The sequence below is a fragment of the Hyperolius riggenbachi genome, chromosome 8 (genome assembly GCF_040937935.1).
Source record: "Hyperolius riggenbachi isolate aHypRig1 chromosome 8, aHypRig1.pri, whole genome shotgun sequence".
NCBI classification, from domain to species: domain Eukaryota; kingdom Metazoa; phylum Chordata; class Amphibia; order Anura; family Hyperoliidae; genus Hyperolius; species Hyperolius riggenbachi.
The window spans coordinates 154,887,233-156,040,665 of NC_090653.1; the positions used below are offsets into that span (position 1 = coordinate 154,887,233).

The following is a 1,153,433-nucleotide window of genomic DNA, read 5'->3' on the forward strand; positions in this document are numbered from 1 at the left end:
CTTGTAGTACCGTATTTAGATCCCAAGGAGGGACTTTTGACTGGACGATCGGTCGAAGTCTTTTTGCTGCCTTAAAAAACCAGATTATATACTCCTCCTCCGCTAACCTTCTCTCCAGGAAGACACTTAAAGCCGATACTTGTACTTTTAAAGTGCTGATGCTAAGGCCTTTCTCAAACCCACACTGTAAGAATTCCAACACAGAATTTGAAGGTGTCGTGTCCATCTCATTCTTCAAGCACCATGAATTATACGTTTTCCATGCCTTATGATATATTTGGCGTGTAACTTTCTTCCTGCTTTGGATGAGTGTCTCTGACAATTTATTAGAGAACCCTTTGCTCTTTAGTATTTTCCATTCAGGCTCCATGCCGAAATTTTCCATTCAGGCTCCATGCCGAAAGCCGAAGCAGACTCAGGTTGGGATGAAATGCTGGGCCCTGGCTCAGAAGATCCTGTCGGCATGGAAGAATGGTGATGATCTGTAGCTAAACGTTTTAGCAGAGCAAACCAAGGTCTCTTTGGCCAGAAAGGAACAATCAGGATTACCTGTGCTTGATCTCGACATATCTTGTTCAATACTTTTGATATAAGATGCAGAGGAGGAAAGGCATACATCTTGTGATGGCTCCAGGCGATTGAAAACGCATCCACCTCCCATGGATCGTCCTGTGGGCATAGAGAACAAAACAGACGGCATTTCGTATTGGTTCGTCTCGCAAATAGATCTACTTGTGGAGCCCCCCAGAGGTTCGATATTTCCTGAAATACTTGTTCGTTCAGACTCCACTCGTCCTGGGATAGGTTTTGTCTGCTTAGATAATCTGCTAGATAATTCAAGGTCCCCTTGAGATGTAACGCTTTCAGGGAAAGTAGATTCCTTTCTGCCCAATGAAGAATCTTTGAGGCCTGGGATCTTAGACCACTGCTCCTGGTGCCCCCTTGACGGTTAAGATAGGCTACTACTGTACTGTTTCGACAACACACAAAATGGGCAAGCACCATCTACCACTCAATGTATATATTGTTATAATAGAAACATTCCTCAGAGTGTGCAGAAAGGAACTAATATATAATTAGACAAAAGAACGAGAACAGCAGTTCCCTAAATCACCGCACCACTCCAAACCAATTCTCAATAATAATGATCTTTATTCACGATAACATTAAAAACACATAAAAACACATATGGATCGCCATGTACGCAGATAATGTGGGTAATGGTAGTAAATTACATGATCAATTATAACCTTTAATACAAACTCCACAATACAATAATGAATGGGCAATGGGAGAGAAAAATATTATTGCACCTCCCATGTCTCATAAATATGACAATAATGACAAATAACACCCTAATATGGAAAGTATCAGCCAACAATGAATGTTGCAGAAAGTGCTAAGTGCAAACAATGAAAACAAATGCAAAGTACATACAAAGGAGTGAAAGAAAGGAGGGGGGAAAGAAGGAACAAGGTGCAGTGTGCAGGAACAGACTGGCGTACACACGTCAGAAAAGTGCAGAGTATATTAACACGTGTAAGGGGATAATTATCCCACCAAGGTGCAGGCTGGGACTTACCACAAGGAGTGGTCCATGGCCATAGAAGGACCATGGCGTCCAGAAAACGCGTTTTCTGGACGCCATGGTCCTTCTACTCCACTAATCTCCTTGTGGTAAGTCCCAGCCTGCACCTTGGTGGGATAATTATCCCCTTACACGTGTTAATATACTCTGCACTTTTCTGACGTGTGTACGCCAGTCTGTTCCTGCACACTGCACCTTGTTCCTTCTTTCCCCCCTCCTTTCTTTCACTCCTTTGTATGTACTTTGCATTTGTTTTCATTGTTTGCACTTAGCACTTTCTGCAACATTCATTGTTGGCTGATACTTTCCATATTAGGGTGTTATTTGTCATTATTGTCATATTTATGAGACAGGGGAGGTGCAATAATATTTTTCTCTCCCATTGCCCATTCATTATTGTATTGTGGAGTTTGTATTAAAGGTTATAATTGATCATGTAATTTACTACCATTACCCACATTATCTGCGTACATGGCGATCCATATGTGTTTTTATGTGTTTTTAATGTTATCGTGAATAAAGATCATTATTATTGAGAATTGGTTTGGAGTGGTGCGGTGATTTAGGGAACTGCTGTTCTCGTTTTTTTGCCTACTACTGTACTGTTGTCTGTACGAATAGTCACATGCGATTGGAGAATCTGAGACTGAAATGACTGGAGTGCTTCCCATACAGCTTGCAGCTCCCTGCTGTTTGAAGATCGTCTGCGAAGATGAGCAGACTACTGACCTTGTGCAAGAACAGTATTCAGATGTGCTCCCCAACCCCAGGAGCTTGCGTCTGTCGTTATAACAGTCTGAGTTGGAAAATCCCACAGATTTCCCCTGGAGAGATGATCTGCCTTCAGTCACCACATCAGAGAATGTTTGACACTCCACGGAATCTGGAACTTCTTGTCTAGGGAAGACAGATGTTTGTCCCATTTGGATAAAATCCAGGTCTGAAGTTCTCTCAAGTGAAGTTGACCCCACTGTACTGCTGGGAATGATGCCGTCAACAGACCCAGTAATGCCATAGCTTTCCTTAGCGAAATAATCCTCCTGCTCTGAAAAGAAAGAACAGATTTCAGTAAAACGGTTGACTTTCTGAGAGGTAAAACAAGTTTTTTATTAGCAGTACAGATTTCAAAGCCCAGAAACTCCATATTTTGTTGTGGCTGCAAGGATGATTTTTCCCAGTTAATCACCCACCCAAGAGACTGCAAAAAATCAAGTGTAAACTTCGTTTGAAGTTCTACTGATTGGACAGAGGGACCCCAAATAAGCAAATCGTCCAGGTAGGCCATAATCTGGATAGAGTCTAATCTCGGAACAGCTAGAACTTCTGCCATGACTTTAGTAAACAGCCATGGGGCTGATGATAAACCAATGGGGAGATCGTTAAACTGAAAGTGTCTTACCTCTCCATGAAGAAGGACTGCGAACCTCAGGAATTGTTGCGACTCTAGGTGAATCGGTAGATGCAAGTATGCGTCTTTGAGATCCAATGAGGTTAACAGACAGCCCTCCTGCAGTAGATTTAATACTGAGCGAATGTTGTCCATTCGAAACTTCCTGTAACGCACTGCCTTGTTCAGTCTTTTCAGATTCAGGATAAACCTGTAGCTGCCTTGGGGTTTCTTTATGAGAAAAACAGGAGAATAAAATCCTAGACCTTCTTGGCATCTTGGGACTTGCCTGATGACCCTCTTTTCCAAGAGTGAGTTTACTTATTTTAACAGGGCTTGTGACTGGTCTGGAGTGTTTGGAGAGGGAGTCACAAAGAACTGTGTTGGTGGGCGCCTGATGAACTCTATTTTGTATCCTTGTGAGATTATGTTTAGCAGCCAACTGCTCTGGAATGTCTCCTGACATCTTTCTAGGAAGTGGGACAATCTGCCGCCCACCGGGATTCTGGCGTCATTGTTTTGATGGAGGATTCGCACTGGTGTAAGCCGGGTTTCCTCTTGGTCGTTGCATCTTATTTGGTACCCACTTTCTCTTCTGGGTATTTTTATTCTCTGTTTCTTGTTTCCCTGATGAACGAAAGGAACGATTGAAACGAAAATTCCTCCGTTTAACTGGAAAATTCTTCTTACTATCTGCAGATCTTTCCAGAGTTTCTTCCAGCTTTGTTCCAAACAAAAGTCTGCCTTCACATAGGATGCCGCATAGTTAAGATTTGGAAGACGTATCTCCCTGCCAGGTCTTTACCCATACTCCCCTTCTAGTCGAATTTACCAGAGCTGTTGTTCTAGCGGTCAGACGGACTGAGTCATCTGCTGCATCGGCCAAATAATTTGTAGCATGTAAGATTTTGGGAAACATATTCAATATATCAACTCTAGGTATTCCCGATGCTATTTGCGATTGTACATCCATTAGCCATACTTTTAAGGATCTAGCCACAGCTGTAGATGCCACCGACGGCTTGAAGTTTAATGAAGCCGCTTCCCATGCCCTCCTTAAGATGTTATCCATTTTCTTGTTTATTGGATCTTTCAAGCAACCGAAATCCTCAAATTGTAGATCCGCTCTCCTGGACACCTTAGACAAAAAGAGGGGTCCAGCTTAGGCGCAGTTCCTCAAAATTTCTGATCCTCTGCACTATAAGGGTATCTTTTGGCCAAAGATCTTGGCCAAAAGGCTCTCTTCTCAGGATTGTCCCATTCTTTTTTAATGATCTCTTTAAGACTATTGTGTACTGGAATAAACGACACCTGAGGATCTGATAAGGTTTCATACATCTGGTCTAAGGGTGTTAACATTTTCTTTTCTGTCGTGATCCCCATTGCCTGGTGCATGGCTTCTAACAGCTCCTTCATAAAGTCAGTGGAAAAAGCAAATTTATGACTTTTGTTACTTTTTTCTTCCGTCTTATCTGTTTCTGAAGGAATTTCATCAAACGAAGAAATCTCCGATTCTGCATCAGATCTTTCTGAATCTTCAGAAAGTATAACATCTAACTTTCTCTTTTTAGTAGGAGGACTACCCGTAGGGGCTGGATTCGACTGCTTAGTCACCCCAGAGCCCGAGGGGCCAGGCATTGACATATCTGCCCTAACTGGCAAGGCGGCCGAGCTTTTCATGGTCTCAACCGCTGATGAAATCTCGGCTCTAATCCATCCTTTCAAGTCTTTAAACATTGAAGGGGATTCTTCTCTGACAACTTTCTCTGTACAAGCTTGACATAAGGGTTTAGAAGAGGAAGGTGACAGATGACACTTGCACACTGCACATTTCTTAGAGGGCTTGTGAGTTGCAGAACCTTTAGATTTATCACTGTCAGTCTTCTCAGGTCTGCTGGGAAGTTCTGTCTTATCAGCCTTAGTCTCTGATTTCCCATCCACTTTCCGAGTTTTAGGCTACAATAACAAAACAGAAAACAACAATAAACCTCAATCAGCCTGAGAACCCTCTGATCAGTGCTAATATGAATCCTAGAGCCACAAATGATGCATACCAGAGAGGGTACGGAGCTTGACTCCACAGAGCCCTGGGAGGAAGATCCTGCGGCAGCCTCCATAGTCACAGACACTGAAACAAGTGACTAAGTAAGTATACTATTATTACTGCCCTGCCCACAGAACACAGTGCCAAAAAAGATCCTACCAGTCCTGAAGATTTTTCCCCTTTCCGAAAGGCCACGCCAGCCTGCACCTCCGCAGCACGAAGGAATCTGCCAAACGCCGCACTGGAGCGCACGCCGGGCCAGGAGACTTCCTGCTTCCGGCTTCTGGTCCCGTGAGGTGCCAATCACGTGATCCGCGGGCGGGACATCCGGAATCCGACGAACTTCCGTATCCTGGGGAAGGCTCTAGCGTGCAGCGTGATCCCGCGCGAGGACAACTAGCCTGCGCAGACCAGGGGGAATCACACAAGCCACGGCTCCTGCAACAAACATGGGTGGCCAGCCATATCCCCACCTCTAGCATCCTGCTGGACAGGATAACAACTGATGGGGTAAGGGAAACCATGTGTTATATACCTAACTAATCCCTATCTAATCTATCATGCAATTTTTTTTTATCTAGCTTCCTGTCCATTGAATGCTGGAGGGAGACAAGTCTCAGGGTTGCTGTCCTGAGACGTTCTGGGAAAAATTCCTTCCCGACACCAGATGGCAACCAGATAAAATCCCTTAATCAACATCATTGGGCATTACCTAGTAATTGTAGCCATGGATGTCTTTCAACGCAAGGAATGCTGTCCCTAAACTTACAGTGTTCAGTGTACTCTATGTAGAAGCCTCTTGTAGTGGACACTACATTATGAGGTTTATTAACCAGTTCAATAATTGCTGTCACACGACTGCTCCTTTTATGATACAATATTTTTATTGAAAGCTATAACAATAACAAAACTGTTGCATTTCCAAGAGCGTATTATTGCATCATTTGAGGCCAATTTCACATCTGTGTTAGTGGTGTGGTCCAAAAATAGCCTTCGGGGATTACAAAGATAATACGCGGTAATCCCCTTCTGGCTGACAGCCAAACCGGAAGTGATGCTTGCTTGCGCTCACTTCCTGTTCCGGAAATATGGAAGTGCATGGAAGCATATTATAAAAATATGCACGACGCAATGCCGTCGCATAAATTTAAAAACCCTGCATCGCCATAGACTTACATGACTTCCAGTGCGCGTACCTCACCACAACAGTCGCGCTTCAACGTAGGTTTACTCTCGCATTAGACAGGGTACTTTAGGCGCAGCGCAAAGCGTATGAAAGCACCCATTGACTTTCACTGGCATAAGCTGCGATAAAATGCTGCACCGCACCATTGTGAGAGGCCCCTGAATCTTTACAGGAAATATAATTCACAATATTGAACATAAGTCTATGAAACATACATGAAAACACCTGGGAACTGCATTTATAGCCCTACTACTGTGACAGGCCTGGGCTGTTCCTTTACGATATTACCAGTGCAATCATTTGTGCTTTTTCAAACTAATTTAAAGTGATCCTGTAAGGGAAAAAAAGTGCCCCTAAAGGGGAAACTTACTTCAGGAGGGGGGCTTTGGATTCTAAAGAGGCTTCCCCCGTACTTCTCAGCACCCCCCTCCCAGCACTGGTATTCCCCAGAAATCCCAGCAGGCGCAGTAGTCATCCGGCTCCAGTACTATAACAAGCCTGTGACGCCCCCAGCGCAGGCGTACTTGCGGTTTTCAGTTCCAGTAGAAATAGCCGAGCCTGATCGGGTCCGCTGTACTGCACAAGTATGAGGTGGCTGCACCTGCGCAGTAGAGCGGATCTCAGGCTCAGTTATTTCCGTCGGAGCTCATCATAAAGTCGCTACTGCTCCTGCGTGAGGCGTGTCACAGGCTTGTTATGCTTGTGGGCAGTTCGGGAGTCTCTGCGCTGGATTGCACTGGCTACAGAGGACGGGGGAAGCCTCTTTAGGATCCAGAAGCATCCCACTCCCGAGTTAAGTACCCCTAGGGGCATTTTTTACATTACAGGATTACTTTAAATGAAAGAGAATAACATGTAATAAAAGTGAACAGAGATCATACTGATGGTCATGCTCTAACATTCAGCAAGTAGAGAAGTAGAGTTACTAGTGATCAGCAGTATTATACAGGTCAGGTTCAAGCTTGAACTGCTGGCCGGGGTATAACTAAGGCACTTGTCTGCTATTCAGTCTGCAGTAGAAGTCAGTGAGTCCGTACCAATGTACTCAAGTGGTGGATATGACTGGCAGAACGAATGCAACCTATTTGAAGGCGTTAACTGGATGTGAGGGGTTATTGCATTACTAACTGCTCCTAAAGAGACAGAATGCAATATGAGTGAGACCAATAAAGCCATACATCAGGCGATTTGGCAGCTAATTGACCATCTGATTTGATAATTATAATCGAATAGAATGAAAATTGGTGCCACCAAGTGCATGCCCAACCGACAATGCGACCAATTTCGGTCCGAAATTGGTCGCATTAGTCGATCGCACTTGCTGCAAGATGTAGGGCCAACTTGCGCGATTGGGTTCGCGGCGGTAAAGGTATGCAATTTAGGGACAAGCAATGAACGTGACGAAACCCCTGGCACTGTCCCCCCTAATGTTAAATGGCCCCCGGTGCTCAGTGCAAGTGATACATTAGCTGTCCTCAGCTTGTCCTCCGCTACCTCCGGGATTCCTCCATTCTGCATACACACGCTGGTAATGCGGGAAATGCCTAGAAACAAAAAAGAGATTCTGATCAGATTCTTTACAACCAGCGCTAAAGAAGGGATGTAGATAAAGATAAAACAATCTCTGATAACTGAATGCTGCTAATGGCAATGGCTGGAGACAGAGAGTAGCTGCTAGCCCTAGCCACTCATTCTGATCAACATACTGATGGCAAGGAATGTGAGCACGGTTAGGGCTTGTTTCCACTGTGCTAGGCATGTATATTGTGTGACACGATAACGGCACAGCTGTGAGGCGAGACACACCCAGATCCCTCTAGCCGTAGCACAGCTATAGGGATTAGGATGTGTGGTGCGGAAAAATCCAGCATGCTGCCCCGCTCATGCGAATAGGACTGCAGCCTATTGATTTCAATAGGTTGCGTTTCTCCATCCGAATCTCATGTGGGAAAACGCAGTGAATTTTGCATCTGTGGAAGCGGGACCTCAAACTCTCAGGTGGGGTGTGTCTCTGCTGTTCATTCCTAGCTGCAGATGCACTCATTGAAATTTGCCTCAAAGGATACCAGAGAAAAAAGGCTCTGGTAAAAAGTAATGGTGCAATTGGTAGGAGGGTAGAAGCAAATATTTATCACGCCTCTCGTTCCCCTCCATCACTCGCTGTTCTCCTACAATCAGTCCTGTTATTCTCGGTGACTCGAGCGACCCGTCCCGGACATACTTCGCCTTGCATGTGCAGAATGTCCGTTCTGCTCCATGTGACCGCGCAGAGTGATGTCACAGGACAGGAGCATGTTCGCTCCTGCCCGCTTCTCAACTCAGCATGTGATGCTCACTGCAGTAAAGCGCGCACGCGCCAGGACGCAACAGCGCAAGCCTGTCTTGTGACATCACTACCCGTCCACAGGGGAGCAGAACAAACATACTGCACATGCGCAGCATGTCCGGGACTGGGATAGCCGGAGTCACCGAGAATAACAGGACTGATTGTAGGAAAACAGCAAGTAATGGAGGGAAGCAGAGAGTAACTATTATGTTTATACCCCTCTACCCACTGCACCTTCACTTTTTTCCAGAGCCTTATGGCTCTGGTATCCTTTAACCTGTTTTCACTGCTGCATGGATAGCTGGCTCCTCCCTCTCCTGTGTCAGCTCTGGTGGTCACACTTGTTATGGGGGAGACGTGTGTCCTGATGCACACTAACTATGGGTGAGGGAAGGTGTCATAGTGCCTATACGTTTAATTAGTGGGTGCAATGATGGCTGCATTTGGTAAGTGAAGTGGGGAAGGGAGAATGGCTGCACTCATGGGAGGGAGGAGTCTCATGGGGGCTGCACTTGTTAGAGACAGGGGTGAGGGTGTAATGGACAGTGTTGCCTGGACATCAAAAATGCGATTTTCAATTTCAAAAAAATATTTGTGAAAATATACTGCATTTTCACAATATGGTCAAAGATAATGATTTATCTTTCCGATGCAATTTTTTTTTTTACTGCGAAAATCATTATTTTAGCACTAAATTTGTGAAAAATGCAAAAAAAAAAAAATCACAACCTTATTACAAATGATTTTTAGTGGCATTTTCGCTTGAAAGTCATAATTTACATTATTTTTGCAAAAATTCACACACACACAAAAAAAAGAAAAATCAGCATTTTCGCTCATCACTAGTCATGTGGACCAGTTTTGTTGTGGAGTGCCATGTTATAGCTGGTGGTATGCCTGCTGGCCATGGGATCACCAGTGGGGTAGGGGCATGTTATAGCTGGTGGTATGCCTGCTGGCCATGGGATCATCAGTGGGGGAGGGGCATGAGAAGGGGAACCCATCAGAGCTTGCTGGTGTCAGGCTGATCCTCTCCTCCCCATACAGCGCCAGTGCTGCTGTCATTATACTCTCATTACATGAATGTCACCAGCAATATGCTTAGAGGATGAGGAGGATCTCAGTAACTCCAATAATATAAACATATAAATACTGTCAGGCAGGCTGGATGCAGCACACACATCACACACCTGCAGAGGGATAGCCTGTTGACGTCACCAGGAGTCCTGTGCAGCTGCAGACCCCAAGCTCCTGCATGTGACCAGGGCCGGTTTAAGCAACAATGGAGCCCCAGGGCAAAATAAACCTGCCCCCCCCCCCCCAACATATACCACGGAACAAAAATCGGCATTAGGGGACCTTTTTTGCAGCTAGTATAGCCAGGGTGTGAAGTCCCAATCGGTCGGAGCTCCAAATTCTGGCTATCCCAGCCTGCATGGGGGACAAGGGGTTAAAAAGTTTCAGGAGGTGGGACCCCACATATTTTTTTTTTTTTTTAATTCTCACACTCTAAACATAAAAACAAAATTGGGAAAATAGGAAAAAATGCCAGGGATCTTGATACAGCCATATTGCGGCTGTATAGCGATCCCTGGCCAAAGCGCTGCGGCTGCATATAGACCCCCTGGAAACCCCGTCAGGAAATTGATTGCGCTTTCATTTGATGCATGTAAAATTACACTACCGTTAGGTTAGCTACTAAAAGTGACATTTACCGCATTTAAAAGTATACTTTTTTCCTTCGTAACTTTAAAATCGATTTTCTCAAAAACTATAAGGTCTTTTTGAAAAATAGTTTTTTCCTCTTATTCCTAATGATCTCATTAACATATCCTGCAAATTTAGGGTTTCGAGAATTTAAGGTGGATTTGCTATTAACCATTAAAGTCGGCAGGTTTTTAAATGTGTATTTTTTTTCCTTTGAAACTTTAAAATCGATTTTCTCAAAAAACTATAAGGCCGATTTGAAATTTTTTTTTTCCTCTTGTAGCCACTGGGGGCCCCTACAAGCTCTGGGGCCCTGGGGCAGCTGCCTCCTCTGCCTCTATGGTAGCACCGGCCCTGCATGTGACGTCATAGAGAAGCAGCCCGTGCGGACTGGCAGAGTGACGGCGGCGGGACCAGAGGAGGAGGTGCCTCCAGACTCTCCGAGGCTCCACAGACAAGAGTAGCATTCCCGGGCAGAGGCTCCGCCTACAGGAACGAGTCCCCGTCTAGCTACAGGAGGCAGCAGAGCACCAGCCATATGTGAGTGCCCATGTTACTCCTATCTGTCAGCAGCTCCCCCTGGTGGCCGCCAGCGCAATTACTAGGACAGGCCTGAAGGGGTTTTGAGAGAATTTATAGGTGACTATGGCTAGCATACTACGGGTGATATGTCAGAGGGGGCAGGGCGACATTTGGCAAAGTTAAAGCACTGCTTCCTGTCACATAGAGGGGTGGGGCTGTGACACTGAGCTGCATTTGGCAGGGCTTGGAACAGGGAAAACAGCTGCTTTACAGGGGGCGGGGCTACGCTTAGAAAAGGTAGACAGCTGCCTGTGACAGGGGGCGGGGCTTTGCTTGGAAAAGGAGAATTGCTAGTTGACACTTGTCATAACTGAACTGCCTGTGTGAAAAGAGAGTAGTGTAGGAAGGGATGGAAGCTGGCATTGCACTCCTGCACCAGGGATAATAAGTATCCCTGGTGCAATAGTATAATAATTACTATTGTGTTAGATTTGAATGGTGAGGATCTTCAAAAGATCACTACAGCAAAAAAACATAAGCAGTTAAAATCTGGCTCAGGGCTTTTTCACACCATGAGCTGATCTGTGCGTTTTGACGGATCGCTCCTAGACCGCGTTTAGAAAGGGAACATGAAAGTGCATTTGACTTTCATGTTAACTTTCACATTAGACGAAGCGTTCCAGAGCTTTGTAACATCCAGCTGCGGCGTTTTCCCACTAGGTTAATTATAACTAATTCACTATAGCTAATCAGCGTTGCACCGCCACTTCCCGATGTCTCTCAACGCGTGTACGAAACCAGGTCCGTGCACCAGTTGGCTAATGTGAAAGAGCGCTGAACTGGAAAAAGGCCTGTACACACTGTTGCGTTTCCGCTGCATTTTTAATGGTCCTTTAATAATCCGTCCCCACTTCTGTTCAGGCATCTCTGCAGTGCAGGGAAAGCATAGGGTAACAACTTCACTGGATCACATGACTTACAGAGGAATAATAATGACAGAGTATTATGTGATGCATTACTCACCATAAAATACCAATACCCAGATAGCTCATGGTGACCGAGAACCACTAGGAAAGTCTAAGGTTTGGTTCACATGGGCGCTAAAACATGGACGCAGTATATGTCTTTAAGTTCGGACAGCGCTGGTACTGGCGTTTGTGGAAACGCTGCGCTTTGCTGGCAATTTTTCCATCGTTTTGAAGCAATTCTGGTGGCTCCCAGGATTGTTTACTGTCACGCTCCATCGCCACTCTGCGGGTTGAAAAACGATGATCCCAAGTGAAGCGCCGCTGAAAGCTACCAAATTCTGTTACTGCTCGCTAAAACTTTCCAGCAGGGCCGGTTCTCTCATGCAGCAAGGTGAAACGTTTGCACCAGGTGCAGAGATTACAGGGGCAGCATTTTGCACAGTGTTTACACTAACAGCATGCAGTCAGAGTAGAAGAAGCGAGGCTCACAGCCAGCCAGTGTGCTATTGTGTTGAGCTGCAGCATGTCATGTGAGAACATTAAATGAAGCAGAGCAAATTGTCAAGTGCTGTACGATCATTCCAAATCACAAGTTTGCCTCAGGCAGCAAAAAGTCTAGAACCAGCCCTGCTTCCCAGATGCATGGACGGCCGCACCTGTGCAGTAGCATGGAGGAGCTCGTGCACAGCTTTATACAGGTGCAGCTCCATGCTACTGAGCAGTACGGCCGCTCTTGTACACAGAGCGGGGCGCAGCTGGGAAGAGGAGGGGCCCGGCCTGCAGGGAAGAGGCCATGGACATTGCAGTAAAGTCTGGATTATCCAGAGGCTCCGTCCTACCGAGGGGAGCATCCAACTTTTTTCCTTTAAACTTACAGGTATACAAGGACGATTACTGTGAAGAATGGTAATATTTAAAATACTTACTTCTAAAATGCACTATCAGTTGCTTTTCTCCTGGGTTATATTCGCTTACAGTAGGCAGTAAAATCCGGACAGAAATGATATTTTTTTCTGGGATTCTCAGCATTTCCTATATTCTTTAGAAAAAGCATTCCCTGGAGAGAATCTATACAAACATGCCAGCCTGATATCTTTCTCATTTGCACACTAATTTGACAGTTGGACTGACCAACTGAAGTTTAGTTAGTGTTTTTGTAAAGAAATAACTGAGAATCTCCCATGAGGAGATGAACTATCCCTAAATCTGTCAGATTTGCACTACCTACTGTAAGTGACAGCAGTATAGGGGGAAAAAGTCATTTACAGTGTATTTTATTATGTGAGAAATCCACATTTATATGTATGTATTTTACATATTTAGTGATAGTTATTCAAAATTGGCAGGAGGAGTTTACAGAGTGTACAATGGACAAATAATCAATAATAATAAGAATAGTAATATTGTAAAAAATATGCATTTTTTCATTAAGTTGTATTCAGTATAGTAAATAGGTGGGTATGAGGCATACAAACTGGCACATGGACATTCTGGACCTTTTACCAGTTTTGGCATCGCCCTTCCAGCAGGGGTGTTGGCATCCTACCTTCTTTGTGTCCCACTCATGTAATATTGTATTGTATATTTCATTAGCCAAATGTCATTGTGAGCTGATTGTACTCCATTGTAGTGTGCTAGATCCATGCTTGCTTAATGCCCCTTGTCTCCGGAAGTGTTTCCAAGGTTTGTCCCTGGAAATGTATTATGATGTGTTCACACAGGTGCATTGTAGTGCAGCATAATGGCCACTTTGTAACGCAGCTTGCAGGTCTGCAATGCACCACCTATGTCACGCTCATAGTGCGTCGGGTGCGTTGCGATAAAATGGAGTGAAACAGAGAGGGGTGGTAACTATTATGTTTATACCCCTCTACCCACTGCACCTTCACGTTTTACCAGAGCCTTATGGCTCTGGTATCCTTTAACCTGTTTTCACTGCTGCATGGATAGCTGGCTCCTCCCTCTCCTGTGTCGGCTCAGGTGGTCACACTTCTTATGGGGGAGACACCTGATGCACACTAACTATGGGTGAGGGAAGGTGTCAGGGTGCCTATACGTTTAATTAGTGGGTGTAATGATGGCTGCATTTGGTAAGTGAGGTGGGGAAGGGAAGATGGCTGCACTCATGGGAGGGAGGAGTCTCATGGGGGCTGCACTTGTTAGAGACAGGGGTGAGGGTGTCATGGACAGTGTTGCCTGGACATCAAAAATTATTTTTCTTTCCGATGCAATTTTTTTTAACTGCTAAAATCATTATTTTAGCACTAAATTTGTGAAAAATGCAAAAAAACAAAAATCACCTTATCACAAATTATTTTCAGTGGCATTTTCGCTCGAAAGTCATAATTTACATTATTTTTGCAAAAATTCACACACACAAAAAAACCCAGCATTTTCGCTCATCACTAGTCATGGGGACCAGTTTTGTTGTGAGGTGCCATGTTATAGCTGGTGGTATGCCTGCTGGCCATGCCAGGGTTGCCAACCCAATTTTTCATTTTTCCTGGACAAAATGGTCAAAAAATCTGGACACCACAAGTTTTGGACGGACAGGGGGCGGAGTTAGGGGCAGAGTTAGGGGCGGAGTCAGTAGCAGGCTTTTTAGGGAACTTCTTGTGAATTTCTGGAGGAAAGACACATAGCTGAAGCAAGGGATTATTGCATAAGGCTCATGCAAAACATCCCTCTTGAACTGGGAAGAATTGTTTCCCCATAAAAGAAAGGCTAGGACTATGGTAGGATTAGAGTGTGAGCACCTCTGAGGACAGTCAGTGACATGACTATGTACTCTGTAATGTGCTGCAGGAGATGTTAGTGTTATATAAATACATAATAATATTATGGTACAACATTAGACTATGACTATGGTAGGATTAGATTGTAAGCTCCTCTGAGGACAGTCAGTGACATGACTATGTACTCTAAAGTGCTGCAGAAAACAACAGTGCAAAAGCCCAGGTATACAAAGTTCCAGATAGGAGTCGGCACACCATCTGTTTACTCCCGGGAGCCTGACAAAGTGGGAAAGGCCATGCCACATCAGTACAAATGTTCAAAGGATTGTCAGCACACCGATCTTAATAGCACATACTTTATTGTACCAGTCTCCACAAAGTGGTTCAACAATTGTTTCGGGGCCACGCAGGGTCCCCCTTTATCAAGGCATGTGGTAACCACATGCCTTGATAAAGGGGGACCCTGCATGGCCCCGAAACAATTGTTGGACCACTTTGTGGAGACTGGCACAATAAAGTATGTGCTATTAAGATCGGTGTGCTGACAATCCTTTGAACAAAAGCCCAGGTAGGTAAAAGCCAGCTAAGGTTTTCATCCCCTTCTGGGACTTCCTTTAAAGTGTACCTGAGACAGGAAAAAAATATATATACACACCTGGGGCTTCCTCCAGCCCCCTCCAGGCTGATCACCCCCTCGCTGTCCTCTGCCACATGGATCACCCTCAATTGTCCCCCGGAAAGTCCTCTTGTCAGAACAGGTGCAGTCCGGCTTTCCATGTGCAGAATGCCCCAGACTGGAGGCTCTCCGGGGGCAATTGCAGACAATCCAAGGTGGCGGGGACAGCAAGGGAGCAATCAGCCTGGAGGGGACTAGAGGAAGCTACAAATATATATTATTTTTTAAATCCAATCTTAGGTTTAAAATAAGCCACCAACAAACAAGTAAGTGCTTACTCAATTGCCAAGCCAGCAATTCAGAGTAGCAAACACAGGGTTAATGACTGCATTCACGTAAAATCCACAAGCAGGCTGTGCTGTGAGTCAAAATGTTAAAAGCAGCTGCTCAATTATTTGTGCTTCACAAGAACAAGATAAGGATCAAAGTTAGAAGGGAATGGGATGATAACAAATCACTCTGCTACAGCGTAATAGCTTTTCCCCTCTCACCATTCTCTGTAATCCTGAAGCCTGACGTACTGCATGGTTTGTCCTCACTGCAGGCAGGGTCTGTCTGAGCCTGAGGGTCGTGAGCACTTGAGCAGGAAAGTGCTGGTATTCTCTCTCAACGGTGGTAGCAATATTCATCCTCACCAGGCACATATAGGGTTGCCAGGTCGGCTGATGGAGAAAACCGGACAGGGGGTGGAGTTAGGGGTGGAGTTAGGGGCGGAGTCAGAAGCACACTTTTATGTAGAGTGGGGCTAAGCAATGTGCTTTTTTTAAAAAAAATGAATAGTATTTATATCGCACTGACATCTTCTGCAGCACATTACAGAGTACATAGCCATGTCACTAACTGTCCTCACCAGTAGTACTGGTCCAGTGCACATAAGAGACAGTTTTTCACCAGTAACTGCACATAAGAGACAGCTTTTCACCAGTAAATGCACATTATAAGAGACACCTTTTCGCCAGTAAATGCACATAATAAGAGACAGCTTTTCACCAGTAAATGCGCAAAAGAGACAGCTTTTCACCACTAAATGCACATAATGACAAACAGCCAGTGTTCCCAGTATATGTAGCCAGGGATATATGTGCCCAGTATATGTAGCCAGGGGGTATATATGTCCCAGTATATGTAGGCAGGGGTGTAAATGTCCCAGTATACGTAGGCAGGGGTATATATGTCCCAGTATATGTAGCCAGGGGGTATATGTGCCCAGAATAGGTAGCCAGGGGGTATATGTGCCCAGAATAGGTAGCCAGGAGCTATATGTGCCCAGAATAGGTAGCCAGGGGCTATATGTGCCCAGAATAGGTAGCCAGGGGCTATATGTGCCCAGAATAGGTAGCCAGGGGCTATATGTGCCCGGAATAGGCAGCCAGGGGGTATATGTGCCCAGAATAGGTAGCCAGGGGCTATATGTGCCCAGAATAGGTAGCCAGGGGGTATATGTGCCCGGAATAGGTAGCCAGGGGCTATATGTGCCCAGAATAGGTAGCCAGGTGCCCCCCCCCCCCCCCCCCCCCCCCGCAGGAGAAGAACAGTGCAGCAGAGAGAGAGCTGGGAGCAGTGGTGGAGAAGGGGGGCAATCTCCCCCCCCTTCCCTCACCTTAGGGTGCTCTCTCTCCCCCGCTGTCTCCTCCAATATGATGTGCAGGCTGGCGGGTGGCTGCGGGCGGAACTTACCTCTGTGTCGCAGGCGCCGGAAGTTCGGGTCCCGCAGCCGCTGAGATTCGACTCAAAAAAGATCCGGATCAAAGATTCTAATCATTCATGAGCCGGACAACACTATTCAGACTGATTAGTGTTGTCCGGCTCATGAATGATTCGGATCTTTGATCCGGATCTTTTTTGAGTCGAATCTCAGCGGCAGCGGGACCCGAACTTCCGGCGCTGGAGCGACACAGAGGTAAGTTCCGCCTGCAGCCACTCGCCAGCCTGCACATCATCCTGGAGGAGACAGCGGGGGAGAGAGAGCACCCTAAGGTGAGGGAAGGGGGGGAGATTGCCCCCCTTCTCCACCGCTGCTCCCAGCTCTCTCTCTGCTGCGCTGTTCTCCTCCTGCGCTGCGGGGGGGGGGGGGGGGGGGCTCTAAACCGGACAACTTAATTGTCCGGTTTAGCATGCCTTTTTGCACCGGACACAGCGCACAAAAACCGGACTGTCCGGTGTAAAACCGGACACCTGGCAACCCTAGGCACATATCTATCTTTGAAAACCGCGGGCTGCGTAGCCGGTTCCACCCCCCACAGTGACATGTGCACTGACTGTTGACTCTCCCGCCCACTCACCGGTGATTGGGCTGCACTCCTCCCAGGAAGTGTTGTGTGTTCTTTGCCAAGTTGCCAGGCAACTGCAGTCCTGTAGCCGAATCCTCACATGTGACTGCAGTGCCTGGAGAGAAAAAGAGTCCCTGGCGGCTGGCGGAGGAACACACCCTGCAAAACTTCATCGGCACGCCTGCAAAATGAAATATCCGATGCGGCCAGCTTCTCCTGTTGCCCGATACTCTCATTACATGAATGTCACCAGAAATATGCTTAGAGGATGAGGAGGATCTCAGTAACCCCAATAATATAAACATATAAATACTGTCAGGCAGGCTGGATGCAGCACACACATCACACACCTGCAGAGGGATAGCCTGCTGACGTCACAAGGAGTCCCGTGCAGCTGCAGACCCTAAACTCCTGCACGTGACGTCATAGAGAAGCAGCCCGTGCGGACTGGCAGAGTGACGGCGGCGGGACCAGAGGAGGACGCATCTCCAGACTCTCCGAGGCTCCACAGACAAGAGTGGCATTCCCGGGCAGAGACTCCACCTACAGGAACGAGTCTCCGTCTAGCTACAGGAGGCAGCAGAGCACCAGCCATATGTGAGTGCCCATGATACTCCTATCTGTCAGCAGCTCCCCCTGGTGGCCGCCAGAGCAATTACTAGGACAGAGTAATTGCCTGAAGGGGATTAGAGAAAGAAGGTATACGGGGAGTTTTCTGCACCGACAATGGGCTGATTTATATACAGATAAAACATAAAGGGTGATCACGGGTGATATCGCTGACAATTACAGCACATGACATAGGGGTCGTGGCTACGCTTGGGAAAGGTAAAACACTTTAAGCTGCCTATCAGAGAGGGGCGGGGCTACGCTTAGGAAAGGGAGAACAGCTGACTGGGGGTGGGGCAATGTTTGAGAAAAGGAAGGACACAGCCTGTCACAGGCTTGGGAAAAGGAGAACAAATTTGTATGTGACAAAGAGGGGGTACATGAAAAGGGAGAACGCTGAGCTGCATGACATACAGAGGGGCGGGGCTACACTTGGAAAAGAGAGAACACTGAGCTGCCTGTCACAAAGGGGGCGGGGCCACGCTTGTGAAAGAGAACACTGAGCTGCCTGTCACAGTAAGGGGCAGGGCTATGCTTAGTAAAGTCAGAATACCGAACTGCTTGTGACAGGGGGCTATGCTTTCTAAAGGAGATAACTGAGCTACCTGTGTGAAAAGGGAAGCAGCAGATTTGGGCGCATGAGCCAAGTGGACAAAAAGGGCGCCCCATTCACTCCCATTATAAATATCGTTTAATGGGCGCCGAACAGGGAAAAAAAGGCGCTGGAGATTATTAACGTTTTAACAAAGGCGCTGGAGATTATTAACGTTTTAACAAACGGCGCCCGGAGATTTTTAAGGATTTATAACTATGTTTGTGATGATTTAACTTTACAAAATGAGCCCGTGACGAATAACGTTTATAAAGATAATAAATCACTATTTCTAAAACATTTCTAAAACATTATTATCCACCCAAAAAAATTATTTACATTCTTTTATTTACATTTTTTATTTATTAATGTCTGTAAAACATTATTATCCATAGTGGGTCTTAGGTTTAGGCACCAACAGGGGGGGTCTTAGGTTTAGGCACCAACAGGGGGGTCTTAGGTTTAGGCACCAACAGGGGGGTCTTAGGTTTAGGCACCAACAGGGGGGTCTTAGGTTTAGGCACCAACAGGGGGGTCTTAGGTTTAGGCACCAATAGGGGGGTCTTAGGTTTAGGCACCAACAGGGGGGTCTTAGGTTTAGGCACCAATAGGGGGGTCTTAGGTTTAGGCACCAATAGGGGGGTCTTAGGTTTAGGCACCAACAGGGGGGGGTCTTAGGTTTAGGCACCAACAGGGGGGTCTTAGGTTTAGGCACCAATAGGGGGGTCTTAGGTTTAGGCACCAACTGGGGGGTCTTAGGTTTAGGCACCAACAGGGGGGGTCTTAGGTTTAGGCACCAATAGGGGGGTCTTAGGTTTAGGCACCAACAGGGGGTCTAGGGGTTAGGGATAGGTACAGGGAGGGTTTTTAACAATCGTAAATATAAGTTTCAGTTTACAAACAGGGAAGATTAACGTTTTAAGAATTGCCGATCTCATACACATTATTTAGTGATTTATAAATTCTTAAAACACTATTTCTAAACGAAATTCTACACAATATTTCTATAAACGATAATACTGTTTATCATTTACACCACGCGCCCTTTTTTCCCGACGCCCTTTTTTGATGTACACATGAAAAGAGAGTAGTGTAGGAAGAGGGATGGAAGCTGGCATTGGGCTCCTGCACCAGGGAGCCAGCAGCCGGCCAGTACTTACTGTTAATAGCTATTTTAGTTGTAATAATTACTATTGTGATTTAATTAGTGATTATGATTAAAATACCTTTACAGCGAAAAACATAAGCAGTTAAAATCTGACTGAACCATTAAATGGCATTTCCTGTATGGCAGTTGCTAAGTCTAAATGCCAACATAGTAAGATGCCAGCCAGCCTCCCTACTTACACACTATTTTGGCAGTTAGAGACTTAGCAACTGCCACTCTAGAAATGTTTTGAAAACAAAGAAAACTCTGGGAATCCCCATGAGGAGATGTACAAGTCCAAAACATGTCAGTTTTGTCAGATTTTAACTGCTTCTTTTTCTTTCCGCTGTGATGGTCCTTTAATAATCCGTCCCCATTTCTGTTCAGGCATCTCTGCAGTGCTGGGAAAGAATGGTGTAACAATTGCACTGGATCACATGACTAAAGCCTAGTACACATGGTACAATTTTCCATCTGATGGACGGGTGATCTGATAAGAAAATGCATTGTGTGTAGACGCCCAAATTGCTCCCAATATATAATGCCCTCAATTTTACGTTGATAACTACCCAAAATCAATTGCGTTATCGATCGGACCAGTTGGAAATTATCTGATCAATCTGTCGATCTGATAGAAAGTTGTACCGTGTGTACCTAGCTTTACAGAGGAACAATAATGACACTGAGCAAAATGTGATGCATTACTCACCATACAAAACCTATACCCAAATAGCTCATGGTGACCCAGAACCACAAGGAAAGTCTAAGGTTCGGCTCACACAGGTGCGAAACATACACGTCGCACAATGTTTAAGTTCAGACAGCGCGGGTATTGGCATTTTCGGAAACACCGCGTTTTGATCCTAATTTTTCCCGTCATTTGAGGCAATCTTGGTGGCATTCAGGATTGTTTACCACCACACTGCAGAGTCACCCTGCGGGGTGAAAAGTGACGATCCCAGGTGAAGCGCCGCTGAAAGCTACCAAATGCTTTTCCTGCTCGCTAGCCCTGGCCAGACGCACGGACGGCCGCACCTGTGCTGTAGCATGGAGGGGCTCATGCACAGCTTTATACACCAGCAGCTCCGTGCCACTGAGCAGTACGGTCCCAACCGGCAGGAGAGGGGCCATGGACAGTGGGGTAAACTCTGGATTATCCAGAGGCTCCGGCCTACTGAGGGGAGTATCCAACTTTTTTCCTTTAAATGTTACAGGTGTAGTAAAGGAACACTACTGTAAAAAATGTTAATATTTAAAATACTTACATCCGCAATGTACATTTGTTCTAGAGTAAAATGCACTACTAATTACTTTTTTCCTGTGTTTCAGTCACTTACAGTAGATAGTAAAATCCGGACAGATCTGACAGATTCTGGACTAGTCCATCTCTATATGGGGGTCTCTCAGTATTTCCTTTATTCTTTACAAAAGCATTCCCTGGAAAGAATCTATACAAACATGTCAGCCTGCTTTCCTACTCGTTTGCATACTAATTTAGCAATTGGACTGAGTAACTGATAATCCCCATGAGGAGATGGACTAGTCAAAAACCTGTCAGATTTGCACTACCTACTATAAGTGACAGCAACATAGGAAAAAGTCGTGTACAGTGCGATTTACTCTGGGAGAAATGCACATAGGTATTTTAAATTATAGTTGCTGAAATTCGGCAGGAGAAAAGATTTTACAATGCACAATCAATGACTAAATAATTAATAAAAGTAATATTGGAAAAAATAAGCATTTTTTCATTGAGGGTCCTTTTACACTGGGGCGTTGTCATGCGGTAAATTTACCGCACCACGCCCCCGGGCAATGAAAGTCTATGGGGGAGTTAACGATCCCCACGTTGCGCTATGCTAAGGAGGGAGTTCTCTATCTAACATACACACATACCTACGTTACCATGCAGGTCCTGCAGCTTTCTGTGTTGGACCAGAAGTCATGTAAATGGATGGCGATGAAGGCTTTTTGAAAAAGTTGGCGGCGGTGGAGGGGCGCACATGTGCGGAAGCATATCTTTTATAATACGCTTCCGTACACTTCCACATTTCAGAAACAGGAAGTGAATGCAAGCGCGTGTCACTACCTGTTTGGACAGATGCCATACTGCATAGTAACGTGGTATTCCCCAAAGGCCTGTTTTTGGAGACGCGGCTGCCGCACTGCTGGCACAGATATATAGTGTGAAGCCGGCCTCAGTTGTATAACTTGTATTCAGTAGGCATGGTTGGAAATGTCAATGTCCGATACCGGGAAATTCTGCTTTCCGCAAATGCCGCTTTCCGCTTCGTTCTCATGGTATTCTGCGGATTTCCGCTTTCTGCCAATTTCCGCTGAAATTTCTGCCTACCACTTACTACAAATTCCCATTCTCTGATAGACTTATTCAATTAGATTCTTCTGATTGGCTTAAAATTGACGAATAGCGGACTAGCGGATTTCCGCAGAAATTTCCACTTACCACACTCTACTAATCCTGATTCTCTGACTGGCTTTTCCATTTCGAGTCTTCTGATTGGCTTAAAATTACCGACTATCGGTTATGTGGAATTTCCGCTTATTGCTTACCACACTACAAATCCTCATACTTTGAATGGCTTATTCATTTCGAGTCCTACGATTCGATTAACATTTTTGAAAATCGGTATAGCCGAGTTTCCGTGGAAATTTCTGCTGTTTCTGCCAAAATCTAGTTACTGCACAATGTCTTCCACATTCCAATGCGGAAATGCGATTTCTGATCGGAAATGCGGAAATTTCAATTCATCGGAATGAGCATCCTTAGTATTCTAGTAAGTAAGTAGGTGGGTATGAGGCATACAAACTGGCATATGGACATTCTGGACCTTCTACCAGTGTCGGCATCGTATATTTCATTAGGCAGATGTCATTGTGACAGATGTCATGCGGGAATGCTTTATGAATCGAGGCCAATGTGTGGTGTTTGGTGCACACTCAGAGTATTCAGATTATTGGTGATCCGCAGTATCACCAACAATGCTGATATATCCGATTATGTGGCGATCTGCGGAATCACCAATAATGCGGATATTTATACGTAACTCTGGAGACTGGGTGAAAGACAGTGGAAAACCCACCACACTGATATCTTTAAGAGGACAGGCTACCTCTAAAAGAGAAACGCAGAGTGTGCGATTCGGCGACTAGATGACGTAACGCTAGAATCGCGTTCCCCAGCAGCAATGGTATACTGGGGAACCACTGAGACCTCCGCAAGGAGGGATTCAGCAGAATTAACCCTTTAGTGGGAGAACCACCTTAGGGGGCAAAGTCAGACAGAAACGGTTCGGTAACAACTGGCTGCGAGGTACCGAATCGTGAAACAAAGAGCAGAGTCAGAAATCTAGCCAAGGTCAGTAAAGGAAATCAGATAGGTGGAGGTACAAAGTCAGAAAGCCGAACTCGTAGTGAAATAGACAAGCAGAGGTTCGGCAACAAGAGATCAGAAAATGGCACAGATAACAATAGTGCTTGCGAATATATTGGCACAAACCAATATATGTCGCAGATCAGGAAAATAACAAATCTGACTGTTGTGGGCTAGTTACGGCAAGCCGCACTTGGCCCACGATGGTACTGACTGTCAGATCGCTATCTGGCTGACTATTAGATCAACTGACTGGCTGACTATAACAGAGATCAGGTCACATACAGATATACAATAATCAGGAAAACAACAAAGACTGACTGATGAGAGACCGGAGCCTTGCTCCAGCTAGGACTGTCTCTCTTGGATCTAGCTAAGGTCTGAGAGCTATCACAAAGTAACGCTTACTGCAGACAACTTAGCTTGCCCAGCCAATCAGCCAATCACAGCACAGCTCAAGGACCTTGCAGCATAGCTCAAGGACCTTGCTGAGGTCAGCTGACCAGCTGGTCAGCTGACTCTCCTTCTAAGAGTATAAAAGGCTCTATTGCACACGCGCGCAGCCCCTACAGGGTCCAGACTGGATTGAGGATAGCTTTGGTGTGCGACAGGCCCTGAGGCCTGTGAGGGAAGAACCGGACCACAGCCTTGACGTAAAGTACGCCGAGAGGCCTGTGACCGAACGGTGAATCGCACAGCTGATTCTCCGCATTCCGCATGCGACCCTGCGGTGGATGGTGCCGCTGATGCGGACGCGGACAAACTTCCGTGTTCCGCTTGCTGAATGCGGTCAGGCTGTCATTTTATGACACGGTGTAAATGGAGAACAGCAGGGGACCAAGAACAGAGCCTTGGGGGACCCCAACTGAAAGTGGGATGGAGGTTGAGGAGGAACCATTGAAGGAGGTCTTGAAGGAGCGATTTGAGAGGTAGGAGGAAAACCATGCTAGGGCAAGATCTTGGATACCCACAGATTGCAGGGACTGGAGAAGAAGGGAGTGATCAACAGTGTTGAATGCTGATGAGAGGTCTAGGAGGAGAAGGATAGTGTATTTTCCTTCGGCCTTGGCAAGCATGAGGTCATTGACGCAGTCTCAGTGGAGTGGGCTGGCCGAAAATCCTGATTGTAGGGGGTCAAACAGGCAGTTGGAGTCAAGGTAATGGGTCATGCGTTGGTGGACTAGACACTCCAGGAGTTTAGATGCAAAAAGGAGTGAGGAGATAGGGCGGTAGCTGGATGGAAGTGAGGGGTCTAGTGAGGGTTTTTTAAGTAGGGGGAGTACAGTGGCCTGTTTGAAGTCAGAGGGGAAGGTGGCTGTGGAGAGGGAGAGGTTAAACAGAGAGGTGAGGACAGGAGCCAGAACAGGGACGTGAGGACGGAGGCAGTTGGATGGCACAGGGTGTAGGGCGCTGGAGGTGGCAGGAGAAGTGGCTAGGAGACATCTGACTTCATCCTCTGTGATAGTAGTAAAGGCAGTGAGTGGTGGGTGGGGTGGGGAAAAGGTATTGGTGGGAGAGGAAGAAGTCGTGGAGTGGAGGCATGAGATTTCCCATCGGATGCTGGCTATTTTGTTGGTAAAGTGGGTGGACAGATCAGTGGCTGAGAGGGCGGAGGTGGGGGGAGGAGTGGTGGGGTTAAGGAGGGAGTTGAAGGTGGCGAAGAGGCGCTGAGGGTTGGAGGCCTGGGATCCGATCAGGGCAGCAAAGTATTTTTGTTTAGCATCAGTTAATGCGGAATAGAACAGCTGCAGGTTGGCCTTGTACTCCAAGAAGTCTGAGTTGAGGCAGGATTTCCTCCATTTGCGTTCATAGGCGCGTGTCTGTTTTTGGAGGTTGCGAGTGTGTGCATTGTGCCAGGGCTGGGGGTTGATGGGATGGCTGGGGCGGAATGTGGGGGGTGCAGCAATGTCTAGGGCTGCTGAAAGGGCCTGGTTGTATTGGGCCACAGCTTGGTTTGGGCAGGTAAAGTTTGGGAGGGTGGATGTGAGGGAGTGGAGGGGGTTGGCTAGTGCAGTTGGGTCTAGGTTACGCAGATCTCTCTGCCAACGACCTGAGGGTGGTGGAGGGTGGGGGGAGCATGATGGGGAGATTGAGAAAGTGAGAAGGTGATGGTCGGAGAGGGGGAAGGGTGTGATGTCCAGGTTGGGGAGGGTGGCGGATTTTGAGAAAATCAGGTCAAGAGTGTGGCCAGCGCGGTGGGTGGGGGAATTGGTGTGTTGGGAGTGGCCAATGGAAGTAGTGAGGGAGAGCAGTTGAGAGGCTTCAGGGGAGTAAGGACTGTCCATGGGGATGTTGAAGTCCCCAAGTAAGATGGTGGGGAGGTCAGAGGAGAGGATGTGTGAGAGCCAAGAGGCCAGGTTGTCCAGGAATTGTTTAGTGGAGGTGGAAGGGGGGTGATAAAGGACTGCGATGCCTGCTGGAAGGGGATGGTAGAGGCGGATAACGTGTATCAAAGGAGGTAATGTTTAAGGAAGGTGGTGGCGTGAGGACACGGAAAGTGCAGGATGGGGAGAGGAGCAGACCCACCCCTCCCCCGGACCTGTTTTCTGGTCTGGGGGTGTGACAGAGGTGAAGCCCCCCATAGGAGTGGGCCGCTGCTGCAGCAGAGTCAGAGGGGGTGAGCCATGTCTCTGTGAGGGCAAAGAGGGTGAGCGACTTGGAGAGGAAAAGGTCATGGATTTCAGTGAGTTTATTACGGACTGATTTAGCATTCCAGAGGCCGCAGGAGAGAGGGGTGATGTGCTTGTGTGAGGTCTGGATGGGAATGAGGGAGGAGAGGGAGTGAGTGTGGGTGCTGGAAGGGACTGTGAGGGGGGTGGAGAAATGTTTAGAGTGGGGTGTGCAGGGAGTCAGTGCTGGAGTGGTATGGGAGATGCGTGGGGGTGGAGGGCAAAATGGGAGGCTAGAGTTAGATAAGGTGACCTCAGTGAGGACTAGGTGGTGAAGGAGCAGGTGGAGGAAGAGCATATTGTAATATGTAGGTAGTGGAGGAAGGGGAGGAAAGGGCATGCAGAAAGGTGGAGAAGTCATGGAGTTTGAGAGTAGGGAGGGATTGTTTGTGTAGGCCGAGATGTTTTAGCAGTGTTTAACTCAACCGCAGGGTTTTTTACCTAAAAACCACAGCAATTTTAACATTTCAGAGAGGCAAGGGTTAATGGGCTTAATGGGGGTGGGGGTATAATTTATTTAAAAAAAAACCTCACTGATGCTGATCACTCACTAATGCTGTGTTAGTTATCTGAGATCCTCTCACGAGTGATCTCAGTAATGGTGGCCATACATGGTACAATTTTTTCATACAATCTTACCAGTTCTATGTAGTATAAGGGTAAATTAAGTGAATATACTGAAAGGATAATTTAGGCAGTTACCTTCTATTACATAGAAATGGTAAGATTGGATGAAAAGATTGTACCATGTATGGCCACCATAACTGTAACAGCATAGTGACGGATACAATGTTTACACACATTCTTCATGAATGAGCACTGTCATTGGCTTTGGCAGTGCTCATTCAAACTTGCAAGCACTTTGATTGGCTTTGTGAACACATGTTCACATCAGCCAATCACGGACCAGCGGATGCCCGACGCGTACGCGCATCCGCGTGCACGCGAACGCGGACGCAATCGCGCACAGCAGGAAAACAAACAGGAGTTGCCTATCTACGCCCCTGTGACTCAGGTGAATTTTAAAGGGGCGTAGATAAGCGTGGCAGAGGTTGCTAAGTGGTTAAAGTTATAAATAATGCAAATACCTCAGTTACTGCTTAATGCTGCTGTATTGCTGGTGAATTCTGGAAAATTCGATATAGTAAATCCTTAAAGCGATCCTTAAAATGCGAGCCGACAATCGTCAAAGCCGACTACACAGCACAGACAGCTAGATATGCTGTCTAAACTTTAGATAAGATATGTAGACAAGTTACTTGTTATAGTTAGTTTTTCATCTTAGATCCGCTTTAACCACTTGCCGACCGCCTTAAGCCGATGGGCGGCGGCAAGGGCTGGGCCCAAACGACCGCAATACGCCCATCGGCGGTGGCGGGCGTGGTTATGCGGCGATCGCGTCATTCGTGACGCGATCAGCCGCCGGCGACTGGCTCCGCCCCCCCCCCCCCCGCGCTGTAACCCGCCGGCCGTTCGGAAGGGCCGGCGGGTTACTAGCACCCGGATCGCCGCGCGCAATGCGTATAATAGGCTTTGTAATGTATACAAAGCCTATTATACTGGCTGCCTCCTGCCCTGGTGGTCCCAGTGCCCGAGGGACCACCAGGGCAGGCTGCAGCCACCCTAGTCTGCACCAAGCACACTGATCCTGCCCCCCCTTCCCTCTGATTGCCCACAGCACCCCTCAGACCCCCCCCCCCCCTGCCCACCCCCCAGACCCCTGTTTGCACCCAATCACCCCCTAATCACCCATCAATCACTCCCTGTCACTATCTAAAAACGCTATTTTTTTTAAACCCTAAACTGCCCCCTGCTCCCTCCTGATCACCCCCCACCCCTCAGATTCTCCCCAGAACCCCCCCCCCCCGTGTACAGTATGCATCTATCCCCCCTGATCACCTGCCAATCACCCATTAATCACCCATCAATCACCCCCTGTTACTGCCACCCATCAATCAGCCCCTAACCTGCCCCTTGCGGGCAATCTGATCACCCACCCACACCAATAGATCGCCCGCAGATCCGACATCAGATCACCTCCCAAGTGCAGTGTTTACATCTGTTCTCTACTCTAAACACCCACTAATTACCCATCAATCACACATCAATCACCCCCTATCACCACCTGTCACTGTTACCCATCAGATTAGACCCTAATCTGCCCCTTGCGGGCACCCAATCACCCGCCTACACGCTCAGATTGCCCTCAGACCCCCCCTTATCAATTCGCCAGTGCAATATTTACATCTCTTCTTCCCTGTAATAACCCACTGATCACCTGTCAATCACCTATCAATCACCCAGCAATCACCCCCTGTCACTGCCACCCATCAATCACCCCCTGTCACTGCCACCCATCAATCAGCCCCTAACCTGCCCCTTGTGGGCAATCTGATCACCCACCCACACCAATAGATCGCCCGCAGATCCGATGTCAGATCACCTCCCAAGTGCAGTGTTTACATCTGTTCTCTCCTCTAAACACCCACTAATTACCCATCAATCACCCCCTGTCACTGATACCCATCAGATTAGACCCTAATCTGCCCCTAGGGCACCCAATCACCCGCCTACACCCTCAGAACGCCCTTAGACCCCAGCCCTGATCACCTCGCCAGGGCATTGCTTGCATCTATTTCCCCCCTCTAATCACACCTTGAGACACCCATCAATCACCTCCTGTCACCACCTGTCACCCCCTAGCACACCTACCCATCAGATCAGGCCCTAATTTGCCCCGTGTGGGTTCTTGATCACTCGGCCAAACCCTCAGACCCCCTTCCGATCACCTCCCCAGTGCATTGAATGTATCTATTTTCCCCTCTAACCACCCCCTGAGACACCCATCAATCACCTCCTGTCACCCCCCTAGCACTCCTATCCATCAGATCAGGCTCAATACAACCTGTCATCTAAGAGGCCACCCTGCTTATGACCGGTTCCACAAAATTTGCCCCCTCATAGACCACCTGTCATCAAAATTTGCAGATGCTTATACCCCTGAACAGTCATTTTGAGAAATTTGGTTTCCCGACTACTCACGGTTTTGGGTCCGTAAAATGCCAGGGCAGTATAGGAACCCCACAAGTGACCCCATTTTAGAAAAAAGACACCCCAAGGTATTCTGTTAAGTGTATGACGAGTTCATAGAAGATTTTATTTTTTGTCAACAGTTAGCGGAAATTGATTTTTATTGTTTTTTTCACAAAGTGTCATTTTTCACTAACTTGTGACAAAAAATAAAATCTTCTATGAACTCACCATACACCTAACGGATTACCTTGGGGTGTCTTCTTTCTAAAATGGGGTCACTTGTGGGGTTCCTATACTGCCCTGGCATTTTAGGGGCCCTAAACCGTGAGGAGGAGTCTAGAAAACAAATGCCTCAAAATGACCTGTGAATAGGACGTTGGGCCCCTTAGCGCACCTAGGCTGCAAAAAAGTGTCACACATGTGGTATCACCGTACTCAGGAGAAGTAGTATAATGTGTTTTGTGGTGTATTTTTACACATACCCATGCTGGGTGGGAGAAATCTCTCTGTAAATGGACAATTGTGTTTAAAAAAAATCAAAAATAAAAGTGGCAATGCCAAGGTATTGCCAGGTTCACACCCTGTGGGAGGCCCGACCAAGCTGGGTCGTGTCTCCCACCCAGTTATTTTATGGTCACGCCACAGCGTTTCCGTATGTTGTTGAAACTGTCCTTCATGACAACATTAGCCTTTGTGTAAATGTCATGCTTTTTATGCCCTTATTGTCATGTGGTCCAGTTCAGGGTGAACGTTGATCCCTTGCTGGTGTTGTACAATTTATTATGAAAACCTTCAATAAAAACTTTGAAATAGAAAAAAAATCAAAAATGTGTCATTTACAGAGATATTTCTCCCACCCAGCATGGTTCTATGTAAAAATACACCACAAAACACATTATACTACTTTAACTAAATACGGCGATACCACACGTGTGACACTTTTTTGCACCCTAACTGCGCTAAGGGGCCCAAAGTCCAATGAGTACCTTTAGGATTTCAAGGGTCATTTTGCGGCATTTGGTTTCCAGACTACTCCTCACGGTTTAGGGCCCCTAAAATGCCAGGGCAGTATAGGAACCCCACAAGTGACCCCATTTTAGAAAGAAGACACCTCAAGGTATTCTGTTAGGTGTATGATGAGTTCATAGAAGATTTTTTTTTTGTCACAAGTTAGCGGAAATTGATTTGTATTTTTTTTTCCAGAAAGTGTCATTTTCTGCTAACTTGTGACAAAAAAAAAATCTTCTATGAACTCACCATACTCCTAACAGAATACCTTGGGGTGTCTTCTTTCTAAAATGGGGTCACTTGTAGGGTTCCTATACTGCACTGGCATTTTAGGGGCCCTAAACCGTGAGGAGTAGTCTAGAATCCAAATGCCTCAAAATGACCTGTGAATAGGACGTTCGGCCCCTTAGCGCACCTAGGTTGCAAAAAAGTGTCACACATGTGGTATCGCCGTACTCAGAAGAAGTAGTATAATGTGTTTTGGGGTGTATTTTTATACATACCCATGCTGGGTGGGAGAAATCTCTCTGTAAATGGACAATTGTGTGTAAAAAAAATCAAACAATTGTCATTTACAGAGATATTTCTTCCACTCAGCATGGGTATGTGTAAAAATACACCACAAAACACATTATTCTACTTCTCCTGAGTACGGCGGTACCACATGTGTGGCATTTTTTTGCACCCTAAGTTCGCTAAGGGGCCCAAAGTCTAATGAGTACCTTTAGGATTTCACAGGTCATTTTGCGACATTTGGTTTCAAGACTACTCCTCACGGTTTAGGGCCCCTAAAATGCCAGGGCAGTATAGGAACCTCACAAATGACCACATTTTAGAAAGAAGACACCCCAAGGTATTCCGTTAGGAGTATGGTGAGTTCATAGAAGATTTTATTTTTTGTCACAAGTTAGCGGAAAATGATACTTTGTGAAAAAACACAATTAAAATCAATTTCCGCTAACTTGTGACAAAAAAAAAATCTTCTATGAACTCACCATACTCCTAACGGAATACCTTGGGGTGTCTTCTTTCTAAAATGGGGTCATTTGTGGGGTTCCTATACTGCCCTGGCATTTTAGGGGCCCTAAACCGTGAGGAGTAGTCTTGAAACCAAATGTAGCAAAATGACCTGTGAAATCCTAAAGGTACTCATTGGACTTTGGGCCCCTTAGCGCAGTTAGGGTGCAAAAAAGTGCCACACATGTGGTATCGCCGTACTCAGGAGAAGTAGTATAATGTGTTTTGGGGTGTATTTTTACACATACCCATGCTGAGTGGGAGAAATATCTCTGTAAATAGACAATTGTGTGTAAAAAAAATCAAAAAATTGTAATTTACGGAGATATTTCCTCCACCCAGCATGAGTATGTGTAAAAATACACCCCAAAACACATTATACTACTTCTCCTGAGTACAGCAATACCACATGTGTGGCACTTTTTTGCAGCCTAACTGCGCTAAGGGGCCCAAAGTCCAATGAGCATCTTTAGGCTTTACAGGGGTGCTTACAATTAGGCACCCCCAAAATGCCAGGACAGTAAAAACACCCCACAAATGACCCCATTTTGGAAAGTAGACACTTCAAGGTATTCAGAGAGGAGCATAGTGAGTCCGTGGCAGATTTCATTTTTTTTAGAAGAAATGGAAACTTTTTTTTTTTTTAGTCACAAAGTGTCATTTTCCGCTAACTTGTGACAAAAAATAAAATCTTCTATGAACTCACCATGCCTCTCACTGAATACTTTGGGATGTCTTCTTTCCAAAATGGGGTCATTTGGGGGGTATTTATACTATCCTAGAATTTTAGCACCTCATGAAACATGACAGGGGGTCAGAATAGTCAGAGATGCTTGAAAATAGGAAAATTCACTTTTGGCACCATAGTTTGTAAACGCTATAACTTTTACCCAATCCAATAAATATACACTGAATGGTTTTTTTTTATCAAAGACATGTAGCAGAATAACTTTTGCACTCAAATGTATAGGAAATTTTACTTTATTTGAAAAATGTCAGCACAGAAAGTTAAAAAAGTCATTTTTTTGACAAAATTCATGTCTTTTTTGATGAATATAATAAAAACTAAAACTCGCAGCAGCAATCAAATAGCACTAAAAGAAAGCTGTATTAGTGACAAGAAAAGGAGGTAAAATTCATTTAGGTGGTAGGTTGTATGACCGAGCAATAAACCGTGAAAGCTGCAGTGGTCTGAATGGAAAAAAAGGCTCTGGTCCTTAAGGGGCGAAAAGAATGTGGTCCTCAAGTGGTTAATGTCCCTTGTGTCCTGGAGTGATTCCAAGTTTTGTCCCTGGAAATGTATTAGGATGCATTCGGCGCAGTATAGCCGTTTTGTAACGCAGCTCTGCAGTGCATGACCTATGTAACGCTCACAGTGCGGTGGTTGCGTTGCGATATAACGGTAGGTGGAACCGTAACACACTGCATACTGTGCATAAATGCAAAATGGGTGTATTAACAGTGGCAGTGAAGCATAATTTTGATTGACTGTATGCTTCACTGTATGTGACACAACGTGGGGATAACGGGCAGCACTGCTTTCCTGTTGCGTTGCATTCCTGCTTTTACAGGGAATGGAAAGCAAGGCCACTGTGAGCCAAGCCTTACTCCTAGATATTTCCCTGGGGTTGATGTCTGACCATGTGTACCATAAAATGAATTGTTACTTGTACTAAACAGCTGTACACTGGGCTGAAGAACATTGATGCAGACATGGACTGGATTTAAAAATAAATTAATAATTGCATCTTCTTGGTAAAATTTTACAGCTTTCCCCTGGGTTATATCACAATATAGTGAGGATTGCTGAGAGGTTTGGAAAATATAGTTGGTGCTGTTGCAGATACATATGGTTATTGATTCACTAAAGGAGATAGCGCAAGTAACCTCCTGTTGCTTGCGCTATTTCCACAGTGTGCTTTAAATGTAATGCAATGCATGCTACGGGCTTGATTTACTAAACTGTGATAACTCATTAACTTCACGATTGCGTGCGAAAATTCACGATTGCGAGCAAAAACCTGCGCAAAAATGTTAGCATGGCCACACTATGAGTTATCACGGTTTAGTGAATCAAGCGCTACATCTGCTATAACGCACAATAACGTTAATGTCACACTGTGACTGTTGCATAGGCTTAACATTACAGTGCATTATCCTGCATTATAATTACTTTATAACGCAGGACAATAACGTCCCACTGTGAATGTGACCTAAAGGACTACTGATGTGAGAGGTATATGGAGGCTGACATATTTATATCCTCTTAAAGGGAACCTGAAGCGAGTAAAATTATTTAAAATAAACACATGATGCAGCTGCATATTGATATTAAATACTAACCTCACCATCAGTTCCTCTCAGAAGCTCACCATTTTCTTCTTACAGTGATCCCTTCCAGTTCTGACAATATTTTGTCAAAACTGAAATATACCAATTGCTGTCAGTTATATATCAGCAGCTGTCAGTTACAACTGACTGTGAAAGGTAATGTCGATGTTTCCCTATGGCTCAAGTGGGTGATATTACAGTTTAACAGTGTGCTGACCAGGAAGCTGTTATGGGGTAATGACCATTTTTAAAATGGAGGACTGAGAATTACAGCGATCACAGCGGACAAACAGGACGCTGGAGACGAGAAAGAGGTTGAGGAGTAGACTACACAGGAGGTAAGTATGGCCTGTGTATGGTTATTTTGACTTTTTGTTTTCAGTTCAGGTTCTCTTTAAGCAATACCAGTTGCCTGACTATCCTGCTGATCCTCTGCCTCTAATACTTTTAGCCATAGACCCTTAAAAAGCATATGCAGATCAGGGGATCAATTCACAAAAGCGTGCTAAGTTTTAGCATGCCTGTGAAAAGGCCTTTAGCATGCCTAAAGGGCTTTAGGTCGTGCTAAGCTTCGCGCGCTAAGGTAGCACAAAGCTTGGTGCTGGCGGAATGTTGCGCCTAATCGGGCGCACCCGGTGCAACGTTATAGTCGCACCTAGTGCCGGTCGCACCAAGCGGCGCTAAACTTTGCGCGCGATGAGTAAAAGCTGTGAGCGTGCAAACTACTTAGCACTGTAGTTAGCACGCCCAAAGCTTTTAGGCGTACTAACTAAGTTAGCAAGAATTTGTGAATCGAGGCCCAGGTGTTTCTGACAATATTGTAAGATCTGACAAGATTAGCTGCATGCTTGTTTCTGGTGTGATTCAAACACCACTGCAGCCAAATAGATCAGCAGGGCTACCAGGCAACAGGTATTGTTTAAAAGAAAATAAATATGGCAGCCTTTTTTGGCGGTGTGACGGGCAGGATGCATTGCTGATGCCAATTTAGGCTTTGTTCACATCATAAATCGCCAGAGCTATCACAAGCGCTGAGTGTTATATAAAGAGTTGGCACTAATTTACAGTGTGAAACCAGCCTAAACGGTTGACAGCCATTTGTAACCTGCTTAGTACCAGTTTGGTTGGTGTTTGGTGTGGTTGTAGGAGAGGAGGAGGCCATAGGTAAAGCATGGGGGTATATTTAAATCACTTTAAATATGCCCCTGAGTTTTACTCTGCAGGTTGCAACACTTTGTTATTGAATGTTGAATTGTGTCTCTATAGCTGCCATTTTAGCATTTTAACATTTTTTTCTTTAAAATGTAGTGTACTGTTTGTTTTTTGAGAGATCCACTAGGTCAGTGATGGCTAACCTTGGCGCTCCAGCTGTGGTGGAACTACAAGTCGCATGAGGCATTGCAATACGCTGACAGCTCTAAGCATAACTGGGGGAGTCAGAGGCATGATGGGATTTGTAGTTTTGTCACAGCTGGAGTTCCAAGGTTAGCCATCACTGCACAAGGTGAAAATCGCTTTTATGATGACAGCAGCGCTTACATGGAAGAGACTACAAAAGAGAGGATAACATTATCGGATACAGCACGAAAAATGCGGAGCTTTTGGAGGAAAACAGAGACGGGGCTTCCCAAGTTTAGAGACTTCTTTCCTGGATCGACTCAATTTGGGACGGATAATTGGGCAATATTTTAACACTTTTTTAATTACATGTATAAGAATTATTCTAGACTACAAATTATGTGTTTAAAAATGTCATGCCACTGTAATGCGTTAATATCTTGCCAATTACTTGAAGTATATTTTGTATGTGTTTAGAAATTTCCATTGATTGATGTTTTTACATTGTAGTGTACTGTATGCTTTTTTTTTCCCTTACAAGATGTTTTCCAGCATTTTATCTCCATAGATGTGGAACATTTGAGAGAATCGCTAAGTGAAGTTGTTGAAAAAAATCGTTTTTATGAAAACTGAAGACAGCAGGGCATACATGGAAAGAATACAAGAGAGGACAACACCATCGTATATAGCACGATGGAAATTTGGACTTAAAGGGGCAGTGAACACTGTGTACTAACACGGTGTTCCCAGATATTTGCTAGGTGAACATTTGGAAAAATCGCTTTTATGAAAACTGATCACAGCAGCGCATACATAAAAGAGAATACAAGAGAGGACAACACCATCGGATATAGCACGAAAATTGCGGACCTTTTGGTGGAAAAGAGAGATATGTCATCCCAAGTTTTGAGCCTTTGTTCCTGGATGGACAGAATTTGGGATGGATATTTGGAATTCTTCTTATGAGGGGCCGTGAATACTGTGTACTAATGCGGTGTTCCCTAAAGGCCTTTTTGGCGGTGTGACAGGTGGGACGCATCGCATCGTTGACACCAATTTATAATGTGAAACAGGCCTAAACGGTTGACAGCAATTTGTAACTTGCTTAATACCAGTTTGGTTGGTGTTTGGTGTCGCTGTAGGAGAGGAGGAGGCCATAGGTAAAGCTTAGGGGTATATTTAAATCACTTTAAATATGCCCCTGAGTTTTACTCTGCAGGTTGCAACAGTTTGTTAGTGAATGTTGAATTGTGTCTCTATAGTTGGAATTTTAGCGTTTTAACATTTTTTTTGTTTAAATTGTAGTGTACTGTATGTTTTTTTTTCCTTACAAGATGTTGTCCAGCATTTTATCTCCATAGATGTGGAACATTTGAGAAAATCACTAGGTGAAGATTTTGAAAAAATTGTTTTTATGAAAACTGAAGACAGCAGGGCATACATGGAAGACAATACTAGAGAGGACAACACTATCGGATATAGCACGAAAAATGCAGACCTTTTAGTGGAAAACAGAGACATGTTATTCTAAGTTTAAAAACTTCTTTCCTGGATGGACAGAATTTGGGATGGAAATTTGGACTTCTAAAGGGGCAGTGAACACCGTGTACTAACGCAGTGTTCCCTGAAATTTGAGAGGTGAACATTTGGAAAAATCGCTTTTATGAAAACTGATGACAGCAGCGCATACATGGAAGGGAATCCAAGAGAGGACAACATCATCGGATATAGCACGAAAATTGCGGACCTTTTAGTGGAAAAGAGAGATATGCCATCCCAAATTTAGAGACTTCTTTCTTGGATTGACAGAATTTGGGATGGATATGGTGAATTACTTGAAGTATATTTTTTATGTGTTTAGAAGTTTTTATTGATTGATGTTTTTAAATTGTAGTGCACTGTATGTTTTTTTTCTTTACAAGATGTTTTCCAGCATTTTATCTATATAGATATGGAACATTTGAGAGAATCGCTAGGTGAAGATTTGGAAAAAATCGTTTTTATGAAAACTGAAGACAGCAGGGCATACACGGAAGAGAATACAAGAGAGGACAACACCATTGGATATAGCACGAAAAATGCAGACCTTTTGGTGGAAAAGAGAGACATGTCATCCCAAGTTTAAAGACTTCTTTCCTGGATGGCCAGAATTTTGGATGGAAATTTGGACTTCTCCTAAAGGGGCAGTGAACACCGTGTACTAACGCGGTGTTCCCTGAAATTTGCTAGGTGAACATTTGAAAAAATCGCTTTTATGAAAACTGATGACAGCAGTGCCTAAATGGAAGAGAATACAAGAGAGGACAACACTATCGCATATAGCACGAAAATTTCAGACCCTTTGGTGGAAAAGAGAGATATGTCATCCCAAGGTTAAAGACTTATTTCCTGGATGGACAGAATTTGGGATGGATATTTGGCCTTTTTTGGCGGTGTGACAGGCAGAACGCATTGCATCGTTGAAACCAATTTGCAATGTGAAACCAGCCTAAATGGTTGACTGCCATTTGTAACCTGCTTAGTACCAATTTGGTTGGTGTTTGGTGTGGCTGTAGATGAGGAGGAGGCCATAGGTAAAGCTTAGGGGTATATTTAAATCACTTTAAATATGCCCCTGAGTTTTACTCTGCAGGTTGCAACACTTTGTTATTGAATGTTGAATTGTGTCTCTGTAGCTGCCATTTTAGCATTTTAATTTTTTTTTTGTTTAAATTATAGTGTACTGTATGTTTTTTTTTTCTTTACAAGATGTTTTCCAGCATTTTATCTCCATAGATGTGGAACACTTGAGAGAGCTACTAGGTGAAAATTTGGAAAAATCGCTTTTTTGAAAACTGATGACAGCAGGACTTACATGGAAGTGACTACAAAAGAGAGGATAATATCATCGGATACAGCACGAAAAATGCGCACCTTTTGGTGGAAAACAGAGACGGGGCTTCCCAAGTTTAGAGACTTCTTTTCTGGATCGACTCAATTTGGGACGGATAATTGGTCAAGATTTTAACACTTTTTTAATTACATGAATAAGAATTATTCTAGACTACAAATTATGTTTAAAAATGTCATGCCACTGTAATGCTTTAACCACTTTGAATCCCTTGCTACGCTTATCTACTCCCCACAAAACTTCACTTGAAGCTCAGGGGAGTAGATAGGCGTACTTGTGGTAAACAGTGTTCTGTATGCCCAATAAGCTATCTGATTATGTATATAGGGTATCATTTTAACCGTGACAAGTGAGAGAATAGATTTTGTGTTGTTTGACAACTGAAGGCTAAGTCATGTGATTGTTTTTACCGGAAAACTGAATGAAAAGCAATAAAACTGTTGTTTTCATGTACTCTGTACCCCCAAAGAAATACTTGTAAAAAAAAACAAAAGTGACAGCATTGAAAGTGAATACATAATTACCCTAGTGACTTAGCTTTTAAAATATGTATGCCATGAGAGTGTATTACTGTAGTCATGAAGATAAGGGCTTTTAATTACTGATAGAGTACAATGAGAAAACAAAAAACACAAGCCAGAAAACAATATATTATCGCCATACATTGTACTAGGAACATTATTTAAATGTTGAGATAACCAGGACAAATTAGCAAATACAATGTGTGGGTTTTACCTTTGGTAACATTTTTTATTTGAAAACTATAGTGGATGGAAATGGAGAAATAGTGTATTTTTACTTTTTTTTTCTAATTTTTCCCTTTAAAATGCACAGATAATAACATAATTACTAAAAGCAAATATCACCCTCACAAAGCATAATGTGTGGCAAAAAAACAAGATATAGATCATTTACATCTGATGAGTAGCAATAAAGTTATTGGTGAATGAATGGGAGGAGCGCTGAAATATGAAAATTGCTCTGGTTTTTAAGCAAAAAACCCTGTGGTGCTGAAGTGGTTAATATCTTGTCAATTACTTGAAGTGTATTTTTTATGCGTTTAGAAGTTTCTATTCATTCATGCTTTTGAATTGTAGTGTACTGTATGTTTTTTTTTTCCTTACAAGATGTTTTCCAGCATTTTATCTCCATAGATGTGGAACATTTGAGTGAATCGCTAGGTGAAGGTAAATGGTTGACAGCCATTTGTAACCTGCTTAGTAGCAGTTTGGTTGGTGTTTGGTGTGGCTGTAGGGGAGGAGGAGGCCATAGGTAAAGCTTAGGGGTATATTTAAATCACTTTAAATATACCCCTGAGTTTTACTCTGCAGGTTGCAACACTTTGTTATTGAATGTTGAATTGTGTCTCTATAGCTGGCATTTTAACATTTTTTTTTGTTTAAATTGTAGTGTACTGTATGTTTTTTTTTTTCCCAAGATGTTTTTCAGCATTTTATCTCCATAGATGTGGAACATTTGAGAGAATTGCTAGGTGAAGATTTTGAAAAAAAATCTCTTTCATGAAAACTGATCGCAGCAGTGCTTACATGGAAGAGACTACAAAAGAGAGGATAACATCATCGGATACAGCACGAAAAATGCGCACCTTTTGGTGGAAAACAGAGATGATGCTTCCCAAGTTTAGAGACTTCTTTCCTGGATCGACTCCATTTGGGACGGATAATTGGTCAAGATTTTTACACTTTTTTAATTACATGTATAAGAATTATTCTAGACTACAAATTATGTGTTTAAAAATGTCATGCCACTGTACTGTTTTAATATCTTGTCAATTACTTGAAGTATATTTTTTCTGTGTTTAAAAGTTTTTATTGATTGATGTTTTTAAATTGTAGTGTACTGTATGTTTTTTTTTTTTCCTTACAAGATGTTTTCCAGCATTCTATCTATATAGATGTGGAACATTTGAGAGAATCGCTGGGTGAAGATCTGGAAAAAATCATTGTTATGAAGGGGCAGTGAACACCGTGTACTACCGCGGTGTTCCCTGAAATTTGCTAGGTGAACATTTGGAAAAATTTGATTTTAAGAAAACTGATGACAGCAGCGCATACTTGGAAGAGAATACAAGAGAGGACAACTCCATCGAATATAGCACGAAAATTTCAGACCTTTTGGTGGAAAAGAGAGATATGTCAACCCAAGTTTAAAGACGTCTTTCCTGGATGGACAGAATTTGGACTTCTTCTCATGAGGGGCCGTAAACACTGTGTACTAATGCGGTGTTCCCTAAAGGCCTTTTTGGCGGTGTGACAGGTGGGACGCATCGCATCGTTGACACCAATTTATAATGTGAAACAGGCCTAAAAGGTTGACAGCCATTTGTAACTTGCTTAATACCAGTTACGTTGGTGTTTGGTATGGCTGTGGGGGAGGAGGAGGCATAGGTAAAGCTTAGGTGTCTATTTAAATCACTTTAAATATGCCCCTGAGTTTTATTCTGCAGGTTGCAACACTTTGTTATTGAATGTTGAATTGTGTCTCTGTAGCTGCCATTTTAGCATTTTAATATTTTTTTTTAAACTATAGTGTACTGTATGTTTTTTTTTCATTACAAGATGTTTTCCAGCATTTTATCTCCATAGATGTGGAACACTTGAGAGAGCTACTAGTTTAAAATTTGGAAAAATCGCTTTTTTGAAAACTGATGACAGCAGGACTTACATGGAAGTGACTACAAAAGAGAGGATAATATCATCGGATACAGCACGAAAAAATGCGGACCTTTTGGTGGAAAACAGAGACGGGGCTTCCCAAGTTTAAAGACTTCTTTTCTGGATCGACTCAATTTGGGACGGATAATTGGTCAAGATTTTTACACTTTTTTAATTACATGTATAAGAATTATTCTAGACTACAAATTATGTTTAAAAATGTCATGCCACTGTAATGCTTTAATAAATTGTCAATTACTTGAAGTATATCTTTTATGCGTTTAGAAGTTTCTATTCATTCATGCTTTTAAATTGTAGTGTACTGTATGTTTTTTTTTCCTTACAAGATGTTTTCCAGCATTTTATCTTCATAGATGTGGAACATTTGAGAGAATCGCTAGGTGAAGGTAAATGGTTGACAGCCATTTGTAACCTGCTTAGTAGCAGTTTGGTTGGTGTTTGGTGTGGCTGTAGGGGAGAAGGAGGCCAAAGGTAAAGCTTAGGGGTATATTTAAATCACTTTAAATATACCCCTGAGTTTTACTCTGCAGGTTGCAACACTTTGTTATTGAATGTTGAATTGTGTCTCTATAGCTGGCATTTTAACTTTTTTTTTGTTTAAATTGTAGTGTACTGTATGTTTTTTTTTTCCAAGATGTTTTTCAGCATTTTATCTCCATAGATGTGGAACATTTGAGAGAATTGCTAGGTGAAGATTTTGAAAAAAATCTTTTTCATGAAAACTGATCACAGCAGCGCTTACATGGAAGAGACTACAAAAGAGAGGATAACATCATCGGATACAGCACGAAAAATGCGCACCTTTTGGTGGAAAAAAGAGACGATGCTTCCCAAGTTAAGAGACTTCTTTCCTGGATCGACTCAAGTTGGGACGGATAATTGGGCAAGATTTTAACACTTTTTTAATTACACGCATAAGAATTATTCTAGACTACAAATTATGTGTTTAAAATGTCATGCCACTGTACTGCTTTAATATCTTGTCAATTACCTGAAGTATATTTTTTCTGTGTTTAGAAGTTTTTATTCATTGATGTTTTTAAATTGTAGTGTACTGTATGTTTTTTTTTCCTTACAAGATGTTTTCCAGCATTCTATCTATATAGATGTGGAACATTTCAGAGAATCGCTAGGTGAAGATTTGGAAAAAATCGTTGTTATGAAGGGGCAGTGAACACCATGTACTACCGCGGTGTTTCCTGAAATTTGCTAGGTAAACATTTGGAAAAAATTGATTTTAAGAAAACTGATGACAGCAGCGCATACATGGAAGAGAATACAAGAGAGGACAACTCCATCGAATATAGCACGAAAATTTCAGACCTTTTGGTGGAAAAGAGAGATATGTCATCCCAAGTTTAAAGACTTCTTTCCTGGATGGACAGAATTTGGGATGGATATTTGTTCTTCTACTCATGATGGGCCATAAACACTGTGTACTAATGCGGTGTTCCCTAAAGGCAATTTTTGGCAGTGTGAAAGGCGGGACGCATCGCATCGTTGACACCAATTCACAATGTGAAACCAGCCTAAACGGTTGTCAGCCATTTGTAACCTGCTTAGCACCAGTTTGGTTGGTGTTTGGTGTGGCTGTAGGGGAGGAGTAGGACATAGGTAAAGCTTAGGGGTATATTTAAATCACTTTAAATATGCCCCCGAGTTTTACTCTGCAGGTTGCAACACCTTGTTAACCTGCTGAGCGGTCTGGACGAGCTCAGCTCGTCCAACACCGCCAGAGGCTGCCGCTCAGGCCCTGCTGGGCCGATTTCAATGATATAAAAAGCAGCACACGCAGCCGGCACTTTGCCAGCCGCGTGTGTTGCCTGATCGCCGCTGCAGCGCGGCGATCCGCCGCGTGCAGCGGCGAAAGAGGGTCCCCCCAGCCGCCCGAGCCCAGCGTAGCCGGAACAAACAGTTCCGGCCAGCGCTAAGGGCTGGATCGGAGGCGGCAGACGTCAGGACGTCGGCTGATGTCCATGACGTCACTCCGCTCGTCGCCATGGCGACGAGGGAAGCGAAACACGGAGGGCCGCTCATTGCGGCCTTCCGTGTTATTCCTTGCCGCCGGAGGCGATCGGAAGATCGCCTCCGGAGCGCCCTCTAGTGGGCTTTCATGCAGCCAACTTTCAGTTGGCTGCATGAAATAGTTTTTTTTTTATTTAAAAAAAACCCTCCCGCAGCCACCCTGGCGATTTAATCAGAACGCCAGGGTGGTTAATGAATGTTGAATTGTTTCTCTATAGCTGCCATTTTAGCATTTTAACATTTTTTTTGTTTAAATTGTAGTGTAGTGTATGTTTTTTTTCTTTACAAGATGTTTTCCAGCATTTTATCTCCATAGATGTGGAACACTTGAGAGAGCTACTAGTTTAAAATTTGGAAAAATCGCTTTTTTGAAAACTGATGACAGCAGGACTTACATGGAAGTGACTACAAAAGAGAGGATAATATCATCGGATACAGCACGAAAAAATGCGGACCTTTTGGTGGAAAACAGAGACGGGGCTTCCCAAGTTTAGAGACTTCTTTCCTGGATCGACTACATTTGGGATTGATAATTGGGCAAGATTTTAACACTTTTTTAATTACATGCATAAGAATTATTCTAGACTACAAATTATGTGTTTAAAATGTCATGCCACTGTACTGCTTTAATATCTTGTCAATTACCTGAAGTATATTTTTTCTGTGTTTAGAAGTTTTTATGGATTGATGTTTTTAAATTGTAGTGTACTGTATGTTTTTTTTCCTTACAAGATGTTTTCCGGCATTTTATCTCCATAGATGTGGAACATTTGAGAGAATCGCTAGGTGAAGATTTGGAAAAATTGTTTTAATGAAAACTGAAGACAGCAAGGCATACGTGGAAGAGAATACAAAAAAGGACAACACCATTGGATATAGCACAAAAAATGCAGACCTTTTGGTGGAAAAGAGAGACATGTCATCCCAAGTGAAAAGACTTTTTTCCTGGAAGGCCATAATTTGGGATGGAAATTTGGACTTTTCCTAAAGGGGCAGTGAACACCGTGTACTAATGCGGTGTTCCCTAAAGGCCTTTTTTGGCGGTGTGACAGGCGGGACGCATCACATTGTTGACACCAATTTATAATGTGAAACCAGCCTAAACGGTTGACAGCCATCTGTAGCTTGCTTAATACCAGTTTGGTTGGTGTTTGGTATGGCTGTAGGGGAGGAGGAGGCCATAGGTAGAGCTTAGGTGACTATTTAAATCACTTTAAATATGCACCAGAGTTTTACTCTGCATGTTGCAACACTTTGTTATTGAATGTTGAATTGTGTCTCTGTAGCTGCCATTTTAGCATTTTACATTTTTTTTGTTTAAATTATAGTGTACTGTATGTTTTGTTTTCTTTACAAGATGTTTTCCAGCATTTTATCTCCATAGATGTGGACCATTTGAGAGAATCGCTAGGTGAAGATTTTGAAAAAATCATTTTTATTAAAACTGAAGACAGCAGGGCATACATGGAAGAGAATACAAAAGAGGACAACATGATCGGATATAGCATTAAAAATGCAGACCTTTTGGTGGAAAAGAAAGACATGTCATCCCAAGTTTAAAGACTTCTTTCCTGGATGGCCAGAATTTGGGATGGAAATTTGGACTTCTAAAGGGGCAGTGAATACTGTGTACTAATGCGGTGTTCCCTGAAATTTGCTAGGTGAACATTTGGAAAAATTGCTTTTATGAAAACTGATGACAGCAGCGCATACATGGAAGAGAATACAAGAGAGGACAACACCATCGGATATAGCACGAAAATTGCAGACCTTTTGGTGGAAAAGAGAGATATGTCATCCCAAGTTTAAAGACTTCTTTCCTGGATGGACAGAATTTGGGATGGATATTTGGACTTCTTCTCCTGAGGGGCCGTGAACACTGTGTACTAATGCGGTGTTCCCTAAAGGCCTTTTTTGGCAGTGTGATTGGCGGGACGAATCGCATCATTGACACCAATTTACAATGTGAAACCAGCCTAAATGGTTGCCAGCCATTTGTAACCTGCTTAGTACCAGTTTGGTTGGTGTTTGGTGTGGCAGTAGGGGAGGAGGAGGAGGCCATAGGTAAAGCTTAGGGGTATATTTAAATCACTTTAAATACACCTCTGAGTTTTACTCTGCAGGTTACAATACTTTGTTATTGCATGTTGAATTGTGTCTCTGTAGCTGCCATCTTAGCATTTTAACATTTTTTTTGTTTAAATTGTAGTGTACTGTATGTTTTTTGTTCTTTCCAAGATGTTTTCCAGCATTTTATCTCCATAGATGTGGAACAGTTGAGAGAATCGCTAGGTGAAGATTTTGAAAAAATCGCTTTCATGAAAACTGATGACAGCATCGCTTACATAGAAGAGACTACAAAAGAGGGGATAACATCATCGGATACAGCATGAAAAATGCGCACCTTTTGGTGGAAAACAGAGACGATGCTTCCCAAGTTTAGAGACTTCTTTTCTGGATCGACGCAATTTGGGACGGATAATTGGGCAAGGTTTTAACGCTTTTTTTATTACATGTATAAGAATTATTCTAGACTACAAATTATGTGTTTAAAAATGTCATGCCACTGTACTGCTTTAATATCTTGCGAATTACTTGAAGTATATTTTTTCTGTGTTTAGAAGTTTTTATTGATTGGTGTTTTTAAATTGTAGTGTACTGTATGGTTTTTTTTTCCTTACAAGATGTTTTCCAGCATTTTATCTATTTAGATGTGGAACATTTGAGAGAATCGCTAGGTGAAGATTTGGAAAAAATCGTTGTTATGAAGGGGTAGTGAACACCATGTACTAATGCGGTGTTCCCTGAAATTTGAGAGGTCAACATTTGGAAAAAATTGATTTTAAGAAAACTGATGACAGCAGCGCATACATGGAAGAGAATACAAGAGAGGACAACTCCATTGGATATAGCACGAAAATTGCAGGCCTTTTGGTGGAAAGAGAGAGATGTCATCCCAAGTTTAAAGAGTTCTTTCCTGGATTGACAGAATTTCGGATGGATATTTGGACTTCTTCTCATGAGGGGTCGTGAACACTGTGTACTAATGCGTTGTTCCCTTAAGGCCTTTTTTGGCGGTGTGACAGGCGGGACGCATCGCATCGTTGACACCAATTTATAATGTGAAACCAGCCTAAACGGTTGACAGCCATTTGTAACTTGCTTAATACCAGTTTGGTTGGTGTTTGGTATGGCTGTAGGGGAGGAGGAGGCCATAGGTAAAGCTTAGGTGTCTATTTAAATCACTTTAAATATGCCCCTGAGTTTTACTCTGCAGGTTGCAACACTTTGTTATTGAATGTTGAATTGTGTCTCTGTAGCTGCCATTTTAGCATTTTACATTTTTTTTGTTTAAATTATAGTGTACTGTATGTTTTTTTTCTTTAAAAGATGTTTTCCAGCATTTTATCTCCATAGATGTGGAACACTTGAGAGAGCTACTAGGTGAAAATTTGGAAAAATCGCTTTTTTGAAAACTGATGACAGCAGGACTTACATGGAAGTGACTTCAAAAGAGAGGATAATATCATCGGATACAACACGAAAAAATGCGAATCTTTTGGTGGAAAACAGAGACGGGGCTTCCCAAGTTTAGAGACTTATTTCCTGAATCGACTGAATTTGGGACGGATAATTGGTCAAGATTTTAACACTTTTTTAATTACATGTATAAGAATTATTCTAGACTACAAATTATGTTTAAAAATGTCATGTCACTGTAATGCTTTAATATCTTGTCAATTACTTGAAGTGTATTTTTTATGCGTTTTGAAGTTTCTATTCATTCATGCTTTTAAATTGTAGTGTACTGTATGTTTTTTTTTTTTCCTTACAAGATGTTTTCCAGCATTTTATCTCCATAGATGTGGAACATTTGAGAGAATCGCTAGGAGAAGATTTTGAAAAAATCATTTTTATGAAAACTGAAGACAGCAGGGCATACATGGAAGAGGATAAAAGAGAGGACAACATGGTCGGATATAGCACGAAAAATGCAGACCTTTTGGTGGAAAAGAGAGACATGTCATCCCAAGTTTAAAGACTTCTTTCCTCAATGGACAGAATTTGGGATGGAAATTTGGACTTCTCCTAAAGGGGCAGTGAACACCGTGTACTAACGCGGTGTTCCCTGAAATTTTCTAGGTGAACATTTAGAAAAATCTCTTTTATAAAAACTGATGACAGCAGTGCATACATGGACGAGAATACAAGAGAGGTCAACACCATCGGATATAGCACGAAAATTGCGAACCTTTTGGTGGAAAAGAGAGACATGTCATCCCAAGTTTAAAGACTTCTTTCCTCAATGGACAGAATTTGGGATGGAAATTTGGACTTCTCCTAAAGGGGCAGTGAACACCGTGTACTAATGCGGTGTTCCCTGAAATTTTCTAGGTGAACATTTAGAAAAATCTCTTTTATGAAAACTGATGACAGCAGTGCATACATGGACGAGAATACAAGAGAGGACAACACCATCGGATATAGCACGAAAATTGCGGACCTTTTGGTGGAAAAGAGAGATATGTCATCCCAAGTTTAGAGACTTCTTTCCTGGATGGAAAGAATTTGGGATGGATATTTGGACTTCTTCTCATGAGGGGCCATGAACACTGTGCACTAATGCGTCGTTCCCTAAAGGCCATTTTGACAGGCGGGACGCATCGCATTGTTGACACCAATTTACAATGTGAAACCAGCCTAAATGGTTGACAGCCATTTGAAACCTGCTTACTATCAGTTTGGTTGGTGTTTGGTGTGGCTGTAGGGGAGGAGGAGGCCATAGGTAAAGCTTAGGGGTATATTTAAATCACTTTAAATATGCCCCTAAGTTTTACTCTGCAGGTTGCAACACTTTGTTAATGAATGTTGAATTGTGTCTCTATAGCTGCCATTTTAGCATTTTAACATTTTTTTTGTTTAAATTGTAGTGTAGTGTATGTTTTTTTTCTTTAAAAGATGTTTTCCAGCATTTTATCTCCATAGATGTGGAACACTTGAGAGATCTACTAGGTGAACATTTGGAAAAATCGCTTTTATGAAAACTGATGACAGCAGCGCTTACATGGAAGAGACTAAAAAAGAGAGGATAATATCATTGGATACAGCATGATAAATGGGGACCTTTTGGTGTAAAACAGAGACATAGCTTCCCAAGTTTAGAGACTTCTTTCCTTGATCGACTCAATTTGGGACGGATAATTGGGCAAGATTTTAACACCTTTTTAATTACATGTATAATAATTATTCTATAATAATTTTAATATCTTGTCAATTACCTGAAGTATATTTTTTATGTGTTTAGAAGTTTTTATTGATTGATGTTTTTAAATTGTAGTGTACTGTATGTTTTTTTTCCTTGCAAGATGTTTTCCAGCATTTTATCTATATAGATGTAGAACATTTGAGAGAATCGCTAGGTGACGATTTGGAAAAAATAGTTTTTATGAAGACTGAAGACAGCAGGGCATACATGGAAGAGAATACAAGAGAGGACAACACCATCGGATATAGCACAAAAACAGCAGACCTTTTGGTGGAAAAGAGAGATATATCATCCCAAGTTTAAAGACTTCTTTCCTGGATGGACAGAATTTGGGATGGATATTTGAACTTCGTCTCATGAGGGGCCGTGAAATCTGTGTACTAATGTGGTGTTCCCTAAAGGCCTTTTTTGCCAGGGACGTATCGCATCGTTGACACCAATTTATAATGTTAAACCAGCCTAAATGGTTGACAGCCATTTGTAACCTGCTTAATACCAGTTTGGTTAGTGTTTGGTATGGCTGTAGGGGAGGAGGAGGCCATAGGTAAAGCTTAGGTGTCTATTTAAATCACTTTAAATATGCCCCTGAGTTTTACTCTGCAGGTTGCAACACTTTGTTATTGAATGTTCAATTGTGCCTCTATAGCTGCCATTTTAGCATTTTAACATTTTTTTTGTTTAAATTGTAGTGAACTGTATGTTTTTTTTTCTTTACAAGATGTTTTTCAGCATTTTATCTCCATAGATGTGGAACACTTGAGAGATCTACTAGGTGAACATTTGGAAAAATCGTTTTTATGAAAAGGATAACCTCATCAGATACAGCACGAAAAATGAAGACCTTTTGGTGGAAAACAGAGACGGGGCTTCCCAAGTTTAGAGACTTCTTTCCTGGATCGACTCAATTTGGGAAGGATAATTGGGCGAGATTTTAACACTTTATTAATTACATGTATAAGAATTATTCTAGACTACAAATTATGTGTTTAAAAATGTCATGCCACTGTACTGCTTTAATATCTTGTCAATTACTTGAAGCATATTTTTTATGTGTTTAGAAGTTTTTATTGATTGTTGTTTTTAAATTGTAGTGTACTGTATGTTTTTTTTTTCTTACAAGATGTTTTCCAGCATTTTATCTATATAGATGTGGAACATTTGAGAGAATCGCTAGGTGAAGATTTGGAAAAATCGTTTTTTATGAAAAACAGAAAAGATAGACATGTCATCCCAAGTTTAAAGACTTCTTTCCAGGATGGCCAGAATTTGGGATGGAAATTTGGACTTCTCCTAAAGGGGCCGTGAACACCGTGTACTAACGCGGTGTTCCCTGAAATTTGCTAGGTGAACATTTGGAAAAAATCGCTTTTATGAAAACTGAAGACAGCAGGGCATACATGGAAGATAATACAAGAGAGGACAACACCATCGGATATAGCACGAAAAATGCAGACTTTTTGGTGGAAAAGAGAGACATGTCATCCCAAGTTTAAAGAATTCTTTCCTGGATGGCCAGAATTTGTCATCCCAAGTTTAAAGAATTCTTTCCTGGATGGCCAGAATTTGGGATGGAAATTTGGACTTCTCCTAAAGGGGCAGTAAACACCGTGTATTAACGCGGTGTTCACTGAAATTTGCTAGGTGAACATTTTGAAAAAAACGCATTTATGAAAACTGATGACAGCAGCGCATACATGGAGGAGAATACAAGAGAGGACAACACCATCGGATATAGCACGAAAATTGCAGACCTTTTGGTGGAAAAGAGAGATATGTCATCCCAAGTTTAAAGACTTCTTTCCTGGATGGACAGAATTTGGGATGGATATTGTAATGAATAATGAGGAGGCAGCCGCGGCGAACCACGCTGCCACCGCGGATGCCTCTATCTCACTGGCTAACGGTGCTCCCATGCCTCGGGTGTCTAGCACGCCGAGGATGGGTCTATCATCTGCACATAGGGTCGCATTGATGTGTGTGCGCGCACCGCCACGACCTTTATGCGGCAAGAAGGCGCATCAGCTGACCTACGGGTCGGCTGACGTCACACCAGACGTCCGCCGCTGCTGATTGGCTGGGCGTAGGGTGGCGTGCTTCAGGGTCTCCTCGGGCTCTGAAGCCCGGAGGAGTCAGTCGCAACTTGTCTGCTGTTGCGATCACTTCGTGTTAGCGCTCAGACCTTAGTTAGATCCGGTGTGCTTTGATCCGGGAGGAAACCGGGGATTTCACACAGTGATAGGATTTGTGCATTATATTGTTTATTATCTGTTTATGACTCTGGCTCATTTCTGACTATTCTTACTCTCTAGTGATTCTGTACTTTTGTCCATCTGATCTTGTTGCTGACTCTGCCTGAATATCGTTATCTCTCTTTGCTCAGTGATTCTGTACTTTAGCCCATCTGATATTGCTACCGGCTGTGCCTGTTAACCGTTTCTTCTCTGCCTTCCGATTTTGTACTGTATCTGTCTGTCTGTTACCGACTCGATTAGTCTGACCTTTCTACTCACCAGTGAGCCCTTGTCACTGGTGAGTTGTTGGCTGTGCTAACAGTGCTTACCAGCTCTTCTGGTGAGGCATAGTCAAATCTGTCAGTACTTACTGTTTGCACCAATCACTACACTCAGTACAATAAAATGTGACTAAGGTCTCGATATTTCTCAGTGTTGCTATATTTGTATTATTGGTGATTCTGCAGATCACCACATAATCAGATATAGTATCTGCATTATTGGTGATACTGCAGATCACCAAATAATCAGAACTTTGTTATTGCTGACACCAATCGTTACAGAACAGCAGACCAAAAAATGTCTTTGCAGACACTGTGCAGTCAAGTTGAACTGTTAACCACGGCCGTTAACGGCCTAACCAACACGGTTAATGCTCAACAGACACAGATCAATCAGTTGTCTGAGGTGGTGTGCACCCTTCAGGGAACTAATGCACCAGTGGCATCCTCTGTTGTTATGAAACCCAGGATACCTCTCCCTGAAAAGTTTTCAGGACACAGGTCTGACTTTCAGAATTTCAGAAATCGCTGCCTCGTATTTTGAATTACGACCTACGTCATCAGGGTCTGAGAGTGACTTTTATTAAAACTCTATTATCTGTGGATTCGCAGACGTGGGCTTACAGTCTCCCTACTGGTCATGAAGCTTTAACTTCTGTTCAGGAATTTTTTAAAACTATGGCGATTACATATGACGACCCCGATTTAGCAGTGACGGCTGAGAGGAAACTCAAAACTCTCAGACAGGGGCATAACACCATTGAAACATACGCTGCAGAATTCAGAAGGTGGGCTGTGTCGGCTAGATGGGGACAGTTTGCTTTATTGGATTGTTTTTTAACGGGATTATCTGATGCAGTGGCTGATCTTATGTTAAGCCATCCAGAACCCAAGACTATTGATGATGCGATTTCATTAGCCGTTAAAATAGATCGCCGGGTTCATTACCAAAGACAAACTCGAGGTAGATTCGCGGGGAGAGCCGTTCCTATCACCTCATCTGCTCCATCTCCTTCTCTTCCTCAGGACGAGCCGATGCAGATCGGACATTCCAAGTTGTCTGAGGTAGAGAAAAATCAGAGACGAACAGAGAGGCTCTGCTTATACTGTGCGGAGAAGGGCCATGTGGTACCGTATTGCCCCAAGAAGGCAGAAAACTCTGCCACCTAGGTGTAGCTAGAGGTACTACCCTAGGCGAGCCTGCGTTACCTCTAAACAAGAATCGTTTACTTCTCGAGTTTTGTCCACCCAGGCATTTATAGATTCGGATTCAGCAGCCAATTTCATAGATTATGATTTTGCTATGAGGTTGGGAGTTCCTTTTGTTTCTTTGGACAGGCAGATTTTTGTTACTGCAGTGGATGACTCTCCACTTCAGGGGAAACAACCTCTGTCTCAGACTTCTGTATTGTTATGTCAGGTGGGGGTTCTGCATAGCGAGCAAATGCAATTTTTTGTGCTCAAGATGGCCACTTCCACAGTGATCCTTGGTATGCCATGGTTGCAAAAGCATTCCCCTCAGATTGACTGGAGTTCCGGGCAGCTATTAAGCTGGTCCTCCTACTGTCATCGTCATTGTTTGGAGAAAATGACTGTTTGCGTTACCAAGGTTCAAATGGAAGGATTGCCCGCACCATATACTGAATTTACTGATGTCTTTTGTCCTAAAGCGGCAGACAAACTTCCTCCACATAGAAGTTTTGACTGTCCCATTGGGTTGAGACCAGGTTGTATGCCCCCTAGAGGCCATTTATATAACCTTTCCGGTCCTGAAAAACTTGCTATGCAGGACTACATTAAAGAAAACTTGGCCAAGGGGTTCATCCGTCCTTCAAAGTCTCCGGCCGGAGCAGGATTCTTTTTTGTACAAAAGAAGGACGGTGGGCTCCGGCCATGTATTGATTACAGAGGGTTAAACAAGATTACCATAAAGAATCGTTATCCACTCCCTTTAATCGATGACTTGTTTTCCCAGGTTACTGATGCATGTATCTTTTCCAAACTCGACCTAAGGGGAGCATACAACCTGGTACGCATAAGGGAGGTTGACGAATGGAAGACGGCGTTCAACAGACCCGACGGGCACTACGAGTACCTGGTTATGCCCTTCGGGTTGTGTAACGCTCCCGCCGTCTTCTAGGAGTTGATCAATGAGGTTTTCAGAGAAGTCTTAGGGCAGTTCGTCCTTGTTTACCTGGACGACATACTTATTTTCTCACCCAATTTGGCTGAACACAGGTAGCATGTAAAGTTTGTCTTAAGGAAATTGAGGCAGAACTGTTTATATGCTAAATTAGAGAAATGCCTCTTTGAAGTATCCGAGGTCCCCTTTTTGGGTTACATCATTTCTACTGCCGGACTCTCCATGGACCCCAAAAAAGTATCTGCTGTGCTGGAGTGGCCACAACCTTTAGGGCTGAAGGCACTCCAGAGGTTCCTTGGCTTTGCCAACTATTATAGAAAATTTATCAAGGGATTTTCTTCTGTGGTGTCACCTCTCACGGAACTTACCAAAAAGGGGCAGACACTTATAATTGGTCAGCCGAAGTGCATACTGCCTTCTTATCTTTGAAAAAGTTGTTTTGTTCCGCCCCCATTTTGCGGCATGTTGATGTCACTTTTCCTTTTATAGTGGAGGTGGATGCATCAGAGGTTGGGGTTGGGGCTGTACTGTCTCAACACTCCGTTCTTCAGGGCAGATTGCATCCATGTGCATTTTTCTCTCGGAAGTTTTCTACCGCTGAGAGAAATTATGATATTGGAAACCGAGAGTTATTGGCCATCAAACTCGCGTTTGAGGAATGGCACCTTTGGCTCGAAGGGGCAGAACATATGATTACGGTCTATACTGACCACAAGAATTTAGAATATATTGAGGGGGCCAAGAGACTTAGCCCCCGACAAGCCCGATGGTCTTTATTCTTCTCGAGATTCAGATTCATCATTACCTACAAGCCAGGAAGTAAAAACATCAAGGCAGATGCCCTGTCTAGATGTTTTGAGCCTGAGACAGTACAGCCACCAACCCCTGAGAACATCCTGCCCGAGAAAGTTGTCTTAGCAGCCACCAACACATGGGAGGATTGGTTGTCTACTTTGGGTCCCTATCAACAGGACATTCCCGAGGGGAAACCAGATGGGGTTCTGTTTGTGCCACTCCATTATCGTTTACAACTTTTACAATTGTTTCATGCACATAAGAATGCAGGGCATCCTGGGGTGGCTAGAACGCAGGATTTGCTGGCTAGATGCGTCTGGTGGCCGTCTCTGGTCTCAGATTGTAAGGAGTTCATCAGAGATCGTTCAGTCTGTGCCAGAAATAAACCTTCCAGACAGGCTCCGGTAGGCATGCTCCAGTCATTGCCGGTGCCTGAGCAACCATGGACCCATCTGTCCATGGACTTTGGGGGCGAACTCCCTAGATCTGAGGGTAAAACTGTCATCTGGGTGGTAGTCGACAGGTTCAGCAAAATGGCTCACTTTATTCCTCTGGACGGACTCCCCTCAGCTCAGGAACTGGCAGATCTTTTCATCCAGCACATTTTTCGGTTGCATGGGATACCAGAAAATGTGGTGTCAGATAGGGGAGTCCAATTCGTGTCTAGATTCTGGAGAGCATTTTGTCATCAGCTAGGAATGAATCTGTCATTCTCCTCCGGCTACCACCCACAGACCAATGGGCAAACCGAAAGGGTCAACCAGTCACTTGAACAGTTCCTTAGGTGCTATGTGGCTGATGCTCAGTTGGAATGGGCAAAATTCCTGCCATATGTGGAATTTGCGCATTACAATCTAAAAAGTACCTCTTCAGGCTTCTCTCCGTTCCAGGTAGTTTCAGGGAGATCTCCTAAATTTTCCCCGTTACCAGTAGTGTCCTCTTCTCTTCCGGCAATGGCAGATTGGCAGAGATCTTTTAGGGACATCTGGACTATAGTTAAAAGAAATCTGGAAAAGGCCTTCCTAACACAGAAAAAACAAGCTGATAAGAAGCGATCTGTACAATGGGAATTTGTTCCTGGGGACATGGTGTGGGTTTCAACCCGGCATCTGGCGTTGAAACAACCCTCCGCCAAATTGGGCCCGAGATTTGTAGGCCCACACCCCGTCTCCAAAAAGATCAATGATGTGACATATGTGATTGCACTGCCTGCTAGTATGAGCGGTACAAAATCTTTTCATGTCTCTTTGTTAAAACCGGCTGCGCATGTGGATTCCTCTCCCCACCCCCCCCCCACCCCCCTGTGGTTGTTGATGGTGAACCTGAGTATGAGATTGAGAAAGTACTCTCAGTTCTCGCTGGGTATGCAACCCAGTTCAATATTTAGTTCATTGGAAGGGGTATGGGCCTGAGGAGAGGTCTTGGGTACCGGATCGTCGCATGCACGCTGAAGAGTTGAGACAGGAGTTTCATAAATTGCATCCGGAGAAGCTGTGCAGGACGTGTCCAGAGTCCACGCCTCGGGGGGGGGGGGGGGGTACTGTAATGAATAATGAGGAGGCAGCCTCGGCAAACCACGCTGCGTCCGCGGATGCCGCTATCTCACTGGCTAACCGTGCTCCCGTGCCTCTGGCGTCTAGCATGCCGAGGACGGGTCTATCATCTGCACATAGGGTCGCATTGACGCGTGCGCGCGTGCACCGTCGCGACCTTTATGCGGCAAGGAGGCGCATCAGCTGACCTACGGCTGATCAGCTGACAGACGTCTGCCGCTGCTGATGCTGGGCGAATTGAATTGTGTCTCTATAGCTGCTATTTTAGCATTTTAACATTTTTTTATTTAAATTGTAGTGTACTGTATGTTTTTTTTTCTTTACAAGATGTTTTCCAGCATTTTATCTCCATAGATGTGGAACACTTGAGAGATCTACTAGGTGAACATTTGGAAAAATCGCATTTATGAAAACTAATGACAGCAGCGCTTACATGGAAGAGACTACAAAAGAGAGGATAACATCATCAGATACAGCACAAAAAATGCAGACCTTTTGGTGGAAAACAGAGACGGGGCTTCCCAAGTTTAGAGACTTCTTTTCTGGATCGACTCCATTTGGGACGGATAATTGGGCAAGATTTTAACACTTTATTAATTACATGTATAAAAATTATTCTAGACTACAAATTATGTGTTTAAAAATGTCATGCCACCGTACTGCTTTAATATCTTGTCAATTACTTGAAGCATATTTTGTATGTGTTTAGAAGTTTTTATTGATTGATGTTTTTAAATTGTAGTGTACTGTATGTTTTTTTTTTCTTACAAGATGTTTTCCGGCATTTTATCTATATAGATGTGGAACATTTGAGAGAATCGCTAGGTGAAGATTTGGAAAAAATCGTTTTTATGAAAACTGAAGACAGCAGGGCATACATGGAAGAGAATACAAGAGAGGACAACACCATCGGATAAAGCACGAAAAATGCAGACCTTTTGGTGGAAAAGAGAGACATGTCTTCCCAAGTTTAAAGACTTCTTTCCTGGATGGCCAGAATTTGGGTTGGAAATTTGGACTTCTTCTAAAGGGACAGTGAACACCGTGTACTAACGCGGTGTTCCCTGAAATTTACTAGGTGAACATTTGGAAAAATCGCTTTTATGAAAACTGATGACAGCAGCGCATACATGGAAGAGAATACAAGAGAGGACAACACCATCCGATATTGCACAAAAACTATGGAACTTTAGGTGGAAAAGAGAGATATGTCATCCCAAGTTTAGAGACTTCTTTCCTGGATGGACAGAATTTGGGATGGATATTTGGACTTCTTTTCATGAGGGGCTGTGAAATCTGTGTACTAATGTGGTTGTTAAGCTTGGAGGTGTAATCTCCACAGTCAGCATGCAACACATAAGCTGACGTGAAGGAGGTACACACACCAGCACAAGGAATCAGGATATCCCCAGTTTAGTGGAGGAGAGGACTGACTCCAATAGGAGATTGTGGTGCACAGAGCCGGTGCATATCCGAACAGCAACAAACAACACTTTCGTAATAACGTCTCAGCGCAAAGTAGCGCTGAGCGCATAAACCAGGACTGAGGAGATCAGGACAGGTAGACAGAATGAACGCCTACTTAACTAGCCACTACTTAGTGACAGCAAGCGTCCACAACAAGACAGACTGGAATGAGGCAGCCAATGCGTAGCAGCGATGGCGTGCCTCACAAAGACAGGACAGGATAGCCAGGAAATAGGAGGATCAAGATAGATGAACGTAACACAGACAAATATACAATAAGTATGTTTTCCTAGCGTATTACAATTACAGCTATCAATGAAACTATTTGTAACGTCTGACTAACATATGTATATATCGGCAATGAACCGATATATGACATAAGCAGGAACACTGACTAGCACTGGAGCAATACAGGGAACAGGACTCAGAAGGATTCGCTATCTCTTCGCAGAGATGAACGCAATCCACAAACGGTAACAGGACAGGATTCAGAAGGATTCGTTATCTCCTCGCAGAGATGAACGCAATCCACAAACAGGACCAGGAGCAGGATACTAGCTCAGCACGGGTGATCACGATACGCGCAAACTACCAAAACGTGCTGGAAGGCTGACTAACTGAACACAGGAAATAAACAGTTCGTGTACGTATATATCAGCGACACTGATGTATCAACGTAACACGAATACAAGGAAAATAACAAAATGCGCAAGTATGCGTATATATTGGCGATAAACCAATATATGACACAAGACAAGCAGAGTAACAACTTCTAGAACAAGAGCAGAACTAGGAGGACTCGCTGACCCCTTCGCAGGAGTCAGCGCAGTCCACACGGACTAGGAACGAGGTGGGGCACGAGCAGAGTAACAGACAGAATCTGAGACTATGGTAGCCCATGAGGCATTGCAGGAAGCAGTTCTTTATACTGAGGTCATCCAATGGGAGCAGACCTGCAGATTCCCACACAAGTGAATGGTAATTAATCACAGGCTGATAGCAGGAAAAGGCAGACAATGATATGCAGCCTGCAGGAAAGGGATTGCCCCTCCATTGCAGCAGACAATGTTTGTTTACACAAAAGCATATTAAACTGTCATTAACTTCAGAGCGACTGCAGATGGAATCAGCAACTAGTTTAAGTGCAAACCAAACTATGCAAGCAAATGCATGTAATGACATTAGAACTGCTTGGTTTGCAATACCACTGCAGTCAGCAGTAAACGCTGCAGAAGCGATCATAACAGTACCCCCCCCCCCCTTAAACGCGGCCTCTGGACGCCTATAAAAACTGACATATTTCTCCTGAACCACCCGAACCAAAAAATCAGAAGTGGGAAATCCAGCAAACTGATCTGACTGAAAATTCATGAAGGTCGGATCAGCCCGACAAAACCAAATTCCCGAATCAGTCTCACCAAAACTAGACCAATTGGAACCAGAACCTACCGAACCATGCCCGTCAGCACTACAAGCCTCAGTGTGATACCCATCAGAACCACGACTTCCAGAAAAAAAACCCAAGAAACTCTCTGAGCGATACCCACCGCCTTCCAGGGACCGTCCAAAAACGCCAAAGCCTTTGCAATGCCCACCGGAACTGTCCTTACCAACACAAAACCCACTGTTGAACCAGTCCAAGGTACCAGGACAAGTTTCCTCAGAGATCTCTCAGAACACTTGGAAGCTCCAAAGAGATCCCCACAGGTCAGAACGCCCCTTAGGCTCACATGGAGAACTATCAAGAACCCCTATGGAACCCAGGGCAACTCCAGAGTCAGGGTCACAAGGACAAACATCAAGATCAGGGCTTTTAGGGACCAGAACCATCTCCGGGCATGCAGGCCAACCGGCAACATCAGAACATGTCTCCACTAGGGAAGCACGTGAGCACGCTAACACAGACACACTTGGGCACTCTGGCATACGAAGCACATCTGGGCACACCGGCACAAGAGAAACCTCTGGGCATGTCAAGGAACTGTGAACCTCAAAGTCAGTCAAGACAGGACCGAAACCAGAACTGGGCAAAAAAAAATGAATCATGACTAGACTTCACAGTTACTGGATTCTCATTAAAAACTGCAGGATCAGACTTAGATGTCGCTGATTCCAGCAAGGTTATTAACAAATCATGTTCAGGGGCATTTACAAGACAGGGCAAATCTTCTGATGTATGCACTGAACTAGACAAGGTTCCCATAGCTTCTTCTGGACTAGACAGAGACTCATCAAATACACTGGATTGGAGCTCATGAAGGGCTGCAAAACAAGTCAGCATTGCAGCAATCCCCACTGAACTAGGCAAAACTGAGAAACTCACTGGACAGGAAGGGGACTCTGCCACACCGGCCAGAAAACCAGAATTTTCCAGGATACAGGGCTGGGTTTCAGAAACACTCATTAACCCGGACTGAAATTCTGAGATTTCTATTATTTTTTCCAGCGAGTCAGAATTATCCATGTTACAGGGCAATACTTCTGAAACATTCAGAGGACAGGGCTGAAGTTCCCTGACTACTGTGAGATCAGAGAGGGACTCAACATCTTTAGCTAAATCAGACTGTGTACAGGGCAAGGTATCAAAAACACTTGCTGACAAAGACAATGTTTCAATAGCTTCTGCTTCACTGGGCAGAGATTCATCAAGTTTTATTAGAGCAGACTGTAATTCCAAAACAGCTGCTAAACAAGTGAATACTACTGCAACACCCACTGAAGTAAGCAGTGCCTCAGACTCCTCTACTAGAGGATCTGAAGTATCCAAAGTACTGGGTGAAGCATAAGACTCTGCGACCACAGCTTCACTGGACAGGATCACTGAACAGGCCATATCGCAGGGCAAAACCATGGAAGCACCTGCTGGACAGCATAATGATTCTGTGACCTGAGCTTCATTGGGAAGATCTACTGCATAATTCATAGTACAGGGCAAATTTACTGGAACATTTTCTGAACAAAGTAATAATTCTACGATTTCAGGTTCACATAGCAGATGCTCTGAGCTATTCACGAAACTAGAGCGAGGTGTAGAGACAGGAAGATCAAGACACAAAGTTTGTGCATCTGAAGCACTATTCAATTGTAAAATTGGGAAATTCAGATGCTGGGGTTCTGAGGTTTCTAGACAGGATTGCTGGGACTCAGAAACTAATGTAGTGCATCTATTGGCATCTGCTGGATCAGACAGGAGTTGAACTTTATTAACACAGGTAAATTCTACAGAAGTGTTTGCAGAGGCAGGCAAAGATTTTCTAATGTCTGTTTCACTGAACAAAGACTCATGAGTACTGGCTAGGCTGGACTCAGAAGTCAGCAGGACCTCTGGGTCCTCTGCTGAGAAATTTGTGCAGGGCAAGGTTAAGGAAGTATTAGTAATTTCTGTCTTACTGGGAAGTAACACTGAGTTATCCATGGTACAGGGTGGAATTACAGGAACTCCAATTTCACACAAAAGGAGCTCTGAATCACTCGCTGAATCAGCCAAAGGTGCTGAAGCAGGCAAGTCATCAGCAACTGAGGAAGTGGAACAATCTCCAATTGACAGTGTGTCTTCCCTGGTATAAACTGATTGAATCGCATAAAAATCGTCCAAAATCATTCTCCACACATCGATCAATGGAGCCACAAAGTCATACCCACACACACCAGTCTTTATTAGGTTATAAGCCGACTTAATGTATGCATTCAATACTAATTCACTTTTTGCACTGTAAAACTGACAAAATGAACTTGCATCTTTCTTCCATTCATAGACCAGGGCTTCCATCTCTCCCTTCTCAAATGGAGGATCCCATGCATATTTAACAGCTGAGCATTCAAGCTGATCATAGTTTGCAAATGTGTTAGTGGCAGAAACATACATTGGGTTATTTAGCAGGTGATTGGCCGATTTCTTATTCCTAAGGATCTCCAATACCTGTAGCAAGTGTTGAACTGTAGTGTATGCAAATTTCCCTTGCTGCACGAAGAAATTGATCTGTTCAATACTCTGTAATATATCTTCATAATCATATTCAGATAATTCATTTAAACAAGAACTTTTATTTTCCCTGGCTAGCAATGAAAGTTCATTAGTAGTTTCATAGGTCCATTTGACTCCCCTGAATGGTGACTGAATTTTATTATCGGCTAATGGCGGAGTCTCATTACAGATCTGATGCGCAGTCGCTAAGGGAAACGACTCCGCTGATTGTAACGCTTTTCTTTTGGAGCGTTTACGTTTGGCTTTAGACCCTGCTGCCTTAGGTGATTTATTCAAAGCAGAAGAAAAGTTATCAGAACAATTATCTGCTTGCTGATTATTTTTGTAGGCAGTAGAAGGAGCAGCTGATTGACAAGCTGCCAGGAGCTTATCAAAAGGGCTAGGCAAATCGGTTTTGCGCAGCCAGTTATGGATCACAAACTCTAGAAATTCCAGCGGTCTTTCTTTCAAATTCGTATGATCCAAGACATCGTACGCCCACTGGAACAAATTTCCCTTAAAGCGGAATATAACCCTGCATTTCAACTTTGCTCTAAAACATTATTTACAGTATATTATATGCAACCAGCATTTTTTTTTTTACTAGACCAGCATTGGAAGGGTTACACAGGGCTTTAAAGTCCCTGGAGATTTCTGCAACCGAATCCGAACTTGAGTTAGATACTTTTTGTTTACAAATATGTGTTTATTATGACTCATCTCTCTCACTGAGAAGGAGCTTGGAGGACAGCCAAAGAGATGTATCTATTGATAAACAGTTACACACTAACTAAATAGAATGTAACCATCTGAATGTCTGCACGGAACTTAAAACCTCTGTGTTTAACCCTTCCAATGCTGGTCTAGTAAAAAAAAAATGCTTTTTGCATATAATATGCTGTAAATAATGTTTTAGAGCAAAGTTGAAATGCAGGGTTATATTCCGCTTTAAACAAAACATAAATTAACTGGGGGGCCCACGTTGAAACAGGAGTAGCCTGGAGCTCGGGATTGGCCAAAAACCTGGTACATTCAGAAAAAAACTCATTTTCTGTTTCAGAATTAAGTTTCTCAAATTTCTTAAAGGAACAGGAACCATAACAAACAGTGTCATTTTTGCTGGAAACCCCCCCCCCCCCCCCCACAATGGGGATTGGTAATGGGGCTACCATAATGTTAAGCTTGGAGGTGTCATCTCCACAGTCAGCATGCAACACATAAGCTGACGTGAAGGAGGTACACACACCAGCACAAGGAATCAGGATATCCCCAGTTTAGTGGAGGAGAGGACTGACTCCAATAGGAGATTGTGGTGCACAGAGCCGGTGCAGATCCGAACAGCCACAAACAACACTTTCGTAATAACGTCTCAGCGCAAAGTAGCACTGAGCGCATAAACCAGGACTGAGGAGATCAGGACAGGTAGACAGAATGAACGCCTGCTTAACTAGCCACTACTTAGTGACAGCAAGCGTCCACAACAAGACAGACTGGAATGAGGCAGCCAATGCGTAGCAGCGATGGCGTGCCTCACAAAGACAGGACAGGATAGCCAGGAAATAGGAGGATCAAGATAGATGAACGTAACACAGACAAATATACAATAAGTATGTTTTCCTAGCGTATTACAATTACAGCTATCAATGAAACTATTTGTAACGTCTGACTAACATATGTATATATCGGCAATGAACCGATATATGACATAAGCAGGAACACTGACTAGCACTGGAGCAATACAGGGAACAAAATGAGCTGAACAGAGGCGCCAACAGAATAAAACCAGTAATTAAAAAGTAAAAAATTCGCTGAGGAGGCTATGGTGGCTCCGCCCCCTCCAAGCAAACACAAAAAACTGTGTAGTATAATCAAGATAAATTTATTGGTACACTCCAGGGTATAGATATACAACGCGTTTCGCGGGTATGAGCCCGCTTCCTCAGGCAGTAGAAGTAGGAGTACACTAGTGGGGGGAAAGAAAAAAAGATAGAGGCACGTATTGGTGTGTGGTAAGACAAACATGCTAAAATGATAGTTACTCTGCTTATTCTCAAGTGTACGTTATTCGCTAGAGAAGGGCTATGGGAAAGTGTTGAAATGGTTGATAAGCTGCGGGGGATTATGGGTTTAGATGTGCGTTTATATTGACAGAGGGATGTGGGGAAGGGGTGGGAATTATGCATTCTGGCAGTGGGGAACGGGAGGCTCGGATAGTGTGGGTTTGGGTAGTGGGGAAAGGTATATGGGGAGGGAGTATATCTGCAGTTAAAACAGAAGGGAAGGGGAGGCTCGGATGGTGTGGGTTTGGGTAGCGGGGAAAAGTATATGAGGAGGGAGTATATCTGCAGTTAAAACAGAAGGGGGATAGGCTAGTCTGGTAGAAGGACATGATTATTTGGAAGACACAAAAAACATAACAAAACGAAAGCTTGAAATGGTCTGTCCAAAAGGAGGGAAGAGGGTATTTTTTCAAACAATTTGGTCGCATGTGATCAATAAATATGGAGGTAGAGCTGCATAAAAAAGAAGAAGGGAACTTACCAGCAATCTGTCAGCAACACACCTGGCGCCAAAGTGCCTAGGTGTTGTTGCCACGTCCCTTAAGTAATGATTGCATCATTCCTGATAGGTTGTGCGGGCGGGCAGTGTCATCAAAGGGCGCTGACAACGCGTGAGCGGAAGCGTGCGGCACACAGCTGTATCTTAACTGTGAGCCTGCTTCCGTGTTTGGGCGGAGTTGTGTGGAACGCGTCACCACTACCCAGATGAAGTCAGTACGTAGGCTGGGAGTGGGCGCTCGGATTGCGCATGCGCGGGACAGTGTGCGACATATTGGAAGTGGGCAAGCGGCCAGGGGGGGTGTTTGTGGTAAAGGAGCAGGGCTGGGAGAAGTAATTGCCCAAGTGTTGGGCAGGGGCCTTGTATTGGGTTAAAACACATAGCTTATTATAGTGTGTTTAAACAATTAAAGTCAAAAAGTATATACGAGGTTGGTTCCTAGTGGAATAGTGACCCCATGTGGCCAAAGACGGTACTGGAGGTGGAAAACAATGCTTCAGCTTGTCTGTATGGATCAAAATGTTTTTAAATAGCACAATATGACAAATAATATGTATATATAAATAAATAAAAAAATGCAGGTCAGCATACATGTTTTCAATAAAAATTAATTAATGATGTACAGATGAAGTTATATTAAAAACGAACCTACTTGGAATCAAGTCTAAAAAGGTAACAATACTGGGGTCTTCCAATGATTGGATAAAAGAGAATGTTACTCCAAGGTGTAAAAACGATGGTTGACAAATATGGTTAAACACGGAGATACGTGATGTAATGGATGAGCCATCAGTGTCAAAGAAATCAACGTGTATGAAAAAAGGAAAAAACGATTAGAAACCTATTTGGAAGTAAAACAATCTATTGAAAGACCATCCAGTAGAGATACATACATAAAAAAGATATATGATGGACCAATAAAATGTACCAATGACAAAGACAAGAGATGATAAAAGAGGCGACCGATAAATAAAAATATTTATGATGTGTTTAGTAGATTTTTTCTAACTGTTCATTGAGGCCCTCAGGTGTGAGGGTTTTCAGTATTTGTATCCAGAACATCTCCCTCGCCCTCAATTTTTCAAAAGCGTCGTGTTGTTGTTGTGAGATGGATTCGATTAGGGTGATACGGAACATGGAGGGGTCGCTGTGGTGGTGAGTGCTAAAGTGTTTTGATACACTGTGGAGTGGGAAATTCTTGAGTATGTTTCTTTTGTGTTGTCCAATTCTACTACGTGCTGGCTGAGTGGTGCGGCCCACGTACTGAAGGTGACAAGGACAAGTGATAATGTAAATGACGTATCTGGAGGTGCAGGTTAAGTTATTTTTAATAGAATATTGTAATTTGGTGTTGAAGGATTGGAACATTGTGGTGGTTTGTATGAATGGGCAGGCCATGCATCTGGTGTTGTTGCAGGGTGAACATCCGGGTCTGGGTGAGTCATTAGTGTCACTGCCCGTCGTGGGTGTTCTTGACCGGCTCGGTGCTAGAATGCTTTTTAAGTTGGGAGCTCTTCTAAATGTGATGGCGGGATTGGGTGAGATGATTGGACGGAGGTATGGGTCTTCTCTTTTATCCAATCATTGGAAGACCCCAGTATTGTTACCTTTTTAGACTTGATTCCAAGTAGGTTCGTTTTTAATATAACTTCATCTGTACATCATTAATTAATTTTTATTGAAAACATGTATGCTGACCTGCATTTTTTTATTTATTTATATATACATATTATTTGTCATATTGTGCTATTTAAAAACATTTTGATCCATACAGACAAGCTGAAGCATTGTTTTCCACCTCCAGTACCGTCTTTGGCCACATGGGGTCACTATTCCACTAGGAACCAACCTCGTATATACTTTTTGACTTTAATTGTTTAAACACACTATAATAAGCTATGTGTTTTAACCCAATACAAGGCCCCTGCCCAACACTTGGGCAATTACTTCTCCCAGCCCTGCTCCTTTACCACAAACACCCCCCCTGGCCGCTTGCCCACTTCCAATATGTCGCACACTGTCCCGCGCATGCGCAATCCGAGCGCCCACTCCCAGCCTACGTACTGACTTCATCTGGGTAGTGGTGACGCGTTCCACACAACTCCGCCCAAACACGGAAGCAGGCTCACAGTTAAGATACAGCTGTGTGCCGCACGCTTCCGCTCACGCGTTGTCAGCGCCCTTTGATGACACTGCCCGCCCGCACAACCTATCAGGAATGATGCAATCATTACTTAAGGGACGTGGCAACAACACCTAGGCACTTTGGCGCCAGGTGTGTTGCTGACAGATTGCTGGTAAGTTCCCTTCTTCTTTTTTATGCAGCTCTACCTCCATATTTATTGATCACATGCGACCAAATTGTTTGAAAAAATACCCTCTTCCCTCCTTTTGGACAGACCATTTCAAGCTTTCGTTTTGTTATGTTTTTTGTGTCTTCCAAATAATCATGTCCTTCTACCAGACTAGCCTATCCCCCTTCTGTTTTAACTGCAGATATACTCCCTCCTCATATACTTTTCCCCGCTACCCAAACCCACACCATCCGAGCCTCCCCTTCCCTTCTGTTTTAACTGCAGATATACTCCCTCCCCATATACCTTTCCCCACTACCCAAACCCACACTATCCGAGCCTCCCGTTCCCCACTGCCAGAATGCATAATTCCCACCCCTTCCCCACATCCCTCTGTCAATATAAACGCACATCTAAACCCATAATCCCCCGCAGCTTATCAACCATTTCAACACTTTCCCATAGCCCTTCTCTAGCGAATAACGTACACTTGAGAATAAGCAGAGTAACTATCATTTTAGCATGTTTGTCTTACCACACACCAATACGTGCCTCTATCTTTTTTTCTTTCCCCCCACTAGTGTACTCCTACTTCTACTGCCTGAGGAAGCGGGCTCATACCCGCGAAACGCGTTGTATATCTATACCCTGGAGTGTACCAATAAATTTATCTTGATTATACTACACAGTTTTTTGTGTTTGCTTGGAGGGGGCGGAGCCACCATAGCCTCCTCAGCGAATTTTTAACTTTTTAATTACTGGTTTTATTCTGTTGGCGCCTCTGTTCAGCTCATTTTGCACTTTATATCCACCCTTGGTGGAGGGGGATACCCCTTTTTTCTCATCTACAGAGAGCGACTTTTTAATCCTGAGTGGGGACAGGTCAAACTCCTCACCTGCTTATACAGTGGTTGCCTGGAGGTAACCCTGGTTTGTGAGTATAATTTTACTCTTTTATACTATACTAATTGCCTAAACCTACTACACCATATCGGGCTCTCGGTTCTCTCTCCTTTTTGAATACAGGGAACAGGACTCAGAAGGATTCGCTATCTCTTCGCAGAGATGAACGCAATCCACAAACGGTAACAGGACAGGATTCAGAAGGATTCGTTATCTCCTTGCAGAGATGAACGCAATCCACAAACAGGACCAGGAGCAGGATACTAGCTCAGCACGGGTGATCACGATACGCGCAAACTACCAAAACGTGCTGGAAGGCTGACTAACTGAACACAGGAAATAAACAGTTCGTGTACGTATATATCAGCGACACTGATGTATCAACGTAACACGAATACAAGGAAAATAACAAAATGCGCAAGTATGCGTATATATTGGCGATGAACCAATATATGACACAAGACAAGCAGAGTAACAACTTCTAGAACAAGAGCAGAACTAGGAGGACTCACTGACCCCTTCGCAGGAGTCAGCGCAGTCCACACGGACTAGGAACGAGGTGGGGCACGAGCAGAGTAACAGACAGAATCTGAGACTATGGTAGCCCATGAGGCATTGCAGGAAGCAGTTCTTTATACTGAGTTTATCCAATGGGAGCAGACCTGCAGATTCCCACACAAGTGAATGGTAATTAATCACAGGCTGATAGCAGGAAAAGGCAGACAATGATATGCAGCCTGCAGGAAAGGGATTGCCCCTCCATTGCAGCAGACAATGTTTGTTTACACAAAAGCATATTAAACTGTCATTAACTTCAGAGCGACTGCAGATGGAATCAGCAACTAGTTTAAGTGCAAACCAAACTATGCAAGCAAATGCATGTAATGACATTAGAACTGCTTGGTTTGCAATACCACTGCAGTCAGCAGTAAACGCTGCAGAAGCGATCATAACAGTGGTGTTCCCTAAAGGCAGTGTGACAGGCGGGACGCATCGCACCGTTGACACCAATTTACAATGTGAAACCAGCCTAAACGGTTCACAGTCATTTGTAACCTGCTTAGTACCAGTTTGGTTGGTGTTTGGTATGGCTGTAGGGGAGGAGGAGACCATAGGTAAAGCTTAAGTGTCTATTTAAATCACTTTAAATATGCCCCTGAGTTTTACTCTGCAGGTTGCAACACTTTGTTATTGAATGTTGAATTGTGTCTCTATAGCTGCCATTTTAGCATTTTAACATTTTTTTTGTTTAAATTGTAGTGTACTGTATGTTTTTTTTCTTTACAAGATGTTTTCCAGCATTTTATCTCCATAGATGTGGAACACTTGAGAGATCTACTAGGTGAAAATTTGGAAAAATCGCTTTTATGAAAACTGATGACAGCAGCGCTTACATGGAAGAGACTACAAAAGAGAGGATAACATCATCAGATACAGCACAAAAAATGCAGACCTTTTGGTGGAAAACAGAGACGGGGCTTCCCAAGTTTAGAGACTTGTTTCCTGGATCGACTCAATTTGGGACGGATAATTGGGCAAGATTTTAACACTTTATTAATTACATGTATAAGAATTATTCTAGACTACAAATTATCCTAAAGGGACAAAGAACACCGTGTACTATTGCGGTGTTCCCTGAAATTTGCTAGGTGAACATTTGGAAAAATTGCTTTTATGAAAACTGATGACAGCAGCGCATACATGGAGGAGAATACAAGAGAGGACAACACCATCGGATATAGCACGAAAATTGCAGACCTTTTGGTGGAAAAGAGAGATATGTCATCCCAAGTTTAAAGATACAAAAGTATAGCCTGGAACTCACTGGTATTAAAATAATGAAAACCACAAAAACAAAATGTGGGAGCATGGGACTGAAAAGGGGAGAAATCCAAAAACAACAAAAAGGATCAGGCCCTGCTTCTCATTCATAGAAAAAGACTTTATTCAAAAATTGTAATCAACACTGTATGTACACTAAGTGTCACTTTAAAAACATACTCCACTCACTGAGGATGTTATAAAAGCGCAGCCGGCTGGGCACACACCAAACAACACATCTATCACACCAGACATACTTGGGATCCCCACCATACATCAGTTTGAAAGCAAGGGGCTGGTTTGTTAGTAAGGGTATACTCCAAAGGTGCAGAGTCCTCCTTAACAGGGATAACGTCCCACTACAACGATGGGGGAGTCACATAAAGCGCATGCAAGTCACTGCGGGCTAAGCATCAAGCTGGACATCACAGGGCTAAAGCATAGACTCATGCAGTGAATCACCAAAGATCTGCCTCACTGAGGCTCTCACCACTCGCAGTGTGAATCACATCATCTCCCGTCCAGTAGTTGAGAGGACATCACGTTCCTTCAGAGATATCGAAAACCATTCACAGGAATCCACAGGAATCCACTTGCTTAATAGATCAGGCTGGGTCCTTTCAGTGTCAAGCATATAGCTGGTAGAACGTGTGCACACGTGCGTGGCCCGCCTAAGATGTATCCAACATCAGAACCCTGCTTCAGTAAGGCCTCCCGTCCGGTCAGCCGGCGCCAGGCTCCGTCGTAGGCTCCAACCAGGGAAAGATGTTAAGCTGCGTGTAGTCAGTGAGGGCTCCCTCACCACGCGTATCGGCCGCTTCCGGCCTTAATCATGTGATCTGGAGGCTTCCGTTCGGGGCTGCCATTAAGTAACGTCACGTAGACGTACAATCAAACTGACGTATCTCTTTGCTGCCATCTAGTGGATATTTTTATTAGCACAGTTCACCTTTTAAAATTTCAATTAATTCGCATAGACTGCTGCCATTTGGATGCAACAATATGTCGCCATCCTGTGGATATTTAATTTAGTGCAGTTCACGTTGGAATTCATATTTGCACATCAATGCTGGCATTTGGACACATCAAAGCGTCGCCCTCTTGTAGTAATTGCAACAACTACATTCTATAGATGTTATGTCAAGGCCAGCTTATTCAAGAGAAATGATGAAGAATTCTTATACTTTCTCATTCTGCCGTCTTGGCTTTAGCCTGTACTCAGCCTCCTACTGGTATAGGTTACTTCATCACTTTCTCACACATGTCATTCTCTCACCAATAACAGCCTGTGGCCAATCATCATTCATATTACTTTCTTTCATTGTGGCAGAGAGCAGGGCTAGAACCCTGTCTTTTATTTTAATGCTATGCCACCACATCCATCCATTCTTTAGGACATGGCTGACCTAACTAATCCAAGGCAAACAAAATATACATAAAGGCTATGGAACTAAATGCCTCATGGGCACCCTCATATACTTTTATGGTCCCAAATAAGCCCAGTGTCCCTACAAAAAGGGGGCAAAACTGAACTCTGTGTTGAGACCATTAGGTGTCAGTGTGCCCAGTTGGTAAATCCAGCGTGTCTCAATTTGCCTCAATTTCTTGTCAAGGTCACCCCCTCTAGTGGGGGGCTCCATTTTATAGATACCTTTAAATTTTAATAACTCTGGATTGGCATTATGGAATAGATGAAAATGTAGGCCTACTGGCGATTTATCATAGTTGTCCTTACTTCTGATTATTGACATGTGTTTTTGAATGCGTTTCTTTAATTCATTGACCGTTTTTCCCACATATAGCAAACCACATGGGCACTCTAATACATAGATGACCAGTTTCGTGTCACAGTTTATAAATCTTTGGATCTCATACTCCCGACTCTTGTATGCATTTCTAAACGTTGTGGCACGATCAACAAGTCTACATACATTGCATTTGCCACACGTGTACATGCCCTTAGGATGGATGTGGGGACCCAACCATGTGGTCTTTGTTTTTATCTTAGTTGAGTTATATTCTGACTTGACAAGCATATCTTTGATGTTTGGGGCTCTTCTCGCCGTCAATAAGGGGCGATCACCGACCACTTCTCTTAGTGTCGGGTCCAACTGTAAAATGTGCCAATTTTTGGCTAGTACCCGTCTTAATTGTGACCAATGTGATCCATAGCGTGTCACTATTCTAACAGGTCCCTGTTTTTCACTGTCACGCTGCTTTCTGGTCAAGAGGTCCGTCCGTTCAGTCCTTTCCGCTCTGTCAATGGCTGTCTTGATCGTCTTGGTGTCATAGTTCCTTTCAAGGAATCTTTTTTCTGTTGCCTCTAATTCCCTTCTAAAGTCCGAGTCACGCCTGCAATTGCGGCGCGCCCTCAGCATCTGGCCCACTGGTATCCCTCTAATCAACGATTGCGGGTGGAAACTACCTGCATGCAGCAGGGTGTTCCCTGCCGTTGGCTTTCGATACGTTTTAGTAATAAGGGTGTTGTCATATTTTTCAATTGTTAGATCCAGAAAAGTGATTTTGTTTTCGTCGATATCAAAGGTCAACCTGATATTTCTCTCATTTAGATTGATCTGGTCAAGGAAAGAGATAAGTGACGTCCTGGGACCTCTCCAGACCAGGAGCACGTCGTCAATGTAACGAAGCCATAGGGCGGCATGCGCCCCAAAATCACCGCGCCCATAGATCTCACTGCGTTCCCAGAATCCCAGGTGCAGGCAGGCATAGGCCGGGGCGCAGGCCGCCCCCATCGACGTGCCCCTGATCTGGCGATAGTAATCCCTAGCAAAGCGAAAACAGTTATAGCTGAGGACAAACTCCAACAATTCCGTAATGAATTGCGTCCTTAGTATGGGGGCCCCTCCCACCTCTCGCATGAAGAATTGTGCAGCCGCAATCCCAACCTCATGTGGTATGGAGGTATAGAGTCCCTCCACATCAATCCCAACCAATAAATCAGAGTCCTGTACCTCAAACCCGTCAATTAGTTTAATCACGTCGCCTGTGTCTTTGGCATACGATGGAAGTTCAGTCACCAGTCCCTTCAGACATTTGTCAAGGAATATTGAACAGTGTTCCAGTGGCCCCCCTACTGCTGACACAATGGGCCGCCCCGGTGGCTCTGTTTTGTTTTTATGAATTTTGGGTGTAAGGTACAGGACAGGGACTGTGTAGTGTTCCACCTTCATGTATGCATATTCATCAGCATTGATGGCACCTGTCAAGACTCCCTCATCTAGCATCTCATTTAATTTCGCAACTATCTCAGGGAACGGATTACTTGTAAGTTTCAAATATATTCGCTCATCCTGAAGTTGCCGCATTGCTTCATGTACATATTTTTCTTCATCCCATAGGACAACATTCCCCCCCTTATCGCTAGGCTTTAGCACAAAGCCTTCAGCTGAGCGCAGTTCTAATAGTGCCTCACGCTCCATTTTGGGGATGTTGTCCCGCATGGGTGGCCTCCAATTTAATCTTGCTAGATCCCGTTCTATGGCTTCATTGAAGACTCTGAGGTGTCTATTCATATTGATCGGTGGAAAAAAATAAGATTTCTTTCTTAAACCGGTGTATTCTATGTTCTCATCACCTATACTAGTATTCATTGGTCCCTCATCCTGTAGTGCTCCAAGTTCAATTAGGGTTTTCCTATCATTGAGGTCCAGGTCAGTCTCTCTACCTCCATGATCAATAGCATCATGGCCTACTCCACTATTGACTTTTTTTTGAGCATGATACATACATTTTAAATTTACCTTTCTCAAAAACAGTTGGACATCTTTATACACTTCAAATTGGTCCCCATGGGTGAACGGGCAGAACGACAGACCTCTATCTAGTAAAGTGTGATGTTCCGGCCTCAACTGGAATTGTGAGAGGTTAATAATGTTATTGTCACTCCGTATGGATGTTGCCACCTCTGACCCAACTATTACTCCCTCCTTCTGGTCTGATTTTTTGCCTGTCTCGGCAGAATCTCTCTCCTTTTTAGGATTGATTTGTGCTCGTCCTGATTCCTCCTGTTCTGAGGGGGTCCTCCCTGAGGGTTTCTCGGTCGCCTGTTCTTTTTCCTCTTTCTTATTCTTTTTTCTACCTCTTCTTCCTCTATTTCCTCGTCCTGGCTTTCTTCTAAAAAATTAACAGATTTCTCTGAACCCATGGGGGACCCACTTCCTACTGTCTGTTCATCCTCAGATCTATGTGTTTTAGATCCATATCTAGTTCGTGGGAAGTTTGGTTTACATTCAAAATATTCCCCATCGTTCCAATCCTCAATATCTTTTAGGAACTTTTTCTTTTTGACATTTTTAATTTTTTTCTGACTGTTCTCTACCTCTTTTTTCAAGTGGGCATTGAATTTCTCAAATTCTGGGTGGGTTTTATACTCCTCCATTAGGATCATGCTCTGAACTATATCCTGCTCTAGCTCATCCATCTGTATTCTCTCCTCCTCAGCCATCATTTCCATAATCTCAATTCCTCTCCGGATACATCCCACCTTCCATTTGGCTATAAACCGTTCATTTATTAATTGACCAGAGGGGCGCACTTTCTCCCTAATCCCCCATGGGATAACCTTTTTCTCTATATATGAATCAAGCGTGGCAACAGTCCATTTTTTCCGGAGTAATTTCAGAGTCAGTCGTCTATGGTTCCTAAAAATCCTTCTCCAGGCTCTAGTTTCACCCCGATTCTGATCACCCTCAGTTGAGGCCAGAGTACACTCCTTGAAGGTGTCAGCCATGTCCTCCACCAGAGCATCAGTTAATGCATACGCCATCTCAATAACAGCTCCGAATCTGATTTAAAAGCAAACTCTGACACTAAACAGTGACATACAGTGTTATTGTACAAATGGGGTAATTATACTCCCTTATAGACACCCGGGTTCACAGGCAAAAATGGAAACTGCATAGATACAAAAGTATAGCCTGGAACTCACTGGTATTAAAATAATGAAAACCACAAAAACAAAATGTGGGAGCATGGGACTGAAAAGGGGAGAAATCCAAAAACAACAAAAAGGATCAGGCCCTGCTTCTCATTCATAGAAAAAGACTTTATTCAAAAATTGTAATCAACACTGTATGTACACTAAGTGTCACTTTAAAAACATACTCCACTCACTGAGGATGTTATAAAAGCGCAGCCGGCTGGGCACACACCAAACAACACATCTATCACACCAGACATACTTGGGATCCCCACCATACATCAGTTTGAAAGCAAGGGGCTGGTTTGTTAGTAAGGGTATACTCCAAAGGTGCAGAGTCCTCCTTAACAGGGATAACGTCCCACTACAACGATGGGGGAGTCACATAAAGCGCATGCAAGTCACTGCGGGCTAAGCATCAAGCTGGACATCACAGGGCTAAAGCATAGACTCATGCAGTGAATCACCAAAGATCTGCCTCACTGAGGCTCTCACCACTCGCAGTGTGAATCACATCATCTCCCGTCCAGTAGTTGAGAGGACATCACGTTCCTTCAGAGATATCGAAAACCATTCACAGGAATCCACAGGAATCCACTTGCTTAATAGATCAGGCTGGGTCCTTTCAGTGTCAAGCATATAGCTGGTAGAACGTGTGCACACGTGCGTGGCCCGCCTAAGATGTATCCAACATCAGAACCCTGCTTCAGTAAGGCCTCCCGTCCGGTCAGCCGGCGCCAGGCTCCGTCGTAGGCTCCAACCAGGGAAAGATGTTAAGCTGCGTGTAGTCAGTGAGGGCTCCCTCACCACGCGTATCGGCCGCTTCCGGCCTTAATCATGTGATCTGGAGGCTTCCGTTCGGGGCTGCCATTAAGTAACGTCACGTAGACGTACAATCAAACTGACGTATCTCTTTGCTGCCATCTAGTGGATATTTTTATTAGCACAGTTCACCTTTTAAAATTTCAATTAATTCGCATAGACTGCTGCCATTTGGATGCAACAATATGTCGCCATCCTGTGGATATTTAATTTAGTGCAGTTCACGTTGGAATTCATATTTGCACATCAATGCTGGCATTTGGACACATCAAAGCGTCGCCCTCTTGTAGTAATTGCAACAACTACATTCTATAGATGTTATGTCAAGGCCAGCTTATTCAAGAGAAGTGCATCTAGTGCTAATAAAAATATCCACTAGATGGCAGCAAAGAGATACGTCAGTTTGATTGTACGTCTACGTGACGTTACTTAATGGCAGCCCCGAACGGAAGCCTCCAGATCACATGATTAAGGCCGGAAGCGGCCGATACGCGTGGTGAGGGAGCCCTCACTGACTACACGCAGCTTAACATCTTTCCCTGGTTGGAGCCTACGACGGAGCCTGGCGCCGGCTGACCGGACGGGAGGCCTTACTGAAGCAGGGTTCTGATGTTGGATACATCTTAGGCGGGCCACGCACGTGTGCACACGTTCTACCAGCTATATGCTTGACACTGAAAGGACCCAGCCTGATCTATTAAGCAAGTGGATTCCTGTGGATTCCTGTGAATGGTTTTCGATATCTCTGAAGGAACGTGATGTCCTCTCAACTACTGGACGGGAGATGATGTGATTCACACTGCGAGTGGTGAGAGCCTCAGTGAGGCAGATCTTTGGTGATTCACTGCATGAGTCTATGCTTTAGCCCTGTGATGTCCAGCTTGATGCTTAGCCCGCAGTGACTTGCATGCGCTTTATGTGACTCCCCCATCGTTGTAGTGGGACGTTATCCCTGTTAAGGAGGACTTTGCACCTTTGGAGTATACCCTTACTAACAAACCAGCCCCTTGCTTTCAAACTGATGTATGGTGGGGATCCCAAGTATGTCTGGTGTGATAGATGTGTTGTTTGGTGTGTGCCCAGCCGGCTGCGCTTTTATAACATCCTCAGTGAGTGGAGTATGTTTTTAAAGTGACACTTAGTGTACATACAGTGTTGATTACAATTTTTGAATAAAGTCTTTTTCTATGAATGAGAAGCAGGGCCTGATCCTTTTTGTTGTTTTTGGATTTATCCCAAGTTTAAAGACTTCTTTCCTGGATGGACAGAATTTGGGATGGATATTTGGACTTCTTCTCCTGAGGGGCCGTGAACACTGTGTACTAATGCGGTGTTCCCTAAAGGCCTTTTTTGGCGGTGTGACAGGCGGGATGCATCGCATCGTTGACACCAATTTACAATGTGAAACCAGCCTAAATGGTTGACAGCCATTTATAACCTGCTTACTACCAGTTTGGTTGGTGTTTGGTGTGGCTGTAGGGGAGTAGAAGGAGGCCATAGGTAAAGCTTAGGGGTATATTTAAATCACTTTAAATATGCCCCTGAGTTTTACTCTGCAGGTTGCAACACTTTGTTGTTGAATGTTGAATTGTGCCTCTATAGCTGCCATTTTAGCATTTTAACATTTTTTTTGTTTAAATTGTAGTGTACTGTATGTTTTTTTTTCTTTACAAGATATTTTCCAGCATTTTATCTCCATAGATGTGGAACACTTGAAAGATCTACTAGGTGAACATTTCAAAAAAATCGCTTTTATGAAAACTGATAAGACAGCAAAAAAAGAACAGTAGTTCCCTAAAAAACCACACCACTCCATGAATAGTCAATTAACCACATCTTTATTCAAAACATGAATAAAAACACCTAAAAACACATCTAGGACGCCATATAAAGTGTAATATACTCAATATATAATCAATATAGACTAATAACAACAGACTCCACCAAATCACAATTCATATGCAATGGGGGACAATAAATGCTGTGTTTCCCCTGACCATAAAGATATAACAATAAGAACCATAAAAAGTTCATACATATATTGCATAGGTAGCAACAGCAAGGAATACCGTGAAACAACACTAGGATAAAAGGGTGGAACAGTAAAGAATGGAAATAAAGTGCATGGTGCAGGAAGAACTGGCGTGGAAGACGCCAGTAGAAAAGTGCATGAAATAAAGTGATAAGTGCAAAGAATGGCTAGTACCAGACCAACACAGTGAATAGGCTGAAGCTTACCAGAGCAAGAGTTAGTGGAGCATGAGGGAATGGCGTCCAGGAACAGCCGTCGCGATTCGCCACTATCAAAATACTGCGGCTTCCACTGGGCTAAAGGATCTTACAGTGTGCTCGGCAATATAAGCAGGAGGACCTAGGTGGGCGGGTCAGAGGAGTGCCTATCAACTCGTAGTGTGCGCGGCCGCGCACAGCAGGGAAGGTACAGCAGCGCTGATTAGCGCTACATCACTTCCCTATCCTGCCTCTAAGAATTATGGGGTTTGTAGTAGCCGAGCTAAACATAAAAAAACCTGAATAAAGATAGATGAACACGGCTAAAGAAGCTGAAATGAATATAGAATAAGAAAAAGACCCAAACGTAAATAAACAATATATATATAAATATACAAAAGAATTTCACATAACATTTAAATATAGCAGAAATAATCATTTTCCATTTAGATCACGTACAGAGTAGACAAATGTCGCCATCATGTGGTTGATAAAAATAATTACATGAGCAAATGCCCAATATGAAACATAAATCATAATACACATATCACTAGAGTCTTGGAAGGAGTCACAAAATCCAAACAGAAGAAAACAGATCATCCTCTTTGTTTCTGTAAAGTGTTGTATATTCCATCAGGATCCTATATAAATTATTAGAAGTCAGAAAAGGGGGGCAAGGCAAAGGAGAATTTATTAGTAATTTCACCACTATAAACACGTGCAGATCAACACAGCACATCTCAAAACGCCAATCCATGAACACCCGGAAAACATCAAACCACTACAAATGTGGCATCACTTTAAAAAAGTAGTATATATATATATATAGGGAGGACTACTCACAAATCCTCCACTTAGAATCGACTTGAATACGTTATAACTAGACACAAGAAAAATAGTGTTCCACATGCAATCAAGTGAAAACCGACACCAGCAAAGGTGGAGAAAAGAAAAGAAGGGGCCCCCCTCACCACAGGCCCCCCCCCCCCCCCCACATTTTTTTTATATATATTCAGTGTAAAAATCCCACAAAAGAAAAATCCTCATTCAGACCTACCGGTGACCTAGACCCCAGGTCATAGATCCACTTGGTTTCTTGTCTCAATAGTGATGCCACCACATTACCGCCCCTGGAAGACAAAACAACACGTTTAAGACCACACACAGTCCATCCAACCACAGAGCCCCCGTGGGCTTTTAATGCATGGTCCGCGACCGGAGTAAGCATTTTCCCTTCTGCAGCATCCCTCTCAGCCAAACAAATGGTCGAGAGGTGCTTCTGTATCCTTGATTTAAGTTTATTCTTAGTTTGCCCAACATAAAAAAGGTTGCAGGGGCATCTCAACAGATACACCACTGCTTCTGTTTGACAATTCATGAATTCACTGACTTGATGCAATCTGTTGGTCTTCGGACTACATACCTCTCTTGTGGGTATCATGAATGGGCAAATGCTACACCGGCCACAGGGATAACTCCCTTTCACTCCATGGCCTCCACTAGAGGACCTTTGGAAGTGGCTCCTACACAGCTGATCTTTTAAGCTCGGCGCCCTTTTAGCTGTCAAAGAAGGTCTGTCTGTGATAAAATTCCTCAAGACCGGATCTGTATGCAAGATTGACCAATGTCTTGATAATACTACCCTCCCCTCAAGTCATTCCAATGCGTATTATATGGTGTACACATCCTCACCAGGTTGTCAGTTCTTCTCATTTTGCCATATAGTAAGGACTCCCTTTTAGAATGTAGTGCTCTCTGGTAGGCCTTTTTAACAATACCTTTTGGATATCCCCGCTGTAGGAATCTCCCTTCCAGTTCGATCGCCTGCCGTCTGAATGCCTGATCATCTGAGCAGTTTCTTCGAAGTTGCAGAAACTGTCCCGTTGGAATATTATTTTTAAGTTGTGTAGTATGGAAAGAACCATAATGAAGTAAGCCATTTACTGCTGTCGATTTCCGATATAGGGTACTTCCGATCTGTCCAGTCTCTGTAAAATAAAGGTGCAAATCCAAGAAATCCACTGAATCCTTTGAGAAGTTAGAGGTTAACACAATGTTCTTATCATTGTTTCCTAAGATAGAAACAAATTCTCTTGCCAGGTCCTTGGGGCCCTCCCACAATATCAGTATGTCATCTATAAAACGGTACCACCCCAGTATACTAGGGTGGTACCGTTCCAGGGTGGGACCCCAAACAATCTCTGTCTCCCACCACTCCAAGAACAGGTTGGCTATGGCAGGAGCACACTTGGCGCCCATAGACACACCATGTGTCTGTAGATAAAATTGGCCATCGAATGTGAAAAAATTGTGAGACAATTCAAAACCCAAAAGATCAATCAAAAACGAATTAAAATCCACCCTACCTGTGGTTGTCATAGATAGAAAATATTGCACAGCCCGACAAGCGTCCTCATGCTGGATATTTGTATAGAGCGATTCTACATCCAGAGATATAAACATAGTACCTGAGGGAACAGAGACATGATTCAATTTTGAAATTAAATCCAAAGAGTCACGTACATATGAATCCAGTGTTGTTACATGTTCCTGGAGAAAAAAATCAATGAAACTACAGCTCTTTTCTATAAGACTCCCGATACCCGACACAATTGGCCGGCCCGGGGGTCGGTTCAGATTTTTATGCACCTTGGGTAACAAATAAAAAGTAGGTATTACTGGTTCATTCGTGGTCAAAAATAACCTCTCTTTCTGGGAAATAATCCCCTTCTCTTTAGCATCATCTAGAAGGTGGTTCAGAGCCTTCTTAAAAATACCTGTCGGATTTCCAGGTAAGTGTTTATAATATTTTTTGTTGTTCAATTGTCTCATTGCTTCCTCAATGTAATCCTGCATCGGCCATAGAACAACATTACCCCCCTTGTCCGCCTCCCTAATAATGAATTCATCCCTCTGGGCTAGCTCCTTAATAGTTTGGTTTTCCTCCCTACTTAAATTATATACCCGGGGTTGTCGTAAATTTATAAGTTCAATATCATGTACAACCAAATCAAAAAATATTTTTATAGGAGGAAACAGCGACAAGTTCGGCAAAAAGGTTGAACGCAGTCTAAACTTACCTCTCGATGCAGTAGGGTTTTCACTTGCTGATGCGCCACTTTCGTTTTCATTTACAAGATCCAACAAATCTGTAAGAACCTGTCTATCATTAGAATCGAGTAAATCAATGGCCTGTTGAGTTCTGAAATCCAAATTTCCTGTTTCACGATGGTACATCCGTTTGAGTGCCAATCTCCGACAGAAAAGATAAAGATCCTTCACTACCTAAATGTCCATATTCCTCGTTGGTGAAAAATTGAGGCCCTTTTGTAACACACCTAGTTGGGCAGGGGTTAATTGGTATTGGGTTAGATTGCTAATCTGTAACTTATTCGTCTCCTCTCTTATTCTGGGCTCACGTGTAACTTCCTCCTCTTGTTGTTGATGTCCCCGGGGCTGTTTATCCCTCTTTCTCTTAAAAGCGAGGCCGCCCCTTCTGCCTTGCTTTCGGTGTCCAAAAAATCCGTGCTGGACTCTGACACAGATGTAAACTGTGGGATATCTGGTGTAATAATACCACTAGGGTCCCCCCTCCGGGGTTTCCTTGGTTTTCTAGGTCGTCTAGGTCATCTGGGGTAGCCTTGCCCCCCTTTTCTGACTTCTAATAATTTATATAGGATCCTGATGGAATATACAACACTTTACAGAAACAAAGAGGATGATCTGTTTTCTTCTGTTTGGATTTTGTGACTCCTTCCAAGACTCTAGTGATATGTGTATTATGATTTATGTTTCATATTGGGCATTTGCTCATGTAATTTTTTTTATCAACCACATGATGGCGACATTTGTCTACTCTGTACGTGATCTAAATGGAAAATGATTATTTCTGCTATATTTAAATGTTATGTGAAATTCTTTTGTATATTTATATATATATTGTTTATTTACTTTTGGGTCTTTTTCTTATTCTATATTCATTTCGGCTTCTTTAGCCGTGTTCATCTATCTTTATTCAGGTTTTTTTTATGTTTAGCTTGGCTACTACAAACCCCATAATTCTTAGAGGCAGGATAGGGAAGTGATGTAGCGCTAATCAGCGCTGCTGTACCTTCCCTGCTGTGCGCGGCCGCGCACACTACGAGTTGATAGGCACTCCCCTGACCCGCCCACCTAGGTCCTCCTGCTTATATTGCCGAGCACACTGTAAGATCCTTTAGCCCAGTGGAAGCCGCAGTATTTTGATAGCGGCGAATCGCGACGGCTGTTCCTGGACGCCATTCCCTCATGCTCCACTAACTCTTGCTCTGGTAAGCTTCAGCCTATTCACTGTGTTGGTCTGGTACTAGCCATTCTTTGCACTTATCACTTTATTTCATGCACTTTTCTACTGGCGTCTTCCACGCCAGTTCTTCCTGCACCATGCACTTTATTTCCATTCTTTACTGTTCCACCCTTTTATCCTAGTGTTGTTTCACGGTATTCCTTGCTGTTGCTACTTATGCAATATATGTATGAAAATTTTATGGTTCTTATTGTTATATCTTTATGGTCAGGGGAAACACAGCATTTATTGTCCCCCATTGCATATGAATTGTGATTTGGTGGAGTCTGTTGTTATTAGTCTATATTGATTATATATTGAGTATATTACACTTTATATGGCGTCCTAGATGTGTTTTTAGGTGTTTTTAATCATTTTTTGAATAAAGATGTTGTTAATTGACTATTCATGGAGTGGTGCGGTTTTTTAGGGAACTACTGTTCTTTTTTTGCTGTCTTATCTTATATTTAGTTCCTTTCTGCACACTCAGACTACATTACTGTATTATTATATTGAGTGGTAGATGGTGCTAGCCCCACTTTGTGTTGACTTTATGAAAACTGATGACAGCAGCACTTACATGGAAGAGACTACAAAAGAGAGACTAACATCATCGGATACAGCACGAAAAATGCAAACCTTTTGGTGGAAAACAGAGACGGGGCTTCCCAAGTTTACAGACTTCTTTCCTGGATCAACTCAATTTGGGACGGATAATTGGCAGGCGCGGAGCTAGGGGGGGTCGGGGTAGGACAAGTGCCCCGGGGCGCCTGGTCCCCGAGGGCGCCCTCAGCCTGGCTGAGCTGCGGGAGTTTTTTTTTTTTGCGGCGGAGGGGAGGGGAGCAGCGCAGAGAAGAGGGAGAGCTGTGCGGACGGTGGGGAAGGGGGGCCATATCCCCCCTCCTTCCCTCACCTTAGGTGCTCTCTCTCTCCCTCGCTGTCCCCTCCAATGTCCGGGTGGCTGGCCTGGCAGCGGCGGGCGGAACTCACCTCCGTCTCGCTCCAGCGCCGGCCGGAAGTTCGAGTGCGCAGCCGCTGCTCTGGTCTGGACCAGACCAGAGTAGTGGCAGATCCATCCGGCGCTGCGACGAGACGGAGGTAAGTTCCGCCCGCCGCTGCCAGCCTGAGCCACCCGGACATTGGAGGGGACAGCGAGGAAGGGAGAGCAGCTCTTCTCTGCGCTGCTCCCCTCCTGCTGGGGAGGGGGACACCTGACCTGGCTACCTACTCTGGGCACATATACCCCTGGCTACATATACTGGACATATATCCCTGGCTACCTACTCTGGGCACATATACCCCTGCCTACATATACTGGGCATATACCCCTGGCTACCTACTCTGGGCACATATACCCCTGGCTACCTACTCTGGGCACATATACCCCTGGCTACCTACTCTGGGCACATATACCCCTGGCTACCTACTCTGGGCATATATACCCCTGCCTACATATACTGGGCATATACCCCTGGCTACCTACTCTGGGCACATATACCCCTGGCTACCTACTCTGGGCACATATACCCCTGCCTACATATACTGGGCATATACCCCTGGCTACCTACTCTGGGCACATATACCCCTGGCTACCTACTCTGGGCACATATACCCCTGCCTACATATACTGGGCATATACCCCTGGCTACCTACTCTGGGCACATATACCCCTGGCTACCTACTCTGGGCACATATACCCCTGGCTACCTACTCTGGGCATATATACCCCTGCCTACATATACTGGGCATATACCCCTGGCTACCTACTCTGGGCACATATACCCCTGGCTACCTACTCTGGGCACATATACCCCTGCCTACATATACTGGGCATATACCCCTGGCTACCTACTCTGGGCACATATACCCCTGGCTACCTACTCTGGGCACATATACCCCTGGCTACCTACTCTGGGCACATATACCCCTGGCTACCTACTCTGGGCACATATACCCCTGCCTACATATACTGGGCATATACCCCTGGCTACCTACTCTGGGCACATATACCCCTGGCTACCTACTCTGGGCACATATACCCCTGGCTACCTACTCTGGGCATATATACCCCTGCCTACATATACTGGGCATATACCCCTGGCTACCTACTCTGGGCACATATACCCCTGGCTACCTACTCTGGGCACATATACCCCTGCCTACATATACTGGGCATATACCCCTGGCTACCTACTCTGGGCACATATACCCCTGGCTACCTACTCTGGGCACATATACCCCTGGCTACCTACTCTGGGCACATATACCCCTGCCTACATATACTGGGCATATACCCCTGGCTACCTACTCTGGGCACATATACCCCTGGCTACCTACTCTGGGCACATATACCCCTGGCTACCTACTCTGGGCACATATACCCCTGCCTACATATACTGGCCACATATACCCCTAACTACATATACTGGGTACATATACCCCTGGCTACATATACTGGGCATTTATACCCCTGGCTACATATACTGGGCACATATACCTCTGGCTACATATACTGGGGACACATACCCCTGCCTACATATACTGGGCACATATACCCCTGGCTACCTGTTCTGTGGACATCTCTACCCCTGGCTACCTGTTCTGGGGACATCTATACTGCTGGCCACCTATTCTGGGGACACCTATAGACCTGGGGCTACCTATTTTTGGGCAAGCATTGCTGTCAGATTGAGTGTATTTTGGGGAACTGCTGCCAGGTGAGAGGTGTCTACCATATTAAGGGGACATTCTGCCTATTTATGTGAAATGCTGTCTATTTATGTGCCTCATGACTGCTGAATTTGTCTTGTTGGGGGCCTCATGGTTACTGAATTTGTCTTGTTGGGGGCCTCATGATTTGTTGGGGGCCTCAAGATCACTGAATTTGTCTTGTTAGGGGCCTCATGATTGCTGAATTTGTCTTGTTAGGGGCCTCATGATTGCTGAATTTGTCTTGTTGGGGGCCTCAGGATTGCTAAATTTGTCTTGTTGGGGGCCTCATGTTTGCTCATGATTGCGGAATTTGTCTTGATGGGGGTGGGGGGCTCATGATTGCTGAATTTGTCTTGGAACATGCTGGAAGGTACATACTGAGGGAGGGTGGGTGAGCGTGAGCCTGCTAACCTCCATGTACATTTGAAGGGGCGTGACCAAATGTGGAGTACCCATAACCACGCCCACATTTGGTCACGACCCTTAACCTTAGGGGGCGCATTAATAGTCTTTGTCCCCGGGCGCTGAAAACCCTAGCTACGCCTCTGATAATTGGGCAAGATTTTAACACTTTTTTAATTACATGTATAAGAATTATTCTAGACTACAAATTATGTGTTTAAAAATGTCATGCCACTGTAATGATTTAATATCTTGTAAATTACTTGAAGTATAATTTTTATGTGTTTAGAATTTTCTATTCATTGATGTTTTTAAATTGTAGTGTACTGTATTTTTTTTTCCTTACAAGATGTTTTCCAGCTTTTTATCTCCATAGATGTGGAACATTTGAGAGAATCGCTAGGTGAAGATTTTGAAAAAATCATTTTTATGAAAACTGAAGACAGCAGGGCATACATGGAAGAGGATACAAGAGAGGACAACACAGTTGGATATAGCACGAAAAATGCAGACCTTTTGGTGGAAAAGAGAGACATGTCATCCCAAGTTTAAAGACTTCTTTCCTGGATGGACAGAATTTGGGATGGAAATGTGGACTTCTAAAGGGACACAGAACACCGTGTACTAATGCTAGGTGAACATTTAGAAAAATCGCTTTTATGAAAACTGATGACAGCAGCGCATACATGGAGGAGAATACAAGAGAGGACAACACCATCGGATATAGCACAAAAACTATGGACCTTTTGGTGGAAAAGAGAGATATGTCATCCCAAGTTTAAAGACTTCTTTCCTGGATGGACAGAATTTGGGATGAATATTTGGAGTTCTTTTCATGAGGGGCCGTGAAATCTGTGTACTAATGCGGTGTTCCCTAAAGGCCTTTTTTGGCGGTGTGACAGGAGGAATGCATCACATTGTTGACACCAATTTACAATGTGAAACCAGCCTAAACGGTTGACAGCCCTTTGTAACCTGCTTAGTACCAGTTTGGTTGGTGTTTGGTATGGCTGTAGGGGAGGAGGAGGAGGCCATAGGTAAAGCTTAGGTGTCTATTTAAATCTCTTTAAATATGCCCCTGAGTTTTACTCTGCAGGTTGCAACACTTTGTTATTGAATGTTGAATTGTGTCTCTATAGTTGCCATTTTAGCATTTTAACATTTTTTTTGTTTAAATTGTAGTGTACTGTATGTTTTTTATTTCTTTACAAGATGTTTTCCAGCATTTTATCTCCATAGATGTGGAACACTTGAGAGATCTACTAGGCGAACTTTTGGAAAAATCGCTTTTATGAAAACTGATGACAGCAGCACTTACATGGAAGAGACTTCAAAAGAGAGGATAACATCATTGGATACAGCACGAAAAATACGGACCTTTTGGTGGAAAACAGAGATGTGGCTTCCCAAGTTTAGAGACTTCTTTCCTGGATCGACTTAATTTGGGACGGATAATTGGGCAAGATTTTAACACTTTTTTAATTACATGTATAAGAATTATTCTAGACTACAAATTATGTGTTTAAAAATGTCATTCACTGTACTGCTTTAATATCTTGTCAATTACTTGAAGTATATTTTTTTCGTGTTTAGAAGTTTTTATTGATTGATGCTTTTAAATTGTAGTGTACTGTGTGTTTTTTTTTCCTTACAAGATGCTTTCCAGCATTTTATCTATATAGATGTGGAACATTTGAGAGAATCACTAGGTGAAGATCGTTTTTATGAAAACTGAAGACAGCAGGGCATACATGAAAGAGAATACAAGAGAGGACAACACCATCGGATATAGCACGAAAAATGCAGACCTTTTGGTGGAAAAGAGAGACATGCCATCCCAAGTTTAAAGACTTCTTTCCTGGATGGCCAGAATTTGGGATGGAAATTTGGTCTTCTCCTAAAGGGGCAAAAAGATCGTTTTTATGAAAACTGATGACTCCGTGATTCCGGCCGGAATTTGGTATTTCCGAGAGAGAGAGAGGGAGAGAGAGAGAGAGAGAGAGAGAGCTAGAGAGAGAGCTCATTTTTCGCTTGGGTATATCACAATGGTACATGCTAGGCTGGCTTCAGCATGTAACATTGTAGTGTGCTGTGTTGGTGGTATAATGGTTAGGATAGCAGCCTACCAAGCGGTAGGCCTAGGTTCGATTCCTGGGCAATGTATGTGAGTTGGCTTTTGACATCCTACAAATCGCTAAGCAAGCTAATTTTTCTCTTGGATATATCACAATGGTACATGCTAGGCTGGCTTCAGCATGTAGCATTGTAGCGTGTTGTGTTGGTGGTATAATGGTTAGGATAGCAGCCTACAGAGCGGTAGGCCTGGGTTCGATTCCTTGCCAATGTATGTGAGTTGGCTTTTAAATCCTACAAATCCCTAAGCAAACTCATTTTTTTCTTGGATATATCATAATGGTATATGCTAGGCTGGCCTCCGGGAGGAGGGAGGGAGGAGAAAAAGGACTACGGGAACAGTCAATAGGTTCTATGGGCTTCCATTTAGCATAAAGAAGGTTACATTTGCGATTCTTTTAATTTTTCCGCTGGAATCCGGAATTCCGCGGAATTTCGCAAAAATCAGGCGGAATTATCATAGCGACGGAATTAAGCGCTGGCGGAATCCGCACATTCCGGCGGAACGGAATTTGCTCTTTCCGATCATCCCTAGTGTTTAGGAACTGAATTACGTTCATCATGTTTGAGTTATGTTATAAAGAACCAGCAATATGAATGATAAGATCAATGATAAAGCAAACCTCTCACAATCCTGTGCAATATAATATGATGAAAAACACACACACAAAATGCATGTCAAAATGCTCAGAAGTTCTAGCTATACAAGCTGATGAAATCTGTAAGTAAAAAGAGTTCAGCTTCTGAGCTTCACAACTGGTAGGTGAAAACACCCATCTCCCTAACAGCTGCGAATGTTGCGGAGGGTACCCCAGGAGACTGGCAGAGAGCTGCGGCAGGGGACACATAGACTTTTAGGGGCTGGAGGAAGCCCCAGGTAAGTAGATCTGATTTTTATCATTTGCCTCATGTATCCTTTAAGAATAAAAACACTGGGGGAAAAAAGAGAAATGTTCCCCCCACACCTCCTAAGCCTGGTACACACTTCCAATTTTGTTTGGCCAATGACTGGCCAATTTTCCCACCTCTGTGTAGTATGAGGTCCAACAGAGTTTGAATACTATGAATAAATTATGTAAGTAAGCTCTCATGCTACATGGAAGTTGTAAAATTGGCCACTGATTGGCCAATCATAATTGTGATTACCCCCTCCAAATAGCAATAGTATTTAACACCGCTGGGGAGTTTAGCAGCAGCAGGGAGAGCCATCATTCGGCTCGCCCTGTGCTGAACTGCCCAGTGCCGAGATGACATGTACTCTGCCTAATATTAGTATGCTGTACACAGAACAGGAAGTGAAATTGTTTGTATTAAGAAGCACCACACTGAGGTCTACTAATGACAATTTCTTATCTGGAACATATCTAAAGTGATGAAGGGATTTTTTTTCTATATTTGCACACATGGGACTGCTCGGGTCATTAGGACAGTGACATTACTGAGCATTTCCTGTTAGGCAATCACTGCAAAACTCATGTAAGTGTGTGCACATAAGACTGAATGATGTTGCTTTAAATCCTTACATTGTACCTATATACAGTGGCTTGCAAAAGCATACGGCCCCCTTGAAGTTTTCCATATTTTGTCATATTCCTGCCACAAACATGAATCAATTTTATTGGAACTCCACGTGAAAGACCAATACAAGTAGTGTACACATGAGAAGTGGAACAAAAATCATACATGATTCCAAACATTTTTTACAAATCAATAACTGCAAAGTGGGGTGTGCGTACTTTTTCAGTCCCCTGAGTCAATACTTTGTAGAACCACCTTTTGCTGCAATTACAGCTGCCAGTCTTTTAGGGTATGTCTCTACCAGCTTTGCACATCTAGAGAATTAAATCCATGCCCATTCTTCTTTGCAAAACAGCTCCAGCTCAGTCAGATTAGATGGACAGCGTTAATGAACAGCAGTTTTCAGATCTTGCCACAGATTCTCGATTGGATTTAGATCTGGACTTTGACTGGGCCATTCTAACACCTGGATATGTTTTGTTTTAAACCATTCCATTGTTGCCTTGGCTTTATGTTTAGGGTCGTTGTCCTGCTGGAAGGTGAACCTCCGCCCCAGTCTCAAGTCTTTTGCAGACTCCAAGAGGTTTTCTTCCAAGATTGCCCTGTATTTGGCTCCATCCATCTTCATATCAACTTCCCTGTCCCTGCTGAAGAGAAGCACCAACAAAGCATGATGCTGCCACCACCATATTTGACAGTGGGGATGGTGTGTTCAAAGTGATGTGCAGTGTTAGTTTTCCGGCACACATAGCGTTATGCATTTTAGCCAAAAAGTTCCATTTTGGTCTCATCTGACCAGAGCACCTTCTGCCACATGTTTGCTGTGTCCCCCACATGGCTTGTGGCAACCTGCAAACAGGACTTCTTATGCTTTTCTGTTAACTATGGCTTTCTTCTTGCCACTCTTCCATAAAGGCCAACTTTGTGCAGTGCACGACTAATAGTTGTCCTATGGGCAGATTCCCCCACCTGAGCTGTAGATCTCACCATGGGCCTCTTGACTGCATTTCTGATTCAGTGTTCTCCCTGTTCGGCCTGTGAGTTTAGGTGGACGGCTTTGTCTTGGTAGGTTTACAGTTGTGCCATACTCCTTCCATTTCCGAATGCTCACTTGAGCAGTGCTCCGTGGGATGTTCAAGGCTTTGGAAATCTTTTTGTAGCCGAAGTAGAGATGAGCGTAATGACGTAATTACGATTTCGCGAAATTTCGCGTAATTAGTGTAATTACGATTATGGCCGTAAGTACATAATCGTAATGAAGAAGGATTTTGCGAAATTTCGCGTAAGCGTAATTTTCGCATTACAGTTGGTATTACGAAATTAATGCGTATGGCCATGTTCCCAAGCGGAAAAGTTGACGCATGGATCAATGTTAGGTAGCCGCTGACTTTAAGGGTTAATAGCAAAGCCCCCTTAAATGCTAAGAGCCTGAAATTTGGAGAATATATTAAGGAGATCAGAAGGAATAAGAGGAAAAACATTTTTTTCAAAAAGACCTTATAGTTTTTCAGAAAATCTATGTTAAAGTTTCAAAGGAAAAATGTATACATTTAAAAACCCGCCGACTTTAACGGTTAATAGCAAAGCCTGCTTAAAGTTTAGGAACACCAAATTCCCAGGGTATATTAAGGGGATCAGTGGGAACAAGAGGAAATTTTTTTTTCAAAAAGACCTTATAGTTTTTGAGAAAATCGATTTTTAAGTTTCAAGGGGAAAAATGTCTTTCAAATGCGGAAAATGTCCGTTTTTTTTGCACAGGTAACAATAGTGTATTATTTTCATAGATTCCCCCAAGTGGGAAGAGTTTTACTTACTTCGTTCTGAGTGTGGGAAATATAAATAAAAAAACGACGTGGGGTCCCCCCTCCCAGACCTCTTTAACCCCTTGTCCCCCATGCAGGCTGGGATAGCCAAAATGCGGAGCACCGGCCGCGTGGGGCTCCACACCCTGACTATACCAGCCCGCATGGTCCATGGATTGGGGGTCTCGGAAGGGGAGGGGCAGCCAAGCTTTCCCCTCCCCCTCCGAGCCCTTGTCCAATCCAAGGACAAGGGGCTCTTCTCCACCTCCGATGGGCGGTGGAGGTGGAGGCTGCGATTTCCTGGGGGGGGTTCATGGTGGCATCTGGGAGTCCCCTTTAAAAAGGGGTCCCCCAGATGCCCACCCCCCCTCCCAGGAGAAATGAGTATAGAGGTACTTGTACCCCTTACCCATTTCCTTTAAGAGTTAAAAGTAAATAAACACACAAACACTTAGAAAAAGTATTTTAATTGAACAAAAAACATAACCATGAAAAAAGTCCTTTAATATTCTTAATTAACCATTAATACTTACCTGTCCCTTTAAATAAATGATCCCTCGCAATAGCCTCGGAAATGTTCTATCAGTTACAATGTAACAAAGTTATTACAATGTAACAACTTTGTTACATTGTAACTACGCCGCACCCGACGTCACTCGCCGCTCAGCCGCCGCATACACTTACGCGTCCGTGCAGGACGCTAAGTCCCCGCCGGCTCCCGCTGTCCACCCCACCCACATCTGTCACCCACATGTGGGTGACATGTGGGTGAGGCGGGGAGGGCAGCGGGAGCCGGCGGGGACTTAGCATCCTGCACGGACCCGACAGAGCTCTGAGCTATATAGCTCAGAGCTCTCTAAGCATCTTTAAATTTGGGCTCCAAGGAGCCCCATTGGTCCTTAGCAGACCAATGGGGTTCCTTCAAATCAGAAGGAACCCCATTGGTCTGCTAAGGACCAATGGGGCTCCTTGGAGCCACAATCGTAATCGCAAATTTCGCATGCGTAATTATAGTAACGCGAAATTACGAACATTTCGGCTCAACTCTAAGCCTAAGCCTGCTTTAAATTTCTTAATAACTTTATCCCTGAAGTGTCTGGTATGTTCTTTGGACTTCATGGTGTTTTTGCTCCCAACCAGGCCATCACAGAGCAGCTGTATTTGTACTGACATTCGATTACACACAGGTGCAGTCTATTTAGTCATTAGCACTCATCAGGCAATGTCTATGGGCAACTGGCTGCACTCAGACCAAAGGGGGCTGAATAATTATGCACACTCCACTTTGCTGTTATTTATTTATAAAAAATGTTTGGAATCATGTATGATTTTCATTCCACTTCTCACGTGTACACCACTTTGTATTGGTCTTTCACATGGAATTCTAATAAAATCGATTCATGTTTGTGGCAGTAAAATGACAAAATGTGGAAAACTTCAAAGGGGGCCGTATATTTTTGCAAGCCACTGTAACTACCTGCAGACAGGCTTGGATTTACCTAACAGGAGCCTATAGGCACAGATGTCCTGGCATCTTAGACTTTGCCCTCCATGAACTTACAAACCCCCTCCAAACTGCACCGCAAGTGTGCTGCCTGTCCTAGCTGTCACTTCTCCCTTACTTCCCTTGCCCATCATATGTAGCTACAGGTGCCCCTTAGTATTAGGTAGCCAGAAGTACCCTCAATATTAAGTAGCTAGAGGTGCCCCCAAGTATTAGGTAGCTAGAGGAACCTCAGTATTAGGTGGCTAGAGGTGCCCTTGACTGAAGGGAGATCTGGTCAGTGGAATGCCGAGAGCAGGGTAAGTAACCTCTCACTTACACTGTCATCAGGGCTCTGCATAGGGAAGGAGGGAGGGAGGCACTTTGGGAGGGGAGAGAGCCGCCTTCCCATCACCAGGCGCCTGTAGGCATGTGCCTATAGTGCCTTATGGTAAATCCGGCCCTGCATGCAGATAAATATTTTTTCTTAACAAAAGCGGTGTTTTACTTTAAACATGTGCTGTATGAAGATGACTGAAGCAAGAGTACATATTGGTGAGTGAAAGCTTGGGAAGGTGAATGCTGGATCCTAAACAGCATTATCAAATCCAGACCACAAAATGCCAGCCAACACATACATGCAAAGTAACAGAACTTTATTCTGCATGCAAATACATTTCAAAGAACAGTCTGTTCATAGCAAGAATCACATTTCCTGGAGCCACTGCAGAGAAGCCTGAGATAGCAGCTAGTCAGTTAACCACTTGAGGACCACAGTCTTTTCGCCCCTTAAAGAGACACTGAAGCGAAAAAAAATTATGATATTATGATTTGTATGTGTAGTACAGCTAAGAAACAAAACATTAAGATCAGATACATCAGTCTAATTGTTTCCAGTACAGAAAGAGTTAAGAAACTCCAGTTGTTATCTCTATGCAAACAAGCCATTAACTCTCCGACTAAGTTTAGTCGTGGAGAGGGCTGTTATCTGACTTTTATTATCTCAACTGTTTTCTTTTTCTCTGCTAGAGGAGATGTCATTAGTGCACAGACTGCTCTGAAAGACTCATTTTGAATGCTGAGTGTTGTGTAATCTGCACATATTATAGAATGATGCAATGTTAGAAAAAACACTATATACCTGAAAATAAAAATATGAGAATATTTTCTTTGCTGCTAATCTTCTAGTAATTATTCATAGTACACAACCAATTCACTATATCATATATTTTTTTCCGCTTCAGTGTCTCTTTAAGGACCAGAGCCTTTTTCTCCATTCAGACCACTGCAGCTTTCACGGTTTATTGCTCGCTCATACAACCTACCACCTAAATGAATTTTACCTCCTTTTCTTGTCACTAATACAGCTTTCTTTTGGTGTGATTTGATTGCTGCTGCGATTTTTACTTTTTATTATATTCAGCAAAAAAGACATGAATTTTGGCAAAAAATGATTTTTTTTTAACTTTCTGTGCTGACATTTTTCAAATAAAGTAAAATTTCTGTATACATGCAGCGCGAAAAATGTGGACAAACATGTTTTTGATAAAAAAAAAAAAAACATTCAGCGTATATTTATTGGTTTGGGTAAAAGTTATAGCGTTTACAAACTATGGTGCCAAAAGTGAATTTTCCCATTTTCAAGCATCTCTGCCTTTTCTGAGCACCTGTTATGTTTCATGAGGGGCTAAAATTCCAGGATAGTATAAATACCCCCCAAATGACCCCATTTTGGAAAGAAGACATCCCAAAGTATTCACTAAGAGGCATGGTGAGTTCATAGAAGATTTTATTTTTTGTCACAAGTTAGCGGAAAATGACACTTTGTGAAAAAAAAAAAATATCCATTTCTGCTAACTTGTGACAAAAAAAAAAAAAGAAATCAGCCACGGACTCACCATAGCCCTCTCTGAATACCTTGAAGTGTCTACTTTCCAAAATGGGGTCATTTGTGGGGTGTAGTTACTGTCCTGGCATTTTGGGGGGTTCAAAATTGTAAGCACCCCTGTAAAGCCTAAAGGTGCTCATTGGACGTTGGACCCCTTAGCGCACCTAGGCTTCAAAAAGGGGTCACACATGTGGTATTGCCGTACTCAGGAGAAGTAGTATAATGTGTTTTGGGGTGTATTTTTACACATACCCATGCTGGGTGGGAGAAATATCTCTGTAAATGACAATCTTTTGATTTTTTTACACACATTTGTCTATTTACAGAGAGATTTCTCCAACCCAGCATGGGTATGTGTACAAATACACCCCAAACACATTATACTACTTCTCCTGAGTACGGCGATACCACATGTGTGGCACTTTTTTGCACCCTAACTGCGCTAAGGGGCCCAAAGTCCAATGAGTACCTTTAGGATTTCAAGGGTCATTTTGAGACATTTGTTTTCAAGACTACTCCTCACGGTTTAGGGCCCTAAAATGCCCGGACAGTATAGGAACCCCACAAATGACCCCATTTTAGAAAGAAGACACCCCAAAGTATTCCGTTAGGAGTACGGTGAGTTCATAGAAGATATTATTTTTTGTCACAAGTTAGCGGAAAATGACACTTTGTGAAAAAAAACAATAAAAATCAATTTCCGCCAACTTGTGACAAAAAATAAAATCTTCTATGAACTCACGTACTACTAACGGAATACCTTGGGGTGTCTTCTTTCTAAAATGGGGTCATTTGTGGGGTTCCTATACTGTCCGGGCATTTTAGGGGCCCTAAACCGTGAGGAGTAGTCTTGAAACCAAATGTCGCAAAATGACCTGTGAAATCCTAAAGGTACTCATTGGACTTTGGGCCCCTTAGCGCAGTTAGGGTGCAAAAAAGTGCCACACATGTGGTATCGCCGTACTCAGGAGAAGTAGTTTAATATGTTTTGGGGTGTATTTTTACACATACTCATGCTGGGTGGGAGAAATATCTCTGTAAATGGACAATTGTGTGTAAAAAAATCAAAAGATTGTCATTTACAGAGATATTTCTCCCACCCAGCATGGGTATGTGTAAAAATACACCCCAAAACACATTAAACTACTTCTCCCGAGTGCGGCGATACCACATGTGTGGCACTTTTTTGCACCCTAACTGCGCTAAGGGGCCCAAAGTCCAATGAGCACCTTCAGGCTTTACAGAGGTACTTAGAATTTAGCACCCCCCCTCCCCCACACTTGCCAGGACAGTTAACAAAACCCACAAATGACCCAATTTTGGAAAGAATACACGCTAAGGTATTCCATGAGGGTCATGGTGAGTTCATAGAAAATTTTATTTTTTGTCACAAGTTAGCACAAAAATGACATTTTATGAAAAAAACAAACAAACCACAATTTCTGCTAACTTGTGACAAAAAATAAAATATTCTATGAACTCACCATGCACCTAACGGAATACTTTGGGGGTGTCCTCTTTCCAAAATGGCATCATTCGTGGGGTCTGTCCTGGCATTTTAGGGTCTCTGCAATCATTACATGTATGGCCAGTATTAGGAGTTTCTGCTATACTCCTTATATTGGGCATAAGGGTAATGCACTCTGGGCTGAAAGGAAAAATTAACGTCAAACAATCAATCAATCAATGTGGATGAAAAAATATCTGCCAAAAATGTTTGAAAAAAATAAAGAGGGGAAGGCGTCTGCCAGGACATAGGAGCTGCCGCCCCAAAAATCCAAACCCACCAGCTCGTATGCCCTGGCAAACCTGATTTATCAATTCACACCGATCGATGTGGATGAACAAATCATTGCCAGAGTTCTTTTTTGATACAAAGTGCTTGCCAAAGCATATGAAACCCCAACACCACTCCTCGGCCCATATGCCTCGGCAAACGTATCTTTTTGACTGCGGAGGAGAAATCTCGTCCTGCAGCGCTGCATGCACCGACTTGTGTGTAAGCTGACAGACGCGCAATGTTCTGTCAGGATGCACCATCAGTGCTGCAGCTGATTGGTCGGTCTGGATAGAAAAAAGAGAGAAGAAAAAAGACAAAACAATACAAAAAGTAAGGGAAGGCGTCTGCCAGGACATAGGAGCTGCCGCCCCAAAAATCCAAACCCACCAGCTCGTATGCCCTGGCAAACCTGATTTATCCATTCACACCGATCGATGTGGATGAACAAATCATTGCCAGAGTTCTTTTTTGATACAAAGTGCTTGCCAAAGCATATGAATCCCCAACACCACTCCTCGGCCCATATGCCTCGGCAAACGTATCTTTTTGACTGCGGAGGAGAAATCTCGTCCTGCAGCGCTGCATGCACCGACTTGTGTGTAAGCTGACAGATGCGCAATGTTTTGTCAGGATGCACCATCAGTGCTGCAGCTGGTTAGTCGTTCGCTCGGTCCACCTGGAAGGTTATTGGATGGAAAAAGAGAAAAAAAATACAAAAAAAAAACGAAAAACAAGCAAGCAGCAAAGCAATTGCTTCATTAACATTAATAAACTTTGAACTTTTTTAATAAAAACCTTAACATTGCAAACCAAACATTAACTACTTTGCTTACCTGTTTTTTTTTTTTTTTTTTTTTTTTTTTAACTTACCTCCCAAGGACAAACCTCTCCTCCCCCATGGAACAATGTGCGAAGTGCAAATCGCACAGAGTTGTGGTGAAGTACATTACGCAATTTGTCCCAAGTGAAAGGAGAGGTTTCTGGCAGCCCTGTGTATTAGGGTCTCTGGAAACCCGATGTTTGGTTTCACACTGCATATTGACATATCCGGTGGGTCGAGCCCGCCGCACCGTATCGTCCAAAACAGACCTTCAGGCAATACCACAAGAGTAGCATTCGGCGTAGTAATGAACTGCGTCGCCATAGACTAACATGACTTCCGGGCCGATCGATATTGCCACAGAAGCCACGCAGTAACGTAGGCATGCACTAGCGTTGAGTCAAGCACTTCCGGCGTAGGGGGGGACCGCAAAGTCTGACTTTTGCTAGGCATTTTGCCCTAACGCATCGCAGCAGTGTGAAATAGCACTGAGAGACCCTTGTGTGCCTACCGCTGTGTGTGGAGTTCCCTACACTCTAATAGTGTACCTGCTCGTGGTACCTCTCAAAACACTCCCCTAGGCATAGGCCAGGCTGGTCAGGACAGGTGGGACAATAAACAGTGGTGTCACGCCTTAGTCCAGCCCTGCTGCAGACACGACAACGTTTTCTTCGGATTCGGTGACCTGGGGTACTCGGAATTGGATAGGCGTAATGCCTTCCATGCAGCCGGCTGGTTGCATCTTGGGGTTGGGCCACGGCACCTCCTGGATACAGGAGTTCCATCACGATCTGTTTATGAAATTGAATAAACGATCCAGTTCTCCCAGCCTTACTGTAGAGAACAAAGCTGTTGTAAATTGCCAATTGAATGAGGTAAAAAGACACTTTTTTATACCAGCGTCTTGTTTTTCGGGCAACTAAATAGGGCGCTAACCTCTGGTCATTGAAGTCCACCCCTCCCATGTTAGTATTATACTCATGGACGACAAGAAGTTTTTCAATGACCTCAGTTCGCCGTTGAATTTCAACTGTCGTGTCTGCGTGAATGGTGGACAGGAAGTAAACCTCCCTCTTGTCCTTCCATTTCTCCACGAGCAGGTCATCAGCACACAAGGCGGCCCTCTGCCCCCGTTCAAGTCTGGTGGTAATGAGCCGTTGGGGGAAGCCCCGGCGACTAGGCCGCACGGTGCCACAGCATCGGATTTTTTCTATTTTTAAGTGCTGAAAGAGGGCCACACTTGTGTAATAATTGTCCACAAAAAGATGGTACCCTTTCTGGAACAAGGGTGACACCAAGTTCCACACAACCTTTCCACTGCTCCCCAGGTAGTCCGGGCATCCGACCGGCTCCAATTTTGAGTCTTTTCCCTCATAGACCCTAAAATAAGATGTATAGCCTGTGGCCCTTTCACAGAGCTTATACAGTTTCACCCCATACCGGGCGCGCTTGCTTGGGATGTACTGTTTGATGCGAAGGCGCCCGGTAAAGCGTATGAGGGACTCGTCTACGCAGATGTCCTGGTCAGGGGTATAAGCATCTGCAAATCTGGATGACAGGTGGTCTATGAGGGGTCGAATTTTGTGGAGCCGGTCAAAAGCAGAGTGGTCACTTCGATGACAGGTTTCGTTGTTATTGAAGTGCAGGAAGCGCAGGATGTTCTCAAATCGTGTCCTGGACATGGCAGCAGAGTACAGGGGAACATGATATGCTGGGTCCGTAGACCAATAAGACCGCAACACATTCTGCTTTACTAGTCCCGCGTGAAGGCCCAAAAAAATTTTCATTTCGGAAACTTGGCCTGGTTTCCACCGAAAAGGCTGGGCAAGGAACTTTTCCGGATTGGCGGTTATATATTGTGTGGCCTTACGGTTGGTCTCTGCCACAATTAAGTCTAAGAGATCCTGGGTGAAGAACAGATAGAAAAAGTCTAGGGCCGATCCTAGATTATCTGTCTCCACCTGGACTCCAGACTGGGCGGTGAAAGGGGGAAGTACGGGTGCGGCGGAATCAGGGGATTGCCAATTTGGGTTTGCCAGCACCTCTGGTAAACTAGGGGTAGTACGGGCCCGTCTTCTTGGTGGCTGCGACTGGGATCTTACTGCACGTGCCACCAAACCAGTTTCAACTTCCATGCTGGTGCTCGCCACTTCACCAGGGTCTACGGAAGTACTGGTGCTAGGTCCAGGAGATGTTGTGCTGCTGGTGCCTGCCCCACCATGAAATCTCAGACCAGCACGAACACCACTCTGCTGCCCTTGAGGCCGATCCTGCGCCACCTGCGGTCCAACATGGGGTGTGGTACGCCTGGCTTTAGCCGGGACCTCAACCTCGTCATCACTATCGGTCAGTGAGCCACTGCTCAATTCAGGTTCAAACTCTGACCCGGAAGATTCGTCGAATGAGGCGTCCCAATCGTCCTCATCCGACTGGGCCATGTACCTGAGAACCTCATCATCGGAATACCCCTTTCTTGCCATGGTGGGCTGCTAAATTTAGTGGGTATTCCTCTGAGACTACCTAGAAAAAAAGAGCACCTACCTAGCAAAAGGGAGTATTTGAGAGGTAGAAAGCTGTGGTCACTGAGTTTTGATAAAAAAAAATCAAAACTGATGTTTACAGTGCCACAGCTATTGTACAGTGTTTTTTGCAGTGATCAGAAAAAAAAAATTCTTTCACTGCGGTGGGGCGGGCTGAACGCAAGTGCAGGCGAACGATCAGGCCTGATCGGGCAAACACTGCGGTTTTTTGTGGATCCTAGTGACCCTAATAGATCTGACTGCGATCAGTAATGATCACTTACAGATACTATATAGTACTAATGTTGATTAGCGACAGTGATGACGCTAATTAGTGACTGTGGTGCAGTGGGCTGAGCACTAACTGACACTTACAAAGGGGCCTAGCTAACTGGCCTAACTGCTAACACTAGTGATACTAAAAAAGTGACAGTTTTCACTGTTTTTAGATCACTTGGATAGTGACAGGGGGGTGGTGGCGAGTGGGGAATCGGAGGCAATCAGAAACAATCACAGGACAATCAAAGGCAATCACAGGGCAATCGCAGGCCAATCACAGGGCACTCAATTCCCGGGACAATCAAAGTCAATCACAGGGCAATCAAACCAATCACGACACAATCAAAGCCGATCACAGGCCAATCAAAGCAAATCACAGGGCAATCACAGGGCAATCAAACCAATCACGACACAATCAAAGCCGATCACAGGCCAATCACAGCAAATCACAGGCCAATCACAGGGCAATCACAGGGCAATCAAACCAATCACGGCACAATCAAAGCCGATCACAGGACAATCAAAGCCGATCACGGGACAATCAAAGCCGATCACGGGACAATCAAAGCCGATCACGGGACAATCAAAGCCGATCACAGGCCAATCAAAGGGCAATCACAGGGCAATCACGGGACAATCAAAGCCAATCAAGGGACAATCAAATACAATTACAGAACAATAAAATTGAATGTCAGCACAATGAAATTGAATGTCAGCACAATCAAATACAATTGCAGCACAATCAAATACAATGCACTGGGAAGGTGATTTGGGGGGGGGGGGGGGGGGCTGAGGGCGATCTAAGGGTGTGGGGGGTTGATTAGGTGCCCGCACGGGGCAGACTGGGTCCTGATCTGGTGGGTGGCAGACACAGGGGGTGACGATAGGAGATCAGTGAGGGATTACAGGGGAGAATAGATGTAAACAATGCACTGGGGAGGTTATCAGGAGGGGGGGGGTCTGAGGACAATCTGAGGGTCTGGGTGGGTGATCAGGTGCCCCCAAGGGACAGTTTAGGGTCTGCGCTGATGGGTGGTGGTGACAAGGGGTGATAGACAGGTGATAGATGGGTGATAGACAGGTGATCAGTGGGTAAGGCAGCTATATAGCTGTATACAGCATACAGGGGGGTGGTCTGGGAGGGGGGTCTGGGGGGGATCTGAGGGTAGGGGGGGTGATCAGGGGACCCTAGGGGGCAGTTAGGGACCTAACCTAGGGGATAGTGTCCCTAGATAGTGACAGGGAGTGATTGATGGGTTTTTAGGTGGGTGGTGGGGTGCAGATACTGGTGTGCTGGGGTGGTCAGGGGGGGTTCTGAGGGCTGGGGTGGGCGATCGGGGGGGCTGTGTGGGTGAAAGCAAGTGTTGTGGTACTTATCAGCAGGCTGCCTGTCCTCTCTGATGGTCGCACGACGAGTGACCATCAGCGGAGGAGGCAGCCAGTATAATACACTTTGTTACAATAACAAAGTGTATTATACTCCTCTGATTGGCCAGATCGCCGCATTTGAAACCTGCCGGCGCTGCTAATTGGCCGGCGGGTTTCCGAGCAGGGTGGGTGGAGCCTATTGCCGGCGGCGATCGCATCATTGATGACGCGATCGCCGCACAGCCACCGCTGATGCCGCTCCCGCCGATGGGCGTATTGCGGTCGTTTGGGCCCGGTCTTTGCCGCCGCCCATCGGCTGGGGGCGGTCCTCAAGTGGTTAAAATATCCAAGTGTTAAAAAGCTGTAGCAGATAGTAAGAAGATGTACCCGCTGTCAGGAAATGTATTGCTCCTGGTGGTGAGGTGGTGGCAATCGTCACTCAGACCATCACAGTGGTGTGAGATGTTGCAGGCCTTTAAGAACCAGCACTGTTAAACCTTATAGTTTGTTAGGCAACATCGCACACAATCAAAACAATGATCTCTGGGACTCAGCAATAAAGCCTTCATTCTGGCAGTTTTTTTCAATGCTTTTATTAGAAAATGATTTTAAAAGGATAATGTATAACACTGCTAACACATTTTGGTGGTGTTCAGAGGGTGAATCACAGTTATATAACAGTTACTGCGGGTATGTCTAAACACATATCTCACAAATTGAGGTTGAACAGGAGTCAATAATATATCTTTTAAGGGTTTTATCAGCACTTTTATCTACGCGTTTCGTGGGTAATGTCCACTTGCTCAGGTTATGTGCCTCACAAATTGATTAGCGCCAAAGAGATAAGTTTGAAGGTTTTTATTGGCACTTGTTAACTATGCATTTTTTAAAGTGTACCACAGATGACATGTGACATGTTGAAATAGACATGTGCATATACAGTAGCAAGCATACAGACACTTATGCTGTCTGTGCTCCTTTTCTTTTTTCACAGCCTGAAAGAGTTTATAATTAGCTATAGAACTGACAGTTTTTCTCCAGTCAGGACTCAGTCGGCTCACTGATAACAAATAACAGCTATAAAACCCTTTCCTAAGCAGATACCTGGGCTATTTACTATGAGAGGAAAAGATAAAAAGGTCAATAGTTCATGTATTTTCACTATGGGACTCTTGAGACACTGCAATTGAGCAGAGACTATGAAACATTAAATCTGTTTTGTAAATGTTTATACATAAAATAAAACCTTGAGATATCTAAACGAGTAATTTTTAGAGTATAAGGACAGATCCAATTGTTTATCTCATTAGTTTATTTTCATCTCTGGTTCACTTTAACTACCTTAAGACCACGTCACACCAATGGGCGTGACCGTGGCGGCAGCCCCAGGACGACCTAACGACAACTGACGTCAAGTCCTGGGGCTGGCTTTTGCACGATCTCCGCTTGGTGGGCAGAGCTCCGCCCTGTCTTCAGTCTCCCAGCGTTCGAATGATTCGGATAATGTTATATTTACAGTGTACAGCGATGCGATCTACAGCAGCGCTGTACTGGAGACTGCCGTGTCACACGGCTGTCCTCCTGGGGGACACAGGAGCAATCGGCAGTGATAGGCTGACAGGGGGAGGGAAGGAGGGAGAGTTGCATAAATTAAAAAAAAGTAGCAAAATTTAATTAAAATAAATAAATAAATATTGATAAAAAATAAAAATATTTGGGGGCGATCTATCTGGCCCCACCAATAGAGAACTCTGTTGGTGGGGGGAAAAGGGGGGGGGGGAAATCACTTGTGTGTTGAGTTGTGCGGCCCTACAGCGAGCCCTTAAAGCTGCAGTGGCCAATTTAACAAAAAATGGCCTGGTCTTTAGGGGGGTTTAACACTGCGGTCCTCAAGTGGTTAAGTTATGCCCAATTCCTCAGGGCCCTTTCACACTGTGGTGTTGCGGCACTTTGCCACAGCTTAACGCTAGTTTAATGAAAGTCTATGGGTAAAGTCATATTACCCGCAGTGTGGTGCGCTGCACTGGAGGTCCTTAATCTGCCGTGCTGCCAAAACGACATTACCGCGCTTATCTGCATCGATGTGTGGTGGACCAGAAGTCATGTAAGTCTATGGCTACGTGTGTCAGTGCGAAAACCCCTCGCAGATTTTCCGTGTCACGCATGCACGGAAGCGTATTTTTTGCAATACGCTTCTGCGCACGTCAACGCTTGACCGGCAGGAATTGAGCGTCAGTTCTTGCTTAGCGGGAATACTGCATAGTAAAGCGGTATTCCCTGAAAGCCTGTGGTGTGGTGGGCACGCTGCAACACTGATGCCAAATTACAGTGTGAAACCGTCCTCAGGTTATATGTCAAAATGCCTGACCCTCAAGCAATAAGAGCACTTCTGGATTTGTAGAAACATTGCAATTCTTGCATAATAAAATAGAGAAATGCTGCACCATTTCCATGACTCTCAAGGAGTGACATTTGCCTGACCACATCCGGTCACCTTCAAACACTACCTTTTTAGTTATATTATGCTTATACAGTATATGTACTGTCTGTGTATACTATGTAATGTTTGCATCTTTTTAGTTACTTGGCCATGCAGGGGGAGGGAGGGGGCAAGTTTGCTTTGTCCCCTGAAGCACTATATTGATGCCACCCTGCTGAATTATAGTCTATCATGGCTGACAGTCCCTAGCAGTGAGATGTGGCTTAAAACTGACTTATTTAATTAAAATAATGTTTTATAAGGGCTCGTTCACACCGCAGGCATTTTTGGCTTTTTTTGTCCACGTGCGGTTTTTAAAAATGCCCCCCCCAACCGTGTGGAAAATGAATGTCCATGAGAAGGTTCGTGTCAGCGTGGATCGTGCGCTGTCCGTTCAGTAAAGCGGTTCGTGTACCAATTTTGAGGTGATTCCGCCTCAATGGAAAGTATAGGAGCAACGCAAAACGCTCACAAAATTGCTTTGTGTAGCGATTGCATTCGCGTTTTGTATTTATTCTCTTCTGGGTCAAAGAGTTCACTTCCTGACTTGCGTCACGGAGTGAATTACAAAACCTCTCAGAAAAAACACTTAGAAAACAACTAAGCACAAAAACAAATCGCTCACCCAAGACCCGGGAATTGGAAAAAAAACACACGCGACACGACACGCGAGCCGAACGCAATGTGAACAAGGCCTAAGGACACATAAAACATTTGTGTAGGGTGTTCACTGTACAGCCTCATACACACAAGCTAGACAGTCTTTAGCTGAGACACAGTCATTTGGAGCCATCTCTACTCAAAATTTTGCTTGTATACAGCAGAGCCCTGATGACATTTAGTGATGAACCGGTGCATTATTCATTCAATTACCCCTCCCGCCAGAGCGCCAACCTGTTGACCAATCTCTCCTCTCCATTGAACAGTACACACTGGCTCGAGACAGTGGCGTAACTAAGGATTTGTGGGCCCCGATGCAAGTTTTACAGTGGGGCCCCCCAAGCACTCTACATAGCAATTGATAGGGCGCATCACAACCTGCCAATGGAAACTACAATGTCAGAGGTGCAAGAAGAGGATGGGGAACAGTTTGTTAATAATTTCCACTATTCAAAGTACCTATAGAAGTTATTATTATGAGCACAGGACCAATAGAGAACTAACACTTTGGGGGCCCCTCTGGCCCAAGGGCCCCCTGATGCAGTGGCTACCTCTGCAACCCCTATTGCTACGCCCCTGGCTCGAGCCCCTAACAATCGCCGTGAGGATCGATGCATGATCGTTATGGATGACAGTTATTGCACGTACAGAAAGTTTGCGTAGTGGTGTGCTTTATACATACACTGTACAATCTGCAAGGACATTAAAAAGGTCACAAATGGCCTTATTTTCAAACATGATTTTTAATTTATTTATTTTTTTAAGCAATACTAAACTCACCATTCAAATCAAAGGCCAGCCAACTAGTTTCAATATCACAAATCACGGTTTCTCCTGTACTAAACAAAAAAAGTTAGGGTAACCAGAGGTGTAACTAGAAATCCCCGGGCCCCCCTGCAAAAATTTCAATGATCCCCATCCCTCGGCCTGCTCAGAGCCGTTTTGAGGGTCTGGAGGGGTCGCAGCATGAGAGGAGAGCGTGGCCACACTTCGGCAGGGAGGGGGACAGTCGCCCCCCTCCCTCACCTTGGGCTATCCCCTCAGCGCTCCCCTCCAGCATCAATTAGTGGTAGCATGCAGCAGGCAGAGCGGGTGCAGAGGTTGCAGCCCCTATTGTTATGCCACTGAGGTTATCTGTTATTTCTAATTGGTCCAACAATTGTTTCAACTGCTTGGTTGTGTAATGCTAGGGACCCACTATGACATTTTCTGGCAGATTTATGGAAATCAGATCGAGCATGTTCGAAATAATCGATCTGATCGGGAGAAGCCCCTAAATGCACTAAAGTTTACCTTTTATTGAGTCCTATTAAAATATGGAGCAGCAATTAAACATATAAGACAAAGATAGTGCTGTACACGCCTGTGTCCATATATACTGACACAGATAATGTATGTGATAGTGGGGCAACAAGGACAATAGTAACAAGAGTACTGTTGCCTCATACTGTAGGTGATACCAAAACAAAGGCCAACAGAAAAAATAGATAGGGGCTATCATTCATATATCATGCCCACTTTCACATAGGTGTATATACACCTGGACTAAAGTAGGTTCAGTGACCTCACATACGTCAGAAGGCAGGTAAGTGAGATGGGTGCTTCATCCCCTATACCGCACACACACTTGACATGTTTCACCCGCTAAAGAAAACAGACTTCGTCAGGAGTAATATATACATATATACAGTGATATTAATAAAAAATAACAAAAACCCCCATCAAACATAAATCACACTACCAGCATAACAGCCCTTGTCAGAGCTGAGTGCTGTTCATATCCACAGCATGTTGTTGTCAGCACGCGTACACACATATTCGTCACAGCAGGGGTCCGCCCCTCTGAGGCGGCCCGTTACTGGGATGCAAGTGGCCAGAATTTTTAGATTGGATTCCATGACCCCCCCTTGGTCTTAATGGATTAGTGGCTTTATGTTGATAGTTGTATCAATACCCCAATAAGGAGTCTGACGAATTGGTCAGCTACTAGTGGTCCACTTACTTGCCCTCGGTCTGTGGGGGTTGTTTGTATCCACAATTCAAGTGCGTTTTAGGGACCACTCCTCTCCCGGTTAGGGAAACATGTTTGTGCGACATTCCCGAGTACTTTTTTTTGTAATTGCTGACAGTAAATCTGCCAGAAAATCTCATTGTGTGTACCTAGCATAACAGGTTGTACACTGAAACTCTGACCTTCTAGATTGTATTTTCTGTGTGTCAAATATAGCAGTGAGAAAAAGTTCAGTTTCTTAAAACATTTTCTTGTGTTTTTTTCCCCTCTGTTGTAGAGCTGTCCTGAAAAATATCAACTCTTCTCAAAAGTTCTACAGACTTGGTATATCTGAATGTATTCACTTGTAATATATAGATTTTCTGGCCACAATCATGATAGGCTGTATCAAGAAACACAGGCTGTTCCTTTCCTCTGATGGGCTTGAGTGCTTTCACCTGCTGGTTTGTGAGTTCTAAACAAACAAAGCAACAGATCTATTTTTAACTGAATGTTACGTACTTATGTAGCTTTTCACTCTCTTGGGAAAGGTGCTTTGTAATTTAGTGGAGAGGGTGCATGTATTATATCACAGACAAATTTTGCTTTATTCATCAATTTCATTTGTGATTTTTTTCCCCTCACCTATCATATGCTCTTAACATTTTTTCATTGTTCTGGAAGTAATTTACGTGCCTAAACGACCATATTCCCCAACTAATTCCTTAGGTCCTATATCTATACCACTATAGTATATCAGTTGCTGTCTGTTGTAACTGAAAGGACAACTGATGTGCAGTACAGTGTCCATGTTTCCCTATAGCCTCTTTCACACTATATGCTGAAAAACTGAAGCCTTTTCACAATGCACTATGAAGAAAAAAAAAACACATTAAAACATGATGCAATGCATGAAAACGCATTAAGTGTAAAAGGGCCCCTAGCATTTATGGGCTGGAGAGTTCTGTACAAGTAAAACGTGAAGATCTTTCTTTCACTTGGGCTACAAAATGTATTCAGGGATGCAAAACAATTCATCTTGCACAGCTTTTTGTACATTTGATTTTTGGGGGTGCATAATGTAACAATTCTGGCAGATTACATAATTTGTTAATTCCCGTTTCTTCCCAAATTGATTGCCAAACTGCCTCTGAAGAAAGAATGGGTGATCCTTGGGGAACTATTATTTTATGTCCGATAAATGTTTGTTAGGTACCTATTGGTGCAAATAGCCTGTAACTGACTCATCTGGAGAGTGTTAAAGGCTTCCATATTGGATCTCTGGACGGTACTTCCACACAGACGGGACAATCAAGGACAGATCATCAGTGGTTTATCCACTAATACACTTGTATGCTGAACTGTCAATATTGGCATTTCCATCCATTTAATAAGGAGAGCCACTCTCTGCAAGGATCTAGTTTATACTTTTAAATAAAAGGAGCTCTTCCTTATCTTTTGCCAGCCATATTGTGGTACTCTATGGATGAACAGCTGCATACTTGTGTTTCTAACCTTGGAACTAATTGTGCTCCAAATAACCCCCCCCCCCCTCCCCCGTGAACTAGGGGTTTGATACACAATTTTACGGTTCTTCCCATGTCATAAAGCTTTCGTGCAATACAGCAGACACAAAACCTGGGCCTTTGATGATTCTACTTTATTTTAATTTCGGGGTGGAATTTAATTTGATCACTTAGCTTATAAAGATGGTCAATGAGATGCTAATAATGGTACATTGATACAAATTGTACAATAATTCTATGGAAATGTATTAACCCTGGGCTTCAACCAATCAAAATCCTCACCTACTGCATTGGTACTAAACTGCATACATTTGCATTACCTTGCTATCTGGAAATTATTAGCATCCCATTGAGAATATCTTAATTTGTGTAGAACTTCTGTGAACCATTATCTTATTTATATTATTATTATTTTATTTTTTTAACAAATTTTAACAAATCAGGGTCAAGCAGGACTTTGAAGGAAATGAATTTATGAACAGATCCTATGCAAAAGATAAGTCATTCATGTACATTAAAAATGTAATATTAACACTCAAACAACCTACATAGCATAATTTCTTTTGTTATTTGTAACATGATAGGTCAAGGGATTTTTTATGTATTTCTTGCATCAGATGTTCACTTCATCAAGAGGCATCATCCCATGAGATCAGTGAAAATCTTTGATGATTCAAAGGTATCTGCATGTCTACCTTAGTCACCCCCAGAATTCCAAAATTAAGGCAATTGTAAATTTAATATCAAAAATCGATAATATACATGAATTTCAAGACCTTCTAGGTAGATCTAACTTAGTTAAGGGAATGTTTACCAACCAGAAATTGACTTGAGTTCTTTCTATGCCCCCAATATTGGACAACCCCAATTTCTGGATGTCTTGGGAGAGTTTGTGGAAGGAGGGATCGTGACTGGGGGAGAATTGAATGTAGCTTTTAAGCCCCCTTTTTTTATCACCCATACATTTCTGATTGATACATATAGATCCTCAGTGAATTCAATTACAAAGTCAGATCATGCCTCCATTATACTGGAGCTACAGAAGATAAGTAGTTTAAACTGTCAACGTGATACCTGAATAGTCGCTTTTACAAGATAACGTGTTGAACGCAATTATTTTGAAATAGATTATATCTCGCAAAACACAACAGATGATGTTTCTACTTTAATGATCTAGCTTGCACATTAGGCCTTTGCCAGGGAAGTTTATTAGAGGGTGCACTCCATTTAAGAGAGAGAGAGAACAAAATTAATAACCATTTACAAAGGTTAAGAGCCCACCAAAACCTTAATCTACAAATTGCACAAGATACCCTACAAGCACTAGCAATTGAAAGAGTTGCAGAAAAATGTGCTTTTTCAGAGAAGCAAGACAGCTACTTTTAAATGCAGATGCCAACTCTATGAATTTGGAAACAAGCGTGGAAGGACATGAGTTAGGGCTTTACATCAACATAAGGCAAACTACATCCAGTGTATAAGGGACTTAGAAGCAAAGAATCATTATACATTCCCAACTGATCTTAATGATAATAGAAAATGGCAGAGGTTAGAGAATATGTTGCAGCCCAGGATGTCCCCACAGAAGAGTAAGTTAGCAGATATTGAGGGCTATAAAATAATTGCACAGTAATGAGCTGACCACCCCTCTAATCAGTAACAAAATATTGAAATAAAGCAATATAGGTGAGGGTTTATAGGTCTGTAATTAACAAATACAGTAGTTATAAAGTTGAATTTTAAATTACAATTGTGCTAACAGACAGGTACAACAAACATGCTATAAATGTCACGTCAATGTGCATTGATTGGCCTAACGCACATATCACAGCTTTTTACAATAGCCACTTCTTCAGAGGCAAACGGTTCAAAGGTCATGACAAGGTGTAATTAAAAACATACATAATTCTAACATAGAAAACATATCATCTGTAATTGGATCAATATTAACCTGCTTGTATATTCATCATGAAAAGATAGTCACAGCATGGTAGTTACCATCATACAGTGTAGATCATAAGTCGAAATTCTTCAAAGTACTCTAGATATCTACATATACATGGAGTGCAGAATTATTAGGCAAATGAGTATTTTGACCACATCATCCTCTTAATGCATGTTGTCTTACTCCAAGCTATATACGCTTGAAAGCCTACTACCAATTAAGCATATTAGGTGATGTGAATCTCTGTAATGAGAAGGGGTGTGTTCTAATGACATCAACACCCTATATCAGGTGTGCATAATTATTAGGCAACTTCCTTTCCTTTGGCAAAATGGGTCAAAAGAAGGACTTGACAGGCTCAGAAAAGTCAAAAATAGTGAGATATCTTGCAGAGGGATGCAGCACTCTTAAAATTGCAAAGCTTCTGAAGCGTGATCATCGAACAATCAAGCGTTTCATTCAAAATAGTCAACAGGGTCGCAAGAAGCATGTGGAAAAACCAAGGTGCAAAATAACTGCCCATGAACTGAGAAAAGTCAAGCGTGCAGCTGCCAAGATGCCACTTGCCACCAGTTTGGCCATATTTCAGAGCTGCAACATCACTGCAGTGCCCAAAAGCACAAGGTGTGCAATACTCAGAGACATGGCCAAGGTAAGAAAGGCTGAAAGACGACCACCACTGAACAAGATACACAAGCTGAAACGTCAAGACTGGGCCAAGAAATATCTCAAGACTGATTTTTCGAAGGTTTTATGGACTGATGAAATGAGAGTGAGTCTTGATGGGCCAGATGGATGGGCCCGTGGCTGGATTGGTAAAGGGCAGAGAGCTCCAGTCCGACTCAGACGCCAGCAAGGTGGAGGTGGAGTACTGGTTTGGGCTGGTATCATCAAAGATGAGCTTGTGGGGCCTTTTCGGGTTGAGGATGGAGTCAAGCTCAACTCCCAGTCCTACTGCCAGTTTCTGGAAAACACCTTCTTCAAGCAGTGGTACAGGAAGAAGTCTGCATCCTTCAAGAAAAACATGATTTTCATTCAAGACAATGCTCCATATCACGAGTCCAAGTACTCCACAGCGTGGCTGGCAAGGAAGGGTATAAAAGAAGAAAAACTAATGACATGGCCTCCTTGTTCACCTGATCTGAACCCCATTGAGAACCTGTGGTCCATCATAAAATGGGAGATTTAAAAGGAGGGAAAACAGTACACCTCTCTGAACAGTGTCTGGGAGGCTGTGGTTGCTGCTGCACGCAATGTTGATGGTGAACTGATCAAAACAATGACAGAATCCATGGATGGCAGGATGTTGAGTGTCCTTGCAAAGAGAGGTGGCTATATTGGTCACTGATTTTTTTTTGTTTTGTTTTTGAATGTCAGAAATGTATATTTGTGAATGTTGTAAAAATAAATAATTGAAATGGGAATATATTTGTTTTTTGTTAAGTTGCCTAATAATTATGCACAGTAATAGTCACCTGCACACACAGATATCCCCCTAAAATAGCTAAAACTAAAAACAAACTAAAAACTACTTTCAAAAATATTCAGCTTTGATATTAATGAGTGTTTTGGGTTCATTGAGAACATGGTTGTTGTTCAATAATAAAATTATTTCTCAAAAATACAACTTGCCTAATAATTCTGCACTCCCTGTATAAGTCAAATATGTAAATAAAACAATCAGCCAGTGTGCAGAGTAGACATGAAGGCCAAAGATGTCAACAAGAAACCTTAATCTGTGGTGTATGGTTACATTAACCTTATATGACATTAAAGGGACTCCGAGCTCTGAGTAAAAATAAAATTGCGGTTTAATCGCGCATGCGCCGTGCTGTCACGCCGGCCGCCGTCATGACGCGCGGCGGCCGGCGTGTGACGTCATTCGTGACGTATAGGGAAGAAGAAGCCCCGACACTCGCCAGTGTCGCCCGGGGGCCCGGCCTGTCCGCGCTATGCGGACAGCCGCCGGGAGAAGAGCCAGGAGGCCGGCGTGGGACGTCCCGACCAGGGCTGGGATGGAGAAAGCCCCGGGTAAGTTCAAATTTTATTTTTACTCAGAGCTCGGAGTCCCTTTAAATACAGAAACACCCAGCATTTGGAGACCAAACAGTAATGAGAAACCGCACTCACTGCTATATAGTTAGAGAGTCAAAAGCTTCCCAGATTAAGAAGCAACAAAACCTGAACATGGAAAGAAAATAGATATCATGTGGCTCATGTGCAGCAATAAGCTGAATAAGTATAATAGCTGTCTATAATCAAAAAGTATGGCTAGCAGATATTGAGGACCCAATGACCAGCTCCAAAATCACACGATCATGTATCTTGTACTTTGTTTTCCTTGTGTGACCTTGTGCTACATTTATGTCTAATACCCCTTTTTAGCATTATTACTAATTATTATATTTATAAAGCGCCAACATATTACGCAGCCCTGGACAATAAATATATACAATACAAAGTATGACTGATAACAAGGTTATACAACATAGGACAAAGTTATACAAGGCAAACGGTACAAAATACAAGATCATGTGATTTTGGGCTGGTTAGGTAGGCCCAGTCATACAAGTACGAGGCTGTCATAGGAAAGGAGCACACAATCATGTAGAATACACTAGGGAAGGGAAGACCCTGACAAAGGCTTACAATCTAAGTGTTGTATATAACTCTACATAGTAACAATTTATTTGTTGAAAAAAGAAACAGCAGAGTTCCCAAAGGACTGGTATCACATCATGTAAATATAGCTCAAATACTTTATTGAATCATCCAAAAGGCGACAGCAACAACAGCCCGCTGTTTCAGTCTTGTTGGCCTTTGTCAAGTTGCCGTAAAGTCAATATAAAATCAATGTGCAAACATATCCATTTAAATATTCTAAAACCACACCCACCCAGGCGACTGACTACCAATAGTGGCAGAGGGGGATGATCTGACCTGATGGGAGACCAAAGTAACCTATTTTAACCAATGAACATGCAGCAATTTAAACTTGGACTCACCAATCAGACCCCAGTGTCCCGTTCATTACACAAGCTCAATGAAATGCTGAATGCAGAAGACCATACTAAACATAATTTTCAGTATGCTCACTAGAGCTATCACTTTGAGCCCCAAAACTGGTAGAGATTAGAGATGGCCCGAACGGGAACCGGCGAACTTCCAGGGTTTGAGATCGCAGAGAAACGCAAACTTTTTTCGATTTGCCCCCATAGTGCATCATTAGGGTCAACTTTGACCCTCTACATCACAGTCAGCAGGCACATTGTAGCCAATCAGGCTACACTCCCTCCTGGAGCCCCACCCCCCCCTTATAAAAGGCAGGCAGCGTCAGGTATTGGACTCACTTGTGTGCCTGCAGTAATTAGAGAGCTGCTGCAGAGAGAGCTATAGGGAAAGCTTAGTTAGGCTCTTGTAGGCTTGTTAGCTTGCTCCTTGCTGATTCTTATTGCTAAAAAAGCACCCCTCAACAGCTCTTTTGAGAGCTAATCTTGTTCTTGTGATCTATTTTTTTTTTTTTTTTTTTTGCGGCCCACTTGCATTATATAAAGCCCTGTCAGACAGTCGCAGCTGGCCTTTGGCCCCTTGGTGGTAATTCCTACTGCCAGGCCCAGCAAATTCAGTGAGTGACTACCTGTATGTGTGACAGGCAGCTGCACATTTGTAATCCCAATCACTGCACCTGTTCACTGTTCAGTGCACCTACCTACCTATACCTACGTGAGCGCACGCATTGTTAATACCACCAGTCATTGCACCTGTTCACGGTACCTGTGTGTGTGTGTGTGTGTGTGACAGGCAGCTGCACATTTGTAATCCTAATCACTGCACCTGTTCACTGTTCAATGCACCTACCTACCTATACCTACGTGAGCACACAAATTGTTAATACCACCAGTCATTGCACCTATTCACGGTACCTGTGTGTGTGTGTGACAGGCAGCTGCACCTGTTCACTGTTCAATGCACCTACCTACCTATACCTACGTGAGTGCACACATTGTTAATACCACCAGTCATTGCACCTATTCACGGTGCCTGTGTGTGTGTGTGACAGGCAGCTGCACATTTGTAATACCAATCACTGCAGTGCATACCTGTGACCTGTTCAGTGCACCTATGTGAGCGCAAGCAGTATAATATACCACCAGTCACTGCACCTGTTCACGGTACCTGTGTGTGACAGCTGCACATTTGTAATACCAATCCCTGCATACCTGTTCACTGCACCTGTGTGACCGCACGCTGTTTAGTATACCAGCCCGTGCATACCTGTTAACTGCACCTGTGTGACAGCTGCACATTGTATTGTAATACTAGTCACTGCATACCTTTCACTGCACCTGTGTGACTGCACATTGTATTAGTCAAGTCAGTGCATACCTGTAATGATCGGCTCTGCTGTCTGCGCAGGCAGACAGCGGTTTGACCATTCCCTGGAAAAGAGACCTGTCTCCACCTGCAAGCTGCAGAGTTGCTGTTCTGGGGAGGAATTTTCATCCACTTGTCATGCAAATTGCTTAGCTGCTTCCTCTGATGGCTTGCAGTATAAAAACCATTTCTTCCCAGAATTCCTTGCTAGTCATGATGGTTTGTTCCTGCTAACTCACCTGGAGTATCAGCCTTGCTATTGTTTGCTAAGAGTATCTTAGAGTAATTCCTTGGGACTGCACTAGGCATCCCTTCTAGCGTAGTCAGGTTGTATTATCTGTCTTGCCTTATATCTGTCTGTCTGTTGCGATTGTCTTGTCACCAGCGGCGGTCAACAGGAAATCGTTCTGTCTGTAGGGGTGCAAGCCAGAGCAGCAGTTGCTACTGGTTGCTCCATCTGTTTGCTTGTCTGGATCGCATTCGCCCTAGCGGTAGTGGCGGTGGTTCCTTCTGTACTCCGTCTTAGGGGTGCAAGCCAGAGCAGTGGTTGCTACTGGTTGCTTCATCTATTTGTCTGTCTGGATCGCATCCGCTCTAGCGGTAGTGGCGGTGGTTCCGTGTGTGCTCTGTCTGGGAGTGTAGGCCAGAGCTGCGGTTGCTGCTAGCTACATCTTCTCTCTGTCTTGTCTGGTACGAACACTTGCTGTAGGCTCGGTGAGGTAACTGTTTAGCAAGCGTTCGCGTTCTCTATTTCGTGTTTGTGTTTCTTTGGTTAGTTAGGGTGGTACGCTTATCACTGAGTGCCTATCGTGTCTTTAACGCGTTCGCTGTTGCGAATGAGTGCGGAGTTCGCGTTTAGCTAGCGTTTGTTATTTTCCTTGACGTTCTCATCATTGCTATTTGCTATGTCTGTCTTGCTACACTTGTGCTCTGTCTAACTCGGTCGTGTGTCACTAATGGCAATCGCCACTCTTGCGATTGCGTTCCCACTTTGTTTCCGCTGTTGTGTGTTCACTGTCGCTGGGTGGCGACTAATTTGTTGGACACACATACATTGGCAATCGCCACTCTTGCGATTGCGTTCCCACTTCGTTTCCGTTGTTGTGTGTTCACCGTCGCTGGGTGGCGACTAGATTGGTGGACACACATACATTCTGTCTCTGTGCTCACTTTCTCTCTACAGGTGCATTGCACCAAAGCTGGGTTCTGTCGTTTTATACACTTGTGGAGAACTTCCGCAGTGTCAGCGCACATCTTGTGCACTGACCACGGAGATAGTTCCACAATCGTTACAGTATGACCAGCCAAACCAAAATTCCCAGTGTAGAGGGAATTTTTGATTTGTCTCAGGCTTCATTGCCTAAGGCAAAAGCATATGTGGATTCTATGTTGGGCAGAGTTATAAATTATATTAAGGCTGTGAGAAAGTCTATGCTTATTTCTGATCCCAACCCGTATGAGTGTTTCTTTGATACAGGGTTGTTTGAGCCTCCATTCGCTCTGTGGGAGATTGGGGCTTTGATTAAGGAGTTTGAGTTTGATTGGAAGGCGTTTTGCGATTTTTACATCGCAAAAAGCAAAGTGATTCTTAATGCTTGTATTGAGTCTGTGTACGCTTTGATTGAATCTGATGAGTGTGACGAATGTTTTGTGGATCCACTGATTTGTGTGTGGCAGACGATTTTGGATGAATTGCACACACACCAACCAATTGACTCCAATAAAGCGACACCGTTGTCTGATGATTGTTCTTGCCTTTCTGGGGTAAAGCAAGGGAGTTTAGACACTTTGCGATCTGAAATGAATGGGTGTACTACTGTGGTTGACACCTGTGTGAATTCTGAAAGATTCTCTCCTGCTTGTGTGGAGTTTGAATCCGCGCGGTCTGATGCCTGTTTCTCAGATGTTCCGGCAGATTATGATCAACATGATTGTGTCAGTTTTGTAAAAAATGTGTGGGATCCCTTTTCATTTAAAAACAGATCTTTTTCTCCCATTGATTCTGTGAGACCTCCCATCCATGATCCTGCTATGGGAAAAATTCCTAAACTATGTGGCCTCAAGAGTAATGTTAATATGACCGATAAAGTTTCTCATGTTGTTGTCACAACCTCTTCTGCAAATAAATCTATGTTTTGCTCTGTTCACACCTATAAAGGCATGTTGCCAGATGACAGTTGTTCCAGTGTTTCTGTCCTGAACACTTTGCAGTCTGCTCCACAGATTGCGGAGGCTTGCGATTTGGAAGCCTCAGTTTCACAACCTAAAGCGATCTTGGATTCGCAAATTTTGCGTTCTTTCTCCTCGGATTCGACATTGTTAGCCGAGTCTAGGGGTGAGACAGTGCTTTGGTTTTGCGAATCTGATACTGAGGAAGGTGATGACTTTCCACCTTGTACTCTGGATGAGTCAATATTGCCTTGCAGTGAGCCTCCTGCAGGGAGCCCGGAGGCTCCTCTGGGTGTTGCAGCTAATTGCATCTGTTGTTCTGCCATTTCGGAAACAAAAGGAAGTGGAAACGCTGACACCACCGATGCATATCCCAGGGGAGCAGGAATCATGGGTCTCAATACAAGCAGCAAGGAAGGATATTCCGCTGCACCATGGGTGGGGTATAAAGCAGTCTTCAGTTTATTAACACATCAGTGGATACACATAAGACTCACGCGTATCGGAGCTCACACTGGCTCCTTAATCATAGCCAACATACACAGAACCATCACAAGTTTAAATAGTCAGAAAAGCCCACCCACACGAGGTGTGGCTGTGGCTCTTAAAGTGACATATACATAAACATATAAAATGGCCGAATAGCCAAAAGTAGAAAATGGATAAAAAAACCAATGATGTTATGGTCAGTATCAAGAAAAATATACAAAATGGTTGCATATAATACATATTTCAGATACCACAATGGTAAGGTGAAACAATAATATATGAGAAATACAAAATGTCATAGGTAATGAGTACACACTGTACAAGGGGGAGAAAGGAAAGGAGAAAACATGGAACAAAGAGAGGCAGGCCCTGCATATACAGTAGCTCAATTTCTGATGTCATAAGTCAAACTGACATCTAATTTTGAATTCAATCCTGCAGGTATGCGCGTGCCTAGTCTCCAGATCCATAAAGTCCCCCGTTGTAATAAACGTCTACGTAAATCGCCTCCCCTGATAGAGTGTGTTACTCTTTCAATCCCTTGGAAAGCAAACCCACTCATGTCACCCCGATGCTCCATTAAAAAGTGTTTGGCTACACTGGAAACCTGGGTGATATAGGCCTCATTTCTAATGCATCTAGCTGCTCCATTATAATGTTCTGCGATACGCTGCCTTAGGGGGCGGGTGGTGCATCCCACATATTGGGTTTTGCAAATGGTACAAGAAATAAGATATACAACGTTGCTGGAATTGCAATTAACATATTGTTTCATATCAAATTTTGCACCTTTGGCAATCGAAGTGATCTCCCGCGTCTGATCGTGAATGCAGCAATATCTGCAGGTGACATAGGAACCCACACAGGTCAGCCAAGTCGGAACTGGTTTGGGGGAGCTGGAGAAAAGACTAGGGGAAAGACGGGTCCCCAACGTGGGGGCTCAGCGTGCTGAAAAAGCAACGCCGTTACCTACGATCCTCTGGAGTTTGGAATCTGAATGCAGGACTGGCAAATATTTTTTTATTATATTAATAATCTTATTATACTCCAAACTGTAGGGAGTTGTAAAAGTTAGATTTCTTTTTTGCCTAGTCCCGCCTCCAGAACCAACCTCCAAAAGATCCCGACGATCCCGACGATCCCTGCATAGCACACGTTGTCGTGCACCACGGATGGAGCGCATAGTGTACCCCCGTTCCCGAAGTCTCTTCTCCACCACATCCAACTCCTGCTTCAAAAGATTAGGATCTGAGCAGTTGCGAGCCACTCTAACCATTTCCCCATAAGGAATGGCTCTCAAGGTATGGCTCGGATGGCAGCTAGAGGCCAGCAAGAGGGAATTGCCGGCACATTCCTTCCTATAAAATTTAGTGATAATTCTGCCCGATATCTCAGAGCCCCACAAAGTCAGATCAAGATAATCAATCTGAGAGGAGCTGTGGGACATGGTAAAAGACAGATTCAAGCTGTTGTCATTACAATATAACAAGAAATCAGGCAGGACATCCGGGGGACCTCCCCATATCAGGAGCAGATCATCTATATACCGTATATACTCGCAAGCAAGCCGACCCGCATATTAGCCGACCCCCCAACTTTTGCCTGAAAAACCAGGAAAAAATGATTGACCCTCATATAAGCCGGGGGTAGGAATGCTGGCCGCATGATCCCCCCCAGTGTGTCCCAGTATAGCTAGTATAGTGCCCAGTATGGGAAGGTAGTGTCTCAGTATAGCTAGTATCGTGCCCAGGATAGCTAGTATAGTGCCCAGGATAGCTAGTATAGTGCCCAGGATAGCTGGTATAGTGCCCAGGATAGCTAGTATAGTGACCAGGATAGCAGGTATAGTGCCCAGGATAGCTAGTATAGTGCCTAGGATAGCTAGTATAGTGCCCAGGATAGCTAGTATAGTGACCAGGATAGCTAGTATAGTGACCAGGATAGCTAGTATAGTGCCCAGGATAGCTGGTATAGTGCCCAGGATAGCTGGTATAGTGCCCAGGATAGCTGGTATAGTGCCCAGGATAGCTAGTATAGTGACCAGGATAGCAGGTATAGTGCCCAGGATAGCTAGTATAGTGCCCAGGATAGCTGGTATAGTGACCAGGATAGCTAGTATAGTGCCCAGGATAGCAGGTATAGTGCCCAGGATAGCTAGTATAGTGCCCAGGATAGCTAGTATAGTGCCCAGGATAGCAGGTATAGTGCCCAGGATAGCTAGTATAGTGCCCAGGATAGCTGGTATAGTGACCAGGATAGCTAGTATAGTGCCCAGGATAGCAGGTATAGTGCCCAGGATAGCTGGTATAGTGCCCAGGATAGCTGGTATAGTGCCCAGGATAGCTGGTATAGTGCCCAGGATAGCTAGTATAGTGACCAGGATAGCAGGTATAGTGCCCAGGATAGCTAGTATAGTGCCCAGGATAACAGGTATAGTGCCCAGGATAGCTAGTATAGTGCCCAGGATAGCTAGTATAGTGCCCAGGATAGCAGGTATAGTGCCCAGGATAGCTAGTATAGTGCCCAGGATAGCTGGTATAGTGACCAGGATAGCTAGTATAGTGCCCAGGATAGCAGGTATAGTGCCCAGGATAGCTAGTATAGTGCCCAGGATAGCTAGTATAGTGCCCAGGATAGCTAGTATAGTGCCCAGGATAGCTTGTATCGTGCCCAGGATAGCTAGTATCGTGCCCAGGATAGCTTGTAAAGTGCCCAGGTTAGAGAGTTTAGCACCCCCCCGCCCTCTAACACCCACTCCCCCCGCGGCCGCTGCTATTACCTTAGCTCCGCGGCTTCCTATTCCCTTGTCCTGCTCTTCATTCACAGCAGCTCGCCCCACGGTGGCTGCTGCGTGATGACGGAGAAAGTGGCAGAGAGCGGCTTCCTGGTTACTATGGGAACCTCTCTCTGCACTTCCTCCGTCATCACGCAGCAGCCCCCGTGGGGCGAGCTGCTGTGAATGAAGAGCAGGACAGGGGAATAGGAAGCCGCGGAGCTAAGGTAATAGCAGCGGCCGCGGGGGGAGCGGGTGGGAGAGGGCGGGGGACGACCCTCAGGCACATCACTCGCAAGCAAGCCGACCCCCCAACTTTTGACCCACTTGTTGTGGGTCAAAAATTCGGCTTGCTTGCGAGTATATACGGTACCTTCCATACCAGAAAATAAATTCAGAAAAGGGGTTCTCGCCCCAAAGATGCGGAGCTCCTCCCACCATCCCATGAACAAATTCGCCAGGGATGGGGAGAATTTAGCTCCCATCGAAGCTCCGCATCTCTGGAGATAGAAAACCCCATCAAACATAAAATAATTGTGGGTCAACAGATGATCTACCGCGGAGATGAGGAGGTCCCTAGTCGCTGCAGAAAAAGTGCCATATTTCTGGATATGGAAATCCAGTGCCTTGAGAGCAAGGTCATGAGGAATGGAGGAATAGAGTGCAGTCATGTCCATCGTGACCCATGTATAGCTATTAGACCACTCCAAGGAGTCCAGGCTGTTAAGTAAGTGTGTGGTGTCACGAAGAAAACCAGGTAAACGGCGGACGAGTGGCTGAAGGCACATGTCCACCCATTGACCCAGACGTTCCCCCAAGGAGCCTATCCCCGCAACTATGGGGCGGCCCCTGGGGGGAACGTCTGGTTTGTGCACCTTTGGGAGGTGATGGAAAATTGGGATAACCGGTGTTTCCACCATAAGATAATCTCTTTCCCGTTCAGTAAACACTCCCAAGGAACAACCCCAAGTAAGTAATCGTTTAAGTTTAGCCTGGAATTTGGTAGTAGGGTCACCTGCTAATACTTGATAAGTATTCTTGTCCTCCAGTTGTCGCAGTGCCTCTGCCCTGTACATATCCGAATCCAGGACGACCACAGCCCCTCCTTTGTCTGCATTGCGGATTACAATTGAGTTTTTCTTCTGGAGGGACTGCAGTGCGTTCTGTTCCTGTTTAGTAAGGTCGGAACTGGCTCTAAGTGTTTTCTGTAATTGGACAAGTTCACTCTCAACCAAATCCTGAAACATATCCACCGCCGTAGATCTGGCCTGTACGGGATAGAAGAAAGGATTGGAAACGGGTACGGGGCCCGAAGCTGAGCCGCCACTCACGCTGGACACTGGTTCCAGGGTGAGGGCAGTAAGAGCCCCCCTGAAAGGAGGGACCCCCTCAGTCGCCCGGGCAGAAAAAACCTGCAGGATTGAATTCAAAGTTAGATGTCAGTTTGACTTATGACATCAGAAATTGAGCTACTGTATATGCAGGGCCTGCCTCTCTTTGTTCCATGTTTTCTCCTTTCCTTTTTCCCCCTTGTACAGTGTGTACTCATTACCTATGACATTTTGTATTTCTCATATATTATTGTTTCACCTTACCATTGTGGTATCTGAAATATGTTTTCTATGCAACCGGTTAGTATATTTGTCTTGATACTGACCATAACATCATTGGTTTTTTATCCATTTTCTACTTTTGGCTATTCGGCCATTTTATATGTTTATGTATATGTCACTTTAAGAGCCACAGCCACACCTCGTGTGGGCGGGCTTTTCTGACTATTTAAACTTGTGATGTTTCTGTGTATGTTGGCTATGATTAAAGGGAACCTTAACTGAACGGGGGGTAAAGAGTTTTACTTACCTGGAGCTATTACCAGCCCCCTGCAGCAGTCATGTGCCCTCGGCGCTGCTCTGGAATCCTCTGGTCCCCCACTGTCACTTAGTTTTGTTTTTGATGACTCACCAGTCGCCGGCCACCATGCGTATTATTGGACGCATTCACCAATGCAATTAGCGCTATTGCGGACCGTAACGCGTACAAAAATACGCGTTGCCGCATATCTACGCGTTATGGTCCGCAATAGCGCTAATTGCATTGGTGAATGCGTCCAATAATAATCCAGAGCGGTGCCGAGGGCACAGGACTGCTGCAGGGGGCTGGTAATAGCCCCAGGTAAGTAAAACTCTTTACCCCCCGTTCAGTTAAGGTTCCTTTTAAGGAGCCAGTGTGAGCTCCGATACGCGTGAGCCTTATGTGTATCCACTGATGTGTTAATAAACTGAAGACTGCTTTATACCCCACCCATGGTGTAGCGGAATATCCTTCCTTGCTGCTGCCATTTCGGAGTTGCAGTCTGGTTTGACTGCTATGAAGGATTCTGCCTGCAGTGAGACTAAACTCAGGGAGTCAGTGTTGGTTTCACTGGATATTCCTATGCATCTCATTCTGGAAGATGAAATTCAGTCCCAGTGTACGGTAAAACCATCCCTGGGACATCTGCCCTGTCTGCAAAAGGTATTTGATGTGCGGCCCTGTAACATGGATAGTTCAGAATCCTTGTCAGAAAACTTAGGAAATGATGTTCCTGAAGTTTTGTTCAATGTTCTGGAGGTCTCCGAGTTCCTCCCAAAGGGTGCAGAACTTTTAGGAGGGGCTTCCTGCCCCGCAGGGTCGTTTGAGGTTTTGCCTACTTCAGTAGGCATTGCTGCTAGACTGACTACCTGTGTAGCTCTTGTGGAGCTCCAGTCATGCGTAGTCCATGATGAGTTCTGGTTGAATACAATTACAGTCATAGAGACTTCTAAGTCTGAGTCCAAGTCTGCTTTTGAAAGACCAGTGCTTGTGACCACTACTCGTAATGATTTTTGGCCTGGTCCTGGTTTTGGTCTTGTCATGACGAACTCTGAGGTTGGCAGTTCCTCGACGTGTCCTGAGGTTTCTCTTGTGCTAGTGTACCCCGATGTGCTCTGTGACCCAGAAAGTCCAAGTGTGTCTCGGTTACCAGCCTGCTCAGATGCTTCCTCGGTGGAGACATGTTCTGATATTGCCTGCCTGCCTGCATGCCCAGAAGTGGTCCCTGAAAGCCCTGATCTTGATGGTTGTCCTGGTAATCCTGAATCCGGAGTTGTCATAGGTTCCATAGGGGTTCTTGGTAGTTCTCCATGTGAGCCTGGTGAGCATTCTGGCCTCTTGGGATCTCTGCGGAGCTTCAAGGTGTTCTGGGAGATTCTGGGAGAAATTTTCTTGGTACCCTGGATGGGATCAACAGTGGCTTCTCTGTTGAAAGGGACACTTCAAATGGCTATTGTGGCAGATTTGGTATTTTTGGACGGTCCCTGGAAGGTGGTGGGTATTGCTTGGAGGGTATCGATGGGTTCTTCTCTGGCATTCACAGTTCTGATGGGTGTTACGCTGAGACAGCCCCTGATGAGTCATTGGCATGACGAAATGCATAGGGCGGAGCTTTAACACACGAGACTGGGATAGGAAGTATTGCTGGGAGAGAGAGCGAGTGACAGAGGATCTGATACAGCAGCAGCTGAGTGTTTTCCCTGACTGTTATGCTATGTGCTTCTGATCCACTGACACTTGTGAGTGCATTTGTTTTTAACACTTTTTATTAAATAACGGAGTTACACTATATCAGTGTCTCTTAGTTGCAGTGTGTGCTGGACTAGAGTGCATTGGAAAGGTGTGACTGGCTGTTTCCCCCTCCTGCTGTTAAATCCTACCTCCGGAGACTTGGGAGGTTAGCGCGGTGAGTGCGGACACAGAGGGGGGTCCTGGCACTGGTCTGAGGTGGTCTCTGGCATCCACACACCTTGATTACTCTGGTGGTGGTGGGTTCTGTCCTAGAGCAACTAGTAGTTGCAGGTTTACGCTATGTGGATGTGTGCATGTGGATGTGATTGTCCTGGCACAGAGTTGGATGAACAGTTTACTACTCCTGCAAGTGGAGCCCTGTGGAGATTTATGAACTACAGAACTGTGAGACTGTAACCCTTTGTGTCCTGGAGACATATGAGCGCGTTTTTAATTATTATTTTTTAGATTTATGTTTGCACATTGATATACTTTAAACGCCAACCACGGAGTGCAGTGTCATTCCTAAAGCGCATATTTTGTGAATTTGTATATTACGCTGAGACTTGTAGTACTGATGGGCATGTTTCGGTGGTTTCTGCTTCCGACGAGGTAAGTTTCGGGAAGATTGACTCTGGAATTGAGCCTTGTCGGGCTGTCCCGACCCTCATGAGTGTTCAGTCACATTTTTTTGGAAACGTCAGTTTTGAGAGACGTCTGGAAGCCGTCCCTAGGGGGGGGGGGGGGGTACTGTAATGACCGGCTCTGCTGTCTGCACAGACAGCTGTTTGACCATTTTGTAAATCTGAGTGCGGCAGGTCCCTGGAAAAGAGACCTGTTTCCACTCTGCAAGCTGCAGAGTTGCTGTTCTGGGGAGGAATTTGCATCCACTTGTCATGCAAATTACTTAGCTGCTTCCTCTGATGGCTTGCAGTATAAAAAACATTTCTTCCCAGAATTCCTTGCTGGTCATGAAGGTTTGTTCCTGCTAACTCACCTGGAGTATCAGCCTTGCTATTGTTTGCTAAGATTATCTTAGAGTAATTCCTTGGGACTGCACTAGGCATCCCTTCTAGCGTAGTCAGGTTGTATTATCTGTCTTGCCTTATATCTGTCTGTCTGTTGAGATTGTCTTGTCGCCAGCGGCGGTCGACAGGAAATCGTTCTGTCTGTAGGGGTGCAAGCCAGAGCAGCGGTTGCTACTGGTTGCTCCATCTGTTTGCTTATCTGGATCGCATTCGCCCTAGCGGTAGTGGCGGTGGTTCCTTCTGTACTCCGTCTTAGGGGTGCAAGCCAGAGCAGCGGTTGCTACTGGTTGCTTCATCTATTTGCCTGTCTGGATCGCATCCGTTCTAGCGGTAGTGGCGGTGGTTCCGTGTGTGCTCTGTCTGGGAGTGTAGGCCAGAGCTGCGGTTGCTGCTGGCTACTCCTTCTCTCTGTCTTGTCTGGTACGAACGCTTGCTGTAGGCTCGGTGAGGTAACCATTTAGCAAGCGTTTGCGTTCTCTATTTCAGGTTTGTGTTTCATTGGTTAGTTAGGGTGGCACGCTTATCACTGGGCACCTAACGCGCGGTGATCATGTCTTTAACGCGTTCGCTGTTGCGAATGAGTGCGGAGTTCGCGTTTAGCTAGCGTTTGTTATTTTCCTTGACGTTCTGATCATTGTTGTTTGCTATGTCTGTCTTGCTACACTTGTGCTCTGTCTAACTCGGTCGTGTGTCACTATTGGCAATCGCCACTCTTGCGATTGCGTTCCCACTGTTTCCGCTGTTGTGTGTTCACCATCGCTGGGTGGCGACTAGATTTGTGGACACACATACATTGGCAATCGCCACTCTTGCGATTGCGTTCCCACTTCATTTCCGTTGTTGTGTGTTCACCGTCGCTGGGTGGCGACTAGATTGGTGGACACACATACATTCTGTCTCTGTGCTCACTTTCTCTCTACAGGTGCATTGCACCAAAGCTGGGTTCTGTCGTTTTACACGCTTGTGGAGAACTTCCGCAGAGACCATGGAGATAGTTCCACAAACGTTACCCCCCCCCCCCCCCCCCCAATATGGAAAAAACAGGCAGAGGCAGAGCCAGAGGCAGAGCCAGAGGCAGGCCACCCGGCAGATCTGTTCGAGGTCGTGCTGACGTGATTTTGTGCGGCCCTGGCCCAAAGTACAGTGCTCAGAAGAAGGCACATCCCATCAACTCCCAAGATTGTCAGGACGTGGTTGACTGTTTAACACAGAACACCTCATCTTCCGCAGCCACCAGCGCTACTACATGTACCACATCCGCTACATTTGACACTTCGCAGAAGTTATTTGGTGGGGAAATCACTGATTCACAGCCATTATTGTACAACAAGATGAAGGTGCTAAGCAAGTTACACCACCTCATATGTCTATATGAGTTAGGCGACACTATGGACGTAACGTGTGAGGAGGAGGATGATGAAGTACCTGCTGTTGGTGCAGTTTGGAGGGGTTTGATACAAGCGAAGCTCGGGAGGATTAATATGATGATTTGAATGCCACGTGGGTTCCCAATAGAGGAGATGAACAGGGGGACAGTTCAGAGGGGAGTCAGAGAGGAGTAGGAGGAGACGAGTTGCTGAAAGAAGCAGGGGGAGCTCGTCATCAGAAACAGCTGGTGGCAGTGTCCGGCGCCATGTATCGCCACCTATGGACAGCCAGCCAACATGCTCTTCAACGTCAGCTGCTGACGCCACCATAGTGCCATCCTCCCAGGGGGGTTCAGTAGTTTGGACATTTTTTAGTGTGTATGCCAAAGATCAGAGCAATGCCATCTGTTCTCTCTGCCACCAAAAATTGAGCCGTGAAAAGCCAATACCCACGTAGGGAAAACTGCCTTAGGAAGGCACATGCAGAAAAGGCACAAACTGCAAAGGGAAGACCACCTGAGCAAAAGCAGCACACAAAAGCAAAGCCACCCTCCTTCTCATCTTCCTCCTTCAGGTGCATCATCTTTCTCCCTTGCACCTTTACAATCACAGCCAACCTCCTCCACTCTGCCTCTCCCCTTGAGCGGCTCCTGCTCCTCTGCCCACAGCAGCAGCCAGGTGTCCGTGAGGGAAATCTTTGAGCAGAAGAAGCCAATGTCTGCCAGTCTCCCTCTTGCCCGGCGTCTGACAGCTGGCTTGGCGGAACTGCTATCCCGCCAGCTGTTACCATACCAGCTGGTGGACTCTGAGGCATTCCGAAAATTTGTGGCCATTGGGACACCGCATTGGAAGATACCAGGCCACAATTATTTCTCAAAAAAGGCGATACCCAAACTGTACTGGGAAGTAGAAAGGCAAGTGGTGTCATCTCTGGCACACAGCATTGGGTCAAGGGTCCATCTGACCACGGATGCCTGGTAGCCAAGCACGGTCAGGGCAGGTACATTACTTACACAGCCCATGGGGTCAACCTGGTGACCGATGGCAAGCAGGGAGTATGTGGCTGTGCAGCGGACCAACTTGTGACACCTCCATGGCTTGCAGGCAGGCCTGCTGCCACTTCCTCTCCTTCTCCTCCTACTTCTCCTGCTACATCCTCCTCGCTATCGTCCTCCTCCTCCTTGGCTGAGTGGCAGTTCAACTCTACTGGTGCTGCGATCTCCTCTTCAGCTACACAGCCCCAGCTCCCCAGGGCCTACGCTGCATGCCAGGTACGACGGTGTCACGCCATTTAGGCATGTCTTGCCTCAAAGCGCAGAGTCACACTGGAGCAGCTCTCCTGGCTGCTCTTAGCAAACAGGTGGATCAGTGGCTGACGCCGCATCAACTGGAGATCGCCAACGTGGTGTGTGACAGCAGGAATCTCATTTCGGCTTTGAATTTGGGAAAGTTGAGACGTACCCTGCATGGCACATGTGCTCAATCTTGTAATCCAGAGATTTGCGTCTAAATACCCAGGCTTACAGGACTTCCTAAAGCAGGCCAGGAAATTGTGTGGGCATTTCAGGCGGTCTTACACGGTCATGGCACATTGGCCGATATTAAGCCGAGAAACAACTTGCCGGTGAGGTGCTTGATTTGTGATAGCCCGACTCGCTGGAATTCAACCCTCCTGATGTTCGACTGCCTGCTACAACAGGAGAAAGCCATCAAACGGTATCTCTACAACTACAGTCAAAGGACACAGTCTGGGGAGATGGGGATGTTCTGGACGAAGTACTGGACACTCATGCGAAATTCCTGCAGGCTCATGCGGCCATTTGAGGAGGTGACAAACATGGTGAGTCTCAGTGAAAGCACCATCAGTGACTTGATCCTGTATGCCTTCTTCCTGGAGCGTGCTGTGTGTAGAGTGGTGGATCAAGCTGTGGAGGAGCGTGAACAGGAACAGTTACAGGAGTAAGCGTTGTGGGATCAATTCTCATCAGAACCAGATGTTTCCTCAACACCTGCGGCAGCACAGAGCGGGGAGGAGGAGGAAGAATCGTGTGGGGAAGAGGAGTCAGATGATGAGGAAGGTCTTTTTTTGAGGAGGAGGAGGCAGCAGAAGAACAACCGCAGCAGGCGTCGCAGGGGGCTTGTGCTGCTCAACGCGCCCATAGTATTGTTCGTGGCTGGGGGGAGGAGGAGTTGGAAATACGTCTGGATCCAACTTTGGCGGGGGGTCAGGCATCCCTACTTTTGGTAGCTGGCATGGTGTCCCCGCTGTATCCACATGTCCCCCCTGTAGCCAGCAGCATTTACTCACCTCCCAGGCTCCACCCGCTGTAGACCCATCCGCTCTGGCCGGCAACCCCACTTGTACTGACGCTAAGTTCTGGGTCGCGGCTTGATGACGTTATCAAGCCGGGACCCGGCACTTACGTCAGAGCAAGCAGGGATGCCTGCCAGAGCGGAGGGGAGTGACGATCGCCAGGGGAACAGCAGGAAGGTGAGTGGATCCTCTTCTTCCCCCCACCGCAGCATCAGTAACAGGGATCACTACGATTCACCAGTGATCGTAGTGATCATGTGACCAGGAGCCATAAGCGATGGCTCCTGGTCAGTCAATTTTCTTTTGAATAAGACTGCCGTCTCAATGCACATACAAAAGTTTTGTATGTGCATTGAGACGGCAGTCTTATTCAAAAGAAAATTGGCTGTATAGAAGTTAAGCTGCTGGCTCCTTGCTAGGCAAGTAGCACAATTTGATTTTCTTAACCTGCTGGGCGGTCTGGACGAGCTCAGCTCGTCCAGTACCGCCGGAGCCTGCCGCTCAGGCCCTGCTGGGCCGATTTGGCTCAAATAAAAAGCAGCACACGCAGCCGGCACTTTGCCAGCCGCGTGTGCTGCCTGATCGCCGCCGCTCTGCGGCGATCCGCCGCGAGCAGCGGCGAAAGAGGGCCCCCCTAGCCGCCTGAGCCCAGCGTAGCCGGAACAAAAAGTTCCGGCCAGCGCTAAGGGCTGGATCGGAGGCGGCTGACGTCACGACGTCGGCTGACGTCGATGACGTCACTCCGCTCGTCGCTATGGCGACGATGTAAGCAAAACAAGGAAGGCCGCTCATTGCGGCCTTCCTTGTTTATTCTGGGCGCCGGAGGCGATCGGAAGATCGCCTCCGGAGCGCCCTCTAGTGGGCTTTCATGCAGCCAACTTTCAGTTGGCTGCATGAAATAGTTTTTTTTTTATTAAAAAAAAACCCTCCCGCAGCCTGCCTGGCGATCTTAATAGAACGCCAGGCAGAGTCGGCTCTCCATTTCTCTACTTTTGGCTCCTGGTCAGTAAAGGGAGATATCAGATGTCATATAACAGCTTAATCTCCCCTCTCGGGGTGCGCACGATCGCGTCTGGAGTCGAGAGTGGAAATGGTGGGTGGCGAAAATCCTACACCGCATCGGCCTAGAGCAGCCACAAGTGTGACGTGGGATTTACTTGCGTCAGTCTGCAAAAAGTAAAAAAAATAAATATTTTTGAAATTGTATATTTTTATGCTACAGGTAATGCAGGATATTTATTTAAAGCACAGTACAGCAAGGTCCCCGTTATCCAGAATTCAGGCAACTGGAAGTCTCAACTAACTGGCATGCCTGAGGGAGAACGGGGACCTCTTTTGGGAGGCTTTCTGCGGGTGCTGGCAGGCAGGAAAATACTTACGGAGTGATGTCTGGCAGTCTCCCTCTACTCCCCATGGGCTCGGAGCGGCAAGCACTGGGAAAACTGTAAAGCCACTCCAAGCATGCAGGGAGATAGAGGGAGACTGCCAGACATCGCTGGAGCCTCGGTAAGTATTTCAGGGGGGAGGTTTGTGCTATTTCCGCCGGTTGTTCAGGCAACTGGCAAGCACATGTAACAGGCGATCCCCGCCGGTGCCGCATACGAGGATATTGCTGTATATGATGTAAGTGTAGTTCCACATTAAGCCACTTTGCTTTGCAGGCTATAGTGAATAGTGCTTTGAGCATCACAACTCAGCTGTATTTGAATACGATTTAAAGGGACTCCGAGCACTCCTCATGGGCATGCCTTTAACTTCCTTGGTGGTAACCCCGAACGTAGTTCGGGGTAAGCCGCGCAGGAGGTTTTCTCTGGCCCTGCTGGGCCGATTTGTTTAATTTTTTTTTTTGCTGGACGCAGCTAGCACTTTGCTAGCTGCGTCAGCACACCGATCGCCGCCGCCCTGCGCTCGATCGCCGCTATCCGTCGTGCCGTGCGCCCCCCCCCCCCCCAGACCCCATGCGCTGCCTGGCCAATCAGTGCCAGGCAGCGCTGAGGGGTGGTTCGGGACTCCCAATGACGTCGGTGACGTCATCCCGCCCAGTCGCCGGGGGAAGCCCTCCAGGAAATCCCGAAGGTGATCGAAGCGGGCGGAGGGATGCCGCTGAGCAGCGGCTATCATGTAGCGAGCCCTGGGCTCGCTACATGATATAAGAAAAATAAAATTAAAAAAAAAACTGCTGCGCTTCCTCCTGGCGGACTTTTTTATACCGCCAGGGGGATTAAAGAGAACCCGAGGTGGGTTCTAGAATTCTAATAGCACACAGAGGCTGGGTCTGCATATAATACCCAGCCTCTGTTGCTATACAGCTTCCCTCCAGGCCCCCCCCCCTGCGCTCTGCCTCCCATGAATCAAACGGTGTGCTGGTGACACGCAGCGTGACGCCAACCGGCTGTTTACATCTGCCCATCAATCTGGATGCTCCCCCGCCTCCTCTAGGTTGCTGCTCCCCTTCTCTTTAATCAGCCGGGAGGGAAGGGACACGTGCGGGCAGTGGCGACCTAGAGGAGGCGGGGGATCGGCCAGATTGATGGGCAGATGTAAACAGCCGGCTGGCGACACGCTGCGTGTCACCAGCACGGCGTTTGATTTATGGAGGGCAGAGCAGAGCACAGGAAGAGCATGGAGGGACGCTGTATAGCAACAGAGGCTGGGCATTATATGCAGACGCAGCCTCTGTGTGCTACTAGGATTCTTAAAACCCACCTCGGATTCTCTTTAAGCCAGACGACTTCCAACAAAGTCATGCTATGACCCCTCTGGAGGAGCCTCTTGCAATAGCCATGCGTGTCACTTCCTCTTCCTGCTTTATTCAGTGATGCACTTCTCTAACAGAGAAGACAGGGGTGACCCAGAAGTTATACCATAGCCAAGATGGCAGCCGCGATTTGGTGTAGGACGGCGATTCGGGCATCAAATGAAAGAGGAAAGCACAAGCTACAGAAAGGTATGTATCTTTAATTACTTTGCAGTACTGGTCGGAGTCTTAAAGGCATGCCCATGAGAGGCGCTCGGAGTCCCTTTAACCATCTTCATACTTAATATTGTTAGCTGTTCCAACCTAAGAGTTAAAGGGAGCCTGAACTTACAGGAATATGGAGTCTGCCATGTTCATTTAGAATAAAAAATTGACTCGTACACCAACAACGAATAAATGCTTTAGTCTCTATTAAATGGCAATCAGAGTAACACATAAGTGTAAATAAGACAAAAGTCAAATGGATCAGAGTATGATAATTGTTTTATGTAACAAACAAAAGGTGGAAACACTGGCACTACCGGTACATGACCCAGGGGAGCAGGAATCACAGGTCTCAGCAAGGATATTCCGCTGCACCATGGGTAGGGTATAAAGAAGTCTTCAGTTTATTGACATATCAGTAGATACACATATGGCTCACGTGTATCAGAGCTCGCACTGGCTCCTTAATCATAGCCAACATACACAGAAACATCACAAGTTTAAATAGTCAGACCCAGCCTCTGTGTCCTATTAGGATTCTTAAAACCCACCTCGGGTTCTCTTTAAGCCAGACGACTTCCAACAAAGTAGTGCTATGACCCCTCTGGAGGAGCCTCTTGCAATAGCCATGCGTGTCACTTCCTCTTCCTGCTTTATTCAGTGATAATTACACTTACCGTATTTGTTATTGATTGACACTTAAGATAGACTATAGCATTCATTGCTGGTGTGCGAGTCAATTTTTTATTCTGTATGTATATCTAGGGCTATAATTTAGTCTGGTTAATAAAATGAGCACTCATTAAGTTGCATTACTCTCATTATACTAATAGTATTGTTCAGGGATGCGGACCTTTTTTTTTTTAAATAGTCTGCCATATTCATTCCCTTATAAACATTGCAAGTCAACCCCTTCCGACTATGTACTATACGGTGTCTGAAGTGGGTGTATAGTGCGACACTCTAGTGGCTGAATGGCTAGACTCTTACAGCGCTAGCCAATAATTGCATTAGAATTGCCAAACTGATACCTCCCAAACTGATACCTGTGAGGCTGAAACAGTTACAGGGCAGGGGGAGGCTTAAGGCCCATACACACGTCGGATTTTTCCCGAACGACGGGTCATTTGAACGTCCCGTCGTCCACCCGGCGGATCTCTCAAAATCAGTGTTATCGCCCGAACGACGGACTGTACACACGTCCGATTTGGCGTGCGGTCGACGGGACGTTCAAACGAACCGTCGTTCGGGAAAATCCGACGTGTGTATGGGCCTTAAGCGGGACACTAATACAGAAAATAATTTAAGAGTCTTATAGAGGTAAGATTGTCAACTGTGAACATGGCCTCTATATCTGATTAGTGCATTCATGGATTGACATCGGGGGAATCCAATGAGTGATAGCAATAGGGGTGGTGATTTAAACAATGTCACATCCCTGCTACTCCCTCTCCACACCAGTATAAAAATGCTGTCAACCTGTACAGTCGTTTGACTGCTGATTAAGCCAACAGCCTGTTGCTATGTGAAATGTATTTAAATTTGTATACAGTGGGATGTGAAAGTTTGGGCAACCTCGTTAATCGTCATGATTTTCCTGTATAAATCGTGGGTTGTTACGATAAAAAAAAGTCAGTTAAATATATCATACTAGTAGACCTAAACCCGTATAAAAAAGGCTCTAGGTCTGTCTGTTACCTCCGCATGTCAGAGCGCATCCGTGCACACGCTCGCCTGGCTAACTGGTCCCGTCCTCATGTCCCAACGGCTGTCCGTGCTGCACACATGCGCAGTAGCAAATTAGGTTTTATTGAGTAGGATATGAGACACACACATATTTGAGAAGTGAAATTAAGTTGAAGGATTAAAGGAATGATCCAAGCTAGGGGGATAAAAAAATGATCCACTTACCTGGGACTTCCTCCAGCCCATGGCAGCCGTCCTGTGCCCTCGCCACAGCTCCTGTGGCTCCTCAGCTGGCGCAGCCGACCTGGCCAGGTCGAGTTCCAGGCCGTCTTCTTCTGCGCTCCACCGCACGGGTCACGTGGTCTCCCCATCATCAGGACGGTACTGCGCAGGCGCAGTAGAAGTCGACCCCAACCCGACCTGGCCAGGTGGGCTGCGCCAGCGGAGGAGACCGGGAGCCACCGGAGCTGCGGCAAGGTAACAGGACAGCTGCCACGGGCTGGAGGAAGTCCCAGGTAAGTTTTTTATTTTTTTTTTGTAGCTTGGATGTTTCCTTTAAGAAATATAGAGGTTCTAGAAAATAATTTTGGAGCATAAGACGCTCCATTGGAAAGGCTGACTTTAAGCAGAATATAAAGATGCTCAAAGTTTTATGATTGATGTGAGATTTATTGTAATGAACTTTGTATAGATAACTTTGTATGTATAAAGTTTTTTTGGGGGAATAAATAAAGGGTCCATAAAAAAAATTAAGTTTATTGGATTTACAGAAAGTGCGCAATAATTGTTTAAATAAAATTAGGCAGGTGCATAAATGTGGGCACTGTTGTTATTTTATTGATTCCAAAACCTTTAGAACTAATTATTGCAACTCAAATTGGCTTGGTAAGCTCAGTGACCCCTGACCTACATACACACGTGAATCCAATTATAAAAGTTAAAATTAAAAAGTATTGAAGGGGGTCAATTGTAAGTTTCCCACCTCTTTTAATTTTCTCTTAAAAGTAGCAACATGGGGGTCTCAAAACAACAAGTTGTCTATTTACACAGTTAGGAACATATTGAGGAAATTGACCACAGGCTCGGTTCAAGTTAATGCTCAAAGTGGCAGACCAAGAAAAATCTTGGATAAACAGAAGCGACAAATGGTGAGAACCGTCAAGAGTTAACCCACAGACTAGCACCAAAGACCTACAACACCATCTTGCTGCAGATGGAGTCACTGTCATTGTTCAACCATTCGGCGCACTTTACACAAGGAGATGCTGTATGCGAGAATGATGCAGAGGAAGCCTTTTCTACACCCACAGCACAAACCGAGCTGCTTGAGGTATGCTAAAGCGCATTTGGACAAGCCAGCTTCATTTTGGAACAAGGTGCTGTGGACTAATGAAACTAAAATTGAGTTATTTGGGCATAACAAGGGGCGTTATGCATGGAGGAAAAAGTATTCACAGTATTCAAAGAAAAACACCTGCTATCTACAGTAAAATATGGTGGTGGTTCCATCATGCTGTGGAGCTGTGTGGCCAGTGCAGGGACTGGGAATCTTGTCAGAGTTGAGTGACGCATGGATTCCACTCAGTATCAGCAGATTCTAGAGACCAATGTCCAGGAATCAGTGACAAAGCTGAAGCTGCCCCGGGGCTGGATCTTTCAACAAGACAACGACCCTAAACACTGCTCAAAATCCACTAAGGCATTCATGCAGAGGAACAAGTACAATGTTCTGGAATAGCCATCTCAACCTGAATATAATTGAAAATCTGTGGTGTAAGTTAAAGAGAGCTGTCCATGCTCAAAAGCCATGAAACCTGAATGAACTAGAGATTTTTTTTTTCAATAGTTTTTTATTGAAGTTTTGAAAACAGAAACTAACATATAATGTCTTATATTAATATAGACAGTTACATGTTGAGTATTTGAGTATACACAATAAACAGAGCAGGTCAAAACGTTGACCTGTTATTAAACTTTTCAACTATGAGCAAATAAGTGAGTAAGTCAGGAACGTCGAATACACAGCCAAGAACACTAATATATACAACTTTAAAGTATATGGTAAGGTTATTCAACCTAAATGAGTAATACAGGGGCTGCTCCAATACGTGTCTTGTAAATGTCGACACAAATGGCAGCTAAGCTAACTGTTCTATCAAACCAGAGGGAGAAGGGGGCCAGAATTCAGCATTGAAGTGGTTGTCTCAGGTTTCTATTCTTATGGTCTTTTATTCAATGGCTATCATTCATAAGTGTGTTCAGTACAACAAATCCATGCGGGAAAATACCGCATTCCGTATTTTAGACTTCTGTGTGCTCATTCATAAAAATGTTTACAGTTGCAATAGCACTGCAGTATTTTCCTGAAGTAGGCTGGCAGTAAGCTGGCGGAAACACTGAGTTGTTACATTTTCTCCTCCAGAGACAGCGTTTCAATAGAAGAGGCAGCCCCAACACCCCTTTAGATGTGCATTTTTTTTTTAAACTGCCTCTCCTTGCCCTGAATCTATTAAGTCTTTCTAAACAATCTATTTAATTGCCACAGCTTAGAAGAATTTCAAGAAATGTTACCCATGCAGGCTTTCTGATGTGAACTATATCTGAAAACAGGTACCCATGGGGTTAAAAAACACAGCCTGGGTATGCTGGGATGCCTTGTTTGTTATGCTCTCACTGCTGCTGCCTGGAAGGTCTGTCTCCATTAGCTTTGCCGTTATCCGCATGCTTATCGAGTCTTCAAAGGGAGCGGTATTCTCCGTACTGATTACGCTTGCTCTAATCTCTATGAATTGACATATGGTGACATGTGTTGAGATAATCACGCACAAGGTGATAATTTATCGCTCTGCTCGGGAATGTCACCTTTTCATGCGGAAACAGCTTTTATGAATAGACATTTTGCTAAGTGCTCGGTAAACTCTGCTGTTTTCAGCATTTCCGCATGCATGAATGCTTTATGAATGACTGCCATTGTCTCGCTCAACTGTTTGAGGAGTTACATGGCAAGGAAATGAACAGCGCTACTTAAAAACAGACAAGTGCCTATCTGCAAAATTGTGCAAGCCCCACTTGTGGGATAAAATACACACCTAGCATACACATAACCTGTCTACCACTGGAGGATGTTGGTTTCCGTAACAGGTTGCCATGTACTAATTTAATTCAATTTTGGTCAGCTGCTCCCACTTAACAGCATTGCTTTTGGTGTATATGCAGAGCTTCTGTTTGGGTTCAAGGTGCGTTTGCAGTTTCTAGGGGGGGGGGGGGGGGGGGATCAGCGCACCTCTGATTCAAGGCCATTCGGAGGCGGCCTGGTGATGCGCTGATCCACCTTTTGCACAATTTTCAATGTTTGAGGAGTTAGTTTGGTAATAGTTGAGGGGTGATTTTATCCCAAGGTAACTGGAGGTGATCCAAGGATCTCCCTGGGAAGGAGCGCTTGAAAAATAGGGCTTCCATATTTAAGTTTTGGTCTACCTGGTTACAGAGTTGGGTTAGTGAGGGTATCTGGTTGTGGCCCCAATTGGATAGAATTAGCTGACGAGCAGCACAGATAATGTGTGTGATTACTCTGTGTGGGATTCAGAATTAATCTACAGCCACTAGTAAAAGTCCTAATAGGAAATTTGGGAGGGGGGGGGGGGGGGTTGTCCTGTGATTAAGGATATTATTTTAAAGATTAGGGACCAAAATGTTTTAATGAGGGAACAATCCCATAGAATGTGAAGTAAAGATCCTTGCAAGTTATATGCGCTCCAGCATAAGGGAGAGTGTTGAGATGAGAATTTGGATAGTTTTAAAGGGGTCAGATACCAGTTGTATATTTTTTTTGTTTTGTGGTTTCTAGGTAAGTTATGTTTTAGGGTCTGATAAGGCTCTCTAAAGGTGTTCTAATGTTAATGGGGCATGTGCATCTAAGTCCCAGGCCTCTAATGAGCATTGAAGCGGATTTCCTGTAGAGATGAATAATTTTTTACCAGACAGAAATTTGTCCATTAAGCTTTATAGGATGGGATTGCAGGTATATTAGTTCCCAAACTTTTTTTTGGGGAAAGATTTAAATTTAATGGGACTCTTTTTGTGCAAATGTGATATTTGTATGTAATAAGTTGAACTAGAGGTTTTGTAAAGAGGAATGGTCCAAAATACCTTGAACCAGAATCCAGTCTCGCATTAGAACCTGCAGGAAGCATTTAGCAGCTGTAATTTCTGCAAAAGGATGATTTACTAAATATTGATTTCATTTCTTTTTTGTGGTGCCCAAATGTATGCACCTGCCTAATTTTGTTTAAACAATTATTGCACAGTGTGTCTCCTATATATTTAACTGTCTTTTGTTTATAGTAACAACCAACGATTTATACACTAAAATGACGATTAACAAGGTTGCCCAAACTTTCGCATCCCACTGTATGCAGACTGGCACTTTAGAACATGACACTCTAAGCACTTTGTACCCCTGATGAAGCCCCCCCATTTGAGGGGGTGAAACATGTAGAGTTTGTGTGGGGGTGTTTAGGTTTACATAGCAGTGTGAGTTGTGGATACCTTCCGCAACCAATCCCTCAACACTCTGCTGTTTTTAGCCAGTCTTTTTGATCAGCACCAATTTTGTTTAATGTATTTATTAAAGGCTAATATTTAGTGACATTTAGTCTCCTCCAGTTATGTTAGAAATGCGTATTTAGTTATTTCAGGTGTGTGCATTTTTAAACAATGCCACTGGTCTGGCTGTCACACAGATTTTGGCTAATTGATTTTCAGTATCACACCTGCAATAAGCATGCAGCCAGTGGAGGTAGACTACAGTCAAAGCCTCTGGTCTACATGCTCAGTTTTGATTAAAGACTTTGAAGTATAAGGTCACGTATAGGCACTTTATAAGGCAACAATAGTCATGTGGTGTTTTATCACCGTTGTAATGCGCAATGGAAATCCTTAAAAATAGGATTGCAAGTGTGATGCAACACATACAGTGTAGCATACATTATGCAGAAGTAAGGTTCACTGCAACTATAAACATGCACATAGTTTGTTACACACACAGCATGTGGTGCATTGTTCCAACAGAATCCACAGCTAACATATAGATGAAAACATACTCAAATATAATTGCTTGGCATTGTAAGGGACCTAATCCCTTGGGCAACATTATGTGCGCGTGTCCGATAAAGCAGGGCAAGCGATATCTCACAGCAGGTGGTGTGAGCACAATGCTTTCAGCTGAGTTGTTCCACTAGGCTGATCGATGGCCAAGGCTTTGGGGACCACTGTACACAGATTCTTGGAAAAAATGGTCTTTATTCACTGCCTTGATAGAGTTTAATCTAGCATGCATACACCAGCAGTATATTAGCACAGAAAACTGATATTTATTACAGAATGAAGGTGGCGGCATCCATTTCTCTCACTTCAGGTTCCTGTAGAAGAAATGTAAATGTTTGGGCTGACTCTTTTCATGCAGGTTGATCTGGTCAAAACAGGTCTGTTGATCTGCCCAAAAAGATTTTTACTGAAAATAAAGCCTGTAGATGGTGCCAGTCATGATGGTCACAGAATTAAATCTACCTCTGGAGTTTTCAATGTTAGATTGTTAAGGTGGCCTCTAACAATACAATTTTCTGAACACACGTTTACAAACAATTCTTTATACGACTGTTCGGAAATAATCGTTTAGGACTAACAATCTCCTAACCAATCCAATCAGTAATGAAATGGATCCATTTTTCAGACCAATTTCATTAATCTGATACATTTTTTTGTCCATTACTGGTCCCAAACAATAATATCCTATCGTTTATTTGAAGAATCATTCATAAACTTGTATCGTTAGTGGCCACCTTTTGAAGAATGTCTGAATTTAGGTAAGAACTGCTTTTAATGAAGCACTGGGTTCCTTAAAGTGAACCGAGCACCTTTTTAGCACTCAGGACATTTCTATAACACATGAAAAATGCATGCCAACAATCTGTTTCATTATTAACCACTTCACCACTGAGGGGTTTTACCCCCTGACCACCAGAGCAATTTTCACCTTTCAGCGCTCCTTCCATTCATTCGTCTATAACTTTATTATTACTTATCCCAATGAAATGAACTATATCTTGTTTTTTTTGCCACCAATTAGGCTTTCTTTAGGTGGGACATTATGCCAAGAATTATTTTATTCTAAATGTGTTTTAATGGGGAAATAGGAAAAAATGTGGGAAAAATTATTATTTTTCAGTTTTCGGCCATTATAGTTTTTAAATAAAGCATGCTACTGTAATTAAAACCCATGAAATGTATTAACCCATTTGTCCCGGTTATAAAACCATTTAAATTATGTCCCTATCACAATGTTAGGCGACAATATTTTATTTGGAAATAAAGGTGCATTTTTTTCAGTTTTGCAGCCATCCCTAATTACAAGCCCGCAGTTTATAAAGTAACAGTGTTATACCCTCTTGACATAAATATTTAAAAAGTTCAGTCCCTAAGGTAACTATTTATGTTTTTTTTTTATTGTATTTTTTTTTTTTTAATTACAAAAAAAAATAAAAATTGGGGAGTGTGGGAGGTAATGAGTTAATTTATTGTGTAAATGTCATGTTTGTATATGTAAAATGCTTTTAGGGTGTAGTTTACTATTTGGCCACAAGATGGCCACAGAGTTTGTTTACATGTGACCTGTAAGCGTCCGGAAGGACGCTTACAGAAAGCAGTAGGAGGCTGGGAGACGCACAATGATCTCGCTGTTTCTGAAAGAAGCAGCAGATCATTGCGGGGGCTAGATCAACGAACGGGAATAGATTTTCCCGTTCATTGATCTCCGGGCGAGCGGGCGGCGGCGTGCACGAGCGGCGGGTGCGCGCGCACGAGCGGCGGGTGCGTGCGCACGAGCGGCGGTAGCGCGGAAAGTACGGATTTCTCCATCCCTGGTTTTTTTAGGAGGGAAAAAAGGGGTGGAGAAATTCGTACCGCTGGGGGTAAAGTGGTTAAAATAAACTTTCATTTACCTTTGTATTTTACAATCAAAGTAGAATTTTTAGCCCGTTTCAGCAGACCTGACCGTCCGCAGAGTTCTCAGGACGCCAATTCTTTTATTGAGCTAATTACCCAGAAGGACTGTTTCTTCAAAGACATAGTATGTGTCAAACAGTCCTAATTACCCACCCCCTTTGTTGAGAGAAAAGCTATTGTTTACTTATGGGTAATTAGCTCAATAAAAGAATTAGCGTCCTGAGAGCTCTGCGGACGGTCAGGTCTGCTGAAACAGGCTAAAAATTCTGCTTTGATTGTAAAATACAAAGGTAAACGAAAGTTTATTTTAATAATGAAACAGATTGTTGGCATGCATTTTTCATGTGCTATAGAAATGTCCTGAGTGCTAAAAAGGTTCTCGGTTCACTTTAAGGAAGTATTTACTTCTGGGTTGAGCAACAATCCAATCAAGATTGCCTAGATTGTTAATTTATAGTGAATTTTACAGCAGACACATTAAAAAGGATTGACATTAATCAGTGGTTGAGAGATTGGCTGTGCTGGTACACTCGATCAGTCCTGTAGAAGTCACACCTCTTGTACTGTTGACTAAGTAGTCTTCCCAGGGAACAGCAGGAAGTTGTGTAGAACAAAAGATTGGTCAGAAGTATCATGGTGTGTATGGCATTTAAGCTCTGTTGTCGTAACTGATCCTTAAATCACAAGAATTATTGGATGCTCAACACCAGGCAATTATTCAAGGAGAAAAAAAAAAAAAACCTTATCACCAAAGAACTGAAGTGTCAGACTGGACATCAACATTTTTAATATAAACCTAAATTGTTTTGTCCTTCAGGACAACACTGTTTAGCGAAATGGACATCTCACCACATTAATATAAGTCAACTAGAAAAACAATTTGAAGAACAGCTTCAGTATTACAATATTAACTTGAGAAACAGCAGAATAACTGGGCTCTGCCTGGGAAAAGCTACTTCACAGAGCAGCTATGCTATATTTAAACTCACTGCAGCAACACTTATGAACAATCTTTCCAAACATAGGCTTATGGTTTTTCAGCAGTCTCACAGCAACTTCTCAGCAAACGCTTCAGGATAGCTGCAATGTTTTCTAACTAGGGGATGCATTCACACAAGCTGGAATACTCAATCAGGTTACACTTTATAAAGTAAACGTTTGTTAGCTTTCTTCAACCCTCTCCATAGCAGTACTTAGAGGAAAGGCCTGCACTGTATTGCCAAACTACTGTGCCCTACAGATCACACATCATACTTGCCAACTGGTAGTGAGAAATTATATAATTCTTTAGGGCCTGTACACACTGCTGCGCTTGCGCTTCGTTTTTAAAATCGCAAGGTCTTTTGAAAAAATGAAAATCGTGATGACTTGTACACACTGGTGCGATGCGTTTTTATAAAAACGCAATCGCAGTGCCTGCTGCGCTTTTTTAAGCGCAGCGCTTGAAAAACGCATTAAAAACGCATGCACTTGCGTTTTTGCCTGCGTTTTTCAGAAGTCAGTATCCCAGAAGACTCTGAAATTTCCTGATTCCTGTTGAAATGTAAACTAGAAAAAAAAAACAAAGGATTCTTTAGCCAATCAGCAATTACAAGAAAAACGCAAACACATCAAAAACGCATACGATGCGTTTTTAAAACTACATGCACTTGCGATTTTAAAAACGCATACGCTTGCGATTTTGCTTGCGTTTTTCAGTGTGTACAGGCCCTTACTGTCCAATCAGCAGACTGTTGGTCATCTATTAAAGCAGGATTGTCACCATAAAAATCAAATTTCAACAGCAACTGGTTAGTGTTAAGTGATAAAGATGCTAATCCTGCATTCAAAACTTTTTCCCCTGTTCTGGTTTGGAGTCGTCGCATACCTTAGGAGCACTGGCCCTTTAATAGCCATTGCCAGTTGCATGCTGGGGGTTCTTTTTATTTTATTTTTTTTATCTATAATATATTCCTCCTCTTCCTTTTATTTCCCTGCCTAGCTAAAAGACAATCCCCTGCTCACTTGAGTTTACAAGCAAGGCTGAGGTGACTCAGAAATTGGACAAAATAAAAAAGTTAAGGGAAGAAATATCAGGATTTAGCCTCAAACTGTGGGCAAAAGACATGGTTCCCACCACGAACAGAATTCTCTCCATTTACTATATAAAAGTAACTAAAATCAAAACGTGGACAGTACAATACATGTGTTATACAAGTATATCAAGTATTTATCTACTTATATATGGGTTTTTCCCTGGCATAGTATGGCTAAATCTTCCTGCTTTAACAAGCTGAACTGCTTAAAAGAATACTTAAGCCTAAAAAAGAAAATGATATTTACTCACCCGGGGTATCCCTCAGCCCCCTGAAGCTGGATAGTGCCCTCGCAGCCCCGCTCCGATTGCCCTGTCCCCGCCGGCGGCTACTTCCGGGTTCGGCGACAGCCACCGACAGGCTGGGAACGCGAGTGATTTTCCGCGTTCCCAGCTGCTATATCACCCTCTATGCTGCTATAGCGTATAACATATACGCTATAGCAGCATAGAGGGTGATATAGCAGCTGGGAACGCGGAAAATCACTCGCGTTCCCAGCCTGTCGGCGGCTGTCACCGAACCCGGAAGTAGCCGCCGGCGGGGACAGGACGATCGGAGCGGGGCTGCGAGGGCACCATCCAGCTTCAGGGGGCTGAGGGATGCCCCGGGTGAGTAAATATTTTTTTTTTACACTTAAGTATTCCTTTAAAGAGTAACTGTCAGGCATAAAATCAAAAATCAATTCTTTTTATCTTGTGAATAAGTAATAAAGATGATAATCAGGCAATCCAAAAGTTAAAATAATTATTACTTTTCTTGTTGATAAATTATCATTCCCCAGGTTACATGACTTATTTGGTACAAAGAAAATTTGGTACACAAAAGAGAAGTTGCAGGGCATGCTGGGTTGTCTTTTTTTTGCTTCCATACTTCCCCTCAGACTTAACTAATGCAGCCTGATTGGCTGAAGCCTCTTTCCCTCCTGTTTTCCCCTCCCACACCTCTGTCCTCTCTGATTGGCCAAAATTTCTCAGGCTGAAACAATGCACTTTCTATAGTGAAGGGCTGGCAAATCAGGCAGAGGAGACTAAGGGCGGATATTACATCATGACTGGCTTCAAAATAGCCACAGTAAATATGGAAACTGTCTAGCATAGGATTCTCTACTTTTCCTTTATAAAATTCACAGGAATCATAACGTGGACAGTGCAATCTGGTATGTAAGTAAAGCAAGTATTTATCTACTTATATAGTTGTTGTTTTTTCCTGAGATAGTATGGCTGACAGCTCCTCTTTAAAGAACACACAAGATTACATTTTCTTCTTCCTCTTCCGGAAAGCGTTAAAAATCAGGTATGCAAGTGACAGTTTCTGTCCAGGTCAAGATTATCAAGTAACCCCTCACGGATAATGAATTACAACCATAACGCTTTTTCCTAGCAGAAAACTGATTCTGAGAGCAGGGAAAAAATAAAAAGGTCACTAGTTCATAGATTTGAACTCTGACATACTTCAATTAATGTGTCATTGAGCAGAGACAATGGAAAAGTAAAAGCTCAAAAACTAGGTTTAAATATAAAAAAACAACATTGTAGGATATCTAAAAAGTCATTTTTAGGAGAAGGAGGATAAATTCAATTATTTATCTCATCAGCTTACTTTCACCTCATGTTTCCTTTAACTGCAGTAACCATACTCTTTAGCAGCATTGGATAAGCTAGAGGCCTGGCTGGACAGAACTCAAGGCCTTATTGCAAATAAAACTACTTGTATACTAGATTATGACATCCAGGTAAACAATTAGACGTAGATATTTAAAACTTGAATGTAAATAAATATGCAACAACAGCCTTTGTTTAAACTACTGAATTTTATATGCAGTTTGGAACTAGTATGCAGTTTGGGAGTCAGAATGGATGCTTCATTTTTGACTTCTAGTACAGGAGTGTGTGATAGGTTCCTTAACTGAGGGGGATATGGATGTTTCTCTTTTAAAAAGAAACAGAGGTGGGCAGATGGGACACAGAGGCATGTTCTCTGCCTCACCATGACATGCCTCTGTGTCCCCACACCGCTGCTCTCTGCCCCCCCCCCCCACAGCCCCCCGAGATTAGCGACAATATTTGTTGCCATCTCGGAGGTAAACATTGAGGAGAGGAATTCCCCTGTTTAAAACACCCACCAGGGGCATTCCTACAAGGTTTCCAGAGCTGCCATTAAACAGGTCTCTCCCTGGCCACATCCCCGCCTCCCTGCATGCGGCGAGAGACACCCGTCTCTCGTTGCAGCATCGTGACCTACAGTGGTTTGCAAAAGTATTCGTCCCCCTTGAAGTTTTCCACATTTTCTCACATTACTGCCACAAACATTTTATTTGAATTCCACATGAAAGACCAATACAAAGTGTACGCGTGAGAGGTGGAACGAAAATCATACATGATTCCAAACATTAAAAAAAAAAAAAATAACTGCAAAGTGTGGTGTGCGTAATTCAGCCCCCTTTGGTCTGAGTCCAGTCAGTTGTCCATTGACAATACCTGATGAGTGCTAATGACTAAATAGAGTGCACCTGTGTGTAATCTAATGTCAGTACAAATACAGCTGCTCTGTGACGGCCTCAAAGATTGTTTAAGAGAATATTGGGAGCAACACCACCATTAAGTCCAAAGAACACACCAGACAGTAGGCTACAAAAAGATTTCCAAAGCCTTGAACATCCCACGGAGCACGGTTCAAGCGATCATTCAGAAATGGGAGTATGGCACAACTGTAAACCTACCAAGACAAGGTCATCCACCTAAACTCACAGGCCGAACAAGGAGAGCACTGATCAGAAATGCAGTCAAGAGGCCCATGGTGACTCTGGACGAGCTGCAGAGATCTACAGCTGAGGGAATCTGTCCATAGGACAACTATTAGTCGTGCACTGCACAAAGTTGGCCTTTATGGAAGAGTGGCAAGAAGAAAAACATTTTTAACAGAAAAGCATAAGAAGTCCCATTTGCAGTTTGCCACAAGCCATGTGGGGGACACAGCAAACATGTGGAAGAAGGTGCTCTGGTCACAGGAGACCAAAATGGAACTTTTTGGCCAAAATGCAAAATGCTATGTGTGGAGGAAAACCAACACTGCACATCACTCTGAACATACCATCCCCACTGTCAAATATGGTGGTGGCAGCATCATGCTCTGGGGGTGCTTCTCTTCAGCAGGGGCAGGGAAGCTGGTCAGAGTTGATGGGAAGATGGATGGAGCCAAATGCAGGGCAATCTTGGAAGAAAACTTCTTGGAGTCTGCAAAAGACTTGAGACTGGGACGGAGGTTCACCTTCCAGCAGGACAACGACCCTAAACATAAAGCCAGGGCAGGGCATCAATGGAATGGTTTAAAACAAAACATATCCATGTGTTAGAATGGCCCAGTCAACGTCCAGATCTAAATCCAATAGAGAATCTGTGGCAAGATCTGAAAACTGCTGTTCACAAACTGTCCATCTAATCTGACTGAGCTGGAACTGTTTTGCAAAGAATGGGCATTGATTTCAGTCTCTAGATCTGAAAAGCTGGTAGAGACATACCCTAAAAGACTGGCAGCTGTAATTGCAGCAAAAGGTGGTTCTACAAAGTATTGACTCAGGGGGCTGAATAATTACGCACACCCAAATTTGCAGGGGTTTTTTTTGTATTGTTTGGAATCATGTACGATTTTCGCTCCACTTCTCACGTGTACACTATGTTGTATTGATCTTTCACGTGGAATTCCAATAAAATCGATTCATGTTTGTTGCAGTAATATGACGAAATGTGGAAAACTTCAAGGGGGCCAAATACTTTTGCAAACCACTGTATAGGTCACAAAAGTGAAAGTGGGCCATTGCAGCCCACGAGAGCAGCGTTTTTTTGTGGCTACCTGATCCGCTCAGCCTTGCAGATCAGGTAGCCTTTTTTTTTTTTTTTTTTTTTTTTTTTTTTAGCCCACCTCAGGCTTTCTCTTGCTCGTCAGTCCTGCTGATCTCTTTGGTTGCAGTAGTGGCTGGATCACACACCTGAAACAAGCATGCAGCTAATGCAGTGTGACTTCAGCCAGAGCACCTGATCTGCATGCTTGTTGAGGGGCTGTGGCTACACGTATTCGAGACACAGGATCAGCAGGAGAGTCAGGCAACTGGTATTTTAAAAAGGAAAAAACCATATCCTTCTCGGTTTAGGTTCCCTTTAATTTTATTTTAGACAATATGCTCAAGACCAGCAAGCGAAACTACTTAAAGTGGAACTGAACTCTTGCACAGGACAGGAGGAAAAACAGAGAAATGCACCCTGTATGTATTTAGAGAGTTTAGCCTGTTTAATTCCCCCTCATTTGTGTCTAATCAAAAGTCGTAATCTGATCTCTCCCGTGTCACATGACTGCCATGGCAGAGATGGCAGATAAGCTCATTTGAAAGCCCAGGGTGTTAACAAGATTTCTGCTTCCATTAATCAGGAAGTAGACACACCACAGATTTATTGCAGGATTTGCATCAGCTGTAACAAAGAATTTTTTTTTTTTAAAGGTCATTATGCTGTTGTGTATGTTTTAGGGCAGAGAGGACATTTTGAGCTCAGGTCCACTTTAAAGAGTTAACCGATCTATTTAACTCTTCCTGTCAATGTTTATAAAACAAGAACATAAAACATAGCATAGTACAGATATAGCGTAGTAACTGTCTAATTTTTTTTTCTTTAATACAAGGTTACTGAGAGTCAGCACAGACATAATGTTGATTTGTTAAATGAACACCATTTATTGTAATACTTGCAGTACTGGATGGATGCTGCATGCAGTCATAATTTAAACAAAGCATACTCTCAGCAATAATGTACATGCTTAATTTATCAGCTGTGAAAAATGTTTAATAAACCACTTAACTATACAAGATTGGAACAACCTCCAATGGAATGGGAATACAGTAACCTGAAAAATAATGAATGTTGATGAGATCTCTGTAGTACTTTGTATCTGTGTACCTGGGGTTATGAGTAAGCACTTCAAGGGGAAAAAAAACAGCACTGTTCTGTTTAAAGCTTGAATTTTAAAACTTTTATTCCCAATTCAGGTTAGCAGCCTCAATGTTATATTTCACATATTAAAACATGAACCAGACCCCTTATATATCATGGTCAGACAATTGCAAATGCGGTTCTAAGCTGGCAGCTATGGGTATAGGTGAATCATGAGCAAGCAATGTCATGTCAGACAGATCAGATAGTCTGCAACACATTAACACCTGTGCAGTGACAGTGCGAGGATTAAGTATGGAGCTGCAGCTACAAAAAGCTATACATATTAAACAAAATGTTTTTTTTTTATTTTAACAAGCATAGACATTTGTTATAATTCACAACAAGATAAATATTCCAAATTTAAACTAAATCAGCAATTTCTACAGTATGCCATTAAAATGGGGCCTTCAGACATACAGAATGAGAAAAATCTGACGAGTATCTATTTACACATATTCTAAAGTGAGTTTGCAAAACTGGAGGTCAGTCCTGGGGGTTTACCAGGAAAAATTTGACTTCAATATATTTGCGGCTATCCCATCCCTTCAGTGCTGGAAGGAAATGCTTTGGCCTCTCAGTGTGTCTTATAAGTGAGGATGTGTGATCCCACATCCTGGAAGAAGAGACAAAAATGTGTGCTTCAATGAACCAGCTTCCCAAATAATAATAATAAAAACATTTCTACAAGAGGCTAAGCCATTTTATTACATTTTTTTCATAGGTATTAACAGCCATAGAAATATACCGGTATATATATCCAGAACTGAAGGACTAACCAGATGGTTTTAGAAATCAGGCTGTGTGTTCCATTGAAAAGTTCTCTAGGGATGTTTAATAGGAGGAAAAAAAAACACAACAATTTTGTGGCCGCTTGTAGCTGTCACCAATGTTAATTGCCCATTCTTAAAAGGAAAAAACAAAACAAAAACAGAACTATAATAAAATAAATTGTAGCTTGTGTCTTAAACATAAATCACTATAATACACTAACTTACACATCCCATCAGAGTGTACTACAGAAGACAACACTGACCAAGCCTGGAAAATGTATAAGTGCTTAGCACAGAAGACTGGACAGCTGCTATGGTACCATTTATTTCTGGGTCTGGTTTTGTTTTCTGAAAGCTGTTGCTATAAAAATACATTAGTGAAATAACAAAGCCCAAAACTCATACTGCAGTTGGTAAAATAAGAACGCCACTAAGCTGTGTGCACCATGTAGGTGGATTGGGAGATTATCTGCAGATGTTATACATTACCTTCACTTCATATAGTCAAAGGTCATCAAATGCATCTATCTAAAATAAAAGGAAATTATATATGTGTATATATACTAAGTATATGATCATGGTAGCATTTAAATAAGAAAAAAATATCTCCACTTATTGTGTCGTGTATTATTTGGGGCACACTTCCCCAGGCTAAATATGAATGTGCAAGTTACCCACATGCATCATGAAAGTTAGACCTAGGAACCACAGCTAGTAACTAACTGGAGTGTATGTACAGTTTTGTGCTAACTGGTAATGTTGTTAAACAGCGCACAGTTATAAAAGTCACATCAAGACCTACTTGGGGAAAAAATGTCCTGGAGGCAAAGACAATACGCATAGACTGCAATGTATTTAAGGCTATCGCTGAAAATTAAGAGAAAAAGTATTATTCATAATGATTCAGTTTGCAAAGTCCAGCAACCCTTAAAATGAATCTTTCCAGCACTGAAAGTTAAGCCTCTGCTCCAGAACGGGTTGTAATTAGTCTCCTTTGCAATTGAGAATATAGAGAAAAACAGTACTATTAAAGCTGCTTTTCTTTGTGGACCTTCTTTTACATGTTTTTTAAACATCAATCAATCAATTTTTGGCGAAGGAAGAAAATTACATGTGTTGAATTTATGAAAGGACAACTCACTCCAAGCCAAAACCCTAGTTTAAGCACCACTCAAAAAGTGGCCATAAAAAGCATCCTTTCCCCTTAGCCCAGCCTAGAAATGCTAGCCGCTTAGTTGGCAGTTTGTAGCAACTTTAAACAACACTTTCCCTATTGCCAGATACCAGAACAGCTCGGCGACATATTGGGCATGTAGAGTTTTCGGAAAGCCAGCGGTCAATACAGTGGATATGGTACTCGTGGGAACAAGGAAGCTTGCGTAACTTGTTTCCTTCTGTGTACTCAGTTATGCACACGCTACACGTTTTCAGGGCATCATTTTCACCATAATTTCTGGTAGACAAGTTGTCAATTTGTTCTTTGGTGAGTCCCCTTGGCTGATCGTCATCATCTTCATTGAGGAGGAAAAACTGGGCCAGTCTAAGGAATGGCAAAGATCCACTTTCTTCAAATGTAACAGTTCCTCTGTTATTACGAACCTCCCTCCGAGGACCAGAGGTTGAAACGTCATTGTTTCCACTGTCAGCTTCCACGGGAGGGGTAGGAGGTTCTACTGGCTCTGGTACAGGAGCTCTAGGAATTGCCTCTTCGCTGTTTAGAGTTTCAGCTTCAGTTGGTACTGGAGGAGAACCAGCTGCAGGGGTTCCTGGCTCTCCATCATTATCACTGTACATGAAGTAGCTAAGCTCCCCAAAGCCAGTCATTATCTGCCTTAGCATAGTTTGGATAGCAACAGAGGTGGTCTCACTTAGGCCAGTGTTCAGTATTCTACGGATTGGAATCCTGATAGTACTGACATACGTCCTGACTCCAGCACGTTCAGATCGTGAAAAAGTGCGTCGGAAACCTCCACGTTCACTCTCATAAGTAACGGTATTATTAGGGGTCTGGGACCGAGAACGGGTCCTATTAGCTATGCTGTCTCTTTGTCGATATTCTCCTGGGCGTACCCGCCTAACCTGAAGATCTAAAACTATGGTTGGTGGTCTCTGGCTGGGTCCTGTGGCCTCTCCATTATCTTGAGTCTCTGCTGGAGGAGGTTGTGGAGAATTTCTTGTCTCAGACGTTGAAAGCACTGGGCTAGGATTTGGAGGTTCAGCAACTAGAACATGCTGTCTGGAAGTTACATGCTGTCTAGTTCTAGAGCTTCCCTCTGTCTCAGGTGAGGAATTACTCAGATATGCAGTCACAAGCTGTCTGGTTCTAGAGCTACCCTCTGCTTCAACAGAGTAAGCATCTACAGTCTGTGATGAATTATGCTGAGCTCTTCGAGGAGGAGTTTCAGCAGCCGGATTCAGTGGAGACCTACTTCGATCATTCCTTGCCCTGATCCTGCGTTGCTCTGGACTCCTACTACGTGCCCTCCTTTGACCTCTTTGAGGAGTAGGCTCTGCTACAGTAGCTTCTCCTGTAGCCAAAATTTCAGGTTCAGGTTCTGGCTCAGTCTCAACCTGACTAGTAACTTCCATGTCTTCAACTCCTGGACCTTCTGATTGTTCTGAAGAAGGCAGATTTGGATTACCAGTGCTGCGATTCACGTTGATCTCCAAACTAAATCGAAAATCTCCACTATTTGGATTTGTTCTGCTAACTGCTCTCCAGGACTGATTTCCACGCTGTCCACTCCTAGTTGTGTTTCCAGTTTGTCGCACTGAATTTAACCAATCTATTATGGAATCCCCGTTAGAAGAGTCTTCAGTAGGCTCAGCTGTAGAAAAAAAAAAAAAGAGAGCAATAGGTTACTAAGGAAACGAACACGTACACAATCAAATAAAATCTGAGGAAGTTAACATTTTTGACATGAATGAATGTTGGCCGTACATTATCTCTAATATGCTATAGCATGACAGATTTTATTCGATTTGAAATTTTCATAAACTCTAACATCTAATGTATTAACCTCCTTGGCTATAATCCCGAGCTAGGGTTGGGCTGGAAAACCGCAGCTAAGAGCAGTAATCCCAACCTCTGCTTGGGTAGTTTCCGCGAGGTCTGTGCAAAGTATAGCGCGCAGCGGGCGGTTTTACATACCTCCCGGGGGACCCTGACATCAGCCCCCATTCTTCTTCCTCTCCCCAGGGGCTCTGCTTCCTGCTGGTGAGATCACCGGCTGTCGTCATGAAGACAGCCAGCAATTTCACTCGCCACCTGGAGGATGGAGGCATAACTGGAGTGCTGGAGCCAGGGAGGTAAGCGACTGCAGAACTGCTGCAGATCTCCCTGGCAGCATGATTTTTTTCCAGGTTTTAGGGTCTGAAAGGGTGCAAAAAACTGTACCGCTTTTAGACCCTAAAATCTGGAAAGAATCATACCGCCAAAAGGGTTAAAAATTTAGAATAGTATTAAAAAAAAAAAAAAACCTGGCCAGGCTTTGTTAAATTTGATGGTAGAAGTTTGCAGTCATATCACACCACTGTAAAAGGCTGCTATAACAGTGAATTGGTGAATGGGTAATCACAGTCACATGTATATATCAACTGCAGGATCTTTCCCACACTGTGGTCCAGTATGCCCCAAGTGAGGGTTGAAACACTCTTTCCACCTAACAGTGAAAGATTTTTAACCACTTAAGCTCTCAGTCGTTTTCACTTTATGCATCCGAGCAATGTTCACCTCCCATTCATTAGCCTATAACTTTATCACAATGAACTGATCTATATCTTGTTTTTTCCGCCACCAATTAGGCTTTCTTTGGGGGGTACATTTTGCTAAGATCTACCTTACTGTAAATGCATTTTGACAGTAAGAATAAGAAAAAAAAAAATGAAAAAATTCATTATTTGTTACAGCTGATACAAATCCTGCAATAAATCTGCACAGTTTCTACTTCCTGATTCACTGAAGCAGACATATTGTTAATATCCAGTGCTTTCAAATGAGCTTATCTGCCGTGGCAGTCAGGTGACCCAGGGAGAGATCCTGCTGTCCTGTGCAATGCAAGAGTTCAGGTCCACTTTAAGAAACTCCAGTTATCTATACAAATAGCCATTCTGCTCTACAACTTTGAAAGTCAGAAAGCTCTGACTTATCTCAACTGTATTATAGTGACTAGTGCAAGACCTGTTTCTAGCCTCTTGCACACTGCATGTGACTCCAATTTTTTATATGATCCGATTTTTGACTCGGATTAAAAAAACGTAGCAGCATGCAGTACTTTTTCTTTGCTATAGTGATTTTGGTATAGTTTAAAATATATGTGCTCACACACTCAGTACTTTCTCTCAAATCAAAATGCATGTTAAATTTCTTTTCTCCTACATCGCCGTCAAAGTTTGAAGTAAAAATCTCACAGGTTTTGCACTAGTCCCATCTACCTATGGGGTGTAATTCTACAATTCTTATAAGAGCCTCCTCTTCCTGGAAAAGATCAACACAAATAAATCTCCCAGCCTACCTACTCATTTACACACCATTTTGGCAGTTGGACTGAGCAGTTGCTGCTCAGCGCTTTTGAAAATAAGGAAAACCCAAACAAAAACACGAGAGGAGGACTAGCCCAAAACCTGTCATATTTCTACTGCCTACTGTGGATGGCAGGAGTAAACATAGGAGAAATGTAACTTGTAGTGTATTTTAATCTGGGAAAAATGTAGTATTTAGTATGTGTACAGATGTATTTTAAATGTTACAATTTTGCATGATAGTGGTCATGCAAGCTTCTTCAAATGCAGCTATTCACAAACAGTCCAGGCAAGGAAATGTGGGGGGAAAAAAAGGGGGGCTACTTTCAAAGGAGCAACTGAAGGCAGTGAATTCACCACCTGTCAATGGCCAGGCACTTGTTAGCACTTGGTACCAGCAGTTAACAGGCCACCCCCCTAAGAGGTACATCTGAGCCGTGCTCATATGCGACATGTCGCAGTTTCCTGCTGCAGAGTACCACCACCACTTGTCAAGTGCTGTCATCTGACTTCATTTAAATTGCACCCAAATGGCACTTGTAGGTGGCAGACAGGATGCTAAACTGCTCAACAAGTGCGCTGTTCAGTCATCAGTCTGAAAGAGGCAACTGATGTAAAAACTAAGGCAACACTAAAGCAGTGTCCCCCTTCTTTATTTTTACATGCAGTTGTGCTGTTTAATCTGCCCCAGTCGTGAACTGGTCCCGTCACATGCAGCATACACACTTGTGTGGCGTACATGTACAGTGCATCCGGAAAGTATTCTGTTTGCCACATTTTTATTCCAGAAATGATTACATTAATTTTTCCCTTAATCCTACACTCGATACCCCAAGAAGACATTGTGAAAAAGTTAACTTGAGCTTTTGGCAAATGTACTAAAATAAAAAAAATCAAAAAAAATCACATGCACACAAGTTTTCACAGCCTTTGCTTAATACTTTGTTGATGCACCTTTTGCAACAATTACAGCCTCAAGTCTTTTTGAATATGATGCCACAAGCTTTGAACACCTATTCTTGGCCAGTTTCGCCAATTCATCTTTTCAGCAACTCTCAAGCTCCATCAGGATGGATGGGAAAAGTCTGCACAGCCATTTTAAGATCTCTCCAAATACATTCAAAATCAGATTTAAGTCTGTGCTCTAACTGGGCCAATCACAGACATTCACAGAGGTGTCCTGAAGCCATTCCTTTGATATCTTGGCTGTGTGCTTAAAGTTTTCCTGCTAGAAGATTAACAATCACCCCAGTCTGAGTTCAAGAGTGCTCTGAAGCAGGTTTTTATCCAGAGAAAAACTAATGTAATCAATTTGCAATAAGGCTAACATACCCTACTCACATATAACCCTCCCCCTCTACTGATGCCTAATGGAATTCCTAGGTAAGACAAGTGTAGTGAATAGTGTACATACTTGTATAGCTAATGTCATCCAGAAGAGAACTCCATCCTCGACTGCTCAGTTTATTTGTAATTTTCCCCAGACTAGGCCCCAACCCACCTGGGTAGGGACCTTTGAACCAGATCTAGTACTGGCCGAACATGCGCTGTTCCTACCATCTACATCACGTTACAGCAGGCGCAGCGTGGCCACCGCATCCTTTGAGAACAATCTACACATGAAGTAGACTGAACAGCACATGCGCGGCAAGTACTTACAAGATCCGGTTCACAGGACCTGACCCAATGTGGGTTGGTCCTACTCCAGGGGAGACAATAGGGGAATTTTTAATAACTGGGCAGTGTGGGTCAAACGGGAACGGAGTGTTCGTCTGGATAACATTAGCTATACAAGTATGTACAATGTTTACTACACTTGTCTCACCTCAGAATTCCTTTAACTTTCCTTCTACCATGCCTAACCCTTAATCTACCAATGCCTAACACTAAACCCTGTGGTGCCTCACCTTTAACCCACCCTGGCGCCATCTAACCCTTAACCCACTCCCGTGGTGCCAAACTCAACACCCCCCACACACAGAACAGCAATTAGTGGCAATGAGCGGAAATTATACGCCCGATATTTATTGCCACAATTTGTACAGCAGGTAGCCCTGACGACTGCCATTTTAGCAGACGCTAATGTTTCCGCTCACTGGAGCCTATTGTGGCTTTTATTGCTGCGAATGGCAGAGCCCCTTTTTCCAGGACGCCTCAGGTGCTTTTTACCAGCTTCGCTAGTATCCTTCACATTAGCCTGATGCTGCTAAACACTGCAGATCTGCCATGTGCTTCTTTGTTTCCTCTCTATAGCTCAGGACAGCATGCCCATAACATTTTCTCAGCTCGTGTCCAATAAAACATCCTCAGTCAAGCACATAATAACTGATTGAGTTCTGAGAACTCATGTCAATGCTTCACAGTGGCATGCTCTGAGTTAGGTGTGACCCGCAAACCTTTTGTCTCTACACTAAACATACATATATCCAGGCACATCGCCTCTAGTTAGGACATTAAATACATTTTTAGGGAAAGGGAGGTGCTGAAGGGGGTGTGGCTAGAAACAGCAAAAATCAATTAACCCTTCGCACACTCACATGCAAATGTTCAAACAAATGCATTCACAGATTTACTCATCCAGGCACAACTGTTATCCCTACAGCTAAATTAAAAGCCAGGGTTTTAGTTCACAGAAGAATGCATTCTTATGCTTAATCACCTATACTGCGCAGAAGTACCCAGGTAAACATGCGCATGGTGCACATGGACACATAAAGTTAGCTCCCTTGTGCGATTGGTAAGATGCACTGTCTTTCCCAGGAGAGGAAGTTAGGATGTGTGCTCCTAATCCATTGATAGGTTTGATGCAATGAATGTGTTTGCATGTCTGCACTATGCATGTTACAGGGCCAGAGTTAGGACACCTATGTTTACCTGGGTACTTCTGCGCAGTATAGGTGATTAAGCATAAGAATGCATTCTTCTGTGAACTAAAACCCTGGCTTTTAATTTTAACTCTACAGTACTGTCATACCAGATTTACTTTTACCCCAATACCCATCCACTTTTAAAGCAGCAGAGACAGCCACACTATCCCCCCCCCCCCCCAACCACACCACACCCACACCCACACACACTACTTGCATATGTATTGTACTGACCATGTTTTGATTTTAATGAATTTTATACAGTAAAAGAGAAACCTGTTTCAGGCATTTTCCATCTTTACTGCCTCTGACTAAAGCCAATCCTGATGTCATTTCCTCCCATACTCTTCTCCTGCCTGACATGGTGTATACAGAACTGCACTATCTAGCTTGCTTTGTAAACACGCAAGTAGGGCTGCACAATTTTTGGAAAAAAAACAACTGAAATTGCGATTTTCCTCTCAAAAATTGTTTTCACGATTTTCTTCAAATCGAGATTTAGCACTAAATTCACAATGCCCCAGTATAGTTTAGCCAGCTATAGGTGCCCTAGTAAAGGCTAACTATAGGTGCCCCAGTATAGATAAGCCAGCTATAGGTGTTGCAGTGCAGGTTAGCCTGTTTAGGTGGCACAGTACAGGTTAGCCATCCTGATCCCCTTTAGTGTAACCAGATCCCCCCCCTCCCGCCACACATACACACTCGCACACACCTTTAGTGTATATCGGCAGATCCCCCTTTAGTGTATATTGCCAGATACCCTCTTTAGTGTGTATATATAGCCAGCCCCCCCCCCCCCCTAGTGTATATAGGAAGATTCTTCACCCTCCCTTTAGTGTATATAGCCAGATCACCCCTTTAGTGTACATAGGCAGTTCATCCGTCCCCTTAATGTATATAGCTAGATCCCCCTTTAGTATAGGCAGATCCCCCACTTTAGCTTATATTGCCATATCTCCCCTTTACTATAGGCAGACACTTCCCTTTAGTGTAGATTCCCTTTAGTGTATATAGGCAGTTCCCCCCCTTTCCCCGCTTAATGTATATAGCCAGATCCACCCCCCCCTTTTCGTATAGGCAGATACACTCCCCCCTCCCCCCCCCCCCATATCCCCCTCCTTTTAGTGTATATAGGCAGATCCCCCTCGCGATGGTACCTGCTTCTCTCCCGGCCCCTTCCTCCAGCAAGTTCTGATCCCATTCGGCTTCACCATATTAGATTGCCGCGGTGAACAGGCAGCTGTGTTGCCTGGTAACGGTGGGCGGCAGGAAGTGATGTCACACTTCCTGGTTCAGGCCCCGCAATACTGGGCAACACTCGCTGCTTGTTCACCGCGGCTCACCGCGCGGCAATCTAATGCGGTGAAGCAAAATGGCGATAAGAACTTGCTGGAGGAGGGGGCCAGGAGAGGAGTAGGCACCAGCGGCTGCAAAAATCGACGCAAAACCAACACTGACGTCAAGCCCCTGACCGCGATTTTCGGTTTTAAACCGAAAATCGTTCAGCCCTACACGCAACCACAGCATAGATCATATTTCAGCAACCTTTGCAGAGGGATAAGCTGTATTTCTCTTCTCAGCCTCGTGTCACACTGAACTGCCTTCAGCCAATCGCTGAGGAGCAGGAATGTGGGAGGCGAGATAACAAGCTTCCCTCTTCTCAGCATTGTACCAGAATAGAGCTAGGCTGACTGAGATAAAATTACAGCAGAAAAGTTTATGATTATATTGGAATGCTTGCAATGCTGGGTCAGGACGTAGACAACTGGTCACCAGAACTGACATGGCACCTCAAGGCACAGAACTCTGAGGATCTTAAACAAAGAATTGATGCTCTACATAAAGATGGCCTAGGCTATAAGAAGACTGCCAACACACAAACTGAATTGCAGCATGGCAGCCAAAACCATATAGCAGTTTAACAAAATGGGTCAACACAGAACAGGCCTTGCCATGGTCAACCAAAGCAGTTGCATACACGCGCTTAGCATCATATACAGAGGTTTTCTTTTGCAAATAGTTGTGTAAGTGCTTGCAGAATTGCTGCAGAGGAGGAAAGGGTGAGTCGTCAGCCTGTCAGCGCTCAGACCATATTCCATACACTGCATCAAATCGGGCTGTAGGATTGTCATCCCAGAAGGCAGCCTTTTCTAAAGATGAAGCACAAGAATGCCTGCAATCCATTTGCTTTAGACAAACAGACTAAGGACATTGATTACTGGAGTCAAGTCCTGTGGTCTGATGAGACCGAGATAAAGTGTATTTGGTTCAGATGTCAAGAGGCAACCAGGTGAGGTGTACAAAGACAAGTGTGTCTTACCTACAGTCAAACAGGTTTGTGGGAGTGTCATGGTTTGGGGCTACATGAATGTTGCAAACACTGGGGAGTCACAGTTCACTATGAAGCCAAAAATGCCTAACATGTATTGTGACATACTGAAGCGGAGCATGAGCCCCTCCCTTCGGAAACTGGGTCACAGGGCAGTATTCCGACATGATAAATGACCCAAAACATCTCCAAGATGACCATTGCCTTGCGAAATAATCTGAGGGTAAAGATGCTGGACCGGCAAAACAAGTCCCCAGACCAAGACCCTATTGACCATCTGTGGGGCATCCACAAACGGAAGGTGGAGGAATGCAAGGTCTCTAGCATGCACCAGTTGCGTGTTGTCATGGAGGAGTGGAAAAGGATTCCACTGACAACCAGTGAAGCTCTAGTTAACACCATGCCCAAGAGTTAAGGCAGTAATGGTGGGCACACAAAGTATTGTCACTTTTGGCATTCTTCACATAGCGGTGTACTCATTTTTGTTGCCAGTGGTTTCCACATTAATGGCTGTGTGTTGAGTTATTTTGATAGGATGGCAAATTTACACCATTATACAAGCTGTATACTTACTAATTTACATCGCAACAAAATGACATCTTCAGGGTCTCTTCGTGCAATGAAGAGATAACATTTAAAAAAAAAATGTGAGGTGTACTCACTTTTGTGGGACACTGTAGGTTGCAATTATTCTGAAATCAGATCAATAAAATTGCCAATTACAAAACTCTGTACGATGTACCAGATGTTTGGTTATTTAAACCTGGAACAATGATAAAATGGCAAGGTCTTTTCCCCAAATGTAAAACTGTAGTCCCAGTTTTAGAGGTTGTTTTCTAACTTTCCCAGTTAACACATATCAATAACTTTTGGGTATTCTGAAATTTCTTCTGATAAAGGCTATGTGTACTTGAGACCTTTCACATATTTAAACTATTTCAGTGATTACAGTATGGGACATAAAAAATGTCTTATTTTTACCAGAGCAGCTTTAACTATAACCAATTTTAACTGGGCCGAAACCTAATCTATTGTAGCACGGTCCAAACTTGACTTCCTCCTATCCAATAAAACACAGCCAACACTAAACCTACCCATAAGTACTTCCAAGGCGTACATGTCAGTACTCAGACGGTCAGCTTGGTGCTGGGTGAGGCTCATCCTGCTGCCTCTGAAATTCCCGGCAGTGTTAATTACAATTCCCCCTCCAAGCCATAGCAAAATCGGAAAAATAAGTAATTCAGGGTCTGGTGCTCAAATCAGGCACTACGCAGTGGGCAATGTATGCCGTGAAGAGATGCTTTGCCTCCAAGGCCCTGAACCCTAAATTTGATAATGAGTATAAATGTCGATAATAAATTGCTTCACAATCTGGGAGCCCAAGACATACTGAATTAAAGAAAGAAAACCACTTCCATGGGTTGTTATAAATGGGAGAAGTAAGAGCTGGCCTGTGCCTGACCCCACAATAATGGACAGTAGGAACAAATGGAACGCTCACACTATGGGGCTACAACAAGATTTGCGTTAGGGTGGTGACAGCGCAAGATCTGGATATTAAAGAGAACCCGAGGTGGGTTTGAAGAATATTATCTGTATACAGAGGCTGAATCTGCCTATACAGCCCAGCCTCTGTTGCTATCCCAAACCCCCTAAGGTCCCCCTGCACTCTGCAATCCCTCATAAATCACAGCCACGCTGCTGACAAACAGCTTGTCAGAGCTGGCTGTGTTTATCTCTATAGTGTCAGTCTGCTGCTCTCCCCGCCTCCTGCAGAACTCCAGTCCCCGCCTGCATCCCTTCCCTCCCTGCTGATTGGAGGGAAGGGATGGGGGCAGGGACCGGAGCTATGCAGGAGGCGGGGTAGCAGCTGAGACTGACACTACAGATGTAAACACAGCCTCACAGCACGGCTGTGATTTATGAGGGATTGCAGATTGCAGGGGAACCTTAGTGGGGTTTGGGATAGCAACAGAGGCTGGGCTGTATAGGCAGATCCAACCTCTGTATGCAGATAACATTCTTTAAACACACCTCGGGTTCTCTTTAAGAGGGCATGGCACCTCTAGAAAGTAGATGAAAGATAGAAGAGCTCAACAGTAGAGATGAAGTAACAGCATTTGTAACCATATTTGAAACATGCCTATATTGATTTTATGGAATTTGGTTGTAGGAGGGTGGAGCAATAAACCCTTCAGTACAAACACATTCAAGAACACAGACGCAGAAGAACCAATTGAACCAGTCTGATAAACACACAATTTTCATTACATTTATAACTGTCAAGTACCTCTGTTTTCTTCAGGGTTCTGCTGAGGTGGGCCTTCTTTAATTTGCTGTAATCTTCTCAGAAGTTCCTCTTTAGTAATCTCCCCTGAGAAAAGAAACAGCACAAGGAGTTTAACAAAGGTAGACCATCCTGTAGTTCACAATATGAAAAGATCAAAATAATACAAATGCCTTGTTTTCTTGGAAACAGAAATCCTGATTGTACATTTTCTTGTATGTCTAGTGCAGGGATGTCTAACTCCAGTCCTCAAAGTGTGAGGTCCTCACACATTTTTGGCAAATTTCAGATTAATTGATGCGATTGAATCAGATGTGGTTCATAAAGTAGAACACTCTGCTCTATTTCTCTGTCCATCCTAAACAATGGCATGGATAAGGCATTCGAGGACTGGAGTTAAACACATGTGGTTTAGTGACTCTAAACTTTCTACAAACAGACAACCATAAAGAGCCAGAGGATACACCATGCAACATCTCCAGTAAAACATGCTCACATATAGCAATGGATATAAAGAGAAGACCTAGAAGCAACAATGCTAATCTCTGGGGGTCCTACACAAACAACGCACACATCCTTAAAGTGACATACCTGACAGGACAAAAAAAAAAAAAGTGAACATACCTGAAGCCACCCATTGGGTTAAGGGCCCTAACCCTGATTGCATGCAACCATGTCAAGTTTTCTATTTATTCAGGAATATGTCCTTTTGTGGATGTGCTCATTGCAAGTATAGGTGGTGTTAAAATCCACTTTTCATAAAGCAACCTCAGGCAGACCTCTGTCTTCTCTGGTGCACCCATCCTATTCATGGATATGTGGAACCACCAATACCTGTTCATACTGGTGGTATTGATGCCTTTATTTTGTGTACTAACTCTTACATGCAAGTTTTAAGCTTCAAGGAGTAAACTACCACTTATCTTTACTCCCTAGGGCCTGTTCAGACTATATGCGTTCCTAGCCGTTTTCAGGGAACGCGTACTGGTACCAAAAACGCATAGAAACGGCTCCTAATGCTTTTGAATGGGCTAGTTCACATGTTTGCGTATGAGATGCATACGTTTCTCATCCGCATTGCTGCACGCAGTTCTGTGCGATACGCATAGAAACGGACGCAATGAAAGTCTATGGACGCGTATCAAAAACGCGTACTATTGCGTTTTTAGCGTCCGTTTTCCTCTGCGGTTCCCATAATTTTTTTTTTCCCCTGGGTCACGTGTTTGTGCAAAACGCAATAGAAAACGCATTCAAACGCAAGAAAAACGCATGCGTTTTTCAACTTGCGTTTCTTTGAATTTATACGCGTTCTACAAACGCAGCAAGTATGAACAGGCCCTAGGAAGTCTGGGAAAAAAAAAAAAAAAAAAAAAAGAGTCCTCTACAACAAAACTAAACCTTGAGACTAAACCTAGGCACACACCGTTCCATCCCTGGTATATCAGATCAACATCTGAGGCTGATCACTTATCTAGTTTACTACCTTGAGCCAGTATGATAGACAAGATTACAGAAGCCTTTAGTGCTGGCTGATGCAGGACAAAGATACGAAGCCATGTTCACATACTGTGCCCACCTGTGTCTCCCTCCACTCTCCCCAGAATTCCTTATATAATCATGGGCATTCCCAGTTAATGCTCAACTGATATTTTGGTCAGACATATCAGAAAATCCTGTTTTTACTAGATCATAAAGTGAACCTTAATGGCCTGAGCCCACTGATGCAGTTGTATCCGCTTCTCAGCATCTCTAACGTTGATGTGTAACTGAAAAGCGGACACAACTGCATCAGTGGGCTCAGGCCCTAAAGGACTTACGAAGCGAATGTCATAAAAAGTTAATTACCTTATTGCAATTTCAGACCTCAGGGCAGACGATCAGCTCCTCCCTTGTCAGTTTCAGGCCCTTTGTTATCTAAATTCAGGATTCATTACAGGCCCAGACTCTCCCCAGGGTCGCCTGAACTGATGGTATTAGACTCGCCGCCTTAAACAGCAAATGCCTGTACAGTTCGCTTAGCCGCTGGTGCGGCTGCACAGGTTTCTAGCCCTGTCTGTGGGCCGTCCTCGCTCCGTATGTTGCACTGTTATTACTCATGTGGGCAGGCGCAGGCGTTTGCTGTTTAAAGCGGCGATTCTAATGTCATCAGTTCAGGCGACCACGGGGAGGGTTGGGGCCTGCAATGAATCCTGGATTTAGATAACAAAGGGCCTGAAACTGACAAGGGAGGCGCTGATCGTCTGCCCTGAGGTCTGAAATTGCAATAAGGTAATTAACTTTTTATGACATTCGCCTCGTAAGTCCTTTAAGTGAGAGGGATACGGAATCTGCCATATTTCCTTTTATCCCCCATAGACCCAGTGTTGTAATATTACATCATCACATTTAAGGCTACAAAAATAAATCCTCCCCCGTTTTCTTCTTTTAAAGCCTCATGTACATTACTAATAAGTCCTATTGTGTATTGGTAATGTATTTAAGGTTTTAAATGGAAGAAAATGGGGGAGGGATTATTTTTGTAGCCTTAAAGAGGAACTCCAGTGAAAATAATGTAGTAAAAAAAGTGCTTCATTTTTTACCATAATTATGTATAAATGATTTAGTCAGTGTTTGCTCATTGTAAAATCTTTCCTCTCCCAGATTCACATTCTGACATGTATTACATGGTGACATTGTTACTGTGGGCAGGTTATTTAGCTATCTCTAGCTGCTCTGTCTGTTACAGACAGCTAATAACAGCTATTTCCTGTCTCTGAACATTGTTACATTGTGGCAGTTTGCCAGCAGTACCGCGGTATTCAGAGCCTCTTGTGGGAGGGGTTTCAGCACAAAATCAGTCACACAGCGCCCCCTGATGGTCTGTTTGTGAAAATCATTGTCTTTCTCATGTAAAATGGGGTATCAGCTACTGATTGGGAAAAAGTTCAATTCTTGGTTGGAGTTTCTCTTTAAATGTGATGTTGTAATATTACAAAATTGGGTCTCTGGGGGTTAAACAATGCAAGTGGCCTTGCTGGCCTCCTGATACTGCACTCTGTTACGATTAGCCATAGATCGTGAAAACGCATGCAGATCAGGGGCTCTGACTCACTCGACGATGTGCTTGTGTGTGTGATTTAGACATTACTGATGCCAGAAAGATCAACAAGACTACCAGGCAACTGGTATTGTTTAAAAGGAAATAAGTATGGCAGCCCCCATATTCCTTTCACCTCAGGGTTTCTTTTAATTAGATTCATTTTTTTTATTGATTAACCTCCCAACGTATTAAAAAAAGCATTTGTCCAATTTCAAGATCATAAACAATTTGAAAAATCTAAAATATTATGCTAATCTGAGATGACCAAAAAATAAATTACTTAATACTACAGTTATCGGATTACTAAAAGAAGCCAGGTTAGAATCTGACTGATCCCACTGCTAAAGACTTGTTTTTGTATTGCTTTATGCCACACAAAACCACTGCTCCGTCCCTTACCCCAATGCCAAACTAAAATGTTACATTGCCCCTAAATATTTCTTTAAATCATTTCAATGTTCTCCCCATCATTTTTTTCCAGCTGGGTAGCATGAAAAATTAGTCAGGTGGGGAGCGAGGGGAATGCAGGGCAGGCGCAACTCAGCTTACTACATATGAAAATAAGATGAGCCAATGACAGCAGGGTGCTCACTAAAAATTAGATAAGAGAGCCTGGGGAGAATACTGCATTTGAACATAGCTGTTGGGAAGGAAAAATCTATAAAGAGACTATTAAAAACATCCCCTGGGGGGGGAGGGGGGGGGGTACTTACCTGGGGAGGTGGAAGCTTCTGGATCCTAACCAGGCTTCCCCCGTTCTCTGGTGTCCCGGCATTCTCCTGCTGCAGCCCCCCTGAAGTGTGGCAATGTAAATATTTACCTTTCATGATCCTGCACAGGCGCACTAGCCGCTCTTCTTTTAAGTTAAAGTGGAAATAGCTGAACCCGATCAACCCGCTCTACTGCGCAGGCGCAAGTCCTTTAGCACGTGCGCAGTACAGCGGATACGATCGGGCTCAGCCATTTCCACCAAGCACAAACGAAGAACCGCTACTGCGCCTGCGCTGGATCCCGGTGAGGTACATATATCAAGCCTTGCCAGGCTCGTCGGGGAGGATTGCGGGTGGATTCGAGGGAGCCAGCGCTGGATTGCCTGCAGCTATAGGAAAGGGGGGAAGCCTCATTAGGACACTGAGGCTTCCCCCTTCCGAGGTAAGTACCCCCCAGGGGACTTCTTTTAAATACAGAGTCTCTTAATACATGTCTGTTGTCAATCAGGACACTCCTTTATCCAAAGCCACCTTTAAGCATATATCTAAAGGCAAAAAGTAAAATCCTTACATGATCATTACATAATGTGACGTGCTGGTCTTGGCCATCTAAAAACAAAATTCCACTTCTTTTCTGTAGATCTTTTCAGAATGTGCAATTTCAGTGTCTTGTGCTGTTAGCTTACTATAGTTTAGACCTCCATTCAACGATCAGGCAGGAAGAGGCAATGTTTATTACAAGATTCCATCTCTGAAGGACATGGCCATGAAAGAATGGAACATGGTAGTGACTATGCACAGCTGTATTACAAAGACAAACAACTCTGCCTTCTTTTTACGCATTGTAACGGCTTTATACACCATTTTACAAATAATAATTAAAAGGCTGTGAGCTTTAGATTGGCCAGTCAAGGCAGAACTTCAAGAAGCCAGTGACACTTGCATGAAGCTGCATTAGCCAACTGGCAGCAGAGGAAGTGCAGTTATGCTAATGAAATTCATATAGGATCTACTTAAACTGCCCTAGAAATTCTTTATTATTAAAGTAGCAACACCTACAGTAATTTCATTCATTCAATATGATCTTTGAAGTTGTGCTTAAAGTTTGGTTCACACTAAGTAAGACCCCAGCACAGAGGTACTGTATCTGCATTGCAAGGATGTGCTACACTCCCAGGTCTCCTGCAGCTGATAACAGATTTAAGGCATTTCAGCTGCATATTTTATTCAGATCTTACATGTTACAGCCAAAGCCAGAAGTCGGCCAAGGTGGGAACTGGCCAAAGTCCAACATTGGCCGGCCAATGTGCATAATGGCATTCCTGCTATTTCACTATTTGCCAGATGTCCTGCTACTTTCTTGGATATGTCAAATTCTGGAGAGGTGAGAAGGTTGGTGTTAGGCAGAGGAGAGGGGGAGGTTAATGGTAGGCACAGAAGAGGGAAGTTTCATTTTAAGCAGAGGAAATGAGGTGTTAGTGTTAGATACTAGAGAGACGAAGGTCAGTTTTAGGCATAGGCCTGCAGGTCCCACATTTGGAAGAGAACACTTATACTTGTGTCACTATTCTTCAGATATCTCTGGTATACACTATTTACCAATGCCTTCTGCAATAGAAGTCACATATAGCAGTTGAGAACATAAGGATGAGCTGTGAGGATGTTTATTGCTACAATATATCTAAGAAGAGTTTAGGTCTTTTATAAACAGATATAAATCCCAGGTGAGTAATTTGTTTATTTCAGCTAAGTGATGGGAGTTTTACTAAAGCCTTCTGAACTAAAGTGATTGGAAAAAAAATGGACTAATTATGTAGTATTAGGTGGCAAGGGATTCCATTCTTATCTGGGCTACATTAGAACACAGTAAGGATTGCCAAAAAACAAAGTAAATACACGCCCATCAGGAATGAGTCAATCCTGCAGGTAGCGCGGCAGGGAATGAGCACTGTACTGTTGCTATAGGGTGAGTGAGGAGGGGAACAATGCACTACGCTGACATGATCGGAATCTCGGCAGAGTTTAATCTAGCATGTGTATGAGGATTTAGTACATTAGCAGTTGTATAACTCATTCACCTGCATACGTCTACAGTCAGTACTTTTTATTAATTGACACCAGGCTGGCAGGATTACATATGTTCTTTAACTATCAATTTTCTAGAAGGACCCTTTCCCCAATACCACACTGTCAGTGTCATAGTCAACCCCCGCAAAGTCAGTTTCAGCATGTGCACTCATCAAGTCAGTGTTACCAAGCATGCCCCCATTCCTGTCTGCTGCCAGTGTGGCCAAGGGCGCCCGCATCCCCGGTTGCTAACATTGTCACCAAACATCCTACATTCTGTATTAGTGGCACAGAGCACTGCCTCAGCATGGCACACCACAGTTGCTATCAGTGTCTAACTCACTCAGCTACTTTTTCATTCATCCCGGCTGGAAATTTTGGGAACACCACTTGAGTATATAGCAGTGTGCAAAAGGATTACTTCCTAATAAGTACCTTCATTCCTACACTTTCTAAAGCCTTTGACAAATGACATTAAAAGTCATGTTGAATGTGTACCTGGAGTTCCTAGCAAATTATTATCTCTCATAAGGCGGTAATCCTCTTCATTCAAATTATTCACAAACTGATAGAAAGCTTCTTCTCTGTCCAGCCGGTCCATCTGACTCTGGCGTTGAGAATCTGATTGTTCAGCACTTGCTTTCCCAGAAGAGTCACTACTCTCCATGTTGATGGATAGATGCAAAAGGTGAACCTGTCTAACTGGCAAAGAAACTATGTCAATACACAAAGTACAGAAACCATGGCAAACAGTTGATGAGGGCAGCAAACAACGTACAGTGAAGTTCATACAAAGTGATTCAACCATCTGTTACAAAATATTGCAAAGTCTGTAGCTTAAAGTGTAACTAAGCCTATCAGGGAGTCAGTAGTGTGCTAGCATAAATGTTCACAGAGATCCTTCAAGATTCTTTTCACACTGCTGATAGCCACTGGCTTCTGTACAAAGAGTGTGCTTATGACTATTTCTGGACATTGCTCCATTCAATCTAATGCAGAGTAGATTGGGGACCGAAGTATATATATCTCTCTACACAGTAGACAGCAGCTGCCAGCAGCATGGTAGAGAGCTATCAGGAGACCTGCAGGCATTCAGATTGCCATGTATGAGGGGAGTGTATATACTACAGCCTCCACAACTGATTTTCTTCTGCCTAGAGGTTTATATTTTAAAGCAAAATTAATGTTTCCTAACAAGGTGCAAAGACACCTCCCACGTTAGAGCAATTTTTTTTTACTAGTAGTATCAACTTTTTCAGTGTAATAGTTGTGGTTGAACCTGAACTTGCAGCTTGGGTAGCCCAAAATTATCAATAAAGATGGCTTCAGGCGTCTACTCCAAGGTGGCCCTCCGATGCCCATTCCCGACTCTGTGATGGGACATGCTGGGAAATACTGCTCAATTGCCACTGTTATGTACAGCTAAAGGGGCAGCATATTGTGTCTGCCTCACTCCACAGAGCTGACTAGTTTGCACAGTGTTGGCGTCAAGGCTGCTGTCTGAAACTATCTGTAAAAAGATTTTGGATGATGACCGTTTAAAGTTTGTACTTCTAAGAATATTTGCCTGTAGCGATCAGTACAAGCACAAAGTTTGCACATCCATATCACTTTGCTACAGCTGGGTGGGTTAAGGAGACCAATGCACTCATTTGTCGCTGTAGTTATAAGATCCAGTATGCTAGATCTTTTAACAATGTCACAGGCAACTATACACGTTAGATTCTCAGCTGAGTTGGATCTAAAATGCCCACCATGGCAGTTCCTCTAGGGTGTGCATTTCGCTGGCCGTACACCATTCAATATTTAGCCCAACACTCAAACGAGGCAAACATTTTTTTTGTTTACCTCCAGAGCACATTGACACCACAGACAGTCTTGTGATCGAAATTCGCGGTTCTATGGCGACATCACATGCAATGTCAACTGTAAAAGTCAAAGTCCGATCAGCGCCTAGGTCGAGAAGTGTATGGATGGCTTTATTCTCTTGGTGAGGCAGTAGAGCAAGACAGACAAGAGCTTGAACTACAGAGTGTGTGGAGAGGAAGGCAAAGTCTGGTCACTCAGGCATGTTCTAGATGAGTGTTCTGGTCATCAGTCATTCAAGTTTGCCCATTGTCCTGAATGGTCAAATATTTTCTAATTATTATACATTAAAGTAGCAGATTAAATGACAAATGCCACCACTATATTTTGTAGCTTGCTTTTTTTTTCCACATGATTTGAGTTCAGCTTTAAATTACCGTGACTCATAGCAGATCCAGGTGGCGAAGGACAGCAAGGGACTGATTAGCCTGAAGGGGGCAGGAGGAAGCCCCAGGTATGTATAAACCTTTTCTTTTCATCAGTCTCAGGTACCCTTTAATTCGTAGTCACCAAAGCAAATTTTAACAACATATCAAATATTTTGATTTCCTGAGCAAAGGGAGTGCATACATTTGCATAAATCAGCATCAACACAGAATTATTTCCATCTCATTGACCATCTCTATTAGTGACACAGCTACACATCAGGCTTTATTCTTACAGCATAGATGTTATTTAGTGTGTATGTAAGAGATTCCTGTGTACACATCATATATACAGTGACAATCAGATATGTGTATCTGACTTCAAAAATATGGGGACTGCTTTATTGAAGCAGCACAAGTGTATATATATTTATATATAGTTATATACGCGTTATATACGCGTTCCCCTGTTTGCTATAGATGCCGGCGACGATCGCACTAGAGGGACACATGCGCCCTCTAGTGGTGTTTCATGTAGCTACCACTCTGGTAGCTTTACATGAAACAAAAAAATAAATAAAAAAAAATAAAAAAATTTCTGCCCATTAAAAAAAAAAAAAAAATCAACCGCCAGGAGGGTTAAGGTGCGTATCCACCAGGGCTCTCAGAGCAATTATTGGGTACCTGGAGTCAGTAAAAAAAATACACTGACTCTGACTCCTAATGAATGTAAACTGTAATTCAAATAGAAAATATGATAAAATGTTCTATTTCTCAGAGAACAGTCAGCGCAGTCCGGCCACATGCCGCTCCCAGAGCCAGGCGCATTCTGCACATGCGCAATAGTGCTGCGCAGGTGTAGTACGCTCCCAGTGACAGAATGTGTGCATGCGCACTACGCCCGAATGGCTCAAGTACCTGGACCCATGGCAAAAGATCGAGGTGGCGGAGGACAGCGAGGGACTGATTAGCCTGAAGGGGGTTGGAGGAAGCCCCATGTATGTATAAAACTTTACTTTCATCTGTCTCAGGTTTACTTTGTTACACAATAGTATTATACTCTAGATATGCACTCCCCACAGAGCTGCAGGGAATCCACTGAGAATGTTGTGCACATTGAACACAAAGGTGTTGTCTATCACCCATAAACCTGGCTCAGAGTGTGCATGAAGAATGTAATAGAGGAAGAATCCCCTCATTCCCCTGCAGAGTACCTGCACATCACTCGTACACGCGCCCACAGTTACACTGCCTAGGGCCTGATAGATGTTCTTTGTTCCGGTCTGTACCTTTTACAAGTACTCTTACCAAGGACTGGTTTTAGTCTATGACTAGAAGTATTAGAGGAGGAAGATCAGCCGGCTAGCCAGGTAACTGGTATTGTTTAAAAGGGAATAAATATGGCAGCCTCCATATCCCTCTCATTTCAGTGGTATTTTAAAATTCCTAAGCGTTGGTAGTTAAGAGATGCAATTCATGTTACATACTTTAAAAACAAAATTGTAATATGCAAATTAGGAGTTTGAGTCCTAATCTGAGAAGTCAGTATTTTTGTACTGGCTCTACAGACCTGGGTATCCACATCCAATTTTGATTGGCCAATGATTGCCTACAGCCCTACACCATCTGTTCCTAGTATTCAAAATCTTTTGGCCTTCATACTACAAGGAGGTGGTGAAATTGGCAAATCAAAATTGGACATGTTTATGCAACCCAATTTTGATTGGAGCTGAATTTGAATTCCATTAAAGTGCTGGAGGCAAAACAAAAGGAATGGTTAAATAGATACCCAAACAAAAACTCAAATGATGGCAAAATAAGGCTTTCTGCAGTTTCTCCTTGAATGACGGGGTGATCAGGCTGAACTTGAGGGTGACCTAATTTGAACACCAACACTACTGTGTAGGTCCCGCTGGGTGTTCAAAGAGCGCGCTGTAATTACAGCGCAGGAGATCTGGGCGCAGCCTGCGCCACCATAGACCTTAATAGGAATTACGGCTGTAGTGGTGCTCAGTGAGTAACTTCAGCGCCGTCAGAAGACTGAGCTGAAGTTACTTATAAAACACTGTAATTCGGTCTCCAGCAATAGCTGGAAGCAGAGTTACATCATTCCCTACCATCCATGTGGACCTAGAGGGGGAATAGTAATTAACGCCGTCGTGAACTTGTGCAGCAGTATAAGCCGTAACGGCTGTATCCTGCGCCCAAGTTTCCCGGCGGCGAATAGGTATGCGTTCAAAGGGTCTGTCTGCTCCACAAACTTATCCAGACCTATACTTAAAGAACACCCGAGGTGAAAATAAACTAATGAAAAACAATTGTACCTATCCGCCGCCTCCTAAAAATGATTTCTTTTAAGATATTCCAGTTTTATAGTTAAAATTTACTTTTTAAGTTTTTGGTGTTTTTGCTCAATGACACATACATTGAAGTATGCTAGAGCTAAAATCTATTAACTATTGACCCTTTTTTTTTATCTCTTTCCTGCCCTCAGAAGCCATTTTCTGGTAGGAAAATGTTTTATAGTTGTAATTTCTTATCAGTGAGGGTCACACTGTAGTCTGACCCAGTCCTGACTCAGATAGGAACTGCCACTTGCATACCTGATGTTTAACTCTTTCAGGCAGAGAAAGAAAAGGAACACAGCCTAGTTATTTGTGTGTTAGGCACTGTATATACAATTATATCTCATTTCACCTCGGGTATCCTTTAAAGTGTACCAGAGCTCAGGAAACTAAAAAGATTTATACATACCCGGGGCTTCCTCCAGCCCCATACGCTCCGATCTCTCCTACGCCACCGTCCTCAGTCTTGTGCAGCGCCGGTATCGGGTACCCGCACTTCCATCAATCAGAGTTAGTCTGGTAAATGATTTCTCCTGATTTTTACATATCCTGAACAACTCCTCTTGATAAAATCAAAACATTATTTGACTTTTGTTTAATCTTTGCAGATAATGAATGCTAGTAAGAAATGGAATAAATCCATAATGCCCGTAGGGCTTAGCTATAGATTTTAGACTCCGAGTTGTGTTTTGAGATACCGTACACTGAGGAGTCAAAGGATCTTTGTAGCCCTATTCTGTACAGCGGCGAGAATGGTGCCTGCTTTTAAAGGGAACCTTACCTGAAAAATAAAATTTCACTTACCTGGGGCTTCTCCCAGCTTTCTGCAGACGTCATGTGCCCGCACCATCTCAAACCAATCCTCCAGTCTCCCCACAGGCAGCTAGTTTCGATATCAGTCGCAGGCCAGTGTGCCTGCGTGGCTCTAGTCGTACTCGGTCGCGCTCCCACCGCTGTGGACAGGCGCAGTATGCGTGCTACGCGTACGTATCTATGCGTACTGAGCCTGCGCAGGACGGCCACAGCAGCGGTTGTGCGTTCGAGTATGCGCACGACCAGAGCCGCTTAGGGGCACTGCCAAAATCAAAACTGGCTGCCTGCGGGGAACCGGAGGATCGGTTTGAGACGGTGTGGGCACAGGACGTCTGCAGGGGGCTGGGGGAAGCCCCAGGTACGTGAAACTTTGTTTTCCCTTTTTCAGTTAAAGTTCCCTTCAAATTACGCGCTACACTGTAAAAAGCACTGTGTAAGAGTTAGGAAGAGTTGCAGAAATTGCAGTATTGTTGGACTCTTTAGATAATTGTGGAAAAAAAACGTGTTTTGAAGACCGAGAAGTGGGACCGATTGAGATGCTGTAGCGTGACCTCAAGAAAGCGATTTTCACCAGACATCCCAAGAATATTGCTGAACTGAAACAGTTCTGTAAAGAGGAATGGTCAAGAATTACTTCTGACCATTGTGCATGTCTGATTTGCAACTACAGCAAACGTTTGGTAGAAGTTGTTGCTGCCAAAGGAGGTTCAACCAGTTTTTAAATCCAAGGGATCGCATGGTTTTTCCACCTGTACTGAGAATGTTTATATGGTGCGTTCGCAGAGAGGGGAGCTGAAAACCATCAAAAAAATACACTCCTGTTTAAATACAAGTACCCGCATACTGATCTGTCACTCCTATGTGTGTCCTCACGTGCTTATTTTCCCCCAATCTGTAGCCTCTGTCCCCCCGTGCTTGTCTCCCGATCTGTTTCCTCTGAGTCCAGTGTGTCCTATGTCCCACTATGCCCACACTAACATACTACCTCCAGAAAGCTGCCTCCGCCGTCCTCACTCCTGGCAAGTTGAATATGATATGCAGAGTGCTGCGCACGTTGAAGCCAATGGTCTCAAGGGTGGGACCCATGGCTCATTACTGGAGCCAATCACAGCACTCACTGAATAGCAGTAAACACTTTACACTGATTTTAAATTGATTTCAGCATCTGTGGAGCTACGCATTGCCTGCCGGGTCCACCAGGTGTCCCCCATCCCGGGCCCTGCAGAGTGTAGGCAGTGCAGCTTACACACCTGTCGACCAGTGTGCCGGTCTCCTCCCCATAGTCGGTGGTGCTCCTCCCTGTCTCTTTGCTCCCGGGACATCTGTGTCAAATGCTAGAGACCGAAACAGAGGCACTGTGGACACTAGCACCCTGGGAAAGAAGAGAGAGAGGAGCATCCAGGCAGTGGAAGACACCGGACGCATAAGCTCCACTGCCAATCAAATGCAGCTACTGCCGCACTCCTGACCCACCACTGATCTATATCGGGTCTAATTATCCTTAGCGCGAACCATCTAGGCGCAGGGTGAAGCCGCAAAATGACTGACTCTGCTACTGCACAAACTCCGGACCTGTGCTGATTACTATTCCCCCTCCAAGTTGGAGCTTTGCTGTCCAAAATATTTTTGTTTTGTGTCGCCCAGCCGAAATAAGCTGGTTTGTCTATATCTTTTGTCCAGTCGGATTGATTTCCCAGACGACACATGAGTCTCATCGCACCCCGAACGCTAGATCCTAATGGAAAAAAAAAAAACTAGCCCTTTTTGCATATAATATAATATATAATTTATATTTATTGGAGTCTGATTTACAACACACCATTCCGCCAGAAAAAGCCTAGCCTACACAAGCATTCTACCGAAACTGTCACTTGAGATGATCAGGAGCAACTGTTTCAGTGAACAATCAGGGCTGTGGAGTCGGAGCAATGTTGGGTACCTGGAGTCTGAGTTGAAGTCAGTGGTTTTATAAACTGAGTCGGGTGATTTTTATCCCAAACCGATCGCCCTGGTAAGTATTGGACTAAGGAGTCGGAGCAATTTTGGATACCTGGATTTAGAGTCGGTGGTTTCATAAACTGAGGAGACGGGAGTCTGAGTTGGAGTCGGACGATTTTTGTACCGACTCCAGAGCCCTGGGAACAATTACCCTGGGTATGCTTGTAACTTAACTGTCAGCTCTAACATCCAGGAGTCAATATTCCTGTTCAAATATACAAACCACTCAATCAAATGATCGGATAGTCACAAAAATGGAGGCAAATGTACCTGCCGGCCGGAATGTATGCCTAGTGTATTGAAAGTTATTGATCCTTCCCTGACCAGACTTAATCTGAAAGGGATCGTTCTTTTGGGAACATCTGGTGTCCATCTATAAGTGTGACGGCACATTTAGTTGCATTAAACAAAAAACTGTTCTAGATAATTTTAAGTGCCACTGCCGAGCGTTTACAGGATTTTCCAGATGCACAATAACTAATTAAGTGACTGGAGATACGGGAAAATCATGCCCGGTTACTAGTATGCACCGCAGCAAGCACTTCTAATCACCCTACCCACCACAATTCCACAAGAGCTGAAAAGCATGTTTCTACAGCAATACTCTTAAAATTGATGCCTGTGCCAATATGTAAAGGTTGTTTTTGGTGACAAAAGCCCTTAAAGAGAACCTGCGATGAGAAGCGTTATACTTACCTGTCACCTGCAATAGTGCCTGAAAGACTGATCCGAGTCGGGCTTCATTGCGCATGTCCCTGGGAGTGTTCTGTGCCTGCGCAATCACAGAATGCTCCCATCCACCGTGAAAGTGCGTTGAAGCGCACATCGGTCACTACTGTGGATAACAGGAGCCACCCGGGGAGACTGTGAAGGACAAGCGGCCTCAAGGGGGATAAGGAAATCCCAGGTAAGTATGGTACCTGAGACGCTTCTCGTCTCAGGTACACTTTAAAATGAATCCGAGGAGAAAATAATCTCAGATTATCTATCCCTGTACTCCTTAAAATGACTACCAGTTAGGGCTCTTTCACACTACAGGCTGTGATAAAAAGGCTAAAACGCTGCGTTTTGGCTGCAGGCGTTTTTAAGGCGTTTAACGCCAACACATTACTATCAATTGTAAAGAAAAAAGCTCCTGGGAGCGTTGAAACGCAACGCTCCAAAACAATGCGTTAGATGTGAAAGGTAAAATGAAAGTCTATGGACTTTCATTTTCCCTTAGAAAACGCCAACTTCGTCTGTAGCGTTAAAACGCCAAAAAAGCCCTCTGGTGTGAAAGGGCCCTAAGTATCCCAAGGTTTTATTTTAGATTTAAACATTTACAAAGTAGATAAAATGTTTTGCTGTCTCAAATCAGTGGGAGCCTGTTAAAGTGTAACTGTTGGACATTAAATCAATTCTTTATTTTTATCTAGTAAACAAGTAATAGGGATGCTAACCAGGCAATCCGAAAGTTAAAATCACTATTACTTTTCTCGTTGATAACTGATCATTCCCCAGTCTACCCGACTCTTATTTGGTACACAAAAAGTTGCTGGGTTGTCCTTTTTTGCTTCTCTATTTTACCTCAGACTTAACTACTGCAGCCTGATTGGCTGAAGCCTCTTTCCCTCCTGTTTTCCCCTCCCACACCTCTGTTCCTTTCCGACTGGCCAATATTTCTCATGCTGAGGCAATGCACTTTCTATAGTGGAAGGCGGGCAAATCAGCAAGAGAAAGGGCAGGAAATGACATCAGGATTGGCTTCAAAATAGCCACACTTAAAATAAGAAATGCTAAGAAGGATTTTCTCTTTTTTTTTTTACAGAAGAAAAAAAAATATACTAAAATTAAAATGTGGACAGTGCAATACATATGTTATGTAAGCAGCACAAGTATTTATCCATTGTGAGATAGTATGGCTGACAGCTCCTCTAACCTTCCCAGAATTAGAAACCAGTCAATAATTCATGTATTTTATCTTTCCCTGCCCTCAGAAGTTATATTCAGGCAGAAAACTTATGGCTGTAATTTGCTTATCAGTGATGTTTACTATATTCCCAACAAGGCACCACCAAGACAGAAGCTGTCACTTCCATGCCTAGAAATTAACTCGTTACAGGCAACAAAACCAAGTAAAATAGCCTGGTTATTATGTTTTGTACTGTACATACACGTTTATCTCTGTCCCATATCACCTCGGGTACACTTTATGGGCATGATGTACATTTGTTCAAGGCTGTGTAAATGACTACTATGTAGCTGTCACCTACAGTAAACGTTGCCACACACACACCATACAGTATTTAATTTTAAATATCTTCTCAATTCAAGAATTGCAAGCAATTTTTGAGGCTGATTGAAACATTTAAAAAATCTGACCAAAGTAATAAACGTTCAATTTTTCCATCAATTGTGGAGGAAAAAAAATGATTGAAAACTCAAAAATGGCTTGGGTCTGTATAAAGAAATTCTTCATACAAATTGATCAGAAAAATCCAACACTCCAGATTTTTCATCGACTAAAAACGGGAAATTCTATCCGATTTCTCAAACAAATGAAAAAAATCTTTCAATTTTTCTGCACAACCGACAGCTTTTATCTAATTGATATAAAATTGGATCATTTTACTGTATGGTGTGTGTGTGGCCACCTTAAAGGTGGGTACACACGTCAGATAAAAGTCTTTGGAAAATGAAAGATCACAGACCAATTTTACCCCCTTTCATGTAGTATGAGAACCATACTCTACACAGTCTATTCTATGGAACTGAACTCCCCATCAGATAAAAAGCTTTGCAAGATGCTGCACACAAAGACCGCTGTACACATACAACAGATCAGTATCTGCAAAAGATCTGTTCCTGATGGCTGATTGGCAGATGAATGTCCATTAAACAAGGTGTGTATGGGATCTGCAGATATCATAGACTATGAATGCATTTTGCAGGAATGGATCTTTTGCAGGAACAGATCTTTTGCAGATACTGATCTGTTGAATGTGTACAGCATCTTTGTGTGCAGCATCTTGCAAAGATTTTTATCTGATGGGGAGTTCGGCTCCATAGAATAGACTGTGTAGAGTATGGCTCTCATACTACATGAAAGGGGGTAAAATTGGTCTGTGATCTTTCATTTTCCAAAGACTTTTATCTGACGTGTGTACGCACCTTAAGTGTCAGATGGTTTAGGTCGCTTACTGACAGGTTTTGAACTAGACCATCCCCTCATGGGGGATTCTTAGGGTTTTGTTTACTTTAAAAAGCACTTGCTCTGTCCAACTGCCAGAATAGCGTGCAAGCAAGTAGGCTAGTCGCTAGACATCTTTGTACAGATGTATCCCAGAGGGCTTTTAAATAAAAAAAATTAAGGCAATAAAGGAAAGCTTTAGGTTCCCACATGAGAAGGACTAATATAAAACGTGTTAAAAAGGTCAGGGTGCTAGTCTACTTTAGTGAGGAAAAGCTCATAAAGGAACTTGCGCTAAAGTGATTAGGTGGACGGAACCCACTCAAACTGCCAGGTTTGGTTGCCATACACCAGATTTGGCACGATAGACCATCTGATTTGGTAATTATCAAATTGTAAGCAAATCGGTCCTGCCCAAGCATGCCCAAAAGACGATTCAACCAATATCAGCACAAATGTTGATTGAATGTTTTGATGAGGCATGCTGGGAAATTTCAGGCAGACAGTTGATTGGGTGTGTGGCGGAACCCACGTGCTGTTCCCCCAAATGTAAATGTGCCCCCCTGTGCATTTATACTTTACCTGTTCACTGTCGCCCATCCATCTTCCACTTCCTTGAATCGCACCTCACTCACTGCTGGTGTATCGCAAATGGCGCATGTGACACCCCGCCGCCGACACACACACACACACACACACACACACACACACACACACACACACACACACACACACACACACACACACACACACACACACACACACACACACACACACACACACACACACACACGTAGCGAGTGAGGCAAGAATGGAAGAAGCAGAAGATGGATAGACACCGGGGTGGGTGACAGCGGACAGGTAAAGAATAATTTCACGGACAGTAGGGTGGATTTACATTAGAGGAGCAGCGACTGAGGCGGCAGATGTGGCACCATGAAGCCAATGCCTGAGAGATTTCATGCTAAAATAGATTGAAAATATCAGTCTGTGGTGTACGGGCAGCAAACAGATTTCTCTCTGAACAGATTCAGAGAGAGATCTGTCTCTAGGTCGAATCGGCCCATACATCACTAGATGTACGAGCACCTTTAGGCACTGTAGAGGGGGGAGGTTAGTGTTATGCATAGAGCAGGAAAATTAGCGTGTATGCAGCTAATAGAAGAGTTGTGGAAGAATGACAGGCACCGCGACAGGACAGGTTATGTATAAACACACAGCGCATTTACACAAAAAAATACACACATTGCGGGAACAGCGCCATGAGTGTTGTCGCTTGTCCCAGATATTGCTCGCAGTTACAGCAAGTCGGCCCATCTTGCAGCATGTCTGACCGATTAATGCAACCAATTTCGGCCCAAAATTGGTCACATTGTTGATGGGGCATGCACTTAGCGGCTGATTCCTTTTATAACATTCGATTCGGATGATCGATAGGCCTCCAAGTCGCCTGATATATGGCCGCCTTTACCAATATTCCTGATCACTCACGTGAAGCTTTATTTCCCTGCAAATCCGGTAAAAATGTATATTAAAGAGAACCCGAGGTGGGTTTAAGAATATTATCCGCATACAGAGGCTGGATCTGCCTATACAGCCCAGCCTCTGTTGCTATCCCAAACCCCCCTAAGCTCCCCCTGCACTCTGCAATCCCTCCATTAATCACAGCCACGCTGCTGACAAAAAGCTTGTCAGAGCTGGCTGTGTTTATCTCTATAGTGTCAGTCTGCTGCTCTCCCCGCCTCCTGCAGAACTCCATTCCCCGCCTGCATCCCTTCCCTCCCTGCTGATTGGAGGGAAGGGATGGGGGGCAGGGACCGGAGCTATGCAGGAGGTGGGGGAGCAGCTGAGACTGACACTACAGATGTAAACACAGCCTCACAGCACGGCTGTGATTTATGAGGGATTGCAGAGTGCAGGGGGACCTTAGTGGGGTTTGGGATAGCAACAGAGGCTGGGCTGTATAGGCAGATCCAGCCTCTGTATGCAGATAACATTCTTTAAACACACCTCGGGTTCTCTTTAAGGCACATTCACAAATTACATCCATAGTAGCGGCAAGCTTGGCCAATCCCCCGAGCTTTCATGCTGAAATTGATCGGGAATCGCCTCCGAAACTAAGTGTATGGCTACTTTAAAGGGGTTCTCCAGAACCTGTCAAAAAGCTAAAACTGACACTTACCTGGTGCTTCTATCAGCCCCCTGCAGCTGTAATGTCCCGCGCCGCCCCCCTCCGATGCTCCGTTCCTCGCCACCTGTAATCTGCTAATTATTCGTCTAACTAGACAAACAGAACTGCAGCTGCGCTCATCGGGAGCTTACTGCGCACACGCAGTACAAAGTTTTTTTGTACTGTGCCTGTGCAGTAAGCTCCCGCTGACATGTGCGGCCACGGCCTTGCAGTTCTATTTGTCTAGTTAGACGAATAATTAGCAGATTACCGGCGGAGGGGAACAGAGCATCGGAGGACAGCGCGGGAAATTAAAGCTGCACGGGCCTATAGAAGCCACAAAGTGTCAGTTTTAGCTTTTTGACAGGTACTGGAGAACCCATTTAAGAGTAGCTACTGAAATTTTAGTTTTGGGAATACACACGCACTTCTTCCGCCAATGACGGGTCGGTCAGACCCTTCCGCCGGGTGGACTTTCACGCAACAGTAGCACGTGTGTATGCGCTGTCGGTAGACTGATAAGGCCGTTTCTGAACGATCCTTTGCGGATCGTTCAGAAAAGGCCTTAGCAGTCTGCCGACAGGACATACACACGTGCTACTGTCGGCTGAACGTCCGCCCAGCGGGAGGGTCCGTCGGACACGTCGTTGGCGTAAGTAGTGCGTGTGTACGCACCTTTAAAGGACCCAACTTATTACTTTATAAAAGGAAAAATATATGTTAACCTCCATATTCCTCTTACTAGAGGTGTGCCCTAATTCTCCCCCTCTCTCTGAACCCTACATGACAGGGGTTGATTAGAAGCAAAGTCAAACCTCTGGCGTTCTAAAAGCTATTTTATAAAACTTTTAAATGGAAGGGAAAACAAGTGCTACACAGCTTTAACATGGAGGAACAACTGGTAAAGTAAAGGTTATAAGCATTGATATTACAATTGCTTCCCTGCATACCAAGCTAGTTTTAATTGGATATTGAATCAAATCTCCATCACAAATGTGTTTACCCATTATATCTGAATATCTGACTAGTTAAGATTTAAATCTGCCCTCTCTTTCCATGGTCTGACGGTTTCTGAATTTATGATTGAAATCTATGATGTGCATAGGAAGTCATGCGTGTGTTATACCTGGTGTTTGTGAGAATGAAACATTTTCCAACATCAAACTGTCATATGTACTATGCTGATTTACAAAGAAAACAGAATGACAATGCTTTGGGAACAAGAATACTTCTGAAATAAGGATATGCAGTACACTACAGCATTATCTCTCTAAAGCAGTCTCATTCCCACCAATGCAGTTACAAATACCATGGCTAGAAATGACCACTGGCAGCTAAGCGAGACAGGAACAAGTAGAGTAGGAGATAGATATATTCATATATTCAAAACTGAGTCCAAAGGCTGGTCCACACGATACAATTTCCTGTCAGAACAAGGGCTTGAATGGATAATTTTCAGTATGTTTGTTTTCATCCCAATCAACAACAGGACGCATTTTGTGCAGTAGTGATCTGAAAATCGATCCCGTTCTTGGTGAGTAGCAGATCAGGCATGCCGGAAACGATCAATTCGCCCGACCTGATGGAAAATTGCATCATGTGTAGCAGGCGTAACTCCATACACAAAATAAGGGAAATCATCAGAGCAAATAAAAACAACACTTAAGTCAGACACAGAGAAATAAAATGGCAATATGCTTTCACAGGTTTGATTAACCTTACAAAACTCGGACAGTTTATTCTACCTTTTCCAAACAAACTATGAGTTCGTCTGTTTTAATAAATGTATTTATTAAATTATATTCAGCACTGACCTAACCAGTAACAAATTGCCTTCCGTTATAAAAATTCCTTTAGTTGCAATTAAACACTTTGCTTAATAACATGAGTGGCATAGAGGGGAGTGGGGGAGCAGTGATTTCAGCATTGTTTTGCCTGGCATAGCTATACATCTAATATGACATGACAGAGAATGGCTATTCCATGCACCCAACTGAACTGCCCACATTATGCTAGATACAGAGGATTCCATTTCCTGTCCATTGACGGGAATCAGACAATTAATTCCAACATGACCGATCTGTTTCTGATCAATAAAGGGGTAAATTTTGCAAAGATATCGGGAAATAGATCGCTTTATCAATATCAATTGGGAGCAGTGTGGACACTTACATTACATCTTCCTGTCAGATTACCCATTGATCAAACAGGAAATTGAACCATGTGTACCCAGAATTTGGCTACAATATATCTTCCTCAGATCTAAACTAGAAACATGTACAAGTCCTAACTTGCTGCCCAACTTTTATATTTCAGAAACTTACTGCCCAACATTCATATTTAAAGAAACGTTAGAATTGTATTATGAATTCTATATTACATACTTCCTGCATACCAGATGACGTCACAACTTCCAACAGAGGTGATGTCACTATTAAATGAAACAGTCTGTTGTCTGGAAAACAAACTGCAGCCATTTTCGAGACAAGTCAGATTCTGCTGTCTAATGTCAAGAGGCAGAGCATAGTATGGATGGTGTTTCCATAACAGCAAACGTTCGGGATATACAATGACATGGCTCTGTGTATATATACTACATAGCATTTCCCATATACTATAATATTAATATACATATATTAAATACGTAAAGCTGAACATTCTACGTGACTCTCCCCCCTACTGGCTGGTCGGGGAGGCCTGAGATGAGGCAGCATTCTCTCCCCCTCCCCCCGGTTATGTAAGGCTCGGCCCGCCCGGCACATACACGCAGGAGGAGACGTGATTTAGCACATGTCGGTAATCCTCTCTCCTAACACGGCTCCAGCCGCTCCGATGGCCAAACCCGCAAGATCGGGCCTAATCTTATACAAATAAGCCTCGGTCTCTCGTATTTTTCACCCCGGAACTCTGCTCTCCACCGCGGCCCCATTGTGCCGCCCCATCCCCTTCCAAAACAATGGTCTCCGCCACAGCGCCAGCCCGCTCCACCAGCTACACACCGTGACGAGAGTCCGCGGGCTCCGCTGTACGCTCTTTTCCGGCTCCTACGCCCAGAGATCGCTTCACTCCGCCATCTTCTCCATTGTTACGAAGGCAGCCCGGAAGTGAGCAGGGAAGGCGGTGCTTGGAACTCAGCAGAATGGCCGAATAGCGCGATAGTACTCGTGTTTACCGCGCTGACTATACGTCACTCCATCACCACACTGGCGCCATGTTACGTAGGGACACAGAAGCGCCACACTTACCTGTGCAGCAGTCCATTCGAGCTAACGCCACCTAGTGGAAAAATAGGTTTGCAGCCTGGTTGTGTAGAGAAGAGCTGCTGTAAACGGGCTTTCCCGAGGGTCTGTTGACTGTGGGGCATATTTACCAACGCAACTATGACAGTTTTTCCTTCCAGTTTCTTACCTGTTTAAAGGACCACTCCAGCTTAAAAAAAGTAAGCAGTTAGGCCTTATTCACATTGCGCTCCGTTCGCGTGTCCGTCCACGTTTGAAGTTTTTTGACGCAATTTTTATTCCCGATTTCTGACGTTTACCTGATCGCTATTTTTTTCATGAACTGCTTTTCTTTTTTTGCAGAGCAAATGCGTTTTTTCACTTCCTGACATCAGTCTCATAGAGAATAATGGCGCAAGCGCTTTCAGGGACATATTGAAAAATCGCCAGCACTTAAAAAAATGCGAAAAACGCCTCTAGTGTGAACAAGCCCTTAAAGTAATTGGGAATCGAAAAAAAAAAGCCAGATACTTACTTAAGTAGAGTGACCAGATTTGTGTGGGTCCAACCTGGGTCAGGGGGGGGGGGGGGGGGGGGGAGGAGGGGGTAGGGGTGGGAGTGCGCATCATGGGTGTGCAGAAACTGTGTGATGCTATTTAATAGTATACCGTAACCCCAAAGCAGCAAACATAGCCAACTATGACCATTAAATAATAAATGCAGCAGCAGTTACCCCAGACACCAGAAAATAAACGCAATGGGCAACATGTCAGCAGATAATAAACGCAATGGGCAACATGTCAGCATAAAATAAACGCAATGTGGGCAACATGTCAGCACAAAATAAACGCAATGTGAGCAACATTTCAGCACAAAATAAACGCAATGTGGGCAACATGTCAGCACAAAATAAACGCAATGGGCAACATGTCAGCACAAAATAAACGCAATGTGGGCAACATGTCAGCAGAAAATAAACGCAATGGGCAAAATGTCAGCAGAAAATAAACACAATGTGGGCAACATGTCAGCACAAAATAAACGCAATGTGAGCAACATGTCAGCACCAAATTAACGCAATGGGCTCAATTCTCAAAGACTTCCCGCATGCGGTAAAGTACATGCGGGAAGTTTGCGACCAAAATACCGTCAAGTTGACATTCTCAAAATGTTCCGCATGTACCGTAAAAGTGCGGGATTCATGCGGAAAATTTTCCGCAAAAGTCGGTATTTTCCGCAATAAAAAGTTAATTCTCAAAAATGTTCAGGCGCATCATTTCGTCGTTATTTACCGATTTTTTATCACCTACAAGTAGTAGGTGATATATTCCGCATCCCATTGACTTTAATGAAGTCTGGAGGCTTAAGGGCTGTGCTTGCTGGACTTTAATTTTTTTTTTAAACACTTTTTCATGCGACCTTTTTACCGCATGATTCCCGCATGAATAATAGCTGTTTCCGCATATTTTTTCCTGCATGCGGAAAACATGCGGAAAATATTAGTGAATGTGGAAAAAATGCGGGGTTTACCGCTGGCCAAAAAATATAGCGGTAAAATTTTGCGGAAATTTTTGCTCTTTGAGAATAGAGCCCAATGTGGGCAACATGTCAGCACAAAATAAACGCAATGTGGGCAACATGTCAGCACAAAATAAACGCAATGGGCAACATGTCAAGCACAAAATAAATGCAATGTGGGCAAACATGTCAGTACAAAATAAACGCAATATGGGCAACATGTCAGCACAAAATAAACGCAATGTGGGCAACATGACAGCACAAAATAAACGCAATGGGCAACATTTCAGCACAAAATAAACGCAATGTGGGCAACATGACAGCACAAAATAAACGCAATGCGGGCAGCATGTCAGTACAAAATAAACGCAATGCGGGCAACATGACAGCACAAAATAATCGCAATGCGGGCAACATTTAAGTACAAAATAAACGCAATGCTTGCAACATGTCAGTACAAAATAAACGCATTGTGGGCAACATGACAGCACAACATAAACGCAATTTGGGCAGCATTTCACCTGGAAAAAAAAAGCATTTACTCACCTGACAGAAGTCTCCTCTCGCTCCTGGTCGGCCTCTGGCACGCTGCTCCTGGGACGATCTTCCTCCTCTTGCAGTCTCCCGCTCTGACAGACAGAGCAGGGCTACGGCAAGATGGCGCCCGAAGCCCTGTACTGGAGACACAAATAGTCTCCAGTACAGGGCTTCGGCAGCCATCTTGCCGTAGCCCTGCTCTGCCTGGCGGAGACTGCAGGCTGGAGCGGGGCTGCGGGATATGAACGGGCGCAGCGTCTATCAGACGCTGCAGCCAGTTCATGCGATCGTACGGTGGCCAGCGTCCCGAGGCCGGGACGTCCCGCGGCTAAAAGCGGGACGTTTCCCGGGACCTCATGCAGCCTGGGACAGCGGACCCCGAAGGCGGGACGCGTCCAGGGCAATGCGGGACGTATGGTCACCGTAACTTAAGGAGAGGGAAGGTTCTGGGTCCTAATGAGCCTTCCTTTTCCAGTCCCCGTTACAGCGCTGGCTCCCCCGTAGCAGCATTTAACCAATTTGGGCAAATGCTTTTGTCTCCGCCTCTGAAAGGAGGCTTCGGAAGTGTCTTCAGGAGCCCGAGTGCTCCTGAAGACGGGCCGCTCCATACTACTCACACAGTCCATCTTCTCATGGGGGATTCTCATCATCTCATGGGGAATTCTCATGGTTTTCTTTTCAGAAGCATTTCCTTAAAGGCAGTTTAACTGCCAAAACAGTAAGATACCAGCCAGGTTCCCTATTCACTTGCACACTACACTAGTTTGGCAGGTAGACGTGGCAACTGTCATTCAGGAAATGCTTTTGAAATCAAAGAAAACTCTGAGAATCCCCCATGAGGAGATGGACTAGTCCAAAACCTGTTGGTTCTGTCAGATTTTAACTGCTTACTTTTTTACGCTGGAGTGGTTCTTTAATCACAATTGTAATCTGCATTTGAACTAGTTTTGCATGAATTTTTAGAAGAGTACTCGTGGAACAGTGCATAGCCAGTGCCAGATCTGTCATAGAAATAAGAAATGGTTCAAGTGGATCCGAGATAAACTTTTACTCATTGCATAATTGTGTTCCTTTCATATAGTTTATAGGGCATTCCTCAAGCCAAATACTTTTTTTGTTTTGTTTTAATATTCTAATTCCCTATAAACGAAACAAGCCTCACCCACAGCTTTTTACAGTGCCTTGGCACTGTAGCATGGGCTTATGGGAGCTCAGTCTGGGCAGGAGGAGGAGGAGGTTACTAGCCAGAGATTTCAGAGGCAGAGGGGAGGAGGAGAGTGGACTGAATTTACACACAGGCAAGCTGATAGCATCTCCTGCCCTCAGCCTGTGACAATGTGACAAACAGAACATGGCTGCCCTCATTGTATCACAGGAATAAATAATCATAAAATGTTGAAGCTGTTTGCAGCTAAATATGCTGTGTAAACTATCTAAACTTTAGATAAGATATATAGACAAGTTACTATAGTTAACTTTTCATCTCGGATCCGCTTTCATATCACTTCTAAAACCAGTGCAAATTTGTAACTTTGAATCAAATTGGAAAAGTCTCTTTCACACCGCTTCTTTGTAAAGCCCAGCCAGCAGCTACACTGTGAGATAGAAAAGACACATTGACTTCAATTCATAAAGGGTTGTGCAATTAAAAAATCAGGTCGTTAAAATACCACGTTCGGTATTTTAGACTTTTGTTTGCTAATTCAGAAAACAATTTCACAGGTGCGGTAAAAGTTTGATAATTTACCGAAGCCCATTGGCAAAAACCTGTTCGTTGACAGCAGAAGTGTGTGGGGTTGTCTCTGTGTTGTTCCATGCTGTTCCATGGAGTGAGTGCAATACAATAGTAAGAGGCATCCCGACATCCCTTTAGAATGTACATGTTTTAGATTAGGTTCACACTTGTTTAAAAAACGTATCTGTGGCTCTGTTTTGGGGCCCGGACCAAAACCGCAGCCACGGATACTAATGTTAAAAATAGTAGCAGTCTTGACTCCCTTTCAAAACGGATCCGTGTGCATTCCAGGGGAGCCGTTTTGAAAAACTGAACGGACAGTCCGGATTAGCAGAATTTTCACGGACCCCGGATACACGGTGGGGTAGTGAAAATCAATGCAAAAACGGACCTCCCTCTATAGGCTGGCATCTTTGGACACAGAAACGGATCCGTTTTCTGTGTCCCAGCCCTGTCTAAGCGTGGGGAGGGGGCCACCATGCTGGAGGGGGTAGCAGCCAGCGCGGGGAGAGGGGTAGTCCCCTCCCTCACCTGGGTCCCCTGTCCCCGCTTCCCTTCCAGCTATTTGCGTAAATGTTGTTAATGTAATTTATGCAGGGAGCGGGGAAGCTTACCTTCCTTCCTTCCTTCCTCCGCTCGCCGTGTGACTTCCTGCAATGCCGCCCTCTGAAGAATAGAGTGCGGCATTGCAGGAAGTCAACCTGCGAGCAGTGGAAAGCAAGGCAGGAAGGTAAGCTTCTACCGCTCCCTGCATACATTACAATAACAACATTTGCGCAAATAGCTGAAGGGGGAGCAGGGACGAGGGACCCAGGTGAGGGAGGGGGACAACCCCGCCGCCTGCTGCTCCCCCCGTCCTGGCTGCTTCCCCTCCAGTTTCCCTCCTCCCGGCCAGGGCTGGGCATACGTTTCCACGGATTGGAAACCTATGCTGCAAAAATGCCATTATGCGGAAAACCAGGGGGTTGAGGGCCTGAATTAAAAAAAAAAATGGATCCGTTTTAAACGGATCCAATCTGCAAGTGAACAAGTGTGGGCCTAGCCTTATACTGCCTCTGCTCGCTCTGAATCTGTCTATTAGTCTTGCCACAGCTTAGATGAACTCCAAGAGACATTACACATGCCATGCTTAGGTTATTTTCCCACTAGTTCCTCCGCATCTTCAAACAGGAACCTTCCTCCGCATCTTTAAACAAGGGTTGAAGGGCCGCAGGGGAAACCTCTTTTGTTCCGTTCTCTCTGCTCCACTGCCTGGGGGGTAGAAAAGCTTGTTCCTCCTGAGAAGCCTTTGCAACCTATCAACATCTCATCAGCAGGACTTGCAGGAGACAGGCGCTGTTTCTATTGGCTCTTTGCTACTGTCATTCATATCTCTCTCTGCTTATGCTGCTGTGAGTCATGGCTCTGCACAGTCTCCGCACTGTCTCTGCACTGTTTACGCCACATCAGAGCTGCCGGTAATGTTTCTGGGCTTTACTGCATGTTCTAGTCTTTATGAATTGACATTTACTGATGTGTTGAGGTATTTACCGCACAAGTCGGTAATTTATCTCTTTCCATGAGGCTTTCCAGCCTTTATGAATTGACATTTTCCTAAGTGCTCGGTTAAGTCAGCTGTTTTCTGCATTACCAAATGCGGTAATGCTTCATGAATCAAGGCATTCTCTTATGAAGCTGGAGTATGCAGATTGATTGACATCCTTCAGTCCACCCTACCCTGAAAAGTGCACTGACTGATATTTTACCATTAAAATACTATTGTGAGTCCACTTTTTCTGTGCTAAGGCTGCCACAGTATCAGGACCAGATTTGCACTGTTTACCATCCAAGGCCGGATATTACCAGCCACCCTCAAAATAACAACAGCGCCCCCACATATTTCTCCTTTACCCCACACAAATCAGATTTTTGTTGATTCGCGTGAAAGATAGACCTCCTACACAACGTTCCCTGGTTGCTGCACTGCCCAGGTGCATATACATAGCTGTTTAATTTACCGTCTGTCTGTGTGTCGCTTGTGTCCTCCTAATACCGCACCGCTCCTGGCCGCTAAGACTTCCCTGAACCAATCAAAGTGCCCTTAAAGTGGATCCGAGGTAAACTTTTACTCATTGCATAATTGTGTTCCTTTCATATAGTTTATAGGGCATTCCTCAAGCCAAATACTTTTTTTTGTTTTAATACTCTAATTCCCTATACACTAAACAGGCCTCACCCACAGCTTCTCCAGAGTGCCTTGGCACTCTGAGCCTTAGTAGCAAGAGCTTATGGGAGCTCAGTCTAGGCAGGAGGAGGAGGCGGTTATTAGCCAGAGATTTCAGAGGCAGAGGGGAGTGAAGTTTTCACAGGCTGAAAGCTGGAGATACAGATCAGCTTGCCTATGTGCAATGTGCCAACAGAACATGGCCGCTCTCATTGTATCACAGGAATAAATAATCATAGACTGTCGAAGCTGTTTGCAGCTAGATCTAAACTTTAGATAAGATATATAGACAAGTTACTTGTTATAGTTAGTTTTTCATCTCTGATCTGCTTTAACCACTTGACGACCAGTCTGTTTTTTGCTGTACTGGGCTGACCAGGCTCAGCTGCTTCTCTGGAGGCTGTCATTATGTATTAATTTGGGGACGTTACATTGATTATATTTTTATTATTTGGACAGGCACACGTGAGTTGTTTGATTCTTTTTTCTCTCAGTTACAACAAGCTTCCTCCTCCCTCAAATTTACTGCCAATATAAGTGACACTTCTATACCATTTTTAGATGTAAACGTCTCCATGGTGGACGGCTCTTGAGTTGTGATTTATATAGTAAACCCACGGACCGCAACATGTTGCTGGATTTCCGTAGTTTCCATCCTAAGAGACTTTGTGAATCTCTTCCGAAGTCCCAACTCATGAGGGTCAAATGAATTGTTAGTGATCCCAATACCGCATATTGCAGGTTGGAAACAATGTCCAAAAAAATTGTAGATAGGGGATATCCCCCCAATCTGGTGCGCCGTTTTAGGAAGGAGGTATCAGGGATGAGGAGGAGTTCTCTCCTGTCTCCAAGGGTGAGTCGTCGCTCTACAGAGGGTAGTGACAGGATGGTTCTTGCAACATCCTTTAATACACTGTCTAATCAAATTGCCTCCTTGATAAAGAAACATTGGTATGTTTTGTCGGCCCTTAAGGTGGCCACACACGATACAATAAAATGATCTGATTTTACGGCAATTCGATAAAAACGATCGGATCTTCCAAAAAAATTGAAAGCTTTTTATTTCATCCGATCGGATTTCCCATTTTCTTCTATTTTAATTGATCCGGAATGCCAGATATTTTTCTTCAATCTTTCTAAAGATTGTATGGTGTGTGTTGGATTGTCAATTTATTAATATACGCACCCTAGCAATTTTGTCAGAGTTCCCAATCATTTTTATCATAATTGAGGAAAGATTGAACATAGGTGTGTGGCACATTGGTCATATTTTTGAAATGTTACAATCAGTCAGAAAAATGTATTGCAATGCTTAAATTGAACAGATATTTAAAAAATTGTATGGTGTGTGGCCACCTTTAGTAAGGAGATCCCAGCCTTCAGTCAACCACCAATGATAGCATATAAAAGAGCCAGATCAATTCGTGATATGGTGGTGAAGGCTGATATTGGTCCTTTTATGACTAGATCACATAGTCGGTTGGCTCCATTGCGAGTAGGTACCTTTCCGTGTCTTCATTGTGTTAATTGCCAATATGTGATTAATGGCAAGGAATTTAACCACCCTATGAGAGGTACACCTATCAAGCTACGCCATCACGCGACGTGTGATTCGAATTTCGTGGTCTACGGTTTAACGTGCTCATGTGGTAAATTTTATGTAGGAGAAACTACTCGTCCGGTCAAGGAACGCATCGGTAAACATCGTTCATACATTAAAGCGGTATTGTCACCACAAAAATCAAATTTCAACAGCAACTGGTCTGAGTGTTTAGTTAAATGGCGATTCTTATCCTGTATTCAAAATTTTAAAAAAGTTGTCTGCAGTTATTGTTTTTGACTGGACCTTTATTTCGCCAACCCCGGCGCCTAGCACGCTGTGGGCTCTCCTATCTATAATATATTCAATACTTTCCCCTCCTTCTAACCCACTCACCCCTCCCCTGCTTCCCCACCCACATCGCTCCTCTTCCCTGGTTGGCTGACACCGCATGTGACGTCTAAACTAGACGCCACAGGTGTCAGTCACAGCCACCGTGGGACTGGGAAGAGGAACTTACAGAAGCTGCTGTCGCCGGAGGAAGTTTCAGTAGCCGCCGCCGCCGCCTGGAGGAGGAAGCTGCCTGGAGAGGACACCCCTGCCTCCGGAGCCTCACATCACCGCCGCTGCCCAGAGGGAACCCACCGAGGAGACACCGCCACTGCCTGGGGGAGGAAGCTGCCTGGAGAGGACACCCCTGCCGCCCAGTGCCCCACATCACCGCCGCTGCCCAGACGGAACCCACCGAAGAGACACCGCTGCTGCCTGGGGGAGGAAGCCGCCTGGAGAGGACACCCCTGCTGCCAGGAGCTTCACATCACCGCCGCTGCCCAGAGGGAACCCACCGAGGAGACACCACCGCTGCCTGGGGGAGGAAGCCGCCTGGAGGAGGAAGCTGCCTGCAGAGGATACCCCTGCCGCCGGAGCCTCACATCACCGCTGCTGCCTCGAGTTAACCCACACACTGAGGAGACACCGTGCCGCCCAGAGTCCCACATCACCGCCGCTGCCACGCTGAGGGAACCCACCGAGGAGGACACCCATCAAGGAGGACACCCGTGCCGCTGCCACCCACCATATCGCCGCAAGAAGAGGACCACCAACGCCACCTCAGGAGACAGTTTCCCCGCTCCCATCAGGACAGGTAACTAAACTTGCCGCCTAATGGGCATCTTGCGGAGCCCCCAAATTGTCCCCCTGCCTACATAATGGGCACATATACACCCTGACTACATATACTGGGCACATATACCCCCTGACTACATATACTTGGCACATATACCCCTGGCAATATATATTGGGGCACATATACCACTGGCTACATATACTGGGTACATATACCTCTGGCTATATATACTGACACCATATACTGGGCACATATACCTCTGGCTATATATACTGGGGCACATATACCCCTTGACTACATATACTGGGCACATATACCCCTTGACTACATATACTGGGCACATATACCCCTTGACTACATATACTGGGCACATATACCCCCTGACTACATATACTGGGCACATATACCCCTGGCTATATATACTGGGCACATATACCCCCTGACTACATATACTGGGCACATATACCCCCTGACTACATATACTGGGCACATATACCCCCTGACTACATATACTTGGCACATATACCCCTGGCTATATACACTGGGGCACATATACCCCTGGCTACATATACTGGGCACATATACCCCTCGACTACATATACTGGGCACATATACCCCTTGACTACATATACTGGGCACGTATACCCCCTGACTACATATATTGTGCACATATACCCCTGGCTATATATACTGGGCACATATACCCCCTGACTACATATACTTGGCACATATACCCCTGGCTATATATACTGGACACCTTTACCTCTGGCTACATATACTGGGGACTACTAAACCCCTAAATACATATACTTGGCACATATACCCCCTAAATACATATACTGGGCACATATACCCCTGGCTATATATACTGGGCACATATACCCCCTGACTACATATACTGGGCACATATACCCCCGGACTACATATACTTGGCACATATACCCCTGGCTATATACACTGGGGCACATATACCCCTTGACTACATATACTGGGCACATATACCCCTTAACTACATATACTGGGCACATATACCCCTGGCTATATATACTGGGCACATATACCCCTTGACTACATATACTGGGCACATATACCCCTGGCTATATATACTGGGCACATATACCCCCTGACTACATATACTTTGCACATATACCCCTGGCTATATATACTGGACACCTATACCTCTGGCTACATATACTGGGGACTACTAAACCCCTAAATACATATACTTGGCACATATACCCCTGGCTATATATACTGGGCACATATACCCCTGGCTATATATACTGGGCACATATACCCCTGGCTATATATACTGGGCACATATGCCCCTGCCTACATATACTTGGCACATATACCCCTAGCTATATATACTGGGGCACATATACCCCTGCCTACATATATATATACTGGGCACATATACCCCCTGACTACATATACTGGTCACATATACCACCTGACTACATATACTAGGGCCCCCTGACTACATATACTGGGCACATATACCCCTTGACTACATATACTGGGCACATATACCCCCTGACTACATATACTGGGCACATATACCCCTGGCTATATATACTGGGCACATATACCCCCTGACTACATATACTGGGCACATATACCCCCTGACTACATATACTGGGCACATATACCCCCTGACTACATATACTTGGCACATATACCCCTGGCTATATACACTGGGGCACATATACCCCTGGCTACATATACTGGGCACATATACCCCTCGACTACATATACTGGGCACATATACCCCTTGACTACATATACTGGGCACGTATACCCCCTGACTACATATATTGTGCACATATACCCCTGGCTATATATACTGGGCACATATACCCCCTGACTACATATACTTGGCACATATACCCCTGGCTATATATACTGGACACCTTTACCTCTGGCTACATATACTGGGGACTACTAAACCCCTAAATACATATACTTGGCACATATACCCCCTAAATACATATACTGGGCACATATACCCCTGGCTATATATACTGGGCACATATACCCCCTGACTACATATACTGGGCACATATACCCCCGGACTACATATACTTGGCACATATACCCCTGGCTATATACACTGGGGCACATATACCCCTTGACTACATATATTGGGCACATATACCCCTTAACTACATATACTGGGCACATATACCCCTGGCTATATATACTGGGCACATATACCCCTTGACTACATATACTGGGCACATATACCCCTGGCTATATATACTGGGCACATATACCCCCTGACTACATATACTTTGCACATATACCCCTGGCTATATATACTGGACACCTATACCTCTGGCTACATATACTGGGGACTACTAAACCCCTAAATACATATACTTGGCACATATACCCCTGGCTATATATACTGGGCACATATACCCCTGGCTATATATACTGGGCACATATACCCCTGGCTATATATACTGGGCACATATGCCCCTGCCTACATATACTTGGCACATATACCCCTAGCTATATATACTGGGGCACATATACCCCTGCCTACATATATATATACTGGGCACATATACCCCCTGACTACATATACTGGTCACATATACCACCTGACTACATATACTGGGGCCCCCTGACTACATATACTGGGCACATATACCCCCTGACTACATATACTGGGCACATATACCCCTGGCTATATATACTGGGGCACATATACCCCTTGACTATATATACTGGGGCACATATACCCCTTGACTACATATACTGGGCACATATACCCCTTGACTACATATACTGGGCACATATACCCCTTGACTACAGGAGCCGCCAGAGGGAAGCCAGCGGGGAGAAGAGGAGCCCAGAGCTGTAAGGTAAGACCAGGGCCGGCGCTACCATAGAGGCAAAGGAGGCAGCTGCCCCAGGGCCCCAGAGCTTGTAGGGGCCCCCAGTGGCTACAAGAGGAAAAAAACATTTTCAAATCGTCCTTATAGTTTTTGAGAAAATCGATTTTAACATTTCAAAGGAAAAAAAATACACATTTAAAAACCTGCCAACTTTAATGATTGATAGCAAATCCACCTTAAATGCTAGAAACCCTAAATTTGCAGGATATGTTAAGGAGATTAGGAATACGAGGAAAATACAATTTTTCAAAAAGACTTATAGTTTTTGAGAAAATCGATTTTAAAGTTTCGAAGGAAAAAAGTATACTTTTAAATGCGGTAAATGTCACTTTTAGTAGCAAACCTAACGGTAGTGTAATTTTACATCAGGGGTCTCAAACTCAATTTACCTGGGGGGCCGCAGGAGGCAAAGTCAGGATGAGGCTGGGCCGCATAAGGGATTTCACAATCGCGGCGCATCGCCGCCTATGCCCACCCCTCTCACTCTTCCTTCACAGAGAGGGGCGAGGAGAGGCGGCGATCCGTGCAGCGATTGACGTGAGGAGGGGCAGAGCTGAAGCTGAAAGCTCTGCCCCTTCCAGGAAATGCTGGCGGATTGCCCCCGGGCGATTTGGGGGCTCTGCAGCCCTCGTTTAGCGGCGGGGATGCGGCGGATTACTTGGGAGCACTGAAGCGAACTATAAGGAAGCTTTTGCCGTCGAGGGCCACAAAATATTGTATCGAGGGCCGCAAATGGCCCGCGGGCCGCGAGTTTGAGACCCCTGTTTTACATGCATCAAACGAAAGCGCAATAAATTTCCTGACGGGGTTTCCAGGGGGTCCATACGCAGCCACAGCGCTTTGGCCAGGGATCGCTATACAGCCGCGATATGGCTGTATGAAGATCCCTGGCATTTTTCCTATTTTCCCAATTTTTTTTTTATGTTTAGAGTGCGGGAATTTTTTTTTTTTAAATTATGTGGGGTCCCCCCTCCTGAAACTTTTTAACCCCTTGTCCCCCATGCAGGCTGGGATAGCCAGAATGTGGAGCTCCGACCGATTGGGACTTCACACCCTGACTATACCAGCTGCAAAAAAGGTCCCCTAATGCCGATTTTTGTTCCGGGGTATATGTTGGGGGGCCCCCCAGGTTTATTTTGCCTTGGGGCCCCATTGTTGCTTAAACCGGCCCTGGGTAAGACTCACACTCACCCTCTTACACTCAATCTCTTACTCTCACACTCTCACTCCCTCACACTCACACACTCTCACTCTCACATTGTGACTCACTCCTTCACACTCTCTCACATTCTCACACTGTCTCTCTCTCACACACTCTCTCTCACACTCACTCTCCCTCACACTCACTCACTCTCGCTCACTCTCTCACACTCACTCTCTCACACTCACTTTCACACACTCACTCACTCTCTCACACACTCACTCACTCTCTCACACACTCACTCTCTCACACACTCACTCTCTCATACTCACTCTCTCTCACACTCACTCACACACTCTCACTTTCGCTCACTCTCACACTCACTCTCTCACACACTCACTCTCTCACACACTCACTCTCTCACACACTCACTCTCTCTCACACTCACTCTCTCTCACACTCACTCACTCTCTCTCACTCACTCTCGCTCACTCTCTCACACTCACTCTCTCACACTCACTCACTCACTCTCTCACACACTCACTCACTCTCTCACACACTCACTCTCTCTCACTCTCGCTCACTCTCTCACACTCACTTTCTCACACTCACTCACACACTCACTCTCTCACACACTAACTCTCTCACACTCACTCTCTCTCACACTCACTCACTCTCGCTCACTCTCTCACACTCACTCTCTCACACATTCACTCTCTCACACTCACTCTCTCACACTCACTCTCTCATACTCTCTCTCTCACACTCACTCTCTCTCTCACACTCACTCTCTCACACTCACTCTCTCTCACACTCACTCTCTCTCTCTCACACTCACTCTCTCTTTCTCACACTCACTCTCTCTCACACTCACTCTCTCTCTCTCACACTCTCTCACACTCTCTCTCTCACACACTCTCTCTCTCTCACACTCACTCTCTCACACTCACTCTCTCACACTCACTCTCTCTCACACTCACTCTTTCTCACACTCACTCTCACACTCACACTCTCTCACACACTCACTCACTCTCTTTCTCTCTCTCTCACACACCAAATCCAAATCCAAAAAAGCTTTATTGGCAGGACCAAATACATTTAGCATTGCCAAAGCAAAACAAAATATTAACGTGGGGGGGGGGGGGGGGGGATTGTGGGAATAAGGGAAGGATATAGGTATACAGTCCATAGGAGGGTGGAGGATGTAATGGATGGTATGGGGGGGATGAGAAATATAGTCCATAGGGGAGGGGGGACGCTGACCTCCCATCTCCTCTGCCTGACACTGACCTCCCATCTGCCTGACACTGACCTCCCATCTGCCTGACACTGACCTCCCATCTGCCTGACACTGACCTCCCATCTGCCTGACACTGAACTCTCCTCTGCCTGACGCTGACCTCCCATCTCCTCTGCCTGACACTCACCTCCCATCTCCTCTGCCTAACACTAGCCAAGGGCAGGAGGAAGCCCCGGGTAAGAAAAGTGTCTCCCCCCCCCCCCCCCCCCCCCCGCTGCTTCCCATAATCCTTTTCAAATATTTATAACTGTCAGTAAGATCTAACACTAATCCTGTCTCTTGTAAAAAAAAAATTAAAAAAAGGTGAAGGAGAGCTATGTATGTATTTTAGAGTATGGAGGGGGAAAAAGTTGAATGTCGGCAGCAGTGGACATTAGCACCAGTCACATTGGAGGGGTCACAGAGCAAGACCGGCATCGGAAGGGGACGGTGTGGCGGCACAGAGGAACTAAGGGCACAGGTGCTGACACTGAGATGCCTGGGCACTGAAGAAAACACGGACACCGGTGGACGCAGCCACCTTAGGATTTGATTAGGTTGGATGAGGATAAAAAGTGACTTCTTGCTTTATGGTAGATTTTGTGGATACAAACTCTTGCGCAAAATCCTCATGTTGTAGTTGAATGTCTCCTTGTTCCCATGAAAATGTAAATGTTTTGTAATTTTTTTTTTTTACTTTGTACTTAAAGAGACTCTGAAGCGAAAAAAAAATGATGATATTATGATTTGTATGTGTAGCACAGCTAAGAAATAAAACATTAAGATCAGATACATCAGTCTAATTGTTTCCAGTACAGGAAGAGTTAAGAAACTCCAGTTGTTATCTCTATGCAAACAAGCCATTAAGCTCTCCGACTAAGTTAGTCGTGGAGAGGGCTGTTATCTGACTTTTATTATCTCAACTGTTCCTGGACTATTTACTTTTCCTCTGCTAGAGGAGAGGTCATTACTTCACAGACTGCTCTGAAAGACTCATTTTGAATGCTGAGTGTTGTGTAATCTGCACATATTATAGAATGATGCAATGTTAGAAAAAACACTATATACCTGAAAATAAAAGTATGAAAATATTTTCTTTGCTGCTAATCTTCTAGTAATTATTCATAGTCCACAACCAATTCACTATATCATATTTTTTTTTTTCGCTTCAGTGTCTCTTTAATGTAAAAACTTTTGTGCTGAAATATTTTTTAATAAATTTTATTTCTTACACAAACTGTAAAAACAGGAAAACGATGTCGTCAATGAGCAATAATTAACTTTGTAAAATTGGACACTGACTTTGAAAGCATATACCTTTGGTTCCATGCAACAACTGTTCAATGCTTGTTATACAGCAAATGTAGGTGATGATATGCAGCCAGAGGTAGGGTTGAGTATCCCTGGCTCGTCAGGCGCGGAGCTAGGGGGGGTAGGGGTAGGACAAGTGCCCCGGGGCGCCGGGTCCCCAAGGGCGCCCTCCGCCTAGCTGAGCTGCAGGGGTTTTTTTTTGGGGTGGGGGAGCAGCGCAGAGAAGAAGGAGAGCTGTGCGGACGGCGGGGAAGGGGGGCAATCACCCCCCTCCTTCCCTCACCTTAGGTGCTTTCCCTCCCTTGCTTTCCCCTCCATTACTGTCCGGGTGGCTCGTGGCTGGCAGCGGCGGGCGGAACTCACCTCCGTCTCGCTCCAGCGCCGGCCAGAAGTTCGGGTCCCGCAGCCGCTACTCTGGTCTGGACCAGACCAGAGTAGCGGCAGATCCATCCGGCGCTGCAACGAGATGGAGGTAAGTTCCGCCTGCCGCTGCCAGCCACGAGCCACCCGGACAGTAATGGAGGGGAGAGCGAGGGAGGGAGAGCACCTAAGGTGAGAGAAGGAGGGGGAGATTGCCCCCCTTCCCTACCGCTGCTCACAGCTCTCCCTCTTCTCTGCGCTGCTCCCCTCCTGCTGGGGAGGGGGACAACTGGCTACCTACTCTGGGCACCTATATCCCTGCCTACAAATATTTGGCACATATACCCCTGCCTACATATATTGGGCACATATACCCCTAACTACATATACTGGGCACATATACCCCTGGCTACCTACTCTGGGCACATATTCCCCTGCCTACATATACTGGGCACATATACCCCTAACTACATATACTGGGCACATATACCCCTGCTACCTACTCTGGGCACATATACCTCTGCCTACATATATTGGGCACATATACCCCTAACTACATATACCCCTGGCTACCTACTCTGGGCACATATACCCCTGCCTACATATACTGGGCACATATACCCCTAACTACATATACTGGGCACATATACCCCTGGCTACCTACTCTGGGCACATATACCCCTGCCTACATATATTGGGCACATATACCCCTGCCTACATATACTGGGCACATATACCCCTAACTGCATATACTGGGCACATATACCCCTAACTACTTATACTGGGTGCATATACCCCTGGCTACATGTACTGGGCACATATACACCTGACTATATACTGGGCACATATCCCCCTGACTATATATACTGGGCACATATTATACCCCTGGCTACATATACTGGGCACATATAAACCTGACTACATATACTGGGCACATATACCCCTGGCTACATACACAGAAGTCACACAATATTCTATCTACAGAGAGCCACTTCTTAAACCTGAGTGGGGTCAGGTTCTAATGCTCTCCTCCTGCATTTCAAGTGGTTGCCTATGTGGTAACCCGTGTTTGTGAGTATATCCACATCTGTTAATTATTTTGCCAACAATTGCTAGACTTATTGCAACATATTGGGCTCTCTGTTTTTCTTTTTTGTTTCAAGTGTCCCTTTCATGTCATTATTCAGTATATGTTGCTGACCTGTTGTCAATCAACCTAATTAGTTGTGAGATGTTCCATCAGCTTTTTTCTTTAACATTACACATGTTTTTCTGTCTCTAGTTGGCCTGTCCCAACTTTCTGGAAAACTCTTGCTTGCGTCAAGTTCAAAATGAGTACATACATATTATTAAAATGTCTCAGTTTCAGCATTTTATGTATTGTCCTTGTATTATTTTCATTTACATTTAAAGCTTTAATAATTTACATGTAATCGTTATATTCTGGAGGGGCGGGAGTTGGAACATTTTATATAGCAGAAAACCTACTGTATTTGGAAACATGGCTTGGTGTTTTATATCAAAAGGATCCTTTGTTATTGTGGGTGATTGGACATTCCATATACCTGCAACTCTTGCAACAGAGATGGTGGCAATTAATAATGTCACTTGGAAAAGCCTCTGAGGGATATTGAATGGATCATTTCTTAAAAGTTACCTTACTACATGCCATATGGTTCTTGATTGTTTTGACTCTACTAAAAGACCCTATAAACATTTTGTAACAGTTTCTTTCCCATCATCAGTGGTTGGTCAGTATCTTCTGGTATGTGGTGTTTACTATAACAGATGAGGAATTTTATTCTGCCATATTTTTCTTCCTTCCTTTTTTTCTAAGGGAACAGTTCACTCACTTCACAACAATCAAACATTCCATAGTGTAGCACCTTGCCAGTAGTAAAGATGCCAACATCGGTGATAATTTCAGAATGTAGTGAGTGAAGACAATTTTTAAATGGGTAAACATTAGCTAAATAATTTATAAACCAATATTGTAAAAAAAACTACATATTATTAATTAGATTTTTTCAGTAAAGTTGTTCTAACAGCTGTGTTGCATATTTTACAACAGATGGTAGCTGTATTACCAGTGCTTTTATTAGGTATTTTGATAAGTGCAAAGTTAGGGAGAATGTTCTGTAAAAGAAGGCTGTAACCGGATTGGAAGTTAAAATAGTCTTTCTCTTGCATTGCTAAAGATTCTTTTTCCACACTTCATAATTAAAAGATAATTCTTTCTCAAAAATGAAAGTACAGCATTGATTTCTGATAGTTTTGAGTAATAGTTTGTATCACTTGAGATTTGGCTTGATTCCTCTTCATAATACTTGTCTATAATTACTATTACGCCACTCTGACATCTGCCAGACGCCAGATGTAAGCAATCGGGATCCCCATCCCGATGTCTGCTTAAGGATAACAGATGATTGCCAAGTGCAACTGGTGGCGCCATAGTATAGCAGCCTCGGCTCTTGACTTTCAGACTTACTCTCGCCATCCACATACCCCCCCACAGAACCTGTATGAGCCAAAACCAGTTCCAGGTACAACCCACATCTCTCCCCCCCCCTTCTCCCTTTGTACTTGGCAAAATAAATTATTCTGATTCTCTTATTCTGATTATTATTATGTTTGTTGGTGGAGATTTCTTTACAACGTTTTCTAAAATAATCTCAAACAAATGTGTAAAAGGTTTAATTTGGTTAAAATCGCCTTTAGTCTGTGCCATGTAAATAGTAGATTTCATCTTTAAATTAGTCTGTATTATTTTTTTCCATCCACTGCTCATCCAGATGTTCAAATAAAATGTTCCCTGTCCCTTTTTAGATTGTGATAATGGGTATTTGTGCGCCATTGATTCTTTTGAAGTTTTTGGTGGCATACCAATTGAGTGTTCATTTCCTTATAAAATGGTTAAAGTGTACCTGAGAGGGGATGACATAAAAAAGATATACATACCTGGGGCTACTTCCAGCCCCTTCTGGCCTGATCACTCCCTTGTCGTCCAAAATTGCCTCTTTGTTTGCCCGCAACTGGTCCCAAAAAAACCTCCAGTTGGGGCAAGTTGGCGCAGGCACAGTCTGGCCAGATATGCTACCCCATCACGCTTCCGTCCCTGGGAGCTTTCTGTGGCCAATTGCAGATGAATAAGGAGTTGGAGGATGGCGGCGTGGGAGCAATCAGCTGGTTGGGGGCTGGAGGAAGCCCCAGATATGTATCAGAAGTCCAGTGGCACCTTCTTTTGCAAATTTATTCTTGGTTGACCTGGAAAAATAATTTTGTATGCATAATAAAAGATTTAAACAGAATATCATCTGCTATTTTCGATTTGTGAATGATATTTTTTAGATGTGGAGGGGATCATCTGAAATGCTGTTACAAATGGTTGAAGAGGCCAATACTAGACATCCTACTATCAAATTTACCTGTGGGTGGTCCAAAGAGAAAATTGCATATTTAGATGTAGAGGTCAACAAGAGGGGAAATCAGTTGACTACTAATCTATACAGAAAACTCACAGACAGAAATAATCTGTTGCGAAAAGAGTTTCCACAATCCGAATGTGACATAGGCCATTCCAAGAGGGCAATTTTTGAGGGTTAGGAGGATTACCTCTACAGACAAATTGTACCTGGAAGCCTCGTGTGGCCTTATTATTATTATTAGTTTATAAAGCGCCAACATATTTCATGGCGCTGTAGAAAAAAAGAAACAAACATGGGGTACATAATAATAATAGTGTACACCAGGCTTTCTCAACCAGGGTTCCGTGGAACCCCAGGGTTCCTTGAGGACTCTGCAGGGGTTCGTTGGCATTTTACCCCATCGTGGGGGAAGTATAATAGAGCACACAATAATAGGTGGTACTGTAACAAAAAGCACTAAATTGGGGGGTCAGGAGACAGTATAATGAGTGTCAGTGTAATAGGAGATAGTGAAATTAGCAGCCTAACCTATTTAAAGACCATGCCTCCTGAAAAATAAATGTAGGGGTACCTCGAGACCTAAAAATTGTTTGCAGGGGTTCCTTGAGATCCAAAAGTTATCTACAGGGTTCCTCCAAGGTAAAAAGGTTGAGAAAGGCTGGTGTACACCAATATACAAGATACATAATTAGCGACAAAATACAAAAATGATACAAAATACAGAATACAAAATACCGAATTGGTAATGACAGTGATAAAAGTAACATGATAAGTAAAATGTATAATCATTTTCAAGACACAAAAGGGGGAGAGAGCCCCTCCTTTGCTTATTGAGAAATTTGTTGGTAAAGGATAAGACAAAGTTGAGTTGATTAGGTTACAGCAAGAGATTTTGGGGGTGCTAAGGGAGTCTCTGCTTCCATCCAAAAATAAAAATCGCGGGACAGTTCTTATTCCCAGTGGTGGGCCCATTAAAATCCAGGCTCATTACACCTGCAACAGTGAATATGTTGTGGACGGACTGAAATGCCCATGGAGTTTTATGTATGTGGGCAAAACCACTTGAACTGTAAAAATGAGGATAGGTGAACATAAGCGCAAAATTGGGAATTTTAAAATCGACGATCCTAAAACGCACACCTCGGTAGCATAACACTTTTTTGAGTGTCGGCACAGCGCGATGCAGTTACGTTGGTGCGTGCTGGATCACATACCTGCTCCAAAAGAAGAAATTGATAGAGACACGTTATTACTAAGACAAGAAACAAGATGGATTCATAGGTTGCAGTGTGTTGAGCCTGGAGGGATGAATGAGAGCATGACCTTAGTTTTTTATAATGTGTTTTCTTGTTCTCTGTTAAAGTAAAATATGTGGTTATACTACTAGCTATGTAATTAGTTAAGAAAGTTTATAATTGACTTGCATAAGATCGATTGTATATGTATGGAGTAACATGCAATTTTTCAGATGTTGATTTGTGGGTTAGACGCTGAGAGTGTAGTTTCCTTATTGGTTACAATCTATAAGTAAGGGTTAAGCCACAAATAGGGCGTGATCTTACCAACCAGTGTGGTTGTGGAACGTTTTTCGTATAAAGTGCACTGATGTCATTTGTTGGACACTTGAGCGAGAAGCTCAAACATGTTTGTGTACTGTTGTGTACGATATATGGAATATTGCCAAACAAGAGTGCTTCCCTCATTTATTTGTCTGATTGAATCATTGCTTGTGGAGTGGTGAACCACAGGGTGTAAGCACCGGCGGCAAGGTGGAAAGGTCCCCTGGGAGGAAGTTGAGAAGGGGTCATCGATTGCGAAGTGTTGAAATTCTTCACTTGGCCCATTGCTAGGAATCTTGCTGAATAATGGGGGACTGGATTTGATTTTGGAGGGAAGACATTATTCTCTTATGTATGCTTTCTGCAATTCAGTGTCAGCTAGAAGTGCAAATTCACCTTTCAAAAGTCTCTCTATTTCCTGAAAGTGTGGCTCAAGGTATGGAATAGATAATTGCTCCATTGCTGGATTTACTGTCTCCTGTGGCTCAGGTTTCTCAGACATACCTGTTATTTATAGCAGAGTTATGCATAGTTCATTAATCTCTAACACATCAGAATCTAGGGGGGAAAAAACAGAATAGTGTAATTTTTGTTTGGCTCTTTTTGTAAATAACAAATTCGGCAGCAATGATTAATGATCACACCTCGTTTCTATGGGTTGGAAGTTTCCACAGTTTTCAGCAGATATACAGAGACTATAGGACACTTGGAGGACACTCTCCAGCTTAACAAGTGTTAATTAGTCACATCCCACTGTAGGTGGTCTGTGGGTGAATGATAGGTGTTAATGACATTGACCTTGATTCGGTAAAGCTACTGCGCACAAGTAGTGCGCTCCCACGTTAATAGTAGCGTGTGCACGCTACCCATGGTCCTGTCAGCGTAGCATGCTCTCTTAACTTACAGGAGATGTTTCTTACTGCCGCACAATGTCCTCGTAACGTGACCGGGATACTCCACTAGCGCGGCTGACTGTGAAACTCTTCTAGTGCTAATGGAGTATTGTGGTCGAGCTACAAGGACATCATGCAGCAGTTAGAATAGGCATGGGCAAACTTGGCCCTCCAGCTGTTGAGAAACTACAAGTCCCACTCATAAAGGCAAATGCATTGTGGGATTTGTAGTTCCTTAACAGCTGGAGGGCCAAGTTTGCCCATGCCTGAGTTAGAAGCATCTCACATAAGTTAAGAGCAGTGGCGTAGCTAAGGAGCTATGGGTCCCGATGCAAGTTTTACAATGGGGCCCTCCAAGCACTCTATACATAACAATATATAAGGCGCACCAAACCCTGCCACTGGCAACTACAGTGTCAGAGGTACAAGAAGGGGATCAGTTACTGCGTTTGTTACTGATTACCACTATTCAAAGTATCTATAGAAGTGATTATTATGAGCACAGGAACAACAGAGAGCTAATACTGTAGTTGAGGCAGGGCCCTTCGAGGCCCCTCTGACCCAAGGGCCCCGATGCGGTCACAACCTCTGCAACCCCTATTGCTATGCCCCTGGTTAAGAGCATTCATACACTAATATTAAACCGCACTATTTGCGTACGGTAGCTTTAGTGAGTCAAGGCCATTATGAGCTTTCTATAAGCTTCTATGATTGACTATGCATGACAGGAACCAAAGACTATACTTGGAGTTCTGGTGACCTGTTCCCTGCTATTTCATGGAAACTGGGGTCCCTGTTGCATGCTGTGAAAGACCTAGAATATGTTCTGGCGCCTCCCGGACTGAACAACTTGTTAGATTACAACTAGACGACTTTCTTCCTAACAAGCAAGATGTTTCACTAGAATCTATGTCTTAAGGGAGACTCTGCATATAGTCTGCTGAAACATTGGTTCTAAATAAATTAGGATTTCACATTGCATGAACGTCACAGATTCTTACAATCCCCCCGAGAAGACTTATATACAGAATTCTTACATAGCAATCATTACATCAAACCTTACCATATTTATCTGCAAAGGTCCAGTTTCAGAGGCCGTTGAACTTGACAAGAAATATTTTCTAATAGGTCAGACTGGAACTCACCTGTCTGTAATTGTGTCCTATCTCTTTAAGATCTAATTGATCATGGTGAAATATCACCTCCAGTTTAGTGTAATGTTTGTCTAATAACTTTAAAAACCTGTACTCATCTGTCCCATGGAGTGTTATCTCTCAGGATTGCCACTACCTGTGGACCTTTAAAATTTAAAGATCTCTTAATTTGAGGAACAACGTAGTTAAATCTTGACGACTGGATCCATATGGGATCTCCGATCACACAGTATCAAGAAGAGTAGGAGGCGCCCGTAAACTTATATCAATGGTAGGTATTGTGGTAATAATAAAATAATGAATAAAAGTAGTAGAAAGGGTTTTCTTGTTCCTACCTTATAGCAGTGAATATCACACGCAAGGTAGTAATCAATACTTCTTAACTTTTATTGAGGCACAAATGACAACGCGTTTCTCGGCTACTGCCGCTTCCTCAGGTCTATGGATTTGCCTTTAAATACAGATGGCAAAACTCAAGATAGACACGTAACATTCAGCACCAGTGGTCATAAGTACATAAACACATGAATGAACAATAAGACCAATAAAACAAATAATATAACAAGACAATAAGATATAGTCCATTGATATAACTTGTACAATAAAAAACCTATAGGGTATGGTACATAGGTCCCGGTGGTAATATGTAGACACCGGTAGCTAACCAAAAAGACAATAAATATAATTAAAAATATATGTAAACAAAGATGCTGCTCTAAGTCAGACTGATAATTATAAAAGAATATGCAACTAAAAATGTCTGCATATATATGCACGCATATGTACATACACGCATGCAACTACATACAAGGAAGACGAAACTTCGATCCAATTGCATGCATACATACGTGCATGCACACACACCCACATACACACACACATACACATCCATATACAAACACAATATAGTAAAAATACTGCACTGTGCATTGGGGCCAGCTGATATGCCTAATAGGAATATGCAATATAATATGGCTCATAGTGGGGCTAAGGGGAAGAGGGGGCCAATGGATAATAGGTACACTAAGAGAAATAGCCAAGTGGGATAGGGCATTTAACGGAAGGGCTCTTTTAGGAGTAATATATATGGAATCCAAAGATATTATGTTAGGTATCAGAGAGATTAAATGTTAGGATAGGTGTCAGTGGGGGCGGGGAAACTGAATTCATACGATGGAGATAAAGTGTATCTCTGACAGTATCGGGACAGGACACGTGTGCCTTTAAATATCTGATAAGGGAACCGGGAAGAGGGAAGTGCAGGCTGTATGGCAGGTCCCCCGACCGGGGGGCAGACCGTAAGGTAGAAGCAGGAGACAACCGCTTACCTAATGCTGAAAGTCGCTATCCTGGGCGCCAAGCCTGGTAATGGTTTGGCGGCGCCTATTTGAAACGTACGTGTGCGCCGGAGAGGAGCGGGCCGACGTCATTAAGGGGGCGTGGCCAGCAGCCGGCGTACATCCGTGAGTAATGACGCACGGCATCGTCTTCAATCTGGCCGGGGGCGGGTATCAAAGCGGCTCCTCTGGTTGCCGAGTGATAGTGGCCGGGGGTTCCCAGATAGAGCACCAAGTGTCTCTTGGTGGCCATTTTTGCGGAGGCCTGTGGAGGCGGCCATTTTGGGTAGGGTAGGAAAGGGATAGGAAGGTAATTGGAAATAAGAATAGCCCAAACAGTGAAGTTTAGACCGAGGCGGCCACATTCAAGAGGACCAGGGGAGGAGGTGAGGGATATGGAACATGCGTAGAGAGATGTAATGAGGGGAAAGAGAATGCTATAAACCAATGCTAATAAGGAAGAGACAAGGGAAATTATGTGTGGAACATGTATAGCCCCCAAGGGATATATATTAAGAACATGTACCCCATGTATTAAATACATACAGAGTAATATAAAAAAAGTGGTGGGGAACAACAGTATCAGTAAAAACAACAGCGCATATACAGTCAATAGACAGTGTGATGGTAATGATATACATATATATATACAGTATACAGGTGTTGAGATGAAACATCCTGTGGCATATAGTTTAGATCTGAAGATCTTATAAAAGGCATACAAAAATATACATCTAGGCCTTTCCGTCAATTCTCTTTTCAAGTAGGGGTCTTTCAACAGAAGTGGCCAATGTTTACTGAGTACAGCTTTGATGGAATTGTGTTGGCTGGAAAATCTAGTAATGAAGGTAGGTTCTTTTTGTGTTTGTTTTTGTTTTTGTTTTTGTGTCTTTACTTCCTGTTTCGTAGATGTTCCGAGGAGGTCTTTACGATCGGTGTCTCTTGCCCTCTTCTTCGCTTGCTTGATCAGTCCACCGGGGAAGTGCTTCTCTCTGAATTTTCTTGATAGCACTTTTGCTTGTTCGTCGAAAATCCTGGTATCCGTACAGTTTTTACGAATTCGCAGGAACTGCCCATAGGGTATATTCGTTTTCCATGCTCTATAGTGGCTACTATTATAGTCGATATAGAAGTTGGAGTCCACCGCCTTGAAGAAATTCCTTGACTTTATTGTTTCGTTCTCATGATAGAGTACTACGTCTAAGTATTCGATTTGACGTTCATTGTGGTTAGAAGTGAAAGATATTCCCCAGTCGTTGTTATTAAGATAGTTTTTAAAGGTACAGATTGAAGAAATGTCGCCATCCCAGATGAGGATCAGGTCGTCAATATATCTTCTGTAGTAGATGATATTTCTGGTGTATGGATTGGACGCACTCAATAGTAGTTTTTCCAAGAGGCCCATAGTCAAGTTGGCATAGCTGGGCGCGAAGCTTGCCCCCATTGCTGTCCCCCTCTTCTGTAGATATACTGTCCCCATAAACTGGAAGAAATTATGGCTGAGTATAAAAGATATTGCTTGTATCAGAAAGAATTTTTGGTTAGTGGGCATATTCCCGTCATTTACTAAAAAGTGCCAGACAGCGGCCAGCCCAATCCGATGGTGTATGTTCGAATATAAGGCCGAAACATCCAAGGTAACCCATTGGTATCCCTCTTTCCACGGTATATCCTCCAACTCCTTTAGCAGCTGTGTGGAGTCCTTCAGATACGATGGTAGTTTTTGTACATATGCTTGTAGGTGCAGGTCAACTAGTTCTGAGAGATGCGATGTTAGAGACTCGATTCCTGCTATGATGGGACGTCCTGGTGGGTTCTTTAGGTTCTTATGTATTTTCGGTAAATGATAGAAGTGTGCCATCTTCGGGTTAGGTATCATGATGTATTCTTTTTCATTTTTGTTGATGATTCTTTCTTCAAAGGCCCATAATATGAGTTTTTTTAAAACATCTGAATATGTCTTTGATGGATCTCCACTCAACACCTCATAGTATTCTTCATCATTAAGGATTCTCTTTGCTTCCTCTAGGTAGTCAACTTTATTCATCACTACTATCCCGCCTCCTTTATCTGCTTGTTTAATTACAATATCTTGATTTGCTTCCAATTTTTTGACAGCTGCATTCTCTATTTTGGTTAGATTATAATGAATCTTCTTTCTTTCCATCTTCTTAAAGTCATCTAGAACCAATGAGTAAAAACTCTCAATATGTGGTCCTCTGTGATTGGTCGGGTAAAAAGTAGATTTATTTTTTAAGTTGGTATGTACATATCTTTCCAAAGCCATACTTTCCGAAGCCATATTTCCTTCATCCTCTATATTTGGGACGAAGGGGGTTAAGCTCTGTTCCCTGGTTGTCAGATCCCCTTGGATATTTAAGGGTGAGCTTTCGAGTAAAAGCATTTAGGTCTACAAATAACTCATAGAGATTAGCTGGTTTTGTTGGGCAGAACGATAATCCTCTGTTCAGTATGTTTTCCTCTACGTGACTGAGTGTGTAAGATAATAGGTTGAATATTGGTTTTCTGTTGTTTGCTGTGGGTTCCGTTATATGGAGAGTTTTCGATTTGCTTTTTTTGCCGCCTCTTTTTCCCCTCTTTCTGGGCTTGGGGCCGGTCTTTTCGTAGCCCTCATTGGTGATGGTATTATGAGGGGGGACAGGAAATTGATGGAATTGGATATCCTGGGTAGTAGTGGCGGTGTCTCCCCCATTATTGTCGGTAACTCTAAAAAAGACGATGATGAGGTTCCACTAGTGATGTTGGAACCTGAACTGCTCGTTGGTTCCTGTAACGGTAAGTAATAGTCGGTTATTGGTTTCGTTTGTGTCCGGACGCCTTTTTCTGATCTTCTATTCAGTCTCTGAATTTTCGTCTCTTTAAGAGATACAGAGGGTTGGGGCGAGGGTTGTTCCTCCCTCTGTTTCTGAATGGACCTGGGCATATTGTCCCGTTCCTCCGAGATAGGGTTGTTAGGTGTTTCACTGTATGTGCTAAGGTCTAGAAGTTCATCCAGTGGTTGCGATAGACTCTCCATCATCATTGGTGTTTGGGATTCTTCTCCGTTGGTTCCCGGAGCTCGTGGGGTGCTAAATACTTCCCCCTCGTCTGATAGTATTGCTTGCTCTTCCAAGGGTCGATTCCCTCTCTTCAGGGTGGAGACATTACTTCTGGAGGCTTGAACATGTTCTATATCCTTCACCCTCTGTAACGGGTTCTTTGGGTTAACCAGCGACGGGTATTCCCAATGATGGCTGGGACGTTTGGGCGTCTGTTGTTCTTTCCGTGGTTGAAATTTCCGGTCCCGATGGGACTTCAATCTTCTTCTTGCTATCTGATTATTGTGCTTGGGGGGGAACTGCCTAGGGCATAAAGTGTTCCGGATAGTGGGCAGTTCCTCTCGAGGAGGGTCTTGTATGATCCCAACAGGAACTTCCCCCCCTGATGGTCTACTGGGGTTTGATTGGGTGGGTTCTTCTGGTTCCTCTTCTGGTGTGGTCCTCGGATCTTGGGGCAGCTGTAGTCTTGGTCTGTGGCTTCTCTGTTTGTTGTGTAAGTAAAGGTTCCTGTCCCTATTGATTTTTTTAAGTTTATTTTCAGAGACTTCCAGTTCGAATCTGTTTAATTTATTGTTAAGAATATGAGAAAAGGACTTAAATTGATTGGTATCAGAGAATTCCTTAAGGGCCGCCCTCTGGTTTTCGATTTGTGGTTTAAGTTCCCCTACGATTGACTTACGTTTGTTACTAATACGTTCCATCATCCCTCCTGAGCACGTTTCTAGGTAATCATACCACTCTGCTGTGAATATAGGATCATCTGGGAAGGGGGATTCTGTGGGTACTCGTAGCCCTCCTGGTGAGATTTTCTCCTCTATATACACAGACTGCATCTCGATATCAGCTAGATTAAAAAATTCAGTTTTCAGAAGTTTTTCTAATGAAAAAAATAGGGCACTTAGGTCCGGTATTACCCGTTCTTTGTCAGAAGTGGACTGTTCATCAATTGCTTCCCGCTGATCTGGTCAAAAATTGCTAAGTCTGAATTGTTCCAAAAGTTTCATACGCTGTGTTGTACGATCTTCTAATAGATCCATGTCCTTGTCCGTGAAGTAGGTCTTCAACCGGATCCTCTGTGTCTGACGGAAACGATGTCGCAAGATCGTACCGTGTACAGGAGACTGATTCTTGGGTAAAAAAACAAAAAAGACACAGAGACCGGGAGCCCAATCTGGTGTATTATCAATGAGACACCAGAATATGTGCATAAAACAGTTATATACTCACAAAATTGGGTTGCTATAGAAAGCAACCACCTTTCTCGCATGTGAGGAAGTACCGTCCTCACTCGGCCTTGCTTCTGATGATAATATATAGGTCGCAGCTCCAGGCAAAAAATTGGCCACTTGGAATAACTTCCAAGTGTGCACTCCCCTATATTGGGGTGGCAAAGATTCAAGAAGAGTAGGAGGCGCCCGTAAACTTATATCAATGGTAGGTATTGTGGTAATAATAAAATAATGAATAAAAGTAGTAGAAAGGGTTTTCTTGTTCCTACCTTATAGCAGTGAATATCACACGCAAGGTAGTAATCAATACTTCTTAACTTTTATTGAGGCACAAATGACAACGCGTTTCTCGGCTACTGCCGCTTCCTCAGGTCTATGGATTTGCCTTTAAATACAGATGGCAAAACTCAAGATAGACACGTAACATTCAGCACCAGTGGTCATAAGTACATAAACACATGAATGAACAATAAGACCAATAAAACAAATAATATAACAAGACAATAAGATATAGTACATTGATATAACTTGTACAATAAAAAACCTATAGGGTATGGTACATAGGTCCCGGTGGTAATATGTAGACACCGGTAGCTAACCAAAAAGACAATAAATATAATTAAAAATATATGTAAACAAAGATGCTGCTCTAAGTCAGACTGATAATTATAAAAGAATATGCAACTAAAAATGTCTGCATATATATGCACGCATATGTACATACACGCATGCAACTACATACAAGGAGGACGAAACTTCGATTCAATTGCATGCATACATACGTGCATGCACACACACCCACATACACACACACATACACATCCATATACAAACACAATATAGTAAAAATACTGCACTGTGCATTGGGGCCAGCTGATATGCCTAATAGGAATATGCAATATAATATGGCTCATAGTGGGGCTAAGGGGAAGAGGGGGCCAATGGATAATAGGTACACTGGGAGAAATAGCCAAGTGGGAAAGGGCATTTAACGGAAGGGCTCTTTTAGGAGTAATATATATGGAATCCAAAGATATTATGTTAGGTATCAGAGAGATTAAATGTTAGGATAGGTGTCAGTGGGGGCGGGGAAACTGAATTCATACGATGGAGATAAAGTGTATCTCTGACAGTATCGGGACAGGACAAGTGTGCCTTTAAATATCTGATAAGGGAACCGGGAAGAGGGAAGTGCAGGCTGTATGGCAGGTCCCCCGACCGGGGGGCAGACCGTAAGGTAGAAGCAGGAGACAACCGCTTACCTAATGCTGAAAGTCGCTATCCTGGGCGCCAAGCCTGGTAATGGTTTGGCGGCGCCTATTTGAAACGTACGTGTGCGCCGGAGAGGAGCGGGCCGACGTCATTAAGGGGGCGTGGCCAGCAGCCGGCGTACATCCGTGAGTAATGACGCACGGCATCGTCTTCAATCTGGCCAGGGGTGGGTATCAAAGCGGCTCCTCTGGTTGCCGAGTGATAGTGGCCGGGGGTTCCCAGATAGAGCACCAAGTGTCTCTTGGTGGCCATTTTTGCGGAGGCCTGTGGAGGCGGCCATTTTGGGTAGGGTAGGAAAGGGATAGGAAGGTAATTGGAAATAAGAATAGCCCAAACAGTGAAGTTTAGACCGAGGCGGCCACATTCAAGAGGACCAGGGGAGGAGGTGAGGGATATGGAACATGCGTAGAGAGATGTAATGAGGGGAAAGAGAATGGTATAAACCAATGCTAATAAGGAAGAGACAAGGGAAATTATGTGTGGAACATGTATAGCCCCCAAGGGATATATATTAAGAACATGTACCCCATGTATTAAATACATACAGAGTAATATAAAAAAAGTGGTGGAGAACAACAGTATCAGTAAAAACAACAGCGCATATACAGTCAATAGACAGTGTGATGGTAATGATATACATATATATACAGTATACAGGTGTTGAGATGAAACATCCTGTGGCATATAGTTTAGATCTGAAGATCTTATAAAAGGCATACAAAAATATACAATATATACAATATACGGAAAACACAGCTTCTCAGGGTTATTGCCAATATAGGGGCTCATGAATAGGGGAGAGAGAACATAACCCCAACCATGTATCAATAAACCGTACCTATAACAGGCTTTCTTTTATGGTTAGTTTATAGCCTAATATATACATTTAAGTAACTGGCCCGCTATTTAGGCTTATATAGATATTCTGAGTTATGGCCCTTCTTTGAGTTTATGAGATATATAATCAAGGTCAGTGATGAACTAGGGGACTTTGAATGGATATAGGGATCTGAGAGGCCTCAGGGGGGACGTGTATAAAGGGAGAGTATAACGAGAGGAAGTAGGGTCACAGGTTGTGTTCCAGGCACACATTAAGCCCCTCAGGTTGAAGGGTATTCAGCTGAAATATCCAGTACATTTCCCTTCTTTTCAGACTACCATGACGGTTTTGAGCATCTTCCAGAATGTGTTCTATGGGGCAGATGCTTGTCCCATCTATACTTCGATTGTGTTGGATTTTATAATGTCTGGAGAGGCCATGTTTCATATAGCCTCTTTCAATGTTTCGCCTATGTTGGCCCCATCTAGTTCTCAGTTGTTGGGTCGTACGGCCCACGTACTGTAACCCACAAGGGCAGGTTATTTGGTAGACAATAAAGTCCGAGGCACAGTCCATCTGGTGTTTTAAAGGAAAAACTTCTCCTGTGTTGGTGGATTCAACACTCTGTGCTCCGTTTTGGATCTTATCGCAACACAGACACCTTGGTTGGTTGCATCGTGTGACCAATCCCTGCATATTTTTAGGCTGGCAGGTCGTATCCTTAGATCCTGCAGGGTTTTTAATTTTACTTGGTGCTAGTTGCGTTTTCAGATTCTTGGCTCTCCTGAAGGTACATCTAGGCCTTTCCGTCAATTCTCTTTTCAAGTAGGGGTCTTTCAACAGAAGTGGCCAATGTTTACTGAGTACAGTTTTGATGGAATTGTGTTGGCTGGAAAATCTAGTAATGAAGGTAGGTTCTTTTTGTGTTTGTTTTTGTTTTTGTGTCTTTACTTCCTGTTTCCTAGATGTTCCGAGGAGGTCTTTACGATCGGTGTCTCTTGCCCTCTTCTTCGCTTGCTTGATCAGTCCACCGGGGAAGTGCTTCTCTCTGAATTTTCTTGATAGCACTTTTGCTTGTTCGTCGAAAATCCTGGTATCCGTACAGTTTTTACGAATTCACAGGAACTGTCCATAGGGTATATTCGTTTTCCATGCTCTATAGTGGCTACTATTATAGTCGATATAGAAGTTGGAGTCCACCGCCTTGAAGAAATTCCTTGACTTTATTGTTTCGTTCTCATGATAGAGTACTACGTCTAAGTATTCGATTTGACGTTCATTGTGGTTAGAAGTGAAAGATATTCCCCAGTCGTTGTTATTAAGATAGTTTTTAAAGGTACAGATTGAAGAAATGTCGCCATCCCAGATGAGGATCAGGTCGTCAATATATCTTCTGTAGTAGATGATATTTCTGGTGTATGGATTGGACGCACTCAATAGTAGTTTTTCCAAGAGGCCCATAGTCAAGTTGGCATAGCTGGGCGCGAAGCTTGCCCCCATTGCTGTCCCCCTCTTCTGTAGATATACTGTCCCCATAAACTGGAAGAAATTATGGCTGAGTATAAAAGATATTGCTTGTATCAGAAAGAATTTTTGGTTAGTGGGCATATTCCCGTCATTTACTAAAAAGTGCCAGACAGCGGCCAGCCCAATCCGATGGTGTATGTTCGAATATAAGGCCGAAACATCCAAGGTAACCCATTGGTATCCCTCTTTCCACGGTATATCCTCCAACTCCTTTAGCAGCTGTGTGGAGTTCTTCAGATACGATGGTAGTTTTTGTACATATGCTTGTAGGTGCAGGTCAACTAGTTCTGAGAGATGCGATGTTAGAGACTCGATTCCTGCTATGATGGGACGTCCTGGTGGGTTCTTTAGGTTCCTATGTATTTTCGGTAAATGATAGAAGTGTGCCATCTTCGGGTTAGGTATCATGATGTATTCTTTTTCATTTTTGTTGATGATTCCTTCTTCAAAGGCCCATAATATGAGTTTTTTTAAAACATCTGAATATGTCTTTGATGGATCTCCACTCAACACCTCATAGTATTCTTCATCATTAAGGATTCTCTTTGCTTCCTCTAGGTAGTCAACTTTATTCATCACTACTATCCCGCCTCCTTTATCTGCTTGTTTAATTACAATATCTTGATTTGCTTCAAATTTTTTGACAGCTGCATTCTCTATTTTGGTTAGGTTATAATGAATCTTCTTTCTTTCCATCTTCTTAAAGTCATCTAGAACCAATGAGTAAAAACTCTCAATATGTGGTTCTCTGTGATTGGTCGGGTAAAAAGTAGATTTATTTTTTAAGTTGGTATGTACATATCTTTCCAAAGCCATACTTTCCGAAGCCATATTTCCTTCATCCTCTATAACAACGACTGGGGAATATCTTTCACTTCTAACCACAATGAACGTCAAATCGAATACTTAGACGTAGTACTCTATCATGAGAACGAAACAATAAAGTCAAGGAATTTCTTCAAGGCGGTGGACTCCAACTCCTATATCGACTATAATAGTAGCCACTATAGAGCATGGAAAACGAATATACCCTATGGGCAGTTCCTGCGAATTCGTAAAAACTGTACGGATACCAGGATTTTCGACGAACAAGCAAAAGTGCTATCAAGAAAATTCAGAGAGAAGCACTTCCCCGGTGGACTGATCAAGCAAGCGAAGAAGAGGGCAAGAGACACCGATCGTAAAGACCTCCTCGGAACATCTAGGAAACAGGAAGTAAAGACACAAAAACAAAAACAAACACAAAAAGAACCTACCTTCATTACTAGATTTTCCAGCCAACACAATTCCATCAAAACTGTACTCAGTAAACATTGGCCACTTCTGTTGAAAGACCCCTACTTGAAAAGAGAATTGACGGAAAGGCCTAGATGTACCTTCAGGAGAGCCAAGAATCTGAAAACGCAACTAGCACCAAGTAAAATTAAAAACCCTGCAGGATCTAAGGATACGACCTGCCAGCCTAAAAATATGCAGGGATTGGTCACACGATGCAACCAACCAAGGTGTCTGTGTTGCGATAAGATCCAAAACGGAGCACAGAGTGTTGAATCCACCAACACAGGAGAAGTTTTTCCTTTAAAACACCAGATGGACTGTGCCTCGGACTTTATTGTCTACCAAATAACCTGCCCTTGTGGGTTACAGTACGTGGGCCGTACGACCCAACAACTGAGAACTAGATGGGGCCAACATAGGCGAAACATTGAAAGAGGCTATATGAAACATGGCCTCTCCAGACATTATAAAATCCAACACAATCGAAGTATAGATGGGACAAGCATCTGCCCCATAGAACACATTCTGGAAGATGCTCAAAACCGTCATGGTAGTCTGAAAAGAAGGGAAATGTACTGGATATTTTAGCTGAATACCCTTCAACCTGAGGGGCTTAATGTGTGCCTGGAACACAACCTGTGACCCTACTTCCTCTCGTTATACTCTCCCTTTATACACGTCCCCCCTGAGGCCTCTCAGATCCCTATATCCATTCAAAGTCCCCTAGTTCATCACTGACCTTGATTATATATCTCATAAACTCAAAGAAGGGCCATAACTCAGAATATCTATATAAGCCTAAATAGCGGGCCAGTTACTTAAATGTATATATTAGGCTATAAACTAACCATAAAAGAAAGCCTGTTATAGGTACGGTTTATTGATACATGGTTGGGGTTATGTTCTCTCTCCCCTATTCATGAGCCCCTATATTGGCAATAACCCTGAGAAGCTGTGTTTTCCGTATATTGTATATATTGTATATTTTTGTATGCCTTTTATAAGATCTTCAGATCTAAACTATATGCCACAGGATGTTTCATCTCAACACCTGTATACTGTATATATATGTATATCATTACCATCACACTGTCTATTGAGTGTATATGCGCTGTTGTTTTTACTGATACTGTTGTTCCCCACCACTTTTTTTATATTACTCTGTATGTATTTAATACATGGGGTACATGTTCTTAATATATATCCCTTGGGGGCTATACATGTTCCACACATAATTTCCCTTGTCTCTTCCTTATTAGCATTGGTTTATACCATTCTCTTTTTCCCTCATTACATCTCTCTACGCATGTTCCATATCCCTCACCTCCTCCCCTGGTCCTCTTGAATGTGGCCGCCTCGGTCTAAACTTCACTATTTGGGCTATTCTTATTTCCAATTACCTTCCTATCCCTTTCCTACTCTACCCAAAATGGCCGCCTCCACAGGCCTCCGCAAAAATGGCCACCAAGAGACACTTGGTGCTCTATCTGGGAACCCCCGGCCACTATCACTCGGCAACCAGAGGAGCCGCTTTGATACCCGCCCCCGGCCAGATTGAAGACGATGCCGTGCGTCATTACTCACGGATGTACGCCGGCTGCTGGCCACGCCCCCTTAATGACGTCGGCCCGCTCCTCTCCGGCGCACACGTACGTTTCAAATAGGCGCCGCCAAACCATTACCAGGCTTGGCGCCCAGGATAGCGACTTTCAGCATTAGGTAAGCGGTTGTCTCCTGCTTCTACCTTACGGTCTGCCCCCCGGTCGGGGGACCTGCCATACAGCCTGCACTTCCCTCTTCCCGGTTCCCTTATCAGATATTTAAAGGCACACTTGTCCTGTCCCGATACTGTCAGAGATACACTTTATCTCCATCGTATGAATTCAGTTTCCCCGCCCCCACTGACACCTATCCTAACATTTAATCTCTCTGATACCTAACATAATATCTTTGGATTCCATATATAATACTCCTAAAAGAGCCCTTCCGTTAAATGCCCTATCCCACTTGGCTATTTCTCCCAGTGTACCTATTATCCATTGTCCCCCTCTTCCCCTTAGCCCCACTATGAGCCATATTATATTGCATATTCCTATTAGGCATATCAGCTGGCCCCAATACACAGTGCAGTATTTTTACTATATTGTGTTTGTATATGGATGTGTATGTGTGTGTGTATGTGGGTGTGTGTGCATGCACGTATGTATGCATGCAATTGGATCGAAGTTTCGTCCTCCATGTATGTAGTTGCATGCGTGTATGTACATATGCGTGCATATATATGCAGACATTTTTAGTTGCATATTCTTTTATAATTATCAGTCTGACTTAGAGCAGCATCTTTGTTTACATATATTTTTAATTATATTTATTGTCTTTTTGGTTAGCTACCGGTGTCTACATATTACCACCGGGACCTATGTACCATACCCTATAGGGTTTTTATTGTACAAGTTATATCAATGGACTATATCTTATTGTCTTGTTATATTATTTGTTTTATTGGTCTTATTGTTCTTTCATGTGTTTATGTACTTATGACCACTGGTGCTGAATGTTACGTGTCTATCTTGAGTTTTGCCATCTGTATTTAAAGGCACATCCATAGACCTGAGGAAGCGGCAGTAGCCGAGAAACGCGTTGTCATTTGTGCCTCAATAAAAGTTAAGAAGTATTGATTACTACCTTGCGTGTGATATTCACTGCTATAAGGTAGGAACAAGAAAACCCTTTCTACTACTTTTATTCATTATTTTATTATTACCACAATACCTACCATTGATATAAGTTTACGGGCGCCTCCTACTCTTCTTGAATCTTTGCCACCCCAATATAGGGGAGTGCACACTTGGAAGTTATTCCAAGTGGCCAATTTTTTGCCTGGAGCTGCGACCTATATATTATCATCAGAAGCAAGGCCGAGTGAGGACGGTACTTCCTCACATGTGAGAAAGGTGGTTGCTTTCTATAGCAACCCAATTTTGTGAGTATATAACTGTTTTATGCACATATTCTGGTGTCTCATTGATAATACACCAGATCGGGCTCCCGGTCTCTGTGTCTTTTTTGTTTTTTTACCCAAGGGTCACACAGTATGTTGCCCTTGTGAGATTAAAATTGGTTTGAACAATTATGAAAATGTACAATTGATGTGTCTGTAGACTTCATGTTTAAAAGGCAAGGAAGCTGCACTGTGCATGCAGTGCTGTCCTAAGAGCGAGTCTGTGAAAAGCTATACAAGACTATACAAGAAGTGAAAATATACAACCTTTTATGAAACCAGGAAGATTGCTTCCCACTGCCAAGTTCATTAGCAATTATAATTCTCCAGTTAATGAGTTCATATATTTGATAGTAAATCATGCTTATCACATCGCATCATTGTCACTGGCAAACTTAATGACCTTGACCAAGTCTCCATGGAAGACTCGGTCAAGGTAGTTAAGTTTGCTGACATCACCACCTTTGTTGACCTTTTCTCCAAGAATACTGTCCAGGCATACCATCAGCAGGTGGACAAAATATGACACTGGTGCAAAGAGAACAGGCTGGTCCTCAACACTGCCAAAACTGCCCTCCTACACAACACCAGGTTGCGGTCTAGAGCGCTGAGGATTGCCAGTGACCCCTTTCACCCAGGTCACTGCTTCTTCAGCCCACTCCCATCAGCTCAGGGCCATTTCCACCAGAACTGCTAGACACAAGAACTTTTTTTTCCCGCAGCTCTCAACCTGCTAAACTCTCTTCACATAAGTTGCTTCTGTTGCCCACAGCTCTGCAAATAACTAAAGTTCTGCTCCCATTACACTTCTCCTGGGATCATTTAGGAAGAGGACAATTGATATGGGGACAAGTAGCCACTGAAACACTCAACAAGTCATTATCATCTGTCCCTTATGTCCAAAAGGGAGATTTAAATGCTAGCCACCGATGAAAAGTTCTGAAAATTCTCACCTGTTGCAGTGCTTTGTAAACCCGGTAGCAAACAGATTTCTAGTGAAGTTCCAGATAAGTAAAAATTAAGCATATTTCGGTTTCCCCTACCCAGGGAACCTATGAAAAAAATAAGCAGCAGGATAGACTACATTTTTTTAAGTGAAGAGAATATCAGAGAAGAGATGGAAAAAAATAAATAAAACTGTGGTGTTTATCCTCTTCGTTATAAAAGAGAGCTGAGGTCATCTTCATCCTAACAAGTTGACTTCTATCACTGTGGCAGAAAAACTATTTCAACATATTTATGCATTTACCAAAAAGAACAATAACAAAACTGTTTTCAAGAGTAGAGGAATTCCTATGAAGGTTTTATTCCTGCAAACTTATGTTTCTTGTATGGGGTAAACCATTTTGACAATAGTAGGGACCTTTTTGATCAAAGCAAAAGGGTGTTGTAAACCCAAATTTACTAGAATTACCTCTCTTGGTGTAGTGGCTCCATATGCAAAGCCTTTATGTTATGCAGGGCAGGATAGCGTACAGATCTGCATCAGGTCAAGTACTCGAAAAGTGAGTCGGGATTGTTTAACCAGCATTATTTGGAATCAGATTGTTGGTTAAGGGCAGGTAGAACACATTGCAGGCCAGGTCAGGTGCAGGTAGTGAATACTTATGTAAGTCTCTGTAGCTGTTGCTCACCAACATCTGTGATGGGGTTGTGATGTCTTATTTGACCAATATATTCATGTGTTGACTTGGATGCTGACCAGCAGTTAGGCCTGGTTTATATCAGCTGCTAAAACTGTCCATTTATCACACTGGAAGACAACAAATCAATGGACATGTTGACGTGAAGAACCCTATGTTAAGTATAGGATCCATTCATACATATCCATTGTGAACATATCCACTGTCTCTGTCTCTGTTATGGAACTGAAGAAACCTTCTAAGGGTCCATAGCAAGGCCATCAGGAATATAAAGAAATAAAAAAAACGATACTTTGTTAAATTAAAAAATGTTTAGGTTGGTGTATATATGCCACGAAATTTGAGTCATTCAAAGACCTTCTTCACGTGGGCACTATGTTAGCTGAGTGATAAAGAAAAGATGTTGTTTAGGTAGACAACCATTAAGTCATTCAAGCGGCACTGTAGTGACATATAGTAAAATGTAGTAATTATTCAGGATACTCACTTGTACATTAATTATCCTGGTATCAGCATCATAAACACTTCCTATATCTATATATTGCTGTTGCTGTATATTGGTATGTAGACCTGCCCTCCCAGTGATGTCACAGCCTAGGCTGTTAAGCTATGCAGAAGTTTCCTCCCAAAGCATTCTGGGAGACCAGGTATTTTTCTACTGGCTTCAGAACACTGAGAATACAACTATTATGCAAAGCTGCACCTCACAGCACTGAAGATGTCACCACCCGTGATACATTTCATAATGTAAAAGAAAGACAAAGAGAGTGCATACTCAATACAACAATCAAATGGCTGAAAAGCCACTGCTGGACAGGTCTCACCTCCTCTGATGGCTGGTGGGCCCATATGGGTGAACCAGCTGATGGGCTTTGTCCCACTGTTAGAGATGTCCCGAACGGTACCGTGATGTTGAAAGGCAAGTGGTGTCATCTCTGGCACATAGCGTTGGGTCAAGGGTCCATCTGACCACAGATGCCTGGTCAGGGCAGGTACATTACTTATACGGCACATTGGGTCAACCTGGTGACCATTGGCAAGCAGGGAGTACGTGGCTGTGCAGTGGATCTAGTTGTGACACCTCCACGGCTTGCAGGCAGGCCTGCTGCCACCTCCTCTCCTTCTCCTCCTACTCCTCCTGCTACATCCTTGTAACGATCGGTGTCAGCACACAGAGAGAATCTGATTATTGGTGATCTGCAGTATCACCAAGAATACAGATTATACCCGATTATTGATGATCTGCAGAATCACCGATAATCCAAGTATAACTAACCTCTGGACACCTTATAGTGTGAGTGTTTGATGCAACAGTAATAACTTTGAGTAAGACCACCCGGGGAGCGGGTGGTCTTTGGCAGTACGGGCGATACTGCCTTTAGGGAGGAACAGAGACCTTCCAGTAGCCTGAGAACTCCAAAGGGGTGGAGTTTCAGGGTAAGGTAGGCTGAAACTGTGAGTGAGTGAGTGACACCTGAAGGTGGTAGTCACTACCAGGTCAGGAGACTATCTCTTAACAAGAGAGATAGCTCTCGAGGTCGGGCAAGCCAGGTCGGCAACACACAGACAGATAAGGTACAAAGACAAACGACTGATTCGGTATCCTAAACGAGCAGGGTCTGGCAACAGGTAATCAGAAGTGCGAGGTACCAAATCAGAAAGCAGAGGGAAAGTCAGAAATGCAACAGGTTATAACAGATAACAACAATGCCTAGTCTTGGGTGTGAGGTCCGTGGTCTCTACACCCTGGAACTAGTCTGAAGTATAACAGAATGGTAACACAAGTCCCTAGTCTTGGGTGTGAAGTCCGTGGTCTCGACACCCTGGAACTAGTCTGAGGTATAACAGAATGGTAACACAAGTCCCTAGTCTTGAGTGTGAGGTCCGTGGTCTCGACACCCTGGAACTAGTCTGAGGTATAACAGAATGATAACACAAGTCCCTAGTCTTGAGTGTGAGGTCTGTGGTCTCGACACCCTGGAACTAGTCTGAGGTATACCAGAATGATAATACAATAACAAACAGAAGTAATCTGGCTCAGTGTGAATTCCCAGGTCCTCCTGGTTCAAACACACTGTTGGATCTGACTAAGGTCTGAGTGCTTCCACGTAAGTGTTCGCAACGGCAGACAACCTGAAAGTGCCCAGCAGTGACTATATATAGAGCAGCGCTCTCTAGCGCCACCCCTATGTGATCAACCAATAGTCAGCTGCCTTGAGATCAGCTGACCTCCCTGGTTAGCTGATCCCTCACCGTTTGACATAAAGGTTCTACCTCTTGGCGCGCGCGTATTCTTCAGCCTATGTGAACTAACAGACCCAGCCACACCAGACGCATGCTGCTGCGGAGAAACCGCCGCGATGGACGCGGAATTAGCCGCCTTGCCGCTAGTACACGCGGCGGTTTTTTCGCGTTCTCTTACAATCCTCTTTGCTGTTGTCCTCCTCGGCTGAGTGGCAGTGCCACTCTCCTCCTCTCCTTAGACCTGAGTGGGGTCAGGTGACAATTCTCCCCACCTGCTGTATCAGTGGTTGCCTATGTGGTAACCCTGACTTGTGAGTATAACTTTTATTTCACTATAATTCCATTTTTGCAAAAATACTACATCAGATTTGGCTCTCGGTTTCTTTCACTCTTGTCTTTCTAGCTATAACACTAGTCTGTGTTTACACTCAAGGCTCATACATACATCAGACCATAGTCTTTGGAAAATGAAAGATCACAGACCAATTTTACCCCCTTCCATGTAGTATGAGATACCTACATAGTCTATTCTATTGAGCTGAACTCCCCATCAGATAGAAATCTTAGCAAGATGCTGCACACAAAGATGCTGTAGACATTCAAAAGATCAGTATCTGCAAAAGATCTGTTCCTGCAAAAGATCCGTTCCTGCAAAATGCATTCATAGTCTATGCTATCTGCAGATCTCATACACACTTGGTTTAACAGAAATTCATCTGCAGATCAGATCCACCAGGATGGATCTTCAGATCTGCAGATGATTGTCTGATCTGCAGATGAATGTCTGTTAAACAAGGTGTGTATGATGATCTGCAGATATCATAGACTATGAATGCATTTTGCAGGAACGGATCTTTTGCAGGAACAGATCTTTTGCAGATACTGATCTTTTGAATGTGTGCAGCATCTTTGTGTGCAGCATCTTGCAAAGATTTCTATCTAGTGGGTAGTCCAGCTCAATAGAATAGACTGTGTAGGTAGGGCTCTCAACTACATGGAATGGGGTAAAATTGGTCTGTGATCTTTCATTTTCCAAAGACTATGGTCTGATGTGTGCATGCAACTTTAGTCTATGATATCTGCAGATCCTCATACACACTTTGTTTAACAGACATTCATCTGCAGATCAGATCCACCAGGATGGATCTTCAGATCTGCAGATGATTGTCTGATCTGCAGATGAATGTCTGTTAAACAAGGTGTGTATGAGGATCTGCAGATATCATAGACTATGAATGCATTTTGCAGGAATGGATCTTTTGCAGGAACAGATCTTTTGCAGATACTGATCTGTTGCATGTGTACAGCATCTTTGTGTGCAGGATCTTGCAAAGATTTTTATCTGATGGGGAGTTCAGCTCAATAGAATAGACTGTGTAGGTAGGGTTCTCATACTACATGGAAGGGGGTAAAATTGGTCTGTGATCTTTCATTTTCCAAAGACTATGGTCTGATGTGTGTATGCACCCTAACGATCACTTGTTTGCAGGAGGAAATGCCTGTTTAGTGACTCGGGTATAAGGGCTGGTTCAGACGGACGTCTGCGTGGCGTCGCGTCTGGGGGCGCGTTCAGGCTTTCAGTAGCCTTCGGTCGCGCTCCGATGCGGTCGCATTTTTTTTTCCCCTAGGGGAACATTAGCCGTCGTGGTTGGCCGCTCCCTGGAAGCAACATGTCGCTTCCAGGGGCAGCTCGAACCCTAACGAAAATCGGGACACGAACGCCACGTTCGGATAAAAGCGTGCAAAAGCTCGGTGTAAACGCTCCCATTCACTTGAATGGGAGCGTTTACCGTGACATTCTGAACGCTTGCGGTAAACGCTCCGCAAGCTTCCTTCTGAAGCAGCCCTATCTATGAATGTTTTCTCTCTGAAAAATGATGAATGATTGTTTTTCCTGTCAGAGCAGTGAGTCCCTAATGCCTGGTACGTACCAGATAGATGGGTTGAATCGATGTTCCGTTCACTTATACAAAGTCGATTAGAAAAATGATCAGAAATCAGATTGGACCTGTCAGAAGTAATCAATTCGACCCGTCTTTCTGATGGGAAATTGCATGATGTGTACCAGGCATGAAGTAGCAGAGCGACGTTCATCTCCCTCTCTGCTCTTCTGTAATCACAGATCTGTTGCATTTATTTTATATTATTTATTGCACTGATTCTTACACAGTTTTTTTTTTACTGTTTGCCAACACGGTACAAATATATTTGTTCTTAATTTTTAGTATCTGTTATTACTTTTGCAAGAAGTTTTCTAATCAGGATGATACCATTTATTGGCTAACTAAAAATGAATAAAATAAGCAAGCTTTCGGCCTTGCAGCCTTCGTCTGGCTTATATCCTGTTAGTTTGCAAACTGGTGGTACAGACAGCTTATATACATGCAACATCAAAAGGGAAAACAGATATTTTTTTTCAAGCATAAATACATGTCATTAAGATGCCTTAATTCACACAGACCATCGACCTGGGGTTAGAGGTTGTAAGCCAAGATAAGAATCCTTGTTTACTCCCTGCTCACATACCTGGGAGTTGGACTGACACAGAGGTATCGTAAATTCTTAGTTCACAAGTTCAGCTATAATGGCTGAGAAAAGTTCAAATGTCATCAGTCTCATACCAACATAGAAAGTTGTTGTCCTTATTCAAACCCTTCTGCACAGCTTTGAACCAATTTATAAATTTTGTTTCTGCTATTAATCAATCATTTGACGTTTTGAAGCCACCCTTCAGGGCAGTGACACGAAGATCATCCATGCTGTGTCCGTTGGACCGAAAGTGTGTAGCAACTGGGAGCCCAGATTTGGTATCTTTAATAGTGTGCCTGTGTCCATTCATACGTTTGCGCAGAGTTTGTCCAGTTTCTCCCATGTACATAACATTGGGGCATTTAGCACACATGATCAGATACACCAGATTGGTGGAACCACAGGAAAATGTACCTTGTACTCTGTACTCCTGTTGTGAACCTTTTATCGTTACCCTGTCAGTGGAGTAAATGTGTCCGCAGGTCCCACATATTTTTTGTTGGCAGGGTGATGTTCCGTTTTGTTGAGGCCTATTCAAAGAACTCCTGACAATCATCTGTTTTAGATTGTGTGGTTGCCGATATTACAAGAGTGGAGGTTTAGGGAATATCGTTCTCAGTCTGTGATCCTTGTGTAAAATGGGATGTAGTTCCTTAGCAATCCTCCTTAAGATTTCCAGGTGTGGGTTGTAGGTGACAACCAAAGGGACACGTTCCTCTTTCTGGTTTTGCTTATATTAGGTTGTCACCTACAACCCACACCTGGAAATCTTAAGGAGGATTGCTAAGGAACTACATCCCATTTTACACAAGGATCACAGACTGAGAACGATATTCCCTAAACCTCCACTCTTGTAATATCGGCAACCACACAATCTAAAACAGATGATTGTCAGGAGTTCTTTGAATAGGCCTCAACAAAACGGAACATCACCCTGCCGACAAAAAATATGTGGGACCTGTGGACACATTTACTCCACTGACAGGGTAACGATACCAGGTTCACAACAGGAGTACAGAGTACAAGGTACATTTTCCTGTGGTTCCACCAATCTGGTGTATCTGATCATGTGTGCTAAATGCCCCAATGTTATGTATGTGGGAGAAACTGGACAAACTCTGCGCAAACGTATGAATGGACACAGGCACACTATTAAAGATACCAAATCTGGGCTCCCAGTTGCTACACACTTTCGGTCCAACGGACACAGCATGGATGATCTTCAAAACGTCAAATGATCGATTAATAGCAGAAACAAAATTTATAAATTGGTTCAAAGCTGTGCAGAAGGGTTTGAATAAGGACAACAACTTTCTATATTGGAATGAGACTGATGACATTTGAACTTTTCTCAGCCATTATAGCTGAACTTGTGAACTAAGAATTTACGATACCTCTGTGTCAGTCCAACTCCCAGGTATGTGAGCAGGGAGTAAACAAGGATTCTTATCTTGGCTTACAACCTCTAACCCCAGGTCGATGGTCTGTGTGAATTAAGGCATCTTAATAACATGTATTTATGCTTGAAAAAAATATCTGTTTTCCCTTTTGATGTTGCATGTATATAAGCTGTCTGTACCACCAGTTTGCAAACTAACAGGATATAAGCCAGACGAAGGCTGCAAGGCCGAAAGCTTGCTTATTTTATTCATTTTTAGTTAGCCAATAAATGGTATCATCCTGATTTAAAACTTCTTGCTTTTACTGATGGCTAACACGGTACAATACCCTACTGCTTATTACTTTTGGTATACAAAACAGAATGTAACAATACAAAAGTATACAATAGTATATTTGCAATTATAATTATAGAGAAGTTGTCTATCTCATACTACTGCAGACAGTACTGCTGCCTTTAAAATGAGCCAGCAAGGGGTTAAGATTTAGCTTAGAAGGGGCTGTCATAAATCTCTCTAAGAAAAAAAAACAAAACCTTATCTTTCTGTTAAGATTTACAATCCAGGGGGAGAGAAGAGAAGGAATGGCTCAAGTCATTAACAGAGTCTGACCAACAATACATTGTTTAGCCCAGCTAAGTTGTAAAGTGGAAATAATTCTGTTAAAAAGTTTACCTTAAAGAAATTGTGTCTACAGCCAGAGTCACAGACTGGTGATCCATGTTTCTCTACATCCCTGGCATTAAACTGAAGCTTGTATGTTCAGAAGATAGCACTGTCTCATGGCACACCAAGACGTAAGGAAAATACACAGAGCTCTGGAATTCTGACTGTGTGTGCAGCAAAGCTGGGCGGCTTCAAGAGCAGGAGAAATGATTTATTTTGACATGCAGCCTCTTATCTCTCTCAGGTCCTGCCGCCCTTTTATCCTTCTGATTTTTTACCACCCTAGGCCATGGCCTTTGCACAAATCCGGCCCTGCCTTTCCCATGGTATTGTTCGTGGCTGGGGGGAAGGAGGAAAACTTACCTGACATCACTGAGAAAGAGCAAGTTGAGATGGGTGGTGCAGATGGTGTCTTGCATGCTGTCCAGCCTGTTGAGGGACCCCCGTATAAAAAAACTCAAGGGGAATGAGCTGTACTGGGTGGCCACGCTACTAGACCCTCGGTATAGGCACAAAGTGGCGGAGAAGTTTCTAAATCACCACAAGGCAGAAAGATTCAGCACTTGCAGAACAATTTGGCAACTATGCTTTTCAGTGCGTTTAAGGGTGATGTCACAGCACAACGGAATAAAGGTGCCACTGCTAGTAATCTTCCTCCTCCTCCCATGTCCATGCAGGCAAGGACAGGATGCTCTAGCAATCTCCTGGTGATGTCGGACATGCGGACATTCTTTAGTCCAATGCCTTAGCCCTTCCGGATCCACCCTCCACCAACGCCTCGACCGACAGGTAGCTGACTACCTCGCCACTCACCTTTATCAAAAGGATCCCAAAGGGCTACTGCCTGCCCGAAGACTAAGTCAGTCCCCACACACAGCATCTCTGCCTGCACGCCGTGTGACTGCCTGCCCCAAGACTAAGTCAGTCCCCACACAGCATCTCTGCCTGCAGGCCGCTTGACTGCCTTCTCCGCCACCACCAACAGGGTCCAAGATTCCAGGTCGCTATAAAAATTTTCTGGTGTGTGTATATGCCTGCCTAATTTTTCTGGCTGCACTGCGGATGCAACAACAAAACAAAAGGCATGTACATGTGTCAATTCCCCTTCGTGATCGTTACCTTGCTGCGGTGAAGGGGCTTGCGTATCACAATAAAGCAATGACCGGCTATATGAGTGTGTTGGGGGCACACCTGACCCAAGAAGATAGTAAGGTCGTTGGTTCATTGTGGACAGACCAAATCAGTCACTGTTGTTCTGTCATTGAGCTACCTCAGCCCGTCCATAGGGGCTTGAAAACTGCCATCGCCTGCACTCTCGCCATGGTATGCACCAGTCCATCACGGCCATCACTACACAAACAGCTGTTTGCGGTGTGTTACGCAGCGAGTTTGGTCTGTCAGTGTGAAGCAGTACACTAATTACACTACTTGATCCATGTATAGTACACATGCAAGATGTTTTCAAGCACTTTAGGACTCCAATTTAGGAATCTGATTTCTGCCCTTTAGGGATTATAACCCTACTGTGCATCAAATCCGTAATTTTCCCGAGGACATTTGGCGTGTATCCCACTCCCCCTTGCCCCCCTCCAGGAGTTAGACCCCTTGAAACATATTTTCCATCACTTTTGTGGCCAGAATTAAGGTAGCCATGCTCTGGTCTATTTGCCATCAGATTCGACCAACAGATAGATCAGATCGAATCTGATCAGAGAGGGATCATATGGCTACCTTTACTGCAAACAGATTGTGAACCGATTTCAGCCTGAAACCGTTCACAATCTGTTGTGGTGGTGGTGGTGCTGCCGCCGCTCCCCCCGCCCGCATGCCCGCATACACTACCTGCTCCGCCGGCGCGACTCCAGTCCCCAGGTCTCCGCTGTCTTCTCCGCTCTGGTCTCCAGGTCCAGCATGCTTTACTTCTTCCTGCCCGGCAGGAAGTTTAAACAGTAGAGCGCCCTCTACTGTTTAAACTTCCTGCCGGGCAGGAGGAACTGAAGCATGCCGGAGACCAGCGCGGACACGGAGCAGCGGTGACCGGGGGTAGTCGTGCCGGCGGAGCAGGTAATGTATGCAGCTCTTTTGCGTTGGTCGTCGGGCACCCGAACGCCGCTAGCGTCGCGCTCCCTACCCGCAGGTGATCGACGGTAATTTTCCGCACGGAGCAATCGACGGGAGCGGACGAAATGGATCGAAATTCGGCGTGTAGCGCGAACGATTGGCAGCAGATTCGATTCCAGCAAATCGGGCCAGTGTATGGCCAGCTTTAGTGTTTGTAGTTTTGAAAGTTCGCCTACCCATTGAAGTCTATTGCGGTTCGCATGGTTCGCGACATCTCTACCCACTGTGCCAGGGGACTCTATGTCTCCAGAAGCCACTGCAGAACTGTACCTGCAAGGCTGGTTGATCACTGCGGTTTCACAGCGTGGGCTACATTGAGTACTTGCGAGGAATGTGGCTCAGCAGGTGCCAGAGCCAGTGCAGGGAGGTAAAAAAAAAATTACACCAGCAGAGTGGTGGGCAAGTAGGGTAATTAGTGAAACTTTACTGTTACAACGTGTTTCGCAAGGGAACAACACCCTTGCTTCCTCAGGCAAACAGTTGTAATAACATTGTATACAGGTATTTATACGCATACAAAATGGCATTGAAAAATATAATTTCCTGTGGGTAGTGATAAGTGGGTGTGGTTATGCAAGTTGAGAGTCCCATGATTCCCTTGGTGTATTTGGTGCATCATGACAATAAGAATAGAGAAGGCAATGAGGGAGGGGAGGAGATGATAATGGGATGGAATGGGGAAAAAGGATGGATATGTGACTGACAACAGCCCTATGCAATAGCCAAACTTTTACCCTGCCAGGGATGAGAATCCCATTGAATGTCTGTACAATGCGATCTCTGACCTCCGTCCCACAATCCAGAGTCAGCAACAGCAGGAACATATTCAAGTGATTTCTGTTTCCCCAGAACTAACTTCTCTACCAGTCCCGGGACCTGATCCTAGGGTGTCTCTCCCAGATCTGTTCTTGGGGGATCGCTGCAAATTTAGGACTTTTCGGAGTGCTTGCCACTTATATTTGTCTATGTTGCCTAGAACTTTCCCTAGTTACCAACTAAAAGTGAATGAGATTATTTCACTTTTACAAGCTGAGCCTGAAGCCTGAGCCCTTCATTTACGAGACCAGAACCATTTAGCAGTTTAGTGGGTAACCGCTTTCTTCACAGACATGTCAGAGCTTTATGATGACCCTTTATGATACAGCATCCGCAGAGGTAGCTCTGAGATCCCACCGACAAAGGTTAAGACTGGTGGAGGAATACATTTCCGAGTTCTTTTTCTGGAGTGACAATACCCTGTGGAACGAACCTGCTATTCAAGATCAGTTCAGAAAGGATCTATCAGAAAATCTCAAGGATGAGTTGGCCAGAGTCGGTGTACCAGAATGCTTAAAGGATCTCGTACAGTTATTGATCCAGATTGATCGACATTTCTGTGAGAGAGCTCGGGAAAACCAGAGTAGGTGTCCCTGCAATGTCTTACCTGACCTGCCCACTCTCACTGCACCTCCGTTTGTTGAGGAAACAGAGAATGAATTGGGTGCTGTCAGAACCCTCCTATCTGAGAAGAGGCGTCCGAGATGTCGTGAAGCTAATCTATGCTTCTACTGTTAAGAGTCATTTTATTGGCAATTGTCCTATTCAACCTGGTTCAAGGAACCTTAAAGGACAACTGTAATTAGAGGGATATGAGGTTGCCATATTTATTTCATTTTAAACAATACCAGTTGCCTGGCTATCCTGCTGGTCATCTGCCTGTAATACTTTTAGCCATCGACCCTGAACAAGCATGCAGCATATTGTGTTTCTGACATTATTGTCAGATTTGACAAGATTATCTGTGTGTTTCAAGGGTGTGATTTAGACACTTCTGCAGCCAAACAGATCAACAGGGCTGCCAGGCACCTGGTATATAAAAGGAAATAAATATGGCAGCCTCCATATTCTTCTTACTTCTATTGTCCTTTAAACCTTTCCTAATAATGCAGTCTGAGATGGTGAAGGAGGGTACTCAATATGTTTTGCCCTTAACCTGCTCTAAGAATTCTCATGCAGAGGCTTTTCATAGTGCGTTCCCTGACAGGCCAATTCTGGAGGACACCCGGAAGGTGCCTTTAACCTCCTTGGCGGTTATCCCGAGCTAGGGTCGGGGTGGAAAACCATAGCTAAGAGCGGTAATCCCGACCTCTGCAGAGCAATGCACGCAGCGGGAGCGTTTCTACATACCTCCCGGGGATCCCAACGTCAGCCGGACATTATTCTTCCTCTCTTCCGGGGCTCTGCTCCCTGCTGGTGAGATCGCCGGCTGTCGTCAAGACGACAGCCAGAAATTTCACTTTAGAGTTGCAGCGCCACCCGGAGGATAGGGCCTAACTGCAGCGCTGGAGCCAGGGAGGTGAGTGATTGCAGAACTGCCGCAGATCTCCCTGGCAGCATGATTTTTTCCAGGTTTTAGGGTCTGAGAGGGTCTAAAAAAATTGCACCACTTTTAGATCCTAAAATCCAGAAAGAATTATAACGCCAAGGGGGGGGGGGTACTATGTAACATAAGCAATTACTCACCGTTCGAATTCAGGGGCGACTCCTCAATGGGGGGGGGGGGTGAACCGGCAGACTTCAGGGATTGGCATCCTTGGCTCACTAGGCATGTGCATGCAAGCTCCGTCCTCTCTGGCAGCTGGGGGCTTGGCCACAGCATTGGCACACGGGTCAGGATGTTTAAACCCTGACCTGCTGCATACCAGTGTTGTCTCCTGTCCGTTACCCTGAACCTGTCTGGTTTTAATGCCTGTCCAGCCTTGCCTGCCTGTCACTAATCTATCTGTCAGTTTTCCTCTGTGTTGGTATGTCTTAGTAACGTCTGTCAGTTTGTTCGGCCTGTCCTGTCAGTCCTGCCCTGATACTGTTTCAGCTGTCTAACCCATCACTTCATACCTACCCTGTCCGCCAGTTTGTGCGCTGTCAGTACAGCCCTGTTAATACGGCCCTCTCAGTTCGGCCCTGTCAGTACAGACCAGTCTGTTTTCTACAGGCTGTCTCTTTCAGGCTTCACACTCCAGCGTCCCTTGCCCAGTACTCTGGTACTCATCCAGGTAGTCCCCATTCAGCCTGTTGTTTCCAGCCTGTCCCGTGCAGTCCGTCCTTTCTAATCATTTCGGTCCAGTCATTTCCGTCCATCCTATGCAGTCTGTCCTCTCCAGTCCTTCCCATCCAGCTATGTCCATTCCAGTTAGTTTGTCTGTTTTGTTAGTTTTGTCAGTCAGTCCTGTTTTGTACTCCTTCCTTGTCGGCAAGGTACCCCTTTTGTTCTCATCTCTGTTGGGGTAGTCCTAGGGGTCATGACCTGGCGAGCACCAGACAGCAAAGTAGTCCGCCACCCACTAAGGTGATGGCCCTTCTTCCCTTGCGCTGGTGAAGACACGTGCTCGCTTAGATTCCACGCCCTGGGACTTTCTGTATCTGTAACCAGTGACAAGATAATTAGAACCCTGACAGTTTTCCCCAAGGTAATATTTTGACAACTTGTTAATTAAATGCCTTTTAACCACTTGCCGACCGCGCACTACCAATTGGCAGCAGGAAAGTGGCACCCCCAGGACCGCATAACACCGATCGGCAACGGCACCAGGGGGACTGATCAGCCCACCTGCGACGTCAACCCGCTGGCCAATTAGCGGGTTGTTAACCCTGCCGCATTCAAAAGTGTATAATACACTTTGTTATGTATACAAAGTGTATTATACTGGCTGCCTCCTTCCCTGGTGGTCCCAGTGATCGAGCGACCACCAGGGGAGGAGGCAGCCCTCGTAGTAAGCACATAAGCACACTGATCCTTCCCCTTGCCCCCTGATCACCCACAGCACCCCTCAGATGCCCCTGATCTCCCCTTCAGACCACTGTTTGCACCCAATCACCCCCCTAATCACCCATCAATCACCCCCTGTCACTATCTGTCAACGCTATATTTTAGATTAGGCCCTAAACTGCCCCCTGGGGGCTCCTGATCACCCCCACACCCTCAGATCCTCCCCAGACCCCCCCCCCTGTGTACTGTATACATCTATTCTCCCCTGTAATCACCCACTGATCACCTGTCAATCACCCATCAATCACCCCCTGTCACCACCTGTCACTGCCACCCATCAGATCAGACCCTAACCTGCCCCTTGCGAGCACCTGATCACCTGCCCACACCCTCAGATCGCCCGCAGACCTGCCCTCAGATCACCTCCCAAGTGCATTGTTTACATCTGTTCTCCCATCTAATCACCCACTGATCACCCATCAATCACCCCCCGTCACCAACTGTCACTGCTACCCATCAGATCAGACCCCCTTGCGGGCACCAAATCACCCGCCGACACCCTCAGATCGCCCTCAGACCCCCTCTGATCAACTCGCCAGTGCATTGCTTGCATCTATTCTCCCCTCTAATCACACTCTGATCACCTATCAATCACCCCGTCACCCCCTGTCACTGCTGCCTATCAGATCAGACCCTAATCTGCCCCGTGCGGGCACCCAAACACCTACCACACCCTCAGATCGCCCTCAGACCCCCCTGATCACCTCCCCAGTGCATTATTTACATCTGTTCTCCCCTCTAATCACCCACTGATCACCCATCAATCACCCCCTGTCACCACCTGCCACTGCTACCCATCAGATCAGACCCTAATCTGCCCCTTGTGGGCACCCAATCACCCGCCCACACCCTCAGATCGCCCTCAGACCCCCTCTGATCAACTCGCCAGTGCATTGTTTGCATCTATTCTCCCCTCTAGTCACACCCTGATCACCTATCAATCACCCCGTCACCCCCTGTCACTGCTACCCATCAGATCAGACCCTAATCTGCCCCTTGCAGGCACCCAATCACCTGCCCACACCCTCAGACCCCCTCTGATCACCTCGCCAGTGCATTGCATGTGTCTATTCTCCCCGCTAATCACACCGTGATCACCTATCAATCATCCCGTCAACCCTTGTCCCTGCTACCCATTAGATTTGACCCTAATCTGCCACTTGCGGGCACCCAAATACCCGCCCACACCCTCAGAGACCCCTCAGACCCCCCCCCTGATCACCTCCCCAGTGCATTGATTGCATCTATCCTCCCCTCTAATCACCCCCTGAGACACCCATCAATCACTTCCTGTCACCACCTGTCACCCCCTAGCACTCCTACACATCAGATCAGGCCCTAATGTGCACCCTGTGGGCTTCTGATCACCCTCCCACACCCTCAGATCCCCCTCAGCCCCCCCCCCCCCCGATCACCCCCTTGTCACTATCCTAGTGATCTAAAAACAATGATCAGTGAAAACTGCCACTTTTTTAGTATCACTAGTGTTAACAGTTAGGCCAGTTATTTAGCTAGGGCCCTTAATTGGGTAATTAGCTTCAGTTAGCACCCAGCCCACCACACCACGGCCACTAATTAGTTGCTGATTAGCATCATCACTGTTGGTAATCAGCATTGCTACTATATAGTATCTGTAAGTGATCATTACTGAACGCAGTCAGATGTATATTAGGGTCACTAGGATACACTAAAAACACAGTGTTTGACCGATCAGGCCTGATCGTTCGCTTGCACTTGCGCTCAGCCCCCCCCCCCCCACCGCAGTGACAGAATTTTTTTTTCTGATCACTGCAGAAAACACTGTACAATATCTGTGGCACTGTAAAGATCAGTTTTGATCTTTTTTAATCAAAACTCAGTGACCACAGCTTTCTACTTCACAAGTACTTCCTTTTACTAGGTAGGTGCTCTTTTTCCTGGGTAGTCTCAGAGGAATACCCCCTAAATTTAGCAGTCCACCATGGCAAAAAAGGGGGATTCCGCTGAAGAGGCTGCCGAGATTCTGGCCCAGTGGGGTGAATGCGATTGGGAAGCCTCATCCAACGAATCATCCGGATCAGAATACGAACCGGTGAACAGCAGTGGCTCTCTGAGCGATAGCAATGACGAGGTTGAGGTCCTGGCTAGAGCCAGGCGTACCACACCCCATGTCACTGAACCGCAGGTGGCGCAGGATCAGACTCAAGGGCAACAGAGTGGTGCTAGCGCTGATCCGAGTTTTCTTGGTGAGGCATGCACCAGCAGCGTAGCATCTCCTAGACCTAGCACCAGTACTACCATAGACCCTGGTGAAGTGGCGAGCACCAGCATCATAGTAGAAACTGGTTGGGTGGCACGTGCATTAAGACCCGAGTCGCAGCCACCAGCAAAACGGGCCCGTACTACCCATAGTCTCCCAGAGGTGCTGGCAAATCCCAATTGGCAATCCCCTGGTTCCGCTGCACCCATACTGCCCCCTTTCACCGCCCAGTCAAGAGTCCAGGTGGAGACAGATAATCTAGGATCGGCCCTAGACTTTTTTCATCTGTTCTGCACCGTGGATCTCTACGACTTAATTGTGGCTGAGACCAACCGTTATGCCACACAATACGCAATCGCCAATCCAAGAAGCTACCATGCCCAGCCTTTTCGGTGGAAACCACTCCAAGTTTCCAAACTTAACATTTTTTTGGGCCTTCTCCTTAACATGGGTCTAGTCAAAAATAATGTATTGTGGTCTTATTGGTCTACTCACCTAATACATTACATGCCCATGTTCTTTGCTGCCATGTCCAGGTCAGGATTTAAGAACATCCTGCGCTTCCTGCACGTTAGTGCCAATACAACCTGTCATCTAAGAGGCCACCCTGCTTATGACCTTCTCCACAAAATTCGGCCCCTCTTAAACCACCTGTCATAAAAATTTGCAGATGCTGAGCAGTCATTTTGAGGCATTTAGTTTCCAGATTACTCCTCACGGTTTTGGGCCCCTAAAATGCCAGGGCAGTATAGGAACCCCACAAGTGACCCCATTTTAGAAAGAAGACACCCCAAGGTATTCCGTTAGGTGTATGATGAGTTCATAGAAGATTTTATTTTTTTGTCACGAGTTAGTGGAAAATTACATTTTGTGGAAAAAACAATAAAAATCAAATTTTGCTAACTTGTGACAAAAAATAAATTCTTCTATGAACTCACCATACTCCTAACGGAATACCTTGGGGTGTTGTATTTCTAAAATGGGGTCACTTGTGGGGTTCCTAAACTGTGTCAGATAGGGCTAATTTGCTCACCTCGAAATCTAAGAGTAGATCTAAACAGGGGAGGATTACGTTTACCTTCGATTACTCACCAATGGCAGGGAGGATTAGAAAGTCTATTTTCTCACATTGGGGAGTGATCTTGGGGGAATCAAGATTTGGCACAGAAAGTTGACCGGCCACCAAGGGTGGCCTTTAGGAGGGCTCCCACATTGAAAAATCTATTAACAAAGAGTGAATTTATTTCCCCAAAAGTTACTACCTGGCTTGACAGGACAACTTTGAAGGGAAACTATAGATGTGGCAATTGTGTATATTATCCTTTGCTCCTCCCTGGAAAAAATATACAGGTGGGCAAGGAGATCTTTCAGATCAAATCTTTTCTAACTTGTCAGACCAGTTTCGTTGTCTATGCCTTTTTTTGCCCTTGTAGACGTTTCTATATTGGCCAAATAACTCGTCCCCTTAAAGTCAGAATTGGCGAACATCTGAGTATAATGAAGTCTGGGAAAGGCTGTACCAGACTTTATACCCACATGAATGAAGTTCATAGGGGCAAGTGCAATGATGTGAGGTTTATAGCGTTAGAAAAGGTTGAAATGCCTAAAAGAGGGGGAAACAGAGAATTGTTACTTTTGAGAAGAGAAACTCGGATTATTTTACAAACCGATGCGATGGGCCCTTTGGGCCTTAACGATAGGGTAGAACTCTCATGTATGTTAGACCCATGATTCTTTGATGTAAGCTGATTAGAATACACAAGGGTTTATACCGATGTTCTTGGCTTATATGTATTATGTTTTTTGTTTTTTGTTAGTTCTGGGTACAGTCCTATATTTGATCACATTGGGGTCCCCTTGACAGGTTTTGGCCACCTTGACCCTAACGATTACACACTGGGTAAATTATCCCCAGGTGAGATGGGTGGGGGGTCCATTTTGGCCCTCTAGGGCCATATCCCTTTGTTTAATATACATAGGGGTACAAAGGGTCTCACGATAGATTGAGGTGAGGAACGATTGTCAGAGGATACCCGAGTGTGATCATATGTGTACCAATGTACGTTTAAATTTGTGGCCACAACATATTTTAAGAAAAGGTTTAAATAATGTGGTAGAAGTCCAGTCATCTATTTCTTGATCGGCCGTCCTGGCTATTTGTTTTTTAAGGTGCTTTGTTTTAACCACTATAATGCACATTAGAAAACACTTTTTGACACTTTTTCTAGGGGGGGCGCGCTTTTGGTCTTTAGTGTTGGGGGAGGATGGGCATGCGTAATTTAACATGCCCATTGCGTCCTTTTTGACGCACGAACGCACATGTTAATGATGGGCATAACGATGTCCCCATCTAGTGGTGGTTTATTATAACCTCTTCATGCGTCTACTAGTACGCATTACGTGTGCGCATGAGCGCGATCTCCCAGACTGATACCGGAAGTACTTACCCTCCTCGTCAAATGAACTCCTTGTGATGCCGGCGATTCACCCAGAAGGGGCGGGGCTACTCCCCGCGATATCCCGGAGGTTCGCCGAGCATTCACAATGTGGAACGCAGCGTGACCAAGCGTCCAGTTGCCGACCCTTTCACACCCTGGGCACCCACCAGACCACCACCACCAGTACGTATGTAATATATCTGCGTGTATACTGATGTTCACCCCTTTGTATAGATTTGATCTGGAGGATTAAAAGGCAAGATTTATCAGAGGACACTGGTGCACGCTTCTGCTTCTTTACGTTTGTATAGTCGTGTTCTTCCTTTCATGAAAATTGGCGGAGCACATGTCCCAGCATTCCTCGGATCCCATTGAAAGGAGTGTGGAGGCGAAGAGTGATCCTTAGCTTCAATTGTTTCCTCCCGCACAAAAATTGTTCATATCATTATAGGGAGTGCCACACTATAACTGCTTCTTGGCTCTGGAGGGGTTCCTAAACTGTCCTGGCATTTTAGGGGCCCTAAACCGTGAGGAGTAGTCTGGAAACCAAATGCCTCAAAATGACCTGTGAAAACCTAAAGGTACTTATAGGACTTTGGGCCCCTTAGCACACCTAGGCTGCATAAAAGTGTCACATGTGGCATCGCCATACTCAGGAGAAGTAGTATAACGTTTTTTGGGGTGTATTTTTACACATACCCATGCTGGGTGGGAGAAATATCTCTGTAAATGGACAATTGTGTGTAAAAAATAAAAAAAATTGTCATTTACAGAGATATTTTTCCCACCCAGCATGGGTATGTGTAAAAATACACCCCAAAACACATTATACTACTGCTCCTGAGTACGGCGATACCACATGTGTGACAATTTTTTGCAGCCTTGGTGCGCTAAGGGGCCCAACGTCCTATGAGTACCTTTAGGATCTTAAAGGTCATTTCGAGGCATTTGGTTTCCAGACTACTCCTCACGGTTTAGGGCCCATAAAATAACAGGGCAGTATAGGAACACAACAAGTGACCCCATTTTAGAAAGAAGACACTCCAAGGTATTCCGTTAGGTGTATGATGAGTTCATAGAAGATTTTATTTTTTGTCACAAGTTAGTGGAAAATGACACTTTGTGAAAAAAAAAACAATAAAAATCAATTTCCGCTAAATTGTGACAAAAATAAAATCTTCTATGAACTCACCAAACTCCTAACGGAATACCTTGGGGTGCCGTCTTTCTAAAATGGGGTCACTTGTGGGGTTCCTATACTGCCCTGGCATTTTAGGGGCCCTAAACCGTGAGGTGTAGTCTGGAAATCAAATGCCTCAAAATGACCTGTGAAATCCTAAAGGTACTCATAGGACGTTGGGCCCCTTAGCGCACCTAGGCTGCAAAAAAGAGAAATATCTCTGTAAATGGACAAGTGTGTAAAAAAATCTCATTTACAGAGATATTTCTCCCACCCAGCATGGGTATGTGTAAAAATACACCCCAAACCACATTATACTATTTCTCCTGAGTACGGCGATACCACATGTGTGACACTTTTTTGCAGTCTAGGTGCGCTAAGGGGCCCAAAGTCCTATGAGCACCTTCAGGCTTTACAGGGGTGCTTACAATTTAGCACCCCCCAAAATGCCAGGACAGTAAACACACCCAACAAATGACCCAATTTTGGAAAGTAGACACCCCAAAGTATTCAGAGAGGGGCATGGTGAGTCCGTGGCAGATTTTTTTTTGTTGTCACAAGTTAGCAGAAATGGAAACTTTATTTTATTTTATTTTTTTGTCACAAAGTGTCATTTTCCGCTAACTTGTGACAAAAAATAAAATCTTTTAAGAACTCACCATGCCTCTTAGTGAATACTTTGGGATGTCTTCTTTCCAAAATGGGGTCATTTGGGGGTATTTATACTATCCTGGAATTCTAGCACCTCATGACACATGACAGGTGCTCAGAAAAGTCAGAGATGCTTTAAACTGGGGAAACTCACTTTTTGCAACATAGTTTGTAAACACTATAACTTTTACCTAAACAAAAAAAAATTCAATAAGTGTCTATTTATTAATCAAAGACATGTAGCACAATAAATTTAGACAAAAATGTATATAGAAATTTTACTTTATATGAAAAATGTCAGCACAGAAAGTTAAAAAAATCTTTTTTTTGAAAAAATCCTTTTTTGATGAATATAATATAAACTAAAAATCACAGCAGCAATCAATTAGCACCAAAAGAAAGCTGTATTAGTGACAAGAAAAGGAGGTAAAATTCATTTAGATAGTAGGTTGTATGACCGAGCAATAAACCGTTAAAGCTGCAGTGGTCTGAATGGAAAAAAAAGTGTCTGGTCCTTAAAGGAATACTATCGATGTATGCATTTATTTTTAAATGCTGTATGCTGTAGCACACATTAGGACAAGTACTAGGAGCAATTTTATTCCTCACACAGCTGTTCCTCTCAACTGTAAAATCCTCCATCAGTTTTGGATACAAAATGTATCTAAATACTGAAGGCTCCCAGAGGGCTAGACCATGTCTCTGCACAGGGGAGTTGCTATCAACTCCTCAGTTTATAGTTTAATTATCACCTTGCTGAAAGAATCTTGTTGATATGGTGGTATGGGGTAAGGGTCCTTTTCCACTAGCGGCGTTTGCGATGCTGAATCGCAAAATCACAAACCGCTAGTGATTTTTGAAATCGTTACGGTTTGCTAAATAACATAGGAATCGCGGTAGGTTATTTCCGCTACCGTGATTCGTTTTTGCCTCAAACGCGATCGCGCTGCGGAGCGTTATTTGCCGTGATATTGCTATGCACACTACAGCATAGCAAAATCGTGAACGCAATCACATGAACTTTCCTGCATTTTGCGATTCAGCAATCGCTAGCGTTCAGCGGGAACGCTAGCGATTGCTAGTGGAAAAGGGCCCTCAAAGATTCTAGCAATGTGTGTTTATTATCTGCTTCTCCTGACTGATAAAGATACTAATAATGCTAATTGCAAACAGTGGTCTGCCCCTCTCAGCAGCTTGTAAAGTGGATGCAGCCTGGAGTGAATCATAACAAGCAGGTAGCCAGGCAACCAGTCTGAAGACTCATACACACATCAGACTATAGTCTTTGGAAAATGAAAGATCACAGACCAATCTTACCACCCTTCATGTGGTATGAGAGCCATACCTTCACAGTCTTTTCTATGGAGCTGAACTCCCCATCAGAAAAACATCTTTGCAAGATGCTGCACACACAGATGCTGTACAGACACAAAAGATCAGTATCTGCAAAAGATCTGTTCCTGCCAAAGATCCGTTCCTGCAAATTGCATTCATAGTCTATGAGATCTGCAGATCATCATACACACCTTGTTTAACAGACATTCGTCTGCAGATCAGACAATCATCTGCAGATCTGAAAATCCATCCTGATGGATCTGATCTGCAGATAAATGTCTGTTAAACAAGGTGTGTATGATGATCTGCAGATATAGACTATGAATGCATTTTGCAGAAACAGATCTTTTGCAGATACTGATCTTTTGAATGTCTACAGCATCTTTGTGTGCAGCATCTTGCAAAGATTTCTGTCTGATGGGGAGTTCAGCTCCATACAATAGACTGTGTAGTTAAAGCTCTCATACTACATGGAAGGGGGTAAAATTGGTCTGTGATCTTTCATTTTCCAAAGACTATGGTCAGATGTGTGTATGAGCCTTGAGTGTAAACACAGACTAGTGTTATAGCTAGAAAGACAAGAGTGAAAGAAACCGAGAGCCAAATCTGGTGTAGTATTTTTGCAAAAATGGAATTATAGTGAAATAAAAGTTATACTCACAAGTCAGGGTTACCACATAGGCAACCACTGATACAGCAGGTGGGGAGAATTGTCACCTGACCCCACTCAGGTCTAAAAAGTCGCTCTCTATAGATAGGAAGAATGGGGATACACCCCTCCACCAAGGGTGGACTAAGATATTGAATAACGGGAGTAATAGAGGCGCCAAATAAGTATAAAATAGGTTAAAAACCGTCTAAAAGGAGGGAAATGGGTGGATTCACCTCCCCCACATACACAAATGACCAGGCTAATATAACCGTAAAATCTATAATTATATTTATTAAAACAATTCTCCAATAGTGATGCAACGCGTTTCACGGGCAAACATCCCGCTTCATCAGGCAATATAACAAGGAGAACACACATGCAGGTCAGTCTGTAGCCAGAGCGCCTATATCTACAGACTGACCTGCATGTGTGTTCTCCTTGTTATACTGCCTGATGAAGCGGGATGTTTGCCCGTGAAACGCGTTGCATCACTATTGGAAAATTGTTTTAATAAATATAATTATAGATTTTACGGTTATATTAGCCTGGTCATTTGTGTATGTGGGGGAGGTGAATCCACCCATTTCCCTCCTTTTAGACGGTTTTTAACCTATTTTATACTTATTTGGCGCCTCTATTACTCCCGTTATTCAATAGTGTTATAGCTAGTTATATTCCAGCAATATTACAGCTCATTTAGTTACCTGTTACCACCTCAGATCAGCCTATTTCTCCTCATGTCTCCTGCATGCTGTGAGTGACACAGTGAAATATATTTGTGAGCTGTGTGAGAAATGAATTTTTAAGCAGAAATAGAGGGAGAGAGACCTGGGTGAATAAATAAAGTGCCCCTAGCACTAGTGATAATGTGTACACTAATATAGAGTATTTAAAAAAAAGTCGTTTCAATCGATAGTATTCCTTTAAGCAGGGGTGCTCGGATGTGCCTCATCCACGAATTCGGCAATCCGCGTGGTTGCAAAAAAAAATCCGCATTCGGCCCCGCCTCATGCGGATTTTCATCCGCGTCCACGCAACCACGCGGATTTTCTGCCGTGAATGGCGTAATCACGCGTGGATTCCCGCCCGGAGGCGGAATTTCTTTTAACGTTAATAACAAAGCCCCCATACATGCTACAATCCCCCAAATTGCATAGATTATGGAGGTGATAAGGGGCAACATAACTTCAACATAAAAAATTCCAAATTTTTTTTTTTAATGGCTTTTAAAGACAAATCACCACTGTAAATGGGGCTATTAATTGGTAATACGTGGTTTTAAAAAGGGATATACGCGTTAAGCAATCAAAGAGGTGAAGGCGAGTTCCAATGGCACTTGGCGGCGAAGGTACCACTGGAGGAGGATAAGTGGCTGACGCCAAAAAGGCCCTAGAGAGGTTTTTGTAATTTTTTTTTTTTTTTGCAGCAATTAGCAATGACATCGCAGCAGAGTTGTCAGTGGACACGGGCAGTGTGAACGCAGAGTGCAGTGGTGGTAGCGACTGAGTCAGGAGAAGGACTATGCGGGCGGTCAGTACAGCAGCACAGAAGGACCACGGCAACATACTGGTAGTAGTAGTAGCAGCACAGCGTCATAGTGCTGGCCAAAAAATTAAATGCACCCGGTGACCCGGGCAGTGTGAACGCAGACAGAGTACATTGGTGGAAGCGAGTGAGTCAGGAGGAGGAGGACAATGCGGGCGGTCAATTCAGCAGCACAGAAGGACCATGGCAACATACTGGTGGTAGTAGTAGTAGCACAGCGTCATAGTGCTGGCCAAAAAATTAAATGCACCCAGTGACCCGGGCAGTGTGAACGCAGACAGAGTACATTGGTGGAAGCGATTGAGTCAGGAGGAGGAGGACAATGCGGGCGGTCAGTTCAGCAGCACAGAAGGACCATGGCAACATACTGGTGGTAGTAGTAGTAGCACAGTGTCATAGTGCTGGCCAAAAAATTAAATGCAATTTTCAAAACCAAGGCAACTGCTCAGGGAATTAGCCAATCAATGTAAACCTTTATTCAATTGTCAACAAGCTGAAAAATGGATCCAATTACCTAAAAACACTTAAAAACCCCTGTGGAGCGCTCCTCACACATGGCCAATCACACACCACCTATACCTCACCCACACTGGTACCGGTACCACATACTCCGGATTTTCTTCAGAGTGGGGAGGGGAGGAGAGTAATAAAAGATCTTTCATAGACCAAGGTGACACCAGCTGACAAATGTTGAATGTCCCGTGCACTCAATAGCTTCTTTTGCTGACATCAAGGGCATGCAGCAATACCAGCAACGTTTTCCTGACCAGCAGATCTCACCAGTCAGAGGACAGCGTGGGGGCAGCTTCTCCCCATTCCGATCAGCAGCACGGATGCTTGGCTCTGTCTTCCACCGCCTCACTCAACCACGCTAGTGCAACAGCGGGGAGCAGCGGTTCAGCAGCTCGGGAACCACAACACATAACCAGCCGGACATGAGACGCTCACACAGGACGGGACGTGACCCCGCCCATCGACGCGTTGCGCCCGCCCACCGCGAGCTTCGTCAGGATGAGTGACAGGTGGGCATGGATCGCATTTTAACAGCACCGGCTTCCTGAAGGTGGAGCTTGCCTGGTCCGCCCCTGTTACTATGTCATTACAGACACACTCCTCCATGGACAGCGGACCCGCCTCCCTTTCAGCCACTGCAGCTTTCCCCTGTTTCCAGGGCGACAGTCCACGCTACCAGAGCTGTGAGTAACCTCGCCTCACCAATCAGCTGATCCCCACACAACGCTCCTTGTTCCGCTGGACCATGTCATTCTTGTATGCTGCTACAGGCTGACATCTTGACATTATTGTATTTTATTGTGATATTTAGCTCATAAAAAGGTACACAGTTTGATCTTGCGACAAGCTAGGGGATTTTTAGGCTATTCTTTCCTCTCTCCCCTCACTCTCCTTACTATCCCATCTCCCACTCTCATTTTCAGAACTTCCTCCATCTTCCTTATCCTTTTACAGGAATGATGAATAATCCAACTCCTGATTCAACCCATTTGGGGATAAAGAGTCCAACAGGTATATCCATCTACATTCTTGTTGTAGTAACACTCTCTCTTTGTCTCCTCCCCTCCTGTTCTTGTTAAGTCTATATATTCCCCTAACTCGAAGTCCTTTGGTGGACCCACCATGCTGCACACAGAAATGTTCTGCCAGAGCACTGCGATACTCGCCATTCTGTTTTTCTCCACAGTTTATGTTGCTGATGTGCTCACCTATGCGGGTTTTGAGTTTCCTCGTGGTCATCCCCACGTAGAGTAATGGGCATGGACACTGGATAGTATACACTGTCCATTCAGAATTGCAGTTTATGAAACTACGGATCTCCCATTCCTTTTCCCGTCGAGGTGGCCTAAAGGTCGTACACACATCCACAAAGCAACATACAGAACAGTCAACACATCTATACATTCCGTTCGGTACTCTGTTCTGCAACCATGTTTGCTTAGGGGCCAGATCTGAATGTACCAAGTGATCTCTCAGACTGGGTGCCCGTCGGGCCACTATCCGTGGGTAGTTCCCAACAATTGGTCCAATCTGAGAGTCAATCGCGAGTACCGACCAGTGTCGTGACAGTACTTCGTAGATCTTATGCCAGTTTGAATTGAAGGGAGAAACATATCTGAGTTGAGCACATGCCTTTCCTTGTTTCTTACTATTTCCCCGTTCTCCATGCAGGAGGTCACTGCGGGTTGTCCGCAGTGCCCTTTCAACACTGGAGCACAACGTCTCATGCCGGTACCCTCGGTCGCGAAATCGATTGTACATCGACCTTGCCTCAACGCAAAAATCCGCTTCACTCGAGCAGTTCCTGCGAATTCGCAGGAACTGTCCTGTAGGAATTCCCTTCTTTAGATGTCGCGGGTGGTGGCTGGTGGCATGGAGGAGGGTGTTCCCTGCAGTGGGTTTTCTGAACGTAGTAGTTCGTAACCCCTCATCACTCTTGGTAATACGCAAATCAAGAAATGAGATCTCACTTTTACTGTGCGTATATGTGAGACGGATGTTCCTATGGTTTAAATTTAGTTGGTCCATAAATACCTCTAGTTCTGTCTCACTCCCCCTCCACACCACCAGCACATCATCGATGAAACGAAGCCACAGTCGGACGCACCTCTCGAAGTCACTTCTTGGGTAAACGTCACTCCGTTCCCACCTGCCCAAATGTAGGCAGGCATAGGCAGGTGCGCACGCCGCTCCCATCGATGTACCGCGCACCTGCCTATAATGGGTGTCACCAAACAGGAAACAGTTGTGCTCCAGAATATACTGCATCGCTCTCACCACGAAGTCATTATGTACAGGGGTATCTGGGCTAGTGTCACCCAGGAAAAATTCCAAAGCTCCTAGACCCTCTCCATGGGGAATCGACGTGTATAGACTCTCCATGTCGATTCCCACCAGGAGGTCCCCGGGGTCAACCTCAAGACCAGCAAGTAAGCGCAGGACATCCCTGGAGTCCTGCACGAAGGACGGAAGAGATGACACCATGCCCTTGATTTTTTCATAAAAAATTAAATGCACCCGGTGACCCGGGCAGTGATAACGCAGACAGAGTGCATTGGTGGTACCGTGGTAGCGACTGAGTCAGGAGGAGGAGGAGGACAAAGCGGGCGTTCAGTTCAGCAGCAGCACAGAAGGACCATGCCAACATACTGGTGGTAGTAGTAGCAGCACAGCGTCATAGTGCTGGCCAAAAAATTAAATGCACCCGGTGACCCGGGCAGTGTGAACGCAGACAGAGTACATTGGTGGAAGCGACTGAGTCAGGAGGAGGAGGACAATGCGGGCGGTCAGTTCAGCAGCACAGAAGGACCATGGCAACATACTGGTGGTAGTAGTAGTAGCACAGCGTCATAGTGCTGGCCAAAAAATTAAATGCACCCAGTGACCCGGGCAGTGTGAACGCAGAGTATAGTAGCGACTGAGTCAGGAGGACAAAGCGGGCAGTCAGTTCAGCAGCTCAGAAGGAGGACCATGGCAACTTACTGGTAGTAGTACCATAACACCAAAAAATTAACCAAGGTAGGCACTAGGTAGTGTTGGGCCGAACAGTTCGCCTGGCGAACCTCTCTGGGCCTCTTACTACTTCCGGGTCGCAATGACCCGGAGTAGTACGCCTGCGCTGCCCGACGGAGCGCGTCCTAGATCGCGCTCCTGTTGCCGGGCACTCTCTGCGCATGAGCGTGATGTCATGACGTCACGCACATGCGCAGAGAGTGCCCGGCAACGGGAGCGCGATCTAGGACGCGCTCCGCCGGGCAGTGCAGGCGTACTACTCCGGGTCATTGCGACCCGGAAGTAGTAAGAGGCCCATGGATTTAGAGATGTTCGCCGGCGAACGGTTCGGGAACCGTTCGCCACATCTCTAGCACTAGGCAGGTAGTAACTGTCTTTATAAAGGCAGGCATAGGCCTCAATTCACGGAGCATTATCAAACGTTTATCAAACACTTTATCAAACGTTTGATAATTTACCTCATGGGTAAAATCTCATTTTAAATTCACTAAGGTGTTATATATTTATTGAATGTTTTACCGATAAAACGTTCAACAAATATATAACACCTTAATGAGATTTTACCCATGAGGTAAATTATCAAACGTTTGATAAAGTGTTTGATAAACGTTTGATAATGCTCCGTGAATTGAGGCCATAGTTAACAACAGCACATGCAGCAGCCACTTCATGTCCCCCTGTGTCCGACAATAGGGGCCAGGAACTCACCTTCCACCCAAGCCTGGTTGATTTTCAGGAAGGTGAGTTTGTCCACAGAGGCGTGGGAGAGCCGAGAGCGCTTCTCTGTGACCACGCCACCGGCCGCACTAAAGCATCTCTCTGAGAGGACACTGGAAGGAGGGCAGGATAGGAGTTCCAGGGCGTACTGGGAAAGCTCGCTCCAGATGTCCAGTCTCTTGACCCAGTACTCCAAGGGGTCCACGGGGCTGTCGGTGTCATTGAGCCCGCTGGATGACCCCATATAGTCAGACACCATGGTGGTCAGTCGTTGCTTGTGCTGGTTGGTGGTGGATGCTGTGGCGGGCACCTCTGTTCTGGGCTGCTGCACTGCATACAGGCTCTTGCTTAGGCTCTTCAGGTCTCCGGGGTGCCAGTTGCTGCTGCTGCTGCTGGTGGTTGTTGTTGTGCTGCTAGTGGCAATGGCAGGCACCTCTTGCTGGCTTGGCAGAGCAGTTACAGTGGGGGTGGAAGGCTGGGGGAATGCTTCCAGTAGTCTGCGCACAAGGGCCTCCTTCAACTCCCTTGTGCGTTGCTCGGTGGTGGATGGCGTCATGAAGTCTCCCAGCTTCCCCTTCAGACGGGGATCAAGCATCAAGGTAATCCAGATGTCCTCCCTTGAACACATCTGGATCACCCGGGGGTCCCTGCGAAGGCAGCGCAACATGTGCACAGCCATGGGAAACAAGTGGGCCCTGCCAGCAAGATCTTCCTCGTCCTCGCCATTGTCCCATAACGCATGCCTGTCCTCTTCCTGTGCCATGTCGTTGTCCTCCTCAAACCGCCATCCACGTACAACGCCTGCTGCACTCTGCTCCTCCTCCTCATTCAGGTTAGGAACCTCCAACTCTTCCACTACCTGCTGTGAGCCCTCCTCTGAGCTGGACTGTGCTGCCATCTGCTCCTGTTCTTCCAACTGCCTCAGGGCTTCATCCCCATGCTCAATTAAATTGTCCATTGCCTGCTCCAGTAGACAAACCAAGGGCACCCATTGGCACACAGAGGCCCGCTCCTCACTGACCATCTTGGTTGCCTCCAGGAAGGGACTCAGCACCAGGCATACTTGCTGCATCAGTGTCCACTGAGTGGCAGTAATCATGGGGACTTGCTGGTTGCTGGGGACACTTGGGTCTAGCATGTAGGCCCTAAGAGCCAGCCTGTGCTCACACAGCCGCTCCAACATGGCCAGAGTCGAATTCCAGCGAACTGGCATGTCGATGATCAGCCGGTGTTGTGGCCTTCCATACTGCTGCTGTAAGGTGGACAAGAGTGCAGAGGCTGTTATGATCGCTTCTGTAGCGTTTACTGCTGACTGCACTGGTATTGCAAACCAAGCAGTTCTAATGTCATTACATGCATTTGCTTGCATAGTTTGGTTTGCACTTAAACTAGTTGCTGATTCCATCTGCAGTCGCTCTGAAGTTTATGACAGTTTAATATGCTTTTGTGTAAACAAACATTGTCTGCTGCAGTGGAGGGGCGGTCCCTTTCCTGCAGGCTGCATATCATTGTCTGCCTTTTCCTGCTATCAGCCTGTGATTAATTACCATTCACTTGTGTGGGAATCTGCAGGTCTGCTCCCATTGGATGACCTCAGTATAAAGAACTGCTTCCTGCAATGCCTCATGGGCTATCATAGTTTCAGACTCTATCTGTTACTCTGCTCGTGCCCCACCTCGTTCCTGGTCCGTGTGGACTGCGCTGACTCCTGCGAAGGGGTCAGCGAGTCCTCCTCGTTCTGCTCTTGTTCTAGAAGTTGCTACTTGCTTGTCTTGTGTCATATATTGGTTCATCGCCAATATATACGCATACTTGCGCATTTTGTTATTTTCCTTGTATTCGTGTTACGTTAATATATCAGTGTCGCTGATATATACGTACACGAACTGTTTATTTCCTGTGTTCAGCTAGTCAGTTTTCCAGCACGTTTTGGTAGTTTGCGCGTATCGTGAACACCCGTGCTGAGCTAGTTATCCTGTTCCTGGTCCTGTTTGTGGATTGCGTTCATCTCTGCGAAGAGATAACGAATCCTTCTGAATCCTGTTCCTGGTCCTGTTTGTGGATTGCGTTCATCTCTGCGAAGAGATAGCGAATCCTTCTGAGTCCTGTTCCCTGTATTACTTCAGTCTTAGTCAGAGTTCCTGCTTATGTCATATATCGGTTCATTGCCAATATATACATATGTTAGTCAGACGTTACGAATAGTTTCATTGATAGCTGTAATTGTAATACGCTAGGAAAACATACTTATTGTATATTTATCTGTGTTACGTTCATCTATCTCGATCCTGCTATTTCCTGTCTCTCCTGTCCTGTCTTTGTGAGGCACGCCATCGCCGCAACGCATTGGCTGCCTCGTTCCAGTCTGTCTGGTTTTGGACGCTTGCTGTCGCTGAGTAATCGCTAGCTAGCAAGCGTTCATTCTGTCTACCTGTCCTGATCTCCTCAGTCCTGGTTTATGCGCTCAGCGCTACCTTGCGCTGAGACGTTATTACGAAAGTGTTTGTGGCTGTTCGGATCTGCACCGGCTCTGTGCACCACAATCTCCTATTGGAGTCAGTCCTCTCCTCCACTAAACTGGGGATATCCTGATCCCTTGTGCTGGTGTGTGTACCTCCTTCACGTCAGCTTATGTGTTGTATGCTGACTGTGGAGATTACACCCCCAAGCTTAACATTATGATAGCCCCATTACCAATCCCCATTGTGGGGGGGGTTCCCAGCAAAAATGACACTGTTTGTTTTGGTTCCTGTTCCTTTAAGAAATTTGAGAAGCTCAATTCTGAAACAGAAAATGAGTTTTTTTCTGAATGTGCCAGGTTCCTGGCCAATCCTGAGCTCCAGGCTACTCCTGTTTCAACGTGGGCCCCCCAGCTAGTTTATGTTTTATTTAAGGGAAGATTGTTTCAGTGGGCCTACGATGTCTTGGATCATACCAATTTAAAAGAAAGACCACTGGAATTTCTAGCGTTTGTGATCCATAACTGGCTGCGCAAAACCGATTTGCCTAGCCCTTTTGATAAGCTCCTGGCAGCTTGTCAATCAGCTGCTCCTTCTACTGCCTACAAAAATAATCAGCAAGCAGATAATTGTTCTGATAACTTTTCTTCTGCTAAGGCAGCAGGGTCTAAAGCCAAACGTAAACGCTCCAAAAGAAAAGCGTTACAATCAGCGGAGTCGTTGCCCTTGGCGACTGCGCATCAGATCTGTAACGAGACTCCACCATTAGCAGATAATGAAATTCAGTCACCATTCAGGGGAGTCAAATGGACCTATGAAACTACTAATGAACTTTCATTGCTAGCCAGGGAAAATAAAGGTTCTTGTTTAAATGAATTATCTGAATATGATTATGAAGATATATTACAGAGTATTGAACAGATCAATTTATTCGTGCAGCAAGGGAAATTTGCATACACTACAGTTCAATACTTGCTACAGGTATTGGAGATCCTTAGGAATAAGAAATCGGCCAATCACCTGCTAAATAACCCAATGTATGTTTCTGCCACTAACACATTTGCAAACTATGATCAGCCGGAATGCTCAGCTGTTAAATATGCATGGGATCCTCCATTTGAGAAAGGAGAGATGGAAGCCTTGGTCTATGAATGGAAGAAAGATGCAAGTTCATTTTGTCAGTTTTACAGTGCAAAAAGTGAATTAGTATTGAATGCATGCATTAAGTCTGCTTATAACCTAATAAAAACTGGTGTGTGTGGGTATGACTTTGTGGCTCCATTGATCGATGTGTGGAGAATGATTCTGGACGATTTTTATGCAATTCAATCAGTTGATACCAGGGAAGACACACTGTCAAGTGGAGATTGTTCCACTTCCTCAGTTCCTGAGGACTCGCCTGCTTCAGCACCTTTGGCTGATTCAGCGAGTGATTCTGAGCTCCTTTTGTGTGAAATTGAAGTTCCTGTAATTCCACCCTGTACCATGGATAACTCAGTGTTACTTCCCAGTAAGACAGAAATTACTAATACTTCCTTAATCTTGCCCTGCACAAATTTCTCAGCAGAGGACCCAGAGGTCCTGCTGACTTTCGAGTCCAGCCTAGCCAGTACTCATGACTCTTTGTTTAGTGAAACAGACACCAGAAAAATCTTGCCTGTCTCTGCAAACACTTCTGCAGAAATTACCTGTGTTAATAAAGTTCAACTCCTGTCTGATCCAGCAGATGCCAATAGATGCACTACATCAGTTTCCGAGTCCCAGCAATCCTGTCTAGTAAACTCAGAACCCCAGCATCTGAATTTTCCAATTTTACAAATGAATGGTGATTCAGATGCGCAAACATTGTGTCTTGATCTTCCTGTTTCTACACCTCGCTCTAGTTTCGTGAATAGCTCAGAGCATCTGCTATGTGAACCTGAAATCGCAGAATTATTACCTTGTTCAGAAAATTTTCCAATAAATTTGCCCTGTACCATGAATTGTGCAGTAGATCTCTCCAATGAAACTCAGGTCACAGAATCATTATGCTGTCCAGCAGGTGCTTCCATGGTTTTGCCCTGCAATATGGACTGTTCAGTGATCCTGTCCAGTGAAGCTGTGGTCGCAGAGTCTTATGCTTCACCCAGTACTTTGGATACTTTAAACCCTTTAGCAGAGGAGGCTGAAGCACTGCTTACCTCAGTTGGTGTTGCAGTAATATTCACTTGTCTAGCAGCTGTTTTGGAATTACAGTCTGCTCTAATAAAACTTGATGAATTTCTGCCCAGCGAAGCAGAAGCCATTGAAATATTGTCCTCGTCAGCAAGTGTGTTAGATACCTTGCCCTGTACACAGTCTGATTTAACCAATGTTGTTGAGTCCCTCTCCAGTGTTGTAACAGCCGAGGAACTCCAGCCCTGTCCTCTGAATGTTTCAAAAGTCTTGCCCTGTAACATGGATAATTCTGACTCGCTGGAAAAAATAATAGAAATCTCAGAATTTCAGTCCGGGTTAATGAGTGTTTCTGAAACCCAGCCCTGTATCCTGGAAAATTCTGGTTCTCTGGCCGGTGTGGCAGAAGTTCCAGAGCCCCCTTCCTGTCCAGTGAGTTACTCAGTTTTGCCTAGTTCAGTGGGGATTGCTGCAATATTGACTTGTTTTGCAGCCCTTCATGAGCTCCAGTCCAGTGTATTTGATGAGTCTCTGTCTAGTCCAGAAGAAGCTATGGGAACCCTGTCTAGTTCAGTGCATACATCAGAAGATTTGCCCTGTCTTGTAAATGCCCCTGAACATGATTTGTTAATAACCCTGCTGGAATCAGCGACATCTAAGTCTGATCCTGCAGTTTTTAGTGAGAATCCAGTAACTATGAAGTCTAGTCATGATGAATTTTTTTTGCCCAGTTCTGGTTTCGGTCCTGTCTTGACTGACTTTGAGGTTCGCAGTTCCTTGACATGCCCAGAGGTTTCTCTTGTGCCGGTGTGCCCAGATGTGCTTCGTATGCCAGACTGCCCAGATGTGTCTGTGTTAGCGTGCTCACGTGCTTCCCTAGTGGAGACATGTTCTGATGTTGCCGGTTGGCCTGCATGCCCGGAGATGGTTCTGGTCCCTAAAAGCCCTGATCTTGATGTTTGTCCTTGTGACCCTGACTCTGGAGTTGCCCTGGGTTCCATAGGGGTTCTTGATAGTTCTCCATGTGAGCCTAAGGGGCGTTCTGACCTGTGGGGATCTCTTTGGAGCTTCCAAGTGTTCTGGGAGATCTCTGAGGAAACTTGTCCTGGTACCTTGGACTGGTTCAACGGTGGGTTTTGTGTTGGTAGGGACAGTTCCGGTGGGCATTGCAAAGGCTTTGGCGTTTTTGGACAGTCCTTGGAAGGCGGTGGGTATCGCGTAGAGAGTTTCTTGGGGTTGTTTTCTGGAAGTCGTGGTTCTGATGGGTGTCACACTGAGGCTTGTAGTGCTGACGGGCATGGTTCGGTAGGTTCTGGTTCCAATTGGTCTAGTTTTGGTGAGACTGATTCGGGAATTTGGTTTTGTCGGACGGATCCGACCTTCATGAATTTTCAGTCAGATCAGTTTGCTGGATTTCCCACTTCTGATTTTTTGGTTTGGGTGGTTCAGGAGAAATATGTCAGTTTTCATAGGCGTCCAGAGGCCGCGTTTAAGGGAGGGGGTACTGTTATGATCGCTTCTGTAGCGTTTACTGCTGACTGCACTGGTATTGCAAACCAAGCAGTTCTAATGTCATTACATGCATTTGCTTGCATAGTTTGGTTTGCACTTAAACTAGTTGCTGATTCCATCTGCAGTCGCTCTGAAGTTTATGACAGTTTAATATGCTTTTGTGTAAACAAACATTGTCTGCTGCAGTGGAGGGGCGGTCCCTTTCCTGCAGGCTGCATATCATTGTCTGCCTTTTCCTGCTATCAGCCTGTGATTAATTACCATTCACTTGTGTGGGAATCTGCAGGTCTGCTCCCATTGGATGACCTCAGTATAAAGAACTGCTTCCTGCAATGCCTCATGGGCTATCATAGTTTCAGACTCTATCTGTTACTCTGCTCGTGCCCCACCTCGTTCCTGGTCCGTGTGGACTGCGCTGACTCCTGCGAAGGGGTCAGCGAGTCCTCCTAGTTCTGCTCTTGTTCTAGAAGTTGCTACTTGCTTGTCTTGTGTCATATATTGGTTCATCGCCAATATATACGCATACTTGCGCATTTTGTTATTTTCCTTGTATTCGTGTTACGTTAATATATCAGTGTCGCTGATATATACGTACACGAACTGTTTATTTCCTGTGTTCAGCTAGTCAGTTTTCCAGCACGTTTTGGTAGTTTGCGCGTATCGTGAACACCCGTGCTGAGCTAGTTATCCTGTTCCTGGTCCTGTTTGTGGATTGCGTTCATCTCTGCGAAGAGATAACGAATCCTTCTGAATCCTGTTCCTGGTCCTGTTTGTGGATTGCGTTCATCTCTGCGAAGAGATAGCGAATCCTTCTGAGTCCTGTTCCCTGTATTACTTCAGTCTTAGTCAGAGTTCCTGCTTATGTCATATATCGGTTCATTGCCAATATATACATATGTTAGTCAGACGTTACGAATAGTTTCATTGATAGCTGTAATTGTAATACGCTAGGAAAACATACTTATTGTATATTTATCTGTGTTACGTTCATCTATCTCGATCCTGCTATTTCCTGTCTCTCCTGTCCTGTCTTTGTGAGGCACGCCATCGCCGCAACGCATTGGCTGCCTCGTTCCAGTCTGTCTGGTTTTGGACGCTTGCTGTCGCTGAGTAATCGCTAGCTAGCAAGCGTTCATTCTGTCTACCTGTCCTGATCTCCTCAGTCCTGGTTTATGCGCTCAGCGCTACCTTGCGCTGAGACGTTATTACGAAAGTGTTTGTGGCTGTTCGAATCTGCACCGGCTCTGTGCACCACAATCTCCTATTGGAGTCAGTCCTCTCCTCCACTAAACTGGGGATATCCTGATCCCTTGTGCTGGTGTGTGTACCTCCTTCACGTCAGCTTATGTGTTGTATGCTGACTGTGGAGATTACACCCCCAAGCTTAACAGAGGCAGTGGCTGACAGGCGGAAAAAGCGTACCACCGCCCGGGCATCCTGCAGCAGCTCGCTCATCCCCTGGTAGGTGCGCAAGAAGCGCTGCACCACAAGATTGAGCACGTGGGCCAAGCAGGGGATGTGCTGGAGGTTTCCCTGCTGCACTGCTGCCACCAGGTTGGCCCCGTTATCGGCTGCAACATACCCCACTTCCAGGCCTCTGGGGGTCAGCCACCTCCGCTCCTGCTTCCTGAGGGCGGCCAGGACGTTGGTGGCCGTAAGCCTCTCCTTCCCCAGGGTCACCAATTTTAAAAGGGCTTGGCAGTGCCGAGGCTTGGCGCTGCTGCTGCCGAGGCGGGCTTGCTTTCCGGGTGCGGAGGGAGTGTCGTGACAGGACCCTTCTGCATCCCCCCTGATCCCGCGTGGTGGCACCACTAGCTGGGCTGATGCGCTCTTGTCCTCCCTCCCTTCCATCAGTGTCACCCAGTGGGCCGTAAAGGACAGGTAGCGACCTGTCCCAAATCTGCTACTCCACGAGTCCATGGTCACGTGGACCCGCTTGCCCACAGAGTAGTCCAGGGAACGGGCCATGTTTTCCACCGCAAACTTGTGGAGTGCTGGGATCGCGCTCCTGCTGAAATAGTGGCGACTGGGGACTTGCCACTCGGGGATGCCAAATTGGAGCAGCGTCCACATGGCGCTCCGCTCCTGCACCAGGGAGTAGGGAAGCAGCTGTGATGCCATGGCCCGGGCCAGCAAGCCATTTAGTTTGCGGATCCGCCTGTGGCTTGGAGGCAGAGGCTTGGTCAGACCCTGAAAGGTGTCGCTCAGCAGGGTCTGACGACGCTGGGATGCAGGGGAGACAGAGGAGAGAGACGACCACTGGCTGCCAGCCTCAATGTCTGTGTTCTGAGTAGCCGAGGTGGAAGAGCGCTTGCGTGCTACTACTGCTGCTGCTGTGGGGGATTCACGACCCTGAGGGAGGGATGATGCTGCTGCGCTGGTGGGCCTTCTGCTCTCAGGAACCCCTGCCAGCAGTGCCTGCTTCCTCTTAAACTCCGCATACTCGCGGCAGTGGCGGCTTCTCAGGTGGCCCTGGAGGGATGAGGTACCCATCTTGCTCAGACTTTTCCCACGGCTCAATCTTTTGCTGCATAACCTGCACACCGCATACCTTTTGTCATCAGTACATTCGTCAAAGCAATCCCACACTGGTGACTTTAATTTACTGCGGCCCCCACTAGCAGAGGGTGCAGCGGAACAATGTGTGGTAGTAGTTGCCGGGGTTTGCATGGTGGCGGTGCCGGCTGAAGCAGTGTCCTGTCTACTTCCTCCACGCCCACTGCTGCCGATGCCCCTGCCCCTGCCTGACACATGGCGATATCCTTGCCTAGGCCGAGGTGACTCGTCATCCTGCTCTGACCATTCTTCCCCGGACTCAGCAGGCTGCGCATAGTTAGGGTCCACAACGTCGTCGTCATCATCAGCAGCATCATCATAATCCAGCTCTTCCTCTGACTCCCCTGCCTCCTCTTCTGTCCCTACATCCCCAGACACAGACCCCTCTTCTTCATCACCAGAACTCGACAACGCTTGTGATTGTGGCCCGATCTCAATCTCTGCCACATCAGTCCCCAGTAAATCCTGAGCTTCTTGCATCAGCAGGTTCCCGGATGCCGGACTGAGGGACAGAACGCTGTCATCCTGGGAGGGCTGCTGACCAGTGGGTGCTGGGGTGGATGTCACAACAAGCGTGGGACGTTGGCGGCTGCTGCTGCTGCTTGGAGTGGTGCTCACAGTAGAGGTCTGGGAGGAAGTCATGATGTCCATGAGTACGTCAGGTTCCATTTGCTCAACCACCACACGGGGACCAGAAACGTTAAAATATTTGGACAATGGCTGCCCCCCTTTCTGCTGCATCACGACCACGTACAGCTGGGCGTCCTCTCCCTGGACGTGGAGCAGTCCCAGAAGTGGCTGAGGCAATTGAACTCCCTTTCCTCTCACCCCGCGAAACCCTGCCAGACATGTTGCTAGTAATGAATCACTGGATGCAGTGGGCACAGTACAAGGTCACTGAAGGATGCACCAGGCACAGTACAACGGCACTGAAGGATGCAGTGGGCACAGTACAAGGTCACTGAAGGATGCAGTGGGCACAGCAGTGGGCACTGGATATACAACTAGGTCACTGAAGGATGCAGTGGGCACAGTACAAGGTCACTGAAGGATGCAGTGGGCACAGCAGTGGGCACTGGATATACAACTAGGTCACTGAAGGATGCAGTGGGCACAGTACAAGGTCACTGAAGGATGCAGTGGGCACAGCAGTGGGCACTGGATATACAACTAGGTCACTGAAGGATGCAGTGGGCACAGTACAAGGTCACTGAAGGATGCAGTGGGCACAGCAGTGGGCACTGGATATACAACTAGGTCACTGAAGGATGCAGTGGGCACAGTACAAGGTCACTGAAGGATGCAGTGGGCACAGCAGTGGGCACTGGATATACAACTAGGTCACTGAAGGATGCAGTGGGCACACAAGGATGTCACACTGTGTAATGAGATGCTTATATGCCAGCGAGCGAGCAGTGGGCACTGGGCACGGCACAAGGTCACTGATAGAATGAATGAACAGCGCTGGCAGAGAGTGGCGGTGCCGGCGGTGTGACTGGCTGCCTGCAAATAGTACAAGTGAAGTGTATAACTGTCACTGAAATAATATACAAGTGTGTAATGAGATGCTTATATGCCAGCGAGCGAGCAGTGGGCACTGGGCACGGCACAAGGTCACTGACAGAATGAATGAACAGCGCTGGCAGAGAGTGGCGGCGCCGGCGGTGTGACTGGCTGCCTGCAAATAGTACAAGTGTATAACTGTCACTGGAATATACAAGTGAACACTGCAGCTGCACTAACCTGCCTGCCTGCACTACACACAGATAATCCCCACTCCCACTACACTGACTACACTGCAGCACTGAACCTGCCTGCACTACACACAGTTAAATAATCACTAGACTCCCACACTCCCACTACACTACACTGACTACAACTAACTACAGCAATCACTAACTGACTAGCTAACTGTGTACAGTATAAGAGCAGTGTTAGCAAAAAAACGCTTTGTTTTTAACACAATAAATGCACTTGCTCAAACAACAATGGCCTGGAGATAATCCTCTCAGCACCACAGTCTAGCAAGGACAGCGCTTTTCCATCATGGCCGCCACTTTATATTCAGGAGGGGAGGGCATAGCTCCCCTCTTGTGATTGGTTGCTAGGGCCTGGCTGGGGCCCTCTGATTGGCCTGCAATGTGTCACTTCCGCATAGTTTGACGCATTTCCGCTAACCACGACTTCAGCGCCGGGTTTCACGAGCATGAATGCGGATTTCTGTCCGCATTCACGCGAAGCCGAAGCAGATTTTCGTGGTTGAAAATCTATTCACGGCTTAGCGTGTCAGAGGCGGAATGCGTCAAAATGGTCGTGAATCCACGCGTAAGCGTGATCACGACCTGGCGGTGAGCACCACTGCCTTTAAGTGGTTAAACCACCAACAAGCAAGAAAATACTCAAAATAAATTCTATAGTACTTTTTCACCTATTTTTGGTACCTTTTCAGTTGCAAAGTGCTGAAAAATTATTTTAAAGTGAAACTGAAAAATTATCTCTTCGGAGAAAACGTTAAAAAGTTAATAGCATACGGGCCCTGGACATTATTCAATTCACTGTTTCTCCTACATTTTCTCCTAGGTGATATTTTCACATTTTGTCAATAAAATACCTTTTACATCAATAAGCAAGAAAATACTCAGAATTTTGACAGTACTTTTTCACCTAGATTTTGATACTGTTTCAATTATTGAATACTGAAAAAGTTACTTTAAAGGAAACCTGAAGAATAAGAATATGAAATAAGAAAAAAGAGTTTCACTTATCTGGAGCTTCTGCCAGCCCCTGCAGTTGCCCTGTACCTGCGACGTTACCAAATGATCCTCCAGTCCCCTGCCGCGGCTGACTTTCAGTTCTGGCAGTTGCCATCCACTGCACAGTCGAGATTTTCTCATACTGCGCCGGCGCAGGATACTCCCGGCCACGGGAGCACGTATAAGTAGGACGCGCCCGGCCAGTGCTGTACAGACACAGTGGACGTCGACTTGCAAGTTAGCGAGAACTAAAGTGAGCTGCGGCGGAGGACCGGAGGATCGTTTAGTAACGTCGCAGGCACAGGGCAGCCGCAGGGGGCTAGCAGAAGCTCCAGGTAAGTGAAACTTTTTTTTTACTATCATCAGGTCCGCTTTAACTTCTTGCCGACCACTCCACGCCAATTGGCGTGAACACAGCGGCAGCCCCAGAACCGCTCCACACCGATTGGCAAGAACGGTCTTCTATGGGGCTAGCAGGAGAGTGTGCATGCTAATGTATGCTCCTCTCTGCTCCACCTTCAGTCTCCGAAACCGCCGTCTAATATATCTGTACAGCGCTGCGATCTAAGGCAGCGCTGTACTGGGGACAGCGTGTGACACAGCTGTCCCCCTGGGGGACGCTGAAGTCGATCGCAGTGATTGGCTGGCCGGGGGAGGGAGGGAGGAATTTTTTTTTTTTAAAATACACCTTTTTTAAAAAAATAACATAATTATTTGTAATAAAAAAAAACAATCATTAGGGGAACGAGCAGACCCCACCAACAGAAAGCTTTGTTGGTGGGGAGAAAAGGAGGGGGGGATAATCAATTGTGTGCTGAGTTGTGCGGCCCTGCAGCAATCCCTTAAAGCTGCAGTGGCCCAATTTAGAAAAATGGCCTGGTCTTTAGGGGGGGTTAGCACTGCTGTCCTGAAAGGGACTCTGACCTGTAAATAAATACAAAATCGGAACTTACCTGAGGCTTTCTCCACCCCATCGTACGTCGAGAGGTCCCTCGGCGTCCCTCTGGCTCCTCTCCCAGGGTGTGGCCAGAAATGGCTCCTGGCTGCTCCCGGCGACACTAGGCCCGAGTGTCGCCGGGCTAGGCTAGGCCAGCTTCAGTTAGTACTGTTGTGGTACAGCGGTTAGGGTGCTTGCCCACCACACAGTGAGACCTGGGTTCAAATCCCAGCCAATGTGAGTTGGCTTTTATGCTACAAATCCTTAAAGGGAACCTAAACGGTGAAGGCTATGGATTTTTGGAATAATACCAGTTGCCTGAATCGCCTGCTGATCCTGTGTCTCTAATACTTTTAGCCACAGCCCCTGAACAAGCATGCAGATCAGGTGCTCTGACTGAAGTCAGACTGGATTAGCTGCATGCTTGTGCAGTCACATTGCAGTCACAAAGATCAGCTGGACTGCCAGGCAACTGGTATTGTTTAGGAAACATCCATATCACTCTCAATTAAGGTTCCCTTTAAGCAACCTGATGTTTCTATTGCATTGAGCATAAATGGTAAATTTTGAATTGGAAGAGAGAAAATGCCCCAGTCGACCTGTTCAATGGAACTATAAATAATTATCATCCAATTACTTTTGATTGTAAAATTTGTGACAAAAGATTGCATCGAATGAAAATATTTGTACCGCTAATGGACACATTTATTCTTATTACTGAGATTAAAGTGAACCAGAGACGAAGCACCCTCATTTATTTTACCATATATATCAGTGGGAACATTAGAGAGAACACCTACCGTGCTTTCTGTTTCATTCTTCACTGCTCAGCCTGCTTCTAATCAGCCCTGATAAAATCCCCGACTGGGCATTCAGTCTGGCTTTGCTCAGGAATCATTATAGCTGTGTCATTATAGCAGAGCCACTAGGGGGCAGGCTTGGGCTTGAAAAGACATCAGAAAAGACAATCTCAGCTATAATGATTCCTGAGCAAAGCCAGACTGAATCCTCAGTCGGGGATTTTATCAGGGCTGATTAGAAGCAGGCTGAGCAGTGAAGAATTAAACAGAAAGCAGGGTAGGTGTTTTATGTAATGTTCACACTGATATATATATATAGTAAAATACATGAGGGTGCTTAGTCTCTGGTTCTCTTTAACCATTTCAGCCCGCGGGGATTTTTCACTTTATACATCAGGGCAATTTTCACCTCCCATTCATTCACTAATAACTTTATCACTACTTATCACAATTTATTGATCTATATCTTATTTTTTCCGCCACTAATTAGGCTTTCTTTGGGTGGTACATTTTGCTAAGAATTATTTTTTTATAAATGCATTTTAACAGGATTAATAAGAAAAAATGGAAAAAATTCATTATTTCTCAGTTTTCGGCCATTATAGCTTTAAAATAATCCATGCTACCATAATTAAAACCTATGTATTTTATTTAACCGTTTGTCTCGGTTATGACACCATTTAAATTTTGTCCCTATCACAATGTATGGCGCCAATATTTTATTTGGAAATAAAGGTGCATTTTTTCCGTTTTGCGCCCATCACTATTTACAAGCTTATAATTTAAAAAATGTTCGTAGTATACCACCTTCAAATGCATATTTCAAAAGTTCAGACCCATAGGTAACTATTTATGTTTTTGTTTTTTTTTTGTTTTTTTAATTGTAATTTTTTTTTTCCATTAAAAATTTTATTTGGGTAATATTTTTATGTGGGAAATAAACAGTTAATTTTTAATGTTATTATATGTGTAAATTGTAATGTAAAAAATATGTAGATGTAGTTTTACTATTTGGCCAAAAGATGGCTAACCTTGAGGTTTTTTTTTTTTTGCTCCTTGTGCTTCCATGTCCCCATTCACTGATCCCAGGGCTACCGGGGGACAGCACGGGGGCACGCCCACGATCGCGCCAAAGTGCGGCACTGCAGCAGAGCAGCCGCCTGGACGTGAGCTTCACGTCCGGGCGGCAGAAATGGTTAAAGAATTGTGTTTGAAAATGCTAATTATTCAGTTTTGGAATTTCCTCAGTTCTAGTAAAAAATACTATCATTTTGTTTTTAACAAACTGTTTCACGTATTATGCTCTCTCTTTTAACTTCTGAATTGACCTCTTTAAAGAGTATCTGTGCTTTCCGATTTACAATAAAAAACATACCAATTGAGTCACTGTGATCTCCTGGATCCCTCTTTGCTGTTTCCGCCGCTCCCCGCCGTGATTCTGGCTTTTAATCGTCAGTTTTAGGCAGTGTTTACAAAAAAAAATATGGCCGCTTACCAGGAAGTGATGTATGTAAATATAAAATACAACACACATACACTGATATGTGTATATGTATATGTGTGTGTGTATATATATATATATATATATATATATATATATATATATATATATATATATATATATATATATATATATATATATATATATATATATATATATATATATATATATATATATATATATATTTCCCTGGTGCTTCCATGGCAGCATACTATGGGTTCTGGCCCCGCCCCTGAACCCTATTGGTCACCATAACTATAAATTTGTTGAGTGTATCACCCACCAGTATTCTTTTTCCTTTGTCCTCCCCTTTGGACACTATTTCTATTTTCTTTCCTTCTCTTTATTTCTTTTTTTGCAGTCCCCTTTCTACCCCAGGGTTTTTCCCTTTCCCTGGGAAGTCTCTGCATAGGTTCTAAATGTACCTCACATAGAGAGCCCGGTCTTCTGGTCCCGGAGATATACATGTGTGCTCAATGCATACGAATAAGCAATGCCTGCATCAGTATCCTGTGCTAGAATAAATTTTGATCCACTGTGCGCTTCCATAACAGATGTGTTGCGCTATGAAAGTTTTTACTTTGTTTTATTGAGGAATAAAGGCCTATTTTACCATATGGTGGATGTGGATTACTGATGTACCAAGAGGTCCACATATTGAGCAAGGATTCCACTTGTAATTCGGTGGCTGCAATCTGAGCTGGTGGTCATTTCAGATGCAGCCTTAGTGGTATGCGCTGGCGTTCTCCTCGCTGTTCAACCAAACGTAAGTTACACATTTTTTTGCTTAGCTGCTCCCAAAGTTTTAAATTTACGTTAGTTCACTTGCCCGGAGGTTTGCCTCACCGTGGCGCAAGTGTCTAGTATAATATACTTTCCATGCAAACCATATTGGAAGCTAAAGTTCCTCCTAGTTTAATAAATGTTAGCACTTGTCTTGGATGCAGGGCATGCATTTTTCAGTCTAACAGAGGCGGTGTATGCCTGAGCGATTAACCATTCAATTGCAACATATGTTTAGGGATGCGCAGCCTTTCCCCCCACCTTTTCTTAACTTTGCAACTATGTAACTGTCAGGTTAGCTGCTCCCAGCCCCTCCTCCTGAATTTCCTGTTTGCATAATAAGTGGTAGCAGATTTGCATATGATTTGCATCTGAGTTGAATGCAAAGTGTGCAGAAAATCTATTTAGGTGCTGTACACTGAGCTGGTGGTCATTTCAGATGCAGCCTTAGTGGTATGCGCTGGTGTTCTCCTCGCTGTTCAACCAAATGTAAGTTACACTTTTGTTTGCTTAGCTGCTCCCAAGGTTTTAAATTTAGGTTAGGTCACTTTCCCGGAGGTTTGCCTCACCGTGGAGCAAGTGTCTAGTATAATATACTTTGCATGCAAACCATATTGGAAGCTAAAGTTCCTCCTAGTTTAATAAATGTTAGCACTTGTCTTGGATGCAGGGCATGCATTTTTCAGTCTAACAGAGGCGGTGTATGCCTGTGCGATTAACCATTCATTGCAACATATGTTTAGGGACGCGCAGCCTTTCCCTCCACCTTTTCTTAACTTTGCAACTATGTAACTGTCAAGTTAGCTGCTCCCAGCCCCTCCTCCTGAGTTTCCTGTTTGCATAATAAGTAGTAGCAGATTTGCATATGATTTGCATCTGAGTTGAATGCAAAGTGTGCAGAAAATCTATTTAGGTGCTGCACACTGAGCTGGTGGTCATTTCAGATACAGCCTTAGTGATATGCGCTGGCGTTCTCCTCGCTGTTCAACCAAAAGTAAGTTACACATTTTTTTGCTTAGCTGCTCCCAAGGTTTTAAATTTAGGTAAGGTCACTTGCCCGGAGGTTTGCCTCACCGTGGCGCAAGTGTCTAGTATAATATACTTTGCATGCAAACCATATTGGAAGCTAAAGTTCCTCCTAGTTTAATAAATGTTAGCACTTGTCTTGGATGCAGGGCATGCATTTTTCAGTCTAACAGAGGCGGTGTATGCCTGTGCGATTAACCATTCAATTGCAACATGTGTTTAGGGACGCGCAGCCTTTCCCCCCACCTTTTCTTAACTTTGCAACTATGTAACTGTCAGGTTAGCTGCTCCCAGCCCCTTCTCCTGAGTTTCCTGTTTGCATAATAAGTAGTAGCAGATTTGCATATGATTTGCATCTGAGTTGAATGCAAAATGTGCAGAAAATCTATGTAGGTGCTGCACACTGAGCTGGTGGTCATTTCAGATGCAGCCTTAGTGGTATGCGCTGGCGTTCTCAACACTGTTCAACCAAATGTAAGTTACACATTTTTTTTGCTTAGCTGCTCCCAAGGTTTTAAATTTAGGTTAGGTCACTTGCCCGGAGGTTTGTCTCACCGTGGCGCAAGTGTCTAGTATAATATACTTTGCATACAAACCATATTGGAAGCTAAAGTTCCTCCTAGTTTAATAAATGTTAGCACTTGTCTTGGATGCAGGACATGCATTTTTCAGTCTAACAGAGGCGGTGTATGCCTGTGCGATTTACCATTCAATTGCAACAAATGTTTAAGGATGCACAGCCTTTCCCCCCACCTTTTCTTAACTTTGCAACTATGTAACTGTCAGGTTAGCTGCTCCCAGCCCCTCCTCCTGAGTTTCCTGTTTGCATAATAAGTAGTAGCAGATTTGCATATGATTTGCATCTGAGTTGAATGCAAAGTGTGCAGAAAATCTATTTAGGTGCTGCACACTGAGCTGGTGGTCATTTCAGATGCAGCCTTAGTGGTATGCGCTGGCGTTCTCCTCGCTGTTCAACCAAATGTAAGTTACACATTTTTTTTGCTTAGCTGCTCCCAAGGTTTTAAATGTAGGTTAGGTCACTTGCCCGGAGGTTTGCCTCACCGTGGCGCAAGTGTCTAGTATAATATACTTTGCATGCAAACCATATTGGAAGCTAAAGTTCCTCCTAGTTTAATAAATGTTAGCACTTGTCTTGGATGCAGGGCATGCATTTTTCAGTCTAACAGAGGCGGTGTATGCCTGAGCGATTAACCATTCAATTGCAACATATGTTTAGGGATGCGCAGCCTTTCCCCCCACCTTTTCTTAACTTTGCAACTATGTAACTGTCAGGTTAGCTGCTCCCAGACCCTCCTCCTGAATTTCCTGTTTGCATAATAAGTGGTAGCAGATTTGCATATGATTTGCATCTGAGTTGAATGCAAAGTGTGCAGAAAATCTATTTAGGTGCTGTACACTGAGCTGGTGGTCATTTCAGATGCAGCCTTAGTGGTATGCGCTGGTTTTCTCCTCGCTGTTCAACCAAATGTAAGTTACACTTTTGTTTGCTTAGCTGCTCCCAAGGTTTTAAATTTAGGTTAGGTCACTTTCCCGGAGGTTTGCCTCACCGTGGAGCAAGTGTCTAGTATAATATACTTTGCATGCAAACCATATTGGAAGCTAAAGTTCCTCCTAGTTTAATAAATGTTAGCACTTGTCTTGGATGCAGGGCATGCATTTTTCAGTCTAACAGAGGCGGTGTATGCCTGTGCGATTAACCATTCAATTGCAACATGTGTTTAGGGACGCGCAGCCTTTCCCCCCACCTTTTCTTAACTTTGCAACTATGTAACTGTCAGGTTAGCTGCTCCCAGCCCCTTCTCCTGAGTTTCCTGTTTGCATAATAAGTAGTAGCAGATTTGCATATGATTTGCATCTGAGTTGAATGCAAAATGTGCAGAAAATCTATGTAGGTGCTGCACACTGAGCTGGTGGTCATTTCAGATGCAGCCTTAGTGGTATGCGCTGGCGTTCTCAACACTGTTCAACCAAATGTAAGTTACACATTTTTTTTGCTTAGCTGCTCCCAAGGTTTTAAATTTAGGTTAGGTCACTTGCCCGGAGGTTTGTCTCACCGTGGCGCAAGTGTCTAGTATAATATACTTTGCATACAAACCATATTGGAAGCTAAAGTTCCTCCTAGTTTAATAAATGTTAGCACTTGTCTTGGATGCAGGACATGCATTTTTCAGTCTAACAGAGGCGGTGTATGCCTGTGCGATTTACCATTCAATTGCAACAAATGTTTAAGGATGCACAGCCATGGCCGTTTTTAGGGCCGTGCGGGGCGTGCAGCCGCCCGGGGCGCTGTGTGGCAGTGAGGAGAAGGGGCGCAGGCAGAAGTAGGAGTGAAAGATGGTGACGCGCGGTGCAGCCTAACTGAAGAAGACCAGCGCGATCACCTCTTAGCTGCACTCCTCCTGGGCGTCCTGTTGCCTTGGCTGCGACGTCAAGTGAACACCACATGACCAGCGTGTGGTGACACTGACGTACAGTAGCGGTACTGCAGCTGTTGGGGTGCCCTAGGAGGGAGATAGGATAGGACTTGCTGTGGAGTGCGGACCACGTGTGTGTTTTCCTACCCAGGTTCCTTCTGCTTCTTCTCTCCTCCTGGACTTCCGAGACTTGTGGCAACAGAGGCAGGTAGTTAGCCCAGGTCTTCCCCTGTCCCTCTTCTGATATGGCTGCTCTCAGTGGGAAGGGGGGAGGCGCAGGTTCCAGCTAGTGAAGTGAATGATAGTGAGTGTGGTCGGGCAGGGGGCTCACAAGTGCAGGGAAGCTGGGTGGCCAGTAATAACTGACGTGGTGGAAGAGCAGTGGGCAGAGCAAACACACAGGCAGCTGCAGGCATGACACTTGCCCGCAGCTCGATCTGACAACCTGGGATAACTTCCTGCAGAGAGGGTCACAGGCTGCTTCTCCCTTCTCCCCTCCCCCCTGAGAGTCCGAGGCCAGACTGCAAAGCATGGTGTCGGGGAAGGGTAAAGTGCTCAGCTGAACGAGCAGGATGTGTCTGTGTCTCTGCTGCCTGTGTCCCTGCCTGGCCTGCATGCTGTGAGTAGGTGCCCTGCTTCTGAGTCCTGACAACCCCTCCTCCACCCCACAGCATTAGGGGGCCTATTTGTCCCCTTCTCCTCCATTAAGGTAACACTGCTATCAGCAAGCCACCCTCCCCTTTCTATAAAGGTACCACTGCTCCCAGCAAGCCCCCCTCCCCTTTCTATAAAGGTACCACTGCTCCCAGCAAGCCCCCCTCCCCTTTCTATAAAGGTACCACTGCTCCCAGCAAGCCCCCCCCCCCTTCTATAAAGGTCCCAGTGCTCCCAGCAAGCCCTCGTCCCCTTTCTATAAAGGTACCAGTGCTCCCAGCAAGCCCCCTCCCCTTTCTATAAAGGTACCACTGCTCCCAGCAAGCCCCCATCCCCTTTCTATAAAGGTACCACTGCTCCCAGCAAGCCCCCCCCTCCTTCTATAAAGGTCCCAGTGCTCCCAGCAAGCCCTCGTCCCCTTTCTATAAAGGTACCAGTGCTCCCAGCAAGCCCCCCTCCCCTTTCTATAAAGGTACCAGTGCTCCCAGCAAGCCCCCCTCCCCTTTCTATAAAGGTACCAGTGCTCCCAGCAAGCCCCCATCCCCTTTCTATAAAGGTACCAGTGCTCCCAGCAAGCCCCCCTCCCGTTTCTATAAAGGTACCAGTGCTCCCAGCAAGCCCCCCTCCTCTTTCTATAAAGGTACCACTGCTCCCAGCAAGCCCCCCTCCCCTTTCTATAAAGGTACCAGTGCTCCCAGCAAGCCCCCATCCCCTTTCTATAAAGGTACCAGTGCTCCCAGCAAGCCCCCCTCCCCTTTCTATAAAGGTACCAGTGCTCCCAGCAAGCCCCCCTCCTCTTTCTATAAAGGTACCAGTGCTCCCAGCAAGCCCCCCTCCTCTTTCTATAAAGGTACCACTGCTCCCAGCAAGCCCCCCTCCCCTTTCTATAAAGGCACCAGTGCTCCCAGCAAGCCCCCCTCCCCTTTCTATAATGGTACCACTGCTCCCAGAAAGCCCCCCTTCCCCTTTCTATAATGGTACCACTGCTCCCAGAAAGCCCTCCTCCCCTTTCTATAAAGGTACCAGTGCTCCCAGCAAGCCCCCCTTCTACAGAAGTACAGCTCCCAGCCTATACAGGTACTACAGCTTCCAGCATGACCTTTTCCCCTTCCCTTTATAGATGCATTATACTGTAGCTCCTAGCATGCTCCTTTAATCCATAGAGGCACTACAGATCCCAGCATGCTCCTCCGTATAGTATTGTGATTTCCTTCAGGGCCCCAGAGCCGGCTAGGGAAAGACTCTGGAGGCGCGCTCCTCTGTGAGTTTTTCTCTTTAAATCTTCACATGTGCCTCATGAGGCACCCACAAGGATGAAGCACACAGAGGAGCAAGCCAGCTGGACAGGTGAGTGCGCTCCCCTGAAAATGTTCTGCAGGGGTCCCAGGTGACCACATTTCACATTGGAGGCGAAACACTGCTGTGAACGCTGGTTTATTAATACAAAAGTATAAAATCACAGTGCAGTCTAGCAAACATGGGGAAAGAGATGAAACATATACCAGAGTGAGAGGAGGCACAAAGGTGGTGATGGGTGATGGGTACTGGATGCCTGACGTCCGTTTCACACTAAATTGCGCTTCTACAGAGGCTACACAACTTAGCGTAACATGGCCGTCAGACATCCTGTACCCATCACCCACCACCACCATTGTGCCTCCTCTCACTCTGGTATGTCTACCATCTCTTTCTCCATGTTTGCTAGACTGCACTGTGATTTTATACTTTTGTATTAATAAACCAGCATTCACAGCAGTGCCAGCCTCCCATCTTTTCTATATGTTCTTGGATCTACTTCACTGCTTGAGCACGCTTGTGAAGCTGCACATGGAGGAGTGCACACTATAGAACCTATCGTGCACAGCCCTACGCATCCGGTGTTTACTGTAGTGCAAACCCAGTACTGCTTCCTTGCTTCTCCGATCACATTGGAGGCGGCCTGAGGGGCCCTGCAGCCATCTCTTGAGGCCCTGAGGGACAATCCAATACTATATGGGAACTGTGTTGCCTCTATGGGAGAGAATGAGCATGCTGGGGGCTGTGGTGTCTCTATGGAGGGAAGGAGTATGCTGAGAGCTGTGGTACTTCTATAATAGGGGGTAGGGCTTGCTGGGAGCTGTGGTGCCTCTATGGAAGGAGAGGATAGTCCAGGGGTTTCCTGTATCTCCCTATACCCCACCTTTCCAGTGCTGGGTTCCTCCCTAGTTGAATAGGTTTTTCAGTATGCAAACAAGCCTGGGCAAATGTATCTGTACTGGGCATGCAAGTAAGGTCCATACATGACCAGTAAAATGAAGTGCTTGTGCACAGAGTAAAAAAAGGATTGCACAAGTGCCATAGTTCTACCAGGTATGTGCAGACCTTACTTGTGCATGCCCAATACGGACACGCTTGCTTGCGCTATGAAGAAACCTACGTCAGCAAAGAGGGGCCTAGTACTGGAACAGTAAGATGTAAAAAGCTTTCTTTGGTAGTTTGATGTACTGTTCTTTTTCTGCTGGTGTGGGGTGGTTGGAATATGTGTTTTGGTGTGTGGGCGGCTGGTGACAGAGGGCCTCGGGTGTTAAAAAGTACAAATCTGGCCCTTGGTGTGTCTTAAAGGGAAACTAAACTGAGAAGGATATGGATGTTTCCTTTTAAGCAATACCAGTTGCCTGGCAGTCATGCTGGTCTCTTTGGCTGCAGTAGTGGCTGAATCACACACCTGAAACAAGCATGCAGTTAACCCAGTCTGACTGATCTGCATGCTTGTTGAGGGGCTGTGGCTAAAAGTATTAATCTAAAGATACAGTGTCAGCAGGAGAGTCAGACAACTGGTATTTCTTTTAAAGGAAAAATCCTAGTCCTTCTCAGTTTAGGTTCCCTTTACAGTGTCCCTCTTTCTCATCTCAAAAAGTTGGGAGGTATGGCTGCAGCTTCTAGCATCCCTGGCCCAACACCCCTCCCCTTGCAGGCAGGAGCCAATCACCACAAGTGTCGATTTCTCCCCTCACGCAATGCTGTGCTTGCCCACAACACGTCACTGAAGAGGTGGGAACAGTGTCAGCGGCCCAATCTCTTTAGGGCCTGTACATACTAGTGCACTTCTGTCTGTTTTTCAGCAACGCGTAACAATCTGTAACATCGATGTGCTGATAAAAGGCGGACAGAAGCGCACCAAGTGCAGCTGGCAGTGTTTTTTTTTCTTTTTTTGGCCGGAGGGGGGGGGGGCGTATTTTTTGATACTCGCCCTGGGAGCAATTTTATCTAAAAACTGCACTGTGCACAGCCTTTCCCCCCACCTTTTCTTAACTTTGCAACTATGTAACTGTCAGGTTAGCTGCTCCCAGCCCCTCCTCCTGAGTTTCCTGTTTGCATAATAAGTAGTAGCAGATTTGCATATGATTTGCATCTGAGTTGAATGCAAAGTGTGCAGAAAATCTATTTAGGTGCTGCACACTGAGCTGGTGGTCATTTCAGATGCAGCCTTAGTGGTATGCGCTGGCGTTCTCCTCGCTGTTCAACCAAATGTAAGTTACACATTTTTTTTGCTTAGCTGCTCCCAAGGTTTTAAATGTAGGTTAGGTCACTTGCCCGGAGGTTTGCCTCACCGTGGCGCAAGTGTCTAGTATAATATACTTTGCATGCAAACCATATTGGAAGCTAAAGTTCCTCCTAGTTTAATAAATGTTAGCACTTGTCTTGGATGCAGGGCATGCATTTTTCAGTCTAACAGAGGCGGTGTATGCCTGAGCGATTAACCATTCAATTGCAACATATGTTTAGGGATGCGCAGCCTTTCCCCCCACCTTTTCTTAACTTTGCAACTATGTAACTGTCAGGTTAGCTGCTCCCAGACCCTCCTCCTGAATTTCCTGTTTGCATAATAAGTGGTAGCAGATTTGCATATGATTTGCATCTGAGTTGAATGCAAAGTGTGCAGAAAATCTATTTAGGTGCTGTACACTGAGCTGGTGGTCATTTCAGATGCAGCCTTAGTGGTATGCGCTGGTTTTCTCCTCGCTGTTCAACCAAATGTAAGTTACACTTTTGTTTGCTTAGCTGCTCCCAAGGTTTTAAATTTAGGTTAGGTCACTTTCCCGGAGGTTTGCCTCACCGTGGAGCAAGTGTCTAGTATAATATACTTTGCATGCAAACCATATTGGAAGCTAAAGTTCCTCCTAGTTTAATAAATGTTAGCACTTGTCTTGGATGCAGGGCATGCATTTTTCAGTCTAACAGAGGCGGTGTATGCCTGTGCGATTAACCATTCATTGCAACATATGTTTAGGGACGCGCAGCCTTTCCCCCCACCTTTTCTTAACTTTGCAACTATGTAACTGTCAGGTTAGCTGCTCCCAGCCCCTCCTCCTGAGTTTCCTGTTTGCATAATAAGTAGTAGCAGATTTGCATATGATTTGCATCTGAGTTGAATGCAAAGTGTGCAGAAAATCTATTTAGGTGCTGCACACTGAGCTGGTGGTCATTTCAGATACAGCCTTAGTGATATGCGCTGGCGTTCTCCTCGCTGTTCAACCAAAAGTAAGTTACACATTTTTTTTGCTTAGCTGCTCCCAAGGTTTTAAATTTAGGTAAGGTCACTTGCCCGGAGGTTTGCCTCACCGTGGCGCAAGTGTCTAGTATAATATACTTTGCATGCAAACCATATTGGAAGCTAAAGTTCCTCCTAGTTTAATAAATGTTAGCACTTGTCTTGGATGCAGGGCATGCATTTTTCAGTCAAACAGAGGCGGTGTATGCCTGTGCGATTAACCATTCAATTGCAACATGTGTTTAGGGACGCGCAGCCTTTCCCCCCACCTTTTCTTAACTTTGCAACTATGTAACTGTCAGGTTAGCTGCTCCCAGCCCCTTCTCCTGAGTTTCCTGTTTGCATAATAAGTAGTAGCAGATTTGCATATGATTTGCATCTGAGTTGAATGCAAAATGTGCAGAAAATCTATTTAGGTGCTGCACACTGAGCTGGTGGTCATTTTAGATGCAGCCTTAGTGGTATGCGCTGGCGTTCTCAACACTGTTCAACCAAATGTAAGTTACACATTTTTTTTGCTTAGCTGATCCCAAGGTTTTAAATTTAGGTTAGGTCACTTGCCCGGAGGTTTGTCTCACCGTGGCGCAAGTGTCTAGTATAATATACTTTGCATACAAACCATATTGGAAGCTAAAGTTCCTCCTAGTTTAATAAATGTTAGCACTTGTCTTGGATGCAGGACATGCATTCTTCAGTCTAACAGAGGCGGTGTATGCCTGTGCGATTTACCATTCAATTGCAACATATGTTTAGGGATGCGCAGCCTTTCCCCCCACCTTTTCTTAACTTTGCAACTATGTAACTGTCAGGTTAGCTGCTCCCAGCCCCTCCTCCTGAGTTTCCTGTTTGCATAATAAGTAGTAGCAGATTTGCATATGATTTGCATCTGAGTTGAATGCAAAGTGTGCAGAAAATCTATTTAGGTGCTGCACACTGAGCTGGTGGTCATTTCAGATGCAGCCTTAGTGGTATGCGCTGGCGTTCTCCTCGCTGTTCAACCAAATGTAAGTTACACATTTTTTTTGCTTAGCTGCTCCCAAGGTTTTAAATGTAGGTTAGGTCACTTGCCCGGAGGTTTGCCTCACCGTGGCGCAAGTGTCTAGTATAATATACTTTGCATGCAAACCATATTGGAAGCTAAAGTTCCTCCTAGTTTAATAAATGTTAGCACTTGTCTTGGATGCAGGGCATGCATTTTTCAGTCTAACTGAGGCGGTGTATGCCTGTGCGATTAACCATTCAATTGCAACATTTGTTTAGGGACGCGCAGCCTTTCCCCCTACCTTTTCTCAACTTTGCAACTATGTAACTGTCAGGTTAGCTGCTCCCAGCCCCTTCTCCTGAGTTTTCTGTTTGCATAATAAGTAGTAGCAGATTTGCATATGATTTGCATCTGAGTTGAATGCAAAGTGTGCAGAAAATCTATTTAGGTGCTGCACACTGAGCTGGTGGTCATTTCAGATGCAGCCTTAGTGGTATGCACTGGCGTTCTCCTCGCTGTTCAACCAAATGTAAGTTACACATTTTTTTTGTTTAGCTGCTCCCGAGGTTTTAAATTTAGGTTAGGTCACTTGCCCAGAGGTTTGCCTCACCGTGGTGCAAGTGTCTAGTATAATATACTTTGCATGCAAACCATATTAGAAGCTAAAGTTCCTCCTAGTTTAATAAATGTTAGCACTTGTCTTGGATGCAGGGCATGCATTTTTCAGTCTAGCAGAGGCGGTGTATGCCTGTGCAATTAACCATTCAATTGCAACATATGTTTAGGGATGCGCAGCCTTTCCCCCCACCTTTTCTTAACTTTGCAACTATGTAACTGTCAGGTTAGCTGCTCCCAGCCCCTCCTCCTGAGTTTCCTGTTTGCATAATAAGTAGTAGCAGATTTGCATATGATTTGCATCTGAGTTGAATGCAAAGTGTGCAGAAAATCTATTTAGGTGCTGCACACTTAGCTGGTGGTCATTTCAGATGCAGCCTTAGTGGTATGTGCTGGCGTTCTCCTCGCTGTTCAACCAAATGTAAGTTACATTTTTTTTTGATTAGCTGCTCTAAAGGTTTTAAATGTAGGTTAGGTCACTTGCCCGGAGGTTTGCCTCACCGTGGCGCAAGTGTCTAGTATAATATACTTTGCATGCAAACCATATTGGAAGCTAAAGTTCCTCCTAGTTTAATAAATGTTAGCACTTGTCTTGGATGCAGGGCATGCATTTTTTAGTCTAACAGAGGCGGTGTATGCCTGTGCGATTAACCATTCAATTGCAACATATGTTTAGGGACGCGCAGCCTTTCCCCCACCTTTTCTCAACTTTGCAACTATGTAACTGTCAGGTTAGCTGCTCCCAGCCCCTCCTCCTGAGTTTCCTGTTTGCATAATAAGTAGTAGCAGATTTGCATATGATTTGCATCTGAGTTGAATGCAAAGTGTGCAGAAAATCTATTTAGGTGCTGCACACTGTGCTGGTGGTCATTTCAGATGCAGCCTTAGTGGTATGCGCTGGCGTTCTCCTTGCTGTTCAACCAAATGTAAGTTACACATTTTTTTTGCTTAGCTGCTCCCAATGTTTTAAATTTAGGTAAGGTCACTTGCCCGGAGGTTTACCTCACCGTGGCGCAAGTGTCAAGTATAATATACTTTGCATGCAAACCATATTGGAAGCTAAAGTTCCTCCTAGTTTAATAAATGTTAGCACTTGTCTTGGATGCAGGGCATGCATTTTTCAGTCTAACTGAGGCGGTGTATGCCTGTGCGATTAACCATTCAATTGCAACATATGTTTAGGGATGCGCAGCCTTTCCCCCCACCTTTTCTTAACTTTGCAACTATGTAACTGTCAGGTTAGCTGCTCCCAGCCCCTCCTCCTGAGTTTCCTGTTTGCATAATAAGTATTAGCAGATTTGCATATGATTTGCATCTGAGTTGAATGCAAAGTGTGCAGAAAATCTATTTAGGTGCTGCACACTGAGCTGGTGGTCATTTCAGATGCAGCCTTAGTGGTATGCGCTGGCGTTCTCCTCGCTGTTCAACCAAATGTAAGTTACACATTTTTTTGTTTAGCTGCTCCCGAGGTTTTAAATTTAGGTTAGGTCACTTGCCCAGAGGTTTGCCTCACCGTGGCGCAAGTGTCTAGTATAATATACTTTGCATGCAAACCATACTGGAAGCTAAAGTTCCTCCTAGTTTAATAAATGTTAGCACTTGTCTTGGATGCAGGGCATGCATTTTTCAGTCTAACAGAGGCGGTGTATGCCTGTGCGATTAACCATTCAATTGCAACATATGTTTAGGGATGCGCAGCCTTTCCCCCACCTTTTCTTAACTTTGCAACTATGTAACTGTCAGGTTAGCTGCTCCCAGCCCCTCCTCCTGAGTTTCCTGTTTGCATAATAAGTAGTAGCAGATTTGCATATGATTTGCATCTGAGTTGAATGCAAAGTGTGCAGAAAATCTATTTAGGTGCTGCACAGTGAGCTGGTGGTCATTTCAGATGCAGCCTTAGTGGTATGCGCTGGCGTTCTCCTCGCTGTTCAACAAAATCTAAGTTACACATTTTTTTTGCTTAGCTGCTCCCAAGGTTTTAAATGTAGGTTAGGTCACTTGCCCGGAGGTTTGCTTCACCGTGGCGCAAGTGTCTAGTATAATATACTTTGCATTCAAACTATATTGGAAGCTAAAGTTCCTCCTAGTTTAATAAATGTTAGCACTTGTCTTGGATGCAGGGCATGCATTTTTCAGTCTAACAGAGGCGGTGTATGCCTGTGCGATTAACCATTCATTGCAACATATGTTTAGGGACGCGCAGCCTTTCCCCCCACCTTTTCTTAACTTTGCAACTATGTAACTGTCAGGTTAGCTGCTCCCAGCCCCTCCTCCTGAGTTTCCTGTTTGCATAATAAGTAGTAGCAGATTTGTATATGATTTGCATCTGAGTTGAATGCAAAGTGTGCAGAAAATCTATTTAGGTGCTGCACACTGAGCTGGTGGTCATTTCAGATGCAGCCTTAGTGGTATGCGCTGGTGTTCTCCTCTGGCTGCAATCTGGTGAGCCGCTCTTGTACTAGAGGTGGTGGGGACCACGAGTGGACACTTGTTTGTCACTAGCACGGTTGATGTGTGATATGATGTGTTACAGCTAAACAGGTTCACACTATATAAGATTGTTTCTGCAGATGCGGAAGCGCGTAGTGGATCAAAACGTATTCAAGCATTTTAAGAGGATTCAACACCGCGCACTCCATTGTTTGGTTTGGACTTAATTGCTTATATATATCTATATATATATGAATTTTAAGGCAGCAGTCTTTAGTGACTTTTGTTAAGTGGATTAGGTGGTGCAGCATTTTTTTTTTTATCAAATTAGTATCCTGTACTAAAAGGATACAGGTGAGCAATGACTGCATCAGTATCCTGTGCTAGAGGCATAAAGGTGAGCAATGACTGTATAACATTCTTGTGCTAGATGCATAAAATGAACGCTGACTGCATTACCTTCATGTGCTAGATGCATACTAATGAACTTTGGCTGCATTACCTTCATGTGCTACATGCATACTAATGAACTTTGGCTGCATTACTTTCATGTGCTACATGCATACTAATGAACTTTGGCTGCATTACCTTCATGTGCTACATGCATACTAATGAACTTTGGCTGCATTACCTTCATGTGGTACATGCATACTAATGAACTTTGGCTGCATTACCTTCATGTGCTACATGCATACTAATGAACTTTGGCTGCATTACCTTCATGTGCTACATGCATACTAATGAACTTTGGCTGCCTGCATACTAATAACCTTTGGCTGCATTACCTTCATGTGCTACATGCATACTAATGAACTTTGGCTGCATTACCTTCATGTATTACATGCATACTAATGAACTTTGGCTGCAGTACTTTCATGTGCAAGATGCATGCAAATGATCTATGACTGCATTACATTCATGTGTAAGATGCACTGGCGTACCTACTGGGGATACAGTCCCATCAGCCGCAGGGGGGCCCGCCAGCCGTGTGCGGGTGGAAGCACTGCCGCCTCCCGATTGTGGGACCCCCCCAGCCAGGAACTGGCCGCAGCGTCTAATAGACGCCGGGCCAGTTCATTCCCCGCAGCCCCGCAGTCTCCCGGGAGGCAGAGCAGGGCTATGGCAAGATGGTTGCCGAAGCCCCGCACTGGAGACTATTTGTGTCTCCAGTACAGGGCTTCGGAAGCCATCTGCCTGTCAGCGCGGGAGATGTGCTGCAGGAGGATCATGGGGAGCTGCGCGCCACATGCTGGAAGAGTAAGTTTCAGTGGTGTAAGTACAGGTAACTTTGCTGTGTGCTGTTTGCATGTTGGCATTTCACCACTGGTAAGTTAATATGCCCCATGGGGTTTATGCACTACACTGTTTTATGCAGAATAACATAAATAAAGTCGTACCGCACGATGAGTAGAGCAGAATGCAAAACAGTATGCACTACTCATCATGTGCAACACTTTATGCACACAATAGGTGGTGTGGTAAGTGGTTAGAACTATTGCCTTGCAGGCTTGTGTCCGTTTCAAATCATAGCCAGGGCACTATCTGCATGAAGTTTGTATGTTCTCCCCATGTCTCCGTGGGTTTCCTCCAACATCCCAAAAACATACAGATAAGTTAATTGGGTTCCCCCTAAAATGGCTCTAGACTACCATACATACACTGTGTTGTCACACAGCGCAAATTCTGTATCTGTTTATGGACTGCAAGTACAGCAACAGACCGAATCCACTGTTACACTCCTGACTGCGAAAGCCGCCAGCCGGGGCTCCGCAGCAGTCGAGTCGAGTAGGTCTGAATCAAATCTCTCCGTCTCCACAACCGACGTACAGATGCTGCAGCTCCACTAGGACATTGTTTGATCGGCGGAGCACAGCGAATTGGATTGAAAGACGCTAATCGTGCAGAGCCGTAAGTACTACGAGATACACTCCTTCTATCGAATGCCGCCACTGTGCTGCTCTAAATAAACTGTGCAAGATATGAAACTGATGTAAGACTGCCAAATACAAGTGGATTTCGATGTCTTATGCTATCTACATACGATACTGTTGTTCGCAAACACATTTTGTCTTGATTTATGAGCCAGAAGGAGGCTCTATCTACAGGAACATTGCAAGAGTGATCCCTGTGATCTGTCCAAATATCTGTGTGAGATCTGCAGTGTGTATGGTGGTGTGGATGAGGTGTGAGATTGCTCGCAGGATATTTTGCTAGACAGCTAAGGGTGTGTTTTCTGACGTTTGGTAGAGGCATCTTTGAGCATTTTTTACTGTGAATTTTATTCATTTAATTGATTTTATCTTAATAAAGCGAAACATTTTTCTTTGCATAGTGCGTAGGAGTCCATGTATCTATACAATACATACACTACACACCAGAAGATATACTTGGGAGATGACTTGTGGGAGAAACAAAGGAAAAGCAACAGCAGTTCACAGACTGCGGATATACATGGCTTTATGGAGCTGAAATCCAAAGAATCTGCTGGAGGTGGTGAGCAGATGTAGGAAACACCTGTCGAGATCCCTGGTGCTGTCGGACAATCTGGGGACAAGTGTGTATCGATTAAAGGTCCTGCAAGGAAAAGGAAAACGTTAGCAGGAGCCGGGACGGAGGAAGAGGAGAAGGAGGATTGGCAGGAACGGGTGAGATCTTTGCCAACTCTGTCTGATATGGAGAGCTGGATTGAGAGATTGGAAAAATCGTTTCATAAAGAAATGATGGATATTAAAAATGAAGTAATTAATATTGGTCAGAGGGTAGGGGCAGCAGAGGATAAAGTGGAAAAGGTGGAGCAGACTGTGACTGATTTGTCTTCTAAAGTTAATTTGCATAATAAGAAATTTGATGCGTTAATGTCCCAATTGGATGATTATGAAAATCAGAGTCACAGACAAAATATTAGAATAAAGGGGCTTTTTGAAAATGTTGCTGCAGCTGATTTAAAGGGGACTGATCTGAAGATCTTTAATATCGTTTTGAAAAATTACAAACCAATTGAGATTGATAGAGTGCATAGATCGTTGGGTCCCAAGAAAAATGATCGCAAGAAACCAAGAGATGTGATATGCAGGCTGTTGCGCTTTTCTGATAGGGAAGAGATCATGTTTAGAGCCAGAGAAATTGGCTCAATTAATTTGGCTGAAAGTGTAATTGACTTGTATCTGGATCTCTCGTGGAGGATTTTGTCGATTAGAAGGACAGTAAAACCTTTATTGGAGGAGTTAAAAAAAGTTGGTGCTAAATACAAGTGCGGTTTCCCGTTTAGTTTAAAGCGGACCCAAACCAAACATTTTTTTAATTCAAAATATTTAGTTGCACCACTCTGACACATACAAAGATAAATAAACACTCCTCCAAGCGTATGAGCATTTCAGTGCATGCTTTTCACCCTTCTCTTTTCATAACGAGGGTTATACAGGTGGCAGCCATTAGCAATTCCTCCTTTGCTGGACACCATCTACTCCACCAGTTTGGTAGCTGCTGAGTCTTCTCGGATCTCTTGTGGGAGAGTCTCTAGGGGTTGGGAGACTAGGAGAATGGGATTCTCTGGCAGGGGGTATCCCGAGAGGATAATTGGGGTTATGTTTTGGTTTTTTATGTATTTTTGGGTTAATTTTGGTTTCTTTTTTGTTTTGTTTCTTCTCCTTCTGATTTCCTTTAAGCAGACAGTGGAGGGTGAGGAAGATGTCTCGAGAAGGTGATAGTTTAAGAATTCTTTCCTATAATGTAAAACTTTTGGGAACTCCTGTTAAGAGAGGTAAATTGTGTATGGAGCTGCATAGAATAAAGCCCCAGATTCTTTTTTTGCAGGAGATGCATTTTTGGGGAGATAAGATGCCAAGAATGCCCCAGTCTATGTTAGACATTTTTTTTTCTAATTCTCCAATTAAAACAGCAAAGGGGGTTGAGCTAATAAATCAATAAAAAGGACATTAGAAAGCTTGCATCTAATAGATGTGTGGATAGTACTTTTCCCTTCTGTGAAGGATTATTCTTTTTTTTCAGAGGTTCATAAGGTGTAGACGAGGATAGATATATTATTTTTGGACCAATATTTCTTTGGATAGAGTCAAAGGGGCCAATATAGGAAATATTACCATCTCGGATCATGCTCCAGTATGGTTTGATTTGGATTTAAGGGTGAGAAATAGAAGTAGTTGGCATTGGAGACTTAATTGCAGTCTTCTTGATGATGTGAAAATTAAGAGTAGGATTAAAAATGCATTAGTTGAATATTTTGATATAAATGAAGTGGAGGGCATGGACAGGGGCATAATATGGCAAGCTCATAAGGCTGTGATAAGGAGAGTTTTAATTTCTCTGAAAGCCAAGAAAAAGAGAGAGTATAATAAGAAAATTGTGGCTTTATTATCATAAATTAGAGTGTTAGAATTTTTTTCAGGTCCTTGAAATCAATTTTATACGATTTGTATGGCAGGGGAAGTCTTCGAGATTAGCATATGGAATTTTGGTTAATCCCAAAGAAAAAGGGGGACTAGGGCTTCCTGACCTGAAGTTGTATTATGTTGCATGTGTTCTGGTTAGACTCTTTGATTGGACGTATGGGGGAGGAGTGAAAAGTTGGGTTAATATTGAAAAAGAATTGGTCAGATTGGATCTGGCAAAGGTTTTTTTGGCTTCCGGGAGTGTCTAGGGGGCTGACAGGATTAACTCCCTTTTGGATTAAGAATAGAATTAAGGTTTGGGATGGAATTAATAAAAAGTGGGGTTGGTTTGGGGGGTCTCTCTTTTGTCACCATTAGAGGGTTTCTCTTTTTTTCCGCCAGGTAAGGAAAAAGGTTTTTTTGGATTATGGGGGAATAGAGGAGGGTGGTCTTGAAGGATATTTTGAAGAATGGGGAAATCAAGTCTCTTAATGAGATGCGGGAGGAATTTGGACAATTTCCATTTGATTTTTGGAGATATGCACAGTTGAAGCATTTTTTGGCGGAGAAGGAGAGAACCTCTTACTATAGAGTTGAGTTGTCTGAATTTGAAAAATTATTTGTTTTGGAGGCTCCTCCTGTACATCTAGTGTCGTTCCTGTATAGAGAGATGAATCGGATGGGAGTTTTCCGGGTTACTTAGATAAGTGGGAGGAGGACATTGGCATCTCTTTGGATAATAGTCAGAAGAGGAAGATCTGTATATTAGCTCATGCTACATCTGTAAGTTCCAGAATAAAATAAAATAATTTCAAGTTGTTATCTATGTGGTATAGGATACTGGATAAATTAGCATTAGAGGGTGTGGGGCAAAAGGTACACTGTTGCATTTGGTGTGGGAGTGTCCGGTTATTTCGGGGTACTGGAAAGGTGTATTGGAGTGTATAGGGGGATTGTGTGAAGGAGAGGGTGATTTGGATGCTGTGAAAGAGCTGCTGAATGGAACATGTGCATCTATTGGTAGGTATAAAAGGTCTTTGGTACCTCAATTACTGATTGCAGCTAAGAGTCTGATTCCGGTTAAATGGAGATGCCACAGTTCTCCATCCCTTAAGGAATGAGTTGAAAGAGTTTTTTTTAAACGAGAATGTTTATTAAAGTTTTGTCATTGAATCATTATACAATACAGCATGTAATGTATTCAGGATTAACAGGTAAAGATAACTTTACATAAACAAACAGAACCTATACATAAAGAAAAGGGAGGGAGGGAGTCGTCCGGTTAGTGACCACTTAATGTCAGATGAAATGGACAGTATTATATTATGAGTCCTTGAACATTACTTGTTTGTATATATAGTGGTTGGAGAAAGAGTAGATCTGAACAACAATGCGCACATTCTGTTAACAGATCTTATGATACCTGAAGTCAGTTTCAGTTAAGGTCTTGAACCGAAATAGTTATGTCCAGGTTGGGTATAGCGGATTCCGAGGCATCCACCCACTTGGTCCAAATTTTGTCAAATTTTTTAAATTGATTTCTTGCCTGGTACGTAAGTTTATATATTGGTAAGACTGCATTAATCAGACGTTTCCAATCAGCTATAGTTGGAGGAATGGGGTTTTTCCAACTTAAAATAATGTTTTTCCTCACATAAAATATTAGTATTTTAATCAAAATTAGCTGATTTTTAGAACAGGCCACATCATCCACCACACCCAACATACACAACTTTAAGTCCAGAACCACTGATAGAGAGAGTTTATCTCTAATGAAGTGTATTACCGACTTCCAATATTTGTGGACCATTGGACATTGCCAAACACAGTGCAGAAAATCCGCGTTAAACGATTTACATTTAAAACAACAGCCATCACAGGATGGGCCCATTTTCCTTAATCTGGCAGGAGACAAATACGCTTGATTAAACCACTTTATATTGATAAGCTTATCATTGGATGCTATCACCACCTTTGAAAAAGTTTCTGCGAGTTCTGACCAGTTATCTGGTGTCAGAGAAGGTTCCGCCCTTTGCCATTTTCCCCTAATATTGTGTAGTTTCTGATCAGTACCCTGCAACATTAGAAATGAGTATAGAGCAATTATCTGTTTGGATTTTTCCTGAGTTAATAGTTTGCATTCCAAGTGTGATGGTGCTAATGAGACGTTAGCTGTACCCAGCTGCGCTTTGATGGCATGTCTCAGCTGAAAATATCTAAAGAGGGCATGTCTGGGTAAATTAAATTCAGACCTAAGAGCATTGAAATCCTTGAATGAGCCATTCACAAAAAGTTGCGAAGTATATTTGATGTCATGGGCGTGCCAGAAATTTAAATCTGGGATTAACTGTAAATCTGGGAGATTAGGATTGCCCCACAATGGGGAATTTTGTGAGGCGTATTTAATGGGTTCTCCAAGGAGTCTACGAGTCCTTTTATATATTTTAATGGTGTTTTGAATAAGGTTGCTTAAAAACAAGAAGAGAATCGAGAGCCCAATATGGTGCAGTATTGTCAGGTAAAATGAAGAGTTCAATACAATTTTATGTATATATATATACTCACAAACACGGGTTACCAATAGGCAACCACTTTAAATGCAGGTGGGGAGCATTAGGACCTGACCCCACTCAGGTTAAGAAGTCGCTCTCTGTAGATAGTAGATGGGGATGCACCCCTCCACCCAGGGTGGACTAGAAGATCAGCAAAAACTCGGTATACAGAGGCGCCAGAGTAGAGTAAAACGTTTTAAAAACCGCTTAAAAGGAGAGGGGGATGTTAAGGTGGACTCACCTCCCTCTTACAAAAAAAGAAAGCTCACTTGAGTCTCAATAAAATAGAATTGTCAAGTAATTTATTCAACTCCACAAATTGCTACATAAAGCATTGCTACAAAAAAAAAAAAAAAAAAAAAAAAAAACATTTTCCGCCCACATAAACACAGGGCTATGCAAACAAGCTTAGATGTCAGAAATCAAACTTAGATGTCAGAAATCTATTTGATTTCTGACATCTAAGCTTGTTTGCATAGCCATGTGTTTATGTGGGCGGAAAATGTTTTTTTTTTTTTTTTTTGTAGCAATGCTTTATGTAGCAATTATTTTATGTGTTCTCTACCAATTATCTGCTGCGCCAATTGTTGCAATTCTGTGGGTAGTTATTTTGTGTATATTTTGTTTTTATTCCAGTTGTGCTCCCATTTTTGCCTGAAGAAGCGGGGTCACGCCCGCGAAACGCGTTGCATTTGTGGAGTTGAATAAATTACTTGACAATTCTATTTTATTGAGACTCAAGTGAGTTTTCTTTTTTTGTAAGAGGGAGGTGAGTCCACCTTAACATCCCCCTCTCCTTTTAAGCGGTTTTTAAAACGTTTTACTCTACTCTGGCACCTCTGTATACCGAGTTTTTGCTGGTTTGAATAAGGTTGGTACCTTTGGGGTCATTTAACACTTTATATCGGTATATTGCCCCACACAAAGATTCATATGAACCTGCGATGTCCGCTTCTGTTTTCAGACTGGAATCCATTCTATCTCCACTTAACCAGCTTTGTATTGAAATCAATTGCGTCGCCAGATAACTGCCAGGCCTCCATGACAAGTAGGTAGTTGTAAAATGGAAAGCGCTATACGAGGTATCGAGCCTGACCATATAAATGACGTTATCATTGAATCTATACGTTTGAAAATGGAACGTGGTATCCAGTCTGGGGACATCTGAAATACATATAGCAATTTAGGAGCAATCACCATTTTTATAATGCAAACCCTTCCACAAACGTTAAGTGGAAGAGCTATCCATTTTTTGAGTTTTGCCTCAATCGCCTCAAGGGTTGGAATGATATTACTATTCACAAAGGATATTGTAGGTTGGGTAATTTGGATTCCTAAGTATTTAAAATTGTCGACTACTTGCAGTTTAGATTGATTGGTTATAAGTTGAGGGTCAAAGGTATCTAAGGGAAAAAGAATCGATTTCGACCAATTAATAGATAGCCCAGATATTTTATGGAAGGAATCATAGACTTCAAGTACCCTTATCAGTGAGGAATCCGGATCTGCCAAGAAGATCAACATATCATCCGCATAGAGGGATATACGTTCTTCTATGTTGTTTATTTGAAATCCCTGTATGGCTGGATCGAGACGGATAGCTTGTGCAAGTGGTTCAATTGCGAGGGCGAATAAAAGGGGTGAGAGGGGACAACCCTATCTCGTTCCTCTTGTGATTGTGAAAATAGGTGAAATCAGGGAATTAATTCTAAGTTTGGCTTTGGGACTGTTGTATAGTATTTGAAACCAGCGTTGGAAAGATTCTCCAAAACCGAACTTCTTTAGAACTTTTGCCACATATGGCCATTCAATGGAATCAAATGCTTTGTTTGCATCGAGTGATAGAATAACTCTTGTTCCAGCATTCTTATGTGGGTATTGTAAGTTTGAATATAGTCTCCTGCCATTCAATCTAGTTGAACGCTCAGGTATAAACCCTGTTTGATCTGGGTGTACAATAGAGGTGATATGTTTATTGAGCCGGGAAGCAAGGATTTTGGTGAGAATCTTTGCATCTGAATTAATTAATGAGATTGGGCGATAGGAATCACAAGAGGAAGGGTCCTTGTTAGGTTTTAGAGTTGAAAGAGTTAATAAGGTAAAAGGGGTTGGAGAATCAAATTGCATTACAACAAGATAAACTACAGTTTTAATGTAAAATGGGAAAAATGGAATGAGTTTCAGGATACAAGGGAACACAGGGATATGATGGAGATGTAGAAAGAGGAGTACTTTGGGTAATGGAAGGGGGTATTATAGGAGGGAATGGAATTTAGGGGATGTATGAACATTATGGAACTTTTTTGTGATTTTCTGTTATAATGAGATATTGATATGATGAGGATTCTGTCTGTGGATAAGGGAGGAAGAGGGGATTGGGTAGTTTTGTTTTTGTACAATTTGAAAATTTGGTGAAGTGTATACCGTCAGGAATATAAGATTGGAATGTTCATTTTTCCTTAATAAATTATATATATATATATATATATATATATAAAACATACACTACACAATACATGCATAGACATAGGTAGGGATTAGATTGTGAGCCCCTCTGAGGGACAGTTAAGTGACAAGGCAATATACCCGTATTTTTCGCCGTATAAGACGCTCCGGCATATAAGACGCACCCAGATTTAGAGGGCAAAAATCAGGAAAAAAAGAAAAAACTAAACCTAGGTGTGTCTATGATGCAGGGGTGTCTTAAGGTCTTTTTACCTCCCCCTTTCCAGTTACATTACATACTATCAGTGGTGCTCACCGCCAGGTCGTGATCACGCTTACGCGTGGATTCACGACCATTTTGATGCATTCCGCCTCGGACACGAAAATCCGTGAATAGATTTTCAACCACGAAAATCTACTTCGGCTTCGCGTGAATGCGGACAGAAATCCGCATTCACGCTCGTGAAACCCGGGGCTGAAGTCGTGGTTTGCGGAAATGCGTCAAACTATGCGGAAGTGACACATTGCAGGCCAATCAGAGTGCCCCAGCCAGGCCCTAGCAACCAATCACAGGAGGGGAGCTATGCCATCCCCTCCTGAATATAAAGCGGCGGCCATGATGGAAAAGCTCTGTCCTTGTTAGACTGTGGTGCTGAGAGGATTATCTCCAGGCCATTGTTGTTTGAGCAAGTGCATTTATTGTGTTAAAAACAAAGCGTTTTTTTTGCTAACACTGCTCTTATACTGTACACAGTTAGCTAGTCAGTGAGTGATTGCTGTAGTTAGTTGTAGTCAGTGTAGTGTAGTGGGAGTGTGGGAGTCTAGTGATTATTTAACTGTGTGTAGTGCTGTGCAGGCAGGTTCAGTGCTGCAGTGTAGTGGGAGTGGGGATTATCTGTGTGTAGAGTGCAGGCAGGCAGGTTAGTGCAGCTGCAGTGTTCACTTGTATATTCCAGTGACAGTTATACACTTGTACTATTTGCAGGCAGCCAGTCACACCGCCGGCGCCGCCACTCTCTGCCAGCGCTGTTCAATTATTCTGTCAGTGACCTTGTGCCGTGCCCAGTGCCCACTGCTCGCTCGCTGGCATATGAGCATCTCATTACACAGTGTGACATCCTTGTGTGCCCACTGCATCCTTCAGTGACCTAGTTGTATATCCAGTGCCCACTGCTGTGCCCACTGCATCCTTCAGTGACCTTGTACTGTGGCCACTGCATCCTTCAGTGACCTAGTTGTATATCCAGTGCCCACTGCTGTGCCCACTGCATCCTTCAGTGACCTTGTACTGTGGCCACTGCATCCTTCAGTGACCTAGTTGTATATCCAGTGCCCACTGCTGTGCCCACTGCATCCTTCAGTGACCTTGTACTGTGCCCACTGCATCCTTCAGTGACCTTGTACTGTGGCCACTGCATCCTTCAGTGACCTTGTACTGTGCCCACTGCATCCTTCAGTGACCTTGTACTGTGGCCACTGCATCCTTCAGTGACCTAGTTGTATATCCAGTGCCCACTGCATCCTTCAGTGACCTTGTACTGTGGCCACTGCATCCTTCAGTGACCTAGTTGTATATCCAGTGCCCACTGCTGTGCCCACTGCATCCTTCAGTGACCTTGTACTGTGGCCACTGCATCCTTCAGTGACCTTGTACTGTGCCCACTGCATCCTTCAGTGACCTTGTACTGTGGCCACTGCATCCTTCAGTGACCTAGTTGTATATCCAGTGCCCACTGCTGTGCCCACTGCATCCTTCAGTGACCTTGTACTGTGGCCACTGCATCCTTCAGTGACCTAGTTGTATATCCAGTGCCCACTGCTGTGCCCACTGCATCCTTCAGTGACCTTGTGCTGTGCCCACTGCATCCTTCAGTGACCTTGTACTGTGGCCACTGCATCCTTCAGTGACCTAGTTGTATATCCAGTGCCCACTGCTGTGCCCACTGCATCCTTCAGTGACCTTGTACTGTGGCCACTGCATCCTTCAGTGACCTAGTTGTATATCCAGTGCCCACTGCTGTGCCCACTGCATCCTTCAGTGACCTTGTACTGTGGCCACTGCATCCTTCAGTGACCTTGTACTGTGGCCACTGCATCCTTCAGTGACCTAGTTGTATATCCAGTGCCCACTGCTGTGCCCACTGCATCCTTCAGTGACCTTGTACTGTGGCCACTGCATCCTTCAGTGACCTAGTTGTATATCCAGTGCCCACTGCTGTGCCCACTGCATCCTTCAGTGACCTTGTGCTGTGCCCACTGCATCCTTCAGTGACCTTGTACTGTGGCCACTGCATCCTTCAGTGACCTTGTGCTGTGCCCACTGCATCCTTCAGTGACCTTGTACTGTGCCCACTGCATCCAGTGATTCATTACTAGCAACATGTCTGGCAGGGTTTCGCGGGGTGAGAGGAAAGGGAGTTCAATTGCCTCAGCCACTTCTGGGACTGCTCCACGTCCAGGGAGAGGACGCCCAGCTGTACGTGGTCGTGATGCAGCAGAAAAGGGGGCAGCAAAGCCTGGGCCGAGTCAGCGGACGCCATTGTCCAAATATTTTAAAGTTTCTGGTCCCCGTGTGGTGGTTGAGCAAATGGAACCTGACGTACTCATGGACATCATGACTTCCTCCCAGACCTCTACTGTGAGCACCACTCCAAGCAGTAGCAGCAGCAGCCAACATCCCACGCTTGTTGTGACATCCACCCCAGCACCCACTGGTCAGCAGCCCTCCCAGGATGACAGCGTTCTGTCCCTCAGTCCGGCATCTGGGAACCTGCTGATGCAAGAAGCACAGGACTTACTGGGGACTGATGTGGCAGAGATTGAGATCGGGCCACAATCACAAGCGTTGTTGAGTTCTGGTGATGAAGAAGAGGGGTCTGTGTCTGGGGATGTAGTGACAGAAGAGGAGGCGGGGGAGTCAGAGGAAGAGCTGGATTATGATGATGCTGCTGATGATGACGTTGTGGACCCTAACTATGTGCAGCCTGCTGAGTCCGTGGAAGAATGGTCAGAGCAGGATGACGAGTCACCTCGGCCTAGGCAAGGATATCGCCATATGTCAGGCAGGGGCATCGGCAGCAGTGGGCGTGGAGGAAGTAGACAGGACACTGCTTCAGCCGGCACCACCACCATGCAACCCCCGGCAACTACTACCACACATTGCTCCGCTGCACCCTCTGCTAGTGGGGGCCGCAGTAAATTAAAGTCACCAGTTTGGGATTGCTTTGAGGAATGTACTGATGACAAAAGGTATGCGGTGTGCAGGTTATGCAGCAAAAGATTGAGCCGTGGGAAAAGTCTGAGCAAGATGGGTACCTCATCCCTCCAGGGCCACCTGAGAAGCCGCCACTGCCGCGAGTATGCGGACTTTAAGAGGAAGCAGGCACTGCTGGCAGGGGTTCCTGAGAGCAGAAGGCCCACCAGCGCAGCAGCATCCTCCCTCCCTCAGGGTCGTGAATCCCCCACAGCAGCAGCAGTAGTAGCACGCAAGCGCTCTTCCACCTCGGCTGCTCAGGACACAGACATTGAGGCTGGCAGCCAGTGTTCGTCTCTCTCCTCTGTCTCCCCTGCATCCCAGCGTCGTCAGACCCTGCTGAGCGACACCTTTCAGGGTCTGACCAAGCCTCTGCCTCCAAGCCACAGGCGGATCCGCAAACTAAATGGCTTGCTGGCCCGGGCCATGGCATCACAGCTGCTTCCCTACTCCCTGGTGCAGGAGGGGAGCGCCATGCGGACGCTGCTCCAATTTGGCATCCCCGAGTGGCAAGTCCCCAGTCGCCACTATTTCAGCAGGAGCGCGATCCCAGCACTCCACAAGTTTGCGGTGGAAAACGTGGCCCGTTCCCTGGACTACTCTGTGGGCAAGCGGGTCCACGTGACCATGGACTCGTGGAGTAGCAGATTTGGGACAGGTCGCTACCTGTCCTTTACGGCCCACTGGGTGACACTGATGGAAGGGAGGGAGGACAAGAGCGCATCAGCCCAGCTAGTGGGGCCACCACGCGGGATCAGGGGGGATGCAGAAGGGTCCTGTCACGACACTCCCTCAGCACCCGGAAAGCAAGCCCGCCTCGGCAGCAGCAGTGCCAAGCCTCGGCACTGCCAAGCCCTTTTAAAATTGGTGACCCTGGGGAAGGAGAGGCTTACGGCCACCAACGTCCTGGCTGCCCTCAGGAAGCAGGAGCGGAGGTGGCTGACCCCCAGAGGCCTGGAAGTGGGGTATGTGGCAGCCGATAACGGGGCCAACCTGGTGGCAGCAGTGCAGCAGGGAAACCTCCAGCACATCCCCTGCTTGGCCCACGTGCTCAATCTTGTGGTGCAGCGCTTCTTGCGCACCTACCAGGGGATGAGCGAGCTGCTGCAGGATGCCCGGGCGGTGGTACGCTTTTTCCGCCTGTCAGCCACTGCACTCTTGTCCACCTTACAGCAGCAGTATGGAAGGCCACAACACCGGATGATCATCGACATGCCAGTTCGCTGGAATTCGACTCTGGCCATGTTGGAGCGGCTGTGTCAGCACAGGCTGGCTCTTAGGGCCTACATGCTAGACCCAAGTGTCCCCAGCAACCAGCAAGTCCCCATGATTACTGCCACTCAGTGGACACTGATGCAGCAAGTATGCCTGGTGCTGAGTCCCTTCCTGGAGGCAACCAAGATGGTCAGTGAGGAGCGGGCCTCTGTGTGCCAGTGGGTGCCCTTGGTTTGTCTACTGGAGCAGGCAATGGACAATTTAATTGAGCGTGGGGATGAAGCCCTGAGGCAGTTGGAAGAACAGGAGCAGATGGCAGCACAGTCCAGCTCAGAGGAGGGCTCACAGCAGGTAGTGGAAGAGTTGGAAGTCCCTAACCTGAATGAGGAGGAGGAGGAGGAGCAGAGTGCAGCAGGCGTTGTACGTGGATGGCGGTTTGAGGAGGACAACGACATGGCACAGGAAGAGGACAGGCATGCGTTATGGGACAATGGCGAGGACGAGGAAGATCTTGCTGGCAGGGCCCACTTGTTTCCCATGGCTGTGCACATGTTGCGCTGCCTTCGCAGGGACCCCCGGGTGATCCAGATGCGTTCAAGGGAGGACATCTGGATTACCTTGATGCTTGATCCCCGTCTGAAGGGGAAGCTGGGAGACTTAATGACGCCATCCACCACCGAGCAACGCACAAGGGAGTTGAAGGAGGCCCTTGTGCGCAGACTACTGGAAGCATTCCCCCAGCCTTCCACCCCCACTGTAACTGCTCTGCCAAGCCAGCAAGAGGTGCCTGCCATTGCCACTAGCAGCACAACAACAACCACCAGCAGCAGCAGCAGCAACTGGCGCCCCGGAGACCTGAAGAGCCTAAGCAAGAGCCTGTATGCAGTGCAGCAGCCCAGAACAGAGGTGCCCGCCACAGCATCCACCACCAACCAGCACAAGCAACGACTGACCACCATGGTGTCTGACTATATGGGGTCATCCAGCGGGCTCAATGACACCGACAGCCCCGTGGACCCCTTGGAGTACTGGGTCAAGAGACTGGACATCTGGAGCGAGCTTTCCCAGTACGCCCTGGAACTCCTATCCTGCCCTCCTTCCAGTGTCCTCTCAGAGAGATGCTTTAGTGCGGCCGGTGGCGTGGTCACAGAGAAGCGCTCTCGGCTCTCCCACGCCTCTGTGGACAAACTCACCTTCCTGAAAATCAACCAGGCTTGGGTGGAAGGTGAGTTCCTGGCCCCTATTGTCGGACACAGGGGGACATGAAGTGGCTGCTGCATGTGCTGTTGTTAACTATGCCTGCCTTTATAAAGACATTTACTACCTGCCTAGTGCCTACCTTGGTTAATTTTTTGGTGTTATGGTACTACTACCAGTAAGTTGCCATGGTCCTCCTTCTGAGCTGCTGAACTGACCGCCCGCTTTGTCCTCCTGACTCAGTCGCTACTACACTCTGCGTTCACACTGCCCGGGTCGCCGGGTGCATTTAATTTTTTGCCCAGCACTATGACGCTGTGCTACTACTACTGTGCTGCTGCTGCTGAACTGACCGCCCGCTTTGTCCTCCTGACTCAGTCGCTACTACACTCTGCGTTCACACTGCCCGGGTCGCCGGGTGCATTTAATTTTTTGGCCAGCACTATGACGCTGTGCTACTACTACTGTGCTGCTGCTGCTGAACTGACCGCCCGCTTTGTCCTCCTGACTCAGTCGCTACTACACTCTGCGTTCACACTGCCCGGGTCGCCGGGTGCATTTAATTTTTTGGCCAGCACTATGACGCTGTGCTACTACTACTGTGCTGCTGCTGCTGAACTGACCGCCCGCTTTGTCCTCCTGACTCAGTCGCTACTACACTCTGCGTTCACACTGCCCGGGTCGCCGGGTGCATTTAATTTTTTGGCCAGCACTATGACGCTCTGCTACTACTACTGTGCTGCTGCTGCTGAACTGACCGCCCGCTTTGTCCTCCTGACTCAGTCGCTACTACACTCTGCGTTCACACTGCCCGGGTCGCCGGGTGCATTTAATTTTTTGGCCAGCACTATGACGCTGTGCTACTACTACTGTGCTGCTGCTGCTGAACTGACCGCCCGCTTTGTCCTCCTGACTCAGTCGCTACTACACTCTGCGTTCACACTGCCCGGGTCGCCGGGTGCATTTAATTTTTTGGCCAGCACTATGACGCTGTGCTGCTACTACTACTACCAGTATGTTGCCGTGGTCCTTCTGTGCTGCTGAACTGACCGCCCGCATAGACCTTCTCCTGACTCAGTCGCTACCACCACTGCACTCTGCGTTCACACTGCCCGTGTCCACTGACAACTCTGCTGCGATGTCATTGCTAATTGCTGCAAAAAAAAAATAAAAAAAAAAATTACAAAAACCTCTCTGGAGCCTTTTTGCCGTCAGCCACTCATCCTCCTCCAGCGGTACCTTCGCCGCCAAGTGCCATTGGAACTCGCCTTCACCTCTTTGACTGCTTAACGCGTATATCCCTTTTTAAAACCACTTATTACCAATTAATAGCCCCATTTAAATTGTTGATTTCACTTTAAAATCCATTTTCTCTAGAAAAATTTTTTGGGGGGGAATTTTTTATGTTGAAGTTATGTTGCCCCTTATCACCTCGATAATCCATGCTATTTGGGGGACTGTAGCATGTATGGGGGCTTTGTTATTAACGTTAAAAGAAAATCCGCCTCCGGGCGTGAATCCGCGCGTGATTACGCCACTCACGGGAAAAAATCCGCGTGGTTGCGTGGACGCGGACGAAAATCGGCGGGGCCGAATGCGGATTTTTTTTTGCAACCACGCGGATTTCCGAATTCGTGGATGAGGCACATCCGAGCATCTCTGCATACTATTACACCACATATGGGGACAGTGTTATGTGCTGTGTCCCCCTGTGCCTGCTGTGTCCCCCTGTGCTGTGTCTCCCTGTGCCTGCTGTGTCCCCCTGCGTCTGCTGTGTCCCCCTGTGTCTGCTGTTTCCCCCTGTTCTGCCTGCTGTGTCCCCCTGTGCCTGCTGTGTCCCCCTGTTCTGCCTGCCGTGTCCCCCTGTTCTGCCTGCAGCCCCCTGTGCCAGTGTCCCCCGTCCCCCTGTTGTGGCATTGTCCCCCTGTTGTGGCAATGTCCCCCTGTTGTGGCAGTGTCCCCTGTGGCAGTGTCCCCTATTGTGCCAGTGTCCCCTGTGGCAGTGTCCCCCTGTTGTGGCAGTGTCCCCCTGTTGTAGCAGTGTCCCCTGTGGTAGCGTCCCCTGTGCCTGTGGCCCCGTTATCCGTGTGTCCTCCAGTGCCGGTGTCCCCCTGTGCAGGTACACATACATTACCTGCTCCTGCCGCCGCGCTCCTGGCTCCCCGATCCTCTTCTTCCATCTACCGCTGCCCGCTGCTGCCCCCGCCGAACATCGCTGGCCGGTCTTAGACGCATGGATACGCTATCAGCACACCACGTGCCGGGGTCACGCATGCCGCCTTACAACGCTGGCCGGTCCTAATTATCCGCGCAGGGATACGCTATTAGCGTGCGCCGGGTCACACATGCGTATGCGTGACCCCGGCGCACATGGTGTGCTGATAGTGTATCCCTGCGCGGCTAATTAGGACCGGCCAGCGTTCGGCGGCATGTGTGACCCCGGCACGTGGTTTGCTGATAGCGTATCCCTGCGGCTAATTAAGACCGGCCAGCGATGTTCGGCGGGGGCAGCAGCGGGCAGCGGTAGATGGAAGAAGAGGATCGGGGAGCCAGGATTGGAGCCAGGAGCGCGGCGGCAGGAGCAGGTAATGTATATAGTGCTTCCCTGCGCACCTCTGCATCCCGAAATCCGTACCTTCGCCGCATAAGACGCACCCACTTTTCCCCCAACATTTTGGGGAAGAAAAAGTGCGTCTTATACGGCGAAAAATACGGTACTCTGTACAGACTCCAGAGCTGCGGGAGATGTCGGTCCTATATAAATACTATCCAAGGGAGAGAGATTGCGCTCCAAACGGTTGCAACAGATCACCAGGGGCTCGCAGCTAAATACAAAGTCACCGTATCTTTGTTATGTCAATATCATCCAAACACACTGCGCTCCTTAACCACCTTAGCGGTAATGACGAGCTCAGCTTGTCCCTTACCGCCGCAGTGGTTATCCTCGGCCCCTGTGGGCTGATTTTGATCATTTTTTTTTTAATACACGCAGCTAGCACCTCTTAAAGTGAGCCCAATGTGGGCTCATAAAATTAAAAAAACATAGGCTACCTGATCCGGGGCTGAGTGGATCAGGTAGCCGCAAAAACAGTGTGGCCCGCAGGGGGGGGGGGCCCTGCTCCTGTGGGCCACACTGGTCCACTTTCACTTTTGTGCCCTCTGGGTCACAACACTGCAAGGAGAGTCTGTGTGTCTATCATCCAGCATCTGGGGAGGGGCAAGGGGTGTGGCCAGGGAGAGAGGGCTGCCCAATTGCAGCTCTGGAAACCCTACAGGAACACCCCTAGCCGGCATTTTAAAGAAGGAATCCCTCTCCCCTATGTTCTCCTCCGAGATAGCGACAAATATTTGTCGCTAATCTCAGTGGGCTATAGCACGGCGATGGGGGACAGGGAGCTGTGGTGTAGGGATACAGAGGCATGACATGAGGCAGAGAACATGCCTCTGTGTCCATCTGCCCCCCATGGAACCGCTCTCTTTAAGTGCTGAAAAACTACAATGTAAATGTGGACCCTGATTCAGTTATAAAGATCATTAACATTAATAGCAAGGGACTATCTAACCATGGGCACATGCTAACATGATTAAATTATCTACTTGCTGACCGTGTCACGCCGGTGGGCATGGCCGCGGCGGCAGCCCCAGGACCGCCTAACGCCAATCGGCGTAAAGTCCTGGGGCTTCATTTTGCAGGAGATCGCTCGTACGCTGCACGCACATTTCCGCTTGGTAGGCGGAGCGAAGCTCCTTCAGTCTCCCAGCAGTCGCTTGGAGACTGTTAGATTGCGAAACCGCCATCTAATTAGCATGAACATCACTGCGATCTACAGCAGCGCTGTACTAGGGACAGCGGTGTGACACGGCTGTCCCCTTCAGAGTCTCGGTGGTGATCCGCTGTCATAGTCTGAAGCCTATGACAGCCGATCACAGTGATAGGCTGTGCGGCGGAGGGAGAGTGGGGCTACAGGATAAATAAAAAAAATACACAAATTTTATTAAAAACAAAACAAATATTGATAAAAACACCCCAAACATGGGGGGAGCGATCAGACCCCACCAACAGAGAGCTCTGTTGGTGGGGAGAAAAGGAGGGAGTGGAAATCGCTTGTGTGCTCTGTTGTATGGCCCTGCAGTGAGACCTTAAAGCTGCAGTGGCCTATTTTACAAAAATGGCCTGGTCTTTAGGAGGATTTAACACTGTGGTCCTCAAGAGATTAATACAGTGGTTGGCTATAAATATCTTACCTGGCTATTCAAAAACAAGCCTGCTTGTGCAGAGCAACATTAAGCATACAAACACCTTTTAAAACAAGTAAATAAAAAAGGTGTCCTGTAAAAAAAAAAAAGTTTACCATACAACCCTGTAATCCTCTTCAAACAAATCCACTGCAACATACTGTAGGGAAGGAAGTCCTGGTGTAAGCATCTTTAAATCACCTACTGCGACTTCCCATTGGGCCATTGATCTGAAACAATGAAAATCTTTCCTTGTTAGTATTCTCATTGGTTAGGTAAGTCGACCAATCCGAATCCCCGGTAAGCTGTAAAGATGCTTTATGCTGGGGCTCACATCTTTCTGTCCTTTGCCCCAATATTGGCAAAGGCATCTTTGAATCCAGGTTTTCCAATTGGTCTATTGTACTGAACTATCTCAATCCTCAGCAGGAAGGACTTTAATTTGTCAGTTCAATGCATCATGGTCAATATGTTTGTTAGAGCACCAAAAAACAAGGAAAAAAACTAGTTCCACTAACCCTACTCTTCTTCATAAATGTATATTTTTCCAAAGCTTTTCCAATTAAAGTATCGTAAGTCTTTTATTTAACCACTTGAGGACTGCAGGGCTAAACCCCCCTAGTGACCAGGCAATTTTTAGCTAAATTGGCCACTGCAGCTTTAAGGCCAAGCTGCAGGGCCGCACAACTCAGCACACAAGTGACCCCCCCCCTTTTCTCCCCACCAACAGAGCTCTCTGTTGGTGGGGTCTGATCGCTCCCCCATGTTTATTTTTTTTTAAATAAATATTATTGTTTTGGTTTTTTTGTTAAAAACCCCTGTTTCTTTAAGTTTATTCCCTCCCTCCCTCCCTTCCCACAGCCAGCCAATTATGGCGATCGGCTGTCATAGGCTTCTGCCTATGAGAGCCGATCGCTCTCTTGTCCCCCATGGGGACAGCCGTGTCACACGGCTGTCCCCAGTGCAGCGCTGCTGCTCATCGCAGCGCTGCACCAAGTAAATAGACGGCGTAATCGCCGTCTAACAGTCTCCTGAGCGGCAATAGCCGCTCGGAGACTGAAGGCGGGGCGGAGCTCCGCCCTCCGAGCATGAGATGCGCGCGCACCATGCGCGCGATCTCATGCAAAACAGAGCCCCAGGACTTTACGCCAATTGGCGTTAGGCGGTCCTGGGGCTGCCGCCGCGGCCACGCCTACTGCCGTGACGCGGGCGGCAGAAGGTTAACAGTTGCTGCCCATCTAGTCCAAGCTATAAGCTATGGCATAGGTCTGTTATCTGGATAATATCAATATTGTGTTTCCATTGTGTGTGGACTACACTCTGTACAGCCCTTGTTTCCAAAGCTGTAGAATAACAGTGAGATAATTATTTAATAATATGAGTAAAGCTAACAACTGTCCATAGATATTTCTAAAAATGCTGCACAACTGAAGCCTCTCAGATTCTGTTCTCCAATATACAGATATTTGCTTCTGCAGGTCTGCCAATGACGTGCAGGTTTTATTTTTAATTTGGGTGACATTTAATCAGCAGATATTGAGCACAAGGGCTTAGTTTTTCATTATATCTCAATGCAGCTTAAGACCTAACACACCACCCAGCTGATGCTCACTTCACCATTAGCAGTAACTAGTGTGCCTTCCAAAGCAGTCTACAACATGGTGATAAAAGGTTTATTTTTTAATTAATAAACTTGTCAGTTTATTTCAGTATTACCAGGTTGATATCCTTAGCTTTACTTCCACTTCATGATAATCTGTCAGGAAGTTAATAGAAAGCCTTACTGGGAGAAGTATGAAGGCTGCCATTGCTGAATTCTTTATGAAGCGAATGCTTGTTTGACTGTCATTCTGATATTTTGTCATCTATATCTTGTGGGTGCCACACACCTACAACATGCGGGCAGCTAGTGGCGGAGCAGTGCTTTTCAGCGCTGTTAGATTTGGGCGCAGCCGGCGCCTCCATAGACTACAATAGGAATCATTCCTATTGCAGCGCTCAGTGAGTAACGTCGGAGCCGTCAGCAGACGGAGCCGAGGTTGCTTAAAAACATAATAATTCGGCCTCCAGCAATCGCCGGAAGCCGAATTATTACATTCCCCCACTATCTATGGCGGCCTGGAGGGGGAATAGTAATTAAAACGGCCCGGACTTGTGTAGAAACAGGATCAGCCATATACCGCTGTATCCTGCGCCCAAGTCTCCCGGCGCCGATTTCAAATGTACTCGCTAGTGGAGTCAGAATAGCTAACAGTGTACTTCTGCTGTGTCAAAACACAGGATCTGTACAGAAGCCACACACGTACAATATTGCCTGCAATGTCTGTCTGTGTATTTCAGTAAATTACACTTATTTAAAATATTATTCCACTTCTGTTGTAAAATAGCCATTCATTTATATCAGTGTTCTACAAGACTTTCAGCAATTTAAGGTTGATAAAAATTCAATCTCCAGCCAAATAAGAATTTCCAATAGCTTGACTAAGCTCAAACTGCTCTACTTTGCAAACAATAGTCTGTTTGGGGTACCATCGCCATGAGACTGTTCACAAATTCCCTTTTTGCTGCAGAAGCTGAACAAGGCAGATGATTTGTTGATTTGTTACGCATAAAGTTTTTGTTGTAATTCCCATTTAATTGGCCTGTGTGCCTGTAGAAGGAAACATAGCACTCATATCATTGAAAGATTTTTGATTCTGTTAATCTCTCTAGTCAGGCATAGCTGTTGAGATAACCTATTATGAAATGTAAATCTTCCAGACACCAGAGGGCACAAGGATATGGATACATTGGGGTAGATTCATAAAGCATTACTGCATGCGGTAATGCTGAAAACAGCTGACATTACCGAACACTTAGCAAAATGTCAATTCATAAAAGCTGTTACCGCATGAAAAGCTGAAATTACCAAGCAGTGAGGTAAATTACTGCCTTGTGCGGTGAATACCTCAACATGTCAATGTGTAAATGTCAATAAATGTAAATTCATAAAGATTAGAGCAGGCGGTATTCTCCATGCCATTACTGTCTGCTTTGAAGAGGTGATAAGAGAGCGATAACAGCAAAGTTAATGGGGACTGACCTCCCAGGCAGCAGCGACGAGGGCGGAACAAACAAGGCTTCCCTGAATACCCCAGGCTGTATTTTTTAACCTCTTGGGTACCTGTTTTCAGATATATTTCACATCAGAAAGCCTGCATGTGTTGAAGTTCTTCCAAACTGTGGCAATTAAATAGATTGTTTAGAAATACTAATAGACAGATTCAGTAGAGGCAGTATATCAAAATAATGCACATCTAAAGGGAAGTTGGGGAATCTGCCTCTTTTATTGTAATGCTGTCTCTCCACTGAGAAATGTAACAACTCAGGCAGCTTCTCATGTTACCGCCAGCTTAGTTCGGTAAATGACCACATTTTTATTGCAGCTGTGATGATTTTTATGAATTAGCACACAAAAGTCTAAAATACAGAATGCGGTATTTTCCCGACAAGATTTTTTTCCCGCACAGCCTTTTATAAATTGACCCCATTGTTTCTCCATTATAACAAATTGGGAGAAGATGTGTCTATAGGTTACTTTTGTTCTGTGCCTTCTGGTATCTGGAAGATTTAGATTTTTAGTTTTTTTTAGAGGAAGATTGAGGAAACCTTCTGCTGGTTAGTTCTAACTGGGGAGGTTATTGTGATCCAAAAGATCCCGAAAGGTTGTACTGCACGTTATGGTTGTGGTGCGACCATACTGTGAGACATACTTTCCAATGAAGGTATGCCTCACTTCCAGGTTACACTCACAATGCACAGCTACTCGTGTCATCTTGACAGGACCCACCATGTTGTACCGCGGTCAATGTGATAGCCCTATTTGGCTATCGCTGCTTCTGCAACAGGATGCTGTGTTCTGATGTGATGCATTGGAACAGTGTTAGTGTGTAAGGACTCTTATCCGTTAATCATAATTATATTCTGATTGGAACTTGGTAATAAGAAGTGCTAATATATTTTATAGAATAAAAACCGATGTTAAGCAAAAAGTACTATGGAACCTCCTACCATCCTCCAAGGTTATCTCCTCCATGGGTTTTAACTATCATCTCTATGCAGATGGCACCCAGATCTACCTCCACACCCCTTACCCATCCACCACTACCATGGACAAGGTCTCCCCCAGCCTATCAGCCATCTGGCTGTCCGCTAGGTTCCTGAAACGAAATGTGGACAAAATGGAGTTTATGATCTTTCCACCCCGGCCATCCCTGAACTTCCAAGATGTGCATTTCACTGTTAACCACACTACCATTCGCCACCAATATCCACCCTTTCCTAACCTCTGCCATAACCAAACTCCTCATCCATGCTCTCATAATTTCCCGCCTTGACTACTGCAATGCCCTTCTGTCTGGTCTCCCTATGACCCAAATTGCCCCGCTGCAGTCCATCATAAATGCGGCAGCCAGAATTATCCACTCCTCCCATCGCTCCAAAACAGCGGCTCCCCTCTGTGAATCCCTCCACTGGCTTCCTATCCAGTCCAGAATCAGATTCAAGATACTCCGTCTGACCTACAAATCTGTCCACCAAACCTGTCCAACCTACATTTCTGATCCTACTCAGAGGTACACACCTAGCCGCTCACTCCGGTCCTCCAATGAACTTTGCCTGACCGCCCCCCTGCATCACCCAGTCCCATGCACGCCTCCAGGACTTCTCAAGAGCTGCTCCAACACTATGGAACTTCCTACCTTCCCCATTAGGGTTTCCCCTCCTTCAACATCTTCAAGAAGGCCCTCAAAACGCACCTTTTCACTCTGGCCTACCACCCCTCACTGGTGCTCTAAACCTGCAGCTGACCTCTGGTCCCCTACCTTTCATGCCCCTACCTCTCCCTCTAGATTGTAAGCCTTCGGGCAAGATTCTCCTCCTTGTGAGCCCTACCTGATCACGCACCTCCATTACTGTGCACCCAATGCTATGCATTTGAGCCTAATCCCCATGCTCTCATCCAGTGACTGACTAAGCATTACCTTGTACTTATACTGTACTGCGTGATCTGTTTTTTCTTGTATTCCTGTATTGTCTTATTGTTGTATGTCACCCCTAAATAAAGTCTGTAACTTTAACTAATGTCCAGCTCTGCATAATATGTTGGCGCTTTATAAATACAATAAATAAATAAGTCCTAAAATGTTCTCCATGTTGAAAAACATTATACATTTGATATTACAGCTGCGTAAGACACAAATACAAAGAGTAAAATAAGAATACGAAAAGCTACGCGGGCATCTTGGAGGCGGAAAATGCTGGCTGTGTCAGGCACTTACTGGGGTCACTGGCTATATTCCAATTGGTGCAGCAGTGGCAGCTCAATCCCTCAAGCTCAGGGATTCAAATGACAAAGGCAAAACATCACAACTTGTGATCTGAATGATTTTGTCTTTTCTTCAAAGGAAGTAAAAACTTCAAAATAAGGAATTCACATTTCCCCCAACTAGTAATGCAGACATTGGTAATTTACTCCCCATATTGTATACCCGTAATTTGCACCCCACAGATTTGCTTTAAACTTCCCAATTAACATCTTCAAATATTTTTCTAAAGGTTTTTATCTAGCTTTTTCTGATTAGGTGCCACCATATTGATATGATATTGGCCTGTATTTTGTGTAAGGATTAATTAAACGTTTTGGTATTTAAAGGGAACCTTAACTGTGGGCAAAAAACAAAATTCACTTACCTGGGGCTTTCCCAAGCCTCCTGCAGCCGTCATGTGCCCGCGCCGGTCCTTCGGTGCCCTCCGGTCTCCCTTCGCTGCTAAGTTTCGTTTTCGGCCGACTGCCAGTCGTCCTCTGGCAAAGCGTCCTCTTCTTCCACATTCCCCGCCGTAAATCGCATCCGCATGACGCAAGACGCCTCATGCGGACGCCCTTTACGGCGGGGAATGCGGAAGAAGAGGACGCTTTGCCGGAGGATGACTGGCAGTCGGCCGAAAACGAAACTTAGCCGCGGCGGGAGACCGGAGGGCACCGAAGGACCGGCGCGGGCACAGGACGGCTGCAGGATGCTTGGGAAAGCCCCGGATTAATTTTGCTTTTTGCCCACAGTTAAGGTTCCCTTTAAAGAAGCTTAGTAGGTAGTTTTCATTAGTAGAATACCTTCTTATTTTCAGTTTGAAAACCTGATGAAATATGTACAAGAAAGGAGAAGTAAGAAGGAAAACATTATAGAGACCGACTTTATTTCTTGTATAAAAAGTATTGTAACTGTGTGGACTAAGGTTCTCCAGACCAACATCAAAGGAGAACTCTATGAAGCATTAGATCACTAAGCGATATAATACAAGAGTGAGTTTATTGCAGCAAGTTCTGGATAGGGTGAGCAACTACTCTAATTCTACTTTAACAGCAACTGTTACCAAACGTTACTTGCTAGTGCTAATCACCCGGCAACAGAACACAGCCTCTCTAAATAAAAACCTGTCAAGCCTGTCCTTAGCAACTATAGATTAGTTACATATACTAATCATGGTATCTAATAACTACTATTCTCAGCAACTAGTCGCTGTGACTAAGTCATCTGTGCAATATGGCTGTAAACCCTATCTGGGAAAGGCTTTCGCTTTCTCTTTTACCTGCACCAGAGATGATAGGGCAGGCACTTTCTGTCCATTCTGTTTTTCTCTGATGGGCCCATATGCAATTTACTTTTTCACCTGAGTTTTCTCCTAGGTGATATTTTCATACACTGTCATAAAATGCTATTGAAACCATCAGCAAGCAAGAAAATGTTCAAAATAATTTTTATAGTACCGCTTCACCAACTTTTTGGTACCTTTTCAGCTGTAAAATGCTGAAAATTTAGTTTACTGAGAAGATGAAATGTATCTACTAGGAGATAACTAACGTGAAACAATTCATTGCATATGGGCCATGGTATCTTGAGCTGCAACCATCTAATTCCTGCAGTCATATTCAGTTGATATCTTTTGAAGGACAACAGACTTGTAAAAGTTATAAATTATTATCATTATTCTGTTTTATTATCCAACCTAATGGAACCTAATTAGAGAAGGGAGTGACACCTTCACTAAGAGTACATTAACATTAGGGGAACAGTAAAACCCCCATTATCCAGAACTCAGTTATCCAGAAGTCTCAAACAGCCAGAAATAAAATCCTGGCTTTGCAGGATGCATACAACTACTTTTAAATACTTTATACAGTAATAAGCCTCTGTTACAATAAGTTAAATCTGTTTTTTCATCTTAACCTTTTGCCGACCGCATCATGCCGATGGGCGTGGCCACGGCGGCAGCCCCAGGACCGCCTAACGCGTGAAGTCCTGGGGCTCTCTTTTGAATGAGATCGCGCGCACGCTGCGCGCGCATCTCATTCTCGGAGGGCGGAGCTCCGCCCTTTTCAGTCTCCGAGCGGCTATTGCCGCTCGGGAGACTGTTAGACGGCGTAATCGCCGTCTAATTACCCGTACAGCGCTGCGATCAGCAGCAGCGCTGTACTGGGGACAGCCGCGTGACACGGCTGTCCCCTCCTGAGCCACGGAGGTGATCGGCTGTCATAGGCTGAAGCAGCCTATGACAGCTGATCACAGGGATTGGCCGTAGGGGGGAGGGGGCTATACAAGAAAGGGGAAAAAAAACCCACTGTTTTTATTTAAAAAAAAAAAAAACACAAATAAACAAACAAACACTGGGGGGGGGGGGGGGGGGCGTCAGACCCCACCAACAGAGAGCTCTGTTGGTGGGGAGAAAAGGGGGGAGGAATCACTTGTGTGCTGTGTTTCGCGGTCCTGCAGCTTGGCCTTAAAGCTGCAGTGGCCAATTTAATGAAAATGTGCCTAGTCTTTAGGGGGGTTTAACACAGCAGTCCTCAAGAGGTTAATGTGTGTTTAATTACTGTATTTCATCATTAATACAGAGTTCATGGTACATGTATAGAGTGGGGTATAGTACTCTTTTTTACTTTTTTAGCTAGATCTATTTATAACAACGAGTCTCAAGCTACCAGAAAGCACTTAGTGTTCTTTTACACTATATCAGTTGCTGTCAGTTATAGCTGAAATGCCAACTGATGGGCAGTCCAGCATCCATGTTTTCCTATGGCCTCTTTCACACTATACGCTGGAGTCTTTTTCACAATGCACTAATATAGAGAAAAAATGCATTAAAACACAATGCATAGCAACGCAATAAAAACATATGGTACTTACGTATTATCCCATTTAGCAGGACATATGAAAACAGTTTGTCAATTACACAGGCTGGGAAAGTGTACACGATGTTTCTCCATCAGCTGATTCGTACACTACACTGTATTTTATTACGTAAATGTGTTCACTCTTCATGTATTTAATATACATTGCATTCATAGGAATGTTTCACTTCAGTCCACTAAGAGGCGCCACAGCACCTCTATTGAATGAGAATGCAGGCTGCTTAGTAACGTCACTTCACAGGGAACAAAGCAGCTGCTGTGTAGTGACGAATCAGCTGTTGGAGAAACGTCATGTAGACTTTCCCAGCCTGACAAACTGTTTTCATGTGTCCTGCTAGACGGGATAATACGTAAGTACCCAACGTATTAAGTGTAAATAGGTTCTTATCTGGCATCAAACCATCCCTGTTGTGCTGGATAATGGGGGTTTTACTGTATATTCACAATGCAAAGAGTGCACTCACGTTACTCAAACAACTTAGGCATTGAATGTATGATGTGAGTTACACTATTTACATAACACGTGCTACATACCAATGCATAATGGTAAACGTTGCTCACACATTTCTGCACATGTAAAACATTTTTATTACACCCGTGTGTTGTGTACTGCTTGCATAGTGCAATGCACACTTTGTGCGTAAAAATGTGCATGTCATTCATGCAAATGTAGAAAGACAAAAAGAAAGAACAATTGAGAACCCCCAATAGTGTATTATTGTTAATATAAGGTAATCTTCAATTTGTTCAGCAGATATGGATATACTCACAAGTCTGGGTTGCCGACCTCAGGTAACCACTCCAATCGCATATGGGGATATTAAGCCTGTCCCCCAGATGGATAATGATATTTGTAGTAGTTACAGAGGCGCCAGCAAAATAAAAATCAGTAGTCTATTAAAACCAAATAAAAAATTGGGGGACTGGGGTGGATCCGTCTCCCCAATATATATGACACAACTACCATATATGGAATCCAGAAAAATATATACTTATAATCATATTTGGTTTTAATACACTACAAATTTTTATTCTGCTGGCGCCTCTGTAACTACTACAAATGTTTTTTGCAAATGTTATCCAAAACACGCTATAGACAGCACCTTAGCATATCGTGATCCATCACAACACAGAAATGTGAACAATCCATTATATTTGCATTAACAGTGCATTTACATGTGACAAGGTATTGCACTATTGCTCGATGCAATATTTTGTGAAAGCACCCTTAAGGTGCCCACTATTGATCTAAACTTGACTGTACAATCTTACCACTTCTATGTAATATGAGGGATTATATAAAGTATCCATTCACAGTATGTTCACTCAGTTTACCCTTCTACAACACTGATTTGGTAAAATTGTACAATTCAGGTTTAATCATTAGTGGAGACTTTTATTCTAATAAACTCTTCTCATTTTCCTTTCTTTTTTTGAAGCAGAAGCAAAATGTAGAAAAAGAACAAGGCTGGGTTCACACAGTGCACTTTTCCTTATGTGCGCGTTTCATGTGTGTACTGGAATGCATGCTGCTTTAACACATGCTTTATTTCAAAACCTGGTCAATGCCTATGGAACTAGTGTTAGGATCACACAATCCATTACAGCATAGAGATGTGAACATGCTGTTTTATTGTGTAATGCAACACATACAGTATGAACGCCGCCTAAAATGCAGTTATGATCGTAATCCAGTGAGTTATTTAGTACTACATGATGGTTTTAATTCAGATACTCATACAATATTAAAATACATGTATTTGTATTCTTAAAGAGACACTGAAGCGAGTAAAAAACTCGCTTCTTATCTTATATTCAGCAGGGGCATTTGTGCCCCTGCTAAACCGCCGCTATCCCGCCGTACAACGGGGTCCCTTACCCCACAATTCCCCCCCTGCAAAATCTACGACCAACTTGGTCGTAGATTTTGCTGCTCCTAGAGGCAGGGCTAACGGCTGCAGCCCTGCCTCACAACGCATCTATCAGCAGCGCATCGCCGCTTCTCCCCCGCCTCTCTCAGTGAAGGAAGACTGAGAGGGGCGGGGGAGAGGCGGAGATACGTGCTGACAGACGCGCGTGAGGCAGGGCTGCAGCGGTTAGCCCTGCCTCAATGCGGAAGAGATCCCCGGCGAGGACGAAGGGGATTTGGGGGGTAAGGGACCCCCGTTGTGCGGCGCGATAGCGGCGGTTTAGCAGGGGCACACATGCCCCTGCTGAATATAAGAGAAGAAGCAAGTTTTATACTCGCTTCAGATTCTCTTTAATGTATTGTCACGTTTTACTGTCCACATTCTGCTCATTTCAGCACTACAGAATATAACTATAACTAAATAAATTAATTAATGGTGCAAAACCTTTTATAGGCTATCAAGTTTTGTAGACTACAATGTCTACATACCCTAAAAAAAAATAAACTAGAACAAAAGCATATCAAATTAAGAACTTTTTTTATTTATTCCATAAACAATATACCAAAACTCAGTATGTTAACAATGTGACATTTTCACCGTACAGGATCAATCACAAATATTGAAAAAACTTTTCAACAAGAACAACAAAACTTCAAATCTTACAAGAATAATTTACAAGGGATTCTATAAAACAGCAAAGAGCTCACAAAATTCTCAATGAATCTTTACACGAAAGCACTACACTCTTTCACAATATTTGTTTTATTACAAAATTTCCAACAAAATTTACTTTTTTTCTTTGTATTTTGGTTTTTAAAACCAGGAACCTTTAAATATACATCCTTTTAGTAACACCCCAGGGTGTCAGAAAAGGAATACTCACACATACAGACACTTCACAGCACTTCTCTAAGAAAAATATACACTTACAAAATATATTACAAATTGGCACACTTAAAAATATACAAGTTTTTTTTTCGTTTTTTATTATTATTTTTTTGTAGGCGTTTTGAGTGATCCCTTAAAGTATTATACTTCGATTGATTCTACAGATATTTATAAAGCTTATTCTAAAAGAAAGGCAAACCAAAACACTGCAGTAGTTCATTCTGAAACAAAAAAATGTTGTTACATTCATATAATGGGCCTGCTATAGTTTATGTAATACTGAGAGGGCACTGCAAACCAGAATCATCCTTAGCACCTTGAAACTCTTTTTTTTCTCCCTTTTTTTCTGTTTTCTTTTTTTTTATGCTGGGAGGTTGAATGAATGTGATGCAGACCTCTACAAGACTGCAAAGGCTTAGCAATAACATTAGTAATATGCATGCAATAACAAATAGAAATCGAGAAGCAATACATTCAAAAACCTGTAGGCAGAAGTAACAGATAATAAAAAGCCAGTTAGAGAATATATGACACCACTTTATACTGTAAATTCAACATATTCTTTTGGATATTTAAAATTGTGAGGCAGGAAATAGTGATGATCTTTGCTGTAATGTTGCAAAATGGAAAACAATACATACAACAGGTTTTTTTTACTGTTTTTATGCTAAATGTGAAAAAACAAAGACAAAAGCAGGTATTCATAAAACAAAAAATTTGTTGGCAAGTATTATAAACTTACATTTGGCATCTTACTGCAGACTTGATAGGATTATAGGGTTGGTACAGAACAGGTCCAGTGTTTTGCTAGCTGCTAAAATATGAGGGGGATACTTTGCCTTGAATTTTTTTAACCACTTTATCTTATGTAGCTAAGGTTTAAAATTTCTTCTAGTGAGTATTTTCTATTCTGCTAAATTTTGTTTTCAGAGGGCTTATGCTTATTGCATCTTAATAAAATTTACCACTGTTCAAAATGGATAGGCCTGAGGCCGGTTTCACACTGCGTATTAGCGGTAGCGGTGTGGTCCGGGGACTGCACCGCCCAAAACAGGCAGCCAGCCAAGAAGGAAGTGACACTCACTTCCTGTGGCCGAAGTGATCACGGTTGTGGAGTGTATTGCTAAAATACGCTTCCGTGCATGCGTGTTACGTAAAACTGTGGCAACCTGTTTAAAACCACGCGCCATAGGCTTACATGACTTCAGGTCGCCGCAGGAGCCGCATTGCAATGTAGGTATATACTCACATCAGCGATACGGCGAAAACGTCACTTCCGTCGCATCGTGCTGTACCGCTTTGGTATAAAAGGCTCCATAGACTTTTATTGTCCTAGCCGTAGGCTGCGGTAAAATGCTGTACCACACCGCACCAGTGTGAAAGGGCCCTTAAGGTATTAATGACATCCACAAATGCTGATACTATACTCAGCAATGGATGGCAATGGCCAGATTCAGCACAGATGTTTATTGTGCTCATTTTAAGTGGTTTTGGGTAAATGACCTAGGCAGTGACCTGGTTGGTAAGATGTGGTTGGCTCCTCTAGACAGACATGTACCGCTTACAGGGGCTCACAAGTCAAAAGGCAATGTGCAAAAGATGGCAAAATGTTAGCTGGTAAAGTTCATAGATATGAATGATACAAATATTGTATACTGTGAAATGTATAAATACTCCTTAAAAACATTGCTTCATTGTTAACTGTTTAACTGCATCTTACAATTACAAATTTCAAAACTAAATTAACCTTAAAAAGCACTTGTTTGGTAAAAGTTACATTTTTTTGAACAATATACTTAAATCTGAGTTTAATAAAACATCTTAAATAGCTTACATCTGAAAATATTAAGGTGTATCAGTTCTTTCTATAGCGATTTAATGCTAGTATATTTGGCATAATGAAGCTACAAAGAGACAGAGAATTAATTTATTTTTGCATTAAAAAAAAAAAATGCAGATTCACCTAACCTGAGAAGTCAGTTAGTTTGCTTGTTATTTAAAAATAGCCCAGAACAGAAACTTAACGTGATAAACTCTAAGAAAGAGACATTTGCACTTAAGTATCATGGTTGCAAAGTATGGCAGGCACTGACAAAACAGAAAGCCATTGCATCTGTATATGGATACATCAGTTTGCATTAAACAGTATGGACAGTGTAAGCATTAAAGTATGGGTAGGCTATGCATGTCCTCAGCCTAGGAAAGCTGAACTTCATATATAAGGTTGATTCACAAAGCTTACTTATTTTCATATATGAGGTTGATTCACAAAGCTTACTTATTTTCCAACGCGTGCAGCGTACCTATCTCAAATGAGATTCTAATTGGTTAAGGAGAGGAGAATTGTCAGTTACGTCAAATAAGGAGAGATAAACCATGGGTTACGTTAGAAAAGGAGAGATAAGTCAATGCTTGAGATATACAAATAAGGAGAAATAATTCAAGTCAAATGAGAGATGAACCATGAGTTAAGTCATTTAACTCTTTAGCAGCCAATTTATAAAGAGTAATGAAAGGAACAGAGGCGCCAATAGAATAAAAACGATGCCAATTAAAACTAATAAAATGTGGGCGGCAACGGTGGATTTGCCTACCTCACAAAAATCAAAGACCACTTTGTATGGTAAAAGATATAAATGTAATCAATTTTATACTCCCAAAAAACAACAATTAGTCTGCAACGCGTTTCACGGGACACAAGCCCGCTTCCTCAGGCAACACACATAAAAGCAGGAGCAACCAAGTAGTGATCCGTACTAGCGTAGCGTGGTCTTTGATTTTTGTGAGGTAGGCAAATCCACCGTTGCCGCCCACATTTTATTAGTTTTAATTGGCATCTTTTTTATTCTATTGGCGCCTCTGTTCCTTTCATTACGTGATTATCCACCTGGTGGATGGGTGTGGACACCCTTTTCTTCTATACAGAGAGCGACTTTTAGGCCTATTCTCCCCGTCTGTGATACAAGTGGTTGCCTGAACGCGGCAACCTACACTTGTGAGTATAATTCTTCTACTTATTATTATACGCTAACCGATCTACAATAATACACTATTGGGGGCTCTTGATTGTTCCTTTTCTCTTTCTCCCTACAATTTATAAAGAGGCTTGCAAGAGCTCGAGGCCAATTTATTTTAGCACATTTTTTTCTTATTTGTTACATTTTCCTGCTTTGAATGAGTACTGCTGTAATGTGCATTATGGTCACTTGTCACTAGGGGGCAGTGTAAGACAAGAGAACTTCTGCTTTCAGTTTCTGTAGTTTCTGCTAGTAGAGAGATAGATCAAAGCATTCCAATAATTTACAGCACAATAAGTACTGCTGACTAACACGATCACATCATCAAACGTGGATGGCCGTGTGTTCGGAATGCAACGCATACGAATGCACACCATCTGCGTTTGTATGCGTTGCATGGCTGATCCCATTCACTGAAAGTGAATGGGTCAGCCACGCGTTTTGGGAAAAAACACGTGCATGTATTCTTGGACCGCACTGGTCCGGAACGCATGCAGTGTGAACAGTCTATGCACTTTCTGATGTCGTGCGCGTCGGCCTCCTGCACGCGTTGCCGAAATCCGGATGGCAACGCGTGCAGTGTGACCGAGACCTAAGGTCAAAAGCAGTGCACCTATCTCAAATGAGATTTTAATTGCTTAAGGAGAGGAGAATTGTAAGTTATGTCAAATAAGGAGAGATAAACCATGGGTTACGTTAGAAAAGGAGAGATAAATCATGAGTTAAGTCATTTAAGGAGAGATATATTGTGAGTTAATAAGTAAGGTGAGATAATGCAACAGAAAAGCTTTGTGAATTATCCCTAATGTTCTTTATTAGCAGGTGTAATCATAGCTTGGCGGCGACAACCTTGAACCATCAGGCGCTTGTGGGTGGCTGCAGTGTTCATAGATGGCAGGGAATGCATATATGTACTGTCAAGGTTAAGTGCAACAGCTAACAGCTTATACTGAACATACTGGCACTGACATGGAAAAATCAATAAAGTGAGCAATACGCATTACTGATCAGAGCCCCATTCAAAACATTTTATTAAACGTTTTTTGTATTTCTGTGTTAAACAATACTTCAAAACAAAGTGTTCTCTTGCAACATAAATGCACTGAAAGTTTTAAAATCTTTCTAAAAATCAAAGCTAGCTGCAAATTGTACCATTGATATATCAACATTTTTTCGTTTAACAATAAGTGGGATTACACTTTGAAGAAAAAACCTATAATATTTTTTTAATTTATGATATTTAAAGGTAATCTGTAATTATACTTTAGTTTATTTTAGGAAATGCTACTTCCTGGCTATCCACGTTAGGGAGCTATGGGTGCTGCCATCTTGACTTCCCTCTACAAAATTCTGGTTTCCAAACTGCAATGCTGGGACACCTGGTTACCTAAACTGGGGAGGGGGGCATAGGGGAGAGCCATCTGGCTACCTATACTGGGAGGACATCTGTCTATCTATATGGGGGGGGGGGGGGGGAGACATTGCGGGCCACCTGTACAGAGGGAACATCTGGGTTCCTATACTGGGGGACAGATACTAGGAGCGCCTCTAGCTATGATTGCTGAATACTTTTTAGAGGGGCATATCTGTCTACCTAATACATACCTAATACTGCTAATTAGGGGACTTACAAGACTACTAAATACTGATAATTAGGGACACATATGTCCACCTAATGCTTTCTGAGGTGGATTCACAAGGCTATCTAATACTGCTCATTGTGGGACACATATACTATCTACGGAAATACCTGGCAACCTTAAGGTCCGTACACACGCCAGACTGCAGGCAACGACGGGTCCGTCGTCACCTCCCGCTGGGCGGGCGTTCTAGTGACAGTCCGGCGTGTGTACAGTCTGTCTGTAGACTGATACGGCTGTTTCTGAGCGATCTGCCCGGCGGATCGCTCAGAAACAGCCTTATCAGTCCGCCAACAGACTGTACACACGCCGGACTGTCTGCTGAAAGGTGACGACAGACCCGTCGTTGCCTGCAGTCCGGCGTGTGTACGGACCTTAATACTACTATATAGGGAAGCAGTCATACATGGCTACCTAATACTGCTACCTGGGGAACTCACAGGGCTAATTAATACTGCTAATTGGCTGGGGACACATTTGGCTACCCTGTACAGATATCTAGAGGCACATGGCTACTTAATTATTTTACCTGGGGTAACATAGCTACTTAATTTCTGTGTATAGTGGCCCCTGACTACTTCATTTTTTAATCTGGAAGCACTTAGCTGCTTGATTCTTTTATCTGGAGGCACATGACTATCTAATTATTTTATCTGGATGTTTTAACTACTCAATATTTTTTATCTGTGGCCATGTGACTACTTAATCATTTTATCTGGAGACGCCCAGCTACTTACTTTATTTTGAGGCACCTAGCTTCTTATTTTTTTCTGGAAGCAGGTGACTTCTTAATAATTTTATCTGGAGGCATGTGACCATTTGATTATTTTATCTGGAGGCATGTGACTACTTAATTTTTTTTTATCTAGAAGCATGTGACTAGTTAATTCTTGTATCTAGGGAGCCCATAGCTACTTAATGTATGTATCCGAGGGGCACAGTGGCTATTGAATTCTGGTATCTGGAGAACCCATCTACTTAATTCTGGTATCTGGTGTCATGCTGCTTAACACCACTAAAGTATGGTTTATGAAAAATTAAAATGGCTTGTACGACTTATTATGGTTTCTAACAAATCTATAAAATAGAGCTGACCTTTTGGGTAATTTGACAGCAAGCAGCGACTATAAGGTGATATGAAAGGAGCCTGGCTGCTGTGAAGGGGTTATATTACAGCTGCATCTTGTTTTCCCACATACAGAATGAATGTTGACTCCCTGGAATCCACTCATTGCTTTAAATGTCATGTGTACTTCCATGCAGCAAATAAAAGACTCCATATTTTTCTGATGTGGTTTGGTAAAGACATTGTTCTCAATGAACTGCACAGGAGGCTACTGTTATCTGACCTGCACACGGTTTGAAGTAAAGGATGAAAGAGGACAATCAATGAGAGAATATAAGCTAAACCTGTTGCACATTAGACGTTGAACTGATATACAAAAAGTCTGTGTTTTTGTTCTCTAGGAAACAAGCAATCTAAGGACAGTTTTTCATCAAATAACCTGATTCCAGGGCAGCAAACATACAAAAATTTAAAAGAAATTTCAGATGTTTTGGTGGATATTTATTAAACTACATTGGACACTGCCTTCACATAAAATAAATAAAAGGCCTGCACTATATATTGTATACTTAATACATGCTATAGATATTCCAACACTTCTGCCTTTGTTCTGTATGAAAGGCACAGGAGTTGGCGTCAATGTAAGACCTTCATGGGTGTAATTATACAGCATGTACAGTGTAGGGTGTACCGAAGATGCTGTCTTACAATGAACATTAGCCCTTGCACCTATAGAATACAGTTTGTAGGAAATCTTCCCAGAGAAAAGTGAGTTTCTCTGCCCATGGCCTGCAGCTTCCTGAAGTTACATCATGTACTTTCTGCATAGCAGCCAATCTTGGTCTTCACTGTAGGACACTTTTGGGAGTATGAAGACAGGCTTTGTTTTGGGATAAGTAAGGAGCCCATCTTCAGTCTTTCAATAGCATTGCCTACTAGGGGTCACCTTCAGTAGCTTCCTAAGTCTGTAAACAATGGGCTGTGGGATCTGAACTTTAGAGATAAGTCTTCACAATACCCAGTTTCCACATGTGAAGTTCAAATGTTAATATTTTTACCAAGATACATCCACCTGTGGCAAATAGGGCCACGGGTTCTCTCTGTGATGCACACATTTCATAGTAAGATGAGAAATGAAACTAACACCCGGGACCCTCTTGCCCGTAGGGCTTGTTTTTACTAGCGGTGATTCGCAGCATTTACCTGCACGCAATTTCAGACAGGAAATTGCAGCCTTTTTAAATCAATAGGGGGATTCCAAATTCTTGTGTGGTGAAAAAAAAAACGTGCACACCAAGGGCTCGATTCACAAAGCGGTGCTAACCCAGTTAGAGACTTTAGGCATGATAACCATTGCACCACTCTGGTGAAAAGCCAGTTTAGGTGTGATAAGTTTAGGCATGATAAGTTTAGGTGTGATAAGTTTAGGCATGCTAAGTTTAGATAAGTTTAGATCGCTTGCAAAGTCCCGCACGCAAAGCAGCGCCATTAAACTTTATACGAAGTGCACCAGTCTTTGCTAGCGTAAAACTTTTGATCAGCTGTGCACTGCGGTGCTAACGCAGTTGGCGCTTAAACTTATCACACCTAAACTTATCATGCCTAAACTTATCACACCTAAACTTATCACACCTAAACTTATCATGCCTAAACTGAGTTTAGGCATGATAAAGGGCTTTTCACCAGGGTGCTAACTGTTAGCACCGCTTTGTGAATCAGGCCCCTATGGTGTATGGCACAACTAGGGGGATTTGGGATGTGTACTTGCATCAGTACAAGTGCCAGTGTCAGAGACGGATGCCTGGCACAAATGGGAATGGGGCCTTAACTTCATACGTTGTTATGATGATAATTCTGCCACTAATCTCTATTATTTTAGTAACTGACCTCTGTTGACAATTAATACTGCACCAGTGCCAGCCATTGCTGCTGCTGCTACAGCTATAACCCTTAAAATTACATCAGAACTGTAAAAAGAGATACACTACGCTACATGAGTCAATGACTGTAGGCCAATTCTCCTCCCCACTAAATGAAGCCCACTGCTGTAAACCGTTATATAAGAGTCCTGTGCTAATACTGATTCTTGGTGACTTTAGTAGTCAACACTGGAGGCTAGAAGTGCCTGGCAGTCAAAAGGCTATCTTAACAGAATTCATTTAACAACTGCAAAAAGTGGAATGCTTGGAGTGGAGTGGCGTGGAGAGTGCATGCACTTGGGTGAGATCATGAAACTGGGATTCTGAGTGAGGAAACTCATTTGGTCTGGCTTTCTTTTTTTAGCTCATTACTGTAAAAAGGGGTGGTAGAAACAAACATGGAAAAACTATGAAGCAGGAAAAACTAAGAAGGAAAATATAAAATAGTAAATACGTCTATTTTTTATTATTTAATATAGCTCCAGATTTGTGTCCAACACATAATTGTGTAATACTGTGTATCTCCATAAATTGCAATGGCTAGTAACGTCTCATAGTTTAAAGGTGTATTATTTTCTTCCACCTGAAGATGGCACTGTTGTGACTGCCTTCAAGTTAATGATGAAAACAGAAGTATTTTATTGCTGTGCATGTGCTGAAAGATGCACTTACTTGTTTCAGTCAGACCATAACAACAAATATGTACTAATTGTCTGTGTGTAAGAAAAAAAGAAAATGAATATTTGTCATTATCTATTTATTTGTCTGTATCCCTAAATATAGAGTAATAAATCAACAAAAAGAACGTGCTCCAATGCATAGTGTATTCATTGAAAAATCTTCCCTTCCCATATAAATTGCACTCTCTATAATCAGTCTAGAGAGTGCCAAGTGGATGACTTTTAGGACTTTAGCTGCTTTATATTCACTTTCTTCTTCCTCAAGACTGGCAATCTGAGGAAGGGGTGGAGCCTTAAAACCAGTGTGTAAGGATGCCAAAGAGATGCAAATAATTCTAAAGTCAATAATTAAACGGGGCAGCCATCCCTTAAATCGAGGGGACCAGGAGAGGAGAGAAGGCCATATAGGACCCAGAGCCTTTCCTCTCCTTAGGTAAGAATCTGTCTTTTTTTTTTTTAATTCCCATTGACTTTAAAGCAAATCTGAAGCGAAAGTAAACTTATGAGATAATGAATTGTATGTGTAGTACGGATAATAAATAGCACATTAATAGCAAATAAAAGAGTCTTGGTTAAGGTGCTTAGAAGTTGACACAAATCACTGTCACTTCTTTTTTGTTTGGATTTGGTCCAGCATCTATCTGGAGTTATCCAGGGTATCCATACACAGATACAGATGGTGCAGAGATGTTATTCTCAGGTGTAGCTGCATTACTGTATTTGGGGAGTATGCTGGAGCTTCGCAGTGTCTCCTGTATTCCTGCACTAAACAAAGTAACACAAAGTAGAATCAATGATTCATCTTGTCTACAGGAACAGATATGTTCTAGTTACCTGTTGTACTTAAATTTACCCCAGTGCCGTTATGTCTTATTGCCACTCAGAGGAATAGGCAGTAATTTTATGTATATGAATATATATTTATGTCTGAAAATATCTTTGTATACCAAATCATCCATCAACATGGGAGTTTACTCGGTATGAAAGCACAAGGTGTGCTGGTAGCTGACGATTCAATCGGCATGTGTAGCCAATAAATGACTACACGGGACATCACATTTCACAAGAGCCCTCATACATATTGCATTGTAACACTTTATGACTGCTCTCATTGCAGAGATGTATGCTCAGGAGTACTGAGTGGCACCTGTACAGAGCATATATGATCAACAATTTACAAAAATACTTTAAAGAGACCCTGTAACAAAAAAAAGTTTCCCTGGGGGGTACTCACCTCAGGGTCCCAATGAGGCTTCCCCCACCCCTGTAGCTGCAGGCAGTCCAGCGCTGGCCTCCCCAAAGTGTCCCGGAATCCTCCCTCGACAAGCCTGACAAGCGCTGATAAGCGCTGATTTATTTACCTTTCCTGGCTCCAGCGGGGCGCTGTTGCAGCTCTGCGGTCCGCTCTACTGCGCAGGAGACTTCCGCCTGCGCAGTAGAGCGGCCCGACAGCGATCGGCTATTTCCTCCTATCTCCGAGGCGGAGAGCCAATACTGCGCCTGCGCTGGAGCCGGGAAGGTAAATATTTACATCCTCACTGTTCGGTGAGCTTTATCTCCGCTGCCGTGGGACCGAGAAGGACAGAGGAAGCCTCAATAGGATCCGGAAGCTTCCCCCACCCGAGGTAAGTACCCCCCAGTTGAGGTTTTCTTTGTTACAGGTTTTCTTTAAGGTAACATACCCCAATATGCTGAAATGAGGTATACTGTCAGTTGCTGCCTGCTGTTACACAGTCAAGACAAAAAAGTACTAATATATAAATTAGCCTCACCTAAAGCAGCTGGTCTGGTTAATCAGTCGCTTTGTTAAATTATTATTAATTAGTATTTATATAGCGCCGACATATTACGCAGCGCTGTACAGTGTATATATATTGTTAAATGTCCTGTGATTTGATGTCCCCAGCCTCAGCTTCCTTGGTGAAGCTAATTTACATGTTACGATAATTTTTTGTTCCTCACTAATTGCACACATAGGTGTACTCAGTTCTTGATATGTAAGCCTTATACAGTCTGTCTGTGAAGGGTGATGCCAAGTGTACAGGTGTCTTTAAATAACAATTTTGATCTGGTGATGAACAAAGCATTGGCCGGATATTGTCAGCCATGCTCATACCATATGGAAGCCTACAGGCATCTTACCTATAGGCCAACCTAGTTCTGTCACTGCCTGCAAATGCATGTTCATGATCAACTGAATGCTGAACTGAAGAACTCAGAACAATGCACTTAATAATCACCAGATGATAAACTAATATGGATGAGAAAATGCAATGGTATGTATTCTACTGACAGGTTGTGAGCTCTGGAGGAAGCAGTTCAGCACACAATGCTCCATAGCAGAAGAACAATCCTTATGCCCTTTGATAAAACCAACAGTTGCGATGAAAGCATGCCAGATCATGTGCCATGTCACTATCCTTATACTTGAGTTATAAAGCATGCACATTTTAGAATATCAAATTGCTATACCACTGTTAAAAAAAGTAAACAAAAATGTATTATTAGATCAACAATCTAATCAAGTCTAAATAAATGCTAATGGTGCCTCTTGTCATGTCACATTTTGCAGGCCTGGAATCTGCAGTATTACCTATAACTGACCTCAATCCTGGTAGGCTTGCCGTCCGTTTTATCACATATGCAGTATTTCACAGCATGCAGTGAAAGCAGTTTGCTATTCCGTTAGGTTTTAGTCAGAATTGACCGCATGCATTAAATTAGGTTAAAAAATGGGCGGTAATTTTGTGGTATTTTACCAAAAATCGGAATTCTCATGAAAAATAGGGGGCATGCTAGCACATAATTTATCCATCAGTTTAAGACCTGCCTGTACTTGGCGGTAAATTTGTATGCATTTTGCAGTTTTTAATGGCGTTCTTATTCCTATTTTATTTTTATAGGGGATGGCTGTAAGAATATGTTCCATAGGTTGCTACATAATCAAATACCCCCCCCCCCAAAAAAAAGAAAAAACACCTTCCAAAGACTATCCTAACTTATGGAAGACAATGAAAGCCTATTATTATTATCTAATGCATGCATACCACTGAAATACCACACTTTTTTTCTGCACCTTTTCCCACATTTTCGGAAATGCAAAAACATCTTTCAGACTTGCCCGTAAAAATGGAAAATACTGATTGCAGTATTTTACAGACCGAAAAAAATTACGGCACATATGGTAGCTACCAGTACTGAGGCCAATGAACATTTGCGAAGCTGTTCCTGGTGTAAATACTGTTCATCTGGTTTAGTTCCCAGCATGCCTATAGAAACATAAGAGACCAGCCTATAGAAGGGTCATTACATTTTATATTGGTAACTTGGCTTACAATATGGAACAGAATCTGAAGCTTTTTGTCATTTGGGCATTTTTAGGTTGAATATCTGAGGAAGAGTAATATGTAGGAAAGTAAGGCTGCTGCACACAGATAAATTGCTGCTCAGTGACACATTTGCTAGCAGGGAATTGCCTGCATATGTTGTTATTACCTGCACTCTCACTAGAACCAGGAGTGATCCTACTCTATGCCTAGCTGAAATGCTACACAGCCAGTCAAAGCCACCATCTATAATGTAAAGGCAATTCTCCACGGGCAATAGTGTTGCTGAGCAGCTAGTCAGTAGTCACCCATGTGCCCTAGGCCTCAGGGATATCTCTGCTAATAAAAGACATCTAACAACCTTATCACCATGTATGAAGCCTGTAGGGAAGTATGTCTAACCTTTTCCTATTGCACATGGCTCCTACGAGCGATGACTCTAATGGCACCCTTATGATATCTGCAATACAGACAATGTCATTTGGAATTGCAGAGGAATATGGCGGTTGCTCTTCAAAGCATCAATGCAGTTTACTGAGCTTGAAACAGATATGTCAGAAGCTATGGAGTTCATTTCTGTCAAATGGCCAGCTTTCTATGATTCTTCCTGTACCAAGCCACTTTTACTCAGAATGTAACCAAGAAACAATACCAGAATATGTCTGTTAGGGCTGGTTTACACGGACTCAGTTGAAATGCACATGATGCACAGATACTCTTGGGTTGCCATGGTGAGAACCGCCACGCTGCACTGGGACCAATGTGATAGCCCCATAGGACTATCACTGCTTCTGCTACAGGATGCAGAGTTTTTGTGTGGTGTGGTGGAAAACAATAGGTGTGAAAGGGCCCTAATGGTCCTTTCACAATAAACCAGTTGCTGTCAGTATAACTGAATGAACAACTGATGAGCAGCCCAGGTGGAAGTAATGTCCATGTTTCCCTATGGGTCAGTTCACATCATAGGGATTTTAGCTGAAAGCTTTTTTTACAATGCACTGCTATGGAACTGATCAGTAAAAGCACATCAGTTTTTGAGCGTACAGTGTGAAAGAGGCCTTAGTAGTGGCCTTAATACAAAGGTGCTTATATTTCATGCTTGATGGCCCTTTAACAGTTAATTCAAATCTGCATATACAGTACAAGCAGTTACCAAATCAGAAAGGCAAATTCACAGTCATATTGAATATACAAAAACAGTATACCATAAAGTCCATTTAAATTAGACTCCGTAGCCTGCATTTATATACATTTAAGTGCAATATACCACAACAACCACCCTAACTTGTTAAATTGCACATCGGGTCTATTAAATACCTGGTCATCATATACTGCTGAATGAGTTGTGAACTGATTTAGCCAAACACTTATTTATGGAACTCTGACCCATTGGATGTATTACACTGTATTACATTAAAGAGGAATTCCAGCTGAAACTTTGTAGGTCGATAGAATGGGGAAGGGTTGGAATCACTGTACAGTTTTTACAGCTGTTGGTGTTTCTGCTGGAAAGATTTTCCTCTTGTAGAGACTAGACGAGAGGTTATCAAAAATCTTCTTAAAGAGACAGGGAATCTGACGCTGAAACATTTTTTACATGGCTATCATTTATTGTTCTTTTACCAAATGCCAGAGAGACAGTTCATATGCAATTTCCTTTTTCTCTTTAAAATAAGTTTTCAGCACTTTTCAATTGAAAAAGTACCAAAAAGTAAGTGAAAAAGTACTATTAAAATTATTCTGAGTATTTTCTTGCCTGCTGGTGGCTTAAAAGGCATATTATTGACAAGTTGATAAAATATGATCTAGGAGAAAGATTAGGAGAAAAGGTGAATTGCATATGGGCCTGTGGCTCAGATTCAATTATGTTTTTCTCCTGAGTTTTCTCCTATGAGATATTCTCACAACTTGTGAATAACATGTTTTTTAACACATTAGCAAGCAATAAAATACTTAAAATAATTTTGACAGTACTTATTTGTCTACTTTTTGATACTTTTCAGAGTGCAGAAACGTTTTAAACAGAAGATGAAAAAATATTTCCTAGGGGAAAACTAGAGTTGAATCAGGCCATAGGATAGCTTTTCAAAAAGGACAGAGGTTACAATTAAACCCCGGTATTGGTTACAACCATTTCCCCTTCAGCTTAAAGAACTCCATGAAGCTTCAGTGGGTTTGATAACAAACAGAAATTACGCTTATTTATTTATTTTTTTGCATTTATTTGTCCTAAACTGAGCATGTCTTTAATTTCCCTGTCCATCTAATCAGTTCTCCCAGTAGGGCTGAAGGAACTGGATCAACGATTCACTGTCAACCCTTAATGCAACAACAGCCGTGGGCACTGGCAATAGGGGAAGCAGCCCCTGCCCCTGTGGGGGGGCCTAGGGGGCTGTTTTTTTTTGGGGGGGGGGAGGGGTTGCAGCATGAGGGGAGAGCTTTGCACATCAGCGGGGGGGGGGGGGGGGCAGTCCCCCCCCCTCACCTCAGGCTCTCCCCTCTGCGCTCCCCTCCTGAATCTATCTAAGTGGCCACAGCGGTGGCAGCAGCAGCAGCTATAAATACCTCCATTCACCATGGAGGTCTCAGATCTAAAAGGGCTTCACATTACTTCCTGTTAAAACAGGAAGTAATGTGAAGCCCTTGCAGATCGGAGAAGCCCATCTGCTGCGACCCCTCCTGCCCCTCCAAAACGGCCCTGGGCGGGCCACTCAAATTCTTGCAGGGGGGCCAGGGGACTTCTAGTTATGCCCCTTGGCCATGGGTCAGGAATTAATAGAGGATGCGGCTTCTATTTGCAAAAAAAAGATACAAATAAAAGTGCTTATCATTAATATAGTTGGGGGGAAATAACAAGCTAGCCACAAACTCAAGGAACCAAATAAAAAAGACTGTTTTGGCAAGCTGTGACAGCAGATAAGTAAGATATTAAAAGTAATTTCAATAGATGACATAATTTGTGGGGCACATTTGATGCATCATATTCTTTTAAAAATATTTCCTTTTTAAAGTTTCATCTGGAATTCCACTTACACACCAATGGGGGTTTCATCTACACTATTAAGACTGGTGCAATTGTACTAACACTATATCAGGTTAACATATTTCATAGACCTTTAAGCCCAAGCCCAAGATTTTTATATTTTAGTTTTTGGATAGCATGAAAGGGGCTACTAGAGACTTTTTTTTTATTGCTGTCTGCTTCCACACTGCATTCAGCATTTTACAATTGAAAAAGTACCCAAAAGTTGGTGAAAAAGTACTATCAAATTTATTGTGAGTATTTTCTTGCTTGCTGGTGGTTTAAAGGGAATTTTATGGCAAGGTGTGAAAATATCACCTAGGAGAAAACGGAGGTGAAAAAGTGAATTGCATATGGGCCATTGTCTTTAACAAATCACCTTTCAGGTCATGCAGTTGTATAAGCCAAAATATTCTGTCCATTTAGTATTTCTGGGTAAATCAATGTTATAAAGTCAAATATCTCAACACATAATGACATAATAGTTAACTCAAAATACCAACAAAATACAGACATCAAAAAGTAACTACTATATATATCTATATCTATTTATATTGTACTGTATGTGTATTGTTTTAATTTTGCAGCATGATTGTTCAAGGATATAAGGTTCAATCTTCCATGGGCACTGAGTCACTATAAAACCGTTATGTCAATCCATTGCACTAACCTGGAGAGATGTTGTGCAATACCTGGAAACCCTGGCGGCTGTTCCTATACGAAGTGCGGGTGCAGCACAGCCATCTATTGGAAAGGCCTTACTTTTACTGATTTACATTAGCCACTTTTAGGAAGCATTTCTATATAAAATACTGGCATCAGGAATCAAATATTTTGTGCAGAAGGTATGATTAAGCTATGGCCCCTTCTTTGATAAATTCAAATAATGGGGTCCTGCAGCATATTGCTCTGCACTATAGTGCTGAAGTATCTGTAAAATGAGATCAATACAAGGGGTTGTGAATCTCTGTCACCTTTGGTCTTCCTTGGGTATATAAATGATACTATATTAGGCATTTTTTAAAAGTCATGTTCCTAGTGATCAGACTAAGATGAGGTAAGAAAATATGGCACTAATTATGCTACGCTGACTTTGCAGTATGAATAAGTAGAACCCAGCGAGTCAGGTGCTTTGTAACTCGGGTGACATACACGTATTTTGGAATGTTTGCAGTAAAGCAAAAGGCTCAGATCCAGACTGAGAATACCCACCAATGAAATGCAGTAATATATATTTGTCTCTATATATTATATATAATAAAAATATGTACAGTCACAGATCAGAATTTGGCACAATTTCATTTCGTTCGTGGGTTGTAATAGTGCATTAACTACTGTACAACAGTATGACTTTAAAACAGTCTTTCACAGAGAATACCAGATTAAGCTGCCCTTCAACAAATCATCACAATGTAAACCCTGGATTTCAGCACTTAACAGATCAACAAACCACAAGGCATTATTCCCAAAAGAAAAAAAAATAAAGAAAAAGAAAATTAAACATAAACATCAATGTAATTTTTTTTATAGAAAAAAAGTATTTTTTTTTCAAAAATCCAAAATGTTTTCTTTTTTTCCATTTTGAATATATTCTTAAATTCCTGCAGAGAAAAAAATGCTTGGTATCAGCTCAATACAACAAGCAGGACTAAAGACAAGTTTTACTTATTTTGATTCTCCTATGCAGATTTTGCAAATGTGCAGCAGGGGGAGCTGAAGTACACATTGTGGGACCACACGAAGCTACTGTAGGCATTTTGAATCCTTTAGGCTCCACATTGTGGCATTTCAATGCATATATTTCCTTTGTGTAACTTTTTTGTTTTTACAAGGTGTTTAAAAAAAAAATCTTTGTGTTATAAACAAAGAAGCACATAATGTAATCCAGAAATAAAGAAGCCAGACAGCAGAAAATAGAAGTTTTGTTAGTCTTTAGTCATTGCAAAACCCGGCCTAGTCAGGAACCAGTGGTTTTAGGTAGCTTGTTAGCATTTGTCATGCGCAGGCTCTTCTTTAATTGCAAGGCAGTGGCTATCATGCAGCTTTAGCCTTTCTTAAGATTTGTTTAGGGAAAACAAAAACAAAAAATAAAAAAAAATAAAGACCAGCAGACTTTGCAAGTGTGAAGGAAAAGAAAAAAAATGCATTTTAGACAACATTTGGTGCAACATTACCTCAGTTTTTCAAATGCAGCTGTAACCATTGGGTCCTTGTGTGCTTGGTCTATCCTTTTACCTTTACAGTTCTCATCACGCAGTGATTTAGAGGTTGACTTATGACGATACAACTTTTTGTGGGTTGGTACAGTATTGGTTAAAATCCCCAGATTTCCAAAGTTCTTATCAAAAAAGGCTGCATGAAGGTTGCCTCCATAACTTAGAGAGCAGCTTGGGTCAAATACTCCAAACTTGGCATTGTTCTTACCTGAGCCCTTGTTGGTTGACTTCTTGGAGCCGCCCACTGAGCTGCCGTTTACCTTCTTTTTAAAATCCTGTGGTGTACCAGCCAGAATTTTCAATGTTTTTAATTTTAAACTGTTAGACTCTGGAGACGGTAATATATCTGGAATGTCATTGTGACTCATGGGGTCATAAAAAGGCTCTATTGAGGCCATCATGAACCTCTGGACATCAGCCATACCAGATGCTATGTTTGATAGAATATTAGAAGGTTCCTCAAATTCTCTTTGATCATCATCAATGATATTGTTGCCATTTCCTCCCTTAGCATCAGGCCAGGAATTGTTACCTCTATCATGCGTCCACTCATCTGGATGCTTCCCTGCCTTGGATGAGCCAGGGCCATAGATCTGAATACAGTCTGTCAAAGCTTGTTTATCAGGACGGGTGTTGTTCAGTAGACCTGATCCATTACAAGCAGACTGAGCTTTGTCATTTTTTGCTTTCTTGGTCGATTTCGGACCTGTTTGCCGGGGAGTCTTTGTCTGTGTTTTATCTAAACCCTTGCTGGCCTTAGGTGTTTTCTTTTTGCTACTTTTTGGAGTAGAGCTTTGGTTGGCACCTGTATTTTTGGTGGCAGAAAGTTTCTTTTTAGACTTTGAGGCTTTGCCGATAGTATGGATAGGTACTGAAGACTCATTAAACTCTGGTAGACATGGGTTTTTCTCTATAACATTAACTGAATCTACATCATCATTAAACATATGGAATTGAAACTGGTGATTACTTAGTGTAAAGCCACTATTAATCTGCTCTTGTGAAGGAAGAACAGTACAGTTCCATTTGACCTTCTCTGGAGCAGTGAGCACTGCTTGGTTACCATTCTGAAATGGTTTGAGGTTCCCTACTGATTTCACCTCTGTGCCTGTAATTTGTGGGGAGAGGTTAGGTGTGTCTGGTGGGGACATTTCTGAAAGTGATGAGTGACGGAATTTGTCAGGGGTGAAGTTTGAGATATCAAGAAGATCAGTAGACTCCTTCAATGGTGTAATTTCATCAATGCTTTGCTGAATTACAAGTTTAGGACTGCAGTGGGCCAAGAAATCATCACTTATTTCATCATCTCCATCCTTTTCACATGACTTCAAGCTTAAAGAGCTGTAATTACTGGAGCTAACTGACAATGAGCCTACGGAATCAAAACTGATAAGCCTTCCATTGTCTGTGCTAAGTGTGCCTCTCTGAAGAACATAGTGGTTATCTCCACTACTGTAATGACAGGGCTGATAAGAGTCATCTTGCTGAATCTGGCCTTCTTGTAGATATGTTTTGTGGTACAGCTGTTTGCTGCTGTTTGGGTGAACTTGACAATATCTAGAGACTGTGATGTCCGTCTCTGATATAGCTGCTGAGCCAGCAAAGTCTCCAGATATGATTGATACATCCCTTAAGTTTGATATGAACTCAGCCTGGTTAGAAGGAGGTTTACCATGCCACACGTCTGGGAAGCTCTGCTCTATTTCTAAGTGATGGGGTGACTGCTGAAGTTCAGATTCTGAAGGGGGCGAGAGAACACAGCTTTTTGCGAGTTGAAGGGAATTGAATTGTTTTTCTGCTTGCAACATGTGCTGTCCCAAGGAATGTGGACTGAAGTATGATATAGCATTACCACTTGATGAATCCGATGCATCTAACAATGTCTGTAGATACCCTCCAGGGAGAACTGGTACGTTGGTACTCATGTGAGCAGATGGTAATGGCTTGTCAGGGGAACAGGTGGTTTGCAAAAAGGGAGAGTTTTTAACTTCACTATCATCATGGCACTGCAAAGAATGGGATGTGTCAGGTACACTGTGAATGGATTCTTCTTTTAGAAGAATTGAAGAGTCCTGGTTCTCCATGATAGGGAAGGTTTCTACTGCATCGGCATTACTAATAGCATTTGCCTGCTCAAGTTTAAGCTGTTTGCATTTTAACCTGGCCTCACTTTTGAACTTGATTCGCCGTATTACTTTCCTATCTGCACATTTAAGTTCCCTTTCTAAAGATCTGCACCTAACAGGAGCAACTTCTGCTATGCCACCCAAATGTAATCCATTCACACAACTTGGTGTTTCCAGGGTTAATGAATGCAAGTCATTAAGACTGGCCACATCTTTGCTGCTGCATCCCTGTCTGTGATCATAGGAAGAAAGCATTTCCCTTCCTAGTGGTTGCTGAATAGTCTGTATCCTCTGTAGTCTATGTCTGTTTGCCAGTTGGCCTTTTCTCTTCCTTGGAGGAACAGCATTTTCTGAGCCATTAAGAATTCTTTGCGCACACAACGCTGATGAGTTCCGCCTCCTTTCTTCCCAGTACTCTTTCGGTGGTGCAAGTTTTTGGAATTTTGTTAACTGGTCATCACTAAGGGTAACTGTGGTCTCATTTGCATCAAGCTTGCCAAGCTTAACAAGCATATGCTTCTCACCTTTGAATCTATTGATGATAATGTACTTGATGATAACCGGTGGCTCCTTTCTACAAACTTTCCTTCGTTTTTTAGGACACCAGTCATCATCATCTTCTTCTTTGGGTCCATCTGGTGCACCTTCTTTTTTTTCTACAACTTTTTCATTCTCAAGGGAATCCACATCATACAAGTAATCATCACTATACCTGACTTTCCGTTTCACTCTTAGTCCATAATTTGGTTGGATCAGAGAGTGTGAGTGTTCACGTGATAAGTATCTTGTACAGTCCTTGATATCACCCAGTAAATCATATGAAGATTCACTGTATGAACTGTCATCACTGTACTCTCCAGAGTCCTCTGCTGAGTTAACTGAATCCAAAAAATGGCTTCGCTTTGTGCTTATATATTGCACTACATCCATGCTGCCACAAGTTTTGCTTAAGCTAGATTTAATGCCCTCACCTTCTCCTTCTTCTTCATCATCATCATCTTCTTCCCATATACCACCCTCTTCAAGTTTGAACTGAGATGGGTCTACTACCCTCTTCTTGGAGACTTTGCTATCTTTCTTTGTGCAATTAGTAAAGACGCTTGGGAAAAAATTAAATTGGGCATCTTCTTGTAGAGCATTAGTCTTCTCTCTTACATTGTCCTGAAATGATTCATACCTGATCTTTAATGAACACACATCGCTCCCAAGAGTGGAGTCATCATCATCAAACATGTAATTGTCCACATCTTCTTCTGAAAACAAATTAACAGACAGCTCATTCTTAGAGCACAAATCCAACAGTTCAATTTTGCTTTCACTAATAAAGGACTCAAAATAACCCCACTCCTGGTTAGGGTTGGCAAGCAAAGCCTCATCTCCATTGCACTTGTCTAGCAGCAAGCCTTCATAGTAATTCTTTTGGGTGGGGTCCTCTGTGTCACTGTCAGATTTATCCTGGTCTCGCTTATCAACCTCTTGTGATTTATGAACAGGAAAACTTAAGAGTTGATCAGAAAGCAGCTGATCACCATATTTTATGCTCTCTCCTGTAGTCATGCAGTGGATTCCCATGTCAGTAACTGGACAAGTGTCATAGTCTCTACTTATGTCTCCCATTTTCAAACTAACACCAGGTTCCGTGTCTACTCCATCTTTTGTTTCTATAAAGCAGCCTAAGCAGGTCCGACTTTGTTGCATTAAGCAGTCTCCAGTCAAAGCTGATATTGCTCCAGGCTCCATGATGGTAAATGGTGTTTTTTCACTTTCACTGGGCAAAGACCATGTACTTAGGCCCTTGGTAGCACAGGTTGTCAAGGATATGGCCTGAGCTGATGGATCACTGCTAACATGTTCAGTTGTATCTGATAACCTCAGGGGAGAAGGAGGGCCCAGCAAGCAAGGTTCTTTGGAAATGATCGGTGGGACTGCTCTGTGACAGGCATGAATTTCTTTTTGTGTTAAGGCTGGAAATGTGACAGGAGCATCTGCAGCATCGTAGGACTTCACATCATCTACAGGATCATGTGGCTCTGCAACAGGGGGAAAGACACAGTGTTTTAGTTCTTTTGTTCCTCATGCTGCTCAATGTATAAATGTATATAAACATCAATACACAGTAGGATGCAGTCGCTAAAATGCAAAAGCTATTAGCGATCGTTAACAGCCATTCAAGTGAATGACTGTTAACGATTGTTAATGGCCTCTACATCATAGTGAAAGGACCCCTAGGTATGTAAACTAATTATATTTCAATATAGATTTGATCAATAATTATCTGACATGAGTATACAAACACCCATTATGACATTATTTACGTGTGGGAGTGTTCTTATACATCATATATATTCATTCTGTGTTGGCAGCAGAACAGAGATTGCTTCTCAAACCTTTATTTTTTAACGTTTATAATAACAGTCCTTTTTTTCTAGATAATTTTTTGTCAGTCACATGAAAGAGAGGGTTTCTATTTTCTTTAAAGGGTTTACCAATATCTTCCATCTGTATATTCCTTTTGGAGACACAATGTAAATCCTCACATTGCTGTTACTGTTTATTTTGCTTTGGCTTGCCAAGACCATTACTGAAGACAGAGCAAGGCTCAGTGACCTTGATTATAATTGCATGGCCTAAATATGATGCGATCTTGATTGAAATGACACTGGGGTTGAAATCAGAGTTTGCAACCAGCATTGTTAAGGGGGCTTGTGAGCAAGCGATATCAGATAGGCTATCACAGCTTTATGAATGCCATGTTGAGAAATTACTGTTTCCCCATACTATGTATTAGAGTATTCCAGTGCCTCCATTCATGTCGAGGTTCCCAGAAAACCCTGTGTGGTGTGTCAGCTTTCTAGTATCCACCAAAGTGTCTCCCAACTTACCAGAGCCCCAACACTATGTCCCAGCTGTGTCCCTTAATTATGTCCCAACTGACCCCAAATGTACCAAAACTTTAAAAGGCACTTCAAAGGGTGTCTCAGCCCTCCAGTGTCTTAAGAAATGTGTATAAACTTTCTAGAGCCCTCAGCCCGTGCCCCGGATTTTTAGTCCTTTATTGTGTCCCAGATTTCCTGTGCTTGTGTTTCAGTACTCTGTGGTATGCCCCTTAAACTGTGTCTCATCATTCCTTCCCCCCCCCCCCCCCCCCCCCCAATTTTGTCTCAGCTTTCCAGTAACTCCCAAAAGTTTGACCCAGCTTTTTCGGAGCCCATAGGGTCTAGTGCTCCAGCTGTTCAGCTCTTACAAAGTGTGTTTTAGCTTTTTCATGTCCCATGAGGTGTGTACTAGCTTTAAAGTTTCCTTCATTATGTATGCCTAGCTTTGTAGGATCTCCAATAATATTTTCTCTTTTTTCTCTAATGACCCTTTCTGTGTGTCCTTATCTTTCCAGTGCACCCACGGTGTGTACCAGCTTTATAGAAACCCCTCATCTGTACTAATACCAACATATATTGGGACTACATATTGACCACTAGCTGAACTGGCCAGTAAGGATTCATAACAAAAGGGGTAATTTCTGTCCTTCATTGCCTTCCCCCATTACCTCCCAGGTACAAATTAGGGCCATAGATATCCCACTGACAAGAAGTAACAGAAAATTTCCCCAATGGAGTCACAGACTCTAGCAATAACCCAAAAGAGATTGTAATTCGTGTCCATGCTAACCAGAACTAAAATAACTCCCCTGGAGTTGGCTTTTAAAGCAATGAAATAGTGGATCAGTGTAGTTAGAACATTTAGTAAAACTACATATTATGCAGAACTACCATCATAGCAGTTCAATTACACTCCCTAACACAGTTCTTTTCAGCCTCACAATGGTTTTTGAAATCAGATGGATCTCCTGTTATGGACGTTCACTCACACATTATATGGTATGTCGTTTAGCACCATTGCAGAGGGGTGGGGACAGACCCACAGTAGGGTGTGAAGTCACACTCACATATCACAAGCTTTCGCAGCCATCACACAAAATTAGAGTTTTGTTTTATCTGATTACTTTGGGATTTTACATATTGGTCACATTATTGTTATTAAAGGCCAACTAGAACGGAAACTAAATGAGCCAAATTCTTAAAGCAGTATTACCTTTCTCATCGTTTCAAAGCTAAAAACCCTTTGCGCAGCTTGCCTGAAGCTGTGCATCTATCCATTCCGACTTAAAGCTTCTCAGTCGTTATGAGTTTTTTAAACATATCCTATTTGCTCACCACCTACTTCCTCTGAGCTGCAATTGTGCCTCCTCACATGGGTCACTTGGTTTTTATTTAAAGGGGACCCAAATTAAAAATACAAGATTTCAGAAATAAAATCTATTTTTTAATTTATAGTAATAAATAGCAGCCTTTTTTCAGCTGCATAATGACAAATATAAAATATTTTACATTTATTGGAGGAACCTCTCCCTTCCTTTTCATATTGCCGGGACAGAATCCGGTAAACTGGTGGAGTAGATGGTGTCCGGCAAAGGAGGAATTGCTAATGGCTGCCACCTTTGTAACCCTAGTTATGAAAAGAGAAGGGTGAAAAGCATGCACTGAAATGCTCATAGGCTCGCAGGAGTGTTTATTTATCTTTGTATGTGTCAGAGTGGTGCAACTAAATATTTTGAATTAAAAAATTGTTTGATTTGTGTCCGCTTTAAAGGGAAGGTTCAGGGAGGGAGGTAAAAAAATAAAAATCAATATCCACTTACCTGGGGCTTCCTCCAGCCCGTGGCAGGCAGGAACTGCCCTCGCCGCCGCTCCGCAGGCTCCCGGTGGCTGACCCGACCTGGCCAGGCCGGCTGCCAGGTCGGGCTCTGCTGCGCTCCATGGCCTGGCACTTCTGCGTCCCACGCGGGCACACTGACGTCATCGGACGTCCGCCGGGCTGTACTGTGCATGCGCAGAACTACTGCACCTGTGCAGTACAGCCCGGCGGACGTCCGATGACGTCAGCGCGCCCGCGTGGGACGCAGAAGTGCCAGGCCATGGAGCGCAGCAGAGCCCGATCTGGCAGCCGGCCTGGCCAGGTCGGGTTGTCCACCGGAGACCACCGGGAGCCTGCGGAGCGGCGGCGAGGGCACTTCCTGCCTGCCACGGGCTGGAGGAAGCCCCAGATAAGTGGATATTGATTTTTATTTTTTTACCTCCCTCCCTGAACCTTCTCTTTAAGGATACTGGGAAGCATAGTTTGGCATCTATTGTTCTTCTTAATTTGGGCAATATCTGCTCACCATTACAGAGGGAATGAGATGAGCTGTAGTGCTGTGTACGAGCACATCTGGTGCACAAAATAGATTTTCTGCCCACCACTTACGAATATAATTGCTAATTTAATCTGCCTTGTTCAGTTTTGTGTTTAGTTTGGCTTTAAAAGAGAACTTCAACCATTGTCATTTGACAGCGTGGGTAGGGATAAATGGAGATAGCTGTTTCATGGTCACAAGGTACAGGCTGTCACAAGAATTTTTCAATTGAACTTACAGAGTCTGGACCTTCTGCTGACCCTGGGTACTCTCACATACTACCTATCATTATGCGCATGTACCACAGACATAGGGCTATAGAGCACAGAACGGTATGCAAGAGGCAGTGCAGTGAGAGGACATTGAAAAGTTGTACAAAGCCGGATCTCTGCAAGTTCAAGAGAAGATTTTAAGTTGAGGCTTGTAGCTGGATGGCAATCAAACATATACCGCACAATTGTTCAGGCTATCATATGACACAGAATGGAGAACTTCTTTAAAGAGAATCTGTATTGTTAAAATCGCACAAAAGTAAATATACCAGTGCGTTAGGGGACATCTCCTATTACCCTCTGTCACAATTTCGCCGCTCCCCGCCGCATTGAAAGTAGTCAAAAACAGTTTTAAAAAGTTTGTTTATAAACAAACAAAATGGCCACCAAAACAGGAAGTAGGTTGATGTACAGTATGTCCACACATAGAAAATACAACCATACACAAGCAGGCTGTATACAGCCTTCCTTTTGAATCTCAAGAGATCATTTTTGTGTTTACCTTCTGTCCCCCTGCAGCTCTCATCCACTGAATACTAGTGACAGGCTGATCATTTCTTCCTGCAGACAGCTCTGCCCTGTCTGTATTTCCTCAGTATGTGTCAGCCAGCTCCTTTCACAGCCTAACAGAGGAGGATTTTTTTAGCTGGCTCTCTTCTCTCACTGATAAGAGAGCAGAGACGCTGCTGGCTTATGTAAATAACACACACACACACGGGAGTGTGCATAGAGGGGCCTGGAGTGGGGTGTGCATAACAGATCAGCACAGAAGGGTTGGCAGCCTTCCAGACACAGGGTGACAAGTCCGACAGGGGAAAGATACATTGATTTATTACAGAGACGGTGATAGTAGAAAGTGCTGCAGTAAGCCAGAGCACATTAGAATAGGTTTAGGAACTTGTAGGATGGTAGAAAAAAAGGATGATATTTTTGTTACAGAGTCTCTTTAAGTAAGACCATGCCTCCCCTTTGTGTGATGCCTATAAATGAACTTACCACTGATACCATTTATAAGTAGAGTGCTGGCTGCTTGGGAGGCAGAATCTATATCTTCCTTGCTGTCCATTAATTTATCGTTCTGCTGCTCACTCCATATCTCACCACTAGTTTCCAACCTTTAAAATAAAGGAACAAAAAACTATAACATACATTTGACAGCAGTACAGCACATTTGAAGAGAAAGTAGGTTATTTTATCAACATATTAGATAGCACTTTATAAAGTAGCATTTGTCCCTAGAGGAACTCACAATCTATTGTCCCTCACACATACTGCACACATCCGAGGGCTAATTTGGTCAGGTGCCGATTAATCTAGCAATATGATTTTAGCATGTGATAGGAAGCTCACACAAGCATACCGGTAAAAATTCCACATAGTTAATGGTGGGATTAAAACACAGGACTGTAAAGGTACAGGCCAAAAGAGATAACCACGCATAAAGTATGCTGTTTAAACTATCCTATGGCCTGGGACCCACTAGTAGCACTTGGCGATCACTGGCGATCAACAAAGCGCTACACCAGTGGATTCCTATGGAGGTGGTCCCACTAGCAGCATTGAGAATGCATAGCAATCGCAAAACACTGCTTGAAGCCTTTTGGGAGCGATCCCGGAGCCATCGCATCAGTGGCTACAGTAGCTTAATCGCAATAGCTGCAGAAATTGCGGGGAAATCGCAGAACTTCTGCGATTTGGCCCAAAGCACCCGTAGTGGGTCCCAGGCCTAAATCCGCTTGCCTACTTAGTTGCTACAATACAGCTCATGCAGAAGTAATGGCCAAGTAACGAAGGGGATTTCTGATTATAGTCAGATATTAAAAAGAGATCTATTTTCAAGCATTTTTCCACACAAAGGATATTAAAGATTTTATCCTGCTGCTGTTATAGTAATACCTATAAAGGTGCCCACTAAGGATACAATCTTGATTGTATAATCTTAACACTTCTATGTAAAACGAGCAATTACCTAAAGCATCCATTCAAAGTATATTCACTCAGTTTAATGTTCTACTACATCATTTTGGTAAAATTGTACATTTATACAAGCAGCTTAACATATCTCTCTTAGGCCCAGCCCAAGTGCACACCAAAACCGATAGCAGATCCTCAAAACGCTAGCGGTTTTTGGAGCACATTTCAGAGCGATTCTAGGCATGTTTAGAGACATTTTCTAAACATGCCTAGAGTTTTTGGGAGTGTTTTTGTGTAGCAGATTACAAATATTGTTACAGTAAAAGCTGTTATTGAACAGCTTCTGTAACAAAAACGCCTGGAAAACCGCTCTGATCTAGCGTTTTTCCTATACTTTACATTGACGTGCAGCAGGATAAAAACCTCAAACCGCTGGTGTGCACCATCTCATTGAAATACATTAGCCATGCGTTTTCACAGGCGGATGCGGTTAGCGGATCTCTGCTAAAACCGCTCGGTGTGCACTGGGCCTTACAGCAGCTCCCAGGATTGTCTCTAAGCACCTGACAATCAGAAGGAACATGCACCATGTACTAGAGTTACAGGAGATAGTGTGTGCATGCGTGTGCGTGCGTGCGTGTGTAATGTGTGTGTGGTATTGTTAAATTGTGCAAGAGTGCATTTGTTTAACCACTTGAGGACCCACCCTTTACCCCCCCTTAAGGACCAGCGCTGTTTTAGCTGATCTGTGCTGGGTGGGCTGTGCAGCCCCCAGCACAGATCAGGGTGCAGGCAGAGCGACCAGATCGCCCCCCTTTTTTCCCCCTATGGGGATGATGTGCAGGGGGGGTCTGATCGCTCCTGCCTGCTGGGTGTTGCGGGGGGGGGCACCTCAAAGCCCCCCTCCGCGGCGAGATTCCTCCCCTACCTCTCCTACCTGTCCACCCCCGGTGATCCGCGCTGCACAGGACGCTATACGTCCTGTGCAGCCAGTGACAGGCTGTCCCCTGTCACATGGCGGCGATCCCCGGCCGCTGATTGGCCGGGGATCGCCGATCTGCCTTACGGCGCTGCTGCGCAGCAGCGCCGTACAATGTAAACAAAGCGGATTATTTCCGCTTGTGTTTACATTTAGCCTGCGAGCCACGATCGGCGGCCCGCAGGCTATTCACGGAGCCCCCCGCCGTGAATTGACAGGAAGCAGCCGCTCGCGCGAGCGGCTGCTTCCTGATTAATCAGCCTGCAGCTGGCGACGCAGTACTGCGTCGCTGGTCCTGCAGCTGCCACTTTGCCGACGCACGGTATAAGCGTGCGGTCGGCAAGTGGTTAAGTAATTCAACTTAAAAGGTGAAACTAATATATGAAATAGGAGCCATTTGTAGGTGTTTTGGATTAATTAGCTGATTAGAGTCTGACACTTTGAGCCTAGAATATTGAACATTTTCACAATATTCTAATGGTCTGAGATTTTAATTTTGAAGTTTTCGTAAGCTGTAAGCCCTAATTATCAATATTATAACAACTAAAGGCTTGAAATATCTCGCTTTGCATCTAATGAGTCTATTTCATATATTAGTTACACCTTTTAAGTTGAATAACTAACATGAATGGACTTTTGCACAATATTCTAACTCTTCAAGTTTCACCTGTGTGTATGTGTATTGTGACAAAGTTGATACCCAGGAGGTAATCGATTTGTCCCAGGTTGTGTTGGATGGGAGGTACATTCCACCTGGGATCAGACGCTGCGTCCAGTAGCAGCTCCGGAATAAAAGGTTTTGGCTGTCTGTCACATGGACAGAGGTTAAAAACCTTACTTGGGTCCGGAGCTGAGCAGATGGAGAGTGGGCGGGCGCATCTGGTCGCCAGATCCTGGGTGGATCAATTGCTCTGTGTATGTGGGCTTCTGCTGGAGTCAGGCTCACAAAGGGTTAACAGAGCAGCTTTGAACGGCTGATGAGAGGAGGAGGAGGAGGAGAGAGAGAGAGGATGTGACCAGCAAGGTCTGACCGTCTGCAGAGAAAAGACTTCACTTTGTTTTCAGGAAGCTGCAGGGGCGTAGCAATAGGGGTTGCAGAGGTTGCGACCGCATCGGGGCCCTTGAGCAAGAGGGGCCCCGAAGGGCCCTCCCTCAACTTCAGTATTAGCTCTCTATTGATCCTGTGCTCATAATAATCACTTCTATAGATACTTTGAATAGTGGTAATCATTAACCAACTGCTCCCCATCCCCTTCTTGCACTTCTGACACTGTGGTTGTCCTTGACAGGTTTTGGTGTGCCATATCAATTGTTATGTATAGAGTGTTTGGGGGGCCCCAATGTAAAACTTGCATCGGGGCCCATAGCTACGCCACTGGGAAGCTGGTTTGCTCTGGAGAGAGTGCAGGCTGCACATGGAGTTTGGCTTGTTCCTGATGTTGAAAGCTGAATGTAAGCTGGTGGCCAGGACTGCCAAAAGACTGCTGTTTAAGAAGCCTGCTGTCAAATAAACACTTGTTTGTTTTGGAAAGTACACCTGTCTGTGCTGCTATCACCCGCTGAGTACTCATCATTTGCAGCTGATCCCTCACAGTATATATATATATGTATATGTATATATATATATATATATATATATATATATATATATATATATATATATATATATACACACACACACACACATACTGTATATATAGCAATCTGTATTCCAGTAGTCATGAAAATGTTAAAACATAAGCCTAAAGACACCACCATTGCTGTATTTTTGAGTAAAACACAAATTGTAGAGCTCTGCAATGTGAATCTATCATTTCTCCTCAGCTGTCATACGCAAGATGTTTTCAGGTCTTCTGCCACCCCCACTTATTCTGTGTTAAGCAAGGAAACATTGTTAATGCATATGTGCTTGGATTTGCAATAAGAATTCTGCGAGGTACTGAAGCATTCTTGTGATGCCAGCTGAATAGATATTGCACAGCGACCCAGCTATGTGACTTCAGGGTGTGATTACTTATACCACTCTTACATGGCATGTGCCCATTTCATCATATTCCATGCTGCAGCCCAAACCACTGTATAATAGCAGAAACGCAAGAAAAGCTATGTTTGCATAATGTCACTTGGTTCTAGTTAATACTATCAAGAGCAATAACACAGCCAAATGTTATGAAATTTCAGGAACTGAAACAATGAATTATAAAAAATCCCATGATGCAGCATTTTCAGGAACAGACATAACAGGAAAGTGTTCTACAACACCTCTCCTAATTTGCATTTGCAATATTCCATTTCCAGGCAAACATCTAAATGTCCATCTAATGCCCTGTTTCCCTACGCTGAAATTTGCATGCTGCATCCATTTCAGAAACAATGCAAATTTGCATCCGTGTCAACGCATAGCAATGGGGATTTGGATGCAATATGTGGAAAAATGCTACTGACTTGATATTTTTTTCTTTTGCATGCGATTTGGAAACAGCCTATTAATTTCAATAGGCTGTCATTCCAGATCCAAATTCATGTGCGGTAAACCGGGAGAAATTGTGTTGTGTGGAAACAAGGCCTAATAGTTTTCTAATCACACCACTAACACCACTAACTATGCAGCTAAAATCCTGGGCCAGAATTTTGAGCATATAACTGCATTGAGTGTGGTTGCTGCAGCTGCTTGAATTGCATCATGCTATGTAGACTGCAACAAGACAATCATAGACTGAAAATCTCTGAGAAGATTGCAAGCTACAACAATGAAAATCTGTGATCCAGGAAGTGACCAATGCATGGGCTATAGCCTGTGTCATTATAAAGTTATTCACATGACATAATTAAGAGAAAGGAGCTTCTACACAGGTACAAACTAGCTCCGCCTTCTCACATCTAGGTAAACCTGAACCTGAAGTGGATTATTAATTTCGGAATCTCCTACTAAAAAAAAATCACAAAACTATGACATCATGTAAACTCTATAGATCAACATAAACAGAAAAATTTGCCTAAATTGTTTGGCACAAGGGAGAATGGTGGGTTGCTAGCTATCAGTAGCACCTGCCAGCTAAATCACATCATATATAGGCACAGAGCACTAATACTATGTCATATATGAGACTACAGGCTTTATTGGGTATACAGAATAATGATGAAAGACTAAAGTAAGTGAACCATCATGGTGTTTGGAAGCACATGTTCTTTCAGTGCCGGGTCAAAACTTTCCTTTGTTTTCTTTAGGCTGGTTTTACACATGAAATGTGTGTTTGCAGCATTGCAAATGTCAGTAGTATAACCCTGTGGCAGAGTGCACCAACAGGGCCATATGCATATTGCTGCTCCCTCCCCGTACAGCCCTCGTCCAGTGACGTTCCACCTGCTGGACAGGAAGTACGTCACTGGGATTCCTGGGGATCCCCGTCGTTCAGACCTGGATTTACATCACAGGAGCCTATTCCTCTGCATAAGGAAGAAGGGAGGGAAGCGCTCTGGGAAAGGAGTGAGCTGCCTTTCCATCATCAGGCGCCTGTAGGCACATGCCTACAGTGCCTTATGGTAAATCCGGCCCTGCCTTCGTTCCACGCACGTGTGCCGGAACACCGCCGCCAACCTTCTAAAAAGGATTGTTTCGCCCATTGACTCAAATTACTTCTGCGCCACGGAAGTCTGTCGGTAACGCACTGCTGCCCCTGCATTGGCTCGGCAGCAGATCGGTCACTTCCGTTGCAACGCTGCACGTTAAGTGTGCTAGGCCCCATTGCCTAGGGACCCATTGCTTGCGGTAAAACAGGGTAACACGCACATTTTCAATGCAAGTGTAGAAGAGGCCTTAAAGTAAACACCAGTCTAAAAGGCTCCAAAGCACACAGGGACATCACACCACAGCGGAAGTAGTTTTCTACAAAGGGACCCCCCAGCATCACCCCGGGACATATAGTGCTGACATTTTCATGCTTTACCCTCCTACATAACTGAGATTCTACTGTACAGGTAGTCTACTGTTAACAAACAAGATAGGGACTGTAGGTTTCTGAATCCGTTCTTAACCACTTAAGGACTGCAGTCATAAAACCCCTTAAGGACCAGAGCCTTTTTTTCCATTCAGACCACTGCAGCTTTAACGGTTTATTGCTCGGTCATACAACCTACCACCTAAATGAATTTTACCTCCTTTTCTTGTCACTAATACAGCTTTCTTTTGGTGCGATTTGATTGCTGCTGTGAGTTTTACTTTTTATTATATTCATCAAAAAAGACATGAATTTTGTCAAAAAAATGACTTTTTTTACTTTCTGTGCTGACATTTTTCAAATAAAGTAAAATTTCCTATACATTTGAGCGCGAAAGTTATTCTGCTACATGTCTTTGATAAAAAACAACAACATTAAGTGTATATTTATTGGTTTGGGTAAAAGTTATAGCGTTTACAAACTATGGTGCAAAAAGTGAATTTTCCCATTTTGAAGCATCTCCGAATTTTCTGACCCCCTGTCATGTTTCATGAGGTGCTAAAAATCCAGGATAGTATAAATACCCCCCAAATGACCCCATTTTGGAAAGAAGACATCCCAAAGTATTCACTGAGAGGCATGGTGAGTTCATAGAAGATTTTATTTTTTGTCACAAGTTAGCAGAAAATCACACTTTGTGTCAAAAAAAAAGGAAAAAAAAAGTTTCCATTTCTTCTAACTTGCGACAAAAAAAAATTAAATCTGCCACGGACTCACCATGCCCCTCTCTGAATACCTTGAAGTGTCTACTTTCCAAAATGGGGTCATTTGTGGGGTGTGTTTACTGTCCTGGCATTTTGGGGGGTGCTAAATTGTAAGCACCCCTGTAAAGCCTAAAGGTGCTCATTGGAACTTAGGGCCCCTTAGCGCAGTTAGGCTGCAAAAAAGTGCCACACATGTGGTATTGCCGTACTCAGAAGAAGTAGTATAATGTGTTTTGAGGTGTATTTTTACACATACCCATGCTGGGTGGGAGAAATATCTCTGTAAATGACAATTTTTTGATTTGTTTTACACACAATTGTCCATTTACAGAGATATTTCTCCTACTCAGCATGGGTATGTGTAAAAATACACCCCAAAACACATTATACTACTTCTCCTGAGTATGGCGATACCACATGTGTGGCACTTTTTTGCACCCTAACTGCGCTAAGGGGCCCAAAGTCCAATGAGTACCTTTAGGATTTCACAGGTCATTTTGCGACATTTGGTTTCAAGACTACTCCTCATGGTTTAGGGCCCCTAAAATGCCAGGGCAGTATAGGAACCCTACAAATGACCCCATTTTAGAAAGAAGACACCCCAAGGTATTCCGTTAGGAGTATGGTGAGTTCATAGAAGATTTTATTTTTTGTCACAAGTAAGCGGAAATTGATTTTAATTGTTTTTTTTCACAAAGTGTCATTTTCCGCTAACTTGTGACAAAAAATAAAATCTTCTATGAACTCACCATACTCCTAACGGAATACCTTGAGGTGTCTTCTTTCTAAAATGGGGTCATTTGTAGGGTTCCTATACTGCCCTGGCATTTTAGGGGCCCTAAACCGTGAGGAGTAGTCTTGAAACCAAATGTCGCAAAATGACCTGTGAAATCCTAAAGGTACTCATTGGACTTTGGGCCCCTTAGCGCAGTTAGGGTGCAAAAAAGTGCCACACATGTGGTATCGCCATACTCAGGAGAAGTAGTATAATGTGTTTTGGGGTGTATTTTTACACATACCTATGCTGAGTGGGAGAAATATCTCTGTAAATGGACAATTGTGTGTAAAAAGAATCAAAAAATTGTCATTTACAGAGATATTTCTCCCACCCAGCATGGGTATGTGTAAAAATACACCCCAAAACACATTATACTACTTCTCCTGAGTAGGGCAATACCACATGTGTGGCACTTTTTTGCAACCTAGGTGCGCTAAGGGGCCTAACATCCTATTCACAGGTCATTTTGAGACATTTGGATTCTAGACTACTCCTCACGGTTTAGGGCCCCTAAAATGCCAGGGCAGTATAGGAACCCCACAAGTGACCCCATTTTAGAAAGAAGACACCCCAAGGTATTCTGTTAGGAGTATGGTGAGTTCATAGAAGATTTTTTTTTTGTCACAAGTTAGCGGAAATTGACACTTTGTGAAAAAAAAACCCAATATAAATCAAGTTCCGCTAACTTGTGACAAAAAATAAAATCTTCTATGAACTCACCATGCTCCTAACGGAATACCTTGGGGTGTCTTCTTTCTAAAATGGGGTCACTTGTGGGGTTCCTATACTGCCCTGGCATTTTAGGGGCCCTAAACCGTGAGGAGTAGTCTTGAACCCAAATGTCGCAAAATGACCTGTGAAATCCTAAAGGTACTCATTGGACTTTGGGCCCTTTAGCGCAGTTAGGCTGCAAAAAAGTGCCACACATGTGGTACTGCCGTGCTCAGAAGAAGTAGTATAATGTGTTTTGTGGTGTATTTTTACATATACCCATGCTGGGTGGGAGAAATATCTCTGTAAATGACATATATTAGATTTTTTTACACACAATTGTCCATTTACAGAGAGATTTCTCCCACCCAGCATGGGTATGTGTAAAAATACACCCCAAAACACATTATACTACTTCTCCTGAGTACCGCGATACGACATGTGTGACACTTTTTGCAGCCTAGGTGCTCTAAGGGGCCCAACGTCCTATTCACAGGTCATTTTGAGGCATTTGTTTTCTAGACTACTCCTCACGGTTTAGGGACCCTAAAATGCCAGGGCAGTATAGGAACGCCACAAGTGACCCCATTTTACAAAGAAGACACCCCAAGGTATTCCGTTAGGTGTATGGTGAGTTCATAGAAGATCTTATTTTTTGTCACAAGTTAGTGAAAAATGAAACTTTGTGAAAAAACAATAAAAATCAATTTCCGCTAACTTTTGACAAAAAATAAAAATCTTCTATGAACGCTTCATACACCTAACAGAATACCTTGGGGTGTCTTTTTTCTAAAAAGGGGTCACTTGTGGAGTTCCTATACTGCCCTGGCATTTTACGGGCCCAAAACCGTGAGTAGTCTGGAAACCAAATGTCTCAAAATGACTGTTCAAGGGTATAAGCATCTGCAAATTTTGATGGCAGGTGGTCTATGAGGGGGCGAATTTTGTGGAACCGGTCATAAGCAGGGTGGCCTCTTACATGACAGGTTGTATTGGGCCTGATCTGATGGATAGGAGTGCTAGGGGGGTGACAGGAGGTAATTGATGGGTGTCTCGGGGTGGTTAGAGGGGAAAATAGATGCAATCAATGCACTGGGGAGGTGATCGGAAGGGGGTCTGAGGGGGAACTGAGGGTTTGGCCGAGTGATCAGGAGCCCACACGGGGCAAATTAGGGCCTGATTTGATGGGTAGGTGTGTTAGGGGGTGACAGGTGGTGACAGGAGGTGATTGATGGGTGTCTCAAGGTGTGATTAGTGGGGGGAATAGATGCAAGCAATGCACTGGCGAGGTGATCAGGGCTGGGGTCTGAGGGCGTTCTGAGGGTGTGGGCGGGTGATTGGGTGCCCTAGGGGCAGATAGGGGTCTAATCTGATGGGTAGCAGTGACAGGGGCTGATTGATGGGTGATCAGTGGGTGATTAGATGGCAGAACAGATGTAAACAATGCACTTTGGAGGTGATCTGATGTCGGATCTGCGGGCGATCTATTGGTGTGGGTGGGTGATCAGATTGCCCGCAAGGGGCAGGTTAGGGGCTGATTGATGGGTGGCAGTGACAGGGGGTGATTGATGGGTGGCAGTGACAGGGGTTGATTGATGGGTGATTGATAGGTGATTGACAGGTGATCAGTGGGTTATTACAGGGAAGAACAGATGTAAATATTGCACTGGCGAATTGATAAGGGGGGGGGTCTGAGGGCAATCTGAGCGTGTGGGGCGGGTGATTTGGTGCCCGCAAGGGGCAGATTAGGGTCTATTCTGATGGGTAACAGTGACAGGTGGTGATAGGGGGTGATTGATGGGTAATTAGTGGGTGTTTACAGGAGAGAATAGATGTAAACACTGCACTTGGGAGGTGATCTGACGTCGGATCTGCGGGCGATCTATTGGTGTGGGTGGGTGATCAGATTGCCCGCAAGGGGCAGGTTAGGAGCTGATTGATGGGTGGCAGTGACAGGGGGTGATTGATGGGTGGCAGTGACAGGGGGTGATTGACAGGTGATCAGTGGGTTATTACAGGGAAGAACGGATGTAAATAATGCACTGTCGAATTGATAAGGGGGGGTCTGAGGGCAATCTGAGCGTGTGGGCGGGTGATTGGGTGCCCGCAAGGGGCAGATTAGGGTCTAATCTGATGGGTGGTGATAGGGGGTGATTGATGGGTAATTAGTGGGTGTTTAGAGTAGAGAACAGATGTAAACACTGCACTTGGGAGGTGATCTGATGTCGGATCTGCGGGCGATCTATTGGTGTGGGTGGGTGATCAGATTGCCCGCAAGGGGCAGATTAGGGGCTGATTGATGGGTGGCAGTGACAGGGGGTGATTGATGGGTGATTGACAGGTGATTGACAGGTGATCAGGGAGGATAGATGCATACAGTACACAGGGGGGGGGGGGGTCTGGGGAGAATCTGAGGGGTGGGGGGTTGATCAGGTGTACCCAGGGGGCAGTTTAGGGACTAAAAAAAAAATAGCGTTGATAGATAGTGTCAGGGAGTGATTGATGGGTGATTAGGGGGGTGATTGTGTGCAAACAGTGGTCTGGGGGGTGGGCAGGGGGGGGTCCGAGGGGTGCTGTGGGCGATCAGGGGCAGGAGGGGGCAGATCAGTGTGTTTAGGTGCAGACTAGGGTGGCTGCAGCCTGCCCTGGTGGTCCCTCGGACACTGGGACCACCAGGGCAGGAGGCAGCCTGTATAATACACTTTGTAAACATTACAAAGCGTATTATACGCTTCCTATCCGGCGATCGTCGGGTTAACAACCCGCCGGCGCTTCCGATTGGCCGGCGGGTTGACGTCGCGGGTGGGCGGAGCCTATTGCCGGCAGATGCGCGCGCATCCCAGCGCGCGATCCCCGGCAAAACAGTGCCCCAGGACCTGACGCCATTCTGCGTTACGTGGTCCTGGGGCTGCCACTTTGCCGCCGCCAATATGAAGTAGGCGGTCGGCAAATGGTTAAAGAGACACTGAAGCGAAAAAAAAAATTATGATCTAATGATTTGTATGTGTAGTACAGCTAAGAAAAAAAAACATTAGCAGCAGAGACACAAGTCTAATATTGTTTCCAGTAAAGGAAGAGTTAAGAAACTCCAGTTGTTATCTATGCAAATTAGCCATTAAACTCCATGACTTCCAAAGTCACAGAGACAAAATGTATCTTTTTCTCCCTCTGCTGGGAAGATTTTCCAGAGCAGGCTAGTGAACTTTTGAACCCATTTAGAATGCTCAGTAGTGTCTAAACTGCAAATATTAGGGAATGATGCAATGGTACAAAAAACATTATATAACTGAAAATAAAAATATTAGAATATTTTCTTTGCTACTAAAATTCTAGTAATTATCCGTATTACACAACCAATTCATTATATCATAATTTTTTTTTTAGCTTCAGTGTCTCTTTAAAGAGAACCTGTACTGAAAAAAAGTCAAAATAACCATACACAGGTCATACTTACCTCTTGTGTAGTTTACTCATCAATATCCTTCTCCTCTCCCATGTCCCGTTTGTCCACTGTGGTCAATGGAATTCTCCGTCCTCCATTTTAAAAATGGCCATTACCCCATAACAGCTTCCTGGTCAGCACACTGTTAAACTGTTATATCGCCCACTTGAGCCATAGGGAAACATAGACATTACCTTGCACATTCAGTTGTATTAGACAGCTGCCGATATATAACTGACAGCAACTGGTATATTTCACTTCTGACAAAAAATTGTCAGAACTGCAAGGGATCACTGTAAGAAGAAAATGGTGAGCTTCTGAGAGGAACTGATGGTAAGGTTAGTATGTAATATTCATTCGCAGCTGCATCATGTTTTTATTTTAAATAATTTTACTCGCTTCAGGTTCCCTTTAAGTCGGAACTCTGAGCCATGTAATTTAGGTGTTTCACAATGACAATAGTGCTTGAATTGCATTTCATCTCTGTTCTCTGTACCTCCGCTGTGCCCTCCCGTGCCTCCGAGGTCCCCATCTGTGTCACCTCTGTTTCCTTCTGCCTTCATTGTCCCCGTCTGTGCCACCTCTGGCCCCCACTGTGTCACATCTGTCCCTGTTACCTCAGTGTCTCCATCTGTGCCACCTCCCCTCTGTCCCTCCACTGTGTCCCTCTGTACCACCTGTGATCCCTGTCCCCCTTTAAGGCTTCTTATGTCCCCCATTATCCAGGGCTGGATCTCAGGTTTGCTTTAAAATGTGTAAAATGTTTATGTAAAACTTTCAACTCCCTATACAGTATAGTGAAGTGTTGTTACCACAACAAAATGTCATTTTACTGAGTTTAAAAACCACTTTTCTTTGAATTTTTTTCAAATGTATGATTTTTTTCAAAAACTATAAGGCCTATTTGAATTTTTTCTTTACTTGTTCCCATTTTCATACCCTTCGTAACGGTGGGTCTTTTTAAGTCAGGTACTACCTGTATATGCATGTGAATAAAATGTATGGTGTGGGAATAAAAACATCTACAAGGCTGTAGTTTTAGAATGTAAAGAAGAACTCCTTCGCAGGCAAAAACATTTCGGTTCCTGCAAGTTAAGCTATTATTATCATCATCATCAGTTATCAGCAGAATTACTCAGCTCAGTCACACTGAAGAGGAGGAGTAGCCTCACACACAGCCATAGACAATACATAATGCTTTTTCTGTCCCCAAAATGAGTCCTCTTTAATAAAATCAATCAGGATACAAATAGTGCATAGCAGAGTCTCTCTTAAAACAAGCGCACTCCATACTGATATGTACTATAGCCTGGTGGGACGCTAAAAAGGCCAAGAACATTTCCATTACAAATATTTTATTTGTAAATGTCAGGCAGGAAAGTAGAGCAGCGTTGCTCTTTAGAAGTCCATTTGCCATTAGCACTATGCCTTATTTTCGGCATGCTGCATATCATAGGCGGGTTTGAAGGTAGCACTGTGCTGACATTCTCCAAGCCAAGTGCAATCTATCATGATTAGCTGCCTGGCTAAGGAGAGTCCTGCTGCTGCAGTCAGCAGGTGGAGCTGCAGGTCAGAGCTGGCTGAGGCTAATGCAACAGTGCCAGCTGGCTTCAGACATTCCTTTTCAAGATTTCCTTGTAAACTGTGCCACTGACTATCAGTATAACTGCTGGCTACAATTCCCTTCCCCAGCTCACATTTAACTCCTTCGGTCCTAACCTCAGCAGCACAACCCATACGCCAATGTTCACAAAGATCGAACTGTCTCCATGATAGCCATACAAAAACAAAACATTGTTAAAACTGACTATCTGCTGATGCCAGAAAAAAATATCTCTTTTTCACGCTATAATATGGGATTGATTTAAAGATGCAGTTTGCAAGTAATCCAACATATCTGGATCTTTACAGGATACCTGCCCCAAAAGGGTATTCAACTGAATAGAGAGAAATCTCTGAATAATCCAGAAGTTTCCCCAATCCTCATCCACTGGGCCTTCCAGCGCTGTGTCCCCCTTGAAAGACCATTAATAAACTCTTCTTGTCGAGGGCTTACGCCTGCACAGTAGCACAGACCAGATCGACCTTGTCCTTTTCTGCCTGAGCCCAAGCGGGTCCATGCTACTGTGCAGGTGCGAGCCACACTGCGCCTCTGCAGAAGCACGACCCGATCAGGCTCTGCATTTTATGCCAAAGCCAGAGCAGATCTTAGCATTGGAATGGCCTGATGGAGGAGGGCGGGGAAGCCACTGGAGGTTCCAGCGTAAGTATCTTTTTTTTTTTTTTTAACAAACCCTTCAGGTTTGCTTTAAAAAAAGAAATGTCTAGTTTTAGGCAGCCTTCATCTTGGTCCTAATAGATGAGAGTGAGGACTGCTGACCAGGCTGCTTATAGCCATTTTCGTGCCTTTTGGCACCCCAATCTTGAGAAAGGAGACATTGTAACCTACAGTAATTAAGTAGTTAGTTTTGCTGCCACAAAAAATAGATACTAATAGCTTATATACATAAATTATGTTTCTCAAAAATAAGTATATAAAGGATTCACAAATTATTTCCAGACCAGAAACACCCCACTGGGCCAAAGTCACTGTGCCTATATAACAAACCCTTCCTATGATTGTTATGAAAGTTGTGTAGTCAGCCACTTTCCAAAAACAATATACTGGTCACATTTAGCCTGGGTCTTAACAGGTCGAAATAATGTCCTGGAGATTCAGAATAGTTGCCACAATTAATACTGACCAAATCTAAAACAATTATAGCTTAATTGGCACATTAATTTAATCTGCTCTCTTTTGCTATTTAGGCCTTCTTTGTATATGTTGTATCCCTATTGTATCAGTTGTGTATAAGAATAGTGTGCTGAAAATAGTGGTGACAAGTACCGTATATACTGGCGTATAAGACGACTTTTTAACCCTGAAAAATCAACTGAAAAGTCGGGGGTCGTCTTATACGCCGAGTGCCAGAATGTCAGGTCTGGTCAGGGTGCCGTGTGTCAGGCAGAACTGTAATTACCTTATGCTGCAGTCATCCGGTAATAAGAAAGATAGATCGCGTTCTCCATTTAAAAAATAACTTGTTATAACAGCTTCTTGCGAGCAGCCGCTCGCACGGGTAGCAATGCAGCTTCCGGCATCACCTGACTTGTGACGTGTGCGCTCCACAATACAACCCGGCAATCTCTTCCGGCGTGAGCCTCATCACTGGAGCGCACACGTCACCAGTCAAGGGACGCAGGAAGCTGCACTGCTACCCGTGCGAGCGGCTGCTCGCAAGAAGCTGTTACAACAAGTTATTTTTTAAACTGAGAACACGATCTATCTTTCTTATTACCGGATGACTGCAGCATAAGGTAATTACAGCTCTGCCTGATACCCGGCACCCTGACTCCTACTATGGGGTAGTCTTATACGGCGAGTATACCCCAACCTCTACATTTTAACTGGCAAAGTTGGGGGGTCGTCTTATACGCCCAGTCGCCTTATACGCCAGCATATACGGTACGCTAAAAATAGCCTTGTGGTGCCCCCTTCTGCAGTTGTCTACCCGAGAATCTGCATGGTTTGCCTATGCCCCAAAACATCCCTGCTTCTGGCAGTGAGTGAGACTTTGTGCTACTGTAGTCATAGCAAGAACATATTCTTATTAAAAATGGAATAGTTTGGAATCATTGAAAACCCTCTTGGCACAGGGGACCACACTCAAACAACTCCGTATTACTATTCTTTCAGTAGCCCCACCGTGTTCTAATATCACCTAAACAAAAGTTCTGACATATACTGAGATACAAGTAAAAGAAAAATCAAGTCTTTCTGCTTTAATAAATAGACAGTGAAACTTTGGTTTGTAAGCATAATTCATTCCAGTAATATGCTTGTAATCCAAAGTACTCTTATATCAAAGAGGATACTACACACCTCCTGAACCAACTGGCAGCCATTGGCCCAGTGCCTGGAGGCACCATTCTTGCCACTATGGATGTAGAGTCTGTGTACACCAACATTCCCCATAATGATGATATTGCGGCCTGTTGCAAATATCTTCAAGGTTTGGGCACACCTATAAAGCCAATTGCTGGACTGATGAGATTCGTTCTCAGCCACAATTATTTCCCTTTTGGGGAGGACCTCTATTTACAGCAAATGGGAGAGGCAATGAGCTCACGGTTTGCACCGCAGTACGCAAATCTCTTCATGGCAAAGATTGAAGAAGAATACCTGGATACTTGTCATATAAAACCCATGGCCTACTTCCGTTTTATCAACGACATCTTGATCATCTGGTCTGCAAGTGAGGAGGATCTTATCCAATTTCACAGGAACTTCAATGCCTTCCATCCCACAATCAAACTGAAACTGAGCTACTCTCACAGGGAGATTAACTTTCTTGACACCACCATATACATCAGAGAGAACAGCTTACAAATGTCCATGTACCGCAAACCGACGGATCGTACCTCAGGTATGACAGTTTCCACCCCAAACATATAAAGAATTCCATAATTTACAGCCAGGCAATAAGATGCAATCGGATCTGTTCTGACAGGGATGACAAAGACAAACACCTGGGTTACCTGAAGAAGAATTTCATTAAACAGGGATACAATCCTCTAATGGCTGAGACCCAAATCAAGAAAGCTAACAACATCCCTAGGACTCAGCTCCTGGAGTACAAGCAGGACCAGGAAGAGAGCCGTGTCCCACTGGTAGTCACCTACAACCCACGCCTGGAAATCTTAAGAAAGATTGCAAAAGAACTTCATCCTGTTCTACACAAGTATCAGAGACTGAAAAAGATATTCCCTGAACCTCCCCTCCTAGCGTTCCGACAGCCACCCAATCTTAAGCAGATGATAGTGAGGAGTGCCTTAAAGAGACTCCGTAACAAAAATTGCATCCTGTTTTTTATCATCCTACAAGTTCAAAAAGCTATTCTAATGTGTTCTGGCTAACTGCAGCACTTTATACTATCACAGTCTCTGTAATAAATTAATGTATCTTTCCCCTGTCAGACTTGTCGGCCTGTGTCTGGAAGGCTGCCAAGTTCTTCAGTGTTGTGGTTCTGCTATGAACTCCCCCTTCCAGGCCTTCTATGCACACTGTCTGTGTGTTATTTAGGATTAGAGCAGCTTCTCTCTTATCTTTTACAAGCTGGATAAATTGTCCTCTGAGCTGGCTGGGCTTTCACATACTGAAGAATTACAGACAAGGGCAAAGCTGTTTGCAGGTAGAAACAAGCAGCCTGAAACTTCAGTGCATGGGGGAAAGAAACATACAAATGATCTCTTGAGATTCAAAAGGAAGGCTGTATAGAGCCTGCTTGTGTATGGATGTATTTTCTATGTGTGGACATACTGTACATCAACCTACTTCCTGTTTTGTTGGCCATTTTGTTTGTTTATAAACAAACTTTTTAAAACAGTTTTTAACCACTTTTAATGCGGCGAGGAGCGGCGAAATTGTGTCAGAGGGTACTAGGAGATGTCCCCTAACGCACTGGTATGTTTACTTTTGTGCGATTTTAACAATACAGATTCTCTTTAAATAGGCAAGAACAGAATGGAACATTCCCCTGCCGAGGGAAAAAGTGTGGGACCTGTAAACACATCCATTCCACTGACAGGATACTAATACCAGGAACACAACAGGAATACAAAGTACAAGGTATCTTTTCCTGCGACTCATCTAATGTGGTATACCTGATCATGTGTGCAAAATGCCCCAAAGGAATTTATGTGGGAGAAACAAGTCAACCACTGCATGATCGCATGACACACCACAGATCCACTATTAACAGCAGGAAAAAGGATATTACAAAATATACTGATCTCCCAATACCAACACACTTTTGTTTACCTGGACAGAGTTTAAGCGATTTTCGCATCACTGTATTAATGGGTGGCTTCAAATCGGGAAACATGAGACTAACACAAGAAACAAAGTTTATACATTGGTTCAAAACTGTAGAAGATGGTTTAAACAAGGACTCTAACTTCTTGTGCTGGTATGATGGGTTTTAAATGCCACAATTCTTTTAATTTTCCTATCTTTACATTGATTTTTGTGCCATATGCTGTGTAAGACGGTATTCACTGTCACTATTCATTTTATTTGCTTTCATGTGCTGGCTTTAAATGCCACAATTCTCTTAAGCTTAGAATTAATGGTGCATGTAACCAGCCCAGTTACAATTTGAACTCGGAATTTATGATGTCTCCCCATCACCAGAGTCTGCTTCATGTCATGTTGAGGATTCTATTGATCTTATCAATTTAGCCAGGATGCCTGGGAAAGTCTCCTCAGTAACAGTTGAGGCATCTAATTACATTTATGTTTGCTAAAGAATGTTTCTCCTCTGTATGTCAGTGTATATAAGCTGTGTTTTTCAGTTTTGGTCAGGAACCAGTCCGACAAAGGCTTTTTATAAGTCGAAAGCTCACTGTTTATCCATCTCTAAGTTAGCCAATAAATGGTATCATCCTGATTCAAAACTTCTTGATCAAAGAGAAAAAACAGCCGTGTGTCCCTGATTCACTCAAAAAGTAGATGCAGACAGAAATGAGAAATGAGTGCACAATGTACGGAAAACATGGATAGCAAACTTAGGGATACTGCTGTACTAGATACAAACAAGGTACAGCGAGGAAAGAGAAAACATTGCCACCGTATCACTGTCAGATACATCTCTGTGACTAAGAGATGACGGGTATGGCTCATGCACTGGCATTATGGTCTTCTGCTTTCTGCTGGTACATGTTACTTTGTATCTCTGCAAGTTTCATATTGATGAATATGAGTTGACTGATTTGGTTGGTTGGTGCGTTTTCATTATGGTTTTCTGCTTTTGTTGACTAGTATATCCCATCAGATCCGCATATATGGAGTCTCGCGGTGGATTCTAGTGATGTTCTTTAGCAGGCTGCCAGCAAATTACTCTGTTTTTTTTTTTTTGGTGACATTTTTCTATGATTTTTTTGTATATTTTTTATGTATATGTTGTTTTGTAGATGTCATTACTTTTTCTGTTACATCGTGATGAAGCGAACCCAAGTGGATTGTGAAATAGCCATGCTATGGAGTAATGGCTGTTTGTTCCATCATTGACATTGATGGTGCCACTCACATTATCCAAGTCTGAGCAACCTAACAAACTGTACTACATTTTGAGCACAACATGCCAGTAGGAGTGCAAGCTTCTAGTGTGCTCATTATGTTCAGTGTGGGACACACAATGATACCAAACAGTAGAGGGACTACTTTTCTCCACTTTATTGGCTGACCAACCAATAGCAAGATTGGAAATGTGATACTAATTAAAGGAAACCACTAGTTGGACCAATCACTCAAATCCAATTAATGAATGCTTTTTTAATTGCTTTTTTTTGTATCAACAAATCTACAGTATGCTGGCCATTTTAGAGAATCTTTGTGGAAGAAGCAATATTTAATTTATTTTTATACTTGCTTTTGATAAATCAGCAGCATGCAGGTATACATGGGGCAGCTGCCACTTATTTAAATGCATTTTAGGAAGCTTTTAGGGCACTAACTTGTCCCCCTTGTACATAGCCCTGCTATCTTTGTACTTCTGCATCAGTGATCAATCATTTTTTTTTTAATTTGGAAAAGGGAGGACTTTGTATTGCTACTTGGGATGGGGGAAATATCATGATCATGGACTTTAAATAAAAAAGTTCCATACTTACCTAGGTAGAAGGAAGCGTCTGGATAGGCCGGAGACTTCCCATGCCCTCCTCACCTCCACTGTTGTCCAGCGCAGATCCTCTGAACATATCGGACAAGAACTTGTCAGATAGGTTCACGTGGCTACGCTCCCTGCCATGTACAAGCATGGCCATACTGTGCATGCACAAGTGAGGCCATGACTGCGCAATAATCCAAAGCTACTCATCCTCAAGTAACTCCATGCTACTGTTAGGCACAGCCATACTGGTGCACGTGAAGTATGGCCATGCTCGTGTACAAAGGGAAGTGTGATCACATTCTAAAAAGAGGGTTGCGGGCAGCAGCGGTGGTCTCAAGGAGGACATGGGAAGCCTCTGGTGGATCCAGAGGCTTGTCTCTTATAGGTAAGTAGCTAACTTTTTCATTCCGACCCGCCTTAAGTTCACCATAAGCAATACTGCTACTTTTTACTTTGGTCTGCTACTATTGTTCCTAGGACCTTATAGCATACCTTACATTTCAGTAGCCTAGTTGCTGCATTTACTCTGTGGCTTTTGCTGCTCACTCTGTAATGTTCTGAGATGGATGGGAAATCACTGGGGCTTCCTTGCTGTGTCACAGGTTATTCCTGATCGCATAGTGCAGACAGACTTCGGAAAGCAAAGGAGTAAAGTGCAGCACAGAGCAAGAAAGACATTCTCACTGCTCATGGTAAATGTGTCAAAGCATGGGCTGATAAATTGCATTATTACCTAACGCTGGTACCTGAAGAACTGCTTTCAAAATATATTAATGGTAATACAGCTGGAAAATGATGGCAGATGCCCGATTATGAAATTTAATTTCAGGCATTTGTGTGAGCATGTGAAGATGAATTGCAGTAGTGAGACTGCATGTGGTGTCAGGCATTAACAGATTGCCTGCTTTGCTTTTCTGACAAGTGCAGCTGTTGATGACCAGATACCCATGTCAGATTTTGCAGACAATGGTCTGTCTGCTGTAATCACCCTGGGTAAGTATGTACTATGACTAGCAAGGTAGTGTGGCAGTCATTAACTGGTTCATTCCATTATTAGAGGGAACTTTCACTTACATAAAAAAAAGCCATACAAATAAATGAGTGCTGAACACAAACCTAGATCAGTGCTAGACAAAAACATAGATCAGTGCAGGCCAAATACACATAGATTAGTGCAGGCCACATATACATAGATCAGTGCAGGCCACATCCACATAGATCAGTGCAGGACACATATACATAGATCAGTACAGGCCACATATACATAGATCAGTGCAGGCCAAATACACATAGATCAGTACAGGCCAGATTCACATAGATCAGTGCAGGCCAAATGCACATAGATCAGTGCAGGCAACATATACATAGATAAATGCAGACCACTTATACATAGATCAGTGCAGACCACATATACATAGATCAGTGCAGACCACATATACATAGATCAGTGCAGGCCACATATACATAGATCAGTGCAGGCCACATATACATACATCAGTGCAGACAACATATACATAGATAAATGCAGACCACATATACATAGATCAGTGCAGACCACATATACATAGATCAGTGCAGGGCCACATATAGATAGATCAGTACAGGCCACCTATACATAGATCAGTGCAGACCACATATACATAGATCAGTGCAGGGCCACATATAGATAGATCAGTACAGGCCACCTATACATAGATCAGTGCAGACCACATATACATAGATCAGTGCAGGCCACATATAGATAGATCAGTGCAGACCACATATACATAGATCAGTGCAGACCACATATACATAGATCAGTGCAGGGCCACATATAGATAGATCAGTACAGGCCACCTATACATAGATCAGTGCAGACCACATATACATAGATCAGTGCAGGCCACATATAGATAGATCAGTGCAGACCACATATACATAGATCAGTGCAGACCACATATACATAGATCAGTGCAGGCCACATATACATACATCAGTGCAGACAACATATACATAGATAAATGCAGACCACATATACATAGATCAGTGCAGGCCACATATACATAGATCAGTGCAGGGCCACATATAGATAGATCAGTACAGGCCACCTATACATAGATCAGTGCAGACCACATATACATAGATCAGTGCAGGCCACATATAGATAGATCAGTACAGGCCACCTATACATAGATCAGTGCAGACCACATATACATAGATCAGTGCAGGCCAAAAGCACATAGATCAGTGCAAGCAACATATACATAGATAAATGCAGACCACATATACATAGATCAGTGCAGACCACATATACATAGATCAGTGCAGGCCAGATATAGATAGATCAGTACAGGCCACCTATACATAGATCAGTGCAGACCACATATACATAGATCAGTGCAGACCACATATACATAGATCAGTGCAGGCCAGATATAGATAGATCAGTACAGGCCACCTATACATAGATCAGTGCAGACCACATAGACATAGATCAGTGTGAATCACAAATATAGATTGGTGCTGGACACAAACATAACTTGTATACAATTATTGAAAGTTACGCCACAGTACTCTGTACCAGTATCTGTGAGACAGAGTATGTCCGCTGCTGTGCCTGGAGGTATCTGGCTGGGGTCCTATACATGCTGTGCTGCAGCATAGGGGCAGCATAGCTATTTAACAAAAGCTGTCAGTTTTACTATTGCTCCCATGGGAGACGAGGATGTGTTAGAAGGATCAAACTGCTCTTATGCTGATCTAAGAGACAAACGTCTGCATGTTTCCTCCTGTTGGCTGTTTGAAGTCATCCAAACTCTGTCAGTAAGAGGATTTACCGATGCCGTGTGTTTTATAGAAATAAACCTTTTCATGGACTTATTTTTAACCTTTAGTTCTTACTGCTTCTTTTCTCTTTAGTTTGAATATTTTTTAATCTTATCTTTCTCAATTTTCACAATAGTGCTCCTTTAATAATTCCTCATGCTGCCCACCCTGTACTTAGAAACTGTAGAGGGAAAGGAGTACCTACGGATCAGTGTAAAGTGTGTGCCTAGACCCGCACCCACCCCGTTACCAACAAAGTCAGCAGAATCAAGTAGGGTCAGCACCAGAATCAAGTGTGATGCTGACCCTACTTAATTCTGCTCACTCTGTACTTAGATGCTGGGTTTAGGATTATTGTTAGTGATGAACATGCTAATGAAACTGCATTAACCATAAAGTATTATTGTTTTGGGGTCCTGGGATGAAGCTGGTCCTTGACCTCGAAACGCATCAGCACATTACTTTGAATTAACTTATAAATGGACGCTTCTCCTCCTGTTTACACATCCATTTACATTGTAGAGCCTGCATTTATACACTGTACTCATGATTCATTATGGGACAGATGGGTGTTCTTTTTGTATATTGCAGTGCTATATTCCCATCATTTTTAGAAGTATTGATAATAAATCTTACTTCTTTGAATCTCTATCTTTTCATCCCATCTTTTGAAAATAAGATTATATCTATATATTTACAGGATTGTTGCTTCACAAAAATTCTCCCTTCCTCCTCGTTTTTGTATTTCAATGTTTGAATGGAAATCACCAGGTTGTTATTGCTGGCAACAGCAGCAGCGATTTTGTTTCTAGCGCCTGTAGAGTTCCCTGCTTTGTAGCTGTTAGAACTGAAAAGCTGACTGATGCTGAGTTTGCAGGGGGCATTTCCACAGGAGGAGGCTGTGTGGTATAAACACGAGAGAACATGAATAGAAGCTGCTGCTGCAGTCTTTCTGAAGGACTAATCAGCTTTACTAGGACAACACTACCAGTCATAATTTCCTGTCCAGAGCACTTTGAGGAACGACCAGCATTTGTACATGCACATAATACAAGATAGGAATTTAATATCATGCATATTGCGCACCTGAAAGTGTACCCGAGGCAGTATGTGACATGATGGGATAAACGTGTATGTACAGTACAAAACATATTAATATCCAGGCTGTTTTACTTGATTTATTTTGCTGCCTGAAAGAGTTAACTTTTAGGCATGGCAGTGACAGCTTCTGTCTTGTTGGTACCTTGTCGGGAATATACTGTAGTAATCATTACTGGTAAGCAAATTACAAAAATAAAACTCTTCCTGGCAGAATACAACTTCTGAGCGCAGAAAAATGTCAATAGTTCATGTATTTTAAAGCTAATGGGAATCCCGATGTAAGTAAAAAAAAGTCAGATACTCAGCTAAGGAGAGGGAAGGTTCGGTCCTATTGAGCAATCCCTCTCCTCTCCCGGTGCCCTCGGTGCTCCCCCATTCTCATCCCCCGCCGAGGGGACTTCGGAAGTCTTCGGGAGCCGAATCCTCCCGAAGACAGGCGGCGCATACGCGAGTGCGTCATAGAGGGCGGCGTGAGCAGTGTAGAGCGGCCCGTTGTCGGGAGCACTCGGGCTCCCGAAGCATTTCCGAAGCTTCCCTTCGGCCGGGAGACAGCAGTATTTGACCAAAACGGTCGAATACCCCGCTACGGGGGACCGGGAGAGGAGAGGGGACGCTCTATGGAACCCAGAGCCTCCCTCTCCTTAGGTGAGTATCTGACTTTAAAAAAAAAAAAAAAAAACGGGTTCCCATTCACTTTAACTCTAGGACATTAAACAGGCTGCTACTGATTAGAAACAGTGAAACGTTCAATCTACTTTGTAAATTGTTCAATATAAAAGGTAACCCTGGGATACTTAAAGGAATCATCAAGGAAAATAAGGCAATCTGATTTACTTACCTGGGGCTTTCTCCAGCCCCTCACAGCTGTCTGTCCTACACTGATAGCTCCGTTCGCAGCCGCAGGCCCGGGGTCCACGCGCGGTGCAGAGGATGACCTCGAGGTCGTCCTTACTGCGCCTGCGTAAAGCGCTGCTGTCAATCAAGCCCACATTGTTCGCGGCGTACTGTAATTTTTAGGAGTAGGAGGATAAATATAATTGTTTATCTCATCAGTTTGTTTTCACCTTGGGTTCACTTGAAAGCAGCAATGTATATTACTCAACAAATGTGAAGCTACACATCAAGGCCAGTAAAAAAAGGACATATGACTTTTCCCGCTTATAAAATAGGCAGCCCACTGTGCGGAGAGAAGGTCTGGGGTGGCAATGTCCACTAACTTGGTCCAATGAGGTCATTGAAACCTTCAGTGCACATAGGAAGGCAGCATTCCACCCGCGTGTTACCATTACAGGAGTAATGAGCCCAGGCAGATTGAGCAGTCATGACAAATGATGCGATCAGACCACCAGAAGCACGGCGGATTATTGCTTCAACTATTCAAGATGTACGGATTCCAGAGCACTGCTGTGAGGCAGCTCCGTCACACAGAGAAGCAAACCGAGCTGTTAAATTAGGATTTATTGAGATTTGCAAAGAAGGGAAAATAGATATTTATAGTATGAGAGAGACTGATGAAATGATTCATTTATGATGTACATAGGACAAGTACGTATTAACTCTTTACTAGGCTGTGCAGATACCCCGACTCATCTGGAGAGAACTGCTTGGTGCAGCCGATACAGTTCCTTACTGAGCTGTCACTAATCATAATGCAACAATTTGGGAGGGATGGCAAGAGACATACCTTATTCCCTCCCAAAATAGCTGAAACTGTCTGCAGCTGTTAGCAGCAAGCTGGAGAGATCTGTCTGATATAACCTGCAGAGGGTGATGTTTAATAAGCTTCTGTTTTACAGCATTACTACTATGGTCTCTCCATGTACAATTCAAATATATAAACAATGAAGTACAAGATGTTTACATGAGCTGAAAACATAAAATCACTATATGGTTTAACGAAGGACTGGACGAACTGTCCACGTCTTTCTGTGCTGTTTAAGAACATTAATAGAATTTCTGATCAAAATGCATGATAGATAAGAACGCCAAAACACTGCTGTAGCAATATAAAGTTTAAAACCACCAAGCTGAAAAATCCAATATAAATGAGATTTATTGCTGGCATTTCTAATGGGATGCTGAAGAGCTCCAATATATTCTGGTCAGGATTTATTAAACCATTCTTCATCTGCAACGCTTTCAAGCATAAACTTGTTTTATCTTAGTCAGGGTCATGTTTCCTATTAGACGCAGAAGTCACATGTCTGTTATTGCCCTCATAGGGAGTTGCTAGCATAGAGGGTTACTACTACGGTAGGGAGGCTCCTGTGTCCCTGTCCTCCCCCTACATCACTGCCAAGTCATGCCACATAACACTGTGAAGTGAAAGCATTGCTGCTGCCACTGCATCATCTAGCTCTGTGTCTCTTTTGTGTCATACCTCCCATTCTTCTGATATAAAAAATATGGACATGTTGTTTGTGCAAACATACACATGTGATCAAAAACTACCCAGTTCCCCCACCAACCCCTAGTCACACTTTTATTACAATTCCAGTCACACCTCCTATCACAACTTCGTCAAACCTCCTGTTCCAGCTTCTTTACAACTTCCATCACAGATTCATCACACCTCCAGTCATAATTTCATCACAGTTCCAGTCATAACTTCATCCCACCTCCAGTCACACCATCAGCACCTCCAGACACACCTTCATCACCCCCAGTCACAGCTTCAGTGTCAGACTGGGAACTGGGAGAGCTGAGGAAATCCACTGGCCAAGAAGCAGTAATCAGGTGTTGCTGCTCACAGTGAAGACTTGATGAAGGTTTATATTGGGAGTGATGTCACAGAGTTACTGCTGCTTGACCAGCAGGTGGATTTCCTCAGCTTTTCCACCTCCCAATCCCACACTGCATCTTCATCACACCTCCATTCATACCTTCATTACACCTCCCATCACAGCTTCATCACACGTTCCGTCACACCCTTATCACATCTCCCATCACAGCTTCATCACACCTCCAGTCATATCTTCATCACACATTCCGTCACACCCTTATCACATCTCCCATCACAGCTTCATCACACCTCTAGTCATATCTACATCACACCTCCCATTACAGCTTCCTCTCACCTCCAGTCATATCTTCATCACAGCTCCAGTCATATCTTCATTACACCTCCCATCACAGCTTCCTCTCACCTCCAGTCATATCTTCATCACAGCTCCAGTCATAATTTCATCCCACCTTCAGTCATATCTTCATCCCACCTCCAGACACACCATCATCACACCTCCAGACACACCATCATCACACCTCCAGACACACCATCATCACACCTCCAGACACACCATCACCACACCTCCAGACACACCTTCATCACACCCAGTCACATCTTCATCACACCTCCCATCACAGCTTCATCACACGTTCCGTCACACCCTTATCACATCTCCCATCACAGCGTCATCACACCTCCCATTACAGCTTCCTCTCACCTCCAGTCATATCTTCATCACAGCTCCAGTCATAATTTCATCCCACCTTCAGTCATATCTTCATCCCACCTCCAGACACACCATCATCATACCTCCAGACACACCATCACCACACCTCCAGACACACCTTTATCACACCCAGTCACATCTTCATCACACCTCCCATCACAGCTTCATCAAAAGTTCCGTCACACCGTTATCACATCTCCCATCACAGCTTCCTTACACCTCGAGTCATATCTTCATCACAGCTCCAGTCATAATTTCATCACACCTTCAGTCATATCTTCATCACACCTCCAGACACACCATCACCACAAGCCCAGACACGCCTTCATCACACCCCCAGTCACATCTTCATCACACCTCCAGTCATCCTTTCATTATACATACTTCTTCTTAAGTAATCTAGAATGATGACACTTCCCACCCCCTCAGATGTAAGACAAAACAGCCCCACCCTACCCCCAGCCATGACACAGTGTGGAAATAACAGTTTAAATAACAGCACCAACCATAGACTAAGTGGCGCTCCCTGTCAATTTGCGGTCACTGCCAAAGGAAGCTACAATAATAACCTCCCTGTTACTTGTGATGTAGGGAAGTTTATATTTGGGCTTCCATTTAAGAGAGTCTGGGTTGTGTTTAGTGGCATAGGGATCAGCATAGCAGTCATAGCGGCTGCTATGGGGCCAGTAGCCAAGGTGGGCCGGTGGTCTCAATTGGTGATAAGGGGATTCACAGTGGGCCTCGTGCAGATCCCCTAAATTGCAGAGTAGCGAGCAGAGGGCTGAAGAGCAGTGACTCCCCTCTCCAGCTCTACCAATGATCTTCTTTCCCCATAGCATCCTCATATCCATGACTGCAGCTCCCTTTGTTATCATGTGGATTACGTGACGAGAGAGGGCACTGTAATCATGGAGATGAGGACAAATGGAGAAGGTAGATCGCTGCTGGAGCACAGAGAGGTATGCCATTTCTCTCCAGCACACCGTATGCTACGCTACACTAACTATAATATGGATGCTCGGTTAATTTTTTGGCTTCACAGTGGCTCTAATTAGCAGCTTGAGGCTGCTCTGGTAAATTGCAGCTTTACGACTACTACAATGAGTGGCTTTTACATGCTTTGGGTAAATTACTACTTTATAGCCCCTGTAGGTGTAATTAGTGGCTTTACAGCCGCTGGGGTAAACTGCAGCTTTTTTGCCAGGGAAGGTTAGTGTTAGGAGTAGGTGGGAAGAGGTTAGTGTTAGGCATATATACATGGGGGAAGGTTAGTGTTAGGAGTGGAGGAGGTTAGTATTAGGCATAGATACAGGGGGAAGGTTAGAGTTAGGAGTAGGTGGGAAGAGGTTAGTGTTAGGCATATATACGGAGAAGATTAGAGTTAGGAGTAGGTGGGAAGAGGTTAGTGTTAGGCATATATACAGGGGGAAGGTTAGTGTTAGGAGTGGAGGAGGTTAGTGTTAGGCATATATACATGGGGGAAGGTTAGTGTTAGGAGTGGAGGAGGTTAGTATTAGGCATAGATACAGGGGGAGGTTAGTGTTAGGCATATATACGGAGAAGATTAGAGTTAGGAGTAGGTGGGAAGAGGTTAGTGTTAGGCATATATACATGGGGGAAGGTTAGTGTTAGGAGTGGAGGAGGTTAGTGTTAGGCATAGATAGGGGAGAATTCATGTAAGAATTAAGTTACAGTGAGGGATAGTAGAACTTTGGTAAAATTTATCAGTATTCTACGTAATTTTCTGGTGCCAATTTTACCATCCACAAATTAGAATAACAGCTACCTATGTAGGTCCCAAAGGTACGTATAATAAAAATATTGCTATGGGTTGATGATTTCTAGTTCACCTCTGGTTAGAGCACACTAGTTTTATGTTAACTAATACTTTTTAAAAGTAAAATCTAATATACATTTAATTATAAAATACACAGATAATAACTGCATTCATAAAAAGGTTCCAGAAGTTGGTGGTTACGTGTATTTTTTTAAAAAAAAGAAAAAAACTAGTTTGCCTGCAATCTCCAGTTCCTTGCAGCTGTAGGAATGTTTGTGTATTGGACCTTTATTCCCAAATTATTCTCCCTCTACTTAATTCTAAAATGAGAAAGAAGACATGGGCATTGAGTACCAGTTACTTAGTTCTTTAGATTCATTTTCTATACACATAACATAACATTTCTATTTAACTGAATGTTACCTCCTGACATTTTGATGTAATGTTGCTTTTACACTGAGCATTTAACCTTTGTGTGCTATTCCACTTTCTCCAATGGGTTTGCATTATCTCATTCCTTTCCTTCAAGTTTTACCTCATACCCAATGGTGTCCCTGTCTTTTCTTCAGCAATTCTGTACCCTCACTGTGACCTGTTGTGCCCTCACATTCTGCTCTGTTTCCCTTCCTTCTCCACTCACAAGCTTCCTGTATTCCCTCCTTCTCTTCCTTATGTCACTTTCCTCCATCGCATATGAGGAATTATACTAGGTCTCTGTACTGCATTTAAAAGAATATAGTTTGCTTATTATTAAACATGCTTGGGAGATTAGAATAAAGCAAGGCACATTGCTGAGGTCCATTTCCACTACTAGAATAAAGACAATTTCTGCCTAATGGTGACAGCTTGTGCATCATCAGCATATAGATGATCAAAGATGGGTTCCCAGAAACTGCTGCATATTTTGTCATTTCAGAGCAGCTTTTCCACATGTTCAGTCTTAATCAATGTGCTTTCTGCTCTGACTGATCTTGTCAAGTCTTGCTCAGAGACCTCAGAGATTTCAGTTCAATTGATATGAATTGGTTGCAGTATGAAAGCCTTCAGGATTAGTGCAGTTGCTGCTGCTGTGCAGCATCTATTGGATTCTCGTTGCTTAATAGCTATGACAATCTCTGGGAGCAAGCCAAGGAAACTGCATGCAACTGATTACTGCATTATGTACGCAAAGGCAGTGAGCTATTGTCTGTTTATCAGATTTTGAATCTTCACCCTTCTATAAGGCTGTAGATTTTCTAATGCCACGGTGCCTACCGTAAATTATATTTTAGTGTCCTGTTCATTTCAAGAATTACACTGACCCACGATAGGTGGTGAAATTATGAAGCACACAGTATTACATAAATTGTTGTATTGCATTATTTATGCTCCTAGCATTGGTTTCTAATTTTTAGTGATTCATTAATGCGTCTAGCTTGTGTAGACAGCAAACACTGAGATGCCTTTAATTATTCAGCCTGAACGTGAGCGGTGCATTGATCAGTGGATGGAAACAGGCAGAAGATGAGGTCACAGGGTAAAGGTGATGCTGGGAGCCACCAGGACAGCTTGTGAAAGGATTAATGATGGAGCTATGTAAAATGCAAACACTGGTTATTTCTTATTTTACATTTTACATTAACCTATTGCAGTCCGAGAGGTCGAATTCTGAAGCGAGTCCTAAACATACTGATTTATAACCTGGTTCATTTGCAGTACTCACCCAGTGTCTCAAACCCATTACCCTTTATATAGTATGCTCGCAAGGGCAGGGACCTCCTGCTTTTGTTTCCTGTTTCTGTGCATTTTATCATATAAACATCTATTAGTATCTGTGATGTTATTCAAACTTCACACCAATTGTATGTATTGGTACTTGTGTCACAATTGTATGTATCAGGACTTGTGTCACTGGTTGTCCTGACCGTACAGTATGTTGAACTGCTCATGTATCTATGCTCCCCATTGTTGTATGTTTTGCACATTGTACAGCGCTACGGAATATGTTGGCACTCTATAAATAATAATTATAAAAGGAGGAAAGGTCACCACTGCTTGCATCAAAATGTATTGTGCAAATTATAAGCAGAGTTCACATACCAGTGCAGGTCAATTGTGGAGGTGGGTGTTGGGTAACAGTAGCCTGATGGCCGTTTCGCGCTGGTGTGCTTCTACAGAAGCTGTGTCATCAGGCTACCATTACCCAGCACCCACCTCCACAACTGACCTTCACCAGTATGTGAGCTTTGCTTATAATTTTCACAATGTTCAAGTTTTACATATACAGCACAATACATTTGACTGCACACAGTGCCAACCTTTCCTCCTTCCATACATTCATGATCTCCTCCTATTATGGCCAGAGCACACATGCAGCCATTACGGGCAGGCTCTTCATAGTAGGTGTTATTCACCTACTATGAAGAGCCTGCCCATAATAGTTGCATGCTCTTTTCTCCCATCCTTGTTGCTGCAAGCTGGAGTGCCAATGATCTTTCTGTTTTTGGGTAATTTCCAGATAAGTCTGTAAATGCAACTAAAATTCACGCACAGTAGGCACTCCTTGTCCACTATGTAAATTTTCCACATTCTTAAGCCAAAGAGAGGGTTAGGCCCAGTTCACATATGAACCGGCCATCAGGATCAGGTAAAAACTGTCAATTTTTACAGCTAGTGTGCTGTAAAATTTCCGTTTTCTATTTGTTCATATGTAGCTGCAAAACTTTCCGGTTCCGGTCCGCTGGACACAACGGTCTGGGAAATTAGGTCCTGCTGCATTTTTTTGTCCGTTGAGCGGAACGGATCCGTACAAGCGGATGGATGTGAACGGATCCATTTGTTTAACATTGGATCCGCTCGCATACCGATCCGTTTGTACAGTATACGTTCCGCTCCCGTTCTGCTCAACGCTAATGTGAACCAGGTCTTAGCTGTATTGGAAGGGATCAACAGTCAACACCAGCGAGAGTTGCTGCTGGAGAAAGCTGCTTTGCCTTCAAAAACACTCCTCACCTAAAGTTTTTCTTTATACGGACCCTAAGCTAAGAATATACAAGACTGTTATTATAATTAATGATTTATAAAGTGCCAACATATTTTGTGGCGATGTTATCAAGCCTGTTATAACTTATAGTTTTGAAACCTGTACATAAACTTATCAAGATGTAGCTAGATTAAGAGTCTATGAAAGAAAGGCTTAGAGGTAAATTTCAAGGCTACAAACTGGAAAAAAAAAGTTTGGAGAAGAAAGAACAAAGAGCTAAATGACATATGAGGGAGCAAAAATAGTGTTTTATTTTAATTTTATAAAGGTCAGGCGAATAAAGTGGATTGGACATAACTCCAGCATGGATAATGATAGACACAACAAAAAGCTTTATAACTGGGTGCACAATAACATCAGGCCAAGAGTTAGACCATGTCAATGATGGAAAAAGTGGGAGTAGTTTAAAGTGAAATGGAGCTGCTTCTGCCTGTACTGAGCTGCTTCCCTCATGTCCCCCCCCCCCCCCCCCCCGGTGTCAGTGGCCTCCCCCGCTAGTGATCTGGCAGCACAGATTGCTCTGTCCAGGCATCTCCTTTTACTGCAAAATCTTACTTTGAAGTTTCCATAGCAAAGCACCACTTGCTTGTGCTTTTCCCTCACCTATCTGCAGAACAGAACATGCTGTATGTCTGAAATGGAGCTGCTTCTGCCTGTACTGAGCTGCTTCCCTCATGTCCCCCCCCCCCCCCCCCCGGTGTCAGTGGCCTCCCCCGCTAGTGATCTGGCAGCACAGATTGCTCTGTCCAGGCATCTCCTTTTACTGCAAAATCTTACTTTGAAGTTTCCATAGCAAAGCACCACTTGCTTGTGCTTTTCCCTCACCTATCTGCAGAACAGAACATGCTGTATGTCTGTACAGAGCACATACCTAAACTCCCACCTGAAATGATAACTAGTGTTTTTTCAGACAGCCTGTAGAGTGCATGCATAGCCTTGGAGGAAGTTACTGCGGCACTGTCTCTGTTGGGAAAAGCAATACTGATGCATTTACCAGGCCATATATATGGCCACTGTTGGGCTTCCACATTTAATGAGTCTGAAACTGACATCAGTTATATGGTGAGGAAAAATCCAGTTTCGCGATTTCCAAATGTGTGATTGTTTACAATCATTGTGTGACTGTCACTACTACGGCACACGCTATATTCACCGAAACACACAACTATATGCTAGAGAGGTGTTTTTTTTCAAGTTTGACCAATAGGAATGGAATGACTGGACCTTCCGAGATAGGGTCAGTGTTACAGCTCAGCAACTTCTAGGCAAACACCTTTTTTGTAATATTTCTTTTATATGTGTTTAAGCAATTCAAAGTCCGTATCTCTGTTTTAGCCTGTGCACTGATTTGTGATGAAGGGAGAGGCAAAAAGAAAATATCTGAGATGCCTTTATTAGCTAAGAGATGAGAATTCCAGGGCTAACTTGCAGGTCGCCCCCCTCTGTTCCATCTTGTCATATTTTTCAGTCTGCAAAAGCTTCTGTGCAAGAAATACACAGGCTGCTCAAGTTTCTCTGGCAACAGGGTTAAACTTAGCTCAAAGTTGGCAGCTTGATGTGGAGAAAGGAAAAAAAATATAAATGAGACACATAGTATAATCAATAGCTGTCATAATATGTATGTGTGCTCCGCGCCACTTCTATTATTATGCAGTAACACACACAGATGCATCTCCTGCTGCAGCAAATAGGTGACAATCTGTAGACAGTACTAAGATAAGACTACTGTGGGCATCTGTATAAAATGGCCACTTACGGACTCACTGGTGTGCTCAATATCTCCTGTTCCCTATTCTGAATAATATATTAGGAAATAGACTCACCTACAGTAGCCGGGATCTAGTTGCCTACAATGCCAGGTATCTACTGGCCAGAAACAAAGCAACTTAGCATTTTTCCCATGCTGTCTTTTTACCGAAAATGTATGCAGTGAAGTAGAGCCAATTTTGTGTGTGTGTGTGGAGGAGGAGGGGGGGGGGGGGAAGCATTTTCTTAATCAACAGAAATAAGTAGAGCTGGCAAAAGAAGCAGAAATACAAACAAGCAGTACAACAGCAGCCAAATCTTATTTTAGTGTGGAAAATGTAGCTCTCTCCCTGTGTGGTACCTGTCTGGGGTCTGGGAGGAAGGGAGAGTATTACAGGAAAGGTACACCTTTTTATGGCCAATATAGAAATGAAAGCATTGGATGCAGCAAAAAGAAAGGACAAACAGCAAGCTGCTATATATACAGTATATTCAATATTTTGTACTGTAAATTGTAAGCAAACTGGATTGTAGGTATCCCAGCTTTATGTATATGACAGAGTGAAGCATACCTCCCAACTTTTTGAGATAAGAAAGAGGGACACTTTAAGACACGCCCCAGCCACATCTCTAACCACGCCCCTGGCACATCCCTAGTCACGGATATCATTCAGAATCAGAAGATGTAGTTTTATTATTCAAACCACACTGGTCCTTTCTATCATCACTAGTTTTTTCTCCATTTTAACATCTAAAAATAAGAAATATATCAATTTAATTGATGGGAATAAAGTTTAGAGTCAGTTAAACAATTTTTGGTACTTGTGTATTATCCCGTCTAGCAGGACAGCTCGTCCGTTAGACAGGCTTAAAAAGTGTGCACTGTGTTTCTTTAGCAGCTGATTCATCACAAATCAGCTGCTCTGTCCTGCTAGACGGATAATACACAATATTAATAATAGGAGGAGGATCGGGGCAGACGGGGCGTTTCCAGTGACAGCTCCCCTCCCTCCCTTACATCCCGGATTGTCGCTGCTTCCCCAGGCTGGTGGCCGGAACAGCCCGGATCATGGCTCGCTGTATAGTGCTGCGCACGGGCAGCGCCTCCCCGTGTCAGCTGGGCCGCTCCTGATCAAGCCCGCCAGCTGCACAGACTCGTCAGGAATCAGGCTAGATTATACAGATTAATGCACGAGGAGTGCTGTCGACTCGCTTCCCGGAGACTCTGCTGCATTTCCAAGTATCCAGAGTTCTCTCGTGAAAACGTGTGCCTCCGAGTTAAAAGCTGCAGGATGAACCTACTGCATTCAGTATTCCCTGAACTAGGGCTTCCCGCATACATGTATAGCACCGCACGGCTGCAGGAGGGGAGTAATTACTGCAGCGTGGAAATCCTCCTGCCAGCACAGCCGATCTGAGTGGGAGAGCCTGAATATTCGGGGAACACTGTACAGCAGATAGCGCAATAGCAGTATACCGCTCCGTAGTGATTGAATGAGGCAGTGGCTACTACTAGATTGCAAGGGATAGGTAATTAAATTCATAACAGTGTTACACAGCTCCGTAGTGCAGTAGTGGGTGGCTCTGAAAAGAGCCTTTGGGTTCACTTTATAGTCGGGTGAGAAGAGATGGTACTGTGCAGAACAGAGCAGCTGATTTGTGATGAATCAGCTGCTAAAGAAACACAGTGCACACTTTTTAAGCCTGTCTAAGGGACGAGCTGTCCGGCTAGACGGGATAATACACAAGTACCCAATTTTTTTGTAGAAAAATACATGTATTTACATAGATTTGTACATCAGTCCTGAAAGAGGCACAAATGAGGAAGAGAGAGGGACAGAGGGACAAGGTTCCCAAAGATGGACTGTCTCTCCAGAAAAGGGACAGTTGGGAGCCATGGCAAAGTGAAATGCTGCGCTGCTGGGTCGGGGGGAATCAGCGGTCTGTAAGGGACGTTCACACTCTAGCTGCTACCGTGGTACCCAGCTGTATGGTGGATTTGGGCAGGAGAGACAAAAGGCAAAAAGGAGGAGCGTGCCATAGTGTGACAACATTTTTATTCTGAGAAAAGCACAATAAAAGTACACTTACTGTGTAGTAGTAAAGGCAGGCATGTAGATGGGCATGTGGCACTCTCGTGTGGTGGTGACGGCACAACGCGTTTCGGCGTACCCACGCCTTTGTCAGGTTACCTAGATACACCGAAATGCATTGTAACATCACCAGCACATGAAAGTCCATAAAAATGTTGTCACACTGCAGAACACTCCTCCTCTCTGCCTTTTGTCTCTTATGCATATGACAGCCAGATACTTTCTACTTTGAGCTGTCACTGTATAACGTATATACTCGCGTATAAGCCGAGGTACCCACTTTTCCCTCAGAAATCAGGAAAAAGTAAATGACTTGTGTATAAGCCCCCTCCTCATAGCCAGATGTACCCCCAAGGATTATATAGCTGTGTCTCAAGATGCCACTAGATGATGTCATAGATATGAGACACAGTGATTGCCACACAGAAAGAATCCCCAATCATTGCACCGCTGACACTTTGCATGCACTCTCCGCTCCACAAGCCAGGGGACACAGTCTTGAGCAGTGCACTCTTCACACCATGTTGCAGGGGTTGTCTAATGATCCGCTCAGCTGTCTGCACAGACAGACAGCTGTTTGACCATTCCTTAAGTCTGAGGGCTGCAGGTCTCTGGAAAAGAGATCTGTCTTTGCTTTGCAAGTTTCAGACCTGCTCTGCTGCTGAGGAATTTGCATGCATTCGTTATGCAAATTGCCTACTTGCCTCTTTTGAAGGCTGGCAGTATAAATACCATGTTCTCCCAGAGTCCTTTGCTGCTCATAGAGGTTTGTTCCTGTTCCTGCTAGACTCACCTGGAGTGGCAGCCACTGCTATCTTAGTATAATTAATTCTTGGGGAGTGCTACTTGCATTCCTAGTTAGTGCAGTCAGTTTGTGTATACTTGTACTTCCTATTCTGTCCTGTCTTGTCTGTCGCGATTGCGCTGTCGCCAAAGGCGGTTGATAGCGAATCGCTCTGTCTTGTTTGGATCGCACTAGCCTCTAGCGGTAGCGGCTGTGGATCCTTCTGATCTGAGTTCCTGGAGTGTAAGCTGGAGCAGCGGTTGTTACTGGCTACCTCATCTGTCTATGTTTGGATCGCACTAGCCTCTAGCGGTGGCGGCTGTGGATCCTTCTGATCTGAGTTCCTGGAGTGTAAGCTGGAGCAGCGGTTGTTACTGGCTACCTCATCTGTCTATGTTTGGATCGCACTAGCCTCTAGCGGTGGCGGCTGTGGATCCTTCTGATCTGAGTTCCTGGAGTGTAAGCTGGAGCAGCGGTTGTTACTGGCTACCTCATCTGTCTATGTTTGGATTGCACTAGCCTCTAGCGGTAGTGGCTGTGGATCCTTCTGATCTGAGTTCCTGGAGTGTAAGCTGAAGCAGCGGTTGTTACTGGCTACCTCATTTGTCTGTCTTGTCTGTTTGTTCTCATTTGTGTTACTTGTGGCTAGTTAGGGTGGCGTGCTTGTCTCTGTTGCGCTTTTTGTGCGGAGACCGCCTTGTAAACGCGTTCGCTGTTGCGAATGTGTGCGGTGTTTGCGTTTAGCTAGCGTTTGTTATTTTCTTTATCCTTTGATTGTGTTTGCTGTGCCTTTGCTACTTTTGTGCTCTGTCCTGCTCAGTCTGGTGTCACTATTTGGCAATCGCCATTCTTGCGATTGCGTTCCCACTTTGTTTCCACCGTTGTGTGTTCACCGTCGCTGGGTGGCGACTAGTTTGGTGGACACACATTGATTCTGTCTCTATGCTCTCTCTCTTTGGGGGCTATCTAGCCTTGTGTTGCTTCTCTTCGAACAATTTCCACCTGGCATTTGTGGCAGCGCAGAGGGTTTATTCCTCTGCACTCCACAGCTCCTTCTGCCGGTGGGAATTCCCCTCTACTGGTGCTTGCACCAAAAGCTGGGTTCTAGTATTTTGACACGCTTGTGGAGGACCTCCTTAGTGTCAGCACGCATCTTGTGCACTGAACACGGAGATATCCCACAATCGTTACAGGATGGTGGCCACGGACACAGCAGGGAGCCAGGTGTCAGGATCCGGATAACTAGTGCATGATCCTTGCGCTCCTCCACCAGTAACAAAACTTGCTCCATCATCTGTTCTGCTTCATTGACTCTCATATAAGCGGATTGGGTAACTTTTCAGCACATTTTTTGTGCTGAAAAATTAGGATTATACACGAGTATATACAGTACTTTTATGGTTTCTATAGGCATTAGAGTGTATGCACTGTACACTTGAGCAAACTGGACACAGAAAGGGAGATTTGCCTGTGAAAATAATATAGTACGCATGTCACAGTACTTGCCATCATCCCCTAGAGTAGCGCTAGATGTCCCAAACCTTGACCAGTCATCATAATGGAAAATCAGGGGTAAGATGATTCCATCCTTTGTCACTCTACATTTTCTGTAATAATTGCTGAAAAATGCACTACAATTTTCACCAGTACAATTTCTCTGTCTTATAGACTATGTTTATGACAGATTTCCCCACTTTCAACCTATGCCTATACAGAGGCAGTTGTACCTAAGTAACTTGCGTTGTGCTAATTGCACAATATGCACTACTTACCTTTTGGAAGTACTGGTAAAACTGCTGTGAGCTTCCTGTTTCACTGCTGTAAAGTAAATATACCCCCATGTTCTTAAAGTGTACCTATTAATAAAAAAAAGGGTAATGATAGATACTCAGTACAGGGAAGCCTCTGGATAATCCAGAGGCTTTGGCTTCCCCCATTCTCCTCCATCGAGCTGATCCATGCTTGGACCCTCTAAACATATTGGACAAGCCTTGTCCAAATAGGTTCTCGCAGCTGTGGAGCCGCTCATGTATGGAGGAAAAAGCCATGAAAAAGGGGCTTTGTGCTACTGTGCAGGCGGAGCCGTACTAGCGCCTGTGCAGTGAGCACATACTTGTACAGGGATGGGAGCGAGTGTCCAGGCTGCAGCGGTGGGGTGGAGGAGGATCTGAAAGGATTCTGAATCATGCAGATGCTTCCCTCTACTAAGGAAAGTATGTAGCTGTTTTCTTTTTTTTTTTTGCTACAGGTTTGCTTTAACCTCCCTAGCGTTCTGGACGAGCCATGCTTGTCCAGAGACGCTAGAGGGCACTGCTCAGGCCCCGCTGGACCGATTTGAATAATTTTTTTAAACACGCAGCAAGCACTTTGCTTGCTGCGTGCCCTACCCGATCGCCGCCACTTGTCGCCGATCCGCCGCTACCCGACGTGAAAGAGGCCCCCCCCCCCGCCCCCCGCAGACCCCGTGTGCAGCTCAACCAATCGCCGCCAGGCTGCACCTTGGGGTGGATTGGGAGTCCCTGTGACGTCACGATGTCCATGACGTCGAAGACTCCGTTCGTCACCATGGCGACGGGGGAAGCCCTCAAGGAAATCCCGTTCAGAACGGGATTTCCTTGTGGGCGTGATCGCCAGCAGGGATCAGAAGGGTGGGAGGGGAGGAGCTGAACGGGGAGAATCATGTAGCTAGCGCCAGGCTAGCTACATGCTATTAAAAAAAAAAAGATTTTTTTTTCAGAACGCCCAGCAAGTTAAAGTAGAATCGTAACCAAGGATTGAACTTCATCCCAATCAGTAGCTGATACCCCCTTTCCCAGGAGAAATCTTTTCTTTTTCTCGAATGGATCATCAGGCGGCTCTGTATGGCTGATATTGTGGTGAAACCCCACCCACAGTGTGATGTCAGCACCATGCTTTGCATTGTGGGAAATAACAGCTGTTTCCAACTGCCAAAAAGGCATCATCTCTTTCCACAGACATAACCTGCTAGCAGTTAAAGAGGAACTCCAGTGAAAATAATGTAGTAAAAAAAGTGCTTCATTTTTTACCATAATTATGTATAAATGATTTAGTCAGTATTTGCTCATTGTAAAATCTTTCCTCTCCCTGATTTACATTCTGACATTTATTACATGGTGACATTTTTACTGTGGGCAGGTTATGTAGCTGCTCCTAGCTGTTTTGGCTGTTACAGACAGCTGTAAACAGCTCTTTCCTGTCTGTGAACATTGTTACATTGTAGCAGTTTGCCCAGAGTACCGCGGTCCCAGAGCTTCTTGTGGGAGGGATTTCAGCACAAAATCAGTCATACAGCGCCCCCTGATGTTTGATGAAAAGCATTATATTTCTCATGTAAAAAGGGGTATCAGCTACTGATTGGAATAAAGTTCAATTCTAGGTTGGAGTTTCTCTTTAAAATGTCGCCATGTGATAAATGTCAGAATGTAAATCAGGGAGAGGAAAGATTTTACGATGGGCAAACATTGACTAAATCATTTATGAATAATTATTGCAAAAATTAAACACTTTTTTTCATTAGTAATTTTCACTGCAGTTGCTCTTTAAAGGGGAACTTCAGCCTAAACAAACATACTGTCATCAAGTTACATTAGTTATGTTAATTAGAATAGATAGGTAATATAATCTATTACCCACCCTGTTTTAAAAGAACAGGCAAATGTTTGTGATTCATGGGGGCTGCCATCTTTGTCATGGGGGCAGCCATCTTTTTGGTTAAAAGGAGGTGACAAGGAGCAGGAGACACAGTTCCAACTGTCCTGTGTCCTGATTACCCCTCCCAGCTGCACACGCTAGGCTTCAAATGCCAAATTCAAAGTGTAAAAAAAAAAAAATTGCATCAAAACAGTAGAACGAGAACAACAAAATCACAAATCCCATCATGCTTTGCACAGCATCAGGGGAAAAAAGCCCGGGCAGTTTTCTTCTGTGCAGCTAAAAATGAGGCTTGTATAAGAAAAACAAAGTTCTGATGCTGTGAAACTGTTACAGAAACACCAAGCCTTTTCAGTGCTGCTGAGTCGATTTTTAGTCCGGAGGTTCACTTTAAGTGCACATATTTACTATAGACCCTTAACCATTCTGCACTTTTCCATTGCATCTAAAACACAAAGCATTGTTTTGTAGGTAAAGCAAATGTAAAGCGTATGAATAGGGTATCTAAAATGTGCCCAACGCACATGTCCACTTTTAAATGAAAAGAGCAATTTCATTACATAGTGAAGCATATTAAATCTTATGTATGCCACTATTTAAGTACAATAAGCATGAATTGGTGTTTATAGCATTGATATCTATTTCTAGGTAAAACAAAGGTGAAATCTTCCTTTTCTAAATGAAACAGAATAATTTGATTGTGTTCTCTCTTGCCACAAGAACCTGTAAGCTGTAATAATGTCACCTGTTTCCTAGTAGCACCTGCACTGCAAAGCACCCTCCTAACACTGCATACATTACTGGGGTCAGCGGACACTTTGAGGATTTGACACTCTGTCAGCCCTTGACAGATGCTTGGAAAGACATATTCTTGTACCTTACCTCCCCAAGGGACCGCAGGCCGCCTTATAATACATGTGCCGACAGAAAGGCTACACTGCACAATTAGGAGAATGGCTTATCCCTGTACAAAAACAATTTATATGGATGACCAGCACTCAGCCACGGACAAGAATACCTTATTTCCCGTTGTAAAAAAAAACAGACTACCGTTACACACATGAAGCAGGAACATATAAGAACTATAAACCTGGAGATGTACATGAAAATCAATAAGCAATACATTATAATGTATTATCAGTGAAAAGAAAGCATCACTGTTATACATAACCTGATCACACATATTGACGGTCTTACACCTAAAACGAGTTGTTTTATACTTGATTAGTGAACATGAGGCTCACAGAACATTTCAGAAGCTGAATTAAAAAAAATACCCAATATATATACTGTAGGTCTGATTTAATGAGCCAAATGATCACACACAACAATCCGTCTGCTTAGCTCACCGTGAATCTGCTACTGCCGGGAGCCGCTGTAATGTGCCATGGACTAGGGGGGCTCGCTCCAAATCAGGAACAGTAATCAGCTGCACTGAAATACACAGGGAATCATGCGGTCTCATATACTCAGCATTGGCAGCTGGCTGCTTGCATTGAGTATTTAACCACTTGCCGACCGCACGCTTATACCGTGCGTCGGCAAAGTGGCAGCTGCAGGACCAGCGACGCAGTACTGCGTCGCCAGCTGCAGGTTGATTAATCAGGAAGCAGCCGCTCGTGCGAGCGGCTGCTTCCTGTCAATTCACGGCGGGGGGCTCCGTGAATAGCCTGCGGGCCGCCGATGGCTAAATGTAAACACAAGCGGAAATAATCCGCTTTGTTTACATTTGTACGGCGCTGCTGCGCAGCAGCGCCGTAAGGCAGATCGGCGATCCCCGGCCAATCAGCGGCCGGGGATCGCCGCCATGTGACAGGGGACGTCCTGTCACTGGCTGCACAGGACGGATAGCGTCCTGTGCAGCCCAGATCTCCCGGGGGAGCAGGTAGGAGAATGTCGCCGCGGAGGGGGGCTTTGAGGTGCCCCCCCCCGCAACATGCCTGCAGGTAGGAGCGATCAGACCCCCCCTGCACATCATCCCCATAGGGGGAAAAAAAGGGGGGCGATATGATCGCTCTGTGTGGCTGCGGATCTGTGCTGGGGGCTGCAGAGCCCACCCAGCACAGATCCAAACAAACAGCGCTGGTCCTTAAGGGGGGGTAAAGGGTGGGTCCTCAAGTGGTTAAAGAGCTGCCATGCAAAGACAAGACAAATATGATTTAGGGCCCTTTTCCACTAGCAATCGCTAGCGTTCACGCTGAACGCTAGCGATTGCTGAATCGCAATTACCGGCGATTCCCAGACCTTCACGGCCGCGATTTTGCTATGCTATGCACTGCATAGCAAAATCGCGGCAAATATCGCTCCGCCGCGCGTTCGCGTTCCCGGCAAAAACGAATCGCGATAGTGGCAATGACCTACCGCGATTCCTATGTTAAAAAGTTTTTGCGATTCAGCCAGCGCAAACGCGCTGGTGGAAAAGGGCCCTTATGTTGCATTTTTCTCCTGGTGGACTGAAAGTGCAAGAGCTGCAGCCACTAGGGAGTGCTCAGTAGGCAGTATCAGTTTTAGGGAGTCTAGCCCAAGGACTCCTTACTGGTTTACAGAACAGGAAGAGCCCAGATTCAAACCTAGGTCCCCAACCACAGTCAAATAGATAAAATGGGTCATTTTGGACCCCTAATCTACTGTATGTAACATAAACGTAAAACTTTGAGCAGGTTGCGTGAAGAGTATAGTCAATTTCCATTTGATTTCTGGAGATATACTCAATTAAAACATTTTTTGACGGAGGAGAGGAATCTTTCCATTTGTAATGACATGTCGAAGTTTGAGGAATTATTTGTGAAGGGGGCTCCTCTCATGCATCTTATATCATTTTTATATAAAGAGTTGATTAAATTGAGGGGGGGGGGGGGAATTTCCTAAATATCTGAGTAAGTGGGAGGAGGACGCTGGCATTTCTTTAGATAACGGGTTAAAAAGGAGGATATGTATTTTGGCTCATGCTACATCAGTTAGTTCCAGTATAAAGGAAATTAACTTTAAATTATTGAGCAGATAGTATAGAACACCGGATAGGCTAGCTACAATGTTCCAGGGGGTAAGTGATAGATGCTGGAGGGCGTGTGGAGCAAAGGGGTCTTCAGTATGGGAGTGTCCAGGATTATCAGGTTTTTGGAAGGGGGTGTTGGATTGTATTAAGAAATGATGGGAAGATTGTGGAGATTGGGATCCTGTAAATGTATTATTGCACGGAACATCTATGTCTATAGGTAGATATAAGAGATCTTGTGTTCCTCAGCTCCTAATTGCGGCTAAAAGTTTGATTCCAGTAAAATGGAGATGCCAGGTGGAGAGTGGGTGGAGAGGGTTAATATGGTGAAGAATATGGAGAATCAGATTGCTTTGCAGCAGGATAGACTGGAGGCATTTAATGTTATATGGGGAAAGTGGAGTGAGTTTCAGGAAACTGAGGAATATGGAAATATGGTGAAGATGTAGGGGAAGGAGCTCCCTGAATTGGTAATAATAAAAATTATGTTAAGAGGGAATATATATAGAGGAACTCCAGTGAAAATAATGTCATTAAAAAAGTGATTCATTTTTACAATAATTATGTATAAATGATTTAGTCAGTGTTTGCCCATTGTAAAATATTTTAAATCCCTGATTTATATTCTGACACTTATCACATGGTGACATTTTGACTGCTGGAAGTGATGTAGCTGCTGCTTGCTGTTTTGGCAGTTGGAAACAGCTGTAAACAGGAAACTCAAATATGGATGATTCCTGGCCAGTAGCAGCAGGAACTGCAGCAAGAAATACTGACAAATGCAGGAGTAGAATATATATATATATATATAAATGTTCATAAAACAGCTTAAAAAACAATATTAAAAAATTAAAAAACAATATATTTTAGTTCATTCATTTTTGATTTGCGTCAGTGTGAATTTTTACTTTTATGTGTTTGTAGTAAACAGGTAAGGGGGCATAAATAATCTCCTTTCCATGTATACCTGAGTGTAAAGGTGGCCACTAACGATCCAATTTCTAGTGAAAAATCTTTTAGAGCGATCAGAATTTTTGATCGAATTGGTTGTAAATAATCTCAGTTGATGGGCACAATCGATTATGAAAATGTTATCCGATTGGATTTTCATCAAACCAAAATTTGGATTTTTCTGTTGGTTGTGATAGATAGCAAGCAAAGATTGGTTCATTGATGGTAGTGAACGATTTTTCGTCCGATCAGAATTTTCTGATCGCTCGAACGATTTTTCACTTGAAATTGGATCGTTAGTGGCCACCTTAAGCTACCCCAAGTGATAAAAGGTATGTGGGCAGGTACAGGTAGGAAGGCAGATTTCCATGCATGCATGTTGGCTCAACTGTCCTGCCTGCCCAAACTGCACAGCTGGGTTGAAATGTTAGTGAGTCGTGCTGAGGGGAGTGACTATGCCTATAAAAATGTAAACAGTGCGAACAGTTGTTTCTAATATACTGATTATCCATGCCATAGTGGCTAGAACTCTCATCTTGCAGCAGTTGAGTCCCAGGTTTGAATCTTGGCCAGTTCTTGTTGAATGGGTTTCCTCCAGGCACTCCGGTTTTCTCTTGCAAATCAAAACATACTCATAAGTCAGTTGCCTCCCCTCCAAAACTGGCTTTGACTATGGTAGGAATTAGCTGATGAGCTCCTCCGAGGGACAGTTAGTGAAATGTATTTTGCAAGCCGCTGTGGAAGATGTCAGTGCTACATAAATATGCTACAATCATAATTTCTTATAGCAAAATCTATTTTCAAAAAGCAGCATGGTGAGCTGTTTGCTTACAAGCAATGCACTCCTTCCCTGGAGCACATGGCACTGTATAGACGGATGGGAATCTTATAATAAATCCCCCCAAACCAACAGTTCTATTGTGTGCATCTAAACCTGAGCATAAATGTTTCTGAAAAGCCCAGGTGGGAACATAACTACAAAGGGGCTCTTGAGTAGGATTGCAAATAAAGGCAGTTTGAAGAGTGGTGTCAATCTGACATGCCTTGAAACATACAGAAAATATTGATCCATAGACATAGGATTCTAAGACATTCTAATGTCAATCACAGCTGAATGAAAGAAAGTGACATTTTGACATATATAATGGGTATTAAACCCCAAATGATGAATATTTAACTATGTAATTCAGGGGGAGGTGAAAGGTCAACCAGAAGTATCAACATCATATGTCAATGACAGGAAAAGGCGACCTGACTTCACTGACTGTCTCCAAAGGGAATCCAAGAAATCTTTAAAACACAGCCACATACCTCACGCACAAGGGCCAGGATGGCACAAACAGTAGATGGATGCCAATACCCTGCTGAAGAATACATTAATAGACCTAATGATCACAGAAATCCAGATTACAAATGCTCATATAAGCAGATCAGAATTCTGTTGCAGCACAATGTTCCCGGGGACCTGCTATATAATCTATTAGAGAAGAACTCTGAAGATTGGGCTCCAAAATAAAACCTTAATTCAGCTGACGTGCAAGGAGATGGCAAAGTGAAAGGTTTAAATCTTTAAAGCAATCCTGAAGTGAATAAAAAAATGATACTTACCTCAGTAGTGTGAAGCCTTTGGGTAGCCCAGAGGTTTCCTACAGGTACTTAGACCCTACAATTTCAGCGCTGGGTCCCTCTCTACCTATTTGACCCATCGGGTTAAGCAGGTATCTTCAGTGTGTATGTGTGACTGTGGACAAGCGTACCCATACTGGGCATGTATGCGTAAGGTCTGATCATGCCCAGTACCGCAAAGGCATTCATGGCTTTTTTCCTCTACTAGCACCTGCATTCTACTGGGCATGTGTAGACCTTACTTACTCATGCCCAGTACAGACACACTCACGGCCACATTTGCACACTGAAGAAACCACGGGACCCCGCACTTGAATGGTGGGGTGTAAAATGATACAGGAAGCCTCTAGACTATCCAAAAAACTTCCCACTACTGAGGTAAGATGTTTTTTCCCCATTTTTATTTGGTTCAGGATTGCTTTAAAATATTAAGCTTCCACGTAAATCTCTCAACTACAGTAGGCATTTAGAATTATTGAAGACATTTACAATGTAGGTGTAATTTAAGAAAAGTATTAGTAGGATCTAGAAAAGGCAAACCTTTCATCTGGTATGTCACAAATGGTCCCACCTCAAAAGTTGTTTTGGCCACACAGGTATGTCGCCCATGACTGAAGTGAGCTAAGCTGAAGATATAGGAAGCACAAGATAGCAGGACCATGCCTGAATTGCTATTGGAAGGTAGATTAGGAATACTCTACCAGGGCATGCAGGGAAATCATGGTACATGCACTAACTTCAGGTTAGCAGTTTATCAACTTCTACTTAATTGTACTTTAGCATGGTAATAAAATATTTGTATGATTTAGGTAATATTGGTTTGGTACTTTGATGCTGAATGTTTATAAGGTTTACTCCTAAAACGGCACACGGATTAATTTGTAAAAAAAAGTCAAAATACATGAACGTGCATTATTAATTTATAATTGTAATTTGTAAAGAAGACTGTGTAGTTTATTTATACTGAGCCATCAGCATATTCAGTTGTTGTTAACATTATAAAGCAAATTAAAGTTCAATGTAAATCTAAATGCATCGTACAGTAATAAGAGAGCCATTTTAAAGCCATTTGCAAATTCTCCAGTTTAGGCTTGTAGGACACAAATCCACTGAGCGTGAATGTATGCCAATGGTTATAATATTTGTAACGGTGAACTCTTTGGGTATCCAAGAATTGGACTAACCAGTAATTTATTTTGTGTACCAAAGCTCAGAATCTCATACAAAAATTCTCCATCAGGCTCAGATTGTCATTACAGCTGCACTGTTTTGCAGCAGTGTGCCACTATGCTACGTTACATTTCAATAACAAACAAAAAAATAGACATTAGACTCATTACAGAAAATGCTGCACACACCAGCAGGATGTGCACACAGTGAAAGTGTTACTGCCGCTGACATAGTGGTGGCTGCTAATCAGTGGCTGTTATTGCTGCTGGCATAGTGAAAACTGCTAATCAGTGGCTGTATAGAGTTTCGGGGGCCCCTAAAGTAGGCTCAGATGGCTGCATTTGCCCCTTGGCTGGACTGACATGTTTGTCTTACAGTATTAGCAGAATTTAGTGGGAATGTTTCATATTTTTTTCTGTCGGTTAGTTAGTATGTTCAGGTAGGTTTTGATCCTGCCCCAGCAAATACCATTAAGGTTAAAGAAAACATTTGATATTAAACAAAAAGGATACCCATCCATAGGTTCCTATTATATCAGGATCTGTGGGAAGAAGAGCCCTTGCCAACTACAAGACAAGAACCAATCAAAATCCCCTCCATCCAATCAGTGCAATTTGGGGCATTTCGACAGGCAAGTACATCAATTTGTCTTTCAGATTGTTTTGTAAATAAAGCATTCTCAAGCATGATCTGAGATCATATCTGCCCTGCTGTTGTACCATCCATATTGAGTGCTGCTATAATGACAATTCAAAGGTGGGAAACACATTTGAACAAGATTTCCTGTAAGGGTTAATAAACACTGAGCTTCTTCTGATATTTTCCTCCAGCCGCAGTGCTGGGAAATGTAGAATGTCAGCGGTCACTTCATCAAGATGAACCACTCATTACATACAGAGAGGAGATACAGTCTTCAGCCGTGTCCTGTTTGCTGCCATCACAAGCAATAAATCTTAGAGAAGCTAATTCACTTCACCACAGATAAATACAAAGATGTGTGTTGGATGCTTTATATGTGATCCCTAAATCCTTTAGCTCATAGGAAAAATAGGTCTGCTACTGAAAGGATATAAATCTGCCTCTGGGGAGAGGAGATAAATGCAGTCATTGCAGCGGAGGGGCACAACACTCTGCTGTACAGCCAACTATCTGCTGACTGTAAAAACAAATCGTTATGTCTTAGCCTTTTCAAATGATAAATCAGATACTAATGATTATACAATCATATTATCCTGCTTACATTTAAAGTGAAATTAGAATGGAACACAATTATGCTTCTGCATTCATAGATAAATTAGCTGCATATGAGTCATAAGTTCAAATGGCCAAGAAGAGACACAAAGCAACAGTTTGATGGGGTACATAGGGGTTCATTTCCATTGGGCAATACGATTGCTAATAGTCTAGTACTTGGTGTGTATGACAGTTTATGGAGACAATACTTCCACTTCTCCCGCACTGATCAGCTATCCTTAACTGGTCCCATTAGAGAAAAAAGCCCTTTCCTATTGATTAACCCTAAAGCCCAGTAATGCTATCTTACACCTCACCTAACACTCACTCTATTGTTAATCTCATCTTCTTGCCTATCCCTAACCTTCCTTAATGTTAACCCCTCCTTAAATCCCAACCTTAATCTCTCCCCTTGATGATAACTCTTTGTTGATGCCTAACCTTAACCTCCCATCAACAATAACCCCTTCCTGATGCCTAAGCTTATAGCTTTAACATCTAAAATCTACCTTCCCATACCGTATCCCTAAACCCTATTCTTGCAGTTCTATGCCTTATGGTGCCCATTAATGGTACAAATTTTTCATCAGTTTTTCTGATTAGAAAATTTTGTTTGATTATTCCATTAAATAGAATATAAAGATTTTTCCAACACATCTGATTGGATTTTTATTAAAAAAACAGGATAATCCGTAATTTTTCTTGATCAAAAAAAAATATTATTTTTGAATTTCCATCGATTTAATCGTTCAAATAAACGGGAAAATCAAATGTTTTTATTGTACCATGTATGGGCCCCATAAAGGTTACCAATAACTCCAACCGACATCCACCTTATCTTGTCTTCCCGGCCAGTGCTGCATTCAAGCATTGAAGCCAAAGATGGCTTTAGCTATGTTACAGCTGGGCACCTGTGCCCAACACTAGTGATACTAGGTTATCCTTAACCACTATGCATCCAGACCTTGTTTCCCACTTATGGACCAGAGCAGTTTTGACAGTTTAACTATGTCCTTATTTAATCAGAAATAACTTATGACACAGAAATGAAATATATATTGTTTTTTTCAAGACAAACTAGGCTTTTATTGTATGCCATTTTTTCCTTCAAACTATTTTGTTTTCTATGAATTTTAATGTGAAAACAAGGATAAAAATAGAAAAAACACATTATTTCTCAGTTTTACCAGTTCCAGTTTGGCTACTGTCACAATTTATGGTGAAGATATTTGATTATGAAATAATGCTACACAGTGTATTTTTTGATATGAACTGAGAAAATAAAAGTATTTTTAATGATAGAAATTAATCTCATTAGCTCAGGAAACATATATTCCCTTTCACCAATTAGTGCTGCATCAGATAGTGGCAGAAATGTGCACAGGAGCAAGCCCAATCCTGCACAGCACTGCTTCTGCTACAAGACGTATATATACTGACTCGTGGCTTAGATGAAGTCACAGAGGACGTAGATATACTGTAGTGGTGGATAAAGTGGTTAAAATGAACCTAAACCAAGTAAAATTATTTAAACATTTCCCCTCCTGCAGGACTAGTATCTATGTCTAATGAATGAAAGTTCACGTGTTCCAGGCAGAAACAGTGACTGCTCAGTGTAAACAAAATACACTTTTTAATTCCTGCTATAATAAATGCTGCATAAAGTACCACCCAAAGATAGCCCAATTTGTGGCAAACCCCCCCCCCCCCCCCCCAAACACTGCATAGTTCAAGTTATTGCTTAATGAATGGCAGCAGTGCTGAAATGTGAAAATTGCTCTGGATTTTAAGGGAAAGAACCCTAAGGCCTCTTTCACAGTGTGACGTTAAAGTCGCACGTTAAAACCACATTTACCGCAGAATAACTCACTGCAATGAAAAATCAATGCCCCATTCACAGTGCACATGTTGCGTTGGTGACTAACGCTGCACGTTAAGTGAAAGCACTGCATGCAGTGCGTTATACACGTTATTAGCTGCGTTGGACTGTTTGCACATGCTCAGTAAGGACTCGGAAACATACTTTTCATTGCCTGTATGCTCTACTGTATGCAACCGTAACGGGGCATTAAGTTGCGTTTCAACTTTTTTGCGGCGTTGCATTGTAATTTGCATTGCAACTTTAACGTCGCATCAAAAGGCAACATCCTACTGTGAAAGAGGCCTTAGGCTTTGTTCACATCTAAAATCGCAATTGCTGACGCCAGCAAATTGCGATTTTGTGGGCAATTTTTTCACAAACAGTTAGCCAGATTCAGTATTTCTCACCAATTAATTGTAATTCTTCTGCAATATTCACCAGCATTTATTGAGTCAGTGAATGTTGGAAGTACTAGAACAGTAGTGAATCCAGAGCAGTGGCCTTACAGAAAGCAACCATTTCTGTTGAACTTGGAAAGATTCAAGCTTGTTATTACAGGGCTATCAAAAGATTCTCAGAAGAGATGACCAACATCTCCTACATAAATTTTTACAATGAAGACGTTATGGAGAAGCATGCTATTAGATGACTAAAATCAGCTCACTCTGAGCCTGGCAGGTCACATCACAATGGGGTATAGAAGAGCAGCACTGCAATGTGTGCAAAGGCTGAAATTATAGGTGGTCAGTCTGCATGTCCAGTACATAGAAGTAGAAGAAGGGGATTTGACAGGGCTCACAGCTGACTTATTTTAACTAATGGAACTATGCTATTGTCTACTTTGTTTTTCTCAACAAAATTAATGTGGCAATATACAACAGCCATTGTATCTTTCTGTTAACCAGTGTGCTTGGAAAAAAAACATACAGTACATTACACCAAAGAAATGTTATGTTTACACCAAAGAAATGTTATGTTTAAAGGACAATTGTAGTGAGAAGAATATTTCCTTTTAAACAATTCCAGTTGACTGGCAGCCCTGCTGATCTATCTGGCTGCAGTAGTGTCTGAATCACACTATAAACAAGCATGCGGCTAATCTTGTCAGATCTGACAATAATGTCAGCAACACCCGATCAGCATATGCTTGTTCAAGGTCCAAGGATAAAAAGGGTTAGAGGTAGAGATTCAGCAGGGCTGCCAGGTAACTAGTATTGTTTAAAAGGAAATAAATATGGCATATCCCTTTTGTTACAGTTGTCCTTTAAGATAAAACAACCAGTTAAGATCATTTAAGCCAAGTGACAAAGTGAAATAATATGTTGCTGTGGACTGCTGCTATACCTTCAGGTAGTATGTATGATACTGTCAGGGAGTATCACCAACTACGAGCAGCAACCCCAATACATAAGTCCTTATCTACAAGGGCAACTCTAACCGGTGAACTTGCCAACATTCACTGCTTTATTGCAACATTAATACATCTGGTAATACAGACAGTATGGCATAATAGTTTGGGCTCAGATCCCTTTATTAAAAGCCAGGTAAGCCCAAAACGTTACACCAGACTGTATGACCAGATGTATTAATGTTGCAATAAAGCAGTGAATACTGACAAGTGAACCATTTAGAGTTGCCTTTGTAGATACGTCCGAGCGACATAGACCAGACATATGATTTAATTGACTTAATGCAATGTAAATGGTGGAAGATACAGCATATAGCTCAGAGAGACCTTTCCTAGTCATTAATTTGGAACAACATGTAAGAGCTTTTATAAGTGTTAGTAGTGGTGCATGTGCACGAGTGAACAGACCCAAGGCCACCGTGCCAAACAAAAGACTAAAAAATTTCCATCCGTGACTTGTTCAAAAGGCAGATTACAGCAACATACAATTTTAGCACTTTACATCGCCTTGTGTCAGATAACCTCTGTGCTTTATTGTATGGCTTCCTGTTATGTATCTCTAAGCCAACAATGGATGAATACTGCTCCAAACCGAAACTAGATCTACTATGACTTTTCACTAGATTGTTTTTCTTTACACTGGGGATCACAAAAGCCTAGCAAAATCGCTAGCATTTTGCATAGTGTTTTTTTGTTTTGTTTTTATTTTCACTGGACACGAATGCAATTTTTTAGTGATTGAGATTTTTTTAACATTTCAACTGTGATCATTACAAAATTGCAGAAAAGGTCTGGATAGTGGCTGGATAATGTACTGGTTAAAAGTTAAGGGCTCTGCCTCTGTCACAGGAGACAAGGGTTTGAATGTTGGCTCTTCCTGTTTAGTAAGCCAGCACCTATGCAGTAGGAGACATGGGCAAGACTCCCTAACACTGCGACTGTCTATAGAGCGTGCCCTAGTGGCTGCAGCTCTGGTGCTTAGAGTCCAACAGGAGAAACGTGCAATACAAATGTTATTTGTCTTGTCATGTTCTCTATATGATGTAATGCTTCTTAAAATGTACATTAACACTGAGCAGAGAGCTAGAGGGTGCCAACTGGTACACAGACCACATCAACCCAAGGTGTGTGTGTGTGTGTGCGCTAGGGTGTGTGTGTGTGTGTGTGTGTGTGTGTGTGTGTGCGCTAGGGTGTGTGTGTGTGCGCTAGGGTGTGTGTGTGTGTGCGCTAGGGTGTGTGTGTGTGTGTGTGCGCTAGGGGGTGTGTGTGTGTGTGCGCTAGGGGGTGTGTGTGTGTGTGCGCTAGGGTGTGTGTGTGTGTGTGTGTGTGTGTGTGTGTGTGCGCTAGGGTGTGTGTGTGTGCGCTAGGGTGTGTGTGTGTGCGCTAGGGTGTGTGTGTGTGTGTGTGCGTGTGTGTGTGCGCTAGGGTGTGTGTGTGTGTGTGTGTGCGCGCTAGGGTGTGTGTGTGTGTGCGCTAGGGGGTGTGTGTGTGTGTGTGTGTGTGTGTGTGTGTGTGTGCGCTAGGGTGTGTGTGTGTGTGTGTGTGTGTGTGTGCGCGTGCGTGTGTGTGTCAGTCAGTGCTTAGCCACTACATACAGTACACATATACATTTTTTGGTGAGTTTTCTCTGTAGGAATACTCCTATAAGTATAAACATATATAAATATATAAACATATATTAAAAAACACATTTCTATCTTCAGAAATAGAGTGTGCAGCACTAATAAGACAGAGAGCTTGACAATCAATTCGCTTTGTGTTAATGATAGCTGTTTATCATTAGAAGACAATGTGCACAGTGATTATACAGGGTAATGGACTGGAGGTGTTACCTGCGGTTCTGTCTTCACGTATCTGCATCAAATTACTCTGTACTTTAGCATGCTAAAAACAAACTGGCGCATTTCTATATATATGTGTTCCAGCGCTGGCAGTCCAGCTTTGTAGATCATGGACTTAACAATTTATTTTATTTGCAATACAAGTAGCACCATGAATGACAGGTACGTTTTTGGGGTTTTCAAAATGTTACCAACCTTAGAAATGCAATGGTGACTGTAGGGACATTGCTATATGCTGACACCTGAGGCCTGTACCCCAGTCGTATATGTGAAATAAAGGCTCAAGGACATTTGGGGGCTCTGATATAGCCGATAGTAGAATATCGGTAACATGATAGGGATATGGAGGCTGCCTCTAATACTTTTAGCCATAGCCCCTGAACAAGCATGCAACAGATCAGGTGTTTCTGACGTTATTGTCAGATCTGACAAGATTAGCTGCATGCTTGTTTCTGGTGTTATGCAGACTCTACTGCAGCCAAAGAGATCAGCAGGGCTGCCAGGCAACTGGTGTTTAAAAGGAACTAAATATGGCAGCCTCCATATTCTTCTCACTTCACTTGTCCTTTAAACCTAACCCTTCTCTTACACAAAACTCATCCCCCTTCTATGCCTAACCTAAATACTCCACTTTCGATCCCTAACCACCCCCTGCCGGTACTTAACCATTCCCTGCACCCCCTGCCGATACCACGTGAGTAGGACCATGCATGCAGCAGCATGGAGCCACACATGCAAAGTAAACTGGAAGATGTGTAGTCTTGTCTTGAGATAACTTCACAACTGACACGCACATGCCGATGCATAAACAATTAGTAAACACCGTCACTGTATACACAAAGAATGAACAGCAGTTAAACATTTGGTAACACATTTAAATCTGAGAAAGACTAAAACATTGAAACAATATGTAAAAACCAGGTTATGAAAAAGCAAGCTGCATACACAAATAAGGTGCTCAGTGTAGCTTTAAATATTGCATGCTTAGGAAGCGTATGTAATGGAATGCTTAAAGTGGTCCTGTACATTATTGTCCTTTATTAAAGGGACCAAAATAGAAGAAACCTAATTACCCATAAGATAATGGCCCATACTCACGAGGGACTTTTGTCGCCTCAACACGCGGCGCGCGCGTGTTGCGGCGACAGGTCGCCCGTGAGTATGGGCCGTCGCACGCGCGCGCACCCCGAACTGTCGCCCGTCGCTCATGTCGCCATGCGATTGAAAGTTTCAATCGCACGGCGACAGTCGCCGCCGCACCTCCCCCGCAACTGTCGCTAGTCCGTGTGAGTACGCGGACTAGCGACAGCAACCTCCATTGTGGTAAATGGAGCTTCCGGCGGGGGGAGGAGGAACGTCGGCGACAGCTTCCGTCTTGCCGCTGGTCCCTCTTCCGCGTGTGTACGCGGAGGGACCTGGCGAGGAGCTGTCGCCGGCCTGTCGCCCACACGCTCACGTGTGCTGGCGACAGGCCACTTCTGCAGCCCGTGAGTACGGGCCATAACTGGTCAGATTTTCAAATATGGGCTGGTGCACACCGAGGCTTGATTCACAAATCCGTGATAACTCTTATTACGGTCGCGCAAGCTACAAAGCTCGTAACATTTTTGCGCGCAAACGTAATTTCGCGTGCAAATTTGTGTTTGAGCACGAAAACCGTTACGCGCTCTACAACGCTAGCGCGACCGTGATAACAGTTATCACGGTTTTGTGAATCAAGCCCCAAGAGAGCTTCTGAGCGCTTTTACAAACACTGGTCCTTTAAAAAGCGCTTGGCTAATGTATTTGAATGGGATGGATCACACCAGAGCGATGTGATTTTATCGCAAACACAAACGAGGAACCTGCAGCATTTATGCACATTTCTGAGGCGATTCAGCCTCAATGTTAAGTATAGGAAAGTGGAAAATCGCTCTGAAAAGCGCTAGAACAGAGCGAATTTCCAAGCGCTTTTGTTACAGAAGCTGTTCAGTTCCAGCCCTAATGTAACAAAAAATAAAAAACCCTTCACAAAAACACTCTAAAAATCGCTAGGCATGATTAGAAAATCGCTAGGCACATGCCTAGAATAGATCTCAAAAATCACTTCAAAAAGCGCTGAACGTTTGCGATTACGCTAGCACTTTTTGGTGTGCACTGACCCTATTACAGGCCCGGTTCACATCTGCGTTCTGAGGAATCCGGTGAGCGGATCCAGTCTCCGCTTCACCGGATCCGGATGGCTCTGTCTGCCGCCCGGTTCACATAGTGAAAACGGATCTGATCAATGATCGATCGGATCCGTTTTCACTCGGCAATACATACCTAATCTTTCATAGCAGCCGGCGGTACAAGCTTCCTCTTCTTCCGCTGTGACTACTCAGCGCGTCCTGTGACTAGAAGATGGAAGCCTCTACCGCCGGCTGCTACAGATGATTTGGTATGTATAAACCCTTCCCTGACCCACCTGGCTGTTGCACCCTCCCGTCGCTAGATTTGCGTTGGCCCATGCCCCCATCCCCCGTGGAGCGGTCCTTTTCTTCACTAGTGTGAAGAAACGTTCCGTTTTCCATTGCCCCAATGCTGCAGCATTTTTGTCCGGATCCGTTCCGCTAAGCAGAGCGGTCCGCTAACGCTAATGTTTACCGGGCCTAAATAAATTACTCAAGTAGGTGTTACTAGTTGTGTGATGAACGGTTGATTATGAGTATACTGAGTTTGGACTTTTTTTAATACTGTAAAGGTGCGTACACACATGCGACTATAGTCGTTTGAAACGATCGTTCCCCGATCCTTTCAAACGACGATCGTTTGAAAAAAAAGCAGCCAACGACCATTAAGTTTAACGACGGACGAGCTAGATCGTTCAAAACTAATGATCTAGCTTGGCGGATTTTTCCCAACGACGATCATTTGCAAAAGTAGTACATCGTTGGAAACGATCGTTCGTACTAGGCTTGACATGCGCATTTCACTATTTCTCCATGAAACTTTTCATTTTTATGCGCAGGCGCAATAGTTACTTTTACTTGATGTAACGTTCCTTCTAACGATCAGATCGTTACACACATTTTAAAACTAACTTTACTTAGGTCGTTCTTTCATCAATTAAAAGTTCGTTCGTCGTTCTCAACGAACAATCATTGTCGCATGTGTGTACGTAGCATTAGTATTGTACCACATTAGCCATCAGTAAGGCAAAAGTTTTAAATTAGGATGATACAATTTATTGGCTAACATTAAAGGATGCAAATCATCAGACTTCAGGATACAGTAATACTTTCTTCAAACTCGAAATTAGTTTCCACACAGTAAGGAATCTAAAAAGGTGTCACTTTATAATTAAAGCTTAAGCTTTCAATCATCAAGTTAGCCAGAGATACAGATTATCCAGCAAGCTCATGGAGAACCAGAACTCCTATGATTGTGTAAAGGACCAAATAGCCCTCTTACTAAAATGTTATGCAAAACAAAAGTTTGCCTTCTGAAAACAGGAGGTATTTGAGATTATTCATATTGGAGTGAGCATTTGATGTCTCCCACTATGCATCACTGCTGAATATGCAAATCATCCTTTGTTATCCCTGTAAGCTAACCACACCCCCAGAACCGCTGGAATGCATTGATGTGTCCGCTTGTTAATTGTATAGATCCACAATAATCCAAAATGCATACAGACTGTTTCGAAATGGCTGATCCTCATTGGTGCATGGCATGGTTTATTGTGGCTCTGTGGGGTAGGACTTGAAGCACCCAGAGTTAGCCAGTAAATGGTGTCATCCTAATTCAAAGCGTTCTGCCTTAACATGTGCACTGTAGTTGCACTTGACAACCAGTGATGTCTACTAACTAGGATAGCCTATTCTAATTACTTTAATAAAGGTAAAGGCGTGACAGCTGAAAGAACATTTAAGGCTGGTCGCACATACATTTCCAGATGGTCTTCATCAATAGAGATGGCACATGAGATGCAAATAATTCTTTATGGTAAGTAAGGATGTAAATAAATGATATGCAGCTTGGAATTGAGCCAATCAAAATTGACACGTAGAGCATGTGATTGGACCAATGTAAATTTATTTGTGCATGGCCATATTTAGACGCTAAAGCTGATATTTAAATGAATTTTTTTCCCTATGAATTAACCTGTATTAACACATTTATCTCAGCAGAAAAGAATATGAGCAGTGATAAATAAACCTGGCATACTAAACTTAGACGTTGCTGCTTCCATGTGCCAGAAATAGACCGATTGTTGTTTAGCTCATTGGAGTTGGAGGATGAGTGTTTATCCGCTAGGGGAGTCTTAATCTAGTGAAATCTAATATGCTTCTGTTGCACTTAATGCAATTGCCAACATTTTTTAAAATGTACTCAGTCTTCGACACACATTATTTTAAATTAGATTAGTACTTTAGTGACAAACCTAAGTAAGACAGGTTCAGTAAAATTCAGATCTAGATTCAGTCACACAAAGAAAATGTATGATAATGATTTTGGATGTAAGATAACAATTTTTATATTATGATATAGGTAGAAAAACAACAACGTTTTGTAAGAAATAATACCTTTTAATGGCTAACTAATAGAGTTAAATGATGCAAGCTTTCTGGGATCTAGTCCCCTTCTTCAGGCATATTTCCAGATGTAAGCTGAAGTAAAACACTGATGCAGATAAATGGTAAACACGAAGATGACAGTTGTGTTGGTTACTGTTTATCCGTTAGGTGTCAGGTGATCAGCAGGCTGGAGCCAGTGAGTTAGTGCAACCATACATGAAATCCAGCAGGTTTCTGAAGATCATGAAGCCAAATCAATCATGTTACATAAGGTGTCATGAATCCTGTTCCACAATTTAAACCTTCTGTTAATGTCTTGAACATTTTCATAAATTTGTACTCAGAAACTTTTCTTGATTGATCATTTTTGAAGTTACCCTTAAGAACAAGTACTTTTAGATCTTGCATGCTGTGTCCTGGTTCACAGAAGTGTTGGCCCACTGGTGTGTCCATTTTACCCTCATTAATTTTAAAGCAGTGATGGTTCATTCTTGTGCGCAGTTTTTGTCCTGTTTCTCCTATATAGATTCCTCTTGAGGGGCATTTCATGCAGCGTATCATGTATACAACATTGGATGACTCGCAGGAAAATTGGTCTTGTATTTGATGATATTTCTGTGAGTTTGGTATTTGTATTTGACTTGTTCTCAAGATATAAGGGCAGGTCTCACACCTTGTGTTATTGCAGGGTAATGTGCCTGGAGTATCTGGTGTAGATAATGCACTTCTGATAATCATTTGTCTCAAATTGGGAGGTTGTCTGAAAGCAAGCAGTGGTAAATCAGGAAAAACATCCTTCAGGCGTTTGTCTTTATGGAGTATTGGTTGTAGGGCTTTTGATATCTTCCTCAGTGTCTTTAATGTTGGGTTGTAGGTTACCACAATTGGGATTCTGTTGTTTTCCTCTCTAACCACCTATTATTGCGAAACTTGCTCACGCAAGCCAGGATTACACCCAGGAAATTGCTGTAAAATTTACCATACCTTGGCTTTCTTCTGTGCTACCAGCCAATAGAAGATGCCAAACTGTCCAAATAAGGTATTAAATTAAACGTTATAATGTGTTCTTTAAAATAAGATATACCATGTTACTATGTTATGTTCCATGTTAAAATAGGAGAGAGAGTAAGAGGGAGAGTGTATTTCTGGTAAAAAAAAACTCAGAGCAGAAACGACACCCTTTAGGAAAAAACTCAGAGTGGAAAGGGTTAGGGACAGCTTTATACTACCTCTATAAACAGGCTAGATTGACACTTGGATTGCAAAATGGAATGGCAAGGCGATTTTGATTTTGTAGTGCGATTTTGGATGATTCTCCCAGTGATTGTGGTTTGCAATTCTCATTTGGCGATCAGCTAGGCGCTGAAACATTGCTGAAAAGTGCCCCGGTGTGAAACAGCTCATCACAACAGGAATAGCCTTTTGCAATGCGATGCTCTCTTACAGCTCTACTGCCTAGAAATCCATGGATCTTATCTTTTTAAAGATGTTTCCAGACACACAATCCCTTTAACTCTTGCAGTACTTGAAACAGAAGCTATTCGCATAAATGAGCAATTATGATTACTGTAGAAGGATGGATTTGAAAAGAATAAACAGAGGAGAACAATAGAGAATGTTCAAGGTTTTAAAACCCGTCCAATTAATTTTTTACCCAGTATTCCTTGGCTGATAGTGTCCTCACTTATGAGATAAGAGTTGCTGTATCTGACTATCTGGAATATTTGTGGTACCACAGGCCTGTGTATAAAGACTTTTGTGTTCAGGACTTCAACCTGTGTTCAAACTGAAGAAAACCATTTTTATACACTTGGAAAAAGCGAGCAAACAACTTCAAACTGCAAATGACTTGCAGTCAATGGCCTCAATTCACTAAGCTTATCTCCTGTATTTAATAACGTTTCTGAGCTGTTTCTAGTGTTATCACCATGGTGATGAGGCATGTAGTAAACTTAACTCTTCTGTCTTTAACCACTTCAGCCTACAGCTTCGAAAATCTTATGCATCCGAGCAATGTTCACCTCCCATTCATTCGCTAATAACTTTATCGCTACTTATCAAAATTAATTGATCTATATCTCGTTTTTTCCGCCACTAATTAGGCTTTCTTTAGGTAGTACATTTTGCTAAGAGCCACTTTACTGTAAATACATTTTAACAGGAAGATTAAGATAGAAATGGAAAAAAATCATTATTTCTCAGTTTTTGGCCATTATAGTTTAAAATTAATACATGCTACAGTAATTAAAACCCATGCATTTTATGTGCCCATTTGTCCCGCTTATTACACCATTTAAATTACGTCCCTATCACAATTTATGGCGCCGATATTTTATTTAGAAATAAAGGTGCATTTTTTCAATTTGCGTCCATCACTATTTACAAGCTTATAATTTTAAAAAATGTAATAAGATACTCTCTTGACATGTATATTTAAAAAGTTCAGACCCTTAGGTAACTATTTATGTAGTTTTTTTTTTTTTAATTGTAATTTTTTTAATTATTTTTTTAATACAAAAATGTATTTGGGTAATTTTAGTTTGGGAGGTAAATAGCCAATTTTAGATGTAATATAATGTATTTTTTATTCAATACAGGTATGTGGGTGCAGTTTACTATTTGGCCACAAGATGGCCACATTCAAAAAATACCTAGATGCGAACGATGTCGCATCTAGGAACTAAAATGAAGAGAAGTTGTTTCCTGGGGGCAGAAATACCACGCTCTCTGATGAAAAAGCGTCGGTATTTCTGCCGGGGACTTGGATCGGTGAATGGGAATTATATTCCCATTCACTGATCGGGGGGGCAGCGGGAGGCAGTGGGGGCGCGCGCGGGCGCGCACCCGATCGCGCACACCACACGGCTGCAGCACCACTGCCTATCTGGACGGATATATGCGTCCAGATATGGCGAAGTGGTTAAAGGAAACCAGAGCTCACAAAAAGAAAAAGATTTATACATACCTGGGGCTTCTTCCAGCCCCATCCGCTTGAATCGTTCCCATACTGCCATCCTCCGATGTCTGCAGCTCCGGTACCGGGTCCCCGCACTTCCGTCAGTCGGAGCCAGTCTACGCAGGAGAAGTGCGCTCTTTGCGTATCTCTCCAGCAGCTAGAGGGCGTACTTCTCTTACGCCAGACTGGCTCCGACTGACGGAAGTGCGGGGACCCGGTACCGGAGCTGCAGACATGGGAGGACAGCGGCGTGGGAGCGATCCAAGCAGATGAGGCTGGAGGAAGCCCCAGGTATGTATAAATCTTTTTGTTTTTGTCAGCTCTGGTACACTTTAAGTTAAGGAGAGATCTCTAAAGTTAACATTTAAATCCTTAAATATAACTACAGAATTCTAAAGTTAAAGACAGGCTGTTAATTAACTGCATGTGAAAATAACTACAGAAGAGGTAACTTATGCTGGGTACACACGCGGGATCGATCGATTATTGCCGATTAAGTATCGATTAAGTATGCAAAATCAACGGCTGTATCGATCGAAACCCGATCGAACATGTCGGAAATAATCAATAGGTCCTGCGGATCGAGCGGGAAATCGCATCGTGTGTACCCAGCATAAAGGACAGAAATGATACGGTAAGATAACACTCTCACTGTGAAAACTCTCTACACCTTAATAAGGCAAAATCGATGTGTGGTGTTAAGTTTCCTCTTGTCTTATTATCTCCAGCATGATCTTAGTGAATTGAGGCCAATATCTAAACTGAAACAAATGGTAAAATGACAGCTAAACTGAAGTCAAAGGTCCGCCTACACAATCTCTGAGGAAGGATACTGAGTTATACAAATCACTCCTCAAGCTTGCTATACATTAAAGAGCAACTGACCTGAGAGGGATATGGAGGCTGCCATATGTATTTCCTTTTAAACAATGCACATTGCCTGGCTGTCCTGTCCTGCCATAGACAAGCATGCAGATCAGAGGTTTCTGACAAAAAAACTGACAAGACTAGCTGCATGCTTGTTTCAGGTGTGTGATTTAGACACTACTGATGCATGAATGAGCAGGACAGCCAGGCAACTGGTATTGTTTAAAAGGAAATAAATATGACAGCCTCCATATTCCACCCCTTCAGGTGTCCTTTGATGTAATTGACATACACTGGCATTTTGCGTGGCATTTTGGTTTATTTAGCTTGAAGGTGGACCAATGAAACACTTTTTAGTAGTTGTTTTTTTATCTTCCTGTAACAGGTAAATCTAAAATAACACAAAGGAAACCCAATGAATGGATACAACTAGGTTGGGTCACATTTCATTTCAACAATAATTTATATTATATATATATAATATATATTTACAATAATTTGTTGTTCATAGATGGGAACATAAGATACTGCTTCCAGGGTCGGATAGAAGTGTTTTCATGTCCCTCTTCTGCTTTCAGTGAGTCATATAAATCCATGAGCTGATGTGAGATCAACATGGAACACCTAATTCAGTGTAAAGGAGTGCTCAATGGTCACAGCTGGTATGAAATGAATGGGATCTCTCCTTAGCTGGACTCATTCATCACAGCACAAGATTGATGCTTCTTTATTCTTCAGTTCCTTGGAATGCTTTTAGGATTTTCTATTATTCTATACATTCAAGAAGATTTTTTTTTATTTTTGACAGACATCCACGAGGAAGCTGCCTCTTAAAGTGGTATCACTATAAGATACAGGGGTCTCTGTGACAGATACAGAGCACTTATTAATGTTGTTAAAAGAGAACGCCATGAATTTTGTCATTGAAATAGGTGCGACACAGGAAAGCTATTTGTAATGTATATCTTTTAAACCATTTCCCCCCTACTGCAAGTATCAGCTGGAAATGTTTAAATGTCTTTAAAGTGAACCTCCGGACTAAAAATCTACTCAGCAGAACTGAAAAGGCTTGGTGTTTCTTTAACAGTTTCACAGCGTCAGAACTTTGTGTTTCTTACCAAAGCATCATTTTAACCTCCTTGCCGGTTTTCCCGACCTGAGCTCGGGGTAGAAAAAAGCAGCTGCTATCGGTGATCCCGAGCTCAGGTCGGGGTAGGCATTGCAGAGCTTTACCTGTAGTTGTGGAGTCCCGCGCGCGATCTCGCTGCGCAGCGGGACTCCAGCCTCTCTCCCCGGCAGTGTGGGGTCTTTCCCTGGCCGCCGGGATCCCCCATGTCCCCGCTATTCTTCCGGGGACCCGGCAGCCAGTTGGAGCAGCGCAGCCGTGGTGGTGGCAGCAGAGCGGTAGTGGCAGCGTGACGTCATCGGGGGCGGGGCTAACATTGAAAACGAACTTCTCTATATTAGAGAAATATAGAGAAGTTTGTTTATATGTATATTAGCGCCATCTTGTGGGCAAAGAGAAAACTGCAGCCCAGGAGCCCAGGAAGGTAATTTTTTTTTTTATTTTGCTGCAGATCTCCCTGCCAGAATGATTTTTTTCAGGTTTTAGGGTCTGAAAGAGTGAAAAAAAATTGCACCGCTTTTAGACCCTAAAATCTGGAAAGAATCAGACCGCCAAGGAAGTTAGCTGCATTTTTAGCTAAGCCCCACCCATCAAAGAAAACTGCCCAGGCTTTTTGTAACGATTGGTGTCAGCACGCAGAGAGAATCTGATTATTGGTGATCTGCAGTATCACCAAGAATGCAGATATATACCTGATCTGATAGATATATTGCTAGCCTCTGGACACCTATGGTATGTGAGTGTTTGGAGTAACAGTAATACTTTGAGTAATGCACCTGCTGAGCAGATGATCAAAGGCAGTAAAGGAATACTGCTCTTGAGGACACAGAAACCTTCCAGCAGCCTGAGACTCTCCAAGGGGTGGAGTCAGGCTGGAGGTAGGAAGGACCAGAAGGTGAGTGACACCTGAAGGTGGATGTCACTATCTGATCTGGAGACTATCTCTTAATGGGGGAGATAGCATGAATGCTCCTACTGCTCGCCCGCAAACCCTCGCTGAGCAAGAACACCCCCGTGCTCTGCTTCACGGAGACCTGGCTCAACGGAAACGTCCTGGACAACGCTGTACAGATGCCAGGCTACCTCCTCTTCCGAGCAGACCGGGATCGTGACCTCTCCGGGAAAACGAGAGGAGGCGGCATATGCTTCTACATTAACTCCGACTGGTGCACCAACATCTCACTCCTCAGCAAGTTCTGCTTCCCTGACGCTGAACTCCTAGCCATCAACTGTAGGCACAGGTACTCACCTAGGGAGTTCTCCTCCCTCATCCTTGTAGGAGTCTACATCCCACCGGACTCTGACACCAGGAATGCCCTGAGAACACTGAGCGACTATATCTCGGGGTGGGAAACTGCTTTCCCTGAGGCCCTCATCATCACCCTAGGGGACTTCAACAGCGCAAACCTGCGACAGGAACTGCCCCACTTCCAGCAGCACATCACCTGCCCCACCAGGAACCACAACACCCTGGACAAATGCTACTCGGCCCTCAGAAACGCCTACAAGGCCTCTCGAGGCGCTCCCCTAGGGAACTCAGACCACTGCGTGATCCACCTGATCCCCACTTACAGAAGGCAGATTGAGACGACAAAGCCCATCACTAGAACTGTTAAAAAGTGGTCCGAGGATGCAAAACTGAGGCTGCAGGCATGCCTGGAATGCACCGACTGGCTGACCCTGTAGGCACCCACCTTGGAGGAATGGTCTGAAAACATCCTCTCCTACGTCCGCTTCTGCGAGGACGCATGCATCCCAACCAAAACCTTCAAAGTCTTCCCAAACGATAAGCCCTGGTTCAACAGCAACCTACGACGTCTCCGGAAGATCAAGGAGGAGGCACACAAGTCGGGCACTCCAGAAGAGTACAGGGAAGCCAGGAATACCCTGAACAGAGAACTGAAAGCAGCAAAAAGGACCTACTCTAAAGTCCAACAACTCGCGGGAAGTCTGGAAGGGTCTCAAGGCGGCAACGAACTTCAAACCTCCCCTCCACCAAGCAGCTCCCAGCTCACAACTGGCGGAGGAACTAAACGAGTTCTACTGTAGGTTTGATCTCCAATCCAAGCAGCCTGTGGCCCCAGCATCCCAGTCAGCTCCAGACTTCACGGCATCCGCAACAGAGGACGCACAGGGCCCCCCAGGGGCCAGCGAAATCCCCACTCTGACCGCAGTACAGGAAGAGGATGTGCTACGACACCTCCACAGACTCAATCCCAGGAAAGCCTCGGGCCCGGATGGGGTGTCCTCACTCTGCCTGAGAACCTGCGCAATCCAACTAGCTCCCATCCTCACCTCCCTCTACAACAGATCCTTATCAGAAGGAAAGGTCCCCTCCTGCTTCAAAAGGTCCACAATCATCCCAGTCCCCAAAAAACCAGGGAACACGGAACTCAACAACTTCAGACCCGTGGCCCTGACCCCCATCACCATGAAAGTATTCGAGAGGCTAGTGCTGGCCCACCTGAAGCACTCCACCAGCTCCCTCCTCGAACCACTCCAGTTTGCCTACAGGGAAAACCGATCAGTTGACGATGCCATCAATGTCAGCCTGGCATACATCTCGGAACACTTCGACAGCCCAGGGGCCTATGCTAGAGTCCTCTTCCTGGACTTCAGCTCAGCCTTTAACACCATCTGTCCGGATAAACAACCTTGCGCATCTTGGGGCAGATTCCCTCCTCTGCAGGTGGGTAAAGGACTTTCTCTCCAACAGAACTCAACGGGTCAAGCTTGGCAGTCGCATCTCCAGTGAAAGAACCACCAACATCGGAGCTCCGCAGGGCTGCGTGCTGTCCCCTCTCCTGTTCTCTCTGTACATGAACAACTGCACCTCGGCCTCAGACTCCGTCAAACTTATCAAATTTGCAGATGATACCACGATTATCGGCCTCATCGACAGAAACGGGGAGGACAATTACCGAAACGAAGTTGCGAGGATCTGTAACTGGTGCAAGGACAACAATCTTGTTCTCAATGCGGCAAAGACTGTGGAACTTATCGTGGACTTCCGGAAACTCCCTCCGGCCCCCCTACCTGTGTACATCGATGGGTCCGAGGTCTCCAGAGTCCAAAGCGTACGGTTCCTAGGCTCAACCCTAACAAGCGACCTCAAATGGGAGCAGAACACCACCAGAACCCAGAAGAAAGCTCAACAGCGGCTTTTCTTCCTACGCCAACTGAAAAAATTCGGAATGTCACGGGATCTGCTCACCAGCTTTTACTCCGCGACCATCGAATCCATCCTCTGCTGCTCCATCATAGTCTGGTATGCAGGAGCAACCGCCAAAGACAAGTATAAACTCCACAGAGTGATAAAAACAGCAGAAAAGATCATTGGCGCCCAACTGCCCTCGCTAGATCTCCTCTACTCCATGAGAATGAAGACAAGAGCCTCCAAAATCTTACTCGACCCCTCCCACCCGGGCAGACGATACTTTGAGACCCTTCCACTGGGACGCTGTCTCAGATCCATCCCTGCCAAGACCACTAGGCGCATGAACACCTTCTTCCCCCAAGCAGTTCTCTTGTTGAACTCACTGGACTCAAAACTCCCCCCCCCCCCCAGGCCTACATTCAGGGGTCACTCTAGCCCCAGGCATCCCCTCCTCTCAGCTGTAAACTCTGACTGAAACATGGACTTCCACAGCAGCAACTCCAGTCCCCCAACCCCCAGGACTCTAATTGAATTGAACTGAAACTAATATGCTTTAAATGTATGTATGTCCTGCTTGCCCTCGCTCTGTTCGCAAACATGTGTTGTTATATTCCTGATTTACTCTTGCCATGTGAACCACAAGCAATTCCGGGTACACCACTTGGTGTGCTTGGCGATAATAAAGATGATTCTGATTCTGAGCTCTCGAGGTCGGGCAAGCCAGGTCGTCAACACACGGTCAGATAAAGTACATAGACAGAAGGCTGATTCGGTATCCAAGGCTAGCAGGGTTTGGCAACAGAGTATCAGATATGCAAGGTACTGAATCAGAGGACAGAGGAGTGGTCAGGAAAGCAATAAGTCAAAACAGATATCAAACAATGCCTAGTCTGGGTGTGAGGTCCTTGATCTCTACACCCTGGAACTAGTCTGATGAATAACAGAATGATCGCACAAGTTCCCTAGTCTTGGGTGCAAGGTCCGTGGTCTCAGCACCCTGGAACTAGTCTGGAGTATAACACAAATGATAATACAGTTCCCTAGTCTTGGGTGCGAGGTCCGTGGTCTCAGCACCCTGGAACTAGTCTGGAGTATAACACAAATGATAATACAGTTCCCTAGTCTTGGGTGCGAGGTCCGTGGTCTCAGCATCCTGGAACTAGTCTGGAGTATAACACAAATGATAATGCAAGTTCCCTAGTCTGGGTGTGAGGTCCGTGGTCTCTACACCCTGGAACTAGTCTAAGCATAAACAGAACAACAATACAGGTAATCTGGCTCAGTGTGAATTCCCAGGTCCACCTGGTTCAAACACACTGTTGGATCTGACTAAGGTCTGAGTGCTTCCACGTAGTGTTCGCAACGGCAGACAACTTGAGACTGGCCAGCAGTAACTATATATGGAGTAGTGCTCTCGGGCACCACCCCTAATGATCATCCAATAGAGTACTGCTCTGGAGTCAGCTGATCAGTGTGATCAGCTGACCTCTCCTTGCCCAGTATAAGAGTTCTGCCTCTGAGCGCGCACGCGCGCGTATTCCTAAGCCTGTGTGCACTAACAGACTCAGCCACACCAGACACACGCTGCCGCGTGCAAACCGCCGCACTGGACGCGGAACCAGCCACCTTACTGTTGTTACATGCGGCGGCTTTTCCACGTTCTGCCCTGTTACCAGATGCACGCTTCCACGTGCAAACCGCCGCATTGGACGCGGAATCAGCTGCCTCCTCAGCAGCACATGCAGCGGCTTTTCCGCGTTCTCTCACACTTTTTTTTCCTGATGCTGTGCAAAGCATGATGGGATTTCCTATGCTGTTGTTCACGTTGCCTAGCAACTGGGAGGGGTGATCAGCACACAGGACAGTTGGAACTGTGTCTCATGCTTCCTGTCACCTCCTTTCAACCAAAAAGATGGCTCCCCCATGAAATCACAAACATTTGCCTGTTCTTTTAAAACAGGGTGGGTAAGAGATTATATTACCTATCTATTTTAGTTAACATAACTAATATAACTTAATGAAAGTATGTTTGTTTAGGCTGAAGTTCCTATTTAATGCTTTCTCTCTAGATATCTGTCTGACTCATTCTATTTGAATCAGTCAGAAGGAAAACTAGAGAAACAAATTGTTCGATTCCCAATTCAGAAGACAATAGAGTTATCATTTATTGAAAACGTACCTGAGACAGAAAAAAGAAAACATTTATACGTACCTGGAGCTTCCTCCAGCCCACTTCAGGCCATTGGCTCCCTCACTGTCTTCCCAGGCCTATCCTGCTGGGAGCACAATGGGGTCGCGCGGATGGACATACGCAGTACATGGCGACAGGTGCCAACTGGAAGATGCACCTGGATGGCCAGCAGAGGACTGAGGTAGCCTGGGAGGATGGCAAAGAAGCCAATGGCGTAAAGGTTTCTTTTAAGCAATTTCTTCCAGGCAGAACCCAGCCATTTAGTTGTATTTGAAGACTAATCCTTGGATCAGCCAATTAGTCACTCTTTTTATTTGGTATTCTTTTAGCTTCATTCAAATACTGTGGGATGCAAAAGAGCTGTCCATGCTAGGAAGCCATCAAACCTGAATGAACTAGAGATGTTTTGTAAACAGGAATGGTCCAAAATACCTTCAACCAGAATCCAGACTCTCAATGGAACTTACAGGAAGAGTTTAGAGGCTGTATTTTCTGCAAAAGGAGGATCTACTAAATATTCATTTGATTTCTTTTTTGTGGTGCCCAAATATATGCACCTGCCTAATTTTATTCAAACAATTATTGCACACTTTCTGTAAATCCAATAAACTTTATTTCACTTCTCAAATATGACTGTGTGTGTCTCCTATATGATATATGTAACTGATATTTTTTATTGTAACAACCAACCATTTATACAGGAAAATCATGATGATTACCAATGTTGCCCAAACTTTCGCATCCCACTGTAGCATGAGTTGGAACAATACTTAAAAAAGGAGTTTCTGGAACATCAAACTGTTGTGGATCACAAATTTAGGAGGACAAGAAAGATATAAAATGTATTAGCTGTGTTGTTCTGTTTAAATGCTTAATGCAATGAATGTTTAAAAGTGGGCGCAACAAGGAAAGAAATGTCTGAGTTCCCATCCCCACGCCAGTGCAGCCAATAATTAAAAGTTTGCAATAATCCTCAAAATGCATTTTTAAGAGAAGAATGTGCAATCACATGACCAGTAAACCAGCATTAATTAATTATCTGATTGCTTCATGACTGTAAAGCCTCATCTACACGGGTAGATGAGGCTGCGATCCGGTGGCTCGATTAGCCGCCGGATCGCCTCTTCCGCGTCCCCGCCGCGTCCCCGCTCGCCGTATTCTATTCCCCGCTCGAACCCGCCGGCGCCGCTTATCTTCCGCTTGATTCCCTGCCATCGCGGGGAACGAGTACGCGGGTAGATGCGGCTTCATGCTGGGATTACACCATACAATTTTCTGTTAGATTTTTCTGTTCGATTTTCTGTTAGAATGCATAATTAGATTATTTTCTGTAGAAAATGGTCAGTATCTCTGGTGCATTGTCTTCTGGTCATCTCCTGCTGAGTAGAACAATGCCTAATTGCTTGGCAGATAGATGGTAAGATAGATACATTTCCAACATGTTGAATTTAGAGAATCTAATGCTGGAGATACACGGTACGTTTCTGTACCGTGTATCGACCAGCTGATCCGGCCAGATTCAGCTGGCCCGATCATGCCGCTCGACCCCCTCCCGCTCGATTTCCGCCTGCGGACAATGACAGGGAATCGAGCGCTGATAAGGAAGCGCCGGCGGGGGCGAGCGGCAATCGATCCGCGCGCACGCGGGGACAAGCAGAGATGCGCCGGCATCGAGCCGCTGGCTCGATCCGGCGCATAAAACGCGCCGTGTATGCCCGGCATAAAAGAAAAATCTAACAGAAAATTGTATGGTGTAATCCCAGCATAAGCCTGCTGTGTCTGGCAGTGATATAACCCAGCTTTGCATTAATAACACCATTAATCCAACAGTAGTTCGGCTGAAGGAGGAAAGCCTTGATCGGTGAAAGAGCAATGCTATGGTATTACAAGTACTGGCTTTGCACACTCCGGCCATGTTGGGTTGAAAATTATAGAAAAAGGCACCCAGAGTGGGTACAGGCAATTTAACATATCACTTGTATTTTAGGGGTTAAAACTAAAAAAAAAAAAAAAAAAAAAGACGATAGTTTAGGCTTATTTTTTTTGTATGCTTATTGTTTAGAATATGTCATAATCCACAGTGATTAAAGGTTTGTCTATCGCACATAAATCATTTTCACATTATTTTTTAGTACATGACTTGCTGAGTTTACAAAACTGATACACTGATGGTGATGGGAAGCAGTTTGTGACCTGTCCAAGGTACTCCCCTATCCCATTATCATTCACAGGAGGTAGACAGGGAGAACGTTGGAGGGGAGAACAGTCAGTGTGTCCCTGTGAGGACAAAGCAGACCATACTCACCTGCTCCCTGTGCTCCACAGAAGAGCGCAGAGGGAGAAGGTAGGTGTGGTCAGGTGATCTGCTCTGTGCAGAGGAAGTAACTCTCACTATGCTGGTAGTTCTATAGTTTATACACAGATCTCTCAGCCATGGGGCTGACTATTTCAAAGGGAATTTCTCTGAACAGCTGCATCAAATATGAAAAATTGTGTGAGTAATAACGTAGCTCCCTACCCAAATTTAAAAGCAATAAAAAATCTGGGATAGTGAACTGGGTCTTTCAATATTTATTTGCACTGGGTTGGAAAGCTTGGGTATATATTTTTGAGTACTGACATTTGGGCTTGAACACATTATAAGTCTGAACTCATATTGCATTATTACCAGTATATTATTCATATCTCCAGAAGTATAATATATATATATTAGAAGTATATTATTTGTGCTAAAGTTATTATTTTGCAGTTCGCATTTTTAAACTTAAAGGGAAGGTTCAGGGAGGGTGGGTAAAAAATAAAAATCAATTTCCACTTACCTGGGGCTTCCTCCAGCCCGTGGCAGGCAGGAGGTGCCCTCGCCGCCGCTCCGCAGGCTCCCGGTGGTCTCCGGTGGCCGACCCGACCTGGCCAGGCCGGCTGCCAGGTCGGGCTCTTCTGCTCTCCAAGGCCCGGAACTTCTGCGTCCCACGCCGGCGCGCTTACGTCATCGGATGTCCTCCGGGCTCTACTGCGCACGCAGTAGTTCTGCGCCTGCGCAGTAGAGCCCGGAGGACATCCGATGACGTCAGCGCGCCGGCGTGGGACGCAGAAGTTCCGGGCCTTGGAGAGCAGAAGAGCCCGACCTGGCAGCCGGCCTGGCCAGGTCGGGTCGGCCACCGGAGACCACCGGGAGCCTGCGGAGCGGCGGCGAGGGCACCTCCTGCCTGCCACGGGCTGGAGGAAGCCCCAGGTAAGTGGAAATTGATTTTTATTTTTTACCCACCCTCCCTGAACCTTCCCTTTAACATTACAAATATGTGCAGAGAAACGCAGAGATTGAAAAGCTTTCAGTGATGCCCCTTTATAAATAGGTCACTAAGTGAGTCAAAACAGCTGCCACAAGAACTGCATGAGCTGCTGGAAGCACCTGACTTATTTAACAGGCAGAAGGACCAATACAAGAGAAAAGTAACTCTGTCATTACATAGGCCTGTGTCCTTCAAAATACAGAAAACCTTTCGTAAATTACTCTGTGTGACTCTTTGTATTCTCTGTCGCGAAACTCTTAAAATTTTAAATATATGCAACATATACAAATAAGAAGTACGTTTCTTCCAAACTAAAATGAGCCATAAATTACTTTTCTTCTATGTTGCTGTCACTTACAGTAAGTAGTAGAAGTCTGACAGAACCAACAGGTTTTGGACTAGGAGACACAATAGAAGACAAATAATTTATGGCTCATTTTACTCTGGAAGAAAAGTACTTCTTATTTGTATATGTTTACCTATACCGCTAAATTTTAAGAGTTTTGCAGTGGTCCTTTAAATAGAGTTCAAACAAACAACAAACCAGGAGGGGATTCAAAACCTATCAACCCTTGTCACAGGCAGTTCAAGATGGGTATTGTAGAGAACTTAAGAAGCACTGTGACCAATTCAGTAACATATATACAGGCTGCAGACACCCACCACACATCGCATGAGATGGTACTGAACAGTGTGGTTTTAGCAGCAGTGAGGCAATGCCAAGGCATTCCTTTTTAAAGTGGTATGCAACTCAGCATTTTCTCTTTGCTCTAAAATAATATTTATAGCATAAAGTCTCCTACCACTTAAAAAAAAATTATAGTAGAACAGCATTCAAACAGTTAAACACAGCTTCTGGTTGCATACAAAGAGGTGATAACATTATATTTTGCTTAGATTCCTATTTCAGATACTATATATTTAGAAAACATTAGCAAACTACCTAAACTGAGCGGAGGAGCAGAAAAAGCTGAAAAGTGATCACTAGATGTATTTTGATATATAAATACATCAGCTATGCAATGCAATGCAACCACAGCTTTCAAGGCAGATAAACTGTACTTTGGGAATTTGTAAACAGACAATATTACTTGTGCACAAAAGCAAGTACGATAACTGTATCAGTAATAAAAAGTAGGAAAACACATTTTGATTGAATGTTATGTAAGAGTTTTATGCCACTTTACGGTAACTTTGGAATTATCTTACAACCTACCAATTTTTTGAAAATTGTTGAAGTGGAGTGACCTAGGGTTAAATAAGCAAATCTGAGTAATTTCATTTGATTAGTGTTACTTGAGCCCATAACTCTCTATTTAGTGTGAAGATGGATCTAAATGTCAATCCTGGAGGCAAGTAAGGTTATAAACATTTGGAGTTTGAACAAGTAAATATCTTTAATGCAGCGCCATTTTTTTATTTCAGGTTAGGTTTTTCCAGAAATAATATTTTAGGCCAGGTGGTTCTGAGTCTCAGATTGCAGATTAACAATGGGGATTTCATTTCTTTTTATTCAATTTCTTTATACATTCTTTCTGCTAGTTTTACCAGCAGAGATGCTTTACAATAAACTGGGGGATAAACTGCTTCAGGTAAAAACTATGTAATGTTGCCTGCTGCAGTCATATCAACAGACAAGAGTTTTTCTAAAAGGAATTCTTTGGAAGATACACAATAATCTTGTTAGGATGTCCATTTATGATATAAGGTATTAATCCCCAACATTAAGATATTTTATTAGATTAGATTAAAACATATAGGTACCCTCTTTGTGGGAACATAGGGATACTACTCCCTATCCCAGACAGAAGGGTATCTTCTACTAACAATATACAAACAAAAACAAACGAATATGATGCAACAAAGTAACTACCACTCATAATAAATACTAGGACATTAAGTAATACTTTACAATCTTCTTGACCAGAACATACAGAGGTCAACACTGAAAATCTGTTTGTAACCTCTCCAGACTTCAACTTTGGAACAGACTATTTTCGAACTTGTGCCATACCTACCTTTCCCACCAATCAGAACAGTGGACTGTCTGAAATCTCTGTAGGGCGGTTCATTCCCCCATTTTTCAGACAGCCAAGTTCAACTCAAGATCTCAATTAATAATTATTAGGTTCAAGGTACAAGCTCTGAAAATTCAACTACCTAATCTAAAATCTGAAAGACATAGGTTACTACTCATTTCACCAAAACAGAACGTGAATTATATTCTGAACAATATTATATTAGAAATAAATCAAAGCATTATATACAACAACTTCATCTAAATATCACCGTAACTAATACGTTGATTGTATATTATACAATTTACTTTATTCTACTACACTGTAAATTGTACCTTATGTACCTTTACTCATTATGTACTGTAAACTTTAACTGTAAACTTTATACTGTCAACTGCATTATCAAACATTTAATGTCATAAATGTGACTGTTTATATATATTTTGAAATTCTTTAATAAAAATTATTGAAACCTATGATATAAGGTATTAATCAAGCTAAACCTGGACAATGGTAACATACTCCAAATCCCCAAGTAATTATAATCAAATAGCTAACAAGGGTATGTAGGGATTTTGATTGCTAAATAAAACCTTGTGCACATGTCAAACTCTCCACCTAGCAACAGAACACGCCGCTAGCCTGTAGGCTGGCGCGCATTCATACAGCCTCTGTTCTGCAAGATTACCCTGAGATGACATGCACAATAAATGAAAATTATTATTTAAAGGCTATGGAGGCTGCCATATTTATTTCCTTTTAAACAATATCAGTTGCCTGGCATCCTGCTGATTCTATGCCTCTAAAGGCTTCTACACATGTACAACTTCTCTGCCCAACTATCATCCAAACTTTTCTGCTTGTCTGTTGCAGGATAGGTTGGGCATGTGTATGTGTGGCAAACGACTAGACAAGCGACCAACGGATCAACGAACCAACTATCCTGCCGGTTGGCCACATGTGTACAAGTCGTTTGAATATTTAAATAAGTATTTAAATGAGTTGGTTGTTTAGTTGTTCAGCGCATGTGTACTTACTGGTCGTGCAAACAAGTCGTGTGGTTCATTATGTTATGCAGATGGTCATGCATTAAGTTGTAGTTTCACATGTGCATAACTTAATAGTCCTGATTTAATCACATTAACCATAAAATAATTAGGGTTTCCTTTTTATCTATTAATAGTGTGCTTGTCTCCACACCAACTGCTACCAAAGGCTTTCTAGGTCTACAAATGGTTACTAAATCCCAGAAATATAAACTTGGAGACAAATAAACACTTTAGAAATAACAGTGAGGTTTGCTGTCTCCTACAGGATGTGAACATGATAATGCGGCAAAACAGAAGCAAATGATTTCTGATATATCCTCTGATTCAAGCTAAGCAGGTAACTGAAGTCTGGAGCGCTCATTCCAGGGATGTTGTCCTGCATATTTACTGGCAGGACTATTGCTTTCTATTTCTAAAGGGCTCTCTTCATTTCCATCGCACAGCCAGGATGTAATAAAGATGGAGTCAGCACAAACATGACATCCGCACACCCAAAGAGCATTTTGATCGTGTTTATCTAGTGCGGCTTTAAAATAAATTCCAGGGGAGAAAAGAATGCCCATATTCCACTGCAGCTCCGCAGCTCCAGCCGTCAGCCTGTCACTCCTCCATTGATCAGCGCTCTCTGTTCTCAACAGGTAATCACTGCACATCCAGGACAAATTGAATACTATTCCAGGTCACAAATCGTCAGGAAAATTTGGATGAAACCTCAGCACCTAAGTACCCCTGTGCTCTAGACAGGAACACGGCTCCTATACAGGCACACATTTACTGCCTGCTAACATGTTCTACTTTTTACATTGCAAAAAAAGAAAAACAAAACATTCATCAATGATTTGAATGTGCAACAACATAGCGAGCAGAGTAATACACAACAAAATAGGAGATGCAGCAATGGCTAATAACACTGCACATAGCAGATTTTATAAGACAGTTCTCAAGTATTTGATGTAGTACTAGGTTAGCTTCAAGCAGAACTGATGCATGATTAACAAAAGAACCATTCCTTCACCTAAAACCGGTTTCAACTCGCTGACAAAAACACTTTTTGCAGTAAAGCTGCATTTTAGCAGCTTGACTGAGCCCCCCCTTCCCCCACCAGATCGCCCTGCCACTCAGGCACAGTGTCCACCGCATCCACCTGTATGCGTGAACGGTTATGTCCGATTATGTCATCAAATGCAGCACATAGGGGGAAAGTCAAGACGACCAGGCTGTCAGGCACTTTATCCCTGCCCTTTGCACTAATGTGAGGACAAGGTGTGGTCACATGGGTAAGGGGCAGACCATAAAGTTGTCACAAGGAGGGGCATAGGAAAAGCTAAGTACAATCCTAGCACAAGCACTACCTCAGCAGCAAAAGTGTGAGTAGGAGATTTATGGCATTTGAAGAGGGACTGTAGTGAAAATAACAATTAATAAAATTGCTTCTTTTTTAGAAAATTAATTTATAGATTTAGTCAATGATTGCCCATTTTAAAATGTTTCCTTTTCCTGATTTACATTCTGAAATGTATCACTGTTGGTGACATCTTTAGTTCTGCCAGGTGATCTGTACAGAATGTTTGTTTACTGAGAGTTCTATGCACAGAGGGAGATACGGCTTGCTTGGCAGTTGGGAAATGTTGTTATTTCCCACAACGCGACGAGGTTCACAGGCAGCAAACTGTCAGGACCTTGGTCATCACATCACACTATGGAAGAGGTTTTAACACAATATCAACTGTACAGACCTCCCTGATGATCTATTTGAGAAAAGGTTAAGATTTCTCATGGGAAAGGGGGTATCAGCCAGTGCCGGACTGGGAGGTGGAAAAGCTGAGGAAATCCACCTGCTGGCCAAGCACCAGAAACCCTGTGTTATCACTCCCAATAGAAAACTGTAGCAAGTCTTCACTACGATGCAGCAACTCATGTTTACTGTTGCTTGACCAGCAAGTGGATTTCTTCAGCTTTACCACCTCCTAGTCCGACACTGGCATCAGCTATAGAGATGTCGCGAAATGTTTCGCCTGCAAACAGTTCCAGGCGAACTTTGGGGGTTCGCGTTCGCCTGCTTCAGGCGAACTTTTGCGGAAGTTCGATTCGCCCCATTATGCTCTATTGAGCAAAACTTTGACCCTCCATATCACTGTCAGCAGACACATTATTGCCAAACACACTGGTCTCACTGCTGTAAGCCCGCCCACCCTCCCTCCTCCAAGCAAGGTCCTTATACCATTTGACTCAGTTGTCTGCCTACACTAATTAGTTATGGGACAGCTGCTACACACTCTGCTAGGGAGATTTTAATTAGCCTCTTGTGGGTCTCCTCCCACCTCCCTCCTCCCTCCTTCCACCTCCCTCCTTCCACCTCCCTCCTCCCATTCTACCTATTCCCTCCTCCCTCCTACCGGAGGGAGGAGGGTCTCATCTGCCAGGGAATTATCCTATTTCAAAAACCAGTATACATCATACCATGGCTGGGAATCTCCTCCTCCCACCTCCCTCCTTCCACCTCCCTCCCTCCCTGGACGTTTCCTGTAAACAATACCAGTTGCCTGGCAGTCCCGCTGATCTTTGTGACTGCAATAGTGGCTGAATCACACCCTGAAACAAGCATGCAGCTAATTCAGTCTGACTTCAGTCAGAGCACCTGATCTGCATGCTTGTTCAGGGGCTGTGGCTAAAAGTATTAGAGACACAGGATCAGCAGGCAATTCAGGCAACTGGTATTATTTTAAAAGGAAAAATCTGTATCCTTCTCCGTTTAGGTTCCCTTTAAGGATTTGTAGCATAAAAGCCAACTCACATTGGCTTGGATTTGAACCTGGGTCTCACTGTGTGGTGGGCAAGCACACTAACCACTGTACCACTACAGTAGTAACTGAAGCTGGCCTAAAATTTACCATTTATGCTCAATACAAGAGAAAAAGTAGACAAGACAAATAACATTTATATCACAAATTATTTATTATTATAAAATCGGAGGTTCGCGACATCTCTAATCAGCTACTGATTGGGGTGAAGTTCAGTCCTGGGTTAGAGTTCAAATCTTTTTATGTTTTTATTGTAAACATTTCTCCACTTCACAGTGTTCAGATGTGGTACTGGCCACACATTGTAACAAGTGCACTTCTATTTGTATGCAAGTTTTCAGTGAAATGTAAACCTGAAAATGCAAAGAGGCCCAAGCATTACTTGGGCCTTGCTGTCAGTATATTTCCCTATGCTAGTATCTGCCATGCAGTGCAATTGTATGGTTCCCAGTGACTTACCCTACACTTCAGAATGTCACACATGTTGTACGACAGACTTCTCAGCAGTATGGGAGTACTGCATCACCACCCGAGGTACATTTAGAACACCAAGAACCTTAGAAAGCACATGTGTGCACATTAAGTATTTCTCCTCAAGTTTCTTTGATATAGTACAGAATGTAAGCATTTGAAGAACAACTACTGCGAGCTCTGAGATATATATGAAGGATGTTCATGATGTTTATATTCTATAATATATGAGAGAGACTGACTTTCAGCCATTACTTCCTCTACAATTCTCAACATACTGCCTTGCTACTTCAATGCACTTTTCTCAGCAGTACTCCAGGGCTTTTAGAACCTTTGAAAAATAATCTCTCTCTTCATCTGCAAACTCCAAATTTTACCAAGCAGCTTTTCTTTCACTTTTGTGAACAAATGGAAGTCAATGGGGACAGTATGAGGTGAGCAGAAAAGATACTTTACCAGTTCAAACCCCGCAAAAAGAATAGCAGCCATGGCAGCTTGGAAAGTGTAAAAACCCAAATGTTTTTCCTACATTTTCTATACCTCTTTTTTGCTTGAAGCACCTTTCAGCTTACTGGTTATGTTGGCAAAGTATGCCTGTGTGTTAGTCTGGTCCTTTCTATGGCTGTCCGCCATGAAGACACCTCTTACATTTTGTTTTGATTCTGAACCAGGGTAAGTCAGTCTAGTTTCATCTACAGTAACATTCAAGGACCAGACATCTCTTGGCTCTTAATGGAAGGTACTCAAATAAGATTAACACATTTCTTTTTGACATGCGTATGGTCCTTTCGCAACACTGAGCACTGACTGTCTTCATCTTCAATCAGCCAGGATTGATTTAACAGTTCCGAGATGCCTGAAGACCCAGCAAAATGCTGCATAGCTTATCCTACATCACTATCCCATAGACTCTAATGACTTTTGCAGGATGTCGCAAATGGTCTGCATATTCACAACCACCTTTGCCACACCAGACTCAGTGGGTCACGTCATTCTGTTGAGTCACCATCATCCAATGTCTGCATCAAATCAAGATGACACATTTCAGAGAAAGATACCCAATTTTTATCCCACGTCATTAAATTAACAATAGAAATCAATAAAAAAAAATCATCTATGTTGCTGATTTCTTTATGCAATGTAATAGAATGACATCAAATTCATTTAGTGCAAACGTGTCTAATCTGAATTTACTGAATACCCTTTAAATTACTTAAAAGTTAAATCTGAATATCTTTTAGCATATGGTACAAGTTTAAAGGGGCACTATGGCGAAAAATTAAAATATGTGCAAACATAGACAAATAAGAAGTACATTTTTTTCCAGAGTAAAATGAGCCATAAATTACTTTTCTCCTATGTTTATGTCACTTGCAGTAGGTAGTATAAATCTGACAGAAGTGAAAGGTTTTGGACTAGTCCATCTCTTCATAGGGGATTCTCAGCAAGGCATTTATTCTTTATAAAGATATTCCCTAAAAAGGATTTAAACAATTATGCTGGCCAGCTTCCCTGCTCCCTACACAGTTTAGTGGCAGTTGAACAGAGCAACTGCCATTCACCAAGTGCTTTTGAAAATAAATAAATCCCTGAGAATCCCCTATAAAGAGATGGACTAGTCCAAAACCTGTCGCTTCTGTCAGAGTTCTACTACCTACTATAAGTGACAGCAACATAGAAGAAAAGTCATTTATGGCTCATTTTACTCTGCAAAAAAATTTTCTTCTTACTTGTAAATATTTGCACATATTTTAAATTTTACAATTTTTCGCCATAGTGCCCCTTTAAACTAAGTGATTGGCATTTACAATGAAACAGACGTTTTTTTAATCCTTTGAAGCCCAACTAAATGTAAAATTGAACAAGGCAAGATGTAATAGAAATCTAGTTCATAAGTGTATATAAACACTGTATAGTGGTTGATAGAATAATGCGTTTATGTGCCAAATGTGTTTAACTAACCACTACAGCTCACTTCTTGTCGCTCTCTGGTTTCTGCTGGTGGGATGGTCACTTAGTTGTGACCATCAGGGCCAGATTTTCTGGAAAGGCCACAAAGGCCCAGGCATTGGGTGGCTGTAGCCCAGGGGAGCACCTGTCATGAAAAAGAGGTCAATACATATGAAAGAGGAGGCTGCAAATGGGGAACAACACTAGAAATAGGGAAGTTAATGTCCATGAGAGCTGTTCAAGAAAGAGGGGCTACAGTACATGGATGCATGCATGGAGGGGGTTGTAGATGGAATGGGAGGGCACTGCTGCACAATGAAGGGGAGTCACAACACATTCAGCTTTAGGGCAGAAAAGTATAAATCGGTCATTGGTGACCATTGAAATATCCAAAGAAGGAAAAATAATAGATGTTAGATTTAATTTCCCAGTTTATCTGCAATATAGTGGAAAACGTGTTCTCTAGGGAAGACGATGATTGTAAGGCCACAACCTGCTGACAGGAAAAAAAGTTTATGCTCTAAAGGTTTTAAAAGAATCCTGTGATGGGAGAGGTATGAAGGCTGCTGCTGCCATATTCATTTAGTGTTCAAGTATCATGGCAGCTTGCTGGCTTTTTGACTGCAATAGTGTCTGAATCACATACCTGAAAAAAAACAAGCAAACAAAACAAAACACCTGGCCACACTTTAATTAAAGCCCTTGATGTTCATACTCATTATGGGTCTGTGGCTGTAGTATTAGAGGCACAGGATCAGCAGGACAGCCTGGAAACTGGAAGCCTTCATATCCCTCTCACTACAAGGTTACCTGAAGAGAGCCCGAGGTGGGCTCATGAAATAAAAAAATAATCTAAGCTACCTGATCCAGGGGGCTGAGTGGATAAGGTAGCCTCTAAAACCACCGCCCTCGCTGCTCCTGTGGGCCGCACTGGACCTCTTTCACTTTCGTGACCTCTGGGTCACGAGGCTGGAATGAGAGATTCATTCTCCCATTCACAGTGTGCAGGGAGGCGGGGGAGCGGCCAGGGAGAGAGAGGAAACCCTGCAGGAAAGCACTTGGTGGGCCTTTTGAACAAGGAATCCCTCTCCCACATGTTTATCTCTGAGATAGTCACTAATATTGTCGCTAATCTCGGTGGGCTATAGCGCGGCAGTGGGGGGGGGGGGGGGGGGGCAGAGAGCGGCAATGTGGGGACACAGAGACATGTCATGAGACAGAGAACATGCCACTGTGTTCCATCTGACCCCCTGCTACTCAGCTGGTGCCCGGATTCTTTTCTTCTGCTGCTATATTACTTTAAGTTTGTATGGGGAGGCACATAGCTGCAGACAAACACAGCTATACAGTAGGTTATTGAAATGTAAAAGTTATGTTCCAAATTTTCATCAAAAGACAAAATTGCTTTCAGAATTTGTCTTGCTTGCTTTGGGATTTCGTTGGGCTTTTGTAGCATTAATGTAATAAACAGAAAACATTGTAACTCATACTAGATTTACAGTCTTTTTGTCAGTCTTTTAAGACTAGCTTAACTTTTTTTTGAAGAACTGATATAACCTATATTATTTCCACCATATATTTTTTTCAATTTAAGGTTTGGGTGAACAGCACACCCACATCTCCCTTTACAGTGTCTGAACTGTTAATTTACAGACATACCCAGTTAACACTTTATGTCCAATGTCCATCTGTTCACCTGACTCACTTGGGGTTCATATTTACACAAAGATTTTTCTTTAGTTTAACTTGAAAGATAAAAAGAAACATGGGTCTGAAGCATGTAACAGAACAAACTAAGTGGTTCAAGATTTAAGTTCAACTCTACCGGTGCGTTTATGCAAAAGAGGCGCAAGGGAAAATGGGTGAAAAATTACAATAATAGAATGTCTACAATTTTACTGATATTCTACTTTCTGCTACTGGAGAATATCGGTAATTTTACAAATATCCTACTATCACCTCTGTACTCTAATTCTCACTTGAACCCTCCCGTCTATGCCTAACCCTTAACACCCCCCACCTACTCCTAACACTAACTACTCCCCACTTACCTCCATTTTGCACTGGAGTTAGGCTACAGTTTGCACCCAAATATATATATATAATCAAGCTTAATCAAGAGCCACCACACAGAACAGGTGGCTTCTACAAACAGGACATTAAGTACCAAAACCCCTGTCACCTAATAACTAGGGGGCAGAGAGCCCCATAGTATAGATAAATCTATAACACATGTGAAAGACCTGACCTACGAAATGGGAGGGATCAGAACAGAGAAACGGAAGTGATAGAGGAAGAGGGAAAAAGAAAAGAAGAAGGAGATGGGGCCAGCTGTAATGGTAGCCTTTTTGTTAGTTTTCAGTAGAGTTGAGGAGGAGAATGACCTGTGTGGTTATTACTGCTAGCTCTGCCAACAATGGAAAGCATTTTCCACAACTTACCTCATAATATGGGCTTAAACTGTACAGGAATAGTAATAAAAATGTTTGCCTTTTTTGAGAAAAAATTACCATTTTTTAAGGCCATATGCCTAACAAAACTATGAAATCTATATCGCACATCGTATCTTGTGGTACAAATGATGTTATACACACATCTTTGAGCATTCATTCGTTACATAGCTGAATCATTTCCTGTGGCAGTTCTGAGGTAAATGTTGGCAGAGTGCACTTGATCATCTCAGCAGAGCTCACACCTTAATTGTTTTCATGAAAAAGCATCTGTTTGAACCTGACCCCACAAACAGTTCTGCACTGCAGCTTTCCCCTCCTCATTATCCCTCTGAAAGCCAGCAGCGCCTCAGCGCACCAGTTCTGCCTGCTGACCCGCTCACACTACCATCTGTTGAGCACAGCACAGGTGAAGGTAGCGGCAGATTACAATTGGAGAAGAGATTTGGAACTGTAAGTTTGTCAGGCAAATTAATGATACATGTGACATCTGCTGTGGGACAATGTATAACATGATCAAAGAGAAAGCAACAGCAGAACTCTGGGTAAAACCCTTCAGCTTTGGCTATAGTGGAGATTAGCACCTCTATAAGGTTTTTATTGCCGTGTCACCACTGGGGTCAATTAATAGTGGCATATGATACAAAAACGATATTAAATTTGAATGTGACTCAAACCCAGAAGTTACCCCTTTATAGACAGACTTATTATTACCATTGATTAGTAACCACTTGTGGGCAAAACCAACAGCAAAACGGAGGGGGGATTGAAAAAAGCAATCACAAGACTCTCTGCAGATCAGGAGAACTCGCCTTTTTTCCTAATAATTGCACAGTTCAGTGGAACTTAACTAGACGTCATGAGCACTGACATAAAAGCCTGAGCCTGTAATAAAGGATGGCATCATTCATTAATGCCTTGGGCAGCATGAGCTATAAACAGGGTGCTGCTTTCTGACATTTCTGTAATCCTTTATTTTTATGCTAAGGCTATTCAGCCTTCTATTTACAGGGTTTGTTCCTGGAACCTTCATTTCCTTAAAGATTCCACAATAAGCAAAACCTGACAGCAAAGGCTCCCGTACAATTTCAGCATGGCTTAATGTGCAAGCAGCCTTCATCTCTTTGTGGGCTTGCCTGGGAGAGAAAATATGTGCTCAGCAGTCAGGAAGCATGATCTCAACGGCCAGGGAACAAACCAGGTTTGTCCTTGAAACCTTTTAGCATGTGACAAGCTGAGCCACTCGCCAGTTATCCAGTGATGAAAATCAATAATGAAGTCTGAACATGGTCTGTGTATAGTTGTACCAGGCAGCAGCATTGCGTTAGAAAAGCTGCTACACTATGACTTCTCTCAGTACAAACAGGAAAACAAATAGTCATGTCCACGTCCATGTACAAGGACACATTTGATGTTTACAGGAAGTTTTCATTTTGCACATGTTCAAATAAAAACAGGAAATAAAGCAATATGCAATATACAATATTTGTGAGTTATATGATCTGTTTAAAATGACATGTGGTTTAACTGAGAATCCGGGTGTGTGAGGAGATGCTGTAACATGAAAGGGTCATCATGTATAGAAAGAGATTTCACTCATTTACAATCAGGTTCTAGAGGTTTAAAAAATAAAAATATTTATGGATTTGACAGATTACTTAAAGTGAAAACAAGCAAAGTGACATTATGAGAAAACGCGGAAAAGCCGCCGCGTGTACTGACAACAAGGCGGCTGATTCCGCGTCCAACGCGGTGGTCTGCACGTGGAAGCGCGCATCTAGTGACATGGCAGAACTCGGAAAAGCCGTCGCATGTACTGACAGCAAGGCGGCTGGTTCCGCGTCCAGCGCGGCGGTTTGCACGCAGCAGCGTGCAGCTGGTGTGGCTGAACCTGTTAGTTCACACAGGTTTAGGAATACGCGCGCGCGCGCTGAAAGGCAGAACTTTTATGATGCTCAAGGGGGGATCAGCTGACCAGGCCGGTCAGCTGACCTCAGAGCTGGTAACCATTGGTTGATCACTTTAGGGTGGCGCCAGAGAGCACTGCTCGACATATGGTTGCTGCTGGCCACTCTCAAATTGTCTGCCGTTGCGATCACTACGTGTAAGCACTCAGACCTTAGTCAGATCCAACAGTGTGTTTGAACCAGGAGGACCTGGGAATTCACACTGAGCCAGATTACTTGTGTTATTATTCTGTTATACTTCAGACTAGTTCCAGGGTGTAGAGACCACGGACCTCACACCCAAGAATAGGGAACTTGTGTTATTATTCTGTTATACTTCAGACTAGTTCCAGGGTGTAGAGACCACGGACCTCACACCCAAGACTAGGGAACTTGTGTTATTATTCTGTTATACTTCAGACTAGTTCCAGGGTGTAGAGACCACGGAGCTTACACCCAAGACTAGGGAAGTTGTGGTATCACTCTGTTATACATCAGACTAGTTCCAGGGTGTAGAGACCACGGACCTCACACCCAAGACTAGGCATTGTTTGATATTTGTTATGACCTGTTGCTTTCCTGACTATCCCTCTGCTTTCTGATTCGGTACCACGCATATCTGATATTCCGTTGCCAAACCCTGCCTGCCTTGGATACCGAATCAGCCTTCTGTCTTTGTACTTTGTCTGTCCGTGTGTTGCCGACCTGGCATGCCCGACCTCGAGAACTATCTCTCTCCACTAAAGAGATAGTCTCCAGATCAGTCAGTGACATCCACCTTCAGGTGTCACTCACTTTCTACTCCTTCCTACCTTCAGCCTGACTCCACCCCTTGGAGAATCTCAGGCTGCAGGAAGGTTTCTGTACTCTCTATAGCAGTGTCTTCTGTACTGCCTAGGATCACCTGCTCGTCAGGTGGTTCACTCAAAGTTATACTGTTACACCAAACACTCACGATATATATATATATAGGTATCCAGAGGTTAGTACTATATCTGTATTATTGGTGATTCTGCAGATCATCCATAATCAGGTATAGATCTGTATTCTTGGTGATACTGCAGATCGCCAATAATCAGATTCTCTCTGTGTGTTGACACCGATCGCTACAGACATATTCTCCATAATCTCTGTTTTTGGTGTCAGTGTGAAAACACAGTTTACCCTGCACCTACGGTGTTTTTACTCTATTTACACAACTGCACTGAGACCTCTGTGGGGATTCACTGAGATTTGTTAGTCTACAAAGGTTCACTGAGATGTGGATCACTACTGAGGTTCACTGACATTTGGACCTCGGCAGTGATTTACTGAGATTTGGTACTCTACAAAGGTTCACCGAGATTTGTTAGTCTACAAAGGTTCACTGAGATGTGGATCACTACTGAGGCTCACTGAGATTTGGACCTCGGCAGTGATTCACCGAGATTTGTTAGTCTAAAAAAGTTCACTGAGATTTGTTAGTCTACAAAGGTTCACTGAGATTTGGACCTCGGCAGTGATTCACTGAGATTTGTTAGTCTACAAAGGTTCACTGAGATTTGTTAGTCTACAAAGGTTCACTGAGATTTGGATCACTACTGACTTTCACTGGGATTTGGATCTCTGCATCGATTTACTGAGATATGGTACTCTACAAAGGTTCACTGAGATTTGGTACCCTACAGGAGTTCACTGATAATTAAATAGTACACTACAAATGTTCTGTCATGAACATTGCCACGTATAACCTGCTGGTGGCAGTATTCTTATGGACTGCGGTGGACTTCCGCTGTCCACCAGCAAGTTGCCCTCTCCAGCTTTTGGACTTGTCATCCCCCAGCTGTTCTCATTAAGCCTAGGATTAATGATTCAGCAGGTGGGACCTGCCTATTTAAGGTCCTGTTCGACAATCAGCCATTTCCAGAATATTTATTGTAGCTTGCTCCAAGTGCTGCTAGATTCTGAACAACCCTTTTCCTGTATCTAAAACAGGGTAAAAACAAGGAACACCAAGAGCCCCAATAGTGTAATATGTACTAGTAAATGGTTACTAGATAGAGTAAATATTAATACTCACAAACCAGGGTTACCATTAGGCAACCACTGTAAAGGCACGTGGGGAGATTTTCAAGGCCCCACTTAGGAATAAGAAGTCGCTCTCTGTAGATGAGAAAAAGGGGGTACAACCTTCCACCCAGGGTGAACTCAATATTATGCAGGAGAACAGAGGCGCCAAAAGGATAAAAGGAAGCTAAATGAGCTTAAAAACCAAATTCTTGGTAAATAGAGGAGGCAGTGGTGAACTTACCTCCTCCAAGTAGACACACAATGACTGTAGTAAAGACAGTCAATATATTTTATTTATAAACTCCAAATATGCAACGCGTTTCACAGGTTTAATCCCGCTTTATCAGGCAATAACAACGGAGCAATAGCATATGTGGTCAGTAGAAGAGCCAGGCACCTTCCTGTATCTGTTCTGATATGTTTATCAGTTTTATCTGGTTCTGACCTTACTTTTGCCTTATGGCCTTGCTATTTGACTGCTGACTATTGTATCACACATCTCTGTACATTTGCTGTTTATATTTGTGTTTGCTGTTTATTTTTTAGTTAGTCAGATAGGATTGTTGTTGCTTGCTGGGGCTTGCTAGGTTTTGTTTTTCCGTTCATGCTTTTAGGGCCTGAGCCCACTGATGCAGTTGTGTCTGCTTCTCAGCATCTCTAACACTGATGTGTAACTGAAAAGCGGACACAACTGTGTAAGTGGGCTCAGGCCCTTAGTGTTCTCACTTGTAAACAGTACACTAACTTTAAAGAAACAATTACTGTATTACTTTACTACAATCTGTTATCTGGCCTTCTTTACATTACTGCAAATGTGGTCATCTTCTTACCAGTCTGTGCAAACTGTGACATATTCACAGAGATTTGAAACTATACATAGATGCACTGAGATCTGGTATTCTACATAGGCTCACTGAAATTTGGTACTCTATAGAGCAGGGGTCTCAAACTCAATTTACCTGGGGGGCCGCAGGAGGCAAAGTCAGGATGAGGCTGGGCCACATAAGGAATTTCACAATCGTGGCGCATCGCCGCCTCTGCCCGCCCCTCTCACTCTTCCTTCACAGAGAGGGGCGGGGAGAGGCGGCGATCCGTGCGGCGATTGACGTCAGGAGGGGCAGAGCTGAAGCTGAAAGCTCTGCCCCTTCCAGGAAATGCCGGCGGATTGCCCCCCCCATGGATTTGGGGGCTCTGCAGCCCTCGTTTAGCGGCGGGGATGCGGCGGATTACTTGAGAGCACTGAAGCGAACTATAAGGAAGCTTTTGCTGGCGAGGGCCACAAAATATTGTATCGAGGGCCGCAAATGGCCCGCGGGCCGCGAGTTTGAGACTCCTGCTATAGAGGTTCAATGAGATTTGGTATTCTACAAAGGCTCATTGAGGATTGATACTCTATACATTTTCACAGAGATTTGCTATTCTTGGAACTCTGCTTGAAGATACAGCTAATCATTAACTTGTACGGCCAAAGTATGGCCAAAATTATGCACATGAAACAGGTTTCTGGTAATACCCATTGTTGGCATTGGGATGTCACTGTTAAAAAGCAAACCTGGGCTGAATTATCAACAGATACTTTATTGTATGCATGGTGGCAATAGTATGTAGAACTTTACTGGTGCCTCATTATCTCATTTTAAATTTAAGGAGTTGAATTTAAGTCTGAGTGTAAGATAGACAAGTAGAATATGGTTCATTTAGCTCCCAACAAAAATAAGTAATTCTCTTTTGAACATTTTAGCACTCACTGCACAGAATTACGGCTGCATTTAACGGCATTCTGACTGCCTCATTTGTATAATAAAACGTATTAACTCTAGCAATAAAAAATAAATAAAAAGTGAATACAGGTAAGTTCTAAATAGGCTTTAGTGAGGTGAGCTTACATCAATAATAAAATTCTTGTATGAACAAACAATTTTATTTAGCACAGGCAACTATTTTTAAATTTAAACTGGTTTTAATCTATTTTATATATACCAGGGGTTCTCTTTCCCTTTAACTGTGCTTTAGTTACCCCCCAATGTCCCCCCGTTGTAGAGGTTGAGACAGAACACCTGTGTTTTTTTCCACAGAGGGTTACTGTCATTTTTTCACAAGGAGAGCGACCACAATCAGGTCCGAGTGGAGTCGGTTTGTTGTCTCCACCTGCTTCCTGTGGTTGGTTGTCCCTCGCAACCCACTTTTGTGAGTAGTATTTTGATTTCTGTCTTTTATATCTTAACATACTGCACCATTGGGCTCCCGTTTTTGTCTCCTGTACCCTTTTGTCTTAGGGTGCTGCGACACCCCTCCAACCTTGTGCATCTCATCATATTAGTTCAGGTAGGTTTAAACTTTTTAAAAATGTGAATTACATTAATGTTTTTACAACACAACCTTGGCCATTACTGACCGCTCCCGTACCATGTTGTTGAACTGTTTAGCAGTCATTTGGCCAACAATATGTCCTGTTCAAAAGCAAGTTTAAAGGTTAATTAACATTTTCATCTGGACACTTAATTCCAGAGAAAGACCAACAAATAAACAGTTTTAAGTGTAAAGTTAAATTATCTGTCACAAGTATAGCTTAGTAACCTAATGATGGAAATTAAGTGGAATTGTCTAAATGTGTACAGCTAAAATGCAGAAGTATATTAAAGAAGAAATGTCTCATTTGGGTGCAGTGACAAGCCATCTATTTGTGCATTAGTCAGTATAATGATGTATTTCCTGCAGCCCACCTCTCTGCCCTTAACTCGCTCCAATGATCTACTCTACCATGCTTGACTGCGGCGGTAAATTTTCTAAGGAAGCACCTATTTGAAACAAAACGAGTTAAAGGTAATTTCATAAATGAGACTTGTGTCGTCATTATCTAGATCATTTCAAATTAATCAGGCATACTGAAATAATGTCAGAGGAGACAAATGATGACGGCTTTATGAGGGTGATTTTTATTCCTGGATGCCTACAGTAGAAAGGGTCAGGATTTATGTCACTGAGCACTAAGGAGTTTAATTCTCAATGACACAGTTAATATGATGTGAATAAAAAAAACACACAGAGATACAAAGCATCTTTGTAATTGTAAATATTTTCTGAATATCACAGTGTGACAGGGTATAAAATCAGGTGAACCATAATGAAAAGCTACAAGTGGTAGCAATAAATGCTAATAGCTTTAATTCAGCACACTGTGCATGGACAGAAGCCCTAACAGAAAAGAGCTGTATCTGGTGCTAAGTAGTCTTGGCTTACAGAAATACAATTCTAGGTTTGAGACCCGATCAGGCAACACTGTCTGCATGGTGTTTCTATGCTTTTCTTCCCTTTGTGTTGACTTCCGAAGTACACACCAGTTTACTTCCACAACAAAAGATGGACTGGTAGGTAAATTAGGCTTGCACTATGAGCGAGACATTAGATTGTGAGCCCTGTCAAGGGACAATTAGTGATGTTAATAATGCAATGTTTTAAATGTGGAAGACGTTAACTAGTACCGCACCACTGTGTATTGTGTCTGCGCCCCTGTAGACTTCACTTCAGCACCAGGGGCGTAGATACACGTATCTGACTGTTTGCAGAGGTGAGTGCATGTGCTTGTAACCCCCCACAGCAGAGTAATGAACAGTGAATGGAAACATATGTTCCCAAAGCCAAACAAAGTGCCTGTAGTGAAGTAGTGAATGAGCACCGGCAATAATGAAATGCCTCTGGTCATTTACAAAGTAAAAGGAAAAACAGTTTTACACTACTTCCTGGGTACTGTTCAGCACTCAGGATATGCAAGTATGGGGGTGGTCAAACGACCCCTTTGAGCGAAAAACAAACACAGAGACAATGGGAGCCCTGATGGTGCAGTAAGTCATGACAAGAAAGGAATGCAAAAAACAAAGTGTGTACTCACAAAGGAAGGTTGCAGAAGGGCAACCAACCCCTGTAGGCAGGTGGAGATCTATTAACCTGACTCCATTTAGGTGTCCAAACAAGCAGGGTAAGGTAGCACTCTTCATGTAAAAACAACCGGATGGACTTGGCTAAGGTGGCTAAGCCACATAAAGCCCAGGCGGTATACCTCTCCAAAGAAGGGTGAATGGCACAAGGGGAAAGAGGAGCCCAGGGTATGGTAAAATGGAGTTAATACCAGTTAAAAAGAAGAGAATGAGGTGGCTTACCTCAAATGAAGACATAGTCATACGATTAATGACTTTTAATGTGCACTGGAAACGAGCTTCATGAAACTGTGTCAACTTCCTCAGGCCAAATAAAAGTGCATAGACAGTGCTGAGAGCCAAATTTAGTTGCCATAGTAGCACTTTCTAGGCACTTCTATTTGGCCTGAGTAAGTGGGCACAGTTCCACGGGAAAAGTTATTAATCATATGATTGTGTCTTCATTTGAGGTAAGCCACCTCATCCTCTATTTTTTAACTGGTTTTAACTCCGTTTTACCATACCTTGGGCACCTCATTCCCCTTAATACACAGGAAAGTTTGAAGACATCTAGTTGGCAAAAAATAAAAATACACCTACATATATTAACCTTTTCACCTCAAAGGGTTTTTCCTCTTAAAAAACCAGAGCAATTTTCACCCATCAGGGCTCCTACCATTCATTCACCTATAACTTCATTACTACTTATCACAATGAAACAATCTATATCTTGTTTTTTTCACCACTGATTAAGCTTTCTTTGGGGTGTTCTTTTTGCTAAGTATTATTTTATTCTAATGCAGTTTTAATGGGCATAATAAGAAAAAACATCCACAAGAGGTAGGCGCTCACAGATAAAAAACACCAAGGCAAGAACGAGACAGAGAACAAACACACCTGTTCGCCTCCTCTTATGCTTAGAATATATAGGTCAAAGAGGTGGCGCTCACGGTGTACTGCAAAGTACTGAGATGACATAGGATTTTTCAGTGATTAAGGTGCCATTCACCTAGAGATCACTCCCCCTATATTTACATATGCACTCAATGAATTGTATTAGAAAATATTCATAATTCCTATACATACAAAATAATAAAAAGTCCATGTACACATGCCCTAAAGTCCTAAAATCAATTATATATGAGGTTATTCTTCTCCATAAGGCTGGCAGCACTCAGGATGCTGTTTCTCCTATAAGGATGGTATAGCAAGCCTCCACCAACACCCTTTGTGCTCCACTCACCGCTCTCCTAGACCAACCAATGGTCTATATGCGCCTTGGGACCGTTCCCGGGTCGTCCCCCACCTCTTCAGCAATGTATTGGGTCACAGATCACAGCCAAAGCGCTTCATACAGAGGCAGCCTTCTTACTCAAAACCTCAGTGAGAACAAAGCCCCACATAGCGTAATACTGCTAAAAACTGTTTATTGATAAAAAGCAATTGCACTCACGTGTTGCAGTAAAATCAGCGCATAGAGTAATTTATGACGGGCTCTCCCCCGTTTAGGTGGCCAGGCTGGCAGGCTCGTCTCAGTGTGTACAGATTGCGCCGCGCGCACGGAATACCGGTGATGCCACACATGCCTCTCCTCGCCGCTGCTCACCCTAAGCGTGTGCGAGTCTGTTGCGGTAGTGGGATCGCACACGCTTAGGGTGAGCAGCGGCAATTTGGCCACAAGATGTCCACAGTGGTGACTTCAGCTCTGTACTGTTAGTACGGAAACGGAAGCACTACGTGCACGGGATTCATAAATGTCAGAGCCGTCTGAATAGATGCCTGCAGCCATTCACAGGAGAACTTAGATCAATGAATGGGATTTGTTTACCCATTCATTGATCTAGCTGCGGGCGATCAACGGTAATGAGCGGCGGTACCGAGCAAGGGGGGGGGGGGGTTGGGGGGACTCGGCAGGAGGGACGTAATACCTATGCCCCTGCACAGAGTTGTGGCATTCTGCAGGGGCATGGTTACTCGTCCTGGGATAGGGAAAATGGTTAAAATAAAATTGAAAAAAAAATCCCCCGTTAAACATAAAAATGGAAACATACGCCTTTATTTCCAAATAAAATATTGTCACCATATGTTGTACTAGGAACATAGCAATACATTTTAGCAATAAGTACCACCGAAAGAAAACCTAATTAGTGGCAAAAAAACCTAATATATGTAGATCATTTTGGTGTGATAAGTAGCGATAAACTTATTGTTGAATGCTTGGGAGGAGCGTGATGAGTGAAAATTGCTCTGGTTTTTAAGGGGAAATAACCTTAAATGGTTTTAAGATAATGTAAATGTATAATAATAGCAAATCATTAATACTTTGATGGCTAACTAATCACATTGGTTTATATACATGCTTCACTTTTACTTTGCTGCTTTGAAATATTACTGAATAAAGCTGGCCATACAAACAGATTTGTTCTAATCAATTCCTGGGCGATTTGGTCACTAGATGTCCCCAGACTATCCTGTGTAGTAAGGGGAAAGAGGCACCCAGGGTATGGTAAAACTGAGTTAAAACCAGTTAAAAACAAGAGGATAAGGTGGCTTATGTATTACTCCAGCATAACCAATCGATTAAGTTTTTATTAATTTTGGGAAGTTTACTGGGAAGCAGGGCACAACCAGAGGGAGACTGATGGTCCATAGTGTTGCACTGCATTGAGCAGTGCAACAATTATGGTTTGAGGGATACTTTAAAGATTTCTGCTGAAATCTACTGAAATTGATTATCCTAATGGTGAACCTCCCTAGCGGTATTGATGGTTATACACGTCAATACAAAACATGCTGTGAACAGTATTGACATGCATACACGTCAATACTCTCCTGCACTGTATACTAGACCCTTGCTTGACACAGTTTGGCAAGTTACAGGAAAAAAAGGTTATGAAAATTAATTGAATCACCTTTTGCACAGAAATCCAGGGGAAATTGAACGCCAGAAAAGTTAATATCCGATCAAATGCCAATCAGATAAGAGATTGATCATCTTAGCATATCGGAGCATAATCAACCTATGCATGGCAAGTTTATGAAGTACAGTGTATAAATGACAAGACACTATATGCATGGAGTTTGTATGTTGTGCCTGCATTTCTGGGAGTGGATTTCCCTCAAACTGACCCTTGACTATGTTAGGTAAATGAGATAGTAAGATCATTTGAAGGACAGTAAGTGATATGAATAATTCAATGTACTCTGTTAAGTACTGCAGACAATTACTGCACTACATAAATGCATAATATCAATAAGTCTCTAGATACAAATAACATGTAAATAACCTTTGTTAATAGTTCAATTAAAAATGTAATTTAAGTTGAATGAAATGAGGCAACGCCTGCCTTGTTTTGTGTGTAAGGGTAATGAGCTCATGCTTAAAGAGAACCTGTACTGAGTAAAAATATTTAAAATAAACACATGAGGTAACTTCAAATGAACATTGCATAGTTACCTTGCCATCAGTTCCTCTCAGAAGCTCACCATTTTCTTCTGACAATAATCCCTTCCAGTTCTGACAATATTTTGTCAGATCTGAAATATATCAGTTGCTGTCAGTAAAATATCAGTTGCTGTCAGTTATAGCTGAGAGGAAAACTGATGTACCAGGTAATGTCCATGTTTCCCTATGGCTCAAGTGGGCGATGTTACAGTTTAACTGTGTGCTGACCAGAAAGCTGTTATGGGTAATGGCCATTTTCAAAATGGAGGACGGAAAATTCCCTTGATCACAGTGAACAAATAGGACGCCGGAGAGGAGAAAGACACTGAGGAGTAGACTACATGGAAGGTAAGTATGACTTGTGTATGCTTATTTTGATTTTTAATTTTCAGTTCAGGTTTTCATTAAAGGGAATCTGAAGTGAAAATACAAGGGGAAAAGAGGCCCCCAGGGTATGATAAAACAAAGTTAAAATCCAGTTAAAAAGAAATAAAGTTGGTGGCTTACCTTAAAGAGACTCTGTAACATTCAAAAGATCCCCTGGGGGGTACTCACCTCGGGTGGGGGAAGCCTCCGGATCCTAATGAGGCTTCCCACGCCGTCCTCTGTCCCACGGGGGTCTCTCCGCAGCCCTCCGAACAGCCGGCGACTGTGCCGACTGTCATTTCAATATTTACCTTTGCTGGCTCCAGCGGGGGCGCTGTGGCGGCTTTCCATTCCGAACTACACGGAAATACCCGATCTCATTCGGGTCCGCTCTACTGCGCAGGCGCAGGAAACTTGCGCCTGCGCAGTAGAGCGGACCCGACGGCGATCGGGTATTTCCGTGTAGTTCGGAGCCGACAGCCGTCAGAGCGCCTGCGCAGGAGCCAGGAAGGTAAATAATGACGTCACCGCTGCCCGGACTCCACGGAGGGCTGCAGCGAGACCCCTGACGGATGGAGGACGGCGTGGGAAGCCTCATTAGGATCCGGAGGCTTCCCCCACCCGAGGTGAGTACCCCCCAGGGGATCTTTTTATGTTACAGTTCCTCTTTAAATGAAGACACCATCTTATGATTAATGACTTTTAATGTGCACTGGCAACACATAATGTGCGACTGCGCCCACTTCCTCAGGCCAAATAAAAGTTACCAGACAGTGCTTAGAGCCAAGTTTAAAGACCTCTAACAAGGGCAAAGTCTAGAGGCCTTATAGTGTATTGGCACTTTACTCAATCATGGTAAATGTTCCATCACAATTTTTTGTGTGTTTTTGCAGGATCCATTCCTAACATAACACGTGAAAGTGTACCTGAACCGACATGTGACATGCTTGGATAAATATAGGTACATATAGTACTAAGACTACTTAAGCTATGTACACATGCTGGATTTAACTTGGCTGGGTCGGCCAATAAAGCCTGCCTTGGACGGTAATCCAGCAAGCTCCTACTTACTACACAGCCGGAAGCTGCTTCATTGTGTGCAACACGTCGTCCTTTTTCCCTGCTCCATAGCAACAGATGCATCACTAGCTTCTAGGCTAGCAATGCATCTGTACAGAGGTCAGCCTCACACTGTCACCTGAGAGATCGACAGCGTGTACAAGGCTGTAGAGCTTGCCTGTGTTCACTTTTTATTTTTTGCATTGAAGTAGTTAAAGAGGAACTCCAGTGAAAATAATGTAATAAAAAAGTGTTTCATTTTTACAATAATTATGTATAAATGATTTAGTTAGTGTTTGCCCATTGTAAAAACTTTTAAACCACTGATTTACATTCTGACATTTATTACATGGTGACATTTTTACTGTTGGCAGGTGATGTAGCTGCTGCATGCTTTTTTGGCAGTTGGAAACAGCTGTAAACAGCTATTTCCCACAATGCAGCAAGGTTCACAGGAGTACATACTCAGAGTTTCTTGTGGGAGGGGTTTCACCACAATATCAGTCATACAGAGCCCCCTGATGGTCTGTTTGTGAAAAGGAATAGATTTCTCATGTAAAAGTGGGTATCAGCTACCGATTGGGCTAAAGTAAAATTCTTGGTCGGAGTGATTCTGTAAAGACGAGTGTTAGCTATATGTAAATGAGGCAGACAAACAGTAAAGCTGGCCATACACTAGGCCGATTCCCCGCCGATTGACAGCAGATTCGATCACTGGGATCGAATCTGCTGTCACATCGTTCCCGCTACACGCTGAATTTCGATCTATTTCGTCCGATCCCGTCGATTGCTCAGTGCGGAAAATTACCGTCGATCGCCCGCGGGTAGGGAGCGTGTCGCTAGCGGCGTTCGAGTGCCCGACGACCGACGCAATAGAGCTGCAATACATTACCTGCTCCGCCGGCGCGACTGCCCCTGGTCACCGCTGCTCCGTCTCCGCTCTGGTCTGGTCTCCGGGCCCGGCATGCTTCACTTTACAGTAAGAGTGATTAAGATGTGGAATGCATTGCCACAGGAAGTCGTTATGGCAAACTCTATACCTGCATTTAAAGGGGGCTTAGATGCTTTCCTTGCGTTGAAAGACATCCATGGCTAGAATTACTAGGTAATGCCTAATGATGTTGATCCAGGGATTTTTATCTGATTGCCATCTGGAGTCGGGAAGGAATTTTTCCCTTCTGGGGCTAATTGGACCATGCCTTGTAAGGGTTTTTTCGCCTTCCTCTGGATCAACAGGGATATGTGAGGGAGCAGGCTGGAGTTGTACTTTGTACTGGTTGAACTCGATGGACGTATGTCTTTTTTCAACCATAATAACTATGTAACTATGTAACTTCCTCCTGCCTGCCAGGAAGTTTAAACAGTAGAGGGCGCTCTACTGTTTAAACTTCCTGCCGGACAGGAAGAAGTGAAGCATGCCGGAGACCAGACCAGAGCGGAGACGGAGCAGCGGTGACCGGGGGCAGTTGCGCCAGCGGAGCAGGTAATGTATGCGGTAATGTATGCGGGCGGGCGGGGAGCGGCGGCACCACCACCACCATAGAACGGGAACCAGGCTGAAATCAGTTCACAATCTGTTTGCAGTAAAGGTAACCATACGATCCCTCTCTGATCAGATTCGATCATAGAGAGATCTATCTGTTGGTTGAATCTGATGGCAAATCGACCAGTGTATGGCTACCTTAAGTCCAATGCTGCTCTCCTGAAGAGTAAACGGAATCAAATTAGGTCTATTTAAATGTGCAAACACTGCTGATAACAAAAAGAGCTAAAACATTTAAATGTTGTTTATTTGTTTTTGTTGGCTGCTGAATGAACCAAATGTTACATCACACTAAAGGGGCCCATACACTCAGCCGATTAACGGCCGATCGATCGATCAAAATCGATCGATCAATTGCAAATCGTTTGCCGATTCTATCGATTTGCGGCCGATTTCGATCGATTTCAATCAATCGGCCAGGGTGAAAAATCTAAATCGATCTGCAGAGATCGCTTATCAATTTGCATTGGCCCCAATGCACATCTGATGGCAAAAAAATGCCATCAGATCGATTTTCAAATCTGTTCATAGTAAAAAATGTTCCTAAACACATCAGATTAATCAGAAATCTATCTGATGATCTATCTGCTGCTAATCTAACGAGTGTATGGCCACCTTTACATTGCTGTTGTGCAGAGTTAAAATGTAACCCCTTAAATTGAAAATAGGCATATAAGACAAGGAGGTTATATATTCTATTACTACTACACATACAATTAATTATCTCATACATTTATTTTCAGTTCAGGTTTGCTTTAAGGTCCCCATTAATGGTATAATCTCCTGAATGATCAGATGCACTATCGATCGGATACTGTTAATTGTGCTGGTCAACAACAAACAATCGTTTTAGCGAACGTTCCATCGGTCCAAATTTCAGAACAATTATTTTAGTCTGATTGGATTGCTTATCATTTTACCCTCCATTGGCATGCACGAACGATCCTAACGTTGGGATCAGCGGGTCAATCATTTGGGAGAGGGTCAATCATTTGGGAGAGTATACCACTAATGGGCACCTTAAAAATGCATATGCCATTTACATGCATTTAGGTACTAAAAGAGAAAGAAGATGGTGCACTGGAGGTGTTCACTTAGTCACAGCGAAGTGCAGCTTTCAAATAAGTATGTTGCATACAAAGCCAAGGAAAAGTGAAAGCGCACGTTCAGCTTAAAACTTACTTTTTATTTTTCATCCATTAAAAGTCAGCAGATTACAGCAGGTTACAGCACCATTTCATGTAGGAGAGAGGTACAAAGCAGTGGGGGTCAATGACCGTTTTACATCAAAGGGGCGTGGCGCTTCGTCAGGACCAGTGAGCCTTGTCCTTGTTACATGCATTTAGGTACTTGAAACATTTTGATGTGTTATAGACATGCTAATGATTCATGATCTTTATCTGCACATCAGGTGCACTTGAATAAACCTAGAAAATTGTGATATCTATTTGAATACTGTATTAAACAAATACTAAAGCAAAACTGACGTCCTGCAAAAGCTAGATTTTTACTTACGTCATCAAATCACCAATTTGTAACAATGCCAAAAGCTTCTCCTCAAATTACATGTGGGTAAAGTGGACCTGCAGTATACAGTATCCATTGTTCTGTGAAGACCCATTTCACGCTTGCATGCAGTCCAAATCAACTCAGCAGCTAATAACTGATTCAAGACTTTCAAAACAGATACTTCCTGAGGTCCCTAGATAAAACTAAATGACAAGTGCTCAGCATTTAATATATATGTTTACCGGTGATTTGTGCGATTTGACTGGAGTTCCCCTTGAAGGAATTGATTAACAGGAAATTGTATGCAATATAAAGTACATATGAAATGAAACATAAATTATATATAAGACGTTTCACCTTGAACAGTGCATTTCCTCCTTATCTCTGGGCCTCCGGGAGTGATCTGCTGGCTGCTTGATGAGCGCGGGGTATTGGCATCCTGCATCCTTCAACACCTTTGGGAAAGAGAGATAAGTTAAAACAAATCAAGGTTTTTCTTCAATTAATTGTGTCTCTATAAATCAGTCTACTGTATTAAGGAGCATGCATAGCAATGAGGAAGCTACACATGTAAAGCTGGCATTGTACATCAAAGTCAAGGCAGTAAAGGACATAATATGCTGATAAATTCTCAAAGTAATGGCAAGCAGATTAAGGAGAGATGGTCACATCACTTATTAATCCATGCCTGGTAACATCGTTTCTCAAGAGCAATTAGACCACCACACCGTGCAGAGATCAAATTAAAAAGATAGGCATTTCTAAGACTTTATATAGATAATAGATGACAGCCTCCTGCCCCAGATGCTTTTGGCCATTAAGGGGCTGCCAGGTGACTGTTCTCTCTGCAAAAAAATACACCCTGGGAGGGTAGCAAACCATCTTCATTCATTGCTGGTTCCTCCCAAAGTAAACAGTGCTGGAAACTTATGTAAGCTGACTTTGCATCTGTTTGGCTAAGCAGAAATGATTCAGTGTGTGCCAGCAGAGTTTTCCTTAATGGTACCCAGACCATGTATGTATGTCCAGCTTTCATCTCACATGTATTCAATTCTACATGTATGGGGAAAGCAGCAGAGAAGGAACATTACCTGCTACAGTGCAGGTTCTCCTCTTTTTAAATAGTGTGCGGAAAGACCCAGGAGTCAGATGAAGGTCAGTGACAGCGGGTGCCTACAAAATACAAAATACAAAGAATAGTTTTTTTAAACTGTAATTCTTCAGAGTTTAAAAAACATTTTTCTTTGCATTTTTAAAATCGATTTTCTCAAAAGCTATAAGGTCTTTTTGAAAAATTATTTGTGTGACTTGTACACACTATACTCTTTAACATGTGTAGCAATTTTGGTAATAGCATGTATGGGAGATTTGCTATTCAACGCCAAAGTCGGTACAAAATTACACGTAAATTACGTGTAAATTCATGTGTAATTACGAATGCATATACAAAGTCAATTGAATTAACAATTTGTAATTACATATAGGCGTAATTGCGAAAATTTATGCAACATTTCACGTAATCATAATTAGTAGATTACGATTATCACTAATGATGAATGATTTGTTTGGCAGTGACTTGTTTCTTATTTACTGTAGTTCAAACATAAGACCTAATTTCTGCCTCCCAGTAGTAAGCTTCCTGTATCCTGTATACCTTCTGACAGCTGTAGATACAGATTCTGCGTTACTATACCAGCACCTAACCTGGGCCTACTTTTACTTACTTGTCCCATGAACAGAACGTTAGGTTAGGTGCTGGTATAGTGTAGCATACTTGACTGGCCCTCACGAGTGAGTGCTGACTCACAAACTTCACCTCTGTATAAAAAGGCTGATCAACCCACACCTAGATCAAAGGTTTCAATTTATGAAATAAATGATTTCTTATTTATAAACATTTGTAATCACTGAAAGCTTCCAACTTCATAGCTTGATATTACTGTACCATAGATCCATGTTTAATTGATTGCAAGATGATCAGTCCTAGTCAGTGCCTCACTGCCAGCACCTTCACTAGAAACTACTGGAACCCATGTTTTATACATTAAAGAATAGCCCAATTCCATACATTTACTGCATCTAAAATATGAATTATAGTTAATCCAATGCCCTAAGGCCTCGCACACACAGTAATTAATTATAGCTCAGAAAGTGCACTCAGTAGCCGACTACTGTTATTTTCTGTTTATATATACTGTATGTCTGTCTTTAACCACTTCAGCCTTCAGTGTTTTTTCACCTTATGCATCCAAGCAACATTCACCTCCCATTCATTTGCCAATAACTTTACCATTACTTATCACAACGAAATTATCTTGTTTTTTCTGCCACCCTTAGGATTTCTTTGGGTGGTACATTTTGCTAAGAATTATTTTATACTAAATGCATTTTAAGAGGAATATTAAGAAAAAATGGGAAAAAAATCATTATTTCTCAGGTTTTAGCCATTATAGTTTTAAAATAATACGTGCTACCATAATTAAAACCCACATTTTTTATTTGCCCATTTGTCCCTGTTATTACACCATTTTAATTATTTCCCTATCACAATGTATGACGCCAATATTTTATTTGGAAATAAAGGTGCATTTTTCAGTTTTGCGTCCATCACTATTTACAAGCAGCTCATAATTTAAAAAAGTAATAGCAATATACCCTTTTCACATGCATATTAAAAAAGTTTAGAACCTAAGGTAATTATTTATATTTTGTTTATTTTTTTATTGTTATTTTTTAATTTAAAGTTTTATTGGGGTGTTTTTAGGAGAGTGAGGCAAGTAATTAGTTAATTATAAATTTAAGTGTGATAACGTGATTATGTTTATTAAAAAAAATGTATGTAGATGTGATTTTACTATTTGGCCAAAAGATGGCCTCAGTAATTTTTTTTTAGGGCGTCCTGTACGCTTACAGGAAGTGAAGAAGGGATGTGTAACTTAGAACAATTGCGGCTTCTCTTAAAATTGACTTTAAATATCACAGGGTTTCCGTTTATATTCAAACATTTACAGTATTTAAGTAAGTTGAATGTTTTACGAACTCTAATCAGTGGCAGCCTATTAAGTGTTCCACAGTTAGAAAAAGATTAATAGTTCATGTACTTTATCTCTCCCCGCCCTCAGAAGTTTTATTCTGCCAGGAACACTTTTATAGCTCTAATTTGCTTGTTTAGTATACTTCCGACAAGGTACCAACAAGACAGAAGCTGTTACTTCCATTTTAAAAATTAACTCTTTCAGGCAGCAAAATAAAACAAACTGAAATGTTAATACATGATTTTACAATACCTTGTTTAGACTTCTGTAATATGCCATTTTGTGGACTACCAACTATCACACTGGCACCCACCCAATCTCTACTGAACTCGGCTGCTCGACTCATACATCTTTCTTCTCACTCACGCTCTGCTGCTCCTCTTTGTCAAGCTCTTCCTTGGCTTGCAATAATGAGATGATCCATTTCAAACTCTTAACCTTAACCCATTCACGTTCCGTCGTGAGAAATGTTCACCTCCCATTCATTAGCCTATAACTTTATCACTACTTATCACAATGAACTGATCTATATCTTGTTTTTTCCGCCACCAATTAGGCTTTCTTTGGGGGGGGGGGGTACATTTTGCTAAGAGCCACTTTACTGTAAATGCATTTTAACAGGAAGAATAAGAAAAAACGGAAAAAATCCATTATTTCTCAGTTTTAAGCCATTATAGTTTTAAAATAATACATGCCTCCATAATTAAAACTCACGTATTGTATTTGCCCATATGTCCCGGTTATTACACCGTTAAAATTATGTCCCTATCACAATGTATGGCGACAATATTTTATTTGGAAATAAAGGTGCATTTTTTCCATTTTGCATCTATCACTATTTACAAGTTTAAAATAAAAAAAATATAGAAATATTGATATTTAAAAAGTTTAGACCCTTAGGTAAATATTTACATGTTTTTTTTATTATTGTAATGGTTTTTTTTATATTAAACATTTTATTTGGGTAGTTTTGGGAGGGTGGGATGTAAACAATAGGTTTTATAATGTAAATGTGTGTTGATTTTCATTTTTTTTACTTTTAGTTGTAGTATTACTTTTTGGCCACAAGATGGCGGCCATGAGTTTGTTTACATGACGTCACTCTAAGCGTATGTTAGACGCATTGGGGGAGGTAACAGCCAGAAAAGGCGCAGCTTCCGAGAGAAGCTGTTGCTTTTTCAGCGGGGGAGAGGAATCAGTGATCAGGCACCATAGCCCGATTCACTGATTGCCTGGCTAACGAACCACGGGCCGGGAGCGCGCATGCAGGTGCACGATCGGCCGCGGGAGTGCGCATGGTTCCTGGACGTAGTTTCTACGTCCAGGAACTAAAATAGGTTAAAGTGAACCTCCAGACTAAAAATCTACTCAGCAGCACTTAAAAGGCTTGGTGTTTCTGTAACAGTTTCACAGCATCAGAACTTTGTTTTTCTTACATAAGCCTTATTTTTAGCTGCACAAAAGCTTAAGCTCCACCCTATCAAAGAAAACTGCCCAGGCTTTTTTTCCCTGATGCAGTGCAAACCATGATGTGATTTCCTATGTTGTTATTCATGTTGCCTAGCAACTGGGAGTGGTGATCAGTTGGAACTGTGTCTCATGCTCCCTGTCACCTCCCTTCAACCAAAAAGATGGCTGCCCTCATGAAATCAAACATTTGCCTGTTCTTTTAAAACAAGGTGGGTAAGAGATTATATTACCTATCTATTTTAATTAACATAACTAATGTAACTTAATGACAGTATGTTTATTTAGGCTGAAGTTCCTTTTTAACCTATCCACAATCTCAGATCTGCACATGACCTTATTTTGTTGTCCTCTAGAATCACCTTCTCGCATTTACGTATACAGGATTTTTCACAGGCCTCACCCCTCCTCTGGAATCCCCTTCCACAACAAATCCATCTCAACCTTTGAAATATTTAAATGCTCCCTCAAAACTCACCTTTTTCCAATAAGCATACACTCTAACTTAAGCCATCCCCTTTCAACCTCTGGCCTTCTATTAGATAACCTAAAAACACACTGCCTCTAGTCATTCATATTGTATAGTACCCACCCCTTCCCCTCCATTCCTTTAGATTGTAAACTCGCACCCTTTTGTGTCGTGGAATGTGTTATTCATTTGGTGTCTCGAAATTTGTTATACATTTGATTCATCCTGTTACTTTGTCACTGTAATTACCAATTTTATATTATGTACCAGTGTCTATGTTTGGTGTATACCATTGTCTGTATTAAGTACCCCATGTTTGTTTCTTGCTACAGCACCATGGAATATGTTGGTGATATATAAATCAATAATAATAATAAATGGTAGTGAGGTAAAGAATACTGGACCAATTTTTTTAAACCACTTGGACAATATTTAACAATTTGCCCAAATTATACAATCACTTTGCTAAATGTAACCATGCTCTGTATTTTACCATAAGCTATCACCTCAACCTCCAAAACATCTTGTCGGCATTTCAATATATGTGCTCATTCAAATCCCCCATATAAAAACCAATCATTGTCTAACTGTAGTTATTTAATGTACCTTTGTGGAAAAAAAACACATAAGAATACGTATGCATTTTCACCAAAGGCAAAGACAGCTAGGTCTTGGTACTCATCTGACTATTTGTACATGAGTCTGGTTGTTGACACCTGATGCATACTACAATTGTTAGGTGGTGTATACAGGACCTTATAAATACAGCACTGTGACAAGCTGTCAGTCTCAGCACTGGCCCACCTAACAGAAAAGCCATCTATATTGAGCACCAGAGAAACTTAAATCCAGTGCCATCTTCAAATCATATTTCAGGCAACTAGCTCATCTGAAGAAATGCTCTATTTTGTATTCTATTTTTTTCCATAAAAAGCAAGAAATATCCTCCGCTTGGAGCGTAAATACCCATTTCACAGATGGCACTGATTCAGTTACTGTGTATGAAATTCATTTTGTACACAGTATGCAGACAGACAGTTCAAAAGAGATCTGAAGGCTCTATCAGTATGCATAACAAGGGTCCCCTGGCAATAACTGTGACCAGCACTGGAGGAAGATAAGCCAAGCACTGAACATGTGGTATGAGCAGCAATAAGCTCTGCTGGGTGACTGTTTATCTGTCTTTCTTCTGTCTGCACTGGAAGTGTCCCGGATATGGAGTATCATCACCATGAAAAACTTACACAACAGCAAGTGAAGGTTAGTGTTCCACAAGCTCACTAGTTATATAAAGTGACTGTTTTTTTCCCAACAAAAGCAAGGGTGACAAAAAAGCCTGATAGGTTATACATTATTTCTGTATGGGACTAAAACTGATATTGCTACCATCTGTGTTGCCACATGAGAGATTCACTCACTTTTTATCATGTCACTGGCAACATACAGCTAAACAAATCTCTCTACTGAGCTCACATACAGCATCACAATCTTAAGAGAGGCTCAAATCCAAAATAAAGTATTTTAACCACTTTACCCCCGCCCGTACGGATTTCTCCGTCCCTTTTTCCATCCTTTTACCCCCAGGGACGGAGAAATCCGTACTTTGCGCACTCCCGCCGCTGTCCACGCTCCCGCTCGTAAACACGCCGCCCGCCGCTAGTAAACACGCCGCCGCCCGCTCGCCCAGAGATCAACGAACGGGAAAATCTATTCCCGTTCGTTGATCTAAGCCCAGCAATGATCCGCTGCCGCTCAGCTGAGCAGCGCGATCATTGTGAGCAATGACAAAGTCCCAGCCTCTTTCTACTTCCTGCAAGCGTCCGGAAGGACGCTTGCAGGTCGCATGAAACAAAAAGCTACTGTTGCCATCTTGTGGCCAAATAGTAAAACTACACCCTAACCATTTTTTACACACAAATAAACTAGTTTTACACAAAAAATTAACTCCTTACCTCCCACACTCCCCAATTTTTTTTTTTTGTAATTAAAAAAAAATAAAAAATTTACAATTAAAAAAAACAACATAAATAGTTACCTTAGGGACTGAACTTTTTAAATATTTATGTCGAGGGTATAACACTGTTACTTTATAAACTATGGGCTTGTAATTAGGGATGGAGGCAAAACTGAAAAAAATGCACCTTTATTTCCAATTAAAATATTGGCGGCAAACATTGTGATAGGGACATAATTTAAACGGTTTTATAACCGGGATAAATAGGCATATACATTTAATGGGTTTTAATTACAGTAGCATGCATTATTTAAATCTATAAAGGCCGAAAACTGAAAAATAATAAATTTTTCCCACATTTTTTCCTATTTTCCCATTAAAACACATTTAGAATAAAATTATTCTTGGCATAATGTCCCACCTAAAGAAAGCCTAATTGGTGGCGAAAAAAACAAGATATAGTTCATTTCATTGCGATAAGTAATGATAAAGTTATAGACGAATGAATGGAAGGAGCGCTGAAAGGTGAAAATTGCTCTGGTGGTCAGGGGGTAAAACCCCTCAGTTGGGAAGTGGTTAAAGAATATTAAATGACATTGTGAGCTCCTCTGAGGAACAGTTAATGACATGGGTATGTACTCTGCAATGCACTGAAAATGTCAGCAGTATATAAATGTAAAATAACAATTAATAATAACAGCATAGTGATAATGGAAGGCAAATGTGCTGAGATAACAACTGTAAACTGCTAATGCAAAGTTAGTGTGAGCACCTAAAAGTTTCTATACAGACTTTCATTTTCCTTTTAGATCCTCCTAAGGGGCAAAACTAGTGGATTAAAGAATACCCGAGGTGACATGTGACATGATGAGATAGACATGGGTATGTACAGTGCCTAGCACACATAACTATGCTGTGTTCCTTTTTTTCTTTCTCTGCCTGAAGGAGTTAAAGATCAGGTATGTAAGTGGCTGACTCAGTCCTGACTACAGTGTGACCCTCACTGATAAGAAATTCCAACTATGAAACACTTTCCAAGCAGAAAATGGCTTCTGAGAGCAGTAAAGAGATAAAAGGGTCAATAGTTCATAGATTTTAACTCTGGCATACTTCAATGAACGTGTCACTGAGCAAAAACAATAAAACAGTTAAAACTTAAAAAGTAGATTTAAACAAATAAAACGGTGGAATATCTTAAAGTAATTTTTAGAAGAAAGATAGATACAATCGTTTATTTCATTAGCTCACATTTCGCCTTGGGTGTCCTTTAAAGAGAACCCGAGGTGAGTTCTAACAATGCTAACAGCACACAGAGGCTGGGTCTGCATATACTGCCCAGCCTCTGTTGCTATCCCAATCCCCCCTAAGTTCCCCCTTCGCTCTGCTATGCCCCATAAATAATCAGCCGAGCTGTCGACACACAGCGTGTTGCAGCTGGCTGTTTACCTCTGTAAGTGTCAGTCTCGCTGCTCCCCCGCCTTCTGCATAGCTCTGGTCCCTGCCTACGTCCCATACGTTATGCAAATCCCCTACCTGCCTTCTTTGATGACTGGCACTATAAGAGCTTTATGTTTCCCAGAAGGCTTGGCTGGTCATTTCCCTTCCATGGTCTGTTCCTGATGGACACTGCTGGAGTGTCAGCCGTTGCTATCTAGTATAGTTAATTCCTGGGGGTTGCTTTAGGCTCCCCTTCTAGCCCAGTCAGGTTGTATTATCTGTTTTGTATGTTCTGTTGCCATTGTCCTGTCCCAACGGTGGTCGACAGGAAATGGTTCTGATCTCTGTTCTTGGAGTATAGCTGGTGCAGCGGTTGCTACCAGCTATCTCTTCTGTTCTGTCTCCTGGGATCGCGCTAGCTACTTTTCGCTATCGCTGGGGATCCTTCTGTTCTGTCTTCTGGGATCGCGCTAGCCACTTTTCGCTAGCGCTGGGGATCCTTCTGTTCTGCTACCCTGTACCTGGATTGCACTCGCTTCTCGCTAGTGCTGTGGATCCTATCTCTCGCTTGTCCCTGTTTTCGTGTGTCTGTCTTGTCTGCTACGCTTGCTGGAGGCTCGGTGAGGTAACCGTTAAGCAAGCGCTCGCGTCCTCTGTTTCATGTTTGTCTGTTAATGGTTAGTTAGGCGTGCTTGTCTCTATTGTGCTTATCACGTGGAGACCGCGCATAACCGCGTGCACTGTTGCGAATGAGTGCGGTGTTCGCGGTTAGCTAGCGCTTGTTGTTTTCCGTATCTCCTCATTGTATTATTTGCTGTGCCTTTGCTACCCTCGTGCCCTGTTTTGCTCAGTCTTGTGTCTCTGTCGGCAATCGCCATTCTTGCGATTGCATTCCCACTTCGTTTCCGCCGTTGTGTGTTCACCGTCGCTGGTTGGCGACTAGTTTGGTGGACACACATTGGTTCTGTCCCTTTGCTCTGTTTCTTGTGGGCTATCCAGCCCTGCCTGATCGCACCTTGTCCTGGATCTGTACAATTCCCGTCTGGCATCTGTGGCTGTGCAGCGACTGTGTTCGCCTGCACTCCCCAGCGCCATCTGCCGGAGGGAATTGCCCTCTGCGGGTGCATAGCACCTAGCCTGGGTGTCCTCAAATATACGCTTGTGGAGGAAATCCGCCGCGTCAGCGCACGTCTGGTGCGCTGACCGCGAATACGATTCCACAATCGTTACACAGGTAATGTGAGGGTTAATGATAGATCCGGGCCAAATACTAATATTAGGCATCATTTCAAATGTTAAGGTCAGAGATAAGCAATAAATCAGATAATGCAATGGGGTGGTTAAGCTATCTGATTTTGGGACATGTGCCCCGTTCAGTAATTGGGGCACTTTGGGCCATATCCTATTCAAGGTGATAAGTAGCTTGCAGATGCGAGCTACTTATCACCTTGCCATCGTGCGAGGATTACCGGCAAATCCTATTGCCCATATCCTTCGCACGATGGCCGACCGTTAAGGAGCATTACTCAGGCGAAATCCTGAGCGCTGCTCCCTATTACCGGGCAATGGGGAGTGAGGTTTACGCTGTGGTGCTGTCCATCAGCACCACGGCCTCACTCCCCACACATGTGCACTCGCCCACCGAACATCGCCGACATCTTCTGCCGCAGCATCTGGGGGTCTCCTTTAATAAGGAGACCCCCAGAGCTCCCCGTTGGGTCGCCGCACACTCTAGAAGCCCCCCATGTAGCTGCACCGGCACCCCTGTTGGCATACATACCGCCGCAGATCACCCGACGCCTCTCGCCGCAAAATCCGTCATGTAATTAAAGTGTATCTGACACTGTAATTACTGTGCGCATAGAAGGAGCCCGGGCAAAGCATCTTTGAATCTGCAGCCTGGGCTCCCCATTGGTCCACTGTCTGAACCAATAAAATGGCTCACACAGCGGACCAATGGGGAGCCCAGGCTGCAGATTCAAAGATGCTTTGCCCGGGCTCCTTCTATGCGCACAGTAATTACAGTGTCAGATACACTGTAATTACACGACGGATTTTGCGGCGAGAGGCGTCGGGTGATCTGCGGCGGTATGTATGCCAACAGGGGTGCCGGTGCAGCTACATGGGGGGCTTCTAGAGTGTGTGGCGACCCGATGGGGAGCTCTGGGGGTTTCATTAAAGGAGACCCCCAGATGCTGCAGCGGCGACGTGCGTTAGCCGGTTTAGACCTGCTTTTTGCAGGTCTAAGCTAACGCTCATGTCTGCCGGGAAGTATCGCTTCCCGGAGGCATGATAAGGGTAAGTGGATAACGTGTTAAGAACTCGCTGGGCGATTATATCGCCCAAGCGAGTTCTTTTCCACCTGGGAGGGTCTAAAGTTTTATAAGATTAGGTGATGCCCCCATCGCCTAAGTTAAGAACTCGCCAGTGCTTAGCACTGGCGAGTTCATCAAAAGAATATGGCCCTTTGAGTCTCCTTCCTCTACACTGCAGAACATGAATTGGAGCTTACTAGTAAGCATATTTACCTCTCTATTTCTGTTCACAGGTGTGCATCACCAGGGTCCAGTTAAAAATGATGCAGGATGAAAAATGGCGCGCCATTTTTTAACTTATAAAACAATAAAGATTGTTTTATAATGTAAATTAATGCGGTGCCATTTTTATCTGTGCGCCATTTTTAACTGTTCCAGCATTAACATCCATGATGTTCCAAGCATTTCTGAATGGTCTGTTCTGCTTCTCAACTCTGTCATCATGGCCATGTTGTAAGAAGAAGAGATGTGGGAAGGTCAGGGTTGTAGTAGGAAGTGACAATTGCAAAGGTGAGTTTGGGACACTTCCCAAGGGCACTATAGCATAGGGCACTATAACTGGGAGACCATAATAGAGAAAACTGAGGGCACGATAACAGGAGGCACTATAAAGGGGAACACTAACTGGGAAAAATATAAAGGGAAAAATCATTAAGGGGAAACATTGTAAGAGGGAGCATTTTCACAGTACCACTATAACATGGCACTATAAATTAAAGCAATATAAGGGCCCTTTTCCACTGGCTGCGATCCGATTCAAAAAGAGGATCGCAGCCGTTTCGCTGGTTATCGTTAGATCATCACGATAACATGTAAATCGCACTTCTCATTTTCCACTTCCACGCTTCGTTCGCGTTTCGTTTTTTTGCCAAATCATGATCGCTAGCCGACACAATTCTTGTCGCAATCGCGCTATGCTCATTACAACTGTAAGCTAAACACTGATAGTGAAAAAAACAGTTTGCTTGATCGCAAGTGCAGGTGATTTGCGCTTGTGATCGGACTTGCTAGTGGAAAAGGGCCCTTACAGAGCACACTAAAAGGGAATTATACCAGGGCATTATAAGGGAGAGCATTATACGAAATGAATGGGGGGGAGCATTGTAACACAGGGCACTGTATGGGTATATTATAACAGAAGGCACTGTGACTGGCAGAAGAGTAATGGAGGGAAACTTTAGCTGAGAATATTATAACAGGAGTACTATAATGAAGAGCACTGTAACAGGGAGCACTATACAGAGGACCCTATAGAGGCACACTCCAAAATAGATAACACTATAATGGAGAAGCAATAAAACAGAGGACACTATAATAGGGTAGTATAATAGATGACCAATACCAGGGGCACTTTAATAAATGTGACTATAACAAAGGGCACTATGGAGGATGCAACTACAATGGGAAATCAGTATGGGAGAGGAGATCAATAGTGTTTATTGTTATGAAAGAGAGGACCTAAAGGCTGCATGCTATGTGATGTTTTTGTTATTAAAGCGGAATATAACCCTGCATTTCAACTTTGCTCTAAAACATTATTTACAGTATATTATATACAACCAGCATTTTTTTTTTTTACTAGACCAGCTTTGGAAGGGTTACACAGAGCTTTAAATTTCCTGGAGATTTCTGCAGACCCATCCGAAGCTTACATAGATACATTTTGTTTACATAAATGTATCTAAGTGTTGAATGTGACTCACTCTCTCTGACTGAGAAGGAGCTTGGAGGACAGCCAAAGAGTGTGTAACATTAATCACTTGTTACATTCTATTTAGTTAAAATGTATCTATCTGAACTTCTGCATATCTCTCCACGGAACTTTAAACCTCTGTGTTTAACCCTTCCAATGCTGGTCTAGTAAAAAAAAAATGCTGGTTGCATATAATATGCTGTAAATAATGTTTTAGAGCAAAGTTGAAATGCAGGGTTATATTCCGCTTTAATGGTACTGTTTTATGTTGTATTCTGGGTCTTGGGTGGGATGGGATTGGGAGACAATGTTTACAATGCATGCTTAGGGCTCACTCACACTAGTTCATGAGTTGATATGCATTATAATGCATGAATAAAAACTAATGATTTGGTTTGTGAGTTCTGCATTTCCATGCATTTCTATGAGTTTTAATCACTCCCATTGAGTTGAAATGCACTGCACAGCAATGCACTGTTGTAGTGAATGATAAAATGAAAGTCTATGGCCTTTCATGTTACCAAGTAAAACGCACACTATGGCCTAGTGCACACCAGAGCGTTTCGGCTGCGGTTTGCGATCCGCTTGCGGGTGCGGATCCGCTTGGGTAATGTATTTGAATGGGCTGGTGCACACCAGAGCGGGAGGCGTTTTGCAGAAACGCATACTCCCGGGCTGCTGCAGATTTTGGATTGCGGATGCGTTTCTGCCTCAATGTTAAGTATAGGAAAAACGCAAACCGCTCTGAAAAACGGCACTTCAGAGCGGTTTGCCAGGCGTTTTTTGTTACAGTAGCTGTTCAGTAACAGCTTAACTGTAACAATACATGAAATCTACTACACCACAAAACCGCAAAACGCTAGCTGAAACGCTACAGAAAAATAAGAAAAAGCGTTTCAAAATCTGCTTGCATTTTGCGGATCTGCTAGCGTTTTTTGGTGTGCACTAGGCCTATGTGCAGTACATCAAAACTCACTGCAACTCGCATATTGTGAATGAGCCCTTACTTAATAACTATAGGGTTAATTCACTGTTGTTTAGTTAAACTGATAGCCTGTGCTTAAAGGGACACTTAAGTCAAACAAAAAAAATGAGTTTTACTCACCTGGGGCTTCCAATAGCCCCTTGCAGCTGTGCGGTGCCCTCGCCGTCTCCCTCCAAACCTCCTGGCCCCGCCGGCAGCCACTTCCTGTTTCGGTGACAGGAGCTGACAGGCTGGGGACGCGAGTGATTCTTCGCTTTCCTGGCCACAATAGCGCCATCTATGCTGCTATAGCATATATCATATACCATATAGCAGCATAGAGGGTGCTAATGTGTCTGGGAATGCGAAGAATCACTTGCGTCCCCAGCCTGTCAGCTCCTGTCACCGAAACAGGAAGTGGCTGCCGGCGGGGCCAGGAGGATCAGAGGGAGACGGCGAGAGCACCGGACAGCTGCAGGGGGCTATTGGAAGCCCTAGGTGAGTAAAACTCATTTTTTTTGTTTGACTTAAGTGTACCTTTAAAGTAGACCTGAACCGAGTAAACTAAATTAACCCTCCTGGCGGTAAGCCCGAGCTGAGCTCGGGGTAAGCCGCCAGGAGGCACCGCTCAGGCCCCGCTGGGCCGATTTGCATAATTTTTTTTTCCTGCACGCAGCTAGCACTTTGCTAGCTGCGTGCAGTGTCCGATCGTCGCCGCTACCCGCCGATCCGCCGCTACCCGTCGCGCCGCAGCCGCCCCCCCCCCCCAGACCCCGTGCGCTGCCTGGCCAATCAGTGCCAGGCAGCGCCGTGGGGTGGATCGGAGTCCCCTTTGACGTCACGGCGTCGATGACGTCGGTGACGTCATCCCGCCCGTCGCCATGGCGACGGGGGAAGCCCTCCAAGAGATCCCGTTCTTTGAACGGGATCTCTTGATCTCCGATCGCCGGCGGCGATCGGAGGGGCTGGGGGGATGCCGCTGAGCAGCGGCTATCATGTAGCGAGACCTTTTTTAAAAAAACGTATTTGCTGCCCTCTGGCGGATTTTGTCAAACCGCCAGGAGGGTTAAAGTAAACACATGCTGTATCTGCAAATGAATATTACATACTTACCTCGATGTCAGTTATTCTCAGAAGCTCACCATTTCTTCTAACAATGAGTCCTTCCAGTTCTGACAAGATCTTGTCAGACTTGTCTCTCAGGAAGTTGAAAGCCTTAGGGCCCTTGTTCACTATATGAATTTCTGTCAGTTATAACTGAAAGGAGTCAGACAACTGATGTGCAAGGTAATGTCCATGTTTCCCTTTGGCTCAAGCAATATTATTGGTTAACAGACTGCTGGCCCAGAAGCTGTTATGGAATCATCATCATTTTTAAAATGGAAAACGAAGAATCCCAGTGATCACAGTGGACAAAAAAGGACGCAAGAGAGGAGGAAGAGATTGATAAGCACGACTACGTGTGTCGTGACATGTGTATGTTTATTTTCACTTTTTGCTTTAAATTTTCACAGGTTACTACAGTATTCATCTGATTCAGTATTGTCAGGCAAGATTTATTTCACTCTGCACATCTATGCAGCTGGTCAACGCAGGTGCAGCCTGTATTTGGAAGCGCTGCCAAGATCTCCTGTTGTACAAAAATGCAGGTCTACTTACTGCTAGCTGCATCCATGTGTATCAGTTTGCATTCACTTTATTTAGATTAGGGTGTAGTGCATAGTTTTGTATCTGATTTGTATTCAAGTAGTGTATTTAAGTCCCGGGGGGCAGTGCACGCCTCTGTGGGTCTCATTTAAGGTGCAGCCTTAAGGTGCAGTACGCAATCCGCGGTCCGGGCTCCGGTTTTAGAAAACCTAAACGGATGAGAAATGGATCCGTGCTGCCCTTTTGTAACGCGTTGCCAGTCCGTTAACGTTTTTAAAAATATATCTGTGTTCCATGGGAGGCAGCCGCCATGCTTGAGGGGGTAGAAGCCAGGAAGGGGGGCAGCGGGCACAGAGGCGGGGAGGGGGTCACCTGGGTCCCCACTTCCGTACTTCCCCTCCAGCTAGTTTCCTTAAAATCAAGCCAGCAGCGAGCGACAAGCAGGGAACTCTCTCACTTACTTGTTCCACCACTCGCTGCGTGACTTCCTGCAATGCCGCCCACTGAAGTAAAGAGGGCGGCATTGCAGGAAGTGAGGCGGTGAGCAGTGGAACGCAAGGAAGTAAGTGAGATCCCCACTCGTCGCTGGCTTGATTTAAAAAAAAATTAGCTGGCAGGTGAGCGTGGAAGGGGGGACCCAGGTGAGGGAGGCGGGGTTCGCTGTGCCCACTGCCCCCCTTCCTGGCTGCTTCCCCCTCCACCCTACCTGGGGACACCTATGATGTTGAGGGGAGGAGCAGGCAGTAAGCAATCTGGATCTCCCTCCGTTTCTGTGTACAAAGCTCTCTGTGTAGAGGGAAATCCGTTTTTGCATTGCCTTTCACTACCACACCGTGTATCCGGGGTCTGTGGGGGTCCATGAAGTCTTGACAAATCCGGACTCTCCGTTCAGTTTTTCAATCCGGATCCCACGGATTGCCCACGGATCCATTTTTAAAGTGTGTGAACACGGCCGCTATTTTTAACATTGTTCTACGTGGCTCTGGTTTTGGTCAGCGCCAAAAAACAGAGCCACGGATACGTTTTTAAAACAAATGTGAACTGACCCTAAAACTTCAGACAATAAACAACACAGCAATTGTAAACTTCCTTTTTAACATAGTACAAGTTTTCTGGGTTGTTCTTTGGCACCGCTCAGACACTGCTTCTTTGGTATTGTTAAAAGTCTTTTTGCATTTTGCTTGAAAAAAAACTTGTCAGCTTGGTTGAAGCTAGCATCTTCTTCGCATTGCAGTTCACATTATGTTAAGTAAAGATATGCGGCAAGTCGCATCCATCCTCTTTCAGTTCTTCTGTTTAATGATGATGATGATGCAGCAGCAGGCTGCGTTAGTGGTGTTAGGAAATTCAATGCAACAGAACTCTACCTTTATGTAGTTAAAGCAGACCCAAACCAAACTATGTTTTAATTCAAAATATTTAGATGCACTACTCTGACACATACTAAGATAAATAAACACTCCTTCAAGCCTATGAGCATTTCAGTGCATGCTTTTCACCCTTCTCTTTTCATAACTAGGGTTAAATAGGTGGCAGCCATAAGCAATTCCTTCATTACCGGACACCATCTACTCTACCAGTTTGCCGGATTCTGTCCCAATATGAAAGGAAGGGAGGGGTTCCTTCAATAAATGTAAAATATTTTATATTTGTTATCATGCAGCTGAAAAAGGGCTGCTATTTATTATTATAATTTAGAAAATAGATTTTATTTCTGAAATTTGTATTTTTTATTTGAGCCCACTTTAAAATACTTGCAGTTGCCAGTGTGCATACAATAGTTTACACTTTTTTTACCCCAAATATGTGGCGTGATTGTAAAAATATTATAATATCAAATTGTGTTTTTTCTTTGTTACCCTATAGCAAACAATCATGGTGCGTCTTTTCCCATACTGCAGCCTGTCTGAGTCAGTTCATCCTTCAGACACTTTGATAAACGAGGCCAAATATTACATAATCTCACTATCAAGTCTAAAACATCAAATTGCAGCTCTGGTCCTGTCACTGTTAGGAATTTTATGAGAATTACAACAAGATGAAAAAGCCAAAGTAGATTTCTCAACGCAAGCAGGATATATCATTGTTTATATTGTCATGAGAGTTCCAATGTCACATCTGATCAGCTGAGAACCTCCATGCAGCAAACACAATGCACAATTTGATCATAGTCAGTTTACTAGCAAATGAAACTGCTTTTAGTTCCTGTAAAAACACTGAAATGTATCTCTACACAGTACAAATAACAACTGTGACTTACTGAACAGTAGAATATAAAACTTTTTCCTTTTCTTCAAGGTCCTTTACTCCATCCATATCATGGCCTGAAGCCTAATATAGACATTAGATTATTGTTCCCTGATCTGAAGGTTTATGGGAAGACTAATCTTTTGTAACTGGTGGAGTGATCAAGTTTAAGGCTGGCATCCAAAGACTACATGGAAACTTCAAATTAAGGCTAATGATGCAACAAATGCTTTACCTACACAAGAATGGCTGAAAATAATAATGTGGTAAATATGCATAATGGCAAATCTAAGCCTTTTTTTTTTTTTTTTTATAGAAATGTTGCTTTTGTTCCTCTCATGCCTGTAATGGTGGGACATTCTTCAGGAGACAAATGAATCTGACGTTGGAAACCAGGTTTGAGGCAATGTGGTAATACTTATAGGTCTCCAGGACTGTTCACTGTATGCGATATGGCCTGTTTCATGGTGGCATTTCCGGAATGCATTGTGAAGTCATTCTGCCATTCTTATATGCCCTTGAGTATTATACTATGCGAAGACATCAACATGAATGATGTGTTATGTGACATTCTGTACTGGCCAAATCATTCTGCTATAAAATTGTGAGTCATAATTCCAGAATGTTTCCCCGTGAAGGACAAGGATTTTATCTGCATTCTCTATAGCAGAACCATTTAGATTAAATATTTTTGACCCTGATTGTTTGCAGGCTATTAAGTCATCCATGAAGTCAATGCATGGAGGTTTGCCTCAAAGCCCCACACAGTCAGACCTGGCAATTAGTGCAGCTTGGCTTTAGGTGTAAGTCAGGCAGTGCCCCTGGTGCTATAAATATATGTACCTGGAATGAGCTATGTGAGGAGGTGAACAAGGAAGCAGCTTAAACTAAAGCATAGTGGTTGTATGAGATTTAATTGATAAAAGGTCAATAATTGGAGGGTTTACTGTATGAAATATACAATTATTATTCATTCAACATAATCTTTTCTCCTTTATTCTACCACCTAAAATTATGAGGCAAACATATAACAAGATGACATCAAATGTCATACATTTTATTACTTTGAGTGTTAATATGATTACCATTAATATAGAACTCCTAATTGGTTTAAAATAAAACAAGACCATATCTATTTCAAGTTCATTGCAGAATTTGTCCAGCAAATCCGCGTTGACCAAAACCTCCACACAAAAAAACCCCACAAAACAAACAAACAAAAAAAACCTGTCTCATCTCTAAGCACGGTAGAGCTGCTTTAGGGCTAGTTCACACTGGGTGCTTTTTCAGCGCTTTGCTGATCGCCGGCGATCAGCAAAGCGCTGCTACTAATGTATCCCTATGGATACATTCACACTGCGGCGTTTGCAATTTCGATCAATCACAAATGCAGTGCATGCAGCATTTTTGGGGCGATTGCGCTGTGATTCTTGTACTATTGACGGGAATCACAAGCGCAAATCGCACTGAATCGGGAGATTTTGCCCGCAAATCGCGGAGCAGAACGCAATTGCGGGCAACTGGCGCTCCAAGTGCCAAGTGCGAACTAGCCCATACAGAGACTGATAAATCAGCTCTCACAAATTTGGAAATGAGGCAGTTTTCCTTTTTGTGGAAGATTTAAACCAAACCTGTGATGAGGAGGGGGAGTAAAATCGAAATACTTACCTCAGAAATGAAAGTAATGTCCACGCATGCCCAGTAGAAGAAAGCCACCAGTGCACAGCTTATTTCCTCCATTTTACTGGGCATGCACGAACCTTACTCACGCATGCCCAGTCCAGATGCGCTCATACACAGCGGGAACATGGTCACATAAAGGGACCAAGCACTGAAACAGGATCTGGATCTGGGAAAACTCTGGCCTACCCAGAGACTTCTCACTAAAAAGGTAAGCATTTAATTTACCTTTTTACCACTTCTGGTACCACTTCTGGAACATTTTATTAAATGTAAACTTTCATTCCAGTTGAAATATAAGATGAAGCTAAGCAATATGGGCCTAAGTTATGTGGATAAGAGTCAAAGACTACATAGCAGATTCTAAACTGGGAAACTGTAATATACTGTATAAATATATACCGTACTCATTTTGAATTTGATGTCAGCAACATATTTCTGCCCGCAGTTTAGACTTGTAGATCCATTGAAAACATTTGGTTCATTATGAAATAAATATATGTTAGAGACCCTGAGATGTTGAGCAGCTGAAATGCTGCACTGGGACAACATTTTGCTTTCAAAACTAAAACAATCCATATACACAGTTTCCAAATGTTTATTTAGTCCCCATTCACACTTGCAAAACGCCAAACGCTAGCGCTTTTACTAGCGTTTTGCTCTGGCGAATTTCGTAAAAAAAATCGCCTTTCACACTTGGCGATTTTTCAAGATCGCGATTGGCGCTTCTATAGCACTAAACGCGAATGCCGGGAAATTGCCTGAAAATGGTGCAGGATACAAATGTGCGTCAAGTGAGAACGGGCCTATAGGGTATTATGGCACTAGTGCTTTAAAAAGCGCTAGCGCTTGAGCGTTTTGCCGAAATCACCGGCAAAACGTTCAGATGTGAACGGGGCCAAAGTGTTGTTGAAAGAAGAGGTGCTGCATTTCAACGGTAAGCATGCCCTATTCTACTTTTTCTAAATGTGCAGCTGGCATCCAATTCAAAATGATCATTTACGGTATTTCAGATACAGCAATCGTTAGAGCCATAAATTCCTTTTTTCTTTATCTAAAAGGATTATATGGACAGCAGTATTTCTGTCAGATAGAAACTGTATTACTAGACAGACTTCAACCAAAACTGTGATGCACTGTTTTAAAGCAGTATAACTGACATAAAAATATTTATACTAATTTGCAAAAGCACAAAAATCTGTTAAGAAATTTACAGAAATAGTTTTTATTTTTTATTCTGATGCTAGCACCTGGATCAATTTTTTTGTACTCATGTGATTAAAAATTATTCCAACTGAAACATCAAAATAATTGATTTAATTAAGTGTATAAGTGTTACTTTTTAGTAGGAGGATTTTTCAGTTTCTTTTAGCCCCCTTATACATCCCTAGTGGTTCTGGGTCACCCTGAATTATCTGGCTATTGTGTAGTCTTAAGACGTCACAGCATGGTAATTATAGAGTCATAATAATTGTAATAATAAACAATTTAAAAAAACATGGATGTTAAACTCATCCAGTGTTCATTCTTGATATGCCAAATGTTTGCAGTCAAAATATTCTTACTTTTGGCAGAAGTGCAGTATCTTTTTTTGTGTGTGCTTTTTTACACTTTCCATGGAATCTTTTTGTTTCCACTATATAAATGTAACTTTAAAGTATTGCTAGATTTTGTCAAGTATGACCATCATGAATGGGTGTTAAATGCACACACAATCATTTCCACCCCCAATGTATTCTATCAGGGAGGTTTTAGGGCTCATTCACACCTGGGGCGTTTTCTGTTTTTTTTTAAGTGCTGGCGATTTTCAAAATGCCCTAAAAGCGATTGTGCAATTATTCCCTATGAGAGAGTTTGCACCTGAGCAGTTCATTTCCGATCTGCTCAGCAAAGCGCTGCCTTACCATTTTCTGAGCGTTTTTGGTCAATGGAAGGTACAGGGAAATCGCAAGGCGCTTGAAAAAACATTTGGTATAGCGATTTTCCCAGCGCTTTTAAGAATAAATACTGTACATTGTATTTATTATTTTCCGGGTCAAAGAGTTAACTTCCTGACTTGCGTCAGGAAGTTAAAAAACAAATCGCTGTGCAAACCGCTTTTAAAAGCACTTTATACAAATTCACAGCGCAAGCTAAGCGCCAGGAGGAAAAAATAAAACGCACAAAAAAATCGAATGTCATCGATTTCGATTTTAGATGCTGTTTGTGTTTTACTTGCCTATTATGTCTGTACGTAGTACAGTATGTGTCACATGGGCCCTTATACAATTACCTTTTCTGCTAAGATTTCTCATAGGAGATCATTTTTTACCTACAAAAATAACTTTTCAGCACCTAAAAACTGAAAAAAAAATACTAAAAACATGTAACAAGTAATACTACCTTATTTTTAGTAACGTCTAGCTTACTAGGGGTTTAAAAGGTACAGTAGTTTATTAACAATGTTTAAAAACATTTATTGTGAGAAAACTCAGGAAAAAAGTGAATTGAATAGGGGCCATGGCGTTCCTTATCTCCTGCTTAGGTGCATAAAGCACAGGCACAAAACTGTCAAAGATAGCAAGTGTTATACAGAATTCTTCAAACAAAACATTAAGGTTACTTGCACACATAGGGCTTGATTCACAATGCCGTGCTAACTCATAGCACCGTCGTTTTGCGTGCGTTATAACGTGGTAGTGCAACCATGCTATGCGTTAGCACGGATTTGTGAATCAAGCCCGTAGTGCAGTGTGATTGTCCTGCAGCAGGAAAGCCACATCATTTTGTATTTTAAACACCCTGCAGCAGAGTGCGCCAACAGGGTAATTTGGGTAGCCCCACCCCCTGCTCAGCGATGTGCTCCCTGCTGGACAGAAAGCACGTAACTGGATTCTGCATGATACACCGCTACCACAACAATCTCTAAAGATGCTACTGACTGTAATGCAATTGTGCGTTGAGGGGTACAGCTCATACTGCTCGGTAACGCACTGCAGAGTCTGCGCCCCCTCTGGGTTGTTTGAAGCACTTCCACAGCATCGTGTCTCACCACAGGTACTTATAAACAAAAAGATGGATCCATACACAGTCTTCTTAGGAACAGTGCAATTTATTGTCCCATCACACACATACAATCTGACCATGCTTTACAGGTACTGTGGCCAGTTTAATAGAGACTAACGGCCAGGGCCGGCCCGCCCATGAGGCGGGGTTAAACTTTTGCCTCAGGCGGCACTTCTGGGGGGGCGGCTACCGCCGGTCCGTGTGTGTGGGGGGCCGCCCGAGCTGGAGGGGACAGCGGGCAGGAAGGGGGTATTGGGCCTAGCGGCGGGGAGGGGGGTTGGACCCCCCTCCCTCGCCTGGGTGCTACGCCGCAGGAAGTGACGTCAGTGGAGCGCACGCTGGCCTGGATCGAGGAAGAGGTGAGTAATCCCCGCCCGTTGCCTCTTACAAATAGCTGCAGCCAGCACGGACCTTGTTAAAGCTGGAGGGGAGCGGAGGACGGGGGACCCAGGCGAGGGAGGGGGGTCCCACCCCCCTCCCCGCCGCTAGGCCCAATACCCCCTTCCTGCCCGCTGTCCCCTGCAGCTCGGGCGGCCCCCCACACCCACGGCTTTGCGGCGATTTCTTTGAAAATTGCCTCAGGCGGCAAAAAGTCTAGGGCCGGGCCTGCTAACGGCCACTGCGATGTGTGGGAGAGTACATGACGCAACATAATAGTGTGCAAGGGGCCTTAATATCGAAGCAAGTTCTTTCGGCGCGCAGCGCTGAGCACTGTGTGCCGAAGCTGGGCGCCCTTATATCTGCAATGCTATGATGCGCACCCCACGTAGCGGTAATTCGGGGCTCTGGTGGCTGCCAGACCCCGCATTATATCTCCCTCCGAGTTGCGATAACATAGTGGGGGGAATAGCGTTTAACGATGCCTCAGAGTTTAGCGGCAGCAGGGAGAGCCGTCATTTGGCTCTACCCGCGCCAAACTGAGCGGTGCCCAGGCAATATGTACTCTTTAATATAACCAGAATAGAAAGAAGAGAAGACAAACAATTAAGGGCTCTGACACGAGGCTCTGATTCATTAATTCACTAATCTTCACTGTGTGCTGACAGCACCAGTAAAGACTAGCGGGCATTCGACAAAGTGTGTAATACATGTAAAGGTGCCCATAATGGGTATAATTTTTTCATCAGATGCAATCTTTAGACGTGATTTGTACTATCGAATTGTACAGAAAACTGTGCAGTATGTAGCGAAAATCTAGTTAAAATATTCTATGGTTGATTGCATCAGAAAATGAAATCGACCTGAATATTGGATTTTATGATTGAATTGAAAGAGAGAAAATGCCCTAATCGCCCTGCTGGTATAATGCCCTGCTGGTATGATCCCTGACAGGACTGCAGATAATTCACTGGTAATAAATACTTGTTGTATACTGTAACATGATTGATATATATATATATATATATATATATATATATATATATATATATATATATATATATATATATATATATAGTGGTTTGCAAGTTTTCCACATTTTGTCACATTACTGCCACGAAGATGCATAAATTTTATTGGAATTCCACATGGAAGACCAATACAAAGTGTTGTACATGTGAGAAGTGGATCGAAAATCATACATCATTCCAAACATTTTTTACAAATAAATAACTGCAAAGTGGGGTGTGCATAATTATTCAGCCCCCTGAGTCAATACTTTGTAGAACCATCTTTTGCTGCAATTACAGCTGCCAGTCTTTTAGGGTATGTCTCTACCAGATTTGCACATCTAGAGACTGAAATCCTTGCCCATTCTTCTTTGCAAAACAGCTCCAGCTCAGTCAGATTAGATGGACAGCGTTTGTGAACAGCAGTTTTCAGAACTTGCCACAGATTCTCGATTGGATTTAGATCTGGACTTTGACTGGGCCATTCTAACACATAGATATGTTTTGTTTTAAACCATTCCATTGTTGCCCTGGCTTTATGTTTAGGGTTGTTGTCCTGCTGGAAGGTGAACCTCCGCCCCAGTCTCAAGTCTTTTGCAGACTCCAAGAGGTTTTCTTCCAAGTTTGCCTTGTATTTGGCTCCATCCATCTTCCCATCAACTCTGACCAGCTTCCATGTCCTTGCTGAAGAGATGCACCCTCATGAGCATGATGCTGCCACCACCATATTTGACAGTGGGGATGGTGTGTTCAGAGTGATGTGCAGTGTTAGTTTTCTGCCACACATAGCATTTTGCATTTTGGCCAAAAAGTTCAATTTTGGTTTCATCTGACCAGAGCACCTTCTTCCACATGGTTGCTGTGTCCCCCACATGGCTTGCGGCAAACTGCAAACGGGACTTCTTATGCTTTCTGTTAACAATGCCTTTCTTCTTGCCACTCTTCCATAAAGGCTAACTTTGTACATTGCATGACTAATAGTTGTCCTATGGACAGTCTCCCACCTGAGCTGTAAATCTCTGCAGCTCATCCAGAGTCACCATGGGCCTCTTAACTGCATTTCTGATCAGCGCTCTCCTTGTTCAGCCTGTGAGTTTAGGTGGATGGCCTTGTCTTGGTAGGTTTACAGTTGTACCATACTCCTTCCATTTCTGAATGATCGCTTGAACAGTGCTCATTGGGATGTTCAAGGCTTTGAAAATCTTTTTGTAGCCTAAGCCTGCTTTAAATTTCTCAATAACTTGATCCCTGACCTGTCTTGTGTGTTCTTTGGACTTCACGGTGTTGTTGCTCCCAATATTCTCTTAGACAACCTCTGAGGCCCTCACAGAGCAGCTGTATTTGTACTGACATTAGATTACACACAGGTGCACTCTATTTAGTCATTAGCACTCATCAGGCAATGTCTAGAGGCAACTGACTGCACTCAGATCAAAGGGGGCCGAATAATTATGCACACACCACTTTGCAGTTATTTATTTGTAAAAAATGTTTGGAATCATGTATGATTTTTGTTCCACTTCTCACATGTACACCACTTTGTATTGGTCTTTCATGTGGAATTCCAATAAAATTGATTCATGTTTGTGGCAGTAATATGACAAAATGTGGAAAACTTCAAGGGGGCCGAATACTTTTGCAACCCACTGTACACATATACATCACTTCCTGGTTAGCAGCCATGTTTTTTGTTTGTAAACACTGCCTAAAACTGGCAATTAAAAGCCAGGATTGGGGCGGGGAGCGGCGGAAACAGCAAAGAAGGATCCAGGAGATCACAGTGACTTGATTGGTATGTTTTTTTATTGTACAAATCGGACAGTACAGATTCTCTTTAAGGTGCCTACTAACCATACAGTCTCCAGAACAATCGACCATCTGATCTGAGCCTTGCAATCAATTGGAAACGTTGTGCTCTCCAACAGAGGGGAAAATGATAACCAATCCGATCAGACTAATAGTATCAATCCAAAATTCAATAGAACATTTTGTCATCGATCTGCACTAGTAACGGTATCTGATCAATTGTACAGTGTCAACTGTATAGGATATTGTACCATTATTGGGCACCAATGCAATTGCTATCAACTATGTTACACAGCAGCAACTAGCTGTTGCTATAGTATGCCATTAGGTACAACCATCATTACTGTTGCTATACACTGAATGTTATTCAGGCAGTTATATAAAGAAATGACTTATTGCTCCCTATGTAATTTTAACAAATAATGTAATTCAATTAAAAGTAAATATTCTAACCTATATTGTTAATGTAATACTTTACATTTTATACCGTGCTGGCATTAGATATAAAAACCAGTTTAGAATTTCCATTGCTGAGAAGCATATAAGATATTTTGTAATAGCCACAAAGTCACTGGATTACAGAGGTTTAATAAAATCAATGTACTTTTATTCTGATTCCAAGATTTCATGCAGCGAGCCCAAACTTTGATTTTTCATGTAATTTTTTTTTCTGGCTAAGCGATGCTTGATAAATAAAGAGAAATACAGAAATCACCCCAAGAAGAACCGGCGCAAAAGCAATAGAAGTCAGCAGGGGTCAGTCTGTAGAAGAGCTAGTGGGAGAAGTGTAACTCCTGCTGACCTCCTTCCTAGCTTACAGACCAATTAGCTGCAATTCTGCCTATTAGATGGGGAAAATGCAGAACAATTATGGAGAAAACACAACAGCTTGCACACAGAATACACAGCAGAGACAGAGCTGCCAATCATGCCAGTATCCCCCTATGTTCCAAGCACACAGCACAGCAATGCTACACTCACAGATGTCCTGATTTCTCATTTGTGAAAGATGTTCCAGTGCATTTACAAAATGCACATTTATGTTTATTGTACATCTTAACTGAAGAAATGTTCTGTAGTCCTTGCAAGCGTTTTGTTTCTGTTGACTGAAAGCATCTGGACATTGCACAAGGAAGTGTATAACAGCAAGAAAGAAGATGGACTAGCATAAGCCGTACCACTCGCATCTTGTTAGAAGAAAGACCTATGTTCGAACCTACAAGTTCCAATATTGAAAAACATCCTTTTCGGCAGCTGAGATATTGATGTTTTACGGTAATTAAGATATAAAGTATATATGATATTCTATACACATTATTTCCCCGCATTTTGTATGCCACACACAGTAAGGCAGGGAACACACTTGACTGTTTTCGTGTGCGTTTTCTGCACAGAAAAACTGAGAACTCATGTTAATCAATGGGCTAGTGCACACTTACTGTGTTGTTCGCATGCAGAAAAAAAACTGACATTCTGCATCATGACTCTGCAGATTTTGGCAGTTTCCTCTATCATTTACATCAGCTGCTGTGAAAAAAACGCGCGTGTTTTCCTGCATGGAAACACACTTAGAGTACAGAAAAAGTATGCAGAAAAACGCACGGAAAACTTAAAGTCAAGTGTGTTCCCTGCCTAACAGTTTTCATTTAATCCCACTTTTTGTTGTGGCGTTTAATGCCGCATTCTAGCAACAAAGTTTTTTTTTTTAGTTCTGTGCAGGCATTCGGTGGCAGAGCTTGTTTTCATCGGTGCGGCTTTTGATTAACTTTGTGATTAAAGGGACACTTAAGTCAAACAAAAAAAATGAGTTTTACTCACCTAGGGCTTCCAATAGCCCCCTGCAGCTGTCCGGTGCCCTCGCCGTCTCCCTCCGATCCTCCTGGCCCCGCCGGCAGCCACTTCCTGTTTCGGTGACAGCTGACAGGCTGGGGACGCGAGTGATTCTTCGCGTTCCTGGCCACAATAGCGCCATCTATGCTACTATAGCATATATCATATACCATATAGCAGCATAGAGGGTGCTAATGTGTCTGGGAACGCGAAGAACCACTTCCCCAGCCTGTCAGCTCCTGTCCCCGAAACAGGAAGTGGCTGCCGGCGGGGCCAGGAGGATCGGAGGGAGACGGCGAGGGCATCAGACAGCTGCAGGGGGCTATTGGAAGCCCTAGGTGAGTAAAACTCATTTTTTTTGTTTGACTTAAGTGTCCCTTTAACTTTTTAACTTTAACCAATTGTGATTGGTTCACAATATAGCCGATGCTGAGCTTTAGTATTGAACTTTATATACCCATTCATACTGCAGTGTCTGGTGAGCATCAGTTTGTTGTGTGGCATCTCATTTATATTACATAGGGATGCACTACACTCAATAACAATGAGCCCTTAAAGAGGAACTGTAGTAAAAATAATGTAATGAAATATTCATTTATAGATTATTTAGTCAGTGTTTGCCCATTGTAAAATCTTTCCTCACCCTAACTTACATTATGAAATGTATCAAATGGCAACATCTTCAGTCCTGCCAGGGATATACTGCTTGTTTGGCAGCTGTAAACAGACGTTATTTCACACATTGCAACGAGGTTCACAGACTCAAAACTGTCAGGGCCATGGCCGTGACATCACGCTGTGGAGGGGGGGGGGGTGTTTCACCACAGTATCAGATATATATATATATGTCCCTGATTATATATTCGAGAAAAGGTAAAGATTTATCATGGGAAAGGGGATATCAGATATCAGCTACTGATTGGGATGAAGTTCAATCCTGAGTTAAAGGAAACCAGAGACTACCTAAAAGAAAAAAACTATCCTCCAGCCCCCTTCAGGCTGATTGGTCCCTCGCCGTCTTTCCAGGCTGCCTGGACCCTCCGTTAGGCAGACCAATAATTCCGTCAGTCAGGGTGTACTGCGGCCCAGCTGCGTGGGGGAGCGTGCATGGCCGGACTGCACCTGCGCCGACTGGCGAAATTACCATGCTTTCTAGCAGAGGATCCAGACAGCCTGGGAAGACAGCGAGGGAGCGATCAGCCTGAAGGGGGCTGGAGGAAGCCCCAGGTATGCATCCTTTTTTTTCTTTAGGTAGTCTCACATACACTTTAAAGTTCCTCTTTTAAGTCAGAGACTATTCTCTGACTTTAAAGAGAAACTTTAAAGTGTATGAGACCCCTTGTAGATCATCCATTGAGAAATCCAGGGTTCCCCAAATGCCCAAAGATTGATTCCAGCATCAACTATGGATGCTTCATTCTATTTTGTCAGTAAAGTCTTTGTAGAGATTTGCTGAATTTCACCCAAAAGCAAAATAGCTGGGCCAGTAATGTGGAAAGTATAAGTTAACTAGTTCCAGTCCCGATCACACAAACATTGTAATGAAATACTGATTACTACATTAACTGCTGCTGAAGTATCTAACATACACCACAGTCAGCATGCCTTTCTATGTTGCAGAGTGAAGTTGCAGGAAAGCAGGAACTGCAATCCGCTTTTGCAAAGTAAAATCTTTACTACTTGATCCTGTTTATTACTAGTATATAGCCCCTTCACCGGGGAAACAAAGCATATCCCTAAGTGCACACAGGTTAGGGTGTATGGGGGTGTCCAGTCCCACGAGATCAAGATTCAAGTCCAGTGACCGCAAAGAGAAAAAGAGAAAACAAACCAGGAGCGCCAATTGAGCAGTATACTTTCACAAATTATTCCACAAAAAATACTACTTACAAACACGACTTGCTATTGGGCAACCACTGTTTTGAGCATGTGGAGAAACCCATCTCGACATGAATGGAAAGTTCTCTTCCGGACTTGGGTCACACTCCAAAAATGTCCAATGGAATCACTGATTATTAAACAGTAAACTATGCAAAGTGCGCTCACTAAAACCTCCACTTATCAACATAAATTGTGCAAACTAATTGCATTAAACATTAATATGTGCTCAATATATTAGTCCAAAAATATACGTGTCCAGGGATTGCAGTATCAATCACCAAGCATGTAGTGTAAAATCCAAAGTCTCTCCCAGAAACTGCACTCTCATGTGTCAAATTCCACTTATGCTGTCTTGAAGCAATATCCCTCAAAAAACAAACAGAAAAAACAAATCATAGAGTAATACTGTATTGCCAAAAGTGTCCATATACATTTACACCCAGTGATAAAGAACTCTGTGTGGTCTTCCACCATCAAAAGGTCTCGCAGCTCCTTACCATGCACTATAGCTGCCAGATCACAGACAGCAATAAAAGCACCGTTATCACAACAGCATCAGCCCTCCACACATGTAACAGGACATCAGTGGTGTCACCCGTGGCCTCTCACCTTCTAGTCTGCTGCCCAAATTACAAGACAGCAAGCACGCTTATGGATCAATCCCCAATGGGCCTCAGTGTAGCAAAGGGTCTCTGCTTCAGCAAAGAAGTGCAGCCTTTTCACCCTCTCTCTGCACAACCTAATGACTCCATCCCCTATGACAGGACAGGAAAACCACATAAACAACATAAAATAACGAATTTATGAACGGCAATAAGGGATGAGCACAACTATTGATGTCACAGCGGTTTCTTACTCTCCTGGCCAAAGCTGGACATTGGAATGGGGTAAAACTGATTTACCCCATTCCAATGTACAGCTTTGGCAAGTAGAGCAAGAAACTGCTGTAACATCAATAGTTGTGCTCATCCCTTATTGCCGTTCATAAATTAGTTATTTTATGTTGTTTATGTGGTTTTCCTGCTCTGTCATAGGGGATGGAGTCATTAGGTTGTGCAGAGAGAGGGTGAAAAGGCCGCACTTCCTTGCTGAAGCAGAGACCCTTCTTCAGGTTAATAACACAATCTTATTTTCCTGCAAGATGAGTGAGGAGCCCCTGACACAGGCACTCCTTACACACTGAGGTAAAATTGATCCTTACTAAACCCAACATTGTCTTCTGACACTCATGTTGGGGCCCATCCTTCTACCCAGTACAGGTTAGGGTGATTCTTGGAGCCGTTTTGTCTGTTGACACGGAACTCCACAGGTGAACATACTGTCCACAGCACTTAGCAAAAAACAACCAGAAGGACGAGAATGTTCAGCAATTACAGCATATAAAGGTGGGAAGATGTAGAAGCATGATTATATATATATATATATATTGCAGGCAAAAATGTTACAAAGTTCTGTTGGCACATTCATAAATGAAGGTATGTAACAAGTGTGAAATCAAAGTAATTGTATATGAGCACTAGATAGCATTTTAAAACTATAAACTACAGCAAATGTGTCACAAGAGTTAAGTTGGTATTCCCTGAACTCTGTCTCTGGTACATTGCTGATATCTGGTTACCATGGTAATGAAGCCACTTTGCCCGCTCAGAATAGTTAATCATGATTAGTGCAAATCTGGGGTCTCTGGCCCTCGTTGGCTTCAAACTGTTCAGCACAGAATCATTTCTGAAAGCAGGTAATCATAGAGGTGCTTAAGGTGGAATAATTACTCCTAAGTTTGGGCTGTGTCAGTCTATCTGCCATGCACAGCAGCTGGAAAGCAAACCTCTGGTGAAATGAACCACACTGACCGTCTGTAGCAAAAAAGATTAAATCTACATAAAACAAAATGAAACAACAAACTATGATCTTTTTACCTAATCATAAGCATTACAATCAGGTGTATATAATAGTGGCCCTGGTAAGATAATGTTATCATGAATTAAAGCATTTGGGCCCATTTCCACTTCAGCCGGCATGCGTTTCCGAGAGGCATGGCGGCAGTTGCAGTGACGTGAGGTCCCATCCGAGTCCCTCTAGCTATGCCATGCACGGCTATAGGGATTTGCATGCACGACCTGTTTTTTTACTGTATGCCGACTGATTTTTTTTCCCACTTACAAAAAACAGACGGCAACCCATTGATTTCAATAGGTTACAATTCCCCGTCTGAATTTGCATGCATCACATTGGAAGTATTGTCTCGCACTCACTAATGGATCAAACCCATAGGGCTTGATTCACAAAGCGGTGCAAAGTGTTTGCACACCTGTGAAAAGCCCTTTATCACGCCTAAACTCAGTTTAGGCGTGATAAGAAGAAACTCGCGCGATCTCCCGCGCGCAAAGTTTTGCGCGCGTAGCGCACCGCGCTGCGCGCGCAGTGTACCATGCTTCGCGCGCAGCGTCCATTGAGCCCTATGGGACTTTGCGCGCGGGAGCTTCGCGCGAAGAGCAGCACAAATCGGTGATAACTCAGCTTTGCACGGCTTATCACGCCTAAAGTCTTTTAGGCGTGATAACTGAGTTATCACCGCTTTGTGAATCAGGGCCATAGTCTTCAAGGGGAGTGCAACAGCTAAAAAGAGGGATGACACCCTCTATGCAGTATTCAACAAGGAGGAAACCTGGCACATCCAAAATCAATCTTTATTAGTTTCATGTAAAATTATGGCCAACGTTTCAGAGCCGCGTAGGGCCCCTTTGTCAAGGCAAAATTTGCTCTGAGGCAAAGATCTGCTGTTAGCGAGTGTTTTAGAGGAGCCAGACTCCCGAATTCCTATGTAGAATTTTTTGCAGCAACAAACAGATATTTGCCTCAGAGCAAATATTGCCTTGACAAAGGGGCCCTACGTGGCTTCGAAACGTTGGCCATAATTTTACATGAAACTATAAAAGATTGATTTTGGATGTGCCAGCTTTCCTCCTTGTTGAATTTGCATGCAGGGAAACGCTGAAAATTGCCCATAGAGGAAATGAGCCCCAACTGTATGTTGTGGGGGGCTTCATAGTAATATTAACCGACAGCAAGCCTCCATCTTGAAGGAAATTCCATCACAGTGCTGTATACAATTCTACATTATTAAAGCTACTGTATATAGTGACAGTAGATGATTTCAACTGGATTGGCTGGATCAAGATAAACTATAGTTCGGTCAGGAAACAATTCTATGTCTCTATGACACTTTCCTGGTCTCTATGGCCATCTCGGCTTGGGGAAGAAGCAGTAAGCTGGGACTTCTCCAACGGCTGCATGTTGTTCTACCCTGCAGCATAAGGTCCATTCGTTTTTCTCCCTTTCTCTTCTAGAAAGTGATGGACAGGTGCATTCTGAGTTATGCTGAGCAACATGCCATAATAAGAAATAAAATAAGGAGAAAACTGCAGGTTTTCACTTCAATGTATCCAAAAAACAGGACCCATAGTGCATCTCTTTGGGGCAGTGGACAAAGCCATCTAATGGTGTAACTACAATTCATGGGTCCCACCCAGTGAAACTTTGATGGGTCCCCCCAATGTTCACAGCCCCTCCCTTACCTCCCTTTGGTGTCCTTCACAGTCTTGGTGCCCATCTCACTAGGGTCATAAAACAAGTGTGGCCATCATGATCTTCACACCCATAACAAGTGTAGCAACAAAAACACCTGATCTGAAAAATGGTCTCTTGTATCGGAGGAAGGGAAGGTTAGCTAAATAGCAAAAACGCTCTGGGCCCCCCAGGCTTCTCCTTTCTAGTTACGCTCCTGCATCCAAATCATACCATTTTGCTTTTGTTAGCAAGACTGCGTGAAGAACCTATGGGTTATAGCATACCTACAGTATAAGCACTAAATTACATGGAAAGCTTGGTACTGGCAAGAGGTTTCCTGGATGATAAAATAATGATCTTCATAAATTCTCTACAAATAATTATCTGCATAAGAAGACATTTTAGAAAAATGTGATTTGGAAGACTTTGATGGGTTGGTCCTTATATTGGTCCTTATTATGTGGTCACTTTTCACATACGCCTTCTGTGTAAGCTGATACAGGAAGCAGGAGTGACAGAAAACCACAAGATCACAGCCAATCACAAACTTACAATTAGATAACTTGGTCAAGTCGATGACATGGTTCTCCACAATGTTTTTTTAAATATTTCGAATTTATTTTAGTATTTTAGAGTTTAAGTAGGAAAAATTGATCATCTCTTTTCATCAGAATGGCACACCTTTAATGCCAATTAGCAGACAGGTAGCTGAACAATGCACTTGTTGGGCAGCTCAACCGCTCATATGTCGGCCATGTGCACTTTTCGGCTGCTAAAAATGCAGCTAAATTGCAGTGATTGTGTGACTCAAGTGACTCGATATGGTGGCTACCTCCTCTCCATAGTCCATTCCAAGTGTTAGCAAGTGTCAGCCTTCTGTTTTAAGATGTGGAGCTAATCCATATTCTGCACTGCTTAACTGTCACAAAGAACATGACATCACCTCTCTAGCTAGGCATTGTTGCCTGGATGTGAGAATCATAAAACCAAGTAAAAAGATTAATAGAGCCATGAATATTTTCCCAGGTAAAACTTTTCATATACTTGCTTTTTAGTCAAAACACTGCCATCAGAAAAACATGATATAAATGTTCTCCAATCCCCCACTCTTTCTTTTTTTATTTCATTTCAGTTCCCATACATGCAGTTTAGCTGCATATTTAACAACAGGCCACAGTAAAAGTTACGTTCGTCACAGGGTTTTTGATTGTGTTCATCTATTGTAGCCCCTTTTACTCCTCCTTCAAACAGAAATGTGCTGGAATTCCATGGCTATACAAGAGCCAATTATGGCACAATCTTCTGTCACTACTCACTGCTGATCTAATATAACTAAATTCTGCAAACACCTTTAGGGTAGATTTTTAAAACAGGCACAAAGCAAACTGGAGCAAAAGTGGAGCAGTTGCCCACAGTAACCAGTTAGCATTAAGCTGTGAAATGGAACAGGTTTAGCTCACACAGAAATATTATAGAGCCTGTCTGGTCCTGACAATCTGTGAATAGACGAATCTGTGAATTTAACTGCTGGAAGTGATGCAGTCAAAGAGGAGAGTTCATATCACACAGGGCCGGGCCGAGGCATAGGCTGGAGAGGCTCCAGCCTCAGGGCGCAGTGTAGGAGGGGGCGCACAATTCATTCAGTTGTCATTCCTAATTGTGTATGAAGCAGAAAGAAATAAGAAAAGGGGATACATAGCAGTGACTGCAAGCGAGATAACTAGATATTAAGGTGTTGGGGAGGTTGTGGGCCCTGTGGCCCTCTTAGTCTAATAGCAATCAGTGTGTGACGGCTGGGGTGGGAGGGATGGAGGGGCGCACTTTGGTGTCTCAGCCTTGGGTGCTGGAGGACCTTGTCCCTGCTCTGATATCACATAAAGGCTCTGTACCTAATCAGAATGTAAGAGACCACAGAACATAAAGCATATTCATATTACTGGAAGTGTAACATGTTACTACATTACCTGTGATATCTCAAAGCCCACATAGGATTTTCTTTGTGTTATTGTGAGTCACAGACTCATTTGTAAAAACCTACACAGACAGTCTGGTAATGAGCGAGTTGCATTGGGGGTTTAGTATTGTTCCATTTTTACGGGGATGGAAGAGGAAAACCTTCATGGAATAGCAGAGTCAGGTAGAAATCAGCTTTGAGTCTCAGATCTTAGATACTGAGAAGTTCTGCAGTCAGCATAAAACCTGCAGCCCCTTTCATTCACTAGAGTGATAACAGCTGCAGGTAACACTTATGTGCTGTAAAACCTCAAGTCTCACAAGATTCCTTTATCTCAATCTCATACTGCTGCTCTAAAACATGCCTTCTATACTGTCCATCTGTCTGTGTTGGTATTGTGTACTGTATCCATATAATAAGCAGATTTTCAGTAATATTTAAATATAGCCTCCTGAAAGGTAAAATACAATAGTGTAAATAAATGAGTTAAGCAAGGGCATAGCCATATGTGATGAAGCCTCAAAGCAAAATTAATAGAGGTCTCTATAGCAAGACCTGCACCAATCTAAATCAACAGCATGCACTGTAATACAATATACTAATTGCTTCCATAGGAATTTAGTAGTCTTTCAATGGATACTTTCTAAATGTTATTGCTGCTTCAGTGCTTGTATACATAACTACAGTATGTTGATCTTGGTTCCCTTATGCTGTGGGATCCCACAGCCATCATCTGGTCTGCTGTGCCTATAGTTATGGCCATTATGCCCTTGGATATAAATATTGTAATTTCAGACTAAACTGTCTGCTGTATTATGATTGTTAATATGATTGATATGGCTGCATGATTCAGCTGCTACACACATGCACATACATTATGACATTACCCATCTGCAGAGATATATGTATATACTGCATATTTCAGACTCCTTCCGTTTTTGATCAGTTTTTTTACATAAAAATACAGTATAAAATGTTAAATTGACACAAATATTCAGAATCCTTACTCTGTACACAGTTGAAGCCTCTTTGGCATTGGTTACAGGCTCTGCTTGGGTACGATTAGGGATGATCAGAACAGCTGAATTACAAATTCGTCTGAATTGTGAGTTCCCCTGGTAAATGACAAATCTTGCACTGAGTTTTGTGTTCTGAAGGCGTTTTATAGTGAAGTCATTGCTGCCAACTTTTGCAATTAATAGTAAAGCCCCTGTTCATGCTATTGTCACCATGCTATTGTCGTTGTTTGCTGCTCCTCTCTTCCAGAGCCCCCCATATCATGGCCCACGCAGGCTGGCATAGCTCAGGGTGCTCCAACATCTGGCTATAGCAGTCTGCATGGGTAACAAGAGGGTAAAGAGGCATGGAAAAGGGGACCCCTTGCTGTTGGTTTTCATGAAATGTATAAAATGTGTATTTGGAACTCTCAATGTATTAAAGTGTGCTGCAGCATCCTCTCAAGCTCTGTCAGGGCTGGTGCACACCGGAGCGCTTCTGGAGCGTTTTTTTAAAATGCTTGCAGGGGGAAATCTGCTTGAGTAATGAAAGGGAATGGGATGGTGCACACCAGAGCGGCTCGTTTTTTCCACAAACAACGCAAACGTGGGGGCTGCAGCATTTTTTAGATTTAGGCGTTTCTGCCTCAATGTTAAAGTATAGGAAAAGCTCAAACCGATCTTAAAAACGCTAGATCAGAGCGGTTTTCCAGGCGTTTTTGTTACAGAAGCTGTTCAGTAACAGCTTTTACTGTAACAATATATGAAATTTGCTACACAAAAACGCTCCAAAACTCGCTAGGCATGTTTATAAAATGTCTCTAAACATGCCTAGAATCGCTCTGAAATCTGCTTCAAAAACCTCTAGCGTTTTGCAGACTGCTAGAGGTTTTTGGTGTGCACTGGGCTGACTGGACAAAGACCATCCCATTTAAGTTTGGGTTCTGGCTGGGCAATTTACAAACAATCATAGAGTTGTCCCTAATCCAGTTCTGTGTTGTCTTTGCTTTGTGGATCATTATCTTGTTGGGAAGTAAACATTTAGGGCCTATTCACACTTTTAAAGCGCTAGTGCTATGTTGCCCTATGGAGTGTTTTGTGATTAGCGCCAATCGCAAATGTGTTACCAGCAGTATTTTCGGGGTGATTTAGAAGCGATCGTGGTACATTGCTTATAAAACGCTGACTACGATCGCTCTGAAATTGCAGAAGTGTCCAGTGAGTTTTACAGCGCTAATCGTGGTAAAACCATTGAATCCAAACTCTAGTGCTTAGCGCTAGTTTTGCCATTTTAGATGTGAACGGGGCCTTAGATCAGATTGCGGTTCAGAGTGCTCTGGAGCAGGTCTTCTTAAGGATATGTTTGTTCTTTGGTTTGGTCAACTTTCCCTCCATCCATGCTGTAGACCTGAGGAAATGGGCAGGTCCCATGAAACGCGCCGCCTTTACATACTACATTGGGGCACCTCTTCCCATTTTGTGCACTTATACATTATTTTTCAAATAGGAGAAAACATTGATATATATTTCTACTAGCAACTAAACATGAACATGTATCCCATATCTTACTAATGAAGGCACAGGTAGAAGTATAAAAACATGCCTGTGAAAAATGAGTGCATTTGTTTCCTGTTTATCATATCTCAGCATTCTGGGGAAAAAAAGAATGCATATCCACATTATAAATACTGAAAATCAAGGGGTTTATTTCTTTTGGAAAGGTTCCTGTTGGAGGCATGAAAATCATTTTCTGCTTTGGTGACCAACTGTTTATCCAGAGCCACGAGTATAAAACTCAGATGCAGCTTAGAGCATAGAATCATTTATTCATATCTACCAGCTTTCTAAAGCTACACACACACAGCAGACTACCATTGCCAAACATTGGAAGTGACAGTCTATTATGCATACAAGTCTAAAGCTGAGTACACACATCCAATCTTGACCAATTTTACCACTTCGATGTATTATGGACGTCAACAGATTTTCAATACTATAAACATTGTGTAGGTAAGCTCTCGTACAACATAGAAGTGATAAAATTGACCAATCAAGATTTAATGTGTGTACACACCTTTAGCGGCCTCCTTTCCAGCTATTTGCTAAGGTGGATAATCCTTGTCCAGCTGCATATGTATTCCCTGTTGTTGTTTACAGTGGGATGGCTACTGCTAGTTTCGATAGGACTGAATTTGCTGCTTCACAGTAAGTTGGGCAGCATAGATAAGCTGTCAGACAAAATAATTGTGAAATATAATTTCAGGTGACATCCATAGTATACCGCTCGTCACATCTGTAATTTCTTAAATCCCACTTGGCCCTTCTTTCTTTACTTTTATCTCTGCATATCAGTAGCAGGATGCTTAGGGAATGCTGTGTGTATCGTAGGATAGTTGCAGGATGCAATGTGAGTAGCAAGGTGGGTGCTTGAGGGATGCTATATGAGTGGCAGGATTATTGGGGATGCTGTGTGAGTAGAAGAGCCGGCCTTTGATATGAGCGACCGGAGCGGTCGCTCAGGGCGCCGGCTTCTAAAGGGGTGCCTATAGCTGGCTGCCTATACTGAGGGCACCTCCACCTGATTTCCTATACTGGGGGCACCTATAGCTGGCTACCTTTACTGAGGGCTCCAACACCTGGCTACCTATACTGACTTCCTATACCTTCAACTGACTTCCTATACTGGGGGCACCTATGCTTGGCAACCTATATTGAGGGCACCTACACATGAGTTCCTATGCTGTTGGCACCTATACCTGGCTACCTACCTATACTGAGTCTGAGGGCGTTTGGGGGGGGGGGGGGGGATAGCCGCACTGCGGCTATAACGTGTGGTGCAAATTGTCAGTGCTGTGCTATCAATCTAAATTTGGTTGAGGCTAACTGTCCCACTGATTTTTTTTTATTAATATTCCTGAAAGGTTCTAGCCTTCATTTTTAAGTGTATTCAGGATAATGCACTCCTTCCATCCATTCAAGGTTATTAATACTATTTTTTCTATTATACATACCGGATGTGTCACAGAGATCTGAGCATTTGGCATGATGTGTCACAACAGGAGAAAAGGGGAATTGCATATGGGCCTGTGTGTGTGTATAGTGCGTGCGTGTGTATATATGCATGTGGGAAGAGGATGAAGGGGGGGCACAAAAATCAGTTTTCGCTCAGGGCGCTGTGAAACCTAAGGCCGGCCCTGGATGCTTTGTGAGTAGTGGGGTGGGTGGTTAGGAGTTATGATATGAGTAGCAAGATTATTGGGGGATTCTGTGTGAGTAGCAGGTTAGTTGGTGGACGCTGTGTGAGGAGCAAGGTGGTTGGAGGATGCTGTGTGAGTAGCAAGGTGGATGCTGTGAGAGTAGCAAGATGGTTGGGGAATGCCGTGTGAGAAGCAAGGTGGTTGAGGGATGCTGTGTGAGTAGCAAGGTGGTTGGGGAATGCTGTGTGAGTAGCAATGTGGTTGGGGGATGCTGTGTGAGAAGCAAGATGGTTGGGGGATGCCGTGTAAGAAGCAAGGTGGTTGGGGGATGCTGTGTGAGTAGCAAGGTGGTTGGGGGATGCTGTGAGAGTAGCAAGGTGGTTAGGGGATGCCTTGTGAGAAGCAAGGTGGTTAGGGGATGTCATGTGAGAAGCAAGGTGGGTGGGGAAAGGTGTGTGAGTAGCAAGGTGGTTGGGAGATGGATAGCTAGGTGGTTGGGGAATGCTGTGAGAGTAGCAAGATGGTTGGGGGATGCCATGCAGAGCCGGGACAAGGTCCTCCAGCACCCAAGGCTGAGACACCAAAGTGCGCCCCTCCATCCCTCCCACTCCAGCCATCACACACTGATTGCTATTAGACTAAGGTGCCCTAGAGCCCCCAAGTCCCCCAACACCTTAATCTCTAGTTATCTGGCTTGCAGTCACTGCCATGTATCCTCTTTTCTTATTTCCCTCTGCTTCAAACACAATAGGGAAATGATAGCTGAGTGAGTTGTGCGCCCCCTCCTACACTGCACCCTGAGGCTGGAGCCTCTCTCGCCTCTGCCTCGGCCCGGCCCTGATGCCATGTGAGAAGCAAGGTGGTTGGAGGATGCTGTGTGAGTAGCAAGGTGGTTGGGAAATGCTGTGTGAGTAGCAAGGTGGTTGGGAGATGCTGTGTGAGTAGCAAGGTGGTTGGGGAATGCTGTGAGAGTAGCAAGGTGGTTAGGGGATGCCGTATGAGAAGCAAGGTGGTTGGGGGATGGTGTGTGAGAAGCAACGTGGTTGAGAGATGCTGTGTGAGTAGCAAGGTGGTTGGGAGATGCTGTGTGAGTAGCAAGGTGGTTGGGGAATGCTGTGTGAGTAGCAAGGTGGTTGGGAGATGCTGTGTGAGTAGCAAGGTGGTTGGGGAATGCTGTGAGAGTAGCATGGTGGTTATGGGATGCCGTGTGAGAAGCAAGGTGGTTGGGGGATGGTGTGTGAGAAGCAAGGTGGTTGAGAGATGCTGTGTGAGTAGCAAGGTGGTTGGGGAATGCTGTGTGAGTAGCAAAGTGGTTGGGGATGCTGTGTGAGTAGCAAGGTGGTTGGGGAATGCTGTGAGAGTAGCAAGGTGGTTAGGGGATGCCGTGTGAGAAGCAAGGTGGTTGGGGGATGGTGTGTTAGAAGCAAGGTGGGTGGGGAAAAGTGTGTGAGTAGCAATGTGGTTGGGAGATAGATAGCTAGGTGGTTGGGGAATGCTGTGAGAGTAGCAAGGTGGTAAGGGGATGCCGTGTGAGAAGCAAGGTGGTTGGGGGATGGTGTGTGAGTAGCAAGGTGGTTGGGAGATGCTGTGTGAGTAGCAAGGTGGATGGGAGATGCTGTGTGAAAAGCAAGGTGCTTGGGGGATGCTGTGTGAAAAGTAAGGTGGTTGGGAGATCCTGTGCGAGTAACAAGGTGGTTGAGGGAGACTGTTTGAGTAGCAAGGTGGTTGGGGGGATGCTGTGAGAGTAGCACAATGGTTGGGGGATGCTGTGTGAGCAGCAGGAGTGCTCCCTGAATGCCTGTTTCATCTGGATTGTTACTTATGCCCCATTGATTGACTGTTCAAACAGCACAGTTGGCTTTTAACAATGCTGAGATGAATCAGGGTCAAATATTGTCCAGATTACCACAACTGGAGCTTTGGGGGGAAAAAAGTACCAGTAAGATGCAGAAAAATATACAAACACTGAAAATGAAAGAAAGGGTTACATGCTGTGATTGAAAATAAGCCTCAAGCCGTAATACTAACACTTGTCCATCTTTCAGTTATCCGGAGGCAAAAATCATTCTGTGACAGCTCCAGGAATCCATTATTATTATATTAGTCTGGCATGAGTGCCCACTCTTATCATAATCTGATTAATACTAACATTATCCTTGCTCCTGAAAGAGCCACAATATAGGACTATTGTTTATGGGTACCTATTGCTTTAGATTTGCGAAATATGTGGTGACTATCTCACAGCTAATTTCCCAGATGCTAATGTTCTACATTTGAATTCATCCTAACAGTTGTGCTGGTTAGAACACTGAACAGTGACTGTGAGGAAATGGAAGGGAGGTGTGAGGGAGGCTCTAACTTGTTTTCCATTCGCACAAAAATAGCCTCTTACACAAGAGACTGCAGAGCTGCAATAGAAATCAATTCAGCTACAGCATACATTTCTTGTGTAAATATCCAGGATAGCTCAAACGTGTGCTACGCTAATTTTATATTTCCATGGAAGTTCTCAGTCACTCCTAATGATAGAAAAAAAATATAAAAAATATGTCAACACCAACGCAAGTGAACGCTGACATTAAAAACATTTAGAACAAACATTACCTTCACTCTGTCAGATTATAGTACCCCATCTGTGTACGACATATAAAAATAGATTGCTGAAACTATGTAACCCCAGATAGGAATCTTACAGAATATACCAATGACTTAATAACTCTACAAACTTGTTCCAATAGTGTGCAGGAACAAAGTGCAATGAATAGAATGTTATGCTGCTAAGGTAACCATATGATACCTGTTTCAGGTTATTATTGGCCAAACTTGAGATACATCCCTACTCTCACCTCCACAACCCCCCCCCCCCGCCCCCATTTCCTCCTCCAACTATGGGCTTGATTCCCAAAAGAGTGCTAACTGTTAGCACGGCCGGTTTCGCGTGAATTTTCGCATTACGCGCGATCGCGAATTTTCGTGCGAAATGGTAACGTTTTCGCGCACAAACGTGAATTTTCCCACAAAATAGATATCGTTTTCGCTGCGCGCAAAACCGTTATTGTTTAGCGCAACAATTCGCGATCGCGCGCAATGCGAAAATTCACACGAAAACGGCTGTGCTAACAGTTAGCACTCTTTTGTGAATCAAGCCCTATGTATTTTATGTGAAGGTTTTACATTATACTTTATTAGCAAAATTGATGCAGTACATAACCTTGTCCCCAGTCCAACCACCTCCTCCATCATCCTTCTGTCTGGCCACCTACTAGTGGGCCGGGAGCATTGTGCACATGGGCAGTAGCAATTTTACGTACTGCGCAAAAGCAGAACGCTCCCGTTTACAGAAGCACAATCAGGAGGCACAAGTTCTGGGACCACACATATAGCTTACAGCAGGGGGCTGCAGCTGGAATGACAGCGAGGGCACAGATGGACTGCAAGGGGCTGCAAGAAGCCTCAGGTAAGTTACACTTTTTTTTATTTTCAGTTTAGGTTTCCTTTAACTAAACAGCACCTTTCTGTGCTGGCCATCATATTACCTCATGGATATACTTAGTGGTTCAATAGTTTCTACGCTGTTAGCAAAGAGACCACTCCCAGACTAGCACTGGTTTGGTACAAGATGTGGGCTTCTGATAATTGCAAATTATTCTTTTTCAAGTTATATATCCCATGCATGCCTTACAATGTTAAATGATAAACAGTTCCCCTACTGTGGAGGAAACCATTATACCTGACCATGCAAAATATGTGCAAGACCTTAAACTAAGTACATCCTTTGATGACTAAAAAGAATAAATGTGGGAGCTGTTATCAAAAACTTATTTCTAAAGGTGAAAACCCTGGTACCACAATCTTATACAGTACTTCTTCCTAACTGAGTTGCTGACTTCATATCATGCAGAGCCAGTAGAGTTTGGATGAAACTGACCAGTATTTTTGTTCTGGGTCATATATAAATAATAACAATATGAAAAAGGATGACAAGGCTACAAATAAAATTTTAAAAGCAAGGTGGCAATGTTGCTTGATTATATCTTGATATGTTCTTTTTTTTATCAGTTGAAATTTTATTTAGCGATTATCATTTATTATGCAACTTATCCAGAGCCATACAGTAGCAATCATAAAATTATATGTAATTACAGCACAAATTTCCCACAGTCAATTATAATATATCAATACTTGCACTGGTTTATGAACAGTATATCAGTCTACTGGTAAGGTGCTGTTGTTACTAAGATTTATAATTCTGCATCGCTCTGGAAGAAAAGAGGAAGTCAAGAAAAAAGAAAAGTTAGTCCACCCGCCACAACATCAGCATCCGAGTTACCGGGTTATCGGTCTAATCAAGTATGGGTATAAAGCTAGAAATTGTGGGATCCAGAGAAGTTTGGAGCAGGGTGTTAATGATTCCTAATGTATTTCTTCCAGAAGGGGATAATTAGTGGGCAGGTCCAGAAAATATGTTTAACGTTCCCAAGTTTCACCAAACTCCTCCAACATCTGTCTGAGTTGGTGCTGCTCACTCTATGCATAGGCGTGAGATAAATTCTGTGTAGGAATTTGGTTTGTTGCAGCTGGTCCCTGGCAGACACAACCATTGTGGACAAACTCCTCAAGAACCTCGTCCCATTTGTCTCTGTCTAAATCGGGGACATCAGTTAACCACCTTTGGTGGTTAACTGATATGGCCTAGTTTAGAGCTGTTTAGCGCCAGTAGTTCAGTATAGATGGGCGATAGTGTCTTCGGCAGCTCTCTAGTGAGCAGTAGCTGCTCTAGGCTGTCTGTTTCCAATACTGGAGGGTGAGGTCCAAACTGGGATACAAACGTATGGCGTAACTGCAGGTGTCAAAACAGGTGCCTATTTGGGAAGTTAAACCTATGTTTAAGTTCATTGAATGTAAGCAGAGAGTTGTCACCAGTTATTATACATGCAGAGGCGTGTCTAGAGCAGTGCAGGCATGGCTCGTACCATGGGCACCACAACACCATGGGTGCCATGCCTGCCCCTGTGCTGCGCCCCCATGCCTGCCCCTGTGCTGCGCCCCCATGGCTGCCCCTGTGCTGCCATGCCTGGCCTAGTGCTATTCTACCATGTCCCTGGTGCCACCCCATCACTCAGACCTAAGATCAGATTAATTCTGTTATCTGGGGAACATGGCTACTTAACTTATGTATGTAGGGCGCACTTGGCTTAGTGTTAAAAATGGGGACAGAGAGGCAATAAGAAGAGATATTTTCAAAAAATTAACTTCAGCAATATTCCGAGCCAAAAAACACAGAAAACCATAACACATGTACACGAGAAAGAATGCTGTTTTTAGAGGGGAAGGGGGCTCTGATCAGGAAGGGGGGGGGGGGGGCGCTATTTCAGTGTTTGCCATGGGCTCTATATTACCCAGATACGCCCCTGTATACATGAGACGAAGAGCATGATCAGTTTGAACAGATAACAGACTTAAAATGCTCTGAATGCTGGTCACAATCATCCCATGTAGGCTAAAGCAGAAAGTGACTATTAAACAATATTCAGACTACACTTCATTTTGGTAAATGACTATATATATATATATATATATATATATATATATATATATATATATATATATATATATATATATACTGTATATCAAGTTGCAGAAAGAAAGAAGTGATTACACTGAGGGCACTCGCACACTACATGCTATTCAGATTCCTATTTGGGATTTTGATGTGATTTTACATGCAATTCCGATTTTTAATCGGTACTGCATGCTGCATTTTTTTCTGCGTTTTTCCTTTTGCTCTGATAGCATCCAGGAAAAACCGAAATCGCAAATTGGAATCCCAAATCGGATTTGCAATGTGCACGGGGCCTGAATCAGACCCTTGCAAATCTATCACCTTGTCAGACACTTCTCTATAATTGTTCTGCTATACTAAAGCAACTCTAATCCTAAAATTACTTTTGACCTCCTGGTTGTTTATGATAAGTATTTTATCTGAATGTGAATAGAAATGAATATTACTTCAGCACATGAGTTGATCCCTGGACAGCCTTTTAGGCAACCAATCATTCATCTGATTTTCTTATCAGTAACTGATTGGAAGGGAATGCCAAATCATCACGTTTGATGGATCTTCAATCCAAACATTTGTTCCAGGTAAGTTCAAACAGATTTCCTATTTCTGTCAATATACAATCTGGAGTGTGCCATCATATGTGCATGACCAATTGATATTGACTGCCAAGTCTTACTGCTTAACAGCTTAGAAAATGATTTTTAACCATTTACATTGGATAGTTCACTGATTAGATGTGAATATTGGCCAACATATAATAGCGAATAGGCTGAAATATGTGAGTATTGTAATGAGGTGAGGAGGAAGTTTGTCATTCTATATGAGAACAGCTGTTATATGGTCATTCCCGATGAATTTGTGAAACTTTGGCCTGTTGGAAGCGCCATTCCTTCCCTTTGAATAGTTTACTCAATAGCAACTATTTTACACGTTCAGGAAATGCTGTAAGGCAAACACATTTTCACATTACAGAGCTTACAAATTTAAATAAAACACTTGGAGCAAAAATAACAGGTTAGAACAGGTAATTAGATGACCCAGTAAGCCTTTCCTTGAGAAAAAGTGGGATAAATCTTGTGACGTGCTCTAAAGGAAGAATTTTCTTATTATCCATGGCAACCAATCTTATTTCTTGTTTTTCACTATAAAAATGACAGTTGGAGGTTCATAAATTGCTATAGGCTATAGGAGTGATTTTATTTAGTTTTAATACAGTCTTCGTTGTTTTCTGGGCATGTATGTTGCTACCAAATAAACAGCAGGTGAAAACAAACAGTAGCATTTCAATAAGTTCAAACATTAGAGGAAAGTATCATGGCCATTCTCACATGCACAGAATGAATCTATAGAATACAATTCCATATATAAGAATGGCTGTTACATGCAAGATTCTGCAATTTCATATATTAGAAAAACCTGCATACCAAAAAAGAAAGCAGACTGCATATAAACCCACATTATCATTTGTTATAACTGCTCATTTATGTACTTATGGAATACATATTTACATCATATTTAACTTTACACAATAAATATGTTATAGAACATGAAAATTTAAAGCGGAACTGAAAGGTTCTAAGAAAATAAGAGTTTCACTTACCTGGGGCTTCCGCCAGCCCCTGCAGCTGACCTGTGCCCGCGCTGTGACATACCGATCCTCCGTTCCCCCACCGCGGCTCACTTTTCTTCTAGTAGTGAAAGCCGACTTCTAAGTCAACCTCTACTGTGCCCTGGCCGCGCGTATCCTCGTACGTCTTCCCGTGGCCAGGAGCGTCCTGTGCAGGCCCAGTACAAGAAAATCTCTACCCCGCCTGCGCAGTACTCTCCCGGCGATGGGAGGGTGAAAGAGGACATGCGCGCACAGGGTCGCACAGTGGACACCCACTGCGCAAAGTTAAAGTGAGCTGCGGCATGGGAACAGAAGATCAGTATGTCACGTTGTGGGCACAGGTCGGCTGCAGGGGGCTGGCAAAAGTCCCAGGTAAGTGAAACTCTTAATTTTTTAAGACCTTTCAGTGCCACTTCAAGTTGCTAATCCTGCTTCTTCTACATCAGTACCCATCCCTCCACTTCAGGGGACAAGGTCCTGGGCTCTGTCCTGGCTTTGTTATGCTGGATACACACGGTGCGTTCGTGCACTCGATTTTCCCGTCGATTCCCGTCGATTCGTTTATTTCCAACATGTCCGATTTGGATTTCGATGGATCGTTAGGTCGATTCGGCATACTTTGCATGCGAATCGACCTAACGATCCATCGAAATCCAAATCGGACATGTTGGAAATAAACGAATCGACGGGAATCGACGGGAAAATCGAGTGCACGAACGCACCGTGTGTATCCAGCATAAGAGTTCATTGTGTGCTACATTGCAAGACAAGGTTGCATAGCCCCCCTAAATCCTCCTGCAGAGCTTGGGGGTTGTAGGAGGGCGTGGCACCAGAGCTTGTATGGCCAATCACAATGGGTGGTGATGGTCATGACATTTTGCAGTATAATGAAGATGTATTTATATTTCCCTATGCAGCTTGATAAGTATTTCCAAAAATGACAGTAAACTCAAGTTTTTCTTCCTTCCAGCCTCAGGAGCAGAACTCTGTGTACTTTTAGAATAGTACTGTTACGATTCCCTCCTTGCGGCAGGAAGGCTGAAGCCTTAGTTCTCATCTTCAACAACTGGACTCTTCTATTGACTGGCAGACATCTTTATCAGTCATAACTACCCGTTTCTGTGAGAAGCCCTAGGAAATGCTTGTGTTTTATGCATACCTGAAAGCAATGTAGTCAGTCAAGATGTTTGCCTTGTATATAGAGTCAAACAGGAGAGTTTTTCCACGCAAAACTGGAGTTTCCCATAAAAGTTTATCTAGGACTTTTTTATTTTTTTATTTAAAGGGCATCTGTAAACACCGGAATGCACTGCAATGGGCATGTGGTGTTAGGCAGTTTGGGCTCATTTTAGTAGAGCCTAGAGTTTATTTTTAATTAAAGCCATCTTCAGATACAGATCTATAAATATCATCTATTAATCAGAGAGCTCAGACATTAATGTCATGATTGAACCCCTTTGTATTTTCACAGGCAATCCCCCATTGCTGAATGCCCATGTCAATTTAGCTTAAGCCTGATTTAAAAAAAGCAAATATCTCCAAGTGTAACAGTCAGTGATATGTGTTCCTATCAACCTCACCCAGATTCTGCAAACATGGCCAGCAAGAAGATATGACCTATGTATGGGCAATCGTTTGTTTCCATTTTTTACCTAAAAAATTGAACTACATTTGGCTGCAAAACCAAAAATGTTTCAGAAAGACATACTGTGTGTGCCAAAAACAACCAGCTTAATTACCAATCTTGCAAATAACATTTTAATGAAGAACATTACATTTATGCTTACTCTTCCTAACATGAGTAGGTTAGGGTATTGTTAGACTGGGACGGTTGATGTACATTTAAAGCGGTAAGCTTCTTTCCTTTTAGGATATTAGATCTAAATTTTCCATCTCCAAACACCACTTTCTCTTCTATGGCCAGTTAAGTGTACATATAAGTAAATATAATATCACTAGTTTAATTGAACAAATTCCTAAATTGTCATGAATGACAATACAATCAGATTTACAGAATGTAAAGCTAGCTGATAAAGTGATCATCAATCTGAAAACCCTGGACCAAGGTCATAGAGGGTTCCAACATAGAGATTAACATACAGGCACTTAAAACAGTATTACTACAGGGGAAACATAGTGCAAGTCCCAGGTTAAACTAATTTATAGGGCACATATGCTTTCAACACTATGAAACTCCCTACCTCCCCCCCCCCCTTAGGGTTTCCCCCTCCTTTAACATCTTCAAGAAGGCCCTCAAAACTCACCTTTTCACTCTGGCCTACCCCCCTAACCAGTGCTCTAAACCCGCAGCTGAACTCTGGTCCCCTTCCTTTCGTGTCCCTATTTCTCCCTCTAGATTGTAAGCCTTCGGTCAGGGTCCTCCTCCTTATGTCTCCTACCTGTTTGTTCACCTCCATTACCATACAACCATCCTATAGATCTGAGTGAACTTAACTTGTCTAATCTCCATGCTCCCCTCCAGTGACTGACTAAGCATTACCCTGTACTCACACTGTGCTGCGTGATCTGTATTCATGTATTGTCTTGTTGCTGTATGTCACCCCTAAATATTGTCTAACTAATGTCCAGCGCTGTGTAAAATGTTGGCACTTTATAAATACAATAAATAAATAATAAATAACTCATAAAATGCGACCCCCAACACATTTCTTACCTAAATGTCCAAAATGACAGCTTGCAAATGCAGATCTATTTCATTGTTTGAGGTTATGCCCTCAAATCAAAACTGAAGTACTGGATTGTATCTATAAGATCTGCAAAGTTATATTGGATGCAACCGCACTTCTGTTACTATTCCCTCACTACGTCAGCTATAAGACCATGCATCAGTCTGATATATCACAGAAGGAATATGGGATTAGCCAGCCATCTGACTCACCTCATCATAATTACATCAAAAATGGATCTTGAATAAATGGATCTATCCCACTGTTACAACAATTTGGGAGGTGATACAGGCCTTATCATAACAGCAGAAAAAGTTTTGAAAGTTTTGAATGCAGGATTAGCATCTTTATCACTTAAAGGGGAACTGACGAGAGAGGTATATGGAGGCTGCCATGTTAATTTCCTTTTAAGCAATACCAGTTGCCTGGCAGCCCTGCTGATCCTCTGCCTCTAATACTATGAGCCATAGCCCCTGAACAAGCATGCAACAGATCAGGTGTTTCAGACTTTAAAGTCAGATCTGACAAGACTAGCTGCATGCTTGTTTCTGGTGTTATTCAGATACTACTGCAGAGAAATAGACCAGCAGGGCTGCCAGGCAACTGGTATTGATTAAAAGGAAATAAATATGGCAGTCTCCGTATATCTCTTACTTCAGCTCCCCTTTAATACACTCAGACCAGTTACTGTTGAAATTTGTTTTTTATGGTGACACTACCGCTTTAAGGGGCCAGAGCCTGCCGTCCAAAATGAGTTACCGTAAGTATATGGGCAGGTACAACCTGGCTCAATTGCAGTGCAAGTAAGGAGCACTTGCTATTCCATCAGAGCCAAAGGAAAAACAGAGATGACAGATGGGAAGAAAATGGGAGCGGGAGGGTTAAGAGATAAATTGTATTTTTACATCATGACTAGGCCCCAATTGGTGTAAGGGCCTACTCTCCACACAATGCAGATGATATGATATGGTAGGGACTGAGAGCTCCTCTGAGGGACAGCTAAGTGACAAGACAATATACTCTGTACAGCACTGCAGAAGATGTCGGCGCTATACAAATACTAAATAATAATAATAATAATATACAAATGTTTGGGAATTCAATAAACATATTTTGAAAAAAATAATAATCCTAATACACTATTTAATATTTACTAAATCTGGCAAACAACTGTTATCTCCCCAAAGGATGTACTGGCTAGCGCTATTTGATTCCAATAGATGGTTTAAAAATGGCTTTATTGATGCAGTAAAAGTAAAAGGGATGCAGTCACTGATCTACTATTGCTTGTAGTCGATTAATAGAATATTATCAAGAGTTACGTATTATTGTTCCCAGTGCTGTAACCATTACATCATTGAGCACTTCAGAATGCACAGACACAAAAACACTTATATGCTAGTTACAAAACTTTAATAAAAATCCATTTGAAAAGCGTGAACCTCCAAAAGGAAACAAATATTGTGCATTCCTGCTTTGATATTGAAAATGGGCATTTGCCAAGACATGCAGCCTGGGTAGCCCGGGGAGAAGAAGGCATTGACCACCCAGCCAGAAAACAAAAATAAAAATAACATTATACAGAAATAAACAAATTCCATTTTCTATGCAAAAATAGTACACTATGCGCACGACTACCTAGTTGACTCGGAAATTAAGTTAGGTATTCTAAGTAATGTCATTATCATTTCGGAAATAAAACTTTGTATATTGGATAATATATGGTTTCCCACTGAGGCTAATTCTGTAAAAAAATGAGTGTGACTTTTGTTTACCAGTTTTTCTTCACTTTGCAGCTGAGAATGTACTGGACACATTTATCTGCCATCTTTGCTTGCAATATTTTCTGTTTTCAGCTTTATAAATACAAGTCCCCAAATGCTGCATGTCTGGTGATATAGCCATATTGAGTAATTTAAAGTGGTGCTATTTTCAGTTCTTCTCCACTTTTATAAAAAGTGCAAAAAATAATAGCAAAAACTCATTTTTTTGTGTGATTTTGCTTAATGTCACCTCCATAAGTAGGCCTCTTACACACTGACCATTTGTATTTCCACTTAACAATTTTTGCTTATAAGTGAATCCTACAGGAACTAATTGACAGTAAAGGCTCATTCACAATACGTGTGGTGCTGTCAGGTATGACGCACTGCACATTGTGTGCGTTACGCATGGTAACATGAAAGTTCCTTGGCTTCCTTTTTACAGTTCACAATACAAAAAGCATTTCTGTGTGTTGCTATGTAGGAGCCCGGAAACACATTATCACATGACGCACATGATTTCCTGCTGGGTATAGCATGTTATGGAACGGCCGATGTTTGCACTAAAACAGACCCTGACACGCATGCTGTGCATCGCGAATGCGTGCATGAAATTGTAGTGTAGTGTGAAAGAACCCTAAGGTTTGGTTTACACTAGACCTGAGCATTGCAATTTAATCCACTGCACCATTACAGGGTTTGTTGCAGCGTCTGCTGCTGGTATGGACCAGAGGTGGTCATTTATCAAATTAATGCCAGTGCAATGCTCTCTCTGGAAAAACGCATCCAGCAAAACTTTTTAGCAATGGACCACAACAGACAAAAACAGAAGTGATGAATGTGAACAGTCCAAAGCAGTCTTCTTTTTCAGTCCATTCCCCAGTTCATCAAAATGCAAGGCAGTGGATATATTGTGAACCAATACTTAGATCTCCCTGACATAGTTGCTAAATATTTTGAGTTGTGGTTGTTTCTTCACATTCCAGAAAGTTTTCCCTACTCTTGTAAGAGCAGGGGTGTCAAACTCAAATACAAAGTGGGCCAAAAATTGAACACTGGGACCAAGTCTCGGGTCAACCTCAATGTCTACTGGCCACCTTCCTCCCTTATAGTTTTCTGGTGTCTAGTGGTCCTCCCTCCCAAACACATTTCCCTGGTGTCTAGTGGCCCCAGCCCTCTATACAGTTCCCTAGTGATTAGTGCTTTCCCCCAGCCTCCCCCCATATGGCTTTCCTCGTGTTCTAGGCTTTCACCTCCAATATAGCTTCCCTGGAGGTCCAGAGTGGGCCAAACATAATTCAAAGTGGGGAAACCACGTGGGGGCCAAATTTGATGGCTGCGAGGGCCAGATTTGGCCCACGGGCCGGAGTTTGACATGTATGTGTTAGAGTCACTATAGTTGACAATGAATGAGAAAACTAGACTGGAAATACAAGTGCAGAGAGCTTGCCATAGTATTTGCTTTGCACTTTTTGCGTTGAGTTTGTATGTTTTCTCTGTGTCTGTGTGGGTTTCATCCGGGAACTCCGGTTTCCTCCCACAGCCCAAAGCATACAGATAAGTTAATTGGCTTCCCATAAATTGGCCCTAGACTATGGATATGATGGACATATGACTATGGTAGGGAGTGAGTTCCTCTGAGGGACAGATAGTGACATGACTATGTATACTCTGCAAAGATGTCGGCACTATATAAATACTAAATAATAATGCTGTATAATGCGGTAACTCTTTTTCCATCTTTCTTCAGGCAAACACGAACACTCTGCTCTCAGTGGATGGAAAGGGACATTCTTTTTCATCCCAATAAAAAGGAAATCCATTTTGCAGCAAAGCTTATCTGAGTGGGAATTGATTTGTCTCAGACTGGAGATTATTGATTTCATGCCCATTGCTTTTACTCTTCTTCAATGCAGACTGAAGAAGTGAACTATGTACTAGATGACTAGAGCAGTGCTGGACAATGCTATGAACTGTAAAGGGAGCCTAAAGACTCCATAGCTAAGTATGTTCAGAATGCACAGCCTCAGATACTTTTAAAGCGGAGCTGAAGAAAAAAAGTTTCACTTGCCTGGGGCTTCTGCCAGCCTCCTGCAGCCAACCTGTGCCCACGGCCTTTCAAAACTTTCCTCTCTTCATTCGCCGTGTCTCACTTTCACTTCACGCATCCCTCATTCATGCTCCCTTTGCCGGGAGCATACTGCGCAGTAGAGATTTTCGGTTGCCACTGCGTGAAGAAAGGTGAGCCGCGGCGGGGGACCAGAGGATCATTTTGAAACTGGAAACTGTGGTAGAAGAAACGGAAAAAACCACAGATACACCGGGAGCCCCTATAGTGTATTATCTCAATAAAATGGTCTAGGTGTAAGTAAAATACTACTCACAAGTATGGGTTGCTGATAGGCAACCACTGTAGTAGGCATATGGGGAAATCCCATCCCCACTCGGTCTTTTCGAAGAATGGTCGCAGCTCCTTTGGAAAAAATCTTTTTGCCACTATGTGGCAAAAATAACACACCCACGATGTGGGATGTTAGACAGTAATAGTAAACAGTAGGAGGCGCCCTTGATCAGTTGTATTGCATAGAGTAGCGTGTATAATAGGTAGTATAGATCGCCTACCTTATGAAGAGACTTCACTCAGTGGAAAAGAGGAAAAACATTTATTGGTAAGAAGCACCTTGGACAACGCGTTTCGCGCCCAGAGCCTCTGACCAGCATTGCAGAGCACCGTATTTTGACCTGATGAAGCGGTTTATGCCACGAAATGCGTTGTCCAAGGTGCTTCTTACCAATAAATGTTTTTCCTCTTTTCCACTGAGTGAAGTCTCTTCATAAGGTAGGCGATCTATACTACCTATTATACACGCTACTCTATGCAACACAACTGATCAAGGGCGCCTCCTACTGTTTACTATCATTTTGAAACGGCGTGCCCACAGATCAGCTGCAGGGGGCTAGCAGAAACCCCAGGTAAGTGAAACTCTTTTTTTATGTAGTCTTCAGTTCTCCTTTAAGTTACTTCAAAATAAGAACTTTTGCAACACAGATGGCTACATGTCATTAGCTTTACAAAGCTGAGTGTGAAATGTAGATTAATATGTTAGAGCAGTGGTTCCCAACCTTTTCCGGCCCGGGGAACACTTTGTGACCAAATTTTTCTCCTGGGAACGGCGGGGGGGGGGGGGGGGGGGGGTGGAGGGGGGCGGGGTGTGGAGGGCGCGGATGTTTGCGTGACCTAGTGGACAGTGCCGTACACAGCAGGCTATGGGGGGGGGGGGCTGGGGTGTGGCTGCATAGCTAGCATAGTTGCCCCAATATAGGGAGTTTAGTTGCCCCAGTATGGCTAGTATAGTTACCCCAGTATAGTGCCCCAGTATAGCTAGTATAGTTCCAGTACGGATAGGTAGTGCCCCAGTATAGTGCCCAGTATGGGTAGGTAGTGCCCCAGTATAGCCAGTAAAGTGCCCAGTATAGCTAGTATAGTGCCCAGTATAGTGCCCAGTATAGATATCATGGTGCCCAGTATAGCTAGTATAGTGCCCAGTATAGCTAGCATAGTGCCCAGTATAGCTAGCATAGTGTCCAGTATAGCTAGCATAGTGCCCAGTATAGGTAGATAGTGCCCCAGTATAGTGCCCAGTATAGTGCCCAATACAACTTACTAGTATGGGTAGGTGTGCCCCTCCCCCCTCCGCGGCCACCGTTCCTGTTACCTTATCATGAGCGGGCGGCCGCTTGTCCGATTAGATTCCCCCGTAGTAGCCGCTCTCCTCTGTGGCATCTCCTATTACAGCAGCATGCGCTCGGCGGCTGCTGTGATGAGCAGAAAGCGGTACAGCGGCTTCCTGTAGCGGCGATATGCATCGCCGTTACCATGGGAACCACTGTACCGCTTCCTGGTCATCACAGCAGCCGCCGAGCGCGCTGCTGTAATAGGAGATGCCACAGAGGAGAGCGGCTACTACTGGGGAATCTAAACGGACAAGCGGTGGCCCGCTCATAAGGTGACAGGAGCGGCGGCCGCGGGGAGGAGCGAGAGGCCAGACCTGTACGGCACACCAGGCAACATCCCGCGGCACACTGCGGAACGGCGGTTGAAAAACGCTGTGTTAGAGTATATTTTTTTCAAATTTCAAGTGAGGCACATTGTGACAAAGAGCAGCTTGAAAAAACTTTACTAAACTTAAAAGACACTCAGCTCAGTAGTAGGAAGTCTCTGGATAATTCAGAGGCTTCCTCAATCCTCCACCTTCCAGCACTGAGTCCCTCTACACATATTAGATATGAGCTTGTGGAATATATGCTTCTCTTGGCCACACTCCCGCTGCGTACAAGCACATCTGTATTGGGCATGTGCAGGTGTGGTTCCCACATGCCCAGTAGAATGAAAACATTCATGCACAGCTTTTTCCTCCATGCACCAGTGGCTTAGTGTCACACCTCAGCAAGTGGCGACCCAACCAGCTCAGGACTCTTTCTACAGAATTGTTTTCCCTTCTAGGACCTTTAGACGTTCCCATGCCATCTAGTGTCTGGAATGTGTTATGCATCCCGAGTATGCACCTGTGAGCTCACTTCCTGGATTATGTTTTAAAAGTGCTTCCCTTGCTGCCTTCCTGCCGCATGGACTTCCTCACTTCCCGTTGTCCAGTCATAAGGGCATCACAAAATCAGAAAAGTTTGGAATGCAAATCACTATAAAAAAACTCTTCCATTATTTCTCCAGAACAGCAGGGCTCAGCTTTATAGTGATTGGCCAAATGTCATTGAACACTTACTAGTTGTGTAGCACAGAGTGTGTAGCAGAGGACACTGCTTTATTTAAGTCTCCCCTTTAAGTTTACAGTGGGTGCTGCATTGCATTCTGCAACTTTGGGTGTTGCATTTATGCAACGTAATGGAAAAACGGTGCAACATGTTATCTGCTTGTTGTGTCACATGCAGTGAAGCATACAGTCAATGAAAAGTATGCTTCACTGTAACTGTTTACGTGTGTGTGTTTTGGAGCAACATCCTGCATGCAGTGCATTATGATGCTGCCCCCCATTATACTGCAAGGCAGCACACTTTGGTGGTGCATTGCAGTGCAGCAAGCTGCGTTACAAAGTGGCCATTATGCCCCAGCACAATGCAATACTTTACTTTGAAGCTAGCCTAAAAGAATAACCTGGGGGTAATCTCTTTGACATATGTGAATGAGCTCAGACGTGCTTTAGGTACAGTGATGTATAACCTTGTGTTTGATCTGTGTTTTTGAAACCCTTTCGACATCTGCAGATTTTGAATTTTGAAGATTATGTGGACCAAAGTTAACTTGCAGTTAATTTGAGTTTAGACTTCATTGTGGCTTGCGTTGCTTTTTCCAAATGCTTGCATGCTATGGTGGCTTTGATCAGTCGTGTCCCAAAGACAGTGCATTTGTGATTTGCTTGTAGTGTGTTTGAATTAGTGCTAGTGTTTGACAAGGCACTTTCTGGCATAGGACTTGCTGCCTGCCTACCCAACTGATATTGTTCCTTTTTTCCTTCATAAATCTTTCTACATTAAAGTCACCCCCTGTGAGCGGAAATGTTAGTGCTCATTAACTTGTAATATATAACCTTTTAAAATGAACATGGACAAAATAAATCCAGCCTACAATGATGTTTACCTCGCACTTGCTCTGTGGACTATTACTCATGGATTAGTGCTTTTTTCAAGGATGACTTTTATGCTGGTTGTACAAAGCTTTTTTTCATGCAATTCATTTTTGTAAGTTCTAATAACAGATAAATGATATTAAAGTACACCTGTAATGGGTGAAATATGTATGAAATGTGTGAAATATGACTGCAATATCTGATTTACTTAGGAAAACATTGGCTGCCTAACTATAATGCTGATCATTTAGTTGTAAAACTTCCTTTGTCCTTTACCTGAGGGGCCCTTCACACTGGTGCGGGTTTTGCCGCAGCCTAACACTAGGGCAATGAAAGTCTATGGGTTCGCTATCTAACGTAAGCACATACCTATGTTACTGTGCCGCTCCTGCGGTGACGTGTGGCAGACTGGAAGTCATGTAAGTCTATAGCGATGCATGTTTTTTTAAAATGACCGCCACAAGTTTTACACGTCGCGTGGAAGCCTTTTTTAGCAATACACTTCCGCGCACGTGATTGCTTCGTCCACAGGAAGTGAGCGTTACTTCCTGCTTGGCTGGCTGCCAGACAGGAATGAATGTGTAGTAAGGTGGTAATCCCTGTAGGCCTGTTTTTGGCGTTGCGGTGTGGCCCCCGGACTGCACCGCACCACTACCGCCAGGGCTGGATTTACCATGAGGCACTTTAGGCACCTAGGTACTGAGGTACAGGCGCCTGATAATGGAAAGGCGGGTTACTCCCCCCTGATCCAGTGCCTCCCTACTTCCCTATGCAGAGTCCCAAACAGAGTGTAAATAAGAGGTTACACACCCTGCTCTCGACATTCCACTAATGAGATCTCCCTTCAGTCGGGGCACCTCTAGCTACTTAATACTGAGGGTACCTCTGGCTACCTAATGCTAAGGGACACCTGTGAAGGGTAAGGAAATTAAGGTAGAAGTGACAGCTGGGCCAGCCAGTACACTTGCAGTGCGGTTCGGCAGGGGTTTGTAGTTCCATGGATGGTGAAGTCTAGGGTGCCAGGATATCTGTGCCTATAGGCTCCTGTGAGGTAAATCCGGGTCTGTCTACCGCCAATACGAAGTGTGAAACCGCCCTGAATTAAATATGCAAATATATTAAGAATCGTTATGCTGGTCGTATATTTCCACAGTGATAAGCCAATGACACTTTTTATTCGATAAATTGATCAGATGTATGCAAAATTTTTGCATTATTAGGAGGTCAGCAGGGTTTTTCATACTTGCGACAAGCGATTGATAAGATCGTAAAGGTGAAATAAGTGTGTGAATAAATAGTTGGTTTGGGCCAAAAGTTCTGCTCTTATAAATGCATATCTGCATCTTGCAAGCACACTGGCGTATTGTTTAGCGCTCTCGCCTTGCAGCACTGGGTCCCCGGTTTAGGTTTCAGCCCGGACACTATCTGCATGAAGTTTGTATGTTCTCCCTGTGTCTGCATGGGTTTCCTCTGGGCACTCCAGTTTCCTCCCTCATCCCAAAACCATACAGATAAATAAATTGGCTTTCCCCTACACTACAATACATACACTACACAATATAGACATATGACTATGGTGGGGATTAGATTGTGAGCCCCTCTGAGGAACAGATAAGTGACAAGAAAATATACTCTGTACAGCGCTGCAGAAGATGTCAGTGCTATATAAATACTAAATAATAATAATTTGCCTGTATAGTCATATCATAAAATTAAAAACATTTAGATAATTTAAGGGCCCTTTCACACAGTGCACATCGCATTAAGATGACATCGCAACATAGCCGAAAAGTTGCATTGTGCAATAGCGGTGCGACCATACAGTGAGTCATACAGTACAGTAAAAGTATACCTCACTGCCACTGTAAACACACGTATTACCTGGTCAACTCATGCGTAGGAACCCGCCCTGCCGCACTGCAATCAATGTGAAAGCCCCATAGGAGTATCTTTGCATCTCGTTGCGATGATATTGTCTGTTGCGATGCAACTCAATGGAAAAGGCCCTTATGGTTATTAGCGGTGTAAGATAAAGACAATTTCACAAAAAAGGTGTCATTAAAACCGAGCAAATCACAAAAGAATGACATTTATAGGCAGCTTTAGTCACCTGACTCACGAGTAACATTTAACTGATGATCCGCGGCAGCTGCGATATTTTGTGGAAATATCCAATCAAACAAAGCAGACTGAATCATTATTAGAGAAGAGAAGTTAATAACGGAGCGGCGGTGGATTTATCGGCACAGGAGCACACAACAGGCTCTCGCTCTCAGCAGTACGATAATCAGCAGCCTGATGTTGTAGATCTGCAGTGCAGCAATTCTACATGTGACCAACATCTAGCAAAACAAAGCAGCAGGCTTTGCCACGCTCACCAAGCCAATCAGGCACAGCAACGGTTAACTCTTACGTGAGAAATACGCACACCCCTCGAAAAACAAACAATAAACAAAATACCTGCACATGTAATTGTTATAATCATCATTAAACCAACGCATTCCATTACTGAAAGAATTCCTTCTGCTCTGAAATATAAACTTGATATCACATTCCTATCCTGATGCATAACATCAATAACATACTACTCAAAATATAATAATGGACTATACTCACCACACTGGACCATTCCGCGTCTGCTATTCAGACCATATTTCCAAGTCCTACTATGCACTATATTTATTGCTGTTCAGCATCTCAACGCAATTCCTAATAGGTGGGAGTGGAAATAATGCTTAGTCTAGAATGTATTGCTGCATTGGGATGATAATATTCATAGCAGTTTATTGTCCTGATTTAAGGACTTAGATATTGCTTTTTCTATATGTTAACATGCATTGTTCCGGAGAGTTTGATAGAGCACAGTCTGTGCACACGATTTAGAGTGTATTGATACACACTGCACTCTGCATGGCCCTGCATTGTAAATACCGGTTGCCTAGTAAATGAGGTGTATCACAGCAGTGACATGGGGAATCAGCACAACTAAAAGGGAGTCATTGTGTAAAGCTGCGATTACCTTGATGTATATAGGGACAGAGACCACAGCGCCTCACAGGGAGCTCTCCAAATGCAATAATAAATGCTACAGCAACTCCAGGGTCATTTCTACAGCCAGGGGGTTAAACATCTCACACCACGCCTGGCTTTCAATAGCGTACAGTTAACAATGTACTTTCAGTGCCACTCTATGGATGCCTCCATTCCTCCTGCTGTTATAAATAAAAGCACAAATTCATGCAAGACGTTCTGTCTCCCTGTATCAGAGTGCAGTTTCTCTACCATCTGCGTGATTAGCTGCTCACAGTGCTTTGCCAGTTCAAAATGTTAAATTTGGTTTACTGGCTGCACACAAACCTGTGACATCTCGAATATGAGATCTGGATGCCAGTACTGCCAGGTCTATGCCAGTGACTCCATTTATGTTTGGTTGCCTGTAGGTATCAAACTGCTGGTGAACTACAAGTCCTAATATATGAAGTAGGGGGACACCAGTGACATCCTTTTGACTTACGTGTAACTAAGGCAGTGGTTATGCAATGTCCTGCTTTCTGTCAGCTATACCAAGTTAGTCAAGTATGTACCACGGGACTTCTACATTACAAGAGCTGGAATGAGAGAGGGTAGATGGTGGACCTATATACTTAGACAATATGCCAGGTAGGCTGGGCCACAATGGAAATTTGGCTTGTACGACCTTCTATGGGGCTAGCAGGAGAGTGCGCGCGGCGATGTGAGCGCATCTCCACTTGGAAGGAGGAGGTCCACTCCGTCTTCAGTCTCCCAGCGGCGGTTGCCGCTCAGAGACTGTTAGACAGCGAAACCGCTGTCTAATATACCTATACAGTGCTGCGATCTAAGGCAGCACTGTACTGGGGACAGCCATGTGACACGGCTGTCCCCCTGGGGGACACAGAAGCGAAGCCTATAACCGCCGATCGCAGTGGTAGGCTGACTGGGGGAGGGAGGGAGGGAAAATTATACAAAAAAAATAGGCATTTTTATAAAAAAAATAAGAAAAGAAAATATGTGTAAAAAAAATAAATAAACACTGGGGAGCGATCAGACCCCACCAACAGAATGCTCTGTTGGTGGGGTGAAAAGGGGGGGGGGGATCACTTGTGTGCTGAGTTTTGCGGCCCTGCAGCGACCCCTTAAAGCTGCAGTGCCCCAATTTATGAAAAATGGCCTGGTCTTTAGGGAGTTTAGCACCGTGGTCCACAAGTGGTTAAATGAGGAGGAGGAGAATATGATGACTATACACAAGCAGATTGGGTTGCCCATCAGTAATTTTTCTCTGCTACTGTTATTCTGAACTGTAACCAATTTTGCCACCCACAATTATAAACTGGCAATCAAGCTGATTTTTAGTTTGTTAGAACATAAGAACCACTTACTTTAAGAAACTGATGGAACTTTTTCCAGACTTTCACACAATGAGAAAAAAGCTATACATCTTACTGGGTGAAGAGGACTCCACAGTGACAATCACTGCACACTATGTCACAGCATGCCACAGATTGAGAGGAGCATAAATGAACTGTAATTCTAAAAATGACCACAGACTGCTTAGCCATAGTACCCCCCCCCCCCCCCATTTCCCCCTTTCCCCTTGCTTTGGCAATGCCTGTATGAATATTGGTCATGTCAATAAAGCTATTTTAGATTTGATTCATGCACACCAGGCATTAATGACTATAGTTACCCAAAATGATTATTCATGATCCCTCTGCATACCACAATGTTGTGTTACCAGAATGGTGCCCGACTGTCGTGTAGTTAAAAATCTTTAGGTATTTTTTTTTACTTAGTTTCCTGTAATGTGACTGTCACATGACCACAGAAGATAGAATACTGTTTTTAGGCATTCTATTTTACTTTCAAGTAGCACTGTGGGGATGCGTGGTGGGTGGGCAACATGTAATAAAAGTTTATTTTCTTTGGGTCATATAGTACTATTTATATCTATATATGCTGGGCTCATAGTTAGAATAGTTGGGAATTGCCTCTGCTTGTGCGTAGGTCTTGCATGACCTTTCTTGGCCTGTGTAGGCACCTTAACATCATGTGGTGAACTGGGAATATTATGCATTAGCATAAATTGAAACTCTAAATACAGTCGCTTTCGACTCCCTGGAGATTCAGTAAATTGACAAGAGATAAAATTAGCAGCTTAAAGCAATTAAAATTATATGAATTTACCTTATCATTCATGTCACTAAGATACAGAATACAGGTATAATAAATGACTGCTGACTGATTAAAAGATCTCTTATTAACCAACTCTGTGGATATATTAGTAACACAATCTGTAAATACACATAAATGATGGCATTAGCAGTAGAAGGTCAGAGAGCTTCCACTGCTTTAGTTAATCTTTACTATGATTGTATATTTTTATAGTCTATATGGGCCTTTTTCAATTCCAAAACCTGCTATCGTAAAGTGCTGGCGATAGTTCAAATTTTTTTCAACCAGTCGTCCAGCTGACGTCTAGTTGCCATTCCCCAGCCCAGGTTTGTGATTACCTCATTATTTGTTCTGCATTTTCATTATTGATATTTAATTCCACACTATAAGGGGCTCTTGTTTTTCTCATGTACCTTTCCCCCATTCTGGAAGATCTGTAGGTTTTCCAGACTCGCGCTAGTAGATGTAAATGCTTGATAATGGGAGCAGTGACACACTGTCTCAAATACCCTCTATTGTTTGTAGGCCTCAATGAAAAATAGTGGGCGAGGGCATCTCTAAGAGGGAAAAGCTTTGACCCCTTAGGTTGTAATCTCCTTCCTCATAAGAAATTTCTTCTGGTTACTTTGAGCCTGATGCCCAAACCACTGCCTGCACACTGCAATATTTCCACTGGTTTGTGCATCAGGCTCTTGGTCTGGTATCATCTTATTGTAGACAATGAATTTCCATGTTGAAAACACTGAAGATTTAAAATACATTTATTACATACGCATCACATATGATTTGGTGCTATTGGGCAACACAGATAGTACTTGTTTCAGATACAAATGCAGTATCTGAACAAGCACATTGGCATAGTGGGCAGCACGGTGTGTAGTGTTTAGCACAATTGCAGGACTGGGTCCTGCACGGAGCTGGTATGTTCTCCAGTGTCTGTGTGGGTTTCCTTCAGGCGCTTCGGTTTCTTCCCGCATCCCAAAAACATAGATAAGTTAATTGGCTTCCTCCTAAATTGGCCCTAGACTACGATACATACATTACACTATACATAAATAGATATATGACTAGGGTATGGATGAGATTGTGAGCCCCTCTGAGGGACTGCTAAGTAACAAGAAAAATATATGCTGTACAGCGCAGCGGAAGATGTCGGCGCTATATAAATACTACTACTTCCAATAATAATACTCTGCTATACAATACTTAAAATATTTTTAAGAAGTGAAAAATGTATGGTCTGTGGGTTTATAGATAGAGATGGGCCGAACCTCCGATTTTAGGTTCGCGAACCGGGTTCGCGAACTTCCGCGGAAGGTTCGGTTCGCGTTAAAGTTCGCGAACCGCAATAGACTTCAATGGGGATGCGAACTTTGAAAAAAAAAAATAATTATGCTGGCCACAAAAGTGATGGAAAAGATGTTTCAAGGGGTCTAACACCTGGAGGGGGGCATGGCGGAGTGGAATACATGCCAAAAGTCCCCAGGAAAAATCTGGATTTGACGCAAAGCAGCGTTTTAAGGGCAGAAATCATATTGAATGCTAAATGACAGGCCTAAAGTGCTTTAAAACATCTTGCATGTGTATACATCAATCAGGTAGTGTAATTAAGGTACTGCTTCACACTGACACACCAAACTGTTCACTGAACAGAACAGGTATGCAGTGGCGGGTTCACTAAACAGGTATACAGTGGCGGGTCCACTGAACAGAACAGGTATGCAGTGGCGGGTCCACTGAACAGAACAGGTATGCAGTGGTGGGTTCACAGAACAGGTATGCAGTGGTGGGTTCACAGAACAGGTATGCAGTGGCAGGATCACAGAACAGGTATGCAGTGGTGGGTTCACAGAACAGGTATGCAGTGGCAGAATCACTGAACAGGTATGCAGTGGTGGGTGGGTTCACAGAACAGGTATGCAGTGGTGGGTTCACAGAACAGGTATGCAGTGGCAGGATCACTGAACAGGTATGCAGTGGTGGGTGGGTTCACAGAACAGGAATGCAGTGGCAGGATCACTGAACAGGTATGCAGTGGTGGGTGGGTTCACAGAACAGGTATGCAGTGGCAGGATCACTGAACAGGTATGCAGCCAGGAAAAGCTAAGCCTAACTAATCTTTCCCTATGAGAGACAGACAGCAGCTCGCCCTACTCTCTCTAATGCAGGCACACGAGTGGCCGTAATGGCCGCCGCTGCCTGCCTTATATAAGGGGGGTGGGGCTCCAGGGGCTAGTTTAGCCTAATTGGCTACACTGGGCCTGCTGACTGTGATGTAGAGGGTCAAAGTTGACCCTCATAGTGCATTGTGGGGCGAACCGAACTTCCGGAAACGTTCGCCTGCGGGAGGCGAACGCGAACCACCGAAGTTCGCCGGGAACTGTTCGCCGGCGAACCGTTCGGCCCATCTCTATTTATAGACAAACACAGCACCTAATTATTATTCTTTAGCTGTTTTATTATTTTTATATCCTCTTTGAAGTGAAAGTCATGAATAAAAGCCTATATGAATCACCAACTATACAGTACTTCAGAGAAATAACTCATCTGCCCTAAAATATAGCATTTTCGTTTTAGTGCGGCTCTGAAATCCATTCCTCAAACCAGAGCTCAGTGTATTTATCAGCAGAAAACATACTCCAGACCTAATCATGAGATTGACAAAAGCTTCTGTTATCTAAATAGGCAACCAAAACAACAGTCAAGATGGTAATGATTTGGCCTGACAAGAGGCCGAGTTACTCCCAGTTTCAGAAAAACATAACTGTGTTGTAACAGACATATCCTCAGGAGAAAGAAATATTATTTTAAGGAACTATATGCCAAAAATCTTAATTTTCAAAACTGTGCTCACATATGAAGTACATGTGTCACATAATAAGCATCTATATTTAAAATTGTTCTTTAAACATTGCCCATTGCATATGTGGCCATTGAAAATGACAAGGCTAGGAGGTAATGGGCTGTGGATTATTCCCCTCCTGTGGGGTGTGCAAAGGAGAGAAGGGGGGAGGAAACAAACATCCCCTGTGAGGCTGTGAAAATGCGGATCAGTGAATAATGGCGCACAGCGCCTATGCATAAAAATGGCGCCACATTAAAAAGATACACTTATCGCTATTTATTGTTAGTACTGCATAATAATGGCGCACAGGGAAAAAAGAAGAAAAACGGCGCACACTAATGTTATTTATCAATAGCGCCCTACATAAGCCAAACTGCAGGCGTTATTTAACCACTTTCCCCACCACTACAGTATATCTACGTCAGCTGTGGCACCCTCCAAGCCACAGCAACGTAGATATACTGACCTAGCTGCAGCCCTGCTGTGCACGGTCGGGTGCGCTTCAGAGCGCACCCTCCGGCACTGTCAGCTGCAATACTAATTGGTGGAAGGGAACATGTTCCCTTTTGGCCAATTAGTCCACCCCCCTCCCATGAATGATCGCTGCAGTAGTAAACTGCAGCGATCCTTCATCTGTCCCCCTCGGCGCACAAATAGTTAAAAAAAATCATCCAGCAAGCAGCCTCACTAACCTACCTTGTTCCTGCAACGATCCTGAAGCCTGATCCTCCGATCACCGCTCTGCATTTAGCCGTGTATTGCCGGTGACCCGGGTCCCGGCTTGATGACGTCATCAAGCCGGAACCCGGGTTACCGGCAATATGCAGCTGACTGCAGAGAGGAGAACAGAGGATCGGGCTTCAGGACAGTCGCAGGAACGAGGTAGGTGAGTGAGGCTGCTTGCTGTTGGATTTTTTTTAGGATTTCTGCACGGAGGGGGCTGCCTCATGAGGGGGGGGCATCTGGCTATCGATCCTGGGGGGTGGGGGTAGTATAAATAAAAGGGGGGGTTACATATTTGTTGGGGGGCATCTAATTGACTAAGGGGAACCGGGGTTTACTAATTTGGTGCATCTGAGCAACTGGGGGGGCAGTAATCATATACTGGGGGCACATTTGGCTATAATAGGGGTACAGCACTAATCCTGGGGGTACATCTGGCCATAATGGGGTTAATCCTGATCCGGGGACACATATGGCTATAAAGAAGGGCACTTTTCCTGGGGGTGCGTCTGTTAATCTATTCTGGGGCTGTCAAACACAGGGGACACAGTGGCTATGTTAGGGGGGGTGATATTGGGGACACATCTGACTATACTGGGGGAGGCAGTGATACTGGGGACACATCTGGATATCTATACTGGGGCGACTTTAACTGGCGGCACAGTTTTATGTCAATCACACTTTTTATTTCCAAACAGGAATTGGTCAAAATTGAGAAAATATGCATTTTAATGGGAAAAAGTGGGAAAAATTTAAAAAAATGCATTGAGAGGAACATTTTACTTTGTACCAAATACCCCCAATGAAAGCTTAGTTTGTCTTGAAAAAAACGATATATAGATAATTTAAGTGGCACGAGTACAGATGAAGTTATTGCTGATTAAAAAGGGACACCGCTAAAGTGTCAAAACTGCTCTGGTCAATAAGGGGAAAACAAGGCCTTGATGCGAAGTGGTTAACTGCAAAACGGTGAATGGATTTAATGTAACACTGTCAAGGTTAGGCACCACCGGGGGGGGGGGGGGTCTTAGGGTTAGGCACCACCAGGGGGGTCTTAGGGTTAGGCACCACCAGGGGGTCTTAGGGTTAGGCACCACCAGGGGGGTCATAGGGTTAGGGATAGGTAAAGGGAGGGCTCTGTGTGAGAGTAGGGTTAGGTATAGTTACAGTACAATATACACCATCAGGGGGGTGGTTAGGGTTAGGCATCACCAGGGGGTGGTTAGGGTTAGGCACCACCAGGGGGGTGGTTAGGGTTAGGCACCACCAAGGGGGTGGTTAGGATTAGGCACCACCAAGGGGGGTGGTTAGGGTTAGGCACACAGGGGGGTGGTTAGGGTTAGTCACCACCAGGGGGGGTCTTAGGGTTAGGCACCACCAGGGAGGTCTTAGGGTTAGGCACCACCAGGGAGTCTTAGGGTTAGGCACCGCCAGGGGGGTCTTAGGGTTAGGGATAGGTAAAGGGAGGGTTCTGTGTGAGAGTAGGGTTAGGTATAGTTACAGTACAATATACACCACCAGGGGGGTGGTTAGGGTTAGGCATCACCAGGGGGTGGTTAGGGTTAGGCACCACCAGGGGGGTGGTTAGGGTTAGGCACCACCAAGGGGGTGGTTAGGGTTAGGCACCACCAAGGGGGGTGGTTAGGGTTAGGCACCACCAAGGGGGGTGGTTAGGGATAGGCAACACCAGGGGAGGTTTATGGGTTAGGGGTAGGTACAGAGAGGGTTCTGTGTGTTAACGCTAAATAATGATAAGGCTTTAACGCTAAATAACAATAAGGCTTTAACGTTAAATAGATATAAGCGGCAAACGGATTAGCGGCAACACCGTGCGCCATATTCGCAGGCGCCATTTTCTGATGTAAGCGTGAAAATGATGCAGTCTAATATCCTTCTAGGCCCTAGGTTTTGTGGATTGACTCAAGTTTTCCACATTGTAATCTACATTGCTTATTTAATTCACAAAGCTGTGAAGTATGTTGATATATAAGAAACTAATATCTTTACTAGAATATTTTTACTATCAACATTTAAAAGTAAAACAGTTAAAGTACACCTGAACTAAGGGGGATATGTAAGCTGCCATATCTATTTCCTCTTAAACAAAATAAGTTGCCTGGCATTCCTGTTGATGTCTTTGGCTGCAGTAGTGTACAAGTCACACACCTGAAACAAGCTTGTGGCTAATCCAGTCAGACTTCAGTCAGAAACACCTGATTTGCATGCTTGTTCAGGGTCTATGGCTAAAAATATTAGAGGTACATGATCAGCAGAAAAGCCAGACAATTTGCATTGTTCAAAAGGAAATAAATATGTCAGCCTCCATATCCTTCTCAGTTCAGCTGTGCTTCAAGAAAGAATACATAGCTAATAAGAACTCAATATGCAAACTGAATATAAAATCATTACAGCTAACTTCTATAAATACTGGAAACCATGGACATTAATTAGGTGCTCCTGGGACAAGCCTCCAAAGCGGTCCTGGGAATCAGAGAGGCAGCTATGGCTCAGCCTTCCCCATTCTCAGTGTGACTTTCTTGTGTGATGTGTTATCTAGAGATGTGTGAATCATGTAAAACTGTGACATGTGATTCCTTTTACCCCTCCGTGAGGTAGATGGGTAAGGGACTGCTTATTGGGTCACTTGTGTGTCTTCTAGAGAGCAGGTTCCACATTTATTCTGGGACCTTGCAGGATGGAGTGAATAAACCAGTAAGAAAGCACAGTTTAAATTTATATTAGCTCTGGATATTTTGAGTATTAATGGTTCCAGGGACATTTTCTATTATGCAAATTAAGAGAAAGGAAGTATTGCAACTGCCATACATTACTATTTGTTTATCCAAGATATTATGATTAATAGTAAAGCAAGAAATATGAAAAAAATGAAATAAAATCTCACCCTGTCATTGGAACATGGCATCACATGAAGTGTAAAAGTGGGTGAAGCAGAATAGGAAATATTCTTTCACATCTGGGAAACTAATTTATTTGGTTCCAATTTCAGTTTGGGAAAACTAAATGCACAGTGTGCTGTAAATTCTATTTTGTAGTATTCTGATGTGAATTGCCTTTGTCTGATCTACTTTACACACCAGTCTTGCGGGGTCTTTGCATCTGCATTGCATATCCCCTGATGAGCCCTGGTGGACACTGAATGCCTAAACACTTATCTAGAGGGAAAAATGGCTCCCACATGTATTACACACCACTTAAGCATATCACTCAGAGGAGTTTACATTGTTAAAGTCCCTGTGCACATTCAGTTCTGCATGGAATAGATATCACAGAAACCGCAGAAGCACTGTGAAATTTTCAGTGATTTTATTTTATTTCATTCACCTTAGCCAAGGTAATCCATCTACCTTTGTATATTGGTGACTGCTACCTTTTGTCATGGCCAAAACTAAAAGCCTTCAGAAAAGAAGAGAGAACATTAAGTGATGTGAAAATATGAGGCGCTGGTAAGTGGTGAGGCCTTGTCCGCACTTATTGCTGCATTCCTGTTTACACACACGTTTTCCTACATGCATGACATGCACTTTTATGTGTATTAAAAAAGCACATGTCTGGTAATATAACATATAAATGAACAATGGCAGGTGGCAAAATGTATACAGTTCAATTTTTTTTAACATGGAAATACAGAACACACATGAGTGAGCCCATTGACTAACCCACACTGTCAGTTCACATTGGGAAAAAGAACCCCCGATCCCCCCCATGAAAAACAGTCGCAGAGCTAATGAGGCCTAAAGGTGGTGTGTCAATGAGAAGGAATCACTGCTAAGCACACTGTATTTCCTTAAGGGATATCTTTGGTGCACTATTGTGGAGGATTTAATCACTGTTGACTCTGTTCAATGAACTTTTATTAAAACCAGAAAGAGTAAAATGAGGAAGAGATCTTCTGACCAGGCACTGGAGTTCTTCCACCCGCAAAACCTTTTTTATGGCCTGTGGATTTCAGAAGCAAACAAAAATGTAATGAAGGGCAAAACCTGTACTGTCTAATTTAATTGGGGTTGTAAATTAAGTAGACTTGATAAAAGGAAAAAAACACAGGAGAAGAGTAAGAGCCCACTATGGTGCAGTAAGTCTGATAATGGGAAAAAATGATGTCAAAGGAAGGGTGCTCACAAACCAGGGTTGCCAAAGAGAAAACCCCTTCAGCATGTGTGGGGAGCATGGATTAAATGTATATGAGCTCTGGATATGTCGGGTATACTATTATGCAAATTAAGAGAAGGGAAGTATTGCAATTTCCATACATGACTATTTGTTTATTCAAGATATTATGATTAATAGTAAAGCAAGAAATATGAAAAAAACTAGCAATGTCATTCATTCAATCATGGCATGGTAGTGATACGTCACTATCGCATGGGACTTCACAAGGAGTGGCCGTTGCTAAGGAACGCAAGCTAAGCTGCCTGCATAAGAATAAAAATGACTAGGAATAATGAATCAAGCCCAAGGTCCCTACTCACCAAGAGGGTGTATGTATACTGATAAAGGCAATGAGAGGCACCAATATGCGTAAGTCATATATAATAAATGAGGTAAGGTTAGTTTACCTATAAAAGAAGGTCTGGGTCTGTATATGGAGGAAAAAGTTTTTAGTGCAGAAAAAGACAATGGCCTCAATTCACTAAGCTTATCTCCTGTCTTTAATAACTCTTCTAGAGTTGTTACCATGGTGATAAGGCATGCAGTATTCAGGAAACATTTTACCTCAGGCAAACCTAAAGTTAACTCTTCTGTCTTCAAGTTAACTCTTCAATCCTTAAAATAACTCCAGAGTTAAAGACAGGCTCTTCATTAACTGCATGTGAAAATAACTACAGAGGAGATAACTTAACTACAGAGGAGGTAAATTAACTACAGAAGAGGTAACGTAAGGAATGAAGAGATAAGATAACTCTCTAACTAGTGGAGGTAAGTTTTCTCTTGCCTTATTATCTCCAGCATGATCTTAGTGAATTGAGGCCAATGTGTTTTGTGGGTTATAATCCCACTTCCTCAGGTCAATAACATACCTGAACACAATAGAAATGGAGCTCAGAGACACACATCACCCGTTTCTAATGTAATACTTTTCATATCAAATCAGTATAGGGAGAGGAATATGGAGGCTGGCATTAATATTTCTTTTAAAAAAAATGCCATTTAACTGGCTGCCAGGTTGATCTTTTAGTTACAGTAGTATCTAAGCCACACTTGCAGTCAGCAGTTTAGAATGGAATCAGATCTCACTGTGGCACAAAATTAGCTTAACAATCAGGACTGCATTTTTTTAACAGGAAGGCATTGATGACATCCTGCTTTAACGTAGCCAAAGACACAAGGTGACATATTTTCATCTTTATCAGGCAATGATCCTGTCTTTAAGTTCCTTACAAACATTACCATGCTGTCAGGGGGCTAATTAATTTTACAGGTTGAAAATTCTGCCATTTCTTTTCCCCAAGTAACTCAGTGCTGTAATATGAACTCTTAGTGAACACACCAATGATTTGTTCAACAGCTTTTATTTCTAGGATTCCAACAAAAATAAGCACAACTTATTTCAGACATCATTTGATTAGATCCTTCAGATGTTAAATATATTACTGCTACAGACATAAGGAGAAACTTAAATATTCCTCAAGGATAATTCACAGACAAGCCCTAAGTTCCGATGCCCACATTTGTTGGAGTTCCTCTCTGGTTTCCCAATGGCTTCTGGAGGAGATACAGATGATTTGGGTGCTGCTTGGGGCCTGGTGATTTGAGCACTGCCTCAGACCGCAATGTTAATTGCAGCTATAGCAGCTTCCAGTTTGTGCTTCCATCAAACATCAGAGAATATTTAATAAATTAATCTCAGGTTTGCAGTACCAGTTATGTCCCCAAGTGTTCTACAAAGGGAATGCCTTAGTACGTCCGACCCATAGTGAATATCTTAGATGCATCATTTCAGCATAAACTATAACCTGGAAACTATGTTAAATAAAAAAATGCCAAAAGACAGATTGGGTAAACAATTGGGTTTTAAGTCAAAATGGAATGAATTGAGTCTAGCAATACGTATGTCAAATACAGCTCTTGTTTACGGTCCAATAGGATCAAGATATGCATTTACTATGAGTTATTTATAAGATATGTAACCATACACAGGAATACTTAATATGTATACAATTTAGGGTATTACAGGTTGTAGAAAATAAATACTTTGCCAAATAAGTTATATTTTATTTTCACAGATATCACTTACATCTGTGCCAAAAATAAGACCTTATTCAGTGACACAGGTGTCACATCAGTTGTGAATAGGTTTCCATCCCACCATTTCCAGAAAGGACATGTTTGGAGAGTCTGTAGAAATTGTGTCTACCTTTACATGCACTACTTTAACCTCCCTGGCGGTATATGTGCGGCTGCGCGGCCGCGGGAGGGTTTTTTCAAATTTTTTTTTAGCATGTAGCGCTAGCTACATGCTTCCCCCCTCCCTGCCGGCACCGCTTGCCCATAAGGAAATCCCGTTCTGAACAAGATTTCCTTGAGGGCTTCCCCCATCGCCATGGCGACGAACGGAGTGACATCATCGACGTCGCGACGTCACAGAGAATCCCGATCCACCCCATAGCGCAGCCTGGCGGCGATTGGCCAGGCTGCCCAAGGGGTATGCGGGGGGGCGCCTGTATCGCGGCGGGATGCGGCGCATCGCGGCAGCGATCAGACCAACCACGCAGCTATCAAAGTGCTAGCTGCGTGTTTGAAAAAAAAAATGATGTAAATCGGCCCAGCAGGGCCTGAGCGGCACCCTTTCGGCGGCTTACCCCGTGTCACACACGGGGTTACTGCCAAGGAGGTTAAGAATGCCCTTAATGCTGGGCATACACGGCTCGATTTTGCCGCTCAATTCTCCCACCCGATCGATTCCCCACTCAATGTCGCAGGTGATTCTCTTACCTTCCACTCGTTTTTCTTATCTTTTTCCATTGTCCTCAATGTGGAATTGAGCTCGGAAACTATCGGGCGGGAGATCGGACATGTCGGAAATTATCTATAGAACCATCTAAATGGCTCAGAATCAAACCGTGTATTCCAAGCATTAAACATGTATTAAGTTTGTATTGTGCGATGTCCACAAACTTTGTAATGGGTGGGTCTGGCAGAGCAATTAACGTGTAACACCGCCCAAGTTCATCCTCAGTGTATTGTTTGTTCCACTAGTGACTCCCCAAGCTGCAGCCTAGGTTACATTAGAGAACTCCAAGATACAGAGCCACATCCACCACTCTCGAACTTGAGAGATCTACAGCTGAGAGATACAGAGATTGCCCAATCATTACAACTGGAATGGAGAAAAACTAGCCCATTCTCAGAAACAAACACAGGTACCACCTCAATGTAAGATAAAATAAAGAACAGACGTTCAGGCAGAGCAATAAGAAAGTGAGGTTCAGGAACTCAATCAACATAGGTGTAATGTAAGAGACCAATCAGCCAATGTTACACTCCTGCCTCTGTAATGTTTTTAGTCGGAGAGTGGCTGCTGAGTGACATAGGACCACTTATATGGTGAGATAAATTCTCTTCATTTCAAGATGGGCAGTGATGGTATTTCTCTGCTTAGGATAAGCACACTGCTGATAAAAATGGCCTCCGGCAGTCATGTTGATCTCGGGGGACAAAGACAGCAGTGCAATATATTTCTATTATTGATCAGACTGCATTAGAGCAGTCTTTAAATGCACAGCTGTCCTTTAGGCAAAGGTACTAGACTTATTTTCAGGTGGCCATACACTAATAGATGGCCATCAGATTTGACCACCAGATAGAGCTTTGTCAGATCAAATCTGATCTGACAGGAATCTATTACTGCCACAAACTAGGCATAGTTTTTAATAGATTTTAGCATGAAATCTATTAAAAATCTAACTGCAGCGTTGCACTGTTTGATGCAGTGCAACACTATAGGCCATCAATCTGCTGCCACCCACAATCCATATCTTCCATCCATTGTAATCAACGGATTCAATAGATTTCAGATGAAAATGGATTGATTGATCAGGCCGCCCCTGCAACATCAATTTCTACAATATTTGATCAGAGTGATTGAATCTGCTGAATATCAATGAGAAAAATCAATGAGTCTATGACCACCTTAACATCAGTCCATTAGAACTACTGACTTTTGAGAAGTTCTTACATTAAAGGATACCTTAGCGGTCACAAATTTTAAAAACGGGAGGAGCAGGCATGTGCAAGGACAGGCTGCACACTAGTCACCAACCTCCCCGACCAGCAAGTAACTTCACGGGACCTTTAAAAGAGAACGGAGGGGGATGAAGGAGAATGGGGATGATTGGTGGGGAAGAGGACCGTTTCCTGCACATGCCTGCTCCGCCCGTTTTTAAAATGTGTGAGCACTAAGGTATCCTTTAAGTATTTGGAGTGGCTATTATCATAAGTATTAACATCATAAGATTTTTTACTACATTGGCCACACCATGCCTGGTCAAGTGAATCCTTTTTCTTCTCTCCAAAACCACAAAAAATAAAGCATCAAATGAGCATAATGTGGACAATACAATACCAGCAAGTTCAGAAAATAGCAAACAGGAAAGACAATTGAAACCTATAACTTGCTACTAAGACTTATAACTAAGTGTCAGTGTCTTATTAATTTCTTTTTACTGAATATAAAACACAGTGGAGAGATACTGTAGATACTATATTAACTATGATTCTGTGACAATCTAGTGGTGCCGCATTTCACAGACAATTTGACCTACATATGAATGCAACATGAGCCTGAAAAACAAACACATTTTACAGCCGCTCCTTCTTGCAGATTTTGTACATTTTGTTGGGCCAATGTGTTGTGCCAAAAATAAGTGTTAATGTCGCCTTGCAGAGTGACAGGGGAAAATAAGTACTGTGCAGAAAACCTCATAAATAATCCTGCTTTAACAAACAGGGCTCAGTAACTCCAGCAGCAGAATGCTGTGAGGTTTCTGTTAAGTCACGTATAGGCAGACAGAATTAGGGAGCAGGTCTGACATTAGTAAACAAACTAAAAACAAACTTTTCCTCACTTGATCTTATCTGTGCCTTGTTCTACATACCTAAATAACATGGTGTTACTAGTGCAAACTGGCATCTTTATGTTGCTGCCCACAGCTAGACATGGCCTTGTCTTTGTTTCATGGGAGCTGCCATCTTGTGTTGTGAAAATGAAATATCTGATGCCCTTTTTTGACTGATAGCACTGTTCACATTACAAAGTAATGAAACGGAGGACAGCAGTGCAGAGGGTCAGTTACTGCCACCGGCTGAGAAAGAATCAACAAGCAGGGAGAGAAAATATCTAATCAACAGGACTGTACAACATACCAACTTTATATTTTTTTTTTGTTGGCTGCACCATTCTTTGTGATGTTTCAGCCGCAAATCTAGAGTGTGTACAGGTGTCTCAGCATGTTATTAGTCTCCTCTTCAGCAACTATTCAGATTACAAAAGTACTCAAAGTAAATGCATTTTAAATTAAACCTCATCAGGCAAAGAGGTATTATTGTTACAATCCACCCCCAAACTGCTGTTTTTAAAGCTCTGTGGTACTTGTGTTGCCTTGGCCCATCCTTAGCTTGGCAGCCATGGCCCATCAAGTGGCTACGAAGCTAGGGCCGGGAAACACAGAACATTTCCCATATTAGCCCCATTTCTCACCCAGGAAGCAACCAAACTCATTTTCAGATCTTGATGCAACCCCCTCCCCATGGCTTGCCTGCTAGTCGTCTGGCTCCTCTCCAGTACATCATGAACTCTGCGGTACAATTCATCTACCTTTCCTCTTGCTTCTCTAATGCCTCCTACCTGCTACACAAAGGTACTGTAACGATTGGTGTCAGCAACACAGATTTTTTCAGATTATTGGTGATCTGCAGTATCCCCAATAATACAGATGCTATACCTGATTATGTGTGATCTGCAGAATCACCAATAATGCTAGTATAGCTTGACACAGGACACCCAATGTGATATAGTGTTTGGTGCAACAGTAATCAGAGAAGTTATCTCCCGTGAGGCGGGAGATATAGACACTACTGCAGCCAAGGATTCCCTGAGGGGCAGGGAACCAGGCTATACTGCAGCCAGTGGATGCCTGAGGAGCAGGAATCACTGTCTGGAGTAGTATTGGTGAGGATTGGTCTGCAGCTAGGGATTCCCTGAGGAGCAGGGAATCAGACTGTACTGCAGCCAAGGATTCCCTGAGAGGCAGGGAATCAGACTGTACTGCAGCCAGTGGACCTTGGATAGGTAGAGACCCACTGACTGTGCTGCACGATGGTCTCCAGTGGAGCTGGTGACCATAGGCCTGATATAGCAGCTAATAACCACCTGAAGAGCAGGCGTCACAGGTATACAGTAAGGCTGATCACTCAGGGGCTAGGTGACAGCCAGAAAGGTCAGACAAGCCAGTTCGGCAACACACGGACAGATAAAGTACAGAAGCGGAAGACTGATTCGGTATCCAGGTACAGGCAATGTTGGCAACAGGTAATCAGATTGGCGGAAGTACTGAATCAGAGAACAGGAGAGTAGTCAGGAAAGCCAGAGGTCATAACAGGTAACAGTATATATATCAATCCTAGTCTTAGGTGTGAGGTCGTTGGTCTCAACACCTGGGAACTAGTCTAACAGATGATGGTAACAATATAGCAATCTCCTGGTCTTAGGTGTGAGGTCCTTGGTCTTAACACCTGGGAACTAGTCTAACACATAAACAGAAGCAAGCAATAGTACTTTAAAGCTATCAATGGAATCTGACTCAGTGTGAATTCCCAGCTCCGGCTGGTTCTAACACACTGTGGGATCTGACTCAGGTCTGAGCGCTCACACGTATATGTTCGCAACAGCAGACAACTTGCAAGTGACAAGCGAGTCCTATATATACTAAAAGCGCTCCACAGCGCCGCCCCAGTCACTCAGCCAATCCGGAGCATAGCTGGAGTCAGCTGATCGGCATGATCAGCTGACTCCTCTTCTAGCAGCATAAAGGTCCTGTCGCCTGGTGCGCGTGCGCGTAGTTCTCCATCTGTGTGCACTAGAAGGACCAGGCAAGGCAGCATCACGCTGCTGCGCGGCAGCAGCCGCCGGCTGGGACACGGAGATAGCCGCCATGCCGCTCTCCCATGCGGCGGCATCTCCGCTATTCATTACAGGTACTTTCACCTACAAATCACTCTACGTTCTTGCTTGTCGCTACATGACTACATTTGTTCCCTGCTAACAATATTCTCCTCCTCTCTAGTCACCACTTCTCGTTCTTGCATAAAAGTCTTCTCTTGAACTCCCCCTTCTATGGAATTCCTTTTCACAATTTGTTTGCCATGCACCACAATACACCAAAGACAATTAACTAGCCATCAACTGCCACACTACCATCTTGTAAACCACTTTCCTGTATCTGTTGTCCCATCCCTTAACCCCTCAGACTGTAAACCCAAGTTGGCAGGACTCTCCCTTTTTCCTTATTACTGCTGTGTAAAGTGGTTTTATATTTTACAACTCAATTTACCTGTTCATTTGACTTTTATCTGTGCAACCCATTGTTGTTACTGTCTGTATTTCATATTCTCTATTGTACAGTGACATGGAAGATGCTGGCGCTATATGAATCTAAAATAATAATAAAGTGCCTACAACACTTTAGAGCAAAATTGAAGGTATGTGTATAATACTAGTCCAGAGGAGAACATACAAATACAGTTATACTAAGGAAGACATCCACATTTAAGGTAGACTTTAAGATTGCGTGCTAAGCAAGTTCATGAGGTAGCTGTAAGATTAGGCATACTCAGTCACATTCACTGAAATACTTTATAAAGACCTAACTTGCAGTCCCTAGGGCTTTTTGGTAGACTCCAACTTGCAACTTGATTAGTGTTGGCAAAAGTAACACTTTTGAATTAGTGTACAATATGCAAGTAGGGCCAAAATTATGCAAGTGAAGCACAATTAATGCTTCTGATAGAAATGTTTGTTGAATTTATGCACAATTTGAATTAGGCACATTTTTACAACATAACCCTATAGAATTACTGGTATATAAAAAAAATACTCAACAATTCCCTGTCTTAAATTGAATATTTTTACAATCAGAGGGCTGGGTCATGACAATCAAGATTCAATAACTTGTTCTAGTTTGGCCATGTTTAGTATAAAGGATGCATATATTAAATTCATGTTTACACATACATTAAGGATGTAGGTTTGTTGCAGAGTAAAATGTGCTGCATCACAATAGTAAGGCAGCTCTATTTTTAATGAGAGTAGTTAATATTTACGTTTTGAATACTGCTGTCTTTTATATCATCTGACAGAAGGTTTTTGCTGGCAACCAGCCCTTACAGGTATGTATATTATTTTTGTACTGCTATGTGTATAACTACTGTATAATCTGGCGTTTAAGACTACTTTTTAACCCTTGAGAATCTTCTGAAGAGTCAGGGGTTGTCTTATATGGCAGGTGTCATTGATGCCGTGTGATATGCCCTATCCTGTTACCGACTCTCAGACCTCACTGCTGCGGACTGTAGTGAAGCGGCGCAGGCGCACATGTGTGAGATCTGACAGGCAGAGAAGGGGGTAAATAGGATACAAGGGTGGGCCAGAAGAGTGAAAGAGGCGTCTTTTATGAGCACAGCGCAATCTATTCTTACATACCGCTCTGATAAACAGGTAGACAAGGAGAGCTGACCAATCCACTTAGGGAGAGGGAGAGTTGACCAATTCAACCAGTCAATCGCCTATATACTGTTATATACTGGGTACCACATACAGTACAGTACCAGTATCTGTTCATAACAGTATATGATGTAATTTTAATTTTAATTTGGTGTGCGTTGGAAGAGGGGTAGTCTTATACAGCGAGTATATCCCAAACTCTATATTTTAACTGGAAAAGCTGGGGGGTCGTCTTATATGCCCAGTTGTCTTATATATACATTATGGTGTTTTTTTCCACTGCACTTTACAGAGAATTCTGAATTAGTCACATGTGTCAAAAAGCTCACAATCCAGTGTCCATATCGAAGTCTGCAAAGAAGCAGATTAACCTACAAGTATGAGGTTTTGTGTTGTGGGAAGGAACCTATGCAAACTCAAGGAGAACAAACAAACATCATGAAGTTAGTATCCAGGCCAGGATTCTAATCTGTGACTCTACTGCTGCAAGACCAAAATACTAGCCGCACTTATTTGCCTTTATTGAATGGAAGACAGTATATCCAAAGTTTATCCAACCTTCAGGCTCATCTCTACTCAATAATGATTCACCCAATAATGTCTGCTACAGCATATATCCCATAAATGAATGCAGAAGGCCTCATAAATGTATACACTACTGAGTACTAATTTGCATGTTTACATATATGAAACATGAGCTTTTCATTAGAGAATTATTTGAATTTCAATCTCTAGCCTGTTCATATATTTCTTGCTGTCTTGGGGTTTAATTAGTCAGAATTGCAAACTTGCAGCTTTCAGTTTGTGCAGATACCTCTACTTGAATTTCTATCCATATATAGCTTGAAACTCACTCTCACAGATCGGACTGTTGCCGATGTAGAATGTTGCCGATGTAGACTGTTGCCGATGTAGAATGATAACAACATTGTCAAACTGTACTTTTAGAGAAGGGAAGTTGTGAAAATGAGGATTTCTGTTATACTTGTATTCTGTATTGCCATACGTATATATGCTAATTTAGAGACGAACTGTATCCAAGGATTGAACGTTATCCCAGTCAGAAGCTGATACCACCTTTTCCCACAAGAAATCTTTATCTTTTCTCAAATAGATCATCAGTGGGGTCTGCATGGCTGATATTGTGGTGAAACCCCTCCCACAGTTTGATGTCTGGACCTAGGTCCTGATATCACACTGTGGGAGCCTTGTTGCATTGTGGGAAATAACCGCCCTTAAGCAATATGTGGCGGAGGGGATTATACCACGAGGTCTTAGGATCAAAAAAATTCCCACTAATGTGTATTGTGACAGATTTCTGATAGAATGGAATGAGATTTTATCTGACTGCTCATTAAGATTGATGAAACTTATAGTAGTGTATGAAGAGCGTAGACTTGTCGATCTCAACCTTGAAATTTCGCGTACGTGGACCGAGATCGACAAGTTTTACGATGCAGATTTATATGATGACCTAAATAATAAGTTAAAAGAGAATGTGGCTAAATTGGAGGCCAGTATTATGAATCTGAAAAGGTCCAAATATTTGAGGGATGTGGGAGATTACCGAGATGGTCTTGTCTATGAATGGGGTAGGTGGAACTCTTCAGGGAGGGGACCCCAAACCGATCTTGAAACGCTCCCCTAGAACCCCCACCAAGCGTGTCAGTTTTAGCTCCCCGGATAACTCTGACGAACAGTCGGATCTGTCCGATGTGTCGGGACAGATAGGTCCTAATCATGACGAGTTTTCCAGGTCACACCCTAATCTATCCCCTTTGGACCAGGATCCCCGTCCCAGACAACCCAAGAGGTCCAAACGGAGATGGCACAGGTCCCGGCAGACTCCAGGGGGAGGACAGGGAGGAAGACACGGAGAGGGGGGCGGAAACACAGGAAAAAGATGGTGATCCAGCCCATGAATGCTATCAAAATCTCTGATGCTACTTTATCACAGGAGGAGATTTCACTTCTTTCTAGGGGTCTAAATTTTGTCCCTGCTTGTAAATTTAGTCTTTTTGACACACTTAAGGATGTCAATAAATTTATTAGAACACTTTTATTAAAAAAAACACTTTCTTACACAAACTACCTCCAACGCATTGCCTCACCGTACTCCGGTACCATTACCTCCTATACCTTTGTTTTTTGATACATGCACTTTAGCTACGGCACAACACTTAGCATCAGAGAATGTTGGTCTCATTAGTATAGAGGATGTAACTCTACCGGTCCCTCTCAATCGTGACTACTATCCAGTGTACTGTAGATCTTCACCGGTAGAAATTTTCCAGGACCTGGTAGAAAAAGATTTGAAACTTCTAGCAGATACCAGTAGAGTTAGACACAATTTAACCCCCTTGGAACGACAGGCATTAGAGAACTTGAAGTCAAGATCTGACATCGTCATTAGAAAAGCTGACAAGGGGGGGGGGGGGGCGGTCGTCATGCTCAATGCCACCGACTATAAGGCGGAAGCCATGCGTCAGCTCCAGGATTTAAACACCTACATACATCTCCCCGGGGACCCCACTTTTGACTATAAGTTAGAATTTGACCAATTGATTTCTATAGGGGAATCCATGGGGTTACTGAAAAGGAACATGGCTGAATTCCTCAGGGTTCGGAATCCTGTTATCCCCATTTTTCATCACCTCCCCAAGGTGCACAAGCCTGCCACCCCACCTGAGGGTAGGCCTATCGTTTCTGGGATTGGGTCCCTTGGGGAGAGATTGGGGGAATGGCTTGATTCCCACCTGCAGCCATTGGTTTTGAGACTGCCTGGCCTCATTAAAGACACTAAGCATGTTCTGATAAGTCTAGAGGATGTGCAATGGAGACCACATTATAAATGGGTGACCCTCGATGTGAGGGCATTGTATTCCTCTATCCCACATGGTTTAGCAGGCGAGGCCCTCGAGTTCCATCTGTCCAGTTATAGCTCCTTTTCAGCTTCACTCCAAGCTTATATCCTGGTAGTAACGGAGTTTCTTCTTTCACACAATTACATTTCATTTAATGGGGGGTTCTATCTCCAGAAGTGCGGAGCTTCCATGGGGGCGAAATTTTCGCCCTCCCTCGCTAACCTCTTTATGGGGTGGTGGGAGGAGCTCCGCATTTTTGGTGATTCGAACCCCTTTTTGGACTCTATTATCTGGTATGGTCGTTTCATTGACGACCTTCTGCTAATCTGGCAAGGCACAGAGGAAACTCTGTCATACCTTAATTCCAATGATTTTAATCTGTCCTTTACCTGTATGTCCAATGATATGCAAATAGATTTTCTTGATATCACCCTTCTTGGTTCTGGCGAATCTGGTAGAATAGAGACTAGAACATATAGGAAGCCTTGTGCTGGGAATTCTCTACTACAAGCCACCAGCTGCCACCCGAGACATACCCTTAGAGGGGTCCCCGTTGGAGAATATATCAGGGCAAGGAGGAATTGTTCCACAGATGAATTTACTATTCAGGAATTTTCCGTCCTTAGATCACGGTTTAGATCTAGGGGTTATTCTGATTCTGATTTAGATAGGGCCCAGAGAATTGCTATCTCCAGAGACAAGGATAAGCTTCTGAGAAGTAGCCCACTTACTGTACAGAATTCCAATGCTGCCCCTTTAAATTTTACAACCACCTATAGCCAACAATATAATCAAGTTATAGGGGTGATCAAGAAATATATCCCTGTACTGTATGCTGATGACAAGCTACAAGAAATACTAGAGGCGGGATGCAGATTTGCCTATAAAAGGGCTCCCTCCCTGTCGTCTACCCTTTCTCCCAGTCTGTTCCAATCTAATGTTGCACCCCAGCGGTCTACATGGCTGTCTTTTTTGGGGTCACATAGATGTGGACTCCCCTCCTGTAATTATTGCATTCACCATCATTCTTCACGTGGTGTTTCCTCGGTTGCTAACCAAAAAACTTTCCCGATACGTCAATTCATTAACTGCAGTACAAAATCTGTCGTCTATGTGGTCACATGTACTATTTGCAGCCTACAATACGTGGGCTGCACTACGCGTTGCCTGAGACAGAGGATCTCTGAGCACTTTAATGAGGCCTCCTGGAAAACAGATAACATTAGCAATGTTGCGAGACACTACAGGGAGAAACAGGGTTGCAATATGGAGGGTTTTTCATTTCAGGGGATTGAGAGGGTTACTGCCCCTTTTAGACGGTGTGATCTATATAAGAAATTGCGTACACGGGAGGCATTTTGGATCCTACAGATGGGCACCAGGGAACCAAATGGCCTCAATGCTAGGTGGGATATTAATTTTATTTACTGATATCGTTTTAACCTCTTACTTTTTGTACTTTTGTATTTTTGTATTTTGTATTCTTATTATTGTATTCTGTGTACATAGGAATACTGTGATGGTGGTTTTTCCATATATATACATTTCTGCAGGTTTTCAGTCCTGCTTCTTTAAGTTCCCCTGGTCCCATGTGTGTACACACCTAGGGGCGGAGCCGGGGGAGTATATATGGACCACCTAGATGTCAGTTTGTTTAGGCTATGAGTAAGGATATGATCCGAAACATGTCAGCCATTTTATTGCCTTTGTGAATTGGATTAAATAAAAACCCTTGGACTCTACCTGCGGGTGTGCGGATTCTATTCCTCCTGTATTGTGGGAAATAACAGCTGTGTCCAACTGCCTAGCAACTGTTAGGGCCTGTACACACTGAAAAACGCAAGCAAAATGCGCATGCGTTTTTAAAGTGCATGTAGTTATAAAAACGCATGCGCTTTTGCCTGCGTTTTTTGTGCGTTTGCGTTTTTCTTGTAATTGCTGATTGGCTAAAGAATCCTTTGTTTTTTTTCTAGTTTACATTTCAACAGGAATCAGGAGATTGCAGAGTCTTCTGGGATACTGACTTCTGAAAAACGCAGGCAAAAACGCAAGCGTTTTTAATGCGTTTTTCATGCGCTGCGCTTAAAAAAGCGCATCGCACCAGTGTGTACAAGTCATCACGATTTTCATTCTTTTTCAAAAGACCTTGCGATTTTAAAAACGCATGCGTTTTTAAAAACGCAGAGCAAGCGCAGCAGTGTGTACAGGCCCTTAAGGTGCTCCTTAACGGTACAATGTTTTCACTAAATGCGATCTTTCAATGCAATTTTTCCGATCGAAAATAATCAGAATGTAATTATCGATTGTTCACATTTACTGTTTTACAATTCTTCACATTTACAATTCTTTCTTCAAATTCAATCATAAAATCCAAAATTGGATCAATTGCCTTCATAAACGGCAAATTTTCTATACAATTTGAGCATTAAAATCGCATTGAAGGTCGCATTTGGTGAATACATTTACCATTAATGGACACTTTTAGGGGGCTGATTGTGGATCAAACAGAATGAACAAATAACATTTCAAATATCATTTCTTGTTTTCTCTTGTATTTTTTTTTACTTTTCACTTTGCAATGTATTGATTTATTTTTCCCCTTTTTGCTAAAGTTTAACATACCAGGACCTAGTTGTAACTTTCTTAATTGTAATATAAGTGTGGTTCATGTTCATTCAAGTTGATGGAAAAAAACTAAAGCCTCAGTTGAGCTATAAAAATATGCATGATTTATTCACTTACTGAGAAATGAAGCATGAGCTCTTGATCTGGTTATACTATAAGCTGAATGGGTTAAATACAGTTTAATTGGCTTTTATATTTCAGTTTAATTGTGACAGTTTGGTTATATTGATTGATATCGCCCTGCATTTGGAGCCAGACACAATGCCTGGTTTTCAATTGGAAGTTTTAGCAAATAATTACAGATAACAAGGAGCTGTTCTCTGCACAATTACAGCAGGACTTCACTCTAATTTGTAGTCACAGTGTGGAGAACTGACATGATCAGGGAAGCGCTAGCAGAAATACACAAGTAGTATTAGGGGCACACGGTCAATATCCAGCTACAATTCAAAGTTTTATTCCTATTCTACATGACTAGGAAATCATATACAGAAGAATTATAAAATAATGCCTTTGTCATATGTTTGTGTGTGCACAGTGCTAGCTTTACATTCTTTTTAGAAGTTGTTACACTACTAGATGTAAACCTTAAAGTAAACCTGAAGGAAAAAAACAAAATCTAAAACTGAATATTTAAGGCCCATTTCTAGTGGTGAGAATCTGCAGCTTTTCCAAGCATTTGGATAGGGAAATGCAGACTTTTGAAATCATTGGAAAAATATCAGATGGCATGCTTGATTTATACGGGATTCAGATGTGTCTCGCATCACAGCTGTGCCGGCATCCCGTCTCACAAGATGCATGCCGAGAACTATGAAAACAGGCCGTATCTCAGTAGTGGGAGGCTCTGCATAGGCCAACAATGGGACCCTCTGAACAAATTCAACAAGGCCTTTTGGAATATTCTCTTGCTTCCCTGCTCCTGTCCACGTACGAGTGGGGCTGCACTGCACAGTAGCACAGAGCCGATTTTGCATGACTTTTACTCTGTCCATAAGCAGCTCCATGCTACTGTGCAGATGCGGGCCGTTCTTGCTGTGCCATGCTGGAACTAGAAGAAGGTCCTGTCCAGTGGTGAAGAGCGACAGGAGGACACAGGAATCATCTGAATCATCCAGAGGCTTCCCTCTAGGTGGGAGAATATGGAACGTTCCTTTTTTTTAAAAAGCCACAGGTTTACTTTAAGCCCCATACACATGCTAAAGGAAACTGGGTGAAGGCAGCTATTTAAAGCTATTTTGTATGATATTTTAGTGTGTGTACAGGTACAGTATACAGGTGTGTGTACAGTTTTCCCACAATATCGCTATGAGATACAGCAAATCCCCAAATGGAACTAATGAGCATTGTTCTTGCACTTACCCCACCAACTGGGAGACAATGGCCTTGATTCACTAAAGAACACCACACTTAGCAGCGCGGGTTAAACCACCGAGCACACGCTATCCCGGTGCTGTTGGGTAGCATGTGCTCTTTGAAGTTATGCACACTCCCTTGAAAACCGCACGATAGGATGTAGCGCAATCCCGATACTTAATGTCACTATTGTTTTCAAGGGAGTGCATGTAACGTCAAAGAGCGCACTCTGTACAACAGCCCCGGGGGCAGCAGTGCTAAGCGCGATATTCTTTAGTGAATTAAGGCAATTGTATTGTACTGTATATTAGAGTGGGTTACCCTATCCACCTATATCAATGCAGAATGGTGTTACTGGCCCAATGTACCCTGGGTTGGGACATCATGATTTTGATAAGGAAACATGATTTCTAGCCACATCTCTGCATATATGGGATTGTTACAACATGGGCGCTGCTAGCTAGGTCTTTCAAAACAGTTCTGCAAATATTTGTTAAAAGACGCCATGTGTCTAGGCTGGAACAAAGAAGGTGCCAGCCCTTGTGCCTTGTGCCCAGGTACTGACAGGTACACACAGTTTAAAAGCTTTTGTAGTGGAAGCGTGTTTATTTCTTGTACAATTTATTTCCTGAAATGTTACAACTACTATTTAAATCTCATACATTATCTCCTAAAATTGCATGCTGTGCATCTGAATGCGCCATTTAGAGAAAGAGGAAGTAAATGCATTTCTGAAGAGGACAAACTAGCAGCAAAGGAAAGTGGAGGAAAAAAACACATGAAAAAAACTACAATTACACTTTTCATCCATGAGAAGTAAATCAGATGGTGCTAAAATCTCGGCAGAATACACAGATTAATTAAAGTCTGCTCTTTCCAAATCTGTTATTCAGCTAAACACAGCTGCTGAAAAATGAAGCCCTTTCTATAATTTTCATGTGCCTTCATAGAGCTTAAGTGCTTTACATGAAAAACTGCAGGAGATTTGATCGCAAAGGAAGAAGCATGTGGTTTAAAAAAAAAAAAAAGAAGAATATTTGTGATATACCGGTAGCTCTAGTCGGCATTCAGCGTAACACAGGCCAGGGACAATTGTTATAGAGAACAGCCGTAGAATAATGATATCTGCCGATCTATACACGTGCATGCCTTTACCACTGCTACCCTAACTGCTCTTTCTTTCTACCCAATCCATTTTTATCGCATAGTCTTCAGTGGTAATTCATAGACAACTGTCATGAAAAACTGTACATTTTCAAAATATATCTTTACACAAAAATATATTTGTCACAGTGTAAAATGCTTTATACATTTTCTCTTATTTAACTCTACGTCATAGAGTTGATATGCTTAATCTGACAGCTGTGAACATTTTACCGACAGGTTTTGGACCAGTACATCTGCTCATGGAAGATTCTCAAAATTCCCTTTAATGTTTTAAAAACACTCCCTGTAAAAACCTGCACAAAAAATGCCCGCCAACCTGCCTACTTGCTGCACGCTTGTCTAGCAGTTGGAGAGTACCACTGTTGTTTGAAAAGAAAGGAAATCCTAAAAATGTCACATTAAGAGATTCACCCTAAGACGGCTGCATAGGAAAAAAAAAGTTTGGTCATTTTCAGTGCAGTAGCTCTGATATGTGGGTGTAACAATGTCTCTTACATTTTACAGTTTTTATTATAGTAGTCTTTTAAGATAATTTCTGCAAAATGTGATCTGGGTGCTTTTTGATTGGTATGAAACACTGAAGGATTGTTGGATTCCCTCACAATACATATTAATGCAGCGGGACAAAGCTATAAAAAGAGTGATACACACCAAGTGATTCAGATAAGAGAGCAGTAAATAAGAGAGCAGTAAGAGACAAGAAAGCAAAGAAAATATCCAAACTGCCGCCATACCTGTAAACACAAAGATTACATTTTTGTCCATGCTTTATCAATGCAATAAGTTCCTGTCCAGGCAAGTTTACGTCCAAGCTTAAAGCGGATCTAAACCCAGAGCTTCTTCTCTGATCTAAAAGATGAGCAAAAGCATAATAACCTATAAAATAGAAATAAGAAAAACATTTATTTGTTACAGCTTAGAGAACTCCTGCAATAAATATGCAGTGTCTACTTCCTGGTTTCATGGTAGCACAGAAAGAGTTAACCTTCTGTGTCGACATATTAGCAAACAATTCTGCATACCTTGGCACAGATCAGACAGAGCTGACAGCTCAGATTGCACTGAATCATTACTTGCAGATAAGGAAGACTTATACAGACTATTCACTCTGAACGGACACAGGTTGGATTTCCCTGCGTTTTACTTGTCTCTTGTACAAGAGTTTAGGTCCGCTTTAATTCTATTAGGAACTCCAATCATTTTATCTTGTAGTCCTGGGCTGGACTTAAACGGCAGGATATTATGAGAATTGGAACAGGGCAATAAGACAGAAACACACTCCATGTAAAAACCTCCATGGAAATGGAGGTACAGAGCAGATAACATCCCTAGGGGATCGTCTGAATGTCAAAAGGTAGATCTATATGTATGTAGTCATGACTTATTAGCTATGTATGTTTGCCACGTGGCATTCAGCTATCTAGACCACACAGTTAAAAAACATACTATACAATTTAAAGATTATAATTTACTGTATGGGTGCACCAGTCAAAGCAGTAATAACTGTAAACATCAACATTTACATACTCTTAAAAAAGAAAATACCAACGCTTGTGTCTATTGAACTAAACCCATTCACATTCCCTAGGCTGTATTACAAGAAAGCATAGAGAAAGCACAAGGGTTACTGGATATAAAAATAGCAAGGCATTTTATTACCAAAGAGTACAAACCCCAAAGGAATAAAGCAAACTGTCCAGTTAAAAAACAATTAAAATATATGCATAAATAGCATCAATTGCCATGCTCCTAACTATACAACCTCCACATACTGGGTCAGGCATTATACAATGGCAATGCTGCTAATCAGTATAATTGTGGGATAACCTTGTAAGTAGAAGTTTGCAGTGGAGATAGTATTGTACATGCCAGATGTACTCAAAGACAAAAACAGATCAGAATTATTTCACCAGTATCCTACCTAATAATATGCAAGTGTCCCTGCGTCTGTCCGTGTGTCAGTGCATTTTAGCACTGCTCATGTGCAGGGAAAAGATGCAGAGACACTGCCGAGAGCCAAAGGCGGACAGGGACAGAAGGGGCGGTCGTGTGCGCGTGCACGAGGCGCGCGGCTGGCGGCGTGTACACGCACGGTGGATTACTGACAGACATAGCCCGTTTTTAAATGGGCCAAGGTCACTAGTCTAGGATATAAAGTCCTGCACAGCACTCCAATCTCCCTTGTATCCACACAGACAAACACAGTGTCAGACTTGCTGTATGCCGCTGCCAGTATCATTAAATAGCACTGTCCATCTCAGCTTCCCTGGTGTGAGGCAATATATAGCCAGTTGTGTGGTCCTAGTGGGTGGGCCAATAGCAAGTACTCACAAAGATGATGTGAGGCATTTGTGCTGATTGTTAATAAAGTGCCTTTCTACACTGATATACCAGAGCCTGATGCTTTCTCTATGTGTCTTGTCATTATATATTAATCTACTGCTTTAGGTTAGCTGAGGTTACCCCACCTATTTTTCTCTCTTTAGTATTGTTCTAGCATGTCCACGAATTACTAATGTAATCTAATGCTGACAACAAGGGGAGAGGAAGGGGGAACGCAATTATAATGCCTGTAGACATGGCACTGCAGCATATTATGCAAATCATGTCACTAGCCAATGGCCACCAATGCATAGATCAACAGCTAACAGACCAAATGAAAGAGGAGCTGTTTTATGTATTAGAGATGCAATTGGTCACCAATGAAAGAGGACAGTATTATATCTAAAAGCAGCCACAGCCCATCACCGGAATGGAAAGGCATTATGGGTATATGCCATGAAGATGAGGATGGGGGGTGAAGACTGCAGGCTGTGCTGCATAAAAGATGTGTCACTAACAAGGAATGTAGTTCTCACTGATGGAGATAAACATAATAGTGAAAATACGACTTGAGCGATACACGGGATCTGTACCATGGAAAACAGACACCACAGAAGCCCTGATGGTGTAGTAAGTTAGGTAATGGAGATAAATTGAAGAAAGAATTGTATTCACACAATAGGGTTGGTAGTAGGGCAACCAACCAATAGGAGAAAATCAGTCTCCACTCGGGTAAAAGGGTACTTCTGTATTCTTCAGTCGCTCTCTTGGGAAACATGGAATCAACATACCGACTCCGTAAAGCTGGCAAGTAACCGCCCTCCAAATGAGGGTATTATATACAACGGGGGAAAGAGGTGCCCAGTAACAATAAAATACATTAAAAACAATAAAAAGCAATTGGAATCAAAATCATATAGAATTTAGTGAAAAGAACAGAAATATTTGTTTGCACTATAGTCTAATTTCCCATTCTATTCACTAAATTCTTTAAATTGTTTTTAATGTGCTTTATTGCTCCTGGGGCCTCTTTCCCCGTTACAATAGTAAGGGTTTAACCCTTTGCTACATGCAAGATTTACAAAGTCAGGAATGACATCCAATGTGTGCACTAAATGGGATTTCCAGGGAACAACGAATATAGAATATACATATACGTTATTAGCAGGAGGAAACAAACACCGTACATAATACAAAAGTCATTAAACTGGCACAGTGTTTGTGAAATAATTATAATCGGAAACAGAAGACAAGAAAATGCAGCAATCTAGAGTAAAATTAGTAAAATATGTAAACTAGATTTTTTTATGCAGTCACTAAAATGTTTGTTAAAACTTTGTGACCATTCCAGAATGTAAGCTGGCGATTTGATAAGCACAGCAAACTTTCATCTTTATTTCATAGCTGATACATTTTATACCTCACCCCACAGTAGGTCTAGCGGAGGTGGCAAGAAAAACAAAGTTATAAATTACTATTTAACCAAGACACTGAAGACTCAGTCACATTCCTATTACCTTGTTAGAGCTCTCATTGAAAATTCAGCTTTATGGCAGTTCTTAAGACTTTAGACGGTGAGCCACAGAAATTTATTTTCATTAAAAACTTAACTTGTTTGTTGCTGGGGAGGTCTGTACTAGACTGACTGCATTGCCGAGGGAGTGTTTGTCTTCTCTGCAATGTTCCGCTAATTGCAAAGGAACAGCAGATCTTAGAAAGTCAAATCCGATCTATGAAAACTAGCCTCTTCTTGTGTGTTACTATAACCCCAAATATGAAGATTTCATGGACCTGTGAAACATTTTTATGACTCTATTCAAAGCCTGTTTGGAGTAAACTATGGCTGCGAGTCTTGCAAGATGTACCAGCTTTGTGTAGGGACATTTATAAATAAAATGTGCAAAAACTATCTTCTGTGTTCTCCCAATATCCGCACTTTCCTTTGTACGCCTTTGAGGTCGATTTTCCACTATGTGTAGATCCGGGCCAAATCTGCAGCATTTCTCTGCATGGGTGTGGCGCGGAGAAACACTGCCTCTTTGGTGGCTTTCTGTCCAGATTGCACTGCGGTGTGAATCTGGATGGCATGCTGCAGTTTTCTACAGCATGTATCTGAATCCAGTAATTCGTACTCAAGCTTTGCAGCACTATGGGAGCACGGCCGCATCAGAAGGTCACAGCGACACCTCGTTCACGTGCTGTGCCAGCACCTGCATGCGTCACTAGTAAAGGCACTGACTGCCGCCTAGACACTGGGAGGTTCTCCCTATAAGCCCCCCCCCCCCTCTGGCAGCGTGGAGAAAGGACACCACATGCTGAGACAGTGGGGTCGGAGGAAAAACACAGTGGCAAATTTCAACAAAAGTTAAACATTTGTGTCATGAGCAAAAGATACCATATTGAAATTGACGGGCAAAGAGCCGCCGTTTCTTTCTCTCATAAGCCCTTGAATAGGTTAGTCCTAAGTATGGGCGTATTCTGAAAAGGGGATCAACTAAGGAGGAAGACAGAATAAGAGACCATCAAGCGTAAAAGCTTACACAATAATGTTTAACCTGGACAAAAATAATTAAAAAAGTTAAACAAAAAATTGCTTTCAGTTAAAAGAGCCTTAAAGAAACATAGTGCAGCACATCATACAGCACACAGATAATTTCTCATCATAAACCAGCAACAAGCACAGATATCTCAGTGAACAAACAATCTAAACCTTCATGTTCAGGATTTTTCTTCTTAGGTGCCCAAACCTTGAAACTCTGGATTTCTTTTTCAAGTACGCTCAAAGCAGCAGAGTTTGAAAACCTTCTGCACTTCACCTATGAAATTCCATTATGTAGGTGCCATAAAAGGTATTACCATCAACAGCCAAATTGCTTTTCTCCAAGGCCATTACTTTGAACTCCTGGCTACCACTACAAACACAGTAAAAGCAAATGCCATGGGTTCTACAACCTGTACAAAAGTAATTTAAAATTACAGTTACGGCGTGTAAATAGGTTTCGTAAAAGAAATATGTTCCTAACATCTTTCAGGGACTAAAAGACAGCGAATAGTAGGTAGGGTTACAATTTGTCTGGGAAAAAAATACAGTACATGTGTTTCTCACTGATAATGTAGAAGGACATTTTTATTTTACAGAATTTATTCTAAAAATATTGGCCAGCTGGCATCCTTGAATCGAGTGCTGTGCAATAAAAGCATATTATGCAACTTCCACTTAAAACATAACAATCCATTTGTATGCAGATTTAGTGTATTACGGACAAATGAATACATTTCTGTCACCTTTGTCTGTGATCATTTCTGGTGAGAAACACTCTACTCGTCTCTCAGAAAGCAGTCTATTCTATGTTGTATAGAGAGGAAAGTGGGTGGGCATTTGTGATCCAACACAATGGACCACCAAAGACCTTGTTAACAAGGTCTGGAAACACATGTACACACATATATACACACACACACACACAAAAACACACACACCATATTTTCACTCTAGATGATCATGAACAATTGTTTCAGGTGACGCAAGTGTGTATGCAGCTTACATCTATCTTACACTCATGATCTCTCCATTTTGCTTCATGAGGCCCAGTCTAGTTGTGGAGTACTTCTTACTAGTAAAAATGGGAAAAGAACACAGGGACACCGGAAGCCCAATCTGGTGTAGTATCGTCTGGTTGTGTTGGATAAGATCAGATATAAGTTGTATACTCACAAGTGTGGGTTGCCACCAGATGCAACCACTCTTTAGGGCATGTGGAGAAGTACCGTCTCCACTCGGCCTTTCAGGTGTAGAGGATAAGTGATAGGTTTCAAATAACAAACAAAAACAGCGCTTGCAAAACGTAGCATAAAAGTTGCACACACTTAAATTGCACAGTCCCACTCCAGTGGTATTCCTCACACACTGTTACAAATTAATTTGGGTTATAAGCCCTTATTTAGTATGCAAAAAATTCTACCAGTCCTTAAAGCACATTGTCAGTCCTTCCCTCTGTATAACAGAGGGCAGTACAACTGATTTATATGAAACAGAAAAATAACAAAGATAAAAAAGATAATGCTTGATACAGTTCCTCAGGCATGCGCTTCTGTTCTAGGAATGAGTATCTTCCCACATAAGGTCCAGCAAATAATTGTCAGCAGCGCTTCCTTAATAATATTCCTCCACCAAGAATAGTCACCCTTTAGGAGTGCGACTCACCTATTCAATATGCTACGATAACAGTAGCAAGAGCACCTTTGGGGCATTACATAGGCTCCCCTCGCCTTCCACGACACTTCTTAAACCACAATCAGGCAGATACAAGGAATTCCAAATTCACGGCTCATAAAGCACTTGTTCCTATGACCTTAGGGTATGAAGCAAAAAGCCTCTCATTGCGCAGTATAGTTTTAAAACATTAAAATCTTTATTTAAAAATTGCACTCACGTGTTGGATGCAGTTTTAACAGCTTTTGGAAAGTTTGAGAGCGGGTTCCACCCCGCGCGGTCTCCCGGGCTGACCGCCGCGTTATGTCCTCCCCGCCGCAAGCTATCATCGGCTGCACTGCTGTTCCTTCCAATTTCCGTTCCGGCGAGACTCCACTGTTTCGGCAAGACTCCTCCCTTGGTGGAGGAATATTATTAAGGAAGCGCTGCTGACAATTATTTGCAGGATAAGTGATAGGTTGCTGCTCCAAAAAAGTTTTGTATCTCACAATAAAATTGTGTGATACTAACCATTACAAGTGTAGGGTAGTAAATGATAGGGTAGTGCTAGGAGGCGCCCAAATGAAAAAGACCAATTATATGTGTATTTATAAAAAAAAGAAGAAAGACCACTCGCATGGATTATCTCTATATAAAAAAGAATTTACACAAAAGTTTATTTCATAAGCACTATGACAACACGTTTCTCGGCAACCGCCGCTTCCTGAGGTCAAATAAGTGCCAGGTAAAGCAGTGTCCGGGTCTGAAGTGATGGAGTAATCAAAACCGTCAGGCTTTATGTAGAGGGAGGAAGTGAGCCCTTCTAGATGTAGAGATGCTCAGTAGCCAATAATTTTGCAAAGTAAGAGTTATGTTTGCATTTCCAACATGGGAGGACTTATTTGAAGAATTTCAGATATCAGAGTTGGCTGGAACTCTAAAAAAGTAACCTTGTTAATGGTCAGAGGTTTCTTGGAATGCAGCACTTGGAGCTTGGGTACTTGCATGAAATACCTTATCAGCAGAAGGACTTAGAGGTGCTCATATTTGGCTAATTCAGTTATACTTGCACTGTTTTATTGAACTGAAGAAGTGGGCTATGTTGTGTGAACTCACTTATTTTTTTACTGTGATGAATAAATTATCCCAAGGAAAACTTATTATTTATTGGAAAGGTAGGCCAACACTTGTGACTCCTTTTTAAAACTGTTTGTAAATATTGTATTTCACTGGGCACCTCTTACCCATCTAGCTTACAGCGGAGGTCACTGAAAGTTACCCCACTTTAAAAATAGTAGGTGTAACCCACAATTTGCTAATAAAGTTCTGGAGATTGAAATCCTCTCAGTATGCAACCTATTATAGTACACAGTTAAATCCTGGCTCAGAAACATGGAGTAAATTGTCATTCTTTATCTGAAAAGGACCTGTATGTAATGCTGGGCATACACGGGTCGATCCAGCGGCCGATTAGCCGCTGGATCGACCCCCGCCGCGTGGCTGCCGCGTCCCCGCTTGTCCGTGCAGATTGATTCCCGCTCGTCCCCACCGGCGCTTTTTATTACCCGCTAATGTCCACCTGCGGGGATCGAGCTCGGAATCGATCCCTGCGGTGATCAGACACGTTGGATATTATCAATCGAGTCATCAGGCTCGATTGATAATCCTCCCCTCGACGCCGTGTATGCCCAGCATTAGGCAGTGCTTTACAATAAACAAGTAAGGAGTGAGACAATCTCACGGGCACAGTGCATTATGAAGCAGGCGTAGACTAGAGAAACACATGTACAATAAAATCTGCTTGCTATTCTCTGCCAATGCTTTATATTGTCCTTTAAACACAAGTGGTAAGTCAGCCTTTTTAAAGTAACTCAGAGCTGAAAATACAAAATTTTATACATATCTGGGGCTTCCTTCAGCCCAAGCCGCTCGGATCGCTCCCATGCCGCTGTCCTCCACTGCCCACAGCTTCGGGAACCGGGTCTCGTCACTCCCGTCAGCTGGAGCCAGTCTAACGTAAGAAAAGTGCTATATTTGCGTATCTCTCCAGCAGCCGCTGGAGACATACATAGAGGGTGCACTACTCCGGCGTTGACTGGCTCTGACTGACGTAAGTGACGAGACTCGGTTCCCGAAGCTGCGGGCAGCGGAGGGCAGCGGCATGGGAGCGATCCGAGCATATGGGGCTGAAGGAAGCCCCAGGTATGTATAAAACTTTTTATTATTTTCAGATCTGGTACACTTTAAATATTTTTATTGTTGTTAATGGTTTATGTGAAAGGGGTTTTTTTTATGTGCAAACAGATAAAAGGTTGTTGCAGTAGTTGAAGTGAAAAAAATTAGAGCATGTACCATGCATTTAGTAGAATGAAGGTATAGGAAAGGTGGTATTCTGGTATTGTTGACAGTTTTTAGATTGATATGGTGATTGGGCCTGGTGGTAAACATTTGTTTGTGAGTGTGGTGCGGAGTGACAGCTGCATAATTCTGTACTGCCCAAACATACAATACTCAAAGTTCACACCCACTCGCCTTAAGTGAGCAATATGACATGCCATATGAGATATGGGGAATAAGGATGGCAATGCTTAGGCAAACTCATGGAGAAGCATGTGATCAGTTTGATCAGCTAATGGAGACCCTTCTGATGTCCCAGATGTTTGGCTGTGAAATATTAGAACAAATCTCTAAGCAAATTAATGAAAACCTACCGAAGCCAGCACATTGGTAACACTCCAGATGTGTCAATTTTATTGAATCAGTTCAGAAATCCATAACAGTACCAACAATTATTCAGAGCCACCGAGGGTTTTAGACCTACTATTACTGCAAGTGTTTCATCTAACATAGATGAAATGATCCATTTACATAGCAGAATTTCTCCTTAATGAGGAACTTTAGCCTAAACAAACATACTGTCATTAAGTTACATTAGTTATGTTAAATAAAATAATTAGGTAATATAATATCTTACCCACCCTGTTTTAAAAGAACAGGCAAATGTTTGTGATTTCATGGGGGGGAGCCATCTTTTTGGTTGACAGGGAGCATGAGACACAGTTCCAACTGTCCAGTGTCCTGACCACCCCTCCCAGCTGCGCGCTAGGCAACGAGAACAACAACATCAGAAATCCCATCATGCTTTGCACAGCATCTGGGGAAAAATGCCCGGGCAGATTTCTTTGGTCGGGTGGCGCTTAGCTTCTGTGCAGCTAAAATGAGGCTTAGGTAAGAAAAACAAAGTTCTGATGCTGTGAAACTCTTAAAGAAACACCAAGGTTTTTCAGTGCTGCTGAGTAGATTTTTAGTCTGGAGGTTCGCTTTAAGGAGAATACACGGAAAGGCACATGATGCCTTTAATCATGCGGTTTAGTTGTATGTCTCCAATGTGATCAGGTCTACATTTTGTTCCAGTGTAAAGTAAAATAGGAAGTGAGACATGAAAACGTGATCATGACCAGCCAAAACCTTACAAATCAAATCACCTGTACTAGTCAATCACATGCTCCTCTATAAGTTCTCCTTAAAGGAGGCCACACACAAAACAATGTTTTAATTTCTTTTCAATTCAAGGATTACAATCAAATTTTCTGATTGATTGTAACGTTTAAAAAAATATGACCAACACACGTGTTCAATTTATTTCCCAATTATGAAAAAAAAGATTGAAAACTGAGAAAATTGCTTGGGTGTATACAGTATATAAAGAAACTGCCAATCTACCCTACACCAATACATTTTCATAAAAATTGATCAGAAAAATACACCACTTCTGATTGACTTATATAGAAGAAAAACAGGAAATCCGATTGGATTTCTTGCTCAAATAAAAAAACCTTTGGATTTTTTGGGACAACCAATTGTCTTTATCGAACTGCCGTAAAATCGGATCATTTTATTGTATTGTGTGTGGCCACTTTAAGGAGAATTTCTGTACAATAAATTGATTTTCCTGTTAACAGACTGGCAAATTTCTCACAACAAAGAATTAATCCTCTGTTACACTTATTATGTTAATTGTATTTTTGCTACTGGGGAGGGGTGTATTTTGTAACTAGATAAGAAACCTATGTAAAAAATAAATAAAAGGGCGTTTTCCGGTAACATGTATATTGTAAGGAACTGTACAATCCACATAGATTTTCTCTCTTGATGCTTCAATAGTTCAAAAATAAACCAGTTAATTATCTGATGAAAGCTGTTCCTCTTGTTGTACAAATTCAGAATGAAAGTCTCATGGGAATGGAAAGTTTATGTAAATGTATGTGCAATGTCATAGGCATAACATAACAGACAATGTAAAATCTCAGTGCTGAACCCTTTAAGCAGTTAAATAGTTAAGCAATGCGTAGATGACTTACAGGTAATTAATGTATCACTTGAATCTAAAAAATGTTGGATCTTAATGAACTCAGTAGACACAGCCTACCTGCTGAGTGGCTTTGATTTCTGCGCTGGAATTCATATTCTGCATCTGGGTACACTGCTAACCAAATGTTTTCATAGTGGCTATGAATTTGAATGTAGGGAAATGGACATTAGTATGCTCACTCAATTAAGTATCACTCTGCCTCAGCCCACTGCACACTTCCCTTATGGGAAGGATTTCTAGAAAGGCCACAAATTCCCCGGGCCTTGGGTGGCTACAAACCAAGGGGACACCTGGACATCAAATAGGGATTATTACATATGAAATGGAAAGCTGAAAATAGGGTACCCCCACCCAACCCGCACATGCAGCCCCGCTACCCACACCCAACCCTAAACACGATTAGAATCAAAACGCAAACCCAACCTGCATTTCGGTTAACTCATGGGTACCCAACCTGATGGAGGCCTCTAGCCTGTGCGGGTCTAATTTTTCAACCCGATTAAAATCAAAACGGGTACCCGAACCCAACCCGCATTTCGGGTAACCCGTCCCAATGCAGGCCTCTACTCTCTGTCCTTGGGTAGCCTGTTCTGGTGGTTTGTATCAAGTGATTATTACATACTGTACTGTCGGGGGGGGGGGGGGGTCCCTCTGTAATATTTTCTCTGAAGCCCATGACTCTGTAGCTACACCACAGGACACAGTCTCACTTTTTCTATTACATATGCTTTATTTACGTTTTAAAATGACTTATATTGCTTGTCTATGATATACATGCAGTAAATCTAAAGGAAAATGATGCCTGAAGTATCTAAATTCACATCAGCAGCAGCAATCATGCATTTGTCATACCACTCCCATAATGCATCACTACAGTACCAGGACCTGTAAGTGCAGAGACACCCTGCTTTACAGATTTAAGATGGTTAAAGTCAAAACATTTATTTTCAAGATATATTTTGAAATTTGCAGCAAAGCTGACAGTAAGATAATGACATTTAGAAGAGGAATGCACATTTCCGGTGTACACGGCTCACCCAGCTACATTCCTTGCATAATTCACCGAGGACAAAATCTTGGCATCTTAAAAAAACAAGTCAATAATTAGCAACAATGCGCACAGCTGAATAACAAGCTGAGTACTGCAAACAGGGTGCCCATAATTATAAAGCAGAGGACTGGAGCTGTACTGTGTGTGTATAAATTTTGTTTCCTCAGTAATGAGAGTGAAATAGAAAAGGCAGCTATAATTTTGTTACAGGAATGCATCAGCGAGGGTCAGATTAGTGCACATCATTCCACTAATGCTCTTTTCATTATTTGCTGCGCTTACAATACGAGTAAAACGCTTTTCTATTTCAGGTTCCTAGAACATTGTAAACTGTCATTATTAAACAGCTTTAACAAAACAGGAACATTTTTACTCCATTTTCCCCTTATAGATTCTGGTAATTTTTTCTTTCGACATCCGTGTAGCCTCCTCGTACGGCATTCAGAATACTGACTGCAGTAATTTATCTCTATGCACACGCAACATGTACACACAGAAACAATGCTGGCAGACGTAACAGGAAAAAGAAATACAGTGATTACTCCAAACAGCAACATATCTGCTATACTATCTATTGTACTGACAGCCTTGGTAAGCAGCATTTCAACGGCGATCTATGAGATATTGCACTGGTATTATGGTGGTACGTCACCGCTACATATGCTATTTTATGTCCATGTAATGATAGAAATTTTGGCACTCTCACTCTTCCGTTTCCCTTCCCTTCCCCCTCCCATCTCCCTTCTTTGCAGTATAGTTTCACAGTCTGTTGATAGCCGGTATCATTAAATATTTTGCTGTAGAGCTATGAGCTTTTAAAATTTGAAGGAACTGGCAGATTTTGTTTTGAATTATTTTGAATGTGTTGGTATGTTGCATATATATTTTGTACATTTTTTTTTTCAACTAAACTGCATATGTTATTTTGTGTGCCTCTGAGGAAGCAGTTGTTGGCCACGAAACGTGTCAGGCCATTATTTGGGATACTACATGCGAAGCTACATGTTATTCCTCGATCTGTATGGTTTGGATTTTGTACAAAAATAAATGTGATGTTTTTTGACAAGCAAGTCAGTGTTGGCTCCATTTAACCTTCCTGGCGGTAACCCCGAACGTAGTTCGGGGTAAGCCGCGCAGGAAGATTTCTCAGGCCCTACTGGGCCGATTTGCATAATTTTTTTTTATGCTGCGTGAGCACACCGATCGCTGCCTCTCCGCACCGATTCGCCGCTATCCGCCGCGCCGCCCCCCCTAGACCCCTTGCGCAGCCTGGCCTATCAGCGCCAGACAGTGCTGAGGGGTGGATCGAGACTCCCGATGACGTCACGACGTCGATGACGTCATCCCGCCCGTCGCCATGGCGACTGGGGAAGCCCTCCAGGAAATCCCGTTCTTTGAACGGGATTTCCTGATCAGAGATTGCCGGAGGCAATCGAAGCGGGTGGGGGGATGCCGCTGCACAGCGGCTATCATGTAGCGAGCCCTAGGCTCGCTACATGATTTAAAAAGAAAATTTTTTTAAAAAACTGCTGCGCTGCCCCCTGGCGGTTTTTAATAGAGCACCAGGAGGGTTAAAACCCTTATTTTAAAACTGTTGGTGTAATTACATAACAGAGGGAGGAAAATACTCTATATTTGGATGTACATACAGTGATTACTCCAAGCAGCAATATATCTGATATATTCTGAGCTGTAGTGGCAGCCTTTGATAGCAGCAGTTCAAAGGTGCAATATATAGTGATTTGTTGTGGTATATGTTATATTTATTCAGAATACAGCACAAAAATACAAATTCTACATATTAGAAACATATGAAATATAACAAATGTAACAATGGAGAGTGAGCTGGCACTCAGTAACTGACCAAACTGTGGATCGCATGCAGCTGACATGCCGTCCCCAGTGCAGTGCAATGTGCTCTCGACTTCAAAAGTAGATTGTCAATAGAGCAGGTAGAAACATAGGAGTCTGGCACTATTGAAGTTGATTTATTTCCAGCATATTCAAATACTGTGCAATTCCATTAACAGTTAGACTTCACATTAGCATGTATGCAGACATTGATGCATGGTACTTATCGTGAACAGGTGGCACTGTGGAGAAGGGAGGTCCAGCAGAGGTTGCCTGGGGGGTGCACAGCCTTGCACCTCTGAAGATGACTGAGGCCAAAAACCAGGGTTGGGTTATGTGTATTGTTTTATGTGCAACAAACCAAGTTTTAATATTGTAAGTTTCCAAGTTCATGCACAGGTTCCCACTGTGGGTGCAGTCTGCACTATTTTGTTCCCTTTACTTGCCCCTTAGGCTGGAAGCACAAGTGGCTCCACTGCAGATATGTGGACAAGGAGCATTGGACCTTACAGACAGATCACAGGCTACAGCCCAACTCACTGCATTGATACCAGAAGATCAGTGTGGTATGAGCTGACCACCTGCTTCCTCTTCATATCACACAGGCACAGTCCTTGCTGCATAGGATCACTTTTTGGGTCAGTACAGCAGGAACAGGTACTGTCTATTTTATTACACCCATTGGCCAGCGTTGAGACTAGTGTTCAAGCGCCGGGACAATCTCTCAATTTTTAATTTGCTACATTTATGGGCTTGTGGACCAGCCATAGTCCCTGGCTGCTCCACAGCGCTGCACCCAAACTGTACTTTGTTTTCTATTGGAAATTGTTACAGTGGATTCCATTAGTATTTAAGCAACTAGCATTTTGCGATCTGCAAGCAATCAGAATCAGAACTACAAGTGGAAGAGGGCCCTATGTGTTATTTTGTAGCAACAGTGATGCCTCCCTTTCATCAGTAACCTGAGCAGACAGTACATCATTATTATCAGCAGGAAAAGTGCCCCAAAGAACTATCCCCACCAATGCTTCATGCACTCCCCACTAGCCTAGCCTGCAATGCCTAGCTGAAAATGCTTGGCTTGTAATAATAAACACACACACTGACAGGCACCTCTGTATATGCCTGTGCTATGCAATTTCACAGAGAGCCCACGCTGCAGCAAAGCAGAAGATGAAGGGAACGTCATCTTTAGCTTTAGAGATATGGATGAGAAGCTCTGAATCAAACACTTTTATTCACAGATAGCTGCAGCAGAAGTACAGTTAGCTTGTGGTGGAAAAATGGCTCAGCATTGCCAGTGCAGCATTAGCATTCAAACTTCTGTCCCTGTGAAGAATAAATAACTTTCATGTAAGGGGACAGACAATTGCCTCTGCAACTCTGCTGTCAAACTCAAGTTGATCTGTATCCAATTTCCACCTCATCCAGCCTGCTCCCTGCTCTGCTTTGTGCGTTAGGGTTTTTTTGTGTGCTTTTTTTAATATTCTGCCTTTGCTTTCACATCTCATAGATGTCTTCCAGCAGTGTATGCTTAAACAGTCCTCTAGGATTCAGGGCTACTAGAGCAGGATAATTGGAGCATCTTTCTGGGTCAATGTGGACAGCTGCTGGTGAGTCATGGTGACAGGATACACAGGTTTCACAGGCCTACTATGTAGTGTCACATAACTGACTGCATTTTACACCATAGGGGAAAGGGCCGCGAGGTCTCCTCACCCAGCTTTATGCTCAGATAAATCTGTGTTTATGTCTGCTACGGCGCATGAGATAGTCAAGGTAAATCAATCTCTCTACTCCACATACATACATGCACACAAACATACAGCTATATAATATATATGAGTTCAAATGCAGCAGCATCTTCACTTCCAGGCTGACACCCCGGGATACTTATAATAAGCAAGGAAGATACAAAATAAGTAAGAGAGAAACCCTGCCAAGCATAAAGATAATGTAGACAGAAATCATGTCAGTGAGAGTGGCAATGCCATCCAACATTAAAGACTCTATGCAGCCGCCGCTGTCTTAATAGTAGTAATGCTACCTTCGTTTCCAAAAATAAACAGCGTGTTGATCCAGGGATTGTTGTATGGGATTGCTATATGAAGCCTCTTTCAACTAGTTGGTCTATACTTTTCAAGAGTTTTTTTCTCTTTCCTGTAGTGCAGCTATGGTTCCTGAGGATGTATTTGTTTAGTAGCGTAGGAATAACTATCACCAGGTCCCTGCTGCAGAGATCTCACACCAGGGCTTGTGTCAGCCACTGCATTTGCTCCTCAGTGGTGTTGTAATGGAAATTATTACTACCTTTGTGCTTTGGATAGTGGTAATCATTGATTTTTCTTCATAATAGAATTGTTAGCCCCACAAAGTCGTACACGCCGCCGTCACCAAACGTATCCTTCAGTCCTTGATCATAAGCCTTGTAGACATTTTAGCGTGATTGAATAACACCACAAAAAAGCACCACCATGTCTTTATGTTGGACACCCACACCTCGATCTACTACACAAATAATAAGGTAGTATTAGTGTTCAATCTTAGCCATTGTTCTTCTGCTGTCTTCTCCACTAATATCCCTCCATAAGTGCTCCATGTCCCGCCTGTGATGAGCAAACAGCGGGAGGCATTGTACCATTGACAAAGGTATTATCTGGGTGAACTTATCAGGGCCCGAGCCCACTAATGCAGTTGTGTCCACTTCTATCTGCTTTTTAGTATCTGTAACATTGATGTGTAACTGAAAGGCGGACACAACTGCGTCAGTGGGCTCAGACCCTCAATGGAGGGTCTTGTTTTTCAGGACCCCTAATGGATGTGTTGGACAAAGCGTTTGAGGGTTTGTGCAATAAAATTTTATAAAGAGTCTCCATTTAGTACCCCTTTCTTTTTTCATTTTCCCTTTATCCTGTAAGTAATTCGGAGCACTTGTGGAGGGCCATTAGTGGAGAAGATGGCAGAGGAACACATCTATTTAAATAAGATTGAGCGCTACTACAACCTTTTAGTTTGGGTAGTAAGCATCTAGTAGCCCTTTTATATTTCCAGCATTTTATTCAAAAGTTTTACAACAGGACAATCAAACATACACAGCCAGGGTTACCCGAGTGACAAATCCAGAGTGCGCAAGTATAGTGTTCAAGCGGGCAATATAAAGACATGATGGTGCTTTCTGTGGTATTTTCAGTCGGGCAGAAATGTTTAAAATGCTTATGGTAATGTCTCGCAGTTGCTGTCTTTGGAGAGCAGGTCATGGGGTGAAATTTTTTAATGCAAAGAAATAGAGGAAATTCACTTAAAATCAGCAGGTGATCAGGAAGTGTGTATTCACCTGCCAATTGTACAGTATGCTTTGTTTGCATGAAAGAGTTTTTCACACAATAGTGCGTGCATCCTGACCAGTTTCATTTCACTGCAGGCATCTCAGGCTGTCCTGAGACTGCTGGGGTATATGGTTCCAGTATTGGGCTAAAGCTGGGAAGCACAGAATTTTAGTTTGCATGATGGGGCCAAGAGGGGTTCTGAAGGGTACTTTGTATGGGGCCCTATACATTTTATGGATTCTGATGCGGCCCCTGCTGGGCTGTGCAGAAGCTCTGCTGTATTTTTGCTGGACATTACAGACTGACTGCTACTGTGGAGGGTTGTGCTCATCTTGGCTGGTGAAAAACATGGTAAAAGAGCGCCATGGCCTCTTTTCTGACTTTAACACTACACTGTTAGCACCATATTGTTTATTGCATCATGTGTATTTTTAGCATCTAGAAAGAAAGTTACACCAAAAAAGGGTGGAAAAGAAGAAGCTGTATATTGATACTGTGTCAGGTGGACAGTATGCTGTCACAGCTCAGTTATCAGGTGTTTGGGTCAGTGGTTGTCAGAACACAGAAGTATGGTAGGCTTCTAGCTGCATATAAGATCAGTGCAAGTCCCTTGTAGAGTGATAGAAATGTGGCATTCCCTTCTTCTGGAAGAATAAACCAGAGAGAATTAAATTTAAGAAGAGGAGGGAGCTGGTGGTTCGATTTTCTTCTACTTCTGTTACATTCATCTAATGGCTTTTAACGGACTATCCCCATCACAGTCATGGTGTATTAATTACTGAAGAGTATTCAGGCTCCCAATTTACTCATGCGAGAGATGGGAAGAGCTCTGTGGCAGTGATGTAATTAGTTTTGGCCTTTCTAGCTTTCATTCTAACTTTAATCAAACGTATTAAATTGGACGGACAAACACAGAAAGGGCAACAGGCTGGTGAAATCCCAACACATATTATATCCTATTGTCACATGTACAATAACAACATGCTTGTGAAACTATAAACCATCAAGTCTTCTTTGTTTTTCCATCTTATTAATATTATTGATTTATAAAGCGCAAACATGTTCCGTGGTGCTGTACAAAATAAGAAACAAACATTGGGTACAAAATACAGAAAATGGTAGGCACCAATACAGTATACAGAAATACAGAATTGGTACAAAATACAGAATCGGTAATTACAGTGTCAAAAGTAACATGGTGAATAAAATGTATAACAAAATCCAAGACACAAAATGGTGAAAGTGCCCTGCCCTTGAGAGCTTACAATCTAAAGGAAGGAGGGGAGGAGCAAAAGGAATGTGGGATTCTTATTTGCATGGCTTCACTACACTCACAAGTGAGCTTACACATAATAGTATGTTGATGCTTTATACGTGATGAATTGGAGGATTCAGCATTGTTCATCTGACACATCAGTACGGTATAGACTAGAAATGGTACAGCTTCTACTCTGCTTCTTTCCTCTAAAGTTACTGGCTATGTCAGCTTAAAGTGAACCAGAGACGAAACACCCTTATGTATTTTACCATATATATCAGTGGGGACATTAGAGAAAACACCTACCCTGCTCTTGGTTTCATCCTTCACTGCTCAGCATGCTTGTTATCAGCCCTGAAAAAATCCCTGACTGAGCATTCAGCCTGGCTTTGCTCAGGAATCATTATAGCTGAGTCATTATAGAAGAGCCAGAAGGGGGCAGGCTTGGGCTTGAAAAGACATCACAGAAGACAGACTCAGCTATAATTATTCCTGAGCAAAGCCAGACTGAATGCTCAGTCCCAGACTGAATGCTCAGTCGGGGATTTTATCAGGGCTGATTAGAAGCAAGCTGAGCAGTGAAGGATGAAACAGAGAGCAGGCTAGGTGTTTTCTCTAATGTTCCCACTGATATATACGGTAAAATACATGAGGGTGCTTCTTCTCTGGTTCACTTTAAGCACCAGGGCAGGCAGACTTTCAGTTCACAAAATGTTTTCCACACATGCAGCTTGCAAAATCTGAGAATGAACTGGGCTAATATTTCCTTTGCAAGCAAACACAGTTTCTTAGTCCTCATGTTTGGCAACACTCAGCACACAAAATAGAATCCCTTCTGGGATCTAACTGAACACAAATGTAGCTAGCTGGGCTATAAAAGAAAAAATAAACATTCCTTGAATTTCTACGCTGGTTTTTAACAGCCAGCTCTAAAGGACCTCACATTTCAACAGCAGAGGCCATACTACCTTTCAACAACATTGTCCATTACTAGTGCTTAGTCTTAAATAGGCTTTAAAGATTGCTTATGTTGACCCAGAACCACTTGGGATTTGTAAGAGACCAAAAGAATCTAAACGGCCCCCTTCCTAAACAAGGTATGCTAATTATAAATGTGAACTGCTAAAACAGAAGGTATTTCCATATAGTCAGTTTTATGTGAGCAAGAAAAATCCCCTATGCTGCATCACTGCTGCATATGCAAATCATCTCTTTAGGTCCCTCAAGGTAGTGCTAAGTTTGAAAAAAAAAAACCTTTCCCTTTTCAAATCCTACAGTGGATTAATATAGTAAGTACTGTATTTTTATTTTATTTTTTGCTCTGTTATGCTAGGTACACACAATGAGATTTTCTGGCATATTTACTGCCAGATTGATTATTTTCCAACATGTCCAATCTGATTTATGATCGATTTTCCATAGAAGTGAATGGAAAATCGATTGGAAATCGGATCGGACATGTTAAAAATAATCAATCTGGCAGTAAATCTGCCAGAAAATCTCATTGTGTGTACCAGGCATAAGACACACTTTCACCCCCTCGAAATGGGGAAGGGGGGATGTCTGTGCATATTATGGACCAAATATACCATAGGCACCAAGGGCTTGATTCACAAAGCGGTGCAAAGTGTTTGCACGCCTGTGAAAAGCCCCTTATCACGCCTAAACTCACTTTAGGCATGATAAGAAGAAACTCGCGCGAATTTTCCACGCGCAAAGTTTTGCTCGCGCGCCCGTGCGTTTGCGCGCGCAAAACTTTGCGCGCGGGAGCTTCGCGCGAAGAGCAGCAAAAATCGGTGATAACTCAGCTTTGCACGGCTTATCACGCCTAAAGTCTTTTAGGCGTGATAACTGAGTTATCACCGCTTTGTGAATCGAGCCCCAAGTCTCTACTCCCAAGCTTAAAATAACTAATGCAATGTATTGCATTATTAACTTTACACAATGGGCCTGATTCACAAAGCGGTGCTAACATTTAGCATGCTGGTGAAAAGCCCTTTATCACGCCTAAACTCAGTTTAGGTGTGATAAGTTTAGGTGTGATAAGTTTAGGCGTGATAAGTTTAGGTGTGATAAGTTTAGGCGTGATAAGTTTAGGTGTGATAAGTTTAGGCGTGATAAGTTTAAGCACCAACTGGGTTAGCACCGCAGTGCACAGCTGATCAAAAGTGTTGCGCTAGCAAAGTTTGGTGCACTTCGCATAGAGTTAAATGTCGCTGCTGTGCGTGCGGGACTTTGTGCGTGATCTAAACTTATCTAAACTTATCACGCCTAAACTTATCACGCCTAAACTGGCTTTTCACCAGCGTAGTGCAATGGTTATCACGCCTAAAGGGCCTGATTCACAAAGCGGTGCTAACAGTTAGCACGCTGGTGAAAAGCCCTTTATCATGCCTAAACTCAGTTTAGGCATGATAAGTTTAGGTGTGATAAGTTTAGGTGTGATAAGTTTAGGCATGATAAGTTTAGGTGTGATAAGTTTAGGCATGATAAGTTTAAGCACCAACTGTGTTAGCACCGCAGTGCACAGCTGATCAAAAGTTTTGCGCTAGCAAAGTCTGGTGCACTTCGTATAGAATTTAATGGCGCTGCTTTGCGTGCTGGACTTTGCACGCTATCTACACTTATCTAAACTTAGCATGCCTAAACTTATCACACCTAAACTTATCACGCCTAAACTGGCTTTTCACCAGTGTGGTGCAAAGGTTATCATGCCTAAAGTCTTTTAGGTGTGATAACTGAGTTATCACCGCTTTGTGAATCAGGCCCAAAGTCTCTAACTGGGTTAGCACCGCTTGGTGAATCGAGCCCAATATCTTTAGATACAGACACCACAACCCCGGTACATATAATCTGTTACAATGTGCTTATAACAGTAGTAAACAAGCTGCAGTCTGTAATGATCTTTGATTGGATAATGTGTTTTGAAGCTATTACCATTGCTTCTGCAGGTTTGAACTGACTCCCACTTTAAACCTCTGAGAAATCCGTAAAAAAAAAAAAAAATTGGCCCATATGCAGTTCACTTTTTCTCCTGAGTTTTCTCCTGGGAAATAATTTTTCAACTTCTTTTTCAAATAATTTTTCAGGACTTTGCAATTTAAAAAAAGTACCAAAAGGTAGATGACAAGGTACTATTAAAATTATTTTGATATGACATATGAAAATATCACCTAGGAGAAAACTCAGGAGAAAAAGCTATTTGCATATGGGCCTTTGTCTGTATTATTGGTAATCTTAATCAAGAAGAAACCAACTCCAGCCAAAGCTGTTCTTTTTTTGGATAGAGGGAGGAAAGGTTAGAAACTCTGTTAGGACTGATTTCCAATCACTTCCTGTCCAGGGACGAGTTCATCGAGAAAAGGGAATGGCATGAGATTTATGTAATGGTATGTTGAAAATAATGATATTGGTGTGGTATTATATATTAGATGGTATTATATGCCCAGTAAATAGAGTGGTATGTTTGAGGGAATAGATGCGAGGTGCTGGAGATGCGGAACTGAAAGGGGGACCTTAATACACATATTTTGGAGCTGTCAAAAAATTAAACGATTCTGGAGTGAAGTGAAAAGGTATATAGAAGTAATAGATGGGTGTGTGCCGACGAAAGACTGGGGTTTTTATCTTATGCATGCCAATTCTTTTGGGACTAAGAGATACAAGAGATCTATACTGAGACACCTAATCAATTCAGCAAGAATATTGATAGCAAGATGGTGGAAGTCCCCAACTATAGGGGAATGATGACTCATACATTCCTAATGGAACAGTTAATTCTGGAGAACAAGGACAGAGAGAGGCAATTGGGAGACGATTTGAGAGAGTTGGTTGAAACAGAGGAATATAGAAACCTTTTAAAGAGGAGCTGTTAGGTATAAGGTCTCAGAGAAAATAAACACATATATCAGTAGCTAAATATTGGCTGTACTTACATTACATATGCATTTCACTGTCCACGTTTGGATTTCACAGAATTTTTATATAGTATTTGCAGAGAATGATGCTCCTGACAGCTCATGGCAGGTTCCATGTTTGTCTGTCTCCTATGAAGCCAAATGTGTCGTCATGTCCTCCCTGCTTCCTGGTGATTCGACTCACAGAAAAGCTCGTAATAAATAACACTACTTTGCAGTGAATATTAATTAGCCATGTGGCTAGGAACAATAGCGGACTCCTGCAGTGTACTCTGCCCGGAGATTTATCAGTGCTGTGCGCTGGACTGAGTTACATGCTGTTGTAACTTGACCCTGTAACTTCTCACTAGCAGCCGAGGGGAGGGCCCCAGAATGCTTTGCTGTATGTTATGCGGCCTCTCGTCCTTTTAAGAGCTTGGGAATACAGAGCCTTGCTGTCAGCACACATCAAAAGTAAGAGAGATTTTTAACTTCAGTATTGCCTTTTTGGCTTGCTTCTAAACTGTTTAACACAGGAGAATAGAGGTTTAAATTCGCTTTTGCAGCCTGACAGTTACTCTTTAAGCAGGGGAGAGGAATTAGGCTCTCTGCACACTGCAATTCCGTTTTCCAATTCCGTTTCCGATTTTCAATTCCGATTTTCCCTGAATACATTCAACAGAAAAATGGATAAAAAAACGCAGCATGCAGTAAAGATTAAAAATCGGAATCGGATGTAAAAACCGATTAAAAAGCAGAATCGGAATCGCATGCAGTGTGCAGGGAGCCTTAGAGAGGTGTCAGTAGAGATCTGTGCTCTCGGTGGCCCTGGGGCCCTCCCCCTGCTCCCACCCCTAACCCAGTGGTATGTAAGAGGTTTGGATATGAGTAAGGATGGAAGAGATGATTGGATTTGGTTGATGAGGGAATGATGGGAAAATTGATGGAGATGCGATGTCTAGAGCTATTTAATAAGGCAGTGACTAGAAGGGGACCTCTGTACATGGGATATTTTGATATGATGATTGTTGTTAAAGCAGAATGAAACCCAGCATTTCTTCTTTGCTCTAATAGATTATTTACAGCATATTATATACAACCAGCATTTTTTTTTTTTTACTAGAAAAGCATTCAAAGGGTTAAACACAGGCCTTAGAAGCTCCCCTGCAGGGAAAGCTGGAGGAATCCAGACTAGAGATAATGTTATCTTGTGTTTAATTGTATCAAGTGAGAAACGTAAACAAACCCTACTGCAAACTCTCTGGAAGACAGTGAGACAATCAGAAAGCATTTCTGCTTATGTAAGAAGATGAATAAAGCAGTTATGAATAGAATGCAAAGTCAGCTTTGAGAGCAAAAAAAGTGTACTTTGGGAATGTATCATTTCTAAATGAATAATAATACTTATGCACAAAAGCAAATATGATAACTGTATGGCATATAAAAAGTAGGAAAACATGTTTTTATTGAACATTGTCAGGGTTTTATACCGCTTTAAGATGGAGTATGACCCCATGTATTTAGGTATCTCACAGTGAATTGTTGTTGATGTAAATTATACATGGATCATTTTGTACATGTTAATGAAAAATGTATACAAATAATCCATATAAAAAAATGATATTAGAAAATCTTTGAGGTTTTTATTGTTGTATGCATTTTCACTGAGGCAGCGTTGAAACCATCGAGAAGTGGGAATGGGGTTACATTGTCTTAACAAGGACCACAAAGCGAGAGAAAGAGATGTCTGTGAAATACTGAACATTTCCCTAAAACCTAAAATGGAGGAGAAACTTTACTGAATGTAACTTAGGGCCCTTTTCCACTAGCAATCGCTAGCGTTCACGCTGAACGCTAGCGATTGCTGAATCGCAATTACCGCCGATTCCCCGACGTTCGCGGCCGCGATTTTGCTATGCTATGCACTGCATAGCAAAATCGCGGCAAAAGTCGCTCCACGGCGCGATCGCGATCAAGTAAAAAACGAATTGCGGTAGTGGAAATTACCTACCGCGATTCCTATGTTAAAAAGCAAACCGTAGCGATTGTAAAATCGCTAGCGGTTTGCGTTTTTGCGATTCAGCCAGCGCAAGTGGAAAAGGGCCCTTAATGATTACAACTGCTTATATTTTACATTCATCTACAGTATATTTAGTCAGTGTTTACCCACTTTAATAATGTTCCTATCCCTGATTTACATAATGTATCACAGGAAGCAACATCTTTACTGCTGGGAAAGGCCATCAATGCAGAATGTTCATTTGATGTGTGTTTTGAAGTGAGCAGAAACAATACCTGATACCCGCCCAGAGTGCACTCAGAGAAGAAAGCTGCATAATTAAATAGCTTAGGCTAACCATGACTGGGAGGGTGAGGTTACATACCAATATACAGCAATATATACATATAGGAAGTGTTTCTGATGCTGGAACCAGGAAAATGATCATAAAATTGGGTATCTTGAATAATGTACTACATTCTACTATATGTTGTTACGGTGCCTCTGCAACTTCCCATTACTGCCTAACTCATAAAGGTATTAAAGTTTTCCTTTTGGGTTGTAGAGTTACCGAAAATTGCTCTGTTCTTGACTCGTGCCCAATCCACCTGGCACACTCACATATGCACATACACTGGGAATGAGCCAAGAATTACAACATCTATAAGGAACAAAGAGAAGAATAAGTAGTTGCCAGGCTGGGAGTTCAGACACAGGTTAGATTTTGGTCGGCCTAGTCATACAACTGCACCAATATAACAAGCTGGTCAGGCAGAAATAACTGCGTGGTCATGCTTGAAGAAATCTCATAACATGAAAACACACTCATGGACTTACAGACTGCTCAGAAGGTATTATTATGTGGAAAAATCCCCTGAGGCGAGCTTGAATTAAATCACCTACATAAAAGCCTACCAGTATATTTTAAAGAGAAAAAAAAGGCAGTTGAAAGAAAAAGACAAATTATCTTACTTTCTTTCAATTTTACAAACTTCTATTTCAGAAATGTCTCATTGAATTCATTATATTGCACATATATATTGCTAATTAAGATGAGGTAGACAAGTCTCTTGGGCACTGCAGTGGCGGGTCTACAGTACAGCGTCTTATGCAGCTGCATGCACAGACTGGGAGCGCCTATGTGAATGGACTGTGACCATCCAGATATTTACAAATCAAACACATACAAATGAGTCACATGCTTTTCCATCATTTCTCATATAGGAGACTCTGAAGAAGAATTTGAGGAACTTTATTAGCAGAGTCTTGAATAGCTGCAGAATCCTCTCCCCCCGCCCCCCCCCCATCATGAGCAGGACCCAGATATAGGTGCCTCCAGTACAGGTAGCCAGGCATAGGTGCCACCAGTATAGGTGGCTAAGTATAGGTGCTCCCTGTATAGTTAGCCAGGCATAGGTGACTCTAGTATAGGTAGCTAAGTATAGGTGCCTCGAGTATAGGTAGCTAAGTATAGGTGCCTCCAATATAGGTAGCCAAGTGTAGGTACCTTCAGTATAGGTGCCTCCAGTATAGGTAGCTAAGTATAGGTGCCTCCAGTATAGGTAGCTAAGTATTGGTGCATCCAGTATAGGTAGACAAGTATAGGTGCCTCCAGTATAGGTAGCTGAGTATAGGTGCCTCCAATATAAGTAGCCAAGTATAGGTGCCTCCAGTATAGGTAGCTAAGTATAGGTGCCTCCAGTATAGGTAGCTAAGTATAGAAGCCTCCAGTATAGGTAGCTAAGTATAGGTGCCTCCAGTATAGGTAGCTAGGTATACAGTGGGTGCCTCCAGTATAGGTAGCTAGGAATAGGTGCCTCCAGTATAGATAGGAGGATATAGGTGCCTTCAGTATAGGTAGCTAAGTATAGGTGTTGCCAGTATAGGTTAGCTAGGTATAGTTGCCATCAGTATAGGTAGCTAGGTATAGGAGCCTTCAGTATAGGTAGCTAGTTATAGGTGCCTTCAATATAGGTAGCTAGTTATAGGTGCCTCCAGTATAGGTAGCTAAGTATAGGTGCCTGGGTGCCAGTTACCTCCCTCCAGCTCCAGCGGCGGTGTCTGGGGCTCGTCCTGGTCTCCCCTCCTTCTGCTGAGGCTGGATGGAGGGCAGATAAGCAAGCCGGCAGCTGAGGGAGCACTCAGGCTGGATGCGTGCATGTATGTGTAGTGCCCGCGCCACCCCCAGCTATGAAGTCGCATCATGGCAGAGCCACCCCTGGCCTCTCCTCTACAGCCACACCGCCTCTCTCCTCCCCTGTCTTGTGATTGGCTGCGATCGAGACCAGCGGCCGGCAGCAGAATTTGATGGGACGCGGCCAGGCGGGCATGTTCTACAGCTGCTTGCTGCAAAATTTAATGGGACGCAGCCTTACGGCCGCAATCTACCCAGCTGGCGGTCATGATCTACCAGTAGATTGCGAGTAACCTATTGTGTTAATGTCTCATAAACCTATAGTCATCTCTAATTCTTAAAATAATCCATCTGCTTTTTAGTTAAAAAGAGGTTCTGTATTCGCAGACTACTCCCAGCATGCATTGCTGCACACACGCAAGAGAGACACTGCCGAGAAATATAATATCCGCCAGAAGCTTCAAGTCAGTGGAGAAGATGGAGCATCCTGTACAGGCCAGGGGGACCAGAGCAACACCCCGTAGGTAGCGAGGCTTACCCCAACCTCCCCCCGTCTCCTCAATGGCACACACCATTGCAAACTTCCCTTTGGGGGGTGTTTAAAAATACATTCTAGTGAACCAGTCGCTTTTATGCGATAATGTGAGGGTTGGTCCAAAATACCGTGCTAATGATAAAAGCCGTTACAAATAGGTGATTCACTGCACAGACAATACCTCAATCTGGAGCAAATATACACTAAAATGCAGAAGCTGCCTGTTTTATTTAGATGGTTTAACCTTCTTTCCAATAGCAAATTAAGATACCAATCTTTATACACAAATGGTTTATAATGACCAGATTGTGACGCCACCAATATCCAAAAGGTAAATGCTCTATTTTTGCTTCAATATTTTATTTTTTGCACCTGTGTTCTTAAGATAGACTTATAGATGTGCATTTCAGCAGCTTCTTCAGCTCAGGGGCATAGGTTTTCTAGACACCGGAACTGGCAGATCCGGTGGAGTGGTGGCTGTGTCGAGTCCACATGGGGCCTTCTTGCCTTGCATCCTGTTAAGGTAGGCATACATCTAGTGATACATGGGAAGATTCGACCAGGAGACAAATCTCTCTAATCAAATCTGATAAGAGAGGGCCCATTCCGCCCTTAACTGAGAAGGCGGATATTTATTCCTCCGCTTTTGTGGGTATGCGCGTGACGTCATAGACGCACGCCTCCAGGTCCCCCTCGGCCAGCGGCGCTGGTCTGACGCGCCTGTTGTAATCAAAGCAGCCCATTGGTTAATTGGCAGATAACTTGAGATAAAAGCAGCCGAGCGCAATCACTTGATACAGAGGCGCTCGGCTGTTACACAGATCGACACTAGGTAAGCGAAAAAACTTTGTTTTACACCTTGGCACTTAAACTATGCTTTTTACCACCCTGTCTCTGCTGTATACATTAGCTTAATTCCTCGGGAAATTAATTTTTGAGGGCATTTGTAGGAGAACGTGCTCTGTTATTGTAGCCATACCGCACACTGGGGTTGGATTATATTGGGTACTATGAGTATATACATGGATATAGAAAAGGGGAATATCAGGTCTCTATATCTATAAACATAATATTTTATTGCTATGCTCAGGACCAATATATTTATATATGATACAATACGGTATGTACAATATGTTGGCATGTATGTTGTTGGTATAATATGTTAACATGATATATATGACCTTATTTAATACTGTGGCTCAAGGAGATGTTAGTTGACTGATTGTAAGAGAGTTTTTTTTACTAGTGTTGGTATACTGTATCTTAGCCCTCTGTCCTTTGATCCCTTTGTTTCCCCAGTTCCCCTTTTATCTCCATTGAATTGCCTGATGAAGCGGGAATGTTTGCCCATGAAACGCGTTGCATATTGGAGTTACGATTAAAATGTCATATTTTACTGAAAAAAACGACTCTTTGTCTATGTCTTCTCGAGGGAGGTAAGTCCACCAACTTCCCCTTTTAAAATGTTTTTAGAGGTTCTTATTCTACATTGGCGTCTCTGTTCAAAAACCTCTTTACATAGTCTAGTCCACGCTTGGTGGAAGGGTACATCCCTATTCTTCCTATCTACAGAGAGCGACTTCTTAAACCTGAGTGGGGTCAGGTCATAATTCTCCCCACCTGCCTTTGAAGTGGTTGCCTGGCTGGTAACCCACACTTGTGAGTATATATATTGTTGGCTTATTCTAACCAGTTGTACCAAATAACTACTACACTATATTGGGCTCTCGGTCTTCCTCCTTCTTGTTTTAGTGTTTTCTAAAGCCTGTTGAGTGCAATATGCTGTGCTTCTTGTCCAGTGCAACCGTCAGCCAAGAAAGTGTCTGCCAGATAAGTGCAGAGCTGGATTTCACAGCTGGTGTGCAGTTGTGCAGATAGCAAACACAAATATAAAATGGGATTATGTTGGTTTGTGAGTAAAACAAAGGTCAGTGTAATGATTAGATGTGATCTCATTAAAGGACTGAAAATCACAGCTTTAATTATCTTTGTGTACAGCAGCCGGCGCCTCTGGGGAAAGCTGGACAAACATTAAAAATAAAGCTATCAGGCTTTCTCTTGAACGCCGCTTCCTACCTTGAATGGGTGGAAGTAAAAACTGGAGAAAACTATAAATAGGTAGAAATGAAAGATAATGAAGTGCACCTTGGCTTGATCATGGTACTTTACTGTACTGATTAGTTTGACATGATGATGTATCCAAAAGCAGAACCATTCACACTTTAGCAACAAAACAGGTTTGACCTTTCATCAATTAATACGATAAAGATGATGGATGATTGTTAATTAGTATTGCTGTGGATTCCAGCACTCACATTAGCTTAACATTAACAAAGTTTTACTACATCAAGTATACAGTGGTTCTCAAAGGGATCTGCTATTGTCACAGAAATGTTAAGGACCAGGGGATTTTCTTCTGATCGGTGCTGCGTGGACTCTCCAGCCCACAGCACCGATCAGGAAATAGCCAGGGCGATCAGACTTACCCCCTTTTTTCCTAAGTAGGGGGATATCCTCCTGGGGGGATCTGATCGCCGCCGGCTTGCTGCGCTTTGCGGGGGGCTCTTCAAAGCCCCCTTCCGCAGCGTTTTCGGTGCTCTCTCCCTCCCTCTCCCTCCCCCTGTGAGCAGCACAGGCCGTCCTGCGCATTGTAGGATACCTGCACGTGAACAAGCGCCACACCGGCGCGAAACGGCTGTCGCGCAATCCTCTCACCCCCTGGTCACCCTCCCGCACCCGTCCACGGCACAGGTCAGATCGTATCAATACATGTGTATATGAATATAAGCTGTCACTGCATATGTGCCTATCCACCTGCTGATGACAATCAATGGAAGAATAAATGTGTTTTAAGGAAGCAGCGCACGGACTGTCTTGTGTGTACTGCATTGTAGGATAGGCTTTAGCCTATCAAATGATGGCGATCCCCGGCCAATCCGAGGCCGGGGATCACCGATCTGCTCTACGGCGCTGCTGCGCAGCAGCGTCGTATGATGTAAACAGCGGGGATTTCTTCCCCGCGTGTTTACATTTTGCCGGCGAGCCGCCATCGGCGGCTCTCCGGCTGTTCACGGAGACACCCTCCGTGAACTGACATGGAAAGGCCACTAGATCGAGCGGCCGTTTCCATGGTAACCCACTTAAGACCTACTGACGCCTATGGGCGTTAGCTGGTCCTTAAGTGGATATTATTCATCTTGAAAGTTAGAGGGACAATCAGCATTTAGTCAGAATATGATTATACTTAGACAAACCATCTTCACTAATCTGACTGAATTTTTCTCACTGCACTGGATACTAAATTCAAGAGTCTCATAACAAATCTGACTTTGTGCAGACCTGGTCACTAGTCTCTAGTCCTCAAAACCCAGGGGTGAAGGTCAGAGACTCTTTGCAAATGCCAAGTGATTTTGGTGTCACCAAAATTCAGTTATTATCTTATTTATTTCCCTCCTAAACATTGCCCTAAAGGGAAACTTGTCACAAAAATGTGACAACTTGTCAAAAAATGTGCTGTGGATCAGTTTTACCTTTGGCAACGATGGGCCGTGCGCGTCCTCGCTCACGCTCCCGGCACCTTTTCTCATACTGCGCCCGGGCAGGAAGCACTGACCCGTGACAGCCAAAATCGAAACTGAGCAGTGGCGGGTGACCGGAGCATCCTAGAGTACCGGAAAAGGCCGATTGCAGGGGCTGGTAGAAGCCCCAGATAAGTAAAACTGCATTTTGTAGACTGATCAAAGAGGAACTTCAGCCTGAATAAACATACTGTCATTAAATTACATTAGTTATGTTAATTAAAATAGATAGGTAATATAATCTCGTACCTACCCTGTTTTAAAAGAACAGGCAAATGCTTGTGATTTCATGGGGCAACCATCTTTTTGGTTGAAAAGAGGTGACAGGGAGCATGAGACTCAGTTCCAACTGTCCTGTGTCCTGATCACCCTTCCCAGCTGCACGCGCTAGGCTTCAAATCTCAAATTCATAATTTAAAAAACAAATTTGCGCCAAAACAGCAGAACGAGAACAACATCAGAAATCCCATCCTGCTTTGCACAGCATCAGGGGAAAAATGCCTGGGCAGTTTTCTTAGATGGGGCGGAGCTTAGCTTCTGTGCAGCTAAAAATGAGGCTTAGGTAAGAAAAACAAAGTTCTGATGTTGTGAAACTGTTAAAGAAACACCAAGCCTTTTCATTGCTGCTGAGTAGATTTTTAGTCTGGAGGTCCGCTTTAAGGAGAATACACGGACAAGCACATGATGCCTTTAATCATGTGGTTTAGTTGTATGTCTCCAATGTGATCATGTCTACATTTTGTTCCAGTGTAAAGTAAAATAGGAACTGAGACATGAAAACGTGATCATGACCAGCCAAAGCCTTACAAATCAAATCATCCTTAACCTCCTTGGCGGTAACCCCGTGTGTGACACGGGGTAAGCCGCCGGAGGGTGCCGCTCAGGCCCTGCTGGGCCGATTTTAATAATTTTTTTTTTGCTGGACGCAGCTAGCACTTTGCTAGCTGCGCCAGCACTCTGATCGCCGCCGGCCCCTTTGCGATCGCCGCTATCTGCTGCGGCGCGGCCCCCCCCCCCCCCTCCAGACCCCAGCGCTGCCTGGCCAATCAGTGCCAGGCAGCGCCGAGGGGTGGCCCGGGACTCCCAATGACGTCCCGACGTCAGTGACGTCGGTGACGTCATCCCGCCCCGTCGCCATGGCGACGGGGGAAGCCCTCCAGGAAATCCCGTTCTATGAACGGGATTTCCTGATCGGAGATCGCCGAAGGCGATCGAAGCGGGCGGGGGGGTGCCGCTCAGCAGCGGCTATCATGTAGCGAGCCCTCGGCTCGCTACATGATTAAAAAAATTTTTTTTTAAAAAAAACCTGCTGCGCTCCCTCCTGGCGGTATTTTTCATACCGCCAAGGAGGTTAAAGGAGGCCACACAAAACATTTTTTTAATTTCTTTTCAATATAAGGATTACAATCAAATTTTCTGATTGATTGTAACGATTAAAAAAAAGTGGATCCGAGATAAACTTTTACTCATTGCATAATTGTGTTTCTTTCATATAGTTTATAGGGCATTCTTCAAACCAAATACTTTTGTTGTTTTTGTTTTAAAGAGACTCTGTAACGTCAAAAAGATCCCCTGGGGGGTACTCACCTCGGTTGGGGGAAGCCTCCGGATCCTAATGAGGCTTCCCACGCCGTCCTCTGTCCCACGGGGGTTTCGCTGCAGCCCTCCGAACAGCGGCGACAGAGCCGACTGTCAGTTCAATATTTACCTTTGCGGGCTCCAGCGGGGGTGCTGTGGCTGCTCTCGGCTCCGAACTACACGGAAATACCCGATCTCAGTCGGGTCCGGCGATCGGGTATTTCCGTGTAGTTCGGAGCCGACAGCCGTGAGAGCGCCTGCGCAGGAGCCAGGAAGGTAAATATTGACGTCATTATTCTCGGAGGGCTGCAGCGAGACCCCTGAGGGACGGAGGATGGCGTGGGAAGCCTCATTAGGATCAAGAGGCTTCCCCCACCCGAGGTGAGTACCCCCCAGGGGATCTTTTGATGTTACAGATGCTCTTTAATGCTCTAATTTGCTATAAACTAAACAGGCCTCTCCAGAGAGCCTTGGCACTCTAGCAAGGGCTTATGGGAGCTCAGTCTGGTCAGGAGGAGGAGGAGGTTACTAGCCAGAGATTTCAGAGGCAGAGGGGAAGAGGGAGGAGAGGAGACTGAGGGCTGGAGATGCTATCAGCTTGTTGTGTAATGTGACAAACAGAACATGGTATCACAGGAATAAATAATAATATAAACTGTTGAAGCGGTTTGCAGCTATATTTGCTGTGTAAACTATCTAAACTTTAGATAAGATATATAGACAAGTTACTTGTTAGAGTTAGTTTTTCAGCCCGCAACCGCTTTAAGTATCCCTTTAAAGCAGGAAGATTAGCCATACTATGCCAGGGAAAAACACATCAAGTATTTATCTACTTATATAACAGATGTATTGTACTGTCCATGATTTTATTTTCAGTGAATTTTATATAGTAAATGAACAGAATACTGTTCCTGGTGGGAACCATGTCTTTTGCCCACCGTTTGAGCCTAAATACTGATATCATTTCTTACCTTAACTTTTCTTTCTTTTTTCCTCCAATCGCTGAGTCACCTCAGCCTTGCTTGTAAACACAAGTTAGCAGAGGATATTGTTTCAGTTAGGCAGCTAGGCAGGGAAATAAAGGGAAGAGGAGGAATATATTATAGATAAAAAGAACCCCCAGCATGCAACTGAATGGCAACGGCTATTGAAGGTCCAGTGCTCCTAAGGTATATGATAACTTCAAACCATAACAGCAGAAAAAGTTTTGAAAGTTTTGAATGCAGGATTAGCATCCTTATCACTTAATACACTCAGACCAGTGGCTGTTGAAATTTGATTTTTATGGTGACAATCCCACTTTAAAGATATGAGCTAAAATCTTGGCTTCCTGAACATGGACACACAGTTTGTAAGTAACAAGAGACACAAGCAGGATTTAAATTCTGTAATTAAAAAAAAACAATTTAATGTGAAACTTTATTTCTGTTTATCTTTAGAACCATGGTCTCTATAAGTGTTTGATAATGTCCTGACTGTTATAATGGAATGGCATTAAATTACCTCTCTTTGAAGTTCCAAAGTGGAGTATACATGTACAATGGTTCTTAGCAGAGGCAGTCAGTGGGAACAAAGAATCTAGCGTGTTTACAGTGAGCCCCCGACCAACTACAATGCTCCAGAGAATGAACCTCTAGGGCGGATCAATTTGGCTAAGAGCATTGTTCTTTCCTTCTCCATTGTGCTGTGTTGTCCCTCCTCCCCCCTCCATAACAACAAAAATGCATTGCTAGCCTACAGGTTAGTGACACTTCTGTGCAGAACTCGGGCCAAGCTGTTCTCCGAGGTATCGTGTCCTGATTCCTGCCGCATGACATTCGCTGTACATTCGTACGCAGCTTAAGTTGCTGTTTTGGTTTCTTGTTGATCATTCAGCTAAAAGATATTGGGGTTGATGCAGGAAATTGTGGTAATATTGCTGTGCAGGAAGATCACATGGCAATATTACCCTTACTATCTGCACTGTGTACTGGGAGTTATGCTATTAGCACGACTCGCAGTATTTGACTAGGCTAGGTCCACAGTCATTTGCATTACGCACGCGTTATAATGAGTGTGAACTGCAATGGAGACTGGACATAAACTTTAATACAAAGCCTGCATGCAGCGAGATAGATAACGCAATCAGTTACAAGGGGGACTTGAAGCAGGAACAGGGGGACACATGAAGGACACACAGGGGGAAAACGAAGGACGCACACGGAGACAAACAGAGGGTCACAGCAGAGGAAACAGTGGGCACAGGTGGCACAGAGGGGGACACTGGAGGCAAAGGGTGGAACAGCAGTGGCACGGGGACAGAGGTGGAACAGCATTCCGACTTAAGAACGGATTTAGGTTAAGAAGCAACCCCCAGTCCCTATCTTGTTCATTAACCGCCTGGGGACTACCTGTAGTTTTTTTTTTTTTAGATTAAAGATTGATACAGCTTTTTTGATATAGCTTTTCCCTGGACAGCTGAAGCGCGCTGTTTTGTTTCACTTGGCTGCTATTACCTATTTTAGTTACAGAACCCGGGAAAGTTCTTATGGAGAGTTATTTCTGAAGAGATTTTGTATCCCGATTCCTGCATTGTTACTATGCCAACACAATGAAGATTCTGTGTGTATACAGTACTAGAGAATTTATTATCAAAGAGAATCTGTACTCTAATATTCTTACACTAAAAAGCATACCATTCTATTCCTTATGTTCCCCTGTGCCCCTCTGTGCTGTTTCTGCCACTCCCTGCTGCAATCCTGGCTTGTAATTAACAGTTTTAGGCAGTGTTTACAAACAAATGACTGGCTTCTAACCAGAGTATGATAGGCTGAGAACAGCTTACTGTGTGGATTCATGCAGAGCTTGGAGGGTGTGTGTAAAGCTTCTGCCAATGACAAGCAGTGCTGCACATTCCACACATTCCAGCCTCTTGCCGACAGACACGACAGAGGAAAGAAGATAAGATTTATTACAGAGACAGTGCAACTAGAAAAGGTTGCAGTAAGACAGACCACATCAGAACAGGTATAGGAACTTATAGAATAGAAAAAATAAGGCTCAAAATTTTGTTACAGAGTCTCTTTAAGACACATACTATATTTATTGCTAAAAGATTGTATCTTCTTCAAACACTTTAAAGAGACACTGAAGCGAAAACAAAATATGATATAATGAATTGGTTGTGTTGTACGGATAATTACTAGAACATTAGTAGCAAAGAAAATACTCTTATATTTTTATAGTTTTTTTTAATAACATTGCATCATTCTCTAATATTTGCAGTTTACACACTACTCAGCATTCTAAATGATTTTACTGAGCAGGCCAGTGAAATTTGACCTGTCCTCTGCAGGAAAAAAAACAATACAGTGCTAGACACTTGAGATAACAAGCTTCAGAAGACAGAGCTCTCTGCGACTTTGAAAGTCGTGGAGCTCAATGGCTCTTTTGCATAGATGACAACTGGAGTTTCTTAACTCTTCCTGTACTGGAAACAATATTAGACTTATGACTCTGCCCCTAATGTTTTATTTCTTAGCTGTACTACACATACAAACCATTATATAATTTTTTTCCCACTTCAGTGTCTCTTTAATCCCTTCTAAAAAAGAGAAAGAGAGAACTGAAAAAATATGACAACACATGAAAAATCTGAGTGGTCTTTAATTTGATAGCCAGGGAAAAGTCTGTTCTCAGCCCTTAAATGATGCAGACAGGCTCATGTATCAGTTATGTGGTATAACAACAGAGGCACCAAGTAGAGTAAAATTAGTTAAAATTGTTAAAAGGAGGGAGCAAAGTCGGGTCAAGAGCCAGATATAGCGCACAGAGGCTCTTGACCCGACTTTGCTCCCTCCAAAAATTGTTTGCCTGAAGAAGCGGGACTATTACCCGTGAAACGCGTTGCACTTTTGGAGCTCATAATAAATGTTACTTTAAACTTGAAGTAACCTGGCCGTTGTCTGGCCATTTTTTCAGAAGGGAGGTGAGTCCACCCACTTCCCCCTTTTTAACAATTTTAACTAATTTTACTGTACTTGGCGCCTCTGTTGTTAGACCACATAACTGTTTAGTCCACCCTTGGTGGAGGGGTGTATCCCCATTTCCTTCTACCTACAGAGAGCGACTTCTTAACCCTGAGCGGGGTCAGGTTACAATTCTCCCCGCCTGCTTATCCAGTGGTTGCCTTGGAGGCGACCCGTCCTTGTGAGTATAACCATTGTGTGTGTTTGCTTCAGACATCACCTCATTAACATACTACACCATATTGGGCTCTCGATTCTCCCCCTTTCTTTCAGGCTCATGTATCAGTTTGAATGATCACAGATGACCAGATATCTCTCTGAGGATGAGAGATGGGAAGACATCTACTAGCATCTACTAAGCTTATAGCCTTTTGCGAGACCACTAAGTAGTCTGTAATTACACTTCTAAAATGATGCTATGTCTACATGGAAAATACTCCAATCCTGCATCTAAGTTAAGACAGGAATGTCTTTCCCACTGTCCAAACATTTCCAACCAGTTGGAAAACATCGGTGTTGAATAATGAGCACTTCAAATGTCCACAATCACTATTATTGTCTCAATTCACAGAACACAGCTGATTTTACCAAACATTTTGTAAAATGTCAATTCACTAAAGCTGTTACTCCATGGAAAACTAAAATTAGCGACAACTGAGAGGTAAATTACCGACTTGTGAGGTAAATGCCTCACAATTCACAAAGATACAGCATGAGGAAAAAAAGTGAGATGTTCAGTAATAATCTCCGGCCTGGAGCTGTCAGTAACAACAAACAGTCATTCAGTAAGGTGATAGAAGGCAGGAAACAGAGCAGAGAAAAGGTGAAAACTAAATAAACTAAAATAAACTAAACTAAATAAACTATTCAGGAAAATAAAATAAAAAGAAGAGGGGTGAAAAAAAAGAAAGAAAAGGGGTGCTTTTTGGTCATATATAAACAAGTGTTGAAGGAGAACTGCATAAGTGGTTTCTATCCTCTGGCAGACAGTTTGCTCCACTGATAAACTGCTTACCAATACAGGATCCAGGACTGGAGCCCAGTTTGCTCTGTGGAATATATTCCTTGCTACACATAACACCTGTTGGAGGACTGTATAGGGGGGTTCCAACTGACAGCTGACTGTTTGTTCCACTGACATTACTGATCACCATATACTGTATGGATACATGATTTAGAGTTGGAGCCCAACCTGCTTTATGGGAAATATCTCTTGCTATATATGAGCATTTGTTGGAGGACTTCATAAGGGGATTTTTCATCCCTCCAGTTTATTTCAAGGAATACATCTTCCCTAAAGCCGTGCTGCTACCTCCCTTTATTTTATTATTTCTTTTTTATACATGAAGGCCCATATGCAATTAACTTTTTCTCCTGTGTATTCTCCTAGTTGATAGTTTCAAACTTGTCAATAAAATGCCTTATAAATCACCAGCAAGCAAGAAAATACTTAAAATTGTTTGATAGTACTTTTTCACCTACTTTATGGTACTTTTTCAACTGAAAAGTGCTGAAAGGGTATTCTAACTAGAAAATGAAAAAATTATCTCCTAGGAGAAAATTCAGGAGAAAAAGTGAATTGCATATGGCCCCATATGTGAATAATAAAGCTTGATATATATTTTACATATTTGGAACGCGTTTTTTGTATGTCAACTAATATTTTGCGATGTTTTCACCCCACTTCTATTGTTTCACTTTAAAATGTGTTTTGGATCTTAGATCCCAAAGAGGGGACATTTCAACTTCATCTGACCATTGTCTATAAATGTTCAAAATAAAGACGTTTCCCTTATTTCACAATGTTATTATGTAGTAATAAAACATAGTTAATTAATAAGATACTAATAGTTTTAAGCTGATACCAATTTTATGTTAATTAACGCAGCTTGGACTTGCACTTTACTTGTCAGTGTAATAAACAATAAATGCTGTCTCTATCTTCCATCCATTTTGCCTGCACTGCAATAATCCATCAAATACTGAATGAAATCCTGCAGGTGGTAGCAATTGCAGTGAATTATCATGCAGCTTTGTGGTAAATTACCAAACTGTCATTGCATGTGTGAGGTAAATTACAGAACACTACATTTCTTTGCATAGCTCTGTGTGGCAGTTTATCTAGGCAGGCTTATTGGGACTCCCTGGATTGATCACTCAACTGACAAATACAATGTAAGGTAATGTATAATCAAACATCTTTCAATAAGGTTAGTTTTTAAGTGACTTTGCAGTTACTCAAAGACAAACTGGAGAAGTAAGCTTTGTCATATGTTGAAGAACAATTAACTCCCCTCATAACAGAGCCACTGTAGTTTCCACTTTGCTATAAGGCAAATTTGTGAACAGCACTGAATTATTTACAAGTTAAGTTTTTACTGATGTATGCTTTTAACAGCCAATAAATATGGAAATGTCACAGAATTGCTATTCTTAATGCTGTGCAGCTACTTAAGGATACATAATTGCAAGCAGGTTCTGATTCACAAATTGTTGAAACATATTGAAAAAGTCCTTGTCTTGATGTGTGTGAAGGAAATAACTCTTTTTGTTAAAACAGCTGTTTCCTGATTAAGCATCTTAAAAAAAAGTTTAAGGCTACAGTATGGCCCGTTTAGACTGCACGCGTTTCCAGCCGCGTTTTGGAAACGCGTGCAGGAGGCCGACACGCAGGTAGTATATTTGTTAAAAAATATTATAAATATTAGCCAAAGTTGCGAACACCCTATAGAGACACTGATTGGTTAAAAAATGGTAAAGGTGTGAGGCAAGGTTGTATACTATCCCCCTTCCTGTTCAATCTTTACGCCGAAGTGATCATGAAAAAACTGGATCTTGAGAAAACAGAAGTTGGCATGAAAATTGGTGGATGGAACATCAATAAACTTCAGGATTCTAATGACACAATTCTTCTCTCAGAAATGGAGGATGGCCTGCAGCATCTGATTAATTGAATCAAAGATGAAAGTGCAAAGTTCGGCCTCCTCCTGAATATAAAAAAAACCTAGATCATGACAACAGTAGATGACTGCAATACAGTGATGAGCGAAAATGCAAATATTCTTTTCGCCGAATTTTCGCGAAAATAAGTACTATTTTCGTTTCGAAAGGCGAAAATTCGCCGAATATTTTCGCATTGATTTTCGCCTAAAGTCCGTTTTTTTCGCGTTGAATTTCTAAGCCCCCTTACAAGCTAGAATCACCAAATTTGCAGGGTATATTAAGGAGATATGTGGGTACAAGAGGAAAAAGAAATTTTTCAAAAAGACCTTATAGTTTTTGAGAAAATCGACTTTAAAGTTTCAAAGGAAAAAAAGTATACATTTAAATGCAGTAAATGACAGTTACTGTAGCAAACCTAGCAGTAGTGTAAATTTACTAATATCAAAAGAAAGGGCCAAGTGTAAGTGCCATGGGCTAAGTGTCAAGTGCAAACTGCCAAGTGCAAAGGGCCGAGTGCCAAGTGCAAAGGGCCAAGAGCCAAGAGCAAGTGCCAAGTGCAAACGGCCAAGTGCCAAGGGCCAAGAACAAGTGCATGCGTTGCCATGTCCTTGCTTCCTGATGTCACCAGGAGCACACGGCACAAGCACAGACCATACTGGGCCTGCGCAGTATGCTCCTGGTACCATCAGCGGGAGTGAGGACATGGCAACGCAGGCGCAGTGGTTTTCAGACTTTAAAGTCTGAAATTCCAGAAGTGAACCAGAGGCGGGGCCGGAGCATTGGGGAGTGGCTGCACGGGCACAGGATGTCTGTGGGGGACCGCTAGAACCCCCGGGTAACTTCAACTCATTTTACCCCGACCCCTCCAACAGTATCCCTTTAAGTAACTGTCATTTACTGCATTTAAATGTATACTTTTTTCCTTTGAAACTTTAAAATCGATTTTCTCAAAAACTATAAGGTCTTTTTGAAAAATGTCTTTTTCCTCTTGTACCCACATATCTCTTTAATATACCCTGCAAATTTGGTGATTCTAGCTTTTAAGGGGGCTTAGATATGGTGAGTGGCTGCACGGGCACAGGATGTCTGTGGGGGACCGCTAGAACCCCCGGGTAACTTCAACTCATTTTACCCCGACCCCTCCAACAGTATCCCTTTAAGTAACTGTCATTTACTGCATTTAAATGTATACTTTTTTTCCTTTGAAACTTTAAAGTCGATTTTCTCAAAAACTATAAGGTCTTTTTGAAAAATGTCTTTTTCCTCTTGTACCCACATATCTCTTTAATATACCCTGCAAATTTGGTGATTCTAGCTTTTAAGGGGGCTTAGATATTCAACACGGAAAAACGGACTTTAGGCGAAAATTAATGCGAAAATATTAATGCGAAATTTCGCCCTTTGAAGCGAAAATAGTAGTTATTTTCGCGAAAATTCGGCGAAATCGAAAATGGGATTTTCGATGCGAAAATGGCTTTGGCGAAAATTCGCAAGCAACACTGCTGCAATATCAAGATAGCAGTTGACAATGAAAAGATTGAGTGTGTGCTGAAATTCACCTTCCTCGGCTCTCAGTTTGTTCGAAATGGTGATTGTAGTCATGAAATAAAACATTGGATAACTCGCGGCAGAAACGCGATGGTAAGCGTGAACCAAGTATAGAAAAGCAAAGACATTAGCATTACGACCAAATGTAGACTGGTTCATGCCACTGTTTTCCCCATAATCATGTATGGCCGCGAAAGTTGGACCCTAGGAAAAGAAGATAGAAGAAAAATCGACTCCTTCGAGTTGTGGTGCTGGCGATGGTTGCTTCGCATTCCATGGACAGCAAGGATGACAAACAAACAAGTATTGGAATGTATAAGACCAGTCATGTCACTGGAAGGCAAGATCACCAGACTCAGACTCACATATTTCGGCCACGTGATGCGACCTAATGCTAGGACTGATCAGTGACAAAAGGCGACAAGGCCGCCAGAGAACGCGTAGGCTTGTCAACATCAAAGCTGACACAGGATTGAGCTAAAGGCAACTGGCAGAAATGGTACAAGATCGGACAGCATGGAGAGAGTTACGCCATAGAATCACCAAGAGTCAGATACGACTGAATGGATAACATCATCATCATTATCATTATCATTATTAATAATAATTTGCATTTATATAGCACTGACATTTTCTGCGGAACTTTAGAAATCACGTGCATAATTTGTGTCACTGGTGGTGGTTTCTCCTTATCTGATCTGTATGGGTGATCTGCAAGACTTGTATCACCCTGTACTCTAGCTATCAGAGACAACAAAAAAAGTATTTACATATTACATAGGCCCTCAACAAGCATGCAGATCAGATGCTCTGACTGAAGTCAGATTGGATTAGCTGTATGCTTATTTCAGGTGTGTGATTCAGCCACTACTGCAGCCAAAGAGATCAGCAGGACTGCCAGGCAACCGGCATTGTTTAAAAAGAAACATCCTTATCCCTCTCAGTTAAGGTTCCCTTTAAATGTTATTCAAAAAGCTGGAAGCCTTAACTGGATGGGACAAAAGTGGGGCTTCTCATCTCAAAGCAAGATCTGTCAAGGCAAAACAGCAAAATAAATGTTAGATCCCTTATACTCTGGCATCTGCCAACTAACTAAATAAAACATATCTGGACCAATACAAAGTAGCAGACACCCCAGCCCCTAGTAATAAATGGTTGCTCCCTTACCCCATCAATTCCAGGGGAGTAGCCTGCTCAAAAGAATGTGTAAACAAAGACGTATGACTAATTAGCCACTTTTTTCATGGCTGAGTAAAAACATTTTTATATTATTCTCACCATAAAGCATGAACTAAATGCTTACGGTAAAAACAAAAATATGTTCAGTTTACATATCACAAACATACATTTACTTTTTCCCAGAATAAAATGCTCAGTGAAATACTTTTTGCTATCTAGATGTCACTTACCAAAAGCATTAATCTGACAGCTCTAAATCTCTATCACGTTTTGGACTACTATATCTCTACATGGGCATTATCAAGGTTTCATTTATTCTTTTCAAAACTACTCCCTGACAAAGACAGACACAAAGATACTGGCCAACCTGCCTACTTGCGTACACAGTTTGGCATTTGGAATATATAGTTGTTTCTTAGGGAATGTTTTGTAAGAATAAAGGAAAACCAGAGCATCCTACATGAGGAGAAGTACTAATCCAAAACTAGTTTTGTTAGAAATCGTGGTTGGGGTGTCTTGGCACCCTATGGAAAAAAATACAGGAGACAAAAAAGGGAGCCCAATAGTGCAGTATGTTAATAATAGGTGTGTGGAGAAATCAATTGATTGAAAGGGCTACTAACAAAGGAGGGTTGCAAGGGGCAACCAACCACAGGAAGCAGGTGGAGACCATAAACCCGACTCCACTCGGGGTGGTCCTGGACGGACCTGGTCGCGGCCGCTCTCTTAGACGAAAAAGGATGGACAAAACATTAACCGTGGTAAAACAACGGGTGTTCTGTCACCACCCCTCGGACAAACATGTACGGGGGTATAACTATGCACATTAAGGGAAAGAGGCGCCCTGATTTGAATAAAAGCTTTTAAAACCAGTTTAAAAACGAAAAACAAAAATGAGGTATCTTACTTCAATGACGAAATCTCTGTAAAACTTACAAAAGATTTTTATTTGAGCACAGGCAACGCGTTTCGCGGGTCTGAGCCCGCTTCCTCAGGCCAATACAGTGCCAAATGACAGAAATCATGTAGCATAGGGAGCCTCTCAAATTGTTTTTCGTTTTTAAACTGGTATTAAAAGCTTTTATTCAAATCAGGGCGCCTCTTTCCCTTAATGTGCTGTTTGTTAGAAGTAAAGATGTCAAATAATAATACCCTGTTGACCAGGGCACAAAAGCACAAAACAGTATAATTAATGTATTCAATGTCCATTATTTGAATATGTAATTTTAGCAGATGTTAGGATTATAAAAGCTCATCCACATTCAATCAACAGGTTTAGTCCAAAACTAGCTAGTGATCCAGGTATCATAACTACTATGCTTCCACCATTTGGCAGCTATTATAATTATGTGCACTCTTGCTACTAAATTGGTTTGCCGTTTATAGCAGTTCCCCACTGGGAGTCAGTTCAGTGCTCAGTAATTATGCTGTGGTTCACTCAAGGCCCGCTACTTCCCAGGAATGTATAGATTGACTGCAGCCCAGGTGGGCTTCTCTTGCAACGTGCACAGGACTTCCATTCGTTCCATTGCCGAGAGTAGCTAGCCACATTAGAGCTCACAATTAGTGATAGTTATGTCTAGGAGAACTCATGGAGAAGCAAGTGATTTGTTTGATCAGCTGATTTGCAAAGCTCTGATTTGCTCTGATCACATCCTGCTTTAGCACATGATCATGACTAGCTAATCAGAGACCTATTGCCTGACCAAACTGATCACATGCCTCCCCATGAAAATCAATACTCACAATTCACAGATAGTTCCCAACCATTTACACAATTTGTGCCCCCCTTTCCCCACATTTTGGGGACTTACCCAGGGTCTAGACAGCAACAGCATCCAATTGGTCAAATTCTTAGCAGCGTGCAAATTTTCATCTACTCCGAAAATTAGCATCTGAACATCTCTGTTTTTAAAATGTTACACTAATAAAGCCTTATGGTGTTATTTTTAAGGTGTCAACACATTAAAATATTCTACTGATTCTACCCCAAGAACAGTTATTCTTCAATGTGTTTACATATGTTTTGTTAAAGAGGACCTATAGGGGCTCAAATTTTATTTTCTTATACATCCTGGTTATTTCAACAATTAGATTATATTCCTAGTACAATGCATGATGACAATATTGTAATTGGAAATAAAGGTGTCTTTTTTCTGTTTTGCGTTTTTTTTGCTTTCTCATTCTACACTATTGATTATTACAGGACCTTATTTTAAAAAAAATAGTAATATACCCTAATGGTTTACATATTTAAAAAGCCAAGCTCCTAAGGTAACAATATATGTATTTTCTTTTATATTCTGACACTTTGTTTTCATTTTACAACTCTTTTACACCTTATTTTAGTACAGAATATGCAAGCATTTAATTGCTTTTGATTCAGTTTGTGACTAAAAGGAATACACTTGACATGGGCCTCAACCCTAAAACATTCTAAACCCTATTCTACTACTTGTTACAGTTAAAATGTCTCTTGTAGTTTTGCTAAAACTTTCCCAAATTTCATAATAATTTTGAAAATGACTTTTTATGTTGGATTGAGTTCGTCCCGTTCGTCCCTACCTATTTTTATGTGATGTGGGTCAAAGCTTTAAAACACACCAAAATGTGAAGGCAAGACTAAATAAATTAAAAATAGACAAAGCACCTGGCCTGGATGGCATGTATCCTCGGGTCCTAAGGGAATTAAGTTCAGTTATAGATAAACCCCTTTATCTTATCTTTTGTGACTCTCTTTCAACTGGCAGAGTCTCAGTGGATTGGCGTACAGCCCACGTTTTCCCATTATTTAAGAATGGCAAAAAATCTGATCCAGGAAATTATAGACCTGTAAGCTTAACATCAGTTGTATGCAAACTATTTGAGGGGTTACTAAGAGATACTATACATGACTTCATAGTAGCAAATAATATTATTTTTCAGCACCAGCATGGGTTTACTAAAGACAGGTCCTGTTTGACTAACATGCTCAGCTTTTATGAGGTAGTGAACGCTAATGTGGATATTGGGAATGCTGTAGATGTAATATATTTGGACTTTGCAAACGCCTTCGACACTGTTCCCCACAAAAATCTGGTGCATAAGTTGAGGATACAAGGACTGGGGAAGAGTCTGTATGAATGGATAGGGAACTGGCTAATGGACAGAAAACAAAGAGTTGTTGTCAGTGGATCATACTCAAAATGGGTGACTGTTAGCAGTGGGGTCCCACAGGGGTCTGTACTGGGTCCAGTGCTACAAAATTGTGCAGAATCATCAACTCTCAGAAAGATAGTGACATATTGCAACAGGATCTGGATAGGATGGCTATAAGGAGCACAAAAATGGCAGATGAAATTCAATGTTAAAATGTAAAGTCATGCATTTTGGTCGTACCAATGGTCTAGCACAGGCATGGGCAAACTTGGCCCTCCAGCTGTTGAGGAACTACAAGTCCAACAATGCATTGCAGGAGACAGACAGCCACAGTCATGACTCATAAAGGCAAATGCATTGTGGGATTTGTTGTTCCTTAACAGCTGGAAGGCCAAGTTTGCCCATACCTGGTCTAGCACCAGACAAAATAAATGGGATACAGTTGGGGACATCAAACTTGGAGAAGGACTTAGGAGTACTCATCGACAACACGTTAAATAATCATATTCAATGCAAAGCCGCTGCAGCTAAATCTAATAACATTTTTGGGATGCATTAAAAGGGAAATAAAAACTCGAGATGCTAGCATAATATTGCCCTGTTTAACTATCTAGTAAGGCCACATCTGGAATTTGGAATTCAGTTCTGGGCACCAAATTACAGGAAAGATATTGCAGTTTTAGAGCAGGTGCAGAGACGAGCAACAAAATTGATACGTGGGATGGAAGGTCTCACTTACCAAGAAAGGTTAGATAAACTGGGTTTATTTAGTCTAGAGAAAAGACGCCTTAGAGGTGATATGATTAACATGTATAAATACATCAGAGGGCAATATAAAAGCTTGGCTGATGAGCTTTTTGTCCCTAGGCCTTCTCAAAGGACTAGAAGACATGATCTGCGCATGGAGGAAAAACATTTTAGCCATTTATTTAGGAAAGGGTTCCTTACAGTAAGAATGATTAAGGAAGTTGCTATGGCAGGAAGTAGTTATGGCAAATTCTATACATGCATTTAAAGGGGGCTTAGATGCTTTCCTTGCATTGAAAGACATCCATGGCTACAATTACTAGGTAATGCCCAGTGATGTTGATCCAGGGATTTAATCTGATTGCCATCTGGAGTCGGGAAGGAATTTTTTATCTTTCGGGGCTAATTGGACCATGCCTTGTAAGGGTTTTTTCGCCTTCCTCTGGATCAACAGGGATATATGAGGGAGCAGGCTGGTGTTGTACTTTGTTCTCTGGTTGAACTCGATGGACATATGTCTTTTTTCAACCCAAATAACTATGTAAAAAGTGTATTGTACAACTCATCACGGTTAAATTGATACCACACGTGCCTCTTTTTGTAACAAACTGGGGTGCACCCTTCACAACCACACTTGACAAATATATAAATCCACTTTGCATTAAGTGGTTAACCTAGGCTATGCTGTCACGTTGCCTTCTGCCCCAGATAATTATTATTTTATTCAGTAAAGATCCTTTTTAAACTGTTTTATCATTATTTTAATATAGCAATGCCTCAACACTAGGGGCTATTTTCAAACGAGGTGCCAGATTTCCAAATAAGGCATAGAAAAAAAAATGTGCCAGGTAATGGCTTTAAGCATAGACAGTATTCAACATGTTAATCTTCCTCATTAGAAGTCATGTGCCCGGCATCAAGGTGTCACATTGGTGAAGCAGGTGGTTTCGGTTCACAGAGCAGCAAAACTAGGTTCCCCATAGCATTAATGTTATACTGCGCAGGGCACGTAAGGGTAATTCGGGGCTGGACTTCAAATTACTTCTTCCTCTGGGTTGTGACGACTCGGAGAGGGAATAGCATTTTACACCACTGGGGATTTGAATGGCAGCAGGGTGAGCCGTCATGTGGCTCACCCTGCTCACAGCTCACTGGCTGTGTACATATACGTACGCCACATCGGCAATTAAGGGCATTGAGTAAGCAGATTCTCTTACTGTATGCAAGTACAAAGCAAACAGGCAGCTTGATCACCTCTGGTCCCGAGAAATATACCCGTCTCCATTCATAGCCACTTACTGTTGTGAGCTCTGCTTCCATCTGAAAGCTGAAGCATTAGCCTAGCTGTGTGGCAGATTAGGCTTGATGATGAAATCCCAGGCAGCCACATGGAACGTTTGGTGCAGTTACAGTATAAACAAATATCTCTTTATAGAATGTTTGCGCACTTTATCATTCAGCACGCACTCCCATCATTATTTGAAGAAGAAAATGAAATGGTAAAGTCAGCATGGAAAGCTGAGGTTTCAGTACAGTCATTGAAATTGTTTGTTCAAGCTGCAGAGCAGTTTTTTTTAGTGCTCTGGCGTTGCTATTGTTTGGCTGCTGCGGGATTTTATAATTAAGGGAAATTCAATTACAGCAGCCCCACCTGTATATTCTGTCCTGGTTCCTTGCTGCTGGTGGAGTAAAAAGGGACAATGCCAACAAACACAAATATCTTTGAATGTAAAATAATGAATTGCATTCATGTTCCAATAAGATATTACAGTAAAGTATTAAACAAGCATTAATGAATGTTACTTATTGGCTAATAGCCTGTGCTTCCTTTTCTGCTTTACACAAGTACTTCTTTCTCACTTGTTCCAGTAAACTACATTAAATACAACACATTAAATAAATCTAAGAAGACGTGGTGCCGCGCTATTCATGTGTTATAATTACTGAACTGCAGGTGTACCGATTTTTGTGGACTGTATTCAGTTTTCTTGTGTGTGATGTTGCAATCCTTCTAGGCAGACATAAACATTACTGGGGAGACGGTCCATTTGCAGGCAGATGATGTACTATGTTATCCATGGGAACACAGCATGGTGGCGCAGTGGTTAGAACAATTACCTTGCAGCGATGGGTCACCATTTCAAATCCCGCCCAGGGCAGTATCTGCACAGAGTTTGTAAGTTCTCTGTGTGGGTTTCCTCCAGACACCTTGGTTTCCTCCCACATCCCAAAAACATACTAAGATTTGGCCCTAAAAAAAGATACATAGGTATACTACACAATACATACATAGACATATGACTATAGTACAGATAAGATTGTGAGCCCCTCTGAGCGACAGGTAAGTGACAAGACAATGTATTCTGCACAGCACTTTGAAAGATGTTGGCGCTATATAAGTACTAAATAATAATAGCACTAATAGTGCCTATAAACTAACATAAATACATATTCTTACTCTGACATGTTGTAAGCTTACATATAAGTAAAGAATGTAGCCAGCACCACCCATATATATTATGCTCTCTATGGGCTCGTTTCCACTAGTGCGGCGTGCGTCTCGTCGGCACTGAGCGGGTGGGCGGGATCGCAGGCGATTCCCATCAGCCGTGCCATGCACGGCTATGGGAATCGCAGCCTCCGCCGCGAATTCTGTGGGGGTTTCCGGCCGAATCGCTACTGCAAGCGATTCGGCCGGCGGCGCCGTTATCCCCTATGGCAGAGTTTCCCCGCGCGATTTGCCTGCGGGGAAACTCTGCGGATTCGCGGCCGTTTCCGCGAGAGTGGAAACGGGCCCTCAGGCCCGGTTCACAATAGCGTTTTTTCCAGATCGGAACCGGAACGTATACTGTACAAATGGAACGGATGTGAAAGGATCCAATGTTAACCTATGGATCCATTCACATGCGTCCGTTGGTATGGATACGTTCCGTACGTTTCGGTCCCCGGACCTAAAAATTGCTGCAGGCCCTAATTTTCCAGACGGGTCTGCTTAGAGGAACGGATCTGGACAAAAAATGAGGCGATGGAAAACGGAACGTTTCTTCACACTAGTGAAGAAACGGACTGTTTCACGGGGGTTGGGGGCATGGGCCGACGCGAACCTGAGTGACGGAAGAGTGAGGGAGGGTTCAGCAGCCAGGCGGGTGGGCTAGGGAGGGTTTATACATACCTAATTTTCAGTAGTAGCCGGTGGTAGAGGCTTTCGTCTTCTTCCGCGTCATGTGACTAGTCACATCCGCTCACCGGATACTTTTGGTTCATAAACGCAAAGTGAACCGGGCCTCAATGGAGAAATTTAAACATAAGACTGTCAAATAGATCTGACGTTTCGGAGCATTCAACGCCACCCCCCTCCCCCCCCTTCAAGTGTGTGGCAGTTTGTTGGATATATATGACAGTCTAATGTGTATAAATCTCCAATAAAAGAGCATAATATAGATGGATGGTGCTGGCTACATTTTTTGCTACAAGTTTATCTGTTTGATGAAGCGGACAGCCGTTGCAAATCCCACCTGTTACTACTTGATGGTGTGCATCCTCCTCTTCCCTACTTACCGTAAATATAGGCCCTAATTAAATTCACTTTTTCTCCTAAGTTTTCTCCTAGGAGATCATGTTCCTCATCTGTTTAAAATAACTTTTCAACACTCCGCAATTGAAAAAGTACCAACAAGGAGGTGAAAAAGTACTGTCAAAATTATTCTGAGTATTTTCTTGCTTGCTGGTGGCTTAAAGGACACATCCGAGCTATTAAAAAAATGAAATCTACTTATCCGGGGCTTCCTCCAGCCCCTAGCAGCTGATCTGTCCCACGTCGCATCTTAACTCTCTGCAGCTGGCTCTTGGACCCGATTTCACCTCACCAGGCCGTCCTCTACTGCGCCTGCACGAGCGTCGCTGCCAATCAAATCTACGATGTCCAGAGCGCAGTGCGCAGGCGCAGAACTACTGCGCCTGTGCAGTACACTCCGATCACGTGGACTTGATTGACAGAGACAATCGCAGTAGAGGACAACCTTGTGAGGTCGTCCTCAGCACCGGGGGAACAACGGCTAAGAGTGGAGCTGCGGCGTGGGACAGATCAGCTGCAAGGGGCTGGAGAAAGCCCCAGGTATGTAGATTTAATTTTTTTTTGCCAGTTCGGACCTTCCCTTTAAAGGGGATTTTATTGAAAATGTGTAAAAATACTATCAAAGGGAAAACTTAGGATAAAAAGTGAATTGAATAAGGGCCATAATCATTCGTGTTCCAGGCAGCAGTGGGCTTTTTAAGTCAGGGATTTTCACCTTCTTCACAATATGTACCCCTTTATAAATGCCTGTATGTATCAAGTACCTAATTCTGTAAGTTACAGTATCTCCAGCTGTCCAGAGGAAGTACACCCTTTTTAATGCATTCCAGACCCAGTTTTGTTTACATGTGATGTATGTGGGTATTTGGGTTCCCCATAGTGCAAGTTCTATAGTAACTGTTCCCAGAGGCTGAAGTGCAGCCTGGTATTCTGAGCACAGCATCCAATACTAGTAGTACTCCTACTACTAGTAGTAGTACTCCTACTACTAGTAGTAGTAGGAGTTCTATGTCTTAGTGGTAAACATATGCTTAGTGAGGCTCAATGTCTAAGGAGAGCCTAGATCCCAGTTTAGTTCCTAATAGTGAAGACATGTTCTACTGCAAGGCAGAGACTGTGCAGGCAGTGTGACCAGGGGGACCCGGAGGATAGGAGGATGAGGCCCACTTCCTGCTACACTGCAGCAAATGTGCACCAGTGGGGACTGCCCACTTCCAGAGACTCTACGCCCATATCCCGGATTTCAACTCCACAGATGTGGAGAGGAAACTCTACATTCGACTGTGGGAAGAGGAGGAAACCGTGCAAATAGCTACTCGATATGTCACTACCTGCCACCAACTGAGAAGAACATGATACCCCATGGACTGTACACCCTTTATATTGCCCCCAATACCCCCCTCTTCTATGGACTGTAAATCCCAGCCCCATACTGTCCCATATATCCTCCACACCCTTATGGGCTGTATACCCTAACCCCCTATACCCTTCCCTTATTCCTACAACCCCCTCCCCCCAGGTTAATGCTAATGTTTTTCTTTGGCAATGCTAAATGTATTTGGTCCTGCCAATAAAGCTTTTTTGGATTTGGCAGCTCCTAAATTGTGATTTGTAGGCTCTCTCCACTGTCATCATTTGAACAATAGATGTCCAGGAGACAAAAGGATGGCCAAGGACAATTGTGTGAAGCAAAAGAAAGGGTGAGCACAAGCTGAACTGAGAACTGAAATCAGGGACACAGGTGCAGAATAGATTGGCAATAGAAAGAATAGTTCAAACAAGGTTGCTAAGAGAGGATGACTTAGCTGAGCCCTCAGCATACAAGGGTCAGGATACATCATGGATAGCCTTCAGGTGTCCCAGGGTGCAGGATCCCAGAAATACATTGTTTGGGTGTTATTCAGGATCCCACTCAGATGATCTCCAGCCATGACTTCATTTGAAACACAAAACAAAAGCTTTGCAGAGGGAGAGGGAATGAATTCAAGATAAAAGACTGACTTGGTGTTGCATTGAAGTGAACCGATATTCATCAAAAGGGTTTATGATGAAAACTGGGCATCATCATTTAGATGATTTGAGGCTCGGTTAGGGATGAAATCTGTTTCTGGCATACAGAGCCCTCCATGATACATGGTAGTAATTAGTAAAACTGAAGTCAAACGATGCAACAGTAAAGTATGCTGGAAGTAAATACACACAGATAATAAACAATTAGGGAGCCAGCGAGAGAAAGGTAGACACAGCATCATGAAAAGGCAACACTAAAGGAAGCACACACTGTCTGCATAGCAGGAAGACAGGAAGATGTCCATGAAAGAAGATTACTGGAATGACTCCAGGCACTGGATCAGGTCCAATAACTGGTGCAATTAGACAATAAATAGCTGTAGTATACATTTACTTACTTTTAAATACATAATGCCTAGAAGCAGGTTTCCTAAAGAATAGAATGGGAAGTCTACCGTAATATTTATTCTTGCTGCAGCAAAATCCAAATTAAGTAACAGAAGCCATAACACAACATGCTTTCCTTTATAAATGTGTCGGCATAAAACTTTAAGCTTACGATTACTATTAGGAATTAATATACGATTTTCCTATCATGCAAAACTTCTCTGACCCAGGCATTGGAAGCCATTGTAGAAAAAATAGTCACTAGCTCCTAAGCAGTTAGGCAGCAGCTAATACAGAGCAGCAAAGGTAAGCAAGTGTTAAGGGGCCCATACACCTAATGATTTTCCCACCGATTTACAGCAGATTCGATCACTGTGATCGAATCTGCTGTGAAATTGTTGCGCAAACGCTGACTGAACGATCGATTTCCGTCCGAAATAGATCGTTCCCGTCGATCCGTCTGTGCGGAAGATTACGCTCGATCGCCGGCGAGTCGGGAGTGCGTCGATAGCGGCGTTCGAATGTCCGACGACCGACGCTAGCGGCAATACATTACCTGATCTGGCCGGCGCGTATCCCCGCTGTCACCGCTGCTCCTTCTCCGGTAGAAACGCACCAGGAAAAAAGATCCGGGCACCAGCTTTACTGTTGAGCAACCATCTTTAATTACATCCCCAGCATCCCCATAACACACGTGAAAAAAGCCTAGGCTTTTTTCACGTGTGTTATGGGGATGCTGGGGATGTAATTAAAGGTGGTTGCTCAACGGCAAAGCTGGTGCCCGGATCTTTTTTCCTTGTGCGTTTCTACTAGCGTCCGTTATCTGGAGGCACAGCTAATTCACCTATACCACCAGAGCCATCTGTCATCTAGTGCCGATCAATTTTTCTTTTGTTTTACAAGCTGCTCCTTCTCCGCTAGGCTCCGGCAGGCTTCACTTCTTCCTGTCCCGAAAGGAAGTTTAAACAGTAGAACGCCCTCTACTGTTTAAACTTCCTCGGACAGGAAGTACAGTGAAGCTGCAGCCCTGGAGCCCAGAGCGGAGAAAGAAGACAGCGGAGACCGGGGGACTCGCGCTGGCCGGATCAGGTAATGTATGAGGGGGGGGGGGGGGCGCCGGCAGTGGCAGCTCCACAGATGGTGAATCGATTTCATGCTGAAATCGATTTACAATCTGTTTGCAGTAAAGGCAGCCATACGATCCCTCTCTGATCAGATTCGATCTGAGAGGGATCTATCTGTTAGTCGATCTGATGGCAAATTGACCAGTGTATGGCCACCTTTATAGTTACATGTCTTGGCATGTGCAACAGTTCCTCTTATCTTGGCTGCCTTGCTCTTCAAAGGCTGCCTTCTTCTTGCATCAGTGTCCTGCTGGCACTTACCTGACATCATATACTGTAAGCATCAGCTGTGGGAGGAGGCAGAACAAGAAGGAATCTGCCAGAGAGTATAGTAGGAAGGAGAATAGAGACCACAGTGCCCATTGAGGCAGGTAGCTATAATTAGGGGTGATGGATGGGCACCATCACTGGGTGATATGACAGAGAAGCATGCAGATGGACCATTGCACTTGCGTTTGTGTCTTTTACAGAAGTTGAGTAGTTAGCTTCACAACTACGGTGTGAAAAGTGGGTTGGAATACAGAAATCTGATTATTGCTGCACTATACGTTGTGGCGTTCTACATTGGCAAGTCCTAACAGTAATGTTTTTGATGCAAGAGGCCACATGTTTGATCGCCTCTTCCTACTCGCCAAGCATATTACAGGGAGTGCAGAATTATTAGGCAAATGAGTATTTTGACCACATCATCCTCTTTATGCAGGTTGTCATACTCCAAGCTATATAGGCTCGAAAGCCTACTACCAATTAAGCATATTAGGTGATGTGCATCTCTGTAATGAGAAGGGGTGTGGTCTAATGACATCAACACCTTATATCAGGTGTGCATAATTATTAGGCAACTTCCTTTCCTTTGGCAAAATGGGTCAAAAGAAGGACTTGACAGGCTCAGAAAAGTCAAAAATAGTGAGATATCTTGCAGAGGGATGCAGCACTCTTAAAATTGCAAAGCTTCTGAAGCGTGATCATCGAACAATCAAGTGTTTTATTCAAAATAGTCAACAGGGTCGCAAGAAGCGTGTTGAAAAACCAAGGTGCAAAATAACTGCCCATGAACTGAGAAAAGTCAAGCGTGCAGCTGCCAAGATGCCACTTGCCACCAGTTTGGCCATATTTCAGAGCTGCAACATCACTGGAGTGCCCAAAAACACAAGGTGTGCAATACTCAGAGACATGGCCAAGGTAAGAAAGGCTGAAAGATGACAACCACTGAACAAGACACACAAGCTGAAATGTCAAGACTGGGCCAAGAAATATCTCAAGACTGATTTTTCTAAGGTTTTATGGACTGATGAAATGAGAGTGAGTCTTGATGGGCCAGATGGATGGGCCCGTGGCTGGATTGGTAAAGGGCAAAGAGCTCCAGTCCGACTCAGACACCAGCAAGGTGGAGGTGGAGTACTGGTTTGGGCTGGTATCATCAAAGATGGGCTTGTGGGGCCTTTTCAGGTTGAGGATGGAGTCAAGCTCAACTCCCAGTCCTACTGCCAGTTTCTGGAAGACACCTTCTTCAAGCAGTGGTACAGGAAGAAGTCTGCATCCTTCAAGAAAAACATGATTTTCATGCAGGACAATGCTCCATCACACGCGTCCAAGTACTCCACAGCGTGGCTGGCAAGAAAGGGTATAACAGAAGAAAAACTAATGACATGGCCTCCTTGTTCACCTGATCTGAACCCCATTGAGAACCTGTGGTCCATCATAAAATGTGAGATTTACAAGGAGGGAAAACAGTACACCTCTCTGAACAGTGTCTGGGAGGCTGTGGCTGCTGCTGCACGCAATGTTGATGGTGAACAGATCAAAACACTGACAGAATCCATGGATGGCAGGCTTTTGAGTGTCCTTGCAAAGAAAGGTGGCTATATTGGTCACTAAGTTGTTTTTGTTTTGTTTTTGAATGCCAGAAATGTATATTTGTGAATGATGAGATGTTATATTGGTTTCACTGGTAAAAATAAATAATTTAAATGGGTATATATTTGTTTTTTGTTAAGTTGCCTAATAATTATGCACATTAATGGTCACCTGCACACACAGATATCCCCCTAAAATAGCTAAAACTAAAAACAAATTAAAAACTACTTTCAAAAATATTCAGCTTTGATATTAATGAGTTTTTGGGTTCATTGAGAACATGGTTGTTGTTCAATAATAAAATTATTCCTCAAAAATACAGCTTGCCTAATAATTCTGCACTCCCTGTATTGGCTTTAGGTCACTGAGTCTCACTGAACCAAACCAAGAACTGTATGCACAGCCTAAAGCAAACCAGAAGCAAAACCTTAAGAGATAATGAATTGTATGTGTAGAACAGCTAAGAAATAGATTAGAAGTAGTATAGCTAGTAATAAAGCTAAGAACATTAGTAGGAAAGAAAAGAGACTGTTATTGTTTTCCAGTACAGGAAGAGTTTAAAAAACAACAACCTTCAGTCATGTATGCAAAAGTGCTTCTCTGAGCTATTCGACCGAACCTGGTCAAATAGAATCCAAACCAAGAAACAGTGAGATACAGTTTGAGATGCAGTTTTACTGCAGGAAAGTTCAAAGGGTCATTCGCTCTGCTCTGTTTTATAGCTAAAAAGACAGATTGTGGTTTTAAAACTGCAACTGTGACAGAATGATGCAATGTTATAAAAAAAAAGCTATATAACTGAAAATAAAAATATGAGACTCTTTTCTTTGCTACTAATCCTATTAATTATCTGTACTACACATACGGTTCATCATACGGTTTTTTCTTAAGGTTTGCTTTGAAGTGAACCTATCCTTTCCTGATGTCAGGCGTCTGTTCCATTCTAGAGGGCACACAATTATAACTCTATATATATACAATTAATGTAGGCAGGCTACATTTTTTAATCTGTTTATTTTTCCTACACTAGCTGCATGTGTACAGGATTTTGACAAAATGAGAGCCTGAAAATTATAATATAAAACATAATAGTATTTAATAGGACAATGTTCCATGACTGTATGATGAAGATATCAAGGACTCAAAACTCAGAAGTGAGCTCTGATATCATCGCTTTTTATAGAAAGAACAGACGTCGGTAGATTGCTCCACAATCCTCTATTCTGTAATAAGACTGCCAAGACTGTGCATTATAGTGTGTAACATAAGAGTGCGGCTAAACAGATGGTGAAAACTATGTTGTATGCAATAGAGTACAATGCTTAGCATGTGGCCTCCTGTGTGTTATTTCCATTGATGACTAAATCTATACAAATCTCTTAGCTTTCTTTATCTGGGAGATTCACTTGAGACTTCCGTGGCTCAAAGGACAAGACAAGGCCAAATAAGAGGTGCTTCAACGTGTGCACAACACCAACCTACAACCACTGCTGGCCAGGCTTCTACACGCAACTCAATATACCTGCTCACACTGAGTGGTGCAGTGCACTACAATGTATTAGACAGCAGCATTACCTTGTGCTTTCATACATAAACTTTTAGTTATACCAAATGGGCTGTTCACAACACTTAGCCGCATATGTTAATTGTCATGTGTGTTGTGCAATCTGAATGAGCCATATAAAGCCTTGTACACACATCCAATTTTGACTGACCAATGATTGGTCAATTTTACCACTTCCATGTAGTATAAGAGCTTATCTGCACAATCTGTTGGCCCTCATACTACATGGAAATGGTAAAATTGGTCAGTGACTGGCCAATCAAGATTGGATGTGTGTATGCACACAGAAGGATAAAGTGTGTGTGTGTGTGTGTGTGTGTGTGTGTGTGTGTGTGTGTGTGTGTGTGTGTATCTATGTATGTGAACATATGCGCATGTGTCAGTGTGTGCATGTCTGTGCACATGGATGTTTGTAGGTACAGTATGTATGAGCACATGTGTGAGTGTCTATATCTGCATGTCTATTTTTGAGTGTGTGTACATGAATGTTTGCGTATGCACGTGCCTACATATTCATTTCCATGTAAGTACAGTATGTGTGTGTGCGTGTGTTGCGTGTGTGTGTGTGTGTGTGTTGCGTGTGTGTGTATATGTATCTATGTATGTGAAAATATGCAAATGTGTCAGTGTGTGCATGTCTGTGCATGTATGTTTGTAGGTACAGTATGTATGAGCACATGTGTGAGTGTCTATATCTGCATGTCTATTTTTGAGTGTGTGTACATGAATGTTTGCGTATGCACGTGCCTACATATTCATTTCCATGTAAGTACAGTATGTGTGTGTGCGTGTGTTGCGTGTGTGTGTGTGTTGCGTGTGTGTGTGTGTATATGTATCTATGTATGTGAAAATATGCAAATGTGTCAGTGTGTGCATGTCTGTGCATGTATGTTTGTAGGTACAGTATGTATGAGCACATGTGTGAGTGTCTATATCTGCATGTCTATTTTTGAGTGTGTGTACATGAATGTTTGCGTATGCACGTGCCTACATATTCATTTCCATGTAAGTACAGTATGTGTGTGTGCGTGTGTGTGTTTTTAACAGATACAGTATGAATATTATTGTTCCTGTATTTCTCCGCATTTGTACTCAACAAAAACAAATTCTAATAATAAACTCAATGGCACATGGCATGCATTCACTGCCAGTGTAATTGTAATATGCATCTGTTTTATTTTCGTTCGGTTAATATTGTCTCCAAGATCTGAAGATAGAAGTGATCATTATCATAATACAGTCGGCACTCTCTTACCCTGCGTTCAATTATCAGATTCTTTCAGTTAGCTGGAAGCACATAACATTACTGTATGATGCAGGATCCAGAAGTGTAGATTAATGGCCTACTTAGCTTAAGGCATTTGAATGGTGCAAAGAAATACAAATGATGCTTACTTTATATTTTCTTCTGAATGTCAGCTACCATCACACAGAATCCTCAGGAAAGCCAAGATGGAGACAAGGAGAAGCTATGACAAAGAGCCATGTTTGATAAACATGCTGAAGATACTTTTCACCTTAAGGCCAATTTCATTTGTCATTAATCTCCTATGCCAAACTAATAAAATCCACTCAGTTAATTTTGATTTGGGGCTACCATGCAGAACTTTTTGATTACGTTATGTTGTAATAGCAAAAGTGTAATACCATGACACAAACATGCTGCTACATACAACATACATATGTTCCCGGGAGCTTGCAAAACCCACCAGTCCCATAATGTGCATTTTACTGAGGCAAATTACTATCTCCAACCAGAGTGAATAAAGCTGTGAAGGAAAGAACAATATAACAAGATGTGAAAGAATGCAAGGCACAACTACTTGATTTTTGTCAAGAAGACTGAAAATAATAATAATAAAAAAACACTACCCAAGGCAAGGTACTAGCCTTCGCTTCCTCCTTTAGTGCTATGTCTTTTAGGTAAGTTGAGGTGGGAGAGTGGTCAGAGAAAGTCACAGCTGGGCCCCTTGATGGCCAATAGGCCCCAGGTAGTTGCCTAGGTTGCTTTGTGGATGCTTCTCTGCGCTGGACACTCCAGCAAGTACTGCTGGTAGGACAAAACACAAGAAAAAATGAGATTTTAACACATACTGATTTTAGTTTTGTTTTTAAATGTATAATGTTTTACTAGCTCACGATCTTATAGTTACATAGCCGGCCTTTGATATGAGCGTCCGGAGCGGTCGCTCAGGGCGCCGGCTTCCAAGTGGGCGCCTATAGCTGGTTGCCTATACTGAGGGCACCTACACCTGATTTCCTATACTGAGGGCACCTACAACTGATTTCCTATACTGGAGGCACCAACACCTGGCTACATATACAGGAGGAACCTACGCCTTGCTACCTATAGGGGGATGGAGACCTACACCTGACTTCCTGTACTGGGGGCACCTATGCTTGGCAACCTATATTGAGGGCACCTATACCTGGCTACCTACCTATACTGAGTCTGAGGGCATGGGGGGGGGGGGGCGCACTGCAGCTATAACGCGTGGTGCAAATTGGCGGTGCTGTGCTATCAATCTAAATGGGGGGAGGCGGCTAACTGTCCCACTGATTGTTTTTATTAATATTCCTGAAAGGTTCTAGCCTTCATATTTAAGTGTAATCAGGATACTGCACTCTTTCCCCCCATTCGTGGTTATTAATAGTATTTTTTCTATTATACATATGTGACATGTCACGAAGATCTGAGCATTTGTGTCACAAATCAAAAAGGTTGGGAACCACTGTTCTAGGAGACATCTCAGAATTGCATACGGGCGTGTGTGTGTGTGTGCGTGGGGGGGGCACAAAAAATTTCGCTCAGGGCGCTGTGAAACCTAAGGCCGGCCCTGTATAGTTACTAAATGAATGGGCTACGTGTTTATACAGTATTCGTTGCAGCCATTCATATGTATATGTGGCATGTTTTTGGCAGCCTCGACTTTTCCTAAATTGTGTCCTAAAACAGTGTTTCTGAACATTATTCCAGTATGTACCCCTTTATGCAAGAGGGTGCTTGCCAAGTGCCCCTACTGTGAATAACATTATCTCAAGTACCCCTTGACTCTCGTATAACAAACTAAAAATACATATTCAGGCATATTTATTATTTTTTTTAATTATTATTCCTATTCCCGAAACTCACTGAAATAGATTGAGATATCAAGTTCAAGTTCCCCCTTAACCCAACCCAAGTTCCCCTGCGGAGCTCCTGCCATGTGTTGAGAACCCAGGGCATAAAATATCTCTATTATTAATGCTGAGGCACTGTCTACTGCAATTCCTAGTTTTATACATTTTAATACAATTTTTGCCAAAATATTCAGCCCAGCTGGTTCAGCTTTGTTCACACCTCCGTCTCCCGAGCTCCTCTCAGATGTCAGAAGTAGGTTAGCTGCACTCCATGACTGGAGAGGCATCCAAAGTAACTTGCTGTAGAAAGTCACATATGGCAACAAGCTGACAAATCCCATGAGTGGCTTTTTCTTCCACTCTACTTCATCTTAGTAGCTCTATACATAGTCCAACTGCTGTCTTATCCTTTTAGCATGCTGGCAGGTCTCAGAGAGCAGACATCAACAGCACATAGACATATTCCTGAATTGTAAATACTTTGGCTAGGCATAGATGACAGCAGGCAGTGGCATTGGTATATTAACTCCTACGAGCATAGCCTGACATGTACACTCACTGAGTGGGTTGTGTGGAGTAGGTAGGTGGGGAGTGGATTAGCCACTCATAATCTAATGACGGTATTTGCTGAACTATTAAACCTCAAAAACATTCGACATCTTTGTTGTAAAAACAACAACTCAGATATCAATCGGTGAGTACTTACGCATGATTGCTCTTATAAGTCTTTTCCCGTAAACGTTTAATAACTGATTATTTTAGGGCTGATTTATTGAACCTTCTATTTATTGTACTCCAGTCTACGATTAATAAACCGCCAGTAAAACACGTTTCAAGAGCTGCTGGTGTGGGGCTCAGTGAACATCATGGTTAAAACACTATTAATGCACATGTCATTGAGCAATCACTAAGCAAACACCATTTTACCTGTTTGACAGAGATTAACGCAGAGCTACAACAGTAAACAAATCTGCTGCTTGCTATTACATGTACAGTATTCTCAGCAGTGTAAACGCTACAGCTTTAAACTTCCAATTCAAAAACACAGCTCATCTATAACTGCTCTCTGATGATTTCTGTTGTTCCATGACTCGCCAGCATGAAATGCTAAGTTAATGGTCTATACATCACCAGCTGCTCTTCTTATTCATCCACCAAGTACCCTTGAGCAAGTAATACTTTGCTTTGCAAGGCTGCAGTTCATAAAAATGATGGATTGTGTTTTTTTTAACCCTCTATGCACTTGTAGCCATTAAATATAACTAACAACAGCAACCGGTCAGGTAGCTAAACCTGTGAGTGCACGGACCACAAGGCTTTTTTCGCTGTGCTTGTTGTGCAGAATAAGACACTAGCAAAGCAGCCTGCGCCCTCTCTTGTGCAGATCTGCACCGGCACCAGGTAAAGAACGCACTGAAGGCCAGAGCAGCCACTGCCAAGAAACCGCAGTCAGATGAAACTGTAAGCTTAAAGTGTACCTGTAGTGCATCCATGTAGATGAATACACAGAAGCATGTAATGAAAACTTGTTGTTTTTTTGTTATTTTTTTATCAGTTGCACCTTGCTTTGGTACTTGACTATAAAACTGCAGTGAAACCTGCCTAGTGGTTATATAGTGTACTGGTTACAGGCTCTGCCTCTGACACAGAAGACCAGGGTTAGAATCTCAGCTCTTCCTATTCAGTGAGCCAGCATCTATTCAGTAGGAGACCTTGGGCAAAACTCCCCAACACTGCTACTGCCTGTAGAGCGCGTCCTAGTGGCTGCAGCTCTGGCGCTTTGAGTCTGCCAGCAGAAAAACGCGCTAAAAATGTTATTTGTCTTGTCGCAGTAGCTGATTTTTAAGCAGGGTTTTCACTTGACTGCTTTGCATGCATTTTCCTACAATGTGAATTCGCATTAAAATGGACAGCCCAAGTAAATCAATTGGCTTATCAAATCTAATTTGAATTTTTGTATGCGAGAATTAAACTGACAGCCTGCAATATATTTCAGACACTGTTGGCGATTGCTCCATATTTAACATGAACTGCAGAGTAAAAATGCTAGCTTTTTCTGCAAACATACTGTATGTGCCTGGCGGTTTCCATACATACACGTATAAACCCTGCCTACAAGGGTGGCGCTATACTGGGGCACGCTGGGGCACTGGCCCCTTCTGGGAATCCCTGTGCCCCCCCCCCCCCCCCGCTCATTAACATACAGTTAACTGTTTCCAGGCTCCAGCAGCATACAGTGAACAGGATAAGATATGTAAAAAAACTCTCCATGTCAGCCAGAGTCTATATAGACAATAAGTAAACCAAGGGTCTTATCTATTTGCCATAAATACCTCACAATCCTTACAAGATCCCTTGTAATGAATGCATCTGGAAACACTTATGTTTGCAAAAAAATGTCTCTACCTCCTTCGGAGTGTACGTTCTAACACTGTCAATCAACAGGAATTGTCTGAAGAAGGCTTACAAGTTGAAAGCTTACAGTTTTTCTTTTAAATTAGCCAATAAACTAGAGCTTGTATTTGACAGATAGGAAGTTTTGAATCAGGATCCTGTTTGTGATGTTTGTATTTGGTTCCTATCATTGCTGAACTAGTTAGCCTTAATTTTATCACCTGAATTAGGTAAAAAATAACAAAAACTCAACATACAAACATCAATTTTGATCACCCAAATGGGCCCCACCAGCTAGCCATCATGCCCCTTTGTGCCCCCATAAAAATTTGAAGCTGGAGCTCCCACTGCTCCCTAGGCACCTCCAACTGCCTCCATTCTGCTAAATCATGCTTTCTTCTATAGCATGATCTCAGACAACAATACACCATACCTAAGTGTTTTCTGAAATCATATACCAGATAGAATAGTGTAACTCAGCCAGAGGGAGAGGTTTAAGAGTGATCACATGGTCAGACATAAGGCATGGCAAGAGATGTGCTGCGTTATTGTACTAGTCAGATTATAATGCAGCTTTCCTGTGTCCGAACCAGAGGGAGGAAAAGTGATTAATTAAAAAAGAAAAAAAAAAACAGCAACAAAGCTTTCATGATACATCCAGTTCTGGAGGATATTGCATTACCTTCATTGCCATAGGTCCAGTACAGGTACACTTTCATATATGGTCTGTGTAATATGTTGGCGCTTTATAAATACAATTAATAAATAAATTGGGAAGTGACTAGGTCACTTCCATGTGGCTTTTCTTGATCTTGACATTCTGCTCTTTAGTGAATTACCCATATGTCAAGCTAGGCTGAGCTGTATACATCTTATACAAGAGGAAAATCTGTGTCCTCAAACTACCCCTGAACAGCACACATATACATTAGAGTCTTTATTCTTGTGATTTTTAGCATAAAGATAAATCAGCAGTCCAACGTGAAAATTCATAAACACACCATCATTATAGGTTTTTTAAGTTTTTTTTGCCTTTTATTTTTTTTTTTGCCTTTGCCTTTTGCCGTAACCTAATTTAACATAAAATGCGAGACCTGTGTGGTCTCGAAACATTGGCATTGGTTCCATTTTGATTCACAATAAATGGCAACAATTACTTGAGGAGGTGCCGACTTATCACTTGATTGGACTACAGTAGGAGCGCTGTCATCATCTCCATTCAGCCTTGGCCACTCCGTTATTTCAGACTGTTGGTAAGAGTGCAGGATTAACTTCCAAATATTACAACTTCTGCTTGTATAAACTGATACTTTATATGCATGACATCATGTATCACACAAAAAGTTGTTCACTGTTTTGGAAGAAAGTGAAAAAAAGGAAATTAAACAGAAAAAAGTTGTTCCCCAGTTCTTGAGGTCACATACAATCTAACCAGTGTCAGGAAAAAAGTGTGTTTATTGCCTGGAAGGTTTTTTTCACATGATCAGCTCAGTTCACACAGGGCTTCAAATGAGCTTGACAGCCTTCAGTAGGAGATGTGCCACTTGTAAATGTTTAAGTGGTGACCAGTGGGGGCAGCCCAGACAGAAGCATGGAAGAGGGCCAGCACTCATTACATGGCCAAATAACAAATGCAAAAAGTTAAGACAGATTAGCAAATTCCATCGCTCTACCTTCCCCAGCTCACAGTTTGGAGAGATACACATATTTTAATTCACCGTGATCCTGTAATAAATACCTGGGAAGTATCAATACAATAATATCATGGCAGCTACATCTTGAAGAAATTGCTGCGATAAATCAGCAGCAAACCATTACACTTTGGGCTTGTCCGGCTTCAATCCCAGCCTAGTGCAGACAGAAAGCAGATGGATCGCTAAGTGACATAATTAATAGCACACTGTGTGGTTGCTTCAGCGCAAGTCATAATGTCTTTACATTTTTTTCCATTTTATTCTCCTTGTTAGTAGAAATTGGAAGTGCCCAGATACGCTCCAATTACTAATTCTCAGAGGGAGAATGTTTCAGGCAGAACCACTTTGCATGACTTGGAAAGTAGAGAAAATAAAACTTAAGTGATAGTATCAGATTTAGTTACCTGCAGTTCTGAAACTTGGGATTTCACAAATCATAATTGTTCTAATTCTGTGCATTGTGAGAGGCTCATTCCTTCTACCTCTTCCAGATCTCAAGAATTCATTAGTCCGTATGTAAATCAATCAAAAGTTTTCCTTTTTTTTAATCTACCAGACTGACCTTAATACTTTTTCCTAGGTCAGACAGGGCCTTCCTGCTTATACCATAAACCGTGTTTATCCAATGTCACAAGTAAAAATATTCCATAACTAGCCAGGGGTTTCAATGGTAAAACAAGGGGAGATAAAGCAGAAAATGCTAAAACATCCTTCCTGTAGGCAGTCACAGTTCTCACCAGATATCTAACTGGTACCTGGATGTTGCCATGGGACTATAGTTCTCCCAGAGGCTTAGTGACATCATAAATATGAGTTCAATGTGCACACTTGGAGGATCAAAGCTATAAAAAGTTGTGCCTCATATGTATAGCCTTTCAGAGTTTGATGGAACTTAAAGAGGTTCAAGAGAGCAAAACATTCCAGGTAACCCCTTATGGTCAGATAAGGTGATAGTCTCATGTATATGTATACAAACAGACACTGTTGAATAACTGACCTCATGGAAGATTGGGTAGGGGGTTCTGGTTGAAATTCATTACTTTTGATAAAATGTCCCCAAGCGCCTCTGCCGAAGCAGGAAATGTGGTGTGCCTGTTAGCAGCATTAGATCCAGCGCTACATAGGCGCCCCTAGAACATATCGGTAAACATAAGAAAATTGTGTCCCTGATAAATAGCAGGGGAAGGGAGGCACACACTATTTATAGAACTTAGTTCTATGTGTGGCTGCCTATTGGGAGCAGACAGTTACTTCATCCTTATTAGGCACTATAACTAGGTTTATATTATCTGGTCCCACATCCACAATGAATGTGATCAGATATGATCACCTAAAGCCTCATACACATAACAGGTAATGCTCAGCAAAAATATTTGTTTTGGACCATCTCAGCTGAATGTAGTACGTGTACAGCTGACACATGACCTTGTTTAGAGACCTGGCATTGCAGACCACCATTATCAATCAATGATGAATGATCACTTTATCATCTTTTGTCTTCTGCATTGCAGGACGCCTTTCTGTCACTTGCAGCCCACCGTCCCTCCTTCCTTCTCAACGATGCTTGGCAATATCTTAGCAGTGTGTCTGTAAAGCCCTCATTACCAGAACTGTCATCCTAACGGTTGGTGTGTATGTAGCCTCAGGCTATGGCTATTAGATACCAGATGAAGATTAGAATTTTACATCATTTATACACAAACTAATGCTTTATTGAACTAATTTTCAAAAGGCCAACTGGAACTGCAGATGGGTAGTATGATTATGTGAATGATTATAGATCCAAAGCTGTTGAGATTGAGCTCATGTGATGTATAGATTAATAAATGCAGTCTTGGCTCATTGGTCATTTCAATGTTTCCTGTAAAAACTGATCTTCCCTCCCACTTACACCTTTACAAGCCTGTCTATTGGTTATCTGGACTCTTGCTTTATCAACAGGTCCTATGCCAAAGTTTCCCTAGGTCCTTTAACATAATTATAACATATTTCCATAACACTGAAATCAACTAACGCGCATTGCAAAGTTCATGGTCAAATTACTAACCGTCCTTTGGAGGTGCTTACAAGGTAATATCCACCATAGCCCGATTGCAATTTTTATTATTATTGATTTATAAAGTACCGGTACCAACATATTCCATGTCTTGACAATTGTTTTAACATGCCTCTTCCCTGAAGAAAACTTTCATAATCTATTTTGAAAGTCCCCTACCTCTCGTGTCCTTACCTCTCCCTCTAGACTGTAAGCCTTTGGGCAGGGTCCTCCTCCTTTTGTGACCTACCTGATCATACACCTCCATTACTGTGCACCCATGCTATGCATCTGAGTGAACCTAACTTGCCTAATCTCCATGCTCCCCTCCAGTGACTGACTAAGCATTACCTTGTACTCATACTGTGCTGCGTGACCTTTGTTTCCTTGTATTCCTGTATTGTCATATTGCTGTTTGTCACCCCTAAATATTGTCTGTAACCTAAACTAATGTCCAGCAATGCGTAATATGTTGGCGCTTTATAAATAAAATAAATAATAATAATAATAATATCTTAATTCTCCAAATGTATGGTGCTCAGTTTGTTGGATAACATGGCAAAACTGAAGAATCCTTGCAATACTAGAGTAGTACGTAGTTAAGGTAAAAGGTGAGTGAATATTTATGCAAGGCACTGTATATGTATATCACTTAGGATTTATGATATGGAGCTAAACATGCAGAACAATCATTGATGCAAAGCCTGTGATTTAAACTGCCAAAAATACAATTTCTCCTGAACAAAAGACTGACACTTATCTGAATTAGACTCAGTAGTTTTCCACTCTACAGGAGCACAATGAAGATGGCCCTGGGAGTGAGTAAGCAGGTAATACCAACATGGCCTGCAGAAAAGGATCCAGACTCTCTGAGTCTCTGGGATTTAAGAGATGGGGGCATTGGGTCAGCAAGCTGCCCAGAAATTGGTCCTGGGATTTATCTTCACATTTGACTCTGTTTGGTAAAGGCTGAAAGTCATTACTCTGTGACAGGCACCAACCGAGCTAAGTGAAATAATGTGCTTCCTGTACCCTCCCTGGTGGGCAAGCGTCCTATTACAAAACTACCAATAAAACTGACACTAATTGGCTGCTCGGATGATGGGTCCTGAGAATTCAGAGGGAAATGTCTGCACATTAAGATCTCAGTGGCAGATTCACCCATCCACGGAAAGTTTAAAGTCTGGAGCACATGAAGTCATGCCCTGAAAAACTGCTGCTGTAGATCATGAGAATATCCGCTTTAACTCATTTGCCTCCACTTTTGTTATTATTACTTTTTTTCCTTTTAAGAATGAATAAAGTCTTACATAATACAAAGGGTTATGAAGAAAAGCATGTGCCCTACTGTAGACAGAGGCTAGGTGTATAACATTTTAAATATTTGTACATCACACACTAGAAAGATTTAATAAAGGAATTTTTATATTCACACTTCATTACAGTATATAAAAGAACGTTAGTCATGACACACCGATGACACAAAATGCTTGTCACTGCCTTTCCAGAGAGGAAGTGGCAACATCTCTCAAAAGGTGGCCATACATGGTACAATTTTTCATTTTTTTTCGATTAGATAATTTAGTTCGATTATTCCGTTAGATCGAATATAAAGATTTTTCCAGCATGTCCGATCTGATTTTTCTCAAAAAAACGTGATAATCATTCGAATTTCTTGATCGAAATTTTTTTTTTCAACTTTCATTCGATTCGATCATTTAGATCGAATAAATGGGATAATTGAACGATTTTATTGTACCATGTATGGTCACCAAAAGAGTGAGAGAGACAACAATCATTATTAATATTTTTGGATGGAGGAAAAGGGGGAGTTTGAATCCATAACTAGTTTTTATTTTTATCCCTCAACACTCATCTCAAGAGCTAACAGTTTACATATTGAATCACCAAAGCTCCATGAAAATCCCACGCTGAAGCCTATCACAGCCATTTGCAGTGATTGGCTGGCCAGGGGAGGGAGGGACATAATACAAATAAAAAAAATAGCACATTTTATTTGAAAAATTATAAAATAAATATTTACAAAACAAAAAACAAACATCTGGGGGGCGATCAGACCCCACCAACAGAGAGCTCTGTTGGTGGGGAGAAAAGGGTGGGGGGATCACTTGTGTGCTGAGTTGTTCGGCCCTGCAGCTTGGCCTTAAAGCTGCAGTGGCCGTTTTAGTAATAAATGTCCTGGTCACTAGGGGGCTAACACCGCAGTCCTCAAATGGTTAATCCAAAGGCCTTGTTTAGTGCTTTTAAATCCCTATTCCCTACATATTATGTAGGTAAGCTGAGCTCTCATACTACATGAAAGTGGTGAAATTGGCCAATCAAAATTGGATGTGTGTAGGCACCTTACTCAGATCAGATTGCTTATCCACATCCTTTGTCCATGGTGATACCTCAGGGCTCTATCCTTGGTCCCCTCCTCTTTTCCATCTACATGCATGGTCTCAATAACTTAATAAACTCATTTAGTTTTCAATACCACTTATATGCAGATGATATACAACTATACCTCTTAGCCCCAGACCTTAACTCCCTCCTTACATGTGTTCCTGATTCCTTGTCTGCTACATGCTCTTTCATGACCTTCTAACTTCTTAAAACTTAATACAAGTTTAACAGAACTTATCATTTCACCACTATCTCTGTCCACTTTTATGCCTGATATAACCAAAAATGTAAATAAGACCCCTATAACTTCAGTTCCCAAATCACCTTGCTTAGAAGTAGTAATTGATTCCTCTCTCATTTATTCCTCACATTCACCCCCTAACCAGCTCCTGTCAGCTCCAGCTCAAAAAAAAATCTCACATAGCACCTTTTTTCACCCAATACAAGGTGCATATACTTACCTATATACTTACATTGTAACATACTATGTTGTGGACTAGCAACTAACAGAATGGCACCCCTCCAATTTGTACGGATATTGGCTGCTCGACTCATTCATCTGCTATTCCTCTCTGTCAAGCTCTAAATTGGCTGCCAATTAACCAGAGGATCCACTTCAAACTATTAACTCTAACCCAGGGCCGGCCCGCTCGTGAGGCGGGGTGAAACTTTTGCCTCAGGCGGCAAATCTCTAGGGTCGGCATCCGCCCATCGGTGGGTGCGGGGAGCCGGCCGCCCAGCTGGAGGGGTAGCGGGCAGGACGGGGGTATTGGGCCTAGCGGCGGGGAGGGGGGGGGTCGGACCCCCCCCCTCCCTCGCCTGGGTCCCCCGTCCTCCGCTCCCCTCCAGCCTTAAATAGATAAGAAGCGCAACTCGTAAGAGGCAGTGGGCGGGGAGGACTCACCTCTTCCTCGATCCAGCGTGTGCTCCACTGACGTCACCTTCCTGCAACGCCGCCCACTGTATTGTAAGTGGACGGCGCTGCAGGAAGGGACGTCAGTGGAGCGCACGCTGGATCGAGCGAGGAAGAGGTGAGTCCTCCCCGCCCACTGCCTCTTACGAGTTGCGCTTCTTATCTATTTAAGGCTGGAGGGGAGCGGAGGACGGGGGACCCAGGCGAGGGAGGGGGGAGTCCGACCCCCCTCCCCGCCGCTAGGCCCAATACCCCCGTCCTGCCCGCTACCCCTCCAGCTCGGCGGCGGCGGAACCCCCCACGGGGGGGCGGCGGCAGCAATCATTTTTTCCTCAGGTGGCAAAAAGTCTAGGGCCGGCCCTGCTCTAACCTATAAAGCTCTCCATAACCCCTCCCTCCCCCCACTAGTCTCCAGATACCTGTCCAACCGCAAACTCCACTCTGCAATCTTTCTGCAGTAGTAAAACCCATTTAAAGTTTCTAACCACTTTCAATACTACTAAAAACTACAATAAAAATCCTGGAATGAATGCCCTCTCCAACAGCCGCGTAATAGACCCGAATGTTAATTGCGGCTATTCTGTGCGGAGGCGGTGAGTTGGGTGCCCGATATAGCCAATTGCCTGCAGATCCACTACAACCAGTACTAGCCAATTGGAAAGTAGTATCCGAATGGCTAGTAATTCCAAGTTAGTGTTAGGATTAGGGGAGGGGATAGTGTTAGGCATTTGGAGGGTGAGTACTGGCACAAAGAGGGGGATTAGTGTTAGGCACAAGGAGGGGGATACGTGTAAGGTATTAGGAGGAAGGGTTAGTGTGAGAATTGGGTGCAGGGTAAGACTATAGTAAAATATCAGTGATATTACATTTTCAATATTTCTACTTTCGGCATCTCCCAGTGCCCAACTCACCATGCAGCGATTCAATACATGCTCCCTTAAATAACCCCTCAAGACACTCTCACCAAACAAATAGATGCGTCCTTACCAAACACTTCTATAATGTATATAGTTGTAGTATTAGTAAAGTAAACAGAAGAAAAATCTTTCCAGTAAAGACAATGGCCACACATAATATGACACAGATCCTAAACCTGAAAACTCTAAACCTGAATAACTATTTTAAGTCAATTCAAAGCATAAGGGGGGGGGAATTAAAACACATTTATGAAGCAGTCCTGGCGATGATATACAATATGTGTAAAGGGGAACTTGAGATGATATTACCCACTGGTAAACACTGTCTTTAATAAACAGGTGCATGCAGAAATATTTTCGAGGATCCCTGTGCTAAAAAATCCCAGATGCTGATAACAACACTTTTTTGCTAAGGAACCCCGGCTATATAGCATCTATCATTGGCATCTATTGTATTACCAAACTGTTGGGAGGGGGATTGCTTATTTGCAACATTGGGGGATATTAAATGTATTGTTTTTAATCTCTTAAAGTGATGTGTCCCTAATAAACAGAATTTATATTTTTTTTAGATACTGTATGTCTGGAAAGATTATTGATTTAAGCATTTGCACATAGGGTGGCTAAGACCCTCAAACAGTAATAGGCAGCCTTTGTTGCACAGAGACATACTGATAACAGGTTGTTTGCCAGATCCAACCGATGGATCAATCTGACCAACTATCATGCAGGTTGGAACCATGGCCAGATTTCAGGCAAGGCCACGGCCTAGGGCACCAGGAAAGCAAGGGGCGGGCTGTGGGGAGCAGAGTGGCAGTAGCAGTTAGCCTGCCAAACATTCATCCTGCTACCCAGAGTTTGCATGTATGGGTGGGTGGCTACCAACAGCCAGATCTGGCACTTGGGGGATAAAGCGGAAGCGAACAGGCACCTACAGTGACCTCTAAACTGTCTGACAGTCAATGAATGTGCCGCTCGCCAAGGAGCTTACAATCTAATCTGTGCCATCAGGTCCCTAACTGTCCTCAGAGGAGCCTACAATCTAATTGCAGCTGTGTTGGGTGGGAAGTTTAGGATGCTGTCAGTCTGGGGGCAGCTGGTGATAGTGAGCCTTGGGATGTAAAAAGTAAAAATCCGGCCCTGGTTGGAACGCGTGTACAAGCTTTTTGAACAACTTTGTTGTTTTTGAATACATACATGTTGTGCAGTTTGTCATTTAGCTTGCACACATAGTATTTAAGTGAATTGGTTGTTTAGTTGGTTGGCGTGTGTGCACGTACTTGTAAGGTAAAAAACGTGTTGTATGGTTGGTTATGTTGTGAGGTTAGTTGTGCATTAAGTTGGACATGTGTATGAGCCTCATTAAATAAATTAACCCTCTCTGCAGACATGAGCAGTTACAGTTCAGTTCATGAGAGGAGGAGGGAAGGAGGGTCTTTAGACATAGAAGCAGGCGTGAATGGTGCTATAAACCCTACGTGGCTCTGTAAAATTAATAGGCTATAGGCACACTGGATTCCACCAATCCTGTTTCCACTACCCACAGATTGGATGCAGAATGGATGCAGAAAAACTGACTCCAATGAATGCCTATGGGAAAACCTGCATCAGAAAAATTGTGTTTAGTGGAAACAGGCCCATAGACATTCATTGGAGTCAGTTTTTCTGCATCCAATCTGCGTGTAGTGGAAACAGGCCCTCAGTGGTTGGCTTTCAGGGACATAAAGAAGTGATTTGCATATTCACTCTCTGAGCAGAAGTGATGTGTCATGGGAGTACCTTTTCCTTATGATAAGCTCAATAATTTCAAGTGCATTCTGTTTTAAGAAGGCAAATCCACATTTTATAAACTAACCGTGAAACACGTCAGCACTATAAAATTAAAAAAGATACAATAAATAAAAGTTAATCTAAATTAAGAATATTTTTAACTACGGAGATAGAGAAAGAAACCGACATACATAATTAAAATGTGTACGTCAAGCGTAACAATGAACATTTCTGTAAACAGTAAAGGTACAACAATAGAGTAGTGAATTAACATTTTTATTTAATATGACTTGGCGTGACCTCTAACAAGGAGAAAAATAAATGGAAATAGAATAAATGGAAGAAAAGAAATCACAGGTAACAATTTTCATTTTTTTCTACAAAAACTGAGGTTTTTAGCATATTGTTGCTTGAAAAGGTCAAATGCAAGTTCCACAAATACATTGCACATTCCTATAACCTGCCATATTTAAATTCAGGAAAAAATACACGTAATAGCCCAAATTTGTAGGATACACGCAGTCTTTCGTTGATTGTATACTGAAACTGCTTGAAAAAAATAAATAAATAAATGGATGTACAGATGGCATACAAGCCATTACTTTACACAAGATGGTTTGGAATGTAAGGACAGATGCTGGGGTCTCTTTTGGAGAAGGGAGGCATGCCAGGAATTCATAAACACTTAAGACTCTGCATTTTAATGCTAGAAGTACCCAAGAAACCTTTCCCCGTTTCAGGTGACGGCAGGTGTCTGTTACCACAAATCCCAGACACAAAGGCAGTACAAACAACGCAGCATCGCACTGACTTTATAAAGGAAGGGCTTCAGCAATAAAACCTCGGGATCTGCAGAATATAAATCATCTTGACGATTTATAGCAGGACTTGTGTGTTTTTTTTGTTCCTAGACCTGTTAAACTGTTATGCTACCTTGTTAAATCACTATAAAAGCATTGTACTGTATAATGATAATAAAACAAGAGGAAAATGCTTTTAAGGTGCCCATACACTCGTCAGATTAGCAGCAGATAGATCATCAGATGGAATTCTTATCTATCTGAGGTGTAAAAGGAACATTTTTTACTAGAATAGAATTCCAATAGATTTCAGTTTGAAATCTATTGAAAAACGATCTGATGGCATTTTTTTGCCATCAGATTTCCATTAGGGCCAATGCAAAATGATAAGCAATCTCAACAGATCGACCTAGATTTTCCACCCTGCAAGTTCGATGGAAATCCATCGAAATTGGCCGTCGATGGGTCGATTGGCCAACCGATTTGCAATCGATCAATCGATTTTGATCGATCGGTCGGCCAGAAAATCGGCTGAGTGTATGGGCCCCTTTAATCAGGCGCATATCTATTGTCAGATGTACACTTCTGTGTTTGCAGCACCAAAGATCTAAAAATCAAAAATAAAGAGGCCTACAAATATGGGCTACTCCATTTCCTCCTTAAAGTGTACAGAACTGACATGTGGCACAATGAGATAAACATGGGTACACAGTTTACTAGTCCTATTAATAACTTGTGTAAGTGAGGCAGTTCCTGAAAGATAATAGAGCTAAAATGAGTCAGTTAATTTGGGCACACAGCCCGATTGGTGAATTAGGCCACTTGGTAAGTTTTTGGCCGAGTGATTAAATTGTGCACCAGAGGTCTGTAATCATATAGAAAAACTCCAGCTATCACCGCAGCATGCAACAGGAGTGTTGAATTGGTGCCGCCGAGAATTTGGCTGTTTAATATGGTAGGGGGTGGTTAGATTTTGACGTGTTATGAGGCGAGTGTTAAGTTAACATTAGAAAGAGACGGCAACAGTGGCATGCAAATTACCAACCTTAACGCCACTATTGGAATATCTAAATAATATCTAATACCTGATGCTGAAATTAACGTGTGGCTACCAAATTTCCCCGCTGTATAAGACATACTTTTTCTCCGCCAAAAATGGGGAGAAAAATTCCCTGCATCTTATATGGTGAATGCAGGTAATTCCTGACTTACAAACGCCCACTAATACGAACTGCCGACCCACCGCCATGTCGGGGATTCCCAGCATAGTCCCTGCTTCTGTCCCTAGTGTGTGTCCGTGTTCCCCCGGTGCCTTCGCTCACTCCCCTGTCTTTGCTCCCCCATATATGTAGGAAGTATAGTGGCAGTGTCTTACCTAATCTATGGCGCACGCGGGGATCACAGACTTTGTTTTTTCTTTGTCACCAATTAGGCTTTCTTTGGGTAGTACATTGTGCTAAAAATTATTTTATTCTAAATGCATTTTAACAGGAATAATAAGAAAAAAATGGGGAAAAAAATCATTATTTCTCAGTTTTCAGCCATTATAGTCTTAAAATAAAACATGCTACTGTGAAAAAAGTCCACGTATTTTATTTGCCTATTTGTCCCGGTTATTACAATGTTTAAATTATGTCCCTAGTACAATGTATGGCGACAATATGTTATTTGAAAATAAAGGTGCATTTTTTCATTTTTGCGTCCGTCCCTTATTACAATCCCATATATGCAAATAAAACTGTAATATACCCTCATGCCATATATAGTAAAAAAAAAAACAGAGTCCCAAACGTAACTATTAGGGATGCTCATTCGGATTCCGCGGAAATGCAATTTCCGAAATTCCGATCGGAGATTGCATTTCCGCATCGGAATGCGGAAATCGGTAATGCAAGCAATTTCCGCTGGAAATCGCGGAAATTTCCGCCGGACGTCGCGGAAATTCTACCCGACTTAAACATCGATTTTCTCAAAAACACCAAATGTTCAGGGTTTATTAAACCGAATCTTGTGAACAAGATGCAAAAAAAAGTTTGCAAAAATACTTTATAGTTTTTGAGAAAATCGATGTTAAAGTCGGGTGGAATTTCCGCGATTTCCGGCGGAAATTCCGCATTGAAATGCGGAAATTGGTAGCGGAAAGCGGAATCGGCACATGACGGAATGCGGATTTACCGCGGAATCGGAAATTGGCATTCCGACAATCCCTAGTAACTATTTATGCATTTTTTTTAATGCTGTCATTTTTTTGTGCGTTTTATTTTGATAACTATGGGGCGCAAGGGAGGGGAGAAAGAGGTATTAATTTGTTTTTATTTAACTTAAAGTATGTGATGTGTAAAATGTAGTGTAAAAATGTCTCTTTTTACCATTGTATGTATTTCTTTTACCACTAGGTGATCGCTCGGGGATAGTAGGGAAGGGTGGGGACCTTTTAAAACATCCCGTGACTGTTAAGAGGGACAAACAGGACATTTTAAAGGGCGGGCTGGCGGTAAGTGGTTAAAGGGTCCCTAACTTGTAGACATTTGCAGAGACAATGGGGTTGATTCAGAAAAGGCCGGTGACATTGCCCACCGGGCGGCCATGATATCTGTCTGTAGTGAAAGCCATAACGTTCATTGCGCCGAGCATTACCATAGCAACGCGTGTACACAGTCAACGCAAGGTACACTGTTTATGTGCCTTGCTACGGTAACGCTTGTTGCGCAATCTGCACAACAATTTTCACCACGGTGGGAATGTTACTGGCCTTTTGCGAATCAACCTCCAAATGTATTGTACAACAGTGCTTGAAACAGCAACACAGCAAATGGTTTGATTTTTACAAATTGGTGAGAAAAGAAAAGATGCTTTCACAGCAATCAGAGCCTCATTTAAGTGGAATTCTAGGCATGAAAATTAGCCCAACAAACTAACCACCTACCATTGCCTTGCATTTTACACAAAGCTTGCAAACACATCATGTAACTGCAGTTTGCACTTTCCATTGTGTAATATAATTCTGAATGGCTTCTGCTAAGACAAAACAAACATTAAATTACTTGGAAGGGAGCCAATGTAGCTGTGTTTGAAATAGAAAATACATGAACAGTAGTGGTGCTACTTACTGGTCTTTCACCATACTGGGGAGAGAAATCTGCCATGGATTAGGCCCGGTTCACATCTGCGTTTTTTTATGGAACCTAACTGGAACGTATACTGTACAAACGGAACGGGTGTGAAAGGATCCAATGTTAACCTATTGGACCATTCACATGCGTCTGTTGGTACAGATACGTTCCGTACGTTCCGTTCTCCTGACCAAAAAAATGCTGCAGGCCGTAATCTTTCAGACCGTTCTGCCCAGCAGAACGGATCTGGACAAAAAATGCTGCTGCATTGGGGCAATGGAAAACGGAACGTTTCTTTACCCTAGTGAAGAAACAGACCGTTCCACGGGGGATGGGGGGATGTGGCGAAGTGAACCTGACTGGCGGGAGGGTGAGGGAATGTGCAGCAGTCGGGCGGGTGGGTGTGCGAGGGTAACCAGGCCTCTGATACATACCTAAAGGCCAACGGTAGAAGCTTCCGTCTTCTTCCGCTTCATGTGACTAGTCACATGACGTGCTGTGTAATCACAGCGCAAGAAGAGAGAAGCAGCTGCCGCTGCCATTAGGTATGTATTTTCTGGCAAACGGAGTGAAAACTGATCCGATCCATCGGTGATCAGATGAGTTTTCCCAATCCGTTTGCCAATGTGCATAGAGCCATCCGGATCCGGTGAAGCGGATCCGTTTGGCTCAAATTTTCTAATGTGAACTGGGCCTTACAATTTCCATACACCCTGTGGTTTCCTGCTTCATAGGGAAACTGAGTTATGGGCAGACACACCCAAGTATTACTCCTTCTCTAGCTGCACTAAATGGGCTGATCCATCACAGCGCATTATACTATGCCCCAACAACTGAAACTGCAGACTCTTTCCTACTGCCAAAATCACCACAAGAAAACACCAGGCAAGCCAGTGAGTAGTGATGGTTTTCGACTTTAGCATACTGAATTCAGAACACCCAAATACTCCCAAACACCAAACTATACATGCCGGTATTACTAGAACAGAGACGCCAAAATGGGATAGTATACACTTAAAGCAGTTTAAAAATCGAGGTAGTGGTGGACTTACCTTCCCATAGATGACTCAGTTTTGTCAAATTCAAGTAAATATGACTTCATTTAATACTCCACTGTGCAATGCGTTTTGCAGGTGTGACCGGCTTCATCAGGCAAAAATATGTAGTAACTGTAATGAACTAGGAACGGTCCAAGCTCCTCCTTCCAAAGCTGAGAGGAGGAAGTATAGGGGTCACATGAAACACACCGTGAGGCACAACTAACTGAACTCCCCCGATTCTGTCTGCTTGTTTGGTACTGAAATGGTGCTGAAGTGTGTTGTTTGTGTGTTCCAAGTTCAATATGATGAATTCAAACACCAGCACTACCAGTGAGTGTGGTTTTATGACAGTTTTTGAAATGACTGGTCCAGAAAAATGCAAATTTACCTATCTGGGCAGTGCAGACTTTGTAGTTTTTAGGACTACTTGCAGATCTGCTCTACACTCTCCTATTGGACTCCCGGAGTCAACAGAGGTGTAACAATACAACAGGCCACCATTTTATCAAAATGTAGGTTTCTATCTACAGATCCAATTTGTAACTTTTAGCTGCTGATATGTCCTGTTGCCGTATTGAAGTTCAATGCAGTGGTATTGGCAGGTAAGGGTACATATTTTAAAATTAAAAAGGAAAGTAAATACTGTTTATGTGCAAAGACATATCATCAAAGTGCATCATTTACACTTCAAAAACTGTTCTACAGTGGCAGTCAGGTCAGGCAGTTTATCATAAAGCCAGGTTTGATGTTAAGCCCATCCTTCAAACGTCTAAATAGTTTCATAAACTCTAAATAGTTTCATAAACATGTCCTTTCATTACCTGACTTGAATCCCCCTTTAAGTCTCCCATGCTGTGGGCAGGTGGGCTCAACATGTACTGCTACACAGTGGAAAATAAAGACAAAGACAATGAGACCCCTGTAGGACTGACTGCACTTCAAAACACCTGCTCACACCACAGGAGACTTAAGAGTTACCATATTGGGGGGATTCAAGTCAGGTAATGAAAGAAGGACATGTGAATCTAGGAATGAAACTGTTGATGTACCTAGGAAGGAAGCAGAGAACTTTTTCACCTTTGTTTACTCCCTAATTACAAGTCTAACTGATAATTTGTCCTGCAGTCAGCAATGATATCAGCTTAAGTGAGGTGTAAATATGCATTCAAATGACATCAGCCCAGTCTTATAGTGCTTCATATTCATTTTGTACTATGTTTAATGTTTTAGAGCAAAAATGTAATTCTGAGCACAATCCCACTTCCTGGAGCATCACAGGACAGAGCTATAAGATCAATAGAATCCCACAATCAAAATGGCATCCTTAATTGGCTCTTCAGTCTAGCAAGGTTCTTCAGTCTAGCGAGGTGCCCTTTCTGCCCACTAACTAAAATGTTTCATAGCATCAGCTTGAATATTAGTTTAGATTTTCACTATTGCACTAAACATAAATAAAACATACAGTATTGCATGTAAAACATACATTTGCTATTGATTAAACCTAGTTTTGGGAAGGCGTTGCAGATGGTAGTATTATATGAATCATATATTTGGAAATGCAAATGTAAGGTTATTGTTACCTGTTGCCGAGAGGACCCATTCAATAGCACTTCTCTCTTTCCTAAAGATGGACGGAGGAACCTTGAAAAAGAGAAGAAGCATTGGATTAATATGATAGATTGCACCTGTTTTACAGCGAGAAGCAGAAAACACGCAGGTGGGGACAGAATTCAAGGGAAAGCTGTCATACTTTCTTATCACTGTGGTAAGACCTGACATGGTAATTGCAGATCAGACGCATCCGTTGCACTGTATTTATCTTTTATCTTTCCGGCCCTTTCTTGGCCTGAAAAAATGTCAAATTATCAATAGTAAATTATTCTTTATTGCCAACCTCCTTATATGCAGCTCCTGTGGATGGAAATATTGTGACCTATTATGTCCCCCTGAAAGAGGAATGAAATTGCCTGGTATTTATGGTAATGCCACATTTTAGCACACTTTTGTGCTTAGGCCTCCCCACCCATCTGTCTGTCTTACTACTGTAGAAAAGGAAGGACATACAAAGGCAAACAGGCTAGAAAGCTTTAATGTCATTTACTGATTTGTCTCCTTATATTTCCACTTGCAGACTAGCAGCAAATTCATTCTAGTCTTAAAGCAAACCTGACAGCTGGCTAAACTGTGAGGGGAAACTTGCAGCCCGCTGGAGCTCTGAGGAGAGCTGTATGTCCAACTGAGCAGCAGCAGGAAACACTGAAGGCAGAAAGGTAGGGATGTCACCTCAGGGGGAAGCCTTTGGTTTATTAGTCACTTTCAAAAATGGCATAATGTAATACTCAGATTACAGTTGTGCTGATCCTCGGCCTCTAATATTTTCAGAGTCACTGACTGACCCAGAACAGGTATGCAGATCGATGTTCTGACTAATCTGTAATATCACTCGCTGCAAGGTGGCCTCGGGTCTATTGAACTAGGTAGAGGCAAGGCTGGGACAAGGTTCAAGCACCCAAAGGTGGGTTTCTATATAATATAAACATGACTTTCATTATAACTAACAGAATCATTGCTATCTGTTGGCTCACACCAAGCTATTTTGGGGTGTGGCACTCACAAGGAACTTATCCAGTGATGGTTACTTTTGCCTACTTTTGAGGATTTCATGAAAATGTGAAATCGTACAGTTCCTGCACTCATATTAAATACAATCCTACAGCGTCAAAGGGAGACGAACCATTGGCTCAGTTGTGATGATGTGACACCTGTATACGTTTTTTGCTTATATATCAAGATGTTGCTTGTATATCAAGTCACAATTTCAGAAACATTTGCAAAGCGCTCTCAAACCAAGTTACTCTCAATCCAAGATTTTACTGTAAATAATAATGGTCTCCTGACTCCGGGTTTATTGTCAGATTGTGGGATTGGAGGTTCTCATTTGGACTCAGTTCTTTTTGTGTAGCCTGCATTTCAGCATTGCTTATACTTGTTGAGCACACGCTGTAACTAATGTAAAACACTGGGTAAAACATATAAAATAAATATAAAATATACTAAAAACTGCTTAAAATGGGAGATAGTGGTGGACCTATTTCCCGACAGAAGACATAATTGATCTATTTGAAAAAAAAAATCTTTATTGAAGTACACTGCACTTACCAAATGTTATCTTCATAGGCATCTCTGACCGCCATAGGCGCCTATTATAAAAGCCACGATTTGTGGCAAAGAATGGAAATTCGGGCGCGCTCCAAGCCAGCTATGTAATGCTGCAATTTGCATATCGGCAAGCCTCGGTGCCCACAATTTTATTGGGCACTTCCGTGTGCCCAAATTTCCCCTCTATGTTGCAAAACCACAACTTTGTGGCAGAGGGGTAGGTTAAGATTAGGAGGGGGTGGTTAAGTGTTAGGCACCATCTGAGGAAAGGGGGGGGGGTTAAGGGCTAGGCATAGGTAGAGGGAGGGTTAATGGTTAGGCATTGGTACATGGAGGTCTTAGGGTAAGGCGTCGGTAGAGGAAGTGTTCTAAGAGTAGGGTAAGGTTAAGATATACTAAAATATCATAAAGATTACAGAGATTTTACTATTGGAATTAAGTTGTAGATTATCAGTAGTTTTAGAATATCAGTAATTTTAACAATATTCTATTAGCAGCAATACCCCGCACCCTTTTTCCCAGGTGCCTTTTTACATGAACGCTATCTTCTGTCCACCGTTGGTGGAGGGGTGTTACCCCTTGCTTCCAGAAACTACAGAGAGTGACTTCTTAACTCAAGTGGGGTTGGGTTTATTCTCCCTACCAGACTACACAGCGATTGTCTTAGAGGTAACCCACTTTGGAGAGTATTAATCTTAGGCCATTTATTACCACTTTTAATCAGTACATACTACACCATATTGGGCTCTTGGTTCCCCCCAGATCCCCCCCCCCCCCCCCCCGCACTTTGTGTTTCTTACATTCTGTGGTTAGGCTTCCCTGCAAGTCAATTCAAATGCAATGAAGGTGGTTATAGAGGTGCGGCTATCTGAACTTAGAATAGGTGTCAATCCAGAGAAATGACTGCTCATATAACAGAGTACAGTTATGAAATCTGAGATGCACATCTATCCTCTCCACCAGCTTCCGTTTGGATTTTTCTTCCTTTTGAATTGTTCTAAGCCAGTGAGCGAAGCTCTTGCAAGCAATGTATCCCATGTTAACCTATGGATCCGTTCACATCCATCCATTCAAACAGATCCGTTCTGCACGATCGGCTAAATGGACTGCAAGTTTCCTGCTGCAGTTATTCTTCCGGATTGCTGAGCCCAGTGGAACTGAAATGAAAGCATGCATTGGGGGCAATGAGAAAATGGAACGTTTCTTCACACTAGTGAAGAAATGGAGCATTCTATCCAGCAGAATTAACTTTGCTGATGGGGTCTCGGGGGGGGGGGGGGGGGGGGGTGGGGGGGGGGATATGGGGAAACAAAACGGAAACAGCGGAAGGCAGACAAATTGAAAACGAATCCGATCGACCGGTATGAACACAAGTGTGAACCGGGCCTAATAATAGCAACTGAGTCAAAATGGATGTTCATAGTTTACAAAAAAGACTGAAGAATCTTTTGTACTTGCTCAATTCACTTAATCGTGGTTCCCTCCCTAGAATCGGTCCCTAATCTGCATCAACACGCAAGCAAACTCTTCATGCTCTAGAACCTATTTTCAAGCTGAAGGCAATTCTAGTTCTTAACTTTTAAAAAAAGGGGACTCATGTATGCACATATATCAGTATTTTCTCCAAGGAGTGACAAACTCTACCACTAAAGGTAGCCATACACTGGTCGATTTGCCATCAGATCGACCAACAGATAGATCCCTCTCTGATCGAATCTGATCAGAGAGGGATCATATGGCTGCCTTTACTGCAAACAGATTGTGAATCGATTCACCATCTGTGAATCTGCCGCTGCCCCCCCCTCCCCCCTGCCAGCTATACATTACCTGTCCCCGCTGTCTTCTTCTCCACGCTGGGCTCCGAGTCCGGCTGGCTTCACTGACCTTCCTGCCGGGACAGGAAGTTCAGTGAAGCCAGATGGACTCGGAGCCCAGCGCGGAGAAGAAGAGAGCGGAGAGAGCGGGGACACATGGCGGCGGACCAGGTAATGTATTGCAGCTAGCGTCGGTCGTCGGGCATTCGTACGCCGCTGTCAACGCACTCCCAACCCGCCGGCGATCGAGCAAAATCTTCCGCATAGACGGATCGACGGGAACTATTGATTTTGGACGGAAATCGATCGTTCTGTCAGCGTTTGCGCAACGATTTTACCTCAGATTCGATCGCTGTGATCGAATCTGCTGTATATCAGCGGGAAAATTGTTAGGTGTATGGGCCCCTTAACATCATTAAATAAAGGGTTGAGCTTGCACAGGGAAAATCAACGGTAGTTATGCCACTGGGACCTATCGTAAATAAAGGGAAAAGAAGTGCATACTAAGGGATGTGGTCAATTTACATGCAAACAATTATTAACCCTCAGCACTTACAATACATGCTCACAACAGAGCTATTAAAATGGAAGATCTTAGTTTTCAAAAAAGACCAGTGTCCAAATCAAACACCTATCCAGCGCTGGGAACTGGGAACTGGGACCCCCCCCCCCCCCCCGAAGATCTTCTTGTGGGCACTTGGAGCACGCAATAGCAGCTCTCCATTCAGACTGTGGTGGAAACAGCTGAGCACGATCGTATCCGCTCTGCTGTGTAGGTACACTGGTGGTACTTGAAAATTGTCAGGCGATAAAAGAGGTACAATTAGTGCAAAGGTTGAAAAGACCTGGAATAGAAGACTTCCCATCTTCTGTATGTTGATTATGATGAATGTGCAGATGAACTGCCATCTGGATCTGCAGTAGTAGGCAATCATGGCTTCAAATGTGCAATGAATGAATAAAGGAGACTTTTTGGAATCCCCACAAAAAGATGTAGTAGTCAAATATCTGTCAGAACTATACGTGTAATAATACCTGCTGTCAGTGATAACGACATAGGAAAAATAATAATTTATAGTGGATTTTTAGGCCCCGTTCACACTGCACGCGTTTGTGTCCGTTTTTAAGGTACGCGTTTTATGTGCGTTTTACGAGGGCCAGAAAAATCAATACAAAGGTATGGCCCTCGTTCACATATACGCGTGGCAAACGTATGCGTGTCAGAAACGCATAGTTGGATGCATTTCTGTGCGTCGCGCACAGAAACGCATTGCAATGAAAGTCAATGGGCGCGCACTAAAAACGCATGGCATGCGTTTTTGTATGCGTATTCGGAGGTGCGTTTCTCGTCGGAAGTGTAGCTGACATCCGGCGTGATGCACTTCCTTTGCAAGATAGCGGCGAGGAAGAAGAGAGGAGGGCGCGGCTCGGGCTCCGCACGCAATAGCGGGGGAACAGTCGTCCGGAAGCTAATTTGTACAGAGGAGCTGATAGTGAGGGTTCAGGAGCATCCTGAACTCTATGACAAGGGGCATCCCAGGTACAAAGAGGGGAACCGTGCCATGTACATCTGGATGCAGATAGCACAGACCTTCTATACTGAGGAATGAGATGATTTCACTGAATTACAGCGAGAGGAACTTGGTAAGTGCATGGGGACCACTGTTGGTGTGTACTGGGGCCTATCTGCCTACCTATCACTGGGGACCACCTGCCTAGCTGTCACTGGGGACCACCTGCCTGCCTGTCACTGGGGCCTATCTGCCTAGCTGTCACTGGGGCCTATCTGCCTACCTATCACTGGGGACCACCTGCCTACCTATCACTGGGGCCTATCTGCCTACCTATCACTGGGGACCACCTGCCTAGCTGTCACTGGGGACCACCTGCCTACCTATCACTGGGGACCACCTGCCTGCCTGTCACTGGGGCCTATCTGCCTAGCTGTCACTGGGGCCTATCTGCCTACCTATCACTGGGGACCACCTGCCTACCTATCACTGGGGACCACCTGCCTACCTATCACTGGGGACCACCTGCCTGCCTGTCACTGGGACCTATCTGCCTAGCTGTCACTGGGGCCTATCTGCCTACCTATCACTGGGGACCACCTGCCTACCTATCACTGGGGACCACCTGCCTACCTATCACTGGGGACCACCTGCCTACCTATCACTGGGGACCACCTGCCTACCTATCACTGGGGACCACCTGCCTGCCTGTCACTGGGGCCTATCTGCCTAGCTGTCACTGGGGCCTATCTGCCTACCTATCACTGGGGACCACCTGCCTACCTATCACTGGGGACCACCTGCCTACCTATCACTGGGGACCACCTGCCTGCCTGTCACTGGGACCTATCTGCCTAGCTGTCACTGGGGCCTATCTGCCTACCTATCACTGGGGACCACCTGCCTACCTATCACTGGGGACCACCTGCCTACCTATCACTGGGGACCACCTGCCTAGCTGTCACTGGGGCCTATCTGCCTACCTATCACTGGGGACCACCTGCCTGCCTGTCACTGGGGCCTATCTGCCTAGCTGTCACTGGGGCCTATCTGCCTAGCTGTCACTGGGGCCTATCTGCCTACCTATCACTGGGGACCACCTGCCTACCTATCACTGGGGACCACCTGCCTGCCTGTCACTGGGGCCTATCTGCCTAGCTGTCACTGGGGCCTATCTGCCTACCTATCACTGGGGACCACCTGCCTACCTATCACTGGGGACCACCTGCCTACCTATCACTGGGGACCACCTGCCTACCTATCACTGGGGACCACCTGCCTACCTATCACTGGGGACCACCTGCCTACCTATCACTGGGGACCACCTGCCTACCTATCACTGGGGACCACCTGCCTAGCTGTCACTGGGGCCTATCTGCCTACCTATCACTGGGGACCACCTGCCTACCTATCACTGGGGACCACCTGCCTGCCTGTCACTGGGGCCTATCTGCCTAGCTGTCACTGGGGCCTATCTGCCTACCTATCACTGGGGACCACCTGCCTAGCTGTCACTGGGGACCACCTGCATGTGGCATTCAACCACTATTGATGATTGGGCTATGTGTAATATATTGAAATGAAATATGATGTTGTGTTCTTCTTTCAGGATTTGAAGCTAAAACAAGATGGAGATCTGTCAAGGACAGTTACATCAGAGATTTAAAGTTAGAAATCCAAGAAAGTAGAAGTGGTGCTGGAGCTTCAACTAGAACGCCTTATAAGTATCGGGAGAACATGCAGTTTCTTCGGCCATGCGTCGAGCTGAGAGAGTAAGTTTTTGTTTTTTTTATGGAAGGCTTATGCTTTGTATGCACATTGTCACATACAGCATAGTACACATCATACATTTTTGGCAAGGAATGTAAGTTACATTCACCATTCCAATACGGTGGCCATACACTAATCACTTTGACATACAAGTTACCAACAGATACAATCCCTCTCTGATCTACAACTTATTGCAAGCCACCTTTAATCTGCAGTTTGTAGCCAAACTGTCCTTTAATGCCTGTAATTGTACAACATCTGATACGACAAATGCATACAGACATTTGTACGGTGTCTACTTCGTACACATAACATCGCTGAAGAATTCGCATAAAACATGTAAAAAGGAGTGGACACACGCAGTACAGAAGGCAATGGCTTCTGTACTGTAGCTTTCTGTAGTGTGTGTGTACGCACCTTAATATCTAAACAATGTTTTTAAAAAAATTTGTTTTGTATTATGCTCCTTTGTACTTGCACTATCTTCATCACTTGTGGCCTCTTTATTTCTTATCATTTCGATGCCGGATAAGTACGTAAGTATACTGTGGAAGAGTTAACAATGAATATTTTCTCTTCTAGTTCCAGGACAGAACTACAAAACAGAATGCTTGTGTGTACATTTATTGAAATTTCGTTTCCCTTTGTCAGATGTGTCATTTCCAAACAGAACGCAGGATAATATACCGCTAGCTATTACCCTTGATGACAACAGCAATTCAAATCTGGATTGTGTGGGTGAGGCTGGAAGTGAGACACAAGAAAGGCCAACAACCTCAGAGGTGCAGGAATCTGAGGAGAACACTGCCTCGCGACGCCAGGTTGCTGGAGCGACTCGAGGAAATGCAAGAGAGTAAGCGAAAAAAATAAATAAAAGTAATGATAATGAAGAACTCATGACTTCTTTGAAGTCTGTTGTGACTGTCATGGAACAGCAGAAAAGCAATGCTTATGTGTTGGCTATGAGTCTGATTCCTCTCATTGAGGAAGTTCCAAAAGAGCAAATGTTTAACTTGAGGCGTGTATTGATAGATGCCATACAGAGTTGTATTCCTAAACCTGCTTCAGAAGCTTCTAATCGTACACCGGCTGTCACACCACAACCGCGTGTCGAATTAGATTTGAATCAGATCAGGTACAGTCAAAGTAACGTGCAACATGTGCAAGTCCCAGGTGTTCCTGTTCATCGCCCACTTTGTGGCCCCCCTTCCAATGTAAGTACCAGAGGTACTGAACAGGTAGCTGGTAATTACTTGCAAGTGCCTGAAATCAATAACAACCCTTACATGCATCCCCGGGAAGGGCCCTTTTCACCTTACTCAAATGCAAATGTGCAAGGTGCTAGCAGTGGTCATATGCAACGACAAAGTGAAGGCCCTCGTTATCTGTCTCAAACTCCGGCAACGGCCCCGACACCACCCACTGGCCCCAATGCTGAAGGTAATGTGTTCACAGAATCTTTGAGGTCAACTTCATTTTCCTATCAAGAATCCCTGTACTTTGAGAATCTATAGGTCATAACGTTTTATGAAACAAGGTTTGGTTACAGTACAGTTAAGTTCTTTAATATTTAAAGGTTTGTAAAGGAAAGTTTGTTGTTACAAATGTTGTTTATTTTAAGGAGAGAATGTACTTTGGTACATGTTTGTTGAGACGCACTATTATGTTCATCTCAGTGTTATATGCAAGGTAACATTACCAGCAATGAAACGCCCCCCCAAAAAAAGTTGCTAAGTGCGTGGTTACACACACATGTCTTGTAACATGCCGCTACGGTTCATGACATGTGAACCTGAGGCTATACAGTGTTAACAATAGACCAATGCAGAAGAAACAAAAATTTGCACCTTTCTGTAACAATTTTATGTATGATGCAATGAAATGCAACATGCTCCATTGTTATTCCTTTCTTCAGTATTTCCATGTGCCATTGTGTTGCAGAGGTAAATGGAATGGAATAGCAAAAAACCTGAACCATGTACATTTCAATTATGATACATACCCTCGTTACATAGGCGTACAATGATTTGTTTTCTGTACATTGGTATTTAAAGAAAAAACTACCCTGTAATCTTTCTTCCTTGTTTATGCATTCGTGTAGCAAAGGCCTCAGAAGGACTCAGTGAGACCTCGGCTCATTTTGTACTTTCAATCTTGATTTTATCAACAATACAAAAAAGCTGAATCATTACAGCACAACCACAAGTACGCAGCCTTGCTCTTTAAAACCCTCATACAACTCTGACTCCACTATAATACTCCCATAAAGAAGGCAGACTGCATATTCACAAATTTGTTAACTCAGAACTGAGTACTGGAAAAGTGTACTGCACAGGATGAAAACAAAGCAGGGTAGTTTTTTTTTAATGGCCGCAGTACTGTATATGACGATCTATATGCAAGTGCTTCATTGTTGAGTCCACGTTTAGATAACACATGTTTTGCTATGTTACATCTTGGTTATGTTGATGGTAAATACAGTAAGCATACACAGAGGGACGTCTTTACTAGTGCACAAGCACATGACCTGACACGTTTAGTCACAGTACACTGGGGCGTATGAATACCTAATAAAAGGTTAAGGTACTGATTTATGTACAAGACTTTGAAATAGTTGCTTATGTTGTATGTTACCTTCATGTTCAGTGCACCAAACAAGCAGCAACGTTAGTAGTATATTGTACACTGCAATTTATAAGAACAATGCTGTATTGGTGTATGATGTGTTGCGCACAACCAAATGGCGCTTTGCAAGAGATGTTGTCTTTAAAACAACAACAAATAAACATGTTAAATGTTCCCTATTGCTTTGTCACTATATTTCAGCTTTTCAGAATAACTATTCTTAAATCACTACAATTGCAGTAAATGTGTTTGTGCATTATAATCCTGTATTCCCATGGATCACATCCATGTCTAATGTTTCAAAGGACCACCTCTGTTCACAATCTTCGGCCCCACCTTTGTCATATCAAGAATTTGGAGTTCACATGCTCTGCCACCTGGTGGACAGGGCTGAACTTGCTGTTGGAAAAATATAACCTTCTGAACACAGTCAACACCATTCCCGTGTGTAAATTAGAGGTGTACACGACATACACAAATAAACACGTGTGCATACATGGAATCCTTGGTGATGTGAGATTTCCAAGATGTACGTGTAAACTGGGAAGCATATAAGAATATGATATGTAATTAATACAACATTCAAAACCAGTAACAGTTGGTAGCAGGGGATGCAAATTTATTTAGTACACATTGGCACATGAAGTAAATTGTTAGGCTGCATTGCTATTGCTTGTACCAATGTTTCCATAGATAGTTAGCACATGTTAACACATAATGTGCAAGCTGATCTCTCAGACGAATGGCATTTATGGTTGCTCTTGGAGCTGCTCTGTGAGATGCCATGCTAATGGGGGTATCCGACTCGTCCAGATTAACCCCTTCTTTGTCCCTCACAAAATTATGTAATACACAAGCTGCCTTAATAACACACACGCATTCTCAGGGGTCATTTGCAGAGACCCCTGAAAAATTCTCCATTTGGACGCCAATATACCAAAGGCACATTCTACCATGCGTCGTGCTCTACATAAGCGATAATTAAAGTTCCGCTTAGTATGATCTAGACCATGTTGCGAGTAGGGACGCATAATGTAACTTGACAGTCCAAACGCCTCATCACCGACCAAAAAAAAAGGTCGATTAGGGCCCGACTGTCCAGGCCATGGTTTGGGATTTGGGAAGTTTAGTTGACCGCTTTCCAATAAACGTCCAAATTTGGAATTTTTGTAAATTGTAGAGTCAGCACTGCTTCCAAAGGACCCGACATCAACGTACAGGAATTTGTAATCTGCATCAACTATAGCCAACAACACCAAGGAGAAGTATTTTTTATAATTAAAAAATCTGCTTCCACTACATGGAGGGCTAACAATCCTGACGTGCTTCCCATCTATGGCGCCGATACAATGTGGAAAATTGCATCTACGCCAGTATAAATCAGCAACTTCTAACCATTTTCTGGTATCAGGAAATACCATATATGCAGGTTGCAACTTTTGCCATAAAACCCTGCAGGTACTAAGCACCACTGTCTGGATAGTGCTTTTTCCCAAACGGAACTCCAAGTGTAGTGAGCTGTATGAATGTCCCGATGCAAGAAATCTGAAAGAAATTAAAGGTAAGTAGACATTAGCCGCCAACAATTCCAAATTGTATATCAGATGATTACTACATAAGCACATACAAAAATAACACCACTAATATCATGATAAAGTGAGCTAAAGTGCCCCTCTCACCAATTCTAAATGCAACCACGGGGGTCACATGGTCTGGTAAACAGCATGTGAACGCTAATGCGCATGCAAAGTATGTCTGCGCCTACGCAGTAACGTCCATATAAAGTTAACACAACCACGTGACCCCTGCGGTGGAAATCACCAGAGGCCGGGATGGTACATGATCTGGCGAGGCACCAACGAAGAGGTGGAGGAGACACAGGAACAGCAGTATGGGCACAGGACTGCTGCCGTGGGCTATAGGAATCACCAGGTAAGTGAAAGTTTTTTTCTCTCTACACAGCATTCCTTACCACAGGGGATACCAGTACACCGGCACACTCTACTAACACATAAACAGTTTTGTGTGTCAACAGGGGATACATAGCAAAAGGAGGAGAGGACAATGGTGCTACAGATGTTATTACTATATGAATCCAGACAACTACTGCTTAACCAGTTGCCAACCACGCACTCAAAACGCGCGTCGGCAAAGTGGTAGCTGCAGGACCAGCACATCTGCGTTGCCGGCTGCTGGGAAATTAATCAGGAAGCAGCCGCTCGCGCGAACAACTGCTTCATGTCAATTCACGGTGGGGGGCTCCGTGAATAGCCTGCAGGCCGCCTATCGCGGCTCACAGGAAATGTAAACACAAGCAGAAATAATCCGCTTTGTTTACATTTTTACACCGTTGCTAACACTAGACGCGTTTTACTAGATCAGCGATCCCCGGCCAATCAGCGGCCGGGGATCGCTGTCACATGACCGTGGGGAGTGTGTTAGAGACTGCACAGGACAGATCCGTTCCTGTGCAGCCTCCGATCTCCGGGGCAGGGAAGGAGGAGAGGGAGAGGGAGAATCCTGCAATAGAGGGGACTTTGAGGTGCCCCCCCCCCCCGCCAGCCACACGCAGGCAGGAGCGATCAGACCCCCCCCCCCCCCCCCCAGGCACATCATCCCCCTAGTGGGGAAAAAAGGGGGCGATCTGGTCACTCTGCCTGTTCTTTGATCTGTGCTGTGGGCTGTAGAGCCCACCCAGCACAGATCAGCGAAACCAGCGCTGGTCCTTAAGGGGGGGTAAATGCTGGGTCCACAAGTGGTTAACATACTGTGAGTTCTAACACACATTACCTCAATGTCAGCAAAAGCCTTTCCGGCCTGGCGAAACGTCGTATCTTGGTGTTTCAAATCATGATATACCACAACTAAGATCTCATCAAAACTGCAACACAAATCAACACAATATGTTAACATGTTTCTGCTCATCACAATCTGTACATAATCTACCCAAATAAGCATCTGTTTTCAAACACCACTTACCTAGCAATGGACATTCTTGCGTACGCGAAAAACTTGTCTGGGTGCTTTCGTAGATCCGAATAGAGGGTGGCAAACTGCCCTTTATCGCTGCGATCCGTCAGCAGAGGATGTACCCAGAATCTCCTCACTCTCACAGTACGCCTCCTCATCAACAAAACAATTATAAGTAATGCCAATACAGCCAAAGCAGACATTTTTAGTTTCACCTCACACAAATCACTCCTTTCACCTTCAAAACTCCTTCAAACCCACACAGAAAGGAAGTGACATCAGAAGTTCTTCAAGAAAAAAAAAAAAAAAAAACATTTGGTATACACCTCTTCCAGGTATGATCAAAAACGCATAAGGAAAAAACGCATACAAACGCATTACAAAAACGCGTACAAACGCGTACAAACGCATGCGTTTTTCCAGTGCGTTTACTACATGCGTTCTGCACGTTTTCCACACGCACATAATATGAACAGGGCCTTACTCTTCTAGATTTATTTTAAATGGTTTTACATTTTTGTGATAGTGGCCCTTTAAGCAGACATACATATGAAGGCACTCAGCCCAGCCCAGCCCTGCCCAGGTCAAGTCTAATAATTTATATAGTTAAACCTATTCCACCCACATGAGATTCTTTATTATGGGTTGCATTAGCATTTAATGTGGAAATCTCCCACCGCAGAGCATTATGTATCCTTCAGTGGTCTTATACAGAGCACGCTATTTTTAATAATCAATTTTTATATTTGCATATTCACTCAATAAGCAGAAGTGATGCATCGTGGGAGTTCCTTCTTGCTCACATAAATTAGAATAATTGCAAATACCTTCTGTTTTAAGAAAGCAAATTTATATTTAGCATACTTCAATAATTGCTGCTGCGCTCTCCACAACCATCTAGGACAAAGATACAAGACAGTATATTATTCCCTTAGACAAACACCTCAGTGTCCAGGTGACTGTGATAAAAGTGCCAGTCTCCTGTCTGGGCCCAAGTCCCCTCTGTTTATATGCTCACCAGATGTAGTCCACCTCAACTTCCAGGTGGATCTTAAGCATTGATCACACTCAGCTTGCTTGTCTCCGTGATCCTATAACATAAATGATCGCCACATAGGGTAATACTGCTAGAACTAGATGACACAATATACAGCCAGTGCCTCAGTGTGATAACACAGAGTGAAATCACCAAAGCACGGAGGGCACTGGCTATATATTGTGTCATCTAGTTCTTTTTTTTTATAGATATACATATGCACAGAGGGAGATACTGGTTGATTGGCAGTTGGAAATTCCCGCAATGCAGCTGATATTTCCACAATGCAACAAGGCTCACAGAAAGGAAACACATGCTCCTAAGGATCTGTTTGAGAAAATGTAAAGATTTCTCATGGGAAACATGGCATCAGCTACTGATTGGGATGAAGTTCAATCCTTGGTTACAGGTACTCTTTAAAGGTACACTTTAAAGGTACACTGTAATGAGAGGAAAGTGAAAGGCTGCCCCCCCCCCCCCCCACACACACACACTATGCATGAGCCCCAAGTGCTTCTGAACAAGCACTGGCCATACTTGCATGTGCGCAGTGCGGCTGCACTAGTACATGGACAGGAGAGCGGACGAGAGACCATATTCAACAAGCTCTTGTCAAATTTGTTTGGATGGTCCCAGCAATAGATTTGGAGGAATGGCAGAAGCTTCTACTGAGGTTTTCCTCTGCTGAGGTAAGTTCAGGTCTACTTTAAAGAGGAATAGGCATGAAGGGGAAATGTTTGTTAATGATTACCACTATTTAAAGCTCACATAAAGGTGATAATTACCATCACAGCACTAGTAAAGTGCTGGTGCAGTGATTGAAGGAGGGGCGCCGCTGCGGTTGCAACCTCTCCATCTCTTATTGCTATGCCCCTCAGATAAGGGTTAGGCTAAGAACAGGGTGAGAGAGGATAACTGTAGGTTAGCTGGGGTGTCAGCAAACTGTTATATGTAGGTGTTTTCTTGCCTTTCTGATACCCGGCATCTAAATACTGGGCAGCCCCGGTAGGTTGTGATCTCATGTATTTAGGTGCCAGGTGTCTTCATACAAGTACATACAGTACATGCAGAATCAATGATTGTTTTAGGAACTATCTCGTGAGACAAGGCTGGGTTGACACTGACAGCATCCGTCTTCTTGTAACAGAAAAATAGGCCATTGGCTTCAGGTCTGACAAGCAGCATTGTGTGAATACATACTGCTCTGCATGGTAGCATTCATGTTAGAGAAACACTTCTCAAACAAGCTATTGCGTAGCATGGGTTAACAGGAACCATGCAGGGGTTAAAACAGAGAATTTACTGTGCAATCTTCACCTGACCTTCCCCTAAGCATTCTCACACTCTCCCTCCCACTGTGAGGAACAACCTCCCCTACTGCATCTGTCATTGTGTTGGATATGCAGATTGGTGCTCTGTGCCAGGCAATCTGATGCTGTGCACAAAAAAGGTAAGAGCCTGATGAGAAGGTCACTGACTTGACTCCCTCCTCGAGTGGGCTCTAGTGCATAGATTTTGCAGTCAATTTCTTTTGCATCACAATTAATAACTTCCGGAATGATAAACAGATGGATAGCAGGTAGAGACATATGTATAAGACACATGTGACAGCTCTTCAGGGAATGTATTCATGGAGAAAAAAAAAACTGTAAATAAGATGAAGATGTAACAGTCAGTAACATGAAGAGGAAAAAAGATGCAAGCACTAGGAAATTAAACTAGAAATCTTGAGAAAAATCTAAATTGATGTTATATTGAGAACTAAAGCCCTAGTTCATTGTTGTGGTTTTCAAATGCATATTGTGTGTAACAAATAATGTGCAATGCACAAAGTTTTCACCTTTCATTTTTGATCACCTGTCTGAAAGCTATCTTCCTGTGCTAATGTCATCAATCTCAGATCTGCACACAATCTTCTATTGTCTTCCTCTAGAATCACCTCCTCGCATTCCCGCTTACAAGATTTTGCACGCGCTTCACCCCTTCTCTGGAATCCCTCCCACAACACATCCGTCACTCGCCAACCCTTGTTACTTTTAAACGCTCTCTAAAAACTCATTTGTTCCGACAAGCATATACGCTACCCTAGGCCACTTCCCTTTGTCCTAAGACCAAATTGCACTCCTACTAGGTATCCTAAAACACACTGCCTTTCTATATTTTATCATATACTACCCCTCCTCTTGTTTCCCCCCATTCCCTTTAGATTGTAAGCTCACAAGGGCAGGCCTCTCTCCCCCTTTTGTGTCTTGGAAATCATTATACATTTTATTCATCATGTTACTTTTATCACTGTCATTACCACTTGTGTATTTTGTACTCTGTATGCTGTATCATTTTTTGTATTTTGTCACTAATTATGTATCTTTTATATTAGTGTACACCATTGTCTGTATTATGTACCCCATGTTTGTTTCTTACTTTGTACAGCTCCACGGAATATGTTGGCGCTTTATAAATCAATATTAATAATAATATGCTGCTTACCCGAGAGAAAAGCAAGTCTGTGAACTGTCCAAATTCCTCCCCCATCTAAAGCTGGCCACTAACGGTCCAATTTCTAGCGAAAAATCGTTTGAGCGATCAGAAATTCTGATCGGATTGGTTGTAAATAATCTCCATTGGTGGACACAATCGATTATGAACGAGTGAAAAAAATGTCGCCCGAATGAATTTTCGTCGAACGAAAATTTGGATTTTCTTGGTGGTCGTGATAGATAGGAAGCAAATATTGGTTAGTTGATGGTGTAGTGAACGATTTTTCGTCCGATCAAATTTTCTGATCCCTCGAACGATTTTTTGCTAGAAATTGGACAGTTAGTGGCCACCTTAAGAATCATTCACATGATGTAGCCAGGGAGGAGCTGGGACAGAGCGTATACTAGTAATTCCCTCTGAACATAGTTCTGATCGGTGAGAGATCAGGTGATGGCTCAGTGTTGGGGAAGAAAACCCCACTGGACATGTAGCTCCATGCTTTATGCACAGATCCCTGGGTCATGTGGCTGACTATTCCAAAGGGAAATTCTCTGGACTGACTGTATCAAATATGAAATCCGAGTAATTGTAAAAACCAAAACACCATCCAAAGTAATTCTAATAGCTCTTTTATTGCATTTAAAAGATTTGGGAATAGGTGTATAAACTGATGTTTTGTGGAACAACACCACTTATTTCTCAGTCTACAACATATTCCTACTAGTATGCACCTTTCATGACAATATGCATATCTACACCATTTCATTGATCAAACAATCAACAGCCAAAAGTCATGCAGTTTCCTACCACATCTCTAAACTACTGTTTATGAATTATTTGATTGGTTCAGTATGATGATTAAATGTGTTTTCTTTAAAGTGGATCTGAGATAAACTTTTACTCATTGCATAATTGTGTTCCTTTTATATAATTTATAGGGCATTCCTCAAGCCAAATACTTTTTTGATATGTTTTAATACTCTAATTCCCTATAAACTAAACAAGCCTCACCCACAGCTTCTCCAGAGAGCCTTGGCACTCTCAGCCTTAGTAGCAAGGGCTTATGGGAGCTCAGTCTGGGCAGGAGGAGGTTACTAGCCAGAGATTTCAGAGGCAGAGGGGAGGAGGGAGGAGGAGATGGGAGTGAAGTTTTCACAGGCTGAGGGCTGGAGATAAATATCAGCTTGACTGTGTGTAATGTGACAAACAGAACATGGCTGCCCTCATTGTATCACAGCAATAAATAATCATAAACTGTTGAAGCTGTTTGCAGCTAGATTTGCTGAGTAAACTATCTAAACTTTAGATAAGATATATAGACAAGTTACATGTTATAGTTAGTTTTTCATCTTGGATCCACTTTAAGCCTATAATCATTTGTAGAATTGCTGGTCAAATATCACTACCTCTAAAAATACTTGGTCGTTGATATTATTAGCTGACCCCACCCGCACATGCGAAGTAAGTCGGAGCCACGGGCTCTATGGTACTGCACATGTGCGGGCATTCTCGCGTGGCTTCTGCATGACCCAGCTTCAGGAAAAAGAGCTGCGCAGCCCAACATGAAGAGGTGTCACGCTAAACAACAGGTTACTGTAGAACAGCGAGGGAACCCTCAGTAGGATCCTGAGGCTTCCCTCTCTTAAGGTATGTATGCGATTTGGATCCCGAGCTTCAGCTTGGCATCACTTTAATGCTTATTTCTGAGGAATAGTATTTATAAAGCAGCAATAAGTGTCATCAGTTACTGAAGTGTCCTGCGTGAGTACGGCTGTCCTAGAGACAGAGTAACCAACAGAATAACCATCAAAAGCCAAAGGAAGGAACGTTGCTGCTGACCTATTAACGCAGAAAGTCATTCAATAGTGTAAATGAATGGCTCCCTTTATTCACCTCTGCAGAGTTTTCATTGTCTATAGCATTATAAATACGATGATAACTATTGAGTTGGCATCACAGAGAATAGCAGCGGTACCAAGGCAGGATTTATACTTTCTCCTCCACTAGACCAAGTGTGTTGTGTCTGTACTTCCATGCACAGCAGCGCCCCTCCCATTCCATGTGTAGCCCCCCTTCCATGTGTACATCCATGTACTGCAGCTTTTTCAATCGTTGCCCCCCATTTGCAGCCGCCTCTTTCACATGTACCAGGTGCCCCCTTGGGCTGCAGCCACCCAATGCCCGGGTCTTTGTGGCCTTTCCAAAAATCTGTCCCTAGTACACTACCACTGCATTCCTTTTACCGTTACACATCCGCCCCTTTGAGTATGTGTTCTATGTCAGTATCATAGCTGTACTCTCATTTTGTGAAATAATTCAAAGAATAACATATAAAAATGATTCCACTCAAGAGGACATCATGCAAACAACTGCCTATCAGGTGTTCCTGACCATGTTAATTTCTGAGTGGTTTTTACAAGTGGGAATCAGCAATGCAGTTAGCTAATACTCCTCATTCATTTGGAAATAATTGCTGGAGCCCACTATGCTGGAGCATTCCGCTACTGATCTGTTAAGCTACAGTGATTCATTTAGATTTTTGCATCAGTACTTTTCTCGGCTCAGACTGCAGCTGAGAGCTTATAAACTTGCTCAACAACCCCATCTGCCTTTGCAAAACTGGGCCCCGTCTGTGCACGGCAGGGAGGCGAATCTAAAAAGTGTTATTGCAATATAAGTTATGTTTTCCTTTCTTCTTTTTTCTGCTTTCTTGTATTGATTTGGCACGCTACTGTTTGGAATGTGTGAATTCAGGGAGGTGAAACTGAAATCCTATGTTATTATTCCACTTTTTCTCCAACCATATTTAGCTCTTTTAACACATTACAGATGACTGCAGTGAGAATAGTGACATGTTCGCTACATTACTAGCAATTAATTGACACCATTTCAGAAAGGGCCATGGTGTGCTCTGTACAAAAGGAAACAGTATTTTGTACTGTGCTTTCACAAAATCAAATGAAACAAAACCAGAGATCTAACTGTTGGCCTAAAAATAATGTTCAGCATTTTCCTCAGCTGTTTCATGTCTAATTTGAAGCATTGTATAGTTACATGTCTGAGCAATCTTTTGGCATTATCACTAACAGGTGTGGTCTGTGCTATAAACTACTAAATGCGCTCCTCTAAATTCTGAGTATATTTTGCATCTGAGCTATTCTACTGGACCCCCAGGCCCTTTCCCTGGATGAGGTGTCGGCTGTTAGCTTTTAAGACTGTCTGTACATTTGAGCCAGGCGTTGGGGTGCGAAGATGACCCTGCAGCAGTGTGCGGACAGGGTCATATGCATTGCGCAGCCCAGCCCCCTGCACACCCTTGGCACGCCCCTTGCTGCCGACACCCAGTGACGTACTTCCTGCTGTACGGGAATTACATAACTGGGATTTCCGGCTTCCTTGTTGTATTTGTATCATTCCACAGAGGCGCGGCACCACCACCAACAAATGTTAAGCTCCTGTGTCACACACTGACGTCAATGCATTCTGCCACCACAGAGGTTGCATGATAACATGTTCACTATGCAGCGAGACGGTGGCGAATCACGAACTTCCATCGCAAAGCGACATGATGCGGTTAGTGAACTGAGCCACATACACTTTCTTTGCTCGTGTGTTACCCTGCATACAGAAAGGGTAACGCATTGCAAAAAAGGTGCCCTAGTATAAAAGGGGCCTAAATGTGCCCCAGTCCCTTGAAGTGCTTGGTATAAAGCCAAAAAAATTCTGCAGTACCCCTCCCCCAGTTGGTGATCTTATCTCCTGAGAGAAGTGTTCCACCTTGTGTAGTCATGCCACCCACATTTCCTGGTACTTTCTTGTTTTTATGCTCACCTTTTGCTGCTTACAGCATGCCTGGTAGGCTATCCCGGCACCCTCTTTCTCTTCTTTCTCTTGCTGCTGTGATTCATATAGTGCCATGGTCTTCTGCAACCTTTATGCGTTTTTGCAACATGCCCTTCTGTCTGACTTTGATGACCACAGCAGTCGTCTGTTACTACAAGCTTAATCTGTCCACACTGCTTCTAGCAATCACATTCTAGACAAACATGTATGGCAGGTTTACTCTTTCTAGTTTATGTAGACTTTTACTGTAATATTTATTTTGCTTTGCCCTCTTTTTTCACAGGTAAGTTTCCTACTTACTGTTGTCTCTCTTTATCACTTATTATACAGTATATCTTAAGTTATTAAAAGCTGGCTTCTGTAGCCCTCTTTCGCTGCCTCCCTATGAGTAACCTGTAGGTAGGACATATCAGCATATTCTGAAAAAGTACAGGTTCATAGAACCAATTTGGACTATAATAAATGTTTAGGTTTCCTAGGCCCAAAATTGAGATCAGCACAACCAAGTAACAGTGCACTTGCATTTACGTCACTGCACACTGCGTATTTTCTGCTACCTCAATTACATAATTTTGTCAGCAAGCTGAGAGACCCGTCTATTTACTGTATGTACACAGATCTAACCCTGTCAAACCGCACATCAGTGGTTAGCATGGTTTGTATTCTTCACTAGTTTTCCATATACTGTATGGTACTTGCATTTGTGCATAGCTTGTTTCATGGCTTTTGGCCACTTCCTTAGAGGTCCAAGAAGTTAAACAGAATAACTTTTGACAGCTATGAATGCAGGTTCAACCAACTGAGCTTGACTGGGGCATTTGATTATTGAGTGATAAGTATTTGGTCATAGGGACTGGAAAAGGATCAGAAAAAGGTTTGCAGAGATAGGTGTCAAGATGATGTCTTGTTCTAATCAGGGCTGTGGAGTCGATACAAAAATCCACCGACTCCGACTCCTCAGTTTAGGATTCCACCGACTCCGACTCCACGACTCCGACTCCTCTAATTTGCATATTACAATTTTGTTGATTCAAAGTATGTAACATGAAATTCGTCTCTTAACTGCCAACGCTTAGGAATTTTACAAGACAACTGAAGTGAGAAGGATATGTAGACTACTATATTTATTCCCTTTAGACTAAAACTAGTCCTTGGTAAGAGTACTTGTAAAAGGTACAAACCGGAACAAAGAACATCTATCAGGCCCTAGGCAATGTAAGTGTGGGTACATGTAAGAATGATGTGCAGGTACTCTGCAGGGGAAGGAGGAGATTGTAAACAGACAACACCTCTGTGTTCAATGTGCACAGCATTCTCAGTGGATTCCCTGCAGCTCTGTGGGGAGTGTATATGTAGAGTATAGTACTACTGTGTAACAAAGTAAACCTGAGACAGATGAAATTAAAGTTTTATACATACCTGAGGCTTCCTCCAGCCGCCTTCAGGATAATCAGTCCCTCGTTGTCCTCCTCCACCACCTGGATCTTCTGCTATGAGTCCAGGTACTTGAGCCAGTCAGGCGTAGTGCGCATGCACACACTCCGCCGCCAGGAGCATACTACACCTGTGCAGCACTATTGCGCAGGTGCAGAATGTTCCTGGCTGTGAGAGCGGCATGTGGCTGGACAGCGCTGACTGGCTGAATTACCAGGACTCATAGCAGAAGATCCGGGTGGTGGAGGACAGCGAGGGACTGATTAGCCTGAAGGGGGCTGGAGGAAGCCCCAGCTATCTATAAAACTTTACTTTTCATCCGTCTCAGTTACCCTTTAATTTGTAGTCACCAAACCAAATTTTAATAACATATCAAATTATTTGATTTCATGAGCAAAGGGAGTGCATACATTTGCATAAATCAGCATCAATGCAGAATTATTTCCATCTCGTTGACCATCTCTATTAGTGACACAGCTACACATCAGGCTTTATTCTTACAGCATAGATGTTATTTAGTATATATAAGAGATTCCTGTGTACACATCATATATACAGTCACAATCAGATATGTATATCTGACCTTAAAAATACGAGGACTGCTTTATTGAAGCAGCACAAGTAACTAATTTTGATTGGTTTATTTCATTTTTGTGGACTAAGCACAGCTATTACTGTATATATACATTATTTTTAATGACTATTATCTGAGAAATAGAACATTTAATCATATCTTCTATTTTAATTACAGTTACAAATTCATTAGGAGTTGGAGCCGGAGTCGGTTCTTTTTTTTCCCGACTCCGACTCCAGGCACCCAAAATTGCCCGACTCCACGACTTCGACTCCACGACTCTGACTCCACAGCCCTGGTTCTAATCCACATCAGAGGGCAAAATAGCGAGAGGCAAGTGAGAGGCTGCATTTTTAGCATTCCGTGGCCCTCTGGATCAACAGGGATATGTGAGGGAGTAGGCTGGTGTTGTACTTTGTTCTCTGGTTAAACTCGATGGACGTATGTCTTTTTTCAACCAAAATAACTATGTAACTATGTAACACATTCCAGTTAATAATCTACTCTACACCTGGTTTCGATTTTTTACCATCACTGTTACAATTTTTTTTCTTCCTCAGGAAATTAAGCTAATAATGGCAATCATTCTCTTTTAGCTGTGTAGGCTACTGTTTTTAAGTTTGGTCCAGTTCAGTGTCAATCAACCTATTACTCTCTCAACATTGGTAGTTCTTCTGTATCTAGATCAGCTGCAAACCCTACATCTAATGACTTGGAAGTTATAGAGAAAAGACTTAGAATAACCAGTTTGATTCTCCTATGGTTCCAAACTATGTTAAAATCTAGGAACATTTTCATCAACAGAGCATTTAACAAACCCGTAGAAAAAAAAAACACTTTCTAGTTGTGGTCAAAGATTTTGACCCACTCTGCTCAGGTCATTCATGTTTTTGCCTATCTCCAGGCAGGTTTAGATATGGGTCTGGGCAGTAATACCCTAAAGGTTCAAGTATCAGCCTTGTCATTAACTGATCCCTGCTGGCAGCTAACTCTCTGCTTCAACAGTTCTTCAAGACAGTCCATAAAATCAGTCCATAATGGAGCTACTTTTTAAAGTGGGGCCTCCCTCTAAACCTCAACCTCTTGGCCAAACCACCTTTATATCGGTTATCCCTATTTCGTGTGGAATCTCCATTATAAAGCCGCCTTTTTGGTTGAAATTACATTCCTCTGTGATACACACTCTGGGCCTAAAGAAATAACACACGCAACACTTTCTACCTAACATGATCTCTGACCTTTGCTTTAACAGTTAGTTGTTGTTACTGACCTTCTTGTGTAATGGAAACCCAGATGTTTAGCATCTCTTTATGGTTTCTTTAAGGGTAATATCCGAGGAGTTTAACCACTTGCCGACCGCCCACAGCCCATGGGCGGCGGCAAAGTGGATGCCTTAAGAACCGCAATACGCCTTAGGGCGTTGCGTCCTTTTCCTATGCCGGGGGAGCGATCGCGTCATTGATGACGCGCGCTTCCCCCGGCAACTGGCTCCGCCCACCCGCCGTAACATCCCGCCGGCCATACGGAAGCGCCGGCGGGATGTTAACCCCGCGATCGCCGCTACAAAGTGTATAATACACTTTGTAATGTATACAAAGTGTATTATACAGGCTGCCTCCTGCCCTGGTGGTCCCAGTGTCCGAGGGACCACCAGGGCAGGCTGCAGCCACCCTAGTCTGCACCCAAACACACTGATCTGCCCCCCCCCCGCCCACTGATCGCCCACAGCACCCCTCAGACCCCCCCCTGCCCACCCCCCAGACCCCTGTTTGCACCCAATCACCCCTCCCCCCTAATAACCCATCAATCACTCCCTGTCACTATCTGTCAACGCTATTTTTTTTTTATCCCCCCCCTGCCCCCTCCTGATCACCCCCCCACCCCTCAGATTCTCCCCAGGACCCCCCTCCCCAGACACCCCCCCCCCCCCCTGTGTACTGTATGCATCTATCCCCCCTGATAACCTGTCAATCACCTGTCAATCACCCATCAATCACCCATAAATCACCCCCTGTCACTGCCACCCATCAATCAGCCCCTATCCTGCCCCTTGCGGGCAATCTGATCACCCACCCACACCAATAGATCGCCCGCAGATCCGATATCAGATCACCTCCCAAATCCATTGTTTACATCTATTCTCTCCTCTAAACACCCACTAATTACCCATCAATCACCCATCAATCACCCCCTATCACCACCTGTCACTTTTACCTATCAGATCAGACCCTAATCTGCCCCTTGCGGGCACCCAATCACCCGCCAACACGCTCAGATTGCCCTCTGACCCCCCCTTATCAATTCGCCAGTGCATTAATTACATCTGTTCTTCCCTGTAATAACCCACTGATCACCTGTCAATCACCTATCACCCATCAATCACCCCCTGTCACCCCCTGTCACTGCCACCCATCAATCAGCCCCTAACCTGCCCCTTGCGGGCAATCTGATCACTCACCCACACCAATAGATCGCCCGCAGATCCGACATCAGATCACCTCCCAAATCCATTGTTTACATCTATTCTCTCCTCTAAACACCCACTAATCACCCATCAATCACCCCCTATCACCACCTGTCACTGTTACCTATCAGATCAGACCCTAATCTGCCCCTTGCGGGCACCCAATCACCCGCCCACACGCTCAGATTGCCCTCAGACCCCCCCCTTATCAATTCGCCAGTGCATTAATTACATCTGTTCTTCCCTGTAATAACCCACTGATCACCTGTCAATCACCTGCCAATCACCTATCACCCATCAATCACCCCCTGTCACCCCCTGTCACTGCCACCCATCAATCAGCCCCTAACCTGCCCCTTGCGGGCAATCTGATCACCCACCCACACCAATAGATCGCCCGCAGATCCGACATCAGATCACCTCCCAAATCCATTGTTTACATCTATTCTCTCCTCTAAACACCCACTAATTACCCATCAATCACCCCCTATCACCACCTGTCACTTTTACCTATCAGATCAGACCCTAATCTGCCCCTTGCGGGCACCCAATCACCCGCCAACACGCTCAGATTGCCCTCTGACCCCCCCTTATCAATTTACCAGTGCATTAATTACATCTGTTCTCCCCTGTAATAACCCACTGATCACCTGCCAATCACCTATCACCCATCAATCACCCCCTGTCACTGCCACCCATCAATCAGCCCCTGTCATTGCCACCCATCAATCACCCCCTGTCACTGCCACCCATCAATCAGTCCCTAACCTGCCCCTTGCGGGCAATCTGATCACCCACCCACACCATCCGATCGCCTGCAGACCCGCAGTCAGATCACCTCCCAAGTGCATTGCATCTATTCTCTCCTCTAAACACCCACTAATTACCCATCAATCACCCCCTGTCACTGCTACCCATCAGATTAGACCCCCATCTGCCCCTAGGGCACCCAATCACCCGCCCACACCCTCAGACCCCAGCCCTGATCACCTCGCCATTGCATTACTTGCATCTATTCCCCCCACTAATCACACCTTGAGACACCCATCAATCACCTCCTGTCACTACCTGTCACCCCCTAGCACACCTACCCATCAGATCAGGCCCTAATTTGCCCCGTGTGGGCTCCTGATCACTCGGCCAAACCCTCAGATCCCCCTCAGACCCCTTCCGATCACCTCCCCAGTGCATTGAGTGCATCTATTTTCCCCTCTAATCACCCCCTGAGACACCCATCAATCACCTCCTGTCACCCCCCCTAGCACTCCTATCCACCAGATCAGGCCCAATACAACCTGTCATCTAAAAGGCCACCCTGCTTATGACCGGTTCCACAAAATTCGGCCCCTCATAGACCACCTGTCATCAAAATTTGCAGATGCTTATACCCCTGAACAGTCATTTTGAGACATTTGGTTTCCAAACTCCTCACGGTTTTGGGCCCGTAAAATGCCAGGGCGGTATAGGAACCCCACAAGTGACCCCATTTTAGAAAAAAGACACCCCAAGGTATTCTGTTAGGTGTATGACGAGTTCATAGAATATTTTATTTTTTGTCAAAAGTTAGCGGAAATTGATTTTTATTGGGTTTTTTTTCACAAAGTGTCATTTTTCACTAACTTGTGACTAAAAGTAAAATCTTCTATGACCTCGCCATACACCTAATGGAATACCTTGGGGTGTCTTCTTTCTAAAATGGGGTCACTTGTGGGGTTCCTATACTGCCCTGGCATTTTAGGGGCCCTAAACCGTGAGGAGTAGTCTAGAAAACAAATGCCTCAAAATGACCTGTGAATAGGACGTTGGGCCCCTTAGCGCACCTAGGCTGCAAAAAAAGTGTCACACGTGGTATCGCCGTACTCAGGAGAAGTAGTATAATGTGTTTTGGGGTGTATTTTTACACATACCCATGCTGGGTGGGAGAAATCTCTCTGTAAATGGACAATTGTGTGTAAAAAAATCAAACAATTGTCATGTACAGAGATATTTCTACCACCCAGCATGGGTATGTGTAAAAATACACCCCAAAACACATTATACTTCTTCTCCTGAGTACGGCGGTACCACATGTGTGGCACTTTTTTACACCCTAAGTGCGCTAAGGGGCCCAAAGTCCAATGAGTACCTTTAGGATTTCACATGTCATTTTGCGACATTTGGTTTCAAGACTACTCCTCACGGTTCAGGGCCCCTAAAATGCCAGGGCAGTATAGGAACCCCACAAATGACCCCATTCTAGAAAGGAGACAACCAAAGGTATTCCATTAGGTGTATGGCGAGGTCATAGAAGATTTTATTTTTTGTCACAAGTTAGCGGAATATGACACTTTGTGAAGAAAAACAATTCAAATCAATTTCCGCTAACTTGTGGCAAAAAATAAAATCTTCTATGAACTCACCATACTCCTAACAGAATACCTTTGGGTGTCTTCTTTGTAAAATGGGGTCATTAGTGGGGTTCCTATACTGCCCTGGCATTTTAGGGGCCCTAAACCGTGAGGAGTAGTCTTGAAACAAAAATGACCTGTGAAATCCTAAAGGTACTCATTGGACTTTGGGCCCTTTAGCGCAGTTAGGGTGCAAAAAAGTGCCACACATGTGGTATTGCCGTACTCGGGAGAAGTAGTATAATGTGTTTTGGGGTGTATTTTTACACATACCCATGCTGGGTGGGAGAAATACTTCTGTAAATGACAATCTTTTGATTTTTTTACACACAATTGTCCATTTACAGAGTTATTTCTCCCACCCAGCATGGGTATGTGTAAAAATACACCCCAAAACACATTGTACTACTTCTCCAGAGTACGGCGATACCACATGTGTGGCACTTTTTTGCACCCTAACTGCGCTAAAGGGCCCAAAGTCCAATGAGTACCTTTAGGATTTCACAGGTCATTTTGCGGAATTTGATTTCCAGACTACTCCTCATGGTTTAGGGCCCCTAAAATGCCAGGGCAGTATAGGAACCCCACAAATGACCCCATTTTAGAAAGAAGACACCCAAAGGTATTCCGTTAGGAGTATGGTGAGTTCATAGAAGTTTTTATTTTTTTGTCACAAGTTAGCGGAAATTGATTTTAATTGTTTTTTTTCACAAAGTGTCATGTTCCGCTAACTTGTGACAAAAAATAAAATCTTCTATGAACTCACCATACTCCTAACGGAATACCTTGGGGTGTCTTCTTTCTAAAATGGGGTCATTTGTGGGGTTCCTATACTGCCCTGGCATTTTAGGGGCCCTAAACCATGAGGAGTAGTCTTGAAACCTAATGTCGCAAAATGACCTGTGAAATCCTAAAGGTACTCATTGGACTTTGGGCCCTTTAGCGCAGTTAGGGTGCAAAAAAGTGCCACACATGTGGTATTGCCGTACTCAGGAGAAGTAGTATAATGTGTTTTGTGGTGTATTTTTACACACACCCATGCTGGGTGGGAGAAATAACTCTGTAAATGGACAATTGTGTGTAAAAAAAATGAAAACATTGTCATTCACAGAGATATTTCTCCCACCCAGCATGGGTATGTGTAAAAATACACCCCAAAACACATTATAGTACTTCTACTGAGTATGGCAATACCACATGTGTGGCACTTTTTTGCAGCCTAACTGCGCTAAGGGGTCCAAAGTCCAATGAGCACCTTTAGGCTTTACAGGGGTGCTTACAATTTAGCACCCCCCAAAATGCCAGGACAGTGAACACACCCCACAAATGACCTCATTTTGGAAAGTAGACACTTCAAGGTATTCAGAGAGGGGCATGGTGAGTCTGTGGCAGATTTCATTTTTTTTTTGTCGCAAGTTAGCAGAAATGGAAACTTTTTTTTTTTTTTTTGTCACAAAGTGTCATTTTCCGCTTACTTGTGACAAAAAATAATATCTTCTATGAACTCACTATGCCTCTCAGTGAATACTTTGGGATGTCTTCTTTCCAAAATGGGGTCATTTGGGGGGTATTTATACTATCCTGGAATTCTAGCCCCTCATGAAACATGACAGGGGGTCAGAAAAGTCATAGATGCTTGAAAATGGGAAAATTCACTTTTTGCACCATAGTTTGTAAACGCTATAACTTTTACCCAAACCAATAAATATACACTGAATGGGGTTTTTTTTTTATCAAAAACATGTTTGTCCACATTTTTCGCGCTGCATGTATACAGAAATTTTACTTTATTTGAAAAATGTCAGCACAGAAAGTTAAAAAAATCATTTTTTTGCCAAAATTCATGTCTTTTTTGCTGAATATAATAAAAAGTAAAAATCGCAGGAGCAATCAAATAGCACCAAAAGAAAGCTTTATTAGTGACAAGAAAAGGAGCCAAAATTCATTTAGGTGGTAGGTTGTATGAGCGAGCAATAAACCGTGAAAGCTGCAGTGGTCTGAATGGAAAAAAAGTGCCTGGTCCTTAAGGGGTAGAAAGACTGTGGTCCTCAAGTGGTTAACCTGGGGCTTCCTCCAGCCCGTCAACCGTCCTGTGCCCTCATCGCACCTCCGCTTCCCGCCAGTGGCCCAGGGTCATTGGCGGGAAGCGGAGGTGCGACGAGGGCACATGACAGCTGACAGGGAGGAAGCCCCGGGTAAGTAGATTTTTTTTAACCACTTCACCTCCAAGTGTTTTTCTCCTTAAACAAACCAGAGCAATTTTCACCTGTCAGCGCTCCTTCAATTCAATCGCCGATACGTTTATTACTACTTATCACAACTAAACAATCTATATCTTGTTTTTTTCGCCACCAATAAGGCTTTGTTTGGGGGGTTCTTTTGCTAAGAATTATTTTATTTCTAAATGTGTTTTAACAGGAAAAATAAAAAATTAGAAAAAAATTAAAAAAAAATCATTATTTCTCAGATTTGGGCCATTATAGTATTAAAATAATAAATGCTACCATAATAAACGCACACATTTTATTTGCCCATTTGTCCCGGTTATTGCAATTTGCAACGGTTAACATTTTTCCCTAGTACAATGTATGGCACAAAAATTTTATTTGGAAATAAAGGTGCATTATTTTCAGTTTTGCGTCCATCACTAATTACAAGCTCATAATTTATAAAGTAACAGTAATACACCCTCTTTACTTACATATTAAAAAAGTTCAGCCCCTAAAGGTAACTATTTATGTATTTTTTTAATTGTATTTTTTTTTTACTAACATTTTTTGGGGGGAACTATTGGGAAGTGTGGGAGGTAAGGGTTTAATTTTAAATGTAAAACAAGTCTGTTAGAAAAAAAAAGTTTTTTCAGATGTAGTTTTTCACTATTTGGCCACAAGAAGTCCTTGTGCATAACTTCCCTAAGCGTAGTATTACTGCGCAACCAGGAAGTAATGCATGGATGTGTAAGTATCGGCTTTTGTGAATGATGGTGCAGTCTCATGGATGGCGGCGGCCATTCACATGGGGACTTAGAACAATGAATGGGAACTCTGTTCCCATACATTGATCTACCGGTTAACGATCAGCAGCAGTAACGAGTGAGGGAGGGTGCGGGAGTGTGCAGCGGAGAGGGACATAGTAGCTATGTCCCTGTAAGGAGATATGGGATTTTGCAGGGATGTAGTTACTCATCCTGGGGGAGGGGAAGTGTTTAAACTCCTTGGACATTCCCTTTAAGCTTTAGAAGAGGAAATTATTTTTTTCTCTAGTTCTCTAGTGGAAGCATTTTATTAGATAGTTATCCAGGGGGCACACAGGGCTAATGGGCTTAATCTTCCAGATTACATCTCAGGGCCCACCACCAGAAGCATTGCTTCTTCATGCGTAGCCTATGCAGGAGTTTCCTAAACTACCATTTGCAGAGCTGCAGGATGGCATAATGCCCACACATTTTTAAAACACGATTTTCCTCTAGTCTAGATCTATTTTTATCAGGCCTGCAAGTTATCCAGTAGGCATACAGGGCTAATGGGCTTAATCTTTCAGATCACGTCTCAAGACACACCAGCAGAAATATTGCTTCTTCATGGGCAGTCTAAGCAGGAATCTCCTACGCTACCATTTGCAGAGCCGCAGGATGGTATTAAGCCCACACATTTACAGAACACTATTTTCTGTAGATTTTGGCAAATCTGTTGTCCATAATACTTTACTCTCGATCTTGTGGTATTGTAGTTGCCATAAGTATGCTGCCATACCACTTTTGTGGTGCAACTTCATGGTAGTACATGACCCACTTTGATTTCCCAGAAGGACTATAGTAACTGGAATGCTAGTCAGCAAAGAACCAAAAGTCAGGAATAAGTGTTATTTTCATGCTTATAATAGTATTATCCCAGCACCTTCTGCCATTACCGTAATGCAGCAATGATGAGAAATGTATTGCTCGTCCTACTTTGAATGTCACATGATTACATCTGATCAACCTAACCACTAACAGCATCCAGAAGGGACTCAGAGAAGGGGTGAGGAGGAGGAATAGAGTTGAACAAGAACATTTGCCCCATGATAAATGTATTCTGCCCTCTCTGTTACTACTAAACAATATTTATATTTACTTGATTTATTTAGTATGATTTAATTTTCTATGTTCAGCTCTGGGTTTTGTTGGGCTTTAAAGTGTAACCAAGAAGATGTACCTCAGGTCAGAAACCAGATAGCTGCTGCTCGTAGACCCTTAAAAGAAATCCAACAACAGCTTAACAGATTTCATGCTCCTCTGCATGCCGTACTGCACCTGCTTGAGTACAGCTGTGCCAGTGCAGTAAGCCGGCATCAATCATGCACAAGCGGCTCTGTGCTAAAGTGCAGACATGGCCATGCTCACGCAGGAGCAGCATGGCCGCACTCAGGCATAAGGTATGGTCCAGGAGGACACAGGAAGTTTCTGGAGGATCCAACAACTTCCTTCTTCTTAGGTAAGTATCTGATTTTTGACCTGAGGTTTGTCTAGGGTTCACTTTAAAGTGTACCCGAGGTGATATGTGACATGATGAGATAAACATGTGTTTGTACAGTACAAAACATTAATAACCAGGCTGTTTTACTTTATTTTGGTGCCTGAAAGAGTTAATTTCAAGGCATGGAAATGACAGCTGCTGTCTTGTGGGTACCTTGTCGGGAATATAGTAAACATCACTGATAAGCACTGGTTAATTTTATGAAAGCCATAAAAGTGTTCCGATCAGAATACAACTTCTGAGGCCAGGGAGAGATAAAATACATGAACTATTAAACTTATTCTAACTCTGGGATAGTTAATAGGCTGCCACTGATTAGAGACAGTAAAACATTCAACCTACTTTATCAATGTTTAAATATAAAAGAAATCACTGAAATACTTAAAAGTAATTTTTTAGGAGTAGGAGGATCAATATAATTGTTTATCTCATCAGTTTATTTTCACCTCGGGTTCACTTTAAACTTATACATCATGGTCAACATCCTGCAGGGCATGCTTTCCAAAATTCACAATGAAAATACATAATAAATAAATATTTCTGATAATGGTCAATGAGATATTTGTACTGAAGCAAATGGTGTGCTATTTTTATGTAGCTTGGAAATGGACCAGCCAAATACAGTAGCTGATTATTTTGATTGGTCAACTTCCAGGATACATAATACTGCACTGAATTAAAGTGAATGGGAACTGCATTTAAAAAAATGAGACAGATACTTACCCAAAGAGAAGGAAGGCTCTGGGTCCTATAGAGCCTTCCGGCTCCTCTCCTGGTTCCCTCGATCCAGTACTGGCTCGCCCGGTAGCAGTATTTGACTAAACTAGTCAAATACTGCTTTACCCGGCCGAAGGAGGCTTCAGAAGTCTTCAGGGAGCCTGAGTGCTCCTGAAGAAGGGTGGCCCTGTACTGCACCTGCGCAAGCACGCTCTCTTGCACGCTCACGCCTGTGCAGTATGGAGCCGCACGTCTCCGGGAGGACACGGCTCCCGAAGACTTCCAAATACCCTTTCGGCGGGGGATTGAAACGGGGAGGAGCCAGCACAGGATAGAGAGCACTGCGAGAGGAGACAGAAGGCTCTATATCACCCAGATCCTTCCCTCTCCTTGGGTAAGTATTTGTTTCATTTTTTTAAAAATGCGGTTCCCATTTACTTTAACATAAAATGTGCATGGACTAGAAAGGATTATTATTACTATCATTGACCATCTCTATTCAGCACTTAGTCTTACATGACTCACATTACAAGCAAGACGTTTTGAATCAGGATGATACCATTTAAAACCTCTTGCTTTTACTGGTGGCTAACACAGTTTAATACTCTCCTGCCACTATAGACTACCATTAGTAATTACTGAGAAATGGTACATGAAATCTGCTTTCTTTCCAAATTGTAGAGGCCAGGTTTAGCATATTCCAGTCAGGTGCGCACCGAGCCCCATTGTTGTGTCTACCTAGACAGGTCTAGCAAAGGCCTTACAGTTCTTTAATTGGTAAGCCATTTTAAGAATGACTGTAACCACAGGAATTAACAATACAAAGAAATGCAATAACTTCAGTGCTTGTCAGAAGAATTCACCTGTTGCAGATGTTGGCTCACAGAGATGCTCTGAAACAAGTAACTACCGGTATATCTCCTAGCATTCTAGCTAGATGCGGGGCTCAGCAGTCTGACAGTGTGCATATAACACAGCGCGAGCAATGTAACTCTCTCATGCCATGTCAGGCCAGCAGAGCAGGGGTTAACTACAGTGGATGTGTCTGCACAGCATGGTGGTGTGCCTGCCACAGCTTGTTTTCCAAGGACTGCAGCTTTCGCCTCTCGTCCTTTCCCCTTCTGGTTTTCACTTGTCTTCCAGTGAGAGATTGAAGAAGACAAGTGTGAAAGAATCAGAGGCTGAGGAAGCATTAGGCACATGGGCTGACAGGTCTAGGGTAGGAACTATCTGCTCAGCTCTGGAAGTAGAAGAGGAAGAAAAGGAATATTATTGCAACCACCATAAAACACTTTTGCTCAGTGTCATTTGCCTTCGTAAAACAAAAGGAATTTGCGATAATTCAGGCTGAAGTGAGCAACTGTGGTTACGCACAATGCATCACTACTGAATATGCAAATGGTCTATTTATGCAAATGGGCTCTTTATGCCCCTGAAGCCAGACTTACATGCAGAACCACTGGTTTATAGCAAGCCTATAGCTTATAAATGTTACAAAGCCACATGAAGGAGGCACCGGAGCGACCAGGGTTTAGCTATTTCTGATTCTAGTATCAAGAAAATGTACTTGTTCCTTTTACCCAATCTTGTACATGTCTCATCAAGGCTGACAGGTTGTCACACCTTAGGTTTGGCAAGTTTAAACCACCCAAAACTTTAGGTAACTGTAATTTAACTAGGGCTATCTGAAGCTATTTATTAAATGTGTTTAATTGACTTTATTCACATGCTTTAAATTGATTTTTCTTATTTTCAAATGTTAATATGAAGTAAAATGAAGGATAGAAAGGACCAGTGTGGTTTGAATTATAAAATCTTTTTTAGTGAAATCTTTATGTTATGCATGGCTAGGGGTGTGCAAGTGCATTATTAGAGGAGTGGTGGAGGCGGTAAGGGGTAAGGTAAGGGGTGTGGCCGGGGCATGGCTTAACCACTTAACGACCAGCTAACGCCCATAGGCGTCGGCAGGTCTTAAGTGGTTTACCATGGAAACGGTCACTTGATCGAGCGGCCTTTCCATGTCAGTTCACGGAGGGTATCTCCGTGAACAGCCGGAGAGCCGCCGATCGCGGCTCGCCGGCAAAATGTAAACACGCGGGGAAGAAATCCCTGCTGTTTACATCATACGGCGTTGCTGCGCAGCAGCGCTGTAAGGCAGATCGTCGATCCCCGGCCTCTGATTGGCCGGGGATCGCCGGCATATGATAGGCTGAAGCCTATCCTACAATGCGCAGGACGGATATCCGTCCTGCACCGCTCAGAGGGGAAGGGAGGGGGAAGGGAGAGGGACGGAGCGCCGAAAACGCTGCGGAGGAGGGCTTTGAAGAGCCCCCCCCGCAAAGCGCAGCAAGCCGGCGGCGATAAGACCCCCCCCAGCAGGACATCCCCCTAGTGGGGAGAAAAGGGGGTAAGTCTGATCGCCCTGGCATAATCCTGATCTGGGCTGGAGAGTCCACGCAGCACGGATCAGGCAAACCACCCCTGATCCTTAAGTGGTGTCTTTAGAGATATACTAGTCAGCGTCTGTGCACCATTCATATGTACATGTTTGTGACGCCTATGCTGGATGCTTTCAGCCACTTGCAAGAACCTGGTAGATAAATAGGGGTTGCTGACATATAGAAGTATACCACTGACAGCCATCCTTGCCAGATAGCCCTAATTGTCACCTCATATATATTGGAAGTTTTAGATTTTGAAACTGACTAATATGCAAATTGTCTAATCTCAGAATACTTTAGTACTAAAGCTGTAAAGACAAGTGTAGAATAACTTTTATAACTACCCTAATACTTTATGGATTTGATGGCGCTATCAGTCTTTGATATCAGTGCAACTGTCAACACATAATTCTGACAAAAATATACTTACTGGTCAAGAGCACAGCTTGACAGCTGGATGGATTAGGTTATGTTAACCTGACAGCTAAGCAGAAAAAATCCAAACCCTTAAAGAGACACTGAAGCGAAAAAAAATGATGATATTATGATTTGTATGTGTAGCACAGCTAAGAAATAAAACATTAAGATCAGATACATCAGTGTAATTGTTTCCAGTACAGGAGGAGTTGAGAAACTCCAGTTGTTATCTCTATGCAAACAAGCCATTAAGCTCTCCGACTATGGAGAGGGCTGTTATCTGACTTTTATTATCTCAACTGTTCCTGGACTATTTACTTTTCCTCTGCTAGAGGAGAGGTCATTACTTTACAGACTGCTCTGAAAGACTCATTTTGAATGCTGAGTGTTGTGTAATGTGCACATATTATAGAATGATGCAATGTTAGAAAAAACACTATATACCTGAAAATAAAAGTATGAGAATATTTTCTTTGCTGCTAATCTTCTAGTAATTATTCATAGTACACAACCAATTCACTATATCATATTTTTTTTTTTTCGCTTCAGTGTCTCTTTAAGGCCTTGTTCAGACTATACACGCTGCCGTGCGCATTTTGGCAGCGCGTATAGTGTGCGACGCGCAAGAAGGGTAGGAGGGCATAGACAGCCCTTCTACCGTTCCCATCATAAGCGCTGCGTGGCAGCACGATTGCGCTGTCGCATGCTGCACGCATTTTTGGTAATTGCAGCGCAGATCTCATTCATTGTAATAAATGGGATTTGCAGCGCAGCGCATAGTAGCGCAGATGGCGTGCGATCGGACGCGTTGCGTTCCGATCGCACATCTATCTGCGCTAAATGATGTGAACGAGGCCTACACGTTAGTCAGAGATGGCTACACAAGTGCTACAGACTGCTGCTGTCAGAAAGCTTCCTCATTTGTCAGAGTATTGTGTCCTTAGCTTTTCAAACAGACAAACACTATGTATTTGGAATTGTGCCGAGTCCTATTTTAACATTTTTAGCGGTGTGAAGGATGCTATCCCATCACCAACTTCTTCCACATCCCTGTTGTAGCTTTATTAGAGCGGGGAAGGGTTAGATTAACTGTCAGTAGTTGTTGTCTGTGTGCCCTGTGTTTCCTTTTGTCTCCTGTCTTAAATTTCCTAAGGAGCAGCACAGACAACAGCAAATACTTCACTGAGGTTCTAGCGGACTACCAGTTTGGAGAAAAAAAAGTTTCCTAGAGCCTGATACATACTTTTCATTAGGATTAGCCAATCACTGACCAATTTTACCACCTTCATGTAGTATGAGGGTAAAAAAATATTGACTATTATGAGCAGATTGTGTATGTAAACCCTCATACTACATGAAGATGGTAAAACTAGTCAGTGATTGAACAATCATAATTGAAAGTGTGTACTAGACTTTAGGGTACATGCACACGTCCAAATTTATTGGCCAATGGTTGGCCAATTTTACCACTTCCTTTGAATATGAGAGCTTACCTACACAATCTGTTCATAGTATTCAAAATCAGTTTGCCCTCATACTATATAGAGGTGGTAAAATTGGTCTGTCACTAGCCAATCAAAAATCGATGTGTGTATGTAGCCTTAAGCTAAGTACACACATGAGATAAAATACTTTGGAGAATAAAAGATCACAAACCAATTATACTACCTTCCATGTAGTATGAGAGCATACCTACATCTATTCTATTAAGCTGAGTACCCCCATGAGATGAAAATCTTTTCAAACTGAGGAATGTATCTGTCACATAGGTTTGTCAGGAAGGTTTAAAGGCTGACCTTTCTAAAAATGCTGTACACATGCAAAAGATCGGTTCCAGCACAATGCATTCATAGTCTATGACAGTGGTTCCCAACCTTTTCCGGCCCGGGGAACACTGTCTGACCAAATTTTTCTCCAGGAACGGCGCGCGGGGGGGGGGGGGGGGATGCGGCCCCCGGTTGTTTGCGCGACCTAGTCGACAGTGCCGTGCGCAGCAGGCAATGGGGGGGGGGCCTAGGGTGCGGCTGCATAGCTAGCATAGTTTCCCCAGTGTAGGGAGTTTAGTTGCCTCAGTGTAGCTAGTGTAGTGCCCTAGTATAGTGCCCCAGTATAGCCAGTATAGTGCCCCAGTATAGCCAGAATAGTGCCCCAGTATAGCCAGAATAGTGCCCCAGTATAGCTAGTATAGTGCCCCAGTATAGCCAGTATAGTACCCCAGTATAGCCCCCCAGTATGGCTAGTATAGTGCCCCAGTATAGCCCCCCAGTATAGCTAGAATAGTGCCCCAGTATAGTCAGTATAGTGCCCCAGTAAAGCCCCCCAGTATAGCTAGTATAGTGCCCCAGTATAGCCAGAATAGTGCCCCAGTATAGCCAGAATAATGCCCCAGTATAGCCAGAATAGTGCCCCAGAATAGCCAGTATAGTGCCCCAGTATAGCCCCCAGTATAGCTAGTATAGTGCCCCAGTATAGCCAGCATAGTGCCCCAGTATAGCCAGAATAGTGCCCCAGTATAGTGCCCCAGAATAGTGCCCCAGTATAGCCAGTATAGTGCCCCAGTATAGTGTCCCAGTATAGCCAGTATAGTGCCCCAGTATAGCCAGTATAGTGCCCCAGTATAGCCAGAATAGTGCCCCAGTATAGCTAGTATAGTGCCCCAGTATAGCCAGAATAGTGCCCCAGTATAGCTAGTATAGTGCCCCAGAATAGTGCCCCAGTATAGCGCCCCAGTATAGTCAGTATAGTGCCCCAGTATAGTCAGTATAGTGCCCCAGGATAGCCAGTATAGTGCCCCCCGCCCGTCCCCGCCGCTGTTATTACCTTAACAGCTGCCGCTCCTCCCCTCTCCGGCACGTGTATATTCAAGCAGCGTATCTCCGGCTGCTCTGTGTGATTGCGGAAGGAAGCAGGGCAGCGGCTTCCTGTAACGGCGATATGTATCGCCGTTACTATGGAGACCAAGCCCTGCCTCCTGCGCATCACACAGAGCAGCCGGAGATACGCTGCTACAATAAACACATGCGCTGGAAAGGGGAGAGCGGCCCCTGCTAAGGTAATAGCAGCGGCGGCCGCGGGGACGTTCGGGAGGGGGGATAAGAGGACGGCACACCAGGCAACATTCCGCGGCACACTAGTGTGCCGCGGAACACTGGTTGAAAAACGCTGGTCTATGATATCTGGAGATCTCATACACACCTTGTTTAACAGACATTCATCTGCAGATCAGATCCGCCAGGATGGATCTTCATATGTGTACTTGGCTTTACTACAAAACTGTGGAGATTTGAAATTCTCACCAATATACAGCCAGTGAGCTATAGAAATCTAGTACAGTTTCTTAACCTTTATGCTCTATCCAACCCACAAAAATGTTTCCGATGTGGTTAATTTTTTAAGCAAACCTGAACTGAAAATACAGTAAAACACCTGTTTTCCAGAACTCCGTTAACCAGAAGTCTCAAGCAATCAGAAAAAAATTCTGGCCTTGCCGGATGCATCATTCTACTTTTATACGTCTTTATACAGTAATAAACCTCTGTTACATTACTTGGGCTCAAGAGGTTTATACCCCCCTAGTGACCAGGCCATTTTTTACAATTTGGCACTTCACAACTTTAACGGTTTACTACTCGGTCATACAACTTAGCACCCAAATGAATTTTACCTCCTTTTCTTCTCACAAATAGAGCGTTCTTTTGGTGATATTTGATTGCTGCTGCTAGTTTTAGTTTGTTTGTTTTTTTATTTTGTTTAAAAAAAGACTGAAATTTAAAAAGAAATGACCATACAGATAAGTTGATTGGCTTCCCCCTAAATTGATCTAGACTAGGATACAAACACTACACAATGCATACATAGACATATGCCTATGGTTGGGATTAGATTGTGACCCCCTCTGAGGGACAGTTAAGTGACAAGACTATACTATGTCCAGCGCTGCATAAGATGTCAGTGCTATAAAAATAAATGATCATTAAATACTAAAAAAACCAGCCTGCTAGCTCCGATCACTGGCTGACAGGTCCCGCGTGCAGTGATTGGAGAGAACACTCATGTAAGTGTGAGCTCCCGTCAAATCTCGCTGCACGTGAGATGACGCCATATGGCATCGCTGAGACCTGAGAGAGCCGCTGTCCCGCCGCCATCCTGCATTAGGCGGACAGGAAGCGGTTACGTTAAGTCTGTCCTTTGTCCTTATTTGTTTTTAATGAATGCATTTTAACATTAATACAGAGTTTATGGTAAGTGTTTTTTTAGCTAGTCCTATTTTTAACTTTGATTCTCAAGCAACCAGAACTGCACTTATCCGGCCTCAACCAATCCCCATTGGTGCCAGATAATGGGGGTTTTACTATAAACTGATGAGATAAACAATTATATGGATATAATGTATAGTCTTACTCCTAAATAGGACTTTCCTATAAACCCATGATCATACTTTATGTTTAAAAGCTAAACACATTAAGTTAAAAGTCTCTATATAATTTACAACCCTGGATTCTTAGCTCTTACATTAAAAAAAAAATGCAGCACTAGTTCTATGTAGTGTTGGTCTGTACATACATGTTTATCTCATGTCACGTGTCAGTTCAAGTTCCCTGTAAGTCGTCTGCAAGGATGAATCATCTAGTGCAGTGATCTGCAAACTTGGCTCTCCAGCTGTTAAGGACCGGAGCAGTGCTTTTCAGCGCTGCTAGATTTGGGCGCAGCCAGCGCCGCCATAGACTGTAATGGGAATCAGTCTATAGCGGCGCTCAGTGAGGAAGGTCGGCTCCGTCAGAAGACGGAGCCGAATTTGCTTAAAAAACACAATAATTCGGCCTCCAGCAATCGCTGGAAGCCGAATTATTTCATTCCCCCACTATCCATGTCGGCCTGGAGGGGGAATAGTAATTAAAACGCCCCGGACTTGTGCAGAAGCAGGACCAGCCATTTAACAGCTGGATCCTGCGCCCAAGTCTACCAGCGCCGTATTCAAATGTACGCGTTAAGGACCTACAAGTCCCACAATGCATTGCAAGAGTCTGACAGCCACAGTCATGACTCATAAAGGCAAATGCATTGTCGGACTTGTGATTGTTTCAAAAATACATAGCTCCCAACTGTACCTCTTTTGGAGGAACAGTCCCTCTTTGGGGACCTTGTCCCTCTGTCTTCCTCAACTGTCCTTGTTTCAGGACTGATGTACAGATCTATGTAAATATTATATATACATTATATTTACTTAGATCTGTACATCAGTCCTGAAACAGGGACAATTTATCTACTGAAAATGTGTTTCATTGGCTCTAAACTTTATTTCCATCTTTTAACTTGATATAGTTCTTATTTTCAAATGTTAATATGAAGGATAATGGACCAGAAAAGAAAGGACCAGTATTCTCTATGGTATCCTTGACTTGGGGTGTGTCTGGGGTGTGATTAGGGGTGTGACAGAGGCGGGGCTTAAGTGCCCCTCTTTCTAATTTCAAAAAGTTGGGAGGTATGCTAAGACTTCAGAAAGTACTTTGTGGCATAAAAGTGACTTTCTGGTTTGAGTTTATACCATTTATAGATTCTTTATCCACCACAATCTGGAAAATCCAGAATGCACACAAGATAGTAGATGAATATAACAGGTGTACCCTTCCCCATCCACTTGTCAGTTTTTTATGAATTCATTTATTTTTCACTAGAAAATTGAATTTATCCATCCTGTGCTTTTTCATAAGCCAAATAAAGTAATTTTTGGCAAGGTTTTTGTTTTAATGGCTGCAATCTTACCAGCTAAAGAGACTTCACACTTTGATAATTCTCTTAGTTCTCTGTGTAGGCTGTGCATGAGAGGTGCTGGCTTAATTCATTTCTAAGTCACACACCTGCAACAAGCATGGAGACAGTAGAGTCACAGAAGAGTAAAAAAAAAACCCTGATCTACACACTTAATCTTGGCTAGTGACTCCAGTCCATAATTATTAAAGACATAGGATCAACATTGCAGTTTTCTTTTTAATTGGTTGTCACCTCGTTCAGCTGTCAAGGTATGTCAATCCCCTCTGTCCCACCTCCTTCCTGATACATATTCAACAGCCAATCTATACTTCATGTCTCCAGTTGATGCAGGGGGTCTTTTTCTGCACCTTCCACTTCCAAGAGGCAAAACGATTGTTACATCCAGATCAGGAATACATGGATTGTTTACTGCAACTTATAAATATCTAATAGTTTACGGCAGTCTTTATATTGATCTGTGGCATTTATTTATTTAAGTATTTTTTATAGTGTCAACATATTACGCAGCACTGTACAGTGTGTATTGTCTTGTCACTAACTGTCCCTCAGAGGGGCTCACAATCTAGTCCCTACCATAGTCATATGTCTATGCATGTATCATGTAATGCATGTATCATAGTCTAAGGCCAATTTTAGGGGGAAGCCAATTAACTTATCTGTATGTTTTTGGGATGTGGGAGGAAACGGAGTTCTCGGAGGAAACCCACACACGGGGAGAACATACATACTCCTTGCAGATGTTGACCTGGCTGAGATTCGAACCGGTGACCCATTGCTGCAAGGTGAGAGCGCTACCCACTACGCCACTTTGCTGCCCTACTACACCACCGTGCTGGTGTTGCAGGAGTTGTGCTTCAGCCCCCACAACCCCAATGTTAGTAGTCTAGATTGTAAGCTCCCTCTAGATTGTAAGCTCGCAAGGGCAGGAACATCCTCCTAGTGTTTCTTATATTGCTGTAATTTACCATATGAACATGTACCAACTTTAGAGCTATCTCAAACAACACATTAACTATGTATTTATGTGTACTTGTACCACTGAATGTCATGACTGTACAATGGTCTCAATTCACTAAGCTTATATCCCGTCTTTAATAACATTTCTAGAGTTGTCACCATGGTGATGAGGCATGTAGTATTCAGGAAACATTTTACCTCAGGCAAACCTAAAGTTAACTCTTCTGTCTTTAAATTAACTCTTCAATCCTTAAAATAACTCCAGAATTCTAAAGTTAAAGACAGGCTGTTAATTAACTGCATGTGAAAATAACTACAGAGGAGGTAACTTAACTACAGAGGAGGTAAGTTAACGACAGAGGAGGTAACTTAAAGGGAACCTTAACTGAACGGGGGGTAAAGAGTTTTACTTACCTGGGGCTATTACCAGCCCCCTGCAGCAGTCCTGTGCCCTCGGCGCCGCTCTGGAATCCTCTGGTCCCCCGCTGTCACTTAGTTTCGTTTTTAACGACTCACCAGTCGCCGGCCGCCATGCGTATTATTGGACGCATTCACCAATGCAATTAGCGCTATTGCGGACCGCAACGCGTACAAAAATATGCGTTGCCGCATATCTACGCGTGCAGAATGCGGCAACGCGTATTTTTGTACGCGTTGCGGTCCGCAATAGCGCTAATTGCATTGGTGAATGCGTCCAATAATACGCATGGCGGCCGGCGACTGGTGAGTCGTCAAAAACGAAACTAAGTGACAGCAGGGGACCAGAGGATTCCAGAGCGGCGCCGAGGGCACAGGACTGCTGCAGGGGGCTAGTAATAGCCCCAGGTAAGTAAAATTCTTTATCCCCCGTTCAGTTAAGGTTCCCTTTAAAGAGACTCCGTAACAAAAATTGCATCCTGTTTTTTATCATCCTACAAGTTCCAAAAGCTATTCTAAGGTGTTCTGGCTTACTGCAGCACGTTCTACTATCACCATCTCTGTAATAAATCAACTTCTCTCTCTCTTGTCAGACTTGTCAGCCTGTGTCTGGAAGGCTACCAAGTTCTTCAGTGTTGTGGTTCTGTGATGCATCTCCCTCCTCCAGGCCCCTCTCTGCACACTGCCTGTGTATTATTTAGATTAGAGCAGCTTCTCTCTTCTTTCTTATCTTTTATAAGCTGGATAAATCCTCCTCTGAGCTGGCTGGGCTTTCACATACTGAGGAATTACATACAGTCAGAGCTGTCTGCACTCTGCAGGAAGAAACAGCCTGACACTTCAGTGGAAGATAGCTGCAGGGGGAAAGAAACACACAAATGATCTCTTGAGATTCAAAAGGAAAGGTGTATACAGCCTGCTTGTGTATGAATGTATTTTCTATGTGTGGACATACTGTACATCAACCTACTTCCTGTTTTGGTGGCCATTTTGTTTGTTTATAAACAAACTTTTTAAAACTGTTTTTAACCACTTTTAATGCGGCGAGGAGCGGTGAAATTGTGACAGAGGGTAATAGGAGATGTCCCCTAACGCACTGGTATGTTTACTTTTGTGCGATTTTAACAATACAGATTCTCTTTAAGGAATGGAGAGATAAGATAACTCACTGTGTGGAGGTATATTTTCTCTTGCCTTATTATCTCCAGCATGATCTTAGTCAATTGAGGCCATTGTCTTGAACTTCTCATGTATATAATGTAATAATATTAATAATAGTCTGTATGTACACAGAGCAGCATAAACCGAGAACATGGAAATCATCTGATAGTTTTGCAGGCTGACTACAGATAGACAGAAGTAGACTGTTGCCAAACCATTCAACTACTGTATAGATTTACTGTACTTTCCCCTGACAGATAGGGGTTGTTTCAGGAAAACTAGACCAAAGAGAAGCTTTTGTACTTTGCAACCACAAAGGTTTACACTTTCCAAAGAAATAGGGAATCTGATTGTTATGCGAAATAGCATTCGTTTAGGGCTACTATTACATTAATCCTGAAAGAGGGCAAACATAAGGAGGACTGTTCCAACTATCGCCCAATTTAATTTATCAATGTTGATACTAAGATTTATTCTAACATCCTGTCAAACTGTTTGGCACCTTTTACATCTGGATAGTTGGGGCCCCAGCAGAACAGCTTTAGGCTGGGTCATCAGATCAGTGACAACCTTTCGGTGGTGAATAATTTTATGTTTACCTGCAGAGAAAGGAAGATAGCAGCTATCCTCATAGTAATAGATGCCGAAAAATCCTTTGACATGCTGTCTAGAGACTTTCTTTGGTTGACCCTATCCTGATTTAACCTGGGAGAAGGCTTTATCAGTAGAATCAAGAAGTTATATATAAATCAAACAGCCTGTATCAATATTAATTGACAGCTAAGAGGAGAATTTAAGATTGCAAATGGAGTACGTCAGTGATGTCCTCTTTCACCGCTCTTATATAACCTAGCCATGGAAACGTTAACTTGAAATATTCAGGATAATGAGAAAATTTGTGGTCCTTAAGTTGGAGGTCTGCAAATCAAGCAACAAGCTTATGCTGATAATTTGATTTTAACCTAGATGTGCCCATATACTGCAACTACAGAGGCTTTAAACATTCTTACTGAATTGCTCAAACTACAAATTAAATGAAAAAGACCCAACTGCTGAATTTAAGTTGTAATAAGTAGACAGTTGGCCAAACGAGCTAGCCGAGTTTTGGTGGCAGGCCTACATGGGGACAATGGTCTGCAGCAACCCTTGGGCACTCTTCTCTGCAAATTTTAAAGATATAATTAAGGATATTACCAAAGCCCTAGATTCTTGGGACAAATCTATAATCAACAGTATAGGCAGGGTAGCTATTATTAAATCGTTTCTTTTCCCTAAGAGCCTTCTTTTTTATACAAAATATTCCAGTTGGAATCCTCTGAGTGTGGTTCTGGACATTAAACAGACTATTTAAAAAATGTATATGGCTTAAAGGGAAGGTTTAGGCACTAGCTAAAAAAAATAAAAATCCATTTCCACTTACCTGGGGCTTCCTCCAGCCCGTGGCAGGCAGGAGGTGCCCTCGGCGCCGCTCCGCAGGCTCCCGGTGGTCTCCGGTGGCCGACCTGACCTGGCCAGGCCGGCGGCCAGGTCGGGCCTCTTCTGCGCTCCATGGTGCGTTCCACGCCGGCGCGCTGACGTCATCGGACGTCCTCCGGGCTGTACTGCGCAGGCTCAGTAGTTCTGAGCCTGCGCAGTACAACCCGGAGGACGTCCGATGACGTCAGCGCGCCGGCGTGGAACGCACCATGGAGCGCAGAAGAGCTTTGTGTAAATGTAAATGTTGCACATCACACAATGAAAAGTCTTTATTCCACATATAGTTGTTGAGGAAATGCATTTTTCTGTGTTTGTTTAGGCAGACCAATATGGCTAATTAATTTTGATCAGCAACTGAATAGACTGCAGGAGAGCTGCAGGAGAGCATCTTCTCAGTGCCTTCAGCAAAAGTGAAATAAAGTAAAACTGCAGTTTTTTTAGGATTTAAATTCAAATACTTTACATAAAGGTTATGTTGGTCGCTCCTAGAGTCCATCTCAAAACCTTTGGAGACAAAGCCTTCTCTGTCATGCTGCTCCTACACTTTGGAACTCCCTGCCACAACCAATCAGGACATCTCCATCCCTGGATGCATTTAAGTGCAAACTGAAAAGTCAACTGTTAAATTGGATCTGAACTCTTGCACAGGACACAAGGAAAACAGAAATGCACCCTGTATATATTTAAAGAGTTTAGCCTGGGGCGTGGCTTGGATGGCGCCTTGAGCAGACGTGTTCTTTAGAGCTCCGCTGCCCGGCTGCTAATATCCGTCTGATTTGCCATTATTCACCGACTTAACCGCCACCGGATTGATACTAACGGAAGGGAGAAGCAACGAGGCGTCACCCTGGACAACCGGTCTCCTTCGCACCCAGGGGAATCATCAAGCGAAGGCCGCTCGTACCCTGCCACGCCAAAGGCCGCACGCAACACGCGGCGAACGGACTACGCAGGCCGATACTCCCCATACAAATCTCCCAGCATGACCTCGAGAGGACGAAATGCCAACAAAGACAAAGACAGAAGGGAGGGCAGGAAAGAAAGATCCAGGTCTCAGGAGCACCTGTCGCAGACCCCATCCTCACAAAGATCCGCTACCAAAGGTAAAGGGGACAGATGGCGGGACCATGATGATGCCCGAGCCGAGGAAGATTCCTCCCAGCCCAGCATAGCCGACCTCATGACGGCAATTAAGCAATGCCAAACCTCACTAACAGTTAAAATTGATTATATAGATGCCCGCTTCGGCATTCTGACGGACGAACTGGCTAAGACCAGAGGGCGAGTCAGAGAACTAGAGGACAGGGTGTCTGATCTGGAAGACACTTCCCGAGAACATAAGACGGCCATTCCCACGCTGCAGAAGCAAGTGCGCGAATTGACTACCAGAGCAGTAGACGCGGAAGACCGCAACAGACGGTGCAACATACGTATACTCGGCCTACCTGAAGATAGCGAAGGCACAGACATCCCAGTCTATGTTGAGACCTTACTCAAATAGCTGCTCCCTCCTGAGACATTCTCTGCCTTCTTCCTCATAGAGAGAGCCCACCGCATGCCTGCCAAAAAAGGCCCTCCGGGCGCCCTCCCTAGGCCTCTGATTTTCAAAGTTCTGAACTTCAGAGACCGAGACGCCATTTTAGGTGCGGCGAGGAAAGCGGGAAAACTCCGCATAGAGAACACCAAAATTATGCTCTTCCCTGACTTCACAGCAGAGACTCAAAAAGCCAGAAAATCGTTTCTGCATGTCAAGGCCAAGCTCCGGGAGAAAAGCATTCAGTATTCCATGTTATTCCCAGCACAGCTGAGAATACAAGATGGCGAAACCACTACCTTCTTCTCCGACCCAGGAGCCGCCATGAAGTGGATTGAAACGCTTCCTGCTAGCAAAGGATGAACCCTCGTGTATACCTTTATGCCTTCTTACTCAGCTAAGTTACACTATGCCTTTATACGCAAAATGTACTCCCATATACTTCTTAGGAAGAGTTTAACTGTTCCTGTTTTCCGCTATCATTGATATAAGGAGAAGACAATGCCTGATTGCCACAAAAGTGACAGAACTTTTTTCTTCCGCTGCTTTTTACGTTTATGTTGTTTTAAAATCCTCAGATGCCTATGTGAGCAAAGCACAAACGACAGTTATTTGATATATATTCTTCCCCTTTCCTTCCGGGACAGAACATATACAAAGAAACATCATAAACTACCAGTAGCTCTGCATAACTGCCTGATTTATAAAAGGCAACATGCCACCATATATATGTCCCTCACCCTGATACATCCTGCTGGACATACAACCTTATCACATCGCTGAAGCCTTTATGGCGCCCCACTCTGAATCTGATCAGCATGAGCTATCTAACCTAATATGATGGGGTTTCTCTCCCTTATTATGCCAATTGATGTTTATGACTGCATGAAAGACATTGTACTGCTATTCTCCTCCCTAACCCTCTCTCCCTCCCCTCCCCCCTTTCCCCCCCCTCCCTATCCCCCCCACCCCACCTAACCCCCCCATACCCACCCTTTCCCTTACCCCCTCTCCCCCCTCCTTTCTCCCCCTTCTCTCCCTAGTCTTCCTTCCCCTATATCCTAAGGATGTTACTTAAACAGATGTTACAACTATGGTTAAGTTTGGTACCCTCAACTAATTGAGAGCAGCCGGGCAGCGTATCTTCTGCCCATCCCAGTTCGCCCTTTCCTTAGTGTTTACGTCACCGCATTAGGCAGAGACCTGTGTTTTTCTCTGACCTAAGCGGCCGACTCAGGTTCTTAGTTCTGCAGGGAAACTTCTCTACACGCCTCCAATTAGGGGTATATGTTTAAGTAGTGGGAAGTTACTTTGCAATATTACGGGGAAAATGTTTAGTTCAGGGATTAAGCTTTGTCCAGTTAGGTTGAAGCGGAGTGGGAACGAACACTCCGGGGGTTCCAGTGTTCTAGGGAGGGCTAGGGTGGGAAAGATAAACAGGGGAAAAAGGTCCTACATTTGCCTCATTGGGTCGACTACACCTCTCACTCTCAAACTCCTCTCCTTATATCTACTCTACTGTATAGCTCCTGGACATTACTTCTTCATAACTCCTCTTTATGCCGCAGACACGTGAAGAAGTCAGATGCATCCTGTGGAATGTAATGGGACTTGGAACAGCACTTAAAAGATCCCTCGTCTTCAATTTTCTTAAAAGGCACAACCCCCATATTGTGATCCTAGTCGAAACCCACCTATCGGGGAGCCGAATATTAGCATTAAAAAAGCCCTGGGTTGGTGCATACTATAACTCTGTATACTCTACGTACTCCAGAGGTGTGAGTATATTAATTAGAAAGACTCTTCCATTTCAATTGCTAGATCTAGAACTAGACCAACTAGGCCGGTATGTTATTTTACATGCAAAAATACACCATATTACCCTGACACTTGCTGGCTTATATAACCCTCCACCAGCAAGCCCTGACCTCTTGCATCAAATAGCTCAAAGGACGCTTAAATACCACTCTAACTACAGGCTCTTCCTGGGTGACTTCAACATGGTCCCTTCGGCTTCCCTGGATAGGCTAAATTCGAGACCCACTGAGTCACAGTCTCTGCAAGACTGGGCCATAGCTCACTCCCTGACAGACATCTGGAGATGGAAACACAGTAATACACCAGGCTTTACCTGTCACTCTGCCTCCTTTCACTCTCTATCTCGGATTGATCTGATATACACCTCCTCTGTATTCCAGACTCTTATTCAAGATATATCAGTACTTCCGAGAGGTATATCAGACCACTCTCCACTTATGTTAACTCTGGACTTTGGTATCTCATATACTGAGCGAATATGGAAACTCGCACCCCACTGGCTCTTAGAGCCAAGAGTCAAATATATGGTTATGGACAGAATGCAGGAATACTGGAGTATCCCCCATGACCCTTTTTTTTCCCCCCTTGTGGCATGGGATGCCTACAAGGCGGTAACCAGGGGCGCATACATATCCAGCATAGCAGAGGAAAAAAGACAGCGACAAACTATTTTACAAAATCTAGAGCAAAAAACCATACAAGCGGAGCAGGAGTACATAACCTCAGGATCCGAGTCCTCATATGAGCTTTGGCAGAGTGCACTACTATCCCAATCAAGCAAACAAGTTGACCACGCCAAACAAGATATTTTCAATAGACAGCTTAGGGCCTTCGAGCACGGAGACAAAACTGGACGTATGCTTGCACACCTTATTAGCCAGGACAGGGCTCCCACACAAATAGCTACCTTAACCACCTCCACGGGGCAACAACTCACTCACCCAGAGGAAATTAATAAAGAATTTAAAAACTACTACTCTGAGCTATATAGCTCCAAGATTTCTAAAACGACTCAAGAAATAACCTCCTATTTAGATAACATATCACTCCCTCATCTCTCAATAGAAGACTCCCAATTTCTTGATACGGAAATCACTCAAGCAGAAATAGCTATGGCAGTGGGAACTCTCAAAAAGCAGAAATCGCCAGGCTTAGACGGCTTACCCTCCGAACTATATTCTACCTATAAGAAAACTCTGGTACCTAAACTTCACTCCCTGTTCAAACATATACTTACCGCTGGCCAGGTCCCACTCTCTATGACCGAGGCCCTCATTACCGTAATATACAAGAGGGGCAGAAACCCTGCTCACTGTTCTTCTTATAGACCTATCTCATTACTTAATGTAGATGGAAAGATCCTTGCCAAGGTCCTGGCCGTCCGACTCAACAGTGTCATTGCCAACATTGTACATAGAGACCAATCTGGGTTCATACCCGAGAAAGGTTGCGATATTAACCTTAGAAGACTGATGACAAATCTCTCTATTACACATTCCAATGCAGGAACAAGAGTCATTGCTTCCCTAGATGCCGAAAAGGCGTTTGACACTGTTGAGTGGGACTACCTATGGGAAGTCCTTAAGAAATTTAACTTTGGGGATAATACATCCAGGCTTTGTATTTTAATCCCCGAGCAAGAGTTCGCACTGGCGGATACATCTCACCTTTTTTCTCTCTAGGCCGAGGAACGCGCCAGGGGTGCCCCCTATCCCCTGCTCTCTTTGCTCTAGCGATGGAACCCCTGGCAGCGTCCCTCCGCTCCTCTCCAGATATCACCGGATTCTGCATAGCAGGGTTAGAAGAGAAATTATCGCTTTATGCAGATGATTTGCTGCTCTACCTGGCGGACCCCTTTCATTCCCTAACCTCCGCCTTAAACCTGATAGAAACCTTCGGAGAATACTCGGGACTGAAAATAAACTGGACTAAGTCACTGCTACTGCCCCTAGACCCCATGCCAGACTCTCCTGCAATCAATACACCTTTGCAAATAGTTAGCCAGATTAAATACCTGGGAATAGAGGTTACTCCACAGGTCTCTACCTATTACTCTCTCAATATTGCACCTCTCCTGGTCCAAATAAAATCTAAATTTAGAGCCTGGACTACCCTGCCACTTTCCCTGATAGGGAGAGCAAACCTGGTTAAAATGTGTATTCTGCCAAAGCTCCTATATGTGTTTAGGAATACTCCAACCCTGATTCCATCCCGATTCTTCTCTGAACTGAACAAATTAATGGTCTCATTTCTCTGGAACTCGTCCACCCCTCGAATAGCCCTCTCCAATCTTCAACTGCCAGTAGATAGGGGAGGCATTGCTTTACCTAACTTCAAGCTTTACTATTGGGCTACGGTGATCTGCACGGTCTACTGGTGGTTTGCACAATCAGAATATAACCCGGCTGCAGCCCTAGAAGCTTCAATAGTAGGCTCCAGCATGGCTCTTTCAGCCTTGCCATACAGGGGACCCAAAGCATTATCTCACTTAACCACTCCAATGAAAACCACTGCCAGAATATGGGACATAGCCCACCAAGGCCTGGTCAAAAACAATCAATGGTCCCCTTTTACCCCCTTATGGAATAATGTGAAACTAAAAGAGTTCCTTACCATCCCAGATCCGCTAGTATGGGCAAACAGGGGTATCTACAAGCTCAAAGACATAGTTGACCAACAAAAACTCCTCTCTTTTAACGAGCTTAAACTACGATATTCCCTTCCCAACTCCATGTTTTTCAGATACATACAGTTACGCCACGCATTTAACGCTCAATTTTCTCCTCATCCCATAACAGTTAATCCTAGTGAATTAGAGAAGCTGATGATGCACTCTGGTCTTACTGGAATCACTTCACAATTATACAGTATCCTTATCTCATGCACAGTGAGTAAACCCTGCAAACCATTAGTGGCCTGGAACAAAGATCTCCCTAGCCTTGCAGTTGAAGACTGGGAGGGGATAACTGCTGACTTTATAAAGACTCCTATGGCAGCAAAGCACAAATTTTGTGCGCTCAAATATCTCTACAGGGCTTACTTTACCCCCCTGAGATTGTCAAAAATGAAACAGGGTGCATCCGATTTATGCTGGAGGTGTTCGATGGACAAAGCAGGTTTTTTCCATATCTTTTGGGATTGCCAAAAAATACGCAGATTCTGGTCACAGACCCATGACCTACTAACCGAGGTCGTAGGCCCACAAGTTCCATATACGGCAGAGGCTATGCTTCTTAACCACCTTAACGAACCACCTTAAGATACCAACCTTAACGAACATAAATTGTATTTAGCCAAGTTACTATTATTCTATGCTAGAAGGGCAATCGCAATGGCATGGAAAAAATCGAACCCACCTACTATCTCTGAGCTAAGAACCCAGATAAACGCAGACCTTGTCATCTATAAAAACATATATGTGGGAAGAGGATCTACAAAAAAGTTTTACAAAATCTGGAGGAAATGGTTGAAAAAGTTTGACATTGATATCTAGACTCAAGAACGATTGTCCTATCCTGATGGCCTATTTAGGGGGGGGGGGAAGGGGTGGGGGGTGATATGTCGAACCAAGGGGGGGACCTGATACATCTCTGGGGAGTTCAATATTTGTTTTGTTTACTGTTTGTGTACACTGATAAGAGGTACGCTGTGTTTATGTACCTCTTACTGTACTGTTTTGTATAAAAAATGGAAATTTTAATAAAATATTTAAAAAAAAAAAAAAAGAGTTTAGCCTGTGTAATTCCCCCTCATTTTTGTCTAATCACTAGTTGTAATTTGATCTCCCCCCTGTGTCACATGACTGCCTATGACAGATAAGCAGATAAGCCCATTTAAAAGTACAGGCTGTAAACAATGAATCAAAAAAATCTTTTTTTTTGTTTAAAGGTTATTATGCTGTTGTGTATCTTTTAGAGCAGAGAGGAAGTTCTGAGTTCAGGTCCACTTTAAATCTGGCATTTATGAACACCTGACTATTTCTTCTGTAACACAGTCCAACCTTCCATCCTGTATTAATTTGAGACCTATGCGCTTCGAGTCCTATGGGAGAAAGGTGCTTTATAAATGGTATTGTATTATTGTATCATGCTGTGAAGAATTCCCCTTTAAATAATAAATACAAAACAATGCCTGATCATCTTCAACATTCTTATTTGTCAAACATCTAGCAACACGCTCTGTTTGGATTCCTTCTCTGTGAGGCTATCATCAACACTTCAATACTGTGTAATGAAAGATCTGGCACTTTACGTAAAATCAATTGTGCCCTTTCACACGAAAATAAATATAAACTACAACTTGCCGTTTTCAGGCTCGGTTCACACTATGACGAATTAGCACTGTATCAATTTAGATGGATGGAATACCGGATCCAGTTCCTCTTTTTGATTGTTAGGAATCATGTACTGCCACCTCCTGCCCGCTGGTGGCAGTATTAACTTGGACTGCCCTGGACTTTCATTGCTCCACCAGCAGATGGCTCTGTGGACTTTAAGCGGCCATGGACTTCCCTCATTCACCAGCAGGTGGCCTTATACTGACTGTGAGAAAGACCTGAAGTTCCTTGTCTGGCCTGCCGGTGGTTCAGGAGCACTTTCTACAGGTTCGATTCACCAGCTGCATCCTGATGCTAATCATATTGGCTATTTAAAGAGACTCTGAAACGAGTCTAAATCCACGTTTTTTTATTAATGTTAAGCACTATAGCTAGTGCTAAACCGCCGCATCCCCGCAGCAAAACGAGGGGTTTATACCTCCAAAACCCCCTGTGTAAAATCCACGACTTTCTTGGCGTGTGACGACAGCAGTGATGGACGAGGAAGCAGGAGCCCGACACTCGGGCCCTGTGTCGCAGGGAGCCGCCGGGCAGCCATTTCTGGGGGAAGGCCTAGGAGCAGAGCCAGGACGCAATCGTGGGATCTCCCGACCTACAGTGGGCTGCAGAAAGCCCAAGGTGAGTACCAATTTCATTTTGAGTCCCTTTAAAATGTGGATTTGGACTGCCCTGCTTCCTGCTAGTTGCCATGACTTTGTTGTTGTACTCACAGACCTGAGTCTCTGGCCAAATCTTGAACCTGTTCCCTGATCGTTGCTAACAGCCTGCCAAACCTGTTATCCTGTCCTTGACATTGCTACTAGCCTGTTCCTTTTGTACTGTGCCCTATCTTCAAACCTGTTGCTGAAACTGTTACTCTGTTCTGACTTTGTGTCCAAACTTTAAAGGTGGCCACTAACGGTCCAATTTCTAGTGAAAAATCGTTCGAGCGGTCAGAAATTCTGATCGGATTGGTTGTAAATAATCTCCATTGGTGGACACAATCTATCATGAACGAGTGAAAAAAAAGTCGCCCGAATGAATTTTCGTCGAACCAAAATTTTGATTTTTTTTGTTGGTGTGATAGATAGGAAGCAAAGATTGGTTCGTTGATGGTGTAGTGAATGATTTATTACAATATTTCACTTCTGATCGCTCTAACGATTTTTCGCTAGAAATTGGACCGTTAGTGTCCACCTTAAGACACACCCAAATGTATTTTACAACTTGTCAAGGTTAAAATGAAACCCCATGTGTCTCATTTAGTAACAAACTGGTGGTGCATTCTCCACAATTACACTGGATATACTGTTTATACATCCAGTTGCCATTAAGTGGCTAAAGGAGAAATGTAGTTTAATGTTATGTTCGTAACGTAATATTCATTTATAAATTATTTAGTCATTGTAGGCTCATTGTAAAATCTCACCTTGATTTTCGTTCTGAAATTTATCACAGGTAACGACATCTTTACTGCTGGGGGACGCATCACTAGGGAATGGTTGTGTGTTTGGAATTTAAAACTGAGAATACCCAGTCTCCCAAGGTGCACTGGAAGAAGGGTGCATAGCTAAACAGCATAGACTTAACAACAGTGGGAGGGTGGGGCTAAATAGCAATATACAGCAATATGCAGATATAGGAAGTGTTTCTGATGCTGAACCCGGAACAATTAACAAAAAAGTGGATCTCCTGAATAATTTATTACATTCTACTATATGGCACTAGGCTGCCTTTATAAATTAGATATACTAGCAGTGGCGATATGGTCTGAGTCGGAGGTTGTTGTTCCGTTTCTAAACCTTCATTTTTGTTGAAACTGATTTTACTCTGCAAGGAGTACCTCCCTCAGAGCTTCTCTCTATTGCTGCACTGCTAATATGAGTAAACTCATGCAAACACAGCAGACTTCGGCAGTTTGAAATAATAAATTGTGATCATTTGTGACAATCTACCAGCTGTACCGGTGCCCACAGAATTCACCTCCTTTCTTCCACCAGTATTTGGCCGGCTATTATAGTAGGTCTCAGTGCAGCTCCCAGCTGGAAGTCTCCTGCCTATGTCCCCCTCCCTTCTCCACAGCACAATATATGTGGCTTGGCAGTGAGCCTAGCAGATGTCTGTATTATGATTGTTAGCACACCATCACCTGAAATGTTCGCTGATGATTGTTTCACACATTAAAAATCTCCTCAGTAAGATGCCTTTGTAATACGATTCTGTGTTCATCTTCTGAGCAATGCATTATGCCACGTGCTGCCTCAACACAAATGCAACACCTTATGCCTTAACCAGTTTACTGCTAGTAATTTGTTTTGTTAGTCTGCTTTGATCATAAAAATCAAACAAATACAAAAATACTGAATACAAAAAACAAATCTACCTGTAGCTTAATGCATGTTATTGGCATTTTCAACCTTAATGATGGAATGTCAATCAAATGACTGACAGTTTTATAGAACTGTGGAAAAACTGCCAAAATGAGGAATAGTCAGTGAAGCAAGCATAAACTGTTATATTAACCCTAATAATGTCTCCACAAAGCTATAAAATATGACTGCTGATCTACAAGTGTTGTCTCACTTGCCCGAGGCCCATCCTATAGCCACACTTAACTGGCTACACTCCACTAGGTCCCTTCCAGCATCCTCTGATGCCACCATTCTCATCAGAGAATCTGTGTGATCAGATGCAGCAAGTGGCATCTGCTGTCTAATGCTGGAATTGCAACCTGATCTTTCATTCGGCTGCTAATTAACTTCTGTCTAAGAGCTGTCAGCCATACTATCTCAGACACACACACACACACACACACACACACACACACACACACACACACACACACACACACACACACACACACACACACACACACACACACACACACACACACACACACATATATATGTGTAGATAAATACTTGCTCTACTTACATAACATTACATAACATAACATGTATTGCACGGTCCATGATTTTTCTACAGTAAAAAAAGAGAAAATCCTTCTTAACATTTCCCATTTTAACTGTGGCTATTTTGAATCCAATCCTGATGTAATTTCCTCCTTTACTCTCCTATGCCTGATTTGCCCGCCCTTCACTATAGAAAATGCATTGTCTCAGTATGAGAAATATTGGCCAATTAGAGAGGAACAGAGGTGTGTGTGTGTGTGTGGGGAGGGGGAGGGATAGAGGCTTCAGCCAATCAGGCTGCATTAGTTAAGTCTGAGGGGAAGTAGAGAAGCAAAAAAGGACAACCCAGCATGCCCTGCAACTTCCTTTTTGTGTACCAAGTTTTGTGTGTACCAAATAAGAGTCAGGTAAACCGGGGAATGATATTTATCAACAAGGAAAGTAATAGTGATTTTAACTTTTGGATTGCCTGGTTAGCATCCTTATTACTTGTTTACCAGATACAAATAAAGAATTGATTTTATGCCTGACAGTTACACTTTAAGAAAGCTCAGCACACACGTAATGCACTGCTAGAGCAAAGATAGAATCCAGACACTCAGTATATGTACGCAGTGTATGTAATGGACCTGTTGTGATTTCTCTATATTCTCTATTTCGTATCCTTCTGTGTGGGGATAATTAATCTGGCTCGTTTATTTTTAGTCATCTGTTTGCAGTACAGACTGTCTACATTATTATTTTTACAGGAATAACTGCAGTGTATCTGCAATTGGAATATTCCAATACCCACTAAAAACATTTGTCTTTCACACCTCCCTAGTTAAAGAAGGAGAGAATCAGACATTCCAAAGTCGTATCTTTAGAAATCATATATTCAGCTTTTCATCTTCACTGCAGTAACAGAAGTTAAAAAAGCCAATTATTAAATTCCTTCCTGCTCTGTTTCTATAGACTCTCACACAAGGAATATATAAAATAATAGTATGCATAATCAGCTCCAGCAATCCTCCAGGAGGAAATCATGCCATGCAATTTAACCTTTTCCTTCAGGCTTTAATATACTGAATAAGCCTGGTGGTATAAACTGGAAATGGCTGTGAAATGAGATGCATTGTTTACAATAAACTGCTTAATATATGAGGATCTCAACCAATCTCATATTATTCTTCAACTTGTCTTATATTAGTAATTTTACTTCTGAATGATGGTGCATTTGTCATTCTGTTTTATTTATCTGTAGAATACAAACGGAGTTGTGCGAAATGTCCAATATATATGGTCAGCATGTTGTTCGCGGAGGAGAGTCTGTATATACGATCCCACTAACAAGCTACCAGCTCTCTGATTGCATCTCAGGCATTAGTCCCTATTTTTGGATGTAAACCAGTGCTCTGTTAAGTTTCTGTCTCTGTTTCCCAATTAGTAGAGATCAAAACATTTGCACTACAATATGAAAAAGATGATGATTTTATTCAACCCTGCATGAATTTCACCACCTGTTTTCTCACATGGGCCCATATGCAATGAACTTTTTCACCTAAGTTTTTCCCTAGGTATATTTTTAAACTTGTCAATAAAATGCATTTTAAACCACCAGAAAGCAAGAAAATACTCAAAATAATTGTGATACTGTTGTACTTTTTCATTTACTTTTAGGTACTTTTTTAGCTGAAAAGGGCTGGAAAGTTATTTTACATAGAAGATTAAAAAATTATCTCCATATGCCATTTACTTTTTCTCCTGAGTTTTCTCCTTCGATTTTGAATAACTTTTTAGTACTTTGCACCTGGGAGAAAAAAACGGGTGAAAAGTGAATTGCATATGGGCCATGGTGCCCAGTATTTATATAAATGCACTTTATTTAAACATATTACTGTATCATGATCTGCCAGGCTGCCTTTCCTTCTGATAAAGTGATCCTCTGTTTCACAAAATGGGTGATGTACTTTATGGCCTCTTGCTTAATCTCCCTGGCGGTATGATTATTTCTGGATTTTAGGGTCTAAAAGCAGTGCAATATTTTACACGCTTTTAGAGCGTAAAACCAGGAAAAAAAATCAGACTGCAAAGAGATCTGTAACAGCCCTGCATTTACTCACCCTGGGATCCAGCACTGCAATTCTCCCTCTGCCCCCTGGGTGGTGCATTGCCCCATAGTGAGATTGCTTTCTGTCGTAATGACAACAAGTGGCGATCTCACCCGAGGGATCTATTATAACCTGTAAGGACGGGAAGGAGAATGCCCGCTTAAATTTAGGCTTTGAATAGACATCCTGGTGGCTACCCTGAGTCAGGCACAGGATTACTGCCAGGGAGGTTAAAGTGAACCTGAGATAAACAATGGTATTTATCCTCATACTCCTAAAAATGACTTTTTTTTACACGTCCCATGGTTTTATTTTATATTTAAACATGTACAAAGTAGATTGAATGTTTTTGTTGTCTCTGCTCAGTGGCAGCCTATTAAGTGTCCTTAACCACTTGCCGACCGCACGCTTATACCGTGCGTCGGCAAAGTGGCAGCTGCAGGACCAGCGACGCAGTATTGCGTCGCCAGCTGCAGGCTGATTAATCAGGAAGCAGCCGCTCATGCGAGCGGCTGCTTCCTGTCAATTCACGGCGGGGGGCTCCGTGAATAGCCTGCGGGCCGCCGATGGCGGCTCGCAGGCTAAATGTAAACACAAGCGGAAATAATCCGCTTTGTTTACATTGTACGGCGCTGCTGCGCAGCAGCGCCGTAAGGCAGATCGGCGATCCCCGGCCAATCAGCGGCCGGGGATCGCCGCCATGTGACAGGAGACAGCCTGTCACTGGCTGCACAGGACGGATAGCGTCCTGTGCAGCACCGGATCTCCAGGGGGGGGCAGGTAGGAGAGGGAGGGGGAGGATTTCGCCGCGGAGGGGGGCTTTGAGGTGCCCCCCCCCCGCAACACCCGGCAGGCAGGAGCGATCAGACCCCCCCAGCACATCATCCCCCTAGTGGGGAAAAAAGGGGGGCGATCTGGTCGCTCTGCCTGCACGCTGATCTGTGCTGGGGGCTGCAGAGCCCACCCAGCACAGATCAGCTAAAACAGCGCTGGTCCTTAAGGGGGGGTAAAGGGTGGGTCCTCAAGTGGTTAAAGGAAAATACATGAACTATTGACCTTTTCCTATCCCCCACTGGTCTCAGAAGTTGTATTCTACCAAGAACATTTTTATGGCTGAAATCTGTTTATCAGTGATGTCTACTATATGTCAACAAGACAGAAGCTGTCACTTCCATGCCAAAAAATTAACTCTTTCAATCAGCGAAACAAAACAAGTAAAACAGCCTGTTAATCAATATATTTTGCACTTAATATACACATTTTTCTCATGTCACATGTCGCTTTAAATACACTTTAAGCTAACTTTGATACTTTATGCGTGGGTGATAGTCCTGAAATAGTTAGGTGACCTGTACTTATTTAAGAAGATATCTGCCTCCCTATAGGGGAGAACAGTTATTTAAGCAAATTGTTATTTAACAGAGTGGATGGTTAATATTGTATCTTCTTATGTGCAAGTGTTAGCTCTACAGCATATGTGCCAAATCCAGCACTCAGAGCCAACAAATTTGGCCCGCAAGTGGTTTCTTCACTGTGCACTGTGTTTTGTTTTTGTTTTTTTTAAGTTTTTATTAGTTTTTCATATATAGAACAACACCTTGATTTTCTCACACTGGTTACATGACAATAGAACCGAGACAGATGAAAACATTATTCGTAACTGAAAGTAATTGCAATGTCCCATACTTATGGCCACACATTGTCAAATGGAAAACACCTCCCACCCTCCCCCATCAACCACCATCAACCCTCATATCCCTCCCCTCCCCATTTTAATTTGTGTATTATGTTTAACCCATTCTCGACCACCAGTACATCTATGTTGGAGGTGAAGTCCTAGATCACAAGTGAAGCAATATGGGGAATGTAGGGGAAAAGCACTCGACAACAGGGAACTGGATGGGGGGGGGGGGGTCATTAGACACTAGAATACTGTATAGGGGGGAGCACTAGGTACCAGGGAACTGTATAGGGGAGAGAGTTGGTCACTGGGCATCAGGGAACTGTATAGGGTAGGGCGGGCCATTAGACACCAGGGAACTGACAACAGGGAAGGACCACTAAGTACCAGGGAACTGTATAGGGGAGGGAGGATCACTAAACACCAGGGAACTGTATAGGGGAGAGAAGAGGCATCAGACACCAGGGAACTGTAAAGGGGAGGGAGGAGGGTTACAAGACATTAGGGAACTGTATAGGGGAGGGGAGGGGTCACTAGACACCAAGGAACTGTATAGGGGAGGGGGGCATTAGACACCAGTGAACTCCACCCCATCCCAAGCCTGTCATTGTCAACATGAATGCCCCAGCATGTTGTCTGTATAATAAGGTTCACTGGAGCCCAGTATCAGCTGTGTCATAGCATGTATCCCTGCTACCTTGCAAAAAAAGGTCTCTGCCTTTTCTATTTCTGATACAGAGAAGGCCAGGGCCATTTTCTGCAAGGGGGCAGATCTATGCACTGGAACCCAGCTGATACAAGGTTCCAGTAATCTTATTAAACAGAAATTGTGTTGGGACATTCTAATTTTTAGGCATTAAGGTACCTTTGTTTTTTATGTACACCAGAGATGCATTTTAACACTAAATTTAGGCTATAGCTGTAGAGTAGCTGTTAAATATAAATGAAAACTAGTCCTCGTTAAGATTACTTGTAGAAGGTGCAGACAGGAACAAAGAACATCCAGGCAATCTTATTGTAGGTACATCTAAGAGTTATGTGGAGGTACTCTGCAGGAGAATGAGGCAATTCTTCCTGTATTACACATTCTTCACACATGATCTAAACCAGTTTTATGGATGATAGACAACACCTCTGTAATCAATGTGCACAACATTCTCAGTGGATTCATAACAGCTTTGCAGGAAGTGCATATGTGGAGTATAGTACTACAGTACTGTGTAACTTAGTTTGTAATCGCTTACCCCAAATTTAACAACATATCAAATTATTTTGATTTTAAAGGATACCTGAACTGAAATGTGACATAATGAGATAGACATGTGTATGTACAGTGCCTAGCACACAAATAACTATGGTGTGTTCCTTTTTTTCTTTCTCTGCCTGAAAGAGTTAAATATAAGGTATGGAAGTGGCTGACTCAGTCCTGACTCAGACAGGAAGTGACTACAGTGTGACCCTCACTGATAAGAAATTCCAACTATAAAACACTTTCCTAGCAGAAAATGGCTTCTGAGAGCAAGAAAGAGGTAAAAAAGGGGAATTTCTTATCAGTGAGGGCCACACTGTAGTCACTTCCTGTCTGAGTCAGGACTGAGTCAGCCACTTCCATACCTTATATTTAACTCTTTCAGACAGAGAAAGAAAAAAAGGAACACAGCATAGTTATTTGTGTGCTAGGCACTGTACATACACATGTCTATCTCATTATGTCACATTTCAGTTCGGGTATCCTTTAAAGGGACTCCAAGCTCAAATTACATAATAAAATAGTACTCACCTGGGGCTTTCTGTAGCCCAGTGTAGGTCAGGACGTCCCATGGCGGCCTCCTGGCTCTTCTCTCGATGCCTGTCCATATATGGCTAGCCGGAGGCTCCCCCGCGACACTGGGCCGAGTGTCGGGCTCCTTCTTACATATATGTCATTTGCTGACGTCACACGCCGGCCGCCTCACGTCATCACGGCGGCCGGCGTGACAGTACGGCGCATGCGCGATTAAACCGCGCATGCGTTGTATTGTCACGCCGGCCGTCGTGATGATGCGAGGTAGCCAGCGTGTGACATCAGCAAATGACATATACGGAAGATTGAGCCCAACACTCGGCCCAGTGTCGCAGGGGAGCCGCCGGCCAACCATATATGGACAGGCATTGGAAGAAGAGCCAGGAGGCCGCCGTGGGACGTCCCGACCTACACTGGGCTACAGAAAGCCTCAGGTGAGTACTATTTTATTATTTAATTTGAGCTCTGAGTCCCTTTAAGAGCAAAGGTAGTGCATAATTTGCATTCACAATTTGCATAAACCTGCATCAGTGCAGAATTATTTGCATCTTATTGACCATCCCTACTAGTGACAAAACAACACATCAGGCTTTATTCTTACAGCAGAGATGTTATTATATATACAAGATATACAGTCAAAATCAGATATGTATATATGGCTTTTTGCTCAGACTTCTCAAATCCGACCTGCATGCAACTTTCGTTATTGTTTTCAAATAATTTCTCATTGGTACAATGAGTTTTCTTTCATATTTGTCATTTAGACACTTGTTCCTAATTTAGAATCCCAGGCATTACTTTTACTTTTTGTTTCTGTTCAAAATTTTCATATGAAGAGATCTAGGGCATAATATATTTTTCAAAACTGATATGAGATGCATTGTAAGACACCATACATGTGCCTGTGTCTGTGTCAGTTACTCAATACATTTATACATGAATCTGTATATCTCCGAGGACCACATACAGTATGTATGTTCTGTACACAAGCAGGTTTCTATTTCACAGCTACTCTTTGTACACAGCTACACTGCTGTGCATAACAGTCCGGGCACACAGCTAAAGGATGTTTCATTTGATTCCAGTCACTGTATCCTAACTACAATTCTTACATAACTGGTGAGGTGTGTATGAATAGTGACAGGTGTATGTACTGACAGGTCTGTACTGTATGATTTAGTGCCAGGACAGTAAGTGCAGCACATTGCACTGTGGATGTCAGCAAAACCAAGAACTTAGTTTTGCCCCAACACCCAGCCCCCCAAGAATGTGTCCCTAACCCAGTGATAGGCAAACTTGGCTCTCCAGCTGTTAAGGAACTACAACAGTCCCACAATGCATTTGCCTTTATGAATCATGACTGTGGCTATTAGACTCCTGCAATGCATTGTGGGCTTGTAGTTCCTTAACAGCTTGAGAGCCAAGTTTGCCTAACAGTGCCCTAACCTAATGTAAATATGCTATAAACTAGCTCTAACTCACTTATAATATTAAGTATTCTCCTCCCCTCACCCCATCACCTTGCTAAATCCACCCAACATAACTCTCCTTCCATGTAGTAGCATCCTCCCTTCACCCCCAAGAAAATAGATACAGCTTTCCCCAATCTTCAAAAATAAAACTAATGAAAACCCCAAAATAGTCCAGCACTAAAATCCCCCAAGCCAGGGTCCACATGATCCAGTGGTGAAACCACCAAGCCCTAAAATGTACAGAGTCAGGACTGCACAGACGGCTCAGTAATCCTGGCACTTAATATTTTAGTATTGTGGGAGGGCCTGTTGAGGTTAGTGCCAATGTAGATTTAGCGCCAATGTAGATTTAGCGTAGTTGGCTTCGATACTTCATTCATAACAAAAGGAGCACCTGCGTCCAACAGTGATCAGGCGAAATCTTGGCACTAGATCCAGCTTTACGTAGTACCAACTGTTTCTCTATTTTGTGACTTTACTATTTCCCACCCACCCAATTCGTGTAACACTGTGATTCAATTATTTATGTATTTGTGTGTTTATAAAGATTACACTACTACTGTCTCACCAGGGTATGACTGCAAGTAATTCAATATTCACCTTGGAAATTCAGTCGTGGCTACCTGGATTAGGCAGCACTTGCCGGTGCTCTTTTCCTGCAGGTCCACACTTGAGGAAGGGTCGGGTGACCCGTAACATGTATGTGTCCATGCTCAAATAAACCACAAACGAAAGTTTGAAGCCTGTGGAGTGCCTTTTTCTACCGTATGACTGCAAGTACTCTTTATGTACAGTCTCTGTTTTCGGGTACTGTGTATGTATCCACAAATTGTAATTGTGGTGTTCAATAACATTTCAGTATATATATATATATATATATATATCTCAAATAGAGCATAATTATTACCTCACAGGACAACCTCAAAATGTAGAAAATGTTCAATGAAATGCACCCAAAGTTTTTCTTTCAATATCTAATATAAACATATATAAAGAAAAGGAATGTGTATTATTAATATCTTTGTACATCAACTGTCAAACTACAAGCACCAACCATTTCCCCCTCAACACACGGCTGCTATTAATAAATGTTATGGCCAATGCTCCAGTTGCTGTCTCCCTTGAATCAATGAGTTTCTCAGGAAATAATATTGGATCACTGAGCCCTGCAAAGTTGCGGATCCACGAAGTGTCAGCTATGATATCCCTGTATAAGTGTGCTAGGAACAATGGATTGACAGAGACCAATATAATTCCTTCTGCTCCCGGAACTCAGAAAGGTCAAGCGAGTAGGGCTGATGATAGACTGCTAAAAGCCAAACCATCAATCTCTTACAAGAAGCAGCTTACTGCAATCATTTTGCAATACCTTCATTCATGTGGATCTACGTAGAATACACTGTCCTGTCCACCACCCTTTCCCATCCTCCTCTCTAAGCACTTACACTCTATAACACTGCTGAAGGACTGAGAACCATACTGTTCCATGGTGTATGTGGGAAGGAATTACATTAGGCTTCAAAGAAAACTTCATGCATGACCATCATTCAGTACAGCAGAGTAACCAGTTCCTTCTCACATATAACAACGCAAATTATTTTACTGGCAAATAAACAGTTAGATAATTAGACAAGTTACAAAAACATCAACATGTCTTACGTTCAACATTAATTTATAAGGCTGCTTTTACACTTGGTGCGTCATTCAGAATCGCACCGCGCCTGTAAAGTCGCACCCTGCGTTACAGCTGTGGTGCGACCAAATCAGCTCAATCAGTGAGGCATACTTTCCATTGAAAGTATGCCTTACTTTTGGGGTATATGCGTCAGTTGGACGGTACCACGCCGGGACCTGCCGCACCATGACGCACTGCTATCACCGCTCCTGCAAGGGGATGTGGCGTTTTCCATATGGGGCAACACAGTACGTGTACACAGCGATGCGATGCAGTGGCTGCTCCACTTTTTAAGCGCTTGTGTTTTTAAGCACAAGAAAAACGCAATGCATGTGATTTCCATTGCGTTTTATAGGTAAACAATCAGGAAACCAGGAAAAGATAGCCTCAGCAAAATTGCAATTGCATCGCAAAAATCACAAGTAGAATTTTGATTAATAAACACAATCGCATCGCACTGCGTTTGCTTATTGCGATTTTTAGAGTGTAAAGGCCCTATGACTTCAGAATACCTTTTGGGTGCACTTTAGTTAGTGTTAATGAAAATATCTTTCTTTTTCAATTTGCAGCTTGCTTTAATCTACTGAAAACCACCAGGACGTTCATATTTCATTTGTTTGCAACCATGATGACAGAGCTCTCTTTGGTGTACAGATTGCCCGCAAATTCACATGTTCTTGAATGAGTAATCTGATGCATAGAGCAATATGTTTTGTTATTGTGAAGTGGCTGTTTCATTCCTATTGGGAGAGAAGCTGCACATCCAGACAGCATGACATTTGCTCTGTTTCATGATCCTGGGCTGGTCATGTGCACATTCCTCCACACAGCAGACCACTCAAAGCATCTGCCTCAAATCTGCCTCTTGTCTACAATAGACAAGGTGAGGGCTTGCAATAAAGATTGCTAGAAACCTTGAAATGTACATTGTCATCCTGGAGGGAATTGTTTTTCTTTCTTTTTTTTATCTTTTTGTATGAAAGGGAAAATTCTTACAAACCAGGAGTACAACGAGAACGTGATTACCTTTCTTGCAAAGAACACAATGGGCTTGATTTACGTAGGCTTTCTTGAGCTGGAGAACAAAGGAGAGCATTAAAGAACTAAATTCTGCAAACCTGGCCTATATGTATTAACAATTGCCTGATTTTAGGCAAGCAGTAAAATCCTGCAAACCTCTTCTGGGTAATATCATAGCATAGCAGTGATTACTTAAGGTTTATACATTAAGGTTTGCGCACCTACACGCCTGCAGCAAGAACTTTTTTTTCCCAATAAATTCAGAATGTCCTGGTTTCAACCAGGGGTCACAGTAGACGTCTGTCTCGTTCAGCTCCCAGGAGAAATCAAGAGAGGAACCATGAGACTGTTACGCTGAGTCACTTTTGGCTATGCTGGCCAATGAGCTCACATTTCCTCTTCATTAAAACTGCTATGACATATATCACACCAGTCATTCTGTAGTTTAATTATGATTTCAATATGCATGTCTAATACTGCATCAAATTCAAAAAACCCTGGATTTGGTATTTTCTGAAGTACTTCATTAAATATAGTCAGTGGATGAAAAAGCTTACAACTCTTCCTACACACACAGTATTATTAGGAAACAGACACACCCATTACTAGGGCCGGATTTACCATAAGGCACTGTTGGCACATGCTATGCCAAAAATGCAGCACTGTTGGCATATGAGCTGTGCCAAAAATGAGTAAGGACCTCAGCCCTTGAGAACTGGAGTTCAAAATCCATGGCCTAGGGATATTCTGAAGAAAGCCAATTAACCTGATGATTAACCAATTAAAGGCTGCATGCAGAGGCAGTGCTAAATAAAAAAAAAACTCTGAGCACATTTACAATGTAGCTCCATTTCCCACACGGTGGAGTGTGTTGCTGACTCCACCCACTGTTGCTAAAAAAAAAAAAAAGTAGGTGTCCAGATTTTTTGGGCTTTATGTCCTTCAAGATTTAAGCTTCATACAAACACTAGATGGAACCTTAACCTCAGTCAGGAGTCTAGTTGCTTAAAGTTCTGGCATGAGGGCATTGTTCCCCTGATCCCCTCTGCCGACCCCCAACTTCATCATGCATCATGCCATCGTACTTCCTCCTGTACACACCACTTGGGTAAACCCGGTGACGTTTTTGTACATCCCTTGTTCCCTGCAGTGTCGTCCACAGGATGGACCTTGGTCCTGAGAGGTGACACTAATAGTACCCTTGCATACACACCTTACAAACCAGGCTGACAACCCTGAAATGAGAAGATTGCTTTTATCTCAACTCTTCCATACTGGAACACGTATACTGGAATCAGGCAAAGTCAACAACTTGCAATATGAAACAAAGCTAATGGCCAATGCCTTCAGCAATAATAAGAATTAATAAGAGCTGATTTTGTAAAAATCTATATTATTCCCAGAAAAGCAACAGCTAGAAATATCCATGCAATCTGCCATGATATACTATATCCATTAGTTCTGCACTAGGCTAGGACTGCATATTCAGTAAGGAAAAAGTACCACATGTGGAACTGTGATATCACACTGGGATTTCACACAATGATCCACAGCCATCCGTACAAAGAGCCATTCTCTAAGCAATGGCTGCTCTTATCAACAGAAAATCACAGCCAATGTTTTTTGGGCAGGGAAGTGATTATAACACATTCCTACTAGCTCACATAAACATTATATTAAAATGTACTTTTTAAAACATTTTAATATAATAAAGAAGAACACAGTTCTCCCTGCCATTCCCTGCTTTATTAACTAAACTAATGAAAAATGCAGTTGGGCACATTGCCAAGGTTGGAGATTAAAATCTCACTATAAAGTCCCACTATACAGGGCAAGCAGTTTTCAACATCCAATATCTAGGAGGAGGAGGGAGTAAGTAATTCAATACTGGGGCTTATGGTGCTATCTAGTCCACTACTTACTAATGGGCAACCAAGCCCATCTAACAAGGTAAATAGGTAAACGTGGTCTCAAATGGTTAACATGTAAGAAACTAATTTTAAGAGCCTGTTTTAATGTTCATTAAAATTTAATGCTTTAGGGCTCTTTTCCACTATGAAATGCGATCGCGATTGCAATCGCGTTTCAATTTCCACCATGCGATTGAGCTACTATACTCATTATAGTCCAGCTCAATCGCATACAAAACGCGGCAGGACGACGATTGTGCTTTGACCAAAATCGCATCGCAATCGGATCGTACTAATGGAAATTGCTGCTGCAGTTTCCATTAGTTTAATGTACCTTGCGATTTGCGATCAGAAGCAAATCGCAGGCTAGTGGAAAAAGGCCCTTAGGGGCGTAGATACTTGTCTATGCAAGTTAATGAGAAATGAATGAGCGTAGAAAATTGCTCTGGTCCTAAAGTGGTTAAATAAAGTCCAGTTTCAAACTACATGTGTATTTTCCAACTATTTTTTATTCCAAAACAATTCAACCGAAGTTTATTTTTTCCCCCACTGGGGCTAATTTGAATTGGCTGCCAAGGATTCCTACTGGAGTAGATGAAAGGATCAGTGGGAACCCCCAGCAGAAAATTCAAATACAGCTATAGGTCTACAAGTCAGTATGCGCTGGAGAAGCGATGGAAGTGCGTGCCAGGATAGCATTTTATAATGAAGAAAAAGACAACAGACAAGACATACAGAAGAAAAGATCCGTTGAAAAACATCTTGCCAGAAAATACACAAACACAGATAAGGATGCTGGATTTTAATAAAGGCTTTTAAAAAATCTGGTTTGTTAGTTTCCATTAAAGTGTTTTTGTAGTATTTTTTCCCTTTTTTTAACTTCTTGACCCTCTGTGGACAATTAGTTAGAGATAATAAATGTCTTCTTTTGCCCAGTAGCTCTTTGGCTACTCCCTTGAAAAGGGGTTAACCAAATACCAATAGAATTTCCCCAGTGACATTACCTCACCTTTTGCTGGGCACTGAAGATAGGGAAGAGCTCCTTATCCTTGATGTTAAGATAAGGGCGCTTTGCAAGGGATTGAGGTCTTATGCCAAGAGAATGAGTTTGTATGCCACACCCTCCCCTCCTTGCAATTGCACCAATGTTACAAGTCGTGTGGGATTGTCCTGTCTAGGTTACACGTTGTTTAAAGGGATACTGTAGGGGGGTCAGGGGAAAATGAGTTGAACTTACCCGGGGCTTCTAACGGTCCCCCGCAGACATCCTGTGCCCGCGCAGCCACTCACCGATGCTCCGGCCCCGCCTCCGGTTCACTTCTGGAATTTCAGACTTTAACCTGCCTGGCGTTCTATTAAGATCGCCAGGCAGGCTGCGGGAGGGGTTTTTTTTAATAAAAAAAAAACTATTTCATGCAGCCAACTGAAAGTTGGCTGCATGAAAGCCCACTAGAGGGCGCTCCGGAGGCGATCTTCCGATCGCCTCCGGCGCCCAGAATAAACAAGGAAGGCCGCAATGAGCGGCCTTCCTTGTTTTGCTTACATCGTCGCCATAGCGACGAGCGGAGTGACGTCATCGACGTCAGCCGACGTCCTGACGTCAGCCGCCTCCGATCCAGCCCTTAGCGCTGGCCGGAACTTTTTGTTCCGGCTACGCTGGGCTCAGGCGGCTGGGGGGACCCTCTTTCGCCGCTGCTCGCGGCGGATCGCCGCAGAGCGGCGGCGATCAGGCAGCACACGCGGCTGGCAAAGTGCCGGCTGCGTGTGCTGCTTTTTATTTGAGCCAAATCGGCCCAGCAGGGCCTGAGCGGCAGGCTCCGGCGGTACTGGACGAGCTGAGCTCGTCCAGACCGCCCAGCAGGTTAAAGTCTGAAAACCACTGCGCCTGCGTTGCCGTGTCCTCGATCCCGCTGATGTCACCAAGAGCGCACAACGCAGGCCCAGTATGGTCTGTGTCTGCGCAGTACACTCCTGGTGACATCAGCGGGAGTGAGGACATGGCAACGCAGGCACAGTGGTTTTCTGACTTTAAAGTCAGAAATTCCAGAAGTGAACTGGAGGCGGGGCCGGAGCATCGGTGAGTGGCTGCGCCAACACAGGATGTCTGCGGGGGACCATTAGAAGCCCCGGGTAAGTTCAACTCATTTTCCCCCGACCCCCCTACAGTATCCCTTTAAGGTTGGAATAGCCTGTGTGAGGTACTATCCTAACATGTAAACCACAGCATAACACAGTTGTATTTAAGATTACAATACATTAAAAAAAAAATTATTGGTCAGATAATGCTTGCTGGCTTCTGGGCAAGTAATCTGCACAGGGTGAGTAATCATTGTAGGAACAAGCTATATTTCTTTCTAAAACCTTTATTAAATTATGAAAAACACAGAAAAAAATACTTTTCTGGCTGCATTGTTTGCTTATACCGCCACAAACAGCACATACTTTTTGGCAACAAGGGAGACATTTGCTACCATGAATGTGAAAGAGCCCTAACACAAAGGTTTACCACTGTGACTGGCATGTTTTCTGCTTTTCCTGATGAATTATTTATTTGGCAGGCCTTTTTATAGAAAAGTATCTCTCGCTTAAGGTCCTGACACAATTCTACCACAAATACACTGTGTGCCTCAGTTATTATCAGCCCCACAAGGGATTGCAAGGGCTTCACTTTAATATTGCGATTAAAATGTCACAAGCAAATCCTGGAGCTGATGGGAATGCCTTGAAGCTCCATCCTGGCAAATATGATCACTTGTTTTATTACAACATATCAATCAGCCACACATCAAACAGGACCCAAATCACCTTCGCTTTTGACCATTCGGCTCTCACATATTCCAAAGGGCATGCACGTTAATACTGCTGTAACATGTAAAAGTAGATCCTAAAATAGATCAGAATATATGAAACTACTGATAGTCTTATACCTGCCTGAGGTTACTGTCCCAAATATTGTCCAAACTGCTGTGAATGCAGCATAGATAGCTTTCTCTGCTGGATGCTAATGCAACAGAGAATCTACCAGCCAAAGACACAGGAACATCCACAGCCAAATAATGAAAAAAAAAAAATTAATGACGGTTAAAGGAAAACTCCTGTCCTGTTAAAAAATTAATAACATACTGTATATATAATTTAGCTCAAGACATTGCATAATTGAGATTTATTAAAATTACCCTTTCATTCCTTTCAGCTATGATTTTTCTTACAGTTGCTATACAAATTTAAAGAGGAACTGTAGTATAACTACATAATGAATACAATTGCTTATTGTTTACAATATTCATTTATGGATTATTTAGTTGTGGTGACATCTTTAGTCGCCAGGTGATCTGTACAGAATATTCATTACTGAGAGTTATATGCACAGAGGAAGCTGCTGCTTGCTTGGCAGATGGAAAAAAAACTTATTTCCCACAATGCATCAAGCTTCACAGAGAGCAAACTTTCAGGACCATGGTCATGACATCACACTATGGGCCATATGCAATTCATCTTTTCACCTGAGTTTTCTCCAACGTGATATTTTTAAACTTGTCAATAAAATGCCCTTTAAGCCACTAGCAAGAAAAACAATACTCAAAATAATTTTCATAGTACTTTTTCACCTCATTTTTGGTACTTTTTCTATTACAAAATGCTGAAAATCTATTTTAAAAAGATGTTGAAAATTTCTCTCCTAGGAGAAAAAGTGAATTGCATATGGCCCTATGAAATGTGTCTCACCAATATATCAGCAACACAGCCCCCCCCCCCCCCCCCCCCTTGATGATCTACTTGAGAAAAGGTAAAGATTTCTCGTGGGAAAGGGGTAATAGCTACTGATTGGAAGGAAGTTCAATCCTTGATTAAAGTTCCTCTTTAAATTATACTTCCATAGTAAAAGTGCTCCGTGTACAGTTTCAACAATTCTTTGCTTTCTGCATCGCAACTGCCTTCGCTGAACCAAAACACCAGCACCCTGAGGCACCATCCATAAGGTGCCCATTAATGATGCAAAATTGTCCTCAGATTCAATCATTCAATCAGATTTGCCAGATCATAAGTTATCAGAAGGTAATTGTTTATTGTTCCCATAAACAGGCTAATGAGGGCACTTTCTCTCTTCAGATACGATCGTAATTTCCAACATTCCATTCAACAAAATTCTGTATTCTGATCGACTAAAGAAAGGTTTCACGTTGATTTTCTCCACATACTGTGTGGATTTCTGTACAATATGATCATACAATTCTGAATGAAAGGAATATATTGTGCTGTTAATAGGCACCTTTAGATTTACTGCAGTGAGCCTTTTGTCAACAGGAACTATAATGTGTAAGGGTAAAGGAATGCAAAATTTAATGTAATGGCCTTGATTAATATTACACTTTTCCCAACAAAAGGAGTGACACACTTTAAAGCCCATTTTGTTGATCCAACCGATAGATTGCTGGCATACTCTTGCCTCAAAAAACCTCCTCAGACCCAACACTGCATGCGCCCGTTTGGAGGACATGGTACAGTGGGCTAATTATTGTACAGTGCAACAATCAGTGTCAAACAGCATACACTCCGCTCAGTGACTGTTTTTACCAACCTGGTCTACAGGATACCAACACATGATATCTGCTCTACTGGGCTTCTTTTGTCTCCAGATTTCCCCTTGGGCTTCTCCAGAGCATCTCCAATAAAGATCAAATATCTGTTATTAGATAAGTAGCAGGGAGGCTCTTTCCAGGGGGAGCATGTTGTCTGTAAAGGAGCAGCCTCTGATACACTCAGCTTCTGCATGATTAAAGTCACTCACCCATCTTCTTATGGCTTGTACACACAAGCCAATCCATTGGCAACCTTTTGCAGAATTGAGCATTCCAATCAACATCCTGGTCATCGATCTTTCGCTTGAAGCAGCTAAACAAGGTAAACGTGAACAATGTCTGTCCTGGCCAATCGTTTGTTCTGAGCACAATTTTCTGGTTGCACTTGTATTTAGTGCAGAATCAATCAATAATTACCAGTGTAACGATCGGTGGGCGCAGAGAGTATCTGATTACCGGTGATCTGCAGTATCACCGGAAATACAGATATATACCAGATTATAAGTGATCTGCAGTCTCACCGATAATCCGATATACAAACTAACCTCTGTTCGCCTGAGTAGAGAGTAGTGTTTTGGTGTAACAGTAACACTAGGAGGCCTAGGCCTCAGTGCAGCAAGGAGAACTGCACGGATTCCTTCCGCAGACCTGAGCTCTCCAAGACGGGAGGAGTCAGACTGACAGTAGGAAGGAAAGTCCGAGAGTGACACTCAGGAAGAAGTGTCACTAACAGGACTGGGAACCGCCTCCAATCGTGAGGTCGGTTCTCGAGGTCGGACAAGCCAGGTCGTACACAGACGGACAGATAAAGTACAAATACAGTAGGCAAAGGCGGAGTCAAAGTACAGGCAGGGTTCGGCAACGGGGTATCAGATATATCGGGGTACAAAATCAGGAGGCAGAAACAGAGTCTAGGAACGAGCCGAGGTTCGGCAACAGAGTATCAGAAATATCGAGGTACAAGGTCAGAGTTCAGGAGGATAGTCGAGGCAGGCAAAAGTCATAACAGATAATCACAATCAAACTAGTACTTTAGCTATCAATAATCTAGCTAAGTGTAGGATTACAGCTCCAGCTGGTCCCGGCACACTTAAGGATCTGACTACGGATCTGGGTGCTCCCACATATGTGATCGCACGCCAGACAAAGAGCAAGTGAACAGCCAGCAGTATATATACTCTAGGACCTTTCCAGGACCTCCCTAATTGCTGGTCCAATGAGAGCAGTGGAATTTGTCAGCTGACCCAGCTGGTCAGCCGACACCCTTCTAACTGCTATTTAAACTCTGCCTCTCTGCTCGCGCGCGTGTAAGTCTGAATCTTGGTGGACTATCAGTCCCAGCCACACCAGTACTGTCATGCAATGTATCTAGTGCGGGGGCCGCCTCTGATGCGGATTCCGCCGTTCCCAATGCGGATTCCGCCGCACTGCCTATGCGGCATGCAGCGTTTTTTCCGCGTTGTGACGCCATGCTGGACGCGGAAACAGCCGCCTCACCTTGAGAGACGGCGGCATTTCCGCGTTTCCTTACAGTACCCCCCCCCCCCCCGAGGAGTGGACTCCGGACAACTCCTACCAGGTTTCTCGGGATGTAAGGCATGAAACTCCCTCCTTAACTCGTCTGCATGCATGCGTGAACCCGGTACCCACTGTCTCTCCTCAATGCCGTACCCTTTCCAATGTACGAGGTACTGTACCGAATTCTGTACCATGCGTGAATCCAATATCTTTTCTACCTCGTACTCAGGTTGGTCGTCCACCACCACAGGAGGAGGAGGAGTGGGACCCACATGGACTGCTGGTTTAAGCAGGGATACGTGGAAGGACTTTACCCCACGCATGCTGGCGGGAAGATCAACGGAATACGTAACGTTGTTGATCTTCTTGGCCACTGAAAATGGACCCACAAACCTGGGGCCCAGTTTATCTGAGGGCTGTCTCAGGGTTAAGTGACGTGTGGACACCCAGACCAAGTCTCCTGGCTGGAACTTCCACTCCAATGAGCGTCTTTTGTCAGCCTGACCCTTTTGACTCTGGAATGCCCTTTCCAGAGCAATAACGGTGGAGTACCCCTTTATGAACCTCCTATAATAGTTTGCAAAACCCAGAAAACGTTGCAACGACTTTAACCCCACCGGCTGAGGCCACTCCAGAACAGCGGATACCTTGGCAGGGTCCATAGACAGGCCCGAGGTGGAGATTATGTACCCCAGAAAGGCAACAGATGTAACTTCAAAAATACATTTTTCCAACTTGGCGTACAGCAGATTTTGTCTCAACTTGTTTAGCACAAATCTGACATGGACCCTGTGCTCGGAGAGGTTGTTGGAGTAAATTAGTATATCGTCAAGGTATACAAGCACAAACCTACCCAACACCTCCCTGAATACCTCGTTAATCAATTCCTGGAAGACGGCTGGCGCATTGCACAACCCGAAGGGCATCACTAAGTACTCGTAATGCCCATCGGGTGTGTTGAAGGCCGTCTTCCATTCATCGCCCTCTCTAATGCGGATCAGGTTGTATGCACCCCTCAGATCCAATTTTGAAAAGATCTTAGCGTCTGTGACCTGCGTGAATAAATCGTCTATTAATGGCAACGGATAACGATTCTTCACCGTGATTTTATTTAGGCCCCGATAATCGATGCAAGGTCGAAGACCTCCGTCTTTTTTCTTAACAAAAAAGAAACCGGCCCCTGCAGGCGAGCGGGAGGGGCGAATGAACCCCTTAGCCAGATTGTCACGGATGTACTCCTGCATAGCCACCTTCTCTGGTCCAGACAAATTATACAGGTGACCCCTAGGGGGCATACAACCGGCACGGAGATCGATGGGGCAATCGAAAGGGCGATGAGGAGGTAACCTATCAGCAGCCTTGAGACAGAATACATCCGAGAACTCGGAGTATTGCTCGGGAACACCCTCCACATGTACCTTGGTCTGACCTAATACCACTTTTCCTAGGCACTGTTGGGAACAGAAGTCTGACCAACTGGTTAATTGTCCTGTCGCCCAATTAATCTGTGGCGAATGAAGCTGCAGCCAAGGCATACCTAGGACAATGGTGGAGGTGGTCATATGTAACACAAAAAAACGTAAACTCTCCCTATGCAGTACCCCAGTAATGACTTCCACCTCTGGTGTCTGGGACAGCGGACGGTCCCTTTGTAACGGGGAGTCGTCCACGGCAGTAACCTGGATAGGTGGTTTTACTGGGGTGAGAGGAATGTCCAACTTCTCTGCAAATTCGGAACTCATGAAGTTAGCCGCGGAGCCTGAATCAATAAAGGCCTCCGTGGCTTCAGATTTGTCCCCCCATGTAATCGTACAGGGGAGGAGCAATCGTCTTTCTTTCAGGGGTGCGAGCTGGGCGCCTAGGGTGTCACCCCTTATCACTCCTAGGCGGTAGCGTTTCCCGGCTTATCCTTATTAGGCTTAATGAGACAGTCTCGTACCCTATGCCCCCCTTCACCACAGTATAAACATAGTTGTTCCGACAATCTCCGTCTTCTCTCCACTTGGGTCAACTTAGACCGACCGATCTGCATCGGCTCAGGTGGAGGCAAGACCGGAGATGATGAGACAGAAGGAGACGGAGTTACTAGGGGTGCAGCAGGAGGCACTGTGTAAGAGGTCGGCCTAAGCCGATGACTGCCCCTAGTCTGTCTCTGATGGCGTAGACTACGGTCGATTCGAATGGCCGATGAGATGGCCTCGTCGACTGTTTTGGGTTCGGGTTGGCTTAACATTAGGTCGGAGACCTCATCCGACAACCCAGACAGGAAGTAATCTAACAGGGCATAAGTGCCAAACCTGGCCGTAACTGACCACCTACGAAATTCGGCCGCGTAATCCTCGACTGGACCCCTGCCTTGCCGTAAAAGTTTGAGCTTCCGCTCAGAGGATGCAGCAAGGTCAGGGTCGTCGTAGATTACGGCCATGGCCTCAAAAAATTCCTCTACCGAGGTCAGAGCAGTATCGGTAGAAGGCAGGTTGTATGCCCATGACTGGGAGTCACCAGACAGCAAAGTTTTAATAAAGGTGACCCGTTGGGTCTCAGTACCCGAGGATCGGGGTCTCAACTCGAAATACGATAACACTCTACTCCTGAAATTCCGGAAGTCAGACTTGTGGCCGGAAAATTTATCAGGTACAGGCATACGTATGTCAGTACTAGGAGAGGATCGCACTGAATCAACTGACGTCTGGAGGGTTTGCACAGAGCCTGACAGGACATCAATCATAGTCTTGTGGCTACCCAGCACTTGGTTGATGTTTTCCACCGAAGTGGCAAGTGCGCCCAGACGGTCAGTATGTGCGTCCATTTGCATTTTTTGGGTCTGGCGTTCTGTAACGATCGGTGGGCGCAGAGAGTATCTGATTACCGGTGATCTGCAGTATCACCGGAAATACAGATATATACCAGATTATAAGTGATCTGCAGTCTCACCGATAATCCGATATACAAACTAACCTCTGTTCGCCTGAGTAGAGAGTAGTGTTTTGGTGTAACAGTAACACTAGGAGGCCTAGGCCTCAGTGCAGCAAGGAGAACTGCACGGATTCCTTCCGCAGACCTGAGCTCTCCAAGACGGGAGGAGTCAGACTGACAGTAGGAAGGAAAGTCCGAGAGTGACACTCAGGAAGAAGTGTCACTAACAGGACTGGGAACCGCCTCCAATCGTGAGGTCGGTTCTCGAGGTCGGACAAGCCAGGTCGTACACACACGGACAGATAAAGTACAAATACAGTAGGCAAAGGCGGAGTCAAAGTACAGGCAGGGTTCGGCAACGGGGTATCAGATATATCGGGGTACAAAATCAGGAGGCAGAAACAGAGTCTAGGAACGAGCCGAGGTTCGGCAACAGAGTATCAGAAATATCGAGGTACAAGGTCAGAGTTCAGGAGGATAGTCGAGGCAGGCAAAAGTCATAACAGATAATCACAATCAAACTAGTACTTTAGCTATCAATAATCTAGCTAAGTGTAGGATTACAGCTCCAGCTGGTCCCGGCACACTTAAGGATCTGACTACGGATCTGGGTGCTCCCACATATGTGATCGCACGCCAGACAAAGAGCAAGTGAACAGCCAGCAGTATATATACTCTAGGACCTTTCCAGGACCTCCCTAATTGCTGGTCCAATGAGAGCAGTGGAATTTGTCAGCTGACCCAGCTGGTCAGCCGACACCCTTCTAACTGCTATTTAAACTCTGCCTCTCTGCTCGCGCGCGTGTAAGTCTGAATCTTGGTGGACTATCAGTCCCAGCCACACCAGTACTGTCATGCAATGTATCTAGTGCGGGGGCCGCCTCTGATGCGGATTCCGCCGTTCCCAATGCGGATTCCGCCGCACTGCCTATGCGGCATGCAGCGTTTTTTCCGCGTTGTGACGCCATGCTGGACGCGGAAACAGCCGCCTCACCTTGAGAGACGGCGGCATTTCCGCGTTTCCTTACAACCAGAATGTCTGATTAGTCAACAAAGAAAAAAAAGAAAAGAATCATGTATTGGTTGTTTCTGAAGGATTTATATCCAATTAGTGGAAAATCTGGTCATTTTGATCAGAGGCGCTTAGCTCTTATACTAACCCTATATGCTACTGCTCCGTTATATTGCCTGATGAAGCAGGATCAAACTGCAAAACGCATTACATTCTTGGAGTACTGTGAATAAATTGTTGTTTATTTAAACCTTGGAGGATGTAAGTCCAAGTAGAAGAATTTTATATGATTATGTGATGGAGTGTAGAGGAGGTGTGTGACACAGTGTAGAGGAAATAACTAGTGAAGTGTAAGGGGGGGGGGGGGGGGGGGGTGACAGAGTACAGAGGAGGTGTGTGATGGAATGTAGAGGAGATTTGTGACAGAGCATAGATATGGGCCCATATTCAATTAACTTTTTCTCCTGAGTTTTCTCCTCGGTGATATTTTTAAACTTGTTAATAAAATTCCTTTTAAGTAACCATAAAGCAAGAAAACATTCAAAATAAATTTGATAGTACTTTTTCGTCTACTTTTTGGTGCTTTTTTAGATGAAAAGTGCTAGGAAGTTATTTTAAATTGAAGATGAAAAATTATCTCCTAGGAGAAAACTCAGGTGAAAAAGTGAATTGCATATGGGCCATGGTGTGTGTGAAATAGTGTAGAAGAGGTGTGTGGCAAAGTACAGAGGAGATGTGAGACAGAATCCAGAGGAGGTATGTAATAGAGTATGGAGGAGGTGTGACACAGTGAAAAGGAGGTGGGTAAAATACTGTAGAGAAAGTTTATGATGGAGTGTATAGGTGTGGAAAAGATTGAAGTGGACAATTGTAACAAAGTGTAGAGAAAGTGCATAACAGAAAGTAGAGAAGGTGTGACAGAGTGTAGAAAAAGTGTGTAACAGAGAGTAGAGGAAGTGTGACAGAGTGTAGAGGTAGTGTGTAACACATAGTAGAGGAGGTGTGACATAGTGTAGAGGAAGTGTGTAACAGATAGTAGAGGAGGTGTGACAGAGTGTAGAGGAGGTGTGACAGAGTGTAGAGAAGGTGTGTAACAGAGAGTAGAGGAGGTGTGACAGAGTGTAGAGAAGGTGTGCAACAGAGAGTAGAGGAGGTGTGACAGAGTGTAGAGAAGGTGTGTAACAGAGAGTAGTGGAGGTGTGACAGAGTGTAGAGAAGGTGTGTAACAGAGTAGAGGAAGCGTGACAAAGTGTAGAGAAGGTGTGCAACAGAGAGTAGAGGAGGTGTGACAGAGTGTAGAGAAGGTGTGTAACAGAGAGTAGAGGAGGTGTGACAGAGTGTAGAGAAGATTTGTAAGAGAGAGTAGATGAGGTGTGACAGAGTGTAGAGAAGGTGTGTAACAGAAAGTAGAGGAGGAGTGACAGAGTATAGAGAAGGTGTGTGACAACCTGTTGAAGAACTATGGCAAGAAAGTCAGGTGATGATTGATTGGCTGTCGACTGCTACTAGTGCTGCTTGACCTTTCATGATGGTCCATTAATATGGTGAGTGCTTCTATAATTGTATGTCTAAGGTGCTTGGAGAGCTGACAAACCTTGGTCACATTAATACATAAATGGATGCAGTTGCAGTTGCAGTATTGCCACAAATGGATATATGCTTCTTGTTAGGAACAGAAATGACCTTGGGTCCTAAAATCAGATTATCCTGACACTCATGCTTTCCATGGTAAAGAAAAAACAGTATGGACTGAACTATTTGCAAAAGGAGAAAGAGGGCCCGTTCAGACTGCACGCGTTTCCAGCCGCGTTTTGGAAACGCGTGCAGGAGGCCGACACGCACGACATCAGACAGTGCATAGAGTGCACTGTCTGATGTTCACACTGCATGCGTTCCGGACCTGTGCGGTTCGGGAATGCATGCTGCACGCAGATTTTACAAAAACGCGCGGCTGTCCCATTCACTTTTCAGTGATGGGATCAGCCACGCAACGCACACAAACGCGGATGGCGTGCGTTCGTACGCGTTGTGGTCCGCACGCGTTCCGCACGCATGGCCATCCGCATTTGTGATGTGAACCGGCCCTAAGTTCTTGTATTGTATTGTATCAGGTATAAAATGGTATCACATATATTACAATACAGGTAATGAATGTAACAATATTGTATTGTAACCAGTACATCAATTAATGTGATGCTTCTCCTTTAGAACACACTAGTACAAACTACTCGCTCTGAATCTTCTCTATAAATACGAAATGCTGTTTGGCTCCTGGAAAATGAATAAACATGATAAGTGATCAGGTATCGGGTCCTCACATATTTCTCTTGTCTTCCAAAGACATGATTTTCACTGAGTTTTTATGTGCTGTGTATAATTTTTAGATTATCTACTCTTGTGGTGTTTTACTTCCCTGTCTCCTCACCTGCGTGTGTTGGAGCTCAGGGCTGTTACGTTAATGTTTGTAACTTTTTTGTTTAACATGAAAATTAATAAAAATAATCTTCAAAAAAAAAATAATATGATGCTTAAAACTGGTTCATAGTCTTGCTATTAATTATAGAGTTCAATAACTGTTGATTTACTAAGCTCCACTAATGCTGGAGAAAATTATACAACAATGAAGAACTTAAGTGACCCAGAAAAACTTGCCTTACGTTCATTATACAGTACATTGTTCCTAGTATAATAAAATCGGAAATGTCAGTATTGCCCATTTTCACTTTACAGTAAATACCTAATCAGAATTTATTTTAAAAAGTTCACTTTACCCTGGCAAGAGTTGGAAAGTTAGGCAATGTACTAGTAGGCCAGGTCTGCTAGATCACTTTGGTTCTTCAGTGTTCTCCAGTTTTCAGGAACATTGGACTTAAAGGACATACTGTATTTTTGGGAATATAAGACACACCTTTTCTCCCCCAAAAGAGGGGATAAAAAGTCACTGCATCTTATATACTGAATACAGGGAGTTCCCGACATAAGAATGCCTGCCGCTACAAACCGCCAATCCTACGCGATGTTGGCGACTCCCTGTACTGCCCGTGTCCTCCCCTGCTCCCTCCTTGCAGAGTAATTAGTATCAGAAGCCGTATGAATTTCTCGCCTGATCTGATGGAGCCTGCGGCAATTAGTGGCTTCTCCTCTTTTTTTTCCTCCTGGTTTTTGTCCTTGGTGTGTCTTATAGTCAGGAGAGTCTTATAGTCCGAACAATATGGTAATTTACAAAGATTCACCAGGGCTCAAGATTTTTTGGAACATAAATAATCATGCAAACTTAGCTTGTCTTTATTAAAAATGTATCCGCTACTGAGTCACACGATTCCAACTATTAATTAGCTTGTTTGTGTAACGATCGGTGTAACACAGAGAGGCTCTGATTACCGGTGAACTGCAGTCTCACCAGGAATACAGAATATACCCGATTATTGGTGATCTGCAGTATCACCGATAATCAGATATATCTACTAACCTCTGGACACCAGGGAGAACAAGTGAGTGTTTAGATGCAACAGTATACTTTGAGTACTTCACCAGAAGTATGTTCCTTCCTATGGCCTAGACTCTCCAGGAGGGAGGAGCTAGACTGAAGGTAGGAAGGTCAGAGCGTGAGTGACACCCGAGTGGGAGGGTGTCACTAACAGGTCTGGGAACTGCCTCTAACAGTAACACTAAGGCCAGTTCTCGAGGTCGGCAAGCTAGGTCGTTAACATACAGACAGATAAGGTACAGAATCAGGATGCAAATACAGAGTCCAGGAACTATCAGAGTTTGGCAACAGGATATCAGAAATAGCACAGTACAGAATCAGGAAACAAATACATAGTCCAGGAACGAGCAGAGTTTGGCAACAGGATATCAGAAATAGCAAGGTACAAGATCAGAGTTCAGATGAATAGTCAGGCAGGCAGAAGGTCATAACAAATAATACAATTCAAGGTTCCTAATGCTAAGGTGTGAACGCCTTGATGTCAACACCTTTGGAAACTATGCTAGAACACAGATACAGACAAGGTCTGAGTGCTACCACGTTGTGATCGCAACGGCAGACAACCAGAGAATGCTCAGCACCCAGTATATATAGTAAAGCGCTCTCCAGCGCCTCCCTAAGTGCTGGACCAGTGGCAGGTGGTGTAAATTTGACCTTTTTCTGGCTGTCATATACGCTCTGCCTCTCAGTGCGCGTGTCCTTCTGAATCTGTGTGGACTAGCAGTCCCAGCCACACCAGACATGTCTTGCAATGTAACCATTGAATCAAGCGCGGGGACCGCCGCCCCGCTCTCTAAGCGAGCGGCGGTTTCCCCGCGTCCGGCCGCAATGTCAGCTGCTCTGCCATGCGTGCAATCTGCCGCCTCCAACACGGACTCCACTGCTCTGTCCATGCGGCGGGCGGCGGTTTCTCCGCGTTGTGCCGCCATGTTAGACGCGGAAACAGCCGCCTCACTCTGAGCCTTTGCGGCGGCTTTTCCGCGTTTCCTCACAGTACCCCCCCCCCCCCCGAGGAGTGGACTCCGGACAGCTCCTGCCAGACTTCTCAGGATGCAACGCATGGAACTCCCTTCTCAATTTGTCCGCATGCATGTGACACTCAGGTAGTGTTGGGCGAACAGTGTTCGCCACTGTTCGGGTTCTGCAGAACATCACCCTGTTCGGGTGATGTTCGGGTTCGGCCGAACACCTGATGGTGTTCGGCCAAACTGTTCGGCCGTATGGCCGAACTAAGAGCGCATGGCCGAACGTTACCCGAACGTTCGGCTAGCGCTGTGATTGGCCGAACGGGTCACGTGTAGTGTTGGGCGAACATCTAGATGTTCGGGTTCGGGCCGAACATGGCCGAACTCCGAACATAATGGAAGTCAATGGGGACCCGAACTTTCGTGCTTTGTAAAGCCTCCTTACATGCTACATACCCCAAATTTACAGGGTATGTGCACCTTGGGAGTGGGTACAAGAGGAAAAAAAATTTAGCAAAAAGAGCTTATAGTTTTTGAGAAAATCGATTTTAAAGTTTCAAAGGGAAAACTGTCTTTTAAATGCGGGAAATGTCTGTTTTCTTTGCACAGGTAACATGCTTTTTGTCGGCATGCAGTCATAAATGTAATACATATAAGAGGTTCCAGGAAAAGGGACCGGTAATGCTAACCCAGCAGCAGCACACGTGATGGAACAAGAGGAGGGTGGCGCAGGAGGAGAAGGCCACGCTTTGAGACACAACAACCCAGGCCTTGCATGAGGACAAGAAGCGTGCGGATAGCAATTTGCATTTTGTCGCCATGCAGTCATAAATGTAATACAGATGAGAGGTTCAATAAACAGGGACCGGAAACGCTAACCCATCACAGATGTTCATTGTTCATGTTACTTGGTTGGGGTCCGGGAGTGTTGCGTAGTCGTTTCCAATCCAGGATTGATTCATTTTAATTTGAGTCAGACGGTCTGCATTTTCTGTGGAGAGGCGGATACGCCGCCGATCTGTGACGATGCCTCCGGCAGCACTGAAACAGCGTTCCGACATAACGCTGGCTGCCGGGCAAGCCAGCACCTCTATTGCGTACATTGCCAGTTTGTGCCAGGTGTCTAGCTTCGATACCCAATAGTTGAAGGGTGCAGATGGATTGTTCAACACAGCTACGCCATCTGACATGTAGTCCTTGACCATCTTCTCCAGGCGATCGGTGTTGGAGGTGGATCTGCACGCTTGCTGTTCTGTGTGCTGCTGCATGGGTGTCAGAAAATTTTCCCACTCCAAGGACACTGCCGATACCATTCCCTTTTGGGCACTAGCTGCGGCTTGTGTTGTTTGCTGCCCTCCTGGTCGTCCTGGGTTTGCGGAAGTCAGTCTGTCGGCGTACAACTGGCTAGAGGAGGGGGAGGATGTCAATCTCCTCTCTAAAGTCTCCACAAGGGCCTGCTGGTATTCTTCCATTTTGACCTGTCTGGCTCTTTCTTCAAGCAGTTTTGGAACATTGTGTTTGTACCGTGGATCCAGAAGGGTATAAACCCAGTAATTGGTGTTGTCCAGAATGCGCACAATGCGTGGGTCTTGTTCAATGCAGTCCTAGGCCGAAGAGGTCATAGCCTAGGGTCACAAAACCTGTTTATTGGGCAATTTCAATGGTGGCGAGTCTGACGTACATAAATCGCAGCAATGGCCGTTAGCAACGTCTGAATCTCACGAAATGTCTCATGCAGGTAGAAGACATATTGTTAGACTTGGGCTCCAAAGATGGGTTCCCTACATCTCTGCAAACCAGAGTTACAGGGGTCCAAAATTGGTAAAATCCCCCATAGGATTTCATTGGCTCCCTATTTCACTTTCCAAAATCTCACATCTTTTCAAAGGGCAATGGCTCAGCAGTACCAAATTTTCTAGCATTGTAGGGACCCTTAGGGGGAACATGACTGGTGAGTTTCGGGCCCCTAGGCCGAAGAGGTCATAGCCTAGGGTCACAAAAACCTGTTTATTGGGGCTATTTCAATGGTAGTGATGGTGACGTACATAAATCGCAGCAATGGCCGTTAGCAAAGTCTGAATCTCACGAAATGTCTCATGCAGGTAGAAGACATATTGTTAGACTTGGATTCCAAAGATGGGGTCCCTACATCTCTGCAAACCAGAGTTACAGGGGTCCAAAATTGGTAAAATCCCCCATAGGATTTCATTGGCTCCCTATTTCACTTTCCAAAATCTCACATCTTTTCAAAGGGCAATGGCTCAGCAGTACCAAATTTTCTAGCATTGTAGGGACCCTTAGGGGGAACATGACTGGTGAGTTTCGGGCCCCTAGGCCGAAGAGGTCATAGCCTAGGGTCACAAAAACCTGTTTATTGGGGCTATTTCAATGGTAGTGATGGTGACGTACATAAATCGCAGCAATGGCCGTTAGCAAAGTCTGAATCTCACGAAATGTCTCATGCAGGTAGAAGACATATTGTTAGACTTGGATTCCAAAGATGGGGTCCCTACATCTCTGCAAACCAGAGTTACAGGGGTCCAAAATTGGTAAAATCCCCCATAGGATTTCATTGGCTCCCTATTTCACTTTCCAAAATCTCACATCTTTTCAAAGGGCAATGGCTCAGCAGTACCAAATTTTCTAGCATTGTAGGGACCCTTAGGGGGAACATGACTGGTGAGTTTCGGGCCCCTAGGCCGAAGAGGTCATAGCCTAGGGTCACAAAAACCTGTTTATTGGGGCTATTTCAATGGTAGTGATGGTGACGTACATAAATCGCAGCAATGGCCGTTAGCAAAGTCTGAATCTCACGAAATGTCTCATGCAGGTAGAAGACATATTGTTAGACTTGGATTCCAAAGATGGGGTCCCTACATCTCTGCAAACCAAAGTTACAGGGGTCCAAAATTGGTAAAATCCCCCATAGGATTTCATTGGCTCCCTATTTCACTTTCCAAAATCTCACATCTTTTCAAAGGGCAATGGCTCAGCAGTACCAAATTTTCTAGCATTGTAGGGACCCTTAGGGGGAACATGACTGGTGAGTTTCGGGCCCCTAGGCCGAAGAGGTCATAGCCTAGGGTCACAAAAACCTGTTTATTGGGGCTATTTCAATGGTAGCGATGGTGACGTACATAAATCGCAGCAATGGCCGTTAGCAAAGTCTGAATCTCACGAAATGTCTCATGCAGGTAGAAGACATATTGTTAGACTTGGATTCCAAAGATGGGGTCCCTACATCTCTGCAAACCAGAGTTACAGGGGTCCAAAATTGGTAAAATCCCCCATAGGGGATGGACGTTGCTAACGGCCATTGCTGCGATTTATGTACGTCAGACTCGCCACCATTGAAATTGCCCAATAAACAGGTTTTGTGACCCTAGGCTATGACCTCTTCGGCCTAGGACTGCATTGAACGCGACCCACGCATTGTGCGCATTCTGGACAACACCAATTACTGGGTTTATACCCTTCTGGATCCACGGTACAAACACAATGTTCCAAAACTGCTTGAAGAAAGAGCCAGACAGGTCAAAATGGAAGAATACCAGCAGGCCCTTGTGGAGACTTTAGAGAGGAGATTGACATCCTCCCCCTCCTCTAGCCAGTTGTACGCCGACAGACTGACTTCCGCAAACCCAGGACGACCAGGAGGGCAGCACGCAGCTAGTGCCCAAAAGGGAATGGTATCGGCAGTGTCCTTGGAGTGGGAAAATTTTCTGACACCCATGCAGCAGCACACAGAACAGCAAGCGTGCAGATCCACCTCCAACACCGATCGCCTGGAGAAGATGGTCAAGGACTACATGTCAGATGGCGTAGCTGTGTTGAACAATCCATCTGCACCCTTCAACTATTGGGTATCGAAGCTAGACACCTGGCACAAACTGGCAATGTACGCAATAGAGGTGCTGGCTTGCCCGGCAGCCAGCGTTATGTCGGAACGCTGTTTCAGTGCTGCCGGAGGCATCGTCACAGATCGGCGGCGTATCCGCCTCTCCACAGAAAATGCAGACCGTCTGACTCAAATTAAAATGAATCAATCCTGGATTGGAAACGACTACGCAACACTCCCGGACCCCAACCAAGTAACATGAACAATGAACATCTGTGATGGGTTAGCGTTTCCGGTCCCTGTTTATTGAACCTCTCATCTGTATTACATTTATGACTGCATGGCGACAAAATGCAAATTGCTATCCGCACGCTTCTTGTCCTCATGCAAGGCCTGGGTTGTTGTGTCTCAAAGCGTGGCCTTCTCCTCCTGCGCCACCCTCCTCTTGTTCCATCACGTGTGCTGCTGCTGGGTTAGCGTTACCGGTCCCTTTTCCTGGAACCTCTTATATGTATTACATTTATGACTGCATGCCGACAAAAAGCATGTTACCTGTGCAAAGAAAACAGACATTTCCCGCATTTAAAAGACAGTTTTCCCTTTGAAACTTTAAAATCGATTTTCTCAAAAACTATAAGCTCTTTTTGCTAAAAAAAATTTTCCTCTTGTACCCACTCCCAAGGTGCACATACCCTGTAAATTTGGGGTATGTAGCATGTAAGGAGGCTTTACAAAGCACAAAAGTTCGGGTCCCCATTGACTTCCATTATGTTCGGAGTTCGGGTCGAACACCCGAACATCGCGGCCATGTTCGGCCTGTTCGGCCCGAACCCGAACATCTAGATGTTCGCCCAACACTACACTCAGGTACCCATGATCTCTCCTCAACACCATACCCTTTCCAATGAACCAGATACTGTACTGAGTTCTGAACTATGCGAGAGTCCAAAATCTTCTCTACTTCGTACTCAGGTTGGTCATCTATCATCACCGGAGTAGGAGGAGTGGGACCCACATGAACTGCTGGCTTAAAGGGACTCCGAGCTCACCCAAAAAAAGAAAGTTGTACTCACCAGGGGCTTTCTCCAGCCCAGTGCTGGTCGGGAGGTCCCACGCCGGCGTCCTGGCTCCTCTCCTTCTCCCCGCTCCGGAATGGCTGACAGGCCGCAGCCCGGGCGACACTCTCCCGAGTGTCGGGCTGCTCCTTCCGCGTATGACGCGGATTACGTCACGCGCCGGCCGCCTCGCGTCATCACGGCGGCCGGTGTGAAAGTACTGCGCATGCGCGATTAAAGCGCGCATGCGCAGTACTTTCACGCCGGCCGCCGTGATGACGCGAGGCGGCCGGCGTGTGACGTAATCCGCGTCATACGCGGAAGGAGCAGCCCGACACTCGGGAGAGTGTCGCCCGGGCTGCGGCCTGTCAGCCATTCCGGAGCGGGGAGAAGGAGAGGAGCCAGGACGCCGGCGTGGGACCTCCCGACCAGCACTGGGCTGGAGAAAGCCCCTGGTGAGTACAACTTTCTTTTTTTGGGTGAGCTCGGAGTCACTTTAAGCAGGGACACGTGAAAAGATCTCACGCCGCGCATACTGGCAGGGAGGTCAACGGCATAAGTGACATCGTTGATCTTTCTAGTCACTGGGAATGGACCCACATACCAGGGCCCCAACTTAGACGAGGGCTGTTTCAAGGCCAAGTGACGTGTGGACACACAGACTAAATCTCCTGGCAAAAACCTCCACTCCAATGAACGTCTCTTGTCGGCTTGACCTTTTTGATTTTGAAACGCCTTCTCCAAATTATTCTTCACAATCCACCATATATCTTTAAATGACCTTTGCCAGGCCTCCAGAGCTGGAAACGGAGTGGAGGCGACTGGCAATGGGGAGAATTTAGGCAATTTCCCGGTCACTACCTGGAATGGACAAAATCCTGAAGAGGAACTTTTTAAATTATTGTGCGCAAATTCTGCAAAGGGTAAAAACTTGACCCAATCATTTTGCGCTTCTGCAATGTAACACCTTAAAAACTGTTCCAATGATTGGTTGACTCTTTCCATCTGACCATTGGTCTGTGGGTGGTAGCCCGACGAAAATGACAGTTCCATGCCCATTTGGTGACAGAATGCCCTCCAAAATCTGGAAACAAATTGGACTCCCCTATCTGACACGATGTTTTCCGGAATGCCATGCAATTGGAAAACGTGGATGATGAACAAATCGGCCAATTCCTGGGCCGAGGGGAGTCCTTTCAAGGGCACAAAAAGGGCCATTTTACTAAAACGGTCGACTACCACCCAAATGACCGACATGCCCTCAGACTTGGGGAGCTCACCCACAAAATCCATGGACAAGTGGGTCCATGGCTCACTCGGGGTGGGCAAGGACTGCAATCTTCCCACAGATGCCAGTCGGGAGGGCTTACTCCTCGCACATACCGCACATTCTCTAACAAACTCTTTGCAATCGGCTGCTAGAGACGGCCACCAAGCGCATCTGGCTACAAGGTCCTGTGTTCTGGAGGCCCCAGGGTGTCCCGCATTCCTGTGTGAATGGAACATCTGCAAAATCTGAAGGCGAAATGGCAGTGGGATGAACATAACCGCTTTGGGCTTCCCCTCCGGGATGTCCTGCTGAAAAGGACCTAAAGTCTCTGTCCAATCTTCCCAAGTCTCAGTTGTAGCTAGTACCAGTCTCTGGGGGACAATGGTCTCTGGGGGGGAGGGCTGTGATGTCTCTGGCTCAAAGCATCTAGACAGGGCATCTGCCTTAATGTTTTTGCTCCCTGGGGTGTACGTAATTATAAATCTGAATCTCGAGAAGAACAATGACCACCGAGCCTGACGGGGGCTTAATCTTTTGGCTCCCTTGATGTATTCTAAATTTTTGTGGTCAGTGTAAACTGTAATCGTATGTTCTGCTCCCTCCAACCAATGACGCCATTCTTCAAAGGCCAATTTGATGGCCAGGAGCTCCCTGTTGCCTATAATCTGTAATCTGCCCTGCAACCCTGACTGCTGGGACAGCACAGCCCCTACCCCGACCTCTGAGGCGTCCACCTCAACAATAAAGGGATAGGAAGTATCAACGTGTCTCAGGATGGGTGCAGAGCAAAACAAATCTATCAAAGTGGAGAATGCATGCAGAGCCTCTGGAGACCAATGGGTAGTATCTGCCCCTTTCTTAGTGAGACAGGTGAGGGGTGCAATAACAGTGGAGTACCCCTTTATGAACCTTCTATAGTAATTGGCAAAGCCTAGAAATCTCTGAAGAGATTTTAACCCCACTGGTTGAGGCCATTCCAACACAGCAGAAACCTTGGCAGGATCCATAGACAGGCCCGAGGTGGAAATAATGTACCCTAAAAAGGTGACAGATGTTACTTCGAAAATGCATTTCTCCAATTTGGCGTAAAGCATGTTTTGTCTCAGTTTATCCAATACAAACTTGACATGTGTCCTGTGCTCAGGGAGGTTGTTAGAAAAGATAAGTATATCATCTAGGTATACCAACACAAACTTGCCCAATATCTCCCTGAATACCTCATTAATCAATTCCTGAAAGACGGCCAGGGCATTACACAGCCCGAAGGGCATCACCAGGTACTCGTAATGCCCGTCGGGCGTGTTATTCCATTCATCGCCCTTTCTGATCCGCACCAGGTTGTATGCCCCCCGTAAATCCAACTTTGAAAAGATCTTAGCGTCGGTTATCTGTGTAAGCAAGTCATCTATCAAGGGCAAAGGGTAGCGATTTTTTACCGTGATTTTATTCAGGCCCCGGTAATCAATGCAAGGCCGCAGGCCTCCGTCTTTTTTCTTAACAAAAAAGAAACCTGCGCCAGCAGGTGACCGAGAAGGGCGAATTAACCCCTTGGCTAAATTTTCACGAATGTATTCCTGCATGGCCATTTTCTCTGGACCAGACAAATTGTAAAGATAGCCCCTAGGGGGCATACAACCTGATCGGAGATCGATGGGGCAATCAAAGGGGCGATGTGGAGGTAACTTATCTGCAGCCTTGGGACAGAACACATCAGAATACTCGGAATATTATGCTGGTACCCCCTCCAACTGGATCTTGGTCTGGCCCAGTGTCACTCTCCCTAAACACTGCTGGAAACAGTGAGTAGACCAGCTGGTTAACTGACCGGTAGCCCAATTAATCTGTGGAGTGTAAGTGTAGCCATGGCATGCCAAGGATGACTGTGGAGGTGGTCATGTGTAACACAAAAAACTGTAGCTTCTCCTTATGTAACACCTGTATAGTGACTTCCACCTCTGGTGTCTGAGACAGCGGATGATCACTTTGCAGGGGGGAGTCATCTACTGCCGTAACCTGAATGGGTGGCTTCACTGGGGTGAACGGGATACCCAATTTCTTTGCAAATTCAAAATCCATAAAATTAGCTGCAGAGCCTGAATCAATAAAAGCCTCGGAAACCTCAGTTTTATCTTCCCATGTGACTGTACAGGGAAGGAGTAATCGTTTATCTTCTAGCGGTAAAAGCCGCGTGCCTAGGGTGCTACCCCCTACAACTCCTAGGCGATAGCGTTTCCCAGCTTGTTAGGACAATTACGTACCCTATGACCCCCCTCTGCGCAGTAAAGACACAGCCGCTCAGACATCCTGCGTCTTTGCTCCATTTGGGATAGTTTTGACCGACCAATTTGCATCGGTTCGGGTGGAGGCGAGACAGGAGGAGGTGGAGTTACTGGAGGCGCAGCGTAGGACACCATTCTTACATGACTACTACCCTGGGTCTGTTTCTGATAACGCAGTCTGCGGTCGACTCGAATGGTCGATGAAATGGCCTCATCGACTGTCTTAGGTTCAGGCAGACTTAACATGAGATCTGAAACCTCATCTGACAACCCTGATAAAAAACAATCTAATAGGGCATAGGTGTCCCACCTGGCTGAAACTGACCACCTCCTAAATTCGGCTGTGTAATCTTCGACCGGACCCCTGCCTTGACGCAAGAGCTTGAGCTTCTGCTCAGAGGTCGCGGCAAGGTCTGGGTCGTTGTAAATTACTGCCATGGCTTTAAAGAATTCATCCACAGAAGAGAGGGTAAAATCCCCGGTGGGCAAACTGTACGCCCACGTCTGAGAATCGCCTGATAACAAAGTCTTAATAAAGGTGGCCCTTTGGGTCATATTTCCAGAAGATCGGGGTCTTAACTCAAAGTAAGATAAAACTCTACTTTTAAAATTTCAGAAGTCAGATCTGTCACCAGAAATTTCTCGGGTACAGGCAAACGTATATCAGAGCTAGGAGGGGATCGCACCTCATCCACTGCTGTCTGGAGGGTTTGTAAAGAACCAGACAAGGCTTCAATCATAGTCTTGTGACTACCCAGCACTTGATTGATGTTTTCCACCGAAGTGGCAAGTGCACCCAGACGGTCAGTGTGTGCGTCCATTTGCATTTTTGGTCTGCCGTTCTGTAACGATCGGTGTAACACAGAGAGGATCTGATTACCGGTGAACTGCAGTCTCACCAGGAATACAGAATATACCCGATTATTGGTGATCTGCAGTATCACCGATAATCAGATATATCTACTAACCTCTGGACACCAGGGAGAACAAGTGAGTGTTAAGATGCAACAGTATACTTTGAGTACTTCACCAGAAGTATGTTCCTTCCTATGGCCTAGACTCTCCAGGAGGGAGGAGCTAGACTAAAGGTAGGAAGGTCAGAGCGTGAGTGACACCTGAGTGGGAGGGTGTCACTAACAGGTCTGGGAACTGCCTCTAACAGTAAGGCCAGTTCTCGAGGTCGGCAAGCCAGGTCGTTAACATACAGACAGATAAGGTACAGAATCAGGATGCAAATACAGAGTCCAGGAACTATCAGAGTTTGGCAACAGGATATCAGAAATGGCACAGTACAGAATCAGGATACAAATACAGAGTCCAGGAACGAGCAGAGTTTGGCAACAGGATATCAGAAATAGCAAGGTACAAGATCAGAGTTCAGAGGAATAGTCAGGCAGGCAGAAGGTCATAACAAATAATACAATTCAAGGTTCCTAATGCTAAGGTGTGAACGCCTTGATGTCAACACCTTTGGAAACTATGCTAGAACACAGATACAGACAAGGTCTGAGTGCTACCACGTTGTGATCGCAACGGCAGACAACCAGAGAATGCCCAGCACCCAGTATATATAGTAAAGCGCTCTCCAGCGCCTCCCTAAGTGCTGGACCAATGGCAGGTGGTGAAAATTTCAGCTGACCAGCCTGGTCAGCTGACCCTTTTCTGGCTGTCATATAAGCTCTGCCTCTCAGCGCGCGCGCGCGTCCTTCTGAATCTGTGTGGACTAGCAGTCCCAGCCACACCAGACATGTCTTGCAATGTAACCATTGATTCAAGGCGGGGACCGCCGCCCCGCTCTCTAAGCGAGCGGCGGTTTCCCCGCGTCCGGCCGCAATGTCAGCTGCTCTGCCATGTGTGCAATCTGCCGCCTCCAACGCGGACTCCACCGCTCTGTCCATGCGGCATACGGCGGTTTCTCTGCGTTGTGCCGCCATGTTAGACGCGGAAACAGCCGCCTCACTCTGAGCCTTTGCGGCGGCTTTTCCGCATTTCCTCACAGTTTGATACTACTGAGAAGGCTTTTGAATAGGTTGTGATGCAGGATCACTCCTGTAATATACAGCCCTAGAGAACACAAAGCAGATCCCCTCCACTGTTGTCAAGGCATTATAGCACAGTTGCAGGTACTCTCACACGAAGTAGCACTAGAATTCTGGGTTCAGTTCCTAGGCTGAACACTATCTGTGTGGAGTTAGTATGTTCTCCCTGTGTTTGTGTGGGTTCTCCCCAGACACTCTGATGTCCTCTCACATCCCAAAAACATACTAGTAGGTTATTTGGCTTCACCTTAACAAAATTACTAACAGATTAGTGCTCTAAGTGGCCGCTGCTCTCCAAAGCCCTTTGTGGATTTTGAGTCCTACAGGTGAGAAATGCTTTATAACGATTCACTCATTTCATGTATCCTAAACAGTTGAGGCACAATGCTGGTCCACTGGCAGGAAGGAGTTAACGAAATGAAGCTGTTAGACTCCAGGTCACGGTAAATTGGTGGCATGCACTTTTTTTAAATCAACATCTGGATGGAAAGGAATTTCATTATATGTGCCCTTTCGGGAAGCAAGCGAAGTAATAATACAGAAAAAGCTATGGTAATAGTCGCTGTCATACTGCAGTTTTTATCTGTGACTAGGAAATGTCAGAAGATATTGGAGGAGAATATATATCTGTTCCTCTTATTGTATGCTGTTGTTTTATTATAATAAAACATATACACGGCTATGACTATCTTACTATCCTGACAAAGCTCCTTTGGCACATATAATAACTGTACCAGCAAGAATAATTAGTTGTATAACCAAATACTGCAGTTACCTTCCCTTCCATATCACTGTGACTACGCACCAACTTCAGCATACCAGAAATGCATGGGAACAATGCTACTGTATAATAAGTTACCACAAACCGTGTTATACACCATAAAGAAGGATTTGTCAAGCTTACAGGTTAGTTGTTGATGGTTTATTACATTAATAGACCATCAACATAAATGGTCAACAAAACAAGTCTGCCTTCTTAAAACAGAAGGTATTTACCGTTATTCAGGTTGGAGTGAGCATATAATGTCTCCCATGATGCATCACTGCTGAATATGATGCATTGTGGGAGACATCATATGCTCACTCTAACCTGAATAATCGCAAATACCTTCTGTTTCAAGTAGGCAAACTTTCGTTTTGTGTAGCTTTAGAGGGCTTTTTTTAGAGGGCTTTTTGGTCCTTTGTAGCACTTACACACTCCTAGGAGTTCTGGTTCACCATGACCTTGCTGGGTAACCTGTAACCCATAAATGGTCAAGCAGCACTTGTTGCAGTCCAATCCACTACAGGCTTGTGTTCTCAGGCTTGTGACTGTCTCGTGTATGGTCAGTCCTCAAAGACTGGAATGTCCATACTACATTGGAGCCATTTTTTTTGCTAACAGATTAAAATCTCTTCTAAAAAGACTATTTTATTGACTGAATATTTACGTAATGGGAATCTCTGTATGAAGTCTTCTTGCTGTATAACAGTGGTTCTGGACAAATAAGGGTTTTACATTGCAAGAACTGACTGATTCTTACAGTTGGTAAAACATTCCTGCATATTTTTCATTGTAGAAAAAGAAGCATCACCAGGAATTAGCTGACAATCACTGTATCTGCCACCTAAAACACATCGGTGAATTCATGATATGCCAGCACTAGAGGCCATGCACATGTGTGATAGATAGCACATTTACCCTGTGTTTGCGCGGGTTTACTGTAGGCACTGCAATCTCCTCCCACACAGATAAATTAAAGTGGATCTGAACTCTTGCACAGGACAGAAGGAAAACATAGAGAAATGCACCCTGTATGTATTTAGAGAATTTAGCCTGTCTAATTCCCTCTTTTCTCTAAGCAGAAGGTGCAACTTAATCTCTCACCTGTGTCAGCTGACTGCCACAGCAGAGAGCTAATAGGTAAACACAGGATGTTAACAACATGTCTGCTTCCATGAAAGCAGGAAGTAGACAAATTGCAGATTTAAGATTCAAGATTTGTATCAGCTGTAACAAAGAAATAATTTTCTTGGTTATTATGCTGTTATTTATCTTTTAGAGCAGAGATGCAGTTTTGAGTTCAGGTCAGCTTTCATTGGTTCCCAACAAAATTGGCCTTAGTCTATGATAAGGACAAGACTGGGTAAGACTTAAATTGTGAGCTTCTCTGAAGGACAGTTAGTGACACTCTGTATAATGCTGCAGTAGATGTGAGCACACAAAAAATACATAATAATAATAAAAGGTCTGATCTTTCACTTGAGGTAACTGTGTTCCTGATACTGTATAGGGGTTATGTTGCAGTTTAGACCCGGTGTATTTCTCCTTTAATGTATATTTCACATAGGCTGGATCTGTGAATTAGCGGTTACCACAGTGGTATTAATTACAGGATTGCAGTATAATAATGATCCTGAATGATTGACTAGTAATAAAGCATTATTCTCCCAATGTGTCAAGGCAAAGAGTCTCATTTGAAGTCACAGAAGATGGATGGATTTTGTATTTGCTTCTGACATCACAGTGCTTTCCCTGGACCATTTGGGGTTCTCACTTGTCACATTTCAGTCAGCAGTTTTATCATTCAGATGGTTTCATAAAAATCAATGTTAGTCTTTCTTTTTCTGGGACTCCTGTCTCTGGAGGTCCCACTGGTACGGCTCTGTCAGCCAGAGGAATATTATCAATTTGTTAGCCCGGGGCAAGGCCCGCATTGAGCTGGCTTGAAAAGCAGAAAGGCAGCTGCAACACAATTATTTTCCACCTTCTCTGTGTATTAGTGAGGATAAAACCACGGAATTGCTACTTTCCATCTTGCTACTCTGTTTCCAAGTCATGTTAAAAACCAGCTGCACAGTGTTAGCCCTTGTTTCAAGGGTTGTTGGCTTCACTAATGCAAAGGTGAGAATGAAGAGCAAAGTTCTATTTACAGAAACTTTAACATAAAAAAAGACATAACTGACGAGTTAGTTCTTGCTGACCCCTTGCTAAAAAAAAGAGCATTAAAATACATAAAAACTATTTGCACTACACTGTCTTCTCCCAACCCACATTGTGGTCAAATACCCGTACCTAAAACCTGACACCTCTTATACTGCCTCCATTATTCTACCATTATTCCACCACTCCAACTGGGTACAGCACACCTGCTCTGCTCCCCACACAATAATCCAGAAAAGGTCAGCACATCAGAAAACCAAAAGATAAAGACCAGCTTTATTTATTTATGGGGATAGAAGGAGGAATTACTGTAACTACAGATGTCTGCCAGCCTTTAAAATGTCTTATTCATAGGAATACCTAAGAAGTCCTTAGCGAAATCCATAGACTAGATACACACTTGATTGGTTCACAGTGATCACGGGGTCAAGAGCCAATGAAATTGGCCCCTGACCTAGATATGGAACTTTGTTGTCAGCGTTACAGAAGAGCGAGCAGGATGCAGTAACGGCAGAGCGGCGCAGACAGGACTGTGTGGCCATTGAATGAAACTTGATAACAGGACACAAACAGGGCATACATTACAATCACTGGCATCCCCGAGGGGTTAATTTGCATGTTTGTTACTATAAATTGAACTTCACTAACTTCAAGGAGGAACTGTAGTGCAAATAACATAATTCATAAAATTGCTTATTTTTTTTTTTTTTTTTACAATATCCATTTATAGATTATTTAGTCAATATTTGCCCATTATAAAATCTTTCCTGTACCTGATTTATATTCTGAAATTTATCACTGGTGGAGACATCTTTAGTTCTGCCAGGTGATCTGTGCAAAATGCTCACAATGCAACAAGGTTCATAGACAGCAAACTGTTAGGACCATGGTCATGACATCACACTAGGGGAGGGATTTCACTACAATATCAGCCACAAATACCCCCTGATGATCTATTCAAGAAAAGGTCAAGATTTCTCTTGAGAAAGGGGGTATCAGCTACTGATTGGGATGAAGTTCAATCCTGGGTTGATGTATATCTTAGTATAGTATAGTCCAAAATGTATAATTGCTTTCCTTTGCATCTACATTTTCCATGCTATAAAAAAACTGATAGATTATGAGGAATAGCCAAATTATTGTCCTCCCACACGATTATTGTCCTCTCACCTGACATGCATATCACTGCACGTTGGGCATACTCTCCTTGGTAATAAATGTATAAGCATATGTTGCTTTACTGGTTCTATAGATCTCTCCTGCTATCCAGCTGCATTCTATGGAAAACACTTGCTGCTTCACCTCTCACTCTCTTTCAGTATGTTTTGATAGTAAGATAGGTAGCTTATAACATTTACAAAAGTGCACTATGCTTGTCAGCGGCAAATGCCTGTTCACATATTTTGGCCTTTGTTCCAGAGACAGCTGACGGCAGTGAGTTCAGTGGCTAGTGGACAGGCTGCCCCCCTATGGACTTGCATCTGAGCATAGCGGTTGGTGTCCTCAGATGTGACAAGAGACCTTTTTTTGGCCGCCGTGTAATGCCACCAGTGGTGTAACCAAACGTTGCCATTTAGCTGCATGTAATTGCAGCCTAATGGCGCCAGTGGCTGGCAGCCAGGAGACTGAACTGTTCCGACAAGTGAGCAGTTCAGCTGCCCATGGAAAAGAAGCCTTAAAGTAGCCATACATCCAGCGATATTGCTTCAAATTTATTGGCCAATCAACCACACTGTGGTTCGAACGACTAGTGGCCCACACACTACAAGCAATATCCTATGCGATTCACCTTCACTAATCATTCTGAACAATGATGTGTCTCCATACTCTGAATGCAAAAATCGATTGTTTGTTGATCAAAATCATGTGGACAGTAGCCGATTCCTTTATGATCGACCAAAATCTTCCATCCTGCTGGATCAACAAATCTATGCGATTCACCCAGATATCGCTCGATTGTTGTCGATCCCACATACTGAAACAAAGTTGAGTCAATAAAATTATCAATTTGGTTGATGCACCTTTTTACTACCTTGGTATACAGAAAATTTGTGTTTTACACAGCCACCTCGCTGACAAGTAAAGTAAATGGCAGTGCTTGAGTTAAATAAATGAAATATCTTTTACAGCACATATAAAAAGGATGATTGACACAATATTTAAAAATATCTGTCAGGAACTTTCATTTTGTAAATAAGCTTCAACGCCTCCATAGTAACCAAATTCTTAAGAAACACATTACTGACTTCTGCTGATCTCTTGGCTAATGATGGCAGGCGAGTTAGTTTGAAGAGACATTAGAGATGAGTCCAAACTACTATGTACTGTAAGGTGAAAATGAACTGACACTAAAATTAGAAAATGCACAAATAAGTACGCAAAGAAACTTGGTAGAAAAAGTCTTCATCTGTTTCAAGAAGTGTATTACCGAAGTTCTGAAGAACTAAGGTTAAAGTGTACCAGAGCTGAAAATTAAAAAGATTTTATACATACCTACCTATAAAGGCTTCCTCCAGCCCCATCTGCCTGGATCGCTCCCACGCTGCCGTCCTACACCGCCCGCAGCTATGAGAACCGGGTCCCTGCACTTCCGTCAGGCAAGAAAAGTGCGCTATTTGCATATCTCTCCAGCAGCCGCTGGAGAGATACGTAGAGGGCACTCTTCTTCTGCATAGGCTGGCTCAGATGACGTCAGTGATGGGACCCAGTTCTTGTAGCTGCGGACAGCGGAGGACAGCGGCGTAGGAGCGATCCAGGCGGATGGGACTGGAGGAAGCCCCAAGTATGTATAAAATCTTTTTAATAATGTCAGCTCTGAGTCTATTTAAGTGCTTAGATTTTTCTGTACAAAGTGCCCAGATTCGGGGAGAAGGAAAAGATCATACTGTACAGGTGAAACTCGAAAAATTAGAATAGTATGCAAAAGTCCATTTATTTCAGGAATTCACCTTAAAAGGTCAAACTAACATAAGAAATATACTCATTAGATGCAAAGCAAGATATTTCAAACCTTTATTTGTTATAATTGATGATTATGGCTTACAGCTTATGGGAGCCCCAAAATCAAAATCTCAAAGTGCTCAAAGTGTCAGACTCTGATCAGCTAATTAATACAAAACACCTGCAAAGGGTTCATATATTAGTTTCACCTTTTAAGTTGAATTACTGAAATAAATAAGACTTTTGCACAATATTCGAATTCTTCGAGTTTCACCTGTATATTATGTAACACAGACAAAACGTTTTGTAGAAAACTGCAATTTCATTTGTAAATTTTAGTAATGCTGACTAGAAATGGCATCTAAACAAACTTGAACTGAAAATAAACGTAAGCGATAATTAATTGCATGGGTGGTAGCAATGGTATATACCACTTTCCTAGTGTCTCAAAAGGCAAGTTTAATTTGACCACATTAGATGGTTCTAGAATGGGGTTCCATATTGGTATAACTGGCCATATTAGGCAAAAACCTGTGGAGAATTAAGCAGTCATTATAATGACATCATTCAGCAGGCTGAGGTATTGATACTTACCATATATTTTGGCATATAAGACACATTTTTCTCCCCCAAAAATGGGGAGGAAAAGTCCCTGCTTTTTATATGCCGAATACAGGGAGTACCGGACTTATGAACTCCTGCCGATAGGAACCCCTGACCCTCTGCGATGTCGGGGACTCCCTGCATTGCCCCGTGTGTCTCCCGCTTCCCCTGTGTGGCTCTTGCTCCCCCCCGGTGTGTCCTCGGTTGCCCCCCCAGGTATGGCCTCCTCTGCCCCTGTGTATAACTAGCAGAATTGTCAGCTTTGCTCACCTAAGCCATGGCTCTCGTGCGATCAAAGACCTCTCCTTTCCTTCTATGCGCCTCTAGTGCTGGCTTCTGCTCATCACGACATCAGCAGAAGTCGGGTGAGCAGAGGACAAATAGGGGACAGAAGGGGAAGCAATGGGGATAGAAGGGGACAAACTAGAGACAGAAGGGGACACACTGGGGACACATGGGGACACAGGGCAACACATGGGGGACACAGGAGGATACAATAATTGGGGGAGGAACATCTACAAGACACTCATGGACTATGGATGCACCAGATTTAGTATATATTTTTTCCCTGTTTTTTTCCCTCTAAACCTAGGTGCATCTTATATTCCAGAACATCTTATATGCCATTAAATACGGTATGTCACTGTACAGTTAATTGCGGTATCCCGTATTCCTTTGCCAGAGGCTTGTTAGCTTGGAGTAGGTGGTGTGTGGTCACCTTCTTCTTTCCCATTTAGTATCCATACTGGCTTATTAGTCTAGACTCTAGACCAATGAACCAATGGGGGGCTCAGCAGAAGTTTAAATAAGCTCCCCGGAGCATATTTGAATTTCCCACCAAGGCTTATTTAAATTTCCAAAGACTCCAACCTCTCCAGGCAATGCTCTCCTGGAAACTCAAATAAGCCTCATTGGATCTTAATTTAATATATTGCTGGTGCTCTTGGTCAATTAGCCAGATAAAAGAATTACAGAACAGAATATTGGAAAGCAGACATGGATTCTAGCACCAGTACTGTAATCCATATCTGCTTTCCAATATGCTGTTCTGTTTTGACAACCATTGTGTTTATTTAATTAATATATTTTTAAAAGTGTATGTGGTTTAAGTATAATGTAACCTTTTAAAGGGGGCTTAGATGCTTTCCTTGCTTTGAAAGACATACATGGCTATAATTACTAGGTGATTCCCAGCTGTGTTGATCCAGGGATTTTATCTGATTGCCATCCGTAGTCAGGAAGGAAGGACATTTTTTTCCCCTTAAAGGTTAATTAGCCAAAGCCTTGTAATGTCTTTTTGCCTTCCTCTGGATCAACTGAGGTATGTGAGGGGCAGGCTTGTGTTGGTCTTTTTTACAACCCAAATAACTATTTAACTATATAGTAAGCTGGTAACGGGTCATAAATAAGCCCCTTTTAACTATTTACTTGAGTGAAAAGTGCTTCACAGCACGATTACCCAGAACATTTACTATGCATAAAAAACACAAACAAAGCATACAAAAGAGTACATGAGAATTTTTCTGCCAGGGAACAATCTCTTGCTGCGGCCCAGCCAGGGAGCATAAATCACCTGCAGCAACCTTGATAGGCAGCATGCGCACACATTCACTGGTAGAACACTATCAGAGAGGCTAGATCCAGGGCACTGACACTGCTGCTTGTTCAAGATGTTAGTTACATCCCACCTCTTTCCACCTCTAAGCTGGCTAATGAAACTATCCATCACAGTGGAACCAATAGTTAGGATTTAGAAGAAAGAAGATATCATAGGCCTGGAGTAAACTGCTGTTTTCAATGTCTTTCAAAGCCACCAAGGACATTCTGTCAACCACAGTATATGAACATGCAAGCAGGTACAATCTGCTGGAAGGTCACTAAGTGAACCCAGTTTTTTTAAAAAACATTTGAGTAGTGGACAATAAAACACTAAGCACATTAAACTGCATGCTCAGCACGCACAGGGTAACTCTGTCACTGTCCCCATTACTGTGGTGCTGAACTGTTATATGAGAAATACACCAACATCATGAAGAGAAAACGATAAAGTCTGGACTTTCCAAGACCACATAGCTTAACAGTTTAAAAAAGCCAGTCTATCAACAGTCATTTCACAATGTATACTTACCCAGCTGAAGAGAATAGGCGCAGCCGCTACAAGCCTCTCCCATTATTAAAACCAATGCCATTGCAATCTTCCCCATTGTATACTAATAAAGGACAAATAAAATGGTGGCTCATAGCCTGGGCCATTTAACATGTCTGCAAGCAATAAAGCATCCCTTATGGTGACTGCATACGTGATATTTGTTACAAAATTATGAAAAGGACAAGGCCACAAGTAGAAAAAATGTTAATAATGCTACAGTAAATGCTCTGCTGTCAGCTCTAATCAAACTAAATGCATCACATTCTCATCAAAAGAATGGCTCAAAAATTCTTAATTTTTTTTCCTGCTTAGCACCTTACAGTGGCAAATCACTACCAGTCTGAAACCTATTTTTATGTTGTATAGCCATTTGAAAGCAATTTGCTTCTGTAACATACAGATCATTGTTTTCCGCTCTGCACACCTGTCTCCATAAATCACTGTATGAAAGGCTAATTTTAAATTGTGTGAAGCTGTGCTATAACTGAAGGGTTATGCTACCTACCTTCCTGCATTGAAAGCTTTCTCAGGCTGACTTGGAGAATAGCGTGCCCCAAATTGTATGCCAAGCTGGCTCGGCCCCTCCAGTTTCAGTGGGGTTAATGATAAGGTGATACACAGAAACATTTTTACATGCAGCTGTGCTTTCTATTCCATAAAGAATAAATGTGTGTAAAAGTCTGATTACCAGCCCCTTCCATGCAATTATTCCTTCATTAGGAATAAAAACACATGTTTTCCAGTGCGCGATGATTAACAGGCAGAGCTAATTCATAGAAAATACACTTAGCAAGAAATCAGTCACCTCTTTCTGTGCATATTCATTTGTTTGAAAGTGTTTACCTGCCTAGAATATTTTATAGTGTACAATACCGCACGGCTGGATGTGTCCTGTACAAGCCTGGGATATATGAATCCCTGCTAAATGTAGCCACACTGAATTTGATTTTTTAGATGTTTTATAAAATATAAATTTTATAGATTGACTTAAATTTTTCGCCTGACCCAGATAATATTTCAAATGTCCTTAAAGAGAACCTGTACTGAGTACAAATATTTTAAATAAACACATTAGGTAACTTCAAATGAACATTGCGTAGTTACCTTGCCATCAGTTCCTCTCAGAAGCTCACCATTTTCTTCTGACAGTAATCCCTTCCAGTTCTGACAATATTTTGTCAGATCTGAAATATATCAGTTGCTGTCAGTAAAATATCAGTTGCTGTCAGTTATAGCTGAGAGGAAAACTGATGTACCAGGTAATGTCCATGTTTTCCTATGGCTCAAGTGGGCGATGTTACAATTTAACTGTGTGCTGACCAGAAAGCTGTTAGGGGTAATGGCCATTTTCAAAATGGAGGACGGAAAATTCCCTTGATCACAGTGAACAGATAGGAAGCGGGACAGGAGAAAGAGATTGATGAGGAGACTACAAGGAAGGTAAGTATGACTTGTGTATATTTATTTTGACTTTTAATTTCCAGTTCAGGTTTTCTTTAAAGAACCACTATAGCAGAAAAAGTAAGCAGTAAAAATCTGAAATAACCAAAAGGGTAACAATTACCGATCCCGGGCTCCCATCGGACTCCTGGGACCAGCGTGATTAGGCTTAGCCAGCGTGGATTTAATGTCACAGCGGGGGGGGTGGTGGTTTCAGCACTGGTGCGGAGGTCAAGGAATTGAAACCCTAACCAAACAGCGCTCAGTGCTGTTAATTTAGTTACCTTGCCATCAGTTCCTCTCAGAAGCTCACCATTTTCTTCTGACAATAATGGCTTCCTGTTCTGACAATATTTTGTCAGATCTGAAATATATCAGTTGCTGTCAGTAAAACATCAGTTGCTGTCAGTTATCGCTGAGAGGAAAACTGATGTACCAGGTAAGGGCCTGTACACACTGCTGCGCTTTTAAAATCGCATGCGATTTTTAAATCGCAAGCCTTTATGAGAATAGAAAAAGCGCATTGCGCCAGTGTGTACAGGTCTTCACGATTTTCATTATTTTTCAAAAGACCTTGCGATTAAAAAGCGCTTGCGATTTGAAAAGCGCAGCGCAAGTGCAGCAGTGTGTACAGGCCCTAAATGTCCATGTTTTCCTATGGCTCAAGTGGGCGATGTTACTGTGTGCTGACCAGAAAGCTGTTATGGGTAATGGCCATTTTCAAAATGGAGGAGAGAAAATTCCCTTGATCACAGTGAACAAACAGGACGTGGGACAGGAGAAAGACACTGAGGAGTAGACAACATGGAAGGTAAGTATGACTTGTGTATGCTTATTTTGACTTTTAATTTTCAGTTCAGGTTTTCTTTAAGTTACCTCCTCTGTAGTTAAGTTACCACCGCTGTAGTTAAGTTACCTCCTCTGTAGTTATTTTCATGCGCAGTTAATTAACAGCCTGTCTTTAACTTTAGAATTCTGGAGTTATTTTAAGGATTGAAGAGTTAACTTAAAGAGGAACTGTCGCGAAAATCTTAAAATTTAAAACACATACAAATAAGAAGTACATTTCTCCTAGAGTAAAATGAGCCATAAATTACTTTTCTCCTATGTTGCTGCCACTTACATTTAGTAGTAGAAATCTGACATTACCGACAGGTTTTGGGTTAGGCCATCTCTCCATAGGGGATTCTCAGCATGGCCTTTATTCTTTATAAAGACATTCCCTGAAAAATCTTTATACAAAGATGCTGGCCAGCCTCCCTGCTCGCTGTTCACTATTTTGGCAATTGGACGGAGCAACTGCCATTCACTAAGTGCTTTTAAAAATAAAGAAAACCCAGAGAACACCCCTATGAAAAGATGGGCTAGTCCAAAATCTGTCAGTAATGTCAGATTTCTACTACCTACTGTAAGTGACAGCAACATAGGAGAAAAGTAATGTTTGGCTCATTTTACTCAGGAAGAAATGTACTTCTTATTTGTATGTGTTTTAAATTTTAAGATTTTCATGACAGTTCCTTTTAAAAGACAGAAGAGTTAGCGTTAAGTTTGCCTGAGGTAAAATGTTTCCTAAATACTACATGCCTCATCACCATAGTGATAACTCTAGAAATGTTATTAACCTCCCTGGCGGTATATTAAAAACCGCCCGGGGGCAGCGCTGCCGTTTTTTTGCTATTTTTTTTTTTAAATCATGTAGCGAGCCGAGGGTTTGCTACATGATAGCCGCTGCTCAGCGGCATCCCCCCAGCCCCTCCGATCGCCTCCGGCGATAGGCGATCAGGAAATCCCGTTCAAAGAACGGGATTTCCTGGAGGGCTTCCCCCGTCACCATGGCGACGGGGCGGGATGACGTCACCGACGTCATGGACGTCGTGACGTCTAAGGGAGTCCCGATCCACCCCTTAGCGCTGCCTGGGGCTGATAGGCCAGGCAGCGCAGGGGTCTAGGGGGGGGGGCTGTACGGCGGCGTGGATAGCGGCGATCGAGCGCGGGGCGGCGGCGATCGGTGTGCTGCCGCAGCTAGCAAAGTGCTAGCTGCGTCCAGCAAAAAAAGAATTACGCAAATCGGCCCAGCAGGGCCTGAGAAAACCTCCTGCGCGGCTTACCCCGAACTACGTTCGGGGTTACCGCCAAGGAGGTTAAAGACAGGAGATAAGCTTAGTGAATTGAGGCCAATGACATGCTGCAAGTAAACAGTTTATTATTATTGGTTTGAAACTAAAAAAAAGCCTAATGTGAATGTTTCAATGTGAAGTTACAAAAGGGTATGAAATACTCTTAAGAATTTGAGAGGCTCTCAAACCCTTACAGGATGAGAATTTTCACAATATCTTAAGAGGAAGGTAAAGCAGTAAAGTCCAATCTATCATCCCATCCCCTTTTGGTATATTAGGAGCAAATCGTTTTCAAGTGTTTTAAGGAACTGTGAAGCAAAGGAAAAATGTCTCAGGTTCACAAATAAAAACAGAGTAAACATTCATGATGAATACCCAATTATTCAGGAACAAGGCAGCCTAAATCCTGCCATACATTCCAATGACCCAGTAAAGAAGGGTGACTAGCTACCATTTGATTAGATCACCAGCAATAAGCATGTCAAGTGCACAGGCCCGCCATCAGGGGGGGACATCCGTGACTCCCGTCACGGGCCCGGGCCTGCAGGGGGGCCCCATCCCCGCCGCGGCCCTAGCGGGTGCCGCCCGACCGCCGCTCAACTTCCCCTGGCCGCTGCTCCCTCCCTCCATCCCTCTAGCCGCCGCCTCCGCCGCCGCGTCAGACCTCGATCAGGCGGCGACAATAGTGCGGGCGCTAGGACCCAGCGCCCGCACTGATATGCGGAAGTGACGTCACTTCCGCATATAGAGCGGGTGCGTCCAGCGCCCGCTCTTACTGGTCGGGTCGCCGCTGATCTTGAGGTCTGACGCTGCTGGCAGCCTGGCAAGGTAGGGGAAGCAGCGGTGGCGGCTGGGGGGCGCCTCCCTGTCACTCACTCACTAGCTAAAGGGCCTCCCTGTCACTCACTCACTAGCTAAAGGGCCTCCCTGTCACTCACTCACTAGCTAAAGGGCCTCCCTGTCACTCACTCACTAGCTAAAAGGGCCTCCCTGTCACTCACTCACTAGCTAAAGGGCCTCCCTGTCACTCACTCACTAGCTAAAGGGGCTCCCTGTCACTCACTCACTAGCTAAAGGGGCTCCCTGTCACTCACTCACTAGCTAAAGGGCCTCCCTGTCACTCACTCACTAGCTAAAGGGCCTCCCTGTCACTCACTCACTAGCTAAAGGGCCTCCCTGTCACTCACTAGCTAAAGGGCCTCCCTGTCACTCGCTCACTAGCTAAAGGGGCTCCCTGTCACCCACTCCCTCCCTAAAGGGGCTCCCTGTCACTCACTCACTACCTAAAAGGGCTCCATGTCACTCACTACCTAACCTGGGGGTCCCTGTCAGAATCCAGGTGAGAGGTGTCTACCATAATAAGGGGGCATTATGCCTATTTATGTGAAATGCTGTCTATTTATGTGCCTCATGTCTGCTGAATTTGTCTTGTTGGGGGCCTAATGATTAAATTTTTACTTGTTGGGGGCCTCATGATTTGTTGGGAGCCTCATTGCCTCAAGATTGCTGAATTTGTCTTGTTGGGGGCCTCATGATTTGTTGGGGACCTCATGATTTGTTGGGGCCTCATGATTTGTTGGGGCCTCATGATTGCTGAATTTGTCTTGTTGGGGGTCTCACGATTGCTGAATTTATCTTGTTGGGGGCCTCATGATTGCTGAATTTGTCTTGTTGGGGGACTCATGATTGCTGAATTTGTCTTGTTGGGGGTCACATGATTGCTAACTGCGAGACTATGGGAAAAGCTGAATCATTACCATATGAGACAATAGCATTAAACCTACTTTTTTAGTTTTTTTAAACAGAAAATAAAACTGGGAGGTTCTAAAAAAATGATGGAGCACTTCCTCCTTCCGGCTTGAAGGAGGAAGTGCTCGATATCGAGGCTTGCAACGCGTCCATTCGGAAACTTGCACCTCGTTGAAACGCTGGGCGGAGAGCGGCGGTCTGGGTAATTAACCCCGCCGCATCTAGCCGCTCAGCTGTGGCAATTAGAGCTAACTTGAATCACGAGTATCCACCGTGGTTATTCGTGATTAATTTGTGGACAGCAAGCCTCCAACTAGCTCTGCCAACATGTAATGGCTACGCACATTTCTCAGTTTGGGGGGGGCCCGGACTGATGATTTGTGAGGGGCCCCAAAATTTCTGATGGCGGCCCTGCAAGTGCATACTAAAACCACATACATATTCATCTCAAGAGAAAACGTGTTTTATAATAATAAGGGATCACAGCACAGTTAGATGTGCAACAGACTTTAAGACAAGGTGAGCCATGACTGTATTTTGTTTCTGGTTGACTGAGGATCTCAGCTCTACAAAGTGCTATACTGTCTATTCATATTTCTGGGTGAACAAAACCAGGCTGACACATATTATGGTTTTATTTGTGCCATATGCAGCTGACCTGATATACTTGAACAATGTTTTTCAGAAGTCATGTGAGACAGTATCTGCCAAGCTTGTACACACCACGATGAGTGATGCATTGCCGATTTTTTTCTAGCAACTAATACAATTTGAGGACTAGTTAAAAGGGCTTTGACTTACATCTGTAGTTTGATTTCATTGGGCATTTAGATGTCCCTCCTTGTCCAAGCCTCTGGTAAAATATGTTCTCTGACAGCAAGTATAGAATATCTGTCATTTCTTTTTTATTCTTAAAACTCTATGTCAGGGGTCTCAAACTCGCGGCCCGCGGGCCATTTGCGGCCCTCGCTACAATATTTTGTGGCCCTTGCCGGCAAAAGCTTCCTTAAAGTTCGCTTCAGTGCTCCCAAGTAATCCGCTGCATCCCCGCCGCTAAACGAGGGCTGCAGAGCCTCCAAATCGCCTGGGGGCAATCCGCCGGCATTTCCTGGAAGGGGCAGAGCTTTCAACTTCAGCTCTGCCCCTCCTAACGTCAATCGCCGCATGGATCGCCACCTCTTCCCGCCCCTCTCTGTGAAGGAAGAGTGAGAGGGGCGAGCAGAGGCGGCAATGCGCCGCGATTGTGAAATTCCTTATCCTGACTTTGCCTCCTGCGGCCCCCAGGTAAATTGAGTTTGAGACCCCTGCTCTATGTAGTGCTCTATTTTCTTTTCAGATATGAATTTTAAACACTAATGTTTGTTATTAATCTTTCTGACTGAATGTATGTGTCCTTTATTTAACAATCTGGCAAAGGCGCCCACAATCAGATTGAACAATTTACTACCAGTAGAAGTAACAACAATATGACAAAATTACAGCTAGGTTGTAATCCTTTTAATATCTGTAGTATTTCGCATGTCAAGCAAAATTTGACTGTGGATACAATTGGCTGGCTGGGAACTAAATATGACAAGTAGCTAAATGATGCAGGTAAAAGTGAGTGAAGAGATGTCCTTGTTATGACTGGAGTGGCAACGTTACGGATCAGAAAATATTTTCTGAGCTGTCCAATCAAACTCTCCTCTGAAGACAGCTGGCCCCCCTACTGCTGTTGCCATAGTCATACAATCATTGCCAAATCTCTGCCAACAACATCTGCCATCTTATGCCTCTTGCCAGCTTAAAGTGTTACAGTATTCAATTCACTTTTACTGCTGGAGGGTAACTGTACTCTGCCTTGTGGTATACAGGCATAGACATAGCATAGTGTTTGGAAACAGCTGCAGGAGGGATTTCTGATTACAATCAGATTCAGAAGGTGGTGTTTAAAATGTTTTTAATGTTATTTGTTGGATAAGTCCTAAATAAAACAATATATTTTTGCATCTACGGTAACTGGATGTGCGATTTGACTTATTATTAGCTTGGTCTCTATAGAGGACATATTTTCTTATTGTTTATGCAGGTTTTTTAGCTCTTAAAGAGACACATTATCATGTGTTGAGTTTTAGCTCTAGATTTTGAGTTACTGATAGACATAGCATAGATCCATAACCACAACCTTCTCCAGTTTGAATATTTATGACAATAAAAACCTTCATGTGTTCTTGACACATTTGGTAGCATAACTTATTAAAACCAATTACTTTGGGATAATGCTGTCCTTTCTTGGCTAGCATTGTCCTGCTGAACTAGCAATGGCTTGTTTCTAGCGGCAGTTGTTGCCTGCTGGCTTGTGTATGCTAAGCTGGTGCTGGTACGGTATGAGCAGCCCAATAAGCCTGGGGTCTCTCATGACAAATACATGGGAAACAGCTAGGAAGAGCTTTCACGGCAGCACAGGCTGGGAACCACTGCTATAGGCATGAAACAGTGGTCAGAAGATCCAGATTCTGCTTCATCTGCCTTGTAAATGGCATACCCATGGCTATTGTACCAGCCAAATTAGCATATTCCTGTTACAAGCAGGCAAGTGCAGACATTGGAGTACCATCCTAATCTTAGGAAGAACAATGATCATAAAAAATGCATCTTGGACCACATATCTTCACTGCACGTTTAGCTAACCAAGGGGGTCTGTAGGGTATCACACATATAGCTTCATAGACAGGAATTTCCCAATCCAACTTTTTCTGTCCATATCAAAAAATAACCATTTAATGTTATAGGGTCAACTTTACCTTGGCTAATGCTCTGAAAGTTTGAATTTAATCACTCCAGTTAGTAATAAGACATTTGGCCTCGAGCTTAAAAGTATATAATAGAAGGTGTTTCAATGGCTATACAAATGGATAGTTCAGTAGACAGGTTATATAGAGTAGTATAATAGTTCTATACCAAACAAGATTTAGCTATAGCTAAAGACTACCGTGTGTGCGTGTATGTGCATGTTCATGTACAGCCAAAGCAGATATCAATGAAGCTGAATTGCATTCAAGGTTAATAAACAAGGGAAAAAAGAAGATAGTTTGGGAACAGTCCAATAAAGCTACGTACACACCTGCGAGAATTGTTGGCCACCGGGGATCGAGAAACGATCCCTCGAGGACATTTCACAGGACAATGCTGTACAGACACATCCCTAGCCTTGAGCTCTGTTGTTATGGTGGTAGGGTGAAGGGATGATGATCGGTGGCCGACAGAGCAGCTTTAATCAGTTAGAAAAAAGTTTTGGAAATGGTCGTGCTCGGGCATCGAGGGTCGTTAAAAATTTGACAGGATGATGCCCGAGCAATATCGATCTGCGACCGCAGTACACACATCGATCATTAGCTGAAATGGCCTTTATCGGCCATTTCAGACACTGGGTATCACGTGTGTGTGTAGGTAGCTTTAGGGAGGACAGGCTCCTCTGGGTACAGTTAACATTGTCTCCAAGCAAATGGCAACGGCATATATGCAGAGTCCTAACACAGTACATTCACTTCATTTACATTACAATTAATAATGATGTCTCACAGTAGCCAAAAAACTGAATCCTTGCTTTTTCAATTATAGTGGTCTGATAAATAAAATCAAGCTGTGAGGTTTCCATGGTTCTTTCTCAGTTGGTAGCCGATCAAATTTACAGTATATTAAAATAATAAAATATAGGAGTCAGCAAGCTCCTTATCTCAGAGTCCCAAGCTTAATGATTGTAGATATGCATTAAAGCAGCTGCTGGATTCAAGTGCAATCTTCATTAAACATGATTAGTATGCAAGCACAATTGTACTTAGAGTACATGTCACATGCAAATCTCAAACAGGCAGCAAGCTCAATACCAGCCAGTGTGAGACAACAGAAAGTGTGAATAATAAGCAAAAATCCAATGATGTACAGTGTTCCTACTACAACGGCTGAGGGGCTACTGATCATTTGATCAGGGGTCCCCAAACTTTTGCGGTCAAGGGCCGGGTCAACATACTTCAGACTGCTGGGGGCCAGAACACACATACAATGATGTAGAAAAACATTACATTGAATCTAGGTATTGATTCCCCCAATCATGCCCAGAGGAGAACTCCCAGCAGCAGCCATTCAGTCATGGCGCACCAGAAGAAGGTCTTTGTGCACCAGGCAATGAAGCATACCCAGGTGACAACCTGACATCCAGTTGGACAGCAGTGTCACCTGATGAACCTGATTGGAAGCCAGCGAATGACTGCTCGCTGGCTTCTACAATATGTGGATGGGTGGGGAGAAAGTTGAAGTCACCCATAACTATGACCTCATTTTTACTTGCAGCTTTTTCAATCTGCTGTAGTAATTGCTGTTCTGCAGCTTCATGAATATGTGGTGGCCTGTAGCATACCCCAATAAGCAAAATGCAACCTTTATTTCCACCATGAATATTTACCCAAACGGACTCCACATCTTTACAATCTTCCTCCATCTCATCGTTCAGGACAGCTGTAAAATAATTCTTAACAAAGAGACAAACCCCTCCACCTTTTTTCCCTGTTCTATCCTTCCTAAACACATTGTATCCCTCTAAATTCACTATCCAGTCATGGCTTTCATCCATCCATGTCTTGGTTATTCCCACAATGTCATAGCCTTTGTCAATCAGAATGAACTCTAGTTCGTCCATTTTATTTGCAAGGCTCCTAGCATTGGTTACCATGCACTTTATGTTTTTACCACCACATTTACCAATTTTGGTTATATGAAATTGGCTACTTGAAGTTTTACCAACCTCCTTACTCTTTACACTGTCCCCACCCCCCTCTCAACCCCCTATAATGCTAGGCTCCCACTGTCTTTTTACCTTATCGTGTCTACATATTGAGACTTTACCCTCCCACCTCCCCCCAGATCCTAGTTTAAAATCTCCTCCAACCGTTTAGCCATCTTCTCCCCCAATGCAGCTGCACCCTCTCCATTAAGGTGCAGCCCATCCCTGCTGTAGAACATGTAGCCAACTGCAAAGTCTGCCAAGTTCTCCCGGAACCCAAACCCCTCCTTCCTACACCAATTTCTCAGCCACTTATTTAACTCCCTAAGCTCCCTCTGTATCTCAGATGTAGCACGTTGCACTGGCAGTATTTCAGAAAACACCACCTTGGAGGTCTTTGCTTTAAGTTTATCTCCAAGTACCTGAAAATCATTTTTGAGGACCTTCCATCTCCCACTAACTTTGTCATTGGTGCCAATGTGTACCATGACAGCCGGGTCTTCCCCAGCCCCACCCAATAATCTGTCAATTCTTTCCGCTACATGCCGAACCCAAGCACCTGGGAGACAACAGACTGTACGGCATTCACGGTTTCTTCGACAGATTACCCTATCTGTGTGCCTAGTAATTGAATCCCCTGCCACCAGTATCTGTCTAGCCTTAGCTGCACTCCTATTCCCTTTCTCGTTGCAGCAGTCTGACCCTTGGTTGCTAAGGGACACATCCTGCTGCAGCATTGCTACTCCAGAATCATCCTCCCCAATATTACGCAAACAAGCATACTTATTAGGGAGGGACAACTCGGGTCTAGCCTCCATGCCACTTTTCCCCCTAACCCTTCTAACTGTGACCAGACTAGCGGCTACCTCTGCTTCTTGCTCCGGCTGTACTCCACCCACCTCATCTTCACCAGTTTCCTCCAGTGTCTGGATCGTGAGATCCAAGCTCTTCTCCATGTTGTGTATGTGTCTCAGTGTTGCGAGATGATTATTTAGCTCTGTGACTTTAGCCTCTAAATGAGCAACACGCATGCAACAGTAAACACCCTCAATCTGCTGATCAAGGCATGCATACATGTTGCAGGATGTACACTGTACTGCATTAAGTTCCCTTTAAGTAAATATTCTTTTTCAAAAACCAAAAATAAGAGCATCTGAAGGGTTAACTTGTAGCAAGCTTTCAGACATTTGGTCTTCTACGACACTTAATCAATACAATCTATCATAGCACTCCTGCTCTTTCACTCCCACCCCACAAAGATGTATTTTCTGGTGAGACACATCTATTCATATCATCTGACACTGCAGTATGCTTGACAATAGACCTTGAGTCAATAAACGTTGCATGGTGTTTATCAATCCACATCACCTGTAGAGACACTTTAAGGGACAAAATCGGCACATAGGCAATAGTACCCCTATTCAATTAGATTAAATGGAGCTATTCCTGCTGTTTCTATCAACTGATTTCAAATATTACCAAGGCGACACTATCTCCTATCACACTTTCTAATTACAAAAAGAATGAGAATCTAGATACCTTACCTCTATCCCTAGATTTTAGCAAGGTATTTCTTAGAGCAATTTTCTGATAATATATTGTAAAGTGTACCTCCCACCGTAAAAACACATCAAGATTTAGTAATTTTTCATAACAGAGACTACAATGTATAGGTTGCACTCAAATAAAATGTGAAGTTGACAAGCGGAGCAGGCGAGGAGAGGTAGAGTTTCCCAATGGCAGCTCTGGAAGGGGAATCAGGGACGTCCCAAGTGTGTGTGTGTGGGGGGGAGGGGCACAGCGCAGCTCGGGGGGGGGGGGGCAGAGAGCGGCGTATAGGGGATGAAAAGGCATGTCATGGACAAGAGAGAACATGAAAACACATATATCCAGTCACATCGCCTCTAGTTAGGCTACTTGAAAAAGGTATTAAGGAAAAGGAGATGCTAAAGGGGGTGTGGCCATAAAAATTGCAAAAAAAAAAAATTAACCCTTTGCACACTCGCATGCAAAGGTTCAAACAAATGCATTCACAGATTCACTCATCCAGGCACCACTGTTATCCCTACAGCTAAGTTAAAAGCCAGGGTCTTAGTTCACAGAAGAATGCATTCTTATGCTTAGTCACCTATACTGCGCAGAAGTACCCAGGTAAACGTAGGTGTCCTAACTCTGGCCCTGTAACATGCATAGTGCAGACATGCAAACATTCATTGCATCAAACCTATCTAGCTAGGGGTTAGGAGCACACAGCCTGACGTCCTCTCCTGGGACAGATAGCGCATCTTACCAATCGCACAAGGGAGCTAACGTAATGTATCAATATGCACCATGCACATACAGGATCTTCTAAAAAAAATTTGCATATTGTGATAAAGTTCATTATTTTCTGTAATTTACTGATAAACATTACACTTGACTTTTTTTGTTTTAAAAACACTTTTCTTTTATTGGTCGGATGAAATATGCTAATTTTTTGAGATAGGAAATTTGGGTTTTCATGAGCTGTATGCCAAAATCATCAATATTAAAACAATAAAAGGCTTGAACTACTTCAGTTGTGTGCAAATATATAAATGTCTAATGTTTATCAGTACATTACAAAAAATAATGAACTTTATCACAATATGCTATTTTTTTTGAGAAGATCCTGTACACCAGTGTAAGCTGTGTACATGCTGAAAAAAACACAGACAGGGGAAGGAGGGAGTGCACTGGATTAAAACCCTGTCCACAAGGGTAAGTAACAAGAAAAGAAAAAACATATCCAGGCACATCGCCTCTAGTTAGGACATTTAAATAAGTTATTAAGGAAAAAGAGGTGCTAAAGGGGGTGTGCCCAGAAAAATAGCAAACAAATTAACCCTTTGACCAGAGAACGTGCCTCTGTGTCCCATCTGCCCCCTCTTGTGGCCCCTCAGGTTCACGTTAAAGAAAAGAGCCCCACCAGCATGTTTACAAATAAATGTACTTTCGACCTTGTAAGTACACAATGAATCGGCAATTGCAAAATAAATGTAGTCACCTGTTGTCTCATAAATACCTATTGTTGTGAAAACCAGCCATACAACCCCCTCCCCTCTTTGTCCAGTTTGGAAAAACCTAGTGGCATTTTTTTCCTGAAGCCTTTCGAAAAGAGACCGAAGCTCTGCGGCAAACCCCACCTGTGTAACTGAGGCCTGCTGGAGGGGTGGGGATTCACAATAACTAATCATGAGTGAGCGAGTGACTTAATCCATTATTGCAATTGCTGACTGTGTAATTACAACAAGGTGTAAAGTAAAATAATTCTCAAGCATCCTAGAGGTGCTCTTTAACCATTTAAGCCCGCAGGGATTTTCACCTTATGCATCAGAGCAATTTTCACCTCCCATTAATTCGCTAATAACTTTATCACTACTTAACACAATTTATTGATCTATATCTTGTTTTTTCCACCACTAATTAGGCTTTCTTTGGGTGGTACATTTTGCTAAGAATTATTTTTTTATAAATGCATTTTAACAGGATAAATAAGAAAAAAATGGAAAAAACTCATTATTTCTCAGTTTTCGTCCATTATAGCTTTAAAATACTACCATAATTAAAATCCATGTATTTTATTTGCCTGTTTGTCTCGGTTATGACACCATTTAAATTTTGTCCCTATCACAATGTATGGCGCCAATATTTTATTTGGAAATAAAGGTGCATTTTTTCCGTTTTGCGTCCATCACTATTTACAAGCTTATAATTTAAACAATGTTCGTAGTATACCCCCTTCAAATGCATATTTAAAAAGTTCAGACCCTTAGGTAACTATTTATGTTTTTTTTTTTATTGTAATTTGTTTTTTTTTTATTAAACATTTTATTTGGGTAATATTTTGGTGTGGGAAATAAACAGTTAATCTTTAATGTTATTATATGTGTAAATTGTAATGTAAAAAATATGTAGATGTAGTTTTACTATTTGGCCACAAGATGGCCACCTTGAGTTTATGTTTTTTTCCTTGTGCTTCTCGATCACCGGAAGCACAAGGCGCACGGGGACATTTTTTTTTTGCAGAAAGACTGAAGCCTCTAGTAAGAGTGCTTCGATTTTTCTGCTGGGGACACGGATCAGTGATTGGGAACCATGTTCTCGTTCCCTGATCCCAGGGCTACCAGGGACAGCACGGGGGCGCACCCGCGATCGCGCGAGTGATCAATATCCCACATTTAATTTAAAGCAAGTCATTTGAAATATTTCTTTTTTTCTCTGGTTTTTAATCTGCTATACATACATATTGATTAGGAATACAATATTTTACATGCCTATGAATAAATAAATATTTTGGTAAGTTATATGCGCCTTGCTTGCATTGAGCTCTAGTTGCAGTCTTCACTAGGTTTCTCCCCCTTTCACATGTTATAGATTTAGCTAAGGACGGTCCCAGTAGCACAGTGGGCTGAGACTTGTCCTATCAGCATAGTCTATCCGGAGGACTTATTGTTACACCGGAGAAACTCAACCACTGACTGTGGGTAATGAATATAATCGGATGTTGCTTGGAAAAGATGTATGGACTTGATCGGCAGCAGGCCCTTTGAAGATACGCATAGGGCATGTGAGTACCGCCAATGCCGGCTAAAACACAATAGTGCTATTTGTTGGAGTTGATTTGCTCGCACCCACAGGTGGTGAGTTGCGCTTTTCTCCGCTAGCTGGGTCCTTATGTATAGAACTACTTGCATCCAAAGTCTGGCTGTTGCTAAAGCTGAAGGGTTTGGCTTGTAATGAGAGCGTTTTCCATATAGGAAGAGGCGTGCAATGTGCACACGGGCAGGATTGAAAATCAGACTTGACTTGTTTCAACAGTAACTGTAAACAATGTAATGTAAAAAACTGTATATAGCCAAATAAGTGGTTTTAGCAGCCCTTACCTGCAGATTTTCTGCTGCAAAGAAGCCGTTATTGAATCATAATCCACAGTTTAACTTCTGTTCCTTCAAAAGCAGCTCCAATTCAAATCTAACAAGTCAATAAAGAAAAATTCAGTTAAAGTGAATGGACATGGTTATGACAGCAATCAATGACTTCTATGACAGTTTTATTTCTTTAGTGGTTTTACTGTGACAGAACACAAGTCAACAAAATCAAATATAATTATAAGAAAAAGTGCCTGTGCACTGGGAGCAAGTATGCAAATGTACAAAATACACTGAATCAATCTAGCTGAGCGCTACAACTTGTCCTGACAGGGTTCCATAGAAAACATTGTGCAGAGAATTACAGACAGAGGCTGCCTCTGGGTCAGGTATCCCAGCCCAGAGAGTATCCGTGAGGTGAAATGATTGTTCATTTTATTCATGCTATTGAAATGCTTTCTTGAAATATTCTTTTATTCAGAAAATGACTCTTTCAAATGTAATGGTACCTTCTGGGAATGAGAGGGAGAGGATTTTCTTTCCAGCTGTGATGATAGACCCAGCACAAAAATGCATCTACCTAGGAAACTGTAGATCATAGGAATGAAAGAGTCAAGAGAGCTCTGTCTGGTGAGTACAACTCTGGTACGTTTGGCCGGGTAGCAGGATAGATATAGCAGGTGATCCATTTCAAGATACTAAAGAACAAAAGCTAAGTTGTCTTGTCACAGTTACAACTCACAGGAGCATTGCAGAAGAGGTTTGCAAACTCTTTTACTAACTCCTTAAAAATCAGATGTTCTAAACTACTTATGTGGCATTATGGAAAATGTACCGCTGTATAGTCCATAAATTAATATTACATATTCATACAGTGCCAACAGTTTATAGAATACACTAAGCCTGTCATAAAACTATCAAACTTTAGGTACGATTTCTGAGAGAAACCAATAAACCAACCAGCATGCTTCTGGGTTGTGGGAGGAAATACGAAGACTTAAAGTGACCCACACAAACACATGGAGACCATACACACTATGTAGACAGTTTACTGACTGAGTCAGATATGATACTCTAGTGCTGCAAGACACGTGTGTTAACCACTTTAGTCACCATGCCATTTATATTCAGCCAGGGGCAGGAGGAGTAAGACGGAGCCCCAAGAGGAGCACAACCGGTGACTGCAATCACTCAGATCATAATCTTTCACTGGGGGCACTGCACATGCTACTTAGAGGGGGGAAGGGTGTTCACCCCCAGAGGCCATTTAGCCATCACCCAGAAATGCAAAGCCATCCAATACCATATACTGGCAACTGTGGCAGGAGGTTTGCTCCAAAATGCCCAACTGAATGTCATCTCTCCACTTCTACAGCTAAATCCCCAGAGATGGTGGCTGGTGAGATGGACTAAAGCATACAGAAATATGTTGGAATATTTTAGTGCTTTATAAATCAATAATAATAATAATAAGGAAATGTGTAAAAAGTATAGAAACCAGTTAGGCCAACTTCCAGGGGTATGAGGTAGAGAGCATGCCCTCCCAGTTGGCACCAGTGACCCCCTACATTCCAGGTCATACTAGAGAACCCCAGTGTAGCACAGCTGCTTGTTGGCATGGTTACAGTGCCCCCAGGGTGACTTCTATGAACTAGCAGCAGGCAGCTGATAAAGCTGGGCACAGTGCTTGTCTGGCAGCACAGAATCAACCAATAATTGTTATCAAGTCACACATAGGCAGGGTGAAAGGGAGAACAATAGACTCAGCCAAGACAATCCAGGAGTCTGGACCTCTCTGGGACTCATTTTTTTTGTAGAAGGGGGGCTTCATCCTATGTTTTGCTGAGCAGGCCCACTTACACCACTGCTAAATTCACATACCCATTTTCTGTTGCATGGCCAAGCACATTGAGTGTCAGTAAAAAAAAATACTTGGTCAGACATTTTTATTAATAATAATAATAATAATACACTGCTCTTGACTTTACTGGGTTCTGTTGCTGCCTTTAGTCCCTCATTATACTCCTATTCTCCAAGTCACTGTGCCCACTCCTCATTGTAATGTCCTCTTAGCATGTCCTCTTTGTTTTCTACTTCCTGTCAAGTATGTAATAAATAATGATTTGGTGTGCCAATTCTTCTTGAGCGTTAAAGGGAACCCAGGTGAGAGGCATATTGGGTCTTCCATATTTATTTTCTTTTAAACAATACCAGTAGCCTGGGAGTCCTCCTGATCCTGTGTCTCTAATACTTTTAGCCATAGACCCTGAACAAGCATATGCAGATCAGGTACTCTGACTGGTTTTATTGGATTAGCCATATTCTAGTTCCAAGGTTTTGACTCAGACACTACTTATGCCAGAAGATTAACAGGGCTGCCAGGCAACTGCCATTGTTTACAAGGAAATAAATATGGCAGTCTCCGTATCCCTCTCACCTCGGGTTCCCTTTAACCAGGCATTTACCAGGCTACATGCCACTGTGCATTGATGTGCTCACCCCTTTCCTTTCATTACCTTGTGGTGCCCTTGTGGTGCATGCTGCTTCTTAAGTCAACTCTTACCCACTGTTGTCTTCTGTTCCAGTATTAGTGACCCCTTTGCCCTCTGACTTGTTTCACATCATTGTTGCTAATCTCCACAGTTGCAGCTGGATAGTGTACTGGTTAAAGACACCACCTTTGACACAGGAGACCAGCATTAGAATCCTGGCTGTATCCAGTTAGCTATTCATTGAGAAAGATGCTCCAGGGTGGCCTATTGTGTTTGCCCTTAGTGGCTGCAGCTTTCAAGGTCTTTGAGTGCAACAAGAGAAAAACACTATACAATTGTTTGCACCTGTTCTCCACTCCTGATGTTCCTGCATCAGTGATCACCTCTCCTAATTTTCAACTGATGCTAACATCATCATCCTTATCCCCATCCCACTGACTATGATTGCCACTGTCACACATGCATCTTGATCATATTCCATGTTTGTGCTAAAATACAAAACAAAACAAAAAAATATTCCCTCTAAACTATTCCAGGCGATTGTGTTCCATCACCAGAATATGTCATTTCCAACTCTTTTGCTGTTCTTGCCCTACCTTTCATCCAACAAAAGACTGAGTTGTACCATGAACATTCCAGGGTCTTGTACACCTGGAAAGAGTATGGATGCTTGTGGTCTCCCTGTGGAACCACTGTCTTCACCTAAAACCTGTTTTCATTTATTTAAGGCTTGCCATGTATGCCTTTCTAATTAAAAATAACTCAAAGCCTTCCAAAGCTCAGCTTTAAGAAGGTCAAGGTAGAAAATATGATCAAGGACACAGACAACGAGACCTGCAAACGAGATAAGCAGAGGAACACCAAGAGCCCCAATAGTGTAGTATGTATTGACAAAGGAGATAATGACAAAGAGTAATAGTTGTTATACTCACAAGCATGGGTCACCAATAGGCAACCACTGTAAAGGCAGGTGGGGAGATTATCCTGACCCCACTCAGGAATAAGAAGTCGCTCTTTGTAGATAGTAGAAAAGGGTGCAACCCTCCACCCAGGGTGGATACAATATTATATAAGAGAGAACAGAGGCGCCAAAAGGATAAAAGGGGTTTTAAAGGAGCTTAAAAGCCAAAAATTTGGTAATTAGAGGAGGCAGTGGTGGACTTACCCCCTCCAAGCAGACACAACACGACTGTACATTCAGTCTATTTTACCCCATCCCCCACCCCTGTGTGGTTCTCCTCCTCTCCCATTCTCCCCCCCCCCCCCCCACCAACACAACCCACCAACATAACAATTCTATAATACAAAATACTGTACCTTTACTGCCAATATACCATATTATGTTGCACATGTTTGTCACTCATTGATCGAAGCTTTAAATGTAGGATGTATCATAGCAGAAACAATATACCCTCTGATCTCTGTCATTTGCAGCTGTAACTCCTTTTTCTATTGCCTGAGGAAGCGGGCACTGACCCGTGAAACGCGTTGCTTTGTTTTATCTGGAGTTCGTTAATAAATAGACTGAATGTACAGTCGTGTTGTGTCTGCTTGGAGGAGGTAAGTCCACCACTGCCTCCTCTAATTACCAAATTTTGGGCTTTTAAGCTCCTTTAAAACCCCTTTTATCCTTTTGGCGCCTCTGTTCTCTCTTATATAAGACAACGAGACCTGTTCAGGTACTGGAGTCATTGATTTCCTCTGTGTATACTAAACAACAGATGCACATTCTTTTCAGGACAAAAAACACTGAGCTGCTCTCAAGTCAAAGAATTAATTACTCCCCACCCCTCAAAAAAACTGCAGACAGAACCTATGCTTATTATATATTGAAACACCAATTAAAAGGCTTGGTAGTTGCATGATAATGTAACCTTTACATCAAATGAAAGAACTAGAAGGAACAATTATGAAAATTAATTTTACAAACTAGATGTTTACTGCTGCTCATACACATTGGATTGGAGCCACTTATCAACCCAGAGCTTCCTGCTTTTTCACATAGACGATGAAAGGTATTAGGTCCTGATCTGAGGTCTGAATATCAACCTGCTTCAAGCAGAAGAAGGTATGGTTTAACTATGGGGCATATTTTTACCTTTTTGTTTGATTATCTGTATCTTGATTGCCCTTCTTTGCCTAGTACCGATGTATGTCTTTGTCTTCATCTTTCTAAAGCAGACGTTATGAACTGAGTGAAAGATGTTATTTTTTTTAAAAAGGGCTAGGAGAAACCTATGATGTTGACAAAGCGCTCTATGTTCATGTGCTTTATGCAAACATGTCTTTACAGAAGTTCTGAGCTTTTGGGGAAAAAAAGAAGGTATGAACAGTTACTTTGACCTAAGCTCTTCAGAAGTTTCAAAAGTGGTGTGAAGAGAGATCTGTGAACGTAATCTAAGAGCAGCTTCGAAGGGACTGAGCTTTTAGCAAGCCACACTTAATGATGTAAGCAGGGAAAACTGCTTCCAACTAGTTTATTCTGAGATCGGAGAAAGCTCTGCCTCTGGTCAGCCTGTGACAGAGCAAGTTTCAATGCAGGGATGAGTCAAGGTATAATTCAGGGCTGGAGCTGATCTGTCTGGACAATAAGAGAATATGAATATTCTCTTTCCACCTCCTGAGTCCTGACCGCTATTTCCCAGGAGAAACACAATAATGACCCACAGTTTACATCTTCACACGATTTCTAACATCTGCAAGAAAGGGTAACTTTGGCTGCTTAGAATATAAAAGCAATGTTTAATAGGAAGTGCTTGGTAGATACTGGGTGACACAAAACAAAGGACTGGCCCTTCTGACACTTGCCCATCACCATTTAGAAAAGAAAACTTGGCGAGATCAGTGGCTAGTTGAATGATGACTGACTCCACCCTATTCTGCAGTATCATTCCTTCTGCATATATTTTTTTATATTAATATGGATCTGAGACAAACGTTTGCTGCCTTCCTTTTTTCATTTTTCTGCCCCTTGCATATAGTTTATTGGGCAGTCTTCCCCCCAAATGCTTTTTTTAAAATTTTATTTATTACCTAATTGCATGTAAATGAATGTATCCATGCCCCCAGCTCCTTCAGCACCTAGGCATTCTGAGTCCCATGCTGCATGTGCTCAGCCTGGAGAGGAGGAGGCTTTTGCTGAAGCATGCATGAGATTTCAGAGGCAAGAAGGCGGAGAGGGGAGGAGAATGGAGGAGAGCGGAGTAGAGCTTTCACAGGCTGAAGGGTGGAGATGCAGAGCAGTTTGCCTGTGTAATGATGACAAGCAGAATATGGCTGCTTTCATTGTGTCACAGGACGAAATAATCATATACTGTCGAAGTTGTTTGCAGCTAGATTTAATGTGTAAACAATCTAAACTTTAGATAAGATATATATAAACGTTATTTGCTATACTTAGTTTTTCATCTTGGATCCGCTTTAAAGAAACACAGCATGACACAGCAAGATTCAAGTGAAGGTGAGTAGATAAAAGTCCAACATTGGCCTTTCTGTCTTCTGATCTTTGCTTTTAATGCATCCTTATAATAAATACTGTAATCTTTACTTTGTAACCAATGATGTTGCACAATCTATAATGATACTTTTCAAACAGTCCGTTGTATGACTGCCTATGACACACCCCCTTCTGTCGACTATGATTAGCTGCAGCAATTGGCCATGACGCTGATTGTATGGCATGCATGTTTGGCGGGATGGCACGTGCGATGGAAAGGTGTCCAGAGAGATAACACGCGCACTCCTCCCCCAAGCACCACAAGCTAACTCTTTAATATTTGTCTTCTAGGAAACAGTAACTGAGAGATTGTCTACACTAACATAAATAATGTTCTCAGTTCCTTGGCTTACACATTTTACAAAGGCGTACAACTATAAATCATGGAGGTAGAAATAGATACCGCTCAACCCCCAATGCTGGGCAGTGCTAGGACCTGGAAGCCTGAATCCACAAGTCAAATTGAAGAAAGAATGGTCCGCACATGTCCACTTATCTGGTGACTTTATTTAGCTAGCCCGTACACTCTCGACCAGTTTCTTTGAGAGTAAACCTAGTGCCCGTACTTGGCTTAATTTAGTGGGCTCCTACAAATGTGGGGTTTCCACATGTAATTATTGTGGGGTTCATGAAAAGACATGTGTTGCGGTTTTTACCTCCAATGGGCGCACTTTCCCTATCAGTCAATTTATTAATTGTGGCTCCACATATGTGGTATACCTGGTCACATGTAGGGCGTGTGCGCTCCAATATGTTGGTTGCACCGCAAGACCGCTTAGATCTAGAATCAGTGAGCACTATAGGGGTCCCTCCTGGCTTAGCTACAATATATCTAATGTGGCCAAACATTTTCTTCATGTACACCATGGTGACATGTCGTCTTTTGTATTGCATGGTTTAGAACGTGTACATTTTTCACAGAGAGGAGGTGACCACTATGCGCGCTTACTGGCTCTAGAAGCTATGTGGATATTCAAGCTGGGCACCAGGGCACCTTTGGGTTTGAATTCACGCTGGGTCTTGGCCCTTGTTACCAATTAAGTGTTGTCTGCATTATTCCTCTTCCTCTCTGCATAGGTGTCTTAGTTGGTTTGTTGCTTTCTTTGTTGTGGTTCCTGTGGTTATAGCAGGATAAAAATAAGGAAACATATGATGATAATTCATGTATAATGTTTCTTTTATGTAATGAGCCCTAATTTTTTAATGCTGTTTTTTCTATATATAATTTTAAATTGTATGTGTACTATTATGTTCGTTTCATCAATCCTGTGAGATTGTTTGTAATATGTAACATAGGGGTGTTTTTCTATCTCTACCACCGGTGGAGTTGGAGGGATCTGCCCCCATTTGTCCATCCCCTCTTTTAGGGTGGAGCAATGTGCATATTGTATATACAGGATCTTCTCAAAAAATTAGCATATTGTGATAAAGTTCATTATTTTCTGTAATGTACTGATAAACATTAGACTTTCATATATTTTAGATTCAAATACACACAACTGAAGTAGTTCAAGCCTTTTATTGTTTTAATATTGATGATTTTGGCATACAGCTCATGAAAACTCAAATTTCCTATCTCAAAAAATTATCATATTTCATCCGACCAATAAAAGAAAAGTGTTTTTAAAACAACAAAAGTCAGCCTTCAAATAATTATGTTCAGTTATGTACTCAATACTTGGTCGGGAATCCTTTTGCAGAAATGACTGCTTCAATGCGGCATGGCATGGAGGCAATCAGCCTGTGGCACTGCTCAGGTATTATGGAGGCCCAGGGTGCTTCGATAGCGGCCTTAAGCTCATCCAGAGTGTTGGGTCTTGCGTCTCTCAACTTTCTCTTCACAATATCCCACAGATTCTCTATGGGGTTCTGGTTAGGAGAGTTGGCAGGCCAATTGAGCACAGTAATACCATGGTCAGTAAATCATTTACCAGTGGTTTTGGCACTTTGAGCAGGTGCCAGGTCGTGCTGAAAAATGAAATCTTCATCTCCATAAAGCTTTTCAGCAGATGGAAGCATGAAGTGCTCCAAAATCTCCTGATAGCTAGCTGCATTGACCCTGCCCTTGATAAAACACAGTGGACCAACACCAGCAGCTGACATGGCACCCCAGACCACCACTGACTGTGGGTACTTGACACTGGACTTCAGGCATTTTGGCATTTCCCTCTCCCCAGTCTTCCTCCAGACTCTGGCACCTTGATTTCCGAATGACATGTAAAAGTTGCTTTCATCCAAAAAAAGTACTTTGGACCACTGAGCAACAGTCCAGTGCTGCTTCTCTGTAGCCCAGGTCAGGCGCTTCTGCCGCTGTTTCTGGTTCAAAAGTGGGTTCATGCTTCCATCTGTTGAAAAGCTTTATGGAGATGAAGATTTCATTTTTCAGCACGACCTGGCACCTGCTCACAGTGCCAAAACCACTGGTAAATGGTTTACTGACCATGGTATTACTGTGCTCAATTGGCCTGCCAACTCTCCTGACCAGAACCCCATAGAGAATCTGTGGGATATTGTGAAGAGAAAGTTGAGAGACGCAAGACCCAACACTCTGGATGAGCTTAAGGCCGCTATCGAAGCACCCTGGGCCTCCATAACACCTGAGCAGTGCCACAGGCTGATTGCCTCCATGCCATGCCGCATTGAAGCAGTCATTTCTGCAAAAGGATTCCCGACCAAGTATTGAGTGCATAACTGAACATAATTTTTTGAAGGTTGACTTTTTTTGTTTTAAAAACACTTTTCTTTTATTGGTCGGATGAAATATGCTAATTTTTTGAGATAGGAAATTTGGGTTTTCATGAGCTGTATGCCAAAATCATCAATATTAAAACAATAAAAGGCTTGAACTACTTTAGTTATGTGTATTTGAATCTAAAATATATGAAAGTCTAGTGTTTATCAGTACATTACAGAAAATAATGAACTTTATCACAATATGCTAATTTTTTGAGAAGATCCTGTATAGTTGACGTGCAGTGTTTTAATCTTTAGCCATGAGTAAGGACCGTTGGGTCCGAAACATGTCGGCTATATGTTGCTGGATACGTCCTAAATAAAGTCACCAGATAAGTGGACATGTGCGGACTATTCTTTCTTCTATAAATCATGGAGGCACCCAACAAAACTTTGTCTCGCCCCCACTTTTTTCATACCCCCTTACCTCTCCCAGTGTGGTCATCCCCACGGCTAGAGGACACATCTGACAGGTGTCATATAACAAGAATGGACACAATGCCCCACCCCAATAAAATGTGCTCTGAAGTGTGGACCACTGCATTAGAGGAAGGGAGGGGAAGAAGTATGGGCCCCCCATGGTTCTGCAGGCTGTAATTATGCCACTGATTGTAAAGAAATAGGCTCCCAAATGTAGATGCTTCTAATTTTATCATAGAAAGTACAGCATTTGATTCATTAACGCTTGATAGAAACTGCTTAGAACACTCCCTTAGCGAATTCAGTCATTTTAATCAAACTTCCTGTAGAAAATATGTCTAAAATACTTTAAAACAAATCCTTTGAAATCAGGAAGGGAGCGAACTCACAGCCCAACTCTGAGAGCAAAAAAAAAGGAATGTCAGTGTTCCATAGTGTGGAAAGGTGTTCATGTGAATTTTAGGTTTTTAACAGGATCTGTGTCACCATGTTTGGAAACGTCTCTCACATCCTGTCCAGACAGAAAAAAAAGAAGTGAGTAAATTTCACCGGTATGGACAGATTAAACAGGAGCGTTATGATATTTTTATCAATGTATTTCCTATCCACAGGACAACCAAAGCTCCAATTAAAATCATTGAAGTACATGGCGGTCACGTTGACAAAAATTAGCAAAAGCCTCCTCAAGCCTCAGTGGATGAAGCAGATGTACATGTAATGGCCAGATCCCTTAGTTTGCCACGCCACTACGGCTGGCTGGGGCTCAAACTGGGGACCCAGCACTACAAAGTGAGAGTGCTATCCACTTCACCATGCATTTTATGGTGGGACTAGGATAATTGTAATCACATGCAATAATTGTAATCACGCGTAGATAATTGTAATCATATGTATAGTTACCCACTCTAAACGTTATTAATTTCATGACTACAGATTCCTATAACAGTTCCTATACCAAAATCCAAGTTTGTGCCATAGTCATATGGTGGTAGCTGTCACAAGGGCTATTACTCTTGCCTTAATAAAAACATATCACCTCACGCTTTCTTAAAATTCATACAAAACTGCTAGTAGCTTGCTTTTCAGAAAAAGGATGTGTACCATATTTCTATTTAAACAGCAGGGCCTGCCTCTTCCAGAGTGCACAGTAACACAGGTGCTTCCCTGCACCCAGTCACACTGGAGCTGAACAAAGCTATGTACACATTCAGTATTAAACTTGGTTGGGGTGGCCGATAAGGACCGCATGGGGTGAGAATATAGTGTGTGTACAGGAGCATGCCCAATCTTTAGTGACAGCTGACCGAACCCCAAGCGCTTAGTTCTACTACTTACTCTGCCTGCTGCAACCTGTTCTGTCATGTTCCATGCATCGCCCCTATTTTCCTTGGTTCATAGTTGCTGACTTGTCGCTAGCCTCTAGGCTAGTGATGCATCTGTACAGAACTCAACCCCAAACTGTCACCCAAAGTATCGAGTCCTAATCCTTGTGGGCAGCAGTCCTTACCGCATGCATGCATGAGGCTTAACTCTGAATTAAGAACAATATTATAAGCTCTGAAAGCATAAAACATCCATCAGGAAATATACTGCCTCCGCTAAGGCATCTTCTTCTCTTGGTGGGGCTCATTCACATAACACAGCAGGCACTAGAACCAGGGTCGGACTGGGACCCTGGGGGCCCACCAGAGAAATTTCAACCTGGGGCCCACACATCCCATTACTGCGGTGAAAAAAGGAACATGACCATGCACCGGAAGGTGGGCGTGGTCATGATGTATCATGGACAGGGCCAAATGTACATGAACTTAGCAGCATTGTAATTAAGAAACACTGCTACCCAGTAAAACTTTGCATAGAGTCCCCCTTTAATATAATGTCCCAGTTGCCATACATATGACATGGATTAGATTGTGATATTTTATTAAAAATAATCAAAAATACATAAGCATACACATAAATAAATAATAAAAGTATGCACATCAGTATGCCACAACACAAGGAAATGCCTCAGCATAAGAAATAAACAAATTATACCATAAGGAACATAGATAATCTGCCAAGGGGGTACTCATGCACTCACACTCATACTAACAAGACTTTAACAGATAACATAAACCACCACAAAAACTACACTGACAACACCTACATTACAACAGTCATACAACTAAAACCACCAACATAAACTACATTCAGACCACTTATATGGCAATTATGGAGCTTTTATGTCCAGAATTTGAGAAATGAACACTGAAGACTAAAGACAAACAAAGAAACGGGACACAAAAAATAAATTACAGGACAGTGCAAAGAAGAAATAAAAGGAAAATAATAAAAACCTCAACCAAAACACATATATACAGGAACACAAAGGGACAACTCCCTTGTGTTTGCGGCCTATCTTCAAAAAATGAGTATAAAAAAGATCAAAATCTACAGTGGAAGAGTAAGAGACAGAAAAGACCCATCACCAAGAGAGACTCTACCAGGTCAAGGAGGCTTGATGTTCTGCCACGCCAGAGCCCAAGCTCCTCTTCCCAGTTTACGCCTCTCTAAGTACCGAATTTGCCCAACCTCACCGAGTATGTTGCTCACCACCACCTGGACAGGCAAGATTTTCTGTCTAATAGCTAAATCACACCGTGCTAACCAAGTGCATCGCCTAACCACTAAACTGACTATATATAAAGTGCACAAATCATAACCCTGGCGTTGGTTGAAGGCTCCATATGCCCACTCATCATAACTGAGATGCTCCAGAAATGGGATATTGAGGGCCCTACCCACCTGTTTATACACCTCTATATTAAAGGGACATGACACCAGGAAGTGGTCCATGCTCTCCTCAACACCGCATCCTTGTCGAGGACAAACACGCTCCACCACACTCCTGCACTTCATGTTCCCCCCAACATAAAGCTTGCCCTGAAAAGTAAGCCAGGCGATGTCCCACAATTTATTCGGAATTCGCGGCGAGTTAAGCACTCGTAACCCCTCCTCCAAAATTGTGCCTGGGCAATCCCTCAAGGCCAGTGTGTCATGATAGTAAGAATCTATCACTCGAGCCAAAAGGGCTTTCCTCTCGACCAATCTGATATCTTCCACCATCAATCCCCACTGCAATAATTTCTTCATACAAGGTATAATGTAGGTCGGAAGATAGCCATGGCGTGCTCTCAAATTTTTCACTGGGCCACCGCTCTTCCAACTCGTAAGGAAAGGCTCACACCAAGCCTGAAAAATACTAACCCAACTAGGCGGGCTCTCTGCAAGCATGTTACCAACATTGTACTTAATGAAAATCAGAGAGAAAAAGACAATCGGGTTGACCATCCCTAGGCCACCCTCCCGCCTAGTTCTGAAAGTAATGTTCCTGCGTACATGGTTCAGCTTGTTCCCCCAGAGCATCTGGAAGAACAAGCCATTGATTCTGGTATACAGGGATGCTGGCAAAATTGTAACGTAGCTGACGTATAACATGATAGGAACCAGATAGGTTTTGATCAAGTCAACCCTTTCTCTAAGAGTTAAACTCCAACTCTTCCAACGTTCTACTTTTGCACTGACATCCTTTAGTTTGCTTTCCCAATTTCGCAGGCCATAATCGCCTGGGCCGAATCTGATGCCAAGGATTTTTATTTCGGGTTGAGGCACAGGGAAGGAACCAGGAAGTTCAAAGGATTCTCCATCCTTTCCCATCCAGAAAGTTTCACATTTATCTGGATTGATCATTGAACCTGATGCCAACGAGTACTGAGTGATCTCTTCGGCAGCCACCAACGCCTCCTCTGCCCCTGAGATCACTACAGTAACATCGTCAGCATACGCCAACACCTTTAGAGGCAAGACACCAGGGACGCCCACCGGAACCCCACTAAGCGTGCCGCCATCTAGCCTCCTTACGAAGGGGTCAATGGCAAACACATATAGTAGAGAACTCAAAGGGCAACCCTGGCGGACCCCAGAACTCACCTCAAAAGGCTGGCCGATCCATCCATTGATGAGCATGAAACTTTCAGCCCCTTTGTACAATGTCTGCAGCCAATTAACAAACCCACCCGGCAAACCATAAACGCAAAGCAAACGCCATAGATACTTGTGATTGACTCGATCAAAAGCCTTTGACTGGTCCAAAGTCAGCAGGTACTTTCCCCAACCTTCAGCCCTGCACCGTTCCAGGACTTCCCGGACAGCCAATAGTGCTGAGAGTGTGCTCCTACCCGAAACAGAACAGTGCTGATGGCAGGAAAGTACATCCGTTACCTGGGACAGACGCCAGAATAAAACTTTTGCCAGGATCTTCCTGTCGATGTTGAGAAGGCTGATGGGACGCCAATTCTCAATCATCTCAGGATCACGACCTTTTGACAAGAGGATAACTGCAGATTGCCTCATGGAGGGCGGTAACTGGCCCTCAGCAAGGCAGTCGTTAAAAACACCAGCCAATTGAGGGGCCAAGATAGATATGAAAGCCTTGTAAAATTCGGCCGTCAACCCATTCGGACCCGGGGTTTTTTTTGGTGCGAGACCACCAATGGCCTTCGCGACTTCTTCTGCAGTAATCTCTCCTGTCAAATCTGTAGCAGAAACATTTACATTTCCCAGACCAGGTGTGGAAGCCAAGAAGTTCTCCATTCTCGTTTGGTCAAGTGGCTTCTCTCCAAGCAGGTCAGCGTAAAACTCTCTAGCGATAGATAGGATCTCTGACCTGGACTTTGCCAAAGACCCCGATCTATCCCTGAGACCATTGACCGTCTTAAGCGCTGAACTTTGTTTGTAGCTCTGGTAAGGGTCAGGTGAGTGGTATTTCCCATGATCCCTCTCCAAAACCAAAGAAGCCAGCCGATCATACTGCTGTTGCTTGAGGCGAAGTTTGACCTCAGAGATCTCCCCCGGATCTCCACCCTCAGAAACGAGAATGTTTAACCTCTCCCTTAATTGCTGGTAAGCAATGTTCTTATCAATACTTCTACTTAATGCTAGACCCTTGAAAAATTTAATCACACGCTTCTTGACTAGCTCCCACCACTCAGACCTACTGTTGAATCAGTCCAGGATGGAAACCTGTGCATGAAAAAATTCCTCGAAGGATTGTCTTACCCTTCCTTCCAGCAGCAGGGACGAATTCATCCTCCAAATACCCCTACCTCTGGGAGGAGCATCTGAAGCATTCAAACACACCGACAGAATAAGGTGATCAGAGAATTCCACCGCCAGCAACCCAGGGGTCGAGGTAGTGACATTCTCGGAAACAAAAAACCTATCTATCCTACTCTTATGACTACCTCTAGTAAAGGTGAACCCCGTGAGATTTGGTGAATGACGAATGTGCACATCCACCAAATCAGCCTCACTAACCAATCTAACTAAGTACCTACCATCAGTGCCTACCTGATCCCAGGTACTTGACCTGTCCCTAGCCCTAGTGATGGTGTTAAAATCACCACCTAGGATCACAGGGTAGGCACAAAAAAGGAAAGGCCTGATCTGTGTGAAGAGGCGTTTCCTCGCCCCACAGGACCTCGGGTCGGCATAGATGTTAATAAGCCGGAGGTCTTGCCTCCCCACACAGACGTCCAAGACCAAACACCTCCCCATCTCTACCTCAATTACTCGCCGGCATGTTACCATATCAGTTCTAAAGAGAACTGCCACACCACTACCAGGCTCTCCCGCAAGGGACCAGTAACTCAGACCAGACCTCCAGTCCCTCTCAGCCAACCAAAGGTCAGCCACAGAGGTGAGCCTAGTCTCTTGCAGGAAAAAAATATCAGCATCAAAGCTAGCCAGAATTGAGAAAGCCAAACTTCGAGCCCTGGGGTTTTTGATGCTGGCAACGTTGATCGTTGCCAGCATAAGTGGTGGGGGAGCAGCCATCAGAGTAATTAAGGCTTCCCTTTGTCTTCCCTAGACAAATACAGAAAAAAAAATAAAAGCACAACATTAACAGTAAACAAAGAACATTAACACTCCTGGACAGTACCCCCTTGGTCAGGCACTGATCCACTAACTTCCATGTCTTCCTCCTCAGAGGAGAAAGTCGCCCCTTCCAGGGCTTCAAACCTGTTTGACAATTTAATGTCAGATCTCTTGCGAGAAGCCTCAGCTCTCGCCAGAGATCTCATGTCATCCACTGACTTAGTTCTTTTCTTTTTTACATTCTTCAGCCTTTCCTCCCTATCATCCCGGGACCGAGAATCCTCGGCCCGAGAATCAAGGGACACCCTGGAGGGAGGCTGAAAATCATCTTTGGTAGGAAGGGAAGAGGAGGGGATAGGCTGAGGATTGGGCTGGGGGAGAGGGGGAAGGGTGGGCTGGGAAGAGGGAAGGGATCTGGGAAGGGAGTGTGAACGGGTGTTAGGATGGGAAGAAGGGGAAAAAATTGGTTTAGAGGAGTTAGAAGGTATGGGCTGTCTAGCACCCCTACCCCTAGACCCCCTCTGAGTTTTAGGCTGTTGCCCAGTGGAAGGAGGGTCCGTAGCCCCTCCCGCCGCATCCCTGACGTGATACTGCCGCCCAGGTCCAGTCTTCGCAGGGGCCGCACCAGTCTGAATGTCGGAAGAAGGAGACACAGAAGAAAGGGACACGGTTTCTGGCTCAAGAGGGGACACATGGGAAACAGACTGGACAGGGACATTGGGAGAAACAGATGACCGGGCTTCTTCCTCCATAGAGACCAGCACGGCCTTCCTTAACTCCAAGGGCATATGCCACCAGGAGTTCGGGCACTCCGTGTAGGGATGACCTATCTCAAAGCAAAAGTTGCATTTGATTGTTTTACATTCTTTTGCAGAATGCCCGAACTCCTGGCATAGGCTGCACCTTGGGTCAGGGCAGCTGCTGGCAAGATGCCCCCTCCTACCACAGCGGTTGCAGGTCCTTGGCTGACCCGGGTAGTAAACGGTGATTCGATCCTTACCAATTAAAGAGGATCGGGGAATATGGGTGACCGCCCCTTCTTTAATTCGGAGCTTGATGGCCACCTCATATTCCCCCCACCAAATACCCAGATCATCAAGGACCCGCTGTGGAGGGGACATAATGTCTGAGAAATACTGGACCCACGCGACAACATCCCGTACAGGGATGCTTTCATTCGTCACCACAACATGGGCTTTTTTATACAGAGACTGTCTGGATAAAGGAATTACTGTGAACCCGTGCCACTTGTTATTTATGGTGTGCTTCAGTCTCTCCTCTAAAAAGAAATCAAGGCCATGCTGTGAGACGAAACTGACATCATAATACGCAGGAGGGTCCCCCGGAGCCAGGATTGCGAATAAATCAACCGCTTTGATCCCCATGTCAAGGAGGAGGCCCACAAATGCCCTCTTGTTTGGGACTGCCTCTCCACTCTCCCATTTGAGGCGCACCACGTTTCTCCTCCCCGGCATGGCGACCTCTGATCCCGACTCCAGGGGAGCCAAGACCCTTCTTCCACTGGGCACACTGCGTGCGGCCCTGGCATATGATAAAGGCTGTGCCCTCTGACCCTGGCCACCGGAGGAGGCAAGAGCCGCAGGGTTGGAGGGCGATCCCAGGGGAGGGAAGTCACCACACCTGAGAACACTCTCCACCTCAGGTACCTCCGAAGTCCCAGGCTCCACAGCCTCTTGCACAACCTCTACAGTCTGTACTGCTTCCAAAGTTCGTGCCACCTGTACCATCTGAAGAGGATCAACAGAAGCATGTGTCTTGCATAAGGTCCTAATCGAATCAGGGGCATGTTTGCCCAGGCCGATTATCGGATCACGAAAGCTCTGTTTCCCTGAAAAATCATGCCAGAAGATTGTTTCACCTCTTACAATGAACCTCCTACCTCCTGCCCTAAAATCCACCTGTAGGCCACAGTCTACATCGCCCGCACCTATCAGGTGAACCCGCTCAAAATTCGTGCCAGCCTCCAAAGTGTAAATGAGCACTTCATCTGAATGGCCATCAAGGATAACAAACCTGTCTTTCTCTATTCTGTAAATCCTATCAAAGGAACAAAATTCAGTAACTACATTCTCTGGTATTACATTTGGAGGTTCACAAAGCTCCTCACACGACTCCTGCTCATCCTCTTCACATGCATATTCTCTACGTGCAGCCTTTTTTTTTTCCCTACGCTCCTGAAAGGGATCTTTTTCAAACATCTTTTGCAGCACCTCAACTCTATTCAAGAGGCCCTGCTCAATTGCATTGTAAACCACTGCCTCCTGGTCAGGGGGCGTGTCAACAACATCTTTGTTGATTTTATTAGTGTCACTGGTATTGCCATCATTTTTACCTTCACCCTCCCCTCCCTCCTCCCCACCTTTGGCAGCACCAGTAACACTATCCTCCCCTTCCATATTCTCAGTATTAGAGAAAATCTCATTTTGTTTTATTGATTTATTGTGTCCCTTATGTTTCTTTTTCTCACTTCCCTCTACCACGAGAGACAAATTATTTTTTAATTTCATTTTTGCCTTTTTCCCACCAGGGGGAAGAACTGTAGGCAATTTAGTTTTCTTGTCCTCTCCCACTGCTTCTTGGAGAACAGACTCATCTGCACCTAGATTAGCTGCATCAGATGCATTTATATCCATATTTTCTTCTTCTCCACTAGAAAGCGATAAAGTCTCTGCTGACTTAGTTTTCCTTCCCGTACTCACTGTGTCTTGGGAAAAATAAAAGTCATCATCACAAGTATTCAAATTAGTTGCATTCTCGTTTTTACCAACCGAGGGTTGTACTTCCATTTCCTCATTAATCAGAGTCTCATTCTTAACCTCCATGAATACGCTCTCTCTTGTAACATTAGAGCCACTACCTTCTATCTGAAAGGAGGAGGGCTCCTGCATACTTAATATAACAGCCTCTGATCCACCACTGACTGCGTTTACCTACAGAGAGTGAAGTCCACATCCTCCTTCATGTTGTATGCCAATACTGCTTATAGAAACTTCTCCGCTCTCTCTTTGCGTTTCATCTACTATGCAGACCTCTTCTGGACACTTCTCCTCTTGTGTCCCAACACCGCTAAACGGAAATTCAAGCTGCAATTCAGCGGTTGTTACTTCTGGTTTAGAAAAAGTCACCTCCTGTTCAGAAAGGGTCACTTCCGGTTTCGGGAAAGCCACTTCCGGTTTCGGGAAAGTCACTTCCGGTTTCGGAAAAGCCACTTCCGGTTGTGCAGAAAGACCCTCTCGCTGGCATCCCATTCCATCTTGAGACTTCACACTGCCTGACAACACACCATCCATCTGTACGACGTCAGGCACTTCAGGAATTCTGACTAGCGACATGCTTCTCTCCACTCCAGGCTCCGCCCCAGCATCCATATTGGCAGTATTATTCATCTCGTGGCATCCTGAAATCACATCCTCCCGGCGTTCTCCACAACCAGTAATGGAAGGATTCCCCATGTCCACATCAGGTAGGTTTAGCTTCACCACCTTATCATCATTTTCTTTTTTTTCCACACTCCCTGCAGCATCTATACTAGAACCAAAGCTTCCGGAGGCACAGCATGACACCGTACCCCCAGCTACTCCAGCACCAGCAACAGGAGCTTGGGAGGGGATCCCACGCTGTGCGGCCATCTTCCCTTCTTTCTCAGCCAACCTTTGAGATGTTCTCCTAACCACACTGCTAGCACCATCTACACCAGAGCCAGAGCTTCCAGAAGCACCCAAACCATTAGCGCCCTTAATTACTCTGACTTCAGTGACAGGTACCTGAGCAGGGGTTGTTTTTGTCATCGTCACATTTACTTCGGGCAAAGGGGTTTTTTCCACCACCTCTTCATGGCTAGAAGCCCCACGAGCACAGATAGCTTGCCTCTGTTCCTGCCCAGCGTCTTCCTCTTTACTAGCACTTTCTTTGATGGCCTGACTGGGAAAGTCATCTTCCCGATCACTCTCCGCTTCATCCAGGCCCTCTGTAGGCACTAAAGGCTTGAAACGCCTCTGGCACGATAGCCTTTCTGCGAAGGGACCACCGCACGATTCCAGCTGTTTTAGGACACCTCTTTGCTTCTTATACTCCGCTCTGATGTTCAACAGCTCTTGGTTAGTATGTAAGAGGTTATTGTTCCATGAAACTCCATATCGGTGCTTAATTTCAATGAAGTCTAACCTCAATTTCCCGAGCTTTGTATTGCAGTCATTCACTGACTTCAGCCAACAGATGGTGTCCTGGGCAATGTCTCTGCCATCCATGGATCCTCCTTCCAGGTAATCCAGGCTAGGGGGGGTATGAGCCGGCTGCTCCATTTCCGGAGCAGCCGGCTAGCTTAGGGAAGGTCCCTGTAAGGCCTAGGCCTTGAACAGGGGCCTCAAGTCCAACTTCACCCAGAGATCAAGCGCTGAATTCGGACTGATCGAGCAAGTCTGAAGACCCTCCTCTGGAACTCCAGGAACTCTCACACACACGACCTCACACCTATGGTAGGATTAGATTGTGAGCTCCTCTGAGGACAGTCAGTGACACGACTATGTCAATTAATCTAAGTCAATAAATCTAAGAATCTAAGGCCTCCTTTCCACGGACTGCTGATAGGCAGTGAAATGCCTCTCAAACTCTCTCAACTGCTTACTTCTGCCTGGTAACTGCTTGCTGAGCAAACAGCTCAACAGTTCGTGGAAAGGAGGCCTCAGTCAATCTAAAATCAATTACCTGGTGGGTGGCCTAATATCAATTACCTGGAGGGTGGGTGGCCTAATATCAATTACCAGGTGGGTGGGCTAATATCAATTACCTGGAGGGTGGGCTAATATCAATTACCTGGAGGGTGGGCTAATATCAATTACCTGGAGGGTGGGCTAATATCAATTACCTGGAGGGTGGGCTAATATCAATTACCAGTGGGGTGGGCTAATATCAATAACCAGGGGGGTGGGCTAATATCAATAACCCGGTGGGTGGGCTAATATCAATTAACCCGGTGGGTGGGCTAATATCAATTAACCCGGTGGGTGGGCTAATGTCAATTACCCGGAGGGTGGGTGGGCTAATATCAATTACCTGGAGGGTGGGTGGCCTAATGTCAATTACCTGGAGGGTGGGCTAATATCAATTACCTGGAGGGTGGGTGGGCTATTATCAATTACCTGGAGGGTGGGTGGCCTAATATCAATTACCTGGAGGGTGGGCTAATATCAATTACCTGGAGGGTGGGTGGGCTAATATCAATTACCTGGAGGGTGGGTGGGCTAATATCAATTACCTGGAGGGTGGGTGGCCTAATATCAATTACCAGGTGGGTGGGCTAATATCAATTACCAGGTGGGTGGGCTAATATCAATTACCTGGAGGGTGGGCTAATATCAATTACCTGGAGGGTGGGCTAATATCAATTACCAGGTGGGTGGGCTAATATCAATTACCAGGTGGGTGGGCTAATATCAATTACCTGGAGGGTGGGCTAATATCAATTACCTGGAGGGTGGGCTAATATCAATTACCTGGAGGGTGGGTGGCCTAATATTAATTACCTGGAGGGTGGGTGGGCTAATATCAATTACCTGGAGGGTGGGCTAATATCAATGACCTGGAGGGTGGGCTAATATCAATTACCTGGAGGGTGGGCTAATATCAATTACCTGGAGGGTGGGCTAATATCAATTACCTGGAGGGTGGGCTAATATCAATTACCAGGTGGGTGGGCTAATATCAATTACCTGGAGGGTGGGCTAATATCAATTACCTGGAGGGTGGGCTAATATCAATTACCTGGAGGGTGGGCTAATATCAATTACCAGGTGGGTGGGCTAATATCAATTACCAGGTGGGTGGGCTAATATCAATTACCTGGAGGGTGGGCTAATATCAATTACCTGGAGGGTGGGCTAATATCAATTACCTGGAGGGTGGGCTCACACAAGCCTAAGTAAGGCAGGGTGGGTGATCTAATAAGTGAGCTTACACTTTGAAACGTCTTATGTACATAGGCAAAAGAGGTTAGTATGTTAGTATTAGGCAGAGTAAAGAGGGAAGGTTAGTGTCAAGGTGGCCATTAACGATACAATTCTCCAGATGATCAACCATCTGATTCGATCGTAATATCGAACGGAAACAATCATTCAAGATCACTAACAGAAGTAATGATGCTAACCAATTTGATCAGACCAATGAAATTGATCCAGAAAATGAATCTATTCCATTAATCTGATCAAATTGCATAGAAGCTTTCATTCCGCTAGTGGGACCGAACGATCATCTCCAAAAGATATTGAGATTAGGTGATTGTCTGGAGAATTGTATCGCTAATGATCATTAGCAGAGGAGAGAAAAATAAATGCAATGCAGGTAGGTAATCCACACAAATAGATGTGTTAAATGGATAGGACTTACTGCAATTCAGTGACAATAACTGCACAAAATAATCATCAATAAAAAGTGCAAATGCTATAATCATACACCAGGAATACAATAAACTGCATAACCTGAAAGTGCAAACAATACATTGTTGTAAACTAAAACAAAATACAAAAGAGGGATGAATAGTGTGAGAATTCTCCAGACAGGAAAGAGTGGAGATAGGGAGTTGTGTGAACTACAATAGAGAGAAGAGCTGACAGCTATTTCAGGCTCAGCTCAGTGCTGGGACAGGAGAGTGTGTACACGGAAGGGAGGGGGGGAAGGGTAGTGTCTGCAGCACTGACAGGCAGGAGGTAGCCAGAGGGAGAGATAAAAGAATACCTGCTGGCAATGGCAGTCCGTGGAGGAGGCAGATCAGCTGGACCAAAGACATGTCTGTGCTGGCTGATTCAAATTAGCCGCGCTGTTGCAGCTTTCTCCTCACTGCTGTGCACATGGAGGGCGGGGCCTCTTCCAGTAACCAGAGTGACTCTCGTCTCTGGCTGTATTCCCATCTCTGTCTGCTCTGCTGTAGAGGGGAGGGGTGGAGCCACGCCCACTTGCTGTGTTTTCTCTGTTCAGCCGGAACTATAAACTAATTGACGGCTGGAGACAGAGAGCTCAGGGAGGCGGAAGGTTAAAATAGTCCCTTTCACCTGCCTGCGTCTCTGCAACAATCTTCTGGGGGGGGGGGGGGGGTGATTTTACTTATTGAAATGGCCCAGCCAGGGCTGCATTAAAGAAGATATTAAAACACATGTAGCCAGAAAAGGCGCCCCGTCTATGGGCCCCATAGTTATCCCTACGCCACTGGCCCTGGGGCCCACTGGAGATGTGGAGGCGGGGCCCACCGACCAAAACATCGGCACTTCGCTGGGTCAGTACGACACTGACTAGAACTATTGCTTGAGTCTTATCTATTATACACATGTGATAAAGTAAAAACAGCTTCTTAAACATTGTTATCTACAACAAGCAATAAGAACTGCATGTGAGGTATAGGTTTCCTTACACAGTCTACACAGATGTACTGAGAATTTGGGCTCTTCAGTGGTTAAACTCTGACATCCTCTGTTGCAATGTGTATTGTGCTTTACCACAACGGTGTGATGTGTTTGCCTCACTCTTAGCATAATCACAGTGAGTCGGTAAAGTCATTTTGCTCCAGTGTCGGAAGCAGTGATATCAGGTCTGCATTTCTCATTTAATTATACGGGCGCTCAGAGTTTTAACATTTCCCGCCCCTTGTTAAGCTGTTCTGGGAATAAGATGAATTGTGGAAATATACCAGGTGCATTGGAATAATGATCTAGCCGGATCCCCTGTGGATTTAGCTTTTTTTTCTGATGGCCACACAGAGAATGGGACTTTGGATGTTTCTTGTGTCAGTCCCCAGTGATTCTGCATGTTAGATAAAGGCTGCTGTTATCAACCCTTATAATACAAACCAACAGACTGTTATGTATGTATTTGTTATGGTATGTGGCACCTGATTAATGTAGTCACAGACTGATTCAGACTAGTAGCATTAGGAATGCTCAGAAATATTTTTTTCAAGACCCCTTCATCTGAACAGTTGTTTCTAATATTAAAATTCTGCGGCTGGTTGCTTTGTGGAACCGGGGTTAAAAGATAACTGAAGCGAGAGGTGTATGGAGGCTGCCATAGTTATTTCCTTTCAAGCAACACCGGTTGCCTGGCTGGCCCGCTGTTCCACCGAACGGAGCACAAGTTTGGGTGCAGAATGGAACTGTACACGTTGTATGTGAACTTAGCCTAACTCCAGTCACAGGCCCATACAAAAGACTGCAGGAAGTCCCATACCGCACCATGGCATTCAGAAGGGGAGGGGGGTATCCTACCGTCTGCTTGACATTGTTATCGTAGTTATATACTGGCTTAGAAACATTGAGCATAGATCAAATGTCTAGTATTGTACGGTAATAAACACACATTTCGGTTTTGTTAAACATGAAAAATATGTACTTGTAATCTGCGAGGGGAAGAAGAGTAGAATAAAACTGTCCATAATTTTTATTAACTTCTTGAACCTTTATTAATTTGGCAAAACAAAGATAAATGCCTTAGTTACACTGTTGAAATGGCTACCATATAATCAATGGAAAAAGTACAAAACAGTAATTTGAGCTTCAAAAGGTAGCAACCTCCAAAACGAGCAAATGAATGTCTGACAAGCAGAATGAACCACAATCAATATGGAAGTGACAATGTTGAAGATTGCATCTAAAGGGGCCCATACACCTAACGATTTTCCTGCCGATATACAGCAGATTCGATCACTGTGATCGAATCTGCTGTGAAATCGTTGCGCAAATGCAAACGATTGATTTCCGCCCGAAATCAATCATTCCCGTCGATTCCCGTCAAGCCGTCGGTGCGGAATATTTTGCTCGATCGCCGGCGGGTCGGGAGTGCGTCGATAGCGGCGTTCGAATGCCCGATGACCGACGCAATACAACGGCAATACATTACCTGTTCCGGCCGGCGCGAGTGCTTCCGGTCACCGCTGTCTCTTCTCTGCTGGGCTCCAGTGCTGCAGCTTCACTGAACTTCCTGTCCCGGCAGGAAGTTTAAACAGTAGAGTGCCTTCTACTGTTTAAACTTCCCCAGACAGAAAGAAGTGAAGCCTGCCAGTCCAAAACCCAGCGGAGAAGAGACAGCGGTGACCGGGGGGACTCGCATCGGCCAGAGAAGGGATGTATGTTGCGGCAGCACCACCACAGATTGTGATCGGTTTCATGCTGAAATCGATTCACAATCTGTTTGCAGTAAAGGCAGCCATACAATCCCTCTTTGATCAGATTCAATCAGAGAGGGATCTATCTGTTGGTCGAATCTGATGGCTAATCGACCAGTGTATGGCCACCTTTAGTTTGTTTAAAAGTTCTCTTGGTTTTCTCTAAAAAACAGCTGATCTAAACAAAACAATGACTATGGCTTCAACACAATTAGGAAAGCCACTTTTAAATATAACGCTGCATTCACAGTGGGACGTTGTGTTGTAATGCAACGTTAAAGTCACAACGCAGCATTACAAGGCAAAAAAAGTTGGTAATGCGCATGAACGATGCCGTTACATACAGTAGGTACAGTAAAGCATACAGGCAATTAAAAGTATGCTTTCCTGTACCTGGTAACGTGTGTGTTTAGAGGTAACGCATTGCAAGCAGTAAGTTACCATAACACTACACATTACAATGCAACGCTAACGTCGCACTGTGAACGTTGTATAGGATTAGCATTGCAGCGCAGTAAGCTGCGTTATAAGGCTTTATAATGCAGCTCCTCAAACGTCCCATTGTGAATGCAGCCATAAACCTTTGCTCTGTTGCAATTATCTTGCATCGCAACGTAGAATTATTTAGCTGAAGTGCGTTGCGCACCAATTCTTAAGCCGCATACCTATGTATGTCGCCGGTCGGAGATTAGGACCTGGAGAGGGAGAGGCGGCCCAATTTACAACCCAGGTACCTTCACCTTCACTTATGACCACCTTCCCCAGATAATTATATAAGAGTTTGTTCAATTTTCCTAGAATTGTCACTGCTAGTATGCTCTTCTTTCCTTCAGCCAATCCAAAAGTGATGGTGTACTCTGTGTTTTCAAGGATTGTACACAATCAGTTTTGTTGCAGTGATCAACTGCTTTATTGTGATTCTTTCTTTAAATGAATGACAAAAGAGACCTTGGAAATGAATAAAGAAGTCAAGTTATAACTTTATTATATACCCTGCTAACCCCCAGAACGCTTTAAGCCAAGGGCAGACTCGCCATATAGGTAACATCATACTCTGAGTTCTATTACAGAACCAGCAGGAGTCAAGTACTTCAGAGAGTGCTTTATGAAGCACAAACCGAGTTTGGTACCAGCTAGATATCATTTTGTAAGCATTGTGTTGTCTCCTACAAGAGATGAAGAATCTGTGAGCAAATGCAAAACATTCACAGTCTTCACTCTGCCTAAACCTTCATTCTAGGACTCTGCAAACTTTAGTTTACAAGATAATAAAATAAATCAGAATCAGGCCACTCTAGTCCTGCAGCCTCTGTGTCTGCAGCAGCAATCCTTTTCTGCGCCTGTACTATACTGTCAGTGGTGCGCAATGTTACAGCAGCACATAACCTGAGACGGTTACTGGTATTATAGGAAGTATCGGCACACAGAGGACCACTCCACTGCTGCTCGCCAAAGGGAGATTCAGAAAAGGGACTGTTCAGTTCCATGGAAGAATCAGGGCACTGCTGCTATTTGGGACATAGGCCATGAATACATAGTTGTAGCAATACCACTGAATACAGCTTCTTACATTGCAATGAAAGAAGTATGAATGTCCCACCTTACATTGCTGTTTTAAAGAGAATACAGTTAAGACATGACAAACCAGAATCAGAATAATTTATTTAGCCAAGTACAAATGGGGGTTGTACCCGGAATTGGTTTTACATAGTTACATAGTTACATAGTTATTTTGGTTGAAAAAAGACATACGTCCATCGAGTTCAACCAGTACAAAGTACAACTCCAGCCCGTCCCCCACATACCCCTGTTGATCCAGAGGAAGGCGAAAAAAAACCCACAAGGCATGGTCCAATTAGCCCCAAAAGGGAAAAATTCCTTCCTGACTCCAGATGGCAATCAGATAAAAACCCTGGATCAACATCATTAGGCATTGGCTCATGCAGGTTCTGAAAGGATGGGGGGGATAATGTCCGAAAGCCAAGAGCCGAGGCTGCCATACTACAGCGCGCCAGTCGCACTTGGCAATCATCTGTCATCCCTAAGAAGACATGGGAGGGGGGGGGGGGGGGTAAGAGGGAGGCAAAGGTTCAGCAGTGGTGACCCAATTCTTCATGAAAGAAACTGGCGGTGATGGCTGACGCTGCTGAGTATCCCGATTGCTGGCATCTGTCAGTGCTGGCCAAGGTGTTCTAGTTCAAAAGGTGATGCAGTGTTCATTTCTGCGGTGATCATGACTCCTGCGCAGCATTGAGCAGTGCTGGTCAAGTTAATCTGGCTGTTACAGAAGCGTCCGGCTGTGGTGGCCCTTACTTCCGGCTTAGTGGCTGGCATCATGGAGGGGCTGAACCAGTACCAGAACCAGTAGATAACTTAATATTAAGTTAACCAGTAAGTTAATAAAAAGAAACCTAAAATACCCCCCCCCCACACACACACACACACACACACACACACTCCAAAAAGCTCAAAACATATATATTCTACTTTACATGAGCAAGATTGACATATATCTCCCATGATGCGCCGCATCGGCCAAGCCTTCTCTGTACCTCCAACCTGCTGTCTCCTACACAGGACTTGCCAGACAAGAGTCTAGTTTCATGTACTCTCCGGTGTTAAGGAAGGACCATGACACTGAGCAGCTGTCTGAGGACGGATTGGGTGGCACCAGTATGTTCTGGATATTGTAAATACATACGTGTATCACACTCTATTGATTATTATTATTATTATAGACTTTTATAGACTTTTATGATATGGACAACATAGATAATTCTGAAGACACTTCTCAAGTTCAACACAAACACACATAATGTAAACCAAGGGCTTGTTCACATAATTCTTCGAAAGATTGGGCCAAGGATGACCCACTCCCCCAATAAAAGAGATGTGACACAGCCAAGAGCCTTAGTAAGTAAGTAACAAAAGACTTTGAACTTCCAAGAAAAAATAATCAATTAAAAAGGTTTAATATGAGTAAAGATCACATAGAACGACCTTCATGTTCACACCAGAAAATGATCCTGCTTGCTACATATCTGGTGCATTAACCACTTGAGGACCACAGTCTTTTCGCCCCTTAAGGACCAGAGCCTTTTTCTCCATTCAGACCACTGCAGCTTTCACGGTTTATTGCTCGGTCATACAAACTACCACCTAAATGAATTTTACCTCCTTTTCTTGTCACTAATACAGCTTTCTTTTGGTGCTACTTGATTGCTGCTGCGAGTTTTAGTTTTTATTATATTCATCAAAAAAGACATGAATTTTGTCGAAAAAATGACTTTTTTAACTTTCTGTGCTGACATTTTTCAAATAAAGTAAAATTTCCTATACATTTGAGCACGAAAGTTATTCTGCTACATGTCTTTGATAAAAAAAAAAACATTCAGTGTATATTTATTGGATTGGGTAAAAGTTATAGCGTTTACAAACTATGGTGCCAAAAGTGAATTTTCCCATTTTATAGCATCTCTGACTTTTCTGACCACCTGTCATGTTTCATGAGGTGCTAAAATTTCAGGATAGTATAAATACCCCCCAAATGACCCCATTTTGGAAAGAAGACATCCCAAAGTATTCAGTGAGAGGCATGGTGAGTTCATAGAAGATTTTATTTTTTGGCACAAGTTAGCGGAAAATGACACTTTGTGACTAAAAAAAAAAAAAGTTTCCATTTCTTCTAACTTGCGACAAAAAAAAAAATGAAATCTGCCACGGACTTACTATGCTCCTCTCTGAATACCTTGAAGTGTCTACTTTCCAAAATGGGGTCATTTGTGGGGTGTGTTCACTGTCCTGGCATTTTGGGGGGTGCCTAATTGTAAGCACCCCTGTAAAGCCTAAAGATGCTCATTGGACTTTGGGCCCCTTAGCGCAGTTAGGCTGCAAAAAAGTGCCACACATGTGGTATTGCCGTACTCAGGAGACGTAGTATAATGTGTTTTGGGCTGTATTTTTGCACATACCCATGCTGGGTGGGAGAAATATCTCCGTAAATGACAATTGTTTGATTTTTTTTACCCATAATTGTCTATTTACAGAGATATTTCTCCCACTCAGCATGGGTATGTGTAAAAATACACCCCAAAACACATTATACTACTTCTTCTGAGTACGGCGATACCACATGTGTGGCACTTTTTTGCACCCTAACTGCGCTAAGGGGCCCAAAGTCCAATGAGTACCTTTAGGATTTCACAGGTCATTTTGCGACATTTTGTTTCAAGACTACTCCTCACGGTTTAGGGCCCGTAAAATGCCAGGGCAGTATAGGAACCCCACAAATGACCCCATTTTAGAAAGAAGACACCCCAAGGTATTCCGTTTGGAGTATGGTGAGTTCATAGAAGATTTTATTTTTTGTCACAAGTTAGCGGAAATTGATTTTAATTGTTTTTTTTCACAAAGTGTCATTTTCCGCTAACTTGTGACAAAAAATAAAATCTTCTATGAACTCACCATACTCCTAACGGAATACCTTTGACCCCATTTTAGAAAGATATGTAGAAGCTTTCCAGAGGCGCCAATAGAATAAAAGTCACTTAAACGAGCTTAAAACCGATGGGGCAGTGGTGGGCCTATCCCATCCATGCGGACAAAGCAAACAAAGGAAGGACTGTGGCATCAACAGTCAAACAACAATTTATTTATACTCCACAGTAAAAATAGGCAACGCGTTTCACGGGCTCAATCCCGCTTCATCAGGCCAATGAAAAAGGAGCATACAGCTTAACAGCATCAAAACCACACTGAGCGCCTCAGTGTGGTTTTGATGCTGTTAAGCTGTATGCTCCTTTTTCATTGGCCTGATGAAGCGGGATTGAGCCCGTGAAACGCGTTGCCTATTTTTACTGTGGAGTATAAATAAATTGTTGTTTGACTGTTGATGCCACAGTCCTTCCTTTGTTTGCTTTGTCCGCATGGATGGGATAGGCCCACCACTGCCCCATCGGTTTTAAGCTCGTTTAAGTGACTTTTATTCTATTGGCGCCTCTGGAAAGCTTCTACATATTGCTAAGTCCACCCTTGGTGGAGGGTTGTACCCATCTTCTTCCCATCTACAGAGAGCGACTTTTAATCCTGAGTGGGGTCAGGTTAATCTCCCCACCTGCCTTCACAGTGGTTGCCTAATGGTAACCCTGGTTTGTGAGTATTAAATTGTTATATTACTCATTATTAATTATCATCTATACAATATCACACTATTGGGCTCTTGGTGTCCCCCCTCCCTTTACCATTTTAGAAAGAAGACACCCCAAGGTATTTCGTTATGTGTATGGTGAGTTCATAGAAGATTTTATTTTTTGTCACAAGTTAGTGAAAAATGACACTTTGTGAAAAAAACAATAAAAATCAATTTCCGCTAACTTTTGACAAAAATAAAATCTTCTATGAACTTGTCATACACCTAACAGAATACCTTAGGGTGTCTTTTCTAAATAGGGGTCACTTGTGGGGTTCCTATACTGCCCTGGCATTTTACGGGCCCAAAACCGTGAGTAGTCTGGAAACCAAATTTCTCAAAATGACTGTTCAGGGGTATAAGCATCTGCAAAATTTGATGACAGGTGGTCTATGAGGGGCCTCTTAGATGACAGGTTGTATTGGGCCTGATCTGATGGATAGGAGTGCTAGGGGGGTGACAGGAGGTGATTGATGGGTGTCTCAGGGGGTGGTTAGAGGGGAAAATAGATGCAATCAATGCACTGGGGAGATGATCGGAAGGGGGTCTGAGGGGGATCTGAGGGTTTGGCCGAGTGATCAAGAGCCCACACGGGGCAAATTAGGGCCTGATCTGATGGGTAGGTGTGCTAGGGGGTGACAGGTGGTGACAGGAGGTGATTGATGGGTGTCTCAAGGTGTGATTAGAGGGGGGAAATAGATGCAAGCAATGCACTGGCGAGGTGATCAGGGCTAGGGTCTGAGGGCGTTCTGAGGGTGTGGGCGGGTGATTGGGTGCCCTAGGGGCAGATAGGGGTCTAATCTGATGGGTATCAGTGACAGGGGCTGATTGATGGGTGATCAGTGGGTGATTAGATGGCAGAACACATGTAAACAATGCACTTTGGAGGTGATCTGAGGGTAGGTCTGGGGCAATCTGATGGTGTGGGTGGGTGATCAGATTGCCCGCAAGGGGCAGGTTAGGGGCTGATTGATGGGTGGCAATGACAGGGGGTGATTGATGGGTGGCAGTGACAGGGGGTGATTGATGGATGATTGATAGGTGATTGACAGGTGATCAGTGGGTTATTACAGGGAAGAACAGATGTAAATAATGCACTGGCGAATTGATAAGGGGGGGGGGGGGTCTGAGGGCAATCTGAGCGTGTGGGTGGGTGATTGGATGCCTGCAAGGGGCAGATTAGGGTCTAATCTGATGGGTAACAGTGACAGGTGGTGATAGGGGGTGATTGATGGGTAATTAGTGGGTGTTTAGAGGAGAGAACAGATGTAAACACTGCACTTGGGAGGTGATCTGATGTTGGATCTGCGGGCGATCTATTGGTGTGGGTGGGTGATCAGATTGCCCGCAAGGGGCAGGTTAGGGGCTGATTGATGGGTGGCAGTGACAGGGGGTGATTGATGGGTGATTGACAGGTGATTTACAGGTGACCAGTGGGTTATTACAGGGGGGATAGAGGCATACAGTACACAGGGGGGGGGGGTCTGTGGAGAATCTGAGGGGTGGGGGGTGATCAGGAGGGAGCAGGGGGCAGTTTGGGGTTAAAAAAATAGCGTTGACAGAAAGTGACAGGGAGTGATTGATGGGTGATTGGGTGCGAACAGTGGTCTGGGGGGTGGGCAGGGGTCTGAGGAGTGCTGTGGGCAATCAGGGGGCAGGGGGAGGGGGAAATCAGTGTGCTTGGGTGCAGACTAGGGTGGCTGCAGCCTGCCCTGGTGGTCCCTCGGACACTGGGACCACCAGGGCAGGAGGCAGCCAGTATAATAGGCTTTGTATACATTACAAAGCCTATTATAAATATGGGCAGCGGCGATCCGGGTGCTAGTAACCCGCCGGCGCTTCCGAACAGCCGGCGGGTTACACCGCGAGGGGGGCGGAGCCAGTCGCCGGCGGCTGATCGCGTCACGAATTACGCGATTGCCGCCTAACCACGCCCGCCGCCGCCCCTGGGGGCTGTCCTGAAGTGGTTAATTTGTGTTTTCAAATGCAGTTCAATGCACAGAATTTCAGACACATCTGATATGAAAAAAGCCAAACCCCATCACTGCAGCTTAGCAATCAGTGTTTCAACAATCAAACCTGCTGACAGCCACCCTATAAAGAACACACCATTACTATCAAGGTTATCTTAAGTCATCTACGCTAATGTGCTTAAACGTGCTCTAAATATGGTACAAAATATTATGTTAGAATCAGTCGCTCATGTTTGTTTTCAGACTCATTTTTGTCCAAAGTAGCTTTGTTTAGAAAGCTTTATAGCTTTGTGAACAAAAAAGCTCTTTGCATAATTTTGTAGCTGTCCAATAAAAGCTCAGCCACTACTTTCCTGCAATTGTTTTGTGCTCTGCTGGATCAAAAAAAAAAAAAAAATGGAAGCAAATGCATCTCTTTCGCAACCAACTATTAATCTGCATAATTATTTGAGCCAAGGGCACAGATGGAGCACGGAATGTGAATGGGGAGCTCTGTTATGAATATTTGTCACGTTCCTGGGTTATTGTTATTCTGCATATGCACTTTTATATCAAACAGCTAAATGATTTTATGGAAAATAAGGTAGCATGTCTTCATTTGCAAGAGCCAATGGCAAACAATGTTTACAATAGTGAATTATTTATAAGAGAGACAAGAAAATAGATGATTTCAAAATGCATTTGTATAAGGGAAATAAGCCAAAAATGATACTGCTATAAGATATGTTTTTGTTGTTTTGGTTAATTAATTTTGTATAGTTTAGCACAGCGTTATCCACAGAGTTGCACTGTTACATATGTGTACTAGAAAGAAGAATTTTTAACCCCACAGTATTGGCTAGTAGAGTGCTCTCAGCTGAATGGTGGGTGGAAACACCAAATAATCCAATGAGTTATACATTCAGCAGGCACTTCAAATCACAAATACTTGTTAGACAATATCTACAGTATAATATCCATTTAATGTTTCGGGGCCACAGTATACTCCTTTCTCAAGGGCAATCACAAAGTCATAGTCAGGCGTTTGAGAGGCAGCTCCATACTGGCACACAGCAATGTACTTCATAAAGGTCCTTACACACGCTCAACCAAACTGCCGTATTGTCGTCTAACTTTAGTCTGTTTTAGACTGTTGGACGACAATCATGCAGGTGTACGGGTGCAAACGACTTGACGAGCGACTGATAACAAACATTCCAAGTGTCGGATCTATTCACACGACTGTTGGTTTGGTATTGTGCAGATGATGCATGTGTACAAGTTGTTTGAACGACTTGTAAACGACTGGGACTTGTTTTCAATGTGTAGTCCATCGTTCCGCTTGCGTACACAGTATGTAAATGAGTTGGTCGTTTATTGTGGACATACAGGTCATGCAGTACGTCAGGTCGTGCGGTTCGTCAGGTCGTGCGGGTTGTCATGCGCTTGTTGAATGCGTGAATGTAGCTTAAGTGCGGCTGCTGCACAATCAAAGGTAGCCACACGCACAGTACTTCAGTGTCTGCGAGTGCCAGGACTAGGATTTGACTGACTAGCAACACAAATGTTTAGAACAGAGGGCACTCCCTCACCCCAATGCCAAAGAGGAGATTAAGATAGCTACTCCTACTTACTCTAGAAGTAAAAATATACAGCAGCTAAAGTTAAAATTTGTTTACATGCAACCAGCATTTAGTAGTATTAACCTCCCTGGCGGTTTATTTATTTTGCCAGGGAGGCTGAAATGGGGTTTTTTTTAAATTAAAAAAAAAATATTTCATGCAGCCAACTGAAAGTTGGCTGCATGAAAGCCCACTAGAGGGCGCTCCGGAAGCGTACTTTCGATCGCCTCCGGCAATCGAAAGTAACAAGATAGGCCGCAATGAGCGGCCTATCTTGTTTCGCTTTGAGCGGAGTGACATCATGGACGTCAGTCGACGTCCTGACGTCAGAGCCGCCCGATCCAGCCCCTAGCGCCGGCCGGAACTGTTTGTTCCGGCTGCGCTGGGCTCGGGCGGCTGGGGGGACCATCGGGCAGCACACGCGGCTGGCAAACTGCCGGCTGCGTGTGCTGCTTTTTTCAGATTGCAAATCGGCCCAGCAGGGCCTGAGCGGCGACCTCCGGCGGCATACCCCGAGCTCAGCTCGGGATTACCGCCAAGGAGGTTAAGAAGCATGTTGTGTATTCAGATTACATTTTGGGCCTGATCCAACTGACTTTTTCTCCTAAGTGTTCTCTTAGGTGAATTTTCACATCTTATTAATAAAAATAAATTTGAAGCCACCAGCAAGCAAGAAAATACTCAGAATAATTTTGACAGTACTTTTTCACCTACTTTTTGGTACTTTTTCATTTGCAAAGTGCTGAAATGTGTAAGGAAACGCGGAAAAGCCGCCGTCTCTCGAGGTGAGGCGGCTGTTTCCGCGTCCAGCATGGCGTCACAACGCGGAAAAAACACCGCATGCCGCATGGGCAGTGCGGCGGAATCCGCATTGGTAACGGCGGAATCCACATCAGAGGCGACCCCCGCATTAGATACATTGCAAAACAGTACTGGTGTGGCAGGGACTGATAGTCCACCAAGATTCAGACTTACACGCGCGCGAGCACAGAGGCAGAGTTTAAATAGCAGTTAGAAGGGTGTCGGCTGACCAGCTGGGTCAGCTGACAAATTCCACTGCTCTCATTGGACCAGCAATTAGGGAGGTCCTGGAAAGGTCCTAGAGTATATATACTGCTGGTTGTTCACTTGCTCTTTGTCTGGCGTGCGATCACATATGTGGGAGCACCCAGATCCGTAGTCAGATCCGTTAGTGTGCCGGGACCAGCTGGAGCTGTAATCCTACACTAAGATAGATTCTGTTGATAGCTAAAGTACTAGTTTGATTGTGATTATCTGTTATGACTTCCTGCCTGCCTTGACTATCCTCCTGAACTCTGATCTTGTACCTCGATATTTCTGATACTCTGTTGCCGAACCCCGGCTCGTTCCTTGACTCTGCTTCTGCCTCCTGATTTTGTACCCCGATATTTCTGATACCCCGTTGCTGAACCCTGCCTGTACTTTGACTCTGCCTTTGCCTCCTGATCCTGTACTTTATCTGTCCATGTGTGTACGACCTGGCTTGTCCGACCTCGAGAACCGACCTTACCGTTAGAGGCGGTTCCTCGCTCTGTTATCGATCCTTCCTCCTGAGGGTCACTTTCAGATATCCCTTCCTACTGTCAGTCTGACTCCTCCCGTCTTGGAGAGCTCAGGTCTGCGGAAGGAATCTGTGCAGTACTCCTTACTGCATTGAGGCCTTGTCCTCTTAGTGTTACAGTTACACCAAACACTACACTCTACTCGGGTGATCAGAGGTTAGTTTGTATATCGGATTATCGGTGAGACTGCAGTTCACTTATAATCTGGTATATATCTGTATTTTCGGTGATACTGCAGATCACCGGTAATCAGATACTCTCTGCGCCCACCGATCGTTACAGAACGCCAGACCCAAAAAATGCAAATGGACGCACACACTGACCGTCTGGGCGCACTTGCCACTTCGGTGGAAAACATCAACCAAGTGCTGGGTAGCCACAAGACTATGATTGATGTCCTATCAGGCTCTGTGCGAACCCTCCAGACGTCAGTTGATTCAGTGCGATCCCCTCCTAGTGCTGACATACGTATGCCCGTACCAGATAAATTTTCCGGCCACAAGTCTGACTTCCGGAATTTTCAGAGTAGAGTGTTATCGTACTTCGAGTTGAGACCCCGATCCTCGGGGACTGAGACCCAACGGGTCAACTTTATTAAAACTTTGCTGACTGGTGACTCCCAGTCATGGGCATACAACCTGCCTCCTACCGATACTGCTCTGACCTCGGTAGAGGAATTCTTTAAGGCCATGGCCGTAATTTACGACGACCCTGACCTTGCGGCAACCTCTGAGCGGAAGCTCAAACTTTTGCGGCAAGACAGGGGTTCAGTCGAGGATTACGCGGCAGAATTTCGCAGATGGTCAGTCACGGCCAGATTTGATAATTTTGCCCTCATGGATTACTTCTTGTCTGGGTTGTCGGAGGAGGTCTCCGATTTAATGCTAACCTTGCCCGAGCCCAGGACAGTCGATGAGGCCATCACATCGGCCATTCGAGTCGACCGTCGATTACGCCATCAGAGGCAGATTCGGGGCAGTCACCGTGCCAGGGTAACATCATATGTGGCACCCTCCGCTGCACCCTTAGTAACGCCATCTCCATTTGTCTCATCTCCTCCGGCCTTGCCTCCACCCGAACCAATGCAGATTGGTTGTTCGAAATTGACCCAGGTGGAGCGAAGGCGGAGAATGATGGATCAACTGCCCGAACAAGTCGGGAAACGAATTTGCCTAGGAGTAGTGGGGGGTGACACCCTAGGCACGCCACTTGCACCCCTTAAAGAAAAGAAATTGCTTCTCCCTTGTACAGTTACATGGGAGAAGAAATCGGTGGCCACTGAGGCTTTCATTGACTCAGGCTCAGCGGCCAATTTTATGAACTTTAAGTTTGCTCAGGAGTTGGGTATTCCGCTCACTCCTGTGACACCCCCCATTCAGGTCACGGCAGTAGACCATTCCCCTCTACAACGGAATCGTGCTCTGTCGCAGACCCCGGAGGTGAAGGTCACCATAGGGGTACTGCATGGGGAACAATTATCGTTTTTTGTACTGCACATGTCTACCTCAACTATTATCCTGGGCATGCCGTGGTTGCAACTTCATTCACCTCAAATAGACTGGGCCACGGGTCAGTTAACCACTTGGTCACCTCGTTGTTTTCAGCGGTGTTTGGGGAAGTTGACCTTGGGGCAAACCAGATTTCAGGTGGAAGGGGTACCAGATCAGTATTCTGAATTTTCCGATGTGTTCTGTCCCAAGGCAGCTGATAAATTGCCCCCACATCGTCCTTTCGATTGTCCCAGTGATCTCCGTTCAGGTTGTGTTCCCCCCCGGGGTCACTTGTACAATCTATCAGGGCCCGAAAAATTGGCCATGCAGGAGTACATCCGTGAAAATTTGGCCAAGGGTTTCATTCGCCCGTCCCGGTCACCTGCTGGAGCAGGGTTCTTTTTTGTCAAAAAGAAAGACGGAGGCCTGCGACCCTGCATCGATTATCGCGGTCTCAACAAGATTACTATAAAGAATCGCTATCCGTTGCCACTGATAGATGATTTGTTCACTCAGGTTACTGACGCTAAGATTTTTTCTAAACTAGATTTGCGGGGCGCGTACAATCTGATACGTATAAGAAGGGGCGATGAGTGGAAGACGGCCTTTAATACACCAGACGGGCATTATGAGTACCTGGTGATGCCCTTCGGGTTATGTAATGCTCCGGCCGTTTTTCAGGAACTCATTAACGAGGTATTCCGGGAGGTGTTGGGGAAATTTGTACTAGTTTATCTTGATGATATTCTTATCTTCTCCAACAACCTCACTGAACATAGAAACCATGTGAGGTTTGTGTTAAATCAGTTAAGGCAGAACTCGTTATACGCAAAGCTTGAGAAGTGCATCTTCGAAGTAACATCTGTTGCGTTCTTGGGGTACATAATTTCCACCACAGGCCTGTCTATGGATCCTGCCAAGGTCTCCGCTGTTCTGGAGTGGCCACAGCCGGTTGGGTTGAAATCCCTTCAGCGCTTTCTTGGCTTCGCCAACTACTATAGACGGTTTATAAAGGGGTACTCCACTGTCATTGCTCCCCTTACCTGCCTCACTAAGAAGGGGGCAGATACCACTCACTGGTCTCCTGAGGCTTTACATGCTTTTGCCACCCTGAAGGGCCTATTCTGTTCAGCACCCATCCTCAGACATGTGGATGCCTCTTTCCCGTTCATTGTGGAGGTGGATGCCTCGGAGGTTGGGGTGGGGGCTGTGCTGTCACAGCGGTCAGGCTTGCAGGGTAAAATGCACCCGTGTGCGTATTTCTCTCGCAGGTTCTCCCCTGCAGAGAGGAATTACGATATTGGCAACAGGGAGCTCTTGGCCATCAAATTGGCTTTCGAGGAATGGCGACACTGGTTAGAGGGAGCTGAGCATACCATCACGGTTTACACCGATCACAAAAACCTAGAGTACATCGAGGGGGCTAAGAGGTTGAGCCCTCGCCAGGCTCGATGGTCGTTGTTCTTCTCCAGGTTTAGTTTCATTATTACGTACACCCCAGGGAGCAAGAATGTTGAGGCGGATGCTCTATCCAGATGTTTTGAATCAGAGACAGCACAGCCCTCCATTCCAGAGACCATTATTCCCCAGAAATTAATACTGGCAGCCACTGAAACTTGGGAGGATTGGAGGGAGACATTGGCTCCCTTTCAGCAAGACATTCCGGAAGGGAAGCCCGCAGGGGTCCTGTTCGTTCCTCTGCCTTTTCGCCTGCAGGTTCTTGAGATGTTTCATGCACATAAGAACGCAGGGCATCCTGGGGCATCCAGAACACAGGATCTGATAGCCAGATGCGCCTGGTGGCCTTCCTTGGCAGCGGATTGTAAGGAATACGTAAAAGAGTGTTTGATATGTGCCAAGAGTAAACCCTCCCGGCTGGCACCTGTCGGTACGTTGCAGCCTTTGCCCACCCCGAATGAGCCGTGGACCCACCTGTCCATGGATTTTGTGGGTGAGCTTCCCAGGTCTGAAGGTATGGCGGTCATTTGGGTGATAGTCGACCGCTTTAGTAAGATGGCCCACTTTGTGCCTTTGAAAGGACTCCCCTCGGCTCAGGAATTGGCCGAGTTGTTTATCACTCATGTCTTCCGTTTACATGGCATTCCCGAAGACATAGTTTCAGACAGGGGAGTCCAATTCGTCTCACGGTTTTGGAAAGCTTTTTGCCACCTCATGGGCATAAAGCTGTCTTTTTCATCGGGCTATCACCCACAGACCAACGGCCAGACTGAGAGAATAAATCAGTCTTTAGAGCAATTTTTAAGGTGTTATGTGGCAGAGGCGCAGGACGATTGGGTCAGATTTCTGCCCTTCGCAGAATTTGCCCAGAATAATTTAAAAAACTCGTCCTCCGGATTCTCTCCCTTTCAGGTGGTGACGGGGAGATCACCCAAATTTTCCCCATTACCTATAGCCTCCACTCCTTTCCCAGCCCTGGAGGCCTGGCAAAAGTCATTGAAGGACCTTTGGGGGACGGTTAGAAGTAACCTGGAGAAGGCCTTTTTGAGTCAGAAGGGTCAAGCTGACAAAAGACGGTCGCTGGAGTGGAAGTTCCGACCAGGAGACTTGGTCTGGGTGTCCACACGTCACTTGACCCTAAGACAACCTTCGAATAAGCTTGGTCCCAGGTTTGTGGGTCCATTCCCGGTTGTCAGGAAAGTCAATGATGTTACTTACACCGTTGATCTTCCCTCTAGCATGCGGGGGGTGAGGTCTTTCCACGTGTCCCTTCTTAAGCCAGCAGTCCAGGTGGGTCCCACTCCTCCTCCTCCTGTCTTGGTAGATGCCCAACACGAATATGAGGTGGAGAAGATTCTAGATTCACGCTCTGTACAAAACTCGGTACAATACCTCGTGCACTGGAAAGGGTACGGCATTGAGGAGAGGCAATGGGTACCGGGGACGCGCATGCATGCAGACGAATTAAAAAGGGAGTTTCATGCCTTACACCCCGAGAAACCTGGTGGGAGTTGTCCGGAGTCCACTCCTCGGGGGGGGGGGGGGGTACTGTAAGGAAACGCGGAAAAGCCGCCGTCTCTCGAGGTGAGGCGGCTGTTTCCGCGTCCAGCATGGCGTCACAACGCGGAAAAAACACCGCATGCCGCATGGGCAGTGCGGCGGAATCCGCATTGGTAACGGCGGAATCCACACCAGAGGCGACCCCCGCATTAGATACATTGCAAAACAGTACTGGTGTGGCTGGGACTGATAGTCCACCAAGATTCAGACTTACACGCGCGCGAGCACAGAGGCAGAGTTTAAATAGCAGTTAGAAGGGTGTCGGCTGACCAGCTGGGTCAGCTGACAAATTCCACTGCTCTCATTGGACCAGCAATTAGGGAGGTCCTGGAAAGGTCCTAGAGTATATATACTGCTGGTTGTTCACTTGCTCTTTGTCTGGCGTGCGATCACATATGTGGGAGCACCCAGATCCGTAGTCAGATCCGTTAGTGTGCCGGGACCAGCTGGAGCTGTAATCCTACACTAAGATAGATTCTGTTGATAGCTAAAGTACTAGTTTGATTGTGATTATCTGTTATGACTTCCTGCCTGCCTTGACTATCCTCCTGAACTCTGATCTTGTACCTCGATATTTCTGATACTCTGTTGCCGAACCCCGGCTCGTTCCTTGACTCTGCTTCTGCCTCCTGATTTTGTACCCCGATATTTCTGATACCCCGTTGCTGAACCCTGCCTGTACTTTGACTCTGCCTTTGCCTCCTGATCCTGTACTTTATCTGTCCATGTGTGTACGACCTGGCTTGTCCGACCTCGAGAACCGACCTTACCGTTAGAGGCGGTTCCTCGCTCTGTTAGCGATCCTTCCTCCTGAGGGTCACTTTCAGATATCCCTTCCTACTGTCAGTCTGACTCCTCCCGTCTTGGAGAGCTCAGGTCTGCGGAAGGAATCTGTGCAGTACTCCTTACTGCATTGAGGCCTTGTCCTCTTAGTGTTACAGTTACACCAAACACTACACTCTACTCGGGTGATCAGAGGTTAGTTTGTATATCGGATTATCGGTGAGACTGCAGTTCACTTATAATCTGGTATATATCTGTATTTTCGGTGATACTGCAGATCACCGGTAATCAGATACTCTCTGCGCCCACCGATCGTTACAAAATGTTAATTAAACAGGAAAGGAAAATGTATCTCCTAGAAGAAAACCTGGGAGAAAAAGTGAATTGGATTGGGCCCTTTATTTTCTATGAAACTGTATTAAACACTTCCCCAAAACAGGTTACTTTCCCTTAAAAAAACAGTCATGCTCCTCCTATTCATTTGCCAATAACTTTATTGGTACTCCTCACGCTTAAATGATTTATATATTGTTTTTTTGCGGGACAATGTAGGCTTTCTTTAGGTGGTACTTTTTCCAATTATTGTATTTCATATGCATTTTAAAGGAAATAAGTTGTAATGAATTAAAAAAAGTCATTACTTCTCAGATTTCAGCCATTATAGTTTGGAGATAAAAAGTGCTACTGTAGATAAAAAACATACATTTTATTTTCCCGGTTGTCCTGGTTATTACAACATTTAAATTATGACCCTATTACAATGTCCCGTGATATCATTTTTGGGGAGAAACAAAGGGGGTTTTTGTGTTTGTTAATACTCTGTCAATAATTACAAGCTCTTATTCCCAAAAAATAATGGTAATATACCCTTGAGACATACATATTAAAAAGGCTGGGTCCCTAAGGTAATTATTTTTTTTAAATCCTGTCACTTTGGGGTTGTTGTTTTTTTTTTTTTGGGGGGGGGGGGGGGTTCACAAGTATTTTATTTTGGTAACTTTGGGCAGAAAGTTAATACTTATAGAAGATTTATTTTAGAATTTGTTGTTAATTTATTTTTTATCCACTAGATATCGCCACACTTTATACTGTGTACTTACAACAGTACACAGGAAGTTAGTGTGTTTGCTTTTCATTTCACTGTCAATAAATGATCACAGCTACTCATTTGAGCAGTGATCATTAATTTATTTGATTGACTTTGGGATAACATATTCCCATTCACCAATCATTATACTAATGGGCAGTGATGAGGACGCGCTGAGGAAGCTCGTAAACACAACTATGTGTATATATACACCCTTGATCTTTAAGTGAAGTATTTAGGAACGTAAAAGATGCAGCGGCAGAGAAGTAAAGTATAACTATGTTAAGTAATATAAAGTATTGTATCATCAAGCAAAGGAGGATCCGCAGACACATCGAAGTGATAAAAGCTGGTATTCTTTATTGAAAAAAGCCACAAAAATGACATAGAAAAGGCCACAAAAATGACTGCCGCGTATCGGGCTCAAAGTTCGCCCTTAATCATAGTCATCATCACATGACTATGATTAAGGGCGAACTTTGAGCCTGATACACGTCAGTCATTTTTGTGGCCTTTTCTATGTCATTTTTGTGGCTTTTTTCAATAAAGAATACCAGCTTTTATCACTTCGATGTGTCTGCGGATCCTCCTTTGCTTGATGTTACCTCTGGCTTGGCTCACCTGATCCTGCACCGGTGGAGTGTTTGCTTTCTGGGGGTTTTAGAGCGTTTGGCCTTCTGTCTACATAAAGTATTGTATAGCGTTATTTTTCTAATAGTGACCCTGCAGTAAATTGCTACACAACAAACTGGTGATAAGGCTGCATTCTATGAAGCTTTACCACCAATCCTTCAATCCTCTGGATCGATGAAATAAAATAAAGACCCTACTTCAGACAATTGCTAGCTTGCTCTCATCCTATGTGTCTACTGTTTAGCTTATGTAGGATGCAGCTGAAGTCAGGACAGGTCGTGGCTCCCCATCCTACATATTTTCTGCTTAGCTTGTGTAGGATGCAGCTGAGGTCAGGACAGGTCATGGCTGCCCACCCTATGTCTCTGCTGCTTATCTTATGTAGAATGCAGCTGAGGCCAGGACAGGTCGTGGCTGCCCACACTACGTGTCTGCTGCTTAGCTTGTGTAGGATGCAGCTGAGGTCAGGATAGGTCGTGGCTTCCTATCCTACATATTTTCTGCTTAGCTTGTGTAGGATGCAGATGAGGTCAGGACAGGTCGTGGCTGCCCACGCTACATGTCTGCTGCTTAGCTTGTATCTGATGCAGATGAGATCAGGACAGATCATGCCTGCCCACCCTACGTGTCATCTGCTTAGTTTGTGTATGATGCAGATGAGGTCAGGACAGGTCGTGGCTGCCCACCCTACATGTCTGCTTCTTAGCTTGTGTATGATGTGGATGAGGTCAGGACAGGTCATGGCTGCTCACACTACGTGTCTGCTGCTTAGCTTGTGTATGATGCAGCTGAGGTCAGGATAGGTAGTGGCTGCACACTCTACGTGTCTGCTTCTTAGCTTGAGTCAGTTGCAGCTGAGGTCAGGACAGGTCATTGCTGCCCACCCTATGTCTCTGCTGCTTATCTTATGTAGGATGCAGCTGAGGACAGGACAGGTTGCGGCTGCCCACACTACCTATGTGTCTGCTTCTTAGCATGTGTATGATGCGGATGAGGTCAGGACAGGTCATGGTTGCCCACGCTATGTCTCTGCTGCTTATCGTATGTAGAATTTAGCTGAGGTCACTCAGGTCAGGACAGGTCGTGACTGCCCACCCTATGTCTCAGCTGCTTATCTTATATAAGATGCAGCTGAGGTCAGGACAGGTCATGGCTGCCCACCCCATGTCCCTGCCGCTTATCTTATGTAGGATGCAGCTGAGGTCAGAATAGGTAGTGGCTGCCAACACTATGTGTCTGCTGCTTAGCTTGTGCAGGATGCAGCTGAGGTCAGAATAGGTAGTGGCTGCACACCCTATGTGTCTGCTTCTTAGCTTGAGTAGGTTGCAGCTGAGGTCAGGACAAGTCATGGCTGCACACCCTATGTCTCTGCTGCTTATCTTATGTAGGATGCAGCTGATGTCAGTACAGGTCGTGGCTGCCTGGCAGATCATCCATAAAGGGAATCTTAGCATATTGTGGGAACTTACCGTAAGTGGCAGCCAGACATACAGTGTCTGTGCAGACCAGCCGCAGGATTAGAGGGACAGCTGCATGGTATGCAGTTTATAGTGTAACAATCTGCTATAAGATCACTTTCTGTAAATAAATGGCACGGAGACGCTTCTCCTGTTAAAAATACTGAGAATACTGATTTATCCTAAAATAACTGAAGGAAAATGATTGATGAAAGCCACACTAGTTATTGCTTACTATTGTTGTCGCAGTAATAGCTTCCTGTGTTTTTTTTGCTCGCACCTCTGCAAATTATTCCGATTTCCCTTTTGTTACCTCTGTTGCTGTGCATAAATTGTGCAGCCCTGAAATAAAATCAATAAAAATGCTGGTGCCTTACATACACTAGGAAAGCAGTCAGATAAATATACAAGCTGTGGAAAATGTATGTTTCCCCCCCTCCCGCTGTCACACTGGGAGCTGTGACGTGCAGTCATTTACAATATAACACCACTTAGGGGTGCGAGATTCAGAGGCTATTGGTGGAGCTACTGCAGAGAGAGAAGACATTAGCAATGACATAGTTGCTTGATTGAGCCCCCAGAGGCCTGGTGCCAACAAGATTAAATCAAGACTGTATCTGTTCTGTGTCCGGAGGGAATTTTGATTAGGCAGCTTTAGAGAAACGAACAGACGCAGGGTTGTGAGGGTAATTGTTCCTCAAAAAAAGGGAGCAGGGAAGAATTTCTGAATTTAAATACTGAAAAAAAAATCGTCTTTCTGGATTAACTGCAAAATTGGTCACTTACATTTCCACAGAGTAAGCAATAACCCTGAGCAGTGCATAGTAGCTCTCTTATGAATATCATGCCTGAACTTTATGGAAACATAGGCTCAAGGTCCGGGATGCTGGAGGGCACCTAAAGCTCATCACTCTTCACACAACATGTGATGCTGGCATAACTCTACTTGTAGTTAATGAGGAACTTTACTGAACTTAACTTAATCAATAATATTTGCTTATTTTTACAGTATTACTTCATAAATTATCTACTCAATGTGTGCCCTTTGAAAATCTCTCCTCACCCTGATTTACTTAAATTTATCACAGGTGGCGACATCTACAGCTGGCAAGCAGCGTCCCTGCGGAATGTTTGTTATTAAATAAGGCGAACAGCACTTTGTCTCCTGGAGGCGTACATATAATGCCCCTAAATAATATTCCTCCTCGGAGCTGTAGCAACTCGGAGGGAGAAGTGATTTGGGGTACAGTGGTCGCCAGAACACAGAATTATTCTTGCGTGGGGTGCGCACTATGGCATTAGTGCTATAGCGGCACCCAGCTTTGGTGTTTGATGCCAAAATAACCTGCTTCATCCCGGAAGCCTCTGGGAAAGAATGCTGTGACATCATAGCCTAAGCTAAAATAGCCCTGGGAGGGCAGGGTCACAATATAACGCAATATTTACATTTAAGAATTATTTCTGATGCTGAAACCAGGATATTCAACATAAAATGGAGTATTTTGAATAATAAATTACATTTTATTATATGCCATTGCCGTGCCTCAATTGCAATAAGAAGCAGTCAATGCACCTCACTCAGTATTGATCAGATATCTAGGTATCTAGCAGAAGTCCCATCAGAGCTAATTGTACAAGTATCTATGCATAATTAGTGCTGCTCAATGTAGTATAGAGCCACCAGACAGCCAATCAATCTGGAGCAACCCTGATTGCTCACTACTCTCAATCAGACCGAGTCTGTCTTTAGGATCAATTAAACATTATTGACTGATTCAAGGGAAATGGAAAGTTTCAGGTAAGTTCAATGAAAATGGTCACATCTGCCTGTAATCTATGTGGAACAGCCATTAGTGTCTGGTAACGTTTGGCTGAAATATCATCAACATTTCTTGTTGCTGATGATGCAGTGTTTGGCTGGATACAGGCAGCAGAGTTATGTGTGTACAATAGGTTGCTGAATGTTTTTAGGGAAGGGTGTTGCCATTAGTTTGGACAATCTTACCCACATCTTATTTTTCCACTACTGTAAAGCCAACAGCATCAGAACAGAGCTTCTAAGCCAGGAGCGTAACTAGAGGGGAGCAGCACCCACAATTGCAGGCGGGCCCAGAGCTGTGTGGGGGCCCAACTGCTAACCTTCCCTTCCTCCAATACAGGGAGCTATACTTCAGATCAGGTGTCTTCGTGGCTACACTTGTTATCGGTGGGAAGATCATGATGGCCACACTTCTTTTATGACCCTTGTGAGATGGGACCCAAGGCTGTGAAGGGCACCAAGGGAATGCAAGGGAAGGGCTGTGAACATTGGGGGGGGGGGGGGGGGCATCAACCTTTTACTGTAGGCCCCAATGAATTGTAGACTACAGGGCCAGTGCCCAGCCTGATGATGTAGAGGCACGATCTGCTTTGTGGTTGGCCCCCATTTCAGAGGTCCTTCCATTTCCAAACCCACAGTCAGAATCAACAGCAAAATCTACATTAGTAATCCTGACAGAAATTACACCGGACAGTGGCCAATTCAAAATAGAGAAAAAGTTTGCCTACTAGTTGTATTTTAATGTGACAATACTATCCTTGCTATAGGCCTTAATTTAGGGAAAAGAGGTGCCCTGATGTATATCAAATAGATGAAAAACAGTGAGGTGAGGTGGCTTGCCTCAATTACAAAATTCTTGTGTGAACAAAATTTTGTATTTAGCACAGGCAACACGTTTTGCGGGTCTGAGCCTGCTTCCTCAGGCCAATCACAGTGCCAATTGAACGAAAAATCAGCAGCAAAGGGAGCCTCAGACAGCCCCTCTACTTTGTGTTGCTATAGGGCTGGTTACATAACTAAAAATTAGGCACCAGGGTATAAAACAGAAGAGTCCATAACAGGGATGCCGATAATAAAAAACTGAAATCCCTTCCTAGTTTACAAAAAAAAAAATGTATTTAGTAATAGGGATGATCAATGAGATACAAATAGTTCTGAGTTCATGCAGGATTATGTACATTTTTTTGCAAAATATGCAGCTTGAAAATGGACCACCAAGGTTTAAATTGATTAGTCCATTTTCAGGCTACATATATGTGCATAAACATTTTCATAATCCTGCATGAACTTGGCAATATTTGCATCTCATTGATCATCCCTATTTAGTTTTTGTTGGAGTTCCTCTGAAAAGAAAAACCAGCAGAGATCTAGACAAGTTTCTTTTATTTTGTATCATCTGATATTCTATATAATTATTAAGATTACTTTAGTTATGGTGAACTAAAGCCCCGCACACACCAGGGAATCTCTGTTGCTTGGCAAGGATCGGTACACAATCCCTTGAGTGACAGAGCACAGGCGAGGCTGTACAGAAGCATCCTGGCTAGAGAAGCATTCAGGTCTGTGGAGTCGGAGTCCAGGAATCGGAACAATTTTTGGGTATCTGGAGTCGGAGGTTTCATAAACTGAGGAGTTGGATGATTTTTGTACCCACTCCACAGCCCTGCAAGGACTGTGGAGTCAGAAACGAGGAGTCGGAGCAATTTTGGCTATCTGGAGTAGGTGGAGTCATAAACTGAGGAGTCTGAGTTGGTTTATTTTGGTACCTACGAAACAGCCCTGGACACATCTGTTGCTATTGTGGGGGGAAGGGAATGGTGCATGACAGTGTAAATTCAGGGAGCAGGGAGAACAATGTGATGGTGCGGAGCTTGGGTGTCGAGGATCGCTAAGATCCAGCATCCTGGATCTCTAGCAAAGTTTGTGCCGGGACTGTACACACACTGGGCTGACTCCCGATTCTCGCCCCTGGGCGGTCCTTATTGTCCACCACAGCCGAGTTCAGACCAGTGTGTGTATGTAGCTTTAGGGGAAAGGATGATCTGTCACCACCCCAGACAAAAAACAAATGACAAATCCTGAATTCGATGACATAGTGACTGAAGCCCAGCTTGGTGAGCTTGCTGAATGGATGCAGGGTAAATACATTGCTTGGGTTCACACACAGATATTTTATTTTATAGGCTTCTGAAATACACCATAATTAAAAAAAACAGACCCAGCATTTTCAGATTTCTCTGTTCGTCTCTATTTCTGTTCACAAGCGGCACCCTGGCATGCAGCTATCTGCAGACTACAGCTGCCTCCTTCTACCAGCTCTGCATAATTAACATGTTTTACAAAGAACTTCATTTACTGAGATGTAGATGCAGTGGCACAAATGCATTATTGGTTTATACTGCACATGGAGTGTAACATCTCATGTATTACTGCATGCTGATACACATAGGGCTCGGTTTATAAAGCGGTAAGAAATAAAACTTTGCCCCATACCATAACAAGAAACTTCAGCCTCGTTATAAAAGAGAAAATTCTTTTTGTGATAAAACAAACACTACTGCACTATACACTGCTATTTTATCTTCTGGTGCTGGCCCGTAATTGGCTGAATGGGTGATATGGCTGGCCTATGAGAGAGCAGAAGACTGCACTATACACTGCTATTTTATCTTCTGGTGCTGGCCCGTAATTGGCTGAATGGGTGATATGGCTGGCCTATGAGAGAGCAGAAGACTGCACTATACACTGCTATTTTATCTTCTGGTGCTGGCCCGTAATTGGCTGAATGAGTGACATGGCCGGCCTCTGAGAGCGCAGAAGACTGCACTATTCACTGCTATTTTATCTTCTAGTGCTGGCCTGTAATTAGCTGAATTGGTGATATATCTGGCCTATGAAAAAGCAAAAGACTGCACTATACACTGCTATTTTATCTTCTGGTGCTGTCCCGTAATTGGCTGAATGGGTGATATGGCTGGCTTATATGAGAGAGCAGAAGACTGCACTATACACTGATATTTTATCTTCTGGTGCTGGCCAGTAATTGGCTGAATGGTTGATATGGCTGTCCTATGAGAGAGCAGAAGACTGCACTATACACTGCTATTTTATCTTCTGGTGCTGGCCCGTAATTGGCTGAATGAGTGACATGGCCAGCCTCTGAGAGCGCAGAAGACTGCACTATACACTGCCATTTTATCTTCTAGTGCTGGCCTGTAATTAGCTGAATTGGTGATATATCTGGCCTATGAAAAAGCAAAAGACTGCACTATACACTGCTATTTTATCTTCTGGTGCTGTCCTGTAATTGGCTGAATGGGTGATATGGCTGGCCTATATGAGAGAGCAGAAGACTGCACTATACACTGATATTTTATCTTCTGGTGCTGGCCCATAATTGGCTGAATGAGTGACATGGCTGGCCTCTGAGAGAGCAGAAGACTGCACTATACACTGATATTTTATCTTCTGGTGCTGGCCCCTAATTGGTTGAATGAGCGATATATCTGGCATATGAAAGAGCAGAAAACTGCACTATACACTGATAGTTTAGCTTCTGGTGCAGGCCCCTAATTGGTTGAATGGGTGATATGGCTGGCCTATGAGATAGCAGAAGGCTGCACTATACACTGCAAGTTTAACTTTTGGTGCTGGCCCCTAATTGGCTGAATGGGTGACATGGGTGGACTATAAGAGAGCAGATGACTATCCCACGCCCTTACTGAAGACAGAAAACATGATTGGTTCAGAAGAGATGATCAATGGGGTGCAATAAAAAATGTTTGGATACAAATGTAATGCATACCTGGAATTAGGTAAATCAAATGCACTTCCTGCTGTTTTTAACTGTCCCAATTCCAAGCTGCATAGGATTTATTTCCTTGTAGGCTGGAAATATTTAAAGCTGAGATTTTCCATCCCCCTGAGAGAGGCATAGGTGCTTGCTGCTGAGATTTTGCTTGAAAGTGACTTTACTATACATAATTTAATGAATAAAATTACTTATTTTTACAACAATCAATATTTGCCCAATGTATAATCTTACTTCTCCCTGGTCTACATATAAATTTAACAGAGATGCCGGCACCTTTACTGCTGGCAAGTTGATTCACCGTGGATTTGCTTTACTCCTATGTGAAGTGAGCAGGAATTTCACATGATCTCCCAGAGTGGTTTGGGGAAGAAAACTAAATGACATCACGGCCTAGGCTGACAAACTAAAGACTACTGATCAGCACTTAGCTTTAAGAAAACCTACAGTTTTAACTCTCCATTATACCTCTTGATCTGCTTACATCAAGTACACTATCAAAGAAAGGGCGCAAGTAGCAGGCACTGGATAACATTTCAAAATTATTAGCAGGTAACAAGCAGTGGAAACAATAGATGGAAAGGGTCCACCCACTTTACAGCTGCTTTACAGGGCAAGTCTACATCTTCAGAGGTCTAAAAGGAGGTGGCAGTGAGGTTAGCCTTGGACAAGTGTCATCTAACATGCTTTAGGCCTTTAACCCTTGAAACTGAAATAAGAATATGATAATCTAGAAGAGTACTTTCTAGGACCAGTTTTACAGTTGCTTATCTTATTAGTTTATTGTATATTTCAGGTTCACTTTAAAATAAGGTTTTGACCAACAAGGTAAGATACTAGCATTACTGATGTTGCTTCCATTTTAAAATACAAGCTTATCACTACCTATGTTTACATTACAGAAAATTATGTAAGATCAATGTGTACCCTGTAGTGTTTGCTGTTATCAGCACTTTAAGGTGTTTTTCTAAACGGACATGTGACATGATGAAAAAAAAACATGAGTACATACAGTACTAGTCCTACTAATAACGCCAGTGAACATCAGCTGAATTCAGTCCATCCTCTGCTGAGAAGTAAACAGAAGCCTAAACACATCTATTTGGCTGAGGAACTACTCCTGATAACAGCTATTATTTTTTAGTTTTGCAGATGAAGGAAACAGATTTTACATTAGACTGTCATGCGAGCGGAGAAGAGTGTTAAAAGGAGTGGAGTGTTAAGTTACTTCCCCAGGCTCCAGCGACACGATTACTGTCCTCCTTCTTCCAGAGTGCAAGCCTCTACTGGTCCAGCTGCATCTCCTATATTATGTAATCTACCGCTACCTAATGAGAGACTGCTATTTTATCTTCTGGTGCTGGCCCCTGCTGGTGTTATGGAGGCTGGGACACTGAAGAGAAAGGTCTGAGATCTCATTGTTGGAGCCTGGAGAGGTACCACTTTGCTTTGCTCAGATTCTGCACTTCATGGGGCCCACTGCATGTCACCTTGAGGCTCATGGCAAATCCCTTTTTGCAAGACAGGGTTTACATCCACAGATAAGCCAACCCCCGCCTTTGAGCCCTTTTTGGTGCTCAACAGTTAGCTTATCAGTGGCAATATAAGGTACTTGTTCCAGTGACAGTCAAAGGTGGGTATTACACACTTCCTGTCTGGGGGGAAACCTTTGGCTGCCTAGGCCGAGGGCTATCACTGACCTATACTGGGGGGGGGGGGGGAACCTTTGGCTACCTATACAGGGGAGGACTATCACCGACTACCTATACAGGGGAGGGGGAGGGAACTTTTGGCTACCTTTACAAGTGGGGATGCCACTGGATACATACACTGGAGGATACCTCTGGCTACCTATATGGGGGGGGGGGAACTCTCACTACCTAATACTATTTTTAAATTCCCTTTCACCTTATCTGCTGGCCATTCAAGTTGAGGGATGGGCTTATCCGAGGGTCATGTTGGTTTTCCACTTTGAGGAAAAAATAAGGTTTTTTTTTTGATGTTTACAAACCATAAACAAAAACGAAACAAAATGCTTACTTTATTGCAGCATTAGAAAAGAAAAGATGCAGCGAAATCGCCAGAGGTGGCTCTTTTCTGTAAGTACATATTGCATTATGTAGATAAGCAGATACCCTTTTGAACTGCACCAGTTCTTGGCATATTACAAAAGCACAAATTGCAGCTGCAGACAGCAGTGATTGTATCAGTCAGGCTCTCTCTCCATCTCTCTCTCTCTCTCTCTCTGCGGTTTTGTATTTTCATTCTTTCCTAAGCCTCTTTTCAAGGTGACTAAATTGAAGTGGAAACAATAACGGATGCCAAGGTGAAAGCAGTATATGCTTGTTCTCTAGAATTCAATAGAGTAGGTAGGTCATAGGCCAGCAGGACTGCACTGAAATAATTAGCTGTATGGCAGGAGTTAACCCTTACCACAGGCATACTCCCAGAATGATGCCATAGAAGCCTCACTGATGATCCACTCTTTTACCATTACAGAGGTAAATATTTAGCACAACATGGTACTTCAGGTCTGTTGTTTAAAACTAAAAACTGAAGAACTGCGTCAATTCTACATTATAGTATTTATGCAATGGAAGCTTCAGCTATCACCAAGTTAGTACTCTGGTTTAATATGAGGTCAAATGCTTCTATCCAGCAGGAAGAATAATATATGCCTTATTTTATATCTCCAACAAAGTCATCAGATCACATTTTATAAGCATTTATACATGAGCTGAGGTGGATTACTCCAACTCCCCCTGTGCATCCCTTCATTGGTACGGTCTCCATGTTATACACATGAGAATGCTGCGAAGATGGGGGTGTGTCAGTCCATTCAGCAATATGAATGGCTGACACGCTCTGGCTGCTTTATAATGGTTTAAATTCAGTGTGCATAGTGCTCTGAGTCATTTCATTTTATAGCTGCCAGCAGATTATCTGTTCATAGGTCTCACTTCATATCCTCTGAAACGTACCGTCATGACACTATTACAGAGGCACATCCTAAAACTGCTGGAGAGGGGAGTATGTCATGGCTCCCCTTTCACAGAGGGTGTGCTGCTGTAACCAGCAAATTTGTTTCAGGCAAATAAAGCTACAATGTGGTTGTTTATATTGTTTATTGTACAACGCACAGCTAATGGAACTATCTATGGCAAGATGGCTTCTAAGCTCTCAAACATCAGTGCTTATGTCTCAAGGCTAAGCAAGAAGCCTGCATCAGCTATTGCTCATTATCTGCTGCTTTACTGTTAGCACACAGTCAAGGGTAGACTGCACAGCTTTCTCTTTTTTTCTTTGCAGCCAGCATGACGTTATTGAAATATACTGGGGGTGAGTCTGCACAGCATGAAAAACTGAAAATAAAAATGAAGATGCTACAGCTTATGCCGCATTTCAGAGCTATCACAATAGTGTAAAATAGCCTTTAGTACACTGTCTGTTTTGGTCAATTTATAGTGCAAAATCACACTGGCTGGTGTCTTGATAAAGTTCATTGGAGCCCACGAAAAGTATGCCTGCCATGTACCTCTCATGCAGCACTCTGAGGATAATGAATATGTACCATCCCTGATGGCACAGCTTGTAAAGTTGCATGGATGTTATATTCCTTAAAAATGAAAGGTGCCCATACATCTAGAGATGTGTGGGCAGATCAACCAAGAGACAGATCTCTCTCTGATCGAATCTGATGAGAGAGAAATCTGTTGGCTGTCCATACACTGATTCCCGATTGGTTAAAGAAGGATACATTTTAATTGTGCTCAGCAATATTCTGCTATTGCCTATTGTAAGCTATCTCTCAAATGAACACTCCCCTACCTATGTCTGACACTGCCCAACCTAATTGAAACCGCTAATTTAGTCTACCAATAAATCCCGCCGCTTACCACGGCAGTACCACAGGCCATAATTATATAGCTGGTGCTGCCATGCATCCTCCATGGGGCTCCAAAATGACCAGGCATGAGTGTGTGCCATAATTACCGTTCTTGGCTCAGCCCCCTCTTGTGTTTTGCTTTTGTGGCTGTCTAGTTATTCTGCTATATATATGAACCTGGAGCACCCTGAAGCTGGGGTCTACAGCACGCAAGTACTATATTCAAGAGATGTGCTCCTTCCAAACCCTTCTGCTTGTTAATTACACCAATCCTTGTTTTGGAAAGCAAATCAGGCCCCTGATTGACCTGCCTAGTGGACGAATGGGGAGCCCCGGCGGGAGCTTCGCAGATTATTTAACCAGGACTCACTCCTTAGGAGAAGAGGCCGACATTGGCGGCAGTCATAGTAGGTCCCGCAGGTGGCACAGAGCGATGGGAAGAGGTAGAAGCGACAGTGTGAGCACAGGCTGGCATGCAGCGCAGACATCGGATGGGTGGTGGGCAGCATTGTTCTTCTAGTCACAGTGGTCTGATGACAGAGATGTGTACATGCACATCTCCCAGGGTAGTGAGGCAGCAGTGCAGTGGTGCTGAAGGACAGCTCCATGGCACAGATACCTCACTCTCTGCATCGCACGGGACACAGGAGCATTATTCTGGCAAGTAGTTCATTAGATTGTAAGCGCCTTTAAAAGACAGCTAACAATATAAATTATAAGTGTAAGTACAAATGCATAGCAATTATTTTCATTCGATCTCGCACAACTCTTCACCGATGGTGTTTGACCTGCACTACTCCTTCCCCAACTTTTAAATAAGCTGATAAATTGAGCACACCTCTAACTTTATTTCATCTGATTGTGTTTCTATATTCCCCCAATAAGCAGGTTGAGCTTAGTTTCACCCACACTGAAGCACTGAGCAGGGCCCATACAGGCTGCCTGATTTAGCAGCTGGAGAGCAGATTCTCCTTTCACACTACAGACATTGGTGGGTAGCGTGGCAGTGTCCCATCACATTGTCTCCCTGTCTGCTACTACAATGAGGACACTCCCTTGGCAGCAGTCTAGACTAACGTGAACAGTTAGAGATGTAATAAAAATAGTATTCAGGTTTCATTAATTCAGGTAAATATGCAAACATGCCTGTTGTGTGTGTGTGAAGGGAAGGAGATGTGCTAAAAGCTCTGGAAGCAGCGCCTACACTATATAAATTCTAAATGTAGAAACCTAAAGTATTTCTTAAAGCAACCCTGAAGTGACCTAAAAAAACCTCACCTAAGAAGAGAGAAGGCTCTGGATCCCATAAAGCCTTCCTGGTCCTCTCTCCGTCTCCTCTTTCTTAGATGAGTATCCAGGAGGTGAGTAACAAGGACTCGGCAAGCCCCCCAGCAGAACTAGAGTGTTTAGGCCCTCTGCTCTGATTAAAGTTTTGTCTTGGTCCCCCTGCACTAACATTTAATCACCCCCCCCCCCCCCCCCCCCCCAAGAAAGAAGATTGTTGCAGCAGCATCATACATTACTTATTGACAGCAGAGCCTACACATCCTCTTCAGGGTAGGAACACACTAGGCAGAATCTAATCGCATATGCGTTTTCCACTATATGCTATGGAAAAACACATATGCGATTCAGCCTAGTGTGTTCCTACCCTCACTCCTCTCTCCATCCATGCCATTCAGAGTAACTCCTTGCGGCTCCCTTCTCTGCATGTCATATGACGTGCATCAGGTGCTGCAAGGAGTTACACTGTACAGCACAGCTGAAGAGAGGAGTGGATGGGACGTGCAGCTTTTCTGACAACAGGTAATGTATGATGTTTGCGCTGCCACGCTATGCATCCGGGCTCTTTTAGCCACCACCTCCTCTGCAACAGCGGGGTTGGGGGGGAGGGCTATTGTTATGTCCCTGTAAGTACCTAAGTCTTTTTTTTTTCTCGTTTCAGAATTGCTTTGAAATGAAAAGGTACATTTGTAGTAATACAAGAACTGGGCTCTTTTATTGTATATAAGAATGCATGAACAGTAAGTCATCATTATGTGTGAGATTCCAAGGGTCGGTATGTGGGTCTTGGCTGGTCTTAGCAACTAGCATCACTGCTGCTATTCTAAGCAAAGTTCTCCCTTGCCAATCATTGTCAGAGGAGTGATCTGAAAATAATACATGAGTAGACAGCCCCTTTAAAGGAGGTTATGATTGAGAGTCATTTTCCTGGATCTTTACCTGCCGGCACATGAAAGCAGCTACATACATTTACAGCCCTCAGTACCCAGTTCCACGTATTTCTGCTCAGTAAAATGTCTCCTACTTGTGCTTTATTTATTTGACAGTAGCAATTGAAAGTATCTGTCAGATCCCCGTTCTCCTCGGTGAATTGTGCAGAATACATACCAATAACAGCTAGAGAAAAAGATGAATAGCAGAGAAAATTGCTTTTCTTCAGACACAAGTTTACAGTGACCCAGGAAAGAATATACTTGCTCTGAGATATGACGTTTCTGCAACAAACTCTACTTCAATTCAAGGTGAAGCAGCTGCTATAAGTAAATAACACAATACACAGCCTATGGCAACGATTCTGAGGCATGCAGAGAAAGGGAAGAATCATGTAAATGAAATATCCATTTTCCTATACAGGGAAAAGGTCTTATTGTCCAAGCTTTATTCTAATTGTAAGTCATTTGTAAAGCAGTCACAAACTGTACAGCTATGGACCTCATTAGCGAAGAGAAGTGCACTAACAAGGCAACATATTATAGAAACAATGTATTTTATATTGTCTCTTCTGACCTTGTTTATTAGCCCATGTTTATGAGTGAGACTGGGGAGATAGGGGATGTTTATCCACAGGGAAAACAGCGATGCAGTGTGTGTAATATGGTTTCTGTATGTTTTACCTGTAATACACTGTGAAAGGCAAGATGCCTCCTAAGGGCTGCTCTACAATAAAAGTGTTTTGTCAGTGTACCCGCTGCTGCTGCTGCCCAGCTGCTGCACAGTGTAATGGTGACACATCCATGCCTGTGCACAACGCACTGCTGCATGCATTACAGCACAACCCCAATGCATTGGAGGAACACTGCAGAAGGTACGTAATCTACTGTATGTGGCGGCGGATGTGCTTACACAGTGAATTCAGTGTAAAATGGCCATTACACTAAAAGAAGCACTGTAGTGACATATAGTAGCATCAAATAAATTAATCAGGATACCCACTTTAATAATTTCCTTTTTTCAGTATCAGAAACACTTCCTATAGCTATATGGTGCAGTATACTGGTATGTAACCTCCCCTTCCAGTGATGCTTAGCTGTGCGTGTGTGGTGTGCGTGTGTGCATGCATGTGTGGTGTGCATGTGGTGTATGTGCGTAGTGTGTGTGTGTGTGGTGTGCTTGTGATGCGTGTGTGTGTGGTATGTGTGTGTGTGGTGTGTCCATGTGTGCATGGGCGGTGTGCGTGTGTGTGTGTGTGGTGTCCGTGCATGCGTGGTGTGTGTGCATGTGTGTGTGTGATGTGTGCAAGTGTAGGGGGGATACTGCCACATTTCATTTGCTGTATGGAGTGTGCCTGTGTGTGGTGTGTGTGCGTTGGTGGTGTGTGTGTGTGGTTTCCGTGCGCATGTGGGTGGTGTGTGTGTGTCTATGCGTGTGTGGGTGGTGTGCGTGTGTGTGGTGTGCGTGTGCCTGTGTGTGGTTTGTGTGTGGTGTCCGTGCGTGTTTGTGTGTGCATGTGCGTTCCTGGTGTGCGTGCATGTGTGTGCGCGTGTGTGTGTGCATGTGTGTGCTCGTGTGCGCGCGTGTGTGTGTGTGGTGTGCGTGGGTAGGGGGGAAACACCCACATTCTATTTGCAGAATGGAGATGTAATAACCTTAAGCTGTAAAGGTGGCCACACACCATACAATTTTTTAAATATCTGTTCAATTTAAGAATTGCAATCAATTTTTTTGACCGATTGTAACATTTCAAAAATATGACCAATATACCACGCACCTATGTTAAATTTTTCCCCAATTATTATAAAAATGATTGGAAACTCTGACAAAGTTGCTAGGGTGTGTATATTTATACATTGAGAATCTAACACACACCATACAATCTTTAGAAAGATTGAAGAAAAATATCTGGCATTCCGGATCGATAACAATCAAAGAAAATGGGAAATCTGACTAGATTTTTCAGTCGAATGAAAAAAAAAAGCTTTCGATCTCTTCGGGAGATCCGATCGTTTTTATCGAATTGCTGTAAAATCGGATCATTTTATTGTTTTGTGTGTGGCCACCTTAAAGGGATACTGTAGGGGGGTCGGGGGAAAATGAGTTGAAGTTACCCTGGGCTTCTAATGGTCCCCCGCAGACATCACCGATACTCCGGCCCCGCTTCCGGTTCACTTCTGGAATTTCAGACTTTAAAGTCTGAAAACCACTGCGCCTGCGTTGCCGTGTCCTCGCTTCCCCTGATGTCACCAGGAGCGCACGGCGCAGGCATAGACCATACTGGGCTTGTGCAGTACGCTCCTGGTGCCATCAGTGGGCGTGAGGACATGGCAACGCAGGCGCAGTGGTTTTCAGACTTTGAAGTCTGAAATTCCAGAAGTGAACCAGAGGCGGGGCCGGAGCATTGGGGAGTGGCTGCGTGGGTACAGGTTGTCTGTGGGGGACCATTAGAAGCCAAGGGTAACTTCAACTCATTTTCCCCTGACCCCCCTACAGTGTCCCTTTAAGAATTGTACACATGGCAATATTATTGGACAACAATCACTACATAAAGGTAGTTACCGTAGTTAAAAATTGCCTAAAGATTGCTCAGTCAGATTCTCAAACCTGTGGCCAGCATTAGTTTGCCAATCAAACAAGAATGTATTAATTACACTTATTAATGTCAAATCCAGCTCAGCTAGACAAGCTTATGCCCGAGGTTCCAACCAAAACAGAACTCTTATCGAATCCTTGCACAAAACATTTGTGTTTTATGTCAAACGTTTTAATCCTTAGTAGCATTTCCAAAGCAGAAACCACCAATTTAGCCTTGCAGCAATAAAATTGGAATTAATTGCAACTGCAATTAATTTTCTACGTTTTACCCACCCCCAAATCGTGTTGCTTGAGACAGCTGTTCTCAGCTTCACTCATTATAGATACATTCCTGCATAAAACATAACATCCAGCGATTTCATGGGCAAGTTAATTTGATCCTCAGAACATACATTTATGTACAAGTCATCAAATAAAACTGCATATTAACTCTATGTGCAGCATACACATATACAGTCATACTTCAAACCCCTACTTCCTTCCTGCAAGGACCAACAAATCTAAAAGCAGGCTGTTTCACAGAGTAGCACCATGAATACCATTTACAGATATATTCATAAAGTTTCAGAGGCTTATCACAACAGTAGCTTCTAAAGACTGACTAGAGACTGGTTTTGTGATTATAGGGAGAATGTTACATATCCTTGATTTCCTGCCTGGTAATTCCTTTGAAGTATATTATACTACAGCCATCCTCTCTTTAGCTTCATTCCAGACTGAAATGGAAGCCAATACAGAATAAAAGGTTGCACCCGCTAATATGGATATTGGTACAATGCAAAATATTTCTGCCAGATTACAGTATGTCAACTTGCCTGATAATATCTGTTAATATTATAAAAAGGATTATGCAGGATAAGTGTATTGCAAAAGAAAAAAAGAGTGGTGTACAGACGTTTTTGTATATTATGTTGGTATGAACCCCTAATAAAAACCTGTGCCCACCAAGTACCCTTTCAGTAGGTTTAAGGTTATCTTAAGTACCACTTATACCCCTGGATACCACCTATGCATTAGCATTCCACCATCATTGTGTATAGATGATTTCCAGGCATTATTGTTTTTATTTACAGTGGAGCTGAACTCTTGCACAAGACAGAAGGAAAACGCAGAGAAATGCACCCTGTACATATTTGGAGAATTTAGCCTGTTTAATTCCCCCACATCTCTGACTAATCACAGCTGAAATTTGATCTCTCAGCTGTGTCAGCTGGCTGCCTCGGCAGAGCAGCTAATTGGTAAACACAGGATGTTAACCCTGCTTCCATGAAAGCAGGAAGTAGACACACTGCAGATTTATATCAGCTGTAACAAAGAAATGTTTTTCTTTAAAGCGTATTATGCTGTTGCTTATCTTTTAGCGCAAAGAGGAAGTTCTGAGTTCAGGTCCGCTTTTAATAAAATACTTATCCACTTTTGTTTATATGTTGATTTATAATTTTTAAAACACAAACCCTGTTGAACTTGCATAGTAACCCCTGGAGAGGTCCTTGAGAAGCTAGGATGTGTGTCACTCCGGCTGATCTATACACAATATTATATAGACTCGTCTGATGTCGTTATTCCTCAACCTTGATATCGGCGCAATGCTTCAGGATCTTCATCTATGAACTAATACATTAACGCCTAGAGAATCCCGCTTTATCATGATATATAGGTCAACACGTTTATTGTGCTCATATGTACTCCTATTAACTGAACCCTCTGAACCAGAAAAGTCTGTAATTTATGCTATGTTTGCTACTTGACAGCTTATGTGATGTTGTTGGATTCCTTTGGGGTTGTTTTGTTTATTTTTTGTGTGTTTTCTTGTTCTTGAAAATTCAATAAAAAATGAATTAAAAAAACAAACACAATATTATAGGCAGAAGTATTTCCCACTAGAGCCAAGCGTCCATTTCCGAGACAGACGTCGGCACTTGTGTAGCTCGATTACGCCTCTGAATCCATCTACCTGTGTCATGCATGGCTACAGGGATTCCGATGTGTTGTCCGAAATTCTGAAGTAGTGCTTCATTTCCCCCCCCTGCATGCAAATTCTGAATCAGCCTATTCATTTCAATAGACTTCTTTTCTGGATCCTAAGCAGGATCACCCCTAGTGGAAACAGAACATAAGTCCCACCTTTGCTACGTAGTACTGGAACCGCTTCCATGATGCAAGTCACCTAAATCAGAGGAAAAATCCATGCAGAGTAGGAGTCGTGCATTACACATACCAGCCATGTGTTTATTGCAGCAACAAAGTACAGGTGTAAGCAGTTGTCCATCCAAAAAAGTGGGTGCAGGGAAGACAGGCACCAGCACAACAGTGATCTGGGACCACATGTGAGCAAGTATCAAATGGAAAACAACCCTTGTTCCTGTTCCCTACACTCACCTCCATAAATAGACACCTGCTTGCAGTTGTGCTTTGTTGCTGTATTAAAGCCATGGCTTATATGTAGAGAGTGCCATGCCCAACTCCTTCTTCTGACCATCTGCAGAATAAAAAAGAGTATTAAACACCCTTTCTCGGTGGGATCCCTGATTGCACTGCAGCATCACTTACACATTAAATACTACTTCCACCTAATGCTGGTACTTCAGTTCTTAGTGAAAGTCAGTGAGATGAGCCACCCATTATCTGCTTACAGCATGAGAAATGCTAAATGTGTCTACCACACAATACTAAAACAAAAAAACATGAAGGGGGTCTTCTAACTGCTTGGTAGCTAATGTTGTCATTGCTTTGTGTGCTGCTCTGCCACTGCCCCTGATACAATACAACAACAGTATGCTCTATGAAATTAATTGTCATCATGAAGAGTTGCAATGTAAAGAAATCTAACCAGAGATGAGAAGACTGCTTCTCCTGTCATGGAATATGACAAGAAAGGGGAGAATTCATGACAAAAAAAATCCTTGACCTCCTGGGAGAAACCAATACTGTATCCAACATGGCAACGGGGTCATTGGATCTTTTCCGTCATACTGAAGCCAGAAAGTAAGAAAACCTTTGGTGATTCCTTTTAAGTGATTATCCTCAATATACAATACTATGGGACAGGATTTTCACTGTCTGTTTCTGGTGTTTGGATTTGGCATGTCACATTCTTAACACCCTAATACTGCTGACCACCAGACTTCATTTCAGTACCGAATAAGCAGACAGGGTCAGTTGACTTACTTGCTCTTCACGGCATGTTTCATGTGACTCCAATACTCCCTCCTTCCAAAGCTGGAAGAAGGAAACATCAGAGTAACGTGAAACACACAGCGAAACGCAAGTAGATGAAAGTCCCTTGACCCTGTCCGCTCGTTTGGTACTGAAATGGTTTTTAATTGTTGTGCTCGGAAGTATTTGTGTGTTCAGCATTTAATATGCCAAATTCAAACACCAACCCTGGTCTCTTATTAAAGAGACACTGAAGCGAAAAAAAAAATGATGATATTATGATTTGTATGTGTAGTACAGCTAAGAAAAAAACCATTAAGATCAGATACATCAGTCTAATTGTTTCCAGTACAGGAAGAGTTGAGAAACTCCAGTTGTTATCTCTATGCAAAAAAGCTATTAACGTGTTTTGGTTTCTGGACGTAGAAACTACGTCCAGAAACCATGTGCGCTACCGCGCGCCCCCGCGGCCGATCGCGCGCGTGCACGCGCACTCCCGGCCGCGGATTCGGTAGTCAGGGAATCAATGTATCGGACTATGAAGTCCGATCACTGATTCCTCTCCCCCGCTGAAAAAGCGACAGCTTCTCTCGGAAGCTGCGCCTTTTCTGGCCATTCACTTCCTGATGCGCCACTCTAAGCGTGTGTTACGCTTAGAGTGACGTCATGTAAACAAACTCATGGCCGCCATCTTGTGGCCAAAAAGTAATACTACACCTGAAAATAAAAATGAATTAAAATCAACACACATTTACATTATAAATCTATTGTTTACCCCCCACCCTCCCAAAACTACCCAAATAAAATGTTTACTATAAATAAAAAAAACCATTACAATTAAAAAAAAAAAAAATGTAAATATTTACCTAAGGGTCTAAACTTTTTAAATATCAATGTAAAGATGAAATATTTCTATATTTTTTTTATTTTAAACTTGTTAATAGTGATGGATGCAAAATGGAAAAAATTCACCTTTATTTCCAGATAAAATATTGTCGCCATACATTGTGATAGGGACATAATTTTAATGGTGTAATAACCGGGACATATGGGCATATACAATACGTGAGTTTTAATTATGGAGGCATGTATTATTTTAAAACTATAATGGCTGAAAACTGAGAAATAATGAATTTTTCCATTTTTTTCTTATTCTTCCTGTTAAAATGCGTTTACAGTAAAGTGGCTCTTAGCAAAATGTACCCGCCAAAGAAAGCCTAATTGGTGGCGGAAAAAACAAGATATAGATCAGTTCATTGTGATAAGTAGTGATAAAGTTATAGGCTAATGAATGGGAGGTGAACATTTCTCTCGTGAAAACCACGGAACCTGAATGGGTTAAGCTCTCCGACTAACTTAGTCGTGGAGAGGGCTGTTATCTGACTTTTATTGTCTCAACTGTAATTGAACTGTTTACTTTTCCTCTGCTAGAGGAGAGTTCATTACTTCACAGACTGCTCTGAAAGACTCATTTTGAATGCTGAGTGTTGTGTAATCTGCACATATTATAGAGTGATGCAATGTTACAAAAAACACTATATCCCTGAAAATAAAAATATGAGAATATTTTCTTTGCTGCTAATCTTCTAGTAATTATTCATAGTACACAACCAATTTATTATATCATATATTTTTTTTCGCTTCAGTGTCTCTTTAAGAGGCATTTAAAGTTTTTATTGTATAAAGCCTCGTTTACCATGGAATTCAATCAAACATGTAAATGGCCCTAAAATGCTCTGATGTGAAATCTCCATTCAGGACAATACACAAGAGAGGTGTTTCAGATTTACATACCGTATTTTTCTGACTATAAGGCCCCGTTCACACTGCACGCGTTTCCAGCCGCGTTTTGGAAATGCGTGCAGGTGGCCGACACGCACGACATCAGACATTGCATAGAGTGCAATGTCTGATGTTCACACTGCATGCGTTCCGGACCTGTGCACGCATGCTGCACGCATTTTTTACCAAAACGCATGGCTGTCCCATTCACTTTTCAGTGATGGGATCAGCCACGCAACACATACAAACACGGATGGCGTGCGTTCGTACGCGTTGCGTTTCGCATGCGTGCCCGTCCGCGTTTGTAATTTGAACGCGGCCTAAGATGCTCCTGACTATACGACACACCTAGGTGTAGAGGACAAAAAACAGGGGAATAAAAATAGATACTAAACCTGGTGCATCCATAGTGAAGGGGCATCTTGTGTATGTAACGATTGGTCATGCAGATCGTGGTCGTGACTGGAACCAGACTGGCAGATCCACGATCTCTGCATGGCAATCGTTTTGGTTTAACAAACTGGAAGATCACAATAGAAATACTGATGTCTGCACAACGGAGTAGAATAATAAATGTGTTTTATTACAATAATGCAAGTGTACAAATGCAGATCACCATACACATACAATATAAAATCAAACAACGCGTGGTGCACCACAAATACCAGAACCCTGACTATCTATCTATCTATCTATCTATCTATACAAATATATACAGCAACCCACACAATATGAGAATATATACAATAATACAATATATACAGACACGTCTCAACACAATCAGCACACAGAAGAATCGTCAGACTAGCAAGGATCAAATACCAGGAAATCAGAATGGATCAGAAGTACAGAATCAGAAGACAAGAGATTAGTCGAACAAGCAGGAGTCAAAATACCAGGAGCTCAGGATACAGGACAGATGGCCAGAGTCACAACACTGCAGGAACAAGACACAATGACCTAGCAATGTGCTGCTAGGAAGTCTGGCCTTAAATATGCAGCACATTGCTCAGGTGACTGACCAGAGTCTTTCACAGTTCCATCTGCTGGTGAGCTGAGGAATTGCACTGCTCCCAGCAATATGAGCGCCACCTGCTGGTAGACAGCTGAAGTCCACCTCAAGTTCCTAGTGCTGCCACCAGCAGGATGACATGGGCACAGATCATTACAGTACCCCCCTCTTTTAGGAGCGGACTCCGAACGCTCCACACGATCTCCAGATTTAGCCCCACCTGGGTCCCAATAGAAAAACCGAGGCTGGGTGGGCAGGGAGGGAGAGAAATCAAAAAACATAAAATATGGATGGACCACCGAAGTCTTTAGAGGCTGGACAGCCTGGACATGATGTGACTGGCAAGAGTCACGCAGAAACACAAATTGGGAAACAGAGACATCAGCAGCGTGGAGATCATCAGGATCCAAAGGAGCAGGAACAGACTGGAACCCATCAGGATCAAGAAGAGCCGGAGCAGACTTGAGATCCGCAGGAACACCGTACTTGGAAGCAACACCTGGAACTGCGGACTTGGAAGCAACAACTGGAACCGAAGACTTGGAAGCAACAACTGGAACCGAAGACTTGGAAGCAACAACTGGAACCGAAGACTTGGAAGCAACAACTGGAACCGAAGACTTGGAAGCAACAACTGCAACCGAAGACTTGGAAGCAACAACTGCAACCGAAGACTTGGAAGCAACAACTGCAACCGAAGACTTGGAAGCAACAACTGCAACCGAAGACTTGGAAGCAACAACTGGAACCGAAGACTTGGAAGCAACAACTGGAACCGAAGACTTGGAAGCAACAACTGGAACCGAAGACTTGGAAGCAACAACTGGAACAGCAGACTTGGAAGCAACAACTGGAACAGCAGACTTGGAAGCAACAACTGGAACAGCAGACTTGGAAGCAACAACTGGAACAGCAGACTTGGAAGCAACAACTGGAACAGCAGACTTGGAAGCAACAACTGGAACAGCAGACTGGATACCCTCAGAAGCGGCAGCAGACTGGATACCCTCAGAAGCGGCAGCAGACTGGATACCCTCAGAAGCGGCAGCAGACTGGATACCCTCAGAAGCGGCAGCAGACTGGATACCCTCAGAAGCGGCAGCAGACTGGATATCCTCAGAAGCGGCAGCAGACTCACCAACCTTGGAAGCAGCAGCAGAGTCGCCAGACTTGGAAGCAACAGCAGAGTCGCCAGACTTGGAAGCTACAGCAGAGTCGCCAGACTTGGAAGCTACAGCAGAGTCGCCAGACTTGGAAGCTACAGCAGAGTCGCCAGACTTGGAAGCAACAGCAGAGTCGCCAGACTTGGAAGCAACAGCAGAGTCGCCAGACTTGGAAGCAACAGCAGAGTCGCCAGACTTGGAAGCAACAGCAGAGTCCTGTGACATTTGAGCAGTTAACTGGAAAGCTTCAGGTAGTGCTGCAGGCAGATTAGCAACAGACTGAATAGTCTCGGGCAGGGCAGCAACAGGCTGGATTGTCTCGGACAGGGCAGCAACAGGCTGGATGGTAAACTGGGTGCCCTCAAATAGTCCAGCAGACCAGGCACCACCAGGTGAAGCAAGAACCATAGCAGGCAAGGCACCATCAGGAACATCAGTCTGAGCACCATTAGGAGCAGGAACATCAACAGACTTGGCACCTACAGGAACAGCAGCAACAAAAGTCTGTGAAGGCTGGGCAGCAGCTTGCATAACCTCAGGCAAAACAGAAGACGGGATAACTTTAGGCAAGTTAACAGGTTGGGAGGCTTCAGACAGAACAGCAGGCTCAGTAGTTTCAGACAGGACAGCAGACTGTGTAACCTCATGGATCTGGACCTTTGGTTGAGCACTTGGCTGGGCCGTTGGCGGAGCACTTGGCTGGGCCGTTGGCTGAGCGCTTGGCTGGACCGTTGGCTGAGCGCTTGGCTGGACCGTTGGCTGAGCGCTTGGCTGGACCGTTGGCTGAGCGCTTGGCTGGACCGTTGGCTGAGCGCTTGGCTGGACCGTTGGCTGAGCGCTTGGCTGGACCGTTGGCTGAGCGCTTGGCTGGACCGTTGGCTGAGATCCCAATACAGTCTGCTCAGGACAGACTGGAGATTGCTGAGGACACAAATCACCTGGAGTCTGCATGGACATGGTTGAAGTCTGCACGGATCGGGGTGAAGTCTGCACGGATCGGGGTGAAGTCTGCACGGATCGGGATGAAGTCTGTATGGAGCTGGATGGAGTTTGTATGGAGCTGTATGGAGTTTGTATGGAGCTGGATGGAGTTTGTATGGAGCTGGATGGAGTTTGTATGGAGCTGCAAGGAGTCTGCACACGACTGGAATCGGCTGGAGGCTGCACACGACTGGAATCGGCTGGAGGCTGCACACAACTGGAATCGGCTGGAGGCTGCACACGACTGGAATCGGCTGGAGGCTGCACACGACTGGAATCGGCTGGAGGCTGCACACGACTGGAATCGGCTGGAGGCTGCACATGCTGAATGGAGTTGGTAGGAAAGAATTTCTTTCTCTTTTTGGATGATGACTTGTTTTCTAATGATTTTTGCCAGGACCAAGGTGTGGTTCTGACTGCAGTTTGCAATGGAGTTTGTACAGATAACTGACATGCAGGTTGTGAACTCTGGACATAAGGGTTAATCAGAGAGAGGATGAGATTGAAATTTAGAGGAAAGAATTTCTTGCCAGATGGCAACCAAAGCAGAGGCAGACTCATTCTCACACAAGGCATTAACCATCAGAGATCTTACTCCACAGATACAATTCCTAATAAACTCCTCATTTTGTTGCGAATAGAATGACATAAACTCTTCCCTATCATTCTTCAAATAGCCATAATAAGCATTGATCTCTTCTGCAGTAAAATCAAAACTGACTCGATTGCTGCAATCTCTCCACTCATTTGACTCCTCAATCACATGCATGCATGCATCTGCATCAAATGACAAGATTTCCTCCCAAACTTGGATCAGGGCAGAGGCGGCTTTCTGCGGACACAATTTGTAACCACTCATCCTTTTCACAGCATGCACATATTTCAGCAGACAAGAATTTTCCATTTTAGAATAGTGGTTTAAAAAAAACTTTTCCTATCCTTCTTTAAATGATCAGCTAGATAGTTAATATCTGCTGCACAAAAGACAGGTTCTAAACGAGATTGGTTCCTAACCGGCAAAGAATGTATTTGTCTATTAATAGAACTTGACTGAACTACATCAGAAACAGAATCAAGACTGGACTGTAACAGACAAAGAACCAGTTTGTATTTTATGCTTTGCTGTCACAGAACAAGGTTTGCATTGGGAAATTAACATATCTTTCCAGGCAGACATTAATAATGAGGTTCTTTCAAATTTGCATACTCTTAAATCAATTAATGATTGGAGGGATTGAACACAAGCTTGCATAATATTTTTGTCTTTGTTGGAGTAGAACTTAACCTCCTTGGCGGTATGAAAAATACCGCCAGGAGGGAGCGCAGCAGTTTTTTTTTTTAAGTTTTTTTTTTTAATCATGTAGCGAGCCGAGGGCTCGCTACATGATAGCCGCTGCTGAGCGGCATCCCCCCGCTTCGATCGCCTTCGGGAGTCGTCATTGGGAGTCCCGGGCCACCCCTCTGCGCTGCCTGGCACTGATTGGCCAGGCAGCGCTGGGGTCTGGAGGGGGGGGTGCCGCGCCGCAGCAGATAGCGGCGATCGGGCAGGGGCCAGCGGCGATCAGAGTGCTGGCGCAGCTAGCAAAGTGCTAGCTGCGTCCAGCAAAAAAAAATTATGAAAATCGGCCCAGCAGGGCCTGAGCGGCACCCTCCGGCGGCTTACCCCGTGTCACACACGGGGTTACCGCCAAGGAGGTTAAAGAAAGATTCCCTGTCATTTTTCAAAACAGAAATCAAAAAACAGTAATATCAGATGGGCTAAATGGAGGATCAAGAAAATTATCCTTGGATAATTTACTTTTCAGCAACCATTGAAGGACTTGCAGCAAGTCCTGCACCTCTTCTGCAGACAAGATTTTCTGATTAACATAGTTTTGCACTAACTCCAATAACTGCTGAAGCTGCTTTCTGGAGTAAGCTGCAAAATATATGAAGGAATAACTTTTGCTATCCTCAGCGAGCAAGACATAGTAGTACACATCATCAAAATTCCAACTCTTTGTACAGATAGATGAATCTGCAGTATTTCTGTGATCAATATATGGTTGGGCTAGGTCATTCTGTAACGATTGGTCATGCAGATCGTGGTCGTGACTGGAACCAGACTGGCAGATCCACGATCTCTGCATGGCAATCGTTTTGGTTTAACAAACTGGAAGATCACAATAGAAATACTGACGTCTGCACAACGGAGTAGAATAATAGATGTGTTTTATTACAATAATGCAAGTGTACAAATGCAGACCACCATACACATACAATATACAATCAAACAACGCGTGGTGCACCACAAATACCAGAACCCTGACTATCTATCTATCTATCTATACAAATATATACAGCAACCCACACAATATGAGAATATATACAATAATACAATATATACAGACACGTCTCAACACAATCAGCACACAGAAGAATCGTCAGACTAGCAAGGATCAAATACCAGGAAATCAGAATGGATCAGAAGTACAGAATCAGAAGACAAGAGATTAGTCGAACAAGCAGGAGTCAAAATACCAGGAGCTCAGGATACAGGACAGATGGCCAGAGTCACAACACTGCAGGAACAAGACACAATGACCTAGCAATGTGCTGCTAGGAAGTCCGGCCTTAAATATGCAGCACATTGCTCAGGTGACTGACCAGAGTCTTTCACAGTTCCATCTGCTGGTGAGCTGAGGAATTGCACTGCTCCCAGCAATATGAGCGCCACCTGCTGGTAGACAGCTGAAGTCCACCTCAAGTTCCTAGTGCTGCCACCAGCAGGATGACACGGGCACAGATCATTACAGTGTATTATGCCTTGTTAGTACCTCATGCCCCCTTGTACCTCTTGTGTTTCTCTGTGTCCTCCTCTGTCCCCCTTGTGTCCTCCTGTGTCCCCATGTGTCCGCCTCTGTCTTCATCTATGCTCCTTTGTTTACCCCTGTGTCCTCCATTTGTCCCCCTTCATCCTCCTCTGCATGGGCACAGTACAGGGAGTCCAAGACATTGTAGCGGGTTGGAGGTTCGTATTGGCAGGAGTTCGCAAGTCAGGTACTCCCTGCATTTGGGCTATAAGACACAGTGATTTTTTCCCCAATTTTTGGAAGAGAAAAAGTGAGTCTTATAGTCCAAAAAATACAGTACTTGGTGGCTTCCAAGCAAACATTGAATACACCGTAGAGACTGTTAAACACTGCTAAATATGGGAAACTGCCATTAGTCCAGTTGTCTACAAAAAGCTACAGTAGACCCCCCCCCCCCTCGTTCCACACACATACACAAGACAACTAGGTAAATGTACACAAATGTAGTATGCCCAAATCAAATGCTTTTAGACATTTTAACAAGCAATCCAATCAAACATACCACAAGCCAAAAGATGGGAAATAACCTTGTACACACATGTACACAGGTACGTATTGCTCACAATGATTGATACATTGAACCTCGGGGTACAGTTTGGGGCTGAGTTCTATACAGACGAGTGTTATGCTGGAAGCTAGTGACACATTCTGTTGCTATGGAGGGAGCAGAAGGACAACTGAGCAGCATAAGGGTAAGGAGGAGAACAGTAGCCTGGCCTGCACTCGGATTAGATGATCTAGCAGGGACAGATTTCTTGCTGAAGTATCAGGTCTTCCATACTGTAGATTCTCGGCAGAGGTGGCCCAGTGTGTATGAAGCCTTAGTCAGGCTATCATTTATTAAAAGAAACAACATATTTGGACAGATTTATCAATTCCCTAGCAAGAACTGGTTCAAATAGAGCTGATCTCCAGATTAAAGATTCCGATTAGTCGCTTTGAGTAACTGTTCCAGTTCTGCTCCTGTTTTGCACCAGATTTACTCCTGTTCTCATTGCACTGGTTTTGATAAACCTGCCTCACTGTTTTATTGGCCTTCTAAGATGACTCACATACATAAGCCTGTGTGACTGCTGAATCTATATATTTCACACAGACTTCTAATGCTCCAAGATAAATGTACAAATGTCTTCTGCAAATTGCATTTAAATGTGCAGAATTACATGTTGGCTAATAGAAAGAGTTTCTAATAACGCAGAAATGAATTAATAGTCTCTCTGCTCAGCTGAATAGCTTATAATAGTGGCTGCGCTTGTAACTGTTAATGATGGTAACCTACTTGATAAATAAAAGCTTTAATAATAAGCCCCAAATGATGATTAGCGACGGGTCAGTGAATAACTGTCACAGAATCACTGGGCCTTACAGATCTCATCCCAAGACAGGCGTACGCCCCTTAGAATCACATTAAAATATAATCTGTCACCCATTACAAATACACGAAAGATAATTTATCTGCTTGCGTCTGACGGTAATGACTAAAAACCGAAAGCCATCTATTCAGATGTCAGACACGGGAAACAAGAGCACAATCCTGCAGAGATTGGGGAGCAAATTCTTGGAGAAAAATGCCAGCGGCGGCCGCGCTCCCGGGGGAAGGAAGTGTTCTTCAACCCGTGGCATTTACAAAAATAGCAACAAATACTGCACACAGAAACACTGAATGTGACGGCAGATAAGGACCATTTAGGCCACCCAGACTATTTGCTGCGGACGTGAAGCCCTGGAGCTTATTTATGACTCGCCCTCTCTTTTTTATGAGGGACTTTTCACTCCCCTTATGGGGTCAGACCGCTGTTTAAATGGATTAGAAAAAAAAAACCTCTTTACCTGTTTAGATGCCATTATAATGAGTCACTGGCCCAGTATATACTCTGTCAGTTTAGTGATCAGAGTATCCGCAGGGACAGATATCACCCATCAGCGGTATGGTATAATATCATGCAGTCATTTTATTCTATGGCACACACAATACAATTTCACTGTATAATCTTCAGAACATCAAAAAAAATGCTGAGAATTGTTTTTGATGCCCCGAGGTAACAGCCAAATATTTACATTTGGGAAAAGATTTAAAGTTCATGCAGAATGCTCATGGATATAACTAAAACTGGCCATACACTATGCCTTTTGTAGTAGTAGATCAGATTGATATCTCTCTGGTATCAGTAGCAGGGCTAGCACTTCCATACGTGCAATTGGCTAGGGCATCAGAGCCTGTAGGGGCCCACACTGGTGTCACTATGGAGGTGTGGAATGCACCAGGTGTAACCAACAGAGGGGTAATACCTGGAAATGAATGCAGAGTGCAGAACAGAGCGTCATATCTCACTGTCCAGGTGGTGCACTCCTCCTTCCTTCCTCAGTGTCTCCTACCTTCTCCATGGCTCCCTGCAGTGGTATCTTTGTCCCTGTGACCCGCCCGCATGTTACTTCAATGCATACATGCCTGCATGGAATGAAGATGATGCACCAGCAATTAGATAAAGGAGTGTGAAGTTGGAAAATGGGTGCAGGAGCCGCTTTGGAAAGAAAGGCACTGCCATAGGCACCCATTATAAAAGCAGTGATTTGCGACAACGTAAGGAAATGTGAATGCACAGAGGCGCCCGATAAAATCGTGGGTACTGAGGCTTCCTGTAATGCAATTTGTGACACGCCCACTATGTATTGGTGCAATTTGCATAGTGAGAAGCCCCGTGACCAGCACTTTTATCGAGGCGCCTCCGAGAGCCCAAACTTCCCTTTATTGTCACAAATCACAGCTATGCGGCACAGGCCCTAGGTTATGGTTAGGCGGCAGTGGGTGGTGATGGGGGTGTTAGGATTAAGGTGCCGGGGGGTGGGTGTTAAGTGTTGGGCACCACCTGGGGGCGGGGGAGTTAAGGGTTAGGAATCAGTAGGGGGAGGTTTAAGGGTTAGATATCGGCAGAGGGAGGGTTCTGTGTGAGAGTAGGGTTAGGTTAAGTCATAAGAATTAAGTAGTAGAATATCGACAATTTTACCAATATCCTACTACTGGCAACCCCCTGCGCCTCTTTTTCCAGGCTCCTTTATTACATGAATGCACTGGAGCGTGCTAATGAAGGAGAAGGTGAAAGGAGTACACTGCCGGACGGGTGAGATATTAGGCTGTGCACTTCACATTGCTAGGAAAGGTGGATGTATGAAAGATAATTCATCTGCTTGTGCATGATGGCAATGACTGAAAACGGAAAGCCATCTATTCACTTGTCAGACATGGGAAACAGGAGCACAATCCTGCAAAGATTGGGGGGACCATGTTCCTTTTTTACCCAGGGCCTAATTTCACCACTAAAACACATAAATCAAGGCACATCGCTCTAAGTTAGGACGTTTATTACAAGTTATTAGGGAGGCGCACTGTTCTTCTACCTTGCAATACTCGATATCAGATCAGATTCCAGAACAAATATGATCTTATAGCAACCACCCTTCCATCTTTGTACTTGTTAAGGCCATACTAAGCTATGCCGCGATTGCTTATTAATCCACCCCCTACTCCACCAGCCTTCTCGCCAGGATCAATTGTTTAATGAACAGCCATTCCTGATCAATCAAACATTAATTAAGAGGGCCTTCATTTTCCCCTTCATTAAATTAAATTATTTTTTAGACTCTAACAGCTAATTTATGAAAAGTATTACCTAGTGTATTGGTATCTTTAAGGACGGCATACTCTGAAAAGCTAATTCTTTTAAGAAAGAATTGTCTGATATACAGTACTGAACCTTGTGATGGTGCCAATACACTAGCATGGCTTCCTACACCTGACTTCCGATCTTTGTATGATTCTACCAACATGTATGTAATATTCCTACCAACAGATATAAATAACGAACAACCCAGGACACGGATAATCCACATTTCCTAACAGACATGAGCCTGGAAAACACCAACCTGTCTACAGCAATCCCATTTATTCAGCTAAGCTGCAAAGTCCCAGGCCAATTATTCCCACACCAAAAAGCCTGATGTGCTGGATGTGAAGCCGTGTCGATTGTGAGATGGAGATAAAGTGATTTTATTGACACAGGAATCATTATAGAAACTTTAAATAGCTTACAATCAAATTTTACAAGGCTGTTTAATTGACAGCAATCTATTTCAGGATCTCATCGTGAGGCAACCATTAAGAGAGATAAAGAACCTTCAGTGCTTTCTTAGAAAACCTTCAGTTACAGCACAAATACTGTACATAAACCAACATCAATTACATTGTTCTATTTAGGCCATAAACAGATAGATAGAAAGTTTATATTTAAGAATTTAGCTAAAAGTACCCTGCCTAGAAGAGAAATGGTAGATACAGTGACTTTAATATTGTAAATCAGAAGAAAAATATACGGTCATGTTGTATTTCTATTTTTAATTTTAAAATCAATGATATTTGCATGAACTGCACGTTTCAACTGTAGATCAAGTTAAATATGGACTAAGGTCTCTTTTCCACTAGCTGCGATCCACTTCAAAAAGCGGATCTCAGCTGTTTTGCCAACTGCAACAGTGCTCATGTTGCACTAGCGCAATTCATTTCTTTCCCTCGAATTGCAATCATCGGCCTATGCAATCCTTGGTGTGATCGAGCTCCGTTCCCAGCGGCTTCACAGGGCAAATGCAGCGAGTGGAAATTGCGGGTTGTGCCGTTACAGCTAAAGACTTAGGCTTCTTGCACACCAAGACGTTGCATTAGGTGGCACGTTAAGGTCGCATAACGTGCACCTAACACAACGTATGGTGCTGCAAGAGCCGACGGTAGAGTGAGCCGCGTTAGGCGGCTCGAGTCCTATAATGTCTCCCAGAGTGGCGCTGATTGGCCAGCGGGACCACGTGATGCGGAGCGAGACACTCCGCATCACGTGGTCCCGCCGGCCAATCAGCGCCCGCCAGTGAAGTGAATATTAAGTAGCCATGTGCGCGGCTACTGTAGCTGGCTCTCCCCGCCTCCTCTCCGCCCCCCACTGCGCATGTGCAAACAGTCTAACGCGGCTATAGCCGCTCCAACGCCGTAGCATGCTGCACTTTGCACAGAACGTGCAGCGTTACATGTAACGCAACGTGGGCTGTGTGAACAGCCCACTTGTGTTACATTGCTGTGCGTTGGGCCAGCGTTACAGGCGCACTAACGTGCGCCTGTAACGTCTTGGTGTGTAAGCAGCCTAACTAAAGACTTGACACATTCCTTGCTTCCAGTACTTTGAACACAAGAACATTAGGACTTATTGCAATGAGCAAATGAAATGATGGCTTTGCAGTAGGTTTCTGCCCAGTGCACTTAGGGAAGCACCGCAACAACACACAGAAGAATGTAATACATTATTCAGGAAGGATACCCAGTTTTACGTTAATTATCCTGGTTTCAGTATTTTTATTTGTACTCACTTTGGAGCACACAAACATTTTACAATGGGCAAACACTGACTAAATAGTTTCTAAAGTCGGAGTCGTGGAGTCGGAGTCGTGGAGTCGGGCAATTTTGGGTGCCTGGAGTCAGAGTCGGAGTCGGGAAAAAATGCACCGACTCCGACTCCTAATGAATTTTTAACTGTAATTAAAATAGAAAATATGATAAAATGTTCTATTTCTCAGATAATAGTCATTAAAAATAATGTATATATATACAGTATATATACAGTAATAGCTGTGCTTAGTCCACAAAAATGAAATAAACCAATCAAAATTAGTTACTTGTGCTGCTTCAATAAAGCAGTCCCCGTATTTTTAAGGTCAGATATACATATCTGATTGTGACTGTATATATGATGTGTACACAGGAATCTCTTATATATACTAAATAACATCTATGCTGTAAGAATAAAGCCTGATGTGTAGCTGTGTCACTAATAGAGATGGTCAACGAGATGGAAATAATTCCGCATTGATGCTGATTTATGCAAATGTATGCACTCCCTTTGCTGATCAAATCAAATAATTTGATATGTTATTAAAATTTGGTTTGGTGACTACAAATTAAAGGGTAACTGAGATGGATGAAAAGTAAAGTTTTATACATACCTGGGGCTTCCTCCAGCCCCCTTCAGGCTAATCAGTCTCCTGCTGTCCTCCACCACCCGGATCTTCTGCTATTAGTCCTGGTAATTCAGTCAGTCAGCGCAGTCCGGCCGCATGCCGCTCCCACAGCCAGGAACATTCTGCACCTGCGCAATAGTGCTGCACAGGTGTAGTATGCTCCTGGCGGCGGAGTGTAAGCATGCGCACTACGCCTGACTGGCTCAAGTACCTGGACTCATAGCAGAAGATCCAGGTGGTGGAGGAGGACAACGAGGGACTGATTATCCTGAAGGCGGCTGGAGGAAGCCCCGGCCCCCAGGTATGTATAAAACTTTAATTTCATCTGTCTCAGGTTTACTTTGTTACACAGTAGTACTATACTCTACATATGCACTCCCCACAGAGCTGCAGGGAATCCACTGAGAATGCTGTGCACATTGAACACAGAGGTGTTGTCTGTTTACAATCTCCTCATTCCCCTGCAGAGTACCTGCACATCACTCTTACATGTACCCACACTTACATTGCCTAGGGCCTGATAGATGTTCTTTGTTCCGGTTTGTACCTTTTACAAGTACTCTTACCAAGGACTAGTTTTAGTCTAAAGGGAATAAATATAGTAGTCTACATATCCTTCTCACTTCAGTTGTCTTGTAAAATTCCTAAGCGTTGGCAGTTAAGAGACGAATTTCATGTTACATACTTTTAATCAACAAAATTGTAATATGCAAATTAGAGGAGTCGGAGTCGTGGAGTCGGAGTCGGTGGAATCCTAAACTGAGGAGTCGGAGTCGGTGGATTTTTGGACCGACTCCACAGCCCTGATTGTAAAAATGAAGTAATTTTAGTCATTAAGTTAGATTCAGTAAACTTCTTCTTTAAGTTAGACAACATGCCAGTGTTTGGCGTCTTTCACACAGTAGGCTGAACTGCTCACTTGTCAGGCAGTTGAATCTATCCAGACACTGAGTGCCTTACTACTACTGCCTCAATGCAGCTGAATGGCAGAGTTTATAACCCTACGTGTGCCAGCGCTTGCCATGCAATGAGGTTGCCTGACAACACAAAAACTCATCACATTGTGTCTGTGCAGCTGTGCTGTGTTCCAATGTGACTCCATACAACAGATGTCTTTCCACTGCCCATGTTGACTTCTACCAAGTGTGCGTGTGTGTGGATTCACTGCCTTCAGCTCCGTGTGAAAGGGGCATTACCGAACAGCAATTGCTTAGTCCAACTGCCCAATAGTGTGCCAATGAAGCTGCATAGAGGGGAGGCACAAAGGGGGCAGCAAGTGTCTGAGGAGTGAGTAACCAGGTATGAGCAACTTTTTAATCTTTCCTCACCTCAGGTTTACCCTAACCACTATTTACACATTAAAAGTGAATTTGACATTGAACTGAAGTTAAGTAAAATATATATAAAAAAAAAAAAAACATCAGCACCTGAAAGGAACACATTCTGCCCTTTCATATAATGTATTAATGGCATTTACTGACACTGATTGCTACTAGTTATCATTTTTGGCTACAATCATGGAAAGTTATGCTGTCAACACAATAGCAGATACAGTATGTGTCACGTGAACAGAACCAAAGGTGATCACAGAAGTAAATGTGCAGTTAAAGCAGAACTACAGCCATTGCAGCCAAACATTTTTTTTTAGCTGCAATAGGTTAGTCAAAGTTGTAAAAATAAACTATTTAAAAAAAAAGTGCCTGGGAGAGTTAATAATTTTTTTCTGAGGCAGGGCTTCTTGGCACACACAGCGCAGCGCCTGAGTTTGATGCGGCTATAGTAGCAATGCTATAGTCTGCGGCCCACGCATGGGTAATTCGAAGTACTTCTCCCTTTCGAATTGGTATATCTCGAAGGGTGAATTGTAATTTAACACTGCCTGGAATTTCACTAGAAGCAAAGTGCCATGTACGCGTTATTCACACACACACACACACGCACGCACATGCACACACACACGCGCACACACTATTTTTCCTGCTAGTTTTATCAGCGTATCTCACCAGATCACTGAGCTCCCCTGCTTGCTAATAAATTGTTTTATCTCTGACAGCAGCAGATAAGTCACAATCATGGTAGGGAATAGTAGGGAATTTCTGTGTGTAAGCTAAACTGACAGAACACCGTACACTGAGGAGAGCAGCAAAGAAGTGCTTACAGATTGAACTGGATATTAATATATAATTATGGAAAGTGCTATGAACGCTATTGGATGTTTGAAATCAACACAATGAAGGGTCACTGCACGTTTACTTCAGTAAACTACCTGCAATGCTGGTAGTTAGACGAAATAGCGTGAAGCTACCAGGTTGACCCGCCAGTGTGGGGTCAGCATTTGAAAAATAAATCAAGTGCAATCCGAGCAAACATTCAAGCAAGCTGCAACATTACAGAAAAGCAAGATTTCCAGACATAAACAAGCATCACTGATCATTCATATTCGGCAAAAGGTTATTTTTTTAGCTGTGCAGCATTAACGCCAAGTGATGGAAAACTGTGTATTTTATTTTTAAAACAATTACACAACTCACATAACAATGCATCTGTCTGTTGTACAAAAAATATCTTTGTAACAAGACATTCTTTTCATCTTTTCCTCATGAGCCAAACACTTAGTGCACGGTGACAGTCTGTGGTTAATTTCAGAAACACCCTGTCTCCTATAAATCTCTCCTTACGAAAAGGTAAGAACACAGTATCCATTTCAAATGTACTGATTGGGAGAAAACAGTGCTGCATTTTTTAAAAGGTCACAGCTCATGTAATCATGAATTTTGTATGTAAGGAGAGAGATTCCTGTGACAAAATGAACAATGTAATGTGACTTGCATAAGTAACGACATGTGTACACAGACCAGCTTTTGATACGGCACACATATATGGAGGAAAAAGCTTCAAGCAGAGTTTTGCCTCCCCAGTTAAGCATGATCATGACCAGCTAACTTATAGTACGAAATGGTGGAGAATATCACTAAATATGGTTGAGTCATGTGACTGCACAGGTTGCTATCAAATTATGTTTTCAGCTCTGCAGGACAGGTTGGTGATGAAGGCCTCTATGTTTCACTTAGCTCCCTCAGGGCTATACAACGTACTGCTGTGTGGCACATCCAGTTCACTGTATATTTACAAAATAAAGCAATTGCTCAGGGAATTACCCAATTAATATAACCTTTATTCAGTATCAAAAATATATTCTGCAACAATAAATACTCATTTACAATAAATGCATATAAAAAAATTATCGAGAGCAGCAGCAGATCTGCAGATGGCACTTACTGTGAGGTGTGTCGCCTCTGCTGCGCATTTAGGTGTCAGCCGGTGGTAGCAATGGTCCCTGCGTCACGCACGGTGCCTTCAAGCAGTTCAAGAGTTAGGGGCGGCGCCGGCGTGTAAACAAACTAGCGTGCGGCGGCCGCACGCTCTACACAGAGAGGAAGAGGAGGCGGGGAGAGGGGGCGGACCAGTAGGCGGCGGCACCGCACATAAACTAATGTGCGTGCTGCTCGCTCGGAAAAGAGGAGAGGAAGGGGGCGGACCAGTAGGCGGCACCAGGCACAGGCTGAGCTGCCTGTCACAGCCGGCGCCGACCTAGCTGAAAATAAAAATAAATAAATAAACACGCACAGAGGCAGAGCGGTGACTTGGCGAGAGGGCGTCCACTTCCACCCACGGCGCCATAGGCAACAATTTATAGTTGCCTAGTGACACAGACGCCCCTGCTGCTAACTAACCCATACTAGCTGCCACTTGTAGCTGCAAAGATGTGTAGTCATAAAAAAAAACTATCTCTGTGTAACACAGCCTTAAAACTATAAGCTACAAAAATGGGTAAAATTAATATATATGCAGGCTGGACCCAAAGTAATCCAAAAGCAGACATAACTGTTTTATTATTTCTACTAGACCTTAGGCCTGTTAAGGCCCATACTCACGGGCGAGAAATGTGGCCTGTCGCCAGCACACGTGAGCGTGTGGGCGACAGGCCGGCGACAGCTTCTCGCCAGGTCCCTCCGCGTACACACGCGGAAGAGGGACCAGCGGCAAGGCGGAAGCTGTCGCTGACGTTCCTCCTCCCCCCCGCCGGAAGCTCCATGTACCTACATGGAGGTTGCTGTCGCTAGTCCGCGTACTCACGCGGACTAGCGACAGTTGCGGCGGGGGGGCAGCGGCGACTGTCGCCATGCGATTGAAAGTTTCAATCGCCTGGCGACATGAGCGACGGGCGACAGCTCGGGGTGCGCGCGTGTGCGGCGGCCCATACTCACGGGCGACCTGTCGCCGCAACACGCGCGCGCCGCGTGTTGCGGCGACAAATGTCACTCGTGAGTATGGGCCTTTACAATAATAGGCGCTAGGCCTCGGCTCCTCACAAACCACCTTCCCCTGCTTTTGCTACCGCCGCATCACCAGCACGCAAGCATGCGCACGGCCGTGACGCATCCCCGCACACGCACAAGCCCGCCCACCATGCGCACACATCCCGGCCCTCTGCTCTCGTCCTCCTGTAGTGTGTAATGTCCAAATGCAGAGCATGCGTGCTGCCAAAAAAGCATGGACACAGGCACACACAGGGGACGCAGGGACACAGGGGTTGTATTGTATAGGATTTATATAGGTTAATAAAATTGCACATAGTGATAGATAAAAGAGGCACTGTAACACAGAGCCGGGTCAAGGTCTTCCAGCACCAAAGGCTGAGATACCAAAGTGCGCCCCCCCATCCCTCCCACCCCAACCATCACACACTGATTTCTATTAGACTAAGATCTGCCCAGGGCCCCCAACCCAACCCCCCCTCCCCCAACACCTTAATCTCTAGTTATCTGGATTGCAGTCACTGCCATGTTTCCCCTTTTCTTATTTCTCTCTGCTTCAAACACAATAGGGGAATGAAAGCTGAGTAAGTTGTGCAGCTGGAGCCTCCCTTGCCTCTGCCTCGGCACGGCCCTGCTGTAACAACATATAGTAGGATGCAGCAATGCAGCAAATGATTCACATACACACGTTTTTGTTAATTTTCCATCAGAAACACTTCCAAATCTATATATTGCTGTATGTTGGTATGTAGCCCCACCCTCACAATGATGTCACGCCTAGGCTGATTAGCTATGCGCCCTTCTTGCAGTGCACTCTTGGAGACCTGATATTTTTGTGTTCAACTCAGAACAAACAAGCATTCCCCAGCAATGCACCTTGCCAGCAGTAAAGATGTGGCCACCTGTGATGCATTTCAGAAAATAAATTAGAGAGAGGAAAGATTTTACAATAAGCAACTCTGACTAGATAATTTCTAAGTGAATATAATAAACAAAAAACTAATTTTATCAGTTACAATCTTTTCACCAAGCTCTCAATATCAACAGTTACCCTTTTATGCTCTCCTAACCCCCCCCCCCCCCCCCCCCCCATCGGTACCATAATGTGTTCTGCTGGGCACCCTCTCAACAACAGATGTAACTATTGTGTCTTTATCCCCACACACTAGATTGGTAGGGCTTCCCTCTTATCTTCACTGTTGGACACTCCTCTCATGCACTAGAGTGGACTTGATCTATTTTTACCAAAGACATTATCCTATTATTACCAATGGCATTAGACCCCACCGCATGATTGTGCTTCTTGTATATTGTTCTGTGCTTCTTCTACATCTTACCCATCCTTCATATATCTCTCACTTCAGGTTCCCTTTAAGAGACAGCTAAAGATGCAGCAGACAGCTTCTTTAGCCTACACAAGGAAAGAGAATATATATTGTTCACTGATACCCCTCACTCCCCAGCTATCTGTTTAGAAGTGAAAGTAAGTATCTGACCTGCTTACAGGAGAAACACTATGTTTCCTTTTCCAGTTTACAAGAATCAGCCCCAAGGCATGAACTTCAATAGACTGTATATACTCAAATAATATTCATTACTGTATGAACCTTTTACCCATACTTCCGGAGGGGGATTTATAAAATATGCAGTTTTCCTCAGATCAAAGAAGTCACCCAACACATGTATACAGTACATGTACTTTTATTAAAGCAAACCTTTATTCAATGCATACTTCAAAATGATGTGACAATATCTGCATCCTCAAATAACAATCATGCTTAACCCGGTATACCTTTTTTGTAACTTCTTCCCCATAGCTAATTTCTGCTGTTTTATGTCTGCGTGGGAGCTGCCATCTTGCAGATAATGTTAGCACTAAGCACACAACAGGGAAAATTCTCAGCATTTTTAGCCTGCTCTGTCATGTTACAACTAAGCCTGTCAGAAGAAAAAAGATAACTGTGGGAAAGAATCACCTTTTGTGTCCCTACCACCTCTCCCTCTAGATTGTAAGCCTTTGGGCAGGGTCCTCCTCCTTATGTCTCCTACCTGTTCATGCACTTCCATTACTCTACACCCATCCTATGGGTCTGAGTTGACCTCTTGAGTGAACTCGACTGGCCTAATCTCCATGCTCCCATCCAGTGACTGACTAAGCATTACCTTGTACTCATACTGTTCTGCATGATCTGGTTTGCATGTATTCCTGTATTGTCTTATTGTTGTATGTCACCCCTAAATATCGTCTGTAACCTATACTAATGTATAGCGCTGCGTAATATGTTGGCACTTTATAAATTCAATAAATAAAGAAGCAGAAAATAATTTCTAGTTTTGTTGTACAAATGTGGCTTGTTCCTCCTAGGGTAAATAAGTAATGGCATATACTTAAAACACATAAAAAAAAAAAACACACCAAAAAACCCTCTGGTACAAAAAAGGCATTGAAATGGCCTGAGCAATATGTCTTCTTGCCAAGGTAGAGTAGATGAAAAACTTTGCAATTACCTACTTTGGAGGTTTAACCTCCCTGGCGGTAAGCCCGAGCTGAGCTCGGGCTATGCCGCCGGAAGGCACCGCTCAGGCCCCGCTGGGCCGATTTGCATAATTTTTTTTTTTGCTGCACGCAGCTAGCACTTTGCTAGCTGCGTGCAGTGCCTGATCGCCACCGCTACCCGCCGATCCGCCGCTATCCGTCGCGCCGCAGCCGCCCCCCCCCCCAGACCCCGTGCGCTGCCTGGCCAATCAGTGCAAGGCAGCTCTATGGGGTGGATCGGAATCCCCTTTGACGTCGGTGACGTCATCCCGCCCCGTCGCCATGGCGACGGGGGAAGCCCTCCAGGAGATCCCGTTCTTTGAACGAGATCTCCTGATCTCCGATCGCCGGAGGCGATCGGAGGGGCTGGGGGGATGCCGCTGAGCAGCGGCTATCATGTAGCGAGACTTTGTCTCGCTACATGAAAAAAACAATTCTTTAAAAGATTTGCTGCCCCCTGGCGGATTTTTAGCAAACCGCCAGGAGAGTTAATGTCTCACACATCTGGCAGCATTATTTGAAAACAACAAGTTTCTTGGGTTGGGCTGCATTACTGTCAAAGTGGTGAATCAGCCTGTTATCCAGCAGAGGCAAAGTCCAACACAGTATTATTAGCCTGCATGTGAACTGGGGATGGTCGGAAAATTTCCGTGGAAGCATTGTACTAAACAGTGTATACAGAATCTTACCACAGAAATGTTAAGCCAATCAGCAAACTTCGGAAGTATTAGTTGTTACAGAATATAGAATTTTTCGATGGAAATTGTATTACCATGGTAATTTTAGGCCAATCAGAAGATTTCAGAATTATTAGGCCTATCAGAAAATGCAGAAGTTTACCACGGTTGCTAATAGGAAATGCGATTTCCATATAATAGTGTACATCCTAAAAAAAACTGTGAATTCAGCAACTTTGTTAAATTTTTTTAATTAACCTCCTTTCCGGTTATCCCGAGCTGAGCTCGGGGTAACCTGCGCAGGAGTATTGCTCTGGCCCTGCTGGGCCTATTTTCGCAATTTTTTTCTACACGCAGCTAGCACTTTGCTAGCTGCTTGTAGTACGTGATCGCCGCCGCTACCCGCCGATTCGCCACTACCCGCCGCGCCACACTGCCCCCCCTTGCGCAGCCTGGCCAATCAGTGCCAGGCAGCGCTGAGACGTCCATGACGTCGGTGACATCATCACGATCGTCGCCATGGCGACGGGGAAGCCAAGCAGGAAATCCCGTTCTGAATGGGATTTCCTGCTTGCGCTGATCGCCGGAGGCGGGGGGATGCCGCTGCTCAGTGGCTATCATGTAGCTGCGCCGCCCCCTTGCCGACATAGTTGGAACGGCAAGTGGGTTAACTAACTTATTGACAAAATTATTTTTTTCAGAGATATGTGGAAATTGGAGAAATCTGCGGAATCGGAAAGACACTTTTTTTGTTTTATTTTTCCCTCACTATTATAATTTCATGATTGACAATGGAATTTGAGCTTGAGTTAGCATTACTAATTTTAAGGGTTTTCTCTTGTTATTTGTTTGCGTTTCTAGTAATTAAAATAAAGGTTAAAGTTCAAAATTCCCCTCATGAATCATGTTACTCTCTCTCTAGGAATAATGGGGTGTATGCACTAAATTCCGTTTAGCAGAATTATGTGCGCAAGGTTTAACAGCACAATGAGTAGTACATAATATATTACGCATGAGTAGTACATAATACATTGGCACATACATCCCAAGGGCACTAAATAGCTAATGCATGTTCTGTATTCTATATATATTTACAGCAGGGGAAAAAAGTTAACGTTTTTAAAAATCTGTGGCCATGAAATGAAATTGAATGTATTTACTACACCCTGTTTGCGCTCAGAACTTATACAACCAAAGCCAGCTGCCTTAATTTACCACAATGTAAGTGCAAACTGAATGGCAATATTCTAGATGCTTATCTGTGTACTTCCATAGCTGAAGGGTGACATATGTGAATGTACAGTGGCTTGATATAAAAGGCTGAAACTAATAAATACTAAAAATGCCATTTGAGGGATGTTAACATTGCCATGAAGGCAGAACGGACTAGGACATGCTATACTTCATGGAATTTAAACATCCTACGCACACTATCTGAATTCCATGTCAATGGTCACATTTTAGAAATAGAATGGTTGTACTCAGATGTAAACTAATTTGGGTATAACCAAGGCTCTAAATTTTACAAAAAGGTAGAAATCGAAGACTCGACTACAAGCAAAGGTTGCCTTTACTGTGGCCTCTATATGGTTCTCTCCCCATTAAAAAAACACTGATATGGGCTCCACCATCACTGGTCCCACCCCCAAACCGGCCCCTCTACCAAATTGGTCCTCTGGCAAGTGCCTCTGCATTCTCTACAAGTCCCACTGACATTCTGGTACCTGTGATTGGGATCTCTTTACTTGCTTGTCCTCTACCTCTCGTTGCACAGCTACTGGACACCTCCATTAATGTAGCTTGTGTATACAGAGCATGCTGGAGATATTTGGTATGGCTACCATTCCTCGTTCCAATCATTCAGCCTCCAGTCTTCATTAACCTCCACAGTCGCCATTCAGCCAGATTGTGCTCTCAATGTGGAATGTGTGAGTGATGGGGGAGGAGGAGGCAAAGTTACCTGAATGTAAACTGAGATTTACAGTGTCTTTTCTATAACAAAAGCATTGGTTCATATTTGAGTAGGTATAGTAGATGTAATTAAAATCTCACACAGTTTTAACAATAAAATGCAGCTGAAGCCAATGTAAATGTCTATAACTGCATTTCATATGCATGATTATGATCCAGCTCCAAAAATCGGTAGCGTGGCCGACATAGGCGCTTGGCCACGCTACAGATTTTTGGAGTTACTCCAATTATTGCCTGATGAAGTGGGAGTGTACCCGCAAAATGCATTGCAAAGTGGAGTTTTTATAAATAAATGTAATTTTTTATATAAAATAACGAATCCCAGTCTGTATTTCCTTGAGGGAGTAAGTGCACCGTTTCCCCCTTTTTTAACTGTTTTTAGACATTTTTACTCTATTTTGGCACCTCTGTTCAAAAATGTCAGCAAAAATTTATATAAGACAGTGTCTTATTTTCGGGAAAACACGGTAGAAGCCAGAGACATGCTGATTTAACTACCACTGTGTATTCACTAGTCTATGTTAATCAGTGTACAAGCTGATCCTGATTCTTTCTATGTAGAAGGTGGTGGGGGTGGGGGGTGGAGTTGTAGTAGAATTCTTCCCAATGCAACAGACTGCAACAATGGTCAGCAGGGCCGGATTTCTGCAAAGGTCACAAAGGCCACGGCCTAGGGCGGAAAAAAATCAGAAGGATAAAAGGGCGGCAGGACCTGAGAGAGATAAGAGGCTGCATGTCAAAATAAATCATTTCTCCTGCTCCGAAGCGTCCTGCTTTGCTGCACACAGTCAGAATTCCAGAGCTCTGTGCGATGAGACAGTGCTATATCCTAAACATACAAGCTTCAGTTTATTGCCAGGGGTGAGAGAAACATGGATCACAATGTATACACAATTTCTGATACAGTAAGGTAACCATTTTAACAGAATTATTTCCACTTTACAACTCAAGCTGGGCTAAACAATGTATTGCTGGTCAGACTCTGTTAATGACTTGAGCCATTCCTTCTCCTCTCTCCCCCTGGATTGTAAATCTTAAACAGAAAGATAAGGTTTGTTGTTGTTTTTTTTCCTGAGAGAGATTTATGACAGCCCCTTCTAAGCTAAATCTTAACCCCTTGCTGGCTCATTTTAAAGGCAGCAGTAGTCTAGTATGAGATAGACAACTTCTCTATAATTATAATTGCAAATGTACTATTGTATACTTTTGTATTGTTACATTCTGTTTTGTACACCAAAAGTAATAACATACACTAAAAATTAAAAAAATATATATTTGTACCGTATTGGCAAACAGTAAAAAAACACCTGTGAAAGAATCAGTACAATAAATACTATAAAATAAATGCAACAGATCTGTGATTACAGAAGAGCAGAGAGGGAGATGAACGCCGCTCTGCTACTTCATGCCTGGTACACACCATGCAATTTGCCATCAGATAGATGGGTTCGAATTGATTATTTCTGACAGGTCCAATCTGATTTCTGATCATTTTTCTAATCGACTTTGTATAAGTGATCGGAAAATCGATTCAACCCATCTATCTGTTGCGTACCAGGCATTAGGGACTCACTGCTCTGACAGGAGAAACAATCATTCATCATTTTTCAGAGAGAAAACATTCATAGGTATACACGAGTCACTAAAACAGGCATTTCCTCCTGCAAACAAGTGATCGTTAAGGCTCATACACACATCAGACTATAGTCTTTTGCAAATGAAAGTTCACAGACCAATCTTACCACCCTTCATGTAGTATGAGAGCCATACCTACACAGTCTTTTCTATGGAGCTGAACTCCCCATCAGACAGAAATCTTTGCAAGATGCTGCACACACAGATGCTGTACAGACACAAAAGATCAGTATCTGCAAAAGATCTGTTCCTGCAAAAGATCCGTTCCTGCAAATTGCATTCATAGTCTATGAGATCTGCAGATCCTCATACACACCTTGTTTAACAGAGGCATTCATCTGCAGATCAGACAATCATCTGCAGATCTGAAGATCCATCCTGGTGGATCTGATCTGCAGATTAATGTTTTTTAAACAAGGTGTGTATGAGGATCTGCAGATATCATAGACTATGAATGCATTTTGCAGGAACGGATCTTTTGCAGGAACAGATCTTTTGCAGATACTGATCTGTTGCATGTGTAAAGCATCTGTGTGTGCAGCATCTTGCAAAGATTTCTGTCTGATGGGGAGTTCAGCTCCATAGAATAGACTGTGTAGGTATGGCTCTCATACTACATGGAAGGTGGTAAGATTGGTCTGTGATCTTTCATTTTCCAAAGACTATAGTCTGATGTGTGTATGCACCCTGAGTGTGTGTGTGTGTGTGTGTGTGTGTGGGGGGGGGGGCGGTTGGTGGTACCGGGCCTAGGGCACTGGGAAGTCCAAATCCGGCCCTGATGGTCAGTAGGAGCATACAGTAGCTAAGGCCAATTCACAGTAAGGCAGAAGTTAGAGGGAACCTAAACTAAGAAGTATATGGATTTTTCCTTTTAAAATAATACCAGTTGCCGGACTCTCTAGCTCAGGGGTGCCCACACTTTTTCGGCTCGCGAGCTACTTTAAAATTTGCCAAGGCCAGATGATCTACCAACGTTTCAAATGCTAAGCTTAGCCGCCCCCCCTGTATAGGTTTGCTAGGTATACGTGCCTGCAGTTTAGGTTAGCCAGGTATATGTGCAGTATAGGTTAGCCAGGTATATGTGCCTGCAGTATAGGTTAGCCAGGTATATGTGCCTGCAGTATAGGTTAGCCAAGTATAGGTGCCTGCAATATAGGTTGGCTCGGTACATGTGCCTGCAGTATAGGAGGTAGTACCCATCCGGCGGCTGAGGGTCCAAGGCAGCATGCGAGTAAAGTGCCCTCCGGTGACTGTGGGTCCAGGAGCACTCTGGAGGGCTAAGGGGCAGCGTGCGAGTAACATGCTCTCCAGCGGCTGTGGGTCCAGGAGCGCTCTGGTGGGCTAAGGGGCGGCGGGCAGCGTGCGACTAGCGTGCTTGAAACGTGCCCGGCGCCGCCCCCAGCCATGACGTTGCGGCCGCGCCGCCTCTCTCCTCGCCGCCTCTATCCTCGCCGCCTCTCTCCTCCCTGCATCCTTATTGGCCAGCGGCCGGCAGCAAAATGTGATGAGACGCGGTCAAGCGGCCTCGTTCTACAGCTGCCAGCAGCAACATTTAATGAGACGTGGCCTTACTGAGAAGGCGGTCGCGATCTACTGGTAGATCGCGATCGACCTATTGGGCAGCCCTGCTCTAGCTGATCCTGTGTCTCTAATACTTTTAGCCACAGCCCCTCAACAAGTATGCAGATCAGGTGCTCTGACTGAAGTCAGACTGGATTAGCTGCATGCTTGTTTCAGGTGTGTGATTCAGCCACTACTGCAAGCAAAAATATCAGCAGGACTGACAAGCAACTGGTATTGTTTAAAAGGAAACATCCATAACCCTCTCAGTTAAGGTTCCGTTTTAGTACATCTGCAGACATCCAGCAGTTTCCCAGTCCAGCAGAAGACTCAATACTCTAATAAAGGAGAAAGCCACTGCATTAAACTCAACCAACTACTACAATACACAAATAGTCCTCTGATCAATAGAGTATAAAAGAAACAAAGGAAAAATAAGCCAAATTTTGGTTTGACTTACTTTTTTGCAATCTTTAAAGCAAGCCTGAACTGAAAAAAGACTGATGAGATAATAATTGTATCTATAATCCTAAGAATGCCCTTTTTTTAATTCCTGCAGTCTTATTTTCTGTTTATAAGCTAAAAAATGTGTTTTCGGCTACTTTTACACATGATGCTGTACGATCATCCTGCAACAAGAGAACCCGGGACAAGATAACTGCACGGCACCACTCTCCTGTGCACACTACCCTGCGGCAGAGTGCAGCGACAATGTGATATGCGATGTGTCCCGCGCCCCCCCCAGTGACATACTCCCTGCTGGACAGGAGGTACATCACTGAAGTTCAGTCGCTCTGCACCAGCCTGTTGTGCCACTACTGCGATCGGGAATTCACAGTTACCACCATAGACTTGCACTGCTGCATAATGCGTGCAGTAGGCACGGATCAAGCGGAAACACACTACAGAGTTTGTGGTTTCGCATCAATTTTTCTACGTCCATCGCACTGCATTGCCACATTGCGTAAGTCTCCATAGACTAAAGGTACGTACACACGTCTGATATTTCTGAATGACTTGTCGTTCAAACTGGTCGTTTGAATGACAGTGTGGCGTGTGTACCAACGATCATTACACTGAGAGCAGCAGTTTTGACTGATCCGCTTGTCGGATCCGTGGACTAGGTCTGTACAAGTGTACAAAGGACTTGTTGTTTGAAAGTCTATTAGTCTAACACTAATAAAATTTCAAACAACAAGTTGTTTGATCAGTCATTTGATCTAGTCCATTGTTCTATCAAGTCCATTGACCAAACGGCATGTAAATTAGCTGTAATTAGCATTTCAAACGATTTGTCGTTTGTGTGTACAACGAGTCTGAACGACTTTTTGTTTGAATGACAAGCTGTTCAAACGTCCGGTTTAAACGACAATCGGGCATAAACTCAGACGTGTGTATCCACCTTTATATTGCCAGGCAAGAGTTTTATGGCTGTAATTAGTTATCAGTGAGGGTTAGGCTTTAGTCCGATTAGGTATAACTAAGAGAAACTGTCAGTTGCATACCCAAATGTTTAAAAATACAGTAAACACAAGATAAACAGATGTACTCATTATGGACACTATGCACCTCAGAACTCAATGGAGTATAATAAATTCGTAAGTAAACTCTCTCATGTCATACTACAAAAATGACCTTCACATTGCCCATTGCCACATCATTTTTCTAAAATGTGGTTTATTCTTGTGACATTAAAATGCATGCAAAATATGTTTACATATTATAAGAGCCTATATGATAATTTGTAAGGAAGGAGAAGGAGGAAAATGTTAATCCCTTGGAGTCAATTAAACTGGGTATGAATTTTATTGTATTTATCTGCCAGTGGCAGACCGCAGAAGCTGCTATCAAAAAATAAAAGGTGTTTGGAGTTTGTTATTCACGCTTCACTAGGTAACATCCATGGGGAGTACGTCCACACTGCTACCTCTACATCACTGGAAATACGCTCATCCAGCTTTCCAAGCACCAATTCATAAAGGGGACCTGGTTATAAGGAGCGGCGGGCTGAGACTCGGAGCACCACTTTTTCATTCTCCACTTTTGAAATCTGAATCGCCACTTTCATGAAGCCATATTTGTATGCAGGAACAACCATCAAATTCTTGCAGTTCAGCTCCAGTTAGTTCTAGCTGTGACCATTATTTTAGATGTAAGGGTAAGCAATGCTATGACTTTCACTGCAGCCACACACTGCTGTTACTTCTGCAAGTTCCGACATGCAGACCATATGGTAAATAGAGTTTTCAAAACAAACACCACTGTTCTCAATTCTTCCCCACCACATTACTTGCTATCAGGGCCAGTTTTAGTAACAATGGGGCCCCCAAGCAAAGTAAATCCAGGGTTCCACCAGAAAAACTCCCCCAAACCCGAAAGTGGCATGAGGGGCCATTTGTTGCAGCCAAATTTCCTCCCAGGGCCCCCGAGCCAGCTGCTGCCGCCCCCCCCCCCCCCCCCCCAACTTAACTGTGCTCCCTGGGGCCCCTACAGAGTCTTTGGCAGACTAGCATCTTACCTGTTCTGGTGGGTGCGTTCCTATCAAGTTTGTGTCGTCATGCACTCCCCAACTTCATCCTCACAGGGGTGCCTCTCCTCCATGACCCAGTGCATGTAATTACGTAATATGCCACAGGTCACAGAGAAGATGCAATGAGAAAAGATGACTTGGTCTCCACCTGGATTTGTGCAATTATTGCAATGATTTTATTATACCATAGCAGACAAAAACACAACGTTGTGTTTTTGTCTGCTATGATATAATTAAACCACTACTATAATTGCACAAATCCAGGTGGAGACCCAGTCATCTTTTTTCATTGCTGTCCATGCACCTTGTTGGGTCCGGGAAAGGTCTGGTTGACTCCCTGGTGTTCATCATATTCAGTAGTTTGAGGTACTGGACTTTTCTTCTCCTTGGCACAGAGAAGATGCAGCCAGCAGTGGATGAAGATGGGAGTGCCAACCGGGACAGGTGAGACGCTACTCTTCTGGAGACTCTGTAGGGACTCCAGGGAGCAACAGTTAAGTTGAAGGGAGACTCCTTGGTGGACCCAAACCGGCTTTGGGACCCTGGGGCAATTGCTCCCTTTGCCTATACGGTAACGCCCGGCCCTGCTTGCTATGAAAAGTACTGAAAACCGTCACTTATTAACGCAGAGGTGAAAGGGGCATGGTTGTACCATTTACTGTGGGGAAAGGGGACTTATCTCCTGTTTTTGCCCTCACAATTTTCAAATTGAAAGGGTCAAATGTTAAGTGATTAACTTGTGCTACTACCGAATGGCACAGATCACAGACATTATGCCAATTTAAGTTTGCATAAATTCTCATCATCTGACTGTGTTTATATAATTGTGTCGTGGAGTGGTTTTTTTTGGCTTTGTCCAGGAACAAGGGCGTGACTATAAGGGAGCAGCCCCAGTGCAGTGAGGGGCCCCCAACTACTAGCCTTCACTCCCTCCAATACAGGGTCCATGCTCTAGGTTAGGTCTTTCGATGGCTACACTTGTTATGGATGTAAGCACCATGTTGTCCACAATTGTTTTCTGACCCTTGCAAAATGGGACTCGAGGCTGTGAGGATCACCAAGGGGTGGCAAGGGAAAGGCTGTGAACATTGGGGGTCCCATTAAAGTTTTGCTGGGGGGGGGGGGTAGTTGTGCCCAGGAATGTATACATAAGTGTTTTATCATGCAGTGCTGGAGGCAAGAAGGGGTGCATCCTGAACTGTCTCTCTGTGCTATGTGCCACTACAGTGGAGGAATTTCAGAAAAACAGAAAAACACTTTATACCTATTTTGAAAGATTAGGCTCAGGTCATGTGACCATGTAGGTAGGCCCATTGACTGTATAAATCAGAATGCTTAAACATTAAACATGCTTAAACATTACTTAGTAGCCAAAAGTAAAGAAACACATTACATGCTTCCACTAACACTATAACATAAAAAGAAAAAAACATTACATGCTGAGACGCGTGTCTACACATTGGTTTTGTCACTGAAAGCTGTTCTCCTTCCTTCCTCACGCAGTGATATTACTGAAAACAGCAAGATGTGGCAGCCACCTTGCAAGACACGTCTTTGTCTTAACAGCACCAAGAGTGAAGCGATCCATAGTGGAAAGTTGAAGAGGGCTGGGAGCACCAAGAATCATTCAGGCGAGTTACTTGCTTTTTTGTCAGTACCATTCTCCCCCTGCATTTCTCTGCAATGCGGAAACACATCAGAGCTGACAGCCCATGTGACCCAACAAGCTCATTCACATCTATCATTCACATCATCCCAATCAGTAGCTGATACCCCCTTTCCTACAAGAGAAATGTTTACCTTTTCTAGAATAGATCATATGTGTGGCTGTGTCTGTGATGTCATGATCATGGTCATGACAGTTTCTTTTCTGTGAACCTTTCTGCATTGTGGTTAATAACCGCTATTTCCAAATGCCAAGTAAGCAATATCTCCTTCTGTGCATATGTATATCTATTAAATAAACAACATTTTAGCCTATTGTATTGTTAGGGGATGTGTTTTTAGAGATAATGGCCTCAATTCACTAAGATTATCTCCTGTCTTTAATAACTCTTCTAGAGTTGTTACCATGGTGATAAGGCATGTAGGCCCCAATTCACTAAGCTTATCTCCTGTCTTTAATAACTCTTCTAGAGTTGTCACCATGGTGATAAGGCATGTAGTATTCAGGAAACATTTTACCTCAGGCAAACCTAAAGTTAACTCTTCTGTCTTTAAGTTAACGCTCCATCCTTAAAATAACTCCAGAGTTAAAGACAGGCTGTTAATTAACTGCATGTGAAAATAACTAAAGAGGAGGTAAATTAACTACAGAGGAGGTAAATTAACTACAGAGGAGGTAACTTAAGGAATGAAGAGATAAGATAACTCTCTCACTGTGTGGAGGTAAGTTTTCTCTTGCCTTATTATCTCCAGCATGATCTTAGTGAATTGAGGCCAATGGCAGTTGGTGTAGTTTAGTTTATTTCTCGTCTGTCAGCAGTAAAGATGATGACGTGCAGGCTCATTGTGGGTAAAACATAAATGAATTACAAAGTGAATAACTTCTTTATCTCTCTTCTATTTTTTAACTTCTCACCTTGCAATGTACTGTGATTTTCGATAAAGTTTTAATAGTAAAAAAAAAAAAAAAAAAAAAATAGCAGATTCTTAGACCACTCTAGGGCTAGAACTAGTTCTCTCTACAGTCCTCTTTCCAAAAAACTGGTTTTAAAGCAGAAGATTTCTCACTCGGCTACCTTTTTTTCTGTAACAGCCGGAAAAAGTTTGAAGATTCACTAATAACAGAGCCATATATCTACCTTGTTAGTGTTGTATGACTATGTGACTAACATTCAAAATGGCAACATCATTTCTTTTTTCCCCCAGCCAACAGAAGTCTAAATGCCTCAGTTTCCCAAGCTTATTAGATGAATGCAAATGAGGCCTTTGTGTCCTGTGGTAGATAAAGTGTTAAGAAGGAAGATGAGCTCAAGTTAGCAGTGATAGAAAGAAGACATTAGCTTCTGACTGTCACGCTCTGCAACCACAGCACAAGCCGAGGATTAAACTCACACAGGATTTCAGTGTAGCTTTCATCACTACTTGTGGAGCTGAAGCTGGAGCATCTTAATGGGACAGAGAATGTGGAAGGTTTTCTGTGCCACACAATTACTTTAAACTCACCACTATGCAACTTGACTGAGCAGAACGAATTTCTCTCCTGAAATATATGCATAATGAGGCATTGCTCGTACAAACACTTCACCGAGGAAGAAAGTGATGCACCAAGCTTAAAGACATGCCCTCTTGGCCTCTTCTAACAGTTATACCCTTTGGAGAATTATTTTTGCTTCTAGACCTCATTACTGTTTGCTTAGTTAGTAGAGAAGAAGATACATAAACCAGATGAAGATCTTTCCAATCTTCTATGCTTGGATACAAATGTCCTATAGGCTGCCAGTGACATGAGTAGATGTTCTGTTAGCATTATATGAAATACTGGCTGACCTGAGGTGTGATGAGAAATGAAAGAAAAATGAATTCACGCCATGATAATTGCATCCATTGTTATCGGCTTGCCTACAATGGGACATGCTGACAAAGAGGGTGCACAAACATTGCCCTTATGGCAACTTTCATGTCGTTGGCCTGCACAAAAACTCATCAAGCAGATTTCATGAGTTGTTTTTTTTTATAAACGAGATAAATGATAGCCTTGAGAAAAGTAAGGCTGCTAGGCAAAACAAGATTCTCCCAGAATAGGACTTGATATGTGGAGTAAAGAACAGAAGACTGCATCACTCCTCATTGAATTTTATGTTCAGCAGAGTGCCTTCTATGACTGTACATACTAGATCCCTCTCCTCAGTGAAGTTTGAAGTGCAAGAGATGTAATGCCCAATCCGATGTTGCCACATAGGAACCACAGCTTCTGTACACAACTGCATCCAATAAATGCTGGACGCACGTTGGTTTCTACCTCTCCAGGTCAATGAAATTGGCTCCTGACTGAGGTATGGAGCTCAGCTGTATTTAGACAGCTGAGTTTTGTGCCGGTGGGGATGCACTACCAAGTTCCCATGCATGGGAGCCGGCAGAGTTAAAACTATGGCTTAAGCAGCCATACGTGCAGGGTCGTTTTAACTACACGTGGTCCCGAGGCATTTAAGGAGAGTGAATGGGACAAGAAGAGGATGAAATGGAAGGGTGATAGGAGGGAACATCGTGGCGTGCCGGTCTTTTCCTGACTGAAAATCTGACTTTAGCCAAAGTTAAATATTTTAAAGAGTGATTATGGGAACTGAGTTGGGGGGGAGGGGTTATATAATGAGAGGAATGGACAGCACACAGAGGTATGTGGATACAGCATGAACATACCTGTGTGTGTACCTTAGGTAGCTTAGCCTCAGATAGCTTATAGAGGCTCCGCAAAATGAGTTGTTAATTTTATGTGCTCAAATAAAATACTTTTTTTTCAATAGACTGGTCCAAATGGCTCAAGATTACCTCTCTGTTTATAAGATCAACAGCTTTATTAGCCTATCTTTTATGCATTGGGTGCCTCCACCTGTTTTAAGAGCTTTGCCTTAGATCAGGTATCCTTTAGGGCCCTTTCACACTGGTGCGGTGCGGCACAATTGCTGCACTGCTACCACAGCCTAATGTATCCCTGTGGGGGAGTTCACACTCCCCACATTGCGATACGCGGTGCCAGAAGTGCCCAATCTAATGCTAACGCTAAACTATGTTACCGCACGACTTCTGCGGTAACTTGCGGCGATCTGCGTTGACCCGGAAGTCATGTTGGTCTATGGTGACGCAGGGATTTTAAAACAGTTGACGGTGCGACGTCGCAGAGCACATGCGTGGAAGTGTATTTTTACAATACATAACTCGAAGCAGGAAGTGACTGCAAGCGCGCTCCACTTCCTGCTTGGCTGGTGGCCAGATAGGGAACACCGCGTATGCCGGTTTGCAGTGTGAAACCGGCCTCATCCTAAACAGATTTCCTATCCTGCTGTTTATTGGTTTAGGGGTGACTCACTAAAAACATGACTTCCAAAAGCCTATTTCTCTGTCACTTCCTTGTCCGAAGATTGTAGAACAATGGGTGGGTGGACACCACCCATAACACCACCATAGTTATTTATCACAGCTCTGTAAGTGGTGTGTATGTCACATGCTGGTGATTTACATACTGGGAAAGTCATCCCACAGAACCTTCCAAGCTGCATTGAAGACTTGAGACCACCACCACTTTATAACTGAAATCTTTCCACAGTTCTAAATCAGGCGATGGGCGGAATGAGAAGATGTTTAGCAAAAGATCCTTGAAGTTGCATTCAACTAGTCATATAAGATACGTGAAATCTACTATCATATTTTATTTATATCTGCTCTCCTAAGATACCTCAAAGAATGTCTTCAATATAGAGAGCTCCCCATGGTATTATACCGTTAAGAAACTTAGTCTAGCTACTGTCTACAATCTATTTTCCTTTATGATAAATGCAGCAATGGCAATACTAGACAAATAGTACTATCCACAGTCATTTTTCAGTCATATAAATAAAAAAAGCACTATATAAAGCAATGCATTCCCTGAAGTGACTGTGTCTGATCAGCAATGCAGTGTATAGGCAAATACCTCTATTTCCGTTCTGTATACATACGGTAATATACTATTCTACAGCAATCCTGTAATGTAAATAAATCATTCCCTTGCATATTTGTGTGGGAGTGTGGCTAACATCTGATGAAGACTCTTCATTATGTGTTCTGGGCTATTTTCAACTCACTTGCAATCATTTCCTTCCCCTCCCCCCTCCCCTTCCCCCTTCCTCTCTTATGTCTCTTCTCTGCCTGTCTCTTTCTGTTGTCCATATTCCAGCATCCTCCTGTCAAACTTTTAGTAATGGAGGACGCCACTCTTTAAACACGAGGTTAGCAAGCATACTGTATTCCCCCATGTTCTGCCTTCAGTCTTTCAGGAACTGCATTGTACAACACAAAGGAGGAAATATATAAACACACACTTGTGCTCCCATTCCTAATACGTTTACCCTTAAGGGCATTATGTAGCATTATGTAGCAGGAAGAATCACATGTTTAAAGAGCAGAAAGAAGCCAAAAGACTTAATGGAAACAAATATTGCACTTGAATTGCCTTAAATAAATAATGCAGTTTGGCAGGGATGTTGTGCATAGGAATGTATTGAGTGATGGCGGTTTTAGTAACCCTCCAGCTAAAGCTGATTGGGTTTTGTTACACTGGTCCTTTGTGTATTTTCAGCCTGCTTTACCTGTTAAATTGACCTCTGCAGGCATGTATTGCTGCCATTGTGTAATAACTGCATACTTAAGTGTAGATGTGAGACAAGACTGCCGCAGTATAGACACTGAGTAAGCCGGAAGTAGCAGCTTACTGTTATAAAGGGTCTATCAAAGGGCAGTGGTAAATTGAAGTTATTAGCTTTTAATATCAATCTTTGTGTTCTCCCCCGGAGGCTGAAAAATATACTCATCGATCTTGCTGACAACTAAACAGCACAATGTCATAGGCACCAATTCCACCACTTATAGTAAAATGAAGGCATTGTTGAACGAAACTTCCATTTTTATAAGAAAAGTCATGTCATAGAGATCAGTTTAAAAAGCCTAAAGCCCTGGTGAAGGTTCTTTATTTTCTATAACAGCATTAAATGGAAATGCAATTACGTAAACAAAAAAGCACATTTAAACATTTTATAGCAAAAACGTTTCCTTTTTGCTGTATGAGAATACAAGGGGCTCAATTCACAAAGGCATGCTAACCTAGTTAGCACGCCTAACAGCTTTGGACGTGCAAACTAGGGTGCTAAGTAGTTTGCACGTCTAAAGCTTTTACAGATCGCGCGCAAAGTTTAGCGATGCACCGTTTGCGTGCTAAGTACACTTAGCGTGCACCGGTGCAACGTTGCGCACGCACAACTAAACTTTGCACGCGTATTAGCGCGTGAAGTGGCCATGTTTGCGTCTTAAGTGCCTTTTCACTGGCGTGTTAACAGTTAGCACCCGTTAGTGAATCAAGGCCTAGGTTGCTAGTGTAACCTGTAGGTTGTGGCCAGGTTGACTATGTTACTGCATTAACAACCAAACTAATATAACTCAAAGACGTATTCCCAGCACCAGTCAGAATAGGAGCAGCAACAATGGAATATGTAACAGTAAGGATGGCTGGCAGCTACAACGTGATCTCCTATGTAAGTTAGCACTGTGCAAAAGCATCTTCATTACTAGCACAATCTGCTTGTTTACATTAAATAGAAGATGCAGAAATCTTTTACATTCAAGCATATGCAAACATTACAGAGAACCCAAACACCTAAGTGCCAAAAACCAGTTACCTATTACAACCAGACATATGTGAGGGAGCAGGCTGGTGTTGTACTTTGTTCTCTGGTTGAACTCGATGGACGTATGTCTTTTTTCAACCAAAATAACTATGTAACTATGTAACACACTTACAGTAATCCACGTTTTAGTACCCCTTGCAGGGATAATACTATCATGTCTATTTTGCTTTCCTCGTGATGCTTGCTTTGCTCCCACAATCAAAATACATACTGGTAGTTTATCATCCTTTTATGTTACAGGAGCATTATCGTACAGTACAATGTTTGCAGCTCACCATTCGGTAACAACCCTGAACAAACATTGGAAACGTAAAATGGTGGCTTCTGCAGGGCAAGTATCTATGATGGTCACTCTATTAACTTGCCGTTGAAAATGCAGTAAGTACCTCATCTGGCTTTTCTACCATTATAGACAATCTTCTGTCTTCTCCTTCTACACAAAAATATGAACAAAAACCTATATTTCACACCTACTTCAAATAAATGTCACACTAACTGCATCTCTGAGCTTACCACACAATGGGACTGATTCACTTTGCTATATATCACCGCAGATAAGTCAACTTCTTTATAACAATTCTTTTAGCTAAAATTAGGAGACCGGCTTATCGACAGGTGATATAATATTTAGGGGGCGCCCCCATGCAGAGTGCATGCTGGGATCGTACTGGAGATCATAGCTAGCCTGGAGCTCTAGCAGCGAATACGAAGCTGCTGGGATGATGCGTGAGACGGAGCAGGACCAAGGACAGGCATCTATGATCTTTCAGTGCGTACCCAATGTGCACTCTGCATGGGGGGGCTATGGCTACACTTTTTTTGCATTTAACCATTTTTAGGCCAAAACTGGGGGGTGGGCTTATGCATGAGTCAGCTTGAGTTAGCTTGAGTTACTTGTATTCCATTTAAACCATTAGGAGAAATATAATTCATGAGGTAAACAGATAAGGGTAGATTATTCATTATATAAACCAATACCAAGAGATAATTTATGAGAGTGAAGGAAAGCTAAATCCTGACTTAATAGCTAGATAAAGAGAGGTAAAAACCACTACATCTTTGCATACCTAATTAGTGCTCCAGAAGAGTATTGCAGAACAGGTGTAAACAAGAGGTGACTTTAAAATCTAATTAATTATTAACTTCTGCACAGGAACATGGTAGCCTGAACTGGACTTTGCCTATAGACGTAGCTTTGGTCTTAGATCTAATTGAACTTTTGTGCTATCTCAAACCACATTATACAAAGCATGTTCAAAAACAGTATTGAGTTTTCTTGCTACATCTTACATATGTTGGTAGTGATATGGTTACTGCTTTTCATTTAACAATTTAAATAATAAAACGCAACATCATCTCCTAATGAGACTGACCTTTACAAAGAACTTAAAAGATGACTTTATTTTCATAAGAAAACAAACTAGTTAAATAATTATAGGAACATTTCTTCACAGACATAAAAGGAGTTATTTGCCTACAAAAGGACCGAAAAATTGCGGCTGTAATGAAGCCAGCCTACTGGATATGGAACTCAGATTTGTGTAAGGTAATGAGGGTAAACCACATTACATATGACTGCATTATACCGGTGTAAATTCTCTCATTGGGGTTTCCAACTACACCACTTACTCTAGAATGTCACTTCATTGGCCCATTTTTCTGTAACGTGTATTAAAGCCAAAATGCAGAGTATGACCCTGTCACCATTGCCACTGAAAGTGGGCAAAATAGGGGACCCAGAGAGGGAGATCTTGCCTCAAGAGTTCAGAGGTATAAACACTCAGCTGGCTTTTACCCAATACACAGTGGCTTGCAAAAGTATTCGGCCCCCTTGAAGTTTTCCACATTTTGTCACATTACTGCCACAAACATGAATCAATTGTATTGGAATTCCACATGAAAGACCAATACAAAGGGGTGTACACGTGAGAAGTGGAACGAAACTCATACATGATTCCAAACATTATTTACAAATCAATAACTGCAAAGTGGGGTGTGCGTAATTATTCAGCCCCCTTTTGTCTGAGTGTAGTCAGTTGCCCATAGACATTGCCTGATGAGTGCTAATGACTAAATAGAGTGCACCTGTGTGTAATCTAATGTCAGTACAAATACAGCTGCTCTGTGACAGCCTCAGAGGTTGTCTAAGAGAATATTGGGAGCAACAACACCATGAAGTCCAAAAAACACATCAGACAGGTCAGGGATAAAGTTATTGAGAAATTTAAAGCAGGCTTAGGCTACAAAAATATTTCCAAAGCCTTGAACATCCCACGGAGCACTGTTCAAGCAATCATTCAGAAATGGAAGGAGTATGGCACAACTGTAAACCTACCAAGACAAGGCCGTACCAAGACAAGGCCGTCCACCTAAACTCACAGGCCGAACAAGGAGAGCGCTGATCAGAAATGCAGATCTACAGCTCAGGTGGGGGTATCTGTCCATAGGACAACTATTAGTCGTGCACTGCACAAAGTTGGCCTTTATGGATGAGTGGCAAGAAGAAAGCCACTGTTAACAGAAAAGCATAAGAAGTTCCGTTTGCAGATTGCCACAAGCCATGTGGGGGACACAGCAAACATGTAGAAGAAGGTGTTCTGGTCAGAGGAGACCAAAATGGAACTTTTTGGCCAAAATGCAAAACGCTATGTGTGGCGGTAAACTAACACTGCACATCACTCAGAATACACCATCCCCACTGTCAAATATAGTGGTGGCAGCATCATGCTCTGGGGGTGCTTCTCTTCAGCAGGGACAGGGAAGCTGGTCAGAGTGGATGGGAAGATGTATGGAGCCAAATACAGGGCAATCTTGGAAGAAAACCTCTTGGAGTCTGCAAGACTTGAGACTGGGGCGTAGGTTCAACTTCCAGCAGGACAACGGCCCTAAACATAAAGCCAGGGCAACAATGGAATGGTTTAAAACAAAACATATCCATGTGTTAGAACGGCCCAGTGAAAGTCCAGATCTAAATCCAATTGAGAATCTGTTGCAAGATCTGAACACTGCTGTTCACAAACGCTGTCCATGTAATCTGACTGAGCTGGAGATGTTTTGCAAAGAAGAATGGGCAAGGATTTCTGTCTCTAGATGTGCAAAGCTGGTAGAGACATACCCTAAAAGACTGGCAGCTGTAATTGCAGCAAAAGGTGGTTCTACAAAGTATTGACTCAGGGGGCTGAATAATTACGCACACCCCACTTTGCAGTTATTGATTTGTAAAAAATGTTTGGAATCGTGTATGATTTTCGTTCCACTTCTCACGTGTACACCACTTTGTATTGGTCTTTCATGTGAAATTCCAATACAATTGATTCATGTTTGTGGCAGTAATGTGACAAAATGTGGAAAACTTCAAGGGGGCCAAATACTTTTGCAAGCCACTGTAATTACATTGTGGCCATTCTGCAGGCTATTCACTTGGCAAGGTTTTCTATTGCACATTCCTGATCTCTGCATCAGCCAGATGCCAAGGAGTCCAATTACACTGCAACATTAAACAGGTGATTCTGTGGCTTTTAGGCTCATCTACAGCATATGTGTGTCGATATGTGCAACCAACAAATCTTTTTTTTTTTTTTTTTAGCTGTATCTGCTGCCTTCATGTGAGTTATGCTAGGTACACACAATGCAATTTTCTGATAGATACCCTGTCAAATAGACTATTTCCAACATGTCCAATCTGATTTCTGATCGATTTTCCATAGCAGTGAATGGAAAATCGATTGGAAATCAGATCGGACATGTTGGAAACAGTCGATCTGGCAGTAAATCTGTCAGCAAATTGCATTGTGTGTACCTAGATTTAGAGATCAGGTCCCTTTAAAGTTTGCCATGTGACTGCCTGCAGTGCTCACCACATGCTAGTTATTAGCTAAAGGAATCTATCATTTAACTGTTTCAATCTGATCTGGCTTCCATTTTTGTCACTTCTGTGGTTAGATAAGGCAGAATGGTCTCATAAGTGCAACTTGTTTATGGTTAAAAGCTCCCTCTGTAGAATTACAATCCTTCAGAAAGACTATTTATGCATGTAATATAAAGCATACATACGCTGATCTTAACAATCCAGCAACAAAATAGTTAGAATCCGCTCTCCAAAGGAAGTGTGGATTTTTTTATTAAGAAAAAAAAAAAGAAATATTCAGACTTATTTTTTAGCTAAGCTGCCATACAATTTATATATAACTGTTGCAACTCCTGGGACCATTTTTAGCGTGATTCCACTGTTTAAAAGACTTTTATAAACATAAACCAATAAACTTCAATAGGTTGTGCATCTCTCATGGTGTCTCTGAGTATAATCCTGCTAGCTAGTTCTTACATATGTACCTGCAGTCATGACTATCTCTAGGGGCCGATTCACACTGCCATAAAATTCAGTCCATTTAGCGGAAGTAAATGGACCAGTCCTATGCTAATCAATAGGATCCATTCACATTGATCCATTCCAACCAATCCATTTAGCTTGTTCCGCCGAACAGAGCGCACGTTCCGCTCGCTAACGGAAAGTGAAGTCATGGATGAAATACTAATGCCCAATAAAAACTGATCCGTTTGATGGATCAGTTTTCATACGAATCAGTTTCTGTGCAGTGTAAACCGGCCCTAAAGGTGTTAGCTAGGGAACACTCTATTCATGATTAAGATGTGGAATGCATTGCCACAGGAAGTCGTTATGGAAAACTCTATACCTGCATTTAAAGGGGGCTTAGATGCTTTCCTTGCATTGAAAGACATCCATGGCTACAATTACTAGGTAATGCCTAATGATGTTGATCCAGGGATTTTATCTTATTGCCATCTGGAGGTGGGAAGGAATTTTTCCCTTTAGGGGCTAATTGGACCATGCCTTGTAAGGGTTTTTTCGCCTTCCTCTGGATCAACAGGGATATGTGAGGGAGCAGGCTGGTGTTGTACTTTATACTGGTTGAACTCGATGGACGTATGTCTTTTTTCAACCAAAATAACTATGTAACTATGTAGCACAGCAAAGTGCAGCTTGAGAAAATGTAGTATCTTGTGGGCAATAGACACTACTCATTATTCACCCAATTGCAATCTGATTTGTTGCTATGAATTATTGCAGTTTTTCCACTGAATTTCTCTTGCTTTGCTGGATAGTGACAGTGCTACTGAAACCCAGACCCTTATAGGTGTCTCCGTTCCTCTTTTCAAACCGTAAACCACCTTAATTAGCAAAAGGGCAAGAAAACAATGCTGACACATGTTAAATACGTATTTTCTTCTGCAGCTTCCACGAAGCAGAAAAGTCCGCTTGGCTAACGGCCACAAAACCTAATTACTTAAACAAAATTATTTTAAGTATTTAACTGCAACTGCTAATGGAGCAACTCATTGCTGTGTGCAGAACAGATCTTATGAACTTAGGTGTTGAGAATCAGCCACCTCTCCGAAGGGCAGCACTCTGTAGGAATGAAACATTCATTACAGTAAAGATTAACAGTACATGAGTAATTAATGGGAAGCTGGCAATCATGAAAGCTAAAGGATGAAGAGCGGGGACTGATCCATGGAATTGTCTGCCTCAGCAAGTTCAGATAATGCAGATATGATATGCCTCTGAAGAAAGCCTCAGCTACTGTCAGACTGCTCAACACCATTAAAAAGAAAGAAAGCATGCAAGAAAGAAAGTAAAACAGGGAGGGAGAGAGGGAGGGAGAGAGAGGAGGAGGGGGTGAGGTTAGAGAGAGACCAAGAGAAAAAGAGGGTGTAGAGAGGGATAGAGAGAAGGGGAGGGAAGCACAGAAAGAGACACATTCTAAACACAGATAGATAGATAGATAGATAGATAGATAGATACTGCATATAGATAGATCTATACTAAGAGGGTTACTGCTCTACCAAGAAGTATGATAAAAATCAGATGCATAAAATCCTGCAGGCATTGTTATTTTATTACGATTGCAGAGGCTGGGAGAGTTTAGACATTTCAGCACTGGACAGCTCCCACGCTGCTTTTTACATATAGTATATTACAGGACCATACAATTGCTGGTGAATTACAGTGCTCTCTGGAAGTGGAAATACGCAGTAAATATAAATCTGCGGCAATATTTAGCAAAGTGCATGGGCTGTAATGCACACAAGAATAACAGCTCAGAGACATGCTGAGAGTCCAAGGTAGACAGCTCTGTGGTGTCTGACCGTCAAGCTCCATGCAGATGCCTGACACAAACCACCCAGAGACATGACAAATCAGGTGCCGGAAAGGGTTGGCTAACTTGAGGAAAAAACATCTGACCCATACAAATGAAGCTCTGAAGATGGCTACTGGTGCCTCTTTATGTAGCCAAACACACACATTATTATAGAGACAGCAGATTGTGGATCCTCATAGCAGTCAGATTATGCCTGCACACCCAGGCCCTGATTTCATTAGCTTTTCTCCCAGATTGTCTCTCAATAGATATTTTGTCATCCTATCTCCAAAGTAAGGTTAAAGCATTTAAGGTGGTCTTAAGGTGGCTATACATTAGGCGACTTGGCAGCTGATCGACCATCCAATTCGATTATTATAATCGAATTGGATGAAAATCGGTGCCGCCAAGTGCATGCCCGACCAACAAAATGACCAATTTTGGGACGGAAATTGGTCGCATAGTCGATCGCGCATGCCGCAAGAAGTTGGTTGGTCAGGTGTGCAGCGGTAATTTTCGGAACGAGCGACAAGACGACAAAAGCCCCGCCGCAATGTATAAATTGCCCGGTGTGTGTATTTATAAGTTACCTGTCCTGTAGCAGCCTCTGCTCAGTATCCGTAGCCTCCGGGCGGCTTTCCGTACACGCTACTGGCGCATAGTGTCTGGCATCGGCACATAGCGTCTGCGCTATGCGCCAATGGCGTGTACAGAGTGCTGCCTGGAGGATTATGGACACTGTGCGGAGGCTGCTACAGGACAGGTAACGTATCCGGGCACATTATACATTGGGGCCAGCAGCGGTGCGGACTCAGTGGATTCCCTGAAGATTTCATGCTGAAATCGGACAGGAATCGGCCTGTAGTGTATGGGCTGGAAGAGGCGTGGGTGGTTGTGGGTGCTGGGCACTGGATGCCTGACGGCCGTTTCACGCTAAGCAGCGCTTCTACGGAGGCTACCTAACTGGTAGCCTCAGTAGAAGCGCTGTTTAGCGTGAAACAGCTGTCAGGCATCCAGTGCCCAGCACCCACCACCACCCACGCCTCTTCTCACAGGGTATGTGCTTCACCAACTGCAACTTTACTTGATGTTGTACATTTGCACATCTGCACCTTATGATGTTGTAGCAATAAATTGAACACCTGCAGCAGTGCCAGCTTTTCCATTTCCTTTATTTGCCCGTTTGTCATTTACCTTGCATGAATATTATTCAAGTGAGTTGGTTGTTTAGTTGTTTGGTGTGTGTGTACATACTTGTCAGGTAAACAACTTGTAGTATGGTTGGTCATGGTGTGCATTAAGTTGGATGTGTGTATAAACCTTTAGACCAGTGTTCCCCAACCCTGTCCTCAAGGCCCACCAACACTGCATGTGTTGTGGAAATCCACAGAGCTAGATAATCAGCTCTGCTGAGACACTAATTACCTCACCTGTGCATGTTTGTGGTCTTCTGCAAAACATGCACTGTTGGTGAGCCTTGAGGACAGGGTTGGGGAGCTCTGCTTTAGACCATTATCTGATTAGAGAGGGATTTACCTGATTGAATTTTTCCACATACTGCACAAAGATTTTCAATAGATTTCAGCATGAAATTGTTTGAAAATCTGTGTGCACTGCCTGCCTTTCCATCTATGACCCCTCTCTAGTCTGTGTAATGTGACACCAAGCTCCTGACAGGCAGAGATAAGCCCCAGTGGTGGAGAGAAGAGGAGAATGCACCTGTTGGACAGGTGAGAGTTGCTTCACTCTTCTGCAGTTGTCCCAAAATTGTTTGCTACTAGAGATGAGCTCCCAACCCGTCACTAATCAAGCAAAATCTTCCGTCCAACACAATCGAGGGAAATTATTGACTTTGGCCAAATACTGATCAATTGGGCATCATTTGCAGCGTCGATTTCTAGCAGATTCAATCAAATGATTGAATCGGCTGGATATCAATAAATCTCTGCATATTGAGCACTATGCATTTCAATCTAGCTGAAGCACTGAAAAGAAAAAATGTCTCCCAATTATTGACAGAATTAAGATACAGTACTATAGTATACTTTATGTGCTTGAGTATGACAATTTATGATATAGCAGTATTACTACTTATGACACCCAGTTGTTCAACATATAGTTTTTCATTTTGAAACAAACTAGGCTTTGTTTTATTTTGTTTGCATTTTACATTGAGAAAGAAAAATGGAAAAAAGAAGAAAAATGGAAAAAATACACTATTTCTTAATTTTCATCCATAATAGCTTTAAAATAGAATGGGAGGACATGTGGAATGGGGACATGTAATAAGGGCATCATAATAGTGGGTATGCATTGGGAATAAATAGCCAGCTTGTGATTTTCATCTACAGAAAGAAGATGCTGTGCCGTCCTTATAGCGGCCCCAAACTCTGCCCCTCTTATAGTGGTCCCTGTGGTGTGCCCCTGTGCTCCCATATAGAGGCCCCTGTGCTGTAGCCCTTATAATAGCCTTTGTGCTGTGTACCTTTATATAGACCTCTGTGCTGCGTAACTTAATATAGACCTCTGTGCCCCTTTATAGTAGTCCCTATGAGGTGGTCATTATTGTTTTTCTTGATGGTCTAGTGGTCACCTTCCACCTTATAGTTTACCCTAGTAGCCTAGTTGGCCCCCTCCTTTTATAATATCCCCGAATGGTCTAGTGGTCCTCCTTACTACCATGCAGTGATCAGCAGTTTGAAGCAGGCTGGGTGAGTAGTATTTCAGCTCTTCCAGTTCTAGTGGCAATTATGGTGCCTCACTGTTTGAAATCCAGCCAGCCTCTTCTGTCATACGTAATGGGTTCTAGGCTGATGGCATCATCAGACTGGGACCCGGTACATGTAGCTGGAAGAAGCCAGTTGCACTGACTCTCACTTCAAGTTCCCTTAGGCCCGGTTCACATTAGCGTTCCCTGTCCAGATCCGCCTGATCGGATCTGGACCGTATACTGTACAAACGGAACGTACGTTCCGCATAGCAATGCAAAGGCTATGCGGACGTTCACATACGTACGTTCCATACAGTACGGAGCCGGACCGGATCCGGACAGTTTTCCAACATGCGCTATTTTTTGGGTCCGGATCTCCGGCCCACGCACCCGGACCGGAGCCGGGCCTGAGCCTGACAGCACCATCCGGAACACAGAAACCAATGGGGAACGGAAGGCACAGAACACACTGCCTACAAAAACCTGACGTTCTACCCCACTTCCTATGCGTATCCAAGCGGCCATTTCAGATGGGAACACATGGGCCAAGCATGTCTGGAGTGGAGCAGCAGTGACAGACGTGCTGGAGCTGTTTGGCAGAATGTCGGAGGTGGAGGTGAGGCCTACAGCGGAGGAACCTGATCCTACAGGTGCACCAGGTGCACCTTCTGCTGACCCCAACATTTTTTTCTTAAAATTTCGCTATTTTTTGCCCACGGATCCGGATGGCAGCCTGATGCATGCCTGATGCAAACGGACCAGATCCGGATCAGCTCATGGGTGGATTAACATGAGCTGAATTTATGTTGCAATCCTGTACTGTACTGAAAGAGGTGGATATTTTGCAAAGATGTGGTGGATGTACAGTACTGTGAAAACGTTTTAGGCAGGTGTGAATAAATGCTATAAAATAAGAATGTTCACATATTTCACAAATATACCTTTTATTTGCTTATTCTTCACAATATACAACATATCCGGTGAGTTATGAAATAAAAAAAACTATCTAAGCCAAATCAATGTCATTGTGCAGAGATACCTTGCCCATGATATCGCTAGTCACCTGAGGTGTGATCATTTTGCATTGCCTTTGTGAATGGCCTTAGCTTGCCCTTTAACCTTGTATTGATTGCCACCTAGACCAACACCTGCTTGTGTATCCTAACATGCTCTTGTCTAGCTCTTCCATACTGTGAACAGTTGACTTCTCATGTATGGCCTAGGCCTGTATGGGACCGTCTCCTGCTTAACATTTAGTAGCGTTCTATTTCCTGATATTACTGTTTCCGACTTGGACTACCTGACTACTCTTCTGCCCATGGAGGCCTCAGTTCCTATATCTTGCCCATTTTAGGCCTGGGTGTAATTGGGTGCTGGAACGATGCATAAATTGTGTCTTGGCTGATCAGGGACACGCTACACAAGGTGAAGGTTGAAGAGGAAATTGGTGACATCGGGACTGAAGAAAGGCATGAGATCACACCTAGAAATTATGGTATGGCCATCACAGAGCCCTGATCCCAACATCATAAGGTGTGTCATGGATTACATGAGGAGACAGAAGGATATGAGGCACCCTGCATGCATAGATCGGTGGTTCTCCAAGAAACTACCTCACAAGTTCCTTCAAAAACTGTGTGCAAGTATATCTAGATGCACCAAAGATTTATTTTCTATTCATTCACTTTGCATTGTTAATTAATCCAAATACATTCTTAACACTTCTTTTTGTGAAAACAATCTTAACTTACAGAATTTTTTTCACACATGCCTAAAACTTTTGCACAGTCCACTGTCTAGACTAAATAGTGTAATGAATATTCACTACATCATTTCATAAAATGCCAAAGTATAATGTAAACAGCTCGTACATTGATGAACACCTTTAATGCACATGATACAAAATACTGTATATACTATACAACAATAGGGTATCGTGGATATATCATTCTTTTGTTCTCAGCAGTTTTAGCAGAAATACTTTGCCTAAATACAAGCTTTGGGAAAACCACAATTAACAGAAGTTCATTCGCCAAACATACTACAAAGACAATTAGACACATCTGGAGCTGTTTTCCTAAGACAATCTTACCTTGCTGAGGCTAATGAAACATGTAATATGCCCTGTGGCACTGTAGATTGTTAATGATATTTTAAGCAAATAAAGATCACTACAAAATATTTTGTTTTAACTCCGGCTAATCAGTTATTGTTCATCAGGCTCACCATTTTCCTTTTCGCTTCTATCAACTTCCACATAGCTTGGCTCATAATTCCTAGAGCACAATATAGTGGATTAATTAAGCCTTCTTTCATTTATGCAACGCAGGTGGCTGCATGTTTTTACATCAACACACGGCACCTCCATTGTAGTGCTGAACCCGACAGTGACTGTGCTACGCGGCCAAAATGCATGCAGCAGTATGTTATACACCTAATTCCTTCAGAGGATCTTCCAACCCTAGTTCATGCCTTCGTCACATCAAGGTTAGACTACTGCAACGTCCTCTACACAGCTCTGCAAACGAAAGACTTACGCCGCCTGCAATTAGTACAGAATGCCGCCGCAAGGCTGTTAACGAGCCAACCCCGCCAATGCCACATAACACCAACCCTGTGCTCACTCCACTGTCTACCGATAAAATGGAGAATTCTGTTTAAGATTGGCTTACTGACATTCAAATCCTTGCACAATCTTTGCCCTGGATACCTGAAGGACTTGTTGCAACTGCATCACACCCCCCACAATCTTAGATCAAAAGGAGGTAACACCTTGGTCACTCCCAGAGTCCACCTCAATACCTTTGGAGACAGAGCCTTTTGTCATGCTGCCCCTACACTTTGGAACTCCCTGCCACACCCAATCAGGACAGCTCCATTCCTGGAAGCATTTAAGTCTAAACTGAAAACCTACCTCTTCAGTCTGGCATTCATGAACATCTGACTATCTCCTCTGTAACACAACCCAGCCTGCAACCCTTTATTAATCTGAGACACAACTATGCGCTTTGAGTCCTATGGGAGAAAAGCGCTTTACAAATGTTATTGTATTGTATTGTATTGTATGTTATTGCTGCACAGTGCATTAGTGGGAACATTCAACAGTGCAATCTATGCACTTCTGATGTCCTTGCATATTGTACTCCATACGTGTTGCTGAAATGCTCACAGTGGAAACAAGGCCTAAATTACTGAAATAAATTTGTAATTTGGCATACATTCTACATTCTCAGATTTCACAACATTCCAGAGCAGTAAAAACAGTAGTTCCATCTTGTCACTCAAGGAACATGCAATGATCAATAACCGTTATTAGACTCCAAAGGAAGCAACATGGCTACATCAAGTAACAACACGAACAGCTGACATAGTGGGCTAAAAAAATTAGGCTATAACAATACAAATATGACCTAGACAGAGGTTCTAAACTTTGTGCAGTTTATCCAAAATACTACTAATAACAAACAGTAGTTGTACTGGTTACTAACGTAAGAAACGCAAACTAAGGTGACTACGTACACGTGTTACTGTGGTTATATCAGATTTTTTATTCTGCACAAATAGTGACTGGACAAGAAGTACAGAATGCACTCAGAAATGCAGTCATATCTAGCAAATCATCACTAAATAACGAAACCTATGCATTAAACCCTGATTCTTGTCTTGTCGGGGTCCCATGCATTCTTGCAAGCCCCAGCACAGGAAGCATGGAAGTTCATCTGCAGTATTAAATTGTTGTCTGTAGGCCCAACTTTAAATACACTTTCCATATTTTGTAACCTGTGAACTAATGATACATTTGTGGTGCAAAATACAGGAACTGCACAGTATTACTTGCAATCACTGCATGGTTCATTAATAAGAAATAAGAGAAAATGCTTTTATTTATTTTTTTACTTAAAGGAGCACTACAGCAAAAAACTGTAAAATTTAAAATATGTGCAAACATATACAAATAAAATAAATTTTTTCCAGAGTAAGATGAGCCATACAGTAATTTTCTCCTATCTTGCTGTCACTTACAGCAGGTAGTAGAAATCTGACAGAAGTGGCAGGGTTTGGACTAGTCCATCTCTTTATAGGGAATTCTCAGGGATATATTTAGTTTCAAAAGCACTTAGTGAATGGCAGTTGCTTTGTCCAACTGCCCAAAAACTGTGTAGGGAGCAGGGAAGCTGGCCACCATCATTGTTTAAATCCTTTTTAGGGAATATCTTTATAAAGCATAAAAGCCTTGCTGAGAATCCCCTATGAAGAGCTGGACTAGTCCAAAACCTGTCACTTCTGTCAGATTTCTACTGCCTACTGAAAGTGACAGCATTATAGGATAAAAGTAATTTATGGCTCATGTTACTTTGGAAAAAAATGTACTTCTTATTTGTATATGTTTGCACATATTTAAAATTTTACAGTTTTTCGCTGTAGTGCCCCTTTAAGCTTTCCTTTAATTCAAAGTACCCTTAAACCGTTATATTATAAACCTACTTTTCATGCTGTCTTATGTGTGGAGCTGTGACATATGTCACAGCACTATTCTCCCTCTCCAGCGGATTCTCTCTCTTCAGCGGCTCCTGTACCCCCCATTCTGCTCGACAAAGTATTCGACTTGAGAAGAATGTCGATGATGGGCGGGGAGGAAGTGTCAGTACTTCCTCCTCTCTGCTCATCTTCAGAAACTACTCTACTCGCTGCTAATGGTTCCTAGATGCTGTTACAGTACACAGTGCGCTGGGAAGCTGAGCTATGTGCAGTCTTGTGTCAACTGAGCTCGGAAGGCTAGTTTACTACACGCCTGGTAATCGCCGAACCCCGAAGTACGTCCCTCTCCGAGTTGTTACAACTTAGAGGAGGAATAGGACGCCACGACTTTGCGCCGCAGGAGGGTAAGCTGTCATTCGAGCTCACCCTGCGCCCAACTTACCGGCGGCATACATATATGAACACCACAGTTGACCATAGACATGAGATGACCAATGCAAAACACAGCTAGGTATCAGCTGGATTGTGTATGGATCTCTATGTCTGTGAGCACCACACAGCCTACCATGCCAGTCACCCTGGTCAGTTATATTTAGTCACTACTATTGGTTTCTGAGGTATCTGTTCATGTCTCCCTCCTTGCTTCATATGCATAACCATGGATGTCTGTTTTAAGAAACTTACAATGTTTTGAGTGTGGTTTCAACTGCTTAAGGCCAGATCAAAAAGACTCTTGCATTACTTTTTACTTGCATGTAAATTTAACACCAATTATATGCAATTTGAAATTGGGTCAATCTAAATCAATTGGGAGTGCATTTAAATTGGCTCAGTTCAAAGCTGCTTACAAGTGGCATTAAATGTGCATGCAAGACAGTAAAATTAGCATCTTATTGACTATCTCCATCTGTCACAAAGCAAGGAGCTAAGTCCCTACGCTTGAGTTTAACAAGTCTTGCACACAATCTTGATTTTTTATTTATTGCTTAAAAACCTGACATCTACTCTCACAGGATTTGATTTGCTAATGGGGCATGTTCACTCCGCAGCTCTAACACTGGCGTTCACTGACAGGTACATAGCATGCATCGTGAAATTGGCATGATCTGCCGTACCTAGTTAACGCATACATTGGCTACCCTACTTGCCAAGGTAACATGGGTTGCACTAATTGTGCAGTGCACCTGTCAGAAGTACTGGTAAAAGTGTATTACAGGCATGTTCCACCTGTCACACCTGTGTATGCACATGTGCTGTGCTTTGAAAAAGCAGTCTGCCAAGTATACATTTCTGGGCCGCAGTGCAATTATGCAGTGATTCATACAGGTGGCAGATGAGTGTGATGCTTGGCAATGAATAGAGAATTTGCATGCACATGCATTTTCCTCTAATCATTTCATTAGCATTTCCTGATGTGCAGAAACCCGCAAGAGCCCCACTAGATGACTGCAACATAGTGAATCACCTGCCAAGTGTCTTATCCACTGCACACATTTTTTTATGAGAGGTGGTGGCAGAAAAGGATAAACGACAGAAACAACCCATAGAAAACAATGTCAAATTCCTTGAACAAAAAAATTATATCTAGTGAACACTCTAAGCATGTGCTTAAAAACACAAAATCCTCTTAGGGCCTGTTTCCACTATCGCGAATCTGCATGCGTTTTCTGCAGGCAGATTCGCATAACCAATACAAGTGGATGGGCCTGTTTCTACTTGTCAGAAATCCTGTGCAGTTTTGTGTACAGGAAAAATCTGCCTGGCAGAGCCATCAGAATTGATTTGCATACAATGTATTTAATAGGAAATTTGCATGCATTTTTGCTATGCGAATTTTCCATGCAAATTCGTGTACGTTTTCACATAAAATCAATGTAAAAGCACACAGGCACTGACATGGATAAATTCGCATACTTACTAACATATGCGAAAACGTACGCGAACGTACGCGAATTTGCAGTAAAATTTGCGTTAAAATTCGCATCTGCATGCAAATTCATTTTTGCATTTTCCGCAACGATTTCGCACCGCACAAGTGGAAACGGGCCCTTAATGATGCAGAATCCGTAAAGCAAACATGCGCCTTGCAGTTCACTATCAGGAGGAGAACCCAGTGCTCACCATTTGACAGCTAGGCAGTGATGAAAACTATTCAAGGGACTTTCATGTTAAAGTAATGCCTGCAAGTGCCATGTTACTATTGGAAGTAATTATGGCAAATTCTATATTTGCATTTATAAGGAGCTTGGTTGCTTCCGTTACTTTAAAAGGCATACACAGCTGCGATTACCAGGTGAAGGAAAATGATACCTTCCTCCAGTCTGTAATTTTTTACCCTTGTGCCTTTTCTTACAAGAGGTCTTCATGGGCACATGGCTTTTAACTAAGTTACTTTTATTACTGAACTTCAGTTAACCTTGAAAGTACTTATAAACTTTGAAATAACACCACTTCTTTCCAGAAAAAGGAACAAAAACCTTTTATGGAATTAAATTAATTAACCTCAAAATTGCTTACATTAATTTCAATAAGCTCCACATTTTTGAAAGCTCACACTTATTCTTGAACTGTGGTTAACCTCCTAAGTGCTTATAAACTTCCAAAAACATCACTTTTTGGTGTTCTTAACCTCAAAAGTGCTAATTTCAATAAAAGTGCCACCCAAATACAATACTTTTAACATCCCATTTAGTGTAAGAAGTAAGAGAAGGGAAAAAGGAAAGGGACTATGTACCACCAATCCATATACAGATATAGGTGTAAGATCACAATATAACAATATTTCTGCTTTCACTCACACTACACAAGGGTGACTGCAAACAACTTAACAGAGAGGAATTACACATCTGCCAAAATAAAAAAGAACAAAAACAAAATCAGCATTTTGCGATCTGATTCCAATTGTTTGCAGATCACAAAACGCTAGGTACAAATATAACTGATGGAAACCGGGGTGTACATTTTCCATCAGTGTGATTTGTTTGTGGCACAATTTTCTCGCGAGTGCAATCGTTGCCCTGACACGTTTTCTGTGAGATTGAGCTAGGAGTACAAAAAATCGTATAGCAATCACTCCACTAAAGGTGGCCATACACTGGTCGATTTGCCATCAGATCGACCAACAGATAGATCCCTCTCTGATCGAATCTGATCAGAGAGGGATCGTATGGCTGCCTTTACTGCAAACAGATTGTGAATCGACTTCAGCATGAGCTCGCACAAGCCGCCGATCTCCCAGGCAACGGGAGATGATGAAAACACACAGAAATTACGGCACCTGCGGAAGATTCTAATATTCCGCAGGTGCCCCAGAGAAAGCAGTACTAGCAGGAGGATACCTGGGAGAGTGGCAGTGAATGATATTTAATAGACTCCATGCTGAAATCTATTAAAAATGTAAGTGCCATGTGTGGCAGCAATAGATCCCTCTCTGATCAGGTGTCAATTATAGAGGGATCCATCATTTGGATGTCGGGGAAAGTATTCCAGTATATGACAGGCTTTAGATCAGCAGCACAGTAGGCATTTATACTGTTACCAATGTTTGTTAGTGATTGGTCCTCTTGAAAACTTTAACACAGGGTGCCCATGCAATAGTGTGCTCCTTTGCATACATACCACATGTGCTTGTGCATTGCCACAGAAAAGATGAGAAATGATGGCCTTAATTTTCCAGGAAACATATTATGCACCATTCAACAGTGGCATGCGTAGCTATGTGTGAGTCTTCTCATGTCATAAGTGGACAGAGGGAGGAAGTACTCCATAAAAAGACGTGGCCACCCCAGCGTCGGCAGAATGAGGCACACACATGGAATGTGAAAATCCTTCTATTGTCTGCATGCATGGGGCTGTGCAGAAATGGCATACGTGATATACTGTATATGTAATATGACAAACAAGTATCTAAGTACCACATTGATATATAAAAATTCTACTAACGCCAAACTCAAATTGAAGGAGGGGGGGGGGGGGGAGACAACAACTTCATACACAGAAATGAGGCAGAAGAGATTAATGAAGGTCCCAGCTGAGACCCCACCAACATCACACTGTAACCTTGGACAAGCTGCTTCGCCTGACGTATGTATCATGCTTCTGTTGTATTTTCTACAAAACGCTGTGTAAAATGCTATGAATTATATAAATAATTAAACGGTAATAACAGTTTATATAGGATGTGACCTTTAGCTCTGGCTGAAATTGAAGTCTGGCACTGCTGACTAACATGTAGTCTGAGATATAGAGCTGTGCTGCTGGATGTAATGGATACCACGGGACAAGGGTTGTGATCATGACTTTCTCTGCTTTACTGAATTTCTGGGGATTTACAAACTCTGAACATTTTACCTCAGTACAGCTGCAATTAGGCTGATGACATCTTTTTATCATAATCAAATTATTTAGAGGCAGATAAAAAGTTTGTATCATAATAGCAACTGTACATTCCATAGGCACCTCATCTGCTTCGGGGAAGAAATGCATCAATCTCAACAAAAATAACATTTAAATTCTATACAGCTAGTAGACATGTTAGGATCTCTTTTGGGTTTTTATTACTATCTTAGATTCGCATCTGTGAGTACTTACCTCACTTCCTGTTCAAATAAGAAGAGTGACAGAGAAGGCAACAAATAAAGCATTTTATTACAGTGAAGAGAAATATAATCAATTACAGTTTTGCATCACTGTTCCTCACTTCCTGTGGCATTGCCATCTTGCATGTAAACATCACAAACCTCCATGGAGGTCTTGGGGAACAGAAGTGAGGGGAAATCTCTCTGGTGAGGACAAACCTTCCTCCCACAATTACCACACACAAACATGTTGTAATCTCATTCCACACTACAAAAACTTCTTTGCATGTTGGACTAGGGGAAGGCATCACATGTAATAGAAGCCAGTACTGTAGTTTGCAGTGTTTCTAAATTGCGTTTTAGATTAATTTTCGCCCACAAAATAAACTCCTCTGACAAGACTTACCACATACAGATTCATACAAGCCCGAAGCTTGCACTGAAGAGGGGCTAATACCCTGAAACTCTGTATGATTTAGTGAGTTCATATAATCAAGGGATACGGCTGTAATATAAAAGTATTCATTATGGGTATTAGTCTTCAGACAAAGGGAAATTATTACGTTCAACATCCTCCTGTTTTAAGAAGGCAGCACTGTGTGCTGCAGAACTTCAGAAGAAGGTTTTTCACTTTCATTTAGTACATCTACCAAACCTACTGATGGGTTTGCGGCTTCATAGCTTAACTGGGGAACCCTGTATCACTTAATTTATACCAACACTATCTGCAAGTCACTGCACAGATAAATAATGGGTTCACACAATATTACTGTCATTCTAGTATGGGAAGAATGCAACGTCAAACCTCTGTACATATCAACACAGCTTATTTATGAAAGAAAACCAGCAAATAAATTCCCTGAGGGAGATTCATCGAGCAATGTTGTGCCAGAATATGTCACTGGACCATCTCAAATTCATCTGATGCATACTTATCAAGCGATTTGCAGGGATCTTTCTGTCCCCCTGCAACACATGAAGAATAAAGAAGCAGATTAGCAATGGCTAAATGGCATGATTTAGAAATAGAGCTGTCATACACCAACAGCTTCCTTTTTTCAGTAAGACTGCACTGAACCAGCTTTAAAGGGTATCTAAGGTGAAACAAATCTGCTGAGTTTAACTTACCTGGGGCTTCTTCCAGCTCATTGTAGTCCTTCAGGTCCCTCACTGTCGTTCTGCTCTGATCCATTCAGCAGCTGCACCTCTCCGAAAGGTGGTGCTACTGTGCGTGCGCGGCCCAGTGCCTCCTCGATAGTGCTCCTGTAAGCGTTTCATGCATGCGCAGCTGCAATCTTTACTCACCACTCAGGAGCAGAAAGCTCCCACCCATGGGGGTTAAATTAAGGAGGCGCATTTCCCGGGACCATGCATGCAGTTTTTGGAAGGAACAGTTGTTAAATGAATCGGCATGGAATGTCCCTGAGGGACAAGAAGGACTACAGGGTGCTAGAAGAAGCCCCAGGTAAGTTAAACTGGGCAGTTTAGTTTCACTTTTGGTTTCCATTAAGGTGTGGAAACAGGCACTCTGTCACCCATGGGGATTGGGACTTTACCCCTAGGGCAGCGACAGTTCTGGCCATGAGGCTTTACTGTGCTCCCCCAAAATACTCCCCTTACCTCAGTCCCTTCTTGCTGGCTGTGGCTGGCCCCCACTATCATGTGTGTATTCCCTTCTTTTTATACAAGATCATCATGAAACAGTCTGATTTACCAGGTGGTTCCAGTATGCTCACCAATGCAGGCATGTGGGGGGGGGGGGGGCTGTGTGTGTGTGTGCGCAAGGCAGCAGTTCCACTCCTCTCACCCCACTCTGCACCAACTCAGCCGTGGGGGAAAATTGTGTGTGCGTGTGGGGGGGGGGGGGGGAGCACACGGTTCCTGTACACTTTATCTACTCTGGACCAATTCAAGTGTGGGGAAAGAATCATGTGGCTGTGGGGGGGAGCAGGCTGTTCCACTACTCTCATACTACCAATGCAGGTGTGATGGAACAATTACGTGGCGGTGGTGGTGGAGTATGGCTGTTCCAGTACTCTCACCTTGCTCAGTACCAGTGCAGGTGTGGGAATAACAATCATGTGGTGGTGGGGGGGGGGAGCAGGCTGTTCCAGTACTCTCACCTTGCTCAGTACCAATGCAGGTGTGGGGGAACAATTATGTGGCGGTGGTGGTGGAGTATGGCTGTTCCAGTACTCCCACCTTGCTCAGTACCAGTGCTGGTGTGGGAATAACAATCATGTGGTGGTGGGGGGGGGGAGCAGGCTGTTCCAGTACTCTCACCTTGCTCAGTACCAATGCAGGTGTGATGGAACAATTATGTGGCGGTGGTGGTGGAGTATGGGTGTTCCAGTACTCTCACCTTGCTCAGTACCAGTGCAGGTGTGGGAATAACAATCATGTGGTGGTGGTGAGGGGGGGGGGGTGCAGGCTGTTCCAGTACTCTCACCTTGCTCAGTACCAATGCAGGTGTGGGGGAACAATCATGTGGTGGTGGTGGGGGAGCAGGCTGTTCCAGTACTCTCACCTTGCTTAGTACCAATGCATGTGTTGGGGAACAATCATATGGGGGTGGGCCAAGGGGTAGGCAGGTAGAGTAACAGGACAGATTTCAAGGCTGTTAAGAGCTGAAAGGTTTTATTAATGTGCTACTTGAACCACCCTGGTATTAAAAGATATACAGCACATCAAATTTTCATTTTGTCTCTTGTGTGGCCAGAAACACATTCTTGTGCCATACAGGAGACAAACCTGTATTTGAATACCCACTTGGTATATTACCATAAAAGCTCTTTAACAGAGATCTGAAGATTTACCAGGACCTGGGGTGTTGAAAATTAACACATGTAACAAAGTCTACCTCTGCCATTGTGTACAGAAAAACAAACCCTATTGTCTAAGCAGTCTGTACTATTGTCTCAAATAATTCACATGGTCACTCTGGTTCAATCTGGTTTTCCCCCATCATCAGTGTGTATATAAGATTCAGTTGTAAATAAAGATTTTAGATGCATTTTCACCAACTTCAGTGTTTGTGGTTTTGTGTCTCCCAGCCAGGGCCGGTTCTAGCCAGGCACATATGAGGGGGCAGACAGAAATTTGCAGGGGGCATGAAAAAACCCTGCGCCCGCGCCGAAAAATGGGCGTGGTCATGCAACAGACTGTAGGCGTGGTCATGGGTGGGGCCAAATATACATGTCATGACCTTACAGTGGGGTTAAAGGTCTGCCGGGGAAGTTTGAGCTCTATCCCCCAAAAATATACAGCACAGACAAAAGTTTGGACACACCTTCAATGACAGTGTCTGGTGAGGCGGGAGGCAGATAGCAGAGGACGCAATTATCTGATTAATTTGCTAACTGGCACAGCAAACTGCCACAGACAGTGACTGGTGAGACGAGTGGCAGATAGCAGATGGCGGGCAGACAATGCCTGAAGCAAGTTATTCAGAAGTTGTTACAGCACGTGTGCTGTCTATGAGAGGAGTCTCAGGACGCAATTATCTAATTAATTTCCTAACTGGAACAGCACACTGCCACAGACAGTGTCTGGTGAGGCTGGTGGCACTGGCAGATAGCAGATGGCGGGCGCCGCAGCAGACAATGCCGGAAGGCAGCAAGATATTCACAAGAGCACGTCTGCTCTGCTCTCTCCGAGAGGAATCTCAGCTCTGACGTAGGCACAGCAGCGGGAGCGGGACCTTAAGAGTCCGCCCCGCATAGAGGAGGAGTCGACTCTTTGAGAGGAGGAGAATTCCTCTTTCTCTGAGAGAGTCAACTCCTCCTCTATGCGGGGCGGCTGTTAATGTCGCCAGACTCGCCACTGCCTTCTTCTCAGCCTGAAAGCAGAGACACCTCTCGGAGAGCCGCCGGAGGGAGAAGCGGTCATGTGACTGATCACATGACTGCTCTGCGCTCCACGCCATGGACCAGGAAGCAGCGGCAGAACGAGAGCGGCTCTGATTTGAGGGGGCAACGAGTCTGTTTGAGGGGGCTCTGCCCCCTCTCGCCCCCCCCTAAAGCCGGCCCTGCTCCCAGCTGGAGAGAAAGTGTTCACTTGGAAGGAGGAGAAATTTAACCTGGTTTGCAGATCTGGATTCTGCTAAATCATCTTGTAGCTGCCTCCGATGAAATTGAGCTAACAAGAGCCGTGGAAGAAAAGGACAGGCAATAGAACGTAGTGTCAGTCACAGATAAGCAGCGTCGACACAGAGAATGCTGCTGGAGGTAGGCTGGCTTCACAGCACAATGAAATGGAAATGTAAATCTAAGTTTACCTCAGCGCAATATGGATAACAGTTACCCGTACAATCAGGGTGGCTCACAGTACCTGTTCTTGTAATTCCCACCTCTGGAGATATACGGAGTGTAAGTATAAGGAGTCTGATGTCTTGCTGTAATCCCGACAAACCCAGATCAACTCTGTCTGACTGCAGAGTGATCGCGCCAGACGGATTTCCGGATTCCCTGGTCATATGATCCACGTGGTATCGCGCGGACTGCCCTCTCTGCGTTCCACCGGCATCAGCTGCGTCCCGTTGGTACTGAAAAAGATACGCAGACACAATAGTGCACACCGTAGGGGCCAATCAACACCAAGCGCAGGATTCCACTTACTGGATAAAAGCTTTTTTTATTAGCAGTATTGCAGCGTTGTAACGTAGCCTCCACTTCCCGACTCGAGTTTCGGCTCTCGCCTTCGTCAGGGGGTGGGGCTACATGCACAGGAGGTCATTTTTATTTACATAACTCCTCCCTCCACATGACGGAGGAATTTTAAAACAGTCACAATCAAATATCAAATTCACATAAAAGTACAATGCTTGTAAAACAGCACGGCCATTTGCCACATAAACTTCAACCAGAGTTAATGCACCAATAATAAAAACTAATAAAATTATAAACTAATAAAAGTAGGAAACATTGTCTTATATTCTTAAAGGGACAGTCTCTCATTTTTACTCATCTCGTATAAAACAATTTTACTCATCTCGTATAAAGCAATTTAAATCAATATTGGCATTTAAGCCATGAGGTGCCAGGCTCTGTAATTGGAAAATCCAGCGAGTCTCCAGCTGTGATAGCCCTTTAATCACACTACCACCTCTCCAGTGTGGTTTGATCAGGTCTATTCCATAACACCTTATACCTGCTGGATCTTTATTATGATGTTTAGAAAAATGTTCTGGGACACTATGCGCCTTTTTATCTGGGTGTCCGATGTTGTATATATGTTCTGAACATCTTTTCCTCACACGTCTGCCCGTGCGGCCCACATACTGCAGGCCGCACGGACATTCCAGGACATACACAACATTTGTAGATGTACATGTGATAAATTTATCAATCACAAATCTTTTGCCATTAGAGGTGGAAGTGAAAACAGTCATTCTCCGTCCTCCATATTCACAGATCTTGCACACTTTAGGTTTTCTACACGGGAAAAAGCCTTTTAGAGTGGGAAACATAGGTGGTCTTATTTCTTTAATACAATTTTTCACAATTTTATCTTTCAAATTCTGGGGTCTCCTATAGATTATTTTAGGTTCCTCCGGAAGAGCAGGCCCCAAAACCGGATCCTTCTTCAAAATTCCCCAACTATCAGTTAGTATTTTCTTTATTTTCTTATGGTCACGTGAATAAGTGGTGATGAAAGAGTACTCCGATTTGTCCTTTCCAGGTTTCTGAGTTTTAGTTACTAGTCTAACCTGTCTTCCTTCTTTCAAAACCTTTAACCTTTCTTCCTCAATGTTGACTCTGTCATAACCTTTTTCTACAATACGGTCCACTAGGATTTTAGATTGACTCCAGTAATCATCATCTTTACTACAGTTCCTACGGACCCTACAAAACTGGCCCCTGGGAACATTCTTTAGCCAGGGGGTGTGATGACAGCTCTTTGAATCAATATAGGAATTACGATCACTTTCTTTAAAAAAACATCTGGTTAACAGGGAATTTTCCTCAACAAATATATTGAGATCTAAAAAATCAACAGCTGTTTTGCTATACGTGACAGAGAATTCCAAGTTCCATTCGTTATTGTTAATGGAATTGATGAAAGTCAATAGGGAGGTTTCGTCACCTCTCCAAACAAACAGACAATCGTCTATAAAACGTTTCCAACATAGCAGGGGGCCTTGCTTAAACATCTCTAAGGAGGTGTGTTCCCATTCTGCCATATATAGATTGGCTATGCTGGGGGCATGCTTAGCCCCCATAGCCACACCCCTTTTTTGCAAATAAAAAGATCCCTCAAACCAAAAATAGTTGCAAGATGTAGAAAAATCAAAAAGTTTGCATATAAAGTCCACCTGTTCCGTGGGGATCTTCTCCCCTTTTCTTAAATACTCTGATATAATTGTTGCTGCTTTGCATATTGGAATGCACGTGTACAACGATTTAACATCCGCTGTGCACAGAAAAAGGTCACTCCAATCTCCAATCAGGGCATCCAGTTGTTGCAGATTGATGATCACATCCAACGTATCTTTTAAATAAGACGGTGTAGTCTTCACCAAAGGCTGGAGAAAAGTTTCTATATATTCCCCCTGTAGAAAAAGGTTATGACAGAGTCAACATTGAGGAAGAAAGGTTAAAGGTTTTGAAAGAAGGAAGACAGGTTAGACTAGTAACTAAAACTCAGAAACCTGGAAAGGACAAATCGGAGTACTCTTTCATCACCACTTATTCACGTGACCATAAGAAAATAAAGAAAATACTAACTGATAGTTGGGGAATTTTGAAGAAGGATCCGGTTTTGGGGCCTGCTCTTCCGGAGGAACCTAAAATAATCTATAGGAGACCCCAGAATTTGAAAGATAAAATTGTGAAAAATTGTATTAAAGAAATAAGACCACCTATGTTTCCCACTCTAAAAGGCTTTTTCCCGTGTAGAAAACCTAAAGTGTGCAAGATCTGTGAATATGGAGGACGGAGAATGACTGTTTTCACTTCCACCTCTAATGGCAAAAGATTTGTGATTGATAAATTTATCACATGTACATCTACAAATGTTGTGTATGTCCTGGAATGTCCGTGCGGCCTGCAGTATGTGGGCCGCACGGGCAGACGTGTGAGGAAAAGATGTTCAGAACATATATACAACATCGGACACCCAGATAAAAAGGCGCATAGTGTCCCAGAACATTTTTCTAAACATCATAATAAAGATCCAGCAGGTATAAGGTGTTATGGAATAGACCTGATCAAACCACACTGGAGAGGTGGTAGTGTGATTAAAGGGCTATCACAGCTGGAGACTCGCTGGATTTTCCAATTACAGAGCCTGGCACCTCATGGCTTAAATGCCAATATTGATTTAAATTGCTTTATACGAGATGAGTAAAATTGTTTTATACGAGATGAGTAAAAATGAGAGACTGTCCCTTTAAGAATATAAGACAATGTTTCCTACTTTTATTAGTTTATAATTTTATTAGTTTTTATTATTGGTGCATTAACTCTGGTTGAAGTTTATGTGGCAAATGGCCGTGCTGTTTTACAAGCATTGTACTTTTATGTGAATTTGATATTTGATTGTGACTGTTTTAAAATTCCTCCGTCATGTGGAGGGAGGAGTTATGTAAATAAAAATGACCTCCTGTGCATGTAGCCCCACCCCCTGACGAAGGCGAGAGCCGAAACTCGAGTCGGGAAGTGGAGGCTACGTTACAACGCTGCAATACTGCTAATAAAAAAAGCTTTTATCCAGTAAGTGGAATCCTGCGCTTGGTGTTGATTGGCCCCTACGGTGTGCACTATTGTGTCTGCGTATCTTTTTCAGTACCAACGGGACGCAGCTGATGCCGGTGGAACGCAGAGAGGGCAGTCCGCGCGATACCACGTGGATCATATGACCAGGGAATCCGGAAATCCGTCTGGCGCGATCACTCTGCAGTCAGACAGAGTTGATCTGGGTTTGTCGGGATTACAGCAAGACATCAGACTCCTTATACTTACACTCCGTATATCTCCAGAGGTGGGAATTACAAGAACAGGTACTGTGAGCCACCCTGATTGTACGGGTAACTGTTATCCATATTGCGCTGAGGTAAACTTAGATTTACAATAGAACGTAGTGGACAACCATATTTTTACTAGTGCGTATCTTGTAATGTAAAGATCCCTTATTCCCCTCCAGGGCCAGCATGCATCTCTGGAAACTGACATGTCTGACTTCACTTTAAGGAGTGTTCTGGGCAAGTTGTATTGAGCACAGCTCTGTTCCTGCATGGTGAGAGATGATAAGCAATATAGCAGCCTGCAGTACATCCGTGTATTTTGTGCATTCTTTGTGATGTATGTTTTGTTGGGGGATTGATAAATCTCACCCTCCATGTAATTTAAAAGCCTATTAATCCTTGTGAGTGAAGTAGTTAAATGTAATCTATACACATAAGATTTGTTATTTATATTGATTTCTACAGTAATAGACTAAAATGCTAGCAGATATCTTTCATAAAATAATGAACAAAAGGTTCATTTTTATGAGCTAGTCAATTATGTATTAATAATGCCACTAATAGATTTTCTAGTTATCCCCAAGGTTACAGTGTATAGACCGAGGCAGAGTGAAGAAAACAAGTATTATTAGATATGTAACCACGGAGATCATGTAACCCGAGCATCCTTAGTGGCAGATGAAAAAAAATTCTTCTTATCAACAATTAGTCTTGTGCAGGAGGTCAGCGAATCTGTACTTTGCAGCTGAACAATGTTCTAGTATCATTCATTTGTGTAACACTATTAGTGGATTCACTAGTGTAATCTGTATATTGTAGCATGTCATAAACATGATTTTAGACTATAATGCTCTGGCTGGTGTTCTACCTAAACAAAACAGGTCTCTCAAAAGAGTTTTCTAAATGTACATGTTTTACTATTTACAAGCTGGCATCTGGAACCTCAAAGATCAGTTAAGCCAGTGCAGGACCTAAGGAACTTTACAGAAAATAACCTAATGACCTATAACCTAATTGTTTTCCAATATTCAATTATTATTTAGTCAATGTTTGTACATTGTAAAATCTTACCTCATCTTGAATTGCAAACTTAAATGTATCAGTGATGCTGGCATCTTTACTACTGGCAAGGTGAATCACTGTGGTATGAGGTTTACCCCCTCTGTGTCAACTGACAGCCCTGAGTGCTCTGGGGCACAAGGCTGTGTGACATAATAGCCTAGGATACATATCACTGGGAGAGCAGGGTCACATCCCAATATACCAGGAGAATAACCATAACAATAGGTATCCTGAAATGTCTTTTATGTTCTACTATAAGTCATTATGAGTCTTGGGTGCCTGATGATCCTAAAGGTGTCCACTAATTATCCATTTTTACAGTCCTATCAACCTTCCGATCATATAATCAATCGGATTATAGATACGTTTTTCTGATCAATTCCATTTTATTCCATTTATAGGCCCGATCGATGCTTTCTGATCATTTCCTTCCAATTAAAATTATTGGATCCGAAGGTCGATTTGATCACTCTTTGATTGAATAACATTCATCCAAAGCGCTGGTTATTCTGAGCAGTCCATTATGGTGCATGGACCTTCAATGCAAGTGTGCTATTCTGGCTATATGGGTGCAATAAAGAACATGCTTTTGACCCTACAAATTGTCTGCACATAGATCCTTTTGTATGTATTTATACCTGGAACATAAATCTCTGGAGTGAGAAAGCATTACAGAAACCTGTGATACTGAGTACTGGGAAAGCGTGGAAGCCTGTGAATCCAGTATGGAAATCATGTGTTGTCACACCTTATAGCTTGGGTCTTGACTATTTACCTAAGTGTACAAAGTTTCTGTGGAGCACTCAGGTACTATGTGACTGTGCCTGGACTTCCTTTAGTTGGAACTTATGGACAGTGTAACTGAAAAGACATTTTATTTCTGTACAGCGTCATTTCAGCTGTCCAAGTTAATGCAATGATTTCCATTGTGGGTGATTTCTTTAATATATATAATCTCTATTATATGCAGCTTCTGATGATCTCCCAATCTTCTTCCTCTGCCCCCTCCTCAGAAAAATATGTTCACGCTTAAGAGAGATTTCATAAGTAGTAAACAACGAGCCTCAAGTGTGGTGCTAAGCACAGCCAGTGGGCTGCAGTTTATAATTTCAGATGACATTCACTGTCCTGCACTTCTAATCTATTCAAGGCTGTGATTCCTAGAAACTAATAAGCACCCAATAGCACTTCCTCACAGGAAACCTGAGTGTCCTGACACTGAAGGGATTTTTTTTTATTAAGCACTTTTCCAGTCACAGATCTAAATATATTAACAGCTTAATAATCAGATAATTATTATTATTATTTATAGAGTGCTGAAATCTTCTGTAGTGCTTTTACGGAGTATATATAGTCATGTCACCAGCTGTCCCTCAGACGAGTTCACAGTCTAATCTCTACCATAGTCATATGTGCATCGTAGTCTAGGGCCAATTTAGGGGGAAGCCTTTAAATTATATGTACATTTTTGGGATATGGGAGAAAACCAGCATGCCAGGAGGAAACCCATGCATACATGGTGGAGAACATACAAACTGCTCGCAGATAGTGCCCTGGCTGGGATTTTAACTAGGGACTTAGCGCAGCCCGAATGTTCCAGTGTTCCATGGAAACTGCAGCTACAGATTCTGTCTTGAAGTTTTCATCACATGACCAGATAGAGCAATAGACTACAGGAATTGAGTTTCCGTCTAGGTGGGTGAAGTTTCTGCTGCTCATATTTCATCATCTTACTGTTTAGCAGAAGAAGGCAAGGACTGAATCTCTCTGAGAAGATTGAAGCCTTTAGCATTGGATGTGGTGCAGGCGTGGCTAGTGTCTAGGTTCCTGACCAGGTCATTTAAAAGTGATTTATTTGACATTGGCTGATCAGGAGGCCTATACACAGAAAAAACAAGTTCTAGAAATGAGTTCCTATTTGTCAATGATGTGATGCTTTAAAGCAAACCTGTGAGATCTGCAGGTGTATAATTCAGATACGTATTCCCACGTCCTCCTTTGACCACCGATCCAGTGCTGGAACCCACAGATGTTCGTAGACACACTCCTGCATGTGAATAAGCGTGGCCACTCTGCGCTCTCGCCTGCCCAGTAGCATGGATCCACCTCTTGGGTTTGGTGGAAAAGAGACGTTCTGCTCCATGCTAGTGTGCAGGCGTGCGCTATCTGCATTGATGGGGTGGCTGGGGGTTTCCAGCGCTGGAACGGCGAGGTGGAGGGGGGGGTGGAAGTCTCTGAAGGATCCAGGTGCTTCCCTCTACCTAGGTAAGTACCCATTTGGGGCACTTTTTTCCCCTCAGGTAAACTCTTTAGGTAATTGTGAATCATGTGAAATGATCCCCCCTAGGTCTGGTCAGTGATTACCTGAGACCATGTGTGATTGTTGCGATGAGACATAAGCATACCAGTGCTAGCATTCACTGTGAGCGGCTCCCAAGCACTATGAGTGCTGAGAGGTGCCAATACACAGAATGGTATGAAAACTGCAGGCCAGCCTGTGCTTCAGCACTGAATGTTACAAAAAAACGATGCCGTAACAGCTGGATAACACCTTCATTTCTCACCATCCATAAGGGAAATTCTTTGCGAGCTGCACAGTAAGTCCCAGAAGTTCTCAAGAGGCCTCGAAGCAGATGGAGGGTGCCAGGGCATTACATATTAAATATGCAAAGCATAATCAGATGGATATTATTATCTTTTATGTAAAAATGCATCCACCATATTACACAGCACTGTAAAATAAATAGGGGTATAAACTAAAACCACCAAACATAAAGAGAAGAATCTATGACACGAGAAGAGAGGAACCCTATCCTGTCATGGAGCTTACAGTTAGAGGCCTCTTGCACACTACATGTGATTCTGATCTTGACGCGATTATACATGAGATTCCGATTTGCGATTTTTAATCGGTACTGCAGGCTGCATTTTTTCTGCATTTTTCTTCTTGTGTTAATAGCATCCAAGGAAAATCAGAATAAAAAAATCGGAATCGAAAATCGCATTTGCGATTTGCAGTGTGCAAGAGGCCTAAGAGTTGGGAAATATAGCATACACTATATGCAGGAGAAATGGAAATGTAGCTAATGGGTGATAGGTAAGATGGGTAGGCAAAGCTGAAGAGGTGGGTTTTGATAGATTATTTTAATGCAATAAAGGTAAGAGCATGGTTAATTCCAGAGAAGGGGGCACAGTCTTAGGGCCCGTTCACACTGACAATCGCAGAGTGATTTTCCCGAGATTAGCATGGAAAAATCACTGGACACTGCTGCAGTTTTGGAGCGATCGCGATTAGCGTGCTTTACACGCTAATCATGATCGCTAATCGCGGAACGCTCGTCGCCGGCAAACCACTGCATGCAGCGCAGTTGCGGTTATCGCTAACCGCAACCACAGCAGTGAGAACACTGCCACTCGCTACATTGTGTAGCGGTTTTTTCCGTGAGCAGGAATCACGCGATTCCCGCTCAGGTGAGAACGGGCCCTAAGGAAAGTCTTGGAACCATGAGTGGAAAGAGTTATGAGAGAGGAAGTCAGTAGTTACTACAGGAGTGGAGAGGATAGTTAGGGATGTATTTATGCATTTGGATGAAGAAAAGTATAGTGTAGTTGTCATTATGTTTCGTTATAAATAGTTGAACATCTGAAAGTGGACCTGAACTTTTGCACAGGACAGAAGGAAAACAGCGAGTAATGCACTCTGTATGTATTTAGAGAGTTTAGCATATTTAATCCCCCCTCATCTGTGATTAATCATGAGTGTAATTTGATATCTCAGTTGTGTCAGTAGGCTGCCTCGGCAGAGAAGTTAATTTGTAAACACATGATGTTAACCCTATTTCTGTTTCCATGAAAGCCGGAACAGATACACTGCAGATTTATTGCACGATTTTTATCTGTTAAAAAGAAATGTTTTTTTAAAGGTTGTTATGCTGTTGCTTATCTTTTAGAGCAGAGAGGAGTTCTGAGTTCAGCTCCGCTTTAAAATGCTACTTCTGGACATTGTATGCATGCAGGCACAGAATTTATAGCATCTATACAATGCTGCACTAAGACATTGCCAAAATAAAGGTGTGCTCCTTTCTTCATTCAGCCCTATCAAATACAGTTGGGCAAAGATCAATGCTGATGTTCTAAGTGCAATAATCCACAATAACCAATGAAATGCCCTCTTTTCCCAGGCCAGATTATTGAGGCATTACTTATGCCGGGCATTGATGGCTCGTTTTATGCGCCGGATCGAGCCAGCGCATCCCCGCTTGTCCGCGCGTGTGTGCGGATCGATTGCCGCTCGTCCCCGCCGGCCGTCCTTATCAGCCCTTCGATTCCCTGCCATTGTCCGCCGGCGGGAATCGAGCGGGCGTGGGTCGAGCGGCATGATCGGGCCAGCTGAATATTATCAGCTGGCCGGATCAGCTGGTCGATACACGGTACAGAAACGTACCGTGTATTCCCAGCATTAGGCTAGGTTGTTGTGAGTTACTGTACATTGTTCTCTGCCTTATTTAATAAAGCAATCTGAACTGAAATTCATGTTCAGGCAGAAGAGTCTCTGCTCCAGATCTGAACAAACATGAGATCTGCTTTTTGTTTGCACTGTCATCTGATAGGAAATGTCACTATGATCACCCACTGCTACTGATTACAGCTTACTGATGCCCCAAAGCCTGAGTCTTTTTTTATCTAATTACCAAAAAGAGTAATTATTATTTGGAGCCCGCAATGCTATCTCTCATAATTTGAAATAACTGGTGTTACTCAAATGTGGTTTGGCTCATGCAACTCTAATACACTCTAAATCTGGTAAGAGATGCATTTACTGTATTGAAAGTAGCTACTTACAATTGATTTCAATTTGTAAATTTGTAAAAAAATAAATAAATCAGGGTGGCATGCATCAGCGCTGCGTAATATGTTGGTGCTTTATAAATACAATAAATAAATAAATAATTAATCCATTGTTAATAGTATGTAGCCACCCAGGGCCAGTTTTGCTGAAAATGGGGCCCCAGGGCAAAATTAACCTGGGTCGCCCCATAAGAGTAGTAATGGTAGGAGCCCATTTATTTCTGGCAATTCACCCGAAATTGCACTCCCAAGTCAGCTGCTGGGCTCCCCAGGTCTCTCCCTAACTATATACTGTAGTGGTCCCAGAGTCCCCTACAGAGTTTTCACCAGCATAACATGTCTGGGTCGCACGCTCCTCCATTACCCCACAGACTCTCATATTCATCCTCGCTGGGGTGCCTCACGCCCGTGACCTTTGTATATTACTACGTCATAACATGCCGCTGGCAGGAGATAAAGAAGGGAGTGCATGAAGTCAGGCGCGGAGCTAGGGGGGGTCGGGGTAGGACAAGTGCCCCGGGGCGCCTGGTCCCCAAGGGCGCCCAGCTGAGCTTCGGGGTTTTTTTTGTTTTGTTTGTTTTTTGCGGGGGGGGGGGGGAGCAGCGCAGAGAAGAGGGAGAGCTGTGCGGACGGTGGGGAAGGGGGGCCATCTCCCCCCTCCTTCCCTCACCTTAGGTGCTCTCCCTCCCTCGATCTCCCCTCCAATGTCCGGGTGGCTGGCAGCGGCGGGCGGAACTCACCTCCGTCTCGCTCCAGCGCCGGCCGGAAGTTCGGGTGCGCAGCCGCTGCTCTGGTCTGGCATCCGGCGCTGCGACGAGACGGAGGTAAGTTCCGCCCGCCGCTGCCCGCCGCTGCCAGCCACCCAGACATTGGAGGGGAGAGCGAGGGAGGGAGAGCAGCTCTTCCTCTTCTCTGCGCTGCTCCCCGCCTGCTGGGGAGGGGGACACCCGACCTGGCTACCTACTCTGGGCATATATACCCCTGCCTACATATATTGGGCACATATACCCCTAACTACATATACTGGGCATATACCCCTGGCTACCTACTCTGGGCATATATACCCCTGGCTACCTACTCTGGGCACATATACCCCTGGCTACCTACTCTGGGCACATATACCCCTGCCTACATATATTGGGCACATATACCCCTAACTACATATACTGGGCATATACCCCTGGCTACCTACTCTGGGCACATATACCCCTGGCTACCTACTCTGGGCACATATACCCCTGCCTACATATATTGGGCACATATACCCCTAACTACATATACTGGGCATATACCCCTGGCTACCTACTCTGGGCACATATACACCTGGCTGCCTACTCTGGGCACATATACCCCGCCTACATATATTGGGCACATATACCCCTAACTACATATACTGGGCATATACCCCTGGCTACCTACTCTGGGCACATATACCCCTGGCTACCTACTCTGGGCACATATACTCCTGCCTACATATATTGGGCACATATACCCCTAACTACATATACTGGGCATATACCCCTGGCTACCTACTCTGGGCACATATACACCTGGCTACCTACTCTGGGCACATATACCCCTGCCTACATATATTGGGCACATATACCCCTAACTACATATACTGGGCATATACCCCTGGCTACCTACTCTGGGCACATATACCCCTGGCTACCTACTCTGGGCACATATACCCCTGACTACATATATTGGGCACATATACCCCTAACTACATATACTGGGCATATACTCCTGGCTACCTACTCTGGGCACATATACCCCTGGCTACCTACTCTGGGCACATATACCCCTGCCTACATATACTGGGCACGTATACCCCTAACTACATATACTGGGTACATATACCCCTGGCTACATATACTGGGCATATATACCCCTGGCTACATATACTGGGCACATATACCCCTGGCTACATATACTGGGCATATATACCCCTGGCTACATATACTGGGCACATATACCCCTGACTATATATACTGGGCACATATTATACCCCTGGCTACATATACTGGGCACATATAACCCTGACTACATATACTGGGCACATATACCCCTGGCTACATATACTGGGCACATATACCCCTGGCTATATATACTGGGCACATATACCCCTGACTATATATACTGGGCACATATACCCCTGGCTACATATACTGGGCACATATACCTCTGGCTACATATACTGGGGACACATACCCCTGCCTACATATACTGGGCACATATACCCCTGGCTACCTGTTCTGTGGACATCTCTACCCCTGGCTACCTGTTCTGGGGACATCTATACTGCTGGCCACCTATTCTGGGGACACCTATAGACCTGGGGCTACCTATTTTTGGGGAAGCACTGCTGTCAGATTAAGTGTATTTTGGGGAACTGCTGCCAGGTGAGAGGTGTCTACCATATTAAGGGGGCATACTGCCTATTTATGTGAAATGCTGTCTATTTATGTGCCTCATGACTGCTGAATTTGTCTTGTTGGGGGCCTCATGGTTACTGAATTTGTCTTGTTGGGGGCCTCATGATTTGTTGGGGGCCTCAAGATCGCTGAATTTGTCTTGTTAGGGGCCTCATGATTGCTGAATTTGTCTTGTTAGGGGCCTCATGATTGCTGAATTTGTCTTGTTGGGGGCCTCAGGATTGCTAAATTTGTCTTGTTGGGGGCCTCATGATTGCTGAGTTGGTCATGTTGGGGGCCTCATGTTTGCTCATGATTGCGGAATTTGTCTTGATGGGGGGGGGGGGGCTCATGATTGCTGAATTTGTCTAGGAACATGCTGGAAGGTACATACTGAGGGAGGGTGGGTGAGCGTGAGCCTGCTAACCTCTATGTACATTTGAAGGGGCGTGACCAAATGTGGAGCACCCATAACCACGCCCACATTTGGTCACGACCCTTCACCTTAGGGGGCGCATTAATAGTCTTTGTCCCCGGGCGCTGAAAACCCTAGCTACGCCTCTGCATGAAGTAATAGAGGAGCATGCCATCCCAGACAGGTGATTCTCTATGCTGCTGAAAACTGTGAAGATGACCACTATATACTAGGGGGTAGGCTTAAGGGGGCTTGGCAGTGCTCAGGGGCCTTGGGGCAATTGCCCAGGGTCCCCTATGGATTAGAGGCCTTTCTTCATCTATCAAATTATCTTTTCATTGGTGTTATGCTGGTAATGATCACCTCTATATGTGCACTGCATAGTGGAAATCCTTAAATAACTATTTACTTAATCTTATTACACCTCTCTGACACTGCAGCTGTCCTTGGTAGGTTTTGGAGCTTCATGTCAATAGAGTTCTTGGGGCTTCTAGATCCTCAGCTACGCCACTGACACTGGCTCTACTGGACTGGTTACAGTTCGCGTACAGAGCAAACAGTTCCACTGACAACGCCATAAATATATATCTAAAGATTATCGCCGATCACCTGGGTAAACTGGACTCGTATGCCAGGATCCTCCTGTTTTTTTAGCTCAGATTTTAACCACTTAAGGACCAGCCTATGCTGGTCCGATCTGTGCTGCGTGGGCTCTCCAGCCCACAGCACAGATCACTTTGAAGCCAGGGCGACCAGACTTCCCTCCTTTTTTCCCCAGGGATGTCCTGCCGGGGGGGTCTGATCGCCGCCGGCCATCTGCGTTTTGCGGGGGGGGGGGGCTCCTCAAAGCCCCCCTCTGCAGCCATTTACGCCCTCACGCTCCTTACCTCCCTCTCCCTCTTCCTACGTAATGCGCAGGACGGAATTCCGTCCTGCGCATTGAAGGATAGGCTTCCGCCTATCAGATGCCGGTGATCCCCGGCCAATCAGAGGCCGAGGATCGCCGATCTGCCTTGATTTCTTCCCCGCATGTTTACATTTTGCCGGCGAGCCGCGATCGGCGGCTCTCCGGCTGTTCACGGAGACACCCTCCGTGAACTGACATGGAAAGCTGCGTTCTAGGCAGCCCGGGCCAGCCGGACATGGGAAAGACGGCGCACACCCAATGCGCCGTTGACGCATCCAAATACGCATGCGTGGACATGGTAAACCACTTAAGACCTGCCGACGCCTATGGGCGTTAGCTGGTCGTTAAGTACCATCTGACCCGACATACAACAGGAAAATCATGTGGCACACACACTTGTTACCAAAAGTGACGAACAGGCCTACCATCAGCAGGTTGACAGAATATGCCACAGGTGCAGCAAGAACAGGCTGGTCCTCAACACAGCAAAAACCATTGAGATGATCATTGATTTTAGAAAACATGTCCCGACCCCACCTCCAATCTACATTGACGGCACTGAAGTTTTCAGAGTACCCTGCGTCCACCTCCTGTGCAAAACCAGCTCCAATGACTTGAGCTAGAAGGCCAATACCACCTCTACCCAGAGGAAAGCACAGCAGAGACTCTTCTTCCTTCGTCAGCAGAAGAAGTTTGGCCCAGGAGCTTCTGGTAAACTTCTATTCCACCACTACTGAATCTGTTCTCTCTCTGTTACTCTGTTACAGCCGGGGCCGGGCTGTGTGGCGACGTCATCGCCCGCCGGCCGGCCCCTCTGTTTTCTTTGTCCGCGCATGCGTATTTGGACGCGTCAACGGCGCATTGGGTGTGCGCCGTCTTTCGCATGTCCGGCTGGCCCGGGCTGCCTGGAACGCAAAGGTCGCGCTCGATGACGAGCGCGGCTGACGCACTTCCGGGTTAGACACCATATATGGCGTTGGGAACGAACGCTACCTCACTAACAAAGCAGAGACTTGGTCAGAGGTCCTGAGGAGCCGGATTACCGGCGAAACCGGTCGACTATTCAAGCCTTACAGCTCATAGCCACCCAGCCTACAATCCCTCCATTCAAAGTGGTTTTCCATTGCCATCAATCTGTGGACTGCATAATGGGCGCATGGACTCTCCTAATACCTGCGATCATGTATCTCCAGGAGTGGTAGCTATACATACTTTGCCAAATTTTCTTGAAATACAGCATGCTTCTACAGTACAGCATCTTTGGCTATATATTATACTGACTGCAATTATCTTTGTTGCATCCTGTGGATGTTGCGATTGGACATCTGACTTTGAAGGGGTTTGATTCTTGGTTTTTATCGGCAGCAGGACTTCCTGGTCTGTACCAGAGTCAATTATACAGTGGATCCTATAAGCAACCTTTGTTCAGTGATACATCCAGGAGCATTCTGCTCTATAAGTGTTTTGTCTACCTTCAGAATCTTCATGGAGCCATGCTAACCCACACCCTTTATGAGGATGCTTTCTGCTTATTGTCATACATATACATAGCATATTCTATGCTGAGGGACCCTGTGTGCTAACATAGGCTATAGGTGACTTATTGCTGGACAGGCCAAAACAGACCACTTGTCTTCATCATACTATCTCTGCCTATTGAGTTTAATGAGTTTTTAAAATTGATTGTTGTATATTTAATACATGTTTTTCTATTTTCATATATCTATGGCTCATGGAGTGCTTTGGCATGCAGATGGGTTCTGCTCTTTTCTGTGTATATTTTGTGCCCCAACACCCACTCATATGAAAGTATAAAGATCAAGATTTTGGGTCTACGACTGCTTCTTCATAGGCAACAAAGAAGGACAATGCATATCACAATAATTGTCCATCTGCAGTGTTACTCAGCAAAAGGTCATTCTAAATGCCAGAGGGCAAAACTCTAGAACTGATCAGTATACAAAGTGATGGGGGTAGCAAAAAGATCAAAGGTGAAATGATCCTATAACTGATGGGAGATTGCAGATAAATACCAGGGGTCTATGAAGTCCAGGAGCGCCTGATAACAGAATATGATGGCCTACTGTATTGTGCATTGAGACTTCGCTGCAGATCTTTATGTTGTTTGTATGTTTGTATTCACAATCTATTTCCCCACTGTACATGTGATGTTTTTATCCTCCTTTGTTATGTATCCATGAATATATTGTGGGCATGTACACATAGGACAGCTGCTGACATTGTTTTCTGTGTGGGCTTCTATAATTGAGACTTCTATATGATACTATACTGTTTATGATTTTTTTTTTGTGTTTACAATAATAAAAAAAGAGTTTGACGCATTTATACTTACCGTATTTTTCGGAATATAAGACGCTCCGGCATATAAGACGCACCTAGATTTAGAGGGCAAAAATCAGGAAAAAAAATAAACTAAACCTAGGTGCGTCTATGGTGCAGGGGCTTCTTATGGACCTCTAACTCCCCCAAAACTGTCTTTATCTAAGCTACACTGCCCATCTATACTAACACCTGCTACACTACACTTCCCTTACCCCTGCTGCCCCCACCAACTACACATTACTTCACTAACCCCGACTACACTACACTACACTACAGTATACTACACTTCCCTCACTAACACCTGCAGCCAACCCAAACTACACTACACTTCACTAAGTAACCCCTTCAGCCAACCCAAACAACACTACACTACACCCCTGCTGCATCTCACCTGATCCTGTCGCCGCGATCCTCCCCTCCTCCATCTGCCTGTCATCACCCGAGAGTCGCAGCAGCCGTCATCTGAGGGTCCCATTAGGTGTCATCAGAGGGTCCAGCAATCCCATCCAGTATCCCCGCTCTTTAAGTGTCCAGGTTGCCGGATCCTCTTCGCTACAGTCATGCTTGTATGCAGCCTCGGGGTGATCACGCGGTGATTACGCGCTGCCAGGGCCGCCTTCCTCCATAGTTACAGCGTCCTCTTCTTAGATACAGTGCCCCGTTCTGCGTGACGAGCGGCGCACGTGCGCCTGACGTCATGCGTGACCCCGGCGCACATGCGCCGCTCGTCACACAGAAGGGGGCACTGTATCTAAGAAGAGGACGCCGTAACTATGGAGAAAGGCGGCCCCGGCAGCGCGTAATCACCGCGAGCCTGCATACAAGCATGACTGCAGTGAAGAGGAGCCGGCGACTTGGACACTTAAAGAGCGGGGATCAGTCGGGGATACTGGATGGGATTGCTGGACCCTCTGATGACGGCTGCTGCGACATTGGATGACGGCGGACAGACGAAGGAGGCTAGGATCGCGGCGGCAGGATCCGGTAAGTATGTTATGGGGCGAAAATACCGTACCTTTGGAATATAAGACGCACCCACTTTTTCCCCCCAGTTTTGGGGAAGAAAAAGTGCGTCTTATATTCCGAAAAATACGGTATATTACCTTGAGGAATTGCTCTTATGCTACTACATTATATGTACTAACAACCATATTGACACAACTTTGCAGCTCTTCCTGCTCTCCATTTGACATTACTGGAAAACATTAGGGTACCAGTGTTCACATTACTATTCTTATCCAGTTTTTCCCCAAAGAGGTTAATGAAAGACTGTAATATTTTCCTGAATTGCACCATACATCCTTTAGAAAGGACACCATAAGGGAGAGGATGCCAACAGTCATAACATCTATTTTGCATATAAAATAAACTCAACCTTAACAAAGGAAATATGTTTGTTTTTTTGTTTTTTTTCCCTTCCTTGCCTTCTTAGCTGTCAAGTTTTGTGTGGGGGCTGCAAAAGAGGTGAGAAACGAATCAAAACAGCCTACAGCCGCATACAGGGGTGAAGGTGTGGCACTGTCAGAACCAGCAGCCAGCAGAGCAGTCAAAGCACAGCAGGCAGCCCAATCAGCACCAGCACTGCCAGTAGCAGCAGTTAACAAGGCGAAATCCAACAGGCAGTAATGCAAAAATGGTACCAGAAGCCATACTAGCCAATGTGACACCTGGGCAACAACAGCCCAGCACCAAGCCAAACAAGTATGCTGGCTAACAATGCAAGACAGCAGGTATTGTAAGCCAGCCCACCAAGGCCAGACAGCTTTCTAACAAGGTAAATATATAAACTTGTATTGTATTGTATTGTATTATTATGGTTATTTCCTAAGTCACTGTGGTGTGTTATGAGGTGTCACAACTTAGACAGGGCTCTTCATAAATTCTACATAGTGACATGGCCGTAGATGAAGAATTTGTAGGTTGCTATTTGATCGAAGTGAGTGGAGAAGAAGTACGATACAGTGTGGATGGCAGCTGCAAAACAATGCAACTCAACAGGAAATAGCGAGTTTCATGAGATATTGTGTTCCTGGGTGCAGTACATCGTAACCTACGGGAACATTCTCTGTACTGTGAACATTAACATAAAAGTCAATAGTCTTTCAAGTTACCGCGCAGATCGCACACAATGTGCAATGCGGCATAACTGACAGCACCATAGAAAAAAATGTAATAATCTTATTCAGTATAGCTGGCATATTGTCATTAAAGAACATTCCATATTGCATCTACGATTATTTTAGGCTCCGAGTTTAATAAACCATTATTGTTTTTTGTGCATGGCCCAAATCAGTAGCCATGTGGGGCTTTTAAGGTCGTATGACCAGGTAAAAAATAATACTTTACAACAGTTTCTGCAACCATAAATCTATAACCTTGAACTATAGAGTTTTAATACAGTAATACACACAGAGAAGGAACAAAACAAGAAAAAGAAAGGCTATTAGAAGCTGCACAAGATGAAAATGTGTAATGCTGATAGTAAAAAAAAAGAATCCAATAAATCTACAGCCAAGCTTCACATACAATTTGCTTGATGGTTATTTCTCCAGATTTGAAGAAAACCTAAAGTGAGAGGGATATCTACTGTAACACTGCTATCTTCCTTTTATAAATGCTTTTTGTTTGGATGTTTTGCTGATACTCGGCCTCTAATCCATTACGAGCCGTACAGGCAGGAGGGTGAATGTCTGCCTTTGTACATGTGTGACATAGACTATTATGCTGTTTTCAAAAAAAGTGGTTTAGCACATCTTGAAGTAATTTCTTATGCTTTTTGCATTGTCACTGGGTTGTATTTACTGTATACTAAAAAAAGGTGTCATAACAAGGGTGACTGAACAGAATGAGAGACACTGTAAGGGCTCAAACCCACTAGCAGCCTTTTCTAAGAGCTAGTGATTTGAAAAAAGCTCTTGCTAATGCAATGCTATGGGGTATTTTTATAAAATCAAATCACTCAAGTGGGATCACACACATAGGATAACATTAGCAAGAGCTTATCAAATCACACATCGCTCAGAAAAGCGCTCCTAGTGGGTTTCAGGCCTTACAAAGTAATGCTAGTAAACCTACCCTACAGCACCTGGTCAGCACCAACACGCGAAATACTTGTGCATTATCTGAAATTATATAATCTATATTCTGAGGCAGATGGCCCATGCTTATGTTGTTTATCTTTTATCCTAGTCAATAAATCAAATATTCAAACCTGTTGGGGAATAACAGACAAGAGGGAGCAATATAGAGTATGAAGGGCAGGCAGTTTAAAAAAAAAATTGAATACATTTTTCTCAACAGTAGTCATAAGCTTTCCAGCCTACCTACCCAACTTCCGCTAATATTATGCAGAACTAAATTTCATCTGAATAAGGCAGGACGCACAGGATCATGTTTTGTAAATGCTGATAACATGACCAGAAGCATTTGTATGAGACATCTATTTAGGCTGTGTGGATAGGGATGCTATTGCTACTGTTATTTGAATTGCATCATTCTGTTGCTCAGACTGCAAAAGGCAGGCACAGACTGAATCTCTCTGGGAAGTTCGTAGTCTACAGCAAGGACAGTGCAGGAAGTTGCAGATAAAAGCAAGCATACCTACACAGATCTAGTAAAACTGTTGTGTCTGGGGTGGTACTTGCAATTCTTAATTAATCTTCACCACTTTTACATTAAATCATAAACATTAAAAACATTAATAAAATATCTGATAGTCATCAAAGACTGACAAATATAAAGACATTATTTTCTACAAAATACCGAAGTGAGTAAAAAAGTACTTCGAAGCAGGTAAGAAAATAAATGTTAAAGCGGACCTAAACTCAGAACTTCCTCTCTGCTCTAAAAAATATCCAACTGCATAATGAGCTTTAAAGCAAAACATTCCTTTGTTACAGCTGATACAAATCCTGCATTAAATCTGCAGTTTGTCTACTTCTTGCCTTAATGGAAGCAGACATATTGTTAACATCCTGTATTTACTAATTAGCTTCTCTGCCATGGCAGTCAGCTGACTCAGCTGAGATCAAAGTACAACTTGTGATTACCGGTAGTCACAGATGAGGGGGAATCAGAGAGGCTAAACTCTCTAAATACAAACAATGTGCATTTTTCTATGCTTTTCTTCTGTCTTGTGCAAGAGCTCAAGATGCAAGATCCACTTTAAAGTTAATTTGGGACAACTCTTTTTGATGACTTTTTTGTTTGACGGGGACCAAAAAGACATTTTATTTATACTGAGTATTTCAAGTGTGAGAATTCAGGAGATTGGAAAGAGATCAGATAGATAGATAGATAGATAGATAGATAGATAGATAGATAGATAGATAGCAGATAATTTAATTAATCTGTCTCTATTCTTTCTCTGTTAATAGAAAAATAATGATGAAACTTTATCTTCGGGGAAAAGATGTGGCAATAATTAACGTCATCAAATAGACATAATATAAAGTGGATATTTTTAACTCACCAAGAATCTTGGCTACTGAAATACCTGAGGGTCTAAAGCTTTATTTTCATCATAATTAATACACTGGGCTTTGTCATAAGTGTAATTAACAAGATGTTATCACAAGCCTTCAAATCGTTAGTAATAAATACATTTTTTTCCTGGTTTTGACAATGTCAGCCTTGATGTAAAAAATATTCTGCCTCATTCTATTTCACAGATAGCTATGATAATGCAGCAGGTGTTGCTACATCTAGTGCAGACCCCATGGCAAGCTTGATAACAATTAAGCTGTGGTTAATTCTTGGCAAAGTGTCCTTACAGTAGAAACAATGATTTACTATGGCCATATGCTCAATCACTAGGCCAATACTTTCTGGGTATTTAGGAATGTTGTCTTTCCATGATTTACTAAAGCTGAGCACAGTGGCATATCATTTATGCCTGAAAATTTACATGCATTAGCAACTTTATTATCATTACTATTGATTTATAAAGCACCAACATAGTCCATAGTACTGTACAAAGCAAGAAACAAACATGGGGTACATAATAATACAGACAATAGTATACGCCAATATACAAAATACAGAATCGATACAAAATATGAAACACAGAATTGTAATTACAGTGACAAAAGTAACACGATGAATAAAATGTATAAAGAATTCCAAGACACAAAGGGTGAGAGAGCCCCACCCTTGTGAGTTCGCAATCTAAAGGAATGGGGGGGGGCGGGGGCAAGAAGTGGGGTAGTATACAATAAACATACCTCGAGGCAGTGTGTTTTTTTAGGATATCTAGTAGGAGTGCAACTTGGCCTTAGGACAAAGGGAGAATGGCCTAAAGGTGGCCATACACTGGTCGATTTGCCATAAGATCGACCAATAGATAGATCCCTCTCTGATCGAATCAGATCAGAGAGGAATCGTATAGCTGCCATTACTGCATACAGATTGTGAATCGATTTCCGCATAAAATCGATTCACCCTCTGTGAAGATGCCGCTGCCGCCACCCCCTGCATACATTACCTGATCCGGCCGGCGCGAGTCCCCCGGTCTCCGCTTTCTTCTTCCCCGTTCTGGGCTCCGGGGCTTCAGCTTCACTTTACTTCCTGTCCGGGGAAGTTTAAACAGTAGAGGGCACTCTACGGTTTAAACTTCCTGTCGGGACAGGAAGAAGATTAGCCTGCCGGAGCCCAGCGGAGAAGGCGCAGCGGGGACAGAGGGGATACGCGCTGGCCGGATCAGGTAATGTATTGCCACTCGCGTCGGTCGTCGGACATTCGAACGCCGCTATTGACGCACTCCTGACCCGCCGGCGATCGAGCGAAATCTTACGCACGGACAGATCAATGGGAACGATCAATTTCAGACAGAAATCAATTGTTCGGTCAGCGTTTGCGCAACGATTTCACAGACAGGAAAATGCCAAGAGTACGTACTCAGAATTTGTTTGTGGGAGGGGTTTCACCACAATATTAGTCATACAGCGCCCCCCTGATGGTCTGTTTGTGAAAAGGAATAGATTTCTCATGTAAAAGGGGGTATCAGCTACTGATTGGGATAAAGTTCAATTCTTGGTCGGAGTTTCTCTTTAAACTCTGACATAATATTCAATAAAAATGTGTGTTCCTACTTTTTATATACCATACAGTTAGCATATTTGCTTTTGTGCATAAGTATTATTAATTCATTTAGAAATTACAAGCTCCCAAAGTACAGTTTTATTTGCTCTGAAAGCGGCCATTGCATTTTATGTATAATTGGTGTATTTATATTGAGATGTACGCAGTAATGATTTCTGAGCAGTGTTTCAGTTCAGGACACATTACAAGAAGCTTCTGCACACAGTCAGGGAATATTTACATTCCTCTCTGCTACAATTAAGTAAACACAAGGTAATGTTATCACCAGTTCGGATGTGGATCTCCCTGCAAGAAGCTTGCTATTGAAAAAGTAAGTCCTATGTTTTAACCCTTTGAATGGTGTTCTGCTTAAAAAATTGTGCTAGTATATTATATGCTGTAAATAATCTTTTAGAGCAAAGAATAAATGCTGGGTTTTATACCACTTTAAAGCACACCTTAATTGGAACAAAAAGCAGAATTATACATACCTGGGGCTTCTTCCAGCCCCCCATAGTCTTTCAGATCCCTCTGTGTCCTCAGAGTCCCCTTTCCTTGTGCTCTTGTCTGCATCACGGTCCTGCTCACTCGACTCCTCCATGCGCAGTTTTAGATCTATACCAACTGGGCATGCACAGGATTCTTCCAGACTCAAGAGCGCGATCAAGGAGGTGCGTGGATGGGACCATACATGCATAGTAGCCACGACTGGAGTTCCAGTTGGAGATCTTTCAGGGGGGGACAGTGGCACAACGAAGGGAACCTGGAGGACACCAAGAGACCTGAAATTCTACAGGGGGCTAGAAGAATCACAGAGAAGTAAAAAATGACTTTTTTTTGTTCCAATTCAGGCATGCTTTAAGTGCTGTTAATATTTATTTTCAATAGTTACTATTTATGTAATAAACATTTTTAGGGTCTTAATTAGACACATATAAAAGATTACAGATAAACATATAATTTCTTAGTGATTAAAAGTGATATTTAAAGCTGCACTAAGGCTTAGACTATTTTGCAGTTTAATTTAATTAAACAGCCTGATTTTATGAAGCTATAGACATAGACTTAGAAAATCATAATACCGATCGTTTGATGGCTAGGATACAAGGGGAGGGGGGGGGCATATAGCAATCAAAAAGGCAATGGAATGATTGGGCGTCCAAGAAAGCAGTGGGTGTAGGAGGCGGAGGCTATTCTGAGGAATATTGGAGTGAGCATAAAGAAACAGGGCAAGAGAGGATACAATGGTTGTATTTATAATTATTAAAGTTAATGGCTCAAAATAATTAAATTAAAATATATATATATATATATATATATATATATATATATATATATATATATATATATATATATATATATATATATATATATATATATATATATATAAATATATATATATATACAGTGGGTTGCAAGAGTATTCGGCCCCCTTGAAGTTTTCCACATTTTGTCATATTACTGCCACAAACATGAATCAATTTTATTGGAATTCCACATGAAAGACCAACACAGAGTGGTGTACACATGAGAAGTGGAACGAAAAATCATACATGATTCCAAACATTTTTTACAAATAAATAACTGCAAAGTGGGGTGTGCGTAATTAATTGGCCCCCTTTGATCTGAGTGCAGTCAGTTGCCTATAGACATTGCCTGATGAGTGCTAATGACTAAATAGAGTGCACCTGTGTGTAATCTAATGTCAGTACAAATACAGCTGCTCTGTGAGGGCCTCAGAGGTTGTCTAAGAGAATATTGGGAGCAACAACACCATGAAGTCCAAAGAACACACAAGACACGTCAGGGATCAAGTTATTGAGAAATTTAAAGCAGGCTTAGGCTACAAAAAGATTTCCAAAGCCTTGAACATCCCACGGAGCACTGTTCAAGCGATCATTTAGAAATGGAAGGAGTATGGCACAACTCTAAACCTACCAAAACAACAAGACAAGGCCGTCCACCTAAACTCACAGGCCGAACAAGGAGAGCGCTGATCAGAAATGCAGTCAAGAGGCCCATGGTGACTCTGGACGAGCTGCAGAGATCTACAGCTCAGGTGGGAGACTCTGTCCATAGGACAACTATTAGTCATACACTGTACAACGTTGGCCTTTATGGAAGAGTGGCAAGAAGAAAGGCATTGTTAACAGAAAGCATAAGAAGTCCCGTTTGCAGTTTGCGACAAGCCAGGTGGGGGACACAGCAACCATGTGGAAGAAGGTGCTCTGGTCAGATGAGACCAAAATGGAACTTTTTAGCCAAAATGCAAAATGCTATGTGTGGCGGAAAACCAACACTGCACATCACTCTGAACACACCATCCCCACTGTCAAATATGGTGGTGGCAGCATCATGCTCGGGGGGGTGCATCTCTTCAGCAGGGACAGGGAAGCTGGTCAGAGTTGATGGGAAGATGGATGGAGCCAAACTTGGAAGAAAACCTCTTGGAGACTGCAAAAGACTTGAGACTGGGGCAGAGGTTCACCTTCCAGCAGGACAATGACCATAAACATAAAGCCAGGGCAACAATGGAATGGTTTAAAACAAAACATATCTATGTGTTAGAATGGCTCAGTCAAAGTCCAGATCTATATCCAATCGAGAATCTGTGGCAGGATCTGAAAACTGCTGTTCACAAACGCTGTCCATCTAATCTGACTGAGCTGGAGCTGTTTTGCAAAGAAGAATGGGCAAGGATTTCAGTCTCTAGATGTGCAAAGCTGGTAGAGACATACCCTAAAAGACTGGCAGCTGTAATTGCAGCAAAAGGTGGTTCTACAAAGTATTGACTCAGGGGGCCGAATAATTACGCACACCCCACTTTGCAGTTATTGATTTGTAAAAAGTGTTTGGAATGATGTATGATTTTCGATCCACTTCTCACATGTACACCACTTTGTATTGGTCTTTCACGTGGAATTCCAATAAAATTGATGCATGTTTGTAGCAGTAATGTGACAAAATGTGGAAAACTTCAAGGGGGCCAAATACTTTTGCAAGCCACTGTATATATACACCATATCTTTCTTAATCAACATAAAATAATATTCTATGTGCAAAATTCAAACCTGAAAGTGGAACACCAAAATACAGAACAAATCCAACTATAACGCTTTTTCTTGATAGAAAAAAACTATTTCTGCACCAAAGTTATTACATAAATAAAACCAATGTGAACAAATATCCCTAAACATTCCCTAAAAATATTGCCTTACTGAGATTACAAAAGCCCTCACCCTCTTCCAATTGCTCCCCAATATTGTAATTAAAATGAATTCTAAAAAGCTTCACAGCTTGCAGTCACATGATCATTATGTGATCACCGTGGCTGCTTCCACTTTCAGACAAATGAGGATAAGTTACAGCAGAATTAGTGTGTTCTTGCATACTGTTAATTCTCAAAGGCCAGAAAGAGGGATGCTAGTTATATTGCTTTACTATGCCTGGCCATAGATTCAGTAGGGCTTGCATAGTCATGTGACTACTAATCTTACTCAGAACACATATTATGAAACAAAGCAGGAATTAGCAACTCAGTGATTTATCCAAGCTTGAATTCTAGCTTTAATTATGATTTAAAAAGGGCAGAAACACATAATAAATGGTACCCTAATTAATATTCATGATGCTACATTCTGGATGAATATACGCACATGAAGACTGAGTGTTGGAAGCTCATTACTGCTTGGTTTGAACATTTTTCAAGTCCCTGAGCACAAAGTAATGTGCATGCATGCCTACACCCAGCCCCCTGCCCATCTGAGACTCCACAACCAGCTCAGTAACACAATTTGCATACAAGAGCCAAGTATTTTTTTATATAAGATCATTTTACCTAATTTACTTCATTATGTATGTCTTCAGTGATCATTCATGATGATCTACACCCCAGATATGTACAATTAAACATGCCTATGTCTAGTCGTGAAAATCCACAAGCATCGCAGCGAGGTGCATCACTAAAGGCCCATAACCACAAAGTGATTTTTACAAAAGATTTTGCAAAACAAACCTTTTTTTTCACAATATCACGCAACATCATTTAAGGGAAATTCATTAAACGATGTTTCACAGTGTACGCCACCCACAGTGATGGTTCGTTTTTGAATGCCCACCATGTCCGATTAAGTCGTGGAGGATCATTCCGATCCCCAATGACTTTTGCGGGTTTCGCCACGATCGTGTAAATGATCATTTACCCGATCGTTTGTTTCCAACACCGCAAATAACCCTTACAGATTTGGCCATTTGCATTGGGGAACGATCGTTCATCGACGGAGATCCCCAATCCATCTGGCCGTGATCTGCCCATGGGTACTTAGCTTAAGACGAGCAAGAATGAATATTTATATCCCTCAGTAGGGGCACGGGCTAGACCATCTAGAAAATGAGGCCCCGGAATTCCCTGAAACACACAGTGGTTAACAGAACAGCGTACATGTATGTATGTATAGATGATAAGTATTACTGGGTATGAAGGTAGACGTCACCACAACTAACCAGGTCTGAAATTTAATTAAGAAACACAGAGAGCCCAATATAGTGTAGTATGTATTGGAAACCGTGGATAAATGTAAGTGTGAGATGAATATACTCACAAACATGGGTTACCTCTTAGGCAACCACTGTAGATGCAGGTGAGGAGATTAGACCTGTCCTTACTCAGGATTAAGATGTCGCTCTCTGTAGATCAGAAAAGTAGGGGTAGGTCACCCCTCCACCAGATGTGGACACAGTATTATCGTAAGAGAATAGAGGCGCCAGCAGGATAAAAGGTAATAAAAATTGTAAAATTTGCTGGGAGGCAGTGGTGGACTTACCTCCAGAAAGCAGACTCAAAATACTGTCTGAATTAAACAAATAAATGTATTATTGGTAGCCCAAAAGATGCAATGCGTTTCGCAGGCATAGCCCGCTTCATCAGGCAATAAGATAGGGGACAAACAGTAGCTCGTCAATAGCACGAATAGCGCCTCTGTGACATGTATGTATGTATAGATGATAAGTATTACTGGGTATGAAGGTAGACGTCACCACAAATAACCAGGTCTGAAATTTCTTAGCTGTACTGTAAAAATGGCTGATTATTAAGAGCAACAATTATTTTTTTTATCATTTGTCCGGTTGTTCATATCAAACCAGCTTTAAAAGCCTAAACAAATCACCGCAAAAATTAAAACAATCAAAACAGCTATATCTGCCTCTCGTTAGTTAGATTAGTAAGTTCACACAGCTGCAAATAGAATGGCTTTTAAGATAAAGAAGCCCACAACCACTTATTAATTCTGTAAAGTCTGTAAATTAACCCCTTTTACTGTTCAGCAAGCTGGCTTGCAGCTGAAGAAAATAGCTGCAGAAGATGTGATGATTACATATGTCGCAACAACAAAGTGCGTGGTAAGGGTAGGTACAATAAAGACAATACTATTTTAAGAAACATTTAGGTATACAGCCAGTTGGTACAATACTTAGTACAATATAAATAAAGAAGTTGTTATGTTTCTCTGAAATGGAATGATGTATATTGATTGTTAGGGAGTAAGACGATATAAAGTTCAAGCACAGCTCAAATAGAACAAAACTAAAATAGATCATAAACATTTTCAGCCAGTCAAAAACTGGGTAACAACACACCTAGACGAGTAACATATTTTCCTAGGAAAGTACACAATTGGTTTTTGAATTGCAATCACATGTTGAACTCATTACTAGAATTAATGATACCAAATCTGGACTCCCAGTTGCTACACACTTTCGGTCCAACGGACACAGCATGGACGATCTTCGTGTTACTGCCCTGAAGGGCGGCTTCAAAACGTCAAATGACCGATTAATAGCAGAAACAAAATGTATAAATTGGTTTAAAGCTGTGCAGAAGGGTTTGAATAAGGACAACAACTTTCTATATTGGTATGAGATTGATGATATATGAACTGTCTCAGCCACTCTAGCTGAGCTTGTAACTAGGAATTTACGATACCTCTGGGTCAGTCCTAAAGACAAGGTCTGTGAGCAATGGAGTAAACAAGGATCCTTATCTTACCCCATTTAGATGGTCTGTTTGTATTAAGGCATCTTAATGACGTATTTATGCTTGAAAAAAATATCTGTTTTCCCTTTTGATGTTGCATGTATATAAGCTGTCTGTACCACCAGCTTGCAAACTAACAGGATGTAAACCTGACGAAGGCTGCAAGGCCGAAAGCTTGTTTATTCTTATTCATTTGTAGTTAGCCAATAAATGGTATCATCCTGATTTAAAACTTCTTGCTATTACTGGAATTAGAAAACAAAAAAAAGGATCATCTAGTACACTTAGCTATACATTTGTCAATCTTTCAGTGATCATTTAAATAATACAACAGGAACAATCAGCTTGAAGTTAAATGGGTACTTATCCGTTAGCCGGGCGCATCCGGCAGGTGGCGCTAATTACTATTCCCCCTCCAGGCCGCCATGGATAGTAGGGAAAGATGTAACTCTGGTGGAGTTTTGTCGCCACCTGCCGGATGCGCCCGGCTAACGGATAAGTACCGTTAAATGATACCCAAGAAAAAGACTAAAATTCAAATCAGTTTTGTATGCTAATCTGACTGAAATCAATCTAATACGTTTTTTGCAGTACAAAAAACGTATTTCCCTCAAATTCAGTCCAAATTTACCATCCTAATTGCTTACACGTTTGGTCACTCATACCCTCAAAATTGAATAGAAGTTGCAGCATTATAAGCCCCCAGCAGTTTTTTTCTATGTGTATTACAGAACATACTTGGCACATTAAACATTAGATTGTGAGCATGAAAGGGCAGATCTCTCTTTCTCCAAGGGGTGTATTCAATGAATGCTGAGGTATTTCTGACAGGTAGTTCGCATTGTGCGTTTAGCCCGACCAGAGGCTAATGATGTGTCTGATGGTATTTATCTTTGCTGCTATCTGCCTTGATAAAGGGGATCCTGAGTGGCCCCGAAACGATTGTCGGCCTATGCAGGTCAGACTATTTATGTATCTACACACATGTGATGGGACAATAAATTGATGTGAATTGCTCCGTTAAGTCTGTGTGCGGACTCCTTCATGATTACTGTGACTTATGGCCTTGGGGCCCGGCACCAGCATACCCACTGACGTGAGTGCGGTCCTTGGATTGACTTTGATGGTATGTAGGGGGGTGAAAAGACGATGCGTGATGTACAATAAAGCAGCTTCTGGCAGGCAGGGTAAGGAGGAAAAAATTTCCCTGGGGTAAGTTGAGTGTCGGTTTTGCTAAATATCGAACACGCCAGATTGTTAAGCAATGTTGGGATGTTCCTGTATGTCCACTAGATTCTTGGCCAAGATGGTCCTTAATGGCAACCTCGGCTGAATTCAGCCTCCGTGACTAGCTTCAGAAACCTATGGCGGCTTTTCACATTAATTGTAAAGCAAGTTAGGTACATGGGCATACAGGGAAGAAGATTGTTCTGCCTGCTGAAACCCCGCCTCTCTGCTGATATAGCCTATCAGAAAGCAAGGTGGTTGAACAGGGAAATTGAGTTTACAGAGGTAAAAAAGAGCCACTAATGTACATTTGTGTTTTGTGAAATGCATACAAAAAAAAGTTGCCTCTAAACTTAGACTTTAAGAGCATACGAATTACAGCGGGTTAAGTCAAATTGACGGAATCTGTCACAAAGCAATCGCTTCATCCAAAAAAAAAAGTTAATGGCCACCATGGGAATTCCCAAATCTGCCCAATATTTTTGTTATTTGACTTCAGTGCAGTCTGTTAATCTGCTGCTGTTCTTTCTACCCTGTACAATGTGGAATGATTTCCCAAAGCTGTCTGCATCACAGGTGCAATACAATAGGCATTTATATATCAAATGATCATCCTACATCACTGTACTGTCACTGCGAGGAGCAGTTCTGCACAAGTTAATTAGCAGACAACACAATGACAAGAACACTGTGGGGAAGGACAAATATGGATGCAGAAAGATTTATAGTAGTAAGCATAAATGTACCGTTGATGATGAGTGAACACAGTCCATAATGGGGAAGGGAGGGGGGACTGCTGGGCTTCTGTTTGTTCTTCTGCCTGAAACGCGCTAGTGTCTTGTTTACTTGTGCCTGCTGTCAGCTCTGTCTTGGGAGAGGCGGCTCTGAGGTGCCATGAATGACATTTTCACTACCTCTCACAATTCAGAGAGGCTCTGTTAATCAGAGTGTTAAAGCCCTGACATACAGGCCTATTATATGCTCTCCATAGCAGGAATTCAGTAGATTTAGACTATGTGGTCTCAGAGTGCTTCACCCATTAGCTGTCATTAAGCCACTACAATAAGCCATTAGTCTCCACTTACTATAAATACTAAATAACAATGTATGACTGAGATACGCTCACATGCTGTTCTAACCCACATTCCACATTTCTATGATTCTGAAGATATAGTTTCATCCACTGATTTTCTATTCACTATCCATAGTTTGAGTTTCCATTATACAGTGCAATTATAGTCCGGAGAATTTCAAGTATCTTAACCTTGAGACTAACAGTATCTCTATTGATAACCCTAACATTAACCCTAACATTAACCTTACAATTTAAAAGTAAACTCAATTTCTTGTGTATATCTTTCACACATCTTCACACTGACCAGAACTACATACCTAAAATGTAGTTAGCACCATAAACTGGTATACTCGGCTCATCGGCACTGGAGTTTATCTGCAAGCTGAACCTGTGGAGGCCCTCTGAGAGTGAAAGCCTCCTGCTCTTTACTCTTGCTTTAGGCTGGGTTCACACATAAAATGTGTACAGTACCGCTCCAGTCCTGTCCTGTCAGTTTGCAATAGTTTTGTATCAGTTTTCTATGGCTGGGTTCACACATACAAAATGCACAGTTCCCTACCAGTCAGGTAAAATTGATTCTGAGTGCAAACCCAGCCTTAAGGTAGCCACACACCATACATTTTTTAAAAAATATCTGTTCAATTCAAGAATAGCAATCAATTTTTCTGACTGATTGGTTAAATTTTTGAATTGTTACAATGTACCACACACTTATGTTCAATTTTTCATGAATAAAATAATTGAAAGCTCAGAAAAAATTGATTGGAACTGTACATCAAGTAATTTACAATCCATCACACACCATACAATTCTTGAAAAAGTTGGTCTGAAATTTCTAACATGTCCAATCTCCTAAAATATAGAAAAAAAAACAACGGGAAATTCGATTGGATTTATCGATTGAAAACAAAGAAAAGCTCTAGATTTTTTAGGACAATTGATCAAAATTATCAAATTGGCGAAAAAAAAGTGTGGCCACCTTTACTGTAGCTACTGGAAACTGTTAGCAGATGTGCATCTACTCTTGTAACTGTAACGATCGGTGAAGCACAGAGAGGATCTGATTACCGGTGATCTGCAGTATCACTGGGAATACAGATATATACCAGATTAAGGCCTCTTGCACACTGCAAGCAATTCAGATTCAGATTCTGCTTTTTAATCAGTTTTTACCTCCGTTTCAGATTCAGATTTGCAGTGTGCAAGGAGCAAACTGCAAATCTGAATCTGAATCGGAAGTAAAGACAGATTAAAAAGCGGAATCTGAATCTGAATCGCTTGCAGTGTGCAAGAGGCCTATAAGTGATCTGCAGTCTCACCGATAATCCGATATACTAGCTAACCTCTGTTCACCTGAGTAGAGTGTAGTGTTTGGTGTAACAGTAACACTTTGAGGACTAGGCCTCAGTGCAGCAAGGAGTACTGCACAGATTCCTTCTGCAGACCTGAGCTCTCCAAGACGGGAGGAGTCAGACTGACAGTAGGAAGGATGTCTGGAAGTGACCCTCAGGAGGAAAGGTCGCTAACAGAGTGAGGAACCGCCTCTAACGGTAAGGTCGGTTCTCGAGGTCGGACAAGCCAGGTCGTACACACACGGACAGATAAAGTACAAGATCAGGAGGCAAAGGCGGAGTCTAAGTACAGGCAGGGTTCAGTAACGGGGTATCAGAAATATCGAGGTACAGAATCAGGAGGCTGAGGCGGAGTCTAGAAACTAGCCGGGGTTCGGCAACAGGGTATCAGAAATATCAAGGTACAAGATCAGAGTTCAGAAGGGTAGTCAAGGCAGGCAAAAGTCATAACAAATAATCACAATCAAACTAGCACCCCAAGCCATCAACAAATTCTAGCTAAGTGTAGGATTACAGCTCTAGCTGGTCCCGGCACACTTGCGGATCTGACTACGGATCTGGGTGCTTCCACATATGTGATCGCACGCCAGACAAAGAGCAAGTGAACAACCAGCAGTATATATACTCTAGGACCTTTCCAGGACCTCCCTAATTGCTGGTCCAATTAGAGCAGTGGAATTTGTCAGCTGACCCAGCTGGTCAGCCGACACCCTTCTAACTGCTATTTAAACTCTGCCTCTGTGCTCGCGCGCGTGTAAGTCTGAATCTTGGTGGACTATCAGTCCCAGCCACACCAGTACTGTCTTGCAATGTATCCAGTGAACTGAGTGCGGGAGCCGCCTCCGATGCGGATTCCGCCGCTCTGCCTAAGCGGCATGCAGCGTTTTTTCCGCGTTGTGACGCCATGCTGGACGCGGAAACAGCCGCCTCGCCTTGAGAGACAGCGGCTTTTCCGTGTTTCATCACAGTACCCCCCCCTCGAGGAGTGGACTCCGGACAACTCCTACCAGGCTTCTCGGGGTGTAAGGCATGAAACTCTTTCCTCAACTCATCCGCATGCATGCGAGTCCCCGGTACCCACTGTCTCTCCTCAATGCCATATCCCTTCCAGTGTACCAGATACTGTACCGAGTTCTGGACAATGCGAGAGTCCAAAATTTTCTCTATTTCGAACTCAGGATGACTATCCACCAGGACAGGAGGAGTAGGGCCCACATGGACTGCAGGTTTGAGCAGGGATACGTGAAATGATCTCACCCCACGCATGCTGGCGGGGAGATCAACGGTATAAGTGACGTTGTTGATCTTTTTGGTCACAGAAAACGGACCCACAAACCTGGGGCCCAGTTTGGCAGAAGGCTGCTTCAGGGTCAAGTGACGTGTGGACACCCAGACTAAATCCCCTGGCTGAAACTTCCATTCCATGGAACGTCTCTTGTCCGCTTGACCCTTTTGACTTTGGAACGCTTTCTGCAAATTATCTCTAACAATTCCCCAATTGTCCCTGAGTGACCTCTGCCAATCCTCCAGTGCTGGGAACGGAGAAGAGGCAACTGGCAAAGGGGAGAACTTGGGCGACCTCCCTGTCACAATCTGGAACGGGGAAAAACCAGAAGAAGAACTCTTTAAATTATTCTGCGCAAATTCTGCAAAAGCCAGAAACTTCACCCAGTCATTCTGTGCCTCCGCAACGTAACATCTTAAAAACTGTTCTAAAGACTGATTAATTCGTTCAGTCTGCCCATTCGTCTGTGGGTGGTAGCCTGACGAGAAAGACAGCTTCATGCCCATTTGGTGGCAAAATGCCCTCCAGAATTTAGAGATAAATTGGACTCCCCGATCGGACACAATGTTCTCCGGAATGCCGTGCAGCCGGAAAATGTGGACGATGAATAGGTCAGCCAATTCTTGGGCCGAGGGGAGTCCTTTCAAAGGCACGAAATGGGCCATTTTGCTGAAGCGGTCGACTACCACCCAAATGACTGACATGCCTTCAGACCTGGGAAGCTCACCCACAAAATCCATGGACAAGTGGGTCCATGGTTCCCTCGGGGCGGGTAAAGGCTGTAAGGTACCGACAGGTGCCTGCCGGGAGGGTTTACTTTTGGCACATACCGCACATTCCCTGACATATTCCTTGCAGTCTGATGCCATAGAAGGCCACCAAGCACACCTGGCAATCAGATCCTGCGTTCTGGCAGCACCAGGGTGACCAGCACTCTTATGGGCGTGAAACATTTGTAAGACCTGTAGACGAAAAAACAGTGGGATAAACAAGACCCCCTCTGGTTTTCCCTCAGGGACATCCTGCTGAAAGGGACCCAAAACCTTTGTCCAATCCTCCCAGGTCTCTGTGGCTGCTAACACCAGCCTCTGTGGGATGATGGACTCAGGAGCGGGGGGCTGTGCTGTCTCTAATTCGAAACATCTGGACAGGGCATCTGCCTTGATGTTTTTGCTGCCTGGAGTGTATGTGATAATAAATCTGAACCTCGTAAAAAATAACGACCAACGGGCCTGTCGGGGACTTAGTCTCTTAGCCCCCTCGATGTATTCCAGATTCTTGTGATCAGTATACACCGTGATCGTGTGTTCTGCCCCTTCTAACCAGTGGCGCCATTCTTCAAATGCCAATTTAATGGCCAGAAGTTCCCAGTTGCCTATGTCGTAGTTTTTCTCTGCCGGTGAAAACCTCCGAGAGAAATAGGCACACGGGTGCAACCTTCCCTGCAGCCCAGAGCGTTGAGACAGCACAGCCCCTACTCCAACTTCTGAGGCATCAACCTCCACAATGAATGGGTAAGAGGTGTCTACGTGTCTCAATATGGGTGCAGAGCAAAACAATTTTTTCAAGTGAGAAAAAGCTGCCACAGCCTCAGGAGACCAGTGGTTGGTATCTGCCCCCTTTTTTGTGAGACTGGTAAGAGGGGCAATCATCGTGGAGTATCCCTTTATGTAAGTTTGCAAAACCTAAAAATCTTTGCAGGGGCTTCAACCCCACTGGCTGTGGCCATTCCAGGACAGCTGTGACCTTGGCAGGATCCATTGACAGGCCTGAGGTGGAGATCACATACCCTAAAAATGTGACAGTGGTCACCTCGAAAATACATTTCTCCACCTTGGCATACAGCATATTTTGCCTCAATTTGTCCAACACGAATTTAACGTGGACCCTGTGCTCGGGGAGGTTGTTGGAATAGATTAGTATATCGTCAAGGTATACTAGTACAAACCTACCCAACACCTCCCTGAATACCTCGTTGATTAATTCTTGAAAGACGGCTGGCGCATTGCACAACCCGAAGGGCATCACTAAGTACTCGTAATGCCCGTCGGGAGTGTTGAAGGCCGTCTTCCATTCATCACCCTTTCTAATGCGGACCAGGTTGTATGCACCCCTCAGATCTAATTTTGAAAAGATCTTAGCGTTGGTGACTTGCGTAAATAAAGCGTCTATCAATGGTAACGGATAACGATTCTTCACCGTGATTTTATTCAGGCCACGGTAGTCGATGCATGGTCGCAGCCCTCCGTCTTTTTTCTTAACAAAAAAGAATCCGGCCCCTGCAGGCGACCGGGAGGGGCGAATGAACCCTTTGGCTAAATTGTCACGAATGTACTCCTGCATCGCTATTTTCTTTGGTCCAGACAAATTATACAGGTGACCCCTAGGGGGCATACAACCGGCACGGAGATCGATGGGGCAATCGAAAGGGCGATGAGGAGGTAACTTGTCAGCAGCCTTGGGACAGAATACATCCGAGAACTCGGAGTATTGCTCAGGAACCCCCTCCACATGTAACTTGGTCTGACCTAAAGTCACCTTCCCTAGACACTGTTGGGAACAGAAGTCTGACCAACTAGTTAATTGTCCTGTAGCCCAATTAATCTGTGGCGAATGGAGCTGCAGCCAGGGCATTCCTAAAACAATTGTGGAGGTGGTCATGTGTAATATAAAGAAACTTAGACTTTCGTTATGCAGAACCCCAATAGTGACTTCCACCTCTGGTGTCTGAGACAGCGGACGGTCCCTTTGCAGCGGGGAGTCGTCCACAGCAGTAACCTGGATAGGTGGTTTTACTGGGGTGAGCGGAATGCCCAACTTTTCTGCGAACTCTGAACTCATAAAGTTAGCCGCGGAGCCAGAATCAACAAAGGCTTCTGTGGCTTCAGATTTGTCCCCCCATGTAATCATACATGGAAGGAGCAAACGTTTTTCGTTTAAGGGTATGAGCCGGGCACCTAGGGTGCTACCCCCTACCACTCCTAAACGGTAGCATCTTCCCGGCTTGTTAGGGCAGTTCTGTACTATATGCCCCCCTTCAGCACAGTACAGACACAGCTGTTCGGTCATTCTCCGTCTTCGCTCTACCTGGGTCAATTTTGACCGAGCAATCTGTATCGGCTCGGATGGAGGCAAGACGGGAGAAGGTGAAATAGTAGGAGGTGGAGTCACTGGGACCGTAGTGTAAGATACCCCTCTGACACGGGAACTACCCCTGGTCTGTTTTTGGTAGCGCAGCCTGCGGTCGATTCGGATGGCCGCTGAGATGGCCTCATCGACTGTTCTGGGCTCGGGCTGGCTTAACATCAAATCAGAGACCTCATCGGACAGCCCTGACAAGAAACGATCTAATAGGGCATAAGTGTCCCACCTGGCCGTAACTGACCACCTCCTAAACTCGGCCGCGTAATCTTCGACCGGACCTTCGCCTTGACGCAAAAGCTTGAGCTTCCGCTCAGAAGTCGAAGCAAGGTCCGAATCGTCGTAAATTACTGCCATAGCTTTAAAGAATTCCTCTACAGAGGTAAGAGCTTTGTCTCCGGCGGGCAGGCTATATGCCCAAGACTGGGAGTCGCCAGACAACAAAGTCTTTATAAACGTGACCCTCTGGGTCTCAGTACCCGAAGATTGGGGTCTCAACTCAAAATAGGACAATACTCTACTCCTAAAATTCCGGAAGTCAGATCTGTGGCCGGAAAAGCTTTCAGGTACAGGCATACGTATGTCAGAGCTAGGAGAGGATCGCACATGATCCACTGATGTCTGGAGGGTTTGTACAGACCCTGATAGGGCATCAATAAGAGTTATGTGGGCGCCCAGTACTTGATTGATGTTGTCCACCGAAGTGGCAAGTACACCCAGACAATCAGTGTTTGCGTCCATTTTGTATTTGGTCTGGCGTTCTGTAACGATCGGTGAAGCACAGAGAGGATCTGATTACCGGTGATCTGCAGTATCACTGGGAATACAGATATATACCAGATTATAAGTGATCTGCAGTCTCACCGATAATCCGATATACTAGCTAACCTCTGTTCACCTGAGTAGAGTGTAGTGTTTGGTGTAACAGTAACACTTTGAGGACTAGGCCTCAGTGCAGCAAGGAGTACTGCACAGATTCCTTCTGCAGACCTGAGCTCTCCAAGACGGGAGGAGTCAGACTGACAGTAGGAAGGATGTCTGGAAGTGACCCTCAGGAGGAAAGGTCGCTAACAGAGCGAGGAACCGCCTCTAACGGTAAGGTCGGTTCTCGAGGTCGGACAAGCCAGGTCGTACACACACGGACAGATAAAGTACAAGATCAGGAGGCAAAGGCGGAGTCTAAGTACAGGCAGGGTTCAGTAACGGGGTATCAGAAATATCGAGGTACAGAATCAGGAGGCTGAGGCGGAGTCTAGAAACTAGCCGGGGTTCGGCAACAGGGTATCAGAAATATCAAGGTACAAGATCAGAGTTCAGAAGGGTAGTCAAGGCAGGCAAAAGTCATAACAAATAATCACAATCAAACTAGCACCCCAAGCCATCAACAAATTCTAGCTAAGTGTAGGATTACAGCTCCAGCTGGTCCCGGCACACTTGCGGATCTGACTACGGATCTGGGTGCTTCCACATATGTGATCGCACGCCAGACAAAGAGCAAGTGAACAACCAGCAGTATATATACTCTAGGACCTTTCCAGGACCTCCCTAATTGCTGGTCCAATGAGAGCAGTGGAATTTGTCAGCTGACCCAGCTGGTCAGCCGACACCCTTCTAACTGTTATTTAAACTCTGCCTCTGTGCTCGCGCGCGTGTAAGTCTGAATCTTGGTGGACTATCAGTCCCAGCCACACCAGTACTGTCTTGCAATGTATCCAGTGAACTGAGTGCGGGAGCCGCCTCCGATGCGGATTCCGCCGCTCTGCCTAAGCGGCATGCGGCGTTTTTTCCGCGTTGTGACGCCATGCTGGACGCGGAAACAGCCGCCTCGCCTTGAGAGACAGCGGCTTTTCCGTGTTTCATCACAGTAACATGCATGAATACAATATCGTGTGCATTGCTGTGCAAGGCGAGTTGTGGTATATCACAGCTTGGTTGCCACAATATACAGTACAACTCCATATATAGTAAGGCATGGGAAAGTGTGACTACACTGTAAACAGTCACATGAAAGTCTATGGATTTTCATGTTACCATACAGATCCCACATGACATGCAACGTGCCATACAGATTCCACATGACATGCAGTGTGACATGCAGTGTGACATGGGTGATGTGATATGTATGCGATCAGGTGACAGCACAGCAGTTTTTTGAGGAATGCGATTTTGCTCCTGCATTCCTTCAAACAAAATAATTCTGAAAATGCTGCAGCTCGATCGCTAAGCTGAAAGCGCTGATTGCGATCACTGGCGATTAGCATAGTGGAATGACTCTCATAGGGTGCCACTGCCATAGCACTTTGATGATCGCCAGCAATTGGCAATTGTGGGAAAAGCCATCCCAATTTCAGTGCAGCGCAGATACTCACACACATGCATGCAGATTGAAAATAATGTAAGCCAGATATTGCACACCGCATCATCAGAGCTTTTTCAGATCATGTGGGCAGGTGGTAGGGAGAGGGGGGATGCGAAGTTGGCAGAAAAGATGTGAAGTGATGGTTCTACAGCTTTGTTCTTCATAGAGTGGTGGTCAGTAGACATCTGTCAGAATATCTGGAGCCATATGGTGGTACTCAGGTAAAAAAAAAAACAATATCCATTAGATATTGATCAATTACATGATCCAAAGGCCATTAGATTAAGTATGGTAGACTTCAGTGACTTATGCAGAGCAAGCAATGAAGTCACAGGCAATAAAGAAAGATGTCTAGTTGTGTAAGAGGTCACCATTAACAGCCTACACATTATATTTACCACAGATTTCCTTTCCTTTAACAATTCAGTAAAACGAGCGCAAGACAGCTGTACCTGGAAGACGATCTGAATTGTACACAGACCCAGCATTTTTTCCAAGCCTTAGGCCCCTTTTCCATAAGCAGCTGAAAGCAGTGAATTCACCGCCTGTTAGCTGCTCCGATCCACCGACCTTGCTAGTGCTGGGCACAGACAGCGGACAGGCGGCACTCCATGTAGTTGCATCTGTGCAGTTGCCCTGCTCAGAAGCGACATGAGACGGTATTTTCACCTCCAGGTAACGTGACACGCACGGTGTTACCAATTGCTGCATTCGGCTGCATGCAATTGCAGCCAAGCGGAGCTTGCGGCCGGCAGCCGGGTGGCAACTGCTCAACAAATGACCAGTTTAGCCATTCGTGGCAAAGAGGCCTTAGTTAAAACTGCATGTGAGAGTGATCAGACAAGGGATGCTGAAGTCATGCCAAATTGCTACTTTTCCTAGAAAGTCAAATCCTTCCAAAGTCAAATCCTAATCCTTCCATGACCCATACTTTTCTATTAATGTTTATTTAATATCTACAAATGTGTATAATATGATATAATATAATTTATATTTATATAACTTCCTTTATAGTAAAGGTTAAGGGACCTAGCCAAGTGGTTTACTATATCAAAATTTGTCATATATTGTATATTTATCCAGGAGGACCTGGGGACCAAGTTTAAGATAACCATAGGTTTACTCTCTCTCTGTCTCTCTCTCTGTTTCTGTCTGTCTGTCTGTCTGTCTGTCTGTCTGTCTCTCTCTCTCTCTATATATATATATATATATATATATATATATATATATATATATATATATATATATATATATATATATATATGCATATACACACACACACACATTTATTTTTTTCTTTTAGGACAACCATTTACACATTACTAGAATTCCACCAACCTCATCACTGTAGCAAACATACCTTTGTCTGTCTGATAATATCTTGATGATTTTCTCCGCTGGCAGCAGAAGCAGCAAAAAGTGAGATTGTACAAAGAAACAGCTCATCCTTGTAATGAAGTAGCATTAAGTGACAAAATGAAGAAAAATGTATAAAGTGCTTTTCTCCTGTAGGACTCAAAGCACATGGGAAGCTAAGAAGAGCTGTAAACACTTAAAGTGAACTCAGAAAGCCAAGTGTGTGTGTGTGTGTGTGTGTGTGTGCGCGCGTGTGTGTGTGCGTGTGTGTGTGCACGTGTGCGTGCATATGTGTGTGCGTGCGTGAAATGCAAAGATTATGCATTTCGTTCCCATTGGGGAACGAAAAAGGGCTGCAATGACGGCGGAACGGTGCGGGGGACGCGCTGGACGTCCTCTGTGGATTCTGATATTAAAAAGGTATCATTTTCTTGTTTTTGGCCTCGGAAGTCCTTTAAGGTGGCCACACATGATAAAATAAAATGATCACATCTACGGCATTTGCATAAGAAAAAAATATTATTTTTTTCAATAGTTTGAGAAATCTTTGAGTGGTGAATTTTTCTGAACAATTCTTCTGAAAATTTAATGGTGCAGGGTAGATTGCCAATTTCTTAATGGTTAGACCCAACTAATTTTTTCATTGTCCCAAAAAAATGTTCATAATTGAGGAAAAATTGTACACAGGTGTGTGATACAGTGATCATATTTTTTAAATGTTCCAATTAATCAGAAAAAAATGATTGTCGATATAATTCATGAGCGGGATCACCACCTTTAGCAGGATTCAATTGGTCCATTGTAAAGCTGCATAAATTTGCATAAAATATTTGCATAATCCTGCATCAACTAGGAATCATTTGCATCTCACTGACCATTCCTAGTTTCTTCTACCTGAGTTGCAATCTGCTTTCCCTGCTATTTTCTAGGTTCCGTTTTTTTACAGTCAAGCCAATTATCCTATCACTATTTCTTTGGGAACCAGTAATTTCACATGCAAAGATCCCTGGCTGAGATAATCATCATCCCAAGCCTCAGAAATGAAACTCATAAGGCGAAAAACAGGATTTTCCCCATCACAAAAGTAGAGAAATGAGAACTTGGAAATATGTTTGCACACACTTTACAAGAGATGGACAGCTTCACTCACCAGCAGGAAAGTTTAGGGAGTTCAGTCCAATTTCACGCTTGTTTGAACAACATACTGATTTTTTTTTTAACATGTAATGTTCCCTTCATTTCACTTTTTTTTAACATAGTCTCAGTTTGAATGATTTTGAGAACAAAGAATAACACTACTGGGTGGATATGTAAAAGGTTAAGCATTGTGAAGGACAGTTAAGCATTATGAAGGACAGTTGGAAGTGGAATTTTGTTCACTTCAAACAGCCAATCATGTACAGACACTTCTGCTTTTGTTTTTTCAAAGCCTGAGTTCAGCTCCCATGTCTTTGTGCATACAATAGTAAATGTCAATTAGTTAGCAATTAACACTTTTGTGCATTGTACCTCCATTCATTACAAACAATCTATTAAAAATACCTGGCTGGCAGGATCCTATTTTTCTTTTCCTGTTAAGACATTGCAATTTTATGGAATAGACAGAGTCTCTAGTCTCTGTCCAAAGCCTCCCTCTGCCTTTACAATAACTTTTTGTTTGTAACACAGCATTTCCCCATCCTACCATCACCAACAAGAGATAGTCATGTGAGCTCAGTGTTGATTAACTGATCTTTCTCACCTTTTCACTCTGCTGTTAACGATTACTGTATTTTTTGGACCATAAGACTCACTTTTTCTCCCCCAAAAGTGGGGGAAAAAGTCACTGCGTCTTATAGTCCAAATGCAGGGAGCTCCAGACTTGTGAACGCTTGCCAATACAAACCTCCAACCCGCCGCAATGTTGGGGACTCCCTGTACTGTGCCCATGCAGAGGACACAGGGGGACACAAAGGGGCATAGAGGAGGGCACAAGGGGGACACAAAGGGGCATAGAGGAGGACACAAGGGGGACACAAAGGGGCATAGAGGAGGACACAATGGGGACCCAAAGGGGCATAGACGAGGACACATGTGGTACACAGTAGGACAGAGGAGGACACGGAGACACAAAAGGTACAAAGGGGCATGAGGTACAAAGAGGGCATAATCCACAAGATGCCCCTTCCCCATGGATGCACCAGGTTTAGTATATATTCTTTTCCCTTGGTTTTTGTCCTCTATACCTAGGTGCGTGTTATAGTCAGGAGCGTCTTATAGTCTGAAAAATACGGTAACTCTTTGTGGCTAGCACTGCAGCTAAAAAACAGCAGACTCTTAGCTTCCTGTCCCTGCTCAGTGTGTTAAAGTATTTAACCTTTCATACACTCTTCCCAGAGCTGTATCATAAAAGGGTTAAATAAAACTAAAATATAAAAAAAGCACCAGGCTCTTTTAGCCAGGTGCTCCACCCAGCTAATTTTGTTGAGCACCCAGCTGTCATCAGCTCACCTCTTCATCCTCCTACCATGCTGTAAGTAGTGTTGCGCCAACCCTGCCATCCCCCACCCGGCTACTTTTTCATTACACCCGGCTGGAAAATAATTCTGGGGAGAACACTGGGAAGGTGTGAGAAGGGTTCAATGCTTTGTTATACACTAAGTTGGAAGCTTGTTAAGACTCTGCTGAGCTGCAGTGCTTGCCACAAAGAGTTAATCTCAGCAGCAGAGGAAGGAGTGGACGAGGTCACGTTAATATGCTAGGGAGTGAGGGTTGTTCACTAGATGCAAAGAGAGCCTGATTCAAATAACTGTCTTTTTGAAAGGGAAGTTCGCTAAATCAGCTACAATCAAGGACTACAATCACAAAAAAACCTGTAAAATGTAAAATAAATACATACAAGGTGTACATTTGTCCCAGGGTAAATTGGCACCGCAAATGTATTATTTTCTATGTTGCTGTCACTTACAGTTAGCAGTAAAATCTGACAACTTTTGGAGTAGTCCATCTCCTCCTAGAAGATTCTCAGGGTTTTTGTTAATTACAAAAGCATTCCCTAAACGGTGGTTGCTCAGTTCAACTGTCAAAATGCTGAAAAATTAATGGGGAGGCTGGCGGGCATCTTTATATAGATCCTTTCCAGGAAATGCTTTTGTAAATAAAAGAAAGCACTGAGAATCCCCCATAAGGAGAATGGACTAGTCCAAAACCTGTTAAATTTATCAGACTTCTATTATCTACTGTAAGTGACAGCGATGTGAAAAAAAAACACAATTTATATGTAGGGATTTTCAATTGTACAATTTTTTAGCAACAGAGGTCCCTTAAACATGAAAAATGGAAGACCATTTACGAATTATCAGAAATTGGGGAGGATGAATTCGGGCTTTAAATCTCTCTGCACAGGATGTATATGATGGTCATGTTCACCTGCCTCTATATATTAAGAATGTACTGCTATCTCACACACATGTAATCACCAACCTCTACATGAACACTAACATTTCCTCCTCATGCTGATATAGCTACACTTTGATGTGCTACTTTATGTCTCTTTTTTGTGTGTTTTAAAGGCGCATGGACCGTTGTCAACAAAAGCTTAACCTAGACAAAACTGAGCTCCTGATCTTTCCACCCCATGCTGCTGCACCCCTCACAGATTTCCACCTCACAATCGACAACACAACTATTCTCCCTACCTCCCAGGCCCGCTGTCTGGGTGTCACCTTGGACTCTGACCTATCCTTCATCCCACACATCCAAAACATCACCAGAGCCTGCAATTTTCACCTCCGTAATATCTCCAAGATCCGCCCCTTCTTAACCCCGGACACGACCAAACTGCTCATCCATGCCCTTATCATCTCCCGCCTTGATTACTGTAACTCCCTCCTTTCTGGCCTCCCCCTAAAACGCACTGCCCCCCTTCAATCAGTGATGAACGCGGCTGCAAGACTCATCCATTCTTTGCACCGCTCTGCATCCATCTCCCCTTTGTGAATCCTTGCACTGGCTCCCTATCCGTTTCAGGATAAGTTTCAAGATTCTATGCCTGGCGTATAAATCTGTGCACAAAACCTGCCCTATCTACATCTCGGAACTTGTTCACAGGTATACACCAGGTCGCCCCCTCCGTTCCTTCAACGACCTTCGCCTCACCACCCCACGCATTTCACACTCCCATGCCCGCCTGCAGGATTTCTCAAGAGCTGACCCCATCCTCTGGAATGCCCTTCCACCACTCATCAGACTTGCTCCCTCTTTCAACACATTCAAGCAAGCCCTCAAAGCCCACCTCTTTATGATGGCCTACCCACCTCCTACCACACAGCAACTCTCTAAGGAATATTTAATAGCCCCACCTAGTGTTTCCACCCCACCCTTTAGATTGTAAGCCTCTGGCAGGGTCCTCCACTCCCTAGTGTAATCTACAGGATCATGTGCTCCTGTCCTATGACAGCCTGTACTTGTATTACTGGGCCTACCTAACCAGCCCATATTGCATGATCATGTATTTTGTACAATTTGCATGTATAACTTTGTTCTATGTTGTATAACCTTGTTATGTCTGTCATCCTTCTATCATTGTATGTATTTATAGTCACTGTACTATATAACAGTTAGGCCCATTTCCTACTTTGGTGCAAAATGTGGCATGCTGCTCTGTGCTGCCTCTTTCCCATCATGGTATATGGCTCCTTCCATACCGCCTGTGATGCAGTAACATAAAAATGTGTCTGTGCATTTAGTAAAGATGGGTCGTCCCCTTCACTTGAATTGAAAGGGGCCTCACCGCCCTGTGCTCCAGCACAGCAGAAGGTGATTCTGAGGAATGCGCACTGCTGGTCACCACCAATGATAATGGAGATGTGGGGCATGGTGCATCATTAGCTTTAGATGCAATGAATTCCCAGTGCCAGAACAGAACCAGCAGAACCCATCAGTGGTCAATCTGATCAACTTTTTAGCTATCTGAAAATAGGCATTAAAAATATGCTTAATATCGTGGCTGTTACTTTATGGGAAGATGGGGTGCTCAGTCTAAATTGTATTATGTGGGCTGGAAAAAAAAACACATTTATTTTTGAATAACATTCATTACTATCAAATCTGTTTGTATTAGCCTCCTTGTATCTGCTGCATAGCAAAACTCATACAAGGATTGCATATAAAGAAAATTAAAAAGGAAGTTTCCCTAAAGGAGAAAAAATGATGATCTCATCAACGTGCTGCTACTCTAATAATGATTTCTTGCCATGTAAATTTGGTATACACTGCATTTCATCAGGGTACTTTATCAGGAGCCTGGTTTTAAAAAATCATTGCTACCTAACTAAGCAAAAACAAGGAAATGTGAACAATTGCAGCTTTAATCTAAATATGCCACTAAGTAATTAACTAAGCATTTTTGTCTATAGATTGCTTGTTTGCATGCTTATTTGATTAAACCAAATACATTGCAGTGCTAAGATATAATCACATTAGCCAGAACCTTGTTCCTAATTTACCAACAGTGACTTTACTGACAAATATAATTAACATTAATAATTACCATATTCTCAGTGACTCAAAGGGCAATCCATCCTAATTATAATTTCCACAATATAGAATATATCATGTATGGAATTAAAGGGAAAGTAGCTGACTTTAAAAGAGACAAAAGAATCACAGCGTCATCTCGCTGCAGATTTATACTGTATATAAAAAAAAAGTATATAAAACATATTTTTGGGGTGATACAATTAAAGGGCCAAATCTGACAAGCAGTTTCCTGCCAATCCTTCAGAGATATTCTAGCCTCTGATGCATGATTATGTGTAGCCAGAAAAGGGCATCCAAATGCCCTCGTGTTGATCAAAGTGGAGGCCTTTTAAATCCAGGTCCATTACTCTTAGAAGTGTCAACTCCTTGCTTGTTCTCTGTGTGACTGGCATGTGACAATGTTACAAGTGTACAGCTTGACAGCACTGCAGAGAGGGAATGGAGACACAACTGCATATAAAGTAGTAGGCAATTATTAGTCACACTGAGTGGCTGTCGGAATAGGAGCATCTGGAGCAGCTGTCATCGCTGCAAGAACCTGTTTCAGAGCTTGAGATTTTAACTCTCGTATGAGTGATCCTGTGTATCTTCATAGCTAAATAACGTGCTTAACATTAGTGACAGAAGACACAATAAACACATTGGATATATGAACTTTTATTTTCCACAGACGTGTATTTGACACCTCAATCTTTTTGCACAGTTTGACAGAATTGTCACATCATTAATTTATGCTGCTAGGGAGCCAGTTTCATCTGATTCTTGTGTGGCTTATACTGCCGCACTGCCCTGCATGTGAGTTACATTGTCCCAGGTCACTGACTACAGCAAGATCACAGCTCCCTTGTCCTTATTTTCTGTTAGTGTAAATATGTTTATTCATGCATATATCAATAACAGCAGAATTGTCAACTACCGAACCACAGCTTGTGATCAGAAGCGTAAATAAGGTCAGTTGGAAATCTTTTCCATTCTCTCATGTGGAGGAGGACAGAGGGCAGCCAGGTACCTGAGGCGACAAACCACAGCACCTCACCTGCAGTTCTCAGACAAGCAGCTCCTGCCACACTGCATACGCTGCTGACAGGTTTTGCCACTGATTTATTTGTAATTGTATCATATACAGATACCTCTTGCTTTACGAGTGAAAGCAGGTGATTAGAGTTTAGAGGCAGTGCAGGGTGTGGTCTGTTAGGACCATAAAAGCGTAATAGGTTACTATTGAAGTAATACAGGAACTCAGGAAATCTGTTGCAGGCAAAGCTTGCTATGTCATCCTCACACGATTTCACACACACCTTTTTGTTTGTCCAGCTGCACCTCCGTTTAGTGGGAATAACTCTCTCTCACCAATGAGTCTCTGTGAAGTCGATAACACTATTTGACACAGATAATGATTTAAAGAATTCATCCGAGATAATAATAAAAAACAAATTCTACTTACCTGGGGCGTCCTCCAGCCCCTGGTAGCCGATCTGTCCCTCACTGCAGCTCCAGTGTCCCAGGATGCCCTCCGTTGGCGATCTTGAACTCGCCAGGTCGGGATCTTCTGCACTTGCGTGCGGTCGCACCGCTCACGATCGTGCTCACGTGGCCTGGAGTGTTCTGTGCAGGCGCAGTACTTCTGCGCAGAATACTGCAGGCCACGTGAGCACGATTGATTGTGAGCGGCGCGGCTGCGCGCTCTGGCAAGCGCAGAAGATCCCAACCTGGCAAGGTCGGCATCGCCAACGGAGGGCATCCCGGGACACTGGAGCTGCGGTCAGGGACAGATCGGCTGCCAGGGGCTGTAGGAAGCCCCAGGTAAGCAGATCTCATTTTTGTTATTATTTTATTATGTCGGATATATCCTTTAAAGGACAACTGTAGCAAGAAAGTTATGGAGGCTGCCATATTTATCCTTTTAAGCAATACCAGTTGCCTGGCTTCCCTGTTGATCCTCTGCCTCTAATACTTTTAGCCATAGACCCTGAACAAACATGCAGCAGATCAGGTGTTTCTGACATTATTGTCAAATCTGAAAATATTAGCGGCATGCTTGTTTGCAGGTAAATAGATCAGCAGGGCTGCCGGGCAACTTGCATTGTTTAAACCAAATAAATATGACAGCCTTCATATACTTCTCACTTCAGTTGTCCTTTAAGGCACTGCAACATGGATAATGTGAAAATAGTCATAATCCTTAAATGGATAATATAAATTATTCAGATAAGGCAAAACTTCCTGTGACCACTAAACCTCTGGAATGCTGAAAAATGACAAACTAACATTTGATAAGCATTTAGGGAGAGTAACATATATGTTTATTATGAGAAGTAAGCTGGGTCCATGCGATGTTGTAAGCGAAGACTGCAGACCTCAACAAATGAATGTTGGTGTTCACTGTTTGTAATATTCCTCTATACAGTATTGTACCCAATAACTGGTGACAGTTTTGTAAATGAAAAAATGCCAAGGAAAGCAGTTGTTATATGGTGCATGAAGTGCATCACAGAGTGGAAGGGGTGAGTGGGGAGAACAATGCCCTCGGTCAGCGCCTGGTGAAGTTGATACACCAGGTATATCATTCACTGAAACGCTGTTTTAAAGCAGGGTTTCTCAACTCATTTACCAATCACCAATAGTCTGACTCAACATTTACCAATCAGCAATCATAAAACAATGTTTTGAGATCAGATTGTCTCTTCCTCAGGGCAGTCAATTCAGAAGCATATCTCACATAGTTTCATTGCATCATGTATAACACTAAAGCTGGCCATACACTGGCCCGATTTGCCGCCGTTTCGACAGCAGATTCGATCACTGGGATCGAATCTGCTGCCAATCGTTCGCGCTACACGCCGAATTTCGATCCAATTCGTCCGATCCCGTCGATCGCTCCGTGCGGAAAATTACCGTCGATCGCCCGTGGGTAGGGAGCGCGTCGTTAGCGGCGTTCGAGTGCCCGATGCAATACAGCGGCAATACATTACCTGCTCCGCCGGCGCGACTGCCCCCGGTCACCGCTGCTCCGTCTCCGCTCTGGTCTCCGGCATGCTTCAGTTCCTCCTGCCCGGCAGAAAGTTTAAACAGTAGAGGACGCTCTACTGTTTAAACATCCTGCCGGGCAGGAAGAAGTAAAGCATGCCGGACCTGGAGACCAGAGCGGAGACGGAGCAGCCGTGACCGGGGGCAGTCATGGCGGCGGAGCAGGTAATGTATGCGGGCGGGAGCGGCGGCAGCAGCACCACCACAACAGATTGTGAACGGTTTCAGGCTGAAATCGGTTCACAATCTGTTTGCAGTAAAGGTAGCCATACAATCCCTCTCTGATCAGATTCGATCAGAGAGGGATCTATCTGTTGGTCGAATCTGATGGCAAATCGACCAGTGTATGGCTACCTTTACACACATGTTATGTGAAGGCCTCAAGTACCCCCAACTGGTCATGTTTTGTGAAAATCCACAGAGGTAATTAATGAGCCATGCTGAGACACTAATTACCTCACCTGTGAATGTTTGTGTTTTTCTGCAAACAAGCACTGTTGGGGGTACTTTGAGAAACCCTGATTTAAAGGGTACCTGAACTGACATGTGACATGATAAGATAAACAAGGGTATGTATAGGACTTCAAGAGAAGAGACCCAGCACCGTCTTCAAGCATAATATAAGCTCTTTATTTGTTCAAAGCATCAAAAAACATTAAAAAAGGGCAAGTCTGTGCGACGTTTCGACAGGAGCCAATCAAAATGCTCCTTAGTGGAGCAAGCACTATTTAAAGCCGATTGAATCTGTATGTATTCAGAGGGCTTGTCAGCTCGAGAAAGAGAGGGGGCTCCTCTTGAAACGACGCACAGACTTGCCCTTTTTTAATGTTTTTTTGATGCTTTGAACAAATAAAGAGCTTATAATACGCTTGAAGACGGTGCTGGGTCTCTTCTCTTGAAGTCCTTACCTGCTGTTCCTGGAAACAGAGGGACAACGACCAAAAGCATGTCACATCTTGATGGTTGGGTGCTGCCTGCTACCACTTGTCTACCACAATTGTATGTACAGTGCCACTCCTGGCTGTGTTCCTTTTTCTTTTTCTCCCTTAAGAATTCAGGTATGAAAATGTCACGTTCTCTGAAGCTAGACAGACTATAGCTGTAACCCTCACTGATAACTAATTACAAGCCATACAACCTCCTGCCTGGAAGAGAACAGCTTCTGAGTACATGAAATAGATAAAAAAAATGTATGGTAAGTAGTTCATTATTGCTCTGGAATACTAAAAAACCGTGTCATTCAGCTGAGACAAAAAAAATGAAACCTACTTTTTTAGCTTTTAAACATAAAGTAAAACTGTGGGATTCTAAAAAAGGTCATACAGTATTTAGGAATAGGAGGATAGATGAAATTGTTTATCTCAATTTATTTTCAGTTCTAGTTTGCTTAAGTTATGGTGCATTCTAAATATGTTGTTGTGTTTAGTTTATTTTTCTTTGGTGGATTGGTGGAGGGGAGTGGGTCAGTGGGTTGTACCATCTAAGGCACTAAAATGGCTAGAAACGGCCCTTTGAATAACTGTTAATTCTTTGTTTCAGGAGCTGTATTGGAGGTGGCCATCAACACTGTCTGAATTGCGCTCAGGCTGTATGCAATTCTGCCACTCACTCTGCACCAACCAAGTAGGTGGTTGCAGCAGCTCGTGGGTTAAGGGCGCCAGCAAGGAGCCAAGTCACTTGGGTGGGGGAACAGCATTTCAGTTTGGCTACTTCTACATCACAGCTCTTCAGAACCAGGTAGGTTTTATTACGTAAATACTTGTGTTTTCTCTGGAAGTTATGCTTTTTGCCATCAAACATGTTGCTTTCATTCCAAAAAATGCAAGTACACAGGATGCGTATTGGTACTCTTTAAACTTATATTGACTATTGTCCAGTTTAGAAATAAAGGATGGCATCTGTTTGTGATACATCCAGCAAACACCAAATGAAAAAATGCAGCTGTCATTAGGGTCACTGATCCATATGGCAAACCCTCTTCCCATTCACATCTGAATGCACATGAATGTCAACGTGCTGGGAATGCTGCATGCATCAACAATTTTTAGAAAAACTGCATTTTTCTTATGATATTCAAGCATTCATGGACAAAATATAAAACAGCATTATGTTTTGATCAATTGCCTTCAATTCAATAAATCGTTTATAAACATGCTTCAGACACAAACAAAAATGGAATATATTTTCCTATTAACAGATGCACCTTCTCTTGTCTTTCGGCTCCTTCTATAGGGATTCTGTATTCTTGTAGCACGGTTAATAAGTGTATGGGGGCAGGGCTGCAATTAACAGCATTGAGCTAGAGGCAGGTGCACTACTAATCTCTGTAGGAATTGTACTTAAAAGTGCTTTTGTTTCATTCATAGAAAGAGAAAGACAACATTCACAATACCCACAGATGCACTAAATCAATAATTCTAGATGCTGCTCAACAGAATGTGTTGTACAATCTCCTACTAAACTCTATGCATAGATCCAGGATTATGTAATATATGCAGCATATAACACACAGACCAATGAGGTCTGGATGCAGTGGTCAGTTTATTCCGGGAGAAAGAACCAGACTGTATACCGATGAATATGCTGCAACATAAATCTAAGGGTGTGTTCATACATCCCATTTTTATTGGCCAATGATTGGTCAATTTTACCAATTCCATATGCTGTGAGCTTGCCTAAACAATCTATTCATAGTGTTCAAAATCTGTTGGCCCACATACTACATTGAGGTGGTAAAATTGATCAGTGATTTGCCAATCAAAATTGAATGTGTTTACCAGGTTTAAAAGAATTCCGAGGTCACATAAGGGTATAAAGCTTTACTTACCTGGGGCTTCTTCTAGTCTCTCTGGTCCCTCGCAGCAGTTCTGTCTTCCTCAAGGTCCCGCTGCTAGCTCCGTAAGGATCGAATGCACAGGCTACTCACATTGCGCTCCCAGTGATGGGAGCACAATCGCGACCAGCATGTGCACACCACCACATGTGCGCAAACTGAGGGGCTGACGGGGAGACCCTCAAGGAAGTCTATCCAGCCACCTTAGGTAGCTTTGGCTTGGATTAGATATACCTTGAGGCTGCTTTCACACTGCAAACTGGCGGTAGCATTGCGGCACGTCACCGTCATAAACAAGCCTTCAGAGAACACCATGTTAGTATACGGTGTTCCGTCTAGCTGCGAGCCGAGCCGGAAATGACATGCTCTTGCGGTCACTTCCTGCTTCGGGTATGTGGAAGCGTATTGTAAAAATATACTTCTGCGCCGCGACACCAACTATTTCAAAAACCCCGCGTAGCCATAGACTAATATGACTTCCGGGCCGATGCAGATCACTGCAGGTCCCGCGCGGTAACGTAGTTCTGTGGTAGTGTTAAATTTGGCACTTCCGGTGTAGCGTACCGCAATGTAGGAAGTATGAACTTCCCCATAGGGTTACATTAGGCTGCGGTAGCAGTATGGCAATTTGCGCAACGCACCGCGCCAGTGTGAAAGGGCCCTAAACATTTACCAATTAGCAATCATAAGCCAACATTTCAAGATCAGATGGTCTCTTCCTCAGGGCAATCAATTATGAAGAATATCTCAAATAGCTTAATTGAAGCACATGTAACACTCACACACAGGTGATGTGAAGGCCTACAGTTGCCAGAATCCTTTGTATCACCTGTGCGCGAATGTTAAAGGGGCACTATGGCGAAAAATTGTAACATTTAAAATATGTGCAAACATAGACAAATAAGAAGTACGTTTTTTTCTAGAGTAAAATGAGCCATAAATTACTTTTCTCCTATGTTGCTGTCACTTACAGTAGATAGTAGAAATCTGATAGAAATGACAGGTTTTGGACTAGTTCATCCCTTTATAGGGGATTCTCAGCATGGCTTTTTTTTTTTTTTTTTTTTTTTTTTTAGATATTCCCTAAAAATGATTTAAACAATGATGCTGGCCAGCTTTCCCTGCTTGCTACACAGTTTTTTGGCAGTTGGACAGAGCAACTGCCATTCACTAAGTGCTTTTGAAAATAAATAAATCCCTGAGAATCCCCCCATGAAGAGACTAGTGCAAAACCTGTTGCTTCTGTCAGATTTCTACTACTTACTGTAAGTGACCGCAACATAGGAGAAAAGTAATTTATGGCTCATTTTACTCTGGAAAAAAACATACTTCTTATTTGTATATGTTTGCACATATTTAAAATTTTACCATTTTGTGCCATAGTGCCCCTTTACATGTGCTGCAACACAGCTATATGAAATACTGTATGCTTCTAAAATGACTGACCTGAGCAAATGACCATCGCGCCTCGAAATGTTGGCTTTTGATTGTTGATTAACCCTCCTGGCGGTCTACTAAAAACCGCCAGGGTGCAGCACTGCCGTTTTTTTTCTTTTTTTCTTTTAAATCATGTAGCGAGCCTAGGGCTCGCTACATAATAGCCACTGCTCAGCGGCATCCCCTCAGCCCCTCCGATCGCCTCCGGCGATAGGCGATCAGGAAATCCCGTTCAAAGAACGGGATTTCCTGGAGGGCTTCCCCCGTCGCCACGGCGATGGGGCGGGATGACGTCACCGACATCATGGACGTCGTGATGTCTGAAGGGAGACCCGATCCACCCCTTAGCGCTGCGATGGCGCTGATAGGCCAGGCAGCGCAGGGGTCTAGGGGGGGGGCTCTGTGGCGGCGCGGATAGCGGCAAAACGGCGCGGATAGCGGCAAAACGGCGCGGGGCGGCGGCGATCGGTGTGCTGACGCAGCTAGCAAAGTGCTAGCTGCGTTCAGCAAAAAAAAAATTACACAGATTGGCCCAGCAGGGCCTGAGAAAACCTCCTGTGCGGCTTACTACGTTCGGGGTTACCGCCAGGAAGGTTAATAAATGTTTAAAGGAAGTCCTATCTTGGAGCATGTTAATCTATATATATTTGTCATAGGAAGTTTTCATTCCTCCTACAAGCTTGAGCCCTATTGAGCCAAATGTGAAGTGGCCTAACAATAAAGAGTGCCAAACTCGTGTACGAACGCACGCCGTCCGGGTTTGTATGCGTTGCGTGGCTGATCCCATCACTGAAAAGTGAATGGGACAGCCACTCGCTTTGGCAAAAAATGCGTGCAGCATGCGTTCCTGGACACACAGGTCCGGAACGCAAGCAGTGTGAACATCAGACAGTGCACTCTATGCACTGTCTGATGTCGTGCGTGTCGGCCACCTGCACGCATTTCCAAAACGAGGCTGGAAACGCGTGCAGTGTGAACGGGGCCAAAATTCATTCACAAAATCTAGAAAATCCAAACATATCCTGATAAATTAACTTGACAGGTTAAAAATAAATCTGCTCTATTTAGCTTTTCATTTTGTACACAAAATCTGCATCTTGTAATATCTAAAAAACAATAAAATATACCCAACTGATCATATAAAATACAGTTACAAACACAACTCCTTATGAATTTGTGAAGTGAGCTAGACAATAAAACAATAACTTAAAGAGGAACTTCAGTGAAAATAATATAATAAAAAAAGTGCTTCATTTTTACAATAATCATGTATAAATGGTTTAGTCAGTGTTTGCCCATTGTAAAATCTTTCCTCTCCCTGATTTACATTCTGACATTTACCACATGGTGACATTTTTACTGCTGGCAGGTGATGTGAGTGGAAGGAGATGCTGCTTGTTTTTTTGGCAGTTGGACCCAGCTGTAAACAGCTGATATTTCCTCGCAATGCAATGAGGTTCACAGATAGACAACTGTCAGGACCATCCCACTGTGGGAGGGGTTTCACCACAATATCAGCCATACAGAGCCCCCTGATTATCCGTTAGTGAAAAGGAAGAGATTTCTTATGGGAAAGAGAGTATCAACTACTGATTGGGATGAAGTTCAACTCTTGGTCACGATTTCTCTTCAAGGTACATACACACCTCAGATGAAAATTGGTTTAAATTAGTTTTGACCAACGATCAATCGGCAAAGGTTAACGATCTTAAACGACCAACTTGTATACACGCATGAACTATCCAAGAAAGAAGGAATTGACAGATAATGTGGAAGTGATGTCTGAGGTTCAATTAGCTGAAACGAGCAATGTCTGTACAAACATGAGTGGTTATGAATGATTGACTGTGGCGCGTGCGCAGTACACAACAAGATTATTTGTTGTTTAATTAACTGTACACTCTTTGATGAACAATTGTTGGTCGCCAAGATCCAACAAGATGGATCGCAACCAACTCCTGATATTGGTCTTTGGTGCCATCGGCGATGCGCAGCTGCTTACCAGAAATTGGTTGAATGCTCGATAATCGGTCATTTTAATAGAATTCAGACCGATATTTATCGAATGCATTTACGTAGCTTTACATATGTTAGTATTCAAAAAGCCAATAAAGAAAGACATGCCATAATGCCATAATCTACAACAGCAAGACACATTTGTTTTGTAGAGATATTGCTATGAAATAATCATCATTAGTCACTGCACCAAATCTATCCCAAGGCAGAGTTCTTTTTACTTTGAAACCTGCAATGCTGCTTTGAGCAACACACTGCACTGAATGAGCAGATGAGACACACATTACCAACCCAGAAACAGAAACAGCACATAGCAGATGTGTCCTCTCTCCTAGCATCTCCCCAATGTTATTTAGAATAGATTACAACTGCAAACACCTCAGTCTTCTGTTCATCTCAATTTACAGCTATAAGGTTCAATTATCCATGAATGTTACCATGTAAACATGGAGCATAACCACAATAAAATAAGCAGATGCAAAAGAACATTAACCCATACTGCAGCTTGTCGCTAGAATGTAGGCTGCATAATTTTATCAGCAACAAACACACACGTCTGTCTGTCTGTCTATCTATCTATCTACCCTATATACTCGCATATAAGCCGTCCCGCATATAAGCTGACCCACCAACGTTTCCCTCAGAAACCAGGAAAAAGTGATTGACCCGCATAAAAGCCCTCCCCTCCCCCCAAGTGTAGCCCCCTTCACAGTATAAACGCCAGATGTTCCCCCAGTATTAGGCAGCTTCCCTCTCTATATGTCTCCAGTATGAGGAAACAACCCTCCCTATAGCAACATGTGTTAATGCAAAATCGTGAGTAAGGTGATAGGATGACTGCCGACCTGCTTGCTGCCTGGTTATGGTGGCTTAGGTGAAGGAGAGAGCAGCGGTATCATGTGCAATATACCTCTCCATCCGCACCATTTGTCAGCTCAGCAGCACCTGGGATTCTCTTTCCTCTGTCTGCATCATTTGTACACTTTGTCAGGTGCCTGGGATCCCCTTGCCGCTTTCTCCGCATGGCTGTGTCTGTGTCATTTGCCGGGGATCCCCTTGCCGCTCTGTCCACATGGTTGTGTTCACTTCATGTGACAGGGATCCCCTGGCCGCGCTCTCCGCATGGCTGTGTCCGAGTCATTTGCCAGGGATCCCCTCGCCGCTTTCTCCGCATGGCTGTGTCTGCATCATGTGTCAGGATCCCCTTGCCGGTCTTTCCCGCTCACTATGTTTTAAGGCGCCACTAGATGTTGTCATAGATTTGAGACATAAGGATGCGGACAAAGAGGCAAGGGGATTCCCGACACGTGACGCGTACAAAGCCTTGCGGATAGAGAGGCAAGGGGATCCCCGGAACTGAGTGGACTAAGTGTGCACAGAGAGGCAAGGGGATCCCTGGAACTGAGCCAATGTGCAAAAAGAGGCAAGCTGATCCCTGGCACTGAGTGGACTAATGGATGCACATAATGCAGCTGCTCTCTCCGCCACTGCAGCCAGCATAACCAGGCAGTTAGCAGGTCAGCAGTCATCCTATAGCCCTACTTATGATGTTGCAAAGGAGGGGGGGGGGTAACATCGGGGGGCATGCGAACACACATACTACACAAGTTGACTCGCATATAAGCCGAGACCCCCACTTTTGGGGCCCTTTTTTGGGGTCAAAAATTCAGCTTGTATGCGAGTATATATGGTATCTATCTATCCAACTATCTACCCATACACACACACACACACTATCTATCTATCTATCTATCTAACTATCTACACACACACACACACACACACACACACACACACACACACACACACACACACACACTATCTATCTATCTATCTATCTACCTATCTATCCAACTATCTACACACACACACTATCTATCTATCTATCTATCTATCTACACACACACACACACACACACACACACACACACACACACACACACACACACACACTATCTGTCTGTCTGTCTGTCTGTCTGTCTGTCTGTCTGTCTGTCTATCTACCTACCTATCTATCAAACTATCTACACACACACACACACACACACACTATCTATCTATCTATCTATCTATCTATCTATCCAACTATCTACACACACTATCAATCAATCAATCTATCTATGTATCTATTCAACTATCTACACACACACACACACACACACACACACACACACACACACACACACACACACACAAACTATCTATCTATCTATCTATCTATCTATCTATCTATCTATCTATCTATCCTTGATGAGTGACATCAATTGCTGGTTCCTGTCTGGTCTCCATGCTGTTGAAGACACTGGAAGAAGTGATACTGCACTGCAGCAGGTGAAGTCCAAATATTACATCTGATTTAACTCATTCAGTCCATTATTTGGGAGTATAAAGGGTCAGAAATGTTTGAAGGTCCTCCTACCTCCCAACATACCAAATGTTCTGAATGCTTTAATACATCTTCATTTGGTCTTTTTTTTTTTGTGTCGTGTAGCTTTTATAATGACATTTCCTGTTTTGCATCTCTGGTACATGACCAGGGCCGGGACCATATGAGAAGTTTGCTGCATCCCAGATGAATCCACAAGCAATTAGCCTTCCAAATCATAACAGTTTTATTGTGTCCTGGCCACTGGCCAGCACCCTCCACCTTTGTTTAACACCTAAAGGCCCTACAGTCCCTCGTCTGGTGATCTGTGGGGCCTGTCCAGTCAGGCCTAGCTTTGCCCTGCTCTCGGGGTTAATAGAAGTCAGTTCCCTGCAGTTGTCTTTCTCGGTTTTTGCTTATTGTGAAATGTGTGTCCTGTTCCCAGCTGCCATGTATACATTACAATGAAGCAATAAATATGGTTGGATGCTATAGGTAACACGCACAAATACTTCCCATACACAGAGCCCTGCAATACAGTTTTCTGTCTCTTCCAAGAAACACTATGCTACGTTAATGGACAACTGCTGCCCATTAATCCTGCCAACATCACGTGTCTAAAAATTAGTGCATTTTTGCAAAGAAAAGAGTCTCATATTTTTATTTTCAGTTATACATATTTTATTTTTTTTATAACATTGCATCATTCTCTAATATTTGCAGTTTACAAACTACACTCTGCACTTTAGACCATGAAACAAAGCAGAGCTAATTACCCTGTGAACTTCCCTGCTTCAGAGAATAGCACTGTAGCCGACCAACTTTGGTCGTACAGCTCAGAGAAGTTCTTTATCATAGATAACAACTGAAGTTTCTTAACTCTTCATGTACTGGAAATATAGTGAGACTTGTACCTTTGCTACTAATGTTCTATTTCTTAGCTTTACTACACACACAATTCATTATCTCCTAAGTTTATTTTCACTTCAGATTCCCTTTAAACCATTACATTTCAGTTCAGATGTTCTCCTTTTCTTCCGAATGTAAAATTTCCCCTTAGTATGGCATCAAATTTGCACACTCAAAATTCAAATGCTATAGTTGTCCTTAAATCTTTGTTTTTTTGTCAAGAAAGCACTACTTGTCCTTACTAAAATGGTACACAAAGACTATTGCTATTTGGAGTGTGTCAGTCAGACAGTAGAACAGCATTGCATGCAGTGTCTCTCAGGCAACGGATGCCTCCATATGTGCACTTGTCATCTTTCTGGTGTTCCAGAGGTCATAGGAAGTACCACTTCTGCAAGCACAAGCTGCTCCTACAACTGATTTATCGTAAATGATGGAAATCGCTGTATTAGAACTGTGACTGTATGTGATAAAAATGAAAGCAGATAAGAGCAGAAACTTACATTAGCAGGAAGGCAGGACTTCGTGTCCATGTCAATGGGCCTAAGTATGAAAAGCTAGCAAGTACCTTCCAGAGCCTAGTGAACTTATGGTACCCTGACCTCATTCTCTTAGTGGGTTCTGGAATTAGAATGCATTTGGCTACTTGGGGAATTTACATTTGCCATGATCTGCGTCATTTACCATGAGACAGCACCATGCTACGGGTGGGCTTGGGAAGGGTTTGGGTGCACTGAACTTCTCTGGGTGCTCTTTAGAACCATTACAGGATGGCATATCTCCAGTGTCTAATCACCACGATGACTGATTTACAGCAATTTTCTGCTGGAGTCTGTTCTTTTATGCTGCTGGAAGAACAATTGAAAAACGCTGAAAGAAACATGTGTAAGCTTCCCTTTTTGTTAGCTGCTACCTTGTAGGCTTCTTATTTTCTTCAATGGAGAATGACAGTTGCAGGTGTTGCTGTTTCTCCCTGAATATACTACAATCTTTAAAATGCTTAGCAAAGGTGATTGGTTGATGCATTTTAGCAACTCAGCAGCAACATTTGCTTACACTGAATATCTCACAGCAACAACCCGTAATGACAAAAAGGGAACATGGGCACAAGCCATTTGTCACCTGTGTAATATAGCCACTAGGAATGTACACAGAGCTGAAAGTTCATAACATTGGAGTCATGTGACGGCGATTTTACAGGGCTTTTAGACAGTAACTAAACTGTTCGTTGCATCATGTCTCATTGCAGAAGAAGTATTGTGCCTGTGCAGAACACTCCAGACCACTTGAGGGTGATCGCAAGGAGCGCAGAAGATGCCGACCTGGGGACCCCGGGCCACCGACTGGGAGCGGAGCTGTGGCGAGGGACAGATAGGCTCCCGGGGGCTGGAGGAAGCCCCAGGTAAGTAGATATTTAAGCAATATTTATGGAAAGAAAACCTTTATGACATCAGGAGATGTCAACCTGCAACTGAGAGGGATTATTAATTTTTCTCATCTGTTCATCATTCATATTCTTGTCTGACTCTTGATCTTGAAATAACAGATACATTCTTATTACACAAAATGAATAGTTCAGAGTTAGGATCCATTACATGGTCAGATCACGCACCCTTAACAATATCCATTGTTGAAGATTACAATCTTCAAGGTAGTCACTAACTATAACAAGTAACTTGTCTATATATCTTATCTAAAGTTTAGATAGTTTATACAGCAAATCTAGCTGCAAACAGCTTTAATAGAATATGATTGATTATTCCTGTGATACAATGACCGCAGCCATGTTGTTTGTAAACATTACACAGAGGCAGGCTCATTTACATCTTGAGCAAAAAAACCTAATCCCCCCTCCTCCTCCCTCCTCCTCTCTGTCTCTGAAATCTCTGGCTAGTAATACTTCCCCCTCCTCCTGCCCAGACTGAGCTCCCATGAGCCCTTGCTACTGTCTGAAAGTGCCTTGGCTCTCTGAAAACCTGTGGACGTGGCTTCTTTAGTTTATAGGGAATTAGAGTATTAAGACAAAAACAAAAAAGTATTTGGCTTGAGGAATGCCCCAATAATAACAATAGGAAAGGAACACAATTATGCAATGAGTAAAAGTTCATCTCAGATCCACTTTAAGCAAAAAAAATGTTTACCTTACCTGGGGAGGGGGCTTCTTGGAGCTCCCTGCAGACATCCTGTGTCCATACTGCCGGTCTTCCGCGACCCTCCAGCCAGCAGCAGCAACCCCCTTAAACCTGGGCAGCCACGCGCCTCCATCGCGTCAGGGAGGTGGGGGAGCGGGAGGAGGTGCTGCGAGGGACAGAGAGCTGCCCACTGGCAGCTCAGGAAACCTTGCAGGAACACCCCTGGCGGGCGTTTTGAACAGGGAATTCCTCTCCCCTGTGTTCACCTTCGAGTTAGCGACAAATCTTTTCACTAATCTCGGGGGGTTATAGCACGGCGGTGGGGGGGGGGGCAGAGAGTGGCGGTTGGGGGACACAGAGCAATGTCATTAGGCAGAGAACATGCCTCTGTGTCTATCTGCCCCCCAAAGATCCACCTCAGGTTCTCTTTAAGTATTCATCATCTTGCAGATTCACTAAAGTAAGGGAATTTACTGAAAAACAAGATTAAAAAAGATTTCCTAGTTAAAATAAAATAATGCCAGCGCTACAAGTCAAATTTATGCACTGATGAGATTAAAAGGGAACCATTGAGAAACACTAAAAGTGTGAAGTAAGAGAAAAATGAGCTCATTCCCATTAGAGACGCGCGCCGTGTTCCCAGCAGCTTCTGCGCTTCCTAAAACCCCAGCTGTAAATCAGTACAGGAAACATGTTTTATAGCCCGTTGTACAGATAAATTGCGGAAAAATCCTACATGGTTTCTACTCTATTGATCTCCTAATTTTTTACCAGTTTATACCAGGTGAAAGGAGAGACACTCTCAGCGGCTCCGGAGAAAAATGAGAGAGGTAGGAAGTCGGCCATTCATCTGATTTGTGTTTGTTTTTGCTGGAGTTATAAATGTAACACTGCCTTCCCAGCTGGGATAGATACATTGCTACAGGCAAAGCAAAAGCTTTATTATCTGACTACTAACGACAGCTAAAAGCACCGCGGAAAAAAACCTCTAGACCTGGTTTTATGGAAACGCATCACTTTCCGATGTCAAAAAAATCTCACTTGTTATTGTATTGTCCTAGGGAAGGAATTTAGTCAAATAATTCCGAACTTAAAACGCAGCCCTGGGGAATTATAAAGCAACAGAAAGAAAATAAATTGGGTGTAGCCTGCAGACACCTACGTGATTATGTTCTAGAAAAAAAAATTTTTACAAAAGGATTGCTACGCTGAAATCTAAAAATATAAAAGTAGTCAATATGGCCCTTTAGATAATATGACAACTGCAAGAAAAATAATACAGGATTTAATATAAGAGCTCACAGCAGATAAGAATATATCACTGACACAGACAAAAAGAAATCCATCTGCATTATGTCAAGTGAATTTCTTGCCATGACAACCCCTAATTAATATCAGTAATATATTACAGAAAGAAAGAAAATGTATTGAGATGGCTATAGAACTACCTACCCCTTTCGGATTCATACCTAATGCAGCCACAAAGCTGGGAACCGCATCTACTGCATGCTGGGAAGCTGTGGCCTGCAAGCTTATCGTAGTTCAAGAAATAAAGAGCACAGCTGCAAACTGACGGCTCTCAGTCATTACTGAGACACATTTCTCCATAACATACTGTACCCAATAGTTGATGAATGGACATATCGTATACACCTGTGATTGTACAATACACAATGCCCGTCACCTTGGAATAAAATTCATATACGGAACTTAGAAAGGGGTTTTCAAATTTTGGTACAGAGTACACAGAAAACTTAAGAAAAAAAAAACTGCTGTAAAAAGAAAAAAGAAGAATCAAAGGTAAAAAAAGAAGGAAGGGGTGTTCGAAGGTGATTACCAGAGTTTTATGAGTAGCTTCCTGTCAAGTTCACAGAGTATCAGTTGGATCCATGGCTGCCAAATGTTTGTTACAAACATTGCTAATTCCAGGACATGCTTATGAACCAAAATAAGGCCCGGAGCCCACTAAAAGTGCCTTTCGCTCTGAAATCACAACACTGTGGTGGATCTACCCTCATAGGGTTCCACTGTTTCAGTGCTTTGCCACTCGCCGGCGATTGCTCTGCAAAAGCGCTTGTAGTGGGCCCCTAAGAGTCACACCCAGATCAGGCTCCAGAATCAACCAAACACACACAGACAGACAATCCAGGAGGCCTCTAGCTGGCTACAAAACTCTCTGTCTCTAGTTGCCACTAAAACCACAATTGTTAGTCACATGAAATTGCAATAGCACATTTTGGGGGTTGTTTTATTTGGATTCTGCAGTGAGTTGTGGCAGGTCTCCTTCCACTCTAGGGATTATCTGGCAGCCCCTGTTATTTTCTGACATGTTTATCTGCAATACACCGGGGCCACTGTAGACATACTAGCTTCTTTGAGCTAAGAACCATCTAATGTGTGTACAAGGCTTTAAAGCTCATCAACGGGAGATAAGAGTGCTTCCAAAGGCTCCTGGAGGTGGCAAGTTTGAACCAGAGACGGAGGTGAAACAAGGACACCATTAGAGGACTGGGAAGGCACTATGGGATCACAAGCCTTCTCTTTCCATAGGTAAGTATATAACTTTTAACTTTTTTTTAATTGCTTCACCTTTGCTGCCACAGATAGTATTTTATACACTGGTGTTGCATTTCTTGTGGGCATTTAGTGAGATACCTGATGTTCTGCTTTAAAGAGTAACTGTCAGGCTGCAAAAGCTAATTTAAACCTCTATTCTCCTGTGTTAAACAGTTTAGAAGGAAGCCAAAAAGGCAATACTGAAGTTAAAAATCTCTCTTACTATGATGTGTGCTGAACAGCAAGGCTGGTTATTCCCAAGCTCTGAAGGAGGCCGGCAGGACGCATAACAGATACTGCAAAGCATTCTGGGGCTGCCTCTTCTCCCCACTGCAGTACCTTGGGTCATTCCCTTCATTTCCCTATCACGCCCTAAGGCTGCTTTCATTCACAGTGAGAAGTTACAGGCTCATGTTACAGCAGCTTGTAACAGCAGCCAGCACTGAAAAATCACAGGGCACATGTTCCGTTAGAGTATACTGCATGAGTCAGTTATTGTTCCTAGCCACATGGCTAATTAATATTCACTGCACAGTAGTGTTGTCCATTAGGATCTTTTTTGTGAGTGGAATCATCAGGAAGCAGGGAGGATATGACATCACAATTGGCTTCATAGGAGACAGACAAACATGGAACCTGCCATGAGCTGTCAGGAGCATCATTCTCTGCAAATACTATATAAAAATTCTGTGAAATCCAAACGTGGACAGTGAAATGCATATGTAATGTAAGTACAGCCAATATTTAGGTACTGATATATGTGTTTTTTTTTCTCTGAGACCTTATACCTAACAGCTCCTCTTTAACAAGACAATATTCATCCTTAATGTATAAAACAATACCTCTGTGTTTTCAAAGCCTCAAAATCAATCACTTGAAGGATAACTAAATCTAAAACTCAAAGTTAGGCCTTGCTCAGCAAACAAAATAAATGCTTGTTACTACTGGAGAATTGTCAATAAGTGCCCCAGGCAGCCTCACCCAGTCACTGGCTGCTCTACTAGCTGCAGCAGAGGGACAGAATTCTCAATCACTCCCTGTGCAAGGGAATTAGTAGACAGGTGGGGATGGGGCTTGTAATGAAAAGTGTCACAAGCTCTGCCCAAGCCCCGCCCCCACTCATCTGACACTTGCAGCGTGACAGATGGAGGATTCTCTCTTTTTGCTGAAGATGCGACTGGAGTGACGCAAACAGCAGATTACTGATGAGGATGTCATTTTACATTTTTCCAGAGAAGAATCATATACACAATTAATGTTTACAGCAAGTAAAGGACGAAGAAAAAAAGAATTCCCTGAGGATGACAAAACCGCCTTCCTCCACACTCAGCTCTCTGCTATGAGACTGCTACTAAATTGCCCTTGTATTAAAACTTAAGGTGGCCACACACCATACAATTTTTTAAATATCTGTTCAATTTAAGAATTGCAATCAATTTTTCTGACTGATTGTAACACTTCAAAAATATGACCAATGTACCACACACATATGTTCAATTTTTCCCCAATTATGATAAAAATGATTGGAAACTCTGACAAAATTGACAATCTAACACACACCATACAATCTTTAGAAAGATTGAAGAAAAATATATGGCATTTCGGATCGATAAGAATAGAAGAAAACAGGAAATCAGATCGGATTTTTCAGTTGAATGAAAAAAAAGCTTTCGATTTTTTCGGGAGATCCGATCGTTTTTATCGAATAATAATTACTGTAAAATCGGATCATTTTATTGTATCGTGTGTGGCCATATTGATGCTGATACAAGCATGCGATATTAAACTGATCTCCAGTCACAGGCACTAAGCATGATATTGCTAACGTATAATACAAACGCCACTTCGCCAAAACACAATTTAAGCATTCTAATTATTGTTGTTCCTCTGAATGATTTCATCTCTTCATGAATCCCATATGCACAAGTTTAAAACATATTCAACAGTATTTAACTTAAATTTGAAGCCGCATATGGTATACTGAAGAATATCACTGCAGTAAAGCACAATAAAATGACACCGCACTGCACCACCAAATATAAAGCATTGATAAACCTGCAAGTATTGTATTTATGCACGAGGCTCTGATTAATATCCCCTGATGTGTCCTTGTGAGTGTTAGCCTAAGGGGCCACAAAGAGACAGGCCAATCAAATTAGAACAGGGTGAGCGAAAGGACAATTTCACGTCAAGCATACAGAACACGACAAGGCCAAGGAAAGCTTCTTTCATCTGCTCAATTTCTGTTCACAGTATATGTGAGAGCTACACCAGCCTCTTAATAATCTGCCATCCTCATTTCACAAGTCTGGAGAGAAACATACTAAAATATGGAAGTGCCGAGCATAAAATGTAACAAGGACTAAAGTGTGCCTCGATTATTAATTAACCACCCTGGCGTTCTATTAAGATCGCCAGGGCGGCTGCGGGAGGGTTTTTTTTAAATAAAAAAAAAACTATTTCATGCAGCCAACTGAAAGTTGGCTGCATGAAAGCCCACTAGGTGGCGCTCCGGAGGCGTTCTTCCGATCGCCTCCGGCAGCCAGAAGTAACACGGAAGGCCGCAATGAGCAGCCTTCCGTGTTTGGCTTCTCCTGTCGCCATGGCGACGAGCGGAGTGACGTCATGGACGTCAGCCGACGTCCTAACGTCAGACGCCTCCGATCCAGCCCTTAGCGCTGGCCGGAACTATTTGTTCCGGCTGCGCAGGGCTCAGGCGGCTGGGGGGACCCTCTTTCGCCGCTGCTCGCGGCGGATCGCCGCAGAGCGGCGGCGATCGGGCAGCACACGCGGCTGGCAAAGTGCCGGCTGCGTGTGCTGCTCTTTATTTCAGCAAAATCGTCCCAGCAGGGCCTGAGCGGCAGCCATCGGCGGTGATGGACGAGCTGAGCTCGTCCATACCGCTAAGATGGTTAACACAATACAAAGAATGCCTTTAATATTGGTTCACAGTTTGGCTGAGGTGATTGCATACGTAAAGCTAAACAGACACCTCCTGCAATATACTGTACATATGCACATGAAAACATCAAAAAAGACAGAAACTGTCCTGATAGCTGCCAAGGTAGGTATCAGGTATCTTCATTTCATGTGGATAATAAAGGCAAAAAACGGCTCATATTCTCACCCTGCTTTCCTAGGAGGGTCGCGTGCAAAATTGACACCTGTCTGGAGTATTATTTGGTCAAAATTTGCATACACCTTCTATGAGGGTACACTTGCACTTTCTCACACATGAGGTAAATTCCAGTCTGGAAACACAACACATGCCTGTAGTCTTTCTGCTTCTCAAATCAAAGTACTCTGCATTCCTCCAGACACTAGGGGTTAAACTATCTACATTTTTGTTGGCTGAAATAATCACTCATGACTATTTCTGGTGACAATCTAGCAGATGTACAGCCAACATCAGTGGTCTCCTCTTCAGCAATCCACTGAGTAGGTAAATCCTCAGCAGATGGCTAACTGTGGAGAAATGTCTCCTGCCCACCCCCTCCGCTTAGAGCAGAACGACTTACTTGGCTCAGTGCCTGGGTAACAAAATAGACTTTAGCCACCATGTGGAAAAAGTGATGTGGTCCCTTTAAATCAGTCTTGTATTAATATAAATATCAATAGATGGGCCCAAACGAATTTACGTTTTCCCCTACATTTATCCTTATTTTCTCATCTTCTGTTTAAAGTGTACCCAGGGCAGATTTTAGGGGGGCAAATGGGACACTGAGGCCTATTCCCTTCTACATGACATGCCTCTGTATCCTCTAGACGATACTCTCTGTCCCCTCCTGCTCTGGGCTGCCTCCCCCCAAAAAAAAAAATCTACTGACAGCAGCTTGTCAGCAGCCTAAGAGGGCCCTTTTCCCACCTCTTCGCGCCCCTTCACTGCCTCTCCATGCTTCCCCCGCCGCTTCCTCATCTCTGTGCTCTCCCTTGAGAAGCACAGAGCTGTAAAACTGTAGCATTGTGACCCTGGGGTCGCCGCCATTGTTTTTCCCTCAAAACCGAAACTAGCATATAAAATATTGCAGGAGTGGCGGTAAGCGAGTCTACCTGATCCGGCTAGGGGCCCTTATCAGGTAGTATGTTGTTTTGTTTAAGTATACAGACAGCTCGGGTTCTCTTTAAAATAATTTTTCAGCAATTAAAAAAAGTACCAAAATAAGTGAAAAGTTACTGTAAAAATTATTCTATTTTCTTGCTTGCTGGTGGCCTAAGAGGCTTTTACTGATAAGATGTGAAAATATGACCTAGGAGAAAACTTGGATCGGGCCCAATCTGTCTGCAAATAATGCAACAAATTGTTTTCAAAATGCTTTAAAATTTCTTTATTTACACTGATGGACATTCCCACTGTTTTGAAATGCTTCATAATACTTCACAGCAATGGCAGCTTTTAATTGCTGTGTGTGAACATGCCTATACTATTCACTCTCATAATCTCAATGACTGCAAAATCCTCTAATCTGGGATAATCTGGTATTCCACCAACAAGACTTTTACCTCTACAATTCATCATGAATGCTACAGCTCCAACTGTCTGCCCAATTCACTACTCCTCATCTTCTGATCCTACCCACAGACCTCTTCACTAGCTAACAATTCACCTAAAGCTAAGCATACACTATGCAATGTGTGTTCAGTGTTCGGTATGATTAGTCATTATGAAAATATTGGTCATTTTATAACATTGCAATGTTCAATACATTAGATTCCAGCAGAAATTTGCTGCTAGCTTTGCACTGCTCAATTTGGACTCAATCACATACTGCTGCCCCCTGCAAACTAGCCCCCCCCCTTCCCACACACACACACACACACACACACACACACACACACACACACACCAAAACACACACACAAACCAAGCTCTTACTGCATTTGATACGCAAAAGGATAGACATGTTCAGTCAAAAAATCTGTAACAAACACCCCAACTTGGTGGCTTCTTACCTCAGGAGGGGGAAGCCTCTTAATCCTAATGAGGCTTGCCCCATCCTCTTCACTCTCCAGAATCCAGCGCTGGCAGCCCCCCAAACACCATGAGGTAAATATTTATCTACCCCCATCCTGCACAGGCGCAGTAGCGGCTTTCCAATTGGGCTCAACCGGAAATAGCCAAACCCAATTGGGTCCACTCTCTGCACAGGCGACCGGTGCCTGCATTTGTAACCTATACCATTTATCTATGTTGGTTGTACTCCCTATTATTTATTGTACAGTACTAATTGTACAGAAATAATAATAGTTGTATGGTAACGTATTTATCTCTCTATTGTGTTTAGTGCTTAGTTTTCAGTCTTTTTGTTGGAATCAAATTCACAAACAATGAAACCACTATAAACGCATCAATAGGTGTTTCTTTTGACAATGAGAAAGGCCAGTGTCAGCAGTAAAGAAATTGTAGTGTTTACTGCTTAAAACTTAAAACACATTTTAAAACTTTTATTTTATTTTTTGCTCGGAACACGTGAAATATTGCAACATTTTTGCAACTCCACTTTGCTGGCTTGACTGATAAAGTCCACAAGTCCCTAACATTACAAAAGTCAAATCTCCTAATTGTGTGACTGATAAATACCCCATCAATATTCTATATTGCATTGTTCTTTTTTATTGCAAAGCAGTGAGGGCCCGTTTCCACTATAGCGTTGCGGAATCGCCGGCAAATCACCGCAGGAAAATCGCATGCGGGTGCGATTCCGCATGCGTTTTTTGCCGCGATTTCGCATGCGATTTCGCATAGGTAAGGGTGATGCGATTTTAACCATATCACTGCCTGTGTAAATTAACATGGGTACCTATGCGAAATCGCATGCGAAATCATGGCAAAAAACGCATGGGGAAAACGCATGCGATTTCCCTATTAAATACATTGCGTGCGATTCGCCTGCATTCCACACGCAGGCAAATTCTGAGGGCTCGTTTCCACCTTAGCGAATCCGCATGCGGCGCCGACATGCGGATTCGCTTGGTACATTGAAGTGGCCGGGGCTGTTCCCATATGTGCGGTAAGCGGGAGCGATTTGGCGGCGGGCCAAATCTGCACGACGGGACACACAGAATTCGCCTGCGTCGGAAATCCATGCGAGTCGCCGCTAATGTATTTAATAGGAAAAAACGCATGCGTTTTTTACATGCGTTTTTACCCGCGATTCGCGTGCGATTTCGCACCTTTTTCAATGTTATTTTGCCCTGGCAGAGTCATGGTTAATTTCGCATGGCACCCTGCCATGCGAAATCGCGGGTAAAAACGCATGCGGAAACGCATCCGCATGCGTTTTTACAAGCGTCGGGATGCTGGCGAAATCGCGTCGCAACAGTGGAAACGGGCCCTGAGGGCCCTACCCTGCAGATTTTTTCTGCACAGAAAAACGTGCAAGAAAACGCACAAGTGGAAACAGTCCCATCCACTTGCACTGGCTATGCGAATTCGCATGCGGGCACCGCATGCGAATTCGTGATAGTGGAAACGGGCCCTAAAACACAAATTTCCTCATGCTTACAAAGCTTGCCACTGAAATCACCAGGCAGAGTTCCAAACACTTCAAATGGTCACTTCTCATATTTCACATTTTATAATAAAAAAAAGTATGTTAAACAAATAATACTTTGTGCTGGACACAAATAAAACAAAACAACAGAAATAATTCATATAAATTCTCTCTAGATTGGAAAGTAGAATGCATGTGGAAAGAAACCTATAGGGACAAAGATCTGCACTCTGAAGTGAGTGAATGTTTAGCAAGTAGCTGAAGATGTCTGAACAGAAACCCAGCAGCACCAGAACCAGCAACTTTGTCAACTGCTGGATCAAGACATCAAGAGTCATGTGAGCATTGCCACTGCCTCAGAGATGGAGAGTACAGGTCTTACTAGGTGCAGATCTCTTACTTGGTGCACCACCTCCCCTAGTGGCTGGATAGTGTAATGGTTAAGTGCTCTGCCTCTGACACAGGAGACCTGGGTTCGAATCTCGGCTCTGCCTGTTCAGTAAGCCAGCACCTATTCAGTAGGAGACCTTGGGCAAGTTTCTCTAACACTGCTACTGCCTATAGAGCGCGTCCTAGTGGCTGCAGCTCTGGCGCTTTGAGTCCGCCAGGAGAAAAGCGCGATATAAATGTTCTGTGTTTGTTTGTTGTTTGTTAGTGTGACCACACTAGTCTTTGCTTTTCTTCTTTTGCTCTGTTCTAGAGAAGGCCTGCAGTAGGCACATTTGTAATGCTATAACTTATGCAGCTGCCAAAGTAATACTGAATGTTAAACATGACTACAGGCGGAATAATTACTAGAGATAGTCATAAATATGCTAATGATTCCAGCTTGTATGCACATTTAAGGGGCAACTGTAACGAGAGGGATATGGAGGCTGACATATTTACAGTATTTCCTTTTAAACAATACCAGTTGCCTGGCAGTCCTGCTGGCCTGCAGGACGTGGGTGACGTATCGGGCTGGCGAGAGCGGGACGCAGAGGACGGCAGCAGAGCATGACAACGGGCCTGTGAGAAACACCACTGTGACATGCTAAATCATGTTTTGGAGCTTGTAAGTTACTGGAGAGCGCGAGAAGCGCAGTTGTGATTATACATTGTTTTGAGATATTGTGCAATTGTATTTTTATATGTTTTATCGAGGAAATTAAAGGCCAATTTTAAATGGATTTCTGGGTATGAATCACTGACGTCCAAATGAGACGTACAGCTTATGTGAGATCCCCACCTGATTGACAGGTGATTTGAATCTGGTGAGCCTCTCTGTTTGCGGGGTGGTGGGAACAAAGTGCAGCACTTTTTTGAGCACCCGCACAGCTTTGGTGAAACATGAGTGAAGCATAATCAAACAGTGTTACACTATTTTGAGTTATTTCCATAGGTTGATCCTGGAAGCGAGCAGTGGAGTATTTCTCTTTGAATTACGGTCAATTGTGGATGTTGCACAGCGCACCAAAGGGACTACATGTGAATTGTGTATGGGACTATATTTCTCCTGCAAGTATATATTTAGTGGTGGCGCAGCATAATTACTGTTATAAGCATCTGATTGGCTAAATATTGGCCAATTTTACCATTTTCATGTAGTATGAGGGGCAACATATTCTAAACACTATGAACAGATTATAAGGTTAACAGGTATAAGCGTTCAAATGCTTCAGCACAGCAAAACTAAAGTTTTAAAGAACAAAATAACACACCAAAAATTCCATTAGAATTACTTGATGGCCCATTGAATTGTGCCTTGCAATTACAATAATGAGCCTACAGCTTACTTTCCAACTGTAACTACTGTACTCAGCTGTTGGTTTTAAATGCAGGGACAATGTTATGAAATATCTGAAACCGTACGTAGTTTTCTAAATTTCATTGCATGAATAACTATAAAAAAAAGATTGGAGGAGCTCAGCTGATTAATCCATTTGTTGCTTCATTTGTGCAACAATGTGCACAGTTGTTTCAGGTTGTGAAACTTCATCATTTAATGGTCATTTCAGGTGACATAAATGTACATACCTATTTTTGACTTATAGTTTATAAAATCCTCATCCTAAACCTAATATTAACCACTTGAGGACCCACCCTTTACCCCCCCTTAAGGACCAGCGCTGGTTTAGGTGATCTGTGCTGGGTGGGCTGTGCAGCCCCCAGCACAGATCAAAGGGCACTCAGAGCGATCAGATCGCCCCCCTTTTTTCCCCACTAGGGGGATGATGTGCAGGGGGGGTCTGATCGCTCCTCCTGGCTGGCATTTTGCGGGGGGGGCACCTCAAAGCCCCCCTCCGCGGCGAAATCCTCCCCCTCCCTCTCCTACCTGCTCCCCCGGGAGATCTGGGCTGCACAGGACGCTATCCGTCCTGTGCAGCCAGTGACAGGACGTCCCCTGTCACATGGAGGCGATCCCCGGCCGCTGATTGGCCGGGGATCGCCGATCTGCCTTACGGCGCTGCTGCGCAGCAGCGCCGTACAAATGTAAACAAAGCGGATTATTTCCGCTTGTGTTTACATCTAGCCTGCGAGCCGCCATCGGCGGCCCGCAGGCTATTCACGGAGCCCCCCGCCGTGATTTGACAGGAAGCAGCCGCTCGTACGAGCGGCTGCTTCCTGATTAATTAGGCTGCAGCTGGCGACGCAGTACTGCGTCGCTGGTCCTGCAGCTGCCACTTTGCCGACGCACGTTATGAGTGTGCGGTCGGCAAGTGGTTAAAGTGGTCTGAAACTCAGCAATTCTTCTTTACTCTATTTACAGCCTTAAACCAACTACCAGCAAAAACATTTGTAGCTGAACAGCATTCAAACAGTTAACACAGCACTTCATTCTGCAAGAGAAGCTTGTGATTGGAACTTTTAGCTTGTGATCCGAGGTGATAACATTGTATCAACAAAGGAATGTAAACAACAGATAATTAGTTACAGCTAGCAATGGCTGAAACTGAACTACAGAGAGCTGACAAGCAGACACAGATGAGAAATGTATCACTAGATAACTGCTGTATTTATATCTATGGATAAAATGCAATGGCAGCTTTCAGAGCAGATAAACTGCATCTTGGGACCTTGTAATGTGTAATCAGGCAATATTACTAATGCACAAAAGCAAATATGGTAACTGAATGGGTAACAAAAAGTAGACAAACACTTTTTTTTTTCTTGAATGTTATGTCAGAGTTTTATTTCACTTTAACCATAATAATATATATCTGAATTTGATTCCCAAAAAAATAAAAAAATATCTGCAGGTGAATATATATAAAGTAAAGAATTTTTCAGACATTACAGAGGTTAACATAATAAATAACCAATGGTCCAAGTTCATATTACAGTGTATGCCATCAATAATCTCTTGCCAAAAAAACAGAGCACCGATCAAAGGATTTGCCTAGGCATAAATCTAACAGTCTGCCTCACAGGTGCGGCTGCGCAACTCTCTCACACCCCACCCCGCCCTGCGCTGCGCTGTGAACTCCACAAATCTAACGGCAACTAGCTTGTTGGTAGACTAACAAGCTAAGGGGCGTCCCTTGCAGGAGAGGGACGCCCCCTCTGGCATTAGAGACACCCCTTCCCCAGCAATCCATGGCTCAGCTCTGTCTCTTTCCTACCTATTGTACTGGACTGCATAATATGTTAGCACATTATAAATAAAGTTTAATAAAAAAAAATGGTGTGTATTTAGGATTAAACATGAGTATTATGAAAAATAAAGATAAATCCATACAAGTTTACGTCCTTCAGAACAGTATCTAAATCATTTAATATGGACACAGACATGTACATCTTTTCTATAAGGATGCCTAGGAATTGCCTTCCCTGTGCTCCACTAGATTTTCTGTGGAATATACAACAAACATCTGCACTGCCGACTGTCAATGCACCAAGACTGCTTATCATCTCCATTACTGCAGGCCTCACTTTGCAATGAGCAATATGGCATTTCAGCGCACCACGTGACTTCATTTTCACTATACGTTCCTCTCACAGAGCAAAGGCGCTTGCCGAATGATTTACCCTTTGTCTAAATGAAATCTATTGACCACAATCCATAACAAATCAGCCACGGAACACTTGAGGTCAGACACAGCTGAAAGTCTATATCAGTTTCTGCAAGAGTGCAGTTCTGCGATATTAAGAAGTATTTCTCGCTACCTGAATTTTTTGCCATCCTTCTTCAGAGGAGACAGAAAATCCTTAATAATGTCTGCAGGTAATTATTACTACTCCCTACTACAATTGACATCTGGTTTGCAACAGCCAGGTGATGATAATGTGTTATCTAGCAGGACAGACCTAATGTAAAAGGAAGATAGCTGTGACTGCAAACAGCGGCCAACGCTACGGAACACTTCAAGTATGCCATTTATAAGAAAATCGTTCAGGAAAAATAAACGATTTTAAACTGAAGAATTCTTTTAGTCAAGTATTCCAAGCCATATAAAGAAACAAAGGTATTTATCAAGGTTGCAGGTACATTTTTTTTCCAAAGTAAAATGTCATCTTTTTTGAGTACAATTCCCCTCCCCCCATCCTTTAGATGACAAAAACATAATGCAAGATTCTTTTCATTTAGTTTCTCAACACTACCGCACATGTTATGCAATTTGTATTTTTATGATTTTGAATTGATTTGTACAATGCAGCCAGCTTTATCAGTGGGTAATTGTATTCTCCTCAGCACCAACATTTGCCTTTAGCATCACTGAAAGCTGCCCCAGCTCTAGCTATCCAGCTGCTTCCAGGGCTGCCACAAGGGGCAGGTATAGACATGGCACAAGTTTTTTACATATGCAGGATGACAACCATCATAGATAATGCTGAAATAATAATATATATTTGGCTCAGCCAACCATGTAAGTTACACTGAATTCATAAACTTGCTCACATGTAACCTTTAGTGCTGTAAATAAGAAGTTCCTGTGTTGCATTATGGATAAGCATCAGACTTTTACCTGAAGAAGTTGTAAAGGCTGGCGAAACATGTCATCATGAAGTCTAATACTGCTTTTCGCCTAATGCTGATTTTTGGATTATTTTTCCTTTGGAGGTAAGCACTTCCTCCACACGTTGTTTTATTTATTTATTTATTTATTTATTTTACTTTGTTTTATCTCCTGCTGGGCACCTTTTTACATTGTATCTAGCTTTTAGTGAACAACACTTCATATTTTGATTTGTTACTTTTGTATTTGATCAGCTTAATATTTATGTAATAAATTGCAATTCTGCACTATACAGACTTTTCCCTATATTATTTCAAGAACAGGTGGTTGGTTTAAAGCAAGGGAGGCATAAACATGAGTTTCTGAATAATACACATTATTACTTAGAAGATAATCCCTGAATTCCTTGTAAATCTACCTGTAATCCTGTCTGTAGAAGCATTTGATATTATGTATGCTAGAAAAGAATGACGGTACCAGGGACTATAAGCTGGTCTTCCATAGAATGCTTAGTGCAATCATAAACACCAGATAGTTAAAACATTTTAGTACAGAAATGCAGAACTTACAAGTGAAGTTAGGAACGCATCTGGGTAAAAATAATCTTTCTATTCTCTGTCTAACAAACACCTTCACATACCAAGAAATCACTATATTCCATCCCATGGCCATCACCAACACATTTCTGCAGAATCGTATGCATATAAAGACCAAGAAGGTACACAGCACAACTTACTGCAAAGCAAAAGCTTGAATAATTCCTCATTATCGTAAACTATGAAGGAAATACATAATAATACATATATGATGATGATAGTCACTGAAACTAATAGAAGAGGCATCACATGCACCCCATTTGCATTCTGACATATCTAGGGGCCCCACAACCTGCTTTTCCACATACCTATTTTTACAAACTAGGGCAGACACAGAGTACATCTACCATATATACTCGAATACAAGTCGACCTCATGTATAAGTCGACTCCAATATCCGACCGTCTTAAACTGAATTTTTTTATTGACTCAAGTATAAGTCTGCCCAGCAAAGTTAATGGCTGCGCTTGTGGACCGGGAAGAATAAACAGCTGCACTCGGGGCCCAGGAGGGGTTAATGACTACACTGCATACAGTATTACAGCCATTAACCTCTTCTGACCATTAAGTGTAGCCAATAACTCCTCCAGGCCCCCAAGTGTAGCAGTTATTCACTCCTCCTTCCTGCAGCCTAGTATTTCCCCCACCCCTTTCCTTTCAGACCTGTGTTTTCTTGGTGTTTTTTAAATCAAGAAAGTGTAACTTAGCAAGTGAGTTAGACCTAAATTTCTAGACTTATACTCGAGTATATACGGTACATGGTTTTTCGCATTTCACTAGTGTTGCACAGGCAATTCATCTACATTCATATTGCAGTTCATTTGCGTGTGAATAGCATTTAGTATCAGCTAAACGTGAAATCCTGAACAATCAAGACATCTTGACAGCTTGACTTCAAACATGGAAATATACCGTTTTTTTCCCCTAGAAAATTGGTACTCAAAGAAAAGGCAAAGTAATTTTGTATATTAAATGTCAATTGTTTTTACAAAAAAAAAAATATATTGAAAGTACCTGGCTGCCTTGGTTCTTGAATTTCTTTTCCTTTTAAGACAATACTGCAGTTTTAAATTGACAGTCCATCTATCTGGTTGCCGTCCAAACTCCTCCTCACCTCATTATCACAGAAATTAGGTAGTCAGAAAGGAGCTGAGAGAGAGCACCAGCTAGTCTTCCTCTATGAGGAAAGAATTGACACTACCCACCTCCACTGCTGAGAAATTTACTCTTGGTTACCAGTGCTGCAACATTCCAGCTCAGCAGTCTTATTTCCCTACCCCTGATCAGTGTTTAAATAAACACAAATGACCCCTTCTCAGTCTTTATAAAAGATTTAAATAACAGAGTAAAGATGGCTTTTATACGTATTCTGTGAAGGGTGTGGGAAGGTTGAAATGCTTCATTCCACACTGAGCAGAGAGGAACTGGCTTGGAGGATGATGAAACTCTACTGAGCTACAGTGTTGGCCATAAAGAGTTTACCAGCAGCAGAGGGGAGGAGGTGGGCGGGGTTAGGTAATGGCTCTGTGGTGGAGAGTGAGAGCTATTCTCTAGACATGGAACACCTTCTATGGTGGAGAGTGAGAGCTATTCTCTAGACATGGAATACCTACTCTCCTAACAACTGCCTGTTGCTCCCTGCCTCATGTGACCGAGTTCTCCACAGGAAATTTTTCTTATCAGCTGCATAAAATATGAGAATTGTTCTGAGTAATGGTATTTCATATTAAATGGTCACGCATTCACCTTTACTAATTGTCAGATCAGCGAATCTGATATGTTTGTACAGTTGCATCTTGGTGATAGGCTGAACAATATGGTCCTATATTTCACACTGAATTTTCTGATCTTTCAGCAAGGATCTGATTTAATATCAGTAGCACTGCGGCAGCCAAAACTATTCAATGCAGCACAAAGCTGATGAATCTAATGCAGCCTCATTCTTATTCCATTTTGCCCACTAAGGCCTTTAGACTGAGCCACACGTAGTACCAACTGCTTTGCAGAGCGAAGTGTCTAACATATGTAACTTTTATATACACGTTAAACATACGTTTGCATGGCTTTCTTCAAACGTATGCATTTTCTGAACAGCAGCTGCATGAGATATCCCATAGGAAATGTAATGGAATGCATTTGTGTGCATCAAGTTTTTAAAATGCACTGCTGCGTGCATTTTTGTGTGTAAATGCATGCAGCTACATTTAAATGGCTTGAGACCCACTGCAGAAGAAAATGAAAATAAACTATAAAATGTGAAAAAAAAGCATAAAAAGCATGGATTTGTGTATGCTTTATTGGTGTAATGCCTGTGCAACAACTGAAAGAAGCAGCGATTGACAGACACATCTGGCATGTAAAAGTACTTATGGTCATGAAGAGTCAAAGTCGACTAAACGACTGAGAAGAAGGAAGAGGAAGCACTCATAAGGGTTACTATGCAGGAACACAAAAGCCCTGATGCTTCCTGCACAACAATCTCAGGGCAAATTGTGTATGCATGTTTGTTGGCCTTGTAATCTGTATGATTTATGAAATGAACTGATAACTGATCCTGCACCTATGGAGCTCATCCTATATGGCCACATTCACACTTGGAATCGCAAAACTTGCATTGAGATGTTCGGCGATTTTACTGCAATGAATAAGAATCGCAACATATTTGCCCGGAAAATGCTGCATGCAGCTCGTTTGTGATCAGATGAAATCACAATCTCGCCACAATCGCCGCAGTGTGAGCAATCCCACAGAATTAGATGTGCTGCTGTGCTTTGCTGATTGCTGACGATCAAAGAAGAAGAAAACACCACCGGAAAGCGCCCGAGTATGAACTATTAAACAGTGGAACCTTGGTTGGCCAGCATAATTTGTTCCGGAAACATGCTTGTAATCCAAAGCACTCTTATCAAAGCAATTTTCCCCATAAGAATTAATGGAAACGCAGTTGATTTGTTACACAATCCAAAAACAGTTATAGTAAAATAGTAAAAAATATAAAAATGTAAACAAGACTTTCACTATAACTAACATAATAACTGCCAACCACTTTTTGTGTGGCTTTATCAAGGAAGTTATCCAGTGACAGTTACTTTTGAGGATTTTATGGAAATGTGACTTTGCACAGTCTCTACACTTAGATTAAGTACAATTAAGTACAATCCCGCAGCGCCAAAGTGAGAAGAACTATCGGCTCAGTTGTGATGATGTGAGGCATGGATTTTTTTTTTGCTTGTATATTAAGATGTTGCTTGTATATCAAGTCAAAATTTCACAACATTTTTTGCTTGTACTGCAAAACGGTCTTAAAGCAAGTTACTCTTAGTCCAAGGTTATACTGTATCTGTATCTATACTCGCACTTACATTATTTGGTAATACCATGTATTCTGCAGCTCTAGGGACCCTCATGTTTTGAGGTAGCGATAGTAAAAAAAAAAAATCTGTGAATTTCCCAGGGCTGTGGAGTTGGTACAGTTGGAGTTCATGAAACCACCGACTGACTCCAGGTACCCAAAATTGCTCGGACTCCTCAACTCAGACTCCTTTGTCTACTTTTTACAAAGACTATGGATTTGGTACAAAAATCTTCCAACTCAGTTTAGTGAAACCACCGGCTCCGACTACCCAAAATTGGTCTGACTCCTCAACTCCAAAGCCCTAGAATTTCCACAAATTGTATACAGACTGCAATGAAAAAATGTCCTTAACCAAATCGCAAAAATGTTTTGCTGCCTTTGTCATACTTGCAAAGTCCTACCTGTAGATCTAGACTTACTCACTTTCAGCAACACGATGTGATGTGATCTGCAGGGACATCAGAAGTGCTGATGTCCCCATCCATGCGTTGTGATCTGCTGTGGAATGGAACACATGGTTGCTGACAAATTCCTGCAAACACGTTGCAATTTCCATTCATTATAATAGATGGAAATCACAACTGTATCAGGAAGAATTGCACAAAAACACAAGTGCGACATTGCAATAACGATGAGATTATATCATTATGGACGCCTTAAGGCTAGGTTCTGGGAGGTTGTGTTCTGTAAAAGCGAGATCCCAATGCAACACAGGGGGAAAAGTTGCAATGCTTGTTATGCATGCATTGCGACACATACGGTAAGGCATACAGTTCAATGAAAAGTATGCTTCACTGCAAGTTTTAACATATAAGTTGTCCAGTAACACAATGTATGCCTAGGTTTATGCAAACTGATGCACTGCATCGAACTTCTAATGCAACAAATGTGAAAACATCATTACAATATAATTGTATTGAGCTTGCATTGTCATTATATTGCCCGACGCAACAAGCTTATGTGAATGTGGCCTAACTGTATAGCTTCAGTCACCAATGGAGCAACACTGTTCCCAACACTAGTGAGCTCAGTCACTGTAATGTTTAAGTGTTCAACATACCCTGGTAGCATTTAAATCACTGACTCAAATAATATTGTGTGGTTTATAACAATGAACAAAGGCTGTCCTTTTATTCATAAAACAAAAAACATAAGCATTCAGCTCTAATCAAAGCCGCTTACCTCAAGGTAAACTCCATTCTCCCTCCCATGTCTTTTTGCAACTGCTGCAAGGACACTGACTAACTACACTTAACTAAAACAGTACTCAGGGGATACTAAGCAGCCAAACTCCATTAGCAATGTCAAATTATTCTCCAGAGGTTGTAATGTCTTCTAGCAGACTGGAATATAAGTAAAGGAAGATAATCTACTTTATAGTCTTTTGGCACTTACCGTACACGTTATCGACTGAATTCATACACTGTCAAAACAGCGACATAAAAGAGCATTCTAAGACTTTAAAAGGCTACACACTTGAAAATATATTCACAGCTAATCCACCATCAACATAAGGTAGCCTGACCTATTGTTCCAATTCACTCAATACAGAATTTTTTATTGGGTTTTTGTGACACTCACAACAATTCACAAATACAGTGTCCTGCATTCAAGGGGAAGCACATACTCAGAAAAAGGAATCCCAAAATGTTGTGTGTTGTGGGTGGGAGGTAAAAGGGTTTGGCAGTGAAGGGAGCGGCCTGGAGCAACAAGAACTTGGTTGAGTAAGTAGGAGTGGAGAGGTTAGTGGTTTAAACTGCATACACATTTTCTTGCTCAAAGTCATTGTTCACGTTCATCTCAGTCAAATCTGGTCAGTGCAATTTTCTCCCAAAAATCGTTGTCCTTCCCATCAGTAATTTGGTGGTATGGATCACCTTTTTGGACAGCTATTGTTGCTGCGCTTTGAAGCTCTTACTGCGAGGTGCTGCTCACTTATCTTTACCCCTCTCCTCCATAGAACAGAAGACATTGCTTGGCCAGGAACTAAGCAACATGTCTGTATAATGACACAGAAATAGGGGGATACCACTATTAGGGCGAGAAGGTTAGGGTTAGGAAGAAGGCTGGGGTGATGACACTATTAGAAAAAGATGAGGGGGGAGGTTAGGGCTAGGAAGAAGGCAGGGGTGATGACTCTATTAGGAAATGAAGAGGGGGAGGTTAGGGTTAGGAAAAAGGCAGGGGGTGATGTCACTATTAGGAAGAAAAAGGTGGGGAGGCTAGGGTTAGGAAGAAGGCTGGGGTGATGACACTATTAGGAAAAGAAAGGGGGGGGGGCTAGGAAAAAGCAGGGGGTGATGACTCTATAGGAAAAGAAGAGGGGAGGTTAGGAAGAAGGCAGAGGGTGATGTCACTATTTGGAAGAGAAGGTTGGGAAGGCTAGGAAGAAGGCTGGGGTGATGACTCTATAGTGTAATGGTTAAGGGCTCTGCCTCTGACACAGGAGACCTGGGTTTGAATCTCGGCTCTGCCTGTTCAGTAATCCAGCACCTATTCAAGTCTCCCTAACACTGCTACTGCCTATAGAGCGCGTCCTAGTGGCTGCAGCTCTGGCGCTTTGAGTCCGCCATGAGAAAAGCGCAATATAAATGTTCTGTGTTTGTTTGTATTAAGCAAAGAAGAGGGGGGTGGCTAGGGTTAGGAAGAAGGCAGGGGGGTGATGTCACTATTAGGAAGAGAAAAGTGGGAATGCTTGGGTTAGGAAGAAGGCTGGGGTTATGACACTATTAGGAAAAGAAGAGGGGGGGGGTGTTAGGGATATGAAGAAGGCAGGGGTGATGACACTATTAGGGAAAGAAGAGGGGGGGTAGAGCTAGGAAGAAGGCAGGAGCGATGACACTATTAAGAAAATAAATGGGGGGAGGTTTGGGTTAGGATGAAGGCAGGGGTACTGTTATTATTAGGAAAGGAAGAGTCAGGAGGTTAGGGTTAGGAAGAAGGCAGGGGTAATGTAATTCTTAGGAAAGGAAGAGTGGGAGATAAGGGTTAGGAAGAAGGCAGGTGGTGATGACACTATTGGGAAAGGAAGAGAGGGAGGTTAAGGTTAGGAAGAAGACAGGGGTATTGTAATTATTAGGAAAGGAAGAGGGGGAGGTTAGGGTTAGGAAGAAGGAAGGGGTGATATCACCATTAGGAAAAGGATAGAGTGGAGGTTAGGGCTGGGAAGAAGGCAGGGTGATGACGCTATAAGGAAAGGGAGAGGGGAGGTTAAGGTTAGGAAGAAGACAGGGGTATTGTAATTATTAGGAAAGGAAGAGGGGGAGGTTAGGGTTAGGAAGAAGGAAGGGGTGATATCACCATTAGGAAAAGGATAGAGTGGAGGTTAGGGCTGGGAAGAAGGCAGGGTGATGACGCTATAAGGAAAGGGAGAGGGGAGGTTAAGGTTAGGAAGAAGACAGGGGTATTGTAATTATTAGGAAAGGAAGAGGGGGAGGTTAGGGTTAGGAAGAAGGAAGGGGTGATATCACCATTAGGAAAAGGATAGAGTGGAGGTTAGGGCTGGGAAGAAGGCAGGGTGATGACGCTATAAGGAAAGGGAGAGGGGAGGTTAAGGTTAGGAAGAAGACAGGGGTATTGTAATTATTAGGAAAGGAAGAGGGGGAGGTTAGGGTTAGGAAGAAGGAAGGGGTGATATCACCATTAGGAAAAGGAGAGAGTGGAGTTTAGGGCTAGGAAGAAGGCAGGGTGATGACGCTATAAGGAAAGGGAGAGGGGAGGTTAAGGTTAGGAAGAAGACAGGGGTATTGTAATTATTAGGAAAGGAAGAGGGGGAGGTTAGGGTTAGGAAGAAGGAAGGGGTGATATCACCATTAGGAAAAGGAGAGAGTGGAGTTTAGGGCTAGGAAGAGGACAGGTGGTGGTTTTAGGCAGAGGTGGAGAGGTAGGTTAGAATTAGATAGACGGCAATAGAGAGGTTAGTGTATGGCTAATTTAGGGCAGGGTCAGGGTCATGAAAGGTCAGCAGAATTTAAAATTATCTGATTACTCACTTAATTCCACAACCCTGCTCTCACTAAAATGGAGCTGACATTAGACATATGACGGACCCCATGCCTGGGTGTGGTGTGCAGGCTTCATCCTGCATTCAGAGGCCACAGTATTTCCAAACTGCTAAAGGCACTCACAGTTCACAGATCACAAGCTCTACTAGTTCACAAAAGCAGGAGGTAAATTTACTTGAAAAAAAAACTATTTTATAAAAAATCTGCAGTACTGGAAGATTGCAAATTCCAATTTAGATATTGGCAGAGTACCATCAGTGTGCGCTGCCAGCAGCGCGATCTTTCACTTATTCGCTCATTACATTTCCACCTCGTTCTCCAAAATATATTTTCTTATATCTATATCTAATGAGTTGACACTGGATAGTGATCTGTATGCTCTAAACACTCGCACATTCCTGTTTGCATTCCACATGCTTAGCATATCCTGTGAACTACAGGACTGAGTTACTAATGTATTAGATAATTACCATAATTCTTATTTCCATAGATCTACTCACTCAATCAAACTAAGTTCTACATTGTCCCCGATCTACAGTAAGGAAAGACAATGAGAAATGCCTTCAAAGTGGATTTCAATGCAAAACGATTTGTAATTTGGGTCACTGGGAAGGGTGACAACCTCTGTTAAGGTATTGATCAAAGTCCCAAATGGAAAAATTTTCCATTACTATATTGACTAAGACAGTGATTCCCAACCGCTGTGCCGCGGCAAACTAGTGTGCCGCGGCATGGTGCCAGGTGTGCCGTCCAGTACGCTGGAGGGGGGAAGCAGCGCTAGAAGGAGGGGCAGTGGAGGCAGCGGTGGGGAGGGGGGAAATATCCCCCCCCCCCTCCCTCACCTGGGACCCCTCCTTCTGCCTCTCTCCCCCTCCATTTAGCGGTGGCAAGTGCAGGGCGGCTCGGCGGCGGGGAGACATGCGCAGACTTACCACTTCTGCGTTCCAAGCGCCGGCAGCGTCATGTCGTCAGACCTCCGCCTTCAATGCCGCCCACTGTGCTTCCTGATTAGCGGAAGAGCAGTGGGCGGCATTGAAGGCGGAGATCTGACGACATGACGCTGCCGGCGCTTGGAACGCAGAAGTGGTAAGTCTGCGCATGTCTCCCCGCCGCCGAGCCGCCCTGCACTTGCCACCGCTAAATGGAGGGGGAGAGAGGCAGAAGGAGGGGTCCCAGGTGAGGGAGGGGGGGATATTTCCCCCCTCCCCACCGCTGCCTCCACTGCCCCTCCTTCTAGCGCTGCTTCCCCCCCTCCTGGGCATCTATACTGGGGGGAACTGTACTAGCTATACTGGGGGCAACTAAACTAGCTGTACTGGGGGCAACTAAACTAGCTTTACTGGGGGCAACTAAACTAGCTTTACTGTGGGCAACTAAACTAGCTTTACTGGGGGCAACTAAACTAGCTTTACTGGGGGCAACTAAACTAGCTATACTGGGGGCAACTAAACTAGCTACACTGGGGGCAACTATACTAGCTATACTGGGCACTACCTACCTATGCTAGCTATGCTGGGCACTATGCTAGGTATGCTGGGCACTATACTAGCTATACTGGGTACCATACTAGCTATCTGGGCACTATACTAGCTATACTGGGCACTTCACTGGCTATACTGGGGCACTACCTACCTATACTGGGGCACTACCTATCCATACTGGGACTATACTAGCTATACTGGGGCACTATACTAGCTATACTGGGGCACTATACTGGGGTAACTATACTAACCATACTGGGGCAACTAAACTCCCTACACTGGGGCAACTATGCTAGCTATGCAGCCGCACCCCAGCCCCCCCCCCCCCCCATAGCCTGCTACACACGGCACTGTCCACTAGGTCGCGCAAACACCCGCGCGCCCCCCGCCGTTCCCCGGAGAAAAATATGGTCAGAAAGTGTTCCCAGGGCCGGAAAAGGTTGGGAATCACTGGACTAAGAGACACATTAGGAAGTTAAAGGGAATCTTCCAAAAGGAACAGGAAATCCCACCTTTGACAGATGTCACCAGAACAGGACCCCCATGGGATGATTTAACTGTAGCTCCTATTGGGTTGGGCCTCTAGAACATCACACTCTAAAAAACATTCTAAAAAATATATATATATTTTTTTTTTTTTGAGCGTTTTGAGGGGTTTTTAAAGCGCTGACGATTTTGAAAAGCGCTTTAAAAATGCTTGAACAATGAATTTCAATGTGAGTGTTCTCACATGAGCATTGAGCTTTCTTTCCAATTGCAAACCCGGGTCCTGCACCGTTTTCAGCGCGTTTGCGATTCAATGGAAGGTATAGGAAAATCACTAAGTGCTTTAAAAAAGTGTGTGACAAAGCGATTTTGTGAGCGCTTTTCCTCACAAAGTACATTAAACAGATTCAGTTCCAGGTCAAAGAGTTCACTTCCTGATTGTCTGAACCCAAAAAAAAACAAGCTAATAGATAAACAAGATTGTTTACAAAAGCCCTTTGAAAAATCTCAAATCTCTCAAAAACCGCCTGCAAAATCTCTTTAAAAAGCGCTCACAAAAGCGCTCATGGCACTTGTGATTGCGCTTGCAATTTATAATGTGAACTAGACCTTAGTCTGGGTTCACTTTAAGCTGGATCCAATGGGTAGACGGTCACAGTGAATACGATGCGATGTCCGATCCGCTGTTACCACCCATCATTTTCACAAGTCCATTGTTGTCCCTTGTAATAGACATGTCATAGATATCAATGTTATTTATGACATGCCTAATTTTCATCCGGTGTCTGGTAAAGTCATGCAGGACAGGACTTTGCATTCTGTCATTGCCATGGACACAACGGGCACATCAGAACATGTCTTAACGGATCCTAGACTTAAAGATGAACTACAGTGAAAATAATGTAATAAAAAAGTGCTTAATTTTTACGATATTTACGTATAAATGGTTTAGTCAGTGTTTGCTTTATTTTCCCTTATTTACATTCTGACATTTATCACATGGTGACATTTTTACTGCTGGCAGGTGATGTCAGTGGAAGGAGATGTTGCTTGCTTTTTTGGCAGTTGGAAAAAGCTGTAAACAGCTGTTATTTCAGACAATGCAACAAGGCTCCCACAGTGTGATGTCAGAACCATGGCCCTGACATCACACTGTGGGAGGAGTTTCACCACAATATCAGCCATACTGAACCTCCTGATGATCCGTTTGAGAAAAGGAATAGACTTCTCATGGGAAAGGGGGTATCAGCAACTGATTGGGATGAAGTTCAATTTTTAGTTATGATTTCTTTTTAACAAAGGATACGCTGACATGTCCATTTAGCCGCATGGGAAACGATGCGGCAACAAACATAACTGGATATTAACCTAGTCTTGCTGCATCACGTTTTGTTGTCTGTTAGGCATAGGATTTCTTGCAAAGCGCTGCCAGTTGGTCCCAGGCCTAAAAAGAATTTTGCAAATGTACAGCTTCTACTTCCCAGATTTGCTGCAGGCTTTCTGATATCCTCATTATATCTGTAATCATTATTTGATGTACGTATGCCTCACATGTCATAGAAAGGGAATTTGCAAAATACGTATACAGTACATTTAACATTACACTGCAAAAACTATTTTCTGAAAAACAAGACAAAAACATGGGTACAGCAGACCACTTACATCCACTTCCCAACATTCTGCAGCCTCTCTACAAAGGCTGTACATTTATAATGGCACTTCTCTGCAGTTTACTTTGTTATGCCTACCACTTGGGCATCTGTAGTGATACCACCTTGCATTCTAATATCTAGGATCTGCCCACCTAGCCTAGTAGGTATGAAGGTATCAGGATTCCCTGTTGGAGTAAATTATTTATCTGTGTTATATACACTAGACATTAGATTTGTAAGAAAAAAAAAAAAAAAAAAAACATTAAAGGATATCCGAGGTGACATGATGAGATAGACATGGGTATGTATGGTGCCTAGCACACAAATAACTATGATGTGTTCTTTTTTTTTTCTCTGCCTGAAATAGTTAAATATCAGTTATGTAAAGGTGGCCATACACTTATATATTTGCAGCAGATTCGACCATCAAATAGATTTCTGTCAGATGCCTGTCAAGTAGAATCTGACAGAAATCTATCTGATGTGTGCCACACACTAGGAACAGATTTCCAATAGATTTCAGAATTAAATGTATTGAAAATCGATCTAAATGCATTATTGGACAATTAGCTCCAAGCAACTCTATGGGCCGTCGATCTGCTGCCAGACTTGCCAAAACCTGTCGCTTCTGTCAGATTTCTACTACCTACTGTAAGTGACCGCAACATAGGAGAAAAGTAATTTATGGCTCATTTTATTCTGGAAAAAATGTACTTCTTATTTGTCTATTTTTGCACATATTTTACATTTTACAATTTTTCGCCACAGTGCCCCTTTAAAGTGGATCTGAACTCTTGCACAGGACACAAGTTAAAAAAAAAAGAGAGGAATGCATCCTGTATGTATTTAGAGAGTTTAGCCTTTCTAATTTCCCCTGATTTGTGTATAATCACAAATTGTAATTTGATCTCTCCCCTGTGTCACATGACTGCCTATGGCAGAGATGGCAGATAAGGCCATTTGAAAGCACTGGATGTTAACAATATGTCTGCTTCCATGAATCAGGAAGTAGAAACAGTGCAGATTTATGTTAAGATTTGTATCAGCTGTAACAAAGAAATGTTTTGGTTTTTTTTTGTTTAAAGGTTATGCTGTTGTGTATCTTTTAGAGCAGAGAGGACCTCTGAGTTCAGGTCCACTTTAAAGAGACACTGTAACATCAAAAACATCCCCTGGGGGGTACTCACCTCGGGTGGGGGAAGCCTCGGGATCCTAATGAGGCTTCCCACGCCGTCCTCTATCCCACGGGGGTCTCGCTGCAGCCCTCCGAACAGCCGGCGACAGACCAGACTGTCAATTCAATATTTACCTTTGCTGGCTCCAGCGGGGGCGCTGTGGCTGCTTTTGGCTCCGAAGTAGATGGAAATACCCGATCTCAGTCGGGTCCGCTCTACTGCGCAGGAGCCGGAAACTTGCGCCTGCGCAGTAGAGCAGACCTGACGGCGATCGGGTATTTCCGCCTACTTCGGAGCCGACAGCCGTCAGAGCGCCTGCGCAGGAGCCGGGAAGGTAAATATTGACGTCATCTTGTACGGAGGGCTGCAGCGAGACCCCTGAGGGACGGCAGACGGCGTGGGAAGCCTCATTAGGATCCTGAGGGTTCCCCCACCCGAGGTGAGTACCCCCCAGGGGACGTTTTGACGTTACAGATTCTCTTTAAGAGCTTAATGTGGATCTGGCAGCCTGTGAGGCAATAATATTATTTAGTATTGATACAGCGCCAGCATCTTTCACAGCGCCATACAGAGTACAGGTAGTCCTCGGTTAACGAACGAGATAGGGACTGTAGGTTCGTTCTCAACCTGAATCTGTTCTTAAGTAGGAACATTGTGCCATCTCTGTCCCCTGTACCTCCTTTGTGCCCGCCTGTGCCTCCAGTGTCCCCTCTGCCCTTTTTACATGTTTATACAAGGTTAAAAGCCATTCTTTCTTTGATTTTTTTAAAATCGCTTTTGCTCAAAAACTACAAGTCCAATTTGAAAATTTTTTTTGGCTTGTTCCCCTGGAAACAGAGAATCCATACCGTTCATATCAGCGGGTCGTTCATAAGTCGGGTGTTCGTAAGTCGGGGACTACCTGTACATTGTTTTGTCAGTTAACTGTGCTTCAGAGGGGCTCACAATTTAATCCCTATTATAGTCATATGTCTACGTATGTGTCGTGCAGGCGCAGCGTATGTATCACAGTCTAAGGCCAATTGAGGGGGAAGCCAATTAACTTATCTGTATGTTTTTGGGATGTGGGAGGAAACCAGAGTGCCTGGGGATAACCTACACATAATATAGTGTATTCCTAGTTTAGTACTTTCAAATTCAATAAACAAACACAAAATTGAACTGACAAGTTAGACGCGATCAGTCAATTGTGAGTATTTCCGATTGTTTAACGGAACAAAATAAGATAATTTTTAAAATATTCAGATTCTGAATATTCAGATATTTTCGATTCCTTTGCAATTGTTTGAAAGTGGATTACTTTGAGATATAAGAAAACTGCATTAAAATCTATACATACAGTAGGTGGCAAGCATTAAAACACATGTTGTGTATTTGTAGATAAGCATTTTCTCATGGCCTGCTGCTACTCAATACAGGGGACCATTTTATAAGGTTTATACTATTGCTCATTGGCCATGTCTGATATTTCTAGCTAAAGAACACTAGAGGCAATTCTGCAGAGAAGCTGGACCATGTAAAAAAGAAAAACCCCCACAGGGACAAGATAGGAGCACCATTTTAGTGTAGCATATCAGTAGCAAGGGAAGAATTGTAACAGTAGATATAGGAGTACTCACAAAAGAGGGTTGCACAATCCGGCAACCACGATATAAGCATGTGGGGAACAACCATCCCCACTCGGCCTTGAACTAAGACAGCGGTCGCTATCCAAAAAAAAGAATTTATGCAAAAGAACATAAAAAATCACCCCAAAACTGGGGTGATCGGTATAAGCAGATGCTAGTGGTGCCCAAAAATAAAAAAAATAAACTAAAAACTATTTTTATGAAAGTAAGCGCCTTATCTTGCTGAAGACTGCTTTTAGCATTTCGGTCGTTTTTATTGGATCTATGCACAAAAAGATAGACAACATGTTTAGTGGCACACAGTGCTTCTTCAGGTCAATAAAAAGGTATCTTTTTGTTGGCAATAAAAGTGAGCAAAAATCTCCAATGATTACTTTTGTTATGATTGTGGGTGCCGCTAACATCTGCTAATTCCGTAGAGGAGGACAATATCACTGGCAATAAGGTCTGACCCAAGTCACAGTCAAATTGCTACAATATGGCTCTAGAATATCCTGCATGAACAATGTCATTAGTCTCCTCATTCCTCAAATGCCACCATCACTTTAAATAATAAGTAGATTTTATTTTCTGGCACACTTAGATGGCGCTGCAAAGGGGGAGGGGGGGGGGTAAAATTACAATGTATAGACATGAGAAGCCTGAAACTGTAACTGCATGTTCCCACTGGAGACTTCCAATACTACTCACACAGATGGTTAATTGTATTAGCAACCAAGTTCTTCTATGGTATCCATTCCAAGCAGTCATTCACGCTGCAGACTGTTTGCCAGAAACCTTGTTAATATGTAAATGATAGCTAACCCATGATTCTATTTTGGCATTTTTTCCCCCTTCTGGAAAATCACTTTTTTGCCCAGTAAATCACTGCATGGTTGTAACCACTCCAGAGAAAATCATTTCTACAAACTGTAGGCAGAGCGAGTGCGTGAGGGGGATCCATCGCATGGCAGAATGCAGAAGGAAGGAACGGGAACAGCTATGGCCTGTGGCAAAGACAAAATCCATTTGTACCACACAATGTGGCTAAGATATCACAATCGCTAGAAGCAGCATATTATGCACAAAATGATAGTCTCAAAATCACTTTTCTGAAACTGCTGCTCAACAAACCTCAACACTCAGTCGTGCATGGATTTCCACACGTGCAAGGCCTCTAGAAAACACGTATCTGTGTCATACGAGATAAAAGCAACTGTTCTAAGCAAAATTACATCATGCAACGGCATATCACCATGGCCAGCTGTCCACTGTGACAGCCGTTGTAGCACCCTCTAACCTCGCAATAGGAAGCACCTCATGCACTAAAAAAGTACATATATTCATCGCTGTCATTTCATTCTACTCTCAGTAAGCACAGCACCAATGAAAATGTCTCATGTGTTATACATAAATGATAATAATATTGCTAAATATTACATTAGTTGGAATTATTTATTAGGAGCTGACACAGTTAGATTACGGGTAATATCTTCCCTGGCCTCTAGGTGTAAAGATGCTCCAAAGTACTTCAGAAAGAACAGTAATTATGTCAGTGGATTTCCATGTTCAGTATTGAAATCGAATATGTAATTACTGTACGTGAAGCAAAATGATACAAAAGTCATTTATAGAGAATTTATCATCATTAAAATGTTTGCTTCTGTTACTAGGCACATAAAGGTGGCCTCATGTATCTTTAATTTTACTCCACAGAGCCCTCAGGGCTCTAACCTTGTGACTTGAGTCCAAGAGTGATGATTGGCTCCACCCCTTCTTGCCTCCAGAGCATTACTACTGGTTAGTAAGGCTGCCACTAACAGTGATGGGTCATAACTTTGCTTGTGAGAGAGAAGAGGTGGCTAAGCTCAGCTTCCATATAAAAGTTGCCATTTAAAAAATAAGAGCCCCTGAGGCTTCAGGGATTACAGTGTACTTAGAAATAAGGCCTCAGGAAAGCAAAATGGTTATCTTTGAATTTTCTCCTGATAAGACAGGAAGCCAGAACTGTTATCTGCATACTTGTTCAGGGTAAGCATGTCAGGAAATATTTAGTCTCAGCACCACACACCAAGTGGCATTTATAAAAGAAGCCCACAACAGCGCCTTCATATCTCTTTCATAGTAGGGTAATGCTGTTTTTACAGGGCTCCTTGTGCAACAATTTATAAAGCTGGAAAATCAAGGCCAGCAAATACAGAAAATGCAACTGAGCCAAGAGAAAGCTGCAAATTGGTGGTGAACACTGATGTATTTACACCTCGCACATTTTTACACACATTCCCGAATCTATGCAAATCTAAGCAAGTGACGTGTCCGAACTCTGACAAATCACTCTTCATTACACACCATTTTATAATATATTTATAGATATATAAAATAAACCACAATGAGACCATGTTTTTTTTAATCCTTTTAGATGAACCCAATAACCATTTTCCTTCACTGTTGGGCCCTTTCTGTAAATTCCTGGTAAAATACAGTTCACATCTTGTTAAATGCTGGAAAACTTCTACAAGCAATACCATTTCACACCAAAACTACAGGAAATACGCCTGGGACAGCAGTAGCAAATGGAACAGCATTGAATGAAGATTTGAAAGCATACTCATTGGTCACTGAAAATGAAAAATGGAAATCACTTATGACTAAGCCGGCGGAAATAATCATTGGCATCTTTACAAATAGGACTCCTAGTACCCAAAACAAAACTGGTAACAGTTATATCCAAGTAAAGGTGAACAGCTAAAAGACCTCAGATTCAGTTCCAATGCACGTGTTCATTAAACTGCTAGATAGATGTTCTGCTTATGTAAAAACCTATCACATTTATTAAAGCTGCATTGCTAGCTGTTTTGCTCCTCCGATTCACAGCAACCCTGCAAATAGCCAGCAATGTCTTCCAGGAAAGTAGCAACCTGAAGGAGAATGTCATGTGGATAAAGTGAATGTCAAGCCGAAGCATATGTTACACCTCTATGTGGATGATGCACGCCAGAGACAAGGCTTTTTGGGAAACGTGAACTAGTGGCCCCAGTGATTGGTTCGCTGGATAGGAGGTGCATGATGCTTGATGCTGACATCTTACTATGCCCTGATTTTACAAACACTGGCTCCCATTAGAATAAGTGCAGGGAAAGAAAAGCAATTTAAAGAGAACTGCACACACAGTGCTTCCGTATACAGCCCATTCACAGATTCACAGAAATGCTTAATGTGTAAACCACAGAAACATGCATACTTTGCTAAGATAGAAGGTAAAAATATGAGTTGTTTGAAAATACAGAATCATTTTTCTCCAGGTTAAGCAGCTAATCAGGGCCTTGCTATGTTTGCATACTGCTTGCTTGATGCCTTTCTGAGAGGTACCATCTCAGAGGCCTTGGCAAGGCTTATCTAGTGGATGGCACTAACCTCTCTCCCACCCCCTGAAACATGATAGAAGAGCAGCACTTACCTAGAAGGCAGTGTCACATGGCTGGGGTGGGTGCCTCAGGAATGAGAAGGATGCAGGATGCTCTCCCTTCTGGCTCACAGCCTAGAGATGCTGGATGAGGCTGCTATGGTGGCTGGGTGTCTCCTGTGCTGGACCAGTGACTTCCCACTGATGTGCTAGAGCAGTGTGCTCACCTGTGCTGCTGGCTGAGTGGGACAGATAGGTGGCTCTCGGTCAGCGCTCCCCTGGGTGCCTCTCCCCCCACCCCTCTGCAGCAGTTACTGAGGCTGGGTTGGGAACCCCGGTTGCAGCAGGTGGATGCTCCTCCCTGTCTCTGCTCCTCCTGCAGGATGCTGCATCCTCCCCAGCGCGCACAGCCCTTTGTGCAGCATCAGCTTGCTCTCTGCATCTCCCTGGAGGAGGGGGGCTGCAGGGAACGGGAAGCTTCAAACCTCCCTCTACTCCAAATCAAGCCCTACACGCGTGCTGAGCTCTCCATCCTCACACAGCGCCCGCTGCTGCCATTGTCTCTCTGCTTTGCTCGGATATAGGGGGGCTCCGGGAAGCGGGAGCGCGCAGCGACCTGTCATAAAGGGCGCGCACCCGGCGAGCGGGGAGCGCGCAGAGCATAGTGGGCTTCGGCAGGTGCACGAGCCGAGCGGACCATAGTGAGCCAACGGAGAGGATATTGGGGGGCGGGACAGCCAAATGTGGATGGATGGAGAAATAAAGCAGCACATGTTTAACCTCTGTGGTGCTGGGCTGCGTTGGAAATACGGCAAACCGTTATCCCAATGGAAACCATACAGGGGCTGGGTTTTTATGCTAATTAATGCGAATTTTCTGTTAACAGGCTGTTCTCTCTGTTTTACAGATGCATAAATATGTAAATAACTTTATGTGAGTGTTTGCTTTATAAATATATATCTATCTATATATCAGCAGCATAGGATTTTCATCTACTGCACTGTCCCTTCAAAAAAGAGAAAAGTATATAAAAATAATCACTGAAGTGCTCCTACGTGTATCCCTGACGGCCTTACAGTTTTTGTTACAATTTTCAATGTATAAAGCACCAGCAAAATTCTCAGCCTTGCCAAATAACTCCATAAATGGCAAGTGCGAACTGGCTCAGGAGGAAAAGAGGACTCTGCCCAAATGTACTTCCTATGTAGGTGAGGGAACGATATATGGAAGGTGGGGGGAAAGGAACAATGGCTAAATAGAGAATAAAATGGGTAAGTGAGTTTGAAGAAGTAGGTTTTGAGGTTTGACTATATGTTTTAAGTCCCTGTGCAGTTTCAAATTTTATTAAACTAACCTGCCTTCACCTAGTTATATATTGTATAATTATGATATAACTAGTAAAAAAAAGCCCGCCCATTAAAAATTGAACGCTAGGCTACGGGCGCTAGCTGGGAATCAGTGGACATTTCGGCATGACAATGACCCAAAACACACAGCAAAAGTGGTGAAAAAATGGTTAGCAGACAACAACATTAACGTTTTGGAGTAGCTCAGCCAGAGTCCTGACATGAATCCAATTGAGAATCTGTGGAGGGAGCTAAAGATCAGGATGATGGCAAAAAGACCCTCCAACCCGAAAGATTTGGTGCTCATTGATATAGATGAATGGGCCAAATTACCTGTGGAGACTTGCAAAAAGCTGGTCTGCAATTATAGGAAGCGTTTGATTGCTGTAATAGCCAATAAAGGCTTTTCTATTGATTATTGAGAAGGGTGTGAATAATTTTGGACTGGACACTTTGCTCAAATGTACATAAAACCTGATAAATGTTTTTTTCCCCCACAATAATGCCTCTTGTACACTGTCTTATTATCTTTTGGGAGACACCTATGTCATTTCCCATCAACAAAAAATCACTTGCTGGTTGGATAAAAGTAACTTTAAGTCAAAATTTGATTAATTATGGGCAGCACTATATAAACAACACTGGAACATGAACAAATGAATAATGAAAGCAGAGAGAGAACAACCCCCCCTCCCCCCCACCACCACCACCACCCACACACACACACACACACACACCAGGCTAAGTAACTCACAATGACAAAACTATATATACAGTATACAGAACCGAGTATGCAGGACCAAACTGTAAATCTGGTATTGTTTAAAAAGAAATAAATATGGCAGTTTCCATATCCCTTTCACTACAGTTGTCCTTTAAAGAGAACCTGAACTGAAAATAAGAAGTCAAAATAACCATACACAGGTCATACTTACCTCCTGTGTAGTCTATTGCTCAATCTCTTTCTCCTCTCCTGTGTCCCATTTGCCCATTGTTATTAATGGAATTCTCCACCACTACCCCATAACTGCTTCCTGGTCAGCACACTGTTAAACTGTAATATCCCCCACCTGAGCAATAGGGAGACATGGACATTACCTTGCACATTCAGTTGTAACTGACAGCTGCTGATATATAACTGACAGCAACTGGTATATTTCAGTTCTGACAAAATATTGTCAGAACTGGAAGGAATCACTGTAAGAAGAAAATGTGGAGCTTCTGAGAGAAACTGACGGTGAGGTAAGTATATAATATTAATTTCCAGCGACATTATGTGTTTATTTTAAATAGTTTTCCTTGCTTCAGGTTCCCTTTAAGTGCTAATGGGCTTAAACCACGGAGTTAGGTGGTTTGCGCCCACACATCGCGCACTGCCCTGGGCACAGCCATTAATAGTGCGCGGTGCGACGATAATGTCGCACCCGCTGCCTTGTAAACTTTGCAACTGGTGCGACGTTTACACCGCGCACTATTAACGGCTGCGCGCGCACTGCCCCGGGCTGTGCGCGATGTAGCTTTGCGCGGCTATTAGTGCTTGCAAAGCTACTTTTCGGGCACTAAGTGGCTTTTCACTCCAGCGCTAATACTTAGCGTCGGTTAGTGAATCAAGCCCATAGTGTTTCTGATGCTGCAACCAGGAAAATTAGCTATGCAAGATTATGCCATGTCATAAATTGATTTTAACTGTGGTGATAGATTTAATGGTCATCTGGATGTTGTATCCCTGAGAGCGCATAGGACTGGATTCTGAGGTCATGAGTGCTGTCCTTTTCTAGTCCATGTACACACACTGCAGCCATAACGCTTCCCACATAATAACTACATGCATCATCTTAGTTCCCTCCATAACAACTACAGCCAAGAAACCATATAAAAAGTAGCAACCAAGCATCCCCATATGTGCAGCCATTTCCCCCATAGCAAGGCAGCCATAATATCCCCCTATATATGATGTGCAGGCATGTCATAAATAAATAATAATAAATGCTTCCATGTACCCAATTTTTAACAAGTCCATCTATGTCTCCAAAACAAGTGCATCCATTTCCCCATAAAACAATGCTTTCATGCTCCCTGAATAACAAGGTCAACCTTGTCCCCACAGAGCCATATTTAGACCATACATGGCCCCAAGCAGAGCAATACATTTAGGGGGAGGAGAGAGTAACACTGTGTGCATAATGTCTTATGTCTGTAGTAGAGCATTGCTGCAGAGATCTTGGTTTTTACAGATTGAAAGGATCCCTGCACACTGCAAATCCGTTTTCCAATTCTGATTCCGATTCCGATTTTCAATTCCGATTTTCCCTGAATACATTCAACAGAAAAACGGATCAAAAAACGCAGCATGCAGTAAAGATTGAAAATCGGAATTGAATGTAAAAACCGATTAAAAAGCGGAATCGGAAATGCATGCAGTGTGCAAGAGGCCAAAGATTTATTTAAAGAGTAACTGTCAGGCTGCAAAAGCTAATTTAAACTTCTATTCTCCTGTGTTAAACAGGTTAGAAGGAAGCCAAAACGGCAATACTGAAGTTAAAAATCTCTCTTAAAGTGAACCTAAAGCCTAGAAAAAAAAATGAGATTAACTCACCTGGGGCTTCCCTCAGCCCCCTGCAGCCGATCGGTGCCCTCGCAGCTCCGGTCCGATGCTTCTGGACCCGCCGGCGACGACTTCCGGTTTCGCCGTCACCGGCCGACAGGCATGGGAACGCGAGTGATTGTTCGCGTTCCCAGCCTGTATATCGCCCCCTATGCTGCTATTGCGGCCTCCTTGCCGCAATAGCAGCATAGGGGGCGATATACAGGCTGGGAACGCGAAGAATCACTCGCGTTCCCATGCCTGTTGGCCGGTGGCGGCCAAACCGGAAGTGTTCGTCGGCGGGTCCTGGAGCATCAGAGCGGGGCTGCGAGCGCACCGATCGGCTGCAGGGGGCTGAGGGAAGCCCCAGGTGAGTTAATCTCATATTTTTTTCTAGGCTTTAGGTTCACTTTAATTTTGATGTGTGCTAAACAGCAAGGCTGTTATTCCCAAGCTCTTAAAAATACGAGAGGCCGCATAACATACTGCAAAGCATTCTGGGGCTGCTTCTTCCCACCTTGGGTCCTCCCCTCGGCTGCTAGTGAGAAGTTACAGGCTCAAGTTACAGCAGCTTGTAACTCAGCCCAGCTCACAGCACTGAAAAATCACGGCGTTAGAGTATACTGCATGAGTTCACTATTGTTCCTAGCCACATGGCTAATTAATATTCACTGCAAAGTAGTGTTGTCCATTAGAATCTTTTTTGTGAGTCGAATCATCAGGAAGCAGGGAGGACATGACAACACAATTGGCTTCATAGGAGACAGACAAACATGGAACCTGCCATGAGCTGTCAGGAGCATCATTCTCTGCAAATACTATATAAAAATTCTGTGAAATCCAAACGTGGACAGTGAAATGCATATGTAATGTAAGTAGAGCCAATATTTAGCTACTGATATATGTGTTTTTTTTCTCTGAGACCTTATACCTAACAGCTTCTCTTTAAACACTACATAAACAGAGGCAATAAATATTTATGAGGCCCCTTTCACCTCCTGCGGACCCACACAATTTATTTGTTGCCTGGTCGGAAATCCTGCACTGTGTCCCAATGTTTCCATGTCCCCCTATAACTAGTGTTTCCATGTCCCCATATAGAAAGCAACATGCGTGTGCCTGATATAAGAAGTGCATCTATGTTCCTTATAAAGCAGGAAGTTTGCGGTTACTTTGTTTTGTGGATATCAGCTTGCTTTGTCTTGGGGATATCAGTTTGCATGCTGAGTGTGAGGTGCATGCAAAAATGAGGATGAAGCTAGGCTGTATTTTCATATAAACGTAACAAGAAAAAATAGCTCTCCCAGCACTGATTCTTTTAAAGTATTCCTGATGTGAAATATAAATAGTGGTGTTTGCACAAAACTGCTTTAAAGAGAATCTGTATTGTTAAAATCGCACAAAAGTAAACATACCAGTGCGTTAGGGGACATCTCCTATTACCCTCTGTCACAATTTCGCCGCTCCCCGCCGCATTAAAAGTGGTTAAAAACAGTTTTTAAAAGTTTGTTTATAAACAAACAAAATGGCCACCAAAACAGGAAGTAGGTTGATGTACAGTATGTCCACACATACAAAATACATCCATACACAAGCAGGCTGTATACACCCTTCCTTTTGAATCTCAAGAGATCATTTGTGTGTTTCTTTCCCCCTGCATCTCTCATGCACTGAAGTTTCAGGCTGCTCTTTTCTTCCTGCAAACAGCTTTGCCCTTGTCTGAATTTCCTCAGTATGTGAAAGCCCAGCCAGCTCAGAGGACGATTTATCCAGCTTGTAAAAGATAAGAGAGCAGAGAGAAGCTGCACTAATCTAAATATCACACAGGCAGTGTGAAGAGAGGGGCCTGAAAGGGGGAGTTCATAGCAGAACCACAACACTGAAGAACTTGGCAGCCTTCCAGACACAGGCCGACAAGTCTGACAGGGGAAAGATACATTGATTTATTACAGAGACTGTGATAGCAGAAAGTGCTGTAGTAAGCCAGAACACATTAGAATAGCTTTTGGAACTTGTAGGATGATAAAAAACAGGATGCAATTTTTGTTACGGAGTCTCTTTAAGTATAATTGTGCATGATGGGTAGAACATAATGCATTGCATGCAATATACAGTATCTGCTCTAGACGTCATGCAGCAAGCACACACACAATCTTGCTTAACGCAGTTTAGTGCATACACCCTATGATGAGATAGATATGTGTCTGTGCAGTGCAAAGCATGCACATAACTAGGCTGTGTTCCCTTTCTTCTCTTTCTGCCTGAAAGAGTTAAACATCAGGCATGCACGTCACAGTTTCTCTCCAGTCGGAGCCTAGTTGCACTATAGCATAATCTTCACTGATAATAAATTACAGCTATTAATCTCTATCCTGGCAAAGAACAGCTTCTGAGTGTAGTGCATAGACAAAAAGATAGTTCATAGATTTTGGCTTAGATCTCTCTCGGATTTGAACTGACTAGCATTCAGTTGAGCAAATACAACAATAAGCCTACTTTTTCAGCTGATATGCATAAAAAATAAAAAAATTCTAGGATTCTAAAAAAAAATGTCATTTTTAGGAGTAGGTGGATATACACAATTTTTTATCTCATCGGTTTATTTTCACCTTGGGTCTCCTTTAGGCCTCTTTCAAACTATGGCGTTGCGTAGCATCCCCTCGCTTCTCCCCCATCACAGTGGCCATTTGTCTCTATGGCCACACTCCCCACGGTGAGACGCGATGCGGTAGAAATGCTTCCAACGATGCAAAAGTGAAACAGACTCTGCAATGCGTTGATGATCGGTACTGCACGGCATGCATATGTATTTCATTCCATGGCACCGCAGCAATCTATTTCTATTGTTGCGTTGGTGGTGCAGCGTGGATGCGCTGATCATACAAAAGTCAGTGACGCATTACCTGTTCTGCAGGGAGCGTGTCACAGTTTGGGGGGGCAGAGCTATGCATATCACCCTGTTGCTGCAGTCTGACGCAGTGTAATGGCAAAGGGAAACTCTGTGGTGCAATTGTCTTTCCCCCGGCTCTCATACTGTGGGAAAATCACACAGCACCATGTTTCAGAATAGTCATAAAGTGAACCCGAAGTAAGAGCAATATGAGGCTACCATATTTATTTCCTTTTAAACAATACCTCTTGCCTGGCAGACCTGGTGATCTACTGGCAGCAGTAGAGTTACAACTCTGAAACAAGCATGTGGCTAATCCAGTCAGATTTGATTGAGTCAGAGCATCTGATCTGGATGTGTGTTCAGGGTCTATGTATAAAAGTATTAGAGACACAGCATCAGAGGGACAGCCAGGCAACTTGCATTCTTTGAAAGGATATAAATACGTCAGCCTCTATATCACTCTCACCTCGGCTTTCCTTTAAACATGTAATCAGCACCATGGACAGCGTATTTCATTCAGATTGTGAGAACCCGTAATGAAACACTGTAAGGATGCTTTTATTCTCCGGTGCTGTATTCTGCAGCATTTCTCTGGGCAATCTATGATGTAGCCTGAAAGTCCCAGAATTTTCCAGCCCACATCAAGATATGATAAAGTAGAGGGTATACAATGAGCAGCTAAATACAGCTCCTGGCGATCTAAAATAAAGGTGTTCTAAAATATCGCAAGAAAATCAAAGTACAAAGTAAAAATCAGTTGCTTCTGATATTGTTCATTGAAAATATTGAAATTAGGTTGGAGCAGATACATATAAACACATACAAATAAAACGTATGTTTCTTTCAGGGCTGTGGAGTCGGTACAAAAATCTTCTAAATCCGACTCCTCAGTTTATGAAACCTCCGACTCCGGGTACCCAAAATTGCTTAGACTCCGACTCCTTAGTCTAATACTTACCAGGGCTGTGGATTTTGTACAAAATCATCCGACTCCCGACTCAGACTCCTCAGTTTATGAAATCACCGACTCAAACTCCGACTCCAGGGACCCAAAATTGCTCTGACTCCTCTACTCCAACTCCGACTCCACAGCCCTGGTTTCTTTCAGAGTAAAATGAGCCATACATTACTTTTTTCCCATGTTGCTGTCACTTACAGTAGGGAGTATAAATCTGACAGAGTCGAAAGGTTTTGAACTAGCCCATCTCCTCATGTGGGGTTCTCACGGTTTTCTTTCTTTTCAAAAGCACTTAGTGAATGGCAGTTGCTCCGTCCAACTGTCAATAAAGTGTGCAGTGAGCAGGGAGGCTGGCCAGCATCTTAGCATAAATCTTTTTCAGTTAGTGTCTTTATAAACAATAAAGGCTATGCTGAGAATCCCACATGAAGAGATGGGCTAGTCCTGTTGGTTCTGTCAGATTTCTACTACCTACTGTAAGTGACAGCAACATAGGAGAAAAGTCACTTATGACTCATTTTACTCTGGAAAAGATGCAATTCTTATTTGTAGGTGTTTACATGTATTTTACATTTTATAATTTTCCGCGATAGTGGTCTTTTAAAAGCAAAAGCAGAGGATTAAGGGCTGTACCAGTCACAAACACTTTAAGAAGTTAGGCCTTTGTGCTGTAGCTGCATTCCTCCTCAAGAAGACACTGGAACACTGTCTGGCATAACTCAGCTGGTGTCATCCCTGGAACTATGAGGGTGTTTTTGGCAGGAGGGAAATTTTTGTACAGCTAGGGAAGGGAAAGACAACCTGGAGATGGCTTGAAAAGTAAATGGCCAGGAATATTTCCCTCCCTTTGCTGGAGAGGATGTGTGTCTGTTAGAGTCAGTAATCTCTCTCTCCCAGTCATTCAGCTTAATGGAGAAGTGGTAAATAGGTATCAGGGGTTGTAGGATGCACCGGGGAGCATTCATGGATTTCTCTGGTGGATAATGGGAGGGGACAAGGTCAGCTTGCCATTCGAACTCCCTCCCATTGTTCTCTTTAGAAGGAATCATGGCTCACAGCACAGGATTGGCATTCAGGCAAAAAAAAAAAGAATTCTCTGGTGCAGAGATGACCATTGAAGTTAAAGAGGAACTTTACTGAATATAACTTAATTAATAAAAGTGCTTATGATTTACACTATTCATTTAAAAATAATTTAGTCTGTGCCACTGTAAAATCTTTTCTCTCCCTCCTGGGCCATAAGCAATTAACTTTTTCTCCTCACAGATAATGTTTTATCTTCGATTTAGAATGCGTTTTCAGCACTTTGTAATGGAAAAAGTACCAACAAAAGAACTATCAAAATAATTTTGAGTATTTTTTGCTTGCTGGCAGGCATTTTATTGACAAGTTTCTAAATATCACCAAGGAGAAGACTCTTGTTCAGTGTTCTGAAGTTAGCGGAAAGGACACCTGGGGCTATATGCAATTCCCCTTTTCTCCTGAGTTATCTCCTAGGAGAACATTTTCATCTTCTCTCTTAACCACTTCGTCCACAGGTCAGTAGATATACGTCCTCTGGGACTTCATCTAAGCCACAGGTCAGTAGATATACGTCTTGCAGCAGAAGCAGTGCTGTGCAGGATTGGGCTTGCTCCTGTGCACATTTCTGGCACTATCTGATGCAGGACTAATTGGTGAATGGGAATATAAATTTCCTGAGCTAATGAGATTGATTTTTACTATTAAAAATACTTGTATTTTCTTATTTCATAGTGAAAAACACACTCTGTAGCATTATTTCAGAATCAAATATCTTCACTATAAATTGTGACAGGAACATAATCTAAGTTTTGTGATAAGCAGTAAGAATAGCCAAACAAAATTTGTATTTTTTATCTACAGTAGCACTTTTTATTTTTAAACTGGAATTGGTAAAACTGAGAAATACATGTTTTTTCTATTTTTTCTTTGTTTTCCCATTAAAATTCATAGAAAACAAAATTGTTTGAGGGAAAAAAATGGCATACAATGAAAGCCTAGTTTGTCTTGAAAAAAACAATATATATTTCATTTCTGTGTCATAAGTAGGGATAAAGTTATTTCTGATTAAATAGGGAAATAGCTAAACTGTCAAAACTGTTCTGGTCAATAAGTTGAAAATAAGGTCTGGATGCGAAGTGGTTAACTAAATTTTCAGGATTTTACACTTGAAAAAGTACCTAAAAGTTGGTGAAAAAGTACTATTAAATTTATATTAAGTATTTTCTTGCTTGCTGGTGGCTTAAAATATATTTTATGACAGGTTGTGAAAATATCACCAAGGAGAAAACTCAGGAGAAAAGGCGAATTGCATATGGGCCCTGGGTCCTTATTTAATTCACCTTTTCTCCTAAGTTTTCTCCTATGAGATAATTTTTCATCTTCTGTTTAAAAATACTTCTCAGCACTCTGCAATGGAAAAAATACCAAAACGTAAGTGAAAAAGTACTCTTAAAATTATTTTCAGTATTTTCATGCCTGCTGGTGGCTTAAAGGAATACTATCAATACCCAAGTGTTCTAAAATGACAATGTACAAATAACGTCTAAGTAGCTGTGGAAACATTTTCCTACTCTTCATGTTAAATATTAGAGGAAAAAGATGTAATTTATTGAGGGTAGGATTTAGCTATATTGGGACAAATCAATTGCAGAAGGGTGTCTGCTTCAATGCACAGCCAGAGTTGCATATCAGACTACAGAAAGCAAATATCAAACATATCAAACGCTGAAAGCAAAAACAGTATGAAAAGCTGTGACAATTAGTTACATTTCCTCTGCTCTCTTCAGACACGTCAGTCAGAAACACAGGACACAGAAGCTGCAGCTGTTGGGAGCTCTCTCTCTCTGTCACACACAGAGGGCCATATGCAATTCACCTTTTCACCTGAGTTTTCTCCTAGGTGATATTTTTACAACTTGTAAATAAAATGCATTTTAAACCACCAGCAAGCAAACAAATACTCAAAATAATTTTGACAGGACTTTTTCATCTTCTTTTTGGTACTTTTTCCATTGCAAAGTGTTAAAAGGTTATTTTAAATAGAAGATGAAAAATTATCTCCTAGGAGAAAACGCAGGTGATAAACTGAATTGCAAATGGCCCAGAGTTACACATAGAGTTAACTGATCAAGTGTGAGGGGAATTTCCCCTCTCCTCATGGCTCAGTCAGCCGTCAGTTTTGGCGTCAGTAAAGTTTGAATGTATTTTGATAACAGTAAACAAAGAGGTTGCTACTAAAATGTATACACCAGTACTTAGCAGCACTTCCCAAACAATTCCTGTGTCAATTGAAAAAAATATGTGAATCGATAGTATTCCTTTAAAAGGCATTTAATTGACAAGGGCCCATATGCAATTCACTTTTTCACCTGAGTTTTCACCTATGAGATAATTTTTCACCTTCTATTTAAAATAACTTTCCAGCACTTTTCAATTAAAAAAGTACCGCCATGTAAATGAAAAAGTGATATCAAAATAATTTTGAGTATTTTCTTGCTTTCTGGTGGCTTAAAATGCATTTTATCGACAAATTTAAAAATATCACCCAGGAGAAAACTAAGGAGAAAAAGTTAATTGCATATGGGCCAAGGTGTGCAAATATCACGTAGGAGAAAAATCAGAAGGAAAAGTGAATTGCATATGGATTCAGAGCCCTTATGCAATTCACTTTTCTTCTTAGTTTTCTCAGAGTTAATATTTTCAAACCTTGTCAATTAAATGCATTTTGATAGTACTTTTTTTTTTTTACTATTTTTGGTACTTTTTGAATTGTGAAATGCTGAAAAGTTATTTTAAAGAGAAGATGAAAAATTATCACCTCGGAGAAACATTGGAGAAAAAGTGAATTGCATATGGGGCCAGGACCCATATGCAATTCACTCAGTTCACTTTTTCTCCTAAGTTTTCTCCTAGGTGATATTTTTACAACTTCTGAATAAAATGCCTTTTAAATCACCAGGAAAATACTCAAAATAATTTTGATAGTACTTTTTCATCTACTTTTTAGTACATTTTCAATTGCACAGTGATGAAACATTATTTTAAATACAATATGAAAAATTATCTCCTAGGAAAAAACTCAGGAGAAAAAGTTAATGGCATATGGGCCTTAGGCCCATTTGTAATTCACTTTTTCTTCTACGTTTTCTCCTAGATGATATTTTCACAACTTGTCATAAAATGCCTTTAAGGGCCATATGCAATTCACTTTTTCTCCTGAGTTTTCTCCTAGGAGATACTTTTTCATCATCGATTCATAATAACTTTTTAGCATTTTACAATGGAAAAAGTACTGAAAAGTATGCAAAAAAGTACTATCAAAATTATTTTGCGTATTTGTTTGCTTTCTAGTGGTTGAAAAGGCATTTTATTGACAAGTTTGAAAATTTCACCTAGGAGGAAACTTAAGTGAAAAAGTGAATTGCATATAGCCCTAGGTCACCAGCAAGCAAGAAAATACTCAAAATAAATTTGTTTGTACTTTTTCACCAACTTTTGGGTAATTTTTAAATTGTAAAATGCTGAAAATTTAGTTTAAAGAGAAGATGAAAATTATCTCCTAGGAGATAACTCAGGTAAAAAAAAATATGAATCTACTGTGAAGAGAAAGCTTTGTGACATTATAGCCTACGCTAACCATCACTGGGAGGGCAGGGTTAGATCCCAATATACAGCAATATATATAGGAAGTGTTTCTGATACTGAAACTAGGATAATTAATGCATAATTGGGTAACCTGAATAATGTTTCCCCTTTATTGTATACATCATTGTGATGCCTGTTTTTGGACCCCTGTAGGGAACATGACAGCTGTTTGGGCTGTTTATGTTGAGATTTCAGGATGGAGAGAATACAAAATTTTTGGGCATCAACTTTATGTTTTTTTGTCCTATATTAGGTAATTTTACAAACTTTACACAAACTTCCCCATGCATGAAACACTTCTATGTGAGTCTTGCAAAAATAATTTTACCTGGAATTGCCTCCTTTCTGTAGTCTAATACGTCAGCGTTAAATACGTCTCTTGTTTGAAATATCTTTGCAAGGTCTCCTCAAGCCTGTTTGAAGTCACTACAAAACATATTATTGCTTTATTGTTGTGAATGGCTTACTCTTTGTACCTATGACAAGTGAAATCAGCCTTGAGGTTCTCTTTTTTTATCACATTTTAGCTCAGGTGTCAGCACCTTCAAGTACAAAGAATATTGGTTAGCGTTAAGTATTTTTTGTCTGAAAATTCACAATAGAAATATTTTCAAATCTAGAAGAAAAAAAAACTCTTGGCAGTCATAATGTACAAAAACAGCCTGGAAAAGTTTGATTTATTTCATCCGATGAGAGATTTCCAGAGAATGCTTTGACAAGAAGAATAAAAGACACACAAGATTTGTGATTTTTTTTTTCAACTTCCACTTTCAGTGTTTTTCTCATTGGCCCAGTCCAGTCTCAATACTAAAGTGGGCAAAAGATACAACGTCACTATCATGTGCCATAGTTTCATGTCCTCTGAATGGGAGTGGCCATGTGAAAGAAGAGGTATTTGGAGGCATTCTTTTCTCTGAATTCTGTGCATTATTCAGTAAGGGTCAAGTCTAAAAGGTTCCTTTGGAGCAGGCCCGTTTCCAGGGCCGTGCGGCCCGTGCGAGCGCCCTGGGCGCCGAAGGACTGTGGGCGCAGTAACGGAGGGGGGAGCCGTAGCCGCGGGGAGGGCAGCCTGACCTCTCCCTCCCTCTCCTCTCTGGGCGCCCTCCGTGCTCCCCCCTCCGAGTCTGACTGCACAGGAAGCGCTGTGTACAGAGCGCATTAGCGCAACTCACCTCCCTCCCTGGTTCCAATCGCCGCCGGTCTCCTCTTCTCTTCATAGCCGCTCATACACACGCTGCTTCCTGTTTACCCGGAAGCAGCGTGTCAGCGGCTATGAGGAGAAGACAGAAGAGGAGACCGGCGGCGATTGGAACCAGGGAGGGAGGTGAGTTGTGCTAATGCGCTCTGTACACAGCGCTTCCTGTGCAGTCAGACTCGGAGGGGGGAGCACGGAGGGCGCCCGGAAAGGAAGGGAGGGAGAGGTCGGGCTGCCCTCCCCGCGGCTGCGGCTCCCTCCTCCATTATGGGGGAACAGCTTCCTATCTAACCTATACTGGGGGGCACCTACCTAATCTAACCTATACTGGGGGCACCTACCTAATCAAACCTATACTGGGGGCAGCTACCTATCTAACCTATACTGGGGAGGCACCTACCTAATCTAACCTATACGGGGGGGGGGCACCTACCTAATCTCACCACACTGGGGGGGCACCTACCTAATCTAACCTATACTGGGGGGCAACTACCTAATCTAACCACACTGGGAGGGCACCTACCTAATCTAACCTATACTGGGGGGCACCTACCTAATCTAACCACACTGGGGGGGCACCTACCTAATCTAACCTATACTGGGGGCACCTACCTAATCTAACCTATACTGGGGGGCACCTACCTAATCTAACCTATACTGGGGGGCACCTACCTAATCTAACCTATACTGGGGGGCACCTACCTAATCTAACCACACTGGGGGCACCTACCTAATTTAACCTATACTGGGGGGCACCTACCTAATCTAACATACTGGGGGGAAGCTACCTATCTAACCTATACTGGGGGGCACCTACCTAATCTAACCTATACTGGGGGGGCACCTACCTAATCTAACCTATACTGGGGGGCACCTACCTAATCTAACCACACTGGGGGGCACCTACCTAATCTAACCACACTGGGGGGCACCTACCTAATCTAACCTATACTGGAGGGCCCCTACCTATCTAACCTGTATTGGGGGCACCTACCTACCTAGCTTATACTGGTGGCAACTATACTGGCTACCTATATTGGAGGCACCTACCTAACTAACCTATACTGGGGGCACCTACCTATCTTACCTAGGATGTGGGCAACTATTCTGACTCCCTATATTAGGGGCACCTACCTAATTAACCTATACCGGGGGCACCTGCCTATCTAACCTATACTGGGGGCAACTATACCGGCTACCTATACTGGAGGCACCTACCTGGCTAACCTATACTGGGGCACCTATGCCTGGCTACCTATACTATGCCTAGCTACCTATACTGGGGGGACCTATAGCTGGCTACCTATACTGAGTGCAACTAGACCTGGCTAACCTACACTGCAGACATGTATACCTGGCTTCGCGGGGTGGGGGGCGCAATTTTAACCCTCACCCTGGGTGTATTTTAGCCTAGAAACTGCCCTGCTTTGGAGTCACACATTATGTTATCATACTAACTAGTCATTATATTTGTTTTATGAAAGAACCAAAAACAAATCTAATGACTAGTTAGTATGATAACATGAATTTATATGGAAACGTTTTTGTCGATTTCTAATGCTTGGGGAGCCTAATAAGGTTCACCAGGAGTGTTCATACATTTAGTAAACAATTTTTGAACCTTAGACCTACATAGACTGTAGAAAGTGAAATCCGCACGATGTCAGTAGAATCAGTATGGCTTTATTCAATTATTACACATAGCAAGCTAAAAGCCAGCACCACATGCTGACATGTTTCGGGCGTTACGCGCCCTTAATCATAGCAAGCATAGACCTACATAAAAGCATCTATAAAATCTATAGGCCAATTCTGAAAGGAACTCATAGAAGAATAACATAATTGATTTATACATACCTGGGGCTTCCTCCAGCCACATCCACATGGATCGCTCCCACGCTGCCGCCGTCCTCTGCCACCTCTATCGCCAGTACCGGGTCCTGTAAGGTTCCGCCGGACGCGACCAGTTTTCCGCATGCACAGGGACTCCCTCCATCTTGCCGGCGCCTGCTTTACACAGTACGGAGGAAGTGCACTGCGCCTTCGTCGACTGGCCCTGACTGGCAGAAGTAACGGGACCCTGTACTGGCGATTGAGAAGGCTGAGGACGGCGGTGTGGGAACGATCCATGTGGATGGGGCTGGAGGAAGGTATGTATAACTCTGTTATGTTGTTCGTCCCTGAGTCTCTTTAACAGCTAATCTTTCACATTGGGACATCTTTTGAAAACAAAACACTTAACACATAACAATGTTTTGACAGAAGGCACCTATGACGGGGTAAAAAAGGTAATAGACTTTGATGTTACCGTTCACATTAGACAAAGCTTTCCAGAGCATTACGTTGTACGCCTCTAAGAGCTTTTAATCGTACGACTCATGCGTTTCCCCGTCGGGTGTATTAAGAACTAGCGTCGCTGATCCGCGTCAAACATCAACGTCCCGCCATCAAGCCATCATCCATAACGCGGGCACGAAATCGGGTTCTTGCACATGTAAGCTAGTGTGAAAGAGCCCTAACACAGACAACAACTTTTCTTACTCTTTGCATCACCTCAATAATCTCCAATTGCACATTTTTGTGTCTAGCATGCCTTAGTAAAATCTCATTGCTTATATAATTGTGATTTGTTTTCAGCAGCATTTTCAACAGTCTAATATGGAATTGAAAAGAACTGTCTTGCAATGCCCCCCAGTTGGTGACATGTATGAGGATGATAGAGTGCAGTGGAGGATAGACGGATCCGGCATGCTGTGGTCCATGTGGGTCACAAAGAGTCGGACACCACTGAATAGGAAGTGAACAACAACTATAATGGCGATGAGGTAAAAACGGCCTGGTAGGACACAATGCTAGATTGAATAGCAAGTAGAGCAAGGCTGCAGAATGCCATTGACATTTAGACCTTGTCTTCTAGGTTATCCTCACAGGGAGCATTAGGAGCAGATGCTTCATGGGCAGTCACAATATAAGTGCTATGCAAGGTACTAATACGAGTGATTAGTCAATGTCTGAAGATCACATTGTTAGATTTGCACAGGACCATGTTTATTACTTAATTACTATGATATTACAGACACATAACGTCATTCAGGTCACACTGGCTTGTATTTCCTCACAGAACTACTGTATATTGATGCTGAAATTCTGTTACAGACTCATTCATTTTTAGGCTGATTCATTTTTAGGTTTTGTAAGTAGAGAAATGTTTAGTACAAATTACAGATTTTTCAACTACAAAAATGTTTATTAAAAAAATAACATGGCTTTGTTGTTAAATGTAAAAGGACAGAGAATAGTATATTTGATTCCATTACTTCTCTGCAGGGTCTTATCTATTACTTCCTGAGGCCAAGTCATAGGAGTATGTCAAAGACAGCAGGATTCTCAGCCGCATTTCGGCAGCAGTCTGTCAGTTGGTCCCAGAAGGAAGGAAGGTCTGTATTTCATGGGCTGATCAGTACATATTACTAGTTTCAGGGATCAGGGAGATAAGGCCAAAGGATTAGGATTAGGGTGGTTTCACACAATTCCTTTACACTGTAAACCTGCAAGGGCAGGGCTCTCTCTCTTTTGTGTCTTGTAAAATGCTGTATGTTTTGTCAATCACCATACAATTGTCACTATATCCTATTATATTGTCTACCACTTCTATATTATGTATCAATATTTGTTATATCTTGTATACCAGTGTCTTTATATTATGTACCCGTTTGTTTCTTCTTTTTGTCCAGTGCTACAAAAGAAGACGGCGCTATATAAATACCGGTAATCAATAATGATAATAATAGTAAATTGCTGTGCACCACACTGCTGCATGTGAATGCACTGTCCATACAATTGTATAAGCATGTTCACATCTAATGGATTACATTATCCAATCACATTTTGTTCCCGGGTTTTTTTTTATATATTGTGTGTGATAAGGTGTATGTTACACAGCAATCCTATATGCTATGAAAATAGCATCTACATTATAAAATGTGTGTTATGTTATGCCTGTGTTATACCGTGGTTTTTATTCAATGTAGATACAGTAAGCCCTTATTAATTTCATGTTTCTCCTACATTTTCTCCTTGGTGATATTTTTCCACTCCTTATCAATAAAATGCATTGTAAGTCAAAGCAAGCAAATAAGATACTCAAAATAATGTTGACAGTACTTTTCTACCTACTTGGTTTTCACTTTTTCACCTACTTGGTTTAAAAATGATCTCCTAGGAATACATTTAGGAGTAAAAGTGAATTGGGTTAATCAGAGGTTTGGTTAGTGTTGGGGTAGCTTTTGTCTATGGGTTTAGGTTACAGTTGTATAGAAATATTAGTTTTAACCACTTCAGGATCACAGGTTTTTCCCCTTAAAAACCAAAACAACTTTCACATTTCAGCGCTCCTCCCATTCATTCAGCGATAACTTTATTGTTACTTATCACACTGAAATGATCTATATATAGTTTTTTTCGCCACAAATTATGCTTTCTTTGGGTGGTAGTTTTTGCTATGAATTATTTTATTTTATATGCATTGTAAAGGGAATAATAAGGAAAAAAGAAAAAAAATGATTATTTCTCAGTTTTCAGCCATTATAGTTTTAAAATAAAATGTGCTTTGGTACATAAAACCCACACATCTTATTTGCCCATTTGTCCGGTTTATTACAACGTTTAAATTGTAGTGTACAAGATACAGAGGCGCCAAAAGAATAAAAGGTAATTAAATGAACTTAAAAAACCAACTGGTTAAACAGAGGAGGCAGCGGTGGTCTTACCCCCTCCAAACAGACACAGGCAAGGACTGCGATTCAGACAGTCAACAATTTATTCGGAACTCCAAAAAACAATGCAACGCGTTTCACGGGCCATACATCCCGCTTCCTCAGGCAAAATACAGTAGGAGTCACAGCTGCAGAAAATACACAAACAGACAACCAGAGGCATAAAATCGTCAAAGTGCTGATATGAATACGTAAATTTACATTTTGCATTACATTTTAGTGACAAGTTGTGCGCGGGTTATAAATATTAGTTTCAGACTGATAGTAGTCTCATAGGTATGCTTGACAGCTATAGAATGGGTAGGGGGAATGTTAAAGGTGCATTGTGCTAAACAGAGTAAGACCAATGATAAATACAAACAAATATGCAAATGCATAAGGTAAAAAATTGGCTGGGTTTGCTGCCGGTTGTTGTGAACATCATACAGAACAACAGTGAATAGTGGGTGAAATTGGGAGAAAGGGTTGACATGGTCTAGAGGAGGAGGAGGAACAGAGGGTGTTGGAATGGCTAAAAAACAGGTGGGGTGTTTTAGGCAGCAAGTAAACAAGAGTATAAGGAGAAGGCAGACTTACCATCTGTATTATATCAGCGAGCTCGGCGCCTCTGTAATGCCAGAGGACACCTGAGTTCATTAAGTAGCATGGATCAGTATGAGGAATGTGAGAGTACTTCCGGGCGGAAGTGTGTCATAGAGGGGCGGGGCCATCATGTGTGTAAACTTTGTAAATTTTGTAAATAAAGTTGAAGAAGAAAAAAAAAAAAAAAAAGAAGGAACGGCTAGAAAAATTAGTTTCGAACTGATGGAAGTCTCAAAGGTATGCTTGACCACTTTAGAATGGATAAGGGGGGGTGTAAAAAGTTGCATTGTACTGAATCAGAGTAAGACCAATGATAAATACAAACAAATATACAAGTATTCAACATAAAAATGGTAGAAAGACATGTAAAATGCATAAAATGTATAAAAATAAAAGTTGTATATCATAAAATTAGAATAAACATATACATTATTAGAAGGATAAAAGAGAGGACTATTAAAAGACTGAACGGATTAGGTAAAGTGCTTAATGTATTTTTTCTAGTACTTCATTAAGACCCTCAGGAACCAAAGTCCTGAGGGTCTGTATCCAATACATTTCCAGTTTTTTTAGGGTAACAGAGGCCGCCGGGGCACTGTCGTTGATCTGATCAATGAGAGTGATGGTGAAGGTGTCAGGGGTGCCGTCGTGTGCGTGGTGAAAGTGACGTGAGACACTGTGCAAAGGGAAGTGTTTGAGGATATTCCTTTTGTGTTGTCCTATCCTACTACGGGCTTCTTGTGTGGTTCTGCCGATATACTGGAGACGGCAAGAACAGGAAATGAGATAGATGATAAATTTGGAATGGCATGAGATATGTTTTTTTATTTGGTATTGAGTACCTGTGGTGTGAGAACTAAAGCTGACTGTGTTGGTAATGAAAGGACAGGCTAAACAGCGGGTGTGGTTACAGGCCCAGGACCCGGGGGGAAGTGTACTGGAAGAGGCGGAGGGAGGATGGTTGCGAAGTTTACTGGGAGCTAACAGGCCACGGAGGTTGGGTGCTCTCCTATAGGTGATTTGCGGTCGGGTAGGTAATAGGGGTTTAAGGTAGGGGTCCTGGAGCAGGATTTCCCAGCGATTATGTAAAATAGATCTAATGATTGAATGTTCTTTGCAGTATTTTGTGATGAATCTAGATTGAGGGTTATTGTCAGTGGTAGGATTGGAGATGGTTTTTGTAGTGGATGGTTGGATTTTGGCCTTATGCCGTGCATCGCGGATCAGCTTCTTGGGGTATTTTCTCTCAGAGAATTTTTTTGCAAGAATATCGGATTGAGAATTGTAGTCATTGATATCGGAACAGTTTCTAAAAATCCTTTTAAACTGGCTATATGGGGTATTCTGGGTCCAAGGGCGGTGGTGAAAACTGCTGAAATGAATGAAATTGTTGGAGTCTACTGTTTTGAAGTATGTTTTGGTTTGTATGGAGTTGTCAACTATGGAAATAGTAAGGTCGAGGTAGTTGATTGTGGTAGGGTGGTGTTGGGCAGTAAAATTGAGTCGGGCTTTGTTACTGTTGAGGAATAATATGAAATCAGGAATGAGGGTGGTATCACCCTTCCAAATGAAAAATAGATCATCAATATAGCGTTTATATAGGATTATATTGTTTTTGAACGGGTGATCATTGTTGAGTAATGTTGTTTCAATTAATCCCATGGTCAGGTTAGCGTACGAGGGTGCAAAGGAGCTCCCCATAGCTGTACCGCTAACCTGATGATAAATACAGTCATTAAATGTGAAAATGTTGTTGTACAAAATGAACTCAATGCACTGCAGAAGGAACTGTTGTTGTAAGGGGGGCATATTGGGAATAGTGGTGAGATAATATTGAATAGCAGAAAGGCCGAATTGATGTGGAATATTTGTATATAAGGATGTAATGTCACAGGTTAACCAACTGTATTCAGAGGACTAGGTGATCTGGGATAATAGTTGTGTGAGGTGGTAAGAGTCTTTTAAATAGGATGGGAGGTTGATGACAAGTGGCTGTAGATGTTTATCAATAAACTGGGAGAGATTACTGTGTGTTAAATTGTGTCCCTAGTACAATGTATGGTGATAATATTTTATCTGGAAATAAAGGAGCATTTTTCCATTTAGGGATTTTTAATACTTTTTCACTTATTACAAGAACTTTTTTTGAAAAAATATACTCATGACATCCGTATTACAAAAGTCCCTAAGGTAACTATTTATGTAAAAAAATTAAATGATGTAATTTTTGTATTTTTTTTTAACAAGTGTTTTATTTCTGTAACTGTGGGGCAGGGATGGTAGGGGTTAAAAGTAATAAAATAAAAAATAATAATAATAAACTTGCTATGGAAAACAGTATAGTAGCATAAATAGGTGTATTTTACTTTTTGGCCACAAGATGGTGCTATTGAGACCGTGTTTCTATTAATAGAACACAGCCGAATGGAAGTGTCCGGTCTCAGAGCTTATGCGACGTTAACAAGCTCTGCGAAGACACGGGAACGGTGATCGGGATTGAGAATCAAAAGATTCTCACATCCTGATAACAGATGGAGGGGGCTGCGACGGTGGATCGGCGGAAAACAGTGCGGGGATCGTGAATGCGACGGTAAGACATATGCGACGCATATCTACGCCCCTGATCCGCACGTGAAGTTTAAAGGGGCGTGGATATGCGTACCAAGGATCCTAAAGTGGTTAATGATAGTGTTGGTGAAATATTATTGTTACAGTTGGGATCAGGTAAAAAGTCAGGGATAGTTTTTGAATACACTTGAGGTGCGCTATCAACATAAACTGTGTACTGTTTCTAGGGAACTGACCCAATGATTCGTGTACTATAACAGTGCAAACAAGATGCTCCTTAAAAAACTTTAGCACAATGTATACTTTCGAAACTACAATTCAAATTGTTTTATTATTATTTTAAAACACAATGGGCTATATCCTATCAACTCTTTTCCTGAGTTTTCTCCAAGTAGATATTTTCAAACCTTATCAATAAAATACATTTAAACCTTCCACCGAGCAAGAAATGACTCAAGATGAGTTTGGTATTACCATTTAACACATTTTTAGTACTTTTTCAATTGGTAAGTACTGCAAAATTATTTTTTAAATAAGATGAAAATTATCTCCTTGGAGAAAACTCAGGAGAAAAGGTATTGCCCAATGTCTTACCTAACCTATACTAAATAAATAAATACATTGATATGAGGAGCTGGGTGGGGTATGTTGCATGGTGGGGTATGTAACATGAGAACTGGTGGTATTGTACAGTATATACTTCTGCAGAAGAAGAGATGGGTTATGGACAGAATGGCAGATCCGTAGTTAAAGCTTAGTGGTTAGATAATGTATATCTTCATATGACCTTTCAAAAAAAAAATGAAATAAAAAAGCAATGAGGAAATTCTGCTTGACATAAAAAGGAATCTATTTATTGTTGCAAACTTGCTATGGTATACATTCCTTTAATAAAGTAATAAGCTACTGTATTTCATAATCATGGATCTACTGTTGAATCATTGTAATTGTGTGGTGTCAAAGGTAACACACATGGGGCCATGCAATTCGATATGCATCGCTCAGGATTTACCGGCAAATTCAATTGCCAGTTTCACCTGAGCGATGTCCTTGCGTAAAGGAGCATAACTCAGGCGAATACTAGGTATTCACTGAGCGATGCTCCTGTGTGGCCACAATGTGGAGCGAGGCATTAGTGCTGGGGAGCTGTCCTTCAGCACCACAACACTGCTGCCTCGCTCCCCCGGAGATGCGCGCGCATCATCGCAAGGCTCTTACCCGCCGCCCGTCGCCTCCTGCCGATCGTCGCTGCTGGGAAATTCTGAAAAAACATACCTCCACCATTCAGCCTGATTCTCATTGGTCCAATTAGAATCAGGATGATTCTCATTGGGCCACCTAGTGGATGAATGGGGAGCCCCGGCGGGAGATTCAAAGATGCTTTGCGCCCGGCAAGAATACTCACAGAGACAGAGATGAGCGGAGGAGCGGCATGGGACATGCGGCGAGCCAGAACGATGGAGGTATGTTTTTTTGTTACATTTTAAATCGGTAAGGAGTCAAAACTGACTCCTTTACGTATTTAAATCCCTGGCATCTGGGGTTTCCTTAGTAAAGGAGGCTCCCAGATGCCAAAAACAGCCCACAGACACCGGCGATAGGTCTTTTCGCCTGCTCAGAGCAGGTGAAAAGTTAGCACCTATGTTTGGCAGGAAGCATCGCTTCCCGGGGGGTGCAAAATGCAATTGCATAGGGGAAAAGGAACTTGCTGGGCGATTATATCGCCCAAGCGAGTTCTTTTCCGCCCTGGGGGGTGTTAAATGCAATTGCATTAGGCGACCTTGCTGATGCCTAATTTAAGAACTCGCCAGCACTTAGCGCTGGCGAGTTTGGTAATTGCATAGGGCCCATGGGTTTTATGGCACATGTTAATTATTGAGAGAGATTAGGAAAGAGAAATACCAACCTATACTTTATTACTCAAAATTTTATTTTGACATATCAAACAGATCATTTCCCCATGACAGTGTAGAAATGCATAAATGATTTTATGAATTGGAGTTTCTCAAGACATTAAAATGTTTTATTATACTGATTGCTCTTAAAGCGGAACTAAACCCTGCAATGTGACTCAGTCTCCACAAGGAGGGCAGCAAATTGTCTTAGAAAGAACTTGCTCATTTATTGCCAAATAATGAATTGCCAAATCCTATTGGCTTCAGCCTAACTTTACTGTTCACTGCTGCTTCTACCCATACACAGATCATTGAAAGTGATAAAGATGATTCATGAGATGCAAAACTATTCTGAGTTGATGCAGGATTATGCAATTGTCTGCCAATTTGTGCAGCTTGACAATGGACCAATCCAATTTCACCTCAATGGCATTTGATTAATCCACTATCAAGCTGTATAAATTTGCATGCAAAGTTTCCATAATACTGCATCAACTTGTAATTATTCGACAGGCTGACTAGTGTGTGAGTGGAAATAGCAGGCTAGAGTGAGCAGAGAAAGCTAAGTTACAGATAATTTACCATCAGCCAGTGCAGTAGGCAAATAACATAGATGTAAACTGACCCACAGGAAAACATGGAAAATTCCTTCTCATCAGTTGTCCGTTGCATTATACAGGATCTTCTCAAAAAATTAGCATATGGTGATAAAGTTCATTATTTTCTGTAATGTACTGATACACATTAGACTTTCATATATTTTAGATTCAAATACACACAACTGAAGTAGTTCAAGCCTTTTATTGTTTTAATATTGATGATTTGGGCATACAGCTCATGAAAACCCAAATTTCCTATCTCAAAAAATTAGCATATTTCATCCGACCAGTAAAAGAAAAGTGTTTTTAAAACAAAAAAAGTCAACCTTCAAATAATTATGTTTAGTTATGCACTCAATACTTGGTCGGGAATCCTTTTGCAGAAATGACTGCTTCAATGCGGCGTGGAGTGGCATGGAGGCAATCGGCCTGTGGCACTGCTCAGGTGTTATGGAGGGGCCCAGGATGCTTCGATAGCGGCCTTAAGCTCATCCAGAGTGTTGGGTCTTGCGTCTCTCAACTTTCTCTTCACAATATCCCACAGATTCTCTATGGGGTTCAGGTCAGGAGAGTTGGCAGGCCAATTGAGCACAGTAATACCATGGTCAGTAAAACCATTTTCCAGTGGTTTTGGCACTGTGAGCAGGTTCCAGGTCGTGCTGAAAAAATGAAATCTTCATCTCCATAAAGCTTTTCAGCAGATGGAAGCATGAACCCACTTTTGAACCAGAAACAGCGTCAGAAGCGCCTGACCTGGGCTACAGAGAAGCAGCACTGGACTGTTGCTCAGTGGTCCAAAGTACTTTTTTCGGATGAAAGCAACTTTTACATGTCATTCGGAAATCAAGGTGCCAGAGTCTGGAGGAAGACTGGGGAGAGGGAAATGCCAAAATGCCTGAAGTCCAGTGTCAAGTACCCACAGTCAGTGATGGTCTGGGGTGCCATGTCAGCTGCTGGTGTTGGTCCACTGTGTTTTATCAAGGGCAGGGTCAATGCAGCTAGCTATCAGGAGATTTTGGAGCACTTCATGCTTCCATCTGCTGAAAAGCTTTATGGAGATGATTTCATTTTTCAGCACGACCTGGCACCTGCTCACAGTGCCAAAACCACTGGTAAATGGTTTACTGACCATGGTATTACTGTGCTCAATTGGCCTGCCAACTCTCCTGACCTGAACCCCATAGAGAATCTGTGGGATATTGTGAAGAGAAAGTTGAGAGACGCAAGACCCAACACTCTGGATGAGCTTAAGGCCGCTATCGAAGCATCCTGGGCCTCCATAACACCTGAGCAGTGCCACAGGCTGATTGCCTCCATGCCACGAAGCAGTCATTTCTGCAAAAGGATTCCCGGCCAAGTATTGAGTACATAACTGAACATGATTATTTGAAGGTTGACTTTTTTTGTTTTAAAAACACTTTTCTTTTATTGGTCGGATGAAATATGCTAATTTTTTGAGATAGGAAATTTGGATTTTCATGAGCTGTATGCCAAAAGCATCAATATTGAAACAATAAAAGGCTTGAACTACTTCAGTTGTGTGTATTTGAATCTAAAATATATGAGTGTCTAATGTTTATCAGTACATTACAGAAAATAATGAACTTTATCACAATATGCTAATTTTGTGAAAAGACCCTGTAGCTGATAGCAACTGATTTAATGTAATCTCAGCCTTATTCATGACTCATGTCATATAGCAGGTACGGTATTTATATGGGGCCGTATCTAAAATATGGAAGCAATATGAGAACATTTCTTGGTTGGATAAGATAATATAATACTGTCAATTTTTCATTCTGTCCTGTTTTTTTGTTCATTATAAAATCAAGCTGCTGACCTAAAAGTCTTTCCTTTTTGAATGTTACTCTACACTTGCAGAAGTTTTATGTGCTGTTTTTGTTGCCCTCTTCACAATATTTAGTTACTGCAGTCAGGTTTGGTGTGAAAAGGGGAGAATATTTCACTTTATCTACAGTATGTTCCCCTTAAAAAGCCAACCTAATACAAGAGCTTTTTTTTTTAAATGCATTTTATCAATCTGGATATTTTAAGGGAATTTTTCTCTCTTTATACTGTTGTGTGAGGTGATCCATTTTTGTGTTAGCTGTCATTTCATACAGGCATACATTGTGTTGAATTGTGTGCAGAATTTCTTTGTAAGTTTTTTTAGCATTTGAATGTTCACAACAAGAACTGCAGACCCAAGAGGTGATAATGCAAATGGATGTTTGTATCTGCGCACAGAACATTCTTTTTAGACCTGAAGAGTATTGTGGTAGTGTACTTTTGTTAATGCTATTGCACATAGTTTCCTTTGTCATTACAATTGTTTTATTCCAATTCTAATTCTTCCTTATTCCTTGCTTCATTCTCCTTCAGTCATTTTCACTTTTTTGACTATATATATATATATATATATATATATATATATATATATATATATATATATATATATATGTTATTATTATTATTTATTTATAAAGCGCCAACATATTCCGTGGCGCTGCACAATGTAAGAAAACAAACAAGGGATACATAATCATACAGACAATTACATACATCAAATATGAACACTGGTACAAAATACAGAACAGGTGATTACAACAGCAAATTTAACATGATGACTAAAATGTATAAATGTATAACAGACTGCAAGCAATTAAAATAACATTCCATGACACAAAAGGGTGAGAGCCCTGCCCTTGTGAGGCACAAATGTAGCTAGTCCCCCCCCCCCAAAAAAAATACAAGCTGTGAAACAGCCGTACACCTGGCGCACAGAGGGACAGAGATTCGGCGGAAGCTGTCGCCGAAGGTCCCCCCCCGGAAGCTCCGCTCACTGCGTGTGTGTTGCTGTCGCTAGTCTGCACACACATGGCAGACTAGCGACAGTTTTGGCGAAGTTGCGGCGACAGCTGTTGCCGCCGATTGACCAAGTCAATCGCCTGGCGACAGCTCTCAGTACCGACAGTTCGGGGCGCGCACCTAATACACACGGGCGACCTGTTGCCACAACACGTGGTTGCGGCGACAATAGTGGCCCGTCTGTATGAGACTTAACAGTTTTTGTTACTAGGGGCCAGATAAATTTCACCAGTGTGCTTACACTAACAACATAGCGTTCATCGCACTAATGGGCCCATATGCAATTCACTTTTTCACTTGAGTTTTCTCCTAGGTGATATTTTTAAACTTGTCAATTAAATGCCTTTTAAGCCAACAGCAAGCAAGAAAATACTCAAAATAATTTTGTTAGTACTTTTTAACCTACTTTTTGGTACTTTTTTAATTGAAAAGTGCTAAAAAGTTATTTACAATTGAAGATTAAAAATGATCTCCTAGGTGAAAACTCAGGTGAAAAAGAGAATTGCATATGGTCCATGGGGCAATTCACCTTTTCTCCTGAGTTTTCACTCAGGTGATATTTTCACAACTTGTTAATAAAATGCCTTTTCAGCCACCAGCAAAGAAGAAAATACCCAAAATAATTTTGAAAGCAATTTTTCACCAATTTTTAGGTACTTTTTTAATTGTAAAATGCTTAAAAGTAATTTTAAAGAGAATATGAAAATAATCTCCTAGGAGATAACTCAGGAGAAAATGTTGATTGCATATGGCCTTAGTGTAACCTGAGTTCTATGCACAGTGAGTAATGCATGTGTTTTGTACATAATGCGAGTTGGTAGCTTCACTGGAATAGATATATATTAGGTGCCAAAAGTTTGCAACCCTCACCTGGGCCATATCAGATCACAGTGAGGATTGCGAAAACTGAAAAGAGATTGCAGTGATGTGCACACACTGGATGTGAAAACTGTTTGTTATAAATCTAGAGAAAATGTCAGACTGCAGGTCCAAGTACCTGACTGCTATCACACAACTGCCATTTCACAAACCTCAAAGCAGCCCTTACCAAGTAAGCTGTCTGGGATTCCTAGCAATCTTCAGCCTTTTGTAAATAATGCTGGGCATACATGGGTCGATCCGGCGGGCGATTAGCCGCCGGATCGACTCCCGCCGCGTCCCCGCTCGTCCGCACGTGCACGCGGATCGATTCCCATTTGCCCCCACCGGCGCTTCCTTATCAGCCGCTCGATTCCCTGCCATTGTCCGCCGGCGGGGATGGAGCGGGCGGGGATCGAGCAGCATCATCGGACCTGCTGAATATTATCAGCTGGCCGCATCAGCTGCTCGATACACGGTACAGAAACGGACCGTGTATCCCCAGCATTAGGCCCAGAGGGAATAAGTGAATATATAAATATGCAATGTATTGTCCTCCTGGAGTTTGAATTGAAATGAAAGTCAAAGGCTGAATGCTTTGGAACATCTGCTATGAAAACAACTTAAGTTGTAAGTGAACTTATTACTTAAATACTTGCGCTTAGATCAACTAAATCAATTATTCAAGATCATTTTGAGTGCCTTTTCCAGGTGTATGCAGGTGTCTTTCAATGCACGCTAGCTGCTTGTATATGATGAGGAAGATAGGAAAACCCGGCCTGATTCCTACACTGTTACACTGCTGCAGACTGTCCATAAAGAGTAAGAGTTTGCGAGTCCACGGGGGTGGGGGGAAGGGGGCACAATTGTTACACTCTCGCCCTGGGTGCATTTTTGCCTAGAAACTGCCCTGAGTAGGACACACACATTAGCAAAGAGCCCAACAGTATGTTTGTATAGGAAATAGCTATCTGAAATGATCAAGAATGATAGTTTTAGATAACCATTGCTGCAAGTGTCATTGGTCTCTAAACCCTTAATTTGTACCAGAGACCAAATAATAGAAAAAATCGATACTTACCCAGGGCTTCCTTCAGCCACATAAGCACGTCTGAGTCCCTCGCCGCCCTCCCGCGGTCTAACGTTCAGCTGCAATCAGCCACAGTAACTGGTTCATTCATGTCAGTCTGAGTCTTCTGCGCATGCATGGGCGGTCCACAGTAGCGATGAGAGCTAATAGAACATGCGGCAGCGATGGGGTGAAATGTACATCCTGGCAGGAAAAACAGCCTTCTAACAGGGCGTAGAGTTCAATCACCGTTGTCCTGAATCAATTAACATTGACTGCAAGCATGACTCGCTGTGTCATATTAAACATAAAACCTAGCATACATCTGTTGTCTTTGTCATTTGTGAATTAGCTGTTTACTGTACTGCTCACTGGCCCTGCTATTGTGGCTGCCACCAACCCAGTGGAATATTTAGTTCAGTGATCTGAATAGGAAATTGAAGTTTTTATACAAATATATTGTTGATTATAATACACTAGCGTTGCGCTCGGGCTACGCATGACGCAGCTGCACGTGATGTAAACAGGAAGTAGGAGGGCAAGAGGATGGACGCTCGGTGTGTAGCGGCGGAGGGGGCGGCGGCGGCTTTCCGTGAGTGGCAGCGCCGAGCGGATCGCGGCAGGAGAGGGGGACAATGCCACTAATGTTTTCTTTTCCCCTTCACAGATGCGGAGGACCTGGCGGCGGAGGTGGCATCCGAGAACTGCGCCTGAGGAGGTGAAGAGGATCGCGGCTGAAGCGAGGGGAAGAGGAGCATGGCGGCAGGAACAGGTGTAGTATTCATGTCTTTGTAGTGCAGCTTAGTGTTTGTATAGTACAGTGTAGTGTAGTGAAGCTGTGTGTTGTGTCAGTGCATTGTAGTGTAGTATAGTGTAGTGAAGGGTATTGCAGTGGTGTGTTGTGGTAGTGTTGTGGTAGTGTAGTGTAGCATAGTGTAGTGAAGTGTATTAATGTGTTGTGGTAGTGTAGTGTATTGTATTGCTGTGTAGTTTAGTTGTTAGGGCAGCAGGGATTAGTGTAGTGTAGATAGAGTAGCTTAGAGGCAGTTTTAGGGGGTAAAAGGTCCATAAGACGCCCCGGCAGTGTAGACGCACCTAGGTTTAGTTTATTTTTTTTTTCTCTTATTTTTGCCCTCTAAACCAAGGTGCGTCTTATATGCCGGAGCGTCTTATATGCCGAAAAATACGGTATATTGCCAATATTATAATTATTGTGTGCCAAAGTTCCGAGCGGCAATATCAAATGTACGTTATTACTTGTATGGGCTGTAATGTGGAATGAAGTGTCACTTTTGTCGGCCACACAGAGCATCAAGTAAGAATAGATTTTGGTAGGCCGTGCTGCTTTTCGGATCAGATTTTTTTGTTTGGAAGTAATGGAAAAATATGTTTTCTTGTACTTGCTTATCTTGAATTCTTTATTTGTGTAGCTTGACCTGGATGCATATTTCATGCAAGACAGAAGAATGGACGAGAATTTCATTTTCCATCTCGACTCACCTGAAGTGACATTAGCACAATACAACGTGACTAATGTAGTAGTTATGTTTCTTTTATCTTGCCTGAACATTGTTTTATCATTTTTTACCTTTGTGATTTAGTTTTTTATTATATTTTCAATGTATGTTCCTGTTCAAAAAAGTGTTTCTTTAGAAATGAGAGTAAGAATTTGAGAGAGAGAATTTCATCTTGCATTTGCTTTGTGGATTAAAACAAGCCTGAAGCGAGTTCCTAATTAAAGGAATACTTAAGTCAAAATAAAAAAATGATTTTTACTCACCTGGGCCATCCCTCAGCCCCCTGAAGCTGTATGGTGCCCTCGCAGCCTGGCTCCGATCCTCCTGTCCCCGCCGGCGGCTAATTCCGGGTTCGGCGACAGCCGCCAACAGGCTGGGAATGCGAGTGATTCTCCACGTTCCCAGCCGCTATATCACCCTCTATGTTGCTATAGCGTATATGTTATACGCTATAGCAGCATAGAGGGTGATATAGCGGCTGGGAACGCGGAGAATCACTCGCGTACCCAGACTGTCGGCGGCTGTCGCCGAACCCGGAAGTAGCCGCCGGCGGGGACAGGAGGATCGGAGCCAGGCTGCAAGGGCACCATACAGCTTCAGGGGGCTGAGGGATGCCCCAGGTGAGTAAAAATCTTTTTTTTTATTTTTACTTAAGTATTCCTTTAAAGTGTATCATTTTTAAATACATAATATCACCTGGCTGTTATGTTAATCTTGTAGCTTTAATTGTGTTGCTGGTGCGGTCATCTGAAATAAGCATGTCGACAGTACTGTCTGTGGCTAAAGCTATGTACAGACTGAGAACAGCCTGGCAAGGTCAGAATTGTTAGCATCTCATTGGTCATCTCTACCTACCTCTACCTGTTTTGATCTAAGGAGAGTGGAGGGCAGAGGGGAAACAGGCATGAGGTGTTGCCGCAGCTGAAACTACAATAAAATAACAAATAAGGTCATTGCTTAGTACAGGGAGTCCCCAATTCACAAACACCTGACTTACGAACAGCCCGCTGCAACAAACAGCCCCAGTGTTTCGAATTATAGACAGATTCAAGTTAAGCATGAACCTACAGTCCCTATCTCGTTTGTTAACTAGGGTCTACCTGTACTACAACGTGATGTATTAGTAATGAATCCAATGTATCTGAATTGACATGTGACATGTGACATGGGGCCTGATTCTTGTAGCTCTGGTAATATTGGCATAAGCAGGCAGTACTTACGCCAGTAGAGTACCGTGCATTGCTTTGGTAACGTCTTAGCCTGATTCTTCTCCTTCCTCTCCAATCACTACTTCCAGATGTCCTTCAACAGCTCCTCCTCAACCCCCAAAGTGGTCAGGGTTCCCCCAAGGCTCTGTTCTTGACCCCTTACTGTTCTTAACCCCTTACTGTTCTTAATATATACCTTCTCCATTGGCAAGGTCATCTCCTCCCTGGGCTTTAAATACCATCTGTATGCCAACGACTCCTGGATCCCTCCACCACCACCATAGACAAGATCTCCTCCTGCCTTTCAGCTATTTCCTCATGGATGTTTGCCAGGTTTTCAGAAACTAAACCATGGTCAAAGCAGACGTCATGGTTTTCCCACCCTGTGTAGCCATACCCCTCCTGTATATATTTGCCACGGTCAACAATATGACTATTTGCTCTACCTCTCAAGCCTGGGTGCCACCCTGGACTCTGCCTTCTTCTTCACCTCCCATATCCAAAACGTAACCAGATCTTGCAACTTCCATCTTCACAACATTTTAACTTGTCTTGTATACTACTCGAGCCTGTCTGTGCCAAAAAGAATTCCAGGTACAAACCCCCGTACTTGGCCATTAAACTTGATTCTGAATCTGATCTCCAAGATCTGCCCCTTCCTGATCCCGGACACTGCCAAACTCATCATTCATGCCCTCAACATCTCCCGCCTCGACTATTGCAATGCCCCACAGTTCATCATGAATGCAGCCATGACTGATGAATTCTTCTCAACGCTCCGCCTTCTCAACTCCCCTCTGTAACTCACAACACTAGCTTCCTATCAGATTTCTATCTGAATTAACTTCAAGATCCTATGTCTGGCCTAGAAATTTGACCACAAGACCTGCCCAACCTACATTTCTGATCTTACTCACAGATACACTCCTGGCCTCCCTCTATAACAGGGGTCTCAAACTCAATTTACCTGGGGGCCGCAGGAGGCAAAGTCAGGATGAGGCTGGGCCGCATAAGGGATTTCACAATCAGCAGCTCCCGAACCTCCCCCCTTGCATTGATTTTTATTTTAAAATCAAATTCACACTGAAGCGAACTATTTTGCCTATTTTACCTTATAGTTCGCTTCAGTGCTCCCATTCCAAGTAATCCGCCGCGTCCCCGCCGCAAAACGAGGGCTGCAGAGCCCCCAAATCGCCCAAGGGGCAATCCGCCGGCATTTCCTGGAAGGGGCAAAGCTTTCAGCTTCAGCTCTGCCCCTCCTGACATCAGTCAGTCCTTCACAGAGAGGGGCGGGGAGAGGCGGCGATTGACGTCAGGAGGGGTAGAGCTGAAGCTGAAAGCTCTGCCCCTTTTAGGAAATGCTATCAGATTGCCCCCGGGCGATTTGGGGGCTCTGCAGCCCTCGTTTAGCGGCGGGGATGCGGCGGATTACTTGGAAGCACTGAAGCGAACTATATGGAAGCTTTTGCCGGCGAGGGCCACAAAATATTGTATCGAGGGCCGCAAATGGCCCGCGGGCCGCGAGTTTGAGACCCCTGCTCTATAATCTTCCTATGACTTATGTTTGACCACCCTGTCCATGACCCTTTCCGATCCGCAATGCCAGGACTTCTCTAGAGCTGCCCCCACTCTTTGTAACTCTCTTCTGCAATCAGTTTTGCCCCCTTCTTCAACACCTTCAAGCAAGCTATCAAAATGCACTTCTTTACTATGGCCTACACCATCCTTACCTATGTTCTAACTCTTTCTGATGATCACCTTTTTATCAGTCCCCTACCTAGTGTGTCCAACCCCCCCCCCCCCCCCCCCCCCACACACACACACACACACACCTTTACATTGTAAGCCTTTGGCAGGATCCTCCTTCCTAGTGTATCCTACTTGATCACACATGCTCATCACCTGCATCCCTCCCACTGACTGTCTTGACTTACCTGGTGTCCATAACCAAGACTCGAGTGCGTGATCTTGTACCTTGTATCCTTGTATGGTCAAGTGCTGTCTGTTACCACTATTTATCATTGTCTGTAAGCCTATTTATTGTTCAGCACTGCGTTATATGTTGGAACTTTATAAATAAAATAATAATAACATGCGTTACGTGAGAAGCATAACATGGGTTACCATAGCTACGCTCGCATTAAACATGTACCATGTGTTGTGCTGATTGTGCAATGCGCAGTACTCTGCTGAGGTACAGCACTGTATGGTGTTCGATGAAGGGGCAGGAGAAACAACCAATGGGGAATAAGGGAGTGCTGTTCACAGTGCAAGAAACACAAAGGACAGTGGTGTTGTCTGTTGCTTGTCATTTAGCGATCAGCCATGACAGGGCAGCTTGTAAATATGCTACATTCTAAGATGAGTAGGACCCAAACATTTGTGTGTGAAGCATTACCTTGGAGCCCCACAACAGCCACCCTCCTAGCATGTAAGATTGAAAATCTTATTGTATGCTGGCTCCTGTACATAAGATACATTGACCCAGCTATCTCTATTTGAGTTTTGTGTACCCCTCAGCCCTTTGAATGAGAGGCCTAGGCTGCATCCACACCTGCCCTTCCCTGAAACACATGGTTGAGAGTTCTGTGAAAAGATAAGCGGTACTGCATTCTACCATAATGTTTATTCTTTTCCTAGTTTAGTGTCCATGAGTGGGATTTTTGCTAATGTTTTAGCTGCTTTTGTTTAAAACCTTTTCTGAATGATCTGTGAATCAGAATTATTTAGTATTAAAGCATATTTTAATGGGCCTGGTTCATGTTGGTCCAGTAAAATGTCCATGTGCAGGGAGCAAGCCAATTTTTCAGGTACATACAGTATCTTGCCGAAACATAAAATTTGCATTAAAGAGACACTGAAGCGAAAAAAAATATATGATATAATGAATTGGTTGTGTACTATGAATAATTACTAGAAGATTAGCAGCAAAGAAAATATTCTCATATTTTTATTTTCAGGTATATAGTGTTTTTTCTAACATTGCATCATTCTATAATATGTGCAGATTACACAACATTCAGCATTCAAAATGATTATTTCAGAGCAGTCTGTGAACTAATGACCTCTCCTCTGGCAGAGAAAAAGAAAATACTTGAGATAATAAAAGTCAGAAGACAGCCCTCGCCACGACTTTGAAAGTCGCAGAGCTTAATGGCTTTTTTGCATAGAGATAACAACTGGAGTTTCTTAACTCTTCCTGTACTGGAAACAATTAGACTGATGTATCTGATCTTAATGTTTTATTTCTTATCTGTACTACACATACAAATCATAATATCATCATTTTTTTTCGCTTCAGTGTCTCTTTAAGTTAAAATGATTTTTTGACCATGGCTATCCTGGATATTTGAGGTGCTGATTTTGTTGGCGGAATACCTGTAGCATTGCAGGATCACTTGAGCTTAGTTTAACAATATATATTTTGAAAAGATTCTGTTTATTCACAAGGTGTTACAGGCCTGTGAATGAGTGATGCAATCTGAATCTATTTTCCGTATAAAATCCCTACCCAGAGGATTATTGAGTTGACACCAAGGCCTGTGTGCTGTCAGCAGACTTGAAGTGACCTTTCACTTGTTGCTGCAGACAAAAATATTTAGCCTTCAGTATATGAAAAGCACATTGTGTTTTTAAAACCTGACCTTTATGTTTTTCTAATTCTCATGATGTTCCATTGGACTGAAAAGCTTTTGCAAACTCTCAAGGATCCTCAGCTGAACTACAACAGGGCAAATATTGTGATGTCTACTAAAGATATTCAAATGAAACACACTGGATGACATTGTTGCATTGAGTTCATTGTGCACTTTGCTTCCATTAGGAATACAATGGCCAAAATGCACCTTAAGAATGTAATAACATCATTTTATTGAGCTGTAAATGTTCTCACATGACATTCTGTATATTTATATTTTTTGCATGACAAAATGCTGATGATAGTAGAATAGGCATGTCCCACATGTTTTTTTCATTGTTAATAAATGTTAACTAGGGATTATGGCATTGGTTGTGCAGTTTTCATATTTGATGCAGTCATTACAGATAAATTCCCTTTGAAAAATCAAGTCATGTGACCAAAAAATCCATCCAGAATGCATGTGACAGACAAGAGAATGAATATTTCCCAGCAATGGGACAACTCTTACTGCTGAGCATGGAGCCACCCCCCTCCTGCATATTCATTTATTTCAAAAAGCTTTATTAACATAAAAAGCTAACTTCATTACAAAAATCCATTTTCATTGTAGTTTGGCCTTGGCCAATTTCAGTGTAGTCATATCATCAGCACAGGTGGAGGTGTGAAGGAGTACAGCTGATATCACTCTATTCTCGTTACTGAATTATAAAAGAGGAGCAGATGTTTATGAAATCATTGTTCTTTAGATATCTTTAGATATCATTATTGTTTTTAGATATTCCATGGTTTTATTTTACATTTGAAACATTTAAAAACTAGTTTGAATGCTTTACTGTCTTTGCTCAAAGACAGCCTATTAAAGGGTACATGAAGTGGGCTTTGTGAGGTTATTTATACTTATCTGGGGCTCCCTCCAGCCCCATTAGGTGTGTGGGATCCCTCGCCATCCTCTCCGGCCACTCTGGTTTCTAGGAAATCCTCCCAGTTATCCATCCCGTTGTGGGCAGTTGTGCACTTCTGTGGATGTGCAGGTGGGCATGCGGCCCCCACCATGCTCCCGTACCCAGGAGCATTCTGCACCTGAACAGTACTACTGAGCTGAATTACCAGGGGGATTTCATAGAGAATGGAGCAGCCGGAGAGGAAGGTGAGGGACCCCACGCACCAAATAGGGTTGGAGGAAGCCCCAGGTAAGTATAAATTACCCTGCAATGCCTATCTCTGGTTTAATTTAAGTATTTAAGTGTCCCAGAGCGAGAAAAAAAAAAGATTGACTTTTTTTCTATCTCTTCCCTGCCCTCAGAAGTTATTTTCTGCCAGGAAAACTCTTATAGCTGTAATTTGCTTAATAGTGAGGAAGACAGAAGCTGTCACTTGTATGCCTGAAAATTAATTCTTTCAGGCAACAAAATAAAAAAATCAAAACAGCCTGGTTATTAATATGTTTTGCACACTACAAACACATGTTTATCTCATCATGTCACATATCACCTTGGGTACACTTTAAGAACTTTAAAGGCTAGGAAGTCCCCCACGTATTACTGCGGTAGTATTGCCGCCTTTCATGTGGGACAGGTTCACTAGGTACATATGGTCAAGCCCTATGGGCAAAGTGTAATTGTTAAATTATTATCAGTACCCCCTATTCGGTAGTGTGGCAAGAACTTTAAAGGCTACCTGACTTAGGCCCCGTTCAGACTGCAGAACGCAGACCGCAACGCATGCGGACCGCAACGCGTACGAACGCACGCCATCCGCGTTCGTATGCGTTGCGTGGCTGATCCCATCACTGAAAAGTGAATGGGACAGCCATGCGTTTTTTACAAAAAATGCGTGCAGCATGCGTTTCCGGACCGCACAGGTCCAGAACGCATGCAGTGTGAACATCAGACATTGCACTCTATGCAATGTCTGATGTCGTGCGTGTCGGCCACCTGCACGCGTTTCCAAAACGCGGCTGGAAAAGCGTGCAGTGTGAACGGGGCCTAAAGGCAAAACGAACTAAGGTAAGCACAGAGATATGTTCATGATGTATGGATATATGTATATGTATCTCAGTGAATTGTCTGCTCCTCTCCTCATTCCCCCAGTCCCCATATTCACTCCTTAACCTCCTTGGCGGTAATCCAGAGCTAGGGTCAGGGCAGAAAACCACAGCTAAGAGTGGTAGACCCGACCTCTGCTCAGGGTAGCCGCCGGGAGGACTGTGCAGAGTATAGCGCGGTGGGCGGTTTTACATACCTCCCGTGGGATCCCGACGTTGGCCGCCATTTTTCTTCATCTCCTCCGGGGCTCTGATTCCTGCTGGTGAGATCGCCGGCTGTCATCATGACGACAGTCGACAATTTCACTTTAGAGTTGCAGCGCCACCCGGAGGATGGAGGCATAATTGCAGCGCTGGAGCCAAGGAGGTGAGTGATTGCAGAACTGCTGCAGATCTTCCTGGCAGCATGATTTTTTCCAGGTTTCAGGGTCTGAAAGGGTGCAAAAAAATTGCACCGCTTTTAAACCCTAAAATCCGGAAAGAATCATAACGCCAAGGGGGTTAACTTGACTTTTGGTCAAATTATCAGACATGAACATACAGGTTTGCTGCAATATTCCCTCCTATCACACTCCTCTTCCCGGCCTCATTCACTCTCTAAGAAGGGAAGAAAAGGGAATCAGAGTGATGGGATGGAACATCGTGGAAAGCCTTCCTCTTCCTGTCACAAAATTTGATTAGCCAAAAATGATATTTTCAAGAAATGAGTATGGCAACTGGGGAGAAGTGTTATTGTTCGAATCCAAGTTACCTCATTTGGAAACCTAGATAATGCCATGCAAAGTACTTTAGAACCATCACCTGTGGAGCGAGTCATAAAGCTGCATTCCAAGTCGTGCTGCATGTGACTCAGATGCTTCCTCCTTCCGGCTTGTTCAGTATTGGCTGCAGGTGAGTGGGAGTGTAGCTGTTTGCATGGAAAGGCAAAGACTTTTACACATTGGTTTCATGTCAAGAAGTGGTGCCCCCAAACCATCATATGTGGGGTTGCATCTCATCAAAGGGATTGGAATCATTCATAAATCTGACCTATCATGACTCTGCCATGAATAAAAAGTGGTATCAAAGCATTCTCCAAGCCAGTGGTCTGACTATGAATCATTCAGTTTAAATGTTCTTAAAATGTTACTAACACATACGGTACATATCCTTTTGTACCTAGAATACTTGTTGAAGAGATGCCAAGAAAGGGAACATGAGATAAATAAGTCATGATGTAGGCATCTACTGAACACTGGTTGGCAAGACTGCTAGGAGGGTTTGCATGCAAATGAAAAAACATTTCTAGAAGACTACCATCAACTGAGATACTTAAAAATAGATCAAAACTGTTTAATGACACACAATCAGCCCCGGTCGCCAATGAGGCGGGGTGAGGCAGGTTCCCCAGGCTGCACTTGTGGGGGGGGGAGGCACCCGCCTGGCCGTGGGTGAGTAGCGACATTGCAGGCTAGAACGTGGAAGGAAGAGGAGAGTAATTGCTCTCCCGCCCGCTGCCTGACATGTATGGCCGCTGTGCAATTAGCTGGAGGGGGAGAGCAGATGTGTGGACCCAAGGGAGGGGGCCTCCCCACACTGTGCCCGCTGCCCCCCTTCCTGGCTGCTACACCCTCCAGGCTACCTGGGGGCAATTATACTACCTGGGGAAGGATGCGGCATCCTCACAAGTTTGCCTCAGGTGGCAAAAAGTCTAGAGCCAGCCCTGCACTCAATGTGTTACAGAAAGAACCTCAAGTCATTCAGTCCATCACCATATAACAACTACTGCTGATGCTACTGAGTATGAAATGGACAGGTTCTCCTCCACAGCCCAGTCCCATAAGATGCTAGTGGTACAGTGATGACCTGAATGATTTGAAGGTTTTCTTATGTTATGCTTCAAAAGGGACCTACCCATAGGCCATCAAAAGCAGAGCTGACTATTGGTTGGTCTCCTTCCTTGACCCCAAATATAAACATAAGACGCCAGACTTCCTACTAGCATCCTTGTGTGATACCAACATGCAACAAATGAACAGCCATGGATTTCCTTTGCCGATGACCAGGGGAACGCAACACCTGAGTGACATTGCTGAAGGTGCTTTTGAGAGAAAGGTAAAGATTTATCTTGTTCCTTGTTTGTCATTAAACAGTTTAAATCTACTTTTAAGTATCTTAGTTGATGGTAGTCTTCTAGAACATTTTCCTCATTTACATGCAAACCTGCCTCACAATCTTGCCAACCAGTGTTTGGGAGATGCCTACATCATGACTTATTTATTTCATGTATCCTTTCTTGGCATTTTTTCAGCAAGTATTCTAGTTAGAAAAGGAAATGTACCCTATGTGTTAGTAACATTTATTTTGACATATTTTTTCTATTAATGCTCAGTGAAACATATGGGTATGTGTTATTCTGTACATCAATGCTTATTTCCATGCATATTTACCTTCATTTATATCTCTTGTAGCTGCCATATAAATTGCTCTCCGTCATGTGAAGAATAGAAATATGGACTGTATTCATTCTTTGAAACACAATGGTGCCAGTGAATTCATATTTATGTGGCATTGCATACTTTATTAATAAGTGCTTTTCTCCCGTAGGAGTAATTGTGGCACAGAGGAATAATTGTACAAGTCTGCAAATGCCAGGCTAAACAGGTGGCTTTCCAGTCTGGATTTGAATAACTCCAGGGATGGGGCTGTCTTTACTGGGTGTGGTAAGGAGTTCCAAAGGGTAGGGGCAGCATGGCAGAAAGCTCTGGCTCCAAAGGTTTTGAGGTGCACTCTGGGAGTGACCAAGTTTATGGATCCTGTTGATCTGAGGTTGTAAGAGATGTGGTGCAGTTTCAGCAAGTGTTTGCATAATCTATATTTATGCTTTTCCTGTTCTTTCGCTGTTTACAATAGCCCGTTTTGAGTAGAAGTGTTTAGACAATCTCTATTTTTTTAAACAAATGAAGCTCTCTGCTAAAATATAGTGGAAATTAATTAAAAGAAAACTGAATTATATAAATCTTTGTATGCATGTATGTAGTGAGCTCATATAGTGACTCATCAATCTTGATGAGTGGGGCTCATCAGCCCCGGATGAGTCACAGTGTGACAAAACCCAGTAGGGCAGAGTCTAAGCAGATCAAGAGACACTGATTACATAAGGATGTTGTTTTGAAGCGATTTTACTATGGATGTTCATAAGTACACTACTTTTTATAATTTTTTATACAACAAATGGTGTTACACTATGGCGGTCTCCTCTTGAGTTTGTTTAAAGGAGAGGCAGCAGCGCTGGACACTGACTACTGAGAGGGGGCCCGGATTGGGGAGCAAGCGAGTTTGCTGGAGTGTTGGGTATCAGCCTATAAATCTGGTGAGCTGCTTCAGGTTTTTGTGACGGTTGCAGTTGGAGTGGGGGTCATAGTCACCACACACGGCAGGTGCACGCAGAGGCGGCACAGTCACATGTGATAAGTGCATCTATTAGTCATAACAGTATTATGCTATGTGCTATATCCCATCTATTTTTCATGGGATGGGACTGAGGAGAGGGCCGTTGGTCTATAATATGGTCAGCTACAACATCTAGTGAGCACAATGTAAAGTGTTTCTGGCATAAGAATTGCATGCACACACAAGGGTGAATACTAGCGGATTATACAATAATAATGGATGACACACCAGGATTGAGGTGCAGCAATAGGTCAAATTGTGTTGATGAACTTTTAAGGCATAAGTTTAATGGTGATGGACCTTTAATTTGATTTAATCAATTTATTAGGCAATTTGTGACATTACGTGTTTCTGTGGAGTGCTTGACTACTTTATGCATGATTTATTTCCGAACATACCTATTCAGTGCATAGTTACAAGGGAACAATATATATCATTTGGGATTTGTTTGTGTAAATTAAAGGCATTTTAAAAGTCTTGTAGCGATAAGAAATGGAAAAGGTCACTTATAAATTAGTGAACATTTTCTGCAATTATAAAGTCAAAGGCATGTAAGTTTTCCTTCAAAAGCACAAAAAATACATTGTATAAAAGTGATATTAACAGCAATAAAATTAGAACGGACCACTCACATGTCATGGTTACAATATGAATACCTTGAATAATTGAGCATAGGCTTACTCTATGCAGCTGAGTACTTTGTGCAGGCATATATACTGTATAGCAACCATGAACAATTTAGAAGAAAATAGCACAGGTGCAGGTAAACAAAATTTCCTCTTCTGAAGACAAGTATATGCTTATGCCACTATGGGATCTTGAGGACATCTAAACGTTAATACGCACGTTTGAGGGATGTAAGCTTTAAAGAGAAATTTGACTGAATATAACTTAACCACTTTAGCTTTTACGTTACAGAAATATTCTGCCAACTCACTGCCCATATAATTATATGGGACAGGTCACAGTATTTATTTATTTATTTATTGTATTTATAAAGCGCCAACATATTACGCAGCGCTGGACATTAGTTTAAGTTACAGACAATATTTAGGGGTGACATACAGCAATATGACAATACAGGAATACAAGAAAAACCAGATCACACAGCACAATATGAGTGCAAGGTAATGCTTAGTCAATCACTGGATTGACTCACATGGAGAATAGGCAAGTTAGGTTCACTCAAATGCATAGCATGGGTTTACAGTAAAGGAGGTGCATGATCAAGTAGGACACAAAAGAAGGAGTACCCTGCCCAAAGGCTTACAATCTAGAGGGAGAGGTAGGGACACCAAAGGTAGGACAGCATTTTTTTTTGTATAGTTTAATTTTTTCTTTCAAGACAACACAGGCTTTCTTTGGGTAGTATTTTTTTTCCAAGAATTGCTAAATTTTATAGTCATTTTACATGAAAAAAAAGTAGGCACAAATGTAGAAAATATACTTTTTGACTATTTTTCACCCTTCCTAGTTTTCACATGACAAGTGCCACAGTTATAAAACACCTTAGAATATATTAATTAATACATTATTAGTCAGTGTTGGCCAATTGTAAAATCTTTGCTCTCCATGATTTACTTTCTGAAATTTATTACAGGCTGCAACATCTTTAGTACTGGCAGATGAAAGTTCTAACGCTAGGTACACACCATTCATTTTCCCATCAGATTGACGGGCTGAACTAATGATTTCCAACATGTTTGATCTGCTCCCGATCGATAACGGGACTGATTTTGTGATCCGAAAAACAATCCTGTTATCGATTGGGAGCGGATTGGACATTTCAGAAATTATTGGTTCGAGCCATCAATCTCACAGGAAATTGAATGGTTTACACCTAATAGAAAGCCGGTATACAAGATCTCCGGTCTTCCAGAATACTGGGGGGGGGGGGGGGGGGAATTCTACATAGTAAATAGCTTAGGCTAAGCCTCAATGGGAGGGTGCAGCTATATTCCAATAGACAGCAATATCTAGCTATAGGAAGGGTCTTGATGCTGAAACCAGGATATTTAACATAAAATTGATTACATTTACTCCATTCTACAATATATCACTACAGTGCCTCTTTAACAATGTAAACATCAAGAACCTTGAGGCCGGTTTCACACTTGAAACCAGCGTTAGCGGTGTGGTGCGATTGGATGATCACATCGCACCGTACCATTAACAATAGCCTTTAGAGATTTCCGTGGCAATGCGCAGTTATCAGTAATCTTTCTGCAAGCCAAGCCATAAGTGAGGCTCTCTAGCGCTCACTTCCTGCGGCGGAAATAGGAAGTGCATGTAAATGCACAGATAGTTTAAAATATCTGTTGCGCCATAGACTTACATGACTTCCAGTCGCCGCACATCACTGCGGGTGGTCAACAATAACTCGCTTTATTGCAATATTAAATTGGGTATTTCTGGTGCATTGCATTGCACCGCAGTAGGAATGAATAGGTTATAGGTTTTCCCCATAAGTTTTCATTGCTTTAGCGTTACCCTGCTGTAAAAAAAGTGTAATGCACTGCAATGAAATTATTCTAGGGGCCTAAAGCTTCATGAACATGCCCTCTGTATATTCAAGTATTTGCCATTATAATAAAGACTCTAGAAGTTTCATGATATCAATAGACATAAAGGTAAATAATGATAGAAGCTGCATGCCCTAATGTACCTTCTAGGTGAGAGAAATACACCTCCTTGTCTAGGAGGATGGGATTAAAGAGACACTGCCACGTGTAGTATCTGCTGACGTCTTAGTATCTCTGACCTTAAAAGTCCCAAAATAAAATACCTATTTTACAAAATTCTTTACTATAGGGATTTCAGGGAGATCCAATATATTCAGACAAATTAGGATTTATTACTATTGATTTCATTATGTCTTTGAATAAGCTTTAAGTAGGTCTTCAGTTATAATTCTTTTTTTGTTCCTCCTTGTATAATATAAGATAATATAAATATCTTTAGAATTTGAATAGATGTTATTTTTCCTCATCTAAAATCAGCCTTGTCTGTATGCAAATACAAACCTATTTGCGGATAGTTAAGGACTGAGACTTGGAGAATTACTGCTTCTCATTAAGCAGACCTTTATCTATTTGTGGGGAATGTTGCTTGGTTTGAATTATATTTTAAATGTGCCTGGTTAGCTACCTCCTTATGTAAGTTTTTATTTAGAAACACTTATTTTTTTTCTTCTCTCTAAACAGCATCAGACCAAAACTTAAGCAGATGGAATCATGCCTGGAGGATTTTGGAATATTTTCAGAAACGACTCGCAGCCAATAGATGGGCTAATTTGAACCAACATATGCCAGCATGGACAGTCATGTCGGCTTTCATGTGGCTCCATCAGGATTGGTGCCAGGGCAATGGTAAATAATGAGGATCTTGCACATTCTACCAATGCCAAGGAATCAGTCTAAATGCTGAGAGTAAGAAAAGAATAGTTGAACCTTTATTCAAAAATATTTATAAACATCACAGTCATTTGCTATACAAAAAGTATTATCCCACTGAAGTATTGGTTTTGAATACTGCCATGGGCAGGGTTGTACTATGGTTGCACAAGACACCACTTAAAGTGTTGTTGTACTTATACTTTAAGTGTACTTATACTTAAAGGACCACTACAGCAAAAAAAGTAACACAGTTCCCATTCATTGATCTAAGTCCTCGTTTGAATAAACATCGCCGTCTATGAGACAGTGCCGTCATTCACAAAACCCAATAGTTACACGACCACACATTGCTTCCTCTTTGCGTAGTAACACTACGCATAGGGAAGTTTTGCGCAAGGACCTCTTGTGGTCCAAAAGTAAAATGACATCTAAAAACATTTTTCAAATTAAAAATACCTATTTTTACATTTTAAATGAACCCATAACCTCCCACACTCCCCAATGGTTACCTAAAATTATTTGTTGTAAAAATAAATAAATAAAGTAATTAATTAATTTAAAAAATACATAAAAAGTTACCTTAGGGACTAAATTTTTTTTAATATGTATGTCAAGAGGGTATATTACTGTTACTTTATAAATTATCTGCTTGTAATATTAGGTATGGATGCAAAACTGAAAAAATGCACCTTTATTTCCAAATACAATATTGGTGCCATACACTGTACTAGGGGAAACACATTTAGAATAAAATAATTCTTAGGAAAATGTACCCCCAAAGAAAGCGTAATTGGTGGTGAAAAAAAAACAAGGTATAGATAATTTTGTTGTGATAAGTAGTAATAAAGTTATAGGCGAAAGAATGGAAGGAGCGCTGACAGGTGAAAATTTCTCTTGCTTTTTAAGGGGAAAAACCCTCGGAGGTGAAGTGGTTAAAGAGACACTGAAGCGAAAAAAAAATATGATATAATGAATTGGTTGTGTACTATGAATAATTACTATGAGATTAGCAGCAAAGAAAATATTCTCATATTTTTATTTTCAGGTATATAGTGTTTTTCTAACATTGCATCATTCTATAATATGTGCAGATTACACAACACTCAGCATTCAAAATGATTCTTTCAGAGCAGTCTTTGAACTAATGACCTCTCCTCTGTCAGGGAAAAAGGAATTTGTTTAGTAACAGTTGAGATAATAAAAGTCAGATAACAGCCCTCTCCACGACTTTGAAAGTCGTAGAGCTTAAAGGAATACTATCAATGTATCCATTTATTTTTAAATGCTGTATGTTGTAGCACACATTAGGGCAAGTACTAGGAGCAATTTGATTCCTCACACAGCTGTTCCTCTCAGCTGTAAAATCCTCCGTCAGTTTTGGCGTCAGTGTTGGATACAAAATGTATCTAATACTGAGCTCCCAGAGGGCTAGACCATGTCTCTCTGCAAAGGGGAGATGCTATCAACTCCTCAGTTTATAGTTTAATTATCACCTTGCTGAAAGAATCTTGTTGATATGGTGGTAAGGGGTTAAAGATTCTAGCAATGTGTGTTTATTATCTTTGCTTCTCTTTACTGATAAAGATACTAATAATGCTAATTGTAGACAGTGGTCTGCCCCTCTCAGCAGCTTGTAAAGTGGATGCAGCCTGGAGTGAATCTCCTCAAGCAGGCAGCCAGTCTGAGTGTAAACACAGACTCCTGGTATAGCTAGTTATATTCCAGCAATATTACAGCTCATTTAGTTACCTGTTACCACCTCAGATCAGCCTATTTCTCCTCATGTCTGCTGCATGCTGTGAGTGACACAGTGAAATATATTTGTGAGCTGTGTGACAGAGTAACCAAGCAGCTCAGGGTGACCCAAACTACTATGAGCTGTGTGAGAAATGAATTTTTAAGCAGGGATAGTGAGAGAGAGACCTGGGTGAATAAATAAAGTGCCCCTAGAACTAGTGGTAATGCGTACACTAATATAGAGTATTAAAAAAAAGTTGTTTCAATCGATAGTACTCCTTTAAGGGCTTTTTTCCATAGAGATAACAACTGGAGTTTCTTAACTCTTCTTGTACTGGAAACAATTAGACTGATGTATCTAATCTTAATGTTGTATTTCTTAGCTGTACTACACATACAAATCATAATATCATATATTTTTTTTCGCTTCAGTGTCTCTTTAAGTGTGCTTAAAATAACTTGTTGTAATGTGTTTTTTTTATTGTTGCAGTTTACTGGCATAAGTGATTTGCTTTTTTCTTACAATACAAGCTACTGCCACTATTTGCAATACAAAACAATAAATCAGCAGCAGCCTTTACTGTACTCAATATTTGCAGATGCTATCCTCATGTTAACAATTGGAAAAATATTTAGGGTGTGTGTGTTTGTGTTTGGAGGAGCAACATGTTTTTAATTCTTTACACATCATCATATGCTCTTTCTTTATTAAAGCACTAATTTTGACTGAATACTAGTGGTACAACCCAATTTCAAAGACCTTATTGTCAATTACTACAATATAGCTGAATGATGGCTAAGAAAAACAGAACTTGGAACATGTTTAAAGGACCACTCCAGCTAAAAAAGTAAGCACATCTGACAGAGTTGTCTGGTTTGGGATTTCTCCATCCCCTCACGGGGGATTCTCAGCATTTTTTTTTTGTTTTCAACACCATTTCCTGAACGGCAGATTAACTGCCAAAATAGTAAGAAGCCAGCCTCCCTACTAATGTGCACACTATTTTGTCAGTTATACTTAGCAACTGCCATAGAGGAAATGCTTTTGAGAACAAAGAAAACCCTGAGAATCCCACAAGAGGAAATGGACTAGTCCAAAACCTGTTGGTTCTGTCAGATTTTACATGCTTACTTTCTCGCTGGTGTGGTCCTTTAAGGACAGCAGCAGTGGAAATGGCAGAAGACAAAGGGGTGAGGGGGGAAGCCAAGAAACCAGACTGGCTGCAGAAATGATGGTGGGACTGGCTGGAGAGCTTGGTAAGAATGGGGAACTCAGAGTATACATTATACAACTGCAGAAGCATTTGGGACACTATCAAAACACACTATTCAAGTAGAAATCATCACACACTGGCCCTTGTTCAATCCATGATTTCTCCTAAATTTCCTTAGGTAATATTTTTACACCTTATCTATAAAATGCTTTTTAATCCATCAGCAATTGCTTCATTTTCTCCTACTGAGTTTTAGTATACAGAAATACCCACGTATACTTTCTTCTCCTATGGATCTTCCGTATATGAAAATGAGGAAAATTCCCCCCCCCCCCTTCCCATTCTTCCTCCTACTAAACCTCAGTATCATGAAAATAATGCCCCCAACCTTTCTCCTACTGGATTTTCTTCTACAGAACTTTCTATAACAGTGTACTGAAAATGGTCCTTTCTCCTGAATTTCAGTATGTTGAAGAGGATGCCAGGGGTGTATAAATCTCCGTGGCTCGCAATGATTGTGCATCCTCCTCCGTTTTATGGCTCCGGGCTACTGTTCACAGTACAGGGACACGGCGTGATGACATCATCAAGCCGCGCTCCCCCCTACTGTGAAGAGTAGCCCGCAGCTGTATGGCGGAGGAGGATGCATGATCATCCCTGGAGAGAGCCTTGGTGAGTAATACCACCCTGCTCATCTCACAGCGCTGTCAGGGATCAGGAGAGAGGGAGGGGGGGTCGTAAGGAAGGGGGATTGGAAGGGAGAGAAGGAGGAGGGATTGGAATGAGGAAGGGGGGGAATGCTGTCACACTTTTCTGCCCCGTCAGCTCCATGTGGGCTTCACTAGGCCTGATGGATGCATGTAGACACACTATGGGTAGCACAGATCGCTACCCACAGTGTGCTGACAGGCATCCATCAGTCCTAGGGAAGCCCACAGAAGCAAAAAAAAGCACAGCAGTTTTAAATCTCCCTCGCGGCATAGACGAGTCAGGCTCGTCCATACCGCTGGAGGGTAATGGCACGATCTGGCTTCCGCTTGCAAAACTCTGCATTCAAGCAGCAGCAGGAGATCTCTGGTGTCACCCCCCTGCCATGGTGACACCCAGAGCGGATCACTCCTGCCGCCATCCCCTTCGTACACCACTGATTCACTAAAAATGTTTCCTCTAGCCTACTTTCTCCTACAGAGGTTCAGTATACTAAAAATGTTGCCTCCCCAGCATCCTTTCTCCTACATAGCTTCAGTATACTACAAAATATCCCCTTCCACCCGACGCATCCTGTCTACAACAGTTTACTGAAAACGATGGCTCCTCTAGCATCATTTCTTATACAGAACTTCAGTTTACTGAAAATATTGCCTCCCCCAGCATCCTTTCTCTAACAGAGCTTCAGTATACTGAAAATGTTTCCCCCCCAGCACACTTTCTCCAACAGAGCTTCAGTACACTTAAAATGCCCCCCTCCCCCCAGTATCCTTTCTCCTCCCCAGCATCCTTTCTCCTACAGGACTTCACTTTACCAAAAATGTTGCTTCCCCCGGCATCCTTTCTCCAACAGAGCTTCAGCATACTTAAAATGTTGCCCCAAAATCCCCCACCCACCCAGCATCCATTCTCTTCCTGAGCTACAGTTTACTGGAAATGATGCCTCCTCCAGCATACGTTCTCAAACTTAGCTTTAGTATAGTGAAAATGATGCCTACAGCAGCATCCTTTCTCCTACTGAGCTACTGAACTCCATTTTACTGAAAATGTTGCCTCTCCCAGCATCCTTCCTCCTACAGAACTTCAGTATACTGAAAATGATGCCTTCTCCAGCATCCTTTCTCCTACAGAACTTCATTTTACTGAAAATGTTGCCCTCCCAGGCTTTCTCCCATAGAACTCCAGTTTACTGAAAGTGTTGCTTCCTCCAGCATCCATTTTCCTACTGAACTTCAGTAAACTGAAAATGATGGCTTATCTTTAGCTTCAGAATATTGAAAATGATGTCAGAAATACTTTATCCAAATCCATTTGAAATACCCACATTCTTTTACATACTGAGGGTAAGTGTACGTGGGCACTTCTACAGTATCCTTGAAGCTTCCGATAGGGGTTGTTCTTTGTTGTAGCCTGAACAGCAATTATTAACAGGATTCATTGAACCCTTTTAAACTGTGCCATATAAGTGTATACTGGCATTTCCAGACGTCATGCAAAGTGACTGAATGCAACATGTTCTATTCAGCTTTTGTGCCCACTTTCAGAAATGCCAGCATAAGACTCAACAGCACTGCTAAGTAAGGTTCAGAATAACCTTATGATTAACCCAATTTCACTCTTTCCTGTTCAAGCCATAGCAAATGCGTACATGGACCAAATACATAAACTGAAGCAAACCTGTTATAACTCTGACTGTTTCAAATGAACCTCTTTAAATATAGTTTCATAATTGTATGTACACATTTCCCAGCTAAAATGATCTGTGTTAAGCAAGCACAAAGAGGGTTACAGGTACCTGGACTATCATGTGTGGACAATAATTGTATGTAACATACAACTAAAGACACATGCAGCATCCTCCAGTGAAATATGTGTTAGCATATCCAGGTAGTGCTGAATTTGTTTCAAAACATTTCAAATGCAGGTGCATGTATAATGCTGCAATTGCAACAGCTGTGTAATTTACGTTGTAGCAATATTCACCATGACCTGATATAAAAGGTAAAAACCTCTGGCAGCCAATAGCAGGCAGTTTTTGCAAGAATCCATTCAAGGCTTGGTGTATCACTTAGCCTTTCCACAGCTCTGCATCCTTTGTTACTCAGAACCAGAATACTTAGAACCAGGGTTAGCAATACCTTGCAGTTCCTACTTTTGAATATTTTTCAGTCATACCTACATTCCAATGTTCATACCCTTAACCATTCCTGGGTGGTCCTATATATCATATTTAAGCCACTAGCAATATACTATTCTTATCACTGAGCATTGCCACCACATATGTCAGGGCTGTCCACCTTAAAAATACACTGAAGCGAAAAAAAATTATGATATAATGATTTGTATGTGTAGTACAGCTAAGAAATAAAAATTAGGAGCAGAGACATAAGTCTAATATTGTTTCCAGCACAGGAAGAGTTAAGAAACTCCAGTTGTTAGCTATGCAAAAAAGCCATTGAGCTCCACGACTTTCAAAGTCACAGAGAGCTCTGTCTTCTGAAGCTTGTTAGCTCAACTGTCAGTCACTGTATTGTTTTTTTTTCTTCAGCAGAGGACAGTTCAAAAATTCACTGGCCTGCTCTGTAAAATCATTTAGAATGCTGAGTAGTGTGTAAACTGCAAATATTAAAGAACGATGCACTGTTATAAAAACACAATATAACTGTAGATAAAAATATGAGAATATTTTCTTTGCTACTAATGTTCTAGTAATTATCCATACTATACAACCAATTCATTATATCAATCGTGGTTGGAGTGTCTTGGCACCCTATGGGGAAAAAAAGGATACAGGAGACAAAAAAGGGAGCCCGATAGTGCAGTATGTCAATAGTAGGTGTGTGGAGAAATCAATTGATTGAAAGGGCTACTCACAAAGGAGGGTTGCAAGGGGCAACCGATCACAGGAAGCAGGTGGAGACCATAAACCCGACTCCACTCGGGGTGGTCCTGGACGGACCTGGTTGCGGTCGCTCTCTTAGATGAAAAAGGATGGACAAAACATTAACCGTGGTAAAACAACGGGTGTTCTGTCACCACTCCTCTGACAAACATGTACGGGGATATAACTATGCACAATAAGGGAAAGAGGCGCCCTGATTTGAATAAAAGCTTTTAAAACCAGTTTAAAAACGAAAAAGAAAAATGAGGTAACTTACCTCAATGACGAAATCTCTGTAAACTTACAAAAGATTTTTATTTGAGCACAGGCAACGCGTTTCGCGGGTCTGAGCCCGCTTCCTCAGGCCAATACAGTGCCCAATGACAGAAATCATGTAGCATAGGGAGGCTCCTGCGTTGCCTGTGCTCAAATAAAAATCTTTTGTAAGTTTACAGAGATTTCGTCATTGAGGTAAGATACCTCATGTTTCTTTTTCGTTTTTAAACTGGTTTTAAAAGCTATTATTCAAATCAGGGCGCCTCTTTCCCTTATTGTGCACAATTCATTATATCATATTTTTTTTTGCTTCAGTGTTTCTTTAAATTTCTTATATGTGCAGGGGTTAAATACCATTGTGTTACCAACTTGCATTAGCTGTAAATTTTGTTTTGGATATTTCAAGATAGTTGTGTGAATTAAAGGGATACTGTAGGGGGGTCGGGGGAAAATGAGCTGAACTTACCCGGGGCTTCTAATGGTCCCTCGCAGACATCCTGTGTTGGCGCAGCCACTCCCCAATGCTCCGGCCCCGCCTCCGGTTCACTTCTGGAATTTCTGACTTTAAAGTCAGAAAACCACTGCGCCTACGTTGCCGTGTCCTCGCTCCCGCTGATGTCACCAGGAGTGTACTGCGCAGACACAGACCATACTGGGCCTGCGCTGTGCGCTCTTGATGACTTCAGCGGGATCGAGGACACGGCAACGCAGGCGCAGTGGTTTTCTGACTTTAAAGGCAGAAATTCCAGAAGTGAACCGGAGGCGGGGCCGGAGCATCGGTGAGCGGCTGCGCGGGCACAGGATGTCTGCGGGGGACCATTAGAAGCCCCGGGTAAGTTCAGCTCATTTTCCCCCGACCCCCTACAGTATCCCTTTAAGGGACACATTACTTATTTACTCTAGTGGTTTCAAATTAATTTCCCATTTATTTTGGTGTGGGGGTAAATTCTTGTGAAAAGTAATGCCCATAAAATTGTAAAACATAGCTAGCAGCTTTATACGTCTTTTCTTCCTAAAGATGAAATCTTCTAATAAGTTTAATTCAAATAAAATCTTTTCTTTTTCGATGTGGTTCATGAAATGTTTTAATTGGGTTACATACCAATCTTGTTTTTTTGCTACTTCTTGGCAAATATGATACCCAGACCTTTGTTTACATTAAGGTTTATATATTTCTTAAGTTTTAAGGTGATACAAATCTTGCAAACCACCAAACTGTCTGCCCAGGAGAGAATTTCAGGTTGTTTCTAACAGCAGTCATGGGCGAGGAACCTTTATCTCTGTGCCATTTTTCAATTACCTCAAGGAAGGTTTTGGCAGTACTATCATAAACCAGATGCAGTGCTGGAACAAGTTTCTTTAGACACAGGGGCAGCGATTCCAAAGTGCACTTCCCCCTTCCCTCAAGATCATACAGATTTTATCTAAGAGGTGGCGTGGGTGAAATTTGGGCACTAGGGGTGCAGAGGAAGTTTGGGGGCCCCATAGAGGCCTGCTAGGAAAACTATGGCTGTATATAGCCTTGTGCCCGCTATTTGTTGTAACTGCAGTTTGTATAGTGGGGCGCACACATTTATGTTTACAGCTGCTATTTACATGGGAGCCTGTTGGGTGGCCAAACTTCTCTGGAACTTGCTCAGTGTGCTCACTTTTCAATCCCCCATCACACCAATGGGACTAGATGTCTACTTAGTACCATGCAGAGTATAGTGTTCAGCTAGCGTTTTCACTCACCTCCCCGGGGATCCAGATGCCGGCAGCCATTCTTCTTCCTGTCCTCTGAGGCTCTGCATCCCCCTGGTGAGTTCGCTGCCTGTTGTCATGACGACAGACGGCAATCTCACTACAGGGTTACAGCGCCACCTGGAGTATGGAGGGAGAACTGCAGCACTGGATCCCAGGAAGATGAGTACGTTTGGGAAAACAGGAAGTGGGACTGTAAGAGCTATTCTGCTTAGTTATATACATTTTTTACAATGGCCACAGATGTGTGCTTGCTAATTAATACAAATGTATTGTAATGTGCATTATAATATTGGACTAGGGTTCTAATACACATCTAAAAAGACAAATTCTTTAGCACACAACTGACACTATTAAGTGTTTGCTGTGACAGATATTCACTTTCCCACTCCAGCATTGCCATTGCATCACTCTCCAACTCTAAGGTTGCAGAGGTATGAGGTTCATATGTGACTTGTAGAAAGACCCACCCGTTGAATAATGAGCGCTAGGCCACGGCAGCCCCGCAATGTGCGCACAGCCGCGACCCGTGCACACGTGTTCGCGACCTGACCACACATGGTCACAACCCACCAGCATGCACAATCAGGAGCTCACACGTCCATACATGCTCGTCTCCACTTCGCTGTCCAAAGTCTGTCCCTGTGCCGTGCATGTGTGCCAGGCAAGACGCATGGACACAGGGACACTGGCTATAATGTTCCGTTAGCTTTAAAGAGGAACTCCAGTGAAAATAATGTAGTAAAAAAAGTGCTTCATTTTTTACCATAATTATGTATAAATGATTTAGTCAGTGTTTGCTCATTGTAAAATCTTTCCTCTCCCAGATTCACATTCTGACATTTATTACATGGTGACATTGTTACTGTGGGCAGGTTATTTAGCTGTTTCTAGCTGCTCTGTCTGTTAGACAGCTAATAACAGCCATTTCCTGTCTCTGAACATTGTTACATTGTGGCAGTTTGCCAGCAGTACCGCGGTATTCAGAGCCTCTTGTGGGAGGGGTTTCAGCACAAAATCAGTCACACAGCGCCCCCTGATGGTCTGTTTGTGAAAATCATTGTCTTTCTCATGTAAAATGGGGTATCAGCTACTGATTGGGAAAAAGTTCAATTCTTGGTTGGAGTTTCTCTTTAAATAAACTCCGATAAGCTGGAAACCCACTCTTAAGTGAATTACCCCAGATCTGTGTAACATTCTCCTTAAAGGTGCCCATTAACAATAATTTTTTCATCTGATGCAATCTTTTGATGTACTTTTTCCAATCGAACAGAAAATTGCAGCGTGTGCCACAAATCGATGTAATACAATTCTATGGTTGATTGGAACAGAACCTTTAATTAATCCGAAAGCTGGAATTTACAATCATATCTTAAGAGAGAAAATGCCTTAATTGAACGATCGATAATTACCTTATAATTACTCACGATAGTAAAAAGTGCGTTGAAAGATCACATCTGATGAAACAATGATACTGCTAATGGGCACCTTTACACAGATTTCAGAACATTGCTCTCTGTGCAATCCAGAATAATTCTCAATGAAGCATCTTGTATTGGAGTCATGCATAGTATACCAAAGAGCATCCATTTCTATGCAAATGATGCCAAGTCAGTGTTCTGTACTCCATGCAGAAGAAGGCATATTTCACTATCAACAAACACAACTGGACAGCCACTCTCTGCCTAACACTGACCTTTAAACACAAAAGGTTAGTGTGAGCAGATTCTTATTAATACAGACAAACTGCCATGAGATCCAACAGGGTCTGGATCATATGCACACACATCCCCCACTCGTATAGACCGCTAAAGGGTCTAAACATAGAAAATACTGCTTTCCAATGCAGACGTACAAAGCAAAACAAACATCACTTCATTTAAAGCTCCCAAACAAAGGGTATGTCTAAAATAGCATTGAAACAATATAAACATTCTTGAAATGAGCTTCTGTATATGTAAGCATTACAAGCTGCGTATACACACAGCATCAGCTGTCTCTACCTTACACGCTGTATTATTTCATTGTCACCAGGGAGCCCCCTGTGCTTGCTCATTGCTGCAAACAAAACTAAAACTGCATAACAAAAAAAAAAAATCCCCACCGGGTAGAAGTGTGTGAAAACTACTGTGACACACCAGTGGAGCAGCACTTCTGCAAACTAGGCCACAGCATGGAACATCAGAAAGTTCACATACTCAAAGGAAACTTCAGAACACAAACAAGAGGAACCTAAAAAAACTGTAACAAGACAGAAAGATCTTGGAACTCAGATAAACAATAATAATAACGGGGAAAAAAATTGTTACAATTCACCCAGTCTTCCACAGCGATCCGATCTAGCAGGCTTTAATCTCCTAATTAGTATTGTTGGTTAGATTTTTGTATTTTCTGTTAAACTGTCCTTTACATGCTGCCCTCTATCCATATATTATTCAGAAGTACAAAACAACCAGGCACTGCTTGATTGTTTGATGGTGTGCTGACAGCTTCAGAGCTATGCAAAGCATATACATGCACATTGCAAATGTTATTCAAAAATTGAGATACCTTGTGAGTTGTAATGGTGGGTGCTAGATGGGATATGCCTGATAACCATTTTGCACACAGCGGCGCTACTTCTGAGGCTAAGGGCCCTTTTACACTTACTGCGTTGGTATGCATTAGTACGCAATAGTATGAGTTAGTACGTGTTGGTATGCGTCCTTCCGTAGCAGAGCATTGTGAAAAAGATTAAAACGGGTATAGTGGGAACTGTGCCATAGGAAAACATGGGCATTACTTTGAAAAGCATTTTTCTTTCAGTTATAATAGAGCAACTGATTAAGTGTAAAAGGGGCCTTAACCATCGCTTTTGTGCTTCAAAGTGTGTGACTGTTAGTCACATAGTGATTGTTATGTGGCTTTCCTTGGATGGCCTGTTCCTCCACTGTGTGACCCCTAATAATTGGTAGTGCCGGAACACTCTGTGTCTACTTGGTATACATTATACACCAGTATTATTCACCAGCCTAAACACGTTAGTATACTACTAAAAAATAATTAAAAAAATTATATATATATATATATATACAGGGTGGGCCATTTATATGGATACAACTTAATAAAATGGGTATAGATGGCGATATTAACTTCCTGTTTGTGGCACATTAGTATATGTTAGTATATGTGAGGGAGGAAACTTTTCAAGTTGGGTGGTGACCATGGCGGCCATTTTGAAGTCGACCATTTTGAATCCAACTTTTGTTTTTTTCAATAGGAAGAGGGTCATGTGACACATCAAACTCATTGGGAATTTCTCAAGAAAAACAATGGTGTGCTTGGTTTTAATGTACCTTTATTCTTTCATGAGTTATTTACAAGTTTCTCTTTGTTTAGAGCCATTGACATTTCGCCGAGATTAACACGTGAGGAGCGGATACAAATTGTGTTGATGACTGGTGAACGCAGTAACCAGGTCATTGCAGCATATTTCAATGCAAGACACCCTACGAGACCACCCATCTCCCATGCTACAGTTAGCAAACTGCTTGCTAAGTATCGTGAAACTTGTTCAGTGTTGGATTTGCCAAAATGTGGACGCATGAAATCTGTCAGTAATGAAGAAACATCAGTGACTGTCCCAGCATAATTCAGCAAGAGACCACAGCGTAGCATTCGCTGCATGTCGCTAGAGAGTGGCATTAGTCGAACATCCCTTTGGTGGATATTAGCTACTCACAAATGGCACCCTTACAAACTCCAGCTACTGCAGCATCTCAATGAGGATGACCCAGATCGGCACACTGAATTTGCAGAATGGGCAAAACAAAAATTGGAACAGGACCCTCAGTTTACGTAGAAGATTTTGTTCAGTGATGAGCCAAACTTTTATGTGAATGGTGAAGTTAACAAACAAAACCAACGCTATTGGTCTGACACTAACCCGCATTGGATAGATTCCCCTAAAACTGTTGGAACCAAAACATTGATGATATGGTGTGGTATATGGGGTACAAAGATAGTGGGGCCATTCTTCATCAATAGAAGCATCAAGGCCACTGGATATGTGAAATTGCTACATGATGATGTGTTTCCCTTTTTATGCACTGAAGCTGGCACGTTCCCTGAGTTTGATGGTGCACCACCACATTATGGGTGTCAGGTCCGAGCATTCCTAGATGAACAGTTTCCTGGAAAGTGAATTGGTTGTCATGGGCCAGTTGAATGGCCCCCAAGGTCTCCCAATCTGACCCCCTTAGACTTTTATCTTTGGGGTCATCTGAAGGTAGTTGTCTATGCTGTGAAGATATGAGATGTGCAGCGCCTGAAACTATGGATACTGGAAGCCTGTGCTAGCATTTCTCCTCCAGTGTTGCTATCAGTGTGTGAAGAGTGGGAGAAGAGGGTTGCATTGACAATCCAACACAATGGGCAGCACATTGAACATATTTTATAAGTGGTCAGAAACTTGTAAATAACTCGTGAAAGCATAAAGTTACGTTAAAACCAAGCACACCATTGTTTTTCGTGTGAAATTCCCAATGAGTTTGATGTGTCACATGACCCTCTTCCTATTGAGAAAACAAAAGTTGGATTCAAAATGTACGATCTCAAAATGGCCACCATAGTCACCACCCATCTTGAAAAGTTGCCCCCCTCACATATACTAATGTGCCACAAACAGGTAGTTAAGATATGAGTTTGATGCTGGCTCCGGCTCCACCCCCTGCTTCCCTCCTCTCACCAGTCGGCCCATAGAGTCCTGTTGCTCCGTCCCCTCTCCGCCTCCTCCTCTCACCACTGGCAGCTAGTATCCCTACCCACCCTGTATCTTCCTCCCTCACCCACTTCCCTGCTACCATCACTGCAGGGAAGTACTGCAAGGAGCAGGAATTCTTGCCACCAGAGTGGGTGCTGGCAGAAGCAATGTCTGCAGTATACCCACTGTCTGCTCCTCCAAGTGCTTGCCTGCGGCAATGAACAACTCAGGTGTGCGAGGGGAGAAGGCGGGTGGCTAGGGGATAGCAGCTGCCAGAAGTTATAGGAGTGGGCAGGGGGAGGAGCTGGAGCAATCGAGGGGAGAAAGGAGCCGGATTGCCGCTGGCTGCATAGCAACTGAACAAACTCTATGGGCCAACTGTTGAGAGGAGGGAGGCGGGGGAGGAGCTGGAGCTGGCATCAATTCATTTCTAACATTAGCATTCTGGCCGGCCAGATCCCAAAGTGGCCAGACTTCTGGTTCTGGCCGTAACATATATATTGGCAGGCATACAGAAACGTATGCTTTTTTCTCTGCCTGAAAGAAGTCATATTCAGCTATAGAACTGACATTTTTTTTCCAGTTGGGGGACTCAGTTGAGCTCACTGATAACAAATGACAGCTATAAAACACTTTCCTAAGCAGATAACTGGGCTTCTGACTGCAAAGGAAAAGATAGCAAGGTCAATCGTTCATGCATTTTCACTCTGAGACTCTTGAGACACTGCAATTGAGCAGAGACTATAAAACATTAAGTCTGCTTTGTAAATGTTTATACATAAAATAAAACCATGAGATGTCTAAAAATGTCCATTTTAGAAGTTGGATGACAGAACCAATTGTTTATCTCACCAGTTTATTTTCATCTCGGGTTCACGTTAAAGAAAAACTATCATGAAAAATTATAAAATGTAAAACACGTGTATGTAAATGCATAAAATGAACATTTATTCTGGAAGAAAATGCACTATGAATAAAAAAAATAGTTAAAAATACAATCACAACCTGTAGGGGTCCTAAAAGGTCTCATAGGCAAGCTTCACACAGAGGTGGCACTGTTTGCTTTGCCAGGTGAAGTCAGCATCGCCCATCAAACTCATTGTGTTGCTGTTGAACACATTATTTTGTTATAGTTTACAAATAATTAATTACAAATGGTAAGTGTCACTTAGGCTACAGCTGTCCACTTAAAGGACCACTATCGCTTAAAAAGTTAAATCTCCTATGTCCCTGTCTCTTACAGTGGATTTGACAGATCTTAAAGGTTTTGGACTATTCTGTCTCCTCATGGGTGATCCTCAGGGTTTCCTTTATTTTCCAAAGTACCTACTGAATGGCAGTTGCTCAATCCAGCTGTGCAAACAGTGTGAAAGTGATTAGGGAGGCTGGCTGCCATCTTTGTACAGATCCACTCCATGGAGTGCTTTTGTAAATAAAGGAAATACTGAGAGTACCCCAAGAGCAGATGGATTAGTCCAAAACCTATCAGATCTGTCAGATTTTTATTACCTACTGTAAGTGACAGTGACATAGAAAAGTAATTTATAATGCATTTTACTTTGGGGAAAAAAGTGGACAGCTGTAGTCTAAGTGGCACTTACCATTTGTTATTAATTACATGGTGTAACCCATAACAAAATAATTTGTTCAACAGCAACACAATGAGTTTTGTGGGCAATGATGACTTCACCTGGCAAACAGTGCCAACTCTGTGTGAATCCCTCCTTTGAGCCCCTACAGGGTGTGATTCAATTTTTTTTATTATAGAAATAAAAATAAACTTTTCTGAATGCTAAACATCTGCTGCATTAGCAAAGCTAATTATACTTTGAGGTTATTTACAACATCACTGATTTATTATTTAACATGGACTGAAGATGGATTTGTCACTTTTCTGTGTAGAGAAAAAAAGTTTGTATATTTTTGGGTTTTTTTTTTTTTTTTTTTATTAAATTGGATACTAGTTTTATTATGTTGTTTGTTAATATGCATTTTTCATTTATTTTGGTTAGTTTATTATTTATATCTATATATGTAGAATTGGATGTGTGTGTGTGTGTGTGTGTGTGTGTGTGTGTGTGTGTGTGTGTGTGTGTGTATGTATGTATGTATGTGTATGTATGTGTGTATGTATGTGTGTATGTGCCATGATCACTCAAACGCCATGACCGATTTCAAGGAAACTTGGTACACAGACCCCTTTCTAGCTGGGTAGATGATCTCGCCCCCCGCACACCTGGGTGGAACCACAAACAACAATCATATTTCACCCATTCATATCAATGGAAAAAAGTAAAAAACTGCCATTCTCACAGCAATAAAGCCAGAGTCCCCAAACTTGGCACAGTTGGTCACTCGGTGACCGAGGTTACAAATTCAGGAAAAGTGCACAGAACATAAAACAGCCAATTAAATTTCAGCCGTTCATTTTAAATGGGAAAATGAAAACTGCAGCCATTCTTACACTGTTAATCACAAGGTTTTCGAACTTGGCACAGTTGGTCAGTGGGTGAATGAGATAAATATTCAGTAAAGTGGGTGTAGCCTACAACAGCCAATCAAAATTCACCTATTGATTTTCAAGGGGAATATTTAAACTGCAGCCATTCTTACACTGTTAATGGCAGAGGCCTCAAACATGCTACAGTCTGTGTTTGGTTGACTGCGGTTCAAATTCACTAAAGGGGGGAGAGCCACAAACTGCCAATCAGATTTCTTTGCTGGATAAACTGCTTCCATTCACACATGTTTGATGCCAGGAACCCAAAAGCACAAGGTTACAAAAAGCGTGCAGAGCCAAAACACATTTCACAGTGAAAATTTAAACTGCAACCATTCTTACACTTTTAATGCCAGGGTTCTTAAACTTCGGACAGTTGGTCATTGGGTGACTGGGATTAACCACTTAAGTTGAAAGGACGTAGCTGCTACGTCCAAAAAGTGTGTTGCTAGGGACGCCATGACGTAGCAGCTACGTCTTGCACTAAAACTGCTGCTGATCGTGCATGCACGTGGTCCATCTACCCGATCGGTGCCCCCCCAAAGCCACAATGATCGCTGTTACAAGTGTAACAGCGATCATAGAATAGCTGCGCCATGCAGGAAGTATTTACTTCCTGTAAATGCACGTGTGCGCGCACGTGCACGTGACAGCAGACCTGCACACTGATTGGGCAAAGGTATCATGTGATCCCTTTACCCTTGTGGCTGCAGTGATTGGTTCAAGGGATCATATGATCCCTTTGGCCAATCAGTGTTCTCCCAGTCCTAAGTGAACACTGTCTCTGAAAGAGACAGTGTTCATTGAAAAGAAAAAAAATTACAGTTGTAAAAGTAAAAAAAATTGTAAAATAAATAAATAATAATAATAATAAAAGTTTTTCATTAAAGATGGCCCGAACTCTTCGCTTGCAAACACTACATGGGGAATAACCTCGTGGTCACTTCCGTGTTCGCAAGATTCTTCAATACTACACAGATGCTTTCCCGGGGCTGCGCGTCCTTGATCACGTGCCCGCACCTGGGAACGCTCTGCGCGACACCCTGCGCATGCGCAGATCGCTCCCGGCCACAAGCGCGCGATCACTGACGTGCAGGCCCCGGGAAAGCACCTGCACAGTATTGAGCAAGCTTGTGAACATGGTAGTGACCCCGAGGTCATTCCCCTTGTAGTGTTCGCAAGCGAACAGTTTGGGCCATCTCTATTGTTCATGTCCCCCGAAGGCAATGATTGGTGCAAGGGATCCTGCGGTCCCTGAACCAATCAGTGTGCCTGAAAGTCCGTACCCCAATGCGAGGTTTGTGGCGACTTTTTTTTTTTGCGACGGGACTTTTTCACTATGAACGATTATTTTTGCAATATCACATAATATCGTTTAATGAGAATTAGTTAAACGATATTTAGCAATGTGCTGCATTTGCAGTCGTCATGACAGACCACTGAGCAACCAATGGCTCAGATTCCCATTGTCTGCCGCGATAATTTTATCAGATTAAACGATCGTTCGCACCTTTGTTACCATGGTAGTGAAGATGGTTTATTCGCTGCTGATCCCCAATCCATCTTCACGTCGATAGTTAGCTTATATTTGAATGACGACTGTTACAGACAGTAATAACAGTCATCATTCATTAAAACAAGTAACAATGTTAATTAAAGATTTGTTGAAAAACTTGTGTGATTTTTAGTAAAAAATACTGATTCCCTGCCGCATGAAATTTTAACATGCATACAATTCCCATAGACTGCTAGCAGGTCCCGGCCGACTATGGTGGATGACGCATGTGCAACAGTGCAAAAATCACACAAAAAAATTGACCGTGGGAAAATGCCAGTTTTTTCCTGCAGACACAAGTGTGGCATCTCTCTAAGGCCTTGTTCACATTGCACTCCGATCACGTTCGCGTTGGACGTTTTTGTTAAAGGACTTACGAGGCCAAATATCGAAATTTTGGTTATTACCTGTTTCATATTAGAATCCATAGATGATTTCCTCCGCTCCCTCTGTCCCATTCCGCCTCAAATGTATTTATTACATGTCCCCCAGGCTGCGACCCGACCCCACAGCACGGGTCGTCTCGTATGCCACAATCAAGATGGCCGCCGCCAAGATCCGCGCCTGCGCAGTACGCATGGCGGAGAGTGCGGCTGCGCAGCTCTCCGCCCTCGCCCAGCCACGTACTCGATGTCGGCGTACTCGATGTGAGCGCGCCCGTTGCCACGCTAGGAGGATGCTGACATTGAGTACGCGGCTGGGCGAGGGCGGAGAGCTGCGCAGCCGCACTCTCCGCCATGCGTACTGCGCAGGCGCGGATCTTGGCGGCGGCCATCTTGATTGTGGCATACGAGACGACCCGTGCTGTGGGGTCGGGTCGCAGCCTGGGGGACATGTAATAAATACATTTGAGGCGGAATGGGACAGAGGGAGCGGAGGAAATCATTTATGGATTCTAATATGAAACAGGTAATGACCAAAATTTCGATATTTGGCCTCGTAAGTCCTTTAAGCACTTTTCTAAGCTCTTTTGCAGTGTGATTGTGTTTTTTCACTTCGAACTCTTTGATCCGGAAAACAATAAATATAATGTATCTATTCTTAAAAACGCTTACGCAATCACTGCACAAAGCGATTTTATGAGCGTTTTGCATTTTCCTATACCTTCCATTGAGGCGAAATCGCCTCAAAAATGGTCCACACTATCCCAAAACTTTTGTGGTAGTGTTCTGTGGACTGATTAAACAAAATTAGAACTGTTTGGGCCCATGGATCAATGCTATGTTTGGTGGAGGAAGACCTATGAAGAAAAGAACCCCTTGCCTACTGTGAAGCATGGCGGGGGGGGGGGGGGGGGGTCAATCATGCTTTGGGGCTGTTTTGCTTCTACAGATACAAGGAAACTTCAGTGTGTGCAAGGTATAATGAATTCTCTTCAGTACCAGGAGATATTGGGTGAAAATGTGATGCAGTCCATCACAAACCTGAGGCTTGGGAGACGTTTGACCTTTCAACAGGACAATGATCCCAAGCATACCTCCAAGTCCACTAGAGCATGGTTGCAGATTAAAGGCTGGAACATTTTGGAGTGGCCATCGCAGTCACCAGACTTAAATCCGATTGAGAACCTCTGGTGGGACTTAAAGAAAGCAGCTACAGCACGCAAGCCTAAGAATGTGACTGAACTGGAGACTTTTGCCCATGAAGAATGGGCTAAGATACCCGTAGATCGCTGCAAGACGCTTGTGTCAAGCTATGCTTCACGTTTAAAAGCTGTTATAACTGGAAAAGGATGTTGTACTAAGAATGAATGTCACTTGGGGGTTGAATAACACTGATAATGATGTGAGCACAGAAAAGACATTTGTGGTTATTTCATTATAAATGTTATGTTATATTTGTCTGACTTACAAGTGCCTCTTTGATTTAATTGTAAACAAGATGACTGAAATGATCAAAATCAATGTTAAACTGGCCAAAACACTCAATTTCAGTGGGGGTTGAATAATTTTGAACACAACTGTAGTTATCAGATGACATATGTGGGGTATCCTTTTATCTGTGACAAGTTGTAGAATAGATTTTAGGTTTTTTGGGTTGAGGCTTGTATCTTGTGAATTACTTTTAGTGACAAACTGAATCAAAAGCAATACTTTTTTTTATTTTTATATATTTATTACCAAAATAAAAAGCTTGTAATAATAAAACAAAGAGACAGAATTTAAAACAGAATACATAAAATGTTATTCTAAGGACTCAGTTTTTTTTAATATGTATGTCTTGAGAGTATATTACTGTTATTTTGGTAAATTAGTACTTGTAATCATTGCTAGGGTACAATGTGAAAAAAACAAACACAACACAGAAAAAATACACCTTTACTTCCATATGATATATTATCCCCATACATTGCACTAGGAACATAATTTAAATGTTAGGATTACCAGGACAAATGGGCAAATAAAATGTGTGAGTTTTATACACAATAGCATTGTTTTTTTTTTAAACCATAGTGGATGGAAATGGAGAAATAGTGTATTTTTCCATTTTTACCTGTTTTTTCCCTTTAAAATGCATAGAAAATAAACTAATTACTAAAAACAAATACTATCCCCAAAAAGCCTAATTGGTGGTGAAAAAACAAGATATAGATCATTTAGATGTGATGAGTAGGGATAAAGTTATTGGCCAATGAATGGGAGGAGCGCTGAAATGTGAAAATTGCTCGGATGCGTAAGGTGAAAAAACACTGAAGGCTGAAGTGGTTAATATTCAGGAAAGTGGGCAGAGCCTACAACATCAAAATTTACCTATTGATTTTCAAGGGATATATTTCAATGATTGCCATTCTTACACTGTTAATAGCAGAGGCCTCAAACATGGTACAGTCAGTCATTGGGTGACTGGGGTTCAAATTCAGAAAAAAAAGGGGGCAGAGTCTAAAACAGCCAATCGGATTCCTGATTTTCTGATATGGGAAAATTGTATTTATTCATGCAAAGGAACCCAAAAACTCACAAGCTCACAAACTTGGTCATTGAATGTCTACATGTTAAGATAAGAAAAAGTGGGTGGAGCCAACAACAGCTAAATACATACCCGGGCACTGCCGGGTCTTTCACTCGTATTATAAAATAAAAGGCATATTAAATAAGTGTGTAATATTATCTCTGTAAATGGGCATGCCTTTTTAAATATATAAGTAGGCACATTTTATCAGGCAGTGTAAGTACATTCATCTTGACAGTTAATGTAAGTTGGTGGATTTTATTAGGTATTATAAACAGGTGTAGCTATTTAGGTAATTTAAGTAGGTGCAGATTACTAGTGAGCATATATAGGTACATCTCATTGGGGAGTGTAGTTATGTGCAGATTACTGTGAGGGTCGTCCAGAAAATGAAATCCATTTCCTTTTTTCTGCCATGCAAGGTATTATTTTCTTCTCAGGGAGAGAAAGTCTTTTTGGGTGATGGGGGAACAGAGAGGGAAAGACAATGACATGGTCCACTTATTTTTCTTATCATGCTGCTGTAGGTGCTAGTGCATTCTTAATGATAAAAATCCTCTAGGGCATATTGTTTAATTAAAGCCCTTCAGACCCAAAAGATAAAGTTATAAAAAGGGCTTAGAGAGCATCATTTTATATGCTGTACACCCAAACAACCACCCAAAGATACCCTCAAAAAATGTTATGTGTGTTCCTAGAGATTTCAAGAAAAGACATATGCTATGTTGCCCTTATGCCCTTATCATCTCTTTAAGCTCTTGGTTTGACTTGTAGAATGTTTTAAAGTGTCAGTGGATCAAGAAAGAAAAACTCCAGCACTCTCTTAACAGCAGTAGGAGATGGGACTTAAACCTGATGAACCAATGGAGTATGTGCGTCTCTTTGAGGGGCGTGCACGGGCTGAGTAGAAGACAGCAATACAATGTGAGTGCGGTGAACAAGCGCTAGACGCGCGAAACGGACGTCCGCAGGGGGATCTAGACCTGGCGCCCACCACATCCGCATCACATCCTACCTGAACCAACCTGAACAAACTGTAAGTGTATTTACAAGTCTCAATAAACTACCATTTGAAGCGCAGTGCTGGCTACACCTTGCCTCCCTCCTCACAATGTTTTAAAGTGGATCAGAGATAAACTTTTACTCATTGCATAATTGTGTTCCTTTCATTTAGTATATAGGGCATTCCTCAAGCCCAATACTTATTTTTTTAATACTCTAGTTCCCTATAAACTAAACAGGCCTTGCTCACAGCTCCTCCAGTGCCAAGACACTCTCAGACTCATGTAGCAAGGGCTTATGGGAGCTCAGTCTAGGCAGGAGGCTGAGGAGGTGTTACTAGCCAGAGATTTCAGAGGCAGAGGGGAGGAGGAGAGGGGAGTGAAGTTTTCACATGCTGAGGGCTGGAGATGCAGATCAGCTTGCCTGTGTGTAATGATTACAAACAGAACTTGGCTGCCGTCATTGTATCACAGGAAGAAATAATCATATACTTTTGAAGCTGTTTGCAGCTAGATTTGCTGTGTAAACTTTAGATAAGATATATAGACAGGTTGCTTGCTATAGTTAGTTTTTCATCTCAGATACACTTTAAGATATACTACACAAAGCCACCCTTGAAGAAAGAAATAAAGCACCATGACAAAATGCAGACTAAAGACCAAAATGCATTGAATGATGATGATCACATCATTAGCTAAAGCAGTATTGTCACCATAAAAATCAAATTTCAACAGCAACTGGTTTATTAAGATTGTATTAAGTGATAAAGATGCTAATCCTGCATTCAAAACTTGCAAAACTTTTTCTGCTGTTATGGTTTGGAGTTATCACATACTTTAGGAGCACTGACCCTAGTGCCAAACAGTGCCAAAGAGTTGAATGCTGGGAGTTCTTTTTATCTATAATATATTCCTCCTCTTCCATTTATTGCCCTGCCTAGCGCCTTATCAGAAACATCCTCTGATTACTTGTGTTTACAAGCAAGGCTGAGGTGACTCAGTGATTGGATGTGTAAATTAAAGAAAAGACAGTGCAGTTGTTAGTATACACCTCAGTGGGAGTGTCTGAAGACTCTGGGAGGAGAGCAGCTAATGAATACACAATGAGCAAGAGAAGGGAGGGGGTAGAAACAAGAGTCAGGGAGGATATGATGTCAGCATTAGCTTGGCAAGATGGCCACTGCCTAGAATAGGATTCTCTGCTTTTTCTTTATACAATTCACAGGAATCATTATGTGTATAGTAAAATACATCTGTTATGTAACTAGAAGTAGTATTTATCTACTTATATATGTGTTTTTTCTTTCCAGGTTAGCATGGGTGTCGCTTGTTGTTTAACAAAAGGTTATTTTTCATTTTGGACCATGTTCTACTAAAATTTAAAATTAAAAGGACAGTGCCATTTTTGATGAATTACCTGGAAAATACCAATGCATGCTTGGTTTACGCTACAATACTTTTCGGAGTAATTTTACATTTTTTGTAAAATCTGCCACTTTTGTGAAAACAAATGAAGTTGATGGTTGAAGGTCTTTTTTTCAACCCAACTAACTATGTATCTAACCCAACTAACTATGTAACCAACCCAACTAACTATGTAATAAGGCATAAAAAAACATATTTCCAGTTTTACAAGATTTCACTTTATCCCCAGCATTCATGTGAAGTACAATGCCTCCCTTAGTTAGTACCTTACCACCCCAAGCACTAGTGCTTGTTCTCGGATCACCCCGGCCTTCAGATCTACAAAAGAGCAAACAGTACAGCGTTAGAATCAAAGGAAACATTTAACACTTTACATATTATTAGGCCTCTTAGCGCAATAAATTCTGTCTTACATATCCATCTCGTCTCTTCCTGGAATAGTAATTTAACTTAATTCCCACCCCTACCCTACGGTGGCATGTGGTCTATTACCATCCATCTGTGTTGTGACATTCCACAGATGTCATCAGTCAAGGCAGATAGCCTCTAATCTCTTGTTTATGCTCTTGGATCCTAATTTTAACACATCTAATGGGTTTTCCAATATATAGGAATCCACAAGGTGCAATTACAGTGCATAAATCACATAACTGCTATTGCATATATAAAGGTTGACCTATTGCAAATGTTCTCACCATTATGTGGGTACCCCAAATGGCCACTCTTAATGGTTGCATTGCAGCAGGTACATGATATGCAAGAGCTCTTACTAAAGACATTAACCCAAGCTGCTAAGTCTGTATGACACAACAGATTTCACACAATAGAGTTATTCTTCCCCTTCTAGAGAGCAATTCTCCAAACACATAGGATCATGCTGCAAAACGGACTAATGTGTATGCACCACTTGTTTTATGGACCTAAACTATATACAAAAACTTTGTACAAAAGTAATTTTTTAATTTGACTTCTTGCCTCCTCTGCTCCTTAGAAGAGATAAACTGGTTACCTATGCACACTTCATCACTCACACTGATCACTGCACCATTTTCATAACCCCCACCTTCCAATCTGCATACAAGTTTATCTGCTGCCTGTCTATATCCTAGCTCTGTAAGCAGTAACCCCTAACCTCTCATTTTGGCCCTTGGATACAGCCTTAATGACATTCCTGTCATGCAAACTGTCTACTCTTAAAGGGGCATGAAACTGGTAATTGAAAACCCTTGTACCTATTGCTTGGTACAAGAGCTTTAGTGTGACTTTTTTCTCTCCCACTACTTTGTGATATAAATAGATAATTTTATACAATTACCTGTGTCCTCCAGGTGCCTGTATATCAGAAGCAGGTGCTAAGTGACTTGTAGTGATGCGTTGCTGTGGAAACGGCTGGCGCATCATTCGGAAATTGACCCGAACTGCTTTCAGTTACTGTGTGACGTCAGAGGTTCCAGTATATGGGCACATTGAAAAAACAGGTAATTGTATAAAATTATCTACATATAACACAAAGTGGTGGGAGGAAAAAAATGTGACACTAATGCCTGGTACACACCAAGCAATTTCCCATCACATTGACTGGTTTAATTGATAACTTCTGACAGGTCCGATCAGGTTTTTTAACGGTTATGTAGAAGAGTGATCAGAAAAATCGATCGGAAAAACCTGATCAGACCTGTCGAAAAATGATCAATTCGACCTGTCAATCCAATGTTTTTACCAGGCATAACACTCTTGTGCCTAGTAATAGGTACACAAGGTTTCAATTACCATCTCCATCCCACTTCAAGATTTTACATGGGGCAAACACTGACTAAATAGTCTATAAGTGAATATTGTAAACAATAAGCAATTTTATTTATTGTGTCATTTTCACTACAGATCCAGATCCATGAGCAGTTTAGTCTCCCATGATTTACACACATAGGAAACATCCACGTACTGAATACTTTTGTAGTGCTTAATTTTGATATTTGATGGTAGAATTAATGGAATTTGCCTCAGCCCCAGATTCTTGTCATAATACCAGGACCAAAATATAAGATCTATACTTTATATTATTTGCAAACCGAATTTTCGCCAACTTAAAAATAAATACATTTTCAAAGGAACCCATGCCTTCCCCAAACTAGCCTGCATGGGGATTATGGGGTGGGGAGGGCATGTCTTTTGTAAGTATGTACTGTCATTTTCCTTTTTTTTTATTTCACAGTTGACTCTGGGAAAAAAAACTCTTGTAAATGCATGCATGAACAATAAACTTCTCCCATGAATACTTTCACCTGTTCCCAAATAATCCAAACTAACATTTTGGTGACAATAGAAGGTTCGGTAGCTCTGCAAATTTCTTGTGAAAGTGACTAATTATTATTATTGATTTATAAAGCACCAATATATTCCGTGGCGCTGTATAATACAGACAGATGGTGTACATCAATATACAGAATACATAATTGGTGACAAATACAAAAATGATAGAAAATAAAGAATTGGTAATGACAGTGACACAAGTAACATGATGAATAAAATGTATAATGATTTCTAGGACACAAAACGGGGAGAGAGCCCTGCCCTTGCAAGCTTAAAATCTAAAGCCCCCTTCTCCTTGTTTATGGTTTAACAGATGACCTGTTGTTGAAATAAGCCTCCCTTAATGTCCAATATAATTAAAATTATAATGCAACCCATCAAACTGTAGAAACAGCAATATTTACAGTTTCTTATTAACAATCATGCAGGTCACCAAAGTTTTCACAGATTTCACAAAAAAATTGCCAGCTCTGCCAACATTTTCACAACTTTAATTTTCTCAGCTTTGCCAATCACTGCTGGAGAACTCTCTGTTCCAAAGATTTAATCCAATTAACACTTAATTGAAATTTCGATAGAGCATTGCTTGGACATTTCAATTGAAGAATACAGGAGGAAGGGTGGGGTGGGGGTGAGAGGTACATGATTGACATTTAGAAATACAAATCTAGTGGCACAGGGGTGTAACATGAGTCTGTTGGTCCCCCAGCAAAACTCTGCCAGGTGGACCCTCCCCGACTCCTCACCCCCCAAATTGCAGAGCATTCTGTGCGGAGGGGGCAGTCCTGTGCAATGTGCAGAGCAGAGCAGTGGCAGCATCGTACATTACCTTGTTCCAGTGGAGCGACGTGTCCTTATTCCTCTCTTCCAGCTCCTGTCACATTGCATGCAGAGACTAGAGATGGCTCGAACCTCCGATTTTCAGTTCGCGAACCTCGAACGCGAACTTCCGCAAAAGTTTGGTTCGCGCAAATTTTTGCGAACCGCAATAGACTTCAATGGGGATGTGAACTTTGAAAACTAGAAACATTTATGCTGGCCACAAAAGTGATGGAAAAGATGTTTCAAGGGGTCTAACACCTGGAGGGGGGCATGGATGAGTGGGATACACGCCAAAGGTCGGGAAAAATCTGGATTTGACACAAAGCAGTGTTTTAAGGGCAGAAATCACATTGAATGCGAAATTGGAGGCCTTAAAACATCTTGCATGTGTATACATCAATCAGGGAGTGTAATTAGTGTACTGCTTCACACAGACACACCAAACTCACTGTGTAACGCACCGCAAACAGCTGATTGTGTAGTGACGGCCGTGCTGGACTGGTGTGCACCATGGCCAGAGTGCAGGCCGTGGCGGTTTTCAAGCCCATATGGTCGCCGGGCTGTGGTAGCTCATTGATAGAACAACAGTGACTGTCCAGCTGATCAAATTTGGTCTGTCCACAACGAAGCAACAACCTTATCTTGGGTGCGCCCCACCCGAGACACTCATATAGCCTTAAGCCCTTTCACCGCGGCAAGGTAACGATCACAAAGGGGAATTGACACATGTACATGCCTTTTGTTTTGTTGTTGCAGCTGCAGTGCAGCCAGAAAAATTAGGCCGGCATGTACACGCACCAGAAAAATTATTTAAAAATTCAGGAATCCGCCTGGAGTCCTAGACCCTGTTGGTGGTGGCGGAGAAGGCAGTCAAGTGGCCTGCAGGCAGAGATGCCTTGTGGGGACCGACTTAGTCATGGGGCAGGCAGTCTCACGAAGTGCAGGCAGAGATGCTGTGTACGGGGACTGACTTAGTCTTCGGGCGGACAGTAGCCCTCCGGGATCCATGCCTCATTCATTTTGATAAAGGCGAGGTACTGAACACTTTTGTGACTTAGGCGACTTCTCTTCTCAATGACAATACCTCCAGCTGCGTTGAAGGTCCTTTCTGACAGGACGTTTGAGGCAGGGCAAGACAGAAGTTGGATAGCAAATTGGGACAGCTTTGGCCACAGGTCAAGCCTGCGCACCCAGTAGTCCAAGGGTTCATCGCTGCTCACAGTGTCTACATCCACACTTAAGGCCAGGTAGTCGGCTACCTGCCGGTCCAGGCGTTGGTGGATCCGGAAGGGCTAAGGCAAGGTGTTGAACTAAAGAATGTCCGCATGTCCGACATCACCATGAGATCGCTGAAGTATCCTGTCCTTGCCTGCGTGGACATGGAAGAAGGATTACTGGCAGTGGTACCTTTATTGCGTTGTGCTGTGACATCACCCTTAAACGCATTGTAAAGCATAGTTGCCAGCTTGATCTGCAAGTGCTGCATCCTTTCTGCCTTCATGTGATTTGAAAACATCTCTGCCACTTTGTGCCTATACCAAGGGTCTAGTAGCGTGGCCACCCAGTACAGCTCATTTCCCTTGAGTTTTTTTATACGGGGGTCACTCAACAGGCTGGACAGCATGAAAGACGCCATCTGCACAAATTTGGATCCAGACGTACTATTCATCTCCTCTTGCTCTTCCTCAGTGACGTCAGGTAAGTTCTCCTCCTCTCCCCAGCCATGAACAATACCACAGGAACGTTGAGCAGCACAAGCCCCCTGCGATGCCTGCTGCGGTTGTTCTTCTGCCGCCGCCTCCTCCTCCTCCAAAAAAACCCCACCTTCCTCATCATCCGAGTCTGACTCCTCTTCTCCACACGACTCTTCCTCCTCCACCTCCTCTACCCTCTGTGCTGCCGCAGGTGTTGAGGAAACATCTTGTTTTGATGAGAATTGATCCCACAACTCTTCCTGTTCACGCTCCTCCACAGCTTGATCCACCACTCTATGCATGGCACGCTCCAGGAAGAAAGCGTACGGGATCAAGTCACTGATGGTGCCTTCACTGCGGCTCACCAGGTTGGTCACCTCCTCAAACGGCCACATTAGCCTGCAAGCATTTCGCATGAGTGTCCAGTTCTTGGGCCAGAACATCCCCATCTCCCCAAAGTGTGTCCTTCTACTGTAGTTGTAGAGATACTGGGTGACGGCTTTCTCCTGTTGTAGCAGGCGAGAGAACATAAGAAGGGTTGAATTCCAGCGAGTCGGGCTATCGCAAATCAGGCGTCTCACCGGGAAGTTGTTTCTCCGCTGAATATCGGCAAAGCATGACATGGCCATGTAAGACCGCCTGAAATGCCCACACAACTTCCTGGCCCAGTGCTGGGCCGAAATTACGCATTAGCTTAATTACGCATCGTAATTCACTACAAATGCACCGTAAGCGTTACGTGTAAGGTTACGGTATTACACGTAATTAATTACGCGTAGACCGTAGGTTACGTTATTACGCGTAACAAATTACGCGTAAGACAGTAAACTCCTATTGAAATTATACAGTCTGCCGTAATCGCGTAATATTACGCTCCCGTATAATATAAAAAAGCCGCCGACTTTAAGGGTTAATAGCAAAGCCCCCTTAAGTGCTGAGAGCCTCAAATTTGGAGAATATATTAAGGAGATCAGAAGGAATAAGAGGAAATTTTTTTTTTCAAAAAGACCTTATAGTTTTTGAGAAAATCGATGTTAAAGTTTCAAAGGAAAAATATATACATTTAAAAACCCGCCGACTTTAATGGTTAATAGCAAAGCCTGCTTAAAGTTTAGGAACACCAAATTGCCAGGGTATATTAAGGAGATCAGTGGGAATAAGAGGAAACATTTTTTTTTCAAAAAGACCTTATAGTTTTTGAGAAAATCGATTTTTAAGTTTCAAGGGCAAAAATGTCTTTAAATGCGGAAAATGTCATTTTTTTTTGCACAGGTAACAATAGTGTATTATTTTCATAGATTCCCCCAAGTGGGAAGAGTTTTACTTACTTCGTTCTGAGTGTGGGAAATATAAAAAAACGACGTGGGGTCCCCCCTCCCAGACCTCTTAAACCCCTTGTCCCCCATGCAGGCTGGGATAGCCAGAATGCGGAGCACTGGCTGCGTGGGGCTCCGCACCCTGACTATACCAGCCCGCATGGTCCATGGATTGGGGGGTCTCGGAAGGGCAGGGGCAGCCAAGCTTTCCCCTCCCCCTCCGAGCCCTTGTCCAATCCAAGGACAAGGGGCTCTTCTCCACCTCCGATGGGCGGTGGAGGCCGCAATTTCCTGGGGGGTGGGTTCATGGTGGAATCTGGGAGTCCCCTTTAAAAAGGGGTCCCCCAGATGCCCACCCCCCCTCCCAGGAGAAATGAGTATAGAGGTACTTGTACCCCTTACCCATTTCCTTTAAGAGTTAAAAGTAAATAAACACACAAACACTTAGAAAAAGTATTTTAATTGAACAAAAAACATAACCACGAAAAAAGTCCTTTAATATTCTTAATTAACCATTAATACTTACCTGTTCCTTTAAATAAATGATCCCTCGCAATAGCCTCGGAAATGTTCTATCAGTTACAATGTAACAAAGTTATTACAATGTAACAACTTTGTTACATTGTAACTACGCCGCACCCGACGTCACTCGCCGCTCAGCCGCCGCATACACTTACGCGTCCGTGCAGGACGCTAAGTCCCCGCTGGCCCCCGCTGTCCACCCCCGCCCACATCTGTCACCCACATGTCACCCACATGTGGGTGACATGTGGGTGACTTGTGGGAGAGGCGGGGAGGGCAGCGGGAAACTTAAAATCGATTTTCTCAAAAACTATAAGGTCTTTTTGAAAAAAAATGTTTTCCTCTTATTCCCACTGATCCCCTTAATATACCCTGGGAATTTGGTGTTCCTAAATGTTAATCAGGCTTTGCTATTAACCGTTAAAGTCGGCGGGTTTTTAAATGTATATATTTTTCCTTTGAAACTTTAACATCGATTTTCTCAAAAACTATAAGGTCTTTTTGAAAAAAAAAGTTTTTCCTCTTATTCCTTCTAATCTCCTTAATATATTCTCCAAATTTGAGGCTCTCAGCAATTAAGGGGGCTTTGCTATTAACCCTTAAAGTCGGCGGCTGCCTAACATTGATCCATGCGTCAACTTTTCCGCTTGGGAGCATTGCCTTACGCATTAACGTAACAACCTGCATTACGGTATTCTTACGCGTAATTGCGCAAGGGCCATGCGTAATTACAGACATGAACCGTAGATAAATGTCTACGCCGTGAGCGTAATTCCGTAATGCGTAATAGTGTAAAATTACGCGTTATGATCCGTAAGCGTAGTTTTTCCATTACGCCCAGCACTATCCTGGCCTGCTTCAGGACGTCCTGTAAGCCTGGGTACTTCGACACAAATCCCTGAATGATGAGATTCATCACATGTGCCATGCAGGATACATGTGTCAGCTTTCCCAAATTCAAAGCAGAAATGAGATTGCTGCCGTTGTCACACACCACGTTGCAGATCTCCAGATGGTGCGGGGTCAGCCACTGATCCACCTGTTTGTTAAGAGCAGCCAGGAGAGCTGCTGCAGTGTGACTCTCTGCTTTGAGGCAAGACATGTCTAAGATGCCGTGACACCGTCGTACCTGGCATGCAGCATAGGCCCTGGGGAGCTGGGAATGTGTAGCTGGAGAGAAGATCACAGCATCAGTAGAGTTGAACTGCCACTCAGACAAGGAGGAGGAGGATGATGACAGGGAAGAGGATGTAGCAGGAGGAGAAGAGGTGGCAGGTGGCCTGCCTGCAAGCCATGGAGGTGTCACAAGTTGGCCTGCTGCACAGCCACGTACTCCCTGCTTGTCAGCGGTCACCAGGTTGACCCAATGGGCTGTGTAAGTAATGTACCTGCCCTGACCATGCTTGGCAGACCAGGCATCCGTGGTCAGATGGACACTTGACCCAACGCTGTGTGCCAGAGATGACACCACTTGCCTCTCAACTTCACGGTACAGTTTGGGTATCACCTTTTTAGAGAAATAACTGCGGTCCGGGCAACGGGGTGACTGGCAGAAATTGGCTTCTTCCGCTGAAAGATTTCCCTCACGGACACCTGACTGCTGCTGTGGGCAGAGGAGCAGGAACCGCTCGAGGTGAGAGGCGGAGTGGAGGGTGGCTGTGATTGTGAAGGTGCAAGGGAGAAAGAGGCTGAAGATGATGCACCTGAAGGAGGAAAAGGAGAAGGAGGGTGGCTTTTCTTTTGTGTGCTGCTTTTCCTCTGGTGCTCTTCCCATTGCTGTTTGTGCCTTTTCTCCATGTGCCTTTGTAAGGCAGTTGTCCCTACGCGGCTGTTGGCCTTTCCACAGCTCAAATTTTGAAGGCAGAGAAAACAGATGGCATTGCACTGATCTAAGGCAGACACACTAAAAAAATTCCAAACCGCTGAGCCCCCCTGGGGTGATGGCACTATGGTGGCATCAGTAGCTGACGTTGAAGGGCATGTTGGCTGGCTGTACATAGGTGGTGATACATGGTGCTGGACACTGCCACCAGCTATTTCTGATGACGAGCTCCCCTGCTTCTTTCAGGAACTCGTCTCCTCCTACTCCTCTCTAACTCCCCCTCTGAACTGTCCCCTTGGTCATCTTGTTTCTAAGGATTCCACGTGACGTCCGTATCATCGTAATCATCATAATCATACTGCTCAGCTTCGCTTGTCTCAGAGACCTCATAAACTGCACCAACAGCAGGTACTTCATCATCCTCCTCCTCACACGTTACATCCATAGTGTCGACTAACTCAGACATATGAGGTGGTGTAACTTGCTTAGCGCCTTCATCTTGTTGTAACAGTAGTGGCTGTGAATCAGTGATTTCCCCACCAAATAACTCCTGCACAGTGTCAAATGGAATGGATGTGGTGCTATTAGTAGCGCTGGTGGCTGCAGAAGATGAGGTGTTCTGTCAACCACATCCTGACAATCTTGGGAGTTGATGGGACGTACCTTCTTCTGAGCACTGTACTTTGGTCCAGGGCTGCACTAATTCACATCAGCAAGACCTCGAACAGATCTGCCGGGTGGCCTTCCTCTGGGTCTGCCTCTGCCTCTACCTGTTTTGTCCATATCGGGGGGGGGGGGGGATGAAGTGAAAGGTATGCACTGACTTGACTAATACAATGTGCAGTCACACAGGTGCAGTTAACAGGTATGCACAGAGTGGTATATCCCACTGCGTGCGCTCACGTGGGTAGGTGGGTGCACTGAACAACAGGTAGGTATATGCAGTGATGGGTATTACAAATGTGCACCTGTCACACACACGTACCATGAACAGGTACAGTGACTAATGGTATTAAATATCACACTCTGTGCGCTCATGTAGGTAGGTGGGTGCACTGAACAACAGGTAGGTATATGCAGTGATGGGTATTACAGATGTGCACCTGTCACACACACGTACCGTGAACAGGTACAGTGACTGGTGGTATTAAATATCACACTGCATGTGCTCACATAGGTAGGTGGGTGCACTGAACAACAGGTAGGTATATGCAGTGCTGCTGGGTATTACAAATGTGCACCTGTCACACACACACACACACAGGTACCGTGAACAGGTGCAATGACTGGTGATATTAACAATGCGTGCGCTCACGTAGGTAGGTAGGTAGGTGCACTGAACAGTGAACAGGTGCAGTAATTGGGATGGGATTACAAATGTGCAGCTGCCGGTCACACACACAAGTAGTTACTGAATGTGCTCGGCCTGGCAGTAGCACAGTAGGAATTACCACCAAGGGGCCAAAGGCCAGCTGCGACTAACTGACAGGGCTGTATATAATGCAAGTGGGCCACACACACACACACACACACAAAAATAGATCACAAGAACATCATTACCTCTCAAACGAGCTGTTGAGGGGTGCTTTCTTAGCAATAAGAATCAGCAAGGAGCAAGCTAACAAGCCTACAAGAGCCTAACTAAGCTTTACCTATAACTCTCTCTGCAGCAGCTCTCCCTTCTCTAATTACTGCAGCCACACAAGTGAGTAAAAAGGCTGACGCTGCCTGCCTTTTAAAAGGGGGGAGGGCCTCCAGGAGGGAGTGTAGCCTGATTGGCTACAATGTGCCTGCTGACTGTGATGTACAGGGTCAAAGTTGACCCTAATGATGTACTATAGAAGGCGGGTCGAACCGCCATAAAGTGTGCGTTCGTTTGCGAACGCGAACCACCGAAGTTTGCGCGAATAAGTTCGTGGTCGAACCGTTCGGGCCATCTCTAGCAGAGACATGAGCTGCAGGGAGATAGACTGCACAGTGGCTATAGTGAAGACAGGCTCGCTCTGCTGGAACAAGGTAAAGTATGATGCTGAAGGTGCACATAGACAAGCCCACTTAGCCCCTGCTCCCTCCCACCACCAGCGATTGTGACAGGGGCCATTGTTATGTCCCTGTAGTGGCATCAGCGGTCCAATCAATATTGGATAAGATCTCTATGGAAATCTTCGCTTATATCTATTGTTGCATAGTGGTAGACGTCCCCGGACAGGAAGTACAGTGAAGCTGCAGCCCTGGAGCCCAGAGCGGAGAAGAAGACAGTGGAGACCGAGGGATTCGCGCAGGCCGGATCAGGTAATGTATGCAGGGGGGGGCGGCGGCAGCGGCAGCTTCACAGATGGTGAATCGATTTCATGCTGAAATCGATTCACAATCTGTTTGCAGTAAAGGCAGCCATACGATCCCTCTCTGATCAGATTCGATCAGAGAGTTATCTATTTGTTGGTCGATCTGATGGCAAATCGACCAGTGTATGGCCACCTTTAGGGTGTGGAAAATAAGTAACAACTGCTCCTGCTCTGTGCAGCAAATTATCCATGCAGGAAGAGGAAAATGTCAAGTCTGCACAGATTCTAGGCTTGGAAAGAACTGCGGTTTGTACTTACAGACAAGGCCAGATTCATACTTTTTTAACCCTAGGCCAAGTATGTTGTGGATCGCCTTCCTTGTGCAGCACCCTTTTCCATGTGTACTTGTAGCCTATCTCTTCCACAAACAGCTTCTTTGGACATCAGTTTACCTTTTTTCATGCATTGCTCCCCATTTTAAGCCTCTTCATTCATATGTAGCAACCCCTCTTTCATGCCCAGGTGCCCTCTCTGGCTGCAGCCGCCCAAGGCCCGGGCCTTTGTTGCATTTCCAGAAATCTGGCCCTGCTTAAAGTTAGTTCTGAAAATTCATAGCTGGCTTCAAGCTGAAATGAAAAGGTAGTTTTGAATGACATTAAATTCCTGGAAGATTTCTGCAGCACATATACCAGTTTATAGTTAATGTTTAGCGAAAGCTGAATTACACTTTAAAAGGAGCTTGCAACTAGGTAAAGCCTTTACAGTTTCCATTTTTAAGGATTCATTGATGCTTCCAACATGGCATTTTAAAAATGCATATTTGAGCTTGTTACAAATACGTTTATATTTCCTGGAAATTACATTTGGCTGTCAGCATGTATGAAAGTTAATTAACAGGTATCTGCAGCTGCAGTGCAGAAAGTGGTGCAGTGCGTCATAGACAAACAGTGATGCCTGTCGTAATGTACACGGCTGCGAACATTCATCAGTAGTGACAGACACCGGCAGCTTGACATGAGTTTTAAATTGTGACATTTGTGCCCTGAAATCATAGCAGATGTGTCTCTACCCATAAAAGCACCGGACTCATGTTAGGAAATACTAAATCTTGCGATGCAAACAGGGAGGACCAGGTGGAGAAATGCTTACTACAATTAGCTACTGAGACAGAATTAAATCACCACAAAGCAGAGCAATACTTGTTCATGTTAAGATGGATTGACAGCAGCACGTGTGACAAACAGTGACAACAAATCCCTAAGGCTATATAATTGCGACGGGAGAATATTGCAAAAATGAATTGAACGCAACCCCTTCAAACAAGATGTCCATGGCTGTATGAACCTAGAAAGGTAATATGTTCAATGAAAAGATTGAATATCCACTTACTGTTTATTTCAAAGTGTAGCTGACCTGTCTGTGTTGTTGTGATCTGTGTATTGATAGGACAGTATGTATAAAGCTGTAGTGAATCGAGTTGTGTGCTGGGGCATAAAAAAAAAAAAAATTAAAGTGGCTTGTAGAGGTCCAAAGAAAAGGATGTCAGTGCTTGAGCAGTATCAAGACATATACTAAAACACATTTACAATTGCCCAGTTGTAAGAAATCCTAGAGCCAAAGATACCTTTGCAGCCAGAGTCCCTCATTTTCAAGGATTTTGTAGACTTTTTTTTTAACCCATTAGCATCTTCAAATGAAATATTTTCTTTGAAGATTCTGCACTCATTTTAACCTCAGTGGAGCAAGGAGCGTCTTTCTAATTACCTTTTCTGGTCTCTTCCATCACCCCCAAGGCTAGTGCTTTCTTAGAGGCAAAAGGGGCACTTGCCCCACGGCCTCAGAGGCGGAGCCTGAAGGGGTCACCCTAAGGTGTCTACATGTCCTGCTGTTGCACTCTTCATCGTCCTGCTTCTTTCAGGTGTCCTGTTTCCAAAGCTCTCCCTGCAGTGGTGTCGCTATCCCCTCAGTGTGTATATGCCTGCAGGGAACGAGGAAGAGAGGCTCCGGCAGGGAGAAGTCCGGAGTGTAGAGGGCAGTGCTGCCTCCTGTGTTTTGCATGGAATAGGTAAAACTCTGTTCCCTGTACACTCTGCATTTGTGTGGGAAAGGGAATAATGGGGACCCCAACAAGGCTTTTAAGGACATGTGATGGACACCTAATGATATTGTGTGACAGTGGTGGTGGTGATGGGGCCTGGAAACCGCCTCCGGGGTCCAGGGCATTAAATTGTTGTGGGTAGAGGGAGGTGGTGTCACAGGGGCACCCAAGGTACTTTTGCCCCAGGGCCCCATTGTAGCTAAAACCGGCCTTGCTCACCCCTTTTCCACCACCGAGTGGCACTGCACCCCTGACACTTACTTCTGAGCCCCGATCACATGTTTTTACATGTGATCGGGGCTCAGAAGTAAGTGTCAGGGGTGCAGAAGTCTGAAGAGGATGTCGGGAGTGTATCACCACCACGAGTGGATGAAGAAAGGAAGCTGGTTCAGTGTCCAGAACACGTAACTATAAAAGCTCCCTGCGCTGCTCTGCATACCCTGCCAAGCTGGGGAAGGCACACTTCCCCAGCAGCAGGAAAAATTGTGCCCTATGGCCAAATAAAGTTTAATTTTACTTTACTTGGCTGTTAAAAGGTTAAAGAAATGTTTTATTTGTCATTCTAAATTTCCTGCTGCAGTTGGAATATTCTTTGTAGAGAAGTAGGATTTTTCTTTAAATCCTTTTATCTAAACTGTTCCAAGAAATGTAAGAAACACTTTATTCAGCGTATGGCATCATGTCAGTAAAACTTTTGGGATATTAATCTGGTAGTTGATAATCAGTTAAAGAGAACCCGAGGTGGGTTTGCAGAATATTTTCTGCATACAGAGGCTGGATCTGCCTATACAGCCCAGCCTCTGTTGCTATCCCAAACCCCTTTAAGTTCCCCCTGCACTCTGCAATCCCTCATAAATCACAGCCACGCTGCTGACAAACAGCTTGTCAGAGCTGGCTGTGTTTATCTCTATAGTGTCAGTCTGCTGCTCTCCCCGCCTCCTGCAGAACTCCAGTCCCCGCCTGCATCCCTTCCCTCCCTGCTGATTGGAGGGAAGGGACGGGGGCAGGGACCGGAGCTATGCAGGAGGCGGGGGAGCAGCTGAGACTGACACTACAGATGTAAACACAGCCTCACAGCACGGCTGTGATTTATGAGGGATTGCAGAGTGCAGGGGGACCTTAGTGGGGTTTGGGATAGCAACAGAAGCTGGGCTGTATAGGCAGATCCAGCCTCTGTATGCAGATAACATTCTTTAAACACACCTCGGGTTCTCTTTAACAAAAGGTGAACTACAGAGGCAACAATAAGGTAACCATCAAAACAGGACTGGTTTAACAAATGGAGGCCACTGATATTTTCCTTTCTCATCTTGTCTGACTGCTATTTACTAGTTATGCATTTAACTACATTCAGATTCACTACTGGTAGCATCAGGCAATACCTGCACCCTACACAGCAATATTTGCCATTGGCTGAAGGTTTGTTTTGTCTCCCAGAACCGTCTCAAGTACATGGAAAAAATTCCGGGAAGCAATAACCCAGCAGAGCTTGGCAGGGCCATAGTAAAATCCATCAGCAAAACTATCACCTGCTTCTTTGGGCAAGAAAGAACAGGATGAGCACTGCCAAAGCCCTACAAAATGATCTCCAGCAAGTTACTGGTGTGCATGTCTCTGACCAAACAATGAGACACAGAATTCATAAGGATGGACTCAGGGCCTGATGTTCTCTAGAAAACTATATGCTCATTGCCTGGTACCATGGAGCTCAATTGGCATTTGCCATGGTATACCAGAATTGGCAGGTCCACCAATGGCACGGGTAGTTGTGTGGGTAAGTTATTGGGACACGGGGTTTGTCTATTATGTACAGTAGCTGAACTCCACATCGGCAGTCATAGTGATAGCCATAGGTGTGTGTGGGAGGGAGGGAGTTAGAGTTAGGAGTGTTAGGCATAGTAGGAGTAGGTTAGTGTTAGGAGGAGATTGGATGGGGCAGAAAACTAAAGGATACCAAGGCTCAAATTGGGCTGTAGCGCCATCGGAGGTGGAGGAGTGTTAGGAGTAGGCAAATGTGAGAGGAAGGTTAGGTGAAGGGATAGTAGAATAGAATAACATTACAGATATTCTACTATCAGGATCATTCAGCATTCAATAGAAGAATTAAGATTTTGCACAAGCCCTTTTTTGATGTACATTCAGACACGGCCGCAGCCACCAGAGCGGCTGCATATCTACCTGACTGCGGCTGTGGCCTGCGGGCTCCGGGCGGTCCTTCTTCCGTGGTAGCTCCGCCCTGGTGCTGCTGGGGGTGATGGGGTGAAGACCAGGAAAGGAAACTGCTGCTGCATCGCTGCCTCTTGCGGAGTGTGAGAGCCAGTAACTCCGCCCCTTACGAATGTGATTGCCAATTGGATCATGGATCAGCCTGCTTCAGTGACAGTGGGAGATGCAGGCTGCCCCGGAGAAGCGCACAGCACGTGTGGAGAGCGAGAGAGTTGTCAATCCTGTCCGAGTCCTGACTCCTGGCCATCTTCTCCTCATCTCCTGTTCCCAGCGACACTGGCAATGTGACTGCAAGTCTGCACAGACAGTATACTGTATGACAGAGAAGACCAGCAAAAAAAGTAAGGTTCCCAACTGCCTCCCTACTTTAAAGGGGGATATGCGGCTGCCTAGATATGCATGAGCTGCAAGACTAGCCTGTATATACACTAAAGGGGGGAATCTGCCTATATATACTAAAGGGGGATCTGCCAACATGTGTGTGCGCGTGAAGAGGATGAATGGGGGGGCCACCAAAATCAGGTTTCGCTCAGGGCGCTGTAAAACCTAAGGCCGGCCCTGCATGCAGACACTCATGATAGCAGGATAATGATAAAAGTTCAACTGGTCATCATTTATCGGCATGGGAGCTTTACATTTCAAATCTAGCTTTTTAAGGCTCAAAACCAAAAATTAAGAACTTGGGACTCCAGTAGCCCTATTTAAGATTAGTTCTACAGATGCAATTATTTATCTCAGAAGTTTATGTTGACTTCAAGTATGCTTTAATTTATTCAAACCCAACTACACAGCTGCTAATTAACAATTATATGACAGAATCTTTTTCTAGATTCTATGAGGCAAGACAGGGTTGCCCTTGTCTCCACTTTTGTTTGCCGTAGCCATGAAGCCCCTGGCTAAGCTAATTACAACATCCCCTTATTCATAGGCTTGAAAATAAACACCTTAGTAGAATGTACTGCATTATATACAGACAACATAATTATATACCTGGTACTAGACTCCTTATCTAAGACTCTCAGTATAATTCAAACCTTCAGGGTATAATCTGCTCTTGTAATGGATTTGAACAAATAATCTCTTTCCCAGTAGACTCTGGAGCAATTGAATATATCCCCCCTAGCTGCTCTCTAAAAATAGTAAACAAGTTAAAATATTTAGGAATAGCAATATGCTCCTTGTTCATATCATATATGAGAGTTAACCTTATTCCCATTTTGCAAGCACTGGAATGGAAAAATAGGTCATGGTGCTCTCTATCTTCTTTGGTTGAGTAAGTATAATAAAACGGTGGCCAAAGTCATGATGTTATATGTACATTCTGACTAATCTCAATGGGTTGATATTTCAGTGCTAAGTGTTTCTCATGCAGGTGTATCCAATAGTTGAAAACTTTACTCTCTAGCTAACCTACCATAATGACATACACCTGACCCAATATTTACTTTCCCCATGACCAATACATAAAACTGACTTAAAGCCTTCACTTTGACAACCTCTTCTTTGATTCCCCCTTTAGCGTTAACATGAACCATAACCTTAAAGGATACATGAGGCAACCCTAAAACAGAAAAGTTTTACTCAGCCGGTGCTTCCTATCTAGAAGTCTATCAGGTCCCACACCAAAGTTCCGATGTTACTCGGTCTGCTGCTGTCCCCTCTGTAAGATTGCGATCCCTAGCTGGGTCGTGGTCTGTGCATGTGTGTGGGTGCTGCGTGCATTTCGTGATTGCAGTTACATGGCCGGGAGCACTCTGAACTTGAGCTGTTCACAAAGACTTTTCATCTGCTTTTTCAAGTAACCTTTCAGCATTCTGCATTTGAAAGAATACCAAAAAGTAGGTAAAAAAAAGACAAAAAAATGATTCTGTGTATTTTCTAGCTTGCCGGTGGTGAAAAGGGCATTGTATTAAAAAGGTGGAAAAATATCACTTAGGAGAAAACTTTGGAGAAAGGTGAAATTAAGTATGGGGCTTCCTTTTAAAATTGTAACAAATCAATGTAAATTCTACTACCAACAGGGAGGTTTCTCATTGTGCAGACAGTGCCCTGGCTGGGATTTCGAACTGGGGACCCAGCACTTTACTTCTTCAGGGGCTCTGAAGAAGTGACTAGAGTCGTGATACATGTGAGGTGTGGCAGGAATGGCCAGCGGCACATGCGGGCACTACCAACTTAATGCATGCTTTAGGGTAAACTTTCTCAATACTTACTTTCTACAACTTGTAGAGGTGTCTTTCATGTGTGAGTCCTGTGGCGTGCAGCAATTGCCTTCAGAGTCAGCCTTTGGAAGGGGGGGGGGGGTAGTGAGGGCAAGTGGTGAAATCACCCCAGGCCCCGCGCCTGAAGGGGGCCCTGCACACTCTGCAGGGGCCTCGGATTTCTGTGTGACAGTATCTTGTCATGGAGCAGCAAGCAGGGGGAGACTGGCCAATAGCAGCACCAGCTTCCCATTAGCCAATACTGGAGCTGCTGTGGCTATCCAATTATAGAGGAGGGAGGGACAATATTTCAAAGAAGTGTCGCTCAGCTGATATGCAGCGGCCTGCAAGTATTGCTACATCAGAATAGTGTCCCCCCATGCTGCCCAGCTGACCCCTGTGCGACCAGAAGGAGACCCCCAGCCATGCTGCTGATGAGGAGGAGATCCAGAATGATAGAGACAACCAGTAATGCTGCAGATGTGTGCTTCACAGCTACTGTTTACATTGCCGGGCAATTCGTCTGCAGGGCTGCTATGGCTTACAGATTGCCTGAAGACAAAGGTAGGACTAGAGAGGTGAGCTCAGGGTGGAGGGAGTCTGAATGTGGAGGGAGCGCCTGTGAGAAAGGAAAGGCAGAGAGATTGCCCCCCCCATAAGGTAAAAGACAGGCATAGCTACTGTGTAGGGAAGAAGAAAGGTCTTGTGCTGGTTGGACCCTTGCAGAAGACATATGACCTCATTCTCACAGACCCTGATGTGTGTGTGTCTGGTGTGTGTAGTTTGTGTGTGTGTGATAGTGTGTGTACATAGCATACCTGTGTCTCTAGGCCCCGCATATGACACTCACCTCGGGCCCCGTGTACTGTAAGACCTCCTGCCTTAAATGTAATTGTGAATCCCTGTGCACAGATCCATAATTATATTGTTCAATACTTTATTACATACTGCCACATTTTGAGGATTGCTCTTGGTAAAACCACATATACATTGTCTTGCCCCTAATACTGTTGTTGCACTTATTTGCTGAGTGGTCACCCAGAGATATTTATACATGTATTTATACGGCCCTAGTCCCTGCTGCATTTGGTTTTTAATTGGTTTTATTTTTTTCTAGAGAAGTCCTTAAGAAATTTGAATTGTTCAATACTAGACTTTGTTTGGAATATTCAAGTTTTGCTATATGGATAGTGTGACACCTTCGATATGCCATATCGAATATGTCATATCAAATGTGTAATTTGCATCACAAGCGCACATTCCATCGCAATACAAAAATAACATTTTAACATTTTTTTAATCAACTGTTTCTCCTTCACCGAATGGCTGGAGGAACCTTTTCATGCCAAGGTAAATTAGAAATCCCTTAGCATAAGTTCCTCCAAGCACCCAGGTGTGAAAAGCTTTCACAAGACCCCTAGAAGATTTATAGTCCCATCCATCACAGATGAGTTTGACAAAACCTCATAAAAGGCACCCTTCTCTAGACCGTTAGGAAGCGACCCAGCAGAAGTCTGACACTTAGCTCCTTCTGTCCTGACTTGAAAGGGACAGCTGGAGGCTCACAAGAGTTCAACCAACCTACAAAACTATATTTAATAATAGGAAAAATCTATTAACCCTTCGCACTCTCGCATGCAAATGTTCAAACAAATGCATTCACAGATTCACTCATCCAGGCACAACTGTTATCCCTACAGCTAAGTTAAAAGCCGGGGTCTTAGTTCACAGAAGAATGCATTCTCTTGCTTAGTCACCTATACTGCGCAGAAGTACCCAGGTAAACATAGGTGTCCTAACTCTGGCCCTGTAACATGCATAGTGCAGACATGCAAACACATTCATTGCATCAAACCTATCAATGGATTAGGAGCACACATCCTGACGTCCTCTCCTGGGACAGATAGTGCTACTTACCAATCGCACAAGGGAGCTAACGTACCCCACTGGAACTTGGCATACTACGTTACTTAACTTCCACTGCTCCCTAGCACCTATTGCGTGTCTGTCACCCAATACTTGCCAGCATCTACTTACTACTGTCATTTGTCTCCTGCTGCCTACCTTTCACTACCTGCTTACCACTAAAATATATTAATCACTATCTACCTTCTAATAGAATCACCACAAGCCTCACCACAAGCCTCTCATGTGAATCGACAGATCACTATCAGCCTGCCACTAGCATCAACCGATCACTACTAGAAGAGCTGATTAATTAAGGTAATCCAGGCGGGTAAGTATGCACCTTTCTTAATCTGATTTGCTCCAGGAAAAGTAGTGATATAGCCCCTGCTAAAGCTTATACTCTGTGCCTGTACTGACTGTACATAATGGAGGCAGCAGAGATGTCACACTGCAGCTAGTTAGCTGCAGTGTGACATCTCTGCTGCCTCCATTATGTACAGTGTAAGCTGTTCCTCTCTGCCTGTACTGATAGTAATCTAGCTGCAGTGTGTGCTGATCTCTGCTACCTCCAATATGTACAGCATTAGCTGTTACTGTGTGCCTGTACTGATAGTAAACTAGCTGCAGTGTGTACTGATCTCTGCTACCTCCAGTATGTACAGCATTAGCGGTTACTGTGTGCCTGTACTGGTAAACTAGCTGCAGTGTGTACTGATCTCTGCTACCTCCAGTATGCACAGCATTAGCTGTTACTGTGTGCCTGTACTGATGGTAAACTAGCTGCAGTGTGTACTGATCTCTGCTACCTCCAGTATGTACAGCATAAGCTGTTACTTTGCACCTAAACTCAACGTTAACTCACTGTAGTGTGTGCCCTTCATTTCTAACCCCCATGTGTTGTTCATTTCTACCCCTACCTCCTGTATGTACAGTATAAGCTGTTACTCTGTGCCTGTGCTGATAGTAAACTAGCTGCAGCATGTTCTGATCTCTGCTACCTCCAGTATGTACTATATAAGTTGGTATTCTGTGCCTTTACTGATTGTAAACCAGCTGTGTTGTATGCACAGTATTAGCTGTAAAGCCTGGTACACACATACATTTTGATTGGCCAATTTTACTCTTCTAGGTAGTATGAGAGCTCAGCTCTGTTCAGTATTACTACTGTTCAGTAGTATTTAAAGTCTGTTGGCCCTCATACTACATGGGGATGGTAAAATTGGTCAGTGATTTTCCAATCAAAATTAAATGTGTGTATGCATTTTTACTCTATGCCTATACTAATAGTAAATAATCTAGTTAAAGGATATGAGGCTCCACCCAACATTTTGCTGGCAGGCCCTTTAGCTTTAGGTTACAACGCTGCTAAGTTCATGTATATTTGGCCCCACCCATGACCACACCCACTCCCTGAATGACCACGCCCATTTTTGCTGTGGCGCTGGTTGTCCCTATCTGGTGCCCCGGATCTCCTAGGATCCTAGCAACGCCCCTGACAAGTATAAGGCATTCTGCCAAGTGTGACAGGACAAGGAAGTGCTTTGGTCTGGTTGGTCATTTTTTTTTATCTCTGGAAAAAAAGATAGAAAAAGTTATGCCTGACATCCTCAGGGATCAGGACTTAAATCCCTCGGGTAACAGTTTGGAGGTAGATTGCTGTACAGACACCTCGCTCTGCTATAGCAGAATTACGCATGCTATTAATATCGGGGGAGGGGGGGATGACAGAAGGCTTCCAGGTAAGGAGGGGGACAATGCGCTCTGGGTCACTGTTGTTCAGGAGACACCTGTACCCACACTCGATTCTCAGCAAAGGTGAACTCGAATAGCTTTTAGTATATTTATAATGTACCTTTAACTTTCAGTGTATATATATCTATATCATGCTCTTGTCCACAAATCATAGCTTTCTTATAATTGTGTTTTGATATTCAAATTTTGGTAATCCTAAAATTAAAGCATTATGCACATAGTAAAAGTTTCTGCAATTTCTTCTTAAACTATTATTATCCCTTAATTGCAGTCTACTGTTCTTTGGAAGATTAAAGAAAGGAGATCTGTTATGAATGCTACTGTAAAGGTTCTGTGAGTTTGATCATATCAATTATCTGTAAGTCTGTCAATTAAGTGTTTAGGATCTAAAGTTGGCCATATATAATGCAACCAATTATTTCTATTTTCACGACCATACAATAAAACAGTTGATTGGGGGAAAAAAAAGTAAACACATTTTTTAGTACAAAAAAAAAAGATAGATTTTCTTGAATTTTTCAATAATTACGGTATCTGACCAGCCATTGTGAAAAAATTCAAATCGACCTTTCAGAAAATGGATAGTATATGGTAGATTGAAATTACTTTTTACTTTAAACAGCATGTAAAATTGATGGAGAAAAAAAGAATTAATCTTATTCAGTCCTCAGTCCTGTTCTCCTTTAGAATGTAAGAGGAAACAAATAATAATATGTCAGATTTATATATTTATTTTTTCAAAAGTTACAATGCTAATTTTGTTTTTTTAAATGTTTCACACAAAACTATTACTGATCAGTTTTAGGTATGCCAGAATGCACAATAAATCAAATTCAGGAAATACACTTGCCATATGGGTACTCAGTAAAATGCATTGCGTAATTATGGATGTATACAGCTGTAAGAAAAAATTACTTTCCACTTCCTGCTTTCAGCTACTGTATTACTAAATGGCTTATGGTAATTAATTAAAATGTAATATTACACAGGGGAAGTCTTAGCAAACATGTTTTTTTTTTTAACTTTTCCTTCATTTCTTTAGAGAATAAACTAACTCTAGTCAAACACTTCCTATAATGTGATGCCAGCCATTCTGAATTATTTTGAGGCATCATAATTATGCAATAGAACTGTCCTGAACCAGCCACACTGGTAGGTTGTCATGCATGAACTGTTTTTTTTATTTCTTGACATAGCATTTCTTTTTGACTTAAGTTTGGTCAAGTTTGGATCAAACTAGGCTAATCAAAAAAAAATTTTCAGACATTTAAATGTACATTTGCTTTGTGTTTTGGATTGTTGTCTTCCTGTTTTAGATGGAGCTTAAGGTCAGACGTCTGGTCATCCTCTTTGAGATGAACCTGTCAACACCATATTCGAAATTTAGAAAGGTCTACTTTACACATTATTCTTACTTCATACTGTAGACATGCTAACTATCTTAATATTAGCAGCCAGTGGTCACATATTCAGAGATGAGTGATCTGTCCATCATATAATTTCTAAAAGTGGAATACATGGGAAAAGTATGCTGGAAAATTTTGGGCGTTGAGTGAAGCTGCTTGTAGAATATCAGCAATACTGCAGATATTCTACTGTCGCTTTACCAAACCTACCTTTAATACTAACCCTCCACCTACCTACTTCTAATACTGCGCAAAAGGTGGATCAGCGCATCACCAGGCCGCCTCCGAATGGCCTCCAATCAGAGGTGCGCTGAGCCCCCCCAGAAACTGCAAACGCACCTTGAACTCAAACAGAAGCTCTGAATATACACCAAAAGCAAAGCTGTTAAGTGGGAGCAGCTGACCAAAAATGAATTAAATTAGTACATGGCAAGGAAATGAACAGCGCTACTTAAAAACAGACTAGTGCCTACCTGCAAGAGAGTGCAAGCCCCACTTGTGGGATAAAATACACACCTAGCATACACATGACCTGTCTACCACTGAACCGTCCCCCCCTAGTTACCCATGAAACTAACTATCCTGCTACCCTATGTCTAACACCACCCGTCCTTGCATATTATCTGCTGCCAGCTATAAATCTGGTCTATGGTGCTGCCAAATTTACCAGACGTGCTGCCGCGCATAAATTACTTGCTTCACTAAAACTCTCCTTGCTTGACTCTCCTAAAAGCTAAAAGAGTCAACAGATTTGCCTCAGGTTTGTTTTAGTAATGTTTAGTACAGCAATGAATTTATGATTCCTTCAATAAAGTGAAGGTTTCCAGATATAAAGACAGCAAAACATTCCTACACTATCACACTATCATCACCATATTTGACTGTAGACTTTAGGGCCAGAAACACCAATAAGCATAGAAGGTACGTACCTGCAAGTGGCTGGTGCTAAAGAAAGAGGTACATCCCATCTCTTGCACTACTGCCACTGTTTGATTGCTCTCTCACCTCCCAGTTCATAGTTTGTATATACTAAATCTGCTGATACCTTATGTTTGTGCAACTTAATTTTTTTTAAAAGTTGCGTATCCACTTTCAGTTAGTGTCACCCATCAAGATTGAGCTTGATCCTTTGATCCTGTAGGTGACACTTTCGGGATTGAGTTGCCATGTAGACGTGTCACTGTGATATACCAGAACAACATGTACTATGGTGGTGGAAGGAAGAATGACAGTGCAGGGCATGGTAGAGCAGCTTTTGTTGGGTTGGGTAAGGAACAACAACAACAACAACAAATAACGTTTGTAAAGCGCTTTTCTCCCATGGGACTCAAAGCGCATAAGCATGGCTCCGACCATCGTGATACAGAGGAAGAATTTTATAAGTCTGGAAATGCCAGGCTAAACAGGTGGCTTTTCAGTCTGGATTTGAATAGCTCCAGGGATGGTGCTGTCTTTACTGGTTGTGGCAGGGAGTTCCAAAGAGTAGGGGCAGCATGACAGAAGGCTCTATCTCCAGATTTTTTTCTGGGAGTGACCAAGTTTACAGAACTTGCTGATCTGAGGTTGTGAGAGGTGTGGTGCAGCTTCAGCAGGTCCTTCATGTATCCAGGGCCCAGATTGTGCAGGGATTTGAATGTCAGCAGTCCAATCTTGAAGAGTATTCTCCATTCTACTGGTAGCCAGTGCAGTGAGCGAAGGATCGGTGTAATGTGACAGTGGCGAGGCTGGTTTGTTACCAATCTGGCAGCAGCATTCTGCACTAATTGCAAGCGACGCAGGTCCTTTTTGGGGAGGCCAGCATAAAGGGCATTGCAGTAGTCCAGCCGTGATGTGATGAAGGCGTGGACTAGGGTTGGAAGATCCTCTGGGGGAATCAGATGTTTAATCTTTGCAATGTTCTTCAGATGAAAGAAGGAAGATTTAACTACAGATGAAATTTGGTTTCTGAAGGAAGGGAACAATGCATTCCCATGAGTCGATCTGGATCTCTGGATCTTTAGGCAATGTACTGGAGCAGCTGTCCACACTATAGGTTCCTGGCCAAGACAGCCTCTGTTGAGTCTACATATTGATTCATATCTTTAAGTATTTATTCAGACTTTAAATGAAACCTGAAGGGAAAAAAGTGCTCTAAATAGATACTTACCTCAGTAGATAGAAGGTTCTAGATCAGTCCTTCTTTTCCTGTTCACCCTGGAAGAACTGTTCGGAATCATGCTTTGCCTGCCTGCTCCTGCCTGCTGGTGGCTGGATGGTGTAATGGTGGCTGGATGGCGTAATGGTTAAGGGCTCTGCCTCTGACACAGGAGACCAGGGTTCGAATCTCGGCTCTGCCTGTTCAGTAAGCCAGCACCTATTCAGTAGGAGACCTTAGGCAAGTCTCCCTAACACTGCTACTGCCTATAGAGCGCGTCCTAGTGACTGCAGCTCTGGTGCTTTGAGTTCGCAAGGAGAAAAGAGCGATATTAATGTTATTTGTCTTGTCTTGTCTTGTCTGGTGACAGTATCGACTTGGACTGTCCTGCACTTTTACTGTGCCACCTGCAGAGGGCTTCATGGACTTTAAGCAGCCCTGGAGTTCTGCCATCCACCAGCAGGGGGCTGTATGCTGTTGGAGGAAAAGACTGCAGTTCTCCTACACATTGCTTGTAAATAGATAGATGGTTAGTTAGGGTGCTGGATGTATGTGTGCACACTGTTTGTTCTAGTTTGTGGGAGATGCATTGTATATATTGTGTATTGGAGTGATTGCATGAGGTTTGCTCTTAATTTGCATATATATGTAAGTTTGCACGATTTGGTCACAATAGACTATTTTTGCACATTACTTCTCGTTTCAGTGTCTGTATTGCTGCACAATGTGGTCATCACCTGTTACTCCATTCAGGTTTGTAACAGGAACCCATCAAATAATTTTTTGGATCGCAGGGAACCCCTGCATTGGTGGAGGGAGTGGGGATTAATGTTTCAGGTGGCATGGTCTTTAAAGAAGATGTGGCTAAAAACTTTATCAACTGTAACAGCCCCCATTCCATGTTCCTCCTTTATCCTCTCTATTACAGTAAACTGCGGTAGTATTTCTTATTATAGTTCCCACAATTATAGTGCACACCTAGAATAAGGCTTTTTATTATACTGCCTCACTATCGTACTGTTTTTATTACTTTGCTCTTTATTATAATAATTGCCAATTCAGCCCTTCTTTTTAGAGAGGAGCTAAGGAGGTGCTTTTTCACTCCACCAAATGAGGCCAGTCTCACTGGAGGAAAAATGCCAGGGTACCCCTGCAATGTCCTTAAGGAACCCTGGGGTTCCAGAGAACCCTGGTTGAGAAACCCTGCTCTAGATAATCCATAGACTTTGCCCATCCCCCTCTTCTCCACTGATCCAGTGCTGGGACCCACTGAAACTGTTGAACAAGGGCTTTTCAAAGAGTATGCGCTGCCACACATACAGTCAGTGAACGAGCACAGCCACACTGCACAGGAGTGTGACCCCTTTTGTCTGCGCAGCAGCATGAAGCTGTTTGGACTTGGTGGAAAAAGCACAGCCCAGGCAGACCTTTTGCACAGTGTGGCTGCGCTTATTCACGTATGGGGGTGTGGCCATGAACTTCCAGGGGGTCCCGGCTTGCAATGGGGATCTGGAGGAGGACACAGAAAGCTTCTGGAGGATCTAGTGTCTACCTTCTACCAAGATAAGTATCTGATTTTCTTTCCTTTTAAACTTACAGATTTGGTTTGATTATAATGGAAAAGTAACAAAGGGGTAAGATACTACTGTATACTGTAAATATGTAGGTAATTAACCACTTATGTGGTTACAGACAGTATATCTATGTCCCGCAGGACTTCAGTTCCTGCCTAGCGTCGTAGATATTGGTCTATTGCGGTGAATGGCTGCTGCACCCTCCCACGCTCTTTCTCGCTGTCACCATGTAATAGATTGCGGAAAAGCCGCCGCACAGACTGGCAGCGAGGCGGCTGGTTCCGCATTCAGCTCAGTGGTTTACACGCGGCTGCATGCGTCTGATGTGGCTGGGCCTTCTAGTGCACACAGATTGAGGAATATGCGTGCGCGTGGAGAGGCGGAATCTTTATGACAAATGGAGAGGGATCAGCTGACCAGGTTGGTCAGCTGATCTCAGAGCGGGCGGCTATTGTTTGATCAGCGCTGGGTGGCGCGGGGAGCGCCGCTCTATATATAGTTATTGCTGGTCTCAAGTTGCCTGCCGTTGCGAACACTTACGTGAAAGCACTCAGACCATAGTCAGATCCCACAGTGAGCCAGATTACTACTGTATTACTATTGTGTTATACTTCAGACTAGTTCCAGGGTGTTGAGACCACGGACCTCACACCCAAGACTAGGGACACTGTGTTACTACTCTGTTATACTTCAGACTAGTTCCAGGGTGTTGAGACCACGGACCTCACACCCAAGACTAGGGACACTGTGTTACTACTGTGTTATACTTCAGACTAGTTCCAGGGTGTTGAGACCACGGACCTCACACCCAAGACTAGGGACACTGTGGTACTATTGTGTTATACTTCAGACTAGTTCCAGGGTGTCAAGACCACGGACCTCACACCCAAGAGTAGGCCTTATTTGTTACCTGTTATGACCATTTGCTCTGTTGACCTCGCTCTTGCTTTCTGATTCGGTACCTTAGCATATCTGCCTTCCTGTTGCCAAACTCTGCCTGTCCCCGGTTACTGAATCAGTCTACTGTCTCTGTACTTTATCTGCCCGTGTGTTGCCGACCTAGCCTTCCCGACCTTGCGAGCCATCACTCTCTCTAGAGAGATTAGCCTTCACTGCTACCTGTGACGCCCACCTTCCAGGGGTCAGTTAGCCACGACGCCTTCCTGCTATTCAGCCTGGGGCTCCATCCCCTTGGAAGTCTCAGGCTGCTGGAAGGTCAGCATACTTCCCAGAGGGAGGTATTCCTCATACTGCCAAGGGCCGCCTGCTCCTCGGGTGGTCCTACTCAAAGTCATTACTGTTGCACCGAACACTCACACTATATAGGTGTCCAGAGGTTAGTCATATCTGTATTATTGGTGATTCTGCAGGTCATCAATAATCAGGTATACATCTGTATTCTTGGTGATTCTGCAGATCACCAATAATCAGATTCTCTCTGTGTGCTGACACCGATCGTTACAGAACGGCAGACCATAAAAACAAAATGGACGCACTTAACAGCCGTCTTGATGCACTCACCACCTCGGTGGAGAATTACATCCGAGTGCTGGACAGTCATCAGACCCAGATCAACGCTTTGTCTGGGTCCTTACAAGTCCTTCAGACGGCTGTGAATACAGTGCGATCTCCTCCAGGTACAGACTTGCGTATGCCTGTGCCCGCAAGGTTTTCTGGTCACAGATCTGACTTTTAGAATTTAAAAAATCGAGTGTTGTCATACTTTGAGTTAAGGCCTAATTCATCAGGAACCGAGACACAGAGAAATACTTTTATTAAGACTCTGTTGTCAGGGGATTCTCAGACTTGGGCATATAGTCTCCAGACAGGGCATTAGGCCCTAACATCAGTTGAGGAATTTTTTAAAGCTATGGCTATAATTTATGATGATCCGGACATTGCTTCCACCGCTGAACGGAAGCTCAAGACTTTGCGGCAAGGCAAGGATCCAGTTGAAATTTACGCAGCTGAGTTCAGTAAATGGGCAGTATCAGCTAGATGGGGATCATTTGCACTTCTGGACTGTTTTTTGTCAGGGTTGTCAGACGCGGTCTCTGATCTAATGTTGGGACATCCTGAGCCAAAGTCTATTGATGAGGCCATTTCATTAGCAGTCAGGGTTGATCGTCGTATATGCTACCAGAAGCAGACTCGGAGTAGGAACAATGTGAGATATGTTTCCTACGCCTCTCCTCCACCCGCTTCACCTTCGCCTGAGCCAATGCAGATTGGTCGGTCAGCATTGTCCCGGGTGGAGCAGAATCGCAGAAAGACCGAACAGCTCTGTTTATACTGTGTAGAAGAGGGTCACAGAGTGCAGAATTTTCCAAAAAGTCGGGAAACGCTGCCGCCTAGGTGTAGTCAGAGGTAATACCCTAGGTGTGCAGTCTTTACCTCTAAACGATGAACGTTTACTCCTTCCTTGTTCTATTTCATGTGAGGATCAAACAGTTGCTACTGAAGCTTTCTTAGACTCTGGCTCAGCAGCCAACTTTATGGATTACGAATTTGCAAAAAAATTGGGGATTCCTATTTTTTCGTTGAAACAACAGATTCTGGTCACTGCAGTAGACGACTCTCCTCTGCAGAGTAAATACCCTCTGTCTCAGACCCCAGAGTTAAGGGTCACGGTGGGGGTGTTACATATAGGAGTCTACAATTTCTGGTTTTGCGGATGACAACTTCCACGATCATTCTTGGCATGCCATGGTTACAACTTCACTCCCCTCAGATCGATTGGGCTTCAGGTCAGCTAACGAGCTGGTCTACCCATTGCCATCATCATTGTTTAGCGAAGGTAACCATGGGTAACACCAAGATTCAAGTGGAAGGTTTGCCAAGCCAGTACTCAGAATTTGCTGACGTGTTTTGTCCCAAATCAGCGGATACATTTCCTCCCCACCGTCCGTTTGATTGTCCCATCGATCTCAGGTCTGGTTGTATGCCCCCTAGAGGTCATCTCTATAATTTGTCTGGGCCAGAGAAATTGGCTATGCAGGAGTACATCAGAGAAAATTTGGCTAAAGGTTTTATTCGTCCCTCTCGGTCACCAGCAGGGGCAGGATTCTTTTTCGTGAAAAAGAAGGATGGAAGCCTCCATCCCTGCATTGATTATCGGGGCTTAAATAAGATTACAGTGAAAAATTGCTATCCTTTGCCTTTAATTGATGATTTGTTCACTCAGGTCACCAACGCAAAAATTTTCTCGAAACTGGATTTGAGGGGTGCATACAACCTTGTACGTATCAGGGATGGTGATGAATGGAAGACGGCCTTTAACACACCGGACGGGCATTACGAGTACCTGGTGATGCCCTTCGGGTTGTGTAACGCCCCGGCCGTCTTCCAGGAGATAATCAATGAGGTGTTCAGGGAGGTGTTGGGCAAATTCGTCTTAGTGTATCTAGACGATATACTGATTTTTTCATCCAACCTCTCAGAGCATAGGAAACATGTTAAGTTTGTGCTGCAGAAATTGAGACAGAATCTGCTGTATGCCAAATTGGAAAAATGCATTTTCGAAGTGACCTCTGTCGCCTTTTTGGGGTACATTATCTCGACCTCTGGCATCTCTATGGACCCTGGAAAGGTTTCTGCTGTCTTGGAGTGGCCTCAGCCTGTAGGACTGAAGGCACTCCAAAGATTTCTGGGGTTCGCCAACTACTACAGAAGGTTCATAAAGGGGTACTCTACGGTGGTCTCGCCTCTCACCAGTCTCACCAAGAAAGGGGCGGATACTCACCACTGGTCCGCAGAAGCTCATGTTGCTTTTTCCACTCTAAAAAAACTGTTCTGTTCTGCACCCATATTGAGACATGTAGATGTCACCTTCCCCTTTATCGTGGAGGTTGATGCCTCAGAGGTGGGGGTGGGGGCTGTATTGTCTCAGCGTTCTGGTTTGCAGGGAAAACTCCACCCATGTGCCTATTTCTCTCGTAGGTTTTCACCCGCAGAGAAACACTACGATATCGGCAACCGGGAACTTTTAGCCATCAAGTTTGCCTTTGAGGAATGGCGACATTGGCTAGAAGGGGCAGAATATACCATCACAGTTTACACGGACCACAAAAATTTAGAGTACATATAGGGCACAAAGAGACTTAGCCCTTGACAGGCCCGGTGGTCGTTGTTCTTTTCGAGATTCAGATTTGTAATTACGTATACCCCTGGTAGTAAGAACATCAAGGCCGATGCCTTATCCAGGTGTTTCGAGCCCGAGACAGCACAGCCCTCAGACCCAGAAACCATTCTACCTCAGAAGGTGGTCTTGGCAGCCACTGAGACCTGGAAAGACGGAACTGTTACTCTGAGCCCATACCAATAGGATGTTCCAGAGGGGAAGCCTGAGGGGGTTCTGTTTGTGCCATTGCCTTTTCGCCTACAACTGTTGCAGCTGTTTCATTCTCACAAGAATGCTGGTCATCCTGGGGCCACCAGAACTCAGGACCTGCTTGCTAGATGTGCTTGGTGGCCGTCTTTGGCAACAGACTGTAAGGAGTTTGTGAGAGAGTGTGCAGTGTGTTTTAGGAGCAAACCCTCCCGTCAGGCACCTGTTGGAACGTTGCAGCCTTTACCTGTTCCGAGTGAACCTTGGACCCATTTGTCCATGGATTTTGTGGGAGACCTCCCCAGGTCTGAGGGCATGACGGTCATTTGGGTGGTAGTAGATAGATTCAGTAAGATGGCTCATTTTGTCCCCTTGAAAGGACTCACCTCGGCCCAGGAATTGGCTGATCTCTTCATCCAGCACATTTTCCGGCTGCATGGCATTCTGGAAAATGTAGTGTCAGATCGGGGAGTCCAATTCGTATCTAAGTTTTGGAGGGCATTTTTCCATCAGTTGGACATGGATCTTTCTTTTTCATCACGCTACCACCCACAGACCAATGGCCAGACCGAAAGAGTCAACCAGTCCCTGGAACAGTTTCTTAGATGTTATGTTGCAGATGCAAAAACTGACTGGGTAAAGTTTTTGCCGTTTGCAGAATTTGCACACAACAATCTGAAAAGTTCCTCTTCAGGATTTTCCCCATTTCAGGTGGTGTCGGGAAGGTCACCCAAGTTTGCCCCATTGCCAGTAGCGTCTATTCCATTTCTAGCCTTGGAGGATTGGCAGAGGGCCTTGAAACAAATTTGGGGAATGGTTAAGAGAAATTTGGGAAAGGCTTTTCAGAACCAGAAGAAACAGGTTGACAAGAGAAGATCCATAGAGTGGGAATTTTCTCCAGGGGATTTGGTCTGGGTGTCCACACGACATTTGGCTCTGAAGCAACTGTCACCCAAACTGGGCCCTAGATTCATAGGTCCTTTTCCAGTGACCAGAAAAATTAATAATGTCACTTATGCTATTGATCTCCCTACCAGCATGTGAGGTGTAAGATCATTCCATGTGCCTTTGCTTAAGCCGGCAGTACACGTGGATTCCGATCCCCCCCCGTGTTGATTGATGACCAACCTGAGTATGAGATAGAAAAGATTCTGGACTACCGGCTAGTGCAGAACTCCGTGCAGTATTTGGTTCACTGGAATGGATATGGCATAGAGGAGAGAACTTGGGTGCCAGATTGTCGCATGCACGCAGAGGAATTAAAGAAGGAGTTTCATGACTCACATCCTGGGAAGCCTGGTGGGAAGTGTCCGGAGTCCACTCCTCAGGGGGGGGTACTGTAATAGATTGCGGAAAAGCCACCGCGCGGACTGGCAGCGAGGCGGCTGGTACCGCATTCAGCTCAGTGGTTTACACGCGGCGCCATGCGTCTGATGTGGCTGGGCCTTCTAGTGCACACAGACTGAGGAATACGCGCGCGCGTGCGGAGAGGCGGAATCTTTATGACAAACGGAGAGGGATCAGCTGACCAGGTTGGTCAGCTGATCTCAGAGCGGGCATCTATTGGTTGATCAGTGCTGGGTGGCGCCAGGGAGCGCCGCTCTATATATAGTTATTGCTGGTCAGTCTCAAGTTGTCTGCCGTTGCGAACACTTACGTGAAAGCACTCAGACCATAGTCAGATGCCACAGTGTGTTAGAACCAGGAGGACCTGGAGATTCACACTGAGCCAGATTACTACTGTTACTATTGTGTTATACTTCAGACTAGTTCCAGGGTGTTGAGACCACGGACCTCACACCCAAGACTAGGGACACTGTGTTACTACTGTGTTATACTTCAGACTAGTTCCAGGGTGTTGAGACCACGGACCTCACACCCAAGACTAGGGACACTGTGTTACTACTGTGTTATACTTCAGACTAGTTCCAGGGTGTCGAGACCATGGACCTCACACCCAAGACTAGGCCTTATTTGTTACCCCTTATGACCATTTGATCTGTTGACCTTGCTCTTGCTTTCTGATTCGGTACCTCAGCATATCTGCCTTCCTGTTGCCAAACCCTGCCTGTCCCCGGTTACTGAATCAGCCTACTGTCTCCTGCCCGACCTTGCGAGCCATCACTTTCTCTAGAGAGATTAGCCTTCACTGCTACCTGTGACGCCCACCTTCCAGGGGTCAGTTAGCCACGAGACCTTCCTGCTATTCAGCCTGGGGCTCCATGTCCTTGGAAGTCTCAGGCTGCTGGAAGGTCTTCATACTTCCCAGAGGGAGGTATTCCTCATACTGCCAAGGGCCGCCTGCTCCTCGGGTGGTCCTACTCAAAGTCATTACTATTGCACCAAACACTCACACTATATAGGTGTCCAGAGGTTAGTCATATCTGTATTATTGGTGAATCTGCAGGTCATCAATAATCAGGTATACATCTGTATTCTTGGTGATTCTGCAGATCACCAATAATCAGATTCTCTCTGTGTGCTGACACCGATCGTTACACACCATTAGTGGGGAGATCAATGAATGGGAACACAGTTCCCATTCATTGATCTAAATTCCTGTGTCAATGATAGCCAGCATCAATGAGATGCTGGCGGTCATTGTAACTAGCACAGTAACATATACACACATTACTTCCTGTTCCCGTGCTAACAGCACGTGGCAGGAAGAAAATGTGTGTGGACATCTTGTGACAAAATAGTAAAATTACACCTACCGTATTCTTTGCCGCATAACACACTCCAGAATATAAGACCAAAACGTTGTGAGATATATATAGGCAGGTATGATCCAATTGAACAAAAGATACTATAATCTATTTAAGAAAATATATACACTTTATTAATTAATTGTAACAAACAATCTCCTATTAAAAATGACTGCCTCCCATACCTCCCAGAACCCACCAACTCCACCCGTTGAGCCCCTCCCCACTCGCCTTTGGTCACCCAGATCCCGTTCCTTATGTTCAAAAAAACACATATATGTACCAGTGAAGCATGTGCACCTGCTCAACTGGAACCACACTGTATAAAGCTGTCCAGCCACAAATTCATAATGTCAACCAAAATGAAATATTGGCCATAGGTTCACCCTGAGACCTTGAGGTGATGGAGGAAAAAACACTGGATAAACTCTAATGCAGCCAAAGTTCCAAAGATATGAGGTGACAGAGACTTCACAACCACATAGTGTCTTCCAATGGAGGAAAAAGCTGTTCCACATCCACACCGTGTATTTCACAGATTGGTAGAGTTAATGGTAGCATGAGCAACACATAGCAAGCAAGCTTTTGATACAGCAGCCTCCAGATCGCATGTCAGAAGTAAACAGCAGCCTTGACACAGTTCAGTTATTAATAGAATTAATTAATTAATCCAGAATATAAGACACACCTAGGTTTAGAGGCCTAAAACCAAGGGAAAAAAATAAACTAAACCTGGTCGTCCATATTTCAGGAGCATCTTGTACATGACCTCCCCCAAATGGTATCCTCCTGTGCACCAATGTGTCCTACTATGTCCTCCTGTCACCCCCATGTGTCCTCCTGTCACCCCCATGTGCCCTCCTGTCACCCCCATGTGTCCTTCTGTCTGCCTCAAGTGTCCTCCTGTCACCCCCATGTGGCCTGCTGTCACCCCCATGTGTCCTGCTCTTTCCCCCTTGTGTCCTGCTGTCTGTCCCCCACTATTTTGTGGGGAGAAAAAGTGTGTCTTATACGGCGGAAAATACGGTACATACATTTATTTGAATGAAAAGACCTACACATACATTTAAAAATGAACCCCTTTCCTCCCATAGTTACTGTATATGGACCTGCCAATAAAGCTTTCTTGGATTGGACTGGATTGGATAGGTTTGGCTTGTGGCCACCAAGGACACTAGGGCTTCTCTGGCTTCACATGTGCTGGTAACCAACAGTTCACAGCATTATAAACAATACTGTTGACTGAGACCTGCTGCAGTATCGTGACTTCTTCCTTCACTGCAGTGTATAGTGTCATGTACAGATCACCTCTAGGCTAGGATATGGATAGACACAGTGGCTAATTTGGTCTGTTCACTTTACTCCTTCTGGAAGGATTTTGTGGTTAACATATTATAAACTAATTAAAATTAGGTGACCTTAGGCAACTTGTTCTAAAGTCAGTCAGGTTTTCCAGCAATATGTCAATACTAAGTCAGTTTTCTCTGCGATGATTGCAGCTAAGTTGATTAGCAGCAGAGTGATTGGCTAATTATGTGTTAATGAGAGAAATCTTGGAAAGCTGAAGCATTAGTGACCTCTGAGGACAAAATGCAGATGAAACAATATAAAACTGGGGATTTTTTTTCAGGCAAGAAGGAATTAAATATAATAAAATACTCTTCAGTTATGTTAATCACAAGAATCCTATTCAGCATTGATGTCACTGTGACCAGACGAGCCAGAAAATCACGTCTCAATTTACTCTGCAAACCTGAGGTCAATTAATACCTACTGTAAAAGGCTTAGGCCTAAAGGAACTTACACACACAGAATAAGTGTCCCCCAAAGGGCTCTGAACCCAAGGCTAGTGATGCATTCTGTTGCTTTGGAGGAGAGGAGTGACAATGGTGAGGGGCACAATAGAGATGGCCCGAGCGATTCGCTGGCGAACTTCCGGGGTTCGCGATCGCGGAGAACCGTGAACTTTACCGGAAGTTCGATTCGCCCCCATAGTGCATCATGAGGGTCAACTTTGACCCCCTACATCACAGTCAGCAGGCACATTGTAACCAATCAGGTTACACTCCCTCCTGGAGCCCCACCCCCCTTATAAAAGGCAGGCAGCATCAGCCATTTGACTCACTCGTGTGCCTGCAGTAATTAGAGACGGGAGAGCTGCTGCAGAGAGAGCTATAGGGAAAGCTTATTTAGGTTTGTGTAGGCTTGTTAGCTTGCTCCTTGCTGATTCTTATTGCTAAAAAAGCACCCCTCAACAGCTCTTTTGAGAGCTAATGTTGTTCTTGTGATCTATTTTTTTTTTGTGTGGCCCACTTGCATTATATACAGCCCTGTTACAGCTGGCCTTTGGCACCTTAATTCCTACTGTGCCACTGCCAGGCCCAGCACATTCAGTGACTACCTGTGTGTGTGACAGGCAGCTGCACATTTGTAATCCCAATCACTGCACCTGTTCACTGCTCTGTACACCTTCCTACCTATACCTACGTGAGCACACGAATTGTTAATACCACCAGTCATTGCACCTGTCATTGCAGTCCGTGTGGGTGTGTGACAGGCAGCTGCACATTTGTAATCCCAATCACTGCACCTGTTCACTGTTCAGTGCACCTACCTACCTATACCTACGTGAGCGCACGCATTGTTAATACCATCAGTCATTGCACCTGTTCAGGGTACCCGTGTGTGTGTGTGACAGGCAGCTGCACATTTGTAATACCAGTCACTGCAACCTGTTCACTGCACCTGTGTAACCGCACATTGTTGTACCAGCAGTCACTGCATACCTGTTCATTGTAACCATACATTGTATTAGTCAAGTCAGTGCATACCTTTCACTTCATCCCCCCAATATGTACAAAACAAAAGGCAGACCCAAAGGTAGACTACCTGGCAGGTCTGTTCGAGGTCGCACTGTCGTGATTTCGTGCGGCCCTCGACCAAAGTACAGTGTTCAGAAGAAGGCACGTGCCATCAACCCCCAATATTGTCAGGACGTAGTTGAGTATTTAACACAGAACACCTCATCTTTCTCAGCTTCCGCATGGAAGCGTGACATATCTTCCTCCTCCTGCTCTGATTCTGGCACCCCACTTAACACTCAGTTGGCCGCCACCACCAAAGTGCCATCACCCCAGGGCTCAGCGGTGTGGTAATTTTTTTGTGTGCCTGCCTCAGTTGAGAGCAATGCCATCTGTACTCTCTGCCACCGAAAATTGAGCTGTGGAAAGACCAAGACCCGTAGGGACAACTACCTTACGAAGGCACATGATTACAAAGCACAAACTGCAATGGGATGACCACCTGAGGAAAAGCAGCACACAAAAGCAAAGTCACACACCGCAGCGGAAGATACCAGGCCGCAATTTTTTCTCAAAAAAGGCGATACCTAAACTGTACCGTGATGTTGAAAGGCAAGTGGTGACATCTCTGGCACACAGCGTTGGGTCAAGGGTCCATCTTCCAATGGATGCCTGGTCTGCAAAGCACACTCAGGCCTGCCCGAAGACTAAGTCAGTCCCCACACACAGCATCTCTGCCTGCACGCCGTGTGACTGCCTGCCCCAAGACTAAGTCGGTCCCCACACAGCATCTCTGCCTGCAGGCCGCTTGACTGCCTTCTCGGCCACCACCAACAGGGTCCACCAGGACTCCAGGCGGATTCCTGAATTTTTAAGGCCGCTGCTAGCAGCGGCCGTTATAATAATTTTTCTGGTGCGTGTACATGCCTGCCTAATTTTTCGGGCTGCACTGTGGCTGTAACAACAAAACAAAAGGCATGTACATGTGTCAATTCCTCTTCATGATCGTTACCTTGCCGTGGTGAAGGGGCTAGCGTATCACAATGAAGCAATGACCGCCGGCTATATGAGTGTCTCAGGGGGGTGGCACACCAGAGATAATAAGGTCGTTGCTTCATTGTAGACAGACCAAATTTGATCAGCTGGACAGTCACTGTTCTGTCATTCAGCTACCTCAGCCCAGCGACCATATGGGCTGGAAAGCCGCCATCACCTGCACTCTCGTCATGGTGCGCACCAGTCCAGCACGGTCATCACTACACAAACAGCTGTTTGCAGTTACTGCATACCTTTTACTGCATCTGTGACTGCACATTGTATTATACCTGGCAGTCAGTGCATACCTTTCACTTGAATGGATGGCAGACTTGCCCTCCATTTGCTACGTTTAAACACAGTTATAAAGAGTGGCACTCCCTTCTAAACAGTCTGCAGAAACAAGTGATTGATAATAAGCAAACAAATATTTCTCTCACCCTTCCTCCAATACCCTTGACGTCACTTGCTCATACGTGTGCTCATCGGATCACAAAGCGAAAAAGAACTGACTTTTATGACCAAAGAGAAGAAAGAATAAAATCCAGGCACCTTCCGTCTTCAAATATATTGCAGTGTTTATTCGTCATCGCAAGTAACATACCATTAGTGCTTTCAGCTGTAAATCAATGCGGTGGTGGTAAGTTGGAGGTGGGGGTGCCGGGCATCAGTCGGGGCTTGCCCCTCCATAACAGATACTTGTTAAAGGATTTAAAGTTGATTCATCTCATATACAGCAGGGCCTCGAAAGTCCTCCTGTATTGTTATTTTTTTCACTACCTTGGGACTTGCATGCCATGCCTGCTGCCTTCCTTGGATGCATGGTAGCCGTTCCTGCTCCTTTGCCCACAGCGTGCCTGCTGCCTTCCTTGGATGTGTGGTGGTGGTAGCCGTTTCTTAGACTCCCATTCTGGACCGGAATCGAACCAGGATTCCCCGGCCATTACCCGTGGTCACCATGCTACTGAGAAAGTACCATCGAAAGTTTCACACAGTTGAATGAAGGGCAGACTTGCCCTCCATAACACATTCTTGGCAAATGCTTTCGATTTGGTTCATCTTGCGCTGGGTCAAGGGTCCATCTGACCACAGATGCCTGATCTACAAAGCACGGTCAGGGCAGGTACATTAATGGGTCCTTACTTGGATGTGTGGTGGTAGCCGTTTCTCAGGCTCCCACTCCGGACCGGAATCAAACCCTGATTCCCCGGCCATTACCCGTGGTCACAATGGCAGACTTGCCCTCCATAATAGATTCTCGTTGAAGGTACTGAACAGCAAGCAGAAAAAGTAATTTAAAAAAAAAATTGATGTAAGCTTTAACAATGGTAGAGAAAGAACCAGTTGAAGAAAGTTGATAAGGCAGTCAGACATTACCTGATATCACTGAGGAAGAGCAATCTCACCATGGTGCGCACCAGTCCAGCACGGCCATCACTATACAAACAGCTGTTTGCGGTGCGTTACACGGTGATTTTGGTGTGTCAGTGTGAAGCAGTACTCTAATTACACTCCCTGATTGATGTATACACATGCAAGATGTTTTAAAGCACTTTAGGCCTGCAATTTACCATGCAATGTGATTTCTGCCCTTAAAGAGACTCTGTAACAACAAAAAGATCCCCTGGGGGGTACTCACCTCGGGTGGGGGAAGCCTCCGGATCCTAATGAGGCTTCCCACGCCATGCTCTGTCCCACGGGGGTCTCGCCGCAGCCCTCCGAACAGCCGGCGACTGTGCCGACTGTCAGTTCAATATTTACCTTTGCTGGCTCCAGCGGGGGCGCTGTGGCGACTTTCGGCACGGAAATAGACGGAAATACCCGATCTCCGTCGGGTCCGCTCTACTGCGCAGGCGCCGGAAACTTGCGCCTGCACAGTAGAGCAGACCCGACGGCGATCGGGTATTTCCGCCTACTTCGGTGCCGACAGCCATCAGAGCGCCTGCGCAGGAGCCAGGAAGGTAAATATTGCGTCACGGCTGTACGGAGGGCTACAGCGAGACCCCCGAGGGACGCAGGACGGCGTGGGAAGCCTCATTAGGATCCTGAGGCTTCCCCCACCCGAGGTGAGTACCCCCCAGGGGCCGTTTTGTCGTTACAGTTCCTCTTTAAAACGCCGCTGTGCGTCAAATCCAGATTTTTCCCCGGTCCTTTTGGCGTCCATCCCACTCATCCATGCAAAAACTCAGATGTTAGACCTCTTGAAACATCTTTTCCAGCACTTTTGTGGCCAGCATAAATGTTTCTAGTTTTCAAAGTTCGCCTCCCCATTGAAGTCTACTGCGGTTCGCGAAAGTTCACGCGAACCAAACTTTTGCGGATGTTCGCGTTCGCGGTTCGCTAACCAAAAATCGGAGGTTTGAGCCATCTCTAGTGCACAATGGAGAGGAATGGAACAAGAGGCAGATCAGGACATTTGGGCATAGGGATCAGCAGGTACACCTTTGTTAATTAGCAATAATCAGGCGCCCAAGTGGTGAGTTGGGTGCCACTGCAGCTAGTTGCTGATCAGCTACTAGAAAAGAATAAATGGTTGTAGCCAATTGGCTATAACTAGCTGTCACTTGTGTGCCAGGGTTGGGAGGTTCCAGGGTTGGGTGGTGAGAACACGGGTACAGGATCCACCAGACCCAAATTAATCACTTGCTTTGGTTAGAATGATAATTAACTTTAACAATAAAAAATTGTTGCAGTGCAGCACGTCTTAATGGAAAATTCTTTATAAAAATCACATATATGCATGGATGGCTTAAAGTAGTTTAGATTCAGGCTGACTTATGGTGACTTTACATGGTACAATAAAAACTTTAATTTTTCCTGTTTATTTGACCAAACCAATTGAATTGAATGAAAGTCAAAAAGAATCTTTTTTTCGTTCAAGAAAAACTTATTTTTTACAGATTATCCTTTTTTTTTCAATAAAAATCCAATCGGACATGTTGGAAAAATCTTTATATTCGATCTAACGGAATAATCAAACAAAATTATCTAATCGAAATTTTTTTAAAAAATTGTACCATGTAGGACCACCATAATAGGGACCTGACTAATCACTGACTAATAGCGAACTTCATACAAACTTAACTGCCGTCACTGAACTGAGGAAACTTGACAACTACTGTAGCCCTGAAAAGAGTCATTTCATCATCTGAACAACCACTCTAAACATCTAGGGTTATGGGATGGGAGCTTTACAAGCCTTACCAATAACCAAACCTTGACTGTTTTTAAAGTTAAAGCGAAACCGTGACCAAGAATTGAATGTAATCCCAATCAGTAGCTGATACCTACTTTGCTATGAGAAATCTTTTCGTTTTCTCAAATGGATCATCAGGGGGCTCTGTATGGCAAAATTTTGTGGTGAAACCCCTCCCACAAATGATGTCAGAGCACTGAGGTACTGACATCACACTGTGGGAGCCTTGTTGCATTGTGGGAAATAACAGCTGTTTACAACTGCCTAAAAAAGAAAACAGCGGCTACTTCCACTGACATCACCTGCCAGCAGTAAAAATGTCACCATGTAATAAATGTCATAATGTAAATCAGGGAGAGGAAATATTTTACAATGAGCAAACACTGACTAAATCATTTATACATAATTATTGTAAAAATTAAACACTTTTTTATTACATTATTTTCACTGGAGTTCCTCTTTAAAGAAATTGCCCATATTTGGGAACTAAATGATTATATTTTAAAGGGAGCACATTAACGGAATGGTTTAAGCATACTTTAAAGGGATACTGTAGGGGGGTCGGGGGAAAATGAGCTGAACTTACCCGGGGCTTCTAATGGTCTCCCGCAGACATCCTGTGTTGGCGCAGCCACTCACCGATGCTCCGGCCCCGCCTCCAGTTCACTTCTGGAATTTCTGACTTTAAAGTCAGAAAACCACTGCGCCTGCGTTGCCGTGTCCTCGCTCCCGCTGCTGTCACCAGGAGTGTACTGCGCAGACACAGACCATACTGGGCCTGCGCTGTGCGCTCTTGATGACATCAGCGGGATTGAGGACACGGCAACGCAGGCGCAGTGGTTTTCTGACTTTAAAGTCAGAAATTCCAGAAGTGAACTGGAGGCGGGGCCGGAGCATCGGTGAGTGGCTGCACGGGCACAGGATGTCTGCGGGGAACCATTAGAAGCCCCAGGTAACTTCAACTCATTTTCCCCCGACCCCCCTACAGTATCCCTTTAAGTAGTACAAAGTACTACAGACCTTTCTATAAACTTTTTATGAAAATGGCATAGCTATTCCTGTGTTTACATCCACTCTGATTTCAGCAACCTGTACCTGTGGCACGAGAGATGATTCTGACAGGCAATTTTACTATAGGAAAACTCAGTTAATTTTTTCATCATAAGAACAGTTCTTGTTGGCCAAAAGTATGGCAAGATCACCTAAATAGATTTTAGAATATGCTGTGGAAAATGAAACTGTGTGTAAGACAGTAACATGTAATCTTGTGCCCTCTTCTCTGAAAAAAGTGGCTTTGCATCATACATTACCCTCTGCACCTGATGTTATAGCCAAAATGATAGCATGAGGTGGGAAGGTCACTTCCTAGTTAGATCAGAGAGATATAGCAGAGTGCAGAGAAACATTAGTACTCAGAGAAGCTTATTTTCAGGAAGATGAGGCACAGAGTGTGCATATGGCTGTTTATGATACATAGTTACATTTTTTTCTTTTTGTGAGACCACAGAGGAAAGTCAGTTGCAAGAGTCAACTGTGTCCAATATAATTATATGATCTGTCCCACACTGGTCTGCAGCTGACCTCAAAGACGTGTCCCATCTAACAATAAACAAAAAAGAGAACAAAGAGACAGCTCACCTGTGTGGATCAATAAGGCAGACTGATACGCTCCTATTAGAGCAGTTTACCTTATGTGTTGGCTTATATGGTTGTATGACTGTATGTTAGATAGCATTGTGCTCAGATAGCCATTACACCTCAGATCTGGTCAGGGTGGACAAGTCCACCAGTCTCAGTAGTGCTCCCGCTAAGCTCTGGGTCTCTGCTGTACCACACTGCCTCAAGCTGCTTATGCCAGAGGGAGCACTGCTGAGACCGTCCTGAAAAGATCTGCGGTGGAGCAGCTATCTAAACCTAATGCTATATAACGATTGATTGCTGCTATGCTCAGAGGACCATATTAGCCAACACACAAAGTGAGCTGCTCTCTGGTAGGAGCATGTCACTCTGCTTTATTAATGCTCACAAGGATCGCCAACTCTTTGTTCCCTTTTTTTGTCCTGTGCCCCATATGTGATGGCTATGTTGCTAGCACTGTTGGGTTACAGCTTAAAGGGAACCAGAGATGAACGATTCACACAAAATAAACATATCAGTTGATAGCTTGTAAAGAATAAATGCTCTACCCGATAATTTCGCCACTCTGGTGTGCCTTTTTGAGTGCTTTTTATCCATTATTGCTCCAGGAAATATCCAATATGGCCGCCGGCTCATATTCCTTCTGTTTCCAGGTTATGAGGTGTTCTGGATGTGCTGCTGTCTAGGCTATATGAGACTATAGACAAGCAGGGCTGCTGTAGGCTTTCATCTGTCTGCTTTCAACTTCATATTCTGGTATGCTTTGTGGCTGCCTGTAGTGTGTCTCTCATAGTAATGAAACTGCATACAGTAGATAATAATGATGACTGGCTGCACAGACAGAGCACACAGATCACACAGCCACACTTGTCTGTTAGACAGAGATTTTTCCTGCAGCATCAGCCCCTCCCATATCATCACAGCTCTCAGTATGTAAAGCATAAAATTTGAGCCAGGAGGGGGAAGGCTTGGGCTTTAAAACACTCCACAGAAGAGTGACTCAGCTACATGGCCGGATTTCTGGCAAGGCCGCATAGGCCATGGCCTAGGGCACCAGATAAACAAGGGGCGGCCTGCAGACAGTGGGCATTATTTGCAGGGTATTATTTGCAAGTGTCCAAACAAATGAAAGTGGTCAGGATAACTGCACTATTAGTACCAGCTGGCATCTGCCTGTGCTGTGCTACAGGCAGCTGCAGTCTGTTAACCAAATGTTTGTGAACAGTGTGTGACTAGCAAAAAGCCAGACCTTGTCCAATGACCTAGCAGCAGCTCCAGGCAGTTACAGAAGGCCGGGTCCCACGCACTTGGTGTAGGGGATGAAAGGACCAGGGGCAGCACCAGCAAATAGTACAGAATACAGAAAGCAGCCTCTCACAGTACCCATTTCTTAATTTATTGATTGGCCAGCGCTGTTACCCTGGAGACAGCAGTGGGTACAGGACTCACTTTTACATGTTGCTGACCCCACCCAATGTCCAATTGTGAGCCACTTTTGACTACGTGTGTGTGGTGGACGACTCCCACCACGCCCATCACCTGTAGATCGCTTGATTGACCAGTTCTCCTGTGTGACGTGATTGATTCACTTTACGTTGCCATGGAGACCTCAGCATTAGCCGCAATAGTGGACACCAGCGGCCCAAACTTTTTTGTGTGGGTGTGTGGAGAGAGGTGGTAGGATACGGCTTCGATTGGGGCGGCTGGTAATAGTCGGCCTTGGGCGGTAAGAAGTACAAATCCGGCCCTGCTCAGCTATAATGATTCCAGGTCAAACCTCGACTGAATAGTCGGTGGATTCTTATCACAGTTGAAAACAGATAGATTAGACTGAGAACAATAAAACTAAAAGCAGGGTAGGTGTTTACTGTCATGTTCCCACTGATAAATGTAATAAAATACATGAGGGTGCTTCATCTCTGGTTCTCTTTAAGTGTGCCTAATTCAAATTTTAGCTAAACAATACATAGAGTTTGCACATTCTACCAACATGTGTGAGGGTTCCTTCATCCTTACCACACCCCAAAACATACTGGTGGGTAATTTGGCTTCCAGACTGACCCTATAGAGTCCCCTTATGATCCGTTTGTGAAAAAGAATAGATTTCTCACGTACAATGGGGTATCAGCTACTGATTGAGATGAAGTTCAATTCTTGGTCACGGTTTCTCTTTAACTATCCTCCGTGGGGCTTACAATCTAATCCCTTGTTACATGTCAGTTATAGTCTAGGGCCAATTTTAGGGGGAAGCCAATTGACTTATCTGCATTTTTGGGGGGCTATGGGAGGAAACCAGCGTGTTTGGAGGAAACCCACACAGACGTGGGGAGAAAATACAAACTCCTTGGAGATAGTGCCCTGGATGGAATTTGAATGCTATCCACTACACCACCATGCTGCCCGTGTGGTCCTAGATGGTGGTACACACAACAGTCTACGATTATGACTGAAACATTATATTGCAAGGCCCGCTGACAGGAAGATAGTGAAGTGCTGTAAAACGGTGTGGAAACAATTAATGCTTAATAAAAACAATAGTTGTAAGCAAAGTACGCCATTAGGTCTAAACTTATGATAACATTCTAAGATATCTGAAGTCTAACTTAAATTACCAGTATAATAATAACCAAACTAGATGATCTGCCACTTACTGAGGAAATATAGCAATACCTGTGGAGTACAAATGGAGTTAACTGTATATTTGTCAAAGGTTGGTTATTTCTGTTCTTAGTTAGGAACATGTCTAAGCTATGATATCATATGTGTGTGATTCATCAAGCAGCTATTTCAAATGTCTTAATGATTCATGCCCAGAAAATAACATGGTGTGAATGCTTCTCATCTTGAGTGTCAATATCCTGTTCTGACAGGGTCTAGCTATGCTTGCTGGAATACTTGGAATTATCTTTTTAGTATGTTCTGATTAAATGAACATGTTTTTCTTTTGAGCATCCATCGTCCATAATGCCTGTTCTGAACTCACACTTAACAAATAAATAACATGTGAAATGATGCATCCCTTTGTATAGAGCTATAGTATCCATTCACAGGGATATTTGGAGCCTAAAGGCATTTTTAAAATAGTATATATTTTTTATATGTATTCCTATAGCTTGGAATTTAGCCATACACTATATGTCCCCAGCATGCAATCTCACCACATTTATGTTGTGTAAACTGTTTCTTAAATAAACTATCTAAATGACTGCTTCTGAACACCCCATCCCCCCACACACATGACATTACCCCACTTTCTCCAACAATAAAAAAGGGGTTTTAACTGGACTCCCTTTTGGTGTTGAAGGCACTCTCACAGAGCAACTTCAGGTCTAATAGGGTAGGGGAAATACTCAGAGGCTTACATTTACAGATTATTTACTTTCTCCAGGCAGAAGTCAAACAATTAACATCTGCATAATGGCGGGTAAACACTGCAGACTTATGTTGCCCACTAGGGATAAGGACCCGATCCCCTTGAGCGATATCTCTGTGTTGGCTTCTATATATGCATGACAACTGTGTAGCTGACGATGTGTTCTGTTGCTGTCGGGGGGGGGGGGGGGGGGGGAGACAATGGAGCAGCGCTCGTGTGACATTATGCGACAGGATGGGGAACAGGGTCTTCAAAGAGGTTGCCGTCCGTTGAGTGAGTTTATCTGCCAGGCAGATCGCTTGCGCAGTAGGCCTGATTATCGGCTGAAGTGGTTTTTATCAGCTGCCTCAGCAAACTTTAATCAAGCATGCACCTCATGCTCTTCTTCTCAAGTCTTCACCTGCAGAGTAAGTCTTATTGTGCTTAAAAGTGAACTCGATTTTTTTTTTAAACCAAGTTTTATTTGCAAAAATGAGAGGACAAAAAAGTTATCAGTTACTGTTTCTTAAATGTACAGTGGTTAATCATAATTATTTAAGTCAAATAACGTACAGAAAACATCATTTGTTTTTGTCACCATAACATATTTATTGGACAGAAGAATAGATGAGCTTGATTCACAAAGTGGCGCTAACTGTTAGCGCCGCTGTGAAAAGCCTTTAGTGCTTCTTAAGTAGCTCTGCGCGCACTAACAGCCGTGCAAAGCTACTTGGCGCACAACCCTGCTCAGTGCGCGCGCAGAGCGGCAGCCCAGTAATAGTGCGCGGTGTGACAATAACGGGCTTGATTCACTAACCGGCGCTAAGCCGGTTAGTGAGCCCTAATAGATAGTGGGTGCAAACCACAGCGTTAGGTGGTTTGCGCCCATAGGACCACCCAGATCGAACGCAGCGCGGCAGCCCAGTAATAGTGCGCGGTGCAACAATAACGTCGCATCTGCTGCCTTGTAAACTCCGCACCCAGTGCGTCGAAAATGCGCATTGGGTGCCTTCGAAATGGCACACCAATGCGCTGCTTGAAGAGGCACCCGATGCACACCGGGTGCAACGTTTACAAGGCAGTGGGTGCGACGTTATTGTCGCACCGCGCACTATTACTGGGCTGCGTGCGATCTGGGTGGTCCTATGGGTGCAAACCACCTAACGCTGTGGTTTGCGCCCACTATCTATTAGCGCCGGTTAGTGAATCAAGCCTGATGAGTCTTGGAACAAGTGATGAGTGATAAGTCCTATTTTTGTTAAAAATTGGGATGATTTCCTGTTTATATGGTGGCTTTCTTCAATACGAGGCCACGGTGAGAGCATCGGCAAAGGAACCTCTCCCGAAGCAGGACCTTGGAGAGCTCTCCAATAAAGATTGGTAGGAGGCTTTCGAGGGTTTCACTAAGGTTTCCCTCGCATTCCGGATAGATTGCTCAGTCTTTATGTTTTGCCCAGGGCCTACTTAACACCTGTCAGGTTATCCAAATGTAAACCCGGTACCTCACCTCTTTATCCTAAGTGTAATGTGAGCAACAGGAATCTTCTTTCCCATTATATGGCCATGTCCAGTGGTTCAGGGATATTGGCAACACATTATTAAATGTATGCACAGTAAAATGGGATGTTTTGTGGTTCTGGGCCCCAAGCTTTGCTTGCTAAATATTATGCCCACAGGTTCAAGGTGCAAATATACAAAGCTCTTCTTGTTCACTCTCTACACATTGCACATAAGCTCCTGATGAAGCATTGGATACAACCCACAGTACGCTCTTTGGCTGACTGGATAAAAGCCATTTATATCATCCTCCTCTTCCATGAGGCTATTTACCCACATATAGGAGCCTCAAATAACTATACACAAATCTGGAACCCATAGATGCGAGGCAACTTTGCTAACTGTATTGGCCTTATTTAGTCCTTGGATAAAAACCTCATGAGTAGTACATTGTTGCAATGTAAATTACATTCTTGGAGAGTCTTGGCCTGGCAAGGCCAAGGGTTTAGTTAACACCCCATGTGCTTCCCCTTGAAAAACACACACCAACTACAGTTGGTTTGTAGTACACCTATAGCCTATATATTTTACAGATTGACATGGCTCTGTAAAATAAATATGCTATAGCATACTACACACCAGCAACTATGCATACCACAGTAAGGCCGGGATCCAAGGTGGGTGTAAATGATCTTACATTGAGTGAGAACTACACTGTGATTGGACAGCCGACTGTAAGCAGACTATTCATGGTTGAGGGTTGAGGGACATGACGAAGCAGGATACTGAAAGAATATTGTAATATTTTTAATGTAATGTTTAATTTACAATAATACAAGTTTTTTTCTATTTGGGCCAAACCTTTCCAGAACTTCCTTTTTAAGTTTTTGTCTTTCTTTCCTAAAGCAGCTTTTGATGTACAGTCAACATACAGAACACATTCAAGTTATCCTCTTAACTCTGTAGTTAAGAGTTCAATAGTATTTGTTGTACATGGTTGGAACAAAGAAAACAGAAGTGTATGTTTCAATTGTGGAAAAAAGTTAATCGATTATTTTCACAATTCTTCCATTCTACCAGAGTTCTACTGCACATGAACATTCAGATCTAAATGATAGAAAATAAAGAAATTATTTGATTGACGTCTCCAACATGTTAGCCAGGTGCTATAATAGTAAAGAAAAATGTGAGCAAATGGTCATTTAAAAATCTTTCCTCTGGTGATGATATTAAAGAATCTAGATAAGGGATTGTTAGTGATCTTCTCCAAGTGCATCGTAAATACATCAAATAAATATTTTTTTACAGTGCTTGACGCTCTAAAATTCTTGCTCCTGGAACCTGCTAAACTTTTGTATACAAAATGTGAAAACTGATGAAAAACACTCTAGCTATGTATGCACTCTAGATTCCAGCTGCCCAAAATGATCATTTGTGATCTGTAGATGATTAGTAATCTGTTTGGTATTGTTATTCTCTTGTTTTCCCTGCAGCGGGCCACCTCTGCCCCCACCCACAACCTTCACACACACCTTCACAAAACAGGCTACGTGGCACATAGCCCACATGGACAATAGACTCTCTCTCAACCAGAGCCGGAACAAGGTCCTCCAGTACCCAAGGCTGAGACACCAAAGTGCACCCCTCCATCCCTCCCACCCCAGCGTCACACACTGATTGCTATTAGACTAAGAGGCGCCCCAGGGCCCCCAACACCTTAATCTCTAGTTATCTGGCTTGCAGTCACTGCCATGTATCCCCTTTTCTTATTTCACTCTGCTTCAAACACAATAGGGGAATGATAGCTGAGTGAGTTGTGCACCTCCTCCTACACTGTGCCCTGAGGCTGGAGCCTCTCTCGCCTCTGCCTCAGCCCGGCCCTGCTCTCAACAGGGAGTTCTGCAGATGTGAGCTTATGGGTAACAGTTGAAAAGCCTGGTAAGACTGGCACACACAGCACAGCCACAGGAAAGACTTGGGTAGAGCTCAGTTCAGAATCACACAGGCAGTTGTCTGAGTCTTGGCAGTAGTAATGTAGACAGGACACAGATTACAATTGGGGATTACTGCCAGTAGGACCAAGACTGGCAGAGTAACATGAACAATGGCAGAGAAGCCAGAAAAGACAGAGAGTTAGTATAGTGACAGAGGTGTTCAATTGTAATTGGCATTGTAGGAATGAGTACAGGTACAGTGAATGTGTATATGATTGCTGATCAGCTCATGATTTGGCTATGGTGGGAAGTAGCATTGTTTTAAAGTAGGGCAGGATAGCAGCTTCCAAAGCTCTCCAATCCAGGCTGTACTTTGCACATCCCTCCCATATTTTTTTATTAGACAGCTTGCAGGGAATACAATTCATTTATGTCTGTTGCTCCTGCATACTTCACTGTTGTACATTCGAAAAATACATTTTGATTTGATTGGACAGGGCTTTCCAGGTGTAGTTTCAGTATTAGTTGGCAGATTGCATGCTCTGGTGCCTAAAACCCTTTGTTCATGGAACCGGAGAAAAGGCAACAAAGGCAACAACTGGGCTGGCGTGTACTGAAGCAAGGTGAAGAAAACCAGCCCAGCGTTTACCATCAACCTGGTAATGGTTGCCTGGGGATGGAACAGATGACATCGATCAAGTGAATGTGTGACACCAGGATTAAGGTACTTGTCAGACCTACATGAAATCCATCTTCTTACAGAAAGCACACTGATGAAAAGTGACACCAGCAATATGCTATGAACTTAGTTATTCACAACTGATGAATCCTGATGGCAATACTTTCCTTTCTTTAATTCCAGAGGTCAACCAGATTTGAGGGGAAAAAATATTTTCCCAGAAAATTTGCTTTAAATCTGAACTTGGCAAAATGCAAACACTATATTTTTGCTTGTCGCTAGTTTAAAATAACTAAAGCATTTAAAAACCCATATAGTATAGCCATATAGTATAGCTGCCAGATGTTTTTTTGTGTGGGGGAACTTAATATGAAGGTATAGGTCCATTTCTGGGCATTGTGATGCCCTATGCAAAGCACCTTTTTGTGCTCCCCTTTCCCACATCCACACAATCCTATGTAAAGGAAGAATGTACAGTACATTAAACAATACCCACAATAAAAACCCTGTGTATAACTGTTGTAAGGGGCTTGTATCTAGTTTAAAAAAAAACCAACATTATATTATTTACTAGTGAAAGACTCAGCGTTGCATGGGTATGTTTTTGGCTGTTGTTGGCTCTGCCCATTCTGCTAAATGTAACACACAGAAACTCAGTGACCAAGTTTGTGAGCTTTCAGATTCCTCGGCATCAATAATTAAAATGTTCCCCTAGTAATTAAACTAATCTGATTGTCTGTTTGCGGCTCCTTCTTTTCTGAATTTGAACCCCAGTCACCCAATGACTAACTGTACCAGGTTTGAGGTCTCTGCTATTAACAGTGTAAGAATGGCAACAATTTAAATATTTTCCTTGAAAATCAATAGGTGAATTTTAATTGTCTGTTGTAGGCTCCACCCACTATCCTAAATATTAATCCTAGTTACCCAATGACCACCCGTGCAAAGTTTAAGTACATTTTAGTACATTTTTCCAGTGAAATAAATGTTTGTGGCTCCACCCACTTTTTTGTTACGTTGACACACAGTCACTCAATGACCAAGTTTGTGACCTTCGAGTTCCTGGCATCAAAAATGTGTGAATGGAAGCAGTTTATGGAGCAAAGAAATCATATTGGCTCCACCCCCTTTAGTGAATTTGAACCTCAGTCACCCAATGACTGACTGTACAAGGTCTGAGGCTTCTGGCATTAACTGTGTAAGAATGGCAGCAGTTTGAATATTCCCCTTGAAAATCAATTGGCTGTTGAAGGCTCCACCCACTTTCCTGAATATTAATCACAGTCACCCAATGACCAATTTTGAAAAACCCTGTGATTAACAGACACTTAACAGCCACTCCACTCACTTTCCCCAAATTTTTGACCTCAGTCATCAAGTGACCAACTCTGCCAAGTTTGGGGACTCTGGCTTTATTGCTGTGAGAATGGCAGCCCTTTAAATTTGTTCCATTGCCTTAAATCAGTGAAATCTAATTGGCTGTTTGTGGTTCCACCCCGGTGTGCGGGGGGACGTGAAACCCCCAGAACACATCTTCCCAGGTAGTATACCAAGTTTCGTTGAAATATACATACACACATACACACACACATCCAAATTTTATATATAGATGTACTGCTTGGGTCCAAATATTGCACTGAGGATAGCTCTGTGGTACCCTCTCCTTCTGATGTCACCCCAGGCATCTGCCTGGTGTGCCTATGCCTAAAACCAGCCCTGTGAAGGTGCTCTCACTGCCTTCCATAATTCATATAAAATGTTGCTTGGCTGGGTGCTGAACGGTCTGACCATACAGCAGTTGTTTCTTAAAGAGAACCTAAACTGAAAATAAAAAGTCAAAATAACCATACACAGGTCATACTTGCCTCCTGTGTAGTCTACTCCTCAATCTCTTTCTCCTCTCCTGCATCCCATTTGTCCACTGTGATCAATGGAATTCTCCATCCTTCATTTTAAAAATGGACATTACTCCATAACAGCTTCCTGGTCAGCACACTGTTAAACTGCAATATCACCCACTTGAGCCATAGGAAAACATGGACATTACCTTGCACATTCAGTTGTAACTGACAGCTGCTGATATATAACTGACAGCAACTGGTATATTTCAGTTCTGACAAAATATTGTCAGAACTGGAAGGCATCACTGTAAGAAGAAAATGGTGAGCCTCTGAGAGGAACTGACAGAGAGGTAAGTATGCCATATTCATTTGCAGCTACTTCATGTGTTTATTTTAAATATTTTTACTCACTTCAGGTTCCCTTTAACTGACATGCTAAAACGGTCTCTGAAGATTGTCAGGGGTGATAAAAATATAAAGTCTGTACTTAGCTTGATATCATGATTATGTCACCACCAGAGTCAGTACTTCACTCATGTTTATGCTGTGGAGTAGGATACTACATTACTAGTGTCCCCAGCTATGATATAGCTCCCCAATTATTCCTTCAGAGCTAGGACAGAGGATGATCTTTACTTACTGTAGCTAATTATTAGTGCGCATTTATATAGTGCTGAGACCATCCACAGTGCTTTACATAGTGTATAATATAGTTTTGTCAGTAGTTAATGGTAGCTAATTAATTCATTTAGCTAATCAATGGTAAGATAAATAGAGCTGACTGTAGTAAGTACAGGGTATTTTAGTGTTCAAATGCCCATATCTTAAAGGACACCCGAGGCGAAGATAAACTAATGAAATAAACGATTGTATCTATCTTCCTTTTTCTAAAAAGGACTTTTTAAGATATTCCACAGTTTTATTTATGTTTAAATCTACTTTTTAAGTTTTAACTGTTTTATTGTTTTAGCTCAATGACACATTCATTGAAGTATGCCAGAGCTAACATCTATGGACAATTGACCCTTTGTATCTCTTTCCTGCTCTCAGAAGTTATTTTCTGCTAAGAAAGTATTCACGCTGTAGTCACTTCCTGTCTGAGTCAGGACTGAGTCAGCCACTTACATACCTGATATTTAACTCTTTCAGGCAGAGAAAGAAAAAAAGGAACACAGCATAGTTATTTGTGTTCTAGGCACTGTACACAGGGTCGGACTGGGACACCAAGGGCCCACCAAGGAAGTTTCAGCCTGGGGCTCCCCTCTCCTCCCCCCCCCCCCCCCATTTTGGGCTCACATACACATGTACTCTAGAAAGTTTGCATGACTTTATGGTAGGGAATAGATTTTGAGCAATTCTGAGAACAGTCTCCAATAAGGATATGTCTAAATGCGGCGCACGAAACTAAATGGGTGTCACCACGCACTGGAACATCGGCGTGGTCATGATGAGTCATGGGCAGACTTAAAAAAAATAAATACAAAACACAAAATAAGTAGCGGTGTTATTTACAGAGATTAGGTCTGACCAGATACATTTTAGATAAAATATTCAAGTAGTTACATGCCTCATGATAATCCATAAAGTAGTCAAATGGCAGCAGATACCCCCACAAAATGCAATCAGGTTGCCGACAGATGCCATCACAAAATGCAATCAGGTTGCCGACAGATGCCCCCACAAAATGCAATCAGGTTGACAACAGATGCCCCCACAAAATGCAATCAGGTTGATGGCAGATGCCCCCACAAAATGCAATCAGGTTGGCGGCAGATGCCCCCACAAAATGCAATCAGGTTGGCGGCAGATACCCTCACAAAATGCAAACAGGTTGGCTGCAGATACCCCCACAAAATGCAATCAGGTTGGCTGCAGATACCCCCACAAAATGCAAACAGGTTGGCTGCAGATACCCCCACAAAATGCAAACAGGTTGGCTGCAGATACCCCCACAAAATGCAATCAGGTTGGCTGCAGATACCCCCACAAAATGCAATCAGGTTGGCTGCAGATACCCCCACACAATGCAATCAGGTTGGCTGCAGATACCCCCACACAATGCAATCAGGTTGGCTGCAGATATCCCCACACAATGCAATCAGGTTGGCTGCAGATACCCCCACACAATGCAATCAGGTTGGCTGCAGATACCCCCACACAATGAAATCAGGTTGGCTGCAGATACCCCTCTACAATGCAATCAGGTTGGTGGCAGATACCCCCACAAAATGCAATCAGGTTGGCGGCAGATACCCACACAAAATGCAATCAAGTTGGCTGCAGATACTCCCACAAAATGCAATCAGGTTGGCTGCAGAGACCCCCACAAAATGCAAACAGGTTGGCTGCAGATACCCCCACAAAATGCAAACAGGTTGGCTGCAGATACCCCCACAAAATGCAATCAGGTTGGCTGCAGATACCCCCACACAATGCAATCAGGTTGGCTGCAGGATCCCCCACACAATGCAATCAGGTTGGCTGCAGATACCCCCACACAATGCAATGAGGTTGGCTGCAGATACCCCCACACAATGCAATCAGGTTGGCTGCAGATACCCCCACACAATGCAATGAGGTTGGCTGCAGATACCCCCACACAATGAAATCAGGTTGGCTGCAGATACCCCCACACAATGCAATCAGGTTGGCTGCAGATACCCCCACACAATGCAATCAGGTTGGCTGCAGATACCCCCACACAATGCAATCAGGTTGGCTGCAGATACCCCCACAAAATGCAAGTCCCCCCCAGCTTGGAAGGGGGGGCAGCAGGCACAGATCAGCGGGGAAGCCTCCCTCACCTAGAGCCCCCCCCTTCCGTGCACCCCCCTCCTCCAGAAGTGCAGCCAGCAGCGAGCGGAGAATAGCTTACCGAGCTTCAGATGATGCTAGCTCCGCTCCGCATGCCGCTGCTGCTGCCCTGCTGGTCTCTGTCTCCTGTAGTGACGCTGTCCAATCACGCTCTCGCAGGAAGTACTGCGAGAGCGTGATTGGACAGCGTCACTGTAGGAGACAGAGACCAGCAGGGCAGCAGCGGAGCGGAGCTAGCATCATCTGAAGCTCTGTAGCTATTCTCCGCCTGCTGCTGGCTGCACTTCTGGAGGAGGGGGGTGCGCGGAAGGGGGGGCCCCTAGGTGAGGGTGGGGGGGGAGGCTTCCCCCCCTCCCCGCCGCTCTGTGCCCAATTTCCCCCTTCCAAGCTGTGCACCCTCCCTCTTAGCTCTGGGGCCCCCAGGAGGCGGGGCAGTCAGGGCCCACCGATGGGACCATCGGTGGTTCGGTGGCTCAGTCCGAGCCTGACTGTACATACACATGGCTATCTCATCATGTCACATGTCACTTCGGGTATCCTTTAATCCAGGATCCAATACGCCCCACAAGAATTCTGTACCTTTTGTCGAATAGATCATCTTTATGTGTGGCTGACATTGTGGTGAAATTCCTCCCACAGTGTGATGTCATGGCCATGGTCCTGACAGTTTGCTGTTTGTGAACCTCGTTGCATTGTGGGAAATAATACATAAATAATAAGGGCTGTTTCCAACTGTCAAGCAAGCAGTAACCCGCATTTGTGCATAGAACTCTCAGTAAATGAACATTCTTCAGACTAAAGATGTTGCTGCCTGTGATACATTTCAGAATGAAAATCGAGATAAGAAAAGATTTTACAATGGGTAAACACCGACTAAATAATGTATACATTAATTTTGTAAGAAATAAGCACTTTTATTCATTACGTTATTTTCACTACAGTTCCACTTTCAATGACATTTTCCAAATATTCTGCAGTTTTTATTGAAATAACTGACTGTGAAGCTGGAAGTTAAGGTATAGGAAGGTAGGGTGGATTCCTTCAACCCAGTTCTGCTGACCGCAAAATACAACTTTAACTGCAGTGTATAGTCTTAGCAGTGTGTACATCTATGTAGTTAAAGTGGATCCGAGGTGAACTTTTACTCATTGCATAATTGTGTTCCTTTCCTATTGTTTATAGGGCATTCCTCAAGCCAAATACTTTTTTGTTTTAATACTCTAATTCCCTATAAACTAAATAAACCACGCCCATGGGTTTTCAGAGAGCCTTGACAGTAGCAAGGGCTTATGGGAGCTCAGTCTGGGCAGGAGGAGGAGGAGGTGTTACTAGCCATTGATTTCAGAGGCAGAGGGGAGGAGGGAGGAGGGGGGATTAGGTTTTTTTCACAGGTTGAGTTCTCAAGATACAGATAAGCCTGCCTCTGTGTAATGTTTACAAACAACATGGCTGCTGTCATTGTATCACAGGCAGAAATAATAATTTTCTATTAAAACTGTTTGCAGCTATATTTGCTGTGTAAACTATCTAAAGATACATAGACAAGTTACTTGTTATAGTTAGTTTTTCATCTCTGATCCACTTTAACTATCCTTCTATCTTGCCCTTGTTTATTATCTTGCAGAAGTCATACACCAGCTGCCAGCTGTATGGTGTCACCTCTACTGCCACTAATGCCATAATAAGTCTTATGACTTGCGGTTGTAAACCAGCGAATAAGGACATTTTATTAATCTATGAGGAATTTTAAGTGTGACGATTTCATTGCTTCAGTACCATTTTTTTTAACCTTTATTTATAAGCACACATCGGGAAACTGGCCCTATAATGAGAAATAAATGCTTCATTTACCGGAGGAAGCTGTAAAACAACGCACCAGTCTTGGCATCAGGCGCACAATGAATAGCACAATGAGGGAAGTGGTTGGTGGTGAGCACAGGACAGTAAGTTTGTGCTGGTGTCGGCTCTACTAATAATGAGAAACTGAGCTCACAGCAAACAGCTCAGTATGTCTGCAGTCTGGCCAGTAATTAACATTGTAAATCACGGCACGAGTTATCATCCATCAAACTGTTGCAAAAAGACTTTCAGGATTTGAAGCAATTATTTTATTCACAGGAGGGTGTCTGTTTTTTTTTCTGTGACAAGATTAAGGGGAGGGGGAGCAGCAGAACAGATATTTTAATTATGCCTTTTTCCTCCTACATTTGCTTTATCTGCAGAGAATATAACAGGCCAGTGCCCTCCGTATCTGTGAGAGTTCAGTACAGGCGGAATTGCCCTTTATACTGAATAACACTTGTCAGCTCATTTTAGCAGTTTTCCAAGACTAAGTATTTTATAAAGTTTGGAGCACAGTATTAAATTATTTTTTGGATTACAAATATTATTTTGAATATAAGTAAAACAGATTTTTTTTCTGAATATATTCCCCATATGCCCACTTTTCATTTTTGAGAATAAGAATCTGCTACAACTTGACTCTGCATTTGTATTTGGCCTATGTGGTAGCACTGGTGCTGTTTTGATGAAAGTCAAATTATTTATGAGGGTAAAATTATTTCCACTTAGGCTCCCTGCACACTGCATGCGATTCCGATTCCGCTTTTTGATCAGTTTTTACATCCGATTCCGATTTTTAATCTTTACTGCATGCTGCGTTTTTTGATCCGTTTTTCTGTTGAATGTATTCAGGAAAAATCGGAATTGAAAATCTGAATCGGAAATGGAATCTGAAAACGGATTTACAGTGTGCAGGGAGCCTTATGGAGATTTTGATTGTTTGTGGGATCACATGAATGCCGCATAGTATACGGCAGGTTCCCTTTGGAAAAGCCAGTCACATGACCCAGAGGTATGTGCACAAATTATAGAGCTGCTAGCAGAGTGAATGATTTTTCCTCTGCACGGAGCCATCATCTGTCATTGTACATTTCCTCTTTCTGACTCCCTCTTGGGAGGAGGAGGTCAGGGTCAGCACACCAGTCACCACCCTCCATCTCCATCCTAATTACCTCTTGTAGGTGATGACTGGATAGAACAATGAGTTTTGGCAACTAATTTCCATTCAAGCCATTCCAGCAGTAAGTGACATAAACACAAGAGGTCAGCATTGCAAACACAGCAAGCTATGCAATAAAAATATAAATAATGCAAAAATGGTCCAAATTTCTGGGCTAAGTATCCTCGTTATATATATGCACTTTTCTATGGGCTGCTTCTTTTATCAGTCTTTAGTCTACCTCATTATATATATACATACTAGACCTTAAGCCCGTTACAATAACGGGCACTAGGCCTTGGCCGCTACGCCTCTAACAACCCCCTCCTCCCCCCGTCGCCTCTGCCAACGATGCCGCAACATTGCCTGCACGGTCAGCATGCATGTGCACGGCCACTACGCATACACGCCTGTACAACACAACGGCCACGATGCACACACATGCCGCAACGTGCTCACACGCCACAATATTACTATTGTGTGCGGTTACAACTTTGTGTATGACATATTAGAGTTTATGGTATCATGTTTTAAATGTTTTTAATCTGTTGAGTTATCATGAAGTGTATTTATTGTCTCATTTTGTCTGATCATAGATAATAAAGATCATATTAGCACATATGGCACACTCTTATTGTTGCAAGTGATGCAGGCATTTCTGTTTGCTTTGCGAAAATGGTTTATGTTCAATAAAAGAGAAGGTGGTAGGTTGTTGGAAGGAGCCGGATGAAGCTATCCCAGGATTTGTCTCCCTCTAGGTAGAGCTCAGTAGTTTACTTGAATAGCATGAATGGGTATAGAGTAGGTCAGTGATCTGCAAACGTGGCACTCCAGCTGTTAAGGAACTACATGTCCCACAATGCATTTGTCTTTATGAATCATGACTGTGGCTGTCAGACTCCCGCAATGCATTGTGGGACTTGTAGCTCCTTAACAGCTGGAGAGCCAAGTTTGCAGATCACTGGAGTAGGGGGATGCAGATACAAAAGCAAGAGATGGAGCTGGGTAAACTAGCTGCCCTGTCCTCTGACTTTGGGCCTATTAAGACCTCCACCGAGCTGAGTGGTTAGACACGCACATGGTGCCTAGTTTATTGTGTTTTGCTCATTTCACACACAGAGCACAGAGGTGGCAGATCAGTGTGGCATGGACAGAAGCTAAGGTATTAAAAGTCCACAAATGGCAGAGGTCCTGCTTTTGGTCACCTTGCTCCCTCTCTCAGGATGTTGTTGCCCTTCAGCTGCAATTTCTCCCTTCCCAGCATACTGCTGATCTTTAGCTTTAACCCATGTTGGGTCACACACTTCAAAGAAGACTACATCCTCCTCCTCACCAGGCTCAATGGCTCAGTAAGCACTGGGAGGTGACAATTCTGTTTCTGCATGCCTCTGTGGAATGAGAGGCAGGAGGGGGCAGTTGCAGCTTCAGCAATGGGTGCTGGAGTAGGGTAAGCCGGCTGCTTTTGAGTTTGGCCCATGGAGGCCCTCTACTTAGCTATATGATGGAGCCTCATTTGATGTGTTTAATATTACTGGTCCATTTGCAGTGCTGCTGAGATATCTTGGAGGTGACAATTGTTTACTCAGGAGCCATTTTTTTAAGAATGCTTAGATAACAGAGATCTTGTTGTTTTGAGCATTCAAATCATTCTCAAATGGTTCGAAAAAGTTGCTCTAGGTGGAAAGAAGCATAAAATAGTAAAATAAATGACAAAGACAAGAATCACAAAACAATAATAACGAACAGTTAATAGTAGCTAGGGATATAATAGCAAAATAACCGCAGTGCTTCTTTTTTCTTACTTATATGTATCTTGCAGAAAGCAATACTCATGAATAAGTGTATAACACAGTTGCAGACGGAAGTCCCTGCATGCTGCATGACATGGACACTGCTTCCACTAATGTCTGCAAGCACACTTATCCCACTCATCTCTTACTACCCACAGTCAATGGTAACCTTTGCATCACACACCAAGCACAGACTTGTTGAAGTTCAGTAAGTTACTGCCTTATTGAGTTTCTGTCTGCTTTGTGACCATTCCAAAAATAGATGTGTGTGTGTGAGTGCGTGCGTGCGTGTGTGTGTGTGTGTGTGTGTGTGTGCGCGCGTGTGGTGTGTGTGTGTGTGTATGTGTGTGCGTGTGTGTGTGTGTGTGTGTGTGTGTGTATGCGTGTGTGCGTGTGTGTGATGGGACAGGATCTATCATTCACATCTGACAAAGCACCTTAATGTCTACATCCAAATTTACCTACTTACCTACAAGAGATTCTCTACACTCAAACAAAAATATTTTCCTCTTTTTTAAAACATCCAATAATGAATCGAATGGGGTACTTACGACTTGCTAAATATATTGCCTTATATATGTGTGAATGAGTTCTGTGTAAAATAGAATGGTATAGATCAGTTGAAGGATTGCGTAAAGCTAAGTACACATTTGCAATTTCTGTCACTTGACAGAGATCAGGGCTCGATCCCTCAGGTGAAAGACTGTGGCTGAGTTCTAGCTATGCGTCTTTTGCTAGGGAGGGTCAACAAGCATGCATGACAGAGTTAATACATTAAGTTGTCAGTTGCACTCCCCTACTTTACCCTTTTCTCCCTATACATAGGCCTGCTGCAACTCTTTTATGGCGCTACATGCACATCCCAATGAAAGTCAACGTTTATGTAGCGTGCGCTACCCTTTCTCATACAACTGTGGGACAGTCCTAATAGTTCCTACTGTGTTAATCCTCATTCGAGCGTCGAGGCCACTAGTTATCCAGGTGCTCCAAGGGAATCGGTCATAGAAGGTAGAAAAAGAACAAAAGAAGAAAATCATAGTGCGATCTGTCTACATTATTTCCACACGGGGACCATCACCCTATGGGGGCCCGACGGTGCAATTTCTACTGCGGGATCACCTCTGTCACCCTGTGTAGCGACCAACAAATGGCACGCTCACCTTGTTGCAAGGCTGCCCCGCCTTACAGACAGCTACTGTGCTTAGGAAGTTACACTGGCTCTCTTCCAACAGTCTTTGTATATTCACTTTAAATAAAACAATTAAAACATCATAGTGCAGTTAAAGCGGACGCAAACCAAACATTTTTTTAAATTCAAAATATTTAGTTGCACCACTCTGACACATACAAAGATAAATAAACACTCCTTCAAGCCTATGAGCATTTCAGTACATGCTTTTCACCCTTCTCTTCTCATAACTAGGGTTATACAGGTGGCAGCCATTAGCAATTCCTCCTTTGCTGGACACCATCTACTCCACCAGTTTCCTGGATTCTTTCCCGGCAATATTAAAGGAAGGGAGGGGTTCCTCCAATAAATGTAAAATATTTTATATTTGTCATCATGCAGCTGAAAAAAGGCTGCTATTTATTATTATAATTTAGAAAATAGATTTTATTTCTGAAAATGTTGTATTTTTAATTGAGGTCCACTTTAAGTCTCACAACACTGGGTTATCACAGCAGTCCACACCTATTGTTTCCTTCTCATCCTTTGCAGCTGCTGCCCACCCTCACAGACAGCTGTCCTCGCTTGATAGTTATATATCCACCTTCACAGTGCTTCCAAGGTGATACCAAACTATGTCTTGAAACAGATTCAGGTACATATCTAGGACTAAGAAACCTCCAATAGTGTAAAACCGATTAATTTATTCAGTAAAATCAAGAAGTATACTCACAAACACAGAGTAAAAAAGCGCATGTAAAAGTTAAAAGGGATCGGGGACGTCTCCTCCTGCTGCTGGTCGCTTCCCTTCCTTGCTCCGTTACATCATACGACTCATCAGGGGCTATAAACTTAAACTTTGATGCATGACAGAGTGGCTTCCCGTGGGCAGGGAGAGTGGTGAGAACAATTCTATTGGGGACTGTTAGGGCATCGGGAGTTACTAAAGATCTGGCATGACGGATGTTTTGGCCGTGCCAGATGGCTGCTGTAGACACACTAGAGGCACTCATGATGCTCGGCTGAGGTGGTTGGTCCCTCCTCCAGCAAGTTTGATGTAGTGTGTGTATAGCTTTACCCTAGGCACCCCACTTGAGCCCCTGCCAAAAATCCAGAAAAACAGACACTTCTGGGGAGTTTCTGGAAAAGGCTGGCATACCAAAATACTAAATGTACTTTAGTGTGCCCCACCAAAAGGGATCATATAAACACTCCATTATGAGATTAGTCCTGAATTTATTTTAGAATCTAGAGCATTTATCATAACCTACTTGGTATCTTTATCCTTGCATATAATCTGTTTTGATGGTATCCATTTTTCACAGGTAAAGGGCTTATTGGTAAGGATCAGATGTGCCTCACCCTACACTAATCTGCAAACTGTATCTGGTGGGATGGGAGAGTTGTTTTCTCCAAAGGTTCTCTGCATATATTTCTTTCACATGTTATCCTGGTATCAGTCAATACTCCCTCTGCTTTAGACTGGGACTGCTCAAGCTCTGCAGCAATTTATATCTAGTCTCTACATCCATAATTAGAATTTCCAGTCAATGTTATATCATAAATTTCCGTAAACTGACCTTCATCAAATCTTGGAAAGGTATGATCTCTATCACTCTCTATTGTAAAACACGGCGCCCAACCCAGACTTACGCATTACTAGTTCCCACTGACAGTCATTATTTAGAAATATAATTGAAGTAAAAAGTAGATACAGTAAGAAATGCCTCAAAAGGATCCTATCAACATGTCAAAAATACTCCACTCAGATCTGCTATCTCCCAAGGACAGGAAAAACAAGAAAAATCTACAGTACGGTTCAAAAGTTTTAGGTAGGTGTGAAAAATGCAGTAAACAAAGAATGCTTTCAGAAATCTTAATAATGATTGTTTACTCTTATCAATTTACAAAATGCAAAGTGTGCAAACAAATGTAAAATCTAAATTAAATTAATGCTAAAAAATATAAAAAATAAAAGGTTTTTCCCAGTCAAATATTTCAAAGCAGACTGGGGTTTAAAATGTGCTGTTCAAGCTCTTTTGAAGATGCATGTTGAGGATCGTAGACGCAGTGGTCAGCCAAGGAAACTTAGTGCAGAAGATGAAAGACACATGAGGCTTATTACCATTCAAAATCGGAAGATGTCCAGCAGTGCTATCAGCTCTGAAATATCAGAAACCAGTGGGACCCAGGTACACAGATCTACTGTCTGAAAAGTCTGTCCAGAAGTGGTCTTCTTGGAATAGTTCCAGCAAAAAAACGTACCTCCAACCTGGAAACAAGGCTAATCGACTTAAGTATGCATGAAAACAAAGGAACTGGGGTGCAGAAAAATGGCAGCCTGTGCTCTGGACTGATGAGTAAAACGTTGAAATATTTGACTGTAGCAAAAGGCAGTTTGTGTGTTGAAGGGCTGGAGAGTGGTACAATAAACAGTGTCTGCTGACAACAGTGAAACATGGTGGAGGTTCCTTGAATGTTTGGGGCTGCATTTATGCAAATGGAGTTGTAGTTTTGGTCAGGATTAATGGTGTTCTCAATGCTGAGAAATACAGGCAGATACTTATCCCTACTGCAGTACCATCAGGGAGGCATATGATTGGTCCAAATTTATTCTTCAGCAGGACAATGATCCCAAACATACAACCAAAGTCAATAATAACTATCTTAAAGAAGAAGAAGTCGCCCTGGAAGTGATGGTATGGCCCCCACAGAGACCTGATCTCAACATCATTAAGTGTGTCTGGGATTACATGAAGAGACAGAAGGATGTGAGGAAGCCTAAATCTAAAGACGATCTGTGGTTAATTCTCCAAGATGTTTGGAAAAATCTACTGGCCAAGTTCCTTAAAAAATGTGTGCAAGATTACCTAGAAGAATTGATGCTGTTTAACCACTTGCCGACCACGCACTCATAACGTGCGTCGGCAAAGTGGTAGCTGCAGGACCAGCGACACACATCTGCGTCGCCGGCTGCAGGCTAATTAATCAGGAAACAGCCGCTAGCGCGAGCGGCTGCTTTCTGTCAATTCACGGCGGGGGGCTCCGTGAATAGCCTGTGGGCTGCCGATCGCAGCTCGCAGGCTAAATGTAAACACAAGCGGAAATAATCCGCTTTGTTTGCATTTGTACAACGCTGCTAACAGTAGCAGCGTTGTACTAGATCAGCAATCCCCGGCCAATCAGCGGCCGGGGAGCGCTGTCACATGACAGGCAGGAGCCTGTTAGAGGCTGCACAGGACAGATCCGTTTCTGCGTTCCTGTGCAGCCTCCGATCTCCGGGGCAGGGAGGGAGGAGAGGGAGAGGGGGAATCCTGCGGTGGAGAAAGCTTTGAGGTGCCACCACCCCCCGCCAGCCACACGCAGGCAGGAGCGATCAGACCCCCCAGCACATCATCCCCCTAGTGGGGAAAAAAGGGGGGCGATCTGGTCGCTCTGCCTGGTATTTGATCTGTGCTGGGGGCTGTAGAGCCCACCCAGCACAGATCAGCAAAATCAGCGCTGGTCCTTAAGGGGGGGGGGGGGAAAGGCTGAGTCCTGAAGTGGTTAAAGGCAAAAGATATTACACCAAATATTGATTTGATTTAGATTTCTCTTTTATGTATGGCTCAAAAAAGAAATGATTTTTCATTTTTGAAAGCATTCTTTGTTTACAGCATTTTTTCACACCTGCCTAAAAGATTTGCACAGTACCGTGTTCCATTCATTAAACAGTATATAAGTAAGCATCGTGGATCCTTATTCACAAGTGACATTTTCTAGTTGAAGATGAACATGTAATACTCCATGTATCATCCAAAATACGCTAGGCTTCTACAAGCCACCTTGTTAAAGTGACCCCAAAACAAACTAAAAAAAAAAAAAATAGATACCTATTAAGACTCATAGGGAAGTCTCTGGATCGCAGAGAGCCTTTCCAGTCATATCTCTGTCCCCTCGTTCTAGCACTGTCCTCACAGTGAAGTTATTCGACCTGCATTGTCAAATATATCTTCAGCTCTCCTTGGGCACCCTTCAGAAGTACTCATGTCTCTAAATGCTTCTGATAATGAGTGGATCCATACTGCACACTGCTCAATGGGATCCAGATCCTTCCGTCTTCTTAGATGAGGATCTAAGTTTTTTTTTTGTTTTGGATCACTTCAGGTTTGCTTTTAGAGATCTGCCAGTCCACAGACATTATGGCGGAACTTAAAAAACACATTATCTGATCGAGTAGGCACCTTTCCTTGTCAAAACTGTTCTACTCAAATAATAAAGAATTGTAATTTGTAATGCATAATATATTTTGACAGGTGGTTGTGAATGTTATAATGAAGGAAAAATATCCACTAATACAAAGAAGATGCCAACCCACAAACAGTATCTACAAAAAACAAATGAATTGTTATGGTAGCTGGCTGGATAATTCTGTCTATGCCCATGTGCTGTGATTCTCCAAAGGCAGCATAGGTGCATTGTAATCTGTATTGTTGGCCATGCAAAGTAGCTGCAGATATTATGGACTCTTGCCAGTAGAGGATTTGTAAGCTGCAATGTGGTGTTTTCAGGGTTTTCCAGGAATTCTGTCAACCACTGAACTGGCAGTAGATATGGGCTTTCCAGGAATGTGGTGTCTAAATGGTTACGTGTTCAGCAGAGCACCTTGCAAGGGATGATGGACATACCCCTTAGTAGGTGCTGGATTATTTTTCTGTCTGGTAGCCACCAACTCACAACATCTGGGGTTGCTCCACCAATGACAGAGAAAACAGATCCCACTAACTATGCTGCATTTGAAAGATTGAGATATAATGTCCCTGAAGTGTTCTATTGGATTTAGTGGTGAGCACGGGGCCTTGTCAGTGGTATCAATTCCTTCATCCTCTACTAACTGGTAGCAAAATCTCACCTCATGATGCCAGGAATTGTCATGCACCAGGAGGAACCCATGCCTTACTGAACTAGTGTAAGATCCAACAATGGGTCAAAGGGTTACATCCGGTATCTAATGGCAGTCAAGGTGCCTTTGTCTCGCCTGTAGAGATCTGTATATCCTTTCATGGATATGACTCCTCCAGAGCATCAGTGACCAACCACCAAACCAGTCATACTGAATGATGTTATAGGCAGACTAACATTCTCCATGATTCTACCGAATCTTTCACATTTGTTGCATGTGCTCAGAGTCATCAGCTCTCATGTGTGAAAAGCATGGGGTGCCTGTGGCAGACTTGTCTATTTCTGGTATTCTTTTGTAGATGCCAATCACGCTCCATGGTGCAAGGCAGTGCATACAAAGCCCAGTGGCAGATGTATGGTTCTCACACCACCCTCATGAAGTCTGTTTTTGATTGTTTGGTTATAGATATTCACACCATCGATCTGCAGGAGGTCACTTTGTAGGGCTCTGGCAGTGCTCATCCTGTCACTCCTTGCCCTATCCTCGTGAGGGGTCAAGCACCTTACACTGTCTTGACCAGTTCTCGAGTAACTGCCTACACCCTGGAATCTTCTCCATGCCCTTGAGACTGTGCTGGGAAGCACAGCAAACCTCCTGGCGATAGCATGTATTGGAATGCCATCCTAGAGATGGACTACCTGTGCAATTACCTCTTTAGGTAATTGGATTACCTCTTTAGGGTCCAGGTATCACCACATGCTACCAGTGACACTGAACATAGTCAAATGCAAAACTACTGAATAAAAAAGTCTGAAAAGATAAGGAGGGAAAAATGTCACTGGCCTCCACCTGATAAACCGTTCCTGTTTCGGTGGTTGTCTCTTTGCTTCTCTAGTGCACCTATTGTTAATTTCATTAACACCAAAGCATCTGAAACGGATTCACAACCCCCTCTGCTACTAAACTGACCAGATTAATATGCCAGAGGTTTTATTGACTTGACATACTTTGATTAAAAAGTGTTCCTTTAATTTTTTGGAGCCGTTCACCTTCAGTAATGGACCCATTTATGAAGTAGTGCAGCGCCCTTAGATTTGCCCTTACTCAGTATGATGGTAATCATTAAGACTCCAATTGATACCATACATTCGGACTGGCCTGATTTACTGCATAGCAGGGATGCTCGGATACCCCTTTTTATTATTCGAGTTAGGTCGAATTCGAATAGTAAATTATTCGAGTTCGGTCGAATATTCGAGTCGAATATTTTTTACTATTCGATTCGACCTCGGAATTCGAGCTCACTATTCGAGTCGGTATTCGAGCTCATTATTCGAGCTGACTATTCGAATTGGCCTTAAATAGCTTCCAACACTTGTTTTGGGGGTGAATGATGCAAGAAACATCTTTTTTTCCAAGTAACAACAGCAAGTGATTATGTGGGGATGTTCCTTTAAAAAAAAAAAAGGTGGAAAGAGAAGTTGTGTCCAAAATTCTGTTCAGTACTGTATATACTTCTTCTCCTCCTCCTCCTCCCCCTCCCCCCTCCCCCTCCCCCTCCTCCTCCTCCTCCTCCTTATTTTTTTTTAAAAGAAATGCAGCTATTTTTTGAGCGTAATAAATAGCTGGTGGCGCATGGTGGAAGCGCCATTGTATGTGCTCCCTGGCAGTGGAAACACACAGACAGCAGGAGGTAAATTCAGCAGCAGCAGCAGGAGGAGGATGATTGTGTGGCAGCAGGCAGTCAAAGAGGCAGGCAGCGAGACATAATAGGCTGTGGTACCTAGCGGTGGTACCAGGCCGTAAATACACAGCATGAGGTTCCAGACAGTGGTCGTGAAGCCCACATCGTGTCCAATACACAACTGGGACAACACAGTTTTCAACCCGGACACCTCTAAAAATAATATCACAAAGTATTAAAAAGTATATATATATATTTTTTTAAAGAAATGCAGCTATTTTTGAGCGTAATAAATAGCTGGTGGCGCATGGTGGAAGCGCCATTGTATGTGCTTCCTGGCAGTGGAAACACACAGACAGCAGGAGGTAAATTCAGCAGCAGCAGCAGGAGGAGGATGATTGTGTGGCAGCAGGCAGTCAATGAGGCAGGCAGCGAGACATAATAGGCTGTGGTACCTAGCGATGGTACCAGGCCATAAATACACAGCATGAGGTTCCAGACAGCGGTCGTGCAGCCCACATCGTGTCCAATACACAACTGGGACAACACAGTTTTCAACCCGGACACCTCTAAAAATAATATCACAAAGTATTAAAAAGTATATATATATATTTTTTTTTTAAAGAAATGCAGCTATTTTTGAACGTAATAAATAGCTGGTGGCGCATGGTGGAAGCGCCATTGTATGTGCTCCCTGGCAGTGGAAACATACAGACAGCAGGAGGTAAATTCAGCAGCAGCAGCAGGAGGAGGATGATTGTGTGGCAGCAGGCAGTCAATGAGGCAGGCAGCGAGACATAATAGGCTGTGGTACCTAGCGGTGGTACCAGGCTGTAAATACACAGCATGAGGTTCCAGACAGCGGTCGTGAAGCCCACATCGTGTCCAATACACAACTGGGACAACACAGTTTTCAACCCGGACACCTCTAAAAATAATATCACAAAGTAATAAAAAGTATATATATTTTTTTTTTTTAAAGAAATGCAGCTATTTTTGAGCGTAATAAATAGCTGGTGGCGCATGGTGGAAGCGCCATTGTATGTGCTCCCTGGCAGTGGAAACACACAGACAGCAGGAAGTAAATTCAGCAGCAGCAGCAGGAGGAGGATGATTGTGTGGCAGCAGGCAGTCAATGAGGCAGGCAGCGAGACATAATAGGCTGTGGTACCTAGCGGTGGTACCAGGCCGTAAATACACAGCATGAGGTTCCAGACAGCGATCGTGCAGCCCACATCGTGTCCAATACACAACTGGGACAACAAAGTTTTCAACCCGGGCACCTCAGAAAAATTAAACCTTTTTTTTTTATTGGTTTATTTATTTATTTATTTTTTTTTTTTTAAGGCAAATTAAACAGATAGCTATTGTTGGACGTAATAGCTGGTGGCAGAGTGGCAGCAGAAGGTAAATCTGTGTACCCTGGCAGTGGGAAACACAGACAGACAGCAGCAGCAGCAGCAGGAGGAATGGAGGAGTAGTGTGAGTGTGGCAGCAGGTAGGCAGCGTGACATAATAGCCCTGGTACCTAGCGGTGATACCAGGGCTGTAAATAAACACAGCAGGAGGTCCCAGACAGCGGTCGTGCAGCCCACATCGTGTCCAATACACAACTGGGACAACACAGTTTTCAACCCGGGCACCTCAGAAAAATTAAACCTTTTTTTTTTTTATTGGTTTATTTATTTATTTTTTTAAGGCAAATTAAACAGATAGCTATTGTTGGACGTAATAGCTGGTGGCAGAGTGGCAGCAGAAGGTAAATCTGTGTACCCTGGCAGTGGGAAACACAGACAGACAGCAGAAGGGCAGTACACAGCAGCCCACTGTAGGTATAAAATGTGTGGCTACAGGCGACGTAATAGTCAAACTGAACCAGGCTGGCTTAGTGAGCAGGAGCCAGGAGGTGGTAAAGGGTGGTAAGGCATATTAACGATGGTTCCGGCAGCCAGTTCATGTCCCCCTCTCGCCGACAACAGGGGCCAGGAACTCGCCTTCCACCCACGCCTGGTTCATCTTGAGAAATGTCAGTCTGTCCACAGACTTGTGAGACAGACGTGAGCGTTTCTCGGTGACCACGCCACCAGCTGCACTGAAGCAGCGCTCGGACAGCACGCTGGAAGGGGGACAGGACAGCACTTCCAGGGCGTACTGCGCCAGCTCGCTCCAGATCTCCAGGCGCTTGACCCAATACTCCATGGGATCAACAGGGGCATCGCTGTCAAGCCCGCTGTAGGACCCCATGTAGTCAGCCACCATGCGGGTCAGGCGCTGGCTGTGACCGGAGGAGGATGCTGCTGCATGCACCTCCTCTCTAGTCACTGCTGGAGCCTCTACAGTCCTGTAGAGCTCATTGCTGAGAGACAGCAGGTCTGTGGGGCGCTTGCTGCTGGATGCAGGCACCTGCTGCTGCCTCTGTGCTGGCTGGACAGTGGGGGTGGAAGGCTGGGGGAAGGCTTCCTCCAAGCGCTCAACAAGGGCCTGCTGCAAGCTCCTTATTTGTTGCGCTGGGTCTCCTCCTGCAGGAGGCATGAACTGGCTCAACTTCCCCTTGAGGCGCAGGTCCAACATCATGCTGATCCAGATGTCCTCCCTCTGCTTCATCTGGATCACCCTGGGGTCCTTGCGCAGGCACGTCAGCATGTGCGCTGCCATTGGGAAGAGGCGGGCCACGTGTGCTGGCACATCGAAGGCAGTGCTGTCCTCATCCTCCTCCTCTGCCGCCTCATCCTCTCTCCACCCCCGCACCAACTCAGCTGCACTGTGCTGATCCCCCTCATCAGTAGCAAGGTCAGGGACCTCCACCAAGTCCTCCTCCTCCTCCCCCTTAGAGGTGGACTGTGCAGCTGCATGCTGCTCCTGCTGGGCCAAGGCTGCCACTCCCTGTTCCAGCAAAGCATCGAGGGCTCTGTTCAGCAGACAAACCAGGGGCACCCACTCGCACACTATAGCATGGTCCCTGCTCACCATGTTGGTGGCCTGCAGAAAGGGAGCCAGCACTAAGCACACCTGCTGCATGTGCCCCCAGTCATCATCGGGGACGATGGACGGGATGTTGCTGGTCTTGTCCCTTTTCTGAGCGGCGGACACAGTGGCCAGGGCAAGGTACTGGTTGACAGCGTGCTTCTGTTCAACCAGACGCTCCAACATCGCCAGGGTGGAGTTCCAGCGAATTGGAACGTCAAGGATCAGCCGATGGCGTGGCAGCTCCAGCTCCTTTTGCACGTCTTCCAGGCTCGCAGAGGCTGCAGGCGAGCGCCGGAAGTGACGCACAACATTCCTTGCCGTTTCCAGCACTTCGCCCATCCCCTGGTAGGTGCGCAAGAACTTCTGCACCACCAGGTTCAGCACGTGGGCAAGACAGGGGATGTGGGTCAGGTTTCCCCTGTCGATTGCGGCAACCAGATTGGCCCCATTGTCGGCCACCACCTCTCCGACTCTGAGGCCTCTGGGGGTCAGCCAAATCCTCTCCTGCTCCTGGAGTTTGGCCAACACATGGGTTGCCGTCAGTTTGGTCTTCCCAAGGCTGACCAACTGCAGCAGCGCTTGGCAGTGGCGTGGCTTCACGCTGCTGCTGAGGTGGGGGGTTTGGCCAGGTGTGCCGGAGGATGGCAGAGGATCGGAGGAACCTGCTGCAGTTCCCCTGACCCTGCGGGTTGGCACCACCCACTGTGTTGCTGCTGCTGCTGTGCCCGCTGCTGCTCTCCCATCCTCACCCCCTTCCACCAAGCTGACCCAGTGGACAGTGAAGGACAGGTAGCGGCCTGTCCCGAAGCGGCTGCTTCAGGAGTCCATGGTGACGTGGACCCTTTCACCAACCGCGTGCTCCAGCCCTCGCTCCACATTGGCCATCACAAAGCGGTGCAGTGCAGGCATGACCTGGCGGGCGAAGAAGTGTCTGCTGGGGAGCTGCCAGTCTGGGGCTGCACAAGCAAGCAGCGCACGCATGTCGCTCCCCTCCTGCACGAGCGTGTACGGCAGGAGTTGGGAGCACATGGCCCGTGCCAGCAAGCCGTTCAGCTGCCGCACGCGACGGCTGCTGGGAGGCAGAGCCCTAACCACCCCCTGGAAGGACTCGCTCAAAAGGCTCTGGCGTCGCCTTTTGCTAGCACGGGAATCAGCGGAGACAGCAGAGGAGGCCACTGAGGACTGGCTGCCAGAACAGGCCTCAGTGTCGGCGGCAGGAGTTGCAGAGGGGGGAGGAGCAGTGCATTTCCGCACTCCTGCTGGTGGTGCTGGAGGAGCAGGAGGGCGGGTGGCTGCTGTTGCTGCTGCTGCTGCTGAAGGCTGTGCAGTGCTGGGTGTGGTGCCACTGCCAGCACCAGATGCCTTCAGCCTCTTGAACTCCTCATGCTGGTGGTAATGTTTAGCAGCAAGATGGTTGATAAGAGAGCTGGTGCTGAACTTTAAGGGGTCTGCACCTCTGCTCAACTTCCGCTGACAGTGGTTGCAAGTGGCGTACTTGCTGTGAACTGTGGGCATGGTGAAAAATTGCCAGATTGGTGACGTGAAAAACCCCCTACGGACTGGAGCCGCTGCTGCCTGTCTCCCTGTGGTGGTTGGGGGGGGGGGGGGGGGCTTGGGTGCGGCTGGTGGTGGTACTGGCAGATGCTGCTGCTGCTGAGCCTGAGACACCAGCAGGCTGTGGGGCCTGCCTACTGCTGCCAATGCTTGCAATGATGCGCCTCCTTGCAAGGCCCACAAGCGCATCCTCCTCCTCCTCCTCAGAGCTGCTGATGACATCCCCAGGTGCTGGTGGTGGCACCCAGTCTTTGTCCGTCACCCTGTCATCATCATCATCATCATCCTCCCCCTCCTGAAACATGTCCTGCTGGGATGATGACCCCCCAAACTCCTCTCCTGATGCATGGATGGGCTGCTTGACTGTCGCCACAGTTTTGCTGTCCAATCACTCCTCCCCCAAAGTGCCCATCAGCATCTCCTCCTCAAAATCGCCAACAACAGCAGACAATTTACTCATGATGCCTGGGGTCAAAAGACTGCTGAATGACAGGTCGCCAACTGACGGTGAACTGGCCTCCTCCCCAGGCCCTGCTGGGCGGCTGCTGCGAACAGGGGTGGTGGTGGTGGTGAGGGTGGAGGTCTCGGATGCAGAGCTGATGGCGGGTTGCTCATCCTCCGTCATCAGTTGCACCACAGTGGCTGCATCCTTTTCCTCAATGGGACGTTTCCGACCCGGCTGGAGGAAAATAGGAGCAGGTACTACACGCTGCTGCTGCTGCTGTGTCTCTGCAGCATGAGTTGCAGATGCTCCTGCTGGGCGCCCAAGGCGTCCACGGCCAGTGGCTATAGGCGGAATGTTAGCCACTGACGCAGCTGCTGCTGCTGCGGAACTGTGCATGGTGGCGCGGCTTGCCACAATGCTGTTCCCTCTCCTCCTGATTCCCTTGCTGCCCTTCCCCTTGCCCAAACCGCGCTGGCTGCCACTTCCAGACATCTTAGATGTTTTTGGCGTGAACAAAAAAGTTTTTTAAAAGGGCGGGTGAAAAAGTGGGGTACTTTAATGGAGTGGGTTGGTGGGTGAGGTGACACTAATCACTAAGTGATTAGATCGCTAAGTGATTACTAGTAGAGTACAAATACAAAATACAATAATCAGTAATCAGTAAGTGTGAACAGTGAACAGTGAGTGTGTCCCCTAGTACACTAGTACAACTAGAAAATACAATAATCAGTAGTAATCAGATTCAGTAGAAGGAAATAGAGTGTGTGTACTACAGACAGTGCACGCACACACACACGCAGGAGCTAGCCTATGAACAGTGACTGAGTGTCCCTAGTACAGTAAGTACAACTAGAAAATACAATAATCAGATTCAGTAGTAATCAGATGATTCAGTAGAAGGGAATAGAGTGTGTACTGTGTACACTACTGACAGTGCACGCACACACACACACGCAGGAGCTATGAACAGTGTCAGTGAGTGTCCCTAGTACAGTATAACTACAAAATATAATAATCACTCAGTAGTAAAGGACAAGACAGGGTAGAATACACAGCACAAACACAGGTATAGATGAGAAATAAACTAACAGAGAACAGGAGGACAGCTGCCCACACAGGCAAGGCCCTGAGGCCGAAAGCTCTAAGCTTGCCTGCAGCAGCAGCTGTCTCTATGTAACACACAAGCTACTAACTAAAATACAATCTCTATCTAGCTAACAACAATATAGGTGTGTATAGCAGGTGTATGTGAGCAAAAACGCTAGGTGATTGACCACAATAGAGCACTTGCTAAGCCAAAGCACAAAGGAGCAGATCTCTCTCTGTACAAGTCAAGCAAGGACGGAAAAACCTAACATGGCGGCCGCTATTTATAGGGTAGGGGCTGGCCAGGGTCCCCCTCTGTGATTGGCTGCCGTCAGAGGGCCTGGGAGCCCTCTGATTGGCTCTAAGGACATCAATCTGGGCTATGACGCTATTCGAGCTCGGTATTCGAGCTCGAATAGCGCTGTTTGCTCAAATAGCGCGAATAGTGAATGGGATATTCGAGTTCACTCGAATAGCCCATTTGAATAGCTGCAGCTATTCGAGCTCGAATACCGAGCTCGAATAGCTGAAAAAGAGATCGAATATTTGAGCTACTCGAATATTCGAGCTCTGCTGAGCATCCCTGCTGCATAGTCTGGCTAATGCGTCTTTAATTTAAGTGCAGTAAGAGGGATGGGGAAGTCATCTCAGTTCCTGTTATATAGCATGATGCGCTATCTTTCCAGTTTATATGTTCTCTAACCATGAGTGAATCATGTTCCTTTATTTATGGAACCAAAAAACATTTATGCAATGCTTATCTAATGAAGGCAGTATTGCATACTATATATTTTTAGGGCCAGCTTAGCTGTATTTTATTCCAGTATACTAAACTGTTGTGCCTTCTATAAAAATTGCTATACATGTATTGCCCTAATAGCACCTTGCCTTTTTATTGTTCATAGGTCATATGTCTTCAATTGAAGTTTCATCCAACATCCAACCTCTATTTCTTTGTTACATTTCTCATTTTCTATTTAATTTTCTATTTCTTCTGTTTCCCATTCACACTATCAATTTTATTTGTCTCCTTCCTCTCCGATTTCCTTCATTCTGGAACTTTTTGCTCTCTGTTTTCCCTTTCCCTCCCGCCTTTTTGTTGTGTCTCTACCTTTTTTTCCCTCAGTCCTTTCCTTTTCTCTATTATACACCATATACTGTATGTGCCTGTGGTTTGAAGGTTGTGACTCTTCAATCAAAGGCTGGAGTATATAATGATTTTTGCAAGTAACATTGATTTATAGTTTGTAGTGAGAATAGTCAGAAACAGTATGCATGACTAAAGATTACATTTTTTGTTATTTTAAATGTGTTATGTAAAAGGTTTTTGAAGTAGTTACACATATTATACTTACCTAATTTTCACCTAAGAGGCCCTGTCAACAAGTCTTTTTTGCTTCATCCAGTAATGGTTATATTAAGATATGGAGGGATGTGAGACTTTACAATATATTTAGTACCCAGAGACTCTCCTTGTATGTTTTGTCAACTCTGACGCTCAGGGCCGGCGCTAACATTGAGGCAAAGGGGCAATTGCCCCAGGGCCCCAGAGCCTGTAGGGGCCCTCAGGTGTCTTCCCCAACTTAACTGTTGTGCCCTGGGGGGGGGTGAGTTTGGGTTCAACAAAGGGTCCCTACTACTGTTTTTTGGTCAGGGGCTGTCTATTGGGAGGTCCTTGGTTAATTTTGCCCAGAGGCCCCATTGTTTATAGACCCAGCCCTGCTGATGCTTCGTGACCATATGAACTTTTGCACACCAGATATGTCTGTCTATCACTGTTTCTTTCAGCCGTTGCATAGGCATGTTCATCGCTTCCAATATACTGTCTATCCATTTTAGCCTCTGCCATCCTCTTCTTCTTTTGGCCTCAATATTTTGTAGCATCATCGATTTCTCAAAAGAATCTGGCCTTCTCATTATGGCTTATATGCAATTCACTTTATCTCCTAGGAGACAATTTTCATCTTCTCTTCAAAATAACTTTTCAGCAGCATTTTACATACCTTTTCAGCATTTTACAATTGAAAAAGTGTCCCCCAATCGCTGACCTTTGGAAACAAGTAGTTGACTTCCTTCACGACATAATGGGATCCCCAGCGCTCTTGATATTAAAAGCTATATATTAAATATTTATGATGAAGATATTAACACATTTGGTAAGAACTTTTTGATAGAATCCACTTTTATACTCAAATAATGTATAGCATTCAGATGGCTTTCCCCTACCACCCTCCCCCCCCCCCCCCCACACACACACACACACATATACTGACAGGAGAGTCAGGGTCTAAAACTCTCTTCCTCTCAAAAAATTGGTCTACCACCATAAAGGCTGCCCCTCTAAATTTAATAAGTTATGGGACCGCTGGATTGATAATCCTGGCCATTGATTCCACATATGCCATGGTTTGTTCTTCCTTTTTCACTGGATCTCTCCTCTTTGGATACCCTCTCCCTTATTCCTTTCTCTACACCCCCCTCCTCTCTCTCCATAACATCCCCACCCTTGGGCGCCAAAATCCCCCTCCCAAATTTCCCTCCTCCCCTTTTCACTCCCTTTCCACCTCTTCTGCCCCCCTTATGAATACATGGTATATAAAGGTACTACTGTACAACCTCGCTGCTTTTTTCAGTGACTCACGAAGGGGTACATGTGCTAAAAAGGTTTAGAAACACTGACTTAAAGCATACTGCAAAAGCAACCAAAGAGTTTTTGAAAGGAAAGAAGTGGAGTGTTATGCACTGGTCAAGTCAATCACCTGACCTGAATCCGACTGAGCATGCATTTCACTTGCTGAAGACAAAACTGAAGGGAAAATGCCCCAAGAACAAGCAAGAACTGAAGACCGTTGCAGTAGAGGCCTGGCAGAGCATCACCAGGGATGAAACCCAGTGTCTGGTGATGTCTACGCGTTCCAGACCTTAGGCTGTAATTGACTGCAAAGGATTTGCAACCAAGTCTTAAAAAGTTGATTTATAGTTATTATTCTGTCCCATTACTTTTGGTCCCTTATAGGACAACTGTAGCAAGAAGGCTATGGAGTCTTCCATATTTATTTCTTTTTAAACAATACTAGTTACCGGGCAGTCCTGCTGATCTGTTTGGCTGCAGCTATGTCTGAATAACTCCAGAAACAAGCATGTGGCTAATCTGAATCAGATCTGACAATAATGTCAGAAACACCTGGGGCTTGATTCACAAAGCGGTGCTAACCTACTTAGCACGTCTAAAGTCTTAAGGCGCGCTAACCAGGGTGCTAAGTAGGTTAGCACTGGTTTTCTCAATTGAGAAATCCGGTGCTAACCTACTTAGCACCCTGGTTAGCGCGCCTTAAGACTTTAGACGTGCTAAGTAGGTTAGCACCGCTTTGTGAATCAAGCCCTTGATCTGCTGCATGCTTGTTCAGGGTCTATGGCTAAAAGTATTAGAAGAAGAGTATCAGCTGCAGGATAGCCAGGCAACTGGTATTGCTTAAAATGAAATAAATATGGCAGCCTCCATAGCCCTCTGTCTACAGTTGCCCTTTAACAAGTGGGAGGCACATATGCAAACTGTTGCAATTCCTACACCGTTCAAATGATTTGGATGTAAATACCCTCATATTAAAGCTAACAGTCAGTTAAAGCACATCGTGCTCATTTCATTTCAAATTTATTGTGGTTGTGTATAGAGCCAAAAATGTTAAAATTGTGTCAATATCCCAATATGTATGGACCTGACTGTAGTAGGAAAAAAACACAATGCATGAAAAAATGGACCAAAAGCCGCATAGAACCGCCTCCAGATTTGACACTTTGCAGTGATAATGGGCCCTTAGGCCCTGTTTACACTAATCAGTTGCTCTCAGTTATAACCGAAAGAAAACCTATTTTCAAAATAATGCCCATGTGTTCCTACAGCACCTTTCCTATGGCACCATGTGTTCCTATGGCACCTTTCATTCAATTGAATGGGAGCGTTTAGCCAACAAGTCCAGAACGCTTGGTGGTAAATGCTGCCAAGCGTCCGTGTGAACCAGCCCTAACTGAAGTCTTTTTCATAATGCACTGCTATGGAAAAACGCGTACTGATGCACACTAACGCATACCAGCTGATTAAGTGTAAAAGGGCCCTAAGGCTCAGCTCAGCATCTCCCTGTCTTTTCATGAAAACAATCTGACTGCAGTCTTTATGGGGAAACTACGAATCCTTCCAAAAACTCAGAAACACAAGACTTCCTTATGCCTGCTGTGTTCAGCTCAGCTCGGATCTCATGTCTATGGGCACCACAGCTCTCATTATCACCCTTGAAATAAAGACCTTGTCTAGCTATTAGATGGGATTTATGAGGCAATAAAAAGCACACTTTAAAGTTGTTCCTTTTGTCCTTAATAAGGACATTTATTAAACCTCATGCTGAACCTACTTATAGAAATGTGCATTAATAAAAAAAAGCATGGGTATCTGTCCATTAATGCTAGGGGCTGGTGTGTTGTTGCCAACCAGCAACAGTCACTGTGATCATCTGACTGACCAACCAGTGTTACCATAACATAGCTTTATCATGCTAATGCACCTCCCTCTCCACTTTACTGTAAGGGAAGAGAATAAAGCACACATCTCCAGTAAATTATGTTTATTAGCATAATGCATTTTGATCCTTGAATATATTTCCACTCTGAAGAACACTCTGAATGAGAAAGGTTACCTTGCAGTAATTAAAATAAAACTTGTCTGCAGTGCTCTTGACTCTGTTTGTGCTCCTTATCCTTTCTGCTTCTGAGAAACTGACAAGCAGATGTGCAATGTACCTTCGCTTGTGTTACAGATTCTCCCCCATAAAATTCCAAATATATACACAATATACAAAGCAAACTGACTCAGAAAGACACATATGTCAATTGCTGTATGCAGTATGCAGAGCAGCTGTAGACACCTACACTTCCTGGGGTACAAACAGTGGAGAAGGTGCAGATTAAGAGGTTGTTTGTGGTATATGAAAACCTTATATGTTCTCAGTCTAGAACACACGTTCAGAATATAGATAAAAAGCAAAGTAAATTAGCTCATATAGCATTTCTGCTACAGTAGCTTTTAGTGGCCTCTTCTGACGTTGCTAGTTACCGACGAGACTACAGCTTGGGCGTATATCTTCAGTGAAAACACGTATTGATAGATCTGAGAAGTCATTATGATGTTTATTCCCCTTTCACCTATCCATTAAATACATGCTTTATTAATATGAATAGACCACTCCTTGAAGACAAGACATATTAGAAGGCAGTTCTTTAGCTCGCACATGCAGTGTGCTTGAAGACAAAAAAAAAATAGACTGCTAATATACAGTAGATGTGCAGCATGATCACATGACTATACTACAGTCTTTGTAAAATAGGACTCTCTTGTGGAGAGGCTTGGCATCCAGGCACACATCTCGCCATGAGATATACTAGCATCTGCTGCAGAACTCAGGCTGGAAGGGGCATGGGCTAGAACTCAGGGTTCCAGTAGGATTTCAGTCAGCTTTAAAGACCCAATCGGATCTCCTTTTGCATAACTGATAACATATGATGGTAATCTATAAGCACAAATAATAATCTCTTTCTGCTTATAATTTATATTTGGTGAAAAACATATGGGCCCATGTGCAATTAACTTTTTCTCCTGAGTTTTCTCCTAGGAGATTATTTCTTATCTATGTAACATACCATTTAGATGATCAGAGGCACATGGTGCAGCGGTGGGTGCTGTGGACAAAAAAGCCTGACAGCCGTTTCGCACCAGGCTGTTCTTCTACGGAGGCTGTGCATGATGTTTTCGCATCTATAAAATGCCAGCAAGCAAGAAAATACTCAAAATAATTTGAATAGTACTTACACAACTTCACAGTGCTGAAAACTTATTTTTAACATAGGATGAAAAATGATCTTCTAGAAGAAATTTAACTCCCCTGGCGGTATGATTCTTTCCAGATTTTAGGGTCTAAAAGCAGTGCAATTTTTTGCAAGCTTTTAGAATCTAAAACCAGGAAATAATCATGCTGCTAGAGAGCCTGCAGCAGCCCCTGCACTTACCTCCCTGGGATCCAGCGCTGCAGTTCTCCCTCCGTCGCTACCATGATTCATGCTCGGGGTACCCGCTCCTGGCTTGTTTTTTCCACCCCAAACCTGACTCTTGATAACTTATAACTTTAATTAACTTTTAATAACTTTTCAGCATTTTGCAATTGAAAAAGTACCAAAAAGTAGGTGAAAAAGTACTACCACATCTATTTTAATAGTTTTGTTGCTTGCTGGAGATTTTAAAGACATTTTAATGACAAGTTTGAAAATATCACTTAGGAGAAAACTCAAGAGAAAAAAAGTTAATTGCATATGAACGCTGTGGAGTAAAGGACAAGGGAATGGGTTAAGTCCTTGCAAATATTGTTAGAGACAGGAAACTGATAAGCTTACTTATGGAAAAGCCTATGGAAGCCCAAATTAAAATGATGTTCTGCAGAATCTGCTAATTTCAACCAATTAAAGGCTTTTTGTCATTTGTATTATTTCGTTCTGTGAAAACTCAAGTTAATAATGATCATAAAATATAAAGGAATGTAAATGATGCTATTCCTTATGCTAAAGCATTTAAAGCCTGTAAATAGCGAACAAGACACAGGCACAGAACATTTATATCACGATTTTCTCCTGTCGGACTCAAAATGCCAGAGCTGCAGCCAATAGGAGGTGCTCTATAGGCAGTAGCAGTGTTGGGGAGACTTGCCCAAGGTCTCCTACTGAATAGGTGCTGGCTTACTGAACAGGCAGAGCCGAGATTTGAACCAAGGTCTCCTGTGTCAGAGGCAGAGCCCTTAGGCAGTATCTTAAAGAACAAAGGAATAGCAATCATGATAACATTGCCAAGCTATAGACCAAAGGATTGGTGAAATTAATTGAGAGTAAGAATACCAAAGCTCTGGGTGAACACCAGCATCATGTGCATGAAATGTGAAGATTACTACATTAACTGCACTTAACACTTAAAATATGACATGCTTTGTTTGTCATTGACTGAAGCCCATTTTATTGCAATATCCTTTAGTAAATGTAACTAAAACATGTGTATTCAGATTGTGAAGAATGGTTATTCCTACAGTAAAGTCTTTGTCTTCAAATGTGTTAGCTGTACTGGATACCACTGAGTTTCCTTCACATTCACATGCATCATTGCTGGCTTAGATTGGATCAATACTTAGCTAGAGGCTTTATTTTTTTTTTAAGTTAATGGTACCCTTTGGTTAGCAAATAAAACTTAACTGAAAGGTTGAGTGCTGTATGTACCGGGTAATACTCTTCTTATTTGCACTTGTGGCAGTATCTTAAAGGATTCATTTGGCAATTGAGTTTGTATGTTCAGGATCTGATGAGGTGAAATACTCCCAAAAGATAATCCTGTAAGAAACTACTCATAGTGAAAATAAAAAAGAGCATCACATATGGTACTAGTTCACATATAACACTATAATCGAAAAAGTGGCAAGAATATCAGATAAGTTATTCAGCCGTGGTTTACCATAGTTGATTCTATATCTATCATTATCAATTTTTTTTTCCGTATATAATGAGAAAATTACAATCTTATAAATAATTGTTATTTTGCATTTTTATGACACTGACATCTTCCAAAACACTTTCCACAGTACACAGTCATGTCAAGGCACATTTTTTTCATGCTATAGTCTAAGGACGTTTTTTTTCCCTAAAGGTAAATTTGATTGCAAGTCAAAGCTTGAACTACGGTAAACATATCTTGCAGGGCATCAGCAGTTGGGCATAAACCCTTAGAATCTAGAACAACAATTATATACAGTTATGCTTGGTCCCTGGGTGCAAACTAGCCATCCCCCCCCCCCCCCCCCAACAAACCACCCTCCTTCTCCCCCCGAAGTCCTAGCTAGAGAAAACAGTGTGGGGTTATTTTAAAGACAATCTTTGTAGGGAAACAATTAAATTTGTGGAGTGGAGTGTGCAGAGGTAAAACCACACAAACATGCAGATGTTGCAGAGCCCCAACCCCAAAGAGGATGAATGAAAACTACACTGCAAAATAGGTATGGTCAGAACTGCCATGTTTTGAATCTGACGACATTTTGCATAGAATTATAAACAAATTTTGAATTTCAAGTTTGCATTGTGAAATCGCACAATCATAAAATAATTGAATATTATTGCAAGTGTTCGCTTCGACATCCCTTAATCATGCTCAGCAAACACGTTCTTTTAAAGTGGTCCATGAACCATTTCAGGTTTTTTTTGCTATTCATGTAAAAAAATATAATTCCATCCATTACACATACGTATTAGAGATATAAACAGTGTTGCACCTTTGATAAATCAGCAGCTATATCTGGAAGGGGGAATATTCTGCTTATTCCCTGCTAATTATAAATACAAAAATAAATATCCAGTAAGCGCTAAAGTATTGCATAAAAGTGTATTTATTAAACCTAATAGTAGTCTGCATGCATACATATCTTGTTGCATAAAATTGTATTTAAAGACCTTATAACAATTGCTGGTATGAAAACTGTATCCAATAAGCACTAAGCTGTTGCATAAAATGATATTTAGTAAACTTCATATCTATTGCTAGTAGGCAAATTAACTCTATAAAAACCTGCATACACACATAAACTGTTGCATAAAATTGTATTTAATAACCCTCATAACAATTGCTGATATGCAAATTGTGCAAAATAGTTGTATAAAAACCTGCATACATACACACTGCTTGTATGGGAGAGCTGGCAGGCACACGGGTTAATGCTGCAGATAGCTGGCAATAAATTACACCCAGTAAACTATGTGCTCAAGACAGATACGAGATCAATGCAAAAGATTCAAAAGAGCAGAAAAGTCTGACACTATAGTTTTAATGTTAGCATAGTGACACTGGATGACAGTGTAAACAGTGTGTTGCAAATGTATGTTGACAATCTTGATGGAACATCAGTGAAAACATGAAAAATACAGAGAGGTACACTCACCTCAGAAGAAGCTTGGCGTAAGCCTACGCGAAACCGCTGCCTCCCACCATCACCCAGGTATTGTCTTGGACACTCTCTGTATTTTTCTGCTCTCTTGTATCTTATACATACACACTGCAACCACATCCACTCAGCCACTGTAGTGGAAAAAAGTTGCATGCAAAAATTAAAAGAAAAAATATAAATGAAATTGCAAAAATAAAAAGTAAAAAATGTACAAAAATAGGGTGAAATGTCAGTTGCTTGATTCCCACTTAATAGGTGAGTATAAACAGCACTGATGAATACTTGTACCAATGTAGCAATTTGTAGATAAATAGTTCTTCATCCGCAGCAAAAGTAGATTCCAATAATGACATAGGTTTCTCACCAGAAGCGTTCCAGCAGTGTAGAAGTGTTTCTCATAGTGGCAATTCTCATAATAGCATTTCAGCGATACTCACAGCCTGGAAGGTTCTGATGCTACTTCAGGGGAGCCGCTCAATCCTACCCGCCTCGGCCGTAGAGATGGCCAGAACGGTTCGACCGCGAACTTATTTGTGCGAACTTCAGTGGTTCGCGTTTGCGGTGAACCGCAAACTTTATCCGAGTTTGACCCACCCCCTATACTACAATATCAGGCTCAACTTTGACCCTCTACATCACAGTCAGCAGACACAGGGCAATCAGGCTACACTCCCTCCTGGAGCCTCCCCCCCACCACCTTATATAAGGCAGCTGCATCAGCCATTATTTCACTCGGTGTGGCTGCAGTAATTAGAGAAGGGAGAGGAACCTGCTGTAGACATAGGGAAAGCTTAGTTAGGCTGTCGTTAGGCTTGTTAGCTTGCTCCTTGCTGATACTTATTGCTAAGAAGCACCCCCAAACAGCTCTTTTGATGTGTTTTTTTTTTGTGTGTGGCCCACTGACACTTGCACATACGGCTCTGTCTGTCGCAGCTGGCCCTTGGTAATTACTATACTGTGCAAGGCCCAGCACATTCATTGACTACCTTTTCACTGCACCTGTGTGGAACAGCTGCATATTTGTAATACCAGTCACTGCATACCTGTTCATGTTTACTGCACCTGAGTGACAGCACACAGCACGCAGTGTTATATATACCAGTCACTGCATACCTGTTCACGGTACCTGTGTGTGTGACAGCTGCACATTTGTAATACTAGTCACTGCATACCTGTTCATGGTACCTGTGTGTGTGACAGCTGCACATTTGTAATACTAGTCACTGTATACCTGTTCACAGTACCTGTGTGTGTGACATCTGCACATTTGTAATACTAGTCACTGTATACCTGTTCACAGTACCTGTGTGTGTGACAGCTGCACATTTGTAATACTAGTCACTGCATACCTGTTCATGGTACCTGTGTGTGTGATGGCTGCACATTTGTAATACATGTCACTGCATACATGTTCACGGTACCTGTGTGTGTGTGACAGCTGCACATTTGTAATACTAGTCACTGCATATATGTTCACGGTACCTGTGTGTGTGACAGCTGCACATTGTATTGATACCAGTCACTGCATACCTGTTCAGTGCACCTGCGTGACAGCAAGCAGTGTTATATACCAGTCACTGCATACCTGTTCACGGTACCAGTGTGTGTGACAGCTGCACATTGTATTGATACCAGTCACTGAATACCTTTCACTGCATCTGTGACTGCACATTGTATTATACCTGGGAGTCAGTGCATACCTTTTACTTGAATGGATGGCAGACTTGACCTCCATAACAGATTCGTGTTAAAGGCAAGTGGTGTCATCTCTAGCACACAGCGTTGGGTGAAGGGTCCATCTGACCACCGATGCCTGGTCTGCAAAGCACGGTCAGGGCAGGTACATTACTTATACAGCACATTGTGTCCTTCCTTGGATGTGTGGTGGTATTTTCAACACACACAAGCAATAGAACACAGCAGTATATGCATCCAGCTACATTTAAGTGGTCAGCAGGTGCTCGTCAGCCAATCAGGATGCACTGTCATACACCCTTTACCTGCCATACCACATCTAGCAGTCATTAGCATTCAGGTGGGAGGCTTCAGTTGGACGCCATCGCAAGATTGCGTCTGCTGACCACTTAAATGTAGCTGGATGCATGTACTGCTGTGTTCTATTGCTTGTGTGTGTTGAGCGGGTGAGCGGTTAGGGAGGGACCCCTGTGGGAGGGATGCCTGCACAGGGCAGTCCTGCTAGCGACGCAATCTTGCGATGGCGTCCGACTGAAGCCTCCCACCTGAATGCTAATGGCTGCTAGATGTGGAATGGCAGGTAAAGGGTGTATGACAGTGCATCCTGATTGGCTGACGAGCACCTGCTGACCACTTAAATGTAGCTGGATGCATGTACTGCTGTGTTCTATTGCTTGTGTGTGTTGAATTTAGCATTCAGTATGGAGGCAGTGTTGGTGGGTTTTCTGGATGTGAGAGGTCCAGAGCCTGGGTGTGAGAGGTCCAGGCCCACCTGCACTCCCCTCCAGGTATCGCATATTGGCCTTGGGGCCCCGGCCAGTGAGAGAGGCCCGGGGCTCCTGGCCATCGTGCGAACCAATCGTGTGTTTTTAAATGTGTGGTGCTAGCCGTTTCTCAGGCTTCCAGTCCGGACCAGAATCGAACTCTGATTCCCAGGCCATTATGGTGCAGAAAAGACCAAAGAGAGTTGACCACACAGTTAAATGAATGGCAGACTTGCCCTCCATCTACTACAACCACCATAACATAGAAAAGTTGCACCAGGCCTCACTTGCCAGTATCAAAAATTGCTTTATTGTGAACAATATTCAAGAATGTGCATCGAACCACTATATTTAAAAACATTAAAAACACCATAGGAGCTTCATAGATGTCTCAGCACGCCCCCACTCTCAAACAGCCCACTTCATGCACCCATGCACGCCATTCACTCAATAAGGGAACAGGTAAACACTCTGTGGCAACTTAGCAGAGCTCTGCGTTTAAACAGCGGTTTTTGTGTTCTTTGTTATCGGTCACATGTAGAGCCCATCCGAGCTTGATTAGTGTCTTTAAGTTTATAGCTACTTTAGACTGATGGTGTCAGCATCTCCAGTCCATTTAGAATAACGCTGCACATGCAAAGCAACAGTCCAAAGTTCAAACAGCAAGCCAGTTCAGTCTTAAATTGCATAGATCGTCACTCTTGGTTAGTGAGCCTTATGTGTTAATAGCAGCAGTTAGAAAGCTTCAGCATAACATTCATTGTGTCCTGCATAAACAGAGCGTCAGGTCCTCTATGGGCACCAACCTTAATTAGGGGGTCATTGTTTCCACCACATTCCCTGTAACTCCCCCAACGGTGTGCGGTATCTGTATTTTGAAAGTTGCTCACACGAGCTGCATGATCCCATCAGTGGCGTCTGTTGCTTGTAGGTCTACTCGTACGCGCCTGTGCGTCAGCGCTCCAGCGGGGACCAAACTTGGGGTAGCGCGGAGTTAGAGCGTTGGGCGAGGCCGGCCCCATGAAGCTCCTCCCACCAACATGTTTCGCCCAATGGGCTTCTTCAGGGTGTGGCTTAAGGCAGAAGGGGATGGTCTCCGCTTTTAAGTCCCAGCTATGGTCACCTGACAACTCTGCGGGCGCCATGTTTTTTACTGGAAAGTTTGCCCAAACTTTAAAAACGCAAATATATTCATAGATATCTCAGGTTTTTCAAAGACCATATCATTGTGGAGTTGTTTCAGGACCATAATTTTGCCATAGACAAATCACTTTTCAACTTTTAAAGGGGCCAGAGTGACAGACTTAGATTTACATGTCAGCATTCATACAAAGGGTCATTTTACATATACATACCCCAGATTTTCACCTAGGGTCATATACCAAACTCATGAGTAGTGCACAGGGGTCACAGAGTGAACCTCGTATTTTTAATGTATATTTTCATACCAAACATAGGGCTATTTATACAAAACTGAACTCACGTTTAAGTTTTGATATTCATCTACAGGTATCACTTATAGCACCCCGTGCACTACCCATATGGATCCAAATACACTGAAAAGTCAATCTCAGAGTTGAGCCCATGTGGTGACAATGTTCCCAACTTATAAATCCACATGGTCTCCAAGCGCAAAAGTTCTTTTTCTATGTTGACCTTTCTAGCTCCTTTTATTACTGAAGATAAAATTTTAACCAAAGTGCCTCTAAACTTTCCTTCATGGAATTGTTGATAGTGTTCTCTCAAAGGACCTTTACATTCCTCATTTTTATTACCCACGTTAGATATGTGTTCAAGGATTCTGGCTTTAAACATCCTGGTTGCCATACCAATTTAGTGTAAACCACAGGGGCAGGTCACCATGTACACTACCCCCGTGGTTTCACAGTTTACAAACGCCCCAATTATATATTCTTTCTCCCCTTTGGTGTCCCAAAAGGTTTTGGTTTATGCACAAAGGGACACACCTTACACCTCCCACACCTGTGCATACCCTTTGGGGGTGGGGTAGCTGCCAACCAGGTATTTCTTTCTTCACTTTGTTTTGTATTTTTAAATTCAGAGGACACAAGTTGGTCTTTTAAGTTTCTTGCTCTTCTTGCCGTCATTATAGGAGTGGGTCCTACAATTTCTGCAATATCAGGGGATGCCATAAGGATAGGCCAAGCCTTTGATAAGGAAGCTCGGACTTGCCCTCCATAACAGATTCCCATTAAAGGATGTCAAGTGTACTCATTATTATACAGGATCTTCTCCAAAAATTAGCATATTGTGATAAAGTTCATTATTTTCTGTAATGTACTGATAAACATTAGACTTTCATATATTTTAGATTTAAATACACACAACTGAAGTAGTTCAAGCCTTTTATTGTTTTAATATTGATGATTTTGGCATACAGCTCATGAAAACCCAAGTTTCCTATCTCAAAAAATTAGCATATTTCATCCGACCAATAAAATAATTTTTTTTTTTAAAACAAAAAAAGTCAACCTTCAAATAATTATATTCAGTTATGCACTCAATACTTGGTCAGTAATCCTTTTTCTGAAATCACTGCTTCAATGCGGCGTGGCATGGAGGCAATCAGCCTGTGGCACTGCTCAGGTGTTATGGAGGCCCAGGATGCTTCGATAGCGGCCTTAAGCTCATCCAGAGTGTTGGGTCTTGCGTCTCTCAACTTTCTCTTCACAATATCCCACAGATTCTCTATGGGGTTCAGGTCAGGAGAGTTGGCATGCCAATTGAGCACAGTAATACCATGGTCAGTAAACCATTTACCAGTGGTTTTGGCACTGTGAGCAGGTGCCAGGTCGTGCTGAAAAATGAAATCATCTCCATAAAGCTTTTCAGCAGATGGAAGCATGAACCGAAGACTAAGTCAGTATCGGGGGGGCGTGGCACACCCAAGATAATAAGGTTGTTGCTTCATTGTGGACAGACCAAATTCGATCAGTAACTGTTGTTCTATCATTGAGCTACTAAAGCCTGGCGACCATATGGGCTTAAAAACTGCCATGGCCTGCACTCTCGCCATGGTGCGCACCAGTCCAGCAAGGCTGTCACTACACAAACAGTTGTTTGCGGTGCGTTACACAGTGAGTTTGGTGTGTCAGCCTGAAGCAGTACACCAATTACACTACCTGATTGATGTATACACATGCAAGATGTTTTAAAGCACTTTAGGCCTCCAATTTAGCATTGCAATGTGATTTCTGCCCTTAAAATGCTGCTGTGCATCAAATCCAGATTTTTCCCCGGGACTTTTGGCGTGTATCCGACTCCGCCATGCAAAACTCCAGGTGTTAGACCCCTTGAAACATCTTTTCCATCACTTTTGTGGCCAGCATAAATGTTTGTAGTTTTCAAAGTTCGCCTCCCTATTGAAGTCTATTGCGGTTCGCGAACTTTGCACGAACCAGAACTTTTGCGGAAGTTCGCGTTCGAGGTTCGCAAACCTAAATCGGAGGTTCGAGCGATCTCTACCCGGCTGGCGGCATAATAGAAGAGACTGACGGCGGCGTGAGCTGTGTTCTATCTGTCAGGCAATCTTGCCTGGCTACCAGACGTCTTCTCCCTGTATGAGTAGATAGCGGTAGGTTAGTGTTAAGAGTAGATAGAGGGAGAGATAGTTTAAGAGAAAGGTTAGGTAAAGGGATAACAGCTTCATCCGTCGTCAAAATTTTCCCTGCACTCTATTTTTTCATATACTCATAATCACATCATTTATTTCAGCATTTACCATATACTTTTACAAGGTTTTCAAACTCTTTGTTGTAGCTGCATCACACTCCTTACTTATGGGGGAATACTCCTTACTTATGGGGGAATCAAGATGGGGTGGGGCGTCATGCAAATGTTTCTGAACAAAGTTACTGGCGTTCTGCAGTCATGTGGCAAGTGATGCAGAAAGAGCAGGGAATAACCTGACAGATGCAAGTTAAATTTCATGCAAAGACATGGCAGGTAAAAGCAAATGGCTATTACTTTCAGGCCAATCCTCATATATGCCACCAAATGTCATACATACAAAAAAATACATGTCTCTGTGGGTGTTAAGTAACATGGATCTGGAGACGCACATAGAGAACTTTCAAAGCCATGTAAAAATATTCTGCACACCATTTGCTAAATGTTCTTATGTAATATTATAACATAAAGAATATCAAATCCCCATTAAAGAGGAACTGTCTCGATAATCTTAAAATTTAAAACACATACAAATAAGAAGTACGTTTCTTCCAGAGTAAAATGAGCCATAAATTACTTACTACTTACTAGTAGGTAGTAGAAATCTGACATTACCGACAGGTTTTAGGCTAGTCCACCTCTACATAGGGGATTCTAAGCATGGCCTTTATTCTTTATAAAGATATCCCTTGAAAAATATTTATACAAAGATGCTGGCCAGCCTCCCTGCTCGCTGTACACTATTTTAACAGTTGAACGGAGCAGCTGCCATTCACTAAGTGCTTTTAAAAATGAAGAAAACCCTGAGAACCCCCCTATGTCTATGAGAAGATGGGCTAGTCCAAAATCTGTTGGCAATTACAGATTTCTACTTCTTATTGTAAGTGACAGGAACATAGGAGAAAAGTAATTTATGGCTCATTTTACTCTGGGAGATATGTACTTCTTATTTGTATGTGTTTTAAATTTTAAAGAGACTCTGTAACAAAATTTTCATCCTTATTTCTTCTATCCTATAAGTTCCTATGCCTGTTCTAATGTGGTCTGGCTTACTGCAGCCTTTCCTACTTGCACAGTGGCTGTATTATCTCTGTTATATGATCTAATCTTCTCTCCTCTGTCGGCTCTGTCGGGCTGAGGCACTCAGACTGGAATGTGCAGGGCTGCTTGTGATTGGCTAGAAGCTATACACACCCTCTCCAGGCCCCCTGCAGGCTCTGTATGACTCTCACACTCTGCTTATGTGAGCCTATCACAAGCTGGTTAGTTTGTTTGTAAACACTGCCTAAAACTGGCAATTACAAGCCAGGTTTGCAGCAGAGAGTGGCAGAAACAGCACAGAGGGGCCCAGGAGAACATAATGAATAGAATGGTATGCTTTTTGTTGTAAGAATTTTAGAGTACAGATTCTCTTTAAGATTTTCGCAACAGTTCCTCTTTGAGTAACTAATCATACAGATAATCAAGGTAACTGCTGAGATTCTAAATCATATTCTCACAACTGTGTTAAAAAAATATATACTGTTTGGAAACTAACACTTTATTGGCACATCGTATACTTGTTCAATTGATTTGGTAACTTAATCCATAATGGTATACTACAACTGCCGCTGGTATTTCCTTCAATCATCTCTTTGAACTTCCAATAAAGCAGGAGATGAAATGAGGGCTAAACCCAATGGGAGAGTACACAAAAGCGAAACTTGATGAGCCCTGCATGAAATACTTGTTAATCTTCTCCAAGAACGTGGACAGATTCCTCTAGGCAGACTTGACCAGTTTATGTCATTTTCTGAGCTGCCCGAACCTTTGTATAATCAGTATCTTGTGGATCCTTAGAAAATTAAGAGAGCTCTATAAAAACCAACACCATGTAATTGGCATCCTCCAATTTAAAGGCACACGCAGCTTTAACAGAGCAAACAGTTAATGGCCCATAAAACTGGGATGATCTTCAGCATGCCGGTGGATTCATTGCAGACGTTCTGCTCATAGCCTTTGCGATGGAACTGCCTGCCAATGCCGTAATTTATTCACCATAATTATGTGTCAAATCAACACAAGCTACATTATGATGTGACCTGTGAACGTCTTCAATAATGAGATTGCCCGTAACCCTTTCACTGCAAAGAATGTCCTCTAAGCAATGCTGATAGACGTAATTCTGGGCCTGGCGGTGGAGAATGGGTTAAAGCCTTGACAAAACAGCAGGACAGAATCACTGTAAAACATCTCTCTTGTCCTTTTATTATCAGTAGCCTGCATGATTTTCTTTCCCAAATAGCAACAGGATAAGCATTTCACAGCAACGATGTGACAAAATTAACATTTATGAAGACAGAGCAACAGAAATGTGTCACCATGCAGCTAGGTTGCCCTACCTACGCAGGCCAAAGTGTGCATGGCTTAGACCTTTTTGGCCCAACAGGCTTTCAGACTTGAGTTTATTAGCAGCAGATGGTAGAAGGTAGATAACAGTCACCACCTGTCTTCTACAAGCAGGGCTGAGGAATACATACTGCTATTACTTCTGTGCACTGCTTAGTTGTCCTCACGTGGTACATGGGAAAGTGTAAAAATATACTAGACCGTTTGGATACAGAAAGCCTTAATGAGATCTGTTATAAAGCTGTCAAAGGGTCACCAGCATTGGATGCAGTAATGAGTCTTTGGGGAGTGCAATCCTGCAGCTATTTACCAGCCATATGTACTTATCAGAAATTCACTATGTTTCTCTGTTTCTATGGATATGATATATCAGGGGAGTTGTTACTAAACAGATTTTGCTATGTAAAAGGAAAAGAAGGAGAAAAAAAATCACTTTATTACTTGGGGGAAAAAATGAAACAGGAAGAAACGTTTAAAAACACTTCATAAAGGTGTGGATGTAAGTGCTAATTATCCTTTACTCATAAACTCTGCGGACAACTGACGAAGCACCTTCTTTAATTATTGTATGTACCTTTGTATATTTATGTCTGTAGGGCATATCCTGCTGCTGCTGAAGTTAATGTAGCTTGATGTTGTAAAAAGACCTTTTTTCTTTGTGTACATTAGGTTTATGTTCTACTCTAGTCTAAGGGAATTGTACATAAATACATTTGTTTGAGATATACATTATAATTATTATAATTATCAATGCAGGACTGTTGAACATTAATAATAAGACATCAGTAAACGTCAGTTTATATTGATGCTTTCCAAAATCGTTGACATTAAAATGTCTTAGAAGGGATCATAAATACTGATTGACTAGGTAAATACTAAATTCTTAAATCAACACTCCACCACAGATTTTCTTTATCTGTGTAGAGCATTTGAAGTGATCCTGAGCCAAAGTTTGGGATCAAAATCAGATACTTACCTCAAGAAAGGGAAGCCTCAGGATCCTATTGAGGCTTCCCTCACAGATCTGAAGCCCCTGAGCGCAGCCCCCTCCACATCGGGGCCACACAGCTCATATTCCTGAAATGTGGGAGCGTGAGCCCACCCGCACATGCACAGTACCACCAGTGCGGCTCTGGCTTACTGCGCATGCATGGGCGGGCTCGGTCAGACAAGACAAGTCAAGACAAATAACATTTATATAGCGCTTTTCTCCTGGCGGACTCAAAGCGCCAGAGCAGCAGCCACTAGGCAGTAGCAGTGTTAGGGAAACTTGCCAAAGGTCTCCTACTGAATAGGTGCTGGCTTACTGAACAGGCAGAGCCGAGATTCGAACCCTGGTCTCCTGTGTCAGAGGCAGAGTCCTTAACCCATACACCATCTAGCCACCACGTCAGCTATGGCGCGCCCACGCTGGAGAAGAGCTGCAAGACACCGATCTGATTAGTGATAATACCTTGCTGCTAATCTTCTGGGGGGCCGCACTCAGTGTCAGGGGACCTCAGACAGAGCAGGGAGAGAAGCCTCAATAGGATCCTGAGGGGTCCTTCTCTTTAGGTAAGTATCTAATTTTGTTATTTACAATTGATGACCCTTTCTCGACCTCCTATCCAGGACACCATTTCACCTGGCTGCTGGTGCTTTACCCTCTGCGGTGCACTACTCCACAATTCAAGATGCAATCAAATAAATAAACAAGGGAGGCACTCTTGCTTGGCAATATATCTTATATTGTACACACAGCGAGGAGCTTGAAAACGTTTGTGTACTGTTGTGTACAATATAAGATATATTGCCAAGCAAGAGTACCTCCCTCGTTTATTATTTGAAAGTATCGAATTTTGTATCCGAGCTTCAGCTTGGGTACTCTTTAAGAACAGAGCTGGTTTATTAATGTGTAGCAGTTCCTTGATAAGCTGATATCAAATGAATACCTAGTGAAGACCCTGGCCAGAGGCCCAGACACTGTCCATTTCCTGCACCACAGACTGTTCCTTCCATGGACTACTGCAGTCTTCTCAAAGAGATTGGGTCCGTTCCCCACCCCCTTGAAGTCTGAACAGGATGATGACGCAATCCTAGCAGCATTATATTCAGCCACAGAATCTCAAAATGCTTTATTCAGCTTCTCTTGATCACAATGTTTAGTTGTAGAATCTCATTTTACACTACTAGGTAGACTCTGAGCGTTGTGATTACTAAACTGCTGATATTTGCAGATGTGAACCTTCATCAGATTAGCTTTTAGATAAGCAGATTTCCCAGATTTTAGAAAAAAACAGAAATAATGTAGTTTTCAGACTGCCTTTAGTGAAGATGTACTTTACTGGTTAATACAAACTGTACTGATATTTAGCTTTAAAGTAAACCTGAAGTGAAAATAAACTTGTGAGATAATAAATTGTATGTGTAGTACGGATAATAAATAGAACATTAGTAGCAAAGAAAAGTATTTTTAATATATATCTTTATAACATTGCATCATACTGTCACAGTTGCTGTTTAGAATCCACACTTTGCCTTTTGAGCTGTAAAAGAAGCAGAACTAAGACCCTTTGAACTTTCTTGCAATAAAACCTTATCTGAAGGTGTCTCTCACTGTGTTTTTTTTATATAATTTGAAATAAATGAATAAATGTAAATGTGGAATGAAAACCATTAATAGCAACCAGTGTCAATAAGTAAAAGCCTCATAAATTATATATCTGGTCATATATGTTTCTTTGTCACCTCTGAGTGGGTTATAATTTGTCTGAAAATATGTTAACTGATCACTCTAAAAAAAAATTGAAAAATATCTGGTCAATGCTCAATGGTCATAGCTCAATCAAACTCCATGCCAGGAATGGGAGACAGTCCACATAGCTAGCTGGCTCAGTTAATTAAATTCCTCTTAGAATTTCCAAACATATCGACATGAAGAAAGAACTACACTTTGATAAGATGTTTTTACAACTTTTCAGTCCAAAGACATTTATGCAGAGCCCATCTATAAGGTAACTAAGTCAGGGGCCTGGTTGCAACCTTTTCTGCTCCCCATTCCTTTCCTTATCAAAGAAGCCAGGTGGCCAGCAGGTGGAGACAAATATGCTATCTTGCTTAGGTGCCCATTTCCTGTTAATCCTTCTCTGCCTTCATGAGCACTTGGTTTAGGTTTTGACGACTGAAATGTTGTGCATGCTGTTGCTATAAGTTGACATAAAGTAAAAGCAACTTGCAACTTATCCAAGTGGAGTCCCAGTTCTTTCTTCATGTGGATTTGTACTTCGATTCATCAGGAATTTGGACCTTACTGGTTTGACTCCACGGGACATATTTTGTGGCTTAAATGGCAATTTAACCTCCCTGGCGGTAACCGTGAGTCAGGCTCGGGGTTGGAAATCCGCAGCTCAGAGTGGTAACCCCGAGCTAGAATCGTGGTGATCAATACAGGGTCTATGCAGAGTATAGCGCGCTGCGGGCTTTTTCACTCACCTCCCCGGGGATCCAGATTCCAGCAGCCATTCTTCTTCCTGTCCTCCGAGGCTCTGCATGCCCCTGGTGAGATTACTGCCTGTTGTCATGACGACAGATGGCAATCTCACTACAGGGTTACAGCACCACCTGGAAAACAGTGGGAGAATTGCAGCCCTGGATCCCAGGGAGGTAAGTGCAGGGTCTGCTGCATAAAAATATTTGCAAAAAAAATGCACTGCTTTTAGACCCTAAAATCTGGAATTAATTGTACCGCCAGGGAGGTTAATAAAATGTAATCCTTTGCACACTATTTATAATTTGGGACCATAGTCACGCTCCATAGAATAATTTCAAGCAATTAAAGGTGGGCTGTGTAAATTCATGTCAGTATAAACATGCAGAGCCAGGAGACTGATACAGGGTAACACTTTGAAATGCCCAAAATATTTGCAGGTACATAATGTAGTCAACAACGAAGAAACCTTTCTAATTATTAATGTATAATATCAGACACCAAATGCCAAGCATCTTTGTAATTTGGATGAAATGATGGGTTTCTAAGGCACTGTGTTACCAATGTTAAATGACAGCTGTGTACATGGTTATGGATGGCTATTACTTCCCAGCAAGGATGCTTATAAAACCTGGATCAGGCTGTGTGTGAAACATAAATATGATTATCTGATTATAGAACTCCTATAAGGTAATAACCTTGATGTGAAGCATGAGTCAGACTGCTAATTGTTGGTCTTCACATGAGGCATCCTTATTTGTCCTTGCATTAAGGTGTGACTCATCAGGCTAGCATGTTAAACTTTCTCTCAAATATTCAGTCAAAGTTTTGTATTTTGTTTTGTAATGTAATGCTATCAAAACAAATCATCACTTAGAACTTTTTTTTTTACATCAGCATCTTTAGTATTGGATTTAAAGTGAAACTGAAGCGAAATGTGACATGATGAGATAAATATGTTCACATACTAGCCCTACTAAGAAATTAGTTGAAGTCACTTTCTGTTTTCCAGTATAGGAAGATTAAAAAAAAAAAAAAAGTTATCAATGCAAAAGAGCTTCTCTGAGCTATTAGATCATCCTGTTGTTTTCTGAAGAGCTTAAACAACTTAGAAACAGTGAGAGACAGCTTGAGATAAGGCTTTACTGCAGGGAAGTTCAAATGGTCATTACTTCTGCTTTGTTTTATAGCTTAAAATACAGAGGCCCATATGCAATAAACTTTTTCATCTGAGTTATCTCCTAGAAGCAGACGGATTTACAACATTGGTGTAATGATCAGTGGCGTATCTGATGATCAGAACGTGCTCTATCAGAATGGTAGTCAGTACTTTATTCAGAGTGTGATCACACGTGTATTGGTGCACAGTGATACCAGGAGTACTCCTTAAGTGATAGCCCTTGGTGGCTGGGGCTATCACTAGACAGAGAGTGGGCATACAAGCGAGGTCGGTAACAGGTCGGTCAGCAGCAGTACAGAATCGTCAGGCAAAATCGTTGTCAACAAACAGGCCGAGGTCGGCAGCAGATCAGATGGGCAAAGGTACAGAATCAGGAGGCTAAATCAGAGTCAAAGTTCAGGCTAGAGTCGGCAGCAGATCAGATTGGCAAAGGTACAGAATCGGAAGGTAGAGAATAGTCAAGAGTTCAGGCAAAGTTTATGCACAATAATAATAATACAGTAATAATAATAATAATCCTAAGCAAAGTGTGAATCCCCGGGTTCCTGCCGGATCAAACACACACGGATCTGACTAAGGTCTGAGAGCTTTCACTGCAAAGTTTCAGCAACAACAGACAACGAGCTACTGAAAGCTCTGAGTTTAAATACATGCAGCTAATCCAAATGGCCCGCCCAAAGCAAGCCGACCAATCAGCAATGCGGAGGCGGCGGCCGCAGTGCCGCCTCCCGCAGCAGAGGTAACTACAGCATCCCTGACAATTGGAGCTTACAGGCACAGAAGTTCTAGCGCCATAGACTCCACCCACAAATCCTGATGGGAACACCCACCAAACCACACTGCAAGTGTGACAGCACCGCAAGGGTGCTGGCTGGCACCTCTCCCATGCTTCCACTGCCCAATGTAGTGAGCATCTAAACTGGCCATATCATGGATGTGAAACAGACAACTGATTTATGTACTCTGTTAGGTGATACTAAGCATGTTAGTATTAAATTAGATGCAATTGCATCATACACCTGATGGATCAGACGGAAATATTAGCAGAATCGATGCCATGGAAAATTGGAGAAATTTGATAAAATCAGATTGTGGATTGCGATTGTGTTTCTCTGTGGAAAACAGCCCCATGTGAAATCACACCATGGAAATGCTGGGGCCAAAAATAAAAATTGCGGAGTTCAATAGGGGTAGATGGCATGGATATACAGGATCTTCTCAAAAAATTAGCATATTGTGATAAAGTTCATTATTTTCTGTAATGTACTGATAAACATTATACTTTCATATATTTTAGATTCAAATACACACAACTGAAGTAGTTCAAGACTTTTATTGTTTTTTTGATTTCAAAAAGGTTTTTATTGGAACCAAATAGCAGGTAAACATAGTATTACAACAGTATTATTGATCAAAGGGTTAATCAGCAAAACAATCTTTTTGCAAAGAGAGAGTTGAAGAGCAATCATCAATTAACAGGAACATATAATAGTCAACTTAACTTTGGTTTTTAAACTATACTTTTAGATATTTAAACATAAAGTGGAGACAGTATGAGTATATTCTAATTTCTAATTTCCTTCTTGGTATTAGAGGAATTCTATGTTAAGGTCGATGATTTAGGGTATTCCTTTTGGTTCCTTTTCCCCCTTCCCCTCCCCCACCCTCCTTTTTTATGAACCCCTCCCATCCCCTACCCTTTCCCCCTTCCCCCCTCCCTTTTTGCTGCTCCTTACCCAATCCCCCATAGAGGTGTCAACAGTCAAGTAACTGAGATGTAAGGGCTTATTTATTGTCTAAGTTCTTGTATCACTTCTAAAGTTTAGTAAGAAATGGAAGCCTCAAAATAACTGCATGTTATTGGAACATCAATTTCCCTTCTGCCGACTCTTGATATATGTGCCATAGTAGCCAGGAGTTTGCGTGTGAAAGGGGTCTATTAGATGATTCCTGAGCATACTTCTCCATTTGTTCAATGTAGTTCATTTCTTTTTCCCAGTCCTTTATGGTGGGAGTAATTGTGGATTTCAAAAATTTCGGTATGACTAGCCGAGCTGCCGTTAGAAAGTGACGTAGAAGAGATTTTTTATACTTTTTAATTGGCATTGGTAGCATCAGTAGTAGCATCGACTCAGGTGAATCATCTAATATATACCCCAAACAATCTAAAGTTATTTTACATATCTTGGCCCAGAAGGGTCTAATCAACCCACAAGAGTGCCATATACTGTATGTACCATAGTGCCGACCTCCAATTGACATCTCCAACAGAGTGGTGTGACATCTGGACATATTTTGTGCATGACTTGCGGGGTTTTGTACCAACGTGATAAAATCTTAAATGCATTTTCTTTACCTCTACCCGAAATAGAGGCCTTGGTGGTAAATAGGAATGCTTTGTCCCACATTTTATCAGGGAATACTTTGTTAAGTTCGTTATGCCATCTAGAGATGTATGTAGGTCTAGTATCATAGGTTATCTCTAATAGTAGCTGGTAATATAAAGATATTGCTTTCTTATCTGGTGGATTAATAAATAGCAGAATCTCAAAATCTGTCAGATCTCTGGACTCATATCCCCCCTTCAGACATTGCCTAAGGAAATGAGATAGCTGAAGATATTCATAAAGTGGGAGGGAGTCACATTCTCCTAGAGATATCAAGTCTTGTCTGGTAGGTATAGATCCAGTACTTAGTAGATTTTTTATTTTGAGAGTAGGGCCTAGCCTTTGTCTGATTATGAAAGAGTGGCTAAATCCTGGTTGAAACAAATAGTTATTCCACACAGGCATTATAGGGCTGAGATATGTAGACACTCTGTGCAAGCAAATGAGATTATCCCATAGTGATAGTGTTGTCTGTGTAATTGATGGCCAGTACCTAGCTATTGAATTCCTAACTGTTTTATTTATCCATATCGCTGATCTAAGGCCCTTCTTTACTAGTTCATTTTCTATAAGCACCCATTGTTTAGTCCCAATTTCCCAATCTTTGATTCTAGTCAAATGAGTAGCTAGTTGATATATTTTAGGGTTGGGAAGTGCCAACCCCCCATTTTCCTTTAGTTTATATAGAGTTTTAATAGCAATTTTCGGACGGCGTCCTTTCCATATAAATGTGGACCATAGAGCAGTTACCTGCTTGAAAAATTTCCCCGGAATACGTATAGGCAATGTCTGGAGGGGGTACAGAAGCCTGGGCATGAGATTCATTTTTATTATGTTTATGCGCCCTGTCCATGAATGTAAGGCACCCTCCCACCGTTGTAGGTCGATTATAAATTTGCCCATGAGTGTTTGAAAATTTTCTTGAAATAATTTGGAGTGATCTTTGGTAAGTTTTAATCCCAGGTAGATAATGTAATCCTCTTTCCATTTAAAAGGAAAGGATTTTTGAAGCCTATTACTGGTTGATTTATTGATAGAAATATTAAGGATCTCACTTTTGGTGGCATTGATCTTAAAGTTGCTGTACTCTCCAAATTCCTTCATGACTGCCAAAGCATTAGGTAAAGAGACAGAGGGGTTGGTAATGTACAACAAAAGATCATCTGCAAAAATAGAGAGCTTATACTGCACATCACCAACCCTAATACCCTGAATATCTAAATTATTCCTCAGTGCTATAGCCAGATGCTCCATTGAAAGAATGTAAAGTAGAGGGGATAGCGGGCAGCCTTGTCGAGTGCCATTGTGGATTGTGACAGTATCAGAGAGCAGGCCATTGATTTTGAGCTGGGCCAGTGGCTTATCATAGAGTGCAAATATACTATCAGAAAACCCAAGACCCGGAGAAAGCCCCATTTGTGCTAAAGAGCTTTTCAGAAAACGCCATGAGAGCCTATCAAAGGCCTTTTCCGCATCGACTGATAATAAAAGGGCTAGTATATGCGACCTTTTAACAAAATTGGATAGCAACAAGGTTTTAATTGTGTTGTCCCTGGCTTCTCTTCCAGGGACAAACCCTACTTGATCAAGGTGAATTACTTCAGGGATAATCACCATAAGTCTTGTAGCTAAGATTTTGGCAAAAATTTTTAGATCTACATTAATTAATGAGATTGGTCTATAATTAGTATTGAGGGAGGCGTCTTTTCCGGGTTTTAGGATGACCGAGATATGTGCTAGTTTAGCCTCTGAAGGCAGTGGAGTATCTGGCCCAATATGGTTGAATGCTGCTACGAAAAGTGATGTAAGGCTGTTTTTATATTTTTTTAAAGTATTCTACAGAGAATCCGTCTGGTCCTGCTGCTTTTCCTGATTTCAGGGCTCCAACAGCTATCAGAAATTCGTCGTCAGATATGGGAGCGTTAAGGGCATCAATTTGCTCTTGTGAGAGGGATGGTAGTTTATGTTTGGTTAAGTATTCTTTAAGTGAATCATCTGATATTTCTTTATTTGGCAGGTTATACAAATCTGAATAATATTCATGAAACACCTTAGCTATCTTTTCTGAGGTATACACTTTATTTTTATTTTTATCCTGAATGGATGGGATGTAAGTTGAAGCACGTTTTATTCTAAGGGATCTTGCCAGCATTTTGCCACATTTATTAGCGTGTTCATAAATGAGTCCTTTATATCTCATCAAGTTATCTAACCGAGCAAGCTCTAATATTTGTTTTAACTTATTACGGGTCTCTTGTAATTCAGAGAGGAGTTGTGGGTTAAGAGACTGCTTATGTAATTGTTCTAGTCTATGGATTTCCGTTAGAAGGAGTTTAATACCTGCAGCTTTCTCTTTCTTCCTTTTAGCCCCCTGCTGGATAAATACACCTCTCAAAACACATTTGTGGGCGAACCATTGCGAGATTGGAGAGACATCTGGGCTTTGAACATTATGGTCTAAGTAGTTCTGTATAGCTTGCGAGATACGTGGCTCAGTTTCTGGATCATGCAACAAGGAATTATTTAGTTTCCAATTGAAACCTGTTGATGGAGAACCCGGAATTCTAAATTTCAAGAAAACGGGTGAATGGTCAGACCATAGTTGATTACCTATATGAGAGGTAACCTTCCATGAGAGCAGAGTGTGAGAAATTAAAAACATATCAATACGGCTGTAGCATTTATGAGGATTCGAGTAGAAGGTATAGTCTTTAGTGTTGGGGTGGGTAATTCTCCATATGTCTACCAACTGTTGTTCAAATAACCTTCTTTTGAGGCTTTTAATTTTCCTGTAGGGGATACTAGACGTACCTCTAGAGTTATCCAGGGCAGGCTGGAGCGTTAAATTTATGTCTCCTCCCAGTATAACTCTTCCTTGGCTAAATAATTCCAACTGATTTAAGATTAGACATAAAGACTGAGTTTGGTCCGCGTTGGGGAGGTATACATTAGCTAATGTTAAAAAAACTGCATTCAGGCGGATGTTAACAAAAATAAATCGCCCCTGAGGGTCTATTTTGGTATCTAGTATTTCTACTGGGCATGTTTTGTGGAAGGCTATAGCAACTCCACGGGTTTTACCCCCCCCCCCCCCTATAATTACCCAGAATCCATTTATTATAGTAGCGATTATGTGAGAGATCAGGAGCCTTACCTTCTAAGAAATGTGTTTCCTGCAATAATATTATCTTAGCTCTTTCCTTGTGGCATCGATACAGAACGTGAGCTCGTTTAGACGGTTCATTCAGCCCATTAACATTAATTGAACATAGTTTGACTGTCATTAGGATATATTACAATAAATCTCACAGAGATTATGGGGATTCTTATGAAGGAGCAGCAGATCCCTTACCCAGTACCCCATTAAAGCTATCCAGCTATAATCCCCCCTCCCCCGGTCTCTCTGCAAGGTCATGAAAAACACAACCAAACAGAGAGAGTGGCAAAACACCACTACAGTCTATATAACCACCAGAAGACCGTTTCCACTTACTTTTGGGAAATGTGATTAGCGATAAGACTTTTATTGTTTTAATATTGATGATTTTGGAATACAGCTCATGAAAATCCAAATTTCCTATCTCAAAAAATTAGCATATTTCATCCGACCAATAAAAGAAAAGTGTTTTTTAAACAAAAAAAGTCAACCTTAAAATAATTATGTTCAGTTATGCACTCAATACTTGGTCGGGAATCCTTTTGCAGAAATGACTGCTTCAATGTGGCGTGGCATGGAGGCAATCAGCCTGTGGCATTGCCCAGGTGTAATCGAGGCCCAGGATGCTTCGATAGCGGCCTTAAGCTCATCCAGAGTGTTGGGTCTTGCATCTCTCAACTTTCTCTTCACAATATCCCACAGATTCTCTATGGGGTTCAGGTCAGGAGAGTTGGCAGGCCAATTGAGCACAGTAATACCATGGTCAGTAAACCATTTACCAGTGGTTTTGGCACTGTGAGCAGGTGCCAGGTCGTGCTGAAAAATGAAATCTTCATCTCCATAAAGCTTTTCAGCAAATGGAAGCATGAAGTGCTCCAAAATCTCCTGATAGCTAGCTGCATTGACCCTGCCCTTGATAAAACACAGTGGACCAACACCAGCAGCTGACATGGCACCCTAGAACATCACTGACTGTGGGTACTTGACACTGGACTTCAGGCATTTTGGCATTTCCCTCTCCCCAGTCTTCCTCCAGACTCTGGCACCTTGATTTCCGAATGACATGCAAAAGTTGCTTTCATCCGAAAAAAGTACTTTGGACCACTGAGCAACAGTCCAGTGCTGCTTCTCTGTAGCCCAGGTCAGGCGCTTCTGCCGCTGTTTCTGGTTCAAAAGTGGGTTCATGCTTCCATCTGCTGAAAAGCTTTATGGAGATGAAGATTTCATTTTTCAGCACGACCTGGCACCTGCTCACAGTGCCAAAACCACTGGTAAATGGTTTACTGACCATGGTATTACTGTGCTCAATTGGCCTGCCAACTCTCCTGACCTGAACCCCATAGAGAATCTGTGGGATATTGTGAAGAGAAAGTTGAGAGACGCAAGACCCAACACTCTGGATAAGCTTTTAGGCCGCTATCGAAACATCCTGGGCCTCCATAACACCTGAGCAGTGCCACAGGCTGATTGCCTCCATGCCACGCCGCATTGAAGCAGTCATTTCTGCAAAAGGATTCCCAACCAAGTATTGAGTGCATAACTGAACATAATTATTAGAAGGTTGACTTTTTTTGTTTTAAAACACTTTTCTTTTATTGGTCGGATAAAATATGCTAATTTTTTGAGATAGGAAATTTGGGTTTTCATGAGCTGTAAGCCAAAATCATCAATATTAAAACAATAAAAGGCTTGAACTACTTCAGTTGTGTGTATTTGAATCTAAAATATATGAAAGTCTAATGTTTATCAGTACATTACAGAAAATAACGAACTTTATCACAATATGCTAATTTTTTTTTAGAAGATCCTGTATATATAGAGATATATAAACATACATACATACAGTGGCTTGCAAAAGTATTCGGCCACCTTGAAGATTTCCACATTTTGTCACATTACTGCCACAAACATGAATCAATTTTATCGGAATTCCACATGAAGGACCAATACAAAGTGGTGTACATATGAGTAGTGGAACGAAAATCATACATGATTCCAAACATTTTTTTACAAATCAATAACTGCAAAGTGGGGTGTGCGTAATTATTCAGCCCCCTTTGGTCTGAGTGCAGTCAGTTGCCCATAGACATTCCCTGATGAGTGCTAATGGCTAAATAGAGTGCACCTGTGTGTAATCTAATGTCAGTACAAATACAGCTGCTGTAATATTGGGAGCAACAACACCATGAAGTCCAAAGAACACACCAGACAGGTCAGGGATAAAGTTATTGAGAAATTTAAAGCAGGCTTAGGCTACAAAAAGATTTCCAAAGCCTTAAACATCCCACGGAGCACTGTTTAAACGATCATTTAGAAATGGAAGGAGTATGGCACAACTGTAAACCTACCAAGACAAGGCCGTCCAGCCTAAACTCACAAGCCGATTAAGGAAAGAGCTGATCAGAAATGCAGTCAAGAGGCCCATGGTGACTCTGGACGAGCTGCAGAGCTCTACAGCTCAGGTGGGGGAATCTATCCATAGGACAACTATTAGTCATGCACTGCACAAAGTTGGCCTTTATGCTTCCATAAAGGCCAATTTTCTGCAGTGGCAAGAAGAAAGCCATTGTTAACAGAAAAGCATAAGAAGTCCTGTTTGCAGTTTGCCACAAGCCATGCGAGGGACTCAGCAAACATGTGGAAGAAGGTACTTTGGTCAGATGAGACCAAAATTGAACTTTTTGGCCAAAATGCAAAACTCTATGTGTGGCGGAAAACTGATACTGTACATCACTCTGAACACACCATCCCCACTGTCAAATATGGTGGTGGCAGTATCATGCTCTGGGGTGCTTCTCATCTGCAGGGACAGGGAAGCTGGTCAGAGTTGATGGGAAGATGGATGGAGCAAATACAGGGCAATCTTGGAAGAAAACCTCTTGGAGTCTGCAAAAGACTTGAGACTGGGGCGGAGGTTCACCTTCCAGCAGGACAACGACCCTAAACATAAAGCCAGGGCAACAATGGAATGGTTTAAAACAAAACATATCTATGTGTTAGAATGGCCCAGTCAAAGTCCAGATCTAAATCCAATCGAAAATCTGTGGCAAGATCTGAAAACTGCTGTTCACAAACGCTGTCCATCTAATCTGACTGAGCTGGAGCTGTTTTGCAAGGAAGAATGGGCAAGGATTTCAGTCTCTAGATGTGCAAAGCTGGTAGAGACATACCCTAAAAGACTGGTAGCTGTAATTGTAGCAAAAGGTGATTCTACAAAGTATTGACTCAGGGGGGCTGAATAATCACGCACACCCCACTTTGCAGTTATTTATTTGTAAAAAATGTTTGGAATCAAGTATGATTTTTGTTCCTCTTCTCACATGTACACCACTTTGTATTGGCCTTTCACGTGGAATTCCAATAAAATTGATTCATGTTTGTGGCAGTAATATGACAAAATGTGGAAAACTTCAAGGGGGTCGAATACTTTTGCAAGCCTATATATATATATATATATATATATATATATATATATATATATATACATGTGTATATGTGTAAATACATATATACACACAGTGGGATGTGAAAGGTTGGGCAAGCTTGTTAATCATCATGATTTTCCTGTATAAATCGTTGGTTGCTACGATAAAAAAATGTCAGTTATATATATCATATAGTAGACACACACAGTGATATTTGAGAAGTGAAAAGAGGTCTATTGGATTTACAGAAAGTGCGCAATAATTATTTAAACAAAATTAGGGAGGTGCATAAGTTTGGGCACCACAAAAAAAGAAATGAAATCAATATTTAGTAGATCCTCCTTTTGCACAAATTACAGCCTCTAAACGCTTCCTGTAGGTTCCAATGAGTGTCTGGATTCTGGTTGAAGGTATTTTGGACCATTCCATTTTACAAAATAACAAAAAGAAACGATCATCTGTATGGGCATAGAATCAAAACCAATAGGCAAAGATAAAGCTTAGCATAATCTTTATTAAACACACTGAGACAAAAAAAGATAAAACCAATTAAAATTGGGTGGCACCCACTGGGGGACACTGATACAATAATCAAATAGCGTAGTCAAAGATAGCATAAACAATGCACAAAGTTTAAATGATGCACCAGACAAAAGTAACAATTACAACAGGCTGACACCTATATTCCAGTGTATAAAAAATGTGTATACACAGGGGCAAGACAATATTGATAATAGTTGATCAAACAGCAAACCACTTGATGGGCACAAAAAGACCTCTGTAAAAATAACTCACAGTGCTTGGATCTAGCCTGGAATGAAACTGCCACAAAAGCGCTGTTAGATGATGCGGTGCCGTAAAAGAGATGTGAAGCGATTACCTGCTGGTGCTAGTATCAGTCAAAGCTGTCCCCCGGGTGCGCCCCTCCACGCGTATCGCGGCAACGCAGCTTTCTCAAGAGGTACCTCTTGAGAAAGCGGCATTGCCGCGATACGCGTGGAGGTAATCAGCAGGTAATCGCTTCACATCTCTTTTACGGCACCGCATCATCTAACAGCGCTTTTGTGGCAGTTTCATTCCAGGCTAGATCCAAGCACTGTGAGTTATTTTTACAGAGGTCTTTTTGTGCCCATCAAGTGGTTTACTGTTTGATCAATTATTATCAATATTGTCTTGCCCCTGTGTATACACATTTTTTATACACTGGAATATAGGTGTCAGCCTGTTGTAATTGTTACTTTTGTCTGGTGCATCATTTAAACTTTGTGCATTGTTTATGCTATCTTTGACTACGCTATTTGATTATTGTATCAGTGTCCCCCAGTGGGTGCCACCCAATTTTAACCACTTGAGGACCCACCCTTTACCCCCCACCCCTTACCCCCCCTTAAGGACCAGCGCTGTTTTAGCTGATCTGTGCTGGGTGGGCTGTGCAGCCCCCAGCACAGATCATGGTGCAGGCAGAGCGACCAGATCGCCCCCCTTTTTTCCCCACTAGAGGGATGATGTGCTGAGGGGGGTCTGATTGCTCCTGCTTGCCTGGGTGTTGCGGGGGGGGGGGGCACCTCAAAGCCCCCCTCCACGGCGAAATTCCCCCCCTCCTTCTCCTCCCTCCCTTCCCCGAGAGATTGGAGGCTGCACAGGAACGGATCTGTCCTGTGCAGCCTCTAACAGGCTCCTGCCTGTCATGTGACAGCGATCCCCGGCCGCTGATTGGCCGGGGATCGCTGATCTAGTACAACGCTGCTACTGTTAGCAGCGTTGTACGAATGTAAACAAAGCGGATTAATTCCGCTTGTGTTTACATTTAGCCTGCCAGCCACGATCGGCGGCCCGCAGGCTATTCACGAAGCCCCCCGCCGTGAATTGACAGGATGCAGCCGCTCACGCGAGCGGCTGCTTCCTGATTAATTAGCCTGCAGCCGGCGACGCAGAACTGCGTCGCTGGTCCTGCAGCTGCCACTTTGCCGACGCGCGGTATGAGTGCGCGGTCGGCAAGTGGTTAATTGGTTTTATCTTTTTTTGTCTCAGTGTGTTTAATAAAGATTATGCTAAGCTTTATCTTTGCCTATTGGTTTTGATTCTATGCCCATACAGATGATCTTTTCTTTTTGTTATTATGCAGCTATTCTGCATCTGATGGGACGCCTATTATGGTGTTATATTTACTATTTAGACTCAGCTGTTACTGTGTACATTCCATTTTACAAAACATCTCTAGTTCATTCAGGTTTGATGGCTTCCGAGCATGGACAGCTCTCTCTAACTCACACCACATATTTTCAGTTATATTCAGGTCTGGGGACTGAGATGGCTATTCCAGAATGTTGTACTTGTTCCTCTGCATTAATGCCTTAGTGGATTTTGAGCAGTGTTTAGGGTCGTTGTCTTGTTGAAAGATCTATCCCTGGCACAGCTTCAGCTTTGTCACTGATTCCTGGGCATTGGTCTCCAGAATCTGCAGATACTGAGTGGAATCCATGTGTCCCTCAACTTTGACAAGATTCCCAGTCCCAGCACTGGCCCCACAGCATGATGGAACTACCACCATATTTTACTGTAGGTAGCAGGTGTCTTTCTTAGAATGCTGTGTTGTTTTTCCTCCATGCATAACGCCCCTTGTTATGCCCAAATAATTCAATTTTGGTTTTATCAGTCCACAGCACGTTATTTCAAAATGAAGCTGGCTTGTCCAAATGTGCTTTAGCATACCTAAAGCGGCTTTGTTTGTGCTGTGGGCGGAGAAAAGGCTTCCTCTGTATCACTCTAACATAGAGCATCTCCTTGTGTAAAGTGCAGCGAATGGTTGAACGACGCACAGTGACTCCATCTGTAGCAAGATGGTGTTGTAGGTCTTTGGTGCTGGACTGTGGGTTGACTCTGTTCTCACCATTCGTCGCTTCTGTTTATCCAAGATTTTTCTTGGTCTGCCACTTCGAGCCTTAACTTGAACTAAGCCTGTGGTCTTTCATTTCCTCAATATGTTCCTAACTATGGAAACAGACAGCTGAAATATCTGAAACAGCTTTCTGTATCCTTCCCCTAGCCCATGATGGTGAACAATCTGTCTTCAGTTCATTTAAAGGTGGTTTTGAGACCCCCATGTTGCTACTCTTCAGAGAAAATTAAAAGAGGAGGGAAACTTACAATTGACCCCCTTAAATACTCTTTCTTATAATTGGATTCACCTGTGTATGTAGGTCAGGGGTCACTGAGCTTACCAAGCCAATTTGAGTTCCAATAATTAGTTCTAAAGGTTTTGGAATCAATAAAATGACACCTGCATAATTTTATTAAAACAATTATTGTACACTTTCTGTGAAGCCAATAAACTTAATTTCACTTCTCAAATATCACTGTGTGTGTCTCCTATACAATATATTTAACTGACATTTTTTTATTGTAACCACCAACGGTTTATACAGGAAAATCATGACGATTAACAAAGTAGCCCAAACTTTCGCATCCCACGGTGTGTATATATACATACATACACACACACAATGAAAATGGTTGATGCTGTACAACAGCAAGGGAAAAGGTTCTCAGTGCTGCTGATGTGATGAGAATGAAGTGTTTAGCCCCAAGGCATAGCTCCTAACTGTCCTTTTTTTTGGAGGGACAGTTCCTCTTTGGGACCTAAATCCCTCTGTCCCTCTTTTTTGCTTATGTGTCCCTCTTTCAGGTCTCATGTACAGTCTATGTAATATAAGTAAAGTAGTGCAGGCATAAAAACAATCATACCATAAAGAAAAACTAATACACAGTGCTCCTAACCAGCATTGAAGGAATCAATGATGAAAACGGAGCAGAAGTTAAGAGATGTCAGAGCTCCGGAGACTGGAGTCATGGAGGAAGAAACAGCGCAGATGAGCGGCTCACCCAGTAGAATGCTTGGCATGTGTACAGAGAGCCCCTCTCCCGTTCTGGCTGGCTGCATCATACACTGACGTTTTCAATGCACCTGGGCCAGGCAGCACGTGACAGCATTACCCACGCTATTGGTGATGAAGCAAGCAACATGCTGAAAGGAGGCAGCATCTGTATGGGGGGCGGAGAGGAGAGAGAGACACTTGGGGAGGGAGCCACCATTCCACCAATCAGGCGCCTGTAGGCTCATGCCTCAGTGCTTTAATGGTAAATCTGGCCCTGCCTAGAGATAATTTTCATCTTCTCTTAAAAATAACTTTTCAGCATTTTACATTTGAAAAAGTACCCAAAAAGTTGGTGAAAAAGTACTATCAAATTTATTTTGAGTATTTTCTTTCTTGCTGGTGGTTTACAGAGAACCCGAGGTGGGTTTGTGAAATTATATTAGGACACAGAGGCACGTTCTATATACAATGCCCAGCCTCTGTGTCCTTATAGTGTGTCTCCAGACCCGCCCTTCCTCTGCTGTCCCCCATTATAAAAAGCACCAGGCTAGTGACACACAGATTGTCGCTAGCCTATTTACTTCAGGCTGTCAGTCACCGCATTTCCCCCGCCTGTATAGTGCAGCTCCCCGCCTGTGTCCCTTCCCTCCCCGCCTCTGTAAGCTTCCTTCAATCGGCTGACGGAGGCAGGGAAGGAAGTGACACAGGCAGGGAGCCGCGCTGTACAGGAGGCGGGGGAGCTGCGGTGACTGACAGCCTGAAGTAAATAGCAGGCTAGCGACAATCTGTGTGTCGCTAGCCTGGCGCTTTTTATAATGTGGGACAGCAGAGCACGGGGGTGGGAGCAGGCAGTCTGGAGTCACACTGAAAGGACACAGAGGCTGGGCATTGTATACAGAACATGCCTCTGTGTCCTAATATGATTTCATAAACCCACCTCAGGTTCTCTTTAAAAGACATTTTATGGCAAGGTATGAAAATATCACATAGGAGAGAACTCTGGTGAAAAAGTTAATTGCATATGGGCCAGAGTGCGGATTCTAAACTGCAACTGTGACAGTCTGATGCAATGGTATAAATAAAGATGTATACTAAAAAAGAAAAACTTCTTTGCTGTTCTATTTATTATCCGTACTGCACATACAGTTCTATATCTCATAAGTTTATTTTCGCTTTAGATTTGCTTTAATGTCCAACCAAGACATATTGTAACTAAAAGGAGATTCCATGCACTTGATGTTCTACTGTGGTTTATATGGTGATGGAGCAGTCCAAAATATGTCAGCTTTTACTAACTACTGTAAGTGACAGCAACATAGGAAAAGGTCCTTTATAGTGCATTTTACTCTGGGAGAAATTTGCATTTTATACCTATGTACTTTAAATCTTACAATTGTACGTGATAATGTTCCTTTAAAGGACATCTGTCGCAAAAATCTTAAAATTTAAAATACACGTTAACCATATACAAATAAGAAGTACGTTTTTTCTAGAGTAAAATGAGCCATAAATTACTTTTCTCCTATGTTGCTGTCACTTACAGTAAGTAGTAGAAATCTGACATTACTGACAGATTTTGGACTAGCCCATCTTCTCATGGGGGGGTTCTCGGGATTTTCTTTATTTTTAAAAGCACTTAGTGAAAGGCAGTTGCTCCGTCCAACTGCCAAAGAAGTGAACGGTGAGCAGAGAGGCTGGCCAGCATAAGTGTATAAATCTTTCTCAAGGAATGTCTTTATAAAGAATAAAGGCCATGCTGAGAATCCCCCATGAAGCCAAAACCTGTCAGTAATTTCTGCTACCTACTGTAAGTGACAGCAACATAGAAGAAAAGTAATGTATGGCTCATTTTACTCTGGAAGAAATGTACTTCTTATTACTACTGAATATTTCACAGCCCCACCTAGTGTTTCCACCCCACCCTTTAGATTGTAAGCCTCTGGCAGGGTCCTCCACTCCCTAGTGTAATCTACAGGATCATGTGCTCCTGTCCTATGACAGCCTGTACTTGTATTACTGGACCTACCTAACCAGCCCATATCGCATGATCATGTATTTTGTACAATTTGCATGCATAACTTTGTTCTATGTTGTATAACCTTGTTATGTCTGTCATCCTTCTATCATTGTATGTATTTATTGTCCAGCGCTGCGTAATATGTTGGCGTTTTATAAATACAATAAACAAATAAATAAATGTGTTTTAAATTTTAAGATTTTTGTGACAGTTCCTCTTTAAGGTTTCAGAAAACCATGCAGGTTGGCAAAGTATGATTTTTACACTTTATGCAAATTCCGCTGGTTTAGTTTTGTATTCTATTTTACCTTATTTCAGGTCTGTTCAAGGGCAAATATGAATAGCTTTCATAAAAAAAAAATAATTGTAAATTTTTTTTTCCAAAGAACAATTTGTGCCGCTAACAACCTTTGTTATCATGTTTAGTAGAGAAATGAAAATTAGATGCATTCCATCCAGATTTTATGATGCAAAGAGAACAGCAGGCAAAAAGACAATGAAGCAGTTATGTAACAGAAAAAAATGAAGCATTCTTGTTCTACTTGGCACAGGCTTATTCTATAGATGGCTGGCAAACACTGCAGCAGTGGCAAGCACACCTTCCAATAATGTGCTGTAGGATATTTCATAAATAAAATGTTAACGTAGCCAGCAAATTCTCATCTGCTGCTGCTGCTAAACAAAGAAAGAGGAAAAATCTATAACAAGTGGAGCAGAGGAACATAGTAGTAATACTCATATCAACCAATCAATGAGGTTTGTTTTTCCTTTCCGGACAGCACTAGAAAAACGAACATTTGATTGTTGCTGTAGGCATCTTCTCCACTCTCTTTTGTCTAGAGTTGTATTAATTTATAAATCTTATTATATTACTTATCCTTTCATTTGTAGAAACACCACTTCATACAGTAAGTTCCACTCAGTACAACATGAAAAGATCCAGACTTGTCTGTAAAGGAAAAAACACATAGATCTGGGCACATCACCTCAAGTTAGGACATTTAAATACATTATTAGGGAGGTACTAAAGGGGGTGTGGACAGCAAAATGGCAAAGACTGTTAACCCTTTGCACACTCACATGCAAATGCATTCCCATAAATCAAATCATCCAGGAACCACTGCTATTCCTACAGCTAAGTTAAAAGCCAGGGTCTTGGTACAAAAGAATACATTCTCTTGAGTAAGTCACCTACGATGCGTAGAGGTACCCCAGTGTTCGAAGGTACCCTAGCTCTGGCCCTGTAACATGCATAGTGCAGAAAGGAAAATTTTGCCATAATCATGCTGCTATTTATTATTTCGTATTTCCAGTAAATGAGTTCCAGCTCATGAGTTCCTCTGGTTTTAATGTAGTCATCTGCAGTTTACATTGTTGTAAAACTGTGACACAAGCAAGCATATCATCTTCACAAACATTTGAACCTAGGCTTTCTAGGCAATGCCCAAAATTATAACTAAGTATAATGAATATTTCCAATCAGGTCTATCAGCGCCTTGGGACACTTCGGGCCATCCCCCACCACACCAAACTGATGATATTCGCCACTGGGTATCAGATGCTCCTTATCCTTGCATTGTGGTTTCCAACTTCCCATGAGAATTACCTCAAAACAAACGTCTCACATAGCATAAAACTAGCGACATTTATTATAAAAAGGCATTAAAATACTCACAATCTCCTCTCCTTTGATATCGGCATAGAGTAATTTAAATACGGGCTCTCCCCCCCCCCCTTTGTTGGGCCCCCGGCTTGCACCTGTAGTCCCTCTGCTGCAGTTGGGATGGCATGCACCTCCACTCCCCCCTCAGTTCCGGACGCCGCTCGGGTGCTCCACGTGTGTCGACTATTACTTCCGTGTCTCACCCCGCCTTACATGTTTCGTCATAACCGACTCATCAGAAGCTTCTCAAAGGAGAGGAGATTGTGAGTGTATTTTTATGCCTTTTTATAATAATTGTTGCTGGGTTTATGCTATGTAAGGCGTTTATTTTGAGGTAATTCTCATGGGAAGTTGGAAACCACAATGCAAGGATAAGGAGCATCTGATACCCAGTGGCGATAATCATCACTTCAGTGTGGTGGGGGATGGCCCCGAAGTGTCCCAAGGCGCTGATAGACCTGATTGGAGGTCTTAACATTTGGTGAGTGTCTGTTCACCTGGGTGCTGGTGAAGGTGATAGAAAGAATAGAAGCTGTGATCAGCTTGACTCCTTGGCAGATGTGGTGTTGTTATACGGAACTTTTTTTTATAATTTTATTGGCACAGTATCTAATAGCCACAGTTGTGTGACATTGTTATACTGGACCTTTTATTCAATTTTATTGGTATAGTATTTAACAGTCATAGTTGTGTGAAGCACCACCTTCTAGGATTGAATTGTGAAAGGGAATAGAAGGGGGCTGCTCCAACTTGAGTGGACCGTGTAGGTATCCACTACTCTTAGGTGTAGCGCTTATCTCCTTGTATACGATAATGAATATTTACTGAACGGAACTGACACATACACACCTCTACTGAACCTCTGAGACTGACTTCAATCGAACACAGATTAAGAACCACTACTCTAAACAATCCATCTCTTCAGTACTTGGAACATTGAAGATCTCATGGTGGAACATTGGAGCTATATTGAAGATACCTGTTGTCAAAGACAGTCCTTGCTGCCATTTTTGGGGATGGAAATGGGATATTGTTTTTGGAGTTTTACCATATGGTGAGATTGTTTCGCGACAACCCAATTTTACTTATTGCTTTTTTGACAAAGATAATTCTGGAACAGATGAGGTAGAACGTTCTGCACCATCCTCTACAGCAGGCTTTCTCAACCAGGGTTCCTTGAGTACTCTGCAGGGGTTCCTTGGCATTTTCCCCCATCGTGGTGGAAGTATAATAGAGCACACTATAATAGGTGGTACTGAAACAAGAAGCACTAAATTGGTGGCTCAGGAGACAGTATAATGAGTGGCAGTGTAATGGGGGGGGGGGGGGGGGAGTGTAATAAACAGCCACACATACTTTTAAAGACCGTGCCACCTGCAAAATAAATGCAGGGGTTCCTCAAGATCAAAAAATTGTTTGCAGGGGTTCCTTGAGATCCAAAAGTTATTTGCAGGGTTCCTCCAGGGTAAAAAGGTTGAGAAAGGCTGCTCTACAGAATCAGAATCAGAATAATTTTATTCGCCAGGCACGACAAGGTCATGCTCGGAATTGGGTTTGGTACAAGCAATTTAACAGAGTAGAGATACAAAGTATAGATAACAGGTGCATAAAATGCAGAAGGGCATAAATACAAAAAACAAAGCATAATACAAGCAAAAAAAAAAAAAAAAAAGCAAGCAAAATAAAGGGCGGCAAGGTGCAGTTCAGAATGCAGTGGTGGAGGGGATGGAATGACCTACATGGAGTTCAGGAGGGTGACAGCTGAGGGAAAGAAAGCGTTCCTGTGCCTTGAGGTTTTGGTGGCGATGGACCGAAACCTACGGCCTAAGGGAAGTCTGCAGAAGAACCGCTGGCCCGGGTGAGAGGGGTCGCCGGCAATCCTCAGTGCTCTTGAGCGTAGCCTGGAAGTGGACAAGCGAAGGGAGAGGTCTGCCGATGATTCTCTCTGCTGATCTAATGACCCTCTGAAGGTCTTCACTCTTCACTAGATTATCATCTGTACTAAACAGCAAAGGCTCCATAACTAAAATTATTTTCTTTAAATAGAAGCAACTAGTAAACTGGCTAAAAATTTGGAAGGCATGCTTGGCAATGTGATACATTGGTACAGGTTTTTACATTTAAATATTTAATAAAAAGTACCTGAGACAAAGTAAAAAATTATACATACCTGGGGTTTCCTCCAGGCTTGATTGATGTTTACACTGCAAGATTGTTTTAAATATTGTTGAGAATGAGCTTCTAATAGAGAGTATAGTATGCTGTGCTCATTACTCGCTTTGAATTTACCTATGTGTAGTTGTATTATTTAACAACATTATTTTACAACTTTGATCTATCTTTGCAGTAACTTTTTGGTATGTGTGAGCGGCTTTTTGATGCATATACCGTATATACTCGCAAGCAAGCCGACCCGCATGTAAGCCGACCCCCCCACTTTTACCCCAAAAAACAGGAAAAAATGATTGACCCTCATGTAAGCCGGGGGTAGGAAACGCTGGCCGCGTGATCCCCCCAGTATGTCCCAGTATAGCTAGTATAGTGCCCAGTATAGGTAGGTAGTGCTCAGTATAGCTAGTATAGTGCTCATTATAGCTAGTATAGTGCTCATTATAGCTAGTATAGTGCTCATTATAGCTAGTATAGTGCTCAGTATAGCTAGTATAGTGCTCAGTATAGCTAGTATAGTGCTCAGTATAGCTAGTGAAGTGCCCCAGTTTAGCTAGTGAAGTGCTAAGTGCTCAGTATAGCTAGTATAGTGCCCCATTATAGCTAGTATAGTGCCCCATTATAGCTTGTATAGTGCCCCAGTATAGCTTGTATAGTGCCCCAATATAGCTAGCATAGTGCCCCATATAGCTAGCATAGTGCCCCAGTATGGGTGGGTAGGTGCTGTCCCTCCCCGCTCCCCCGCGGCCGCCGCTGCTATTACCTTAGGCGGCGCCGCTTCCTCTATCCCCGTCCTCCTCCGGTAACTCATTCACAGCAGCGCGCCTCTCGCTGCTGTGATGACGAGGAAACCATAGAGAGCGGCTTCCTGTAGCGGCGATGCCGTTACTATGGGAACCGCTCTCTATGGTTTCCTGCGTCATCACAGCAGCGGGGGGCGCACTGCTGTGAATGAGTTACCGGAGGACGGGGATAGAGGAAGCGGCGCCGCCTAAGGTAATAGCAGCGGCGGCGGCCGCGGGGGGAGCGGGGAGGGACAGCACCTATCCACCCACCCATGACTCGCAAGCAAGCCGACCCCCCAACTTTTGGCCCACTTTTGGGGGGTCAAAAATTCGGCTTGCTTGCGAGTATATACGGTATTTATTTGGCCACACTGTTTATTATTTGTTTCTAATAATAGCTTTTTATAATTAGGTCTGTTTTTGGGGGGGCTGTTGCTGGTCTGTAGTTAGCCAGTCTTCATAGATTATTTCTTTGACAGGTGGGCTCAATATTTATAACCTTTGACCCTTAGATTTTTTTGCAGTTCATTCTCTGTTTGCACTGGCTCTATAGTGGTGTATCACAGTTTATTGTGGTCGCATTGCTTCCTACTGCTAATTACCGTATATCTCTCTATTTGAACTAGGTGTATAGTGGTCTATTGTGGTCCCACCCCTACTGGAAGCTTTTATCATTCTTATAGTGAATGTAGATTAGCAATGGTTTCTTTTTTATTTATTTTTTTGAGTTCTTTTTGATATGGTTGTGATTGACTATAGTGCTGAGACTACCTGAGCATTTCCAACTGATTTATGTATACTGTTGCTATTTTACTTTCCCATGTTTTGGACACAGAGATGTTGCTCACCAGTGCCTTGGCTATGGAAGTTCTTTCATTAGCTCTCATGCACCATTGTTTGTGCTGTTTTTTTAGTACCGTCTGCATCATTTTACTTACAATTTTTTTTTGCTCCATCTTTATTACCACCAACAGGTGCCGGGTAGTGTCTGGTTGGAACAGATACCTCTTTACTAATTAAACCCGTTTGGTCTTTTATGGCCATACATATTCTTTGGTCAAGGTCAGTGTTTGATTGTTTTCACCTTTTTCTGGTCTTGTGGAATACTCATTGGCTTGCTTTCTTTCTTTTGGCCATATGACATCTTTTAGATGGATGGCCATTGTGATGTTTAGTTTTCCTATGATCACATGGTAATTGGTAACGAGCCATGTGTTCTGCACTGCTCACTTCCTCTGTTCGACTTATGGGATATTCCTTTTCATGTTGGCTCCCCCCCCTTTTATCTTTTTCTTTCTTTTTTTCCGTTCTTCTTGTATTTGTTGTTTAATCACATATAAAGAGTTTTCTATCGATTTTAATGTATGTATATTTGTTTGATTTATAGATATTCTCTATGCTTTGTAAAGGCCTGACGAAGGGTCAATAACCCGAAACGGACTAGTGTCGTCGCCTGAATTTAATAATACTTTTTTCATAAACAAAGCACACAGTGTCTATGATCTGCCTTTTGTATTGAACTTTCATGTCTTGTACCACACATTTTTCTGCTGTTTTACAAAGAACTCTTCATCTCTTTGAAGAAGAAACATTTTTGTTAATATAATAAAGTGTGAAATCAAGATTTTGGAAACAGATCACTGGTTTGTGGCTTCACTTTTTAACCTTCCTGGCGGTAAGCCCGAGCTGAGCTCGGGCTATGCCGCCGGAAGGCACCGCTCAGGCCCCGCTGGGCCGATTTGCATAATTTTTTTTTTGCTGCACGCAGCTAGCACTTTGCTAGCTGCGTGCAGTGCCCGATCGCCGCCGCTACCCGCCGATCCGCCGCTATCCGTCGCGCCGCAGCCACCCCCCCCCCCCAGACCCCGTGCGCTGCCTGGCCAATCAGTGCCAGGCAGCTCTATGGGGTGGATCGGAATCCCCTTTGACGTCACGACGTCGGTGACGTCATCCCGCCCCGTCGCCATGGCGATGGTGTAAGCCCTCCAGGAGATCCCGTTCTTTGAACGGGATCTCCTGATCGCCGGAGGCTGGGGGGATGCCGCTGAGACTTTGTCTCGCTACATGAAAAAACAAAAAAAAAACAAAAAAAAAAAAGATTTGCTGCCCCCTGGCGATTTTTTAGCTAACCGCCAGGAGGGTTAAATCGATCCTCCCATACAGAAACCTACACTGCATGATTGCCATCCTCCTTCGATTCCTGGATCTTCTGTAATCAGCCCCAAAAAGTCCTCCAGTCTGCGCAGGCGCCTCTATCACGCTCTGTGGTCAAGAGCGTTCTGTGCCTGTGCAGTAGTACTGTGCAGGCACAGAACACTCCCGGCCACAGGACCACGACGAGGGCGAGCATGCAGCTGGGCCGTGCATGCAAAATATGCCCCAGACCAGAGGACTTTCTGGGGTACATTGCAGAAGATCCAGGAGTCAGAGGAGGACGGCGAGGGAGTGAAAAGCCTGGAGGGGACTGGAGGAAGCCCCAGGTATATATAATTTTACTCTCCCTCACTGCCTCAGGTTCTCTTTAAGTGAACCATACTTTTCTAGATAATCTTCCAATTTATTATTATAACTATACCGCACTCCATAAACAGGGTTCCTGTAAGACAGTATGAATGTGAAATATCATCTGCATTGAAAACATGAGACCATCTATAGATTTCTGCATTGATGTTAAAGAAAATGGAAAATCTACAAGGTATCCATTTCTCAAAAAATTGTCCATATTGAACTGAAGTACTAAAAAAGTGCTGTGGACCATTCAGTGTCTGAAGTAAGGCCCCTTTTTCACTCAAAACTGTAATTGGTATCACAAACCCGCTTTGATTACAAATTTTACACTGCATGCATTTTGATGTGATTATGTAGCTCGATTGATGTTTACACTGCATGATTCTGTCCATGATTTCCAATGGGAAAAAAATACATTTTACCAATCCCGAATGCAGGAAAAATGCTGCATGCAGTGTGTTTGTTCAAAAATCAAATTACACCAATGGGAAAAGGGCATTGTGATGTGACCTGAAAATTGGCTTGAAATATGGGCAGTTGAAAATGGCCCTAATCCATTCATGAGAGACATATAAGGAGCACCTTCCCTGTACTAAAAATGTTAGTATAATTATACATGAGTCTAACTTTAGGTAGGAAGAGTATTAATCCTCTATAATAAAACCCCTGTGTCTCTGCGTCCTCCTGTGTCCCTGCATCCTCCTGTGTCTCTGCATCCTCCTGTGTCCCTGCATCCTCCTGTGTCCCTGCATCCTCCTGTGTCCCTGCATCCTCCTGTGTCCCTGTGTCTCTGCATCCTCCTGTGTCCTTGTGTCTCTGCATCCTCCTGTGTCCTTGTGTCTCTGCATCCTCCTGTGTCCTTGTGTCCCTGCCTCCTCCTGTGTCCCTGTGTCTCTGCATCCTCCTGTGTCCTTGTGTCCCTGCCTCCTCCTGTGTCCCTGTGTCTCTGCATCCTCCTGTGTCCCTGTTTCTCTGTGCTTCTAGACCTAACAGTTTGCTTTCTGTGAAGCTCTGCATTGTCAGAAATAACAGATTTTTCCAACTGCCAAGCAAGCAAGGAACATCTCCCTGTGTGTATATACTTCGGACAGCGGTGGGGGACAGGTGAGCGGGACACGTCAGTGCGTGCTTGTGGGGATGGGTAGCAGCTGCGGCCTAGCGCCTGTTTTTGTTAACGGGCAGGCCTTTTTACTAGTAAATCTATAAAGATAACCTTTGTCACCTGCTCTATAATGAAAGGTTAAAGGAGAACCATGATGCTATTTGTCCTGGACTAAAATGCATCGTAAATCACTTTTTTCCATGTAATTGATGGCTCAATTGCATTGCAGAGTAATTCTTCATGTCAGTTTACTGCCTATACCATACTATGAGCCCTGTTCACAGTACTGCGTTGTAACTGATCGCATTATTCTAACTCGCTGTCTGCAGGCTTTATCTTAAAGTTTATGTCTAGTCTACATTGCAGTTCACACTCATTATGACACATTATAATGCGCACGTTATGCAACCGGCCACTGTGAACCTAGCCTGCACCTTCTAACCAACAGGTTTTGGAATAGGAAATCTCCTCATGTTGAAGCCACAAGATTTCCATTATTTTTTTGTAAAACACTCCTTGGCAAGGAACTATAGAAGGTGCTGGCCAACCTTGCACGCACACTATTCTGGCAGTTGGACTGTCCCAGTGCTATTCAGAGAAAGAAAACTTTGAGAATCCCCCATGAGGAGATGAAGATGGAGGAGATGGCATATTTCAAAATCTGTCAGAAAGAGGTTCAGGGCCATCAGACAAATACTCATAGTGACAGCTTTATAGTGCACATTTAAAAAAGGCGCCTGTCTAAAAGGTCACAAGATAGCTGTAGTAGCACAACAGTAAATTTACCGATATTCTACTTCTTAATTCATAACATATCGGTAATATTTACTGATATTTTACTATGATCTAACCTATAAAGAGAACCCTCCCCCCCGGTGGGCAACTAATCTTAATCCCCACCATTACAGCGCATCCTATTTAAGAGCTCACCTGCTATTTGTAAACACAGTTCGAAAAATGGACGGTTCCGGTGCCTGTTATTATAGTGGTTGCCCTTTTAAACAGGACCCATCTTGCGCTTATTTTAACTGCTTAGTCTATTTAAAAGAAACGTATTACAGCCCGGGGAAAGGGTAAAACTTGTATATATCTGTCTATGGTACGATCCCAACTTCATCTATCGATTTCTATCTGATTGCAATATCTGTCTGTCTATGGTATGATCCCAACTTCATCTATCGATTGCTATCTGATTGCATTATTATATGTCTGTTTGTAACATACCATGTCCTGTTATCTGACTATGGGACATTCTTGGTTTTAAATTTGTGTCAACCTCTGATCTTTGGTTCCATTCCACTAGTTCCCAGCTTTTGGCCTTATCTAGGTCTTGGCCTTAAATTAACATATAATGTATTGCCTTGCCAGCTGTTTATGCAGTGTTCTATGCTGTGTTTGATCTGTGAGTTAAATTTCTGTCCAGCCCCATACAGAGTATCCTTTAAATTCCAGCCTACAAGGCTGAGACTCCCCTTCAAACACTTCACCATCTCACCTGCATTCAGTCTGTTAATTAAAATGCTGGCAGCCTGTTTGCATATAGCTAGCATAGGAGGTCAATTTTGACCACTGGTCAGTTTTTGAGCATCTGAACTCCAAGTGCATCTGTAACTCAGTGTAAAGAAAATACAACGACCAAAATTAGACCAGAATTGAACCAGAAGGGAACAGAAGGAACTGACCGAAAACTCTGCTTCTCTGGTTAGTTGCAAAAATGTTTAATCTGGTGTTTACTATCTGCCTGCTCTCCTCAGCCATCCTCAAATCTCTCCACACACTACATCCCCCTGCTGTCAGCAATATGCTGTACATTTCACCATCCCTCCTATCCACTCCACAGCTCGCCTCTCATAAGATTTTCTCATACTTACAACCTCACCTTCCATGTCCCACTACGTCTAAATATAAGTCTACACCGCAACTTCTGCTCCACTATATCTGCCTACTCCTCCTCCTTGTTGCTGGGGACATTTCACCTAACCCTAGACCCCCACTCCCCCTGCTAATCACACTGTTTGCAATAAATCAAATTTCCCTCCCTCTTACTGTAACCTTATTAATATTCCACTCCTTCCCCCTACACCCCCTCCGATCTCGGCTGTCCTTTGGAATGCCCGCTCAGTCTGCAACACACTGCCCTTTATCCATGATCTTTTCATTTCCAATGCTTTCACATTCTTTGGGATCACTGAAACCTGGCTGACCCCTTCTGACACAGTCTCACCTGCCGCCCTCTCCTATGGAGGTTTCCGCTTTAGCCACACTCCTAGAGGTGAGAATAAGCATGGTGGTGGTGTGGGCATTCTCCTCTCAGATAAATGCTCCTTCAAGCCTCTCACTCCTATTCCCTCTCTCTCCCTGCCACCCTTTGAAGTCCATGCAGTCCGACTATACTCTCCTACCATCATCATGGGTGATTTTAACATTCCTATTGACACCAATAACACTGTCTCCAAAAAACTTCTATCACTCACTTCCTCCTATGGCTTGTCTCAGTGGTCCTCTACCTCAACCCACACTAATGGCCATACGCTTGACCTTGTATTCACTCGTCTCTGCTCTGTCACTGACTTTACTAATGATCCACTACCACTCTCTGACCATAACCTACTTAGCTTCTCTCTCTCCTCCTCTTTTCCTACCACCCTGGCACAAGCACGCTCACATACTCGAAGAAACTATCGCAATCTAGACATTCAAACTGTCTCTGATGCCCTGCACCTCTCCTCACACAATCCTTCACTGACCCAGACTCGGCTGCTATACACTACAACAGCTCCATTACAAAAGTCATGGATGACTTCCCCCCCCCCCCTCGTCAATGCCCGCCCTCACCGTGTCTGTCGCCAACCCTGGATGACCAAAACCACTAAACAGTTAAAAAGATGCTCTAGAACAGCGGAAAGACGTTGGAGGAAAAGTAACACAATGAGGACTTAATCTTATTCTTCCCTAATATCCGCCCATTTACACAATCCAAAACGCTTGTTCAGCACCTTCAACTCCGTTCTCCATCCCCCTCCTCCTCCATCTTGCTTATCAGCTGAAGAATTTGCAACATACTTCACTGATAAAATTGGCAAAATCAGAAGTGAATTCTCCATGCAGCCCTAAAATCCCACCTCCACACCTCTCATTGACTGCTCTCTAACTGCCTTCTCTCCACTCTCTGAACATTCTCTTTCCTCTATAATTGCCAAAGCTAATCTAACCACCTGTTCTTTGGATCCTATTCCCTCCCATTTCATTCCGCAGCTATCCTCATCTCTCTTGCCTGCACTAACAACTCTATTTAACCTGTCCCTCTCTACTGGCATCTTTCCGTCCCCACTCAAAAAAGCTGGTGTGACACCACTACTTAAAAAACCTTCTCTAGATCCTACCACATTTGCCAACTACCGCCCAGTGTCACTTCTCCCATTTGCATCTAAACTACTTGAATGGCATATACATGCAGAATTAAGCCATTATTTATCTGCTAACTCCCTACTTGATCAGTTCCAGTCTGGCTTTCGCTCTAACCACTCCACGGAAACAGCCCTTACCAAAGTGGCCAATGACCTTCTTACAGCCAAATCCAAAGGTCAATTTTCCATACTCATCCTTCTTGACCTGTCATCAGCATTTGATACTGTCGACCACACCTTACTCCTACAAATACTTTCAAATGTCGGAATAAAGGGCCTTGCTCTCACATGGTTATCTTCCTACCTCTCTGGAAGGTCCTTCACAGTCTCCTACTCAGATCAGATCTCTTCTCCTCATGCTTTGTCTGTCGGAGTTCCCCAAGGCTCTGTCCTTGGTCCCCTCCTCTTTTCCATCTACATGCACGGTCTTGGTGATTTAATCAACTCATTCGGGTTTCAATACCACCTCTATGCAGACGATACACAACTGTACCTCTCTACCCCAGACCTTAACTCCCTCCTTAAACGTGTTCCTGACTGCTTGTCTGCTATATCCTCCTTCATGTCCTCTCACTTCCTAAAACTTAATATGAGTAGAACAGAACTAATAATTTTTCCACCGTCTGTCCACCTCCCTGCCTGAAGTTACAATAAATGTTAATAACACTCCCATAACTTCAGTTCCCAAAGCTCGGTGCTTGGGGGTGATATTCGACTCATCTCTCTCTTTTATTCCACATGTTCACTCCATAACCAGCTCCTGCCATCTCCAACTCAAAAACATATCTCGCATCCGTCCCTTTCTCACTCAAGACACAACTAAAATGTTAATACATGCTCTCATAATTTCTCGTCTGGACTACTGCAACGTACTACTTTGTGGACTACCGTCTAACAAACTGGCCCCGCTCCAGTCGGTACTGAACTCAGCTGCTCGTCTCATTCATCTTTCTTCTCGATCTTCCTCTGCCGACCCTCTTTGTCAAGCTCTTCACTGGCTGCAAATTAACCAGAGGATTCAGTTCAAACTCCTAACCCTAACCTACAAAGCTCTCCACAATCTCTCTCCCCGGTACATATCCTCACTAATCTCCAGATACAAACCCGATCACAATCTCAGATCGGCATATGATCTTCTGTTGTCCTCCTCTAGAATCAACTCCTCACATTCACGTTTACAAGACTTCACACGCGCTTCACCCCTCCTCTGGAATGCCCTCCCACAACACATCCGTCACTCGCCAACCTTTGTTACCTTTAAACGCTCTCTAAAAGCACACTTGTTCCGACAAGCATATGCTCTACCTTAGGCCACTTCCCTTTGTACTAAGACCAAATTGCACTCCTACTAGGTATCCTAAAACACAAAGCCTCTATATATTTGCTGCATACTACCCCTCCTCCTGTTCCCCCCCCCCCCCCATTCCCTTTAGATTGTAAGCTCACAAGGGCAGGGCTCTCTCCCCCTTTTGTGTCTTGGTAACCATTATACATTTTATTCATCATGTTAATTTTATCCCTGTCATTACCAATTCGATAATTTGTATTTTGTATCATTCTTTGTATTTTGTCACTAATTATGTATCTTGTATATTGGTGTACACCATTGTCTGTATTATTAAATACCCCATGTTTGTTTCTTACTTTGTACAGCGCCACGGAATATGTTGGCGCTTTATAAATCAATAATAATAATATATGAATTGTACATTCCTTTCAGCTTATACATATAGAGAATCATTTGATTATGAATGGGCTAGGGGCCTGGGACAACTCCTGTTGACCTTGTACTCAAGGAGGTTACATCTGAGGAACTTTCATTATGTGCTATATGTGAACAACAAAAAAGTAAATATCACACATTAATGTGACAGAGTAACTATCCAGAGATTCCATCCTGAGATACTGTAGCTTCTGGTGTAGTTAGGATACTTTTTCTGTTCTGTTTAGAAAAGATACACTTGTGTATTCATTCCTCAACCCTTGATAAGTGCCATACGTCATATGAAGACAATAAGATGCTTCTATAAGAAAAATCCTTCTGATCCTGGCCTGTACCTTGTCATTTTGTTTACCTTGACATCTGGAGATGTACTCATCTATGCCACAGAGAACTGCAGTGTTTTCCCATTTGCACAAACAATAGCCAGCCACTTAGCTTACAATGTCTCTTGTGCTCTGGTTTGAATGCTTGTCTCATCTGCCACAATAAATAGCCATTTCTATGACATTGCCTCTCTATGAACTGCTAGAGTACATTTTTGAAACTGCAGTTTTGTTTTTTGATAGTTTCACTTGAGAAATTGGAATAAAGGCTGTAACAAGACAGAACTTTGAATATACTGTAGCTATTATGCTTGCAGTGGCACAGCTAAATAACCATAGGCCCAAGTGCAAGTTTCACACTGGTTCCCAAGCACACAGGGGTCAAGTCAATTCATAAAGCATTCCCGCATGCGGTAATGCTCAAAACAGCTGGCTTTACAGAGCACTTAGAAAAATGTCAATTCATAAACGCTGTTATCGCATGAAAAGCTGACATTCCTGAGCAGTGAGGTAAATTACCGCCTTGTGCGGTGATTATCTCAACACGTCACTAAATGTCAATTCATAAAGATTAGAGCAGGCAGTATTGGGACAGAGAATACCGTCTGTTTAGAAAAGGTGATAAGCATGCGGATAACAGCAAAGTTAATGGAGACAGATCTCCCAGGCAGCAGCAGTGAGAGCAGAACAAAAAAAGACTTTCCAGAATACCCCAGGCTGTGTTTTTTAACCTCTTGGGGTTTTCAGATAAATTTCACATCAGAAAGCCTGCATGTGTAACATTTCTTGAAGTTTTTCTAAGCTGTGGCAATTAAACAGATTGTTTAGAAAGACTAATAGACAGATTCAGGGCAACAGAGGCAGCTTAAAAAAAATGCACATTTAAAGGGAAGTTGGAGATGCCTCTTTTATTGTAAGGCTGTCTCTGCAGGAGAAAAATGTATCAACTCAGGCAGCTTCTCATGTTACCGCCAGTCTAGTTTGGGAAAATACCGAAATTCTATCGCAACTGTAAACATTTTTATGAATTAGCACACAGAAGTATAAATACCGAATGCAGTATTTTCCCGACAATATTTTTCCCCCGCACTTATGAATACAGCCCTATATGTATAGCATTTGCAAGATGCAGACTACTATAACTGCTTTTCCAAGGACAGCCACTGCGTCAGAGAGGAAAAGGTTCTGTTTGTTAATGGATACCACATTTCAAAACACATACAATGGCCATTTTATTAGGATACACCTTGCTAGTGCCGTGTCGGGCTCTCTTTTGTCTTCAGAATGGCTTCAGCTTTCAAGGCTTACATTCAACAAGGTGTTGGAAACATTCCTCAGAGATTTTGATCGATACGGACATGATAGCATGACACGGTTACTGCAGATTTGCCGGCTGTACATCCATGATGCGAATCTCCTGTACCACCATATTTAAAAGGAACTGGTGACTGTAGAGGCCACTGGAGTACAGTGAACTTATTGTCATGTTCCAGAACCTAGTTTGAGATGATGTATGCCCTTACCACCTAAGAAATAACCCACCACTACTACCCAAATTAAATAAAAAAAAACATGTAAAGGCAATGCTTACTCACCAAACAGTACCTGTTATATAAATACACATGAATGTGTCCAAACCTGCAGTACCGAATTTAGCATGAGCTAAATAACACTATGTTTCGCTATATTACGAGGAGACCTTCACTTTCACATAATGTTTGAATGAATCGGAATACATGCCTGGACTTCTAACACAGACAGTGGCTGCTGGTTATGGGTTGTTCTTGCCTGGAAATTAGTGAGGATTAAAAAATAGTAACATGCAACTCCATAATGACTCTCAGCATTATTGAAATTGAGGTTATCTAATGATCTCGCTGCTGGCTAGTTATTAACCAGCTACCAGCTTTTTTTTGCTCACCACAGACATCATAACAGAGTAAACATAGATACTATACACCCCCCTTGATATGTATAAATGGCTCCAAACAAAATCAAATCTCCTGCAATACCCTGCATAGAATACCTGTCCAATATTTTGTCCAAGGGGTTCATCTCCACCTCACAGTCCAGTGGGCGTGGGTTATTTCTGTGCATGCGGGGATAGGTTCTGTGGGAGACTTATTGTGGAATTGTAATAATGTACCCACCATTTGCCTTCTCGGCAAAGGGCTAGTGAATTAAAAAACTTAATTTGAAGTAAATCCATAAAACAATATATTTTACTATAAAAGATCTTTTCAGTCTTTTATTTTCCAGTTTGTATATTTGTTTTTTTTCCCTCTTACCTCACTTTCTTCAGACCTGTATGCCTGCTTTTTTTTCACATCTATTTTACTTCGGCTTCCCCAGCCTCCGTGGAAGTGCAATTTAGCGCGAAACGTCCAGCAGGCATTTCGTGCCCAGCACCCACCGTACCTTTCACACCTCAAAGCATGGGTATGTCCTTTTACACTGTACAGCTGTATCTCATATGTGTTTTGGACTGTGTCTCACTTTTGGATAATAAATGTTTTTCTGCAATGCCGATCTCTCTCCCTTCTTTTACTTCTGCATACGCCTATCTACCTCTGTCATTTAATCTGTATACCTTGTCTCCCTTAAAAAAAAATTCCTTTGTTCTTTGCTATTTGAGTGCAGCTGCCATGTGCCATTCATACTCACTGCATCCTGTTAAAAATTCCAGTATCCCTGTTGACAGTACATCTGAATTTCTTCCCAGGGCTTTGTGTGTATCAATAGGGTTCTGCAAGTAGTGCAAAGATAAACTCATACTAAATGTGGCAAAAACTGCTGAACTGACAGAGGACTTCAGAAGGCACCCACCATTGATGGCACAGAGATCTCCATGGTTTAGTTCCTAGGCACTACCATCACCAATGACTTGAGATGGGATGTGAACATCATCATAATTCAAAAGAAGGCCCAGTAGAGGCTGTTCTTCCTGAGGCAACTGAGGAAGTTTGGTATGCCGCGGGAATCCGTGCCGTAGAGAAGATCATTGGGTCACCTCTGCCACTACTGGACCTCCTCCACACATCTACAATGAGGTCTAGGCCCAACAAGATAATGCACAACCCCTCACACCCCAGCGGCCGCTTCTTCAGCCTCCTCCTCTCATGCTGCTATTACAGAACAATCCCCACCAAGGCCTCCAGGCACAGAAACACTTTCTTCTCAAAAGGCAGTCGTCGTCCTGACCTCAAGACCCTTTCCTGATACCTTCCAGACTCCACCTGCAGCTTCTCTGGAATCCTAGCTAATCTTTCACCTGTTGCATTATACCATATTTTTTATGTTGACATTTGCAATAAACTGTAAATTTAAAACTAAATTGCCGTGTTTACCACAAATAATTCCGGGTGTGGCACCTGTTGCACTTGACGAATAAAGTGGATTCTGATTGATTCTGATGTCACCAGGAAAATTCAAATAGCCTCCATGGTGGGAATTTCAATTTGCCTCCAAACATTTCTGTTGGTCCATTCATATTATGGAGGACATCTTGAGTACCATTATTATTAAAAGGGGCTTTTAGATCTCCCCTTGGGCCGTGTGGTGGATTGTGTCTCATGGTCATAAAATTAGACAGACGTGGACTACAAAAGGAGGGGAGGCACCGCTTTTGCTGAGTGCCCCCTAATGTAATGAACCACAGGTGGGCTCAGGATGCATCAGAAAAAAAGAGGGGTAGTAAGCTGTGTGAGGAGTTCCCTGGTACTTCAAAATGCAGATCTGTGTGAGTAATTTACTAAGCCAATGGATTGCACAATGCAAGCTTTCTTGAATTATTGTCCTTATGTAGGCAGGCATGCTCCAGGAAATTCAAATACTGAATGTCAGGTCAACTGATACTATGATGTGAATACTACTAGCAATAGAAAAGTTACTTAAAAGTCATTTATTCAAGAAAAATTATGTACATTTGTTAATACATAGATGTTAATAAAAATCCTACGCATCTTTTTAAATTATACATTTTAAGCAGCTTGAAAAGAAAATAAAGCACCCAGAACACAATGGAAATGCAATATATTTACTGTACATTTTATATTATATGCTCTTCAATACATACAAGCACAGAATAACTTAAAAAAAATAATCAACAAAATGGAAACAAGTGAGGTAATCTTAACTCATCAAACCATCTCAAGAGGAAAATGGGGAAGAATATGTCACAGCTCTGAACATTTTGTAAAGAATACTGAAGGCCAGGCTGACAATATATGCATTAGATAACATTCAGGGCACCTTCCCTGCAAAGAATCACTTCCGATAAATCTTTCCAATTCTGTGAGTGTAACCTGTGCAAAGGTGATTCCACATTAGAAGCTTTAAGATTCCAATTCACAAATGGGATACATTTGTGCAGAGCCACATGCGGCAAGTTAGCTGAAACAAAGGTTAATTTCCATCTCTCTGCGTGAACTGTAAAGCCTATTGCAAACACAAGATCTTCCAGGTACAGACATCGCTGCAAGTCATCATGAAGTCACAACCGGAAACTTGATTTACAAAGCCTCATAAAAACGGCCAAGAATGTCCTCTCTACAGGTATTCATTGCAGGAACTAAATAGATTTCTAAAGCATACAGTCTCCACTTTTCAAGTTAATTGTAAAGGGTAAATGTGTCTTTCGTTCACACAGAGAAGGACAAGCCTTGATGGTGTTGAGCTAGCCTTTTATCATTTACTTCAGCTGCTGATGAAAATGGTTCACCAAACTAATTCGATAAGATTGACAATAGAAAGGAGGGATTGGAATGGTTTAGTTGAAGCATTATCTATTCTTATAAATCTCAGAAACATTAATAAGGACACCAAAGTCCTGGATGAGTATTTACTCAACTAGAGAGACCCAGATTTAGCCCTATTGTGAGTCAGATGCGGATTCCAGAAGATTTCAGTTGGTTTTTCTCCATCTGTGCTGCTGTCTTAGGCCCTTATTCAATTCACTTTTCTACTAATTTTTTTCCTAGGTCAGGCATGGGCAAACTTGGCCCTCCAGCTGTTAAGGAACTACAAATCCCACAATGCATTTGCCTTTATGAGTCATGACTGTGGCTGTCAGACTCCTGCAATGCATTGTGGGACTTGTAGTTCCTCAACAGTTGGAGGGCCAAGTTTGCCCATGCCTGTCCTAGGTGCAGTGGCGTAGCTAAGGAGCTATGGGCCCCGGAGCAAGTTTTACATTGGGGCCCCCCAAGCACTCTATACATAACAATTGATACGGCGCACCAAAACCTGCCAATTGCAACTACAGTGTCAGAGGTGCAAGAAGGGGATGGGGAACAGTTTGTTAAGGATTACTATTATTCAAAGCATCTTTAGAAGTGATTATTACCAGCATAGGACCAATAGAGAGCTAATACTGTGATAGAGGGTGGACCCTTCGGGGCCCCTCTGGCCCAAGGACCCCGATGCGCTCGCTACCTCTGCACCCCCTATTGCTACGCCACTGCCTAGGTGATATTTTCACACATTATCAATAAAACACCAGCAAGCAAGACAATACTCAGAATCATTTTGGCACTACTCTTTAGCTACTGGTACTTTTTCAATTGCAGAGTGCTGAAAAGTTACTTTAAACAGAAGATGAAAAATGATCTCCTAGTAGGAGAAGTGAATTGAATAAGGGCCTAAGACAGCAGCAGTACAAAATGTACCCATCCCTACAAGTCAGAACATTGTTCAGAATCAGGCTTTAAGAGAAAAGTCACCACTTTAAGAAAATGAACATTAATCACACACTACAGCCTTGACTGATAAATTATAACATTGTAGGTAAAAATGTATATTTAAAAAGGTAAAATTAATCTAAAATGCATATGCAACCTATGGTGACATCAATTACCTATGGCTTATCGTATGTGTAGGATAGGAAGCTGCATCAGGTCATGTACTTGTTTCCCAAACATGGGTTTAGGTCATGCAGAGTCTTTTAAGGAAGCAGGTCTACTGTGTCAGTAACAGGTGTAGGGGGAGGCTGCATACCTTCCTTAGATCTTTAGGGTGGTGGGCTAAGGGGAATAAATATATATATATATATATATATATATATATATATATATCCCTAGATAAATAAAAATTGAAAATTAAATGTGTGGGGGAGGACTCTACACTGTCAGAGAAGATTATGAAGAGTGTTGAGAAAAGTCAAAGCTGCGCAGATTAGTGAGGTGATGTGTTCAGGAGGCAGAATCAATGCTTTGTGAACATGCAGTCATAGAAGCAGTCCTGTAACACATTCCCATACATCCCAGTGCTTGGCCAATAGATATTAACAGTTACATTACAAACATTGAAGAACACACGGGGAAGAAGCCCTGCACTATACTGCTGATACTAGGCAGAATGTGGGGCTGGGTTAGGTTGTGCATCCAGCCCTCAGTGGGTCAGATTTCAGTATGGAATCTGCTAGCAAGTGGAGTCTCAAAATTAGGTCAATGCAGGTCTCTACTGTACCAAAATATCCCTACCTAAATGCCTATTAGGGAGCCATGCTCATGTTGATTCAGTAGTGAAACACACTTCTAATGCACTCTGCTGTACATTAAATAAGGCATCCAACAGTAAAACAGACTCCATTGAAAGAGGTTCTACACATCCCGCTCCCATACTAGCTTTCTATCAGCTGAACGGTGTTCATGCGGGGGTGTTGGGGAAACCACTGTGATCAAGCTGCAATGACATTTAGGTCAACTGAGTGTCAGAAGACACTAGGCTCGTCTACACTTATGTGAACATTACAGCCATTTTGTAGTATGTGTGGATAGTGGGTGGAGCTGGGAACTAGGATGACTAGAACAAAGAAAAAGAGAAAAAAGGTAGATAGGTTGGCAATCTCAGTAGCATCGATCCAATCAGTGGTGGGCTTTCGAGTAGTTTACTACTCGATTTCGGAATTTAGATGAAGTCTAATGACCTCACGTGAGACCACAGGCAACGGAGTTAACTTACGCAGAAGTCTTCGGGGACGTCTGCATTCCATTACGCGTCATAGGTGTAATGAAAGCTGCGTTCCATGACTCACTACCGCGCTTCCTCCTTCTGACTAGTGAGATAGTGAGTCATGGAATGCGGCTTTCCTAACGCCTATGACGCGTAATGGAACACAGACTTCCCCGAAGACTTCTGGGTAAGTTAACCCCCCAGTGCCTGTGGTCACATGTGAGGTCATTGGACTTCATTTGAATTCTGAATTCGAGTAGTAAACTACTCTAAAGCCCACCACTGGATCCAATGCCAAAATAGCCATTTGGGTAGACTGACCTTTTAAGATGCTCAAGTGAGTGAAACATAACTGAGATGTGTGGCCTATTCTAGGTAACACTGATAAATGATATATTACCAGTACCTATGCACTTAGATGACTCGCTATTCAGGGTGGGGATTTGATTGCAATTCTGTAAATAAATGTGTTAGCAGCAGAAAGAAGGGAAACATGCTTCCTGAAAAATATCAGAGTTGCAACACCTCTAAAATCCATTAGCCCCACATATCACTCCTAAACAGAGGATTTCTGGCATATAAAATGGCATCATTGTGAAATACAAACAGCAGATTACTTTCAATTTATGGGTACCTTGTTGTAAAATCATCTACCATAAAAGAAAGGGGAGGGATGGAACACTAACAATTACATTTTGTGTGCATTGTCATTATTTCATGCTAGAGCCATCTGAACAGCTGTCTAATTATCTCCAATTTCACATATTTAGAATGGAATAAATAGATTTTGTTAAATGTCCGATTTGTATTTTACAACACTCAAATCACACCTGTAGTGTAAAAATAATGAAAAAAGGCTAGCTCCAGCTAAGTCTGAATTGATACTAACCAATCCTGCTAAAACTAATGTAACAGGTGATCACAGGAACCCCAAGCAAGTCTCTGAAATGCAGCACAGGATGGCAATTCCCTTGTTCATTACACATCCAATGTGATGGCTTCTACTAAAAGCCTGATCACATGGGTGTGGAGAGGGAGACCTGTATCAAGCTGTCAAATCCCGATTGGATGTTCAGGATAAGCCTCTTTTAAAAAAGAATTGAGCAGATTGGTAACACAGAGTATACACAGTTGTTTCTTTGTTAACACATTACACAGACGTGCTAACATATTGATAGATCATACAAAAGCAAAAGTTGGTCTCCATAAGAAAAGCATGGCGTAGGTAAGAAATATAGACATGTCACACAGCCCTCTGCTATCCCTCCCTGAAGCAATTTCCAATATATGACCAGCTTGCACAGGAGGAGGATTCCTGTACGCTCAGAGGGCAGCAAATCAAGAAAATGAAGAATGAATGAAGACAGCAGAGATGTCAGCAGGTCATCTGGGAGAAAAAGGATTCAGCACCTGGATTTAGATGGAGATCACATTATAAGTCCATTGACGTATGTTACATGACTTAAAATGATTAAGGTCATTTTCTATCTCTCAAAGCTATATGGACTCACAGCAATGATAGAAGACACTCGAGTGCCAGGGAGTCTCACACATGAAATAGAAGATCTGGCATAAAGGACTTATGTGCATCCCACCAGGCTTAACCCCTTCTCTGCTGAGGGCTGCCTTTTCTATGACATACAATACAAGATAAATCTATTACCCAATTCATGTTTTCATTTTATAACGCACTATTAATGAGAGAGTTTCACCCTCTTAAAGCGGAATATAACCCTGCATTTCAACTTTGCTCTAAAACATTATTTACAGCATATTATATGCAAAAAGCATTTTTTTTTTACTAGACCAGCATTGGAAGGGTTAAACACAGAGGTTTTAAGTTCCGTGCAGACATTCAGATAGTTACATTCTATTTAGTTAGTGTGTAACTGTTTATCAATAGATACATCTCTTTGGCTGTCCTCCAAGCTCCTTCTCAGTGAGAGAGATGAGTCACAATAAACACATATTTGTAAACAAAAAGTATCTAACTCAAGTTCGGATTCATCTGCAGAAATCTCTAGGGACTTTAAAGCCCTGTGTAACCCTTCCAATGCTGGTCTAGTAAAAAAAAAAATGCTGGTTGCATATAATATACTGTAAATAATGTTTTAGAGCAAAGTTGAAATGCAGGGTTATATTCCGTTTTAAGGTACAAATGCACAATGGTTGTTGCCTGAAGAGATTGGGACTCAATCCCTGGGGGCAGAGTCCTGTACAGACCCATCACTCTGATATAGCAGAGAGACATCCATTTCTATGCTGAAGGGAGGAGTACAGCACAGCCCATGATGAAGCATCTTCCAGTGGGACAGTAAGGAGTAGGGCAATACTCTCTGGGGTTTATTTTAATAATTACTTAGCACAAGATGGGCTACATAACTGTACGGTGATCTATAATGCTTTTGTTTGACTATCCAGTGTGTGTGTAAAATCTTTATCTGCACAGCACCACAAAATAGGTTGGATACTATATAAATCTATAATAACCAGTTTACAGGTCTTCTTTCACTGGATATTTGCAGTTTGTGTTTAATCGCGGAACTGTGCTGGGGCCAGAATTTACGGATTTCTGAAACTGATGCAGCAGGATATAAAGATACTCGTTTTTCCTCCTGGAAACAGACCTCAGAAATACGATCAGTCAACATATTCTACTAGTTAGTCCTGAAATATGAGTGCAATGAAATATGGGGGCTGATTTACTAAGATTCTTTTAAGCTGGAGAATGTTGTAAAACATGAGTAATCCAGCAACCACGGAATGGATTTGTTAAAGTTGTCTGCTATTAGGTGACATATGTTTGCAGAACAAAGCGTGAGGGTTGCTGAAAGACAGGTAGAAACTTACTGTCCAGTTGTACCACTACAGTGTGCTAATCCTTGGAGATAGGAGCAGTAAGATGGACTCTGCTAGTTCTTCCTTGCTGAATGGTCCTCAGAACCAGATGTAGGATGTGCTCTAAAATCCTCAGCAGCAGGAAGAGCAAGAATAATCCTTCTGCGCAATTTTTAAAACCAAATTGCTTATAACTGTAAAATTTGGCTGTTCAGTGCCTGGATTTAATAAAACCACTGAAATATCTGCATATTTATCATACACATACAAATATATATGATGTTATCACTGCCCAATTTCCAATGGACAGTGTAATTAATTTTACCTCCTGAATAAACAACATTTTGGCCTAAAGAGTCTAAAAAAACATCTCAACAGTCTATTGCTATAATTTTGCACACTGGCACCTTAGGGCCGGTTCACATAGCTGGTGTCTCCTTACATCACAGCCAAAAGCTTTTCTGCAAACAAACTGAAAAGAGTTTGGCAGTTTCCTGACTGTTCATCATTGCATTGCTTTTTGAGCCCCTAGTGGGGATATGGAACCAGGAATGCAACCAACGACAGAAACTACCGACAGCGTCTAGGAAAATTCAATGGACCGCATTGTGATTAACACTAACATTCATCTCAGTGCAAGATACGGTGGATCTTGGAGGTAAAAAACGTTCACCAACGAGGCAGTCACCCATGTAAACAGGCCCTTACTCTTTAAAAACAATTCACTGGCAAGATATGTTGGAACATGCTGGTTGTCAAAACTGCTGTTTTTTACTGTGCAAGACAGAATCAGGCCTAGAACTTCCTAACACTTACAAATGCCTCTGATGCACAAGGTGAAATATGCTTTTCTGTGCTTTTATTTTATAAGCCTGTTTACCTAAAGATTGTGTCATCCACTATGTCATGTAACCTGTATTCATACAGTAGGTGTTCTGAGGTCAGCAACCATAAAAGTCTAACCATTTTGGATTAAATGAAAGTATAGTTTTCAAGAAATGCAAAGACTACTGACTAGAAAATGGCAGAAAGATGTAGGCAATGCTGGTTAACAAGTTTATAAGTTTGCAGGCTTCCCAGAAGTATTGTGCACAGATCACTGGAGTCTATTTCTATAACAAAGGTGACTGTGTCATAGTACCCAGCACCAATGGACTCATTGCACACACCTCAAACTATTATTACCACAGAATCTCTGCTTTCAAAAATGTGTGCCGGCTTCAATAACATTTACGATAGTAAAGTGGCAATTGTTACATCTGCAACAATGACTTCAGTCTAAGGGTGGCCACTAACGATCCAATCTTTTTCATCCAATCTTACCAAATCTATGTAGTAGAAGAGTAAACTGAGTTAATTTATTGAATGGATACTGTAGGCAGTTCCCTTATATTACATAAAAATGGTAAGATTGGATGAAAAAGATTGGATCGTTAGTGACCACCCTAATACTGGAAGCATACGGAAGCATACGGCTAACATAAATGCAATTATTTTTATGTGACCAATTTCAAAACAAATTAGTACTATTGCTTTGAAAACAATGGATTTCCATTACAATTCAATCTAAATCAAAAATCTTGGGCTCTCCTATTTGATAATTGTATTGCCTCAAATTAGTAAAACAGTCACAACTAATTAATCTTTAACAGATGTGGCTGCCGTATCAAATAGATTGTTAGATTGTACGATCACATCTGAACATACGTGGCCAGCATAACTTGCTACTCATATCTGATGAATTCTCTACTGAAAATGGTCACCTGCGAAGTCCAAGTTTGATATTGCAGTCATCATCCACTTCTATCACAATTAGGAAGGTAGAAATCCCATTATTTCTAGTGAGGTGCAGTCATTGCATTCTTCTATTACCTGTTCCTAGTACTGCATTTTAGTTGATTTTGCAAATACATTTGCAGAGATGTTGTCAATAGCGAATGTTGGTATTTTTACATAATGCGCCACAGTTTTATAATTTGCTGCCACTTGCAACATGTATGTGCTTTAGTGCCAAATGTGATGCATCCTCTGTATATTTCATGTTTATAACTGTGTCACAGTACAAGACAGCAAAGAAATGAATGGTGTTACAGTCTACTGAAATTTGTGGCAGCAACTTTGGTAAGAATAGATTATCTTAATTACTTCAGTAAGAGCTTGTTAAAGTAAGAATCAGAAAGAAAGCAGCATATATACTGTACACATAAAACAATTTCAGAAAAGCATGAAGAAGCTGAATAAAGATATGTTCTAGGAACACAGAAGTAAAAATTCAGACAAAAAGATAAAAAACAATCTGTGGAGGGGTTCCGGAGCCCCAGTTCCAGTCCAGGCTCTCAGCAGGAGCAGTTGCCGCATCCTTTAACGCTGTTGATGATTTCTTCTTGTAGCTTTTTTCGTTCCTCTTCTTTGGACATCTGTTGACTGCTTTTCTCAAGCTTTTGGTTACTGTTACTATTTAAGACTCTGTTACTCTGCGTGTGCCACAGTTCTGAATAAAGGCTGCCTGGATTTGCTAAGAGTCCAAAATGTGTTCCTCTTTCTGCTACTTTACCCTGCCAAAAACAAAAACAAAAAGTATGTCATTCTCAGAACATAGAGTTACACATTTCATTGACAGTTGTAACTAGTGAACGGTCAAAAATGTCCTCTATTGCCCTAATTATCCTATTCAAGAGGTAACAGTTGGAGCTCTCAAAATTGTAAACAAGTTACAGAGCTGATAGTTATCATAGTGATCATCTTCTAGCAGCAGTGACTTGCTAAATCCACGTCCTGCCGCCTAGGTGTCTTAGGGCTCTTTCACATTAGGGCAGATTTTCTGCGTTTCAACGCAAAGGATAAAGTTTGCGTTACCCAAGGTGAAATGAAAGTCCATAGACTTTCATTTTAGCTTTCACATATAACGCAGCCTTTTTGTGCGTTGCGTTCCACTGCACCCAGGCGCAGTTTTTTGGCCAACGCTAGCTTTATGCGTTACAATGTTAGTCAATGTAAAACGCACACTATGCGCGTTTTTAATCCGTTAACGCAGGCAATCAGTCCCAGAATGCAACAGAGGAACAATGTAGAAAGTTGACAACTAAAAGAAAAAAAAAATTACCTGCGTTTTTCTATGTGCAGTAACGCATTGAAAACGGATTAAAAACGCACACTCACTGCAGTGCAACGCATATCAAAACGCAGTAAAAGGCATACAACAAAACGTATGCTTTGAGCGTTCTCCAACGCAAGCTCTGATGTGAAAGAGCCCTTAAGCCTGGTACACAGCCAATGTGGACTGGCCAATTGTAACACTTTCATGTAGTATAAGAGCTTACCTACACAATCTGTTCATAGTATTCAAAGTCTGTTGCCCATCATAATACATGTAGGTGGTAAAATTGCTCAGTGTTTGTGATTATACCCCCTTAATTATTGATCATCACCAATTACAACCAAATGTCATCCTTGCCACTGTTTATTTATAGATTAAGTAGTCATATGGACATGAACATAATAAATACTGAAAACCAGTTCACCTGCAATGCCTCTGTCTATGCATTTATACAAGGGATAGGAATATATCTTTAAAAGAAAAAAATCTTTTTTCATAAATACACAGAAGAGTCGCCGTTCAAGCTGGAGTTGCCAAGTCGTCTCTGTAATTACTCACTTGTCTAAAGTATGCAGATTCTTTGGTTGTTTACACCAAGTTCATGCCTAAATTACATTTATGTAGCCAGTAGGGGTGGTCAATGAGATCAAATCAATTTGACTTGATGCAGATTATTCACATTTTGTGTGGAAAATCATGCAGCTTGAAATGGACCAATTGAATCTTGCCAAGGTGGAAACTGGTTGGTCCATTTTCAAGCTGCATACAGCAGTTACATAATCCTGCACCAACTCAGAATTAAGTTTCTGATGCGGCGGGTAGTGGCAAAGTGCTAGCTGCGTGTATAAAAAAAAAAATTATTGAAATCGGCCCAGCGGGTCCTGAGAAATCCTCCTGCGCGGCTTACCCCGTGTCCAGCACGGGGTTACCGCTAAGGAGGTTAATGAGGCAGCGACAGTCAGACATCAATCTTACCCATTCCACTTTGTCCAGTAATTAGATACCATAAGGTCACTAGCCTGTGTGTGATAAGAATGTAGGAATCTCTTCTGAGGAAAGGTCTACAACTTTTTTTCAACTGTGACTGCTGTAAAGTTGTACATGAAGTCATCAGAACTCTGCTGCAGTGTGAGACAGATGGTTTTTACGAACCCTAGGGAGCAGGGACAGTGTACAAATTCGAAAGTGTGTATGATTCCTTATCTGTGTGGTACACACATGCAGTCAACATAAGGGTATGAGAGTAGAATACGATTTCACTCCATGCCCTTAGTCGTCAGTCTCTCAAACTTTTTCCCCACGGGGCCCCCTGTGGCTTCTGGGCCCCACTGCGGAGGCATCCCTTGCAGGGTCTATTGTTACGCCCCTGAGTTGAGGATTCTTGTCATGCTTCAGTGGCACAGAGCCGCAGAAGGTAAAACTTTTTCTAAAATTTCACATAACACCTAAAGGCTGCATTCACTCTGTAATAATAAAAACTTGTCATGCAAACATGCATGGTGAGTTCATAGAAGATTTTATTTTTTGTCACAAGTTAAAGGAAAATGACACTTTGTGACAAAAAAAATAAATTAAAAAAGTTTCCATTTCTGCTAACTTGTGAAAAAAAAAAAAAAAAAAATGAAATCTGCCACGGACTCACCATGCCGCTCTCTGAATACTTTGGGGTGTCTACTTTCCAAAATAGGGTCATTTGTGGGTTGTGTTTACTGTCCTGGCATTTTGGGGGGTGCTAAATTGTAAGCACCCCTGTAAACCCTAAAGGTGCTCATAGGACTTTGGGCCCAATAGCACACCTAGGCTGCAAAAAAGTGTCACATGTGGTATCACCGTACTCAGGAGAAATAGTATAATGCTTTTTGGGGTGTATTTTTACACATACCCATGCTGGGTGGGAAAAATATCTCTGTAAATGAGGTTTTTTATTTTTTTATTTTATTTTTTACACACAATTGTCCATTTACAGAGATTATTCTCCCACTCAGCATGGGTATGTGTAAAAATACACTCCAAAACACATTATACTACTTCTCCTGAGTACAGTGATACCACATGTGTGACACTTTTTTGCAGCCTAGGTGCGCTAAGTGGCCCAAAGTCCTATGAGTACCTTTAGGATTTCGCAGGTCATTTTGAGGCATTTGGTTTCTAGACTACTCCTCACGGTTTAGGACCCCTAAAATGCCAGGGAAGTATAGGAACCCCACAAGTGACCCCATTTTAAAAAGACAACACCCCAAGGTATTCCGTTAGGTGTATGATGAGTTCATAGAAGATTTTACTTTTTGTCACAAGTTAGTGGAAAACGACACTTTGTGAAAAAAACAATAAAAATCAATTCTCGCTAACTTGTGACAAAAAATAAAATCTTCTATGAACTCACCATACTCCTAACGTATTACCTTGGGGAGTTATCTTTCTAAAATGGGGTCACTTGTGGGGTTCCTAAACTGCCCTGGCATTTTAGGGGCCCTAAACCGCGAGGAGTATTCTGGAAACCAAATGCCTCAAAATGACTGTTCAGGGGTATAAGCATCTGCAAATTTTGATGACAGGTGGTCTATGAGGGGCCGAATTTTGTGGAACCGGTCATAAGCAGGGTGGCCTCTTAGATGGCAGGATGTATTGGCACTGAAGTGCAGGAGGCGCAGGATGTCCTTTCTATGTAATAAAAGCTAAAATAAATCACTATACTAGTGTGGTAGTTATGAAAACGTTTGGAAACATTCTGCCCTGCCTTATTCTTCATCAAGCATATCTTACACTGGGACCCACAGGTTGGTCTCTAATATACAGCCCACATGCCCCAAAAATGTATCATATTTACACTTTGTTATGGTAAATCCAAGAGGTATCCAATAGAAGCAAATAGATTTTTTTCATGATAATGGAATGCTTGGTCATATTGACACAGAACATTTGTATCGCGCTTTCCTCCTGGCAGACAAAGCACCAGAGCTGCAGCTAGGACGCGCTCTATAGGCAGTAGCAGTGTTAAGGAGACTTGCCCAAGGTCTCCTACTGAATAGGTACAGAACAGGCAGAGCTGAGATTTGAACCCAGGTCTCCTGTGTCAGAGGCAGAGCCCTTAACCATTACACTATCCATCCTTGCTTCGTATATTCTCTAATGATGCTACTCTTGCTATACATGGAAATCTTCACCTCACAAACTCTTTTTGCCACTAGAATTCAGAGTTCAGGAATGGCTTTTACCGGACAGGCTCTTCTTTAATAGCCGAGTTACCAGGATAATCAAGTTCATTCTCATAGGAAAACAAAAATGTAAAAACAATTCCATTGAATATGCGACAAAGTGTTACAAAACGGATGCACTCCTTCACATACATTCCTGGCACATGCAATATAGTTGAGAACCTTTCCATGCTGACTCCACATGCCTACTTGTGATGGTCTCTAGCTTATGTTATGTCATTAAAGGGGAACTTCAGCCTAAACAAACATACTGTCATCAAGTTACATTAGTTATGTTAATTAGAATAGATAGGTAATATAATCTCTTACCCGCCCTGTTTTAAAAGAACAGGCAAATGTTTGTGATTCATGGGGGCTGCCATCTTTGTCATTGGGGCAGCCATCTTTTTGGTTGAAAGGAGGTGACAAGGAGCAGGAGACACAGTTCCAACTGTCCTGTGTCCTGATAACCTCTCCCAGCTGCATGCGCGAGGCTTCAAATGTCAAATTCAAAATGTAAAAAAAAAAAAATTGCACCAAAACAGCAGAACGAGAACAACAACATCAGAAATCCCAGCATGCTTTGCACAGCATCAGGGGAAAAAAGCCCGGGCAGTTTTCTTCTGTGCAGCTAAAAATGAGGATTGTATAAGACAAACAAAGTTCTGATGCTGTGAAACTGTTAAAGAAACACCAAGCCTTTTCAGTGCTGCTGAGTCGATTTTTAGTCCGGAGGTTCACTTTAATGACATTTTTGCCAGTTATATTGATGCCATGTCTGTTATTTAAGCAATTATTTTATCTGATAAATTCCGATACTTAACTGTGGAAACTGTAAACATTATACAATTTTTTGAAAATCTGCTACCAATGCTACAGATGTTAATCTTGATTATTGTACCTGACCATGTACGAGACTGTTTGCTCTGTTCCTTTTTTTTGCTTCAATAAAATGTATGGTTTCAGTATATACAGTATATTAAAAAAAAAGATCGATTTGGACTCCAGATGGCTGGCAGCTCTAGTTAGCAAGCATCTCACCAGACTTTGCAGGCATGTCTCAGAGTCCAGATTTTATTGGCAGGACTGTCCCTTAAATTCCAAATCTAGCCAAATTGTATTATTTTGTATTTCAATATTTTTAATAAATGTTTAAATGGTTTACAAAAGTGCATAAAAACACCGGCATTATCAATTAACCCACACAAAGGGGTTGCATGTGTCTGTACATTAATGGTGCAAAACAAAAAATTATCAGGAAAGGGAGTGCTCAACTAAAATTAATTGCGCATTGTTAACAACCTATAATTTTATTATTTATAAAGCGAGAACATCCTCTGCAGTGCTGCACAGAGTATATTGTCTTGTCGCTTAACTGTCCCTCAGAGGGTCTCACAATCTAATCCCTACCATAATCGTATGATAATGTATATATCGTAGTCAAATGCCAATTTTTAGGGTGACGCCATATAACTTAATCTGTAATGTTTTTTGTGGGATGCAGGAGGAAACCAGAGTGCCTGGAGGAAACCCACACAGACACGGGGAGAATATACAAACTCTGTGCTGATAGTGCCCTGTAAATGCAGGACACAACTTGGGCTAAATAAAGTCTGAAGCTCTTTGTCCTCCCAGAATACATATAAAACCGGAAAGACGCAACGAAAAGAGAAGAAAAGAAAAAAATGAACAGACTTGAAGAAAGTTAATAATCCGATAATAATAATCCGAACATTTGTGTAGCGCTTTTCTCCTGTTGGACTCAAAGCGCTCAAGAGCTGCAGCCACTGGGACACGCTCAAGATGCCATCCTGCAGTGTTAGGGAGTCTTGCCTTGAACTCCTTACAAGGATTTGAACCCTAGTCTCCCATGTCAAAGGTGGTGCCCTTAACCAGTACACTATCCAGCCACTAGTTCTGCTACTGCAATGTCCATTATTCAGGCTTTATCTAGAACTCTTTACACCGATCTGCGTTAGGCGGTCCCGGGGCTGCCGCCGCGGCCACGCCCATCGGCGTGACGCGGTCGGCTAGCAGTTAAAATAAAAAAGAGCCAGGATGGCATGTCCTATGGTCAGTCCACCTGTTTTTTTTTTTCTACACTGTGCTAGTAATGCCTGATTTCTGTATTACAGTGAACCCGAAGTGAGAGTGATATGGAGGCTGCCATATTTATTTCCTTTTAAACAATACCATTTGCATTGCAGCCCTGCTTGTTAATTTGTCAGCAGAAGTGTCTGAATCACACCAGAAACAAGCATGCAGCTAATCTTGTCAGTTCTAACAATATTGTCAGAAACACCATTGCATATGCTTGTTCAGGGTCTATGGCTAAAAGTTTTAGAGGCCGAGGATCAGCAGGACAGCCAACTGGTATTGCTTAAAAGCAAATAAATATGGCAGCTTCCATATCACTCTCACTTCGGGTTCACTTTAAGCAGCAGGGAAGCACTGTGGCAGCTCTGGAATGCAACACACTGACTTGCACTGCACTACTCCTCTCTTCACCTCTCCTCCCTGTGACAGGCTGGCTCAGGGGCACAAGTAGAAGCAGAATACCTCTCAAGCCACACTGTGGCTCCTCCCACCCACCCATTACACAAACATACAAGGGGGTGTGGCTATGCCAAAAAAACTGGATTTTGCAGCACAAGTGGTTCATTTTTTCTCATTTTTACCTGTTACTCTACTATAACTTCTGCAGCCTGTACTAACAGAGTGGGTTTTATATTTACACTGGATGTCTACTGGTGAGTTTAATTTTAAATAAAAAAAAATCATTCAGTTCTGACCACAACTATGAATCCAGCTTTTTACAGTTCTTGACATTGGCAATTTTTTCAGTTAAAAAAAAAAAATGTACAAGCTTAGTCAGATTCAGTCAGGGCCTCATTTAGAAGATTGAACAAAGTGTTTTTCAGAAAACTATATGGAAACGGATGTGGACCCTGCTCTAATATTATAATTATAATATTATAAATATAATAATATATAAATATTATATAATATATTATATAATATAATATTGACCCTGCTCTAATATTGAAATAAATAAAGTTGTCTCCATGTCCCTTGCACTACGGGTTCATATTAACAATGCCATGTTTTCCTATCAGGCCAGGAGAGTGCCTTAGCCCTAAAATGGCGGATTAAATGTAATCTTACCCTTGCAAGCTCAACTAGTTGGAACTGTGGCTTGTTGAAGGCATAGGATCGAGCAGGATAGCCAAGCAATGGGCATTGCTTTAAAGTTAAATTAATCCTTTTCCTGTATAAATGAGCAAGCTGTGCCATCACTTCAGCAATCACTGGCTTAATAATAATGGGCTATGGTAGGAACTCCCAGTCTCCCATCAAAACTATACATTTAGGGACTCTTGACATTCATTTTGGCCAAAAGGAAGCCAATGGTCTATTTGCTGTATGTAAACAGTGGCAAAGACCATCATAGTGAAACATCACAAGAGATTATTTTTATGTGCCCAACTGGGTTGCTCTGTGCCCATTTTAATCTTTTTCCTCCTTTTCTTCTCTAACAGTGGGATCAATCAAAATAGAGAAAGTGAATACCAACAGCACCAGAGCTATAAGACCAAACCTTCTCCCATGCTAACAGAAACGTAACATTTTTGGACATAGGTCCACTTTAACCTGAAAATAGATTGCTTAGGGTATCCGTCAGCTCATTTCTATGGTATTACAATCTCCTGTCCGTAGATTCATTAGGCAATGCTTTCAAATCTTACAAGGAAAGACTGACTGGAGAGGTTTACATCAGCTGTTATTTCCTTCTAAATAAGCTGGTGTTGGAAGTATCTTGTTGCGGTTTTCTGTAGGCATACTGTTGTATGCTGAGTTTATGTGGTATTTACTCAGGAGATAGTTCTAATAGTACTGAGACATACATGGGAAAAGTGCACCAGGGTGAAGCTGCTAGTACAATATCAGCAATACTGCCAAAATTCTACTAACCCCTTTACAAAACCTGTCTCACACACTAACCCTCCCCCTACCTACTCCCAACACCAACTGTCTTCCCTAGCTACTACTAAAACTAACCCTCCTGCTATCTTACAGCTCACACTACCCTTACCTTCTTGCTCATAAGTCTGGAGCCCAATTTACACATTTGGCACTATAGCCTCAATATTGCAGTCATTGGCGGCACCCAAATAACCATGCACCACGCGGCGGCCAAATTACCTGCCTTGGTAGTAAGATCATGTCAGCAATTTCAACTGCCCTCTGAAGCCTATGATCAGTGTTAGCTTTAGTCTCTCTACAGTGAAATAAAAAGTATTTTACATACTTATTGTGTTACCCTTTCAAAGAGATTGCAGATTTTTCAAGTAAACAAATGGCTGAAAAAGCAAATGAGGGATGCCCTGCCTCACATACAGAAGCTGACAGGTTTCTCTGTCTCTCTTCATTCCATTGCTGTCCGACCATGCTGCTTTCCTATGGGGCTAGTGTGAATGCCATGCCAGCAGGCAATAATGTATAACAGCAGGGATATGGCTCTAAAACAAGCTGCACTATGCACGCCTCTCACAGAGCTAGGCGAGTGATGTAATGTTCCTACAGGCTAATACACCTGCATTACACCACATAGCGTAAGCGGTTTCATGCACACACATATGCACACACACACCACTATAAGATCCCTGTTGTCAATACTCTACTACTATCAGCAGTAGATTGCAGAGGATCATATGAGCTGTAATTACAAAACATAAGGAAAACTGCAGGTAGCAGACCTCACTTGTCTCTAAAACAAGAAGCACTTTATCCACGGATATCCTACAAGGCTGTTAAAGAAGCAATACATACTGTTCAGTAGTCTGCCGTTATTGACAAATGTCCAAACTGTGTAACATAAAAGAACTAATAGAATTCCAATTAACACAAGCAAAATGTATGACTGCCATCAGAAATTTCTGCTCCCATTACTTTGGGCATACATCAGCAGAACTGTGACATTTCTTAAATACAAAAGTAATGGCTTTCTAATAAATTGCAAATTTTACTAATATCCAAAACAGAATTGTTCTTCATTTTGTTACATCACTCTAATCAATTATACGTGAACATGTAATGAAAGAAATGAGTGATGCATTGTTACTAGCTAATGCCTTTTCCCTTTTCTAGTGCTATGACATTGGTATTTCTGCTCTATTTCTGTCTTTAGTCACTACAGCAGACAGTGAAGCTGAACAAGCAGCAAAAGGCATTGTGGTAGCAACAATTGCATGTAAGTACAATGCTTCATTGTGCAACAAATAGTTCTTCTGGATGCTTATGCCATTAGTAATATAATGTATAGAGCTTTTATTTTCCCCAAACACTCAGTTTGAACCAGCTAGAATGCCCAACTTACAGGAACAGGCTTCATTACAATGCTCTCGACGTTGGGTTCCGTGACACATCATGGTTTGCAAAAAAAGAATAAATATGTAGAGGAAGAAATGATAAAAAGTAATGAAAAGAACCCTTAAAGAGAACCCGAGGTGGGTTTGAAGAATATTATCTGCATACAGAGGCTGGATCTGCCTATACAGCCCAGCCTCTGTTGCTATCCCAAACCCCCCTAAGGTCCCCCTGCACTCTGCAATCCCTCATAAATCACAGCCACGCTGCTGACAAACAGCTTGTCAGAGCTGGCTGTGTTTATCTCTATAGTGTCAGTCTGCTGCTCTCCCCGCCTCCTGCAGAACTCCAGTCCCCGCCTGCATCCATTCTTCCCCTGCTGATTGGAGGGAAGGGACGGGGGCAGGGACCGGAGCTATGCAGGAGGCGGGGGAGCAGCTGAGACTGACACTACAGATGTAAACACAGCCTCACAGCACGGCTGTGAATTATGAGGGATTGCAGAGTGCAGGGGGACCTTAGTGGGGTTTGGGATAGCAACAGAGGCTAGGCTGTATAGGCAGATCCAGCCTCTGTATGCAGATAACATTCTTTAAACACACCTCGGGTTCTCTTTAAAAAGTGAAAGAGAAGAGAGAAAAGAATCCAAATAGCTTATTGCACTATGTACAAGTCTGGTTTGCGTTGAGGTTGCTCTAACATGAGTGGAGATTATTCCATCTTTAATTCAAGAGAGTGATTTTGGGGGAGGGTGTGGCTAAAGGCATTTCGAGCTCAAGGGGATTATCAAACGTCATATGTGGTATTTCTAGGGAAGCAAGTATATCAAAAGAGGATTTTTTTTTCGGGTAAAGCCACATAACTTCGTTTTAAGTTCATCCTTCCAGCGGGTTTAAGTTTTGTTAACTGACCCAGGGTTGGACAGGGCCGGCGGGAGCTCGGGATTTTGCCCGGCAGGCCTCCCTCAGTGTCCCCGGGGGGGGGGGGGGGCAAGCACTGCAGGAGGGGGCACAGCGCAGGAAGGAGGAGCCGCCTCACCTGCCCCCCCCCCCCTCCAGACCAGAGCGGCAGCGAGCAGGAAACCGAACAGCTTACTACTTCCTGGCTCCTGCTCTGCGTTCCGCTGCTCTGGTCTTCTCTGCTGTCCAATCACCATCTCACTGTGCTTCCTTGGACAGCAGAGAAGACCAGACCAAAGCAGTGGCAAGCAGAGCGGGAAGCCTGACCCCAGGAAGAAATAAGTGGATTGGTTCCCCGATCGCTGCCGCTGCCTGCTGTGCACTATATTCTGGTCCGGAGGGGGGAGTGTGGAAGTACTGGCCTCCATTTGGGGGGGGGGGGGGGGAGACTGACCCCCCCTCCCCAATGCTCCCCCTTCCAGGCTACAGGGGGCACCTATAGATCTAGCTAACTAAACTGGGGACACCTATAGATCTGGCTAACTAAACTGGGGACACCTATAGACCTGGCTGTCTAGTCTGGGGACACCTATAGACCTGGCTAACTAAACTGGGGACACCTATAGACCTAGCTAACTATACTGGGGATACCTATAACTTGCTACCTATACTGGTGACACCTATAGCTAAGTACCTATACTGGGAACACCTATAACTTGCTACCTATATTGGGGGCACCTATAGCTAACTACCTATAATGGGGACACCTATAACTTGCTACCTATACTGGGAGCACCTATATCTAACTACCTATACTGTTCAATCAAGTTCAGGCTAGCACACCTGCTTCAAAGTGCAATAGTTCTCCTTTTTATTTCTCCATCAACACAATGATGCAATTGTTTCGGAGCCACGGCGGGTCTCCTTCCTCAGAATGTGCAGACAAACGTTTGTCTGCACATTCTGAGGAAGGAGACCCGCCGTGGCTCCGAAACAATTGTCATCATTGTGTTGATGGAGCAATAAAAAGGAGAACTATTGCACTTTGAAGCAGGTGTGCTAGCCTGAACTTGATTGAACGATTGACTTTTGTGATGCTTGGGCTTAGCACCATCCAGGCTATGCACCCACACTTTGGGGTAAGGTGTGCCACAACCGCAGCCACTACATGTTAACTACCTATACTGGGGACACATAGCTGGCTACCGATACTGGGGGCAATATGACACTTGCCTCAGGCCCTGCATACTCTAAGGCCATCCTGCATTGCTGGCAGTATCACCCAGCAAAGCACCTAGCCCTCTCCAGCCAGCACTGGCTACCTAATACTGATATATATGGGAACATGGCTACTTAAAGCAGACCCAAACCAAACATTTTTTTAATTCAAAATATTTAGTTGCACCACTCTGACACATACAAAGATAAATAAACACTCCTTCAAGCCTATGAGCATTTCAGTGCATGCCTTTCACCCTTCTCTTCATAACTAGGGTTATACAGGTGATTCCATACGATCCACACCATCCAAATATCTTTATTCAAGCTCAGTTAAAACATCATACAAAAATCCATCTGTGGGTCTGTGCAAAGTGGTGACGCACAGGCGTTTCGGGCCGTAACAGGTCCTTTCTCAAATCATGACCAGCCCACAAAGTCATGATTTGAGAAAGGACCTGTTACGGCCCGAAACGCCTGTGCGTCATCACTTTGCACAGACCCACAGATGGATTTTTTTTATATTGTACGATGTTTTAACTGAGCTTGAATAAAGATATTTGGATGGTGCGGAACGTATGGAATTTTCTGCAATTTACTTGTGACTCCAGAGGTGATCGCAGCACATCCTGGTTTTACCACTGGTGCAGTGGCATTCACTATTACATAGGGTTATACAGGTGACAGCCATTAGCAATTCCTCCTTTGCCGGACACCACCTACTCCACCAGTTTGCCGGATTCTGTCCCAGCAATATGAAAGGAAGGGAGGGGTTTCTCCAATAAATGTAAAATATTTTATATTTGTCATCATGCAGCTGAAAAAAGGCTGCTATTTATTATTATAATTTAGAAAATAGATTTTATTTCTGAAATCTTGTATTTTTAATTTGGGTCCACTTTAATTCTGTTTTCTGGGGAACATTACTACTTAATTTATGTATACAGGGCCCATTTGGCTACTAAATTGTTTTATTTTGATGCACTTGGCTATTTATTTTGTTCACTGTAAGGCACCTTGCTACTTAATTATTATATCTGGAGGTGTGTAACTATGTAATATTTTTATTTAGCGGCATTTGACTACTTGATGAATTATCATGAGGCATGTAACTACTTTATTATTTTATCTTAAGTTTATCTGGTCAGACCCACTCTCTGTCAATAGCACCGCAACTTATTTTGTGTATTTTTGGGTCTGCCAATAACCGATCATGACCACGCCCATATTCCAGTGCATGGTGACTCCCACTTTTTTTGCTGCGGTGTGCGCACCTGTACTGACCTGTCACTGAGACTGACCAGAATTGTATAGAGGAATGGGAATATAATGTATAGGTTTTGAACTTCGTTTGTATAAAAAAAAAAAACTATGCCTGCAAGACAACATCTACCTTGTGTGATGACTGTGAGCACAGGTAACGTAGGGAAACATGATACAATCTGTTCAACAGAACAAATAATTTTTGGTTTTTGGTCAGCTGCTCCCACTTAACAGCCATGCTTTTGGTGTATATGCAGAGCTTCTGTTTGGGTTCAAGATGCGTTTTTGTTTCTAGGGGGGCTCAGCGCACCTCTGATTGGAGGCCATTCGGAGGCGGCCTGGTGTTGCGCTGATCCACCTTTTGCGCAATTTTCAAATTTCGATTTTATTTGATTAGCCGCACCCAGGCTATGCATATACATAGGTTAGGATTTAGTTAGTGTTAGGCCCCTCCCATGGAGGATCGACTTCTTCGCAGTGGGAGGGACGAGTACTTAATAGGTTGCATGCAAGCTGTTACAGGAAACTAACATCCTCCTCCAGTGGTAGACAGGTCATGTGTATGCTCGGTGTGTATTATATCCCACAAGTGGGGCTTGCACTCTTTTGCAGGTAGGCACTTGCCTGTTTTTAAGTAGCGCTGTTCATTTCCTTGCTATGTACTAATTTATTTCGTTTTTGGTCAGCTGCTCCCACTTAACAGCCATGCTTTTGGTGTATATGCAGAGCTTCTGTTTGGGTTCAAGGTGCGTTTTTAGTTTCTAGGGGGGCTCAGCGCACCTCTGATTGGAGGCCATTCGGAGGCGGCCTGGTGTTGCGCTGATCCACCTTTTGCGCAATTTTCAAATTTCGATTTTATTTGATTAGCCGCACCCAGGCTATGCATATACATAGGTTAGGATTTAGTTAGTGTTAGGCTCCTCCCATGGAGGATCGACTTCTTCGCAGTGGGAGGGACGAGTACTTAATAGGTTGCATGCAAGCTGTTACAGGAAACTAACATCCTCCTCCAGTGGTAGACAGGTCATGTGTATGCTCGGTGTGTATTATATCCCACAAGTGGGGCTTGCACTCTTTTGCAGGTAGGCACTTGCCTGTTTTTAAGTAGCGCTGTTCATTTCCTTGCTATGTACTAATTTATTTCGTTTTTGGTCAGCTGCTCCCACTTAACAGCCATGCTTTTGGTGTATATGCAGAGCTTCTGTTTGGGTTCAAGGTGCGTTTTTAGTTTCTAGGGGGGCTCAGCGCACCTCTGATTGGAGGCCATTCGGAGGCGGCCTGGTGTTGCGCTGATCCACCTTTTGCGCAGAACAAATGATTTGACAATATCATTGGATTGATCATAAGATCATATGCAAATCATCCTTTTATATTTGTATGTAGAACAGAGGCAACAGCAGGATAAAAGTCAATAATATTTTTAAAAAAGCTTGGAGGAAGTGGTGGGCTTGCCTCCCAAAAGCAGACACGAGATCCTGTCTTCATATAAATCAATACATTTATTATACGGTACCCCAAAAAAAGTGCAACGCGTTTCGCAGGCCCAGCCCGCTTCATCAGGCAATAAACGTGGGGACAAAACAGAATTTCGGCAATAGCAGGTGTACTTTTCTACTACATTTGGTACTTTTTAATTGCAAAATGCTGAAAAGTTGTTTTAAAAAGAAGATGAAAAATGATCTTCATTTCACTCTGGTCTTTATTCAATTCACGTTTTCTAGTTTCTCATTCACACTGGAGTGCTTTACTAGTGATTTCAGCTTGTCTGTAAATCACTAGCTCTTGAAAAATGACAACGCAATAGCCCCCAAAATGTTGCATGCAGCGCCTTTGCGATTGATCACAATTGCAAATGCTGCAGCGTTAATGTATCCATAGGGATACATTAGGAGCAGTGCTTTGCTGATCGCTGAAAAAGTGCCCAGTGTGAAATAGCCCAAACATGGTGCACACAGCATTTTTGTAGCGATTTTGGAACAATTGCATTTAAATGTAAAAAAAATCAAAAACGCAATCAGTCCAAAATCGCTTTCCTGTACAGTGAAAAATCACAGGGAAATCACTTTGCAAAACCCTAGTGGATTTTGCTAGCGTTTCCCGTTTTGTGATTCCCAGTATGAATGGGTAGAAATAAACTCATGATCATTGTGAAGCGGATAGCAGGTTTGTCAGAGAAAACTCTGTCCTCATAGGGGGAAAAGTTCTGCAGTCAACGGAAATCCACCTGAAAAGGTGTCATTAGTCCTAAGCCTAATTAAAATTCAGCCTTGGATGCAAAGCCTTGTGGGAAATACCACATGCAGCTCCTTTCTGCTATTTAAACCTGAATAGCAGGTATGAGGGCTGAGATATCGGGGCTTAAATTTCAGCACCATAATCGGATACTGTAGAAAATGTGATCAGACCTGGCTCTAGCATAGCAGCCTAATGGAGAACAGATACATAGGAGCTGCAGCACAGGAGTAGATAAAGCTCCAGCAAAGCAGCCCAGTGGAGAGCAGTGAGCCAGTGAGTTTCACATTGAAAATTGCAGTAATTACATTTTTTTATTCTCATTCAGAGAACAAGAATCGCTTCCTGAATCAGAACCCCAAACGAAATTGTGGCAAAATAGCAGGGATTTTCAGTGTGAAACAGAGTCCTAAGCAATCTGGATAAACTTTGGGATCTATGTGAGGAAAAAAAAAGGGGTGTGTCTTTAACTTAGGGGGGAAAAAAAAACCCCTCTTGCTCTGCATGTCAGTAGTAAATCCCTCCCATGCTGCATGAGGCATTTTTTTCTACATCACACTGACAGGGTAAGAATGTTATTTTCTCTACTTTGCTTATCTTCTCCTCATAACACACTTTTCCTTTGCTTTGTAAAAAAAAAAAAAAAATCCTCTGCTTACAGTTCCTCCTTAAATTAGCCCAATTGTTCACTATGAATGCAGCTTTATAACAACAGCAAGTTAAAATGTTTTCTAAGCACAAAAGCTGCCTGTCAAACAGTTGGTGGAGCTTGTATTTTTTTTATAGGTTTCAGATTAAAACCCCTCTGTTGTAAAGCACAATTCCTCATAGATGTATAGTATGAAACACATACACTCCTTTAAATTTTATAGCATATTGTTTCCTATTTTAAATCAAATAGAGAGAAAATAAACAAGAGGTGCTGTGCAGTACTATTTAGCACCATGACTGTCCTGTGATAGGCAAGGATCAGGTTCTTAAAATCTAAATCAGCTGATGACCAAATGAGGGTTAGAAGAAAGAGATAATAAAAACATATGGATACATTTGTAGATCTGGCTAGCCCCAGCCTTTGCTCACAACACAAGTAGCTGTAAAAGCCAAGGCATCTGCTTCAAGTAGGAGTTGGCTACCAGAAAGGAAAATGGCCACTACACAGATTGGGGGTGGGAGGAGACATCTGCTTAATAGTTAACACCTTTGGTGCTGAAGTGTTGAATTCAATCTTGAGCAAACTAGTGAATCCTACACAAATTCCTGCAGTCTTGAGTTCCAGAGCCCTGCTTTAACAGTTCACAACCTTGGACGTTAATTATTACCCCATATTTACCCTTTGCAACAACTTAAAGGGAACCTCAACTGCGAGGGATATGGATGTTTCCTTTTAAACAATACCAGTTGCTTGGCAGGCCTGCTGATCTCATTGGCTGCAGTAGTGGCTGAATCACACCCCTGAAACACGCATGCAGCTAATCCAGTCTGACTTCAGCAACTGCGATATGTTAGGGTGCAGGACAAAGATCTTTTTTCTTTTTGTCCTCTGGTTGAATGTAACTATGTAACTAATATACAGTATATGTACTAATCTCCATTGTAAATTGCCTTCTATGTTAGATAAGAGTTAGGCCGATGCTAACTTCTTCAGTAACAGTATAACAAATATACTACAGCAAATTTAGGGCTATGCCCTTATCAAATACCAAAATGCTTATCTTTAAAGAGACTCCGTAACAAAAATTGCATCCTGTTTTTTATCATCCTACAAGTTCAAAAAGCTATTCTAATGTGTTCTGGCTTACTGCAGCACGTTCTACTATCACAGTCTCTGTAATAAATCAATGTATCTTTCCCCTGTCAGACTTGTCGGCCTGTGTCTGGAAGGCTGCCAAGTTCTTCAGTGTTGTGGTTCTGCTATGAACTCCCCCTTCCAGGCCCCTCTATGCACACTGCCTGTGTGTTATTTAGATTAGGGCAGCTTCTCTCTTCTCTCTTATCTTTTACAAGCTGGATAAATCGTCCTCTGAGCTGGCTGGGCTTTCACATACTGAAGAATTACAGACAAGGGCAAAGCTGTTTGCAGGAGAAAAACGAGCAGCCTGAAACTTCAGTGCATGAGAACTGCAGGGGGAAAGAAATACACAAATGATTTCTTGAGATTCAAAAGGAAGGGTGTATACAGCCTGCTTGTGTATGGATGTATTTTCTATGTGTGGACATACTGTACATCAACCTACTTCCTGTTTTGGTGGCCATTTTGTTTGTTTATAAAAAAACTTTTTAAAACTGTTTTTAACCACTTTTAATGCGGCGAGGAGCGACGAAATTGTGACAGAGGGTAATAGGAGATGTCCCCTAACGCACTGGTATGTTTACTTTTGTGCGATTTTAACAATACAGATTCTCTTTAATGAAATGCTTATTTTTCATTATACATCCATAATAGACATACTTAAGATGATAACCCCTGTTACAACACTAAAATACAGACAATATGGTTTTACTGACAAACATATGTACCCCTCTGCCACCCCAAGCCATATAATATACCGTATGTTGTTCATTACAGGTTCTAACAACTATGGCTCATTAGAGCTACTACCTGCTGCTGTTCCAGTGTGCCATAATTTGCATCTGATATGTATAACATAAGTAGCTGCTGCTTAGCATCTTAGTAGGTCTGATAAGTACTAGTAGCAATGATGTATTTTGTGTTGCATGGCACTTCCTGTATCAAAGTCTGTTATAGGCAGCAATTGCTTTTTTGAGATGTGCTGTCCAAGCTCTTATGCAGAAGCACAAAGAAACAGACAATGTTGAGGAATGATAATGGTCAGCCAAGAAAACCAAGATGGAGCTGAAAGACGCATAATGCTAACTTCGCTTTGGAACTGAAAGATGTCTAGTGGCACTATCAGAACTACGGATGGTTAATCACATGCAAATAATACCGAGCTTATACAAATGTATATGCTAATTTCATGCAAACCTTAGCAGCTTTAAAATGGACCAATGAAAATGCTGCTGCTGTGGCACTTGATTAGACAAAACAAGATACAGAAGCTTATATTGTTTTTTTTCCTGGCAGACTCAAAACATCAGAGCTGCAGCTACTTAAGGTGCACTCCAAGGGCGACCAGGATCATTAGGGAGCCTTGCCCAAAGACTACATACTGTTTTATGTACTGGCTTTGAACCCTTGTCAAAGGGTTAAAAACAGAAGTTGGAGGAGCACTCATCCATCGAAAGGAACTGTTGTGTGCCCAAGCCTTGGATCCCTGTATCCTCAGAATCCTCAGTAGTCAAATGTAGAAAGGAGGCTGGCACCACCAAGTAGAAAAGTAAAAAATTAGCTCTTTATTGATCAGTCATAAAATGACAGCATGGTCAAAAATAAGGCTTAGGCGGCTAAGCCTTATTTTTGACCATGCTGTCATTTTATGACTGATCAATAAAGAGCTAATTTTTTACTTTTCTACTTGGTGGTGCCAGCCTCCTTTCTACACTTGTCAAAGGGTTAAAATCCCACATCAAAGGCAGCAGCCTTTCCAGTACACTGCTCAGCTGACCCTAGGTTTTTTTTTTTCAACCTGTATACATTTGATTATTAACAAACATTTGCATCAATCTCTTTGGTCATCTGTAATCAGCACAGACCTGGCAGAAGCCAGTGCGCGTTGGTACATTAATCTACAGATGGTAAAAGTCTGGTTAGGAGCGGTCTTCATGGAAGACTTGCAGCTAAAAAGCATACATTTGACCAACACAGAAACAAGATCAAGCAGCCAGTCTACGCATGAAGGCAAACCTTAGAGTCCAGAAAAAATGGTGGCAAGTGCTCTGGGCTAAGGAGTCAAATAACTGGCTGCAACCTGAAGCAGTGTATTTACAGATAGCCTGGAAAGTGATAAAAGGATGGGTGCCTGCAGATAACAGAGAACCATAGAAGCTGCATTTAAGGAAAAATAGAGTTGTGGATTTTAGGGGACATAAATATCTCCCGACCTTGTGTGCAGTCATTTTGTGCTATTCGAGGGGGACTTAAGCTTCAGAACCCAAATCTGGGCTGTATCAAAATATTCCTACTTTCATCTGAGGAACATTTTAAAAATTAAACATTTCACTTTTCAAGATTGGACTGTTGACATTCAAATCCCTACACAACTTGGGCCCTGGGTACATGAAAAACTTGCTGAAAATGCACCACACCTCTCACAACCTTAGATCAGCAGGATCCATAAACTTGGTCACTCCCAGAGTGCACCTCAAAACTTTTGGAGCCAGAGCTTTCCCAAAGCCATGTTGTCCCTACCCTTTGGAACACCCCTACCAACACCTAGTAAAGACAGCCCCATCCCTGGAGTTATTCAAATCTAGACTAAAAAAGCCACCTGTTTAGCCTGCATTTGCAGACTTACAGAATTCTTCCTCTGTACCACAATTTACCAATCAACCAATTACTGGTCTGAGCCATGCTTCTACTTTTTGAGTCCTACGGGAGAAAAGCGCTTTACAAATGTTGTTTGTTGTTGTTAGAATCAATTCTCTCCTAAATGTTGATAAGTAGAAACAGATTTGCCAGGCAATAGCATCAGGGATGTAGAGACCTGGTCAACATCAAGTCTGTCTGGGATTACATAAAAGATCCAAAAGCAACTGAGACAAAACTAAGAAAAAGTGTGAGAGTGTACATAAAAGGAATGGATGCAGTTTTAAAAAGGTGGTTACATTAAATATAGTTTTTTTTGTTTATTCATTGCATAATTTATAAAAGCATCCATCTTTTTATGTTTATAGTATTTTTATTGGTGCACATATCAAATATAACAATTACAAAAAATAAATAAATAAAAAATGTTATTCTAAGCCTATTTTAAGAGTTGTTTACATTTAACTTCAGTAAAAAAAAAATAAAGTAAGAACATTATTAGAAACGTCTGTCTGATTAAGAACTACAGAAACCCTGAAACTACAATTTTTGATGCATTTGAAGACAAGTGTTGCCGTGCTTTGACTATTTATTATAACTATCACCATTCAGCCAAACTTTGTGTGTGTGGCTTGTTAAATTAGGCAATTAAGAATATGTTACACCTCATTGGCCAGTAAATATACGTTATGTTCCATGGACAACAACGAGTCAAGGGCTAAAAAAGCATATACAGCAATTACAGAGTACGAGCATGCACCCACAATTTACTCTGTCAGTACACGACATGTAAAATATGTACAAATGTATAAGACTGAAACACATTTAACGTTATATTAAATTCAAATGTTTGGTAACCTTTTTTCATAGAAAGAGGAAAAGCTAAAAAGTCAATCAAGCGTTATTCAAGTATGTATTCTTGCTACAGAGACCTCCTGATCTAAGACATCTGAACACAAAGACAGGAAGTGCGATCTTAAAGAGAATCTGTATTGTTAAAATCGCACCAAAGTAAACATACCAGTGCGTTAGGGGACATCTCCTATTCCCCTCTGTCACAATTTCGCCGCTCCCCGCCGCATTAAAAGTGGTTAAAAACAGTTTTAAAAAGTCTGTTTATAAACAAACAAAATGGCCACCAAAACAGGAAGTAGGTTGATGTACAGTATGTCCACACATAGAAAATACATCCATACACAAGCAGGCTGTATACAGCCTTCCTTTTGAATCTCAAGAGATCATTTGTGTGTTTCTTTCCCCCCTGAGGGGGGAGTGCATAGCAGAACCACAACACTGAAGAACTTGGCAGCCTTCCAGACACAGGCTGACAAGTCTGACAAGAGAGAGATAAGTTGATTTATTACAGAGACTGTGATAGTAGAAAGTGCTGCAGTAAGCCAGAACACATTAGAATAGCTTTTGGAACTTGTAGGATGATAAAAAACAGGATGCAATTTTTGTTACGGAGTCTCTTTAAAGTATATGTCAAAGGTCCCTGAAAAACAAAAATCCACTTACCTGGGGCTTCCTCCAGCCCCTGGCAGCCGTCCTGTGCCCTCGACGCAGCTCCAGTGGCTCCAGGTCTCCTCCGGTGCAGATGCCGGCCTCGCCAGGTCGGCTTCCTCTGCGCCCCACGTGGTCGCGTTGACGTCATCCGGACTGTACCACGCAGGTAACCAGATGTCCCTCACCCCAGGTATTCTGTACAGAGTGCACGGGAGGAGAAAGACAGGTTTGCATGCATGTTCAGTGGATCCTGGAGAGAGGAGTTACTTCACCTCTTCGTTGGGCTCTCTGCATGCACCAATTTCTCCCTCCCACTCCCATCCACAAAATAGCTCTTGACAGTTACCCCGCTTCAAAACAGCCCTATGCAATTGCAAATGGACCTGAGTGCCCTTCTGGCACAAAAGCCATAGGTTTGCCACCTATGGAATAGTCCATCAGTCATTAGGGATGTGTTGCTCCATGTGATCCCAACTGGCCTTTCCCCTGCCATGACATGACATGGGCCATGTCACAAATGGGTGCTGGGTTAACCCTTAAAGGTACATTACATTGGTCCTTCAAGACAGACGTGCTGTGGAGGACACTGCAGTGATAAATTCTGTTGCATATTATAATATTGCAAGCATAAAAATGATACAAATTTTCACTTTTTCCTAAAATTTTTTTAATATTACACAGAAGTATCTTTTGATTTTGCTACTGTGGTCCTTTAGTCAATGTCTCCCAAAAACACAAGCACATCTAGATTAGGAAAGGCTAATTTTTTTAACTATTGGTAAAACTACTAAGGTATGTCTTACATTTTCCAGCACAATTATTTCATCTGCATCAACAATGGTGGACAGTCTGTGAGCGATGAACACGGAAGTCCTGTGCTTTACGATATCACGCATGGAGCTCAGAATATTCTGTCAAATAACAATTGGGAAAAGAGATTTGAATTTTGACACATCAAATCATAATTAAAGTGCAAATAAAACCTATTTCTATATCCCGACCTTCTGTTATGTCCCCACTTTTTTTTTAACACAACTTGTCTTAACAGAAACTGGCGTAAATTACATTAACAGACACTTGCCAGACCGCCTCATCTGCAGTCTCATTTTGGGTCGCTGGCTTAAAACATTAGAGGCACAGGATCAGCAGAATAACCAATCTATCAGACTTTTTTTTTTTTTAGAAAAACAGAATAAATAGGCATACTTGTACTCTGTTACTAACCAGTTTACTCAAGCAAAAAATTGCTGTATGGAAAATACAGTGGCTAAAGAAAACAATAACTCCTTTCCAAATATTCATATTTTGTTGATTTGCAGCATGAAAGAAAAATACAAGCAAAAATATTTTCCACATGTATTTAATGTAACTTATAACAGCAAAATGAAAGACACAAAATATAAAGTTGTATCAGTTCAGGAAAAGAAAAATCACTGAATTTAATAATTAACCATTCCTTCCTAAAAACGTTTGTAAGCTCTGTCATGTATAACTAATTTCCTTTTCACTGAACAGCAAGCTAAATAACTTCCACCTGTAATTGACTAATAATTTTGATTAGGTCAGCATTAAAAGCATAATTTGAAGGACAATCCAGTGCTTGGTAATGTAACTGAAAGCAAACATTCAACTATGGAAACTGTAAAATGAACTGTCAAAAGATCTCACAATAAAGCTGTGAAAATGCAGATGTAGGAAGAAGTATACAACATTTCAGCAGTTTTAAGTAATAAGTAGAAGCTTTTGTCGTTACAGGAATTTATGGCAAAGAGTGGCCATTGTTTGTATGTAAAAGCATTATCACAATAGCTATATAAATGTGGCTTGTATGGTAGGGCAGCAAGAAAAAAGTCACGTTTCAAGAAAGGCCACATTTAGTCTTCAGGAACTTTGCCAAAACATACCTTGTAGACTCAGATCAAACAGGAAAAAGGTGTTATGGTCAGATGAGTCCTAAATCAAACTATTTGGCCTTAAAAGCAAACCGTATAATATGGGGAAGCCAATGCATCTCAATATCACTACAGTAAAGCATGGCGTTGGTGGCATACCTTCAGCAGGTACTGGAAAATATGTTGCGATAGAAGGGAAAATGGATGGAACAAAATAATGTCGCTATTTTTAAGAAAACCTGCTGCTCTATGCCAGTAAGTTGTGAATGGGTAGGTGGTTCACCTTACAACATGACAACAATCTGAAGAAAACAGTAAAATTTATCACACAATCGCCTCAATTCACTAAGCTTATCTCCTGTCTTTAATAACTCTTCTGAGCTGTTTCTACAGTTATCACAATTATAGCACCACGGTGATAACTGTAGAAACAGCTCAGAAGAGTTATTAGACAGGAGATAAGCTTAGTGAATTGAGGCCAATGGCTGAAAGAGAAAGAGGTAAGCATCTCTGAATGGCTTAGTCAGAGCTCAGACTCAAATCCTCATGAAAATCTGTGGAATAACTTGCAACTCACCAACAGTCACCATCTAGTTTGAACAGTTCTTTAAAGATGAATGGGAAACGACTGCACAGCCTAGATGTACAAAATAAATAGGGAAGTATCCCAACAGACTGAAAAATGTTATTAAAGCAAAATGTGGTTCCACAAATGTTTAGTTTAAATTATTGCTGCAAAAGGTGGTTACACCAAATGCTGATAGCACAATTTACAGCCTTCTGCAACACGTAGATATGTAATAGGATTTTAAAGGGAACCTGTACTGAGTAAAATTATTTAAAATAAACACATGCGGTAACTTCAAATGAACATTAAATAGTTACCTTGCCATCAGTTCCTCTCAGAAGCTCACCATTTTCTTCTGACAACGATTCAGTTCTGACAAAATGTTGTCAGAACTGAAATATATCAGTTGCTGTCAGTTATATATCAGTTGCTGTATAGCTGAGTGGACAACTGATGTGCCTGGTAATGTCCATGTTTCCCTATGGTTCAAGTTGGCGAAGTTACAGTTTAACAGTGTGCTGACCAGAAAGCCGTTATTAGGTTAAAGAGAACCCGAGGTGGGTTTGAAGAATATTATCTGCATACAGAGGCTGGATCTGCCTATACAGCCCAGCCTCTGTTGCTATCCCAAACCCCCCTAATGTCCCCCTGCACTCTGCAATCCCTCATAAATCACAGCCACGCTGCTGACAAACAGCTTGTCAGAGCTGGCTGTGTTTATCTCTATAGTGTCAGTCTGCTGCTCTCCCCGCCTCCTGCAGAACTCCAGTCCCCGCCTGCATCCCTTCCCTCCCTGCTGATTGGAGGGAAGGGACGGGGGCAGGGACCGGAGCTATGCAGGAGGCGGGGGAGCAGCTGAGACTGACACTACAGATGTAAACACAGCCTCACAGCATGGCTGTGATTTATGAGGGATTGCAGAGTGCAGGGGGACCTTAGTGGGGTTTGGGATAGCAACAGAGGCTGGGCTGTATAGGCAGATCCAGCCTCTGTATGCAGATAACATTCTCTAAACACACCTCGGGTTCTCTTTAAGGTCATTTTCAAAATAGAGGACGGAGAATTCCCTTGATCACAGTGGACAAACAGGATGCGGGAGAGGAGAAAGAGATTGAGGAGTAGATTACACTGGAGGTAAGAATGACTTGTGTATGTTTATTTTGACTTTTAGTTTTCAGTTCAGGTTTTCTTTAAGGACTTGTTTGAAAAAGATGATGTTTTTGGTCAAATTTAAATAAAAATATAGAAAATGTAAAGGGCTCACAAACTTTTAAGTACCACTGTAGCTCACGGTACCCATAGACCTGTGACACAAACTATAGATGCAGAAGATGATCAGTTGATGACAGCTCTCAGGAGAAGGATCTGAGGTAGGTTAGAAAATCAGAAGCACAAGCACTGTTGCCAGTGTTACGTCCCTGCTCTTCCAGTCTTCCCTCTTAACAGGCAGAAATGTGTATGCTAGACCAGGGCTTTTCAACCTTTCCACTAATTGTACCATTTTTATTGCCTGAAAACTTTCAAGTACCACCAGTGTGCCTGCACAGTAGATGCGATCGGGCTTGGCTGTTTCTGCTGGAGTCTGAACGGGTAGTAGCTACTGCGCATGCGCACACCGATGAGGAGAACTATGGGGCTCCCAGCACTGGATCCCATCTACTGAGGAGGAAGGGGGAAACCTCTTTAGGATACAAAGGCCTCCCCTTCCCTGAGGTAAGTACCTACCCCCCCGAGGCACTTTTTTATTACAAGGTACACTTTAAGAAAAAAAGGCATTTGGGAGGGGAAAAGTAGGAGGCATTGGTGGGGAAAAAGATTACAATTAGATTGCTAGCCTACATATTGTCAGTGTTGGCAATCTAGAGGTAGATTGCCAATATAGGTAGCCGTACAAGTTCCACCCCCCACGCGCTTAATTATAGGTAGCCTGGCCCCGTCACCAGACAGTTGAGAGCTAGGCAGTGACTCACCACAAAGTTCGGCTCCCCCTTGCTCACTCCTTGCTGTGCTGCCCTGCGGAATAGTTCACACCTCAGATCATTGGTAAGCCAGCCGCAGTGCAGAGACAGCCAGGCAAGCGGTGCATGGTGACGGCGTGTATACTTCAAATGAGCAGTGATGTCACTTTCTGTATCTGCGCAATCACTGTGCACCGTTGGCCTGGCTGTCTCCTCCACACTGATCTGAGGTCTGAAGTATGCCGCAGAGAAGCACAGCAAGTAGCGAGGGAGGGAGACCCAAACTTTGTGGAGGCAGGACAGGACCAGGACAAGTTGCAGGTGGACAAAAAAGTGGCAGGCAAATCTGGTGTGTACCACCTAGCCAACAGCAAAGTACCACCGGTGGCAAGCGTACCACAGATGCAAAGCCCTGGTCTAGAGAGATTAGCCTGTCTAATTAGGCCTTAACAAGTAAACAGCAAGTGTAAATTTGCGCTGTCAGGTGTGCCACTCTATTCCATAGTTTGGGCTAAAATGTAAACACAGGAGGTTAACCCTTTTGTGTTCCTAGGACACCAGAAAGTTAACACTGCAGGGTTTTTGTAAGATTTCTGTAAGTTGTAACAAAGAAATGTTTTTCTTTAAAGTTATGATGCTGTTGCTTATCACCGTAGAGCAGAGAGGAAGCTCTCAGTTTAGGTCCGCTTCAAAAGCTGACAGAACCAACAGGTTTTGGACTAGTCCATCACCTCACGATGGAGTCTCAGGGTTTCCTTTTGTTTTCAAAAGCATTTGCTGAACGGCCATTGTTAAGTCTGACTGCCAAAATAGTGTGCGAGTAGGGACACTGGCTGGTCCTATTTTGGCAGTTAGACTTAGCAACTGCCATTTAGGAAATTATTTTAAAAAACAAAAGAAAACACTTTGTATCCCCAATGAGGAACTCCACTAGTCCAAAACATGCTGGTTCTGAAAAATTTTAACGGCTTACTTTTTCACTATAGTGGTCCTTCAAAATGGTAATTTGATAACAACCGTGAAGGTCAGGATGTACTGCTGCATTGCTGATCTAATTTCAGTCATGTGTTACAGACTCATGTGCTGTGCAGCAGTGTGTTCTGACAATGAGCTGCTGCATACATCTCTGTGCCAACACAGTGCTGTCTTATTTCAATTAATACTGCCATGCAGAGCAAAACAAGTGCCATACATTTTTGTAAAGAGAAGTAAATGGTTGTCACTCCAAAAAATTGGTACAGACAGATCTGTAATTCATTCTGTAATTAAGATAATCCAAAATTCCAAAGAAACAAAGTACCTCTTTATCAAAAAAAAAAAAAAAAAACAGTGCAAGCTCATCTGAAAAACAACTCTGCAACAATAAATCACCATAATGCACAATAAATAAATACATTTGAAGTAGCCCAAGAAAAAGAGGATCAAAAATCGTGGAGGAACACAAGTACCAAGCACTAAGGTAGAGAATGTGTGGACAAGTTTCAAAGGTGGCTAAAAGTGCTAGCCTGGAAAGAGAACCACTATGAAAGCTGAAGCCAATAAATGGGTCATTAGACTGGGAGCAAGATAGGAAGATAAAAAGCCAACAAAGGCTTTTTCCTCCACTCCCTCTCTACAGTTATCCATATAATAATTCCTTTTTTTTGTATAGCGCTTTTCTCCTGTTGGACTCAAAGCGCTTGCGAGGCAGCCACTAGAGCGCCCTCAGTAGGCAGTAGCAGTGTTAGAGTGTCTTGCCCAAAGAACTCCTTACGGAATAGGTGCTGGCTTACTGAATAGGAAGAGGCAAGATTTGAACCCAGGTCTCCTACATCAGAGGCCGAGCCCTTAACCATCACACTTTCCAGCCACCATATCTGATAGCCAGTTTTAAATTGTGCAAATCGTGATGCAAATCTAGCCCCCAAAACACAAAATGAGGTGGCAAATTAACATTCAACATTAAGGATCTCAAGGCTTGTGTTTGCGAAATAAATAAAATAGGAAAGGAAGAAGGAAACAATTGGAAAAGGATAGTCGAAAATTGGAAGTTAAACAATGACAGTTGGAAAATAATGGCAGTTGAAAAACAGTTGAAATTTGGCTGTAGGAAAATGACAGTTGAGAAATGACAGTTGAGAAATGGCAGTTTAAAAATGACAGTTGAAAAACAACAGTTAAAATTTGGCAGTTGGAAAATGTGACAGTTGGAAAATGTGACAGTTGGAAAATGTGACAGTTGGAAAATGTGACAGTTGGAAAATGACAGTTAAAATTTGACAGTTGGAAAATGGCAGTTGGAAAATGACAGTTGAACTTTTAACTGCCATTTTCCAACTGTCATTTTTCAACTGCCATTTTTCAACTGCCATTTTCCAACTGCCATTTTCCAACTGCCAATTTCCAACTGCCAATTTCCAACTGTCATTTTCCAACTGCCATTTTCCAACTGCCATTTTCCAACTGCCATTTTCCAACTGCCCTATTTTAACTGTCTTATTTAAACTGTAATTTTCCAACGGTCAAATTTCAACTGTTTAAAGGACCACTACAGTGAAAAAAGCGAGCAGTTGAAGGAGAAATTAAGTGAGAGGCATATTAAGGCTGCCATATTTATTTCCTTTTAAGCAATGCCAGTTACCTGACTATCATGCTGATCTTCTGCCTCTAATACTTTTAGCCACAGCTCCTGAACAAGCACATGCAGATCAGGTGTTTCTGACATTATTGTCAGATCTGACAAGGTAGCTGCATGCTTGTTTCTGGTGTGATTCAGACACTTCTGCAGAGACATAGATCAGCAGGGCTGCCAGTCAACTGACATCAATTAAGGGCTCTTTCACAGTGCGACATTAAAGTTGCACGTTACAACAACATGTAACGCACAGTAACTTACAGCAATAAAAAAATCAATGGGCTGTTCACAGTGCAGACGTTGCGCTGGTGTCTAACACTGCACATTAAATGAAAGTGCTGCATGCTATGCGTTATACACGTTTTTAGCTGCGTTAGACTTTTTGCACATGCTCAGTAATGTTTTCTTTTTTTTTTACGCATGCGCCATTTTTGTTCTATCACTGTGCGACGAAAATGGCGCACCAAACGCAGGGCTAAATAACATCAAAGTTATAGTCTTTCAATGCGTTGCATTAGGGGCACGTTATGCGACCTTAACGTCGCACCAAACGCAACGTCTTATTGGAGTGGCTGGATAGTGTAATGGTTAAGGGCTCTGCCTCTGACACAGGAGACCTAAGTTCAAATCTCGGCTCTGCCTGTTCAGTAAGCCTGCACCTATTTCAGTAAGGAGTTTCTTGGGCAAGTCTCCTTAACACTGCTACTGCCTACTGAGTGCGCTCTAGGGGCTGCCTCGCAAGCGCTTTGACAGGAGAAAGGCGCTATACAGATACTGTTATTATTATTATTATTATAAGAGGCGTAAAAGGATGTTAATATAGCAGCCACCGTATTCTTCTCACTTAAGTTGGCCTTTAAAGGAGTTCTTTTGCATCCTAAGAATCAAACAAGCTGACACTTACCTGGGGCTTCTATTGGCCCCCTGCAGTGGTAATGTCCCACGCCGTCCTCTTCCGATGCTCTGTTCCCCGCCGCCGGTCCCAGTGTAATCACACGAGTTATTACACTGCAGCTGCGCAGTAAGCTCCCGATGACGCGAGCAGGCGCTAACATTATTCGTCTGTTTAGACGAATATTAAACCGAGACCGGCTGCGGGAAACGGAGCATCGTAGGAGGACAACACGGGACATTACAGCTGCAGGGGTGCCGATAGAAGCCCCAGATAAGTGTCAGCTTGTTTGATTGATTTTTAGAATCCCACAGAACATCTTTAAAGAAGACTCAAGCACTCAAGACTCAAGCACTGCCGTCAAGGAAAACAAATACTACTGCGCATGCGTGCACACCGACAAGGAGAACTTTGGGGCTCCAGAGCTGGATCCCTTCTACTGCGGAGGAAGGGGGAAACCTCTTTAGGAAACAAAGGCCTCCCCTTCCCTGAGGTAAGTACCCCCGAGGCACTTTTTTCTTACAGGTACACTTTAAGAAAAGAAGAGGGCATATGGGAGGGGAAAAGTAGGAGGCATTGGTGGGGAAAACTACTACAATTAGATTGCAAGCCTACATATTGTTAGTATTGGCAATCTGTGGGTAGATTGCCAATATAGGTAGCCTTGTGGATTAAGACCACACAGGGCCCCACGCAGAGCAATAAATTTGGGGCCCCCTCCTCAGCCACCCTGTTGAAAGGATGCCCCCCCCCCCCCCCAGCATAGGTGACCAGATGTCTCTGCAGTATAGGTAGTTGGCTGTCCTCATACTATAGGTAGTAGCCAGATGTCCGCCCAGAATAGATAGCAAGACAACTTCCCAGTAAAGGTAGCCAGATGTTCCCCCAGTATAGGAAGCCAAGTGACCCCCCCCCCCCCCACTATAGGTAGCCAAATTACCCCCAGTATAGGTAGCCAAATGTCAACAGATGTATGGCCACTTTAATTCCCCAAGGCTTATTCCTCCCCCACTCACTTATGTCCTCCCCTTTGGCACCATCTCCCTCTGTCAGGCCACACATCTTTACGGATATTCCTCCTGGCACCATGATCCCTGGCTCACTGAGGGCTCTTTCACAGTGCGATGTTAAAGTCGCACGTCATAAAATACTTTAACGCAGAGTAACGCACAGCACTACAAAGTCTGCGACATTCACAGTGCACACATTGCGTTAGTGTGTAACGTGTAGCGTTATTAAAAAGTGCTGCATGCTGTGCGTTTAACAATGAATCTGCTGCGTTATGTGTGTTGCACATGCTCAGTGATGTTTTTTCCCCCCCTTTTTAAAATGTTCCTCATGTGCCGTTTTCGTTCCATAGTAATTACATTTTGTAACGTGAGACTTTAACGTCACACTGTGAAAGTGTATATGCATTGTATTAGGGCCGCGTTGTGCGACCTTAACGTCGCATCAAACACAACGTCCTACTGTGTTAGTAGCCTCATGCTAATTTCCGAAGTTTTGGTACCCCTACTTCCATCACTGTTTTCACTCCCCCCCGCCCCCCTCAACATCCATGCCTTTTTGGTGGTCAGTGGCAGTGCATCACTGCCCGCACACAACCCACTTTACTATAGTATGAAACCCTATAGGCCACATCCATACTCAGTACTGACATGTGTAAAAGCCATTATGATTCAATCATAGTGAAATAATCTGTCAGTAACAATTGATGCATGTATGGCCACGTTTAGATTATGGTTTCTAATAAGATTGGGGAGAGGAGAGAGAAGGCAAAGCAGGTGGCTTTGGTATACGGCGCTTAGCACCGGTTACCCAAACCAGGAGCACAATAGCAGCAATAATATGCTGTGCGGGACGCGTAAGGGAAATTTAGGGTTCTGGTGATTGCCGCACCCCAAATAACACCTCCCTCAGAGTTGCGACGACTTTGAGGGGGAATGGTATTTATCGCCACCGGGGAGATTATTGGCAGCAGGAAAAGCCATCATTCAGCGCTCCCGGCACCCAACTCACCTACAGCGTACAACTACTAAGGGCTCAGTCACACTATAAGTGATTTTCTGAGCGCTTTTAGCCATCAGAGCTTTCTGAGAGCTTTTTAAAAAACGCTCAAATTGACTTACATTAAAATCATGGTAAAATCGCGATCGCAGTAAAATCACGATCACGGTAAAATCGCGATCGTGGTAAAATTGCTCAGAAAAGTGCTTATAGTGTGTCTGAGCCCTTATGCAGAGAAGGGGAGAAACGGTGAGGAGAGAAAAGCTGAGAGGGAAGAAGATATTTGCCTCACGAGGATTGTACTTTTCTTTAGCTTTCCTGTATGACACAAGAAGACACAAACACCCGGCACTAGGGGAAGGGGGAATTAAAGGTGAATGAGGGAGGGATGGTGCACACCAAGAGCAATTTGAAAAGCGCTTGGCTAATGTTACCCTATGAGAGTGGTCCCACAGCGGCATTGTGATTTTTTCAAGATCGCAAACATGCTGCGTGTAGCATTTTTTGGAGCAATTCATTCAAAAATCGCTATGAATATCACTTCACAAAATCGCACTCCCAAATTGCTAGCGATTGCTATTGCGATTTTTTGGTGCACTAGCCCAGAGAGAGGAGGAGTGGAGAGAAATTGAGAATAGCTGAGAGAGCTGCTCTGTATTGCAGTCCCACATCACACAGAGGCTACTTGCCTGCAATAGGACTCCTGTCCCTCACACAAGTCAGAAAGCAGCCCTCCTGGAGTCTAGGGACTGTCAAAAACTTTTCAACTTGTTTAACACCTTATCCACACATGCAGTCATTATAACATAGATGAGAGACCAGACAGATATTTTCCCACAGACCCTCCAGACAAGCTCTGCATCATGCTGTGTATATTTACCAGCTTACCTGTCGTCTAATTGCACTTTTATCAGCTAGCCTAGTGCTTCACATTGCCTTACAACAACAAACCTGAATACACCAGTTGCTGGACCAGCCCTAAATCACTGAATAAAAGGTGGTCTGGGGGTAAATCTCCCCCCTTCTCCCCTGTAATAGATACTTTGCTCCCCTCTGTATGCCAAACTAACAACATTCACGTCGGAGCATGGCTGTGGCCACACTCAGGTATAACTAGGGTGATAAAACTAAGGGTAAATGATCATGCTATCATGGAAGAAAAATTAACTACAGATGTACCTGTAGCCTTAGCCCTGGCTAGCAAGTAGTTCTGCTGTTTGTTTGCAAAACATTTTTATTAGTGGAGAAAGCTGGACAGAGTTCACACAAATAACATTACTCATTCCAAACCCCAGCCTGTGTCTGACAGCTAAACTAAGGAGGGGAGGGGGAGGAAGATCCAGGAGAAAACACTGTCTGTATGTGTCTTCTAATCTGTTACGGAGAGCATTCTTGAATACTTTGTTTTTAACTGACCATAAAGAGTTACATCAACAGGGGCAATGAATCTTTATTGGGGCTGCCGGGGCCCCTGACCTTTCACTAGATCAAAGCAACTGCCTCTGTTGCCTGGTGGATAATCCAGCTCTGCTGCCGGGAAACTGGGGTGCAGGATACACCTCGTATACGGCTATTGCTGGAAGCCGAATTGCAGTGTTTTAAAAGCAACTTCAGCACTGTCTTCTGATGGCGCCGAAGTTGCTGACTGTGCGCCGCTATAGCCGTAATTCCTATTTCGGCATATGATGGCGCCGGCTGCGCCCAAATCTCCTGCACTGTTATTACAGTGCTCGCCACAAAGTTCGGCTCTCCCCTTGCTCACTCCTTGCTGTGCTGCCCTGTGGAATAGTTCACACCTTAGATCATCGGTAAGCCAGCCGCAGAGAAGTGACAGTCAGGCAAGCGGTGCACAGTGACGGCGCGTATACTTCAAATACAGGAAGTGAGCAGTGATGTCCCTTTCTGTATCTGCACCATTACTGTGCACCGGTCGCCTGGCTATCTCCTCCACACTAATCTGAGGTCTGAAGTATGCTGCAGAGCAGCACAGCAAGGTGCGAGGGAGGAGGAGCTAAACTTTGTGGAGGCAGGACAGGACAAGTGGCATGCGGGCAATAAAGTGGCATGCAACTCTGGTGTGTACCACCTGGCCAACAGCAAAGTACCACCGGTGGTACGCATACCACAGGTTGAAAAGCCTTGTGCTAGACCAACCTGAGCATTTGGGATTAAGTGTTAATCTACTGGAGGAAGGTCCTTTGAACATTTAGTTTGACTGAGTGGCAAGTCTACAGCTCAGAACTGATTTCTTTTTCTTTCAAAAGATGTTGATCTGGAAAGTAGTGTGAAAAGAGTACCACCCAGATCTAAATAACAAATATACATGTTAAAATTTATAATGGAAACATGGAGCAGCAATACATGTAAATGTGTTAATCAAATCACAATTTGTGTTGTTGTGGCAAATAGTTCTCCTTTGGTGTTTCACCATTTAAATACTTTCAAGCATATCCAAGTGAAAAATTGGCCAAATGCTGCTGCATCATACAAATTGTTGAGATCCAACAAAAGATGAACCGACATCTTTATAAATATATTTTCGTGCCAAAAACATCAGGTAGTGGCAGAGTTAAATACAACAGTAAGATATTTCAACTGAACATTCCTTTGAGAGATAAAGTGAACCAAAGACAGTTATATTCATCAGATTAGAGGGTAAGGACCGCCAACTGCAGGGAGCATCAAAGTAAAATGAATAGATCAAGTGTAGTATTACTCTATTTGAAAATCTTTTGTGCCACTGCAGTAACCATATGTGTTATATTGCTTTAAATCAAATTTATTTTGTATTGAAAGGAAAGCATCCAGCAATTACTGAGACAAACATACATGATTGTGTTTATTAAGAGAAGAGAGCAATATCTGGGAATGAGTAAGGTTTTTATGACCCCTTCACTGCAGAAAAACATGCACTGAAGTAAGGCTGCTATTAAAGTGGCTATCTATAAATAGGAAATTGCAGAAAAGGATTTTTACAGAATATGTATTTCTTCAGAGGAGGAAAAAAATGTAAGTATTTTGTTTATCTTTTTTTGCTTCAGATTAGCTTTAAAGGTGGCTATTGGCCCGATTTCCAGAAAAAAGGTATTTCTGCAGAAACAATGATACTCATAAAAGTGGTAATCAGCTGACTGGCAATCTTATATAATCAATAAGCAAACATCCACCTGAACAATCCATGATCGCCATTGTTTTATAATGAACCAAAGGATAAAAAAGGTGGCGGATAACTTTGAAAATATTCAATTGTTCTGCCCATTTTTGGTTTGTCAGAATCAAGTTTATTTCGCCAAGTACAACGAGAATTGTACCTGGATTTGGTTTTGGCCCAACAGGGTCGGTGGTGGAACAGTAGCAGAAAGGTGCATTTAGCATACAGAAGATACATAAAGTGCATACAGGTACATACAGTAGGTACAGTGCAAAAACAAGGTATAGAGTATAAAGCATAAATAGAAGGATACATAAAAGATGAACCCAAGAGAAAGACCGGGGAGTAAGCCGCTGCCATCTATGGCACTCAAAACACTTTGTAGCGATACTTTGAATCAGATGCCCCGCAGTCTATCCCTGGGAGAGAGACACAGAGAGAGGAGAGCAAAGAAGAGAAAGAAAGATACAGAGAGAGAGAGAGAGAGAGAGAGAGAAGGTGAAAAATGAGTCCCCTTAGGATTGCAGCATGACCTGGCTGGTTAGTGTCCCGCTGGCTGGCTTTTCCGCTTTGCCTGCTGCAAAGGCTAGTGTCTGATGTTAGGGATTGTGCTGGGCGTCGAAGTGCCCGAGGTCGATGCGCGTAACTCTCCATGTGGGGCTGCGTTGGTCCTGCAGCTAGAGCCCATCCTATGCTGGATCGGTGGCTTGATGGAGTGCTGCTGGATCCAGTGCCAACCCTCTAAAGCAGGCTATGTGACCTGAGCTGGAGAGGGCTCCAGAGAAGTGGTGGCCCAGAGAGTAGTGAGACCAGAGTCCCTGTAGTGGATCAGGGTCTCAGCAGTGAAACTGATGGTGGCAGCCAACTCCTCTACGTGGGTGGCCTAGCAGGCCTGAGAGCAGCTGATCCGGATCCTGTAGTCAAGCTTTCCTTGAGTAGAATGATGGATGGCTGTTCCCTGGGGCACATAGGGCAAGATGCTTTCCATGATGGTGGAGCGCTGGTGGAGGACGAGGCCTCGTGGGAGGGCCGGAGTCCTCAAGGCATAAGTTGCGAGTGCCCTTGACTTCAGTGCTGGCGAGATCTCTCCTGCTCCAAGACTGGTGTGGTGGACGGAATCATGTGAGAGAGCAGGAGCACCGGCAGCAGCGAGTGCGGGCCAGGAGAGGATTGTAGGGCAGGCCGCCGGGAGAGGATTGATCATGGGGGCCACTGGTGGCCCGAGCCCACCCGCACTGACAGTAGAATACCTGGACCAGCATCGGTGGTGTAGAGCACCAGGATTTCTCTGGAAGCTGGGGCTGACATCATGCCTCCAGGCTGCGCGGTGTCCCCAGCCAGCGGTGGTGAAGAAGGCAGGCGGTGAGCATTTGGAGCGGCTGGGGCCAGTGCCAAGTGGGTAATAAGCTGGGCTGTCCATGTGGAGAGCCGGACCTCAGTGTAAGTGCCATAGCGCCAGAGCCTGGGGAGCTGGAGTATCTCCTATACACCCGATGGTGTGGTGGAGCTGGAAGGCGACCACCTAGGCAGTTTTTGGCCATGGGTCCAGAGGGAAAGTGGTGACAAAAGAGAGATGTGAGCCGGAGCCCTGTGGCCGTGGCTACCAACCAACCAGATGCCATCTTGGATCTAGGACCTGTTCGACAATTCCATCTGCCGGTCTTGAGATTTAATCAGCTGCTCAGATGTACAGGAGGAGTGTTCCATTGTCTCAACTGATTGTGCCCTTCTTGAATGCTTTCATTCATGAAAACAGTACCTTGCCTATGCACTAACATCTTAGTTGGGAAGCCCCACTTGTATGCGATCTGTTTATCTCATATCTCATAAAGCTGCTGTATCTGGGACACGGGGGTGCCTGGTTTGCAAAGTAATTTGTGAGACATCTGTAAAGAGAGTCAAATCCTGGTACAGGGCCAAGACTTTCTGGCCTTTCCTGGTAGTGGATTCAAAGGTGTCTTTAATGTGGTAGAAGTGCAAGCAAATGATTGGAATTTTCTCTGGTAAGAAGTTAGGGTTAGGTAGTCTGTGTGCTTGGTCTACGACTGGCACATTGAATAAAGTAGCTGTAACAATATTGCATACTTATGCTACCATCTGCCTAAATAGTCTAAGGGATCTTCACATTATTACGGCGATTATGAATGGCGATTTTGATACTTCAATGTAATCGATCTTTTAACAATTTGACTTCCTCGGCTTAGTCCTCATGGTCCTCCACAATCTCATTTGATTTTCTGTAAAATCAGACTGTAATGATCTTACCTTCCCGTGGGGGATCCCGCGGCGTCTCCGGCGTTGTTCCTCCACATGATGGAGCTTCCGTACTGGCATCTTCTTCTGGCGTCCTTGGCTCCCCTGCAGCGGTGGTTTGATCAGCACGCGCGCGCTGTCCCTCTGAACGGACGCACGCGGTGCAGCGCGATCCTTATAGGTTAAGGAGGCGGGTCTGAAAGGAGGTCAGCTTACACCTTTGGGCAGGAGGAGCTGGCTGTTTTTAGGGGCGGGGTTTAGGCTTGTTCCTACAGTATTTTAGGCCAGCTCTCTCACTTGCTCCTCGGCCTTGATACTAATCAGTTCGCTGGTTCTTGGCCCTTAGCTAATGAGAATCTTGAGAGCTACATTTCATATATTGCGCATCAGCACGATATATATATGTACTCTAGTCAGTCAGTGTAATATATTGTAGTATTGTAATTCTGTATTATTGTATGTTTTTGTGTACCGACCTTTGTTGCCTCTTGACTACGAATCTGTCTAGCCCCTCTGTACTACTGCCATCTGATTTCTGTGTACGACTCGGCCTGCCCCTGACTTGGCTCCTGTTTGATCCTTCCAATACGACTGACATCTGATTTATGTGTATGACACTGCCTGATTTCTGACTACGATTTTGCCTAGCCCTTCTGTACTATAGCCATCTGCTCATGTGAATGACCTCGGCCTGTCTTTGACTACGCTATTTCTCACTAGTACTCTGAATTTCACTTGTTACGCTTGCTCTATTCACGTATCAGCGTGATACAGACAATTTGTGCTCTATGGGCCTGATCCAATGCACTTTTTCTCCTAAGTTTTCTCTCAGGAAAGAAGTTTTCTGTTTAAAATAACTTTTCAGCACTTTGCAATTAAAAAAAGTACCACAAAGAATGTGAAATAGTATTTTCTTGATTGCTGTGGCTTTAAAGGCATTCTATTCATAACATGTGAAAATATCTGAAAATATCACCTAGATTGACAACCTGAGATGGTTCACTGGCCCCTATTTATACTTTCCTGTGGCTTCCTCTAGCCCCGCCATGAGGACCATAGCCTCCCACACCATCCTGGTCGCCCCTCTGTTTTGCCGCTATGACTCCCGGTAATCTGGGCAGTCGCAGGCTTCTGTACATGCACGACTCTAAAGCATACACTTGAGAATACTCGCCATTGGTCTGGCAATAATAGTTGCCTAT

The 1,153,433-nt window shown here is 43.3% G+C and overlaps 3 protein-coding genes and 1 long non-coding RNA gene across 11 annotated transcripts in view; 1 reads left to right on the top strand and 3 right to left on the bottom strand.

Moving 5' to 3' along the window:
• Nucleotides 1–143,862: 143,862 nt before the first annotated feature.
• Nucleotides 143,863–178,328, bottom strand: RLIM (ring finger protein, LIM domain interacting). 2 transcript variants are annotated; one of them, XM_068247578.1, is made up of 4 exons: nucleotides 178,209–178,328; nucleotides 162,982–163,185; nucleotides 156,631–156,714; nucleotides 143,863–147,451 (listed from the first exon to the last, which is right to left on the bottom strand). In XM_068247578.1, exons 2-4 carry the CDS (start codon nucleotides 163,148–163,150, stop codon nucleotides 145,878–145,880), a joined length of 1,827 nt encoding a protein of 608 aa, XP_068103679.1. In that variant the 5' UTR covers nucleotides 163,151–163,185; nucleotides 178,209–178,328; the 3' UTR covers nucleotides 143,863–145,877. The 2 variants fall into 2 exon arrangements, with proteins under 2 accessions (XP_068103679.1, XP_068103678.1); XM_068247577.1 differs by having other exon boundaries at nucleotides 162,982–163,181; nucleotides 178,209–178,293.
• Nucleotides 178,329–299,267: 120,939 nt separating this feature from the next.
• LOC137527144 (uncharacterized) lies at nucleotides 299,268–395,421 on the top strand. Its single transcript, XR_011023139.1, has 3 exons — nucleotides 299,268–299,312; nucleotides 383,908–384,012; nucleotides 395,211–395,421. It is a non-coding gene; the product is annotated as an uncharacterized lncRNA (long non-coding RNA).
• On the bottom strand, nucleotides 318,110–914,427 carry NEXMIF (neurite extension and migration factor). 6 transcript variants are annotated; one of them, XM_068247580.1, is made up of 7 exons: nucleotides 913,929–914,427; nucleotides 746,407–746,513; nucleotides 703,148–703,235; nucleotides 588,038–588,098; nucleotides 425,099–425,196; nucleotides 327,271–327,389; nucleotides 318,110–322,802 (listed from the first exon to the last, which is right to left on the bottom strand). In XM_068247580.1, the coding sequence occupies exons 5-7, from the start codon at nucleotides 425,110–425,112 to the stop codon at nucleotides 318,601–318,603; spliced, it is 4,335 nt and encodes a 1,444-aa protein (XP_068103681.1). In that variant the 5' UTR covers nucleotides 425,113–425,196; nucleotides 588,038–588,098; nucleotides 703,148–703,235; nucleotides 746,407–746,513; nucleotides 913,929–914,427; the 3' UTR covers nucleotides 318,110–318,600. The 6 variants fall into 6 exon arrangements, with proteins under 6 accessions (XP_068103681.1, XP_068103680.1, XP_068103682.1 ...); XM_068247579.1 differs by lacking the exon at nucleotides 746,407–746,513; XM_068247581.1 differs by lacking the exons at nucleotides 746,407–746,513; nucleotides 913,929–914,427 and adding an exon at nucleotides 852,071–852,145.
• A 201,515-nt stretch (nucleotides 914,428–1,115,942) lies between these two features.
• Nucleotides 1,115,943–1,153,433, bottom strand: part of ABCB7 (ATP binding cassette subfamily B member 7) — a 214,102-nt gene continuing 176,611 nt past the window's right edge. For both annotated transcript variants that reach the window (XM_068247587.1, XM_068247586.1), the window contains exons 15-16: nucleotides 1,137,700–1,137,807; nucleotides 1,115,943–1,116,249 (exon numbers count right to left, since the gene is read on the bottom strand). In XM_068247587.1, the coding sequence (XP_068103688.1) occupies nucleotides 1,116,031–1,116,249; nucleotides 1,137,700–1,137,807 (327 nt within the window). In that variant the 3' untranslated portion in view covers nucleotides 1,115,943–1,116,030. The remainder of the gene's footprint in view (nucleotides 1,116,250–1,137,699; nucleotides 1,137,808–1,153,433) is intronic.

Excerpts from the sequence above, each read along its gene's own strand:
- RLIM (XM_068247578.1), bottom strand. The coding sequence starts at position 163,150 with ATGGAGAGTAGTGACTCTTCTGGGAAAGCAAGTGCTGAACAATCAGAT. Across the intron at positions 156,715-162,981 it reads TAATTTGCTAGGAACTCCAG|GGGAGATTACTAAAGAGGAA; the intron begins GTACACATTCAA and ends TTCTTTTCTCAG. Across the intron at positions 147,452-156,630 it reads GAACCCTGAAGAAAACAGAG|CTGAGCCTACTGAAGACTCT; the intron begins GTACTTGACAGT and ends TTTTTTCTACAG.
- NEXMIF (XM_068247579.1), bottom strand. Across the intron at positions 322,803-327,270 it reads ACTTATAAATGGTATCAGTG|AGCCACATGATCCTGTAGAT; the intron begins GTAAGTTCATTT and ends CCCCTGTTGCAG.